The sequence below is a fragment of the Sciurus vulgaris genome (genome assembly GCF_902686455.1).
Source record: "Sciurus vulgaris genome assembly, chromosome: 14".
Classification (NCBI taxonomy): domain Eukaryota; kingdom Metazoa; phylum Chordata; class Mammalia; order Rodentia; family Sciuridae; genus Sciurus; species Sciurus vulgaris.
Genome location: NC_136475.1, coordinates 62383661 through 63537093, shown reverse-complemented (window position 1 = coordinate 63537093; position 1153433 = coordinate 62383661). Strand labels below are relative to the sequence as shown.

The 1153433-nt window shown below is 41.0% G+C and overlaps 12 protein-coding genes, 2 long non-coding RNA genes and 2 pseudogenes across 33 annotated transcripts; 8 read left to right on the top strand and 8 right to left on the bottom strand.

Moving 5' to 3' along the window:
- The first annotated feature begins 124384 nt into the window (after window positions 1-124384).
- On the top strand, window positions 124385-136455 carry LOC306643570. Of its 2 annotated transcripts, none has more exons than XR_013758985.1 (3): window positions 124385-126608; window positions 129119-131983; window positions 134725-136455. It is a non-coding gene; the product is annotated as an uncharacterized lncRNA (long non-coding RNA). The 2 variants fall into 2 exon arrangements; XR_013758986.1 differs by lacking the exon at window positions 134725-136455 and having other exon boundaries at window positions 129119-129748; window positions 130498-132706.
- Window positions 136456-191795: 55340 nt separating this feature from the next.
- On the bottom strand, window positions 191796-224178 carry LOC306643560 (uncharacterized protein). Of its 10 annotated transcripts, none has more exons than XM_079109785.1 (7): window positions 224049-224178; window positions 217164-217366; window positions 216191-216266; window positions 214763-215094; window positions 212975-213064; window positions 210274-212896; window positions 191796-195441 (listed from the first exon to the last, which is right to left on the bottom strand). In XM_079109785.1, exons 3-6 carry the CDS (start codon window positions 216215-216217, stop codon window positions 212548-212550), a joined length of 798 nt encoding a protein of 265 aa, XP_078965911.1. In that variant the 5' UTR covers window positions 216218-216266; window positions 217164-217366; window positions 224049-224178; the 3' UTR covers window positions 191796-195441; window positions 210274-212547. The 10 variants fall into 10 exon arrangements, 6 of the variants coding, with proteins under 6 accessions (XP_078965911.1, XP_078965912.1, XP_078965913.1 ...); XM_079109786.1 differs by having other exon boundaries at window positions 223980-224168; XM_079109787.1 differs by lacking the exons at window positions 217164-217366; window positions 224049-224178 and having other exon boundaries at window positions 210274-211579; window positions 211959-212896; window positions 216191-216987.
- A 52-nt stretch (window positions 224179-224230) lies between these two features.
- LOC306643572 lies at window positions 224231-254097 on the top strand. Its single transcript, XR_013758988.1, has 3 exons — window positions 224231-224367; window positions 244290-244484; window positions 249865-254097. It is a non-coding gene; the product is annotated as an uncharacterized lncRNA (long non-coding RNA).
- On the bottom strand, window positions 227437-231025 carry ZFP36L2 (ZFP36 ring finger protein like 2). The gene is made up of 2 exons (XM_079109775.1): window positions 230664-231025; window positions 227437-230138 (listed from the first exon to the last, which is right to left on the bottom strand). The coding sequence occupies exons 1-2, from the start codon at window positions 230712-230714 to the stop codon at window positions 228720-228722; spliced, it is 1470 nt and encodes a 489-aa protein (XP_078965901.1). The 5' UTR covers window positions 230715-231025; the 3' UTR covers window positions 227437-228719.
- THADA (THADA armadillo repeat containing) lies at window positions 235020-548168 on the bottom strand. Its single transcript, XM_079109756.1, is given in 41 exon segments — window positions 235020-235202; window positions 235205-235514; window positions 236544-236630; window positions 236632-236643; window positions 236645-236715; window positions 274004-274135; window positions 277351-277504; window positions 280980-281052; window positions 281357-281475; window positions 282106-282485; window positions 306922-307016; window positions 328420-328535; window positions 372284-372452; window positions 402524-402655; window positions 404032-404121; window positions 455026-455117; window positions 466848-466970; window positions 474255-474368; window positions 477916-478048; window positions 495261-495370; window positions 503631-503788; window positions 505484-505642; window positions 508265-508401; window positions 508682-508817; window positions 512354-512564; window positions 515552-515703; window positions 520572-520695; window positions 524217-524339; window positions 525135-525290; window positions 526146-526297; window positions 528002-528693; window positions 530050-530270; window positions 532644-532738; window positions 534765-534952; window positions 538172-538220; window positions 538606-538638; window positions 538752-538900; window positions 542793-542923; window positions 544524-544618; window positions 544910-545009; window positions 548039-548168. Coding segments are annotated over 40 exon segments (5799 nt in total). The 5' UTR covers window positions 544986-545009; window positions 548039-548168; the 3' UTR covers window positions 235020-235152.
- LOC306643568 (uncharacterized protein) lies at window positions 545564-549630 on the top strand. The gene is made up of 2 exons (XM_079109802.1): window positions 545564-548229; window positions 548452-549630. The coding sequence occupies exons 1-2, from the start codon at window positions 548022-548024 to the stop codon at window positions 548571-548573; spliced, it is 330 nt and encodes a 109-aa protein (XP_078965928.1). The 5' UTR covers window positions 545564-548021; the 3' UTR covers window positions 548574-549630.
- Window positions 549631-574018: 24388 nt separating this feature from the next.
- On the top strand, window positions 574019-719954 carry PLEKHH2 (pleckstrin homology, MyTH4 and FERM domain containing H2). The gene is given in 32 exon segments (XM_079109757.1): window positions 574019-574137; window positions 580344-580473; window positions 612557-612619; window positions 636505-636654; window positions 637790-637873; window positions 638480-638561; window positions 650893-651078; window positions 653616-654577; window positions 657679-657754; window positions 659009-659103; window positions 659757-659901; window positions 662179-662315; window positions 662563-662673; window positions 662835-662921; window positions 664267-664425; window positions 678864-678944; window positions 683518-683697; window positions 686998-687106; window positions 688023-688135; window positions 692365-692544; window positions 694693-694790; window positions 696127-696304; window positions 697232-697387; window positions 699343-699440; window positions 706185-706326; window positions 710058-710163; window positions 710166-710202; window positions 711271-711385; window positions 711387-711401; window positions 713995-714081; window positions 716377-716514; window positions 717508-719954. Coding segments are annotated over 31 exon segments (4479 nt in total). The 5' UTR covers window positions 574019-574137; window positions 580344-580350; the 3' UTR covers window positions 717694-719954.
- Window positions 609899-612142, bottom strand: C1GALT1C1L (C1GALT1 specific chaperone 1 like). The gene is given in 6 exon segments (XM_079109784.1): window positions 609899-610988; window positions 610990-611263; window positions 611266-611320; window positions 611325-611381; window positions 611385-611509; window positions 611512-612142. Coding segments are annotated over 6 exon segments (873 nt in total). The 5' UTR covers window positions 611663-612142; the 3' UTR covers window positions 609899-610777.
- A 3597-nt stretch (window positions 719955-723551) lies between the features above and the next one.
- Window positions 723552-753202, top strand: DYNC2LI1 (dynein cytoplasmic 2 light intermediate chain 1). 2 transcript variants are annotated; one of them, XM_079109777.1, is made up of 13 exons: window positions 723552-723839; window positions 724820-724881; window positions 730722-730756; window positions 733149-733218; window positions 735576-735664; window positions 740189-740375; window positions 741268-741336; window positions 741914-741991; window positions 744288-744364; window positions 744935-745005; window positions 748258-748355; window positions 748799-748891; window positions 753060-753202. In XM_079109777.1, the coding sequence occupies exons 2-13, from the start codon at window positions 724870-724872 to the stop codon at window positions 753120-753122; spliced, it is 942 nt and encodes a 313-aa protein (XP_078965903.1). In that variant the 5' UTR covers window positions 723552-723839; window positions 724820-724869; the 3' UTR covers window positions 753123-753202. The 2 variants fall into 2 exon arrangements, with proteins under 2 accessions (XP_078965903.1, XP_078965902.1); XM_079109776.1 differs by having other exon boundaries at window positions 723589-723839; window positions 724820-724937.
- A 3329-nt stretch (window positions 753203-756531) lies between these two features.
- On the bottom strand, window positions 756532-779213 carry ABCG5 (ATP binding cassette subfamily G member 5). The gene is made up of 13 exons (XM_079110575.1): window positions 778930-779213; window positions 778197-778318; window positions 773544-773680; window positions 773377-773475; window positions 769739-769871; window positions 768170-768309; window positions 767289-767418; window positions 766636-766849; window positions 766330-766535; window positions 765257-765395; window positions 761828-762013; window positions 757954-758066; window positions 756532-757096 (listed from the first exon to the last, which is right to left on the bottom strand). The coding sequence occupies exons 1-13, from the start codon at window positions 779073-779075 to the stop codon at window positions 756903-756905; spliced, it is 1959 nt and encodes a 652-aa protein (XP_078966701.1). The 5' UTR covers window positions 779076-779213; the 3' UTR covers window positions 756532-756902.
- Window positions 779214-779319: 106 nt separating this feature from the next.
- Window positions 779320-797952, top strand: ABCG8 (ATP binding cassette subfamily G member 8). 4 transcript variants are annotated; one of them, XM_079110574.1, is made up of 13 exons: window positions 779320-779519; window positions 784344-784445; window positions 786229-786385; window positions 789197-789435; window positions 789916-790048; window positions 790158-790427; window positions 792748-792910; window positions 792995-793078; window positions 794320-794519; window positions 794980-795056; window positions 795648-795915; window positions 796815-796942; window positions 797023-797952. In XM_079110574.1, the coding sequence occupies exons 1-13, from the start codon at window positions 779457-779459 to the stop codon at window positions 797158-797160; spliced, it is 2022 nt and encodes a 673-aa protein (XP_078966700.1). In that variant the 5' UTR covers window positions 779320-779456; the 3' UTR covers window positions 797161-797952. The 4 variants fall into 4 exon arrangements, with proteins under 4 accessions (XP_078966700.1, XP_078966698.1, XP_078966699.1 ...); XM_079110572.1 differs by having other exon boundaries at window positions 795633-795915; XM_079110573.1 differs by having other exon boundaries at window positions 784341-784445.
- Window positions 797953-805971: 8019 nt separating this feature from the next.
- On the bottom strand, window positions 805972-910166 carry LRPPRC (leucine rich pentatricopeptide repeat containing). The gene is made up of 38 exons (XM_079109758.1): window positions 909966-910166; window positions 898540-898739; window positions 896816-896938; window positions 893950-894071; window positions 893795-893853; window positions 893000-893086; window positions 892308-892434; window positions 891852-891996; window positions 891409-891554; window positions 891061-891166; window positions 890869-890976; window positions 883382-883500; window positions 880827-880920; window positions 877897-877963; window positions 863478-863505; window positions 861757-861814; window positions 860590-860696; window positions 860302-860379; window positions 859923-859967; window positions 859478-859591; window positions 858337-858467; window positions 857559-857644; window positions 855930-856137; window positions 847477-847601; window positions 846877-846983; window positions 837701-837769; window positions 836866-836956; window positions 829836-829978; window positions 829640-829751; window positions 826528-826654; window positions 819071-819159; window positions 815861-816062; window positions 813793-813932; window positions 813548-813663; window positions 811027-811101; window positions 808313-808397; window positions 806897-807039; window positions 805972-806129 (listed from the first exon to the last, which is right to left on the bottom strand). Exons 1-38 carry the CDS (start codon window positions 910112-910114, stop codon window positions 806073-806075), a joined length of 4188 nt encoding a protein of 1395 aa, XP_078965884.1. The 5' UTR covers window positions 910115-910166; the 3' UTR covers window positions 805972-806072.
- Window positions 821593-824930, bottom strand: LOC306644543 (eukaryotic translation initiation factor 3 subunit J-like; annotated as a pseudogene). Its single transcript has 2 exons — window positions 824908-824930; window positions 821593-822795 (listed from the first exon to the last, which is right to left on the bottom strand). The product of its transcript is annotated as a eukaryotic translation initiation factor 3 subunit J-like (transcript).
- Window positions 910167-1047928: 137762 nt separating the features above from the next.
- Window positions 1047929-1132514, top strand: PPM1B (protein phosphatase, Mg2+/Mn2+ dependent 1B). Of its 4 annotated transcripts, XM_079109771.1 has the most exons (8): window positions 1047929-1048350; window positions 1094782-1095642; window positions 1102887-1103004; window positions 1109665-1109776; window positions 1110147-1110204; window positions 1131361-1131408; window positions 1131530-1131565; window positions 1132073-1132514. In XM_079109771.1, exons 2-6 carry the CDS (start codon window positions 1094797-1094799, stop codon window positions 1131406-1131408), a joined length of 1182 nt encoding a protein of 393 aa, XP_078965897.1. In that variant the 5' UTR covers window positions 1047929-1048350; window positions 1094782-1094796; the 3' UTR covers window positions 1131530-1131565; window positions 1132073-1132514. The 4 variants fall into 4 exon arrangements, with proteins under 4 accessions (XP_078965897.1, XP_078965898.1, XP_078965896.1 ...); XM_079109772.1 differs by lacking the exons at window positions 1131361-1131408; window positions 1131530-1131565; window positions 1132073-1132514 and adding an exon at window positions 1121893-1123647; XM_079109770.1 differs by lacking the exons at window positions 1131361-1131408; window positions 1131530-1131565; window positions 1132073-1132514 and adding an exon at window positions 1120040-1121082 and having other exon boundaries at window positions 1047929-1048159.
- On the bottom strand, window positions 1104962-1109628 carry LOC306643563 (mediator of RNA polymerase II transcription subunit 28-like; annotated as a pseudogene). Its single transcript has one exon. The product of its transcript is annotated as a mediator of RNA polymerase II transcription subunit 28-like (transcript).
- On the top strand, window positions 1131532-1149298 carry LOC306643689 (large ribosomal subunit protein bL9m-like; the record flags this gene model as incomplete). Its single annotated transcript, XM_079109927.1, has 2 exons — window positions 1131532-1131565; window positions 1147957-1149298. The coding sequence occupies 2 exons, from the start codon at window positions 1131532-1131534 to the stop codon at window positions 1148694-1148696; spliced, it is 774 nt and encodes a 257-aa protein (XP_078966053.1). The 3' UTR covers window positions 1148697-1149298.
- Between the last annotated feature and the right edge of the window lie 4135 nt (window positions 1149299-1153433).

Here is a 1153433-nt window from a genome sequence, read left to right as displayed (position 1 = left end):
TTTCCCTAAAAAGGAAGCTCCTCTGGTGACACATGGCAGTGCCTGCAGCAGGGCCAGGACTCCAGGACTAGGCTCTTTGGGGAGTGGGAGGTGTGAAGAGGCAGAGATATTAAGGCCAAATCCAAGGGTCTGGGAGTGGCCTGACCTCTGCCCCACACCTTGGTCACCTTGGTCCTCTATCGCCAACCAGGAGCTGCTCTGGATTTGGTGCAGCTGGAGTTTGAAGCAGCCAGGATAGAATGATCCTTTTAGAGGCTGTTCTCAAATCTTCAGAATGTGACTTGAAAGGACATTATTCTGGGAACCAGCTCCAGGAACACCAGGGCCCAGCTGTCCCCTGAGAAGTGCCTGGTTGCCTCTGCCTGTCCCAGGCTGGGCTACACAGTGTCCTCAACCTGACTCATAACCCATAGCTGTCTCCCTGCAGAGGTACAGCCTCAAAGAGCCAGCTGGGCAGATCCACGTCTGCAGAGGAGCCTGCAGTGCTGGGTGAGTTGGGCAGGGGAGAGCGATGAGTGCATGTGCCACGTGGGTGTGAGCACAGGTGTGCTCTGGGCCTGGCCGTCTGTGGATGGGCCTAGTACCGGAACAGCCTCATCAGAGGCACTCTGACCTATACCCAGAGCTCCCTCCATGTCAACAGCTCTGTCAATGGACTCTGAACTCTGGCGAGTCATCCCCAAACCTCCCCTTTCCCTGGCTGGGCCTCTCCAATCATGGCTTCTAGAGTGACAGCTTCTATTGTGTCACTCCTTTGTCTGGTCACTGGTCGAGGGTTCCTGCTCCTGGGGACTAATTCACATCCAAGGAGCTGAGGGTTCTTGCAGCTCACCAGCCAACTCAGGGGGCTTCATTTGGGCCTGACCTTAACCAGAATCTTTCTGGTGGTCCCCAGTGTCCTTTGAGAAACTGTGAAAGCTGTGGGTTCTGTCCCAGGACTCCTTAGACCTGTGTGCACAGGTGCCTACCACACAAAAGGGCAGGGTTCCTGGTGCCCTGGGCCTACTCAGGTGCCAAACCCAGGCAAGGAGCTTTTGTCCCACAGTCCCAAGGCCCGGGCTTTGTCTCTGGGCTCTGATGGGCCACCCCCAACCCTTTCCTCCTTCCAACCTCAGTGTAACCCCCTCCTCCATGCCAGACTCTCCCACCCCAGTGTTGGCTGGATGCCCTTGGCACAGCCCGGCGCTCCCTCGGTTGGGCTCACTTGGGGAATTGTGTCTGACCCAACCTATGCATGTGGTGATTAACTTGCTCAGTGGAAACAGTCCCTAGGGGACTGGAACCCTTCTTGCAAAAATAAATTCTTTCTTGGACTAGCTTTTTTTTTTTTTTTTTTTTTTTTTTTTTTTTTTTAGTTATTGATGGACAAAATACCTTCATTTTATTTTATTTCTTTATTTTTATGTGGCTGAGGATGGAGTCAGTGCCTCACACATGCATACAACCCCAGCCCCTGGACTAGCTTTTCTAATCTTCCTTCTCTGCATTCTGGTCTTTCTTTTCTTTCTTCCTTCCTTCTTTCTTATATTCCAATCAGCTTTTATCTTCTTTCTTTCCTCCCACTGAGACCCAAACAAATCTCCCTGTAAACAAACTCTCAGGCCACTCTCTTAAAGAGACAGTGCAAGCTTGTTGCTAGCTAGAAGTCCCTTCCTATGTGTGGGCTGAAAGAAATCTGTGTGGGACTAGGGAGGTGGAGACTGGGAGGTGTTTCATCACTCAGGAGAGAGGAGGAAGCTGGCACAGTAGTGGTGGTACATACCTGTGATCCCAGACACTGGGGAGGCTGAGGCAGAAGGATTGCAAGTTCAAAGCCAGCCTCAGCCACTTAGCAAGGCCCTAAGCAACTTAGTGATACCCTGTCTCAAATTAAAAAATATAAAGGAGTGGGACTATGGCTCAGTGGTTAGGTGCCCCTGGGTTCAATCCCCAATACCAAAACAAGGAGACAGGGAGAAGTTGACTTAAAGCAGAAAACTACCTGAGTTGCTTCTGTGTTGCCACAGCTCACTGGAAGATAGGGATCCTGCAGGAACCATTAGGGTAAGTGTGAGTGCTTGTGTATGTGTAGGTGTGTGCACGTGCGAGTGCCAGGTCACTGTGTTGAGGGCCTTTGGCCCAAATGGGAATCATGCATAGCACTGAGCATGGGTGTGCACTGAGGACACCCCTCATTTCCCATCTGCCTTGTCTAAAAGGAAGGTTGGCATCTCTTGGGGGGGCAGCAGGGAGCATGCTGTAATCATTCCACCCAAGTGGCAGGCAGCAACAGGGACAAGGGTGTCCAGGTCAGGGCTTTGAATCATCTGGGGACCCTGTTACAATGCGGCTGAGGTCCTGCAAGTCGGGCCAGCTCCCTGGTGAGGCTGAGTGGCCCCAGGCCCATGATCTGAGTAGTGAGGTTGGAGAGAGGTGGCCATGTGGCCCTGACATGGTCATGTGGGCCTGCTGCACACTGAGAACGCAGGACCACCTCTGTCTCTGCCCCTCCTGTCCTTTGCACGAATGGCTGGCTACTGCTGAACTGGAGGACTCTCTGGACAAACAACACTGAATGGAGGTGGCTTTTCCCCTTTAAGAGAACACGTTCCTCAGCCGCACAGTTGTCCCAGGGCCCTCTCCCACTCCCACTTGGAAGTCAGGCAGAAAAACTGCCTGGTGGGCAGGATTATGGGATTAGTCAACTTTCCCAAAGCAGACCTGGAGGCTCTGGGTCCGAAATGAGTTTTGGTCTGAGGCTTTTCTGGTGATTTGTGACAGATGTGTCAACTGGGAGCTGGGCCCTCCCTCTTCCCTCCCCATTCTCCCTGTGCTGGTAACTCCCTGGGATACCTCTGTCACAGGCCCCAGAGCGAGCAAACAGGTTTCCGTGAAAATGAGCATATATTTCAAATGGCCCCAGGCCCAGGGAGGAGGGTAGTACTTCCCACTCCAGGGTCTAGCTTCGTCAACCCCTCTCTGTCCCCAACAGGGGGTAGTCCCTGCTGAATCCACCCTAGAGGGGCCTAGTGGGGTCATTAGATCCTTAGCCTGTCCAGTTTTCTGCCTCAGATTCCTGCTGTCCCTCTGTCCCTGTTGAGTCTCTGGACCCAGTTCCCTGGGTCTGCCTGTGCTCTGGGATAGGCTGGTACCCTGACTCTGTGACCTTGGCCTGCCTGGTGGTCTTGGCATGTGAGTTGGCCTGTACCAGCTCAGGCCCAGTGTTTCCCAGAAAACGAGATCTTGAAGACCAGTCATGGAGGCCAGGCCACCATGCTGGGACAGTCAGATGTCAGAGGATGTCACTGTGACAGATCCAAGGCTTGGATCTAAGCCAGGGAGAGATGTCCCGCACTCCCTGCACGGGCCAGCAGCCTTGCCTGAATTTAGAAGTTCCTTGGCAGAGAAACCATACACTCGCAGCTGGTGTCCCTATAGGGAATCTTTCCCTTGGAGCCTTTTTTTTTTTTTTTTCCCTCTAAAACTGGTGGTGAGGAAATGAAATTTAAATAATTCATTCTTTCAAGAATGCCAATGATCCCTGTTAGAGCCAACATGGTCCTCTTTGGAGCCTTTTGGTGCCTCAAACATCTCCTGGTGGAAGCTGACCTGGTGGTCTGTCTGGAGGCAAGGTTCTGCCACCCAAGGCCATGTGGCAGACACTAGGGGCTGCCTGGTCTGGCTCCTCTGGGCTCTTAGATCCCAGACCAGGCCCAGAAACCAGAGCCCTAAGACCAGAGCAGATTCCAGAACACAATAGACCCAAGGTCAGCACAATAGGCGCTAACTTCAGAGCACACAGGAATCAAGCACAGGGGAGAGAGGGCTGGGCCTCCTTTCCAGGGTACAGTGTCACCTGTGAAGTACAAAGTTCTCATGGGAAAAGAAATAAGGCTCATTAAATATCAGACCTGGGCAAAAATTTATAAATGTCCTAACTTGAGCCTGCATCAGAATACCTGGTGGACTTGAGAGAATACATTTTGGGGCGCTTCCTGAAAGGACTGGATTCAGTAAGGATGGGGCCTAACCATTTGGAATTCTAGTAAGTTCTCAAATGATGCTAGACTGAAGGGGACACACTTTGAGATTCAAGGTATTAGCCTATTTTATAGGCACAGAAACCAAGGCACAGCAGGAAAAGCAGCTTGAGCAGGGCCACCAGGGGGCTGGTGGTGCGGTTGGTGGTACAGCTGGACGTGAAGGTCTCCCGCCAGCTAGGCTGGTGCAGTTCTGCTGCCAGCCCTCCCTGTTGGCTGCCATGGCCAACGGGGCACCATTTAGAGCCGGCTCTGACTTGGAAAACAGGTTCCTGCCTGCAGCACCCAGTTGGTGCGAGACATGGAAGCGGCATGTTTTGGTGTGTCCTGGCCTCCAGGCCGTAAACTGTTTATTTGGACAATTAAGAACACAGCTTCAGCTGAACCACAAAATCAGACGGAAACCTTTATCTTGGGTGGCACGCTCGTTTTCCTCCCATGCCTTGGCAGGATTGCAGAGTGGGACTACGATGGACAGGGTGGGTCTGGGAATAGTTCCAATGACCCTGACCTCTGCTCTCAGGAGATCAGTCAAGTATATAGGGAAAGCGTCCTTGGTTTCCTTTGTGTGGATGATGGGATGTGGAGGGGACCCACACTCTTTCATCAGGTACCCTGGAGCCTAGGTGGGGGTGGAGCTGCCTCTGCACTTGGCCTAAGATTTGGCCTCTGCTGGATCATGGTCCACTATCTCAGAGATCACTGTCTTTAATGATTTCCCCTTCCTCCTCCAGCCAAGAAATGGGTGTGCTCACATCACCCACTCCTCACTCTAGCACCCCAGCATGGGGGGCCTTGGTTCTGGCACTTTCTGGCAATTCTTTCAGTTCCCATCCCTTTGGGGTTCATGGGTAGATAAGGAAGGTATTTGTTTACAACCCCTTGAAGTCAAAGCTTCTCCCACACCAAGAATGAGGCCTGAGCCCCAGGGCCCAGCACTCCCCACCCCCAGGATTATGCTGATACCCTTCTGCCAACCATACTCTGCAAACTCCCAATCAAGCAAACAAAGCAAACACCAGGGAGTTGAAGGGATCCATTCTGAGAATTTACTTCTGTTTGCTAAACATTGGCTCAGTCACTCAAGCACTAAGGGAGCCAATGACTCAGAGAGGGACCCAGGACCGTGAGGAAAATGAGATAGGCCTAGAAATAAATGCAACAGAAACTGGAACAGGAGGACCAGAGAAAGGGCCACAGGTCGATCGAGGAAAAGATTGCCTCAGTCTCATGCTCAGTAGACAGAAGGACTCAAGAAAAAGCAAAACCCAAGCCCTGGCTTCCCTCAGCACCAACCCCATAAGCTCTCACCCGCGGTGGGCCCACCCTGGCCGCAGCTGGTCATGGTTAGCTGCTGTGTTGAGACACCATCTCATGACTGGAGTTTGGGGTTGGCCACTTTGCCTCCTTCCCCTTGCTGTGTGCCCTTGCCCACTCCCCTGTCCCCCATGGGAGTGGTGTGGGAACATTCCAGAGCTCCCTGAAAACATGGATAGTACTTGTTTCCAGAACCTCAGATTTTAAAATCCCACATCTTACTTGGATTCTAAATGACACATTTATCAATCTTGTCTCCTAGTTACACACTACAAAAACTTTTGGGGGCAGGAGCTGGGTCTCCTGCCAATCACACCCCATATCCACTACCCCTCCCCTCTCACCATGACCCACCTTGGTCTCTGACATGGCTGATGAGTGATTTTGGCATTCATCACCACCTTGGCTAATGACACTTGTATCAGGGCAGACAGAGAGGAGTACTGGGATGTAGGTGGCCTTCCTTCTTCTGCCCCAGCTGCGGCCTTGGGATGCCATGCCCCAAGGCTCCCACACACCTGGGGGTGGCATGCAAGGTCTGAGGGCCCGAGAAGCAGAGAGGGTACATCTCTCTTGGGGAGCACCTTCTCACACAACTCACTCGGGTATGGGTGGAGGCAGGAAAGGGGCCGCTGGGCCACAGTCTCCACTGACACCATAAACTCCCCAATCTGTTTCTCCATCCTGGCCCCAGTCCTAATTATGAGAGTAAGAAACAGCAACAAAGAAAATAACTGTGGTGATGCTGGTGCTGGCAACAGGGAGGGCTGCCTGGGGCTGAGCCTGTGGTGGGGAGGTGGGCAGCCCCGAGAGGTGACAATTAAGCAAGAACGTGAAGAATTCTGTATTGTTTCAAAATTGGTCAATTGCTTCCACATTTATACAGATTCCTAAGATGACATGGTCAGGGCAATGGGGTCATAATGATAGAAGAGAGAAGAAGCAACAACCCCCTCCACCCCACAAAACTAAAAAGCCCTGGGGTAGACACTACGGTGCCCATAGCCGTATGCCTGGCAGCTCAAGGAGGCGAGAGCCCACCACTACTCTCCTCTCCCTCTTTCCTGGCCTGCTGGGGCAGCCCACTGCCCTCCTGCTCCCACACCTGGGGCCTCCCCTGGGTGGGCTTTCACCTGCCCTGTTTCCTAGAGACTTTGGGAAGTTTTCCCAAGATGCTAGCTGGGCTCTTGAGGAAGCCAAGAAGGCCTTCCATCCCTCTCAAAGAAGACAAAGATGCCGTGTGGGGTTGTGGGTGGGTGAGAGTTTAGAAAAAGAGGGAAGTTCGGCGCTCGTTCCCAGGTTCTTGTCCTGTGACCTTCGCCTCTGTAGCCGTCCCCCTACACTGCTGGATGTCTCCCTGTACCCGTGTTTCAGGGAGGAGGCCAGACTGAAGCGGGGAGGTGAACAGTCTGTGGTTACTGAGTGGGCAGAGCTTACTGCTTTCCTTTCTTCCCTCTGCCTCATGACAACACCCTCTCAAGGTGGGGATTAGTGCTCCCTGTTTACAGAAGAGGAGACCATCTCAGGCCACGGGGCTTGCTCAAATCACACGTTCTTAAAAGGCAGACCCGGGAGCTGCCGGCAAAGCCTTAAGTCTTCTGTTGCCCCGCTCGGCCATGACTCCCCCAGGGATGGGGCCTGCCCCGCAGAGTGCCTGTCCAGGGCAGGCTGGGGCAGACACACTGTCGCTGGGTCTTGCCTCTCTCTTGTGGCAGTGTGGGCCGCTGTGACCCCGGCTTTGAAGGCTGTCAGGGCTTCTTTCAGGAGGACGTGCCACTCCCCATGGAGCAGAGCCCAGAGGCTAATCATCTGGGCAGGCCTGACTCCTCACCAGAGGTGTGAACATGCCTGAGTATTGGGATGGAATGAGGCGCTTTAATAGGCAAGTTGGAATCCGTTTGTGAGCAGTAAATTGCCCCAGTCCCTGGAGTCATTTTCCATCATAAATCTAAACTATTTGACGTTGCAGATCCCCAGTGCTCCAGCCATAGCCGGGGCAACAGGAAGGCTCGTGGGAGCTGATGGGTCTGGGGTCTGCCGCAGCCCTCAGTCCCTCCTGCCCTCCTACTCTCCCCATGCTGGGTCCTCAGGGTCCAGCCTTCCTGCATGAAAGCCTGCTCTGGTCTTCTAAGGCCTGCACTTCTGAACTGTGCCGAACCATTCAGCAGGGTTGCTTCCTGTCTCCTGACCAGGTCTGGTCAAGGGCCTCCCTTCTGGTGATGCCTATCCGCACTTATGGCTTTAGGAATCACACTAGGTGTGTGGCTTCAGAGTCTCTAAGTCTTGACTTCTCCCACATGTTTCTGCTATAAGATTCTCCATCAGAGAGTCCCATGGGCACTTGGGGCTTATGCACTTCAACCTAAACTCATCACTCCTACCCTACCCCACCAGCTGGCCCAGAGCCTCTCTGGAATGGCCTTTGGCTCCTCCATTTCCCTTATTTCCCAGGTGGACCCAGAGGTCACAACTTCATCTTCTTTTCTCCATCCTTCTTGAAATCCCACATAGTGGGTCATTTATTGCAAGAGCCTCCTGTCTTCCCCCGCCCAGTGATGATCCTAAGTGATCATCCCAAAGCCAGTCTCGGAGCATGTCACTTCCCAACTTAAATGCTCTTGATGACTCCCCAGTGCCTCCTAAGTAGCATCCAAACTCCTTACTACAGATTCACAGTCCTCTCCTTGAACTGGCTCCCCGCTGTGCTGTCCAGCCTGGGTGCTTACTCCTTGCTCACTCCTGCTCCTTGGAAACTGTGTGTGTCAGCCGTCCCAGACTCGGTTCCCCATCACACCCCGGATCATCCTTGTGTACACTGACTCCCTGGTGTGGCTCCCATGAGCCTTCTGCTTGGCATGGATTGTCCTATCTTTGCCCATCCACTCCTACCCTTTGTTCTAGACCCAGCCCGGACCAAATACAGAAACCCAAATGATAGTTAAGAGCACCAAACTGGTCATGTGCAAGACTCAGTTCTATAACCTCTATGTACCTTTGATCTTTTTAGGGAGTTCCTTAACTCCCTGTGACTTGGTTTACTCATCTGTGGAACAAGGATAATAATTGTAGCCCTGCCTCGTTGGATGTTGTACAGACTGAGACCACACCTAAGCACTTGGAATAGTGTCTGGCCTGAGGTCGGCACTTTATACTCTCCGTATTTTTTAGCTCTAAGACCCCAGATGGTGATGTCTCCCCTGACCCCCAAGTCTCCTCAATCTCTCCTACCTCCATACCTCCACTACATTTTCCTTGATGTACCTAGCAGCCTGTACCACATCTGCCTAGTTCTGAAGGTAGAATTTTCTGAAGGCAATTGAACAATTGTCAGAAGACCACTGGAGCAAATAAAGGGATGTATCACAAGTATAAGGGTGGAACTTGACAGCCCCAGCAGGGAGCAGGAATGCAGCGGCAGCTTGGGAACCCTGGCACTGGCATCTGGAAATATTGCTTGGGTAGAGTTCTCTCTGGGAGCCTCCATCTAATTATCCTTTTTGTGGACTGTAGCCTTTCAGACTTGACTGAAATCCAACCCTATAGCACTGGAGGGTACATGCCACAGTCCAGCATGAAAAGATGGAACCTCTCTTTGTCCCAGAAGCCCTGGCCAGTCTCTCCAGGATCAGGGGCAGGGACAAGGGTCATGCTATACAGAATGATAGCTATGATGTCCTGCTTTGTGTGAAAGGTTGCATTTAGAGAGGCTCACAGCAGAGACTACAAGGTAGTCCTCAATATTTGCCTCTAATTTTTTTTTTAACAATAGAATTCCCAGGTTGCTGCTCGATTAAAGAAAGAATGTTTCCCAGCCTCCCTTCAAGGGACTATGGCCATGTGACCAAGTTCTGGCCAAAGTTTCATGAAACGGTGGGCAATGCCCTTCTTTGCTTCCTCCTGCTAACTGGACTCTGGAGTCAGACTGCCCAACTTCAAATCTTGGTCCTATCTCCTGTGAGTTGTGTGACCTTGGACAACCTACCCTTGTGTGCCACAGTTTTGTTCGCAGTAACATGGACACTTAAAAATCTAGGTAGTAGGCCTATTGGGGTTGCCCTGGAAGGGTTCTTCTTCCCTGTAGCCTCCTTCCCTTTCTCTCTTCACTTCTCGGACGCCATGAGGTGAACGGTGCTCCTCCTCTACGCCTTTCTGCCATGAAATTCTGCCTCACTTTGTTCCCAGAACAGGAGAGTCAGCCCATCATGGACTGAAGCTCTGAAACCTGAGCCAAAATAAATTTTTCCTCCTCTAAGTTGTCCTTATCAGGTATTTTGATCATAATGATAAAAAGTTGATCAACACACTGCTTTTGAACCACTACACTAGCCATCCACTGTTGAACTTCTGACTTTGTTTATAGGAGAGAAAGGCAAACTTCCACCTTGTTTAAGCACCGTCATTTTGGAGACTTTCAGGTGCTTATGGTCTAACATAATCCCAAATGACACAGGGGCCTTGTAGATTTGGACATACTCTGTCCACTGCAGCAAGGTATAGCCTTTGAGGCTCTATCTTCTTCTTTCTACACGGGTGGTACATTCCGTTAGAATAGGAGAGCTTCTCAAGCTATCATTGTGGTTTTTATATTACTTATAAAATCCTCCTCATGGCAGGTGCTCAGTAGTATTGAATGAATAGAAGAATGATGCTAAAATTGTTCTGGTTAGGTCCAAAATGGATTCTTCAGTTGGTTGCAGAAAATCAGCAACGATATTAATATTTATGAAGTCTAGTGCTTGGCCTTCTAATTACTTCATGTGCAGTATATTGCCTTACCTTCATGACACCCTGTGAAATAAGTACTATTATCATCCCATTTTACAAATGAGGACAACAGGCTTCAAAGAGATGGAGATCAAGTTTGCACATTTAGCCAAAAGAGTCAGGACTCTAGCTTAGGCAATTTGACTCCAGAACCTGGGATCTTAATAATTTTGCTCAAGTTTTTCTCAAAATTTTTTTTTTTAATTTTTCCTGTAGTTCTTTGGAAGATAGGTTAAGATCATCAAGAATCTGTACAGGCCAGTAAGAACTCGTCACTTGAGAGTGGCCTTGCTTCCCTTCAGATGACTGAGTTTTGGGGAAATGGAAATGTCAGGGGCCAATTCCTGAAGCTAATGGGGTAAAGATCCACACAGATTGTGAAGTGTCCCCTGATGTCTGGGCCTATCCAATCTCACTCCCTTCTCTGTTCTGCCATCACAACTTCGTTGACATGACTGGCAGCTGGTCCCATTGATGGATCTTTGGTGAAATTGTGCCACTGGTGATTTGTCTTCATTTTTTGCTGCCTCTCTCATCTTTACCCTCTTCCTTTTTCTTTTTAAAACCGTTTTTTCCCTCCCCCTCTTCTCTTCCTGACCCCGGATCTCACATGGTTCATTTCTAGTCTCCTATTCCAAGAGGTCTTCCTTGCCTAGTTCCACTCATGTCAATCATCCCTGTCAGCTGGGGACTCCCATAGCACTTAGATTTTGGGCTGCATGCTTTTGTACTTCTGTGTGTCCTTGCATTCCCCCTAATGCCACTTGCATGTTTGGTTTTGCTAAACTGTTTGAACTTAGAGGACACAGGCCACATTGAACAGTCAGGCATGTTGTTGCAGGAATTTCTACTTTGAGATGCTTTTTTGCCTCCATGGCCTCTTAAGGGTCTTTCTGCCCTGAGACTTAAAGATCCTCAGCTCTTTCTCTCACTTTCCCCATGATGCCTGACCAAGTGTTGAGTGTGAGACAAGTTTTTAGGAAAGACTTATCGTGTTGTTAAGTCTTCGTTTTTCTGGAAGCAAGTATGCAGGGCCGTTGGAAGAGAGCTCCTGTTTTCAAAGATTCCCCCCACAAGGAGACCCATGGGAGGCAAAGCACCTTCAGGGTTGCAGGATCCCAGTGTTTTCTAGGCCATGGCTAGAACAGATGCTCTGGCGCCCCCGCTGGCCTGGCTGCCCTTGGCGCTCCTCTTGGTCCAGCCTCTGGACGGCCTTCTGGCCTGGGCTGCAAAGCACAGCTGGTCCTTCCTAAAATGATTCAACATCCAACTTGGACTCAGCATCTGCGCCCTGGCTCTAGGCAGCCAGTCCCACAGGACTGGCCCAGGACCACAAAGGTCCCAGCTATTCTCAGAAAGATCCCTTGCTGACCAGAGATGACCATGCCAGAAGTTCTGCAAAATGTGAGAGCAAGCACTTTTGAGCTGCGGCTTTGTTTCCCGTCCCCAAGTCCTCATTCCACTAAACTCCATAATGTGTAGACAGGAACACGTGTTTCCCCCAGTGACTTCTCCCAGGACTCAGGTCCATAGCCATCAGGAAGCTGCTTGAAACAAGGCTGGACAGGGAGGCAGAGCCAGGGGGCTGGAACCAGGGCAGAACATCTTGTCCAATAGAACCTGGACCCTTGAACCCAGGACCCCTAGAAAACATGGCTTCTTGAAGAGCCACATTCTAGACCAAACCAGAGGAAGTATCTGACCTAGATTTGAGTTTGCATTGTGACTGGGGGACCGGAGGGGAGGAGAGTCAAAGGCCCCTTATTCCCTAGGAGATGGTACCTGTGTTCCCAGTGTTCAACTTGGGAACTTCCTGCCTGCCTCCTCCTTCCCGCAACACCTTGGGCCACAGGATAAAAACAAATGGAGTTGTAACTGGAGACACAACCGTGACCCATTCTTTCACATTGGCTTGAGACTTTGTGGTCTCTGCATCTTATTGGGCCTGAGTTATTCTTCTCTTAGACAATGAATCCTTGGACTCCATGTCCTTACTCCATCCCTATTATTCTTGTTCTTCTAGGTGGTTCCATTCTGCCTTTTTCACCTTCCTTCCCTAGACTAGAAGCCTCAGGAAACTTTTCTTCTCCTTTGAATTTTTAACTCTGGGACTGGGCTACTTATGTTGCATTAATCCACATTCAACATTGTGACATTATTATTCATGTGGCTATGAACTGTTTTGTCTTGTTAAAGGACAAGATTATAGCAAACTCATGATCTACACTGGCTCTAGTTTTGATTCTAGAATGGGCCCTGCTTCAATCTGTAAAAAAGAATGTGATCCACTGAGCAGAGTAGAGAAGTTTGGTTTACAGGAAGAAAAAGAGCTAAAAAGAAAGCAAGCAAAAGGCAAAGCAGATTGATTACTTGGAATGTAGGGACAGCAAGTCAGATGAACACAAAAATAACGATTGGTTCACATCAAGTTACTACAGGTTATCTTTCTGGTGTGAGGATTAGGAACTTACTATCATGCCAATTGAAACTAACCTGTTTGGGAAATTTGGCTGTCATCTCACTTTTCCTTGTTTCGTGGAAGGTCAGATAACAGTTTCAGTTTGACTTTTAGTATGACTGCCTGCATTTTGATTTTTAGTTTAGTCTGTTGGGGCCCAGAGTCAGAGCTTAGTCCAAAACAATGGCCTCCAATATTTTTTGTTGAACAGTATGCTCAGCTTCTGTCCCTTGCAGCACACTTTAAACCGGCTCTGTGCAACAGAAATAAAACATGAGCTATATACATAATCTAGAATTTTCTAGTAGTCACATTGAAAAAGTACAAGAAAGGACAAACTTAACTTTAATAATAGATTTTATTTAGCTCAATATATCAAAATACTATTTTAACACAGAACCGTTATAGAAAGTATTAAGAAACTTAACATTTTTTATACAAAGTCTTCAAGATCTGGTATCCATTTTGTACTTACGGCCCATATCAACTTTCATAGAAAACTCATGATCTATACTTAGACTTAATAATGACCTCTCCTCTTCCATCCGCCAAATTTCAGGTCAGAGCTCTCCTGGGTCAGCTCTGAGAGGGAGTTAAAGGATCAAGAAGGGAGAACAGCAGGGGGCCCTGGGGGGGCAGTGGAAATAAGAGAAGCAGAGGAGGGGGTGTGGAGGGACAAGGAAGGAGGGTTCCTGTGGGTCCTCTAGGGTGTTCTGGGCATCCAATATTCCAGTGTCACAAGCTGGCCTGGCCTGTGTCTCAATGACAGCTGGGTGAGGAGGCTCACAATTGCCACTCCCTCCAACTGTGGGTACTAAGAGGAGCTGGGACATGGTGGTTGTTCTCGAGGTCTTAGATACTCCGATCATCCACAGCGGTGAACACAGAGGCCACAGGAAGCCCACTCCCTCCAGGAAGGCTCCTCAGTCAACTCTCCCTTTGTCCTGAACCTCTGATTTGACACTTGCTCACATACATAGTCAGAGCTTGTTGGTTGTTCTGCACGGGCTGTGCTCCCGCTTGCCAGTGGCCCTTTGGAGTCCGAGGCCCCACCTATCTTCTAAATCTTGCATAAACCCAGAAGGTGCTCCACATATCTGGGCTGAACCAAGCTGGGGCAGAGGTCAGAAGGAAAGATCTGCAGGTCAAGTTGCTCCTGTCACTGACAGCCAAGGCTCTAGAAGAAGGGACAAATTCCATCCAGGGCCACTTCCCCAGGGCAGCCAACCTGCATGAAGGGGCAGGAAGAGCAAACCTTCCTAGTATAAAACTCAGAAGTCCAAAGGAAGTCAGAGATCAATCAGAATCAGTTCTGTTGAAAGGAGTGGTTCATGGCATTAAGGGCACTGGGGCACACCACCAAGGCCAGCAGGGGAGAGGCCAGCAGGGGAGAGGCTCTGAGAGAAACTAGAATAAACAGTCATGCCCTCTTGGAGAGGCTCCACCATGTTGGAACAACTGTCTAGTTGAGAACACCAGAATCTGAGCAGTGGCTGGGCTCCACTTTCTAGGCATTACCTCTAGAAAATGGAGGTACTATAACCCTTCTTTCCCTGCCTCTAAATGGAAGGATTTTAGGGCTAGGCTAAATTTATGGTCTAAAGCCCATTTAGTCCTATGAGAATGGATGAGAAGAGAAAGCAAACAGGAGGTCAGGTTGGAGGTAGGTCTAGTCTGGCCCCTCCTCCAAGGCTTTATCTTCTCTCCACCCTCCCCTTGGTTCTTCTTGCTGGTCTCATTTAATGGGTTGTCTCTTTTGTCTTCTCACAGTGATAGAGCCATTTTTCCTGATATCACATCTTCTCAAGAGATAGCCTTCTCCATGTATGCCTGGTGGATCTGAAGACCTAATGAATGGTTGATTGGGGGTCCCAGCGTGCTCTGAAAGGTAGAAGTGAAAGTCAGACCAAATGAGCCTTTTGGGCCATCCAAAGTTCAGATGGTGGTGATTTGACAAGGTTTATCTCTAGAGACTCTTTTCTGTACCCCCACACCTACCCCAACCCAGTTTGTGCCTGCAATTCATGTTTATGACACCAGATGGCAGTGTTGCTCTGTTTTGAATTATAGACTTTTTGCTATTTTGTGAAATGTTTTGAAACTCATTCATTTGTTCCTTCATTCCACATGTGGTTTTTGAGTGTTCACAATATGCCAAGTCCTTTTCTAGGTACTTGGGATACAACAGTGAACTAAACACAAAATGCTGCGCCTTCTGGGAACTGCATTCTCAGGCAGGGAGATAGTGAATAAATGGGGAAAGCTTTTGGTTGTAGAGAAAAATCAAGCAGAGAGGAGAAAGGAGGGCTGGCATGGGGGATTATGAAATTCAAGTAGAGGATGGAGATGATAAGATCTGGAAACCTGGAAACAGGAGTGCAACAGAGCTGGAGGCGGGAAGCAGAGAACTTTTACATGGGAAGGGGCTTATAGAGTGGCTTTCATTATATTTGACAGATGAGGAAACTGAGACCCAGAGAGGAAAAGCAACTTGTCCAAGGTGAAAACACTTGAAGTGGAGAGGCTGGCAGCCTGGATTTCCAGGCCTCTCATCCTACCCTGCTGCTTGACCATCTCCCAAACTCACCTCTCAGTCCTGTGAAGGAATATCTCTCAATTTATGAGGACTACAGACTGACCAAATATTGCTTGATTTTCTTTCTGAGCATGTTTTCTAGCTTACCTTTAGTGTGTAGTTATCGAGTTCTTGCCAATGGGTATTGACCAGGAAAGACGTACAGTAATTCATGGCCTGACCCCTAATAATGTCCCTTCTTAACTTGTATGCACTTTGCCATTTGTTTAACTGGAAACACAGGACTTTGGAGTTATGGCAGATGAGGAAGTCACTAAAGGGAAGAGATTGGGTCCTGGATGATTCCATGGAGATGAGTGGACACTATATCTCCTTGCTTTGGGCTGTGACATGAGTGAATTTGGATGTTAGGTCTTGAGGTTTGGGGGTCATTTGTTACAGCAGCTACCTTACCCTATTCCACCCACCACAACTGAACCTTACTGAATATACATCCCACACAACCTGAACTCCTGCCTTAATCCATTTTCTGCTCCCATAATAGAATTCTGTAGATTGGGTAATTTATAAAGGAAAGAAATTTCTTTCTCATCGTTCTGAAGGCTAGGAAGTCCAAGATCAAGAGGCTGGCATCTGGAGACAGCCCTCTTGCTGTCTCATAATACATCGAGTGAGAGAGAGTTTGCTTTAATAACAAAGCTACTTCCGTGATGGATAGTCTATTTTCTCCTTAAGAGCATCAATCCATTCATAAGGGCAGAATCCCCATGACCTAGTCACCTCTTAACCATCACAACGGCAGTTAAATTTTGAATTTTGGGAGTGACATTCAAATCATTGCAGCTACAAATGCTGTTTGATATCTCTGTAGATGCTTTCTCTCTGTGCCTGATTATAACACTCATTTTTATTAGAGGATCACCATTTTCTTAGTGGAGCTGTTTTTTGGGGGCATGTCCCCACTGCCACCCTGCCAGGGCAAGTGATCCAGGTGACCAGTCTGAGAACACAATCCTCTTGGTCAGGGAATTGCTTCTGGGATAGACACAATACACAATGCAATGAAAGTCTTGCTTAAGATTCAAGCTACAAGGTCAGGTGCGGTGGCCCACGCCTGTAATCCCAGTGGCTCAGGAGGCTGAAGCAGGAGAATTCCAAGTTTGAAGCCAGTCTCAGCAATTTAGCAATGTCCTAAAGCAACTTGGCAAGACCCTGTCTCCAAATAAAGTATTAAAAAGGGATGAGGATGTGGCTCAGTGGTTAAGTGCCCCTGGGTTCAATCCCTGGTACAAAAAAAAAAAAAAAATTCAAGCTACAAGATGCTAGAAACAGATGATGGAGGACAATGTCTATCTGTCTTCTGAGATGCAGAGTGATAAGGACCAAGACCCTGGAGCTGCTGTAGTCACTGCCCAAGGACACAGGGAAGAAGAGGCTGGCAGAGAAAAGTCAACCTAAGGAGGAAGGCAGGCCCAGGGGCCAGAGAGTCACACTGTTGCTTCATTCACCTGAAGCTGGACCTGCCTGTGGTTCTCCCAGTTACAAGAACCAATCAATTACCTTTTACAATATTGATGCTGTTTGAAATTCTGTCACTTAAAACTGACTTTTATTTAATAGGTAATTATTTAACTGATAGTTATTGAGCCTTACTGCTCACATTCTGAGGCCCAAATTGGGATAAAATGATGAGCTGATTAGACACCAGCCCCAGCATCTCCCGCCCTCCATATGTAAATGTATGTGGTGGCAGGTTGTTTCTAGGTAAAGTAGCAGAACAGCCTGGTGAGAAGCTAGGTCTCATTTTTTCCTTTCTAGGTTGCGGGCTGATCAGGACAAAGGAGGAAATACCGTTTCCTTTAGCCTTCTAGAGAGCTTGGCTTTTGAGTTCTTGAGGTTTGAACTTTTCTTATCACAAGGAGGGAAGGAATAGCCTTTGGTCTTTGCTTCCTGCCAGGCTGGGCAGGCTGCCCCTGAGATTGGAAGGCCCTCAGGGGCAAGAGGGTGTCTACAAGTAGGATGGAGGAGGGGCGTGGGGGTCGGACATATGACCTTTCAGGCTCATGAGTCCTTCTGGTCTGAGGAGGAGACGTGTTGGAGGGTCTGTGGGGAACCTGTTCCTGTGGAGGTGCTAAGGAGGCAGGGTCCTGGATGGTAGTGAAGCCTGCTCTGTGCCTTTGAGAACTGGGCTCCAAGTGCTCAGAAAGTTCCAGGTCAACTCTACCTCACAGTAGAGCCACATGGGCAGTGCCAGGGACAACTATGGATTGACAATTAAATCACTACCATCTGTTTTCATGGGTGGGCCAAACCCTTGTTTCTTCTAGAAACTTCTGCATCAACTTCCTATAACTTTGACAAATGAAGGGTTTTGCTAGATGCAACTTAATTTGAAATATTTAAGAAATACAACACTTTTGAATCCTGAATTTTGAGGCATGATATAATTTACAATATATTTAATTACACATTGTTACAAACTATGGAGAGAAATTGCTGTACTCCATGAATCCATTTAATAAGAGGATCTGATCATTTCAGGGTGAAGAAATGATATTTTTGGCTGGTTGCAGTACAGAACTTGCTCTAGAAAAACCTCTTAGTACAGTTCATTCTTAGGTTAAATGAAGTTTGGGGACCTTTGCCTTTCTGTAATTTATTTCTTAATCAAGACAAAAGATAATGATCTCTGATAGTGTGCAAAAGTTTCAGGCTTTCTTGGTCCTCATTGTTCAATATCCCAAAGGAAGAGAATAGACCAGATCTTCAGCAAGTCTCTGATTGGTAACATCAGGTTACATGTCCATCCCTGAACCCAAGAGTTGGCCAAGTGCATTGTGCACTGGGAATGACCAACCTAGACGATCTTATTCAATCCCCACTACCACCTTTTAGGGTAAATATCATCATACCTCATTTTACAGATGAGCAATGGCTATGGAAATGGTTAATGGTTAATTGTCAATGGTTGTCAGTCACAGAAGTTAGCATCTAATTTTGGGGAGTGGGGATAGGAAAGCTTCCGAAAGATGTATTATAGATCTGATCAGACAAGAAAAGCACAGGAAAAGAGCTCTTTACACCTTGACTTTACACCCTTCATCCTGATTTTGGAGGGTGTCTTAAGATGTTTATGTGGAGCTGTGTCAGCCATCTTGTGGATCTTCGGCCATAAGGGGAAGATGGAGAGAATTTAGAGATGCTGGCCTCTTGGAGTTGCAAAGTCAACCTGAGAAGTACCCATCTCAAGACTTCTTTGTAAGCAATAAGTAACTTTCCTTATAGTTTAAGTGCCCGTCAGAGTTTCTGTGACTTGCAGAGAAACACAGGCTGTTATAGGCCCTGTGAGAGGTGGTGAGCAGGCATCATCCTTAGAGAAGAGATGAGACCTAAAGAGATAGTGGCTGAGCAGAGTGGACATGACGATGGATAAGACAGGGATGACCTTGCATGGGGTGGGGCAGTCTGGAACACCTGGAGAGGAGTGCAGATCCACTGCAAGACTTGCAGCAAGGGAAGGGGTGGTGGGAGGGAAGGCAGGGAGGGACTTGGGTCAGAAAGCATGCACGCAAACTCACAGATGAAATAACAAAGGACAGAGCACCTTACGGCAGTGGCTTCCTGCTTCTGTGCCACAGAGAGCCCGCAGGAAGGAAGGAAAGGCCGTGGCTGGGATTCAACTTCGACTGCAAGGACCTAAATTTAGATCAGACATCCAGGAAGACGCTAGGAAGTCCACTAGCAATGGTCTCTCACCCTGCAACACTTTGTCCCATAGAAGCACATCCAGCTATGATTTCTTATTTCCCCCCAAGAGTTCTTTGCAGTAGGTAAGGGTGAGAACACTCGTTTGCAGAAAGAAACAAAGGCCCAAGGCCACATGGTAGAGGAGCGCGAGAATCCAGGTCTCAGCCACCTTTCTGGACTGGCCAGTGTGCTTTCTGGGGGAAAAAAAAATGTAGCCTTGGTTTGTAGCACTTGTTAATTTCCATCATGTAAATATTGCCATAATGACTGAATTTTGCTGGTGTTCTAATAAACTTCTCGCAAAGTTGCTGGCATTGAACAATTGGCTTATGGGGCCCAAACGTACTTGGCCCAGCACGCTTTAGGCCCTGCCAGGCTTGGACCTGGCCCTTACTCTCCCATCCCTGAGTCAGCTGAGGCTCATACCTCTTCTTTATGGTGACAGGTCTGTCCTCTCCCACCTTGACCCTGGCTGTGTTGCTTCAGCTCTTGGCCTCACAGCCTGATGGTATCAGGTGTGTTTCTGACTTCATTTCTGATTTGCTATCTTTGCTTCCACTTAACCCCGGCCCCTAGATCCAGCCCCCAGTCCCTCTTGGTGACTTGTTGGGTGGCTTGGTGTGGTACCCATTCTCTCCCACTTCATCCATGGCTGCCTGATCAGGGAGGGGCCCTGATGCCTTGGGTGGGAATGAGGTGGTGACCCCATGACTTAGGAGTGGGATTCTGGATGGTTGCAGAAGAAAATGACCTGGGAGCTCATTCTGGATCTTCTCATTTCCTGAAAGTCCCATTCTCCCCTCACCAGCTCAGAGACTCCCTTAAAGACGGGATCCCCTTCTGTCTTTTTTTTGAAACCCTTTTCCCTGCCCCAATTTTCTTTCTCTTTCTTCTTCACTGAGCACAAACACACATCCTGACCCAATCCACCACTCCTCTAGCTCTCTGGGATCCTCAATTCTTCCATCTCTCCCCTCTAAACCATCCTATCTTGCTGGCGTCTGCTCTCCTGGGCTCCAAACTTGCTAGTCCCCTCTCCCCACCTTTATCAAGGGCTTCTCATAACCCAAATCCTAACCATCATCATCCGGCTTAGGTTGAGCCCCAGCATCTCCCGATCCCTCCCTGGAGGCCCAAGGTCCTCCCAAACCAACCCCTCAGCACCTCCAGTATCCCTTCCCCTGGAAGCCACCCTGGGCCTGCACCGGCTTCTCTGGGTTGTCCTGTCAGTGTGCATCCTGTGGAAGCGCTGGTTGCCACTCTCCTCCACCCTGAAAGAGCCATTGGCTTGCTGCTCTGCCCACTAGCCAGTGGCTTTTTGGAAAGGGGAGCTCTGGCAAGCTGCCTTGGGCTGGACACAGTGCCTGGGCCTGGCAGGTGCCAGATGAATGGGTGGAGGTGGGTGGCTTGGATGCCTCTGTGGTCAGGGTATTTCTCTTTCAGTTCTCTAAAACTACTTCCTAAAGGAGGGCCCCAGCCCCACCTCCTGCCACAGAGGCAGGGAATCTTTGGGTGCATCTTGGGGTGGGGCAAGCCTTCTTCTCTGCCCCATCCACCCCTGACCAGCCTCCTTAGCAGGAAACATGGACTTCAGCTCCCAGCTGGAACCCACCAGCAGGAATGTTCTCGCGGTTTTCCTGTTAGAATCAACTGGGCAGGAATGTTCTCGTGGGTTTCCTGTTGGAATTCCATGAAAAGCGCTTTCATTCTTCCAGGCTTGTGCCCCTGAAGTTTCGGGGGCATGGAGTCCTAGGGGATTCCCAAGCTCTGCCCTCCTGGTCTGCCCATGGCCTTTGGGCATCTAATGGAGTTTGGCAATCTTCTGGAGGAGGGACTCAGGTCACATACGCTGCCACCACTAGGATTTTGAGCTAAGCTGTGGTCATTTCTAGTCAGTGGCCATGAACAGAGTGCACCTGAAGGCGGCTAACCCCAAGCCGGGGAGGCGCTAGGTGGGTAGGAGAGGTTAGGTGGAGCCACACCTCCTGAGTCTGAAGTCCAGCTCCTTCCTAGGCAGCTATCCAGCTACCCGAAACTCTCTAGGTCTCCATTTCCTTGTCTGAATAGTAAAATCTATGTCACAGAGTTGCTGTTGGGATAAATGAGATACCTGTCCTGTGTCCCTCCCTGAACTTAAGGCCACTGGCGTGTGCACCCCTCCTTCTCCCCTTCCCTGGGCTGAATCTCTCCTTTTCCTTTCCAATGTATTATCTAACCCACAAGTCCGTGGTCCCAAGGCTCCTTCCTGGTCCCAACAGCTCCAGCCCGTTGTCAAGGGTCATAGGCTGGTCCCTGGGGGACCCCAGTCCTGGCCCCACCCACCTTCTGGCACCTCCGCTAGAATGCTTAGCAGTGAGGGGCCTCCTTTAAACCACTGTGATTGAGGAAAGAGGCCAGCGGAAACATCCAGTTGGCATGTCTAACTTGACTGAGGCTCTGCTCCTGGGACAATAGCTCAGTGAGTCTCCCACCATGTCCCTTCAGGAGAGTGGCAGGGACAACTATCCCACCCACTTCCCTTCCCACCTTCTTCTTCGTCAACATCACCACCTTCCTCTTTGGCCTCATCTCAGCTGTTTCTTTGACACTCGGGTATTTACTTCTCCACTCCAAGTTCCTACACGACCCTAGCCAGGCAGCCGGAACATAGACCACCTTTTCATTTAGGGAAGAAATTGATGCTCAGAAGAAACAAGATTGGTAGCACACACTTTTAAAAGCATGTTTTAAATTGGGGTAAGTAATACCCACATGTGGATAATGGGTCCCCTCCCACTCTCCCTCCTCCCACAGGCCATCCCCATTTTCTAGATATCCTTCTAGAATGTCCTTATGTAATTCGAGCAAGCACTTCCGACTGTGTACTCTGACCTGCTTCCTGCCAGAGGATAGCATGCCATCCGCGCTGCTGTGCCTGTTTTCTTCCTCAACACTGACCTTGGCTAGCTCTCCCCGGTGGTTCCTGGAAGGCCTCCTCATTCCTGTGCAATCACTGCCTACCTGCATGGAGCATTTGCTGTGCCCTGGGGCTGTGCTGAGGGATGCACAGCGATTACCTCATTCAGCCATCACACCAACCTAAAGGCATGGGACACCATTATCCTCCACTTTGCAGATGAGGAAGCTGAGGTGTGGAGAGTCCATTTGGCCCAGGTCATGTGCCCACTGGTTCTGGAAACAGTGCTCTCTCCCACCACCTCCTTGAAGTTCTGGACTGCCAACCTCTTGGTTTCATCTAATCCTTGGTGAGTGATTTGAAAGCACATAGTAACTCCATCCTGCTGAAAGCCAGTTGGACTAGCAACCAACTAGTTGCTAATCGACAGTGGACTCTGTCAATTAACACACCCAATTGCATGACTTTATGCCTGCAAATGGAACTCGTCAGAATGTGATTAAGTGGGTATGTACATGTGCCATTGTTTCAGAAATCCCCTATATGTAAAAAATGATTGTCCCCGTTTTCTGCAGGAGGAAAATGAGGCTCTGAGGGGTTGAGCAACTTTTATAAAGCAGGATCTCAGCTCAGGTCTTGGGACTTCCTTTCAGTGGCCCATACTGATTCCTCTTCTTCTACCTTGTCCCCTGAGATGGGAACGGTGTTGGCTACCATATAGTCCCACAATGGCCACCGTGAAGGCAGAGCAGGCTCTGGGTGGGTCCAGGGGGTGAGAGTAAGTGCTTGTTGAAGGCTGGTGAAAAGGAATAAAGTGCTGTCCCCTCCTGAAACCTGGGTCTTCTGAGATTCCTTACAGTCATGCTGTGGGCAGCTAACATGGCTGCTGAGACCAGTTCTTTACCAGGAGTTGGTTCTGAGGCAGCCTGGATAATGGACTCTCCTTGGTCCCTTGTTTGTCTTTGTGAGTGTTGGGAACTTCATGAGCCCTGAGCCCCAGTCTGCTGACTCCTCTGACTGCCATTTTTCTCCTCTAGGTTCTGAGCTTTCCACAACATTGCATCAAAGGAGAGACATGGGGGTAGGTGGGAGGCCTTGAACTTGGCTCTCAGAGTGGGGAAACCTGGCCATCAGCAGGGGGTATTCTCAAGTTCCTCAGGGTGTCCTTGATGCCATCAGTAGCAAGGAGGCTCCAGATGGGTCAGGGTGATATCGAGGCCCATCCGGCTTTGGGACGTGTGGTTCTATTAGCTCCACATTGTTTCTTTCCTGGCCCTTCTCGCCAGGCTTTCTGCCTGACCGCCCCCCACCCCCCCAACTCCTTGCCAGCATTCCCACTCCTGCCTCTCCTCCAGGAACACTGGCAAGGCCAGCTGCCATTTATTGACTACATGCGACACACATTAAAGCTGCCATTTATCAAGCTCTCACTCATGTGCCAGCCTTTTACCAAGCATTTTACGCACGCAAGCACACACTGGCACAAGCACACGTGTTCACACTATGAATCCTCGCAACACCCTCAGTAAAGAAGAGGTTATTGTCTTCATCTTCAGATCCCAAAACTTAGAAATGAAGACACTCATCCAAGGTTACTCAACCAGAATGTGCATGGCTCAGGCTGGGTTCTCGGTGTGGACGGAGCTGGGATTCTCAGGTGTGTCAAAGGAGATGGTGGAGAGGTGGGACAGCTCTCAGTTGGAGAACCTCTATGCTCTTGCCCACCTCCTCCCGGCTCCCGCCCCTGGTCATGGTCATGGTGCCAATGGAAGTGCGGGCTCTGGTGTCCCTCTGTTGTGATCTTCTTGAGCAGTCATGCTCCATCTGTCCAGATAGCCCCTGGGCTCTGTGGGGGTCAGCAGAGAAGAATACCCTCTTCTGCCTCTGCTGTCTCTCCATCTCTCAGCCCATTTCTCTGCATCCCTTCCTCTCTCCTCCTCACCTCATTCTATTTCTTTCATCTCTATTTCTTCATTTTACCCTTCTCTCTCCATCATGTATCTTTCTGCCTCTATCCTAGAGGGGTTGGGGAGGTCCCTGGAATCCAGGTGGGGCTGTAAAAATACCTGCACAAGCAATTTAGTATAAGAAGAACAAGTTTAGTTTGGCTTATAGTTTGAGAGGTTTAGTCCATGGTGGGCTGGCTCCATTGCTCTGGGCCCAAGGTGAGGCAGGACATCATGGCGGAAGGGCATGATGGAGGAGTGCTGCTCCATTTATGGCGGCCAGGAAGCAAAGAGACAGGGGGCAAAGGGCCACAGGGAAGATGAACCCTTCCAGAGCACTCCCTCTGTGATCCCCTGCCTACAGTGCCTACCTGCCTACGATGATCACCCAGCCAGTTCATTCAAACTGGGCTGGACTGATGAGGTTACAGCTCTCACAATCTAATCGTTTTATTTCTGAACATTCCTGCATTAAACCAGGAGCTTTTGGGGAACCCCTCACACCCAAACCGTAACATATCTTTACAGCCAAAGCCCTTGGGAACCCCAGGAGTAGAAAGGCTCTTGCTGTTACAGTTGGATTCTTCCAGCCCAGAGTCCTGCCTCTGCCCTTGCCAGGCAACCCACCTGGTGGGCACCTGCGTAGCCCTCTGTGTGCCAAGACACACCCACTGCACAAAGTCTCCCATCCATGGATTTGGGGACCTGATGGCTACTGTGAAGTCATTTCCTGTGTGTGTGACTTCTCACACTTTTTCTTTAGGGATGTCCCCATCACCCCATCACACTAGGGACCCACAGGGCAGGGTTTGTGTCTCTCTATCCAGTTGGGGATGCGATGCTACCTGTCTCCCCACATCTCTACCCATCTCTCTCTCTCTCTCTCTCTCTCTCTCTCTCTCTCTCTCTCTCTCTCTCTCTCTCTCTCTCTCTCTCTCTCTCCCTCTGTCCTCCTGTTTCACTGACATCCCTTTCCCAGGCCCTGGATCACGGTGCAGCAAGGGACTACTTCCCAGAGAGAATCCCCTGTAGGGCCGAGAGCAAGCCAGGAAAGAGGTCACTCTTGGACAGTGTTGCTTTTTTGACTTTTCTAAAAGTTACGAAAATGTGGCTTTGTCTGAGCAAGTTAAGAAAAAAGAAAGAAAGATCCATGCCACCTCCCACAGATGATACTGTTTCTCAGGCCGTGGAGTGGCAGTTGGTAGACAAATAACACATTAAAAATAGCCTTGTGTTTCCCAATCTTACGGCCTCTGGGGGCTGCAGGGAGAGGCCTTGGCTGAGCTGGGTTTGCAGGCCCATTGTTTGCCTGGCTTGGGTGAGGGTGGGCGTGGGGCTGTTCGTAGGCGCAGTAATTCCCGGTCATAGAAGGGAGGAGAGTGGGTTCTTGGCCAGGATGAGCAAGATAACGCACACTTGAATGGAGACGCTGTTTGGTGTTTATTTTTCCTTTCCCAGGCCAAGAAATATAGCACACTCCATTTTGAACTTCTGTTTCCACCGACTTTTTTTCTCCTCTGCTTTTTCTTTTTTCCAAAAGTGTGCAAGGGAGACTGAGATACAAGGTCTTATTTCTATCTGGGCTCCGGCCCAAGAACCTCGACCAAAAAATTACTTAAGTCATATTTCCATCATCTGCAGATGGCTGTGTATTTATTTCTCACCAGAATAAAATCCCAAATGGACTTCAGATATTTGCACTTGCACGAGTCAGAAAACTGCTTCCTCCTGGCAGGGTGGAGAATGGAGCTTTGATCCTTCTGAGAAAACAGAAATGTTGACCCAGCCCATCAATGATGGTACATTTGGGGTTTCCCAGAACAGCAGAGCACCCAGTCTTGATGGTGCCCACTGGGTCCTGAGGTTTAGAGAGGGTCATATCCCTGAGATGGGTACAGGGCTTTAAGAAGAAATCTGGAGGTGGTTGAGTGACAGGGAGCAGAAATCAAACCAGGAAGAGTCACTGAGCAGGTGACTGGCCCAGGGTAACCCTCTGGAGGATGGTAGCCACTGTCTGAGCTCTGTGAGCAAGACTGGAGGGAAGCCAAACTGTGGAAAATTACTCAGGGAGCCTCTGCAGCTCCTGGACACAGGGCACTGCTGTTAGGCCTGTCACCAGCCCCCATCTTTTTTTGCATCTGCATCTCCAGGGCCTTGAACCTGGCATGGGGGAATGGCGCTTGGTCCAGGCTGCTGGTGCTGCAGCAGGCCCCCCCTGCCAGCAGGGGGCGCCTTCACCTGAGGGTGGAAATCCTCTCAGTGGCTCCTACTCCCCAGCCCCTGGCTCCTGGTTCCCAGGAGGAGTGGGTCTGAGTGAGCATGACAGGGGCTCTCCGCACTGGGGGGACCTGCTCAAGGGCGTGGAGGGCAAATGTGGAGGAACCACAGAAGTCCAGAAAGCACAAGCAGCTGGACACCAGGGCATTCTCGTGTCTTCTTCCTCAACTCTCAATCTTGCTGATGTCCAGGGTGTATTTATGCGGCTCCCTCTCCGTGTCTTGGCTTTTGTCTTCTATTTTGGCTTCAGGAATTTCACAATGGAGCTGATTTCTGTGACGTGAGTCCTGTGTTCCTGTTGCCATCCAGGATAACATGTTGGATGTGTTCCCAGGGCTGGGGAAGGGTGGGCATAGGGGCCCCCAGTGGGGCTAAGTTTCAACCAACGTAGGGGAAGAGGCCTTACTCTCGGAGGAGGCAGAACACTGCAAGTGCCATCGTGCCACTTTCAGAACTTTCCAGGCCTCCTTGGGCTGTCTTCTCCCCCAGGCTATCAGCATCACACGGTTTCCTTAGGCCTGGGGCCACCTTGGCATCATGTTCCATGCAGGCCTGGAGTGGAAACAGGCTGGGTCTGAATTCCCCATGGAGCCTCCCACTGCAGGGACCTGGACCCAGTGTCCAGGATGGTTCTTCCCTGTTTCTCTGGCTCCTGGTCCTCAGTAGGCCCTGCTCTCCGAGCCTGCCCCTCCCTCTCTTGCCCACTTCTTGGCTCAGTTCTCTGTTTCCTTTGAGACTTTCTTTCAACAGAGCACAAAGTTGGCCACCAGTGTCTCTGGCCTGGCCCACCTCGAAGCCTGACCCTGACTCATGGTCCTGGATCCCAACAGGACGTGGTTCACGCCGGTTTAGAAAACTCTGGACGGCAAAGTCACAAACCATCTGCACCTCTTCTTCCGCCCTAGACGTTATTTATGTGTGTGGCTTTGTGTTCGTGGCTAAATGCGGCCTGAGTGAAGGCTGTTAATTAACCCTTTGAGAAATGTACTTCCCAGCAGGGCAGAGACAGGAACCAGGAACACGTTTCTAATCAGGTAGTTAAACGTTGAAGATTTATCCTGCTTCAGATTAGTTGGCTTAATGAAGCCAGAGGAAGGGGCTGGGGAGATGCCCTCCAAAGTGGCTTAAATGAGGCCCGTTGTGTGCACACAGATTGTCAGAAGGGCAGGAAATTCTAAATCAACCGCACGCCTTGATGAGGAGACAGGAGGTGCCTGCAGGGAGGGATGGGGGCTGCTCAGGCCAGCAGCCCATGGGAGGCGTGGTAGCAGGGGCTGGTTCTCAGGAGAAGCACACAGGCACATCTCCAGTGATGAGCTGTGTGGCCACTTCATGTCTTTGGCCATCTGTAAAATGGGACCATGCCTGCTTCACAGGGCACTTATGGAGGGAGTGTGAAGGATGCTCACAAGTTTCCCTCACCAGTAAAAAAGAGGCTCATTCTAGAATCTTCGTAGCTGGCCTTATGATTATGGTTTTCCCATTGCTGTAAACAACCTTTCTTTTTAAAAGTAAAAGGAGAGGCCAACTTTTGGATTTTGTCTTTGGTTTCCCAACCCAAGACCCATCCACTATTCCCCACCCTTCCCAGATGTACTGAGGGTGGCGCTGGTGGGAGGGTGGTGGAAGAGAGGGCAGGCAGCAAGTCCCACACGTCCCTGCCATGCAGCGTGGGGCTGAGGGCCTGAGTGGGCCACCAAGGCCTGCTGATGTTTATAACTGCGACTCTTTACATTCCGTATAAAGTCACGCCTAAAAAGCACCATTGAAAGCCAGGCCTCAGACGCCTGCACTCAGCCAAGCTTCCTGCCAAAGCCGAACGAGCCCAGAGAACACAAAAATGTATTCACAGCTCTGAACTTTCCCTGCTTTCTCAGGCTTATTCCGTTTGAAAATATTCAGAGCCAGAGGGAGAGAAGAAAAAGGAAACAGAGTCCAGGCAATTCCCCAGGGAGCCTGTGTCTGCTAGGAGGTTCTGGAGTCTCTCCGAACCACAGTTTACCAGCTTGTAAGGTTGTTGTAAGAATCAGATGAGAGAATGCACAGGAAGAACGACTCCGGCAGGAGACACAAGGTGTCTTTCCCCACAGCTGCCTTCCCTCCCCTCTTTCCTCCATGCCCCACTTTCTTTCCTCTCTCGCTTTCCTGAGGCCCACAGTATCATTTCTGCTGTGTCCCTTTTTAATGCGTCTAGATTGAACCAACCCATTATCTTTCAATGATTTGACCCAGACAGGCCCCCCAAAATAACAACCCTCAGAACAAAGCCCAGAAACATCCTTGTTTTGACCTGACTCACGAACTGTGTAAAAGTATGCACCTTTAAAGATTTTTACCTAGCTGTGCTTTGGCAGGTGATTCCGATGTGAGCTCAAGTTTGAGAACTGATGTTCTAGAGCCTGCAAGGGCTCCCCAAACCTGGAGGAAGATGATCTTTATCTATAGGTGAGGCAAGAGGGAGAGATAAAATTTCCTATGTGGTAATGACTCCTGGGGAGTCCCTTGCTAGGAAGGGCACCTGCTTCCTCTCAAAGTCCTTCCTGCTATCTCTGGTCACTCACTCAACAACCTAGAAAGTCTGCTTTCCACTCCAAGAAGCAGGTGTCCACATCTCCAGTGGAAGTTAGGATCCTGACTTGTCTGCATGGTAAGTCTACCTACTTCCTCAAGTTGAAGTTGGAAAAACTGGGAGCCCTTCTCAAATATTTCTCATCCACAGCCCTCCCTTCTACCTCCTTACCTCAGGACAGCAAAGCCATCAGTGTCCCCAGCACCTTGCCTTTCCCAACCAAGTATACACCTCAACAGAGCTTTCTGGTGGATGGAAATATTCTATATCTATGCTATCCAATATGGTAGCCATGAGCCACATGTAGCTAGTTACCCAGCTAGAAAATTATAGTAACTAGAGCAATCAAAGAACTAAAAAACATTTTTTTTTTTTTTGTTTTCTTTCACTTAAATGCATTTAAATTGAAATAGGTACACATGCCTCATGGTTACCATGTTGGACATGAAGCATTGGGATCTTTGTCCATACCTTGGCCTCTCAGGTACTTTCTCTGTTCCCTCAGCTTCTGCTCCAACCCAACAAAATCCTGTTTCGTTACACAGAAGGGAAACTGAGACCCAAGAGAGAAGGTACTTTGGGGAGCACAGGAAGCTAGGTTAGGACTAGAGCCCACCCCCTCTTCTTTCTTCCAGCCCAGACCTCTGGCCAGCAGCTCCATTGGACCCTGGCCTCTGGCCGAGGTGTGGGAAGTTGAATGTGATGAAACCCGAGCACCCTTGGCTGGCACCCAGATGTGGTTTTGCACTTGAGCTGCAGTCGGGTGGAGGCGGCTGAAGAAGACTGTCAGAGGATGGGAATTTGGGTATCCTGGCCAGCAGGCCCTGTGAGCAGGAACTGTCCCCAAGTGGGTTTCCAGGCCAAGCAGGCACCCAGGTTCATATAGTGCCTCCTGGAAGCTAAGGGTCCTGTGTGACCCAGGTCTTCTGATGCTCTGCTGTGGGCGGGGCCAAAAGTGGACCATGGAGGTGTGTGTGGGAGGGCGGGGGAGGGCAACGACATACATTTCCTAGGGAGGAGACCAGCCAGTTCATCTGTCCTCCCCACCATCACTGCTGGCTATGTAATTTGTGAGACTTAGTGCACAATAAAAATGCAGTGTCTCTTGTTTAAAAATTATTAAGAATTTCAAAACAGTGACATCAGAATACTAATCCAAGTGTGGGATCTTTAAGACCATGGGGCACCATGTGACTGCACTGGCCACCAACCCACAGGCCAAACATCTTCAATCTTTGAAGGCCTCAAAACAAACAGACAAACAACAGAGGACCCATCATCTGGACCAGGCTTAGGGCAAAAGCTGGCTCTCCATCTCCACTCTGCTGAAGGGTGGCAGAGATGACTCCCAGCCTTCTCCAGGAGGTCTCCCCACGTTCTCTCTTGGGCAGGTTGGGGACCGGGAAGATTTCAGCATGTGCACTGATCCCTGCCTGAGTCAAGAAGAGGAACAGGACAAGGTGCAGCAGGAGACAGTAGCAGTAGCGTGTGCTTACCCAGCATTCACCTCATGTTAGGTCTTTGTGCTGACCTGACCTGGATGCTCTTACTCCATCTTCCTGTCACACTGAGGTTAACATTCTTGTTTGCCCCTTTTACAGATGGAAAAATCAAGCTCAGATGAGGGGCTTTCTGGAGTGAGAGAAGCACTCCACATCCTGATGGTGTGGTGGTTCTATGAGGGTAAATATTGGTCAAAATCCATCAAGCTGTGCACTTAAAATCTGGGTGCTTAGCTAGGTGCTGTGGCACACACCTGTAATCCCAATGGTTCAGGAGGCTGAGGCAGGCGGATCATGAGTTCAAATCTAGCCTCAGCAACTTAGTGAGACCCTAAGCAACTCAGAGAGACCCTGTCTCTAAATAAAATACAAAAAAGGGCTGGGGATGTGGCTCCATGGTTAAGTCCCCTGGGTTCAATCCCTAGTACCAAAATCTGTGTGCTTATTGGTATGCAAATATCCTCCAATAAAGTTGGCTTATTAAAGGAATATATTTCAAAAACCAGGGCACAGAGATTTTGAGGAGTTTCCCAAAGTAGTGACAGAGCTGGAATTTTAACCAAAGTACTCCAGAGACCCTGATCGCAGGTCAGAAAGATGAGCATTCACATGTAAAGTTTTCTTGTCCTTGAGCAAAAGATACCCTCTTTGAGCCTCTGGTTCATCTATAGAGTGGGGATGGAGGAATCCTATAGGGTCTGGATTTAGTGCTGTCAGGGACACAGTGGCAGGGTGAGGACGCACAGCGGCCTGGGGTCCTCAGCCTGGGAGCTGCACAGGGTCCTCTGGTCCTGCTGTCTGGTTCGTGGAGGGTAGGCGGGGCATGGCTGAAGGGCAGCTCTCCCTCTGGACTTCCCACCGGCTCCCCCGACTCTTCCAGCTCCGGGGCCTGACCTATTGCTAGGAAGCAGGGGGCACGGTGGGCATGGCTGGAGCAGTGCTGAGGCTACAGAGGTGGCACCGGGGGCGCGGGTGGCCTCGAGGTTTGGACCTCCTTCTCCGGGGGTCACTGATGAGCTCTGGTTCGAGCGTTAGGCAGAGGATGGGGAGAGTGTCTGGAGGAAGTGTGCTAAGGTCCTGTGGGGAGGAACTGGGGCCTGCTGTCCATGGTTAGAGAAAGATCAGGTGAAGACCATCTTGGAAGTGAAAGGTCTCCAACAAAGAACAGAGACAGCTTCTGCTTCACCCTGTTCACACTGCCCTCCAAGCTGCTGGACTGAGTCGTGTTTACTTGTTTGCTCTGGGTGGGCCCCTCCTCCACCCGGGGGTCATTTTGGTCTCCTGACCCCTGCCTCACACACTGGGTGCTTAATAAATGCTGGTAGACAAGGACTTGCAACTGGAGTTAGAGTTGCCCAGCACAAGGACACAGGTCCAAACTCTACCCAACCACCAAGGGATGGACCTGAGCCACTGCTCAGGTGGGACGGTGGCTCTGGCCCCTGCTATCTTCCTGATACGGGCCACTCCATCCACTACACCCTTCTTGGTCCTGTTTTGGGGAAAACTCTGTTGTGATCTCCAATTGGGTTCCTGAATCCCAATAATACTTCTGTCCATAGAGTGACACATTTCACTGCTGAGAAAGCTAAGGCTCAGAGAGATTGATGGATTTCCCCAAGTACATACAGCAAGGAATGAACAGAGAACCCAGGCTTCCTGGCCCCAACCCAGCTCTGCTGCACACACACTGTGGCCTCTAAAACTCTTAGACCCCCATCTCAGTCCTGGAGCTCAGCTGGGTGGAGCTGGCTGGAGAGGCTTGAGGCTTGAGGCTTGGCTTGGGCCAGCAGCTCATGGAAATTGGGCCGTTTTCCTGGGGCGGAAATGAGAAACAGATGTGGCTCTGGAGCTGGGGTGCAGACTCATGCTGCATCGAGGGGCTCAGATTACATGAAGGGACATGTGACTGTGGTTACAGAAATGGCCTAAAACCCCCAAAGCCCATATCAGGGTCCAACCTGGGCCTGGAAAGCCAAGCCCCGCCAACCCCCTCACTTCCTGGTAACCCCCCCTCCCAGGGCCTGGAAGAAGCCAGTGACTCAGGAAGTGGTGTGACAGCACAGGGTGCCGCCGCGCCTCACCCTGCTCAGAGTGGAATCGTTTCTGCTCCTCAGCTCTGAGTCAGGCCCCTGTCACCATATCTGTCCTTAGGAGGACAACTGGGCAAGGCCACCCCTACAGAGCCACCAGCAGCCTCCAGCCAGGGCTGGCTTGGGGTCTACGCCAGGGCCCCCAACACCGTTGGCAGCCTTACCTGCACCTGAGGAATCCCCAGTCTGCCTCAAAGCTCTGGAGTGTGTGTGTGTGTGTGTGTGTGTGTGTGTGTGTGTGTGTGTGTCCAGAACAGGCCTCTTGCCTTCTGCAGGAAAACCTTGCCTTGGGCAAGTTAGGTAGCCTCACCTGAGTGGGAATTAATGCAACCCCTTTCAAACCAGCATCCTGTTGGGACTGGGCCAGAGAGGGGATAGGCAGGATTCTGGAGAGTGTGAGGGCCCGGCACAGGTGAGGGGGAGCCTGGGAATCATCTGGCAATGGGGTCATTAGTACCTATCTGCTCTGCCCAGGTCCAAGGGTCTCCTTCTCAGCCAATGGAGCAAGGCTCCTTCCCTTCCCTCTCCCTCCTCCCTCTCCTCCTCCTTTCTCTCCTCCCTCCTCACTCCCTCCCTTCAATGTTGGTTCTTGTACACCCACTGTGGCCAGGACAATGGACTAAGCCCTTAGGATCCAGAGGTGACTAGGCATGAATTCAGTCACCAGGACTTCGCTGCCTGCTGAGGGAGCCATGTGTAAACCAGTAAAGATGAACTGATTGATTGCTGAGTGTGTCCCATGTGCCAGCATGTGCTAGGCTATGGGGTCCATAGTGAACAAAATAGGCAGAGGGCGCTGAAGAGATAGCTCCTCTTGGAGAGCACTCCCCTAGCATGTGCAAGGGCTGTGGTTCGAATCCCCGGCCCCTCCGAGGGGAAAACAAAACAGGCAAAGGCTCTGACCTGGTGAAGCTGGCATTTTTTGCAGGGGAAACCAGAGTATAAAAAGTAAAAATCACCAAGCACGGTGGCACACACCTGTAATCCCAGTGGAATCCCAGTGGCTGGGGGGGGTGGGGGGGCGGGCCTGCGGTTGTTGAGGCAGGAGGATCTCAAGTTCAAAGCCAGCCTCAGCAAAAGCGAAGTGCTAAGCAACTCAGGGAGACCCTGTCTCTAAGTAAAATACAAAATAGGGCTGGGGATCTTGTTCAGGGGTCAAATGCCCCTGAGTTCAATCCCTGGTACCCAAAATAAATAAATAATTAAAAATTAAAATTAAAAGAGGGCCTGGGTATATCTCAGCAGTGGAGTGGTGCTTAGCGTGTATGAGGCTCTGGGTTTGATCCTCAGAACTGTAAAAAATTTTTAAAAATGAAAATTAAAACATGAGTTAAAGAGCCGGGTGCCATGGCACAGGCCTGGAATCCCAGCCATTCAGGAGGCTGAGGCAGGAGGGTCATAACTGCAGACCAGCCTCAGCAACTTCGCAAGACTCCGTCTCATAATAAAAAATAAAACGTGAGCACTTGGGTTCAGTCTTCAGTACCCACCCCCACAAAAAAGACTTTAGTGTGCCTTGAAACAGGTGAGGGAGATGAGAATCCGAGTCTGGGGGCCTGTGAAGGCCCAGAGGCAGGAGGGGCCTGCAGTATTGGGGTGCATTGCGGAGGCTGGTGTTGCTGGGGTAGAGAGAGGAAAAGGGAGCAGTTAGCGATGGAGTGAGCGGGGCTCCGCCAGGAAGGGTCTCAGAGGGCGCCGTGGGGTTTGGCTTTTGCTCTGTGTGCGAGTTGCCACAGAGTTTTGAGTAGAAAGATATGTGTTGATTGGCATTTTTGAGGGACCACTTGGGCTGTTGTGTCTGCAGTAGACTGGGAAGGGAAAGGGCAGGGGCAGTCAGGAGACAACTACAGTACAAGCAGGAGGCCATGGTCCTGCCGCCAGCCAAGGCATCGCAGCGCAGGATGGGAAAGGTGTCAGCTAGAAAACTCAAAAGAGGCTGCGCGCTAACACGATAATGGGAGAAGGGGTTGATTAATGCTGACTCAGGATTTTTCCGAAATTGGGGGTGGGGGTTGACTCAAGCAGGATCATGAGAAATGAGAAGTTGAAAAGTCACTCCTGAGACCCTGAGCCTTCAACACGGCGTGCTGCTGGTTGGCCATAGTGAAAGGGAGCCAGGCCCTGACGGAGAAGCTCACTGCTGCTGGAGCCGGAGCACCCTTCTTGTGCCATGAGGCAGCTGGTCCAGAGAGGGAAGGAGCTGTCCTCTCTGCCAAAGAATATCTGGCGAACACCGTGAGTTAGTGAACGGGACTAAAACCCATGAAGTGCGGTGTCAAACTCCGGTCACCAAGAAGGGGTTAGCGGCAGGTGGAACGAGATGAACCAGGAGGGAAGGAGCAGTTGAGAACCTGGCCCAGTGAAGTTGTCGAAGAGGGAGGCTTGAGTAACACTTAGGTGGAATACTGTGGGATTGGTAGGAAGAGGAACAGGCCCAGGAAGAGGGTGGCCCTTTCAGGGTGAGCTGAATTGGAGGCGACTTTGGAAAATGAGATAGAGAAGGCCAGGAGAAGCTGACCCAGCCCAGCAGAGGGGACTGACTGGATATGCCTCTGAGAGCCTTCAGGGACAGAGGCCATTCCAGCCTTGGAAGTCTGCCACTCAGGGGGCAGCCCCAGGTTCATGTCTACAGGAAGGTTTGACCAGAGATAGAGCTCCTTCCTCTACCTCACGTCCAAGGCCGCAGAGAAATAGAATCAGAAAAGAATATCTGGAGAGAGAACAGGAGAGCCAGGAGGGGATCTTCTGGGGTAATGCTAAGAAAGCAGAGTGCTGGGTAGATGGGGCCCAAAGGCCTATGTCAGGCCTAGCAGACGGTGGAGTGGCCTATCTCCCCAGGGGTCTTGCCTTCTGCATGCAAATGTGAGCAGCCTTGGAGAGCAATGTGGAATGACTTAGGAAAGAGTGAAGGGGTGTCTTTTTACTTCCCCAGAAGGTGAGGCTTCCTGCCCAGGAAAGTAAGCGGAGGAGCGACTCAAAGCAAGACATCCAGCAGGGACAGCATGTGAGAGCCCTTAGGACAGCTCCATCCCTCACCCTCCAGGAGCCTTGGAGCTGTGAGCAAAATCTCACTGCCAGGTGGAGGTGTAGTTGTGAGAAAGTTTAGGGAACCCCCTCAGCAAAGCAGTGGTCAGGACAGTGCCTGGCCATGTGGGGCCACACAGGAAGTGGCTTAGAAATGGCGGAGGATGGGGTCTAGGAAGTGGCTTCACAGAATGTGCCTCTTCTGTTGTAGTGGGGAGAATGTGACCAGGTAGTCCTAAGTCCCAGGGGGCAGGTAGGCATGGAGGCCGCAGAGGCAGGATCTGCACCCGAGTCATGTATGGGGACCACAAACTTCAGCAGTACCTCATCACCACCACCACCCAGAGCCTCAGGGACTAGGCTGGGGCAGCCCTGTCCAGTCCTGTGTGTGGAAGAACAAAGAAGACTCCACACTGACTTGGATCCCTCTTCCCACCCGGTTCATAAATGTTTCCTTGCACCAGGCTAAGAAAACTGGGAATGGTGAGAAAACTCAGGGAAACTGAGCATTTTACTCAAAGGTGACTGAGTTAAACATGCAAAAATAGTTACCCCTAATGGGCAAGTTAAAAATTTATTTGTTGTTCGTTCATTCATTCATTCATTCATTCATTCATTCATTCATTCATTCATTCAGTTGTTCGTTGCCTATGAAGAGGAATGATGTCATCAGTTCAAGATGAGTACAAGACAGCATTTTTTAGATGCTGGTTTTTACTGTCTGAGTTGTGTGTGATTTTCAACCCACCACATACATGTCTATGTAACTTCATCCGGGAAACTTTGTATTTTGGTTCCCAGGCATTGGACATTTCTTTGAGAGCCACTGTGGGCTTTGCTTTATGGTCAGCAGTTGACAATAGTAAAATCACCAAATTCTGCATTAATTATCTATTTTAGCATAATAAATTACTCTGAACCTCAACAACTGAAAACAATAGACACATAACCTCACACCCCTGTAGGTCAGAATTTTGCAAACAGCCTAGCAGAGAGGTTCTGCTGGGATCCCTAATGGAGCTGTGTCAACGGGGGTGGGTGCTGTAGGCATCTGAAGGTTCAACGGGGGCTCAGATTCCAACACACCCCTGCCACATTGGTGCTGGCTCTGGGCAGGAGGGGTCTGTTCCTCAGCACGCAGAGCTCTCCATAGGGCTGCATGTGCACCAGGGCTTGGTGGTGGCTTCCTCCAGAATAGCCATCTGGAAGGGCAAGGCAGAAGCTGAGATGTCTTTCATGACAACCTAACCTGGCAGCCCCATGCCCCATGCAGTCTGTGCCTTCAAAGAGGTTATGGTGATGTGGTAGGTCCCAACCACAAAACCAGTAAGCCATCTGAGGGCCAAGCAGAGTGATAGGGACTTTCTGAGAGAGCTGCCCAGTCAGACAGTCAGGTAGGCTTTCTGAGAGCCCCTGCCCCTCCTGCTCTGAGGGCCCTTCCCTGCAGGAGGAGGCCTGGTACCTGCCCACTGGTAAGATGGGGAAGACTTTGGAGTTTGTTCCTGGCCTCTGGGTATCAGGGCTGTGCATAGTGGATGGGGACACTCTGAGACTGGAGGGGCTGCCAGGGAACTCTCAGAGGGGAGGCAGGCAGGGCTCCTGAGGGACTTAGAAGTGAGACAAGGAAGAGAGGGGCAGAGCCCAGAGAGGGAGGCAGTGCACAGGACATCCAGGGCTGGTCCTTCTTCGTCCTCTGTTCAACATGCCATTTCTCTGGGCTGTCTCTTCTGGCCACAGATTCATTCATTCCTACATACCTGCCCCTTGCTGGGGCCACTGTGAGATCCTTGTCCCCAGTGAGCTCACAGTTTAGAGAGGAGGATCCCTGTGTGGAGGTGCCAACTATGAAGTGTGCCAAGCGCAGAGAGAGATGTGTAGGGTTCCGCAAGCCTCGGGCACACCCTGCTGGGAGCGGGTGCTGGGGGTCCCCAGGAGAGGCCAGAGCTGCTTCTTGAAAGGGTGGAGGAGCAAGTGAAGTCAGGGATGGAGCTTCTGGCCCCGCAGTGGCGGATGACTGGGCAGGCACATTTGGGCTAGTGCTGAGAGAGGAAGCAGGGAGGGCCAGGAGAAGTGCAGCTCGGAGGGCTGGGTGGGGTGGTTTGGGTTTCTTCCAGAAGAGAACAGTGAGATTATGCAGGAATTTAAGTGAGGTGGAAGAAATCAGCTCTGAGAGCTCATGGGGTAGTAGGGAGAATGGCCCAGAGAGGCTGGGGCTAGGCACCAGAGAAGATAGAGATAGCAGCTAGGCAGGCGGGACAGTCAAAGGAGAGGTCTGTGGAAGGATGAGTGATCGATCCCCAGTCATTCCAGGGACCCATGACAAGCAGGACACAGGCTGAGCCCATTTCAGCTCATCTCACACAAATTAAACTAATTCAGGTCTGAAACCGCCCATCCCTCTACTTTGAAATAGTTCCCAGGCCCCAGCCTCTGCCCTGCTCCCCTGTGGCTGCTCAGTCTAGTGCCAGTTGGCTTTCTCGGGAGCACCTGGAGGCCTGTGAGCCGGGCAGCCCAGGGCAGAACCAGTAGGATGGGAGGCCATGAAGGAGGCCATGCAGGAGGCTCTGGACACAGGGCAGATTAGGGAGAAGGCACTGGGCTGGGGGCAGAGAGCAAGGTCAGGTCCAGTCAAGGAAGAGAGGCCTGTACGAGGCTCCAGATCCCCTCAGGTGGCCTAAGCGTGGCCCTGGAGGGCGAGGTAGAAGGAGCCTGGTTATCCAGCACTCTCTGAGGGGCAGCAGGGCTGATGCCACTGACCTGCACTGAAATCCATGTCCTGTAACCCCAAACAGCTGTGGGTCCCGGTGGTGGGAGTTAGACTCACCCCAAATCTCCATTCCTGCAAGAGAAAGCCGTGTTTCTCCCTCCCCACAGCAGGTGGCGCCAGCCCGCTGGGATTGGATTTAGGGGCCTGAGTCGCGGCTAGCCTGGAAACTCCCTGGGTGTGGAAGAGAAGACCCTAGCCTCCCCGCTGGGCCCTGCCCGCTGGGCCCGCACCTCTGGCCCACCTGCTGCACTCACTCCTGCCTCATCACCACCTCTTCTTCCTCTCCCCTGGGTCCCCACCCGCTTGCTTGCTGTTCACCCCTCCATTCCTGCTCTCAGCAGGAGTCCTGGGAAAGGGTGTGGTGAGTGGGCTCACCTGCAGGCAGGACAGAGTGGTAAAGGGAACTACCACCAGGTCCAGTACAGGGGGTGTGTGAAGTCCTGGGGGGGTCCTCTAAGCAGCCCCCAGTTCCCAACTGCTTGCCCCTATCTTGTGTCCTTAGGAGGTGCCCAAGGCCCTGGCTGGGAGAGGGATTTTCAGAAGGCGACCTGGGATGTTTGTCAGTGGCAAGGGGAGCTCAGCTGATGAAGGACAACAGAAATGGCAACAACTCTAGGGATAGTGAGAACCTCCTGATGCGGGTGCCCGATTCCAACCCAGAAGGAAAATCCAAGGAGCCAGGGCCATCTCGCCCGCCCCGAGCCTCCCTTCCCGCCCATTTCCTCCTTTCTTATTCTGATTCCGCCCACTCTCCAGCCAGGGCCTGGCTAGGTAGTGTACCCCTGGGGCTGGGCTGTGGGGAGGGCAGTGGGAGGTGAAAATGGAGGATGTCCAGAGCAGAAAGACCCTTAGAAGGAGCAGGTAAGGGCTGCAGGGTCGCTGTTTAGGGAAAGCTCCAAAAATCCAGGGTCTCCAGGGTGGAGTCTTAGGGACGGAGGGGCCGGCAGGGGAGGAATGCAGAGCCAGGGTCTGGCTGGGCTACCGTCCCAACCTGCTCTCCCCTGATCCTGGATTCCTCAAGGACAGTGGCCATAGGTTTAGACTACACTGGTGTCACTGGTTTGATAAGAATGAGGACACTCAGGAGCCAAGGGGCAGAATATTTTAAAGAAGGGCCATCTGGCTGCACAGAGGCATCCGCCCCCGCTGGGCCAGCTCAGATGGCACCAGCCCTGAGCTGCCCCTCCCTTCCTCACCTTGGCTAGCAGGGAGGAGGGTGTTGCAGGTCCCTGCACCTGGTTCTATTTCAGCTAAAATAAAAAGACTCTTGTCGCCCTTGATCTGCTGATGGGATGCTCTCTCTGCCAAGAGCTGGCTCAACGTGCACTCTGAGGTGGTCAGTGTAGGTAGGAAGTGGGGAGTCCGTGTGAAACATGGATGGATTCTTGTTGCAAACAAGCACATCTGGGCAGGGACAGGTGGGATGGTGCCATGGGGACAAGATGAGCAAGTATGAGGGGTGAGGACAAGAACATCCAGGAAGGGTAGCCTGGCACAGGCAGCCGCCCTGTGGCACCTGGCTGTGAGCACTGGGCTGCCACGGGAGGAAGGGCCAGGAGGCCGCGTGGACGGCATGACTGGTTCTGGTGGACAGTCAGAGATGTCCTTGTCTGTTTCAAAACAGGGAGCCTGGGGGGGCTGAGCCAGGACAAGGAAGAAGGTGTAGAGTTCTCCAACATCTCAGCCGGCCAGTGGGAGGGAGGCCTGGATGGATGCAAGGGTAACTTTAGGAACTCTTCCATGAATCTGGAATTTTCTGACTGATGTGGAAGCCTTCTGATTTGCTGTTCTGTAAGAAAATAACCTCTTGCCTGATTTGTGGTTGAGGGTGACGTTACTGATAAACCTCACTGTGTGTGTGTGGTAGGGCGGAGTCGGGGGTGGGGGTGCAGGTGGCTCCCAGTCACAAGGAGCCCCCGTGCAGCTGAGAGACAGGGCAAAGGCACAGCGAGGTCAGAGGCATGAGAGGACATCAGCGTAAGGGTGGATGGGATCAGAGGGATTGAGGGGGACTTCTTAGAAGGGGAAGAAGATGAGGATGCAGAGGATTGCGGGAACACTGCTAGCAAAGGCAGCAGGAAGTAGGGGAGGTTGGGGGAGGGGGACACTAAGGGCTGGCACAGAGAAGCCAACAGATTTTGAAAGGAAGGCAGAAACAGTCAGGGGGAAAGAAAGAGGGACTGAGAACTATCTCACAGGCAGGCATCTCCCCGGGCCCTTGTGGCAGATGGTTGTAGAAGCACCTGACTTGGGGACCCCCTCTGCAGACCCTTGTCCCATCAACCTCCATCCTAGGTGAGCATTCAAACATGAAACTGCAGCTTAAAACCAGTCCAGTGACCAAACCCCACCCCTTCATCTCCCCCAGGGCCCCCTTCCACCGGGTTCCTTGCTGGGTAGTTGCCACTCCAGATCCCTGCTGGAAACGGGGGTGTCTTTGTCACCCTGAGTTGACTGAGCCGTCAGTAATCCCCACCAACATGGCAGCTCAGCTAGACAGGAGGGCTTTTGTGTGGTCCTGACCCTGCAGGGAGGCCTGGCCAAAGCCTGGGTTTGCTCAGTGTTAATCATTGACCAGGTGCTCAGGGACAGAGTCCCTGTGGCCATCTGATGGAGAGCACCTGGGGCTGGAGTCTTGGCCTCCTGCAGCATCAGATGGGACTTGACTGGGGCAGGGGAGGAGGACAGGTCCAGGGGAATAGAAGGTGCTGGCCTCAGGTGAGGCTGAAGGAGGCTCAAATGACTCCCCAGCACCCCTCAAGCCCAATATTAATGAGCTGTAGAGAGTGCCCAGCCCAGAGTGGCTGAAAATGCCGGGTGGCATAGGTACTCATATTGGCCCTCCAGAAGGACAGGGGGAACAGGAGGAGCACCTTTTCCCTAAAGAGGAAGGAGACGGGAGACAGTGCAGACCCCAGTAGGAAGGCAAGAGGTTCTCTGGCAGTGTGTAGCTGTTCTCCTAGCCTGGTGGCCCCACGGGGCAGCACCCAGCCACAGGCCCTCCTCAGGCCCTCGGACGGAAAACATGGGCTGAGTGGGAGTTTGGGGTCTGGATGCATTCTGGGCCAGAAGGAAGAGGGATGAGACCCCCCGGCCTGGCCCGACCTCTTCTGGTTTCTGGCTGGGTGAGCCTAGCACTGTTCGCCCCAGACCACATCAGGGAAGCTCAGGCAGGAGCAAGGAGGAAGACCATAACGTGGTGGGCATCTCAAGGGAGGAGGCAGAGAAGGGAGAGTGATGCTCTTCCCAGGAGAGGAGCACCGGCTCCCAACCTAAGTGGTCGCTTTCCGTCATTCCAAATGACCTGTGAGCCGGCACTCTGAAGATGGTACTTGGCACATGAGTAAACTGAGGCATGAGTCATCCCTTGTCCAAGTCCCACAGTTAGGACAGAACAAAGGTCCAAGCTCAGACCTGGGACCTATAAAACTCTGTTGCCTGCTGGGGTTGCTGTGGAGGGCGTGCAAGGAGGAAGGGCCCTGTGCAGCAGGGGATTGCAGAGCAGAGCCCTGCTGAACCTGCCGGGGCTTGGGGAAGGCCGTGGAGGTGGAGGTGGGGTAGGAATTCAGCTTTTTCAGATGCTGAAGCCTGGTCCCCCATATTCTCCACAGGGAAGGAGACCAAGGGGGCTGGCCTCTGGGTGGCATAAATGTGTCTCAGGTAGGCCTGCCCTACCAGCCTACACCTCCCCTTTCCCTTTGGCTTTGTGAGTGAGGAGTCAATATTGATGTTTTGTGAACCAGGAGCAAAACTTTTTTTCCTCCCATGGAGAGGGTGGTTATCTGGTCTGAAGGGTTAATCAGTGACCACTTGGGAGCCTGTGGGAAGAAAGCAGCTATTCAGCTCTAGTCCTTGGGCCCAGCCTCTCCCTGTCCTCCTCTCCCTAGTGGGAACCGACTTACTTGGCCCAGCCAATTGGGGTGGAGGGGATGGGGGATGGGGGGAGACAGGACCCTTGGGAATCGAAGGCTGGATCCATAGGAGTGTGTTTAAAGAGCATCTCTGGAACAGAGTTTGCCCTGGGCATAGTCTGGCAGGGCAGGTGTGCTCTGCGTATGGTGGCCATGGGCCTCCTGGTTAAGAGTCAGGGGAAGAAGAAATGAGAGGTCACACAGAACACAGAGATGAATCTAAATGATGTGTGTTTTTTTCTCTCAAAGTCAAGGACCTTGGAGCCCAACATGTGGCCCAGCCCTGCCTTTTGCCTGCTGTGTGGCGTTGGACAGGTAGCTTAACACCTCTGGGCCTTGGGGGCCTCACCTCTCCTCCAGCGTGATTTCTAGGATCGAATGAAATCTTGAACTTGTAGAGGGCACAAAATAAAGTGACTACAACTCAACAGACTGTAGCTTCCTCTTCCCAGGTAAAGAGCACGATTCTTCTCTGGGGTTGACTAGCCTTTTTCTTAGGGAACCATGGTGATGAGCTAGGGCTTAGGAAACTGAGGGCTCCTAGTGCCCCTGCCCACATGGTGGGAAAGGCCGAGATGAAGCAAGAGCTGACCTCCTCTGCACAATAAACAAAAGGAACTCTGATGCGTGAGGACAACTCAAGGTAAGTAGCCAAGGGTCCCAGGAATGGATGAGAATAGAGAGACCCAGCACCAGGAAAGAGCAGCCTGAAGAACAGGTGTGAGGAACCAACAGAGCAACACAGTCTGTGAGAGGTTCCCTGTGGAAGGACCAGCGCCTTCTGAGGAAGTAATGTGACCTTGAATTTGAAGTCATTCATTTTCCCTGAAAATTACTCTTGAACTGGATTCAACATCTGCCACTTTTCTGGGCCTTGGATGCCTGGTTCACTGGGAGAGACAAAACAGGAGACTGGCATCAACTTAGAGAGGGCATGGCAGGCCCAGGGCTGGGGGCCGCAAGGAGCAGAGACCTCGGAAAGACACACTGAGTCAGGCGGACCAAAATGTCCACCTCAGAAGCCCTCCAAATATTGAGGCATGGAAGGTGATTCCACATAGCTAGAGAACATGGAGACACCTTAGCCTCAGAGAAGAAGGTGCCTTTCAAACATCAGTCCAACTTTGAATGGCCCTTCTGATGTGCTTGGTTATGGTTTGGACAATGGAAGTTGGTACATGTAGTTGCTCACCCTGCTGGGAACTGGCTGGACCTATGGACCATATAAAGGTATGATGTGGTCCTTGCCCCTCAAAGAGTTCTCTTGAGGGAAGACAGGCCATGACGGGGATGACTGAACACCTCCTGCATTCTCTTCTCCCTGTCTTTCTTGTTGTGATAGAAACCCCAAGTTTTTAACTGGGCACACGGTGTTTGAAATAAAGACAGCCCTTCACAGCCTCCTTTGCAACTAAGTTGAGATATATGACCAAGTTTTAGCCAAAATGAGGCTGTCTCCATCTGTTTGGGCTGCTGTAACAAAATTCCAGAGACTTGGTAATTTATAAACAACAGGATATTTTTTTTTTTTTTTGCTCACAAATTCTGCAGCTTAGGAGTATGAGGTCAGGATGCCAGTTGGTTCAGTCTCTGGCGAGGGCTGCTCTCTGCTTTTAAAATGGAGCCTTCTTCATGAGAGGGATGATCAATCTCTCTCAACATGATAAAGATACGATGAGATGACTACCATCTGCAAATCAAGAAGAGGGCCCTCGCCAGATCCTAGATATGCAAAGGCCTTGATCTTGGACTTTCTAGCCTCTAGATTTTTAAAAAATAAATTTCTGTTGCTTGGGGGGAAAAATTGGAGGCTTCTTGCCATGTCTTCAAAGGACAGAAGGGGAAAAAATAAAAGAGACTATGTTATGATGTTATTAACCCCATTGTCTTAGCCCACTTTTTGATGCTAGTACAACATTCCCAAGGCTGAATAATTTATAAAGAAAAAAGGTTTATTTAGCTCACAATTCTAGAGGTTCAGAAGCGTGATGCTGGTATCCTCCCTGCTCTAGTGAGGACCTCATGGTGGATGGCATCACATGGTAGCAGTGCAATGGAAGAGAGAGGAAAGGGGCCAAGCTCACTCTTTGAAACAATCTGCTCTCACAGGAACTAAGCCACTCTCACCAGATCCAACCCACTCTGTGAGACCATTCATGAGGGTGGAGCCCTGTGACTTAATTATTGCCTATTAGGCTCCACCTCCTAAAGGTTGCACCACCTCAGCACCACTACAGGGGGTCCAGCTTCCAGCACAGGAACCTCTGGAGGACAAACCCATATCCAAACCACAGCACCCGGTCCTGAGGAGTCTTCCCTGGTGTCTTAATGGCCTCGTAAAGGCCCACCTCTTAACAGATCACATAAGCTATCAAGTGTCAGTGGAGGAAGAGGGGAGGGCACATTCCCCACAGCAGAGGTGAATGAAGATACTTGGGTGTGAACCACGGTGGGTCAAGAGGATGAGGACAGTATATCCTGGGATGTTGGAGGCTCAAGACAAAAGAAGCCCAGAGCCCTGAGGACCTCTCCCAGCAGAATCATACCAGCTCAAGTTCTTTCATGACAGAGAAAGAAACCTCTATCTTGTCCACATGGTTATGTTTGGTCTCCCAGCGACAACTGCCTAAATCCATTTCACAACTCATTTAGAATACAGTCAGCCCTCCATATCCACCAGTTCCCCATGGGAACTGAAAATATTCAAAGAAAAAAATAGCATCTGTACTGAATGTGTATGGACTTTTATATTTTTTCTCATCCTCATTCCCTAAACAATATGGTATAACATGTATTTACATAGCATTTGTATTGTATTATGTATTAGGAGTAATGTAGGGAGGGCTTAAAGTACGCGGAAGGAGGTGTGACTTGCAAATGCTATGCCACTTCACCAAGGACTTGAGCATCCTCAGATTTCAATATCCAGGGGGATCCTGGAGTCAATTTTCCATGGACCCTCAGGGACCATTAGAAGCAGGGTAACTGTCAAAAAAGATCCTCACACACGTGGCATGGGCTTCATAGTCAGGTGGAGCAGACAGATATTGCAGACTGGAAAGTTGGTGACTCTTATTATGCTCTGGCTGAAGATTTAGTGAAACCGTCCTCTGATACTTTGGCAGGAAGACTACTTACTCTCTGGGCTTGTAACTCTAGAAGAATTTGAGAATTGGTGAGCATTACTACTTTTTGCAGTTTTCAGCAAATTCCTAAAAAAAAAAAAAAAACAGAGAGATGAACGCAGGTTAGACCTGGCTCAATTGGCCCATCTGCAAGCCGAGAGGGAAGGGAATATGGTTTAACCAAGCATGCACCTCTGCTAGCTACCTGTGATCTAAGTGGACTGAGAGTCCAGGTGACTTGGAGATTTGAAGAACTATAAAGCCAAGTGCTCCTGTGTCCCAAATGGAAGTAGTGACCTAAATTGGCTCTGCAAAGGCAGCCTCAGTGGGAGTTAAGATTATGGCCCTGAGCCTTTCTCAGGCTTTCCCAGCTAAGAATTCTGTCAGACAATGGGAGTCAACCCAGTAGCCAAGATCAGATTAAGGGTGTTCCCTTTCCACCCAAGCCTATTGTCTTAGATGGCCTGAAGATAACAGCCATTAAGCCAAGAGAGGGGCCTGGGCAGAGCACAGAGGCCAGTAAAAATATAGCCAGAGTTTTCAGTCAGAAGAACTCTGTCAAGACAAGACCTTTGACTGGAGTTACCTGCAATGGAACTGACTAGAAGCAAATAATCTGGAAACCTGAGAGTGGCATATTGCTTAGTGCCTGCTTCAGCTGTGGGTATGGAGGGCAATGACCTAGTAAGAGCCCAAAGGGCAAAGCCCAAGGCCAAGGAAGGCAGTGGACAAGGGAGCTACTTCCGGAAGATAGAAGGACAAGGAGTCTTTAGAACTTCTAACTAGCATGATTTGGTAATCTCTATGGACTGGGGCCATCTGTGTAGTTCCATTGTTTTATTTTCCGAGTAAGCATTGTTTTTAAATTGTGGTGTGTGGTTCCTGCTCCGTCATTCCATCACACACTGTTCCATCCCTGAGTGTTGGAGGAGGGTGGGGGCAGATAACTTGTCTTTAGTGTGTCGGTCTCCAGACTGAAGGAGATCTGCGTTGGGTACAGGATGGTATGGCACTTGAGGTGGTTTCCCTTGGAAGGTAGTGTTTGTGTTTTGTGTGTGAAAAGGGTGATTACAGATATTGGGTGGCTACCCTTAACTTATCCCAAGATTGATTTTTTCCCCCTTCCTTCCCATAACAATATAGCACTGACTTTTAGTGAAGCAGGTGGCCACCCAGGACAAAACTATTTCTCAGTGTCCTTGGCAGTTATATTTGGCTATAACTAAGTTCTGGCAAATGAACAGTAAATGGTTGATACAAGTTGGTACAAGTTCTGAATCATACACGAAAAAGTGGGAGATACTCTGCCTTCTCCTTTCGCCTGTCCTGATGGTGGAAGGTGGACATGTGAGACGCCATGCTGGACCTTGCCTACCAAAGCAAACTCATGAGGGTGGTGGAGGAAAAAGATAGAAGGAGCTTGGATTTCAACAACTTTGCCACACTGAGCAAGCGAGCTAGTTGGGACTTCAATGTGAGAAAGAAAGAAACTTGTGTCAATCGCTGGTATTTTAAGGTTTCTTGGTAGAGCAACTGAGCCTTTACCAGACAAATACAGATGCATCTTAAATCACTGTAGCTCAGTGGAATAAGTGCTCTTGAGGACTGTGTGCAAGGGGCTATGAAAGTGAGGAGAAAAGTTATTGATTCTATTTGGGAGGAGACAGGGAGTCTTCCAGGAGCTGGTGATATTTGCCATGAATCTTGAAGGATGGGAGACTTTTCCAGATGCGCAAGCGAGGAGACAGGGGAGGACAGCGGACGGTTTGAACAAGCACTCAAAGCAATCGAGGCACCTAGGGGTGGTTCAGAGGCATAAAAAGGAGCAGTCCCGGGAGAGGGGACTGCAAGGTAACTGAGGCCCATTGTGAAGGTTCTCAATCCGGTGGAATTTAGACTTTAGCATAGGGAACTCTGGAGGGGTTTAACAGAGAAGTAATGTGATCTGATTTTTTTTTCTTTAAGTCTGGCAACAGTGTCCAAGATGACTTTGAAAAGAGAAAATCTAGGGGCAGGGGGAAGGAACTATGTAAATGTAATGCAAATCAATTCTGAGTTTCCCATAGAAACAATATTATAATAGAAGATTTTGTTCCTGGCCATGGGCCTGATATGCAAATTTTTACCCAACTGACCACAGAACCAAACTCAAGTAGCTTTAAGAATGCTTCATAATCTGTACATCACAAAGATTTCTAAGTAATGTAAGAATAATCAAAAAGGGCCACACAGAAACTGACTGCAAAAATGTTTATGTGATAAAATGCAATGTTCTCATTCTCATATTTCTGACTTTAACTTATTTTCATTAGAACAATTGTTTCTACACATTTTAAAGTGATTTTTGATATATTTATACACATCTGAAACCATCATCACACTCAAGAATATAAATTTTTCCATCACCCTAAAAGTTTCCTCTTATGTAATATTTCTTTCTGCCCCTCCCCCATTCCTCCCATCCCCACAAAACCACTGATCTGCTTTCTGTTGCTACAAGTTATTTCGCGTTTTCTGGAATTTTATATAAATGGCATCATAGAATATGTGTTCTGTTTTTAGTCTGGCTTCTTTTTCTCAGCATAACTGCTTTGACATCATCCATGTGGAAGCATGTATCAATAGTTAATTCCTTTTTTTTTTTTTTTTTTTTTTTGGTACTGAGGATTGAACCCAGGGGTGTTAAATAACTGAACCACATTACCCAGTTCTTTTTTACATTTTGTTTAGAGACAGGGCCTCACTGAGTTGCTAAGTGCCTTGGGAAGTTGCTGAGGCTGGCTTTGAACTCTCAATCCTCCTGCCACAGCCTCCTGAGCTGCTGGGATTACAGTTGTGCGCCACCGCATGGGGCTAGGTAATTCCTTTTTAATACTGAGTAATAGTCCATTGTATAGATAAAACATTTTATCCATTCACATGTTGATAGACATTTGGGTTTTTTCCAGTCTTCGGTGATTACAAATGAGTCTGCTATGAGCATTCGTGAATTAGTCTTTGTACAGACATACTTTCATTTCCCTGAGTAAATACCCAGGACTGGAATGAATGGGTCACATAGTATGTATACATTCAGCTTTTTAATAAATCACCAAAATGTTTCCTAGAGTGATTGGTGTTGAACCATTGTGTGTTCTCAAGAGCTGTGTTTGAGAGTTCCAGTTCCTCCACAAGCTTGTCAGCACTTAATTTTGTCAGTCTTTGTCATTTTAGCTATAGTAATAGTGGTATCTCAAATCTTTTGTCTATTTGTTAACTTTTCTTTTTTTGTACCAGGGATTGAACCCAGGAGCACTTAACCACTAAGCCACATCCCCAGTACAACCCCCACCCCTTTAAAATTTTTTTTATTTTGAGATAGAGTCTTGTTAAGTGATTTACAGCCTTGCTGAATTACTGAGGCTGGCTTTAAATTTGCAATCCTCCTGCCTCAGCCTCCCAAGTTGCTGGGATTCCAGGTGTGCACTACTGTGCCCAGCTCTTCTTCAGTTTTAAGAGTTCTTTACATATTCTGGATGCAGTTCCTTTATCATCTACACAATTTGGAAATAATTTGTTTCATCATGGGGTTCCTCTTTTTCATTCTTTGAATGGAATCTGTATTCAGATTTAAATTTTGCTGAAGTCCAATTTATCAATTTGGCCTTTTACAGACTATGCTTTTGGTATGGTGTCTAAGAAGTTTTTGTGACCACTTGGTCACAAAACTTTCCTTCTGGAGATTTTACCCTTTTAGATTTTACACTTAGTTCCAGAGCCCAGAGTCTATATGGGACACAGTATAGTTTACTTTATTGTTTATGACTCTATAATTGTTCCAGTATCATTTGTTGAAAAAGACTATCTTTTGTGTCTCAGCTGAAAGTCTCTTGTTTATATACAGTGGATCTATTTCTGGACTCAATTCTCTTCCATTGATCTTCTTGTCTATTTTTATGCCAATACCACACTGTCTTGATTACTGTAGCATTATAATAAATTTTGAAATGAGTTGTTTGTCTTCCAACATTTTTCTTCAGAAATTGTTTGGGGTTTTCAGATCCTTTGCAATTCCATATAAATGTTATTTGTGTGCGTTTGTGTGTGATTCTGGAGATTGAACCCAGGGCCTTGCACATGCTAAGTAAGCATTCTACCACTGAGCCACATCCCCAGCCCTTTTGATTTTTTATTTTGAGACAGGGTCTCCCTAAATTGCCCAAGCAGGCCTGAAACTTACAATTCTCTAGCCTCATTCTCCCAAGCACCTGAGATTACAGGCATGACTTAATTTCTGTTTTTTGGAAAAGCCTGTTTCCTTTATGTTCAGCCCACATAAAAAAGAAGTAAAAAATCACAGTAACCTTGCCACTGAGAGATAATCCTTGATAATCCTTTGGGTATCAACTTCTAGACTTTTTCATGCTTTAAAATACCTGTTTTATTGAATGTTTATATAATATCTAATATCTATGATATGCTAAGCACTGTCTTTTTTTTTACATCAGGTTTACAGAAATATAATTTACCTACAATAAAATTCACCCTTTTTGAGTGTACAGTTTTCTGCATTTGAACTGATGTGGGCACGTGGTTACATCACCATCAATATATAGAACATTTTCATCACCCCAAGAAGTCCCTCCTATCCTTTTGCAGTCCTTTCCCTCTCCCTACCCCAAGAATCTGCTCTGATTTCTGTCCCTATAATTTTGCATTTTTCCAGAATGACGCATGAGTGGACCCGTGTTATGTAATCTTTTGCATCTGGCGTCTGGCTTGCCATGTTGCCTTTGAGATCCATCCATGTTGTGTAGATGAGCAGTTTGTACCTTTTTGTTTTTAAGTAGTTGCTATGATTTGGATGTTAAATGTCCCCAAAGGTCCAAATGGTAAAGGCTTGATCCCCCAGGGTGGTCCTGAGGGGAGGTGATGGAAACTTTGGGAGGTGTGTCCTGGAAGGGGTTTGTGAAACTGTGTTCTCTTCTTCCTCTTTTGCTTCCTGGCCCTGAGGTGGGAAACTGGCTTCACCATCTCCTCCCTGCCATTGCCATCTGGCAGATCAGCCAGAGACTCGAAGCAATAGGTCTGCCCATCTTGGACTGGAACCTCCAAAATTGTTATCTGAAATATCCCTTTTCTCTTTATAAGATAGTTATCTCAGGTATTTTGTTATAGTAACACGAAGCTAACACAGTAGTACTGCATTGTATGAGCATTCCGCAATTCATTTACCCACTCATCAGGTGATGGATATATGAGTTGTTTCTGGTCTGGGACAATTGTGAACAAAGCTGCTATAAATATTTGCATATTATATTTGTGTACTTTCATTTTATTGTGTAAGTATGTATAAGAAGGATTGCTAGATAATTTTGTATGTGAATTTTTAAATTTATAAGAAACTGCCCTATATTTTTGCCTGGTGGCTGTACCATTTGCATGCCCACCAGCAACATGAAATTTCCTGTTGCTCTACATCTTTCTTGGGACATAGTATTATTGGTTTTATAAATTATGTTCTTTCCAGTTGGTATGTAGTGATGTGGCCTTGTGAATTTGTTTGTGTTTCCCTAATGACTAATGAGGTTGAGTATCTTTTATGTGTTTTTTGTCTTATCTGAATATCTTCTTTGGTGAAGCATCTGTTCAAATTTTGTGCCAATTTTTCAGTTGGGTATCTTCTTTCTATTGAGTTTAAGAGTTCTTTATCTAGTCAGTCACGGTGGCTCATGCCTCTTATCTCAGCAACTCAGGAGGTTGAGGTAGGAGGATAGCAAGTTCAAGGCCAGCCTCATCAACTAAGTAAGCCTCTAAGAAACTTAATGAGATTCTGACTCAAAATAAAAAGGGGTGGGGATGTGGCTCAGTGGCAAAGCACCCCTGGGTTCAATTCTGGTACCAAAAAAAAAAAAAAAAAAAAAATGTTCTTTATTTATATTCTGGAAAGGATTGTCCTAAGTGCTTTGCAAATATCAACTACTTTTGTCTTCTTAAAATCCCTTTGATGTAGGTACTGTTGTTTTCCTTATTTTATAGACAGGGGAATTGCAATATAAGAAAGTTAAGTAACTAGCCCAAGTTTGAATTAGAAATTGACTATCTCAGGATGGGTCCCAGACACGCCAGCTCCAGAGCTGCCCAGGTGCCGAACGGTACGGTCGAGCTGTCTTGCCACGTGTGGTTTTCCTCCTTGTTCTTGCAGTGGTTCATTAGGCAAGGAGCTCCTGCACGGGAGTGGTATCCTCCTTTGGAGATACTCGTAGGAAACTCTAAGAGACTTTGGGGCAGCCTTTGAGCTGCCGTTGTTCCTTTCAGAGAGTAGAACAAGACCATTTGCTCTCTCTGAGATGCTGAGTTCCCAAGTTGGGACTCATGTTCTCAAATATGAGTGGATGATGTCATTATGGTTGTGACAGCCAGATGGATTGAATTTTATGGGTGGTCATAAGTAAAACTCAATAAACAGAGACTCCTCTATGCAGGGAATCCTTATAATTTAGATAGTCTCCCTATTATCAAGCAAAAACACAAGGATGAAGGGCACTGTGGTGTGGTGGTTAAGGGTGAGGGGCAAGAGGGTGGATCTCATGTTACAACAAAACAAAACAAAAACAAAACAGAACAGAAAACCAGACAAGCCCAAAGAAACTTTTGGAGGTAATGGCTACATCCCTTCCCTTAACGGTGACAATGGTTTCACAAGCATACCCATATGTCCAAATACATCCAGTGGTATTAATATGTGCTAATTTTTGTATATCAATTATACCTCAAGAAAGCTGCTTTTAGAAAGAGAGTAGAGGGATTGGGCAAGGTCGCCTAGGTGGACAAACTGGCCCTGGTGTTTATAGCTAGAGGACTCTGGACCTCTTTATGTGTGGGGCCTTAACATGCACACAGCGGTAACAGTAGCATCATCTCATCAGAGTGTCATTGTCTGAGATGCGATGACACGTAACCACACACTTAGGACAGAGCCTAGCAGATAGTAAATGCTCAATAAATGGTAGTTGTTTTCTATTATTTGTATGTCATCTTTAGGTGAGGGGCTAGAGCAGTCTGGAAGATTTTGCCATTTTCTCACAGAGCTGGTAAAGAAGGTGACTCCAAAATGGCTGGCTGATGTTGGGATAATTTCTCCCCAATCTCACAAACTGGCCCCTGGATTCCCTCTGTGATGCCACCCCAGGAGGTAAAGTCCTCGGGCTAAAACCAACCTGGGACAGACAGGTTGATTTGAAGTGGTAGCTCAGAAAGCTTTTGCCTGCAAGTGATAGGAAATTCAATTTAAGCTGTTTTAAAGAACAAGAACACTTGCTGATTTTCTCATGGCATAGAGAGGTCAGAAGTAGGAGACTCTAGTTAGATGAATCCATGCGCTCGGGGATGTTATCAAAGTTCTTTTTATGAAAATGTGCTCTACTCTCTCTGTGGTTGAATGAATTGAAATTTTCAAATCTTTTTTTCCAAAAATACTTTGTGATACAGCAATTTGAAGACCTGGTTCTCTTTCATTAGAATGTAATATTCATTGTGCCTGTCACTGAAAGAGAGACCTCAAATGATAGAGGCTTATCACTGACTGGGCCCATTAAATCTTGACTTTGGAATTTCACTCCCAATCAACTGTGCACATTTAGCTAGTAAGTGTCCATCTTTCCTAATATCAAACTTGTTCTTGCAAAATAATTAAGAGGGTATTACTTTATAATTTTAACAAACTGATTTGAAATTCTCTTACATCCTCTATTTGGAAATGTTTTCAAGCTTATATTTTTAACCATGGAGTTTTTAATAAGTGACATGTTTACATAGTTTTCAGCAATAAGATCTCCATCTGATTAAAGCATTTTGAAATAACCATTTTCAAAATGCTCTCTCCCTAGCGTACATTTTATTTGAGAAGCTATTTCCGTCTTACTGATTGTTTAAATGTCTCCCATGACTTGATGGGACAGACTATTTTGGTCTAAAATATCTGCTGTGGGGGCTGGGGTCGTGGCTCAGTGGTGGAGCGCTTGCCTAGCATGTGTGAGGCACTGGGTTCGATTCTCAGCACCACATATAAATAAGTGAATAAAGTAAAGGTCTATCAACATCCAAAAACATTGTTAAAATTAAAAAAAAAATTTGCTGGGGTCACATACTACTAAAAGCTATTTGTCATAGAAACAGGTTGGTGAATTTAGAGCCCATTTACATCTGTCAAAGAAAAGTGCACAAAGAGGGCTGGGGAGGTAGCTCAGTAGCAGAGACTGTGTCTTACATTCTGCAGGCCCTGGCTCTACCCCAGAACTGAAAAACAAAACAAAACAAAACAAAACAAAAAGAGGCAAATGTGATACCCAGAGGACCTCGGAAGAGCTTCCCATATGCCCCTCTCACTTATGAAGTATGAAACTACTCCAAGGCATCCTTTTTATGAAGCCGACCACATCGGCACAGATGAGCCCTTGCCCAGTCACGAACAAAACCACGTTCTGCTGGTGTGTCAGGATGGGAGGCACCCGACACAGCACGCGCGGGGAGCTCCCCTCACCCCCAGAACCCCCACAGAACCTTCCAGAACTCAGGACAATCTGAAACTGGGATTGAGGGAGGGCACAGTGTCGATCCATTATTAAATATTGGGTAAGACTTTCTTAAATTTTTAGATTAAAAAAAGAAAACCGGACTCATAATATTTCCATGCCTCACCCGAGAACCCTATTACACATTTCCCATTACAGACCAAGACAGAGGGAGGATGCTTTGGTGGGATGAGCTGGGAGATGCCTACCATTAGACAATGACCCCTGGTCTGCCCACTGGTGGGACCCTGAAGGCAGGAGACCCTCTTGGAGGATATATAGCTTTTCCTTCTAGTCGGAAGGAAGGCCCAGGTTTCCCAGCTCCTCAGCAACCCTAACCGTCTCATAAATTGAGTAAGAGACTCCCTATCCTGTGCCCCTCCTCTCTGGCCACACTTCAGCCAGGTCCTCTGTGCCCTGGCAGCTGGGGAGAGGACGCTGGGGTCGGGGGCATTAGTCCTGAAAGGCTCCTTGCACACCCTCTGGTACAGGGCTGGGGTGCCAGCAGCAACGGTGAGGTTAGCAGGAGCAAAACCCCCATGTGGAGGCTCCGGGTCCTGAACCTAGAGTCCTGGGGAAGGCAGGGCCCAGCAAAGACCTCTCCCCACACCGCCCAGCTTTACAGAGCCTAGTGCTTGTTGGATGCAGTAAGTGGTGCTGAAATCTCATTTGCAGATTCTGGTAAGGCTGTGTGCCATGGACTCCGATTTACAGGGGCTTGGGGTGGGAAGGAGACAAGGACAGACTGGACAGTTCAGCCCTTGGGGACATTGCGAGCCTGGAAGAGCTTCAGCCATTCCTGTCATTCCACCTGTCACTACCTGTTCCAGGGTCACAACCTATACCAGGGTCTCTGATGCAGGGAAGCATCAAGGGGGAGAGGCCAAGTGATGGGTTGTGTGTGTGTGTGTGTGTGTGTGTGTTGGTTGGGGGGGGGGGTTACAGAGTGACAGGAGTGCCTGGATAGCTGTTACCCTACAGAAGACCCTCCCCTGCCCTGCCTGCCTGCCACCTAACACTGTTGGCTAGAACCCAGCAACTCCACTCTGTGTGTGTGTGTGGGGGGGTGCGCACTCACACAGAACCTGGGTTTCCACTGGACAGAGCCATGTTCTCCATCTTCCCACCTGGGCACATGCGCTTCCACATGCTCAGAAGCATTACCTGCCCTCCATGTGAGACATATGCACACGTGTACCCAGACCCGCACTTGTGTGTACTCGCAGACTCGCCAAACCAGCCCCAGGTCACACGAGTCACCACATGCAGACACATGAGCACACACTTGCCTGCACTCAGTCAAATCTGCTGTAGGAACATGCAGCACGCACCTCTGACACAGCCCAAGTCCCCAGATACATGCCGTCCCTCAGGCACAGAGAGCTAGCCCACAGGTCCCACCCGGAGGGACAAGAAACAGCCAGGGTCCCCCAAGCTGTGCGCTTCTTCAAGGCTGGTGTCCACCTCGGTCAGAGCTGCACACAGCTGCTCCCAGGACACAGGCTGCCATTGTGCTGCCAAGGCCAGGGGGACAAAGAGGGCTTGTTTCCTCCCAGAGCTGGACACTATCCCTCTCCCTGCCACACCGCCTGGCAGCCTGGGGCCTGAGAGCCCAGGGGCCTCTTTCAGAGGGTTAGGGAAACTCCCCTTGGGTCTTTCTCCGGAGTTCTAGCGGAGCCCCGGTCTAATAGTGGACAGTGACTCTTGCCTCAGCGACCCCAGGGGAGCTGGTGGGCTTTTCTGCTTTTTGGACACGGTGGGAGAATCTATGTTTGCATCGTCCTGCTTTAGGGGCTCAAGTCCTAGGGTGGAAGTCCTGCTTGTCCTGCCCGAGGTGGGCACAGTCCCCATCTGTCCTGGGAGGACATTCTCAGTATCTCATCAGATCAGGCTATGGCCACTGAGTCCAAGTTTTGGGAGTGTAGCAATTATAGTTCACAGGTCACTTAACCCCCTCAGAAGCCCCTTGACCAAAACCACTGCTGTCACCATAACCATTTCTATTTTGACGTCCTCACTTCTTTTCCTACCGTTCCACATACCTCTTCTGCCATGTGCTCATTCGCCCAGGCTCTGGATCACTATCAGTGGAGTACTACTAGGAACTGGACATGCAGGTGCTGGACTTTTCTCATTTTGCTGCCTGTGACATCTTCACATAAGACTTGAGTTGCAGGCAAATTGATTTTTGTTGCTTTCTTCCAAATTGCTTCTCGTTTTTTCTTTCTCTGCGCTTTTGGTGCATCACATTAGGTAGTACAATAACTATTTATTGTGCATTGGATTGCCAAAAAAGGAAATATGTGAATTCATTATTTCATTGTCTGTCTGAAATTCAAATTTAACTAGGCATCCTATATTTTTATGAACTAAATTTGGCAACCCTAATTGAGTACCTACTGTGAGCCATGCTCTGGAGATACAGGGATGACAGACACAATGCCCACCCTCAGGGAACTCCCAGTCTAGTAGAGGAAGTCCATAAATAAAGAGGTTAAGACCCCGGGAAGGGGGACCCTTATAGGGAAACTTTAGGGTACCACAGGTCCTCAGGGAAGGGGCACCAAGTCTGGCCTTGGGAGGGCAGAGAAGTCCTCCTGAATGAAGTTAACTTTCTTGAAGTAAGTCAACTTGGGTGTGGTGGCAATGCCTATAATTCTAGCTATTCAGGAGACTGAGGCAGGTGGGTCAAAATTTGAGTTCAGCCTAGGCAACTTGGCAAGACCCTATCTCACAATAAAAAAATATTTGTTTTTAAAGGGCTGGAACTCTAGCTCAGAGAGAGAGCATGCCTGGGTTTAACTCCCAGTACCGGGCAGGAGGGAGAGTTAAGTCTTAAAAACTAAGTGGGGAGATAGCCACAGTGAGCACTGGAATGGGGAAGACAAGGTGCAGTTTTGGGCTTGATGCAAGCAGCCCTGTCCTTAAATGAGTGTCTGCTGAGTGGGGACAACTGGCACGGGACTGGAGGTGTTTAAGGAGCTGTGGTGAAGGCCAGCATGCAAGCTTGGGCAGACAGACAGAAAGACAGCAGCTGCATGGAATAGCCTCTGTTTCTGTGAAAGGCTGAGACGGGGAAGAACCCATGATTCTAGGTTGAGAGTTTGATGCTCAGGAAGACAAGAGCCAGGTGTCTCCCTGGCCTTGTGCTGGAACCACCTTGCATGCTCCCTCCATGAGATGCTCGCCAGCTGGGACCTGGGTGGCCGACCTGTGGCTGGATGTGAGGGAGGGGGCTGTGGCCAAGGACAACCCTGTGGGTACATGTGTGTGCTGGTGTGTCCTACAACAGAGCACATGGTTGGCAGTGCAAAGGGCCTGGGTGCTTGCATGCACCACATTTGTTGTTGCCCCCTTGGTTTGCATAAGACTAAGGCACCAAAGAGTGTAAAGGCTGTGGACATTAGCATTCAAAAGACCCAAGTTCGAATCCCAACTCTCACTTACTAGGTAGAGAATGTCCGCTGAGTTGCTGAATATCAAAGGAGGACATTTTCACCCCAACCTACTTCAAGACAAATAAGCCAACAGATAGATAAACTGAACTAGTATTAATTTTGCAGAGTCGTCGTGAGATTAAATGAGATGATGTATATACAATAACAGGCACATAGGCTCCATAAAGATTTGTTTTTCTTTCCCTCCAAATACCACGCCTGCTATTCATTCAGCAGTCGCTACATGAATAACAGCAGAAGCAGCATTTGTATAATGTGAACCAACCACTTAAGAGTTTCTGAGGGTTCATAATTAAGAGAGGGAAGATAGAACTCTTTCCACCCTAGTGCGCTTTTCCCATAATTACACTTTTTCCTAAACTATGAAGCATAATGATTCGCTATCCACTGGTGGTTAAGATTTAAAGAATACAAAATCTTGGGCTGTCAGGTATTTCTATTACTAAGTTTCTACTCTTACTAATGACAATAGAAGCTCTTTTTGCCCCTTTATTCTCATTTAAGAATTTCTAATGAAATTAGAGGGTCTTCTCCAGCTTTTCTCAGGCTTTCTGCTCTCACCCCCAAGGGCTATTCTGCCATTCCCAGGAAGGGCCTTAAATCCTGGCATACCACATCATCTTGTCTCTGCTTTGCACACCAAAGAAAGCCTCTGATATGGACAGAATATTAGTGCCCCTCCAGAATCCACACATCAAAGCCCCAAGCCCCAGTGTGGAGCTGGGTTCTCAAAGGCATTGGTGTTAAATGAGGTCATAGAGATGGAGCCCGAATCCGATGGGACTAGTGTCTTTATAAGAAAAGGAAGACATGAGCCATCTCTCCTACCATGCGGAGGAAAGGCCATGTGAGCTCACAGTGGGAAGGGAGCTGTCTGCCAGCCGGAGAACAGCCCTCACCAGACATTGAATCTGCCACCACCTTCACCTTGGACTTCCCAGCCTCCACAGGCTCCTGGTCTGTGGTCTTTTGTTATGGCAGCCTGGGCCACTAAAACAACCGCTCTCCCCGTGCCTCGTCTGCCCCTCAGGCAGCTCCGTTGCAGACGCACCTGCCTGCACGGTTTACTGGCACAGGGAGGAACTCAGCCCAGGTCTCCCCAGCAAACTGCCGGCCGCCTCGTCCACCCCTTTCCTCTTAGTCCACATCTCACCTTCATCGAATGAGATGTTTTACTCCTTGTTTGGGGGGCAGCAGACTCTATCGGCAGACATTTTTTTAGGATTATTTCATCTTTAACATGATCTACCCAGCTCTTTTCTTCTAAATTTGTGTTTTGAAGCATCTTCAATGGTGCTGGGAGTTTCTATCTGCAAGAGTGGGAGGTAAGGGCCATCGGGTGCATGGCCCTGGCAGTGGGCTGGGTGCATAGCCACAGGTGGGGCCCCCTCTGGCCTGCCCTTTCCTTGCTCACTCTTCCTCCTCCAGAGTGGCCTTCCCCACCCTGCCCACTCAGCCATCCAAGCCCACCACCCCAGCTTGGGTCTAGCCCACATGGTCCACATCTTGCCTCCCACCTTAGACGGTCCCGGACTGCCTGCAGATTGCCAATCCTGATTTATTGGACTGATGTACCTGGGAGACACTGTGTGCCACTGTGCCCCTGCCCTGCATCTGCATGCCTGCCATTTTCTGATCCTCAGTGTGAACCCCCATGGGTGTTTCCTCTCAACTTCCTCTTTTCATAGACTGTGGCCCATTGAGACAAACCTCCTTGCCTAGAATCAGGGGGTAAAAGAAGGAGCTGGGGTTCACAGTGGGCCTCCTGGGAATAATCTGCATTTCTCCTTCAGCTCCCAGCCCTGGTCCAATCTTCAAGGCCTTACCTGACTGTCCATTCCATAGTCACCACCCACTGCCTGCGGTCTGATCTGCCCCATGTCCTGCTAGGTGCTGAACTTCACAGCTTTCTTTTCAATTACATTCCACAGAAAGGCTCCAACTTGAACCTTACCCCCATGATCTACTTCAGAATCTGCACATGGTGGGCTCCTGATTACTTTTAGGTGAAGCAATGAACCATTCTTCCTAAGTAGATGTTAGTCCTAGGAAGCAGAATGTCATGCCTGGTTCCTGCCCCTGCACCATGACACCCAGGACAGGGCAGGACACCCATGCTTCCTCCCCGCAACCACAGGACACTCCATCCTGCCCTATCCCTCTAGCTGCCTCCAGCTGCTCATTTAAAAAACCCCAGTTGGGCCAGTGAGCACCCTTGACCCCTTCCCTGTTGCTGGAACTGACTTTCACCACGATTGCTAATATTTTCTTTCCCTTTTTCTTGGGATCAACATGGGCTCGCTGGCTCCCTTCCCCCTGCTTGATAAGGATGGGTAACGGCATCTTGGGGTGTGCTTTTCTTGCCTCGTCAGAACAGCAGCTCCTATCTGGCTGGAGATGGGCTGGGAGCCAGACCTCAACAATGGAGGCCTTGTGAGCAGGTCCTGGTGGGGGTGCTGGGAGCCCACAGTTGAGCACACACACAACTCTTCCTGGTGCCACCTGCTTATCTTCTGCCACTGAGCGCTTGCCAGTGCTGGAGCTGAAACCCAGCCCCTGTAATTGCATGTCGCAGATAGGGCATTCCTGGGCTTGAGCCATGGTTAAACATTGACCTAGGGCACTGGGACAGGCCCCACCAGCTGTGGGAACTCCTGGTTGGGGGAGGCTCTGGCTGGGTATCCACCACTCTCTTCCCCTTGGGCTTGAACTGACTGAGAAAGCTTCAGCGCAAAGCAGGTGGGCTCAGCTCCCCCACCTTTGTGTCGGTGTGGTTTGGGAACTCATATTTCCCCATTAAAAAGAACTGCTTGCCTCATGTAGGGGTGCACACCTGTAATCCCAGCGGCTCTGGAGGCTGAGGCAAGAGGAACGTGAGTTCAGAGCCAGCCTCAGCAATTAGGGAGGCCCTAAGCAACTCAGTGAGACCTTGTCTCTAGATAAAATACAAAAAAGGACTGAGGATGTGGCTCAGTGGTTAAGTGGCCTGAGTTCAATCCTCAGTACCAAAAAAAAAAAGAGAGCGAGAGAGAGAACTGTTTTTCTCCCACCTCAGCCACCTCCTGTCTCCCTAGTGGCCTTTCTCTTTAGATGACTCCCTCCTCTCATTCTACGGCTTCTCCTTTCTCCTACCTTTTTGCTCAGGTCCTCTCCCTCCCTGCTCTCCTCTCCCTGGCTTCTCTCTTCCTATCTTTCTCATTCTCTCTGGGTCTTTTCCCATGGAGGGATCTCAGATGTACCCAGAAATGGGCTCTGCTGTGTCTTCTGCACACCCCTGACTTTGACCTCTCTGGGATATCAAAGGTGTGATGGGGAATCCGATGACTCCGAGACCTGTGTCTCTTTCTGATGGGGCCAGGGTCAGCGTCAGCCTGAACCGGCAGAGCTGCCCCTCTCCCAGGGCTTGAGGTGGTGAGCTACTGGCCCTGCCCTCCTCCCCTCTCTCTAGAGTCAGATGGCTCTTCCTCCTGCCCTTTTATGCACAAGGAGTCATGCTGCTGTCCCTGAGGTCTTGTGGGGAGTAGGGCTGTGCATGCCCAGAATCCTTGTGTCATACTCCTGCGGGACCTGTGTGCACTGGCCCTGTGTCTGCCCCACCGGCTCCTCAGCAGCTCTTCCAAGCCCATTGTCAATGCAGGAGACCCAGTCGTAGGGTCCCCTTGGTGAACACTGTAGCACCATGTTTGCTTCCACTCTGCCTCCAGCTCAGAGAGCCTCATCAGGCTTCCCCAAGCCATGCCCAGGGGTGCCCCACAGCCTGCTTCCCTTGAGGAGAAAGGATCCACGCTATCCACACTCCTGGGGACACCAGGGCTCCTTAGCAAGGGGTTGGCACCTTTACAGAATCTTCCAAGGAAAGAGGCTTAAAGGTTCGAAACCTTCCACTCCAGGGACAGCCTGCCACCTCCCCTAATGCACATTCAGGGCCTGGATCCCATTTCCTGCTTCAGGGACTTTAAACCAGGCTCAGCTCTCTGGCATGGACAGAGTTGTACCGGTGTAGGCTGTGCTCAGAAGAGAGTGAGGCCACCCCGGGGTGACTCTGCATGTAGCTCCCTTAGCAGATGCCACTTCAGCACTCATTCAGACCTTTCGTGTTGAAGGTTAAGGGTCACCGGTAGCAGAATAAACTCAGGGACTCCTGAATGGGCCCTGCCTTGCAGCACCTATCATGAGCCTGAGCAGCCAGAGGAGTTGGGGAAAGATGTGTGCAGCAGGCCCAGGGTCCTGGGAGCCAGAGAGGAGGAAGCAGCCAGGAAGGGGCTGAGGCTGTGCCAGGCCTTTGGGCAGCTATGGCTTAACCAGAGGCACAGCCTCAGAGCCCTGCCACTCAGCTTGCTCCTGATTGGAACAAGGCCTCAGAGTCAGGTGCCCCCTTTGCCTCCGGTGGTGCACTGAGGACCTGTACACTGCTGCTTCTGAGGCTGGCGTCAGACTGCTCAGGTTCAAATCCTGGCTCCACACTTATTAGCTGGGTGGATTTTGACAAGTCACTTCCTTAACAATCCAGAATCTCAGTGTCCCCATCTGTAACATGGGTATAATAAAAGTTCATACTCACCAGGGGTTTGAAAAAGAGTGTAAGAGAAAATGCAGAAGTACCTGGTCATAGAAGGAGCTGCAGAGAGGCAGCAGCTCTGCTGGTTGTCCTTATGTTTAGTAGCAGTAGCAATAGGAGAGTTGTAATGTGCTTATAACACTAGGAGGACTCCTAGACAAACATCATGCTCCCTAACCGGCAGTACTTTCTCTTCTCATCATCTTGCTCCTTCCAAGCCCTACAGGATCTCTAAAATCCTGCCCAAGTACCTCCTGTGTTACTAATGTCCTATACCTGGGCTACTAGACTACCCCCGTCAGACCCCACAGCAACCCTCATGGTCCCCAGATGGACTCAGGATGAATCGTTCTCCCCATTTGTATGGTTGACGCCAGAGGAAGAACTTCTCTCTCTTTGGTGCCTCTAGGGAGGTCAGAGGACTTGAGCTGTGGACTACAGAAGAGACTTCGTGTATTAAGAATCTATGGCTGTGTAACAAATTACCTCAAAACTTAGCAGCTTAAAACATTAATAAACATTTATCATCTTACACTGTCTCTGGAGGTCAGGAATTTGGGAACAGGTTAGTGGATGATTCTACTTGGGTCTGCCATGAAAATGCATGCAACATGTCAACTGGGGCTACAGCCATTGAAGGCTCAGGAGCAAGAAAATCAGCTTCCAAGATGGCAGACTCACACACCAATGTCAGCACTGGCTGTCGGCAGGAGGCCTCTGTTCCCGGCCACATGGATCTTTCCATACGACTGCTTGAACATCCTCATGACAGAGCAGTTGGCTTCCCACTGAGCTAGTGATCAGAGAGACCAAGGCTGGAGCTGCAATGTCTTTTATTATGGCCTCGCCTGAGAAGTAATATGTGGCTATTTCCACAACATCCTACTGTTTAAACAGGGCAGCCTTATTGTGGGAGGGGAGCATATGGGGGCATGAATACAAGTAGGCATGGATCATTGGGGGACACGTTGGAGCCTGGCCATCACATCAGGAAAAGGATGTTGAGGAGAAATAAAAAGAGACATAGTTTCAGTTCTGGGAGATGACAGCCTTGGGGCGGGGGTGGATGATGGGCAGGAGGACATGTAGACAGGCATCTTAACCCTGTGGAACACAGATTCTCACAGTTTCCTACATGGCTCTGGGTGGTCCTGCCAATACTTGCCAGCCCCACCACTGACCAACATGAGTTTTGGGACTAATTATATAAAATTACATTTGATAGGTACATGAGGCATCATTACCAGCTGGACAGAGGACCAAAATGTGAAGAGAGCTCCATCACTGTGGGTTTCAGTTGGAGGGAGAGGGGCTGTGACTGAAAAACCAGACATGAACAATTTTAGAGGAGGAAAAGTTTACTTGGGGGTTCAGGGTTTCAGAGGTCTCAATCCATAGACAGCAGGCTCCATTCCTCAGGGCTCAAGGTGAGGCAGGACATCATGGCAGAAGAGTGGTGGAGGGATGGAGCTCACATGACGATCAGAAAGCAGAGAGAGAGAGATTCCACCTCCAGATACAAAGTGTCTACCCCAAAGGCACACCCCCAATGAGCCTCCTCCTCCAGCCACATCCTACCCGCCTTCAGTTACCACTCGGTTAATCCTGTCAGGGGATTAATTCACTGGTTGGGTTAAGGCTCTCATAACCCAATGATTTCTCCTCTAAACCTTCTGGTAGTGTTTCACACATGAGATTCTGGGCAACAGCTCACATCTAAACCATTACAGTGACCTTGAGGCTGACAGCCTCCTTGCAGGGTTCTCAGAGTGACCTATCAGGTTGGATTGGTTGCCCAAGCATGGTGTTCTGCATATGGGAGGTGAGCAGAATATTGGAGCTGTACTGTTGTCCCAGTGACAAAGCTGGCGCGGGGTCAGGGGGCATCTCGATTCCTGTGTTCCCGTCATGTCACTGCCCTCCCACTCCTGATCATTTGGATCATCATATCTCAGCATCTGGATATCTGATGTTATAGCATCCCCATGGTGCGGCTGGGAAAAATCCTGAAAAGACCCATGGAAACTGTGTCATTGTCTTCCCCTCTCCTCTCACCTGGAGGGCTTTCCTCATTGAAGATGTCTCTCCTGAATTCTCTCCTTGGCAGAACTCTCTTTCTCAAGGGCATAGCCCTTCTGTCCTCTCTCCAAAGCCTAGGGTCCCCCTTGCCAAGAACACCATCCTGGTTCTATCAAGTACCCCAGTCTGTTCTCCAAACAGTGTCTGTGGTATGGTGTCTGTGCAACTGGCAAGACCTCTCCCCTCAGAGCTTCCAGGAGAGAGAAGGTGACAGACACGGAAGCGGTCTTCAGGTGGTGAGTGCTGTGGTAAGTGACAAGTGAATTCTGATTTGGGGTCACCTGGTGAATATAAGAATGGGATTCGTTGTCCTGGGTCCATTTATTCTAGGTACACCATTAGTCATGTTACACGCAGTCCCATTTGTTTGTTTCCAAAGGACACCTCTGGTTGCCATGTAAAAACCAGCAACGAGAGTGAGCACTGGTGTGGGGACACTGGGAGGAAGTCATTGGGATAGCCCAGAAGGAAGGTGGTAGAGACCTGGCGAGGGGTTGGCAAGGAGAAAGGTTGGCAAGGTCAAGAGTCCAGGTGGTAGAATCTGTCTTCGCTTATTGGTTGGGATGCTGGGCAGAGGGACGAACGTGTGAGGATTCTCCCCAGTTTCTGTCATGAACAGCAGGGTAGATAGATGTAGCTACCATATGAGAAGAGTGGGAACAGCACATTTGGGGGGCTGGGTGAGGAGCCAAGAGTGTAGTTGTGGACCTGTTAAGTCTGAGATGCCCAGGAGATAGTCCAGTGTCTGCATCCATTCTCTTCCTTTTTAGAAATAGGTTCCTATTTTTCTTTTAGGGTTTTAACCATCCCCCACTGCAAAATTTCCTGGTTGGGCTATGGGTTACATGGCCTCACCTTCTGTACCATACAGCAGGGTACCACTCAGGCTGGATAATTGAGGACCCAGCCACTGGAGACAGAGATTTGTCCTGAGGCAGGGCACAGAGCCACCTGGCTGAAGAGGAGAGGGTTGCACTCCTATAAGCCCGGAGCTGTCAGGGGCATCTTTGCCATATACTACATGGAATGAGGTGGCCATCGAAGGAAACCAGCCCAGAGGACTGCTGAGTTGGAGATAGAGATAGAGGTCTGAAGACATCACGGAACCTCTGGATCTTTCCATGCCTAAAGCGGGCTTCACTCTTTGCTCCATTACGTGAATGAATAAAATCTTTTTACTTCCCTGCAGCTAAGTTTAATACTGTCACATGCAAGTCAAAGAGGTAATTAATTCAAGTAACAGCATCCAAGAGGAGATGCCAGGTGGGCAGCTAGAGCAAGGACCCAGGAGGAAGGAGAGGAAAAGGTTTGAGGACAGACAGTACAAAGTCTGGAGGTGGACATGGAGCTAAGGAACATGTGGCACAGACTCCCAGATGACCCTAGTATTTGCTATTGCTTTTTGGGATAATTCGGGTTTTTTTTTTTTCTTGAGATTTTAGCTGAGCTCATGTCCTTCCAGGAGAGTACAACCGACTGTGTGGCTAACTGGCTGATGAGATGTAAGTGGATATGTAGGGACTTTGCTCTTCCCATTGGCTGGGTAAGCTTTATGGTGAGACCCATAGGAACTCTAGTGGACACTGTCATGGACTTCCTGATACCTCATTCAAAACTCAGGCACTCCTTCTGCCAACCGCCAGGAGCACTATCAGCTCACAGTTCAGCTGTCTTTCCCAGAAACTGCTTTGCCCATAGTTATGCCTCCTCCCTTGGGGTATCAAATGGAACCTGAATCCAGTGACTGCCCCAGCTGCAGAGCTCCTGTTGGGTGGCTGAGGCTTTGGTTGCAACTGTGACATGGCTCAATTTCTCCCTCTGCCCAGTCCTGTTTCCCTCCCCTCCATAGAGCTGATCCCAAGAGCACTCCCCAATCAAACACCTGCCTACAAATCCTGTCTCAGAGCCTGTTTCCCAAGAAACCCAACCTATGATGGAAGCTCTTTTACTTAGACTGTTATGGAAGTAGCATGTTGAGAATAATGAAGTAATAAGATTCAAAAAGTCCAGGTCCTGCAAAACCACCAAACCGCTGATAAAATCGTCAGTCCTAGACCATCATCAATTTATATGATAGAAAAACAAACTATTTTGTTTAACCCAGTATAGTTTGAGGTCTTTCTGTGACAGCAATCTAAACTATATTCTAATTAACTTAGAATTTGATATCTACAAAAGGAGTGTTGGTATGAGAAAATTTTAAATATTTTTAAATTTGAGAGGCTGTTGCCAAACAGTGGGGTGGATAGCTCAGGTTGGAAAGCTGGTGACGTATGTTATACATAGCATTTTGTAACCCTATCTCCTATGATATCTTGAAAGGCAGTCTCATGCCTGCTGAGTTCTAGCTGTAAGGGAAGTGGTTAGAGAAGATCTAAATATGGATGAGTACTGGCCTCTTTCTATACCTCAGTGTCCCATAAGACACAGAACAGAGGCGGCAGAGTGCAAGCAGAGACGAAAGTGACTGCAGCTCTTCCGATACTGACTCTTTCTGCCTGTGGCAGAAATCTAAGAATCTAAGTTGACTGGGAGTCTAGTATCTCAGCTTCAACGCGTTGAGGAAGCCAGCTGATTTTGTGCTCCAACTACAGCAGCGGTACGAAGTGGAAGAGGCAGTTAGACCAGGGGACAAGACTGTGGCCTTGTTCAGTTTCCTTTCAACTCCAGTTACAACTCCCTGACAGGAGCTCCTATGAAGTTTCCAGTGATGTTTTTCATGGAAATAGAAAAAGCAGTCATGAAATTTATTTGGAAAAATAAGAGGCCTAGAATAGCCAAAGCAATTCTTCGTGAGAAAAGTGAGCAGGACACATCATGATACCAGAACTTAAATTAGACTACAGAGCTACAGTAACAGAAATAGCATGGTATTGGCACCAAAATATACATGAAGACCAAATGTACAGCATAGAAGACACAGAGACAAACCCATATAAATAAAGTAATTTATACTAGATGAAGGTGCCATATACATACATTGAAGAAAAAAATAGTCTCTTCAACAAATGGTGCTGGGAAAACTGGAAATCCATATGTAACAAAATGAAATTAGACCCCTATCTCTCAGCCTGCACAAAACTCTTTGATGCACAAAGTGGATCAAAGACCTAGGCATTGGACCAGAGACCCTGCACCTACTAGAAGAAAAAGTAGGCTCTACTTTCCATCATGTCTTAGGAACTGAATTCCTCAACTAGACTGCAAGAAGTAAAATCAAGAATCAATAAATGGGATGATATCAAACTAAAAAGCTTTTTCACAGCAAAGGAAACAATCAAGAACATGTAGAGAGAGCTTACAGAATGAGAGAAAATCTTTGCCACCTCCTCCTCAAATAGAGCATTATCTCCAGGATATAGAAACAACTAAAAAAACACCAAATACCCCAATCACCCAATCAATAAATGGGCAAGGGAACTGAACAGATATTTCACAGAAGAAGAAATATGATTGGTCAACAAGTATATGAAAAAGTGTTAAACATCACTAATGATTAGAGAAATGCAAATAAAAACTACACTGAGATCTCATCTCCCTCCAGTCAAAATGGCAGTTGTTGGTGCAACCACTCCAGAAAGCAGTATAGAGAGTCCTCAGAAATTTGAAACAGAACCACTATTTGATCCAGTTATCCCACTCCTTGGTATATATCCAAAGGACTTAAAATCCATACACCAGCCACATCAATGTTTATAGCAGCTCAATTCACAATAGCTAAGCTATGGAACCAACCTAGGTGCCCTTGAACAGATGAATGGATAAAGAATATATTGTACATGTACACAGTGGAATATTACTTAGCCATAAATAAGAATGAAATTATGACATTTTCAGTTAATAGATGCACTGGAGATAATTATGCTAAGTGAAATAAACCAATCCCAAAAAACCAAAGGCCAAATATTCTGTCTGATATGCAGATGCTGACTCACTTTATGTGGTGGCTGGCAGGGAGGGAAGGTGCACTGGACTGAACAGAATGGAGTGGTGGGAAAGGAGGGGGGATGGAACTAGGAAAGACAGTAGAATGAATCAGACATAACTTTCCTATGTTCATATATGAATACACAACCAGTGTAACTCCACATTATAACCACAAAAATGAGAAGTTATATACTCCATGTATGTATGGTATGTCAAAATACATTCTACTGTTATGTATAACTAAAAAGAACAAATAAAAAATAAAAAATAGACTCCCTGGTTGGGCTGGGGCTGTAGCTCAGTCAGTGGTAGAGAACTTGCCTAGTATGCACAAGGCCCTGGGTTTGATCCCCAGCACTCCCCAAAATGGGAAACCAGTCCAGTAACCAATATCAGATAAGGGTGTCACATTTTTTTTCTCAGGTGTATTACATCAGAGAACTTCAGAAACTAGCATTAAGTCAAATGAGGATAGGATAAGGAGAGTAGAGGGTACAGAGAGTACCCTGAGTCAGTAAATAAGTGCATATGTGTGTCTTCAGACATAAGAATTATGTCAGGAATAGCTTTCTGATTGGATTACTTGCTCATGGAACAGATGTGAAACAAATAGATTAGAAGTAAATTAAAATTTTTGAAAATAAAAAGTATACTGAGATATAGTACACATTCAACAAAGTTCACCCTCTTAAAATGTACCATTCAGTGGTTTTTAGGATAGTTACAGACTTGTGAAACCATCACCACTCTCTAGTTCCAGGACATTTCTTCACCACTAAAGCAAACACTGTATGCCTTAGCAGTCACTCCCTGTTCCCATGTCCCACCTTTCCAACCCTGATAGCCACTAATCTACTTTCTGTTCCTATTATTTGCCTATTCTGGACATTTCATAGAAGTGGAACCATACAATAAGTGATCTTTGGCATCTGGCTTCTTTCACTTAGCGTGATGTTTTCAAGGTTCATTAATGTTGTAGCATTAGTATTAATAAGTATTTCTTTCCGTTTTATGGCTGTTCACCCATTGGTGGATGTTTGGGTTGTTTCCACTTTTTTATATTTATTTTAAATAATGTTGCACAACATTCACGTGTGAGTTTTTGTGTGGTTATATGTTTTCAACTCTCTTAGCTAAGTACACCCAAGGGTTGGGTAACAGGGTCACGGGAATTCTATGCTAAAGTTCTTTTGAGGAACTGATGAACTGTTTTCTAAAGTGACTGCACCATTTTATATTACCACCAACAATACATGAGGGTTCCAATTTTCCCCATTCTCTCCAACACTTAAGATTTATTTTTTTGTTAGAACCACCCTAGTTGTGTGGAAAGGACCCATTGCTATGCAGACTCTATTTCCTAATTTCCCTCACTACTAGGTATGCCTTTGACTGAGTCTATGAGTAGACAGGTGTATGCAACTTCCAGGGGATGTCCTTCCAGGGAAGTAGGCATATCTTCTTCCTCCTTTTCTCCCTTCCTTCTGGCTAGACCACTGAAGTGCTGGCAGTGGCTGAAGTGTCCACCTTGGAGGGAGGCTATGGTGTAAGAGCAAGATATGGAAGGGGCCACCATAGCACCTCTGCACTGTCTCTCTTGACTTGGCCTGCCAGAGCTAACCTTCTACTTGTTTGGAACATGGTCTCTTGGGTTTTCTCCGAATCAGCACATTATCTTTCCTCTTACCTAACAAAAGTTTGTCTTTAAGATGGAAGAGATGAGAGCATATTTCTGTGCTGGGGGACATGACCCATTCAGAGGGAGAGATGGATGGGGAAAGAACAGGAGATCACTAAAGGAACGGTCCTTGAGAAGATGAGAAGGGATGGGATCCAGGGAACAAGTGACGGATTTTTTCTTCAACTGAAGAAAAGAAACTGGGATGCTTTTTCCACGGTGCAAGGATTATTATGAAAAGATCAGGGAAACTGTGGATTCCATGGTGAGATGGTGAGGGAGGTTCAGAACATTTGCAAAAGAGCAAGTAATGACAACCCACGGATGCCCCCACACAGCACTGGTACCCTGACACAGTCATCATTGATCCACGCCTGGCTTAATTTTATTTAGTAAACTGATTTTGGTGATGTAATAAGTTCCTGCAAAAACAATGATCCACATCTCACTATAGGCTCCTCCTCCCCTCCCTTCCCCTGCCTCCTTCCACTTAAAGTGGCCAACATCCAGAATCTTTTGTGCAACATCCCAAACTTTCCTGTTTGTAGAGTTTTATTGCATCTCAGTATATTTCTAAAAATACTTTATGTGTTTTTATATTAGTTTCTATAACCTCAGAAAAGGGTACCATTCTTCAAATAATCTCTTGGTACATTTTTTTCTTAATTGGATATTGCTGGGATTCATTCATAGTGTTTCATATTGCTGTGGCTCATGTTTAACCTGCTGCATGATGCTGCATTGTGTGACTAGACCACAGAGTATTCACTCATGAGCCATGAACTCTTAACTAGGAAAGGAGAGAAGTAAAGGCCAAAAGGAGCTCATGGCTGGAGAGGGAATGAAGAAATCAGTGGAATGAAGAGTTCCATGAGAATAGACAGCAGTTGCTGGGGCCCTGACTAGGCAGGTGATGGTTGGATAGTGGAAGGTTTTTGCTTTCAGAAGAGATAAGGCTTTGGGTGACCATAATATCTTCAGGGGTGGATAAAGCAATGGATAGGTAAGACCTGAATGCTTGGAGATGAGGATGAAGGAGGCTAGGGTCAGGGGGTGGATATAGATCATTATATTTGCCTAGGATACTGGCAGGAGGTAGGGTAAAAAGATATGCTGCAGCTGGGACCAAAATCTTTAATAAGGGAAGGGGTACATCTAAGAGGCTGGTAGATGACAGAAAAACAAGGAGGAGGCACTGCTGGAAGCAGGAGCGTCTGTGCTGCAGGGTTTCACAAGAGAAAGGGAGAAATGGGCTAGAAATGACAATGAGGAAGAGTAAGGACAAAACTCCACCTTTCAGCCCTAAGGTGCAGAAAATGTGAAAATAAACAGGTGGTAGTGAGTAGGAAGGTCCAAAAGGTGAACCAGACAGCGTGTCAGGTCCCAGCTGAGGCCAGGAGCATGCTGGGCTGTACCAGGAGGGGAGGTATCCTAGGACACATGGATGCTCAGCCTTGGTTCTACCCCATGAGCAGCCCCTTGCTTCCCACAGTTGCATGGTTATGGAAGGGTCAACACACATCATCTTGCCCCTGTGCCACTACGTCACCAGTGCTATTTGTCCCTCAGGCTTGAGGTTTTGCATGGGCAGGGAAAACTAAAAGTCACTGCTCTTCCCTTGAGTCCAATGCCAGCATCAGGGGAAACCAATATGGAGAATTGTCTTGGTTTGTTGGGATGGGAGATCTATCCTGGAAACCTAACATTGTATTCTATTTCACTGCATTCCATTGGTTAGCCTGATTCTCCTTCTGAACAGTCTTCTGGCCCCACTCTGAAATGAGAGGCACCATCTTGGTTCTTAGACTCCATCTAAGGAAGGAGGTTTGGAGGAAGAGAAGAATGAGTAAAGCCATCCACTTGGGAGCCAAGGAAGGCTCTAAAAGAGATACGGGCCTGCCTGCCATTGTCCTTGAACATGGTCCGTACAAAAACAGAGGAAGAGCCCAGATCAGGCCTCGCCTATATTTCTGTGGTCCAAGTAAATGTGTTTCCTTTTGAATTTTCTCAATCAAGTTCAACTCAACTTTGTTTCTTTAATTATAAAAACTAGAAATGAGGATGGGGAATCATTAGACACACATTCATTCAATTATTTTCAGTACCTCATCTCCTACACTGACCTAGAACTTGACAAAGCCACTACTTCTCCCCCATTCCAGGGGCCCAGGACCTACCAAGTTGGTGCTTTCATGGCTTCTGGCACATGGACCATGGAGGGTCTGGTGGGAGCCCAGGGGTGGAACATTCCAAGGTACAGTACAAGAGACAATTAGCAGCAATTTCTCCCAAGTCCTCCACTGCTCAGCTCTTGGTAACTATGTGCCTCCAGTCCCCCAACTCATAGGAAAATGAACTCTCTGCTGGCTTAGCCCTTATGCTAACAAGAGGTCCACAGCGCCTATCCTCAGGGAAGCTTTACCTTTCCCCATGGCTCCAGCACTCGGGGGCCCCAAGTCTAAGGAGACCATGGCCTTCGCTCTACTGTAGCTCCTGAATTGGGGCAGAGATGGATCTAACCCATATGTAGAACGCTTTGGAACATATCCAGTGAGATGGACTCGGGATATGGAACAGGAAGGGGAACTAAAATAACTTCTAAGGCGAGGCAGAACAGATATCACTTGTCACACTCTCAGCAAAGAGAGGCAGAATTTTTCTGGGTTTAGATGGAAGAATACATGGCAGGGAACAAATCTGGTTCCCATGCAAAAGAGTTTTCAGTCCACAGCACTGGGTACCAAGAGAAGGTCCCAAGATGGATTACCCAAGGATATAGCTGTGGTTAATAGAACAGAGACCAAAAATAAGTGGCTCAGACAACACAGATTATTCCTCTTGTGTAACAGTTCAAAGAGTTTGGGACCAAAATAGTATCTGGCACTCAGGTTTCTTCTAACTCACTCACTGGAGTGAATCCCTGTGGCCCCACCCTCACCCAGCGATGTGGGATGGCTGACCATCACACAGGCTTCCCTCCTGCACCAAATGGAGGAAAGAGGGCCAAGAGAGGCTGATTCCCTTTTAAGGTGCCATCTGGAAGTTGCACACATGGCTTTGCTCACATCCCACTGTCAGAGCTCTTAGACATGTGGCTGTCCTTAGCTTCAAGGGAGTCTGGGAAGTGTAGTTTTTATTGTTTTTTTTTTGTTTTGTTTTGTTTTTGTTTTCTAGGCAGCCACCTACCCAGTAAACACATTTTGGTTGTGAGACCATAGATATGTGACCCTGAACTGACCATGCTCATTTTCCCTGCAGGGGGATAGGGGCAGAGTAGGCAAGCGAAGCCCATCTGCAGAAGAAAAGGTATGGGCAGCCTCTGAGAGAAGCCTGGAAAAGAGGCAGGAAAGGTAGCTCAGCCTCAGGGAGGCCTCCCTGGGGCCTGCTCCACCCTTGCCCTGAGTGAACCAATTAGTCAACACCCCCTTTTCACCAAGCTGATATCAGTTGAGTTTGGGCCCTTGGCAACCCTCCTTATTGACCGTCAGTGGTGTTTTTCTCGCTGGGGAAATGAGTGAATGGGGAGCGGGGTGGACACAGCTAGATTCAAACCTAGAAAGAAAGCATGCAGGCTCCAGCTAGCTACCTCTTCCAGCTGCACGTTCCCCCTGCAGGATCCCCTACTCCCTGCTGGGGACAGAACCCAGAGCCTCCTGTATCTTAACTGCTTGCAGGGCTTTGCCTTTTCCCAGTCAGCCCTGTTTCCTGGCAGCCAGCGGCCCCACCCCCAAGCCTGCTCCAGCCAGCCCCGCTGTGAGGAGGGGGCTGAGGAAGGGCACCCTCACAAAGGGCCCATTCTCCACTGCTGGGGGCTGTTATCAGTCAAACCTAAATCTGAATCACCTGCATCTGTGGGCCTCCTGTGGGTGGGGCCCCTAGATTTGCCTCTGGGCCTCCAGGACCTGTGAGTGGGGGCGGACTCTCAATAGAGCCTCATTGTTTTCTGCACCCTCCGTTGTGGAGGTTCTGTGCAAAGACTTCAGATCCCTTTTCCTCTTCTGTCACTCACCCTCCTCTCCCCAGCCCCACTGCTCTGGACAGCCTCCCATCCCCACCTCACCTTGTTGAGCAGCGTTAACCCTACAGAGGAGCCTGGAGTGTTGGCTAGGGAAGGCCTGAGATGCCTGTGTGGCCATCTTCCTCCAACACAGCCAGGATGAAGATGAATCTGAACCCCTGGCTGCTTTCCCCACTCCCCTGAGGCCTCCTGGGTCCCCTCAACCTGCCGCAGACTGCAACCATGCTGTCCTGGGCCTGCGGTGTCACCTGGTGGCCAGTCTTGGAACCATCTGGGAGAGAAGGGGTGTTGCAGGTACCAAAATCTCTTTTCTCTCCAGGAATTTTGTTTTTTAAATCAGGATCAGTTTGGGTTAGCTCATACTCCCGCAGGCCCTCTTTAAAACCCAACTATGAATCCTTGAACCTGCTTTCTTCATCTCTGATTTTTCCACTCTACCCCTGTTACATTGGGAGGTCTTACCCCATAGTGTATTCTGTCTACCCAACCGATCTTGGCTGTCTGAGATAGAGCCGGCCCCACCCCTGTGTCAAGGAAAAGGCAGGCCAGGAGCCAGGAAAAGAGACTAACGAAGAGTAGTTGGGCATGATGGTGCACGCCTGTTATTCCAGCTACTTGGAAGACTGAGGCAGGAAGATCACAAGTTCAAGGCCAGCCTGGACAACTTAGTGAGACTGTCTCAAAAAAAAAAAAAAAAAAAAAAAAAAAAATGCTGGGGATGTGGCTTGGAGCTTGGATCTTAGTGGTTGATCTCCCCTGAGTTCAATTCTAAATACCCAGTAATGAAGAATGAAGTCTTCCAACTTCTAATACCCTTGAAAGTACTTCAAAGTTGCCTTTAGAAAGCCCCACCTGTCTACCCATACTCCTTCCTTCTTTCCTCCAAGCACCGGCTTTCAATTAAAAACAGGTAGACTTTTCTAGATCCACATTATTATTTTTCAATTTCCACATACAAGTCTTGCAACAGTAGGGTTTTATTCTTCCCCTGAAGGTGTGTGGCTGCCCAGCTTGGAGATGGGCTAAATGGGCATTTATGGTTCAACCTGGAAAACTGAGCCCCATTCATAACACAGAACCCTTGATTTTTCTATCGGCTCTTTGTCTGGAATGCCAAACCACTTCCCATAAACAGTTTTGAACTCTAACCCATTGGTAAGGTGGGACGACCAGATTGTAGACATTTAAAGGAAAGATAATGAGGTACTTTTGGTGGATGCTTGGTGTTGTTTTAAACAGGGTAAATATATGTAAACAATCTGATTTCCCCAAAAAATGGAAATCCTGATCCCTGCTAGAATCCTCGAGGTTTCCAGAATATGCTGGGCCAGTAACCTCAGGCTGGAGTCGGGATTATTGAGTGAAGAAGTAAGTGACACTGTGGGTACAAAGACCAGGGAGACAGGCCAAGAGAGGGCCCAGCTGAGCGGAGGGTTGGAGAGAAGTCTTAGGGTGGAGGATCAGAGACACACCCAACATGCTGGTACCCAGGCAGGCTAAGAACCCGCATCCCACCAAACCAATATTCATTTACTTTCAATGCCACTTTAATGTGGTAGAAACGGAGTTCTGCTTGGTGGAATGAAGGGGCAGATAGAGAAGAGGGTCCCTGTCAGCAACACCCCATCTCCTCTGAGCAGTGCTGTTCTGACCCCAGGCTTACGTTCCCAATCAGACAAACAAAAACTGCTAAGACCCTACATACCCCCTTCCTTAGAGACTGATTGTCATACTAGCCTGTTCTTTTGGGGTCCCCCTACCACCTGACTGCAAGGACCTCCTCTGTCCCCTAGAGGAGCTCCGGACATGGTTTTCTTCATTGTCCTGTATTTCCAGTGATGTTGGAGTGCCTCATAAAGATGGCGCCCTAGGCAGCTGCCTGACTCCGCGTACTGAGCGTATTATCCCACCTGCCTCAGAAATGCCCTGATCTCCATTCTGCCTGGTGAAACAGCCAGAGGGAAATTAGGGCACTGCCCAAGTAGGCCGTTGCTGGTGAATGAACCCTGACTTTGAGCTGAGATCTGAGTTCAGGTCCATTCATCTTCTTCCAAGCCTCCCATCTTCACTCCCAGCTACCACCCCAGGGTGAAATGGGCAGGAAAGGCCATTGCCAGTAGGAGGGTGGGACCTGTGAGGGGACATACGAGGTGAAGGTTTGGATCAGAAGATATCAAGTTGAGTCAGACCCAGCGGGTAGCACGGAGGGAGGCTTGTTTGACCAGCAGCACCCCAAAATAGCCCAGAAGGGGGTAAGGGGAGCAGAGGAGCCAGTGTAGGCTCCCAGAGTGTGGGAGGGGAAGAAGCCTTGTTCTGGAGAGAGATGAGCCAGGCTTGGGTCCCTTCTCCATGCTGGGCACTGCTAAAGGACAGGGTAGGCCTGGGCCTTGCCAAAAGCCCGAGGGTGATCCTTGCAGGAGAAATCTCCCCTTCTGCACTGGATTGGGGGCTGCAGAAAGTCCAGCAGACGCAGCAATGCTGAGTGCCTGGAGCTGGTCCTGGTGGGTCACTCCTCTCTCCTTTCCCGCTTCCCTCCAAACCCCAAGTCTAGCCCAGAGAAGTTCCAGGGCCAGAGGGCCTGGTGGCCAGTTCCTGGCTCCACCAGCAGAGGTCTCCAGAGCAGAGCACAGGAGAGCTTGACGCCAACAAGAGTGTCACAGGATGAGCTGGGCCTTCGGCCCTGGTCACATGTGTCCAGCTGTCCCCATGCATGGATGGTCTTTACTAGTGCATAGGTGTGTCTGTGTTTGTGTGCCTTCTTGTGGGTGTGTGTGAAGCATGATTGTTTATTTGTGTTGGGAGTGTCTGTGCATGTGTCTGCCCATTTCCTCTTTGTGCATGTTGGCACTGTTTGTGGCCATGTGTATATTTGTGTGCACTAGGTTGCTGTATGATTTGGGCGTAGGTATCTATGCTTGGGCTCGTAAGAAGAAAGGAGAATAAGTGACATAATCACATCTGCAAAGTCCCTTTGCCTAAGGGGCAGGGGTTTTTGAAATCCTAACCTTCTTAGGGTCAGGGATTTAGACCCCCCTATCCCCATACCCTGGAATGACCACCTCCTGTCACTCACTCAACACAGCCCCCGAGTTTGTTTATTGTAACTTCTTTTCCAGCAGGTGTTGCTCATATCCAGTTCCCAGAAGTGCAGGTTTCCAGAGTGCTATGCCTCTCTCTCCCCCCCCCCCCTCCCCCCACCTTCTGATTCCCTGTAGACACTGTTTATTCTCCTTGAGAGGAGAAGGGAGTGGTCCCCTGAGCATGGGAGAGAAGGTAGAGAGCTGCCCTGGAGGACAATGCACCTGGGTTGGGCCACTGGTGAGTGAGGGAAGGCAGCAGCAGTGGGGCCAGGGCTTGCTGGTGGGCAGCTACAGCTCTGGTCTCCTGGATGCAGCCTGTGCTGGTGCTCTGCCAGGGGCGTGGAGACAGGCCGGAAGGAGACTCACTCGCTTGGTGGCAGCTTGCAGCAGGGAGTAGGCAGGCCCTGGGGCCACCACACCATGGGAAGCTGCTGGTTTCCTATGACTGCTGTAACTGAGTTGCTTACAACAAGGCATATTTATTATCACACAGGTCTGGAAGCCCAAAATCCAAAACCAGCATCACAGAGTTGTAGGGCTGGTTCTTTCTGGAAGCTCTGGGGAAGTTTCCTGCTTTCCCCAGCCTCTCCATCTTCAACGTCAGCAGCACACAGGAACTTCAGATGGCGCTCATGTGCCTTTTCTCCTGCCTTTGACTTTCTGGCCTTCCTCTTATGAGGAGTCTTGTGATGACAGGGGTCTCCAAGATAATATCAGGTGATCTCTTCACTTTTAGATCCTTAACATAATCACATCTGCAAAGTCCATTTGCCTAAGGTGTGACACACTCTCAGGTTCTGGGGATGGGAATGAGAACATCTTTTGGGGGGAGGGGCATTATTTAAATCACCAAAGAGGGCAACCACAGACAGACTGGCGAAAGAGGGTGACATTCTTAATCCATCCATGGTTTCACTGAGGCAACTGATAGGGACCCTCACTCCTCCTGAGGAGCCCCCTGGTCTGTTCATCCTGTCTGGGGGATCGAGCAGTTCCAGGCATCAGGAAGAAGGGCTTTCGGGCTCCTTCCACCCTTCTAGCCAGAGGGCTCTCGTTCCGCCTCCCTTTCTCCTCCTGTCCTGTCAGGGCCCCCAATCCCAGCCCTAGGCCTTCTCCCACAGGTGAAACCCACACCCGTGGGTTTCTCCAACTCCCAGCAGAAAGCCGGACTCCAGGGCCCAGAGTGAGGAGACGGGGAATGTGAACGATGGCGGGACTCCTGGCCTCCCAGATAGTTCCCAAGCCCGCTCAGCCCCACAGCCCCACATCTGGAATACGCCTGGAAATTCCAGGCGCTCAACACTGCTAGGAAATGTGTCAAATCTCCCCACAGATTTCGTGGAAGCCGAAGGCACTGGGGAGGGGCGCTCACTCCACGGGACCCCGAGAGTCTTGGAAATCCAGATGTCGCCATGAGTCCACAGAACTCAACCTGGTGATTCCCGATTTCCCTCAGCTCCCCTCCCGACGCTGTGAAAATTAGATGCCTGGAGCAAGCGGCAGAGTTGGTGTCTCGCTGGGACCCATAAGTCTGTCCATGTGAAACTCTGACTTTTTTTTTTAATAGAGACTGAGTTATTTTTTCCTGGAGAGAAAAATGTTGACATGCCTTTAAAGGATTGTCTGCCCGGAAAAACTCCTCGATGAATGAAGAAGACACGTTCTTCCCTTGTCTCTAACACACACATGCACACACACACGCATCTCCCAGAGGCCCAGGCTTACTAGCCAGGGCAGATGGGCATCCTCGGGGTCTCACCTCCAATTCTTGTCCAGCCCCATTCCAGTATCTGAGGGGCATCATAGAGCTGGGCTCCCGGAGTAGCCTCAGCCACCAGCTCTCTCTGCATCTCTAGGCAAGCATTTTTAGTTTCCTGTGGCTGCTGTAACAAAGCACCCCAACACCAGTGTCTGAGATAACACACATTTATTCTCTTATGGTTCTGGAAGCTAGAGGTCGCAATCAGTGTCACTGGGCTAAAGTGACAGGAGTCTGTAGGGCCATTCCTGCTGGGGCCCTAGAGGAGAATCCATGCCCTGTCAGCTTCTAGTGGCTGCCTGCATCCTTGGCTTGAGGCCCCTTCCTCCATCTTCAAAGAACCTCACTCTGTCTCTGCTTCCTTCACCATATCACTAATTCTGACTTCCTTGAATCTCTCTTTAGGATACTTATGATTCTAGTAGGTCCACCTGGATAATTCTCATCTCAAGATTATAACTTACAGCCTATTACAGGAATGCAGTCGCATTGATGTTCATAGCAGCTCAATTCATGATAGCTGAACTATAGAACCAACCTAGGTTCCTTCAACAGATGAATGGATAAAGAAATTTTGGTATTTATACACAATGGAATATTACTCAACCTTAAAGAAGAAAGAAATTATGGCATTTGCTAGTAAATGGAAGTGGAGAATGTTATGCTAAATGAAGTAAGCCAATCCTAAAGAACCAAAGGCTGAATTTTTCTCTGATATGAGGATGCTAATCCACAATAAGTGGGGAGAACAGAGGTACTTTGGATTAGACTGAGGGAAGTGAAGGGAGGGGAGGGGAGGGGGCGTGGAGGTAGGAAGGACAGTAGAATGAATCAGTCTTTTTACCCTGTGTGTGTGTGTATATGATTACATGACCTGTGTAACTCTACATCATGTACAACCAGATGAATGAGAAGTTATACTCCATGTATGTATGATGTGTCAAAATGCATTCTACTGTCATGTATAACTAATTAGAACAAATTTAAAAATGAAAAGAAAACAGATTTGTAGCTTAATCACAACTACAAAGTCCCTTTTGACATATTAAGGTGATTATCGGCAGGTTCTGGGTTAGGGCGTGAACATAGGGGAGTCCACTGTTCCGCCTTCTGCAGCAAGTTTTCCTCTGTAAGCCTCAGTTTTCCATCTTAGCTTCAGAGGGCCAGTCTCCAGCTCTGAAGCTAAGACGCTGGGGCTCTTGCCTTACTGGACCTCGGAAGAGTGGGCTTGCCCCACCCGCTTCTCTCCCTCATCAGAAGGGAGGCGCTCTCCACCCTGCCACCAGCACCAGCAGTCTGCCCCAATTTGGGGCCCTCTGTCCTCAGTCTGTACCTGAAGAGTGCCCTCAACTCATGAAGAATTGACTCCGACCCCGACAGGGTTTAGGATCTTCATTATAACTTTCTCCAAGGCAGGGCCCTCAACCGCCCATCTGCAATGTGGGCAGAAGCATCCTGGACCGTGTCGGAGGGGGCTGGGTGGGTGGCAGGACGTAGAGGCAGAGGTATAGGAGCTCAATCCTGGCAGCTGTCCTGTCGGCTAAGCCTCCCAGAGCTCAGGCCGCCCGGGCTCAGCCTGGCCTCCCCTGCTGGGTGCTGCGCACTGCTCCCCGGAGCGTCCAGGAGCCCTTGGAAGCCAGGTGGGCTGTCTGAGACGTTAGGGAGGCAGAGGACAGTACATGCCCTTTAGACCCAGAAACCCTGACTCGCAGAGTCCACCTGCACACCCCGTGGGATCGGCTTCTGCGGGAGGCCCTGCTTAATGTCTTCCTCTCCTCCACGGCTCCATCTCAAGAGCTGCCCCCTCTACAGACTTCCCTGAAGTCTGAGGGGGCTATTGTCCTCCATAATGCCGCACAGAGAGGCTTGCTGTGTCCAGGCCAGGGACTGATCCTATCCTGCAGACAAGAGGAAGCCACTGCCTTGGCGGGCTGGGAGTAGGAGAGGGTCAGTGTCTGGGAGATGGCTCTGGGTTCTCCCAGTGGACCCTACCCTGGCAACCTATGTGCCCTCTTGGCAGACAGACCGAGGGACAGGAGCAAAGGCTTTATGATCTCAAACAACTGAAGTTTACTGCGGCTGGGGCTGGTCGGTTGTCCTGCTTTCATCTCTCAGAGAGACATGGCTGCCAAGCAGAGCTCAGACCTAGGTGGGAGGGAGGGGCCAAAGGGCTCACCCTGTGTGCCAGACCTAAGGACAGGGCCATGTCAGAACCAGGGGCATGCAGCTGGAGGCGGGACAAGAGCTCTGGCCCCTCCTGGCACCCTGGTCCTCCCATCGGTGCGCCCCACCAGGGCCGTGATCCTAGCGAACCCCCTGGATTTCCTCTGTCCATTAGCCACCCAAGTGACCTTTCCTGGCCAGGGCCTGCACCTCACATCCTGAAGTCCTAACCATGGTAATAATGTGAATTTCAAGTATTTCCCTTTGCATGAAGGGGAGCATTCAAAGTTCTTACTGCAAGACCCTGATGGCCTGGCCCAGCCCTCTTCTCTAGTGCCAATTGTTGCCCCTTCCTGCCTGCTCACCTGGTGGTCACCCCATGGGCTGTCAGTCTTTGCATCCATCATCTCTACCTCAGGGTCTTTGCCCCTGTTGCTTCCTTGGCCTAGAGTACTCCCCCGTCCCCACCTCACCTTCAGTTTCCATTGGCTTCTGTTCACCCTTCAGGGCTCAGGTGAAATGTGTCTGATGAAGAGAGGCCTTCCTTGGTCCCTCAGTTTAAACTAAGAACCCCCTCCCCACTCTAACCACACTCTCAAACTACCCTGTTCTTTTCCTCCCTAGCACCCAGTACAACTGCACTTCCTTCGTTCATTATGTTCTCTCTTCCTCTCTCACTAGGTGCTAAGCTCCGTAGGGTGGGTTCTCTCTGAATCCCTGGTATTTTAGTCTGGTGCCCATGGCTGCCAATAGAGGCTTAATACATAGCTGCTGATTGTACTATGAAGGGCCACCTTCCGGAGCACCTAGTATGTGCCAGAAGCTGTGCCGGGTGATATAACCCACCAGCCTCTTTGGTCGACAGATGTGTTTGGAGAGGGCCCTGCGACAGAGCAGAGACACAGGGCAGGAGGGTCAGGTTTGCTCTTCAAGAGTGGATGTGTCCCCAGAGACCACCCAGTCGAGCCTCCTCTTTGTGAGAAAGGGCACTGGGGCCGCTTTCAGAGCTCTGGGGTGGGGAGTGGTCCCAGAAGCTCCTTCCTGGTTCCAACCCTTCCCATGGATCACCCTCCCTCCATGATGGCGGTGTCCTGATCTCCTCTGTGTCCCCAGGTGCACAGTGAACTGACAAGAGAGGAGAGAGCAAGGGGCAGCCTGAGACAGAGAGGATCCACCAGAGACGAGTGTCTGGAAAGCAACTGTGCTAATGTCACAATTTGGTTTGGGCCTAGCCTGATTCCCAAGGTGGTGCCAAGGGTTCACATCGACTCTTCCACAGCAGAGGAGTTACGAGAAAGTTCTGGATCCGGGTTCTGGCTCTGCCTCTCTTTAGCTCTGTGTGTGGCCTCTTGAAGCTCCTCAATAGCAAAATGGGGATGATAATTGGATCTACCTCCCAGGTTTATTTTTGAAGACTGAATAAGATGAGGTAGGAGATGTCTACAGATCTCGGGCGGCAGCAGACCGCTGATGGATGGCGACTGTAGGTATTCTGCCCCACCAGCCTAAGCCCTGCCATCCCATCTGCTTTCTCTCATTCTACAGGCTCAACCTCCTGTTTAAACCAAGTCACACTGATCCCAGTCTACACCAACCCACAAAGATTCTGATTGATTAGGTCTGGGGTGGGTTCTAATACGCTTTATTTTTATTCATCGTTATTCCTAAATAAACATCCTGGGTGATCCTGATGTTAGCCAGGACTGGAAGCCACTGGAATTAGTGAGGATGGGATTATATTTTAATGAAAGCCACCTGTGCCTTCAAAAGTGGTACCTTCCCACGGCCTCTGGAACCACAGCAAGTAAGCCCCTCACTTCCCAAGGGCAGGGTGGCGTTCCTCCAGTGCGAGGGGTGGGGCAGGGCCAGCTGTGTCCCCTCCTGCAGCTGTCTCAGTGCCGTGACCCAGTGGAGATCACTGTGAAATTCATTCTCCACATCTCCCAAAGCCGGACCAGGTGGCAACTGGCAGGAGGAACAGATGCCACCAGACACCAGGCCTCTGCAAAGCCATGGAACTACAGCCACCCACCTCTGCCCAGCACAGGTCCCCCCAGATCCTGCCTCCCTGGGGCAATAACTGCCTTTTGTCCCAATTCGGCTCGCCCCGCAACTGGGAGGCCTTTGCTGGGCCCACCCCTGCATTTCTGCGTGTTTATTCAGAGCTGCTGGTTTGGGGAGGTGATCATGGCTAGGCTCCCCCGAGGCCTGGAGCAGAGTTGTTCTGGCAAAATGTGAGTGGAGGCAGAAAGTGAAGATGCAGATGGGGACAAGTGTGGCCTCCCAGAGGTCACTCTGCCCTGGGCACGGCAGGAGACAGGGCTTCCTCTACCTCGGGTAACAACCTTATTTGCTTCTGGGAGGTGAAGAGGCACAGAAACAAGCACTGTCCTTTGCTGAGGACACGGAGCTGCTGCTGTGGGAGAGATGGGCGCAGCCTCCATGCCACTGTGAGGAGGGAATGGTTTTCATTCAAAAACACAAAGTTTAAGAACAGTTTACGGAAGGGAATAAAGAGAGGAAAGAAAGACAAAGAAACTGTCTCAGACTGGTTATCAAAATCACCTGGGTAGCTTATAAAAATCCAGATTCCAAAACTCATCCCAACTCAATAAAATATTATTTTAGTAGCTCTGGGTTTCCCTTCTTTATGGTTTAAAAATGTAGGTCCCAACTCACTCAACTTGGAAGCCCCCCTAGGTCCATGGGTGTCAGGGGTGAGAGGAAGCAATTCCTATGGAATCAACATAACGGATTCTGTCTCTAATTTTCCCACTGGGTTTGAGGAAGGAAAGCCGGAAGCAGACACAACAGACTCAGGGGAAAAAATCCTAAAGGCCACCACGGTCCAGACAGCCTGGGTCACCCTCTGGTAGAAACTGTCCCCTCCCTTCTTCCTTTCTCATTCAAATCTCCTGCGTGAATTCCCTCTCCATTTCCTCCTTTCTTCCCCTTCCACCATCAGCCCCTTGCCACCTGTGGAAGGCTCCGGATGTTCCAGTTCTAATATCCGGAGTCTGCCCAGGTCACCTCATGTAGGACTTTGCACTTGTGATTAAATTAAGGATCCCGAGGTGGGAGATTCCCGGTGCTGTCTGGATGGGTCTCGCGTAATCCGGAGTGTCTTTATAAAAGGGATGCAGGTGGAGTCAGAATTCAAGGAGGCGAGGTGGCGAAGGAAGCCAAGGTGGAGTAGGAAGCTGAGGTGGAGTGAGGCTCTTTGAAGATGGAGGAAGGGGCCTCAAGCCAAGGATGCAGGCAGCCACCAGAGTTGAAAGGGCAAGGGCACAGATTCTCCTCTAGGACCCCAGAAGGAACGGCCCTGCAGACTCCTGACTTTAGCCCAGGGACACTGATTGGGACCTCTGGCTTCCAGAACCATAAGAGAATAAACGTGTGTTGTCTCAGCCACTGGTGTTGGGGTGCTTCGTTACAGCAGTCACTGGAGCCTCAGGCACTCTGATGACTCTGCCCACTTCCCAGCCAAGGCACTCCCTTCCCCAGGCCTCTAGGGACCAGACTCCCGCCCACCTGGAGCCCTTCTCCAAGCCTCTCTCAGCCTCTTGTCTTTATTTGCTATCTTTCGTTGCTCTTACTTCAGTCTTGTGACACGTGCTCTGCTGGCACTCCTTCCTCTTCTTCTCTACTAACCCTCTTCCTTTTTCACTCTCTCTCCTTCCCAGTGATCCTCCCAAATCAAGGCCTTGCCCTCCACACCCTAACATCCAGGGGCAGGAAGGGCCCCCCGCCCTTCCACAGCAAATAAGCATTTCTACTGAAACACAGTTCCCACGCTCCCTCGCTCCCTCGGGCAGAGTGCAGTTCACCTCTTCATCCCTCAACCCCCAGTCAGACCTCCCTGCTCCAGGAAGTCTACGCTGCCGGGCATGCCGTAGGCTTGTGAACAACACCCATCTGTCAGCCCCCTGAGATTGTGAGCCCCTTGGAAGCAGAGTTGTGGCCTCCTCAGCTGCAGACGCTGGCATTGGCACAGGGGGCACCAGCAGCAGGACATGCCTTCTTACAGCCTGGGTGGAGACACCAGCCAGTGTGTTAGAACGGGGCCACCAGCCTTCTGCCGTTCTCTTTGGCCTAGACCGGGCGGCCACAGCCTCAGATTCGTGAGAACTGACATCAAGTGTGCCACATGGTGTTTGTGGCCCAGTGAGAGCTCACAGTGGTAGCCCTGTGGTCTGGTGGGGCCCTGGCTAGCTTGGGATCTTATTCCCTACGCTGTCCCCTCATTCGCTCAGCTCTGGTCATACTGGTGCCTGCCTTGCTCACACATGTCTCTTGCTCCTGACTTGGGTCCTTTGGAACAGCTGTTGCCTCTGCTCAATGGGTTCCAGGTACCCACAGGGCGCTCCTTCGTTTCACTCAGGCCTTTGCTCAAAAATCAACCCATCCCAAGTTGGCCGCCCCTCCATGACACTTTCCATCCCTTTATTCGCTGTTTTCTTCATAGCACTGAACACCATCAGATATGGGTTTGGGGTTTATTACCCATCCCCGCCCCTAGAATGTTAATTTTCTTGGAGGACAGGAGATTTGTCTCTCTTTTGGGGTACCACCACCTCCTCAGTGCCTAAAAAATGTAGATGCTCAATAAATTCTAGTTGAAAACCAATCTGGTACAAGCCTGGCCTCCTCTCAGGGCCTCTGCCTTGGTTGTGTTTGGCTACATTTCTGTGGGATGCCCCTCTCTGTGGGCTGGCACTGTTGGGTGGTGGAGAGAGGCCTAGAGCCAGGTTTCAGAGTCCTGGGTCTGACCCTGTCTCTGCTGGCCTGGGGTGAGCCTCTTTACTTTTTGGGCCTTGATCTCCCATCTGAAGTGGGGAGGGTGCTCCTATCCTCTGGGCTCCCAGGGAGGCTGGGAGGATGGACCCAAAGCAAACCCCCCACAGTGCAGCTTTGGAGCCCTAGCCTACGAGAGGGATTGCCTCACACCAAGCTCCTTCTGCTTGGCTCGGTGGTGCCACAGGACTCAGGGGCATTTCTGAGTTGCTGAGGGAAGCAACTCTGTGGAACAGAAGGAATCAGTTTCCACCAGGTAATACCAGGAGCTGCTGGCTTTAGCCTCTGGCCAAACCCCAAATGATGTCCCCCCAGTGGGGTAGAGGGAGTGCACCTAAAACCTGGAACTTTCTGAGGGTCTCAGACTATGCAACATAGGTGGTATCCCATTAGTATTGCTCAAAGCAACACAATCTGACTACTGTACATCAAGGACTCTACAGGCATACTCGGTCTTTCCACTTCTAAGACTTTATCATAAGGAAACAATCAGAGATATAAGCAAAGAAGTATTTTAAGGCTGTTTATTAAATTAATATTTATAATAGCAAATAATTTGGAAACAGCCTACATATCAAACAATATGAGATGAATTCAATAATTAAAGTGCCATACAATGGCATACCTTGCAACCATTTAAAACTGAATTTTCAAGGAGTATCTTAGCAACCCAGGAAAATTCCTGTGATGTAATTTACATGGAAAAAAAATCAGGATTCGATGGTGTATGTGGGGGAGAATGTGTTTGTATATGTACACACACATAATATTATCCCAATTTTATGTAAATGTGTGGGTATAGACTAATAGTGGTCGTCTCTAGTATGATGATTATGGGACATCTTATTCTTTATAATTTTTAGATTTTTCATATTTTTTACAATGAGTCTAGTACGATTTTAAAATACTGTTAGTTTTTTGTTTTTGTTTTTTTAAGGGAGATAATTCATTGCTTATCTGTCCTGCTTCCTTGGGACAGTCATGGAGGAGTGGTGTGAAGAGAAGCCTGGGGTTGTCAAGCACACGCATCTTCTCTACAAATCTGGGCACTTCTTGGATTCACTTCTTGGAAGGTCCTCTTCCATGTGAGAACGGTGAGTCTCTGCAGTATGTGCCTGGGCTTGGGGTGTGCTGGGATGTCTTTTATCCAAAGCACTCTTCATGTATCGTGGTGGACCCCACTGAAAAGGGAGGCCATTCTCAAGGTCAGACGCCTGAAGAAGAAATAGGCCTTTCCAGGTAGAAAACAGACTCTGGAAGAAGACACTAAAGATTAAAATGGAGTGGTGTAATCCCAGCTATTTGGGAGTCTGAGGCAGGAGAATTGCAAGTTCGAGGTCAGCCTGACCAACTCAAAATAAAAAATGGAAAAAGGCTGGGGATGTAACTCAGTGGTAGAGTGCCCCTGAGTTCAATCCTTAGTACTGAAAAACAAAATGGTGGAACAGAAAACTTGGTGGGGTCCATGTATTCTCATGCACCTCCATGTAGGACCAGCGCACCTGCCTGGTTGGCATGATAGTTCTTCTGGGTGCCATGTTTGTTCCTGCTGCCTTCCCTTGGGATTGTTAATGCCATCTGGTATGATTGTCCCAGCTTCCTTGGCTGTAGTCTGCTAAAGGAAGTAAAAGAATGGGCTCTTAGCTCTGCTTGCTCCAGAGGACTAAAAGGACGGTGGCATCCCTGTGACCCACACAGCAGGAGGAGGTGGGAAGAAAAGTGACCCAAAGAGAGAGTGAGAAGAGGGAGATAGCGCAGGGCTATTTGATCCAGCTATTGCTTCCACCAGAAAATTCTACTTCCTGAGCTACATTTTGTAGATCTCGACTTGTAAAGTAATAATAATAATAATAACTTGTTATTTTCATCTTTTTTGAATCAATTTTTCTTAAAAAAATAAGTTAAAAATTCAGGCAAGAAAAACATTATAAAACCAGAGAAAAGGAAGAACTCTAAAATTACCTCTTATCTCTCAACTAGTCCATGTTTTGTTGTGTATCCTTCCAACATTTTTAATGAATTGACATTTTAAAAATCAGATTATTTTGTATATTTATCAGCCTTTTATTTTTCTGCTTACCATGTGACAAACATATTTCTATGACATTAAATATTCTACAAGATCATTTAAAGGCTGCACTGTGTTTTATTTTCAGGATATTTCATAATCTATTTAATCAATCCCTTCTTGTTGGACATTCAGGTGATTTGCAGTTTTTCAGGCTGGTATTAATACAGTGAAGAACAACCTTGTAGCTAAATCTTTACATATGGTCACAAGCACTTAGAATAAATGCCAGAAATAGACTCTGAATCAAAGGATACTAAGTTTTCTTTCCATCCCTGAGAAGGTCCTAAGGAAGGCTAGATGGATTATTCAGAAGGTCTTGAAACTGAGCCCTGCAGACCAAGCTCCAGACCTACCCAACCCCCCAGTCTGCATGCCCCATACATCTCCAGCCATCCTGCCCCTCTCCCCCACCACCCTGCCTTCAGGCTTCAAACTCACCCTGGAGAATGGATTACACCTGCCAGCTGGACAGGAGGCCATTTGTCTTGGGCTCAGGAATCCTGGTTAGATAACATCTATGCAGAGCACACTTATTTATTTATTTAATGTCTTTCTGGGCAGGCAGGTCCTAGCCCTCGGGGTTCATCTTATCCAGATAGAGGTTAAGAGTTTATGGGGAGGAGGGACAAGTCACAAGAGGCAGAGAGAGAAACCAATACAAGGCATACCCCACGTAGGCCAGAGGAGACCCCACGTCCCCACCTCAGACCAGTCCTACCTCCAGCCTCCCACTCCCACCTCCCCACCTCTGGCGAAGGAAGCCTAGGGCGCCGGTTCCTCATCACACAGCTGAGGCTGGCAGAAAGGGCTCTCCTCCCTAAAGATCTCAGGTGTCCAGATATGTGCTCAGATCTGGCTTCTGGAGAGAGGTGGGCTGTCTCTGACTCCCGTTCTGGGGCACTACCTACTTCTGCAAGGCCTCTGCTGGCCCCTGGGGTCCTGCTGCAGCATCAGGTTAGCCTGAGCACCCATACCCCTGCCCACCTCTGGGGTGTCAGCCCTTGACTTCAGCTCCTGGAGACCCCTCAGGGATCCAGATTCTCTTGTTCTTAGTGCACACCTCCTAACCCTGCCTGCCACTGACCCTCGGTGTCCCAGTTTGGTGCTCTTCAATGAGAATAATGTGAAGAGTGTGTCCTCGAGGCTGGAACGTCCCAAACGCCATGAGATTATCAGGTGACCTGTGTAAATGCAGGTGCCAGGGCCTCTCCTCGGAGACACAGACTGTACGTCTGGAGAAATGCCTGTATTTTCTCAAAGGGTGGTCCTCCTGGCCCCTCCACAGAGCTTTCTTGTCCCCATCTCCACTGATGTGGGGGGTGGGGACAAGGCATTGATCCTAGGGTCAAGCAGGCCTCAGGTGGTGAAGCAAGGAGTCACACAGCTGCTTCCTCGGGTAAACTAAGTTCAGGAGGTTTGTCAGCCCCCCTGGCCTCTCCTGACCATGGCACAGTGGCAAAAATCCAGATTGCAGCCTCTCTAGTTGAGTGGCCCTGGGCACTTGCTTGTCAGGGATACATAGGCATCACTGTGGCCGGCTGGCCTGCAGGGGTTTGTGGCTGAGAGAATCAAAGAAGCTGCCCTCGGCTCCTGAGAACACTTCCTCTGTAGGGCTTTGGTAACAGTACACTCGGACTAAGGAGGCGCACGCTGGGCCAGAGATGCAGCTGTGCAGAGACCCCACCACCACCCCTCCTGTTCTAACGCACTCTTGCCTGGCCCCAGGTCTCCTGCCTGTCCATGGGACTCAGGCAGGTCCAGTCCCTCCATGCTGCTGCCCCCTGCCTGGTACCATAGGTGGGAAAGTGAACCTCTCCCTTTTTCCTCCTGGAACCACTTGGGGTGAGTGGTGTCCCTAGGTATGGTGACTCCACTGCCCTGCTCAGTTCAGAATTGTGGACAATAAAAACAATATATTAGGTGTATAACAAATCCATTTCCTCGTTTCAGTTGCTAAGGCCAAAACCTTGGAGTGCTTGCTGTTCTTGAATCTTCACTCTCAGACCCACATCCAATCTGTCAATGAACCCTGTCCACAAGACCCCAACTTTCCCCAGAACCCAGCCGCCACTTCTGCTCTGTCATTTCTCGCCTGGATTATTGCTGCAGTCTCCTGCCTATGTCCCTGTTCTGAAGAGCAGGGTTGGGTGGGGTTGGGGAAGGTCTAGTCCAGGGTTAAGCTGTGCCCTTGGTCCTTCCTGTGCCCATGTGGGGGAACCCTCCATCCAGGCTTGGTCTCGTTTTGGCTATTATAAAGAAAAGCAGTTAGTCACGATGGAGTAAGGTTTCTTTCATACACTTCTGCAAAGTGTAAGTCCCCAAATTCTTCTATGAATCTCAAGTCCTAACTTGGGGTTTATGAAATTTACCATCTTAATAGGGACTCCTTTCTGGCATGGGAACTTACAGCCCTGATTCAGAGCAAGACACACACAGCAATCTGAAGGCCCCTCAAGATGCTGAGGCCAGGGTCAGCAGAGGCCAGTGGAGGCCAAACCCACAGCAGCCTTCTTGGAATCCGGTACAGCATGATTCTGCAACAGATGTGATGTGCAACAGATGTCCATGAGTGACATGGGAAAGCAGGCCCTATCTCCTGTGGGGACCCTCCCACCAAGCTCTGTCAGCAGGACAGGGGTTCTCCCCAGGGCTTGCACCAGGACAACTTTCTATGGGGTGCTGGGAGATATGGACAGAACTTGAGCTTGTGGGGTATGTGTGTGTAATTACACACCCTGCCGTTCTCCCCGCCCCTCCAGCTCCTCCAACATGGAGATGGGGGTAACCAGGCTCAGCCCTTCCCCCTGCCCTCTTGGCCTGGCCCAACTCCAGTCATGTACCTGCAGTAGCCTTCAGAGGGCAGCTGTCGGTGGCTCTCCTGGGCTTGTTTTTGTTTAGCCTCTTTCTCCAGGTCACCGCCATCAGACTGGACTTCTCAGGAGCCATGGAGCACCCTCAAGTCAGGACTAGAATTGTACCTTGTCGAATTGAGGACTTGAGGGTTAGAGAGCAGAAGGTAATGAGCCTGGTTGCCCAGGCTCCCCAGATCTGCTTTTCAGTCCAGGCTAGGCCTATTGAGAAAGGGACAAGAGCCAGAAAAGAAGGGAGGACCAGGCACTGCTCAGGCCAACCCCAAATTAGCCCCCTGCCAGCATGCCCCTCAGTCTTCCCTCCTTTCACCATCTTGTGTCCATCCTCCACAGTCTCCCACCCTTGCTGCTGCTTGAGCAGGCTCCAAGCCAGGGGAGGCTGCCGAGAGGTCTGTGCTAGATGCAGCCAGACTCACTTCCGGCAGTCAGCCTGCCCTCCCATCAACAGACTGCCTAGAAACCCAAAGCCCCTTACCCCACCCTACCACCCCCACAGCTTCTGGCCCTGACTCAGCCCATAAATTACCTAGAGATGGTCGCTGACTCAGCCAGGAAGCCCAGAGCCCCCATCCCCAACCCCAGGCCTCAACCCCACAGCTGGCTCTCATTCCAGGGTGCTTGGCCCCTCCTCTCAGGAAATTCCTGGAAAATATCAGGCTTCTTGGAGGGGAGATCTACTAACCACAGCCCCAGCAGGGAACGAAGCTGCTGCAGCCTCGTCCATCATTCTGCTGCCCCGCCCCTCCTCCCCTGCCTGTGAATTTGTGTGAAGCTGAGCATGGAGGTGTCAGTCCCTATAAAGCCATAGGCACATGACCCTGAAGGGAACTTAAAGTGGAGGTGACCAAAGGGGGCAGTCAGAGCAGGCTGCTGGGAGGTGGCAGGCTGGTCTTGGGCCAGAGCCCAAGGCTCCAGGCCCAGGGGCTTGGGTGAGAACAGACTGGTGTGTGTAGAGGTTGGGAGGGAATGTAGAGGAACCAGGCTAGACGGCTTGCTGGGCAAGGGAGCCCAGGCTGAGGAGGCCAGGGTCGGGGCCAGGTTGTGAACTCTGCAGTGGATCTCCAAGGCAAAGGCACAGGGAATCCTGTGGAACTGGAAGCATAGGACAAGGCTGAGGGATGGTTGAGGAGAGCAATCTGGGGGGTAAGATAGACCTTGGCCGGCAAGCCCAGGGAACACTGGTCCTACCAACATCTGTGGGCAGCCATGGATCTTCCCATTGCCTGCCAGGCCCAGGGTTTGGTGCAGGGCCTCTGCATCATCACCCTCCAGTCAGATGGCAGAGGAGGGCTCCTGCCCTTGAGGAGCCCAGACAGAGATCATGATCTCTGGAAACCCCCAGTCTGAGAAGGAGGAACAGACACTGCTCACATTTCCTTCCTTAGGGAGCTTCTGGTCTAAGGGAGGCACAGAACTCCCAGGTCCTTCCTGCCCTTTCTGGGCTCCAATGTCCCTTCATTCCTTTCCTCCAAAACCCCATTCATTTGTGAGGAAAACCCAAGTCCAGTGCTCAGATAAAATGTGCTTCCCCTCAGACAATAAAAATTTCATAAAGTATGAAAATTCCTGCCCAACTATCATCTGGGCAGAGTTGCTGAGTGGTTGTAGCCACAGCCATAGGTCACAGGAGAGAAAAAAAGTGAACGAGCTGACCAGAGGGGGGCTTGGATGGGGCACCATCCTCCCCACTCCCAGGCCGGGGTGTCAAGAGGAGGGCTCTGCTGAGTTTCTAGCAATCGCTCCCTTTCCTGGTAATAGCAATTTTACAGTAGCATGGTGAGGTCAGGGAGAAGTGGGGACACAGCCGGCCAAACAAACAAAAGGAAGAGAAAGACGTGGGGCGGAAGAGGGACACAATGGAAATTCCTTGAAAGCAAGTGATCCTCGTGTATCCTGGACTCTAAAGCCAGGAAGCTCTTGAATAAGCAGGAGTCCCAGGAAGGCCCCCCTTGACCCCTGGCTGGAATAAAGCCCTCACAGCTCTGGTGCCTCTAGAAGCCCTTAGCATATAATATTGATGTCCCCAAGTTGCATGTTGGACCACCCAACCCCCAACCAACCTCCAGAGACAGAGCTGCCTTGGTCACCGTGACATGCTGATGTCTGGTAGAGGCACTTCCTCTTACGTCTGTCCTTAAGATATGGAAGAAAGAGGGAAGGACTGGGCCCGAGGAGGTCAAATAGGCCTGTGCGGGGATCACCCCCTGGAGACGGCCCAGGGTGATCACCCTCCTTCCTGCTCCTGCTTGAGGTACTATTCTGTTCCTGAAGGCTGAGGTGGGGAAGGGCTGGTTGGCTGTCCCCTCTGAGAGGGTAACCCAGATTTGCCTCTAGAGGCCCAGCCCCTAACCTGTATGGACCCAGCTGTTCTGGAAAGGGGGATGGGGACATCCTGCTTCATTGTCACTGGCTCATGACTTTTCCAGAAATTCTTCTTGTTATTAAGAAAAGTGAGAGAAGCCTGGGTGGCCTTGAAGGGGTCCCCAGAGCTCTTATGGCCAGAATTGAAAGACTTCCTGCCTGGGAGAAAGGGTCAGTTCACCCTAAGACTAAGATATGTCAGGAAGAACTGACCAATGGAACTAGGGCTTACCATATCCATGTTGGGCCAAGCTGCACTTGACCCAGGAAGATAAAGGCCCGGACATCACTGGGTTTCTCACAGAACTTATTAAATTCTGGCATCAGGGAAGCCCAAAGCTTATTTTCAATCCAGAGTGTTGCTTCCTCTATTTTAGTGTCTAACCATCTACTGGGTCTTGAGGGTGAAACAGGAACAAATATTATCATCATTCTCCCATAAAGCATTTTCCTAGTGTGTCTGGCTCAGAATCAGCCTACAGGGATGAGCCTGAACAGGCAGTTTTGCAGAGCTGAGCACATTAGCCACCCTCTTAAGGACTCCCAGTACTCAACGCATATATCAAAGTCTACAAGAAACCCCAGAAACCCAACTCAGTTTGGTTAATCCAGCGTTTCTCAAACTTATTTAACCACAGAACCCCTTTTTCATGGGACATAGTTTCATGAAGTGGTATCCCCTACATTTGGGGGAAGGCTGCTTTCGAGTTTTTGAGGGTGGCTTTCTAACTTTGCTCCACCCAAGGTGCCCCGTGGTGGACTAAGGATAAGGGGGAAATTGAGTCAGCTGCGCTGTGTCTTCACTCCACCTGCTCCACGCACCCCAATTCAACCACTAGTCCTTTATTCTGCTTTGAGTTTCTGACAATACATTTTTACTTTATGAAAGGGTCCTGTTGCTAATACTAAGTTTCAGAGTTGCCTGAAAGTTTGTGCCCCCACATCCCCCTCCATTCATAGGTTTGAACCTAACATTCAATGTGATAGCATTTGGTGGTGGGGCATTTAACGGGTAATTGGGTTATGATTGTGGAACCCTCTTGAAAGGGATTATAAAAGAGCCCTTTGCAAGAGCCCTTCAGCCCGTTCTGCCATGGGAGGCACCATTTTGAAGCAGAGAGCAGCCCTCCCAGACACTGAGTCTGTTGGCCCCTTGATCTTGGATTTCCCAGCTTTCAGAACTGTGAGCAATACTCTTCCTTGTTCATAAGTTGTCCAATCTACTCTGTTATAGCAGCCTCAACTCAGACAAGAGTCATTGCTTTATGGCTCTTCATGAGTATATGAAAAGAAAAGAACAGGCAAAATTGGTGGGAAAGCTAGAACTAAAAATAATGAAATTTTAAAACTCAATGGAATAAGTGGAATAGGGACAGAATGCGTGAGGGAATCACCCAGGGTATAAATCTCAGAAGGCTTTGCCTGGGCTTTTCTCCACCTAGTCAGATGAGGAAACTGAGACAGGAGGAGCTGAGCTGCCTGCCGAGGATTCTAACTAGTTCTCTGACCAGGTATCTGGCCATCTTTTCGTAGCATCTGGACTGAGGAAAAGGGCCCCTACCCTCAGGAAGCTCCTGATGCATGGAGGAGGTGAAAGTCTTCCACCAAAGAATCACCTCTGAAAGTCACCTGAGATCCCAGGTGCAGGAGACCACTGTGGCCAGGGCCGTAGGAGGTGAGGAGAAAGGAATCTCCAGGAGCAGAGGGGTTGAAAGTTCTCTCTTTGAGATCCAAAATTGCACCACAATTTGGCCCAGATCCTGGCATGATTCTTCTATGTGAAACTTGTGCCTTTCTTTATTTCTAGAGAATTCTTGGCATTGTCTCTCTGGATAATGCCTCTCCTCCTTTCTAATCTCTCTTCCTGGAATTCTGCTTGGCATAGGTTGGAACTTCTTGTTCTATTCTTCATACTTCTCAATGAAAAATGTATTCTTATTTTTTATTTATTCACCTCTTTGTGCTGTATTTTGGATAAATTCTCAGATCTCCTTTTCCAACTCTATTTAACGCTATTAAATTCCAATCACTATTTTTTTATTATTATTTTAGAAGTCTCCAGCCCAGCTTTTGAAACCCCAAATCCAAGAATTCTAGCCTATTCCCTAAAGTGACAAACACTGAATGATCAAGCTCAGGTTTTCTACCCAGAGTTCCCAGTCACTTCTAGCCCCCAGCAGCCTCATGAAGTCTCCTCTAGTAATTCAGGAGCCATGAGAATATTCTCTCTGTTTGGTACAGAGGATGAAACCCAGGGATGCTTTACCAGTGAGCTACATCTCCAGCCCTTTTTATTTGTTTATTTTGAGACAAGGTCTCACTAAGTTGCATAGGGCCTTACTAAAATTATTGAGGCTGGCCTCAAACTTGTGATCCTCCTGCCTCAGCCTCTCAAGTCACTGGGATTACAGACTTGCCCACTGTACCAGGCTAAATATTCACATTCTTTATGCATGCCTCAGCAAACTAGCTAAAGGACATGAGGCAAGGGCAGAGCTAAGGAGTTCAAGAAAACATAGGAGAATATTAGCTAACAGTTTTATAAATACTGTCCTAGTATCCCACTGGACCATTAGCACTATGATGAACATTTTTATTCCACCATCTTTTGGGGAAACTTTGGGAATCTCCCTAGTCCTTCCTCTCTAAACCTTGTTCCCTAACCAATCAGATGCATTTGGAATTTGATTCTTCCCCTCTTCAATACCTGAAGCTTCCCTTCCCCGCAATCTGCCTTTCCCTTTTTGACCTGGTCCAATGAGTGTCTAGGCTGGTGGAGGCCTGAGCCCAGATAACAGCTAGACAATGGTAGTCGAAGCCTAGAGTGAGTGAGGCCGTGGGAACCAGCCGAGGTTCTGGGGAGAGGGGCCGGAAAAGCAGGGGAGGAAACCAGGCAGCTGGACAGGCAGCAGCGTCCGCCCCCAGCCCTGCCCTGGAAGCCCTGCTCCAAGGTCGGTGGAAATGGGACTGTTTCTCTTGGACAGCCCCTGCTGGGTCGCTCATTCATTCAATAGTTATTTACTGGACACCTACTAGGTACCAGGCCCTGTGCCAGGAACAACCTTGCCCCTGGGGACAGTCCCTTCCACTCTGCAAAAACATTCATGACTGTTGCCTCTGGGCTCACCCCACAATCCTGGGTGGCAGCAAGTCTGAGATCAACAACCCCCTTGACAGTCCAGAAGCCATGACTCCCACGAGCACAGACAGAGTGGCCCCTAGGCAGAAATAACCCCCAACCGTCTTGCCTGAAGACAATCGGGAGATACCGATTTGCCCAGCCCCCATCATGCAGCCCCCAGGATGCTGGGGGTAACCACCTTTATCCCGCACAGTTGTTTTGGAATTGCCATGGTCTGTCAGCTAATTATCACTCTTCCTAAAAATTCCTCTTTGCTATCATCGGTGAAGGCCAAATTCATCATGGAAATTGTTCAACTTTCCAGTGAAGGCTATTGGGACCCTTTCCCCAAAAGATCTTTGCTGAAGGGGAGAAAGATCTGTAAGGTTTGAAGAGCAATTTTTCTTGGAAACTGCATACCAAAAGTTTTTAATCAGGCTTCGTGAGCTGGCAGCTAGATTTCTACTGGACTCTAGTCACTTTCTGCTTGTCTGGGTTTTTCAGGGTACATAAAGCAGACTTCAGAAATTCCTGACTTCCTTCTAAAAGAGTAAGTCTGAAAAACTTTCCAGGGCTCTTTGCTCTCATTTTGTGCTGTGGCCTTACCAGAAGCTATTTCAACTTCCAATGTTACTTCATGTCATTGCTGGGCCCTGCTTGAGGCCTCATAGAGCAAGGACACCACATGCGTCCCCAGAATATGCATGTCACTGGTCATGTTCACACACACAATGCATATACATCCTCTACACATTTACTCCATACTACCTTTTGTTTTTTTCTTTTTCTTTTTCTTTTTTTTTTTTTGTGGTGCTGGGGATTGAACTCAGGGCCTTAGTGCTTGCAAGGCGAGAACTCTACCAACTGAGCTATCTCCCCAGCCCTCCATACTACCTTTTCTGTATGTTTACTACATACAACATGCACACCATGTATACCCACGCTGAACCCATACACATTCAAGTTTTACAAACATGCCTGCTGTGGACCACACACACACACTACATTCACAGATTCACATCACATTAATCTAAATGCTTTGGACAGCAACATATACCAAAAACATACACTACATTCACACACACACACACACACACACACATTGATAGTCACACAACCAAATACATACATGTTTTGCAAACATACACTTATTTTCTGATTAAAGTTCTTTTCAAGATGTTGGGTTCTACTAAAACTCAATTATAGAACTCATCTGTTTCCTTTGGTCAGTTTTTTCTTTCTTGACAATGTTTGCAAAATATTTTATTTTTTTCAGTTTCAGCAACAAACAAAACAACTAAACTTCCCTTCCTATTAGCTATGAATATATGTGACTGGGCACAAATTTCTGGAAATGCCAGAAAAATAAATTAACGAAGAACTCTGATTTGTGGGTGTTTACCCTCCCTCTTCTCTATGAAACCCACTCTGCCTTTGTCTGCATGAGGCCAAGCATCGGATGCTAGGGGACACCTGCCCTGCATTAGATGTTTGGGCCTCAGGGAACACACATAAGATTTATCACAGTAATCGGAGATCCACTTCCCATGGAAGCTTGGTCCTTTGCCCACTGTTAGAGTACAGGATGTCACAATGGGTGTTATGAAGATTAGAGATACAAGACACATGTGCCATCGGCACTCTTCAGGCCCTGGCAGACAGCACTAAGTGGCCACAGCATCTGTCCTTCCCAGCAAGGACTTGCCTTCAAAGTCCTCCACATAGCCCTCCAGCCCTACCAGCTAATCCAGGCTGGCAAGGGAGGTGGGGACCCTCTGTGATCTCACTGAGCCCAATCCTCTCATTCTCAGTGAGGAAACTAAGGCAAAGAGAGAGGATGATTTGTGTGAGGTCATCCGCCCCAATTTAAGTTGTTAGTCAAAATGAGGTGACCCTCAGAGAGCCCCCTGCTCCACTCTGGGCTTCACAGCTGTGGCCTGGGTAACTGTAAGACGTTCTCGAGGAGCTGACGAAGAGGAGCCAGAGGAAGGCTAGACCAGGCCTAAGTCCCCGAGACATGCTGAGCCCTCATGTCTCCCGGCTAAGCCACGGTCATCTTCACTGGGACAAAGTAAGAGTCCCTGCTATCTCAAGTACAGCTCCCTTGGTCCCCAATACCTAGGTCTCTGACCTTCCAGGTCAAGGCTAGGAATGGGGGGGGGGGCAATGAATGTCATCCCCGTAGTGCTCGTCTGACCCCGCTGAGACCTCTTCTCCCCAAAGCCTTCCCAGCTCAACTAGGTGTCACCAAGCACCTCTCCCTGTAATTGCTGCACCTCCCGAACAGATATTTGTCCTTATAATGGCACTTAGTGGCCCCTTAACTGGCACCAGTTTGGGTCCCACAACTATACCGGAAATGCTCCTAGAGCCACCATGCCTTTGCTGGTGCTGTGCCTCTGCCAAGCACACTCTTCCCACCTTCTTTGCTCCCACCCACCCTTTCCCACCCATCACAGGTGTCGCCCCACCTCCCTGTTTCTCCCAGCAAAGCACAAATGTGACTTTCTCTAAACCACTGAACTGCATCTCTGGGCTTTTATCACAGCCCTGCTCGGGTCCTACCTGCTGTTGCCATAAAAGTGAATCATGTCATATTTTTATTCCCTTTATGCCATGGCACTTGGAAGAATCCATTATTTCTCTAAGAGGAGTCCCCACCCCCAGAAGTCCCCCAACTTGGGTCTGTGATGGGGACGTCTGCCTGCCCATGTAGAAGGCTCCTCAGCCAGGCTCCAGCTCCAGCAGGTGCTGAGGAAACGTCCACGGATGGGGCACCAAGGTGTGCGGAGGTGACAGCATGTCCTCCAGGGGTTTCCAGCCAACCCGTTCCCCAGGACAGGGGTCCAGGCAGGAGATGGGGCGCCTGGTTTCCAGGCCCCCCATCTCCTGGGGCAATGCTGTCCTTCAGGACAACAGCTGCTGCAGGCCGTGCTAGTGGGGGAGACTCCTCCTGGGAGGCCCTGTGCTGGGGCCAGCTGGACACAGAGGCCCCACCTGTGCCACTGCTCCCAGCCTGGCGTGGGCATCATGGATGCCAGGAACATTCTTTTCCAGGGAAGGGGGGACACAGCTGCTACAAGAGCTACAGAGTGATGAGGATGGGCTGGTGGGGGTGGTGCTAAGAAATTGTGAGCCTCAGCATTTGAGTCACATCACACCCAGACGGACAGATGCTTGCTTACACAGTCAGATGCGCCGTGATGTGTGCTCATGCCTCGGTCACATAGATACCCCCACCCAGTCACGCACCACATGGTGGCGCCCTGCCAGGCCACCTCAACCAGGAGTATGAGCAAGGCCACCGCTGGGAAAAGTCCAATTGTTTCAGATGACAAAGGAAGAAAATCCAGCAATCCACGGCTAAATTGGAAAACCTCTGTCCCTACTGTGGGAAAATCCTCAGATCCCAGAGTTTCCATCTCAACTTCAAGCAGAAGACATGCAATAATGAAACTGTCTCTATCTTCTCTGTCTTTTTTGACTTTAAGAATTGTATCGGGCTGGGGAGATAGCTCAGCTGGTAGAGTGCTTGCCTTGCAAGCACAAGGCCCAGAGTTCGATCCCCACTACTGCAAAAAAAAAAAAAAGAATTGTATCAATTTTCTCTAGATCCAGAGGCCAGAGGCCAGAGACCAGAGCTCAGCCCAGCCCAACTCCACAGCTTTCATGTGATGGGAAAATGTTGGATCAGAACCCCAGAAGTGTGGGTTCTCCAAGGCCTGTGGGGCCCAGCTGGGCAAACTTAGGCCAGTGCCTCAACTCTTCTGCTTCCTGGTCTCTATGCAAAGGGCAGCTCCAAAGTCCTTTCAGCTTTGAAATTATATAAAAGGAGAGCGGAATAGGGTAAGAAGAAGGACTGGAGAGGACAGGAGCTTAGAAAGAGGGATCCTCTGACCATGAAATCTGGAAATTACTGAGAACATCATAGAAACCCCTTGCAGATTTCCTAGAGAGAGGACAGGTGGAGATGGATGCAGGAGATGGAGGAGGAGGCTGAAGAAGAGGAGAGGTCAGGGCAGCAGCCTCTATCCAAGGGAGGGAAGTGCAGGCAGCCCAGACTGAGAGGATATGCCCTTCTCCACAACTGTTCTAAGAGGCCACTTCCTGTCTCCACCAGCTTGGGTGAGCTGCCCATTGGTACTTCTGTCAGGTATATCCCTGTTGTAGAACCAGACCCTGGGTTTGTTATGATGATCCATCAAATGAGATAAGCCATGGATGGGGCTCAGGTGTGTGTGCACCTGGCACAGTAGTGTCAATAATCAGTGCTGTTGCTGATGTTGTCCTGACAACTCTTACTATGGGCTCTTTTTTGTATTTTTAGGGACCTCTCTGTCCCTATCCAAGGCTGAGACTCTCCTGATTTTAAAAGTACACCATAACTAATTAAGCTACTTCTTGCCTTCAAAATTTTGGAAATGCATGATTTGTAAGACTTTTTGTCAAAAATGAAGTCTTCTGCATATGTTAGTTTTTTCTACCTTACATCTCACCCCAAAACTTAATGACTGAAGAAAAGCATTTAGTAGTTCAGGAGTCTGTAGGTGGGCTCAGCCGTTGGAACTGGGCTCAGCAGGATGGTTCTTCAGTGTCCTCACCTGGGCTCACTGTCAGCTGGGGGGTCACCTGGGGGTTGTTCGGTTAGGGCGATCACATGTACGTGGGGTTTGGAACTGGTCACTGTTTGATTATCTGCTTGGGTAACAGGAGTGGCTGGGACATGTCTCCAGCAGGCCAGCCTGGGCTTGTTCACATGGTGGCAATCACAAGAACAGCAAGGAAGGAAAGGTACAGTGTGCAAACTCTTTTCCAGCCTCTGCCTTCTTCTTCATGTTTGCTAATGGCCGAGTCATAGGGCCAAGCTCAGGCCTAAGGCGTGGAAAAATAAGACTCCATTTCTTCATGGAGAAGCTAAAAAGTCACACGGGAAGGGTGTTCTTGCAGGGATGGGAGGAAATGCAGTGCTTTGCTAGCAGTCTACCACACCCCTTTTTTGTTCCTCTCTATGTGCTTGCTTATAGAATTTCACTGCTAGAGCACAGGATTAAGAATCTAGTCCTAGCACTTCCCTAGGGGACTCTGGAAAGAATTCTGTTGTTTGTTTTTGCAGAAATGGGATGGAACCCAGGGTCCTGTGCTTGCTAGGCACGTGCTCTCCCACTGAACTATATCCCCAGCCTGGGACTCTGGATACATGGTTTACCCCTATCATCTGACTTTTTTTGTTTGTTTTCTTAATGCAGTACTTGACTCAAACCCAAGGCCCCAGGCATGCTAGGCTTCTCCCATGAGCTACACCTCCAGCTCTTGACTTTTTGAGTCAGAGTTGGAAGGAACTATAATGACCAGCTCATCCCGTACCCCAGAGAGGCCCTCTCTCTGAGGCAATGTCTGGTTTTCTGTTTGCTTCCCTTTCTCTTTGGTATGTTTTTGTTTTCATTTGTTTGTTTGTTGTGGGTGGTGTCAGGAATTAAACCTAGGGTCTTGGGCCTGCAAAGCACAAGCCCTACCATTGAGTTATCTCCCCAGCCCCTTCTCTTTGCTTCCTTTTCTAATGACACAGAGTAAGTGTAAGACCTTACCATATGATCTTTAAATCCTGGGAAATACTTGCTTCTAAGTTTTCTCTTTCCAGGTCACATATCCCAGATTTCTTTAATTGTTTCCATTTTTTGTAATTTACAGATTTTCCTGTCTTCTCATGACCCTTGAGATATGTAACTTTTTATCCTTCCTCCAAAAGGTGGTACTGAGAGCTAAAATATTTGAATTCCTCATCAATGTACCATTGAGTTTCTTATTTCTATATAATCCTTTTCAAAGAATATTATTCAGTATAAAGCCCACATTTTTTATATTAGCTTAAAACGAGATACACTGAGGGGCTAGCTCAGTGATAGAGCACTTGCCTAGCATGGGCAAGACCCTGGGTTTGGTCCCCAGAATCACAATAAGAAGAGAAAGAGATGAGAGAGATACACTGGATTTTCACCCAAGAAAGTCTCATGAGGGAAGCCCTACTTATCCATAGAATTTTGTGATCTGTTTTTTACATTTCATTTTGAACATAATTTTGGGATAATCAATATAGACCTACATTATTCCCCCCCTTTTTGGTAAATATATCAAATTTTTTCTATGCAAGTAGATGCTATGCAAAGTGACTAAGTTTGACAAAAAAAAAATACATAAGTATACATTCATTTAACTACCACTTAGACCAAGGTATTAAGCATTTCCAGAGAGTTCCCTCATCTTCTTCAACAGTAACCCCCAACCCCATAGGTAACTGCTCTGACCACTGACACCTTAGATTTGCTTTTCCTGTTTTGGAATTTTAGAATGGAATCAAATGGTATGTACTCTTTTGAATATAATTTGCATATAATGGTTTTTTCAGGTTTATCCATGTAAGTTGTGTTAATTGGTAGTTCACTCTTTTCAACTGCTGTGTGGATGGATTTCCATCTTCTATCAATTTTTTTAAATTTATTTTCCTATTGACACATACTTAGACATGTAGATTAAAGCCACAATGCAATCTCTTTGCACATTCACTAGCTGAGCCAAGGTAAAATGGGCTGACAATCCTAAGTGTTGGCAAAGGTACTGGAGCAACCAGAGCTCTCATAAGCTGGGTGTGGGAATGTCCATTGGAACAATAACTGTTTTACAGCATCAATTCAAATTGAATATACACAATCCTCTGAACCCGGCAATCCCTTCTATGTCCATGAGAAAGGCATGCTTATGCCAGCCAAAAGACATGTACCAGAATGTTCTTGGCAGCTTTATTGATAATTCCATCACTGTGTAAATAGAACACAAGTTCTCCATTGTGTGAATGTTCCAATCTCCCATTGAGTGGTATCAGTTCTAAACAAGGCTGAGATAAGCATCCTTATACAGACTCCTTATATGAACTCACTATTATTTCCTTAGGATCAATTCCCAGAAGTGGATTGCTGAGTCAGAAGGCATGTACTTCTTCAGGGTTTGAGATTCACATTGCTAAGCTGCCCCACAAAGACTGGCATCAGTTTCCCCTCCTGCTGTTCACCTGAAAGAGACTTTCCTCAACCCAAACGTCATTCATGTTTTAACATGGCCTGCCCCTCCCTGGAGTCCAGAGGACCAGAGCTTTCCTGACAGTGAGTGGAAGGAAGTGCCAGGTCAATGTTACAGGGCACAATGGCTCTCAGCTCTCAGGCCCAGGCTCCCAAGGCCACAGGACCAGAGTGTTCTTCTTCTGCTGCTGAGACTGAACTTATCAGAGCAGCCACAGGACCAGAGCATTCACGGCTACTGGCAGCCCTGGTCTTTGTAGCTGCCACACAGTCTGGGCACAGGAAGCAGTGGCTATGCACATAAGCAACCAGCTGCAGTGGCCCAGGGGTGCTGATGCAGACCAGTCCCACATGGGAATGTTAGCAGGTCAGCAAAACACCCAGCACTTCCCGTTCCTTTGCCTCAGTCCTCTCAGCTGGGCACCCTCTAGATTCCTCTTCCCCAGTGCCCAGAGGATGTCCCCATGTTCAGGCAGCCAGTGGCATGTGCCGGGGTCTGGGGGCAGGAGGTGGGAATGATCCAAATGTCAAAGGCCTGCCCTCCTGTTTAAGATCAGGGTGATGTGAAGGGCCCCAAGAAGTCCTATATCCTGAGTTTCCCCTGTCACAATAGTGCCTGTAGTGTCCCCACTGTACCCCTTTGTGCACCGTCTGACCCACCCACCCATGGGGGATGGGTGGCGGGAGCCGGCAGGAGGGAGGGAAGTTAAAGGCAGGAAAGGGGAAGGAAGGAGGCAGGAGGCCTGCAGGAGGCCTGCCTCCCCGACTGACTGCCAGCCCCGCTGCTCGGCTGCCAGCGGGTGGGTCAGGCCAGCTGCTCCGGCCCTTCCAACACGGCCAGGCCCTTTCCCACACCAGAAGAAGGCCCCGGATTCAATCTCCCCAAGTACTTTCCTGCCAAGGGCCTCACTTCTGCCAACCCCCCAGGGCAGGGACTAGGCAAGGGCTGGGGGCAGCCAGCAGGACACAGGCTTTGGAGACTGGCAGAGGCACTCAATTCACTGGGTGACCCAGGTTTAAAGAAGAGGTGACTGACTATCTGATGGCTGCCGCTCTATAAGCTAAAACTAAAATATGTGGCTGCCAGAGACTAGGCTAAGGGCAGGGGTCGCGGGAGGGAAGGAGAAAGGCTGAGCAGCCCCGTCTGCTGCCCCAGTTCAGGCTCCAGAGCTCCCCACTCTTTCCTCACCCACACTGAGCTCCTGAAGCCAAGGGCAGTGTGTGCCCTGACCTGCTTCTTCCTCGCCCCATGGTTACAGCTGCAGGGCCCTGGAGTTCTGCATCTAGGATTAGGACTCCGGAAGCAGAGACTGAGGTGGATGTGCTGGGGAAGCGGTTTATGAGGTAGTGCTCTCAGGAGCAGTGCTGTATGGAAGCAGGACAGGGCGGGCAGATGCTTAAATAAGGCCATGGCCTTGAACTTCAGCTTGTTCCAGGGAGACTGACTGGAAGCCCCAGGTGGGTCTGTCCCACCTGAAGGCAAAGGTCCAGCTTATGAAATAGAGTCAGGCATGGGTTTGGGGATGGGCTGAGGCCGGTAGGTAATGCCTGGTTGGGATAACCTCCAGACTGTTCAGCCAGGACTGTTCCAGGGCAGCAGTGAGCCCTGGCAGCACTCTCTCTCACCCAGCAACTGGGATACAAACTGCAGGCTGGCAGGGGGACATGGCAGGGCAACCGCAGTGGCCACTACATCACCCCACTAAGAGTGGGGAGCCCCCAGTCAGCCAGCCAGGTGCTAGACCCGACACTCACCTGGAGTCCTGCAGGGGAGGGCAGATGTGTCTCCAGATGGCACACAGAGGCCCCAGGAGCAGACAAAGAGCCAGAACCAGAACCCAAGTAAACACCCTTGCTTCTAGAGCAGGGCCTTGAACTTGGGGTCATCCACCTGTATCATTTCATGCTGGCATGGCATGCAGGCATTTCTGGAGAGAGGATCCACGCATGCCATGGACTCTCATAGCAAATTTGGAAGGGTGGGTTTATCCTTGGTTAAAGAGATAAACAACTGGCAGTGGGGGTGCGATAGGGATCCTTGGCTCATGGAATGCCCAGGGAACTGAAGAGGGATCCCAACAGCCATCTCCTATGTCCATCCCTCCTGGGCTGGTTGGGTGACATGGCTGGTGTGGAACCTAAGAGGAGAAGGCACTCCCTCTCCTCATCTGGGGCTGAACAGAACCAGAGTCTCCCACTTGTGGGGGGGGGGTGGTGGTTTAAGGCCAAACCCCACAAGCTACCAGAAGGCAGTTCAAGCACCCATTCACCATTTAGACATATGACGCTTTTGTGAGTATTAGAAAAAGGGGCCCTCACCAGGGGAGACGAATCACCGAAAAACACCCCCTCTAAGCCAATGCACATCAGAAAGGGCCTTTCTTCAGGGTGGGCCTGCCCTGGCTTCCCTCCCCCCAACCAGTGCCAAGCTGTGGTTCTTCTGGGCCTCTCCCCGCCTCAGCCAGCCAGCTTGCTCCCCACTCAGACCCCATCCTGCCTGCCATTCTCCCTGGGCCCCTAGAAACTGAAAGCTGTTTCCAGGGTGATGGAGGGAGCAGGGCAAGGCTGGGGTGGGGGCCTTAAGGCTCTAAAACCCTGAACTAGGGCAGAGCAGGGGCAGCATCCCAATGAAGCTGCTGACAGATTCTAGGCCTCATGCCAGCTGCACACAAGACCTACAAGGGGAACCCGCACGGTGCCCAGCTCCAAAGGCAACAGAGGTTGAGGGAATGAGAGTCTTGGGAGGTCAAAAACCTGAGCCTCCATTCAATTCAGGGAGCCACCAAGCCCTGCTAGGGGCTGGTGGCAGCTAGAGAGGCCTCTGACGCCATCCTGCCCTGAGGGAGCTCAACATCTTGTTGCCCTGCCTGATCACCCAGCATGCCACGGGGCCAAGAAAGGAGTCCTTTTCCTTAACCAGAAGCTCCTCTTCCACAGGAAAGGGCCTGAGATCCACTCTGTTTGGGAAGTGCCTCATATTCTAGCTCCTCTTTCTGATTCATAGGACACACTGACATATCAAAGACCTTTTCAAGAAAAAAAAAAAAAAAAAAACAATCTGGAAACCGTTGGGAGTGGGGGTGAATGTGTGCTCGCTCCCACACACGTGTGCACAATATTGTTCCTTTTTTATACATGGGACTCCCAGATGTTAAGGAATTTGCCTGCTGTCATCACCATGGTCAGTGGCAAAGTGTGGATTCAGACTCGGGGCTCACTCCACACATCCCTCCTCCAACACACACTCAATATGTCCCCCATGCCTCCAGAGCAGGATACTCTGGGACTCTTCCTGGGTCAGGTGGCCTGTTGCACACACCTCCCTCACCCAACTGGACTCCTGCCCTCAGTGCTGTAGGGCCCCTACCCTACTGGGGGCAGGACTGCCCAGCCCCCCATGTACTCTGACCCCTCCTCAGTGCTTTCCCTCTCCCTGAGGGGGTGGAGCGTGGGATAGAGTTACAAATTCTATTCCTACACTGCAGGTGAACAGCAGCAGCATAGCTTTCCCAGCGTGAAGAAGTGGGTCATTCTTGTAGGCCCAGGGGAAGAACTGCTGGAGGCAGGGTTACCATCCGCTCTCTGCCCCTCAGGGGCAGCGGCTCCCCCTGTCAAAGGCCTTTGCGCCCTAGTGTAGTCTCCTCCCTCCGTGCCTCCCTTGGTTTGAAAAGCTCTAATTGCAGGGAGGGGGACTGTGCATTCGGCAGCCAAGGGGAGCCCCTAGAGCTGGTGAAACCTGAGTCCTGGGGTACAAAGAATTTCTGAATTCTCAGAACCTGCATGAAGGCATGTGGTGGGAAAATCTTGTAGAGCAAGTTCATTTCTCTTGGGCTAAATCTAATTAAGACAAAACCTTAACTTTCTCAGGCACCACACATGCCATCAGGCACTTCCTTAGAAAACCTCTGTGACAACGCTCCTTCTTTTCTCAGCAAGACCTGTTCATAGTAGGTACCATGCTCTCTGGCCTCTTATTTCAGCAACAAAATCAACATCTTCCCATGAGTTGCATGGATGGTAAGGTTTCTGTTTCCCAGAGAAGCTAAGGAACTCAAGGTTCCCCCATCTACCCATCCATCTAACCCCACAGTAGGGTCTTTATGTCTGCCTGACAACTCTTTTACTCCCTAACATCCCAGCCAAAAGGAAGCCAGATAAGCAGGCAGAATGAGAGAGGTGGAGGGAGTGGGGGTGAGGGGCAGGGAGAAAGTGTGATGGGAATGAGCATGGTCAGCCTCATAGGCAGAGCTAGGCACCAGTAAGAAGACGGACAGCTCATAGTCTGGAGAGACAGGCTGGTGGTACCTGAGAAGTCTGGGGACTCAAGTAGCCTGGCATTTTAGATGACGGAGGGCCCAGCAGATCAGCACCGCAGAACGGAGGCACCTTGACTTGGCAGGATAATCATGCCCGTGTGAGGTGATGTTCATTTAATCTTCCCAATAAGACTATAATATCTACTGTTATTCCCTCCATCTTTCAGATGAAGCCACTGAGGCACAGAGAGACTAAGAGGCTTACTGAGTCATACAATTGATATGTGGTAGAGTCAGGATTTGAACCCAGGTGATCTGGCTCCAGAGTTCACACACTAAACCATCACACTGCAGCCTGAGCACAGGGAGGAGGAAGAAGACCCAAGTACTGGATGTCCAGGTTACCACGGCTTCACAGCTGCAAATCTTAGTGGCTTAAAACATCATCAATCATTGCTCGAGATCATGGGTCTACAGTGTGAACCAGACATGGTGGGAAAGGCTAGTTTCTGCTCTACAAGATGGAAGCTGGGCAACTCATCTCCAGACGGGAGGATTCACTTGCAAGATGATTCATACAGTTAGCAAGTAAGAATTGGCTGATGGCTGGAAGCACAGGCAGGACTGAAAGCCAGGAGCTTCTACTTCTATACGTGGGCCCCCCATTGGGCTGTTCAGGCTCTCTCTCAGCCTGATGCCTGGGTCCCATGGGTGAGGATCCCAACAGACAGGAAGTGGAAGCTGACAGTTTCTAAAAGCCTAGACCCAGAAACAGACAACAACATCACTTGTGCTGTATCTTATTAGTTGAAGCAGCCATATGTCCCACATTCAGTAGGAGGAGATGTAAGAATAGATTGTAAGAAATAGAGTGTAAGAAAATGTTGCCACACGCTCACCCCCTCCAGAGGCCTTCCCAGATCTGGAAAGGGTCTCAAGATATCCTGTCACAAGGATCTGAAATTTCATATAAAACTTTTACTTTGGCATTATTTTAGATTTTCAGGACAAAATTACAAAGGTGGTAATAGAGAGTTCCCATATTCTCCATGCCCAATTTCCCCTCTTCTTGTCATCTCACATTGGTATGGTACATTTGCCACATTTAAAAAAACTTTATTGATACTTTATCATAGGACTTATAATATTATTAATGCTATTATAAGTTCATACTTTATTCAAATTTCCTTAGTTGTTGTTTTTTGCGGGGAGGGTACCAGGGATTGAACTCAGGGGCACTCGATCACTGAGCCACATCCCCAGCCCTATCTTGTATTTTGTTTAGACACAGGGTCTCACTGAGTTGTTTAGTACCTCGCTTTTGCTGAGGCTGGCTTTGAACTTGCAATCCTCCTTCCTCAGAGTACAGTGCATAGGTAGGGTTTTTTTTCGCTCCCAAACTGCTGGGATTACAGGTGTGTGCCACTGCACCTGACTTCCTTAGTTTTTTTTTTTTTTTTTTTTCGGTCCTGGGGATTAGAACTCAGGGCCTTGTGCTTGCAAGGCAAGCACTCTACCAACTGAGCTATATCCCCCAGCCCTTAGTTTTTTACCTAATGTTTTATTTCTGTTCTAGGATGCCACTTTCATTTAGGGTTATCTAGGATACCACTTTTCATCACAACTTCTTGGCTGTGACAATTTCTCAGACTTTCCTTGTTTTGACAGTTTTGAGGAGTACTAGTCAGGTATTTTGTGGATGTCCCTCTGTTGGGACACGTCTGATGTTTTTCTCATTTTTATACTAGAGTTACAGTTGTGGGGGAGGGAGGTCACAGAGGTGCGGTGCCACCTCCTTTATGTCAAGCCAAAGCTATAAATACCAACATGACTTATCGCTGTCAATGTTAACTTTGACACCTGGCTGAACTAGGGGTCTGTCAATTCTCTCCACTTCCACTGGAGTTTTATCTTTCCTCCATTTATTTATTGAGTTATCATTTACTTATGTATGGATCCACAAAAATTTATTTTGTACTTGGGGTCATAATCCAAGACTACCAAATTTATTGTATTGTGCAAATTGTTCCAGTTTTACCACTGGAACTCTCTTACATGACTTCTGTGTCTCTTTGACATATTCCCAACACTTTCTTTTTTAGTACTTCCTTAACTTTCTGGTACTAGAATATACTCCAGGTTCCTCTTGTACATTTCCTGTCCCAGTCTCAGAATTAGTCATTTCTCCAAGGAGCCCTGGTTCCTTTTATTTGAGAATGATATTAGAGACCAAGATCTGGGCACTGGTGTGTTCACTGTTACTGGGTTGTCATTCCTTCTAGACTGTGTCAACTGAGAGAACACGAAAATAGATGCAGATATCCTGATCTGCATATATGCCTAATTCAATATATACGAATCCATAAACATTTCTATATGTAATCATCTATGTCTATATTTGTGTAAACTGATCTCACACTATTACAACTCTAGTCCATTCTCACAAGGATCATTCTAGCCTTGCCCCCTTGTCTGTAACCTCCTATTCTCACAATGAGAAACCTGCCATCCACCATCCATTTACTAAATTATTCAGTTTCAATAAACATGCATGATGGTTTGGGGCTTGTAGACCCATACTCCAAGGGAAACAGTTGTATCAGCAAGAGTACAGTGCATACGCAGGGGTTTTTTGCTTGTGTGTTTGTTTTTGTTTTGCCACTAGTCTTATAGACTCCACTCATTTCCAAAGTCACTTAGATCAGAAAAATTTCACTCCACTCACTTCAGTGAGGTTCTCTCATATAAAACAGTTTTATCATTCTGCATTCCATCCTGGGATCCTTTGACCTCCTAAGTGACTTTTTAAATTTGCAAAAAGAGTCACTCTTTGTGCCGTAAAGTTGTGTGGGTTTTGACAAATGTAGTGTCATGAATCCATCAATGCAATATTATACAGAATAATTTCACCCTCCTGAGAAGACCCCTTACCTTCACCTAGTAAATCCTTCTGCCACTCTGAGGACACTTTGATTTTAAAGTATAAAATTAAAGGATTTTTCAAAGTCATTTATATACACATTATTTCATTTAATCTGCAAAGCAACCCTGTGTGTTGGGAAAAGCAGAAAGTATCACTTGCACTCTACAGAGGAAGACACTGAGGCTCAGAAGTACTAACAGGTTTGCCTTCGGCCACATGGCTGGTGCACGCAGACTGCAAGCCAAACCTGAAGCTTTATTCCTACTCAGGCCAAGGGAGGTTCCCAGACTCTAGAAGTAGAGAGAAGTGAAGGTTGGATTTGCAATCAAGCAGAAAAACAGGCTATTAGTAAAAATAAGTCATGGCCTGACAGAGGACCATTTGAACCTGGTTCTGGTTCTACCACCTATAACTGGGAGGGCATGAATAAATCACTTTCCTTGACTGGGCCTGTTTTCTACTATATAAATGAAAGATGAAGTGACCCTTGAAGAACCTATCCAAGTCTAGCAGTCTGTGTTTAGCCTTTGGCATGAAGCTGACTAGTCAGCAAGAAGATGTGGAGAGCAAGAGGGGAGAAAGATGGAGAAGTAGAGCTCAAGCCAACCTCTGAGAAGCAGGGCCAACCAAGGCCAGTGACAGGCTGCACAGCAGTCAGGGTGGATGTGCCCAGGGTAGCAACTCCAAAGGCCACGCTATGCCCTGCCTCCAGCCAGCTTTCCAAGCAGTGAAACCACAAATGCTTTTATATCCCATTCTATGTTTTTCAAGACTGTAGGCCAAGACCAATGAGTTATAACTTGTAACTTTTTAAAAAATAGAAGGAAAGAGAATAGACCAACACATTTAACACATTAAGAATAAATATAAATTTTTGTTTTGATTATATGTATGGGTAGTACTTCAAAATAAAAAAATGTATTAGTCCAAAAAGACTGGTTGAAAGAGTATATGTCACATTCTTATCCCATGTATCCTTATTCTAACCCCTGTGAGGAGGAATTATTGATATCCCTATTCTCCAAGTGAGGCAAACAAGGCTAAGACAGGCTGAGTGACACACTCATGTCCCTCAGTCAGTGAGGGGCAAGGTTATGAAAATACTCTTTCCTCAGACACAACCCAGAATTTCCAGCACTTGATCCAAAAACAGGACCCCAGCACTTGTTTGCACCACACAGTTCCCAGCAACATAGCCCATGAGGAGAAGGCCCAGGTGAGAGGACATCTGGGTCCCAACATTGGCTAGGACCATTTGGAATAGGCAGGATGAGGGACAGAGGTAGTCCAGCCAGAACTAAGACTTGCCAGAATGGGCAATAAGGGTAGGAGCTGAAAGAGGTTGAGAAAGGTCACATGGGCCTCTTCTGTGCCCACAGATGCCACACACACTATATGTAACCAACACATCCCCAACTGTACTTCCTGACTGACTGGGGCTCCCAGACCCCCTCAGTGCCCTAAATTCCAGTCCTGAGCAACTGCGGGTCCTACAGTGTTTCCATCTGTCCTGCCTCTGTTATTCCCCAGGTTCTCCTGCTTTGTCTGAGGCCAACATAAGCCTGCTGGAGGCCATGTTTCGCCCCTTTAATTCTTGTTCCCCTGATCTGAATATCTACACCACTTGTTTTGTGATTTATGAGCTCACAAAGCTTGCTAATCCTATTTCCTCAATTACCTCTATGTAAAGAAGTCCCTGGTTTTTCTATAGACAGAAGGGCCTTACCTCTCCCTGGGACAGATCCCTCCCCCAGGACTATGTGGTTCATTTGTGGTCTGTTCACTCAAAGGTCACCACGTTGGAACACCCCTGACAATGGTGAGGAAAAGGCAGGCAAAATAAGGGATAGGAGTTGCCCACAGCCCAGGTCTTCCAGTCAACCTCTTCCTGGCCACTGCCCTGCAGTGAGCTGGGAAGCTCCTCCAGGCCACAGGAGAGCTCTTCACTTCCCTGTGACTAGGTTCTGAAGGCCCTGGAAAGAGTCTCCTGGCATCTCCAGTGGGGACTTGTCTGCAAATCCAGTCACAGCCCCAGAGGGAAAGCACTCTGACATCACTTTCAACCTCCACTCAAGTGCCACCAATCCAGAGAAGTCCCCTTGGCCCTCACCTGGTTCCCAACATCTCTCCCTGGCTTTGCACATTTCCTTCCCACCGTCCACTGCTCTGTTTCCCTTACTTGTCATCCACAGCCTCCCCTGGCAGGACGCAGTGCGGGTGTCTTTATTTTGTTCATGGTTCTTTCCTTGCTGCTTAGAACAGTTTCTTGGCACTCAGTATTTGGTGAGTGAATAAATGAATGTCTTGAATCCTAAAATGGCCAAAAGGACCATTCCATGACCTTCCCCACACCCTCTGGACACATACTCCCAGTGAATTCAAGAAGAGCAGTTGTACGGATTTGATGGTGGCTGGTCCAGACTCAGCCAAGCATAACCCAGACCCTCCCCTTGGACAACCCCATTGAGGCTGAGGCTGCCCTCAAGGATGGAGGAGTTGAGAGCCAATCCCCTTTCTGGCCTGCTGCAAGACACTGGGTCTACTAGGTCCACTCGTCCTCCGCTGTGCCATAGGAACCCCACCACTCCTTCCCTGGCCCAGGACAAACACCTCAGACATTTTTCATTGTCTGGGAGCTGCTCCCCAGTAGAGAGGCTAGAGCTTCCCCCAAAACCATTCAAGACACCTGACTGGACCCCAGAGTTTCCTTGGTTTCCTTTCATTTAGAAGGGGCCAAGACCCTGGGGTCCCCAGGAAGGAAGCGGAGAAGGTCCGAGATTGCTGGGCAGGACAGTGAGGCTCAATTTGATTGGACAATCCCCCCACCCCATGGACCTGTGCATGGGGAGAATGAACCCCGGCAGGGAAGAGGTTCAGGGAACAGAGACAGCGAGACAGCCTCCATGTGGACAGGCACAGAGAGGGAGAGAGAGTCAAAGACAGAGAACAGAACGCCCTGGGAGACACAGAGGACTGAGAGAGAAACAGAGACAGGGATGGGGACAGAAAGAGGTTCAGAAGATCGTGGTGAACCTGGGGGTGGCGAGCCTGGGGATGGACCGGCAGACAGACAGAGGACGAGAGCAGAGCAGGAGACGCGGCCGCCAAGGGTGGCAGAGGGGCCAGCAGCCCGGGCGGGCCGCTGAATCGCCCTCTGTTCTCTGCGCCGCACTGAGGGGCTTTCTTCGCGGCCGTGGGAAAGTGGTGGGCGAGCGCGCGGCCCCGACCGCCATGTGGACGGTAATTAGCCGGATTAGGGCGGGAGCCGCGCGGGCCCGGCCCGGGAACAAAGGGCCCCTCTTTGCCCGCGCAAACGGCGGGTCGCGAGGTCACCGGGCAGGGTCCCCCAGGAGCTAGCGAGGGGACGCGCGCGGGAGAATGGGGCCTCAGTGCACCTGGCGGGGGCCCGGCGGGGGCCGCGCGCCGGCCGGGGACCCCAGCGGGGCTTGGGGAGCGGACTTGGGGGCGCAGGAAGAGAGGAGGGATGAAGAGGGAGTGGCACAGCGACGCCGACCAAGGGCAGGGGCCCGAACCTTCTTAGTAATAGCCCCAGTGCCTGTAACACGGATAACATCATTGTGCCTCTGTGACATGCATAACCTTCACTGATCAGCTCCATGCCCAGCACGGAGAGGCTTCATCTTATTTAATCCTCAAAAGGAATTTAAGAATGAGATCCTATAATATCCAGATTTTACAGAGGAGAGAGGTGGGATACAGGGATTACAATTTGCCTAAGGTCTCACAGAAGGAAGGGGTGCCTCATACATTCAGTGTCAGTAGGCATTCAGTAATTATGTGATGAATGAACGAATGAATGAATGGATAAATGAATGAGTGACAAGGTTGGAAGTATTTGGAAAAGGCAGAGACAGAGAGCCCCTGACCTCGCCCCTATGAGTCATCCACATCCTGAGAAGTTTGGGAAGCGCGGACTCCTCACCCGACCAGTGTAGGGGGATCCACACAGGAGTGTGTGAGTACTGACACCCACTCACCTGGGGCAGTGTAGGGGCACTAGGGTTGGGGCCTAAGCGGCGGAGCAGGGGGTGGGTGATTACCTAGTTTATTTCCAACTGTCCCAGCAGAACTCTACACCTACAGCCCCAGTATCCCTCCAAAGCACAGAGCAATGGGAAGGGCTGATGGTACCAGTAGGGACAGGAAGAAGAGGACCAGGGGCCTTCCCCTTCACCTGGCTCTCCCGGGCATGCCAGAGAGTCAGAAATGCTCTTATTTCAATGGAGAGTGCTCTCTGGGCTGTGGGCACTGTGCTCCAACTGCCCAAGCTTCACAGAAGATTTTGAGATGGCACTACCACAGTGGCCAGCAGGTAATAACCTGGGTGGAGGTGGACAGATGGGCATGGCGTGAGACACTGGGGCTCATGGGAACTGTGGCCACGGCTGCTGTGAAAGTGGCAATCTCTGCTCACTTTGGCCCATTAATGCCATGTGGGCCAAACTGGCCAGACTTGAACTTTTTGAGAAAAAGAAGAAAACTGGGCTCTTCAGGTGGAATTCCAAGTTTGAAAGGATGGTGTGTGCCACGCTAACACAGGTAAGGACCAATTTCGGCCTGCAGGTTGGCAGCTCACAGTCTTCTTCCTGGTACCCTGAGAATGTGTGTTGCCCTCACCCCAGCTTCTCCAAGGTGAGAGGATGGAGTTGGAATGGATACTGTGCCCTGTTGCAGGCCATCCCCATGCAGGGGACACTGCACCTGCTCTGGGGTCTGCAAGTTGGAAGGGACTCAGACAGAAGGTCTCCAGGCCACTGCGATATGGGCAACCAAGCACATGTCTAGTGGACAAAGACTGTCACACCATGCTCAGCTGGAGGAAGCCCAGTGAACCACTAAATGAGGGTTTTCTCCTGGGGTAGCAGCACTGACTTGTGGAAGCTCCAGGCATTGGCGGATGGCACTTCCTCTGCCTGGCCCTTCCCCGCCCACCTCCCTTCACTCACACATTTCTTGACACATGTGGATTAGCATTATCCCACTTCTCTGCTGAGGAAACTGAGGCACAGAGGGCTGGTGTGTGTACAATCCCCAACCTCCCATTTCCTGACAGCATTTTTCAACCATACACCGATGAAATAGCGACACACATTCAGTAGAAACCATACTTTGAATTTTCAATATTGATCTTTCCCCGGGCTAGCAATGTGTTGTCTTTTGCTGCCAGGCAGCAACAGGCAGCCAGAGCTCCCAGTCAGCCGGGCAATCACCTGGGGGAAGCAACAGACACTCCACAGTGTGCCCTGTGGCTCAGCTGTGATGTTCAGAGCTTCCATGTATTTCATGCATTCTCAATTTACCACGGGCTTCCTGGGATGGAGCGCCATCGTAGGCAGAGGACCGTCCATATTTGTCTGAAGGGAGTGGAGAGTGAGCTCCTGGAGGCCTAGCTGGAAGAGCTTCAGGTTTGAAATTTGTTTAAGAAGTGATGTGTTCTTAAAAATGGATGTGGTGTTTGCATTCTTCATAAGTAATGTGGTGAACCTGATACTGGGGACAACGAGCCAGCATGCCTTGCCACATCTGGAACCCCTGACACTGTCGTGATCTCTCAGCAGTCCATATCCACAAGAGAGAAGCCTGGGTTAGGGACCTGTCCCCAGAGTCAGCTCATGACAAAGTAGATGAGAACCTAGGCACCTTACTTTCTCGAGGGGCAGGACAAGTGCGACAGTTTCTGTGTGACCCATGCCTCTCTTTAGGCTCCCCACTTCTAGCATATGGAAAACTAGGGGGATGTGCCTTCTTGCTTCTGTGGGGCAGGCACAGTAGTGGCTCAAATCTGGTCCCTGAGGGGCAACTTGCTCCTTTCTCTGCCTCCAACTACCTTCACGTTCTTTCCTTTTTCAGACCCACGCCTCTCAAAAGCAGCTGCCTCCTCCAGTTCCTGAAAGGGACAGACCTAGGTGACAAAGAGCCCCCAACCCAGGCTGGTTGTGGGGAGGACCTTAGGCCCTGGGATAGTGGCTAAGAGTAATGACAAAGAGCAAGGGGTCAAGACCCTCTCTCCTCTGGCCCTTGAAAGAGCAGGAGTCAGGGATCCAGAGGCCAAAGGGTGGGCACCCAGAGAAAGAGAGGAATTAGTTACAGAGTGACTGCCCTCAAACTGAGGGAATTCCTCAGGGTAGACAGCTCAGCTTGAGCTCTAAGAAGGACACTGAGAGTCAGAGAAGCAGGGGGAACCTGGTCACTGCACCCCAGAAGCCCTGGGGGGCATCTGGGAGGATGGGGGCTCCCACTTCCTCTGCTAGGCTTCTCCCTGTAGCTGATGGTGGTTACAGAGAGGCAGCCCAGAATCCCCTAGGGCATGGAAAATGCTCACTTCCTGCTGCCCTACCCCGCACCCTGTTAGGGTGGGGACAGGTTAGGGGGCAGAATACTCAAAAGAAAGCCAAGTTCTGGCGAGAAAGCCCTCCAAGAAATGTGGGAAATGTCTGGAGCTGTTTCAGTCCCTGATCAAATTTCTGCTCTCAGCATTCTCTGCCAGGCCCAGAACATGTCAACTGCAGAGTCTGTCTTCCTCTTTCTCCACTTTGCATACATCTAGCTGAGGGCTCGAGCTCCCACCTGGAAGCAGAAGGCAGCAACTCGCCCTTTTCTACCAGTGGGAAGGGAGGGATCTCATTCCAAGGCTTATGGACAATCACATGGGCCACATACATTTCCTCCAGCCCTGAAGAAAACTCAATCCCCAGAGTGGTGCCCCACCCCCACTCTCTGTCCACCCCCAGCCCACCCCATCTTCTAGATCACAGCACGTACATAGGTCTGCTGGCTTAGAGATGGTCAGACTACATGGTGGACACCAGGGCAGACCTGAGCCTTGGGAAATTGTGCAGAGAGAAACCTGCTCTACCTGCCTGTGAGCTTGATGTCACCATTCTGGATGTGTATGTGGGAAGACAGGTTTGAGCATCCAAAATGCAGCAAGCAGTAAGTTCAGGGTCCGAGCTGGACTGCCTGGGGTATACTGTTGATGGGATGAAGGACAAGACCAGAGTGGGCAGCCCCCCATCACCGAATTCCAGTAAGCCTTTTGGAGCATTCTTCAAGATGGGGACCTACAGGGTAGAGGGTCCTCCACTGAAGGACTTGTGACTCTTCAGGGGACAATTGTTAGGGCCATGGCAGCATGGAGAGAGAGGCTTATACTGTCTTGGTTCTGGTCCCCTTGACATTTTTATCTATAACTTTGGTAAAGATGTGGACTGTAGAATTCTCAATTTTGCAGACCATCAAAGCTGAAAAGAATGGGAAATACACTGAATAATAAAATTGAAATTCAAAAAAGTTTGGTCAGGATGGGTGAATGGGCCACATTTAAAGAGGGGGTCCTAAAGACATCTCAGTGTAAGGATCTGTGTGTGTGCAAGAAATTGACCTTGTGGATACATGAGAAAAAACAAAACATTGAAAGATGTGGGCATCCAGCCTGTGCCCACAATCCAGCCTGTGCCAACTGCATGGCAATTCTGCACAAGATAGTCATGGGACCCTCAGGTCCATTGAAAAATGTCTTATTTTGAGTCAGTTTCTTGCTGGTCCTCTGACCACCCACCTCTAAAATCTTTGGGGGCTTGTTAAAACTTGACTTCTGGGCCCACTCCAGACTACTGAGACTATGAAGATGTGACCCCAGATTATCCATTTTAACCACCATCCCAGATTATTTTGGAAAACATGTTCAGCTCTTCCTCCTGTGCTGGGTCCTCTTGCCAGGACTGCCCTCCCTCTTGGCAAAGTAAGAACGTCCCTCTGCTAGAAATTCTACTACCCAAATTTTGGGTTAGAACCTTACCCCTACACATGGCTTTGTCAAGAAATATTTTAGAAGATAAAGACAAGCTGGCTTACAGCAAAATTGTAGTGGGGGCACTGTCTGGGGACACAGGCTGAACTCCCCAGACAGAGAACAAGGCTTAATCATATTGCCTGAGGGCCACGATCCAGCTCAGCCTGAAGCCCTGGAGAGACTGAGAAATAAGCCATTTGTTCCTTCCTGGCGTGGGAAGAGCTTGGGCTAGAGAGGCAGCCTGACCTGTGTGTAAATCCCAGCTCAGGCCCTTACCAGCTGTGTGACCCTGAACATTGACTTCAACTTCTCTGAGGCTGAGCTTCCCCCTCTGAGATAATGACGCATTCCCACACAGCTGTTGCGAGGAGTAGATGAATTAATGTATGTAAAGCTCCCAGGGCTTTGGCATACAGCAGATGCTCAAGGCCGCCTGAATGGATGAGTAAATAGTGGGTGAGTAGAGAGATGGATGGGTGGCAGGATGGAAAGATGGATGGACGTGCAGACAGACAGCCTCAGTGAATTCTTCATTCTTCTTGTGTCTGTCCCTGCCTCTGAATTGATTATCCCCACCCCAGTGTAATCCTCTGACATCTCACAGATGTCTCCATCTATGGTCCAAGTCATGCCTCCTAGGAAAAGCTCTTCATTCCCTGATTCTTTCCCCCAGAATGCCCTTCTCCCAGCCCCCAATTCAACTGCCAAGACACTCCTGTCTGCACTGGATCTCAAATTCAGAGCAGGCATGTGTCTGGACACAGGTTCCCCTAGTCAGGCTGGCAGAGGCTGCAGAAGCCAGCTCAGTGCACCTTCCTGGCCAGCATCCAGGATCAGCCCTGTGTTCAGGCTGGCCAGGGCTTGTGGAGGGAATCAGCTGCGAGAGTGAAGCACAGATTCTGCTTCTTGGAACTTGGAGGGAAAAACAGAGGCAGTCAACAGGTGCTCCCTGCTGAGCCTGAGCAGGCGCTCCTGGCTGGCAGAATTAGGAAAGACTACCTGAAGCAGGTGGCATTTAGATCTCCAAGAATGGATGGATTTGGGTATGCAGAGTTGAGGGAAGTGCATTCCAAGCAGCAGAAACAGCCTAAGCAAAGGCAGGGAGGGCAGAGCAAGGGAGGTTCTTCTGCCAGGAACATAGGCGAGGGGAAGTGGGCGAGAACTGACATGAACATGGGGTGGGGAGGTCACTGTGCAAGGCCGGGAATGCCAATCTGAGGCATCTACTTGACCACCTGGATGTTCATCCAAGAAGGAGCAGGGGCTGTGGCCTGGGTGCTGCCTTCCTCCATCTCCCTTCAAGGCTCCAACCACAGCCTCTTTCTCTACCCCTGCTTCCAGCAGGCATTTATGAGCTCTGGCTTGGTACCTAGGGAAAAGGTCATTCACTGGGCCTTCGGTTATTCACAGCAACGTGGTGGGCCACTCCTTCTGGGGTCATCTGCATTTACACAACTGCACAGACTCTGCCTGTCACCAGTCCCAAGGAGCAAATGGAGGAAGCGCAGGCCTTATGCTAGCCTTGGAGTGTCTGCGGAGGCCCGGAGGCCTGTAGGGTGAGGGCCTTCTCAGCCCCAGGCACATGCAGCTGCTGCTTTGGTTGTAGGTCACCACCCCTCCCCACTCCCTGAGGCCTGCAAGTGGCAGGTCTCACCCTCCCCTGCACTCTCCCCAGCTAATCCAAGCCACACAGAGAGCAGTCCGCCCGCCAGCGGGTCTTGTTTCACTGGAATGTTGGCATCAAACTTGAGATCGGAAATGAACTCATTATCTGATTATTTTTATTTATGAAAATATAACTGCTCTGGGAGAGGCCTTTCTTGAATAGTGTTCTGAGTAGATGAGTAATTCTCTCCCCTTCACACACACCCTGAAACACACACTACTTAGACGTTCAGATTCCTTTTCAGACAGACAGACACACACACACACATATACTCACAGAGGCAGCCACAGGTTCCTGCAGATACATACCTCCAGGTGTGCACACGTCCTATGGAGTCAACTGTTCTGGGTCTAATAAGCTCCTCTGAGGGCATGGACCTTGTCCCTTATTCACTGTGGAATCCCCAGTGGTACGTAACAGCAATTATTTGCTGAACAAATGAAGGAATGGCTAAGGAATAGACGCTCACACTCAGGAGACACTATTACTCAGACACACACATGCATACACAGCACATCCAGCCTTTCTCCCTTCCTGTAACAAAGAGAATCCCTAATCCCACTGCCTGAAGTCTTCATACCAAGAGCCACAGATAGCACTGGTTGAGAACATACCATTCAGAACCTTCCGGTGGAGATATCCATTGTCAGTTCCTGGGAGGGCAACTGCAAAGGCCTTGCCATGACAGGCTTTGCCAGCCTCAGACCAAATGAGTTTGTCTGGCCAATAAAGCCTGAGGGGGTTAGAGAGGGCAGATTGTTTTCCAGGAATGTTCTCTGGGGACTGCCCCCACTCACCCATGGCTGGCTTGCAGGCAGGTCCTGGCATGGGGTCTTGGGCAATACCAGCCCCCAGGCCCTGCCTCTCTCTCTCTCTTTCTCCTCCAGCTTATGGCCATGACTCAGCCTGTCTAAGGCCTGTGAATGTCTCCCTGGGAAGGGACTGGACCAGAGGCAGAGCTGATGACCAAGGAGGGGAGAAGAGCCCAGGAGGGGGTGGCCCGGAAGCTGATCTTAGGGCAGAGCACCCAGCAGGTCCTTGGCTGTCCCTAAGTGCCTCTGCCATAGAGGGAGCAGCCTGCTGTGGTTGGGAGAACTCTGGGATGGCAGGAGGCTCACCTGAGTTGACATCACTCTGGCCACATACTGGCCACCTGACTTTGGACAGGTCATTAATCCTGGAGTTTCAGCTGCCTCCAGCCTGTTGGGCAACGGCATCCCTCCTGACTCCACGCCCTAGGCCCCACCTTCTTCTGACCTTCATTCCAGCCCCTGAAAAAAAAAAAAGAAAGAAAGAAAGAAAGAAAAGAGCCCTCAGCTCCCTCTGTATCATCTCAGGCCTCGTCAAGTGGCTCCTTAAAGATGCAGGTCCATGTCGCTGCTCTCACAACCAGTAGTATGCAAGTGCTGCCTGACCCTCCCAAGAGCTACACCTGGTTAGGGCACACTGAAAGGGGGTCTGCTTGTTCACTAACATTATGTCCCAGAACCTAGCCAGGGAGAAGGAAAGACTGTGACCACTTAAAATTCCAAGTGGCTCAGCAATTCCACTCCTACATTCTTAAGAGAAAATAATGCAGGATCTGCAACTAGGTTTACACAAGAACACTTTATTCAGAATACCTCAAACTGCAACAACCCATGTACCCATGCACAGGAGGGTGGTTAAGCAACTGTGGTGTGTCGTATGCTGGAACACAACACAGTAACAAAAACACAACAAAAAGCACAACAGCATGGGTGACTCTCCCAGGCCCCATTTTGAGTAAACTGAGCCATTTGTATGAAGCCATTTGTATGAAGGCCACGGATCAATGGTGATAAAATTCAGACTAGCAGTGACCTCCAGAGTGGTATTTACTGGAAAGAAGCACAAGCAGAGTTTGAAATGTTCGAAGCTTTGATCTCTGGTTACCCAGGGTAGACACATCAGTGACGATCCACCCAGCTGTGCACTTAAGCTCTGTAAACTCTATTGCTTGTAAATTATGCTGGGGAGAGAGACTCAAGTCACAAAGGATCTAACCCATGTAGACAGGAGTAGTTCTGTGGGCAATTTTAGAGGGTTTGAGGGAGGAGAACCAGGGAACAAGAACAAGCTGGTACAAGCTGGTGATAGGAAAGAGAAGGCCCAGAGCATTTCCCCCTGAGTGATCTGACCAGATAGGATAGAGCAGAGACCTGACCGCTAACTGGCCCCCTGAACCAGATCAAGTTAGGTTCCCTTCACGGGTCTACTGCACTGGGCTGATGCTTAGGTTTGGGACCCAAGGTAGAAGCAGATTTCAGTGTATTCTATCTGTGCCTCACCTTCTTCCCTGCCCACAGCTGTGGCACCAAGAAGCCTCTCTTTCAGCTCCAAACTCCATCTGCCCAAATGTGCTTAAATAAAAAAGAGCCTTGTTTTATTTCACACTAAACTTCTGTACGGAATCTCTCATTCGAGAATATGCTAGAAACTTTGTGCTGGTAAGTAACTCTCTGGACCTCTCCAGGAAGATGAGCCTGTGAATGGGCAAGAATGCATGTCTAGGTGTGTTTATCCTGTGCATCCGGTGTTCCCTTACAGTGGGCTTCTCTGATTATCTGCACATACCCAACCTCTCCTCACTCTGCCCTGCTGCCCCTGTTCACACCCTCTGCCTCCTACATGGTTACCCCATCTTCCTGCTACTCCTAGAGCCTCCTGCCTTGGCAATGAAATCTCATTACCTTTCCCCAAGGATGTGGAGGACCAAGTCCCCATCCTTCTTGAATACTTTTTTTTTTTTTTCAGTCCTGGGAAGTGAACCCAGGGCCTTAAGCATGCTAGGCAAGCACTCTACAGCTTACGAGTTTCATAGCCAGTCCTTGAGCATTGCTTTTAAGGAACCCAGAGGAGGTGAACGGTAACCTTAAGACATTGCTTTTAGCATTTCAAATCCTGCCAAACTGCGGGCCCTGTAGGCTGGTTGTGGGTAGCTGATGGCACTTGAGGGCTAAGAGTTGAAGAGCACGGCACACCCCCAACCTTGGGCTCCTTTGAGGGACAGAGCTGCCAGCTTCCCAGTATCTGTATTAATGACACGTCCAGTAAAGAGCACCTGCTAACCTGTGGGGTTTTCTGGACACATTTACCACATCTTCCTCTCTGGAATAATGGGAGACACTCGGGGCCAATGACCAATGGCTGGGGCTCCCTTGCCCCAGGCCCAGCCTTGGCCTCCTTCCCTTCTCTGTACAGGCACTGCTCCAGCCAGGCTGATCTTCTTACATGCCCTCAGCAAGCTGTTCCCATACCTCCTCCCTCAGTCCCCACCCAGTACAGACACATATTGCACATCCACTATGGTGCCGGTGACTCAGATTTCTCCAACGTAGGTGCCCTTCTCATGCTCATTCCACAGGTGAGGACACCTCCCTTGAGAAAGCAGGTCGTTTCCATGAGATCACACAACTGATAGTAAGTTGAGCTAGGAACGGAACTCAGGCAGTTGTCTCCAGAGTTGACCCCACCACCCCAGACTGTCAGCTCCTGCCCTGAACCTTCCATGACAGTCTGTGGAGTGTGCAGTGTGCAGTGGTCAAGGGCACAAACCCTAGCCAGGCTGCCTGTGCTCAGACCCCAGCTCCCCGCCTTCCTGTGTGGACTCCTGAACATGTTACCAACCCTTCTACCTTAGTTCTCTCATTCGTGTCACCTGGATGGGGGTGGCAACACTGACTTAGGTATGGCAGTCACCTCACAAAGGCTGCCTTTGGCCCAATCTGCGGAGACTGAGAGCAGACCAGTGGCACAAGGGAAGATAACATTATGAGGGGCTGCTCCCTGGAGAGACCCTGGGACCAGGGGGTTGATGTCACAGAACTCCTCTCCAACACAGTGGCCAGTACATGCCAGTCTTGTACCAGGGACCCTGGAGCTCACAGACCATGCTCCTCCAGCCCCCTCTGAGCTGCCACCCAAACACCAGTACCCCACATGTGCAACTATTATGCTCTTGCGTATACCCTCTGATGCTCTTCCCTAGATCTCACCCACAAATTTTCTCTCCCCAGCTAGGCTGTGAGTCCCCTAAGAGCAAGGACTCTGTTTTCTGCATCCTGCATCTCCCTGAAAACCCCTGATGCAGACTGGTGTGGCATCAGGTCCTCAAAACGTTTGAAGTGAATGGAATTGAGTTTGGGGACTTCAATACTACAACTGAAATATTTAGTTTTAGTAGAACATTATGTGGACTTGGATGCAAATGTATGCAAACCGCTATGCAATGATATGCAGATGTGTATGCTGGACTTGTGGGAAGGAGCTCTGTGACTTCAGAATTCTGGTTCTTTGCTCTCTGAGGGGCTCGTTGCTTGCTGAGGACCGTGCAGTCTTGCGTGGCAAAGGCTGGGAGCTGGCTGCCACACAGCATCCCGGCGCCAGTGGAAACCATTTGGGGATCAATGTCATCTTCTGATCTGTGAAGCTGCTTCCACAACCAAGGCAGACTAACTGAGGGGAGGTTGCAGGGACAGAGGCCTGCCTTGAGGAAGGGCTGGGGTGTAACCAGAGCTGGGGCCTCCCAGGTTCTGGAGAAATGCAGAGCATTAGACCAGGGAGGAAAGACCACCCTGGCATCAATTCTAGGTTTTCAAACTCTGTTCCAACTCTGCTGTGACCATCACTCCCACCCCTACCCTGTGATACCCACGTCCTCAGCTTATGTCCCCTAAGTGGGCAGTGGGTCATGGTAACCAGGAGACCTAGGGACTCCCCACAGCTGATAATCACCATGTATGGGGAATCCTTGAACCATATATCACTCAGTTCTCAACAGTCCTACTATAGGCAGTACTGAAGTGATCCCCATTTTATAGATAACAAAACAGGTAAAGGTCACCCAACCTGCAAAGGATTCAAACCCAAATTTGTGAGACTTCAAAAATGTTCCTCTTAACTCCCACTACCTGCCTCCCTTCCCGTGCCACAGTGGTCCTATACACCCAGCTCACACGGGAGACCCTTGGGGAGGAGGTCAAGTCCAGAGCTGGGAGGGGGAAAGTCCCAGTGAAGTGGTAGGCGTTTCCCCTCCATGCAAAGATGGAAGCCATCAAAACTAAACCCCTCCTCTGGCTTAGAATCTCTCCCACTGGACTACAATAGCACCTGTCATTCCATGATTAGAACTCATGCCTTGGGGACAAGCATTGATTTCTATCCTCTCCTATTTTTATTTTTTACTGGTGCATTATAGTTATACTTATTGATGGGAATTGTTACATATTTATATCTGCACACAATATAACAATATAATTTGGCCAATATCACTCCCCAGCATATTCTCTCCTATTTTTAAAGACAAATCCTATTGAATGGCAGAAGAGACCCCGGTCAGAGAGGTTCTAGTGCCTGCAGAGAGTGGGGTAAAGTGACTACCAAAGGAAGGGGAGCCCAGAAGGCAAATTCTGAGATCAAATTCAGTGATGCTACAGTCCTGAAGATGAGCGACAATGATCCTGATCACCCCTCCCAGGGCACCTTGTACTCTTTCCAACCAATTGCATATCTTATTTCATACCCAGCAGACACCCAATAAAGGGTAGTTATTCTAATTAGTAGGAGGAAGAGGGAAACCCTAAGAGACATAGTCGAACAAGAATTATCATCCCAACTTACAGTCAGGAAACTGAGGCCAGAGAAGTAGCTCAAAGCTGACAATGGGTCAGGCAAAACCAGATCAGTTCTGGATGGAGACCCAGTCTCCTTCAGAGAAGTCATGGTGGGGAACAGGAGATGTGGGGACAGGAGCCGAGAGGAAACCCCAGCGCCTGGGAATCTTCAGGGGGCTATGCAAGGCAGCCCAAGCAGAGGGTTCCCACAGCGGCAGGTGGGCATCAAGCGGGCCAGGCTGGACAAGGCTGGCACCAACTCTAGCAGGGTGGAGGTGCCAGCTCTCACCCGCCAGCCGGCCTGCCAGCTGGGGAAGCTTAATTAGAATTCCTCAGCCCTCCAACCCATTTCCTTCCTGGCAAACAGGACAGCTAATGGTCCCTGTCGCCTGCTGCCAGGGTGAGGTGGGCTGTGCTGGCAGTTTCAGACTGGGCTGGGGGTGGGGTGACCCCTAACAAGCCCAGGAAGTGTATCTTTCCCCTGCCTTGGAGTAGGGAGCAGTCCCCAATATGACCTGAAATTTCCCCAAGTCAGAGACCATCTGCCTGTCTGTCTCTCCATCCCCGGGGGCCCCAGGGACTGGAGAGTGTGGATAGACAGACACAGGCTGTGGGAAGCGTCAGTGATTAATGGGTGATGAAAACCAGACTCCGGCAGGATGGGGGTGGGAACAGAGAGGCAGAGAGAGGCTGTCTGTTTTATGCTTGGCTCAGCTTTGAGCCCACAGCCCAGGGGAGGGGGGGGAGGCAGCTGAGGGCAGCGCTGGCCCTGGCTTCAAAGTCCCAGCCAAGGCAGAGAGCCCCACTTCATGGACGCCCAACAGCACCTCCTTCACCTCCAGGGCAGCCCTGGAGAGAGCAGCTTTGCTCCCAACATCCCAGGGGCCGGCAGTTGTCCCTCAAATACCCTCCTTCCCAAAATCATCCCCTGACAGGTAACAACAGAGAAAATGCAGCCATGAACATCCCAGGCCTTTACCTTTGTCACACGGGGCCAACAGTCCTGGACCTAGACCCAAAGCTCCTATCAAGATTCACCCCTTAAACACATGACAATTACATGGCCTATACACAACCCCAAACTCTGTCCCCAGGCCCTGCCCAGCCCAGTCCAATCTTCACCTTGGGAATTCTGAAAAGATTATATCAAGCAGATTTTTCCTCCGGAGGGTCTTTGACAGGAAAAGGCTACATCTGAGAATATGTAGATTAAACCTGCCAAACTGCAAACGGACAGTCAAGAGGAACCCAGGTGGAGCAAAGCCTGCACAGTGTTGCTCGGGGGCCTCCAGACAGACACCTGGAGGGACCTGGACAATAGCCCCCTCCTCCGTGGGGAGATACACCAGCACTGGCCCATCTGCCTGGGATTCTGCTGGTCAGCCCAGGAGCGACCCTTTCTCATGGATGCTGAACTGCAAGAACCTTCCAGAGGCTTCTTTCCAAGCCCACCCCCAGGACTCTGGGGTCTAGCCACAGGGCCCTATAAGAAGGAGCCAGGCTACAGATAAAGGAAGTGGCTTTAGGAAGAGGAGCACGAAAGCAAACTTTGCTGACTGAAGACTTTGGCTGCCGCTGACCAGGCTGCCTGTCATGAGAATGAAAATTATTTTCTGCTTGTCAAAAAAAATATTTCCAGGGTATATCTTGTGCTGTGTGGTAAGGCAGACAGATAAGGACTGCAATTTCGAGTGCTTCCTTCTTGCCTAAGCACCATGTGTACGTTTGCTGGCTCATACATCTTAGAAGCTATCTGCAGAGACTGGGCCTTGGGAAGGTTGCCCCGCCTCCAACATCTCCCCTCCAGGTAAGTGACAGAGTTGAGATCCGGGCTCTGGCCACACAAACTCTCTTGCTTTCTGAAGCCCCACCCTCCCAGAGATTGGGGAGGGAGAACTGGTCACCATCTGGGAAGAATTAGAGATTTTTATAAAAGGCCTGATGTGGAAATGAGAAAACCTTCATTGGGGCTTTGTAATCAGTGAAGCAGAAACAGAACCTTCCTCCTTGCAGACATTTCTGGATTCCCCGGAGATACCTGACTACGTACCCAACAAATTGTTAAGGAATTGAGTGTACGGTTTAAATCTCCCTGTCCTCACCAGCCAGAGAATGCCTTCTGCTGGGTGGGGGAGAGGGAGAGTTAACTTTTCTGCCTCTTGGATCCCAGTTCCGGTCTCTTGCCTTAACAGAGCCCAGACTTGTCATCTGAGAGGAAGGCGGAGGCTGAGGTCACTGCCCTTCTCTTGTTTCTGTTCAGAGTACTGCTCTTCCCCAGGGAGGTGGCAGGGCCAGGGCAACTTTGCACCCTGCTGGCTATGGAGTGGGAGCAGCTGAGGGGGTTCTTGTAAAGGGAAGTGGAAGATGCAGGCCCCCAACCCTGGGTGGGAAGACAAATCACCCTTGGTCAAAGCTGAGTGTCTAGCCTTCATTTGTGGCTATTTGGGTAGAAGTGATACAAAGAGCCCCAAACCCAGATGGGCCTGGCCTAAGCACCAACTGGACACCTGCAAACTGAGCACCTCGGCTCACAGATTCAAACCTGCCCAGCGGGAGCCACTGGACTTTCCCACAGTCCTTCTCAGGGTGCAGTGATAAAGCTGGACTCTCTTCATTTTCTATTACTGCAGAACAAATTACCACAGAGTTAGCTGCTTAAACCAACACCTGTTTATTATTTCACAGTCTAAAGGTCAGAAGTTCAGGTGGGCTCTGCTGGATTCCCACTGAGGGTGTCACAAGGCCAAAAATCAAGGCATGAACTTCTAGACGCTCGGGGAGAAAATCCACTCCCAATACACTCAGGTTATAGGAAAATTCTGCTCTCGCAGGTTCTCTTCATGCAGCCCTCCATCTTCAAGTCGTCAAAGTTACATTGAATCCCCCCACACACATGGCTTGAAACCAAGGACTCCTTGTCATGCCACCAGCCAGAGAAAACCCTCTGCTTCTTTGGGGCTTGCAGGATGAATTTCAAGCCACCAGCCAGGCAATGTCTCTCTTGATAAGCTCACTGACCTAATTCCTAGTCATTTAATTATGTCTTTGAAATTTCTTCTGCCACATAATGGTACAGAATCACAGGCTTGCCACCTCATTCTATTCAGGGATCAGAATGGGGATTCTTGGGAGCCATAGTGAGACTTCTGCCTGCCACCAGAAGCAAAAAAGCACTTGTCATCTCTAAAGTGCTGGATTTGGGTTCTTTTTCAGAGGTGGGATTGAACCCAGGGGCACTTAACCACTAAGCCACATCCCCAGCCCTACTTTCTATTTTATTTAGAGACAGGGTCTCACTGAGTTGCTTAGTGCCTTGCTGTTGCTGAGGCTAGCTTTGAAATTGAGATCCTCCTGCCTCAGCCTCTCCAGCCACTGGGATTACAGGCATGTGCCTCTGCACCCAACTGGATTTGGATTCTTATCACAGACTTTCTTCCTCCTGCCCCAGTTACTCAGCGGGGAGAGTGGCACTGAGTTGGGTGGCTTTCAACTCCAGCCCCTTTCTCTCCTCCTCTTCTCTGTCTGCATCTGGACTTTTCATGGCCTGAGAAGGCAGCCCTGCCTCAGGACCCCTGGGACTTTGCTTTCGTCCATCACATCTCCCTTCCAGAGCTTCAGCCCCTCATCCCACCCAGGTTCCTGCCAGGACCCTGCTCCTCCTTCGCACTTTGGGGCTGTGCCATCTACGTGCCCAATGCCACCAGTAACACTCTCCTGCTCCTGTCCTGCCCACTGGGGTCTGGCCTCTAACCAGCTCCCACTGCTTTAACCTGCTCTCTGTCCCTTTATGCCAGTGGACAGCTACCAGGCCACTTTTCCCAGACCTATGGTGACCGTGCAGATGGAGTCTGCCTGGTCCCCTGCTGTGTTCCCAATACCCAGCCTCATGCCAGGACTGTGGCAAGTACTCTAGCAAACATTTGTTGTGGTTCCTCTGAGTTCATGAATCTGTATGGTCCATTTGCTAAAGTGCCCCAACCTGAGCATATGTCACCACTGCCCTCCTATCATATGAAGCCCCAGGTCCCTCTCTGCCTCAGCCAGAGGGCAGTAACTAAAGGGAGGCCTGAGTAAGTGGGTCCACGGGGAGGAAATGCTGCCACTGGCCCTATTGTGTTCCACAACACGTATCTCACACACTCACAGACACACGCCAGACACTCTGTCCCCTTGGTTGTGGCCAGGGAGGGCAAAAGCGCTACCCTACACACTCTCTGTACCTGGCTTCACTCAGCCGATCTCCAGGGGTTTACTTGTGCTGGCCTTGATCTTTATTCATTCCATCCCTGAATTTAGGCCTGTGTTCTCTTCCCCCAGGGACCCACCCACTTCCTCTTGGGAGTCCAGCCGAGGACAGTGTGGTTTGAAGAACGTCCTAATCCCAGCCCCAAAGCTCTGAAAGAAAAAATGACTAAAAACTCTGGAATGTGGAGCCTGCTGCTTCCTGCGAAGCATTTTGAATGAAACACGTAACCAACAGCTGCAGCTCAGAGAATGGAAACTCTGAAGGACGTCATGGCTCCGGGACCCAAATAGCAGGGTTGTAAGCGGATCAAGGTCTTGATTTCAGCCCAGACACCCTCAGTGCCCATCCCTCCTGCTCTCCTTTCAGGAACCAGGCCCATCATGCTAAGGATATGCTTCTGTTGCTCACTTGTTCCAAGCACCCCATGACCCCCAACGGCCATAGATCTTTGTGTGTGGCGGGTTAGACCCCACACACATTCACCAGTCCCCACCCCTCTGCCTTCTCAGGAGCAGAAGGCAAACACAGCACCCATGCTGGAACTCAGCCCCAGGCCGTGCCTGATGGTGAAAGGGGGCTCATGCAAGCAGGAAGATACTGTTACCCAGGCCGGGCACCATGGCTCACACCTGTAATCCCAATAGCTTGGGAGGCAAGTTCAAAGTCAGCCTCAGCAACTTAGTGAGATGCCAAGCAATTTGGTGAGTTGCTATCTCAAAAATTAAAAAATGAAAAGGGCTAAGGATGGGGCTCAGTGGTTAAGCGCCCCTGGGTTCAATCCCTGGTACCAAAAAAAAAAAAAAAAAAAAAAAAAAAGGTGCTGTTACCCAGTTACTCTGAGTGCTCTGGGGGGTGTCCCATGGGGACCAGAGGGCCAGAGTTCCTAAAGATCACTCCTGACACACGAATATGTTTTCAACTTCTTTAGGGAGATATTACACACAGTAACACGCACTAATCTTGATGGTATGACTCCATAAACTTTTATGTACACACGTCTCACCTAAATGAAATACAGAATATTTCAAATACTCCAGAAGGTTCTCTGGAGCCCCTTTCCCAGGCATTATCCATCCCCCTCGAGGCAACCACCCTTCTGAATTTCCCTCACCATCAGTTAATTTTGCCTGCTTTTGAATTTCATTTACATGGAATCATAAATAGTATGTACCCTTGTGATTGACTAATTCTGCTCCGTGTCACTTCTATGAGTTCAGTCCATGTCACACAGCAACTTCTCAGCTCATCAGCACCTACTATGTGTCAGGTGCTGCCGAGAGAATGTGATGTTCGCTTTTTGCACTGAAACCTTGATGTTGAACCCATTTCACAGATAAGGAAGTTGGTTAGACCAACAGTTCATTGCCACACAATCAGGACCCAGAGGAGCTGGATTTCAAACCCAGGATAGATTAACTCCAGAGTTGATCCTTCTCTTTTCTCCTTATAGATACAAGGAGACCCGTTCCCTCTGTAACAAGAAATAGAAAAACATTGCCGTGGAGAGTCACACCTGGAATTGTCTCACAAAGGAAATTTTCATTTCAGGATTTTGTGCACTCAAGAGCCCAACAGGGGCACCCATTTTAGCCCCTCATTCCACAGGGGACAAAGGGAGAGCTGAGGAGGAGGACTGGGAATGCATCTTGGGAGCATCAGGCCGAGGAGGAGAAGATTTGGGAAGAAAAGAAGGAGGGTCATTCACTCATTAACCACTATATACTGAATCCCTGCCGTATGCCAGGTCCAGCCCAGGCACCTACTTTTGGGTTATCTGTTGCGGTAGAACAAACCACCCTACTGTGTAGTGATTTAAAATGAACAACGAACGTTATCTCTCACGATTTCAGAAGCTGACTGAGTAGTCCTTCTACTGGGGGTCTCTCATGCCCTTGCAGCCAGGTAGGAGCCATGACTACGCATATCCGGGAGCTCGGCTGGGCTGGCTGAGTCAAGGGGAGACTCCAATGTGAGGCACCCTAGCAAGGATCCTGGAGGTTGGGCGTGGCTGGGGCAGGAGGATCCTGGGATTCCCATTCTCTGGGTACTCTCAGGGTCTTTCCCTCTCCCTGTGGTCTTCCAGGTGTCCCCTCCAAACAGATTCCTCCAGGAAGTTACCCAGACTTCTAACGTAACTGTTCAGGGATCCCAAAAGCAGAAACCACCGCACCTTATAAAAGGTCAGGACTGGCATCACTTTGGCCATATTCTATTGGGTAAAGTGAGTCACAGGACTAGACCAGCTCAGGGCAGGAGGGACTCTAAAAGGAGACATGATACCAGGAGGCATGACCATCCTGGGAGACTAATTCCCACTCCCCCAAAGTAATGAAGTGATTTTTATTTTTTCACCTATTCAACAAAAAGTCACTGTCAAATACACAGTGAGTTGCTTCTAAAATAGAGCGCACTTCGACTAAATGTCATTTTTGGTTCATTCACAGTTATCATTCAGGAAAACAGCCTCTGAGAAGCTCCATAAAGAAGTGTTTATGTAGCAGACCCTGAGCTTAGTATTTTACAAACTTTAACTCATTTACTCCTTGCTCATTTACCCTCCAGGGTAAGGCTGATTGTTAGCCCTATATTTAGACAAATAAAAGGTTGCTTGCAGAGGTTATCTGCTGCTGAATACCAGCGCCCCTCTGCCAAAGCTTAGAAGCTTAAAACGGCCACCATTTCTCCCCATTCATGTTTCTGTGTGTCAGCTGGGATGTTCTGACTTGGGGTCAGACTTGACTGAGGCTGGGTCACCTTAAAAATTTCTCTCACATCTCTGGAATCTGGACGGAGAGGACTCAAGCAAATGGGGGCTGTAACAGTTGGATTCCTCAGGCCTCTCTGTCTTTATGTGGCCTCTTCACACGAGGTCCCTAACATAGCAGCTGGACTTCCTACACAGAAGGAAGAACTGGACTTTCTGCACAGAAACCCAGGCATGCATCTTGAGAGAGAGCAAGACAGAATCTGTGCCGCTTCTTCTAACTCAGGCTCTGAAGTCATGTAGTGTCATTTCCTACCATCTCCTGTTTGTTAAAGTGGGAACAAGGGCCTATCCAGGTACAGGGGGTGGGACTGTCACTTCCATTTCTTGATAGGGAATGTGTCGACCAATTTAAGCTAAGTTTAAAACCATCACGGTTTATTCACGGAACTTAAATTGTCTCTCGCAAACAAAATATACTCACTCCCTTCCAATGATCCCCCAAAAGTCTTATCTATTGTGGTATCAGGTTGAGGCCAGAGATCCAAATCCCATCATCCAATCCTTCCAGGTGTAGAGGAGATTCCTCAGATGCAATTCCTCAGGCACAGCTCCTTGATTCTATTCCTCTTTATCTAAAGACTTTTGAACTAAAAGGACAAGTTATCTGTTTCTTTTGAACTAAAAGGACAAGTTATCTGTTTCTTATATTAAAAGGCTGTTTCAGGCAACTTTGTGTCGCTGTGACCAAAAGACCTGACAAGAAAAACATAGGAGGAAAGTTTTATTTTGGCTCATGGTTTCAGAGGTCCAGTTCATGGTTGGTCGATTCCATAGCTCTCTGGGTCAGAGGTGAGGCAGAACATGGAAGGCTGTGGCAGAGGAAAGCAACTCAGGACATGGCAACCAGGAAGCAAAGAGAGCTCTGCTCACTGGGGACAAAATATAAACCTAAAGGTTAGTCTCACCCTTCCTGACCACTGTTACCACTGTTAATCTGTATCTGTAGATCAATTAAGGTTAAAGTTTGTTTGTTTTCTTTTCTTTTTTTTTTTTTTTGGGTGCTGGGGATCGAACCCAGGGCTTTGTGCTTACAAAGCAAGCACTCTACCGACTGAGCTATCTCCCCAGCCCCTAAAGTTCTTAATCTAATCATCTCACCTGTGAAAATTCTTCCACTGTCTCACATGAGCTTTGGGGGGACACTTCATCTCTAAACCACAAAAACACCCAACACAAAATGATGGGACAGGACAAAGATGACCATTATGAACACTCCATTTAAAAAGGAGGCACAAAGCAGTTGTTGGACCACGGCAATTTTGAAATCCCTCCCAGTTTCTGGACTGGGGTTCACTCCTACCACCTGGGGATGATTCTCCATGGCTCTTGGCTCTGTTCTCTTGGTCTACTTTCTGAATCATCCTTCCCCTTCTATAAAATATGGCTGGTGTTTGCAACTGAGTAGTTTTTTTTTTTTTTTTTTTCACTTGCTTCTTTCCCACAGAATCTTGGGGGTCCAAAGGCCTTTTTTCATTTTGTGCTATTCCATTCTTTTAGTTCAAGTTGATGGTGTTTCAGACAATATAATTCTATTTGCAACATTATGGGTTTCCTATGGATCCTGTTGGGGTTCACTTCATTAGTCAAAAGTCACACTCACAAATTTCATCAAAATAAACCCTTCTCCACTCTGAGCTTCTTATGGGATAATTTCTTAAAGATTCTTAGAAGCCCTGTTAATTGAATGAAGAAAATCTGTGAAGCATGCTTGTGAAATATTTAGAGGTCCTTTGCCTATTGGAAAGGTTTTATGAAGCATTAGCTCTCTCTGAGTTTTTTTTTTTTTTTTTTTTTTTTTTCTTTCCACGCAGTGCTGGGGATTGAACCCAGGGCCTTGTGCTTGAGAGGCCAGCACTCTACCAACTGAGCTATCTCCCCAGCCCTCTTTCTGAGGTTTTAATGAAGAATCTTATCTGGATTTTCTCTTTGTCCTGAAGCCTCTTCATACCTTCAGGACTTCTTCCCATCAGTGGAAGCTGTGCATGAGAAACAGACTTATTTTCAAACCCAGCAAGTCCTTGGCTTTTATATTCTCTGTAACATTTGTTTAAAAGTCAAACGTTTCCTTTTTAATTCATCTTTCTCTGTCCTCATCTTATGCAAGTAAAATAATTCAGTTGGCACTTCTAAAAGTCTGCTTAAAAATTTCCTAATCCCAAACAATTCTTTGGGCACATTTTCAATTGTCTATATCACTTCAAGTGACAATGTTGCTAAACTTTCTTCTACTATATAATAAAGGCCCCCTTTTCTCCTGCTTCCAATAACATTTTCTCACTTTCCATTAAGCCCTTGCTAGTAGCTTCCGACAATAGCACCTGTAAAGCCTTTGTAACTTCTGCCCACATCACATCCTTAAAGCCGGACAATTAGTTAGGTGTTGTTATGGCAACAGTCTACTTCCAGGTATCAAAAGCCTACATTAGGGCTGGGGTTGTGGCTCAGTGGTAGTGTGTTCACCTATCACATGTGAGGCCCTCAGTTTGATCCTCAGCACCACATAAAAACAAAATAAAGGTATTGTATCCACCTACAACTAAAATGTGTGTGTGTGTGTGTGTGTGTGTGTATATATATATATTATAATTATATTTTATAAACATTAAAAATTTTTTAAAAGTCTGTATCAGCTATTCATTGCATTATAGCAAAATGTCCCAAAACAGTGGTTTTAAGTCAATAACAATCATTTATTTTACCAATGAATTTGGGGGTTGATGAGACCAAGTCAGGCAGTTCTCACTCAGGATCTCTCATGGCTTTGCTGTTCATTGGGAACTGTGGCTAGGGTCATCTCAGATGTGTCTTCATTCACATATCTGGGGCCTGGGCAAGGGAGTCAGTTTGAAGCAGGATGGCAGGGTTTCTTGGACCATCTCTCACTTTGTATATGCTCTCCCTATAATGCAGCCTCAGGGTAGCTGGATTGTTTTCACGGCAGCTGAAGGATCCCAGCATGAGTGGCTCAAAAGGAACTATCAGAAGCTGCATGGGGCCAGGTATGGTGGTATGCACCTATAATCCTAGCAACTCAGGAGGCTGAGGCAGGAGGATCACAAGTTTGAGGCCAACCTCAGGAACTTAGGGAGATTCTCAGTAATTTAAGAAGAACCAATCTCAAAATTTTTTAATAAAAAAAAAAAAAAAAAAGTCACAGGGTCTATAACTTGATAGTCTAGAGTGCCCCTGTATTCAATCTCCAGTACCAAAAAGAAAAGAAAACAAGACAATATGGACTTCTCCAACCTAGCCTTGGAAGTTACAGGGTCATTTTTGCTATTTCTTCTTCCTTTTTCTTTTTGGAGATTTTGGCATTCCCTAATTCTCACTACGGTTCAAAGGGAGGGAACATAGACCTTCTTCTTAATGGGAATAAAGTCAAAGGATTGTGTACATGTTTCAAAACACTTCAGGGGTTAAGTAATCCCAAGGCCACACAGCTGGAAAGTGACAGAGTTCAGATTTGAACCCAGGCATTCTGGTCCTGGACTTAAATCCTTAACTGCTTCTCCTCTGCACTCCCTTCTCTCTCTCTCTCCCTCTCTCCCTCCCTCCCTGTCTCCTTCTTGGATAGAACCCGGGGCCACATTCATACTAGAGTGCACCCTAGCACCATGCTACACACCCAGTCCTACTCAGCCTCCTGTAGTTACAGACACAAGTGGTCTGCATACTTCAGAAGTTGGGGCGGAGGAGACCCCTTGCTTGGAATAGTTCCCAACTTGCTTTGATCTACTCAGCTTTTCTCAGAGAAGCAAGAGGACCCATACTGACTGCAAGCATTTCCCATGGTATGGAGGGCTGCCTGCCGACTGTAAAGGGAGTGAGTGAACCAGAGCTGGGACAGCCTCCTCTGAAGTCATCTCCCATCAGGATCACTGTGGACATCAGTGCCTCGGGGGTGGTTTCCGAGTCACTTTCCCTGTGGCCTTCAGACACCTCCTTGTCAACTGGCTCCTGGGATCTTGCTTGCACCTTCTCTCTAGTTTTGTTCCCACAGGGAATAGAGGAGTGTTCTTAGATCTTGCAAGAATGTCTGCCAGGGCCTGGGGGATAACTCAGTGGTGGAGCACTTGCCTAGCAGGCAAAACAACGACAACAATGAAAATCCTGCTGACTGTTTGAAGGAAGCTTCCTCTAAAGTCTGAAGATTATTCATCAGAAGAAGATAAGTTTCAGTGGACTTCACCATACCACGGAGTTTTCCTAAATTTCCTTTAAGGCTTGACTTTGAGCAAATTTTCATCCATGAAGATTTAACAATGCTTCAAATATTGAGTGACATCTTGATGCAGAGGAGAAATCTGTGTGGAAATAAGTGGCAGGCAGGCCTGGCCACCATGAATGCTTATGTGCCCTGCGTACTGTACAAAAGGGACAAAATGAGCCCTGACACCCAGCCCCACATTCCGATGGTCAAATCTTTCACCCTGGTGAGGGGCTGTGTTGGCTGAGAGGAAAGAACAGCTTTTTCTAATTTGTTTGCCCAGAAAGGGGGCCCCTTTTTCTAACTCAATAAAGATACCATCTGTATTAACAGCAGCACTGGGAGACAGCTGGAAGGTAATATATACTACTCTAACCTCCTCCATAGGACAAGTCATAGAAATCAACCCTGACAAATAATAATGATGTATTTATTAAATTTCAAGAAAAGAATGAGAAATCGTGACTCTGGAAAGGCCAGAGTCATGGCAGTTCCAAAGACCAAAGCATCTGGAGCATCTGGAGTGTCCCCACCCCCAAAACTCCCAATCTCTTCCTCAGTTCAAAATGCCAGTCTTTTTTTCTTTTGTGGTGCTGGGGATCCAACTCAGGGCCTTGTGCTTGCAAGGCAAGCACTCTACCAGCTGAGCTCTCTCCCCAGCCTGCAAAATGCCAAAATCTTGAGAAGAAGAATCCGATTGGTCCAGCTTGGTTCCAATGCTCCCTCTTAACCAATGAGCTATGACCAGGGCTGAGGAGAGTCATAGAATACAGAGTCTGTACTATAGATACCACATATCAGGGTGGCTCCCAGAGAAAAGGTCTTTATAGTGAGCTGTGAAGCTCTCCAAGAGCCACCTACAGAAGGTCTAGATAGTTGTCTAGGACTTGTCAGGAAGGTCAATAGTGTATGATCTGCCCAATAAGTCCTGGCAAGTCGATCTGATCTAACTAGTCAGGAGTAAGATCCCTGTGAGTGTTCAGCCATCTCATTTCACCTCTATGTAGGAATGACATTTGCCAGTCACCAGGGATCTCATTTACTCATTTATCAATGATCTTAGCATCAGTGGAAAGTCAAAGTCTTCATATTCTTCTCCTTATTGGAACTTTTACCAAAGAAGAGAGCAGTCATTCAACTCTATAAAATTGTTCAGAGGCCAACCTAGGATCAGAAATGAATTAAGAGCCAGAATTAGCAGGCTTGGCAAGCCACAGTCTTGCCTTTTAAAATATTTATTTAAATTATGATATATTTAAAATGTGCACAAAGTGATCTAACAGAAATCCACATATTAACCAATATTAATATTTTGCCATTTGGATTCAGATACCTTATCTCTTTTAAAGAAATAAAACATTACAGCTACAGCCAAATCCCTCCCTGCCCCATGTCCCTTCTCCCTCCCACTCATACAGATATGAGTGTTGTCCTAACCAGGGTGGTGTCATTTCCAAGAGTGAGTTTGGTTTTAACTTTTTGTTTGGCCCTCAGGTATAGAAGTGCAATTAGTTATTCTTCTCAATGGCACACTGTTATCACTGTTCTAAGCAAAGAGGCTCTCGTCTCATTTATTTATTCCTTTAATTTTCATTCACTACCCTAAGTCTCTCCAATCCCATTAAGCAACTGCATTAACATGTTTGACATCGTATCTTTGTATGTGTCCCTATCAAATATACACTGCCTTTCTGTGCGCATGCAATTTGAGTTTTCATACATAGTATTGTGCCATAGATTGTGCCATGGATTTCATCCTGTTTCTTACTTTCTTCAGTCAGCACTATGTTTCTGAGGGCCACCCACATTGTGTTAGTCAGCTTCTTATCACTGTAACAAGATACCTGAGAAAAACAACTTAAAGAAGTAAAGATTTACTTTGGCTCACAGTTCCAGAGGTTTTAATCTGTGGTTGGCTAGAAGAATATCATTGCAGAAGGGCATGGAGGAAGAAAGCTGCTCAGCTCATGGCAGCCTGGAAGCTGGGGGGTGGGGGAGGGGGAGGGTCCAGGGACAATACCCTTACAGAATACATGCCCAGTGGCCTATTTCTTTGAACAAGGCCCCATCTCACAAAGTTTCCAACACCTCCCAATAATGTCATCAAATTATTAATCCATCAATGGAGATTCTCCATTCATGATCAAACCTTCAATACAAAAACCTTCAGGGACATTCCAGATCCAAACCATAGCATGCACAGCATTCAGTTGGTTGTGCAAACACCTCATTTTACTTATCCCATTCTTCTTTCAGTCCCCAAGAGAGACTGAGGTAGAAGAGAGAGGGGCAAACCGAGGAGTGGTTAAGACTCATGTTTTAGTCAGCTTTTTCACTGCTGTGACTAAAAGGTCTGACCAGAACAACTGCAGAGGAGGAATGGTTTATTTAAGGGCTCACAGTTTCAGAGGTCTCAGTCCATAGAAGGTTGGCTCCATTCCTTGGGGCTTGAGTGAGGCGGAATATCATGGTGGAGGGAAACAGCTCATGTCATGATTAGAAAGAGAAAGAGACTCCACTTGCCAGATACAAATATATACCCAATTCCCAATTCCCAATTCCCACCATGCTCCAATTCCCACCTCCTCCAGTCATACCCTACCAATGGCGGAAAGGTTGCAAGTGGGGGCTCAGTTCTCCTCCACAAGTGCTTCTTCATAGCATGTGGCTTAAGTTCCTAGGATGAACAACCCCCCAAAAAAGAGAACTATGTAGAAGTTATGTCCTTTATATAAATTAGCATCAAAAGTGATCACTTTTGCCATAGTGTGTAGGTAAGAGCAGTCATAAGCCCCTGCCCAGATTCAATGAGATCCCCCTTTCAGGGGGAGAAGTGTCAGTTACAGGGCAGGAAGAGCATGTGGGTGAGGATAGGTATGTTGGTGTGAATATTTGATGAATATACACCATCTTTGGAAGAAGCAATCTCACAGTCTGTAGGGACCTCAAGGACTAAATGGATGAGGGATAGGGGGAGGCAACAATGGACAGTCTGGAGTCCATTGTGGCAGGAGTACAACCCACACAATGAGGGAAGCCAAATACAAAGATGCAAGGACAGGACGGGACACACTCTGAGGATCTTAAAAATCACACTTAGGAGAAAGCTTACAGAGAAAAGAGGACATTGGAAGCTCCAGGAATCCTGCCACCTTGTTCCCACCTGCATCCCCTCTGTGCTTGATTAGAGAATTCCCAAGGCACTCCCCTGTGGGTGGCTGAAGCAGAGGAAACATTGGGATATTGGGGTTAGTCTGTGTCACTGGAGTAAGAGTCAAGGAGTAGTTAGCCACATGTCTCCTACTCCTGTGTACACATGCATAATCAATCACCCTTTCCCTCTCCACCTGCTCTCTCTCTCCTCTGAGCCCTGAGCCCTATCTCTCAACCCAGAAGCCCATGGATCTTGCTGCCTTGGTAGCAGGCAGGGACTCTCCATAAACACCCTTCCAGATCCATTTTGATTGGTCCTGGGCAGAGCAAGAGCCATACTTCCCACACATACAGGTTCACCAGGTGTAGGCCAAAAGGGCTGCATGACATTAAGGAACCAGCACTGTACTCTTCTCCTGCCTCTGCCCAACCAGCTATGGGTCTCCAGGAGGTCACTTCCTCTGCTGGACCTTGCAGGACAAATACAATCGGATTAGACAAGAGTTTTTTCCCAATTCTTGGAGCTCATGCATTAAAAAGGACACAGTCACAAACACTACAGTGAAGTACTACCTCATTTCGACTAGAATGGCTAAAATTAAAAAGACTGATAACACCAAGTGCTGACAAGGATGTAGAGCAACTGGAACGCTCATACATTTCTGGTGATGATGCAAAAGTGTATGTCACACAGGGACTGTAGAAAGGAGGCCAGAGGTAGCTATTGAAACTAAACACCTTCTCTGTGACCCAGCAATTCCACTCCTAGATATTTGCCCAAAAGACAAAAAACATACCTTCACACACACACACACAAAAAAAAAACCCTGCACTACATGATAATAGCAACTTTATGTATAAAAGTCCCAAATTAGAAACAATTCAGGCATCCATGAACAGGTGAACAGATAAAACTATTTAATAAAAAGAAATAAACTATGAATACATATACCATGGATGGATTTCAAAAACCTTATGTTGAATAAGTCAGAAACAACACAGCATATATTGTATGGTCCTATTTGTCATGAAGTCCAAAGTCAGGTGAAACTCGAGGCATAGGGATAGAAATAACTAGTGTCTGGGAGGATGGAGGAGTAGGGTGGAGAGACTGGAGAGAGGACTCACAGAACTTTCTGCACTGGTGGAATTGTTCTATATCTTCATGGGATGTAGGTGACACAGGAGTATACATTTGTCAAAATGCACGCTTAAGAACCATGCATTTCATTTCACTGCTACACTCCACTTTTAAAAAGAGCCTTCTAGGGACTGTTTAAAATGCAGGTCCCCAGGGTATCCCAGCCCCACTGAGTCAGGGAGTCCACTGCGGTGAGGCCCAGGAATCTACGTTCTGAGCAAGCTCCAGCTTTAGAGAGAGCATTAGACTTGAGGACCACGTCCCTGGACACCCGCCTCCCCCACCTCCCGCACACGATCCCACTTGGCCCTTGGAGCTGCCCGCTCTCCCCGAGCCCCCAGCCCTCTGCCCAGTCGCCCCTGGTAACCAAGAAAGGACTTGAAAATCCTCAAAGTGCAGCCGCCCGGGGAGGGGCGGTGCACAGTGTCAGCGAGACAAGGGCAAATACAAAATGCGGGGTAATTGCCGGTTTTCTAATTCGCGGCCCTTTGTGCGGCGGCGCGGAGCCGGCGGCCGCGCTCCCAAGCCCCGGCCTTTCAGGCGCGCAGGGGGCCGGGCGGCCGCGCTCCCCGCGCTCCGCGGCGCATAATTAATCGGGCTTCACAGGGCCCGGGACAAAGGCGCCCATTCACCCCGCCGCTCCTCCCCCCGGGATATTGTTATTTCTAAAAACTGCAGCCAGCTGGGCCGCAGGGCAACGTCAGCTCTGTGGGAGAATGAGCGGCCGCGGCGAGGAGACAGGGCGCTCTGTCTCCAGCCCTGCGCGGGATTAGAGCGGGCGGGCGGCGGCCCCGGCGGGCAGGGCCCGGGGCCTTTCTGAAGTCGGTGCGACTCCTCAGAACGCCTCGTGATTTCCAAGGGGCCCTGAGGAGCGCGCCATGGAAATGGTAATGCGGCCATGGAGGCAGGCTCCTCGGGAAAGAGAGGGCATGCGTCCAGGCGCGGGACCCAGGCATCCCAGCGGGAGGCACCGATGGATGCCGGGATGGCCAGAGACCCTCACCTGGACCACGCCTTCCGGGACAGTGCGTCAAGGAATAAAGGCCAAGGTCTGGGTCTGCGGAGCCTGCGATTAAAATCGGGGCACAGGATGCGATGACTCCATGGTTACCCAGATTCTGCTCCAAAGATCACCTGGAGGCTTGCTCAAAACCACCTAAACAGAGCTGGCCTCATCCCCAGAGATCAGACTCCCAAAATGGGGGCTGGGGCCCAGGCATCTGTATACTTTGGAAGCCCTCTTAGGTTTGATTACCACTCAGCACGGCCCCAGGAGATGACTTACATACACCACTTCCCAGTTCCCCTGTGAGGAGACAGGCCCAAGGTGGTAAACTGACTTGCCCAAGATCACAGAACAGGCCTGGCAGTGGACCCTTGGCTGCTGACTGTGCACAAAAATGGAACAGAAATGGAAGATGGTGCCAGGAAAGGATGCTCAGACCTCTCTTCCTCCCCCTAAGTCTTCCCTGACTGCTCAGGCCTGGTCTGAGTTCCCGGCTTCTCCTTGCAATGAGAATGATCTCCATGGTTCAGTGCCTTCAGCATGTTCTGGCTCAGGGGTGCATTCTGGGAGTCCTCCTACTTGCTTCCTCAGAGGCACCCTTGAGTGCAGGCCCAAAGGCCCTACCGACTTTGTGTGAGGACCAGTGCCTAGCAGAGCTCCAGCAAGGCTGCCTGGTGGTAGCAGCATCTGGTGAGTCCAGGGCCTGAGTCCTCTAGGCTGCATTTCTTCAAGTGTAGTGTTTCCTCAGGCCCAGCAGAGCCCTAAGTCCCAGGTCGGCGTGACTGGGCTTCACCTTTGCCACTGAATTCAAGGCATTAGGCACCCATCCATTCCTTCCCCAAAGCTGGGAGCAGTTGTGAAGAGCTGCCATGAATTTCCAAAACCTCGGCATCCTGAACACCTCCCAGAACAAGCAGGGGCTTTTCCAAAATTCTGCCCATCCCAGCCCGTCTCACTGAGACATTCTGTCCCTCAACTGTACCCTGGAAAATGTTCCCTCAGCCTAAGACTGGCAGTCCTGAGCAGGACCACAGACCTTAGAGCCAGACCATGCCGCAGAGCCTCACTCCTCCCAGCAAGGCAGTGACAGGAAGCCTCCTGTGTTTTCAGAGGAGTGCAGGCTGGTCTCCAGGCCCAGAGAAGGTGCCCAGGGAGCTCTCTTCTGCTTCCACCACACCATGCTGGACTCTGGAAAGCTGACATCATGGGACATTCACATCTGTGGGTGGGAAAAAGCACAGAAAGCTCCAGAAGAACAAAGTGGAGGAAAACAAAGTAAAACAGGGTTCAGCCAAGGCCTGCCTGGCCAAGCCTCTAAGGGGACAGTCCAGCTGTCCAGTAATAAGCAGACTTAGCATAGCCCCTGAGGCCAACGGAGTTTCCCCCATCCCGGGACCCTGGGACAGAGTTGGTCCCCAATGGCCATGACCCTAGCATGGCATCAAGCAGAAAAATAATCTAGCTGTCTCCCCTTAGGTATACTTTATTTGAGATCTAGAATAATCCAATACTGTCTGGAAATGACAGGAAATAGGATTTAGCTGAAAGGAAGCCAGACCATATAAAAGAATGCCCTCGAAAATGTATAGCGAAAGTTCTAAGAGTTAAAGGGCAAGATGTCTCTTTTTCTCAAATTGTTTTTTAAGTGTAAATAATTAGAGAAAGAATATGCAGGAATCTCTGTAGTATTCTCATAACTTTTCTGAAGTTTGAAATTTAAAACCAAATAGCAGGCAGTACGCACACACACACACACACACACACACACACACACACCACGCACGCACATTATAGCATCGATATTCCAATTCCTTTATGCAGAGGTGGGGCCAAATCTCCTTTTCCCTCTCCCCACACCCACACATCTTTTGCTGTCTTCTGTTACAGCAATTTGTGAGTCCAAAATGGTTCGATTGTCCCTAAGTTCCCTGTGTCGTTTATCTCTGAGTCCCATTGAAGCTAGCACCGTGCTTTGCAAATGGGCAGCAGTTCCCAAACCTGGAATCCAGTCATTTATCATGGAAAGTTTCCAGCTTTGAGTGAGGGGCAAGATGGAGTAAGAGAAGGGGGTGGTCACTGGGAAAAGGGAACCAAGAGAGATAACAGAGCGCGCAGGAATTTTGTAGTCCGGTGTTTACATGTCAGAACTGATGTGTTTTTTTATTCAAGGCTAGTTAGTAATCAGGCCCGCTTAATCACATCCTTCCATCTTTCCGTGAAGCTTGGGAAGTCATTCAGGCTGCCCCCCAGGGTCCACCCAGAGCACTCACAGGCACAGTTCAACATGTGGTTACCAGAGTCAGCAGGAGACCTGTTCATCACTGCCTCCTCCTCTGAGTGTTTCATGTATGTGAATCTTGTTTCCCCAGGAAGCTCACAGAGGGAGGAGCCTTGCTTCCTTCCACCTTCCCCTGGCCATCATGAGAGTTTAGAGAGATGTGGACTATTGATGAACTCTCAGGGGCCTCTACCAGACTCCAAGTTCCACGAAGGCAGAAACTATGTGTTCTACCTCCTAGCACTTAGCACAGTGCTTGACATGTAGTTGGTGCTCAATAAAAACTCAATGAATAACAGCGAGTGGGAATCTTGTTGAGCTGAGCTGAGTTGAGCAGCCTTCTCTAGCAGGGCACACTGAGCAAACTCTTTGGGAATTGTACTTCTGACGATGCTTAACCATGAAGTCAAAACTAACGCCGACTATCATCCCACCCACCAGTTTCTAACTCCCATCCTCAGCAGCTCCTGTGTCACAGAGAAAGGCAGTAGCACCATCTCTGTGGCCAGTGTAACAAGATCAGTGTTGGGACAGGGTTCTCTTCTCTTGCTCCTCTGGGTGGGTCGGCCTTGGGAAGAACAACTTTGCTCATGCACATTTCTGGCAGGGGCAGGACCTTCTGTAAGAGCACTCTGGGCCCAAGCGTGATAGTGCACTCCTGTAATCCCAGCTACTTGGGAGCCTGGCACAGGAGGATCACAAGTTCAAGGTCAACCTCAGGAATTTGCAAAACTCTTTCTCAAAATAAAAAATAAAAAGGGATGGGTACATGGCTAAGTGGTACAGCAGCCCTGGGCTCAATCCCCAGTACTGAAAAAGAAGGGAAAAAAAAAAAAAAAACACCACTCTATATTGAAGTTATGATACCCCACCCATCCCTGTTTCCCCTCTCATGCATGTGGACCAGAGCAGCTCTCCACAGGTACCTGGGTTTGAAAGAGAAAGCATTAGGTCTGCTGGAGGCAAGAAGGTGTGACTAGAATGGCCTGCAGGAGCTTCCTTTTCCTCCCCTGCTGGTGGCAAAGATCCTGTTACAGGCTGCTGCTCCCAGTGGCTAGCTGGAATAGGAGCCTGAGGCTCAGGGTCTTCCAGGCTCTCTAGCCCCTTTCAAGCCTCTGACCCAAGGCTCCAAAGGTGATCTAGTCTTCTTGCTGCTATCATGGTAGTCTGAGTCCCAGGTCAACCCAGGGAAGAGCCAGAGAAGATATTTCTGGCACAGGGGCTGGGACATTCCAGGCTACCCAGATACTTACGTCTCTCTAGAATTCATATGTTGAAATCCTCACCACCAAGGTCATGGTGTTAGGAGGTGGAGCCTTTGGGAAGTGTTGAGGTCCTGGGGTGGAGTCCTCATGAATGGACAGACCCCTATGCCCTGCGCCGTGTGAGGTTAGAGGGAGACGGCACTATCTGTGAGGAAGAGGGCCCTCACCACACTCTGCCTTTGCTGGCACCCTGATCTTGGACTTCCAGCCTCCCAAACTGGGAGCATCCATTGTTCACAAGCCACCCAATCTAGGGTATTTTGTTATGGTGACCTGGAGGAACTGGAGAGCATCTTGGGAGAGCGTCTCCTTTAACCACCCTCCGTGGAGCTAGACCATCTGAAGCTTCTCCCCTCCTACACCTCACCCATCTCTCTGTCCCTTTAGAGGAAACCGCTGCCTGGGCCTCTGGGGTGGCTGGGCACACTCCCAGCACATTCAGCCTTTGCTCCCAGCCTAGAAAAAGCCAGGCTCCCTGGCTGGAAACTCTGTCTCCTCCCGCTTCTCCCTTTCTTCTCTTTCTCTCTCCCCCTCACTCTCCCCCACTCCCCGTCACCCTGACCCCAAGAGCTTCCAAAGTGACAACACGTGGGCCCAAATCAAACCCTTGTCCTCAGGCCCCTGCTGGCATCCCTCCTGGGTCTCCTGCCTTCCTCCCCCAGCTCCAGCGCCCGGCCACTCTCCTCAGCCTCACTCCCGCCCCCGCCGCCATTCCTCTTTGTGGACAACTTTCTAAATACAGCCAAACTTCCCCTTTCGGTCCACAGGGCCTATAAACCAGCTGCAGAAGGTCAGCACTCTGCAAAAGTTTCTTGCAACGCTTGGCTGAGGCCCACACCCTCAGCTCTAGATGTCACTTCCCCACCCAGGCTCTGGAAGACCAGCCAGCCTCCTCCTCCAGCAAACAGAGGAGAGGCACAGCCTCCCCACACATCAACCAAACCTGAAGAGAACCGGCTGAGGAGCCCCGGAGAGCGCAGGCATGGAAGAAGACAGCCCAAAGGCTGGCCTGGCTTCTGCCTGACCTGCTCAGGCACCCAGGGACCCTGCAATGTTCTAACTCCCTCCAGACACAGCCATTGTCTTTTGTGGAATGAGGGGCTAACGTGGGGTAACAAGGGAAGCAGAATGGAGGGGGCTTTGTTGCCTAAATGTCGTTCACATGATCAGGGTTGGTTTCCTTGGTCCCTTCCAAGTCTAAAATTCCACAGCTTGGTAATTTTCCTTTAGAATGTTCCTGTCACATGTCAGGAGAGAGAAGAGGCCTGCCCAGGGACACGCCACTACGACACTGGACCTGAGGGCTATCCAGACTTGAGCCTGGGTCTATCCAGTTAGGACGTTCAGAGGCCTTATGGGGACAGCACATGCAGGGTCAGCCTCTGGGTGCTGGCTCATTGACCTGCCTATTTCCTACCTGGGCCCCAAGGCCTCCCATGGCCCTCCAAGGTAGGCAGCCCAGGGACGCATCTGAGAACTGGAAACCAACCTTAGCCAGAGGCAGGAGGCCTCCAGTCAGCTCCAGCCCTGCAAGGACTTCGTGCAGATAGAGAAAAGGAAAATAGGGAAGGAAAACCAAAACAGGGCAGGATGCAGTGGAGGGGAAAAGGACAAGAGAAAGGGGAAGGGCCTGGAGGTCAGAGAGCATGTGAATGGCATTCAGGCAACAAAGCCCCCTCCCCTCTACCCCTCTGGCTCCCCCCTATCAATCATCCCCTGAGCCTGGAGAGAAGTACTCTGCTGCCAGGGCCAGGCCACAGAGAACATTGCTGCCCACAGAGACCCAGACCAGAAAGCCCAAATTCAGAGATTTGCCACCTCTGAGCCTTCAAGCCCTGCATGTCCTCTTACAAAAAGAGTTAGTGAAGAGCACCCTGCCAGGTACTCTCAGATCCCACCTCCTCTTCTCATTGGATCCGAGGTCTCCTTTTAGACATTGAAGCAAAATCCCTTGGTCATTCCTAAACCAAAGGAAACGTTAAATCCCACTTCAAGACACTGGGCATCTCAGCATGAGGATCCAGGTGATGCCGTTGACAGTCTGTGTGACCCTGAGTGAGCCACCTCCCTCCCATCCTGAGGCTTCAGGGTCTGGTGTAATCTGCCTCCTGTGAAGTCACACTTAAGGGAAAGAGGCCACTGTAGCCCAGGAGTCAAAATCTCCGCCCCTGGATAGCACGTCAGTGAGGTGAGCATTGGTCACGCTGGCTCTGCCCGTTTCCTCACTCGTAAGGGGAGAGCAGACGGATGAAGGGAACAGAAGACGACACAGGTCCAAACCACCTGGTGCTCCCATCTAGACTACACCAGGGCAAATTAAAAGAAGATCCAACTCCATTAGAAAACGCTCAAGGAGCCAACGTGACCTGTAACTCCAGTGGCTCGGGAGGCTGAGGCGAGAGGATCTCAAGTTCAAGGCCAGCCTCAGCAACTTAGCACGGCCCTAAGCAACTTAGTGAGACCCTGTCGCTAAACAAGATACTTTAAAAAGGAACTGGGGATGTGGCTCAATGGTTAAGGGCCCCTGAGTGGAAGGAAGGAAGGAAGGAAGGTAGGAAGGAAGGAAGGAGGAGAAGAAGGAAAGTGGGCAAGGAGGCAGGGGGTGTGGTGCAGCGGTAGACATGCGCTTGGCATGCACAAGGTCCTGAGTTCAATCCTCAGTGAAAGAAAGGAAAGAAGTGGCAGAAAGACAAAGGATGTGAACAGGCAGTTGAGAAAACTGCAAGAATGTTTGCGAAACGGAAGATACACGAGAGGTTTCCATCAGGAGGGGCAGAGGAGTGAGGAATGGGGTCACAAACATAGTTCTCAACCTGGAGGTGGTTTTGCAAGAGGACAGTTGGCGACGTCTGGAGACATTTTCGATGGTCACACATGAGGGACTGGGGATAATCACATGTAGTGGAGAGAGACCAGGTTGTTGCCCAGCAGTCTACAGTGCCCCAGCCAGCCCCACAGAAAGAATTGCCTGGCCCGAAATGTCGTAGTGCTGAGGTACAGAAACCCTGGCCTGGACAGATGAGGAACAGATAAAGGGGCTTTCTAGGGCAATTAATACTTGTCACTTTTTAAAAGTCCTTGCCCGGAAAATGACAAAAATGAACCTTGCGCTGAGGCATAGGAGTCATTAAAATAACGAAAACAAAACAGCAATAGCCAAACGCAGTGGCGCACGCTTGTAATCCCGGTGGCTTGGGAGACTGAAGTAGGAGGATCTCGCGTTCAAAGCCAGCCTCAGCAACTTAGCGAGGCTCTAAGTAACTCAGTGAGACCCTGTCTCTAAATATAATAGGAAAAAGGGCTGGAGGTGTGGCTCGGGGGTTAAGCACCCCTGGGTTCAATCCGCAGTACGGGGAGGCGGGCAATGATAATGGTTCTGAAACGGTGCACAGTGAATGCTCCGTCCCCTTCGCTGCTTTCTGGCTATGTGCATTGAGGGACCTGGACTCTCGGCTCTCTTCTGCTTGCTTCAGCAGGAGGCTGAGGACCTTAGGCCAGAGGAGTCACTGGTGGGCAGCCTAGCACACAGCCCAGATGGAGGGTAGGGGCCACATAGAGTGTGTTCAGAAAAAAAACGGATGGGCGGGAATGACAAAGGAGGGAGCCAAGAGGAAGAGAAAGGGGCACTGCGAGTTTCAGTGTTTCACAATGTTACGAAAACACCCAGGAAGCCTGGATACCACAGGGAGAAGTTTAAATTGAGCAATGGTTATGGTTCTCTTTTCAAATTCATGGAAAATTCTCTTTCACATCCCTGGGTCAGTGAAGCCAGACTCTTCACTAGTGGCCAAGAAAGGGACACTTGTCCAGAGCCACCAGGCCTTGTACCAGCTCTCCCCCTCACTGCTCCTCCACTCACCCTGACCAAAGTGCCATCCCCTGTTGTCCAGGATGTACATTATTTTATTTACTTATACCCGCTCCGGCCCCATTAAGGTCTTGAAGCAATTGACAAGATACATACAAAAATTGTAGTTATAACCCATCACCTGGAAAGAGCCAGCAACGGAAAGAAGCTGTCTCCCTTAAGTGACAGGCCAGAGGATCCTCTGAGGTCTTCACTTGGAATTCCAGATTTGGCTCCCAGTCTCCTGGCAACCCAGGTAAAGTGGGAATTGGGGCAAGCCTCTTGAGTCACATCCCCCAGAAGATGTCAGAAACCCAGCAGGTCCTCTGCGAATGTGGAGTGCTACTGAAAACAGGATCCTAAAAAGTATTCCTCTCCTAGATCTTATAGGGGACCTTAGATGAGGCAGTCATCACAGGACAGCAGCATCCCAGAATAAATGCAACTGCAGGACTCCTCCGGCAGTTTTCCATAAAGTGTCCATCACAAGGGAGCATCATGATAAAGATTCTGTGGTGACTAAATAACGCAGTCCAAGAACGACTCAGTTTCGTGAGAGTCCGGCTCCGTTCGGGGATAAATCTCATCTGGAAGAATGGATGGAATGCGTGGCCTTTAAATAACCCCCATGAACTTTATTTCTCTCAACTGAGCCTTTGATAAAACTCGGGCCGCAGAAAGCAGTTGGAGGCTGTAACCGCTGACAAGGGTCTGGCAGCAGCACCCTGGCACAGGACGAGGGTGGAGCCCGGGTCCCTGGCACCTGCAGAGAAGCCATTCATGGATTCAGACTTCTCCAAAGGCCTGTAGCAGGCTGGGCTTTTGTATTTTGCTCTGACCTGAAGTGGACTGGGCCGGGAGGCTGGCAGAATGGAAACAGGTCTGGGAACTGGTGTGAGGATGCTGGCCTGTACCCCGGTTTGAGACCCCGCCTCCCTCTGGGTTGTCAGGAAGGTGATAACAGTTCTCACTTTCTGTTAAGTCCAGGTACTGTGTCACAAGCAAGCTATTAGGTCGATACTACGATTGTGCTCATTTTACAGAGAAGTAAACTGGGGCTCAGGGGACCCTGCCAGGTGTAACGGAGCCAAGAAGGGCAGAAGCCAGGCCACCTGCTCAAATCTGCCCGATTCCAAAGTTCACACGCTTTTAACCGCTGCCCCGTGAAACAGCCCCCAACACACATAGAAGGAGAGATAAAACCTGTGGGAAAAGTGAAAAGGCAGTTGATTTGTGGCATGAGACAGCAGGAAACTCAGAACTCTCAAGACCATGTGCTGAGGAGAAAGCCAGAAGCTGCCACCATGTTGGACTGAATGCATGGGGCTGGTGGGAGGTCTAATGCAGGAGGCCCCTCCAAAAGCAAGCCTGCTGGGTTGTAAGCACCCGTCGCACCCAAGTGTCTGAAAAAGTCAGTGGGCAATGGCTGCCACAGGGAAGAGCCCAGTTTAAACAAAGACTGTAGGTCAGTGGGTGAAGGACCCAAAATCAAGCTCAAGATGCTCCCCGAAGTCACTAGGGGTCCTTCCTGCAAGTCCATGAGTAAGTTATTCACAGCCTAATATTCCCTGTCCGAGCACAGGGCCAGGCTGGCCAGGGCCAGGGATATGAGCCAGACACTGCCATATATGCACCCCATCACTTCTCTGGGAAGCCAGCAGACAGGTACATCAGAGACAAGATGGAACCTGGAGGCCAGGTGCGGTGATGCACACCTGGATTCCCAGTGACTTGGGAGGCCTAAGCAGGTGAATGGCACATTTGCAACATCAAATGTCTCTTGACATTTGCAAACCAGCAGCAACATCAGTAGGAAGGCTCTTACCAGGCCACTTTCTGGAGCCTCATGGAGTTACCCTGACCCACTGCTTGGGCCCACTGAGTTAGACCACATAGATCTCCCACACAGAGGCTGTGGTCTCACAGTGAGCCACACCAGCTCCTGGCACCAGCTTGGGTCACAGGAAATGCTCGACATGTATGAGTTGACTTGGGGTGACCTAGGTTGGCTGGGACATGGCAGGAGCCTCCCTACCTTCCCACCAATCCCTTAGCCCAATTGGCATTAAGTTGCCAAACTTAGCAAGCAGAAATACAGGATACCAAGTTGTCTTCAAATCCCTGACAAATGATGAATAACTTTTCAGTATAAATATGTCCTATGCAATATTTGTGCCATACTTACACTAAAAAATCATTTGTTATTTGTCAGGAAATCTGCCTTCTGGGGGTCTGTTCCAGAAGTCCCAGCCCAGGTGCAGCTGCAGGGTGACCCAAGTCCAGGTTCTATGAGCCCTGCCTCTGCGAGTCCTGGAGAGGGACTGTTCAGGGCGAAAGTGAGGTGGTAGAGACTCCTGGTAGCACTCCACAGCTCTCGTGACCTGTACCTCAGACCACTCCCACCACGGGCCCCAACACCTCATCTGTCTAATGAGTCCAAGGGGTACTTCAGACTCCCTCCTTGCTCAGATGTAATGAGTACTATTGACTTTAGGTAATTTCTTCCCTCACAAAAAGGATGATTCTAGACCCAGCATGGCCTCCAAGCCCAGCCCTCCTTGAGCAGCAAGCCTGTGCTGTCTCTTTTCAGCCCAACTCTGGGCTCCTCACTCAACTGAAGCCCCACAAATCAGCCTGCAAGGACAGTTAAAGAGGGCCCCATGGCCAGGTAACCCCCGCCACGCACACACAGCCCGAACACAGACACACAGAGGGAAGGGTGAGGCAGATAAGCCCAGAGAGTCGCCCACGGAACCCTCACACAGGGCAAGAGCTGTGCCCACACAGCACATACCCGGCACACACGCCGAGGCACGCACAGTCCCCACCCAGATTCCACACACACGCCATGCACACTCACACATGCCCAAACAGTGCAAACTGAGCTCAAGTATCCCCACACATGCCACACCCACTCACACGTGCCTGAAGGTGTCAGGGACAGGGCCAGTCTCAGGTCGGTCCCCAGCCACCGACATGTGTACTTTCCATCCCGAACCCCAAATGTCCATGGTTCCCAAATTTCTCCCAACTGTGCTCTGCAAGCTAAAAGAAAAAAAAAAGGAAGAAGAAAGAAAAAGAAAAGAAAAATTAAAACCCTGAAGTACCCTTGAAGCAAAGAACTATGTTCTTCACGCTGGGCTAAAATGATAGCTAATCCAATAGTTATATCCTGGAAAGCAAGTGTTAACCTGAACTGTGTGAGCAGTGAAACCAAACTTGTCATCAGTTCTTGAAACTAGCCGCTCCCCAAGCACGACGCTTTGTGGACATTCCCTCCCAACCTCCCAACCACCTAGCAGTTGGCACTGTTATTGTGCCTAACTGAGGAGCAAACTGACGCAGTGGAATGATAGAAGGTCTCAGTGCAGCCTGCAGCCTCTGGCCCAGCCCCAACACCAGGATATCCCTCACCCACACAGCATACTATGACCTGCGGACTTCTCAGCCCAGGCCCATGCAGCCTGTGCACCCGCGCAGGCACACAGCTCACCCACTGCAGATACTACGGGCAACCTCTTCTGGGGAAGTGCAGAGAGAGACTGGCAGAGAACGTTCAAGCTAGTTCTGCCTCTGCGCGTTCCTTTTTCCACTCAGGTTTGGATCCTGGGCAGAGATCACTCTGAGAAGCTGGTCTGTGAGGTCCACGGAGGGAGTCCTTCAGGGTCCCCACATTAGCCAGAGACCAGGTTCCATCTGAGTTGAGAGGGCTGAGGGCCTGAGGAGGCTCGTATCCCCTGCTGTCCTTCACACCCACCCCAGGGAATGGAAGCCAGGCCCCTCACCATGAAAGAGTTCTTTATAAGAGAAGAGAGCCACCTCACTCGTCACCAAGGGCCCTGAGTCACCAGAGTCTACCCAGGGAGCGTGCAAAAAGGGCCCAGGAAGCCTCCAGAGAGGGCTCCAGCCAAAGGGGGACACCTCTGTGGCCACCACGTCTGCTCTGGGGCCTGGCCAGAAGCTGGGGGCTCTCCACACATGCCCTCCTGACCCCACAAGTCACCAGGGGACACGGAGGCAGCTTGAATGGAACTTCCCAAAGCTTCTTGTTCTCACAACTCTTTCTCAGGAAAACATTTACAGCCATGAGAACCCCCACATCTGTCTGAGGGGCTGGGAGTTGGTACTCGCTCCTCATCCCTGAGGGGGGACCCCGTCCTCGAAGAGACTTGGGCGTATCAGAGAGACAGTTTAGGACCTTTGACCACTGGAACAGAAAGGGGCTGCTCCATCACCATTTCACAGATGAGACCAATGCACCCTCTGCTCCAAAGGGCTTCTCCACACTGAGCCACTTCCCCAGGGCCCTGGACAGCCTGGCTCCTCCTCCAGCTCAAGTCAGCCTCTCCTTCCACAGCCTGGTGGGCCCAGAGAAGATGTGAGAGGCTCCTGGGACAGTAAAGGCCACATGAAGGGGAAGCTGGTGTCAGCTCAGAGGCACCTGTCCTGTCTCCTTCCATGGGATAAACAATTCTGCATGAATCATGCCCGGTTTTGGCCACTCTGTGAATTAATATCTCATCCACAGATTCATCTAAGTCAAGGTTTCTCAACCTGAGCACTATCTACACTTCAGGCTGGTCCTCTGTTGTAGGAGGTGTTCTGTGCATTGAAGGGCAGTTACAATGTCCCTTACATTAGGTGCCAGTGGCACCTACTACCTCTATAGTCTGTGACAACCAAAATGATCTCCAGCCTTTGTCAATGTAGGCGTAAAGCCATTCCCAGTTGAGAGTGGCCGTTTTTAAAGGACTTAAAATCAGTGGCCTGCCCCCTGGGTCTTGCCAGACAGGCAGGAAAGAAGTGATATAGATCTTCCCCCAGAGGCCTGGAGCCTCTATGGGGACAGATAGGATTAAAAAATAATAATAATAAAAGTACCCAGGACAAAGCAGTGTGCACCCGGGGAAAAGAAGAGGCTGGGCCCATCCAGGAGGAGGGAGTTTGGCCTGGCCCATAGAGAGACTGGGGAAGAAGCAGTTTGAGGGAAGAGCATCGAGGACAGTAAGCAGAGCCCAGGGTGGGGGACAAGTGGGAGTCCACACAGGGAGGGGCAGGAGGGGCTGCAGCTGGCTGGATTTCCATCTGCTGTGCTTGCACAGTGCCTTCCTCCCAGAGCAGGGATGGGGGCCGGGGAGCAGGGAAGGAGCTGTGGAAAGTTGGCAGGGAGAGCAGTGGCCGCATGTCTGTGATCTTGGGGGGCCAGCTAGGGACTTGTTCCTCCCTGAATCCCCCAGGACCCCCAGCATCAGGCCAGGACAATGCTGCAACAGTAATGAAGCCGCTGCCCTCGTGGAGGAAGGTCTGTTGAGGGCGAGGTGGAGGCTGGGAAGATGGACACTGGATCCTGGAGGTCTCATGGAGGCCAGGGAGCACCTGCAAGCCTCTGCCCCTGATTTCCCAGGGTGTGCCCTTGCCTGAAGGTCCCACAGTCCTGTGGGCTTGAGTGGGGACAGTGGGAGGTCCCTGATCAGGGCGTGATGTCCTGGGCTCACAGCAGAGCACCTGCCTCCCTGCCAGGCTGCAGACCTCTCCCTCCAGGGGAGATTTCAAGGGGTCCACCAAAGTGCTGAGCTCCTCAGCCTAGGAAGTGCCTAGGCTCCCCACCCCAAGTCTACGCTTCCCGACACCTGGGTCAGTTCACGCTCAGATTGGGCTCCCTGAGAGTGAGGTGTCTCCTTCCTGGGGTCACAGTGGGGAAATGCACTGTGGGGCTCGAGCTGCCCACAGGGAGCTTCTGGACTGGCTTGCCAGCAGGGGGCGCTGTGGACTCAGGCACAGGACACTCCTGCTGGAAGGGAAGAGGATGGCCACCAGGTGGGGCGCCCCTGGGCCGGCGGGTGGGGGACGTTTATTGGCCTCTCCAGCCAAGCTTGCCTGCCTTGTGCACAGCAGGGTCTCCACCTCCTCACAACTTTTCAGCCTCACCCCATTTTTTCCCTCTTCTGGCCAAGGAAAAGAAAGAAGCAATGCTCATGCCCATTTTGCAGACGAGGAGACTGAGGTCATATAGATACAACCAAAAGAGTGGAAGGAGCAGCAGCAGGACAGAGTGGGTGAAGTCTTGCCTTTCAAGCCAGAAGACCCAGGTTTCCTAGAGCACCAGGTCAGCATCTCACTGCCCAGAGTTCGGGGCAAACTTCAAGGCCTTGCTGAGCAAACCACTCCAAGGGGCAGTCCTGGAGAGGAGCAGGGCAGCCCGCACACCCCCAGGCTGAGAGGAGGTTCTGACGTCCAGACTGTAGCCAGGGTGGACAGCACCAGGTCCTGGGAGGAAGTGCTGGCAAAGGGGAAGAAGGCAACTTTGCCCACACTCATCTGGGTGGAGAGCTGTGGAGGACACAGATGGCCAGAAAGAGGAAGAGGGCTGAGCTGGGGCAGAGGGCTGAGCTGGAGAGCCCTGGGGTGAGAGGCCTGGATGAGCCGTGCTTTCTCTCACCCAGCGACAGCAGGGGTGCCCAGGATGCTGTTTGCCAGGCCAGGTGCCCCGCACCTGCAGGCTCCATTTTCCGTCCTGAGAGGAGGGTATGTTATCATTTCATTTGGCAGACGAGGACAGGAAGTCTCAGAGGGAGACAGTGACCTTGAGGACCTTATCCGAGGCCCCCATAGGAAACCAGTAAAGCTGGAGCCCTGCCCCTCACCTGCCCCTCACCTGCCCCTCACCTGGCCCTCTCCGGGGGGCTGGTTGGGTGGAGAGAGGATGAAGCCCTTTCTGTCACTCAGGAGGCTCCACAGGGAGGCATCTGCTCGGGGCGGAGGCCCAGGCAGGAGCAGGAGCCCTTTCTCCCTATTCAGGGAGGCCTCCTGGTGGAGGGGACCCTCCGGGGAGGGAAGGGCTTTCCCAGCCCCCTGAGGAATGTGAGGGAGCAATTCGGACCCGGCGGCTTCCCGCGTGAACGGGGTCTGCTGTGTGCAGCAGCTCAGGTGTGGTGCAGGTGAGCAGAGCTCCCTGGGAGTCTGGCCCTGAGCTGCGGATCAGCCGATGGGGATGGGGCGTAGGGGTGGCGGTGAATGACTTCAGCGGTGCAGCGTGCGTTTGTTTTGGTGGTTCTCTTTTTTCTTTTTCCTTCTGAGGAACAATTCCTTTTGGTCAAATAACCTGAGTAAAAGTGTCTGCTGTTAGAAACCTCCCCCTTCCCCCTGCAGGCACTGCAGGGGTCACAGAGGGTGCCTTTAGGCAACTCCGTGGGGCGGCTCTTCTCCCCGCCCAGCCCCACCCACTTCCCCTCTGCCTCCCTCTCCTGCAGCCTCCCAGCACAGACTGAAGGCCGGCCTCTCCTAGAGGCCTCTCTGCCTCCCTTTGGCCATCCAGCTCAAATGATGGGGAGAGGGAAGGCAGGTGGTGAGGGAGAGGAAGAGGCCAGGGCAGCCTCTGAAATGGAACAGCACATACCTCAGTCTCCTCTGTCACCCTCCACGTGTCACTAACCACAGGGCAGCTTGGAGAAGGGTGAAGGGAGAGGAGAGGCTCCCCTGCTCCCAGGAGGCTTCCCAGGGAAACGGGATCAGACGACCAAAGAGGGAACAGACAGGGAGGTGGGCAAAGGCCAGCAGTGTGGCAGTCTGGGCCTGAGAGACCTGGGACCCCAGAGACCCACCCCAGGGGCTCTAAAGCAGCCAAGGCTGCACGAGACCGCACTTAGGAGAGGGGCTGGACTCGGGGACACCACAGAAGGGCCGTTAGACACACCGAAGGGCGAAGGGCGAGCAGCCTGGCCCAGGGGGAGGACCCCAGCTGCACGTGGAGAGAGGGCGAGGAGCAGAGCAGGAAGGAGTCTCTGGACTTGACTCCGGGAGGTAAACGGAGGCCTCTGCAGCAAAGCCAGGAACCAGGTCCAGCCCCTGGGGTCTGTGAACACATCTGAAGGTCCCAGTGCTCCTGCCCTGGACGCTTCCCGCAAGGTCCCTGCACGGTGCCCCTTCCAGGATGTGCCAGCCTGCAGGCTAGGGTGCCGAGAAGGAGAAGAGGAGGCGGGTGATGTCACCCAGGAATGAAGCAAGCAAGCTGCTGATAACATCGCCCAGCGAGGCTGCTGCAGGCGAGGTGACTCACAGGCGGCCGCGACCACAGGGCGATTGTTGTGCCCAGCGGTGGGCCTGGGAGGAGGGGCCTGGGCCACCGCAGCCAGGGCAGGTCCTCACCAGGACCTCTGCTAGCAGAGACCTCGGCACACAGTGTCCTCCACCTCCGGAGCCCGCTCAGGAAGCGCCCCCTCCCCCGGAGCTGTTATCTTTGTGCGCAGCGTTTGGTGTGTGTTTGTGGGGTGCGCCGGGGTGATTTCCCTGCCCGCGTCCTGCCGGGCGCTCGAGGTGGAGAGATTGCTAACAGCACGGCAGTCACTCCCCTGTGGTTGGACAACTGTCTGTGGAGACAACACCGGATGGCAAACTGCTAACCGCGACCACATGGCGTCCTCATGGAAGATACAGCCTGTTCCCCTGCAGCAGGCACCTGCAGACCTACTCCCCCAGCCCTGCTGAGGGGGCCAAAGCTGTGGCATCCTTCCCCATTCCCTAGGGGTGCCACAGACAGTTGTCCAAGTTGAGAACTGAGCCACTGGGGAGGGTACCATTCTTTTTGGCAGGCCGTGGGCTGTAGAGGGGGGCCCTGCCCCTTCCCTTTTCTAAATTACTTCTCATTCCCCTCCTCTGCCTAGAATTATCTGTTTGACTTGCCCTTAATAAATTCATCCTCATGAAAAACTGTCCCCCGCTTGGGCTTCTTCTTTTACCACCTCACTCCCTTTATTTATTTATTTTCTTCACTAATTCCACAAAAAAATATTGAGTCCGTTCAGGTTACTACTGGGGCTGGGGATGTAGCTCAGTGGTAGAGAGATTGCCTAGCACATGTAAGGTCCTGGGTTCCATCCCCTGCGCTACAAAAATTAATTCATTCATTAAAAAATTAAAAATGGTCACTGAAGCCAGGTGCAATGGCCTCCTGTAATCCCAGCAACTCAGGAGGCTGAGACAGGAGGATCGTGAGTTCAAAGCCAGTCTCCACAATTTAGCGGGGCCTTAAGCAACTCAGTGAGACCCTGACTTCTAAGTAAAATACAAAAAAGGGCTGGGGATGTGGCCCAGTGGTTAAGTGTTACCCAGTTCAATTCCTGGTGCAAAAAAAACAGGTCACTATTCTAGGCAAGGCACAAGACAGGCAGGCCCTCCCTGAGCTCTGGAGTTCACATCCTTGTTGAAGGGAGAAACAGTGAATAAATAACTTGGTGCATAAAGTGGTAAGTGACAGTAAAAGCCACCAAGGAAAACAAAGCCAAGCCAAGGGTAGGTGACAGGGCCCAGCTTCAATGAGGACACTCTGGACAGGCTTCTTCCTCAAGATGTGGAGGCCTGGAGGCAGGGAAGGAGGGAGCTTTACCAGCAGAGCCCCTCCCATTGGGCACCCAATGCCAAAGAAGGTTCTAGAGCCCAGCCTGGTTCTGCCTGTGGCATGGCCCGAGGCACTCGCCTCCAGCCTGGGTGTCCTTTTCCTCCTTGATAAACAGGAGGCCTCACTGCCCTGGCCCTTCAAGGGCACTTGTAGCAAGTTCCCTCACCAGCTGGCAAGAGGAACTTCGTGACAGGGACCTGAGTGGAAAACCCGGCTCAGCCACCTACAGGCTGTGTAAGCACAGGCAGGTTCCTTAGCCTCTCTGAGCCAGTTTTCTTACCTGCAAAATGCCAGATTGTTGTGAAGGATTAAATGAGGGTGTGGCCACAAAATCACCTGGTATAATAGATGTCAGCAGATATTCTCTAGGGCTGCACCTGAGGGGAAAGGGGGTGAGGATGCAGGGAAGAGGTGCCCTTACATGGCTGCCTTTCATATGGGGAGGCTGGAGATAGCAATGCTGACCTGGAGCCACAGAACTCTGCTGACTGCCTGGAAGGATCTGCAGCAGAACAACCAGGGGGCCACCCCCAGGCAGGGACACTGCCCTTACCCATGCCTGCCCGGGACCATCATGCCACAGGCCAACTTTCAACTTCCTCCTGGTGTGCTCCACCTCTCCTCTTTCCTCCTTCCTCCAGGCTGTTTCTGGTGAGCACCATCCTCCCTCACAGCTAGTCTTCGTGCTCCCTCTCAGCTCCCAGGGCCCAGGGCAAGCAGGCAGGCAGAAAGTTCTCTGGGGTGCACTCTGGTCAACAAGTCCTTCCTGAGACCTGAGTTAGTCTGGGCTCTTCAAGCCTGCTGGGAGCCCCAGAACAGCCAGCAGGTGTGGGCAGGTGTGGGAGCCTGCAGTAACAGCATAGCCGTGGTAGCGGTCACCTGAGCGGGCCTGGTTCTCCAGCCATGACCTCACTTGAGCTTCACCCTGCAATGTGGGGATTTCCACACCCTGTCCTACTTGAGGAAACCAAGGCTCCATGCCTTGGGAGGGCCATGGGGGCTCTAGGAAGCAGGGGAGGGTTCTTGCTAGGGCCTGGAGAGGTCAGTGAACCAAGGCCCAGGTGGGTGGGCCAGCCTGAGGTGGGCAGGGGCCCTGTCCCAGGCCCCACTCATGTGCCACATTTGGATCCCTAGAGTGACCCTGGACTCTGAATGCTCCCAGGTGACCTGGAAGCAGCTGGCTTAGTCTGGGAGGCCAGAGTTGACGGCAAAGCCCTGCTGAGTCCTTGGTGGGGCCCTCCCGGCTCCAAGGCAGGAAACAATAACAGTGGCAGCTAATATTTATTGACAATTTCTCACACGGTAGGTGCTGTGCTAAGCACTTTGTGCGTATGAACTTGTTTAACCCTCACGACAGCTTTGCAAGAGAGGAAACTGGGCACAGAGAGGCTCTGTGACGGCCTGAGGTCATGCAGAGCTGGCTCCCAAAGCCAGGAGTCTCCCCTCCCGGCAGGGTGGCCAGAGGGTAGACTGCAGCAGGCAGGCGTGAGCACCAGGGCCGGCCCTGGGGAGCTAGCAGGGGTCTGGGCAGGTTTCCCAGGACTGCATCCCCCCAAAACCACACCCCATATGTACCCAATGCACCACAGGGACAAACAAGCTGGCCCCACTGAGGGCAGAACGTGGGACCTGCCCACTGGAAATTGGTTTTGTCACAAGAAGGCAAAAGAGAGTAACGCTTCCCCCAAAAGGAAGAAGTAACAAACAAAGCCTAGTGCCCTCTGGGCACAGAGCACAAAGGTGGAAGTTCAGAGCCCAGGAAGGGCTGCGGCAGCCACTTCCCCTGCCTGCCTCTCCCAGCCAGGCCTCACGCAGAGAGGTGCCCAGCTCCTGGGCCTGAAGTCTGGAGGCAGCCAGCCTGGGGAGAAGCCGATGAACCAAGGCCCAGCTGCCTGTCCATCTGTCTGTGCGTACACATGTGTGCTGAAGTGTACAAGGGGGCAGGGGACAGGGGCCTCCGCCTGTGCATGTTTGCAGTGGGGACTGTCCCCACCTCCACCTGCTGTGGCAGCCACAGAGGACAGGACGCTCTGACTCTAATCTGCACCCCTGGGGCCTCAAAACCACAGCCTCACGTCAGCGGCACGTGCAGAGGGGGCGGGTGGAAGGTGGGGCCGCCACTGCAGGGTACACAGTGCGTGTCAGCAGGCACGCACAGGGCGGGCATGGAGGCCCAGTCCCCGAGCCCCCTCCTGCCCTCGCCTCTCAGGAGCAGCTAGGGATTTGGAGGTGAGGAGGACCCCCATTTCTCCCAGAAGGTGATCTCAGCTCAGCTCCAGCCTTGACGACAACTGAAACAAACATCCACAGAGTGCCTAGCACGGCCTGCCATGGTTCCAGGCACCGGAAACACCAGGGAACACGGCAAAGACTGTGCCCTGATGGGGGCCCTGTTTTTGTTGAGGAGACACAATAGACAGGAGAAATCCATTCCTCAGCACTGATGTGGGCTGAGGGTGCTCTGGTGAGAAAGAGCAGGGCAGGGCAGGGCAGGGCGGGAGGAGGGGGCATGTACCCACACACGGTGTTAAAAGTGGGTGGCCCAGGTAGGCTCCATGGAGAAAATAACATTTCAACCAACACCTGGAGAGGAGGAGGTGAGAAGGGTCTGGGAAGAACATTCCAGATGGAGGCGACAGCCCTGAGGCAACACTGCAACCAGCCAGAACTGAGGAAGGGCAGGCTGGCTGAGGGCAGGTAAGGGCCTAAATCGGCTCCGCGCCGCCAGGGCTTCCAGCGTGCTCCCTGAGGGCCTGAGCCAGCGCTTGCCAAACCACTGTCCACTCTGCCAGGCTACTCAAGCTAAAGGCAAAGGCCTGATTCTCCAAAAGTTAAAGGAAAGGACCCTCTGGTACAGACAGGAGGGGCAAAGCATTCACAGAAGAACCAGTGTGGTGAGGAGAAGTGGACAGAGGGGACAAAAGGGGTTAGGTTCCAGGATCCCAGGACCACTCAGTTTCCTGTGGACTGATCACAGGGAACAGGTCCTTGGAAGCTTGTGGTAGAGAGCAAGGCTGCCCTGAGGTTCACAGGCCTCTCAGGGGGACAGGTCCCAGGGACATACAAGCCTGCCCCAGGAGCTCCCTGAGAGAGTGCAGACGAGAGGGCCATCCTGCTGCCTGGAGGCTACGTCAGCCACCCCATGGGGAAGGGGTGCACCTCTGCAACCTGCCCCTGCGGACTGGAGACCTGACCCACCACGGGACCCTCCTGAGGTCAATGCCCGCCCCCATCAGCCTACTCGTAAATCACCCTGGGGTGCCGCAGCGGACCAGGAACCCAGCTTAATGGTCGCAGGGGTGCACACACGTCCAACCTGCCCTGCAGCACTCTAGGAAACAGGGTCACCCTCAACCAGCCTTCCTCCAGAGAGTAGCCCCAACAGACAGGGCCGTCGGGGGTCGGAGAGTGAGAACTCCCGGTGTGGAAGTCGGAAGCTGCTTGGAGCTTTGGGCGGCACCTGGCCCTTTGAGGATGGGAACAAGGCAGGAGGGCTGAGGAGAGAGGGCACCTCCAGCCCTCGTGCTCACGCCCACCTTACCCAGTCCTTGTGCCCCACCGTGGGTTCAGTCAGCAACACGAGCTCGCCTGCGCACACAGGCAAAGCAGAGCTCGCAGACACCCAGACACACACCCAAGGGGCCCCACGGCAGGCACGCCAGCTCTACCCAGTCACCACATGCGCATAGTGCGTGAGCACAGGGGTGCCCCGGGCACCGCAGACACCCCTTAGGGACTCAGGAGAAGATAAAGATGTGTGTGCAAAGCCCCAGAAGAGCAGGGGTGGAGACATGGGGTAGGACCCAAGAGAAGGCCCAGACAAGGGTTAGGACAGGCAGACACACCCACGCCAGTCCCTGTCAGACAGACCTGCAACCTCCCACATGGGGACAGTGTGACTGCCAGGCAAGCCTCTGGTTTCTCTAGGGTTTGAGTCCGCTCCTGTGGCAGGAGGGTTTGCTAACACCGTTTCACGTGGATTTCCTGTGAGTCGACAGGTAAATCCTGTCTGTCAGAACTCCCAGAGCAGATTCTGGCCATTTTCCTCCCCCTACTAAGGCCACCATCCCACTGGTCTCCCAGCCTCCTCTCTTACACTTGGATACAGTCTCTACTCCTGTCCTCCAAGCCAGCTACCAGAGTCTCTCCTCAGTCGAAGACAAAGTCCTTGCAGTGGTGGCCAGTGTGGCTCACCAGCCCCAGCTCCCCCAGCCCACCTTTCTCCACCACCCAGGCCCCTCACTGGCCCTCCCAGCCCCAAGACCTGCTCCCCTTCAGAGCCTGTGCCGGGGCCATTCCCTCTGCCTGGAGTGTCCTTCAGGCTCCTCCTTCAGGACTTAGGCGACATCCTCCCAGCCAGGCCATCTGGCTGTACCAGCCACCCCTGAGGTCCCTGCCCCAGCACACCAGCCCCAGCCCCAGCCCTGCGTTCTTCTTCTTCTTCTTAGAATCTTTCACACCCCACAACATCCTACACATTTTACATTTGTCCCTCATTTATTATGTGCTTTCTTGCCAAAATGAACTCCACAGGGGCAGGGACTTTCCATTTCATTTCCTGCCATGATCCCTAGTTTCAGGAACAATGCTTGGATCATAGGACTCAACAAGTGTAAAGAATGAATGAATGAAGCAATGAAATGAGATAGCAAACAGCTAAGTATTTATAAAACAAGATTGGCAGACGGAAGGCGAGGGACTAACCCTGAGAAAGCCGTCACCATATTCCAGGAATTGCAACCACGTCATTCCATTTCCCTCAACTGACCCTGAGAGGTAAATAGAATCATTCCCATTTTACAGATGAGAAGTCTGAAAATCAGAAAGTTTAAGACCTATGGTTGTTGCATCATCCATAAAGATGGCCACCAATAGTTCCTCCCTCTTTGTATAGAAATGCTATTCCTCCCTTCAAGCAGTGGAGACAGCTAGGTATGGTGGTGCCCACCTGTCATCCCAGTGCCTATGGAAGCTGAGGCAGGAGGCTCACAAGCCTGTCTCAGAATAAAAAACAAATAGGGCTGGGGATGTGGCTCAGTGGTTAAGCATCCCTGGGATCAATTCCCAGTACCAAAAAATAAAAAGAGGTGGAGCCAACTCTACCCTCACTCCACCCCACACTACCTGACTCTGGGCTGCACTTAGGACCTGCTTTGACTGACAGAATGTGGCAAAGGTGATGCTCCATGGCTTTGGCCTAGGTCTTCAGGGACCTGGTTGCTGGGCTAGCTACAGTTTACAGGACCTAAAGCAAAACCAAAATGTGGGGCCTCATATTCAAAAAATCAAGATAAAATTTTGTTAGCAGTATTGAAGTATAAACCTTTCTCCTTTCTTTGATAGTCTTTCTCTCAACTCATTATAGTGTTTATAATGAGTTTATCACATTTATTTGATGTTATCCTAAGAAAAAAATTTCATGTTAAATTTTCAACTGTGTTTTGTTTAATGTTTAAATGTTCCTCTTTAGGTGGTTCAATGTCAGTTTTATTATTATTATTATTATTACTATTATATTATGACTATTATTTTGGTACTGGGGATTGAACCCAGAGATGCTCTACTTCTGAACTACCTCCTCAGTTCTTTTAATATTTTGAGACAGGGTCAAAGTTGTCCAAGTTGCCTTCATCTCCTCCTGTCTCAAACTCCCAAGTCGCTGGAATTACTGGCGTGTGCCACCATGCTCTGCCCAATACCAGTTTTAAATGCAAAGGCAAGAGCATTTAACACCAATGTAGACTCACCAAAATTATACAACTCATATTTCATAGCTCCAATGTGCATATATATATATTTTATTCTCACTGGGTATAGAGGCAATGCCACAGAACTGACCCAACATCTTCTTTCTCTTCCTGGTGTGCATGAATCCTACCCACATCCTCCACCTCTGGCCTGTGAATGTGTAAGGAGGAACTGAAAGGAAGGGACATATCCATACAGGAATGGGAGGCAGGGAACGGGCTGGACGTGTCTCCTCTGCTCATATGCCTGCTCCATTGTTCTATCAGACTCAATTTACAAAACACAACACTATATGGAGAATAGATGAGCTGTCCCATGAAGCCCTGCCCAAAATTCAGAACTAAGTAGTTGTTGTCTTGAGCCACCAAGTTTTGTGGCAGCTTGTTACACAGCAGATGGTGACTGATACAGTGGTGGGAACACAGGCTAGTGAGATCCTGGGCTTGTCGATTCCTCATGGGTCCGACTCTGTAGTCCACAGTCCTCTCTGGCACCCAGGCTTCCTTACAGATGTCCCCCAGCATCACTCTTCTTCCTCTCCTTGGTGAGTTGGTATGTTTAGGGTTGAGCTGGGGGTAAAGGTCTCTAAGTCTCAACAAATCAAAAGTATTATTAGAATTTGGAAGAAGCCACATCTGGACTTGATGTGGGGAACCGGGGGTGGGTGGACGGGTCAGAGCTGAGAACAGGCCTGGCCTCTGTTCAGGGTGAGCCTGGCCCCAGCAGGGTTCTTGGACATCTGTTTTCCATCCCGATTCAGTAAATAAAGCTGCTTTCCTCTGCCTACCCCATCCTCCCACTCCGCTGGCCCTACAGGAAACAGGAGTCTGGCGGGCAGGGTGTGGGCCCCTCCTCTGAAGGGAGCTCATCCTGCGGGAAGAGCTGCAGAGTGCAGGGTCTCTGCAGGCAAGCTCCCTCCTTCCCCTCTGAACCAGCAGGGAAAGGAATTCTCAGGGCCTCCCTGGGACAAGGAATCAGATTTTCCTTATTTAAAGGATGGTTGCTGTTCCTGCTGGCAGCTATTAGCATATCAAATTTGATATGCTATGTGTGCTGGGTGCTTGTTCTTTTGATCCTGTTGTTTACACATCCGTAAAGATGTTTTAGTGATAAGAATAGAGAACCTCTATTCAGTTGCCTTACACAATAAGAATAAGAACAGAACAAGAAGTACAGAGGAAGGGCAGTTTCAGGAGAGGTTGATCCTGGAGCTCAACATCATCAAGGATCCAGGTTATTTCCTCTTTCCCTTCCCTATGCTGTTCTCAGCATGCTGCCTTGACCTTGGCTAGCTTACCTTCTGGTTACATGCTGGCTTCTACCACCCCAGACATCACATCGTTGCACAACAGTGTCCATAAGCAGCAAAACAAATAGCAGGAAACATCTCATCCTTATGGCTCACTTTAAGATTAAGGAGACCTTTACAAGAAGTACTCAGGAGACTGTCCCCCACTGGTCATTGGCTATAACTGTGCCACATCTCATGCCTGAATCTGTCCAGAGCAAGGGGCATATTGCCACTATTACTGCCTCAGCACTGACCTTGAATCAGGAAGGAGAAGAACACATGGGACAAATCTGGGCTCAGCAGATACCAAGGGGAGGTTACTGGGAAGGAGAGGGGTACTGGGTGGACATTGGCAGCCTGGCCCCTCAGTAGTAGAGTGTTTGATGAGCATGTGTGAGGCCCTGGGATCAATCCCCAGCACTGTGTGTGGTGGGGAAGCACATACTTCATAATCCAGAAATTCTACTAGGATGGTGAATACCTTCAATAGGTACAAAAAGATAGATGCATGATAAATTTTCATGCTAACTTATTTGTAATAGGGAAATCAAGTAATATGTGCATCTACCAATATAACATTAAATGAATAAATTGGGAGTGGGCTGTGAAAAATCCAGAGTTCTTCGGTATGGGTGTCTGATTGGTTGAGCCCAGTCACATGTCTGCACTGTAGCTGCAAAGAAAGCTGGGAAAGTGAGGTGGCACACCTGTAATCCCCGTGAGTCGTAAGGCTAAAGAAGGAGGAATGTAGATTCAAGGCCAGCCCTGGCAACTTAGTGAGATTTTTGTCTCAAATTAGAAAATAAATAAATAAAAAGAACCAGAATATAACTCAGTGGCCCAGAACTTGCCTGCCGTGCACAAGACAGAGGTTGATCCTGGAGGTTCAATTCCTATTACTGGGGGGGAAAAAGTCCACTCTGCCAGGTGTGCCAGGTGTGAGCATTTGCTCCTGGGGTGGAGCCTGTGGCTGCCTATCCCATTCCCATAGCATTGAGAGCAGCTCCATTTTCAATGGGGTGCAGGAAAGTGCCCTCAGGGGAAATGAGGCACAAGGAATCAGAGAACATGGGAACCGGATGCCATTCCCCGGATCTCTGCAAAAGAGATCTGAGAAAAGCCAGGAACCGTGGCACACACCTGTAATCCCAGCAGCTCAGGAGACTGCAGGAGGATTGCCAGTTCAAAGCCAGGCACAGCAACTTAGAGAGGCCCTAAGCAATTCAATGAGAATCTGTCTCTGAATCAAATATTTTTAAAGGGGCTGGGGATGTGGCGCAGTGGTTAGGAGCCCCTGGGTTAAATCCCAAGTACCAAAAGAAAGAAAGAAATCTGAGGACTCACATAAGATCACCTACTTTTTATTTGCCACATAACAATATCAAAAACAAGTAAGAAACTACTGTCAACTCTCACCATCGTTTCACTTTTAAAAAATATCTTAAACATCAATCGGCGAAAAGGAGCTAGGCCCTGTGGCATGCTTCGTTATCCCAGAAGCTCTGGAGGCTGAGGCAGGAGGAATTCCAGTTCAAAGCCAGCCTCAGCAAAAGCGAGGCACTAAACCACTCAGTGAGACCCCATCTCTAAATAAAATACAGATACAGGGCTGGGGATGTGGCTCAGTGGTCAAGTGCCCCTGAGTTCAATCCCTGGTGCCCCCCGCCCAGCAAAATAAATAAATAAAAGGAGAGGAGAACATGGTTTTAGAATAATTCATGTGATACTAAGGAAGAGTCACGTTGTGTCATTCTGATTTTCCGACTCTTGCTGGAAACCGGCGAAAACACTCTTGATTTGGAACGCAGACAGGGGATTGGATAACAGCATTTTCTGGGTGCTGAGTCTCCGCTGCTGTTAAATGTGCAGGGTTATGTAAGTGTTGCATCCTACGAGGAAAGTCCTTGCTCTTGGGAAACAGCCCCTGTGCTTAGAGGTGAAGGGGCACCGTATCTGCAACTCACTCACACATGGGGAAATTTGAGGGGAAAGAGTGACACACACGCACACACACACACATGCACACACACGGACGGAGAGAGCGTGCTAGAGCAAACAGCAAGTGCGAGCCATCGGTCAATCTGAGGGGAAGTTCCACCAGGCTCTTTGGACTATTCTTGCAACTTTTCCATAAATTGGAAATCAGATCAAATCCAAAGGTAACCAAAAAAATCAGTAAGTTAGCAGTGATTCTCAATAAGGGTTGGGATACCCTGGGTACCCGACCTAGTTTGGTACTGTTTGAATTTTTATAAAACATATGATGCTTGTCATCAGAAAGCCAAAAAAAAAAAATATTTGAAAGAGAAGGCCATTGCTGACTCAGGCTGACCTTTGACACTTGCTGATCCGGACTAAATTCCTATTCCACAGAGCAGGAAACCGAGGCCCAGGCAGGGCTTGAGGCCTTTCAGTGACACTCGGTGGGTGTCCTGAGAGTTGGGACGCCTGCGCCCAGCAGTCCCCCCCACCCACCCCACTGAGCCGGGATGCTGCCCCCAGGTTGAGTTGAGTCCAAGTAGCCAGAGGGCAGGCAGGACAGGGTCAGACACTGGGACTTAGGCCCTCTGAGGACACCAGGTGCCACAAGGATACATTCTGTCAGGACCAGGAGCTGCTGCCTGTGTGGTTGTGGGGAGGGGTACCCCCAGGGTAGAGCACCCGCACAGGAAATAGTGCTCCCTCCACATCTTCTCCTTCCTCCTACATGGATACTGACACCCAGAGAGCTCCTGGGACTTAAGCTTGTACTACAGATTCCAGGCTCTGGAGCCAAGGGACAGGGCAATTGGCCCGATTTGGCTAAATCACCTGAAGCCCAAGTTAGAAGGAAAGGAGGAGGCCTTAGTAACTAACAAGAAAAGTGTCAGGCTAGAAGGTTCACCTTCCCTTACTCCTTTCACTCTTAATGTGACTTCAGTCTTAATGAGCTTAAAAGAGGAAGAAACAGTGTTTCGAAAGTGTACTGTGTCCCCCAACATCAGAAGGCTTCTCTCACACGTAAGGGCAGCTCCTGCAGTTGTGCAGTAACCGGCCTGCACAGCTGTTCATGACAGCCCTGGGAGAGTTATTTGTTGTTGTTGAGGTGGAAGAAGCTGTCTGGGGAGGAGATGGGAGTGACTAACACTGGCCTGGATTAACTGGTGACTGAGGCCATCCATTCTGTCGACCACTATTTTTTGCCACAGATTATATACCAGGTACCATGCTAGGAGGTGGGATTTTCCAGGCTTGAAATGCTTCTAGGGAGGAGCTGGGATAGTAACACAGATGAAGGGGAAAAACCCCACAAACCTCCTCCCCCAGCACTCCTCTTTCCCCTCTGCCCAGCCTTCTCCGTCTTCCAGGCTTCCTGGGAGTCCTCCTGACTCCTCCCCTCACCACTGCCCACAGTCACAGGGACCACTGGGCTCTGCCTTTTCTGTGAGCTCCAGGCTGCAGACCCTTTCCCCATTCATCCACCCATCCTTTCATTCATTCATTTGTTGGTTTGTTTTATTTCTTTATTCCACAGACATTTATTTGTTTTACTAGATTTTTTATGAAAAAGAAAAGAAAGGTAAGTACTTATGATTAAAAAAGGAAAAGTAAGGGCAAGGGACGTAGCTCAGTGGTCTATGTGACTGGAGGCAGGGAGGGGAGGAGTCAAGACTCTCCCAGGCAGCCTAGCTTGCCGGAAATCCTGGGTTTGATCCCCAATACCAAATACGCACACACAAAAAGACTAAGAAAATTAAGCCAGGTGTGGAGGCAGACGCCAGTAGTCCCAGATGTTTTGGAGGCTGAGGTAGGAGGATCATGAGTTCAAGGCCAGCCTCAGCAACTTAGTGAGACTCTGTCTCAAAAGAAAAAAAGAAAATTTAAAAAGTGGGGAATGTATTTCAGAGGTAGTACTGGGTTCAATCCCCAGTACTGCTAAAATTTTTTAAAAATAATAAAATGAAGGGCTGAGGGTGTAGCTCAGTGGTATAGCATGTGCTCAGCACAAGCAAGGCCACAGGGTCTATTCCAGCAACAAAAATGTTTAATGTAATTTAAAAGCTGGGCACAGTGGCATATACCCGTAGTCCCAGCTTCTCCTGAGGATGAGGTAGAAGGATCAGTTGAGACCAGGAGTTCAAGGCCAGCCTGGACAAATACCCAGATGCTGTTGCAAAAACAAGCAAATAAATAAATAAATCCCCAATTATGTATGATATGATGCTTTTCAAGAAATTAGTCAATCTTTTTTATTTATTGATCTATTTTTGCCTGCTGGGGTAAAACCTTGATTGTCCTGAACGCTAGAAAGGTACCCTACCACTGAGCTACATCCCCAGCCCCAAAGTCAATCTTAAGTAAATAAGCTCTAGTTAGGTAAACTCATTATCACAATTATTGGAAAACCCTTTGAAAATCCTTACCAAAAATGCCATTCCCTGAGATCAGAGCCTGAGAGCATTTGACGTGTGTAGGACAGGCCTTCGGTGGTTTTTATCTAGAAGCCTGTAAACCTATGGAGCAGGCAGAGAAGGCCTCTACCCCCTGCCTGTGCTCTCCGTCCACAAAACAAGCCCACCTTTCAACAAAAGCAGGAGACCATGAAAGGGGCCCGATATGAGGCCTAGGCTAACCAAAGACTCCGGACTGCTCTCCCACCCAGTGATTGTCACAGAGAAGAGCATTTCCTGTGTACCACCCCCCCTCCCCAGCCTAGTGGCTCAGCACTGGACACTGGGACTTGGGAGCCAGGGGTGTGGCCTGTGCAGGGAAGGATCGGGGTATAGGTGATGCTATTTTTCGGTGTTAGGACCAGGTTGGGTGGAGGTGGAAGAGAAGGGAGACAGAGATAGGGAATTTGAAAAGGGACAAATTGTCCCCTGTAGCATCTTGAAACTGCAGAACAAAGTGTGTTTTTCTCTTTCATACCCCCCCCCCCTTAAAGGGAAATAGAGCTCCTTCTTTGAAAGGGGCCATCTGGAGGGCTGTGCACAGGTGTGAAGGGTCGAAGCCTGGATGGGGCGATTTGGCACCTACCCTTCTCCCTGTCTGTCCTCCCTGCCCTCAGAAACCCAGAGGGGAGAGGGCAGAGGACCAAAGGCTGTCCCACCATCTCTTACAGGGAAGGGTCGGTCTCTGTCCCTAGTCCTTGGCACCGGGCTTGGCCTCCTAAATGCCTTAGAGGTTCTGCAGTAGGCAAGGGACCAGAGGACGGGAGTGGCTGGATCACACAGCTGCCCCTTACTGCCATGGCCGCTGCCTGGATCCTAAAGGTGTCTGTGGCTCCCCCCTCCAACTGTTCCCCCAGGGAGGGACTCCGAGCCACAGCTCAGCTCCACTGAGAAGGCCCTGGGAAGAGGGGCAGAGAGTGAGGCCAAGGGCCACGCTGAACTAAGGACTCTTCTGTGCTGGGCTGCACCCCACTGTGACTGTCCTCGCTGGGTGACTGGGTCCCCCTGGGCCATGTGGCTTGCAGGAGGATCCCAGTGCTGATCTTAAGGGTGCTGGTGAGGGTTAAAGAAGAAAATACCTATAAAGCACCTGCCCCACTCCCGACAGCTGGTCCTCAGGCACACTGCTGTTAACCCAGAGATGATGAGGGACAGGGTAGGTGGGACAGACAGGACACAGTGTGGGGATGTGAGGGGGTATTGGAGGCCCAGCAGAGTGACCCCCAGACAACCATAGTCTCTGTCTCTGGTGCAGCCAGGAAAGAAGCCCCCTTGGAAGGAGGGGTGACGAAGAGGCAGCTATTGGGTAAGCTGGGAGCAGTCATCCCTGAACCAACCTGTCTGTTCTACCACCTGCAGCCTGGCCTGGCCCACCCTCAGGGGCCCGTGGTAGGGCATAGTGCTAGGCCTGGAGGGCTCCACACCTGGGTCTCCTAAAACGGGCTCTGCCTGAGAGTCCGGAGGTGGAACTGCAGGTGAAAGTCAGGGGAACTGGGGTTCTCCATCAAGCAGCAGGGGCCCCGGGCACAGCTCACCCTCGTTAACTAGAGGCCAGAGGCTGTTCCATTTGAAGGGAAGACCTGTGTGGCAAAGCCTGTGGCGCTGGCTGAGGCAGGTTCCCTCTGCAGGAGGGCCAGCTGGGCCCTCCTGGCTGCTGAGCACCTGAGCAGGTGTGTGTTGGGGGGGCGGGCGTTCTGCAGGTTGTCACTTCTAAAAATAGAGCCCTGCAACCTGGGAGTCAGCCAGCTGTGGCTGCCACACAGTCTCCCAAACAGGCTGACACACACGCCGGTTCCGGGCGGTCACGGATCCACACACTCTGGGCACAGTCCCAGGGGCACAGAGATGGCGCTGGCGTCCACGCACCCTGTGCTCAGCCCCCGCCGGCTGCTGGGTGGCCTCTCATCCTCACGCTCCCCAACACGGGCTGACGTGCACAGGCCCATGACCTCCTAGGTCTCCCTGGCTGGGACAGCAGGTCCCTGTTGGTCTTGTCACCGCAGTCCCTTCTGTGTCCATGGTGGTGCCTGGCAAGTCCCCGTTCTCAGGGGATGTGTGCTCTTTGAAGCCATGCCACACACATGCACACCTTCTGTGACCAAGCCCCACTCCGCCCCGCCCCAGCCTGCCCTGCTGAGTTCCACAGGTCCTGTCCCTCTCAGACCTGGAGGGCCCTGTCACCACAAGTGAGGGTGGGGAGGGGAAGGTCCCGGGAAGCATGAGGGCTTTGAGGAGCTGGAGCCTTGAGGCTGGGTGAGTGGGGACCCTGGTTTCCTACAAGAGAAGCCGGCGGGGCACAGAACTGTGAGGGAATTCAGGGAAGGGGCGTCTGACTGGGCCAGTGTCCTGGGTAACCCCTGGCGGGAAGGAAGCTGGTGTCCCACAGCCTGCTCACGGCTGTCTCACATGACAACTGAGACCTCAGGACGCCTGAGCCGAGGGTGTCGGGGGCAGGCAGTGGCAGATGGGTGGTCCAGGCGACTCCTGGAGAAGAGGAATGGCATGCAGGTGAGGACAAGACCTCTGGGAAGAGAGTGGAGGGGCAGCTGAAGCTGTCAGTGGGGCCATTAATGAGCACCGCACCCCTGCTAGCATCTCATGACATCCAAGGTGAAGTGGAACTTGATGGCACAACCCAAGCACTAGGGACAAGGAAGGGTGGGCTGCGACCAGGGGAGTCCCTGAGGGGCCAGGGTGAGGCTGTGCTGGCAGCCTGTATCAGACAATTCACCAAAATGAGGTGCCTGAGATGGGCAGGTGATGGAGGGGAGGATCTGAGACAGAGAGGTGGCCAATGGATGGACAAAGGGACAGATGAACAGAAAGACAGAAGAGAATGAATGGACAAATGGAAAAGCAGAAATGGAGGGGTGCAGACAGGGAGTGGAACGGTGGGAAAGCAGCCAAGAGAGCTGCCGCAGGCTCTCCCCCTCTCTCCCCAAGGCTACTCCCACCCGACCCTCCTGCCTCTGCCCATTCCGTATCCCCCCAGGCCAGGCCCCAGGGATGCCCAAAACATGCTTGGCCTGGCGCCCAGAAACACACCTTCTGGCCAGGTATGGTCCTGCTGTCGCCTCTGCTGCAAACCTAGATGTGGAAACACCTCCAGGTGTTCTCATCTGAGCACATGTGCATGGAATAGTGTAGGGACAGGGGCTGTGTCACGTGCTAACGCCTCCAAAATCAGTCCCCAGCCTCTGAGAAGTGCCCGGGTCATGGCGGACATGCTCACACATGGCATCTCTCTCTCTCTCTCTCTCTCTCTCTCTCTCTCTCTCTCTCTCTCTCTCTCTCTCACACACACACACACACACACACACACACACACACAGGCTGACCCACAGCCCCACTCACACTTGCTGTCACACACAGGTGGGTAGCAGTCACTGACACCCAGACCCCAGGCCTCTCAGCTGCCATAGGGTCACCATGTTGCACAACTCCAGAATGAGCCACTCATGTGGTCACAGATGGGGCAGCTGGGACCCTCAGGCCCCCGATGCTCATGCTGTCATGAGCCAGCAAGGCTCACTGGACAGCTCCTGGCCCAGCCTCCTGGGATGGCATGGTTGCCGTCCTCACCTGTGGGGGAGTTGGAGTCTCACCTACAGGGGTCCTGACTCATGGGCCCTTCCAGATCTCACTTCAACCGCCTCTGTCCTCGCCCTCTTCACACTTGCCCTCCTGCTGGCTGGCCATGTGTCACACTTCCTGCCCTCTGCCCACCATGAAGAAGATTCACAACTGTGACCCATCAGCCAGGCCCAGCCCACAGTAAGGGCTGCTGGGGCCGCAGGCCATGGAAGGGGCCTTCAGCCTAGACCCCAGATCCCTCGTTTCCTCCGTCTTCTAACCTCTCAGGAAGCCAAGGCACTTTTCTAGGGTGTTCTTTAGGGCTAAGGAGTGCCAACGCAGGCCCGCTGCCAACTCAGCAGGTCCGGGGACTTTGGATGTGCTAACGTTGGTGGCCTTTCCATGTCCCTGTGTGCCAGAGCTCTGCACCAGCCTAGGCCTGGGCTTGGACCTGGCAATGACTGGCTGACATGGAATTTCATTCCTTCTGCAAGGACCAACACACCCTAAGCCATGTTTACTCAGTGTAAGGCTCATTTCTAAATTATTTATTTATACTTGATTCTTTAAGCATTGTAATTGCCCTATGAGACACTATTCTGTTGCCCATTTCACAGGTGTGGAACTGAGACCCAAGGACAGATGAACTAACTTCTTAAAATCCTGGCAGCTAGAAATGATTAGTCAGGTTTCAAACCCAGGCTGTCTGGCTCCAGAGTCTGGACTTCTTTTGTTTTTGTACCAGGGATTGAACTCAGGGGCACCTAACCACTGAGCCACATCCCCAGCCCTTTTTTGTATTTTATTTAGAGACAGGGTCTCACTGAGTTGCTTAGAGCCTTGCTAAGTTGCTGAGTCTGGTTTTGAACTCCAACCCTCCTGCCTCAGCCTCCAGAGCCGCTGAGATTACAGGCATGCGCCACCCAGCAAGAGTCTGGACTTTGAACTGTTATACTACACCATGTGTCTTCTTTAACTTCTTTTTTTTTTTTAAAGAAAAAAGTGACATTACTTGGTCCAGGTAGCCTTTGTCATTGGGGACACAGATATGTGACACTCCAGGCCATTCCCAGTCCCATGTCACACACACACAAATCATGCTTCACCCTGGTGTTGCCAGGTATGCCTGTGTGACCTCCTGTTTCCTCTGCAGCCAAGCCTCAGGTCTGTGGGAACAGATTTGGGTCCAAGTCTGTTCTGGAACATACCATCTCCATCCCCATGCCCTCCCCTGCCACCTAGCTCCACTCCAGGCTGGCATTCCTGGAAAGCTCAAAGGTGCTTTCCTTCAGGGGAGATTTCACAGGGCATCTGCAGCCAGAATTGGGATGAGATAATAGGGGTCCCACCTCAGTCCCCCAAAAGCCTGACTCTTGAGACCCAGAAAGGTTGGCGTGGCCCTGGGGCATCAGGACTGCTCCTGTTCTGTGGCAGGGGCCTCCCTCCTCAGAGTGCCCCTTCCTGTCCTGGTGCATCTACAGGGGCTGCTTCCCGATTGCCCCAGAGTTCAGGCCTCAGGCACTTGTGGCCTCCAGTATAACCCAGTCCTGCCCCATTACCAGTGACTGTGTGTCCTGTGGTCCTAGCCTGGGGCTGCAGGGCCTGCCCCTGATGCTCACCACACAAGATGTGCAGGCACGGCCTCCCAGGCGCTATGAACAACAGGCCGCTGCACCAGGTCCCCAGCACTGGCCTGCCGCGCTGCTGTTGTGGGGCAATGCGGGAGGCAGGAACGTGTTCTCTCCTGCCCCCTGCCCCCGCCCTTGTAGACCTGGGTCTCAGGCTGTTTCAGCCGCAGGAAAGTCCCGGCAGGCAGCGCTGTCCCCACCCCTGGGGCTAAGCACAGGGCAGCCACTCAGCAGATGACTCCCTGGTCAAGGAGGAGTCCAGGACTTCCCAGCCCCTCCTCCTTGCCCAGGCTGACTCAGAGGCCTGTCAGCTGCCCCCATTCCCTAGAAATGGGCCAGGCCCCCACCCTGTACTGGCCTGAGCTTTAGGAGGGTCAGTGAGCTTTCATGGGCACACACGAACACGCTCACACCCAGCACGCTCTGGCCAGATGAAAGTCTCTGGGACTGAGGCAGGCCAGGGAGGGCAACAGGGCTGAGCAAGAACAGTGTGCGCAGTGCAGCGTCCTGGGAACCCTGCACCTCTGGGTTCTGGACAGCAGAGGCCAGAGCTGCTTGATCCCCTCCCCAGAACAGCTTTCGATTCTGCCCCAACCTCCCAGCTATCTCCCTCACCCTCACTCCCACACAGCTCCTCAGTGAGGCCCTCGAAGTCCCATTCCACCCACCCCAACCCTGTGGAGAGAGTATCAAATCCCCACATGGCCGTGGGCCCTTTCCTCAGCCCCCTGAAGTTGGGACCTGGCCCTAGCAGCCAGACTCAGGGACTTTCCCCTCCTGCCCCACCCTGAGGCACCTGTTCCCTCCCGCTCAGTTGGGCCCAGCACTGCCGAAGCAGCCTCCACACAGCCTGACCACACCTGCTCCTACCAGGGAGGCCCACTCAAGCCTCTCCATGCTGCCTCCGGGCTGGCTGAACTCCCCGTGCGGTGCATTTTGTTTGTTCGTTTGTCTGTCTGGTACCAGGGGTTGAACCCAGGGGTGCTTAACCACTGGGCCACATCCTCAGCCTTTTTTATATTTTATTTAGAGACAGGGCCTCACTGAGTTGCTTAGGGTCTTGCTAAGTTGCTGGGGCTGGCTTTGAACTCACAATCCTCCTGCCTCAGCCTCCCGAGATGCTGGGATTACAGGTATGCGCCACTGCACCAGGCTTCTTGGGGTCTATTATTACTTGGTGTCCATTAAATAAGTTCAGAGTTGGAGCTGGGGTGTGGTGGTTCATCTCCCCTCCCTCCTCTAGACGCCTCCCCTGGCCCTCACTAAGTACACACAAAGTGGCTGCCCGTAGGTGACCCCTGGCAGGGCGCCCAGTGTTCTGGTGCAGGCTGAGCCCCCTCTGAGCAGAGGTGGGGGGAGTCGCTGGGACCCCAGGCCCACCCCTCTCCAGCTTGAGACTGGGGCAGATTCCCCTTCCCATCAGCAAGATCCAACCTGAGAGCAGGGCAGGGACTGGGCATTTTTTCTGGGATCTGGCAGGAAAAAGGTGGACAGGGTCGAGCACAGCTGATGCAAAGCGAGGCAGGGAAAGGACGGGGGAGCCGGGGAGCGGGGAGCAGCAAGCAAGTGATGGGAGGGAGGAAGGCTCTGCTGTCATTCCAGACACCACTTGCCATGCCACTTGCCTGGCTCAGCGCTAGGCAGGTAGGTAACCCAGGCCCAGCTCAGCCCTCAGCCCCTCCACGAGAGGGAGGGGGCAAGATCAGCACCTGATGGCTGAAGTCACAGCCCAACAGAAGCCGCTGCCAAGGGCAGAAGCCGGGGTAGCTGTGACGGTGACGAAGAGGAGGGAGAGTCTTCTGAAGGAGCGTGCAGAGTGCATCTGAGCCAACGGTGGAAATGCATCATTCTCTCACCTCTCCAGCTGCCATTTCCCCATCTGAACGAGGGGGACGATCAGTGGTACTTTGTTCGCAGGCGCTGTTGAGAGGGGCAAATGGATGGACGTGCCTAAAGCTGTGGGTTCCTGGTGGGTGAAAGCGCCCAGATCACTGCTGCTGGGAGTCAAGTAGGCGGGGTGGGGGGGTTCAGGCAGAGCAGGCAGCATGGACATGGAGGGGACAAACAAAACAAAATAAAGTGGCCCGCGTGGTGGCACATGCCTGTAATCCCAGTGCTCGGGAGGCTGAGGTAGGAGGACCAAGAGTTCAAAGCCAGCCTCGGCACCTTAGTGAGGCTCTGTCTCTAAATAAAATATAAAAAGGGGCCGGGGATGTGGCTCAGTGGTTAAGCACCCCTGAGTTCAATCCCCAGTATCCCCCACCAAATAGACCCCAAGAGCCCAAGAGCAGGAGCAGATAGAAGAAGTCCGGAGTCCTGGGAACTGTGCCTCTGAGCACTTCATGTGACCTCCCTCTGCCATCAGATGCATGTGTGATCCTGTCAAGTGTCACATGCACCCCTGCATGGCCGGGTGGCACCAGGGATATGTTCTGTGCTCTTCACAGATTGTGGTGCTTTGTAATAGAACAACTGGACTCCAGGCCTTGACAGGCCCTCAGAAAAAGATGGCCGTAAAACTGCCACACCCATTTCACAGAGGGGCAGATTGAGGTCCACAGAGAAATCACTGGCTCACAGTCACACAGAGCAAGGCTAGAACCAGGTCTCTTGGCTCCCAGCTCAGGACTCTTTCCGCTGTGTTATATCATGCAATGGTGTCAGATTGCACAATGTCGGAATATATTTTATTTCATGTTATGTCAGCAGCAAGGTGGGGGCGAGGGGATGGAAAGTGGTTGGAAGGTGACAGAAAGGCAATAAGACTGAGGTCCAGGCCAAGAGCCCGCATCCTCCCCCTGAGATTTCTTTGTCAGGTGTAGCGGGCGGGCGGGGCTCAGCACCCAGTGCCCTAATTAGCTCCTGTTGACAGTTTCTGGTTTGTGTGTTATCACCTTGGCGGCTTATCTTTATCAGAGACAAAGGTTGATTGGAGCATTCTGGCTGGGGCTCAAAGCAACTCCACTCCAACTCCCCGAGCATTTATGGCCCCCGTAAATAATCACCCTCTTTCCTCCAGAGGAGGTCTGATCGGCACTCTCCCTGAGAAGACCAAGTGCAGGCTTTCTCCCTTTGGCCAGAGGAGAACAGGGTGAGCTGGGCCGGGACCCAGCCTTCTGACGGGCACCCTCAGCACCCCACAGCCGTGTCCCAGACTCTGGGACCTGCCAGAGCAAGACCTCCTGACCAGGTCCCCAGCCCCTGCTCCTCCAGGCGCTCTGGTTGGTTCAAAGGTTCTGGGCCTTATCAGCCCGGAGGTAGAATATTAATCTGGCCATCTCTGCCCCAGCCCTGACCCCTGATGGCCAGGCCTCTGCACTCAGGGTGGGTGGGGTGTCTACACATCAGGATGAGGTGAAGTGGGAGCTGTCAGGCGGTGGTCCGAGGGGGGCTCACCGTTGATCTTTTCTGAGCATCAGCCTCAGAGCCAAACCCTTGGGTCCTCCCCAGCTCCCCACTGAGCCTCAAAGGAGACAACTTCTCTGAGAAATGACCCGAACCCTTCCTGACCCTTGAGATTCCTGCTGGACCCCTCAGGGTCATTGACCCCAGAGTCTGATGATGTCAGAGAGGACCTGGGTCCTACTCCCATCTCAGTCCAGTCTCCATCCTCAGGACCAAGAGCAGATCCCCACCCACCAGGCCCCAGCTGCACCTATAAAATGGGCTTGGACTCTGATTTGTCCTAGGAGATTCTCCTTCTGCTGAGACTTTGCTGAGCCCAGGGTGCACCCCCTGTCTCTGCACTGATCCACCCAGGACGGGACCCAAGTCCTGGCTATAGCTCTGTGTTTACATCTGGCTAGGCCCCACTTGTGGCCACCCAAACCCCTTTGGCTCCAGGGCCAAATCTCTAGGAACTACCTTGGGAGAGATAGCAATGCCTTCAGAGGATGTCCTCAGAGACCTCAGTGGAAACAGGTCCCTGAGCGACAGGGGTGTGCTCGTGTATGTGCACCCACCCTCCCAAGACATTGTCTGGAGGGGCATTGTCCAGAGGGCGGGCGGTGGCCTTTATGGCCCGGCATAAAAGGTAATCATTGACCGTACCACGTCAGTGCCCGCCCAGGCTCGGCCCTGCCAGGCCCTGGATTACTTTACAGTCACATAGAAGGAGCCTCCAGACTGGCCCCTGGGGACTTTGGCCCTCAAGGGGGAGAGGAGGGGAGTGGTTCCCTGGAGACAGCCTTTTCTTATAATATTTACTTGGCCAAAGAAGAGCCCCCGCCTTTTATCAAACATTGGGATTGTCTCAGCCCAGCCTGCTAAGTCAGAGAGTCCCTGTCAGCAGGGCTTCCCTTTTCCTCTCCCTTCTTCACCTCTGTCAGGACCCACCTGCAGCCAGAGGCACCCAGCATGTCACTCTCCAGGCTGGAGCATGGGGCACATCAGGGAGGCGCTGTTTCCTTTGCAAGCTTTGCATCATTGAAGGTGGGTACCAAGATAATTCCCATTTTACAGACAGAAAAACTTGGGCTCAGAGAGACCAAGTGACTTGCCTGCATTACACAGCAGGAAACATCCAATCTCGAACAACTCCCGAAATCACAGCGTGGTCTCTAGACATGTTTGTTTAGGTAGAGCTAACTATCAGTAGAAAACAGCTCTTAGCGCACACCTTCACGTTCTTATATATACCCATAAATCACGTAGGTGTATGACTGAAAATCCGTGTATTAAACATTAGCAAATATCTGCACCCCAATGGAACGATCTATTCTCATCCCTTCATTCAAACCAGATCAAGGCAACTCAACACTCCACCCCCCTCCCATGTCTTCATTCCAGCAGGGACGCCTGGGCTCACAGCCAAGGTGGGAACTGTGCTGCAGTTGGAAGGGAAGGTGGGCCTCAGGCAGGTGAATATATTAGGAAAGGGCATTCCATGGAAGAGCCATCTTGAGCAACTGAAGAGCAGAAAATAGCAGGCAGGGAATGTCCTCACAGTCAAGAACCCTGGGAACACGAATGGGGGTAGCTAGCTGGCGTGGTTGGGAGAGGCCCAAAGGAGCCAGCCTGAGACTGCCAGACCTAGTCCAGCACGCAGTGGAAGCCACAGAGGGTTCATGAGCAGCAGTGATATTACCAGAGCTGTTTTAGAAACCCCAATCAGCATACTTTAGAGACACAGCCACATCAATGTTCACAGCTGCTCAATTCACAATAGCCAGACTGTGGAACCAACCTAGATGTCCTTCAATTGATGAATGGATGAAGAAACTGTGGTATATATATACAATGGAATATTACTCAGCCATAAAGAATAATACGATTATGGCATTTGCAGGTAAATGGATGAAATTGGAGAACGTCATGCTAAGTGAGATAAGCCAATCTCAAAAAACCAAAGGATGAATGATCTCGCTGATAAGCGGGTGATGACACATAATGAGGGGTAGGAGGGGGGCAAGAATGGAGGAAGGAGGGACTGTATAGAGGGAAAAGAGGGGTGGGAGGGGTGGGGGGGAAGGAAAAAATAACAGAATGATCAAACCTCATTACCCTATGTGAACGTGTGATTATGCAAATGGTATGCTGTTACTCCATCTACAAACAGAAACAACATGTATCCCATTTGTTTACAATAAAAATAAATTAAAAAAGAAACCCCACTCCAGCCACAGAGAGGGGTGTGGACCACAATCTTAGATTAACATCCTCAAAGTTGTAGAATGCAGCCCTTTTGGGAAGCACTTGATGGAAGGCCAGTAAGGAGTCACCACACCTGTGTCTGGGTCCCTGCTCTGCTGTTTACCAGATGCCCAACTGTGGGCAGGTTCTGCAACCTCAGCGGCCTCAGTTTTCTCATCTGTGAAACGAAGATGACAGCGGCACCCACGTCCCAGAGACTGCCTGGTCCCGACGTCGCTTGAGGACCTGGTGGACTTACTGCCCCCTCCCCTAGGCTTACCTGGCTCTGGGGTCATCCCAGTAATACAGCACTTAGCATGTCATGTAGCCGTCACCTGCATATGTATCTGTTGCCCCCACTACCCCTGTGCTCCTGCATCATGGGCTGAGAGGGCCTCAGTGGCATGAAAAGTGAAATACCATCAGAAGAGAAGGAGGAAAAGCAGCCTATTTAAGGACACTTTGTGAAGTTCCTCGTGTGCGTGAGTTAGTGAAGTCCCTCATCAACCTTATAAGGTAGATGTGTCAGGCAGGAGGGGGTAGTTTACGCTGCAATAACAAACATCCCAGGGCTAGGGACAGAGTTGAGTGCTAAGGCACCCACCTAACATGTTTGAGGTCCTTGGTTCAATTCCCAACATCATCAAAAAATAAAAATAAATACCAATACTCTGGTAGCTTAAAACAGCAAAGAACCAAACATGAACTATTTTACGTGGCTATATTATATTCCTATAGTCCCAGCTCCTTGGGAGGCTGAGGCAAGAGGCAGAAGTTTGAGGTCAGCCTGGGCAACTCAGCAAGACCTACTCTCAAAATAAAACTTGAAAAAAGGGGAGCCGGGAGCTGAGAATGGAGCTCAGCGGGCAAGTACTTGTCTAGCACATGCAAGGTCCTGAGTTCGATCCCCAGTACCACCAAAAAAAAAAAAAAAAAAAAAAAAGTTTTACAAAACACACAAAGTTTATTTCTCTTCAAATGAGCATTACAGATTACCTGGAGGATTGTAAGCTACGTTGTCCTCAGGGACACAGGCTAAAGCACCATATCAACCTCGTGGTTCATACCATCAGGAACTATGGCAGCAAGAAGAGAGTGCAAGAAAATAAAAATTTTAAAATTTAAAAAAAATCTGTTCTCTGAAAAAGAAAAAGACAAGAAAAAGAAAATCCGTTCCTAGAAGTGGGAGAGGGAGGGGCTGGGAGATAGCTCAGTCGGTAGAGTGCTTGCCTTGTAAGCACAAGGCCCTGGGTTCCATACCCAGCACCCCACCCCCCCAAAAAAAAAAAAGAAGTGGGGGAGGGAGAGGGAGAGGGGGAGGGGGAGAGAAAAGGTACAAAGATTCGCACATTAGCTTTGATTGCTGTTACCTGGAAGTGGCATCCAGCGATTCCGCCACTCCGTTTCATTGGCTGAAGCAACTCATGTGACCACACTCCAAGGGTGTCATGACATACAATCCCGCCAGGTTCCTGCCCCGAACTCTGTGCCATGCAGACCAACATCCCCTACTGCACCAACAGCCACTCCCAACTGGGCCAGTCCAGGCCTCCTTGAGGTCAAGGGTCCACCCCCGACCCAAAGGCTACTCATCTCCCCTCCCTGGGAACATTCCTCCGAAGCATCAACACCTGAGAATCTGGGTCAGTCCTTATCGTCCAGCAAAACTGAACTCATGGAGGAATCCGGCCTTCACTTTGGTTAGGCATGAAAATCACAACCATATTTCACACCCGACACCGAGACATTGTGGGTCTGGCAAGGACAAGGGTGAAAGAAAAAAACCAGGGACAGCTGGCTTGGGGTTGGAATGTGATTTATGACCAAATAATTACATGCTATCTGCAGTCTGGGATCACACACTTGAGTTTGTGCCACAAGGAGAGTCTGCCCCATGCATGTCCCAGCACCCATTACCTGTTTTTTCCATCAACATTTGCAACGGGGATTTTGCAGGCTCTGAAGGCAAGCCAGCTGCTATGGTGAGTGTGTGTGTGTGTGTGTGTGTTTGTGAGTGTGTGTGTGTGGAAGAGAGGGACTCACAGGCGAGGGGAGTCCCCTGGGAGTGGCATCCCTCCTGACACTGAGCAGCGGAAAGGACATGACCCTGTCTAGCTTCTGATCCCAGGCTTAAGAAAAACCTTCCATGTCCCAAACAATGCACTGAGCCTGGCTCCCAGTGAGAGACAGCACACAGAGGCCCTCTCCACGGGCGATCTTCATTCTGCTGCAAAGGACACGTACCTAGGCAAAGGGACAGGGGGCTGAGGTGGGTGGCAGTTTCAGGCAGAAAGAGCAGACCAGAAGTTTGAGGTCAGTGACCAATTTCCATCAGAAAGCAAATTGGGCATGAGGGACAGGTGACATGGGTACAGAGGGAGGAAGGGACACAGGTTCAGGGGCTCTGCCACTCACCACCTAGGTGGGGGGGGGGCAATCCCCAAGACCCTCTAATTCTCAGTTTCCTCAGCTGTAAAGAAGCTAATGCGGACCCGTAATTCCTAGGGCTACTGTGGACACCAGCATGCTGATGAGGGAAGCCTGGCACCCAGCAGATGGGCCACAGACGAGGCCCCGTCCTGCTCTGAGCTGTGGCACCCTTGGGCCCTGGTGAGAGATCCTCACTGTCTCAGCCCCTGCCCAAGATGGGCCCCACTGGCCTGCCCAGTCTCTTGCCTCTCACTCCTTACCACCCCTCTCAAGATCTTGGGATGGGGGCCCTCACTGGCTTCCAAAGACCTTTGGGCTTCTGGTGGGGGGATTCTGGAGGCAGAAAAAGAAATTTGAGAGCCTGCCCTTTAAAGTTTTAAAAGAAATTCTAGGCCAACCTGGAGGAGAGGTGACATCAGAGCTAGAAAACAAGGGAAAGGACCTGATTTTGGAGCAGGAAGAGTTCAGGGCCAGGACCTAGAGGCAGAGTCAGGGAACGGGGGTGGAGTTGAGGATGGGTTGATTGACGGGGCAGCAGAGGGGCCCTGCAGGCAGGGGCGGCTGCAAGAAAGGCCTGGAAAGGTGACTAGGGAGCAGCAGGGTGGCAAATGCAGGATCCTAGGGACAGGCACAGTGGTCTGGGCTGTGAGCAGTGGGTTGCCTGACCTCAGGAATTAGAGTGAGGGTGGACAGAAGGGTCTAGTGTTTTTGATCCAGCAGTGGGAAGCACAGCGGAAGCTCCCAGGTAGGTGCCCAGGAGGCAAGGCAGGCACTGGGGATTGGGGATGCTCCGTTCACGGCCCCCATGGTACAGATGGGAACAGCCAGTAGTCCACTAGTCCCGGGGACAGGACTTCAGTTGACTGTCCCACGCCAGGCCCCAGCTGTTGACAAATGGGCTGTCCCCTGGCCTGAGGAGCTGAGCTGTAGCATTGTTAAGCTGGAAGTGAGTCACAGAGCTTTTCCTTCCTTTCTTCCTCTGTTTTGCTTGCCGACACCCCGTGCGTATCCTCTCTCTTTCTCTCTCTCACAGACACCAGTCTTAAAAAATCCACAATCTACCTACATAAATGCCTCCATCCCGGGAGGCATAGAGGGGCTCGGCTCGGCTAAGGTCCTGGGTGTGTGCACAGGTGTGCGTACCTGTCAGTCCTGGACACGGCGGGCGTGTGACTCTCTCGGCTTATTGAGGGGGCAGGGGCATCTGCACAGGGAGCTGAGGCATCTCTGTGTCTGGGAGGTGGTGCCCGGAGGGCAGTGTCCAGGGGGCTGTGGGACAGGTGTATGTGTTTGTTGCTTGCTGTGCCACCACAGGGGCAGGACATGAGTGGTGAATGTATCTGTCCTAGTGTGTCCCGTGACTATGTCAGCAGTGTGTGTGGGAGAAAGTGGGTGCTAGGAGCAGAGAAAGTGCCTCTCCATGGTGGGAGGAGGTCTGTGCCTGGACAGCCAGCCCTGGCCTCTGGCTCTCCAGGATGTGAAAAGGACCAGGATTGGGACTGAAGCCAAGGTCACATCTTCCTATCTATTTCCCTCAGTGGAGTCAGAGTGTCAGAGATCACCCCCAAGTGAACCAGCAAGCATCGCTGACTGTGGCTGGGGACCAGGGCACATTCCCAGGGGACTCCAGGGTGTAGGGAAGCCTGTTCAACTTCCTGAGGCCTAGTCACCCCCACTCCAACCCTCACTCATGGTGGTCACCCTCCATGAGAGCCCAGCTGGAGAGAAGGGGCACTGGGAATGTGGCCCACACCACTTCCAGGTGGGTCTCAGTCTCTTCTTTCTCCTCCCAGCCTCGTTTTCCCCAGGTATGTAAGCAGAGGATTAGACCCTGCAGCGAGGAGTTTCCTGCACCCTTGCTGAGCCTGGAGTAGTGTCCTGGAGGGTGCCGGTCACTGGCTCTGTCCCAATCCCCTCCCAAAGACACAGTAGGGGCCTCCTTGGACTGGGGATGCATGTTCTTAGGTCATCTCTGGGGTGGCTGACAGGCATGTGCCAGCACCTATAGATAAATGGCTAAAAAAACAGTTAAAAAAAACTGGGGGAGGGGGAGAGAGGGGCTTGAGGCTATGTGTGAACAGGGGACGGAAGTTCAGTGGGGCCTGATGGGGGTTTGTCTGTGGGATGTGTGACTTCTGTCACCCACGGGCCTTAGGAAGACCACCAGAGGCTCTGAGAATAAAATCCCAGGTTACCAGGGACTGGGCTCCATGCAGGGGAGGGTCAGGCCGTCCCCCGGATTCTTGATGTAGGCCCCACTCCTGGGCTTGTGGAGGGAGGGTGGTGAGGAAGGATTAGGGTCTGCCTTCTTTCCCTCTTCTCTGCGGGCCTCACTCAGGCTCATTGGTCTTCTATAGCCCCTCAGAATGAGATTCTCAACCTCAGTGATAGAACCGTCCCCAGCATGGGCCTGAGGGAGGACTCTCTGGGGGAACTGGAGCCTTCCAAACATGGCTGCCTTCTCCTGCGATTACTCCCATCATCAGGGGATCCCGGGGGGCAAAGCCCTGTCGCTTCTGTGACCAGGCTCCCAGGGTGCTTGTGTGCCAAGAGGGAGGCAGCTCCAGGGACGATTCTGAATTCTGGGGGTGGTCCCGGTCCCAGGAGGTGCTGCCTTCTTCCAGCACTGCCCATCCATAAAGGGCATTTGTGCCCAGGCAACACCCGCCCACCTGGGGCTGCTGCGAACACAGTGCCGCAGTGAAAGTGGGACAAACGCGCCTGTGTGCGCCTGGCCGAGGTGCCGGAGGAAGCGCGGCTGGGGCCGAAGTGTTAATGGGCCTCCTTCCTGCCCTACCCACGCCAGCTCCTCCCTGCTCATCCCTTCTCCCCCGAAATGCCCGCTTCCGCTCAGTCCCTGCACACTCCCTCCACGTCCCTGGCTGCAGATCTGTCCTGCTTTGACAAACATCCCGCTCAGCCCTCAGGTTTATGGCTTTTCCGTGTGCCTTCCTTCATGTGGTTGGGAACCAACAATCTGGGCCTGGAGCAGAGACTGGGCCTGGGGTGGAGGAGGCTGGGGCTGGGAAAGGGGGCTGAGCCCAATCAAGCCACAGTGCCCAGCCAAGAGAGCCTGAAATCCTGCTGCCCGGGAGACTGGGCCCAGCCAGGGAGGACACACTTGCTGGGGTAAGTTCTGTGTCCTGAAGGAGCACAGATGAGGGACGGGCCTGTAGGAACAGGCTGCAGGGGCCTGGAGAGGATCCCAGAGCAGGTCAAGCTTGAAAGATGGAGAGGACAAAGGAGACCAATCCAGAAGGGGACAGCACCAGCCCACATGATATCAAGTAGCAACTGCAAGAAGAGAAGCTGGGTTTGTATTTAAATGTGATTTTTGTTAAGTGCAAACTGTGCCCTGTGCTAAGGTCCCTGAATTCACGCTTTCATTAATTTTCACAAAAACTTGCAAGTACCACCAACCCCATTTTGCAGATGATAACACTGGGGCCCAGAGAGGGCAAGTAGTGTGCAGAACTAGAGCATGCATTGAAACCCAGGCCAGAAAATCACTACACTGTCTGCATTCTTGTCAGTCACTGTAGGGCTTTTGTATCCGGGCCTCTGACTACTAGTTCAGTGTCCCTGAGTCCCTGGGTCAGACCAGCAGGGCTAATGGGGGACCATCCTATTCCAGGACTATCACTGTCCTCAAAGGCTCCAGGGCCTCCTGGGAGCCTCAAGGCCCCTTAAGAATCCAGCATCTTCTTTCTTCCAGCTGATGACTCCAACTGGGGAAAATTTTTAAATGTACATAGAGGCTGTTGAATGAAATATACATTTCAAAAGAATTACTGAATGTACACTTGCTTATAGTCATTCGCATTTTTTTTTTTCCAAAAGATTTTAAAAGTACAACTGCTTGGGGCTGGTCAGATAGCTCAGTTGGCAGAGTGCTTGTCTCGCATGAACAAGGCCCTGAGTTCAATCCCCAGCACCACAAAAAAAAAAAAAAAAAAAAAAAAAGGACAACTATATGGTGGGGAGCAGATCTGCAAAATGTTTCAATTCTGTAAAGGAGGGTTTTTATTGTCGAAGTTCAGGAATCATCTTCCAGATTGACACCTAGGCTCTGAGAGCTAGCATGACCTGGCCAAGTTTCAGAGCTGGGCTGGGCTCCCTGTCTTTCTGGGCAGGGTAGTCCCTCATCTTCTCCAAGAAGAGGCCCTGTCCCAGGACGGCAGGGCAGGCCCCGAGGGGTACAACCTGGAAAGGCGTGGAGCGTGTGGAACAAAGAGGCCCGGAGGAGTGCAGGAGCAAGCCTTGCCTGTCTCCCAGCAGAGCAGGGACAATTCCAGGGACCAAGACAGCCCCAGCCTTACCTGCCACTTACTCAGAGAAGCCCAACATGCTCAATATTTGCAAGTCCTGCTATGAAAGAAGCCAGGTATGTAGGGGCTAGAAGAAGACAGGAGGCGGCCCGCAACATGGTGTGGAGAATGAAGACAAAAAATGTTTCTGGAACATTCACTATATGCCTAGCTCTGTTTATACAAGTTCATATTCTGGTTTTGATTTTAACCTCAACAACCCTATAAAGTAAATGTGATGACTTCCATTTTTATATACACCTCAGAGGTCGAAAGCAATTTAAAGGCAGAGCCAGCACCCAAATCTGACCTTGAACTGTGAGCTGCGCCTTTGGGGGCCTCCCCAGGCACAGAGACTGAGAGAGGAGAGGAGAGAGGAGGAGGTGTGGGCCCAGCAAACATCCTCTCCGCCTGCCTTTATTGTTCATAGAACCGAAAAAGTGATGATGCCTTTCCTTCCTCTCTTGAAGAAAACAACAGAATCAAAACAAACAGAGAAGGGGAACTCCCCTCCTGTACCCGGTGCCAGAAACGAAAGGAAGGAGTCTCAGTCAGGACCCGGCCTGCCAGCCCGCTGCTGGGACAGGGCCTGGCAGGGAAGAGCAAGCAGCCCCTCACCAAAACCCAGTGTTTCAATGTCCCCCGCTCCCCAATACTGATCTGAGCTCACTAGATAGGACACACACAACTGAGACCACTGAAAATCCCCAAAAAGCTCTAGTAAATCCTAAGAGCAAAGAGGAAATGAAACTGTGAACACTTAAGAAATAAAATCAGCCCCCAAAAATGCATGCCAGAATTTTGTGGAGGTACTAGGGATTGAAATCAGGGGTGCTTAACTACTGAGTCACATCTCCAGCCCCCTTTATATATATATATATATATATATATATATATATATATATATATATATATGTTTGTTTGTTTGTTTTAATTTAGAGATGGGGGTCTTGTGAAATTGCTTAGGGCCTCACTAAGTAACTGAGGCTGACTGAACTTGCAATCCTCCTATCTCAGCCTCCCAAGCTGCTGGGATTACAGGCATGCCCCACCACACCCTACCCATTTTTCACATTTTACAGCCAGTTTTCACTCAGGGCTCCCAGGTCTTGCCCCATCTCTCACATCTGAGTTGCCTGCATTGAAGTCCCCAAAGGGAAGAATAGCCTCACAAGGCCTTTCCTTCCAAGCCCAGGTGCCTCAGTCAAAGTCTAGAGCAGATGGACCCATGGTAATGCAGGATGTTTCCAGCTGCCCCAGTCATCACCTGGTTCAACTTTTGGTCCCAGAGAACTTGTGCCGACTGGCTTCTTTGGGATGAGTGGCAGCTGGCAGAGATCTCTGTACCTGACCCCCCAGTGCCCACCCCAGGGCTGTGGCCTTAAAGGCTCAGCAATGTCATCATTACTAAGCCTACAGTAACAGCGCCATGGTCTTACAGTATTGGCCCTTTCAATCAGTCTCTGCTTTAACAGGGACTCTGTGGCCATCTGTACCTTTGGAAAACTGCCTAGATTGATTAAAGGATTTGTATGTGGTTTGGGTTCAAGGTCAGAGTGCAGTTAGAGAATAGTTCTTCTCCATTGAGACTAATTAGTATCAGCAAATATTAAATGAATATGTAGTTATGTACTTAGTACTATACCTGCTCCTGTGGGAAATGTAAAGAGACAAGTAAGTCTGAGAGTCTCGCAGGGGCCTGAGAGATGGTAGTGGGAAAGGATTGAGCCTAACAATTAGAAGAGAGTCCATGTGGAAACTTTGTACTCCTGGATCTGTGAGGGGCTTGCAGGAAGGGCAGCATATGCACCATCCCTAAGGGGGTCCCTAAATGATGGACAATCACTGACCACAAGACCCTGAGATTTCTGAGGACAGGCTCCAGCTTGCCAATCCCCTATCCCATGTCCTGCACTTCCTAGTTTCTTAATTAGTGTCTGTTGAATGAGGGGCCCCTGTGTGGGCTTCACTGGCAGCAGATGGTCAGAGGAGGTCAAGCGAGGACTACGGTCCTGAAGACAAGGCCAGTCTTCCAGTCCTGAGCACCCAGTTTTCCTTAGCACCCTATTGCCCCCACTCAGCTGTCATCCTTTCTCATCTGATAATTGGGGCAGTCACCCTCTTTTGCATTGGGCCTCTGGAGTTACTATGCCAGAACACAGGTTGGACAGTGCTATGCCCTCCCTCAGGAGCCTTTGCTAGCTACCTCTTCCCTACAGAATCAAATTCTGGCTTCCTGGCCCAGGAATTAAGGCTATAATTGCAACCTACTGGGATGCTGCCCCTCTCCTCTTCAACTAGAGTGATCACAACGACTGAAGGCTTAGGCTCCAAGGCTGAGTCCTTGAGTTCAGCTCCATCCCTCTGGGGTGTTGACCTAGGACAGGTTACTGATATTTCCTGAGCCTCTGTTTCCTCTTACTATCCACCTCGTAATAAAATTACGAGGATTAAATGAGATATATTCTGCAGAGAGACACATGGTTCAGCGCCCAACACTTGGTGGCTTTCCTCCATCTTATGAGGATGCCTCTTTCCCACCAGCCCAGGAAGTTTCTTGAGTGCAGATGCCACATGAGTGGCCTTGCTTCTACTTCCTGTCACCCAGGCCCCAGCTCAGTGTCATGCCATGGTAGGAGCTTAGAAGTATTGACTGAGTGACTCTATGAACCAGTGGGTGGGGCCCACCTGGGGATCCGGGAGCTGTGGGTATGCTCACTCCCTGACACCCAGTAGCTGCCTCTGCCACCCACTGCCCTGGTACACTCCTGCTTGTTCTTTAAGAGGTTGCTCTTTCTGCCTCCTCTAGGAAGACGTCCTGTCCCCCAGGTTGGGTCAAGTCCCTCAGTGTCCTGCACACATGGCAGATAAGCCTCGGTCAATGCACTAGTGTAGAGCAGTTATCTGTTTGTGCAGCTGGATCCCAAGAAGCCTGGACCCTCCTCTTTGGAGTCTGGCTCAATAGCAGCCCAAGCAGGTTTGGTTGAACAAATGAATTAATGAATTTGCTGGGTGGCTTCAAGAAGATTCTCTTTGCCCTGTTGTCAACAAGCAGAAGGCATACTCTTTCCTGGGAAACTGGGAGGAAGAGCCCAGAAATGGAGGGGGCAAGGCCATGAGAGGAATTTAGTGACTTGTGATACCACTCTGGCCCTATGGGATCCAACAGGAGTAGCCACATCGCTTCATCAGTGAGGGACAGGTGAGAGAATTGTCCTGTGCCCTGATACGGCTTTGGTGGGAAGCTCTGGGGCCACAAGAGAATGGAAGCACGTGATCCTTTGGCAAGGTTAATTTTTTTACAAAGGGGAAGTATGGGGCCGTGGGTGTGGCTTAGTGGTAGAGCGCCTGCCTATCATGTGCAATGTCCTGGGTTCAGTACCCACAACTGTAAACATTTTTTTTTTTAAAAAAGACGCCTGTGTTTCCAGCTTCTTCCCACTTAGGGACCAAGTCTGGGGCGGGTAGTGTAGGGGGAAAGAGGGGACATTCCCACAGGATCTGCCCCATTCTCCAAACCACTAGCACTAGCTGTCTGACCTTGAACCTGTCCCTGCACATCCTTGGACTTCCAAATTCTCATCTTCACTGAGCAGGATTTAAAGTGCCCTCAGGAGCCAGCGTCCGGGAAGGAGTCCCTGCTTGGATCCTGACTGGCAGCTCTCTCCCGAGGGGGTGTTGGCCCAGGCTGCCTGGTTTCAGCTTTCAGAGTGTTTTCCTGTCTAGGGCACTTTCTATTTTTCAATACTTTTCCTATCACGGCCAAACAACAGAAAAAGGAAATTGGTTGAGCCTTCTAAAGACTTAGCGCAGGGAAGGTGGGGGTGGGCAGCCCTGGAGAGGCTGGAGGCAGGGCAGCAGGGGAGCTGCCCTTCCACCCCTCCCCACCCCCACCCTCCCTCCTGGGCTGACTCATTGTTTTGCAACAAACTACAGGAGGCCTGGCCAGGGCACCTTCTTGAGGTCCAGCCCCAAAGCAGGGAGGGTTCAGTTGTGACCCTCCCAATGGCCCAGCCAGGCCCAGAACGATTGGGTTATCTCCGCCTGCATCCTCTTTGTTTGGGGCGTCCACTCCCTCACAAGCCCTGGTAAACAAACCCTGAGTCGGTGTGAAAAGAAGGGGCCAGTAATCTCCTGCTGAGGCCAGCCTGGGGCCAGGCCTTTCTGAGCTCCCTCTCTGCAGAGGCTCCCCACTGGAGGCTGGGTTTCGGGCCACCTGACTTCAGGCCTGCAGGTCTCCAGCCCTGCACCTTATTACCGGTGACCTTGGCAAGTCCCTGCCCTTCCCATTTCAACCTCCCTATGTGTAAAATGTACCTGCCTCCTAGGGCTGTTCTGAAGACCCATGAGTTCATATTTATAAAGGCCATGTACGTCTGGTTGTAATACATTTTGGAGATACTGGGGATTAAACCCAGAGGCCTCCCACATACTAAGCAAGTGCTCTACCACTGAGTGAGTTATACCCTCAGCATTTAAATGATGGTAAATTTTTTTAAGAGTTGTACATGAGTGTGGTTAAATAGGAAACAGTAATGATGAGGAGGGCTGAGAGGTTAAATAATGTAAGCCCAACACCCAACCAAGGCCAGGCCTGGAGGGGATTTCCTAGCCCCCACCCCCGTCCCTCCCCCACACCCCAGCAGGCCTCACTCTGCATTGATGGACCCCAGCAGGATCGGCACCAAAACCCTAAGCTCCCTTTGGAATGGAAGTTGTGCTGAGAAATCCTCCAGGGAGGTAGGCGCCAGCCCGGAAGCTCTGCCCACCTGAGGTGGTGCAGGCCAGGCTTTCAGGTTTCCAGAAAGAGCTTCCCAAGAATTTCAAAAAGAGGTCCCCACAGATGGGCCTGCGGGGTTGAAGCCATGGGGGCGGGCAGGGGGGTCGTATGCAGCCTCTCTCCAACAATGGGGCTCGTCCTACCATTTTCTCTTCTGGATTGGATTTCCCAAACAGCTGATTTCTTCGGCTCGCGGTCCAGATACCAATGCTGATTCTGACACGTACCGGTCGGGAGACCTGGGGCAAGTTCCTTCCTCTCACCGAAGCTCCATTTCCTTGTCTGTATCCAGAGATGAACCCCTGCCTTTCTTGGGGGATCGGGGAGTACATGAGGCAGAAACGCAGGCTAAGCTCCGGGAGGTGCACATCGGCTCCCCCTCACACCTGCGCTTGGCTCCAGCCCTAAGGTGCTTTCTGGCCACCCATTTCAGGGTTCAGGGCCCAAGAACCTGAGAATCTCCTGTGTTCTCACCTGACTCCATTTGGCACTGGCGTGGTCTCCCCCTCCCAGTCCTGCTTCCTGCATCTCTTCTGATGGGTCTGAGGACCTGAGGCCGGACTTCTCAGCCTCTTCCTTCCTGTCCCCTTAAGAGCCCAAGAGTTTAGGGCTGACATCTGGGATTCAATAGCAGCATCCTGGGACGTCTTAGGTTCTCTCAAAGTCTCTGTCACTCATGCATTTGTTTGGCAAATATTTCTGAGCACCTCTCTGGGCCTGACACGGTGCTGGGAACAGCAGGCACAAAGGTGCATTAGGACGGGGTTGCTCCCTGCCCTCAGAGACTAGTCTGTAAGGTAGACACAGGTTTAAGGCATACCAAAACACATCGTTTTTGAGTGCTACAGAGAGCAAAGCATTCTTTGGGATCATATTTCCTGGAGATCTGAAGAGAAAGGATCCCTGGAGGGTAAGCCAGAACCTGAAGGGTATCTAGGAACGCTGGAAGCTAGGGTAGTAGACGGGAGGGAAACAGGTACAGACAGCAGGGACAGCACATGCGAAGACTGGGAGATCAGAAGAGTTTGGTACTTTTCGTACCGAAAGGAGGCTGCAGGGCACAAGCCTAAGAGAGACCCAAGATGAGGTCAGAGAGCAGCTGGGCTGAAGCTGGTGAGCCCACGCCTTGGGAGAATGCTTCTGTGGACCAGAAGCATTGAGTAGTGAGGAGACATGTTAGAGCTCTCTCAAAAGTACCTCCAATAGCTCAATGAATAATGGGTGGGCATAGATTTTGGGAGGGAGGAGGCCATCTTCCTGAGGAGGGAGAGGTAGTAGAACTGGAGAAAAGCAGAGCTGACACATGCTTAGGGAGGGGGTGCAGCAGGAATTGGCGAGAAGGGGCTTGGGCTGCAGCTTCGCAACACAGTGGTTAGATGGTTAGATGGCCAAGGCCCTGGGTTTAATCCCCAGCACTGCAGAAGTGGGGGGATTGCTGATAAGGCCACTCGAACCTCCAATGTAGGCAGGAGAGGAAAATGGTTAATATAACTGTCAGGCTCCTGCCATAGGCAATGAGGTAGATGGTAGGACCAGTTACTGAGAGGAGGGACAGAGTGGGTGGGAGGTGGAGAGTAGGAGGTTAGCCCTAGAGGTCTATGTTTGAGATATCTGTGTCAAGTAGGCAGCTGGACACATCAGTCCTGAACTTAAAAGTCTAGATGAGAAATTAGAAATTGCAGAGATGGAATCACAAACATGGGACTGGGAAAACTGTCTAGGAAAGAGTAATCAATCCTAATCAAAGAGGACCCAGGCCCATGGCCTTAGGGACATCCCAGTGGAGTATCAGGCAAATTCCAGGCTTCAGTTTTATCATCTGTAAAATGGAGATTATTGTACCCAGAGCTCTCAGCATAATCTTAAGCAGTAGATGTGGGTACCCACCCGGGCTCAGCACAGTGATGCAATGAGACCTTGTGAGGAAAGCTCCCACATCTTTGCTCAGCAGTTTTCTTCATTTGCAAATGATGGAAACTCAAACTAGTTTAGAGAAACAGGAGCTTACTCAAAGGATTTGGATAGCACCCACCAGCAGAGGAAGAAATCAGTCACCAAGCCACAAACCACGGAAGGGCAGGGACACAGTCCCTTGAGGGACTCACTAAATCTCTTGTCTCTGCTTCCTGTTGGGATCAACTCCATTCTCTCACATCACAGATTCCCTGACTTCATCTGTGTGACAGGGGACACAGCTGCTGGCCAGGACTGCATTTCACATGGTGATGTTTCCTGATCAGAGAGGAACTCAGTATTCTCTCTGATCCCAAGTGCTTAGTCTCTCAGGGAAGAGCTCTGATTGGCTCAGTTTTGTTCAGACCCTACCCTTGAACCAATCAGGATGGAGGAGCAAAGGGATTGGCATCCACAATGAGGTTAGCTATTGTTCTGACACTCCCTGGGGACCACACTACCCTAGCTCCTGCCCACATGAACTCAGGGGTAAACTCATCTCACATCTCTAGCCCACAGTGTCTTCCCCACCCTGTCTCCCCTTGGCCCTGCTTTGAAGAGGGACCCTCTTCAGAGCTTTCAATGACCAGACCCCAAGATTGAGACCAGTTTCCTTGGACCTCTCCAGACCATCCCCCTTTCTTCCATCTCAGCAACTCTCCTATCAGTCAAGGTCTGGCTCACCCAGACCTCCTCCAGGAAGGAAGCACTGGCCTCTCCAGCCTTCACATCCCCTCCCACTGACCTCTGAACGCAGGCGGCAGTGGTCACTGCTTGCATGTGGGATGGGCTGCTGCGCGCCAATCATGGAAGAAAGAGATTTGGCCCTTTTCCAGACTGCGTCTCATGAAATCCCTGAGCAACAGATGCCACCGTCCCCGGTTGACAGAAACAGAGGCCTAAAGTGTCCCGAATCACACCATTGGCTAATGAAATAGCCAGCACGTGACTGCAAGGCTGACCTCTAGACCTTTGCGCTATAGTACCAGGACCAGCCAACTATGGTCGAATTTTGCCGAAGCCTGCTTTCGTGTAGCCTAACAACTAGAATGGTTTTTACATGGTTGGGGAAAAAAAGCCAAAAGAAGCATAAGATTTGGGCATATATGGAAATCCTATAAAATTAAAATTTCAGTATTCACAGTTTTATTGGAACACAGATTCATTCATTGGGTATGGCAAAGCTGGGTCACTGACAGAGCCAGAGGTCTTAAGCGCCCCAAAGCCTAAAATTTGGACTACTTGACCTTTTACAGAACAAGTTTGTGCCAGTGTGCTCTACAGGGCTCTGCCACACCGCCCACCTGACTGGCCATGCCACAGCCCTCTGGGGTCCTAGATGCCCACCTGCCTCTAGGGGTCACTGTGGATCGGTGGCAGGATGGCGAGGTGGGCTTTAGCTCTCTTCCTATAACCAGTTCTTCATGATGGGACCAGATGTTCAAGACCCCACACCCTTGCCAGGCATGGTGGCACACACCTGTAATCCCAGTGACTCGGGAGGTTGAAGCAGGATGATTGTAAGTTCAAGGCCAGCCTGGGCAACTTAGCAAGACAGACCCTGTCTGGAAAATAAAAAATGAAAAGGATTGACGATGTAGTGGGAAAGCACTCCTGCATTCAATCCCCAGTACCACAAAATAAATAAGTAAATAAAGTCTAGAAATAAAAACAAATACAAAGAACTGGAATGTAAACCAGTGGCAGAGTCCTTGCCTAGCCCGTGCAGGGCCCTGGGGTCAATCCCAAATACTGCAAAAACTGGGGAGGAGACCCTAAGACCAGGAAACATCCTTAAAGTGTTTTGTAAATCATCCCCTCTGGATGTCCCCTGGCTAGGCCAGGCGATCTGCCCCCAGGGACTGCCATGGGAGACCTTTGTCCTGACAGGCTCTGACTCATCTGGAGTATGCTCTGGGTCTTGCAAGGTTTTCAAGGAAAGCAGTAGCACAGGTCTGAATCAGAGGAATGAGTGGGAGAGTTGTCTTGAGGACTAAAAGGAGTCAGGAAAGAAAGCACCAGGCCTGAAGTCAGCACATAGTAGGTGCTTGATGAGCCTTAGCTTTTGTGAACAGAAGGACGGGGGTGGGGAATGGAGGATTTTAGAAGGCTCCGACTTCTGCCTGACTGGGTGGCGTTTTGCATACATTAGAAGAAGCCTCCCCTTCCTCTAGCACACATGGCCCTCACACAAGGACACCCTTGGTGAGCAGAATGGGAGCTACACTTCAGCCCCCACCTACCCCCCACTCCAGGTGACTTTGTGACTTTCTGCAGTGCACACCCTTCACAGCTGTCTCTGGCAGCCCCAATTGTCCGGAACAAAGTAAGGAGGCCAGGAAGGTTTCATGAGTTTCCCTCCTAACTCTGCCTCTGACTCAGGCCAGTCCAAGGAAACTTCCTGAGCTTTGGCTTCTTCTTCTAAATAACGAGGAGGCCTGTCTGATTTCCCTTGGGTAATTATGAGGGAGCAGATGTGGATATCATGGTGGAGAGTTTTGATGTCAACCAAATGACCAAATGGAAGCCTGCCATTTGGGGTCCTCAGGAGCTCCTATTTAGAGAGGGCTCTTGTTGTTGTTGTTGTTGTTGTTTTAATATATATGTTGTAGAAAACCTGGAGACAAAGGGGCATGTCTCTCACACTCTACCATGGCTAATAGAATCTCTACACTTTCCCTTGTATTTTGGGGAGGAAAGGGCCAGGGAAGGAAGACACGAGAGCAGGGCTCTCCACTTCCCAGGCCTTCCCTGGGAGAAGCCGATTCTGATTCTGAGAGTCTACCGCCTGCATCTCTATGACATCCACCTGAGGCCCACACCTGGGTCACAAGGGCCCAGAAGACCCTGAGCAGGTTGAAGAGGTGAGGCCAGGGCTTCCTGACCCCAAGCAGCAGTGACAGTTCCCACTACCCTGGCAGCTGCTTCTCGAAGTGAGGGATCACCCTGGCCCTGGCGGCCCCACCTTGGGAACTCTGGGAGTGAGTGCCTCCGAGGCCTGAAGCCCTTGGGAAGGACTGGACTGCCCCAGATCAAAGCAGGTTCCCCAGCCTTTGATTCCCAAACAAGCAACCTCTGTGGAGCTGAGTGGAGTTTGAGGCTGGCTGGCCTTGGGGCCTAGGGAGGCGGTGAGAGGCCCTGTCCCGCTCCCCTTTGCATAACAGCTTGGCTGCCTAACAAAAGGGCGGGCCTTGAAAGGCTGATGGGGCTGTTAAAAGCTTCCGGCAATGGTTTAATTGGGGGCGATTAAGTGTCCTCCTCAGGAAGGCCTGCCCTTCAAAGGCCAAGAGGGGCAGGCTCCCCTGCCCTCAGCACCTCTCCCCTCGAGGAGGGCCTCCCCCAGCCTCTCCCCTCCCCCAGACTGGGCCACCCATTCCCTGCAGACCTAGGAAGTCGGTGGACAGGACCCTTTGGCCAGCCTGTCTGGGGGGATTCCGTCTCAGCCCCTGGACCGTCGGCACCATTTGTCCACACAGTTTGGTCTCGGGGCCCAGTCTGGTGCAGGTAGGAGGGGAGGCTAGGCTAGACACAAACAGGAACGGGGCCACTCAGCGCTCCGGCTGCCTCTCCCCCAGGACACCAGACTGGCCCCAGGCCCCTCCCTGAGCTCCTGTCACCAGCCCTTCTCCCTGGAGCCCAGCCTGTCTGGAGCTTTGCTCTCACCATTGGGGTCCCATCTCTGCCCCATGGGAATCTTCCAGACACCTTCTGAGTGCACTGCCTGGCGGGCGTTGGTGATTCAGAGGTGACCAAACAAGGACCAGGGTGCAGGACAAGTGAACGGGCAACAGCGACAGATGTGACGTGGGGCAGAGAGACGGTGCCAGGCTCGGGGAGAGGAGGGGCAGAGGAGACTTTCTGGAAGCAGAAGGAGCCTCGAGTTCGAATGCAGCTGCCTCCGTTTGGCCCATGTGGCAACCCGAGGTTAACACAAGGCCACAGTCAGTTTTGCTAAGACTTTGTCCACCCAACCAACCTGGGATGCCCGGGAAGGGTGGTGGGCAAGACTTCCCATCCAGTCTGGGAACTGTGGCTCTGTGGACCTCTGAATCAGAGGCTTCCCAGGGCTCACAAGGGCTCTCCGGAACATCTGTTGGCCTAATGGAGGGGCTGCTTGGGATACCACTTTCCTCTCTTGCCCGATGGGATCCAGTCCACAAACAGGAAGTCCAGGGCCTTCTTTCTCCCTTCTGGGTACCGTTTCCTGCTACAGGGCCGGTTCTCATTCTCCCATGGGGCTTTGTCCCTGTGTCGACCAGCCAGTGCCCATCTGAGATGGGGATGCTATGAGCAGGGGGTCTCTGGTGTTTCCACGTCCCCGGGTCAGCACTGAGTAAGGAAGGGCCATCCTCTTGTCAGGGTGTGGGAGGAAAGCAAGGTAGAGGCTGGGAGACAGGGAGGCTCAGGCCTGAAGGCAGGTGGCAACAAACCTCCATTCTGAGTCCAACTCTCCCCACCACCCTCCTGACAGCTTCCCTGTCCAGCCTTAGTAATCTGCCCTGACCCTCAGAAGCGTACGCAGGGCAAGCAAGCAGGAGCCCTGGGAAGAGAAGTGGGAAAGCCCTCAGCCCCCGGGGGCCCTGAGTTGATTTTGATTCAGGTCTCAGCTCTGCCACCAGTCACATAGGTAGCATTGGGGCTGCTCACAAACCAGCAAGTGGCAGGGCAGAGCCCGTGCCAGGTCATGTCTCCCTCACGAGGCTCCGGAGCAGAGGAACAGGTGGCTGAGGATGACAGAGGCCTGGCCAAACCCACTGACCCTCCAGGCATGCCAGCCTCCCCAGGCACAGAAGCCTCTAGAGAAGGGGATCTGGACTGCAGAGTCACTACCTCAGTAGGCAAAGGAGCAGACCGAGGGAGGGAGCTGCGGGCTGCCTGTCCTGCGTACCGCACTGCAGGGCCTTTATCTGCCTGCTTGATTACCCACCTGAGATTTAGGCCTTTACTTCATGGGGACCAACTCTCGTTTTGCCCGGGACCAAGGGGATTCCCAGGATGGAGGACTTTCAGTTTTAAAACCTGGACAGTCCCTGGCAAGCCATCCTGGTTGCTCAGGACTGTGGGGCTTCCCAGGACGCCTTTCAGCACTAAAACTGGGAAAGCCCCAGGCAAACCAGGACAGGCTGGTCACTCTACTGCTTACCCCATGGGCTGGCCTCTGCCCCTGTGGGTGTCCTGAAACAGAGTTCAATGACACGCACCTTCAATGCCTCTCGTCTCCCCTGCCCCGTGAGGGTGATGGGAGGCTGGTGGGCAGCTAGGGCTGTACCCCACTGACCAGGAGGGTGCGGCAGGAGTGGGAAAGAGGACAGAGAAGTCAGGCAGTCTTGGAACACCAGCCCTGCCTGTCCCCATTGTCCCACCTCTCTCCAGCCAGTTGCTGGGCCGGTGCCCTTTATCAGCCTGTGTGCTATCTGGCTGCTGTAGGAACATCCCCTCCTCGCCCACCCAGCTCTGCCCCGACTCAGATAAGCGGAGGGGCCAGCCTGGGAAGAAAGAGGCAAAGCCGTGACCTGGCTCCTCCCCAGCCACGAACTTCCATGCTCAACCCTTGACCAGACATTATCCAGAGGCAGCGGAGCAACCTGGACCACTTCCCCACCTCCAGGGGGCAAGGACGGGGCAGGCCTTCCTGTGCCCACATGACAGATGAGAACACGGATTCGGAAAAAGACCTGCCCAAGGTCATGGGGCCAGGTGCCTGGGACGCCAGGGCAGGCAGGGGCCTCCGACAGCCTGCCCAAAGGAGCTTCGTGGAGGGAGAGTTTGGAGTCCAGCTAAAAGACCAGACCAGCACAGTCCCCTTCCTGCTGGTCCCAGGCCGTGGGGCCACTCTTGTGCTGGGCTCTGTCCCTCAGGGGCCTTCTGCCCGGGATGCTCCCTCCAGCAAGGCCCGCTCTCCCTGAGCCTAATGTCGTGGGAGCCCCGCTCGCGAGCTCCCAAGGCTTTCCCTGCTCCAGGGCAGCGGCACCCCAAACCCTCCCTGAGCAGCCCCCTCCCCAGACACACCCATCCTTCAACCAGACAGTGGCTGTGGCCCCACCATGCCTGGTCCTTTCGGCCTCTGCTCGCCCAGGCCACTCCACAGGGAAGGTGTCCCTTCCCTTCCCCCCAGAACTCTGGGGCCCCTGCTGGTGCTTCCAGGGCCAGCTCACACCTTTCCCTTCAAGATGCTCTCCTGAATGTGCCTTGAGGGACACATTCTCCTCCTAATGGTTGTAGCACTGATTATGTGCTGGTCCTGGGTGTCACTGAACCCTCACCACCACCGCAGCAGTAAGTACTTTACTGCTATCATCCCCATAGAGACAAGAAACTAAGGCTCAGAGAGGTCAGAGAAAAGATCCAGGGTCACACAGCTGGAAATGGACAGAGGCAAGATTTAGGCTCTGGACTCAGGATTCAGAGTCTGAACGAAAAAGTGCCAGTGGTGGTGCCCTGGTGGTGTTTGTACCTCCTTTAGGGATCCTTCACCCCGGGTGATATGCTACTATTTTATTGCCTGACCTGGCTACAATAAATTAGAACTGTGCCTCGGGACGGGCTTCCCGCAGGAGATGCTCACAGAGGTTTCCCAGGCCCCATCCTGCCTGCAGAGCCCCGTTTGGGAGGGAGAACAGGAAAGAACTGAATTCCACATCCATCTGTATCTACTTCTCAGGAGCCACTGCCTGGCTTCTTTTTGGCTCTAGGGATCTGGGCCAAGCCTGAGCTTCAGATGTTGGTGGGGAACCCAGAGGAGGGCTGGAGGCTTGGATGCCAGGGGCTCCAATAGCTCACCAGGAGTTTTCTGATCCTCAAATCCCCCTTCCAAAGACCACCTCCTCTAAGAAGCCCACCTGTGGCCCGGAGCCTGCCTCTTCCTGGCGGCATGTGCCCTCCTACCTGCCTTCTGTCCTGTCTGGGGCTACATCTAGTCTCCAGGTCCACTCTGAGCTCGCTGCCTGCAGCTCCCTCACACCACACTGGGTCCCAGCTGGAACCTCAGCTGCTTTAGGGTGGATACCACATCTTCTTGGCATGACCTGAAGACTTCAGGACCCCAGAAGTCTTCCATCCTCTGTGGGTCAGTTTAGCTCAGAAGGTACACAGTCTGGGCTGGGCCAAGCTGTCCGTCTTGGGGCAGGGGCTGGCAGAGGTGGCATGTGCAACCACTCAGTCAGTGCTCGTGTGTGTCTCCACACTGGGATGACTGTGTGCATCGTGTGTGGGGCTGGCTGGCTGCTTGCAGTGAGTGGAAGTCTGAGTCACGTGTGCCCTTTCGACAGGTTACATATTTGGACAGTCTGCTCATGTGCTGGACCTCATGTGCACGAACGCCACCCCCCACCCCCAGTACGTGTGAACCTGCACGGCACGAGTCCTCCCTCCCCTCCACACCCGACTCTTACTCATCACTCAGGAACCTCGGCTTGCCCCACTCACCCTGAAGCTTGCTCTGACCCTCCAGCCCACACTGTCCTCCCTCCCCATCCAGCTGACCCCACAGCCCTGACCTGCTCACCTTCCTCGCAAACACTGCCCATCTTGTTCTGGTTTAGCCCTGGAGCCTGGTCACCCTTGCTCCCTGAGGGCAAGGTTGACTCCTTTTCAAATTACCCCTGCGGCCCAGCCTGGGACGGGGGCCCAGCTTTCTTAATAAGCACTTTAAGGAATTGAACTCTGTCAAAAAGAACTACATTTCAGTGAATGGAAACCGAGTGGGTCCGCCTTCTTCTTCTCTGCCGTTGTACAGTGACTCTTTCCGTCTGTCTGGCTAAGGAGTTTGCTATCTCAATCTTTACTTTAGAAAGTACTTCCTTATACACCCACATCTCATTCAAACCTCAGGACGATCCTCCAAGCTACAAATAATCATCCTCATGGCACAGAGAGGAAACTGAGGCTCAGGGAGACTTCGTGATTTGCCCAGGTCAGATGGCTTAGAAAGAGGGGGCAGGGACTGGAACCCTCACAACCGAACAGATACCACCCCCAGCTGCTGGCCACCAGTAAGCGCCTCAGGGCTAGAGGGTGATCCCGGGGCCTGGAGGGGATTCTTTCTGATCTCATACTCTCTCCATGTCCTGAGGTCACCGTGGGAGAGCCAAAAGCCCCCAGGGGCAGAAGTGACCCCACCCAACCAGCACCCCCAGCCACAGGAGAGGCAATGAGATCTGTGGACATTGTTCCTGGCCTGTGGTTACTGATTTGACAACAGCCCTGTTCCTCCCCAGCCAGCCAGAGAGTTAATGATTAAGGAGGGGATTAAATATTAACCACCTGTCGGGCCATGGCGTAATGTCTCCGTCTGCACCTGAGCCTACCTAAAAATACCTCCCACCTGCTGTGGGCCAGCCCTACACAGGGCCTCTAAGCCCCTTGCTTCTAGCCACCTCCCCCCTGTGCACCCACCTGGGGCCTTGGACCCGACCTTGGCCCACCTGGTCCATGCCCACTGCATCACACTCCCCCTGCCCAAGCACACCCCCAAGGACATTTCCTGTAGCTTGGTGGTGACAAGCCACCCCACTGGAAGCACTCTCAGTGGGTTTCAGGAAGAAGACCCAGTGCTGTGAGTTTCTGGGACTTGGGGGTCAGCAAGTTACGTCCTAGGCATGAGCCGTTTTTGAGTACTCTCATCTCTCCTCCAGTCATTCTCCACGGAGGATCCCTCTTACCATGCCCCAGCACCCCAGGTTTCAGCGACAGGGAGGTTATTTCACTAAAGAATCACAAAGGATCTGCTCATCCTCAACAAGCCACTCTTTACTTTCTTCTGGCCTTAGGATCTAGGAAGCCTCTGAGATCAACATGGCCCTAAGCACTTTCTAGACCTCTGCTCTCCCAGCTTCTCTCAGACCTGGCAGATCAGGGCTGCACAGCTGCAGGAAACTGCGTCTGTTAGAACAGGGCTTTGAAGTTCAATTGCTCAGCCCCTGTGGCCCTTGGAAGGCTGGGGAGCGCTGTGTCATACCCAAGCCTGTGGCCAGCGGTGGGAGAGCGAGCTGGTGCTGGTGGTCAGCTTCCCCACAATGGGAACCACAGACAGTACCACACAGGGCTCACTCTGCCTTTTTCTAGAAAAACTGAATTCTTACTCAAGTCCCAACTCTATTTATGCTCTTGTTTCTGCTCAAGGGGAAGCCCCGAGTGATCTGAGTATGGGCCTGAACTGCCCTTCCTACTCTTGCTGGACTGCATTGTTGCTGCAGGCAAATCCAGTGACAGTCCTCATCAGCCCTATTTGCAGATGGGGAAACTGAGGCTGGACAAGGTTACAGGACTTAGTCAGTTTTAAACAGCCAGGAAGTGGCAGAGGCTGGCCTGTGTGACTCAAAAGTCATGCAAAATTTTTTTTAAAAACTGAATGTCGTCCTTTCCACAGCCATCTCAACCCCAGACTCAACTCTTTCCTAGTCCTAGCTCTCAAGTGCAAGCACAACTCGGGACTGTCATATATACTTTTTCATTTTTCTTTTTGGTATGGGGGACTGAACCCAGAATCACTCTACCACTGGGCTATACCCTCAGACCTTTTTACCTTTTATTTTGAGACAGGGTCTTACTGGCTGGCTTTGAACTTGTAATCCTCCTGCCTCAGCCTCCTGAGTCCCTGGGATCAGAGGCCTGCACTACCATGCCTGACTTCTGTCACCTCTGTTGATACCAGAACACTCAACAGCTCCTTGCGGCTTCCCCTGCTTAGGAGAGGCAACTTCGGCTTTCCAGCAGAGGTGCTTCTGTCTCCTCAGTGCTGAGCACATGGCCCAAGGAGACTCAATGTGCAGATCCAGGGCTCTGGGTGGGGGGTTCTAACGTCCCCTAGAGGAAGCCTCATTACTTTCAGACATTTCCTTTAAGCTTCTTGCAGAGACTTCTGGAAGGTCCTGCTGTTTTCCTTCTCCCTGCAGGTTGTAAATCATCTTAGCAGAACAGGACTGCATAGAATCAACATTGCACAGTGGTTTCCTCACCCTATCGCTTGTTTACAGATGAGGAAACCGAGGCCTCTGGAGGTCAAGTGCTTGCTGGCCAGGTGGCTCCCTCGTGAGTTCCTCAGGGCACTGGTGGCATTAAGGAAAGGATGGCCTCCAGATGGCACTGATGGGGGCAGCCAAGCCAACACCTACGAGGGGCACAGCCCCTTGTCAGACTCAGAGCTGAACACCCAGCTCATCCTCGGCAGGTTCAATGTGCCCCCTCTGCCCTGGCACCTCTGCCTGGACCTCTGCTCCTGGAGTTCATCTCTCCTCATTTGTGACAGTGACCTCCCCAGGTTTCTCAGAGGGTATTTGGGAGCCCAGTAAAAACATAATTCTTATACATAAATAATGTTCAGATCTTCTTTCCCCCAACCCACACTGCTGTCAGGATTCCCCACGGGGAAGAGATGCCTCTCACTGTCCATGCCCCACATACACACTTACTCTCAGAGACTCCCAAATTCAGGTGAACCAGGCAGAGCCGAGAAGAGGGAAGCGACCCCAAAGCCCATGTTGGTTTTAACTGGGGATGTTGTGTTTATATTTGCATCTCTTACGCATATATTTGCATGGAATGCTGTGGAAACTTTTCATTTCCCAAAGAGCACTGAGAAGTAACGGATTTGTGGGCCCCAGAGGACACCAAGCAAGGCCTCAGTGAGGTCTCCAAGTGCCTTGGCTGGGTCTCGGGACCTCAGTCCTGGAGTGGAGGAAGAGAAGAGATGGGCAGAGCACTGAGTCGATTTGCAGGGGCCACTGGGAATTCAGGAGTAGCAGCAGTGCCTGGACTGGGGGCAGCAGGAACCCTGAGGCCTTGGGGCTGCCTTCTTGTGGCACTGGCCCCACTCTGTGCACCCTCCAGCTGCAAGCCACACCCCAGCAAGGGGCATAAAGGGCCCAGGGCGTGGCAAGGCCCAGCACCTAGTGCCTAGTGTGGAATGATCCCCTCCCCCTCCTAGTAGGATGGACCTACGACAGAGGACCCAAAAGACACAGAGGCACTAGGTGCAGTGGTGCACACCTGTGACCCAGCTCTTGGAGAGGCTAAGGCAGGAGGATGAATTGAATTGAACCCAGGAGAAGACCTGAGGCACCAGGATGCTAGGGTCCTGCTCCTTAGGAGGATGAAAACACCGGAGCCCAACACTAGTTGCCCTCCTACCCTGCACAATTCTCAAATTGTTCCCATAGAACCTGAGAGACGATGATTCTAGGCAGCCAAACCTCTGGCCTGGCTCTCCACCTCTTGCTGGGTAACTTGGGCAAGTCTCTGTCCCTCTCTGGACCTTAGTCTTTGATTCAGCAAATGGAGAGATGTTCTTTTTTTTTTTTTTTTTTTTTAATAGAAAATCATAAATTTACATAGGGCAATATTGTTTGATTCATTCTGTTATTTTTTCCCTTCCCCCCCACCCCTCCAACCCCTCTTTTCCTTCTATACAGTCCTTCCTTTTGGAGAGATGTTCTTCATGTGCTCTCCCAGGTCTGACATTCTGTGCCACCCTGGCTCAGTCTCTCTAACTTCTCTGTGGCTCAGGAATCCTCAGCGTCTACCTCTAGGATTCAGTTCTAATTCAAGCATTCAGGATCTTTTGAATCTGTATTACCTGACCTAATCAGTCACCCTTCCTGGTTCTGATAGCTCAATAGGACCAGTTCCTCCCTGTCCCATGGATCCTTGCTCCGCCTCTTTTCCTTTCCTCACCAAGGGCCTCGTTCTGGAACACTTGCCCACTCTGGCAGGGCCAGCTTCATGAACATGGCCCAAGCTTGGACAGGCCCAGTGATTGGTTTAATGCTCTGTCGATTCCATCCTGAAATTTTCTCATTTTTATTTCTTTATCTTGTGTGTGTGTGCGTGTGTGTGTGTGTGTGTGTGTGTGTGTGTGTGAGAGAGAGAGAGAGAGAGAGAGAGAGGTGTAATCCAGGGCCTGGCCTTGCACATGCTAGGCAAATGCTCTGCCACTGAGCTACAACCCCAGGTCCCATGCTGAAATTTAAGAAATTTAAGCAAGGGGCCCAACTTTTCATTTTGTACCGGGCTTTGTAAATTATGCAGGTGGCCCTGCTCTCTCTCCTTCTGTGAGCCCCTCCTCAGCCCACCTTCCCAGAGAGGTCTGCCTAAGATGGCCAGCTCTGTGGGCCCTTGGGGAAAGCAGAGAGCCTCTAACCATGACAGGGCCCAGGACCTGTGTCACCTGGGGACCGGCAGGGAGTGTGGAGAACAGACAGAGGCTGCCTCCAAAGGAGACCTGGCTTTCGCTCCCAGAATGCCTTGTCTAATGGGAGAGGCCAGCTTTGGCCCAGGAAGACCCTAGGTCTGGGCCAGGACTCCACAGGGGTGGGGTCAAGCCTATGCTTTGGGTCTCACCCTCGGCCTCCCTGGGACACTTCCTGGGAACAGTGGCAGGAGATGTGGCTGTCCCAGGGCTGGAGAGACAGAATCTGGGTACCACTCCCCACAGAGCTCTCACCTCAGGGCATCCGTGTACCCCTAAAGCGAAGCTCCCCGCTCCACATCCCACTGAGGGGCTAGGGGAATGGCCTTTCCTGTTTGCAAACAGCCTCACCTAGTTGGGATCCACACAGTCAGGTTCCTTTGGCTGAAGCCCTGCGGTCTCCTTTCTGCCTGGCCTCCCTGTCCCTGAGGCTAAGTGGTCTGTTCTCCCCTGGGGCAGGGCCTGCCTTCTCAGCCCAGTGATTCAGCTCCACCCCACCCCGTAGCCAAGGTGTGGCGGTGACCTCAGTCTTCACTCATCGGGGAGCCTGACTGTAGGCTGGGCAGGCGAGACCTGCCACTGTGCTCCAGCAGACCCCAGGACCACAGAGGCCTTGGGTCCCTCTTGGCCGCAGGGTTGAAGACCATCCTAACCAGATGTGAGATTCCTTCCCCTAGCACCTCTGTAACCATAGCCCACCCATGAGGGTACCACCTGCCTGCCTCTGGGCCTCTGCCCCTGGCGCACCTTGCAGCCTCCTTTGCCAGGCTAGCCCCTCTCCTCCTTGCACGCCTGACTGAAGGAGGTCTTTCCCCAGGAATCCTTCCCTGAAGCAGCCTTCCCATGCGGCTCCCAACAGTGGGGATGAGCCAAGTGTGTCGGCCTCCAGCCTGATCCACTTCAGGCTTTCTGGTGGCAGGTGGGGCTGTCTTCTCCCCACCAAGACTCCTGTCAAGTCTGGAGCTGGGATCAGGATGGGGGTGGGGCTGGGGCAGGGGCAATGAGAGGCAGGACAAGGCTCAAGTTGGGGGACCTTGCTGCCACTTAGAAACCTGTGTGCCTGTGAAGCTGGGCTCAGCTAGGCAAAGTGGCTTGCTCCTTCTGTGGGACAGTAAGAGGGTCTGTCTGTGCAGGCGACAGTGACGGGCAGAGGGGATGTCCGGGGCCTCAGCTGACTGGCCCAGATACACCCTGCACAGAGGCTGGAGCTGGACTGACTGACCCCTCAAAGGCCTCCCGTCTGAGGATTTGAGCATCCGAGTGATTAAGTGATTACAAGCTGAGGCCGCCTCCAGCACCCAGCTCCTCCCCCGGAGCTGGCAGCCCCCTGACCTGCTCTCCCTCCAGAGTCCTCCCTCCCACCAGACCAACTGGCTCCCAGTTCAGCTGCAGAAACGGCTAAACGTCTCTCTGGAACCCAAACAGGAAGCTGGGTAGAAGGGGGCCAACGGCCTGAGGATCTCTGAGCCTCCTCCAGGAAACTGTGGGAGATAGAAGGGAGCAAAGATGGACTAATCTCCTGAGCCCCCAGGACCCAGAGCCCACGGAACCTTCTCACTTCCTCATTGTCCCAAGGATACAAGCGCCCCCCCAACCCACCTCCCTGGTGGCGGGGACCAGAAAGGGCCCTGGGGAAAGTGTCCAGAGGGAACTCTTTGGAACTCTCCCTCCTGAGTTGTTGTTATCACTGCTGTTACATTTTTTTGGTGCTGGGGATTGAACCCAGGGCCTTGCACATGTTAGACAAGCACTTTACCACCCAGTTACATTCCCAGACCCCTTATTATTAATAGACTTTAATTTTTAGAGTTTTCGTTTCACAGCAAAACTGAGAAAAATGAAGAGTTCTCACACACTTCCTACCTCCCCGTCATCAACAGCCACACCAGTGGTTCATTGGTTACAACTGAGGAACCTACATTAATGTGTCACTATCACTTAAAGTCCATAGCTTACACCAGGCTCAAATTTGGTGGTGTGTGTTCTGTGAGTCTGGACAAATGTTTAATGACATGCCACCATTATAGTATCACACAGGCTGTTTTACTGCCTGAAAGACCTTCTGTGCCCCACCTGTTCCTCCCTCCTCACTGATCTCGGGAAACCAACATTTTCCCCCCTTTTTTACTGTCTGTATAGTTTCCCTTTCTCCATGTGCTACTGAGCTGCCATCATGTGGTATACAGCTTTTTCAGACTGGCTTCTTTTTGCTTAGTACACATCGAAGCTTCTGCCTTGTCTTCTCATGGCTTGAGAGCTCTTTTCTTTTCAGCACTGAATAACATTTCATTGCCTGGATATACCACAATTTATTTTATACCCTTTTCCTACTCAAGGACATCTTGATTGCCTTCCAGTTTGGCAATTATGAGTAGAGTTGCCATAAACATTTGTATACAGGGTTTGTTTTGTTTTGTTTGCAGTCTGGGGATTGAAGTCAGGAGTGATGTACCTCTGAGCTATATTCTCAGCCCTATTTATTTGTTTACTGGTGCTGGGAACCAAACCCAGGGGCACTTTATCACTGTGCTACATCCCCAGACCTTTTTATTTTTCTAATTTTGATACAGGGTCTGGCTAAGTTGCTGAGGCTGCCCTCAGGCTTGCAATCCTGTGATCAGTTCTCTTGCCTCTTGCCTTCAAAGTAGCTGGGATTAGAGGTATGGGCCAACGCATTCGGCTGTGTGCAGGTTTTTGTATAGACATTCTTTTTTTTTTTCCTCTTTTTTTGTACGGGCATGTTTTTCACTCATTTTGGTAAATGCCAAGGGTTATGATTGTTGGATCTTCTTTTCTTGTCAAGCTGGGAACGGAACCCAGGACCCAGCATATTCCGGGCAAGCACTCTACCATAGAGCTACACCCCCAGCCTGAATTCCTGTTCTTCTGTGTCCTCTTCAGAATTTGTGTAGTCATTGCTCTGGATTTTGGCCCTTCTTTTTTTTTTTTTTTTTTTCTTTTTGGTGGGGCTGGGGATTGAACCCACAGCCTTGTGCATGCGAGGCAAGCACTCTACCAACTGAGCTATATCCTCAACCCCTTGATTTTGGCCCTTCTAATAGGTGTGCGGTGGTATCTCATTATTGCTTAATTATTTATTTATATTTTGTGGTGCTGATCCAACTCAGGGCCTTGTGCATGCTCGGCAAGCGCTCTACCACTGAGCTACGTACTTAGCCCTCTGACATCATATGTAATTAGGGAATTTCAAATTAAAAATTAAAACAGGGCTGGAGATGTAGCTCAATGGTAGAGTGCTGGCCTAGTGTGCATAAAGTCCTGAGTTCATCCCCAGCACCACAGACGGGAAAAACGCATTAAGGGTTTACAATATGGACGGGTCACTTTTTTTTTCCAGTACTGGGAATCATGCTCGGTCACTTTTTAAACATTAAATTTTTATGGTAATCATGCTCGGTCACTTTTATGGTAAGTTTTTCCTCCAATAATTCCGAGATGGTACTAACTTTATTCCTTCTCAGCCCCTTGGAGGTCAAGCACCCAGACGAAGCGCTACCTGGATCTAAGGCTCTGTTCTACAACGGTCACCACTGGCCTTGGCAGGTCACTTTTCCCAACCTGGACCTCAGTTTTTCGGCCTAGGACATGGAGCTCACAGCACTCTTCCCACCTACCTAAGCACAAGGGATGAGAGTCCAGGCTTGGCATGGTGGTCCGTAGTCAGTGATTGACAAGAGACCGCAGCATGCTGCACCACTGGGCCAGCAGTGCCCACAAACTGGGGAATACAAGCAGCCAGGACTGAGTAGAGAGCTGGAGTGTCACCCCCAGGTCTTCCACGACTAGCTAGTGGGACAGGACCCCTGCCACAGGGGCACAGGAGAGCAGGACTCAGCAGAGGGCACCTGGCCACCATCCTTAGCACCATCCTGGGCCCAGACACTTGGAAAGCAGGACAATCAGCAGCGGGACACACAAACTGCAGGCAGACAGATGGAGAGCCTGGCTTTTGCCCCTAGTGAGGAGCCAGTTCTCTGGGAGTTTAGCTCATGTGGGAGAGAGGCCTCAAAGTCTAAGGCCTGGCCTGACACTCAGAGACTGCTCCAGCTCCCAGTGGGAGGAGGAAAACTCCTTCCAGATGCACCTTCGGCCCCCGTCTGGGGTCCTCTGGCCTCTTGCACCCAGCCAGACCCTTCCTGCCCTCAATAGCAAGACCCGACAGAACCATACCCGCCCCCCAGACTTTCATTACCTCTTTCCTTTTTGACGCTACAGAAAAAGAACAGAATGGCTTATAATCCCACATGCTCAGATAACATCTGTTGACCTTTAAAAAACAGCAATAGTAGACGCACACAGTAAGACAGGCACAAGAGGAAGGTGTAAAGTGAAAATACGACTTTCCCTCCACCATTTCCCCAGCCTCTCTTTGAAGGTGACCAGTTAACAGTGTCTGGTGTAGCCAGCCACAAGAAAATTGTGTGTCTACACCGGTGCAGGTGCACGTGTGTCTGCTAAGTGGGTGCACAGCGGAGTCTCCCTTCTCACTCCCCTCCCTGCCTAGATGACCCTCTGCTCAGCTCTCCAGACCCAGCTGTTCCCTGCCCTCTCGCCATTCATTTGACAGACATGCCACAGTGGGTTGGTCCCCCATAAACAGGCCTCTGCAGGGTAACTCATCTCTGGGAACATTTCATCTTATTTTTTTTTTTTTTTTATTGTTTGTGAAAGCATTTTAAATGCTAACTTACCTCTTTTCTAATCACCCCTGGCCATCCCTGGGTTGAAAACTCTTTGGGCCACCTCACAGTCCAGAAATCAGAGTTGCAATTGACCCAAGGCAGGCAGATAGAGTCCCGGAGGCAGAGAGGCCTGGTGACCTTGGACAAGGCTTGAGCTTTCTTGGAACCTCAGGTTCTGCCTCTGTAACTAGGGTGAACTTCCTCTCTTAAGGTAGAGAACTTTTTAAACCCCCCCCTCCCCCCACCCCGTGCTGGGGATCAAATCCAGGGTCTCACACACTCTAGTCAAGGGCTCTACCTTTGAGCTACATTCCTAGCTTGGAGGTAGAGATTTAAAAAAAAAGACAGAATGGTCTAATAAATATGTTTCTTGTACCCTTCTGGAACTTGCTGGCAATTAATGAGACAAATGTGTCCCACCTGGATCGCCAAAGAACAGAAAAGATGGGGAATAAGTGATAAGGCAGCAAAAGCACAGAGAGATTGAGGAACTTGTGTGTGTCATACAGCTGGGAAACCAGGATGGACGCAGTCGGTTCTAAGGGCTGCGTTCTGGTACACTGGGCGGCTGGTGATGACCTTGAGAAGGTAGGACCATGCAGAAATGTCCTGAGTCAGGAGGGCTGGACTGGAGGAAGCTGGGTGAGAAGGGACAAGAGGTAGATGGGAGCCAAAGGCGGCAAAGGGACCTCTCAAACTGGGCAGGTATGCAAAGGCACCCCAACACCACCCAGCGCAGGGCGAGAGTCTCACGTGCCTCTGCTTCCTTCCCGCTCCATGGAGCCCACCACCAGGAGGTTCCCGTGGACTCCAACTCTGTTAGAAAGGTTTGCAGGGACAGTGCCAGTCAGGGACTGTGGGGAGGCCCTGACATTATTTAGCAACTCTATGCCAGGCAAGGTATACTTTCTGTGTTTGATGGCATTTAATCCTTACACAACAGACTCTTTTACTGCAGGCCATTCCAGTTCATGGACATGTCTTCCCTTCCCACCCCAGAAGCATGAGGGCGGGTGATGACATGGGCCCCGTGAGGCAGGGGAAGAGGGATCCCTGGGACCCAGGGCTGAGGCCAGGGCCATGGGTCAGCCTCGGGCCACTCTCCTGGGCTCCCCTCCTGCTGCCCTGCACCTTGCCCAAATCACAGCCGTCTCTTGAGACTTCCTCGCTTTCTAGTTCTCTGGTTTTCACTCACCTGCCTGCCTGGTTTGGGTTTCTATCTTGAAGAGAATTTTCTCTCTCTCCTTCCCTTCTATACACAGGAAGCACAGCCTGCTTGGTGACAACTTCTTCAAAGCACTCTCAGGGAAGGACCCCAAGGTCCAGGGGACTCTGAACCTTGAAGCCACTGGAAGCCTCCAGAGCAGAGGCTTGGCTGCAGGTTCGCCAGACCCCACTGGGCCTTCTTGGGAACAAGAAGCCCACCTGGGTTACAAGACACCTCCTGCTTCAACCCTGGCTCCACTGCCACAGGCCTGACTGGAGTTAAACTTGGAGCAAAAGAGCCTTATGGTCAACAGAGGAAAGCGCAGGCCTCATCTCCCGCCCTGGGACAAAGCCACTGGATACCAGAGCCCGGCTCCCCAGTTCTGGACCGTTGGCACCCAGTCCCTGCACAGCCCACGGCAGCTGGCCCACGGGGCTTACCTTCTTCTGGAATGGGCTTTGGCCTCGAGGAGGGAGAACAACAGGCCTTGGTGCCATCTGCACAGTGAGTCAGAAACGAGAGGCTGGGCTGGGGGCAGGTGTAACCTCTGCAGCTTTCTCATAAGAGGTGGCACGACTCAGCCCAAGGCCTTGGGAGGCACCAATGGCAGGGGCACAACAGCAGGGGTGAAGACTCCTGGGGAGCACGTGCCCGTAACACAGTGAGCCCTCCAGGTCTTGGGCACAGTGGGCTCTGAGCGCTCGCCGGCCCGGTGTGAGGCTCGGTGGCAGAACTCTCGCCTGTTGTATACGTGAGGCCCTGGGTGGAGCGCCAGCACCCAGCACCACACAGCCAAAGCCCCTGGGACACAGTAAGACCCACCTGAGCTGCCCCCCAGGGCCCTGGAGCTGACACTGTACGGAAACAGACCACAAAGACAAACATGTGAACTATGTTGCATGTTAGACGGTGACAGTGCCACAGAGCTATGGGGAAAGAAAAAGAGAGGAGGGGTAGGGAGGGCAGGCGGGGGCAGGCGCCGCACGGCCAGGCGTGGGCCTTACCTTGGACGCCAGGTACAGAAGCTGGGATCTGAGGGCGAGCAGATGTGGGTGAGATGACGGCGTGGGGTTCGGGGTGATTTCTCCATGCAGCTGCTCGAGGAGGAGAGAGGGGCCTGAGTGCTGAGAAGCACCTGGCACCCTGGCCCCTGGCGCAGGTCACCCTCGGGCAGTCTCAGACCCACCCTCTGGAGGGTCTGGGCTCCGCCGACTCAGGATGGGAGGGAGTCCGTCCAGTGGCACCTCACCCTGAGAGCCAGGCCTGGGGCCCCATCTCTGCCACCAGAGGGAAACCCAGCATGGAGGGAGGCTGGGGGCCCCTATCAAACCCACTGCCAAGCACTTTGAACCTGGGTCATGGTGCCTGTCATCCTCCTTTAAGGGGACAGGGTTGCCCTGCTGCTGCCTCTTCCTGGAAGCTCTCCTGATTAGCCCTTCCCCTCACTGGGGTTGAAAGATGAGGGTGCCCTTCTTTCTGAGAGGACACTGCCCAGGTGCTGATCAGAAAGATTTGTAGCTTTTCTTTTTTTTTTTTTTTTTTTCTTTCCTAGTACTGGGGATTGAACCCAGGGGTGCTCTACCATTGAAATACATTCCAGCTCTTTTCATTTTATTTTGAGACAGGATCTCACTAAGTGGACAAGGTTGGCCTAGAACTTGAGATCCTCCTCCCTCATCCCCCTGAGTTGTTGGGATTACAGGTGTGGGCCACCACACTGGGTTAATCAGAAAGTTTGTCACGTTTTGATTTGTTTTTTTGGTACTGGGGATTGAATCCAGGGTGCGTTACCACTGAGTTACTGCCCCACATCGTTTTATTTTGAGACAGGATCTCATTAAGTTGCTGAGGGTCTTGCTAAAGTGGCTGAGACTGGCCTCAAATTTACCATCCTCCTGCCTCAGCCTCCCAAGTTGCTGGGATCACAGGTGTGCACCATTAAGCCCAGTATCAAAAAGTTTTTTAAATCTAGAAAGACATTCTCCTTCAATTGACTCTACCACCTCTACCCACACTGACCTGGAGAAAAATATCGGGCTGTTCAATTAAAGGTTGTAGGCTAACAGTCAGCAAATTTCAGTTGCAGTCTGGGCCCTGCAGAATCTCAGGGAAGTCATTTCTCTGGCCCTCAGTTTCCTCATCTGTAAAATGGGGGGAGATGCTTGCCCCAACCAGACCCTGCAACAGGCACAGCAGCGGCCGCTGGCATTTATTGATCCCTAAATTTGTGCCAGGCACTAAGCCAAGCCCACCACATGCACTAATGCTTGTAATCCTATCAGTAACTTCACGAGGAAGATGCAATGGCTATTTCCATTTCACAGATGAGGAAACTGAGGCTCAGAGGGGTCCAGGCGCTGCCTAAAGTCATATAGTTATGTGACTCCAGAGACTCTGTTCTTCACATACCACTCCACTGTTCCTTTGCTGAGGTCCCAGGGATCAAATCCAGGGCGCTGGTGAGGCAAGCACTCTACCATGGAGCCACACCTCCAGCCCCATGTCCTATGTTCTGAGTAAAGGATTCCAGTCAATTCTCTTCAGCCAGTTATTCAATCAACTAGCAGTTCAAAGGCAGCAAGGACTTGCCTGTGTGGCTTCTACCTGGTTCTGTGCTGAGGAGGGTGGGCTGGGGTTGGAAGAGGCTCCTTGTCTCCAGGAGCGTGAAGGTGTGGGGACACAGGGCTGAGCCCTGGGAGGTTCTGAACACAGGCTCTGCCGCCAGCCATTCGCAGGGTGTGACCATGTCACTGGATAGTCACTCCCGCTCTCTCGCTGGGGCTCTTGCCCACCTGAGTGGTAGGCCGGTCGCGAGGGTCGGTATGCAGATGACATGCCAAAATGAAGCCACCTCGAAGCCACCTGTGGGGACTGGGATTGGCAGTGTGCTCCGTAAGTCGTGGTCATTATTACTCAAATGGACAGCTGGAGACCAAGGGCCGGCTGTACCTGGCCATTTCCAGTTGTGCATCCAGAGACTCCTCAGGGGGGCCGAGCAGGGAGCAAGGCCTCTGGCCTGGAGCAGACGGGGGAGGCTTCCTGGAAGCAAGAGCCTCAGGTGCGGAGCTAAAGAGCTGAGAAACTGGAAGCTGGCTGGAAAGAAGGTGCCAGGAAGGAGGTGCACCTGTGGGCCCGTGTGAGAGAGCGTGAGAGTGGCCGAGGTCACTGCACAGACAGCTGAGCCGTGAGGGTCACTGCAGGGCGAGGGGCTCCAATGCCAGGCAGAGGCCTCTGGGACACAGGAGCCCCCGAAGCAGAGGGCCACGGCGGGTGAGAGAAAGGCAGATGCAGCACCGGTGGGGGATGCAGGGCCCACAGCAGACCAGGAGAGCCGGGCAGGCTGTGGCGGGCCTCCTCTTGGTCCTGTCCCCTGGGCCAGGACCAAGAGCCATGGACATTTATTCCTTGTAGAGTTCCTGTGACCCTGGCCCAGGTCTGAGTGCCCTCCTTTGTTACCACCCCAGATGGCCCACGGGGCCTACGGCACTGGGCATGGAGGCCTGAAGGGCCTTGGTCCAGGGCCACCTGAGGTGCAGCAGGAAGGGAGGCCAGCCTGGCTTTGCGTTTTCCCTCCTTTCCCCTCTGGTGGCCAGGCAGTTACACCAGGGCGGTTTGCTGGCTCCAGGGAGCTGGCATTACATAAGGCCTGGCATGACCGCCCTGAAAGCATGCTCACACTCTTTCTTACATGCCACTGTGTGCCAGGTCACAACCACATGCTCTGACACAGAAACACACCTGTGCTGCTTTACACACTACGTAACACTCACACTCTCCCTCCACAGGCCATGCTGTGGTCCCGGGTGGGAGAGGTGGTGGCTCTCCCATGGATTCAGTGGGAGGACCTTCCCACCCTCCTGCACCTGGGGCCCCAGGATCCCTGAGCCCAGTGGGACTGACCCAGGCCTGTCCTAGGACTCGCAGATGACAGCCCCAGACTTTGTGCCAGACTGGGTGGCGGATAGCTACAGAAGGATCTGAGAACAGGGCAGGGAGGAGGAGAAAGCGCCCTTCTATGTGGACTTCAGAAACTCAGGACAGGCCTGTGGGGGACCAGTGGACACGGCCTCTGAGGCACAGAAGGCAGGGGGTGGTTAGTATACTTTGGAGAGTCATTAAGATGGCAGGTTTCAACTTTTAAATGCATGTTACCATTCATAGGAACATGAGCTGCCTCAAGACCCAGCGACGCTACTTCTAGAGATTCTAGGGACACTGACCCTAGAGTCTGAGTAGGTGGCTATCATGCTGGGAGACCTTGGGTGAGTGTCTTCCTCTAAGTTGTCTTTTCCTCATCTGTCAAATGCAAGAAAACAGAGCACATCTCAGAGGGAAGCTGATTTTGTTGTGTGAAGTTACTGGGGCCCTGCTAGGAGCCAGGCCTGGGGGCTGAGGAGCAACTCATTTGTTTTGAAGGAACTTACAGGCCAGCCAGTGACAGAGACATAACCAGCCATGTAGGACCATGTGACTTGGACCCCTACAGACCTGAACAGGGGCCTAAGGTGGGCCTGGTAGGGGGCGGCATCTCGATCTGCGGGTGACACTCAACCGGGCTGGAGGCTGAGAGAAGAGGTGGGGAAGGAGGGGCCACAGGTGTGGACAGGATCAAGAGGGTTTGGAGCTCCAGGGCAGCTGAGGAGCAGTGAGCTTAGATGGGGTGGAAGTCCTTGCAGGCAGCCAAGACTCCATGGCCCTGTTGACTCTTCTATGTGAACTACGGTGATGGGGACCGCCTGGTGGGGGCATGTCCATCTGTTTTAGAAGCTTGTTCCAGAGGAATGCCGGCCAGGAGGACCAGCAGGCGCTCCTGGTTTCCCAGGTGTCCAGGTGAAAGCAGGGGAGGCCAGCGTGGCAGGGGCAGTGGGGCCAGAGAGGAAGGGGGCAAAGTTAGAAAGTGGAATCCTCTGAGGGAAGGGTGCCCAGGGAGTGAGAGTCCAGAGGAGGCGGTGTGGGTATGGGTGACGGACAGGGGTGGTCTTCCATCTTTGGAGACAGACTGGGACAGTTGGAGGGATTGGCCAACCCAGGCTGCTGGGCAGGGCTTTGAGGTCCCATCACACGGTGGGCGCCAGGTGGAGCTCAGTCCCTCCCCTTCTCTCCACTGGCACTTTCAGTCTTCAGGACAAAGCAGGCTTTTGGAGTATTTTGGATTCTCTTGACCCCTGGGAGGACAAGAGTCATCGAGGGTACCATGGGCGTGTCCCAGGACTTGCTGCAGGAAAGGACAACCCTTCAAGTGGGCGGACGAGGGTGGCCTCCTTCCCTGTAGTAGTTGGCATTTTCTTTTTGCAGCGCTGAGGATCCAATCCAGGGCCTTGTACGTATCAGGCTCTACCACTGAGTCACGCTCCCAGCCGCCATGCTGTTTGCATTTGAATAGAACATTCTAGACTCTGCAAAGACAAAAAAGTCCTGTGTTGTTCCGGGCAGTAGCCTCTGGCTGTATATGGCCACTGAACACTAAGAATGTAGCTAGTGTGAGCGAGGAAGTGAGTTTGAAATTTAAATTTTAATTATTTAAATAGCCCCATGTGGGAGTTGGTGGGGCAGGGTGTGGGACCTCCCTGGGCCCCTCAGATTGGGTGTGGGGAAAACCCAGTAACAAACTGGATGTCACTGTCTGGAGGATGGGTTCCACTTCCCTGCGAGGGTGCAGACCCCGGTGTTCACAGATGAGCAAGCCACGGCCCAGAGAGTAGTGGCTGCTTGCGCATGGTCTCACAGCCCGCGGAAGCAGAGCTGGCCAGGACCATGCCAGCCTGCACAGGTTTCTGATTTGGGCCCCTGAGCTGGGCACTCACTACCCAGGACATTTCACATTCTGTCACATTCTGACCCTCGAGGGGATTGGTGGCCCTGAAACCGCATCCTCCCCCATTTCTTAGCTGAGGATGAGGCTCAGAGGTGTGCACAGCAGGAAGCAGCCATGGGGGGAGATCTGGACCCAGGCCTTGGGAGCCCTGCCTGCAGCTCAGGCCTCTCTACAGCAGCCGCTCCCCCCAGAGCCGGGTCCTGCCCCGCCTCCTGCAGGAGCTCAGGGCTCCCAGGTCCTGAATGGCCTCCCTGAGGAGTGACAGGACAGGACATCCAGGAAGCACCCAGGATGAGCCCCTCAGCCCTCAGGGTGAGGGATGGGGGCTGCTTTGGTGAGGAGCCCTGTCCATGCAGGTCACTCGGTGAGGGCCGTGGCCCGGGATCGTGGAGAAAGTCAGAAATGATGAAGTCTCCTAAGGGAACTTTCAACCCTCTCTGAGCCTCAGTTTTCTCATCTAGGCAATAAGAAGGTTACACTCATCCCTAGAGGGCTATGTCAGGGGTTTTTAAACCATTTTTAGCATTAAAGTTCTTTTTCTAATAAGGAATCATATTTTCTCCTGTTTGTTCCTCTGCACAACCAACAAAGAAATCATTTTAAAAAGTGTACACAGTACCTTACTTCTGGGTTGACAATGCTTTGGTGGCTGCCCCCTGCTCCAAGGACAGTGTCTGACCTCAGGAAGCTTAAAGTCCAGAGAAGAACAACACACACATAAACAAAGTCACTGGAATGTCAGAGGAGATGAATTCCAGGGAGAAAATAAAACAGGATGAGCCGAAGGAGTACCAGATGGGACGGCTGTTTTAGAGAGGGCAATCTGGGGGTCCCCGCAAAAGACAGCAGTCCATAGAAAGTTGAAGGCAATGAGAGTAGCAAGTGCAAAGGCCCTGAGACAGAGAGCAAGCCTAGCATGATTAAAGACCAACTAGGAGGTGGATGGAAGTGGACAAGGGAAGGGGAAACCAATTCAGAGAGCCAGGCGGCTGAATGGGTACAGAGATCTTAGGTCTCATGTATCATTCTGGATTCAAGCCAGTGCAGGGATGTGTTCCTGGAATTTCAGCAGCTTTGGAGGCTGAGGCAGGAAGATGGAAAGTTCAAGGCCAGCCTCGCAATTTAGCAAGGCCCTAAGCAACTTAGAACATCTCAAAATAAAAAAGTTTAAAAAGGGCTAGGGATGTGGCTCGGTGGTTAAGTGCCCCTGGGTTCAAACCCTGGTTACCTCCTCTGCCCCATCAAAAAATGAATAAATAAATAAATACATAAACAAACAAATAAATAAAGACTTTGGATTCAATTCTGGGTGAGGATTTTGTGCAGAAGAGTGCTTTGGACTAATTGTGTTTTAAAGGCACAGAGGAGGGCTGGGGATGTGGTGGTATGCCCAAGACCCTGGGTTCAATTCACAGCACTGCAAAATAATTAAATAAATGCATAAATAAATAACTAAAAGCAGAGATGTGGCAGGACACAGGCTAGCCTGGGATGACATCCTGGAAGGCTTCTTGAAGGATCTAGGTTTCATAGAGAGGTGGGAGTAAAGGAGGAAGAAAAGAGCCAGAAAGGGCATTCTGGGTAATTGGAAGCTTAGATTCCTTTGGAGTCAGCTGCAGCCATTTCCTGGCTATGTGACTTTACGTATTTTAACAACTTCTCTGAAGCTGTTTCCTCTTCTTCAAAATAGGAATAGTGCAGAGTGTGGTGGTGCACACCTGTAATCCCAGGAGGCTGAGGCAGGAGGATCATACGTTCGAGGCCAGCCTCAGCACTTAGTGAGACCCTGTTTTAAAATGAAAAGTAAAAAAGGGCCAGGAATGTGGCTCAGTGGTTAAGTGCCCTGATACCAAAAAGAAAGAAAGAAAGAAATGGGAACGGTAAGAGGCCCCAGTCCAGGGTTAAGAGGACCATCGTTAGCACATACAAAGCTCTAGGATATAATAGGAACGCCATAAAGAGTAGCTATTAGAAACCTGTTTTCATAGGGGAATGAACCCAGGGATGCTTTACCACTGAGCCCCATCCCCAGTTCCTTTATTCTTTCTCTTGAGACAGGGTCTGAGTTGCTGAGGCTGACCTCACACTGGGCCCTGCTGCCTCAACCTCCTGAGGATCTTGGATGACAGGCGTGGGCCACCATGCCCATGGCAGCCGGCTGACTCTTGCTGACCGCTGACTCCCTCTAGGCACTGGGCAAGTCACTCGCATGTATCATCTCACTTATCTTCAAAACAACAATAATGGCTCAGCCCATTTTTCAAATGAAGAAACTGAAGCTCAAAGAGGCTCTGGACTGTGCTCAGCGTGGCCCGGGGAGTGATGAGCAGGACTTGGCGCCCATCCTCCCCTCTGATTGGAGTCCCAGCTCTTTCCACCCGTGACAACTTTCTGGGATCTGGGCTATAAGCTCTAAAGGTGTCCCCCTCCCAAGGGTATGGGTATTTGAGGGGGACAGTTTGAATTCTGGGGCTCAGGTGAGCTTTCTGCCTCAGCCTCCCAGGTAGCTGGGACCACAGGTGCTCCTGGACACTGCCTGGCTTGAGGGCAATTTTTTTGTAATTGAAAAGTTTGGTTAAAAATGTTTAACTAGGCTTCTGGGTGTAGGGTGCTTGCCTAGCATGTGCAAGGCGCTGGGTTATTATAGCACCCAAACCACCCAGTGCGAACAAAACAAAACAAAAACCAATTTAACTACAATATAAGTGTTCAAAAGATAATATAAGGGATCATCACTGTAGAAATCATTGACCCAAATATATGATGCTCTTATCGGAGTATTAGTGGGGGGCAGGGCAGGCGAGAGGTATTCGGGGGCGGGGCCCTGTGCTACCCTGGGTCACTGGGCATGCCCGCCACCCCAGACCCCTTCCTTCCCTCTTGGGAACCATCCCCAGCCCCCAGGCCTTTCCCCCGCTGTTCCTTTTGCCTGGAAAGCACTTCCACTGTTCTTTGCCCTTCCTCAGGGGATACCTGACAGTCTCCCTTACTATCCTGTCCTTTCCCTTTAGAGCCTGTTTCAGCTTGTGAGTATGTTTTTTGAAAAAAAATGGAGATAGAATTCACATACCATCACGCTTATTAAATTAAGGTATGCAAGTGGACAAATGTTTGCATAGTCCCAAGGTTGGGCAACTACCACCATGATCTAATTCCAGAACATTCTCAACAATCCAAAAAGAAACTGTATCTATCAGCTGTTATTCTCCGTTCTTCCCATTTTCCAGCAAGTGCTAATCTACTTCCCGTCTTTACAGATTTGCCCATTCTGATTATTTGGTATCAATGGAGTATCAGTGGAGTCATGCAATGTGTGGTCTTTTGCACCTGGCTTCTTTAACTTAGCATAAGAGTTCAAGGTTGTAGCACAGGTAGGTGCTTCCTCAGTCTTCATGACTGAATAATATTCCATCAAAGGATATACCACATTTTGTTTATTCCTTCATTTGTTGATGGACATTTGGGTTGTCTCTACATTTGGGCTATTGTGAATAAGTGTACACGCTTCTTATGGGACATCATTCATCAGATTAAGTAGGGGAGAAGGTATTAACAAAATAATTTTAACAACTGACATGTCACTTTGAAAACAGTATGGTAGTTCCTCAAAAAATTAGACACAGGGCTATGTATGTAGCTCAAAAGAAGAGTGCATTCCTAGCATGGGGCCCTGGGTTTAAGGCCCAGCACTGCAAAAAAAAAAAAAAAAAAAAAAAAAATCAAACACATATTTACTGTATGGTTTAGCAGCAATTCTACTCCTGAAAGCACATATTTAGCTGGTGGGCACAGTGGCACATGCCTGTAATCCCAGTGACTCAGAAGGCTGAGGCAGGAGGACTGCAAGATTGAGGCCAACCTAGGCTACGTAGTGAGACCTGGTCTCAAAATAAAAATTAAAAAGGGCTGAAGATGTGGCTCTGTGGTTGAGTGCCTCTTGGGTTCCATCCCCTGTACAACAAAAACAGACAAACAAAAATACAGAGCAAATGTTCACACAAACACTTGCACCCAGATGTACACTCGTACACTCTGCAGCAGTAGCCCAAAGGTGGGACCAACCCAAGGTCCATCGACTGACGGATGGGCAGACAAATCGTGGTATATCCGTGCAACGGAATACTCTTCAGCCATAGAAAGGAAGGGAGAGCTGACTCGTGGCAGCACAGGTGAACCTGGAGAATGATCAGCACACTCCACCAAGGCAGGAGTGACATCGGTCACTCGCCTCTCACCCTTCTCCAGGCATTTACCAGACACTCAAGAGCTATTTGTGGGATGAAAGAAAGGGTCCGGCCAGCAGACCCCGCAGCGTGCCCCTACTCCTTCTGTGCTCAGTGGGCGGCATGCGCCAGCAAGTCTGAATCACACCATCTCTGGCTCTCAGCAAAGCGTGTCCTGTCTCCGCCCTGCAGCATCTCTGATTGCCATCTGCGTAACATGTGGCTTTGGACATATGTCAAGTCCCACCCAACTCTGGGACTTGGTGCTGGTAGGGCCATCCTGTAGGTACTCAATAAAGTCCTGGCATGTTGGCCTCACTGGACCCGTAGCTTCAAGGGGAGCCAGGCCAGGGAGAGACACCAGGGTGCGGAGCATTTCAGGTTACGCACCCCTGCCAAGCTCCCCTCCCCTGAAATGCAGCCTCTGCTCAGGTTGTTAGTGCCCTGGGAAGGGGGTCTGGGGGGAGACAGCAGGTCTCCAATTACTCTGCAGCCCCTTCTCAAGGGGACAGGACTTAGAGGCTGCCAACCAGTCTCCACCGGGGCAGGCTGTAGTGGGATTTAGAACCCAGACCCTGGGCCTGCATTTCAAAGGCCGGGGGCCCCCTGCCCATAAAACCAGCAGCAAGCACAGTGCTGCCCCACAGCTGGCCTGGCCTCCTGCAGAGGGGTCACTGGGAATTCTGTGTTTCATCCAGTATTGCTGGGCTACAGAGTTTTATTTGAAAATAATTTTAATTAGCCGGAAACTAGGAGTTTAATAAATGGAAAACAGAGAACTTTCCAAGGCCGCAGCTGGGAAACACTGGCTTTAAAAAAAAAAAAAAATTCCGCCTGACTCCCCGGGCCTGCTAAGCACCCTGACGCGAGGGCCCGGCTGCCAGCGGAATCCACAAGGAAAATGAGGCTTATTTTTAGAGAAATATTTTCAACGTGGTGTCGGCGAGCTCCGGCCTTCTCGGGTCTGTCTGAGTCCTTAGTGTCCTTCCTTCTGTGTTGGGGCTCTTCCCGGGGCCCAGGAACTCCCGTGGGACAGGAGCTGTTTCTGCCCAGATGAAAAGAAAGCTCCCCTCCCGGGAACGGATTGTGGACAGCGAGGGCACCCAAGGCCTGCCCTTGGCAGGTGTGCCCTGCAGTGAGGGTGGGGAGCCGGGGCCCTGCTCAGCCCTGTCCTGTCACCTCCCGCAGGAAGTGGAAGGCAGCCTGGCAGCCATTTCCGGGTTTTGAAAGCAGCTCTTAAACTTGAAAGAGGCCTGCTAAGAGGGACTGCCTTTCCTCTGGAGGTGCTGGTACCACACCCCACATAGACACACTAGACCCAAACACGGCCTACCGATGGCTCCTCACACCCCAGTACCCACCAGTGACAGCCACACCCGAACCCACACCAGTACACACGCACCTACATACACACACCTCCAGACACAGTCCCCGAGTCCCTCTTTTTACATTTTTTGGTGATACCAGAGATTGAACCCAGGAGCCCTCTGCAACTGAGCCACATCCCCAGTCCTTTTTAGTATTTATTTTGAGACAGGGTCTTGCTAAGTTGCTGCGGCTGGCCTCGGACTTGAGATCCTCCTGCCTCAGTCTCCTGAGTCACTGGGAATTATAGGTGTGCGCCACCGTGAAGGGGCTCAACCCCCACATCACAACAGACACACCACACGCCCTGGCCCAAACACATATGAGCACCCACAGACCCCCGTACCCCAAAACCTACTCGCATAACAAGACACACAATACTCACAGATACACACACCTCCAATCGCTGCGCAGACACCCACAGATCCTGACCATACAGATGCCCCCACATCAACACCTACACACAGGAGCACAATCCACCCACCAGTCCTTCCTGCACACACGCCACACGGGATGCCACAGTCTTTTTCTTGAACACCTGCACACAGCAACACTGCAAACATTTGAGCACCCATGTGACAAGGACCCAGATATACAAAAACACACCTCCCACGCAGGCATCCCCACACCAGCCCTCTCCAGGGACACATCCCTGCACATACATGCAACACTCACTGGTGCATGTTCAGGTCTAGCCTATGGTTGGGAGAGGTTGGGAGAAGAGGTGCAGGGGCTCCGCTCCGCCTCCTTCCTGCAGGTCTGTCCTCCCCGCAGGGCCATGCTTGGGAAGGCCTGTCTGGCCACCAGGCCCTGGCCCCGCCCCGCCCTCCCCGCTTTCCTCCCTCCCCTTGGCCTGGCCAGCAGCAGAGCTGGAACTGCCTTGGTTGGCGGCAACTCTGATCGTTCCCCCGACCCCTGCCCTGGAGTGGACCAGAAATAAAAATACTGTGAAACGAGGTGACAATGGAGAGTGGTTCTGGGTCCCTGCTGGGAGGTAAGTCTGACCAGCCTCAGCCCAGCAGCTGGGCAGCCTGTAAGTCCTGTGCAGAGACCCAACTTCCGGTTTCTGTTAAGAGTCACGTCTACCCTCACTCGTCACCACAAGCAAAGCTGGAGGACCGTGGGTGCCTGGGGACGGTTCCTTTCCAAGGGGCAATGCTCTCTGGGCTCTCTGGGGCCGCGTGTTTGTTCCTCCTTGCACATATGCACTTTATTACCATTTTTCCGAGACCTCCAGGAAGATTTCAACACCGACAAGCCTGGTGCTGGGACCGACCTGGCAGGCATGACCTATGCCTTCTTGTCTTTCCTGTGTCGGGAGCCCACCAGGCCTGGCTGTTATCCGGGCTTCTGAGCCACCACAGGGCTCACAATCCTCTATCTATCCCATAGGACAGTGCACAGCTTTGGCTTCTCAATGGTTTTTTTGTATGTGTGGGGTTTTGTTCTTCCTTTTACACATCCAGCAGGAGATTCAGTGTGAGGGGTGGAAAATATGTGCATGCACAAGTCCTTTCTCTGAAATAATCTAGAAGGTGGCACATGCAATTTGGGCAGATTAAAAAAACACCTTAGTCTTCAAACAGCCAGTAGGAAATGTCACTGTGAAGACACTGAACACTGTCACATTCTGGGCTCATGTTCACAACTGATCACAAGAGACCTGTATCCTGACTCAGTCTTGGAGCCAGTTTTAGTTCCACTCTCCATTCCCTAGGGGAATCCTGGTTTGCCCTTACTTGCAAGTTTTACTTCTATTTCCTGAATTTGCAAGAAAACTGTCCTGAGGGTGCTGAAGCACTAGTCAAGTTGTGTTTGTTGTTCATTCCAGTCACTGCAGAAGGACAATGACCAGTACCCTCCATTGAGAAGCGGCGAGGGGAAATTTCTGAATGATCCCCCTAGATTGCCACGCTCCACTGAGTCTAAAATACGAAACTTCAGATCCTAGCAGCTGGGCTTTCAAATGGACCAATGTTTAAAAACGAACGGGGCTCAGCCCATAAGAAATCTAACATTCCAGCTGACCAAAAAGTACTCCTTTAGAAAAAGAAGCTTGGGAGTGAAGTGGAAACGAGGCCTTTGAAATAGAGCTTGGCCTAAACAGCACCACATTTTAGAAGTTTCCTCCCCATTGCACATTCCTTATAGTGGAGAGGCCAGGGAGCCTGCAGGGTCTTCACCCAGCCTGAGCCCTCTTTGGCCCCAGGTTTCCCCTCCCCTCCCCTGCTGCTGAGGCCCAGCATCTGGGAGAACTTTGAAACTGCTCCCTGTCCCCTTTGGCAGCGTGGGCCAAGCACCAAAACGCTCCAGTGAACACCAGCGCCATCATCGTTAACACGAAACAGCTGCCTAGTCCTGGCGTATCCACCAGACACCCCCACCCCTCCCTGCTCAGCTGTGAGTCACAAGAGACCCTGGCTAGGGCAGGGCCAGGGAGAGGGGATGCATAGGAGAGGGGATTGGTTGATAGAGCCCAGCTGTTGTTGATAAGAACGCATATTGCTAAATCTCTTACCTACTTTGGAAAAAGTGTCTGATCTGTGTGTGTGCAAGGGGGGGGGGGGGAGAAAACGATTTGTGAGCTTGATTTTGTTTTTAAAATGATTGTTTAAAAAAGTCAGTAGGAAAAAAACTGGAGTCACCATAGTAAAAGTTTGCTCGACTGTTTAGAGAACAGCAGGCAAAATGATGCAGTCTTTTTCTTTTTTCTACAGGCCTGGGTTGAATTTGCTTTCTGGCCTCTTATAAAGGTCCAAAACCCAGACACTAATTCCTTTTGCATAAATAACTTGTATTTGCTCATTCCCAGAGGAAGTTGTCTGCATAAACAAACATCATCCAGATAGAAGTTTAACCTGCCTAATCCTCCCTCCCCCTCTTCTCTCCACGAGGACACCACTGGGCTTTCCAAAGTCCAGGCAAAGCCCCAATTCTCCAAGCCAGGCCTAAACTGCACCTCTAGCTCAGCACTCTAAGGCCCTTTGGGCCACCAGTGGGCAGGAATCCCAGAGAAAAATCAGACCTTCAGCTGCCACTGCAGCCATGTGATCCTCAGGGTGACTCACAGGCGGGCCACACCCCTTGAGGTCTCCCGTCAGGCCCTGCCACCAGCCAGTCAGCCAACACTGGGATGCATCTTATTACTAAAGGGAACAGCTAACTAATGCCCTTGACAGTCCAAATAACATTTTTTTTTTTTAAGTTGAAAGGGCTTGCTATAAAATAAATACACATACAAGTAAATGTAGGCTCTTCTGAGCTCTGTCAGCTACCCACATCCTCTCCCCACCCTCTCGACCGAGGCGACTGCCTGACAAGACCATGAATCTAGACACTTCTGTTTAAAAAAGAAAGCTACTTTACACATTAATTTTTTTTCCAAAAGATTTTATTGGGGGAAAACTACAAAACATTTACAGTACAATGTTTACAGTCACAATTTGTAGTGAACTGATTCCCCAAAATATATTACAACTCAAGTTGACTTATCTTGTTACATTCAAAAACCTACTTCTGTCAAAGTAGTCCAGAGAGTACATACATAGTGCTCCAACTGTACCTACATACAAACTAAGCTACTACTCATTCAGCCGACGTCCAGGAAAGCTCGAGACATTCCTGCCTTTCTACACCGAAAGAAAAAAAAAAAAAAAAAAAAAAAAATAGTACAAGTTTTGGAATTTTCTGTAATTAAACAAGGCATATCATGTACTACATATCATTTCAGCGCTAAGAGGTGGCCTCTTCTCTTTATAGCTATATAAAAAAAGTGGTAAAAATCTTTTCCTTTTGTGCAGTTGAACCCATCCTACATTCAAATTCTCTCAAGCACTAATAAACAAAATACTTATTTGGTTGAGGAAGATTTAAGGCAAGTTCGGGCCCTTCTGAAGGCACTGTGAGACTACCCCCCCATTATTGCTACATGTCTTTATACCCAAGAGTATGTCACAGTAGAACTGGTGGAATCAGCAAACATTTTTTTTTTTTTTTGCTAGTTTATAAAGTTGGAATTAGAAAAGTATGCCACATGTAAGCCTGATTGCAAAGTATGTGGTCATTCTTTTTTTTCCTTTAAAGTTGGATAGGCTACAACCATTATACATTCTAAGAAAACTCATAAGATATTCCTCAAACTACTTCCACAGCATCAAGATAGATTTCTGTAAAGAAATCATGCAATCTTTCGAAATTTACGTAAACAAGGAAAGAAATTAATGAAATAAATATTACATACAATCTCTTAAATTAAGATTTTTTTACTCATTTACAATAAAATAACCAAGTGAAGTTACAAAAGGCATATATTACTGTGAAAAGAACATACACTCCACATTTTGCCGATTAATAATGGCAATCATAATTTAACATAATAAAAGAATATATATCTATTGCTTTTCATCATACTCGATAAATACAGTATGAACAAAATTTTCAATGTATACTTTTCACAAGATAATAAATAAGTTAAATAGTTTTTTTCATATTGAGTTGTGGTGCAGTGGTGCGAATCAACTCAAAACAGCTAAAAATTCAGCAGTTATTCCCCAACAATTACAAACTAAGCTCTGCCCAAGGCTTCCAGAGAGCAGACAAAATGGTCCTAAACTAAACTTCCACTAAGTGGTGGCAATGAAACCAGTATGAAACTTTGGAATGCAAGGGTTTGTCCCCCTCCCCCAGACACATATCACTTTGTTAAAAACAAAAAGCAAGCAGACAAACAAACCCCTCCCCCAGAAAAACCTATGGGGCCGAGGGCACTATCAAGGCATATTCTTGGCAGAATATTGCATTCTAAAAGCTTATAGTTTAGCAAGGTGGTGGCTGGCTGGTTTGTTTACACTGGTCTGAGATAATTAAGAACTTCTTTCAAGATAAGAAGTTCCCACATCTGGACTCTAATGCTTTTCAAGTGAAGAGCTGGAATGGTGGTTGGTAGCTGCTGGTGCTGGGTTGATTTTTCCTAGAGTCCCAAACTCATTGGAGACCTAAAAAAGTTTTAAGTGTTTGGCTTTTTGTTCTTATTCGCATCACAACTGCCCCGTTGTGAATATTTTGTTCATCGATACAAAAAGTTCGTTGGCCTTTTTTGCTCAACAAGAATGAAACTTTGCAATAATAATAATAAAAATAATAATAATAAACAAGGGAAAACCGAAAAGGGAGGGGGCCCCTCCCAGCGCAGAGTTCGAGTCCAAGTGCTCGGTGGGGCCTGCAAGTCTGCCTGTGGCTTTGTCATCCCACCCGGAGCCCCCACCCGGGGGCGAGATGGCGAGGGCGCCTCCAACACCCCAGCACGGTCTTTCCCCTCCTCCTCCTCCTCACTGGCGCCCTCTTGCCTCAGTCGTCGGAGATGGAGAGGCGGCTGAAGATGGGCAGGCGGCGGCCCGGGTCGAGGCTCGGGGACTCGGAGCCGCTGAGGCTGCCCGAGCTCAGGGAGCCGCTCAAGTAGCTGTCGCGGTCGGACAGCGAGTCCGGGGGGCTGGGGGGCGCGTCGAACACGGGCGAGTCGGACAGGCGGCGCGGCAGCTGGAAGCTGAAGGGCGGCGAGGGGGGCGCAGCCGCACTGGCAGGGAGGGGCGCGCCGGGCGGCGCCGGGGGCTGCGCGGGGGGCGCCAGGCCCTGCTGCTGGCTGCGATAGTAGGCGGCGGCCGCGGCGGCGAAGTTGTGGGTCTGGATGGCCAGCGGCGTGATGAGGCTGCTCAGCTCCGGGCCGAAGGCGAAGGCGTTGTTGGCACACGAGGCCGAGCAGGCGGCGCACGGGGGTCCCGGAGCGAGCAGGTCCTCGGCGCCCCCGCTGCCGTAGAGCAGTGCGGCGGCGGCCGCAGCCGCTGCGGAGGCGCAGCACGTCGGGGCGCCGGAGGGCGTGGAGGCCGCAGAGGCCGAGGAGCAGGAGGAGGCGGAGGAGGAGCAGGACGAGGCCGAAGAGCAGGAGGGCGGTGGCGGCGTGCGGGACGTAGGGCTGTCGAGCAGCAGAGGCGACTCAAGGCCCCCCGGGGGCTGGTGGTGGCCGGACGGGAAGCCCGAGAAGCTGAGGCTGTGGTGTAGCTTGGGCCGCGGCTCCCGCGGGAAGCCCAGGTGCAGCGCGTCGCGGGCGCCGAAGGTGCGCAGGTCCCCTGAGGCGCCCCCTGAAGGCGCAGGCCGCCGCTCGTCCGCGTTGTGGATGAAGTGGCAGCGCGGCCCATAGGGGCAGAAGCCGATGGTGTGGAAGGTGCGGCATAGCTCCGTTTTGTACTTGGGGTGCCGGGTCAGGCTGCGCAGCTCGTGGAAGCCGTGCGCGAACTGGCACTTCTCCCCGTACTTGCACGTGCCGCTCTCCTCGAAGGGCCGGCACAGCTCCGTCTTGTAGCGCGTGGAATTGATCTGCGAACCGCCGCCTCCCTTCTGCTGCTGCTGCAGGTGCAGGAGGTGCTGGCTGCGCTCGCCGTTCTCGCTGAACGAGCGGTCCCGGAATTTGTTCTCCTTGTTGAGCAGCGCCGTGCCGCCGCCTCCCCCCGACGGCTCCTTGAGGGGGCCGTAGGAGGCCGGGCCGCCCGCTGCCGTGCTGCCGCAGCTGCTGCCGTTAGCGGCGCCCGGGAACTTGGGCGAGCAGCTGCCGGGGTTGGGCGCGGGGTGGGCGAGCGCGTGCAGGTTGCTGGCCGAGTGCCGTCGGAGGAAGCCGGGCGTGAAGCTCGAGCTGGGGGCAGCGGCCACCGGCGTCCCCACGGCCTTCTTGTCCAGCATGTTGTTCAGATTGAGGTTGGCCAGGGATTTCTCCGTCTGCCAGAGGGGAGCGGGGAAGGGGTGAAAATCGGAAGGGGAGAGGTGCTGGGGCTGCAGAGTAAGTCCCAGCCTTCGGCTTCCTCCCTCCCTCTCCCCCCGCTGCGGATTTCGCCTCTGCTTACACCCATGCACGCGCAAAAGAAACCAAGTTCACGCTGCGAGGAACGGAAGAGTGGAGGACGCCCACCTGGGCCGCGCTGGCTTTCGACATGTGATCCTCGGCCCGAGGGCCGCTGGGGTGGGTGGGCGGCGCAAACACTGTCCGGGAAGCCCTGAGCAGCGTGGCCGCGGTCGGCTCCGGAGAAACTAAACAGCTACGGCCGCTCCCTTCTTCCCTTCCGCCCTCCTTGCGCCTTCTCCCCGCCCACAAGGCGCTAGCACACTCTACTGCAAACTCCAGGATTTTTCCCAACCAGAAAAGTCAAGGTGGAAGAAGTCCTCCAAAAGGCGAGGTCGGACAGCAAAGTCTGGGAACTCGAAGCGCTTCTGCCTGCCTGCCTCCCTCCCTGCTCCCCCGCGTACCTTGCACAAGAAGTCGATATCGTAGAAGGCCGACAGAAGCGTGGTCGACATGTTTCTGGGTCCTGTAATGGTCGGAGCTGCCGGCAGGGAGGTTGGGAGGAGCCCTCGGGGCGGCGCGGCCGAGCTCGAGCCACGACGAATAACGGGCGAGGGGCGGGGAGGGACCGAAAGTTTGCTGGGGGCCGAGAAGAGAGGGAGAAGGAAGCAGCGTGGACTGGGCAGAGGGTGCCCTGGAGTGCGGAGTGGGGGGGAAAGGAAAAGAAGCAAAGAGCGCTCCTCGGCGCCCCGGGGTGCCCGGCCCGCCCCCCCCGCGCGGAGCCGACGGCAGCTCGCGGACTGCTGGAACTCCGCGGCCCGCGAGCGCGCGCCCTATATAGAGCCCAGGAGTGCTGCAGCCGCGGGGCGGGCGCGCCGGGGGAGGGGACAGAACGTTGACCCCGCCGGGGTCTCCAGGCAACGCCGCCCGCCGGCTCGCGGACGTCAAGCGCTTTGCTGGCTTCCCATTGGCCGCCGCCAATTTTTTTTTCCTCGGAGGGAGGGGGCGGGAGGCCTCGGGGCGGGGCAGGCTGCCCGGGCGCTGGGGCGGCGTGCGGAGCTGGGCCCAGTTGGGTTCTGCTGGGTGGCGGCGGGAAGATACCGCTGTCTCCGCCTCTGGGGTTGCACTGTTGGAAAGCCCCAGCACGTTCAATGTGGCTGGGGTTCTGCAATTCTGGACGTGTCTTTCCCCGCCCGATCCTGTTAGGCGGACTTGTGCAGCTTTTATCTCGACCCTCAGTTTTGTACTGGGCGCGGGAATTGCAAAATACAACCATTTGCCTGGTTCGAGCGAGTTGGCAAGGGTCTACAGACAAGGCGGCAGGGGCTTTGGGCCTGAGTCCCGTAGGTGGCGGCTCAGGCCTGGCTGCACGTGGAGACTCATGGGGGTGGGGACAGGAGTGGCCACGCGGGCGGCTGCCACGGCAGTCTAGCCCAGAGGAGTCCGGGCTCGTTTCTCCGCCCCTCTCCCCGCCCAAGCTCAGTAAACAGGGCTTGAGAGCCGGGGCCTGCTGGGCAGGACTGAGTGACTGAGGACAAGGCGCTGGCTTTGCTAATCACATCACAAGACCTTGAGCCTGAGCCAAAGGCGCGGAGTGGCGCGGGGCGTCCGGGGCGGGGGAGCTGACTCGGAGGACGGGAGGGAAGCAGGGAGAGCAGTACCGGCATGGAAGCGACCTCCTCTACCCCTTCCGTCCGCGGGTCGGCTTGGTGTTCCCTAACCCTCCCGGGAATTGGGGTACAGCTGCTGGCCAAGGCTTCCTGCCTAGTTGTAGCCTGACCTGTCGCGCCATCCAAGTCCTCACCGTCCCCGTGGGGGCTAGGGGGTGGGGCCAAAGTGCCCCGCTTAACTCTGAACGGTTTGCAGAATTCCGCAGCAGCAGCTCCGTGGCCAAAGTGGGGGCACCCCCTGTTGCTATCGGCAGCCCAAGAGCTTGCTCTGGGAAAGGCGCTTTGCCAATGGGCCCCTGCTCCAGACAGGAGACGGAGCAGACACCCCCACCTAGCGCCCAGGTGAGGCTAAAGGCCGCCGCCGATAGCCCTTCTCTGCCCATCTGGAGTCTGGTCAGGGCACTTCTCAGTACCAGTTGCACAAAAGCTGGAGCCTGGCCCACGAATTCACCCACTTAGGCCTGCCTAAGCTTAAAAAGTCCAGGACCTGCCAGGGAAGGAGGCTTGACCCGGAAACCCCTCCTAAATTGATCTTTCTCATCTGCTTGTACTCAGTCTACTCTGTCAGTTATCCTGGGAGGGAAGGAAGTAGGCCTGTCACTCAAGGCACAGGAGTGCTGTGTGCATTTCCCACCTCTGTACTCTCCGTCTGCTCAGGGAGCTGGAGTCCAGGGCAAGGCTGGAAGGGCAGAAATGTAGGGTTGGAGTTCAGGCCTTGCCCCGGTAAGTCATGTGGTTCAGCAAATCACATAATCTCTTTGGTACTTAGGTTTCCTTACTTGTAAAACAAAGATAAAGAAGATAAAATTTTCTTTACTCATCCCTCACCTTTGTCAAAAGTGCAATGTGGTATCTGTGAAGGTGTATAAAAGGCATACAAGTACAAGCTATCTGATGCATTAAAACAGATTGGCAAAGCATGCCAATAAAGCCAGGCCTTGGCTACCACCAGATGGATGGTGGGCTACAGAAACATGAGTATAGAGCCAGGGGCCACCCAAATCTTGGACCGTAGAGTTCAGAGTCAAGAGTAGGGGGTGACTCTCAGCAGAGGTGACTTCTTCACTCTTTGCACCGATATGCACTGGCTTCTAGATGGGTGGGCAACTGGCTTATGCTGCTTTATTCTTTGTTGAAATGACCCCAAACCTAAGAGTTTAGGGCCTGAGAGTAGTCTTCAAGGTTTCTTTGGTGAATGTTCAGGAAAGTGTGAAGCAGCCAGTTCCCGAGCCACTGCTATTAGGTTAGTACAAAAATTTTAGATACAAAACCAGTGAATAAACATCTGTCCCTCCAGCCCTCCAGACTGGCCATAGTCAGCCAAGATCAAAATCAGATAATTCCCAGTCAACAGTGGTGAGAACACCCACTGTGTAGACCTGGTAGGATTCTAGAGATAACATGTGTACATGTTCTATTATATGCTATGTACAGAGTACCTGCTAGTGTAAAATATTTTTACTATTACATACCTGCTTTTATTTCATTTCAAATGGGGAAAGGAGGAGTGCCCCTTTTCCAGTGAGCTGGGCTTTGTTGGACCCCCATCAGAACTATTCTCCCATGGTTATTACCAAATTACCCCACCAATCCCTGACTTCATACCAGCTAGACCTTAGAACAAAAAAGAGGTGTTAGGTTGGCAGCTCTCCATCAGGTGTGGGCTACACAGATGCCTAACTAGGTAATTAATTCAGGATCACAAAAAACACATTTGGGGCTGAATGGCTGTGAAACCACCCAGGGAATTTCCTGTTCTCTTCAGGATGGAACTTTGGATATGGAGTTGACTTCTTTCCACTGCTTCCTGCAGAACCCTTTCTCCATGCTTCTAGCAGGGCCATGTTTTTAGGGTTGGGTAGTTTTCTCTCAGAGAAACAAATTATACTTGAAATCTTAGCTCTTCTGCTATAGAAGTGGCCATATTGAACTCTGTCCTCTGAACTCTGTACCTTCAGACCTTCAACATAATTGTTACTCAACCTGAGAAGTATTTAAAAAAATTCACAGACCCTAACTGGCCTTTTCGGATAACTGAAGCGGACGGGGCTATGATCTCAAGATAACTGTTGGTAACACTGAAAGTGTAAATTAAAAATGGCAAGATGCAAGACCAATAGCAAAATGTATGCAAGAGTGCCACCTGCTGGGTATCTGAGGAAGAGGACTGGGCTGGGCTTGGAAAGGCAAAAAACCTTTAAGGTTTCTAGATTAAATCATTGAAATGGATAGTGTTTGCTGGCATCTTAAATGAGAATCCTGTTACTGCTACCAAGCACATGATGGTAAACAGTGTAAGCGTAAAAATGGAAAAATCATTTGGTTTGGCTCTCCTTTCCCTGTGTTCAACCAAACTACATGCTTTCACGGGGTGGCAAAATCAGGTTTCCTAGCATTAGCACATATTTTGGGGGGAGATTGGAGGGACTCTCCATGATTCTCTTAATAATCAGGATGGAATGTGTAGGCAACCTCAGGACTTACACGTGCAGTTAAAAAAGAAATTATTTGCATAAGGTTGATTCTTATTTAATTCTCCCAGGATCCAACTTTTGGAACATCTTTCTGCTTTGCTAAAATTGAATAAAATTTAGAAATCTGACCAAAGAGCTGTTTCCCAACTAATCCATCCCCTACATAGTAAAAAAAAAAAAAAAACCAGGGGGAGTTATGTGTATGTTAGAACTCAATTCTGTGTAGTCAATTCACAGAAAAGAGGGCGGCTATATTGGACATTAGCAGTCCTGGGGGACAGAAAAGGGTAATTCAGGTCTGCAGGTGGCCTGCACCTGGGGACAGAGTAAATATTCAGTGTGGTAGCCTCACTTCCTACAGTAGCTGCAATAAACTAGGCTGCCTTGAATGAGTGAACTGAAGAAAAATCTCCCCTGTAGGAAGTGACAGAAACCTAGACTTACAGCAGTGGGGGAGGTATGAAGGGAAAACAGCTGAATTTGTTTGACATGTTTCTGCAAGCCTAGACTCACGGAAATGGAGCAGGCATGAGGGAAAATAGTTGAATTTATGTTTGATGTATTCTTGCAGATTTAGAGAAATACTGGGGATGAACCTTGGGCCTTATGTGTGCTTACTGAACCTGATCCCCAGCCCTTTAAAATTTTTTTTTCCTTTATTTTGAGAGAGGGTCTTGCTAAATTGCCAAAGCTGGCTCAAACTTGCGACTCCTGCTGCCTCTGCCTCCAGAGTGGCTGGGATTATAGGCGAGCACCACTGCATCTGGAGCCAAAGCCTTCCTTCAACGTGCTGCCCCTGTTCTTGGGAGTTAGTGACTGGCTTCTGCAGGAGGGTTTGAGCCCCTGAGCACAAGGGAACTTCCCCTTCTTTTCCTTCCAGAAAGGCCAGCAGCCTCAGGCCAGCCAATGTCCTTTCTTCCTGAATGCGCAGTCTGGTGAACTCCACTGTCTTCAAAAACTCAGCAGTGGGTGGAAGTTCTCTGAAGAGCTGAGAGAGGTGGTGGCGCTGCTCTGACACTGTCCTCTGCAGGCGACACAGCCTCTCAGAGCTAGAGGGAGGCCAGCTGGACTTGCAGACATGGAAGAGGTGTCTGTAGAGGTATTTCACGAAAGTCAGGGTCTCAGCCCAAAAATTGACTTCTGCTTTTTCAAACAGGTAGTCTTCTTCCTCCTGTATCAAATGAAAACGCCCGAAGTCAGCCTTACAGGGAATGTTGATGAGTCCCAGTCGGACCAAGCAGGGCCCTGCCAGAAGCAAGAGATGTGTCCTTCCCCCACCTGGCAGAGGGCCCACTCCCACCTGTCACCACCCATAGCCTCACCACTTGCAGCCTTGAAGGTCACTGTCTATTTTCACTCCTTGTACTTCTCCACAAGGGAGGAATTTTGCCCCCAGACTTAACATGACCTTTGATAAAGATTTGTTTGTAGTTCAAAGCCAAGATATTTTGGGGGCCTGATGCCGAAAAGGGGACCTTGACAAGGAAGTAGGCCCTAGACCTTAAGGTACATGGAGAAATCAGAGGAGGGAGGAAGGCACATCTCAGCTCAGACCAAAAAGCAAAGAATTACCAAGCTCAAGACACCAGCCTTTGAGTATAAGACCTGATTTCTAAAATGCTGCAGATTTTCAAGGTCATTTTATCACAAACACTTTATCATGTCTCCACATTTCCTGTAAACAGGCTGGTTTTTGAACTCTTGGCCTGCTAGGGATGCCAAATTGGCCAGCAAAGCCAGACACTGGTGGTTGATGAATTTCTGTTCTCGGGATGCTTTTGTTGCTTGTCTGGGTCCTCGGTTTCCCTATCTCAATCTGTGCCGCACCCCCACCCAGCAGTAAGTTTCCCAGAAGGACCCTAATTCTCTGGAAATGCTTCACCCATAGACCTAACTGTGGGGAGCCCAACACTAACTCCAAGGCTGACGGATGAACATTATTCATAATTATACTCAACATCCAAGTAACTTCTTTCCAAGTTCCCTCACCAGCTTTCCTGAAGGTTTGCCATGGGAATGCCAGAAGTGAGCGCGAGAGTCTTCCCAGCGCCCCCAGCAGCACCTGGCAGGATCTCCAGATCGGTCCCTTGCTCTGTATGAAACATTCAGAAGCACACTTGTAGCAGCAGGCTCACTAGGCCCATCAAGCCTCTAAGTGCCAGTGGGTTTAGGACACGTGCCCTTAGTCCCCCAGGATTACCTGGTGTGTGCTCTCCACACAGCCCACAAGGTCATCTCCCTCTCCTAATAGCCATCCCAGCAGGATGGACAGTCCAGGAGCCAGCTGGTTCCCACTGCTGGAAGCAGGTCACACAGGACGGCCAAGGCCAAAGTGAGAGCGATGGAGGCATCCACCTGGCAGAAGGCAAATTCTGCAGAGATGGGAGAAGAGAGCAATGAAGGTACTGCTGGGACCGCGTGAGGGAGCCTGCAGGACTCTGAGAACATGAAGGGTCTCAGATAAATCCCTGCCACCAGCTGGGCAGGAGTGGGTGGATGTGCATCCCCTCCTGAGCCCTCCTGTCTATACTGCTAGAATGAGCCACAGGTCCGCACCCCACCATCTCCATGCCCCTAGTCCAGTGTGGACAGAAGTGGGTCCACCTGTAGGACGAGGCATTTCTCTCCTTTCCCTCTCCAGCATAACTGGAAGGATGAAGAAGTTTCCCACCAGGTGTCTCCTCTGGAAGGCCTGCACTGTGACCAGATTCACTGGTTTTTCCTTTCCTCTGGAAGCAAAGCCTTCTGGGAACATAACACGTCAAAGCCCTAGCACCTTGGAGCAGGGCAGCTGTACATTTTTCCTCCATGGGCCAGACAGTAAATATTTTAGATTGTAAAGGCCTTAAGGTCTTTGTCACCACTACTTAACTCTGCCCAAAGCAGCCACAGACAATATGTAAACAGATGGCTGTGTTCCAATAAAACTTATTTATGGACGTTGAAATCTGAATTTCATTATTCTTTTGATTTTTTCAACCATTTAAAAATGTGAAAACCAGCCAGGTGCAGTGAGGTACACCTATAATCCCACCTATTTGAGAAGTTGAAGCAGGAAGATAGCAAGTTCAAGGCTGGTCGGGCAACTTAACAAGATCTTGCCTCAAAATAAAAAATAAAAAGGGTTGGGACTTATAGCTCAGTGGTAGAGCACCCCTGGGGTCAATTCGTAATACTGCAAAAAAAAAAAAAAAAAGGAAAAACTATATGTAGCTCAGGGGCCATTCAAAATTATGCGATGGGTTTCGATTCACTCATAGTTGCTGCAGTCTTGGAGAGAATTTTGTTTCAGACCCTTGACTTCCGGGTTGCCTGAAGGCAGGGTGCTGAAAGAGTAGAATGGGGTGTTGAAGGAGGAAGTGGGGTACCTTGTGGAAACCATTGCTTACTTCACAGTTTGGCTTCAGACAGTCCTAAATAAGAGGGCAAATGTTGACACTTCCTCCAACTCTGCTCCTCCTGTCCCAACCTGCAGAGGCGTGAAGCTCAGGACCCAAGTCCCCCACTCGGCAGTGGGCTCTGCAGATCCCTCCCACACCAATACCTGCCTTTCAGTTCAGACCTAAGCTCCTCCAGATCCCTACTTCCAACCTCAGCACACAGACTATCTGGTCCCCAATGGGACCTGCTCAGCACACAGGGAGAAAGTTGAGAGTCTGGGATTGAGAACAGATGAAGGCTTCCCCATGGTACTGAACCAGGCTTACTGGGGTGGCCCTACCAAGGGCCTATGATATGTCAGGTCCTGACTGAGTGCTTGATTTTCAACCTATGTTGTTTTGTTGGTACTGGAAATTGAACCCAGGGATGCTTGACCAGTGAGTGCTATATCCCTAGCCCTTTTTGAGACAGGGTCTTGCTAAGTTGCCCAGACTGGCCTCAACTTGGACTGCTCCTTCCTCAGCCTCCTAAGTAGCTGGATTATAGGCACACCATTGCACCTGGCTTTTTCTGTGTGTGTGAGATGTATGGATATTGAACCTAGTGGTCTTGTACATGCTAGTCAGTGCTTACTGCTGAGCCACATCACCTGCCCGCAACATCTATAAACTGGGTATTACCATCCCTGATCACAGATAGAGAAATCCATGGCTAAGATAGGGGTAACCCATAGAACTCCAAGTGGCTATAAAGAAATCAGAATGGATAACAAGTTTCCATGGTGCATGCAAAGCACAAACTTGGGAGGATCTGCCTCAACATTCCTGAGATGCAGGTTTTTATGGTGAGCTGAACAGAGTGGGTGACCATCCAGCAGACAAGGACTACTCAGAGGCACAGAGGCAGAGCCTAGATCATGGAAGAGGCTAAAAGGATGGATGTCACCGTCCTCAGAGCCCTTTAGTGTTCCTGTTCTCCATGTTGCTCACTCTGCAGCAATTTTTGGAAACAGAATTTAAACTGGGAAATAGGAAAGAGGAGAAAAGGGGTGGGTGAGGGGGCAAAAATGCATTTTGGCTGTAGGTCTGAGCCTTTATCTGCAATCTAATCTCCATTTTGACCTCTGACTGGTCTGTGTAGTTGTCAACTGGTTGAGAATTTGCAAGGAGAAGGCCTCTTTCAAACCTCTAAAGAACTAAAACTAGGATTCAGTACAGAGCAGATGCTCAAAACATACCTGTTTATGGCTCTGGAGATGAGGAAATCTTTTTTTTTTTTTTTTTTTGTACCAGGGATTGAACCCAGACATGCTTAACCACAGAGCCACATCCCAGCCCTCTTTTTAATAATTTATTTAGGGACATGGTCTGGCTGAGTTGCTTAGGGTCTCACTAAGTTGCTGAGGCTGGCTTGGAACTTGTGATCTTCCTGTCTTCTGAGCCACTGGGATTCTAGGTGTGCCCCACTGTGCCCAGCGGAAAATCTTTCATTTATCCCACTTGATTTAGTTTCAGCACTAACACAAAGACTGGCATAAAGAAGGCATTCAATAAGTAGTAACTAGTATTATTCTTGATAATAAGAATGCTTTACTCCTACTGAATCATCACTTGCTTCTACTGTCCCATCCCTATTTAGCCAGGGAGGAAGCATGGTTGTGTGCAGGTTGCATTGTCAGTGGTGATGCTGTGTGAAGTCCATCTCAAGTCACAAACTACCCCCGCCCTGCAGGAAGGCAAAGGGGAAACTGCCTGACCCCACAGTCACAAAGGTGTATTTGGCTTTATCACTTAAGTCATTGGGAAAAAAATAAATAAAAGAAAAAAAGCAAGCAAACTGCCAGCTGGGGTCTGTGTTCTGAAAAAGGTCCACAGGATTGTGGAACCAGCAGGTCAGCTGATTTTTAGACCTTCCAGAAAATTCTACTTCTGACTCACCCCTCCCACACCTTCCTTCCTTTTTTTTTTTTCCTTCCTCCTTAAGGCAAGGACTGAAAGCCCTTCAGGGAAGAAAAAAGTTTCATCCACCAGCAAAATCAGTGCCTGCAGCTCCTGCTGGGTCCATAGGAACATGTAAGGGTGACTGGAGATGCCACCTGGAAGACCTAGGCTGCCACACTGGCCCCACCTGACAGGACAGGCAGCCTACTTCACCATTTTGTCATAAATCACGTGTAGAAAGGGGCAGCAGAGCGATGGGGTGCAAAAGGCAGGAGAGGGCAGCTGGGGTGAGGTGGCCGGAGAGGACTAAAACTAGCCAAATGTGACCACGCAAGATGAGGAGGGAATGAGGTGGGACTGGTTGGCTTTAGATGGCCTGCCTGAAGGGCCAGGTGCACCCCACGAGCTTCTTGTTCACGACCTCGCCCAGGACTAAGATGGCTCAGTAGAACAGCCTAGATCTCTACTGGCAAGTGCTGTGTGAAGGGGAGGCTGAAGAGGAGGGCAAGGGATTTCACTTAAACACACACTCCCCCAAAGAAACAGAACATGCAACCAAGCAACGCTGTGTTTCAAGCATGCCTATGTATCCAAAATAGCCAAAACAATCCAGAAAAAAAGAAAAAAAAATGAAGGACTCACATTTCCTGGTTTTAAAACTCACCACACACAAAGTTTTGGGAATCAAGATAGTGTAGTGGGTTTGTGTGTGTGTGTGTTAAACACGTGTGTGTTAAACACGTGGTCCTGTGAATGAAACCCAGGGTCTTGAGTATTCTAAGCATGCTCTTTACCAGCACCCCAGCTTGACAGTGTGGTATCAGCAGGAGGTCTGATAATACAGATCAACAGAATGGAGATGACAGACTTACAGATCAATGGAACAGGGAGTCCAGAAACAAACTCACATTTACAAATAATGTTTTCTTTCTTTTTTTTTTTTGTTACTGGGGATTTAACCAGGGGCACTCTAGCACTGAGCTATACCCCCAGCCCTTGGTGAAATTTTTGTTTTGATTCAGAGTCTTGCTAAGTTGCCCAGGTTGGCCTCAAACTTGCCATCCTCCTGTTTCAACCTATCGGCTTGGTCAACTGATTTTTGGCAAGAGTGCCAAAATGCAGTGGCGTGCACCCGTACTCCCAGCGACTCAGGAGCCGAGGCAGGAGGAGCGCAACTGATCTACAGTCCTGCGAGCAATTGCCCAGTCTCAAAAAACAAAAAGGACTGGAGTAGCTCAGGGACAGAGCTCTTGCCCAGCACGGGTGTGGTCTGTGTTCAGTCCCCTGTACTGCAGCAGAGGGAAGAAAGCACACAGCCTGAGTCTAAAGACGTGTGGAGATGCTCTTAGACTAAAGCCATAGGTCAGGTCTCCTTCTCAGTCCTTCCCAAGGGAGGTCAAGTCAGCACAGTAAATGCTGAGTGAGTGGTGATGGGTGAATTCTCTCTGCCCCCAGCTCTGGAGCAGAGAACCCTGTTTTAGTGGAAAATCCCTCAGTTTCAGTCGGCTGGCAGGGAGTCAAGTGCTGCCACGACCATTCGCCCATTAGCCAAGCTTTTATCTACCCACTGTATTTACTGATCGCCTGCTGTGTGTGTGGGGGGACACTGAGAAACAAGGAAAATTCTGGTCCCTGTACTCAGAAAGTGAATAGTTTAGTCAGAGGCAAGCTGACACGTACGAAGTGTCAGGAAACAGTTCAAGATGGTGCATGACAGAGACTAATTATACCATTAGAGGTGGTAATGAAAGGCCAGAAAGGGAAACAAAAACGAAAACAAACCCAAGAAGTGGGATGGGAGGAGGCAGAGCTTCACGGGGCGGGGGCACACAGCCAGGCAGGGTACTGGAGGTCAGCACAGCTGGGACACAAGTAAGGAGCCCAGAGCTCCAGCAGCAAGGAGACTGAACCTGCCAGTGAAGAGGAAGATGGGGAGGAGGGGCAGGCAGGCCAGGGCAGGCCCAGGAGGCAAAGGTGGTATTCGAATCCGAGTAGTACTCTGCCTGCTTTTTCCTCAGTTAAGTTTCTTGAGGATTCAGTGGGATGTTTCCAGACAGCCCCATTATTTATTTCTAGTCTACTCCATAGGCTTTCTCACTACCCCTTGGCAGAGCCAGAACTTGCATTTTAATTAGCCGTGGGAAACTAGCAGGGGCCGAAGCACGGTCCATCTGCTGCCTCTACTGTTACCTTTCCTGGGGCAGCTGGAAACCCCTCTGCCCCCTGCCTCCCCCTGCCCTTCACCCCCGAAGCCCAGCGTTCTTTGCTGCCTGCCTGGGGCATCAGTGCCAGGGTCCACAGCTGGGATTCCCAGGCAGGCCACCAGGGAATGCACTTCATGTCCATACCATTAGATGCCCATCTCAACCTCAAAAGGACTCCCAGATGACCCATCCTAGAGACAAATGGCCCAAAGGAAGTCTAAATGGAGCAGGGTAGTCTTTCCAGCTTCCAAGAACCCAGCAGAAAGCTGGGGTGGGAGAATGTGTGTGTGTGTGGGGGGGGGGGGGTTGGCGGGGGCCGGCGGGTATTGGTCTTTGTTCTTTATCTGAACATTTAAAAAATGTCATCAGAGAATGTCTGTGCTGGTCAGAGGTCTCAAGGGCAGCCCCAGTCTCAGCAGGCACTGGGCCAAGTGCCTGGGCGTGTGTATACTAGGACTAGGTTCACCCACTTGATGTCAAAGTCTGTCACTGGGCTACAGCAGGCTTGCTCCGCCTTCCCACGTGGCTATGGTGTTAGGTGCTAAGGGGAACTCAAGACTTCACCTGGCCCAGGTGGACCCTCTTCTTCCTCCCCTTCTTTTTGGTTTTTAAGCCCTGGAAACTGCAATTTAAAAGAAAGGACACAAAGAGGCAGAACCCAACCAAACACACTCAGCACAGGGGTTCTCAGACCCCAAGGGACCCATCAGAAGCATGGAACAGGGGTACAGAATTGTTTGGTTTTTACACAAGTTCGCTACAGCTCATACGTTTTCAAAATCAGACAATTTTTTATAAAAATCCACATTTATGTCATTTTTTTTTTTTAGGTTCTGGGAATTGGACCCAGGACCTCATGCATCCTAGGCAAGTGCTCTGCCACTGAGCTTCACCTCCAGTCCTAGAGCCTCTTTTGGAAATTTCCGAACATTAGGCTGGTGTCTCTAGGTCTGTGCAGAGGAGAGCAGTGGCCATGCCCTATAGAAGGCAGAGGCACATCCAGTCTGGGACACCAACTGCCTGCCACCTCATTGTTCGCAGATGTGTTCCTTTTCTTGGAACCTGTGGACATGTGTTTTCTTGTGACCCCCACTCAAGGGTACTGAGGAAGGCAGTGTCCCTGCACCAGCCCCTTACCTTGACAGAAGAGAACACTGAGACCGTCACCTGGCCCTCCATGCCAGACCCTGCCCTCTCCTTCCAAATCTCTTGACTGGTTACTGCCACCCCCCTTCCCCTTCTGGGACTGTAACAGCCCCTTCATTAAAGTCTTTTGAGGTGAACAGCCTAGCAGGTGGGTGGGTGAATCTCAGCATTCCCCAGGAGCGAGAGGCCACTCTCCACCTGGGCCTGATGTGGAGAGGCTCATCTTTTCGCCTCCCTTTCCTTGGAAGGTGTCTCGCAGCTCACCTCTCCTAAGTAGCCCTGTGGGTAAGAGGTGAGGTACAGACACTTCTGCCAAACAGCTTGCTACTAAGCCCCTTCCAAGCAATGGTGGAAATATGTTTCCAGGTCTGAGGGAGGAGATCAAAAACACCATTATTTGAAATCTTAAAAATATTTTGGGGAAAAAAAAAACCTTTCAAATATTAGGAAATTTGTTTTGTCTTCATTTACTAGTTATTTTCAAATGGAACAAATGGCCTAGGTTCTAGAAAGTTCCTGTGGGCCTAGCTCTCAAAGGATGAGATTCCCCACAGATGTGCTTATGTGCCATAAAATCTGTGCTGGTCTGATATCAACGATTTTCCTGGTGACCCATTATGAAACCAGAACTACCCTAGAAATCCTCTATTTTCATTTTTTAAAAAAGATCATTTAAAAAAATTTTATTTTTTAAAGTTTAAATAACCATAATTTGAAAAATGAGGGCCCACCTCAAATCACTGAGTAAGTAAATACATTTTTAAAAAAAATGGATACAGCCAGTACAAATGAAAACACATACACACTACATAGGAGCTCAAGTGTGTGCTTCTTATTCGCTGGGCCATGTTTCATGGTAAAGGGACGATAAATTAAATTACAGCTGGTTAATCATACACATTCTCCACTTCTCCCTAACCACAGACCTTGAAATGTCTTTTCCTTGAAGTGGCTGCAGTTGTTTTTCTCTCTGCCTGCCTGCCTACCTGGCTTCTTTCCTTCTCCCTTTCCCTTTCCTTTCTCCTCCCTTTCCCCTCCCTTTCCTTCTGTACTAGGGATTGAACTCAGGGACACTACCACTGAGTTACACTCCAGCCCTTTTCGTTTTTTATTTTGAGACAGGATTTCACTAAGTTGCTGAGACTGGCCTCAAACTTGCAATCCTCCTGCCTCAGCCTCCCAAATTGCTGGGATTACAGGTGTGCACCACCAAGCCTGGCCATCACTTCAATTTTCTTTGGCTTATTTCACTATTGAAACTTCTTTCTCTTACAGGGAATTACTTCTCAGCCTGAGTTCTTAAGACCAGCTCTTCTGAATTCCTTGTCAAGCCTCTCTGGCCCTCAGTGTCAACTACTTGGCCCTCGGCTCCTGGCCCCCCCCCCCCCCCCCCCCAGCTGATTCAGGACTGAGGTAGGAGACAGGAAGAAACCAAAGGACTGATCACTCCAAAGCCATCATGAGTACAAGGTACTGTGCCAGCAGCCTAGCTTGGGCCTGGAACATCCAGCATAGAGTTCCAGGGGGCTTGCCCAGCTCCCCAGCACATTGGTGGGACATGGAGGGTGGTGGGAACAGATGGTCCTAAAGCAAAACTGAAAACCAGAAATTTTAAATTAGAAAAATTCAGGAAGATAATTTTTCTCTCCAAAGGACCTTAACATTACCATCTCCTAGCCTTATACAGAATCCAGAAAGTTCCCTTATAAGTACCACCAGGATTTTATAGCTCTAAATAGAATAAACACACTACATGAGCAAATCAAGGTACAGTCAAGTGTCTCTTAATGACGTGGACATCTGAGAAATGTGTCCCTAGGCAATTCTGTTGTGCAAAATTCATCAGGTATTCACACAAACTAAGATGGCTACACTATCACTAGGTGATATAATCCAGGGGCCACTGTCGGCTGTTGTTGATTGAAACATTGTTGTGTTTTGTCACAAAGTGATTTTTTTTTTTTTTTTTGGTATGGCAATTTTTAAAATTTGTTCTATAAAGTGATTTTTCAAGACTTATTAGCAGTGCTCAAAATATTAAGTGCTTGCATTCTCAAAGTTTCTGGGAATTTCTCTTCTCTTTTTGTGCTTGGGATTGAACAGATGGCCTTGTACATGCTAGGAAAGTACTCTTACCACTGAGGTACAGTTCCAGAAATTTTCTATCTTGAAACTCAGTTTATTCCCAGACCTCTCAAGGCCCTTCCTATCTGCCCCTGTGACCAACATTCCCCAGCAATTGCTCTGGAATTACTGTCACTTCCCAAAGACCTGTGGCTGTGGCCCTAAGCTGCTGGAAATGGGGGCTTCGGGGAGGGAAGGGAAAGATGGGGAACACAGAAACCTTTTTTTTTTTTTTTTTTGCAGTATGGGAATTTAACCAGGTCTCACTAAATTGCTGAGGCTGGCCTCGAATTTACGATCCTCCTGCCCCATTCTCCTGAGTCACTGGGATTACACGTAGGCACCACCATACCTAGCCAAAAACCTCTCTTTCAAGAACAAGCCATGGAAGAGAGAACCATCAGAGGATGCAGGGCAGCTTCGACTGGGTTTTCAGCCCATTGAACAGGGGAAAAGAATAAACGCGGCAGAATGGATTTAAAATGAGTGCCAAGAAGAGCCTGGGTCTTCAGTATCAAGTAGAGAAGCTCTGCTCTCCTAGTACTGTCCTTGGCAGCGCTGGGGGTGGAGGAGGAAAGAAGCAGGCTGTTTTTGACCTTGCCATGAATGTTACTAGTAAAAATAATCAGCACAAAACTAAACGAATGATGGCAATAGCACATGATAAAATCCACAATAACCAAAGAAGTCATTTTGTTAATAACACTACAAACTGCAAATAACAATACCCAGGCCAAGTGTGACTTGGTAGAAATAAACACAAAAAATAAAACAAATTCTAAAACTGGGCATGGAAAAATTCTTTTTTTTTTTTTTTTTTTAAGGGCACTGGGAATTAAACCCAGAGGTACTTTACCACTGAGCTACATTCTCATCCCCCTCTTTTTATAAAAATTATTTATTTTGAGACAAGGTCTCACTGAGTTGCTGAGGGCCTCACTAAGTTTCTGAGGCTGGCCTTGAACTTGCTATCCTCCTGCTTCAGCCTCCCAAATTGCTGGAATTACATGTGTGTGCCACTATGCCCAGCGGTAAAATTCTTATTGACTAAAAATTTTAGTCAATTCTTATTGGCCCAAAATAAAATCTTCTCCTTATTAAATTTACACATAAAAGAGTCACTACTTAATAAGGGAGAACATGAGAAAGGTTTGGCGGACCTCTTTAGATCACAGAGAGGAACTAAATTGGAGTTCCACTGAAAAAGAATTTCTTAATGGAAAGTAGTTCTGACACCCTTCAGGTCAAAATGGCAAGGTTAAACACACCACAGGCATCTTGCCTGTTGGCCTGCAGGTAGGAAAGGAGGTGAGCCCCATGGGTGAGCAGCCCACGCAGGAGCAGAGCCTGGCCTGTCCCCACAGTCCCATGTCTGTGCTCTGGGCTTCTCAGTCCTGCGTCACTTGCTTCTCTGGGTGACAGGTGCGGTGCCTGGCACTCTCTGCAGCTCTGTGAGGCCTCTGCTGCCTTCTGGTTTGCCGTCACCTCTCAGCGCCATCTCCTCCTTGCCCTCTCTTCTGTGTTCTCAGTTCCCTGACCTGATGACAGAACACTTGTCAGGCTTATCTCCGCCACTGCCTTGTCAGACTCCTGGCTTCGAGTCTTGTCTTCCTTGCTTCCACGCTCACCCCTGCCCTGTGGTAAGGGTGGCCTGTGAAAGCAACTCCAACCTGATGTGCCCCGGTTTAAAAGCCCTCGGTGGCTCCAAAAAACCCAAATATCCTTCCTCTGTAGCATGAAAGCCTCTTCCTGCCTGGTCCCCTGGACCCTGTTGCAGGAATAAGTAAGATCACAGCTCTCTGGAGTCAACCCCGTTACCAGTGGACTGCTGTCCCAGCCAGGGACCACTTTTTTCCATTCTGGGCTGCTGAGCCGCTCTCTCTAAATTCTCCACCACCACCACCCCCTGCCTCTAGTCAAATCTTTTCTAGTGGACCTGAATCTTCTCAGTGCCCCAGTCCCTTCTCACCTGTATCCATATCATTTTCGTGATTACGAGGATCTCCTTGGTGACTTTATTCATTTCTAGAGAGACTCCGGTTACCTCAGCCTTATTCTTTCAGTTTCTTTCCAGATCTAGCAGAGGAGACTCTGTGCCAATTCTCAGTGTCTTGGGGGAACAGGGATGGGGTAGTTAATAAATGCCTGCTATTCCTTGTCAGAAGAGACCAAGGGAGTAAATCTATCATGAAAGGACCTCCAGCTGGGCGCAGGGGCACATGCCTGTGATCTGAGTAACTTAGAAGACAGGAGGCAGGAGGATTCTAAGTACGAGGCCACCCTGGGCACAACATGAGACCCTCTCTCAAAAGAGAAAGGGTAGGCAGAGAGTGGGCACAGTGGTGTATGCCTCTAATCCTAGCGACTCGGGAGACTGAGGCAGGAGGACTGAAGTTCAAGAATGGCCTCGGAATTTAGTGAGACCCTAAGCAACTTAGACCCTGTCTCAAAAATTCTAAAACAGGGCTCGGGGTGAAGCTCGATGGTAAAGTGCTCCTGGGCTGGATCCCTAGGACTCCTGCCCTCCACCTTGGAAAAAAGGCTGAGGCTGTAGCTCTGGTGCTCTGGGCCTGATCCCCAGGACTCTCCCCCACACACCGAGGCAAACTCCCAGAGGACACAGTCCCTGAAGACTAACCCTGAGAAGGAGTACGTGGGATGGACAGATGAAGGGGTTAAAAAACGAATGAGGACAGGAGGTTTCGCTCAGTGGTATAGCACCTGCTGAGAGGGCATGACTCTGGGTCCAATCCCCAGACTCCCCAGCACTGCAAAAAGATAAAAGGAAAGAAGAAAAAAAGTGAAGAGGGGCTAGTTCTCCTCCACATTTGCTGAGGCCTGGGCTCACACAAGGACAAAACGTTGAGGACAGATGCCTAGAATGGCTGCAAGCCCAGGAGGGTGGTCTGCAGGCCCACTGGCTAGGGAACCGCTGCTTCCTGCGCCTTATCACGTGCAGTAATAAACTAAGACATTTCACTTCTGGAGTCACCTGCATGCTAAGCCTCAGATGGAAGTGGACCTTGTGAAATAGAGCAGTGTGCGGGGACCAGAGATCAGATCACAAAGCTGCAAAGAGAAATCTCTTCACCCGAATTGCACAGGCCCACTCGTCTGGTTTCCATTTCATTGCCGAGTCTGTTTTATAGTTGCGCTTTTTCATGAAAGCTTTTAAGGGAGGCTATTCCCTGACATCATGTGAAAAAAATGTTCAAATACAATTGCATTACAGAGCAGTGCTCTTGGAAGAGAAGGCAGCCACGAAGCTGGCTGGTGTCCTGTTTCCTCTCCTTTAAAGCCATTTGTTGCTCTCAGCTCTCTCAAAGAGAAGCCCCTGATCCCAGCTCTCCAGGTGGCTCTCTGAGTGGCACTGATCTGGGAAATACTGCAGAACTGTGTGCTCCCCAGACAGGGAGATGTGGTGGGGCCTTCAGGGAGCTGTGTCCAGCTGGGGTGCACCAGGCACCCACCCACAACCCTGAGTCAGCAGACAGGCACACATCCTCACGCTCAAGAGAGGTGTCAAAGTCTCCTCCTGTTGGCTTTCTCAGCAATCTAAAACCTCCCGTAACTTCCCCCCTACCTCAGGCCTCATTCAGACTTGTCCTCAGGCTCAGAGGATAGTTTTTCTTAAAAGCTGGTACAGCTAGGACTATGAAGGGGCCGGGGGTGTGGCTCAGTGACACAGCACAGGCTTAGCATGTGTGAGGCCCTGGGTTCATCCCTAGCACCCCAAAACAAACAAACAAATCCTATTATGTAAAATAGTTCTTTTCAATCAAAATTTGTTCTTTTGTGAGCACATTCTTCTTTTCCATCCTTCCAGTGTTTCTTCCTTCCGGTCAAAGCCACCATGCTCTTTACTTTCCAGTTCCCCACAGTCCCTGCCCGGCACAGTCCAGCACACTCCTTCGGCCACTTGCAGACAGCCCCTCCCCTTCACTTGACACTCTGTCTTTGAGGTCCACTTAATCTCCCTTTCTTGCCTAAGCTGAGCTACAGATCAGGCCTTCTCAGTGACTCAGCCATCCCCACCCATCAGTGACAGTAATAAAGATGTCTCTGCCGGTATCTGGTCTCACTATTCTTCAACCACCTCAACTCCAACACTCTCCCATCTCTACTCCCAATAACCATTCTGAGGTCTGAGAACTTGTCATGACTTAACAATCACTTCAACTCCAGTTCCCAAATTCTAAGTTTTATCATTATTTTAACATGAACATCCCCAGCATCACCACTATTTATTGGGCACTTACGTGTGAGGTACCATCATAAGTGTGTCAAGTGTATTGATTATAATGATCTTTGAAAGTAGGTTTTATGACATTTATAAAATGAAGCCCAACAGAGATGCAGCCTAAGATCTGGGATAGTCTATTCTACGGCTCCCACCACAGGGCCTCTCTCTCGCATTCTTATCACTAACCTTCTACCCCTTTCACTGAACTGCCCCCTCCCCATGACCCTGACCACATCCTTGACCTTGCTCCTTCTCCCCAGTCATCGCTGGTCTCTCTCTACATATCCAGGGCTCCCAGGCCTATGATACTTTTCTTAGTCTCCAAACTCTTGGTCAGTTGACCTGCTAGCAGCTGCCCCCTGGCAGTTCGATCATACTCTGGCTTTTTCGGTGACTGCTCATTGGACCTCTGTAACTGTTTCTCCCTGCTCTGGACTCTCCTCCTCAGTCACCCATTCTTACTGGTAAGCTTGTCTTCTACAGAGGACATCCAACAAGAGGTCAAGTTTCCGACTGACTTCAACGTCCTCTAATGACTCCTTTGAAACATCTGCTTGAAGGTGGGGCAGCATTGAGGAGGCGCTGTTTCAGACAGAGGAGGGAGGTAAATATTTGTATGCGAGGGAGCCACTCGGGGTGGGAAACTGGCTGGACAAAGGCCGTGGGGGAGGCCCAAGGTGCTGTCTGAAGGAGGTGTGGAGGCAAAGGAGCATCTTTTTACATGAATGCTGAGGAGACTGAGAAGACAGGTGAGCTAATAGGGGCCCACGAATGGCCTTTTATTTGGCTACCATGTGCTTCTAAACTCCTGGAGGTTGGCTTCTAATCTGCCCTTACCCAACCTTCTCTCAACTCAGGGGAACTCTTCTCAGTCTTCACCCTCTGTGACCTGGCTTTTGACAGTATTCAGCACAATTGGCCAACCTCCTCCCTTGAGAGTCTCTCCTTTTGTGGGTTTCCATGAAATGGAATGGGACTTCTTGGTTTTCTTGATTAATCTTCTTTTGCTAGTGCCCTGTCTAAACCATTCCCCAGCCTATCAAGAATGTTTCCACCTTTCTCTCCCCTCCCCAAACCATCCACATATGTTTCTTTTTCATTCACTCATTCTACATATTAATTAAGGCCCTACCATATGCCAAGCACATGCCACCTATTAAACCATAGTTGAAAATGCATAGCTCTGATTGTGTTTCTTATTTGTTAAAAAATCTTTATGGGTTCTCTAATGCAAATGATATCCAGATTCTTAGGCCTGGCATTCCAGGTTTTAGTGGACATCTGCTATTTATGCTGCCTAGCTTCCATTCACCCTCCTTTGGATAGCTGAATCCCAATCTCCCCTGGAAAGAAGTCTCTCCCACCTTTCAGTCCATGTGCTTTGGGTGGGCTAACTCTACTCCCATGCCAGGCACGGGCACCTGACCCAGGTTTGAGCCAATCAGGGTATCATATTCCTTACCCCTGAGATTAGTTCAAGGCATGGGCCTGAAACCCAACTACAGCCAATCAAATGCAATGGCCTTGACTGACACAAGACTTGAATAAATGAAGATATAAAGGCTAGAGGTGCTGTACCTATCTTGAACTTGACGGCAAATGTGAGCTTACCTGAAAACGGAACCAATCTAGGAGCAACAGGAAGAAATGACATGAACAGGTCCTCAGGATATGATCCGACTGTTGAATTATGCCGTGTCTGAAGCCAGCCCAAGCCCAGGATTCTTAGTTACGTGCCCCTCTGTGCTGAAATAGGTTAGGGTGGATTTCCTGTCATTTGTATCTAAGAAAATCCTGCTTGATCAAGGTTCTCCATTTCTCACTGGGCTTCATCTCCCCCTATTCTACTTCCACTCTTGATATGTGTGCTATTCTAACTTACTCCTTTCCTGAACAGGCCTCAAACTTTCTGCAAGGCTTTCCATCTTTCCCATGATTACCCTCTGAAATCCCTCCCATTTTTTAAGGCTTGGCTCTAATGAACTCTCCTCTAGGAGGCTATTCTCCAATTTCCCATAATGACAAGCATTTGTTGGACAAACTAACTGAATAAACACAGACACAGTGACCGAGGATCCCGGGTTCCTTCAACCTGAGGCAGGGGCCTGGGCCTCTCGCACACATGGTCCTCAGGGCCTGGACCTGTGTCCTCCATTCTCCCAAAGGTCAAAACCCTTGCTTTCCATCCCACTGGTATCCTTTCCCAAAAAGTTTTCCTTGGGATGATATTTAAAACAAAACATAAAGCCCCAAACCTCAAAATTAACTAAGGGAGGTGAGGGATTTGGCCGTTAAATAAATATGGGTGATTTTGGGTTAAACAAAAGGAAAAAAATGTAAGCCCAGGGAAATGGGAGAGGGAAACAGAGTATGTAGCCTTTCTCCAACTCACTCACAAAACAGGCACCGTGCACAGGGAAGCAACATTCCTCCCTGAAAGCATGTTTAGGTTTAAGGTAGATGCAGGTTATTTTATATACACATATAAATATCCTACCTTTTGTTCAAGGTGCCTATTTGCTCTCCTCAGGGACTATTATGAACACAGAAAACTGTTCATTGTTAAATATGGCATGCTAAGTGGTTTTGCTTTCTGGCAAATCTCCAAACCATAATTATTAGGGGACGAGAGCTGCTGAGGAATTCTTGGGTTACAGGAGGCTTTGATCCCTTCCTGCCTTCTGCCCTCCACACGGATTTCCACGGGTGTGGCTGATTTTCACTGCTCTCCCTGCTGTGGTGTTGCTGTGAGGGTGAAGGACTGAACAGAACTGCAAGGTGACAGGGGTTTGGGCCCCCTAGCCATTGCTGAGAGAGGGGTCTGGCTGAGTTTTCCTTCTGGAGCCCCAAATGGCTGTAACCAAGGGAATGCACAATCTCTGTCCAAGTACCGGGGCTGGAATGCTGTGGCCTCTCATATTCGGTTTTCTACACACTCTGAGAAGCTCAGGTTCTTAGCCTCCCTCATTACCATTTTCCAGCTGGGCTAAGCCTCTGCTCGAACTGGCTGGCAGGCCCTCGCTGGGCCAAAGGCAACTGGCTCTAGTGGGTGTGGCGTGTTAGCTCATTCCCATCAGAAGTGAGAGAGTGGATCCAAATTCTTTGAGCAACTACAGCCATTTGGTAAGCACAGCCCTCGGATTCATGTAGCCGCCTCCTTCACAGGTCAAGAAGATACTTCGCCTCAGTCACAAACCATTAGGTCAAACTTTTTTTGCAGTTACTTGGGTTTGAATCCAGGGCCTCCTACAGCTAGGCAAGCACTCTATCACTGAGCTACATCCCTAGCCCCTTTGATTCTTCCATGTTATTTTGAAACGGGGTCTTGCTAAGTTGTCCCAGCTGGGCTTGAGCTTGTGATCTTCCCGCCTCAATCTCCTGAGTAGCTAGGATATAGGCATGCACCATGGTGCCCAGCTAAAACCTTGTTTATTTTTTGATATTTTTTTTTATTTCATATTACAGATATTCGGTGAGAGAATTAATCACCCCCATTTTACAGATGACAAGACCGAGACCAAGAGAGTGAAACCTACTGGTTCAGGATGGAGGTGACTCCTTTTTCCCAGATCAGTATCCTCTCTCCATGACGGCATTGCTCTGCAGAGTTCCCATTCCCAGATGTGAAAACACCTCCCTGGCTATGGGTAAAGGTCCCTCTGTTGGAAGGTGACAGTGGGGATGGAGAAACAAAGGCAAAGAAATGGGAGAACAGAGACATCAAGGCCCTTCAAGGAAGCCATTAGAAACCAGAAGGTTCTGATGCAGAGGAAGGTCATAGAGTTGTCTGAACCCTACCTATCTGCTTTGGTGAGGTAGCCAGAATGAAGGGTCTGCTGTCACTGGGAAGGGCAGAGACTGTAAGTAGAAGGGCAAAGGAACCTTAGACCTTGGCACCAAATCATGCTTCCCTTTAGTAGAGCTGCTTCTGGTTGGTGAGGAGTCAGGTGATCAATTGTGATGTGGAGAGAGGTGGACGGCCCCATGGTCAGCCTGGTCCAATTCTAACAGGCTAGGCATCAAGGCAGTGCAGGGGGCTTCTGAGCCTCCTTCTCTGGTTGGGTCAATTTAGTGGATCCCCTTTTAGCCCTCACCTCATTCTGTCCTACTCCCCACTTTCTCCACTGTCACCTGCTGTAGAAAGATGAGCATGAGTTCATTCCAGATATGGGAGACCTTTCTTCCCACTCAAGGTGAAGGTCAATGAATCACATGGCTAAAAATGAATTCAAGGTCACATATCAAAAAAAAAAAAAAAAAAAAAAAAGAGCAAAACACAAAAGTAAATTCCCCTGCTATTTAAATTATAGCAAGGAACACAAAACCTTATTTAGTAATTATAACCAACATTCAAATATGCAAACTTTAATTACATGTTGTGGACCAGTGAGAGCAAAATGAGGAAAAAGGAGGAGAAGTGAGGGTGGGGGAAAGCCACAGACCAACTGAGAAATCCAGAGGTGGGAGCGAGGCCCAAGCTCAGAAGCAGGGAGGAAGTGAGAGGGGCAAAGGCGGAGTGGGAGGCTGGGTGATCTCGGGACTGCGTGGGTCGTCCCCTGGACAGTATTTATTAGTGGACTAACTACTACTTACAACTCCTACTGATCTTTATCCTCAACCTTCAGATGCTCCCCAGGAACAGGAGAGCCAGGACAGTCCACTGGAGAAGGGCTGCTAGCTTAAATACAAGACAAGGGGTTTCCTTTGACTTTTAGATAAAAACACCTCATTTCTCCTCTCAGACTAGGCTGTTCTGGCCCCCCTCTCCCTGCCAAGGGTTACAAAGCCTAAAACCAGTAACCACCGAGGCTCAAATTGGGCCTCTGTGGGACCCTTGGAAAATTCTAGATGTTTTGTGGTAGGGATTGAGCTTGTGGGAACATAAAGAAACCTGCAATGCCAAAATGAAACACCATCCCTAAGCCCTAGTGTGTTTAAAAAAGACTTAAACACAATCTTACTAACTGCTACAAACTTTCTGAGGGGCAGACCTGAGTCACTTCGCCAGCCATGGTAGAGGGTATGAAGCTGCCCTTAACTCACAGCTGCGGGTTCCCCCAGCTTTGACTGAGCAGGACTCACAGTGAGGTGACAGGGGGTCACTACTACTTGCTAAGGGGCCAAAGAGACTGACTTGAGGCTGCTGCTCCCGGTCAGTGGACTTCCAATCAGTGGATGCTGGCTGGGGAAACCTGGCAAGGTTACACACTGCAACAACTGGCTACATTTGAGCAGCATGTGATCATCTGTTGCCGGCCAGTCCCCACTACTGGCTCTGACTGCATGCCCAGCCAGCTCATGCACTTTTGCTCTGCCAGGACCCTGTAGGCAGCAGAGACTGGAACACAAAATAAAGCTTTCCAGGTGTACAAAAAGTATTATGTATATATAACCATCATTATTGCTAAAGAAGAACCATTCCAAATATTCTGTTCTACTTTTTTTTTTTTTAAGGCAATGGTATATCAATGGCTATCTCTGCATGTTGATTCATATAGATTTAATCCATTATTTTTAACTGGTGCACGGTATGTGGCGGTATGAACATTTATTAAACTAATCCTTTGGTGAACATCTAGGTTGCTCCTTCTTTTGCTGTTCTAAACAATATTGAAATGAATAACTTTATACATATATCTTTGCCCATGTGCACAGATATTTCTATAGGTTAAATTTCCAGAAGTGGAATTACTTGCTTAGTTGGTATACATATTTACATTTTCCATAGATTCCATTAAGCTCTAACAAAGTACCAATTTAAAGTTCCACCTGGGTCTGATCATGCTTGCTCCTTCACAGCTATGGCAATCTACCTATGTGTAATTTTTAAATCCTGTGCCAATAAAATGTGGGGAAATGATACGACACTGCTATTCTACTTGACATTTCTTTATTAGTAGTAAAGATCAGCATTTTTATGTATTGTTCATGTCTTTTTTTCTTCTATAAAGGACTTGGATTTTAACTTTTGCCTCTTTTTCTATTATCATCACATTAATTTCTAAAGACTTCTTTGTATATTGTGGGTAACAATTTAATTCTCATATGTCACAAATATTTCTTTTTGAGAAGAGCTTCGTCTACTTCAATTTTTTTTTCCTCTTTTTTTTTTTTTTGTTTTTTGAAATGGGGTCTCGCTGTTGCCCAGGCTGGCCTCAAACTCCTAGGCTCAAGTCATCTTCCTGTCTCAGTGTCCTGAGAAGCTGGGATTATAGATGTGTGCCACTGCACCTAGTTCAAGTTCATCTAGTTAAAAAAAATATAATATATATATATATATATATATATATATACACACACACACACATATATATTTGGTACCAGGGATTAACCACTTAACCACCAAGCCACACCCCAGCCCTTTTAAAAATATTTTTATTTACAGAAAGGGTCTCACTAAGTTGCTCAGGACCTCACTAAGTTGCTGAGTCTGGCTTTGAATTCACAAACCTCCTGCCTCAGTCTCTCCAGCTTGCTGGGATTATAGGTGTGCACCACAGTACCCAGGTGATCTGCTGAAACACTGATAGTGTTTTCATCTGTTTGGGCTTCAAAGGATTCTTTAATTTTTGCTTTGTCATTGGCGTAATATATTTAGAGGATTGTGCTTACATAGTTAAATGTATTTTTATTTATTTTTGTGGTGCTAGGGATGGAACCTAGGGCCTCGCCCACATAAAGCAAATGCTCTACCACTGAGACACATACCTAATCCTTATTTTTACTTTAAATTTCTAGTGTGCTTGCAGTTTGGTCAAAAGGTGGCCTAGAAAGAATTCTATTTTATGGTGTTAAAATTTTCTTGGTGATCTAAAATACGATCAATTTTTGTAAATGTTATGTAGCGATTTGAAATGGATGTTTCTTTTTTGCTTATAGAGTAAACGGTTTATGCTTCTCCAAGTTTTTAAATATGAGATTCAAATCCTTTGTAACCTTATTTATGTTTGGTCTACTTGACCTTTAAATTCTGAAAAGGTAAGTTAAATTATCTTATTTATTATGATGATTTTAATAGTTTTCCCTAATATTTCCTCTAATGTTTTGGGGTAAATTTTGAAGCTACTTGGCTGTAACAGGTTTGTGCCTGTTACAGCTTCTTTATGGATCATTCCTTCATCGAGATTCAATGCTTCCCTTTCTATCCATCTTTATACTTTTTGTCTTATATTTTTGTTTGCCTGATATTCCTAGTGCCACCGATTATTATGCAGCACTGGAATGATTCCACAGGCTTACATGAGTTGCTGTATATTTTGGTTTTGAAGTGTCCTGCCCACTGCTTTCCAGAATGAGATGTATGTATCTTGAGACCTCATGCAAGGACCTGGAATGCATGTGCCCTCCTCTCAGGAATGTGACGTGGAACCTATTAATGAACCTTTTGTTAAAAATTACAACTTTGCAACATAGCAGGATATAAAATCAATTCATTTAATAAATCAAATGCATTTCTAGACATAAGCAATGAATCCACTGCAAGACAAATTAGAAAAACTACCCCATTCACATTAGCCTCAAAAATAAAATAAAATAAATACTTGGGAATCAGTCTAACAAAAGAGGTGAAAGACCTCTACAATGAAAACTATAGCACACTAAAGAAAGAAATTAAAGACATTAGAAGATGGAAAGATCTCCCTTGTTCTTGGATAAGCAGAATTAATATTGTCAAAATGGCCATACTACCAAAATTGCAGATTCAATGCAATTCTATTAAAATCCCAATGACATTCTTTATGGAACCAGAAAAGGTAATCATGAAATTCATTTGGAAAAATAAAAAACCCAGAATAGTCAAAGCAATCCTTAGGAAGAGGAGTGAAGCAGAAGGCATCACAATACCAGCCCTTAAACTATACTACAGAGCAGTAGTAACAAAACAGCATGCTACTAGCATCAAAATAGACATGTAGACCAATGGTACAGAATAGAAGACACAGAGACAAACCCACAAAAATACTGTTATCTCAAACAAGACAAAGGTGCCAAAAACATACATTGAAGTCTATTCAACAAATGGCACTGGGAAAACTGGAAATTCATATGTAACAAAATGAAATTAAGCCTCTATCTCTCACCCTGCATAAAAGTCAACTCAAAGTGGATCAAAGTCTTAGGTCCTACAACAGAGACCCTGAGCTAATAGAAGAAAAAGTAGGCCCAAATCTTCATCATGTTGGCTTAGGACCTGACTTCCTTAACAAGACTCCTAAAGCACAAGAAGTAAAATTAAGAATCAACAAATGGGATGGATTCAAACTAAAAAGCTTCTTCTCACCAAAGGAAACAATCAATAATGTAAAGAGAGAGCCTAAAACATGGGAGAAAATCTTTGGCCACTGCACCTCAGAGTACTAATCTCCAGGATATATAAAGAACTTGAAAAACTTAACACCAAAAAACCAAATAACCCAATCAATAAACGGGCTAAGGAACTGAACAGCCATGTTACAGAAGAAGAAATACAAGCGATCAATAAACACATGAAAAAATGTTCATCATCACTTGCAATTAGAGAAATGCAAATCAAAAGTACTCTAAGATTTCATCTCACTCCAGTCAGAATGGTAATTATCAAGAGTACAAGCAATAATAAGTGTTGGTGAGGATGTGGGGGAAAAGTACACTCATACATTGCTGGTGGGACTGCAGATTGATGCAGCCACTCTGGAAAGCAGTATGGAGATTCCTCAGAAAACTTGGAATGGAACCATTTGACCCAGCTATCCCACTCCTCAGTTTATACCCAGAGGACTTAAAATCAGCATACTACAGTGATGCAGCTACATCAATGTTTATAGCAGCTCAATTCACAAGAGCTAAACTATGGAATCAACCTAGATGCCATTCAACAGATGAATGGATAAAAAAAAAAAAGTAATACATATACACAATGGAATATTATTCAGCCTTAAAGAAGAATGAAATTATGGCATTTGCAGGTAAATGGATGGAACTAGAGAATATCATGCTAAGTGAAATAAGCCGATCCCCAAAACCCGAAGACTGAATGTTTCCTCTGATAAGTGGATGCTGATCCCTAGTGGGGGGTGGGTAGTGAAGAATGAAGGAATTTTGGATTGTGCAGAGGGGAGTGAGGGGAGGGGTGGGGTAATGGGGACAGAAGGGTGGTAGAATGAGATAGACATTATTACCCTATATACATGTATGATTACACTACTGGTGTGACTCAGTACCCTTGTATAGCCAGAGGAATGAGAAGTTATACTCCATTTGTATACAGTGTGTCAAAATGCATTCTATGTCATGTATAACCAATTAGAACAAATAAAAAAAAATTTTTTTTTTTTTAATTACAGATTTGAAGCCTCACCCCAACACCACCAAGACCTCATGGGTCATCCCTGGTAGTCAAGCCCGCTTTTCTGAAGAATTGCTGGCATGAAGGGACACCTTAAACTTTAGACTTCACTTCCCATAGAGGCCTGCTTCCATCCTAATGGAGTATTTGGATCTTAATGATTCTGAAACTCACCACATGGCTGATGGATCTTGTCTAGCAAGTGTATTTCCTATAAGGGTTGTTCACACTATTCTCTTCCTTTTATGGGGGTCTGGTGCTGGAGGAATGAATTGAGGGCCTCGCATCTGCTAGGCAAAACTCTATCACTAAGCTAGGCCACTCTCTCCCTCATAACATTATGAACCTACGGAGAGTACTCTTGTATGGCAATAAACTGTGATTTGTGAAATCAGACTTCAATCATCTCCTAATATCCCACCATATGCAATACCATTTCTTCTTTCTTTTTGATTTCATTTACGTGGAAGGTTTATGTATCTCTTTATTCCCAATTACTGTATATTATTTAAGGTGTATCTCTTGTACCAAAGTGATATACAGCTGGATGTGTTCCCTTAGTCCTTAGTAAGAGCTCAGTAAGAGTAGGTAATATGCCCAGCCTAAAAGACCACATTTCTTTGCACAACTTGCAGCTAAATATGACCATGTTATTAAATAAGAACTAAATAAGGTTTCATGGAACTTTGAGAGGGTTCAAGCTCTTTGCTGTTCTCCTTTGTTCTTATCTTCCATAGGAACGGCACAGCTAATGCTTCTGTCAGCCATCAAGAGGCAACCTTGAAGATGAAGCCACATGCCAGGACAGGGAGACACAAAGGCAGAGGAAGCCGGGGGCCCTCATGACTGAGAGGTACCAGACAGCCTGGGCTCCTCCACTGTGTCTGAATCAAGGTTTGACTTTTCTGTTACAAGAAGACATTTGGATTCCCACGAGATGCATCAAGATTTTTGCCTCTTTTATTTAAAAACTTAACCTAAAAATTATTGTCTTCTTTTCTTTTACTTTCCTGAAAGTCTGAATTCTTATTTCAAGTATATTAGTGATTACTTTAAAATGCTAAATCAAACCAGGCACAGTGGTGCATGTCTGTAATGCCAGCCACTTGGGAGACTGAGACAGGAGGATGGCAAGTTCAAGGCCAGCCTGGGCAATTTAGTGAGGCACTGTCTCAAGAAAAAAAAATTATTTATTTATTTATTTTAAACAAAGCAGGCAGGGGTAGAGCACTCCTGGGTTCAATCCCCAGTACTAGTAAACAAATAAATATCTATTATGATCACATGAAACTTGAGGGAAAGAAAAAAAGAAAAGAAGAAAAAAAAAAAAAAAAAAGAAAGCCAAAGAAGCATATTTGAACATTTGTTTCCCAAGAGCAAGCTTTAGGCTCTTACCACTTCCAGCAGGGTCCCCTGACCAGCTGTATCAGCTTTACCGGGAGTTTTTAAGAGATGCAGAACCTCATGCTCTGCTAGACCCAAGGAATCAGGCTCCCATTTCAACAGGTTCTCAGGGGAGCTGTGTACATGCTCAAGTGTGAAAATTCCTGCTACAGGGGGCGCTGATGCCCCCTCCCTGCAGAGAACCTCTGAAGGTCCCAACAGACAGGGAAGCCACTGGTGGGAGACCTTGGCCTGTGACCATCTGGCTCTCACCTATCTCCAGTTCTAGTTTTTGTGTCCCTCACCCCAATTCTCCAGTCCTCACCCTGGACTACTTATAGTTCCCCCAGGAGCCCAGCCAGCAGCCATACCTTCCCTTCCTTCCTCCCCAGTTTTGCTCTAGATGACGCACCCGGCTCCAGGTGATGTCTGGCCCCAGCTCATTAGGTTGCAGGCCTATTTCCATAGTTCAGGTGGCCACATTCCCAGACATGGCCACGGAGGCATCAGAGATATATGATGAGGGCTTGGGGGGACATTTTTTATTCCTAGATAAAAATGAACCTAGTGACAAGAAAAAATTATATCCTTGCCCCTTCCTAATAACTAAAATGTTAAGGTTCAAAGGCCACCTTGTAACCATGAGAACAGGCATGAAGTCAAAAAGCCAACAGGCAGAGGATGAGAGATAAGAGAGGGAGAAAGAGGAAAGAGAGAGAGAGGGGGGCGGGCGATGAAGGGTGGAGTCCTTGACTGAGTCTCTTTTTCTCCCCCCCATTCCTCCTTTCTCTTCCCATCTGATCCAGATTCACTCTCTCTTCATCTCTCCTTGAACTGAGGTATGTATCTAGCACTACAGTATACTATATTCTTTATTTTTAATTTATAGTAACAGCTCAGTTAAGTCTTTCATTATAAATATCACTCTCGTCTTTCCAGATCTGCCTACCCACCAAATCCACCACTCTAAAATAAGAACAGTGGGTTTTAGTTCTCTGACACTCTGAAATTATTTCCCCCCATGGGTAAGAGCCAGCCCGCCCACGGCAGGCAAACCCACCCTCACTCTCACGTTCTCCCCCCTCAGGTGCCTGGCCCCGAATCTAGTAGGCTATGTCATGGGCACCTTGCCTGTTGGGGACTAATTTTTTTAAAAATTCCTGTGGTTTCTGGGGAGTGGATGTTGTGAAATGAAGTGAAGAGAACTTGAAGTTTGAAATTTGGTGAACTTTTCCCTACCCCCTCACATGTGAATAATGACTTGCTGATAGATGCGGCTTTTTCAAAGATGAAAAACAATCTAAGATTTATGGACAAGTCTGTTCAAAAGGACCCAGAGCTGTTTGTAGCCGAGGTGGAGAGGGCAGGAGATTCCTAGATCTATTCTGGGCTGGGAGACAAGGAGGGAAGGGAGGAGCCCGGGGCAAAGAGAAGGCCAGAGGTCCCAGCAGGGGCTAGAGAAGGTGGGCAAGAGGCCCTTGGGAAGATTTCTTAGGCCCATTCCTAAAGCCACTGTAAAATGAATGTGACAACGACCACCCGCAGTGGTGGCGGTGAATCAGACAAGGAGCCGGCCCTGCAGGCACTGTGCTCACCTCGGAATACACCTGCACAGGTGGTGAGGGACCGTGGGGGCTGGGACAATGGTATGTGTGGGGTTGAAGGAACCTTTTATCTGAAACTGGGAATTCTGCTTCTAGGAATTTTGACCCCTCACTGTGTGCTTGGGAAGGCACTAGAAAAATATTCCTGCCAGATTCTCAGAGTCAGATCTAAAATACTTGGCCAGAAGCCTGCTTATACTCCTATCCCTCCCAGGAGGGGAGGTGGCAGGGCAAGGCTGCTGGATGCTGCCTGACACTGCATGTGACTGCCTCTTGGGTCCTGTGGGTGCAGAGCTAACATTTTTTTGAGTGTGGATTTTATAACCACACTTTCAAAGTATAAAAATAGAATGTGAAGAAAAACAAGACTCGCCATCAGAGCTCCATCAATCTGCTGGTGAGAAAGGTTAGAGAAATAATAAAACTAGAGTAACCAAGTTGAAAACCTGAAGAGCACCCACCTTGGCAAGGAGACTCCAGGGCCAGCCTGGAGCAGGGCCTTACCTTAAGCCCGTGGCAGCCTGGCAGCTTGCTCCCACTGTTACCACTCCCCCAGGGAGCTGTTTCTGAGAGAAGTCCCCTGGCCCACTTGCCCAGCAGGGAGTCTGTAACAGGCTGGCCAAGGCAGGAGGAGCTGAGAGAAGCCAGGCAGGCCGTGGACAGAAGTACTACTCAATTCTGCTTCCCACGCTATAATTCAAAACCTGAAAGCAACCTCCATCTTTTTCCAAACACAAACTGAATCTTCTATGTCAGGTTCCATGGTATTTTCCCAAATGGCATTCCCCACCTTGACCCACACTCTGTAGCGGAATCTAATTTTCTTGACAGTAGGCTCTTGGGAGTTTTCCTCAAAGGTTCTGCCATTTGGAAGAGATAAGGGATGTAAGGGAGAAATTTAATTTCTTTTTAATTTTTGGAAAAAATTAACATTGCTGGGACTCTGAAGCAGAACCCCTACGTTTTATAGCTGGCTTTTCCAAGAATAGGGGAGATTCACTTTCTGGTCTAGACCTGGGAAGCCCTGCCAACCTGTTTTGACCTAACCTGAGCCTAAAGGCTCTTGGCTAGATCTTGGTTGGCACCCTTGGACTTGCTGGGAGGCTGGACAGGGAACTCCGACTCAAGAGGAGCTGAGCACCCCCAAACCCAAGGTTCACATTAAACTTTGAATCAAACCACAGAGCTCCAGAAGGTATGTGCCAGCCAGACGTGAGCCACTCCAGAATTTACACACCAACTCAGTGGTGCTGGGGGTCTCTGACCCTAAAAAACGTGCAGTGTGGGGTGGGAGGATAAGACTCCTGCCCAAGAAACAACCTAAGAGCTACACAGGGAGGGTCTGACAAAGGAAAAGGAATGCCTGGGCCTGAAAGGCTTTGTGAAGAAAGAGGGCCTGGGGCTGGGCCTTGAGAATCCGCAGTACTTAGGAGAGCCACCAGCACTGGGAAGACAGACCAGTCCTGGGGAAGGGCAGGGCTTACTTACAAAGAAATGACCTTGGACTCCATTCTCCACTTCCCCATTCTTGGTCAATCCTCCATTCTTTGGATTCCACTAGGTGCCCCTCCCCATTAGAGTTATCTTTCTAGTAATTTCTAGGTGTGGGTAATGAAACTGCAAGGCTTGTAAGTTTGTTTCCTAATGAAGCTTTTGCATTTTGGGTCATGTGTGTGGTCCTAAGAAATGAAAGAGGGATTACCAAACAAACTGATCAAGTTAGAACTTCTAGATCAAAATTCTTCTTATTAACGACTACTTCCTCTTTGTATAAAACTAGCCATGTGAGTTGCTACATAAACAATTTTACGTAAGAAAAGGGAAGCCATTTTAAGTGGTACAACACCTCAGAGAGCAAACTCCCAGCAGCTTCAGGCCAGAGTCTCTATCTTCCTCATCTGGCGTCCCCAGCAATTAGTGTACGCAGCCAGCACTTCCCAGGAGCTGCTGTGGTAATCAGAAGGCGGCATGCTCTCCCAAACCTATTCTGCCCTCTTTCCTTACAAACAGACTTTCTAGCTGAGCATGTTTCCACTTAGCTCAAAACTGTACTTCCGGGCCTCTGGCAGATGCATGGCATGGGACCAGATCCATGCTGCTGAGATCCACTGGCCATGGTACACATAACTGCCATGCTGACTTTTCCCTTCCTCCTTGCTTAATGATCTGTGAGTGTGGCCATGGAGCTGGAATTGCTATCTTGGGCCAAGAGTAGGATGGTGCACATTGGTGCTCTGCCGTAGAGCAGATGGGGACCTGATGATGGGGACCAACACATTGATCCACTGGGTCTTCTACCTGGGCGGGAAATAAGCCACTGACTTGTTTTAGCCACTACGGTCTGCTACACATGCCAGATCTACACCCTGATTAAATCACCAGTTGTTTCATACTTGAAACCTCAGAAGGCATTTCAGAAAGTCCATTTCAAACTATGCCCCACTCAGACATGGCGGCGCACTCCTGTTATTCCAGCTGCTCAGGAGGTGACCACAAGTTAGAGGGTACCTGTGGCAACTTAGGGAAACCCTGTTTCAAAATAAATTAAAAAGGGATACAGGTGAATGGTAGAGTGCTTCCTAGCATTTGCGAGGTCCTCCATTCAATCCCAAGCACCAAAATAACCCAATAAACAACAACAAAAAATCCAAAACTATGCCACAAACTAAGCTCCTTGCTTCTCCTCCGGTAAATATAAGTGCCTTAGCTGGAGGTATGGGGCGGTAGAATAGAGGGGAACAAAGGGACAGAGAGAGATGACAAACTGCTCTCAAGATCAATTATTTGATTGTCACCTACTGTTCTCTGCCTTTGCTCCTGCAGACCAGCCTCACAAGCTAGGCAAGTGCTCTACTACTGAGCTACATCCCTAGTCCTCTTTATTCTATTTTGAGATAGGGTCTGGCTAAGTTACCCAGGCTGGCCTTGAATTTGCATCCCATGTAGCTGGGATTACAGGTATGTGCCACTGTGCCAGCAGAACATGACTTTGGACAATGTCCATGACTATACTATCGGGAGGATTTCCTGCTCATTTAGACACAACAGGGGACACTTCTTTCTTTTGCTAGTCAGGATGCATCAGCAATCCAGTCAGAGCGTTATCTCCTAAGATCCTATTCTCCCCCTAACACTCACAAACATATTCACATCCAGACTGGTGCCCTGTGCTCCCTACAAAAGGACAGCAACAGGTGTGCAAATTTACAACCCAGCATTCGATCTGAATGCACACGCATGCATATCCAGCCAAGGGCACAGGCCAAACTCTTCCCTGAAACACTCTATTGCCATTCTGTTCCCCAAGGCCTACAAGAGCTCCTGACCTGTGGATTCTCAGAGTCAACAAGCCAAAAGAAACAAAACCAAACAAACCAAACAGTAGTAACAAGGAAGCCCAGGCTATCATACTTACTTCTTAAATATCATAGCAAGGATATTTAAGAACAGAATCTGGAGGGTTTTGTGGGTCAGATGAGGGCTTTCCAGGGCTTTGACCCCATGCTTTGTACCTCCTTGGATAACAGCAGGATGAATGAGGAACTTCCACAGAGGCTATGCAAAGGCTGTTCTTGGGCCTGGTCCTGCCTTATAGTACTTCTCGGGCAGTATTATGTTGTGACAGTCTGAGTCTGACAATCATGTGGCTGTTGGAATTGGAGGAAGTCTGGGGGTGAATGGTCTCAGGCAGTAAGAAGAAAGATTGAAGGCAGCTGGAATGCTCAGGAAGGGTGTTCACCAAGGGCTCAGGCTTGGAGTTGGGGCTGGGGTGGTAGAGGGCTTCTAGCCAGCAGACTCCTTTGTCACCTTAACCAAATCAGGATGCACAAGAATAAGGGTCCCATCTGGTTATCCTTGATGGAGTGGTTACCTAACTCCCCAACTGGCAATGTTCAAAGAGGAAAACTGCTGCCATAGTGAAAAGAGAAGACCTGCATTCTGGCAGGGCCTTGCTCAGGACAGGAGAGCACAGCAGAGGAGCGAGGGGCCACGGGCAGGACAGTGGAGATGGCCAGGCACCAGGCTTGCCCTAACTAGCAGGCAAGACAAAACCTGCAGCCACGTCAGGACCAGATGGCCTCAGCCCCAGTCTGTGGGCTTATCACCACCCACAGAGGTCAGTCACCTTGGGGCTGAGGAGCTTGGCTTTCAGGCACAGCAAGAGTGGAGGCAAAATGATGCAGAAATGACCCTCATTTTCTCAAAAGGAGCCTGCTGTCGTCTCTCTGGGGCTTAAGTCATTGGGAGGCCATGGAAACAATCCTATCACCCCAGCAACAAGGCCCAGCCAGGGTACTCACTGGCGCTTGCAACCTGCTCCCAGATTTCAGATGTGAGCATTCGTTTGCATGTGCTTTTGCACATCATGGGAGTCAGCTGCCAGTGACGCAATTGCTGAGATGCAGGTGAAGGTGAGGGGCCCTGGCTCCGTGGGAACAGTGACAGATGGCAAAGGCAGTGTGGTGTGTGGGCACTGGCACTCCACTGAGACAGCCCAGCACAGCTGGCAGTGATGGGGAGAGGGCGGGGACTACTGCTACCTGGACCAGGCAGCTCTGCTGAAGGAATGAGTGAGGAAGCAGATCACCAGTCCCTGCGCAACCACCGTGGCCCCTGACTGGGCAAAGCCAGGGGCTCACCGGCAGTTGCAATTTAATTCCTAATTTCCTGTGTTTCCTTCACTGGAACTCTCCTGACAATAGAGAAGAATACAGTCGGAGGCCCAGGACAGACCAAGGCCGGCAAGTCTCAGGCCTGGCCTCAGGGTGTGGTTTGTGTGGTTTTATTGCTGGGAGATGCTGGCTTCTCAGCGCGCTCTGTTCCTCCCATCCAATGCTGCTGGAGTTCCTCCAAGCCCTCTTGGAGGCAAAGACTCCTCTGTCCTCCCAGCACCTGAGCTCATCCATCCCAGGTGTGTGGACTAGTCTTCATGTGTCACTCCCTCCATGTGAATCAACGGTTGGGGAAGTAAAGTGCTACGCTGGGTGTCTTGAGATCTGTGCTTTAGACCTCATTTTCCACTAATGCTGTGACACAGGGGATCATTTACCTTTCCCAGGTTCCAAGCACCAGGCCTATAGATCAGAGACTCTGATTCCTGGAGGCTTATATGGAAAGGACCTAGACAGGGACACAGCAGCCCTTATATAGGACATGTGCTTGCTCTTGCTCAGTCGCCTCCTGACAACTCTGTTACCTGTTGTCTCAGCTGAGTCCCCACTCCACTTTCCTGGGTCATGATTCAAACCCAACAGTGGCTTTAGGAAACCTCAGGGTAGTCAGGTACAGTGGTGCACACCTGTAATCTCAGTGATTAGGGAGGCTGACGCAGAGTCACAGGTGCAAAGCCAGCCTTAGCAACTTAGTGAGGCCCTAAACAACTTGGTGAGATTCTGTCTCAAAATAAAAAAATAAAAAGGGCTGGGGATATGGCTCAGTGGTTAAGTGCCCCTGGGTTTAATCCCCAGTATGGAAGGAAGGAAAGAAGGAAGGAAGAAGGAAGAAAACAAACCTCCAGCGTTGCCACTGGCTCCTTGTTCCACACCTGGAGGTTAGTTTGCACTCTTCTCTCTGTCTTAGAAGAGCAAGGTGTGACACCACAGGGACCTGACCTTCAACTCAGGCTCTGACACTGATCTTCCATTGGACTTTGGGCCCATTACTTCAACTCCATCTTTAAAATGGAGAAAAGCTTAAAGGGTCTCACAGAGTTCTGTGGGATTACAGGAGGTCAAGTAAGCCAGGAGCATCCAGGGTGTGGAGAAGATGTGTCTGACGCCTGCCCTGTCATTGGCCTGCTTGGAGAGGTGACGAGACTTCAGACAGGAGCCCTTAGTAGATGCTCAATCAGGTCCTTGTTGAATTAATGTTCCAAGGAAGAGGCAGGACCTAAGGTAGCTGGTAGTCACCTGCTATAACCAGGGTCTACCACTGCAGGGCAATTTCATAACAACTCAAACAGCTCCATCCTCATTGTTCCACAAATTGGTTCAAAAAACACCAATCTCCTTATTGTGTTCACTGCCTTGATTGATACATTCTTCCATTCTGCATTCAACTGATCACCCAACAAGTGATTTTTACTGAGCCATCTATTATAAGCCAGGATCTGAGACTATAGCGGTGAACAAAATGGGCAAAAATCCTACTTTCTTGGCATCTTTATTCTGGAGGCAGATGCTAAATGACAAATAATAACTAAAAACTGTGTGAAGAATTAAACCAGCAGGGTGACTAGGGCAGTTACTGTAGTCTGGGTGATCCATAGGAGCGCTCTGTGGAGATGATCCTGAAGCTGAGAAAGGAATGGTATGAAGGAGTCTGAAATGTGAGACTAGGAAGAATATTCTAAGCAGAGGGAGAAGGTAAGGCAGAGGCCCTGAGGCTGGAATGAGCTTGGTGAGCTGGGGAACCCCCAGAAGGCTGGAGTAGCTACAGCAGGGAAAGAGAAAGACAGGGTAGCAGGGTCTAGTTGGGGTGTGGGCTTGGGGTGTTGCTCTCGGAGTTGGGTTTTCCTCAGTCAGATGTGAAGCCAAGGGAGCACTGTGGGCAGGGGAGCAGCCCCATCTGATTTACCCTCCACAACAGTCCCTGAATCATTAGTTCCATGAACAGTGGAGCAGGCTCGAGATTTCTGCACAAGTCCAGGGCAGATATGGTGGCCTAGACACCTGTACACAGGTGCTACGTAAGTATTTGGTGACTGAAGAGGTGAATGATTATGCTGATCTGATTGCTCCTTGCTTTATGCAGAGCAAGAGAAAAAAATCCATGGGCCATCTAGGTGGGAGTGAAGGAAGTCAGGAAACAATTGAAAGAATTTAAAAACAGACACAAAGAATTTATGGAGGTAAACAAGTTTAAATTATCAGAAGAGAAAGATTCGACTGGGAGACAGTATACGTTCTAGTGGAATGGTTCTTAACTTTCCTGGACCCCTCTTCTTTAGAGAAAGGTACCTACTACATACATAGAACTGAGTCTGGGGCCTGGCTCTGGCACTGCAAAACAGAAGGGCCACTTTGGAGAAAGTGTATCTGATTAGATTATAAAGAAAGTGATGGAAAGGCGGAGGGGAGGGGGACGATGCTTGGAGAGCCCTCTGGGGCCAGACTCTGTGAATTGGCAGGAACCAAACAAAACATGGGTCCCCTACAGGTCTGAGCTGGTGGGCAGCCTTAGAGGTTCCAGGGTGGAACCATCTGTGACTCAGCACAAATCCTTATAGCCTGGAGGCTTTGCTGATTGAGCTGTTTCATGGTGGGGCCACTGTGAAATGTCACAGTGACCCAGGACTCCCTATCTCTCCTCCTAAGCCTCCCTCTCTGATTGCTCAAGGGTTGGAACATGTGAGACGTGCTCATCATCTCACACTGGATCATAGCTGTGTGGGTGACAGTGTTGCATGTGTGTGCGCGCGCGCATGGGCATATGTGCATAGAGTGTGGGTGGGAGAAGTGCATCTGGGGGGAACTGAGCAAGTGTTGGTTTTCCTCCTCCGCCTGCTATGGCCTACATGAATGGACTCAGCCTTTTGATGCCACCTGCCTCGCCCCGTTCTCCAACTTCAGCGTCTCCTGCTGTCTGTCTCCCACTCCCGCTCCACCTCTCTGCCAGGTTGCATCATTGCTCCCCAGCCTCTATGCGTCGTCATGCCAAGCCTGGAGGCTCCTTCAGTGTCTCCTGGTTAACCCAAGTCCACGGCCCCAACAGCAGCCCCAGGCTGGCTCCCTGGCCCTGTAATCTGAGACGTAAACCTGAGGGTAAGATGCGGAAGCCAAACTCCAGGGCTGCACACTGAGCTGACAAGACCCAGACGGTGAGTGAGCCAGAAAGATTGCTACTGCAGTGTGCACACATGAGTGCCAGAGGTGACTCCTGAACTAGGTTTAGTGGAGAACATCTGTCTGCTTTTTTCAGAGATTTCTTGTTTCAAAGGGCACTCTCAGTCTCATTAGGGAACTAGCGATTGGTTGGGGTGAAAGAGTTAAGTCATCAACACAAATTGAGTACCCACTGTGTACCTAATAGAAGACAGTCTCTAATTCGTAAGCTCATGAGCTGGTTGGAGAGATCAAATGACAGCAATGAAAGAGAAAATGACAAGTGAGTAGGAGAGCAAGGGCTATTTGATGCCCAGATGGTACGGTGGTTCAGAGGAAGGGGAGACACTGGAGGGTGGCTGTGTCATGGAGGTGGGCGGGGTATGATGTGACACCACTGATCATTCCTCTGGGGTAGGAGAAAGAGAAGTTGTGCATGACTTTTTATGTGCTAAGGGCCTGAACAGGGTAGGATCAAAACTACTTGAAGCTATTACTTCAAGGAAAAAAATGCCACATTTTAAATGTGTGTTTCTGTCCCCTCCTTCCCTCTCTATCTTTCTCAAAAGTCTTTTACATTTTTTCATTAGAAAGTTTCTTCTGTGAAGTCAGCCCTCTTGAACCTAAACAACGACCCTGGGTATGAAGTCTGCAGCCCTTTGCAATTCCTTTTTAAATGGCTTCTCTTTTTAAGCCTGTATCAGACTGTTGGTCCACAGCAGCTTTTTTTCCAAATCACAAATGGAAATGGGCACAGAGGAGGCCATCTGGGTCAAGTGGCAAACCCTGCCTGAGGCTGAGAGGGGAGGAAAAGGAGAGCCAGCAGGGAGAGAGGGGTTTAGGAGGGCAGCCCCTCCCTGCCCCATTACCCACAGCCTCTCCAGCTTCCAGAGACCCCTGTGCCCACCCAGAATGTCCCCTAAGAGAGAAGCACACAAATATTTAAACTTAAATATTGTCCAGGTAGTTTGTTCCCCACATGGAAGCCCTCGTTCAAATGTAGTCTGACATTAAACCCAATATGGCACATAAAACAGGTGCGAGTGAACTGTTTGAGTGGAGAGGACAGCCTGAGTGTCTACTGCCCGTGAAATAGAGCCCTTTCCTATCCATTTCAGTACTTGAAGTGAAGTCAGAGCAGGGACAAGAGAAAGTTGGAGCCCTGCCCACACATACTCTTCTAGCTGCAAACTCATTCCCCTTTCTTAAGTCTTAGAAAGGCCATGTCTTATGTCCCGTCTTTGTAGCCTCTATGACTGACACAGTGGGAGGAGGTGGGGTGGGAGGGCCTGCTGTGGGGTCTTCTCTCAAGCTCATGATTGCCAAGGCTGAGGGAACTTCAGGTGTGACAGAGTTATTTACAGGCTGTGAGTTTCACGCTTCCAGGTGACCCAGTTAGGGTGAGCAAGAGAACCCAGCAGGAAAAAAGATGAACAATGTGTCCATCCCCAGGAGGGCTATTTGGGCACTGAGTTATTTCTTTAGGTCTTCTAGAATCATCAACCAATTCAAGCTACAAACCTATACCTACAGCCACCGTGTGCAAAACCATGTGCTAGGGTGTGGCGTAGAATCAACGCTGGCCTCTTCTACAGGTTGTAGCCGGTGCCCACTGAGACTAATGACTGGCTCTGTTAAGGGTAGGGGGCTCCTGGATAGCTGGGCTGTGTTCTGGAGAGGGCAGGGCAGGGCAGAGCCTGCACACTTCATTCTGTTCCCACCACAGATAAACATCTCCCTTTGCCCTCTCAGTTTCTACTGTGATCTCTCCAAGGCCTAAAGAATACTGTGCCCAGATCACAGCGGCTTGTAGTCTCTGAGTGCCTTTCCCGGTTCCTGGAATGCCATAGCTCAACATCAATGCCAGAGGCACAGCCAGTTATTCCCCTGGGTACCTCCCAGGTTTGAAGTCTTGAATTCATCTCCTGCTTTCCTTCTCTCCCAACTCCCACAAGTAGCAGTCCCAGAATCTTGCCGAGTTTCCCCCATCCTCTTGCAAATCCATCTTCCCCTCTCCACCCATCGCCACTGATGGCAGCTCATGAGGATTGTCACTACCAGCTCCCAAATGGTCTCCCTGCCCTGTGATTCCCTTCGCTCACTGCTAGCCATGATCCATCTTACGCTTGGCTCCTAGAGAGAGCTCCTTCAACACATGCCTGGTAATGCTATTCTCCTGTTCAAAACCCCTGCAGCCTCCCGCTGCCTACGGATGAGCTTGCAGGCTGGCATTTAGTTGCTCCTGCCTTCCCAGCTTTATTCCGGCTCCTCTCCTTCGCCTGGCCCCAGCCTGGGTTCTGACCACACACTTCCACTGGCTGCTGCTCCATCAGCTCCCAAGTCCCCCCCTCCCCCGACCAACTCCAGGTTTGGCTGCAGCTTTCCGTTTGTGTTGAGTGTTTTGCTCTCATCTGTGTCCCATTTATTCCTTCCTTTGGACAGCTCCACTCTCCAGACCCTTTCTAGACCCCACAGTGAGAATGCACCCCACACCTCCTGGTCCTCAGGCAGGCCATCAGTAAACTTTAAGAGCAAAGCTCTTTCTATTTGCATCCAGCCCCCATTTACTGCATAGAGTATTTACTGCATGGAGGGTTCCTGGTTTCTTTCTTTGGAGGAAAAGTGAGAATTAACTTAATTTTGTCATTGCAATTTTGACTTCTCAAAGAAGACATTAAATATTAACATAATTTAATTATTTTACCATCACATTTATTAAACCATTGATTTGTGGGACAAAATAACAGGTATTTTTATGGTATTCAAGATCTAACAGGGATAACTTACTTGCAACATCAAAGAGAAAATTGTCAGTTGTGCATTCTACATACAAAATTCTAGTATGCTGAAGGACTGGGGAAGTTACTGTCGGTTGCTTCATACCCTTGAGATACTAAAACATGGCAATACTGTTCTGGCAAATGAGCTGGCTAAACCATCTAAAGTCAAAAATCAAGGGTGATTCTCAGTCCTTAGCTACCTTTATGTCTAAAGTAGAAATATTCTAAGCTTAAGAAAATCAAGCGGTATTAAGGAAGGACATGGAAATATATTTTTGTTATAGATGAACTTGGAAAAAAAACTGAAAGAAATGAGAGTAGTAGGGAAAATACTGCAGGTTAAAGATTAAGAGAGAAGTCCATTATGACTTCACTATGAAATTTATTTTTCCATCTTCAGTGGAGAGGGTCCTAGGAAAATTGAGTATTATGTTCCACCAACAATTTACTGAGCACTCACTGAGTGTTCTGAGTATCCAAGTAAAGACTGCAGTTGGAAAGAGGAATGAAGGGGAGTAGTAGAATTTTAGATACCAAGGAGGTCTAGTTAGGGGCTGGGTTGAAAGAACATGGCTTTATGTTACTGGAAGCACCATCTGCATGCTTTCCTAGCAAGCAGCAAAGCCAGTCAGGCTAAACCTGCCCTGAAGTATTGTCACTGAGAGAGAATGCAAAAAACTAGTTTCTTCTCTGTATGCAGAGATATGCACCCAGACCATTATGACTAAGGACTCAGATACCCACAAGTTCCCACATCCCGGGAACCCTCTAGGGAGTGCAGTCCTGAGTACTGCCTCAGCGAGCAGCCCTTGCCACGAGGATGCAGACATGAATCAGCTCCAGACATGAATGGCCTCTTCCTCTTCCATTCAGCTGTCCATTAAGGGGAGCTTCTTTGCTAGTTTGTGATCCTTTGGCACAGAATGACATTCTTGCTTCTCAGTGAGCAACCTTTCTGGACATCCAGTCCTAGGCACAGTGAGTCCAATTCCACAAAAGCAGCCACTTTCCTAGAAAGCCACTTCTAGATGTGTGACCCTGCCTTTACTCTACCTACTTCCTGTCCCTTCTACCCTTGGACAGAATACCCTTCTGCTTCCACAGTATGCAGACAACCCCAAGACCCAGGGCTATAACAACTTATAATGCGAATATGAACCCCAAACTACCCATCTAGGCCACTCTTCTTTCTAGTCCCCTCCCCTGCCTTTGGGGTTAGTGCTGTTACCAAATCAGGAGCCAAGACATAAAGAGGAGCAACTTAACTTCCATGTGTCAGTCACATGTAAAAACTCACATAGGAACAAAAGGATGGATCTGTGATTCCTGGGTTATGTAACTATGCACATAATCAAGACCCGGCTTTATTTAAAACAGATGACAATATAATTAACAAAAGACCAAGCACTGTTTATTAAATTTCTACTTTAGGATACAGTTTTTTCTCTAGGATGTTCTAAGCAAGGGTCAGCAAACCATAACTAGCAGATCAAGTCTGGAAAACTACCTTGTTTTTGTAAATAAAGCTTTATTGGAACACAGTTGGACTTTTGTTTACCTATTATTTATGGCTATTTTCCAACTAAAATGGCAGAACTGAGATTGAGACTGAATGGCTAACAAAATCTAAAACACCCACTTTCTGACTCTTTACAGAAAACCCTGTCCTAGAGCAATAAGCAATGCAAAAGGGTAAGAACGAGGTACCTGTTGACTGGCAGGTGTTTTCTTGTGACACGGCTGTCGTCACGGTTTCCGTGGCTGCATCTCTGACAGCTTGCTCTTCACTCTGCAGGAGGGTAAGGACACACCTCCAGAGAGCAAGTGTGTCCTGCAACTCTAAGGGGACCAGAGGGAAATCAAGTAAAGACCTGGCAAGTGGGTACAAACACAGCTTAAAGTCATGGTGGAGTAGAGTACGCTGAATGAGCAGCAGCCATTCCTTTTCTTCTTGGGATGGCAAGATAGGACCAACACTGGGATACAGAGGGTCCTAACAGGGAGGGCTGGAAATTCTATGGGGGCGGGGGCAGGGGCAGGCTTTCTGGTGGCAACTAACTACCAGTAAGGCTCCTGGAAGGTGTTGCCCGGCTGACAAAGTCTGTAAGGCCCAGCTCTTCTCAGTGTCATGATCCTCAAGAATGAAACTTGACACATGAAGAGTGCTTTGAAGAAACTAGCCCAGTGTTGATATGCATCAATTCTGACCACCAAGTGTCAATCAAGATTTGGGCAGGCATGGTGGTGCATGCTGTAATCCCAGTAACTCAGGAGGCTGAGGCAGGAGGATCTCAAGTTTGAGGCAGGTCTTGGTAATCTAGCAAGGCCCTAAATGCCTTAGTGAGACTCTGTCTCAAAATAAGAAGTAAAAAGGTCTGGGGGTGTAGTTCAGTGGTAGAGTACCCCTGGGTTCAATTCCCAGTACCAAAAAAAAAAAGATTATGCTTTGGGGACAAAAATGAAAATGGGGAAAGGACCCATGAAAAAATGCACCAGCCTATGTCACTTGTATAGGGGCATCCACTAGCTACTGCCATTCCTCAGGACCCTGACTATGCTAGTCAGCCTGTGCTAGATGCTGCTGTGGATGGTATCTGCACCTGAGCAACAGAATGGAATGGGAAGTCCAGAACACAGATCATGAGCACCCACAGAGGAAATAGTTGGCAGCGGCTTACAATAGGGAAAGATGACAAAGGACTACTGGACCTGGGACAGACTTCACAAGGGAAGGAGAGGTGGACAGGTCTCACAGATGGGACACCTATCTTGCAGGCAGAGGTGCATGGAGGGTCTCAGTGGAGAGCCACCCTCGGCAGACCGCCCAGCATGCTTCTTCCTTCAACAGGAAAACCATCTGTTTCAAGAACGCCCCTTTGTCTACTCTCTCCTCATCTGTCCACAGAGAACCTGCTATCAGAGTTGCTGATGCTTTAGTCAAACCAAGAACACCAACGGTTCCACTGGGGTTTTGTTCTCTTTCTATTTCAGATCTGGCTTTAAATTTTACTCAAGTCTTTCAGAGTTGAGTAGCTACTTCTTCTTTTTGGTGGAATGAGGGTACGTCCAGGGCTTGAGCACACTAGGAAGGCGCTTTCCTACTGAGTGGCCCCACCAGCCCTTTACTCAGTCTCAAAAGCCATCCTATGTTCTCGAGGATTCCTACTTTCTTAATATTTTCCTCTTTAACGTGGCCATTTACATTGCTAAAATCCTTCCCTCTTTAGTTCTTTTCAGCCTGTCCTCATACACTTTTATGTCCTTTGTTTCTAATCGGTACCTGTTTTTCATGTTCTTGTAGGCTATCAGCCACCACTGATGTCTTTCCTCATTTCTAGAACTCAGCATCAGCAATCCATTACGAATTAATGACTTTTGTCCAGGACTCAATTCCACACAGGAATTCCAGGTTATTCTACACCTATTTGGTTGTAGTGAAAGAGAGCTAGAGTAGCCAGTTATCCAGGAGATGTGCGGCAAAAAGGTATTAATCTTATTGGAGAACTGGGATATCCATGCCCCATTTTGTTAAGAGTTGGGGTCTGGCTCTGGGGTCTGAAGCCAGGCTGGCTTCAATCTACTGAGCATCTCACCTCAGCTTCCTAAGCATCTGGGATTACAGGTACATGCCCTCCACACCCATTCCTACCCACTAAAGTTTAAAATCCTTGCTCTTATTCCTCTGGGTCCAATGATTAAATCACAATCACTGAAGGTTCTTTGGGTGTAAGAAAAGTACTCAGATGTCACTAAGAAGAAGGGAAAGGATATTTAAAAAAAAAATTTGTTTCCTAGAGAGATCCAGGGATATGAGACACCTCATTGGTCTGAATTCCTGTAACATTAATGATTTGAATTTTACCATCTAAAAACTAGTTATTTCCTTTATTCTGGAAATCTTTCTCCACCACTATACTGAATGGTCCTTGGAGGCAGGAACCATGTCTTCTGCTTGAGGGCTGTGCATAGAAGCAGTAAACAAAAACAGAATTCCACTGAAAGATGGGAAGCACAGCAGAGCATGGTAATACAGCATTACACACAGCAGGAGAGAAGGGGTGGGGACTGAAGCATGGCTCTCCTTTGATTAAACCTATGTTTAAAACCAAAACAACACAATTAAAAAATTAAAACAAAACAAAAAACCCCTTATGCTTTTCAATTCCTGACAATTTCCTCAAGTTTGGTTTGCTTCACCCTCATTCACATGATGCTCTTTCTTAATTATTGCTCTTGAGGCACAGTAGGCGGCAGGGAGGAAAGGGACATGGCAGGGGGTGAGAACGTGGCTAAACGCCAGCTAGAACCCATACGTCCATTAGATTTCAAAATATCTCCTCTTCCATGTCCCAAGGACACTCAAAGTAAGTGTCGTGAAAGAAACCAGCAGCCCATCTAGTGACTTCAGCTGGATGCCTGAGGTCGCCCTTGAACCCTAACCTCAACATCAAGCCCCGAGACTGTGCTTCCTAACTGTCTTTGTGGCCTGTCCTCTTCTTCCTCGCTGCCACAGCTGCACACTGACCCATGTGTCTCACCTAATCATGGAACAGGCTTCCTGGAAGAGGGGATGGTTAGGACTAGACTCGAAAGACAAATAAAAGCCAGTCAAGCAGTGGTTTGTTGAGGGACAACTGCTGACACCTAGGGCCTGTGTGGGGAGAGGTGGGTGATGAGGCAGGAGGACTGGGCCAGGGGCAGCACAGAGGGCCTGTGAGCCATGTGTAAGGGAGCTTAGGTTTTCTCCGGAAGGCAGTGAGAACCTATGGACCCATGCTGTCGGCAGTGGACAGAAATAACCAGATTTACATTTCACACAACCCACAGAGGCTCTCTGGAATCTCCACAGAGAATGGCTTGGAGGATTAGATTGAAAGAAAAGAGGCCTAGAGGCTGGAGGTGAAAACTGACTAGAGGACAAACGGGAGGGACGCACTGGAAGACCTGGAGCACACTGCCACTTGTCACCTTCCCTTCTCTTTTAGCCCGGAGAATCCACCCATGTGTTCAGCGACTCTGGTACAACAGGCGTCCCCCAGCCCCAGCACACTTACCAAGAATGGGCCGGGGATTAGTGAGGAAAAGTGGCGCAGTGCTAGTGAGGACCCCGGCGGCCGCCAGCCTGGACGCTGTCGGGAGGCGGTCTCCACAGGACAAGACGACCAGCTGGACCCACTGCTTCAGCTCAGGGGCCATTGAGACCCTATTCTGAAAGCACAGAAGGTACCTATCAGCATTCCTGAAGAGGAAACCGGGGGCCAATGCGGGAGGAAGGATGAGGTACATCAAGCTAAGAAAGCAAACCTGACTTGTCTTTCAGAACTATAGAATCACTCTAAGGAGAGAGTAAGTACCTCGAGTCTTTCCTGACGTTGGTGAAACACTGGTGTATTGAGTAGCTGAAGACCAAAATTTGTGGGGAAGTCTGTGGCAGCAAATAACAGCTTTTTGTCCCTAGTAACCAGATATTCTTCCTGTCTTTAGGAACAGAACCCCAGATTTTTGGCTGGGCCTGTGGGCACCCAGCTGAACCCTGTATTTCCCAGCCTCCTTCATGTGTAAAGCAACACATGACTACATTCCAACTAATGGGATGTCACTGGAAGTGGTATTTGGGCAGTGCCTTAGGAAATGCCCATGATCTTTGCTTTCTGGGTTTCCCCCGCCTGCTAGCTAAATAGGACAAAATGGAAGCCACATGTTGAGGAGAGGAGAACCTCAAAGTAGAAAGGCTTGGGGCCCAACACTCAAGCAGTCATATCTACTTCTACCTGAGTTAAGCCACAGTGTTTATGAATTTGTGTTATAATATTTGAAAGCACTATCCTGATACTCTATTTAAATACAGACCCATTGTTTTTAATAGTATTAGCTGTACTGAGATATAATCATATACCACACAATCCATCCATTTAAAGTGAACAATTCAGTGAATTTTGGTATATTCAGAAATATGTACAGCTACTACATTCCATTTTATTACTATATTTTGGGTACTTTTTTTTTTTTTTTTTTGGTACTGAGGATTAAACCCAGGGCTTTGTGTATGCTATGCAATGTAAGAGCTATATCCCTACCCCTTTTTAATTTTATTATTAGACAGGGTCTTACTAGGTTGCCCAGGCTGGCCTTGAACTTGAAATCCTCCTGTCTCAACATCCAAAGAGCTGGGATTATAGTTGTGTAGAACTGTTCAAAGTTATATCTTGCTTTTTAAAAAAAAAATTAAAATGTTAATGGAAACATAAAAATTGCATGTTTATGGGGTACCACATGATGTTTCAATATATGTACACATTATGTAATATTCAAACAGTAAATGTTTCTATCTACTCAGCCAATTTTAGAACATCTTCATCACCAGCAAGAGAAACCCTGTGCCCTTTAGCTATCTCTCCTCCATCCTCCATCCTTCAGCCCTAAAGAACTACTAGTCTACCTTCTGTCTCTGAACTTGCCTTTTCTAGAGATTTCATGTAAATGGGATCATTCAATATGTGGTCTTTTGTGACGGCTTCTTTCACTCAGGTTAATGTTCCAAGGTTCATCCATGCTGTGGGATGGGTCAGCACTCTAGTGCTCTTTAGGCCAAGTAATATTCCATTCTGAGTTTATGGACACTTGGATCATTTCCATCTTTTATGCTTTGTTTTTTCACTTTTTCTAGAAAGGGAATTATTGTACTAGATATACTTCTTGCTATGGTTTCAATGCTTCCTCTAAAAGTCATGGTGAAATTTAACTGCTGTGGTGACAGTATTATGTGGAAGATGAGACCTTTGAGACATGATGAGGTCATGAGGGTGGAGTCCCATGAATGGATAAGTGCTGTCATCTCCACAGTGGGTTACTTGTCACAGGAGTGGCTCTTTTACAAAAGTGAGTTTTCTTTTGTGTGTTCTCTTTCTCTCACTTACACACCCACCCAAACACACATTCTATCATATATTCTCCAGAACTATCAGAAGTAAATCTCTTTTTCTTTTTGGTGCTGGGGGTTGAATCCAGGGTCTCACACATGCTAGGCAAGGGCTCAACATTGAGCAATATACCAGCCTTCTTTTTTTTTTTTAATAACCTCCCCAGTCTAAGGCATTCTGTTATAGTAGCAGCAGACAGCAGACTAAGATACTGCCTCTACCAGCTGAACCTCTTAAAATGTTCGCACTGTACCTGCTGATTCCTTCGCCTCCCTGCGGGAACTGTGGAACTAAGCTGACGAGCCCCTAAGCCCCTGAGGACGCCTCCAACTCCCAACGCAGAGAAACCGAGTTTTCCCAGGAGTTTTTTTCACGTGTTTCTCTATAGTTCTGCCAATTTTTCTCTCCCTAGAAAACTCACCCAATTTTCATTAAAAAACACTCCAGTACCAGTCTGTGTCTTTAAGATGTACAGAACTACTGGTTAAAGTAGTGGTAGACAAGAACGATGTCTCTGACAGACTTGTTCAACAGTCTTGTGACTACTCTTAGAATTTGACGTTTTCTTCTTTTGGGTCCTAATTTCTTTAGCAAATCATCTCTTTTCCTACACTCGCCCTACACCTCTTGACATTTTTGGTGGCTTTTTGTATCTCCTGGTGATCCTCTCGGTGCAGCCCCCTGGCTAGCCTCTGAACGACAGGCCCAAGGAAACTCTTCTGCGCATTAGCTTTCATGCTCTGGTAATCGCTGCCCAGCCCCAGGCTCCCCGAATGTAACGACCTCCTTCTGCGAAGCCTTCCTCAGCTCCCAGACTCTCACTTCTGCGTTCTTGCAGCCCTACATGTGATGTGGTCATTCATGGTCTCTTTCTCACTAGACTGCACCTCTGGTCTCTGTCACCCTTCCGTCTTCAGCACCTATCTCAGTACTTTATTGTAAGGACTCAGAATCCAGTGTATGCCACTCCTATTGCAGTATGGAAATGTGTAATCAAGATCTTTAATCTCCTTCTTCTTTGAGAAAGGGTCTCACAATATTGTCCAGGTTGACCTTGAATTCCTGGGTTCAAGTCATCCTCCTCTCTCAGTCTCCTGAGAGGCTGGGGCTGGGTGGTATGTACCATTGCACTCAGTTATGATTAAGATCTTTAAACGTGTAATTTCACTGCAGTTTTGGCCCCTGTCCACTCATCAATCTGTGATGGTGGCTATCTTTCCTATGTACACCTAAGTATGCACACGTTTATCTTAAAGCATCTTCTCAGGAAGTTGTTTTGCTTAGTTTATTTCGACTTCACCCCCAAAGCATATGTGAAACAGTGGGACACACTTGGGCCTCTGTCCAGAGCCTGCTAGGTCATGTTCTGGAGGAGTATTTAAGTCTTAGTAATTTATTTTCATTCTTAGTTCACTAGATTGCAATTTTAAGTATTCTTGGAATTGACTTCCTTATTCTTCTTTAAATGGTCTAGTTACAAAAATGGGTGAAAAATGATGGACATGCGTGTTGGGGAGGCTGTGTTATACTCATGGACTCTAGTAAAAAATGCCCCAAACAAGAGAAAAGAAAGGTGGGCACTAAGGAGCCTTCACTAGTTATTCCCTGAGTGAGTAATCAATAGGAACAATCTTTCTGTAGAGGCCACAAAACACAGGTCACAGTGATTCTGCCTGCTAGGACAGTTGACTTTTACTGCCACCCTCCGGGTAATTAACAGCACAAAAACCCAGGCCCCAGGACAGGCACAGAGTCAGCCTTACCTCTTCATGTGTTTGCAAGTGGTAGGCAATCACTTTGGAGGCAAGCCTCAGAGCCACACTCTGAACTTCAGACCTGGAAAGAGTAAGAAAACACATATACACACCACTTCAAATCAAATAAATTCATACACAGATGGTTTCTGCAGATAGTATGTGATCCATGTGGATCTGGACATCTCCACCTTATGGCCATACAAATGACTCTAGAAGCAATTACTTTTTGTTTTTTAATATAAAACTCTGATATCATCTGTTGTTTTAAGTTTAGAAAGAAATATAGGGCCTGACCCCTTAGGCCAGGACTGTGAACAGGTTCACTGTATGACTGATGGGATCACACAGCCGGTCTACTTGTACAGGGGGCACTGGGGGCAAACCTCTCATTGGAAGCAATATCCATTGTCCAGGTCAAGAATTCCTTTGGGGTTAGATGAACACAGTGCTCTGTCTGGGGAAGCCACTCACTGGGGTCCAGGCAGTGGAGAATCTTCAGTGTCTGTGTAAGCCCAATCCATGGGGAAAAAAGAAAAAAGATGGGGGAGGGAAAGAGAGAGAGAGAGAGAGAGAGAGAGAGAGAGAGAGAGAGAGAGAGAGAGAGAGAGAGAGAGAGAGAGAGAGAGAGAGAGAGAGATACACTCAGGCAAAATACTCCAGCTGCTAAATAATAATTGCCTATACTGACATGGGGGTCTATCTTTCAAAAGGCTCCCACTGACTTTTCATTTCCCTGTAGTGCTTCTGAGAGACTGAGGTAGTGTGAAGCAGTAACAAACTTCCTAGTAACCCACGATCTGTGCTAGATGCCCAGATTCCCAAGTCACTGCCCTTTACTTTTGACTATATTTTCCAGGTGGCCTTCTGTCTCCAAATTGGTATGTCAGCAAAGATGACCTCTGAAACATTTACAGATACAGCTAATGTAGCTATAGATATAGCTAATTTTCTATGATGTTTCCTAAGCATCCCAGAGGATGCTGTTTTCAGTTGATTTGTGCTATCAATGCCACCAACATCAATGACTTTGCTTAGTGCCCTTCTGTACGTTACCATACGAAGAGTCCAAACCCATCTTATCTTCCTGAACGTGGGGAGTGGAAGGGGACCATCAGTCTGTCAGAGACTTTACCTTACAGAAGCATTCCGGGTGGTTCTCGTTCATTGCCAACAGTAGAAACTTCTCTTCCATATGGCCCAGCAAGGATGGCAGTCTCTTCTCTCCGGGTCCAGAAGCTACTGATGAGAATTTTTCCAACAGGGATTCCAGTGTCAGCAAGCGGACTTCAGGAAAGGAAGACTCTAGCAGCTGTGAGAAGGTGACCGGAACATCCACTGTCTGCTCTCTAGTCTTGTCCAACACCACCCACATCGCCCTGAGGGCTAATTTGGTGAGGCTCTGGAGGTACTGTGGCAGGCCTGGCACCTTGAAGGTACAAGGGAATCCTGTTACCAGCTCTGACCCCGAGACGATCCCTCTGACTTCCTCCCAGAAGCTAAGACTCTCCAGAACTAAAAAGAAAAAGAAAAAAGGAAAGGGCAAGAGGTAATCATTATTCAACTTTCCACAAAAGGACATGGGAGAATAGACGGTTCTGAACACTCTTGGAGAGATAGGACCCTTGAATATCTTTCCTAAGTAGATTTCATAGATATAATGTAATAGGTGACTAGCCCACTAGGGTTTGGACTCTGGGCCCAGAAGTGATTTCTATTTAGGTATTTCCCAATTATCTTCCCCAGAGGGACAAAAGCTTTACTATCCAAAAATGTGCTTCTGAACCTCTCCTCGACAGTCAATAAATACGAACCCAGTGACCTCCTGAATCACTGAGCCTCCAAGCTAACCAGGAGAAAAGGCCAAGCTTTTTTCCTCAGAGCCACTCTTCAGCACCTCTTCCCAATCTTCTGCACTGGGGTTCTGGAGCTCGCAGGCAGCTTGTTCCAACATTAGATTTACTTGAAACAAAGTTCTTTTTGGACTTTCCACTCACTGGCCTAATTCTGCATTCTGAGGCTCCCAAAGAGCTCGGTAAGCATCTGATTACAATCACCGTGCTCTCTGACTTCCTCTTCCTCCTTCTCCACACAGCGGGGCTCGCCTCCTCTCACTACTCCAGCTGGCCTCCTTTGGACATGCCTCTTCCTCTCTTCAAGTATGACCCACAGAACAGATTGTGACTCCTGCCTGGTCTGTCCAGCAGGACTACTAACTTCCCTTGTCTGAGCACTCATATGGAGCACGAAGCCACTTGGAACCACAGCCCGCCTTATTGTCTCAGGTCTACTGAGGTGCTGAGTCACCCTTCCACCACCTTGCACTCTAATATGTAGGTCGAGACTTATTTTCTTTGATGGTTTGAATCCCAAGTATATCCCTGTTAAATTTCATCTCCCTGGTAAGTTTTATGGTCTGCCTTTTAGTTGTTGAGATATCTTTGTATTTTCAGTTCTGATCAAAAAAAATACTGCCTGCTTCCTAGGTGTTACGTGCCAGGTAGAACAAGATCACAACCCTCAAGGAGTTTACAGTCCAGTTTGAGAAAGAGAAATGCATGAACAGATAATTCCAATATGGTGGTATAAATGATAATCTGAGTCTCAAAATGTAAAAAGAGGTGAGAATGTGTTGGAATCATCAGAGAGAAAGGAACCACCTGAGCAAAGGTTCAAAGGCATGAACCAGAACGGACCATGTGGGAACTCCAGGTTGCCTGACAGCGCCAGAACATAAAATGCAAGACGGGGAAGAGCAGGAGATGAGGCTAGGGAACAGGAGGCTAGGGAGCAGGAGATGAGGCTAGGGAACAGGAGGCCTCCTAGAAGGAGCCTGTGGCCAAGAGAATGCCACTGTGGGGTGGCTTTAAGTGACAAGGCCAGGTGAACCTTATCATCACAGGGTTCTTCCTGCCAACGGGTAGTGCAGCAGAGAAATGATGAGGGCCCAAAGGAAGGAAGTGCTATGGTTTGAATGTCCCCTCCAACATGCATGTTGAAGTTTAACTGCCATGCTAAGGGTATTGGGGGGGTGTGCTTTGAAGAAGTGATTGGGCGGAGGGTTCTGCCCTCCTGAACGGGTTAATGCTGCTGTTGTGGGAGTGGGCTAGTCATAAGTTCACCCCTCTCTTTCCCTCTCTCTCTTGCACATGCTTACTTGTCCTTCTGCCACGCTATGATACAGAAAGACTAGCCAGATGTACCCCTGGGTCTTGGGCCTCCCGGCCATTAGACCTAGAAGCTGAATAAATTTCAACTATTTATAATTTACCCACTTTTTGGCATTCTATACAATAGCAGAAAATGGTTGAAGACAGAATGGACACGGAGAAGGGAGGTTTAAAGCACTGAAGGGATAAACTGGGCAGGAGTGTGGCAGTGGCTGACTCAGTTCTTCACATGATACAGTCATTATCCAGCAGAAATTGGGTAAACTTCAATGTCATAGGCATGCCATAAATATCAAAGTCAAATAATTGCTAATAATGTTCACTGGGCCAGGTGGAGGACAGAGGCCCTCGGCGAGTGTGAGACTGGTTCCCTGCCTGCCCCTGCCGCTGACCCACTCTACGCCCTCATCAGTTCATTAACCAGCTCTCTTGGTTCCAGTCATTCCCCTCTGAGGAACTCTCCAACTGTGCCATTCTGCACACAGAGTTTTATCTACAAGAGTATCAGGGCTGACTTCATCAAATGCCTTACTGAAGTTTAGATACTACACCTATAGCATTCTCTGATAATCCCTGGCTGACAAGTTTACCCCAAAAGCTAATGAGCTTATCTTGCAGTGGCTTCCCAGGGAACATTTAAGATACAAATTGCTATTTGTATTCATCATGACAGTATTACTCAGCGAACTCCGCTGACTTTTAGAGAACAATTAAAAACATAATAGAAGGTAAAAGATTAAGCTAACACTTGGAAAACTTATTTGAAATTTAAAAATTACATGGGCTTGTCGTAATTCAGGAATTTAAAATATATAGTATGAATCTCATCAATTTTTTTTCAAAAAGGAAGTTGGCCCCAGGAGGCAGAGTGGGGATGGAGGCTGTAATAGTGAGGCCCATGGAGGGCACCATCTGCCACCTGCATGGTAGATATGCCCTCTGTTCCTAACTCGGACTCCATACAAGTCCTGGCTGGAGCAGAAGGCAGGCATCCACCAAGTAGCAGGAAAGCCCAGGCAGTGGGGATCCTGGACCTTTTTGTCATCTTCATTCTCAATGCCTAAAGCCCCAAATCCCATTATAAAGCAGTCAAGAAAAGAGGTATGCTGTGGTCTCCAGGTGCTGGTTCCTGTCTTTCCCATGCACTGCTGTCTGAGGACAACACTACATTAAAAAGGAATTTGTTTGGTGAAGAGTCAGGAACATGGCTCGGGGAGCTGCTCTTAAAAAAGTAATAAAACCCAGGAAAAACTGTCTAGGTCATTCTGGATGATTTTCAGAGAAACCTGTAAAGAGATATTTGCAGGTAGAGTATAGTCTGCTGCCCTCAAAAGCTGGGCATCCAGACTCAGAGGCTTCCTTTGGGGTTTTGGAGAGGGAACCAGGGTCTGAAGACACCATACCAAAGAAAAACAAAAAAGCAAACATGCCCAGGAAGGGTTCCTTGGATGTTTCTTGAGCTGTACTGCTTGTGGACCCAGTATAAACATTAACTGAGCACATATTACGTACTTAGAGAGGCATACAGATTCAAATGGAGAATGATCTATTGTTGAAGAGCTTTAAGGACAAAAGCCAAGTGCAAAATAATAATGAAAAGATAACTATAAAAATTATAAAATGCTTAGTGACTTAAATTGTTAGTGATCAAAGTTGACCTTCATAGAGTATTTGTGTTGTCATCCATTATTCTGTTGTTATAGAATACTGTATACCCATTGCTTATTGCAATGAATAAAAATTACTTTAAGAATTGATATTTGTTGAATGTTACTCTGAGCACATTAACTTATTAACTAAGTAGGCTTTTCCTCCTTCTCCTCCTTCTTTTGGTACTGGGAATTGAACCCAGGGGTACTTTGCCACTAAGCCACATTCCCACCCTTTTTTAATTTTTATTTTGAGATAGGGTCTCACTAAGTTGCTGAGGCTGGCCTTGAACTTGCAGTCCTCCTGCTTCAGCCTCCCAAGTTGCTGAGATTACAGGTGTGTACCAGCACTTCCAGTTATTTTCATTCCTATTTTATAGACGAGGAAACAGGTTAAATTACTTGACCATGATCACAAAAAACCTTGGTATATAAAGTGAATACAAAAACTATGAGAAAGATCAAAATGAATGCAATGGGCACTTCATTTCTACTGGAAAAAGTTTTTAAAAGAGCTTTCAGGGCTGGATATGATGGGACAGGCCTATAATCTCAGCTACTAGGGAGGCTGAGGCAAGAGGACAGCAAGTTTGAGACCAGTCTCAGAATTTGATAACCAAGACTCTCAGTAACTTAATGAGCCCCTGTCTCAAAATAAAAAAAGGACTGGGGATGTGGCTCAGTGGTAAAATGCTCCTGGGTTCAATCCCCAGTACAACCCCCCCAAAAAAAACAAAAAACAAACAAACAACAACAACAACAAAAAGAAAAAAACAAACAAACAAAAAAAACTAAGCCAGGCTTTCAGGAAGGAAATTTCAGATGGGCCCTGATGGCTGGGTGCTTGGCTGGGAGAGCAAAGGGCAACTGCTCCTGGGAGAATTAGGAGAGAACAGACCTGGGAGACCTTCCAAAAGGGTTCTGAGGAATTAATGTGTCAACAGAGGAGCAGCAGGAGAGGTTAGTCCCGAACTTCAGGGTAGAACATTGTCAAACAACATTCATTTGGGCACTTTCTCCAAGCTGTGGCTTGGAAAACACACTCTCTGTTGAGTAACAACTATGACCCGAAGAGATGCCCGAGAGCAGAGCTTCTCAAACTTGAGTGTGCATTGGAATCCCCAGAGGACCTATTCAACCACATGGCCTGGCCTTTGCCCAGAGTTCTCTCACTTAGGAGGTCAGGGCAGGGCTGAGAACACACATTTCTTTCTTTCTTTCTTTCTTCCTTTTGCTTTCAGGCAGAGGACTGAACCAAGAGCATATGCTCTACCATTGAACTACAGCCCTAGTCTTCCCCACCCCAGCTTTTAAAAAAAAATTTGAGACAGGGTCTTGCTAAGTTTCTGAGTCTGGCTTTGAATTTGTGATCCTTCTGCCTCAGCCTCCCAAGCAGCTAGAATTTCAGGTGTGTTCCACCATGCCCCACTAAGAATGCTCACTTCTAAGGTGTTCACAAAATACCTGCTGCCCCAGGTATTTTACAAACCGCTGCCATAACCACACATGCCTGAATTCCACTCTTGAACATTCTGATTTAGTTGGGTGAGACAACTGTCATTTCAAGAAGCTGGCAAGAGGTTCTGCTTTGCACCCCAGCTGGGAACTATACTCCTCTAAGAGTTCACTTTCACAGGGGTTCACTGGGTTTATGGGTGAGGGGGGGTTACAGTTCAAGCGGAGCATGGCTGCTTCCAGCCCAGTCTCTCAGAGTACAGAAGAACTGGAACTTCACCAAGCACTGTTCTCTCCCACAGGATGGACAGTCGACAAGACTGCAAAAGAATGAGCTGGGCCTGGTGGCACACACCTGTAATCCCAGGGATCTAGGAGGCTGAGGCAGGAGGATCACAAGTTTGAGAGCAGCCTCAGCAACTTAGCAAAACCTTGTTTCAAAATAAAGTAAATAAATAGGGTTGGGAGTGTAACTCCGTGGTAAAGTACCGTTGGATTCAATTCCCTGAACCACCAACCAACAAAGCAAAACAAAAAAGAAACCAACCAAACAAACAAACAAAAAAGACTTCAGAGGAATGAACAAGCACCATAAAGAGCTGCTGGCTGGCAGGCAGGCAGGCCTCCAACAATGTGAATGTTGGCTCACTAGGTACGGTCTTCTTCTCGGTCTCTTTGGATTCCTAGAAGTATCAGTGAACTAGAAAAACCAGGCTCTGTTCCTGTGGAAAACCCAGGACTATGCCCATCATGCCACAGCATGAAGTGAGGGGGTCTCTAGGTGGAATAGGAGTTTGGAGGAAGAAATGCCCAATATTTCACCATAAACAGCTGCAGTGACTAATAAAGAAGTATTACTGTGCTCTTGTGCAGTGGTTCTCAGTCAAGGGAGCACATTAAATTCATCTAAGAGCTTTAGAAAAACATTTAAAATGGGGAATACTTGATCATATCTCTAGGGTGAGAACACAAGTTTTTTTTTTTTTTTTTTAATGATACTAGAGATTAAACCGAGGGGCACTTAACCATTGAGCTGCAACCCCAGCCCTTTTTGTTTTTGTCTTTTGAGACAGTTACTGAATCTGGCTTTGAACTTGCGATCCTCCTGCCTCAGTCTCTCCTGCCTCTGGGATTATAGGCATGTGACACCATACCTGCTCACAAGTCTGGTTTTGATGTGACCTAGGTCATTCTAGTGTGCAGCTGGGAATGAAAGCTATAGTTACTGTTCAGTGGCTCTGCAGGTAGACTCATCTAGTGGTTTCACAGCTAGGATTTCTCCCTGGTGAAGCAATGTTTGTCTTCTGCCATATCAAATACAGTTCAAAGTCTAGATCAACAGACGGTACTTATTTTTGTTTCTGTGAGTGCCTTTTGTCTGCAGAACACAAAAAAGTGACATTAGTTCCTCAGTCTGAAGTTTAGCAGCCCTCTTCTCCAGCAGAGAGTCATTTTCAAACTAAGTTTTCTATTTATAATCTCAGCTTTGATTGCTTTGGGTTCCTTCTTTCTTGGGGAGCCTAGACTGGCCCTACTGTGTTTTTCCTAAGTTTGAATGTGTTTTGCAAACCCATACTGGTTGCAGTTTTTTTCAGACCTCCTTGTTGGGAAAGTCTTTTCATGTTCCCACCAATGCAGTCATCTCAGTCACCCAAGTATGTGTGACTGATTCTAAACATCCAATCTGATTTCATTTTTGGAAAATTTTTTCCCCTCTTCTTTAGAGCAAGTATATTTCTGGCCTTCAAGGGAATGGCTTAATGGTTGGATTCACATGGCCAGACAATACCTCCTACTGTGTTTTGTCCTGGTTCACTGGAGAAATAATTCCAAATAAAATGTCATAAATAATGTGGCAGTCATGTATAAGATGCCAACATTTTATTTTGCGAAGTAAGGATGTTAAAAATTGACTATATCACTTCATAAAAGAAAAGTTATCTTACCTCCAAAGCAGGAAATGAAAAACTGTATCATCATAAAGGACAATTCTTTTCTCTTTTGTTTTATAGTATTGGGGATGGAACCCAGGGACTCATGCATATTAGGCAAGTACTTCACCATGGAGATGAAACCCCATACACCCCCCTGCCCTTTTTTATGGTACTGGGATTTAACCCAGGGATGCTTAACCACTGCACTACATTTCCAGGTCTTTTTTATTTTTTATTTTGAGACAGGGTCTTGCTAAGTTGCTTAGGGCCTCACTAAGTTGCTGAGGCTGGCCTCAAACTTGTGATTCTCCTGTCTCAGTCTCCCAAGTTGCTGGGATTATAGGTGTGCACCACAGTGCCTGGCCCCAGCCATTTTTACATTTTTATTCTGAGACAGGGTCTTGCTAAATTGCCTAAGCTGGCCTTGAACCTGTGATCCTCCTGCCTCAGTCTCCCAAGTTGGTAGGATGTGCACCACAGCACATGGCATCAGGACAATTCTTTAAAGAATTTAGGCTTTAAGAAAAAATTTCTACAGGATCATTCTGCTGTAGTTTCATTGTTCCATGAGCTGGCGAAAACATCACTAGGGAGCGGCAACGGGAACAGCAATTTGGAGGCGCTTCCTAAGGTTGGTCTGTTTGGACAGCCTGCCTCTCAGGAAGAGAGATTTCCTAGAAAGGAACTGCAAGAGTCCCTCACACAGTGGGCCTGTCTACAGAGTGGAGTCCCGCACAGTGCCCTCTGCTGATCTCAGATATGCCTTCTTGGCATTGCCTGGATTCCCCGCAGGTGGGAGATTTGCGTTGCTAGCAATAGGCACAGCAGCAGCTGAAGTTAATTCTGGATCTCAAAGCTGCCACTCCCCAACTAACGAAGGTGGTGCTAACATTGACCAGGCTATAGTAGAGGGCTTGGTAGTCAGGATCTTGGGCAGGGATAGTACTCAACAAATCCTGAAGGAGGGGTGTAACCCCAGGGGACAGGCCCATGGGCCAGTCATCTCTCATCTTCTGAGCTACTCATACAGGTTTGTCAAAATTTCCTTAAAAAAAAAAAAAAAAAAAAAAGTCAGCCAGGCCCTGTGGTGCATGCCTGTAATCCCAGCAACTCTGGAGTCTGAGGCAGGAGCATCACAATTCAAGACCAGGCTGGGAAAATTAGCCAGACCCTGTCTCAAAATAAAAATAAAAAAGGGCTGAGGATGTAGCTCAGTGGTAAAGTACCCATGGGTTCAATCCCTAGTATCAAAAACAAAAACAAAAACAAAAAAACCAATATAACTTTAAAAAGGTGCATGTTAATCAAAATAGCTTTAGCAATGGTTCTGAAAAAAATGTGGGTGATACTGTCATCACATAATTATGAATACAGTGGAGTTACAACATTAGAGCGTTTAATTAAGGTGAATTTAATGAGAGCGTGAGGGGAAGGAAAAAGGAAAGGGGAGAGAGAAACACCAATTGGAAGAAAAAAGCCAATTCTTCTGGCATTCACATCTTAGCAATGTCCCAGAGAGTGGCTGTGATGTCACCTCAGACCAGAGGTTCTTGAATTTTAACTGTTCCTCCCCACAGTTTCTGATTCAGTATGTCTGGGGGACGACCCCCCAATCACATTTTCTAAAAAGTTCTCTGGTTGTGCTGAGGCTCCTGGTGCTGTGACCACACACCTCAGACCATCCGAGATCATCTGAACTGCTCGGTACAAACCCCTTGCGCTCTGAATGTGTCTAATTCTAGCGTTTAATATACCATGGCCCCTAATCATAAACCAACCCCTTCCACCTAGTGCTCATGCGCAGACCCCTGAATGTTATAGGGTGCCTGGTCTTTGCTGATACGTCACTCATCAAGACAGCCCAAGAGTCTGGTGCTGAACTAGCCAAAACAAAAAGGGCAAGAAGAAAAAGTGTTTGGGTCCAGAGTGACATTTTCTTGGTCCCAGCAGAGATGTCTGGGGGGCCCGGGCTGGGAGTGGAGGGACAAAAGTCCTGGGAATCATGGCAAACTTATCGTACTTGGAAGCAGCTGTTCATATCTATGAATGAGAAAGAATCCTCCACAGGACAGAATGGGTCAGCCAAATACAAAAATGGTTCCACCACTATGAAATAAGTCACTTATGAGGATACTGTGCAAAGGACAATAATATTGATGATGCCATTCACCTGCCACTGAGATTCAGGAGATTCTTTATTCTGCCTGACTTTGCACATGCTGTTCTCTCTACCTCAAATGAATGAATGAGCAAACACATGAATTCTGTCCTTCAAATACTGTCAAAGACTCTGATTCTCTGATGCCAGCAGATCAAGAAAACTTTGCAGACAAGTGTTCCCAAGTTTCCTCTGTTCTCTCTCTCCCAGAACACCCACCCTCCTTGAGAAAGTGGGGGGTGAGAAAAACCCAAAGCAGATTTCCCTTGAAGTGGGAAGGCCTGCTTTTTCTATTTCAAAGAATCGTAACTCTGGTCAGAGAGATCTGTAATCAGATCCAACAAAAGTTCTTATCTGAAATCGTTGATAAACTGGTTCTAAAAATAATCGCAGCTGATAATTTGTTCTCTTTGTGAATGTTAATGTCTTGTTATGCAACTTCTTAGTAAAAAAAAAAAATCTGTAGAGAAGAGGAAACCATAGGAACTACAACAATAACAAAAAAAAAAAAAAAAAAAAAAAACCAACTGATTTAATAAATCTTGGCTTCTCCTTATCCGAAGGGAAATTCCATTCTTCTATTTAATCCTCTGCCCCTCCCAGTAAACCTTAATCCTGACTCCAGGGGCCCTTCCAGTTACAAACATGTAGAGGACCTGGTGGAGGATTCACAACCTATTGTCTTCCCCAGAACAGGTCCTGGTTGTTCATTTCACATCTACTATAGTTTCTAGTTCTCTGAACGCCTTTGCCTTCACTGCGGCTTACACAGGTGTGAACACATTCCCTCTTTGCCTAGCCACTGGAATAATCTCACAGGTGTGTATTTTTAAGCAATGGATTCCTTATCTGCCACAGATGAAGGGGAACATTTGTTTGAAAATACTATTTGAAGACTACCTTTTCACGCTATAAAATGAAAGCAGTCTTTCTGGTTTGGGAGATGGTGATCAAGAGTTCTGAAGGGATTTGGGGTGGCTAAAGATGAGCTCATCATGCCCTGGGAGGGACCAACATTTTTTACTTCTTGCCTCCACCCACCAACCATCCCATCCTGGCCTTTGCCCAACATAAGAAGGAAGTCAGGAAATATTGTGGATAAACACATGATAAGCCAAAGACATAAACATAAAGTTATTTCTCAGCAAATGCTACTTCTGTTTCTTTCAGTGACTTGCTCTGAAGGGCAGGACTGAATAAAAAAAATTTCCCCATCCTGACACCCTCCTCCCCATCCATTTAATTGAACTTCTTGCCCACAAAGGACCTACAGCTTCTCTGATACCCTCAGGCAGTCGCATAGAGCATGAAACTAACCAGAAGAGTCCCAGCTGGCTGGGAAGAGTTCTTTGGATACCTGGGGTTTACCTCTGTTGTTTCACCTATATTAAGAGAGGCTAGGACCACTCAGTCCCTTGCTACTGCTACCAGTGACAGTTCTGGGAATGCACCTGGGCTCTGGCATTTAAACCTTAGGAAACAATCTAAGATGCAAGAGGTTTGGTCACTGTTGGCTTGCAGACCAACATCAGCAGGCAGGAGTGATGGTGCAGGGTGCAATTACAGATGGCAAGACACAACAGAATCTGGTTGGACTTTTTATTAGGTCCAGAGCCAACACGGAGAGAGGAGTTAAGTAAATTCTGCATGGTGAGCAACGGAGGTGAGTCTGGTAAGTATACCCAGTACTATAGTTTGAAAGTCCTAACCAAAGCTCATGGTGAAATTTAATCCCCATTATGAGATATTAAGAGGGTAGAAACTTAATGTGACCACAGTATTTGGAGGTGGGATCTTTGGGAGGTAACTAAGGCCCATGTCTAATGAGACAGTGGCTTTATAAGAAAGGAGAGACCTGGGCCAGGAAGACATGTCTCGCCATGTGATGCCCTCTGCATGTAATGATGTTGTAAGAAGGCCCTCCCAGATGCCAAGCAGACGCTGGTGCCATACTCTTGGATTCCCCACACAAGGCAGTGGAAGTAATTTCTGCTCTGCTCATGAAGGATTAACCATTACAGTAATTGCCCTTCTAATATAAACAAATAGAAAACCAGAGATGGACAGGGTAGGACTGAAGATCCTTGAAAGAAAAAACAAACAGGAGCCTTACAATTGCCCGAGCCTACTGCCAAGAGGCACACAGAGGAGGAACCCAGAGCCCAGGGGCTGGTTCAGATGAAATGAAATGAGGAAATGATAACAAATCAGAATTTGGGAAGACTGAGACAGCTGGAATTGGAAGACAATACTAGAGAGGAGACCCTGGACATCTGGACATCTGCAGATCAATCAGTTGGATACTGTTATGCATGCCTGGAGTGACACTCCTTGAGGCTGGGGAAAGAACAAAAAGTAGAGGGCTGAACAATTCCTGAAGCTCAGACAGGTAGGTTCACTCACCCAAAGTACAGAACTTGTAATACATGGGGCATCAGGTAGAGAACTTAACTAGGCCTTACCTTGTTAATAGACTTAAAAGGCTCCTATTAAGATTGAACTGAACAAAACTTAAAAGCAAGTCTTGGATGATTCTAAAAGATACTAAGTAACTATGTGCCAAAACAAGTCCAGTACTTTAAAGGCATAAAACAAAATCCAACATATAACAACATAAAATTAGAATGGCCTGGCATTCAATAAAACATTACTAGAGTGCAAAGAAGTAGGAAAATAGGGTTTATAACTTGGAGGAAAATTAACAAAAAGAAATGACCTATCCAGAAATAACAATGGTGATGTAATTAGAAACAAGGACATGATAACAGCTATTATAAATAAGCTACATGTGGTGAGGAATCTAGAGGGAAACCAAACACGCAGAGAAATATGGGAGATATAAAAGGACATGAATGAGACATCTAGAGATGTACAAAATCTGAAATAAAAAATAATACGCTGGATGAAATCAGCAGCACATTAGACAATGCAAAAGAAAAGGGAATTTGGAGATAAAGAAATAGAAGCTATCAAAAATGAAACACAGATAGAAAGAAAGAAAGAAAGAAAGAAAGAAAGAAAGAAAGAAAGAAAGAAAGAAAGAAAGAAAGAAAGGAAGAAAGAAAGAAAGAAAGAAAGAAACGAGGATATCACTGATCTGTGGGACACCACTTCAAGTTACCTAATTTAAGCCAGTTACAACCGGTAGTCCCAGGGATGTAACTAAGTGGAAAAGCGCTCCTTGGTTCAATCCCCAGTACCAAAAAAAAAAAAAAAAAAAGAAAGAAAGAAAGAAAGGAAGGAAGGAAGGAAGGAATCCCGAAAGTAGGGAAGGGATAGAAGAAATAATGAAAATATGAAATAATGGTGCTGGAACAACTCGCTATCCATATGCAAAAAAAAGGAACTTCAACCATATCTCATGACACACATGAAAATTAACTTGCGGTACATCAAAAAATCTAAATGTAAAATCTAAAACTATAGAACTTTAGAAGAAAACATCTTCATGACTTTGGGAATAGGCTCAGAAAGACTTATTAACTAGGGCACAAAAAGGCAAACACATCACACACACACACACACACACACACAAAATGGATCAACCAGACTTCAAAATTAAAAATGTCTAATCTTCAAAAGATACTGTTAGGAAAATGAAAAGGCAAGCCAATGGATGGATAAAATGTATATGCAGAATATTTATCTTAGTAAAGAACTTGTACACAAAGTAAAGAACTCTTATAACTTAAGAATAAACAACTCAATTTAAAAGAGAACTGATTGGGCATGGGGGTGCATGCCTATAATGCTAGTGAAGGCTGAGGCAGAAGGGCCTTAAAAAGTTTGAGGTCAGCTTGGGAAATTTAGTTAGACCCTGCCTCAAAAAAAAAAAAAAAAAAAAAAAAATCTGGGAATATAGTCAGTGGCAGAGCGTGCCTGGGTTCAATACCCAGTACTGGGGCAGGGAGCGGGAAAATGCAAAAGATTTGAATAGATATTTAAGCAAAAAAAAATATATGTAGACAAGTATGGCATATGAAAAGATGTCGACATAGTCATTTGGTAAGTGCAACTTAAAATCATATGATATCACTATGTACCCAGCAGAACAGCTAAAATTAACAAGAGAGATAATACCAAGTCTAGGAGACAATGTGGAACAACTGGACTTCTCGTGCATTGCTGGTGTGAATGCAAAGTGAAAAGTTCTTTTATTAAACACTTGGGCAGTTTCTTACATTTAACTATCCTTACCATATGACCCAGTAATTACCTTCTTAGGTTTTTAGTCAAGAGAAATTTAAACATCTGACCAAACACTTCTATGTGAATATTCAGAGTTGCATTATTGACAATCTCCAAAAATAGAAACAATCCAAATGTTCATCAACTGGTGAATCTGTATAAGTAAACTATACATACAATGGAATACTGTTCAACAATTAAAATTTCATGAATTTTACCATATGAACAGAATGAAGGACAAAACTCACATGATCCCCTCAATAGACAGCAGAATTTGACACCCTTTTATGACAAAAACAAACAAAACAAAAAACAAAAAAACACTGAATAAACAAGAAACAGGGAATGTCTTTAATCTGATAAAGGCCATCTAAGAAAAATCCACTGCTAACATCATACCTAATGGAGAAAGACTGAAAGTTCTCCCTCTAAAATCAGGAACAAGACAAGGATGTCTGCTCTTGCTACTTCTATTTAACATTGTACTGGAGAGTTCAGCCTGAGCAATAAGGCAAGAAAAATGAATTAAAAAAACATCTAGATAGGAAAGGAACAAGTAAAAATGATCTCTATTGCAAATGACATGATCCCATATACTCTAAGGAGGCTGCAAAAAAACAAATAAATAAACTCTGTAAGGATATAGAATAAAAGATCTATATATTAAAGATGTGCATGATGTATATCCTGAAATCTATATAACATCATTGAAAGAAACTAAAGAGACTCTTAAATAAGTAGACATCCTGAGATCATGGATCTGAAAACACAGTTTGTTACGATGGCAATACTCCTCACATTGATCTACACAGTTAAACACGATCCCTATCAAATTCTCTTTTCCCTAGAAACTGATAAGTTGATCTAAAACTCGTATAAAAATTCAAGGAATTTCAGAGTAGCCAAAATAATCTTGAAAAAGAACAAAGCTGAAGGGCTCATCCTAATTTCAAGTTACTACGACACATGGTAATCAAGACAGCGCTCCTGGCATATGGACAGACATAGATCATGGAACATAATTAAGAATCTAGAAATAAACACATAATTTATGGTCAAGTGATTTTTTGACAAGGTGCCAAGACAACTTAATGGGAAAAGATCAGGGAGTGAAGGGAGGGGAGGGGGTATGGGTATAGTAAGGATAGAAGAATGAATCAGACATTATTACCCCATGTACACATATAACTATATGACTGTTGGGATTCTACATCATATATAACCAGAAGAATCAGAAATTATACTGCTTTATAGATGATGTATCAAAGTGTCATGTGTAACTAATTAAAACAAATTTAAAAAATTTTAAAAAGCCAGTCTTTTGAACATAGAGTGCTGGGACAATGAACACTCACATGCAAAGGATGTGGATGGACCTATATCTCATACCAAATATAAAAACCAACCCACAGGGTATGCAGTGACACACATCTGTAATCCCAGCTTCTCAAGAGGCTGAGGCAGGAGAATCACAAGTTTGAGGTCAATCTTGGCAATTTAGTGAATCCCTGTCTCAAAATGAAAAATAAAAAGAACTGGGGATGTGGCTCAGTGGCACAGCACTTGACCTAGCATGCATGAGGTCCTGAGTTCAATCCTCTGGACCACAAATAAAAACAAAAACAAAATAAAACAAAAACACTTCAAAATGGATCACAGACCTAGGAGCTAAAACTAAAATTTTTAGAAGAAAACATGGGTGCATAATTTTGGATTAGGCAATAGTTTCTTAAATATGACATCAAGTGCACAGCAACAAAAGAAAAAAAAACCAGATACAATGAATTTCATTACAACGAAAACCTTCTGTCCATCAAAGAATATCATTGAGAAAAATAGCAAGCTGAATGTGGTGGTGCACAACTGAAATCCCAGCAACTCTGAAGGCTGAGGCAGGAGGGTTGCAAGTTGAAAGCCAGCCTTAGCAATTTAGCAAGGCTAAAGCAACTTCGTGAAAAATAAAAAGGGCTGGAGATGTAGCTCCGTGGTTAAGCGCCTCTGGGTCAAAAAAAAAAAAAAGGAAAATGACAAGCCAACATGGTGGTGCACACCTATAATCCCAGTGCATACTGGGGACTGAAGCCAGTGGCTCTAAAAAAATTATTTAAAAAAATTTTGAGATGCTGCTGGGCACGGTGGCATAAACCTGTAATCCCAGTGACTCAGGAGGCGGAGGCAGGACGGCTGCAAGTTTCAGGTCAGCCTGGGCAACTTAGTGAGTCCCTGTCTCAGAATAAAAATAACAAAGACTGGGGATGTGGCTCAATGGTAGAATGACCCTGACTTTGCTCCTTAGTACCCTCCATACACACAAGAAAGAAGAAAAAAAGAAAAGTGACATGACAACCCACATAACAAGAGAAAATATTTGCAAACTGTAGTTTACAAGAGATTAAAATTCAGAACACACCAAGAACTTTTATGACTCAAGAATAAAAAGACAAAAACCAATTAAAAAATGGGCAAAGAGGGGCTGGGGTTGTACCTCAGTGGTAGAGCACTTGCTTAGCATGTGTGAGCGCTCAGCACCACATATAAATAAATAAAGGTCCTGGGGAGATAGCTCAGTTGGTAGAGTGCTTGCCTTGCAAGCACAAGGCCCTGGGTTCGATCCTCAGCACCGCAAAATAAAAAGAAAACTGAAAAAAATTAAAAATAAATGGGCAAAGGACCTGAACACACATTTCTCTAAAGATTAACAATTAACATTAGAAAAGATGCTCAATATCATAAATCTTCAGGAAAATGCAAAGAAAAAGCACAATGAGATCCACTAGGATGGTTAAAATAAAACTGATGGGCAATAACATATATTGGTGAGGATATGGAGAAACTAGAAACTTCACATGTTGCTAGCAGGAATGTGAGACAGTTCAGTCTCTCTGGAACCAATTTAGCAATTCCTCAAAAAGTTGAACTTAAGAGTTGGCATATGGCCTAACAACTGCACTCGTAGGTAAATATCAAGAAGAACTGAAAGCATAGGTTTCCACAAAAATTTGTCCATGAACATTCACAGGATTGTTCACAATACCACCAAAATGTTCATCAACTGATAAATGGATGAACAACATGTTTTATCTAGAGCTGGGGAAGTAGCTCAGTGGTAGAGCACTTGCCCAGCATGTGGGAATGAGGCACTGTTGTTCACTCCTCAGCACTGCAAGAACAACAAAAAGTGATACCAATACAATGGAGTATTATTCATTAAAAAAAAAATCAAGTGTTGGTTCAAACCACAACATGGGTAAACCTTGAAAACAATGTTATGTGAGAGAACCCAGACACAACAGGTCACAAAGCTACGATTCCATTTATTCAAAATGTCTACCATAGATTTTCAAAAACTACATGATATGAGCAACTAGTTTCAGATTATCTGTGATGAGAGGCTGGAGTGGGCAGAAGAAGGGACACGTAGAAACACTGAAATCCCAAATGTTCTGAGACCCTTGCTGCTCATTTGAACAGTATTTTGCTCCTGGGTTGGAAATAAGGTCTTAGGATGTGATGCTGTCACAGATACAGACACTAGGTCCAAGCTATAACTTGACTCACTGAAATGGACAGGTGGACCAGAAGTCAGGAGAGCTCAGCTTTTTTACTAACCAACTGTGTGACCTTGAGGAAGTCATTTAACTGCTAGAGTTTCTACTCTACATGTGATTAAATGATCTCTAAAATTTCAAGAATTAATGGCCTACGTACTCTACATCAGGTTTGGAATTAACAGGCAGCAAACACTACATAACCCAGCAAGCTAATAACACCCTGTATTATTTGGACTTCCGAAAAATAGCTAGCGATCATATACTTATTTTAGGAACTCACTGTTCCTTGGGTAAGACACTTTTTGACAAAAGTAATAGTTTAGATGGACAGTCCCAGGGTTTTGGAGAAAAAACCAACTAATTTACTGACAACAAAGCTTTTTTTTTTTTTTTTTTTTAATTTTTTTCCCTCAAAATTTCATAGCTGCAGGCCCAGAAATATAAGTCCCCAGAAGACTCTTAAAAATATGTTCTCAATTCCCTTCTATCTCCCACCCAGAGCTGAAAGAATCACACCAACTGTGTCATATTAAACACATCTGCATTCAACACTGATAAAAGCGCATGACCAAGGAACAGATAAGAATTGTTTTCAATTTGTTCAGATGGAATTGGTTAAATTTAACCTAATTAGACCAAATAATCAAAGCAGGTGTTTGTAAGTTGCCAATGTTTTCATTCTCTGTAATTGTTCAGCTCTATTTCCCAAGAACTTAAGTAAAGGAAGTTAATATGTCATAAAAATCACTGACCTTACATTTATTCATGTCACACATATATTATTCATGTTCTAGGCAGTACAAATACAAGGCATTGTTGAATACTTCTCACAGATTTAACCATTTAACCATGAGCAACATCTAAGCTGGCCTGTGGGAGGGATTACATTACCCAACTTCTATTATATAAATACAAGCAGTAATAAGTGAGAGCCTGTCTTCTAATCTTCTCCCGATCTACAAAGCACACTGATTTGGCGTTTAGATTATTTAGAGGTTCTGACTTCACTCTCAAGCTGGTCACTTTTAGGGCATTTAGAGGAAAAATAATAACAATAATAAAAGTTACATTCCAGTTAAAACAAAATGTTTATTGCACTTGGCAGAGTGATGGGATCTGAACTATAAATCCCAACTAACAAAGGAAACCACAAAACCAGTCCCCAGCAGCCTGGTCCTGGGAAGTGTTTCGTGTAGTGGCTGTAGGTCCACAATCAAAGGGAAAAGGGCAGGTGGCTGCCTGGAGCTTCAAGGTTCTCTTTCTAGTAACATACTCCAGTCCCAGCTAGGCTTTCGTATTATTCTACACGCCCTGGGGATGGGGAACAAACACAGGCAGGAAAGGGCCCATAAAAGCCCGTGATTTAGAAGCTCCTGTAAAGGGGATCCCTCCCTGAGGCCTGGGGCTTCTGCAGCAGGGGCAGAAGTCTGGAAAGCTGAATCTGTGAGGAGAGTGACTGGTTTTTCCTGATGTGGCTGCAAAGTAGGGCTACAGCATAGGTGATTGGAGAGCTCAGGCTCTGCCACCTTAGTACCCATGTGACAACTGGCAATGTTCTCTGCCTTAGTTTCCTCATGTCTAAAATGAAGGAACACTAGTATCCCCCTACTCTTCATTAATGCACATAAAATATGTGACATAGAGCTTGGTAGTGCTTGGCTCAGTGAATGCTGACCATTACTATTACCTCCTTCAGGTAAGATGATATTGAAAGCAGCGTTTCCTGCCAGTACAGGGGAGGGGTACATGCCTGTAATCTCAACAACTAGGGAGGCTGAGGCAGGAAGGATCACAAGTTTTCAGAAGGCTTGCCAACTTAGAGAGATTCTGCCTCAAAATTAAAAATAAATAAATAAATAAATTATTTTAAAGGCTGGGAATGTAGCTCAGTGGTAAAATGCCCCTGGGTTCAGTCCCCAGTATTGAAGGGGGGAGGGGAGTTTCCTTGTGAGTATAATGCACTCTTCCAGTTAAAACTCTGTGAGAGAGAGAGAGAGAGAGAGAGAGAGAGAGAGAGAGAGAGAGAGAGAGAACAGGAATTGAACTCAGGGATGCTCTACTACCAATACATTCCCAGCTCTTTTTAATTTTATTTTGAGACAGAATCTCACTAAGTTTCCCAGGCTGGCTTCAAACTGGTGATCCTCTTGCCTCAGCCTCCTGAGTTGCGTGCCACCATGCAAGGTCAGCTAAAACATTTTTATGAAACTGTTATGTCATTTCCTTGTTTCTTTTGGATTAACAAATCCTCTTGAAGATTCCTATTTCAATGTATCACATATACATATAATTATAAAAGAACCAGGTTGCTTAAAAATTGGAGCCTGGAAGGAAAAAAAAAAAAAACAAAAAACACTACCCACTCATAAACTCATCAAGAGAGTTTAAAATGAAAGTCTGAAAGTGTAAGTCAGTATAATATTTGTTTAAATACTTGGTAAAAGAAAACATTAAACTCAATAGCTATGAAAAACTCAAATCTAAGGGGTGTGGGCATAGATAGAAACAGAAAGTTCATCTCTCAGAGTAAAAGGGGTAAATATTTAGCCAAGTCTCAGAGGGTATTTTAGTAAATAGATAGTTCAATGGAAAATTTCCAATCTGAGAGCAAATAACTTAAGATGGTTTAAAATTAGAATGAAAGCTCTCTGTTTCCAAGTCCCTGCTCACGCCTGTAACCCAGCCCCCGCGTCCTGTGGTGGATTCTTTCTTCCTCATTCCCCAACTTCAACTGGAGACTATAATTTTCCTTCCTGCAGGAAACTGATATATACTGATGACAGCTGGATATAGAAGAGGAAAAAGAATACAGGGGACAGAAAGTCCTTGTGGGTTTAAATCACTTTAAAACTCCAAACAAACCCCCACATTTGGACTTTTCAAAACCTAGTTAATGACTGAGGAAACCTCAAATGATTGGGAAGCACTAAGATAAAAGTTTGAATTACACAAAACACATCATTATCGTAAGCTTTTCTAATTATCTTCCTTGCCTTTTTCCTTCTCTGTTTTTTTCATTGTTTATGCCCCCAGCCTTCAATGTGGTTCTAAGACATTTTAGAGGTAGGGATAGCCTTCTAAGGTCACTTACAGATTAGGGTTTGAGAGGCTATGGGCAGACTGTCCTTCGTGAAAAAAGTTTCCCTGCAATTATTGCCTCATTTCTTTTAGAATAATTAGTCCCTCTCTAGATTCATATTTAAGTACTTAACATGTAAATGTGTGTATACACACATATGACTGAAACAGAATTGTTGTGTATAGTTAGTAAAATAAAAAGTAGAAGGAAGTCCTCTATAATCCCACCTATTTTGGGGGGGCAGGGTACTGGGGATTGAACCTGGGGTGCTTTACCACTGAGCTACATCCCCAGCCCTTTTTATTTTTTTTTTACCTTGAGACAGGATTTCACTAAGTTGCTTAGGGCCTCACTAAGTTGCTGAGGCTAGCCCTGAACCTGTGATCCTTCTGCCTCAGCCTCCCAAGTCACTGGGGTTACAAGCATGTGTACCATGCTGCTGGCTAGAATCTCACCATTCTAAACCGCTTTTAGTACTGTACTTACTGCCTTTCATTCTAGTCAGGTCCTCCACTCTCTGTGTTCCACCTCCCAAGCCCCACAAACTGGTTATCACAGCTGATAAATCAATTTTCAGTTCCATTCTTTTTGAATGACAACAGGAACTTGGCTCCATAAGAGTGCTAAGAAGCTATGAGGATGAGGGCAGAGAATGAAATGCCACCACCTTGTCTTAAAAGCCACATGATATCACTTTCTGTTTTATATCCTCCAATAATCTCCTTAGTCTACAGAGTCAAATCCAAGTCCCTTAGACTTTGTCCTGTGGGGCCCTCCAGGAGTGAGCTTCTGCCTCCCTAGCCTCACCTCTAGTCCCTCCTTCCTAGCTTTGAACCCAGCACTTAGACACCCTGTCCTAATTCTTTGAAGGTTGTGGTGATCTGTGCCCTCTGGTCATGCTCCTTACCATCAGTAATACCCACCTGCTTCTTGCTTATCTGGTGAATTCCTGCTCATCACCAAAATATGCTCAACCATTTCCTCCTCTAAAAGTCATTCTTGTCCTCCCAAGTAGAAATGACTTTTTCTTTAGTGCCTCAAATGTATCCCATACATGCTTCCTGAATAGCATCTACAATCCCTTACTGTGTTTATTTACAAGCACAAGACTTATTTCTCTCTAGCTCCTATGTTTGATGCTAGTTAGCATGTCTCATAATAAAATAAGTGAAATAAAAATAATAAAATAAGTGAAAAATAAATAAACAAGAAAAAAAGATCTTCTGGATGAGTCAGAGGGGCAAGGGCATCCCTGATCAAGAGGATTCCAGACAATCTATGCCAGGTATGCAAGCACTTCTTCTTTCCTGAAGATGTTTAAACTATGAGAACCACAAAGTTGAGGGTTGAACGCAGTTTTGCCAGGCAGCAGGGGAACATATAGTTTCCAGCTAATGAGAATGAATGATAAGAGTGTGTGTGTGTATATATATATATATATATATATATATATATATATATATATACACACACCCCCCCCCCAGCAACTGAGCTATATCTCTGGCCAAAAGTAGTTATTTTTATTGAGCACTGAATTACTCTGTATCATGCAAAGCTCATTCTGTATGTAAGGGTTTACATGTATGAGTTGAAAACCACCCTAAGATAAAGATTCTATTATTATTTCCATTTACAATGGAGACAAGTGTCTTAGAGTTCAAAAACTTGCCGAAGGCCACAAAATAAATGGCAGATCTGGGATTCCAACCTGTGGATCTGGCTTCAGAGTGTGTGTATGCTTCCTACTTTGTGGAGGTAGATATATACATTATCTATAAACATGCATACAGAATAAAGCATCTCATTTGAATTCAGAAAGTAAATTCATATCTGACTGATGCTTGAGTTTAAATCACACTTGTATCTTAACAACAACTGCACTGTCCCCAAAACAAAACAAAACTGTATTTTACTCAATCAGTGAGGGCTTACTACATACTTGGTTGGGTAACAAAGAACATAAGACATGGTCCATTCTTTCAAGAAGCTTACAAGGAAAAACTATATCATGACATTATTTTGAAAACATTTTGAAATCTACACATCCAGATAAGTGATCACCTGATTTGGGAAGATTTTTAGCTACTGCTCAAATTGCCTTTGGAAACAATTTATGAGACACACAAGAACAGATTTCACTACTTTAAGGTGACAGCTTATTTTTATCCCAAGGAGTACTATCCATCTTAATCACTGACTTATTTGACATTTGGTTAGTTTAAAAATCTAGACCAAACTCAAAGGATAAATATTTATTACTACTGCTTTTGTGGATGCATCCCATAAATACACACATTCATATAGGTAGATATAGATACATATACACTTACCCTACAGTTTATGAGGGCAATTCCCAAAGGTCTGGACAAGTCCAGTGCTGTCCAATACAATATAGTGTAAGCCATATATGTAATTTGAAAATGTATAGTAGCCACATGTTTTCTGTCACCAATGTTACTTTAATGTAGCATTTTGGTTTCTGTGATAAGTTATTAACAACTTTTCACATCTCTCCAATTGACAAAGTGAAATTCACATATATTTAAATAATAGTTTGGTTTTTCTTATTCTTTTCATTCTAGTAATCACATTTCAAAAGTAAAAGAAACAGGTGAAATTACTTTTAATAATACATATATATACACATATATAATTTTTTTTTTAAGAGGAGGAAAAGTTTATTTGGGGGCTCATGGTTTCAGCAGTCTCAGTTCACAGATGGCTGACTCCATTCCTCAGGACTCAGGGTGAGGCTTAAATTTTAGTCTGATGTTAAATATTATCTAATATCTAGTCAATATAAAATTTATTGATAAATTTTATATTTTTTTCATACTCACCTTTGAAATATGGAGTATACTTTGTACCTACCAAACATCTCAATTTGGACCAGTTGCATCTCAAGCACTCAAGTGGCACATGTGGTTAGTGGCTGCCTTATGGGACAGTGTAGAGCACATTCAGAACTGTGGCTGTCACCTAGAGTCAGGGGTCAAAGTGCCCCGTTCCCATTGCATCTTACTCTGCAATGAGGACACTACGAGGAGCAGCCTGTGCGTGTAAGCGTAACGCCGCTGAGGAACTAAAGACAGCTGTGATCACATTTAATTGGGAATAAACTCTAAATAAGGTTAATTGTTCAGAGGGAAAAACAATTTAAAAAAGCCAAAGTCGTCCCCGTGAAGCTCAGCTTATCAGGGAAGGACGAGAAGCGGGGGAAGAGACGGTATTTTATAACACTCAAAGGTTATCTCTTCTAGACAGGAATAAGGTGCTAAATGAGCCAAGAAAAACTCAGTTCAAACTAACTAATGATACAGTCAACCACACAACTCTGTCAGGACCCCACTGGATGGATTTGTAAGCAGGTCCTTTAGATGCATAAAGTTATGTGAAATTTGGAGCTGAAATACAGAGATGGTAGAAATCTAAAACAACTTACTTGGTAATATCTATATAATCTCTACAATCTATGAACCCCAGCTAACTCAAGTGTACAAGTGGATGCAATCTCTTTTAGCTAGGGTGAACTATAATTTATTATGCAAACCTGGATACTCTCAAGAATAAAACAGGGGCACTATTCATAACTATTCTGGGACAAGAGGCATAAACCAGGACTGTTTTTTTTTTTTTTTTAGATGGAGTCTCACTATGGGATCACAGGTGTGTATCACCATGCCCAGCTTAACCGGGATTGTTTTACAACTGTAAAACTACACGATCCTGCACTACTGAATGGATACAACATCTGTCCCTACACAGGGATGTGCAGTTGAGGAAAGTCTAGTGTGTTCTTACTACCTCTGTATGGCCTAAGGGGCTTTGTGGACTAATATACATGGATCTGGGTGAGGCAGTTTCACATCCCCACTCCCACCCCCTGCAAAGCATTTTAAATTGGTTTGCATTTGGGAACAGGGTTCCATATGGACAGAGCTGGACTTTGACAGCCTGAATGTATTTACTGAAGACAACAAATCATTGACAGACTCAATGTAATAGAGGAAAGGCCTGGCCTGCTTGTACTCAGAATCTGACTTGGTAATCGTAGCCCCCTTTAGACAGGCCTAATCAATTAGAAGAGGCTGATTTTAACCAGTTGCAGGCTCATTACCCTGCATTCCAGTTTGTGTTGATGAAAATCAGTTTCAGTCTGTGGCCTGGAATTCATGTATGGCACTTCCTGTAGCCTCTTATATAAACACATCAAAAAAATTTTTATTTGGAATTGCCCTTCTCCCTTTAAAAAAAACTCAAAAACCACTTTGTGAATCAGGTTAAAATAGAATAGTTGCATGTGGGTCTAGGGCACATGCCCAGAAACATACATGACCTATAATCACATATGATGTCAAAACTTGAGGCAGCAACTCTAACATGCCCCTGGCTCCACCACCAAATGAGCCAGCTTACTTATCTCCACAGGACGGAACAGAGCGAACAAGTCATTGAAAAGGATGACCTTTTAAAGAAATGCATAAAACAGGAAAAAGTCAAGGTCTGCGAAACACAGAGGGTATCTGAGTAGAGTTCATACTCTTCCCTGAATGACCAAATAGAAAATATTTAACGGCAAACTTCCAAGTAAACAAGGTCAAGTTTTCTTGAGAAGCTTTTAGCAGGGAGCCATGACACTTGGTTGAATTTAGAGGAATGGTTAGTCTTACTAAAGTAGGTGAGAGTGTGTGGTGGAGCTACTCAAACCCCACCCACATTTCAAAGACCTGTGACCATTCCAAAATATAATATAACTATGAATCATACCTGGTTGGTTGCCCTTTGTGGCTTTGTCGAGGCAGTATGTCAACAGCAAGAGAATGTCAATATATACAGCTCTGGTCACCAAACATGGATTTTGCCTAGAAAGGTAAAGAAAAAAAAATAAATTAGTATTTTCTCTCCCTGAGGCCTGAGTCACAGGAAGAAGAAAATGGGTGTTCTTCCCAGGCATATCAGGAGACTTAGGCAGTCACGGTGAATGCTAAAATAAGATGGATGACAACACGAAGTAAGAAAATGAGCAATTCAGTGAGAGTCTAAGAGCATATGGTGGAAGCTGGGGTTGTGTGTGGACCAAACAGATAAAATTCTATGCTCTGGTTCCAAATAAAAGTAGCTGAAAATAAGCAAAACCTAGTTCATTAAAAAAGAGGTAGGGGGAGGCTGGGGATATAGCTCAGTTGGTAGAGTGCTTGCCTAGCATGCATAAGACTCTGGGTTCAGTCCCTAGCACCACCAAAAAACAAACAAACAAACCAAAACAAACAAAAAACAACCACCCACCGAGGTAGTGGTGGGAGAGATGATATTCTATTATTCCCCTCCTTTTGAGTGTGAGTGTGGTACTGAGGATTGAACCCAGGGTGCTCTACCACTGAGCTACATCCCCAGCACTTCTTAGTTTTTATTTTCAGGCAGGGTCTCAATAATTTGCATAGGCTGGCCTGAAACTTGTGATCCTCCTGCCTCAGCTTCACAAAGGGACTATTTTTCTGAACACAAAGCTTGAAGGGTCCTGGCTTCAAGTTACAGCAATCATGGAAGGGACCAAACTCTCTTTGGTGTGCGAATGATCTGGCAAGGATGGTGAAAATAGTAAATATCACTAGGTCCACCACTTGTTATCTCTGTGACCTGAGTCAGACTCTTGGCTTGTAACATGGGAACCATATTACAGTCTCATGGTAAGTCACTGTGAGCATCCATGAGGACAGCGAGCGTGAAATGCCCACTCCAGGGCTGGCTATGACAGGCTCCAGGAGGGTTCATCCCCTGCCCTTCTCCACTTCCAATGCAGACTAGGATGGCACCCACACTGGTACCAGTTAGTGGACTTCCTACACTCAACCTTTTTACAGGTTCCCTGTAAATTAACAGGTTACCATTACCCTAAAGCTTATTCCCATCTCTATTCTGACCTGCCCACCTCCTGGAGCTGAGCTGGCATATATTCTAACACTAAGACCTGAAGCACAACAGTCTGGTGTCATGGGCTCTTTGTTGCTGACCTCAACACAGCCCACCTCAGCCCCAACTGACTTGTTCATTTACAGTATCTGCTGGCTTACTGACTCCCTCCTCCTGAAACTGCTAGTTCATGTGACACCTCAGGTCTGGCCTAAATACCTATGGTTAGCTATTTTTAAAATTTAGTTTTAAAAAATAGGTAACACATGCACATGGTACAAAAGGGATTCAGAGAGTACAAAGGGACATGCAGAGAAGATCCAGTCCCTCTTCCATGACTCTCTCCTCTGCCCAGTCTGTTTCCCTAAGGAAACCACTCTTATTGCTTACTAGTTGATCCTTCCAGGCACCTTCTATTCATTCATAACCCACTTGTCAATCTTTACATAAATGGTGGTTTACTATGTACTAAGTTCTGAGCATTACTGTTTTTCACTAATATGTGTTAGATACCATCCTATCAGAGACAGAGATTTTCCTTATTTTCTTAATGGCAGCAAATGCTCCATTTCATGTACCTATCTGTTCCTTTCTGACAGAATTCAGATTAAGATAATTTTCTACTGAAAACAATGTTGTAACAAATAAATACATTTGTATAGTAGTTTTGTGCATATGGATGTGTCCTCACAGGAAAAATTCCTAGGAGCCAAATTGCTGAATTGAGGTAATCTGCACATTTAAGTTTTTCACTGATTTTAGTAATATGTTTTCTAAAGATGCAATACCAATTTACATGTGTGCCAAAGTGTCTAAGAATTCCATGTTCCCACAATCTGGCCACCACAGTCCATTATTAAACTTTATGATCTTTGCCAAGATTATAAGTGAAAACCAATTTCCTATTGTTTTAAATTGCAATTTTATTAAGAATGATGTTTACCACCTCTTCATATACTTTTTCCCTCTTTCTTTTGTTGTACTGGGGGTTGAACCCAGGGGCTTATGCATGCTAGGCAAGTGCTCTACCACTGAATTATACCCCCAGTCCTTTTCTTTTTATTTTGAGACAAAGTCTCATTAAGTTGACCAGGCTATCCTTGAATTTGGGATCCTCTTGCCTCAGCCTTCCGAGTAGCAAGGATTGCAGATGTGCATCATCAAGCCTAGTCTTCATATGCTTTTTGTGGTACTGGGTTTTGAACCCAGAGTCTCAGACATGCTGGGTTTTGAACCTAGAGCCTCATACATGCTAGGCAAGTGCTCTACCACTCAGCTAGTATTCAGTTCTTTCTTCATATGCTTTTTTTTTTTTTTTTTTTTTTTTGTACCAGGGATTGAATCCAGGGGCTTTTAACCACTGAGCCACATCTCCAGCCCTTTTTTGTATGTTTTTTTTAGAGACAGGGTCTCCTAAGTTACTTAGGGCCTCACTAAGTTGCTGAGTCTGGATTTGAACTCAAGATCCTCCTGCCTCAGCCTCCTGAGTTGCTGGGATTACAGTTGTGCACCACTTCACATGCTTTTTAATTTTTTATTTTTAATTTTTTTTTTTTTTGTGGTGCTGGGGATTGAACCCAGGGCCTTGTGCATGTGAGGCAAGAACTGTACCAACTGAGCTATATCCCCAGCCCTCAAATTTTTTTTAAAATTTTTTTTTTAGTTGTAGATGGACACAATACCTTTATTTATTTTTTTATGTGGTGCTAAGGATTGAACCCAGTACTTCATGTGTGTTAGGCAAGCACCCTACTACTGAGTCACAACCCCAGCCCCCTCAGATGCTTTTTTAAAAAGGATATTTGAACTTTCTTTTCTATGACTTATATTCAAATCCATTATTGCTTTTTTCTGTAATAATTTGTAGGAGCTTTTTGCATATAAAGGAAATCTGCACATTTGTTACATGTTGCAAATAGTTTTTACAGTGTGTCATGTTTTATAATTTCTTTAGCAATTGAGAAATGTTTACTTTCATGTGGTAAACATATTAATATTTTTATATCTCCTGAATTCTGTTATGATCACAAAGTCCAACTCTTCTCTCTCTCCCTCTCTCTCTACATATCTATATCTATATATAAAACTTTTTTTCTTGGTACTGGGGAATGAACAATGAATTTTTTATTTTGAGACAGAGCCTCACTAAGTTGCTAAGTCTGGTCTTTAACTTGTGATTCTCCTGCTTCAGCCTCCCAAGTTGCTGGGATTACAGGTGTGTGCCACAATGCCCAGCTATATAAAAATTTTTAATGGCCATATTGTCTTCTAGGACTTTCTAGTTTCACTTAAAAACTGTTTGCAACTTCTATTTTATTTTATTTTTTAAAAATTTTCCAGCTATGCCTCTTTCCTTTCCCTCTCTCTAGTTCCCCAGGCTTTTCAATCACAACCTCTTACTGTCATTCTCCCACGCACCATGGGAAGCCCACAGTCTACTGAAAACTTCTTTCATGATATCGTTCTCATTTCTGGGACTTCCACTGTTTAACAGCTGAGAACTTCTCTGCCAAAGAAAGGGTCACTTAGGTAAGAAAACCAGAAAACCCAATGCAGGGCTGGCCCTGGGACAGAGAAATCAGTGAGCCACCAGACACCTCACACTGGGCTGAGCGAATGGTCCAGAGAGCAGGTGGAATGCCTCCTGTGCGTGCACTCTGAGCTGGGTGTGGCGAGGAGACACACATGAGATAATTTCTGGCCTGAGAATTTTGTCTACTTATGGAGAGAAAAACACAGACTTTGGGACAGGATATAAGGAATTAAGAGAAAAAACATACCAGGGTGAATTGGAAAAATGGAAAGGGCTTAGGAAGATATAATTCCAACTAGCAGGGTAAGATGGGAGGAATTTAGATTGACGAAGCTGATAAAGAAGGCATTTTGAAAGGGGGCAACAGATGTGGGAAGGCATTTGGCTTGTCCAGGGACCTAGGGACACCAGCTTGGGCAGACTAGAGAATGTGTTGAACAGGTGGGAACAAGAACAGGGGAGGCCAGGTTCTCAGAAGATGGGCTACTTCATACTGACTGGGTGCTCTTTCGTGTCATTATTTACTGCCTGCTACCACGTGCCTTTCCAGAGTCAGCTTACTGCTCAGGATGTTTTTCTGTGGAGCCAAATGGAATAAAGGAAAGTTTGTGGGAAATTGGTTTGTCTTTCAAGTCTGATATGATGAGCCTGGTTTCCATGAGATTTTTAGTTAACATTTAAAAAATGTTTTTTCCTAAATGAATAGAGGAAATAAAAATAATAAAATCTTTAGAGCCCCCTGTCAGGCTGCAGTGTTCTGCATCTTTCCTAGGTCTGGCACGTGCTGGCGACCTCACTGGCCTCCTGGCACACTTTAGGGACCACTCCATGACAGAGAGGCTCCAGGCCAAGTCTGCTGTAATCAAGAGGATCATGGGAGGCTCCCTCCCATGCTGCTACTCCAGAGCCCAAGAACAGAGGATCTGGGGCACAACGGAGTGCACTCATAGCTTCAAGGTAGCTCAGAGAATAATTTGGCCTATAGCCCACCATTCAAAGTTCTGTCCTCCAGATAACAGAACTGTCTGGAGTCACAGAGTTGGGCTTTCTCTGAACTGGCTTCTATGTCAGGAAAATAATTTTTTTTTCTCTTGCTATTACTTGGTGTTTGTTCTGACTTGGAAACGGTACACTGTGAGTTCAGGGTGAGCCAGAGGTTTGTTCTCGGTCTGTCAGGCCACTTTGATGATGGGAATAAAATCCCAAGGAACAGCAAGCCAGCTGGACAGGAAACCAAGCCACAGGGTTTTGGTGGGCTTGGGGTTTTTTTCTTCTACCCCCAAATGGAAAAATCCTGGCATGGGGCATAGTCTAATGAAGATTTATAGTGCCTGAAAAAAAAAAAAAAAAAATCAGAAGGGGTTAGGGTCCAACAGATGGGTTGAAAAACAGCATAATAGTGGCTTTAGCAGTAGTTATGAGGAATCAGGTATGAGGACCAAGTTTATATATATAAAGTGAAACGAAGGTCTTATTAAGAATCTTGATTTCTTCCATAGTGTTTTATCATTTGTCCCTTGACAAATATCGAGCCGGGAACCTAATGAATGATTTTGCCTTGAGAAATCTCTACACTTCATTAAACATCCTGCCCTCTATCCTGGAAGTTAGGGGAAGCAGAAGGCAGGGCAGAAAGCAGGGCTCCCAGCCACGTCCACAATGGCCCTAGTGTCTGGAGGGCAGCAGGAGCTCCTGGGAAGTCTGTGATAAATTATTCACTGCTCCTGTCCCTTCCGGAATCCCAGTGGCTGCCGATCTTTTAAACTGGGGCCTATTCATTCAGAAAACTTTTATTAAGAAGCTACTGAGAGCCAGGAACAGTGCCAGGGTTTGGTAATATAAAGATGAAATGATTCAGTGACAGTAGTCACTGCCCTCAAGGAACTTAGAGTCCTAGTGTTTTTCCAACTGTAGGTTATGATTCATTTAATTGGTTATGAAACCAACTAGTGGGTGGTGACCAGCATAAGAAAGGAAGAAAGAAAGGAAAGGAGGTAGGAGAGAGAAAGGGAGGAAGGAGGAAAATAAAATCAGTGTAGCAAAGTCCTAAGGGTAAGCACTATTTCATTGCCTTTTAGATACAGTGTTTCTATAAAGTCCTTGCCTAGAGTGAATTTCTAATAAGTTATATAAATTACTTTAAACAAGATATAAATAATTAGTGAAATACAATTTTAGGTAAAATTGAATTTTTTTCTTTTCTAGGTAATAAGCCACACTACACTGAATGGTATCAACAGTGTCATGCTTGGCATTCAACATGATGGTGGATATGTTGAAAGTTAACATTCCTGAAATTCAATATGCTAAACTTGGAGTAAATTCCCTCTCCGTTGCAATTTTTCTTGTGGTTTACATATAGCTATTACTAAAATCTCAAACTGTGTAAGATTTCATGGGGTGATTTATGCGTGTGTACATCCACGCCACAAACATACGCATTTATTAGGCCATATGCAAAAGGGATTTCTTGTTGGAAATGGCTGTTAAGAAAACCTTTAAAGTCACTAGGTTAGCAGAAAAATCACACAGTCACACATACTAGACTGTGCTGGGTGCTCTGAGGAGGAGACAACAGAAGAAAACAGTGGAAGAGGAGACCATTCACTGTCCAGTGAGTCAGGAGGGCCCCAGGGCAGACAGAGGCTCAGGGAAGCCAGGGAAGCAGGTCATGGGCAGTGACCCCAACAGAGGAAGCATCAGGTCCAAAGATTTGGACACATGACAGGTTTAGAGAATAATAATAAGTGCTAAAGGGACAAGGTATGGGGAAGGATGGCAGGAAATGATACAGGAGGTGAACAAGGGCCCAAAATGGGAGAGCTTCAGACTGATTTTTAAGCGTTCCCAAAGCTCCAAAGGGTGGAAGAGCCCAGTGGGGTCTCATCAGTTCAAGTCAAATTAGAGTGCTTGGGTGCCTCTTTAATATTCCAAAGGCTTGCTGGAGTAAGTGCATGCCTGTAATCCCAGGGACTGGGGAGGCTTAGAGAATTGCAAGTTTGAGGCCAGCCTCAGCAACTCAGTGAGGCCCTAAGCAACTTAGCAAGACTCTGTCTCAAAAAATTTAGAAGGGCTGGGGGCATATCTTGGTGGTAAAGCCCCTGGGTTCAATCCCAGTACCAAAACCAAAAAGCAAACAAAAAATATTGTGAAGCCTTTGTGAGCTCCCTGGAAGAGAAAGACGATTCATTTTGGACACAGCCAACTTCCAGAAGAATTCACTCTCATCTTAAGAAGGCCAGGAACAGTTGTTCTAGCTGTAGACTGCTGGTGTCTGTTAAGGTCTAAGTCAAGAAACCCAATCTGGACTTCAATAGTGAGGGCCTGGGTCACTCCAGTCCCCAGTGAACTACTCCCTCAGGACACTGATTAGAGTCATGGCTCACTTTATCAATCTAGAAACATTTACTGAGAACCATGGGAGTATCATTCTTGGGGTGGGAAAGAGAAGGAAAGAACTGAGTTCTGGCTTTGCAGTCTTATAGTCTGAGGGCACAGGGAAGAGGTATATGTGGAGAAAAACAAAATATACATAAAGCAATCAAAAGGAATGCCATGGAAGGGTCTGAAGACACGGAAGGATCTGGGCTGATGAAAGATGTCAAACAGGTGTAGTCAACAGGCTGATGGCTTGACATGACTCTGGGTCTTGAGACCTAGCAGGGGCTCATCACAGCCATCTTCTGTAATCAAGGCTCCTACACAGGCCACAGAGAACCAGATGCACCAGCAGTGTCCTGCCTGGGAGTCAGCAGAGAGCAAAGGAAGCCACATCCTGGGCCCCCAGAAGACCCACAGAGGTGGGAGGGAGGCCACAGGGGAAGAGGGCAAGGGCTGTGCAGTCAGGCTGGGAAGAGGCAGAGTGTATGCAGAAGGGGAAGAGAGAACAGTCTATTATATGTTCCCACATGCTGTATGACTCCCCCTACTTGTCACATGTCCAGCCACACCATGCGCTTTATTTAAAATGCACCTCAAAGCCTGTCCTCTAGGGAACTTTCCCTGACTACCCATCAAAAACAGCCTCTGAAGACAATCTGACAGCTGACTTGACCCCAGATATTTTGCTGACCTTCCTTTGGTCTCCCAGGAATCCCACAGGCCATCTTTGTAGTGCTGACAGTTCTGGTCATTGCAATGGTGGCACACAAATGTGGCCACACAGCAGATGCTGCCTCTCATCCTTTTTGGTTACAAAAGGAAGAGCTGCTGCGGTTGGAGTCAGGAGGTCCTTCTGTGATGCAGGTCACACTAAGCCATGTAATGCTAACATGTCAAATGAATTTTTAAAAAGCCTCCTCCCCTCATCCTGATTTCCATTTTTACCAAAGCCCCCAGCCAAGTAACCATCATACTGCATTCTTGGAGAAACAACAGGGGATTTTTTAAACCAAGATGCCAAATGGTCATGAATTGCGGAATATGTATTTTTACACAGGCTATTTCCCTGTACTCTAAGTGAGAATTCAAGTCTGCAGGCCAGCCAGCTGGAGGCAGCATGCAGGGCCTGGCAGGCTACCTGGGTCTGCACATTTACCTTGCCCTCACCAGGGGAGGTGTGACAGAAGGGTTGCATTTTTATGCTGTGCTCCAACAACCATCCAACCTTCCTTGTTCTGGAGCTTTGCCAGCGTTTATACTCCTACCCCCAGGTATAAGCTGCCCTGCAGCCCTCCTGCATAGATATTCCTTTAATAGAGAAGCCACCCTCCATACCCTGCTCTGGCGTGGTCCAGTTTCCAGGGAATTCTCTATGGTCACCATGCACAAAGTGAGCTGTGAGTTTATCCAGAAAGAGACCAATGGTCCTGTTCATGCACGACAAATGCAATGGGCTTCCCTTGGGGGAACATCTTTTGCTCCAGGGGGCAGGATCCATGGGAGTAGGGGCCTTCACCCCCTTTACCAGACTCCTAGGGAGGCATTCTGCAAGTTCCCAGTCTGCAGAAGGCACCAGGGTCCCTTTCCCAGGGCAGGGCAAAGTCATGGCCTCCTGTGCATCCCCTGGGAATGCTGCTGCTGTAGAAGAAGCTCAATACTCAAGCCTTGGCTTCGCCTTTTTTCCTCCATGACAGCTCACCTGCCCTTTCAGAGAATCTCCGGAGCCACCCACCCCCATAGGTCCTCGTATTTTTCCATCTTTCTGTTAGGCATCTTTTTCTCATTAATGCACTAACACTCAAGCTATGTGCAGAGAATGATGAAAAAGAGACCTTGTGTGGGGCTTGGGGTTTGTTCAAAGCCCAGGGAAACTGTTTTAGAGGGTGTATGTTTTTTATTCCTTTTATGAGAGATGCATGTTTCCCTCCCTCTGTGACTTGTTTAAAAGTAAAGTTTAATATGCTGCCAGAGAAATTGCTGGTTAATAACTTAATAAGCTATGTGCTAGGAATTATGGGGGAAAAGTAGTATCCAAGAAAACTTTTATTGTACAGTTTGGGGCTTGGAGGATATATAGCATCAATTATTATACAGTATGCTAACAGAAGTCCTCTTTCTTTTAAAACCTTACTTTCTAGGAGCATAAAAAGAATAAATAAGTGAGGAGACTGGAACTTCTTGAAGTTGCATGAGAAGCCTGGACATACCAAGGTGAGGTTTCTCACAGCATGCTCTGTAGAACTGTGGTAACATAAAGTTGGCACATGCTTGGATCTCAGCCCCATCAATAATGGTAATTATGATAATAATAATAAACTGCATTTTACTAAAAGTCTTATTCTATCTTCAAAAATATTTCTATTTCATTTAATCTTTATAAAATTCTTAAGAGGTAGGAAAAATAGGCATTATTATTCCTATTTTTGCAGATCATCAAAGTTGTTCACAAAGTTCAAGTGATCTACCCAGGATCAGGGCAAAGCCAAGAAGAAAATCAAGGTTTTCTAGACAAACAAATTCAATCTTTGTGTCCCCAACACAATCAGATGAAAGGGAGATGCTGTGCCAAGCAATTAGAGCATGTTAGTTAGTACCCACATGCTCTGGTGTTGTGCCTGAGAGCCAATCTGGGGAAAAGCAAGGCTCCAAGCACCACTGCTCTGGTGAGGATCAACGCATGGGCCTGTTCCAGCATGCTAATGTTGTTGATAATAAAATATTGCTGGGTGCAGTGGTGCATGCCTGTAATCCCAGCAACTCAGGAGGCTGAGGCAGGAAGATCCCAAGTTCCAGGTCATCCTGGGCAACTTGGCAAGACCCTATCTCAATTTTTTTTTTCTTTTTTTTTTGCAGGGGAGTTACTAGGTATTGAAGCCAGGGGTGCTTTACCTCTGAGCTACACCCCTGTCCTTTTAAATTTTTAATTTTGAGACAGAGTCTCTCTAAGTTGCTCAGGGCCTTGCTAAGGTGCTGAGGTTGGCTTTGAATTTGTAATCCTCCTGACTTAGCCTTCAGAGTCACGGGGATTACAGATGTGTGCCACCACACCTGGCCTTATCTCCTCTCAGAAAAAAAATAACAGGTCTGGGGATGTAGCTCAGTATAGAGTACCCCTGGGTTCAATCAAAAAACAAATAGATACTTTCCATACCTGTGTACTCTTTCATGCTTTCGTATCCATTATTCACCATGTCTTTTCCATCCTCATGTATTTCAGACCCACATTTTAGAGCTCTCTATTTTATAGATGAAAACTCAGGACTAAAAGACAGATAAGACCACACCATGCTGATGGGCAACAGAGCAATGACCAGAACCCAGAACCCTTGCTGACTGCAAGGATACTCTGCCTTTCTCAATGTCAGCACAGGGTACTTGTTTTCAGGCTAGATGCTTTTACTGACCAAGAGCCTCCAGAAATGACCCTCTGCATAGTCATCCCAGGATACAGGGCCCACAGGCTGACAGGGGCCACCTTGGTTCAGGGAGTTCTGGAATGAGCCCCTGAACTTGCATGGGAAGGTGTTACTCTGCAAGGCTGCAGGCAGGTGCAATCACTGAGGAAGGCTGGGCAGCAGGGGCAGCTAAAGGAGGGAGAGAACAGCAAGCTGTGGAGGGCCCCTCTCTAAGCTGCTCCCTGAGTCCATTCATAGAAGAACAGCCCACATTCCCCCACAAGTCCTTCTGGAGGTGGCCTAAAGCCTGGCCACTCAGGACAAATGTACTAGGGCTGAGTCAGCTCAAAATGAGGGCAGGGATGTGCTCCCACCTGATCTGTGCATTGCCAGAAAGCCTTGGTCAGGTACCGACTTCAGTCAAATGTACTGTCTCCAAAGGATCAGTGCCACCAAACGACTGTGTGACCCAGGAGAACTAACTTATTCACACATTAGAACTTAGAACCTGTTGGCATGACTAGCTGGTCAGATCCAGTGGGAGCCAGAAAGCTGTGAATGGACTTCTAAGGAAAGGGGATCTGGAATAGCTAAATTTTGATGGCAAAGAGGACTGGAGCATGGGGCCCTAGCAGAGAGGACAGCTCTGGGGCAGAGGGTTGCAGGTTTTTAAAAGGATGATCAGGAAGCAGGAGAGGGAAGCAGGTCAAATGGCAAAAAAGCAAAGTTGCTGTTTACATTTCAATAACTTGAGCCATCTTTAGGTAGGAAGGCTGCCCGCCCCTTGTGTCTGTTACCTCTTCTGCAAATATCAGTTTGGATTAGATCATTGTTGTGAAATAGGGAGTTGGAGTGCTTCTCTTATCTCCTGGCCCCCATCCCAGCTTGAACTGGAGATGTCTTCAACATCTCCATCTTGAATTTCCACAAAAGTTTCAGATTGAAGACAGAATTCCACTGTTTAAATTCCAGTGTTAATTCCACTGGTTAAATGATATTTATATTCCCTTTCCTGCTATAAATTCTACGGGTCTATGGTCCTGCTAGCAAGGTTAGAAAGACAAAAGCAATGTGGCCTCAGGTACATGCAAGTGTCCATGACTAGTGGCCCAGGAAGGTGACAGGGGCTTCCAGGTGAGCAGGACGGAGAGCTGGTAGATTGCTTTTAGTTGACTACCAGGAGAGAATGGAAATTCTGTTGATCAATGAGGGGCTGGAAAGCCTTAAAACATCCCTGGGTGGGTTCCATATACACATACACAGCATCTTCTCACCAGTGTCTGCCTGAGCTCAGTGACTTCCTCTTAACTCTTGGATCAAGTCCACACTCCTCTGGCTGACACTTAAGGGCCGCTACAACTGGTCTCATATCAAATCTTGCACTGCTCTCTAAAGCACAACGTCTCCAGCTCTATCTCCCACTGCTCACAACAGGCCCGTACAGTTCCTGCAGTACCCCACACCACACATACTGCTCCCCCTCTCGACCCGCTCTTTCCACATGGCTTTTGGCATTTCCAAATCACACCCCTGCTTTAAGGTCCTTCTTAATACCTACCTCCTCTAGATAGCCTTTCCTGACTACCTCAGTTCACACTCCTCACCCAACCCCCAAACTCATCTACTTATTCTACGTACTTCTATTTGTGCTCCATGTTGATTAATCATTTCATATGAATAAGCTCTCTTCTTGATTAAACTGGACCACAACTCAACTCTGACAACTGAGGCCCTATTAAGGCGCCATTATACATGACTATGCTCAGCTCTATTCCAAGATTCCTTCTTTGTATCTGGGCAAAGAGACTTTAGCCACAGGCTCCATACCAGCATCACCTCCCTCACCGTCCAATCTAAGATTGCCTTATCTAATAACTACGTCTGGCTGAGTCTTTAAAGACTTCCCCCTCCTAGAAGACTTCCTTGACACCTCGAGCCCACAAGCTGGCATTTATTCTCCCTTCCCAGCTTCTGTAACATGCTTTGACTCATTCCAACATGTACTAGATTTGTACCTGTTCACAGCTAATTAAATCTGTATTTGTCCTAGTCACAAGGTTTTTGAAACAGAGACAATGTCACTCACCTTTCTGCTTCCTACTCTGCCTACTACCTTGCCTTATTCTGTTTGTGCCTCTGAATCGACTTTAGTTCACTGGGAAAGGCTCAATGAAGGTAAGGAAGGTGTTGATTTACTCAAAAGATGGAACATGTTACATGCCAAAGGGAAAAGCATTCCATTATATGAGGGCTTTACATAACAGTACGAGAATGTACTCAGGACACTAAGCCAGCACTCCTTGTCTCCAGACAACACTGTCTGAATCCTCCAGCAACAAGACCCCAATGAGCCAACAGCTGCAAGGGGAGGAAGATGTTTCTGAGCCTTCTACTGAACAAATTTTGATTCAGGTTAGGGCTACAGATTTCTATATTTCAAAAGCACCAGCAGTTGAGGGATGAATTCTTGGAGTGCAGTTGCATGAAAGGACTTTGTGTTTCTCATTGTGATATGAAGAAGCTTTGACCTCGAGCAACTTGCTCCAATGCTCAGTGTAAGTATTGATCAGCTTAGACTGCTTTTACCCAGACTAGTTTGCATAAGCACAGGCTGTTGAGAGAGAGAGAGAAACCAAAAGGAAAACACAACAACCAGCAATGCCTGGAAACTTGCTGTGTGACCAACCATCCCTGTTAAGACTTGCTTCCCTGAAAGTTTTGGCAGGGACCGCAAATGATAGCCTTAAAATGCCACATCATCTGAGTATTTTAACAACCCTTCTGGATGGGATTCACAGCAGTGGCGTGGAAATGAAACAGTAACCTGCAGCTTGGCAGAGGGCTCAGGCTCTGCATTTCAAGCTGTTGTGAAAGAAGGACTCTTTCTTGGGGAGGGGAAGGGTCAGGGAGGCAGGACAGATTTGGGAAGAGCTAGAGGACAGGGAGAAGGTGAAAACAGACCTAAGCTCCAGTATTTCTGCCTGGGAAGGGCAATCTCTTATGTGAATAAATCTGGTGGTTAGAAAATAAATGCTGTCTTCAGCTGCTGGAGAGCAAAACAGAATCCTAAACCAGATCCTCTGCAGCTGGCCACAGACCCCTTAGGGAAGAACCAGGATTGCCACACAAAAGCAAGCCCAGCTCTGTCTATAAGCATATTTTTCTTTGGCATTTAAATCCACAAGCTCTCAAGGGGCACTCCACTCAGCTTGCAGGGACTGGTAAGTAACAGAAAAGGGAGAAGAGATGGGAGTAGGGATAAGGGCTGGCCAGGGAGGAGACAGGAAAGTGGTTGGAAGCAAACATCCTGGGAAGAAGAAATAGATGAGGGACACAAAGGAGGGTGAGAAGCCCTGATGGGAAAGCTATGTAGGAAGAGGATGGATCTTACAGTATAGTTCACAGTCTTCCACAATTTAGAATTAACATGGGATAGCAAATTAGACTTAAAATGGTCTTTGGCAAACATTAGCTCCCTGCCACCATCTCTTCCTTTCATGAACACTATTTTATTTAAAAATTTATTCCCAAGCATGCTTTCCTAGTAACCTTGGGACCCATTCTTGTATTCCTGAGAGGTTGTTTTTTTTTTTTTTTTTTTTTTACCACAGTATCAGACTGCTATTTTCCAAAATGATAAATACTCACTGCATGCCAACAAAACATTGGTCCTATCCCAGGCACTGCGGCCACAGGGATGGCTGCCTAACTCATGCCAGGTAGCCCCTCAGTGCAGGTCATCTCAGGTAGGTGAGGAGAGAATGCCGGGTGGACACCTTCAGTAACCTCAGGCCTTCTGAGCTCCGTGGCAGCCCCAACCCCTGGGGAATGAGAGCATTTCTAACTGGGGGTTGGACCATCACAGGGGCTGGCCCTTTAGCCCTTGCTATTTACTGTGTCCCAGGACCAGCGGCAGTAGAGTTAATCACATGGGAGCTGGTAAAGCAATGCAGGCTCCCAGGCCCCACCTCAGACCTAGCCAGTGAGGGTCTTCATTTTAACAAGACCCCCAGGAGTTCATGTGCACATTTTCTTTCTGAGAAGTAATGTTCTAGCAGATGCTTAAGTTACTGCCATTCAAAGCCTTGACATAAAAACAGTGTCTGGACAAATGGAGGCAGGGCAGTCCAGAAGAGTAAGCCCCAGAAGCTGGGAGCTGTCTCTAACAAATACTAGTAGTAGTCAGCAGGATCTTACTCCCGGCTAGCTGTGTGAAATGGACAAATCCTCCAACCTCTGTGGGCTACGGTTTTCCATATACATAGTGCTGGGAGTGGACTACAATAAGCTATGCAGTTCTTTCTAGATCTGAAGTTCCAGGTCTAGGAGTGTACTTCAGAAGACTCTGATTTTTTGCCTTCTTTACAATGAAGTAATGGTTTTAATAACTAGGTTCAGAGTTCGATATAGCATGGGATAGGGCAGGGTTTAAGAAATAGTTTGTTGAATGTTATGGTTTAGATATTAGGTTTCCCCAAAAGCTCATGTGTGAGGCAATGCATGAAAGTGTAGAGGTGAAATACCTGGTTATGAGAACCTTAAACTAATCTGAGAGTTACTCCCCTCACAGGAATTAAATGAGTGCTGACTACAGGTTGGTAGGGTGTGGCTGAAGGGGGAGGGTCATTGGGGGTGTGCCTTTGAGGTAGGTATCTGGTGAGGAGAGCGCTCTTTGATTCCGTGTGCTCTGTCCTACCTACTTTCCTCTGCCACACCCCTCTGCCATTTGCCTTGCCTAGGGCCCTGGGGAATGGAGTCAGCCATCTATGGACTGAGACCTCAGAAACCGTAAGCCCCCAAATAAATTTTTCCTCCTGTAATTGTTTGGTGTTGTGGTCACAGCAGTGGAAAAAGTTGACTAGAACATTGAATGAAGTGATACAGGTATAGTCCCTTCTGTTCGAGTTTCACCTAAAAAAATGAAAATATATCACGAGCTTCCAGGATAACCAACCACACAAGAGTATTACAGGTTTAAATGGCACTTTTGAGGGCAAAGGATATAACTTAAAATATCTAAATCAAAAGCTCTAGGGGTGGGGTCTGGCCTTGGTTTAAAAAAAACTTTCTAGACAATTCTAACATGCACTAAGAATTACTGCCTGGAGTAAAAACTGACCATTAGTCAGTTAGGTACTTGATAAATACCAACACCAGTAGTTACAAATTCCTATTTCCAGCAGGAAGCAATGGCTGGACGGGGACAGTGGTAATGCATAAAGAACATGCCCCCTTAAGAGAGCTCTGGCCCACTGAGGCCACATGGCAATGGGGGCCTGATGATGCCAGATCTTCTAGTTTTTTCAAAAAAGTTGGATATCTTGATTTACTGTGAGATTTCTTGATCAGGAAGAAGTTAGAAGAGAAAAGAAAATCCTGTGTAAGTCAAACAAAGTACATCTATGGCCAACACGAGCCAAATGCACTGTCAGTTTGACCCCTCTGGCTGAGAGTGCACAGTCATGCCCAGGGCTAAACAGCACCTTGTGCAGAGCCCAGGGGAAGACCCCTTCTTAGGCAGATAAAATAAAACACAATACTTCTCAAGTGTGGCAGTGGCTGTGCTGTGACATAGGAAGCAAAAGGTGAAAAAATTACCCATGCTTGTTTGACTGTTAACTTAGGCCAAGGTGAAGGGTTAACTAAACTTGGTGCCTTATACATAGGGTTTGTCTCCATAGAAAAGCTGATTTTCTTGTACTAAAAAAGTTTGGAGAAGGGTTCTTGAAGTAATATATACTAATCTCCTCATACAGAGCAAAGCAGGCATTGAAAAAGGAAAAGTTTCCTTAACTGAATTTAAAAATCCTAGTTAAAATTTTGGTGGAGATCTCCCACACATTGTTGGTGAAAAGATAAGCTGAAATTTTCCTTCTGGACAACAATCTGGCAGTGATATCAAGACCCTTCAACATTTTTATGTCTCCCAATCAATTTATTCCACTTCTGGAAATCAAGTGTGAGACAATCACATATACATATACATAATCACCACAAAGATTTTCATTGAAACATTACTGACGACACTAAAATATGGGAAACAAACTAAATGGCCAACAACAAAATAACGGTTAGGTAAACTTAATGACTGACTATTCAAGTGACAAAAACATGCTGTCTTCAACAAATGATGTTTTTGAAGATTTTCTTAATTCAAAAATGCCAAAATATTTTATTTTTAGGGTTGCACAAGGGTAAAACTAGGAAGAAAAGCAAAGAATTATCACAAAAAGTCAAAAACAATGATAACCTTGAAGGAGTGATATGTTAAAAAAAAGTTTTATGGTTTCAATATTTGTCATTCAATTTTTAAAATTAACAAAATGTAAATAATATAAAAATTCCATCTTCATTTTTAAGTGTACAGTTTAGTGGGTTAAGCATTTACACTGTTGTACATCCAATCTCTAGAATTCTTTTCATCTGGTAAAACTAAAACTTTATAACCATTAACCAGCAGCTCCTCATTGTCCCCCGTATCTAGGAACCACCAACCTATTTTCTGTTTTTATGAATGTAAGTATTCTAGGCACCTTCTATAAGTGAAATCAGTGTATATTGTTTAGTCATTTATCATTTTTCAATGAACACCTGAGTTGTCTCCAGCCTTTGACCACTGTGGATAATGTTGCTTATGAACATGCTTGTAATGGCTATACGAGATATCTCTGCTTCCAATTTTTTGGTGTATGTGCCTAGAAGTGGAATTGCTGATTATATAGTAATTCTATTTTCATTTTTTTAGGAAATGCCATCATATTTTCCATAGCAGCTGTACCATAAAGAGTTTAAGTAATAATAGTAACAGCAAATGCTTTCATGATACTGTCAAGTAAAAGAAGGAAGCTGTAACTTATACAGTATAACCTTAACTGTGCAAAAAGAAAAAAAAAAGCATAGGAAAAAAGATGAAGTAACTACATAAAACTGTTAACCAATAATAGTGGTTTTCACTGGATTGTGGTTAAGAGCAGACTATTCTCCTTTCCAAATTTTGCACTTATTTTCTGTGCTAACTATATGCTGCACTAACAATCAAAAAAGAAAAAAGAAAAAAAAGTTTAGTAGAAAACAGGTTTTCTTTTGGTCAACACATCATACACTGTGCTAAGTCTGAAGTCTGTTTGGGTCACTAAGTTTACTAAAGGGAACACATAACACACACACACACATGCACGCCCTTTTCCTCCCTTTGATGACCAAAGAAGGAAACACTAGATAACTAAATTCATCTCTGAAAAATTTTAAGCCCACTATAATAGTAATCCCAGCTCTCAACCAAAGTAATAAGTCTTTCACTCCTCCTAGTTCCCCTTGACAGGGCTTTAAAAAGTCTTTCCTATTCAGGCAGGACCTATGATCCGGCTGGGACAGCTGACCTGGAATCTACAAATAGCAAGGGTTGCAGATTGGTCTACTTTGGGGACTTGGCAGAATTCTCTTTCATGGCACCCCCAGCCATTTTTCCAGGCCAGGGGCTGACCCCCTATTCGCATTCAGTTACTGGCCTGGGTCAGCTTAGTTTTCTTTCAATAGTTGGTAAATTGTCTTAGCACCAGAAAAGAGACAGTGAACTGGACTGAGGAGGGAGGGATGGAGGAAAAATGGGAAGGAAGGGACTCGAAGGATTAATGAGCTGATTTCCATAACGGCTTTGACATCTTGGAATGAAAAGCAGCCTGTAAGAGCAGAAACCCAGTCCTTTACTTAGGCCATGTTGCCAGCTGGCCATTCATCACCAAAAATTCCCCAACAGCTCCGTGGCTATTGCTCAACCACCTCATATAAATCCTTATTAATCTTGCAAAGTCAAAATACCAAATACACGACCAAAGTCTTTATGTGCCCTCAATTTCAAAGTCAAAGTTTAAAAACTGAACTGGTGATCCCATGGTTCCAATGATTTTTTTAAAAAACCTTCTCTGGGAATAAAAGGACAAATAAATGACACATCCACTAAAATTTTTGTACTTATTGGACTGAATGAACTGAGGCCAATGATCAAATAAATTTAGGAGGAAAAAGGTGTTGGTGCTAAAATTTAAACCAACATTTTCTTTGTGCAATAACATTAATTTTTCATAGCTTATATTAAAAAGATACAGAAAATCCTTCAAGGGCTCAAAGGAACATTTATTCTTCTTTATTGTGTAAATAAAGTACAAGGGGACATAAAGGAGCAGTAGAATTTGGAATGCTCTGCACTGTAACATCTTCATGGGAAAGGCAGATGAGAGAGTGAAGATGGGTATTCTTTCAGAGGGAACCACTAGGACCTGAGAGGATTATCTGAGCATGGAGCTAACTAGTACAGACACCTCCTGGAGCAAGAGGCCCTTAGGGACATGGCAGCCATGGGGCAGGCTGATGCTTCATCACTTGTACCCAATTCTATAATTTCCTACTCAGAATCATCAGGGTTATCCTATCGATGGTGTAGGTCATACAGGAAGAACGACACAAAGCCCTGGAATGCACTGTGCTTTGGCAGCATGTTTTCCTTCCAAACCTAATTCCAGGCTCCAAACACATCCTGACTAATACTGGTAGGAGTGAGTTGGGAAGCAAGAGGAAGCCGGTGTTAGGAACCATCCACAGACCACCCAAGTGGAAAGTTCACACTTGGATAATAGAGAGTTGACTGTACTGGAAACAGTACAGTGGCTTTCCTGGACTCTGGGCTTTCCTGGACTCTGGGCAAGGAAGGTAGCAACCCAGTGAACTGCAGTGATTCATGCCTTTATTTTCTAGGGCATGGAGAAAAATTAAGAGAAGGGTGAGGGAATGGTGATGAGGATAATGAAAAACCCATTTGGAGAGTAATAATAGGGACCAAAGAAATTCTCCAGTTGAAGAGGAAGCTGAGGGCAGCTTTGTGAGCCAACTTCAGGCACCACTTAACATCAAGGTCCCTCAATGGCTGGTAGGTCACTAAACTTTCTCCATCCTATGCAACAAGAAAGGCTGGACTCAGGAAGCAGGTGGGCAATGACCTTCTATGAGACCCATGATGGAGTAGCAAGCGAAGGGGCTACAAACTCCTTCCTTATAGGACGCTCTTAAGAACTGGAGAGTTTGGAGACTTGGGATAGTTCTGGCTGGAAGCAGGATTTCAACAGGAGACTTCTGGAGAGCCCCAACTTCCTGATCCCCCAGAAGTAATAGCTAGGAGGATTTGACCTGTTAATTGGTAACCAGCCAATGTGATCACAAGTTCCTGTTCTCCCAGGAAATGTGTCCTGGGGAGGCTAAGAGCCCACTGAAGCAAACAGGACAAGGCTTAGGGAAACAGTTTATGGTTAGGTAATTTCTACCCTCTAAATAAAACAGAGAAAACAAAAATTAGGTTAAAAATGAGGGAGGGATTAATTGTAACTATTTCCATTTTAGATGCTAGAGAATTTCCCCATCAATATCCCTGTCCAAAGTTATTAGTGCTGGGACAATCACTGAGACACACTGTGTGAGACATCTGCCACTGGCTCCTCTTCACCCAAGGTTCCTTTAGGAGTTTTCACTGTGGCCTCTGCATGTTTCCTCAGTCTCTTTCTGTGCCACATGGGAGGGCTAATTTTCTTACACTTCTTTAAACCTACCCTGCCATTTCAAACTGCCCTGTTTCATATTTCTGCTTATACTATTACCTAAGCCTGGAATTCTCCTCCCTGCCTTGGTCATTGGCAAAAATTCTTTTTTTTTTTTTTTTTTTTTTTTTTTTTTTTTTTTTTTTAAACTAGGGATTGAATCCAGGAGCACTTAACCAGCCCTTTTTTATTTTTCATTTAGAGACAGGGTCTCACTAAGTTGTTTAGGGCCTCATCAAATCTTGCTAAGGCTACCTTTGAACTTGGAATTCTCCTGCTTCAGCCTCCCAAACTGCTGGGATTACAGGGAAGTACCATAGTGCCTGGCCAATTTGGCAGAAATTCTAATCATCTCTTGATGGCTGGTAAATGTCAGCCTGGTCCCTCCTCTGGGCTACTCCTATATCACATACATCTGTCATTACACTTAAAATGTTGAATGAAAATCATCTACTTTTTACATATCTTTCACCTTCTGGAGGCCCTTAAAGTCAGAACAACTTCTCTCTCTGTACCCCTATCTCTCCTAGGACAAAGGCTGGCCTGTAGCCTGTGCTTAACAATACTTTCTTGGACCAAAATGATTTGTGGGCCTCATGCTACCCATTACTTGATTTGCCATATAAGGTGGGGAACCTAACAAAAGTAAAAAATAAACGCATTTAAAAAAACAAAATAAAGAAGGGAGGCTGCTCTCTCAGCATACTGCAGCAAGGGATGTGGTGAGGAAGCACATGGGCCTCCTCTAGAACTTACAGAGGACATAAAGGAGGCCCTTGCAGTAACACTGTCCTATTGGTAGCAGGTTACTCCAACATACATTTTGAACACAGTGTTACAGAAAACATTTCCTGTATAGTAAATACAGAATTATTTTTATTTCTTCATCTTTCACATATAAAAAGTTCTAAGTTCCAAAACCAATGAATGATGGCAAGGATGAAAACAAAAGCAACAACAAAAAAGTAAACCCTGCCTTCTTTGCCTTGCATTTTCAAGCTATCCTAGTACCCACCTGAAAATGGCAATTTCCATCTCCCGTTCCCATCCCCACCCCATCTGTGCCTCAGTGCCTGTTCAAGTCTGACATCAATCCCACACCTGTGAGCTGCCATGGTCTAACAGTTTGTACCACATGATTGAGAGAATCACTGTCTTTCTTTGTTTATTTCTAACACAGGGATGGACACATAAAGGGAACTATTAAAAACCAGCTAATTGGTGGGCAGATAAAAATCCATATTACATACCCCCTAGTAACTCAGCAGTTTTAGAAAAATTGTCAGGAAAATATTTTTCTTCTTTCTATACCACAACCCAAAGTTCTAACAGGATAAATGCTCCAGTAAGTTTAGAAAACTCATGCCAATGACTTTTAAAACTCCCCAAAAGTAGATATAGTAACTTTTGAATATGCTGCTAACCCCTGATAACTCCTTGCTCACGTGGGGTTTTAACATACCTCTTGGCCAGCCAGAGTTTGGCTTTTGCACAAACAGTGATGTCAGTCAGCTCCGGCAGAAGGTCTGAATTCGTTCTGTGTTTGGAGTCGGTGTAGGCTTGTAACAAATGAAAAACCTAAGCCAAAAGAGAGAAAAAGCAATATCCTGCTGTGAAAATGTATTTTTCCTAAATGCTCAGTTTCTCCCTTTAGGTTTCCTCCAAATACTCCCCTCAGAGAAAACAGACACCTGCAGAATGTGGTGCCACTCTTTGCAGAAAAGCATGTTGGTTTTGGAAGATGGAGCAGTGGTGTCAAACCTGCAGTCTTGACCCATAGTTGTGCTCTGTGTCCCTCACACACTTAAAAAAATTGAGGACCACTCTGTGACCACATATGAGCTTTTATTGGAAACAACTTATCCATTGATTTCAGCAAAGAAACACAAATATATCAATAGTTTTACATGAAAATAAAATGTGCATTTTCAAGTCAGTTTTTCTACAGGAAAAATAAATTAAGAGTCTAAACTGGTTTCCATTTGTGGGCTCATCAGAATAGCTTTGACTAAAGTAGCAGGCACACCAATGCTTGCCTTTGCAAATATTGGGTAACGATGTTTGTAACTATATGTATTTTTAGCAGATCTACCCTTAGAGGTCAATAGTGGGGGCAGCAACGCAGATGTGCACTCCCCTAGCCTTACACAGCATTATACACTAGAATTAAACAGAGCAAGGCAAGCTCTGTTGTCTCTCTAGCAGCCTATATTTAGAATGATGGCCATAGTTCCAGCAGATAAGTGGCAAAGGCCAAGTGCAAGTGTACGTGTGCTCAATTCACACTCTGCAACGCCATCCACAAAGCCTCTGCAAGGAGTACGAATCCACAGGAAATGAAAGAGAATGAGGGGTAGACAAGAGTCTTTGACCTTAGCTAGTGCCAAGGAGAAAGATAAATGGCAGAGAAATCCTTGGTCTCAGCTCCCTTATCTAAATCCAGGGGAAGAGGTGGTTGGAGGAAAGCAAAAACAGATAAAGGCACCAAGAACTTTGAAGTCTATTTTAATGGTATTTGTTTTCTTTCCTTATTTGCATCCTTTGCTGGAGCTGCAGATGCTCCTTTCTAAGCAAACAGATTCAACTCTTTCTTCTTTCTCACCCACCAACAAGGGGCTGGGCTCACAGTAGTGAAATAATTGAGAGTTCAATATGGAAAGGAGTAACAAGAAAATGTAAGAGGCCAAGATAAAATAGACCCAGTCAGGCACAGTGGCGCACCCCTGGAACCCCAGGTACTAGGAAGGCTGAAATAGGAGGATCATAAGTTCAAGGGTAGACAGGGCAATCTAAGGAGACCCTATCTCAAAATAAAATCAAAAGGTCTAGCTAGGGATGTAGTTCAAAGGTAGAACACTCCTGGGTTCAATTCCTAGTACCCCCCCAAACAAAAACAAAAACCAAAATCCACAATACAACAAACAAACAAACAAACAAACAAAAAACCCCAGAGCTGTCAGATCCTCACTGGGTGGTGAGCTGGCAGGTTTTCCCGGGTCAGATATCTGCAGTCACTACCAACAAATACATGCTGAGCACCTTGTGTTTGGAGAATTAAAGTAAATTCAGATCATTCTGCTATATGTAACTATTTTTTTTCCTAAACATAAATAACTGTATAGAAGAATGCACACAAGTTCCAGTGTGGAGACTGGAAATGCTTTCTCTAATAAAGGATCTGTTATTTCAGAAGCAACAGATCAGATGTCGCTCCCTCACCACACCTCCGCAGGGACCCAAACCACCCGGCCTGGAGTCTGGAGAAGTGGGTCTGGCTGGGGCTTCTGTTCTTATGTGGTAACTGCCAGAGGGAAAAATACCTCCCTCAGCCTCAATCCCCACTGTCCTGAAAGAGCTGGCAAAGTCACTGGGCCTTGCTTTCTTTTCTCCACAGCTGCACAAAACCAACCACCAGAGCTTTTCATGGTGTCACAGGATTGTAATTAATCAGCAGACACCAGCAAAATACATGACTTTGGAATTTACTTGTAAAGAAAGCTGTGAGATTTTCAAATGCTTTTCATTTAGAAGCAATCACTTCAAAAATAACTCCTGATGGATGTTTAAACTTAGTCCTATATTTGCTCACCTTGCTTGGCAAAAACAAGACTGTTTTTGAAACGCTTGGTAGCTCGAGCTTAGGAAAATCAGCCTACAGGCCCGTCAGTTCTGTTGCCCTGGGTACAAACCAGACAACAATTGTGATCCTGGTTATTCAAAAGGAATGAAGAGTGATCTGCTTCCACGGGTCAAATGGAGAGAGAGGTATACTTAGAACTGGTAGAAATAAGCAAGCAGAAGTGACAGAGCAATATAAATGAAGCACAGAATCGAGCAGTCAAGGAAGACGTGGAGCAGGCAGGAGAGGGAGGAGAAAAGACAGAGGAAGGGGAGAGGGAAGAAAAGTTTTATAAGCAAATGTATTAGATAGGTTAGTGTTTTTGAGATAATATTTTTTCTTTAAGAAAACTAATGAAATTATTTGAATACACAACCACCCTCACATGACATTTAGTGTGGGGTTCAAGGAAAAAGAGGCCATCCTTCGGTGTGAGGTCCAGGCATAAGGCCAGCCTCTGGAACTGGATCCACAGTCCGACTGAGGTATACTAGGCAGCTCCTGGCCTGAAGAGTCATTTATTCATCAGCTCGTAAGGCTGACAGAGGCAAAGCTACTCCCTCTCCCTTTCCCTCTTGCCTCTTGATCCAGAAGAACTTCTGGGCTAAGAGCAGGGTTGGGCCCAGGCCTGGGATAATTTGCAAACAGCTTGTATCCCACAGCTGTCCTGAACCAAGCACAGAAAATCCAAAGCTGCCAGACCCAAGGCAGAGGATGATTAAGTGAACACACCCGAAAACACAGAAGTTTGGTGGGGTTTATTGTTGTTGTTTTGTGATACTAGAGACTGAACTCGGGTGCTCTACAACTGAGCTACATCCCCAGATCTTTTAATTTCTTATTTTGAGACAGGGTCTCACCAAGTTGCCCAGGCTAGGCTCCAACTTGCAATCCTCCTGCCTCAGCCTTCTAAGTTGCTGGTTTGACAGGCGTGTGCCACTTACCCAGAAGTTTAATGTCACTTTATGTGTCCCAAATTGGTAAGGATTCAAACATTTAGTTGATAAATATTTATTAAACAAAACAGGTATTACTATCAGGCACTGTTTGAGGGGCTTCAGCAAAGACCAAACAGTTCCTCCTCTCTTCCAGTTTACTTTGTAGCCATGGATAAATGGGAAAGCAACAGCTTCCCAGCAGCAGTGGAATGGGGGGGATTTTTAATCTGCACAGCTGCATGGCCATCAGTTTCTTTTTTATTTTATATCTTTTTTTTTTTTTTTTTTTTTTCTAAGAATTGAACCTAGAGGCACTTAACCACTAAGCCACATCCCTAGTCCTTTTTATTTTTTATTTTGAGACAGGGTCTTCCTAAATTGCTTAGGATCTTGCCAAACTGCTGAGGCTGGCTTTAAACTTGCGATCTTCCTGCCTCAGCCTCCTGAGATCCTGGGATTACAGGTGCATGCTGCTGTGACAGAAAAAGATTTTAAACGGTATCAAAATATTGGCATTGCCAACAGAAAGAGTAAACCTTAATAGAAACATATGAACTTTGGTTAATGATTATCAATACTGGTTCATTAGCTATGTAACAAATGCACCACTCTAATGATGATATTAATAACAGGAGAAACTGGGGTGGTCAGGGAGGAAAGGATATATGGGAACTTTCAATACTATCAATTGGATTTTTCTATAAATCTAAAATTATTCTTTAAAATAGTCTAGTCATTAAAAAACATACATGTTGATACAGTTTGGGGGACAGCAAGTATCCTGTGTGACAAAAGCACAGCCAGGGTGGGCTGAGGGTGGTAGGATCAGACTGAAAAAAGTACTTGAAGGTAACCTGCTGGGATGACCCTTGTCCTGTGGACAGCAGAGCCCTCTTCAGAGAACACTTCAGTGACAGAGCTGTGACCGGGAGAGGAAAAGCAAGAGCAAGGGGCAGGGTGTGGCAGGAGGGGCTGGAGGCCCAGGACCACAGCAGAAGTCTAGACAATGGATGGGACATTGAAACCAGGGCTCAAGGCCAACAGTCTGTGGGCTGAGGCTTTGCTTGGCCCATGTAGTACTTTTAAACCAACATTTACGAATTGGGAGATCACATCAAAATCATCCTGATTTCCCGGTTCTTTTGAAAAGTCAGAAGATCTAGCTGTAGCTGGCTGCCTTCTGGCTGGTGTACAGTCACTTGGCTATAGCTGAGCAAAGCTTGGACAGAGAGGGCCATGAGTTTACACTCACTGCCCCTCCTGGACCACTTAGCTACCTGGCCTGGGCAGGGCTGTCATTTTGAGACTTGCCCACCTCACCCCACCCCATCTAAACTCCAGCAGCAGTGGAATGGAAAGGAAGGGATGCATGTGAGAGACCTTCTGGGTGCTGCAAGGTAGGGCTGACAACTGCTATAGACATGGAGAGGTGGGGTAGCTGGTGAGCCAGGGGCATCTTTCAGAACCAGGTTCACAGAAGAATTCATAGGAGGTCTGAGAATAAGGGAGGAGATTTAATGAGTCTGGTTGGGAACATCAAGGTGATGGCTGCTCTAATTAGGGCAAAAACAGGAATTCTTCTGTGAGGGAAGGAAACTGTATTAATAGTCACACTGGGACAAAGAGAGGACAGATAGTTATTACCCCTAGCTGCAGCAATGCCCCTTGGAGAAGAGTGAGAGGTAGATTTAGAGTTGTCAGCAAAAGAAAACAGAGAAAAGCTTTGTTGCCTTAAGATAGTTATGCCCAGTCACAAAGAGACCAAAAGTACACAAGAAACAATGAGGGGCAGACCAACAGCATGGCCCATGACTATCACAGGCATGGGACGGTCAGCCCAGTCCTGGGGAGGGGAGTTCACTGAAGAAGCAGGGAATGCAGAAGGGGGCCAGAGAATGTACTGGACTTCTTGTCCCTAAGATGCAAGTCTCAATGAAACTCCATGTAGAGAACCTGGAAGTGGTTACTCTCTGTCCACCCCCACCCACCCCACTCTAAACAGAGAGACCCAGGGGAGCCCCAGGCATCTGTGCAAAGCTTGGGGTTCACTTGGGCAGTTCAGAATCTTAAAAGCAACACCACAGAGCAAAATATAAGGCTCTTTGAATAAATGCCACAGGCTTAAAAAGAGTCATGAGGCAGTTCCCTGAAAAAACTCACACTGCACCAGTAAAATATGTCTGGTTTATGCTGCTGGACTAAAATAGTGACTTGTGTTAGACAAGATCAAGATGATATATGGTTGTTTGGGAATGCAACGCTGAGATGGGTTTTCCTCTTCACCAAGCATGGCTTCCAGGCAATTTTCCCCCTTATAAAATCAACAGCAGCTGAGCTCCAGAAACCAGCGGGATCCAGCAATAACAGGACAGTCAGGCAGGCCATGAAAAAGGCCAATGCCAATTAGAAAAAGGATGCTCATTTCAAAGGCTAAATATATGTGGGGTGAATATACTGGACCCATTAGCAATCCCAAATGCTTAAAGATCAACCCGCCTACCAACTTTTGCAACTGTATTTTCTTAAATGCAACTTCAATCCTTTCCTTTTGCAGCAGGCAGACTGTGAGTGCACACTTTTGACCCTATCACATTCAGCCAAGTATAAAAGTCCCGTGTCTGCCATGCTGCCTCTTCTCCCTGCGCTGCTCCAACCCCCAGCTAAGTCCGTGCTGCATTTTTCCAAGCTCAGTGTTTACACAGGATTTTATTTCGGCTGGTAAAACATCTGTATTTTTTCAGGGACTTAAATAAATGATCTATGCCGGGAATGTACAGTATAGGGTGATGTCAGGCCCCCTTTTTTTCTTGACTCACTGGGCAGAACAGGCAAACATTGTTTCAGCCTGTAGTTGGGAATGTGAATATTTATCCTGTCGACTTAATTCATACAAACAGAACTAAAGGCAGGCAGGCAAGCAGGCAGGCAGGCAGGCAGAAGTATTTATGGCTTTAAGTCAGATTGAAAGCAGGGGTGAGGGAGGCTGAAAGAGGGCTCTAAACTTTCTAATTCACAGAATCATGCCTAATCACATAACTGCTAGGAAATGGATACAGAAAAAAACATTTAAAAGGCAGACTGTGCTTGTACGTGTGTGTGGGATGAGATGGGAAAGCAAGAGAGAGAGAAGTTCTCTAACCTCTGTGTCATTTCTAATCATAACAATGTGGGTTAGGATTTGTTTTCTGCTTTAGGCATGTTAATCAAATCCCGGCCCGACTGTGCTTTCTCAGGAGCACCCCTCTTCCAAATTCAGGGCAATGTTTGCTGGGCATATGTACCTGCCTATGTCACGAGAACAGAGAGCTCAGTGTCCTATTTTTTATTGACAGCCTTGAGGGTCAGTGTGGGCTGCAGACAGAACCTTAAGAAACTGGAGCCCCTTGGTCTGGTTATTCCCTAGAAGAAGGGCTTAGTGGGCATGTGCCACCCACCAAATGGCAGGCCAGGAAGCATTTCGAATGGTTGCTTCCCCAAACCTCAACCTGTCTACCAGATGAGACCACATCCTTAGGAAGGTCTTGGTAAGTTCCCAAAAAGTGATACTTCACTGTATTATGCTGATGCTTCCAGGAAGAGGACACTAATTGCAAAGTGTAATTGCTTCCTACCTGACTCTGGCTTGGGGAAGAGAATCATAGGAAATAGGCCATGAATATCTTTAAGGACTAAAATGTATAAAAATACCAAGTCTGCGGGAACTGGGCAATTCATTTTGTGTCTCAAATCTACCCATCCTTTCTAGAACATTCCCACAGTCCTGTTCAGGAGCCCAAAGACCTTGTACCTAGATGATGAGAACAGACTAATCTCAGAGGTCTCCCCCATCCCACACTGATATTACACACAGCTGTCAAAAGTTCTAAAGTCAAGCTCTGAGGTTATCACTCCCAAGTTCAAAATCTATCAATGACTTTCAACCTTCTCAAGAACTTGCTGGAAACTGATGATTCAACTTATCGTTCTGGTTTCACTTCCTGTATCCTCTATTTCATAAACCAGTTCTGTGGCCACCAGATGGATGATTTCCTGTTCCTGACAGCCTGACATGCTTTTCTGTCCAGGATGCTCCTTTCATTTCTCACTCTACTCTCTCCAGCTTGGCTTACTAATATCCCATTCACACTGTTAAGGCCAACTTAACCCCTGACCCCCCAGCCCCATAAAACCTTCCTGGGCTTGCATTCACTGTCTCCACCCCTACCCAACAGCTCTCTTCCTCCTTGGAGCCCCCAACAGCTTATTTAACCAGATTTTTAAAACTTTTAAAATTCAGTCATCATAGTCCTCAACCTATAATCTCCTTTCCTAGTCTATAGGTTTTTGAAGAAATGATTAAATGCTGTTCTTCCCCATAGACCCTGGGACCCCAAGGACTTGGAGCTTTGTCTGGAGAAGAGGAACTCAAATAGAGGGGCTACTGATTTAGAATTCTACCACTTTTCCTTACCAGGGAGCAGAATATGCAACAGCAGTCACCGACCTGGTATGCTAAAATCACCTCTTTAAACTTTCCCCACACAAAGTGGTTGGGAGAAACAGACTGGGCTAACAAGACAGTGAATATACATTTATCTTGGATCATTTCTGGCCTGATGTTCCACTTTTTCAATTAGAAGTCTGTCACCCAGCAGCAGTGTCAAAAGCCTCAGAGCTGCTGGGCAGGGGAAGGTTTAGAAAGTGATGTCGGAGGACATTTTTTTTCTTCTTCCCACATTTGTTTATTGATGCATTACAGGTGTACATAATGATGGGATTTGTTGTTATACTTTGTACATGCACACGATATAACATATAATAAAATTTGGTCAATAAGGTAGTCACTCTAAACCCAACATAGAAAGAAAGGCTTGCCTGTGAAGAATTTAAAATTTGCTAAACACTGACATAATATTGGTTCAACCAAAGAATTTCTAACTTCATTTCTCAGAAGCTATGTATAAAAAATTTTTAAATTATATTTAGTGCTCTGTTTAAAATCCTTAGGAAAACCCTTTACTATACCTGTTAAATTATCTTTTCTGTTTATCTGGATCTTCAACTATTGAGTTTCCTTAAAGATTGTACTGAAGTCCATAAGGAACTCTCTGAGGTAGCAAAAACTTATTAGTGAAAAATAATACTGGGCTGGGGAGATAGCTCAGTTGGTAGAGCGCTTGCCTTACAAACACAAGGCCCTGCGTCCAATCCCCAGAACCGCAAAAAAAAAAAAAAGAAAAAGAAAAAGAATACAACTTGTTCAGTCAAAACACAACACAGCAATGCAGGAAAAGGGGAAGTTGATAGAGGAATAAATGAAAGAAAATTAGTCAATGATTAATCATTGTTGAAGCTGAGTGATGACTACAAAGGGATTCATTATATTATTTGTATATATTTAAAATTTTCTACAATAAGAAGTTTAAAATATTTAGAGGGAAGAAAGAAAAAAAACTGAAATGTATATAAGATACGAAGATGAAATTAATAAAGACCTTATGATCTTATAAAGGAAATAAGAAATGTACATACATAACTGAAGTTCAAGGTGGAAAAAAGTAAGTGCTATAAGGTAGAAAATAGAAGGTCCAGAGATAAACCTGCTGGAAACAGAGTAGATGATAAAAACGACATCCAAACTGTAGAGAAAAGACTGATTTATTAAAGAAATAATATTAAAACAACCAACCAGTCCTTTGGGAAATAATATAATTGGAACTCTACCTAAAGCCTTGTACTGAGATAAATTCCAGACAGAAAAAAAGAGTCCAACGTAAAAAAGAAACCACAAAAATGCTTGAGGAAAATGTTTTCTAATCTGCAGGTAAAAATGGTTTCTATGAAGAAGCTGGGTGTGGTGGAGCACATCCATAATCCCAGCTACTGGGAAGGCTGAGGCAGGAGGATCACAAGTTCAAGACTGGCCTTGGCAATTTTATTTTTAAAATAAAAAATAAGAAGAGTTGGGGGTTGTGGCTCAGTGGTAGAGTGGCCCTAGGTTCAATCCTCAGTACTACACATTCAGACACACAAAAGAAGCAGCCATGATGGACAAAAAGGATGTATAAATGTGTCAACAAAGGAATGGAAAACTTCTGCATACCAAAATCTACTATGAATATTCAATAGTAAAGGCAACACTGGGGGGTAAAATATTTGCTGATTCTTCTATCAATAACAAAACTGAAAGTAAATGAGGTTAAATATGGCAGGGATTCCAAAAGTTTTTCATTTTATAGCATGTTTAGTACCTTGATAATATTTTCATGGTGCTCCTTCAGCCAAAGGATATACCTAACAGTTCCATTCAGTAGGTATACCCAAATAACCCAGTAAGTATTTATGCCCTTACAAAGTAGTGGCTATTTAAAACAACAGCACACAAAAGTTGAAAGAACTGATGTGCGTTACTTCATTCTTAAATAACCACAATACTTACTCGTGGGATGTATGTGTCTACTGGATACTTTCTAACTTCCCAAGCCTTAGAATCACTAGACTGTACCACTTCAATTCCTGTACCACGTTGTTTTCTCATGACACTTGCTTTTTATCACAGCAACTACCAAATACAGTTTTACAAAGATATACTACTATCAAAAGGAATAGTAGTATAGGCCAGTGTTGTTAACTCTAAATTACTCCAAGCTAGTAGTTCACATGGTGTCTGACAGATGGCAAGCGTCACTGTGCTTCTCCCCCAAATTTAAAATATCCCACACGTTGGCATACTCTTTGGGAACTGCAAATATTTAGCAAATAATATAAACAAACAATTCACAGATGAAATACAAATAGCCAATAAACATGAGAAAATGTTCAATTTCATTATTGTTTAAAGAAGTCCAATAAAACAATGTTTTTTTAAACTCATGAATTTGGCACAGAAGCTTTTTTTTTTTTTTTAATTGAATGAGTAAGACCCAATTAATATCTGGATAAGAAAATAAACACTCATTCATCATTGGTGGGAATATAAATAGGCACTACCTCTTTGGAGGGTAACCAGCAGAGAGCCATGTTGTTGCACATACAATGTGTCCCCCACAGTACTGGGGCAAAGTAACAACCTGGAAGTCTGGCAGTTGCTATCAGAATGAAAATCATGGACTTTCTTCATTCTCACAATATTCACTTCTAGGAGCTTATTTGTAGACATCCCTCCAAGGGTGGACTAAGATACGGATGCTCACGGATGATCTTCAGCAGCAATGGCTGTACCAGGAAAGTTTAGAAATAACTAACACAAAATCAGAGGAAAACAATCATAGGATATTCCTAAAAGTATAGCCGAACTATACAGTCATTAAAAAGAAGTGCTGGAGATATATATAGACTGAACTGGAAATAACCCTAAATCACACATTTCTTTTATTGGGGGTTGGGGTGGGGTGGAGGGAGGTTTGCTGGGGACTGAACCCAGGATTGCTTTACTACTGAGCTACATCTCCAGCTCTTTTTAATTCTTTTATTTTGAGACAGGGTCTTGCTAAATTGCTGAGGCTGGCCTCAAACTTGCAATCCTCCTGCCTCAGCCTCCTCAGTTGCTGGGATTACAGAAGTGTGCCACCGCATCATCCCCTAGTCATACTTTTAACTGAAAAGAGAAGCTGGAAGGCACTATGATCTCATTTTTATTGGTGTCCAATTATTAACAGTTGGGAGGATGGGATTCTTACACCCAGTGTTAATGTATTTTTGTAATTTAGAAAGATTTATAGTAAGAATGCATTATTTAAAAATTTTTTCTTTTGAAAGAATTATAGACTCACTTTATTTGTAAAAACAAATAAAATGTACCTATGTCTATGTACCTTTCCTTCAGTTTAATCCCAACAATGGTACCTTATATTACTTTATATCAAAATTAGAAAGTGGACATAGGAACACTACTGTTAACTAGGCTATGTATCTTACGCAATTTTTGGCATTTTTACATGCATTGTGGCCGGAGGTAATTTTTATCCAGTGTATGCATTTGTGTAAGTTCCACCATGATCAAGGCACAGTGTGGTCCTAGCATCACAAAGGAGGAGTATATTACTTTTGGAACCAGAAACAATAAATCTTATATTTCTTAACTCCATATATAGAATGAAAATCCACATACTAATTATTGAGACACGTGGCTGTGTGGTATTTTTGCCATATTTTTCACCAAAATATAGTGAAAAGGAACTTTTCAAAGCATCAGTACAATGAAGATCTCATGCTATGGCCAAGGCATCTCCCTGGTGTCCTCCTCTGACTTTTCAGTTCCAGCCCTGTGGCACCGGAAGGGCAGATCAGGGAAGTCCACTGAGGAGAGAGAAGGCTGCCCATGGTGTGGCTGGGCAGCAGCATTCCCGAGAGCTGCAGTGAGATCTCCACTGTTGTGTCTTCACTGAACAAGGCCCAAGGACATCTAAAGCTATTATATTAATTTGCACTTTCCAGATTTTAAGGCAGCTATAAAATTTGCCTTGTAGAGTTTTAATTATGGAAAACAGCTGGGCATTCAGCATCTGGTCTTCAGGCTGATAATGCACATTAACTGAGCTGTCTGGCAAAGAAGTTTGGGGCAAAAAAATTTAAGAATTCACCTAACAGCCCTGCGAACCTGGGCCTGGGCTGTGGCCAGCCTTGGAGTCCGCTGGCTTCCTGTGTACTGTGGTAATGGACAGACTCCTCTTTTTTGAAAAACGAAGATGGATTTTTTTTTTTTTTTTTTTTTACTCTTTCAGTTGCAGCCCATTTCAAAGGTCATCAAAGTAAACAAAAGGAAAAGACTGTGAATCTTTAAAAGTCAAAAAGTGACAACTGTTTATAAAGTGTTTATATTTTCAAATGGAGGAAGGAAAAAAAATGATCCCTCTAAGCCCCTAGGGGTGAGACTGTGGTGGCTGCTCCACCCCCTCCCTGCAGTTTGTTTGTTCATTTGCCACTCAACACCTCCAGCAGTGAGGACCAGGAACATCTGCTGTGTCCATTTTGTGTGGAATTATAAGTCTTCTGGATGGCTGGGGTTTGTGGAATAAACCTGGTTGTAACTCAAGTGAAGGACTCTTGTAGCTCTTTTATTGATAACTGTGCCTCCCACAGTCCCCCTGAGCTATGTGACATCCAACATCATACAGACAGGTTGCAGTAAGGTCTTTCCAAATCCTGAGCCCTGCTTCCTACAAGGGTATCACTGTTCAGAGAATGGCGACTCTAAGATCTAAATGAAGCAAAGGGCCAGTGAAATCAATCCTATGAGTCTCCTTGGATCCCTGAGAGTGATCAAAAACTCTTGACTCATAATGTTCTTAGCTGAGCTGACAATGAACTCTGGGCAGTCATCATGAATGAGCTTCTAACTGAATTTTATATCTGCTACGAGGCATACTGCATGATAACAAACCCTATGTGGTATTAAAATAATCACCTGAAAGATACCTTTTACCAAAGTACAATTCTCAGTCTATTATAGAGGCTTCATATCATTTCTAGTCATCCTTTAAGGCTCAGCTCCCCAACTCCCTCTGTGAAGTTCTCCCTGATGATTCCAGGTCATGGCAATCTTTCCATCCTCTCATTCCACAGTATTTATTATCTGAACCACTCATTTGGCACCTGAGAAATGTTGCCTTGATTGTTATTTATCTTTTTATGTAAACCATGCTGTTTTATCTCCTACATAGCCTTGCTGGAATGCAAAAGTTTGTTGATTTGATTTTAAATGTAAGGCAATTACCTTGTGGGCTGAGATAAACAATACTTGCAAGGCAATAGTTAACTCCACAGTGAAAGTAAACAGTGAGACTCCTTAGGAATGGGCTGGTGGGCAAGGTAAGATGACCAATGAATGCAAGTCTTGAGACTGGATATGCTTGTGATGGACCATCTGCCGGGTACTCCTAGTCTACTGACAGGCCATGTGATTTGTGTGAATTTATCATCCCCCAAACTCATTTGAGGAAATTCATAATCTTCCCTCTAAATCTGCTCCAGCTCAAACACTGATGCCTCTATGAGACCATTCTCCCCGGAGCTGTTATTTGTTGAATGAACAGCTGAGTGAAACAATGACTCTTTCGAAGTCACTACCCACCCACCAAGCCATGAACCTTTTTGGACTTTCCCCTTTCACTGTACTGGAAGGCTATGAGCACCAGGTTTAGAAAGTTCAAAACTGTTATGGATTTTCCCTGTAAACAAGCCCTCTCAGCCAACTGCAGGGGCTGACGACAGTGGGACAAGAGGGCGCTCCTCTGGTTTCCACCAGACTCCTGCTGATAAACTTTAGTCTTTAAGTCAGTAACTGTACTTCTGGGGGATAGCTGGCAGTGTCTAGAATATTTTTGGGAGTCACAACTGAAAGTGGGCACTCCCAGTGCATAATGGTAGAGGCCCAAGATTCTGTTCAACGCTCTATAAGGCACAATACAACTTTTTGGAACAAAGAATTATCCAGCCCAAACTGTCAGCAGTGCTGAGGTGAGGAGCCTGGAACAATTGTCAGGTCACAGGTTTTATAGCCAAGAGTAGGCTGGTGACCTTAGAAAATTACTTAACCTCTCCTGAGTCTTCATTTCCTCACCTATAAAATGGAGCTAATAAGACAACTCAACTCACAATGGTGCTGTGAAGTCTTGAGGCCTAACTCATGTGCAAAGTGCTTTGTAATTACTCTTTAACAAATTTGTCTCCTGTGTTAATGGATGTGTGGTTGTAATTTTCCTGGGCAATTTATGGCATCTCTCTGTGTTGGCATCTCTCCTTAACCCACCCAGCCATCTCCTGGTGCTGCTTTTTCAGAAGACTTCTTATGACTACTCTTCTTGTTTCCTTTGTTTTGCTCTTTTTTTTTTTTTTTTTTTTTTGGTGGCAGGTTCCTTAGTGGTCTCTGATGATTTTTCCAGAAACTATGCTTTTTGGCTAATCATCTTACCACACCTCTTAACAATGACAGGTGCATGGCAAAGACAAATAATGATTATCCCTTGGGTGCTTAAAGAAGTATAGTCCTTGTTACCAAGTTTGCCCTTTTTGTCTTAAAGCTAAATTTTCGGTGTTTGTGGTTTACATCTAAGAGTAAGTTGTGCTGTTGGATGTCTCGAAAGAATAATCTGGTGAACCCTGAAGGTATTAGCTCTATTTTATGACCCTCAAGAGGGGTATCCTTGATACTCTCCCAACTGCACATGCTCCATAAATTCCCATCTTCAGAGGTACAGTTTTGAATTCCTTTGTGCTGCCTTTGAGAGGCAGCCTCTTTAAAATAGGTGAAGTAATGTAAGCACATTCTTGTTTTCCTAAGTATTTCCCAAGTGATCCAAATCAGGTAACACTTTAACAAATGCTTCGGCTTCCTTTTAGGTCATTTCCTGGGTGAATCTGGCCAGTTTGCTCTTACAATATTTATTCAAAGGAAGCTAAGTGTCTTTCCTATGTACATTAGTCTCACAGAATGGATATCTGGATATTTAAATAGTGAATTTAAGCTTATGAGCACACACTGTGGTGTTATTTTTAAGATGTATGAATATGTGTGCATGTATCAGATCTCCACGAAAGGAAGAATCCTGGTTATCATGAAAAAGCTGTCCACTCAGAAACCTCTAAACAGGCAGGAAAGAGGGATTTCTAACCTAATCCAAAGGGATGCCTTCAACTTCAGTGGTCAGTGAGTTACTTTATCATTGGGAAAAGAAATGTAAAGCAGCTGAGCATTATGAAGAAGGGAGCAAGGTGGTGCCCAACAACAAGGGAGTGTTGGTTCCTAAGTTTGTGGACAAGGTACATTGAGCCTTCCAGAGAGAACAGCCTCTGAGGGTGGGGGAGGGTGGTCTTCATCGGGAGGAATCCTTTTCCTCATAGTTAAGTAAGCCTTTAAGGTATGTGAGACCTGAAGGCCCAACAGAGTTATCAAAATGACTTCTTGGGTTTGGGATATAGCTCAGCAGTAGAAGGCTTGCCTAGCATACACAAAGTCCTATGTTCAATTCCCAGTACCATTAAAAATCAAAAACAAGAATAAAAACCCTGACTTCTCTGAGCTCAACTGTTAGCCTAAACAGAGTTTACATCCTCAGCAGTACCGACATTTGGGGTTGGATGATTCTTTGTTGTGGGTGCTGTCCTGTGCATTACAGGATGTTTACCAGCCCCTGGCCTCTACCCACCACCTCCTAAGACTCACCTCCAGCTGTGACACTGCAGGGCTCCCTGTGAGAACCCCTGCACTAAGCACTTCAGCCTGTATGCACCCACACATCACATTCACTTGGGGAAGGCGGCATTTAATATAGTCTACGTTCTTAAGACACTCCTGACACACTCATTCACTCTCCAAGTATCTGTTGACATTTGCTTTTGTGCCTTCTAAGTAGAATGAAGAACAAGTACTGAGGCCCTGGAGCAAGAAAAGGCCTGGGGATTAGAGGAAGGCCCACGAGATTAGGGTTGAATAAAAGGAGGGAAGCAGCAAGGGGTGAGACTGGAGGCATGGGCTGGTCTTTTCGGTGTTTATAAACTATTGTAAGAAAGATGATTTTAAGTGAGATGGTAAATGACCAAAAGGTTTTATGCAGGGAATTTAGTTAATCTCACCTGTTTTAAAAAGGTCCTTCTGTCCTATGGAAAATAGGTTGAAGGGGGAAAGAATAAGCAGAGAGGTCAGATGGGAGGCAAATGCAACTGTCCAAGCAAAAGGTAAGCACTGGAAAAGAACAGCAGTGTGGAGGTCGAGAGAAGCACCTGACACCAGTAGATGAGAAACCACACTAGAGAAAAGAGAGAGATCAAAACGTGATCCCCAGAGAGGCTGGGTGAAGGGTAGTGCTATTTACTGAGAACCAGAGATCAGTGGAGGGCCAGGTTTGGGACTGCGCCAGGGGTGAAATTAAATGGAATTAGTTTACATTTACTCAGATGGATAGATACTGCCTCCTGACCTAATCAGGGTGTAAGGAAGACAATCTTTACTTCTATGAATTTAACATTTATTGAAGGGCACAGCATACATCCTACACGGCAGAAAGTAGGGACTACAGCCAGTAACCAAGGTGAATACTGTATACAGTAAAATTAGCACTGAATTATATTCAGAACAGTCAGAGACACTAAAGAGACAGTATAGTCCCAACCTCCATCTTGCTGTTAACTCCAGGGCACAAACTTACTGAGAGAGATGGGAATATTTAAACTGCTAATCCTTTTTCACCCTTTTATTTCTTAATTTGGTGCAGACTGAACTAATTAAATGGGTTCTATGCAATTCCAATAAATGCAAAATGAAATTAATTTCACTTAATAAGTAAAAATAGCAGCAAGCAAAAATTACTGTCTAGCAAACTGTACATAAAAACCTCGGGGGTTTCAGTAAAAGTTCTAAGGAAGGTGAGTGAAGATGGAAAGTTCACTGCCTGAAGAACATGGAACTTTAATAGGAAAAGGCCACAGACCAGAGAGGACCTGAAATTACATTCATTTAATTAGTAATTTCCCTCTGTGACCACCTGTGTCTCCAATCTCCAAATACTTCTGCAGATGTTCAAACAATATAAGTGGAAAATGTAGGAAGTTTAACTATTTCAGTAGGATTGAGATATGAAGGTGGAGCAGATAGGGGTTGGGATCTATGACACAATGGCAGAGTACAATTAGGAAAGCGAAAGTTTATATATAATACTTCCTAATGTTGGAAGAAATTGAGGTCAAGAAGCAAACCACCAAGGTTTCCAGTGAAGTTACCATCTAAGTAAAACAGAAAATGAAGATTCCCTACATTTCTATGGACAACAGTATGATGATTCTAACAACATTTAAAACAGAATCACCACATGATCTAGCAGTACAGTGTCTAGGTATATTTCCAAAAGAACTAAAAATGGGGCCTTGAAGAGAGAGCTGTATACCCACATTCACAGCAGCATTTTTCTTAAGAGACAAAATATAGAAGCAACCCTAATGTCCCATGATAGATGAACAAAATCTGGCACATACATACAAAGGAATATTATTCATCCTGAAAAAGGAAGAAAATTCCAACACATGCTACAAGGTAGATGAACTCTGAGAATATTATGTAAAGTGAAGCAAGCCAGTCACAAAAGGACAAATGCTACATGATTTCATTTATACAAGGTATTCAAGAGTAGGCCCGCACATAGGTGTGGAAGGCAGAAGGTTGAGGGCAGGAAGAAACAGGAAGTTGTTTAATGTGTGTAGTTTCAATTCTATAAGATGAAATAAAGTTGTGGAGACTGGCTGCATAATAATAATATCATCAGATTTAACACTACTAAACCGTGCACTGAAAAATGGTTAGGACGGTAAATTTTATGTTATATGTATTGCATCACAATTAAACGTTTAGAAAGGTTTTTTTTTTTTTTTTTTTTTTTTTTTTTTTTTTTTGGTACCAGAGATTGAATCGAGGGCCCAGGGGTGCTTAACCACTGCACTGAGCCACATCCCCAGTCCATCTATTTTCTAATTTTTAATTTTGAGATGGGTCTCACTAAGTTGCTTGGGGCTCTGTTTAGTTGCTGAGGCTGCTTTGAACTTGTGATCCTTCTGCACAGCCTTCTAAGTTACTGGGATTACAGGCATGTGCCACTATGCCTGGCCATTTAGAAAATTTTAAAAACATTCCCTACATTCAAGTCAGCACAATTCAATATAATACTGTACTTGGTATTATTTCTGAGATGTGTTTTGGATTCTTTATTTATAGAATGTGTCTATTAAAAAGCCTATGGATGAACTACATATTTACTTTAGATTAACCAACTGATACTTACCTTAGTGCCTGCATTAAAGGCTCTTAGACCCCCATTTTGACTTCTTTTAATTCCTTACCAAAGAGAAAGAGAGAAAGAAAGAGAAAGAGAGAAAGGGAAGTTGGGAGAGAGAGGCGGGTGGGGAGGACACCTAGCATTAGGTGCTGATTGTAAAGAACAATATCTATGACAAGCCAGAACAGTGCAGAAATGTGGGGAGGAATAATTTTCAAGTGATGTGGAGACACTGGAATGTCTGTGTGGATCACAAAGTTCTGTTCAATTGCTTTTCTAAAATCTACTGTTTTCCCAGCCTCTCTAGTATTATACTGGTGGTGAGGGGGCCAAATCTTAGTAAAAGTTAAAAAAAAAAAAAAAAAGCCTCCATTGCTGATTTTAAAACAGTATTATGCTTAGATGCGGTAGACCCTTACAACCAGTGTGTCACCTGCATCATCTTAAGGAGATACAAAAGTTCATTCTTATATCATACCTTAGCACTGAGTCATCGACTTTACTTGCCATATAATATCTGCCTTCTCTCTGCTCACAGCTAAGAGCATTCTCAACATGTTCAGCCCCTTGCCTGCATCATCCCCATCCACACCACCTATTATACCAGTTGATAACTTCTTTCCATTGACTTATGTTGAAGTCTGCTCAAAATTTTACAACTAAACTCACCACTTCAATCAATATCAGGGCATTTTTTTCTGCTTTTCTCCATCCTCCCAACAGTCATTCAACCTAACACAATATGTCAGAAAACCTCCAGGCTCCAATACTCTTACTTTCTTTTCTAGTTCACTGTATATAGCAAAGGGACCTCTTGAGAAGATGCTAGATACCCAGCTACAAAAGGGAAATAATATCTTCATCCTTTTTCTGTCTCTTGAGATGAAGATGTCATAGGTCCAAGAGTTTATATGCACTGTTGACCTCCTTGATCTTCAGAAGATCTGTTGTAAACAATTATAACTATTTTTGTTATCTCTAGTCTCATTTCTCACAACTCTTACTTCATGCCCCTTGATCTTGACCATGAAAGATTATGTTGCTAAACTGCTCACTGTCTCCTGCTTCCTCCACTCCTGCCTTTGGAGAATCATGCCAGCTGCCCTTTAAACTTGGAAGAGTCTCCCCCTTGCAACTGCCAAGTTAATACCAGGAACTATTTCAAAAGCTTCCTCCTTACTCATGTCTCCCTGCCTGCTCGCCACATGAATGATCAGCAGCATACCCTCCCTACAGCGGAATGAGTTTGGGATAGAAAGTAAGTGATGAAATGAAATCCAGAATACTTTTTGTCCACCAAATTGCTGGAACTTAGAAATGTCAGGGTTTTCAATAATTATTGCTCTTTTAACCTCAAAGGAAATTTCCTGCTGATATGTAATACTCATCATTTGGGGGAATCACTTGGGGGATAAATCTGTTGTTCCCTGAACTTGACACAAGAATCGATTCTCTTATATTCATTTTGCACACTGAGTTCCTCTCTTTCACCCAAATTACCTGATCACAAGAATCACCTGCATTGCTCATGAATGAGGCAGATTCTGGGGTCCAAGCTCAGACTACCACTGTCAAAATCTCCAGGAGAGAAGCTTGGGATTTCGTATTTTAAATAGTGCCCCAGGTAACACTTGCATTGGAGAAGTGGTGGCACCACTGACAACCTATCAGATCATCTGTTTTTTGTCAGTGTCCTAAAAATCAGAGGCCTGGATCAATCATTTAGGCCACAAAGATTCTGCCTGCTCCAGTCATGCTGAGAATGGACTTACAACTAATTTGCACTTGAAACCAATACTTTGTAAACCGTACAGACTAATATTTCTATATTGGGTCTGTTGACTATGTCTCTCCTGTCAAACTTTAAGGTTCCAGTGATGAATTTATGCTGTTTTATATCCTTCCAGTGTCTAATTAGTACAGTGCTGAGCGTTTACTTGGAACTCAAGTAAAATCTTACTGATTGGTCAGTAAAGGTACCATCCAAAAAAAAAATTTTTTTTTTTTCTCCCCTGGGGATTGAACCTAGGGGCTCTTAATCACTAAGGCACTTCTCTAGCCATTTATGTCATGTTTATTCTATTTTATTTTGAGAGGGTCTCACTAAGTCGCTTGGTTAGGGCCCTGTGAAGTTGCTCAAGCTGGCTTTGAACTTGGGCTCCTTCTGCCTCAGTCTCCTGAGTCGCTGGGATTATAGGCATGTGTACCATCATGCTCAGCACACCACCCAACTTAAAAAAAAAAAAGGTCTAAAAACTCCTTATATTTTTCTTGGTAGTACTGGGGATGAAATCCTGAACTTTGCACATGCAAGGCATGGGCTATACCTTAAGTCACATTCCCAGCTCTGAGTACTACTGATTTCTTTCCTCACCATCAATTAGTAAGGAGAATGAGAATAAAAACTTAGGGTTTATGTCTTAGTCCAAAGGAATAAGACAATTATACAGCAAACTGCCCAGATTTCCAGAAATTATTTTTTACACCTGGTCTGACTACCTAAATTTCTCCGAAGAGAGTCAACTTCCTTTCATCCCTGTGGATTACTGCTCTGACCCTGTGCTTTTACCACCATCAGGCCATGGAGGTCTTGGTTAGTGGTTTGCATCTTATTGTGCATTGTAAAAATTCAAGCAGCAGGCCTGTTTTCAGGCAAGGACATAGTGGAACACTCTTCTCAGAAATGGACAGAAATTTCATGTGGAATACCGCAAATGTTCAAGAATGCTTTTTCTGAAAGTACACTTATTGAAAATATGAAGACTGTTCTAGATTAAACATCAATGAATTAAATCAAACAAAAAGGAATGTAAAAAAGTGAAAGATCACCCTTATGTAATATACAAAAAATAGAGTTAAGCAAATGACAGGAAGTCGATTTATTCAAGAACACTAAAAACAAACGTTTCAATGGGGGTGTATCATAGCTATGTTCAATGTTACATTTTTCAAAAGGATAAAACCATTTTCTATTAAGTTAAAAGCTTTAAATGTAAATAATGAATAACCCATATGATGAGATTCATCCCCCAAACCCAGCAGACTGCAAAATCAATGCACAAATGAGGCTATTAATAAACTCTACTTCCCATCAACCTCAGCATGATGTGAACTAACAATAACAAGTTAATGTTTTCCAGTAATCTTCACTGTGCCATTTAATTGCCAGCACTCAGGCCAAGGTAAACTCAACAGCAACAAAAGAACTAGCATCACCATCAAAGAACAAGATTAAGGAATATTACATTTCTGCTTTGAAGCGAATGCTGGAAAACATGCCCACAACACATTCTTTCTCAGTTCTGCATTTTCAATTGTGTCAAATATTCTATTAGTGATTTGAAGGTAGATTTTGAAAATATTCCTTTTTTTTAATTCATCATAAGCTTCAGTTTTGGAGAAACTTTTTAGATAAAGAATATCCTCTTCACAACTATTATAAAGAATAGAATCCCCAAATTATCAAACACAATTCCCTAACCCTTATCATCATTCCTAAAGTTCTTTTTACACCGAAATACAATTTCAAGTGCCAAATCTGAAATGTACAGCTTGATGAATTTTAATACCAATTACACTTGCAATAACCCAATAAATAATTCTATTACATAAGATTATTATATCACATTTGTTTTTAAAAGGACATGAAAATATTCTTTTGAATTGGCGACTAAATAACAGAATTCCCATAGTGGCTAAACATGTTAACAGTAGGTTCTCATTGTTTATAATATAAGAAATAGCAACACTCACTTTTGTAGAGAAAGGGAACAAATCTGCCTCTTTTTTATTAAAAAATACCCAGGAAAAAAAGAAAGTGTTCTTATAAAAATGAATAAAAAAATAAATAAATAAACAAAATGTGAACCTTCTGCTACAAAGAGGAAAGATCATTGACTCTGATCTTCAAACTCTTTTTGATTCTTTTGTTAATGCATTCCTGAATATATCAACTCCTTGGCAAACAAAAATAAATTAAATCTTCACCCCAGCACCCAAAAAAAAAAAAAAAAAAACTTTCACAGTTTCTCTGACTAAAACCGTTTTACTGTCTATGGACTGAATTACTTCCGTCTGTATGCCAAACCTCCACACACAATTTGGCCACTTAATTGCTAAGAGGGTCTGCTATCATTTCCCTTGTCTGGTGTGCTAAGAAATCACTTGTCATTTTGCAGCTATGTTTATGTGCTAATTTTTCCCATTGTTTAAATGCTTCCCCCGACACAAGTCAGCAAAAGATTATAAAATCCAGGCCCAGCACACACAACTTATCCTGGATTTCTTTCTGATATGTTGCGATAACTCCACCCAAAGTGTTGATTTTTTGTCACCACTCATCCAAACACATTCTTCCATCTTTTGGCTGCCTATTGTCACCTCCTCACAACATAAACTTCCTTGGTAGGCTACAGTGACTATGTGCTCAGCTAAACAAATGTACCCATCCATGGTAAATATCTAAGAAACAGTAACACTTCCTGGATACAACAAAGTAATAGGGAATAAAATAAACATGAATGGATGAGAAATCTATTTAACAGAATAAAATCTATTAAATGTGTTTAAAAAGTAAGTTTTAAAGAGCTGATAGTCTGTTACTTAAATATGGTTGGTCCATAAACTAAAATGAGGGGCTGGAGGTGTAGCTCAGTGGTAGGACATGTGCTTAGCATGCAGGAGGTTCTGGGTTCAGTCCTTAGCACCAAACAGAACATTAAAAAACAAAAACGAACAAACAAACAAACAAAACAAATGCCAGTCAGGTAGTGTTTTTGTTCTGAGCCTAAAGACATTCTGAAAATTCATTTATAATGAGTAGCGTGGATGAAGGTAAATTTTTATGCAGTTCCAATATTTAAATTACAATAATAAAACAAAAACCTAAAACAGTAAAATTCAAATTAATGAGATTTCTTCTTTAATCTAGAAAAATCTCACTCCTTTTAATGATGTAAGAACTGAAGAGGCCATTAAACCTGGAGTTCTAAGGTCAGGGAGAACTTGGATTATAGGGTGTGAGGGTCCCCAAAGTTCCACCAAATCAACAGCCAACAGAGGGGTCTCTACAACTTGAGTTCTCCTCTTTTGCTCAGCAACATTCCTGTTTCACGTCACCAGAAAGAAAACAGGCCATCTAAACTATTTAAAAGTGGTCAAGAGTTCAACCACCAAGAGAAAAAAGTAGAGCACTAGTCTAATACGTACTTAAACTCCCCATTATAGACACACTTATTTCTAATGCTACCAATAGACAAGCAGAGGAAAAGAAAATATTATCATATCCTTGAATTACTCATAATAGCATTAATCTAACTCATTCACTCAACAATCCTATGTTGTGTTTAAAGTTAAATGCCATGTGAACATACAAAAGAATCATGAAAAATTTACACAATTATTTAATAGACAATATATAATTTCTAAATTACATTCAAAAATTAAAACGGTGAGAATATAGCTCAGTTGGTAGAGCGCTTGCCTAACATGCAGTGAGGCCCTGGGTTCAAGCTTCAGCACCACACAAATAAGTTAATTAATTAATTAAAAAATAAAAAAGGCCAACAGTTTCAGTATTCCTATAAAAACTTTAAACTTCAACAAGACTAATGGAGCTGGGCATTATGGCACATACCTGTAATTCACAAGAAATAAATTTTAAACAAAAATTAAGTTTTAAAGAGTTTATTACTTAAATATGGTTGGGTACCTAAAGTAAAACAAATCAGAAGCAATTTGGGAAGCTGAGGCAGAAGGAATGCAAGCTCCAGGCTTAGCCTCCTTAGCCAAAGAAGGTAGGGGGAGGGGCTGCAATATAGCTTAGAGGCAATATGCCCCTGCACTTTAACCCCAGTCCTGCAATAAAACAAAATAAAGTAAAATTAATTAAATAAATAAAAAGATTAATGGGGGGCCTAGGAGTGTAGCTCAGCAGTATAGTACCTGCCGCGCCTGCACAAAAGGCCCTGGGTTCAATTCCAGCACCACAAAAGAAACAACAGACTAATGGAACTGCGCCCGTCTTCTCCTCTCTCTCTCTTTGGTACTGAGGGACCTGAACCCAGGAACACTTTACCACTAAGCTACTTCCTTAGCTCTTTTAATTTTTTATTTTGAGATAGGGTCTCACTAAGTTTGCTTAGAACCTTGCTAAATTGCTACAGCTGGCCTCAAACTTGTGCACCTTCTGACTCAGCTTCCCAAGTCACTAGGATTACAGGTATAAGCTACCATGCCTGGCCTGCTTACTCTCTAAATGCAACTTATTATTTACATCCAGTAATTTCTATTTTACATCTAAAATTATCTGTTAGTAATTGACTAGGTTTCAAATCCTATCGTGAATTACCACTGTGAACATTTTGTTTTGTTTTTCTTCATGTAGGAGAAATATACTACCACTCAACCTCTACTGTAAGGCTGGCAGCCCTGAAAACTCCTTTGTTAATGTAGCATGTTATGGATGCATTTCTGTCCCTGAGGGAATAAGGGGCAGACATTTCCACATGCAATATTGTGAACATTTTGTATTATTTCCTTCTGGGCAAGCAAGTTAGGTAAATACTATATGTAGCTCTATGCTGATATTTGTGTATTTAATGCCATAGCTTATTTACTACTTAATTATATGTTTGAGACATTTTCTTGGAGGTGGAGATATTGAGGATATTGAGGATTGACCCAGAGGGCCTTTACCACTGAACTATATCCCCAGGTCTTTTGATTTTTTTATTCTGAGACAGGCTCTTGTTAAATTGTTTAGGGCTTCACTAAGTTGCTGAGGTTGGCCTGGAACTTGGGATTCCCCTGCCTCAGCCTCACAAGTCGCTAGGATTACAGGCTTGCACCACCAGGCCCAGTTCATTATGAAATCATTGGCAAAAGGAACATTTCAGAGCATGTGATCCAGCTATCACTGTCGCTTGCAGTGTAGATGGATGGGCTTACAAATATGCTCATTATACAAAGTGCGTGTGCATGCACACACAATCTTATGTCATAGTCTGTTATAGCACCTCACCTAAGATCCTGTATTAGATCCTGATACAGAGACTACTTCCTCCTCGATACTTTTTTTTCAGGGCAGCTTCTGATGACTATAACTTGGGTACTGTTTACCAGGATCATCCTTTTCTTGAAGGTTGAAAACAGGTGCTATGCCTACTTAAAATGTTTCTTCGTCTCTTCCAAACTATTATTTAAGACATTTCTTACTGAAGTTTAGGAGAAAAGATGAATGAGTGTAAATGATTTAATTAATTAATAAGAGAACTAGTAATGTTTCCTGATAATGCCAAGTTGATTCAATGTTGGAAAAACTCAATGTAATTCACCACATTAGCCCATCAAAAGAGAAAAAATATGGGGCTAGGGATGTGGCTCAGTGGTAAAGCACTTGCCCTGCATGCATGAGGTCCTAGGTTTGATCCCCAGCATGGGAAACACACACACACACACACATATTTATACTCACGCCTATATACACATATATGATCACTTCACTAGATATAGAAAAATGATGAAATTCAACATCTATTCATGATTAAAATTCTCAATAAACTATAAACAGAAGGAAAGTTCATAATAGATATGAAAAAATACAACAAATATCATATGTATTGATGAAAGATTGAATGTTTTCTCCTTATACTGGGAAAAGGTAAGAATGTCCATTCTCACTGTTCTTATTCAACTTTATATTGGAGGTCCTAAACATTGCAATATGACAAGAAAAAGAAATAGAAGACATCCAATTGGAAAAAACAAAACTGCTTTTATTCAGAGATCATGTATCTATGTAATAAAACTTTCAAGAATCAGTTTTAGAAAGATACTGGAATTAGTAAGTTTAACAAGGTCATAATATAAAGTCTATATATGAAAATTAGCTATATTCCCTCTTACAATATCGATGAACATTTGGGATTTAAAATTAAAAATCACTATCATTTCTAATAACATTGAAACCATGAAATATTACGGATTAAATCTAACAAAACATGCATAAAATTCATCATCTAAGGATTGTTTCAATAAGTAGTTAACAAATTTTTCCTAAAAGGACTAGAGAGTAAATATTATAGGACAGGTCATACTGTCCATCTTGCAACTACTCAAAACTGCCATTGAAGAGTAAAAGCAGTCATGGAAAACATGTAAACAAATACATATAGTTTTGTTTCAATAAAACTATATACAAAAACAGGAGACAGGTTAGATTTGGCTTGCAGAGCACAGCTTGTCAACCTCTGTTCTAGGATAATGCATTTAGAACATCTCACTGTCTGCTACTGATTAAAGGTCCCAGTGAAGTTACTTATGAACTTGTAGGATTTTGTGAGGTAGAGATATAAACCATTTTTATCCAGTGGAACAGGTATCTCCAAAAAGCTATGGTCTGTTGAATACTGAATACCATTTTATATCTAACTCAGTAATCTTATCCTAGTATTCCTGTTAAATTGTCTATACCTGTTTTTTCAGATGTTCTTTGAATTGATCATAACATTTTTCTGGTTCCCTTATTGAATATTGACTAAAATCTTTTACACATGTTCATTTTATATTTGAGAGTGATGATTTTATTTGTATGAAAATTACACTCTAACAATGTCAATTCTCCCCCAAATTGCTCCATAGATTTAACACAATTTGTCTATTCTCTTATAACTTATTCTTTCATGTGAATTTTGGCATTGTACTATGAAATTATTTTTAAGTGAAAAAAATTAATTAAAAATTTTATTAGAAATGCATTAAACCCTTTTTTAATTTGGAGAAAATTGACAATTGAATCTCTATTAATATTCAATTAATATTAATTACCTGCAATATTTATTGAATATCCAAGAGAATCAATGGAAAATGTACTACAAAAGATCTTGATAAATGATACTATTGTAAATGAGAGGTGATAATGTACAGCCTAATAGAGAAGTTAGGAGAAGAGGTTCTGAAACCCTGAATCTAGCTATATAACTTTGTACAAGTTATTTAATCCTTCTGGGCCTCAGTTTCCTTATTATTAAATAGTACTATTCACTCTTTAGATTTAGGATGAAGATTCAATGAGCAAATACATATCAGTACACGTAACTGACATAGAGTGTGATACAAGTGATGACTAATAGAATTATTACAAAGTGAATATACACAAGTCAACTACTGTCAAAAGGAAGCAAAAGTCATAAGATACAACATGGTAAAAGTACCCACTGACAACAAGAAATATAAAAAGAGAAATATGCATTCTACAGGAAGAAAAATGTAAAATGTAATGTAACTGATAAACATAAAAGAAGATAAGTGGAAAGTCATACCACTTTCTTAAATAGGACAACAGCATAATAAAGATGTTATGTGGGGCTGGGGTTGTGGCTCAGTGGTAAAGGGCTCACCTACCACACGTGAGGCCCTGGGTTCAATCCTCAGCATCACATAAAAATAAAATAAAGGTATTGTGTCCACCAACAACTAAAAATATATATATGAAAAAAGATGTTATGTATAGTTAATAAGTTAATGTATTAATTTATTTTTTACTACTTTTTTTTTTTTTTTTTGCAGTGGTGGGGATTGAACCCAGGGTCTTCCGCTACTTTACCAGCTGAGCTATATCCCCAGTCCCTTGTATTAATTTAATCATGATAAAAAAGAAAAATGACAACAGAACTGAGGTTCAGGATAAGACAAGTTGATTTAAAGTTCAGAAGGTACTAGAAAAGAAAAATAATCAGGGAGAATTAATTTCCACCAAATTAGAAAACATAAAGCTACTGTGAGCAACTGATACATGAAGAGACAAGCTCCTCTAATGGAAGAGAAAAAACAAAATTAGAGAACAAGTGCAATTACATTCTGAAATTCTGTGTAAGACTATGAGAGCCTTTCAATGAGAGGATACAAGATTTATTTTCTAATAAATGATCACAGGACCAAAAAGCCCCCCATACAATAGCTGTCCATTGATTTATTTTTTATTCCCCTCTATATTAAGTAATGTTCATATTATTATTTTTAACTTGTCATAATTATAAATAAGTTACCATTTACTAAGGAAATGTACCAAACCAGTCACTATACTGGGAATTTGTACATATAATAACAACTCGACTCCTTATATCAACCTGGCAAATTATGTGTTCTCCTTATTTTGCAGACCGGCAAACTTCAGTTCAGAGTTTGGATGACTTGCCCTAGGTCAAATATCTAGAAAATGGGGATGAGAACATCACATCCAGGTCTGCCTGGCTTCAAAACCTTTTCCCACTATACTATCCTCTATCCACAAAATAATCCAGTTTGTTGACAAAAACTCTACAAATGGAGCAACAAAAACAGCACCAGATTACAGACTGTACATTCCAAGCAGGAATGAAGTAACTATAATAAAACACAGTATATTCTTTATTGGCTTTTAAATTTTAAAATGTTAAATATACTTAGGGTCCCTCTCTGATTTACACTTTATCAGGGTAGCTTTTTGGCATTTCAATTACTGGAAGACATTCCAGATGAATCTATGTTATATGAAATTCTTTCCAAAAGAAGAGAGTTAATGTGAAGTCAGCATGAACTTCAACAAAATTTTTTACCGAGGAAAATTCTGTAACTGTTTTCCTTTTCTATACACGAGGTTGCAATGTGGGAAACTAAATATCTGTATGCCAAAAGAATATAATGCTGGTTATTCTGACTTCCCTCTAGTGGGCAGTAAACCTCCTGAACTTCTATTTTTGGAAATTGAGGTGTCCCTTTAATCCTGTTATAGAACTGCTGACGGTGGTAAGACAGCACAGGCCAATCGGCCCAGAGCCTATACCAGGAAGGTCTCCAAGAAAAGGAAGAAAACAAAGTACAAGCAAGCACAAAAGGCATTCTGCAAGAGAATTTTGTGAAATCAGTGTCAGTGTTCACAACCCAACACAAGAAACACCACCTCAGTGAAAGCCATTTCAGTCTAAAAGGGGCCCTGAAGCCAGATGAACATGTGAAGCCCTCAGAGCCAATATTTACAGAATGGTTAAAATCGTACCTGTGGAAAACAGAATGGCCGTTCTCTACGTCTATCCTCTCTTAAGGATTCTGCACATAGCCAGCAAACCCTCTCCTGCTTTATTTGGAGTGCAAAGATACACTTCAGAAAGCACACACCTTCCTCCTGTCTTGCTACATTTAGACCATCAGGGTACAGGTACTGTTGCATACACCCCAGAAAGTGTTCCTCAAGTAGCTGAGACAATAAAGCTAACACCTAAAACACACATGAAAATCACTGCTTTTCTAAAATGGTCTCCAGTTAGCTCAATTCATTTTCAAAGTTATCTTGATTCTAGAGCTGAAATCAGAACTAATGTTCCTTTCCCAAATTAAATTTGGTGTTAGAGATTTACTAGAGTGCCCTCAGAGGATAAGACCCTCTAAATGTTCAGCCTCAGTTACTGAAGGTTACATGTTACTGGAACACAGCCTGATCCTGTCTCAGAAGCAAAACAACTTAATACTTGCTGGGAGTCAACCTTGAGGACTCTGTGGCTACTTTACTGACTGAGGTCCAAATGCCACATTCGAATGAAGAGGCTTTGACAATCTGATACACACAGCATGCTACTTCTACCCTGACCACTCGAAGGGAGAAGACTAGAAAGTATGTTGTGCTAGAAAAAGAACTTATCATGAGAATTGAGATTCATGGGTTCTGGCCCTACCTACTCATGTGACTTCACCTTTAGCAAACCCTGCAGAAGCCCTACTTGTGCTAGACACCGAGAATTTAAGAGTTGAGTGGCCACTGTCAGGAGCCTTAGGTTAGGTCTCTGAAGATGTTTTTTCTCATTCACGGAGTCCACAGCTGAAAGGCCACCTATGAGTTCAATACTCTATGACTGGAGTGGAATCATGTGGAAGACAGAGAGGTTGGCAGTGCTGAGTCCACATAAACACAGCACCTCCATTGAGCTACCTGGTAGAGGAGTTGAAAATGCCTTTGGCAAAACCCTGAACCATTCAGAAATGTTGAGGGTGTGCGAAATGGCCCTCTCCTACCAAAATATTTAACATGCATTCATATGTACCACTACCACAGGCCCTGAGGGATTTGGAAATTGAGTCAAGAATGCTCAACTGAGGTTTTCCCCTGTTGCTTTAAACACAAATAAATGATACCTTTTAAAAAGAAAAAAAAAAAATGCGTTAAATATGCACAGCTCAAAAGCATGAAAGAAAATCTCCAAGTGTCAGATACAGAAAAGGAACTGGGAGCCAGAGCAGAGAGTGATGGACAAGGTAGATCCTGAGCTGTGAGCACACAAAGTCTGCCGCCATGAATAACTGCTCTATTCCCCAGAAAATGCCATCAACTGACCAGAGGCCAAGGCAAGGAATCCAGTTATCCTTTGGGCCAGAGGTGGATAACTGGTTTCTCATGTACAATCTGAATTCCAGGTTTGAGAGGGGAATATGCAGTAAGAAACAACAAATCGGCGTAACATTGGACTTGACCTGTGAAATCTTCAGGGAAGGCCCTAAAAGGTTAAAGACAGCACCACCCCAAAACTGCCTCCATCTTCCAGTGCACAAGAAGTGCCGACAAAAGCAGCCCTTGGAGATGAGCTAAAAAGCAACTACAACCCTTGGGAAAGGCAGCAGACAGATCTGGCAGAATCCGTGCTCTGGAAACTGCAGAAAACAACTGGGAAAGACTACAGAATAAATGAGTTTAGAAGAGTCAAGGATTATGGAAGAAATGAAAGCCATTAGCAAAACCGGAATTATCTTGAGGAAATAAGAGGCAGATTTGGGGGGAAAAGTCCAGGCATGGAAAAAAAATCCCTTCGTTGCAGTTGTCGGTGTCTAGTGACACAGATAAGTGAAAACTAGTGGACTGTCATAGATCAGAGGAATCTATGGAGATATGACAACTAAATGCAATGATCCTGGAACAGGAAAAGGATATTAGATGAAAATCAGTTAAAACAAAATGTGTGGAGTTTAGTTAACAGCATGTACCAATCACTTCCTTTATTGCGACAAATGTTAAAATGATAATATAAGATGGTCACAGTGGGAAAACTGAGTGAGAGGTATACAGAAACCTTCTGTACCATCTTTGCAAACTTGTGGTTACATCTAAAACTATTCTAAAGTAAAACGTTTATTTAAAAAGAGACAGTGACTATCAGACTGTATACAGAAACAAAACCAGATATATGCTGTTTATAAGAGACAACCAAAACTAAAACTTAATGAGAAAGAAGAAATGAACATAAAAAAATGAAAAAAATATATCAAGAAATATTAAGCAGAAGAGTTGATTTACAAAGGAATTTTAAAATGACCAGATTCATTGTGACCAATGCAGTGATATCCAAAGTTTAACTTCTGAAATGGATGTGTGGTCGGGAATTGTGTACATCTCTATTCAGGCTTCCTTCTATTCTATTCCAGGCTTCCTTCAGGAGCAATAGTAAAAATTAGAGAAGCAACAAAGGGAGAAAGTGAGGACCAGGGGAAATTAACAAAGTACATCACACATTGACCCAGAATAGACAAAATAATGATCATAAAGGCATGCACACAGAATACTATGGTCCTCCTCCTTTAATGAGGCTGTGAAGAGCCCACCACACCATCACCTTTGCTCATCACACACAGCTCAGGGGTTATAGGTAGAAAGGGACTGGTTTTAAGTTTCTTTAGAAATTTTCAATTATACCCTTTGGGTTAGTGGGTGTGGATTATATTACATCACTAATTCATTCTCAGAGTTTCCTTTGAAGAATATGAGCTCGTATTTGTAGGACCTTAATCTTAAATGTACACAAACACACACAAAATCATGAATTTTAATATAAATTACTACCTTGTACCTCCCTTCTCTAAATATACATCAGAAAATAAGACCTGATGACTATTTAAATTTCCTCTCAAAGTGATCAGTGAACACTGCTTTTCAGTCTAAGAATGGTTTTGGTAATTGGACAAGTATGTATCTCACATATTTGAAAAAAAATCAATTAGAAAGCAGGAAACTGATACTGCATTTCAGAAACATGTTAAGATATAAAAATTGCTATATATCCTGTAACCCAAGAAGAAAGGAAAGACATAAAGCCTACCTGCTATAAATGAACTTAAACTAACATGTAAAACCTGTCTTACTGTCTACAAGTAAAGAATTTTTAAAGGCTTAAGCAGTGAATGCGGGGGGGAAAAAGTCAAACAGCATATGCAAGAGATCAGTTAATTACACTGATCTCTTTGAAGATTAACAAAGGTGATGGAATTTTCTGGCACTTGTAAACTCTTCAAAGTCACAATAAAAAAACCTGTTAAATCCATTTGATATAAAAAATAACTCCAAGCAAACAATTTTAGGCCCCTTTTTAGAAATATGATTCTCAGGAAGTTAATGAAAAATATCCCCTCTCACCAGAAATTCCACTTTACAGAGATTTTAAAAAGGCATCCCAAATAGGAAAATGACCAAGTTTCTCCTGAACACAGAATCACCTATTTAATATGAGCACAGCTGGGTATTAAAACATCCAATAGCTGTATACACCCAACCACTGCTCCAATCCAAGCATATAACACATATCACATTCATTAATAAGAAAAAAAAAAAGTGGAGGATGAAGGAGGAAGGCAAGAGTCCCTCTTTTGAGAATCAAGTCACAAACTTACTACTGGTTTACTAGACATTTTCAGATATAACCCATCCAACATTTAGAATTAAAAATAAAATCAATGTGATTATCATTGTCACCATGTATTTTTAGCAACCTTATCCAGATTTATTCACTAGTTTCCTTTTTGAGGTCTAAAACTGGGAATCTGGAGAAAGCTTTGTATTTTACTCAAAGTTCAGATTTTGATGTCGAGGGTTAAGTTTTCAGCAGAGCCCCTGTTCTTAGAGAAGACTCCTCACAGCCTTCTTGCCCCTACCTAGGAACAGCTCAATGAAATACACAACAATTACACCCAGCAACACACCAGTGTTTGAAATACAAGAAGTGAGTGAGAAAATTCTAATTGTGTGCTATTTTCCAAAGTTCCCCTAAGTAAACAGGGCCTAGAATTTTACTATGCTCCAGAGTCTGAGGAGGGCAGAACAAAGTTTCAACTCTGCATTATGCAAGTGCATTCGAGACAGGTTAGGACAGGACATGAAGCAAACTCTAAGCGGCTATGATTTTAGAAGAAAGCTTCCACATTCACAGCATGAAGGTGAGGAGAGCAGCAGGAGGGGGAGGAGGAGGGGGAGGTATAAAGGAAGGCAATGAGCTCCCTGGAGCTTGAGCACCCCCAGCAGAACTTACTTGTGATTTCCAGTCTGAGTTTTCTATCTCATCCTGTTCACTTGTTTTTACCGGTGGCTCCTTGTACCCCCTGTTGAGCCACAACTTGTCCCTGGGTCAGGAATGGTTTCTTTCATGGCCATGTTTTTTTTTTTTTTTTTTTTTTTAGTATTTTAAAGTTGTAGATGGACACAAGACCTTTATTATACCTTTATTTTATCTATTTTTTTTTATTTGGTGCTGAGGATTGAACTCAGTGCCTCACATGTGCCAGGCAAGTGGTCTACCACTGAGCCACAATCCCAGCCCCGTCATGGGTATTTTTAAAAAAACTATATCCTACCTCACCCCACAGAAGGATGGAGAAAATCAATCCATAGTACCATGGAACAAAGGTTCTCAAGAGGAGGCAATTTTGCCCTGCAGGGAACCTGTGGAAATACATGGAGACATTTTTTTGTTGTTGTCACAAAGGAGGGGGTGAGGCTACTATTGTCATCTAGTGAGGAGATGCTACCAAACACACAACACCCAGAGTGGGCCACCCACAACACTGCATGGCAAGAGTGCTGAGAACCTGCTACAGAAGGTCATGGTGAAAGAGATGGAGATATACACTACAAAGAAATATAAGACTGTCACAACAATAATATGGTTTAGAATAGGAAAGGAGTTTTAGTACTTATTTAAAACTTTCTTTAGGCCCATGTGCTAATCTTACTTCAGTCATCTAGGTGGCTGCCAAGTTACCTAGACGCCAATTCCTTGGCTATCCTGTACCACAGTACTTTGAAATGGCCAATCAAGTCCTTAAGAACTGGAATACACTGGATGCCCTAAATAAGTTCAAGCATTATGGAACAAGTACGTACATTTGGAAATCTCAAAAATGCTACACCAATAAAAACAATGAGCTATTACTCTTTGGCTGTTAGAATATGCTAAAATCATGCAACACATAATATTTTGTTATATTTTCACTGGATGGGTAATCACCAAACAAATCCCATCACACACCATCAGACATTTATTTTATGGGGATTCTAGGGACTGAGAAGACTGACAGTGCACACACAGCGTGGTGCTTGATTCTGTTGTGTTTTTAAAGGACATTCTGAATTATCTCAAGTTATAGAAGTCTCAAACAATAAGAATGAGATGGCTAAGAGGGCACAGAAAGCAAGCCCTCTGAAGATCAAAAAGAAACTTGGAAAAGTGCTAGATTAATCTATCCAGGAGGATCCTGTATCTCCTTCTTCTTTATGAACTTCAAACTTCCCCCTTGGAATGGTAAAAAAGAGTCCTTTGTCCAAGACAGTGTGACAGTGTTCCTTTCCTGATTCATCAAGTTTCTGAAGGGGTCTGAGGGACAGGATGTAATTCAAAACAAAACAGGTGCAAGGAATAACAATCTGATAGGCAGGAACTCTGCTCTTAAAAGTTTGAGCTTATCTTGGCTCTTAGGATCTTTAATATGATCTTCAGAAAGGCAGGGAACATGTTGACTGACCAGAGGAACCTTTTTGTGACACATGTTAACACATAAAGTCAAGTGCTGAAAACTGACTTACCTACTCATCAATGGAAATCCTCACATTTTGCAGTATTACTTTGGTACAACATTTATTTTCCTAAAACATGTTTTTGGGTCACAGAACCCTCCCAAACAGCAGCGAAAGTAATGATGGGTGGTAGTGAAGGCAGCAGTAAGGGTTAATAATAGCAACCAGTACTTACTGAGTACTTACTATATGCCTGAGATCTCATTCAATCCTCTCATTCACCACATGAAGTTTTGTTTTCCATTTACAGAGGAAGAAGTCAAGGCACAGAAACTCAGAGACTCACCCAAATACAGCTAGTTAGCAGCAGAGATGGAATCTATACAACATGAACTGGTTACAGAATCTGCTCCAAAAAATGAGCTCTTTGAGCACATGCTCCCTGCTCTTAAGCACTTTTTAGTTTAGAAATTGCAGACTGCTCTACCAACAGGAACTTTGTATGTTTTATGTAACATATTACTTAACAGTATGAAATTTTTTAAAAAAGAAAATGCTAGCATAGTCTCCCACATACATGGCCATCTTTTGTACCCACTTTCATGCCACAGGCATGCGGGTAGGCTGTGTGGCCTGGCATTTGTGGTCTCTCATATGCTGACCTGCAGCCACGTTCCAACTGTATATCCTGCTCTCCCCAGCACACTCCCAGATCTGTAAGACTGGTTTGCTCATGGCCCCCTACAAACACTTCCTGATGTCCTTTTTTTGGGGAGCAGGGGTACCAGGGATTGAACCCAGGGGAGCTTAACCACTGGGCTATACTCTAGTCATTTTTTCATATTTTTCTTTAGAGTCAGGGTCTCAATAAGTTGCTTAGGTCCTTGCTAAGCTGCTAAAACTGGCTTTGAACCCCCAATCTCCTGCCTGTCTCCCAAGTCTCTGGGACTATAGGTATGGCCACTGTACCCAGCTCCTGATGTCCTCCTGGTGCCTTGGCTCACACCAAGTCCCTTGTCTCAGCAACAGGATATAGTGTAAAGGTTTATCCCAGGACCCAATGTCCTCAGGAAGCCTTCTTGGGCTCACTTCTCAGATGTGTGATTGTGGCTGTGTGCTTAGTGTCGACAGTTAATTTTCCATAGCAGCTCACAAGCTTCTGGAGGGTAGAGAACATGTTATAAATTAACTTCTCTTTGTATCCTCCATGGCACCTGGTACAGCATTATGCCTTAATTACCACCAGTAACTATCTGCTAAATAAAAGCATAAACCACATTTACTCTGCATCTCTCAGGTCCAGGTAAAAGAATCAAGATACAGGTCATCCTGGAAAGCAGAGGAGGTGATGTGATGGGTACTTTCCTTTTTGCCCGAGCTCATCGGAAGACAGATCTGACTCGCTGTGATCTAGAGGGAAAGACCTTCAGAGAGGCACGAAGAATCCTGGTCCCTGGGGCACTGGGCCTTCATTTTAGAGAGTTCTTGAGTTTTGAAAGTAATGGTGTCCTCCCTGGTCTTGTTCAACCCTACCTGCTAGCAATTCTCTATGGGTAAAGACAGTCTCCAATACACGCTCAGCATACCTGCTTGCAGATGTCCATAACCAACATAATTTCAGGAGAAAAGATATCTACCCTCCCGAAGTTTTCCCTTGTCTTTTGGTGGAATTTTCTCAGAATTTATCCTTTCAACAGTGACCATTCTTATTCCTCATTTAACCCTGCCGTCTGCCCTCTTCTTCTACTCACTCCTCAGTCTTCTTACCATCTTAAACTTCTTGTCCTCAGCAACTGTTATCTTCTAACAAACTATATAATTTACCTATTATATTTACTATAAAAAATTCTAGGAATTTTTATCATATCATCATTTCTTATTATCTGTCTCCCTGTTGCTAAAATGGGAGCAGTGATCTTGAGAGCAAGGATCTGCCTCTTGTTCTCTGATGTATTCCAAGTTAGAATGGTTGTTGGCACATAGCTGGTGTCAACCAACAGTTGCTGAACAAGTAAATAAACAGATGATGTCAACTTCCATTGTACTCCACACCCTGAGGGCCCCAAGAGTGAGTTATTCTACCCTGAGAACAACTCATCCAGAGAAGCAGCACAGGACAGCAGTCAAGTGTACAAGCTCAGGGCATCAAATAATGCTACAAGTAAATCTCAACTCTACTTTCTACTGATCATCCTTGAAACTCTGGAGACATCTTCAACTCACTTTTCACATCTGTGACATGGGAACAGCACCCATCTTGCAAAGAACCTCTGCAGGTACTCAATAGTTCATGCCCTGCACCGTGTGGCGCACACATACACACATACTCTCTTAACAAAAGGGGAAAACATTCTTTCAGTGTTCCTTCCTCTGCTCTAACCCTGAAGAGTAAAAAAGGGCTGGGGAACATAGGCCGGTCATCCTCTAAGTTCCACCCTTGCCTGATGCCCTGAGTTCAGAGCATAGCAAAACAACTGAAGGGCACCACCAGGTGAACAAAGGTCACACAGGAAGGCCAATGCTTGGGAACCTGGCAGCTAAGAGCTGTCTCCAACACCCCCGGAAAGCTCCCCAAGTAACACATGAAGAATAAAAGCTTTGGGATATTTTTAAGGAAGGGATTAATTCATCTTCAAAAGTAGCATTTTAATTAAAAATGACTTTTCTGGGCTTATATCCAGTAAGGACCATATTGCCAAAAGGTAAGATTTAACAAGGTTTAGTTCTTTAATTTTTTTTTTTTTTTTTTTTTTTTTTAAGAGCCCAGTGCTTCCCAATCCTTTTCACATCAAGACACACATAGGAAATAATCTTTGTTGAGCGCTCTGGGATAAAATGGATGAGGGAGTTCCTTCTATCTGGAGTCTCCTCACCAGGACACACTCGGGCTCCCTGAGAGCTAAAGGACCTGCCTCAGCCCATCTTGGACTGGGGACCTTCCCAGCAACTTGAGATTTTCCTCCTTTCATACTAACCCAAGTCCTCAAAAAAGAAGCGTGAATCTGACTACTAGTGACAAAAGCGAGCATTTTCATTAGATTATGACTCATTCTAGAAGAAAAAAAAGCACAGTGACAAGCAATCCATTTATAACTTAGAGCATCAGCATAATTTCATGCTTTTTGTTTTTGATTTTCCATTCTGAAATTATATATTCTGGGCATAAAATAAACAACAATGGACAAAGGCCAACATCTTAGGTCATCAAATGGAATCCATCAAGTAATGTTCCATTTCTGGACAACTTGAGCATTTTACTTTGTTTTACAATTTTGTACTTTGTTACAAAATAAGGTATCATGGTTACAATTTTTAAACATAGAAATGATAATTCTTTTAAATTATATTTAATCATAAGTATGGATGCAACAATATAGTAAAAAAAATGTCTTTTTTATAAGTGTGTATTTATTTCCTTACTTCAGAGACTCCAGTAGAGTTTATCCTTAAGACTGCTGTTCTCACTGATTTTCTATTTGCTTCTACTGCTTGTATCTGTAGCAGAGTCAAGGCTGAGTGGTCCAATTCCCACTTCATGAACAGTGACTGCCACACACAACAAGTTGGCCAAATCATCCTTCCTTTCCTTTTATTCCAGGTTTCTGCTTTTCTTTCCACAAAGGAAACACAAGCTCTTCCATTTCAGTTCATATGCTGTCCTTGCCGGCCCAGCATGGTTGTTTCCACATAAAGACACAGCTCACACACAGCTATCAGGGGGTTCCAGACTGATGCAGAAGTAGCCTCAGCTTCAGTCTCCTTTTATGTCTGATGCCCTGACTGGCAATTTTTATCTTTTGTTTCTCCTTCACATGATCCCTGGTCACTAGTGTTCACTTGGCTTCTAACCTGCAGCTCCCTACACTAAGAAGGTAAAAGTGTCAACAGCAAGCTCCTGTGTCTCTCCAGCACCTAGAAGAGGGTAGGCACGCCATGCCTGCCAAATTAAATTCAAATTCTATCCACTTTCCCATGGTCTCATCAGCTCCCAGATCCAGGATCCATAATTCCTATCACTGCCCAAGTTTAAGAGATTTTGTCAAGCCCTTGGGATGACAGAAGCTATGGCAGTTATGGTCTTGGCTACAGTCTGGGCCCCATGGGAGGATTCTGTATTTTTAGGCTAGGAATCTTAGATGAAAGGACAAAGAGATATGATGACAGAGAGACAAGGGGAGGGGGGACACAATGAGTTGTTTCTAAGCTGTAACTCCTCTGGGTCTGTCACTTCCAATGTCCATCTCTATAGTACTGATGGACCAACTCTGCCTCCAATGTTGAGGTAGCATATCATCCTGGATTTAAGGAAATTGATCAAGTGATAAGGGATAAACTACAGCAGAGAAATTTGACTTGACATGGCACTCTCTCAGTCTTATCATTTCTTCATTTAGCAAGAATGGAACAGAATACGACACCTCTTGTGCTACCTTGAAGGACTGCTACGAGGATAGATAAAATCACATATGTAATTCACTTGAAATACAGCTATCCAGAATGTTAACTTTACTTCCCTTTCTCTCTCTCTCTCTTTTTTTTTTTTTTTTGGTACTAGGGATTCAACCCAGAGGCACTTTTACCATTGAGCCACATCCCTAGCCCTTTTTATTTTTTATTTTGATACAGGGTCTCATGAAGTTGTGTAAGGCCTCACCAAGTTGCTGAGACTGGCCTCAAACTTGCGATCTGCCTCACTCTTCCTAGTCGCTGGAATTACAGACATGTGCCACCGTGCCTGTATACGTTATTTCTCTTATGGAAAACTTCCACATGCATGGGCCTTGTTCATCTGAAGTCCAATCATAACTAATATGTAATGGTAGCCAAGTAGGTAGCACTGTCGCTCAGCTCAGCACAGCCAGGAAAGCAGAATCATTTTAACTCAGAATTCTCCAAGTACAGAAATCAAGGCTCTAAGTTGGAGAGAAAAATAAATGCGTTAACGTGTTTGACATGTTCTGCTAGTAAAAACTGAGAAAATGTAATACCGGCATTAGACGAAAAGTGTAGATTATGTTTGTACCAGCAAGAGGAAGTATGGCATTGAGAGGACTATTTGGATTAATTGCAGAAAAAGTGATCCTCTTCTTGCCTAGTGTATTCAGATAAATGCAGAAGTGTTCTTCCTGCTTTTAAACAAGTTATCAACTGCCTAGTCCACTATACTCATATAAAAGAGCTTCCTTACAGAAAGAGTCAGGATCACCTCTTATATTCTTAAAACATCAGAAAAATAACCAAAAGAGATAGGAAATGAGCAAACTCAAACTCTTCTATCAAATGTTATACATTGCTTTATGAAACACCAAAATGTGAATTAAATACACAAGAATCAGAATAAATCTTTCCTCATGATTGCTGGCCAAATTCTTTCTCAATACAAGAAAACTTTTTGAACTCCAATATGATTTCTCAGGAGTGACAAGTAACCTAGTAATAATGTTAAGTCCTCGACATGAAGAACTTTGGCAATGGAAACAGACGGTTAATTCTACTTAAAATACAGGGAAGCCCTGCCAGTGTTATTCCCAAATGAGGTAATGTCCAAGGCTCTTATCTAGCCTTTATTGAAATTTAATGTTATTTACCCCTGGCTCTTACTAACCTGCTGCAAAATCTCACCTTTTCTAATGTGCTTTATTTCCGTCCATTTCAACATTGCAATTATGAACCTCTGGTTTTGAAAATGATTAAGAAATGAATCCCACATGTTCTTTTCTTGCATGTCCTATAATTTGAGTCTCTCTTCCATAGTCCCAGAAAATTAAGGGATCAGCACATTGCTTGTTTTCAAGGTATACTACAGAAATACTCTGAGGTTTGATATATTTATGTAAACATTTTCAAAGAAGTCAAAATGTATAATTCAAGAAAATGTTCTGTGAAAGAATTTGTTTTCTGATTACAAAATGATTTCCTGCTCTTGAAAAAAATAACAATTTTGTATTTACTTAGCTGGATCTGAAGGTCCCATGGAGATTATCATTCCTTTCAATCCCTAAAATCTCTTTTCCAGGTGCAGACCTTTACTGGTTTAAAAGGTAGCTATATGGAGAAGGAATTCACAAGCCATAGAAAGGAAAAGGAAAGAGGCTCCCTGATTTAACCCTTTATGCTTTTCCCATAAAAAAAAAAAAAAAAAAACCACAGGGCAAAACAGCTATTACAACACCGATGTGACACCTGAATGGACACGACAGAAAGACCTGGCACACACCTTAGATTTTCTTTTCTCAACAAACCTCGAGAAAGTTAGAGGTCTGTTTGACAAACATGAACACAATACCCAGCACCCACATAGTTGGCTATTTTCTAATAAGCTCTTTATCTCACCAACATTTAGGAAAAAGGGCAACTGCCACACAACCCCAAATTAAGAGGGTTTTTACCTTTCCACAGTGTTTCCCATTGTATCAAAGGCAATGTGAGAATAACCAAGGCAGCCCAGAGACAGAGTAACAGATCATGTTTGGTTGCTGGACAGACTTGTGAAATGGCCAGATTGCTGGGAGCAGGGTGCGGGGGAGACAACTAGCTGAAGAGGCCCACCCTTACAAAGTCAAAAGAGCAGAGAAGTCCCAATCACAATACTCACAAAGTTCATCCAAGAACGGTTCTTTAGCAAAGAAAGTCTGATGGCTGATCCCCTGGACAATCTGCTCCTTCCCTCTAACTCTGCTGTGGTACACACTTTGAAAAGCCACTTCTGTATCCCTCATTATCACCAGCCCCTGTTCTCAAAGTAACAGCGAAGTGTAAGAGATCTAACTTGTATGACTGAGCAAATGATCTTTGGGCCTCTGTGGCCCATCTCCACAACCAAGGTAACTCTAGTACCTTTTCATCACTGGGATTTATGAGGCCCCAAGGGAAATGAGTGTTTAGGAGTTTCTACTAAGAAACACCAGCAGAGGGTGGTGGCACATGTCTAAAATCCCTGTGATTTGCCAGGCTGAGGCAGGAGGATCACCAGTTTCAAAGCCAGACTCAGCAACTTAGTGAGACCCTGCCTCAAAATAAAAAATAAAAAGGGCTGCGGATGTAGCTCAGGGTTAAGTGCAATGCCCCTGGACTTAATCCCCAGTACCAAACAAACAAACAAACAAACAAGCAAAAAAAGCCAAAAGACCCATTACACATCTTTCTAGGAGATCCATGAAATCAAACTACTTTCAAAACAATGCTAAGACATTTCCTCATTCACTTTAATTCTGTCATGATGTGCAATGGAGTGTGTCAGAGGCTACAGCAAAGTAATGATGTATGCACTCTGATGATTAAGAGAGTATATACATGTGGGTTTATGTGTTTTAATATCTCCTCAGTTTTATTTTCTAATTAAAATATTGATAGATGCTGGGCACAATGGTGCACACCTATAATCCCAGTGGCTCAGGAGGCTGAGGCAGGAGCATTGTGAGTTCAAAGCCAGTCTCAGCAAAAGTGAGGTGTTAAGCAACTCAGCGAGACTCTGCCTCTAAATAAAATACAAAGTAGTGCTGGGGATGTGGCTCAGTGGTCAAGTGCCCATGAATTCAATCCCTAGTACCAAAAGAAAAAATACTGATAGGCAAAAAACACTCTTTGTAATCCTCAAGAACTTTCAAGAGTATAAAGAAGTTCTGAGAACAACTTAAGAATCACCAACCTTGGACTTCAGTCCTACCTAAACTTGCAGTTCTTGGATGCGCTGACTTCCCAAGCCTTTCTTTAAGATGTTTTCTCTGCGTGGAAGACTTTCCCCTCCCTCACTTGGCTGGCTTCTTTCAGTCTCTGCTTAGATGTCACTTCTCTGTGATCCTTTCCCTGACTTCCCCATGACAAGTAAAGTGGCCCTGCCACAAGCTCCCCCACCAATCAGCACACCTCACGTGACTGCCTATTTTCTGGTCTTTTTGTCTTTGTCTCCTTCCAGGCAAGAAAGTCACTGTGTTCTGAGACATGGCAGTATGTAGTGAGCATTCAATAAATACATTTGGAATATATAAAACATTCACAGATGACAGGTGAGAAGAGGTCTACCTTGCATTTTCATCTAAATGGAATTAGTTACTAAAAATATTAGTTTTCATTATAGGACAGGCTTATTAAAATTATGATCATAATGATTATCTATATACATCATTATGTACCAGGAACTAGTCTAAGTATTTTATATGTATTAATTTAGTCTTCACAAAGTCCCTATGAAGTATAAGCTATCATTACCCTAATTTCAAAAATGAAAGTACTGAGCTGGAGTTGTAGTTCAGGGGTAGATTGCTTGCCCAGCACGTGTGAGGCACTGGGTTTGATCCTTAGTACCACATAAAAATCAATAAAGTAAAGGCATTGTGTCCAACTTAAGAAAAAAATTATATATATATAAATGAAAGCACTGATGCCCAGATAGTGAAGAAGGGTGGGTATTAGATTCACACCCAGGTAGTCTGGCTGCAGAGTCCCATGCTGTGACCCTCTGCACACTGGCTTCCATGTTAGCAGAGTAGACCTCAGACTTTACAACTAGTATTGAGATCTCAAGGTCAATCCTCAATTCTTCTCACAAACTGGGAATATGATTTCAAATTTAAATAAATCTCTACCCTTGCCCCTGTGTGAGTGAACACATGGGTCATGCACACAGAGTTCCCCAACATTGCCTGTCCCCAAGAAAGGTTTAAATAATACAGTTTCAATAAGAAGTCTATTTCTCATTCATATGTGCACTCCAGTCTTTTCTAGGAGAAATGTTAACAGAAGTAAATAAACTTGCATATTTATTCAGAATAAAAAGTTTTTTGTGTAGCACAGAGAAAACAGGAAAGAAAGGTTTGATATTTCCACGTATTATGATTCTGTGCCACAGAGCAAACTCTCTCTGCTATGCATAACTGTCCCTGTGACTCTTGGGCAAGCCTCTCCCTCTCTTAAGGAATGCTCACAGTTTCACCCTCAACAGGGAGTAACTCAGAGTGCTCAGTAGGGATACTTAGTGAAAAAGTATGTTGTAGAAAACAGGATTTAATTTAATGCAAAAGATAATCTACCAGAAGCAAAGTGTAACACTGTATTCATATTTGGAATGAAAAAAGCATACCTGGAGACACGTGCTCTCTCAGTACGAATGAGTTGTACAGACAGAGTGAAAAGCCTGTGTATCAAATTTTCACCTGCTAATGGTATATGAGAAACCAAAGTGCATCTTGGGGTATTCAACAGAGATCACACAAAGTAACTTTACTCACCTGGAGAAGCATCCCATGAATATGGTTTTGCCGGAAACACTGGTCAGTGCGGTTGGGGAGTGTGGCCAACAGCGTCCGGATGGTATTGGGCATCTGGTCTAGCATAACAAATGGGACTAAGGCACGAGCGGCCATTTCACGGGAGCGGTAGATAGGCGAGTGACCACACCTGAGAAGATAAGGAAACATAAGACCATCAATGCTCATCTCCACATCTGTATCTTTGTGGATGTCAGGTGGGAGCTGCTCCTTATCCCAAATGATACTTCTTCTGTGTTTGCCTTAGTTCCAGAGGTGACTTTGCTTCTGTTCAACGTATCTTTAGCACTGTTAGCTACGACTTACTATATTGGACTTCCTTCCCAGTCAGTCCTAGAATGCTAATAATTACGTGTTTAACAAAAGCAAAGTCAGACAGGATTTAAATGTAGATAGGCTTTGGGGGAAAGACAATAAACAGGTAGTAGCAAAAAATGGCTTACTCCTCAATAATGAAAACAATATTTACTGGGCACCTCTAATGAGCAAAAAGCACTCTGGTAAGTGCCAATGAAAACTAAGATTACCACCAGTGTTTCTGAGAAGCCCATGCTCTGGTTGGTAAGATTTGAAAAGCTGACCAAGGCACAAAACAATATGGGTCAATGATATGCAAGAAATCTTAACATTATGCCTATAGGAAATCAGGGGAGGAAGGGTTGGAATCAGGAAAGCAAGATCAAGTAGGCAAAAAGAAAACAGGAAGCTATTCCAACCACAGATGGTTGTATAAAGCAAAGGTAGAAATGCCCGTAGGCATTTCTTAACAGTGGAAGTTAAGGATGAGAAGTGGGTCAGGCCACCTGGGGAGTGCACAAACACCAGACTACATGCTCTGAACTTGCTGTTAGGAGGACAAGGATGGACCTCAAGTCACCAAATCCTTGCCTTAAGTCTGGAACAAGTGGTATTTTGAGATTCTACGAAGGTCACTGGAAAGGTCCCTTGACTCTGTAAAGTTTAGAACCAAAGAGGCCTCAACCATTTTGTTGAAGCTGTGCATTTGTCTCCACAGACACAGTATTAATTATTTGAGAGGGAAGTACAAAATGGTAGTTCCTAGATTAAGTAAGTTCTTGACTAGAACTCTCTTAGACTTCATGATCTTTCATCCAATTAAAACAAAACAAAACAAAACAAAACAAAACAAACAAACAAACAAAAAAAAACCCCTCAACTTAAGAAATGTCTTAAGATGCCAAGGCAAGGGTAGGGAAGATCAGAAGATAGTAGACTCTGCAGGGAAAAGGGATGGATTCTCAACTTTCTTCAAAAGGAATTCTGAAGAAATTTTATTCTAAGAAGAAACTACTGGTAAGACGTGGCTCATTAGGGCCATGTTCATACAGACTTAGCATGTAGAGGGGCAGAGTTATATAACCAAAATATTTCTAAAACCCTAGAGATATCACCAACATTTATCTTAATATGACAATAAAAATACAGATATAGTTTTGGTACAAATGGAATTACCCAAGCAAAATTCCATCATGAGGGGTGGGGGGTTGGAAGAAGGTGATAGGAAGAAAGAAGAAAGAGATACAGTGTGAAAACAGTTTAATTTTTCCCTAAAACAGTAGTGCATCAGGGAGATTCATGGGCACCCAGTTTCAGGGCAGAGAAGCACCAGCCTCACATCATAACATGGGAAGACACTGAGGGCTAAGGTGATAGTAGGTAGCTAGAGAGTTCCCACTGGTCTTTGACTAGGTTCTGAACACACACCCATTTTCTCCGTATTTTTCCTTTAAAATGATTAAATGTTTAATTTGTAATTGGCAAACACAGTAAAATGTTTGCTTTGGCCTATGGGGGGAAGAAAACGTTATTTGACAAAGAAAAGAAAATACTCTGAAAATGCTTTGAGATTTAATTAGCAAATGACCTCACTCAGCACAGCACAGTCATTTGTCAGAGCTTCCCTGGTTGTCTGTCCCCACCCCTCCAACGCACACACTTTGTGTTATAGTGTGTTTTATGTTACCGAAAGGACTCTTGTATATAAATGTTTCCTTTCAAATACAAATAACTCTGACATGGTTACAGATGTTTAGTTTCCAATTAGCAGTAACCCTACACTCAAGAATGCCCCTCCTTTTGCTCCTGACCTTTTGCAAATGATGATTTCCCAAAGGAATCTGGCATCCATACAGGAAAAAGAATGGAAAGTGGGAAAAGTGCCAGAATTTTCTACTTTCAGATACCCTGTGCTAGGGTACTCTCTAAACCCACATAACCAGGTTAAAAAGCAAAACAAAACTGCTCGAAAAAGTAATGTAATTGCCAAAGAAGAAAGAAGCCAATTTTTAAAGAAGTATTTAATTAAATGACATTCATTATAAAGCAATGATTAAATATAATTTCAAACTTCCTTCTAGTACAAATTGTTTAAATGAAAGGTTAGATGATAGCTGAATTTACACATATATGTATACATAAACACTAAGCTATTATGGTAACTATTTCCAGTTACCATTTTGACAGCTATTGAGGGGAGGGGCCGGTGTAGTGAGAAAATTTAGAACCTAGTGACTACTAGGATAAAAAATTGGAACATCTGGATTTTCATTCTGCTTTGGACACTGAGTTTTGTGACTTGGCAAGTCCTGGTAACCTCTGAGTCTCAGTCCAGTGGAGAGGGGTGCAATAATCTGTATTCAGGACTCTCCAGCAAGAGCTCCAAGAAGGTGCTAGGAAACACAAAGTTGTTTCAATGCACTGTGCCTATGGCTCGCCAAGTGCCAGCATACTGTTGAACTGCAGGCCTCCAGCTAGCCCCAGTGAGGGATAGACCATGGGGTAAATTCTGCACTGTTTTAAAGAGAAAAGACAATAAACTGATGACATGAAGACAAACAGGTTCTTTCTCTAGCCTCTATTAATAATGATGAAGAAGTTTCCAGCCTGTGTGTGTGTGTGTGTGTGTGTGTGTGTGTGTGTGTGTTGCAGTGTTGGGGGTTGAACTCAGGACCTCACACCTGCTAGGCAAGCACTCTACCATTGAGCTACATCCCCTGCCCATCTCTAGTCTTTCTGAAAAAAGGGTAGCCTCCATTTTCCTGACTCCACTTCTTCTGTAAAGTAAAGCAAATGAATTTGAGGTCTTGAAGGTCTTTTTACTTTTATCATCCTCTGAAAATCATTTCCTCAATAGCCCTGTGTGTGCTCTAGGCCTGTTCCAGGTGTCCACAAAGCATACAAGACAGGCAGATACCAATGCCTTTCAACTTCTAGCCTCTCACTCCAATAAACTCATTCCAGGTTCATTTTATGTATTTATTTAAGATGTGGTCTTGCTCTGTTGCCCAGTTTGGCCTTGACCTTCTGGGCTTAAGTGATCCTCTTGCCTCTAGCTGGGAATACAGGCCTGTGCAGCCACACCTGGCCTCTTGTTCATTTAATCACATATTTATTGTCCTGGCATTGTGTGACAAGAGAAATGACATATTCGCAATAACCATACTTGTATCCTGCAACTGTACAGCTCTCGGCAGTTTATGAGATGCCTGTATCCCTGTGATCTCTTTACTATGCAACATTCCTGTAGGATCAGAGGGCACTAAACACCTGGATTAACAGGTGAAAAGTAAGGTGAAACTCAGAAAGGTTAGGTGGACTCACCCGTTAGGATGTGTAGGCAGCAGCACCCAGGACAGACTTGCAACCGCTACCCCAAGCTGTCGCCCACACCTGGAAATCGAGGGAACCTAAAAGTATCTACCAGCTAATAAAAACACACACTCATTTACAAGTACATGGAAAATCTCCAAATGAGTTGAGTTTTTCGTTATAGTTTTTATTAATATTTTTAGGATGATGGAAACACATTGGAGCCAAATATAAACTATGGACTTCCTCAAAAGAGAGATTTATGAACATATATACACAATTTCCCATACAGTTTCAGGAGGTTCATGACACATGTCCAAAATCCTTGGGGCAGTATTCCTCAGATCCAGGTTAAGAATTCCCAGGTTCCACGGTACACACTGGATGATCACACAGTGTGGCACTCAGGTGTGTGCTCTGCCTCGTGACACAGCAATGGAGAATTAGGACACTGCTCACAGAGAACCACTACCTCAGAGGAATACCTGCTGGTCACAAATCTATGGCACCCATGGAGACATACACAGCTGTGGAGCAGGACAGCAAAGCGCAGTGGGAGAGACAGTTGGAATGGCTTTCTGGAGGAGATAGCACAGAGGTGTATATCACCCTTACGGCTTTTGTCCCTAACACTTCAGAAACTAGGTGAGTTTAGAATGCAATATTCTGAGCAACAGAGGCCATTCTGCTGCGACCATTCTAACTTTCCCTTTCACACAGTGGCAGGTGAGCACTTAGAAGGTGTTCCCCCTTGTACGTTCACCTTCAGAACCTGTTCCTTTCCTGAAAGGATTCAAAGGTTAAGTGGCTGGATAGCACCAGAACTGTTTCTGCCCACCCAAACCTTAGGGAGATCTGCTGAGTACCTAGCACAAACATACATTGGGCTAGGTTCCAGAGCATCAGACAGAACAGTAACAGAGTTACTGTTACACAAAGAACCTACAGTCTAGTGGGGAAGATGGGAAAATCAGCCAACAATTCTTAGGGCAAATGTCAGTGTCATCCTATTTTAAGGTGAGTTCCCCTACTTCACAGGAACCTGTCTTCAAAAGTCTTGGTTGGCTTCAGGATTCAGTCAATACCCTCTTCCACTCTTCCTCATTAACATAATTATTAATGCTCCCCTGGTTCCTCCTCGTTCCAAGTCTCCGCCTCTAGTCCTGCTCTTTGATTTTCAGGCTATACCATATAAAAAGTAAAGGCCTCCAAACTTCAGATGATGATGAGAAGGAGTCCCCACTTAATCAAAGTCAGCACCTTGGGAGCTGGGCTGAGTTCACAAATAAGCTATGTCTACCCTCACACTCCCCACTGAACCTGAATTCAAGAATGCCTGGCCATTACTGTTTGTTTCTCATATGGTATGGCTGCCTGGTTTTGGGTAATGGTCACCCACTGACAAACCAAAATTGAGATGACCTTATCTATGAAGGCTAGGTAAGACTTGGCAGCCTCCCGATTATAAGGTTCTTTTGTTTTTTTGTTTGTTTGTTTTTTCAAAAAACTCCCTTCCTATATTTATTTTGTCAAGACGACTACCGTTTCATCTGTAATGCCCTGCATTACACTGCAATGAATCCTTGGGAAACAACTCATCTGAACTGTATAAGGAACGACCTCAGAATCAATCACTTCCTTCCCAGAGCAGGTACTGCACTTGCGCAGTTGGCTGTCGGGACAGGGGAGGATCTCGTTCACTTTCCCCACAGTATCCCTCGGACCATCATGTCTACTGGAATGAAAGGATCAGGAGAGCAGAAACAGGGTCTTCATAGAGCATATAGGACAGGAGTCAAGAATATGTTCTGGAATCCAGCAGACACCTAAGTTTAAATCCAAGTCCTACCACTTACTACTGTGTGACCCTGTACAAGCAAGTAAACTTTCTAAGTTTTTCAATTACCTTATAGGGTCATTGTGAAGCTTAAATTAGATAAAGCATGTAAAACACAACACTATCAGACAGATAGTGATTGAGAAGTAGTAGTATTATCAAATCTAGTAGGTGGAATAATTTGAAAACTTACAAGCTCTATCAACATATGCATCACTTTCTCTCTATTTTTCTCTAGTGTTCTGTCTCAACAACTGTCCAGGAAACAGCCTTGCCTGTACCAAAGAGGCTCTTCATGCTCACTAGGCCTACCTTTCTCCCTCCCCGCCAAATAAGCTGGGGTTTCTTTGGTACCTACTGACTTTATTCTTTGGGTTCAAGGTCCAAGTCTATTTTCTGTTGACTCTGGTGATACTACACCAGACTTCTTTTCCATTTTTGTTGCATGTGGTTTAAATCTTACCTTGAGAAAAACATGTACATGTGTATACATGTACATATATAAAGAAGAGAAACACTAAAAAAAAAAAAAAAAAAAAAGTTTGTACCCAGTCAATGTGAAAAGGCAGACATTCTGTGTGCTTTGAAACTATTAACCATGTTGTAACTCGTGGCATTCCTCAAAACAATTCTTCTGCATTCTTGGGGAATGCAGTGATGGTCAAGGTTGCCAGATTCTCTACTTGTTCTTCCTATACCAATTTTTGAGTCATCGAAGGATTAACATCACCTGAACTACTTGTTCCTCTTCCTGTAACCCAAAAGTTGCATTTACTGTAACTGTGCACTCTGCACAGCTCATGAATTTCTTTACTTAAATACATTTCTTAGAAAAGCAGTAGGTTCAGGACTTTTCAAATCTGATTTTCTAAAGTCCTTCATTTGAGTAGTGAGGGGAAAATAAGAGCAGTAAATAGTGCTGAGCTAAAAATTGCACATTTCCAGAAGTCTGGGTGGAAAGCCTTCCAGATCTAACATTCAAAATAAAGCAAAAACTATTCCGCTTTAGAGGTAGAATGTTTAGTTTAAATCCTTGGATCTATAAGAAGTTCAAAGTAACATTGCTCTTCAAAAATTAAGTCTCCTCAACATGTTAAAACCTTTCTAAAAATACTTTCAGGACAATATTTTATGCTGACAATAATAAGCCATGATAAAATATATGAAAACTTCAGTGCACGACCAATTGGGACAAGCTCAGCCATAGAGCCTGGGCCTTAGAAGATGCATGCTTTTGGGGCCACTTCCACTCTGCCTCCCAGTTACCAAGGCTTTGCCCAGGTTGATCTGCCACAGGATGTAAATTCTAGGCTGTGAAAAAGGGAGCTGCCGAGAGCTGGGAACTGGCCTCCATCACCTTGACATCTCTTCACTTGCCCCTACAGGAACTGAACCCGGCACTCAGCCATATAATGTGGCAAGGACACAAGGTCACAGAGATAATGGCTGCTAGCATTCATGCCATTCCTTTTAGTGCAAGAAAATAAAGTGAGGGAATTTTCCACCAAAGAAAGGGAAAGGTTTACAGTGTGGTAGTTATTTTAAAAAGCTCTTGGAAGAATGTGCTTTAATTATTTAGAATTACAGCCAGGGGCTGGGGGGTGTGGCTCAAGTGATAGAACACTTTCCTAGCATGTGCAAGGCCCTGGGTTTAATCCCCAATATGGGGTGGGGGAGTGGGGAGTGGGGCAGGAAGCCACAAAACAATTACAGCCAGGTGTAGTGATGCATGCCAGTAATCCTACCTATTCTGGAGGCTGATGCAGGAGGATAGTAAATTCAAAATCAGCCTAGGCAATTTAGAGAAGACTTATCTCAAAATAAAAAGGGTTGAGCATATAGAGCACTTGCCTCGTACACCAAGACCTGGTTTCAAATCCCTGTACCCACCCCACACCTAAAATCAGAATTACTAATATTCCTTCTCCTCCTCTTCCTTGTTTCTTTTTGCAGTATTGGGAACTGAACCCAGGTACACTCTACCACTGAGCTGTAGCCCCAGTCCTTTTCTTTCTTTCTTTCTTTTTTTTTTTTTGCATTAAGGGGGATTGAACCCAGGTGTGCCTTACCTCTGAGCTACTTCCTTGCCCCTTTTTACTTTATATTTTGAGACAGGGTCTCATCAAGTAGCCCAGACTGGCCTTGAACTTGTGAACCTTCCACTTCAAGTCTTCAGAGAGATTACAAGCATGCCCCCAGCGTGTCAAATATTTTTTAAATAAATGAAAAGATGCATGATTTCTGAATGTTAATCCCTTATTACTCATTCTTATCAAAATAGACATGAAGTATGAAAATTATGTTTCATTTAAATCTTTCATCATTTTTTGCCTAGACAAGAACAAATACAATTTGAAAATAAATTTTTGAGATTCCAACCAAATGTTTTAGGCAGCTGGAAAGAAAATTTTTCTCTGGAGGACTGAAATGTGGTCTACCTTTACAATAATTCTTTCCTGATTCTGGGGAAAACATGGAAAAAAGACTATAGCAATGTCCATACAAAGACATAGGAAGCCCTAGAGAGGAAAGGGAAATCATTAATTTGTCTTTATCTAAAGTAAAATGGAGAATCAAAAAGTGAAAAATACATGAAGATCTAACACAAGCAGTGTAAAACATTCCTAAGCAAAGGCAAAGTACTGAGTAGAGTCAGTCTGAAACTTCGTGTCATTTTCCCTGCCAGTTCATCTGATGGTTTTCCCTTTAACTGGAACAATGAGCTGCGCTCTGGTCTCCCCGTGACTGCCTGCACCAGCTGGAAAAGCACTTCCAGATCTACCCTGAGGGTTCCCAGGTTGGGATGAGGCCCATGCACAGAGAAGCAGAGGACACACTGTACACAGACTGAGGGACAGAGCTGCACACCCCTCTCAGTGGCAAAACCCCTCATGATGTTTCTGCTCTGGCTCTACCAAAGACCAAAAGATGAGTACATTCAGGCAGCCACTGATTTTTTGAAAGAGTGGAAGGTAATGCTGGCTTCAGCATGTCCTCCTTCCTTGTAGGTAGTGGACGGGTCTGAAAAAACAGTCCATCTCCCTTCGGAGTTTTCAAAGTGATTTAATACATTTGACATGCATCCCCCTGACTCGTACAGTGAGTGGTTCCATATTTACAGCAAGCAATTTTTTAGTTCACACAGGACTGCGTGGTCAATTTAAGAAACTACACAAAGGTGCAGAGAAATTTTACTTTTTTTTTTTTTTAATATCTGGGGGAAGATTTAGAAAAGAGTGCTTTTGCTCCCATTAATTAATTTTTTAAATTTCCAGAACCTATGATAGCTCTCTAATGTTATTTTAATTCAAATTTCTTATTCTGGTGTTCAAAGTACCCTACACCTAGCCCAAGACTGGCTGGACAAATCATAGGTGCCCAGTAAACTTTTCTTTGACCAATTTAACTTAACTTTTTCAAGTGACTATCTTTGAAAGGGTATTAAAATCAAAATACCTGTGACTCAAGTGAGTACTCAAAACACACCGACAAAAAAAATTTTAATGTGAACAATTTTATTAATTTCCCTTTTGACAAAAATTCATTACACTTCAGAAAGATTCCCATACCCATGCTAAAATCCAAGGAAGAAAAAAAGGAAGGGAAAGTAGGAACATTTGATGAGTCTGTTGGATGTTAGGCAACTATCTTTGGGGGATCCTTTCAAGTATTTTATCCCACTTTTATACTCAGATAACCCTGTGCAACAAGTATACAATATTACATAAATATACATTGGTTTTCACTCTACTGGGAACATGTTCAAAATGATGAGTTACCAAATAAAATATAACCAAACCCAAATAAAGCAACTTTTACCGATTTTTTTCTGTTATGATCATGGATGCGGAATCCTTTATAAGAAATTTATCCCACTAATTCCAATGGTTAGAATCCGTATTTGCAGATCCCATTCACAATGAATTGACAGTCTAAATATGTTTTCTACCATTCTAACTAGTCTTTAACAAAACAAAGCCTAAAGCTCTATAAAGCACTACTTTAAAGAAGGGAAATTAGCCACAGGACTTTGAGCCAAAGTCATCCACCAAATTGTAGATCTTCTTCAAAATAAAGAACCCATAACAGACTGGGCTAGGTTCCATAAAGGATATGGCAATGTCCCCTGCTGTCCTCTATCATTATTGATCATTTCATGTCAAAGCACCCTACAGTCACTTCAAGTATTGTATTTATTTGGAGAGAAGTTCCAAATGCCCATGATTAGAAACATTTTTAGTGACAAGCAAAAACACACGTAGGTCAGAATCTTCATGGACTTAGGAAAAAATAATACACATAAGTCATCAGCTTTAAGCAACTATTTTTGTGAAGTGAAACCTTCTCATGAAGCAGAAATACATGGTTTCCTTTTGTGTCTCTTTTAAGTGAGATTACTTTGAAACATCCTCAAATTAAAATATTAGTATCTAACAATGCAGCCAGAGGCAAGTTACATAATGTCCTCTCATATCCTCTTCTGTAAAAGGATATTAGAAGAAGGGATCTCTAGTTTCCTTCACTAACAAGATCCTGTAAATCAATGGGCATTTAAACAGTCCAGGCAGATAGCTATCTTTTTTAATTCTCACATATCTTTATGATCTCTCTTGACTTGTTCCACTGCTTAATCTCATAATAATATTGATGCTGATAATAAAAATTTTATGCCTAACACTAACCACACTCTATTTTCCCTTCAGTTGGAGCCAATTTCCTCCAGTTTGGGGCTCTGTGGAGTTGGAGAACAAATGACCAGTGTTTTCTACATACAGGAAAACCCTTCATTAACTCCAGTGGAATCCTGTCATTAAAGAACCCCTGACTCTTCCCATCCAAGGGCCACAACAATCCCAAGTCCTTTAATCACAGAGAACCCCCCTCTAGAATTTAGCTAATTATTTTGCCTCTACAGAGAGTTAAATTAATCTGTCCAATACCATCAGCAAAAACAATGATTGGTGCTACTGCTGGATGAGAGAAATTTGAGCATTTCTTTTAATATGATTGCTCTGTAGAGATTGCAATTTGTTTTTGCCGAAGTTAATTAATGCCCCTGAATGACCTTCCTGATGTTTCGTAGCAACACTTCAAGCTAAAATCAGAAAGAATGAATTTTTAAAAACCATAAAGTACATGGAAAGTCTTGAAAAATCCCAAGAAATTGCACTCTTTTTTTGGCCTGGAAAAAATAACACAAAAAAGCAAGGGATACTGGATGTTAGCAAAAGGCCTGTTCCAGGGAAGATGTCTTCTCTCAAATGAAGACTGCAATTAGGTAAACCAAGTCATACTTCTGCATGCCTATTGCATCCCAAACAGACTACGGCCAGCCCTTTTTAAAATAAGTCCAGGGAAAGTTTTACATCCTCCTTTGGTTGCCCCAATACCCATGTTTAGACTGCCACAGTTGAAAAGTACTTCCTTCAGTATAAGTAGACTCCTTCTTGCTGTAATTTAATTTTGTTTTTTCTGGTTCTACATGCCAGGGAAATAAATGAATCTATGCCTAAAAGACTAGGTCCCAGAATACATTCAGAATAAGAAAACAAACAACCCAATAAAAAAATTGGGTCAAAGCTCTGACTGACACTTCAGCGAAGAAGATATATGGATAGCAAATAAACACATGTAAAGATTCTCAACATCATCAGTCATTTGGGAAGTTCAATTTAAAACTCCAAGGAGCTATAACTACATACTCACTAGAGAGGCTAAAATGAAAAAACACTGAGCATATCAAGTGTTGGCTAGAATATGGAACAACTGGAACTCTCATACTCTGTTGGTGGGAAGGTAAAATGGTACAATCACCTTAGAAAACAAGTTGGCAGTTTCTTAAAAAGTTAAACATACACCAACCATAGAGTCCTCCCATTCCACTTCTGTGTATTTACTCCAGAGAAATAAAAGCATATGTCCAGAAAAAGACTTATACATGAAATGTTCCTAAAAACTCACTTATAATGGCCCCAAACTGGATACAACATGAATGTCTAAAATAGTTGATTATGTAAAAAAAATACATGGTAGATCAGTATGATAGAATTCTATTTGCTGCTAAAAGGGAAAAAATCTATTGGTATGTGTAACAAATGGCTGAATCTCAAAATAATTAGGCTGAGTGAAAAAGCCAGACAAAATAGAATGTGTACTGTATGGTTTCATTTACATGAAATACAAGGAAGTGCAAATTAATCTAAAGTGACAGCATGGAATAGCCAATGCCAGCGGCCTGAGCAAGGAGTACAAAGGGTGATGGATATGCTACCTATGTTGACAATGGTGGTTTATAGATAAGCCTACACTAACTATCAAAACCAATACACCCCAATTCTAAGGCATTTTTACCATCAAAGAAGTGAACAATACATATTAAAAGAAATTCAATTGTATTACTTTAAAGTACACATGACTCAAACCATTCAACAAAGTGATGCCAAATCTGTTGGGCCATCATTAATAAGCTCATCTGCATTTTGAAGTACAATTTTCCATGTGATTATTATGGTAAAACAGATTTTTCTCCTCATCTTGAGTAAATTAAACCAGTTTTTAAGAAGTAAACAGCCCCTAAAAGTTGCTTTTTCCATAGCAAGAAGGTAACTTGCAGCTCATACCACTTTGAATGATCCCAAATTCTGAAAAAACAAGCCAAATAAGTGCAGTATCATTAAATATAGTCCAAATGAATACACAATGGAGACGGCTGTGCAAAGTCCAAAGATGAAACAAAATTGATTACACACACATACGCTGCCACTAATTAAATATATACTAGTATTACAAGTATACAATTTCAGTAGTGGTGTTATCTTTGTTCAGAAGCATGGTACATTATTATAAAGCTGAAGCTGGCTAGCATTTAATTAGGTTACTAATTATGAGGGGACTCACATTACCTTCAAGTCCTTTCCTGGATTGTGACCCTGGCTTAATGTATTAATTTCATGGTGACTGTATTTTAACATGGGGTACATTTCAATACAGAATACTGGTCACATTGTCCAAAGTGTCCACATAACATGATTTTAGCTATGGTACAGTTTGAGACATTTACTAGGGGAAAAAAAAAAAAAATCACTGCTAATTCTCACTTCCTAATTTTAATAGTCAGGAGATACTTTAGTTGCATTTTCAGCATAAGTAGCATTCCACAAGTCTTCACCCAAGGCACACGTACAAATATCAACAGAAACGAGAAAATCATTAAGTGACATTCTTTATTTCCATTTGTGTTCAATCAACTAATAAATTCAGCCTCAATGCAGTATCATCTTACTCCCTAGCTCTCCTCTATGCCTATCAAAAATAAAGTCAGTGCAAAATGTATGAGTCATTTTTCTTCAGTCATGCCAAGGACATAACCTTTAACCTAAGATTACAAATAAAGTGCTATGTGTGAAATTCAATATTGTTTAACTTTTGGGTGTTGAGGTCTAATAAATATAACATTTCGGAAGAAAATTAAACACTCTGGATCACTTCCATTCATTTTCATGGTTTCCTCAGTAGATTTCTATGGCTTTGACTACATTTGCTAGTGTGTGGTTCCTGGGTAAACTGGTGGAGTTTGGCATCATTTAGTTTATAATCTGTATCACCAGTTAGTACAAGGCACAGAAATGTTCACTCCCCTATGCACTTCAAAGTACTTCATTTATTATCTAAACAGTTATTCTGACAAAACCATTAGTCAAGAAGAAAGTAAAGATATCTTATTTTTTAAATGATGCAACTTTCACACCAGACTGCTTTAACCACCCATGCTATTTCTGGCAAAGTCTTTGTTTCCTAAAGAATACATCCCCTATCGCCATTCCAATTTTTCTTACCTATGAGAAGGTCAGGGCTTGTTTTTCACTGATTTTCACTCAAAGTGAGCTTTTATATATTTCAAATTTACCTTAATTTTTCCCTAAGTCCCTAATTTTTCCTAGCCTCTTCTAAAGCAAGCACTAAATTCAAATATGAGCAAGCAACTGCAAAAATTATGTTGACTGTCTCACAGCTAGCTTCAAGTGATGATAGGGATGACATCAGGAGACATATATGCAAGGTAAAAACAAGACAACTTTTAAGTTAGAGCTCTGAGTCAAGGGCTGTTGGAGTTAATAAGAACAAGTTTCATGATTTAGAATGAGGTATATCTACTCATTTACTTTTCTTTCTTCTATTCTTAAAATTCATACTGCAGGTATACCAGATAACATGCTTATAGGGTTTTGGCTTAAGAAAAGAACAAGGGTCTAGTCCTTAGAAGCCCCCATCACCAGTGAGGTCGAGAGGGCTGGTGGAAACATGTCAGTAGTCTTATTAGCAAAGATGGGTTGGGCTGCAGACAGAACCTAACAAGATAACATGAGGTCAGATATAAACTTGTTCAGTAAAAAAACATAACTTGGCCAACCACATTAGCCATTTTTAGAGATACAGTTCAGTGGCATCAAGTATATTTACCAAGAAGTTTTACTTGAGATTCAACTGGAGTCTGGCCTCCATGTCTGCATATACAATCACCAGTTGATACTCATGGTTTCACAGAGATAAATGCCATTCTACTTCCTGGTAACCTCCTAAGTATTTGGAGCCAGAGCTCAATCAGCACAGTAGGATTGTCTACTGAAGGTGAGGAATGAGCCGCCTAAACCAAGCATTTGTCCATTTCCTTCCAGATGGAAGATAGAAACTTTGATCTTCTCTTCCTTGCCATTAAGCAAAGAAGGAACCCACTATTCCCTGACCTTTGGGAGTTTTGCAAACTTCAGACTGCAGTTCAGAACACAGACAAGAAACTGTCCAAGAAAAACATGCCCCAAATGAACAGGATATAAACAAAGCTGTAACGAGGTAATTAATGGTAGAGACTTGACTCCCCTCACTTTGCTTCTCTGATAACAATCTGGCATTTTATCAGCAGGGTCTTTTATCTGGAAGGATTCACTGTGTTCTGCTGCCTGGAACTATTCTGGGAGGGGACAAAGACATGCTTTCATCTTGGAAAGGAAATGGAACTACATCTAGAAGGGGTAAGGAAGAGTCAAAGCCGTAAAAAGACCTCCAAGTCTTTCCTTGCCAGAAGGGAGAGGTAAATGGAAAATAGGATGCCCTGTTTCCCTGAAAGCACAGAAGCAAGTTCTAGTGGGAAAGAAGGCATGCAGTCCTCAGCCAGACCACAAGGGTGATGACTACGTGCTTCCTGCCTTTGTTCCAGTTCTGCATCTTCTCCCCATTGTCTTCTAATTATCTTTCTGTCAAAACCAAAGAAACTTAAACTAATTTACACCATGGCATAAGTGACTAATAATAACTTAAAAGTCATTTACCTTCTTATGGTTTGGATGTTAGGTGTTCCCCAAAAGTTCACACGTAAGACAGTGCAAGAAGGTTCAGAGGAGAAATGATTGGGTTGTATGAGTCTTAACCCAATCAGTGATTTAATCCCCTGATAGGGATTAACTGAGTGGTAACTGAAGTGGTAGGGTATGGCTGGAGGAGGTGGGAATTGGTACATAGCTCTGGGTATATATTTGTACCTGGCGAGTGGACTCTCTCTGCTTCCTGATTATCACATAAGACAGTCTGCCACACTCTTCTATCATGTTGTTCCTGTCTCACCTGGAGCACTGAAGAATGGGGCCAGCTGTCAATGGATTGAGACCTCCGAAACCATGAGCCCTCAAATATACTCTTCCTCCTCTTTAGTTGTGCTATTCAGGTCTTTTAATCACAGCAATGAAAAAGCTGCCTAAAACAACCTCCTACTGAGCTGTCCATTTTCTTAGAAAGGATGAAATGCAAATTCTAAAAGAATGAAAGTCTACCTGAGTCTTCAAGACCTGGCTCAACCTGAAGGCTGCATCTGAGAAGTCTGGGTGGGGAGAGGGCACTGCCTAAGATTTCTCAAGCCATTTCACACAGGTTATTACTACAGTGGGCAGGGTGTGTGATAAAGCTGGTCCTGGTTAAGACTACAGTTGGCCTCCTAGTGGCTTCATTCCTAAAGGAAAAGGGCACTGGTATGGGAGTATTAATTAATAGTAAATAAGGATCTCTTATTTCCCCTCCAAACATGGCCTCTCCACTCAGACTTTATAACAAGAAGCCATGGATTGGTTATGGAAGGACTTGGGATAAACAGGGCTTTGAATTCCCTATCCTATTTAGGCCTCAGGAATATTTATTCAAGGTTGAGCCAGGGTATCTGGCCAATTCCAAACCCACAGCCTGGGACTTCTAAACCAGAGCATGGATTGTCCAGTGACACTAATTCCCTTCTCTCAGACTGAGTAGCAATCCTGTGGAGCCACCTACGTTCATACCCAGGGCCCTGGTGACAATCCACAGTGCTTCAGATAAGAGGGAGGCATAAAGAAGAGGGAGTTCTATCAGGACATGGTATTCTAAGGCTGCCACTTTAGGAATTTGTTCAACCAGGGAGCAGACTGTAAGTTCCTCTCTAGTCTTTCTCCTATGATCAGTTTTCAATCTCCTATGAATTAAATGTCTTAAATGTCTTAAGTTGTGTAGTTTAAAAAAAAAAGACAAAAAATGATCACATTATATTAATTATATGATATCGAAGTTTAGCTAGAAAACAAGAATTGTGTTTCTCTTCACTAGACTTATGCAAGTTATAGTAAGTATTATGAATCCTACTTTTTGTTTTATCCATACTGAACTGGGGTTGCACCTTCAATTCTGGTTGTACAGGAAAGAAGGATTCATCTGGGGAAAACAAATAAATAAGCAGCCCAGCAAGAACCAAACCAACACTACTCTCCCATTACCCACAAAGACAGCTCAAGGGACTCACTTGATTCGTGTTTAAAAATAGTTTCCACCCACTGCTTTGAAAATTATTTCTTGTCTGTGTGACACATCCTTCAGTAACAATTCAGCTTTTCCTTGGCTACCTAGATATATTTCCATAGTTTGTGCCAAAACAGATGGTTTCTTCCTGTCTGATTCTAATAATCAAAAAGAAGCAGGTTTATTTACAGAGCAGCTCCTTTCCTACAAATATATACTTGGTTAATGCTCTCACTGTACACACTGAAAAGGAAAATTTCACTAATGGGAGCATGCCTAATTTCTATTCTGAAGCTGAACTATAGTTCACCTATGGAGAAATGTGGGATTTCTTGGAGCCAGTGGTCAGGGCATACATGGTCTAGGAGTTCTCTCTGTTGCCAACAGCCTCAGAGGAGCCTACCTCGCCCTCAGTGTGACCTCACCTCAGGTTGGTAGAGGGAAGTGGGACTGAGCACAAGGAAAACTCAAAACTGAGGAACCAAAGGAGGTTTTAACCCACTTCAGAGGCCTTGCTTACAGTTAGCCAGATGCTCCTGTCATGTTCATCAGAGCAGTTCCCGAAGTCACTACATGCAATTTGGAGTAACACTTAGTAATTTAAACATGTCACTGATACAGACTTGAGTTTTTCCAAATCAGTTTAGAATTACCACAAAAGAAAACATGGGCAATTTAAAAAGCTTTCAACATGTATTGATAACCTTGTGATCCTATTTTCTTTCTAAGAGAGTAAAAAGAGGGATGATCAGGAACATTACTGTACGTGAAAGTATTTTGTAAATTTCAAATTCTACATGAATTTTTGTTGCTATTGTTTTTTCTTTCCTTTCAGCAACCCTGGAGATTTTCAAAATTATGTAAGATTTCAACAGTGGAAACTTAACATGACACACTGAAGACAGATAGGAAACATTTTCTAATGGTTTAAAAGGTATGCATAAATAGCAACCCACAAATAATCTCATTAAGCTCTTATGCTTCTTAGCCTCCAGACACATTTTCTATTTACTAAGACACTTATAACTGCAATGACCCATGATTTCCTATAATAAGGAAAATTTCTTTTGTAAGAAATTCTCAGTATTTCTCAAGAATCTCAGAACTTCAGTTAGGCCAGTTTTATTTAGCAACCTGTCACAACCACTTGGACTGAACTGCAACTTTTTCTTCCTTTTCTGCGGATTTCATATTAGAAAATGAGACCGCTGTCAATGCAATGCCAAAGGGGGCAAATACCTCAAGAAAACCAAGTCCAAATGTTTGTTATTTAAAACCACAGGTTAACTCTGGCATGCTGAGAACTAGTTTGTCTTATGTCATGGAACATCATCAAGAGATAGGGGGAAGGACACACTGTGGGGTGAGGAGCTGGGAGAGGTAAGACAGTGGCAGATGGGTTCTGGAGGTGGATCACCTGGATTCAAATCTACACCTTATCACTTACCGGCAGAATGAGCTAGGGTACATTTCTAAATTTTCTTCTGCTTGGTCTTCTCCCTCCCTAGATAATAATAACAATGACAACAAGTTCACAGTGTCATTGTGATGATTAAATGAGTTAGTATGTGTAAGGTCCTAAGACAGTGCCTGGCCCATAGTAAACATTTGCTAATTGTTATCATTAATCACTAATAACGATGGAAAAAAATAAAAGCAAAAAAGATAGGGACAAGAAGCGTCACAGCACATCATGACAAAACCCTGGGTCTGACTCAACACTGCATTTTTCTAGTGCCTGACACATTTGATGTTCCCAATAAATATCTGTTGAGTGAGTGACTCACAATCCCTAACTCCTTCAACAGTCACTTTTTTACTGTGGATAGATTAGATTTATTCCTCCTGGGCTCTGGCTTGTCATCCAGCTTTTTCCATCTCCAAAGAAAGTCACCAACGCCTGGCACTTGCTAGCTTACACTGATGATATTCCACCTAAGGAAAAAAAAAAATCATTTCACACTACCTAAAGGCCTTTCAGAAGGAGTGACTCTTTTTAAAGACCAGTGCTCCTTAGTTATTGCGCAGGCACGAGGGCTGCGGCTGCAGTTCAGTGGTAGAGTGCCCCTGAGAGACACTGCCCAGAGGCTTCAGGACTGGTTCCATTCCCAGCACTGGGAAAGAAAAAAAATGAGGAACGGGAAGAGGAGGAGGAGGAGAAAAGAAAAGCAGACTGAGCAAGCATGAACAGTCAGTTATAGTGAAGGGGCCTCTGTGAGGCCAGATTCAATCATGTCCTTTGGAGAAGGGAACTTCCAGCCATGTGAATGGAGTGTGATGTCAGACAATATATGTGACAAGGACGGCTGGATGCTCAGCCCTCAGTGTGCCAAGGTAACTAAAACTGCTGACTTTGGGTGCCCCTGGCAAGGCAAAAGGAACTGTTCAATAAGGGGTACATGACTATAATTCCAGTGATTTGGGAGACTGAGGTAAGAGGATTCCAAGTTTGAGGCCAGCCTTAGCAACTTGGTAAGACCCTAAGCAACTTAGAGAGATCCTGTCTCAACATGAAAAATAAAAAGGGCTGAGGATGTGGCTCAGTGGCAGAGCACCTCTGGGTTCAATTCCCAGTGTGTGTGTGTGTAGGGGGGGAGCAAGCTGCATTTGACTCTACTGAGTTCCAGATCTAGAATTGACTCATCAGTGTAGGTATGTGGCAACTCCAGAGAGTGCATGAGAGCGAAAAAGAAGTAGGCTGAGGGCAGGACAGATAGGCACATCAAGGTCTGAAAGGCAACAGGAAGAAGCAGGAAGAAGTGGCCAGAGAAGGCCACTGAGGAAACTGTCATAAGAAAGGAAGTTTACAACAGTGTCAACTCCAGATACAAACCAAAAAGATGACTGCAAAGCACCCAATGGCTTCTGTAACTAGGAGGTCACTCCAATTTCACCTCAGTAGGTACAGTTTCAGTAAAGTGGTATAAGGAGTTGGCCGCAGTGGTCTGAGGAATGACTGGGAGGAGAGGAAGTAGGAGCCTGTGAACACAGAATTTTTTCCAATATTTGGCCACAGAAGGTGCCTGCAGGCCTCTATTCTCTTGCAAATAAGAGATAAGAACAAGGGTGTTAGACAAGGGCACAGAGCAGGCCCTCAGTACATATATTTCATGGTGATGAAGAGTGCTCACAAACTCAAGTGAGATGAGAACACACAGTAAAACCAATGCTTACTCAAGCGGATCTGTGTCCGTTTACTCTTGTTCTCTCTTTCATGAGAGGGGCCCATCCAATTTCATCACATATTTTTCATATTTTCATTTCACACACAATAGTGTAAACATTCTCCAATACCGTAAATAAACTTTTTGATCATAAAAAAAGAAAGCATATATTGTAACTTAGAGAGAGAAAAGCAGTTGGGAATCTCATGTTCCAGGTGAGTGAGAAAAAGAAGCTAGGGAGGAACAAGCAAAAGCATGCAGGTCACAGTGCATCTTGTACTGCTGACATGACTAATGAAGCCTGTTTTAACTAGATTATAAAGGAAGAAGTCCCTGCTTAGCTGAGGTTTTGCTTTCTGCAGTTTCAGTTACCCAGGGTCCAAAAATACTACGTGGAAAATTCCAGGAATAAACAATTGGGTACCATTTTAAAATATGCCACCCTGCTCTGTCCCACCAGAGATGTGAATCAGCCCTCTGTGCAGTGTATCCACACTACAGATGTTACCCACCCATGAAGAGACAGCCACCTGACTTATCAGGCTGACCATGGCAGTGCTTGTGACCAACACAGTGTTTGGGTTCAAGTCATATTATACCTAATAATGGCCCACACATAAAAGCAGTGATGCTGACACTTCAAATAGGCCCAAGATAAGCTGTAAGGTGCTTCCTAAAAAGTGGAAGTTCTCGGGGCTGGAGATACAGCTTAAAGTGCTTGCCTTGTATGCACAAGGTCCTGAGTTCAATCCCTGGCACCCAAAAAAAAAAAAAAAAAAGTGGAAGTTCTCAACTTAATAAGGAAATAGAATGATCAGGTTGCTGGTAAGATTTATGATAAGAACAAATGAAGTAGTCCCTGTGAAACTGTAAAGAGAGAAAAAAGAAATTCGTGGTATTTTTTCTGCCACAATTTAAGTTACAGCAGCTAGTATATAGTAAGGATTTAATTAAGGTGGAAGCCACATTAAATTTGTATATGTATGCATGTATAGTAACAAACATAGTTTTTTGTTGTTTTTGTTTTTTTTTTCCGGTGCTGGAGATTTGAACCCAGGGCCTTGTGCTTGTGAAGCAAGCACTCTACCAACTGAGCTATATCCCCAGCCCCCACAAACATAGTTTATGTAGGATTTGGTACTACCTATAGTATCAGACACCCATTGGGGGTCTTGAACTTGTCCTCTGAGACTAAAGTTCGAAGGGGGTCTACTATAGTCTAGCAAGGGTCAAGGCTCAGAAGCAGAGTAGAAAAAACTATGCCAGTCAGGGGAAGATAACCAAAACATACTATGATGTTATTTTCCATGTCTTCATTCGAAGCATACTATAATTAATCTCTGCCTATTTTATTTCCTAATTCATATTCTGTCTGAAAAGAAAAATATATATATACTTCTGGTCTTAAAGTGTCACCTACTACACAGGATAAAATGACTGCATTTTGTCATCATTTGGAACTTAGTACTGTGAAATCCTTAAGTTAGCATTAAAAATGCCTGCTGAGCACCTTGTCTACTATTTTTGAGAAAATATTTATGATCAAGAAAATGAAAGTTCCTTATGGAAAAATATTGCTAAAGCATTTAAAAATTTTAACTATTACTAAATTTAAACTTTCCCCCATTACTCTTCAGTATTTCCAAAAGACTTAAAGGCCATCTTTGGGGTAAATACTATTCTTTATTAAAGTTACCAAAGATCCTGCATCAATGGTTTCTTCCGTTAAACAACAAGCCATTTATTTTGTGCACTTCTTGGGTCACCCATGGTTCAAGTGGAAGCAAAGCTCTTTATGATGACTTCCAAGTTATGAATCATTAAAGCTCTGTCACAATCTTCCCTTTGTTGGGGCCCACTGTCTATAGAGTTGATGGCCTGACTTCGCTCTCACATAAACACCATGAGAGACTTCTAAAAGTCCTCAAGATGGTGGGCTGAATTCCCTTCTTTTCCCCTGCTCTGCTATTTGGGAAAGCTTCCTGGACTTCTGGAACCCACTAAGTCTTGTCCTTAGGGTATATATCCTATAAGGAAGTGGTTAATATACATGGTCAGGTCTACAGGCCTGTGCTTTCTCTCACCAGTTAGATTGGATATTCTTTAAGGAGTAAGACCTTTTTCTTTACTTTGCATTTTACCCAAGACCTAACACCACTAGGTACACAAGGAATGTTTAGCAAACAATCAACTGATTGGATTTTACCTTTTAGAGTGAATGGCAGCAATAGGCCACAGATTATCATCATTGTCAGAAATTTCACCTAAGAATGAGATAGTTTGAGATCAAATCACTTGTTCTAACATGAACTGAATTGGCCTGTTAAAGTAACAGATAACATTTAAGAAAAGCTGGTCCCTACAAGTTTTGTTTTTCTAGCTTGCTTTGTCAATGCATTCCATAAGAGGTGAACTCCTCATTCCTCTTGCTCAGAAACATACTCAGAAAAAAGTCTTAAAGAGATCTGGCATCGGAGATGAAATTGGCTGGGCCCCTCTCTAGGAACTGAGAGAAAAAAACTGGTGACAGACGACAGAGTATATCTTTATGCCAAAACTCTCTGCAAAACAGCCATACAATACAAAAACCCATGATTTCCTTCCACATGCTGAACCTCAGCTACTGCTCTGTGGAATTGAGAAATTCAGAAGGCCACAGCGCCACTCTCCAAATTAAAAAACTATGCAGAGTCACAGTAAGGAGGCAGAGAAGATAGCTGCCTAGAGTTGAGTCCATCAGCACTGGGAAAAAACTTTCTAATCTCTGCTTCTATGTCTTCCCTATTTAAGACCTAAAATGCCACCACCAAAGTATCATGCAATTATTTCAAATATATGTCCCTGTGATACAATTAGCTTTAAGGAAACTAACGCTGGGACCATTGACACGTCTGTGAAAACAAGAGTGGGCACAAGTTTAGCCCACAGGCAAAGAGGAAAACTGAGCGGCTGAAACCCCCTAAGCAGAAATGACATCTGCATCTTGACATTTGGCCCAAAGCCTGACCTGGTGTCACACAGTAACAATATTTAAACCAAGGGGTCAGGGTTTTCAGACTGAAGAAGTAGCAGGTTCCTTCTTTCACCTAAAAACTCTTAGCAAATGACGATAGTGCAGGGAGACTCATTCCCTATACTCTCTCACCTTCCCTAAGCCTCCTGGAACTCAATGGTAGTCACAGGAAGGGTGGAGTCTGGGATTTCTACACTGGGTGGGGGACGATATTCTACATTAACAGTACTGGCAAAGCCTGATTCTTAGGTGTTTCTACTTCTGCAATGGGCAAGGCTTGGGGACTCTGGTACTCTCTCTGCAGGTATTTCTATTCAAAAAGTTCCCTCTGGTAAGTCTGGACCACAAAGAGTTATCTATTTTAATCAATAAAGAAAAGCATCTCTGACTTTTCAAAGACTCAGATGTTTCTTATGCTGCTCAGAAAACAAATGTGTCTTAAGCCAACATCTGGAATAGAGAAAAATACAGCAACCACAAAAAAAAGATAATTAAATTAATAAGGAATGCTTTTCAGACATAACATCACATAGGCCAAAAACCATTTTCTATAACCATTTTCTATAAAGTTATAGAAGTTATTTAGAAGCTAAATAGGTGGATTAATTCCTGGAGGGTATCACTTAGGAGCAGATCACTATAACCTTGTGGACCAAACTAAAAACTGCACCCCAAATTCTACTCTTTGGGAAATTAACCCATTAAAAAATGTGCAAATATGCATCGTAGGTTTAGAGGGAGATTGTATCATGTCATTCACCGCCCATTTAGAATCTATACCTGAGTGGTTCCACTGTTCTGAAATAAAACATCCCAAATAAAGGTCTGATGGTCATCTAGCCCAACTACAGACACACTGCAGAAATCCTTTAGAAAATATGCCCAATGTATGATCAGTTTTCCTCTAATACTTTCACTATAGGGTTCAGCATTAGGAAAATCTGTTCACTTCCTTGATGGAGAATGCTGACTTTCACGAACTCTTCTTTATATTAAAAGCTGAAATCTCCAACTTTTCTATTGGGAGGGGAAAAAAAGAAATTGTGTGCCTTCTGCCATATGGCGGCCTCTCAAGTATGTAAAGACAATTACTGTGTTGCCTCTAAGTCTTCTCCATTCAAATGGTTTCCAGATGTTTAGCTTCCTCCTCATGTTGGTCACCTCCCATGGATAAATATTAGTTTATCAATGACCCTTCTAAAATGGGGATACCAGAGCACAATAATAAACAGAATAATGTGAGTTTAGTCTAAGCATCAGAGTTCAGGGGGATTATAGCCTTTGCTATCTAAAAGTGGCAGTTGTCACACTGCTGTCTCACAGGCCACAAGGAAATCCCATTCTGCAAGACTTGACTTTTTATTGTTGCTTTCTAAAAAAAACTTCTATGAAGCCAGATATCCCTCATTCTGCATGTGTATGATTTTGAATTTTTAAAAATCAGAATATGATACCAATCTCCATTATATGTTATCTTGATAGTCTCAGTCCATCAATCCAAAGCTATTTTGAATGCTACTTTTCAATTATGGACTATATTAGACATACAGAAAAAAATAGAACTCATCACAAATTAATTGAAACCGAGTACAAGGCTTCTCAATTGTACCCTTCCCCTCCAGTCACACAGAGGTAATGGCCACATGGCTGAATTTGTGTTTGTCATGCCTATGCTTGAAAACTATTTTGAATTTTGATTCCCTTGCCTGTAATGTTTACTTCATACACAAATTTGATAAACTATGCAATCTAGTCTGTTTTCACTAAAGTAACTCAAATATCAAATAAAGCTGCACTGTCTAAATCCACCAGCCTAGTAATGCCATCAACGATGAAGTGACTCAGGCATGACTTATTCTTAGGGAATCCTTACTAGTTTTCAGCACATGGAGTACAGAGCACTTGCAAGTGATACATTTAATGATCCAGTCTAAAATAATTGGTATCGACACAACTCTTTGGTATTTAATAAAATATGCCTTTTCCCTTGCTTGTGAAAAATCCTTCCACAGCCCCCGGCACAACAATCCCATCCCACACTTCCCCCAAATTACTGATATGGTTGTGGGCTCACTTGCACCTCATTTGTCGGGATACAGGCATATGCATTCACCATGGGGTCTCTCTATTTTTTTAGCAGCTCACCTACAAGGGTTTCTTTCTAGTTTATTAGCAGAGACATGCCAAAATAAGGGCAAAGAAGACTGTTCTCCTAGATTTTAAATGTCCCCAACAGAAAGAAAAAGTACATGTCTAGGGTAAATGTGTAAAGATCTGATCATTACACATTGTGTACATGTATTGAAAGGATACATTGTTGCCCTAAATATATAAATTGCATATATACATATATCAATTGAACATTAAAGAAATAATTTTAAGGAAGTGTTCTCTCTCCCTCTCTTCTCTCTCCATTATACTATCAACCCCTTCCTCTCTCTAGAACTTTTCTAGAACTTTTCTTAACAAGCAAACTTAGAAACACTATTTCATAAGCAGGATTATTTATTCCCATTTTCAGATCTACAGCCTGAAGCATACAGGGTTCTCCTACATGGGTCTTCTATTAATCTGAGAAGCTTTCCCCCACATTTTTTGGCTCACTTACAACTCTATGATTTGAACAGAAAAATATATGTCCCCCTTCTATTCTTATCAATCCAGGCTCCTCTCATATGGCTTTAGAGGTTTTAGAACCTGCAGCAGGGGACAGAAAGATGGGCTTCCACAACAATCCCTAAAAGGCAGTCAGGGGAGGGAAGTTCACAGTCCAGAAAGGTCTCAGGTCACAGGCTCATGAGGCCAGAGCAGACCTAGGTAACAACCAGGCTCTATCTTAATTTGACACAAAAGGAAACAGGGTCAGAGAGGGGAATTCACAATATAAGCAAAATGTCAGAACTTATATTAGAACATAACATTCCTCAAAGGCCAGGTAAAATATGAAACTTACACTGGGCCTCTTTTTTACATAACCAGTAACCAGTGGGATACAAAATGTGGCTCTAATATAGTAGGACTAGGAATTTCTTGAGTACTTCAGAGATACACAGATCTGCTCAGACAAAGAAGTCACAATCCCAAAATTCATTTAATTTTTCCGTGACTCAGTCTAGCTGAGCATCCAAACCTAAACGAGGCAGAGAAAGGTACCACAAAACACACACACTCAACCTCACAGAAACCCCACAACTATTTCATGCAAAGAGATTAAGATTTATTTGGAAAGACTAAGCACTGAGCATGACGGTATGTTATGGTCATGATGAATGACAAGAAAAGAGGTTTAATGACAAAGACTACAGAAGAAGGGAGGTGGTCAGGAGCTGAGATGGAGAGAAAAGGAGAAATCTTCTGACTTTCGGTTCAGCAGTGCTGAGTCACTCTCTGCTTCCATTATCTCTCTGTAAAGCTAATCTTGCCCTTTACTTATCTACAAGGATGCTGGGAATATGGCTTATAGAAATGTGATATGCAGTCTTCAAGGAGAGTTCCCAGTGTTACAATCACAAATGGAAGGAGAAGCCAGCTACCATCTCCTGCAAAAACCCAACATGACACCATGGAAAATGAGCTGTTCCCCTTCTAACCTGGGTAAGGAACAAAGTGATAATCCCTGAATTATCTAACTTTCAAGGAAAGCAAAACAAGATTCAATATTATTTCCCAATGACACAGGCTTAAAAGAATCAACTCCTCATTTTTATACTCCCACCCTTCTCTCTTATAAGACTGGAACAATTCAAAGGTTCCATGAAATATTTTTAAAATACATAAAACACATATTTTTCCATTCTTTGATTGTCAGATTTTCATATTTCATCTACAATAGTTTCTCCTGCATAGGTCCCTAAGGGTAATTTCTATACCATGTGTTTAAGACTGTATTGCTATTTGTACTTTAGTATTTGTCAAAGAAAGAGTGGATTTCATTGAAAACTTGTCTAAAGAGAACAATGACAAAAAAAATGGATTGGGAAAAAGATGTGCTAAAAGTCATTTGTAATGAAAATAAGTCTAAAGGGGGAAGACCTTTGGTGAGGATAGGAGGGAAGACCTTTTAAAAGCACCCACAAAAGCAAATGCAAGGCAGCATCAGGGTTTCTCCGCAGATATTAATCAGATGCTGCAGTTTCAGTTTTCAGCAGTAGAGGCACTTTCTCAACTGCCTCCTGCCCACCCCCCACAGATCACCAGACTACTGCAGAGTAAAGAGCTCCAAGTGTCACTACCAGTAAATGACAGATCCTGGACAGAACCCAGTCTCTTGAGTCCTGGGTCTTTGCTATGTTCAGGACTCAAGGGTTCTAAGTTTGGGGCATCCAATTCTTCAATGGAAACTTGAAACTCACCTGTGAAAGGAAATTCAAAGATGCATGTCAGAAGATTTCTTAGTCTCTGAAAAGACTTCTAGTGTCTAGAAAATCCAGACTAGTGGGAACTAGTGAACTGTTTTCACAGAGCCATTCACACTTGCTTTGAAAATGTGAATTACTCTGCTTTCTGGTATTGCAACTGAAGAGTGAACAGTCCTAAACCAGAGTCATCATATAAACATGGTAAAGGGCTGCGGACCCAGATCCAGCACAGCATCAGGCACATAAAATACAGTGGATTAAAGAAAATTTGTAAACAAGATGTTGGGATTATTATTATCATTTCTGTCTTAAGATGCTGCAACATGTACACACTGCACATGCGCACACACACACGCACTTGGAAAATCCAAAACAGCAATTTCTAAGATTTCAGTTAACAAAGAAAATCAAATAAGCTTGGATATATTCTTAAATGTGGAATAAAGGACTAAAAATAGAAACAATATTTACCAATGCAGAGGACAGAAATAGCAGGTAAGATAAATCAAGGGAAATAAAAAGCTTTTGTTAGGCTTTTAATCATCTTTGCATTGTACAATTTACTTTAGTATGGTCAGAGCAACTCTCACAACTCCCACAAGATGAAAATTTTCTCTTTAGCAAGATTCAGAGTATCTTTGGGCCTGAAAGCTCTTCCAAGTACTTATGTTACCATTAATGAAGCTATCAAGATAAAACACCACCCATTCCCTGTGTGTACATCCACATTTTCAGCAGTTACTCCAAGCCAAAATGGCCCAATCTTTATCAGAACCACAGATGCTGCTTTGTAATAACAGGCTTCACAATCAATCTTTTACATTCTTCATTCCTATAGCAGATTGATGCTACTCAGAACCGGGTTTTCTAATTCTAATCTAGGCTCCTTCCATTTACCACAGTAGATGGTCAAGGAAGAAGAGGCAGACTTCCTCTGTATCTATCTGGCCATGGACCAACCACCCCACAGATGTGTGTCTGATTACATATGGCTTGTCAGCTAACCTTTAGTACTGGCAAAGCAAAAGAAGGAGCAATTCCACCAAAGGATACACCCTGAAAATGGCCTGTATTCAGATGCTGCAACTGTGGCTATAGAGTCTTCATCTCTCTTAGTTGCATAAATTTTAAGCCTCACAGGCACATTCAATGTGGCTTAAGTGCATGGCAACTCAAAAGGGAGCCAGTTATTTTGGTGTAATAGAGAACATATAATACTCCTGACAAAGCCCTGCACTCTTGGGTTCAAATTTCAACCCTGCAACTGGCTCACTCTCTGAACCTCAATTTCCTTGATGGGAAAATAGGGGTGCCAGTTCCTTCTCTCGAAGTCATGGTGAACAAAATGCCCGGTGTCTGGCAAAAAAACAGGGGTCAACAAAGGTTGGACTACTTTCTATTGATCTCTCTGCTCAGAACACTTCATTGCTTATTTTCTATACTTCTGGGTCAAAATCTACTTCTTACAAACCCCTGAAAGAGCCTAAGCAAGTATAATTGAGTATGACCCTCCTTTTGTCTATTTTATTAAATGTCTCCATGTGTATGGCTCTGATGATGTTTAAGATTCCAAATGTAATCTTGCTATTCAAAGTGTGGTCCTCAGACCAGCAGCACTGATTACCTGGAAGTTTGTTTGAAAGGAAGATTTTCAGGCCCACCCCAGACTCTACTGAATCCAAATTTACGAGATTCCCAAGTGGTATGTTTATATCTTAAAATCTGAAAAACACTGTTCTATTACACACACACAGACCCTCCATGAATCCTAGCCTAGTGCCTGACTGAGGAACAATGCAGAGCTTCTGCTCTGGTGGTGCACTATAAATCTGCATTCAGGCAGAAAGCAACTATTGAATATAGCAATTTCATCAGGACAATATGATTGAAAACTTCTTAGTGTCTTTGGAGTTGTAAAAAACAACACACTAAGTACAGTAGCTTCAAAGCAGTGTTGAAATCTTCTGTATTAATGCAATTTTGTTATATATATTAGCTGCTTTGAAGATACTAAGTAATATGTGCATTCTGATTATATGTAAACAAATAAATTTGGGAAGATATTTTCAATGCGGTAATTTCTGGCTTGCAACTCATCACAGACTGATAAGTTAAAAAATTTTTCTACAAAGGGAGTGTTTTCCACACAGACTGATGACAAGTTCTATGCCATCTTTCTGTTTCTAATGTATACTGTGATTCTCTTCAAAGGCCTTTTCCCCCTTATATCAACTCTCTAAAACTGTATCTTGGGTTTTTTTAAACTCAGATATTCATTAAAGAACACTTTAAAGGTCCTTGAAAGTAAAACTGACCACCCAAATTCCTAAAATGAATCACCAAATGCTGGATGAGGGAGACTGGTAACTTTGTGTATCAGGAAACAAAAACTAGTCTGAGTGAGTCATCTTTGTGATCAAAGATAACACAGCCACAGCCGGGGCTTGTTGTGAACAAATGGCCATGGCAATCACACGCCAGAATCTTGTGTTTAATGGTTCTCACATTAAAATGTGTAAGTCAGCTCTGTGAAATGAGGAAATGGAACCCAGAGTACCACATAAATAAAAAACACTTGAGTTTGGTATTCTTATCCTTCTGCTCCAAGTCCATTTCAATTTTCAGTAGATACAATAAAATGAAGTTGTTGTTTTGTCAAGAAGCAAGCAGAAAGGTCAAAGTTAACCAGTATGATAGGCTTCCAAAGTGTTTTTCAAGAAAATGTGAATATTTTTTGAAGCCTACTTATTAAGGTGTTTAATCTAAAATGAAAAAGGTGATCAGAAGGTGGCAGATAGCTCCCAACTGTAATAATGCCTGGGGTCACAGCTCCAGAAGTAGGAAAGCCCATTTCTGAATTCTATGCATATTCTATGTTTATGTTTCTTTCTCAGCCCACTCCAAGCTTGAAGGAGATGAGTGGGAACTTGTGCTATATGGCATTGCCATCAACAAGCCACCTCCTGCATGCCCTAGCACATTCCTCCAAGTGAACAGCCAGGTGTCCTGATGTCCTCTTGAACTGCTGAACAGGGGATATATGCCAGGAGCAAGTCTGCACCATGCTGGCTGAGCTCAACACAGAGATAATGCAAACACCCAGGCTATGTTTTTCAAGAAGAGTATCTCATATCAGTATCACACACCCACTAGCAGGAAGGTCTCCAAGGAAAACACTAATTACACAGTAGGTGTACCCATGATAGAAGAGCTTTCCTCTGAAACACTGGAGAGAAGTCAGGGCAGGAGCAATAAGCCTCATGCATATGCAAGATCTCTCCCAAGGTAAAAAATGAATGAATTAATTAAAAACTATTATATAATAATTTCTGAAATAGAAAAGAAGCTAACATACCCCCATAAAATACCCACGACCACCCTCACTATTTCCATGTGGCATGACACTACCTCATAATGAAGGGAACAAAAGGTGCCATGCTGAGAGCAGAAGAAGTGCCATCCATCGGGGAAGGGTAGAGTCTCTCCAACACCAAAAGCAAGAGGAACATGCTTGGATGACGATCTGGTTCTGCCAGATCACTGAAAAAAAGTGATTGTACACAAAAGATTTGAACTTTAAGAACTGAGGCACTATCTTCAAACACGTTCTCATTAAGTAGTTATTTATATGAAGTGAGACTCTTGATCATTAAGTAATTATGTATATGAAGTAAGTTTTGCCTTTTTTCTCTATTCACTTTATATCTTCCTAGTGTTCATCAAAAGGAAAAAAAATAGCAGAGCCTGCTATTCTAAAGTATGAAATGTGAAACTTTTGGTGTCCAAACGTATTTAAGAAAGCATGAACATACTAGGGCCAGAGAAATCTGACTGCACAAACTAATGTGAGGAAATATATCATTGTGAAGAAAAACTCATTGATATAATTTTATTTTCTCATTAAAGACCACTCACATATGTTCACATCAAGTGAACACACTGCTGAGGGAACACAATGGCATGTGTTCTAATGTTCATACTAAAAAATCCCACTACCCCGGCTACAGGATGTGGTTGAAAGGGCAATGATGAACTTTTCTATCTGCCCTGATGAGACTGGAAGCTCTTCTAATAACTTAGTGTTTCCGAAGTCACTGGCCATTTTACTTTTGCTCAGATGGACCACTACCATTTCTGAGCACAGCTGACAAGATTAGTCAGCCAACTGCTACAGTTTCACAGTGGTAGGCTGCAATATGCCAGTGGTCAGAAATGACAAGTACCCATTCAGTGAACTCAGGATATAAATCAACGGATTTTTAAAAATAAAAGGAAGAAAATAATTCTTAACAAAAGAAATCATCATGTGCTTCTAAGAAGCTAGTTTCTATGTCACACTGAAAGAGGATTGAATTTAACAAAATTTAACATAGAACAGGATTTTTAAAATATCAAATCAGGGGCTGTGGTTGTGGCTCAGTGGTAGAGCACTTGGCTAGCACGCATGATGCACTGGGTTCAATCCTCAGGGCCATATAAAAAATAAATAAATAAAATAAAAGTATTGTGTTCATCCATAACTAAAAATATTCTTTTAAAATATCAAATCAAATATAAAAATAGGATTTTACACAACTTTTTAGGTACAAATCTACAGAGAGCCAGGAAACATGATATAATTATAAAAAGCACCATTTTTAAAAAAATGTCATCTGTAAGGAAGAAGTTGAATAAAAACTGTTGCCTAGGCTGGGGTTGTAGCTCAGTGGTAGAGCACTTGCCTAGCATGTGTGAGGCCCTGGGTTCGATTCTTGGCACCACATGAAAATAAAATAAAGGTTCACTGACAATTAAAAAAAAAGAAAAAAAAGAAAAGAAAAAAGTATATATATAAACTGTTGCCTAGAAGAAAAATCTTGATTAATAAAGTACTTCACCACCTAACTTCGCTTTGCCTCATCCTATCTTCTTCTTACCTGTCCACTGTACTGGCTACAGATTCCAGCTGTTTGAGAAGGAAGGGGTAGAGTTCTGGGAAACGAGAGAAAAATTCTCTGCCTGTCATTCTGTGGAGAGAGAAAAAAATAAATTAGTATCGTCTATTTCCCCTGATTTGATACCACCCCCCCCACACATACACTTTAAAGAAAGATAACTACGGTCATTTGTTTGGATATTTAATGCAAGTTAAAAACAAAACCTATAGCATCTTAAATTTAACAGAAATGAAACATAATTTCAACTTTGGAAGTGATCTGGATTTATGGACTTCTACCTCCAAATTTAAGATTACATATATTTATGAATATTTGATATTAATTCTGTCAGGAAAAAATATTTAACATGAAAATGCCAAGTTTGTGCAATTGATGTGAACTATGCACACAGTCAATACTTGATTGAGACTTACTCAGCTTTGGTGATAAGGGTAGGTCTAGAACAAGGTTTCCCAATCTTAGCATCAAGCTTTTTTGGACCAAATAACTCTTTGTTTTGGTGGGCAGTTGTGGAGGCACTATCCTGTGCACTGTGGGCTATTTAGCAGCTTCTGTGGTCTCTACCAAATAGATGCCAATAGCATGATACTCCTCCCTCCAATCATGACAATCAAAATATTTCCAGACATTGCCAAATGTCCCAGTGAGACAAAACAGTCTCTGACTGAATGGCAGTTATTAAGAATATAAGTAACACTCAATGTTGGTGAGGACGTGGGGAAAAAGGTACACTCATACATAGCTGGTGGGACTGCAAATTGGTGCAACCACTCTGGAAAGCTGTATGGAAATTCCTCAGAATATTTGGAATGAAACCATCATTTGACCCAGTTATCCCGTTCCCCAGCACATACCCAAAGGACTTTAAAATCCACATACTATAGTGACACAACCGCATCAATGTTTATAGCAGTTCATTCACAATAGCCAAGCTATGGAACCAACCGAAGTGCCCGTCAACAGATGAATGGATAAATAAAATGTGGTATATATACACAACAGAATATTACTCAGTTATAAAGAAGAATGAAATTATGGCATTTGCTGGTAAATGGATGGAACTGGAGACTATCATGCTAAGTGAAATAAGCTAATTCCTCAAAACCAAAGGTCAAATGTTCTCTGATATGCGGATGCTGATTTATAATACATGGTGGGGCGGGAGAGGGGAGGTTCGCCAGACAGGATAGGGCAGACTGGCAGAAAGGAGGGGGGATGGAAATGGGAAAGACAGTAGAATGAACCAGACATAACTTTCCTACGTTCACATATGAATACTCAGCCAGTGTAACTCCACATCATGTACAACCACAAGAATGAGAAGTTATACTCCATGTATGTATAATATGTCAAAGTACACTCTACTGTCATGTGTATCTAAAAACAACAAATGGTCTCTGACTGAGAATCACTGCTCTGGAGAAGGGTTACCAGGGGTATAGTCTTGGCATATGAGGATCTGGAGCTATACCTAAAAGGATTGCCTTTTCTTTGTTATAAAAACTACTCTTGAACTTTGCCAAGGTTCTAAAAATAATCCCACAGACTGTACAAGTTACCAAAAAGCTCAAGCTGAAAATAACATTTAGGAAAATAGTCTGTCTCTGTAACTATTAAACTACTCTGAAGAAAAGCATAAACAGTCCTAAACTGCTACTTTTATCAACTCTATATGTATGCTCCTATTAAAGAAGACACAGCATAACAGTTATTAAAATTGAAGTATATTTTATAACACAGCAAAATTCTCAGCTCTTAAGCACATCGTTCAATCCAAACATGTAACATTCAAATACTCCCCACCCCATTGAGACTCAGAAACCTTCCCATAGGGTTCCCTCGTGCCCTTTCCCAGTCAACTCCTACCCCACAAAGCAACAATTGATTTGATTTCTATTATCACAGTTTGGTTTTGTCTACTCAAGAATTTCATAAAAAGGTAATAATACATTACATAATTGTTTTGTGTCTGATTTTTTTCACTCAATATAAAGTTTTTGAGATTCATCCATGTTCTTCAATGTATCAATAGTGTGATTCTTTTTCTGATGAGTACTATCTCACTGCACGAACATACAAATTTGTTTATTCATTCTCCTGTTGACAGACATGGGCACTTCCTTTTTTGACTATTGTGAATACAACAATTATCATGAACATTCTTGTACAAGTTTTTTAGTGGACATATATTTTCATTTCTCTTGGATTAATATCTGGGACTAAAACTGCAATATGTTTAACATTTTAAGAAACTGACAGTTTCCAAAATAGCTGTACCATTTTGCCCTTCCAACAAGAATTCTGGGGGCTCCACATCCTTTCCAATATTTGCTCTTATCTTTTTCCATTTCAGCCATCCTGTGAAGTACCTTGTGGCATCTTTCTGTCATCTTGATTTGCTTCTCTCTGATGACTGATGACATTGAGCACTTTTCATGTGCTGTGGTCATTGGCATGGCTTTTGTGAAGTCTCTATTCCAGATTTTTGCCCATTTTAAAAATAGGCTGCTTCTTTCTTTTGTTTTATATATCATAAATATGCATTGCATATACTTTCTCCTAGTTTGTAGCTTGTCAACTTATTTTCTTCCTAATGTCTTTTGATAAGAAATTTTCCCTTCTTTCCCCCTTTTATGTCTCATGCTTTCTATGGCCTCTCTAAGAAATCTCTGCCTACTTCAAAGTAAAACATGTTCTGTTTTCTCTAGAAGCTTTATGGTTTTAATTTTTATGTTGAGGTCTATGATCCATCTAAAATTAACTTTTGTGTGTGGGTGACAGAGAGGTCAAGTTTCCTTTTTTTTCCCCTGCACTGGTATATCATGTTTTAACAAGGAAATGTTTCTCAAATACGAGAGATGTGCTATGCTCACAGCTTAAAAGATTTAATAGTATAAAGATGAAATTCTCCCTAATTTATTATAAATACAATGCAACTCCAATAAATGGTAATGGGGGGAGTGTGTGTGTGTACGGGTATGTAAGTGATCCGATAAAATTAATATAGACATACCAAGGGTAAGAGTTAAGAGGAGCAAAGATCATCTTAAAGAACAAGGTTAGAGGACTCACCAATCAGATAGCTAGAAATATTAGAAAAATTTAGTAATTACAACAGTGTGGGACAACTAAGCCAATAAAAAAGGATCAAGAGCACAAGGACACACACACACACACACACACACACACACACAAAAAAAAAACACCTGGATTTGTGGAAAAGTTGATACTGCAGATTATAGAAGAGAACGGTCTGGTAACAGAATATCCATATAGACAAAATTAAGATTGGATCCTGCCATCTCACTACATTTAAAATTAAATTCTATTGAATTGAAGACTCAAAAATAGCCATAAAGTAAAATAAGAAATAATAAAGTTTTTTCCCTATTTTGGAAATTTGTGGCTCTGTTCTGATTATTCCTGCCCTGTTTCTTTTTTTCTACTAGGCACATCCTGAGACAGCCTAGTTGGTACATCCTCTACATACTCTAGCCAAAGGGTACCCAGAAGACTTCATTCTGTTCAGCCATCTGAATTTTCTTATAGCATGGAGTTCTATGTATAAGACAATAACCATTTTTTTGAGTACACTGCTTATTCTTTCTTTGATCCTTTGGTGGCCCATGTGGGATAAAGTGGAGTTTTATAAAAATTCCTTGCCCTTCTTGTACCTGATCCTTCTGAACAAAAGGTCTCGCTGCAGTAGAGAATAATGGGGTGAGGCTACTGAAGCGGGGCAGTTGCTTGTGTGGTGGTGGTAGAAGGAGAACAACTTTGACACCTGGGAAGAGAACATCCTTGACCCTAGAAGATGCAACAAAAGGAAGAATGCCAATGTTCTCTGTGATTTGAAACTGCCGCTATAGTAGGAAAAAAAAAAAAAAATCAGTTTCCCAAAGAAGGAAAAACAGAAAACAGACATCTTGGAAGAAATTTTTTAAAAAGAAGCATCCCTCTTGCTTCAGGGTGGTAGAGTGTCAGCAGAATGTGTGGGACCTCTCTAAAGTCAACTATGTCAAGGCAGAATGTTGGCAAATTGCTCAGTAATATATATCCCTTCATGCCATATGGAACTTCAGTCCAAATTCTTGCTGGATTTAGAGTAGCAGCTACAGAAGAAGAACTGCAATGAGAAGAAAGTGTGGGGTTTTCATGAGTGTAACTCAGAATACAAAATAGAAACTCTGTAGTTGGCACTTACACCTATACTATGCAGTCAGAAATAATATATATTTAATAATTAGAAAAAAAGAAATTGGCCCTACACCCTTCTCCTAGGAAAATGCTCTGTTGTGGCTCTCCCAAACTGTTGTGACTACACTAAATTTAACTGCTGAGTCTGTCAACCTCCATCAGATCACAATTTGATTTCCTTTCCCCTTAACCTCATGAGAAATCTATCAAAAATTTTATGTAATGGCCCCGCCTCCAGGGGCTGACCCTTCCATGCAAAACACCTGTGAAGAACTCCAGATGTCTCCCCCACAATTTTTTTTTATAGGGGGCGGGATACCGGGGATTGAACTCAGGGGCACTCAACCATTGAGCCACATTCCCAGCCCTATTTTGTATTTTATTTAGAGACACAGTCTCACTGAGTTGCTTAGTTGCTTTGAACTCATGATCCTCCTGCCTCAGCCTCCCGAGCCACTGAGATTACAGACAAGTGCCACCATGCCTGGCTGTCTTCCCCTTTTTTGTGGCCATCACTCAAGCTCAGCCTGAGGCAACTGAAGGCCTCTCAGCTGGCAAAACAGGTTAGACCTACCACCAACAAGAAGTATCTCCAATTTCAAAGACTAGAATCAATTATTTGGACTCAACTATGAACTCTAAAGTTTACCAGCTGGTTGTTAGGTAATGCTAGAAGCAGTGACCACATATGCTCCTAAAGAGTACCAAAAAGTACAAGTGCCATCTTTTACATCATCATATGTGCCTGGGATTGTTTTTCTTTTGTGAAAGCAGGCATTAACTTGCCTCCCTCCCCAAAGTATGGTGACTTGCATCTTAGGGGTAAATTCTCCATGAGTTTCTCACATGTTTAAGGGAATGCCATGAGTTGATCATGTAGCCCTCCAGTGACTGTGAAGATCACTCAAAATGAGGCCATGCTTTGTTATTCACACAGCTTCCTAAAGATATGTGACTCAATTTTTACACATGCTACGATGAGTGTCCTTCAATTAGAAAACATGGTACAATGTTTGTCAGCTGACTACAACTGAAGTAGTCACTGATAGTACCTCACTGATAGTCACTCAGATTTGCTTCAAATCATAGGACAGGGTTCTTATGGATGAAAAACTGTCCTTAACTTCCAATTTACCGATTAAGACAAACCCTGTACAATCCCTAATACATTTTGAGCAATCTGGATTAATGCCTTGGGCTTAGTGGAAAGGTCAATACAGAAAATTCAAGAGAAAATCAGACTCTGTTGGCTTATTAAATTTGTGCAACTGATTGGATCTGAGATACTGCGGGGGCATGGTTGATGTTATGCTGAAAGCTACACTCATCCTGCTGCTTGGAGCTCTGCTAACAGTAACCTAAGTGTTGTATGAGACAAAATGAATGGACTGAGTCCCAACTTGTCAGTCAAATTAATCAAAAGAGCTGACAGCATGATGTTCTTATAGGAAAATTCTGCAGAAATCAAGATAGTATAGAAATGAGGTACACGGGCTGGGGAGAAAGCTCAGTTGGTAAAGTGCTTGCCTTACAAGCACAGGGCCCTGGGCTCGATCCCCAGCACCGCAAAGAAAAAAGAAAAGAAAAGAAACGAGGTATGAATATAGTTGAGAGAAATCCTCCATGAATTTCTCACATCTTGCAAAGTAAGGCACTGAGTGTTTATGTTCCGGACTCTATTCAAGGATATTTATGTAATGAACAGCCTTGGGACACAGACTATCTCCATTTGGAGCAAAGGACAGACATGTATACTACCCATTATAAGAGATTCTGGTTCCTTAACTCTGAGATCCACTCCTATGATGCAACCCACAGCACATACAAGTATCTTCCATCCCTCTTCATACTTCCTGTGGTCACTGGATTCAGGACACTAGCACAAAATTGCTGATAATTTGGTTACTAGAGACTGCTAGGTCAGCAACTTAATAGTATGAAAGTTAATGAAGAAAATTAGTAATAAAAGATAAATATTTTCCTACATTTCCTAAAGAACTTGTATACTAACAAAGTAATTGATGAAAAGCAGTTCTTTATAAAAGAATTTCAGCCAGGTACAGTAGACTATGCCTATAATCCCAGCAACTGAGATAAGACAAGCAAATAAAAGGCCAGCCTGGGCAACTTAGTGAGACTCTCTCAAAATAAAAAAAGAAAAAGATTTGGGCAGGTATCTCAGTGATAGAGTGCCCAGTACTGGCAGAGGGGGTGAAGGTGGAGGATCCAGCTAATAAATGTAGAAAGAAAATACAACTATAAAATCATTTTATAACCCCTAATTAAAAAAATAATGAGTCCAGGCAGAGATTATTGATGGACTCTAAGGCTATTAAGTGAAAGGCTGATGAGGAATTTTGTAATGGAAAGATCAAGATGACACAATCTGCAATAAATTCACTGATCAATCTTAGCATTACTAAAAACTGCTATACACGTTTAAAGCCTTCATGCATTAGGAAGCACACACACTACCTATAAAATAGTTTGGCCTAAAGAAATCACAGTCTGAGGGGCTGGAGTTGTGGCTCAGTGGTAGAGAGCTTGCCTAGCACATGTGAGGCACTGGGTTTGGTCCTCAGTACCACATAAAAATAAATAAAGGCATTGGGTCCATATACTATTGAAAAAAAAAAAAAAAGAAATCACAATATGAATATTATCAAGTTTATAATTTTAAGTACCATTTTTACCAGAAATATGGAAGAACAGAAGAACAAGTTACATAACAACATAAGAAAACACTCAGTGATATCTAGAATTTGGGAAACTCCATAGGGAAATTGAAGAGATTCAGTTATAAATAAATGGCAGGAGAGGAGAATAAGATGTTATGAAATGAAAGACACAAGAATAAGAAACTTATGAGTTAAAAATGACTAAATGTGCCAGGTACAGTGGCTCACATCTATAATCCCAGTTATTCCTGAGGCCGAGAGAGAAGAATCACTAGGTTCAAGGTTATCCTCAGCAATTCAGTAAGACCAAAATAAAAACTTAAAAAGGGCTCAGGATATAGTTCAGTGATAGAGTGACGCTGGATTCAATTCCTGGTACTGGGAAGAAAAAAAAAAAGAGACTGAAAAGCAATGTATGGAAGTTGTTGGTTCCTGATCCTAATAAATCAACTGTAAAAAGATATTTGTAGAACAAAGGGAATATTAGAGAATTATTAAGTGTGATCATAGCATGGTGGTATTTCTTTTTAAACTTCTTTATCGCTCATTAGTACATAATGAGCAGATTTATAGGAATAAAATGAAACGTTATCTGCAATCTTCTTTATGGGAAGAAATGGGGGAAAGAAGAGTGGCAAATGTTGCTAACTGCTGAAGCCAAATGATGAGTATACAGGGGTCAATTATAGTACTTTCTTCATTTTTAGATATGTTAAAAATTCTCATAAAACTTCTTAATTAAAAAAAGACAAGTCACTATTGAGGAGATAATTTGTAATAAATGTATCTAAGATTACATAATAAATATCCAAAATTGACCCAAGAACTTTAGGGAATCAATAAGCAAAAGATGAACAATTCAATATAAAGTTGGACAAACCTAACAAAATCACAACTCACAGGAGGATCTCTGAGTGCATTTGCCCAACAGAAACTCTGCATATACCACCAAAAAGGTCAGTGAACATGTCCCCTTGAGGAATCAACTATTAATCTCTAAGGGAATAACGCCATTTCTTAGTTGCCTGGTATCTTTTGGTTGAGTAGAAAAATAAGCAATTGCACATATGCAGACCATATGGTTCTAGCACTATGACTGAGAAATTGCCCTGACGGATAACTAGCTTTGCTGACCACAATACTGCCAAGAAAAGGGGCTGCAGAACCACTAATGAAGATTGAAGTCATTGTTTTAGTTGAATTAAAGCTAATTGTCCCAAATAGAAAATTAGCTCATTCAGATACCATATCAAATATTTACCAACTAATCTATCTTGGAAGATTTATAAAGAAGACATATTACTCAAAGCTAAACATTTGGTGAATATTTTAATTGTTTTAGGAGCTAAGTAGGATTTTGACCACATTTTTTCAAAAACATACAGTTGTACCTCAGTATTCATTATGGGTGGTTTGATTTCAGGACTTCCACAGATCCCAAATGTATACATGTTCAACTCCCTTGTACAAAATGGCATAGTATTTGCATATAACCAATGCACACCTTTCTGTATTCTTTAATTCATTTTGGGATAACTAATAATGCCTTATACAATATAAATGCTATAGTTATACTGTATTGTTTAGGGACTAATTACAGGAATAAAAAGTCTGAACATGTTCAGCACAGATGCATTTTTTTCACAAATATTTTCATTCCATGCTTTGTTGAATTCATGAATGCAGAACCTGTAAATACAGAAGGCCAACTGTACTGTTAAAATCATTGCCACCATGCTAGGTTTAGGACTTTTAAAGAATCAACTGTGCACTTATCAGGGTTTAAGGAAAACCAAAATTATTTTCTAAAAAGAATTTTAACTTTACTTGAGCACTCTGAGAACATAGGAGGTGTTCTTCTAGTCTAACATTCTAGGCTCCTCCATCCTGTAAGAAAATGTTGACCCTATTTCTGGTTCAGCTCACTTGAAGGACCAGGATTCCATTTTATTATAAACAAAAGAGCTGAGCTCTGTGTGCTTGCCAGGGAGCATCATCTCAACTCTGTATCTGCCAAAAGCTCCTGAAGACTTGGCTAAATATTTACAGACTGCCTGAAAGATATGCAATATTAACAATTCTTGTATATTATAAAGAGCCCCAAGAGGTAAAGGATAGGGCGATATTACTATCAAGGGACTTAATCTCAAACTTTACTCATCTATGACTCTCAAATACACCAATCGTCTACGGCACCTTGAATATAGATCTTAGATTGATAATCTGCTAATACCAGGCTCCAACTAACTAAGGCTACATTGGTTTTTACAGACATGGTAAGTGCAAAAGCACCAATGAAAATAGTGCCTCTTTGTGGAGGTTGTTCATAGTTTTGGAGGTGATTATATAAGTCTGTAATTTTTTTTTTTTTTTTTGTCCTAGGAATTGAAACCATGTGTACTTTATAACCAAGCTATATTCCTATCCCCTTTTTATTTTTTATTTTGAGACGAGGTATTACTATGTTATTGAGGATGCCCTCAAACTTGCAATCTTCCTGCCTTATCCTCCCAGAGAAGCTGGAATTATAGGCAGTGCCACCATAGCTACAGGTCTGTAATACAGTCTTACTTTAAAAGGCTAAGATCATGACACCATTTTAGGTCATATAGGAATCTTTCTCCTCTGAATCTTGAAACATATGAGTTTTATCTTTCACTTGCTACTCAATTAAAATTATAATTAGATTGTATTTTTCTCATGAAAGTACCAAATATTTTTTAAAGTACCTACAAGCTTCTTATTGAGCACTGGGCTAGATCCTATGGGAGATAACTAACAATATAAGACAGTCACTGCTCTTAGAGCTTAAAATCTATTTAGAAAACAAGATACATACATCAGGGCCAAATGAATGATGTTTATAATAAGAGTTCAGAGGTGGAAAACATATCATTAGGGGCTGAAAATGTTAGGGAAGGTTTTGTGGGAAAGAGGGAAAACAAGATAAGCCTTGAAATACTAGTAACAATGGATTAAAAAGAAGAGGAGATAAAACAGGGGGGTAGGCAGACCAGCTGGCTAGATGACAAAAGGACTGTGTGACAAAAGAAAGTAGAAAAGAAAGACTGGCATAAATTTTTTTAAAAATGTGAATGCCAAGCTAAGCTAAGCAGCTTCACTTATGTTTTATAGGCTTTGAAAATTTCCTTTTTTAAAAATTCTAGTTGACATAAGAGTTGTACAAATTTATGGGATACAATGTGATGATGATTCATTACATGTATACCCAGGTAATGATCAAATCAGGGTAATTAACATATCAATCACCTCAAACAAGTTATTTCTTTGTGATGAAACATTGAGAATCCTCTCTTGAAATATGTATATATTATTTTAACTATACTCGCCTTACTGTGTGATCACATACCAGAACTTACTCCTCCTATCTAACTGTAACTCTGTGCCTGGCTGAAAAGTTTGTGAGTAGGAAAGAGAGACAAAGCAGATGGACTAGGCAGGGAGAAAGTAGAAACATGTTGACCCAACAGACAGTCACTAAACGTGTACCTTGTTACCTCAGCTATGGCTGAATTTCTGTAGAAGACTGGAACTGGTACTTCCTCACATCCCTCCTGCTACACAGCACAATACTATGTAAATGCCACTTGGCCAGAAAATATTTTGGCAATAAATGAATAAATAAAATTAGAGAAGATAAATTTTCTATTATGGTTGACTTCAAACCTATCCCTCAATGTGCTCTTATTTCTCTAATTGATTGTTATCCACTCAATTGCCACCTGATTTCCCAAGTCAGAAACACCCTATGCACAATCAACCAGCAAATTTTGCTGCTTCTACATCCAGAGGGTCGATTGAGCCAACCTCTCTCCATCCTTACTGCTGCTACACTGGCCTGTTTGCTTCCCACCATTCCCCTTCAATCTAACTCTGTTGTGATAAGAGTTCTTTCTCCAAAACACCAGGAAGGAAGCCAGAGAGTGATTTGGGGTCAGGTTCACTCTAACTACTCAATCTTGAGAGAATGGCCTTAATCCTTTTTTAGGGCAATGCCCCCAATGACCTCTCACTAAGCTCCACATCTTAAAGGTTCTGCCAACTGTCAACACTGCCACATTGAGGTCCAAGCTCCACACACATGAATCCCCTAGGGGACATGCTCAAACCACAGGCCAACAGCAGCGTCTGGGTTAGGTACCTGTCCCTGGTTCTACACTGTGACCTGTTCTCTCCCCTCATAGCACTTGCAGCATGTCATATATGGAACTTCCTCTTCCTTTGTGTATTTCTCCCACCAGATGATAAATTCTGCCCAGGCAGAGCGTCTAACTAATCTTTTTTTCCCACAGTCTCTCTGATACTAAGTATGATGTCGAGTTCACAGCTGGTAACCAATGTAAACTTGCTGCGTGAAGCAAACAAAAGGACAGAGTCCTTAAGACAGACCAGGAGAAAAGGAATTATGATGAAGATGGTAGCAAAACAATTTCATGAAGTTCATTATTGGACATACCTAATGGCATTCAGAATCATCACTCAAGTTAATAAACTGAGTATTCTGCCAGGGTTTGACGTTTTCTTAAACACAAACAGATAAAGCTTGTTTCACTGGTTTATAAACAGTTCAATTTGAGTTCATCCAAACAAGCAAAAGGGCTGATGTTACCTCCACAAGATACAGCAAGCCCTGAGGGTGAATTCTCCAGTGACAGGCGTTTCAAACCTGTTTATTTATGTGGTCAAAACTAGTTCAGCAGCTTCATGAAAACAATAGAAGTGATAACCAAAAAGGAAAAGCTAAACCGCTGTAAGTTCACGCTCCTAGGAAAAGACAACCAAAAATTGTGAAGGGGATAAAGAGGCAGACATAGGTGAAAACACACAAGCCAGGCTACAGGGTGACAATAAGGCAGCTTTAACCTGAGAACTGCCAGAATGTGCAAGAGGGGCGCTTTTCCTGAGCCCACCGGGGAGGATCCACAGGCACCACGGAAGGGACTCTTGGGACTCAGGGTGTCCCACCTGAGAATATGACTGCACATATGAGAATAGACCAGACATGCCACACTCAAATATGCTTCATTGCCACATTTTTATCTGGTTATTCTGAGAAACTACAGTCACAGGAATAACTCTCAAAAGCTTTTATAAAATAATTTATGTCTATAAAGGAAATCTATATTAGTGAAAATATCTATTTCAGGTAGAGGGCTGCTCAGAGACAGTCTGTATTACCCAAGACACTGTTGATCTGCAAAACAAGACAATGTTTATTCACTATATATAATTTCTCCTCTCACCTGCTGTATTTGTTCCCATCTTCCCCAGAATCCCCAATCCCCTATTCCTCTCTGTAGCTTAGGAAACTTCATATGTTTCCATCGCCTGGCCGTTCTCTAGTCTCATATTTTGTGGGACTCTCATATGTATATGCACGTAATTAAAATGGCATTCATCCGGCTAATCTGTATTATGTCAATTTAATTCATAACCCAGACAATGAACCTAGAAGGATGGAGGTGACCATTCCTCACTCCCTTACAGGACTTGGGGGAGTACAGAAGCTACATGCTTGCCTGGCATCAAGTATAAAGTGCAGGGAGCAACAGTAGCTATGAGCTTTACCTCCAAGGCACCCTCCACCTGACCCGTTCACCAGTTCCACAGTGCCCAGTCAGGGCCTGGAACAAAGCCAGGAAGGTAGCAGATTCAATGAATTAATGAAGATATGTGCTTGGAATCATTTTAATTTAAAAACTATATAAAAAGCATTCAAGTCCTACTGTTTAGAAAGGAAAAATTAGATAATAAAGAATTCTGAGAAGAAAAACCTAAAATCACCCTAATCTCACCATCCAAATTTAGCCACTAGTCTTATGTTTTGATGTCTGCCCACCTACATCCATCTTTTGTATTGTACTATAATATGCTTTTTTTGCACTTAAGAATAAATCAAGAATACTTCCATGTCCATCCGAACCTTCTTTTTCATAGTAGTCTCTGTGTAGTACACTCTAGGTTTCTCCAAGGTTTGCAGAAGTCTTCATAGGTTCTTCCAGAGATATCAAACCAGGATTTACCTCATCTTGGCTAAGTCATGTGTGGAAGGCAATCCTCACTCTGCCTATATGTTCAAAACATCCCTTTGCACATGCCACATATGATCTTGGTAAATGGTGAGAGTCTGTTGAGTTCTTGAGTTTTATGAAAGCATCTGAGTTTTGGCCATTTTGTTAGAAGCTGGATCCAGAATACAATCTAATTGTTTAAAAAACCTGAATCAAGCTTTGATTTATCTTAGAAATCTTAAGATATGTGATAAATAGGAAAAGTTAAAATGCCAGAAGCATATGCTTCATAACAAAAGCATTATGATGAAAACAATTATGCAATGGAAAAAAAAAAAGGATTTGGCAAAATGTGTTAAGGAAAAAGAAGGTATATCCACCCTTAGTCCCTATGTGTACATCCCACATCATTCTCAATCATCCCAGGAACCGGGATCAATAGAGCAACTCGCAAAAATACAAAAAGAGAAAGCTAGAGAAGGCAAACAAAAACCTGCAGGCATGAAGAACTGCACAGTGAACAGCAGCAAAGGTATACATTGTGCCCAGCTTTGAAAAAGATAGGACTTATTCATAGGCCATGGAGCAAACACCATAAATCTAGTCATTAGATGGAAACAATGGCTGAAGGTAAAAACCTGGAGCTTTTCAGTTGGTGTTTCAAATGGGAACCAAATAAACTACTAAAACTGAGCTACTCCCTAAATTCTGGCCAATAAAACCAACCCAGAGGACAGAAACCAGCAAAAAGGCCTCCCTGCCATACTGATTGCTGATAAACAGCAAGTTCATCTGAAGAAAAACAATATCCCCCAAATGGAAACAAACCTACAAAGGAAGACAAAGCACACACATGCATTTCAAAGGACATAATCAAATGAAAATTAATAAAGTAGAAACAACTCATAAAAAAGAAATCTGGCTTTGGAACCCTACCAGGAGGAACATCTCTGACTGTTCTTGGAATCCTCTCTCTACCTCTGACTGGGCTAACATCAGCACGTATCTCTAGAGCAGCAAGAGGAAAAGAAGGAGTTAATGAACAATTATGTGGGGATTAAAATAAAATAGAAATAGAAAGGAAACCAAAAAGAATGAGTGATTAGAAAGATGTCTGGAGTCCCACAGTCAGAATCTTACACTCGACAAGCTCTTGGGTTGGGGACATAGCTCAGGGGTAAGTAAAGAGCACCACACATGAAGTCCTAGGTTTCAATCTCCAGTGCCACAAAAGCAAACAAACAAAAAAACAAGCCCTTGTAACCCAAGCAATGGTTCTACCAGGAAGTTCTTTTATTTGGCTTCAGGCAAACCTTATAGGAAGTTGAGGAAAGGATCTGCCCCAGGGCCTCCAAGTGCTGACTGATCAGCTGTCCTCCTGGACTCTTCATTTCCCTTCTAATCCTCTGGAGACAACTGAGAGATTGCTGGACTTGGTGAATGCTTGTGTAACCCTTACCTTTCAGAAGCTGCTCTCAAGATGGGGAATTTCCAAATAGCTAAACTGGCTATCACAATGCCACATCCAGGGAGAGCAGAGAAAGGTCTTGGTTCTAGAAGTGCTCTGCCATTCACCTGGGATGTCAGTGGTTCAGAAGCAGGCCTAGAAGCACATTTCCACTCACTTCACAGCATCTCTCTCTCTCTCTCTCTCTCTCTCTTTGTGGGGTGGGACAGGCAGGGAGACCTGTGGATTGAACTCAGGGGCACTTAACCACTGAGCTGCATCCTCATTCTTTTTTATTTTTTTATTTCTTAATTATTTATTTATTTATTTTTACAGACTGCATTTTGATTCATTGTACACAAATGGGGTATAACTTTTCATTTCTATGGTTGAACACAATATAGTTTCACACTATTTGTGTAATCATACATATACATAGGGTAAACATCTTTTTGCTCAGTGGAAATGACTATTACCTATTGGTACTGATAATGACTTTTTTTTTCTTTTTCTTTTTTTTTTCGGTGGTGCTGGGGATTGAACCCAGGTCCTTGTGCATGCTAGGCAAGCCCTCTACCAACTGAGCTATATGCCCAGCCTATTTTCTAATTTTGATGGATTATAGGTAAACACCACTGCACCCAGACAAAACATACATCTCTTAAACTCCTCATGTGGGCAGGTTTTCATTTAGGCAGCTTGTATGGATTTTTTTCTCATCAGATATTATTTCTTAGAAAATGTTTCTTGCTGAAGTCCATCATCTCTAAATGTCAGAATCAAGTAATCTTCAATAGTTTAATTCAGTAATCATTTTCTAAACAGTCTGTGGATTTTTGGAGATGACTGGCAAACTCGTACCTTCCCCTGTATGCACAATCCTCCTTTCTGTTAAGACATATGTTTACTCCCTGTTCCTCAACTTGAGGATGCCTTGTGATCTGCTCTGATCAACAGAAGGTGGTAGAAGTGACACTGTGCTAGTTCTGGCTTCGGTCTTTAATAAACATTGCAGCTTCTGTGTTTATCTTCTCAAAGCCCCATCAGTCCCCAGTCATTAATGCCCCCAATTCCAGTCCCAGACACATACTGTGAAGCCATCTTGGCCTTTACAGTCTTGGCTGAGGTCTCAGATGAATGCAGCTTCTGAGTGATCCCAAATGACATCACACAGTGAGAGAACCCTGCCCCACCCCCCAGCTGAATCTAATCAGTCCAGAGAAATGTGAGGTATCATAAATTGTTATTTTAAGCCACTAAATTTGGGGGTGGTTTGTTATGCAGCAATATGTCACTGAAACACAGATATAAAACTGAAGGCATTGAGTTAAACTCCATGGAAAAGGTAATACTAAATAGAAGAAAAGCTGACAAAAAGGAACACAGCTCTAAAGGCCAGAAGTCTGAAATCAGTATCAAGGGTATCAAGATCAAGGTGTCGGCATGATGCCTCTGTAAGCTCTACAGGAGAATCTTATCTTCACCTTTTCCCACTTCCAGTAGCTGCCAGCACTTCTTAGTCAGCTTTCATTGCTGTGGCCAAAATACCTAACCAGAACAACTTACAGGAGAAAACACTTATTTTCAGCATATGGTTTCAGAGTTTTAGTCCATAGTCGGCCGACTCCATTGCCCTGAGCCCGAGGTGAGGCAGAGTATCATGGCAGAGAGGTGTAGCGAAAGGATGCTACGCAGCCAATGGCAGCCATGAACTAGGGAGAGAGAGGGGCCAGGGACAAAATATATAATCCCTAAGGGCACAGCTCTAGTGACCCACCACCTCCAGCCATGCCCTACCTGCCTACAGCTACCACCTAGTAATCCACTCAAATTATTAATCCTTTGATTAGTTCACAACTCTCATAATCTGATCACTCTATCTCCAAACATTCCTGGATCATGAGCTTTTGGGTAACACTTCGTATTCAAACCATAATAAGTTGCTTTGTTTCAATCTCTGCGATCATGCCTTTTCCTCTTCTGTCTCTGAAGACTCCCCTACTTCACGTGCATAAGTGATTGCATTAGGGCCCACCCAGGTAATACAAAATAGTCACCTGCTATGGTTTGGATAAAGTTTAAAAGCACTCCCCTCCAAAGGCTCATGTGTTAGAGGTTTGGTCCCAATGTGGCCAGGGAGCTGAGGCACTGTTTTTAAGAGGTGGGGCCTAGTAGAAGATCCTAAGGTTATTAGGTAGCTGCTCCCCAAAGGGATTAACGTAATTATCATAAAACCCTGAAATTTCATGAGAGTAGTTGTAAGAGCAAGCCCAGCCTCTAGACTCCTAATCACTTTGGCTTCCTCTTTGGTGATGTGATCTCTGGCTCCCACACATCCTCCTGACCATTTCGTGCTATCCACTATTAGGCCTCATCACAAACTGAACCAATTGGGCCACCTTTCAGCCTCCAAAACTGTGAGCTAAATAAACCTCTTTATATTAGTCTGCCTCAGGTATTTCTTTATAGTAACAAAAAATAGACTAATACATCACCCTAAACAAGGCCCATAAGTTAATCACATTAACAAACACCCCCATGCCCATCTACTTCATACAAGGTAACATTTATAGGTTCCAGGAATTAGGACTTGGTCTCTTTAGGGGCCATTACTCTGCCTGGCACATTTGCTCAGATAAGAGTTAAGGAAAAGAATGAACATACGAGTTTATTCCAAGGCAGTTGTTTTCTAAAGCTTTAAAGCATGGAAAACTTTTCTCAAATATAATCCCTATAGTTAAAACAAAAACAAGAGAGGATTCTAGGATGATGGTCGAGTAAGAAACACCAGGAACCTGTTTCTAGACTCAGACAACAAACGCACTGGCAGAATATGTCTAATGTAATTATTCTGAAACTCTGGAGTTAACCTTAAGATTTTGATAGTAGTAAATTTTGGTCAATTTCAGTTTACAGCATTGTAACAGCTGAGTATGCTCTAGCCTCATGGCAGGCAACTATATAACTTCTCTGGGAGCAGTTTGTGCAAAGTTTACAGGACAAGAAAGATTCTGTCCAAAAATTGGGGATCTGCATTCTGATTAATGACAAATAGCTACTCTGATTTTGGAGATAGGCAACCCCATAGGCAGGCAGCCATTGTTACAATCCTCCCCCATCTTAAGCAAGTTCCTCCTCCTCTGATTGAAGCAAAATCTAAGAGACTTAATGGGCCAGAGACTTTTTCCTTTCTTTTATTAATCTAATCATTCACTTTTCACTTCAAAGTCAGCCATTTTAAAAACCAACCATACATACAAGGGAATTTTAAAAGTCACCATACACATCCAATAAAAGGTACAGGTTGAAAAAGAACTGAAAAGAACTTAAGCTTATACCTCAGGTTAATCTTCAGTACAGGCACAGCCTGCAACAATAAAAACAAACAAAAATCAACACATTCTGGAGAAGAGAAAGAATCTGATTTCTAGAGCTACGTTATTAGATTTAAAAGTCCAGTTTTCAACACAAAGAAAAATCACAAGAAACAGAAGAGTGCGGACTATTCAAAGGAAAACCATCACAACAGAAATTTTCCCTGAGAAAGACCAGATAGATGGTGGGATTCCTAGGAAGACTTTAAAACAACTGACTTAAAGTTGCTCAAAGAATTAGAGGAGGATATGGGCAAAGAGAAGAAAATGATGTATTAACAAAATGGAAATATTAATAAAGACAGGAAGTTAAAAGAAATCCAAAAAGATAGCCTAGAGCTGAAAACTATAATAACTAAAGTGAAAAATACACTCGAGGGCTTCAAAGGCATATTTGAGTAGGAGGAAGAAAGATTAATGAACCTGAAGTTATGAAAACTGAAATTATTGAGTCTGGGAAATAGAAAGAAAAAAAAATTTAGTGAATGCTAATAGAACCTCTAGGACTCATGGACACCATCAAGCAGACCAACATATGCTTTGTGAAAGTTTTAAAGGGAACAGAAAGATGATCTGAGGGAAAAAATGTCCCAAACTTCCCAAGTTTGATGAAATTCAACATAAAAGAAGCTTAAAACTTTAGCTAGGATGAACTAAAAGAGAAACAAACCAATACATTATAATCAAATTGTTGAAAGACAAAGACAAAGAGAGATGCTTAAAAGCAGCAAGGCAAAAGCAACTCTTCACATCATCAGGGATCCTCAATTAGATTATCTGCAGATTTCTCATCAGAAACTTTGAAAGTAAGAACGTGAGGGGCCTGACAATATATTCATAATAATGAGATGAAAAAACTGTTAATCAGAAATCACATATTTTATAAAACTATTGTTTAAAAGTGAGAGAAATTAAGATATTTCCAGATAAACAAAAACTGAGTCAAGTCTTTACCACTAGATCTGCCTGAAAGAAATGCTGAAAGCAACCCTGTAGGTTGAAATGATCAGACACTAAGCTGGAACTTGAAGTCAATAAAGAATTAAAAATCTCAGAAAAGGTAATTATAAAAGTATTTTTGTAAATTTGGATTGTAACTTTACTTTTTATATTTTACATGACTTAAGAGCTGACTACAACTTTTTAAAATATTATTAGTTTAAAAGCCAGTATTATTATAACTTTGGTTCTTAACTTCACATTCTGTTTTCTATGTAATTGAAATTAATGTATATAAACATATACAGAACAACTATGGCTTTGGAAATACAATGGATAAAGATATAAGTATGTGATATCAGTAACTAAAAGGGGATGGAACTAGAACTGTATATAGAAATTTTCTATGTTATTGAAGTTAGCATATAACTTGATACTTGATATAAATTCATTTTTGTTTCCTTCCTGTCTTCTTCCCTCCTTCTTTTTTCTTTCTTTCTCTTTGCTTTTTTTTTTTTTTTTTTTTTTTAAACAGTGCCAGGGATTAAACCAAGAGCCTTGTGCAGGCAAGCACTCCACCACTGAGCTACCACCCCAGTCTAAGGTGGTATAAATTATACTCAAATTAGAATATTAGAACATGAGAATTGAAATGTAATCTTTGGTAACTACAAGGAAAACAGTCATAGTATATACAACAATACACAAAAGGAAATGAAAAGAGAATTAAAACATTTCACTATAAAAAACAACTAAACACATAAGACAGTAATGGAAATGAGAAGAAAAAAGCTATAAAGCATATAGAAAATAAAAGGCCAAATGATATAAAAAAGTTCCTCCTTATTAATAATTTACTTTGCAGGGGGAGGTTACTGGGGGTTGAACCCAGGAGTGCTTAACCCCTGAGCCACATCTCCAGTCCTTTTTTATTTTTGATACAGGGTCTTGCTAAGTTACTTAGGGCCTCACTAAATTGATATGGTTGGTTTTGAACGTGCTATCCTCCTGTCTCAGCCTCCCAAAGTGCTAGGATTACAGGTGAGCACCACCATGCTTGGCTAGTAATTACTTTAAATGTAAATGGATTAAACTCTTAAACCAAAAGACAAGAGATTAGGAAAATGGATTTAAACATGTGGATCTACTACATGTTGTCTATGAGAGACTTGCTTTAACTCTAGAGACAAACAGATTGCAAGTGAAAGGACAGAAAAAGATATTACATGCAAATAGAAGAGAACAGGAGTGGCTATAAATAAGCCAGTCACAAAAAGGACAAATACTGTATGATTCCACTTATATTAGGTTCTTAGAGTAGTCAAATTCACAAAGACAAAAAAACAACGGTTGTTACCAGGGGTTGGGGTGGGTGGAAAGGGAATAGGAAGTTAGTGTTTAATGTTCATTTTACAAGATGAAAAGGTGCTGGAGATGGGTGGTGGTGATGGTTCTACAACAATAAGAAAATAATACCTTAGAAATGGTTGAGATGGTAAACTTTCTATTATGCATTTTTTACCACAATAAAAAGTGTATTGTTAAATTAAAACAAACAAGCCAAATCTGTACTGGTTAAAGCAGGGTTGAGGTGCGCAATCATCACTTTGTTCTCCCTCTTATTCTCAGCAAGAAAAGGCTTTCTTGAAATATCACCTTGAACTCCAGAGGCACAGTTTAGAGTTCGAAGGCTTTATAAGACAGAATTAAACTTAGAATCACTATCTACACATCTACCTCCTCATTGCCTATTGTTCCCATCTTTCTAACCTTGCTAATTAAATCCTGTAATACGGATTTTAGTTTCTGCATAATTTCAACAAATTACTCTTGTTTTATTGAAACCTGTTTAGAGCCTATCCCACCTTACTGGGATGTTGGCTCCTTTAGACCCACAATTGCCTTGTTTCTGCTCTAGCTCCAGCACCCAGAATGGTGACTAGCACATAGGAGGCATTCAGAAAACATGTGATGTCTTCTTACTGTTTTCTTAGAAATCCATCCACCAATCCTATCTTGGTTAAGAATGAACAGTATTCTCAATTATAGGGGTCCTATCCCTATCCTCCTCTACAAATATATACAAGGTCAAAAAAAAAAAAAAAAAAAAAAAAAAACCTCTCATCTAGTATTCTAAAGAGCAGCACATTTACATTAAAACTCTAGCCAAGTACATTCATTAAATACACCAACATGTCCAACTGCTGCATCTACTTCATCTACTATATTATGGAGGAATCACTGAGCAGTTTCTTTCTTTTATTCATTAAAACTCAAATTTAGTATAAGGTCCAGTATTTCAAAGTTTTTTGTTTCTATTCCTCTAACTTTTTCTTCAGTTACTTTTTTCAAGATCCTATTTCTAAGCCATATGGACATGTTCACTAAGGCTAATATTAATTTAATAATTCAAATTTTTCAAATGAGGGGGGGTACCAGTACACAGTCTTCAAGGAACATACTAGAACTAAAAAATCTACTTTAATCATTAATAATTAGGAATTAAGTGAGCCTCCTAATAAAAATACAGGTTGGAGCCAAGGCAGGACTAGAACCCAACTTTCCAACCTAGTCACTGGATGCTTTACAGTTTCTGTTACATAGGTAACCCAACTGTCCCTGAGACAGGCATCTGCTTAACAAGCAGAGAACACACTGTGACCCAGACAGGCCAGTTTTCAAAGGAGCTCATGCCCCCATGGTTGGGTCAGATAGCAATCTCTCCATTCCTGTCAATCAGCTTGGTCAAGTCAGATGAAGGTTCCCTATGTGAGCCTTCACTTCCACCCACTGAGCCAGGACCACCCATTGAATTTAAAGGCAGAAGATGAGCAGGCAAACTGCCAGTTAAACTAATCTGTAAAAATCTACTCATTTGCTCTTACAAAGCATTTTCAGAGATCACTGGACCACAGATAATTCTGTTTGGTCCAATAAGTCTACTGTCTCTCCTGTATTCAAATTAAGAAAATCTTACTAATATACTAGAATACCCCTAATCATCCCCTGCCTCCCCACAAACCCTAGTCCCTGTGCAAATCAAACCAGAAAAGAGTGTGAACATTTCTTCTTTTGGGGGCTCAATGCTTCCTTTTCCCCAGTGAATATATTTTTTATAAGTCTGGGGATACTCAGGCAGAGACTTTTTATTTACAAGGAAAACAAAAAACAAAAAACCAAGCAGTCACTATGCAAATGTTACACTCCTAATTAATACACAATGTCGTTCATACCTAGGTATGATGTGAAGTCCAATGTAGATATATTTTCTCAAATTCACAACTAAAAGAAATAAGACTCAGAATATTAAGTGTAATTTTCCTTTGCTACAGACAAGTAGGAAAAAAGTCCCCATTTAGTGGGTGACTATCTCAGACTGTAGGATTTAGTCTTCCCTCTGAACAACTGCCTGGAAGTACTCAAAATGTGGGATAATTTTCAACAGATTGGCTGGATCTCCAGACAGAGAGGGAAAGCCAGCATTTGGCAGAGCTGTGAAAGGAACATTTTGGACATCTTAGCCATTTGTTTTTTGGAGAGCCAGAAAACTAATCTGGAATAAGTATAACTCATTATTGTTATTATTATTAAAAACCCTAACCTCTGGCTCCTGGGGCTGGCAGAGGAAACATGTTGGTTTCTGTATAAATGCAAATACAATTTATTAAATTAGACATTCCAAGATCAGGGTCTTGGGTTTAGTGTTCTCACGAATACTGGTTTTTTAAAAGTACTCTGAAGTTAAAAGGCTGCCATCTCTTTGCAGACCCTGAAAAGTCATCTGCTTGGTCCCAAAGCCGCCTGTACATTGAGGTCACACAGAGGCAGTCTTTCCACACAACTGGGAGCTATTCCCTTTTACGCATGTTTCTCAGAACATCCAGATACAAAATCTAAATCCTTCAAAGGCTGAAGCTGTGTTTGCTACTTCAACTCCATCTCCTACAGCTCCTAGCAGAGGACACAGACATAGTACACACTTACCACATTTTAAAAAAACAAGTGGAGGAATAAATCAGGTTTCTTCTTTCCTTCTTTTTAGTTATATTCTATTAATTACAATTAAAATATGCTCATTTAAAAGAGCAAAACACAAAAAAGTAGTAAAACAAATCTCACATTCCTTTTCTACATGCATATAAAAACATCAAATTATACATATAATATATACTGTTGCTTTAGAGGAGTGGCAAATAAAGTTCAGTTGAACATATTGCTTGGCAACTTATTTTTTAGTAATCTTTAGATACTGTACTCATTTATGTTTCAAAAGTAGAAAGACAAAGGTATTATTTTTCTTGTCCTTAATTTAAATGAAAATGTTTTAAATAAAAATACATTCTTTTTATTTTATCCTCCAGTTTAGTCTCTCAAAACACAGAAAAACAGGAAGGAAATTGTTTTTAAAGGCAACACTTCATTAATTTTGAAGGTAATGCTTCATTAATTTCTAAGTCCATTGCTGTTTGATCCTTAATTCTTAGTATGTGAATACTTTCAGTTTCTTTCCCCCATCTCTCTAAAATTTTGGAAATTTCATGATGACATGTCTTGATGTGATTCATTTTTCATTTGTTGTACTGGGATTCCTTCAGTTCTAGGAAGTTTTCTTGTGATATTTCTTTGACAATTTCATTTTACTCTCCTGTTTGAATTCCTCAAAGCTGGATGTCAAACTGCCTAAAATAACAGTCTTTTTTTCTCTCCTATGTTCTCATTCTCCCTCTCTTTCTCTCTCTCTATCTGTAAAATTCAACCTCTCAAAAGGTTCTACTCTTAGGTACAGAGGCATTCTCAAGCCAAATTTAATTTAACCCATGTGTTTTATAATTTCTATACTTAACTTTGATTTCTTTTGTAGTTGGAAAAAATACACACTTCTTTCTTACTATTTTCCATGGCATACAAAAGATAATACACAGTATTTGTGTAATGCCTTACTGTTTATATACCACTTTCTCATAATTTCACTCAATCTTCACAGCAATCCTAGGAGATAAAGTATTACTGTCCTTGTTTGGGTTTTTTCTTAAATAGGCATAAAAACTGTATATATTTATGATATTTAAAAGAAAACATTCTACTCTTCCACCAGTGTATTAAAATTTTTATTTGGGCTACCAAATTTTTAAAATCTTCTACACTTCTTTCTCACTCTCAGATTGCTTTTTTAGATTGCTTTTTTAAATTATCAATCTGTTCTTATTTTATACAACTATTTCATCTAACCTGAGAATATACTCTTTGAAAATTTTCTTCTAGTCCTTTTATTACACCTGCTTCTACTGAATTCTATTTTAATCACTATTTTCCTTCTATTAGTGGTTTATAATTACAATTGATAATCACCAATTTATAATTGTGGCCACAGTATAATTATAGTTCTTCTCTCCCGCAGCCCCCACCCTACAATGCAAAGTATAATTCTGTCAGTTAAAAACAGAAACATATTGAGTGTCATAATGTGTCAAACAAAGGTTAGAAAGAGACCAAAAAGAAGAGGACCCAAATGAAGACCACCTGAATAAGCAATATGGCATAAAGGCATTCATTCAAAGGATAAGTTCTGGTTTATACTTGGCCACACAAGCTTTCCACTATGTGAATCTAAAGAACACCAATTCTGAGCACAAAATTAAAAGATTTTTCCCTTCTTTACAATTCAGCCATGACTCCAAAGAAATGCAGACACAATAGTTACGAAGGAGGCAGGAAATCCTTCTAGCTAACCAACTTTTACATACTGTTCCCCATGGTCAAAATGTTGACCACGCTGCGGTAACTCTTTCTGACTTTCTGACCTTATTACTAAGACCATCAATTATATTCACTGTTATTTGAGCAGAGGAACTGCTTGAATGCCAAATGTCTACTCCACAGTGGTATTTAACCTTTCCCAACAGAGACTCATTGAAACTGGGAGTTTGGTAAAATGTTTTACCTAACCTTGCAAAGATACTTCCCAGTAAATATTTGAAGTATATAAATACCTCCAAGTAGTCTTAAAAATGTGTAAAACTTACAAATGTTAAGCCAAATACCCATCCTAATTATATAATCATACTTAAAGTAACATAAGGCCATGGGTTCAGACAAAGGTAATAATAATGCCACATAAACTAAGGTAGTTCAAATTCTATTTATCTGCCTACATTAAACCTATTTTAAATAGTAAATTTAAAAAATAATATGCACAGCATTTTATTTTAGAAAAGGCTGCTACTATACCATGGAATAAAATCTGAAACCACGTTCTATAGATTATTTACTCTGTGGTAAAGCAGAAATGAGGAAACATGATGTTGAAAATGAGCAAGGTTTGGATTCAGTCTTATCAGCAGAGTACGACTCAATTTGGCAGCATGACCTGGGATGATTTGTTCATCCTTGTTAAGTACCTTTCCACATTTTTTTTTCCCCCTCTATAAAATGAGAATAATCATGCCTACTTTGTGGAATTACTGTGAGAAATGAGATAATACATTCACAAATCTAACATTATTTCTTCTCAACAGATTATAAACACATTGTTCTTTGGGCTTGGCTCCCGCCACCCCAAGCCTTTTTTTTTTTTTCCCTCCCCACTTTAAAGAGGAGATGAAAGGAATAGAGAGAAGATTAGTATAAATCACCATTAAGATCAACACATTTGGAGATTTTCTAAGACCCAACACTACCAGAGAACATAACTCACTTGTGCTCTTGCAGTACCAACCGCTTTTAAAAATACATGAAATGCAGGTATTGAAAATAGGATTAAAATGTGGTTTTGGCATAAAAAATTTTACACAGTATTCTGAATAAGTTAACACCTATAATTTATCAGGAATTGGAAACTAAATTGTGTGTATGTGTGTGTGTGTGTGTGTGAGAGAGAGAGAGAAAGAGAGAGAGGATGCACCAAAGGCCAAGAAGAAGAAAGCTACAAACTGGGATAGATGGATCTACACTAGTAGAAAAACCATGGTTAGAATACACAAACACACAAACACACACACACACACACACACACACTGTGTGTGAGGTAATTTAAGGGAGATGAAAATGGTAGTTATGTACACAATGCTGCTTTCATGTACTTTCATTCACATGTTACAAGAAAACAACATTTATTTTTGATGTGCCTACTCTGGTAGTAAAAGTACCACTTCCATAACTGAGCATACACACAAATAGGTGCAGATACTTTAAAAATAAGGATAATTCAACCTTGAAAAGGAAATCATATTTCTCATAATTATTTGTAATTACAATGGATTGACTAGTGAAATAATTTAAAGTCACTCTTCGCATTTTTCCAAAATGTCTTCTAATTTGCCAGAAAACAAGGAGCCTACAAAATGATTGATATAAAGACTAAACAAAAATAACTAATTGAAGGAACCGTTACTGATAGTTTTCACATGCAAATTTTGGCATCCATCTCATTTTAAATTAATTCCATTAAATTGGTGTTTCATAGGTCAGAGGATTTTATGACTATATACCAAAAATGTTGTTTATAAAGGGAACTGCCCACAAACATTTTCTAACACATTTTTTCCTTTTGTTCAATTCAATTTGTTATTGCTTCATTTTTTCCTTTCTTACATCCAATTTTGTTCTAATTCCTTTCCACTTCTTTTCTTTGCCTTTCTACAAGGGGTGAACCATTATAGTCTATTCTATTCTTTCTGGAATTTATATAGCACCAAATTACCTTAATCTGCACACTAGGGAAGAGAACGGAGGGAAAGAAAAAGTAAACAAAAAAAGAAAGAAAGCGGTAATCGGAGATAAATACCCTTACAAACACACAACGCCTCACTGCTCTCTGCCCTCCTCCCAACAAAGAAACAAATAAGACAGCCAAGGTTTATTTACAGAAAGGACAGTGTGGTTGAAAATACAGCTGAAGAAGCTTTTCCGCATCCTCTGGCTTAATTTACATAAGGTTACTCAAGTTCATGGACTGGTAAGAGAAGATGTTGCAAGGCAAAGATGAATCAACGAGGTCACCATTAAAATATTGTTTTAGTTTAAGGGCAGGCTATATTGTATATTTTGACCTAAAACACGGCCCAAACCTGCCTCCCATTTTTAATTTCTAATCATCTCTTCCAGTCCCCACTGTCAACTATCCTAATTTCAATCACCAACATGTTTATCCTAGCCTATATCACTGGTTTACAAATATCTGGCCATGGACCAGGGCCCATTCATTAGGAAACTAAGAAAAATCAGGGCAATGTAGTAAACTTTGCATAAAGCTACATGTATTTCCACTTGAATATCTAATGTTTATTTGAGATACAGTGGGGGTATGTGGCTATGTATAATAAAATGTCCTTTATTTTGTGAAATGACTGACAGTTTTTACTGTCCTTGTTTAACAAAAAGGTTGACAATTCTACTATGTTAATCTTCAAAATTTAAAAAAAAAATTGTTGATGCACAAAATCCCCAAATCTGAGTACCTTAGTCTACATTGTTCTAACAAACAAGACTACCCAAGCAAACAAATGGATCTCCCAGTCTTCAGTTTTTATTTCCAATCCAGCTCTAGTGTATCATCCATGCAGCAGCTAAAATTATTATACTAAAACAAAGCTAATCCTGTTACACCTGTGCTTTGAAATACTTTCTTTACTCTCAGGTCCTCAAAGTGGCTGACAAGGTCCTCTGTTCACCTCAGGAGGTCCCCTCCTTGTATTCTGCACACCTCACCCCCAGGCTTTAGCACAGAAGCAATTACCTGCACCTTCACTCCTCTTTTCCAGCCAAATATTACACATCCTTCCTTTCTGCCATTATCTTTCTTTCTCTGGAGTTTTTCCTTGATTCCCCAGATTACATATATTTCCCATGTACTCCAAATTCTTCCTTGAAGACTTTCATTCATGTTTGCAAAATACGGAGTTTCTGCTCTGTCAGGTATTGCCCTCTGTGCTTGAGATACAACAGGGAATGAGACAAAGAACCATCCCCATGGAGTTGATGACATTCTAGTAAGAGGAAGCAACAGAAATAAACACTGAAATAATAACAATGAAGCAAAATATCTGTGATTGCTAGTCATTGTGTCCCACAAACCTAGGACAATGCCTGGCTCCTAGCCAGTGCTCAAGGAATACTTAATGAATGAAAAAATAGAACAGTGTCAAAAGGTGCTATGTGAATGTAAAGTATTGTCTACTGTATGCTAGGTCCACACTGGCCTATGAAAATCTCTTCTCAGAGTCTGGTCTAAGCTTTCAGAAGCCTGAGGCATGCTGCGTCAGTCATACGAGGCCATTCACTATTTAGACTTGGTTTTGCAGTTGGCAAAAGTAGTAATTTTACCAGTAATTTTCAGATCAAATGAGTTAAGCACTGAAGTCTCAAAAGTCCCAACTTGGCATATTATGCATCTTCCTCAAACTCAAAACACAAAATTAAAAGAAAGCTAGTTCCTTATATGGTCTGGACACCAGGATGCTGGCTTCATGCTATATATAAAAGGTTAATACTGGAAAAGTCAATAACTACCATGAACAAGGACCCTGTCAGATCACTGTCAAGGCATAATCCTACCTAAGTTATCACCTGCTGAAGTAAATTAAAGTCAAGAAAGTAAACATTTAATGAATATTCACTTGCCTTTGGTCCAAGAAAGGTCTTAGAAATAAGCTTTCCTTTAATTAAAAATAAAAATAACCCAGAAAGCTGAAATAAGATCTGAGGAACACTCAACACAGGTCAGCCAGTCAGCATAAGAAAGAGTTGGCAGTGCCCAGGTGAAACTGCTCCAGGGTGTGACTGTAACACCATTCTGTTCATGCAAAGATTTGGAAAATAGAGTTTCTGGGCAGAACTGAGCCTAACATCTCCACTACCCAGCTCACAAGCCAAAAAATAAACCTGGTACAAAGGTACCCGTGGTTCTGAAAATAGCTCACTGTCTTTACAGACTGCAAATACATCAAGCTCTGGGCCTGAGACACACAGCAATCAATCAACCAACTGACAAGCCAGTATTATGCATTATGCTAAGTGCTCTGAAGCACAGTCACACATAAGAAAGACATAATTCTAGGCCTCAAGGAACTTTAAAACAAGTTTACAAAACAAAACAGAAATGAATGGAAAAATAAAAACAAAAACAAAAAAATGCAAACCAGATTAAAAGGGTGACATGCTCAGAGTCAGAGAAGTGGTAGATTGTTGCTCTGGAGGCCAAATTCATTGCGGAAAGCCCAAAGAGGGACGCTCCACAAGGTTGGTTTCACAAGGAGTGGGACTCACTAGGATGACAGACTGGGAAAAGCAGAAAAGGGGCCCTGCACTGTTCTAGGTGCCCTTCGCCCCTCAGCCTTGAAGGAGAGCTGGGATTCACCCCTCCCAGGAATGTGGAGAGGTTGAAGGAGGAAGAAGAGAGTATGTAGAGGAGGGAGGGCCTGAGGACACTGCCCAGCCAGGGAGAGTGGGGAAGGCTGCAGCAAAAGGCTCTGGTGGAGCTCAGGCCAGACAGTGGGAGACCTCAAACGCCAAACTAATGAATGTAAACCTTGTTTCTCAATTACTGGGAAGCTACCTGTTCACTGTGGCCTCGAAGCATCCCAATGAACTGTGTTTGGGTTTGTCCTAAACAGTTTTATGTAAGTATACAACTGCCCACACAAAAGAAGTGGAGAGAATTTTTATTATATTTTTAATGTGCTGAAAATTTAAAAACCAACATTTTCACAGATACTTAAATAAAATCATATCACTGTGACTTAGTTTTAGATCATGCAATAAATCACACATTCTTGAGTAAGTGCTATAACCAGTAAAAGGTCCATTTTAAGCAGCACTGAAGAATGATTTCTGAAAGGCAAATCCAATCCTCCTACACCCACTCCCTTGCTTCACCCTGCCCCCACAAACCTGACTAGGGTCTTTATTTTCCTTTAAGCATTACAGGTTTCTTTATGTACCTGGAAGGAAGAGCTGTTAGTCATCAATCTGGATGGTGTGGGTTAATAGGGTCTTTGTTCAGAAAATTTAATTATAGGTTTGAACCTTGGATGAATGCAAAAGGAAAACACTGGAGGGGACTCTCAGCTAATCTGCCAAATAAGTGGACCCATGCGCCTTCAGGAGTGGCATCGCCAACCCTAGTTTATTCCTACTTGCTTCTGGCCTGATCTCTGGCTGTCCTGCATCAACCACTTCTGACAAAAGGCTCTGCAACCAAAGGCCCAAAGATGCTCAAAAATAATATTGGCAGTTTTATAGCCCTTAGAGGCTTCTGCCTCAATGCAAGCAGCACAACTAAGACTGCACCACTGTGCACTGGCTCCAGGCAACCTCAGAGCTTTTCCACCTTTGACCCCAAAGGCTTTGCAGAGGAAACAGAGTTTAAAACCTGGCTTTAACGTACCTCAACATTTACCAAATACTTTGACTCTGGCAAGTGATTATCTGAGGACAGTCGCTGAACCAAGGGTATTTGGGGTTATATTTTATACCTTGTTATCATAGAGATGTCAGTATTTAAAAACCATGATCAAGGAAAAAAATTAAATCAATAACAGTTTAAGAGTTTAGATTTTGAAAGTTTTCTGAGCAACAAAGGAGAAAACTGATTAATAAAAAACCTGCTTTTTACTTCCACAGGAAATCTAAGGTTGATGCCAGTATCACAAAAGGCTAAAAGTGCTGACCAAAAAATGTCAGAGAAATCAACATGAAAAGCATAAAGAGAACCTCCTGAAGCAGTGGAGCAAACTGCTCTGAATGCCTGGAAATCTCGTTTCCTCCTAAAGCTCTGTTAAGTAATGATAAAATTCCTAGTTCAAAAAAGGTAGGGGAAACTGTTTTAATCAAACTAAAATAATCAAATTAACATGACCAAACATTCAGATCCTTAAAGAAAAGTAATATGTGAATATAATACATGGGAATTGTTAGGGCTACATTTAATTGGAAGGTGAAAGAAATTAAACTCAGAATAGATCTTTCTGGAACCAAGAACTGTGGTTTCTTTTCATTTCCACCATTCTTTCATTCACTGAGCACTATGTTTGGCATTCTGGGGGATAAAAAAATGAATCAAGCATTCAATACCCTCAGTGCTGGGGAAGTCAAAATCAAAATCATAAAACAACTAACCAAAAGCTCTCCTGTTTTGAAACCTCCCTTAAACATTAAAAGGCGTTTCCAGTTCAAAATGCAAAGGTAATGATTCCCACTGAGAGTCGATTATTTGGATAGAGACATGTGGTAAACATTTCCTAGGGAAGGAGCAAATGAAAAAAGGTCAAAGGTAAAAGTCAACTGAGAAGAGCTGCAACATCTCAGCAAGTTACAAATTTAAGAAGAGCAACAGTTTAAGGGGTAAGGGGCACACACACACCTCCATCCATTAGAAGCTGAGATTTAAAAGAAAAGTTCTGGCTTCTCTGGGGTGAATACCATGACATCTGTTCTCTTGTCATAATAGCAACTAAGTAGATTTAAGAAAATATTCTCTCTCTTTTCCAGACCTATTGGTTCATAATTACATGATTTCTCTTGAGCTTTGGTTTCCGTAAGATGTGTTTATTCTGCACATCTGCTCTCCCCATACCTGATTACACAAAGGTATCATAAAGAGCAAACCAACAGGTATAAAGAGACCAGCCCTCAAAACAGATCAAAGCAAACAGCCCATGGAGTCCTTTGGAAATCTTGGCTGGCAGCTCTTGTAAATAAAAGTGCTTCTAAAGCAGAAAGCATTCAACTACCGTATTTATATAGGGCGTGATTGACAGGTCAGTTATTAACTTCATAAAAACACAGGCAATGTTAACTAGCAAGAATGTTTGTTCTAGCTGTTCTATCTGAAGGAAAATGAAATCCAAGATAGAATGGCTTGCTCTCTGTTTCTTTTAAGTATTTATTTTAGAACCGTGCAGTATAAAAGAATGTTTTTTCAAGTCAGTGAACTTAAGCTATTTTGCTTACTGTTCTGGAATTTAAGTATGTTGTTATAATTCTTTAGAAAACAAATGTTACATTTACTAAAGTCAAATTCCAATGGTGCACCATGATCTTTTCAAGCCCTCAACAAATTTCTATTCTTTTGAATTACTAAAACTAAAGAAATTTTACATTAATTAATCTTTCTTTCAGTAACTAAAGTGTATCAAATCAGGGAATCAAAGCACAGGCAGACTTCCTCCCAGTGCTCTGGATGTAGGCATATGTTCCTTGAACTGCTTATGGCAACAGGTCTAAAATCTGCCAGAAGGAGATAAGAATAAAGGGTCTGTATTTTATTAATATTATTTTGAGGGCTTATTTTTATCTAGTACCTTCTATCGTGTGTGATCACTTATTATACTATTATAAGGCAGTATATTTTATTTTAAAAATTCTCTCAGAAAATAATATCAGCTGCAGGTAAAAACACAGTCAGGAAGTCCTGTAGAGGAATGCAAGTCCACTTATGCAAGCAATAACTTCTATCTTGAAACTTACTTAACATGGTTAGCGCCCACACCCATCCCAGCGGGTACTGACAAAAATGTTAGCTAACTTACAAAAATGTTTCTCCAACTTGAAAAGTGACTTCTCTAGAAGTAGCTTGGAGCAACTATACAGCAAGGAAGTCTAAAACACTTCTATTTATCCAGTCCAGGCTCTTATTAATTTATATAATTTTTTTAAATAATAAGAAAAAAGTAGAAGGAAAAGTTAGAGGGAAAAACAAGTTTTTGCTTTTTTAAAAATAGCTTTGTTTAATTAATTAGTTTTTTTTTAATGTGGTGCTGAGGATTGAACCCAGTGCCTCACACATGGTAGGCAAGTGCTTTACCACAGAGCTACAACCCCAGCCCCAGGTTTTTGCTTTTTAGAATCAACCAACAAATGTTTTTAAGATTGGAGTTACATAAAGTTGGCATTTCCTAGCCAAATACATGCTTATGAAGTAGACTGGTGTTTATGTGCATGTTTGTTTATGTGTGTTTAGTATTCTCAAGCCTCAGAGTTTTTCCATGTAAACAGAAGTTTTCTTAAATGCCTCTTGAATTAAATTTTAAAGGCTATTTGTTATCAAAATGTTTCACTCACAGTAAAGGCTGTCATCATATGAGCTGCATACCAAACATAAGAGCAAACCCCAAATCCCCAGAAAATCCAGCGGTGCTCATCAGTACGTTTAATGGAACACAATCCTGATTCCTCCAGAGTTCCTACAAACAACAGTCCTTCAGAACACAGAATTCTTATGAAATAAATACTCAGTCTTAGAACATGCCCTGGCCTCCTCCACTACCCACACCTCCCCGCCTCTTCTGCAGGACTATATTTTCAAACTAGAATATTTGTTTTGACAGACTGCTGCTTGCTTAATTCTCTGGCAAAGGATTTCTTGTGCACTCCTAGCCAGTAATGAACGTTTTGCCAGAAATATGCAACTCTTAGCATGACAAGAATAAGGGGGGGAAAACCCTGCCAGCAGAGACTTCCAGAATGGAAGATAAAAGCAGGTACACTGGATGAAGAGATTCCTTACCCCTAACATTATAATTTCCTCTTGTTTTCCCTGCTTCGCACCATAGTGAGGAAAACCTTCATTTGGCAGTTTCACATACCTCCTCTACACTAAATAAAGCAAGGAGGAACTACTACTCCAATCTTGCTTTCTAATTAAAGAACTACTTATCTAAATGAAAAATGTAGGTTAGCTAATCCTACTCAGGGAGTAAATCTCCAAAACAATTTCTTAATAACAGTTTATCAAGAAAATTAAAATCCATTGAATTCATTTAATCCAGTGGACTACTTACTTCTCTTTCATTATTTCTCCAGTTACATTTAAGGAACCCAACACTCAAAAACTTAACAATGCAAGATGGCTCCACCTTTACCCACTGAATTCAGAAGGGTTGGGTGGAGACTCACAATGCTCCTTAAGCAAGTTGAGGGTGTGGGTGAAGTCCCTCCTCCACAACTACCCAGAATCTTGAGAGGGGTAATCCACAGAATAGACTTCCTGTATGGGTGGATTCAGGCACTTCGCAACAAAACAAAACAAAACTGACGGATCTTGAAACAGAAAAGCATATCCCAGGCAATATTAGATTATTGAAATACTCCTGTGCTGAGAGATCTCTTCTGCACACATCACTGAATTACTGGTGTCTCCTGGAGACTATCCTCCTCCTCCGGTGATCTCTTTCACTGCTGGTATGGCATACCGTCTACACACAGGTGACTCCTTCATCGAGCCCAGACCTCACTCACATATCTAGCTGCCTAATGGATATGACCTACTACACATGCCTCAAGCATCTCAAAACACAGTTGCAAAACTGAACTTGAAATCTTCCCTCAAGAATCTATTCCTCTTTCTAAATCCTCACCTCTACAAATGACACCCCAGAAACCATCCAAGCCAAAACTCCACTCTTTCCTCTTCCCTCATCCCCTCATTTTCCATCAAGTCCTGTCAAATCTACTGTCCCACTCTCTCCTTATCAATATCCCTCTCCATCCTCCTTGCTTGCCTCATTTTTTTCCAAAATCACAATTTTCTCTTTTCAACATTTGTCCATCCAGTTTCCCAAAATGGGTTCTTTAAAACACAGTTCTTTGCAAAATATCCCACAAAAAGGATTTCCATGACTCAATATTTTAAATGAGTACTCAACGCTGTGGAGACTCATAATGCCTAAGAGTACACTGAAGTCTTCAAGAAATCCTGGATTGAAGAAATATGTTCACACCACACATCTAAACCATCACCTGCTCTCCTGGCTCTCCTTCTCCACACAGTTTTTCTTCATCTGGCTAATCTCTACTCATCCTTCAAGCTCAGACCCTGACTCTTATTGGAATCCTTTATAAGAGGTCCCATTCATCTCCATTCCAAGCTTCTAAATCTCTTCTTGCCAGCTCCAATACCATGCTATGGTCATGTAGTTTGGAGCATGTCTACTCTGCTTGATTCTGAGACACTTAAGGGCAAAGATTTTCATTTACGTATATTCTAATGCCCGGCATATTACTAGTACATAGTAGTAGGTCAAGAAACCCAAATGAGCAAATGAAAGCTAACAACAGCTAAATGTGCTGTGTATTTGCTTGTGTCACTCTCCTAATCTCTATGCATACAGTATTAACTTAATCACACAAAAACTCTTAGGAGGTAGTTTCCCAATTCTATACATGAAGCAACTAAAGCAGAAAAAATGAATATGTTTCATTATTCCTCTAATATGACACGATTTTCTTATCTCCAACAGGGTACACATGAGTAATTCTACTCTATTTCTCAGGAAAGAGGATGTGATTAAACCACTGGAAAACTGCTTGGCAAAACTTTGTTACTTTTAGAAATACTGTATATCTTTGAACAACAACAAAAAAAAGCTTTGATGTAATGGAAAAATAACTGGATTAGGAGTCATATTTGAATTCCTCTGCTTCACACTAGATATGAGGCATGTAGCAAATTAATCATCTAAACTCCAAGTATGTCATCTAGAATGAGGACAATAATATTTATTGAGCATTCCTATTAGGAATACATGAGATAATTATAGGAAAGCCCTCATCAGGCTTTGTTATAAACTTGGATATGCCAATGCTATTTCTACCATGAACAATATAAGGGAATGATATTTACCTCCCCATCTAGCGAATTCTTATGATCGATTACTGTATATTTCTATTTTTACTTCCTTTGAGGATAAACTAGTCCAAATAACTGGAAAAGTTTTCAGATCTGCATGCTGAAGGTTAAGAAACTTTCTACTAAATTGAACCAATCAAACCACATCTGCTTTGAGGCTTGGAGTATAAACTGGGAAATAAGAAAAACCATTGAGTATTTAATAAAAAGCTTGACAACAGTCTTAAAAATTTCAACAAAATCATGACCAGCACAACTGGCTAAACTATCTACACTGCAGAGACTGTCCACACTCTTCTGTCACTAATGGAATCTTATATAATATACTCAGTGCTCCCAGCCCTACAAACTATGAACAGCTCAGTAGATAAATCTCAATAAGCCTCCACATCAAACAGACTGGAAGAAATCAAAAGACCGCTGAGCTAAGCCAGACCAGGCTGATATTTTGGTTTATTGGTTAACTGTTATGCTTGGAAAGGCATAAAGCTTAATTGCAAGGCTTGAGGTGTATGTAAAAAATGCCTGACTTAAGTAGAAATTCTGATCAGAGCATCTGTCACTAGTTAAAAAACATGGAGATCTTTACCTAGGATATTTTTTGTTGTTTATATTTTAAATAAATGAAAATAGCCAGTTACATAGTGACTAAACATGAATCATTGTTTCAGCTTTTTGAGAATGCTAGGAAATCCCAGGTGTAAATGAGGGAATAACACTGCTATTAATCCAAGGCATGTGGAAGTTAAAAGGGGAAAGAATCTGGTTTAGTTTATGGCCGCTTGTGGTATTAACCATAGGTTTCTCACAAATATTAATGAATACAACACTTTGAAACACTATATGGAAAAGTGAAATCCGGTGGTATAATTTGGATCTTTTAAACATTTTCTACTGAGTAACTCCAGTTGGCTGAATGAGCAACAAAACGAACATTTTTTAAAAGCCCTAAGAGAAAGTTCTCCTAGTAAAGGTCTTATAAAAGACTCAAAATGAGGTCCTCATCACTGCCTTCCTCTCATTTTCACCACTACCAAAGCTACCCTGCTACACTCAAGCAGCATGATGCATTAGGATGTGCAAAAGATTTAAAATGCAATCCCTCCCCATAGGAACTTGGTGTTCACTTGAGAGTACATAACTAATTTACAAGAAAGGGACAGTACAGAGTCTAGGGTGGTACAGGAAGGGTCTATGGAACAAGAGAACAACAAATGCTGAGACAACAGTCTTATTTGTTCAATCAAGTTAAAACAATGGGCACTAAAGGAGAGTTTCCTATATACCAAGCACCAGCCCCAAGGCCCTTTACAAGCTTTATCACATTTGCTCTTCACAACTCCAGAGGCAGGCTCTATTGTCATTTCTATTTTATGAGGATGCTGAGACAAAGAAACTGAGGCACAAGGGACTAAGTCACTTACACCAAAAATCAAATGTAGACATGCCTGTTTCCACATGCATCTTCTTTGTCTGCTTCCAAGGCAGAGCTTGAAGGCAGAATTAGGCTACAAGGGAGCTGCAGCCCCAGAGCCTGCTCTCCAAAAAGCCACCTTTAGGAAAAAGTCGGGCTGGACCCAAGGATGGAAATCAGCATAGCTTAAGAAGAAGGGAGAGGCATTCAGAAACAGAAAAAGCATGAACAAAAGCACTCAAAGTAAAAGCTTACAATTCAAAGGAACAATAGGGAGATTAGCTTGATATATGTGTGTGTGTGTGTGTGTGTGTGTGTGTGTGTGTGTGTGTGTGTGTAGTGGGAGAAGGTAGTTGGCAGGAGTTTAATAAATATTTGTAGGTTTGAAACAGGAGATAAGGTGAAAAGGGCAAGTCTAAATTATAGAGGGCCTTGAAAGCAAAGCTGAAGAAAATACAATTAACCAACAAATAACATGAGCAAATGTTCAGCCTCCCTAGTAATAAAAGCAACGAAAATTGAAACAACACGGTCTTTTCCCCCTCACATTCCCTGAAACTTGCATTAAAAAAATACTTATATTCCCAATACTAGAAGTTATACATGCTGGTAAATGTGTTAATTGATATCAGTCAAAACAAGCTTGACTATTAGTTTCATGTAATGTTTATATTCCTCAATCCAGCATCTCCCTTTCAAAAATCCAAAAAACACAAATAAAGATAAAATACATGAGAATATTCCTTGCACTACCATCTATGGTGGGGGAAAAAAAAATCAGATAAAATGCTCAATAACAAGACGGTTGGTTAAAATAAATCTTAATAAAATAAGAAAAAAGGTCAATTAGAGGGATAAACTAAATACTGTGCAGGAAGGTGGAAAACTTTTCAAGAAAATTAATTTATTAAGAAATATGGAAGAGGCTGGGGTTATGGCTCAGTGGCATAGCGCTTGCCTAGCACATGTGGGGCACTGAGTTCAACCCTTAGAACCACATAACAAGTAAAATAAAGGCATTCTGGGTTTTGCTAGGTAAACAGATTAAAAACTACAGAATGAGAAGAAGAGAGAATACTGCTAATGTATCATTTATTGTTCCTCAAAGAGAATAAAGATATTACCAATTATAGAGTATCTCTGATTATAAAAAATACACATCAGAAATCAGGGAGTTCCTCTGAGAAATCTCTTGTAAAGAGCTGGCCCAAATCCAAGCATTTCCTACCACATGAGCACATACACCAGAGAGAAAAATACAGAAAAATCATCAGATGCTTGCCTCTTGGATTATACTAAACCAATGGTATGATATTTGATTCCTCCCTCTTCTTCTTCCTTATCACTGCTATCACTTTACAATAAGACTGACCTGTTCCTGGATTATGTTTTGGTTTATTTCATTGTAAGCACATTGTATGTTCCCTGAGAATAGGCTGGTCTAGCCCTATATGCAGTAGATACTTACTACATATTTATTGATAGCCAAAGTCATTCCAGACCAAGACAGATAAACTGAGAAACACAATTCCTTCTGCTACTGTGATTTTTTTTTTTAATTCTATAAAAAGTGGCATTACTCCACGTGTGGTGGTACACCATTATAAGTCCATCTACTTGGGAGGTTGAGGCAGGAGGATCCCAGAGCTGGCAACTCAACAAGACCCTGTCTCAAAATAAAAAATAAAGAAGGCTGGGGATGTACCTAAGTGGTAGAGCACTTACTTAGCAGGCATGAAGCCCTGGGTACAGACCTTAGGACTATGAAAAGGGGAAAAAAAAAAAAAGAAAGAAAGAGAGAGAGAGAGAGAGAGAGAGAGAGAGAGAGAGAGAGAGAGAGAGAAAGAAAGAAAGAAAGAAAGAAAGAAAGAAAGAAAGAAAGAAAGAAAGAAAGAAAGAAAGAAAGAAAGAGAAAGAAAGAAAGAAAGAGAGAGAGAGAGAGAGAGGGGCCGAGGAGATAGCTCAGTTGGTAGAGCGCCTGCCTTGCAAGCACAAGGTCCTGGGTTCAATATCCCCAGCACCAAAAAAAAAAAGGGAAAGGAAAGGAAAGGAAGAGGGTTATTACGCAGAAGGCCCTGGAAAATCATTAAACTTCTATTTAATGGGGAGCAGGAAGAAACGTTCACAGAAAATGCCAGGGATTCCATGGGATTCAATTTTCATGGGCAAGCCAACCAGATTGGCAATGCATGAGGGCACAATTTTAAATGCAGTCAGGGCTGAAAACAGGAAGGATATACACAATCAAGTACTTAGGGACAGTATGTTCCTTGGTGGAAGGCCACAACTTATAGTCATATGACAAACGAAATACATAATGTTACAAATGGTGGCACTGCAGGCAGGCCACAGAAATTATTTACTTCACACTGAAACAGTATACTTTTACAATGATAAAAAATTGAAAACTAGACCCTTGAAATATTGGCAACTAGACCCTTGAAAGAGAAAAACCACTAAAGGAACTTATTTCCTCTGTAGTATTGAGGCTTCAGGGAAAGTTGACTTAATTAAAGCATGAAGGATTTAGATGATGACCTGTGCTGGGCTTCTTGGGGAAACTGGGCATTTGCGACCCTTAGAAGTCAGTGACATGTTTTTAATACATGTAATTGTATTTCCAAATGCAGGTAGGGGAGGCATATCACCAGTACTGCTCTGCATTGACCGTTTTCTAGCAGCATGATAAACAAAAGGTGAGGGAAGATTTTTCCACATTAATGGAAAAACTGGAAGAGACACAGGAAGGAAGGGGTTTAAAGAGGAAGTGTGTTTAAAAGGCATTAGAGAGAGCTTTGCTGGAGGGGCATTTACACAGTGTAGCTGAGGAAACGTGAGGAGCTGGGCTCCCAGGCTCTTCCCATGAGGGAGAGAGAAGTCCACATTGCTTACAGCTTCCTACCTTGTTTTACAGGTAACTTTGCACTTGAGTCCAAGTCTGACCTCTTCTATTCCTCTGTTCTTCAAAGATTTACATCTAATTTTATAAATGTCTGTCATCCTCTCAGCGCTTGAACCTACTAAGTACAGTTGCTGACTGGATGATGAAGAAGAAAATGGAATACACAACCAGGATCTCAGTAACACAGAAATGGAACTACTGTCACAGGAAGGCTTTGATTCAGATTTGAGAGACTGTAGAAATGGATACAACAGAGAGGAGGATGTCCTACGAGTAAAAAAAAGACAAGATGTCATAGAATTGTGCTTATAGAGTGGAAAATTCTAGTCCTCCAAGATTTAGCAACTGGATCAGACTTACTGATCCTTGTCAAATGAAGCTAATCTAACCCCATCTTCTGTCAAGCCCAGCTGGTTTGCCCTGACCCAGACAGACCCATGTTCCAATTCTATAGAGACAGTTTGTGCAGAACAAAACAGTTCGATTTTACAGGAGAGAAAAGAAACTTGGCAGACAAAGAAAGAGAGATTATTCAGGACAATTGGCTTAATTTGAGTTCAGAGGCCAAAAAAGTCACATCAAAATACCACATTCAATTGAAACAGAATACGGATTTTTGACTCAGAAATAAAAATAATTAAATACCAATTGCAATAAATTTAGGAAGATCATTTGACTTCACACCATTTGGCCTTATAAGAAAATCAATATTATAATACATGGGTCAAATTCCAAAGTAAATCAGAGTTTGTATTAACAAACACATTAACATTGTTAGCTTGTAAAGAGATTAGCTGTGAACGAGGGAGGCAATTCATATTGCCAAAGAGACTGTCCAAGCTTGTATTCAGAATCTCTATTTAATGTTGTACAAAACTTGGTTGATGCATGAAGACATACATATATTTTGTTCCTTGGTGCTATGGTTCTGGATGTGGTTTGTCCTTAAAAGGTACATAATACTAGAAGCTTGGTACCCAATGTAACGGTGTTGGAGTAATCAAACCTTTAAGGGGTGGGGCCTCATGAAAGGTAATTAGGTTATAGGGTTATACCCCCATGAATGGATTAATGCTGTACTGAGGAACAGGTCAGATCTCATGGGACTGGATTAGTTCTTGATAAAGTGGGCAGTTACAGAGCAAAGCCACACCATGCACTTAGCACTTCTATGCAATAGATTGGTTCCCTTTCTACTTCTCTACTAGATTGTGATGCAGTCCACGGAGAGAGCGTTTTCCAGGACACTAGCACCATGCTGTTTGGATCACATTCCAGCCACCAGAATCATGAGTCACATAAATCTCTTTTCTTTATGCATTACCTAGCATTAGGTGTTCTGTTATAGCAACACAAAATGGACTAAGACACTGGGTGAAATATTTAAAATGCAAGTTGTTTATAAGAATGAATACAGCTACATCAGTGTTTACAGCAGCTCAATTCACAATAGCCAAGCTATGGGACCAACCTACGTACCCTTCAACAGATGAAAGGATAAAGAAAACATGGTATATACACACACAATGGAATATTACTCAGCCATAAAGAATGAAATTATGGCATTTGCTGGTAAATGGAAGGAACTGGAGAATATCCAGCTAAGTAAAATAAGCCAGTCCCATAAAACCAAAGCCTGAATGTTCTCTCTGATATGTGGATGCTAACCCACAACAAGGGAGGGTGGAGAGGGGAAGAACAGAGGTTCATTAGATTACACAAAGGGAAACAAAGGGAAAGGACGGGGGGGAGAGGAATACGAAAGACAGCAAAATTAATTAGACATAACTTTCGTATGCTCATATAGGATTACCAACCAGTACAATTCCACATTATGTACAGCCATAAGAATGTGCTCCTAATTAGAATAAGTTATACTCTATATATGTTCAATATGTCAAAATATACTCTATTATAATATCTGAAAAGAACAAATAAAAAAATTTTAAATGAATTATACAGAATCATATAGCTAGATACTTGTACTACTTCACATTTCTTTATAACTATATGTAGGAAATAAATAAAGGGAACAAATTTTCATATCAGGCTAAAATCCATCTATTATCTTCCTATATTTAAATTGTTGTTCTTAATGAAAACATTTTCAAAGCTTTTGAGATGACTTTGAACAATGTAGTAGCACATATCACTAGTTGCTTAATTAACACTCTTTCTCCCATCCTGACCTTCCTTTTAATGGAACTTGACTTTGGGTGGGAATTTACCCTTCTCAGAATACTCATGTGCTTCGGGGAAGCTAACACATATTCCAGGCCCAGCTGAAGAACCCTGATTAGTTTAAGCTAAGTATGGTAGATCTAATTCCACCACCAGGGTTAAATTGGGACAAGCTAGAAGTCAACTTTGGCCAATAACATGTGAAGAAAAGTCTGTAGGGTGTGGAGGAGGGGACATATAAACACGTACAGGAGGTGTGATTGTTTTCAAAAAGAAATAAGAGATACACAGGCCCCTAAATATTGAGCTTCGACATGCAACACCTGTATGATGGCGGCCATCGTGTAACCATCCAGGAAGCCCCCCTGGATCCATGCCTTCACATCTAGGATGGCACAGTAGAAACACAGGAAAAACCTGTGTCTTTAATGACGCTTCAACATGAAAGAAATCAATTCCACTTAAAACTTCCTGGTTATATATAATAACTTTTCCTTGTTTATATTTTGATTTTGGCTTTCTATTACTTTCACCCAAAGGCAATCCAACTACTAGTAAGTCTGAATTATTTCAAACTTATGTTTAAATATTAAAAAACAGAGCTATTATTTGGGGGTGAAGGATGACAATGATAAGAGTATACTACTTAATTTACTAAGATGCATAGCCCAAATGTATATAACTCAGTCCTCCTAGTGAATCCTAAAGTCTATTATATATCAAAATTGTTTACTACTCTGTTCCCTGCTCACTACTTGCCTGCCCTCCCTCCCCACATACAAACACATAAATACATATTCTACAGTCAGACAGATTAAATCCTCAGCCTGCCGATCAGTTCATCAACCACGCTAAAGGCACTATTTTCTCCATGCCAATAATCAGGATTTTAGGAAAACAGAAAGTTATCTTCTCCTAATAAAATGGTCGATTCTAATATAGAATAACTAGTTTATTTTCCCCAAGAGACACTTTAATTATCATAGAATCTTTAAAAGTCCACAAGCATAAAATTCTCATAGATTCACATGGACTACTATATATAGAACATCATATACTATTTTATCTGACAACCTGATATTTAACAACAACTAAAACTAAACTTTTCAGTTGCAGCCAAGATACCCCTAAATGAATATCTTTCATTCTCACAGATGGTGATGCTCCTAACAACCAGCAAAAGGTCTTTCAGCCACTTTAATCAGTACCCCCACAGTAGCATCCCTCAAACTATATCTGATGGAACGCAGATGGTAGTAGATGTTCTGAGAGAGAGTGATCTAGATCTCCAAGGTCAAATAAATAATAGATCTATCCCACTCTTGAAGATTCACAAAATACATTATGGCATATTAAAAGTTCTAAGAAGTTCGGTCATAAAGAAACTCTTAATTAACATTTCTATTTTGTGAAAACCAGAAAAACTAATTTCCCCCTGAGTATCATTTTAATCTCTTGAAGAAACTAGTATTTCTTAAAACATAGGGCTTATTCCCCATTAACATAGACATCACTCACTTTGGAAGCAACATAAAGAATAAATGCCAAAATGATCACACCGAGCTGGGACCGTGCTTTAACACTTTAACTACTCACAAGCGACCTTCTCCCAGGGCCTGGCATCATGTTCTCCAATTCCACTTAGCCAGTGATACGGAATGAAATCATTTCTCAAATGAATCCTAAAACAATGATTTTATCATGGAATACTCAGATACATAAATATTCAAACAATTCCTAATGCCATGTAAAATTCAAACTAATCTTTACATGTCTACTCACTTGAAAAACCCCAGAATCTAGCATAGTACCAACACAGAGTAGGTGGTCAATGAATCCTTGCTCTAAGAATGAATGAATGAACACTTCCATCACATGCTCTCTGTCCTTGTCTGGCTTATCATCTAACTTCCTCAAATATATACAACAGGCATTCCAATCTCTACATGTTTATTTATGCCATATAATCCCACATATAACACCCTCCTCTCCACATTATCCAAATCCTGCTCATTTTTTCAAGTCCAGATTAAATCCAGACTATGCATGGGGTCTGACCTCATTCTCCTTTGACTTCTTATCCCTGACTATGAGTACAACATAGTTTGATAATCATACTTTCTAAACTAATTCACAAGTTGGTCATATCTCTCAATAAACTCCTTGAAATCTGAGACCAGGTCATAAGCTACTTTTGTACATACTAGAATGCCAACAAACATACTAAGTAGCCAACATACATACTAAGTATTATATTCAATGAGAAAATTTTATTGATTATATTTTATTAAAAAAAGTTCCACATATGACAACAATAGTTGGAAATTTCTGGCATTTCAAAACTAAACATTACTAAAATCAAAAGTTACAAGGACTAAATTCTGAATAAAACAGAAATAACATTCAGCTTCTATGGAAGGCATTCCCTCTGGTCTTAACCTCTTTGACTCCATTTTCTCATTTGGAAAATAGCTCTGTGGTGTTTCTCTATAGGTAGTGAATGGGCAACAAACACTGCTTGTAAACCCCCTGATAAATGAAGACTTTATCTCATAGCCCTGGAAGCAATCCTGACGTCTTAAATTATGTAATCCTAGTATTACATTATATTAGTCTGGCTCATATAAAATGTAAGCTACAAAAATACCAAAGCTAAGAAAAAATATTTACTCATGCTTTTACTAAGATGCAGAAAGAGGATGCATGCATTGCCAAGATTCCATAGAACATGCTCAAACGAAAGCAACAATGCTTTAGTTATTAAAGAGGGCAATGGCCTGAAGCAGTACTTAGGGACAAAGATTACTTGGTCCATGCAAGAGTCAATATTTAAGAATACAATGAGTAATTCCCACTTCAAGTTCATGAACATATTTCTTTTTCAGAACTTTTTTTTTGTTTACTAATTTCACTTGTGGTTTTCCTACCTATAATCCATGAACCTATGAATAAACAAAACTTTGAAACATGAAACTCTCCAGTAGACCAGTGTCACTATAGACTTAATTCTGACTAGACCATCTCAATGAGGGTTACACAAGACTTAAACTTTATTTCTCAGTCTCTAAAAAAGACTCATTTATCTACCCTGAGTAAAGAATCAGATTGTCCTACAAGATCTGTGAAAAACACATGAATGACACCTCTAGTCTATATCAAATCACTGGGCCTCTTAATTTCAAATTATTAATATTTAAAAATCCTATGACAAGTAAAGTACCTCCTTAGGAGGATGAACCTCATATTCTATATGAGAATCATTTGAATCCAAATGAGTGTTATTGTTGGTAATAGAAACTTCATTTCTAAATAATCAGCTAATTTTTTCAAATGTTCTAGTCATGCTTAAAGCTAAAAATAACCATTAGGTTATATTAGTGCTAGCTTTGTGATCTTGAGCAAATCACTTAACTTTTCTGCACCTTTTTTCTTTTCTTTTTCCTTTCTTAAATGTTTATTAGTGAAGGAGACACATCTTCACTTTTCATGTGGTGCCCATGATGTCCCTTTAGGTTTTTATTGATTTTTGTTTTTGTTTTTGTGCTACTGGTGACTGAACCGAGGGTTACCACAGGCTAGGCAAGCAGTCTACTACTGAGCTACACCCCCAGCCCTTTTTGAGGCAAAGTCTTGCTAATGCACCTTAATTTTCTTATCTGTAAAATTAAAATGGGATTGGATGACTTCTTAGGTCCTTCCAAAAATAAAACAAATAATAATTGTTAACATTTGTGCCATTTTAATATAAGATCTGAATGGAAATTATAAACACAGGGTCTGAAAAACATTATGTCTGAAAGAAATTGTACCATAGGGGTTGGGGAGATAGCTCAGCCAGTAGAGTGTTGTATCATAAAGGCAAGAATTTTTGTAAACTCCAAATCCTCTCTCCATAGCACCAAACAATTGAGATTTACAGAGTTAACTATGAAAAGGGCAAATTTCTCATTAGCAAAACTGATAACCTCCTGGGGGAATTTAATTCATTCCCTATTTGCCAACCAGAAAATTAAGATTTTTTTACCTTTCTGATTGAACAACATGTTAGAAACCTTAAGGCCTACTCTTATCTCGTCTCTTAAACACATGAAAATAGTGGACCTCGCTCAGAAAAAGAACACTCATGGTCATTTTGGTCCTTAGCCTATCTGCCTGTTCCTCTCTCTGGGGTATATCTTACTTTCTCTTGCCTTTGTCTTACATGCAATAAACTGCTCTAATGACCTCCCCTTTACCCCCACTCCAAAATTCATATTGTCTTCCAAGGCCCACAGAAAAGATCTTAGAGTCAACTCAAGCACACTTCTCCCCTGGTTCTGCCTCACCCTTCCTGCTAAAATCAACCTATCATATAAAAAATGTGTGATAATTGGTCTGCAGTCAGACTTTGAATGAATGAAGGCTCATCTCCCATAGTTTGGACAATGTAAAATCTAAAGCAGACACCAAAAAAGTAACATACTGCTCATGACAGGTTCTGTGTATTGGTGAATAAATGCTTTGCACATGAAAATAATGTGTTCCAGTCTTGCCACTTTCCAGCTCTATGAGAGCAGGCAAAGAACTAAAACTCACTTACCTGTGGTTTTACTCCACTGGGAGGTGATGATGTTACACCTTGTCAGGAATCCCACAAAGGTTAAATTAGACACATACAAATGGCACAAGTCAAGCATGGAATAGGCAAAAGACACTAAAAAAGACATGCCACCTCCCTTCAGAACTTCTCCCTTCCCTCAACATAAGTTAAATAGAGACTCCAATGCAACAGATAGCTACCGTATTTTTCACTGGGCTGTCAGTTCCCCTCAGACACAGAATATTTCTGATTACTCTCTGGATCCTTATACCTAGCAGAGTGCCTGGCCCAGAGTGAAAACATAATGATGCTTTTTCAATGGAGAAAATGAGAATTCTTTGGGACTGAGGATGTTAATATTATCCTGGCCTCAGTCAAAGAAAATTTCAATTTTTAGTTTGACAAAATAGGTGCTTGCTACAAGCTTCTATGTAGTTCAAAGCAAATAAACTATTCTGAATTCTAATAACTACATTCTCTAAAATATAAAAACTCAATTGCCCTAAAGCTCTCAATTTTAGTTTTAAGAATCCAATTCTTTTCTAAACAATGGAGTGGGTAACCACAGAAACTTGTGGAATCTCTTTTCCTAGAAAACATGAAGAACAGGAAAGAAGCCAGTCTGTCTGGAAATGGCTTTAAAATCTGCTGATAAGCAAGAAGCTGGGCTGAGTTAGATGCCCCTTGAAGGCTTCCTCCAGACCTAGGCTATTAAGATGTTAAGAAAATAATTCTAATAATTCTGTCATTTATATCCAAGAAAATAAAATAAGTTTAACATCTCCTAATATAGTCATTGGAAATAATTTTATTTGGACCTAGCGATGCTTTTATAAACCCATTTTCTTCTTAAACTGTACTAAACTATTAATTTGAATATCAGTTCTCTTTAATAAGACAGAATAGAGAGTTCACTTAATAACACAGTAAACAAAATTATTTATTCATTTCTCTTTTTCAGTCTATTTCCAAGTACCTCAAATCTATTCATCCCCAAAGCCTACTAAGAAATACTATTTTCCCCCAAAATACATCACTCTATTTTTCCATTTATGGATGTCCAAGGCATTCATTACCCATATTACATTGCACAGGTGATTCTTATATAGTGTCTTCTATTTTCATCTGATTCACAAGTAACAATTTTTTTCTCCCAGCTGAACTGTAAGCTCCAAGGCCCAAGTTTCACAGTCCTCATGTTTAAACTGAATTCAAGGTAGGTGCTTATTAAGTTCTTACTGGCTTACAGGTTGATTTTAAATAAAGGGAGAAAGGAAAAGCTATACTATTTAAGTCTGTACACTGAGCACCTGTGTGAAGTTTTGGCAAAGCAGACACTCCACCAAGTCAAAAATAAAGCTTTTCAGACTACTATATGTTGGCACTTGCCATTTAGCTGGACTAACATAGTCGAAGGTTAAGAGACACGGGTGGGTAAAGGAAAACATCTAGAGTTACAGATGCCATTGGTTTAGCTGCCGTTCTATAAAGAATGAGCAGCTATCAAGGGGAATCCACTCACATGCAGATGGCAGCTACTGTAGAAAGGCAGAAACATAGCACATTCCCCAGATCACAGGGCTGGGCATGTTCTGATTTTACGTGGAATCAATTATTCATTCTGTCAGGCCGAGTCAGTTAAATGTCAACAAACAGAAAGGAAAGGAGTTTGAGAAAATTACAATGTAATAACATTATTGTAAAACTTGTGTTTTCTCACTGTTCGTAATCCAAAGAACATATCTAGACCAAGACCAATGGGCTCAAAAGCTCACTCAGAAGTGCACTCCACACACTAAAAGAGAGGCAGACCTCTGCTTCTTTCTCCACATATGAAATAGAAACTTCTTGTCCCTACTATGTGGCAGGTACTGTCCAAGGCATCTTACCAAACAAGCAATTCTAGTAACATTATATAAAGTCTGAGCTTCATATTCTACCAGACCCCTGGCCTGACCCAACCTCTCTTAGTGTAATAACAAGAAACTCAAGGCATAGAGAGGATAACTAACTTGTCCTAGTTAGTTATTGTGGCTTTATGGGAATAAAGACAGAAGTAGAAATCAAATTTCTTATCCCTCCCCTAGCAATAAAATTTACTTATTCACTAAGAAAGTATTTCTGTATGTTTCCTGTATACCAGACAGTATACAAGGTACCAGCTACACAGGATTCTGACCCTGATGCTGTCCTCAAAAGGCACAGTCTAACAGCAAGACAACAGACAAGACAGCAAACCGTATCTCTAATTGTTTAGGACTTCAATTTAAAAAATAAAAATAACATTGTAATAGTATATTGCAGGCCCCTAATAACCCCATGAGGTTAAAGTCTAGATCTTAGTATTCCTGTTATGTAGACAGAGAAACTGAAGGATACAGTGAATAAGGACCTCTACTAAGGTCATCTCCAGTGACAGCAAAATGCCTAGAAACCAAGTGTATTTACTCCAAGATAGACATTCTTTTCACACTAGATGGAAAAAGCAGATGTTCTTTTTATGTTCAGTTCCTTTCTGATCAAGAGCACACGTTTACAAGATTGTGTGCAGAACAATCTGTGGTTGTGAAAGCAAATTTAACTGACCGGAGAGGTGTCATCAGCTGAGGTTAGTTATTCAATGGCTGAGTAACCAACCAACAAGACATCATTAGCAGCATTCTCAAAGTGCCCTTTTTTTATACAAAGAATAGATGGAAAAGGTCCTGTCCTTAGAGAGTTAATATGCAGGGAACAGGCATATAAACATTTCAACAAAAAGTGACATAATTAAATAAACTACAAAAGTAGGAGAATAATCACAAACAATTGCAAATTGAAGACACTAAAGGTTTTGTAGAACTTATCTAATGAAACTTGCCAAGAAACTGACTCTTCAATGGTTAAACAGAGAATAGAAACCTATATAGGTGATGATACATGCCAATCTTCAGATTATTGAAATACAGGTTCTTACCAAAAAATGTTCATCACACTTAAGTAAAATATTAACTTTCTAATGTCTTCATTTCACTTTTCTCCTTTACTAAAAATAATTATATTTCCCTTCTTCTAGGAAAGTTATTAACTTTGTAATCTGTCCTATTCAAAGGGAATGAATTTATAACAGATTCTCAGCAGTGTGACTTTGGCTAAAAGATTGAAACTGTGATATCATAGCCCTTTTATTCTTCTCTCCACTTTCAGCTGTAACTTAAAATTAATGATCATATTCTCCTATACTTAGTAAAATTTATATACACATTCAAGAAGAGCAGTTTTAACATTAACTTTACTTTGATAACCTAATATCATATTTTATTCATACCACTAATCATCATCATAGCCTTATAACAAGATCCAACTATTTTAAACTTAAGCACAATGTAGAATTATTAAAAACATAGACAAAGTGAAAGAGAAACAAACACTAGTAATTTTCAGTTAATGACAGGAAAAATTACTTTAAGAACAGGCTAAAAAGTAAAAATTATAATCATCCTGCCAAAGTAGTAATATTTATTTTAAAAATACAACTCAAGGGAGAAAAATACTCTCTGGTATTTCCTGCATTTACTCAGGGGATTCAAAGTTTGAGCCAGTTACCTTTCTTTGAAATATTTGGTGAATTTTACAGGGTGATAAGTAGCAATTTAAATGACAATTCAGAACCACCCACAGTAGGTTTCACTAGAATTACCACCAGCGTATCATAAAATCAGTTCATCATACCCTTTAGTTCTTAAAACTTGATTTCATCATAAGAAGATTTTTTTTTAATAAACATCAGTTTAAAACCTAAATTTGAAGCATGGTAACTTGTTTAGGGAGGAGAGAAACTGGGTCTGAATTCGTGTCTAGGTCCTCAAGACAAAGACCAATGAGCCAAATTGGATCCTAAAAGTTAAGGAAGTAATTAAACATGCAGCGACAGTGACATCTAGTGTTAGAAACTGAAAGCCAACCAGATTACCATTAAATCCTCAAATGCTGAAGAACTATTCAAAACTTCTCTTCAAAAATAAATAGAACTTGTACGTTATATTTAAAAAAAACCCATCCATAATCAAAATGGTTCCATAGGTTTCCTTCCAGACATTAAAAAACCTTGCTGGAAAAAAAAAAAGATTAAAGACCAAAAAGTAAATGCATTGTTTATTTCACATAATCAACATCTCCAACTTGCTCCCCCTCCTAAGAGAGTAATGAATGCACAGGTAGTCTGGAAGGTGTTCTGATAAGTTTCACAGACATTTAAACTTCCCCTGTAAGATTAAGGATACTACACAGACAATACTTGATAAGGCATCAGAAAAAAAGAATTTAAGACATTTCAGGAATACTTGAAGAAGATAAAAAGAAAGAATAACTGTTACACTGAGAAACAAGTCTATATTTCAGTCCTGGCTACCTTGCTATTTTTTTTTGTTGCTTTGAAAAATCTACTTAGAAATCAGTTGATATTTTTGCCCATGGTTTTAGAATTTGGCAGCATAAGTTAATTCATTTTAGCATTTTTATAGTTTTATGCTACAGATGAATCTGTAAAAGTAAGCAAATTTTAACAATTATTTTTGGCCAGGACAATTTTGTGTAAAAAGTAAAGTTAGTATTAGATGGAGCTTACCTATTTGTTTTGGAAAGTTCATCCTTTCCCCTTTTAACTCCAAAGATTCTTGTGATCAAGGAACTAAAGAGAAGAGTGGATGAATTTCTCACCTATTATAAAAATAAACACACAATAGGGGTCAAGAAATATTTATGGCATGAAATCAACATTTATAGTGATCAAACTAGATATTCCAAACGTTACACCATTGGCCAGTGTAGGACTAAAGAAAATATGGCTTGTTTTCAAAAAATGAGATAACTTTCAAAAAAAATCTTAATAGTAACTGACTCAATGACCTCTTAAATTGAGCCCTATAATCCAACCACAGACACACAATAGTTTTTTTTCCTATTCTAATGTAATCGATTGACTTCATTATGTCCTTAGAATTGTATCATCAAATAACACTTTTTAAAAAAAAACTATTTTTCCATATCATTCCTGACAATTGTTATTCCAGACCTCAACTTATTTCACTTATTTTCTATATTTACCTGTGAGAAAATACTTGTAAGACCTAATTTCAAAGAATCCATGTAATTATTAGTCAAGAAAATAGTTAATATTACAAATGTCATTAACTTCACAATAACATAATCAAGTGCCAATAACATAATCAAGTGATCTTAACTCTAAAATTATGATAGAACTGATTAATAAAAACAAGAGGCAAGACTTATTGTTAATAGGTTTATTGTTAATAAACTTTGATCATTTCTCCAAGATACTAATAGTATAACCTTTTCCAAGCCAATGCACCAAGATGCTTTGGAATTTCATAACAATGTCTTGAATATTCTAGTATTATCGTCTTCATCAATTACCCTGCCAAATCAGAGTAGAGAGGTTTAAGTATGTACTGCCTTTCCAATGGTGTGTAAGGCACGATACCAGCACCACAGAGAACATCCGTAAATAGAAGATACACATCTGCTGCCATCATAGAGCTTATTTTCTAATTAGGTAGTTGATCATATGGTATGTTAAGTAGCAATATAAGCAGAAAAGTCATTAAAATAATAACGTAAGATTTAGAAAACTGCTTCCTAAAACCATTGCATAAAGGTCACAAACTCAAATGCCCAGAAGGAGCAGGGGGTGACAGAGGCAGCAGTGGTTGGCCAGATCTTCTGCTTTTTTAAGAGAAGCCAGAAACCCCGATTTTTATGTGAAATCTCACTATTTTGAAATGTTGGCAACAAATTAAAGAAAAGGGGTGGGGGTAAAAACCACCAGAGAGTCGAGATAAAACACGGTGGTGGACTCCATTTGTCCTACTGGCCACCAGTTTGCAATCTTTTCCTCTAGAAGTCCAGAGCTGCCTCAATTCATCCACAGAAACCCTGGAAGCAGACCATACAGATACCAGTACAATTTATATGAAAATTGCAATGAAACCCTAAAGTTGGATTGATCTACTTATGATCTATGCTGTTTAATATCAGCAAACATTAATGGAATCCCTGCTACGAACCCTGCTTAATATCCCCAAACTGTAACAAATCAATCCATCCTGTCACTTTATCAGTATCACCTCTGCCCACCTCAGGTCTTGATTATCCTACCCAATCTACTCAAATAGTTCCCACACCTCTAGGTTTCAGCTGGCTTCGTAAGGACATCTAGGATACCATGTGTCTCAAAAATCACAATGACTAAACACAAAAAGAAGGGGTAGAAGCGTGGCTCAGTGACAGAGTGCTTGCCCAGCGTGCACAAGGCTCTGGGTTCAATCCCCAGCACCACAAGCAATAACAAAAAAACACAATAGAAACAAAAACTCCATTTTGCCTTTTCACACATTTCTGACAAAGGCTGCCAAAATGCAGTGAAGTTGAACATCTGGAGATGTTGAAAACATATACTTTAAACAAAACCATAGGGGCCTGTTTCACAAAGTGAACCAGCACTACCCAGAAGTAAAATTACTTTTTTTGAATCAATAGATGAAGGCAGGACACATATAATGTATTTTAGTAATATTAAGATGGACTAATGGGTTCCAATACTATCATCATCCCGATCCATCCTGCTATGGGCTGACTGTTTGTGCACCCCATCCCCAAATTCCTATGTTGAAATCCTAACCCTCAAAGTGATAGTATTGGGAGGTGGGGCATTTGGAATGTGATTAGTTATGAAATCTTCCCCCTTATAAATGGGATATTAAATGCCCATATTAGAGGCCAGAGCAAGAGACTCATTGCCCTTTTAACCTTTTACAAGTTAACCCACCTTCTATGAACCAGAAAGCAGGCCCTCATCAGACAATGACTCTGCTTGCACACTGACCTTGGACTTCCCAGCCTCCAGAACTGTGAGAAATAAATTTCTGTTGCTTATAAGTCACCCATTCTGTGGTATTTTGTTATAGCAGCTCAAACAGACCAAGATATTCATTATAAAGTTCCCCCATTAGTAGCCAAAGATGATTCTTACCTATTCTGATAGGTGTAGCAAAATGGCAATAATCTATCAGGCCTTCTGCATTAAATACTTAATGGTCCCAGAAAAACTTTTTAAAAACTTTCCCTAATCAGCTATTTGGTTACCCTGTTCACTCAATACAGAATTATTTACATGTATTAACCAATTTTCCATTCATGGCAGAGCTACCTCCCAAAGTAATCGAATGATGATACTTGGTTTTAATATTTTAAAAATAACTTTTCCTTCATTGATATACAATTCACATACCATAAAATTCACTATTTTAAAGTATACTAGCCAGTGGCTTTTACTAGATTCCCAAAGTGGGAGACTATTACCACTAAATCAACAATATTTTCATGGCCCTAAAATGAAACCTTATCCACATTAGTCATCATTTTCCCTCCACCCATACTGGGAAAGCACTAATCTATTTTTGTCTGTAAAAATTTTTCTATTCCAGATATTTCATATACACAGGATCATGAAATAGGTGGCCTTTTATATCAGCCTTCTTTCACACAGTTTCAGTATGCTCTTCCTTTTTATGGCTAAATAATATCCCATTATACAGATATATCACATTTAAAAAATCTATTCAGCATTTGATGGATGTTTGGCTTATTTCCCATTTTTTGGCTATTATGGATAATGATGCTGAACATTTGTGCACAAGTTTTTATGTCAACATGTTTTCATTTCTCTCAGGTATACAATTAGTTTGTAAGTCTTACAGTAACTCTGCTTATAGGAACTGCCAAAGTGGTGGTACTATTTTACATTCTCACCAGCAACATATTAGGGGTTCCAATTTCACCAGTTCTGTGATTTATCCACATCCTCCTCAATACTTTTATTGTCTACCTTTTTAATCTTGGTATAAAATAGTATCTCACTGTGGCTATGATTTGCATTTCCCTAATAACTAATGACACTAAACATCTTTTTATATACTTATTGGCTATCTGTATATCTTCTTTGGAAAAACGTATTCAAATGAATTGTCCATTTTTTAATTGGGTTGTCTTTTTATTATTATTGAGTTCTAAGAGTTCTCTATATATTCTGAATGCTATTCTCTTACCAGATATATGATTTGTAAATATTTTCTCCAATTCTGGGGGTTTTCTTTTCACTTTCTTGATAGTGTCCTTAAAAATACCCTGCCTTCCTCCCTGCCCCTCAATGACCTTCCTCTATTATACTATTCTCCCTTCTATTTTCATGATCCCCATTTTAAAATTAATTAATTAGCTAATTAATCAATTTACTTATTTATTCCTTATTTCTCACTAGCTTCCACATATGAGAGAAAACATTTGACCCTTGACTTCCTGAGTCTGGTTTATTCACTTTAGCATGATATTCTCCAGTTCTATCCATTTATCAGCAAATGACATAATTTCATCCTTCTTTATGACTAAGTAGAACTCCATTGTGTGTGTGTGTGTGTATACACGTGTGTTCCTTAGGACACACACACACACACACACACACAAAGCATACATTTTATTTTATTCTTTTTTTAAAATTCTTTCTGTAATTCATTTTTAATTATTCATTGTGAGATTTAAAATGATTTTTATGTTTTAATCTTGTATTCAGCAACCTTGCTGAACTTGTTTATTAGCTCTAATTTGTGTGTGTGTGTGTGTACACACACGTATGTGTTCCTTAGGATTATCTACATAAAAGATCATGATATCAGAAAATAAAAATAATTCTTATTTTTGCCTGATTGCCCTAGTTAGAAGTTCCAGTGTAATGTTGAACAGAAATGGCAAGAGTACATATCTTTGACCTTTTACTACTGATCTTAAAGGGAGAGCTTTCAGTCTTTGACCATTAAGTATGTTGCTATGTTTTCCACTGCTGTTCTTCATCAGGTTGAGAAAGTTCCATTCCTAGTGTTTTTGTCATGAAATGGAATTAGATTATTGTTCAAATGCTTTTTTGGCATCTGCTTAAACATCATTTAATTTTTGCCCTTTATTCATGACATATTATATTAGCTGATTTTCCAAGCTGAGATATATACTGTTTTAAAACAGTAGAAGTTATATAACAGACAACTAAATAGTTTTTGTAAAGCAAAAGAGAGGAGGGGCATAGGTCCCAACATGCTTTTCAAGAGCGTGCCTCCAATTGACCTACCTTCCTCCCACTAGGTCCCACCTCCAAAAGGTTCTACTACTTCCAATAGTACCACAGGATGGTGATCAAGCCTTTCACACATGGGCCTCTGGAGAAAATTTCAGATCCAAACTACAGCAATAGTAAAGCAATGAAAACAAATTCCTTTTGAAAGAATGAATGAAGGAGTATGCAAGTTAGAATAAAGACAGAAAGAATTGGTAGTAAAGTTGAAAAATGAAGAAATTAGAACAGCTGTCAAGTAATTCTAGCTATAAACAATCCTTCTTACCAGGGAAACACCAGAATACATTCCTGTTCTCTACCTTCTTCTCCACTGAGTCCCCAACCTATGGTTGGTAGGGACTTGGTAGTGAGTTACAAAGTGACAACTGTTTCCAAAGTTTTTCTCTTCTATTCACTGAATATATAATTTTTCTCTTTCCTTCTTGGCATGAGAAAGCTTCCATATAGACTTCTATAAGATACAGAAGAATTAAGTAAATGAAAAGAAAATTAGGCTACACTAGGTTGGGTGTGTGTGTACGTGTGTGGGTAGGCACATATGTATCCACTTTTTATATAACATAACAGAAACTCCCTTGATAAATATTCAAAAAATATAAAAGGGGAGTCTACCCTGTGCAATTGCTATGTAGTATGATCACTGACATACCATACACCCCTAATAGGCAGTCAGAGATAGAATCAAGACATGACATTTTAAAATAATCTGTCCAGGGTATGTGACGCAAGTTTATAGCAGAAAGAGACATTTTCTGAAAGAATTAAACAGGATTTGAGTTCTAATTTTCCTTCCATAACTTCTAAGCCATGCAACTTTGAAGAAGTTCCTCACTTACAATTTTTTCTTTTTTTTTTTTTTTTGGTGGTGCTGGGAAGTGAACCCAGGGCCTTGTGTATGCTAGGCAAGCACTATACCAACTGACCTATATCCCTAGCCCCTGGATTTTCTGGGCTTCTAAGGAGAGCACCAGCAATACTTGAGTTCATGGCAATGGTTTTCCAAAACTGCAAGATACTTCTCCCATGAGAGGACAAAAGTAATCCAGGGTTTCCACTAACCCATAGAGCATCTATAGTTGAATTACAAAACAGTAGCACTTCCTCTGAGTAAATGAAGCTCCATGCCAAGGCACACAGCATGATGAGTGGAGCACAGCTAGATTTCAGCCTGGGACCCTTACAGCAACTTCACAACTGCCAGAGGGCAGAGTCACTGGTGCCAACAGAGACACAAAGTACCCGTGACAGTGCCGCCAGGAAGATCTGAAAGTGTCTTTTTCCTATGTTCCTCTGAAACTCCTGCATGCTGCGATTCAGAGCTAACTTGAGATATGCAAGATTAAACTATACTAGGTGAAAATATAAACTCAGGGTGGGTCATAGGAGGACGCTAAAGTGGCATATGCAGTCAGATTGCTTGGCAAGCTCTACTGGCAAGGCTGAGAGTTGCCAAGGGAAAGGCAATCAGTTGTCCCATAGTCACTAAACAAAATGAAGAGAAACAGATGCTATTTTAAAACAACTGCCCAGAAAACACTCAAGTTCTATATACTTGTATCTATAAATTATTTTCTGTAACCTAAATCTTTTGACTAAACTAACTTCATCTCCAAAAAATGTATGTCAAACATAATCAATTCTTACCATCTTTAGTAACATTTCTCTATTCTAAGCCGTCATCAATCTTTTGGCAGAACTATTACAATAGCTTCCTGATTGGTCTTCCTACTTCCTTCCTGCCACCCTAGAATAAAGTCTCCACTTTTTTTTAAATTTTAATTTATTTTTATTGTAAACAAACGGGATACATGTTGTTTCTGTTTGTACATGGAGTAACAGCATACCATTTGCATAATTATACATTTACATAGGGTAATGATGGTATGATTCACTTATTTTTTCCTTCCCCCCACCCCTCTTTTCCCTCTATACAGTCCCTCCTTCCTCCATTCTTGCCCTCCTCCCACCCCCCCATTATGTGTCAACATCTGCTTATCAGCTAGATCATTCATCCTTTGGTTTTTTGAGATTTGAGATTGGCTTATCTCACTTAGCATGATATTCTCCAATTTCCATCCATTTGCCTGCAAATGCCATAATTTTATTATTCTTTATAGCTGAGTAATATTCCATTGTGTGTGTGTGTGTGTGTGTGTGTATATATATATATATATATATACCACAGTTTCTTCATCCATTCATCATTGAAGGACATCTAGGTTGGTTCCACAGTCTGGCTATTGTGAATTGAGCAGCTATGAACACTGATGTGGTGGTATGCTGTATCTCTGTAGTATGCTGATTTTAAGTCCTTTGGGTATAGGCCAAGGAGTGGGATAGCTGGGTCAAATGGTAGGTCCATTCCAAGTTTTCTAAGGAATCTCCACACTGCTTTCCAGAGTGGCTGCACTAATTTGCAGCCCCACCAGCAATGTATGAGTGTACCTTTTTCCCCACATCCTCTCCAACACCTATTGTTGCTTGTATTCTTGATAATCGCCATTCTAATTGGGGTGAGATGGAATCTTAGGGTAGTTCTGATTTGCATTTCCTCTTATTACTAAAGATGGTGAACATTTTTTCATATGTTTGTTGATTGCTTGTAGATCTTCTGTGAATTGTCTATTCATTTCCTTAGCCCATTTGTTGACTGGGTTATTTGTATTCTTGGTGTAGAGTTTTTTGAGTTCTTTATATATTCTGGAAATTAGTGCTCTATCTGAAGTATGAGTGGCAATGATTTTCTCCCACTCTGTAGGCTCTCTCTTCACATTGCTGATAGTTTCCATTGCTGAGAGAAAGCTGTTTAGTTTGAATCTATCCCAGTTGTTGATTCTTGCTTTTATTTCTTGTGCTATGGAGTCCTGTTAAGGAAGTCTGATCCTAAGCCAACAAGTTGAAGATTTGGACCTACTTTTTCTTCTATAAGATGCAAGCCTCCACTTTTTTTTTTTTTTTCAATGTTTTTTTATTCTATTTTGTTTATTTATTTTTTAATGTGGTGCTGAGCATCAAACCTAGCGCCTCACATGTGCTAGGCAAGTGCCCTACTGTGGAGCCACAACCCCAGCCCCAAGTCCCCACTTTTTCTACGTCAATAAAAACCCAACGTCCTGCTATAAAACCCCCTTGTGAAGGGGTTTTCAATAGGCTTTTCAATAGCAGAGGGAGTCACAGTTGCAAGTCAGGTGTTTTTGCCAACACTTGTCCAAGCTGGGTTAATGCCCCAAGAGATAAACTCTGAACAACAGGAAACAAGCAAGGGGACTATTCTGAGGTGGTAGTTTCACATGGTAGAAGATGTACCATGTGACAAGGCAACCAGTTCAGTTTTCCTGCAGGGTTAAAGCCCACTTGGTAGCATCTTTCCTCCTTTCTTGCCTCAGTTACTGTTTTCTTTCACTCTTGCTGTTCTAGGTTTATATCACTCAATAAAACCTTACCTCTAGCTGCTTTCTAAGGACACAGGGCCCAAGCCCTACAAAGCAGCTAAAATGACCTTTACTGCAGTCCTGTAACACCCAAAACTGCTTTACCACACTCCAGATTCTGGAGTCAGACAGATAATAGTTGTGCATTCTTAGACAAAGATATTTCACGTCTCTTAGCCTAATTTTACTTATATATAAAATGGGAATTATAATAAAACCTACTGAAATTAATCAATGTAATATAAATGATGCCAGGTACATTATTTATCTTACTTAAACTTTCCAGTGCTTAATACATCATCTGCTACACAGTAGTTGAGCTTAATGCCTACAATGTTTACAATAGTACATTTTCTCTGTATTTTAAAAATTCCAACTAGATAGCATAGATTAAGAGATCTGTAAGGTTTCAAAACAAATGGTCAGGAATCTGTAAAAACACATTAAATCTATACATGCATGTTCTCTAAAAAATGCCCCTTTACTGCAAATGAAATTAAATTCATTTTACCTGGGTTTTTTGCCTCTCTACCTTATCAGGAAAAACAATTAAGTCAAAAGTGCAAATGTAGCCAGCTTTAGGCACAATATATTCCTGAAAAGATGCACACAAATCAAATTTCTGTAAATCAAACCCTATTTCCCAAGCAGTAGGGGAAAATCGCCCTTTAAAATGACTTAAACGAACAGTGCTATGGCAAACTGTTATTGCAAAATGAAGTTTCTTCATAGCCAAAGACATAATTTCATTAGGTTTTCATAAGAAAGGAAATAAAGCAATCAACATATGGCAACATGAGATCCCTCCCACCTTACATGATGCCACATGCTAGCTCAGGACTCTGCGAGGCAGAAGGTCACCACCAGAACTGAACAAAGCCAGCACTAAGCTCTGGAGCCTGTGAAACTGAGCTAAATAAACCTTATTCGTGACAGAGTTATGGCAACAGTATAGATCATCATAGCTATAATGTTCACTTTGTCTGGCAAAGCAAGAACAACAAATAGAAACAAAAGATTCCTACACAACCAGTGTTCAAAGGGAAGATTTCAATTAATAAAATTATACATAAGCACTTATATTTTGCAGGCTTTTGTGGATATATGTATGCACCATGGCTAGTATTCGTATATAAAACTGATACAGAAAAAGAAGAAAACGCATCAGAATGATGATATCTGTATGGGGGTTTAACAGATAACTTTTATTTTAAGGTTCCTATTATGTTTTTCTTCATTTTATTTATTTTTTAAAATATTTTTTAGTTGTAGATGGACACAATATCTTTATTTTATTTTTTTAAATTTTTACGTGGTGCTGAGGATTGAACCCAGGGCCTCCCACATGCCAGGCATACGCTCTACCACTGAGCCACAACTCCAGCCCCTTTCTTTATTTAAAAAAAAAAATTTTAGGCACATTTATTACTATTTTGGGTCTCAAAAATGGACTTCCAGAAAGGAATCGTTCATCTCTGACACTTGGTTTGGTAAAAAAGTTGGAGAAATCACCAGGTTTCAACACTGGATTAGATTGAAGAAAACAATATTAATATTGCTGGCCATCAGTTTTATGATTTCTAGTTTTCCTGATGATCAAGCCACATTCCTACCTCTCTGACTACACTGACAGTACACAGGTATTGCTCTACTTCCTGTAAATGTAAAAGGTAAACACTCTGCCCTCAAGGGCAATTATGCAATGCTTAGAATCCCAAAAGTCTACATCTCTTACAGGAAGATGCCCAATTTTCTAGGCAAATGTTGGCAACCTTGAAGCGTCCTCCTCACACTGGGAGTCTGTGTCTTTGGCAGGCATTGCGACAGACCAACTCTCAATTAGAGACTTATCAAACTGGTACACGGAATGGTTTGGGCAGCCTATTAATTGGACAGTCTGCTTTCTAGTAAATACTCCATTCTGTGGGCTTACGACCTTGCTTCTTTTCTCCTCCCCTCCCCTTTGCCACGCTTGTTTTGTAAAGCCACGTGTCAAGTACCTGTGAATCACAGGTTATTCTCCTTTACTCTAAAAGACACAAGGACATAGAAGGAAAAAAATCAGGGTTTCTCCAAGGAATTATGGAAAAACACATGAAAGGTTCCTTTCTTAAATCTAAGAAGTATACTAAGTACTACCCATTATCTTTATAGAGTTCTGAGTCAAATGGTTTCTAGACAGTGTTATATTGCAAAAGAAAATGAGACTCAATATTTAGATTCTTCCATTGTAATGTTTTACGTTTGTTTTATCAACTTTTGATAGAATATATTGGTATCACTCACTCAACGTACTGATAAACAGAATTCTCAGTCACATTAAGATACTAAGAGTGGTCTGCTTCCAGATCCGTATTACTAATCATTAGTGAAATGCAAAGCAAAACCAGAAAGGATACCACTTCACACCTATTAGGAGGAACTATCATCTTAAAAAATGAAAAATTCTAAGAAGGTGTAATTAAATTGGAACTCTTGTGCACTGCTGATATGAGCATAAAATGATACTGACTCTGTGGAAAAGAGTTTGGTGGATCCTCAAAAAGTTAAACATAGAATTACTCTAGAATATACCCAAATGAACTGAAAGCAGAGACTCAGATAACATGTATGCCAATGTTCACTGCTGAATTACCCATAATAAGTAAAATGTGGAAACAATCTATCAGCAGATGAGTGGATAAAGAAAATACAGTACATACATACAATGAAATATTATTCAGCCTTAAAAAGGAATGAAATGTTGATACATGCTACAACATAGATGAACCTTAAAGACATCATATTAAGTGAAATAAGCCAAACATAAATGAATAAGTATTGTTAAGATTCCACTTATAAGAAATATTAGGCTAGGTAAATTCAGAGTCTAAAAGTAGAACAGAGGTTACAGGGGATGAGGGAATATAGGGATAAAAGTTTAGTGGGTATAGATCTTTTGTTGGGGATGACAATAAAGTTCTGAAAATGTGTAATGGTGGTGAATATTGTACACACTTATGCTACATTAAATGGTTAAAATGATAAATTTAGAAGAAAGATAAGCTAGGTACGGTGGTGTACACCTGTAATCCCAGTGGCTCGGGAGACTGACTCAGAAGGATCAGTTCAAAGCCAGCCTCAGCAACTTAGTGAGGCCCTAAAAAACTCAGTGAGACCCTGTCTCTAATAAAATATTAAAAAGGCCTGGGGATGGGGCTCAGTGTTAAGAATCCCTGGGTTCAATCGGAAGGAAGGAAGGAAAGAAACTGACTTTAAACAAAGGAATAACAATCTAGGGTAGACTTACAACATACAAGAAAGTAAAATGTGTAACAATAGCAGCATCAAGATTGGGAGAAGATGGGCATGGGGTAGTGGTTCAGGGGTAGAGCACTTGCCTAGCATGCGTGTGGTGCTGGGTTCGATCCTCAGTACCACATAAAAATAAAATAAAGGTATCGCATCCACCTACAACTAAAAAATATATATTAAAAATAAAGATTGGGAGAAGAAAAAAGAAGTAAAATATTAAGTTCCTATACTTTAAGTGGCATGGCAAAATATCACTCAAGGGCAGACTGTGACAAGTTAAAGATATACTATACCCCTAACACAATCACTAAAATAAACTTAAGTCTAATAAACCAACAAATGAGATAAAATGAAACTATAAAATATCAAGAATCGAAATGTAACCTGATCCAAGAATTTATCCCCTGGAGAAATTCCTTGTTAAAATATAATATATTCTTTTTTATCATCCAGTGAAAGGTTCATTAAAACCTAAAGGGAAGCACAATTAAATCAATGAAAATAAATGGCAAAAGCACTCACTGCCCAGACTGGTGATGTAAAGCCCAGAATCGCAGCCTTAGCTCCATCAGCAACATATGGAATGATATTTTCTCCCAAACGAGTATCTCTAAACAAGGCTCTAAGGATATTCAAAGCATGAACCTAGAACAAAAAGTTCAAAATTAGTTGTGGGTTAGTAACTATGGCGATTCTAAACCTGTACATAAAATTACAAGAAGAGAATAATAACATACAAATGAAACAGTAGATTTAGTAAAATAATTAATAAAATTTTTAGACATTAGTAAGAACAATGTATTAAAAAACCCTTCATCCAATGAACATATGTGGAATCCTGAATCTAACAAATACATTTTTTTCAAGGGACATTTATTTTTGAAAATATCCTCAAACTTAGTCACAATAAAGTGCCAATAATTATTATCTTATGGATTATGCTCTCACCACAGTGGAACTGAGTTATAGTTTTTCAAAAACAATTCCAAAATGGAATTACCATATGACCCACCTATCCCCCTATTCCTCAGTATATATCCAAAAGATCTAAAATCAGCATGTTACAGTGATGCAGTCACATCAATGTTTATAGCAGCACAACTCATAATAGTCAAGCTATGGAACCAACCTAGATGTCCTTCAACAGATGAATGGGTTTTTTAAAAAGTGGTATGTATCAATAATGGAATATTACTCAGCCATAAAGAAGAATGAAATTATGGCATTTGCTGATAAATGGATGGAACTGGAGACCATTGTGCTAAGTGAAATAAGCCAGATCCAGAAAGTCAAAGGTTGAATGTTTTCTATGACTCAGAAACCAGTGGAAAATAAGGTGGGGGGGGGGGGAGGTGGAGTGGGGAGGAATACCATCTGAATAGAAGAAGGATCGATAGAATTGAGAAAGGGAACTGAGGATAAGGAAGGAGGGCAGGATAAGGAAAGAACAGTAGAATGAATCTGACCTAACTTTACTATGTACTACATGAATGAATATACCACAGTGACTCATCTTTATGTATACCCACAAGGCATTAATTAAAAAAAAAAAACAAAAAAAACTATAAGTAAATAGCAGAAAGATCAGTAGAATAAAGGGAATAAAATAAGGTGAGGGAGGAGGGAAGGGAAAGTGGAAGTACTGGGGCCTGAATTAGAACAAATTATATTCTATGTTTTTATAATTAGGTCAAAATGAATCCTAATGTTATATATAACTAAAAAGAACTAATAAAATTTTAAATACTTCTAAAATTGACACATTTAAAACACTGGTCAAAGAAAAATTTTTTAAATATTTAAGGTTGAACAATAATGAAGTTGCTACATAACAATATTATAGGCTGTACCTTAAGTAGAAAAAAAAAACAAAACAGAAATGTATGCTTTAAAAGTGTACCTTAAATGCTCTGTTTAAAAAAAATGACTAGAGGGCTGGGGATACAGTTCAGTTGGTAGAGTGCTTGCCTTGCAAGCACAATGCCCTGGGTTCAATCCCCAGCACCGAAAAAAAAAAAAAAAAAAAAAGACTAGAAATGAATGTGCTAAGTGTCCACTTACAATGACAGAAAAAGAACAATAAACTCAAAATAGAGAAAGGAAATTAAAAGAACAGAATGTTGTTTTGTTTTAAGTAGCACAGAACAACTAAGAACAGACCAAGAGCTGATTCTTTATAACAAAACTCTGACAGGACTAACCAAGTAAGGCACATAAGCAATATTATGAATAGGAAAGAGGACATGACTGCAGATACAGCAGAAAATAAAGCAAAAAATAAAATAAAATAAATAAATTAACTATAATAATTCTAAAAAACAGGTCTGATTTTACAAATTGATTCTATAAATATTCATAGAATAGATAAATCCCATTTTATATGAGCTGTTAAGAGAAGACTCACAGGGCTGGAGAGATAGCTCAGTTGGTAGAGTGCATGCATTGCAAGTACAAGGCCTTGGGTTCAATCCCCAGCACTGTTAAAAAAAAAAAAAAAAAAAAAAGAGAGAGAGAAGACTCACAGATTTGAGTCTAAGATAACCTGGTTATCAAAACAAGATATAGATAATTACTTTGGGAAAATGGTAGTATCTTTTCTTTTTAATTTATTTTTAAAAATTTTTTATTTGTTCTTTTAGGTATACCTGACAGTAGAATGTTCTTTGACACATCATACATAGATGGAGTATAACTTCCCATTTTTGTGGTTGTACATGATGTGGAGTTATAGTGGTTGTGTATACATATATGAACATAGGAAAGTTACATCAGATTCATTCCGCTATCTTTCCTATTCCTATCCCCGCTCCCTTCTCCCTGCTTCCCACTGTCCAATCTGGTGAACCTCCACTCCTCCCTGCTCCCTATTGTGAGTCAGCATCTGCATATCAGAGAGAACATTTGACTTTTGGTTTTATGGAACTGGCTTATTCCACTTAACAGGATAGTCTCCAGATACATCTACTTACTGGCAAAAGCCATAATTTCATTCTTCCTTATGGCTGAGTAATATTCCATTGTGTATATATACCACATTTTCTTTATCCATTCATCTATTAAAGGGCACCTCGGTTTGTTCCACAGCTTAGCTATTGTGAATTGAGCTGCTATAAACATTGATGTGGCCGCATCATTATAGTGGTTGATTTTAAGTCCTTTGGGTATATGCCAATGAGTAGGATATTGGATCAAATGGTGGTTCCATTCCAAGTTTTCTAAGGAATCACCACACTGTTTTCCAGAGTGGTTGCACCAATTTGCAGTCCCACCAGCAATGTATGAGTGTAAATGGCAGTTATTATTCAAGCTGAATATATATATACCAAGCACAAACTCAAAAAAATGTACATAAATGTTCACCACTAAGCATGTATGAGAACATATAAAAATGTTCATCAAGAATATAATGTATACATTTTATATTATTAAATAGCAAAGAGAATAAATAAAGTATTTGTGGATGAATGTGATAAATCTAAATTGAGCCAAAACCCTATCAAAATTATGGTTTATAACATATGATTTCATTTTTATAACATTAAAGTAACAGGTAAAACTAAAACTAATGTGTTAGAAATTAGGCCAGGGGTTACTCTTGGGAAGAGTGCTGACCAGAAGAAACCATGAAGGGGCAGTGGGGTGCTAGAGAAGTTCTGTTTCTTGCTTGTTACACAGATGTGATCACTCTGTGAAGCTGCAATGAGGCACACATGTGACTTGCACACTGTATATTTTAATTAAATCTAAACATGCATATAATAATATGACAGGGACAGCACAAAAAAGGACAACCACAGGCCAATCTCAATTATAAACCCAATGAGAAGCATAAATATATACATCCTTAAATTTTTTTAAAGAAAATTCAGTAATGCATAAAAACATTTATCATATCAAAGTTTAGTTCATTCTCAGAATGCAAATATATTATATTTAAAAATCAGTTTTAGTGCTGGGAATGTAGTTTGTGGTCGAGCTCTTGCCTACCCCATGCAAGGCCCTGGGTTCAATCCCACACTGAAAACAACAACAAAAATAACATGTAATTCATGACATTTGAAGATCCTGGGGGAAAAAATATATTTATCTGAAATGATGCAAGAAAGTATTCAAAAAATTGTTTTCTTAATTAGATAAAGGACAGATTTAAAATTTCAACAAATAACAAAAACATAAAGATGCTATTTCTAGCAAAATTGTGCTACAGATCCCAGTAGCAAAATAAGATAAGAAAAAAATTTTAAAAGACTAAGCATTAGAAAGCTAAAAGGAATTTAGGATTATGTACTAGGGATATGATTATCTATAAAGAAAATCCCGAGAATTTATAGACAAGTCATTAGTTGTATTATAGCAGTTCAGGTAAGTTGCTAAATATAAACACAACAATCACCAAAAAAATCAATTTCATTCTCACACAACAGCAATAGATAAAATTATAAAATATCATTTATGATTATAAGAAAAATTATAAAATATACATATAAAAATCTCACAAAAGCTCTCTAAGACTTTTATGAGGAAAAATTTATTTTTTAAGAGATGGGGGTCTTGCCAGGCACAGTGGTGTGCATGCCCATAATCCCAACGGCTCAGGAGGCTGAGGCAGAAGGATCACGAGTTCAAAGTCAGCCTCAGCAAAAAGCAAGGCACTAAGCAACTCAGTGAGACCCTATCTGTAAATAAAATACAAAATAGGGCTGGGAATGTGGCTCAATGGTTGAGTGCCCCTGAGTTCAATACCCGGTACTCCTGCAAAAAAAGAGATGGGGGCCTTACTGTATTGCCCAGGCTATCCCTAAACTCCTGGGCTCAGCCTCCCAAATTGCTGGAACTACAGGCATGTGCTACTGCACCTGGCTTAGAATATTATTTTTTTAAAAAAATGAAAAGCATTAAGGAAGATCTATATAAATAGAGAAATAAGCCATGTCACTGTCATTCTTGGATGGGGGGCAAGATTTCTGGAGAATAGAATCCAGGGCCCTATTGCATGCTAGGCAAGTCACATCTACATCCCCATTCTTCATGGAAGATTCAGTATAAAAAAAAAGTAATTTTTCCGAAAGAAGCCAATTTTTGGCTTTAAATTCCAACAAAAATTTCACAAGGACATTTTGTTGAGCTTAACAAGGCGATTCCAAAATTTAAGTGTAAGTGTAATGGGATGAATATAGTCAAGGTAATTCTGGGAAAAAAAAATGAGATTCATCCTATCTGATATTAAAAGTTATTTTAAAGTATAGTAATTAAAATCATTCGTTTAGCGAAGTGATAGACCAATAGATAAAGAAACAGAGGACAGAAACAGAATTGCCTATCTATGAAAACAGTACATGTTAGAAGTAGTGTTACAAATCACTATAAATTGGGAAGAATAAATTGTATTAAAAATGCTTATATGTTAATTATCTAAAAGGAAAACAAAATTATTTTCTTAATTTACATAAAATCAAATTGCAAGTGACATAAAAGAAAGAAATGTGACAAGCAAAACTTTAAAACTTTTAAAAGAAAATATAAACTATCTTTCTGACCTTGGGGTATGGAAGAATTTCTTAAATAAGATCCAAATGCACAAACCATAAAGGAAAAAGCTGACATATTCCATTTAATTAAATTTTAAAACTTCTCTACAATAATCAAAACCATAAGCAAAATAAGAGAAGCCCTCAATGAGGAAAAGACATGTGTAATCAAATAACCAAAAAGGAATTAATATCAAGAAATGTTTTTAAAACAACAAATCTTTTAAAAGATGGCAAATAATTAAAAGTAGGCAAAATCTCTGGAACAAGCAATTCACATAATTCACAAGACTAATAAATATATGAAAAGATGTTAAAGCTAACTAATGATCAGAGAAATGCAAAACAAAATTAGTAAAAACCATTTCATACAGAAAGACAAAAACTGTAAAGGTCTGATAATACCAAGGTGCTGGTAAGCAATAAAAATTCTCATACCTTGTGGGTAGGAATGTAAATTACATCAAATACTTTGGTGACAATATAACAGCATCAAAGTTAAATATGCACATACGCTATAACCCTGCAATTCTATTTCTCGGTACACAACCTGGAGCAACACACTGTGTATAAGGACACACAAAAGAATGTTTTCACTTTGTTGATAATAGAAGAAAACTGGAAACAACACAAATGTCTACTCGAAGAAGGAATGAAATAAGATATGCTGAAACACTTCTCAGGAATGAAAATGAAGTTTACTAATCTTAAAAAATAATGTTGACTGAAAATACCCAAACTATAAAAAAGATGTGTAATAATACCATTTGTGTAAAAGATCATAAGAATGTAACAAAAATGCAGGAGAATGATAAATACTATTTTGGGTTAGTGATCACAACTGAGAGGGAAGAAAGGGGAATGAGAAGATGGGGAGAAAGCCATAGCATATGCAGTTTTATCTGCTTGTAAAAATTGTTTAAATTTTTTTTATTTTTTTGGTGGTACTGGGAATAAAACATAGGGCCTTAGGCAAGTGCTCTACCACTGAACTATAGTCCCAGTCTGCAACTGTATCTGTAATGTTTAATTTCTTACACTTGAATTGGTTTCATAGATATTCATTATTCACAGCAATAAAAAAGCTTATTTTTTGCTGACATATTTTGAAGATCCATAATAAAAATAATAAATAAGCCATGGGAAGGGAGAAGGAAAAAAATTATCAACTAAAGCCTAGAAGACTAATCACAGACTAAATTTTAAAATTTCACTAGCTGCATAAAAACAATAATTAAACTGCCATTAATCACTTTGAAATAGAGGATAGCAATAATCATCCAGCACTCCTCAAAGGCAAGCCCTTTATTTTTAGATGCTCTTATAAAACTAGGAATTTTTAAAGTAACAGTAGAAGAAAATATAACCAATTATATTTTTCATATTTCATTGGAAAACATCTGAAATGATAATTTCTGAAAGGTCACTAATTAACATGTTAAATTTTTAAACAAAATATCTTAGAGTCATTGGTCACTATGTACCACGTGTTAATAAACAAATTTTTCCCTAGCCTAACTATATTCTGGTCAATGGCTTCCTTTTAACACCTCCCATGGGTTCTAAAATAAAAACATATGAACTTACTGTACTTTATCATAAACTTTAGCTCTCAGTTTGTTCCTTGACTGAGCATGGGCCTCCTACAGTTGGACAGAAACATCCAACTTTGAAGCATTTACTGAGGAAGTTTAGATTATAAGAGTAAAGAATTATTATTTACTATTTAGCAATAGAGTGGAGTTGTGAGGAGCATTTAACACAAATTGATACACAGGAGTAACTAAAAAGGACGAAATATTAGTTAAAATCAAAAAGTCAGATATTACATTTTTGGGAAAGATTCAACTGCTGAGTTTCAAAAGATACATTAACTCAAAGAAACAAACATGAAATTCTAAAGTGACTGTATATTCATTTTCAATTTTTTAGATGAAATAGTAATATTATAAAATATACTTCTGTGTTTACCCAGAGTTTAAAAATAGTTGGTTTTTTGTTTTTTAAATAATACTAGGGATTTAACCCAGGAGCGCTCTACCTTGAGCTACATTCCCAATCCTGTTTAGTTTAATTTAGTTTAGTTTAGTTTTTAACTTTGAAACAGGGTCTCACTAAATGGCCCAGGCTGGCCTCAACTTGTATTCCTCCTGCCTCAGCCTCCTGAGTTGCTGGAGATTACAGGCCTATGCCACCACACCAAGCTAAAAATATTTTGACCTACATATCAACTAAAATAATAGCTTATTTTATGGACAGGAAAGACAAAAAAACAAAATCCAAATTTCAAATGCCTAATCTTCTAGAGTTCTTTATTTTTACCACTTTAAAAAAATAAATCTATAGCAAAGATTTAAAAACCACTGCCCTCCTAGCAGGGTTTATTTATTTCCATTATTACCTGAGGAACTGTGCTTTGTGAGTCACCAGCAGGCCCAGCCAAGGAGATTAATTCTTTCATTGTTATTTTCAACAAATCCATTTTGCCTTTCTTTGGTTCAGATGCCAACAATGCCTGTAAAAGAACAACACAGGAATTAATGGGTTATTTTACATACACCAATTTCTTGCTTTCCTGCATCAATAATCAATTTCCATATTTAAAATTCTCTTAAAAACATTTGGCTATCTTTTTTGTTTAGTTTTTCCAAATACTGGGTTAGAACCCAGGAGCATTTTACCCCTAAGCTACATTCCCAGAACTTTTTATTATTTTGAGACAGGGTCTTACTAAATTGCACAGGGTGGCCTTGAATTTATAATCTTCCTGCCTCAGCTTTCACTGGAATTACAGGCATATGCCACCGCACCCAGCTCTTACTGAATACTCCTTATGGACCACAATTAGGTGGCAAGTCTCAGAAACAATAAGTAAGTCACTTTGGGTAACAAATTTATACAACAAAAAATTCTCTTTACCTAAATCAACAACAATAAACCCTCTAGATTAGAGTTCCTATAAGAATTTTGAGGCTTCCTAGAGACTCAGTTTTTCACAGAAGACTCTAACCTGGAAGACTGATCAAATCATGGTATTTGAAACTCCACAGGACAAGAAGGAACACTATAAACTCCAAAGGGATCCCATATTTGAATTTTGAAGGAGCTGCTTATTTACTTTGTGACCAACATTTTACTAAAATCCAAGAAACATAAAAATGGAATATCAACCCACTTGAGGCAATAAAAAGGAATGAAGTACTGATCCATTTAACAACACAGATAAACCTTGAAATATAATGCTAACTGAAAGAAGCCAGACACAAAAGCTCTCATATTGTATGATTCCATTTACATGAAATGTCCAGAACAGACAAATCTGTTGAGACAGAAGGTAGATTAGTGGTTGCCTAGGGCTAGTAGCAGCAGAGGTAGAGGGGGATGGAGAGCAACTGCTAATGGGTTTGGAGGTCTTTTCAGGTGATGTTCTAAAATTAGATTGTGCTAATGGTTTACAGCTCTGCAAATATACTAAAAATCACTGACTTGTGAGTTATATCATAAGTGAGTTGTATCATAAGTGAGTTATATCTCCACAAAGCTATTAAAGAAAAATCACTTTAGTCATCTTCTCAGATTCCCTTCTTCCATATCTACTTTTCTTAAAGTATGTAGCTACTGGCTCCCCAGAGTAAAAATTGTAAGCTACTCAGCATTTTCTAAGCATTTATAAGCCATAAAAGAGGAAAATCTAAAACACACAAGTTTACTTTTATTTTAATTTTTTGCAGTGCTGAGGATGAAACTCAGGGCCTTGGCCACGTTAGGTAAGCACTCTACCACTAAGCTACACACTCAGCCCTGAAACGCCAGGACAAAGTAGACACCCTGATAATGAACCTATTACTGGAGGAGATCCCTGAGAGAGGGACCTCGACTCAGGGCAAGTGGGGTCCTTGGCATTTAAACAGGAAGAAAAGAATTTCAGCGCATACCAGAGACACAGGAAGAGGATTAATTGGGAAAGCAGAGACATATTCAAGAAAGAATGTGGGCTATCTCGAGAGTGAGAAGCTTTTGGGATAAAGCAAGAAATACACATTCAAGGGAGAATGTGGGCCATCTCCAGAGAGAGAGACAGCCACAAAACAAGCTGAAAAGAAATTCCTCACAGTATACTTCAGCTCAAAAAACATATACATTATTTTTTAATGACTATCCAAAAAAATTCATATCTATCTAAACAAAAAGTAAACTCAAAACTAAACAGGTAGTCTTTTTCCACAGCTAACACTAAGCTGAGGTTTTCATCAGAATGAAGAATATAATTTTACTGGTAAGCCATGCTCAGAGACATGAACTCTCTTTGAGCATATTTTTCTAATAATTTAGACTTCACCCAACTAAAATAAAAAAGAAAGCTACACTCAATTATCAAAATGTCTTTTTGGAACCTTGGCTTTTCCCCAAAAAGCACTGGGCAAAGTGATGGCGCTCCTGCTGAGGGTAAGGCAGAAAGGTGCGCCTGCTGAGTGCTCTGTCACCATAACCAATACTTCATACTAGTTGAAAACCAAGGAAGAAAAAGAACAAAGCACAACATGTAGCATGACCTCACTGTCACCTTCACATTTGTCCTGAGACAGATGGATGATGCATAAACACACAGAGCCAGAAAGAGATACAGTCAAAAGAACCACAATGATTCAAAATGGGTCTGACCCAGGTAAGCTGTTTCTGGAGGTCACCTAAATTCATCCAGCAATCTCTATCAACGACCTCTGCAATTGGGGCCCCACTGTCACCAAGAAGTCATGAAGGAACTTTGGCAATCCGAGAGTGGAATAAAAGAGAAAAGGAAAAAAATGTAGGATCATTAAAAGGAGACTTCATTTGTTTTCATTGTTTTTACTATGTTACTTCATTCCTGAATTTTACCATACTGAGTCTTAAGGCCTTTCAGGATGGAGTCTCATTTAATACAGTATTCTGAGGACATTGGTTTTTATTTTTGGGGATCATGAAGGTGATAGTCTCTTATTTTCTGCACTGTACAAGTGAAATATTTAATAAGCAACAGCAATGTGTGGGTAAACTGATGTGCAGCAACCTTTAAAGTATCATTTGAAAAAAAGCAAGGAGCAAAGAGTGGATCTAGCATGTTTTCATCTTCGTTCAGGAATGGTGTGCACACACATTTTTGTATGCAGAGGGATAAGGAGTCAGGTGGGTCTGGGCTCAAGGGTTTTTGTTTTTGTTTTTTTATGAGTTCTTACTATCTCTGTGGTCATTGTCAAGTCACTTAACTCTCCTAAATCCCAGTTTCTTCATCTAGAACATAAATGAATGATAAGAGTACCTATCTCATAGGGCTTGGGGAAGAATTACATGAGGTAATGCACATGAAATAACCTCTAACAAACGTTAGCCACTATTAGGATTATCATCACTTTATGATGGTCATTTCATGGAAGAATTCAAAAGAAACTGTTAACGCTGGTTGCCTATAGAAAGTTTTGAGGTCTTGAAATGAGAGCAAGACTATTCTTTGGGAGAGGGGGCAACGAGTACTTCCTGGAAGTGAGCAGTGAGTGTGCCACAGAGATGTCTGCCTACTTATTCCACAGGCAGAAATCTATACCACCCTCATTCATTCTGAGAAAGACCTATCTCAGAACACACTGTCCACACATTAAAACAAAATCATAACTATTGTGGTACTAAGAAGACAGAAATGCAGTATGCTCACTCATATGTCCAGGAGGTTAGAATATACTATTCAAAAGACAAACAGTATCATGCTAAGTGAGATAACCCATCCCAAAAAACCAAAAATCGAATGATTTCTCTGATAAGTGGATGATAATACATAAGGTGGGGAGGCAAGAATGGAGGAAGGATGGATTGTATAGAGGAAAAAGAGGGGTGGAGAAGGGTTGGGAGGAAGGAAAAATAACAGAATGAGACAAATATCATTACCCTATATACACATATAATTACGCAAATGGTATGACTCTACTTGGTGTACAACCAGAGAAACAACACTTTTACCCCATTTGTGTACAATGAATCAAAAAAAAAAAAAAAAAAAGACAAACAGCTGTGGTCCTATAGATACATACCTGTATATAGAAAGGAATTCCAGCACTGCGCCTTGTAGCACAGAGTTTTGATGAAGGATCACTGCATTTAATTTCCTCCAAAACATTCCATAACCACTGTTCTGGTAGTTTTTGCAGACTCACGCTAGGGCACCTGAAAGGTACATATGAGCAAACATTTGGAATTATCAGGTACCAAGAGATATAAATGCAAACTAGTGCTGCATATTAGAAAGTAATAAATATCATTGCTTTGGGGATAGAAGGGGTGCTACTAAAAAATGCCTCCCTTGCACTCTTCACTTACTCTCCTCTTTACTATGGGATGTGAAGCTATTGAAGATTCCACATCTTAGAACTTCCGTGTATCAAGCATGTGTCTTGTCTGCAAACTAAGCTTTAATACATAGGCTTGCTTCCATACTCAGAATGTTTCAGAGAAAGTTAATCTAAGACTCAAAATTTCCCAACAGAGAACATAACTTTACAGTTTACTGTAATCTATATTCTATATTTATAGAGGTTACACACAAAGTAAACATGTTTTAAATTCTATTTTCATCTCTCTCAAAATGTGGCCTACCACAAATAAAATTTTCAGCCAGAACTTATGGTATATTAAGAATGAAAGCTATGTGAGAAGAGGCAAAACGTTCTGAGGTTATTTAAACATTATATCAGTGGGTTTCTGCCCTTCTACTGTTTTCCTAGAATACTTAAAAGTTTTTTGTAATTTTAAACATATACCCTATATATTATAACATCATCTAAAGAAATAGCATATTCACAATTTTCTTAGAAGGAGAGTACCTACATATAATTGAAATTAATGTGAAAATAAAGATATAAAAGTCCAAAGGAAATTATACTCTTTTTTAAATTGAAAAAAAGTCTGCAGAAAGATAACCGAATTACAATTTGTAGTGAGAGTTAGAAACACATTTGGGATTTTTTTTCCTTATGTTAGAATAGATAACTTCAGTTTCTGTACCCTTCCCTCCTCCCTCCCACCCTCTTTTCTTTCTTTCTTTCTTTCTTTCTTTCTTTCTTTCTTTCTTTCTTTCTTTCTTTCTTTCTTTCTTTCTTTCTTTCTTTCTTTCTTTCTTTCTCTCTCTCTCTCTTCTCTCTCTCTCTCTCTCTCTCTCTCTCTCTCTCTCTCTCTCTCTCTCTCTCTCTCTCTTTCTTTCTTTCTTTCTTTTTAGTACCAGGGATGAACCCAGAGGGACTTTACCACTGAGCCACATCCCTTTTTATTTTTCTTTTGAGTCAGTTGCTTAGGGCCTTGCAAAGTTACGGAGGCTGGCCTTGAACTCGCACTCCTTCTGCTTCAACCTCCCAGCAGTCATTATGATTACAGGCATGTGCCACTGTGGTCAGCAATAACTTCAGTTTCTGACTAATTATCTGCTCTTGGAGATGAACTGAATGTGTTTTTGCACCACAAGTTGCAAAATGAGCTTTAGGTGGCCAGGGGCAGAATGTTGTGGTTTGGCTATGAGGTATTCCCCAAACAGCTCATGTGTTAATGCAGAAATGTTCAGAGATAAAATGATTAATTTGTTTATGAGAGCTGTAACCTCATCAGTAGATTAATTCATCTGATGGCTTAATAATTTGAATGGATTACTGGGTAGCAACTATAGGAAGGTGGATAAGGCTGGAGGAAATAGGTCACTATGGCCATGCCCTTTGGAGATTATATTTTGTCCCATGTTCCTTGCATGGTCTTCCTAATTCCCCACTGCCATGAATTGAGCAGCTTTCCTCCACCATTCCTTCCACCATGATGTTCTGCCTCAGAGCAATGGAGTCGGCCAACCAAGGACTGAACCTCTGAAACCATGGACCCTAAATTGTTCTTATAGAGTATTTTGGTCACAGTGAAGAAAAACTAACTAACACACATTGCAAATAGCAACTTAAATTCAGCTTTAAGTTTCACATAACACAGAATATATATAAACAATACTACTTTAAAAGAGGCATTTTAAAAAATTTGACAGGATTTTAAAAATACTTCAGCCATAAGCATTCTAATTGAATTTCCCTACTCAAACTCTGTGATTTTAAATATTTCCTTCATGTTAGCATGAATTAAAAGCCATCAGGTCAATCTTGCTTCTCACCCTTTGACCCTGGCCACCAAAACCAGCTCTCCAAAAATCTGAACCACTGGATTAAATAAAACTCAAAGACATAAGGACTTATTGCAATGTGTGAACCCTCTTCAGACACTGAGTTAGCCAAATCAAATGTAAAAAACATATTGCCAAGAAACAGGAAATTTATATAAGTTCCAGATATTAGATGACACCAAGAAATTATTTTTAAGATGTGCCAATGGCAGTATGGACATGAAAATATAAATAATTTTAGAGATGCATACTGGAATGCGTAGAAGTGCAAATCGCAAACTGCAATGAACTTTACAATGCTTCAGCAAACAGCAATGCAAAAAGACAGGCAAAGTCAAGTATGGCAAACCTGTGATATCTGTTGAATTTGGATGATGAATAAAGGCAATTCATTCTATTATTCTCTCTCCTTTTAAACTTATGTTTGTAGGATATATACATATACATGTCTGATATTTTTCGCAATTAAAATAATGTTCACACCTTTTATATTTTTAAGGATTTAAAATAAATTATAATTATAAATCATTGGATTTTGTATCTTTTTAAAATTATGCTTCATGGAATCATTTATTTAATTTATTACTAACATTGCCAGGTTGGTACAATCCTCACATCATAGCCCACTCAAAAACTAAAATCCAAATTCCTCAAAGCAATTTTTTACATGCTAATAATAATACAGTTATAATTAGATTACTGCCTTATTTTATTCCTTCTTCACTGTAAAAAAAAAAAAGTGCATTTGGATTAATTTAAACCATAATGAGTGGGCAAGAAAAAGGAAGAATTAAAAGCGTCATTTTTTATAATCTAACCACCTAAGAAAAACTTGGGAGTTATACAAATGATGAGAGTAAAAACTATTGATGTAATATTATCAATGGATTTCATTTACATGTGTTTTCTTCCCCACCACAGCACCAAATGGAACATAGATAATAACTGCCAACCAAGGAGAAGTCTTGCGTGGGACTAACTATGTAGGAAGAACTAAGGAAAAAGGAACAGCAGGAGATGAGGGGAAATAAGAATACATCAAATCCTAGTTCAGTGATCATCCTCAACATGATCAATGAGTCTCTCATGGGTCTGCCTGCCTGGCATACAGAGGTTCTAGGAGGCAGGCAGGTCTGAGTTCAGACTAGGATGTCTCACCATGCATCACCCTCCTTTGCATGAACTTATAATGGCTCATGACTCAACCAATCTTGATCCATTTAACTCCTCCATCTTAATCAAATTCTCCTAGCTTGAAAGGTCACCTATCATGTGAACCCAGTCCTCTTTCTTAAATCAAACCTTAGCTTTTTCAGTTCCTACACAGACCTTCTGTTCTAGTAAGGCTGTTCTCTTTGATGGTTTCCATGCTAACCATACAACGCACATCCTCTATTTCCAACTAAGCATTTGTTTTTGCTCTCTATAAATATCCCTATTCATCCAAACTGATAATACTTTCTCCAAATAAAGTGCATCTCACAGAAACTTTCTGTTCTCTAAGCTTCTACTTTATCTACAGTGATTCCTTAGCATAAGGTATACAGAGCGTCAGTACAGTATTATGGAAGGGGTAGAATCGGAGCTACATTTTGAAGGTTGTATAGGAATGGTGGAATCAAGGCCTCAGAGGCAAGGTCCTGATTTAGATTCCTGGCTATTTTAAGTGTAAACATTTGGCCAGACCTTTTATTCCCTCAAGTATTGTACACTAAGCACCAAATGCTCCTTGCTAATTTGGGGAATTTGAAAACAAAAGCCAAAAGAATGTTTTACAAGGTCAAGGTTGGCAAAGTGCCCACAGAAAGAGCCCTCTCTGCCCACTACTGAAAACCCAGAAACCTCAGGAATTCTGGGAAATGCTCAAGGCACTAACTCTTACCAGTTAGTCCAGACCTTCTTGTTCTGCTCCAAAATTCCCCAGATTCAAATGAGGTTTCTGCAGAATCTTTTAATTGTTTGATTTCCAATTTGGACTCTGCCACTGGATCCTATTTCTCTGATTCCCTTTCTTCCTGGCTCTGCAACTCTCCCAGGCCAGTCCCCTCTTCCCCATAGCCATCAAGAGAATTTGGTCCAATAACAGGACTCCCACGCTTTTTACTAAAATGAAACATACTACATTTTATGAAACATGCTATTTTGTTTAAACAGCAAACAAACTTGTAAATAAGTTTTGTTTAAAATGTTACACTGGAAATATATTGCCTGCTACAAAGAAAAGAAAAACACTTGTTAAATTTGATTATGACACATCCGGTCAACACCAGGTTTTTCACATCTGATCTTACTTCATCCTTGCCCAACGAATCTGTGGGAAAATATTTTCCCCAACTGACAGATGAGAGGGTGTATAACAGTGGATAGGAATAACAACTCTAGAGCCAAGTTATCAGGTTTAGATCCTTTCTCTGTCACCTAACATCTGTGTGATCCAGGGTAAGTTACTAAACTTCTCCATTTCTCACTTTTCTCTTGTATCAAATGAGGATGTTGGGAGAGTTCAATGAATTGGTTCTTGTAACATGTTTAATAAGTTCTTAATAGCCGTTTTCTAAAAATATGATCTATGATTATGAAAAACTGCAAGTTCTAAAGAGTTTCAATGGAATTTGTGATAAAGACCAAAAAGTTAGTTGGTTTGCGTTTTGACAGGACACCCACACACACAACACATCCTAGTAATAAATACCCAAAATATACAAATAGAAACACTAAAACCAGATGAGCTGAAAAACAAGATAATCATCTAGGTAACACTGAATGAAAACATAAAGCAGTGAGTGTGCTGATGCCAGAGACTTGCTGGGTGACACGTTTATAAGCAGCAGTGGTGGCCACGAATTCCATTTTTGAGGAGTAACTTGCCTTTTTCCAGGAAACAGGGAATTTCAGTGGCATCCTCTCTCATGAAAAAGGGCTACTGCCATAGCTACCTGGGCCTGCAGCTTAGGAAAGTCATGGGCACCAGGAGACTCTGAACCAGACTACTAACTCAGTGACTAGATCTGTGGTATCCCCCATTATCACTGGGGGACAAACTGGAAGGGGGGACCAAAATGCCACTGTCTCATCAAGTATCTCAGAGAAATGAGGTCAGGTAAACAAGTAAACAAACCAAAAATCTCCCAATCACAGCAGCCAACCAAAATTTGTAATACAGAAATAAATTTCATATTAAGACACTCTTAAAAGCCAGTAATTTGCAACATAAATTCACTCCATATGAAAATGATTTTATGGAGCTGACAAACACTTTAAAATAACTATATTGAGTACACTCCTATGACAAATGAAGGAATAACTCCTACTTAAGAAAAACGAAAATGTAAACCAACTAAATGTTCGATTTCCATCACAAATGTTTACTCCACTATTCACAAACCCTCCCCTGGTTCTCCATTTTATTCAAAGGGACAACCAAAGTTCTTACACAATGTCTAGTTCCCATTACCTCTCCAATCTCATCTTCCACAACCCCTTCCCTGGTGCACACCACTTCAGTCATATATGTTTCACCTGATATTCCTTAAATACCCTAAGCCCATGCCTCTCGGAACTTTTGCATCTGACAATCTCTCTGCCCTGAATGTTCTTCCTCCAGAGATTGACAATGTGGCCTTAAAACTCTAGATTATAGTTTTCACTAGACCTTCCAGTATGTTCAACTATTTTACATTCATTTTTATAAATTGGATAAAAAATTTTAAATCTAAATTGGTGGAGGGGAGGTTAAATATTTGCCCAAAGGCATATAGTGAATAAGTGACGGAAAGAGAATTTAAATGCAGATTGACACCAGAGCTCTTGCTTATTTAGCAAGAAGCCATTACTTCAAGGCACCTGCTCTAAATGCTCAGTTACGCTTTTGGCTTGATCTGTCTCCTGACAAAGATACCATCAACTCTCTATTATTTGCCTTAATTGATTTCATTCTTTCATTAAAAAAAAAAAAATCTATGAAGCACCTAGTAGCTGTGTTGCACTATGCTATGCCCTAGAAATACAGCAGTAGAATAAAAATTCCAAGCAACATATAAATCAGAGAGCATTTTCATGTGGCTTTGGGATGTATTACAGAATAGATTACTTTTAAGAAATTATCTTCCTAATCTTGTTTTATTTAGATTGTCCTTAAGATTTCAATCCTTGAACATCTACCATCAGGGTGGGGTTAAAAAATGGTTCTAAATGAACTCAGTGATATGGAAGGAAAGCTACCCAGAGAATTAGAGTATCTTACAGAAAATCTTCTTGGTGGATTACCCACTTGTGACTGGCATGAAATGAACTGTGTCTCATTCATTTTGGAGGTACTCCAACCCCCTGGGGAACTGGGAAATGCATTTCTGTTAATAAACTGCTCTCTTTTATTGACTGAGTGATTCATGGTAGCCTAAAGGAATTATCTCACCTGCAAACACAACGCAACTAATTTCCCATCTAAATGTGAAGTACATTTAAAGCTAATATATGAAGCAAAATTCCCAGAAATGTACCAAGTCCCAATTGCTAGGAAATTAATCATGCGTAACCTTATCTGAGTAAAGGCAAAGGTTCTGCTTATACCTTTGCTTACCAAATAATTTGCTTACCATGCTGTCATCACTAAGGGCCTTTAATATAAAAAGGAAGTAAATCTTTTCTCTTCCCCACAAATATAAGGCTTTACTCTGTCAGGTTTAAGAACAACTCCGAGTGAAAGTTCATTCAAACAAGCTACTGTGTCAAGAAAAATAAATATCAACAAAAACAGCAATTTATTTGCTGATTATTAATAAATGTTTGCCTTACGAAGATTCCTTATTTTTTTCTCCTTATTTTTCATTTACCAACCATTTAAAGAATTCTGAATTATTCCAAGAAAAGTTTTGGGGACAGAACCAGAATTTGTCCCTATCCTTGATATGTAAATGATAAGTGTTTACTCAAACAACATCATCAGTCATCAACTGAATTAAAACAATAATTTCAACAATAACAAACCCTAAGACTGGCTATTCAGAAGAGCACTCAGATTCCTAAAATGCTTCACAACACATTCAGAGTAAATGATACACAGACAATCAAGGGGAGGATATATGGTAAAGATCTAAGAGTTATTGTCTTCCCCATAGATAAAATCATAAGAAACTGAAAAACATGTATCTATTTATACATTTTAAAAAAGAGTCTTTCAGGGAAAGTAAATGGGAAAATAATCTGATATCAGAATCACCTCTAAACCCATATCATATTAATGTTGTCATATAGAATTTTAGTTTTCTCAATCATTCTGCCAATCCAAGATAAAAGCTAAGCCAAGCTTTTATCAACCGGTAACATTAAGAAAATGCAGATTGTTCACTTTGAACTGTGGAGAGGGGCCCTCCTATACCCTAACACTTGGAGCAGTACACCCTTTAGATTTAGAAGAGAAAAATGATCTTTGATGTAAAAAGAAGTCTTTGCTTTCATGTGCTACTTACTTTAAATATTCTATGCACTAGTCTAAAGCCAACTACTAGCTCTGGGGACATATAGCTCAGTGGTAGAGCACTTGCGTGGTATGCACAGGCCCTGGGTTCACTCCCCAGCACCACACACACACACACACACACACACACACAAATCTACCAGTGATACCAAAGCAAATGATCTCAGGTTCAAGAACAGGTAAGGAAAGAGTCAGGAGGAAGACATGAACCGCTTAGAAAAGAATAGTGCTAATTTTATCTCCATTTATTTTATACATTCATAAAGTTTCTCATTCTCCAATTCAATCCCTTCCCATTCATTTCAGGCAACTCTGTAACACACATACATATTTTCTTGTTCATAATCTCAAAGGTACTTATGAGAATTCACATTATTAATATTTGTACAATTCCCAAGATACCTTTTTTTAATTTTCCACCCACGTGGAATATTTAAAAAAGAAAGAATATCCAGGGAGCATAAAATCCAAACTCCTTACAGTGGCTCGTGAAGCCCTACCCATTTGGATGACCTCATTCTACTTCATTTGATCCCATTCTGTTCTTTAATACACAAAGGACTTTTGCCTAGCTGCTCCCATTATTTGGAAAGTTCTTCCCCAGAAAGTTGCTACTTCTTGTTACTCAGAAGAGTACTTCAGTCCAAGAAGAAAGGCTTTTTCTTGCCACCAGCCTTTATCACATCAAAATACATATTACTATCTGATAGTGTGTGACTTCTATGTGACCTTTAAAATAAAAACACACTCTTCTGTTCATTTCTATATTCCCAGCACCTAGAATGGAGCCTGGCAGCCAACAGAGAACTCAAGAAATATTTGTTAAATAATAAATGAATGGCCTATAACTGACTGGCTGCGCTGAGTATGCCATTCTAATGAGCCAGGCTGACAAGTGAAGAGGCCACATTAGAAAAGAAAGCATAAACACATGTTTGTCAGTGACGAGTCAGCTCCTTAGCTTCCTAAATATAAACACATGCAGCAAATCTCTACATCCCAAAAGCACAGCATTCTCATCAAGATAAAATTTTCTACTGATATCTCCAAGTAGCCTATCAAAATGAACTCTATTAGCCTAAATGTTACTCCAAATGATATTCTTTCTCTATTTTTCCATAATTCAAGAACAAAACCATGAATGTTCATGAATGTTCAAAACCAAGTATAGTTCAGGTTCATGAAAAGTGTTATTTAACTGATGTGTGTACACTTGTTAACATGGGGTAAAAAATATGCTGCAAATTATCAATGGTTCAAGTTTTAGCAATTGATAAAACATTTAATCAAAGGTTATAACTTTTTCCTGTCTTAAGGTTCTTTAGGAGACCTCTTTCCAGGTCCACAATTTCAACTATTTCTTGTTTGGCTTTCAAATACATACTCCAGCCAGAGTGACCAACTCTCTCTGTTTGCCTGGGACTGAGGGCTTTCCCAGACGCTCTGCTTCTAGTACGAAAAAATTGGGGGAGTCTCAGGTCCCCTCTCTCCAGCTCTGACTCCTCTTCCAACCTCCTAAGCAGTCTTTCCAATTGTCTGCACTCCTCCTAGGTAGTGCCCCAACATCAAATGATGTGTCGAAAGCACTATTCTGCCTCCCCTCAAGCACTTTTTCTTGCCTTGCTTTATGGTTAACAGCATGAATTACTTTTCCCATCACCTGGGATAGTTCAACAAGTGGATCTTTAAGTCTATAATTTCTGCCTAATAAATTCTCTAATTCACTTATCTAATCCCCAAGATTAAAATGCTAGGCTAGAAGTTCCTCTAAGAACAAGGTCTACATTTTTTGTTTTTTTTGGTGTTTTTTTTTTTTGAGATGGGGGCGATTTACCAGGAATTGAACTCAGGGGCACTTAACTATTAAGCTACATTCCCAGCCCTATTTTGGATTTTATTTAAAGACAGGGTTCTCACTGAGATGCTCAGCGCCCTGCTTTTGCTGAGTCTAGCAGTGAACTCGTGATCCTCCTGCCTCAGCCTCCTGAGCCTCTGGGATTACAGGCGTGCACCACCACACCCAGCTAGAACAAGGTCTATGTTTTACCAGTAGTCTTACCCTGTAAAGTGCCTCGCTGGCACAATCTCTTATATAAAGCAGGTGATTCATGAACTTCTGTTAAATTGCTAATCTCTAAGAAAATTCCAGAAAAATATTATGGATCTGAGTGCTGGTTCTGTCACCTATTTGTGGCTATGAACGAATCACTTCATTTCTCAGTGTTTAAAAATGAAAATAAAATCACTGTAGAAATGCTTTAAAATTCCAATGAGACGTGAGTCCCTGGACTACTGTTACAAACAGAAGGCAATGGCCCTAAAATATACAAGTTCCCAAAGCTCCTGATGGGAATGTCCCCAGCCACCTTTATCATGGCCCCACATAAGCCTTTGTCCCTAAATTTAGACCCTAGTAAATGTCTCCAGGTTCACAGTAACTGACCTTCCACATCACACTCAATGGTCCAAAGAAGCTGATCTAACATGACATTTGGCATACAATAGATGTTCAAGAAATCTTCTCTTAAATGATAAGGCCTAACTAGCACTGGTGCAGCTGCTGCGCATTAGCTGTGCTTCCTGGTAGGCACAAAATTGAAAAACCGGAATTTAAGGTTTCTTGATGGCAATAAGTCACTACCTTTAAGAATGAAGTACTCTAGCCAGGCGCAGTGGTGCAGGCCTATAATCCCAGCCACTTTGAAGGCTGAGGTAGGAAAATCACAAGTTCAAAGCCAGCCTTAGCAATTCTGCAAGGCCCTAAGCACTTGAGTGCGACCTTGTCTCGAAATTTAAAAAATAAAAAATAAAAAAGGTCTGGGGATACAGCTCAGTAGTTAAGTGCCTCTGGGTTCAATCCCTGCTACAAAAAAATAAAACAGAATGCTGTACCACTCATCTAGAGTTGAGGCCAATCAATGAACCTTCTGTGTACTCCCCAGCAAGGAAAGATTACTTTATAAGGAAGTGACTGCAAAGCTCTAGAGTTGCTAGTGTTTATGATAATGAAGGAACTGAGAGGTATAAAGGGGGCCAGGCAAGGAGCCCAGGAACAATGCAAAAAACCCTCCTTGTTTGTTTTGGTTCTTCATCACACACCCAGGAGTCAGTAAGGAAAAGGAAAGGTTCCTTAGTAAAGAAGCAGCCCTTGGTCCCTTTCCAGCTGCATGCAGTCATCAACCACAGATCCGGGGAATTCCAAAATCCTGCTTTTGTTAGTGACCGCCTGCCTCTTTGCTAAAAGGAGACATCCTCTCTGTCTGAAAACTCTTCTGTTTTACTTGACTATCCTTTCAGATTAATAATACAACATGCTTTGTATTTTGCCACTGAGAAAATGGTTTCTTCCCAGTACTCTAAGTTTATCATTAATGACTCACTAATACCATGTGTTTTGCACATTAATACTATTGTACAAAATACTTCTATGAGATCAGTTTACCAGTTCTAAAGGAAACTTACTAAAATGTATCCAGCTTACCACAATCTTACACACCCCAAATCCCCAGACTTTCCCACTCAGAAACTAGAAAGCAGCACTGCGCAATGAGCAGAACGCCCAAAGAAAGCTTAGGCAGCTAACTCGCTTCTTTTGTGGAAAGCTGACACAGAATCCCAGGGAAGGTAAATGGTTTTGTTTGTTAACAAGCTGACACATGAACTCACTCAAATTCACAGCTTCTAATTCTTTCGTGCAGGTGGGGGACAATCAGAACCACTAATTTTCTTCATCAAAATCAAGAAGGAGTCAGAAATAGAGAGGGGAAAAAATGCTGACAGGAATGAGATGGGGAGTTTTGCTGTTTTCCTATGCCAATTGCTATAATCTGAGTCCCTACAGAAACACACGGGGTAGGAGCCAGTGCTCAGGCCTTTGAGTTGGTTGTCTTGAGCAGATCACTGAAGCAAATTATTCTTCTATAAACAGATTAGTCCAACTTCTATCCAGAGAGCTATCTCACTCGTAGTGGATAAGTATTCTAAGATAAGCATAAAACCCGCAGACCAAAATCAAATTACATGTGCTGTATACTCCTCAAATTGGTCATTAGATTATTCTATGCCAATAAATCAGATTCCCTGACTACAAAGTAGCTTTCTGATGGCTTCATCCACCCACCTGGGTAGTAACACAGCTATTTTTTGATACTTCCAATTAGTTATATCACTTGTTAACTGTCAATTGAGAAATGTTTTTGTTATTTCCTTAAACTATTTTGGTTTGGTTATTTTTCCTAATTTAGAAATTTTTCCAATCTCCAATTATTTCATAAGCTAAATTCTCTGCTCCATTCATTCTTTGGTCAAGTACTGTGTTTATTATTTCAAGGTTCATGTTTATTATTTCAATTAAACTAAACACTGACAGATGTGTGCAGGAAGGCTGAATGTGTACAGCATGTTTTAAAAAGGGAACAGAACCCTGAAGTATGGGAGAAACTTTAAGCCTGAAAACTGATTTGTCCAAATGAGACCCAGTGAGAAAGCTACATCTTCAGCAGGGCCATCTTAGCCTCCTCACCACAGCCACACTGCCAAGGTCTACTGCAGGCTAAAAACCTCAGGGGCAACTCCGAACCCTCAGTTACAGACACAGGCAATAGTACCAACAACCAAATCTAAACTGGATTAGCAACCAGAGGGCCATTAACAGTGGGCGGAAGATGAACATACAGATAATTGTTCTCTTAATACTTAATATAATTTCCCTGAGATCAAGGAGAAAAAGTTAAAAGCTCTAAGACTTTACTAAAAATGCTAGGATAGAGGTTATTCACTGAGAATAGGTCCCTCTGCTTTGGTCTAAATGACACAATATTTTTGAGGGCATTGAAAACCAGTGTACGAGTTTCCAGAAAGAAAATAATATTTGACTCCACTATAGGAACAAATTTAAAAATAAAAATTAAAGAGTCATTAACAAATCATAAACCAAATACACAATGATTTAGATGGTAAACATTAAGACATTCTGCTTTTCCCCAGATCATTTTAACCCACTACAAAATTGAGAAATCAGCAGGATTTTTTTCTATGAGGAATTCATGTGGCTCCCCAAGGTGGCTCATAACTTAGTTATCCTTTATTTATTAATATTTTGAATAAAATTCACAGAGCAACCAGGGCAAAATAAGCATTATTTTAGACACTTGTAGCTCAGTAGTAGAGGGCTTGCCTAGCACTTGTGAGCCACTGGGTTTGATCCTCAATACCACATAAAAATAGATAAAGGTATTATGTCCATCTACAACTAAAAATATTTTTTAAATGTCAATAAATTTTAGACAAGATTGTATATTCTTTCATTCAGAGTTGAATGACTTTCCCTCCAAAATTTCATATACTAACATTCAACATTTATTTCTTAGTCAGCTGCATTTTCCTTAAAGACATAGTCTTTCATCCTCCAGAAAGGTAAAAGAAATTGTTTTTTTTACTATTATATTTCAATTTGTCATAAAAGGTTTTCTGTTGAATTTGAATTATAATAGCTATGATTAACGAAGTTTAAATACATATTTAAATTATTTCCACCTACCATAATTGTTGATTTCCATGACTCAGCAGCAGTCTTTTATGACAAAAACTGCTCAGTGTCAGCATTCATTTTTTAAAAGCTGGTAATGCGAAAAAGGTTGCATTGCAACCATGTTGGAAACCCTACCAATACTGCAATAAGCAGAGTAATTCAAATACACAAAGAATAAGATGTTGCCAAGTACTCATAAACATCTCTTCTAGATTTAGAATTATAGTCCATTTGTTCACTTATAATTAAGTTTTTCATTTATGGCTAGATAAATGAAAACTAGATTCTGCAACTTAACACCTAGTGTAGGATTCTGTTCATTTCAATTGAAAGAATAACTTCAAATACTAAGGTCATACACAGTATTAAACAATTACGAATTTTATCAGAACTTCAGTTTAGAGTTATGATTTTAATTAGTTAACCATTAACCAATCAAATTATGCATGACAGGTAATTATGCTTTTTAAAGAAAGTATGATTTTTTTTCAAATTCTACATAGAAAGCACTACATAAGAAAATCAGATTATAAAAATTAAACATATTGTTTATGTGTACTGTGTGTACAAATGTTGCTTCAAAAAATTTCCCAGAAAAATAGTGCCTCTCACTATTTATCCTTAGATGATTGTTTAACAGTGAAATTGGTTTCCATTTGAAGACATTTTGAAAAACTTTATTAAAAACCAGGTTAAATGGTACAGCTCATGTTTAACACTTTGGTATGTATCCATTAATCTCTTTAAGAGCTTCCTTCCTTAACACAGCTGTAGTTCAAGAGCTGGCCAGCAGTTAGCCTGCATTTCTGTGGGTTTTCATAAACACCCAGATTTCTTTTTAACAAATTTAAAAAATGTTGTATGCCTAAACAAATTTTTCAAAACTTAAGAGCTTATAAAAAGATTTCAAAAGGAGTCCAAAAGAAAATTTTCTTTTAAAAATAAAAACCGAACAAAAGAGAGTCACACACACTGTAAAGATGTTCTACGTAAAACATTCTGTTCAGCAGAACTGAAATGTCTCCAAAAGGAGAAAGAAGCATTTGGTTTGGAAGCAACAGCCGAGAATTCATAACGGGTTGGTTAAAAGCCAACAGTGACAGCCATGAAGGAGCTCTTTGAAGTAGATTAGGGGCCTTCCATGTATCTGGAATGCCTTCAACTGTACTGACGCAGTATTTCAGGAGCCTCTGTCCCTGGTCCTCTCTTCTTTTCTCATTTATGCTCTCCCCTAATGACTTCAATCTTACTAACTACAATACTTATGGAAACCATCTACATCTCTGTTTTTGATACATCACCTAAACTAATTCCCTATTTCCAACTGGAAACTTCAATATTTCCATCAGGATATGCCATTGTTATCTCACACTCGATATATACAAAACAAACATTCATCTTTATCAAACCAATTACCTCTCTCCTTGAGAACAAAGTCAAATTTTCCCTAGCTTTGGTAATATCAATCCCATTTTTCTAGTCACTAGAAACTGAAACCAAAGGAGCAATCACTCCCTAGATCACTCTCTAGTGACCCCCATCACTCACATTCAAATGGTTCATGTGGCAGATTCATTTTTCAAAGATGACCATCACAGTATCTCTCATCCATACATCTTCTACAATATGATCTTGCCACTTTGCCATCAGAAGGTGAAGTGAATCCAGCGTCACCTAGAGACTTACTTATAATCAAAAGAATGTGAATGAAGCAATGCTGTGAGAATTCCCAGGCTAAGTCAGAAAAGATCAGAGCGCTTCTGCCTGTTTCTCTTGGATTGTTCCCTCTGGGGAAAGCCCGCTGCCACGTAAGAATTCAGCAACCTCAAGACTGCCATGCTGAGTGAGAGGTCACACACAATCCCCAACCAGGCTCACTCTTCTAGCTGTCCCCATCAAGTACCAGAAATGTGATCACAGCTGATTTAGATCCCTTCTACCAGTTTATCTGACAGTTAAATGCTACCAACTGAACTCAGTAATATCCTGGGAAGAAGAATCGCCCAGTTGAGCACTGCCCTAATTCCTGGCACACAAACTCATTAAATGTAATAAAATGTGTCCACAGCTTTTCTTCTAATCATTCCATTCGTCAAATGTGCTATCATTACTACATGAGGCTACATGTTAACTGAAATGTCACACCTTTGTCTCTGTTCCCACAGCCATCATCATAAAGGAAGCCCCAATCACCTCGGTTCCAGATCATTTTAACTGAATCCAGGCTCTCCTCACTGTAATCCGTAATCACAGTTCATGTAACCGAACACTTCCAACCAAAAACGACTTTAATACACCAGCCCTACAACCAACAAACCTCACAGAATCTCACATTTGTAGGAAATTCCATAATTCTACAATACAAAAGAGTTTTCATAAAATCTATTTTATTTGCTCCATACAACCAAAGCTAGAGAGACCGTTCGGGAGGGCAAATATTCTTTTCCTTATTTTAGAGATGAAGAGATCAGAAGTTAAGGAGGTTAACTTTTGTACAATTTCACTACCAATTTATGGAATGGGTATACCTAGAACTAAGAGTTCAAGGCACAGGCCATAATTATTTCTCTCTTCTATGACACCACGATCTATCTCATAAAAAACAATTGATGTCTCTCCCCATCCCTATTACAGCAAATTTACTTGCAATGTTGAAGAGAATTTGGCCTCAATCTATCTGGCTAATAGCTAACCCTGCCACCACCAACAGCAGCAGCACTACAGGAAGACTGGCCTATTTAGTCACCTGAGAATAAGCCAAGCTGATTCTAGCCTCTGAACAAATACAGTGTTTCCCTCTTTCTTCTCCTATGTACTTAAACTTTACCCATGGAGAATCACAAATTCTATCTCCTGTGAAGACCTATCAGCCTATGCTTGTGGCTACCTCTCTCTGCCATTACTACAGAATTTCAGTTTCATACAAAATTTGGCAGTTTCATCTGGTACAAGTGTGTTGGTCTAATGTTCCAGGCTGGTGTGCAAGTAGCACACACCCATACCCACAGAGATGCTGGGTGCCTACATCCAATGTCTGTTCTAAACAGTCAGTGCCCATGGCACACAATTTATTAAACATTGTGAACTTCATCCCTGCTTATTCCCCAAACTAAACCATAAGTTCTTAACAGAAACCATGTCTTATAAATAAGTAGCATATTCTCCAAAATAAACACAATACCAAGCACACAGCTAATATTCCATATGTATTGGTTAACTGATTTAAAGGAATGGAAAATATTGCATTGTGAGAAAAAAATATTCATAGGTCATGTCTACACTGGAAACAAAAAGTTTAAAAGATAACAAAATATTTTCAAGATCAGCAGTTTAATGTCAGGGACATTTTTAATGTATCATTCAAAGATATTCTGTACAGCCCATAACTGCCAAGATGTTTTGTAAATGTTTTTACCACAAGTGTGAAAAAAAAGTTTCAAAAATATTCAAGGAGTAGATGTCTTAACAGCCCAAAATAAAATGTTTGCTGAAGCTACAAGGCTGGCAGAACTCTGCTTCATTTCAAAAAGTTTCCAGGCAAAAGAAATGTTTTCCTGGAAAATACTACCTTTTATTTAGAGAACACTTGCCATGAACACTTAGTCATTAAGTAATTTAAGGTTTCCTCACAAGCTCTTTGGAGGAAATCTATTATATGAATGAATGAAACTACCAGCACCTATAATGTCAAAAGAATACACATTTGGCTAAATATATGAAATATATCTCAGTATTTTTCTAAGTAAGGGAAAAAAATCTTTTATCCTTTTGCTCTACCTACTGTTATTTTTTAAATTTTCCATAAAACAAAATTAGGAAGAAAAAGACAAAATCCTTAAGTGTTTTTCTCTGTCTGTAATACACACATCTCCAAAAAACTCCAGGGCTTAGTTTATTCCAAATGCCAAGTAATTTTCAAACAGACAAAACATTCATTTTGTTCAATGAAAAGAAATAGTAATTTCAAAGCTATTTTTAGCAAAATCTTTTTGAGTTGACTTCAAATCACCTTTCAATGAGAGAGCAACTAGGTTTGGACATTTCACTCAATCATCTGCAGTAAATCACACAATGAAACCTAAGAAAACCATTCCATCCAAGAGTTTTGGAGCCAACCAAGTCTTTATTCTTTTCAACATCAAAAGACAAAACTAAATTATACTCCAAGCACGTGGTTTGTACGTTTAGTCTTTTAAAAACCTACACAAAAGGATATTTGTTTTACCTGTTTAGTATTTCAGTTAGTTTCACAAAACCAGTGTAAGCCAGTTCAAATGCGCCTCTGTGCCTGGACTGTAAAAGGTGTTGTTTAAAGTAATCTCCTATTTCTTTTACCTTTAAAAAAATAAAAAATAAACATTCAATTTATGCTTACATTTAGATGTATATAAGCAATGTAATATAGAACCTACCTCTAGATGTCCATCCATTTAACACTTAATGTGACAGGAGCTGTTTTAAGCATTTATTATTATTATATCAATTAATCTTCAGAATAATTCCATGAAATGAGTACAATTATTATCTCTACTCCACAATGGGGAAACTCAAGTTCAGAGAGGGTAAGTAACTCACCCAAGGTCAGGTGGAAAGTAAGTAGTGGAGACAGGACACACAACCAGGCAGTCTAGCTCCAGGGTCAGTCATCTTTAAGTGCCACAATAGGACTGCCTCCCTATGCCAGATTCACAAACTTCACTGTATCATTTGACACCAATATAAAATCACACAAAACAACAACACACACATAGGTCTGGATGAAATAATCGTGCTTTCTCATAAAATAGAATTTTTTCATCTTCCCAAACTGAAACTATACACTCATTAAACAATAACTCCCAATAATTGCCTTTTAGTGATATGCTGTTAATGGCAGTGCAAGATTTAGTACAAAGGATATCCTGAAAAATCAACAGTTATCATCTTGTCTCAGAATCATAGGATATGCCAGAATGCCAGCCAATTCTTTCCAAAACACTCTTTCTCCATGCAAGATCAGAGAAACTTTAAAAATGATGATTTAAAGAAAACAACTCACAATTAGTTGTGATTGTGGCTTTGATTCTCATGATGTTAAATTGGTTAGTCTGGGCTTTATAGTGTTACTTGGAGGCTATAGGCTTCAGAATATTCTGGTTTTGTATAAAACTCAGAACTAAAGCTGTAATCAACTATCTCTTGATCCACATCTCCAGAGATTCCAATATAGTGAAAAGGCAAGTCATCCCAGGATATTTTAGATGTGCTTACCCTGAAACAGCCTTAATCTCAGCAGAGTGACTGAATTAGTGTTCTGCATGTATTATATACATGATAGGAAGTACAAGGAGTAAGCAAGTGACCCCAGCAAGCATCTCATTCTCCTCATCTATACTCCAGGGATTGTAACAGTACTTACCTCGTAAGTCATTCTGTTAAAATGAATAAACCAGCAAGTTCAGAACTAGCCCATAACCTATAATCCAATTTGGTTCGACATGAGCTGAGTGGGGTTCTAAACAGAGGGAAAATATCTACACTCATAGTATATCTGATTATGAAGACCTGACAAGTGATGCCTATAGAGAAAGAAGAATCAGAAATGAGGCCAACAAAAACCCAGAAAAGCAGTAGAAAATGAATTTTTAAAGATTCTGACACTTTCATATTCCAAAGATTAACATGTCATGTTCTTCAGTTAAAGTTTTCCTATAAATATCTAATGATTCACCTCAGATCTTGATGTTACTCCTTTACTATTTTTTAAAGGTCACATATTATATGTGGCTACAAGCCACAAAACAGGTCTTATTTCATCTTCAAAACAGTAATTGCAGAGTGTATTTTGAACAAAATTATCAAGACTTAAATCTAAATTCAGTCCTCAAAATAGATCTGAAGGGTAATACCTAATCCTACAAAATGGGGACCAGAAGAAATACCAATTAGCTAAACTCATCACATCCATCATTTCTATTATTAGAGAAATAAAAGACTTTTATGGTGTTTCAAATCAGAGAAAATTAAAACAGGAAATCATAGAGATGGTAGCTTTCTTTCTTAGTTAAATCTATTTTCCAAAATGCCACAGACATTAATACATACTTCAGGAAAACAAAATGTTATTAGAAAAGTGCTTCTTTATGGACTTAGTAATGGTTTGCAGTCTCCTCCTTAAGCAGAGATTCCACTTTCATTGCTTCCTTTATCCTAACTTCCTCCAAAGGGACCTAAACCAAAAGGCATATAATAAAGACCTCAGCAAGGTGACCAGTGGGTGGTCTTCTCAAGGGTGAACCTCTACAGTAGGTAATCCTGGCCTCAGAAATCAGAATGACATTCTAAGGACAAAAGTGAGATGCAAATAGTCTTTTCCTATTTTCTTTTGCTCCTCATCTCCCAATAAATCCACACAGATAATAAAGAGCCTTATTATGAATTTTTTACTTTTGTAGGATATATAAAATTACTGTTAATCAGACAACAAGTACTTCTTTGGCACCTGCAAAATGCTTTAGCAGCTTAATGGCTAGGGTAGATAGAGAAGATAAAACAAATGTCTGTCCTCAGTGGGCTTCCAGTTCAGGCTGGCAAAGAAAAATCAATATGCTGAGTGGTACCCAGTTCCAAGAAATCAAAGACCCTTCTGCACTAGAATTAGAAAAGACTTCATGCCCAGACCTTGAACAGGATACATACACTTGGGTGGACCAAAATGGAAAGGTGTAATGGAAATGAGAAGAGGCTGGGAAGCTAGAATGAATAAATACACATTTACTAAGCACCTGTGAGATACTTAGCCAGGTCTTTTTATCTGAATGGATGCAACATAAACAGGCTAAGCCTAGCAGACCTGAATGAAAGACATAGAGATTTCATGCTACGTAACAGTGGAAGATGGGGATGCAAAGTAGAGATGAACTAGGATGCAGGAACAAGCAATGTGATTTATGAGCAGATGTAAAAGGGCCCTCCTGAAACCTCCCAGCAGATACTCGGACTGGGGAACAAGGTCTATTCAAACCACTTAAAAATTATTAATAATGTACCCAGCTGGATGTGGGTTTTATGTCAAGAAAACGGTCTAAAAACCAAAAAAATAAAAAGGGAAAACTATAACTGACTTAACCAAAATTAAGGAAAAAATGCCAAGTGAATTTTCTTCCTACTCATATGGTACCTTCATGGTGCAGGGCTAAATTTGACAAGAATTTCCTGGGACAGTATGAGAACTGACCTACATTACAAAGTGCTTGCTGTTGTTAGTAGGTGACCTTGAATGGAGGAATTTGATTGGAATTTGTCCTAAATTTTTTTTTCAAAAAAATCTTATTTACTTAACATGTGGAAGTGCTTTTATTACTACTTTGACTTCAAATTACTTATATGATATCTTGTTCAAAACAATGTTTTTAGGAAAGCAATAACATTCTAAATCTATAAAAAAGTAGTAATATAAGAAAAAATTTAAATTAATTTTTATTTTTTAAATTAAAAAGTTATCTGAAAACTCCAACTCAACTGCCTCTCATTAGGTGCCACTGAGTTCCTATTTAGAGTTCATCAAAGCCTCTAGAGGTGCATGCCTGTAATCCCAGCCTCCTGGGAGGCTGAATCAGGAGGATCTCAAGTTTGAGACCAGCATCAGTAACTTAGCAAGACCTCGTCTCAAAATAAAAATAAAAAAGGGTTGGGTATGTAGTTCAGTGGTAGAGCACCCCTGGGTTTAAAAAAAAAAAAGTCCATAAGTGGCTTTCTGAATGATGAGTTTACAAAATATTTTTTTTGTAAATAACATACACCTCAGGATTTTTAAAAGAGAATTAAGGTAAAAATGCAAAACAAATGGCAACGATTTCGGGTTTTAAAATTAAATTCAAGTGACTTTCTTTCAATTAAGCATATCCTGCTTCTAACTTTTCATAAACTTACTTCTGTGGGCAAACTAATATGCTTTCTGTATTTATAGCATGTAAATTCCCATTGGGGAAGACAGCTACATTCTATGTTTCCAGGCATCTACAATTCACTACCAGACAAATAAGGGAACCCAAATGCTCATCTAGAATATAACATAAAACCAACAAAAGTCAAATGCAAATATACTTTTTAAAATGTACCTTTTACCTACACAATAAATATAGTTGATAAATCAAGAGTAATACCACTCATAAACATAAACCTAAGAGGATTTAAGTACAGATGAGACATTTCTATCAAGGGCATATACAGTGGTTAAGAGTTGAGACTTTGAAGCCAACGGGGTGGTGTTCAGGACCCTGACTCAACTACCTTATCATCACAAGCTAATTAAACAGAACAGTTCCCTCATCGGTGAAAGGGGGATAAAACTAAAACCTACTTTACAGGATTATTGTGAGAAATAAATGAGATTATACATATAAGTGTCAAGCAGAGTACCTGGCACAGTAGCAATCAAGAAATGTCCATTTGGGGTTTTTCTTTGTATTTTAAACTGTAAGACTCAATTCAAGACAAAATCAATTCTTACAACTTTGAGAACGTCAACAGTTAAGAGTTTGTAATTCCACCTTGGTTAAATGAGATGTTTTACAAAAGTTTATATTCCAATAAGATAATTAATGTTTTCAACTGTACATTCTCTACTACAGTGATTTCTTTAACACTTGGAATTTCTTCAAAACCCAAACATTGTTTTCCTAGATAACAACAAAGGCCATAATCTTCTGGTGTTCAGACATCATCTTAAACCAGAATGTTTATTTTTTGCTTTCTAGCAAATTCTTAATCTTGAGCCATTTTAACCATTGCTCTTTAGTCCAAATATTTTAAATGAATTTGTCTTAGGTCCCTTATTATCCTTCTAAGTTCTTTGAGGTCAGAGAACCACATACTATTTTTTATGTCCCCACAATACCCACGTAGTAAGGTAGTCAATAAACAGGTGACTAAAAGATGTGGTTTCATGCTCAACTTCACTTCAAAACTTAAAAATGATAACTTCCAGCTAGGGGAAGTGCTGCATGCCTATAATCCCAGCAACCCAGGAGGCTGAGGCAGGAAGATCGCAAGTTTGAGGCTAGCCTCAGCAACTTTGCAAAGGCCCTATGCAACTTAGTGAGACCCTGTCTCAAAATTTAAAAAATTAAAATAAATAGGGCTGGGGTGTAGTTCAGTGGTTAAGCTCCCCTGGGTTCAATCTCCAAAAAAAATCCAGTAACTTCCACTCAGCACAATTCAAATTCTAAAAATAATCCTGGGCAAAATAAAATACAAGAGGCAATTACTTTAACACTTATGAATGCTAATAAACGTGTATTTCATTTGTAGTCCATTATAGACAATCTAAAACTGTAATGAAAAACACAGAAGGAATATATCAACCCAGTTAGCCCCGTGCATTATACAAGTTACAATCAAATCTGAAGTAGAAGTTCTGCTAATAGTTGGCAATTATTTTTATTCATATGATTTCTGTGCCAACAATCACTAGTGGAGGGAAGCACATATGAAAAATCTGCACAGAAGCTTCTTTTCAGGAATATTAGGAAAAATACGTAAACGTGTTGATACTCCAGGTAGAGGAAGTTGTTTTAAAAAATCAGTAAGCAAGAGGTATCAGATATTCCATGGAAAGAGGACCAAGAAAATATATCAAGCAAAAGTCTGTATCAGCAAAACAGAGCTAGAAACCTAGACATGCACCAACTATCCAGGAAGCTGTGCGATAAGGCTGTGTGCACAGCTCACTTGGGAAGGGTCTCCATTTACATCCCTCAAATCTGGTTTTATCTCTGCTTCTTGTAGAGGGACATTATGAAAGAACCTTTCATTACATGATTACAGTGCAGGAGGCAAGTCAGACATGCCACTGAATGAATACATTTTCCTCTTGGAACAGCGGGTGAGAGCATACTACTTCACAAGAAGTGATCTACGGAAAGGATCATTTGCTAAAAAGTTCAGTAGTGAATTCTTATTGCCTTGTCACTTGCAAAAATTTGTTGGAGTATTAGAAATAGGAAAAATTCAACTTAAAGAAAAACTAAATGAGCAGTTCAGGACAAAGGCAGCACTGTGCCATGTAACATGGCTGGGAAGGAGAAGAATCAGGTTCCTCTCCCAGAGCTGCCACAAACCAGCTTTGTGATCTTGAGCGGACCAGGTAATATCCAGGGGTTTCAGCTTCCTCCTGTCCAAGGGAGCTGGAGAATATCATCTCTGTGACCCTTTCAGCTCTAATAGTTTGTGAACACAACACTGAAAACTCAGAATTATAAACAAGTCTCAGTTCTTCTCTTCACACAGCAACAAAAGCCCTCAAACTGTAATCTTACTTCTTGTCAGCCTATTATAAACTGTACTCACATATGTGGAACTTAAGTGGCCACCCCCTTTAATAAAGGGCCATAAAATCAGGACAGGCTTAAGAGAACTGGGTTCCAAAAGAAATCTCCCCTGTCTTCTATACTCAAGCCATGGAATTTCAAATTATAACAGAATTATATTACTTTTTCAAGAGTGAAGGGCAAGTGGAGGGAATAATCTGTCTGAGTTTCAGTATGTTAGGCTATATGGAACAGTGTCCTCCATTCATTGATAGAAAAGCAGCTCACAGTTGTTATTGCTAGAAATATGAAACCCAGGTTTCACATTCTCCACCATAACGAGGGTGGAATTCTGCCTGCAAGTCACGTCGCTGCCTCAGTGTGTCCAGGTCTGTTGCAGTCACATTCATCTAAGGTACTGACTCTTAAAGTGGTAGTTTTGCAACTAGGCGCAGCAGATCTAGCTGCAACAGGGCAACAAAGCCCCTGGCAAAGTATATATACCTAAGGTGTGGCCAGCCATTCCAATGTAAATTACATTCTTCTCCATCATTTATATTTATAAATCTTAAAGGTATTAAGGACATGAGAGTATTTTTAAAGAAGGAAAATGTTTTGTTTAAAAGCAGTAATGTAACTTCTTGATGACTTTGGATTTTCATGGACTAAATACTTCTAAACTAAGACATTTCTTTAAAGTTAGCAAGATCAAAAATAAAGTTTTCCATAGAGAGAAGGATTTCAAAACTAGAACACAGGTATCATGTAGACTTTTGTTCCCTCATTAAGCCATTATTTTCTTCTCACAACTATATAAGGTTATCATAGAAGATTACACTGGAAAAATGACTGCAGTGTATTAGAATGAAAACTAAGGTTTCACAAAAAAAAATAGAATCCTATTTTTATTCAAGCAACTAGCCATTGAAAGTATTTTTTGGTTTTTAAGAGCCTCTCTTTTTGTTATTGTTAGTTTTGGGTTTTTTACAAACATCTCTTTAATCTTAATTCCAAATTTTAACATAGTTATCCCACTTAAATTCATTTACATTGCATAAAACTTTAGGTGCATTAGAAAAGGTGTCAAGGCAAAATAATTTTCTTAGGAAGTTCTTAGGTCTTTTTCAGTTATAGTAGAAGAAAAATATGTTTCCCTTAATTTAATTTTAAATACTCTCCAACAACACAAAAAACTAGATGTTTTAACTTGTCCTTGGAAAGAGAAGTTGAGAAATCAAGGCACATGTTTACTTCATAGCAAGATGGTGAACATCAGTGAAGTAAGCATTAATCGTAACTGATTCCTAAGCAAAGATGTTGGCATTGGCACTACAGCTAGTCACCAGCAATGACTCCAAGTAACTCTAGGACACTAACGCCTATTTGATTTGGAAGAGAATAAGGAACATAATGCTGCCCACAGTGTACTATTCGCCTTTGCCTCTCTCCTTCCTGGGGCCTTGCAACATCACAAGCCAGCTGTTAACCAGATGCAAGCCCATGAGCCACAGAGTGTGAGAATAAAAATATTAGCATTATTTCCATGGAACGAGTCACGTGATGATTATAGAAATAATCAGCATTAGCATACTACAATATTTGTTTTGTTCTTGAATGTTGTAACACCCTAGGGAAAAAATTATCTTTATTTGAAAAAGGTTAAAAATGAAAGTATGTGTTATATATCTTTGCTGGAAAACTGTGGGAAATGAATTTGTTGAAACCATATGGAAAGGAAGAGGGAATCAATTAAAAACAGAAATCTAATAAATCTAAAATATTTCCAAATGAAATGCTTGTGGTAAACTAATTTCTTGTAAACACTGCACTCAAGCCCTTGAACAGTCCCAGATGGTGAACTAACTTTGTGGTCTTAAAATAAAAGTCAGCCAAAAAAACCAAAGTGACTACAACTTTATTATTGAACTAGAGGGAAACATAAGATCCATAATCAACCAATATGTTACTTTGTATTCCTCTGCAAAATTTAAGAGACTTGTGGAGTTTTACTAGACAGTTTCAGCTAAAATTTAAGTTTATGTATGTTAAATGAAGAAAGAGAAATTAAAATAATAATACTGCAGTAAAAAGTGAGGTTAAAACTACACTTATATAAAAACATTTCTAAAATGCCATAGTTTTGAAATGTACTACAGGTCTAACATCCTAAGCTATCATGAACTATTTTCTAGTTGACAGCTGTAAAATTTGATTCAAGAAAAATTCAAAACTTTTTCTAAGTTGGATCATAAATACAAGTTTATGATTTATGTCTTGACCAAAAATGCTACCTGTTGGAGCCTTACCTGCTCCTCTGTTAATAATACATCAGAAGATTCTGGCATAGACCGCATAGGTAGAAGCTGGCACAGTGTGCCTAAAAGTAAAGCAACTTCCTTCATACTTCTCCAACAACACACTAGCACCATCTGAGCAGTTACATCACATGTTTTTTCTTCTTTACCTTAAGGAAAAAAAAAAAAAAAACCTATTGCAACACTAGAGACTCGATTACTCACACCCTAGGTTTCTTAGAATGAGCTTATTCATAATTTCCCCAAGAATAATCCATTTAAACAAACCAATTTGTCATATGTTCTATTTATTCAGGAGAAAAAGAACTAATATTTGTTGAGCATGTACTAGGAGGAAAATCATGCTGAGTAATTTTTAATTTGTTGTTTTCAAAATACATTTTTAAAAAACAGTAATTTCCTCAAAATTTAAGTCTAACTTTTGGAAATTAATGAAACAAACTCTCTTTGCCTCTTTGTCATCCATAAAGTGTTATGTGAATAAATGTAATGAATATACTTCTAATTTATTTTGGCAAACATGGCTGTTACATCAGTTAAAAAGTAGAAAAGAACTTTTTTTAAAATCAGAGGGAAAAGCTAGGTGCAGTGGTGCACACCTGTCATCCCAGCAATTTAGGAGGCTGAGGCAAGAGGCTCACAAGTTCAAAGCCACCCTCAGTAACTTGCAAGACAATGTCTCAAACAAAAATAAAAATGCTTGGGGTTGCAACACAGTGGTAGAGCCCTCCTAGGTTCAATACCTCCAGTACTAAAGAAAAAAAAATTAAAGGAAAATACAAATCTCCTTCAAGATATATTTAAAACCCATGGTCAATAAGCTACAATTACCCTAATTTGCTCTCTTATTCTAGCTTAGGAGTGTTTTAGGACTGGCATTTTAAAAAATCCAAAACAAACTATTACATTAAAATGGCAAATTTAAAAAATAATATTTATACTATAATCCCATGCTTTTTAAAGAAGCCCACTAAACCGAAATGATAAATGTACATAAATAACATACTGTAGGTATAAAAGGACATATAATAAACAGGGAAGTGGGACAAAGGAAGTAAAAGTCAACTTTAATTTGTTTTTAATTTATATTTATGTTTGAAACTATTACAATAAGCACACAACGTTATTTTTTATAATTTTAAAAATATAAGTGCAAGGAGAATTTTTGTGTAAAACAATATCGCCATCTAGTGGAGAATGCAGAATGTGTAATAAATCACCAAGAAATTGCAGCTTCTGATGACTTCACAGTATTACAGAAAATTCAATAGTAACAACTAATGATAAAAACAAGCTGGAGGGATTGAAATTCTGGAGGCCTAGTACAACAAAGCACCTCCAATTTTGGTGAGTAATAAAGTTTATTTCCATTAAAAGGCTGCTCCACTTTAAGAACTTCCACAGCAGACTCCAGTGAACCACACTGCAGGGAGAGGATGGCCAGGGCCCCACTCAGCTCCACCGAGATCACTGCTCGTTCAGCACCTGGGCCATCAAGGCAGATTTTAGCTCTCGAAGGCATTCTGCTGTAGCACCTTGTATGTTGAACTGGGACACATCACTTTCTGGTAAAAGTCTTATAAATCCATTCCTAAAACCAAACCATTTCCAAAACCAAATTTAAAAAAAAAAATCACTTTCTAGAAATGTTCTGCACATATTTGTAGCCTCTCATTTATTATATAAAAAGGACATTCTGTATATTTTACTGTTACTTAATCACCTGGGGCTGGGGCTAAAACTAAATGGTAGAGCTATTGCCTAGCATGCATCAGGACCTGGGTTCAATTCCCCAGTACCACACACACAAAAAAAAATTACAATATCAACTCTACATATGTTACCTTTGATTTCTGCAGAAGTATCAATATTTGACACACTGATATTCAAGTCCTCCAAATCAAAACTATTACATTCTTTCAATATTTTGGCTTGGTTGAAATAATCATTAGTATCTCGTGGCTGAATCTCTTTGAGAATCACCTGTAAGCGGTTTGCTGACTCTGCAAGAAAAGAGATGCAAGGACATGAAACTCCAGTTGCACACCACATGCAATAATTCCCTTGGGGTACCTGACCTCAAAGTCCTGTAATTTTCAACGTTTGATAATAACTTCTATTACTAGAGACCCACAGAGTGGGTAATGTAAAAATTATTTGTATAGGGTCTTCATGATATTTAAGTGGCCTTTTTTTTTTTTTTGGCAGCATTGGGGATTGAACCTTAGGCATGCTAGGCAAGTGCTCTACCACTGAGCCACAGCCCTAGCCATTTAAGAGTACTTTTAAAACATGGCAATTGGGTTGAAGATATGACAAAAAAAAAAGAACTGTAATCATTCACAGAACAAAGGCTGCCATCTCCTTTACATTGCTTTTGTGTCTGTTTAAGAATCTAAAGCATGATGCTTAATCATGTGAAAGAAGTCCAATAAACTTCAATTAATTTTAAGAAGTTGTTTCCCTATCTACAGTATAAGCTATCAAGGTTTAAAAATATAAATGTTAAAAAAAATTTTTAAATCAACAACCAGTCTTTCAAAATATAGGGATATCATGAAGTCTCCATAGTTGGATTGAAATGCATCATATAATATACTGCTTTCGCGGTGTGGTTTAAATTTCCTTTTTCCTCACTGAGCACCCACTAGATTAGGAGTAAGCTCCATGAATGCAGTATTTTGTTCACTGCCGAGTACTAGTGCCTGGAACAGGAACTGGTTCATGGCCAGGGTTCAGTAACATGGGCTGAAATAAATGGATGGCTAGGTAGTAAGGAGTTAGCCAAGCTCTGACTTTTTAAAAATACCAACAGGTAATCATGTAGAATCAATGAACAAATCAAAGAGCAGGTATTAGCCATACATCTATTATTTATATTGCAGGTACTGTGGGAAGTATAAAGACTCAAATTGCTATCATGATGATTCAACCAATGTGTTAAGCTCATTTGTTGCTTCCCTGAAATTTTGCCCAAAACAAATTTCAACAGCCATGAAAAAGTAACACTAGCTCAAAACATACCATATAAAGACCAAGAAAAAAGAAGAAAGATCCAAATAAAATTTCATAAATCCTATTCATTCATTCTATGGCTCTCAGGGGAGGCTTTTTTCAAGAAATTCAGAATGCATGACAGATAACATGAGGAAGAAGCAGGAAAAATGATGCCAATAAAAAGAAAAAAGAATTAAGAAAATGTGTGTGGGCCAAAGACAGTTTCTGAGATATTTTAAAACTCTCTACACAAAGGATTTTAGCACACACTACAGGCTCTTCCTACAATAGGTAATTGAAAAATTCAAGACCTCTGATCCAGAATTATCTGGTACTTGCCTAATCCAAGTATCAGCTATAAGACTACATGTTTTTAGTTTCATGTACCAAGAAAGCCAAAGCATTAACCTAAATAAATGTGTCCTAGCATCATGAACCAATATCACTTAACTTATTTTTAGTAAAAAACAAAAGCTAACATTTTCTATGTAAAATACACTGCTCCAGGTCACTTAATTATGAGCCCAAGGCATTTCATTGTATGGACAGTGTGTACTCATACTCAAATTCTTCTTAATAAAAAACTCTCATCTGCACTACAAAATGCATTCACAAACTTTATTTCAACCTGAAATACAAATTTACTTCATTTCTTCCTGTGTGCTTAAAGGTATACTTTATGTTTGTGCACATCTTTAATAGCCAGTCTATTTGGACTTGTTATGGTGCCCACGTATGCCAGCAGGACGTCCCAGACACTAACTTAGCTCCTATCCTTTCAGTAATTATTCATTCATTTATTTATTCATTAGCAATAAATATTTATTGTTTATCTTCTTCTACCAGCACTATGCTAAGCACATGAATGAAAAATCAGACAGAATACCTGTTAAATTACAGTTCCCTGAGGGAAAGTTCCAAGGGCAGAGGAGAGCAGGAAGAGACAGGTTGGAGAGGAAGCAGAAGCCAAACCACCTAGCACCTGATCTGAAGTCATGGAAGTATGCTAAACAAGGGGAGGGGTAGAGTAGGATGGGGTGCAAAGTTTAAGATTATGTATAACATGATTAATTATTTGATTAGAAAAAAGCATACTGGACACAGCAAGAAGCAAATGTAAGGAGATAAGAGTATATGAGAGGACATCAGCTGGGAAGCGCCTGGAGTGGCCTGAGCAAAAGAGGTTAAATGCTTGCAGGAGTAAGAAGACAAAGATAAAAAGGAAAGAGGCTCAAGAAATATTTAAGGGTAACACTGGCTATGAGGAGCAAGGGAGGGACACCAAGCAGTCCTGGCCTACTGACTTGCAATAAAGAACCCGTGGTAGGAACACTCGCCAAGGGGCAGATAAGTTCAAAAGGAAAAAGGCAAACGAAAGTTCACAGTACTACAAACCCAATTTGACCCGGAAGAAAAGAAACTTGCTCAACACCTGGTTTGGGGATGAGGGAGCTATTTTTTTAGTAGTTCAAAATATTTTCAACAGACAAAAATATACCATAAAAAATAATAATTTCTTGTTTTCTCAACTTAGCTTTTATATCTCTTCAAAGAAATGATTACCAAAGAAGAGAGACAGATAATATAACAACCAAACAACAGCACGGTAGCTCTCTTTGTCTGCTGACCTGAATCAGTGTCCATGGGGATGAGGCCCTCAGGCGAGGAGCTCTGAATAACCGGAGACACCACGGCAGAGAGCCTGTAGGACATGGACAGGAGTTTCTCCACCAAAGGTCTCCACTCACTCACCAACTGCAGGCTGCTGCAACAAGGACATTAGGGACACTTATATTAAAAGCAAAAATCACATTTTAATAATGGAAATTAACACATGAAAGGAATTTAAAGAATGTGTTTCAAAATTGTGTAATACATGAAATATCTGAAACACAAAGTGTATACAGGTAGATTTTATAAGTCTAATTTTCTACTGTCTTTAAGGCAACAGACTACATCCGATTCCCAAGACACAATTCAATAAGAGGCGAAAGCTCAGGCCTGAGTGTATTTCTGAGAGGAGAGGCAGCTGTGGATGTTCTTACTTTAGTGGTAACTTCTGCAGAGCTCCTGTTATACAGTGGACTCGCCCATACATAGGAAAGGATGCCGCTGCCTGAAGCAAAGAATTTTCAGCCTGAGAGATCTCCTCCTCAAGATTTTCCATCAAGCATTTGATAACTAGAAAAAAGCAAAGTGAAAACAATGCCTGTTTTAAAACACATTTATAAATTTGTGGACAACAAAACAGTTCCCATGAAAACACTCAACTCAACTGAACTTTATACTTGAACCAGATAGAGATTTTTCAAGGTTATCTGGCCCACTGCCTGTTTCTAGTTAAAGATACTAGTTAAAGAACTAAGTGTCTTCCTTTAACCACCTGGGTTCATTATGCATTCAATCTGAACCTCCTCTAGCTAGGGTATCAAAGCCCAGGCCCCTGTGGCACGTGCTAGTTGGTCAATAGATGCCTTTTAGTAATACCTTTGTTGACATATATTTTACACACCATACAATGTATGCGTTTAAAGCAACAAGTCAATGGTTTTGGTATAATCAGAGATACAGGCATATGCCACAATTCGAGAACATTTTCTTTGTTCACCCAAAGACCTTTTACCCCATTGTAGTTTCTTCCTCTCTACACCTCTACCCTAACTCTGCCCTCAGCAATCAATAATCTATTTCTTCCCTATAGATTTTGCTATTCTGGACATACCACATAAATGGAATTATACAATAAAAGGTCTTTTGTCATTGGCTTCTTCCACTTAGCATGTTTTCAATGTTCACACTGCCACATATACCAATGCTTCATTCTTTATTATTTCTTTCATATGGATGAATAATAGTCCACTGTATGGGCATATCACATTTTAATTTTTCATTTATCAGTTGATGTACATGGGAGTTATATCTACTTTTTGGTTACTATAAATAATTCTGCTATGAACATTCCTGTACAAATTTTTATTTGGACACATGTTTTCATTTCTCTAGATAATTGCCTGTTAAGAAATAAATGTCTGTATCCCTATTCCTGACCCCCAACATTGTATGAAGGTTCCACTTTTTCGACAGATTCATCAACAGTTGCAATTCTCTGGGTTTTTTTTCATTGTAGACATCCTTCTGGGCATGAAATATTTACTTCTTGTGATTTTGATTTGCATTTTCCTTAAAGTTAATAATGTTGAGCATCTTTTCATATGCATGTTATTCATTTTATATCTTCTTTAGAGAATGTCTATTCAGATTTTTCCCATTCAATTTGGATGTCTTTTTTATTAGTGAGTTGTGAAAGTTCTTTAAATATTCTATTTAGATACAAATCCCTCATTAAATATATGGTTTACAAATGTCCCATTCTGAAGACAGTCTTTTTACTCATCTACCCCCACCCTGGTATTAGAGACTGAACTCAGGGTCTTAAGCATCCTAGACAAGAGCTCTATTACTAAAATATGCCCCTAGCTCCCTTTTCTTGTTTGTTTGTTTGAGACAAGGTCTCAACTTTAGTTGTCCAGGCTGGCCTCAAATTTATGCTCCTCTTGCCTCAGCCTCCCAAGTAGCTGGGACGGCAGGCATTTGGCATCATCCCCTATTTTCACTTTCTTGATGGTATCCTTTTATATGTAAAATGTATCATTTTAATCCCAGTGGCTCAGGAGACTGAGGCAGGAGAATCCATAGTTCAAAAGCCTGCCTTAGCAACTTAGTGATGCCCTAACCAAAGTAGTAAGACCCTGTCTCAAAATAAAATACAAAAACTGGGCCTCAATCACACAGAGTCATGAACAAATCAAACAGCAGATATTAGACATACATCTAGTATTTATACTTATATTTTAGGTACTGTGGGAAATATAAAGACTCAAAATGCTATCATGATGATTCAATCAATGTTAGGCTCATTTGTTGCTTCCCTGAAACAGGACAATAGATTAACAAGTCGCAGTTAAATATGTATAACATATACAGTGCTATTTAGGTAAAATTCAAAATTATGTGAAACCAAATAATATATTGTTTCATGACATACACAGGTGGTAAAACTATAAAGGAAAACAAGATGAAAGATTAAGGGCTGGGGTTGTGGCTCAGTGGTAGAGCACTTGCCTAGCAGGTGTCAAGGCATGGGGTTTGATTCTCAGCACCAAATAAATAAATGAATAAAATAAAGGTCTATCAATATCTAAAAAAAATCCTTTAAAAAGATGAAAGATCAATATAAAATAAAGAATAGAAAAGAGGCTTTTTTTAAAGAAATGGGTGCCTCCCTATGTTGCTCAAGCTAGCCTTGAACTTCCAGGTTCAAGGAATCCTCTTATCTCAGCCTCCAGAGGAGCTAGGATCCCAGGCTAAGAAAACAAAGGGGTTATTTTTTGTTTGCTTTGTTTTTGTTTTTTAGTGTTGTTCTTGTTGTTGTTTTGTCACGCTGGGATCAAACCTGGGGCCTCAGGCATGCTAAGCACGTGCTCTGCCACTGAGCTGCACCTCTAGCCCTTGTTCTACTTCTTAAGCTGGGTGTCATCACCTAACTTGTGAACAAAATTTATGAAGTTTTTCTATTACTGTTATTTAAATCTTATTTATTCAAGTGTTCTTTGTGAGTTTGAAATGAAGTTCTAAAATGTCTTAAAAGACTTTGTGTGGGGCTGGGGATGTAGCTCAGTTGGTAGAGTGCTTGTCTTGCAAGCACAAGGCCCTGGGTTCAATCCCCAGCACCGCCAAAAAAAAAAAAAAAAAAGACTGTGTGATGCATGCAGTCCCCAGCACACCCCAATTGCAGTCCTCTTCCTATCATCTTACAAGGGTCTCCTTTTGAACCCAGCCCTGAAGCAATTTAAGTAGGCAAATGTCATCTTCTATGGTTCTGTCATCTATCTGCAGACTTAAAGTCCATGTTCCCACCAGAACTACCTATAGTCTCCTACTTTTCTCTCACTACAGGTTTTGTCAAAGCCTTATCTATCATCTTGAGAAAAATAATTTGCAACTTTCTATATCTCTTTTCTATAAAAATTTGTATCTATTCATACACCCACTATAATTCCAAATTTTACTAGCATAAAATTAAATACATAAATCCCTAACAAATATTTGCTGAAACCCACTAGATCTAACCCATTTCACAGCCTAGGTTTTAGAACGGGCTATATGAAAACATAAAATAAGGGCTAGGGAGATAGCTCAGTTGGTAAAGTGCTTGCCTTACAAGCATAGAGCCCTGGGTTCGATCCCCAGCACCACAAAAAAAAAAAAAAAAAAAGAAAGAAAGAAAACATAAAATAGAAGGGGGCATGACAGTCAATCAAAACATAAACCCCAACAGACAAAAGAACTCTGGTGTGTATAGAAATAATGAAGCTGATCTGTCTACAACATCATAAAATTTCTGCAGAATAAAAGAGTAGACATTTGGTGGAGAAACAGGTTGTCCTCTTTTAAAAAGTGCTTTATTAATAGACATTTGTATATCAACTTATTTAACATGAATCCTCTATTTAGAAACAAACAATACAGCTGAGTTAACTTTTTATTCTCATAAAAGAAACTACTGGCACTTATATGTTGGTAAACTCTTAAATAAAAACAACACAAGTAAATGTGTTAGATACTCTAACCAGTGAATGGTGAGAGGATAATGGTTTTAATTTAAAAAAAAAGAGAGAGAGAGAGAGAGAGCAAAAGGTCATTTCCTCAATACAAACCTAACAATGTGTTCCTTTCCACCACGGCAGCAGATTTATCTCCATCACCACAGGCAGCCTGCTGGGGTGTAGCCACAGATGGAGACCACGGCAGAGCATCCTGCCAGATTAAGAAGATCAGCAGGTAGGAAGCTGTTACGCAGTCATATGGTTTCGTGCTTGTGCTGAGCTCCAGTGCTGCCTGGAATAAGCCTTGTAGTTTCTCAGAATCCTAGAATGAAGCACAGTCTCGGTCACTGCCATCAAAGACTTCTGTACTTTGATGGAATAATACATAATTAAAACCACAGCCTACCACATAACTAACTCAATAAAAAGATTATTTTTCCCTGAACATGTTAGTTTTTCTTATAGTAATTAATGATTATTATTAGTTCAGAGATGAAGATGCTGAAAATGCTTTTAATTTGAAAATTCAACACTAATAAAGCTATCTTTTTTTAAAGTTGAAATCTTCAGCAAAAATGTACATGTTCCTATAGAAATTCACTATGGCTACACTCAGACCACCTTCATTATTTCTAAAGAATGTAGTCTTTTTCCTCACAGTTTATGTTTTACCTAGGCAAATTGTATGTCTGCCCTTCTCCCTCCCCTTTCTCACAGAGGTAGTTCAATGGGGAAAATTACAAAGCCATATGGAGGTTAATCATTGTGAAATTCCACATATAAAAATGGAAAACAAAGTAATCAGATCAGCCTCAGAAATCTGCGTCTGAGCTTCCACACCTGTATCTCCTATAAATATCCATTCACGTAGTCTACTTCTTTAGGAAGCCAGAACAAAGAATAGTTCACTGCAGTAGTCATGGAAGGTCCTGGGTGGACAACAGGAGTCATGGGTCCCAGTCCTAACTCAACAGTTAATAGGCCATGAGCTCACCACTCTGGAAATCAGGGATTGATTTCTCAATACTATTCTGATTCTGCTAGGATTATTCCATAATTGTCTAGCATAAGGGAAAAATAATTATAACCTGAATTTTAAAGCTGATTATAGATATTTAAAGATGTCTTACAATTTCAAAATAGTAAATATCAAATGTACTGATTTGATTATCAGTTTAAATTTTTTGTCATTTGATGTTTAATTTTCTATGACCTAAAAACTTAAAAACAGTGGCCAGAAGGTGTGCTGATGCACACCTATAATTCCAGCAACTCAGGAAGCTCAGGAGGAGCACAAGTTGAGCAAAAACCCGTCTGTAAATAAAAAAATTAAAAGGGCTGGGGATTAACTCAGTGGTAGAGCACCCCTGGGTTCAGTCACCAGTACTGGGGGAAAAAAAAAAAAGAGGCCAAACTTAAATCTAAATATTAGAAGGAACCAATTACGCACCTAAAATATTTTGATAACTGACAGTAAGTCCTTGAATGGTATTACTAGCCAATTAGTAAAAAATAATAATAAATAGACTGTGAGGCCTAAATATCTTTGTTCTACCATCTTAGATCAATCAAAATACAATGTAAAGACCTAAACTCCACAGAAAGAAAGGAGGTTAACCAAGTGAGTAGTAAAGACATATTTAGAAAGATATGCCATCACATATATGTATTAAATACAGGGTACTTAGTTAACATTTTTAAAAATCTTTAACACCTATTCCAGTGACAATTTTACCAATATGCAAGCCAGACCAGAGAATATACTACAGCAAGTCACATGTGGCACCAAATTTTCTGAATTTTACATTAGTGTCTTTATAACCAAGCTCAGGTTTACCATATTAGAAATGTAGAGGCTCCCTAAAGGCCCTGCATGGTTTATCTAACAATCAGGTCTTTCATAGATGTGCTACAATATACCTTCTTCATTCCAAATACTCTCATAATATTTGCCAGAAATGAGGTATAGCTTTATTTATGATACGAGGCTACATGTAATGAACAGTAAGAGAGTAGGGGCTGACAGAGGAAGAGTCTCTTACATTAAAACTCTATAGGGTACAAGAGTTATTAGCAAACTAAGCACCAAAGAACCTTCTGTTCTCCAAGGCACCTGGAAGATCACAGGCACAGACATATACTGGAGAGCAATTCCCAATCTGGATTCACATCAGAAAAGATACCCTGAGATATTACATTGCCATAGAAGCCACAGAAACAGACACTGTGCACTCTGGCATGTGTTCCTACAGAAGACCACTGCACCTACAAGTTGGAAAGTCCTAAATTCAGCTTAAGGCCCAGACTATACATGGCTCAGCTGCAGCCCCTGCAGGCACCCTTGATCTCTGTAAAGTTCTAACAGAAAGCTATAGCAAAACTCTAGAGCCAATACTCTGCTGATGCCCCCAGCAGACAGTCCTAGAACAAGCCTCAAGGACAAAGTGAAAAGCTTAGCAAGGGGTTTCCCTGAAGACCCACCCCATGCTGTGCCTTCAATTGGTAGCCCATATTTGGCTCCCACTCCAGACAGGAAGAGCAAGGTGTCTGGAAGAAAGCAGGGACTTGAGCTGGGCCAGGGCCGGGACTGGGGGTTGGGCCGGGCCAGGCCAGGAGAGCACCAGGGAGAGAACAGTTGCTAACCTCAAATACTCTTGAGTTTCAGTCTCTGTTTAGCTACTCCTTATTGGAAGCCCAGAAACATGTTCTCTACCTCATGTACACTCAGTTTCCCAGGAACAGGAAGATTAACTTAAAAAACTCAAGTTCCTGTAAGTGATGTGTTTTGACCAAATATTACATGCCCAAGTGAACTGGGGAGATTATTATTAACTAAAATCTACCAATAATCTTATAAACAATAAAACCTACTTCTTCCTATACTACCCCTTTGAACAAAGCATATTAAAAAAAGAAGACATCATTACCCTATGTTCATGCATGATTACACAAATGGTATGAATCTACATTGTGTACAACCATAGAAACAAAATGATGTACCCCATTTGTGTACAATGAACCAAAATGCGGTCTGTAATTAATAAATAAATAAATAAACCATTTAAAATTTAAAAAAAAGAAGAAGATGAAGAAGAAGAAACAAAGTTCACTGATTTGGACTTTTTCTTTTGCAATATTTCCAACCGACAACAACAGAGACATTAATAACTGAAAATGGTCAAAAGACACAAAGAATCTAGATAATTCTCAGATTGTTTTATCCGTGCTAAAATAGATGTACTATTGTACTATTTTAGTACATTTTCATGCCTATATCCCATTTACATTTCATAGGAAAAGTTCAAATACCTGAAATTGTACAGCTGCTACTGATAATTTCATCAGAAGATCAAATGCTAAAGTTTTCACTTCTTCAAAAGTGCTGGTAAAACATTCCATTAGTATTTGGAAGCGATCAACATTAATATCATGGCTCAGTTGATACACTGTTTGGCCTCTACCTAAAAAAAAAAAAAAAAAAAGTTTTAAAAGTGAATTTAGGTGAAAGAAAAGAACTTTTTAAAGTTAACTAGTCAAATTTATAGAAAATTGGTTCAAAAATCCACACTTCATACTTCACCCACAATACTACTTTACTTCATGTTTTGCCACACTAGCATTAATTTGTTTCTTCACATGACAAAATAAAAAGAATCAGTTTTCCAAATAGGAAATAAGCTTTATAAAAAATTTTAAAACAATTTCATTTTTTTCCAAAGGTATCATATAAAAGATTCCTAAGTTATTTTAAAAAATAAATAAAACCAAATAAATTTTATGAAGATTTTTTAAAATCTTCATAAAACTTCTTGATCTAATATGCCACAATGAAATCCATCATTCTGTATAAATAACATGCACCAATAAAATGTTTTTTAATTTTTTTAAAAACTTGACCTAGAATCCAAAGTCCTACTGTATCTTAGAATAAAATGACACAGAATAATGCTACTTTGTTTATTTTTATTTGAAGTTTATTTTAATAGAACATTTTCTTATGTCCTATTATTTTTATATTGACCTCCCATATTACTGGGATAAATTCCACTTGGTCATAGTGTACAATATTTTTAATACACTGTGGCATTTACTAGTATTTTGCTGAGAATTTTTTGCTTCTATATTCATAGGGATATTGGTCTATTCTTTCAGTGTCTTTGTTTGGTTTTGGTATCAGGGTAAGGAGAGCCTCACAGAATGAGTTAGGAGGTGGTGATCCATTTCCAATTTTGTGACAGAGATTAAGAGGGACTGGTGTTATAAATGTTTAATAGAATTCACCAGTGAAGTCCCTTGTCCTGGACTTTTCTATGCTGGCAGGCTTTTGTTGTTGCTCTTTTTAGTTATACTTGAGAGTAGAATGTATTTTGGCATACTATATCATACATGGAGTATATCTTCCCATTCTTATGGTTGTACATGATGAGGAGTTACACTAGTCACGTGCTGGCAGGCTTCTGACTCACTATCTCAATCTCTTGTTGTAGGTTTATTCAAATTTTCTAATTCTTCTCAAGCCAGTATTTTTCATGTTTCTAGTGGCTTGCTCATTCCAGGAGATTATCTAAATCGTTAGATTACAATTGTTCATTGTATTGTCTTACGATCCTTTCATTTCTACAAGTGTAGAAATGTCCCTACTTTCATTGCTGATTTTAGTTTTTTAGTTATTTGCAACTTTTTTGTTTTTTCTTAGTCCAGTCTAGCTAAAAATTTTTGTCAATTTTGTTGATCTTTTAAAAACAAGCTAACTTCTGGCTTTGTTGATTCTCTACTGTTTTTCTAGTCTTCATTTTATCTACCTCTATTCTAATCTTTACTATTTCCTTCCTTCTGCTGCTTTGGGATTAAATTTGTTTTCTTTTAATCTCTTGAGGCATTAAGTTAGATTATTGATTTGAGAGCTTATTTTTTAATATAGGAATTTACAGGTATATATTTCCTTCTGAGCACTCCTTTTGCTATATTTCGTAAGTTTGGGCATGTCATGTTTTTTGCTTCATTGATCTCAAAGTATTTTTTCTTTGACCAACTGAATCAGAGACTTGTTCAAATCTGAAACTTTCCCTTACACTACTATATGAAAGAGTTAGCATCCCCCACCTGTCTTCTTGAAATATTTATTCATAGAATTCATCTCCATCTGAATTTCTACATATTACTTGTTAATTAGTCTGTGTCCCTTCACTAACATGTAAACTCCAAAAAAGGAAGCACTTGGTTTTTTTTTAGTCCAGTCTAGATAAAAATTTTGTCAATTTTGCATTATCCTTAGCTGTTTAACATATAATAAACAATTAATATTTGCTGAACAAACCACTTTTATCTAATTGTGGAATTCAATTTTTCACATTGAATATTGTTATATTTAATTCTACATAAGAAAAATGCATTGTGGATTATTCTTCACAGTCTAGAATACACTTGAGGAAAGGCAGAAATCATTTTGACTATTTCCAAATCACAGTTCTTCTATAAAATAATATACAATCCCATTAAAGTTCTTATGATGAAGATGAAGGATGAATTCCCATTTTCCATTCTGTATTTCAAAGCTATGGCTCTTTAGCCTTCTTTAAAAGTAATGGATGTATTATGGCTTGCTACATTTACATGTATTAATTTGTACATTGTTTAATTAATACACGTTCTACGACATCAGACAGAGCCTAATCATATATATTATAGAGGTGGGGGGAAGAAAAAATAACAGAATGAATCAAACATCATTACCCTATATAAATGTATAATTACTCAAATGGTATGCCTCTACTTCATGTACAACCAGAGAAACAAGTTGTACCCCATTTGTTTACAATAAAAAATATATATATTATATTTTAATTTACTGGAAGAAAATAATAAATACATAATAAGATATATATATATATATATAAAAAATAAATTTTCCAGATAAGAAACTTTTCATCTTCCATTAGGAAGAAGACTTAGGTTGTTCATTTTCAAAGTATACTTAAATATATTAAATTATTCTCCTGACAGAAAAATACATATCTAATACAGCCTAGTGTTTTTCCCCATACACCTAGGTTTAATATAAATACATTAAATGTGCAAAAGAATTTTGCTGAATGCATAAAGTAATTAATCACTCTCAGATAAACCTTAAATTCAGTTGCAGCACCACTGAAATTCCCTGAACTAATGGATAATCCCATATTCATTTTCTGTGGATGCTATAACAAATTTAGAAGTTAAAAACAACAGAAATCCATTCTCTCATAGCACTGGGAGCCAGAAGTCCAAAGTCAAGGAGTCAGTAGGGCCACGCACTCTCCAGAGGCTCTAAAGCAGCAGCATCTTCTAGCTTCTGGTGGCTGCCTGCATTCCATGGCTTGCAGCCGTACCACAGCAACCTCCACCTCCAATGTCACTGTGCCTGCTCTTCGATGTGTCACATTTCTCTCTGCCTCTCTCTTATGAGAAAACTTTTGATGGCATGTGCAGCCCACCCCGATAACACAGATTATCTCAAGATGCTTAATCACACCTGTACAAAGCCCCATTTTCCATGTAAGGTTCACATTCACAGGTTCTAAGGATTTGACAAAGATGCTTTTGGGGGCCTTTTTTCAGGCTATCATCCCTACCTGAGGTGTTTATATTGTAAATAATGGAAAGAGCCAATTTCATGTATCTCCTGTTATGATGCCCTGAATACATTGTATCAGCTGTGCAATAGTCCTGCCAAAAATGCATAACTGGAATCGAATCATCAGGAAATACTGAGACGATGCCAACTGAGATATAATCTTCCAAAATGTTAATGGCATAAGATAAGAAACTTTCCAAATTAGAGGAGGGTAAAGAGAAGCATAAGACTGAAACACAATGTGTAATCTAGGACTGCTTCCCAGTTCATGGGAAATTTTTTTTCTATGATAGGTCATTTGTTGAGACAACTGGCAAAATTTGAACTTGGATTATATATTAGATAATAGCACTTATCAACAATAAATTTCTTGAATTTGATCATTATATAATGGTTATAAACTGATAAGAGATAATAGATAAAGGAAACAGCAAAATATTAAAACCAAATGAATCTAGGGTAGAAGATTCATGGAAATTCATTAAACTACTATTAAAATTTTGCTACTGGAATGAATTTTTTGAAACAAAAACTAGAAAAAAATTATTTCCCTCAAATGAAGCAAACATGTATTAGCAGCAAATAACTCTCAAGTTCCCATTAAAAAAAAAACATACTTTGCCTAATAATTTTTTTTAAAAAGAGAGGAAAAATCAGATACAACGTGACACTCTCCAGTCCTCTGGCCATTTTCTGCTAAAGAGCAGCTGAGAAGAATATTTTCCTACTTGACCATAGTCAAGGAAGGTTCACAGCAAGTAAGAAATCCACATTAAACCGGTCATAGTGGTGCATGCGTGTAAACCCAGCAGCTTGGGGGGCTGAGGCAGGAAGATCAAGAGTTCAAAGCCAGCCTCAGCAACTTAGCAAAGCCCTAAGCAACACAGCAAGACCATACACCTAAATAAAATACAAAAAAGGGGGCTGGGGATGTGGCTCAGTGGTTGAGAGCCCTTGGGCTGAATCCCCAGTACCAAAAAAAAAAAAAAAAAAAAAGAAAAGAAAAGAAAAAGAAAGAAATCCACATTAAATTATAAGTAACACTCATTTTGGGGACAAAAATAATCATTTCTTGTCAAAAAGGAAAAAAAAAATGATTCAAAGAGGAAAGTTAAGTGCTTATTCTTTTGAGTACCCCACAGAAGGAAAACAGTATCACTAAACCAAAATGCCTAGCAATGACATCTTCATAATGTCTTTCCGAAACCAGATTGAGGCATATGAAACACATAGCATACAGGGGAAACCACATTTTAACCACAAAGACTCACTGAGGAATATTAAATACAAGAGGGACTATTATTACTTTAATTTTTAAACAGAAAGAACAATGTGAGGCCACGGGTTCAATTACCAATACCAAGGTGGGGAAAACATAGACTGGGCCCTTTCTTAAAAAAAGAAGAAAAAAAAAAAAAATGAAGGCGTAAGAGCAGTAACACTTTCCTCTTCCCATAATAAGCACAGAAAATTGTAGTTGGGGTTGGCAAATAATGATCAATGAAAAGCGGAGGCAGTTTCTTTTCCTTCTGTCCTTTACTGGCAAACTTGATCTTGTACTCATAAGAACTGTATAGTACAAAGGAATCTAAAGAAAAGACAATAAACTGAAACTTTCTAAGTAAAGAAAAAATGTTGAAAAAGTATATGCCTTAGAAGAAAGGGAAAAAAAAAAAAAAAAAAAAAAAACTTTCCCAAACATTACTGAAAACTTACCTTCTGAGACAGGAAAAACTTCAGCTATTGAACCTAAAATGGTTAAAGCAGAAAATCTAGTTGAGTAGGATGATCCAGGAAACAATGCTTCAAAAAGACTGTTGCAAATGGATGACATGAAATTCTAAAAAAAAATAAATAAAAAATTATATTAAGTATAACTGAAAGTCAGTGTTTTTTTCATTTTTAATTAAGAGTATAAAGATTTTTAACATAATACTAGTTGTTCCTATCTCTTGATAATTCAGTTCAGCATGTACTATGGTTTGGATACAGCTTATCCCCCAAAGGTTCAAGTGCTCCAAGTACAGCCCCCAATGTGGTGGTGTTGAGATGGGAGATACTCCAAGAGGCAAGGCCTAAACAGGGTTCCACCTTATGAATGGATTAAAGCTCTCTCCCAAGAATTAGTCAAGTTTCATGGGACTAAATTACTATCTATGAAATGGGGTTATTATATACAAATACAACTTTCTTGGCTTGCTCTCTTGCTTTCACTAACACACATGCTGCTTCTACTCTATGCATGCTTTCTGCCATATTATGACACAGCCAGAAAGCCCTTGCCAGATGTCAATACTATGACATTTGAACTTTTAAGTCACCAACCTCTTTTCTTTCTCAAGTATTCAGCCACAGGTAGTATGTTATAGCAACACAAAACAGACTAAGACAATAACGATGACCATAAGTTATAACATGATTTAATGAACCTATATTAGTAGAGTCAACAAGAAATACAATTCCTATTATAGCTCAGACAAGAAAAAACATTTCTGATGAAAGCAAGATCTATTCAGCTCTTGATTTGTGCCAGAGCTAAATGAATATTGATTTTCCTAACCAGAGGCAATCAGGTATCAAAGGTATGAATACTTTTTAATATTTTAAAATGAACAAAGAAGTACCCAATATAGACTACTTGATAAGTTTGGGTATGACATTTTTCATACAAAGACCCAACTATTCCACTGTCTTCTTCTGCCGGGCCCTTTTGAGATTCCTGCTCTACTAGTCTATTTATACAGATTATTTAAAATGAACACTTATAAGAAAATGCAATTTTGAAAAAGCAAAGTAAAAAATACTTTGTCCTGGATAGTCTTTTTCTCTAATTAAAACAATAATAATAACTTCTGTGTAAAATAAAGAGAAAAATTATAAAGAATGACTCTGAGTCTCAAGCATCCTGTTACTCTCCACCCTGAGCAGCACCCACAGGCAGCCCTAGTTCCAAATGGCTCAAGACAAAAGTCAAGAATGTGAAAATCCCTGCATTTTTCTGGTAGGCATACAACCTCAGGAATTTAACCTTTAAGCCCTCACAAGCCTAACTGTTTATTCATCTATTAATTCTTCTGAGTTTCAAAAGTAGGGCACTTACCAAAAAAAAATCCTAGTTAAACTAATTTTAGTTAGACGTAAAACAGCATTCACATTAAACAACAAACTTGTCTTGTAAGAGTTATCTTATCCTAATGGTATTGTCATTTACATTTTTAGATACAGTTCTTTCCTTCAATCATACTGTAACTACAATGGAAACAGAGACCACAGGTATACACTAGGATCCCTAGTCCTGAGCGCAGCATCCTGCACACTCGATTGGAGCTCAATGTATGCCTTAGTCTCCTTTAATGGTTCCAAGCAAGGCTTCCAAATACCCTCACCTACGTGGTAAACTCTCTACTCTCCACTTGATTTTTTAGACTCATTCCCTATTACTTAATTCCTCCATTCCCCCAAATATCTTATGTCACTCACACCAGAGATTTCACCATTCCCCAAGTTCTTCCTCTTTTTTTTACCTCCATGCCTTCACTTAAGCTAGTCTCATGGAAAAAAGTACTGAGACGTCTGATTGAAAAGCAGATCCGATTTGGGTCCTGGCTCTAATCACTCACTAGGTGAGGGCCCTTTGGGCAGGTTACTGAACTTTACTAAACTTCAGTTTTCTCACTTCTTAAGTAGGGATAATGCTTACCCCACAGCCTTTTTTATTAAAGATTAAATGAGAAAATGAATATAAAGCATGTTATAAAATTTAAAGTGCTCTAGTTATTAATACTAGGTATTTAAGTATGAAATATCTCCATTAGCCTAGAAGGCATTTTTTCAACTAATAGCTTCCTTGTCCTCCCCAACACTTGGTCTGCGTACAGCAGCCATTGTTATGAGGATGATGACAACATAGTGCCATGGTCACAACCTCTAAAAGCCACAGGTGACTGCCAGTCAGGAGAGAAGATCATAATCACAAGATTGACTCAGATTAAGTCTCTAAGAACCAGTGTTCAAAAAGTACATATCCACATATCCATAAGCCCAAACCAAGAAACCATGAACACATTAAATTTCAGAACCTCAATCCAAAAAATAAGTTGTGTGTTTTACATACTTGAGATTTCACCAATGTCATTTCACCCCTTGCAGAAAGAAGCAAAAGAGATGTGTGTTTTTAAATCTAGCAATGATTTGAGAAGCTAACAAAAACTGTCACACACAGCTGAGGCTCCATATATACTCTCAGTCATTTTTAATGACTCCCACTGAGGCTTTTAAGAGTGCTTTATAGTTTAAAAAGGGCTTTCTCACTTAATCCTCAAAACCAACCTTTTGAGAGGAGTTACTAATCCCAATTATAGTGGAGGAGACTCAAGGCACTCAACCGGTAAGAGATGAACTGGGACTAATCCTACATCCTTAAGGTTCAGGTTATGACTTTCTAATCTTCACTGTTGGGATTTTAAGATGATGAAGCTAATTTCAGCCTTTATATAAGAAGAGTTTTCATTAAATGGATTTTGACCTTTTAAATACAAAATTAAAAACCAAGACCATCAATACTATTGCTTAGAGTAGGTAGTGGTATGCCATAGTTCAAATGTATCATGAATTTATTATCCTGTTCCCCTAAATAAACTAAAACAAAAACAGATGAGCTCTTTCCTCCAGCCCTTTTCTTTTTTCTTATTGGCTCTGTCTTTGTTTTTCACCTTAGGAGAAAATAAAGGTCTGCTTCTGAAAGGCCATGTTGAGTGTAAAAATAAAAAATTAAAATTAAAATAAAATAAAAAACAGTGAAACACTCATTCTATTCCTCTGAAAATAAACTGAAGATTGTCAAACTGAGCCCTGGTCCAGAATAGAGCTGTCGTACTGGGGATTCCATCCATCCCATTAATGCAGTGCTCTGGAACCAACTCTACTCTTCAAGCTCACTCAAACCTCCCTCCACAGCTGAACTATGGGTAAGGGGTCAATAACATCAAACTACTGAATGTCATGTCAGCCTAAAGAGGAAGAAGTCACAGTAGCCTCCTACCCTGGGGAGGCCTGGAAAAGTCCAGAGCCAGCAATTACCTGCTTGTTAAAGTACTAAATTCACCTGGCCCACGTAAGCTACAAGTTACTCAGGTGAGTCCATTAATGTCATCCTGTAACAGTCCTCATGTGCAGCCTGATCCCTGAGTCAGGCAACCTTGCTTGGAATACCAAAGCACCAGAAGAAATATGCAACATCTAGCTTAAGGAAAAAGCAGAGAAACACAATACACCAAAATACTTCCATCCGTTTCTCTCTAATGCTTATGCACAATTATTTTAGGTTTCTTAAAGCTCTAAGTCTGGTAAGACACCACCTACCTTATACAATTGTAAGGAAACAGAAGGCTGCTCATTCACTAATTCATTCTCTGGTTCATGTGTGGATTTACTTTGCTGCAATTTGTAAAGTACTTGGGAACTTTCCTGTATCCTACAAAACAACTTTGGAGACAAAGAAAAACAAAGCATATATTAAACTTAACTGTCAGCCCTGGAAGGGAAAATCTAAGGTAAACAGAGTACTGGTTTTTAAACTCTCAAAATCTTTGTGTTTTGACAAAAATTAACATTTACGTTTTTAAAACCAAAAACAGTATTAGTGCAACCAGAACACAGTCATTAAACCACAGTTCTCACATTTTCCTTTACGTCAACATGAATCTAAAAACTAAAAATCTAAATGGTATAGACTCATTTCTATACCAAGTCTTCACCCCATATTGAGATAAATTCAAATTCAATTATTCAAAAATGACCATTTTGTGAGGTGCTTAAAGAACTATAAAAAATGCAAAAGCATCCTTCCTCTAGTTACCAAAGTTTTCTTAAAACCACCTTCCATTCCAAGAACCCCAGCACTACATTTTTTTTCTATCAAAAAAAGAGCTCAAGGGCTGGGGTTGTAGCTCAGCAGGAGAGCACTTGCCTAACGTGTGAGGGGAGGCATTGGGTTTGATCCTCAGCACCACATAAAAATAAATAAATAAAATAAAGGTTAAAAAAAAAAAAAAAAAGAAAAAGAAAAAGGTTGCTTTGCTTCCCCTAAATGAATGGTCTTTTTACTCTGGATTTTAATAAAAATGTAAGCTTTACAATATCAGAGAGCAGGTCACAGAAGGGCCATGAAGAGGTATGGTAGCCCAATCCCATGATCATTCCCACACTCTCCCAAATCTGGGCTCTTCCTCAAAACAATACCCAGAGCAAGGTTCACCACTTTCTAATGCTCAATTCTACCTTTTTAAGAAGAGAACAAATCTGCTGCCGTACTCCTGGAGACTGGCTGTTAAGATTGTATGTGATAAAGAATTGAATCCACTCCATTTCTTCTGTGGAAACAATTTCTGTGCTCCGATTACTTTCACAAAGCAAGCCTAATGTATCTATCCGTACCTAAAATACCAAGTAATAAAATGTTAATTTTCCATTGAGATAAGCAAAGCCTAAACCACTTGAAATGTCTAGTTATTTGCACAGGTCACCAAGGAAAATAAATTTAACTATATGTATCTCCCAAAGATCCTGTGGCTGATTTCTATAAGTTTATTATATTGTATGAATTGGAGATTGATAAAAATCAACAATCTTCGGTCTTATTCCATGGTAGTGCTCAGCTTCACTCCTTTCTTTTTGTCTCAGTGACCACTTTACCTTAGGACCTCTTTACCTCATGCTTAGACTATTGCCATGTACTTCTAACTAGTCTCTTGGTTTGTTTTTGTTCCCACTCTGGAAACTCATCTCTGTTTCCATTAATGCCATTTCCTTGCTGAAGTCAGAGTGGCTGGGGCTAAATACTTTCATTCAATTGGTGATGGGGAAGCAATGAAGTCATCAGCCTGGCACTGGAGCTGTCTATAAAATAAACAAAACACTTCCCTCCTGCCAGACAACATCCTTAATTTTTCTCCAGGTCTTGTCTATCTGTCATTCTGCTCCAGTATTTCACTTTTCTAATCAATCACCTCTGATAGTCTCTTCTGAGCCTCCCAGACAAGTCCTCATGCATAAGGCACATTTGTATCTGTATTATTTTCTCAGAGTTCCCAGGTATTTTATGCAAGCTTTCTTGTCCCTCAACTAAATTTTAGGTAGCCTGAGGACAAGGATGACACTTTTTATTTTCTAGTCATCCTCATTATAGACTTCCTAAAACAGTGGTAGGCCCCATGTGGGGGCCTCTATGTTGGACTGAAAGAATCAGGGTCCTACTGCATGTACAAATCCCCAGGTATTTTGTTTCCTTACTTGGCAGTGCTGATGAACTAAGCCTTGCTTGACTCTTGCACTTGACACAAGGTTCTTCCAGGCATCAGTAGCAGACTGAAGATGTCCATGAGCTCTAGCTGTTCGCAGGCATGCCATCAAAGCTCCCAAAGCCCCTCTGTTATTACAAGACCCTAAGGATGGAAATGATTGCTCTTGTCCCAAAAGTACACTAACAAAGACCATCACAATGCTATGCGATGACTACTGCAATTTTCAGTTGTTCATGTTCATGTCTCTATAAAATTATATTTTCAGAAATAAAAATCATTTTACATAAATTCTAACATGAATTAAAATTCCTAAAGTAATCCTTATTTAAAATTATTTAATTGCTCTTGTGTCAATAAGTTTAAGGTAAGCATAATTTTCATACTCTTTTAAAGAAAATAGTATAAAAATTTATAAAGAAATTATAACTTTTTTGCTAATATTTTTATCTTTCCTTGATACTTAGAAAGTGAACCAGTAAGTAAATCAGGAAAAAAAAAAAAGTGAAGTATTGAAAACAATAACACAAACTAAAATGACTTTCTGCCAAAAATAGGAAAAACCTTTAGTGACTAAAGAGCATTGTATCTTTAAAAGCAAACACTGACCCTCTCTGCACATTTCAGATTCACTGTTTCTCACTAATAAAGATAAAAGGAGAATCACAAAGAACCTATTGGTGTCAGAGGTTAGCACATTGGCCATTGCTAAAGGAACAGCCAGTTCTGGTTCACAGGGTACCTTGATATCAAAATAAAGACAGCCTTGTTTCAGAACAGATTCAGGAGGGCTTTTCTCAAAAAGGCAAGGACAAATGTTGTTAAAAATTATAAATAAATACACAAGGCCCTTGGTTTGATCCCCAGTACCAAAAAAAAAAAAAAAAAACAAAATTAGGTATAATGGAAGTCAGACAGAGTGGCACACACCTATGGTGACAGCTATTTGGGAAGATTGAGGAAGCAGGATGGCTTGAGCCTAGGAGCTCAAGGCCAGCCTGGGTGATATGTGAAATACCATCTCAAAAAATTTTAAAAATTACAAATAATGGCTTATTTTTGTAGACAGAAATCTAAAGTCTTTAACCATTTTAGTCAAAAATACTGCTTAAATTATGCAGTAGGATACCATTCTCACTGTGTTAGAGTATTAGAATTCTAAGATTTTAAAGGATTCCTATTTTAAAGGACTACAAATAGCTCTTTCTTTTTTTTAATACATACACACACACACACACACACACACATAAATATATAAATTCTTTTTTTGTTGGTTGTCGATGGACCTTTATTTTTTGTATTTATATGAGGTGCTGAGAATCGAACCCAGCACCTCACACATGCTCGGCAAGTACTCCACCACTGAGCCACAACCCCAGACCAAATAGTTGTATCTTTAGGTTATGACTCCAAATCTCATCTCTTCCCCAGAGACAAAAAACTGCTACTGCCAATGTATCTGTCTTTCAACTTGCCTAAAACAATTTTTAATTACTGTCTCAATCACTTAAATAAGCAAATTACATAAAGCACACATACTTTTATTCCAGTCCGACAATAAAATAACAAAGAACTTGGTAAAATTATAACCTTGTAATTAGGGAAACCTTATCTAGTTTCTGTAAATAGAATAACTCCTTAGTTTGTACAAATGACTTTAAGCCAAAAAACTCCATTCAGCATTGTATAGGAACACTCATCTCAACCTAAAATAGCTGTCACTAATATTCTCCTGGACTGTTCATAAAATAGTAATATTTAAATTGTAACATGGTCAACATCTGCCTAGGTGGCTATACTTAAGCATCATAACTAGAAACAACTAAAACAAAAATATTTTTTTCTTACCAGTTTTAGCATCAATAGAAGTCTGAAGAATCTTTACCATGTACCTTAAGCTTTCAGGGCTGTAATTCAATAATTTTGGCAAATAATAATCAATCACATAAGATTTTTGATCCAGGCTTCCTTCACATAGTATAGAAAGGAGAGGAGAAACCCAAGTCTCATGCCACTGGTCAATCCAAGTGCTGTCAACATTCTGGGATTTCAAATGACTCTTATGATTTTTAAACATTGTTTCCAAGAGGTCACTTGCATAAGGTACCAATGACTGGTCCCCCATTACGTCTAAGATTTGCGATGGTATGGTTTTATCTATTGCCAAAATTTGTTCAATTCCTATGCATTCTACCAAACACCCAAGGCATATGTACTTTCCTTTAATATGCCATTCCAATAGCAGAACACTCTCAGTCAATTCCAAAAAGAAAGGATCAATGACTGAGTCTGCCTCTTCCAAAGTTAGTTGGTGCATTTGAAGAAGATTTCTGAATATGATTTTGGTTTGGTGTCTTAGAGCATCCAATGGATGTTCCCAGTGGGTATAGACATATTCCAAAAGTTTCCCAATTATGCTTGAATTCCCATTCAGACGGTCCTTCAGGCTTGAGGAACTTGATTCAAGGACATGTATAGCTGAATGTGTCCAAGATGCCAAGATTCTAGATAGAAACATTTCCAATGTTGATTCCTTTATCCTGAAGAAAAATGATCCATGAGCCATATTATTGTAAAATGACACATAAAAGTAATTTCATTTTATAAGCATTTAGCCATTTGAAATTTTAAATATAAAGAATAAACAGAAAATACAATTATTAAATTTACAATTAAAAGTTACAAAGTCAAAACAGATCTCAAATTTGTATATGAAACTTTTCACCTTGTAAAAAATTATCCAAAATGGATTATTGGAAACTACTGGAAGTGAATGAAACATTGGCAATCTTCATAGTGATGAGTTTCACAGCTGATTTAAAACGTAAGGGCCTCAGGTTGGGTAAGGTTAGGGTGAATGGGGTTTAGGGTGATGAAAATATTCTAAAGTTGGCTGCAGTGATGCAAAAATCCGTGAATATACTAAAAGAAACTGAATTGTACACTTCTAAATGTGTGACTTGTACAGTATGAAAATTATAGCTCCAATATGTAAGCAATTATTTTAAAACATGATAGTTTTCTTCTACTATACACATGCTTATTACTATCAAGCCATATCTATAGTTTTGACATTTTAAGCACATGAGCACTTTTAATCATTATTGCAAAAACACCAAAAAAACCCAAAATACATCCCTGTGAATTCAGAAGACTTTGTACAGTTGCTGGCTTAGGCTCTTAATAACAATATGCTCAAGAAAGCATTTACTTTTCTAAGCTTTACTTTAACCAATTAACAAATTAAGATTTCTTATTGTTTCTATCAAACATGTGATGATCACATTAGACTACCTACTCTGAAAATCTTTATCAATTCTATAGCACTGTACATATAAAAATGTATAGTTTTGTGGGTTTTATAGGCTTTTTAGTGCTGGAGATTAAACCCAGGGTCTCACACACAAGTGTTCTCCCTATAGTTTTTTAAAAATGCTAACATAGCCAGGTATGGTGGCACACACATATAATCCCAGCAACTCAGGAGGCTGATGCAGGAGGATCACAAGTTCAACACCAACCTCAGCAATTTAGCAATAAACTGTCTCAAAATAAAAATAAAAAGGACGGGGAATGTAGGTTAGTGGTAGAGTACCACTGGGTTCAATAGCCAGTACCACCATCACCACCCCCCAAAAAAGGTAACATAGAAACTGAATGTTAAAATTAATTTCTAAAATTAATCACAAGTAAACCTGTACCAATACTTTCTATAACTCTTTCCCTTCACCCCATCTTCTCTTTTATGTCCATTTCATTCCCTACACATATACCACTTTTAATTTAGAATTTACCCTGACCACTCTTCGTGTAATTACTAAGTGTACTGGTACAGTTGCAACTTTTAAATGTCTCATGAGCAAAACAAAATATGAAACAGTAGCATCAAAACTCACTGTGAACTCAAGGTGAACAAAACGTGCACAGTGTCCAAAAGCAGGGCCTCTCCACTCAGGCCCATACTCCCATCCTGCCAGTCCAACATGGCAAGAGTCCCCTGACACAGGAATAAGAGAGCTGACCCAGGGATATCAGCACAACAGAGGCTCCTGCAGCTGCTCATAAGCCACTCAGGGATGCTGGTGCAGTCTACTGAACGGAGAAGCAAACTGCTGATCTGGAAAAATAAAACAACTAATACATATAAAGGTTTAAGACTTTCCAAGAGATACTTCAAAATACAAATCAAAAATGTTTTCTCCTGAAATATCCCTGGGGAAATAACTAAACCTAAAGGGAAAATAGCCATAAACATTAAATTATGTTAACATAAAAGGAAAAAAATTAAAACTAAGTATAGGAATCATTTTACTGGTTTGAATGTACTGGTAGAGCATACTACATTACCACCTACAGGTGGATGAGTTTAACACTTTGAGAGGTGATGTGAAAAATAAAATTTTTCAATTTTATTTGATAATTCCTTGTGTGATCTTACAGAATTGGGTGTGTGCATGTGTGTTTGTACTGTTTTCTTGCACACATAATATACACAGCATAAAGTTAAATAAAAAGACAAAACGAGTTTCTAGATACAGCAAGAAAAAAAATGCGAGTGGTAAATACAAGGACTGTGGTCTAAATTTAATAATTATACTTTCCACATAGGTGCCAGGGATGTAGCCCAATGGTAGATCCTATTCTTAGCAGTCAAAAGGCCCTAGGTTAGTCTCCAGCATAAAACAACAAAAATATGTGGATACATATGCATATACACATATATGTGTGTACACAGACACACACACACACACACACACACACACTCTTTCCAAATGGATCAAACTCACTTACCTGATTCTAGTATGATTCCTACCTAAGTACATGATTTAGGGTTATTTTTAGTAAAATAATATTTATTTATCACAAGGTTGTACTGTGTGTGTATCTGTACATTAATCTGCATAATTTTGGTATTGTAAATATCTTTTATGGTACTAAGGAGAGATAGAACTGAACAAAGAGAACCAAAAAAATTAAAAGGATATATACCAAAAATGTCAATAATTGTAAGACAGATTTACAACTAATTCTTTTTTAATTCAGCTGAATTTTTCAAGTTGTTTCTTATTATAAAACAAGAGGGTCATCAGAAAGTACAGTCTATGAAAAACACTTTTTTGGTACCAGAGATTGAATCCAAGGGTGCTTAACCACTGAGTCACATCCCCAGCCCTTTTCTATATTTTATTTAGAGACTAGGTCTTATTTAGTTGCTTAGGGCCTCGCTAAGTTGCTGAGGCTGGCTTTGAACCTGTGATCCTTCTGCCTCAGCCTCCTGAGCTACTGGGATACAAGCATGTGCCTTCACATCCATTCAAAAACACTTTTTTATTTCATTTTATTTTTCATTTTGGTACAGGTGATTTATACCATGGGCACTTTACCACTGAGTTATATCCCCAATTCTTTTTATGCTTTATTTTGAGACAGGGTCTCACTAATTTGCTGAGGGTCTAATAAGTTTCTGAGACTGACCTCAAATTTGCAATCCTCCTATCTCAGCTTCCCAAGTCACTGGAATTATAGGCATATGCCACCACACCAGGCTTTTTTTTTTTTTTTTTCACCTTAAAAATATGTTTTAGGAAGGTCTTCTCTGCACTAGGAGCTGCTCTCTTGCCATATCCCCTGACCCCATGAAAATATATGCCTGCTCTAAATTCCTCTGCACTTTGGTCAGAAGCATCTCTCAGTTGCTGAGCCAACCACTACCTGCAGTGGTGCTGAACTGATCAGAGACTCTGACATATGAGAAATCCTTCTCTGAAGTTACCCTGTTCTGGGCTTTGCCCTCTCAGAGGTCATGGGGCTCTTTTGCCTGATGGTGGCCATTCTCATCCTCTGTGCCATGAGAAAGAGCAGTCTCCACCTTGCTTTCTTCCTCCCATGTCTTGTCTGCCCTGTCTGTTCCTTTTCCTATACCTCCAAAGGCAGTCTTGGGAAAGTGGTTGGCTCCGAGTTTGGTGGAGGGAAGACAAATACATACTGAATTAATAAGAAAATATATTTGGGAAGCCAAGGGCACATGCCTATAATCCCAACAACTTGGGAGGCTGTAACAAAAGGATCACAATTTTAAGGCCAGCTTCCATAACTGAGTAAGATCCTGACTCAAAATAAAAAGAACTGGGGCTATAGCTCATTATTAAAGTGCCCTTGGGTTCCATCCCTGGTATCAAAAAAAAAAAAAAAGAAAGAAAGAAAAAAAAAAATTGGGGGGTGCTGGGGAAATAGCTCAGTTGCACAGCATTTGCTTAGCATGCACAGGCCCTGAGTTCAATTCCCAGCATTGCAATAAAAAGAAAAATAAGGGAAAAAAAATTAAAATGGTCAATTCTCAATACAGTAAAATTCTTTTTATTCCCCCACCCCCAGCAGTGCAGGGGATTGAACAGGTGAACCAGGTACATGCCAAGCAAGTGACCCACCACTGAGCTACAGTCCCACTCCGTCAATAGAGTAAGTTCTAAAAAGGAGAGGATACACTTACCAACTCAGGAGCCTTCTCAGATGGATGAAACATAGTCTTAATAAAAAGAATAACAGCTAATCCAGATGTACTCTGAATAGTCTGTAACAGGTCATCTATTTGGCAAAAGAACAGACAGCATGTATTAAATGACAGATACTCCAGTGCCATGCAAAAAGCAAACGCTTTAGCATCAGGCCTGGGTAAAGCTTCTAGCTTGACCACTTCTTAGACAAGTTATTGAACCTCCCAGGAACTCAGCCTTCTCTTCTGTAAACTGGGAAAATATAACCTCTATTTGACACATTTTCACAAGGTTTTAAAGAACAATGAATACAGAGGTTTCTCAGCCAACCACATACTCAATAAATGTGATTATTTTCTTTCTCTTCTAGCATCCCCTCTTTCTCTCCACCTTCTGGCTCCCAGCATGCTTAGTGGCACCTGTCCCCTCCCACCCAACAATGCCTCTGTATCCCAACCCACATGCATACACTTTCTCTTAAAGAAATTTCAGGATGTGCACAAAAAAATCTACATCCATGCAAATAACAAACTTTACTATCACTGGCACTGTACCCTAAGCAACCAAACAATTTTAACACAATATCTTCATTATTTTATCTTCATTAACCTCTAATAATATGGTGATTATTTAACCTAGTAAGAGGTATGAGAGACACTATAAATAATCTACTAAATATTCATTCTGCCCTTTATCCTTGAGAGCAAATTTAACTTTGGGGCCGCCACATGTCCAGTTAAAGGCAGGACACTCATTTCCCTGATATTTGTTACAACTAAAGGCAGCCATATAGAGGGCTCAGACTACGGGGATAAAGGCAGAAGTCCTTCCAGTATGTTTGTTTTTACTGATTAAAGGGACAGTTGCAGTGGGTTCTCTTTCTTCCTGCCTTGAACACAGACCTGATGTCTGGAGCTACAGCAGACATGACAAACAGGAGGCAACAAACACATGGGTGAAAGTGCCATGACAGAGGAGGAAGGTAGAAAACATTTGTGTCCTACTCTGCCCATCACAATCCTGGATCACCTGCTACAAGGAAGGGAGAGGAGGCCCATTTGCTTAAATTTCTTAAGTTCAGTTTTCTGTTACTCGCTGCTAAACACTATACAGCAACATGAACCTTTAGAATTCTGGAGAACAGCATTTCTCCTTAATAGCCTCTTAGAGCCTGGTTTTTGGTTTCTGTAATGTTAGCAATTGTTGATGTTTAATGCTGCCTATATCAAATCATTGGGAGTTTCAAAATGATGATATTCAATCACTTCATTTCACTTTAATTTATTAGTTGAAGCTTTTTTTTTTTTTCTTTTCTTTTTCTTTTTCTTTTTCTTTTTCTTAGTGGGAACTGAACCCAACAGTATTCTGCCTCTGAACTACATGACTAGTCATTTGTTATTTTTAGGAACGGGGTCTTGTGAAGTTGCCTGTGCTGGCCCTGAATTTGCAATCTTCTTGCCTCTGCCTCCTGAGCAGCTGGGATTACACAGTGCATCGCCATTCCTGCCGGTTGAAGTACTTTTATAAATAGAAATTTACAAGGCTGGGGATATGGTTCAGTGGTAGAGTACTTATCTAGCATGCGGAAGGCCCTGGGTTCAATCCCCAGTACCATAAATAAATAAATAGAAATTTCTTCTCATCTACTTGGTATCCTACTGGTACAGTTCCTATGGACAGAAGTGACATATAAGATACAAAAAGGAATACTGATCAGGCCCACAATCAATAATTATTATCACTATCTGAAAACAGTTCTTGCTGCTAAGGAGAAATGTATGTATTTTACTCATGTTTCTAATCTTCTCTCTAAACTTAGAAATTTCTGCTACAAAGAATTTTCTTATGCTATTTAAAGTCTTGTCGCTTTCCAACACTAAAATTGTTAGATTTTCTTCTTTGTACAGAATACACACACACACACATAAAGTCCTTCAACCTTAACACTTGCTGAACTGATCCATTTGATAGAAAAGTCATTAAAACCATGTAATCCAGCACCCTTCCCCACTTTGAGAGGCTGGGAGAGAAGTTCCATATCTCAGTAAAACATATTTCATACTATTATTAGGAAGAGTGGACTGACAAAACCATCATTTGTTTGCTGTTACACTTACCATCACTTAAGAACTTGGTGAAAATATGCAGCAAGTCACACATACTTTGCCATATGGGAGAACTGGAAGCCTTCCAAAGATTTCCCTGGAAAGCCTGCACCTTCTGTACTAACATCATTGATACTCTAATGCCTACCAACAAGTCATTCATCAACTGTGTCTGAACAATATGATTTCCAGCAAATTTTCTACAAAGAAGAAAAGACATTATTAAAAAAGGAAATTCAAAAAAGTGTTACCATTTTTATACCTCTCCAAAATATATACTCCTCAAAGGGCCAAAATCAATTTTAGATTATACTACATATGCCTTTATCTTCCATAAACATTCCAATTTTGTAAACTTTCAACACTCTTACCTCAACAGGCCTTCTTTCTTAGCCAATGACTACCCTCACTTCCTATTTTAGGGCAAAGGTAAGAAATAAAGGGGAAAAAAAAAAATCAAGAATGAATGACACATCTTAAACTTGAATACTCCTTCAATCTTCAAACACTTTTTTGAACTGGCTTCCAACATTCCAGGCTCTCCTAGATTTCCTACACCACTTCTTCTCAACCACTAGCCCTTTCCTCCCTAATTGTCTTTTGGGTTTGTTTTGTTTTGTTTTGATGGTGCTGGGGATTAAACCCAGGAGTCCATGCATGCTAAACAGGCACTCTACCACTGAGCTATATCCTCAGGCTCTCCCATCTTTTTACGCCAGAGTTCCTAAGACTCAGTCCTCAGCCTCCTTCTCTTCTCCATCTAATTCTCTCCCTTGATGTTGATCTTGTCTAGATCACAAGCTTTAAATTATACTCTATCTACTAACATACCCAAACTTTTATCTCTAACTCAGATCTCTTTAATTCCAGACCCATACATCTAACTTCCTACTCAATATCTTGACTTGGATGTCTGATATCTCAAAATATGTGAACTTATCTTTAACTCCTCGCCTGCTCCACCTGCTGGGATCTCTATCTACAAAAACATTTGCAATCATTCTCGCTTCCTATTCTATTCATTCCATCTGTAAGAAAATCCTGTTGGTTCTACCTTCAAAAAATATCTAGAATCTAATGGACTCCACTGTTACCATCTTGACCTAAGCCTGCCTCTCCCTCCGTCCCCCTCCCTCTTCCCTTCCCTCTTTCTCTCTTCCTCCCTCTCCCTCTCTCCCGCTCCCTGCTCCACCTCTCTCAGATTACTGCAATAGCTTCCAACTGATCTTCCAGTTTCTGCCCTTGCCCTTCCCAGACTCTTTTTTTTTTTGACCCAGGACCTTGCACATGCTAAGCAAGAGTCCTATCTCTGAGCTATACCCTAGCCCCCAGTCTATTTTCAACACGGGAGAACTATTAAATCATATGGCAAGCTAGGCATGGTGGTGCATGCCTACAATATTTTGTAATCCAAGCCACTCGGGAGGCTGAGGCAGGAGGACTGCAAGTTCAAGGCCAATCTCAGCAACTTAGCAAAGCCCTAAGCAACTGAGCAAGAACCTGTCCCAAAATAAAAAATAAAATAAGGAAGGTAAGTAGCTCAGTGATAAAGTCGCCCTGGATTCAATCACCATTACCAAAAAAAAAAGGGGTGGGGGGACCATTTGGCCCTTCCTCAAAACCTTAAACAGAATTACCATATGATCCAGCTATTCTACTTTTCAATATGTACCCAAAAAAAAAGAGAAAACAGACACTCAAACATGAACATCAATGTTTATAGCAGCATTATCCACAATAGCCAAAAGGTAGAGAAAGTGCAAATGTCCATCAACAGATGGATGAATAAACAAAATGGGGATATAGATACATAGACTATTTGTAAATAAGAATAAATTTCTGATACTATACAGAGATGACTCTTGAAAACATTATTAAGTAAAATAAGTCTAATACAAAAAGACAAATATGATTCTGTTTATATGAGTACCTAGAACAGGCAAATCCAAAAAGCCATATAAAATAGAATAGAAGTTATGAATTACTAGGGGCTGTGGAGAGGGAACTCTCTTTTGGACACAGTGGATTTGAGGTACCTGTAAAATATTCAACTTGAGATGTCCAGAAATGCAACTACCACTCAGGGAAGAGATCTAACTTGGAGTGATAATTTGGGAATCCTGAATATACACATGGTGAATAACACCAAAAAAGTGAATGATATTAATTAGTCAGAATGAATAAAATAAAAAGAACTGGACCCATATTTCAGAAAAGAGCTGAAGAAGAAGAATCTAAAAAGAGAGAAGGAGTTTTTAGTGTGGCAGGGGACATAGAGTTAAAGATGGCATACAGGTATTTCTTCTGCTCCCTTCCAGAACCTTCCTAAACCAACAACCATAGGATTTAAGACACAGAAAGACATAAATACATAAGGACAGCAAACAAGTAGCAAGATAACCACAGCACTTAAAAGTTGCAAAACAGGTGATAACTGACTTAGCAGAATCAAGAAAGGTGACTACTAGGCCAGAGAACAAGTCCGGAAGCAACCTGATGTAGTCCTAAAAGGCTCAGAAACTGTGGACACTAAGTATTCCTTGATTTGGAGGTAAATGTAAGACTGAAAACAGGAAGACTGGTTACAAGTCTACTTAAGAACTTTGCATCACATTCCCTCACCAACAGACAACTGATTTACCTTTAAAGAACATAAACCAGCAAGTGTCTAGGAAGAAAACATCATACGCAATGTCATATTATAGACAGGAAAATTGTGTATAAATGTACAATGGATGCCTAAAGCCAAGAACCCAACTTTTTGCCCTCATTCAGCCAGAATATTAAGAAAATGGTCTGACAATTCTTTCATAGTGAATCTACCACAGCAGCAAAAAAAGACCTAAACATCATGACATAAAGGGTTCCATCAAGATATAGCCTAGCCAGATCAGCCTAGAATAAAACCTTCAATCAACCCCATTCATACACACAGAGATGCAAATCAATTTTCAGTGCCCTATTGTTAAATATGAATACCCAAAACATCACTAGACTTCTGAAGTTTTTAGCAAGAAATACAATGACCAAACCCAGAAAACAGAAAGAAAAGCAACTTAGAAGAAATAAAAACATGTGAATATAAGAATACTTTAAGCAAACAAACAAAAACCAACTATCATTAATATCATCAGAGAAATAACATTAGAAACTTCATCCCATGAAATAAGAACAGGCGGTTATGTAAAAGGATCAAAGGTAGAAGAGCTCTTCCCTTTTCCACTTATTCTCATAATCTGACACTTAAAATTAAATATCAAATCTTTGAAGAATAAATTTAAATAATCAGGTGTAACAATAAGGAAGAAGGACAGAGTACATTCTGAGACCTTTTTGAAAATTTTCTTTGTACAAAAAGAATGTACAACTATAAGCATGCACATATACACACCACAAGCATGCAAACACATAGCACTTGCCTATTTTCTTCTAGGATTTCAATTAAACTCTTCTGTAGAAAATGAAGTACTGAAACAAAAAGAATATAATGACAAAACAGAAATTAAAATTAGGAGCTTTAACTTCAGCACAAGAAGACTTTTTTTTTTAAATGTATTTTTTAGTTGTAAGTGGACACAATATCTTTATTTTGTTTTTATGTGGTGCTGTGGATGGAACCCAGGGCCTCACACATGCTAGGCGAGCATGCTACCACTGAGCTACAATCTCAGCCCCAAGAAAATATTTTAAATCAGTTTCCTAAAACATCATAATAGAGAAGCAGAAATTTTAAAAAGAGCATGATGTTCTTTAATGATCTTTTCCTATTGCCAAAAAGCATAAAGAAACCAGTTCCAAAATGATACATAAGTAACAAAATAACCTAAGAACAAAATAAAATAATAGAACTTACCATTTTTAAGCAGATTATTAATACTTGCTTTACCTGTAGGGGAAAAAATTACTATTGGTAAGAAATTTCACCAAATTTAACATCATTTAAAAACAAGGATATAACAAGCATTATTCAGAAAAAGTATTAGAAAAGTGCTGGCTTACCCAAATTAAAATTCTCCATACAGGAAGATATATTGTCAATTACTTTCCTATAAGAGTACAGATCAGTAGTATTCAATTCTTCTTGAAGATGAGAAGTAAAACTGTTTATAGCCTCAGTTAGAAAAAATTCAGGTAGGCCATTTAGTGAGCTAGAAAAAGAATCAAATATTAAAAATCTGGTAATTTTGTACCACCAGCACATGTGGGGAAGGAAGATACAAATTTAGAAATACTGAATTAAACCCTCAAAATATAACCAGAAAATTATAACTTCATATCACCATCACTAGAATTCCCTGGTCTATCATTTCTCTTCTGGTCTTCCTGGCTCCATATTGCTTCTCTCACATATCCAAAATCACTCTCAACAGAGAAGCCAGTGTGATATTTCTAAAACACCATGTTATAGTCCTCCCTCAGTATCCACAGAGAATTGGTTCCAAGACCCTGCATAGATACTAGATGTGAGGATGCTCAAGTCTCTTAGATAAATTGGCATAGTGTTTACATATAATCTATGTACATCCTCCCATATACTTTAAATCATCTCTAGATTACTTAAATACCCAATATAATCCTATGTAAATAGTTGGTATACTGTATTGTTTAGGAATGATAACAAGGAAAACATCTGTGTATGTGTAGCACAGAGCAATTTTGTGAATATTTCGATCTATGGTTGGTTGAATGCAAAACCCACAAATATGCAGGGCTGACCTTCTGCCTAAAAGCCTCCAACAACCTGAAAACACAAGCATACAAACATGGAGTTCACTGATCCTATGCAATCTGCACCCTCCACCATTAGCTCTCTGACCTCACCTCACTCCTTGTTCACTTAGTTCTAATTACATGGCCTTCTGTTCTAACAACCTGGCAGTCTTTGCCCTTATTATTTCTTCCACCCAGAACATTCTTCCCTCAAATAACCAATAATCAAATATCATCTTACCACATCTGAGCAAAGCTATCTGAAATGGCCACCATATTTTTCACTGAAACGATCATTCCATCCTTGATGCTCCCCACCCCCACCCCATAGCTCCCATGCCATCTAATATCCTGTAGGTTGTTTGTCTATTTTCTATCTTCCCCTTAGAATATAATCCCATTCTAGATTGTTTGATTCATTATATCCCCAATTCCTAGAAGGCTGCTTGAAACAGTAGGTAGTTGATAAAACATTACTGAATGGATAAATTTCACTTATGTCGATTTTACCTCAATTAGTCTAAATCAAAACCAATAGGCTTTAAAAATTTTTTTTTCTTATTGAACAGTTCAAAGTTTTTCTGGAAAAAAAATTCGAAAATTGGAATATTCTGAAAAAGAAAAGTCAGTAGACAGGAAACACAATTACATAATTAAACCACATTATCAAACTATAATAAATAAAACTATGATGTTGGTACATCAACAAATATGGCCAAGTATAAAATCAATTAAACCCATACTTATGTAGGCATATATAAAACAATAAGGTGGCATTCCTAATATGAGGGGGAAGACAGACTATTCAACAGTTTGGTGATTAGTGACTTTTATATGAAAAAGAAAATTAAGTTGAACCCCTACCCCACATGACACTCAGGACTTAATTCCAGATGCATTTTAAAGCTGAACAAAGAAATAATTATAAGACAAGTAAATAATTTTCTAAGAATCTTGCATTAGAAGGCTGCGGATATAGCTCAGTGGAATAATGCATCGTCATCATCTTAGAGAAAACATATGTAAGTAAGGCATGAAGCTCAGAAATCTATAGAGAGTATAGATTAGTAGTGTTGATAACAAAAAATTTCTTTAACTATTATAAAAGGATACCATGAAGAAAATTTAAAGCAAGAAAACAAAGAAATATATTTGGCATATAATCTATTCAGAGTGCTTATAAATGAAAAAAAAATCTAATAAAAATTTACAAAGAACATGCAATGATTAAAAAGGCAGAAAAATTCCACACATTAAAAAATGTTCAATTACATGAGCTTCTGGGAAATGCAAATTATAACAAAAGAGCATTTCTCACCCTTTGATTTTAAAAGATTTAAAGACTGATATTAACCAGTGCTGGAGAGCAATGAAAAAACAGGCACTATTCACTGTTGGTAGAAGGGCAAAGTGGAATAACTTTTGGGGAGTACAATTTAATAATATCTATAAAAATTTCAACAGGAATAACTTTTGGTCTTAAAGTTCCATTTCTAGGAATCCTCTCAGGTATACATATACATGAAGAATATTACAGGTACGGTGGCACAAGCCTGTGTTCCCAGAGACTTGGGAGGCTGAGGCAAGAGGATTGCAAGTTCAAACCTAGCCTCGGCAACTTAGCAAGGCCCTAAGCAACTCAGCAACCCTGTCTCTAAATAAAATACGAAAAAAATACAAGAAAGGGTTGGGATGTGGCTCAGTGGTTAAGCACTCCTGGGTTCAATCCCTGATACCCACCCCAGAAAAAAAAAGAATATTATTACAAAATTGTTGAAATAAGGAAAGCCTGAAGATGAACCAAATATCCATCAATGGAAAAAGTGATTAAATAAATCAGGTAATGCATTTTTGATATCTCCATAATATGGAATATATCTGTAGCTCTTAGAATAAAAACTGTTGGTGGGAATGAAAAATGCTACATTATGGGAAACAGGGCAATAACTCCTCAAAAAACTATAAACAATTACCATAGGATCCAGCAAGTCCACTTCTGGGTGTATATCCCAAAGAACTGAAAGCAGGATTTCAAAGAAATATCTGCATACTCATGTCCACATCAACATTAAATTAAACACAATCGCCAAAAGGTAGAAGCAGCCCAAATATCCATCAATGAATGAATGAACAAAATGTGGTATATACATATAAACAAATATTATTCAGTCTATAAAGGAAGGAAATTCTGTTATATGCTACAACATGGATGAATTTTGAAGATGTTATGTTTAGTGAGATAAGTTAAGTCACAAAAGACAAATACAAATATTCCATTTACATGAGGTACCTAAAGTAACCAAATTCCTAAGAACATTAAGTAGAATGGTGGTTGCCAGAAGCTGGGGGAGGAAGAAATGGGGAGTCGCTTAATGACCACAAAGTTTCAATTTTGCAAGATGAAAACGTTCTGGAGATTTGCTGCATAGCAGCATAAATATATACTTCACAGTACTTAACTGTAAACTTAGAAACAGTTAAGAAAGTAAATTTTAAGTTATGTGCTTTTTACCACAATTAAAAAAAAAAAAAAGACTAAATCAGCTGGGTTCAGCAGCACAACATGTAATCCCAGCAACTCGGGAGACTAACAGGAAGATCCCAAGTTCAAGGACAGCCAGGGCAACTGAGACCCTATCTCAAAATTTGAAGAAAAGGCAAGGGGAGGGGATGGGGATCTATCTCAGCAACAGAGCACACCTGGGTTCAATTCCTATTATTGCAAAATAAAACGGACTATACTGAGATGGAAATACCTCTAAGATGTTGTTTAGTTAAAATACAAACCCTAGAGCATTGTGTAGAATATAATCTCACTTATATAAAAAATAAATAAAAAATAAAACTAAATAAAAAATAAAATACAACACACATATGCTAAACATAAAGAAAAGTCTTGAAAGATAGATACCAAAATGTTAAGTGACAACACTTTACTAAGGAAAAAGAGGTAGGCCAGAAATGGTGAAATACAAGCCGCATTTTTGGTGTATTTCTACACTGCTTGACATTTTTACATCAAGCATGTAGTTCTATATTATCTATATCAAAAGAGCTGGGACAGAGAGAAAAAAAAGTAGCAAGATGAGAGATTTAAACATAAATGTAAGTGGACTGCACTGAGAGTCAACAAACCACCACCCAGACCAAAGCCAGCAGTCTGTTTCTTAAGGCCTGTGACCTAAAAAGGAATTGAGATAGAACAAGAGAGAGAAGAAAAAGAGAGTGATTGAATGAAATTTTTAGTGGTATATTTCAGTTTTATTAGAACAGGGAGGGAACTTTGGTTACTTTTTATAATACCCAACTTCCCTTCCTTTTTTTCCTTACCTTGCCAATACTTTCTTCAAGGGATTCTTCAGATTCAAAGAAAAATAAATGCCTGCTAAAATATCCAAACAACTTTGAATAGTGGGATCACACAGGCCATTTTTATCTACCTTCTCCAGTATAGGCACAATCTATAATCCAAAAAAATTCAAAGTAATTTTTTTCTAATATCAATTATAGCAAAGTAATATGGTTATAAATACTCTTTTGTATCTCAGTTACACTGTGGAATGTTTTCCATATTGTACTGATTTAAATATCTCTTTTTAGTATTTATTAACCTTTTCAATCCATGCTCCTAACTCCCTCTTCCCCCTCCAGACCTATATCCTTTAAGACTTACAGACCTATTAATGGCTAAAGGTAGAGAAAAACTGCAGCACTCTAAAAATTATGGTATCAATGTATTTAATTTTTCCCAAAGAAAATATGTAAGTTCAAGTGGTAAATCCAAATAGTATTTGAAATAGTAATAAGGACAGAACAATCTTCATATTTAAACTTTTAAATGTGCTTGCTGAAAGGAAACAATCAATAATGTGAAGAAAGAACCTACAGAATGGGAAAAAAAAATCTTTAACACATGTACCCTCAGATAGAGCATTAATCTCCAAAGTATATAAAGAACTCAGAAAACTTAGCACCAAAAAAATCAAATAACCCAGTCAATAAATGGGCTAAGGAACTAAACAACAGACACTTCAAAAAAGAAGAAATATAATTGATCAACAAATACAGGAAAAAATGTTCATCATCTCTTACAATTAGAGAAATCCAAATCAAAGCTACTCTAAGATTTTATCTCACTCCTGTCAGAATGGCAATTACTAAGAATACAAGCAAAATAAGTGTTGGCGAGGATGTGGGGGGAAAGGTACACTCATACATTACTGGTGGGACTACAAATTGGTGCAACCACTTTGGAAAGTGGTTGATTCCTAAGAAAGTATGGCGATTCCTAAGAAAATTAGAATAGAACCATCATTTGACCCAGCATCCCACTCCTCAGTTTATACCCAAAGAACTTAAAATCAGCATACTACAGTTACACAGCCAACCCAATATTTATAGCAGCTCAATTCACCAATCTAGATGCCCTTCAACAGATGAATGGATAAAGAAAATGTGGTACATATACACAATGGATATTACTCAGCCTTAAAGAATAATGAAATTATGGCATTTGCAAGTAAATGGATGGAACTAGTGAATAGCATGCTACATGAAATCAGCCATGCCAGAAAACCAAAGGCCAAATGTTTTCTCTGATAAATGGATGCTGATCCATAGTAGGGGGTGGGTAGGGAAGAATGAAAGAACTTTGGATTATACAGAGGGGAGTAAGAGGAGTGGGACGGTGGTGATGGGAAGGACGGTAGAAAATGAGACAGGCACTATTACCCTATACACATGAATGAAAAAAATAAAATTTTTTAAAAAATGTGCTTGCTGAAAATTTTTGAGGATTCAAATCAATATAAATTTGTTAATATTACAAAAAAGGTAAGTATAATTACTTCCTATACAGCTCTAACTATAATGGAAGTCTGAATATGGCTTCTATTACTGCTTTGAATAAATGAATAACATATAAAGAACAGATTTTTTAAATCCTATTCCTTAGTGATAAATTGATATTGAATAATTTAAGCCAAAAATTGTCAGTTAATTTAAAAAATCTATAATAGCATAACTTTTAAGATACTCCCATGAGTAACAATTCAGCCTTACCTGTTTAACATAATGGATTTGTGACACTCCATCCGTGAGTTGCACACAATGTAACAGCAAAGAAGCTAGATTTTTTCCTTCCCCATCAGCAAAAGCTACATAACAAACACAAAGTTAATTCAATAATTTAACAACATATGGATGAGTTTCCCTTCATTATGAATTCTATGAAATTTTTAAAGTTATAAACCAAAACAGCAAGTAGACCTTAGTGTGAAGTCAGAAATTCAAGAAAATCATTTTAGATCCAAAACTGGGTATAAGAAACATGAAAACATTAAACTGAATTTGAATATTATGTGCTGTGGGGTTCCAGGGATTAAAATACTCTACTTGCAAACTGGTTGAAAAAATGTATTCAATAAATGAACTTTGAAATCACCTACATCTCAAAATTTCAAGGTCCTGATGACGAACTGTCAGTGCAGCAACTTGCATTTCTCTCTTCTTCTTTACACCCATTTTAAATAGAATTAACAGCAATTACTGCAAGAAAAAAGAGTGTGAGGCATTGTTCACTGGAGAGCTTCTCAACCTCAACACTGACATTTTGGATGGGATAATTGCTCATTGAGGAATGTTGTTCCCTGCACTACAGGATGCTCAGTTTCTTTAGCCTCTACCCAGTAGATGCCAGGAGCATGGTCCCCCAAACAAGTTGTGATAACCAAGAAATGTCTCCCAACATTGCCAACTGTACCCTGGGAAGCAAAATGCTCCAGGCAGAGAAAATCTGATTTACAGGTTTCTTCCTTGAAACATAAGATTTTTTTAAGTTCAAGAAGAGTTTATTATTTTTCAAAGTTACTTTTACCCATTATAACCCAGTTTCTATATTTTAAAATAAACAAACTTTCATTATAATAAAAATTAGAGAAACCAGCTATTTTTCCAAAACAATTAATTGGGCCAAACTAGCCAAGAGGTACAGCTATGTCTTGATTTCTGCAAATGATTTTATAAAGAAAATTTTTAGATACTCTACTATCTTTGTGAGTTTGTTTTTAGCTAACCAATCAAGGGATTCATAATGAGCTTTTAGCTAACCAATCAAGGGATTCATAATGAGCTAAAGAACCCTACTCAAAGGCTACAAACTAATAATTTCATGCCATCTGGAAAAAGTCACCAGAGAAATGCCATGAGCCTCTTTTCTTGATAGTTAGCAGTCTTGGCATTGTTTATGATATAAACACTAGAGGACATAACATATGCCTCTATAAAGACATAAAACTGGGAAGACATGTTGAGTGATAGAATCGCTCAAAAAACTGGAAAGATGAACAACATGGAATTTACCAAGATAAAATAGAAATAAAAGTAAAATGCTGCATTTAAATTAGAAACAAAACAAAACAAAAAAAAAAAACAAAAGCAAACAAACAAACAAACAAACAAAAAAAAAAAAAAAAAAACATACACCACAGAAATACAGGATGGGGAGCCAGACACAGTTGAAATGTGATTTGAAACAGTGCAATATGTGAGTCAATAGCACAACCTGACTGCTAAAAGCCACATTAGAATTTGGTCAGATCAGGAGGGTTGCTGATTCCTCAGTCATCCAACCAGGTGAAGTGACATGGGGAGGGTATGTGCAGGGATGGTAGCATACTTGAAGGAACCTCAATAATAGAGCATCCAAGGAAGAATTGGATTTCTGAAGGGCCTGGAAAGTACCTCCTTCCGAAAACTGCCCAATTAACCAAATGTGGTTAGCCTGGAGAAAAGACAGGACAAGTGCCTTAAAATAGCTGCTGGACTGCTTTGGAGAAAGGGCAATAGATTTTTTTTTTTTTTTTTTCCCTTGCTAAAGCATTAATAAATCAATACAAGTTTCAGGGAGACAGATTCCAGTTCAAGTCAAAGGAAGAACTCCATGTTCCAACTAAGGAATGGGCTACCTTTTAAGCAGAATTTCCCAGCATGGGAACACACAAACAGAAGTTGACTAAAAACAGTTTTCCTGGACTCCTGACATGGTCTCTTCTGGCCTCCTCTTTTTATCCTTGCCTTCAAAAGGAGTTCATTCTTTTAAAAATACTAATCAAATCTAATTGCTCTCTTTCTTAAAATTTCTAAGGGCTTCCAATTACACTTAGAGTAAAATCCAAACTTGAGATTTTGGCCATGAAGGCCCTAAATAATCAGGTCCTGGTTTCCTCTGCTATTCATCTCAAATCAACCTACTCTTCATCACCTCAAGAGCCTTTGCAGGCTGGGGAGATAGCTCAGCTGGTAGAGTGCTTGCTTTGCAAGCACAAGGCCCTGAGTTCGATCCCCAGTACTACAAAAGAAAGAAAGAAAGAAAAAGTCTTTGCACTTCCTGATGTTCTTTCTCCCACTTAAGGAGCTTTGCATTTCCCAATCTGCCTATTAATATTCATTCTGCAGCATCTTTGCAACTACTTATTATTATTCAGGTTTCTGTTTAAATAACCACATCCTATGGGAAGCTTTCTGTGACTGCTTTAAAATGCCACCACACTTAACATTGCCATGACTTTATTTTCTTCACAGTACTTATTAGCTAACTAAAATTATATCATCTTGTTCGCTTTTATATTGTCTGTCTCCCCTAGTAGTAAACTCCATGAAGGCAGCAACTGTAACCTATTTCGTTCAGATTTTACTTCTCAATTGCTAAGAGTAACCTGGCACATAGAAGGTACCCAATAAATATTTGGTGAATTAACAAACATCTGCGGAGATGTTCTAAAAGAGGGATACACCTTTAATGGCAGAAAAGTGGACTAACTGGTATCTACAGTGCGTTCGATAACAAGAACCTATGGTCCATTTGGGAAGTAAAATATCAGTACAGTAATGGCAGGTAAGGAACCACTTAATCAAAAAATGTAATAAAAAATGGACGCAGCTAGAGAGGCACTGACAAGAGAGGAATTTCAAAAGTGCTATGATTCGATTTACGGAAATAAATGAGGGTTGCTTCCGTCAGAAGCCATCAGCAATACAAAGTGAGAAAGATCTTAATATTTTATTTGGGGAGACATCCCCAGTAAATGGTGAGAAAGTCTATAGCAGAATTTGATGCTGGAGTCCTCTGGACTACACAAAAATAGTCTCAGTGATTATATGCATGCTCAAGGGATGCCTAAACGTGTGTCCTGATGAACTGGGCCTCCCCAATAGGGAAAATCCCCTGTCCACCTTAATGCCTTGCGTAAGCGGCCAAAAGGTGCCCCACTTAGTGCCTCCCTTTCGATCGTTGCTTCCCTCCCATCTACACCTTTCTGGCTGACTCCCACAAACATTCTCTGGGCGATTTTCGAACCACGTGGAGTCCAAGGATGACAGGTGAAAAAGTGGTTAAAGGGCTGTCTCCATGGAGACCCAAGCGACCGGAAATGAGTTTCACAGCCGCCAAATCCTGGCTCTACTAGAGATGGGAACTGATGTGACTCTCCAGGCGGCCCTAGAAAACTGGCCCGGCCGAGCGGTGGAGATTCCCGCGCTACCGCGGATCTGGCAGACAGGATGCCTGGGAGCCAAACCTCGAGGGCGTCCGAGCAGAGTCGCAGCGATCTGAACAAGTCCCGGAAACTGGTCCACTGTACGTCGCCTCCGCGGCACGCAACGTGGTCTACAGCCGACTACCGGGCCCGGACGGAGAGAGGCGGGCCCCGCACCTTGAGAGCAATCATCGCGAGAGTGGAAAGAATGCAGCTCCTCCAATCAAAAGTTCGTAAGTCCGTGACGTCACCGCGGAGAGGCGGTGACTAGCGAATTTAGTTAAACCGCGACTGTAGGGTCTGCGCAGTGATGGGACTGGAGCGTCCCAGCCGTCCCAGCTGGTGGAAGTTGTGTCCTTCACGTCCTCTTCTGGGCGGCCTAGGCTCTGGCCTCCACACTACTGGGTCTCAACCCCGATCCTCTACCTGTTTCCCACTCCTTTTCTCCAGCGCAGATGATACTAAGGGAAAACGACTTTGGGCTGCTGAAAACGAGATGCCCAGCGAATTTAGAGGCTGCGAGAGTGGTAGGAATCGGCAGGAACTGAAGCGAAGCCACGAGAAGAATTTGGCCTAAAATGAGAAGTAAAGTATGCCAAAGTGCATTTATTTATTCGGCATCTAGTTAATGCACTCTGCTGTTGGAGCGTTACCAGGCACTAGCCTTGAAAATGGTCTTTAAGGGAAATATGCAATTCATACAAATAGTCACACGATTCAGGACTTTAAAATTAAACAAAATCACGGAGTACCAAACACTACACTGGGAGCCAGGACTGGCGGCAAACTCCAGAAAAAGATGCTGTGTTATCTTGAGGAGCATTAATTAGGGGTATGCCGAAATACATTCCAGGAACCTAACGCTTCATTCAGGTTAAAGATATTGCACTTTTAAAACATAATTTATGTGAATTTTAAGTCACCGTGCCTTGTTTATCTTTGTAGTTTTGCCACGAGTCTATGTGTGACTAAATATCTTGTTTGATTTTGAGTTGTGTGTATGTGTGTGTGTGTACACCAAGGATTGAACTCGGCATTCGACCACTGAGCCACATCCCCAGCCCTATTTTTGTATTTTATTTAGAGACAGGGTGTCACTGAGTTACTTAGTGCTTCGTGCCTCAACCTCCCAAGCCACTGGGATTACAGGCCTGCGCCACTGGCCCGGCTTGATTTTGAGTTTTATTTATGAAATTGTAAATGTATTCTCCAGCAATTTGCTCTTTTCAGCATAGTTTTTTTGGTTTCGTGCACATAAAAAGGTGACTGTAGTTTTTTCACTCACTGTTGCATAGTATTCCACTGTTTAATGGGCTGTACTACATTTACGTATCCATTTTAGTACCTCTGGACATTTACGTTATTTCCAGCTTTTACTCTAATAATCTGGCTGTGAACTATTTCATGCATGTCAACTGATGAGTGTGTGCAGAAGTTTCTCTGCAGTAATTGTTTAAAATATTTTGTTGGTGGGAACTGATATTATGAAGTACATTGTTCTTTAAAACCAAGTACATGTAAGTACTCATATACAACAAACAAAAATATCTTGAAATATTTGTTACTCTACAAGAGCTCTGAAATTTTCTCTATTTACATTTCTTTTTGATTATGATAAAATGCACATAACAAAATTTATCATCCTAACCATTTTTAAGGGTGTATGTGTGTGTGTGTTTAAAATGTGTTGTTCCCAGCCCAATTAAATAATTACATAATTCTTGATGGATTCCAAACCTTTTTTGGTTCTGAACAAACCATTTGAAAGTAAGGAACAGACATTGTGAAGAGTCACTCTACCACCCACCAATGGGAGGCAGGCTAGGAGGCAAACATAATAAACATGTATATTAGGAGGTAGTGACTGCTACGGGAAAAAAGGTAGAACAACATGAGAGTGTAGACAAGATTTGCTGCCATTTTAAATAGGGTGGTCAAGTAGGCTCATTGAATAAAAACTCCCAAGTGGCACAGACATCGGGGGAGGGGAAAGCTTTTCATGTAGAGGGAAGAGCCAGTGGAAAAGTCCTGGGGCAGGAGCTTGCCTGTTGCAAGACTCTCGGGGAGGCCAGGATGGCCAGTCAAGTGAGCAAGGGATAAGTAGTACCAGGTGAGACAGGGTGTTCAGATTATGTAAAGCCTTCAGATTATTATAAGGACTTTGATTTTCACCGTTAAGTGAAATGAAGAGCCATTTTGGACAGAAAAGTAATAGGATCTAGTTTACATTTCAAAAGAATCACTGGGCTCCTTTGCTGGAAAGAGACCTTAGAAGATGCAGGAAAACCAGTGATGAGGCTCTTCTGTAAACCAGGCAGGCGAAGTACTGATGGCTCAGATCACAGCTTCAGCAATGGGAGAGTGTGAGAAATGGACAGATTTGGGATGTAATTTGAAATTTCCTGAAGGCTAGAACAAAGAAAAGAAGAATCAAATATCATTCCAAGATTCTGGGTTTGAGCAGCTAGAAGGATGAAGTTGTCATCCACAGAGTGGTAGGGGCAGATGTTCACTTGGAGCAGGTTTGAATGAGTTTAAAAGAGACTTGGGGGAGAGGAATTGGCAAGATTATAATTGACTCTCAATCTGCAGAGTCCACATCCATAGATTGGTAAACTATAGATTGAGAACATTCTGGGGGAAAAAAATGTGTCAATATGTACTAAATATGTACAGACTTTTTTTCCTTGTCCCTCACAGCACAACAACTATTTACATATCATTTATATTGTATTAGGTATTATAAGTAATCTAGAGATGATTCAAACTGCATAGGAGGATATGCTCAGGTTAAATGCAAATACTATGCTATTTTAAATAAGGGACTTTAGCATCCTCAGATTTGTGTATCTACTTAGAGGGGAGGAGCCTAAAACCAATCCTTCATGGATACTTAGGCCTCCCAGTACACAAAAGGACAGATAAATGGAGTGGTTAACACCTGGAGAGGTAGGGACAATAGGTTTGTTTTAATGGTTGAAATATTAACACATTTGGAGAAAAATAAACCTTTTGTTTCTATAGGCACCTGGTGGCACCACCAAGTTGAAACTAATTTAAATTCTCTGCTTGAGGTTTTGCAGAGCACAGTAACATAAATGTGAACCACAAACTTTTTTAAAAGTCACTATGTATTTTGTTTGTAAAAGTGTATTCCAATGGAATCTTAAATGACTAGTAAACTTTAGTATATGAAAGTGTAAGTGAAAACACACTTAAATGACACAGTTAAAGTGGGCTAGATAAAATCATGAAAAGTAATCCATATAGCCATATCTTATTCAATATAATTTAGCATTATAAATATGCATCTATTAAAATAACATTTTCTTTTCAATTAGAGAAGGGAATTTTTTTAAATTATTTAATGACACATTTTCAGATATAATTTTTATTTTGTTTTATTTTTTGTAGTAGTGGGATTGAACCCAGGGATTTCCGCATGATAGGCAAGAGCTTTGCCACTGAGCTACATCCCCAATCCTCAGATATAATTTTCAAATTTGTTTACACTTATAAGGACATTTGAATAATTAAAATCTAGCCTTTTAAGACCACAATAGTCTATAATTGCATATATATTCATTGCCTGTTCATAAAGATCTCTATACCAACCAAAACTTCAGAAGCAATACTACTGACCAAAGATATGATTCTCTTGCAAGTATTGTTTTCCCTACAGAAAGCATAATAAAATCTCCCAGTTTCAGTCACCTTTATATTCCATACAATTATAATATATAGTAATCTGCCACTAATGCATTGTAATTTACATAAGTAATCCCCATAAAAAAACCTTATTTATAGTTCTGTCTAAAATGAAGTCCAAAATCATACTAATACTATGAATATAAACATTTTGCTATTCGTTAATATGAAATTTTTTTATTTGTTAATATACATGTCCCCAAGTCAGTGAAAGAAATCAAAGTACTTCTATTACTTACTTATATATCTGTGGCCTAAAAAACAACATTTATTACCTCTCAGTTTCTGTGGGTCAAATTCAGAGCAACATTGCTAGGTGCTATGTGTTAAGCATAGAGATTAACACCTAAGTCATTAGGTTCCCATCAAGATTTTGACTCTCATGGATTGTAGTGGTGCACGTTTATAATCCCAATGACTTGGGGGTTGAGGCAGAGAATCATGAGATTGAGGCCAGCATGATCAACTGAGGCCAACCAAGACCCTGACTCAAAATTTAAAAATGTAAAAGAGCCGGGGATGTAGGTCAGTGGTAAAGTGCCTCTGGGTTCAATCCTTAGTGTTGCAGGGTTGGGTACTTTGGGATATATTGGTTCACCTTGCCATCACCTAAAGGCTTGGATCAGGTAGAAGGATCTACTTTAAAAATGAGATACTCCTTGGTGCTTGTTGCTGGTAGAAGGCCTTAGTTCCTCCCTGCCATGGACCTTTTCCAGGCTGCTTGAGCAGTCTTACAACATGGTGGCTGGCCTTCCCTAAAAAGAGCAAGAGTCAGCAAAGTAGAAGCTTCAGTGACCTTTATGGCCACAGAAGTTACAAACTGTTGTTTTCATCATATCCTATTGGTTACAGAGACCATCCATATGAAGGGTCTATGCAAAAATGTCAATACCAGGAGGCCAGTATCATTGGAGCATCATTTAGGAGGCTGGCTTCCATGGTACTATAGAATATCTGTAGACTTTCCTTTCCTTTGTGCTTAAAATGTGCTAACTAATGGATCATAACTAAGGAATGATTTACTGAAGAATTGTTTGAATATAATTTCTACAGTGTCTCCTAAAGAAATATCAATGCTCATATTTCCATATAAAGTTATTTACCTTTAATGGCATACACTTTCACAAAAGCCAGCACAAAATTTAAACATAAAACTAGGTTGATTATGAGTAATGAGCATTTTAGATGTTTTTCAAACTCTTTAAATTCCAATCTTATCCTTTCCCCCACTTAAAAATGGGGCCATTGTCTATATAACACTCCTCTTTGCCATAAATCAGTCTCCAGCTTGAGTAACCTCCATATTTCCTAAAAGCACTTTCATACATTTTGTTATGCTATCTGGTAGGAGGTCTTTCGTATTTCCCCCTGGGAAACCTCACACTTGAGGATCCACTTCAAATGTCATCTTCTCAATAAAGCCTAACAATAAGTCCCTCTTCTTCCATCAAATTTAGATTTTTGTCACAGAACATTGTCACTTTGTTAGTACATAGTAGTTAGTCTTGTTTTTCTCAAGACTTCTAAGTTATAAACTTTTCCAAGACAGAAACCATCTTTGGATCCCTAGTATGTAGCACAGTGCCCACCATGGGTAGCAAGGCAAATGTTTATTATTACGCTAGAATAATAGGGCAAGCAAGTTCTGCCAGTGTTAGTGTGCAGTGTCACTTTCTTTACCACTATGTGGCAGCAGACTACCGAACTCATAAGGAGTTCAGGCCGCATGAGCATTTACCAAATTAGACATTTTTTCTGGAAGCAGTATTACAGGGGGCCCTCAATGTCCATGCTGTGTTTCCACATTATTTAAATAATAGCATTTTTTATGTGAAATATAGTCTTGATACAGAAAAGTACATAAAAGAAACACTGATAAAGTTAGCTTATAACTTCCTAACCAAAGGTATGTTAGAATAACTTATCGATTCAGTTTGAATAACGTATATATTATGAAATATAACTATCAAAGAGAAAATTACTTTGTGAAAATTACTCAATATTGTTTTCACAAATTTATCCATGTTGTTGCTTCTGCTTTTTACATCAAAATAACAAATACTTAAACTTTAAAGGATAATTTAGCAATAAGAAAAAAAGTTGTAATATAATATGACCTGAAAATATTAGAACAGAAAATTAAGTATATATTAAGTTTATAACTTCATAAAATATAGGTGTTGTGAACATTTGGAAGAGAATGTATTTAGAACAGAAGTTTTTCAGGCAGGTAAGATAAGTGAGTTTTTTTGTTTTTGCCTTCTCAAACTTTAATGTTTCAGCACTGGTTTAAAAGAGTTGTGTATATGTGTGTGTGTTAATTATTGGCGATTGAACGCAGGGGCAGTCTACCTCTGAGTTATATCCCCAGCCCTTTCTTTTTTTTTTTTTTAATTTTGAGACAGGGTCTCGTTAAGTTGCCTAGGCTGGCCTCAAACCTGTGATCTGTTCCTCCTGCCTTAGCCTCTTGAGTCACTCACTGGGATTACAGGAATGGACCTTGGAGCCCAACTATACTTATCTTTTTAAGGCCTGTTTTTAGAGATTCTAGAGTTGCTAATTGGAACATCTCCAAATTACCAAAAAGTTACCCTTTTTTAACTATTTGAATTATATTAGTATCATATTAAAGAAAGGCATCAGTTGTGTTGGACAAAGAAAAACTTATACCTTTAAAATGCATAGCACTATCCTTGGTTGAAATGCTTTTTTAAAAAAGTAATTTTTAAAAATGTCTGTTGTAAAAAGCAATCTCATTTCCCTTCATTATTCTACCACTCAAAACATTATTTTTCTGGAGCTCATGTATAGACTTTAGGTCTAAGAGAGACATAGGGAATTAGCATTGCCCTGTCCATGTTGTCCCAATTCTCAATCCTCCCTCTGGGTGGAACTAGGGGATACTGCCTTACCGAGTATGTTCATGCAAGGTATATAAATAGATCTGAATTGAGATAGATAGCTCAGTGTCTAGCTGAGTGTAAGTAATAAGAGAAAGTACAGACAGTAAGATGGTGGTTACAATCTGAGTTTTGATGCTAACTCATTCTCTAGCAGAACTAGGTGGAGAGCCTGCAGAACGGCTTCTCGGAGTGATTTTAGGTGTCAGTCAACACTGTTAACATGCTCGTCCATTTCAGGCAAAGCCTGGTTCACTTCTGTGGACATTCCTGAAAGAAAGTTCACAAAATGAGGCCATTCAGCTTTATTTTCCAAAAACAGTACCTTCTTTGGGCAACTGAATGTTCTGCCCTAGTGTCTCCTGTCAGACCTGCTGGCTTTCCGGTTGCTAGCCTCTGCCCTCAACCAGACATTGGTGGTGGGGATTGGGGGCAGGCAGTGAACAGTGTGAAAAACTGAGTTATCAGTCAGACTCTCATAGCATACACAAGCACAGAGGACACAAGTTGAAGATTCTTGGGAGATAAAAGCCACATTATCTGCACCGCAATGCAGGAAACCTCTGTGCTGGTCTAAGAGGGGGAACCAACTTCAGGGGACCTCACGGAGGAGGAGTCGTGGGCCCAGAAGTCTGGCTTAGGTTGAAGTGCATTATCAGGGCCTCCTGAGGGAAAACCTGTCTCCAATCCCCAACCCTGGGAGCTTTGAGAAGGCCATCCCTCCATGCACACAGACTCGATCTCCCTGTCCTCCATACCCAGAGCCTTTCTGGTCTAGGGAGGAATTCAATCAGGCCCCTTCCCACAATCCTAATCATTTTCATTATTTCTTACTGTGATGGGCTGACAGATCTGACTCCATGAGAATATTATAGTCCAGACTCTAAGGGAAATGACTAAACAGACTCCATTTTGCTCTAAGATGCCATGTTATGTAGGAAATAAACTTCTCCCATGGGAACGCCCCGCCTTACTTAGTGTGACATGTTTAACAATACAGAATGACAATTCCTATGTAAAGAAAAATTGCTCTCTTGATTCCTATTGCTCTTAAACAATGTACCATGTGAACAGTGATTGTGTGGATGTTAGTAACCATTCTTTAGTTTGTACCTAGGTAAGGGCCATTTTGACCCACTTCTCCCTCTGTTGATGATCTCATGATGTTAGTTTGTAATTTCGAATCATAGCAACAGACACTTATGATTGATGTGATTTTTGATATAAGAACCCCTACGACCCTGTGGTCAGGGCTGTTCTCCCAATAGCCATTTTTTGGGGGCATTGTGTGAGACAGTCAACTGGCCAGCTTAATAAACTTGGACTTCTCAGTGGTGATCGGTCTGTTCTTAAGTTGCGCCCCATAACATTACAACAGTCCTGTGAAGCATACAGGTCTGGAATTCTCATCTCTTTTACTGATGAAGAAACCAGTTCAAGTGAAGCAAGTAACTGGTGTGTATTGATTCTGATGCTTTGTCCGTGGCTCTTTCCATTATATTCTAAGTTCTTTTTTTACACTGCAAAGGAGTCCAATTATGGCAGTGATATTTTCCTACAAAGTGAAACAATGCCATAATTCCAAGGGCTTGGGAATTAATGGTCCAAATGGGTAATTTGGGTTTAATGTTAATACCTGAGAAGGCGACTCAGGACCAGAGAGGCTTTCCAAATGTCACCTCTGCCATCTGGTGGTCAAATAACAATATAACTACAACAAATGGGTATTGATACAATCATGTAAGTCATGCATGACCCAGGGGGCCAGGTGAATGATTTTAGTCTGGGCCCTGACTTTTAAGGCCTGAGATGACAAAATAGAATGTTAAATACACAAATAAAGGTCAAAGGTTTTCCACAATGTCTCTGCTTAGGATGAGGAACAGCATAGTTTACACTTGAAGAGCTCCTTCATCCATTTTTTTCAACAAGTATTTATTAAACACTGTCTTAGTTGATTTCCCAGGAAACAGATTCCAGGCAGAGATTTGTGTGAGGGAGGGTGACTGGGGAGTACTCTTGAGGACAACCCATGTAAGAACTTGAGGGAAAGACAACTGTTCAGAAAGAATTGAACAGGAACAAATTTGCAACAGATACCTCAGTCAATCCCAGGAGCTCTGTACTTCTGCATCCACTGGTCATTGGACTAGCCAGGAGTTGCAGCAGACAGCCAACTGGAGCCACATCCAGAGGAAAGAGCACATTGATCCTAAGGCGTGGGGGGGGAATCGAGAGGCACACCACAGCATCCAGTACAGACACCTGTGGTGTTCTGGGCACTGTGCCAAGGCCTAGAGACACAATGAGAAAGAGATAACATCTCTGCTTTCAAAGGCACCTGGGAGTTCAGTCAGAGAAAATAAAGAAACATGGTTTTAAAAATCAGAAAGTATAAAGCAATCATACCCAGGCAGTATATTCCATAAGATCAAACATCAAAGAAAAATATTTGCCTTTAATTGATGGCAATAAAAGAGGTAGAAAATATTTGGCTAAAGCTGAGTTCACTCTTGGCTGATATAAAAATTAAAGAAAGAAGAAAAAAGCCATTCAGAAACAGTTCTAGAGGAACTTACCCAAAGCAAGAGAGATTACCTTGGCATTCAACTGTAATGGAGTGTGGCTCCCTTTAGTTCCACCCAAGAACAGGTGATAGGGTTTTCACCATCTCCTGTGGCAGCAAGTGTTCACACCTTTTGGAAAGGAGGGCTGCCTATAGGCAGGTGTCATTGCTAGGTATAGTCTGGATGCTGATCTATGCTGCTTCCCTACCCCATCCCCAGGTCACCCAGTGGCACCAATCAGGAAACGCAGCACCTTGTTACCTGCTTAGGTGGAACCAGGGAGGTTTTCATGCCTATTCTGCCCCCATCCATTTGGTGTCCCTGATCCAATTCTGTTGTCACAGCTATCCCTTCCTCTGCATCCCTCTGTTCCTCCTCTTCACACAACTATGGGATATTTATTTCCTCTCAGGGAAATGTACTTGGATCCTTGCCTGTTATCCCCAGCCTGTAACTTAATAGCGTAACATTGAACTCTATAATTATTGACATAGGGATTACATATTTGAAATGTACAAAACTATTTCTCCACCATGATATTCAGAAAATTCATTAGACTATTAAAAAAATAAAATTGCCTTTCTTGCCCTTGGTCTAGATGTGGCTGTGTGTGTGTGTGTGTGTGTGTGTGTGTGTGTGTGTGTGTTGCACCCTACCACTTAGCCCCATCCCCAGATCTTTTTTTTTTTTTTTTTTTTTTTTTTTTTTTAAGTATTGGGACAGGATCTCGCTAAGTTGCTAAGGCTGGCCTTAAACTTTAGATCCTCCTGCCTCTGTCTCCTGAGTCACTGGGATTAACAGGCTCATGACATTGTGCCTAGCTGTGGCCTCCGTTCTCAAGGTGGGAAGGATGAACTGCCCAGAGGTATTGGTGGGCAGAAAACCAGAACAGAGGAACCTGTTGACAATTCTCAAATCTCTGTCTTCAGAGCTTCAGATGTGTGCTTTTGAACAAACATCTCCATTTGGATGTTCTAACACAAATGCCTCTTTTTGCCTCCAACTAACTAGTTTCTCCTCCTGAATTCTCTATGTTAACATGTGCTGTATCAGGAAAAATTCTGGGAGTCCCTCTTTCCCTCAAACTCTCCTCCCTGCCAGCTAATTAATCATCAAGTTCTAGATTCATATTTGTTATCACTAACCCAGTTCAAGAAATTGTTAACAACTTCCTAGTCCCTAGAGTTTCTTAGTTTCAGCACTATTAACATTTGGACCAAATAACTTCTTGTTTGGTGATGCTGTTTTGTACATTATAAGATTTTTAGTAGAATCCCTGACCACATCCCCCTAGATGCCAATAGCACCCACCTGCCTGTCAAGAAAATCAAAAAACATCTTCAAATCTGTACACTGCTAAGCCACCTTGGAGCCTGAAGCAAAAGAAAAACTGTGAGCCCTATGTGAATTTAGACCAAAACGTCCTCTCATATTTGGAACCACATAGAAAAGTTCTGAAAAGTTCTACAATAATGACAAAGAAGACTGAATTCAGTCTATGCTGATAAAAAATTTGAAGGAAAAAATATAAAGACATTCAGAAACAGCTTGAGAGAAACTTTAAGGATCCAGTGCAAAATAAAAATGCTGGGCCCCTTCTTTAAAAAATTATTAAGAGTTTCCAGTGGCAGCAGGGCATTAAACCAAGTGTGGAGCCCTCCTAAGTGTGGGGTCCTTCTGAATGTGGGGTGAGGGGCCTGTGTAACTGCATGAGTCTCATGAGCTGACCCTGAAACTCACATTACCCAATTCACTCACTCGCCTTTGTCAATCCTCATAAATCTGCCTAATGGGAAATACAACAACTATGTGAACCCTGGGAACCCAAGCTGATCAGAAACAACTGCCCTTATTGCACAATAGCACAGGCACCTAAAACAAACAACAGCCTGCTTTTATTTACAGTGTTGATGTTTTGTTCATCGTGGCTTTTTTGCGTTAATTTTAACTTTTAAAAATATTGCAACTAAGCAAACTACTTCACAAAAGAAGAACTACAAATGGCCAACAAATAGATGGAATAATGTTTAACACCATTAGTAGTTAGGGAAATGCAAATCAAAACTACACTGAGATTTGATTTCACGCTAGTCAGATGCTATCCATCAAGAATACTAACAATAATAAATGCTGGAGAGAATATGGAAGAAAAGGAACTCTTTTACACTGTTGATAGAATTGCAAATTAGTACAAGTATTATTCAAATCAGTATGGAGTTTCCTCCAAAGACTAGGAATGGAACCATCATTATGACCCAGGTATACCACAGGTCTTCTTTGTCATTATTGTAGAACTTTTCAGAACTTTTCTATATGGTTCCAGACATGAGAGGACGTTTTGGTCTAAATTCACATAGTGCACACAGTTTTTCTTTTGCTTCAGGCTTAAAGAATTAAAGTCATCACACTATAGTAATACATGCCTACCCATGTTTATAACAGCACAATTCACAATAACCAAGCTATGGAACCAGCCTAGGTGTCCATCAATCAATGAAAAGATAAAGAAAATGTGGTATATATACAAAAGGGGTTTTATTCAGTCTTAAAGAAGAATGAAATTTTGTCATTTGCAGGAAAATGGCTAGATCAAAGTGATGCAGAATTTCATAGCAGAAGTTTGTGGCAGAGGAAGGTGACTCAGAACTCGGAACCAGGAACCAGAGATAGAGAGCTTCGCATAACAAGAACAAAATATATACTCCAAGGCATGACCCCAGGGATCCATCTCCTCCATGTTCACACCTTACCTGCATACAGTTACCACCCAGTTAATCAGTTTCAGGGAAGCAATGCACTGATTAGGTTAAGATCTCATAACTCAATCATTTTGCCTCTAAACTTTCTTACATTATCTCACACTTGAGCTTTTTGGGGACACCATAATAGGCCTCTTTGATTGAAACTCTCTATTGGGTCCTAATGACCTACAGAACACAGTAGATGCTGCTTGGTATGATATTCATTAACTTCACAGGCTACCTTTCCAACCTCCGCTGTGGCACTCACATAAAAGTCCTTTTGACGGACTCTTACACCTCTCTTAAGACTCAAATAAGCTGTCATTGCTTATAGAAACTTTTCTTAAATCCCTAGATTGAGCTAAGTGCCTATTCTTTGTCCTCCCACAGCACATTGCATATGCCTCTGTTAGTAATGACAAAGCAGTATTAAAAGAACTGTTTATGTGAATGTCTACCCCATCCACTGGCAGGAAGCTGGGCGATGATACTGTCTTTATTCTTCTAGTCCTCGTTACACTATCTGGCAAACAAGTGCTCCAATAATGAACTGAGCTGAACTGACCTGAATGCCATTTTGTGAAGATCTGGTAAAAATACAGAGGAAAAAATATGACCTTGAGTAACAAACAACTAGCGACATAAGCACAGGGGGATGTTCAGCTGAGTTCCAAGGTTCTTGAGGTTCAGGGTCTGGCAGACTATTTTTCAATTGTCTATATTAGTTTAATGCTTTTTAAAATTTTTATATATATATATATTATTTTTTTTAGTTGTTGATGGACCTTTCTTTTATTCATTTATTTATATGTGGTGCTGAGAATCGATCCCATTGTCTCACACATGCTAGGCAAGCCCTCTACCACTAAGCCACAACCCCCCCACAATGCTTTTTTTTTAATGTAGAATTAACTCTTAGTATGTTCTAGGTGACCTCCAGATCCAGTTCTTAGCAATATCCATGTAAGTTGTGAAAGAAAAGAGGTAGAAAAGAAAAACTTTTATTAGCACAAGTTAAATGCAGTCAGAAAGAACAATGTGCAGAATAGAATGATTTAAGATGTCATGGGCAAGAAAAAAAAGGAGAAAAAAATCTTAGATTTAGTGGAAAACATTTTTCTCAAATAAAAGGTGAATATAAAGTAAAAGCTTCTCCAAACAGGGTCTAACTATGTTGTCCAGGCTTGCCTCGAACTCCTATTTTCAAATGATCCTCTTTCCTCAGCCTCCTAAGTAGCTAGGACCATTCCACTGAGCTGCAGTCCCAGTTGTAGTAAAATTCTTCAATAATTTCTATTATATGGAAAAGGCTTCAGAAAGTCAGTTGACTTCATTGCCTTAAAATAGGTTTGAAGAATCATTTGATATCATAAAAGGATCACACTAAACTTCAAAGTACAAGCCTACCATATGAATCAGTTTAAGTAAAATTTGTTTGGATAGTTGGCCCCTGATGTCATGGAAAAAGGATGGAAAAAATGAAATTCAGAGAACAAAGTGATCTGCAATCTGCCATGGAAAATGTTAGATGTCTTATGGGATGAAGTAAATCAAAATTCTGGCAAAAAAGTATTGCCCATCAAATTAAAAGGAAGCTACGCGGCAGTAGTTTTAAATTGCAATATCTCTGAGAAAATATGTATTTGTTGTATATTTCCAGTATACTGATTTCCATCATACATATTTGATATTTCTCTACACTTTTTATTTTAATTTTTTTATTATTTTCCACACCTTTAAAATTAAACTCCTGTTAGAGAAATTTGAAAATAACCTATATCATTTGAAATTATGCCTTATATGTTTATGGAAAAAGACTGTAGTGGATACAGAGATCCTGCTTCAGGGAAGGACTTCTGTTCTTGGCTGCTGGGAATGAAGTGACCAGACTACCTCCACTCCCGCTTCCATCAGGGATTCTCGGAACGGCTGCCACACCCAAGCACATGCCCTTCCTGGGAGGCCTACATCCAACTGCTGACGTATGATGGCATCCTGGGAAAAGGCCTGCCTGTTTCAGGTCACTATAGGACAACTCTGACTGGGGTCGTATGTACTTATTTGTGATTCTTCACCCCCTTATTAATCAAGCAAAAGCAAGAATATGGATAAATACAAGTAGACATATCTACATCTAGCTCTATATCCATATGTACATTAGTTTTAGCCCTTACAGGCAATGTGGCACTATCTTTTCTTGACACAGAATAGTTCTAAAAGTTTCTAGTCTTCACCTGGTAATAAAATCACAAATTTACATTCAGAAGCAGTATTAATTCATGCATTCATTCAGCAAACATTTGGTGAATGCCTACTCTGTGCCAGACTCTTTGAATTCTTAGTATCTAAGGATTCAAAGTATGTAAGACATACATTCTATTCTCTAAGGAATCCCACCTACTATTGAAGAAAAACATTGTTAAGGGCTGCCACGGAGGAAAACCCTGATTATAGCAAAGGGACAGTGAAGGAAGTGATTCCTTTAGCTTTGTGAATCGAGAGAAGCCACATAGCAAAGGGTTTTTCATAATTAGAAATGAGTACGTGGTTAAACAGTGAGGCACTGTAGCCATTCACCATGGAGGGAATAACAGACATGCAAAAACGGAGCACAGGAGGGGAATCAGCGGACTCGGGGAGGGGTCTCTTCAGATCTGGCAACATTCTCTTGCTGCCAGCCTTTCCAGAGTGCCTGAAACACTCTTGACCCTAATTTTCACCTGGATAAACTCCTTATCATTCAAGTCTTTGTTGGACATTCCTTCCTCCAGAAATTCCAATTCCCCCAAGATGGAACCTAAATGAGTCTGGCATGTGGTTCCATAATGTCTAGATGTGTTTCTGCCTATCACAGCATTCATCACACCATGCTATAATTGTCAATTTACTCGTCTGTGTTTTCCTCTGACTAAACCATAACCTCCTCAAAGGTAGGGGTTAGTCACTGTTGATCACCAGCTGTCAACACAGTGTTTAAAGGTAACAGGTACTGCTCATTGAATGAATAAATGAATGCTTCCAAGTACAGTACAGTTAGAAAAGCTTATGTTTTTTTAATTTAAGAAACATTTGATCAGTACTATTATGTACTAGACATTGCTAGGCACTGAGGACAACTGGAGTGACTAGAAACCTCTTGGAGTTTACATTCTAACAGGGAAAGACAGGCAATAGACAAACTGCTATAAAGAAATATGGGGCAGGATCAGGGAGAAGTTTCTTATTTCACATAGAGTGATCTGGGAAGACCTACTTACAAAGTTATATCCGAGTAAAGACCCAAAGGAAATGAAGGAGTCAGCTATAAGTACTTGAAAACAGGGTATTAGTAACATCATCAGTAATACTTAAAAATTTTCCCACCAGTGTTGGTTACATTTCATGTTGGTTCTATTACTGGTGTTAATGTCATGAGGGTTTTTGCTAAACTCTTACTTTTATCTTGGCAATCTCTTTAAGTACTAGCAAAACATCCCAAGTTTCTTCTAATTCACTGTCATTTTATAAGGGTTTCTGCATGATCAGGAAATCTTTTTGTTTCTAAAGCATTTGGAAATCATGAACTAAACCAAATAATACATACCACCAGTACAAGCATTTTTATCTGTTTTTAACTGACAGGTCTGCCCAAGAGCAATTAATATGACCATCTGAAATGTTTTAGTTTCTGAAAGAAGCTTGAATTTCAAGGGTAAATTCACATCTGATAGCCTAACTTGCTTAGCAATCTTTGATCTTTCTTTTTAAGTATGAACTATCACAAAATTAAATAAAAGATATTCAAGGTAGTCTCTTGAGGGTCTTCAAAGGAAAGGAAAATTCCCTGGGAGGGGTTAAGTAATCACAATTTTCCTTTTTCAGTAAAGAAAGGAAAGTGGCTGGGTGAGTGTTGCAGTGATATGTGAAGACCAAACAACAATATTTCATAAAGTTTAGGTGATGAGCTGATAAATCATGAACATTTTCTATCAATGGAAGAAAATACAGTGGGGGAATCATTATGTTCAATAAAGAACTTAAAACGACTTGAAGTTTTTATATTTTTTATTATTGCTGCTACTCTTTTTGACAAGGTGGCTATTTCTTGGCTACTCAACGAAATTCTGAAATAAGCAATAGGCTTATTACCATGTGTTATGGCTTGCTTTCACTGAGCGTGTCTCCCCAGAGTTCATGAGCTGGAATTTTGGTCCCTAGTGGTAACCTTTAAGAAGTGGGACTTAGTGCAGAGTAATTAGGTCATTGGAGCTGTTGCCCCAGGAAGAGATTAATGTAACTCAAGGAGTGAGTTAGTTCTTATGAAATGGGTTGTTAAGAAATTAATTTTAAAAATAATATAATGGGTAAATGGCAGAAAGATCAATAGAGGAAAGGGAAGGGGTGAGAGGAGGGAGAGGTACTGGGGTCTGAATTAGAACAAGATATATTCCATGCTTTTATAAATATGTCAAAATGGATTCTACTGTCATGCATAACTTAAAAAAAAAAAAAGAAAAGAAAAGAAAAAAAAAGAAAGGAAAGGAAAAAAAAAGCAAGACTGGCCTCTCCCTGTTCTTTGGCTTTCTGTCTCATCATGTGATCTTCTCCATGCAAGTTCTACCATTATGATGCCATTTACCATGAGTCTGTCACCAGAGTTGAGCAAAGACGACAACAACATACACTTGAACCTTCAGAACTGTAAACTAAACTCTTTTCTTTACAAATTACCTGGCTTTGGATATTTTGTTAGAGCAACGGAAAACAGACTGATACACCCTGTCTTTACACTACTACTACAGTGTTTATTCAGACTTTTTATAAAAAAAAAAGAATAGAGAAAAAATAGAGATTATGAGTCCAGAATTGGAAAAAATATTTTGAAAGATAATGTAACAGTTTTCATACTATATATGAGCATGCCTTTATTTTAACTTGAAAAATATACAATCATAGAAAGACATTCATATTAACGCATTTTATCTAAGTATAAGTTGTGTAAAGAGGTAAGCTCTTTTTTTATTGTAAGTTTTTTTATTATTATTCTAAGTTTGGGAAACAAAATGACTCTCATACAAGTTTTGTTTTGTTTTGTTTTTTGGGGGTACTGGGGATTGGACTCAGGGCCACTCGACCACTGAGCCACATCCCCAGCCCTATTTTGTATTTTATTTAGAGACAGATTCTCACTGAGTTGCTTAGCACCTCACTTTTGCTGAGACTAGCTTTGAGCCCATGATCCTCCTGCCTCAGGCTCCTGAGCTGCTTCTCATACAAATTTTGAATTAGTTAAACTTTGGAGAATTTTGGACAAACCTAATATTTACTTTTTTCTGCTCTTTTGTAGGGTGATGGAATAGCTCTCTGTTACCTACTAGACATTTTAAGAAACCATAAGAGGGTCAGGGTTGTGGCTCAGTGGGCAGAGGGCTTGCCTGGCATGTATAAGGCACTGGGTTTGATTCTCAGCACCACATATAAATAAATAAATAGCATAAAGGTTCATTGACAACTAAAAAATATTTTAAAAAAAAGAAAACCTAAATAGTCTAGGCATAAAAGACATCTTAACCATCTTATTATTTTAAATTTGAAGTCTGAATTTCAGAAAGGCAACATCAAGAGTGGTTAAAAGAGACAAGGTCATTCATAAATATTTGGAGATGAGTTTGCTGAGAAACTGTAAAAACACATAGCAATAAGCAATAATGGTTACTAAGAACTTAACTTTTTTAAAAAAATAAGGATTCTTTTTAAAATAATTTTGGACTGTGTGAAGAAGCACTAAGAGTTAGCAGAACAATTTGGTGACCTCAACTAATATGTACATGAAATGATTATTCATTGTACAAGAAAAAAAATCAAAATTCTAATTGTATTCCTTTTGTCTATTATTCATGTAATAATTTGCAGTAAAGAACTTATTGATGTTTTATATATATATGATTACACTTCAGCATACATACAAAATAAATGAATATAAAAATAGGGTTCATTTCACATTTTTATAGTTTTAAACTATTATGAATAGTAATATAGCAAAGAAAACTAAGAATGTATCATACTACATTTATCATCTTAATAAACTATAATTTCCTTAATAAATTCTCTATATTATCTTGTATATATATTTATATTGTAAAATATTATTATGTCTGGTATAATTAAGTATTTATATTAATTGTCGAGTGTGTGTGTGTGTGTGTGTGTGTGTTGTCCTTTGGTGTTGGGGACCTTGTTCTTGCTAAGCATTTGCTCTAATACTGAGCTATACACTCCCAGTTCTTAGATGTCGTATTTAACCAAGGTAACTACTTTTCCTTTTCTCCAGACACAAAAGAAAATTAGAAATTGAAAATCAATATCTACTCAGCTATTGTTTTCTCCTTGACACATATTTCACTTAATTCTAACAAATTTATAGAGGCAAAAATAACTTAAAAAATATACCTACAGGGGCTGGAACTGTGACTCAGTGGCAGAGCGTTTGCCTCGCACATGTATAGCACTGAGTTCAATCCTCAGCACCACATAAAAAATAAATGAAGATACTGTGTCCATTTACAACTAAAAATATGTATCTAAAAGATGTATAGATATAGGTAACATCTTCCAAATGCATTTGCATGTGTTTGTTAGTTTGTTAGGATTACTTCAAATTATATTCAATGACCAGTGTTTTGTATTTGTTTTTTAGAGACTGCCTTTGCATTCAAACATTTATTATTTAATTTAATCTTTGTCTAATACCTTAAAGTTAGTTGAATATTTGGAAGTTACAATTTAGGAAACACATTAATTCTCATGATTTATAACATTTCAAGGAGTTCATAAAATTTAAGCAGACATTCATTATCCTTTCATTTAGCCATATACAGTATTTTATTTTATTTTTTTTATTTTGGTGGTACTAGGGATTGAACCCAGGGGTGCTTTACAATATATCCCCAGGGCTTTTTCTTTATTTTTACAATATTAAGATAGAGTCTTGCTAAGCTGATGAGGCTGGCCTTGAACTTGGATCCTATTGCCTCAGCCTCCCAAGTGGCTGGGATTACAGGTGTGTGCCAACGCAGCTGGCTAGATGTACAGTTGTATACATGTAATTTTAAATTTAAAGCAGGTTATGGAAGCAGTGATAATTTATCTAATTCATAAAACCAGTGTAAGAATTTTAAGAAGTTTGAATCACAAGAAATTTGACCTTGCCTGGTGTGGTGGCGCACACCTCTAATCCCAGCAACTCAGGGAGGCTGAGGAAGGAGAATCGAGAGTTCAAAGCAAACATCAGTAACTTAGCAAGGCCCTAAGCAACTCAATGAAATCCTGTCTCTAAATAAAATACAAAAAAGGGCTGGAGATGTGACTCAGTGGCTAAGTGCCCCTGGGTTCAATCCCTGGTACCAAAAAAAGAAAAAAGAAAAAAAAAAAAAAAAAAAAAAGAAAAGAAAAGAAATTTGACCTTGATCTTGAACAAACTATTGTGCTATTGTGCTGACATTATTTTTATATGGGAAACTAATTTTTACAGACTCTCAATCATGACAAAAACTCTTTTATCTTAGAATTAAAGCCTTTTCCTCTTATCTCCTAGCTGTTATGTGTGCCATTATGTAAATATACTTTTTAATGTCAACAAGAAGAAACACAGCTTAATAAAACTATTTTCTTTTTTTAGATAGAGTTGACTGCTTATCTAGACTCTATTCCTAGAGGGAGCATGCAAGTAAACATTTTTTCAAAATTGATTAATCCTTGAAGTTTCTCAAGAGAAAGAAAATGAGAAAAAAAAGAATAGAAAATATGCAAGTGAGCCAAGTTCAGACAAATATGAAATTATTTTTGTAAAAAGCTAATTATGTTCCCTCTGCAAGAAGAGGGAAGAACTCAAAAAATAAATTCTACATGTATACACACAAAAGAGAGCGACATGCAGTTGGTTTCGACAAAACTTGAGTCCTTGACAATTTTATCAAGCCATACAATTAAAATGTCAGGTCTTATTAATCCCCAAAGTACAAAAACGAAGGAGGGGTTGTTTCCTAGGTTAAACACAATTTTTGCAAACGAGACAGATAATCTCCTCTGGAGAATTTTTTCCCTCTTTTGTTCTGGTATGCCTCTTGAATGAACAATCTTATTCACGTCAAAATTTCTCCAAATTGGCTATGGCATTCCAAATTTTCCCTGGTAAAATGGTGCCAGTTAAAAAATTAAGTGAATAAGTCATCGTGTAAAGAAAAGGCATGAGGGAGGCAGGTGTTGAGGCTCGTTTTATACTGAGAAAACTTCGTGAGAACAGAATGATCTGGAAGGAAGGTGGTTGCTTCGTGTCTCTGGAAGTTGGCCAAAGGCCAGTTGTAGCTAACACAGAGCTGAATAAAATCTTCTAATTCAGTGCAGATGAAATTCACCAGAACAGTTCTCAGGGAAACAAAGACAAAGGCTGAGGGAGAAGTCCTCATAAGGTTTGTAAAGGTGACCCAAGGAGAAGGTTATTCGAACTGCAAGCTGGTCTGTGGAGACCTTTGACCCTTGAGGCTGACTCAAAGATGAATTTATTAGACTTACATCATTCTCTCCTTACAGAAGTTTCCTTTTATAGATATATACTCAAAATGCTAGTTGAGAAGAAGCAGGTGTTAGAGGACTAGAAAATAATTTTGTCAAAGCACGATAAAAATCTGGTTAAATAAAAAAAAAAAATGTCTAGCCAGGCTCAGTGGTATGTATCTGTAGTCTAAGCTTCATATTGATTTGAGGGTATAACAGAGAACTATAGCACTAAAGTTCAAAGTATAAGCCACTATATGAATTTGGTTAAGTAAAGGAGAAGACATTGAAAACAAGGCTGCAGGGGCTTGGGTCGTAGCTCAGGGGTAGAGCGCTTGCCTAGCATGTGTGGAGCCCTGGGTTTGATCCTCAGCACCATAAATAAATAAAGGCATTGTGTCCGTCTACAACTAAAAATATTTCTTAAAAAACAAGGATGCAAGTACTTACTTTTTCATTTTAATTGCGAGTTCAAAATGTTGCCAAGTTATCCTGTTTACTTTAAGTAGGCTCAGAGAGAAATTGACCTCTTGAGTTCAACTAGACATTGACTCTCTTCTGTGCCACTATGCAGCCATATGCAGCCCTTTCTCATTTTTACTTTTTTTTTTTTTTTTTTTGCTTCATCTGCCCACTTCTCCTAACCTTCTTGCTGCGTATCTGCTCTTTTTCAAATAAATGTTCTGTGCAAGTTTCTAATGCCCATCAAGCATAGTAGGATTGTACTTCATTTAGTTCAGTGGAATCAAATACCCTTTTAACCACCCTGCAAGTTTTCTGAAACCTCCATTATATATTCCACAGACAATGATAATGGAAGAGGTCTGAGACAGACACTTCAGATTAAGTTGTGGTGAATCTTGCTCCGCATCACATCAGTGTTTAACTGTTAGGATTGGAGACCATCAATTGATGCCAGACCTCCTAACCTGGCCTAGGATGACTCAGTCTTTCTCTTGGACACCCAAGCAACTATTCATCATTCATTCATTCATTCACTCTCTCAGGCTTGTGCCTCCTGTCTTGGGTTAGGCTGGGACTGTCTGCCTCCCTCCCTCCCCAACAATGTAGTGACCAGTTCCTTCTGACTTACCAAACCTTCCCCAGTTCAGGTCCCACCTCCTCACTGAGTATTTCCTGCTTGTCACCACCCAGGTGACCTTAGCATTCTCCAACATCTTTTAAAAATTCCATTTCATTTTACAATTATCACACAACACATAATATTGTTCTTTTTTTCTAAAGTTTTTTTTTTTTTAGTTGTCAGTGGACCTTTTTATTCATATGCGGTGCTAAGAATCTAACCTGGTGCCTCATGCATGCTACTGAGCTACAACCCCAACTACAATATTATTTTCTTATAACATGTCTTTTCTCTAATTGTGTTAGGACATATTATGGTCAGTTTTACTATGGTTTTTGTTCCTTTTCTTCTGGCTTAAACTGTCTCATTATGAAAGAGAGGGAGATAAATTGATGTTTAATTGTCGGCTATAATAAAGCTCTGTACCAGAATGGCTGTCTCTGCCTGCTAAGTCCTGATCTCAAACATGATAAATCATCTACTCACATTTGACACTTTTGTCCTGATGGGTCACTATCTTCTTTTGTGACTTTCATATGCAGTGTCTTTTTTTTTTAACTTCGCAAGTCCTGACCTAACCATTGCTGACAATCCATCCCTCCATCTACTTTAGCAGTTCTCTTCTCAATTGCCTTAAAGTAAGTGATGCTCAAACTTCTACCCAGTGCTTTTCTATTCCTTCTGTACACACTTATTCCTTTCCACAGTCTTACCAATGCCTGTTAAACTCTTGAAAGTTCCAGCCATCCTGGCCCTGACGTTGTACCACCTATGGGATGTTGCCCACAACCAATCTGTGACAGCAGGGGCCAGCTTACCTGTTGAGGTGAGGTTTAAGAGTCCTGACTTCATTGTGGACCCAAAAGAAGTGAGCAAGTCCTCGTGCCCCAGGCACTGGGAATCCACTGCTATAGTGTGGCTATAGTTTGTTCCCTACCCAAGCATGGTCCCCAGTGTGGTGGTTTGGTGTGGTTGAACCTTTCAAAAGTGGGGCCTAGTGGAAGGTAATTAGGTCATGACGTATCAGATTTTGTCTTTTAACAAAAATACATCAAAGTTTCAAGGGATTCCCATTCTCTTGGAATAATATAGTTACAGTCTTAGTACTCAAAAGTGTGTCCCTAGAGCTTGTTAGAAATGCAAACTTTTAATTGCTATCCAGGACCTATTGATGTGGAATCTGCATTTTAACAAGATTTCTACTAAAGTACGAAAAGCCCTTTCTTCAAGGCCTTATATGGTCTGGTCCTATTCCCTTGTAGCCATCTCATGTTATGTTCCTCCGCAACTCATTGTGCCCCTGCCTCTGATGGCCTCCATTCTGTCCCCTCATATCTTGTGCTCCTCTTCACCATAGGACCTGGTCCCTGCAGTTCACATCTGCACATCTGGAATGTTCTTCCCATCATTTCCTTGCTTGCTCCCAGTTGATTCTTTCAGACCTCAGTTCAAATGTCATTTGAAGAAAGCTCCTTGCCCCTAAGCCCCCTTATACACTTGCACAATTCCTTGTGTTTTTCCTTTGGAGCACCTAATACAAATTGTAATTATATGTTATTTGTGTGAATATTTAGTGAATGCACATTTCTCTTCCTAGGCTACAAATATATGAAGACAAAGACGTCTGTTTCAGATATCTGACAGAAATATCCTTTTGGCACATCTTTGTTTTCCTCATAACTTAGTACAATGCCTGGAATGTAATCAGTATTTAAGAAAACATATCCCTTGCCACTTTTGTTAAAGATATATTTATTGTGCATTTATTGTGCATTCGAGTATTTATTAAGTATCTACTGTGTGCCAGACACTGTGCTAGGTACTGAATATATATGAAAGAGCAAAATCAGTGTTTCTACCCTCATGGCACTTACAGTATAGTGGGGTGTTATGGTTTGGATCTGGAATGTCCTCCCCAAAGCTCATGTGTTGAAAATATGGTCCCCCGTGCATTTAAGTTCAGAGGTGGGGATTTTAAGCAATGATTGGGTCATGAGGTTCTGACCTCATCTGCGGATTAATCCACTTGATGGATTAATTCACTGATAGTTGAATGGACTACTGAAAGGTGGGACCTAATTGGAGGAAGTTCCTACCTGAGGGCAAGGAAGGTGTTTTTCTTCTCTCCTGCCCTTTCATCTCTCTCTCTTTCTCCTTTCTGGTTGCCATGAACTGACAGCTTTACTTTTCCATGCCCTTCCACCATGATATGATACTGCCTTGGAGTCAGCAGACCATGGACTGAAGCCTCAGAAACTGAAGGCCAAAATAAATCTTTCCTACTCTAAGTTGTTCATGTCAGGTATTTTGGTCATTGCAATGAAAAGCTGATTAACACATGAGAGGAAACAATCAAATAATCACAAATAAACTGAGATAAATAGGTATAAAACAAAGGTAATATTGCTATGAACATTCATGAGATCTGGTCAGAGATATTTTCTATTTGTGGCTACCTAATATAAAACCAAAAATTGACAGGTACTTTTCTTTTTAAAAACAGCTTTATTGAGATATAATTCATATATTATAAAATTCACCCATTTAAATTGTAAATATTCATGGGTTTTTGTATATTCACAAATTTGTACAACTATCACTGCTAATTTTAGAATGTTTTCATTACCCTAAAAAGAAAGCTTGCTTCCATTGGCCATCACCTCCATCCTCCCCAGTCACTAATTGACTTTCTGACTCTATGGATTTGCCTATTCTGGACATTTCATATAAATGGAGTCATAATGAATGCTGTTTTGTGATTGGCTCCTTTCATTTAGCATATTTTTCAAGGCTTATCCAATGTGCAGCCTCCATCAGTACTTCATTTCTTTTTATTGATGAATAATATTCCATTGTACCATGTGTTTTTTTAGCACAGTCAGAAACAGGATGCTGGTCCATATTTTTCTCCAGAGCCAACAAATTCAGTTTGTCATGTTTCCAGAAAAAGGTGACAGTAAGTAAATGTTAGCTGAGCCTTACAGGGATGGCAGCCGTGTTTAGAAAGCTGCTTTTCATGAGTGATCTTATTCACTCAGTTCTCTTAGTCTATTTAGTATTTCTGACTCACAAAACGGAAGTGATTCTATTTTGGCATTCTTTCTTTTTCTCCTGCTTGGTCTCTTTTGACTTACTGTGTTAAATTATGCAAGTCACTTAAACTGTTTATTTAACTCCTGCATGGTCTGTAAAATAAGCCCATTTCAGCCTGCTTGTTTGCCAAGGCTGTTTGGAGACAATTTTTCATATGATATGCATCATCAGCTCCCACAGAAGGCAAAAGGAATTTGATGTGTGGGGGTAGTCCGGGATCTAGTCCAAAATTAGTGCTCATCTGGAAGAAATATGGAAGCCTGATACTCGCTTGCTGGCCTTTTCGTTGTTTTCACTTACTGCCTTCCCTTTGAGGAACTTTGTAAATCTCTATCTCTTTTGCGTTTTTTTTTTTTTTTTTTTTTTTTTTTTTAATATAAGACGAGATCACCTTAAAAAAACAAAACGGACTGCAGTGGAAAAAGCCTTCCGATATTCTCTGTTGAGCAACTGTGACTCAAAGAGAGTAATTTGTCTGACCTAGTTTTGTGACCTGGGAATACCCATAACTTTCAAAATTTGTCCCCTTCCCCTCTCCACTTCTCTTTTTACTCTTCGACTGACCTCAGCTTGGGATGTAAAATTCAGTTAGATTTAAATTACCATTCATGCAATGTGCTGTGTGCTAGGCGCTGCAGAGGATGCAAATCCTTGCTTTCAAACGTTTGCATCTGGTGGAGATATAGGGGGGTGTACATAAAACAGATGAGTAAGAGCCAAGAGGGGCGAAAAAAACCTAGAAAAATGTTCAGGGAGCAGAAACAATAGAAGAGATATCTGCTAGGTGGAGAGACAGGCATGGTTACACGGAGATTGTTTTGAACTGTATCTTCGGGGGTAGTTACAACCTTCAAAGGCGGCATACAAAGAAATAGCATGTAAATGTGGGTATCCTTGGAGTGTGGAGGTGTACAGCAGTGGTCTCAGGTGTAAAGGCAGCTGTGAAAAATAAACCTGAGCAGGTAGGATGGACCCTTGAGTACTGGGCAAGGGAATCTGTTCTTGATAATGTAAGCAAAAGGACGTCAATAAAGGTTTCTGGCAAGGTGTACATCAAAACTGCTCTTAAGGACAATTAACTTCCCAGGAGGATGAAGGATGGACTGACGAGAGACTTCAGGCTGGGAGGCTAAATAGGAGGATGGTATAATAGTGCGTGCGGGCAGAGGGACTAGAAGGACGTGACCGACCTCTACAACAAGGTCTGAGGTCTTCTAGAGCTGGAGAAGGCTGGGGGTAGACCCGTCAGGACCGAACTACTTAGGAATGGGACTGGAAAGAGCCAAAAAGTTACAGACACACTCTTCAGTGTCGACGGGTGGTCTTCCCTGGCCCCCGATTGGCTATCCCGGCTGCCAGTCCCGGGAAGGGGCGGCGCCCTGTCCCCGCCCGCCAGGGGCTCCGAGAGAGGCGGGCGCGGGCTGAGAGCCCGGAGAGCCCGGGGAGCCGGGGAAGCCCGGGACCAGGCGCAGCCGGCAGGGACATCGGGTGCTGGCACCGGGGACCCGCAGCAGAGGTAAGCGGGTGGGCAGTACCCGGGGCCTAGGGGCGACCCCAGTGCCTCTGCCACTCCGGGATCCCCGCCCCCTCGGGAGCGCGCCGTCCGGGGGGCTCACCGAGCCGAGGATGGGGGCGGCGGGCCGAGCCGGCGGCTGGGACCCTGGGGATGGAGCGGCTGGCGCAGCACTGGAGCCCGCGTCTCCCTCTGCAGCCCGGGTCTGCCTCCAGGTCTGGGTCTGGTCTGCAGGGGTGGGCTGGGGGCGGTGGCCCGCACCCCTACGTCCCCTGGGCTCCTGTGACGTTTTGTTTGAAAACCGGGGGCCCGGGCTTCTGGCACCGCGCCGGTGGTCCTCGGGGGCGCAGCGGGGCCCCAGGTTAGGGATGCCCCCGCAGTTAGGGATGCTGCGGCTTGGCCTCGGCTTCTGGGGAGCCCCACAGTGATCTCCTGGCGAAACTTCTCAAAACTTTAAAGAGCCATTTTCTACACCTCGAGTTGCCGGGACGTCAAAGTGCCCTAAGGTGACCTATCACGAAACTACGCTGTCCCCGAAGTCAGTAGACCCCTTTTTAAAAGACGGAACATTTTAGCCGTGGTATTTTGAGCGCGAGACGCTGTGGGGAGAGAAGTTGCGCGGGGAAAGCACTAGAGCTGGGCTACCTGCGGGTCACTACTTTCTTTGTGAAAATTCCAGTCTTTGCAAGTCTGGACCTCACCGCCCCGTGCGTGCCTGAGGAGTGTGCGGCGAGGAGCAGGCTGTTTGGGGCAGTGCCACCGAAGGGCAGGCGTGGCCGAAATGGGGCTAGGTGGTGGTGGTAAGGTTCTTTAAACAAGGGATGCCTCAGTCTGGTCAAGAAAGGCATCTTTTATGTTTAAAAAAAAAAATAAAACGAAAGAAAGAAAGAAAAGAAAAGAAAAGAAAAGCACAGTTACCTGGTTCAGTTAAGCTGTCCCTTAAGAGAAGAAAACTAAAGAATGTGAGAGGTTAACCCTGAACTCCATCAGGGTAAACCAAAGTAGATGAATCTTTCCTTTTGGGGTTTGGTAAGAGAAACAGGAAGTCAGAGATTCAGAGAAAAGAGCATTCACTCCACAATTGTAAACAGTTTATTTTGTGTCAGTAAATATTCCCCAAAGTCACTGAAGGTATTTGGAAAACCCAAGACTTTTCCTTGTCCCCTGCAGAGAAACTTTCAAATTCAGAATCTAGATATATTTAAGTAATTGGTTATAGCTCCATTGTTGTATAGTTCTATAACATCAGTGGTAATGTTATTGTTCTTAGAATTCTTACTCAAGATGGTGCGTTAACGCAAGCTACTTTATACTTGTTATACACTGATATTACAGAATGAAATGAGGAAACCGGGTGTGTAGACCTCAGTGTGGACCAATCTGCAACTCTGCTTTTTTTTTTTTTTTTTTTTTCCCTCGGTGGTGTTACTGAAGATTGAACCCAGGCCCCACACATGCTGGGGAAGTGTGATAACATTGACCTACATCCCCAGCCTTTTTAAAAAATTATTTTTATTTAGAGACAGGGTTTTACTAAGTTGACCTGGAGCTTGGAATCCTCCTACCTTAGCCTCCTTAGTAGCTGGGGTTATATGCGATCTCCACTGCTTCTCCTGCAGTTTTGTATTTTTACTTTTAATTTACTATGACCTAATTAAAATGGAATGCAGATGTTAAGTGCATGTAATAAAATTCTTAGAGCATTACTGCCTCACTGTAAAATGCATAATTAGCATAACTAAAATAGGTGTGTTTATTTTTGATGTTATTTGTTGTGTTGTTTTTCATTGTAAAGTGCTTTAAGTAAGATATATGCACAATGCTTTTCATTTTTGAAGTTAACAGTTACCTCTTTATTTTTTGAGTTAATGGTGACATTCTTGGGAGAGATAATAACCATGCATAATGGATCATTAAACGGTCCATGTGTAAATGTTGTCTTAGTGTACATCCACATAAACTGCTACTTGTTCATAAATGTATGTAATTCACAAACCATAAAATTTACATTATAAAAATGTGCAGTTCAGTGATTGTTTAGTATATTTTCCAAGTTGTGAAATCATTACCACAATCTAATTCTAGGATATTTTATCACCCCCATAAAGAAACCCCATCCCCATTAGTAGTTAGTCCCCATTGCCCTTTTCTCAACCCCTGTCAACCACTAAATGCTTTGTCTCTGTGTGTCTGGTTTGTTTCACTTAGAATAATATTTCAAGGTTCATCTATTGTTATAGCCTGTAGAAGTATTTAATACCTTTTTTTGTATCTGAATAATATTCCATTTTGTGTTTGTATCACATTTTGTTTATACATTCATTTGAGGGTGGACACTGGGTTGTTTCCTCTTTTTGGTTTTTATGATAAGATGTTATGAACATTTGTGCATGGGTTTTTGTGAGAACCATGTATTCAGTTCCCTTGGCTCTATACTTCACATTGGAATTGCTGGGTCATAAGGTAATTTCATGTTTAAACTTTGGAGGAAATGTTAAACTATTACCCAGAGCAGCTGCAATATTTTTGCAATGCCACCAATAATATATGAAGGTTCCTTCTCCATATTCTGATCAACATTTGTTAGTATGTGTTCTTTTTCATTTTACTGTGTCTATCCTACTTGGTATGAAGTAGAATGTCATTATGATTTTGATTTTTCACTTTCCTGTATAGTCAATGATGTTGAACATCTTTTCATGTGCTTATTGGCCATTTTTATCTCCTTTGAAGAAAAGTCTATTCAGATATTTTGCCCACTTTTTAATCAGGTTATCTTTTTTATTGCTGAGTTGTATGAGTCCTTTATATATTCTGGAAACAAGTCCCTTATCAAGTACATGGTTTGCAAAAATCACCCCCCCCCATTTTGTAAATTGTTTATTCACTTTCTTGATTGTGTTCTTTGAAATTCACATTCTTAAATTTCGATGAGGTCTATTTATCTATTTCAATTATTTGTGCTTTAGGTCATATCTAAGAAACTGGGGCCTGGTTCAAGGTCATGAAGATTTATACCCATTTTCATGTAAGAGTTTTAGAACTTTGGGTCCTACATTTAGGTCTTTGATCAATTTTTGGGATAATTTGTGCATATGGTATGAAGTAGGGATCCAAATTAATTCTTGTGCATTTGGGCATCCAATTGTCTAAGCATCATTTGTTTAAAATACTATTCTTTCCCCCACTGAGTGGTCTTGAAACTTTTGCCAAAAGTCAATTGAGTGAAAAGGTGAGGTTTTATTTCTGGATTCAACTTTATTCTATTGATCTATCTGTCTACCCTTATGCAAGTATCTTGCAGTCTTGAGATCTGTGGCTTTGCTGTAAGGTTAGAAAGTTGAACACGTGAGTCCTCAAACTTCAAAAAATTGTTTTGGCTATTCTGGGTCCTTCAAATTTCCCTGTGAATTTTAGGATTAACTTATTAATTTCTGCAAAAGAAATAGTTGCACTTTTTGAAAGGATTGTATTGAGTATGCCATCTTCACAGATTCAATCTTTCAATCCATGAGCATGCAATTTCTTCCATTTATATAGATCTTTAATGACTTACATGGATGTTTTGGAGTTTTCAGAGTACAAATCTTGCATCTGTTTTGTTAAATTTATTCTTAAGTATTTCATTTATTTTGATGATATAGTAAATGGAATATTTTCTTAATTTAGGTTTTGGATTTTTCCTTGCTAGTATACAGAAGAACAATTGATTTTTATATATTAATCTCGTTTCCTGAAATCTTGCTTAATGCAATAGTCTAACAGTTTTTAAACTATTCCTTAGAAAATTCTAAGGAATCATGTCATCTGCAAGTATAGTTTTACTTCCTTTCCAACCTGGTTGCATTTTATTTTGTTTTCTTGCCCTGGCTAGAATATCTAGTACAATGATGAATAGAAGTAATGAAAGCAGACATCCTTGTCTTTCATGACTTTAGTGGGACAACTTTCAGTCATTTACCAGTGTGTGAGATATGAGCTGTGGACTTTTTACAGATGTCCTTTATCAGGTTGGGGAAATCCCTTTCTATTGCTGGTGTATTGAATGCCTTTATTATGAGGGTTATGTATTTTCTTAGATGCTTTTCTGAGTTGTTGAAATGATCATGTGGTTTTCGTAATGGTATAATACCTTGATTTATTTTTATTTGTTGAGAAATATTTACTCCTTATGTTATTTCTGACTATAAACTGGGGATGTAGTTCAGTGGCAGAGGACTTGCCTTTCATGAGCAAGTCCCTGGGTTCTATTTCCAACACTGAAAACAAAAGCAAACCTGTAGACATTTTACACTAGAACACAAATAAGTTAGTCTAAATGAAGATAAAAAATTAACCTGCATGAACTAGATTACTTTTTGCTTAAGATAGCAGTGTCCCTACTTTCTGCACAATTATATGAATGGTTCAATGTTTAAGGATGTCCGTTTTATGACTGCTTTTTATTTTTAAATATTTCATCCATATTTTATTTCCCAGTCTCTTCTCAAGCTAATAATGAGAGAAAATAAGTAACAGTAGAATGATAAAAAGTTTGTGTTTGACAAATTGTATTATCTACTCCTAAATCATTAACAGTAAATGCTGAAGTGAATCATTAATAGTAAATGCTAATATGGGAAATGAAAAAGATTATTTACAAGGCTAATATTCTAAAAAAAAAAAAAAAAAAAAAAAACCACTGACAAAACAGGGAAGCAAGGATTCTATAGAAGCAAAGAAACAAGAAGAGAATGATGTCCAACTCTGTCATGATGAGTTTCCCTTAAACTGTAACTAGGATTGAGGGGTATCTGGAGGCTTTGAGATGGTGCTTTTAAAAGTTGTAGCCTTAGTAGAACAATTCTGCTTGTATTTATTTATTTGTTTCTAAAAGATGGAGTGGTAATGCCAGTATTAATATGAAAAGTGGATTGAGCACAAACCAATACTTATGCTAGGAAAAAATTTTAATGGGATTTTATTGGCATAAAGTTTTTAAAAAATTGGTATAGATTTGGAGGGGGATGAATGACACTAAATATTGGGAAAATAAACTTGGTTGTATTTTTATAGAACAAAAAAATAAAATAACACACTTCCACTGAAGAACCCTCCAGGGCCTAAGAGTTTTACTGTAACCTGTTCCTCATGCCTGGGATTTGGCTTCTGCAGGAGATCCATTCCTAATGTAAATTTTATCAGTTCATAGCAAGGGCAATTCAGAAATACATTATTTAGACTGTTTATTATAATAATGCAATAAAGCATCAACAGAGGGCTGAGGAGGTAGCTCATTGGTAGAGCACTTGTCTATCATGTGTGAGGCCTTGGGTTTGATCCCCAGCACTGAAAAAAAAAAATAGCAAACATTTAAAATTGCTTTTATGACTCTCAGAGCCAGGAACAATCATGCTTCCAAAATCAAGTAACACCTATTTCAAAACCAGTTCCCTGGCCTCTTGTCTTCCTCCCTATAGTGTTTCTCCTCCAAAAGGAAAGTTAATATCATGGAAAATACTGAGTCCAGATTAATGTAGATGCTTCCAAATTTCATATTTATAGGTTTTCTCTTATTACATCAAATAAAAATTATGCAAACTTGTCAGGATCATAACTTACCTAGATAAATATGCCAAAGGATTTCTGGCTTGAAGAATAGCCTGGACTTGGACAAATTCAGAGTGGTGCTAAGTAATAATTTTAGAACAAATCTAATACATACTTGTAGCACTGGTATGGTGTTTATGTTATTTTATTGTGCTACCAATTGCCTCAAACTGTGATACTTCTATAAATTTAAGAGTGTGGTAAAATTGTGAGCTGATAGATTTTAAAAGTTTAACTGTTGGACAGGATTAAAAACAATAGTACTCTGTGCTGTGCTATTGTACTATCCAAAGTTCTGTTAGAAACAGCAAATATTTAATTTGTTCCTCACAACTTACCAGTGAGGAAGAATGGTTTGTGATTGTCAGCATCTTTCTTTTTCTAGATTGTGTAAACCAAGACATAAAAAGGGTAAGTAGCACAGTTGGGCTTTGGCCCCTGGCCTCCTGTCTCTCACTCAGTTTTTTCCATAAACTATACCAGCTTCTGGAATTTATCTTCGAATTTAAAACTTGTACCTGGATATCATTAGATGGTGACTATAATGTGTACATTGGGTAATTTAATAGCTTATTTTGAATACTAAAGTGTTATGCTGTTTGAATGCTTTCCTTTTTTAGAATAATTATGGCAGAGCCTTCTGATCCAGAAGGACCAATAGATTGGAAAGAGCGATGCGTAGCTCTGGAGTCTCAGCTTATGAAATTTAGAGTTCAAGCAAGCAAGATACGAGAGCTTTTAGCAGACAAGGTAAGCTTTTCTCCTTGTCTTTGTTATTAAGTATCAGCTACTCTGGGCCCTTTTCATGTATACTAAATACACTCAGTACTTTTGGGGTTAAGCCCATTATTTATTTTGTAAAATAAATAATATAATTTAAATATTTGCCAAGATTTGAAGCTATATTTGACATATTCCTTCTCCACTGTTAGGGTAAATTGGGTAGTGGATTAAAAAGATTTATTTGCAAATGCTAGTGGAATATGTGAAAATCGTGTATGTTAAATGAATGTGGCATTCATTCATTCGGAGAGAAAGCTATAGTTCATTTGATTTTGCTAGAAGAATTTAATTGCATTTTAAACTACTAAATGTTTGAGAATATAATTTTAAGGTGATTATAGACTACAGATCCTTATTTACAGTAAAATGTGTTTATAATGTATTTGAAAGTATATACCTGCTTAGAAATTTGTGCTTATTAACTGTACATCATTAAACTATCATTGGGGCTAGAATTGTGTTGAATATAATTATATGTTTCTCCTAATAGTTGTAATAAAGCAATTAGAATTTTGTGTCACAGGATTTTTGTTTTCACAAATACATATATAAAACCAGTACATTCATTAATTCAATCAATCATTCAACACAAATTTTTTGAGGGCCAGTTATGTACCAGATTGGGTTCTTTATTTTACAATTACATATGTAAACAGACAACCTGTGTTTCTGATCCAGATAATTTGGATTTTAGACCCATGCAGTTCAATATGGTAGTTTCTGGCCACATATGGTTACATTTCAGATGAAGGCGGTTCAAATAGAAATATAAAATACACGCTGGATTTCAAGGATTTAGTATGAAAGAAAGTAATTAAGGAATAAATTTTATGTTGATTGCGTTGATACTACTTTGGATATTAGGTTAATTGGACAATATTAAGATTAATTTTACTTTTTAATGTGTGCACTAGAAACTTTTAATTATGTGTATGGCTCACATTATACTTCTAGACAGCACTGGATACATATTTGGAACTCATCAGAAGAATTTGCAGGTGGTTTCTTACGCTCTAGTCCACATAATCTTTTTGGGATAGAGACTGCTACCCATATCACATCTCCAAACAAGATCTTAAATCTTTATTCATTAGCCAACAATCTCTGAGAAGTAGTCTGCTAAAATCCAGTGAAACATCATTCCTTTTAAGTTTTCATATATACCATCTTAAATTTTTTGTATTTTAACATATTTTAGGTAGAAAGACTAAGGTTATCCTATTCACTTTGGATCAGCAGTAATCTAGTAAGTCTTTGAAGAATAAAACCCCAATATCAATGCGCCCTATGATATTAGAATAAAAATTATAGCTCAGGGAAAAAAAATTGAATATCTCCAAATAGGGAAAACTTATCCTAAAACAAGGTTAATGACTAATCCTTTGTCTTTTGCTCTTTTCTTTATATATATATCATCTCCCATGTTGTATGTGATTTATCTAGTATTTTCCACAACCCCAACCAACCCATACAATAATTTTTGTCTAGATCCACCGATTAGACCCTTGCTGCTAGATCTCAAGGACACTTGCCAGGTGTTGCCTTAGCCTCTGTGAAGTTGACGCTGCTGACCAGAACCACCTCCTCAGAATTTTCTTGGTTTTCTTAACTTCTCTATTGTTTTAGTCTCCATACAGAGTAAATAAAAATTCTGCTCATTTGGGTTTCAATTAGTTAAACTTTAAATTTTGTGGCAACATTTGTTCTGTTCTTTAGAAAGCATATTGCAGCAAGTGTCTCTCTGAGTGCCCATCTTTTAAATTATAAAATTCATGTTTTCTCTTTTATTTTTGGTGCTGGGGCTTGAACCCAGGGCCTTGTGCATGTGAGGCAAGCACTCTACCAACTGAGCTATATTCCCAGCCCCCCCAAATTGGTGTTTTTTCTGTAGGTAAAATCATAAATAACTTTTTGATTACCAATCTTTAGGCTATTAGATTTAATATTTTCTTTGTCAGTAAATGAGTACTCAAGAAGAATATTATTTTAAAATTGCTATTTTAGTTGTAGTTTCTTTTCTTTCTTTTTTGTCATTATTTTATGTCTATAACTTGAATCCTTTGACAGATCTAAGAGATGGAATTATTCAGATGCATTTTATATATTGGAAAATGGCTAAGTATGCCAAGTTACTCATGGTTTCCTATTAAATATATTCAACACTAAAATGGGAGTAAGGATTCTCACAGTCCTTTCTGTTATATTTCATTATGAAATGTTTTCCCAAGTTTAAAATTTCCTTTTGGTCTCCACCCATATTTTAAGGAAAATAGGTAATATTTATTGATTTATTATGTATTAAGCACTTTATAGGTCTAATTTATTTAATTTGTCTAACCACTTGTGAGAGAATAAGTTTTATTGTCCCCATTTTATAGATTAGGAAACTTAAGCTTACTCTGTGCCAGGAATTATTCTAAGTGCTATATATGTATATACACACACTAAGTTTTATATATTTATAAAAAGTTTTATATATATATATATACACTAAATCTTATACATACATATACAAAGTTTTATACACACACACACATACATACACACACACACACACACACAAAGTTTTAATCCTTTCAACAATCTTAGGAGGTAGGTACTAATATTACCTATATTTACCCAAGAGGAAAATTAGGCATAGGAAAATTATTTAATTTGTCTGAGTTTACACTGAAAAAATAAGTGATGGAGTCAAGAATTGAAGCTGTTTTTAAAGCCTAAATGATTAGCGGTCACCCTATATGGCCTATCTAATCTAGTTTTATTACCATCCTCCTTGCTCTCTCTGATGTTTCTACCCTCTCATTTATTGTCTTCTATTTAACCGTGCATCATATGAATTCATCTCTGTGTGGGGCCAGGTATCTGTGTGTGTATGTCTGCAGTTACAACAATTTATATAACATTACATATTTTTCAGAGCAACCCTATTGCACTGTTTCTGAATACCAACTTGAGTCGATTGTTGCATTCCTGAGACTAGTCTGTTCCCATCCACAACCTTTGGTTTTGTGTTAGGACCAGTCTGCCCCAAGGTTTCTGCCTAATAATTCTCCATGCCTGCTCCCCACATGAATGTAGCCCCAAGGCTGAAGATTCTTAAGAGAGTATTAATTTGATTCTTTAGCTCTTTGCCAGGAATTGGGGCCAACTCCTTCCTGCAACAATTTGGATTCTTGGTTCCATTTTATTGGTGCTGGCCGTAGGCAGCTAATGCCAGTTTCCAGCTATGGCACCCAAGCCTTTACTATAGTCACTAGCTAGTTTCAACCCCATAGCAACTCTATGAGGTAATTATTATTCCCACACTCTAATGATATTAACATTAAGATTGAGTGTAATTGATTAATATGTCCAGCATGACACAGCTAACAAATAGCAGAGCTGTCATTAAACCTGAGATTTTTTGGCTTTATTGTGATGCAGTTAATAGAGTACCTGGCACACAGAAATGACTCATTATTACTTTTTTCTTTCCTTCTTTGTCTTCTTTCTCCTTTCTTCTTTCTCTCCTCTCTTCTCTTCCCTTTCTTTTCCCTCCTCCTTTCCTTTCCCTTCCCCTCCTCCCTCTTTCTTTGGATCAAACCTAGGGCCTTGAGCGAGCTAGGCAATCATTCTACCACGGAGAAACCCTCTCAGGCTCTCAGGGATCATTCTGAATAGACACACTGTATAAATGTATGATGAGATAATTTAAATATAATTACAGATCGATAAGAGACATATTTTTGAATTTTGTAAGGGAAAAGGTATGAGATTATCAGAGTATTTTAGAATCAAAGATGAATTTCTATTTTATATATTTGTTTTATTTTTGAAGATGGAGTAGAGTACATGAGATTTTTTAGAAAGTGATTTTTGTACTTATTTTTCACCCCCATCACAATTTTCAAGAAACTTAGAATATTAAAGCTAGGGGAGAAAAAGACCTTATTGAAGTCTTGGACAAGTGCTGCTGTAAGTGGGAGAGGTCTTTAGAGGAATTTAAGGAATGGTTTTGGAAATATCCTTAGTATGCCAAATATAAACTCTTCAGGGAAGCTGCGATGTAAGTAGTTTTCCTACCTTACAAGATTACTGGTTAGTTTTCTGAGTCAGGGAGGGAAGAGGGAAACTTTCTTTACAAGGTGAAATGAAATGTTATTTCCTATGCGTTAGATTTTTCAGTGAAAAGGAAAGGAGAAAAATAAGAATTTTCCCTTTGGGCATCAGCATGGCCCCTGTAACCTAATGCTTACTGCCTTTACCTGACGCAGCGTAGCCATCTGAGATTTCCTGCTTTGGTCTTCCTTTCATGAATATGTTTCCCTTGAGGTGATCCAGGAATGCTTCCTAGGAATAAGGAGTCCCTGGACAGCAAGCATATGCTTTCATAGCAGCAAGCCCAATACCGCTGTTAAACTATTTAAACTGTACATCCCTTCGGTTATTTTGTTGGCTCACCTAATGTTGCACAGTACCTGATGGAGATTCAACATATACTAATAGATTTTACAGGCTAACTCAAATGTCATATTTGGGGTTATTGGCTGGTGACATTTATCTTAACAAAATTTATAAAAATGTTTGCTGATAGAGTCTTTCATGGTGTCTATGGGTGAAAATCAGGGAAAGAAATCCTTGGTGAGGAATTGCTGTCCACATTAGTGAGTGTGAAGGTCCTAAAGATTCTGCCCAAATTAACCAATCCATTGAACAAGTTTATTTGTGCGCAATGCCTGTAACAATAAGAGGATCACTGAGGATTATTCCCAGTGGTGATATGACCCATGCTCACTGGCAAATTCCCCTCTGCCACTTGTCTCTAAGTTCACTCTGGTTACAGAGGGCACTGTGTAGTAGTAAATCAAGCATGAGGTTTAGAATTTGCTGGTTCATTTTATTATTGTATAAGTGGCCTGTTCATAAAATGCTTACTGTATTTTTGACGAAAATTTGATATGGGGCAGTTGATCATTTCAGATGTCTTTTACTGGCTTAGTCTGAATTGGTTGTGGACTTGACCCAAGGTTTACATTGTGGTCTACATTGTGAGAGTAAAAACTTAATGTGAATATGTCCCGCCTTGCCTTTTTGAATATTTGTGAAGTTATTTTCCAACTTGAATGATTATGAAACAAAATAGTCAAAATGAAAGAATTATCTTTCATTCCACCCAATGGTTTTAAAGTGTCTGAAGCGTTACTGGATAAACTTAATCTATTTTTATATCAATTTGATGTGAAGCATTCAGTAGTTATGATCTGTAATATAGATGGTAAATAGTAGTGATTTCCTTTGATCAGTGTTTATCCTGGCTTTTAAATTTTTTTGAAAAGAGTTAAGGCCTTCAGTCATTCATTTTGCTCTTTTTATTTCATTTGTTCAACAAATATTTACTGAGTTTTTGTTAGGTAGTATTCATCATTCTGGCCTCTACTATAGTTATATAAGTAATTGACACACTTAACATCTAGAAAGGGAGCTCTTAATTCTTTCCTATCCAGTGATAGAACTCAGTTAGAATCCCAAATTCAAAATTGAGACATTTTTTGGTTATTTATCTATCCCTCCATTTCTTTCTATGATAGGTTCCCTAAAAACATGTAACTTAAAATTGTTATTATGAATGTTAAAATGGTTATAAGTTACCATTAAAATATTCCTAAACTGAAAGAATAGCAAATGACAGAAATTAAGACCAATGCTTTCCAGCTAAGAATTTTGCGGTTTTATGTATTTGGGACTGATTTCATGTAGTTTTTTGTTACTGTTCATTGTGTGTGTAGTTTATAAATACTGTAACAACTGTGGTTTTTCTAAAAGAACACTAGGGAATGAGAACATGAAGACTGAAATCTTATGTTACTGTCTAGGAATATGAGTTTGCATAATCTTTGTAACAGTTTCCATTTCATGGTATGACTATGAAATAATGTATTTGAAAGTTCCTGGTTCCTGGATTCTAATTGGAATTTCTAAAAAATAATCTTCTATTCTCTAGTTCTTTTTTCTTCCTCTGGGAAAGATTATTTTCCTATTTTTTTCAGGTGGAAACTTTTCTCAAATGTCTGGTGATCTTTGGTGATCTATTTGTATTAAAGAATGGGACATCTGCAAAGTTGGGTGACAATTATATACTAATTGTTAATTACCTGTCAAAATTTTTGCTTTTGGGTGAGTAGGCAGGAGACTGTTTATTAGATTGTGAGCTCATAAATGCCACAATTGTTGGATGAGTGTGCTTCAAACAATTTATTAAATTTTGTAACAGAAGAACTTTCCAATTTTTTAACAGGAAGTAAATGATTAGTTGCTGGACATTTAGCATATGGGGGAAAGTGAGAAGGTTTAAGGCAATTAGCTTATTTTAAAGGACCACACCACTTCCATTAACATCCACTATTTTCAGCCTGACACAGCATTTCTCCTATGGGTCTTTACAGGGTTCTTCTGCAGGGCATTGGGTCCTCAGCAGGAGGAGAAGCTCAGGACTCTCCACACCTTATTTTAGCTTGTGCTTTCCATCATTCTGCTTCACCAAAAACAGAGTGATTGAGTGACTATATGACTGGGTAATAGTAAACGTGTCCTTCACTCCCAAACACCTCTCACTGACAGCCAGCCTCTATTCTTCAAAAGGGTATTGAAAGTCTCTTGGAACTCATTTGTCAGTCCAGAAGGAAAGAGATAATGATGTTGACATCAGTGGTTCCCCAACAGAGAACCTAGCCAGATCACTCAGTATTGAAGTTCTTGGTCAGCAAATCCCATACATGTGTTAAAGCCTCTAGTCCTTTTAGTCCTCCACCCTTAAATCTAAGTTGCTTCTCATGCATAACTGAATATCCAAGAAAAGCCTGTAACATGAGAGAAAATCAATAAAAACAATACAAAAAAGTTATCCAAAGTAGAAGAATATGAGATTCCAGATGGAAGCCATCTACCTAGATCCTACCACAACAGATAAAATATTTTCCACCCCAAGGCACAATCACCATGAAATTTCAGAATGTATAGCTTAAAGAAAATATTCTGTAAGCTTTCAGAGAGGAAAAACAGGTCACACACAAAGGATCAGTAATTGGAATGGCTTCAGACTTCTCAAATAAAGTTAGACAATAATGAAATGACTTTAAAATTCTGAAGGAAAATTATATCAAACAAAGAGTTCAGTTCAGATGCCAATTATGAATTTCATTTGAAGATAGGATAAAGATTCATGCAAGATTCCATGGAACCTTCCTGGGAAATTTCCTTTGGGATGTGCTTCATTAAAAAGAGGACATAAACCAAACCCAAGACAGATATAGGCTATAGGAAACAGGAGATCCAATGCAGGAGAAATTGGAAAGGTCTACCCAAGAAGGTAGCTGGGCCCAGGTAGACAGGTGAACTAGTCCAAATTGGAAAAGGTCAGAGACTCTATGAGTGCCTTCAAGAAGATAAATTGGTAGAAGGCTAGATGTGAATGAACATCCCAAGAGAGTTTAAACAGTGGCCAGAAATTGGAGTTCAAGTATTGGTAAGTTCATAGAAAGCTAAATAAATAAGTAAGACACTTAACTCCAGGAAAAGATCTTCTAGAAAAGGAAAAAGTAACCATAGTTTGTTACATGATTTTTCTACATATGATATTCACATACATTTTTAAAATTTCTTCCTTTTAAATATACATGATGGTAGAGTGTATTTTGACATGTCATACTACATGGAGTATAACTTCCTATTCTTCTTCATGTACATGATGTGGAGTTACATGGTGGTGTATTCATATATGCGCATAGTAAAGTTACGTCTGATTCATTCTACTGTCTTTCCTATTCCCATCCTTCCTGCCTGCCCCTCATTCCCCTGTATCTAATCCAATGAACTTCTATCCCCCACCCATTTATTGTGTGTTAGCAGTCGCATATCAGAGAGAACATTTGACCTTTGGTTTTTTGGCTTATTTCACTTAGCATCACATACAAATTTTTAATTATCATACATAGGATCAATAATACTGATGTTAAATAATGATTTAACCAAAGGTAAGATATAAAGATATTGAGAGAATGGAATATATGAAGTGTTTATGTTGGTGACCAAAAAGCTAAATCCTCAGTTTCCATTGAAATGGAAAAGAACCAAAGTAACGCCATTTTGTTCTGACCTGACTCCATTGTATGACTGCTTATAATGTTTTCCTTTCAGCCTCCTAAAGCTGTATCTATGTTGACAGTTCAGTAGGACCTTTCCACCTCCCTGACTATGGCCCTGATGTATAACAAAATGACTCTAAAATGTATAATCAAAACAATTCTCTCATGTAATCCAAATGAACTGTCTTGAAGGATCTTTCTGACCTACATGTGCCTCAATTGTTCTTGTGGCTTTTGTGGTTTTTGCCTTTATAACTCTGTACTTCCAAAATTCAGGTACTGGGAGTTCTTTGAGGCATTAGCCTGCTCCCAGCCTTTGCTTGCCTGGCACGCTCATTATAAAGGACCTTTTTTCCCCTTTCAATTTGGCTCAGTAAGCGTGGTGGTTTATAATTCTCACACACCCCATAACACCATCAATGAAGTGAGTAGGAAATCACTAGCAAAAAAAGTTAGCAGAAATAGAAGAATGTTACTTAGAATATGAAGGGAAACAGAAAAAGAATTGGATAAAAAATACACTGTTTTATTAATAAATCTTTTGGTGGTCTATATATTTTGATGTTAGGCACACTCAGAATCTAGATTGTTATATCTTCTTGAAAAATACTCCATTTATAATTATTTACCCTCTTTATTGCTAACAAAAGTTTGGCAATGAAGTCTCTTTTGTCTGATTTGATTAGCTTTTTGCTAATATTTTTGTGTATTATTTCCATTCTTGTATTTTCAACCTCTTAACAATGTTTTAAATGTGGAATTTTTAAATAGTATATAGCTAGATTTCTTTACCCAGTCTCTTTAAATATATTGTATATAGCTAGATTTCTTTATCCACTCTCAAATGTATTGCTTTTCCATATATCATATTGACTGCATTTTATTTCTCCCTATTTTCATCCACATTTTACCCCTGGTGGTTTTGGAAGCTAGAGACTGAATTTCTGTTCTTTTAAATGTAATCACTTGTGTTAGTCAACTTTCTATCACTGTAACAAATACCTGGGATAATAATCTTATAAAGAGAAAAGGTTTGTTTCAGCTTGTGGTTTTGCAGATTTCAGTCCATTATTGGTTGACCTGTTGCTTTTAGGCTTTGGTAAGGCAGCACATCATGGTAGAAGTGTGTGGTAGAGCAAAATTGCTCACCTCATGGCCTGAGAGCAAAAGAGAGAGAGAAGTGAGTAGGATTCCACAATTCCCTTCAAGATCACTCAGTTACCCAAAGACTTCCCACTAGGTTCAGCTCCTAAAGGCTCCATCATCTCTCAATAGTGCCACCCTGGGAAGCAGTCCTTTACATATGAACTTTTGGGGTACATTTAAGACCCAAATATCACACCATTTTAAATTTTAACACTTTAAACTCATGACTCCTTAACTCTTTAAAAAAAAAAAAAAAAAAAAAAAAAAACACCTTACGGAGTTGGCAATAACTTTAAAAAACTTTGTATAAGATCGTAAACCAGAGTTTCTCTGCTTCAGCTGGCAGGTGGGGTCTGCACAAGCTATAGGCCGCCACAGAAGTTTTGTAGCTCTTAATGATGGGCTGTGCCCTCTAGTGCTGCAGCAGACCCTGGAAGCTCACTGTCAATTTCTTCTTTCTGGGTGTTAGTCTCACGAATTCAAAGACTGAAATCCACAGGAACAGAACTCTCACGGTGAGTCAGGGATCTGATAGCAAGTTTTCCTCTGAGTGTGCTCATCTGGGGGTTTATTTAACACTTGGGTCAATGCTGTTGATCCAAACTTGATCAAGGTTTGAATTCATCCAAAATGATGCTATTTAGGGTTTGGAAAAGGACTAATGCCATTAGTTCAAAATTTGCTAATTAGAGTTTGGAAAGGCACTAATGCTCTTGGTTAGGCCAGCAATCCCATTCAGGTCTGCCCTACTTCTGTTTTCCTGCTGCTCATCAGGAAGCAGGAGGTTGAGGTCAGCAGGTTGTGTGTGCTTATGGATTCCGAATCTGCCATGCTTCATGGAGTGGGCTTCTGCAGCAGGTGTTCACACTGTGCCCAGTCCTGGCCACTGTGGAGTGACAGGTGGGCTCACCCTGGCTCACCTTGGTGCTGGCTTGCCACACCTCAGGCTGTGCCAGCATGGCAGGCTCCACACAGCTGAGGTGTGAGATCTCAGCCTTCGCTTTGCACTCCACTGCTTGAATAAGAGCTTCTGGTGGGGCTGTTCAGGCTGGCTGTGCAGCTTGGCAGCCAGTGGGCCATGCCATTCTCCACTCTGAAGAAGTGCCCCAAACTCCCATTAGGGAAAAGGGCAAGGACTGCTTTGGCTACTGCAGGCTGAAAAGGGCAGTGGATGGCAGTCAGGTCCTTCTACAGAGGCCTGTTTAAAGACCTCCAGTAGAAGGGGAATTTGGTTTAGGATTCCATCTTTAAGGCCATTTGGTACTTGAACATCTCACACATCGGGGCAGTCTGGTTGGTACATGATTGGATGAAGTATATATAGAGCAAAGATCATATTAAGATAGCAACAAACAAGATAGTAATACATTTTCTGTAAACAACAACTAGCACAAAAACAATCTATTATTAGCAAGTCCCTGAAAACCATGAAGATGAGTAACTTATTAAAGCTTAAGGTGGGGTCTAACGTGCCACTAATTTGTGAGTGGAGGCTATTTAAGACTTTAGAAACATCAGCAGAGTTGTTAGAAACATATAATATTTAGTTTCTGTATTGTCTTAGGCATTCTCTTGAGCTATAGTTTTTGTAAAATAGCTTCTTCATTAGTGTATGTGTTTGGTTGAGGGATCCCCTTTAGCTGTCAGGTAGGACTTCCTGGGAAAAGTTGGTTAGGACTTCCATGGTTACATTACATCTTTTAAACATAATATAAATAAGTATAGGGGCTAATATAATTATAGGGGCTAAAAAATACCAGTGAAAAATAAATTGAGCTTACCTATGTAAGAGGTTGGGAAGATTTTTATGTCTCACATTGACTTAGAATAGACACATTGACATAGACTTAGAATAGACTTGTGACTCTGATAGTTTTCAGGATAGTTATCAGGTACTGCTGTATTAAGAACCCTCCCTTTATAACCTCCCAATTTTACTTACTTGAAAGAGCTGACACCAGTGTATGTCTCGAGTTACAAAACATTGTCTTCCTTTTATGACTGCTTTAGTTATACTCTCCTGCCAGGTATTCAAGAACAAGTTGGTCAAAAATTGACCTTGTTCCTATCTACTCTTAGGGGTCAGCTAAGATTTGTCAGGAGTCATTCTTGGGAACTTGCAGAGACTCCTGTTGGCTCCTTTAGCTTTCCTCTACCAATTATGCCATCTGTCAGGAAGGGTCAGATACTTGCTGACTATATGTGACTTCCTTTGGAAGCATCAGGGACATTTCTCTCTCCAGTGAACTTCCTCTTTGCAGAAAGTACACCAATTGGCTTCCTTTTCTGTAGGGTCCTCACAGTCCCTTTGATCAGGAGGTGAGGCAACTCACCAGAGTGCTAGGGCCCTAAGTCCTGTTGTTTCCTGAGTTCTGGCAAGGGCCAAAATATTGGCTGGTTTTTCCTTAGCTCTTTTACTGCCTTGACTTTGGTTTCCATGTTTTTGTTTTAAACCCAGCTGACTAGTTTCACCAGTTTTAAAGTCAGAGTAATGGGCTTTGACTTTTGGTACTGGGAAATAAGCATTATATCCTGTCTGTCCTGTAGGTGATGGCTTATTGTCTTAACTCAGAAGTACTACTCCTGCAAAACACTAACAGGCAACAGTTATGAAGTTACTCAAAGCATCCAAATGTCAGCCAGGTTTGAAAATGGACAGTGTATAAAAGACAGCATTTATTGGTCACCTTGCATATATTGGACCTACATAAGCTCTAATTTTAGAAAATTTTACGTAACACTTGTTTGTAAACATTTGTCTAAGTGTTTTTACATAACACTTAGGCAAATCTTAACCATTTAGTTCTCAGATGTATACAGATCTCTAGCCACATATATTTAGGGTGGTCAACTGTATTAGAATAACCTAAAATATCAGCTACTATTTAACCAGTCATGGAGTAACCGTTTAAAAGACCTTAAAATGTTTACAAATACTTTTTAAGACTTAGGATTTTCCTAATAAAACCTAACAGACGTAAGAAATTATGTAGATAATAATCGGATGTCTCTTTTAACAAACATTTGTGAAGAAATGTTTAGTTAAGAACTTTACATTACCCAAGAAAGCCAGGATACCACATAAACCTAGTTAACACTTTAAGCAGGTTATTCCTGCCAAAGAAAAATCCTTTAAAGCAACAAACATTGAACTTTAAACATTTTATAGAAACTAATGTTTTTTATTGACTGATCACCTAGAGAAGCATGTATTAGTAATTTCAAAGACATCTTTGCTTTTACCAATTTAAATTGATTTTTTTGGTTGAAGTTTCACATGAACTAAAAGGCACGTGGATCCATTTTTCTTAATTTATGAGTGCTCATGTATCTGTAAGTCAGTCCTGGTACCATGTAAACAATATAGTGATACAAGCATATATGTAGACATGACGTACAATACATAAATATACACTAATGTACATAAAACAGGAAACAAAGATTTGTTATCTTTCACTAGATGTGTTATCTCCATAAGTAGGAGACGAAAGAGATTATAGTGCCTATCAGATTTAACCCTTTAGAAAGTAAAACAGAGCCTGTCACATATTCTTACATTATGACTTAAGCATCAGAAAAACCTATGCAATTGAAGATATTACGAGTAGTCTGTCAGCAGTGGTGGACAGTGAAATCAAAGGTTCAAATGGCCACTTGTCCTCCATGGGGGTGACATTCACTTCCACCATCACTGCTGTTAAAACGACTCCAGTTAAATGAAACAAGCATGATCAGAAAAAAAATTAATGGCTCAGTGGTAGAGCACTTGCCTAGCATGGGTGAGGCATTGGGTTCGATCCTCAGTACCACATAAAAACATAGATAAATAAAATAAAGTTATTATGTCCATCTACAACTAAAAATAATAATAACTTAAGTATGCACAACCAAAGGTAAATTCGCCAGAAAAACTGAGCTCAAAAGACAGTGTTTTTCTAAAAAAATGAAATGGCCATAATCACTCTAGTAAAGGAGCACATGGAACATCTTTATCAGACCAGCGTACACTTTGGGATCAGAGTCAGTCCTTTCCCTTTGTCTCCTCCTTTCTGTAGCATTTAGATAGTGACTTACTGAGAAAGCAGAATCCTAGAATACAAGAATGCTTTAGCAGTTTGAATTTAAAAGTGTCTTAAATTAGTTTGAGCAATTATTCATGCAAATCTAGCTGAAATTGGTGTTAGTTTATGTTTCCCTCAAGGGCCATCTCTCTTCATCCCCAACTGGTATTTAGGTCAGCCTTAAGCACAGAAAAATATTAGTTTTTTTCCCCAAGATTTGAGGGTTAAAGGATTCCCAGTGTGTGGGTGCTTATGCCAGCTGGAGTATTAGCCTTCTGAAAGACAAAGGGTGAAGAAGGTGTCACTTGACATCCTTCCATTGTCTGAACCAGATTGAGGTATCCTTTGATTCCCTGTGGACCTCAAGGCCATTGGCGACCATCCCTCGAGACCTGCTGGTTGGATTAGTCACTCTTAGCAAGAATCCCTTTTCTTTGTGTCATATCCCTATTAAAAGGAGAAACCCTGGTTTTTCTGTACTGTGCTTACCCCCAATTATGAAGGCACTGTAGACAGGGTTTTGTGTCCTGGAGGAACTCAGTTATTGTGCTAAGGGAGAGACATGTTCACAAGGGTCATTTGCCCTGAACAAGTTTTTAAGTCCTTTTTCATATCTATACTTACGGTATCGGTTTGGAAATTTTTTGATACTTCACTTGATTGTTGCAAATATTTGATCTTACTTGCATGAGAGTTTTTGTTTGGATTGTATATGTTTTTTTTGTTTGGTGGATTTTAAAATTATCCAGAGGAAAACTGTCAGGGTTTGGAAACCTAGGGAACGGGACCCTCCTTGTGAGTGAGAGCACATGAGGGTCAAGGATGGGTTTAGGTCTCAAAAGGCACTCAAGGACTCAAAAGTTCTCAATAACCTTATCTCTGGGTCCTATTGAAACAACTGGGATTCAGAGGGGCATAAGAAACCTGTGTACATGGTTTTTGTGGCACACATGAGAGACAGAGTGGAGAGAAACAGAGACCACTTGGCTCACACTCTGGGGATCAGTGGGTCACCTCCTTCCAAAAGACCTGGATCAGACTAAGACTTTTGCCTCAGTCAGATACAACAGGTGAGGGCACCTGGCTAAGTCAGTCCGAAAGTGAAAGAAAGAAGTGGATGCTTGAACCCATATGTCGACCTGGTTTGTGTGACACAGAGATAAACTGAAGCAAAGTGTGACCACCATTCCTCCATTGGAGATTGAAGGAATTGAGCAAGCCTCCTCCAGTAAGCCTGTCACCATGCCTTTAGACCCTTGGCCTCACTAACTACTTTTATCTGGCTGACAGGTGCCCAGTATTTTTAATAGAGATTTTTCTAAAAGGAGTATAGAACTCCAGAAAAAAAAAAAAGATAGTTCTGTTGGTCCGTTTCTCTCACTCTTCCGAAGAGCTCCACGTTGAGCACCAAGAAATAAAAATCAAGTTTCTCTGCTTCAGCTGGCAGGTGAGGTCTGCACAAGCTACAGGCCTCTGTAGTCAAGAGGTGTTGCAGCTCTTCATGGTGGGCTGTGCCCTCCGGTACTGCGGCAGACCCCAGCAAGTCACTGTCAGTTTCTTCTTTCTGGATTCCTGGCTTGCAAAATTGAAAATGAAATTCGCAGACTGGATGAGTAAGTGTAAGAGTAGGATTTATTATAAGAATAGAAACAGGAACAGAACTCCTACAGTGGGAGAGCAGACTTCATAACAGGTTTTCCCTCTGGATGTGCTAGTCTAGGGGTTTGATATAGCACTTGGGTCAATGCTGTTGGTCCAAACTTATGCTAATCAGGATTTGAAAGAACCACTTATGCTAATTAGGATTTGGAAAGGCACTAATGCTATTAGTTAGCCCTGCAATCCCATTCAGCTCTGCCCACTTTGAGGTCCAGCAGATTGTGTATACTTAGAGGTTCTGAACCTGCCTTGCTGTGTGAAGTGGGCTTCTACATCATGCCCCCATACCATGCTCAGGCCTGGCCACTGTGGGGTGACAAATCAGCTGACCCTGCCTCTCCTGGGATCTAGCCCACAGCCAGCATGGTGAGCTCTGCACTATTGAGGTTCTGGTTGTGCAGGTTCTGGAAGCTCCCGGCCTGTGCTCCAGCCTATCCAGTCTATCCATCTGCTCTGCCTCTCCACTGCTCTACTGCCACTTCATGGATGGGATTATTGGGCTGGTTCTGTGGCTAGGCAGCCAGTGGTCCATGTCAATAGTATCACAGTATGATGTCTGATGGGGGAAAGGATAAGAAACCAATAAAGTTAGAAATCTTTAAAAGCCCAAATTGCTAAAACTGTTAAAATGACCAGCATTCATTTTTCTTTAGAGAACATTTTTTAGAAACTGTTTATTTCTAGGACAAAAAAATATATACCTTCAGGGCTGGGGCTGTAGCTCACTGGTAGAGTGCTTGCCTCACATGTGCAAGGCACTGGTTTCGATCCTCAGCACCACATTAAAAATAAATAAATAAAGATATTATGTTCATCTACTACTAAAAATATTTTTAAAAACATACCTTCCATTTAAACTTTCAACCAAGCTTTTGGAATTTAGGTAATTATGCAGCTTTAATGGATACTAGAAAATGCTAAGTGTTGCGTAAATCCATAACAAACAATAGAATGGAAAAACGTCAGGCAACCAGAAGGACTTCAGATGTCCAATCTTACCCTAGAGAGAGAACTAGTGGTTTTTCCAAAATTACCACAAAACTGCCTACTTTGAAAGCCTGTGGCAGAGTGGGAACGGGTTGGAATAGGGTTGGAGGATGATAATTTGGGTAGGATGAGTAATGCAACTGAAGGACACCTTTCATCTTGGACAGAAATTAAGCCCTCAACGTCTCCTTGGGCTACCATGACTTTGCAACAGCAGCAGACTTCTGATTAATGTTAGATGCATTTTCACTAAAAGAAAAATATGAATTCCCTTTCAGAAAAGTATTTTTTTAAGGTAAATCCATTATCATGCCATTAATACGTCATTGTATATTTAATCAGGAGTGCATCCTAATTATTTAAGTTGATATTTTTAAACCTCAGAGCAAATTTGTGCAATATATTTATTTTGGATCTGTTCATACAATCTGTGGGATGGAAAGTTAGGAAAAGCTCTGTACTTTTCATGATTATGCACCTTGAAGTTGAGACACTAAATTTCTCTGTCACATCCAAGAACTGAGAGCAACAAGAAAATATCATTCCCGGAAACTGCATGTCAAAATGAGAGTGACTTTCATTGGAGTGATAAGCAGAGATGATTGGTGGGTACAATAGAAATAGTTACAATATTATCTTTACAGATCTGTACTCAACAGGGTAACTTTGGATTTTAGTTATCTCTGCCTGCATAGAAAACCACCTCAAAACTTTGTGACTTTATTGATTTAGCCAGATATATTAAATATAATTTCAAAATACATATTTAAAACATGTTTATTTTATTTTATTTTATTTTTTATATATATATTTTTTATTGTAAACAAATGGGATACATGTTGTTTCTGTTTGTACATGCGTAAAGGCATACCATTTGTGTAATCATAAATTTACTTAGCGTAATGTTGTTTGATTCATTCTGTTATTTTTTCCCTTCCCCCCACCCCTCCCACCCCTCTTTTCCCTCTGTACAGTCCTTCCTTCCTTCATACTTGCCCCCCTCCCTAACCCTAACTCTAACCCTAACACTAACCCTTCCCTCCCCCCATTATGTGACATCATCCACTTATTAGCGATATCATTCGTCCTTTGGCTTTTTGAGATTGGCTTATCTCATTTAGCATGATATTCTCCAATTTCATCCATTTGCCTGCAAATGCCATAATTTTATCATTCTTTATGGCTGAGTAATATTCCATTGTATATATATACCACAGTTTCTTTATCCATTCATCAATTGAAGGACATCTAGGTTGGTTCCACAGTCTGGCTATTGTGAATTCAGCAGCTATGAACATTGATGTGGCTGTATCTCTGTAGTATGCTGATTTTAAGTCCTCTGGGTATACACCAAGGAGTGGGATAGCTGGGTCAAATGGTGGGTCCATTCCAAGTTTTCTAAGGAATCTCCACACTGCTTTCCAGAGTGGCTGCACTAATTTGCAGCCCCACCAGCAATGTATGAGTGTACCTTTCTCCCCACATCCTCGCCAACACCTTTTGTTGCTTGTATTCTTGATAATCGCCATTCTAATTGGGGTGAGATGGAATCTTAGGGTGGTTTTGATTTGCATTTCTCTTATTACTAGAGATGTTGAACATTTTTCCATATGTTTGTTGATTGCTTGTAGATCTTCTTCTGTGAAGTGTCTATTCATTTCCTTAGCCCATTTGTCGACTGGATTATTTGTATTCTTGGAGTAGAGTTTTTTGAGTTCTTTATAGATTCTGGAGATTAGTGCTCTATCTGAAGTATGATTGGCAAAGATATTCTCCCACTCTGTAGGCTCTTTCTTCGCATTGCTGATAGTTTCTTTTGCTGAGAGAAAGCTTTTTAGTTTGAATCTATCCCAGTTATTGATTCTTGTTTTTATTTCTTGTGCTATGGGAGTCCTGTTAAGGAAGTCTGATCCTAAGCCGACATGTTGAAGATCTGGACCTACTTTTTCTTCTATAATCTGCAGGGTCTCTGGTCTGATTCTGAGGTCCTTAATCCATTTTGAGTTTAGTTTTGTGCATGGTGAGAGATATGGGTTGTTTCATTCTGTTGCATATGGATTTCCAATTCTCCCAGCACCATTTGTTGAAGAGGCTATCTTTTCTCCATTTCATATTTTTGGCACCTTTGTCTAGTATTAGAAAATTGTATTTATTTGGGTTTGTGTCTGTGTCCTCTATTCTGTACCATTGATCTACCTTTCTATTTTGGTACCAATACCATGCCGTTTTTGTTACTATTGCTTTGTAGTAGAGTTGAAGATCTGGTATTGCAATACCCCCTGTTTCACTCTTCCTGTTAAGGATTGCTTTAGCTATTCTGGGTTTCTTATTCTTCCAGATGAATTTCATAATTGCTTGCTCTATTTCTGTAAGGTACGTCATTGGGATTTTAATTGGAATTGCATTGAATTTGTATAGCACTTTAGGTAGTATGGCCATTTTGACAATATTAATTCTTCCTATCCAAGAACATGGAAGATCTTTCGATCTTCTAAGGTGTTCTTTAATTTCTTTCTTTAGTGTTCTGTAGTTCTCATTGTAGAGGTCTTTCACCTCTTTTGTGAGATTGATTCCCAAGTATTTTATTTTTTTTTGAGGCTATTGTGAATGGGGTAGTTTTCCTAATTTTGCTTTCTGAAGATTCATCACTTATGTATAAAAATGCGTTGGATTTATGAGCATTGATCTTGTAACCTGCTACTTTACTGAATTCACTTATGAGTTCTAAGAGTTTTCTGGTGGAATTTCCAGGTTCCTCTAAATATATAATCATGTCATCAGTGAACAGGGATAGTGTGAGTTCTTCTTTTCCAATTCGTATCCCTTTAATTTCTTTGGTTTGTCTAATTGCTCTGGCTAGAGTTTCAAGGACGATATTGAATAGAAGTGGTGAAAGAGGGCATCCCTGCCTTGTTCCAGTTTTTAGGGGGAATGCTTTCAGTTTTTCACCATTTAGAATGATATTAGCCATGGGCTTAGCATAAATGGCCTTTACAATGTTAAGGAATGTTCCCACTATCCCTATTTTTTCTAGTGTTTTGAGCATGAAGGGGTGCTGTATTTTATCAAATGCTTTTTCTGCATCTATTGAAATAATCATGTGATTCTTGACTTTAAGTCTATTGATATGGTGAATGACATTTATTGATTTCCTGATGTTGAACCAACCTTGCATCCCTGGGATGAAACCCAGTTGATCATGGTGCACTATCTTTTTAATATGTTTTTGTATGCGATTTGCTAAAATTTTGTTGAGAATTTTTGCGTCGATGTTCATTAAGGATATTGGTCTGAAATTTTCTTTCCTTGATGAGTCTCTGTCTGGTTTAGGTATCAGGGTGATATTGGCTTCATAGAATGAGTTTGGGAGGGTTCCCTCCTCTTCTATTTTATGGAATACTTTGAGAAGTATTGAAATGAGCTCTTCTTTAAAGGTTTTGTAGAACTCGGCTGAGAACCCATCTGGTCCCGGACTTTTCTTTGTTGGTAGGCTTTTGATGACTTCTTCTATTTCAGTACTTGAAATTGCTCTATTTAAATTGTGTATGTCCTCCTCGTCCAGTTTAGGCAATTCAAATGTCTCTAGAAAACTGTTGATGTCTTCGAAATTTTCTATTTTGTTGGAGTATAGATTTTCAAAATAGCTTCTAATTATGTTTTGTATTTCAATCCTGTCTGTTGTGATATTTCCTTGTTCATTCCGAATTTTAGTGATTTGGGTTTTCTCTCATCTTCTCTTTGTTAGTGTGGCTAAAGGTTTATCAATTTTGTTTATTTTTTCAAGAACCAACTATTTATTTTGTCAATTTTTTGTATTGTTTCTTTTGTTTCAATTTCATTGATTTCAGCTCTGAGTTTAACTATTTCCTGTCTTCTACTACTTTTGGTGCTGGTCTGTTCTTTTTCTAGGGCTTTGAGCTGTAGTGTTAGGTCGTTTATTTGTTGAGTTTTACTTCTTTTATTAAATGCGCTCCATGAAATAAATCTCCCTCTAAGTACTGCTTTCATAGTGTCCCAGAGATTTTGATATGATGTTTCTTTGTTCTCATTTACCTCTAAGAATTTTTTAATTTCCTTCCTAATATCTTCTGTTATCCATTCATCATATAATAGCATATTGTTTAATCTCCAGATGTTGGAATAGTTTCTGTGTTTTACTCTTTCATTTATTTCTAACTTCAATCCATTATGATCTGATAGAATACAAGGTAGTGTCTCTATCTTCTTGTATTTGCTAACATTAGTTTTGTGGCATAATATATGGTCTATTTTAGAGAAGGATCCATGTGCTGCTGAGAAGAAAGTGTATTCACTCTTGGTTGGATGGTATATTCTATAAATGTCCGTTAAGTCTAAATTATTGATTGTGTTATTGAGATCTATGGTTTCTTTGTTCAATTTTTGTCTGGAAGATCTGTCCAGTGGTGAGAGAGGCGTGTTAAAATCACCTAGTATTATTTTGTTATGGTCTATTTGGTTTCTGAAATTGAGAAGGATTTGTTTGACATACATGGATGAGCCACTGTTTGGGGCATAGATGTTTATGATTGTTATATCTTGCTGATTTATGCTTCCCTTAAGCAGTATGAAATGACCTTCTTTATCCCTTCTGACTAACTTTGGCTTGAAGTCCAGATTATCTGAAATGAGGATGGATACTCCAGCATTTTTGCTGAGTCCATGTGCATGGTATGTTTTTCCCCATCCTTTCACCTTTAGTCTATGGGTATCTTTTTCTATGAGGTGAGTCTCTTGCAGGCAACATATTGTTGGATCTTTCTTTTTAATCCAATCTGCCAGTCTATGTCTTTTGATTGATGAATTCAGGCCATTAACATTCAGGGTTATTATTGAGATATGATTTGGTTTCCCGGTCATTTGGTTCATTTTTTAAATTTTATTTATTTATTTATTTATTTGACACGACTTGGTTCCTCCTTTATTTGACAAGTCCTTTAGGATAATTCCTCCCTTTGCTGATTTACTTCTTTGTTTTTCATCTCTTCCTCATGGAATATTTCGCTGAGAATGTTCTGTAATGCTGGCTTTCTTTTTGTAAATTCTTTTAGCTTTTGTTTATCATGGAAGAATTTTATTTCATCATCAAATTTGAAGGTAAGTTTTGCTGGGTATAAGATTCTTGGTTGGCATCCGTTTTCTTTCAGGGCTTGAAAAATGTTGTTCCAGGCCCTTCTAGCTTTTAGGGTCTGGATTGAAAAATCTGCTGATATCCATATTGGTTTCCCCCTGAATGTAATTTGGTTCTTTTCTCTCACAGCCTTTAAGATTCTGTCTTTATTTTGTATGTTAGGTATTTTCATTATAATGTGCCTTGGTGTGGGTCTGTTGTAATTTTGTGTATTTGGAGTCCTATAAGCCTCTTGAACTTGATTTTCCATTTCATTCTTCAGATTTGGGAAATTTTCTGATATTATTTCATTGAAGAGATTGTTCATTCCTTTGGTTTGTTTCTCTAAGCCTTCCTCAATCCCAATAATTCTTAAATTTGGCCTTTTCATGATATCCCATAGTTCTTGTAGATTCTGTTCATGATTTCTTACCATCTTCTCTGTTTGTTCAACTTTGTTTTCAAGGTTAAATATTTTGTCTTCAATGTCTGAGGTTCTGTCTTCCAGGTGTTCTATCCTACTGGATATGCTTTCTATGGAGTTCTTAATTTGGTTTATTGTTTCCTTCATGTCAAGGATTTCTGTTTGTTTTTTTTTTCAATATCTCTAACTCTTTATTGAAATGATCTTTTGCTTCCTGTATTTGCTCTTTTAACTGTCGATTGGTGTGATCATTCAATGCCTGCATTTGTTCTTTCATCTCATTGTTTGCTTCCCTGATCATTTTAATTATGTACATTCTGAACTCCTTTTCTGTCATTTCTTCTGCCATGCTGTCATTGGGTTTTATTGATGTAACATCTAGATTTGTTTGCGGCATTTTCTTTCCTTGTTTTCTCATGTTGTTCAGGTATCAGTGGACCGCTGAGATATTGCAGATTTCCTCCACTGACTTACAATATCCCTGAAGATTTCTATATATCCCCTTTAGCCTTCAGTAGGCTGAAGTCTTGGAGGAAGTTGATAGTGCGGTGCTCCACAAGGAAGCTGCCTCTGTAGGAGTGGTGGCCTTCTGGTGGGGTATATTCCCTGCTAGTGGGCAGAGGTGCCTCCACTTGTTGACCAATGGTCATCCAAAGGGTAACTAGGCTGTGGGCTGAGGCAAGGCCTGTTTGGGCCTGTGTCTCTGGTTTTACCATCCTTGTGGGGAAACCTCACCCGGCAGGGAAGACTCACACGGTGGGGAGGTCTCGCTGGTCAGTTCCCCTCCTAGAGGTACCCCTCAATTTACAGCTACCGCCTGGGCTAGGCTGCCTTCCTCTGCAAAGTTCCCAGGGGCCCGGCCCTACATCCTGGGCCTGGGAGCCTCACCCTTCGCAGATGAATCTCCTTAGGCTGCCCCTCCCCAGAGAATCTGCCCGCAGTCCTGGAACCTTTGCTCCGCCCCAAGCGTGTCTCTATGAGGCTCTTCCACCAAGAAGCCTCCTAGATCCTGGGACCCTGCTCTGCACCTAATCGCCTGGCTATGTAGCCCCTCCTCTGAGCAGCCACCTGGGGCCCCATACAATCGCTCTTAGTCCCAGAGACCCACTGCACGCCTCTTCCTCTAGACAGCTGCCCAATATTCCAGTGCGGTCACTAGGAGTCCAAGCAACTCACTGCGTGTCTCCTCCTCCCACCAACCACCCGTAGCCCTGGGCAGTCACTCCGAGTCGAAGTGACCCGCCCCGTTCCTCCTCCTCCTCCAGGTAACCCCCCGGGTGTTCAGGAGCTGTCACTCTGAGTGGCTCTGAATCCACGTGACCCGCTGCATGCCTCCTCTGGGCAGCCACCCAGAGCTCTGGTGCGGCAACTCGAGACCAAGAGACCCACCGCGCTCCTCCTTCAGGCAGGCCCCTGTGTTCAGGAGTGGTCGCTTTAAGTCCAAACAACTCACCAATCGCTTCCTCCTCTGAGCAGCCGCCTGGAGCTCTAATGCAGTCACTGTGAGTCCAAAAGACCCGCTGCGTTCCTCCTCCTCCTCCTCCTCCTACTCCTCAGGGCAGGCCCCGGTGTTCAGAAGTGGTCTGAGTCCAAACAGCTCACCGCGTCACTCCTCCTCTGGCAACTGCCAGTAGCTCTGGTATAGTCACTCCGAATCCAAGCGGCCACGCTCCTCCTCCTCCTCCTCAGGGCAGGCCCCGGTGTTCTGAGTCCACACAGCTCTCCTCGCCGCTCCTACCCCGGGCAGCCACCGGAGCCCCAGTGGTTGCTCCGAGTCCCAGCGCTGTGCTGAGCGGCCTCCTCTACGATGCTCCCAGTTGTCCGCGTTCACTGCTGCAGCGGGGGGGAGGGGTGTCTCACCGGCAGTTCTACTTCACAAAGTTCCCTGCGTTCCGGGACGACTGCCCCATCTGGGACGCCTCCCCAGTGGGAGAGACTCACCCGGCTGCTTTGAGTTGGTCCCACGTCTCTCATATCTCCTCTTTTGAATCCTGAGTCCTGGAGCAACATGAAATGCAGCCACCCTCTAGGCCGCCATCTTGAAAACCAGATCATTAAAACATGTTTATTTTAAAACATCATGTTCTACATGATAAATATATAATTTTATCAATTAAAAAGGACTTTAAAACAGCAATCATTTTCTTTGTTCACAATGCTGTTGGTGATTCTTTCTTTGGCATTGAATGGAGTCATTCGTATGACTGCGTTCAGTTGGCAAATCAGCTGGAGGATGGGCTAACTGGGGTTGCTCGGACAGCTGGGTCTGAGACGTCCAGGATGATTTCACTCATATCCTTACGCCTCAGCTGGAAGTGGTAGAACAGGTACTGTCCAAGATCTACCTGCCCCAACCCCTTCGGTCTCTCCAGCAAAGCAGCCAGATCGTTTTTTCATGCTGATTCAAGGATCTAGGAAAGAACAGGTGCAAGCAGTATATATCTTCAGGCCCAGCCCCAGAAGCTACATCACATTCTAATACTTGGAGTCAGTCACTGGACAACACAGTGTTAAGCAAAGAAGAAATATTTTCCATCTCTTGAAGGGGGAAATCACATGATGTTAAGCATCTTGGTGTGTACTTCTTGCCATATGCATTTTTTTTAGAACATCTCTATCTAAATCTTTTGCCCATTTTTAAAATGGAGTTGTTTGCATTCTTACTATTAAGTTGTAAAAAATCTTTATCTATCTTGGTTACAAGTCCTTTATCTCAAGTGTTTTGTACATATTTCCCCAGTTTATGCCTTGCATTTTCATATTCTCAAATGTTGGAAAACAATATTTAAAAATTTTAGGAAATACATTTTATCAACTTTTTCTTTTATGGTTCATGCTTTTAGTCTATTTTCTAAGAAAGCTTTACCTAATCCTAAGTTACAAAGATTTTTTCCCTCTGTGGAGGATAGACTTTGAAGATGATATGTTAGTAGGTAAAGTTCATTTTTTCATGTGATGTCTGTTCCAGTACCACTTGTTGAAAAGACTACCTTTTCTCCTCTTATCTGTTTATACCTGCCAGCATGACTGTACTCAGAGAGATGGACAATAATAAGCACTGATATGGAAAAATATGGAAAAATTGGAGCCCTTATACATTGGTGGTGGGAATGTAAAATGGGGGAGCCACTCTGGAAAATAGTTTGACATTTCATCAAGAAGTTATTTATAGAGTTTTACTAAGACCTAATCATATTACTCTTAGGTACATGTCCAAGAGAATTGAACATATATGTCTGCACAAAACCGTACATGAATGGTCATAGCATTATTATTTGTAATGGCCGGAATGGCCCATTCTTACTATCAGCTGGGGAATGGATAAACAAAATCGTGTATATCCATATTGTAGAATATCATTCAAACATAAAAAAATGAAGTACTGATATGTGCTAAAAATGGAAGAACCTTGAAAACTATGCTAAGTGAAAGAATTCAGACACAGAAAATCACATATCATATGATTTTATTCATATACAGAATAAGTAATTCCAAAGAAACTGAAATAATGCATCATGTGCCTGAAAATATTTATGTAGAGTAATTTTCTTCAAGGCATATTTTAGTAAAAACTTCTGTTGTTAAAAAGCAAGAGAACAACACTACAGTATGTAGGCAAAAACAAATCCATGACTTTTACATCATAAGGGGAATAAAATTATAATGTTACACTGATAGCTTATTCTCATGCTTTTATGCCATGAGAAGATAGAATACATATTTTAGATATCAAGGAAAGAACATGTGATCCAAGGATTTTATGTCCTGCAAAACTGACTCTCAAGTATAAAGAATACAGAAAGCAGCTGTTAGCATGAAAGAAGTCAGAAAATATCTTTACCAGGAAATCCCCTTAAAAAATTTAAAGAATGAGGTTCAGATAACCAAAATAACTAGAGATTATAGCATACAATGGTGATATATATGTTATGACAATGAAGATAGAATAAACCAATAACAAAAAAGGACTAGGGATATGGCTCAGTGGTAGAGTACTTACTGAGCATGTGCAAGACCCTGGTTTGATCCCCAGCACTGAAAAAAAAAATCTTTTTTTTGAGATGGGGTCTCACTATGTTATCCCAAGCTGACCTTCAATTCAATTTTTGCCTCAGTTTCCTGAGTAACTGGGACTACAGATGTGTGCCATGGGGCTGGCTATATTAGACGGTATATGTTAAGGCAGATTTCTGAACTATTCTGATCCGTTAATCCATTATGTCTGTTTTATGCAAATGTATTGTCTTGATTACTATTGCTACATAATACATTTTGATATCAGTTATTATATCTTCTAATTTTGTTCTTTAAGCTCTTTTGTCTATTTCTATATAAATTTTGGAATCTGATTAATTTATGCAAAAACCCTGCTAGAATTTTGACTGGGATTAGATGGAATCTTTAGGTCAAACTAGGGAAAACTGAAATTTTAATAATATTGACTCTTCTCTTCAAACTCTCCGTTTATTTAGGTCTCCTTATCAATATTTTGTGGTTTTCAGTTTACAAATATTTCACACATTTTATTAGTTATGCCTCTAAGTAGTTTGTGGTTTTGAGGCTATTTTAAATGGTAGTGTTTTAAATTCCAATTTCAACTGTTTATTTTTTTATATAGAAATATAATAGATTTTTATTGACCTTATATCCTATAACCTTACTACACTCATTTATTTATTTTAGTAAAACTGATTTTGTAGATTATTTGGTATTTTCCATGTAGAAAATCATGTCATCTTTAAATAACTGTTGTTCATTTCTTTTTTTCCGTCTATGCCTTTCAAATTTTTTTCTTGACTATTATCTGGCCACCAGTAAAATGTTGAGTGTAAGTGGTAAGAGAACATTGTTATGAGAGAAAGCATTTATCTTTTGCTATTAAGCATGATCTTAATTATAGATTTTCATAGATGTCTTTTGTTGAGTTTCAGAAGTTCCTTATATTCTTATTTTAAGAGATTTTTATTGTGAATGGATGTTGAATTTTGTCAGATAATTTTTCTCCATTTACTGAAATTATCATATGGGTTTTTTGTCTTTTGTCTTTTGACATGGTGAATTACATTGATTGCTTTTTCAAAATTTGAAGTAACGTTTCATTTCTAGGAAAAACCCCACTTGGTCATGGTGTACTGAGTATTGTATATATTTGGTTTGGATTTGCTGATATTTTAAGATTTTTGCTTCTATATTCACAATAATATTGGTCTGATGGTTGGTTTTGGCAAAACTAGCTTTATAAATTGTATTGGGAAGCATTCCTTCTTCTTATGTTCTGAAAGAATATTTTTGTTGAGTGTGTATTCATTCCACCATAAATCTTAGGTAGAATTCATTAGCGAAGCCATCTGGTCCTGATTTTCCTTTGTAGACAGATTTTAATTACAAATATATTTCTTTTATGGATTTTGGGCTATTAAGCTAACATTTCCTCTTGAATGAGCTTTGGCATTTTATATCTTTAAAAGAGTTTGCCCGTTTTACCCAAGTTGACCAATTCATTGTTGTTCATAATATTCTATTGTTATGCCATTAGTTTCTGTGGGGTCTATATTGATGTCCCCATTTATATTGCTGATATTTATAATTTGTATCTTTCTTTTTTGCTTTATCAGTATAGTTGGAGATTTATCAATTGTATTGATCTTTTTAAAGATCCAGCTGTTGGGTTTACCAGTTTTTCTCTTTTTTCTGTTTTTAATTTTGTTGATTTCTCCTCTAATATTTCTTAAATCTGTAATTTCTGTTATCCTTAAGGTTTAATTTGCTCTAAGTAGTTACTTTAGTTTGCTCAGACTCTTGCATCCCAGTGTATGCCCTTGCTTTTCATCCCTGCAGCTGATCTCACAAGGGTCACTAATGACCTCCTAATTATCAATGGCATCATCCCAGTTGTCATTTAGTTAGATGCTACTTCAATATTTGAGACTTTTTTTCTATGTACATTCATTTGTATCCTACTTCCAGAAGGTGTCTGAGAACTTTCTCTTCATTTTCTATTTGCTCTGAGTGAGCAGAATTACTTTTGTCTGACAATGGGCTACTGTTTTCAATGCAAATTTCTAACATCTTTATCTTTTTCATCCTTCCTCAATTCCATAAAACTCCCACTAGTTCCTCATCATGTAATGGTACAGATGCTTTACCCACATTCCTATCACCCAAATGTAGTCAACTCCTTAGTATATATCATCCTATAAAAAGACACACATGCCTTTTTTTCCAACAAGAATGAGATTAAAACATTAATCATTGCTTTGTAAACTTTCCCCCATATATCACCTACATATATCATCATTCTATATATCATGTACATTTTTCTTTGACTATGTCATTATTTACTTTTATATGTATGTATATATGTATATTTATAACTTTTTGGAGAGATTTCCAAATATATAGCAGTAAGAATATTATGATAGACCCTCATCTATGTTACTATCAGCTTTAATGGTTATCAACTCAGGACCAATCCTGTTTCTCCTGTATACTGATCCACTTCTCCCCTCTGCCTAAGTATATATGTACATATGTAAAGATTGTATGGTATTTGAGGATGTGCCATTATTTATATATTTAGAAAATCCTGTTTTTAGATACTTCTGATTTTTATTCTTCCCCCTTTTTAATTTTTAAATTTATTTGATTATCGATTTATTTTTTGCAGAACTGGGAATTAAACCCAGAGCCCTATTACCCCTGAGCTCCACCCCTAACCTTGTGACTTTTATTCTTATCTTTCAAATTATAACACTACAAATCCCACTACCAAATTTTGAATAAATGAGGTATCAATAACTTTCTTATATCACTTTTACATGATTTCTTATTTTTATTCTCACAACATTCTTTAAGGTAGTTAGAATATGTTATATTATCCCCACTTTATATACAAAAATTTGGGAAACTTGGTAAATAGTACAGTAAGAACTAAAACCCAGATTTTTTGAATCTTGTTTGTTAATTTTAAACTAAGCCATCCTAACTTAAACACAATTATTTATGAAAGTAATATATGTATATGGTAGAATAAACTGCTTTAAAACTTTCTATATAAATATTAATTGGATACGTATTAAGTATCAGATACTGTGCTGGATGCTTTCCTGTTTATTCTTCATATAAATACTGTAAAACAAGTATTATCTAATTTTACATCCAAGGGATGGAGACTAGACAAGTTAAATGGCTTTCTTATCATTACAACACTAATAAATCTGGGTTCTAATTTAGATCCTCTTGCCCCCAAGTTCATTGCTCTTTCCACTTTCTCCTATATTAATATTTAAAGGACTATGCCCTTTTTCTTAAAAAAGCACAAGTGGCTTTTTCAACATGGGCTTTTAATAAACTGCTTGTATTCAAAGACATACAGATAATTTTCATGCCTAGCAACAGATTTATTTGTAACCTTGCATAACCACGTTCTTTGAATTGCTGTGTGTTGTGCATTTGTGTGTGTGTAAATTCTAATAATGGAAAAATTTCAATAAGATTCTTGATACTAAGCTTAAAACTTTTAGAATTTTGTCGACTGGTATGTGCAAAGTGTGGTGTCCCAGAGGATTTAAAGGGTATCACCCATGAATCATTTCTAGCAACCTACAATATACTTAGGGAAATTTTACAAAGTAGGAAGCCAGTGCTATAGAAGCAGAAATATTTGACAGTGATAAAGACAATGCTATTCTTCACATATGCATGGTACTTTATAGATAACTGTGAGAACTTTGTCATTTCATCAATACTTTGTAATATACTGAATACCTCCTATGTATAAAGATCTGTTTTAGGTATATAATAGTGAAGCAATTAGACTTCTGCCCCTCCTGCTATCACTAGAAATGAAATACTTCAGAAGAAGAAATCAGACAAAATATTTTCATAGTTCTTTTAAGAAACTATTCATTTTCTTTCCATTAGCAAAGTTTGACAAAACTTATTATTAGCAAACTTTTGTGGATTTTTCTGTTTCTCCTGGAAACCCCAACAATATACACAAATCAGTTAAGGCTCCAGAAGTATAAAAATTCCTCTGAAAATAGAAGGTAGTTATAGGGTAGAGGTGACAAATATCAGCATATTGCCAGTAGTGGAAGAATGTGGTCTTGGCATGTGTCTGTTGGTAAGTTTTTGGTTTAAAGAATATCCTAGAAACATCCAAGAGACATAATAATGTCTCTTGTCCAGTTGTTTCTATATGGTACCTAATAATAAGTCAGTAAAGTGCTTTTAAGCAACAATACTTGCCCATTAGACATTTGATGTATTTTCAAAAAATTAAAGATCCAGAGAATGTATTTGGGAAATATCTATTTACATATCCAGATATTTAAAAACTTCTTCCAGAATTTAGATCCCCGGAATAAACTGCCTTTAGAAAAGTGCTGGCATGTGGACAGTTAAATTGCCATATGTGGTGACAATGGATGCTCTACATTTGTATTACCAATAGAAATATTAGGTAAACTGCACAAATAATCTTTTTCTAATGGCCAAATGAATAAAATGGAAAAGAAACAGATTGTTAATTTTAATAGTATATTTTATTTAATAAAACATATCCAAAATATTTCAACAAGGAGTTAATATAATAAAACTTTCTCATATTTTTAATTTCTTTGTGCTGTTTCCTCAAAATACATTGAATGATGTGTGTATATTATGCTTATATTACACCTTAATTTGGACCAGCCACATTTTGAGTGCCCTTGGACAGTACAGTTCTATTATTTGCCAGCCCTCAGTCATTTTGTGAACCACTTGGAGGCAAGAAAAGCCATGTATCATTGAAATGATGTCCAAATGCCCTGAGGAGGTACACACCATACTTTATTCCTTCCATCTTTTCAGGAGTCAATCCATTAAAAGTAATAGCCATATCTGAACAGCAGCCTTTTACTACTTGGTGAGGGTTATTAAGCACTGACTCTTGAATAGGATGCATGCATGCTTGGTTTTGTATTAAACACATCTCTTCCTTCGGAATCCTCTGCATTTTCTGCAAGAACGCCTGCAAATTTCAGGCAGATTGCCAGTCGCTTATTGAAAGATGAATTCCAAATCAGACCATAGTTGATTAATCTGGTAATGCTCCTCATGGACTCTCTCCTTAAGACAATTCCTCCTTCCACAGTCACGTATTCGAGGTCTCCCGATACAGTGGTGTGGCCCTGACAGAAAGGTTGTGATGCATCCCTTGTCAGCAAAAGGTATTTTAAATTTTCGTGGTCGGAAATGCAAGAAAGTACCAGTTGTAGTTGTCGCTATACTTTTCAAAGACGTATCCACTTGTCATTTGTTTTTGTATGGAACAAACGATCCGTTCTAGTGCCGTAGCGCTCTGCTTAGTCACAGCGTTTGGGCCAGGTCTTTTTTAGTACAGTCCCAAAACTCTTATCTTCGGATTCCCCAAGGATGATGCAAAAAATACGAATACTTTTGAGCTTCAAGCGCGTCGCTTTTGGAATGTTCAATCTTTTCTGCCAGGTGGGCCAAGATGATGGTGCTCCTGGTGTTCAATTTGACCTCGAAGTCGAATGTGGATTTGGTTAAACATAATTATTAAAGCAGGAAATGCTCCAGTCAACTTGCTCTGAAAAAACGACGTCCCAGCAGCAGACACCATCTTCCAGGCGTTGACCCTGCGTGGCAGCCTGGGGTCGGGTCCCGGCGGCCCCCGCGGCGCGCAGCTGCGGCGGCCTGGGGTTGGGCCCCTCTAGCTGCGGGAGGCCGCTTCTCGGTGGTGTGGGGAGCTGGCGGGGTCGGGCCGTGAGTCCCGAGCGCTCCGCGGGATTTGGGTCGCAGTAGCGGAGAACTGGAGGAGCACCCAGAGTTCTGGGCTGCCCAGCTCCCAGCCAACAAGAAAAGTGAAAATGAGAGCAGGCTTGCCACCGATGGCTCTGAAGTTGGCCAGACTTCAACACTGAGAACAAAGAATTTGAAATTGAGTTCCGCTTGTGTACTCAACACTTGGCACACATCTCTCATGTTAATTAGATTGGGTTCTTTATAAGGCTTTTTAAATCTTACTTACAATATTCATTTTAATGTGTGTGGGTGTTTAGTCAGAGCCTCTTTACTATTTGCATTAATCTATAAGAATGAAAACTCCCCAGAGTCTTGACTTAAACATATCACCTATGGAATTTATGAGAAGACATCTCTTCCCTGATATTATTGCTACTATTTGGTCAAAACATCAAATATGACATTTGAAGTCTTACTTTTCTCTTATGTTTACTGTTCTTAATATGGTTTGACCAGTCTGTTGGTCTCTATCTAGTCTTCCCCATGTACCCTCCTGTGGCATATTTACACTGTATCAAAACTTTGGCATTTTGTTTGATCAATTTTTAAATATGCAAGGATCCTGAATTGTAATTGTATGCCATTTATATACAGTGAATATTATACTTTAAATATTCTTTACCAAATTGATAGCATTGAGACATTTTTGCAAAATCCTTTTGCAAAAAGGAAACATGAATTTTTATATTTTATTTTCCCCCTCATTTTACAGATGCAGCAGCTTGAGAGACAAGTTATTGATGCTGAACGTCAAGCAGAGAAAGCTTTTCAACAGGTAGAGTATAATTTTTTTCCTGCGTCTATCCACATAAAGGTTGTTTTGCCCAAAATAGAAGGCTAGTTTTGTCAATCCTCTGAGACATTGTATCATTTTTTTACTGTTATTGAACTCGATCCACAAAGTGGAGAATCTAACCCTGTTTTGTCCACTAACAAATTTCAAAAGGAAAAGAGGCCTTGATTACAAAAATCTGTCTTCTGAGAAATCAAATGTGACTTTTATGGTAATCCTAATCATACTTAAGTGTTATATGTTTATAACAGTTTTTTAGTAATAAAGAGTTGGAAATCTCATGAATGCCTTATTATAGAGGAAAATAAGTGAACTTTATCAACACCATGAGATATTAAACAATCATTAAAAATAGTTGTTACCAAGGATATGTAAAAATGCTTAGAATTATAACAGGAAAACATTCAAAATTGTAAAACTCCCTAAATATTTGTGGGTAAAAAAGTTAAGTTGAAGAGTATTTTTTTAAAAAAAGACTGAGAGGAAACACCCTTTTAACAGAAGTTTGTTTGAATTGTGGAATTAGGAATAATTTTTTCTATATTTTCTAGTTTTTTAAAATATGCTTTCTAGTATTTTAAAATTATTTTTAATGATGTTTTGATAAGTAACTTAAACCTTTCTGGTCCTTGCCAGCAGTAAAATGAGCAGTTGAGCGGGCACAGAAAGGCTTAAAATATCTAATGACCCTAAATCAGCAGCTTCTCATTTTATGAAAATATCTCTCTCATATTTAGTTGAATCAAGAATTTCCAAAAGCTTAAATACAAAAATTCTTTCTTCCAAGAAGTTGTATATTAAATTTCTTACACTTCCTCTAAGTTTGTTAGGTTTTTTTTTCTACCAAATCTCATTTCTACCTGAAATATTTAATTTTACTCAATAGAGGCCTAATTTTTTCTAAGTAAGCTAATCTAACTTAATTCTTGATTTTCTTTATTGTACTTGAAAAGAAATCTTTAAACTTTATTATGCAAAACTTTAGCCATATCTAAGAGTAGGGAAAGCAATGTAATGAACTCCCATGTCCAACTTCAACAATTAGTTAACTCATGGCTTGTTTATATCGCTACCTACTTTTTCCTTCCACCCACCTCCGTACTGGATTATTTTGAAGGAATCCCACACATCATGTAATTGTATGAGTGAAATTTCAGCAACTAATCTAAAAGTAAATGCTCTTAAAAAATCAACAACAGTACCATCATCATGTCAGCAAACTTGCCAATAATTCCTTACTACATTGGTCAGTATTCATATTTTCCCAACGTTTCATAATTGCTCCTATCTTTATTTTTTAATTGAGATAAAATTCACGTAAAATAAAATCTACCATTTCAAAGTGAACAATTCAGAGTGTTGTGTAATTACCATTTCTATCTAATTTCAAAATATTTCCATCAACTCAAAAGGAAATCTTGTGCCCATTAAACCTTTATTCTCATTCCCCCCCTCCCTGCCTCAAGGCCTGGAAACAACCAATCTACTTTCTGTAGATTGGTTGAATCTATGAATCTACCTATTCTGGATATTTTTTATGGATGGATTCATATAAAATGTGATATTTTGTGTCTTGCTTCTATCCTTTAACAGGATATTTTTGAAATTCATTCATGTTGTAGAAAGCATATCATGATTTCGACCTACATCTGTTGATGGACATTGGGTTTTTTCCCATCTTTTGGCTATTGTGACTAGTACTGCCGTGAACATGCACATACTAGTATTTGTCAAGTACCTGTTTTTGATTCTTTTATTTATATACATTTTTCTTGTTTTTAATAGTTGATTTGTTCAAATCAGTATCACATTTGATTGTTAAACTCTCTATAGGGTTTCCTACCCTTTCTTTACCCTTTCTTTTCTCTTTCAATTTATTCGTTGAAAAACATGGGTTAATTTGTCTTCTAAAGCTTTCTGCATTCTGAATTTTTTGATTGCATAGTTATTTATTGTGTTCCTCTACCTCTGTATCTCCTGTAAAATATAGTTAGGTCCTAAAATTTTGATTCCCTTCCCTCCTCTTCACCCTCTTCATCCTCTTCCTCATCTTGTTCCTCATCCTCCACTTCTTTGCTCCTTCTGTTCCTCTTCCTCCTTTTCTTCTTTCTCTTCTTTTCCTCTTCCTCTTCTTCCTTCCCTCCTCCCTCTCCTAAGTCTATTTTTTAGGTGATATTGTGTACTTCTGTCAGGAGGTATATAATGTATAACAAACTCTTTTGAGATATTAGCAGCCATTCATGATCCTACTTTATCGGTTATTTCAGAAGGGAGGTAATTACTTTTTAAAAAATAGACTTTATCTTTTAGAGAAGTTTTAGATTTATAGCAAGATTGAGTGGAAAGTACAGAGTTTTTGAGTACCCTCTTCCCTACTACACACATACTCCAGTCTTCCCCCACATCAACATCCCACACCAGGGTGGTACATACATCACTATCATCCAAAGTTCATAGTTTGTATTAGTGTTCATGCAGTGCTTTGACAAATGCATGATATTTATCTACCATATTATTATCGTATAGAATAATTTCACTGCCTAAAATTTTCCTACTTTCAACCTAATCATACTTTCCTGCTCCCAAGTCCCTAGAAATCACTGATATTTTTACCTCTCCATAGTTTTGCCTTTTCCAGAACATCATATAGTTAGAACCATACAGCAAATAACCTGTTCATATTGACTTTTTTCACTTAGTAATATGCATTAAGGTGCCTCCATGACTTTTCATGGCTTGATAGCTCATTTCTTTTTAGTGCTGAATAAAATTACATTGTACAAATTACTACATGTTATTTATTGCTGTTGCTTTTTACAAATTAAGACATAATGAATATAACAAAGCATTCTACCATTAGATCAACTTATAGAGCATTTTATCATCCCATTCTCTTGTTCTCCTTTCTTTCTCAGGCAGCAACCCTGTTTTACCAAAGGTAACCAGTATTCTCACATCTATCACCATGGGTTAGTTTGACTGTTCTTGATGTATGTACTTTCTGGTGTACTGGCTTCTTCTTCTTTTCTTCTCATTCTCCTCCTCCTCCTCCTCCTCCTCCTCCTCCTCCTCCTTCTTCTCCTTCTCTGTCTCCTTCTTCTTCTTCTTTTTCTCCTTCCTTCTTCTTTCTTCCTCCTCCTTCTTCTCCTCCTCCTCCTCCCCCCTCTTTTTGTGGTGCTGAGGATCAAACCCAGGGCCTTGCACATGCTAGACAGGTGCCCTGCTTCTGAACTGTATCCCCCACCCTATAGTGACTTCTTTTGCTCAACATTGTGTCTATAAAAGTCATTCATGTTAATGTAATTTTATTATTGCTGAATAGTATTTTATTGTGCCTATTCCTCACTTTTAACCATTTATTTGTTGATGTACATATGGTTCCTTTTTAGTTTGTGGCTCTTATGAATAAGGTTACTGTGAAAACATATGTGTACTTGTATTTTGGTGGATATGTGTTCTTAGTTCTCTTGGGTGTACACCTAGGAGTAGAATTGCTGGGTTGGCATATCTTTAGTAGGCATTGGCAAATAGTTTTTCAAAGTGAATGTGCTGGCAGTGTATGAGAATTCCAGTTGCTCCACCTCTTTCCAACATTTGGCATTGTTGTTCTTTTTAATTTTAGTCATTCTGGCCAAGTTAATGTTGAAAAGTTTGCTAATCTAAGTTCTCCTCATTGGCTTAACAAATATGTATACACAAAACATCCCATTTCCGTCATTTTAATCTGCCTTGATTAGACTTTATCTTTTGACATCTAATAACGATCCCTGCCTAGAAAAATAAACAGATTTTTCATATTGCCCTGTTTCTCCTACCAAGATAAGAGAAGATGAATGTAGACTATAATATAAAAGAAAGCCAATCCAAGATAATGGTAAATGGTCCCCATAAAAATGTGCACTGGGCAAATTTCAAGATTAATTTTAACTTCTGGCAGAGTTTCTAGAGTACAGTTATTCCCATTCTCATATGATGATATTTTAAACACATGGAATTAAAGTCCAATGTTTGTATTCTTTTCCTCTTTCTTCTTGGTTTTTTTTTTTTGAAAGAGGAATGAAGAAAGGGGAGGGATAAGGGACCAGAGATTGTCAAGGTAAATTCTGTACAAAGAAAAATAAAGATAATTTATGTTCTCTGCTTTGGGGATAGACTTAAATTGTTAACTGAGTTTAAATCCAGCCTCTACCATTTATTTGACTGGAACAGTTTCTTAATTTGATTCTTTGTTTTGTCACTCATAAAAAAGAGCTAACTCATATTGGCAGAGCTGATAGCCTCTGTATTGGGTACAGGTTTATAACATGGTGATTAAGAGCGTAGGCTCTGAAGTCAAACTGCCTGGTTCAAAATCTGCCTCCATCTTTTACCACTTCTTTGACTTGGGCCTCAGCTTCCTTTCTGTAAAATGTAGTACAATCTATGCCTGTCTCATAGGATTTTGTGGAAATCGAATAGGTTGCTATGAGTAAAGTACTTGGAATGTTTCCTGACATAGAAGTGCTGTGTAAGTGTAAGCTATTATGAAAATTGAAGCTTAATTTAAGGAAAGTGCCTGGCATGCTGTCAGCCTGCAACAAATGGTTGTGGTGGTAAAGTACTATTAGGCATGGTAAAGACCTATGCTGTGCCTGTTTTTAAGTATTCTTTAGTTGACTGTACTGACTACTGATATCCACACTTATACTATAGTGACACAATAATAATAAAATCATAAAAGGTTACTCAAACTCTATGAGTAACTTTTACTCTATATTAAATATCTTTATCTTATTCTGCAATGGTAGAGTGAGCCATGTATGTATATTCCTGTTTAGCCCCATGGTTGCAGTGTACATTTGTCAGTTTGTCTCTCTCTCTTTCATACCTCCCTCTCCTTTACTTTTTGATTTTGACCTTTCCTAGTGGCATCTCTCTTTACCTCCGCACCCATGGTTGTCTCTATATGTCTCCCTGACTGTTCTACCCTATCATCCCTTGCCTTCCTGTTTCTTCTTTGCTTGCTCACATTATAGGAAAAGAAAAAAAAAAAGAGTAATTGAAGATTGTTTTGTCTTGCCTTTTTAAAATCGGAAATTCTTTTTTTAAATACTTTTTTATTAAAATCTTTTTAATTTTTACAGGCTGCATTTTGATTCACTATACACAAAAGGGGTAAAATTTTGATTTCTGTGGTTGTACACAATGTGAATTCACACCATTCATGTAATCACACATATACATAGGATAATACTGTTGTGTTTTATTCTACTATCTTTCTGTCCTCCACCCCTTCCACCTCATTTTCCTCTACACCTTCCAGAGTTTCTTCATTCTTCTCTTCCCCCTGCCACCCGTCTTGTTATATATTGTCATGCACTTATCAGAGAAAACATTTGGGCTTTGGTTTTTTGGGTTTGGCCTATTTCACTTAGCATGGTATTTTCCAACATCATTCATTTACCAGAAAATGCCATAATTTTATTCTTCTTTATGGCTGAGTAATATTCCATTGTGTATATGTACCACAGTTTCTTTATTCATTCGTCAATTGAAGGGCATCTAGGTTGGTTCCACAATCTACCTATTGTAAATTGAGCTGCTATCAACGTTGATGTGGCTGCATCACTGTAGTATGCTGATTTTCAGTCCTTTGGGTATAAACCAAGGAGTGGGATAGCAGGGTTCAGTGGTGGGTCCATTCCAAGTTTTCTGAGGAATTTCCATACTGCTTTCCAGAGTGGCTGCACCAATTTGCAACTCCACTAGAAATGTAAAAGTGTGCCTTTTCCCCCACATCCACACCAACACTTATTATTACTTATCTTCTTGATAATAGCCATTCTAATTGGAGTTAGATGAAATCTTAGGGTGGTTTTAATTTGCATTTCTCTAATTACTAGGGATGATGAGCACTTTTTCATGTATTTGTTGATCACCTGTATATTTTCTTCTGTGAAGTGTCTGCCCATTTCCTTAGCCCATTTATTGATTGGGTTCTTTGTATTTTGGGTGTAAAATTTTTTAAGTTCTTTGTAAACTTTGGAAATGAGTGCTCTGTTTGAAGTGTGTGTGGAAAAGATTTTCTCCCACTCTGTAGGCTCTCTTTTCACATTATTGATTGTTTCCTGTGCTGAGAAAAAGCTTTTTAGTTTGAATCTATCCCATTTATTGATTCTTGCTTTTATTTCTTGCACTATGGGGGTCTTGTTAAGGAAGTACGGTCCTAAGCCAATGTGATGGAGATTGGGGTCTACTTTTTCTTCTATTTGGTGTAGGGTCTCAGGTCTAATTCCTAGATCCTTGATCTATTTTGAGTTTTGTACAAGGTGAGAGATAGGGATTAAATTTCATTTTACTGCATATGGATTTCCAGTTTTGCCAGCACCATTTGTTGAAGAGGCTATCTTTTCTCTTTTGTAAGTTTTTGGCACCTTTGTCTAATATGAGATGACTGTATTCATGTGAGTATGTTTTTGTATCTTCTATCCTGTACCATTGGTCTACCTGTCTATTTGGGTGCCAGTTCCATGCTGTTTTTGTTACTATTGCTCTATGTTACTATAGTAGAGTTTAAGGTCTGGTATTCTGATACTTCCTGCATCACTCTTCCTGCCCAGGATTGCTTTGGCTATTCTGGATCTTTTGTTCTTCCAGAAAAATTTCATGATTGCTTTCTCTATTTCTGTGAGAAATGTCATAGGGATTTTAATTGGAATTGCGTTAAATCTGTGTAGCACCTTTGGAAGTATGGCCATTTTGATAATATTAATTCTGCCTATCCAAGAACATGGGAGATCTTTCCATCTTCTAAGGTCTTCTTCAATGTCTTTCTTTAATGTTTTGAGTTTTCATTGTAGAGATCTTTCACCTCTTTGGTTAGATTGATACCCAAGTATTTTATTATTTTGAGGCTATTATGAATGGAGTTGTTTTCCTCATTTCCCTTTCAGATCTCTTATGTATAAAAATGCTTTAGATTTATGCGTGTTGATTTTATATCCTGCTATTTTGCTGAATTCATTATGAAGTCCAGAAGTTTTCTGGAGGAGTTTTTTGAATCCTCTAAATAGAGAATCATGTCATCAGCAAATAGTGACAGCTTTAGTTTTTCTTTTCCTATTCATATCCCTTTAATTTCTTTGATCAGTCTAATCGTTCTGGCTAGTATTTCAAGGATGATGTTGAATAGAAGTGGCGAAAGAGGGCATCCCTGTCTAGTGCCAGTTTTTAAAGGGACTGCTTTCAGTTTTTCTCCATTAAAAATCATGTTGGCCGTGGGCTTAGCATAGCCTTTACAATGTTGAAGTATGTTCCTACTATCCCTATTTTTTCTAGCGTTTTGAGCATGAAGGGGTGTTGTATTTTGTCAAACGCTTTTTCTGCATCAATTGAAATAATCATATGATTCTTAACCTTAAGTCTATTGATGTGATGAATTACACTTATGGATTTCCAGATGTTGAACCAACCTTGCATCCCTGGTACAAACCCCACTTGATCATGGTGCACTATCTTCTTAATATGTTTTTGGATACAGTTTGCCAGGATTTTGTTACGAAGTTTTGTATCTATATTCATCAGAGATAGCAGTCTAAAATTTTCTTTCCTTGATGTGTCTTTGTCTGGTTTGGGTATGAGGGTGATACTAGCTTCATAGAATAAGTTTGGAAGGGTTCCCTCCTGTTCTATTTCCTGGAATACTTTGAGGAGTACTGAAATGAATTCTTCTTTGAAGGTCTTGTAGAACTCGGCTGAAAATCCATCTGGCCCTGGGCTTTTCTTGGATGGTAGGCTTTTGATGGCTTCTTCTCTTTCATTGCTTGCAGTTCATCTGTTAAGATTGTGTATGTCCTCCTGGTTCAGTTTGGGAGGATCATATGTCTCTAGAAATTTGTTGATGTCTTCAATATTTTGTTTTGTTGGAGTATAGATTTTCAAAATAGCTTCTTATTATGTTATGTATTTCAGTGGTGTCTGTCATGATATTTCCTTTTTCATCACGGATTTTAGTAATTTGAGTTTTCTCTCTCCTCTTTGTTAGCATGGCTACGGGTTTGTCTGTTTTGTTTACTTTTGCGAAGAACCAACTTTTTGTTTTGTCATGTTTTTGAGTTGTTTCCTTTGTTTCAATTTGATTGATTTCAGCTCTGATTTTAATTATTTACTGTCTTCTACTACTTTTGGTGTTGTTCTGTTCTTCTTTTTCTAGAGCTTTGTGCTGTGATGTTAGGTCATTTAGTTGTGACTTTTTATTTTTTTCTTGAATGCACTCTGTGCAATGAATATTCCTCTTAGTACTGTTTAATAGTGTCTCAGAGATTTTGATATGTTGTATCATCATTCTCATTTACTTCTAAGAATTTTTTTTATCTCCTCTCTGATGTTTTCTGTTCATTCAATAGCATATTATTTAGTCTCCAGGTGTTGGAGTAATTTGTTTTTATTTTATCATTGATTTCTAATTTCATCCATTATGATCTGATAGAACACAAGGTAGTACCTCTATTTTTTGGCGTTTACTAAGGGCTGCTTTGTGGCATAATATATGGTCTATTTTTGGGAAGGTTCCGTGTGCTGCTGAGAAGAAAGTGAATTCGCTTGTTGATGGATGGAATATTCTATATATGTCTTTAAAGTCTAAGTTATTGATTGTGTTATTGAGTTCTATGGTTTCTTTGTTTAGTTTTTGTTTGGAAGATCTATCCAGTGGTGACAGTTGTGTGTTAAAGTCACCCAGAATAATTGTGTTGTGGTCTATTTGATTCCTGGAATTGAAAAGGATTTGTTTGATGTACATGGATGCACTGTTGTTTGGGGCATATTTACAATTGTTATGTCTTTCTGATTTATGGTTCCCTTAAGCAGTGTGAAATATCCTTCTTTATCCCTTCTGACTAACTTTGACTTGAAGTCCACTTTATCTGAAATAAGGATGGAAATCCCCACTTTTTTACTGAGTGCATGTGCATGGTAGGTTTTTTCCCATCCTTTCACCTTTAGTCTGTGGATGTCTTTTTCTATGAGTTGAGTCTCTTGAAGGCAGCATATTGTTGGGTCTTTCTTTTTAATTCAGTCTGCCAGTCTATGTCTTTTGATTGATGAGTTTAGGCCATTAACATTCAGGGTTATTATTGAGATGTGATTTGTATTCCCAGTCATTTGGGCTTATTTTTGGTTTTTAACTAGACTTGGTTTCTTCTTTGAATGGTTTTTCCTTTAAGGTAGTTCCTCCCTTTGCTGACCTACATCATTGTTTTTCATTTCCTCCTCATGGAATATTTTGTTGAGAATATTCTGTAGCACAGGCTTTCTGTTTGTAAATTCTTTTAACTTTTGTTTATCATGGAAGGATTTTATTTCAACTTCAAATCTGAAGGTTAGTTTTGCTGGGTATAGGATTCTTGGTTGGCAACCATGTTGTTTCAGAGCTTGAAATATGTTGGTCCAGGCCCTTCTTGCTTTTAGAGTCTGGCCTGAGAAATCTGCTGATATCTGTATTGGTTTCCCCCTATGTGTAATCTGATGCTTTCCTCTCCCAGCCTTCAAAATCCTATCTTTATTTTGTATATTAGGCATTTTCATTATAATGTGCCTTGGTGTGGATCTGTTGTGATTTTATGCAATTGGTGTTCTGTAAGCCTCTTGTATTTGATTTTCCATTTCATTCTTCAGGTTTGGGGAATATTCTGATATTATTTCATTGAATAGGTTGTTCATTCCTTTGGTTTGTATCTCTGTGCCTTCCTCAATCCCAATAATTCTTAAATTTGGTCTTTTCATGATGTCCCATAGTTCTTGGAGGCTCTGTTTGTGATCTTTTACCATCTTCTCTGTTTGGTCAACTTTATTTTCAAGATTAAATATTTTGTCTTCATTGTCTGAGGTTCTGTCTTACAAGTGATCTAGTCTGTTGGTGATGCTTTCCATTGAGTTTTTTATTTGGTTTATTGTTTCCTTCATTTCAAGAATTCTTTTTTTGAAGAATCTCTATCTCTTTTTTGAAATGATCTTTTGCTTCCTGCAGTTGCTCTTTCAACTGCTTATTGGAGTCATCATTCATTGCCTGCATTTGCTCTTCTTATCTCATCCTTTGCTTCATGAATCATTTTAATTATGTATATTCTGAACTCCTTTTCTGGCATTTCTTCTACCATACTGTTTTTGGGTTCTATTATATAGAATCTAGGTTTGTTTGGATCATTTTCTTCCCTTGTTTTTTCATGTTGTTCGTGTATCTTCCCCTCTAGCAGTGCAGATCTGGGGTATTGCAGTTTCCCCCCATAGGCTTATAGTGACCCTATTGGCTTCCAAAACCTTTTCTTTAAGGGGGAGGTCAATATTAGCAGTGCCCAATACAGACAATATGCAACCCTAAACCAAACAGCCCCTATGAGGATGTTAACAATATTGTCATAATTAACAGAATTAGTTCAATTATTATCTACAGTATAACAAATAGATTTGCAATAAGGTCTGCAGTTTTTAATGGAAGACAAAGAGGATGGGGAGGGGTGCACAATGTAGCTATTAATGGGATAAGAAAAGAGTATATAGAAGTTCTAGATTGTAGAAAGACTTACAGTTTAATCAAAAGAAGTTGGTTGTTATCATGCAAAAAGGGAGAAAGAGACTCTGAGGTAACAGGAAAGCAAAAGGAAAATAAAGTGAGAAAAGTAAAGAAATAAAAATTAAAATTTTTCAATAAGGAGAAAAAAAAATCTACACTGTAACAGTCATATAGTATTCAAACTTCCCAGTCTTCAGTAGCCTGATGTATGAGAGGTACCTGACAATGAGCTTCCAGTCTCCAGCAGGCATCTCAGGATGAGATATGCCCCACCTAATGATGGGAGATATGGCTTCCAGGATTATCCAAGATGGCTGCTCTGGCTTCCAAATGTGTTGGCAAATGGGGAGCTGCAGCTCAGGGTGTGGGCATGGTCAGCTGGAGGTCCTGAAGGCCAGGTGTGGTTGGTCGAGCAGGGGTCCTGGAGGCAGGACGCAGTCCTCGGTCTGAGGGCCCTGGAGGCAAGGAGTGTTCTGTCAGGCAAAGGGGTCCTGGAGACAGGGCTTAGTCAGTCCGGCCAGGGGTCCTACAGGTCCTGGCTGTTGTCTCAAAATGGCGGCAGCCACGTGTAGCCAAACCTGCAGGTACAGTGACAGTGAGCTTCCAGGTAATAGCAGGCAGCTGGCGCTCCACTAGCGGTCTGCAGTCAGTCTGCTGGCTGCTGCTGGATGATTGGTAGGTGAACCTCGGGCAGTGGGTGATGGGTAGGTGAAAAGCAGGAAATGGAAAGGCAACAGGTTAGGCAAGCGGCAGATGGTAGGCACCAGACAGTGAGCAATCTGCCAGAAATTCTTAATTTATATGTGTGGCAAATTTATTTCTGGAAATTAAACTAAGTAATTTTTTATGTGACTTTTATTTAATATTTCCCCTCAGATATACTGGATTCAGTGGGGATTCTTAAAAAAAAAAAAAAAAAAAAAAAGGAAAGAAAAGAAAAGAAATAAGAATCCCCATATCCTCATTCTCAGTGCAAGGGAATCAAAACATGGCAGTTTGTAACCATTAAAGCAGTTTATAACCACTGACCTTAATAAGTTTAATAGGAAGAACTTATTATATGAAGTTGTCCTTGAAGGTACCAGATGTAGATTCATTTAATTCTAGACTCTACATCTTTAAGCAAGAGCACACCATGATTGGTTACTTTAGGCATACTGCCTTAAATTGAAATAATAGGAATTGCAAATCTCTCATTTCTGTAAGCTAGCAAAATATGTAGGAATTCCTCTTTGTCACAACACTCAGTTGAATAAAGAAGTAAGTATTTATTCAATACCTATTTTATTAGGCTTCAGAGATTTTTTTTCTGTAAATACCTCATAATGAATCTAAAAACTTGGCAGGAAATAGAAACAGAGAACAGATGAACTCTTATACACTGATTATGTCACCTTTTTGGCCTTTATGTTAAGTTAGAGTAACTGAATCCTTCGCTATCTTTAACACTTTCTGCTGTGGCCTATCTAATGTTTATGTTCCTTGAATTTAGCTTGTCTTTTTATTGAACCTAAGATTTAAATGACTGTGTTTCTATTAACCAAAATGGAATGTTTCTCTACTAAAAGTAGTAGTCAGCTCAACTCTACACTTAGGCTTTGTACATGTCTCTCTTTGTTTATTAACAATTGACATTACTTTCATAAGCATTAACTAAGTTGTCTGCAGAAGGCACATTTTGCTAGATAGATCTTGGCAATCTTTATATTTAATAGTGTAATATATCTTTATTGTTGTTTGTGAGTTTTGAAAGCAGTATATACAAATCAACCCAGAATAATTTAGGAGTAGTCTTGTGAGGCAGTGTTCAATCCCAGGGCTTTAAAGGCCCCAGCATACTGTTTACCAATCCCAAAGAAAAAATGGTGGAAGACCCAATGAAGAGGTTTTGGCCATTTTATTACTCACTCCTTGGCAGGGGTAAGTTGAGATACAATGGAGGGTGGCCCTGTGCCTTCAAGCTGGAGGGATATATAGGATAGTTTGCATGCCTACTGTACATGATACTCAGATATTTTTAGGAGTACATTCCTTTACTTTACAACCAAGGTCACTCTTCAGATTCTCTCCCAAGAGCTGGAGTTAAAGGGAGTGACCAGATCCCCATTTCCCTCCTTACCACATTCTTTTAAAGATCTTCTTATCTTACTGCAAATTCTCCAAGGCACCAATTAGTGTTCAACCCAGTGGGTAGAAAGGCATCAAGCAGCACCTTTGGGAAGTACTGGCATACAGGATTCATTTTCAAGTACCTGATTAGGTACATTATCTTAGGTAGGTAACTGATTTATGCTAACCAAAGACAGGTAGATAATTTCACCTGTAGGAGTATTTTCATTCTGGCCTTTGGAGCTCCATTTAGTGCTTTGGTTTCCTGTAGGCTTGGTAGGAGCTGGATTTAAAGTTCCCACGGGGAAGTGGAATGTAGCTCAGTGGCAGAGCACTTGCCTAGCACGTGCAAGGCCCTGGGTTGGATCCCATTCTACTATGTGGAATAATCACCCTTTCTCTTAGTCTTGAAGCCATTTTTTGGTTCTTAAAAAATTATAACTGCTCCATCATCCTCATATCCAGGGTTTTGTAATGCTTTGCTCTGTGAGGCCTACTCTTCATTACATAGAAAGCAAGGTTATTTACTGCTTTTATTTTTTACCTTTAGCAAGAAGGATCATATGTCATACATTTTAGAGTACTATATCAAAATAATTGTGTTTGACAGACAAGAAAGAACATACAAAAAGTTAACACCCAGAGATCCCACGGATGATGAGCTGAAGAGTTCCTCCAAGAGAGTCGGAGGCTGCTTCATGGCAGCGGGAATTTGGTCACTGTCACCACTGGCTGAGGTGTTTCAAGTCCCCTCTCCAAAATGTTGCTGCTGCTTTCCTGCTCCTGCTTCGTCCTTGTGTATTGGGTATTTGAGATGCAGATAACCTACCTTTCACATTTTAAGTCCCTGCACCATGAGGAGCCACATCTAGACCTGCTGGAGAGGGCTGTATCTAAGACCAACAGATCCTAAACTTTGAAACAGATTCAGTAACTCCAAGGAATTGTAGAGCTATCTCTTTTAGTGCAGGGATGGCTGGGAAAATGGGTATGCATGGATATTTGGGTACCAGAGGGCTGTATTGTGGCAGAGACTGATAGTTGTACTCAAAATTTATTGTCTTTTTTATTTTCACATAGAAAGGGAAACTTACTTTTTAGCTGGACATTTGGCCTCTCAGAATAAAAACTAAAATTCTAAAAACATTGTGTTTCAAATGTAGATTAATAATTTACAATACATCTTAAATAACTGAAAAATAGTCTGGGATGCAAAATACTCTTAACAATTGCTTCATTAAGAATAATCAGGAATCTGCCATGTCATTGCAACTTGCGTAGAAATAGTAACTGCCAACCACGTCTCAAAAATAAAGATTCAAGGACCGGGGTATAGCTGAGTGTCAGAACACTTGCCTAGCATGTGCAAGGCCCTGGGTTGGATACCTAGCACCATAAGGTAAAAAGAAAACAATCACATCTTGATTACTTATAGTGGGGGAGGGAGGGATGAGATGAGGAAGGAAATAGCAACATGGATAATTATAATGAGAGTAATATTGTAGCTCTCACTTTTCCAATATGGGTAAGAAAATATAAAAGAGCATTGAAAAGCCATTTTGGTGTCCCCAATACTATCTTCAGTTGAATCTCCTACTCCCAGAAAAGCTGTTATCCTCATGGTTGTGCTTTATTACCATGAAGGGTTGCAGATGAAAATCATCAAAAGAGAAATGCTCATTAGGCAATGTCTGGGAGAACCCAGGTACAGGTTTCCATTTGCTCTTTTGCACTGGAGCTGCAGGATGATGCCCTTAATCCTTATATCAACGATGTTTGGCAGTATGTATGAAGCATTGCCAACCTAGAAGCTTACCCAAGCCTTGGTGTCCAGAATTTTTATTGGGAGTCAGTCATGTAGATTGCAGTACCTGTGCGACTAAGCTTAGTTACTCAGATTTTAGTTTCTCCATCCTTTTGTCCTCTATCAGAGATAATACCGGCAAAGTGTGGCCCAGGGCCCCAGGTAAACCAAAATAGGTTTTTACCATCAGTCAAATTATTAACACTAACTTTGTGTTGTCACCCAAGACCTCAGGCATAGAAGAGGCAGTCTTATCAGTGAAGCCATTCAAGTGGCTCAGAGTCTCCCAACAGCCAGTTGAGCACTGGTTCTTTCTTCAGAATTTACAGGATCCGAGTACTCCATAGTTTGCTGAATTAACCTTTTGCTGAACAGGAACTTAGGAAAGCTCAGAACTAGATGGTTTGTGGGGAAATGCTAAGGAGTGTGCTGAGTGGATGCGGCTAGAGGCATGCCTATAAGTAAAAGAGGAAAGTACTAGAAATAGGAAACATTCCGTACTGGAGGGCATACATGTATAGGTAATTTCAAGAGTTTACTTAAACCAATTTGAATTCACAGGTGTTTGTTATTGAGTAGTTAAAATTCTTATACGGTTCAGGTCAAATGAACGGAAAAAGAACTAGGCTATTTTCCACATGCTTGTGGTAGGATATTTTTAAAGGCTGCTTATTTTTTCTGTAAGCCTCATAGCTTTACTGTAGACCTCTTATTCATACTAATTACCAAGGAAGGTTGGTGAATCCTGTGAAACTTGGTCATAACAGGACCAGTTGGTAAGTAGGTTGCCTATAACTATTTTGTGATCTCTTTCCCTAAGAAATTTTGCACATTTTCTTGCCTGGGAAGGTTGTTTTCTAAAAGTGACAAATTAAAAAGTTTAGATGGCAAAGATGCATCCAAGAGTTCGCTGGATTAGACAAAGGGGAGTGAAAGGAAGGAAGGGGAATGGGTTTAGGAAAGACAATAGAATGAATTGGACATAACTTTCCTCTGTTCATATATGAATACATGGCCTGTGAACTCCACATTATGTACAACCACAAGAATGGGATCCTAATTAGAATAAAGTTATGCTCCATGTATGTATAATATGTCAAAATATACTCTACTGTCATGTATATCTAAAAAGAATAAAAAATTTTAAAGATAAAAAAAATTAAAAAGATGCATCCAAGGAGCTCTGTAGCACTCATTCATAAAATGAATACAACTTTTAAATCATAATCATTATTGTCCCGAACCATGGAACTTTCTTAAGTAATAACAGGGAAATTTTATGTGACAGCCCAATGTCTAGAAGGTGGCTTACTCAGACATAATAAAAGGAGAATGTAGCTGAAGGTCTAGTAATATTTATTTCTGTTCTTATTCAGTTACTTATGTTTTTCTTGAGGTTTATCTTCTATTACTGTGTCCTCAGAGAAGAACTGAGATTTTGGATTCGGCTGTACTCTTCTCTCCTTGCTCCAGAATACCCTGTTTACAACTGAAAATGCCATCTTCAGATTGACCCTTGGTTTTTACTGTCCTGCTCTCTGTCCTGGGCTGTTAATCATGACAAATCTCTGACATAGACCTTTGACTTTGATACAAATGTTAATCCTTCAGCTCATACAGAAAACCCACTCTATTGTGTTAAAGAATCTAAATGTAAGGTAACTGAAATTATCATTTGAATAGTGGAATATATTTTTCCTCCTATTTTTTTGATCTCCCTTTATTTTCGTAGTTTCTAGCCATGTGGGTAGTATTTAAGTAGAACAGTTTGACATCTAAATTGAATTGGCATTTATACTGTGAGTCCTCAGATGAAACCTGGTATTCACAGTTAAAAGAATAAAAGCAAACCAACCTTTATACCTTCTTTCTGAAAAATCTAATTAGTCAAATACTTTGAACATCGAGTAAGGAGTCATTCTGATTTTTCAGAGAAATCTTAACTATCATCTTTAATTTCTCAGATGCTTTCACCTTATTGGTAAAATTACGTTCTTACCTATTTGGACTATATGAGTAAACTCTTAATACAGTCCTCAATATTTTCTTTTTTGCTATCTTTAACACCTCCTTTTTTTAGCCCTCTTAGTGAAGTCTGATAAGGCTTGCGATCCACTAGACTCTAATTAAAGATTAGGTCTGTGATTCACAGAAAGATAAAAAGAAACAGCTACAAGATGATATTAGTAAAATTAAAACTTCACTGTGAATTGAATAGACTTAAATAATCCATGTAGGCTGACAACAACAAGGTTTGCAGACATGTCCTAAGATGTCATACTCCTGAATGCGTTTTGCAGAAGATTCAAGCAGAGCCAATTTCTTAGATGTTAAAATTGAAGCACTTCCCACCCTCCGGCCACATATCCATTACTCTTATTGACTGTGTAACTTATTGTGTGATTTTTACCTATTCATTACATGTTTTTAAATCTCTCTTCACCATTAGATTGTAATTTCTATGCAAGATTTTTGGGTCTCTTTTGTGATTCTTTTCCAGGTCCTGGAATAGGTTTGGCACTTGCCAGGTATTTAGTGAGCATTGGTTAAGTGAATGAATCAATCATCCCTTATTAAAGGCCTTTTCCTACCTATATATATATATATATATTGTTATTTTTTAAATTTTTTAATGATTTTGTAATTTGAGGGTTTAAGTTTCTCTTGTTTTCCTTTTCCTTTCCCCTTTGCTTTTATTTTTTTGTCTAAATTCAGTTTTCCCTCCAAATATATTATTGTAGCAGGTCATCTCTTATCTTACCACTCACATTTCTTTTTAATTTATTTTTATTGTAAACAAATGTAAACATGTTGTTTCTGTTTGTACATGGAGTAACAGCATACCATTTGCATATTCATAAATTTACATAGAGTAATGATGTTTGATTCATTCCGTTATTTTTTTCCTTCCCCCCACCCCTCCCACCTCTCTTTTCCCTCTATACAGTCCCTCCTTCCTCCATTCTTGTCCCACTCCCACCCCCCATTAAGTGCATCCGCTTATCAGTGAGATCATTCCTCTTTTGGATTTTTGAGATTGGCTTATCTCACTTAACATGATATTCTCCAATTTCATCCATTTGCCTGCAAATGCCATAATTTTATTATTCTTTATAGCTGAGTAATAATCCATTGTATATATATATACCACAGTTTCTTTATCCATTCATCAATTGAAGGACATCTAGGTTGGTCCCATAGTCTGGCTATTGTGAATTGAGCCGCTGTGAACATTGATGTGGCTGTATCTCTGCAGTATGCTGATTTTAAGTCCTTTGGGTATAGGCCAAGGAGTGGGATAGCTGGGTCAAATGGTAGGTCCACTCCAAGTTTTCTAAGGAATCTCCACACTGCTTTCCAGAGTGGCTGCACTAATTTGCAGTCCCACCAGCAATGTATGAGTGTACCTTTTCCCCACATCCTCTCCAACACCTATTGTTGCTTGTGTTCTTGATAATCGCCATTCTAATTGGGGTGAGATGGAATCTTAGTGTAGTTTTGATTTGCATTTCTCTTATTACTAAAGATGGTGAACATTTTTTCATGTATCTGTTGATTGCTTATACATCTTCTTCTGTGAAGTGTCTGTTCATTTCCTTAGCCCATTTGTTGATTGGGTTATTTGTATTCTTGGTGTAGAGTTTTTTGAGTTCTTTATAGATTCTGGAAATTAGTGCTCTATCTGAAGTATGAGAGGCAAAGATATTCTCCCACTCTGTAGGCTCTCTCTTCGCATTGCTGATAGTTTCCTTTACTGAGAGAAAGCTATTTAGTTTGAATCTATCCCAGTTATTGATTCTTGTTTTTATTTCTTGTGCTATGGGAGTCCTGTTAAGGAAGTCTGATCCTAAGCCAACAAGGTGAAGATTTGGACCTACTTTTTCTTCTATAAGATGCAGGGTCTCTGGTCTGATTTCAAGGTCCTTGATCCATTTTGAGTTGATTTTTGTGCAGGGTGAGAGATAGGGGTTTAGTTTCATTCTGTTGCATATGGATTTCCAGTTTTCCCAGCACCATTTGTTGAAGAGGCTATCTTTTCTCCATTGCATATTTTTGGCACCTTTGTCTAGTATTAGAAAATTGTATTTATTTGGGTTTGTGTCCGTGTCCTCTATTCTGTCCCATTGATCTACCTGTCTATTTTGGTGCCAATACCATGCTGTTTTTGTTACTATTGCTTTGTAGTATAGTTGAAGTTCTGGTATTGCAATACCCCCTGTTTCATTCTTCCTGCTAAGGATTGCTTTAGCTATTCTGGGTTTCTTATTCTTCCAGATGAATTTCATGATTGCTTTCTCTATTTCTGTGAGGTACGTCATTGGGATTTTAATTGGAATTGCATTGAATCTGTATAGCACTTTTGGAAGTATGGCCATTTTGACAATATTAATTCTGCCTATCCAAGAACATGGGAGATCTTTCCATATTCTAAGGTCTTCCTTTATTTCTTTCTTCAGTGTTTTGTAGTTTTCATTGTAGAGATCTTTTACCTCTTTGGTTAGATTGATACCCAAGTATTTTATTTTTTTTGAGGCTATTGCAAATGGAGTTGTTTTCCTCATTTCCCTTTCAGCTGTTTCATCACTTGTGTATAAAAATGCTTTAGATTTATGCGTGTTGATTTGATAGCCTGCTATTTTGCTGAATTCATTGATGAGGTCTAGAAGTTTTCTGGAGGAGGTTTTTGGATCCTCTAAATATAGAATCATGTCATCTGCAAATCGTGACAGCTTAAGTTCCTCTTTTCCTATTTGTATCCCTTTAATTTCTTTAGTCTGCCTAATTGCTCTGGCTAGAGTTTCGAGGACAATGTTGAATAGAAGTGGTGAAAGAGGACATCCCTGTCTTGTTCCCGTTTTTAAAGGGAATGGTTTCAGTTTTTCTCCATTAAGAATGATGTTGGCCATGGGCTTAGCATCAATAGCCTTTACAATGTTCAGGTATGTTCCTACTATCCCTTTTTTTTCTTGTGTTTTCAGCATGAAGCGGTGTTGTATATTGTCAAATGCTTTTTCTGTGTCAATTGAAATAACCATATGATTCTTATCCTTAAGTCTATTTACATGATGGATTACGTTTATTGATTTATGGATATTAAACCATCCTTGCATTCCAGGGATGAACCCCACATGATTGTGGGGCACAATTTTCTTAATATGTTTTTGGATACGGTATGCCAATATTTTGTTAAGGATCTTTGCATCTATATTCATCAAGGATATTGGTCTAAAATTTTCTTTCCTTGATGTGTCTTTTCCCGGTTTGGGTATGAGGGTGATATTAGCTTCATAGAATGAGTTCGGTAGGGTACCCTCCTTTTCTATTTCCTGGAATACTTTGAGAAGTATTGGAATGAGTTCTTCTTTGAAGGTCTTGTAGAACTTGGCTGAGAATCTATCTGGTCCTGGGCTTTTCTTGGATGGTAGATTTTTAATGGCTTCTTCTATTTCATTGCTTGATATTGATCTGTTTAAATCGTGTATGTCCTCTTGGTTCAGTTTGGGAGGAGCATATGTCTCTAGACATTTGTCACTGTCTTCGGTACTTTCTATTTTGTTGGAATACAGATTTTCAAAGTAGCTTCTCATTATGTTCTGTATCTCAGTGGTGTCTGTTGTGATATTTCCTTTTGCATCGTGTATTTTAGTAATTTGAGTCTTCTCTCTCCTTCTCTTTGTTAGTGTGGCTAAGGGTTTATCTATTTTGTTTACTTTCTCAAAGAACTAACTTTTTGTTATGTCAATTTTTTGAATAGTTTCTTTTGTTTCAATTTCATTGATTTCAGCTCTGATTTTAATTATTTCCTGTCTTCTACTACTTTTGCTGTCATTCTGTTCTTCTTTTTCGAGGGCTTTGAGCTGTAATGTTAGGTCATTTCGTTGTTGACTTTTCATTCTTTTTGGAATGCGCTCCATGCAATGAATTTTCCTCTTAGTACCGCTTTCATGGTGTCCCAGAGATTTTGATATGTTGTTTCATCATTATCATTGACCTCTAAGAATTTTTTAATCTCCTCCCTGATGTTTTTTGTTATCCATGTTTCATTCAATAGCATATTATTTAGTCTCCAAGTGTTGGAGTAATTTCCTTTTTTTACTTTGTCATTGATTTCTACTCTCAGTCCATTATGATCTGATAGAACACAAGGCAGTATCTCTATTTTTTTGCATTTCCTAAGGGCTGCTTTGTGGCATAACATATGGTCTATTTTCGAGAAGGTTCCATGTGCTGCTGAGAAGAAAGTGAATTCGCTTGTTGATGGATGGAATATTCTATATATGTCTATTAAGTCTAGGTTATTGATTGTGTTATTGAGTTCTATGGTTTCATTGGTTGGATTTTGTTTGGAAGATCTATCTAGTGGTGACAGTGGTGCATTAAAGCCACCCAGAATTATTGTGTTGTGGTCTGTGTGATTCTTGAAATTGAGAAGGATTTGTTTGATGTACAGGGATGCACCATTGTTTGGGGCATAAATATTTACTATTGTTATGTTTTCCTGATTTATGGTTCCCTTAAGCAGAATGAAATGTCCTTCTTTATCCCTTCTGACTAACTTTGGCTTGAAGTCCACTTTATCTGATGCAAGATGGAAACCCCCACTTTTTTACTGGGTCCATTTGTGTGGTAGGTTTTTCCCCATCCGTTCACCTTTAGTCTGTAGATTTCTTTTTCTGTGTGATGAGTCTCTTGAAGGCAGCATATTGTTCGGTCTTTCTTTTTAATCCATTCTGCCAGTCTATGTCTTTTGATTGATGAGTTAAGTCCATTAATGTTCAGGGTTATTATTGAGAAATGATTTGTATCCCCAGTCATTTGGGCTTAGTTTTGGTTTTTAAGTTGGCTTGGTTTCTCCTTTAAGTGATTTTTCTCTAAGGTAGTTCCTCCCTTTGCTGACCTCCATTGTTGTTTTTCATTTCCTCCTCATGGAATATTTTGTTGAGAATATTCTGTAGCACAGGCTTTCTATTTGTAAATTCTTTTAACTTTTGTTTATCATGGAAGGATTTTATTTCATCTTCAAATCTGAAGGTTAGTTTTGCTGGGTATAGGATTCTTGGTTGGCAACCATGTTGTTTCAGAGCTTGAAATATGTTGGTCCAGGCCCTTCTAGCTTTTAGAGTCTGGGTTGAGAAGTCTGCTGCTATCCGTATTGGTCTCCCCCTATATGTAATCTGACGCTTTTCTCTTGCGGCCTTCAAAATCCTACCTTTATTTTGAATGTTAGGCATTTTCATTATAATGTGCCTTGGTGTGGATCTGTTGTGATTTTGTGCATTTGGTGTTCTGTAAGTCTCTTGTATTTGATTTTCCATTTCATTCTTCAGGTTTGGGAAATTTTCTGATATTATTTCATTGAATAGGTTGTTCATTCCTTTGGTTTGTATCTCTGTGCCTTCCTCAATCCCAATAATTCTTAAATTTGGTCTTTTCATGATGTCCCATAGTTCTTGGAGATTCTGTTCATGATTTCTTACCATCTTCTCTGTTTGGGCAACTTTATTTTCAAGATTAAATATTTTGTCTTCATTGTCTGAGGTTCTGTCTTCCAAGTGGTCTAGTCTGTTGGTGATGCTTTCCATTGAGTTTTTTATTTGGTTTATTGTTTCCTTCATTTCAAGGATTTCCGTTTGGTTTTTTTTGAGAATCTCTATCTCTTTGTTGAAATGCTCTTTTGCTTCCTGCAGGTGCTCTTTCAGCTTATTGGTATTATCATTCATTGCCTGCATTTGCTCTCTTATCTCATCCTTTGTTTCGCAAATCATCTTAATCATGTATAATCTGAAGTCCTTTTCTGACATTTCTTCTAACATACTCTCATTGGATTCTATTAGTATAGAATAGATTTGTTTGGATCATTTTCTTCCCTTTTTTTTTCATGTTGTTCATGTATCTTCCCCTCTAGTGCTGCAGATTTGGGGTATTGCAGGTTTCCCCCTATAGGCTTATAGTGGCCCTATAGGTTTGCAAAACCCTTTCTTTAAGGGGAGATCAATATTAGCAGTGCCCAAATCAGACACTATGCAATCCTAGACCAAATAGCCCCTATGGAGACAATAACATCATGTAAATAAGGGAGAAAGCCACTCTGAGGGAACATGTAAACAGAAGGAAAAGAAAGCGAGAAACGTAAAGAAATAAAAACTTAAATTTTTTTTTTAAAAAAGGAGAAAAAAAATCTACTGTATAATAGTCATATACTAATGAAACCTCCCAGTGTTCAGTAGCCTGATGTATGAGAGGTACCTGACAATGAGCTTCAAGCCTCCAGCAGGCATCTCAGGATGGAATTTGCCCCACCCGAAGATCGGAGCTACAGCTTCCAGGATTATCCAAGATAGTTGCTCTGGCTTCCAAATGTGTTGGCAAATGGGGAGCTGCAGCTCAGGGGTGGACGTGGTCAGCTGGAGGTCCTAGAGACAGGATGCAGTTGGTCCAGCAGCGGTCCTGGAGGTCGGGTGTGTTTGGTGTGGTTGTGGGATCCAGGAGGCCGGGTGCAATCAGTTGGTCTGGGTTCCCGGTGATAGGGCACAGTCAGTTGGTCTGGGGGTCCTGGCGGCAGGGAGCAATCAGTTGATGTGAGGGCCCCAGAGGCAGGGAGTGATCGGTTGGGCTGAGGGATCCTGGAGACTGGACTCAGTCAGTCCAGTCAGGGGTCCTACAGGGCCTGGCTGTTGTCTCAAAATGGCGGCAGCCACGTGTAATCAAACCTGCAGGTACTGTAACAGTGAACTTCCAGGCAGCAGCAGTCAGCTGGTTCTCCACTGGCAGTCTGCAGTCAATCTGCTGACAGCTGTCGGACGATCGGGAGGTGAACCTCGAGCGTTGGGTGATGGATAGGGGTAAGGCAGGCGATGGACAGGCGAGAGGCAGGCAAATGGCGGATGATAGACGCCTGACAGTGAGCAATCTGCTCTCAAAAAAGGCATCGATATGCTGGCACCTCTCACATTTTAAATTTATATTCCTACCTTTTTTTGTTTTTGGTAGTGCTGGGAATTAAACCCAGGGCCTTGTGCATGTAAGGGATGCACTCTACTAACTGAGCTATTTCCTCAGTCCTCCTACCTTGTTTAAAATATAAAAAAATGAGGGCTAGAAAGTTTCTGCTTCTATATAAACACTTTGCATATTATCACTGCTCTAGTAAGCATATACATTATGTTATATTATAGCAATATTCATATCATCTCCTGTGTATCCTTTTGTACCCCAGAGGTAACACCATCTGACAGAATAGTCCTCAGAATTTGTGATTATTAAATACATTAAAACTTCTTGTTAATATTTTCATTTTGTAATGATACCTTTTAGGAATCTAATTTTACCATAAAATTCTAAGTTTAAAATATTATGATAAATAAAGTATATACACAATTTTGATGTTTAATCCATTCAACTTAGGTACAAGTTATGGAACAGAAATTAAAAGCAGCTAATATTCAAACCAGTGAATCAGAAACACGGTTATATAAAAAATGTCAAGATCTGGAGTCTCTACTACAGGAAAAAGATGACGTCATTCAGAATTTGGAACTGCACCTTGAAGAGCAGGTAGGAAAATTTTAATCATCAAAGACTTATAAATGTACACTCTCATTTGTGCATAATCACAAAGATTAAAAGGAGTCTAAATTTCTAAATTTGGAGGGAAATCTTTCTTAAGTCAACCCACAGGATTGTATCACATGTCCTGGTGAAAGGTACTAGTCAAATGGCATTCGCATAAATCCAGGGTGAATCCAGGCAAGATCTGGCACTTTTTAGATGTGACAGAGTTCTTTCACATTCAGACTTTAGAATTTAAGTGTAGAGTTTAAGTAGGAAATATTTAGTTATCAGCAGGGATTTATGTCCATAAAATGTTTGCAATCAGTCTTTGCTTTAGATTGTTACAGTGTTGGAAATATTTATAGAACATTGTATTTTTATATATTTATGTTTGGTACTAATCCTTCTGCTTAGAAATGTATGCACTGTTTTAAACCACTATTATTGAGATCAAGTATGGCAGTTTATTTTAGATTTTTATTACAAAAATTGTGTTAGGGTTATTAAACTTAAGTAGTCATTAAATATAATTTAAATATGACCATTATGAAATTGTTAAGTACATTAAATTGTTGTTTATTTTCAGCATTTTTTTTCACGTCTCTGGGGATCAGTATTTCTTCGTTAGTGGTTTTCAGCTTTCTACTGCCTCCAGTCCTCACCCATGTAGCTTACATGATAGTCATATTCTCAGTAGTTTTGTGATCATAATCAGATTTTAAGGTTGATGAGCTAAAGTTTCTAAGTGTTTATTTTTCCTGGGTCTTTTATAAACTAGTGCTTGAGGGAAATACAGCCATGCTCCTGAGCAGATTCTTGTTCTCTTCTCTCTCATCTGGTTGACCCTATTCTACTGTTTCAGAAATGTTTATTTTGTTGATATATTCAATGTATTGACTTCAGTGTACGATCTTTCAAAGAAAGAGAAGAGTGGTTATTAAACTAGCAAAGCTTGCATCTATCTGTGGATTCTTATTGTATTTGCTAGATAACTTTTCTCTTGAAAATCTGGTAATTTGCAGAAAGATGTCCTAACTTTGAGACAGGTTTTAAGTGGATTTGTCTTGTGTATTTATCAGGTAACATTTCCAGACCCCTGAGTTTGTTTGAACTAAATAAATTGCAAATGTTATTTCAGAAACAAATAAGAATCCAAGAAGCTAAAATAATAGAAGAGAAAGCAGCTAAAATCAAAGAATGGGTAACAGTTAAGTTAAATGAGGTACTTATTGCTATATTTTTTTCTTTTCTTTTTTTTCTTTTTCTTTTTTTTTTTTTTTTAGTAGGTAAAGGATCAGAATATGTGATCATCTGAGTGAAACAAAAAATTCTGATTGGTTGGTGGTGCTGCTGTCTTTTGGTAAACTTGAGATAGGTAGCTTTCATACATCCATTGTATTTCTGAAATTAATCAATTGATAGACTTATCATGACCAGTATAAATAGCCTTATTGTAATTAGTTAGTTTTAATTCTAATTAGTTAATTTTAAATAATTATAGAGTATATGTGTATATATTATAAAACTTATATATTTGGTATCTAGAAGTTCAGATTAAATACTGAGATAGTTTGGTTTAAAATAATTTTATAGTGGAAAAAGCCTGTGGATGAAAACTTTCAAAACTCTTGTGGAAAGATAGGTATTGGTGCCATAATTATCTAGTTTGATAGCCTATGATGATAAATTCATATATTTGCTTGTCATTTCTTTTTTATTTTATGGCATTTAGAGTAATGATACACTAACGTTTTCTAAATATTATAATTTATTACCACATTTCAGAAACCTTATTCTTACATAAGAAAATATCACTGTATTCTTTTAGCTGGAATTGGAGAATCAGAATCTTCGTTTGATCAACCAAAACCAAACTGAAGAGATAAAAGCACTACAGTCAAAGCTACAAGGTACAAACATTTTCACTATTAGCCAAGTTGGATTTATTTGGCTATATAAGCTTTTGCTATTTTTGCTTGTGATTTAAAGACTTAATTATGAATATAATATTATAACTTATTTTTATGAAATGAAAGAACAAACAAACAAATGAAAGATCTAAACAAACAGAATTCCTGTATGTACGTGAATGTTAGCTCTAAATGTGGAAGGTGAAAAGAGATAGGACTGATGATGTACAGGTTTACCAAAGTGGTCACTACATAGGTTAGGAAAACATGACTAGATATTAATTTTGCCTTTCTCTATTCTCCTAAATTCCTTAGAGTCCAACTTGCTGAAAGTATGTTTGTTTATGTTAGCCCAGGAAATCAGGGAGTATGGACAATGAGTGCCAATCTCCAATAATGATGGTATTTTGATCCTTCCAAGCCATGTAGTGCTCTATCTCCCTGTTTTCTTGAAAGAACACAGAGACCTTATGAAGCCAGATAGTAGTTTATAAGTATTTATATTAAAGGTATGTACTTCAAAAGGCCAAGAATATTTCAGCCTCAGAAATAAAAGATCTTTTTAGTGGGGATTAAGAATTCATGAACACGGTACAGTAGTTGGTACACTGAAGGCTTTGGAGAAAGTTCCTTGGCTGGATACATTGTGAATGTGTCCCTGAAAAAGATATTTACCTCCAGAATTCTTTAAAACTTTTGACTATTTACAAATATTAAATGCAAGGTAACATTTGCTACTCTTCAGATAATTCATAACAATATTTTATATGCTCTGAAATAACTTTTCATAGTGTAAAAATCATTAATATTGTTAGACCACACATTTAGTCTTTGAGCTATAAATCAGCACTTTTTAATAGAACTTTCTGTGATGAAGGAACTATTCTATACTTGTGCTGTCCAATATGATGACCATTAGCCACAAATGACTATTGAGAATAAAGAACTTTTATTAGGGCTGGGGTGGTGGCTCAGAGGTAGTGTGTGCCTAGCATGTGTGAAGCACTGGGTTCAAACCTCAGTTCTGCATAAATGATACTCAAATCTGGTGGATTAGAGAAGGTTTCCTTCCTGGTCGCAATATGGCTTGAAGCCAAGAATTCAGACACACAGTTTCCCAGCAAGGTGGGAAAGGGGAACTTTTCTGGGAATTAACTGTAGACATGCACAGTACATCAGGGAATCAGGCAGTTGCAGTTGGATATAATAAAATAAATCCCTAGCGCTGCTGCTGGCGCCAGTGGCCCCAGCAGATGCCATCTCTCGGGGAAAGTGATTCATTGATTAAAGGAACCCCCAGTTTTAGGAGGTCTGAGGTGTGTATGGATACAGAGGATCAGAGATCAAAGACACCGCACGAGAAACCTGAAAGGTGTCTTGCACAACCACATTGTGAGGAGAGCGGGTGAGAAGAACCCTCTCTCCTGGCTACTGGGGAAATCAGAGGAAGGAGCCATTTCACAGCTCCAGCCCAGGGGACAGCCGCCAGGGCATGCGAATCCTGACAACTCCACCGAACAGGAAAAATAGGTTTGGCAAACCCACAACACACAGCATAGTGTGTCCAAGAGACCAGAAGAGGATCAAAAGTGGAGCGGGGTTTTTACAGGGGAAAACAACACACCCCGCTTCCAAGAAATATGGATAATGTGAAAAGACCAAACTTAAGATTTATGGGATAGACAAAGACTCAGAGATACAAACCAGAGGAATACATAATCTTTTCAATGAAATAATATCTGAAAATTTTCCAATCTGTAAGAATGAAATGGAAAATCAAAATACAGGAGGCATACAGAACCCAAAATGTACAAAATCACAATAGACTCACACCAAGTCACATTATTATGAAAATACTCAACATACAGAATAAGGACAGAATTTTAAAAACTGTCACAGAAAACCGACAGGTTACTTTAGAGGGGAACCAATCTGGATCCCAGCTAATTCCTCAGCCCTGACTGTTAAAGTGAGGAGGCCATGGAATAACATATATCAAACTCTGGAAGAAAATGGAACACAAATAGGAATACTATACCCTGCAAAATTAACCTTCAGATTTGACAATGGAATAAAAACTGTCGCTGGCTCTTTGCGGTACAAAATCTGTGGATATTTGTCACCACTTGCAGCAACAACTTGCACGGGTCTTATGGGTGGTGGACTGGAAACTGAGCTACTTCTATCTTTCTCTTTAGTGCACTGCCTTCTTGCTTGTTTATAGAGGATAGAGGAAATGAGGTTTACTTGCTTTGAGAGGAGAGAGAAAGAGACTTTGCTTAGCAGAGAGAAAGAGACTTTGCTTAAGAGAGACTTTGAGAGAAGGACAGATTTTGCTTAGAGCTTAGAGGAAGAGAGACTTGCTACACCTCACTTAAGGTCTGCTGCTTACTGGTGCATCCTGCATCCTGTGAACTAAGGGTGTGTCTACCTAAGGTGCCCTAGTGATGCGTCTCAGTTCTCTGCTCTGCGATCTGCCTTCCGCCACTGCCCCTACTCGCTGCTGCCGGCGTGTGTCTAGCTGCTTTTCTGCTAATGGCTGCTGTGTCTCTGTCTCGCTCCGCCTACGCTTATATCACCTCAAGGAGGCGGAGAGCAGGGCCACGCCTCTTACACAAAGATCAGGCACAATTAGGAGTGCTTGAGAACACATGCGCATACATTGTGTGCGTGAACGATAAAATCACCTGAGTGTGCTTATGTCAATTAACCTCCTCGCTGCTGATGTGATCAACATGGCACAGCCCCCAACAAAAAACCTTCCATGATAAACAAAAAGAATTTGCAACTAAAAAATCTGTACTACAGAACATTCTCAGCAAAATATTTCATGAAGAAGAAATGAAAAATAAAAGTGAAAAAATTAATCAGAATTGACAAAGAAGGCAATTTCATACTGACTTAGGGAACTATACATCAACAAGGCCATTCTTAAATATTTATGCCACAAACAATGGAGCATCTACATACATCAAACAACCCCTTCACAAATTCAAGAATCAAATAGACCACAACACAATAATACTGAGTGACTTTAACACACCTCTCTTACCACTCAATAGATCTTACAAACAAAAACTAAATAAAGAAGCTACAGAACTAAAAAATACAATTAATAATTTAGACTTAACACATATACAGAATATTTCATTCATCAGTGATTAAATACACTTTCTTTTCAGCAGCACAAAGATCCTACTCTAAAACTATATTTTAGGCCACAAAGTAACTCTTAGCAAATGCAAAAAAATAGAGATAATATTTTGCATTTTATCAGATCATAATGGAATGAAATTAGAAATCAATAATAAAATAAAAATGTAGAATCTACTCTAACATCTGGAGACTAAATAATACACTATTGAATGACCAATGGGTAGCTGAAGAAATCAGGGATGAAATTTAAAAAATTTAGAAGTAAATGGGAATAGCAATACAACTTATCAAAATCTGTGAAGGTGGTTCTAAGAGGAAAGTTCATTGCATTGAGCTCATTCACTAAAGTAATAGAAAGTCACCAATTAAATGACCTAACTTTACATCTCAAAGCCCTAGGAAAAGAAGAGCAAATAAACACCCAAAGCAGTAGAAGACAGGAAATAATTAAAATCAGAGCTGAAATCAAATTGAAACAAAAATATTTCAAAAAAATGAATGAAACGAAAAGTTTGTTCTTTGAAAAAGTAAACAAAATAGATAAACCCTTAGCCACACTAACAAAGAGGAGAGAGAAAACTCAAATTACTAAAATTCGTGATGAAAAAGGAAATATCATGACAGACACCACTGAAATACATAACATATTGAGAAGCTATTTTGAAACTCTATACTCTAACAGAATAGAAAATACTAAAGACATCGACAAATTTCTAGAGATATGTGATCTTCCGAAACTGAACCAGGAGGACGTACACAATTTAAATAGATGAATTTCAAGCAATGAAAGAGAAGAAGCCATCAAAAGCCTACCATCCAAGAAAAGCCCAGGACCAGATGGATTTTCAGCCAAGTTCTACAAGACCTTCAAAGAAGAATTCATTCCAATACTCCTCAAAGTATTCCAGGAAATAGAAAAGGAGGGAACCCTTCCAAACTTATTCTATGAAGCTAGTATTACCCTCATACTCAAATCAGACAAAGACACATCAAGGAAAGAAAATTTTAGGCCAATATCTCTTGATGAATATAGGCACAAAATTCCTTAACAAAATTCTGACAAATTACATACAAAAATATATTAAAATATAGTGCACCATGATCAAGTGGGGTTTGTACCAGGGACGCAAGGTTGGTTCAACATCTGGAAATCCATAAGTGTAATTCATCACATCAATAAGGTTAAAAATCATATGATTATTTCAACAATGCAGAGAAAGCGTTTGACAAAATACAACACCCCTTCATGCTCAAAACACTAGAAAAACTAGGGATAGTAGGAACATACTTCAACATTGTAAAGGCTATTTATGCTAAGCCCACGACCAACATGATTTTTAATGGAGAAAAACTGAAAGTATTCCCTTTAAAAACTGGCACTAAACAGGGATGCCCTCTTTCACCACTTCTATTCAACATCATCCTTGAAATACTAGCCAGAGCAATTAGACTGACCAAAGAAATTAAAGGAATACGAATAGGAAAAGAAAAACTAAAGCTGTCACTATTTGCTGATGACATGATTCTCTATTTAGAGGATTCAAAAAACTCCTCCAGAAAACTTCTAGACTTCATAAAGGAATTCAGCAAAATAGCAGGATATAATATCAGCACGCATAAATCTAAAGCATTTTTATACATAAGAGATGAAACAGCTGAAAGGGAAATGAGGAAAACAATCTGTTTGCAATAGCCTCAAAAAAAAAAATATTTGTGAATCAGTCTAACCAAAGAGGTGAAACATCTCTACAATGAAAACTCAAAACATTAAAGAAAGACATTGAAGAAGACCTTAGAAGATGGAAAGATCTCCCATGTTCTTGGATAGGCAGAATTAATATTATCAAAATGGCCATACTTCCAAAGGTGCTATACGGATTTAACACAATTCCAATTAAAATCCCTATGACATTTCTCACAGAAATAGAGAAAGCAATCATGAAATTTTTCTGGAAGAACAAAAGACCCAGAATAGCCAAAACAATCTTGGGCAGGAAGAGTGATGCAGGAGGTATCAGAATACCAGACCTTAAACTCTACTATAGAGCAATAGTAACAAAAACAGCATGGTTCTGGCACCCAAATAGACAAGTAGACCAATGGTACAGGATAGAAGATACAAAAACATACCCACATGAATACAGTCATCTCATATTAGACAAAGGTGCCAAAAACTTACAAAAGAGAAAAGATAGCCTCTTCAACAAATGGTGCTGGCAAAACTGGAAATCCATATGCAGTAAAATGAAATTTAATCCCTATCTCTCACCTTGTACAAAACTCAAAATAGATCAAGGATCTAGGAATTAGACCTGAGACCCTACACCAAATAGAAGAAAAAGTAGACCCCAATCTCCATCACATTGGCTTAGGACCGTACTTCCTTAACAAGACCCCCATAGTGCAAGAAATAAAAGCAAGAATCAATAAATGGGATAGATTCAAACTAAAAAGCTTTTTCTCAGCACAGGAAACAATCAATAATGTGAAAAGAGAGCCTACAGAGTGGGAGAAAATCTTTTCCACACACACTTCAAACAGAGCACTCATTTCCAAAGTTTACAAAGAACTTAAAAAATTTTACACCCAAAATACAAAGAACCCAATCAATAAATGGGCTAAGGAAATGGGCAGACACTTCACAGAAGAAGATATACAGGTGATCAACAAATATATGAAAAAGTGCTCATCATCCCTAGTAATTAGAGAAATGCAAATTAAAACCACCCTAAGATTTCATCTAACTCCAATTAGAATGGCTATTATCAAGAAGATAAGTAATAATAAGTGTTGGTGTGGATGTGGGGGAAAAGGCACACTTTTACATTTCTAGTGGAGTTGCAAATTGGTGCAGCCACTCTGGAAAGCAGTATGGAAATTCCTCAGAAAGTTTGGAATGGACCCACCATTTGACCCAGCTTGACCACTCCTTGGTTTATACCCAAAGGACTGAAAATCATCATACTGCAGTGATGCAGCCACATCAACGTTCATAGCAGCTCAATTCACAATAGCTAGATTGTGAACCGACTGAGATGCCCTTCAATTGATGAATGAATAAAGAAACTGTGGTATATATACACAATGGAATATTACTCAGCCATAAAGAAGAATAAAGTTGTGGCATTTTCTGGTAAATGGATGACGTTGGAAAATACCATGCTAAGTGAAATAGGCCAAACCCAAAAAACCAAAGGCAAATGTTTTCTCTGATAAGTAGATGACGGTATATAATGGGGGGGGGTGTTGCAGGCGGGAAGAGTAGAATGAAGGAACTTTGGATGTTGTAGAGGAAATGGGGTTGGAGGGGGTGGGGGATGGAAAGACAGTAGAATGAAGCACAGTATTACCCTATATATATATATGATTACATGAATGGTATGAATCTACATTGTGTACAACCATAGAAATGAAAAGTTGTACCCTACTTGTGTACAATGAATAAAAATGCAGTCTGTAAAAATTTTAAAAATTTAATTTAAAAAATTTGGTTCTTTGAAAAAATAAAATTGAAAAACCCTTCACCAAGCTAAAGAGAAAAATCTCAAATTACTAAAATTCATGATAAAAAAGGAAATATCACCACAGACACCACTGAAATAGACAATAATCAGAAACTACTTTGAAAATCTAAACTCTAATAAAATAGAAAGTCATGAAAAATCCACAAATTTCTAGAGACATATGACCTATCCAAATTGAATCAGGAGGACATAGAAAATTTAAACAGATCAATTTCAAACAATGAAATTGAACACACCATCAGAAGCCTACCAACCAAGAAAAGTCCAGGACCAAATGTCTTCTCAGCCAAGTTCTACCTTCAAAGAACTTACAGCAATATTCCTCAAATTATTTCTATGAAATAGAATAAGAGGTAACCCATTCAAATTCATTCTATGAAGCTAGTATCACTCTGATACCAAAACCAGACAAAGACCCATCAAGGAAAGAAAACCCAGACCAATGTCCCTGATGAACATAGATGCAAAAAATTCTTAATAAAATCCTGGCATACAAAAACATATTAAAAAGATAATGCACCACAATGAAGTGGGGTTCATTCCAGGGTTGCAAGGTTAGTTTAACATGTGGAAATCAATAAGTGTAATTCATCACATCAGTAAATTTAAGGACAAGAATTCCATGATTATCTCAATAGATGCAGAAAAAGCATTTGACAAAATTCAGCAAGCATTTATGCTCAAAACTCTAGAAAACTAGGGATAGTAGGAATATAACTCAACATTGTAAAAGCTAAATATGCTAAACCCAAGGCCAACATCATTATAAATGGAGAAAAATTGAAAGCATTCCCTCTAAAAACTGGAAGAAGACAGGGATGCCCTCTTTTCCTACTCCTATTCAGCATAGTCTTTGAAACCCTAGCCAGAGCAATTAGACAAAAGAAAGAAATTAAAGAGATACAAATAGGAAAAGAAGAGCTTGAACTGTCCTTATTTGCTGATGGCATGATTCTATGTTTAGAAGACCCAAAATACTCCACCAGAAAGCTTCTAGAACTCTTAAATTAATTCAGCAAAGTAGCAGGCTATAAAATTAACACCCATAAATCAGTTGCATTCCTATATACCAGTGATGAATCAGCTCAAAGAGATATCAGGAAATCTACCCCATTCACAGTAGCCTCAAAAAAAAATAAATAAATAAAATAAAATATTTGGGAATCAGTCTAACAAAAGAGGTGAAGCATCTCTACAATAAAAACTATAGAACACTAAAGAAAGAAATGGAAGATGGAAAGATTTCCCATGTTTTTGGATAGGCAGAATTAATATTGTCAAAATGGCTATACTACCAAGTGCTTTACAGAACTGTAGAGTTCTGTAGTATAATTTAAGGTCTGCTCTTGTGATGCCTCCTGTGTCATTTTTCTCACTAAGGATTGCTTTGGCTTTTCTGGTCCTCTTTATTTTTTCAAATGAATTTCATGACTGCCTTTTCTATTTCTATGAAGAATGTCATTGGAATTTTAATAGGAATTGCATTAAATCTGTAAAGCACTTTTGGAACAAAAATGATCATGGTATCGGCACAAAAACAGACATGAAGACCAGTGGAGCAGAATAGAAGACTCAGAGACAAATCCACATAAATACAGTTATCTGATACCAGACAAAGGTGCCATAAAGATATATTGAAGAAAAGATAGCCTCTTCAACAAATGGTGCTGGGTAAACTGGAAATCCATAGGTAGTGGAATGAAAATGAACTCCTATCTCTCACCCAAAACTCAACTCAAAGTGGATCAAAGACATAAGCATTAGACCAGAGACCCTGCACCTACTACAAGAAAAAGTAGGCCCATCTTTCCACCATGTTGGCTAAGGAACTGACTTCAGTATAAGACTCCTAAAGCTCAAGAAATACAAGAATCAATAAATGGGTTGGTATCCAATGAAAAGCTTCTTCACAGCAAAGAAAACAGTCAAGAATATGAACAGAGAGCCTACAGAATGGGAGAAAATCTTTACCACCAGCACCTCAGATACAGCATTAACCTCTAGGATATACAGAGAACTCAAAAAACATAACACCAAAAAAAAAATCTAACCCGATCAATAAATGGGCTAAGGAACTGAACAGGCACTTCACAGCAGATGAAATAGAAATGGACAAAAAATATATGAAAAAATGTTCAACATCTCTAGCAATGACAGATATAAATGCAAATCAAAACTACACTGAGATTCCATCTCGCCCCAGTCAGACTGGCATTATCAAGAATACAAGGAACAATAAATGTTGGTGAGGATTTGGGGAAAAAGGTTCACTTACACGCTGCTGGTGGGACTGCAAATTGGTGCAACCACTCTGGAAAGCAGTATGGAGATTCCTTAGAAAACTTGGAATGGACCATTTGACCCAGTTATCCCACTTCTTGGTTTATCCCCAAAGGTCTTAAAATAAGCATACTACAGTGATGCAACCACTTCAATGTTTATAGCAACTTAATTTTTTCACAATAGCCAAGCTATGGAACCAACCTAGGTGCTCTACAATGTAGGTACCTTTATCCTAGATAAAAGGATAAATGGATAAAGAAAATGTGGTATATATATACAATGGAATATTACTCAGCTATAAAGAAGATTGAAATGATGGCATTTGCCAGTAATTGGATGGAACTGGAGAATATCAAGCTAAGTGAAATAAGCCCATCCCTAAAAATCAAAGGCAGAATGTTCTCTCTGATATGCTGATGCTAACTCATAATAAGGGAAGGGAAGAGTAAAAGTTCATTGGATTATACAAAGGTGAACAAAAGGAAGGGAGGGGGAATGAAAATAGGAAAGACAGTAGAATGACTCAGACATAACTTTCCTATTCTTATGTATGAATACACAACAAGCATAACTCCTCATCGTGTACAACCACACTAATGGGATCCTAATTGGAACAAGTTACTTAGTCTATGTATGCATGATGTGTCAAAATATATTCTACTGTCATGTATATCTAGAAAAAATAAATAATTTTAAAAAGAAAAAATAAAGGTATAAAAATATAATAATAAAAAATACCCAGAGCTTTCATTAGTCATGAAGTACGATTCTTGTCACTAAAGAACTGAATTTTAAATTTGACTTAATTTGAATTGATTTAAAATGCCATATTGAACAGTACAGCTAGACATTAGTGAACAATCTGAACAGGATAAACTAATTTGAATGTTTAATTTCAGGTGTATTTGCTTTAAAAAATCAGTTATGTTATTTTCAATTTTTGCTTTGAATCATAGTTTTCAACAGTGATTAAAATTCTTACAACCTGAGTGTTTTGAGAATTTTATGATATGAATGAATTTTTTGCATTTTCCAATACATGGAAACTTCAAAACCTGAGTGGTATAACTATCATTTGATTGAGATTTTCTTAGTACACTAATCTGGTGATAGCCACTCAAGTGCACATCAGGTTGAAGAAGAGGTGAATCCAGAAAAGCATAGTATAATTCATGCTTATTAGATACATGACCTAGTATATAGGTTTTTAGCAACAGACCCTTCAAAAGAAAAAAAAATATGTAGAATTTGAATGGGCAAAAAAGATAAAAGCCATGTTGGGTGATGGGGTCCATAGTTCTGCAAACTTGGCCTTATGCACGCCTCCTCTTGCACCCTCTGGGTCTCACAAAATGCATTGGGAAAATATTGTATGATGGGAAGAACATGGGCTTTGAAGTCAGCTTTATTGCCCTGTTCCTTAATAGCCATGTTGTATCTCCCGAACATTCTTTTACATTAGTAAAATTGCAATTATAATAGTGCCTTCCAGGGCTGGGGTTGTAGCTCAGTGGTAGAGCGATTGCCTAGCATGTGTGAGGTCCTGGGTTTGATTCCCAGCACCACATATAAATAAATGAATAAAATAAAAGTCTATCAACATCTAAAAAATATATTAAAAAATAGTGCCTTCTAGTTTCATGCAGGAATATATAGATTTGTTGATTATAGGGCATTTTGTTACTGCTGATTAATACTTGTTTGCTATCATTTCCTCTACCTGTATGACATAAAATAAGTACTTCCATGGTTGATCTGGAGTTCCATATTTAGAATTAAACTTTCAGATTTATGTGACATCTACCCTTGTTGAATTAGACTAAATATACTAGTCCTGCTCAAAATTGTTATTTTTCCTGATATTCTTGTCTTGCAATTGTAGTCATCATTGGCAGTCTCTGAGGTTTTATACCCTAAGGGATACTGATCATTGGAAATTAGGCTTGGAGAAAAGATATAATATACATGCTAAATATAAGGTAGTACTTTAAAAATATATTTGCATGTACAGTTGTCTTTCAGTATCCATGGGGGATTGATTCCAGGATCCATGTGGATACCAGAATCTGAGGATACTCAAGTTCCTTACTTAAAATGGCGTTGTATTTACATAGAGCCTAAGCACATCATTTTATAACTTTAGTCATTTCTAGATTGCTTATAATACTGAATACAATATAAATGTTTGAAAATATTTGTTCTACTGTATTGTTTAAGGAATAATAACAAAAAGATCTGTACATGTTCACTACAGAGGCAGTTTTTTTTCAGAATATTTTTGATCTGCAGTATGTTGAGTCCACGTCTGAATCCACAGATACTGAGGACCAACTGCATATACCATTACATTATTCTTGTAAATTAGTTCTGTGAGAGATGATCAACACAAAAACATTAAAAGATACATCTAAAGGAATCTATTATATGAAGATATTTTTCTTATCCTCTACTCAATTATCAGTTGCTATTTAGCTTATCCCTTTGGGACTCTCCCAGAGATAAGAATGTGATTTTTGGAAACTCACTGGGCTCGCCATGCTTTTGATCTCACAAGCTGCAGTGTTAAGAATTCTAGAAATGAGTTCAACCCCTGATTAGGTGCTAGGCGAATCACTGCACGAGCTGTCTAAATCTTGTATCTCCCCTTTTTTTCCCTCTAACAAAGCAATTAAGATTCTTTATGATGTGATTATCATAAACCAAATCCTGTCATCTGCTGCCTTCACCCTCACTTAAAACTAACGCAAAAATTATTACAGTGATTAAGTGATATTCGTCCCAGCAATCTGTATTTCCTTTGGTTGTTTTGGCAACCAGCACCTCAGATAGTGGCATTATCATACAGTTTGTAATCAATACTTAACTAGTATTTAACAATATTTGACTTTTTAAGAAACTATAGTGCTCTAGTTATTTATAATCGGGTTTTAGTTTGTGTTTTTTGTTTTTCTTTGACAACTGCTCTTAAAGGGATTTGTTTTCTCTCTGCAGTCAAAAAATATTTTGGACAGTCAAAATATAGAAAACAGATTATTTTTATTTTGTTTTTTAGTTGTAGGAGGACACAATACATTTATTTATTTATTTATTTTTTAATGTGGTGCTGAGGATCAAACCCAGGGCCCCACTCATGCTAGGCAAGCCCTGTACCACTGAGCCACAACCCCGGCCCTAGAAAACAGATTTTAAGCAGACCCGTGAGGCTCAACATTGAGGCTCCCATGTTACTGTGCCTAAATAATGATAAACTTGAGACTTTTTTCTGATGTAAAGAGTAATTTGTCTAAAAGTTTTTAATATGCTTTTTTGTATGTTTAACAAATTGGCATAAAAAATTCAGATCTTAATTTTGATTAATGGTCTTTTAGAAGTTCAAAGTAAGAAGTCATCCATCGTCTCCACTCCTAAGCTTTCAGAAGGACAGCGCCTGAGCAGTTTGACATTTGGGTGCTTTTTATCTCGGGCAAAGAGTCCTCCTCATGTAGTGAAATCTGAGGAAATGAGCAAGATATCATCTAAAGAACCTGAGTCCACAGAAGGAAAAAACATAGAAGGTATTTATGGACCATAGCAAGTTACTTTTGCATTTTTTAAAAACGAAAAATCATTTGCTATGCTTAATTCAAATACAATTTATTTTTTTCCTGTCAACTTTGATGCTTTATGAGAATATTTCTAATGAGAAATGTAGCATTGAAGTTTGTGTATCTGATTATTTTGTGTCTTCTGAGGGTTTTAGCCAGGGATACGCAAGAGAAACTCATTTTCTCACCCTGACATTTTTCCTTGCAGCAGATAGAAGTGATACTGAAAATTTTAAAGTTCTCAGTACTGCCCTCAAAGTACTTGTTTTAGCTGAGTTTCAGATTAGAATATTTTTATTCGTTATCTATTGAAAATATTGAAATCACCTAATATTAAACATGAAATTAATTCTGGCCTAGCAAACTTATAAGGAAATGAACCCTAGGGAATAATTCAGTGACTGCTTTGATTTTTCTTTGTTGCTTCAAAAAGGAAAATATTTGGCTACTTGTTTAGACCCCTTGTCCTGTGTGCAGGTTTCTACCTTTCTCGTTGTTTTACGGCCTCTCTTAATTTTGCTTTGTTGTGCAGCCACTGGCTTGGATTCTCTCAGTGCAATCTTTTTTTGTTGGCTTTTCCCAAATATTTTAGTGAGGTTTGATCTCCTTTCAGTTCCAATTACCTTCCTCCAAAGGAGAAAAATTACAGCTCTCAAAGCTGTCCCTCTGCTGGGTTATGACATTTTGAAAACAACATGTTTTTCCAATCAGAAGGCCACTTAGCTACTTACTTTCTTGCCCTCCTTGAATTTGCTTTGCTTTCTCAAGAAGCCATTTCCATCTCCTTCCCTCTGTCTAGCAGTTGAGCACAGCCAAGGTTGCCTGTACCGAAACTTGGTCCACAAACTGCCTGATGTGAACTTGCAGGTTGTGTTTGTTCAGCCTCTGGTTCTGTGACCATGAGGATCATATGTATGTTTTCAAAGCTCCTTTTCTGCTCTTCAGTCTAAAGTTTTAAATTCACTGCCCATGAAGACAGTGGTGCATTTCATTAATTGTTATAAATACAAATAAGCTAAATCTAAAGATATGTTTAAAGAGTATTATTTTAAAAACACCTTATGTAGTTGTGATTAAACAAAGTAAAACAAGGAAGATTTTTTCTGTATATGTTTTCCTTATGATATTCCATATTTCATGTATTGAGGTTTTGGCACCAAGTTTATTTCTTAAACCATAGTTTTGTGTTTATTATGCTCTGATTTACTTTATGATGACTTTGAAATTTAGTGGAAAGAGGGTCTTTTTTTTTTTTTTTTTGCTTCTAAAATGGAAATAATGGAGAAATGCTATTCATTGTTTTGGGAGAGTGACTGCTTTGATAGTCATAGTTGCCCTATTTTGTTGCTGCCGCCAGCAACAATCCCGCGGGAAGGAATCAGAGGTGGACTGGAAATGAACTACTTTTATTATCTTTATCTGTACTACTTCCTTGCTTGCTTGCTTATTCGCTAGGTTATAGAGGAAGAGAGGCTTTGCTTAGAGGAAGAGAGTCTTTGAGAGGAAGAGAGGCTTTGCTTAGAGGAAGAGAGGCTTTGCTTAGAGGAAGAGAGACTGCTTAATTTTAGAGGTGCTATGCTTTCAGAGGTCTACTGCTTCTTAAAGGTGGGTCACTTCTTGGAGGTGCGGGGTGCGACGTAAGGCGTACGGCCTGCAGCCTGCGTCCTGCGACCTGCGACCTAGAGGTGTGTTCTTCGTCCTGCTTTCTGCGATCTCTTCCCAGGTGAAGAGAATGTCTTATATACACTAAGGCAGCCAGTCAGCTTAGGATTAAGTAGCACGATTGGAGCATGTGCCACAGTACCAATCAAGAAAGAATGAGGAACATCTGTTGACCACTAGTGCAGAGGAGACGTTAACTAATCAGGCAAAGGTCATGAGAGATCACGCCGTGTTAACACTAATTATGTGCCACCTCTTGGCCCAACGCCAGCCACCATCTTAGAGCTGCTTAAACATGTCTCTGCACTATTTCACATTTTACTTTTATTATTATGTCTTTTTAGGCTGTTGTCAATTTTGTTCCTCAATATTTTTTTTGTAGAAACCAATTCAATTTTAATACAATTATATTGAGTTTTAAGACTCTGTTTTTGTTTTTTGTAGTAGTGGGGATTGAACCCTTGTGCATGGTAGGTAAATGCCCTGCCTTTGAGCTACATCCCCAGCCCTTTTTATTTTATTTTGAGATGGGCTCTCTCTAAGTTGCCCACACTGGCCAGGCCAATAACTTGGCCAATAACTTGCAATTCTCCTGCCTCAGCTTCTCAAGTAGCTGGGATTATAGATATATGCCATCACATCTGACTCAGGGCTCTGTTTTATATTAAGCTTGTGTTTCAAACTTTTATTTAAGAAAGACATAAAAAAGTCAAAGGATAATGTAAATTAACCTTATTCACATGACATTAAGTTACTAGTCTTCAGAGTATAGTTACATAAAGCTAAATGTACAGAAAGATTTTATTATTAAAGGCAGCCTACCAATATGTTGTATCGTTTTCTAGAAATGGAAATTCTAGAGAAATCTGCTGATAATCAAGTTCAAGAAAATGAGAGAGGCCCGAGAACATTGCAAAAAATCCCTCGAGTCTCAGAACAGCCTCGGAAAACAAGAGTAAGTTTTGCAATGGATGATGACATATCCCAGAATTCTGGGGCTCCCGTGAGTGACTGGAGTTCTGACGAGGAGAATGAGAGTAAAGGAAGATCCAAGTCCATGTGCACGTCTAGGCTGTCCAGTCACACATCAGAGGAAGGGGTCCCGTGTGGCAGGATGGGGAGCGAAGCGTACCTGACAGCTTCTGATGACAGCAGCTCTGTGTTTGAAGAAGAGACTTTTGGTGTAAAGAGACCAGAACACAACAAGCTGTATTCTTGGCAACAGGAGGCACAGTGGAAAGCTCACAATAATCTTCTTGGAAAGGGAAATTCCGAATCAAGTAAAAAGGAGCAAGATAGTTCCTCAGATGAACTGAATAAAAAATTTCAATCTCAGAGACTGGATTATTCATCCTCATCAAGTGAGACCACCACCCCAAGTCCTATTTTGACCCCTGCTTTAATGCCAAAGCATTCTAACTCACTCCCTGGAAAAGGAACACAATTAGTGTCTTCAGCACAAGTCCCACCCCCAAATTTAAGGATTCCTAACGTTTTCAGCATAAGCGTAGCTCTCACCAAAAGGCACCTGAGCCAACCCCAGTTAAGTTCCGACAGGATGTTTGGTACGAACAGAAATGCTATTAGCATGATACGACCCCTGAGACCTCAGGAAACTGATCTTGATCTAGTTGATGGTGAGAGCCCAGAAACTTTAGAGAATATGGACACGAGTTGTGATGATGGATTATTTTGCTGTGACTCCCTGGAATCTCCACATTCAGACGAGCAGGAAACCTGCGACTCGGCGAAGAAGGCTGCATGCAGCAAACCTCCCACTCCTCCCCTGCACCGGTTTCCCTCTTGGGTAATTATATTCCTGTGTGCATCATAGACCTAGTGTTGTTGTTGTCGTCGTTGTTGTTGTTGTTGTTGTTCTTTTTCTCAACACTGTATTTTCAGGTTTTACTTTCTGAATCTTTGCAAACCCAACTTTGTTCTGGCAATTTCTGGTTTTCAAGATACAATTTCCTCTTCTCTCTCTTTTTTTGTTTATTTTTTTATTTTTGAGACAGAGTCTCACTAAGTGCTTAGCTTATTAGGGCCTCACTGAATTGCTCAGGCTGATGTTGAACTTGCAATCCTCCTGCCTCAGCCTCCCAAGTGCTGGAATTACAGGTGTATACCACCACACCCAGTTTCAGTTTCCCCTTTTCTTCCCTCACTTGTGTTCTGAATCAAATAAGAAACAAGATGGTGGAGATCAAAATATTACCTTATTTACTGATAAAATTGGTTTTAGAGAATTGGTGGGCAAATAAACTTTCCAGTACTGGACTTTGGAATTATTCACCCAGGCCCAGGCAGCCCTGGACCATTTCAGGTTCCCTCCAGTGAGTTGATTCCTTGCTAAGACAAATGATCTGAAGAAATAGTGCAGGTGTCTGTTTCCCATGGGAGCTACTTCGTAAGAGAAAGGAGAGGTGACAGCTCTGTATGCTAAGGAGAAGGTGAATGGGTATTGGGACAATTGAATATTTAATTGCTAGAAGTCCTTTCATATAAAAGAAAAAATCAGGGGTGGGGAAGAAGGTTTCCCTTTGACTGTGATATTTTTGGGCAGATTCTGAACCAGGACACTGAACTGTAATTGGACAACAGTTTTTTGTTTTGTTTTGTTTTTCTTTTTTGTTGTTGTTTGTTTGTTTTGGTACCAGGGATTGAACTCAGGGGCACTGAACCACTGAACCACATCCCCAGCCCTATTTTGTATTTTATTTAGAGACAGGGTCTCACTGAGTTGCTTAGTTCCTTGCTTTGCTGAGGTTGGCTTTGAACTCACGGACCTCCTGCCTCAGCCTCCTGAGCCGCTGGAATTACAGGCGTACATCACCTCAGTTGGCTGACGACATCATTTTTTAACATAATCATTTACTTGACTGGCTCGAGAAAAGCTTCATTTTACTCCCATGAGCTTTTAAATCAATTTCTTTAACCAAAGCATCTCCCTATAGGTCTGGAATAGATTGAATCCTCTTCTCTTGAGTCACTGACCATTACTACAGTAATTAACCTGTCAATTGTGTGATACTTCTTGGGAATATCCATATGCTAGATTTAAAAAAAAAATTCTTCCTATATTTGAAACAAAGTGAATTGGTCTATTTTATAGATTTAAGTTTTCTGTTACATATTGGCATAATTTAACCTTTTTTTTCCTCCAGAGAAACATCTGGGTTGCAGGATCTTTTAGTTTTTGGAGCCACGTTCTTTTACAATTTAGTAACCACCCCAATTATATGCAAATTAGAATAGCCATGTTTTCTTAGTAAAATCCAGGCCTTGAGATGTATTTGCTTTTGAGAGAACATTTTATTTTGGTATTCACATGAAACATTCTGTAGTATATTACTAAAATTCTGGATAGCATGAAGAAAGTAGAAGTTAATGGCATGCGCATCTCTGGAGTGCCAATCGTGTTACCCTTTAGGTAGTCAGAAGTTGAAATTTTGCCATGGCATTTAGGTTAAGCTTTCAAGTTCATTTTATTTGGCAAAGCATTTTACTACATTTTTGCCTTTCTCACTTCCCCTCCTCTTTGAAGCTATTCAGTCCTGAAAAAAAAAAAAAAAAAAAAAAAATAGCATAGCTTTTCAAATGTCTTCCAACTGACTGGCCAGGTTTGAGATTTTATTTCTGTTTCTCAGGTATTTTCAGGCTTCAAGGAAAAGAAGTATTCTAGTTGTCTCAGTTAATAAGAATTAATTTTAAGGCATGACCTATCTGTAGTGAATTGAATATCATTCAGAATACAATAGTCACCCTGGTGGAACAACCTGTGATTCACCTGCCCCTCCAATGGTCAACCCCTTAGAAGGAGGTGCCAGCCATTGCCCTCTCTCTTGAGTGGCCCGGCCCATCCTCTCATCCTCAGTGATTCTCTCTCCACTTCTCTTACTGCTTACCTGCTCTCTCCCACCCTCCCATGGCCCCTCACTGCCTCACATCTCCTGCTTAGTGCCTTTTTTGTCTTTTTGACCTGCCTGTTCTGCTGTCAGACTCTGTATCTCATAATCACCTGCTCATAGAACCTGCCTCTGATTCATTCAGTCAGCTGCTCTTCCATCTAAAGTGTCCCTGAAGATCAGAGATCTTATGCTAGCTACCTCTTGAGCCACTGGCTAACCTGCAGGAGGCACTGGTTGCCTACTAGGTTGTGGCCTAGCCAATTGTGTTCAGGTTAGGTGCATTACAAAATGCAGGACTTGGTGATCTATGCATTAGCAGCCACCTGGAGTCCCTTTTCTCATGGGGTGGAGAGGCAGGGCTAATAGTCTTTTTGGCAGCAAGTTTAGAGATCTCTCTTAGAGAAGAAGAGAAAACAAAATAACCAACTTTTAGAACAAGACAATGTTATAAATGCCATTGCAATTCTCATTACTTGACCTCAGGTATTTTTCTACTTTATTGAAATGTACATTGGAGTAAGAGGATGAAGGCATTTAATGCTATTCTGCTAGGCTTTCTGACTTCACGTTTTTATCTCTCTTTTAATGTGTCCCAGAATGGTAGAATATTAAAGAATGTGTTTATATGTAACCAATGAGTGTGAATAGTTTCTTGTTTTATGTTATGGCTGTCCAAGTTGTTTTCTTTTTAAAATTTACCCATGTTCTAAAATGGTAGAATATTAAAGATGGTGTTTATCTGTAATGATGAATAAATTTCTCTTACTTGCTCCCTTTATCTTCAAAAGAATTTAAAATATCCAGCAAAAATTTTGGAACTAATAATGGAGCGACAAAGAGATGGAAATCCTTTTACTGTGGTCTGTTTTATTGGCACTAAGTTCTATAACAATTCTGTCTTCTAGTGAACTTTAAGTGAAGAAAAAATGAAAAACATATGTATTGAAAGTCATCATTTCTTCCCTTTAAATACCCTGTTCAAATCTCTTTTTTACATTAGGAAAGCAGAATTTATGCTGTTGCCAAATCAGGCATTCGAATGTCTGAGGCCTTCAATATGGAAAATGTTAATAAAAGTAAGTGCTTTTGCATGCTGTGATGTGGGTAAGCCTTGAGGATGTCATGCTTAGTGTGATAGCACAATACAAACATGTGATACAGTCACAGAAAGGTTGATACTGTAAGATTCCACTTTAGTGAATTAGCCAGTATGGAATGGTGGTTACCAGGGGCTAGGATAGGCAGGGGAGGCAGGTTTGTGGTTTCATGGGTTTAGAATTTCAGATTTGTAAAATAAAGAAGTTCCAGAGGTCTATTTTACAACAATGTGAATATACTTAACACTATCAAATTGTATACTTAAAAATGGTTAAGATGGTAAATTTTATTTTATATTTTTTTTACTACAATAAAAGTTTTCTTAAAGTATGTGATTTTGCATTACTGTTTCATAGCCAAGAACTTCCCAAATGTCTATTTTCTAAAAATAAATCAAATTATATGAACTTTCAGAAGATGATTTCAGAGGTTGTTGATTTATGTTTTAAAATTCATCTTACTTAGTACAGAAACCCCACATTCAAATCTGATGTAGAAAGACCTCAGAGAGACTAAGGTAGAGAAACTGGCATTTTAGCCATTCAGAATGAAAATTGTAAACATGTTGGTCTCTATGTCTTTTTTCTTCTTCCTCCCTTCCTTCCTAAAATTATTATAGAACTAATGCATGCCCATTATAAATGAATGAATATGAATGAATAAAACCAAATGACATATGACTGTCTGGAATAAAAAGAGAAATTTTCCTGTGGTTCCTTCTACCAGTCCTCCCAATCCTACCACTAATCCATGTCTTAGAGGTAACCATTGATACTATGCTCCATATCAACTATCTTCTGTTTTTACCAAGAAATCATATTCCGACCTTTCAACATTATCTGATAAAAGCTTAAGAATGATGATGTTTTTATACCAGGTCAATAACAGGATTAGGAATAGTCAGAGAACATCTTCATAGGTCCTTCCACTGAATTCACAGTCAGTAGTTGTTTTACCTAGTTCTGCACAGCCTGAATTAAGCATGCATGAAGATGCTAAGAAGTGAAAGCCGTGGTTCTTGCTCTCAGAGAACTTACAATCTCACTGGGGAACTAGCATACATGAGGAAATAATGAGCCATGTAAAAGGGGTGTATATCAACCTGTAAATGCCATGATTCATAACAGTACATAATTAGTAATCACATGTGCTAATCCATATTCATAATAAACAGGCCAATGTGCTTGTTAGAAGTTTTTTGTTTAAAAAAACAACATTGTTTTCTGTTTCAGATTCTGCCACCATGCTTTCCTATACCACATCAGGACTTTATACATCTCTGATATACAAGAATATGACAACCCCAGTGTACACAACTTTGAAAGGGGTAACTCATTGTTGTTACTGTTAAACATGTGGTTCTCTTCATAATGCATCAGGAAAACTGTTTCTTCAAGTTCCAGATTCCATTCTTAACATTTTACACAGACTCTCCCTTTGTAGAAAGGTTTTAGAAATTCACACTAATTTATCATTAAAAAAGAAGAAATGGAAAGATCTGGAGAAGATATTTATTCTTCTTAGAGCATTAGAGGTCTGCCTCCATTTTCATGTGATACACACACACGCACACACACACGCACACACACACACACACACACACATGCACGCATGCACGCTCGCACAACCCCAGGCTGTTAATTGTTTAAATGAAACCTATTATTAATGATGTAATGGAAACTCCTAATTTAGAAAGATCTTTTTATCAGTGCCAGGGTCCCTTCCTTGCCAAAAGTACCTAATTAAAAATGAGGACTGTCAGATATTGACAACCTTATGTTTTCAGAAGTTTTCTAATTGACAAATGCCTTGATAATTAGAATCTGAGGTTTGACAACATGACTTTTATACTGGCAAAATATGTTCTTGTATTCCTTCAAAAAATCATATTCCATGTCTTCTTCCTACAAAACATTCTTTGTCTAAAAAAAGAAATAACTTTAGAGGTGGATACAGGGAAGCTGTTCTGCTTTTCTTTAGAAGGCAACCCAAATAAGTAGCAGCCCTTTCCTGGATGATTCCTCTGGCTCCGAGGACGAGGACAGCTCCAGATCCAGCTCACAGACATCAGAGTCAGACATGCGCAACCGGAGTGGGCCTGGCAGCCCCAGAGCCATGAAGCGAGGTGAGAGGAGAGCAAAGGTGCTTGAGGCAAATCCATCCAGACCTTTCTGAGTATTTATTTCTGACTATCTCCATAACAGGATTTTAAAGAGAATCAAAGTACTTGCTGCAAACCATAAGGAAAGAAGTACTAGCCTAAGATGGAAACATTTATAATCTAGTCATAATTTTCTCTTCAATTCTCTGTGACTCCAGATAAACCATATAGTGTGTGTGTGTGTGTGTGTGTGTGAGAGAGAGAGAGAGAGAGAGAGAGAGAAAGTGAGAGAGAGTGTGTATGCCTGTGCACCCACACCTTGTCTATAGGAGAGAGATAAATTTATTGTGGGTGTAAAGGAAATTGGCCAAAATGAGGCTTCTTTGTTATAGTTACCTTGAATATTTTGGATAATTTGTGGGATAAGTGTTGGAAAATACACTATAAAATTTGTTGGTTAATCTAAATTGTTTTTTCTTTAGTTGTAGATGGACACAATACCTTTATTTACTTATTTTTATGTGGTGCTGAGAATTGAACCCAGTACCTCACACATGCCAGGCAAGTGCTCTACTACTGAGCCACAACAACTCAGACCTTGTTGGTTAATCTAATACAAAAGTAGAAATCATCTACAACTTTATTTTGGGCATGCTTATGATTTTTAGTGGATGATTTTAAAGAAATTTTGTGTAGATAGAGGTTACAGAGATATCTAATCCCACTTCTCGTCTATATTTTCTGAAAGTCTTTAATGTGGCATTGTATGTGTAGTGGTTTTCAAACTGCATTCCATGGAACCCCTTGGTATTTTCAAACCCTTCAGCTTCAACTAGAGCTGCCAAGTGTTCATTGGTTCAGTAGTTTGAACTTCCACTGATTTCCTTGCTTTCACCTTGTCCCCCAGAGCCAGAATCAGGATATGTCACATTTTTGCTCAGAATACTACTGTGGCTCCTCACAATGGCTATAAGGTGTTCCATTATTCTTTTGTCTTTTACCTTCTCTCCTCTTTCTTCTATTCAACTCTGATCTCACTGCTCTTATTCCTAGAACATATCAGGCATGCCTTTATTTCAGAATCTTTTTCACTAGTGTCTCCTTCACCTGGTTTTCTTCCCTCAGATGTCTATGAGGGCTTTGCTCAAACATTGCCTCTTTGATGAGACCCGCCCTCACCACACCTTTCAAATCGTAGTCCTTGCCCTCCTTCTATCAGCGGCTCTTTCTGCTTGTTTTGCTATGCTCTGTGTTTTATTTTCTATAGCACTTACTACTTGTTTGTTATCTGACTCCTTCCACTAGCATCTGTTCCATGAGGACTGAAATTGGGGCTGGAAGCTTCAGATTTGCATTGCAACACTGCCCCTGTCAGGCTATTTGACTTTGGGCAAATCCTTTCATCTCTGGGCTGTAGTCTTTTTAGAGAATGCTGGGTTATTAGCCACAATGACCTCTGAGTTCCCCGATTTGTGTTAGTCCATGAAAAAAATAAAGATTGTATCACAGCCATTATTTGTCTGAGTAAAATAAGAGTAGAGTTACAAGAGTGGCTTTATCTAATATGCTCCTTAAATGTTAATAAGAATTTTTAAAAACTTGCTGGATACTATAATTAATAAAAACCTAAGTCCTTAATTTTATTTAATATTTCAAAATCTCTGATTGTAGTCCTCCTCCAGATATGGATTGCAAGTCACACGTCGTTTTCTACAAAGGCATCTGAATTATTGTGTACATGTTCCAATGAATTTTACCTTCTAGCAGCGGCCAAATGAAATAGCCTTATGTCTTTAAGACTTATTGCTTATATTTTCTGTAATACTTTTTTAAATCTGTGAACTATTTTTAGTTTATAGTGGACTTATGAAAAAATACTACTGAAATCATGTTGCTTTTTAATGTGAAGTGACTTTAAGTGATTATAGAAATTGATTTAAAATGTGGTTGTGAAAACTTTTGTAAATTAATGTTCAACATTTGTTTATCTACATGTCAATGTGTAAATACACATATTTTCATTCTTAATGAAAGATATATTAATAGACTGTTGCACATATTTTATATGTATATAATTAGCTGAGGTTGTCATTACAACAAAATATTATTTGTATTCCTATGACTTCCTTAGAAATTTGCCTGACAGTTCCTATCCTATTTTCAGCTTTAACAGATTTTTATGGCCAAAGGAATGAGAATAAATCTAGTCTGAGGAGGTTTATGATTCAGGAGCACTCACAACCAGTGTTGGGACCACCTCTCTATTAAATGCCTACTTTATGTATTTCCTTGTTCTTTCAGGAGTGTCTGTCTCCTCTGTGACTTCTGAAAGTGACTATGCCATTCCTCCTGATGCCTACCCTACAGACACAGAGTGCCTACAGCCCGAGCAGAAACTTCCTAAAACCTGCTCCTCTTCCAGTGATAATGGGAAAAATGTAAGCACTGAATTGGACTTTTAAAAAATTAATGAATCATGGGCTGGGATTGTAGCTCAGTGGTACAACATTTGCCTAGCATGTGTGAGGCACTGGATTCAATCCTCAGCTTCACATATAAACCAATAAAATAAAGGTACTGTGTCCACCTACAACTAAAAAATTATTTTTAATAAATTAATGAATCAGTTGGTTTGAGCCTCCAAAGGAAACTTTAAAAAAATTTTTTTTAATTTCTTAAAATTAGGAACCACTGGAAAAATCTGGCTATTTACTAAAAATGAGTGGTAAGGTCAAGACTTGGAAGCGGAGGTGGTTCGTTCTCAAAGGTGGCGAATTACTTTACTACAAATCTCCAGTGAGTAGAAAATACTTACTGTTCAGAACTGAATTCCTCAAACTATAAGTTGAAATTTCGACTGATTTTCTTCCCTGTAATGTAATTAATGATGCAAAGCATTTCTTATTATGACTATCACTATTAATCTTTGTTCATTTGATTTTCTTCCTTTCATACAGAGTGATGTAATTAGAAAACCTCAGGGCCATATTGAACTTAGTGCTTCCTGCAGTATTTTAAGAGGAGACAACAAACAAACAGTTCAGGTACTTACTTTCTTTTACTTTTGTATCATACAAAATTCAATTCTCAATGATCCAAACTAGTGGAAAGAAGATTGGGTGATTCACTGTTTCTTATTCACTTTGGAGTCAATTTGATACCTCAAAGTGTGTTAACACTGTTTAAGACTTTTTAGCTAATATGGCAAGGTAAGCTAAATTTCTGTTGGGTAACTCCCACTATACTTTTTTTTTAACTTTTTCTTTCTTTATTACTCTTCTTTCCTCATACTTAATGTCCTAGGTACTCTCAGCTCTTAATATGTCATACTATTTTAGGAAGGGTTAGATGATAAATGAATTCCCAATAAGATGTTAGTAATACATTATATGATTAAATTCAGGAGTGGCTTTATTTTAATACAGAATTAGACAATGACAGTTCTTCTATGAACTTGAGGTGCTATAACACCTATGTAAGAAAACTATTGGTGAGCAGAGGGATTTCCTGCCAAGTCACACCAGAGGGGTAGTAGCTGCCCATTTTACCTACATCTAAGGCCAGTCTTGTCTGAAGTCTGTTAAATTTAAAACACAGGCTGTTAAAAGATAGTTTGGTGTATGCAATTGAAATTCAGATACTATTTCTGAAATGCTTTCATTAACCATTATTTTCTTATCTTGCTCCTTTGGAGGGTGGAAGACAACATTTCCCAGAAAGGTACATTATCAGTGTTTCCTGTGGACTGAGAACTCCTCAGAAATTTAGAAGGGAGAATCAGGGAAAGCTTTGTCTTGGAGCATGGCTGTTAAGACTCATTTGTAAACTTCTGAAATATTTGGAAAATTTACATTGTGATTAATTTGAGACTGGAAAATTGTGAGTTCATAATAACTGATCATATGTTATTTCCAAGAATTTCTCTCCTTGTATGCAAGAACTTCGTGTTTGTAGGTGACTTCCTCTTTTCTCTGTATTAAAAACAAAACAAAACAAAACAAAAAAACTCTCCTTTAATTGCTAAAACTTTTATTTTATTATGGTCTCCAGTCATTCTCATTCTCATTTCAACAACCAAGCACCTGTAGCCCATTTAAGGGGAAAAAAAATGTGATGAGCAAAAATGTAAAATCATGATCCCCAAATTTAATACTATGAAAACTTTTAAAGTAAACTGAATATTTCATCAAAAATTTAATTATTATAATTCTCAAAAAGTGGTTAAAGTATTATACATAATTATGGAGTCATTTATTTAGAACCTAGGATCCAAGGTTACCATGTTTGCTCCCATGTAAAGTAAATGACATTTGAAGAATTGACAAGGACATGCTAATAATCCTAAATCTTCACAGTTGCCTTTCCTACTGCTTTCTCATCCCATTTTAGTTGACCACTGAAAAGCACACATACTATCTGACTGCAGATTCTCCCAACATATTGGAAGAGTGGATTAAAGTGTTACAGAATGTTCTTCGGATCCAAGCTGCTAACCCACTTTTCCTGCAGCCTGAGGGCAAGCCAACAATGAAGGGATTGCTCACAAAGGTAGGAACCTTGTGTGCATAGTGATGTCTCAGGCAGCTATGTGGATTAGCCCCACAGATCAGGAAAAGTGGGTGTCAGGGAATGAGTATTGAATGTTCATATTGTATTGGGGTGGGGAAGTATGTTTTAAGTTTGATGCCCACAACGAAAAACAGAAAGATAGCAAATGAAAAATTTGATTATAATACGTAAAAATAGAAATGCCTTATTAAAAATTCTACAAGCATAATTTCTAAAAGATAGATGAAAAATTTTGAAAAGGTGTTTAAAAGGTGTAGAAACTGATTAATATCTTAAATATTTAGCAAGTTTTTTCTAATCAGTAGGTGAAGGATGAATACAAACAGGGAAGTGAGGGGCACAAAGTCACAATGGGAGAGAAGGAGAGAGAGTAGAGACAAATGCAAACGATCCTGCTGATCTTATTGATCAGGAAAAACATTTTACTATCACCAATCATTTTTTAAAAGCATAAATTGAAGAAGTAGATATCATTTAAAAAATTTGGTGAGAAGATTGACTTTTTAAAAAAATTTATGAGATCTATGTTATTCATGTTTTAAAACAAAAAGAAAAAAATCCTAAAGTCTTATTTCCTCTCAACTGTACCTATACAGAGAAGGAAAGACGTTTTTTAAAAATTCTGAAGCCCAGTATTGATACACCTCAAGAAATCTGCTAGTGAGAGTATTATATTACTCTGTAAAACAATTTGGCAATGTTTCAACCCAACTGTTAACTCCATATGTATTTTTTGAATACATGAATGAATGAATGAATGAATATCAAATATTTTTTAAAAAGTCCTTTGAAAGGATAAATTTCTTAGTTTATAAATTTCTCACTTTAAATTAGTATAAATTTCTTAAGAAATTTATCCTTAGGAAGTGATCTCAACTTACAAAAGATTTAATTACATACAACGATGTCCATTACAGGTTTTTTTCCCCCTATTTTAAAAATTGAGGGGCTGGGGATATAGATCAGATGGTAGAGTGTTTGCCTCACATGTATAAGGCCCTGGGTTCAATCCCCAGCACCACAAAAAAAAAAAAAAAAAAAAAAAAAAAAAAAAAGGAAAAAGAAAAAAAAAAGAGGTAAATTAACATACTCAAGTACAGCATTAAAGATTTAGAACATTTTTATTATCCCAGAAAGATTCCTTACACAGCATGGTTTATAATAAAGAAATATAGGGATCATCTTAGATGCAGGGCATAGAATAGCCTAAAGAAATGTTTATACAATCATATAATGCTTTTCTGTGCAACCTTTTATATGTAGTAAAAGAATATTTAATGCTATAGAAATATGCTGTGATATATTATTGAGTGGTAAGTAGTTATTACATTATTGTCCCATTTTTATTTTATGTGTTCAAAGAAAACTGTCTGAAATGGGAAATATACCAAGGCATATTGGTTATTTCTGTGTGCTTTTACAATATTTTTGCTTACTTGTTTTCTAATTTTTTTAAAGAGAATAAATATTGATTTATACTTAATATTATTTATTTCAAACATTTACTGGATACAAGCGCTATTTTTCCTTTTGTACTAGATTGTTAGTTCCAAATTAGCTAAGCTATTAGGATTCCAATTGCTATGAAATTAAAAATGGTTCTACATGTTAAACCCAGATTGAAAATTTCTTGCAATATATAAATCACTAATAGACCTCTGAGGTAGTCAGCAAGTATACTATGTTTATTAAAGTCTAGTAAATAGTTTGGCAAACATCCCAGCCAACTCCTCTGTCCTGGAACAGCAGGAAAATGGATGTGGGGTTAGACCCAAGTGGAGATTACAGGAAAGTTCAAACTCAGGGGCTAAAGGACATAGCTAATTGGAAGATTACAAACCAAGCCAATAGCCTTAACATTTTTCCAATACCTGGTTAGCAAGAATTTTGATCAATGCCCTACCCAAAAGCTTTATATCTCCCTAGACTAGTACATTTAAATGGAAAACTTGCTATCAGTTCTCCTCTTGCTTTGTGGGAGTTCTCTTTTCTTCTCTCTTAAATAAATCTTACTCCTTTCACTCTTGCCAAATAATAGTAATAATAATAATTAAAAACAAAAGGTTTGGCAGAGTGCACAATACAATGATACCCCTGCTCTGTTAGAAATCATAGCAAATTACTAGAATACAGCAATGTAATTCTCTACACGGAGGACTGCAGGATGGGGTGAATATTATAAAGGACAGGATCACTTAATAGTATCCTAAAATTTTAAAAAGTCCTATTAGTCGCTTTTGGGAAAATGAAAGAAAACATTTGCACACACATAATCACTCATCACTTTTGTGCTATGATTATGTAAGAGGTGAAAAAATTAGAGGTTAAGGAGCAATAGTATCATGGAATTTATATTTAATAATAATGTGGGATGTAGGTGGGTGCTATTCAGTAATATTTGCAGACTGATCAACTGTACTAAAAGTAAGAAAGAATTCGCCTATGCATTCAACAAAGATATGTACCGTGTTTTTTCCAAAATATTATATTTCTACAAAAAGGTTTTCTCAGTCACTAACGGGACAGGGAACTCCCTAATATTGTGCAAATATATTTTTTCCAAAGAACACAGTGCCACTTTAAGCCACACTCTTGCTACAATTCATAGTAATGAGCTTTGCTCTTCTTTCAAGGACTTTATCTACCAAATCCTGAGTTTAGTATGACCCCATGGCTAAGGGTTTGTTATTCTTTCCACAGTTTGTTTCGTATGTTTGCTTGGTTCTTTTCCCTTTATCAGCACGGCATTGTCAGTTTCTGCTCATATTACACTTCTGCAATTCTGTTTCCCATTCCATGGTTGCATTTTTTTTTATGTTCCAAAATTAAAATGAAATTTATTTTCTTTTTTTTAATTTATTTTTATTGTAAACAAATGGGATACGTGTTATTTCTGTTTGTACATGGAGTAACGGCCTACCATTTTCATAATCATACATTTACATAGAGTAATGGTGTTTGATTCATTCTGTTATTTTTTTCTTCTCCCCCACTCCTCCCACCCCTCTTTTCCCTCTATACAGTCCCTCCTTCCTCCATTCTTGCCCACTGCCCACCCCCCATTATGTGTCATCATCCACTTATCAGCGAGATCATTCGTCCTTTAGTTTTTTGAGATTGGCTTATCTCACTTAGCATGATATTCCCCAATTTCATCCATTTGCTTGCAAATGCCATAATTTTATTATTCTTTATAGCTGAGTAATATTCCATTGTATATATATATACCACAGTTTCTTTATCCATTCATCAATTGAAGGACATCTAGGTTGGTTCCACAATCTGGCTATTGTGAATTGAGCCACTATGAATATTGATGTGGCTGTATCTCTGTAGTATGCTGATTTTAAGTCCTTTGGGTATAGGCCAAGGAGTAGGATAGCTGGGTCAAATGGTGGTTCCATTCCAAGTTTTCTAAGGAATCTCCATACTGCTTTCCAGAGTGGCTGTACTAATTTGCAACCCCACCAGCAATGTGTGAGTGTACCTTTTTCCCCACATCCTCTCCAACACCTATTGTTGCTTGTATTCTTGATAATCACTATTCTAATTGGGGTGAGATGGAATCTTAGGGTAGTTTTGATTTGTATTTCTCTTATTACTAAAGATGGGTGAACATTTTTTCATATGTTTGTTGATTGCTTGCAGATCTTCTTCTGTGAAGTGTCTGTTCATTTCCTTAGCCCATTTGTTGATTGGGTTATTTGTATTCTTGGTGTAGAGTTTTTTGAGTTCTTTATATATTCTGGAAATTAGTGCCCTTTCTGAAGTATGAGTGGCAAAGCTATTCTCCCACTCTGTAGGCTCTCCCTTTGCATTGCTGATAGTTTCCTTTGCTGAGAGAAAGCTATTTAGTTTGAATCTGTCCCAATTATTGATTCTTGCTTTTATTTCTTGAGCTATAGGAGTCCTGTTAAGGAAGTCTGATCCTAAGCCAGCAAGTTGAAGATTTGGACCTACTTTTTCTTCTGTAAGATGCAGGGTCTCTGGTCTGATTTCAAGGTCCTTGATCCATTTTGAGTTGATTTTTGTGCAGGGTGAGAGATAGGGGTTTAGTTTCATTCTGTTGCATATGGATTTCCAGTTTTCCCAGTACCATTTGTTGAACAGGCTGTCTTTTCTCCATTGCATATTTTTGGCACCTTTGTGTAGTATGAGAAAATTGTATTTATTTCGTTTTGTGCCCGTGTGCTCTATTCTGTACCACTGATCTACCTGTCTATTTTGGTACCAATACCATGCTGTTTTTGTTACTATTGCTTTGTAGTATAGTTGAAATTCTGGTATCACAATACCCCCTGTTTCATTCTTCCTGCTAAGGATTGCTTTAGCTATTCTGGGTTTCTTTTTCTTCCAGATGAATTTCATGATTGCTTTCTCTATTTCTGTAAGGTATATCATTGGGATTTTAATTGGAATTGCATTGAATCTGTATAGCACTTTTGGAAGTATGGCCATTTTGACAATATTAATTCTGCCTATCCAAGAACATGGTAAATCTTTCTGTCTTCTGAGGTCTTCCCCAATTTCTTTCTTCAATGTTTTGTAGTTTTCATTGTAGAGCTCTTTTACCTCTTTGGTTAGATTGATTCCTAAGTTTTTTTTTTTTTTTTTTTGAGGCTATTGCAAATGGAGTTGTTTTCCTCATTTCCCTTTCAGATGTTTCATTGCTTGCATATAAAAATGCTTTAGATTTATGCGTGTTGATTTTATAGCCTGCTATTTTGCTGAATTCATTGATGAGGTCTAGAAGTTTTCTGGAGGAGATTTTTGGATCCTCTAAATACAGAATCATGTCATCAGCAAATGGTGACAGCTTTAGTTTTTCTTTTCCTTTCATATCCCTTTAATTTCTTTAGTCTGCCTAATTTCTCTGGCTAGAGTTTCGAGAACAATGTTGAATAGAAGTGGTGAAAGAGGACATCCCTGTCTTGTTCCAGTTTTTAAAGGGAATGCTTTCAGTTTTTCTCCATTAAGAATGATGTTGGCCTTGGGTTTAGCATCAATAGCCTTTACAATCTTCAGGTATGTTCCTCCTATCCCTATTTTTTCTAGTGTTTTCAGCATGAAGGGGTGTTGTATTTTGTCGAACACTTTTTCTTTGTCAATTGAAATAACCATATGATTCTTATCCTTAAGTCTATTTACATGATGGATTATGTTTTTTGATTTACAGATGTTAAACCATCCTTGCATTCCAGGGATGAACCCCACTTGATCTTGGTGCACAATTTTCTTAATACCATATGATTTGCCAATATTTTGTTAAGGATCTTTGCATCTATATTCATCAAGGATATTGTTCTAAAATTTTCTTTCTTTGATATGTCTGGTTTGGGTATGAGGGTGATATTAGCTTCATAGAATGAGTTTGGTAGGGTACCCTCCTTTTGTATTTCCTGGAATACTTTGAGAAGTATTGGAATGAGTTCTTATTTGAAGGTCTTGTAGAACTCGACTGAGAATCCATCTGGTCCTGGGCTTTTCTTGGATGGTAGGTTTTTAATGGCTTCTTTTATTTCATTGCTTGATATTGATTTGTTTAACTTGTGTATGTCCTCCTGGTTCAGTTTAGAAGGAGCATATGTCTCTAGAAATTTGTCAGTGTCTTCAGTAGTTTCTATTTTGTTGGAATACAGATTTTTTTCGAAGTAGCTTCTCATTATGCTATGTATCTCCGTGGTGTCTGTCATGATATTTCCTTTTTCATCACAAATTTTAGTAATTTGAGTTTTCTCTCTCCTTCTCTTCGTTAGTGTAGCTAAGGGTTTGTCTATTTTGTTTACTTTTTCAAAGAACCAACTTTTTGTTTTGTCAATTTTTTGAATTGTTTCTCTTGTTTCAATTTCATTGATTTCAGCTCTGATTTTAATTATTTCCTGTCTTCTACTACTTTTGCTGTCATTCTGTTCTTCTTTTTCGAGGGCTTTGAGCTGTAATGTTAGGTCATTTAGTTGTTGACTTTTCATTCTTTTTGGAATGCGCTCCATGCAATGAATTTTCCTCTTAGTACCGCTTTCATAGTGTCCCAGAGATTTTGATATGTTGTATTGTCATTCTCATTTACCTCTAAGAATTTTTTAATCTCCTCCCTGATGTTTTCTATTATCCATATTTCATTCAATAGTATATTATTTAGTCTCCAGGTGTTGGAGTAATTTCTGTTTTTTATATTGTCATTGATTTCTACTCTCAGTCCATTATGATCTGATAGAACACAAGGCAGTATCTCTATTTTTTTGCATTTCCTAAGGGCTGCTTTGTGGCATAACATATGGTCTATTTTCGAGAAGGTTCCATGTGCTGCTGAGAAGAAAGTGAATCTGCTCGTTGATGGATGGAATATTCTATATATGTCTATTAAGTCTAGGTTATTGATTGTGTTATTGAGTTCTATGGTTTCTTTGGTTGGATTTTGTTTGGAAGATCTATCTAGTGGTGACAGTGGTGCATTAAAGTCGCCCAGAATTATTGTGTTGTGGTCTATTTGATTCCTGGAATTGAGAAGGATTTGTTTGATGTACATGGATGCACTGTTGTTTGGGGCATAAATATTTACTATCGTTATGTCTTCCTGATTTATGGTTCTCTTAAGCAGTATGAAATGTCCTTCTTTATCCCTTCTGACTAACTTTGGCTTGAAGTCCACTTTATCTGATACAAGGATGGAAACCCTGCTTTTTTACTGGGTCCATGTGCATGGTATGTTTTTTCCCATTCTTTCACCTTTAGTCTGTGGATGTCTTTTTCTATGAGATGAGTCTCTTGAAGGTAGAATATTGTTGGGTCTTTCTTTTTAGTTCAATCTGCCAGTCTGTGTCTTTTGATTGATGAGTTTAGTCCATTAACGTTCAGGGTTATTATTGAGAAATGATTTGTATTCCCAGTCATTTGACTTATTTTTGGTTTTTAAGCTGGCTTGGTTTCTCCTGTGAGTGGTTTTTCTCTGAGGTAGTTCCTCCCTTTGCTGACCTCCATTGTTGTTTTTCATTTCCTCCTCATGGAATATTTTGCTGAGAACATTCTGTAGTGAAGGCTTTCTATTTGTAAATTCTTTTAACTTTTGTTTATCATGGAAGGATTTTATTTCAACTTCAAATCTGAAGGTTAGTTTTGCTGGGTATAGGATTCTTGGTTGGCAACCATGTTGTTTCAGAGCTTGAAATATGTTTTTCCAGGCCCTTCTTGCTTTTAGAGTCTGGGTTGAGAAGTTGGCTGCTATCCATATTGGTTTCCCCCTATATGTAATCTGATGCTTTCCTCTCCCAGCCTTCAAAATTCTATCTTCATTTTGAATGTTAGGCATTTTCATTATAATGTGCCTTGGTGTGGATCTGTTGTGATTTTGTGCATTTGGTATTCTGTAAGCCTCTTGTATTTGATTTTCCATTTCATTCTTGAGGTTTGGGAAATTTTCTGATATTATTTCATTGAATAGGTTGTTCATTCCTTTGGTTTGTATCTCTGTGCCTTCCTCAATCCCAATAATTCCAATAATTCTTAAATTTGGTCTTTTCATGATGTCCCGTAGTTCTTGGAGATTCTGTTCATGATTTCTTACCATCTTCTCTGTTTGGGCGACTTTATTTTCAAGATTAAATATTTTGTCTTCATTGTCTGAGGTTTTGTCTTCCAAGTGGTCTAGTCTTTTGGTGATGCTTTCCATCGAGTTTTTTATTTGGTTTATTGTTTCCTTCATTTCAAGGATTTTCCTGTGTTTTTTTTCTTTCTTTTTTTTTTTTTTTTTTTTTTGAGAATCTCTGTCTGTTGAAATGATCTTTTGCTTCCTGCAGTTGTTCTTTCAACTGCTTCAACTGCTTATTGGTATTATCATTCATTGTCTGCATTTGCTCTCTTAACTCATCCTTTGCTTCACAAATCATCTTAATCATGCATAATCTGAAGTCCTTTTCTGACATTTCTTCTATCATACTGTCACTGGGTTCTATTAATATAGAATCTAGATTTGTTTGGATCATTTTCTCCCCTTGTCCTTTCATGTTGTTCATGTATCTTCCCCTCTAGCAGTGCATATCTGGGGTATTGCAGATTTCCCCCTATAGGCTTATAGTGGCCCTATAGGTTTCCAAAACCTTTTCTTTAAGGGGAGATCAATATTAGTAGTGCCCAATTCAGACACTATGCAATCCTAGACCAATAACCCCTGACAATGAGCTTCAAGTCTCCAGCAGGCATCTCAGGGTGGGATTTGCCCCACCTAAAGATCAGAGCTACAGCCTCCAGGATTATCCAGGATGGCCGCTCTGCTTCCAAATGTGTTGGCAAATGGGGAGCTGCAGCTCGGGGTGTGGACGTGGTCAGCTGGAGGTCCTGGAGGCGGGTGTGGTTTGTCAGGCAAGGGTCCTGGAGGTCGGGTGTGTTTGGTGTGGTTGCGGGATCCTGGAGGCTGGGTGCAATCAGTCAGTCTGGGGTCCTGGTAATAGGACGCAATCAGTTGGTCTGGGGGTTCTGGCAGGGGCAATCAGTCGATGTGAGGGCCCTGGAGGCAGGGAGTGATCGGTTGGGCGAGGGATCCTGCAGACGGGGCTCAGGCAATTCGGCCAGGGGTCCTATGGGGCCTGGCTATTGTCTCAAAATGGTGGCAGCCAAGTGTAACCAAACCTGCAGGTACTGTAACAGTGAGCTTCCAGGTAATGGCAGGCAGCTGGCGCTCCACTGGCGGTCTGCAGTCAGTCTGCTGGCAGCTGTCGGATGATTGGGAGGTGAACCTCAGGTGGTGGGTGATGGGTAGGTGAAAGGCAGGTGATGGACAGGCAAGAGGCAGGCAAATGAGGATGATAGGCGCCTGACAGTGAGCAATCTGCACTCAAAAAAAGCGTCGATATGCTGGCAGACTGCAGGTGATCACAGAAGACAAATGGGGTAGACAGCAGGGGATCCATAAGCAGCAAAAACTGCCTCACTAAGAAATAGATATCCTCTGCTTGAAACTGGAGGTACAGAGCAACAAGGAATGCAGCCTCCCTCTAGTCTGCCATCTTGGATCTCCTCTCCACGGTTGCATTTTAAATGAGTTTAAGTTAAGTGTTTTCAAATGACTAAACCATTAGGGTTTATAGACGGGATGCTTACTAGATTTCTTCCTGCCATTTGTGAGGACTTGTCCACTACCCACTCCCCCGCTTGTGTTTTCCCCTTCAAAGCGAAAAAATTCCCTCAGTTATTCTGAGTAACTTGCCCCAAACCCAGAATCAGGCTACAGTTTGAGATACTGTAGAACAGGGTTTGAATACCTTAGAGGGAAGAAAGGTTTTTCAAGTTATCACATTGTTATTATTAAGTACAGAAATACGCAGCTAGACATTAAGAACTTGGCTGATTTGATTCTGAAAATCCTCTTGTGTGATTTTTATTTTAATGCTTAAGAATATTTTCTATATGAAGATTCATTTCTTTAAAAAACAAAAAATTATTGAGCAGTTGCCACACACAACACAATAGGCTGGAAGTTATTAAAATGAATATGCCACTTTTCCATTCCTCAGATAGTGTCATGATGTAATAGGAAAGAGAGGGACGTAAACATATTTACAATATGTGAAAGGCAGAGTTAATGGGTTGTAGCCTAAGGTCACAGAGACTTCTCAGAGATGTGACTGTGCTGAGTCTGTAAGGAAGAGTGGAAGTTGGTTACACCAAATGACAGTGGCAGGGAGGGTTCCCTAGGCTAGGAGGCAGCTTGAATAAGACATAAGCTCTTGAAGTAGTGCCACCTACACTGTAAGTCCTTTGGAGAAAGGCCAGAGGGGCCCAGTTGTGGAGAGCTATTCTTTCCTGAAGCACCTTGGTCTTCCTCCTAGAGGATATGTGGAACCCTTCAGGATTTTTAATAGGGGCATGGACATACTCCTGTTGTTAACAGATTACTCTGCTGAGAGGAAGGCTAATTTGTGGGAGGCAAAGTGGAGATTCTAAGATTAGGAGGAGTGATTGACATGAAGAAGAGGGAGCTCTGGGGAGGTCATGAGGAAGAGAAGAGAGGATAAATTTAAATAATAGTGGGAGGTAAAATCTTCAGTTTGATTGAATTTGGGGTTAGAAAGTAGATGAGGCAGAGATGCTTAGGTGAAAGATGGTGCCAGATAAGAGGGAGCTCAGGAAGGAGGAGCAGTTTTAGGACAATGCAAAGGTTATTGGAAAATGTCAGTGTTTAGATCTCGTAAAGACATCTTTGCTGAGAAGCCCAGCAGGCAGTGGAACAGCAGTTTACATCAGAGGAGAGGGCTGGATTGAAGGGAAGGATCCAGAGACTCTGCAGCATTTATGTGGCAGCTGAAACCATGAAAGTGAGGGAAATCAGCCAGGAAAACATGTCGAGTGTGCCGAGCACAGGACTGCAAATGGAACACTTGGGTTTCTAAACATTAGTGGCCCACGAGGGGGATGTATGAAAAACCCTGAGAGTTAGCGTCACGAAGGCCAGCGAGCGGAACATCTGACCAGGAGGAAGTGATCTCGGTGTCACACGTGGAGTGCTCACGTTGCAGTGGGTTGGAGGGAAAATAGAGATGAGTAGGGGCAGTATTTGAGTTTGGACATCTTTTAAGCTGGAGGGAACAAGTTCAGGAGAGGCATTTTTAGGATGGCATGATTTGAAATCAACATTTTATTATGAGAATTTTAAAACAAGTGGAAGTAAACCAGTATAATGACCCCTCACATAGTTAGCATCCAGTTTCAACAGTTCTTAACTGTGTCTAATATTTTGTAGAAGCCCTCATGGCCTTCCCTCTTTTTCCATGTTCTTTTTTTTTTTTTTTTTTTTTTTTTTTTTTTTGTACCAGGGATTGAACCTAGGTACGCTTAACCACTGAGCCACATCCCCAGCCCATTTTGTATTTTATTTAGAGACAGGGTCTCACCAAGTTGTTTAGGGCCTCGCTAAGTGGCTGAGGCTGGCTTCGAACTCACAATCCTCCTGCCTCAGCCTCCCGAGCCACTGGGATTATAGCCCTGCACCACTGCACCTAGCTGTCTTCCCACATTCTGCACTGGATTATTGAAAGGCAAATGGAGATCAAATTTTGTTGAGTGGATTTGTTACAAGCATAGAATGCAGTTCAATCACAGGCCTTGGAGCAAGAATTGTTTTGTGATCAAACATGGAATCCCAAGTTGGTAGAGAAGGAAGAGCAGCCAGGAGGGAACTGAGAAACTAGAATAAAAGAGAAGGATCAGGGGACTTAAAGCTATGAATGAGGTCAAGGAAGAGCAGTAATGTAAGAGAGAGGGAGGTGGGAGGAGGCTGTGATCAGGGAACAGAATGGAAACGGCAGAAGTGGAGGAGTTCATGGTGGGGGTGGTGAGTAGCCAGGGTGAGCGCAGGGGATGGGGGCACAAATGGAGGGATCGCAAAGGTTATGGACATAAAGAGAAGACTAGGATGTGCAGGCTGAGTGACAGAGGTCAGGCAGGGGCTTGAAAGCCAGACTGCCTGTGCACAACTCCTTGGCCACTTGTGTGACCTTGAACAAGTTCCTCACCGGCCCTGTGCCTTAGCATTCCCGTTTATAAATGGGGATAATAATAATGCCAACCTCATACTGTAGCCAGAGGATGAAATAAATGATTTGAGCAGGTAAACTACATTCAGATAGTACCTGGTACAATCAGGTAGTAGCTGGCACAACGTGAACACTCAAAAAAATGTCAGCCGTTATTATCATGAGAGCTTCACCTAGCTATTGAAGTCAGCAAAGCTGGTGACACAATTTGTGCTGGGCAATGCTACAGGGATGAGGATACAGAGGGAGACTGAAGGCCATGGATGCATATGTTAACAGTCACACTCTGGAATATTATGTACCATTTGTTTTCAAAATTTGAGCAGAACTGTTAAGGATACAAGGTAAAAAGTTCTTCTTTCAATTATTTAGTTCATCTAAGCCTTGAGATTGCCTTTAAATCTTCCCAAGGATTCTTCTGGTTATTCTGTTTATTATAATGTTTTCTGATTAAGTCAGAAGTTGTAAGAACTTCTGAGATAATAAGTTTTACATGTGAAGAAAGTGTGAAGAAAGACTGTTTGTGAGGTGCAGGCTTTCCAGTCAGTTGGCAAGGGTCTGCACTTATTTGCAATTCTCCAAAGATAGTCACTGATCTATTTTAACGATAACTCATTTCAGAAGTTCACTGTCTGTAGCCAGATGTGTTTTAGTCCAGTTTGGAGGAGATTTCTTTCTGGGGTTGTTTAAAGATGGAGAGAAAAAAAAAAAAAAAAAAAAAAAACACTATAACACTATTTGAAAGTGCCAGGGTATTCATCTGTAAATATATGTTTCCAAATTTAATGAAGCTGAAATATGTCTTGCCCAAAGAAACATTTTTTTATTTTGTTTTGTTTTGTTTTTCTCAAGGAGTGTTCTAACCCATCAAACTGTTAGTGGTGGAGTTATTTGTTTAAACCATAGCTTTCAAAGTCCAAAGACCAGTTGGGTTTGTGGGTTTAAAAGAAAATGTGTGTTCTGCTTCTTATTCATAGTGAGGAAGGAAGCATTTACTGTGTAACTGCTATTATCCCCTATTTACATTTTCTCCTTTGGTCATCTCAACAGCCCAGTGAGGTGCACGATAATCCCATGTTATGACAAAGACACAGTGAGGTTAAGTCGGATGCCTGAGGATCCATCCAGTATGTGGTAGAGCTGGAGTTTAAGCCTTGGTCCTTTAGACTTCAAGTCCTGTCCTTTTATTCTCTAGTGACTTGTCTACTATTGTGTTGATACTTAGTATTCTTCTCAACGTATTATTACAGTTACTACTTAAATTCCTACTCAACTTAAATATACATCATTACAAGATCCTGCAAGATCCTGCAAAATTGTACAGTCCCTTCCTCTTACCAAATCCTCTCCCTTCCCTTGCTGAGCCAGAGACACTCAGGCCTCCTTGCACCTCTTTGGACTTACTAGACACATCTCTCACCAGACACATCTGCTCTTTCCTCAGAGGACCACATAGCTCCTCTCCCTCCCTCGGGGCCTTACCCAGTGTCAGTGAGATCCTCCTAACCATCACGTTTTTTGGTTTTTGTGATGCTGGAGATCAAACCCAGGGCCTTTGCATGCTGCGCAAACACCACTGCAGAGCCGCATCCCCAGCCCCCATGTTTTAAATGATAACACTCCCCTTCCTTCCTGAAGTCTCTCTCTTTCTCTGCTTCATAGTTCTCATCATCTTGGGCAAATGTGACAACAGTGTTATGGGCTTTAGGTGCACTGGCTAGTTTCTTATATTGCAGGAGAGGGTCTAGCCTGCAGGCAGAAGTTGGCAGGGCTGGGGGCTGGGGAGATAGCTCAGTTGGTAGAGTGCTTGCCTTGTAAGCACAAGGCCCTGGGTTCAATCCCCAGCACCCAGAAAAAAAAAAAAAAAAAAAAAAAAGAAGTTGGCAGGGCTAGGTTGGCAGGACTGCTGCCAGGGGAGCAGGATTCCAGGGCAAGCTCAGCTGAGGATGCCAGCTCTCGGTCTGGGGTGACAGGGCTTTGTCTCCGTCCTACCTGTTAGACAGAATGGGGTTCTTCATGATTTTCTAGGATGGAGGATGTAGCCTTTACTGTTTGGTAAAGATCTTCGGTGCCAATACCTGGGCAGAACTTGGTAGAGGAGAAATCTCAAGGATCCTCGTAAAACCACCAAATGATGGTAAACCTACAATACCCAAGAAAATTTTGATAAAATGCCTTGTATAAATGGCACCTCTTTGTATTCTTAATGAAGTTATATTGTATACTGCTGATTTAATTGTCTGTCTTCCTCATAAGGCTATGAACCCCTTAAGAAAAAGACTGTCTTGTTCATGTCTGTTTCTCCAGAACCTAGACCAGTCTCTGACTCTTCAAAGTCAAGAGCTGTCAAGTTCTGTCCTAGCCTCTTAATATAGTGCCTGATATGTAGGAGGTAATCAGTATAGTAATTAGCTTTTAATACTAGTTTGTATTTTGTATGATTACTTCTGGAGAAGGCATCTATGTTTTGAATGAATGTTTTACATTTGGGAAATCACTGGAATTCTTTAGGTTTTAATATTAATTCTAACATCAGGGTACTAAAGTATAGAGCCATAGTTTGTTGGAAACCCACGAAATATGAGAACTATGAAATATACTCAATAGTGAAATTGGCACCTTTTCTTAAATCCACCTTTGAATGCTCATTTCCAGGCTTAGTACTTGACACATAATAAACATTCATTCAGTATTGAGTGGTGATCTCCAAAGCAAACATGTTGAGCTACTCCTATGACAGGTAAATTTTAAGTAGCATTTGTACAGCACAGTTGAAAGATCACATACGTTGTAGGCAAACTGGATATAGAACTTCAAATAGAATATATAAGCTACACTTTAAAGTTTTCAGCATTCTGAACTATGTTGTAATTCAATGAAATATGATTTCAGGTAAAACATGGCTATTCCAAGAGAGTCTGGTGTACACTTGTAGGAAAGACGTTATATTATTTTCGCAGTCAAGAAGATAAGGTATGTATGTATGTTTGATATGCTAATTAAAGAAAGTTTTGCTTGTTGTGGCTTAAAATTTTCCCTTTCATCTGTTGCTAGATAAAACTTGAGAATTTTTGACAAGGATGAAACTTGGTGTTAAATTTATTAGTGAGGTAATCACACACCTATCACCTACAAGTCTTGATTCTTAATTGTAAGCTTTAGTAACTTTTAGTGTATCATTTCAGACCCAGAAGAGAAAAACTTCTTCTACCTCACCCCAAGAATCACTTTCTCAAGTTTTCCCCAATTCTGACAGATTAGATAAGGTTAAGAGAAGGGAACAGTGACTAAAAAGAAGTGCTGGAGAGGAAAAGAAGTTAGGTCCTGTCCCAGGTCCTCGAATACTTGGCTACAACTTACTGTTTATTCATCTGCCTATTGATATTCTGTGTATTCATTTTTAAATTAATCTCCTCTCCAAAAAGACTTGTCTTCACTTTCAGAACAGAAAGATGGGATATCTTCCAAAGATGAAAGGTTTGCTAAGTCATCATTATGGGTTCGCCGTGTCACCTGGGGTTTATAAGACTTGTGCCAACATGTGCCACAACTACTTGCATAAAATAATCACGTCAGCTCCAGGTAACAGCAGCCTGTGACTGATTATTGTGTTAATGAGACTAGCCTTCCTGGTCCAATGACCATGTGGGTCAGTTGGTATTTGTGTGTTCCCTTTTCACAAATACTGCAATACTCTTGGATCTGATCAGCTATATTAAAAAAAAAAAAAAAGCAACATTGTTTTCAGTATTGCTGATGAAATGGGAATCAATATCCATTACAAAGAGGGCCTCTGAGTAAAGGTGGGGAAATGCTCATATATAAATGTTACCTGAACAAGCACAATACAGACTGTGTATCAATCATAGTCCTGTCTAACTTATCAGTCAGGAAAAGAGAAACCATTCTATGTGTTCCATGTATAAAAGACTTACTGTAGAATTAGGGACACATGTAATTTTAGAAAAATTACATAACTTAACTTGCTTTCAGGAGAGTTGAGGAGATAGAGGTCAGGGAACCTCCACTGGAGGTCTGAGAAGTCAGGACTAAAGATTTCAACCCAAAGCCCTGAGACCAATGATCTCAAGAGTTCCCCAGAAGCTCCCCAGATGTGTATCTCACATCAGCCTAGGCATCTGGCTGCAGCTGTCTCAGGAGAGTAACCCCTTATTGCACCCTTAATTCCCAAACATCATGCAGATTCTCTCATAGGCAGACTCTAACTTGGAACCAGGCAGAGGAGATGTTGGCAAATGCCATTCCCAGATTCTCTTCTGCAATTATGAGGGGACCTTCCAAGAGGGAGGTTAGGATGCTGAGCTTATAATTCTCAGCCCAGCACCTCTTGTAAAAATGCACATAGCAACTCACAAAGAACTACACCAAAATGCTGCTTGACTTCTGTGATAATAGATTATGGGGGATTTTTCTTTCTTTATAAAAATACCTTTCCATGCTTACCAAGTTTCTATAATTTAATAATTATGAATAGTATTGGTCACAGAAGAAAACAAGTCAGAAGAATATAGAGTAACAATAGAAATCCACTGTAATTACTAGAAAAGTATTGAGGATACATGTTAATCAGGTGTTTCCAAAACAATTTTGGAATCTTGATCAGTGTCCTTTTAAATTAAATCAAAATAATTCAAAGCACTAGTTTTTTTTTTTTTTTGGTTGTAATTAGAAATAGTGCCTTTATTTTATTTATTTATTTTTTTTAATGTACTGCTGAGAATCAAACCCAGTGCCTCATACATTCTAGGCAAGTGCTCTACCACTGAGCTATAGCCCCAGCCCTCAAATCACTAGTTCTGTTGGTTGCTTATGAAACCATGGTGAATCCTTTGGTTAAATGAATAACCATATTAAATACAGAAGTGAATGTGACCGGGCCTGGGGTTGTGACTCAGTGGTAGAGCACTTGCCTAGCATGTGTGAGGCACTGGGTTTGATCCTCAGCACCACATAAAAAAATAAAATAAAGTTTAAAAAAGTGCTTAAAAAAAAGAAGTGAATGTGACCCAGATTTTCATAGAATTGGTATGTCTAAAGAACACAATAGATTAATATTATTTTATATTATAGTGGAATTAGTTTTCTTCATCTCATTTTTAAAATCTGCATTTTATTTATCAGTGCCCTGTTATGTTGCTTTTGTTTTGCTACCTTTCCCCAAAAGTGTAGACGATTTTGCATTTTTAATTTTAAAATAATTTTTTTCATTTGGTGTCCAAGAATTTTCTTCATTCAGTGCACATAGAAACTACTGAGTGTATAGTTGTTAACTTAATGTGGGCAAATTATGTTTTGCATGAAAGACAATAAATTTAATGAAACTAGTTTTTGCTATTCATCAGCTATGGGACAGATAACATTGCATTTTATGTAAGACATACAGGCAAGATCTCACTGAGAAACTGACATTTTAGTTATATTCTGAAGGAAGTAAAAGCAGCCACATATTTGGTGCATGAGCATTCCAGGCAGAGGTACACGTGAACAGGCACGTGAACAGGGCCACGGCAAGAGCACAACTGGTGTGTTTGGGAAATAGGAAGGTGTGTCACTGGACTGGAGTCTGTTAGGAGAGCATACTAGGAGATAAGATCAGAGACAGAACAGGGGCCAAATCATATGGGGTCTTATAGGTCAAAGTAAAAACATGGCTTTTTTGAGGAGGCAAAGGAGCCCTTGTAGGGTTTTGGTGGACTGGAGGATTAAACTGACATAAGATAGATTCTAGGAGAAAAGTGTACGCATTTATTTAACATTAGTTTTACATGACACAGGAGCCTTCATAAGAAAACGAAGACCCAAAGACCTGGAGTTAAACACTTACATATTGAACTGGATGACGAGTAGGAAGTTGGAAAAACACACCAAGCAAAGGGACAGCCAAGGAGCATTCACTGGGTGAAGTCACTAGTGAATTAAGGGCTGGTTTAGCAAGGTTTGTTTGTGCAAGCTTCCCTTGGCCTCAACTTCCCTCCCTGCGGAGGAGTGGAGTGTTATTTTTCCTTCTGTTACAGGGAGGATCTCTTTCATGTGGGAGTTTTATCTCCTGCTTTGGAAAGAAAAGGGTCAGAGTGCCCTTCTTGCGTCTGTCTTTTATTATTATTATTTTTTAATGGCTTTAGTTCAAAATAATCCTTAGACTGAAGAAGTATCTTTTGGAGTGGTGTGTTACGTCATCTTCAGGTTTTATTCTGAGATGAAAACCCTCAATGGAGGGTTGTGAAAAACAGGCATATGATCTTACCCGTGTCCAGCAGGACCTCCAGCTTCTATTAGGAATAGACTGAAGGGAATAAAGAAGAGAACAGTCAGGATTATTGCCTGCAATAATCCAGGCAAGAGATGATTGCGGGTTAGTTGGGGCAATGGAAGTATGAAAAGTGTCCAGATTCTGGAATATTCTGAGAGTCTTGCTGACAGGATTTGTTGACTGGAAAGGTGTGAGATAGGAGAGAAGAAAAAAGGTCAGTAATGGGGTTTTTGACTAAAGCAGCTGGAAAGATGAAATTGCCAGTAACTGAGGACAGGGAAGACTGGGCGGAGCAGGGTGTTGAGGTGAGTTTATTGAACTCAGTTTGATATGCTGTCAGACACCTATACAAAAGTCAGGAGTCTGGAGTTATGCATTTGAAAAGTAGTGAAACACATGCTGGGATGAAAGCCAGGAACTTGGACAAGCTTACCTAAGGAATGAGTGCAGATGGAAAAAGAGTCCAAGCCCTGAGCCCAGGAACTCTGTGAAAATGTGGGATGGTAAATGTCTTCATGGTTAGAATGAACTTTTTCAGAACTGCAGTTGCAAACCTGGCCAAACGTTTTAGAAGTCATAAATCTGAAGCACACTCTGAATTTTCCTGGAATAAATATACTTAATTAAAGCCAAAGTTTTAAAACAGATATACTAAATACCCAACATGGCAGATATATTTGTTTTGGTCCATAAAAGGATAGATAAACTTAATGTAAATCAGCTTTAGGAAGGTTTTCTTGCCCTTAAATTAAGGTGGAGGAAACCATTGCATTGTTTTGGGATATATTACATACTTTAATAAATAGCCTTAGGACACTCCTCTGCCTGAATCTGGGGGCTAATTAAGTCTTTGTGCCGGTTGTCTACTCTTGTTATTTTTTCCCTGAATAGTATTGAGTCTATATCCACATTTGTCCTTTTGATCCAGTAGTTTAATCAAATCACTGATCAATTCTGTGGGGAAAACAAATCAACTGAATGTGTTGTCTGAATTATCACTAACTACTTGACTAGGCAATGGGTCATTTTAGTCCAGATGAATAATCTGAATCATTATCTCTTATTTTTTCCTCAAAAGTTAAATGTTCAGAATTCATATTGCAATTGGACTTTTTGTGGCTACCACATTTGCAACCATGTGGGTAAGAAGTTGCCTCTAGTCATTTGTTTTAAAAAAAAAAAAAAAGGCATCCTTTTTAAAGGGTAACGGTAATGAAAACTTGTAGGAAAAGACTTAGAAAGTGCCTTCCTTACAATTACTAACCTTCGCTTTAGTTTCCTTTAGGTCAGATCAAACTCTGGGAGGCTAAAGTTGAAGAGGTGGACAGATCCTGTGATTCAGATGAAGATTACGAAGCCAGTGGACGCAGCCTGATGTCCACGCATTACACCATTGTCATCCACCCCAAAGACCAAGGTCCAACTTACCTCCTAATTGGATCCAAGCATGAAAAGGTATTTAAAGTCTTGTTGGTTGATTTAAAATGATTCAGACTTATATTATACAAGCATTGGTAATAATTTTCAAATTAATTTTATGGAAATGAGGAAGAAACTTTTGCTAAAGATTCTCAGCTGTCTTTTTAAAAATTTATTTTTTTAAATTTATTATCATTATTATTATTTGCACTGCTAGGGTCAAACTCAGGGCCCACACATGCTAGACAAGGGCCCTACCTCTGAGTTATATCCTCAGTCCTCTTCAGAGATTTTTTTTTACACCTTGGAAATAAGCCTTGTTCCAACATGTCATTTTTAAGTCCTATCAATGAAGGTCATCTCTAGGCTGAAGCTAGTGCCTGAGAGTGGAGGATAAAGGAACCTATGTTTTAAAATGTGAATCTCTCATATATATTTTTTTGGTGAATCTAAGACCTCTACCCTATATTTTTTGCTCATTTTGGATAAAAATTTGGTTCAGATATAATTGAAAATGAATTATTATAGGTATTATATGTATGTGCAATCATATATGACAAATATGACATATTACAAATTGATAGGGAAGTAATGAATTTTTTGCTTATTGTAAGTTGTATTGTATGTTTATTATATATTGGTGAAATTGGCTATTAAGGAAAACATTGTTTAAATTTTTCTTCTTACACATATAACAAAATGAATTCCAGATTAAAGAATTAAAAGAGTTTTATGAAATTATTCTCTTTTCTTTTGATACTAGGGATTGAACCCTAGGGTACTTTAACACTCAAGCTACATCTCCTGTCCTTTTTTTATTTTAAGGCAGGATCTCACTAAGTTGCTTAGAGCCCTGCTAACCGGCTAAGGCTGGCCTTGAACTTGTAATCTTCCTCCCTCAGCCTACCAAGCCACTGGGAATAAAAGTAGGAGCCACTGTACCTGGCTGAAATTATTCTTAAAAAGCCTTTATGTGATTTCTGAATAGAAAGTACTTTCTAAGTAAAAAAGACAATGAAATAAGTCACAGTGGCAAGGGTGGATAAACTTGACTTTAAAAATTACAATGCTTCTTGATATCAAATAAAATAATAAATAAAACTAAAAGATAATACAGAGCACACCCCAAATATTTCATGGATAGCTGCTATATCTTTTACATATAAATAACTTGTAAATTATGACTGTTAATAATGACAATTGTTTTTAAACACTTGTATAAGGCAAAATGCTAAGTGCCTCTTCTTCACTTTTGTAATACCTGTGGGAGATGATCTTATTCTCATTAACAGATGGAAAAATGGAAGCACTTTCCTGTGATCAGTCTAGCAAGAGGCAGAGATGGTATTTAGACCCAAATCTCTGCCTTGAAGCCTGTGTTCCCAAACAGTTAGTTACCTCTGCTGCCTCCCATTCGATTTGAAAAGTATTGTTTCCAATAGAAAAATGGGACGAAAATCCAGTGAACAATTAACTGAGAAAAGTTAATGGTTAATTCATGTTTAGACTCATCTATAATACAAAATGCTAATTTTATATTTTATAAAAATATATCATTTTATAAAAAATGATAATTTTTTTATGTCTCTCAAGTTATCAAAGATTTTAAAAATTATGTGGTGCACCTGTAATGAGGGAAACACAGTAGAAATTGGCATAACACTCTGGGAAGTACTCTGAAATTCAGTTTCACGAGTTCCTACAAATGTTTGTGCCTTAGCAATGATCCATAATTCTTCTTCAAGAATGGAGGAAATAATTATAAATGTAGCCAAATAATTATATTAAATAACTAATTTAAATTTATATGAATGTATTTATTAGTCTTTTAAAAAGAATTGTCTCTGAAATTTTTGAAACATAAAACATGACAGATACATTTTTTAAATTAACAAATGTTAGATGTCACAGTATTTTTATCAGTGAGAAATTCATAACCATCTAAATGTCAACAAGAAATTAATTTTATGAAAATCGTATTTTTATTTAATAGAATATCCTGTAGGCATTCAAATTTGTTTATAGAGAATTTGTAGCAAAAAGGAAGGAGTGCTTGTACTGTGTTAGCAAAATTCAGAAATTATCTATTTTGTAAAAACAGATTAATTCTACATATTGATTTTAATTACATATCAATTTAATCTACATATATATTTTCACAGAGGAAATAAACACCAGTATCTTATCTTTGGGAGTGGAAAAATTTGATAGTATTTTCGTCTTTAAATTTTCTGGATTCCCTAAGTATTCTGTATATGTTACTTTGGAAGTTAGATTTTAAATTCAATAGAATTCATTGTATGTCTTAAAGTAGTAATAACTGGTGGTATTTATTCTAGTCTCTTAACATGTATTACTCTCTTTAATTTTGTCATGTTTTTCTAAGAAGCATATATAGAAAATCATAAAAATATAAATAGAGGATGTGGGGAAAAAGGTACACTCATACATTGCTGGTGGGGCTGCAAATTAGTGCAGCCACTCTGGAAAGCAGTGTGGAGATTCCTTAGAAAACTTGGAATGGACCTACCATTTGACCCAGCTATCCCACTCCTCGGCCTATACCCAAAGGACTTAAAATCAGCACGCTACAGAGATACAGCCACATCAATGTTCATAACGGCTCAATTCACAATAGCCAGACTATGGAACCAACCTAGATGCCCTTCAATTGATGAATGGATAAAGAAACTGTGGTATATATATACAATGGAATATTACTCAGCTATAAAGAATAATAAAATTATGGCATTTTGCAGGCAAATGAAGCTATAAAGAATAATAAAATTATGGCATTTTGCAGGCAAATGAATGAAATTGGAGAATATCATGTTAAGTGAGATAAGCCAATCTCAAAAATCCAAAAGAGGAATGTTCTCACTGATAAGCGGATGATGACACTTAGTGGGGGGTGGGAGTGGGACAAGAATGGAGGAAGGAGGGACTGTATAGAGGGAAAAGAGAGGTGGGAGGGGTGGGGGGAAGGAAAAAAATAACGGAATGAATCAAACATCATTACTCTATGTAAATTTATGAATATGCAAATGGTATGCTGTTACTCCATGTACAAACAGAAACAACATGTATCCCATTTGTTTACAATAAAAATAAATTAAAAAAATATATATATAAATAACAGGAAAAGGTACTATGAGTGCAATACAACTGAGTCCACCTCAGATTGACTAATTGGCTTCTAATTACTATTTTAAAATTAAAGAAAGTGGTTTATTTTGAGTCTCAGAGTTTCCTACTGTTGCTGCAAATTGTTATTTTCCTGAAGCAATCAAGATTATATCTTGGTTAACATATCTATCACTGTGTTCTGGTTTTAAGGACACCTGGCTTTATCACCTGACTGTTGCAGCTGGAAGTAACAATGTGAATGTTGGATCTGAGTTTGAACAACTCGTGTGCAAATTGCTAAATATAGAAGGGGAATCTTGTAAGTTCCTAAGCATTTAAGGCTTTACAATTTGTGGAATGGACCACAAACCCCTTAGCTTAATGGAGTTTTTACTTTGTGGGTTCCTGTTTCCTTGCAATGTATCCATCTTGACATTGACTTTGCTTTTCATGAGCCAAAATTCTCACTGGGATACTGAGACTCCAGAGACATCATTCCCTAATATGCTGTGTCCTGTCACGCCCTGCTGACCCTGCTCACATTGCTCCCTCTGTTTGGAATACCCCTCTTCCTTGGTGGTCCTCACCAACATAGTGAAATCCTGCTCAGTCTTAGGCTATCCTTGATCACCCCACTCCGGCTTGGCATCTGGCTCACAAAAGGCCCTTAATCAATGTTAAATCTGTGTCATAATGCACTTTGCTATTTAATTCATTTGTAGCTTTGCATTGAAATTAGCTTTTGTGGTAAGGATTCTCATTAAGAGTCTAGATTCTATCCTATGCTACACATATGAACAAAGACCATATTTTATTTGCAGTGTCCAGTGTAGGAATTGAATAAACTAATTTTAGGAATGGCTTCAAATTCTTCTTTATACGTCCTCCTATTTGGCTTCTCTAGATTTGGCTTCCCAGATCTTCTTACGTATTGTCATCTCTATACCTAGGTCACCACCTGTTGGCACAGTTAATCAATGTAGCAGTGCTCTGGTGGACTTGTCCTAGCCTAGTAAATTAGGTCCCAACTCTTCTACATTATTTTATCTAAAACAGAAACATTAGCGGCACAGTGGCCTGGCAACTGAAACCAAAGTAATGTTGTCAAATGTTTTTCCTAATCTTTGTGATGAAACTAATGTGAATGAGCTAATTTCTAAAGAGTTGATCTAATGGGAGATGGAAATAAATAAATGAATAATTCCATTTTTTCTTCACTATTCTTCTGTGTATAGCCTCCCAAATATGGAGACACCCTACTTTGTGTCACAGCAAAGAAGGAATCCTTTCCCCTCTGACCACACTGCCTTCTGAAGCTCTGCAGACAGAAGCCATTAAGTTATTTAAGGTAAAATTATTATATGTAAATAATTTAATTGAACTGAAAAATAATAAAAACTTGGGTTATATAGTTTCATTTTCTCAAGCTGAAAATGTGATTATTTTAATTAAGAAATCTATTGCCTGGGGTTGTGGCTCAGTGGTAGAGTGCTTGCCTAGCACTTTGAGGCACTGGGCTCAATCCTTAGCACTACATAAAAAAAAAAAAAACAATCAATAATAATAGTAATAATTACAAAGTGAATATATTGCGTCCATCTACATACAACTAAAATTTTTTTAAAAATCTTTAAAAATCTAGAAGAAAAATCATGAGAAGATCTGGAGACTATCTAGAGAAGCCAAATAGGAGGATATATAAAGAAGAACTTGAAGTCATTCCTAGAATCAGTTCAAAATAAAATTAGGTAAATTTAAATGATTTCAGACTTCAGGCTCCAGCAGTATTTGGGATTTACTGAAATAAACTGTGTATGGTTTTGGCAGTGTCAAACACTTGATATCAGAAATTGTTTCCCCTGGACTTCTCAAATAGAAAGACTGCACATCACAGCAGCCTCAGCGTTGGGAGAGGGATCATCTCCTTTAATGTTGCTCTCAAATTCTTATTCTCCATCTCCATTAGAAATCCCTGACTACTTGAAACTTGCCACTCAACTATGTCACTCTTTATCCCATCTCTTGTCATTAGTCACTTTCTGTAACTCCTCAAATGGCATTAAGGATTTTGGTTCCTAGCTCACATTCTTCCTCTCTTATTTCATTCATTTTTAAAAATTTCCATAATAGAATGTTTTAAAAAATCTACCTGTAGAATATACAAATACCAAAACTAAGAAATATCATACAAACATATTTGAAAATCTGCATAAGTGATCAATTTTATAAGGAAATATAAATGAGCAAAATTTTTCAACAGAATTTACCACATTTTATGTGTGATAATTCAATGCCATTTAAATTATCCCAAATATAGAAAAAGAAGGAAATTTTCCCAAATCAATGTTGTTGTTGTTGTTTGTTATGTTTTGTATCAGGACTTGAACCCAGGGGCACTTTACCACTGAGCCACATCCCCAGCCCTTTTTAAATTTTTTTCATTTTGAGACAGGATCTCACTAAGTTGTTTAGGGCCTTACTAAGTTGCTGAGGCTAGCTTTGAACTTGCAATCTTCTTGCCTCAGTCTTCCAAGCCACTGAGATTACAGGTGTGCATCATTGTACCTGGCTTCCTTTAATTTTTTAATTTGGAAATTTTCTAACCTAAAATAGAGAGAATATTATGAGGTCATGACCTATAGTCATCAGCATGTGACTGATTTTATATTATTTTCCCATGTGCACTGTTCCCTGACCTGAGATCACTTTGAAACAATCCCCAATCATTATACCACCATATACTTTTTGTGAAGTGTTAACTTTGGTACCAGGCTCCAGCAAAGATTGTACTAAATAGAGAATATTTCATGCAAAAATAATTAATAACAATCAAAATACAATATGGCCAGGCATAGTGGCACACACCTGTATTCCTAGCCACTCAGGAGGCTGAGGCAGAGGATTGCAAGTTCAAGACCAGTTTCAGCAACTTAATGAGGCCCTGAGCAACTTAGTGATACCCTGTCTCAAAACAAAAATAAATACATAAATAAATAAAAACAGCTGGAGGTGGAGTTCAGTGGCAAAACACCCCTAGGTTCAATATCCAGTACCCACCCCCCAAAAAAAATCCATTAACAATTCTATTAACATTATTAATTAAGTAATCATCTCAATGTCTCAATAGATGCTGGGAAGTCATCATCATCTATAGATGCTGACAAATTCAACATTCATAAAATAGTAATAGATTATTATTATTAACATGATGAAATATTTCTGTCTTTGCTAAAAGCAAGCACATACTTTGTGAAGAAATGTTAGAATATTTTCCATTAAAGTGAGGAACAAAATAAGTTTATTCCTATTACTATTTTTAAACTTTTAATTAAAGTATAAATTATGTAATATTTATCATTCTTATTGCTTAACATTTTGTTAGGAAACTAGCCTATATGATTATGAAATAAAAAGAAATTAGAGTGGGCTGGGGTTGTGGCTCAGTGGTAGAGCACTTGCCTAGCATGTGTGAGGCACTGGACTCAATTCTCAGCATCACATATAAATAAATGAATAAAGGTCCATCCACATCTAAAAACAAATTAAAAAAAAAAGAAATTAGAGCATATAAATCAGGAATGAAAATATTTAGAGATGTTATAATTATATACCCAGAAAACTCAACAGAACAGGCTAAAAAGCTACTATAAGCAAAAGGAGAATTCCATAAGATAGTGAGGCACAAAGTTAAAAAAAAATATATGCAGGAACCAAAACCTTTTTTAAGTACAAATACCAACCAGTTAGAAGATAAAAGAAAGGACTACTTAACAGTACTGGATTTATCTTATGTATGATGGTTCTCATACATTGAACAACAGGCAGGACAGTTGTTCTCAGGGTATTCCTAAGAACATATGTGTTAGGTCCTATGATTGCCAGGGCGTAATGGTCCTGTCTGGAGATAGTTTCAAAATTGCAGTGGAGGAAGGAGCACCACAATATTGCTTAGCAATCTTCCTGAGTTGCAGAGACAGAATTCAGAATTTGAGGAGGTCAGGATGATTAGGATTCACAGACTGGGAGGAGAGAACTAGAGAAAGAGAGAGAGAGAGAAAGAGAGAAAGACAGAGAGAGAGAGAGAGAGAGAGACAGAAAAAGAGAGAGAGAGAGAGAGAGAGAGAGAGAGAGAGAGGAGAGAGATATATCTGCAGCGTCCCTCTCGATTTTTCTTCTGACAATTGACAAGCATAAGTATATGAGGAAACTACCTGAGGCTAGGGCAAGAACCACCAGAAAGCAATAGGCGGAAAAATTTCTTGGAGCTCCCTCAGAGCTGAAAAGTTTGCTTTCCCATCATCCAAAAGGGAGGCAACACATTGAGTTTCAAGTAGAGTACTCAAAAGGTTGTTGCCTCAGTCACAGGCCCAAAGCAGTCCTAGACTAAAGTCTGTTCTTGTGCACCCTAAGAAAACCTAAAGGGAAGGCTTGAAAGAATCAAACTGCATCCAAGTAATTTAACAAACTCAAAAATTTTGAAGAATACCAAAAAATCTAGGGCCCAAGGATATAAAATTCGTCATGTCTGAACCCAATCAAAAATCACCAGACATACAGAGAATTGGATTAATTATGACATATACTGATAAACAAAAGCAATTATAAAAGTATATGATGCAGATGAGAAGGACGTTTCTGTGTTTTGGTTATCTTTTACTTACATTAAACATTTCCTCAACACTTTAGTGGTTTAAAACAACAAATATTTTGTATTTCACACAGTTGGAAAGGGTCAGGAATCTGGAAGCATTTAACTGGTTGGTTCTGACTCAGGGTCTCAAGAGGTAACCGTTGATCTGTCAGCTGGGACAATGGTCATTGGAAGACTTGACTGGGGCTCTTGGTGGGACATCTCTGTTCCTCACTATGTGGCCCTCTCCATGTGACTGTTGAAGACATGGCAGCTGCCTTCCCCCAGAGCCAGTATTCTAAGAAGGAAAGAGAAGGCAACCAAGATGAAAGCCACACCATTTTTATAATATAATCCCAAAGGTGACAACCCACTTTCATCTGCCCACACAGACCAACCCTGGTAAAATATGAGAGGGCATTATCTGAGAGTTTAAGTAGCAGAAAGTGAATATCATTGGGAGCCCTCTTGAAGACACTCATACTTCATATATTCAAAAAGGTAGAAGAAGGCATGAGCATTTTAAGGAGGTTGATGGAAGATATTTAAAAGACTCAAATTTTTAGAGATAAAAATGCAACAGCCAAAGTGAATAATATACTGAATGAGAGGAACACATATTTTGAAGCTCTGTTATTATTTACATAAACATTTAAGGTTGTTCTGTCCTCCAGATAAACTGATCCTTTTATCATTGTAAAATGGCAGAATTCCTTGCTCTGAAATCTACCTTGTCTGTGGTTCTTGAATCTACTCCATATTTCTTCACTTGATCTTAGCCAAAAGGCCAAGAAGTGATTCCACATTTCTTTTGATTAGTATTATCATAATATATCTTTTCCCATCATTTTAAACAAAAATTATTGCTAAAAAGAGAATCTAATTCATGAAGAATAAATCTAATCATTTCTCACCTTAAGCATATCACTTTTTTTCATTTAATTCAGACCTGCCAGCTTTTTATAAATGCAGCAGTTGACTCCCCTGCAATTGATTACCATATATCTCTAGCTCAGAGTGCTTTACAAATCTGTCTGACACATCCTGAGCTACAGAATGAAATTTGCTGTCAACTTATTAAACAGACAAGACGAAGACAGCCCCAGAATCAACCAGGACCATTGCAGGTATGTTTTGATACAGATATGTGCAATGTAAAATGGTGCTGTTTTCCTGGTTGTAAGAATAGTACAGTATAAACATTTGGAAAATATGAAAAAAGTGAAAAAAATAGCTGTCAGTATTTTGATGTACATCCTTTTGGTTTATTTATATATTTGTATTTTTTATATTAATGTAGATGTATTTGTAAATGTATGCACACTCGTTTTTTGGTATTACCAAAGTCACAATGTGCACGTTGCTTTTTTAAAACTATAGAATGGAATAACTTACCCTATATCCTTAAACATTGTTCAAAACCTTAATGATCATATTAATATCAATCACTATGCATTTAGGTTTTTTCAGCTATTTTTCTATAATAAATAGCTCTACAATAGACATTTTGAATCAAATTCTTGTGTATGAGTTCAGTGAATTCCTTTGAACACATTTCAAGTGTTTCCCTATATCTTTAATAATATTCAGTGCAATTCTTTCAAAATTTTTCCAGGAGAAAAATAGTAATTCATTATTAATTTGGGATGCATTTATTTATTTGTTAGTGCAGTTGATTGTATTTTTTAGATGTTTCGGAGTCATTTGTTTTTATTCTCAATTAAATGTCTATTTTTATCTTTGCATATTGACTCTGTGTTAACCAAAGAATAAAACGGAAACTTTTTATCCCCAGTGTATAGGATTCTCAGGGTTGGATCCAATTTGGGGGAGACTTGAAACTTAGACACTTAAAAAAAAGAGCAGAAGGACTGGGGATGCAGCTCAGTGGCAGAGTACTTGCTTACCATGCTCAAGAACCTGGGTTTGATCCCCAATACTGAAAAAAAAGTGAAAAATATATTACTTTCACATGTCTTTAAAACATAATGACCATTTAAACATACGATCTTTGCAGTGCCTTGGAAAGGGCCTGTACAAGAGAGAGGTTCTGAAGCCAAAGCTGATCATCCGACTCCTTTGGCTCCTCTTTGTCCTCTTCGAGCCCCCAGCTTACAGTGAATGAATAAACCAGACCCCCAATTCTTAAAACACACCCTGAACCTAGCATTATCCCTGTTACCTGGATTTCCCCTTCCTTTTTCCCACTTGTAGACCTTATAGTTCAGCCAAGTGACATCCTCCATGTGAGTCCTTCTCTGACTCACCTAGCAGATAGACCTTCTCTCCATTAGTTTTATTTTCAAGAATTAATACATAGGGTTATTATGTTATATAATTCACTGTTTGGATATCTAACTGTGTAGTAGACTGTAGACTTCTCAAGGGCAGGGACAATGCCTATTCCTCAATCCTTTTTTATATTACATTTTAAAAATCACTAAAGTTAAACTTGCTTTATGAAGAAAAGGTATATAGAAAGGAATAGAGCAAAGGAAAAGTAAAAATCACATATAATTCTGTTACCTAAAGATAACCTCTGTTAGGAGTAGAAGTACTTTGGATTAGACAAAGGGGAATGAGGGAAGAGAGGGGGGATGGGAATGAGAAAGATAGTAGAATGAATTTGACATTACTTTACTATGTGCATATATGAATACACAGCCAATGTAACTCCACATCATGCACAACCAGAAGAATGGGAAGTTATACTCCAGGTATGTATAATATGTCAAAATACATTCTTTGTCATGTATAACTAATAAGAACAAATTTTTAAAAGTATATTCTAAAAAAAAAAAAAAAAACCTCTGTTAATATTTTTATACTTGTACCCTTTTTATGTGTTTATATATGTATGCTTGTATGGGTAGATAGGTTTTGATTTTAAGTATATGATTTTTTTTTACCATTTTATAATCTACCTTTCTCAAAGCTGCTAATTTTTTAATGAATGAGTAAACACATAAATGAATAAAAAAGAAATAATGTCCCTAATCTTTGAGTGTTATGTCATAAAGGACTACTGTGTCCACTTGGTACCTCAGTTGTAGACAATAGTATACACAACTGGATGGATCATGCATCTGACCCTATGTAAAGCTTTTGCCTTTAATGTAGTATAAATGCTTTAAATAATGTATACGGGAAGAAGCAAACATTTGGGTGTGGAGATAACCACCAGCCCGTGGCTCTCCCAAACTCTTGTCAGGCATTCTCCTCTGACAGCTGTTGATTGGCATGACATCTAACCTGCGGTGCTTCTCTTTGCCCAGGGCTGGCAGCTCTTGGCACTCTGTGTTGGCCTCTTCCTTCCCCATCATCCTTTCCTGTGGCTCCTTGGGCTCCATCTAAAGAGGAACGCAGATTCCAGGTGTGCAGAACACTACCAGCTGAATTATTTATGTGGCCTCTGAAAATCTACCATAAATCATAAGTTTTAAAAACCTGCCAGGTACCTTTTTAGAATATGTGAACAAATTTGGTATAGGAAATCTTTAGTTATTACTTATGTGGAGCTTGGAAATATTTCCTTTTTTATGTTACTGATCTTATGAAAAATTGTAATAAAAACTTGAAAATCTGAGAAAAGAATATTTTTAAGTGAAAAGTCTGGCTCATTTCAGATATGGATGACTTAGCATGAATGGATGCTCATTCAATAAAATCAAGTATTTTTTCCTTAGTTTCCTCTTTTACTGGTTGACCATTTAATTATTTTATGTGGAGAACTTCCCCTATGGTCTTCCTCTTTTTATGATTGTATGTATTTGAATTACTTCAGCATTTTTACTCCCTTGAAAGAAACATTTAAAATTCACTTAGAATGAAACCCAAGGCACTCAGCTAAGGCTTTCCCAGGATCATTTTGTCCAAAGAGGTTCATGTTAGGTTGCTTAAATAGACCCTTGGACTAACACAAATAAACACAAAAACAAAATGCAACTTGGAAATAAGAGGAAAATATTCTGCAGTTCATAATGTGTGCTAGGAACCCTATGATCAAGGTCATGTGATTTCTGTTGCAGTCATTGAACCCCCTGGACAAAGGGTGACACCATTGGGTCTGTCTAGTAAACACCTGACTATAAATATATTTTAAAGTGTTATCAATCTGCTTTTATAAACAAAACGAAAATTACACAAAGTTTTTACATTATATACAAATGAGAAAAAATAAGATCTCAATCCAATTTTTACATTATTTATCCTAGTGGTTTTGTTTAATGCTTAACATTTTTAACATGCGTGTGTGTTTTAGGGTAAAGAAGGAATATATTTTAAAATTTTTCTTTGAAGACATCTTCTTGCCTTGTTTGGCACTGTAACTTCAAAAGAGGACTCTGCTGCATCTTGTTTAAATTACTTTATACTATTCTTTATACAATCACTTTCTTTATATTTATTAATATAATCACTACATATATTGACTGTATTGGGACTGGTAGTTTTAAATCTAGTTTGTGACTAATACAAAAAAGTTAAAGAATATTTATAAGGACATTTGAGTTAGTTGGTAGCGAAAGTAAAGAAACTGGAATTTGAGAAATGTGATAGCGATTTACTGTTATTATTCAAAAAAGAAAAACTACTGTCAAATCTATTATAATGCATTGTAATAATGAATAGAAAGGGAAGTTTTCTTGATGATTGCAGTATTAGATTGTCATAATTAAATTTATTCTTAGATTTTAAGTTTTATATTTCAGGACAGAATTTGGGAAATATGCCATTTACTGCCAGCGATGTGTAGAAAGAACTCAACAAAATGGAGATCGAGAAGCAAGACCCTCAAGAATGGAAATTCTTTCAACCCTTCTTCGAAACCCTTATCATCATTCCTTGCCTTTTAGTATCCCAGTGCACTTCATGAATGGGATATATCAGGTGTGTTAACCTTTTTACTGTAATGAAAATGTGTTTGGCCAAGAAATCTAGGGAAGTAAGACTACACCTAGCTTGGTCAGTACCTGGAAGTGATAAACCTTCAAATGTATTAGATCTTTTATCAAAACAACTGAGTTTTGAAATAGTGTTGCTAAAAAGGATTCACACTAAAAACAAAACCATATTGAACAAAATAAGGAATAGATTTCACTACAATTATTATTGTGATGATTTCAATGTTATTATAATTGTGATGGATAAAATCAAATACACTTTGGTCAAGTTATTTTCCCCCCATCAGTCCCCCTGCTAGGTAGGAAATAATTACTAACATTTGAGTATGCACAATTTTAGTCTCTTTTAAAGTCGCCAAATCTCAGGAAAGCTTTCCCAGGCCCTCCCAGTTCTTAGATCTGGATGTCACTTATTTACTGAAGGAAACATGATCCAAAGCCAGCAATTAGTCTTTGTGGTCATAGCCTTTTATCACTAAACTCAGATACTTAACTGCCTCTTAAAGAAACAAACATTAAATACATAAAAGTATTCATTTATTTAAAATATTTCTTGTTTATTTTCTTTCATTTGCTTAAAGATTGCATTTTGTATTGTACTTTTTGATTTGCTTCTAATATGTAAACATAATATCTGAAAGATATTGATAGCTATCAAATGAGATCATTTGATTCTGTTTTGCATTTTATCTGTTGTCTGTAGCTGAGGTTTCTGAATTCTTACAGCAAGCTGACTACTGCGGTAACCTTGCTAATTTTCTCCAGTGGAGCTTTAGGACAAAATGTTAAAACACCTACAGAAATATGTGCTGTCATTAAGCATGCATCAAGCATGCCCTGTTCCCTGCCCTGAAGTCTCTGTTTCAAACATATATTCTCTTTAAAAGAACACTGCTTTGTTATTTCTGTCCAGGTAGTTGGGTTTGATGCTTCTACCACAGTGGAAGAATTCTTGAATACTTTGAACCAGGATACAGGAATGAGGAAGCCGGCGCAGTCTGGATTTGCATTGTTCACTGACGATCCTTCTGGCAGAGACCTAGAGCATTGTCTTCAAGGAAACATCAAGGTGAAGCCAAGGCCTCCTAAGGAGCCAGACCTGGCAAGCAGCAAAGAAGCTACTCTTTAGTCTTTGCAAGGAGTTTAGTTCAAGGTTTTCCCAAAATTTAAGGACCCTGATCTTCAAACACACACACACACACACACACACACACACACACTGCAGAACTTTGTCAAAAGTCAGAATTCTTAATAGACAATCCTCACACACATAATACTCCATGTTAAAGGGAGGAAGCTGGCACACACCTGTAATCCCTGCGGCTTTGGAGGTTGAGGCAGGAGGATGGAGAGTTAAACACCCCTGGGTTCAATCCCTGTTACCAAAAAAATTAAATTAAAATTAAAATTAATTTTAAAAAATAAAGGGAGGAAAAGGAATAATAATGATACTGATACTCTAAATAATGGGATAGCGGGAATGGAGGTGTGAAAGTTCTGATAAAATGACTTTGTTTTTTTCACTCAATATTTCTGAATTATTTTTAGTACTTCATGGGCTGGGCTGAACCCTTTGGAGGACACAAGAGGGACCAGAAATGACTTTTTCCCACTGTGTACTTATAGTTTGCTTAGGGAAGAACAGATTTATTCACTGATAACCCTAAACTGGAATTGAAAGTAGAGTACTGTGAACTTTGCATGAAGGGCAAGATTAAGTTTGTGCTGGGAACCAGGGAAGACTTGAACTACAGTTTGAAAGATGGGTGGAAAATGAACTGTGGAAATAAAGAATGGTGTGTGTGTGTGTGTGTGTGTGTGTGTGTGTGTGTGCGTGTGTGTGTGTTTTACTAGGGATTGAATCCAGGGAAGCCAACACTAAGCTACATCCCCAGTCCTTTTTATTTTTTATTTTGAGACAAGATCTTGCTAAGTTGCTTAGAGCCTCTCTAAGTAGCTGAGGCTGGCCTCAAACTTGTGATCTTCTATCTCAGCTTCCTGAGTTGCTGGGATTACAGGCATGTACCACCACACCCAGCTTAAAGAAGAGGGTTTTAAAAAAAAAATCTTTTCCAGATTGGGTATGGGGTTGTAGCTCAGTGGTAGAGTGCTTGCTTGTCTAGCATGCATGAGGCACTGAGTTTGATTCTCAGCACCACATACAAATAAATAAAAAATAAAGGTCCATCAACAACTAAAATTTTTTTTTAATTTGTCCATCCATAACTAAAAAATATTTTTTAAAAATCTTTCCTCGATCAGAGTAAAATAACTTTAATAAAGTTTCCATCAAGTGATGGCAACGATTAGAAATACAGAATTATAGAACCATAAGAGACCTTAGAAAAACATTCCACTTATTCTGCAAATGAGGAAATGGAGGTTTAGAGAGGGAAAAGATTTCTCCCAAATTAAACATCTAGAAATTTTCCTTGTATTTCAGATTTATTTGGCTTAACTTAGTAATTCCAATTTTTTTTCTTTCATTTTTGTGGCACTGGGGTCAAACCCAAGGCACTCTATCACTGAGCTACATCTCCAGTCCCTTTTTAAAATTTTATTTTGAGACAGGGTCTCACTAAGTTGCAGAGGCTGACCTCAAACTTGCAGTCCTCCCAAGGGGCTGAGATGACAGGCATGTGCCACCATGCCCAGCCCCAGTCATTCCAATCTTTATAAAAACAGAAGGTAGAAAAGTTGCTTCTTCAGTGACCAAATCACGAAGAAAATACCTGGAATCTTTTTGTTTCCAGTTTCATGCAGTCCTGCATTAAAATTCCTTTTTGAGTAAAAAATTCATGGCCACAGTCCAAAGTTAATGTGTGTCCAAAAGGATAAATGGACCAAAGAACAATTTGCAATTAAATCCTAAACTTAAAACTACATAGCAACTGAAAACAAAAATATTAAACACATTTGTTTTGTTCATATTAAATGAAAATTTTCAGTCTACAGATATACTGTCTTCAAAAAAGTGTTGATTTTTTTAAGGTCTTGTGAATCTGTTTTCCAATTCCCTTCTAGATTTGCGACATTATTTCTAAATGGGAACAGGCATCCAAGGAACAACAGCCTGGGAAATGTGAAGGTACAAGAACTGTCCGTCTAACTTATAAAAACAGGTACGTAATACTGTATCCAGATGCCAGAGTGTGTGTACAAGGTTGTCTTCAAGTCATGCACCTACTGTTTACTTTCCTATTGAGTGACCTTGGAAGTTATAGTGTTTATTTGTATGTTTATTTTTGTATAAATGGTAACTCTCTTCCATAGGAAGAAACTATCACATAAAATTTTGTTTCTAATTCTCATTCTTTCATATATATGTATTTCTCTGTCTCTCTCATCTATTTATTTAGCTTCAACTATAAACCACTTAGCTAGATGCTCTGGATAAAATCGTAATAAAAACAGACATAGACCCAGTCCCTGATCTTCTGGAATTTAGAGGTTGGTGAGGAAGACTGTTGGTAATCATATACTCCCCCTCATGAATATGTAATTACATGTTAATCCTCTGAAGGAAGAGGTGTTGCTGTCAGAGCACCTAGCAGCCCCACCTAGACCGGAGGCATCTGGAGACTTTGATTAAATGATGCTTATGCCAGCTGGGAGGAGGGGTTGCAAGCAGAAACTTCAAAATGGGTCCCAAAGGATGTTGCTGCACAGCTGGTTTCAGGAATTGAGAAAGTGCCAGTGGAGCTGGAGCATGTACCTTCTCAACAGACAGAACCGTGGGGCACTTTGGCATATGGTCAGGAACCATATTTTCTTTATTTTTAAAAAATATTTTCATTTCCTCCACATATTAGTTGAACATGACACTTAATAAACACTATTAATGGATCAACTCATATTGATTGTACTAGAATAAAGATATTCTGCTGGCTTCATTTGAATCTTCTACCTCATTAATTAAAGGATCTAAAAAATGTTGGGCCAGGAGCCTGGTGGGATTATCGGTATAGCACTGAATTCTTTCAGAGTCCTATTTTTGGAAGATGTCCATAGACTTAAAATTGGAATGTAAGAAGTGAAGGCATTGTATGGCATACAGAGGATAATAGCCTTTGATCTAGTTCAATGTTTCTTTTTCTAATTATCTGCCCCACAGAAATGCGTACTTGGATTGGTAGAGTATTCCAACATGGTCCAGCATCTTCTTTGCCATACGTATTTTTAACAGTCAAAAGTTAGAGGGAGAAATTTGCATATTTATTTAGGATAATGGTGCATTCACAGTTTGGACTCCACCTCAGTCAGCCACTGAGGGCCACCTTCTGTTTGAGCAGACTCCTTTGATCTGATTTAATGGTGTTCTGAATCACTGGAGCCTCTTTATTCAGGGACTCTGTCTCAACCAGCACCACCAAACTCTTGGGTCTGGCGAGGGATGAAGCAGGATTGGAAAATAAAGATTCACAGACACAGATCTCGAAGATTAAGCTGGGATCAGGTGGCGCCTGCTCTCTGATGGAGATGCAGGTCTAAAGAGTTACACCAGCAATCTTTATTTATTTACGTCTCATTATCAGGTTAGCCTATGCAACCATTATTCTTTGTGTTCAGGAAAGTTATAGAAACTAGGACATCTATATAGCTTTTCCACATTTGCAATCCATAGTTGCAAAGTGCAATCTTAGGAGCTTTGTGTAGCTCTCAAAAAAGTCCATTGCTTAAAGTTACTATAAGGCAGGCAGGAACTGGAGAAGCTGGTGAAACATTGTGGTTGTCTAGCATAAGAATTCCTTTCTTCCTGGAAGCTGTGTAATTAAGATCAAGGTTAGAACTGATAGGGCTCTTGCACAGAGCCTCCTCATGCAGGACATTGCTACAGTAGCTAAGCATCCTGTGCCCTTGCACAGAAACATTCCCAGGAACCAGGTATGCCACAGCCACGGGGGCATCAGAGACCCCTGATCTCAGCAACTGCTCTCCCATCCTCTGTCACCCCCACTCAACAGGGCTCACCAGCTGTGATGATGTACCAGCATTCTGAATAGCTTCACCAAAAAGGTGACTATGAAGCTTTGCTGAGTCTTAAATCCTAAAGATCTGCAACATTGTTTAGATCATGGAAATTGGATAGGCCACACTGATGGAGGAAGCTACCTTGATGGCATCCTTCATCTTTGATCTGTTATTGACTGGTAAGGACATCAGGCTGAAAGATGTAGACCTTTCAGATGATGGTTTTAGTTCTGTTGAGTGCTGGAGTAGTAGTTTTGGAAGTGTGGGCCCTAGACCAATAGCCTGAGGATCACATGGAAAAGTGCTAGAAGTGCAAGTTATGCAATTATTAGAACTCACTTCAGACTTAATGAGTCAGAATTTCAGAGTTTGAATGCCAGGAGTCTGTGTTTTAGCATCTCTCCACATAATTCTTACACATGCTAGTTTTGAGAGACAGTGAGCTGAAGGTCCTCCTGGCGGCTCTCTCCCATTCATCTTGCCTTTTGTGGGAGACCATATATTGTTTTGTGGAAGAGGTTCAGGAATCCTCATTTGGTTTTGCTGGAACCAAATGGAACAGCTTCTATGTGTAAGACTATTTCTAATAATCCATACTTTATGTGGTGGTTTTTTGTTTTGTTTTTGGTACTGAGGATTGAACTCAGGGGCACTGGACTACTGAGCCACATCCCCAGCCCTTTATTGTATATATATATATATTTTAAATTTAGAAACAGGGTCTCACTAAGTTTCTTGGAGCCTCCATAAGTTGCCGAGGCTGGCTTTGAACTCACAATCCTTCTGCCTCAACCTCCAAGCCACTGGTATTACAGGCATGCACCATGGCGCCCACCCTTATGAATGTTTAAAACATACTAGTTCTGATTATGATGACTACAATTGGAACCAAGATTAAAATTGGGTGAAATGGACAAAGACAGTCAAAAGACACAGATAAAATTAATACTCCAAGTTTAACACCACTCAAAAGAAACAAAAGAGGTAATAACACGTAGTGAAGATTGCCTTGTTAAAAATAAGTAAATAAATAAAAGACTCATGATAATATCATTGAAATAGAAAGAAAGGAAAAAGAAAACCCACTCAACTAAGAGGTTTAATTTTTAAGTCTGAAGTGGATGAAGAGGCACAGCTGTGAGAAAGTACTTTGTTTCTAAATATGGCCTTACTTTGCATTTGTGTATAAATAGCTTAGACAGCACCCTCATTTCCAGTGACACGGTTAAGAGGGGAACTGGCTGTGACCAAGGACTTGATTCTTCATCTGCCAAGCTGCACTACAATAAACAAAACTAAATACCAATTTTCTTTATCATGAAATATTTGTATTTAGCAAGTTATGGAATTTTAGTTATTTAGATTCTGGGGTTAAAGATCTAATTAATGGTTTTTGAACCTGATTCCAGAGATGACCATTTGGAAATTAATGTTTAAATTTTGTCCACGTTAAAACCTCTTCTTTAATTTGATTTCTTACTATGTATTTGAAACTGCCAAAGTCAAGGCATGTTTTTAACAAAACTGGCAAGGGTCCTTCCCAGAAGGAACGACTCTTCTTTCCCTCTCTGTGAAAATGAAAGATTCTGTTTAGTAGTGCTTCATAGCTGGTATTTTCTAGAGCACAGTTTAAAATGTCTATCTCTGCCACTGTTAGCTGACCGGACGAGCACCTGTATCCATTGATGCCCAAGTCAAAAAGGTCCACACGGCCTCTAATTTTCCCATTTCTTCTGGTTATGTTCACATTTTTATAAGTCCCAGATGGAGGGACTCTGTTGTGATTCTAAAGACCTCTGGAGAAGAATTCTCTTGCTAACAATCACCTATGTTTATTGAGCGTTTACCCCACACCAGTCTGGTGCTGAGCTCATTATACACACCATCTCATAAAATCCTAACAGCATCCATAGCAGGTAGGTGATTAGATGAGGCAGCCGAGACTTCAGAGTGTGGTCACTTGCCCAAGGCTGTGGGGAGGAATTTCCTTAGCCTTCTTCAGCAAATAATTCCTGTAGTTGGCAATTCTTGCATTCCGTTCATTTATCCATTCAAGCAGTCTACCAGTGTCAGGCCTTATTTGAAGTCCTGGGAATTCAAAGGCAAATAGAATTTCCCTGTCCTTTAGAATCGTGCAATACCTTGGGACAGGCAGATGGGAAGTCTTAGCAACATGATTAATGCCGTAGCAACAGATCACAGTGGTGAGGACCATGACTTTGGAGGCACATTGCCTGGGTTAGCTTCCTGGCTCTACTACTGGCTGTGCAGCCCTGAGTAGGTTGCTTAACATTTCTGTGCCTCAAATACCCTCTGTAAAATGTAGGTTAAAATATTCCTACCTTAAGGATTTTCTGAAGGATTAAATATTTGCCCATGTGAAGCTCTGGGTCCAGAGCCTGCCACCTAGTGAGCACTTTATACGTATTTGCTGACTGCACCATATTACCATGTAGACATACATGATGTTGTAGAATATGGAGGACGGTTTGGCAGAGGAATGACTTCCACGCAGATGGTTGACATTGTAGGCATAAAGGCCACAAAGGCAGGAAGAGGGCAGGGAAGTGTGGGGAGGCTCAGGATTGTGGTTTCAGTGAAAGGAAATTGATAGACCGCAGTAACGGCGGAGTGAAAGCAGGTAGAAGGAAGGGGACTGGAGGACCCAGGGCTGCCCCCTAGCGGGTCTCACACGAGGGTGAGAAGGGCCACAGGTGGAAAATAAATGCTGTGAAGAATGAACAAGGAGCCACCAAGGGCAAACAAAAGCATTGCTGTGCGCAGCGAGACCCCTGCTGGGCTCCAGCACTGTGTCTGCAGCACGGGCCCGGGTGGAGGCACACCTTTGGGCACACACCTGCCATCCAGTCCCAGCCCCGCCTGCCGGCAAGAAGGCACTCTTCCCTGCCTCAGGCCTCCTTAAGATTCAGAGCGGCTAGAAACTGACCTTGAGAGAGGTGAATCACACACTTCCTTTTCCGGCTCTGTGGTTTGATTTTCTGACTACTGTTCATTTCTGTGATTCCCCCGTTCCTCTCCAAGTGTCGCCCAAACCCCTGCATAGCTGTTGAGCCAAGCTGTTCACGAGGTGTTTTGAGCCAGGTTCCTGCAGATGCTGTACCTGAACCACCCGGGTCCAGGACTGTCTTCCCTTTTTGGCTAAAGGAGCTTCACTTTCCTTCCTCAAGTTTATCTTGCCGCATGCCAGAGATATAGAACGAATACACCGTGGCTCTTTCCGTAGCCATTCAATAGTTGTTCATTGTCTCCCCTGGCTGTGTTACATTCAGACGTGTATGAAGAACCTTCCAGTGGTAAACACCTACCCGGATCCTAGTGGATTACGAGTGATAAAAAGACATAGCGCTACTTCAAGTGGGGAAAATCAGCTGTGTAAAATAAATGTGACCGTGTCCAAAAGGAGGGCCTTCTCTTAAGAGCTTCATCTCTGTTTTATATCACTTGGCTGACGTCACTTTAAACGTATTATCTGTTTCTGTTGTCCAGCTGTATTCTTCTACCAGTTAAACAATCCTATATTATTTGTCTTCATGTAGTTATAGATAAAATGGGGCTTAGGATTGACTTTTTTCAGGAAACTGCTCTGATTCATAAGCTGCATGTGGACAGGAAAGAATGATCAGAACCCTGGGCTGGGAGGAACTTTTCAGAGTATACCCACCATGTTACCCAGACTGGGGCATGCTGCCCTCTCTTTCCCCCAGATGTTTTGAGTTAATTTCTGGGAGAGATGCTCTAACTAATGGGCTGTGTCTGCTCCTTCCAGTGTGTACAGAGAGAAAGATGGAAAATCCACAGTGACAGCCAGTTGGGCACACGCCTCACTGCTGGATCCAAATCCCTCTTCTCCAGCCACTGTGTTGCCATGATAATATTCAGGTGTGTCTCCATTACCAAAACATTTTGAGCATTCATAGCTCAAAGTACCTCACCATGCCTCATCTGAAGCCAGAGCCCTGCAAGTCTCACATATAAATCAAGAGCGCAGCGAATAAATAAAGAGGGCCACTAGTTTGTGACCTCACTAAAAGTGAGGTAAAAAACCAGGATCGGTGGCTTACCTACCTGCAGTACCAGCTACTCAAGAGGCTGAGGCAGGAGGATCACTGAGTCCAGGAAGGAATTTAAGACCAATGTGGGCAATATAGTGAGACCCCCCCCTCTCAAAACCAACCAACCGAACAACAAACAAACAGAAAAACATGTCATGTTTCAACAAGTAATAATGAAAACATGTAAACTACTTTTGAGTACCTAAATCTGCTTATCAACTTGTGGCTAAAAAGTCAAAACACATCTAAATGTACAAATATTACCTTTGGAATCTCAGAGAAGACCTCACTTCCTTCCCCCATTAATTGATGTTGATTTGGGGTTGATTTCAAGTTGATACCTTCATTTCCTATTCTTTGATATGTTCATGATTAAAAGGTCTGTTGAAATGAAGGTTACATCATGCATTCCCTACGAGAGAGCAAATTTAATTTTGTTTGGTGTCTTAGGTCCTTCTCCAGTAACACTTTAGGATTTGGTACCTCAGGGAATTAAAAAATTGCATTGCACCTTAAAGAAATTTTCTTTTCATTTTTCTGAGAATGTTATGTGGAATGGAAACAGAGATCATCAACCAATAGTAATGGTCTAAATTCATATAACTTAGAGGACTATGTTAAAACCACCCCATCTCTATCCTCTGAATTTATCTTTACTTTCTTCCTTTGTAAGAATGTCATTGGGAGCTGGGAATGTAGCTCAGTAGTAGAGCATTTGTCTAGGTTGCACAAGGCCCTGGGTTCATCCCCAGCATGGGGTGGGGAGAAATACATACATATATATAATTTAATGAGAAATTTCCTTTATTTCTTTTTTTACAGACTGTATTTCTCAGTGCAAACTCGTGGAGAGACTGATAGAGAAAAGTTGCTGTTAATGTATCAGACAAATGATCAAATAATAAATGGACTTTTTCCTGTGAGCAAGGATCTGGCACTAGAAATGGCAGCTCTTTTAGCTCAGGTAACTTCCATATTGAATAGAATAATATATGGAAATGATAAGATACCAATTTCTTCAGGGAATTAAATGCAGTAAAACAACTTACCTTCAGTAGTTCTTTAAATCCACTTTGCTGTGGTTTAAGACCTTAAAACTTGCAGGCTTTATAATTATAGTTTGACTCTGAACTGCCAACAGTTGCAATGATGCAGAATGTGATGGTGTTCAGTGAAGAAAACCTCATTTCTTAATTATCTTGAAAGTAAAGCTCTAGACTTTAATAAAGGAATTTGAGTGTTGAGTTGCATGACTGAGATGCCATGTTGAAATAGTTCAGTAATCTAATAGGAATGAGTCTTGAAAAATCTAGAGCACTTTCTTTTATTTACCTATTATATCAATTTGGATTAAGTCTGACCTATACACACACACACACACACACACACACACACACACACTCAAATTAATGGTGACTTAAATACAAGTATGTTTGTCTCTCTGTAGAGACATCCTGGCACCTCTTATGAAGTCATTAGGGAGTGAACTTTATCTTTCTCCCCATTCTGCCACTGCTGGGGCATCATCTTTGTGGCTCTGGAGAGTGGCCAGGGTGCCAGCTGTTATGCCCTTGACCCTGGTAAAGCACTAGTAAACAAGATAGAAATATAGCATAAAGTGAACGTAGCTGCAATTCCCTCGTTTACGTACAGGGACTTTCCCGATGTGAACTCTGCCTGCCTCTCCAGCCTCTGCACTCCCTTAACACTCCCCACCTTGAACTTTGTGCTCCAGTAAAGTCTAAATGTGGGTCCATGCCCAATTCCCTGACTTGCATATGGTTCCCTCTTTCCTTCTTATGCTTCTTTGGTGTGTCCCCGCAGCCTGGAGTGCCTACCCCTCTCCTTCACCTGTTAATTTCATCTTAGCCTGTACTTTTCATTGTAGGTGTGACTTATTCCAGGAAACCTTCCCAAATCCTGCCTGGGTGGGTTAAAGTCCCTCTTGAGGAGTCCATTTCTATACATATGTGTCACTGTCCTAACATCAGTGGCTTATACTTATGTATGATCCTGCTTTGTACCATTTGCTGTGGCCTCTCCAAGAGCCATGGCTCTTCCTGTCTAGCACAGTTTTGCACAGGAGCCTTTCTCTGCAAGTGTTCTTGGAGGAATGAGTAGTTGATAAATTAGTTAACTTTTAAAATAATTTGACAATCATTCACATTTTAAACCTGAGGGTTACACTGTGTGTTCTCTTTTGATAAGAGGTTAAAAAGCTGAGGAAAAGAGAAACAGGGCCCATTTTCTTGGGGACAAGATTATAAATGATTTCCTGTCACTCACCATCCTAGGTTTTGGCCCTCCAGGGGCACAGATTCTCTGTGAAAATCACCTTCATTTCTCCATGGGCTGGGGTTATAGCTCAGTTGGTAGAGTGCTTGCCTAGCATGCACAAGGTCCTGGGTTCAATCCCCAGCACCACCAAAGAAAAAGAAAACTCCAAAAAATTACAACCTACTTTGGATATATAAACATATACTTCTAACATTTCTTAATTACTTTTCTAGTTGTCAATGAACCTTTATTTGTTTCTATGTGGTGCTGAGATTTGAACCCAGTGCCTCACACATGCTAGTCAAGCACTCTACCACTGAGCCACAACCCAGCCCCACTTCTAACATTTTTTAGATGAGTTAGAAGAAGAGGCAGAGAGGTAAGACCACATACCAAGAAGCACATGACTAACTTTAAAAATATAATCTCTCCATTTGTATGTGGAAAATTAAATGATGTTCCTGATCTTCTTTCCTCAGAGCAGTTTTCATGACGATAGATGAAATACACTAATGAAACCTGAACTCTGTAGATAAGTTATTGGTAGTATGGATTTGAATATCTATAGGTTCTTGTTGCTCTTCTCTGTCTAAATTAGGAAACTCTCAGAACTGACCCCTTGTGGCACTAGTGTCTGATATGGCATTGGGTTCATCTGGGGAGTGCTGGGAATTATCCCAGTCAATTTTCAGTTATTCTCCAAACATTTCTTGTTTATTCTGTGCTGCACAGTCTGTCAGCACCAGGGAGAGTGACACTGAGCCTGGACATAGTCACTAGACTTCCCCTAAGAGGCAGCATTGCCTTGAAGGGCCTACCTTTCTTTAACTACCTTTGTCTACCTGGTCCTAGGTGGCAATGGTGCAGTTCCCTCTGGGGAAAGGATTTTGATGTGGTCAAGAGCTGGCGGATATTTTTTTAATTGGTGTGAGGATATAAAAAGAATGCTTGACTAGGAAGGAGATGGAGATTGAGGAAAAACCAGCAAAAATGAGAAATGGAAGCCCAACAGCAAAGCCACACTAGATAACCAATGACTAAGAAACAGGGTCAAAAACCTAGCAGGTTAGAAGAGTAGACTGTAAGGGTGAAGTTCAGCTGGAATTAGAGGGGACGCAAGGCTCAGAACCGCAGAGGCTGGTTGTTTCACAGCTAACTGGAGGCGGGAGTGTAAGCGGTGACCAGGGCTTTGTATATGACTCTCCTGGGCTTGATGGAATCTTCCATCTCCTGGTTGGGAAGTGCTATAGATAATGATGAGAACGTACAGTCGGGCATTCACCTGAATGTCTCCATCCTGTCTTCCTTCTTGAACCCTTGTTGGTACCCTATACTAAACACTGAATTCAGTTTACCATGAGTTGTTAATCCCTCGCTCTCCCTTACACTAGCTAGTAAACTCTGCACATGGGGACTGTGCAGCTTTCCCCTCTCACACCCTTAGCACAGTGTCTGACTTACAGTGGAACCTGAGTGCAGCTTTGGATAATGGAGAGGTGCATGTGTCAGCAGAGAGATGGATGGATGGGGAGTTGGATGGTCTTAAAAGGATGGTATCAGTGTGACCTGTTAGTAGATGAGGGTTGAACACTCATCACAGAAAACAGGGGACTGAAAGACTTTATTTCTAGGACTAAGAGACTAGTAGAATGAGGAACTAAATCCAGTAACATGTATGGAATACATGTGGGAAGCAAGTAATGAGAACATAGTTCCTGCTGCCATTATATTCAGTAGAGACCCTTAAAAAGTCCAACAAATACTTTTTTGGGGATTTCTTATAGTTCTGTAAGTTTTTTCCCTTATATTTTATTTTATTTTAGTGGGTGTAGTCTTTTTGTTTTGTTCTGTTTTGCTACTGGGGATTGAACCCACGGGTACTTAGCACCGAGCCGCACCCCCAGCCCCTTTGGTATCTTATTTAGAAACAGAGTCTCACTAAGTTGCTTAGGGCCTTGCTAAGTTGTTGAGGCTGGCTTTGAGCTCATGATCCTCCTGCCTCGGCCTCCCGAGCCACTGGGATAACAAGTGAGTGCCACTGCAAACTGACTTTCCTTTTATTTTTAACTTCCATTTCACCTTATTATTAGCAATTAAAACAGTACTTTGGATGAAAATTATCCTGTTATAGGCCTTTAGCAAACATTGTTAGATGGTGATAGTAATATAGGAAGATGAATGTAGAAATGGAACTAAAATGTTAAAATTGTAACTTCTTTTCAAAGAATTCAAATGAAATTTAGCCTTAAAAACGCTTCTTATGTATTGTTATAAATTTATAATCAATCATGAAACACAGATTTTTGTGTTATGTGTTTAAAAAAGAATATTTAGAAAAAAAATTAAACTGACTTTTAAAAAACAAAAAAAACTCTTTTCAATATCCTATATTTTCTCTTTTGGGGGATTTCCAATTAGGTGGAGATTGGAGATTTTGAAAGACCTTTCTCAACTCCAGCAGGACAAGTTACCAATCAATGCAAAGCAAACCAAACTCTCAAACAAGTCGTAGAGAAATTTTATCCTAAAGGTACAGAGATGGCTGTTCTGAAGAACAGTTAAGGTAAGGAAATATTTTTGACTATGCAGAGGGTAGGATCACACTAGTTTTTTGGTACTACATTTCAAATTTTAAAGGTGGAAAAGAATTTGACAGCCTTCTCAAAAATTTAAATACTGAGAAGCCCCAAGAGGTTATAGTTACTTCTATTCCAGATGTGCCCAGATGCTTTCAAATTTATATTTAAATTTTTAAATAGGTAAATAACAATGTATTTGTCATGTACAGTGTGTTTTGAAGTATGTATACATTGTGAAATAACTAAATTTTTTTCTCAATGGAAAAAATTACCTTGGATATACTTCTTATTTGATGTTATTCATTCTTGTTCAAATTAATCATGATAATGAACAAGAAGAAAAAGTGGCTCATAAAAAGTTTAATTTTATGAAATGTTTCCCCCCAGTTGTTTTCTTCTACGGTAGTCCATTATAAACAAATTGAAAAAAATTCTTACGTAAGACTTTTTAAAGTAAAATTTAAATTAATTTGCAGTTTTAATTTTAGAGAACACAAAAGGTTTATTATACTAAAACATATAGGCACATTCAGTTTACCGTGAGTTTTCCAAAATAGGAACACTTAAGATAAGTTTTTTCTCTGTGGTATAAATAATTGCCTTCATAGTTTGAAGTGAGAAGTTTATCCCTGCATCCAGCAATCTCCCCAAGCTAGGTGTGGCAGTACCTAAAATTCTGTCATTAGGGATTCATCTTTGGGCTCTGCTTCTTTACTTAAAAAAAAAAAGGAAAATATTTCCAGGAGAAATTACCTTTTCAGTTAATTTACACTAAGGTTTGACATTAGCTATTCAGATGTTTAACATTTAGTCTGGGGGTACTAGTTGATGTTGAGAATACAAAAAGCATGAGAATTCAGTGAAAGGAATGCTCCAAAAAGGAGAAGGGATGGGCAATGGTGACAGAGTCACGGAGGAACGGAGGAACCGCCGTGCCTGGTATGCCAAGGTGGCGCAGCTGGGCTTGGTTGGCTCAGGAGAGCTTCGTCTTGGGAGGACGGTATATTTTTGTGCTTCTTGTTTGGTTTGTGTCTGTCCTTTTCTTTTTTTAGGCAGCTGTACCAGCGACTGTCAACCAGATGGATGGCCCTGCGGGGACACAATGCTGCTGATTGTGTGCGCATTTATTTGACAGTAGCCAGGCAGTGGCCCTTCTTTGGTGCCAAGTTTGTTTCTTGCAAAAGTAAGAAAGAATGGGAGGGAAATGCGTAAGGAAACCTCTGTGTGCAGGGTGCACCAGATTTACCCCAATTTAGTATATTTGGTTTTTTTTTTTTTTTTAATGAGGAAATTCCCAACAGTTTAAGAAAACAACCAAGGGACGTTGGGAAAAGGGCAGGGACGTGTCTTCCTCTTCTTGCCTCTGCTCAACTTTGCCCTCACCCTAGGTCTTTCCCCAGACGCCTGAGGCCAGTCAGGAGGTGCCTAACAGCAGCTGAAATCATCTCTTCTTCCATCCATCCATTCTCTCATTCACTCTCACACTCATCTGCTCACGGGAAGCATTTACTGAGTCCCGTTTGGCAAACCTTGAGCTCCAGGGCTGCATGCACCCATGGTTTCTGCTGAGTCGGAACAAACCTCCAGTGCTCTTTGACTTAGCTTAGGCCAGTGTTGCAATGGCCCTGCAAACCCAGCACTGACGGGAGTGACAGGAATGGAGCGCTTCAGAAACACTGGGGGAGGAGGCAGACCCTGCCAGGGAGCCCGCGGGCTCTTCCCCCAGGAAAAACCGCCTTTCAACTCCTTTCTACTGAACCGTGCCACTTTCAGCCTGCGTAGGCTCTTCAGAGACATCCTATTTCGTGTTATCTTTTTCTGTTGTTTCTTTTATCCTCACTAAGAGATTGCACATTCCTTGAGAGGGCAGACTCACTGATCCTACCATCCTCCTCTGGTGCCCACCATAATGCTTTGCTCATAATTATCACTTAATAAATATTTGCTGAATAAAAATGTGCATCTTTGGGCCAGAAAATTGGATCTCAGTTTCCTCTCCTATTAAAAAACAGCAGGGACTAGAAAAAGTCAAACCTAGGATAGCTTCTAACTCTGAATCTGTGGGTGACTGTGTTATCAGTAAGAAAGAAATTATTTTTGGAATCCATACACAGAATTAATAGAAAGATGATTTTGTTAATGATCTTTAACATCTACAAAATTAATATATGTGCAGGGAGTTGAACATGTGCTTTTTAAATATAAGGAATAGATTTGAACTGCAGAACATTTTTCATGAATTTTAATTCTAACTTCAGCATTGGAAGGACTATTAAATATCTTTTTCTGCTTTGGCAATAGTTTCTGTGCTCACTGGCACAAAATATTATTAAATAATGATACTGTGCTTCAGAGTGCATGACCAGCACATTTTTTTTTTTTTCTTTATGCAGGGAGACACTTCCTTCGTTTGCTTTATGGTATCCCTTCTCTGTGTGTGTATGTGGTTAAATACCCATAACATTAAGTTGACCATCTTAATCATTTTAAGTGGACAGACCCATATTAATTACCTTCGCATTGCCAACATCACCACCATCCACTTCTAGAACCTTAAAAATCTTTCTGGTCTGAAATTCTTTGCACCCCTGAACACTAACTGTCCAATCTTGTCCTCACCTCTCAGCTCCTAACAACCACAATTAAGTCTCTATGAATTTGACCATGCTTGGAACCATACATATAAGGAATTTATATGTATCTTTAAGACATTAAGACATCTTTAAGAATGTCTTAAAGATTCATCCGTATCATAGCCTATGTCAAAATTTTCTTCCTTTTTAAGGCTGAATAATATTTCATAATATGTGTGTTTATATGTGTGTGTGTGCACATAAACATTTTTGTTTATCCATTCAGCTGCTGAATGGATAAACACTTGAGTTGAATAACATTCTTTTTAATGCTTGCCTGTCTTTCGCAAGCTGACTCTCCATAGGGTGGTAACCCAGGGTGTTTTATGTATGAAATTCTGTTAAGTTTTACAATATACAAATAATTCAAGATTCATCCCAGTTACTTATCTATAATCTTGTCATTGTTTTAAAAGACTTAAAAGAAGTAGTTAAGTTTTTGTTAGGAATTCAGTTGTTAACTGAACAATCAATCATTGTGAAATACTCAAAAATATTCATGGGTTTTAGCTGGACTTTTTGTGGAAAGAGATTATTTTTATTGATACAATTTTATTGCTTTTGCAATAAAAAATTTGGTAGAAATTTTTGGCATTTCTCATTACTATTGATCACATAGTTATGTATTTTCTTTTTGTTTGTTAGACATTGCTATCAGATTTAATAAACTTTCAGATAGGTTACAATTACTACAGTGATCCTTTACATTGGTAAGAGCACTTACAATGTACAATGACTTTAATAATTTTATATAATTTATAAGAGCACTACGTGCCTTATAAAACACATCAGTATATTTTGGTTATCACAGAAACCCTCAAAGCTTTGCCAACCATTAGTCTTTTGAAACAAAAATAAGATATAAAAATTATTGTTCCCATGTTAAAGATGTGGAGAGTCTCGAAGGGATTAAATAGCTTGTTGGAATATACATGTTGTTAAGTGACAGATTTGGATCTCAATACATTCTCTTATGATCAAATTTACTGCTCTTTCCAGTAGACCACACTACCTCTTCCCCAAGAGAGATTTTTAGTAGTACATTTTGTTGTTTATAGTGATAAATGTTACATGACATTTAGATCGGAAAATATTTCTATGCTTTTGCATAGCATTTATGAGCATATTTTCAACTCTTTGTAGCCCACAACTCCATCCTCACTGGGAAATGCTTTCATGTGGCTGGCTGTACATGAGAATGGTTTGAGCATCTTAGAATACAACTCCATGGTAAGATTAAGCCCTGAAGTTTTGCATTGAGTCCACTATTTCCATTGCTCAGTGTATAGTAAACAAAAGACAGCACACCTTAATCTGATTTTTCTCATGCTTAGATAACATTCTTCCTAATGAAAGGTCATTTTACAAATACAGCTATGCTTACAATTTTATCTTTTAAACCAAGATAAGATAGTTATCTGTTGTGTGTGAGAAAAGTATGATCCCATGATTAAATTGCAATCTTGGTTATAATGGTGAAATGATTTTTTTTTAAATTAAGACAATTGTGTCTTATATACAATAAAAATATTTAAGATATTATTAAAGTAGAAACTTTAATGACCAAAGTTTAAGTTCAGTTTTACTAAGACTTCTATAACATCATTTCTGTAATTTCCTGTAATATCCCCTCCCAGTTCACATGTACAAATACAAAAACTTAAAAGATTTTCGCATAATTAAAAGTAAAGCCAAACTCTGCTTTTTATATGTTCATGTATTTATCTGAAGTTTACATTATTTTCTATCACATTTCATGTGTCAGATTACTTAGTAAAAACTATATGTATATATATGGAGATATATATATTAATCTGATGGACAAGAATTAATAGATTCTAAGGTGCAATAATAATCAGAGATCGCTGAAAACTTTTTGGAAATCAAACTATCCTATAGTGTTGTATTTACTGTAGTATAAAAACTTTTTGAAGGAGTTTGTTTTCTGAATAATTTTTAGTTCCTGAATGGTTAACTTGTAGACAGATCATACAATCAGTGACTTAAGTCAACAAAAAGCTGTACACCTGTACTGAGTTCTCTTGAGTAAACTAGTCCACAGGCCCCAGGAGGGGACTCTGGCCAGCTCAGGCTGCCCAAGTGGTCTGTTTAGCTGATCTTTACATGTTCAGATTAGTTTTAGGCTGTGTATGCTTGAATTCTGTCTATTAAATGGTTTTAGAAACACATTGGGAAAAAAATGTTTCATATATGACAAAGTATCACACATGTATTATTTATAAGACAATAAAAATATCATGGGGTTGAAGTGTAACTCAGTGGTAGAGGGTGTTCAACATGTGCCAGATTTTGTGTTCAATTCCAATGCCAAAATGGGGTGGGGGGTTGGGAGAAAAGAAAAAGGAAGAAGAAACTTGTAAACACACCAATAGGCCAGTGGCCAACTCAATTCACAAAGGATTCAAATATTCAGTCAATGTATTTAAAATGTTAATTTCACTAGAAATTAAATACAGTTTAAAAGAATGATGATATCCAATGTTACTTAGATTGTAAAGCTGAGAATATAAATGGTTATAACCTCTCTGGAGGAGAGTTTGGAAAAATTCTCAAAAATCTTCCTCACTTTTTAAGCAGGTAATTCTTGGTGTTTGCTTTCATAACTAAAGAAATAATTAGGTATGTGCATTATGAAATATTTCCCAAAATATTACAAGATAGTAAAAAATACCCTGCAATAGGTGATAAATAACAGACTGCAGTAGGCTGATAAATAAAAGATCGCCTATAAAGTCATTGAAATGATGTTATACAAATGCTTTTGTTGTCATGGAAAGACATCTCAACTTTAAAAAAGCACAGTGCTCACAGTATGCTTAATATTGCTTTTGTTTATGTACATAAAACAATCCACCATCAGGGTAAAACATTGATTTGCCAGTATAGAATCTGACCATTTTATTCATAAAAAAGTATCAGTTTCATGTGGCTCAACCTCATATATAAAGAGATACCTGACAGAACATATGAAAATAGCTGGACATGATGGTGACTCAGGGATTGGGAGGCTGAGACAGGAGGATCCCAAGTTCAAAGCCAGCCTCAGCAAGGTGGGGAAGGCCTTAAGCAACTTAGCAAGACCCTGTCTCAAAATAAAACTTAAAATGGGCTGGGAATGCTGGGAATCTGGCTAAGTGGTGAAGCACACCTGGGTTCAATTCCTAGAACAAAAAAAAAAAAAGAACATATGAAAATAAATTAACAGTGATTTTACACTGGATGGTAGAATACAAGTGTCTTTTTGTTTTCTTCTTAGTTTCTAATTTTTCTGAAGTGAGTTTTTTCAGAATTGAAATGTATTTTAATTGTAAAGGTAGATGATGCCTAAATATACTTAGTACCACTACTATCTATTTTAGATCATAATAGATTTGATTTTAGAAATAATTTTTGCATTATGCCTAATTAATATCAGCATTTTAATGGAGATATATATTTTACTCATTTCTCATCTTTCTCTGAACATAAAAAGCATATAACATTTACCTTTTCTTTTCTTTGAAGAGGTTAATAGTCAGCTATGTTTACAAAAGTCTAATGACCTTTGGAGGTTTTCAAGATGATTTTATGGTAGTTATTAACAATACACATTCAAAAGACAAACCAACAGAGAAATTACTTTTTGCCATGGCAAAACCCAAGGTGAGTAGAACTCTTTCTGTCAACTTTTTAACACTAGTTCTTTAGTTCTTTTCGTATTAAATCATTTATCAAGCAAAGACTGTTCCAGATAGGAAAACAAATGTTACTTATCATTTAAGCACCATGGGTCCAAATCCGGGCTTACTTTTTCTCAGTCTTGGTTTCTTGGTCTTAAAAATGGTATGATAATACCTACCTTTTAGCTTACAAATGTAATGAAGGAGGTTTACAAAGTCCTTAGCCTAGCACCTACTACATAAAAGGTTCAAAGGAAATGGCCACAGAGTAAGTGATTGTTGTCAGGTACTTTACACACATTCTCTTACTGGGGGTTATTTGCTTTTATCACTAAAAACTACTGTGCCTTTACTTTTCTTTTTAACAAACTGTATTTTTTAATGTCTCTTAAGTAAAAGCCAACAATAAAAGGGTCACATTCTAAAATGCGGTTCTGTAGTCAAAAGAATGAGAAATTGATTTTCATAAAACTCTATCTTAAAATCATCAAATAAAAAAGAGATAATTTCTTCAGAATCTGAAGCTTTTAAAAAAAAATATGGCAGATTTTCTTTCCTAATTAAGTCTATTTAAGTGGAAGCAGTTAACCATCAAGTGCCAAATATTGTGGCATGCTCAGTATTTTCATCTAAAGAAAGGTGTTGATCTGTGTGATGGACTGAATTTCTTGGTTCATATAGTCACAAATCTGGCTTTAAGGTAATTGAAGGAGTTGTGGCTCTTACTTTTCCTAATATTGCTATTAAAACTTGGTTGTTTTTTGAGATTCATTATTTCTGCTGATTTCAGTAATGGGAAAATGGGCCGGTGCCTTGATAGTGCTGGACCTGTAAAAACTCCATTGTTTGATCCACAGAGAAGGGAATTCTGGTAGACTGGGCACTAGCATACAGAGATCACCCACAGCCAACCCTTTCCTCTCTTGTCATTGGTGAGAACTTCTCAGGAGCATAATCATTCTGCTTCTTGTTTCAGATTCTTGAAATCACTCTTTTGATCGCCAGTTACATCAACAACTTCCATCAGCAGAAGGCAGCATTTCACCACCTCTCTGCTCCAGCACTGCTCTCAGCCAGGACCCAGGGACCCCAAGCCAGGGCCCTGGGAAGCCAGCTACTCCTTTCAAGCAGCAGGCCCACCAAAGGCCCCACACTCCTATGAAGGCTCAGGAGCCAGAACCTTCATTCCTGGCCTCCTGTGGTGGCTTCACCGGCTGTCAGCAAGCTCCTTCACTCCGGCGTCCTGACACCCACACACCAGTATTCCAGGTTTTAGCAATAATAGGGTTTACTCTCTCTTACTGATTCTTAAATATTCAGATAGTAATAAAACATGAACACACAATTTGCCAAAATGATCATTTTCTCTTAAATAGATTAGAACTTGTCGTCTCCCCCCCATTTTCCTCACCATCAGAGACATCAAGCAGTGTAGCTTTTTCTTTTCTTTTTTCTTTTGAATATACTGGCCATCTTTACAAAGGGAAATTCCAGTCTCTCACTTGATGTACCTGTTGAGTATTTGGAAAAAGCTCACTGCCAAAAATGTAAGTACTGTAATTAAATGTGCTTTTAATTACTGAGATGGTGTTTGGAAAGGAACGGGGTACACAAGGTAAGAAGCAGCTGCATGTGATGTGGAAGGGTAAATATTAAAAGCAGGTGCAATAAATGTTCTGACTGTGAATCATTACGTGAGAAAATGGGAGTTAGGTAACCAGAACCCCCTCTGTGGTATTAGAAAGTGTACCCTGTTGCCTTGGCAGATCACTGGAGTGTGAAGTTTAAAACGAGGCAGTGATTCCTGACATTCCTTGACTGTCAGCATAGCACAAGTTCACTGGAATGTTGTTCACCTTTCCTTGCATTTGGAACTGGGTCAACCTGACCTTGCTTTGTTCAATCATAATATCTTTGAAAACAAAGATAATCCTTAAAGCTTGCCCCTCACACACTCCTTTCTAATTACAGTTGAAAATAAATTCCAAAAATATTTGTTTTTGAAAAAAGGGAAATAGAAAATTCTTCTATCAAAAGAGATAAAATTTTAGTTGAAAGAATATTGAGATGTATTACTTTCCTAGGTTGGGTAAGTGGCCAGTACTTTCCAGTATGTGTCAAAACAATGTAATGAGAATTCATGATAAAAATGAAACTGTGATAAGACATGAAAATGATATTATAGAAATGTTTAACTGTCATAGTAATCATGAGTATACTTAATTTTATTTATGTGTAGAATATTCATATTTATTTTTGGACATATATTTATCACTTTCATGTCATTTTTTTTAAACCAATTTGAGAAAAATGTTAGCTGCTGAATTAATTTCTGGCGGAGCCTTTGTATTTCTTCTTTGCTGCTTTCTCCCTGTGGTAATGCACTGTTCTCACACTAAGCTTTCCATCCTTCCAAGGAGCAGAGTCAAGCGATACATTACTCAAGTAATAGTGTACTTTATTGGTAACAACAAAAAGAAGACTTTTAAAACATCCATAGAAATAGATTTTCATTGACCATTTTCTCTTTATCTTTTGAGCCACAACCACTCACTGAATTATATAAATTAGTTTTTTAGAGTTAACTGATTACCAGTTTGGGTTGACTCTGAGGAGTCTTTTGGCTGGGATATAGAATTTCTGAGCTCCCAGAAAACTATTTAATAATCAGTAATCGGTGAGCTTTGGGCTTGGCAGAACTATTATGTGTGAGAGCTTCATTCTCAGGCAATAGTTCATTCACCATCTGGTAAACTCCCCCCTCTTGGCCCCTGGAATCTTCTAATTTAAAAATAAGTAGTGAAGGCTTAGCTTAAACTGTAGTACCTTATACCTGGCATTTATTTTTGATAGAGCAGAGATAAAATATTTTGATGGAAAGAAATCAATTTTCTGTAACTGATGATGTGAAAATTTTATTTTCTGGAAAATTACTTATATAGCCATTTTAAAAATTCAAAGTATGTTATTATGATTGGTTATAAGAGAATAATGTTTCATGTTTAATTGTAATATTTGTCTCCTATCATTTTCTTCCCTTTCAATCATAATAAATGATTTACAAAACCCATTTTGAGCATTATCTTTTGAATAATCTTCATGAAATACCTAATGTTTTCATTGTCAAAGTTGAGGTGTTCTACTAGTGAAAATGGTAGTTATTACTTCTTCCTCTTACATTCATGCTTTGTCTTCAATGTTGCTTTGTTTTATACCTATAAAAGGAAACTGTTTTGGCACATTGTAATATTAATAGATATGTATGCATATTGATGCATCTTATATAATGGTATAAATACATAAATGAATAGAAATTCCGGTTTTCCCCTGATTTCATAATAAACTCCTTAAGGGAGTTTATTTCACTTAGGTGAGTTTAATGGACTACTTTCTAAACATTTATTTAAAACATTCTGGACTCTGTATTTGTGTGTGTGTGTGTGTGTGTTTTCACGAATGCCTGTGTGCTCTTCAGATCAAATACTTCCACAGTTTGGAAATGGATTCAACTCTCAATTTACAGGAGAAGTTAGTCACAACTATGGGCTGGAGTTGTGGCTCGGTGGTACAGCACTTGCCTGGCATGTGTGAGACACTGGGTTCCATCCTCAGCCCCACATAAATAAATAAAGATACTGTGTCCATCTACAACTAAAAAAATTTTTTTTTTTAAAATGAGAATTTGTTACAGAATATGTTTTTTGGCATTTTTTTCCATAGAAAAAATATGGTACTGGGTGCAGAGGTGCACACCTGTAATCCCAGTGACTCAGGAGGCCAAGGCAGGAGGATCCCAAGTACAAAGCCAGCCTCAGCAACTTAGCAAGATCCTATCTCATAATAAAAAATTAGAAAATGAGCCAGGGATGTGGCTTAGTGGTTAAGTGCCATTGGGTTCAATCTCTGGTACCAAAAAAAAAAAAAAAAAAAAAGGGGATCAGTTTTCTAGAACATACTTATCACTCATAATTGAGCTGAAGTATAATCTTGAAGCACTAACCACCATAGATAACCATATTTCTCTAATTAAAGGTCTTATGTTTTCCTGGGATGCCAAGAATATGGTCCCCCATCCACCTCCCTTCCAGCCCCAATGGAATCTTCCCTCCTCAAGGTTGAGGGACTGTGGGCTGATTTCTGAGGGGAAGAGTCAATATGTGAATTAGAGAGGGGGAATGAGGAGCAACAATAAGTGGTAGGGAGCTTTGTTCTCTGTTAGTTTTGACAGAAATCACCTCTCACATTTTCCCACTCTCTTTTCTCTATAAGAAGGATTTTACTGCAATGAGAGAACTTTATTTCCCCTTTAAGCTCAATTAAGGTAAGCCATACATAGATATTTAGGGTGAAATAAATTTCTCCAGTTTTTTCAATGTGACCAAGATGCAGGCTTTTCTTGGGCTTTTAAGTGGGAAGGTCAGTCCTACACTGAAGAGTTGGTAGGTCTGGGTGGGAGGCTAGGGTGAGGGAGATGAGATCAACACTTCCTTTAAACTGTAATTTTACTTGTTGAATTTAATATTGCCTAAATTGCACATAATCACAATGATTCTAGAGACTTTATTATCAACATCAACTGTAAAATCTTCAAAACCACATGCTTTGTAATTATTTTGCAGGCCAGTAATAAGAAACAAAACCTTCAGTAGGTAAATATCTATTTGCAAATAACTCCAAAATAAGACACAAATGTTCACCCACATGAATCTGAACTACTTCCTTCCCAGGGCTTTGCCAACATAATCTATTAATAACTGGTGGGTTGTGGGGTGTTCTCTTTTCGTAGGTTCTGTCGTGGTACCATTACAATCAGATGACTCCTCATTAGCAGTGGCTGTGGCAAAGGAAAGCTAATCCCCTCCGTCACTACGTGCCTCTAATGAATTCCCTAGGAACCGAATGTTGGATGCTCCCATAGCAGATGACTTAGAAGCTATTAAACTGAATTTATGGAAATATTGCAAAGTCCAGTAAGAGTAGCCTTTTATGAGAGAAAAGTTTATAGAAAGTGTGTAACTTTTAAAAAGCTGGAGGAGAGTTCTTACTAGGTTTGGATAATGCACGGATGCTGGATAATTTCTCAATCTGGTCATGTCCTTTAAGACTTTTCTCTGCTGTGCCGCCAACAGTTGGTGAAGAGGATGGCACTTCATCAATGAGAAAGAATTGACTTTTCTTCCTTTTCCCAAGCCTCGCTCTCTACTGTCTAGTAACTCTTAGATAGCCTCTTTTTGATGTAAATTCCAAAATTAAACTTGAACTGACTTAGACAAAAATGAGGAAACTCATTTTTATCATTCTTATTACAGGGATCCTAGGATGTCTCATATAATCAAAGGGAGAGCTGAACAATAAATTCTTAAGAAGGGTGAGGACACAGGAGAGCCCTGGAGACAACCAGAGCCATAAGACATGCCAAAACTTTCTCTTCATATTCATGTGTGTCTACTTTATGTTTTCTAACTACAAAATAACATCCTCATTTAGTAGAACAGGAAAGCTAACTTCCTTCAAAAGGGAATGACTTGTTTTTCCCAATTCTAGTTAGAAAAATTCCAGGAAAGGACTCTGATTAGCCCAATCATGTTAGGTGTTTACTCAGAACCACAAGCTTAACAGTAGAAGAATGCCTAAGTAAATTATAAAAAAAAAAACAACTATATTGTGGAATATTATGTAGTCATCAACATTAGTTTTTAAAAATTGATATGGGGAAATAAACATGTTTAAAATAAGGATATTAATTAACTATAATCTCAACTCCATAAGAATACAATTAGAATGAAGCACATCAAAATGTTTAATAGCTTCTGGGGTAGACAAACTTCTTCCTCTTCATTTTTTCTGTGTGCTATTTTTTTTTTCACAAGAAGATTATACAATTTTGAAAACAAGTGGGGAAATGTAAAAACTCTGTTGCTTTCCCTGCTATCCTTAATAGCCTCCATATGGTCTGCTAAACACCAACAAACATCCTTTATGCAGCTGCAAAAAGTTGTCTCTTTGAAATTAAGGTCTAGACATGGCACACTCTTATTTTAAAATTTTATTTGCCTTCTCATAACTAACATGGTAAAATCCAGAATGGCAAGATCCTTCATAGCAGCCATTGATAATAACAAGAACATATATTTATTTATCTTATTTTAAAAACTCATAATCTTTTCCTGCTTAACAGGATCAGAAATTGAGATTCTGAAAAATTAAGTAATTTACCCATTACGGCAATATAGAATTTATCTTGTATGATTGACTCAGGAATTGAACATAGGTCCATCTTACTTCAAGCTTATGTTCTTGAATCATACCATAAAACTGAGCCAAAAAGTGACGGGTTGGAGCGAGAGTATCTCCTTCAAATATTTAGGATATCTTGGGCAAGAGAGTCTGGGTCAAACTCAACATTCAAAACAAATCAAATACTATCCCAGTCATGAATGTCTCGCCAACTCCTTCAGGCATAATTAGTCACTTTTGTTCTCATGTAATTTTTCTGTACCTCTTCTACAAAGCTTACATCACTTGCTTCCTTGGGTTATAATAATAATTATGTGTGTATATCTTTCTGGAGGGTCAGGATCTTGTCTTACTCATCTCTGTTCCTTATTCTGTGTGGTACAGGGCCTGCATGTAGTAACAACCCAATGTTTATTATTGATCTGGACATTCCTGGAGATCTATAAAGATATCACTAAATTCAATGAAAATCTACATTCATAAAATAAATGAAATACATAGAAGTCATGCTTAACTCATTAATAAATAAGGTGCTATTGCATAAACCATGATAGAACATTCTGAAAGTTGGAAAAAGTGAAACTCACACGCCTTATTTTTGGATTTAAGTTTTAAATACTTTGTTTTTAGCAAATTACTAGAAAATGGCTCAAGAGATTGTTTCACTCTCTATTTCCAAATGATGTCTATTAGGAAGAGAAGGAAAAACTGAGAAACAGCAGAAAACCCTGGGATATAGTCGGCAGTCGAAGGGTGGTTTTTTTTTTTTTTTTTAATACAACACTTTCTGCCCAGAAACTATTGCTTTTAGATGTCAGTTTTGTAACAACTTTCACGGCATCCTCTCTCATTCCAGGGACTGATGTCAAAAGTGAGGCTTGAAAAAGAAGGCTGAAAACTACATTTCCCATGATGCTCCATGTTCTTACGCAATCGCGGCCTCGACGTCGCTCCCATGGCAACCCTGGAGCCTGCACACCCCGACTTGTAGCAGAGCCCGCCACCCGCGGAGTTCTAGGCTGGGCCCCAAGCTGAGCGCGCGACGTTTGGCAGCGCAGCCACGATGCCCAGGTATTCCGGTAACCCTGCCTGCGCCCGGCCTGCGCTCCCCTCGAGAACTTCTTCTCTTTCCCAGCCCAACGGGGACGGGGAGGGGAGGGACAGGCCGCACAGGGCGCATTTGGGGAGAGAGCCCACCTGGACTGCTGGTGGGGGATTGTGGGTCTGTCTTGCTTGCCACCTGGATCTGACCCGTAGGAACTATCCTCGAGCATGAAATTCTGCCTCAAACAGGTAGAACAGAGGTTTTGAAAGCTCAACTCCATCCATTCGCTAATTCAATAAATGTCTTGCGGGCCAGGGACTGTTCCCAGTAATGGATAGGCGGGGTGAACTAGACCGCAAAGCCTCCTCCCCAGTGTACCCCGCTTCTGGTGCCAGAATTCCCAGTCACACAATTAATGGGAAACTTGAAGGGCACTGTGGAAAGTGTAACATCGCTTTGGGGATGGGGCGCGAGGAGGTGTGAAATTTTGATGGCCTGTAAAATACATTTGAGCTGTTCATGTTTATGAGGTCCATTTAATGCACCTATATTCAAGACCTAAACCCTCTCTGAACAACTTACAAGGACCTCCGGACAAAAAAACAAAAGAAATGTTTCAAGGAGCAAAGATTATTTAGTACACTGGTTTTGCATGCTTCTCATATTCCTAGGTGACTTAGTGTTGGTGATGCACAAATTGTACATTTCCAAAAGTCCTCATACCTTCACGTGTGTATGAGAAACTAACACATTACAGCCTTGTACCTTGCTGAGAAGCTCCAAAATAAGATCACTTCAAAACCTGGTGATAAAGGCTCTGCTTATCAATTTCAGTATTCTTCAAATAACTAGTTAAAAGAAAAAAAAATTACAAAGTGACAAATCTTCAAACACTTACCTGGTTATTGTGCCCAGGAAAAAAGTTTTTTCTTTTATAAATTTTACCGAAATAAAATTTCCCTGTGTGAAATAAAGTGATCTTTTTGTTTCTCTGCCTCTCATGTAGTGAAACTCTCTGGGAAATTGCAAAAGCTGAAGTGGAAAAAAGAGGAAGTAATGGAAGTGAAGGTGATGGAATTGAAATCGGAGAAAAATCTGTTTTTTTCATTGGAAGTAAAAATGGGGTAATGCTTTAAATTTTTTTCCAATCATTGAGATGATTTAACCACCAGTGGCAAAATTTATCTTAATTCTTTAATAAAAGTATTAAGGTTGGGTGGTGTGTCTGTAATCCCAGCAACTCAGGAGGCTGAGGCAGGAAGATCGCAAGTTTGAGACCAGCATCAGCAACTTATCGAGACCTTGTCTCAAAATAAAAAGGGCTGGGGATGACTCAGTGGTTAAGTGCCCCTGGGGGATTCAATCCCCTGTGCAAAAAAAAAAAAAAAAAAAAAAATATATATATATATATATATATATAGAGAGAGAGAGAGAGAGAGAGACTTTCACCTCTCTAACCAGATGACAAATCTGGTTTAGTCTGAATTAGAAAGTACTTAATTATCTAGGAAAAGTTTTAACAGTGAGAAAAACTTTAGAAAGAGATTTTGAACTAATTTTTTTTGTAATTTTAAAATGTTCAGATCTTCTATTTCAATTGAGTATAAAGGCCAGGATTCATTTAAATATCTAAGTCAGCATGTAAAAGAGTAAGTCAGTATCTTCATAATATTCATATTTGGCTTCAGTTACAACTTTTAGAAATCACTTTTCAGGAATCATTCAATTGTATCAATGTTTATCGAAGAATTTTTTTTAAATATGGGGGAAATAGGCAGCAGTTCTTTCTGTTGGACCACTAATTTGTGGGAAAGACCCCACACACACACACTTTATCTAGTTTCTTAGCCAAGTGTATGGAAACATTTTGGAAGTAAGCACACAGAGCAGAAACAGATGCATCATGTCTTCATGCAACTTTGCTTGACACACAAAATTCCTGCCTGGGAGGCAGAATGTCTGGTGACACTGTCTAAAATGGGTCAAGGCTTGCCAGACCCAAGATGCTAAAATTCAAGTACATTATAGTTCATTTCTTTTCAGAGTTCATTTTACTGTTCAGTTCCTCTGCTTCATGCTTTCAATTTAAGGGCATTGACAAATGAGAAGTTTTTAGAATCTGAACTCTGCAAGACTGTATGTTCACCTCTCTCGTCCCCAGCTGTGTCTAGGTGCACAACTAGGCACCTATCATGTCAGGATACTATCTACATAGATTATATTGTTGGGGGGGAATAATGATATGACCATGGAAGAGGAGTTAGTGCTGGATGCAATGGTGCACACCTGTAATCCCAGCTTCTCAGGAGGGTGGGCAATTTAGGGAGACTGTTTCTCAAAATAAAAAGGGGTAGAAATGTGGCTCAGTGGTAGAGTGCTTACCCAACATGCGTGAGGCCCTGGGTTCAATCTCCAGTACTGAAAGAAAATAATATGAATTGAAAAAAGTAGTACATAAATTTTATATATAAGATGATCTCAACTATATGAATATGCAAAGATAGAAATTAGAAATACGGATAGCAAAGTTTTAATTTGTATTCTTATTTTGGTTTTTTAAATTTGTACTTTCCAAAGTTTTTATGTTTGGCTCACTTTACTTCTTTTTTCTGAACTTAATTCTTTTTTTATTTTTATTTTTTGTTTTGGGGATTGAACTCAGGGGCACTCAAGCACTGAACCACATCCCTATCCCTATTTGGTACTTTATTTAGAGAGAGGGTCTCACTGAGTTGCTTAGTGCCTCCCTTTTGCTGAGGCTGGCTTTGAACTTGCAATCCTCCTGCCTCAGCCTCCCGAGCCACTGGTATTGCAGGCATGTGCCACCCTGAACTTAATTTTTTAGCATAAAATTATCTTAGGAATCACTTGTTTTTAAATTTTAATCTATATAGCTCATTTCATGAGCTTACTATTGTGAGAGTGATTTTCATATTAGATATAATACTTTAACAATTTCCTATATTTATCCTACTCCCATGTAGGTATGTACATTCATTAATTTACATAATGATGATATAGCCAGTACTAGTCTTATTCTACAAATAAATTTTTATTACAAAAAAACATTCTGCATGAAGAAACTATTTCTGTATCCTTGAAGATGCTACTATCTAATACACAAATACTCACACACAAAACGCCCCCACTAGTGACCTCTACTAATCACTCTCTGGAACATTTCTCCATTTCTTTGTTTTTAGCCTGTTTGTTTTGCTTTGGTTCAGGTTTTATGTGTTGTTTGAGAAATCACTCCTTTTGCTTAATAGAAATATATGGCATGTACAAGCTGTTTCTTTTCACTATTGTAAATTAAAACTGATTATGTTTTTGAAGATTTGGGAACTCCCTTGAAATATCTAGAACTTTCAAGAGTCTTGTTCTTTAAAAAGTACCCAATTCTGTGTTTTATGCAGAGATCAGTTAATTTTCAAAGATAAAGAAAAGTAAGAAATTAACGCTTCTATTGTCTGGCTAATAGTGGTCTCCCATTACCATAGAAGGCAACAGCCTCACTGCCTCCTGTCTCTCCTTTCAGTCGCGTATGTATCCATTCTGTAGGCACTTAGTGAACACCTTTCATGTGCCAGGTATCTTGTTTGGCACTGTGGATACAGGAATGAAAGACACTTTCTACTGTGAAGAACTTGGGTACTGGTACTTGCATAGTAATGTCATTACCACGAGGCAAATGCTATGGTAAAAAATAGGAAGGACTCTTAACCCAGACCAGGAGACTGGCAGATTGGGAAGGCCTCCATAAGACAGTGATGTTGAAAACTTAAAGGGCTTAAAGTTAGGAAAAAGAAGCAATTCAGATGAGGGGGGCCTAGGGAGTAGCCTAAGGAGACACTCAGAACTGTGTATGAAACAGCTATTGCAACAAATGGGAGAGAGAATGTACTAGACAAATGTAATGGACTGCCAGTCAGTGTCGATGGCTGTTTTGATGATGGACATGAGGGCAACACTAATCTGCCAAGTGTGTGTGATCATTCTCCATCATCACTCACTTACATGGGTACAGGCAGGGAGGAGGAAGGTGATGGAGCTTCCCTGGGATTAGTGTTTGCTGGTGGGAAGCCTAGGGCATGGCTGATATTTGCAAAAGATAACTGTAATGGTAAACTATAAACTCTAAGATGGAGAAGGAAAGAAGTGAAGGATGGGGAAGGAGAAACTTTGGGGGATCAGTGGATTTTTGAGACCTTTCACAAAGGCCTGTGACCACTCTAGGGGTTCCTGAATTGTGGTTGGGGAATGTTATTTGCATGTGTGATTTTGGAAGTGGTGCAGTTCCCAGCAGGGGTGAAATGATTCAAGATGCAATGCCGGAACCAGGCACAGTGGTACACACCTGCAAACCCAGCTACTAGGGAGGTGGAAGCAGAAAGATCACAAATTTGAGGTCAGCCTCGGCAACTTAGTGAGACCCCATCTCAAAATAAAATAGGTTGGAGATGTAGCTCAGTAGTAGAGCTCTCCTGGGTTCAATTCCCAGTACCACAAAAGGAGAAGGAAGAGGAGGAGAAATGACATGTGGCACCCAGAGCAAGGGGAGAAGCTTCTGTGAGGAGGCAAATGCACTGAGAGGTCAGGGTGCTGGGCGGGTTGTCCATGCCACACAGGCACGAAGTTAATAAAACGAAGGACAGCAGCTGGGAGGGAAAGAGATTGTGAGCCAACAGAGGTAATGGCCCTGGTAGAAGACTGGGATGAGCCTCTGAGGGTTTGGCAAGAGGATAGAGGAAGACTAGGTGTTTGGGGATGTCACTGGGGAGCAAAAGGGTCCTGAAATTCATGGGAGGGGGTGAGAGTAAATAGCCTTCTTCATGCAGCAGAGGAAGTGATCCAGGCCACGTTTTAGTGAGGGCCATCAGGTGGAGAGAACATTCTGAAGATGAGGTGGACATATTTAGGAGTATGCCAGTCTTGGAGCTAGAGTTGTAAGAGAAAGGGTTCCAGAGGAAGAAAGGGCAGGAGGAGGTTATCTGCTCAGAGGAGGGAAGGTATAGGATATTATAGAATTCAGGTAGGTCAGAGGAGAAGACTGGGCTTCTGGTACGATCAAGGTCATGAGAGGGAAGATGTGATTCATTTTGATGGTCTCTAAATGAATTTGTACTAGGTTGGCGTTTCTTGAATTAGGAAGCCTGAGGAGCCACAGTTGACTAGTGAATTTTTTTAAAATTTGGATTGTCATTTTCTTTAATATTAGGGATTGAACTCAGGGATGCTGTACCACTGAGCTACATCCACAGCCCCTTTTATTTTAAAATTTGAGACAGGATTTCATTAAGTTGCCAAGGCTGGCCTCAAACTTGCAATCCCCCTGACTCAGCCTCCTGAGTGGCTGGGATTACAGAGGTAGGCCACATGTCCTGTGGCTTGTTGTTTTAATGATGATCTAAAACTTGATTTCAGTTCCCAGAATTGAGTTTATATTTATTTGGAATTAACATCTTGTAGTATGATACATTTATATGAAATTATAATAAAAATTATTTAAATCAATACTAGGGTACTGTGAAAATTTGAGGAAATTGGCTAGATATCTGAATGTGTTACAATTCTGATATACAGTAATTCTGATTCTGTATTTTTTGGTGCATAGAGTACATTATACTTCAGATAATTTAGCCTTCAATTATTTAAAACTTTAAAACTAAACTACTTATGATACATGTCCGGTGTAGAAAAATTAGAAAATTCTGATTTTCTTTAAAAAATAAATAACCTGCAAATTCATCAGCTAGAAACAATCATTATTAACATAGTGATGTCCCTCTAAACTTATCTGTTTGTGGGAAAAGATTTTTAACTGGAAACAGTCATGTTAATTTATTATGTATGTATTACCATGTAAGTATATTTCTACATTGTCAATGTTAATAGCTGCATATTTTCCCAGTATGTGAATTACCATAGTCAATTTATCCAGTTCCCTATTTTGGGACATTTAGGTAGTTTCTAGCTTCACAGTTGAGTATAACACCAGTCAATAAATACCTTTAGACAATATTCATTGTTGATACTAATCTCATTTCTATATGTATCTCATTACAAAAAATTGAATTTGATGAGATTTCACATATAATCTGGAATAATTTATTATTATCTTTTTTGTAAAAATTATAGACTTTTTGGTTAAAAAAATATATATTAAAATGTGCTGGATTTTTGGCAATCCACGGCATTCCAAACTATTTTCCTTGGAGCCCTAGGGTTTCCTCTAGCAGAGCTATCCCTGTTTAAAAAAAAAAGAAAAAATTCTTACTATTGCACGGCGCACACACACAGATTCAAACCACTGAGCTGGTCTCTGGATAAGAATTGAGGTTAAGTTTCATGGTTAGTGGCAGAGATTGACCAGAATTTATATTTCCTAACTCCTAAAAAGAATTGAAAATAAATATGTGCTTTAGAATGAAAAACAAACAAAGTTTTCTAACCCAGTGTCTGAATTGCCTACTTGGAACGTATTTGCAACATGTCCTTTATTTGTATGTTATCTTTTTTCTTTATTTCCACTTCAACAATTGGAATGAAAACATTTTAGAAGACACTAATCATCAGCTTAACCAGTAATTAGCATTGTTGAGTAGAGAGAAAATTTAAGACAGCTGCCAAGTTGACCACTAAAGTGAGGTGTGATTTGCTAATATTTGTCATCTGTGGGGCTTTGTAATTATAATAATAGCAGTGTAGTTACACTGTGATGGAAAGTTGACAGTTAACTTTTTCCACTTATCAAACTATAGAACAATTCTGAAAGTTTCTAGTTTCCAGGTAATTTATCATTCAAGGGTTTTTTTTTTTAAAGCTATTTTGAGCGGCAATTATGAACACTAATAAAATTTTACATATGGATGACATTAATACAGTATTCTTTCTTTTTGAATTTCCAGGGGAAGACTACTATTATTCTAAGGTGTCTTGACAGGTAAGTGTTATGTTAACCTTTCGACTACATTTATGCTTATTCTAGTTGTACAAGGCAAGTTAGGTTCTAACTTTATATGGAAGGAGAATGATTTTGAAACACAAACAAAATATTTAATTCTTAATGAGTTCTTATTATAACCTTTAAGAGCCCCTTTAAGGATTAAAAATGATGACAAGCCAAAAAAATATGGTATTAATATTAGATTTTCCTATTTGAGGGAGAAATGTTATCATAATTACCCAGTCTACAATAGTACTTACATTCTTTTTGGCTGTGCTACTTTGGTATTGAAATTATCTTTACTCTACCTAATATATGATTATTTGAACAATAATTGTAATCTCTGAATTACTCAGGGATACTTTTTTATTATTTTTATTGGTTTTTTTTGGTTACACATGACAATGGGATCCATTTTGACATAGTTATAAAAGCATGGAATATGTCTTCTCTAATTCAGTCCCCAGTACCTCCCCCCCGCTCCTGGCCTCCCCGACCCTTGTCCTCTATTGATCTTCCTGCCATTTACCCAGAGTTATTTTTTAAACGATTTCTTGTGGATGTACATGATGGCGAGATTCACTGTGGCATATTCATATATATATGTATATATACACACACACATATATATGTATATATGTATATATATGTATATATATATGTATATACACATATATATACACAGCAATGTTATGTCAGATTCATTCCATTGTCTTTCCTTATCCCATTTCTCCTCCTTTCCCTTCATTCCCCTTTGTCTACTCCACAAATGTGGGGTGGGTGGTTAAAAAGAATAGAAGATCAGGGATACATTTTGGAACACAGTATTGGTCCTTCAACTGTACATTTTACCCATTGCCTTATGCACTTCCTAACCTCTTACACTGTAGAAGCATGCCGTCAGGTTGAGATTGGGATTAGAATTGGTAGAATTGCAGGAAGTTGATATAGAGAATCTTATATAAATTTTAGAAGATATCGTTTTGTTCCTTTCAGTTTTAATGCATGTTTTTTCTCCCTGAAAAACATCAAAAGAGATGGGATTTGGTCTTTAAGATCACCTTAAGGAGACATCATTTGTTTGAAAAATATTATAAAGAATACATATAGTAGAATCTTGTCTTCAGTCCTCTTAGCAGCAAAATTGTTTCTTAGAAGACCTATGTATTTTACCAGGTCCAAGAATCATGATTCTCCTTAGGTCACATTCCTAGATGTTTCCCACAGTAAATAAATCATCTGATGCACATTAGTTTAGGTTGAAATATTATAAACTACTACATTGAATTGAAAAATACTAATTTCAATTCCTCTATAGAAAAAGGACAATTTTCCAAATTGTAGATTAAATATCAGATTTTATAAATTTTATCCTAAAAGCAGCATTTTTGCTTCATAAAAGGAAATTTTTACCAGAAAATATAGCCAAATATAAAGATATACATGGGTGAAATTTAAAACAGTAAATATAAATATACAAATCACAAATTTAAAAATTGGGTGTTTTTGTTATTCTCTAAACTAAAAATAGGTTTTTATCAATAATATTCAGCCTTGAAAAGGAAAGAAATCCTGTCACATGCTGCAACATGGCTGAACCTTGAGAACATTTTGCTAAGTGAAATAAGCTAGTCATCTAAAGACAAAAACTATCTGATTCCATTTATATGTGGTATCTAGAGTAGTCAAATTCCTAGGAACATAAAATAGAATGATGGTTACCAGGGACTCAGGGAGTGAAAACGGGAGTTGTTGATTCATGGGTGTGGAGTTTTAGGTTTGCAAGATGAGAAGTTCTGGAGATTGGTTGCACAACAATATGAATATGCTTTATACTACTAACTGTACACTTAAAAGTGGTGAAGATGGTTAATTTATTTAATGGATTTTAACCACAATAAAAGTTAAATAAATAAAATGAATATGTACCATAAAACTACTTACCAAGCAATATAAACTATAATGTAGATATTTTATCAAATGATTTTAATATTTTCCAAATCATTTGTTGATACGTATTAATTTAATTTCTATGTCAATGGTGTTATTCGAGGTAACTGCTTATGAAGTTTTTAAGAGGAACCAAAAATGAATTGCGGCTAGGTGCAGCATTGCATACCTGTAATCCCAGCAGCTCAGGAGGTTGAAGCAGGAGGATTGTGGTTCAAAGTCAGCCTCAGCAAAAATGAGGCACTAAGGAACTCAGTGAGACCCTGTCTTTACATAAAATACAAAACAGGGCTGGGGATGTGGCTCAGTGTGGCTCAGTGGTTGAGTGCCCCCGAGTTCAATCCCCAGTGCCAAAAAAATAAAAAAGAATTGGGGAAAATGATAGCATAAGAAAGTAATGCCATCCATTATGGTAATACTCTTTGCCTTCATTATACAGGGATGAGCCAGCAAAACCAACCTTAGCTTTGGAATATACATATGGAAGAAGAGCAAAAGGACATAACACAGTGAGTGTTTTTTTAAGTGATATCACTATGCCACAGGTGGGGAGGAAGTAATGATGCTAACTTGGTTTTACCATTTCCATTTACAATCAGTAAACATATCCCACTGTACATATCCCAGCTATGTACTGTTAAACTTCAAATGCACTTCAGCTGCTATGTGAAAATTTTTCAGTCTTCTTATTTATTATGTGCTAAATGCTGAAATAAGATAACTTTTGCAACTTTATTGAATATTTCTTTGGTCTGCTTGTATTAGTTGTGTCAATGTGACCTCATATATATATATATATATGTGGAAAATTAAACCCAGGGGTGCTTTATCACTAATCTATATCCCAGCCCTTTCTTTATTCTGAGATAGAGTCTTGACAAATTTGCTGAGACTGGCCTTGGACTTTTGATCCTCCTACCTCAGCCTTCTGGGTAGCTGGGATCACAAATGTGCTCCATCAGGTCCAGCAAGTTTTTCTATTTTTCAAATGAGAATAATATTGTGAGTTGCTCTCTCTTTATATTAAAGAATTATTCTTTAGTATAAAAACATGGTAAAATAATGGGTATGACCTGTGAATTGTTTATTAAATATACTGTTCAAAAATCTAAATTATTAGCATTTAAAAAAAAATACAGGGTGGGAAATGTAGTTCAGTGATAGAAAACTTGCCTGATGTGCATGAGTCCCTGGTTCGATCCCCAGCACCACCAAAAACTAACAAACAAAAAAATTAAAAGTCGACAGTACTGTAGGTCGCAATTGATTATATTTCTATTTTCTCTTCAGAGGAATGTTACAAACTTATTCAGGATAGAGTGAGAACTTATAATAGTATATGTTTGGGGGAAAATTCCTGAGTAGAATCTCCTTTTTGGAGTTCTCACATTAAAAGTGATTATTTCTTAAATAAAGTTAGTTCTATGAAAGAAAAATCTAGAACAGAGGGTCCTTCTATTCCCATAACAAAACTGGACCTAGTCCAAATGTTTGCTCGTTAGACAATGCACAAAGAATCAGACCTGCCTGCTGTTGCTTCCTGGATCCATAACGAAAGTCAGTTATTAAAACTGAAGTAACAAAAGTCAGTTATTAAAACTGAAAGAGAAAAGAAAGGAATCTGTTGAGATATGGGAGGACTTGGTTTTTATGACTCATATGAATTCTAACATGAGTGATAAGCCTAGAAATATAATCATCCTTTTTCACTGGAAGCATTGAGACCACTTTCATAAGCTTAAAACATTTGAGAAGGGTTCTAAAAACTTCCTTCATCAAAATTGTGATTCAAAAGAGATTTTCCAACGAAAAATGACTTCCCCCACAAATTTTAATGATTCAAACATCAACACAGTAAAACAACTTTAAAGATTATGAATTGAGAATTTGTTAAAGATGCAAAATAATATATATTCGTCTAAAACTTGCTTTATTGACCATCTGCTCTTTCGATAGCAGATACGTAAAAACCAATAGGATTCTTTTTCACTTGTTTTTTTTTTTCTCTAAACTTTGTACCATAATGTGGGATATTTCTATTTTTATTGTGGAAGCTTCATGTCTTTCTCAGAGTTAATGTTCCTTAAGAGTTCTAAGTAAACACTCTGCTCCTCACACAGTTTTGGTGGCCTGAAGGCTTCTCAGCTTCAAGGTGGAAACAGAGATGCCATTAGCTAGCAGTCTAGAAAGGTGCTCATAGAATGGAGGGTCTTATTTTCAAATTACTTGGTTGCCCGACCCTGTCAATCCCCTGCTAGTTTAAGCGTCCTGTGAAAAGAAAAGCAGAAAAGGTAAAAACCTCATCCTGTCCCACCATCTACACTTGTCAGATTCCAGGTGGAAATCAGGCAGAGCCTCTACTGATGCTTCTGCTCAGGTGAAGTCATCTGCAGCCAAGACAGTCATGTATCTGTCCCTTTTCCTCAGGTCTTATCTGTATGGGTAATTCATTTCATGAGCTTCTGTCTTCTTAAATCAGTATGCTTTCCTATTCAGCTGTTGTATTTCTATCTGGAATTCCAAATGTGTTCAACTGGTTAATTTTATTTAAAATTTAAGTGTATATTATGTGTGGTACTTGCAAAATTGGAGCACCATGTATGTCTTCTATTAGGTATCACCAGAATTGGCATGTAGATACACATAGACAACTTGTTTTTAATGTTTCATCTTTGTTCTTTGGATAGCTACCTTGGTGCATTTTGAGGGATGGGATAGAGAAAGGAGAGAGTTTTGATTGCCAAGAAAGGGTTGATTGAAGACTGCAATATTTCGTGTCTGTAATTAAAACTGATAGGTGCTAATGAAGTATAAGAAGTACTTAAAACCCAAGAAATAAAAAACTTTCTTCAAAAATGTTTTTCAGCCAAAAGATATTGCTCACTTTTGGGAACTAGGTGGAGGAACCTCTTTATTGGACTTAATCAGCATACCAATCACAAGTGACACCTTACGGTAAGCAGGCCAGTTCTAGGAAGCGTTGTAAGTACACATAAGTGTCCACAGCATGAATGTGAGTAGGCTTTTGTGAGTCATAATTTTGGGGGGACAGTTTTATTTTGCTGAAGGTTTATGCCCACTTCCTTTCTATGAACTTAAGCTGTAATCCTTCCAAAAGAGGTTTTGAAATAAACAAGAACATGGGAGATCTTTCCATCTTCTAAGGTTTTCATTACCTTAATTTCTTTGTTTAGTGTTCTGTGGTTTTCATTGTAGAGGTCTTTCACCTCTTTTGTTAGATTAATTCCCAAGTTTTTTGTTTTTTTTTTTTTTAAGGATATTGTGAATGGAGTGGTTTTCCTAATTTCTCTTTCAGAGGATTCATCGCTTATGAATAGAAATGCATTAGATTTGTGCATATTGGTTTTATATCCTGCTGCTCAATTCACAATAGCTACATTGTGGTACCAACCTAGATGCCCTTCAACAGATGAATGGATAAAGCAACTGTGGTATATAAACACAATGGAATATTATTCAGCTGTAAAGAATAATAATATTATGGCATTTGCAGATAAATGGATGAAATTGGAGAATATCATGCTAAGTGGAATAAGCCAAGCCCCAAAAAATTAAGGCCAAATGTTTTCCCTGATAAGTGGATGATTATACATAATGGGGGTGGGGGCTAGGGGGTAAGAGAAGAATGGAGGAAATTTAGATTATGTAGAGGGAAATGAGAGAGGGGAGGGGGCGGGGTATGAATGATGGTGGAATGAGACAGACATCATTGCCCTATATACACCTACGATTACATGAATGATATGAATCTACTTCATGCACAACCATAGAAACAAAAATTTGTACCCCATTTGTGTACAATGAATCAAAATGCAGTCTGTAAAAATAAAAAAAAAATAAATAAATTTTTTAAAAAAGAAAGAAAGAAACAAACAAACAAACAAGGCCCTGCTTAGGCTGGAGTGAGATAGCTGGCATTCCCACTGGTGACATATTTTGCAAGCCTGCTAACAACAATAACAACAAAAATATGTCAGATAATACTTGGGCAATGAGTCCATTTGCAAAAATAAATTTGAAAGACTTAATTCTTTCCATTATTCATCTCAAAGTGAGTTAATTCAGCTCTGAGCTTTTTCCTCAGCTGGACTATATAAGTCTATCCTGAATGTAATGCAGATTAACATTGTTGAGCTACATCCATAGGGAAGACATGTTGAAGGAGAGAGAAAGTCTCTCTGTTTGCTGACCTTGAAGAATTAGAATCTAGGGGAAAACCTCAAAACCCTTTGGTGGTGTTTTCCTGACAATGACTCCCACATGTTGGCCAAATCAGATGTGGAAAATTGTGACATTTCTCACAATGTTCCTGGGAACTGATCTTAGCCAAGAGAAGCAAAAATTTTTTAAACTTTGAAATGTCTTATTCTTGTCAGAGATTAACACAAAACATTACTGCTGCCTGGACCAAATACAAAGGGCTTGGAAAGTATTTGTTCCATTTCAGGCATGAAGAGCCTTAGAGTATGAAATTATTTTTTATTAATAGGACAATTGTTTTTCCAGAGCAGGCTGGATATAGAGAATGTTGATTTCTTTTCTTTTAGTGAAATATAATTTATTTTCTGTTACTTATTACAAAAGTAATATATGCACATATAGAAAACTTGGAGAAATACTAAAAGATACAAAGTAAGAAAACCCAGAATTACATTAAAAATAACGACTGTTAGCATGTTGAGCTATGTTTTCCACTCTTTTCAGTGTTTCTAAATGTACTTTGTACAAATTTGCTCTTTTGCTTATAACCACTTTTTTCCTGTGGCAGTTTTCAGAAACATGGACTGTTACAACTACATTGTTTTTCGTTTGCCTTTCTTTCATGGAGACAAGCAGAGCTTCCTGGGAATTAGCGGAGTTTGTGGTGGTTGAGAAGATGTGGGGAGGGTGGGAGGAGCTGAAGGAACCCAAGCTGCCATTTTGCCTTGCAGAGACTGAAGATGGAAACACAGGCCTGCTCTTCCTGTGCTGTCAGTTGGCTCTGGTTCTGGCCTTGACTTGGTACATTACTTCGCTTCCTTTGTCTGGATCAGAGACCCTTTCCTGATGGGCTTGTGGAAATTCTGGGTTCTACAGGAAATGAAGTCAATCCATGGCTTCTTTAATACCTCACTTCTTGAGATCTTATCTTTCTTTTCCCTGGAACTCCAAGCAGCTGGAACCCATTTTAAGGGACAGAAAGGGTCAGGGTTATACTCAACAGAGGGAAAGGTAATCATAGTCCTGGATCCAAAGTAGGTTGCTTAATGGTTAAAGAATTCATAGAAAACATTTCACTCTTAATGTAGTTGCTAATCTCAGAGCATTTTTTGACTGGGATTAGTTTGACACATAATTTCTTTTTATTGGACAGAGCCCAGCAACTTAAGAAAATAATATATTGCCAAATGCATTAGATACTGTTTATCTTTGAAATTACTGCTCATATAATTATAAATGCATTGAACATTTCCAGACTTCAAACAGAGCATTTCTTGTGGTCTGATTCCCTCATTTTTGTTGTTGTTTTAAATTTTAGCTACCATCTTCTATGAAATAAGTTAAAAGTAACATAAAATATAGTATTTTATCATTATACAAAATTGTGAGCTTATTAAATTGACATAAAAATGATTGGATAGTATAATAACACAGTAATTTTATAGAAAAATTTGATAATTAATGCCTAAGAGACTACTTTCTGAATTTAGAACAACAACATAGAATTTAGTTATTGTTTTGCATGAATTACACAAAATTGTTGGTTTGCTTGACCTAGGCAAAATAACTAAATAACATAGAATTTCTTGCCATGACTCGTGGAAGAATGTTAGCCCTATTGATCAAGAATACGTCGGCCCATGATTGTGCTTCTGCATACTTATTATGACCATTTTCTTAAATACTCCTAGTTTTATATATGTTTAGTTTTTAATGTTACAAAATATACATAACAAAATTTACATTTTGGTCATTCAAGGTGCATAATTTGGTCCCGTTATGTGTATCCACATTTATGTCCAGGACATTTTCATTGACTCAAACCGAAGCTCTTTATCTATTAAACCATAGCTCCTTGTTTCCCTCTCCTCTAGTCCTTGCAAGCATCGTTCTACTTTCTATGAATCTGAGTGTTGCAGTCCCTATAGAAATGGAATTGTATTTGTTCTCTAATAGTTTATCTCACTTAGAATACTGTCTTCAAGGTTTATGTTGTAGCATGGTTCAAAGTTCCTTCCTATAAGACTGACTAATATTCCATTATACGTATGTACCACATTTTGTTTATTCATTTATCTATCCATAGACATTTGTGTTGTTTCTGCTGTGTGACAATTGTGAATGATGTTGCTGTGAACATCAGTGTACAAATATTTGTCCAAATTTTGGCTTCCAGTATTTGGATATATACCCAGAAGTGGAATTGCTGAATCATATGCTAATTCTGTTTAATTTTTTGAGTCACTGTCATGCTGTTTTCTACAGAAGCTACACCATTATATATTCCCACCAGCAATGCACAAGGGCTCCAATTTTTCTATATCCTTGGCAACATTTGTTATTTTGAGGTTTCTATATTCTTCTTGTGGTTTGGGTTCATATTTCCCTAATAATTAGTGATAATAAACATATTTTCATGTGTTTATTGACCAATTTTTTTAGAAATATGCTCTTTTTTATTTCTTATATTTTTAGTTGTTGATGGACCTTTATTTTATTTATTTATTTATTTGTTTGTTTATTTATTTATTTATATGTGGTGCTGAGAATTGAACTCGGTGCCTCACACATGCCAGGCAAGTGCTCTACCACTGAGCCACAACTCCAGCCCCTATTGGCCCATTTTTAAGTGAAATTTTTTTGGTTGATTAGTTTAGCTTTATATTTGATGTGTATGAATAGAGTACAAATGCATGTAGTGATGGTGGTGGTGGATCTTGTGGTCACAGGTATGCCTTCAGAAAGGTAGATGGTATAGCAGGAAAACATGTAACTTTAGATCTATGAATTCATACCTCGAACTTCAGATCCATAAGTAGACATCATAATGTCTTGTAGAAAGGGTTGTTGTAAAGTTTAAATAAAATGGGTGTTTCCTAGCAAGGTCCATCAATAGATCTGTTTCCTTTGCCTTACCCCTCTTATGCATGTTTTTGCATTCCTTCTTTGGAGCACACAGTAAAATTGGTCTAAACATGGCATTGTTGTATCCAGTTGCTTGCAGTGTCTCTATTTGAACTGGATTATTTTTAGTTCCAACAAAAACTTTAGTGCCACTACCAGTTTAACACTGAAATATCATTAGAGAAAGGCATTGGAATTCAGAAGGCTAAAACTTGTATTTTTTGTCTTAGAATAATGCTATTTTTTTTCTTCACCTACAGTATTGTTATTCTTACGTAATTTTTAGTACACTAGAGTTTCAAACTGGTCATTATTTTGAGTCTTTTTATTTTAAGGATGTTTTTATTTCTTTAGGACATTTTCTATTATTCTTGTTTTGGATCTTTCAAAGCCTAATGACCTTTGGCTCACTATGGAAAATCTGTTGCAAGCCACAAAAAGCCATGTTGATAAAGTGATAATGAAATTGGGAAAGACAAATTCTAAAGCAGCTTCTGAAATGAGGCAGAAGATGTGGAGTAATATGCCAAAGGACCATCCAGTGAGTTGCTTTTGGGTTTATTCCTGGAATCCTAAGCCCCATACATCACGAACAGCTTCTTTAGATTTTTATGCATGACTTGAAATTCATTTGATGTAGATGAACCTGTTCACTGGAAAATTATAGCAATTTAATAAAACCTCAGTTAGAGCAAAACAAGGAAGATTTCTTATGTCTTCTTGTTAGACATCTGCTGTGATTGGTATGGCATATTACAGCAGTCAAAAGAAATAGTTTTAAAGTAGTAGTTTGATATTGATTTTATAATGTCTGTAAAATGAAGATAAAAAGCAGACTGTGCAAAAGTCACTGGCAAAGACTAGATGAAGCTTCCAATTTAAGCAAGCAGTAGAGTTACAACACTTTCATCGTCACTCTATACTTTACATTTATTTAGTGTCTGTCACATATTCAGTATCTTTTGATCATCTGACAACGAATTAAATTATAAAGTTGCTGTGATGATAACACAGGTTCTCTAAATACACTCCTGAGTATCATAATCTACAAAACTAGAAGCAGCATTTTCTGTTGCTTAGAGTTTATATGCCTGAGTTTTATATAGACAGTATTGGAACAAAACAAATCTATGCAGTATAAATGCTATTGCAACAGTCAACACAAAATAGGAAAAAAATTCCTGACAGTGATGTGTTGCATAAGAAAATGAAAGGGCAGAACAAGCAAAAGAATAAATATCATAGTACTTAAGGGAATTGCTTTCAGTTTAATCCTAAGAAATACAGCTTAGTAAGTGAGGTTAATATTGGAACAGATTCTATAGCAAAGTCTATACCTATGAAGAGACTGAAAATGATATTCTTTTGGAAGTCAATAGAAATTTCTGAGCACATAGCAAGTAATATTTATAATGAAATGCCTTTATTAACAGGATCGTGAATTAATTGACCCATTTCCAATACCGCTGGTCATAATTGGAAGTAAATATGATATTTTTCAGGTAAGCTCTTCCAATTTCAACTCTTTGTTGTACACACAGGGCAGCGGTTTATGGGGCAGAGGCAAAAATCATGATGAAATAAAAGAAAAATAGCTCTGGGAGGGGTAGGTTAAGGAGTTACACATCTTAAAGATTTTGGAAAAGAAGATATAGTTAGAACAGTAAAAATAGTGGCTAGAATGGGGATAAGAAAGATTTAAAAAACGAATCTTCAACCCACTGAGGGATAGGACTTACTTTCCTACTTTTAAATTAAAGAAAGTAGAAAATTAGTTTCTTCTTTTCTGTGCTTGTCAGAGAATCCTTAGGGTATTCCAGGCTATAAAATGTGTGCTTATATCTGAATTCTATTGAGCTAAGTGTTTAAACAAAGAAAAGATCTGATAGCTGTAGCTCGAGAAGGCTACAGCTATTGTCCAGTCTCTATAGAAACAAATATCAAGATGAAGAATACTACCCTCAGGGTGGGTTTTAAAAAATAAGAAATTACCTCTGATTGAATAATTCGCTTCTTCCAGCCACAGATATCTAGTTCTCTCAACTTGTTTTTTTTCTTTTTAATAAATGATTTCTATAGGATTTTGACTCTGAGAAGAGAAAGGTAATATGCAAGACACTTCGATTTGTTGCACATTATTATGGAGCATCGCTAATGGTTCGTTCGTGTATTTACTATCCTTTGGGCCTGAATGGAGTGCACCCAGTTTGGAAAAGTTAGCAACTTAATGCACAGCTCTGTTTCCTAACACACTTCGGCTCCTCCCTTCCTTTTGCCACTGTCAAAGACCTCTTCGTACAGTGTTGGGTAGTGTGTGAACACACTCTGCCATGTGGCCTCCCCTTTTTTTGGAGCCAAAGTTCTAAATTGCTTATAGCCACAAACCCCATTCAAGCTTCAAGAGATAAATTGACTGTTTTTTCATTTTTAGTTTCCCCTTAAGAATTAGAATCTCTGTGCCCTTAAAAAACAAACAACAACAAAACTTTAACAATATGTTCTTTTTTGAGTTTAAAAAAAAGTGCTATTTGTTGTAGAAGTTAAAAACATGAACTCTGAAGTCATACTAATGTTACCTGGGTTTAGCTCTCAGAGTGACCGTTTACTAGCCACATGCTTTTAGGTAGGTCATTTAATTTCACTCAAGCCTCACTTTCTCTGGGTAAAATGGATAAAAATTTACCTTTTTTGTAGAATTCTTGTGAGTATTAACAGAGGGAATACACGTGAAATGTTTAGTACAGGGCCTGGAACAAAATATTAGTCCAATAAATATTGGTTGTTGTAATTACTGTTATCATTATCTTCCATGGCAGAATCAAATTTTGCTGGATATCTTTTAAAGAAAAGATCCAGCTGGGGATGTGGCTTGGTAGCAGAGCAATTGCCTAACACAGTCTCTCTTCCCTTCAAAGCAGAGTTCTCAGAGCAACCTAGAGACAAGGATCAGGCCCTTTGCTTTCATGATTAGACTATGACTGAAAAAATATTTCTTATTATAGATCATATATGTGTGTACAATATATTTTTAATTTTATACTTTCAGAACATTCCAAATATATTTTATTAGATGTTTTCTTATAATCATCCAATATTTGAACAGTATTTGTTTGAACAGTATTTGCTGATACATTAGGTTGACAGATTAGTTTTGAAATGTTTATTACTATTTTGAAAATAATCAGTATAGAGAATTTAGTCAAAATATGATAGAACTTTCTAATACATTATCTAAAAATGGAATAAATTGCTTTGGAAAGTAATGAGGCTGTTTTAGAGGTGATTGATTCAGCAGCTGAAGGAATTGGATTAAAAAACTTCTAATGTTCTCCCAGTCCTAATCTCTATGAAATATATTTGTGATTGAGTTTATTCCTCTCCCATATAATAAATAATAAAATTATATTTAATTTAAATTAATAATGTAATATTAAATTTATTATATAATAAATATATTCCAATTAAAGTCAATGATTCAATTAAAGTTTTCTCTATATATTTTTAAACACTCATTAGAAGCATTAAAATTATTCCAGAGCTTTCTTTTAAATAAACATATCAGATCTTTTATTTTCTGGAATACTTTCCCTGGGAGCCTTATTTTTATTCCAGAATGAAGGTTATCTTGTGGAATTACCATTGAAACTAGAAAATTGATATCTTTGTTTCATAACTATATTTTATTGCAGTTTAAGGTTGTTTCCCCTTTAAGGTTTTTTCCATTTTCATGCATCTTAGTCATTCTGGTTTGGCCAAAATAACATTCTGAATGACTTTGTATCTTTTAAAATGAAATGATTTGTAGGGTAAACATATGTCCTGATTTTCACCTCATATGACAGCTTAATTATTAACAGTATCTACCTCCTTTCATTCTCCAAATATGTTCTGGTCATAGTTATTCTAGTTATATGCCACCAGTGAGAATATTTAGTAGTTTATTTTTCGGGCTCCAAAGGCAATTCAGAAGAGAAGTTTAAAAATCATTTTATTGAGCTTCAGAATTATTGGATCAGTCTGCAGCTCCCACATTGACTGCTTTGAAGGTGGCAATATTCCCTTTTTTGTGAAAGTTATTTTTTATATATACCTCTTGTTTTCTAACCAATGCAAATGCATGCAGATAATTTTTCTTTTAGACCATAAAAGAACACACACAGTAAATACACACACACATATGCATTTTAAAAATTGACAATGATTGTGATCCATTTGAGTAGCTGAAATGATTAGTGAATTAACGCAAGGCCTTTACACACCATGCACTCATGAAGTTTAAAGAATGAGTTAAATTGATCAAGATTTCTTTATTCAAGTTTTGTTGTGCACACTTAAAAAGTGTTTCTTGGGCAAGCAAATAATTCTTTCTGTACTTCTTCAAAGCTGTATTTATTTTACCTGTTTTTGTGATTGGAAGGCAGAGCCTCTAATTTATTCTGGATTTTTTTTTAAGTTTACCAGTAAATCAGAAGCTCTATTACTAAAAATACGTGGAGTTATCAACCAGTTGGCATTTGGCATTGATAAAAGGTACTGTTAAAGTGTCCCTTATATCCCTTAATTTAATTTGGTATTGTTGCCATATCTGATTATTATTCTCTCTTTTTTTCTTTAACTAGGTAAGTTCTCCAAATGACAATTCTTAAAGGGACAATTTCATATTATCTCCTGCTTCTTACATTGCTTAACTATTTCTCACTTTTTACACCTAAAATATTTGTTTGAAATTAGAATAAGTTGATACTATTATGCTTTTTGTTCCCTGATTTCTTTCCCCTCAATTAAGTAGCCCTCCCTTAGTTATTACACTTTTATTAACATGAAATGGAATTGAAATTTTTACTATGTATCTTTCTTAGCTTTGCCATTTCTCTTGGTTTTGATTTATGTAGTAATGGGTCTGTCATTTTCTTTCCCTGAAAAACCTTTATTTGTGCTGACCTTTAATTTTTGAAGTTTCTTAAATTGGTACTCGTTCATTTGCCGCAATGCTTGCTGTCATCAGTGAGTAGATATAAAACTTGACTCAGATGTTTACAGTAGAGGATGGCAGTATATTTGACTGCTAAACTAAATTAGAATCTTTTCTTCTCTCTCTAGTAAATCAATATGTGTGGATCAGAATAAACCACTGTTTATCACAGCAGGATTGGATTCTTTGTGTCAAATAGGTTGGTGAGCTTATTAAGATTATTCAATCTTTTTTTAATTACTTATTGATTTTATCCTACACCACGTTTACTTCATTTCCAACATACCGCCTTTTCTGATTTCATTATCATTGTGGTTATTTCATATATATTTATTCTGTTAACACAATGTTGATGCAACATGTAGTCCATTGACATATTTGTGGTAGAAGGAATGTCATCACATAAGAGGCTGATTTCTGATCTTTATTCCACTCAAACAAAAAAAAAAGAAAGAAAGAAAGCAAAAACGGCACACACGCACACACACACACACACACACGCACACACACACGCACATATTTTCTTTCCCTCAGTGATATCTTGGTCTTTTACATTTTATCTTCTTAAGTTTAGAAGCCATGAGTATAGGATGGTCAGGAAATTCAAAGCTACATGTTATGAGCAATGAACAAATAAGAGATTGAAGGGATTGTGCCATCTAGTTGTGCCTTACTTTTTCATCATAAAACTAGCTTGCTTTATCCAAAAGCTGTATTTCCTAAACTCACGGATTCCACAGTCTTCTACAAAAAAGGAACTTGAAGAGCTTGTATTATCAAACACCGTATCTTTAAACAAAAGCTGTTTTCTCTGAAAATCGTTGAGCCTTGCAATTCTTTATACTTTGGAGGTGGCATGGTTTGATTTGGACATACTAATGGGCATTAGTTCTTTCTTATATTTCCTATTTTCTATGACCCATACAAGCTGAAGATGATTTGACTTCAAATGTAGAGATCTTTGTAATGAGATTATAGATTGAATTGGAATAAAAGGAAAAAAGGTGTTTTTGCCCAGTGGGCAATCATGGAGACTGATTTTTATAATGATTATCAATGCCACCTTAATCTTAGTAGCAGTGAGGATCACTGTGTGTACTGGTAGATAGTGCTGCTATCCAGGTAGTCTATGAAACTCTCTTGCCCATGTAAACATTAGAAATCTGAAAAGGGTTGATAATTATTTAAGTTTTTAACCAAGGAGCTTAGACCTCATCAAACTAAAAACTCTTACTCAATGAAAGTCCATGGAAGAGGATGGAAAGACATGCTACAGTCTGGGAGAAAATATTTTGGAACCACTTATCTGCCCAAGGACTAATATTTTGACTATATAAAGAACTCAACAATTTTTTAAAATTCAATTAGAAAATGAGTAAAAGAAGCCAGGCAGGGTGGCACACACCTATAATCCCAGCAATTCGAGAGACTGAGCAAGACCCTAAGCAATTTGGTGAGACCCTGTCTCAAAATTTAAATGATTAAAAAGGGATAGGGATGTGTCTTGGCAGTAAAGCACCACTGGGTTCAATCCCCATTACCAAAAAAAAAAAAAAAATAGAATCGGGGGCAAAACACATGAGCAGACATTTCACTGAAGAGGACATAAAAATGACAAGCACATGGGGCTGGGGCCATAGATCAGTGGTAGAGTACTTGCCTGGCATGGGTTCGATCCTCAGCATCGCCTAAAAATAAATAAAGTAAAGGCTTTGTGTCCATATATAACTAGAAAATTTTTTTTAAAATGACAAGCACATAAAGAAGTGTTTAATATAATCAGTCATTAGGGAAATACAAACCGAAACCACAATGAGATATCACTACATATTTATTAAAATGGTTGAAATTAAAAATAATGACACCACCCAATACTGGTGAGGATGCCAAAAAATTGGGTCACCCATACATTGCAGGTAGAAATATAAAGTAGTAGGCACTCTGAAAACTGTTTGGCAGGTTCTTCAAAAATTAAGCACATATCTACCATATGGTTCAGAAATTGCACTAGTGAATGTTTATCCTAGAGTTACGCTCATGAAAAAATTTATGTGTTCCTAGCAGCTTTAACTATAAAAACTAGCCCCAAACTAGAGATAATTCAGAAGTCCTTCAGTAGGGGAAAGGCTAAAGACACTGAGGTGCATCTGTACCATGACAAACTATGGATACACACAACCTGGATGTATCTCTAGCGAATCATACTAAATTAGAAAAAGCCTATCAGGGATGGTTATTTACAATGTGTTTCTATCTTACACAATTTTTGAAATGAAAAAGTTTTAGTGGTTAGATTAGTAGTTGTCCTAGGGTAGAAAAAGCTCTGTGTGTAGAGAAGTCAGGGGAGGGCTTGGGAAAGAGTAGGTATGTCTATAAAAGTACAACACAGGGCTCATTGAGGGAGTAGAACTTCTCAGTGTCTGGACTGTGGGTGGTAGATATGTGGATCTGATGATAAAATTGTGTAGAACTTACACACACACACACACACACACACACACACACACACACACACACACGAGTACAAGTAAAACCTGGAAAAGCTGAATGAGATCAGTGGACTTTATCTATGCCTTTCCTACCAAAGTGGTAAGGAAGCCCTAGAAGATCAACAGTGAAAAAGTTGTGGTAAATATAATGATGAAGACATAGAATTTTTAAAACTCAGGTTATAGATAGAAAGTTGCTAGGAAGTAGCAGCAAGTTTTATAATTTTTCAAATTAAATAATGCAGGCAATATGTAAATATATTCTTCTAATAATTAAGCTAACATAGTACATGTAACATATAAGGAGCAAGTTTGTTATGTCTTTCCAGAGTTTTCTATGCATTCACATGCATGTAAATGTGGTATAGAAAAAAAAACTATGTTTTAGCATAATTCTATCAGTCTATGTCATTTTGAATTTTTTATTTAATATGCCTTATTTTCCATATTAATACTACATATAAGTTTATTATTTTAGCTGTTGAACAGTGTTACAAAGCAAGGCTGTGCATTGTGATTTATTTTACTCTCCAATATTGATGGATATTTTGATTGTGGTGAATGTTTCATAGCACAAATGTTGGGAGCTGGGAAGTTGTTCAGTGGAATGGTGCTTGCCTAGCACATGCGAGACCCTGGGGTCAGTCCCACTTAAAAAAGAAAAAGAAAAAACAAGGTTGTAAAATACATGCAAGCATTACTGTTAATAGGATATAGGTGTGGGTTTGGGTACATGGTGTGGAAAATGAGAATTGCAGCTTATTCACTTCTTGCCTCCTTTTCTTCTAATACTAGAATCTGCCAGGGGCTTGCCATGCTGGGTAGCAATAAATTTTATTGATTACTATATTAAGGAGATTGGAAATGAGATCTAAGATTTTATATTTTTAAATGTCATCTCTGTTGATATTTTCTAATGCTTTAATCAATACAGTCATTTGGAATAAAGTTTCAAATTTCAGGGTCTCCTCCTGTGTCTGATAATGACATTGGAAAGCTTCATGCCCATTCGCCAATGGAACTGTGGAAAAAGGTGTATGAAAAGCTCTTTCCACCAAAGGTATGCACTTCTAACTCTTTTAAAGCAAGAATTCTTAGCACTATTCAGGAGTTATAGGAAATATTTCAAAATCCTATTAGGATTACTTTTAGGATTACTTTGTTTTTCTCTCTCATGCTCAAAATCAAGTGAACATTTGTTTAAAAAAAAAAAACTATTGTAAATAAGGCACTGTGGAGGTTAAAATATAAGTCAGACATGGGACCTACAAAAAAAAAGGCTTCAAGCAGAGCCCTTTGACTGTTAAAAAAGAAATAGCATCTGAAAGGGGAAGGAGGCAAGAGGACCTAGAGGACATTCAAATGGACCCAAAATGATGATGAAAACTTGACCTTAGAATGGCTTCAGTGTCAGGATGGGGGTGGGAGCTTGATTTGTTAGATGGTAGCCATTAAAGAAACTGAGTTATGGGCATAAAATGATTTGGAGAATTGTAATTTCAGAGTATCAACATACTAAAAAATATCAAGGACCCAGCACGAGATCCTCAGTATGCTGAAAGTGAAGTTGATGAGATGAGAATTCAGAAGGATCAGGTATTTATTATCCTAAACAGTTACTTGATTTCCTCTTATTTTATTGTAGAATCTGGAATGCCTCGGGAATTCCTTATTTTTTTTTTCAGTGTATTTACCTGTCATTTTTTTTTTTTTTTACTTTCGGTATTATTTAAATATGACATCTGGAGCTGGGTTGTGGCTCAGTGGTAGAGCACTTGCCTAGTATGTGTGAGGCACTGGGTTTGATTCTCAGCACCACACATAAATCAATAAAATAAAAGCCCATCAACAACTAAAAAAATTTTAAAAATAAAATAAGATAAAGGTATTGTATCCATCTACAACTAAAAAATATTTTAAAAATAAATAAATATTATGTCTGCACTGTAGAAAAAAATCCTGGTATGCATAAAGAAATAATTTTAAAATCACCTATCATTCCACCATCCAGAGATGACTTACTGTTCATGTATCCTTTTTCAGTTTTCTGCTTTATTTAATGCTAAAGATGGGTAGTGATTTTTACCTTGCTGCTGAGAAACTTTCATAATATTCTTTCCTTTCTGCGATTATCTGAAAGGTTTTTATTTTTCATTAGGACATTCAGACATACCTATACTTTGCTAGTACCAGAAAAATTATCTTGTCCTGTTAAGGACTTTAGTCTGAAAGCACATAAACATACCTGACAGAACCTAGTATCTCTGCTTAAAAGTAGAGGCATTCCTTATATGCCTAGATAGTCCCATTTTAATATAAAGTCTGATGTAAAAATACAAGAGTTGGTAAAGTCACCAAGACTCAACTAATATACTTAGGCTTTTCTCAGATCTCCCCTTAGTTTGTTAAAATAAGACACTGCACAATCTGCAGCTCTCTAAATTGAAAGCCCTGACAGCCTCTGTAACTCAGGGAGTCTCACTGTGGCACAACTAACCTGAAGGCAGCTGTCTGCTGGGAGCTGTGACCAGGATATTCTTACTAGCACTTACTTTTCACCTTTGGGTGTCCCAGGATAAGTAAGCAAGACTTAATTTAAAAATAGTCTGGAAGACTTTTGAAAACGATGTCATGATGATTTAGAAGGTTTTGTAGCTATAGCCAAATAAGAAGCATGTTGGAGAGACTGTAAAATGACCTCACATAACCCTTGTTATATATGTACCTTGGCTGTAGAGATTACTTGGAAGTCATCCCTGAATTAATATTTAGGAGTCAATGATTAACTGCCATTATTGATAGGTATCTCTTTGTATTGCAGTGACCACATTTATTTTGTTAACCTGCTCAGGGATTCTTAAAGGACGAGGTTACTTCTGAGCATTGTGAGTTTTCACATTGAAAGCTGTCTTCCCTAAGTGAACCAAAACGTGACCCCACAATGCGGGTATCATTCTTCTCTTGACTGGTACCTCACTGCTATTAGGGCAATAATTGCTATAATCTATTTTTAAAAATCTTAGCTAGATTTTTTAAACCAACCTGAAAAGTTATAATATCCTAATTTTGCTTTTTAACCAATTTCATTCTTGTTCTGGCAGATTAAATTGATTTCAGCTTGCACATATAGTTCCTTAATATAAATTTATGCTTTTGCTTTTTTTTTTTTTTTTTTTTTTTTTGGTACCGGTCATTGAACTCAACCACTTAGCCACATCCCCAGCCCTATTTTGTATTTTATTTAGAGACAGGGTCTCACTGAGTTGCTTAGCACCTCGCCATTGCTGAGGCTGGCTTTGAACTCTCTATCCTCCTGTCTCAGCCGCTGGGATTACAGGCGTGCGCCACCATGCCCGGCTATGCTTTTGCTTTAAAAATACCAAAATGATTACTATTTGATGCTAAGTTATTTAATTGATATCTGATTCTCAAATGTGACATTCTAATATCTAAAATTTTAAATTTTAATTATATTTCATGTGCTCTCAAAGGACTTACAGGACCATAAGTTGTTTCCAATTGTGTGCTGATATACACAGAGGAGTTAGACATGAGGAAATTCTCTAAAGATTAATTTTGGAAGATTCCTATCAGTTTCCCTCTAAACATTTAAATATACACTTTTATTTTTATATAGGCAGTATAGTAGTCACTGCTAGTGTTATTGACACAGCATATAAAAGAAATTGTCTACATTAGGTGAAAGTCTAGCCAGTTGTCTACTGCTATTTCTTCCATGTTATTTTTGGTCTTTTAATATGATCATTGCTGCATAACATTTTTCAGTGAAAGCAGCATTATAATCTTCAGATTTTATTTGATTTGACATTCAGAACAATGATATTAATTTAAAAAAGAAAAGAATGATTTACCTACTTCTAAATTTTAAATACTCAGGGTTTTCCAGAATTACATGAATGTATCCTTGCTTTGAAACAACCTGTAAATACTTAAATAAGTCTAGACTGTGTTTGGTGCCTGCATACCTGTAATCAAACAGTTGCTTCTGATTTTTGTTCTTCTTGGGAGGATGATGTAGCATTAAAATATAACAAAATGGCCTATGAGTGAGGACTGGCTCTGAGCCTGTAGACCAGATATTTTCCTCCTCTTGACACTCCCCCATCCCTAAACCCTATTATTAATGATCTAAATAGTAATCAGGAATGGAACATAAAATGAGGTTCAAGACCTTTAACTTTTTAAAGTGAAATTAGAGTGTGCCACTTCTAGGATGGAAAAGCACATTCTTGACTTCCATTCAGTTTCTCCAACACTCAAGCCTTCAAAAAAGCCCAAGGCCTGTCAGATTATTAGGCAAGAAAGATATGTCCATTCTCCACCACCAAGTAATCCCGCCAGTGTAGGGAGGCATTCCATGCCAGCGTTCTGTGGTAACCCACTGTAAATCTCTGTAGTAAAGTATTTCTTTTATGATTGCTGTCCAGAATCTGTCTTGCTCTTTGTCCCTAGAGATGCACAGAGATCCTCCTGACCTGTGAAACCAGTCCCCATAGGTCATGTCATGATGATTTAGAAGGTTTTGTAGCTATAGCCAAATAGGAAGACCCCTTTTACCTTTCCTGCAGACCCAGGGTCTTTCCTGATTAAATCTCATAATTACTCTGAGGTCTGTCTTTTGCCCCATTTCACATAGGTACAAGAAAACACTCCATTATTTTCTAGTTTTTAAAATCCCTCTAGTTTTAAAGCATTCTTGATTTTAGGGGATATCAATATGGAAATTATTTGCTGAGCCTTTCTATCCCTTTTCTATATTTTTGTTTAAATTAAAAAAAAAAAAAAAAGGCCAGGCGTAGTGGTACACACTTATAATCTCAGTAACTCAGAAGGCTGAGGCAGGAGGATTGCAAGTACAACCAGCCTCAGCAACTAAGTGAAGCCCTCAGCAACTAAGTGAAGCCCTCAGCAACTTAGTAAGACCCTGTCTCAAAATAAAAAATAAAAAGGGCTGGGGATGAAGCTTAGTTTAAAGTACTCCTGGGTTCGATTCTCAATACTGAAAGCTAACTAAATACATACATACATAAAAGATAGCACATGGGGGCTGGGGAGATAGCTCAGTTGGTAGAGTGCTTGCTTTGCAAGCACAAGGCCCTGGGTTCAATCCCCAGCACTGCAAAAAAAAAAAGATAGCACATGGAAATGTCCTGCCTTCTCCCTAGCTATTTGCTGTTGTCAGGTGACATAGGTCCACAATTGTTTTTGCTGGCTGCTTAGGAAGCCATGCGTGAATGAACATTTGATATATTTCATCAGTCTTTACTGGGAAACATCTAAATATACCTTGTATACCTCTTATCTTTGTATACCTCTTTATAATTCTGTATGATAAATTTCTAAATGTAGCATTGCTAGTTCAAAGATTATATATATCTTAAATATTGATATTTTGCTAACTTCAACTTCAGCTTTGAACAGCAAACAAAAATGAGATCAATATTTAAAGTATGACAAATGCTGTTTTATTAGTTGAAAGACAATTTGTATGTTGTATGAAATATATAATTTTATATGAAACTTTAATAAATTCATCTCTACTTAGACTACACAGAGACTCTGAAGACTGTTTCTAGAAAATTAATCTTTTGTATAATCACTTATAAAATTATCAAGAAGTTTTAAGAATGATAATGCTATAAAGGACACATTGTTCTATCTAAAAATGCTAAAGCAGTTTTAATATGTCTACTTGAATTTATAAAATTGATTTTTCTTAAAATATTACATATTTTTGTTTCAGGAACTAGAGCAATACAAGAGAAGCTCTTCAAAGTCTTGGAAACAAATTGATCTTGACTCTTGACTTAATTCAACTATTGTGTATTTTTTTCTGGTTTCCCAAAACCAAGTAAGATTATTAAATATTGTGTTAATATGTGACAAGAGATGTGAAATTTGTTAGAGGAAAAGCAACTCTGGATATTCTGAAGTCTTTTCAAAAGGGAAAAAAATTGTGTGACTACATGTACTATATGTGTGTGTGTGTGTGTGTGTGTGTGTGTATCTATATGAATTTTTTTTTTTTTTTTTTTTTGGTGCTGCTTAGGATTGAACTCAGGACCTCACATATGCTAGGCAAGCACTTTACCACTGAGCCATATCCCCAGCCCTATGTAATATATTTTTTAAAAATAAAAAATCTTCTACTACCTACCTCTAACTTGTGTAAGTAGTGTAGACCTAATTAAGCATGTGAACACTGAGGCACTGGGTTCAAATTGCTTATGTTTTTGGGAATATGAAACCAAAAGCATTTGGTAACAGTTTGTAAAATAAGGTCAAGTGCCCATGTTGGATACATGGTGTATTCTAGTAGGAAACCAGAATTCGTTTCACACGTTTTATACTTAGTAGCGAAGGATTATTTAAAATGCACATTCCTGGGTCCTCACATCAAGAGATCATGAATCAGTAGTCCCCAGTAAGATGAACACATTTTTTAAAATATCACTTTTTGGAGAACAGGCAAATTTAGAGAGATAACCTATCAATAAGTAGACCAAAACTTCATGAGTTGGGGATAACCAGGATGATGTCCAAGATAGTATAACCTTTAAAAAGCCTTCCCAATTCTGTAGATTTGTGTGCCTGCTAGCAACTTCAATTTTAAGTATAATTACTATCATTGATCAGGAAAGTTATTCTTGTTTTTCCATTTCTACATATAAAATATATTGACTCTAATGTGCCATGCATCCAGCTTCAAAGAAGCACATTAACCAGCTCCAGGAACGCTCAGACTGACTAGTGGTATCTGAGTGAACCTCTGATTACTGCCAACCAATAGGACTTGATAAACTATTTGCAGCACACATAATTCTAACACTCTTGAGAACAGAATTTTTAACATGTTTCTAAGGAATCTTTTTAAAAATTTGTTCTTTTTAGTTATACATGACAGTAGAATGTATTTTGACATATTATACATATATGGAGTACAACTTCCCACTCTTCTGGTTGTACAGGACATGGAGTTACATTGGTCCTGTAGTCATATATGAACATTGAAAGTAATGTCCGATTCAAGGACTCAATTTTAAGAACAGTTAGATTCCCTGCCTGTTTGCTGTGGAGAAAGAGCTCCCTTTAAATTCACAGTGAACATTATGATCTCAGAAACATCACTGACATGGTGGGAAGAAACATCCTATCCCATAATAGTAACAGAATTTTTATTATATAATTTGATTTTCTTACATATCACTGTCCATTTTTTACTTGAGACACAAACTGTCATATGTTGAAAGCCATTGTGTTTTTCTATGATGCTATCACTAACATTTAATAGCTTGAAGCACGTGCGATGTCAATTTTCCAAATGTTTCTGAGCTAGAATGAAATTCATCTGCATATGAATAGCAGAAAATGTTTCCACTTACCTTGTACACCCATACCTTTAGTAAGTTAAAATCAGTGATTTCAAAAGAGCTTCCTGTGGGACTCTCTTTGAACTACTTTAATAGATTATCATCTCTGGAATTGTCTATAACTGATGTGACATATATAATCTGTAAGGCATTATGTAACTATTATACCATAATCATTGGTGTCAAAGACCTTTTATAAAAATTGACAATACTGTTCTGGTAATTTACCAGTGTCTCCAGATCCTTAAATACCATTCTAAGCAATAGAATTTTACTGTGGTTTCCTTAATGAAATGATCTTTTCTGCTATCATGTGAGCCATTTCAAGTACTATAATTTATCATTCTTTATAAGTTAGGTCACAATAACTGAACAAGTTCATATGCTCTCTAGGATATTCTCACTCCAAGTTTCCATGGTGACATTGAGACAGTTTCATTTCAGACTTGTATGTGAATTACTTGAAGATCAATCAGGATAATAAGTAATTTAGTAAAGAATCCATTTTTAATTGTATCCATAATTTCATCTCTGTACATGTGTAATATAAGTGTCTGTGTTTGTATTCATCAACATTTTTTCTCTCATTCAAGAACATGAATCCTATTGTGTAACCCTATTCTTCTTGCTGAAAATGTGTCAGCTGAGCATTTTTCTACATGGACTTTAAGTAATAGCTCTTCTCCAACCTTAAACAGGTCATTTTCTCAGTGCATACACCTATCTAGTAACATTTACTTTAAATTTTATAAGTAAACTGGACTGAAAGAGAAAAATAGTAAACTCATATTTTAAAACATCACCAGAGGTTTTGTCTGGTGTGTGATGTTCACTGTTCAGCCCCTTCCTTTAGTTTGTTTTTTTTTTTTTAATTTTTATTTTTACAGACTGCATTTTGATTCATTATATACAAATGGGGTACAACTTTTCATTTCTATGGTTGTACACAATGTCGACTCACACCATTCATGTAATCATACATGTACATAGGGTAATAATGTCTGTCTCAGTCTACTATCTTTCCTTCCCCTGCCCTTCCCGCCCCATTTTCCTCTACACCATCCAAAGTTCCTCCACTCTTCTCTTGCCCCCACAACCCCTTCCAGTTATGTATCATCATCCACTTATCAGAGAAAACATTTGGCCTTCGGTTTTTTGGGCTTGGCTTATTTCACTTAGCATGATATTCTCCAACTGCATCCATTTACCAGCAAATGCCAAGAACCCAATCAATAAATGGGCTAAGGAACTGGGCACACACTTCACAGAAGAAGATATACAGGTGATCAACAAATATATGAAAAAGTGCTCATCATCCCAAGTAATTAGAGAAATGCAAATTAAAACCACCCTAAGATTTCATCTAACTCCAATTAGAATGGTTGTTATCAAGAACACAAGCAATAATAAGTGTTGGCGAGGATGTGGGGAAAAAGGCACACTCCTCATACATTGCTGGTGGAGTTGCAAATTGGTGCAGCCACTCTGGAAAGCAGTATGGAGATTCCTCAGAAAACTTGGAATGGACCAACCATTTGACCTAGTTATCTCACTCCTTCGTTTATACCCATGGGACTTAAAATCAGCACACTACAGTGATGCAGGCACATCAATGTTTATATCTGCTCAATTCACAATAGCCAGATTGCAGAATCAACCTAGGTGCCCTTCCTTTAGTTTTAAATGTGAAAAAAAAAAAAAAAAAAAACCACTGGGTGCTCTATATCTGTGGCATTTACTGTCCATCTGTCCAATGTGATCAGATAACCCAGACCTCTCATGTGGACAGGAGCAAATAAATGTGAGTTTTAAGTGACACACACTTAAAACTTAAAACTACTACTACTTCCAGTCAGTAATCATTCAAATTTTTTTACTTAATTCTTTATCATATACACATAATTTTTTAAATTGACTTTTTGTGTCTAGAACAAAGAAAAAAATTAGTCACACTCATCTCCCCAAAGTTTATGAATTATTATTTACATTCTTGGACCAGCTCAGTTACTATCCCCACAAGTTGGAATAGCAAGGGACTTTGAACCATTTCCATTGCACTCAAGTCCTGTGTGGATCCAAGAGGCATAAATGGAGTCTTCATGGTTAAAAGATTTAAAATGTTCCGGTGAGAAAGAAATACATGGAATTCTTATTGCAGGCAGTCCAAGTATATGCACATCTAGACTTCAGTCCCATTTTCCCAGCAGTGTTCTTTACTATCTGCTAATGAAATAGTCCCGTATTTTAAAAACAACTATTCCTAGGATGACAAGAACTGGGATAAATGAATATAAAATGATAAAGTTTTTTGTGAATCGGGTTGTTGCACCTGGGCAGGTTCTCTCGATGAATTGAATTCCTTGAGTGATGGTACATATTGGATGATGCATCATAGAATTATTTGGGCCACCTGCCAAGGAAAAGATTGACAGTGTCACCTGTGGTATATGTGGGGTTATTTAATCAACAAGTATTTACCTACTGCTCACAAAGAGCTTAGCACTCTGCTGAGTACCCTTCATAAAAGGTACATTTTAGAGAGCCTGGAATCCACAATTAGATGCAGCAAACGTGAAAGTTCTGGGTTTCAGCTTCATCTGAAGATGGACATGGGTTTCTTTCTATTTGGGGTATAGATTCATTACCATATTCCTGATAAAAACCATGACCACTTACACCAAATATCCAAATATTCAGTTACATACTATGTACATTTGGGGGAACAAAAAGTCACTTCAGCCTGCTTCAGTGTGTTCAGCAGACATAGGTACTGAACCTATCTAGAATGTACTAGTGTTTACTTCAGTGTACATACAATCTGTCACTTTCTAATAACATCAAGTGATTGACAGAAGAATAACTTGATCACTGCTTTTTTTTTTTTTTTTTTTTTTTTTCCTTTTGGTAATGGGGATTGAACCCAGGGGTGCTTAACCACTGAACTACATCCCCAGCCCTTTTTATTTTGGATGGCGTGACCATCTCAAACCTGTTAAGTTGCTCAGGGCAACATTAAGTTGCTGAGGTTGGCCTTGAGCTTGTGATCCTCCTGCCTCAGCCTCCCAAGTCACTGGAATTACAGGCATGTTCCACCATGGCTGGCTTATTTTATTTTAAATTTCAAAGAAAATTTTGGACTTTATTTCAAAACAAGGTTTTAAATCAGTTTATTATAAAATATAGCAATTATTACAAAAATATGTTTTCCTCAGGAAATTGCTTCCTCAGAGTAATATGTACAATAATATTCCAAAATAGACTACTTACCACAAGTGAAATTCAATCCATAGAACTCATTGACTACAAGAATCTCAGAGCAAAATTTTTGAAATGTAAAATAACTGATGATTTTAAAAGGAATAGGCATTTCTTCTATGTTTCTTAAGAAAAGGAAAAGAGAGAGATAAAATTCAGTATGCTATAGGAAACAGTTTTACTAAACAAAAAGGCAATCTTTATGCCTTCTTACATAATTTTCCATCTCTATTATAAAAATTATGCTCACTATAAAAATCTTTAAATAATGCTGAAAACATAAAATACCATTACCCAGAAATAACCACTGTTAACATTTTGGTGGAAAAAATAATATACATATAAACATATACCTACATACATATACATATCTATGTATACATAAAAATTTATACAATTCAATAAAAATTTCCACAAATGGAATTAGATTCATCATGTTCTTTCTTGACTTTTTTTCCCTCTCAAACATGTGTCTCAGACGTCCTTCCAAGTTAGTAAATGGAGCACTTAGTTATTTTTAATCACAGCTGGGTGGTCCTGTATTCCTCTTAAATCTAATTCTGGGGATAAGCATCATTGGTATAAACACACAAGAAAATATACACCAAACACATGTTACTTTAGAGGATAATATTTGTGATTAAACAGATTTGACATGCTAATGTATGAAGTGAGAATTAAACTAGAACACAAGGGGAAAGGATGGAGAGAGCAAGCAGACATTAATTGGGTAAAGGAATCTGTCTCCTCTCCAATCTGTTTAAGGAGGAACTTCATGCTAGTGTTGACTTTATTGAACTACTATGTAGTTTCTAGCAAATGAAAAATATATATTAAATTCTCTTTATATATTAAATTCTCTTTATAAGGAACTAGTTCCAAGTGCTTTAGGAATTAAAAAAGGAAAAAAAAAAGTGTCCTAGCCTAAAGAACTCACAATGTAGAGACACAGAATGTGCATCCTTAAGACAAAAATGCACAGTAGTGAGAAATTTGTGTCAAGAAAGTATAAAAACCCGACACCACAGGTCCGCAATATTCTTATATTTGGTTTTTATGGTTTCACCTAATCTCAAGTGACCCCCAAACTCCATGACTTTCAGTTATTGGCAGCTTTTTTAGGCACAAAATGAATGAACCACATTAAGAGGCTGTTAATTAAAAAGGATAGATGGGAATTGGGGAAGGACTTAGAGAAAGAAAAAGGATATTCAAGGAAGGCAGAAATGGTCTGGGCACAGGCCTGTCAAAGGCTGTATCTGGGACTGAATGGAACTGGAAGACTAGAGCAGAAGATTTGAAGCGGGAGCAAGAGGTGGGTTAGAATGACAGCCAGAAACAAGACTGAGAGACTTGACATGAGTTGACATTGAATGACCTTAAGAAAGGTCATATTGAAATCATTATTTTAAAGAAAATTAATGTGGCACCAGAAAGCAGGATGGGCCAGAATAAGAGCAAATTAAGGACAGCAAGAAAGGGAGCAGGCGACAGCAGAAGTTCGAGTATCAGATGACAGACATCTGGAATGGGGTGAGGCCTGGCTGGCTGCCCATTCAAGGTAAGAACAGTGTGCCTCCTCTTCCTGTATTACATGGGATTAAACAGAAATGCTCCACATGTATTGTGGCTTGACATCAGAAAAGAAAACCATGAGCTGGTGACTGATCCAGTGTGCAGGCAGCCTAAGAAGAATGACATTCAGTCAGTCATTTGGTTCAGCAAATAATTTTTGCAAACCTAATGGGTTCAAGGCCATGGGCTGACACCTAAAAATGACTGTCATGATAAACGAGACAGCTGCTGCCCTTAAGTGGTTGACAATCCATTAAAGAAAGGCTGAGACACTACGTGGCATGAGAGAAAACAAAGGGAGCTCTTAGAGGTGGGAATGTCAGATTGGCTTCGTGCATGTGGCAGAGGAGACAGACGGGCAGGCGAGAGGCAGAGGAGGAGAAGCAGGCCGTTACAGAAACCCTTGTGCTTTCAAGAGGGAGGAACCACAGGTCTGAACTTATTGACAAGAGACTATTCATGCTATGTTGTTCATGGGAAGGAGATATGCAATGCATCTTTCCCATCTTACACAAAGTATGATTTCATTTTTATTAAAAATGTTATTAAAGTCTAGCGAGATATGCAACAAAATTGAACTCTGATTGTAGTATTTCTGGATCTTATTTCTTCTTCATGCAGTTCGAGTGCATGTGGTTTTTTTCCCTGAAGAACTTGCATTATTTTATAAGTAAAAGGAAGAACAAAGCTATTTCCATTTGAGTTTAAGAGAATGGGAACCAGGAGGACAAATGCTGCAGGCAGTACAGTCAGAGAGATGAGAACCTAAGGGAGAGACAGAAAAGTAGTGCCTGGATTGAAGCGGCCTCTCAGAGTGGAGTTTTAATTCTGTGATAGAAGTGGAATCCGCATGAACCCTTGGGATGGGAAGATTTTGGAGAGAACCCAAAGCATTTAGCAATGTTGGTCACTGCCTCCTGTTAGGAGCAATTAGTCCCCTTTTCCTAAAAACCACACACATGGAACACTGCCAGGTGGGCACTATAGTGATCCACATAATATAAAAGAGCCTGGATGTGCACCTTGTTAACTTGATTCTGTACCCTTGTGGTGATTTAATTTGTTCATTTTTCACAGATGCTAACCATTCATTTAAGCAAAAGACAAACAATGTATGATTAAAAAAATTCCTTCTTGATTGATTAAAACCTAGCCCACTTTGCTTTGTAGTATCTCCCTATTTTATGACTTGGTATAGTTCACAATGTGTTCTCATGTTGATTAATTTATTTATTCCTTGTGATCTCTGAAGATGGGCAGGGCCCAGATAAGAACCTCCATTTTACAAATGAGGGAACTAATTTAGATAGGAAAGTGATTTGTTCATAGTCATGGGACAGCTAAGCAGTAGAGGAAGTTTTGGACTCCTAGGTCAGCCCTCTCCTCAGAGGCCATGCGTAGCCTTCAAAGTGGTGGGACTTGAGCTAAGTCAAGCCTGAGCTTAGTTTCCTTACCCAAATTTCTCTGAGAGTTAAACAGCTACATAAAGAAATGAAATTATGTATAGTAGATGCTCAGTAGGTTTTTTGTAAAGCATTCTTTACATTTCCTGGGGGACCACAGTTTCCATACTAGATTCCACTCATCACCTGCCTGGAATAATTTTTACCCTTTTAAAATGTTCTATCCTTTCCTCTGCTGCTTTTTTTGAAGTGTGTGTGTGTGTGTGTGTGTGTGTGTGTGCGCGCGCATGCACACATGTGTAGTCTTGGTTCTAAAATGATGCTTGTCCATTACAGAATATTTATAAAAGATAGACAATATGAAGAAAAAATTAAATACCACCCAGACATAATTACTATAAACATTTGGCACACATATTTTAAGTCTTGATACTTTGGGGGGCCGTTTTTCATCCTGCAGACTCTTTTCTTATCAGACTGTTAATTCCAAAAAAAACCTGGGAGTTGGAAACTGAAATAGAGACCCAGCAGTACCAGGTCAGAAGTGAACTGATAGGCACACGGTTTAGCCTATTGCATAGGCTGTGGGTTTTTCTGGAGCATCCAGATGGTCTGGTTTTTCTTCTCTCATTTTAATGGTTTATTATATGTGAATCATGTCAATAGTACACGTACCTTGTCACTTCCTGATTCACAATAAAAAGGTATTTCATTGAACACCTGGTGAAAAGCTCAAGGTCTAAGGCAATAGCAATTAGCAAGCAAATAAATAACTCCACAATATAAGGTGGAGTTATGGATCTTTAGCAAGAACCCACAGCTCTTCTTTGGAGTTCCTATACAACAATCCTTATCAAGGGGTCATTAATAACATAACAAGCTAAGTCCTTCGAATCATTATATCTTACCTGAGGAATCCAGATCCAACCAGCACCCCAGCAATGCTCAGCAGAGCTACTACACTGTTGGCGATATTGGGGTTTTGGATTATACCAAGTAAAACCAGAGTTAGAAATTCACCAATTAAATGGGGTGCCAAGAGAGCAGCAGAGAAATATCCAAATCTAGCAACCTCAGGGTATAAGCCCAGCGTCCTAGAAAAACACAAGTTCTTTAGTTTCTTCTCCAGGCACTATCATTTAAGAAAAATACCATCTTTTCCTTCTATGAATAATCTTTGGTGGTTAGTGGGTGGGAGGAGTCGGCAGGACAAGCCCAGTTCCCCTCAGTAAGGCCTTTGGGAAGAGCCAACTCTTGAGACCATTTATTACCACAGTGGGTTCTGTTGGCTTCAACTCAATGTCAGTCACCCATGACAGCTCCTTCAGCTCTCATGGGAAAATATTAAACTACTTCGACCCACTAGCTGTCCTAAGTGGGGCTGGTGAACTCCTAGGCCTCTTCATAAATAACCGTGCTCTTCCTTACCTAGCGCTACTCCTACCCTAACATTGAGGCTCACCCTGCGTACTCCTCAACCCCTCAGTCCCAGACCTCATCCCCAGTCTAGAGGGTTATCAGCCTCCCCTCCTCCCCAGGCCACCTCCATTCCTTCCTGTCTTATTTGTTTGAAAAACCCTTTTCTTGATTTGACTTTCACTTCCTTGCAAACAAGCTGTCTTATATCCACCTGCCTTTCCTCTTATGTTGCTTTCACCAAATTATATCTTACAGGATGACAGTATGTTTTAAATGACCATTAGACTTAGTTGCTCTTTATTCCATTTGTAGAAAAGGGAAAGAAACTGGCATTTCTTATACCTACCCCCGGCTCAAGACCATCCACCTTGCCTCTTGTACAAATCAAGACATTTGTCTATGCTATCAATTCCCTTCCCCGTTGTAGATTTTTATTTGTTTGTTGTTTGTTTGTTTGTTTGTTTGTTTTATTTGTTTGTTTTAAATTTTGAGACAGTGTCTCACTAAGTTGCCCAGGCTGGCTCTAACTGAATTCTCCTGCCTTAGCCTCCTGAGTAGTTAGGATTTCAGTCTTGTCTTGTCTTGACTTGTCTTGTCTGCCTGGCTTGTCCTGTGACTTTTAAAACATTCACCTTTGATGATTTGTAGCATCTGGACAAGGGTCGTTCTTTCCATTCCTATTGCTATCGTTTTCCTCAAGGCCTTCAATCTCCTTGATGAATCATCAACATAACCAGGTTTTCTCCTGATTAGTTGATCTCCATTTCAGAGGCTCCGCCCATCTCATCTGGGTCACTGGGCACATCTTAGACTTATCTGTTACTCAAAACTGTTCCACTTCCAAGATTTCAGATTCCAAAAGCACCCTGTCTTATTATGGCCTCTGCCTCCCATTTCCCCAGCCCTCACCCCCTGGGCTCCTTGCATTCCATATCTGAGTCCATTTGATTCTATTTTGCCAGTATCTGAAAGTGATTTTCCCTTGCAGGGTTCAGTGATGCACGCCTCGAACTTTGACTCCTCCTGCCTCAGCTCCTGAGTAGGAATGCAGACATGTGCCACTGAGTCTGGCCAGATGTGTTTTTGAATATGGAAATTTATCAGTTTTGGAAAGGTACACTATACTTGCTGCAGTGTGATCTGAAAACACATCTATGATCAAATCCATTAATATTTCTGCTAAGCAGAAATAGGAACAAGTCTAAAGAGACCCTTGTTGGTTTCATTGAGTTCACACCCCGTCACGCTGCTAAAGAGTTACAAAAACACTGTTGGCTCTCAGAGATGTTTAGATTTTAGAATATTTGCAAACTTGAGGTTTATTCCTCTTTGAATCTCCTCCAGCACCAACCCTGTGCCTGCATTGGGTAGGCATTCAATAAATAATCCTGTCATTTAAATGAAGTATTTGCTACATGGCTAACAGCTGAGCTGCTACTAGAAATGATTCTACATTTTAATGTCTGACTTTTTACCAAAAATAGTCGTGACTTGTACAGAACCTGGTTTAAAAGTACCTTGTTTTCTCAATTCCTACAGAATAAATTTTCTCATGATCAGGATCTCAAATGCTGCATGTTTTTCAAAACCAGTGCTCTTTAAATTTTAAAGTTCACATGAATCACCTGGGAGTTCTCATAAATACAGAATCCAATTCAGGAATTTTGGACCTGAGGCGCAGCATTTGAAACAAGCCCCAACATAACATTGACATTAGTCTATGAGCCATTTTGAGTAGTAAAATTCTAAATTAACAAATCTTCAATTTTTACCTGGCCTGGTTTCACTAAAAACAAATTGTCAACTTTAAAAACTTTGCCTTTAGAGAATGTGGAACATGCTCTTCTGAATTCATGAGCCTGAACCAGACAGGACTGTGGTTTGCATCATATGCCAGAGATTCAGCACGTTCCTGTGTGTCAGAAAGAGGGGGCTTCATCAGGGTCAACAAGGAAGGCCATGTGGTTCTTGCTCTTGCCCTCAGTTAACAATCCACTCTCCTCTTGACACAGGGAAAGTGGCCTTGCCTCTGTCATTCTCCAGAGTAAAACCAATTTCTACGAGCCAGCACCCAGACCTTCAAACTCCTATCAGGAGCTCACACTAACCAAGCCTCATTTATCTTGCACTCATGTCACACAGTTTATCACAATGATTCATACTGTGTATCATGGGTCTTTATACGAGCTAGGGTCAGGAGTGTCTGCATATGAATCCAGGCATTGAGGAGAGACCTCTCAAGGACTGCCTGTGTGCCTCTCTTGGAACAATGAGCTGGGCACCGTTACACTAATGAAGTCAGAGAATGCTGGGTTATTTCCTCCATGTTTTTCTAAGCCAAAGCTGTAGTGATTATATTAGATTTACATTTTTACAATGTTCTAAGAAATAAAAAGAAGTCATCAATCAAAACGCAACAGCATCTGTTTCATGGTTCCTGGTGCTGCCTTCCCACAGTTACTCGTACTTCTCCAGCCCTCTCACCCACCCAGAGAGCAACACCAAGGTCCATTAGTGAAGTTTCGGACAGAGCTGCTCCTCTGCTCCAGCTTATGGCAGCCTGGGGAGGCCATACTTAGTTGCTGGTAAACTGTTGCTCACCAGGCCTGCTCCTGAGCCCCACCTATACCTGGTCCCAGCTCCTTGAGAGCTTGAGAGCCCTCCTCCCTGGCTCAAGCCCTGCAGGGAGCCTGGGGCATACTCTTCTGGAACATGTGGTCTTGTTGGTTTGCTCTCAGATCCCATGCAGCCTACGGCTGTGTGATTTTATTTACAATGAAATAAATGTCTTGAAGGACAGGGCCTTGCACTGGACACTGATGGGCTGAGCTGGAGCTCTCTCCCTATGCCCCACTGGCCCTCTGTAACTCCTTGGAGGCCTGGCCCAGATGAATTGAATGCCCACAAACACCTCTTACCAGTAGCACACACTGGTGAATATCATGGTGGCAAGGATGCTGAAGGGGAGGACATGTAGCACATAGGCCAGCAGCATCTGCCACTTCTGGTACAGGCCGTCCTGGCTCTCCTGGTCACTGACAGTTCGCAGCACAGGAACTGGCATGGAAGGCAGGGTCCAGAACAGTCAGTGACACATAGCAGGGGGAGGGAGGGCTACCCCAAGCCCAACCTGAGATCTGTCAGGGCTGGATGGTGAGGACTAGCTGGGCAGATTCCCTAGTCATGGGGGGAGGGGACCCTCCATCCATAGAACAGTAAATACTCCCCACCCCAAAAGTCTATACTCAAACTGAGATATGGTTACAAAAGATAACATAATTTATTTCCTTTTCTCTAAAGCAGAGGGTTCAGAAAAGTACATGTAAGAGGGGCATGAATGAGTGACTTGAGGCACTTTGTCCTCTTTGTGTGCAGGATGTTGGTTCCCATAGCAACATGCACTCTATATTGACTCTCCCTGGTAAATGCAGAAACTTGTCATTGCCCCTCATGCCCATCACTAGGACCAACTCTGTGAAAGTAACATCCTCCCCTCTTATTCTCTGAATATAGAGCTACATTATTGGACTCTCTCTAGCATCCATTTTCCTGCATGAACTATTACAACAGGCAGCTAGAAGTTGCTTCTGATTCCCAATGAGCTTGAAAATTAGATGAGGGCTATTCCAAAATAGGCCCCCAAAAGAAACTAATGGTGCAAAGTTGGCCTGGTAGCTGGATCTCCATGGGCTGTGTATCCTAAAGGCCAAGATGAAATACCAGGAATGATCTTTTGAAAAACTTTACCCAACTGTACACCACCTACAACTCATAACTTCACGTGTCCCTGGGTCCTTAGAAACTCAGAGAGATCTACCTGGTGAGTTAATACATACTGAGGTGTTATAACTCCATAGTAATGAGAGAGACCCTGGAAAGAGCCAGGTTTAGCTCAAAGGAGTACCCCTCTAATGGTGAACTTCTGCAAGGCGACAGATGGAGCAGGGAGATATTTAGGGAAGAGGCACACCTCCTGCACACTGGCACTTACACAGAGTCACAGCATTGAGCATGCCCGTGTATGGGGTGGCACCCACAAACTGGTACAGGAGACCCACACGGTCCTGGACAGCACCCTTCAGCATCTCGTTCTGCACCCGTAGAAGGTAGAAAATGACGAACAAGCCCATGATCAGATTCTGAACGAGACGCATAATCACCGCTTGCTTATTTCTCAGTAAGTTTTTTGTCAGTCTCCTGAAAACCAAACAACCCTATTTTAATTCCTTTTCTTTCATTATTGGTGAATGTCCAAACACCTAAAATGGGCCTTGCTTACAATCCCAAAGTTCCTTACCTCAGGAGAACATAAAGTTTAGAGAGAGCTCCAGGAGGATCTTTGGTTTTGAAAGGGATCATTGGTAAAGTTTTCAGGTGTTTTGTTCTTTCAATATTCTCCAAAGTTTTGTGACAGATGTCTGATTCTTTGTAGGCATATTCAAGCATCTGGACTCTCTTGTAGGTTTCTATTTCCCGTTCTTTGCTTTGGGTATCCACTGATGTCAGGTCCACTAATTTTTTTCCAAAAGATATAACTCATTGTCTTTTTAAATGCATATATACAATGGATAATAATATATGTTTCATCATTGATTTGGATGTCTTCATCCCATCAGAATCAAACCTGTCATTAATGACCACTTCTAAAATCAGAATTTTTTAAAGTTCATGAGAATTCCACAGACTGCCTAGGAGAATTCAGAAGCTCTGCTCTTTTTTCTCTTGACAAAGTAAGAGTACAGCAATTTATTTGAGAGAGATTTCCCCCATCTCATTCTGGTAGGTCAGAGATGGTTAGTGGACCCTCCAAATTAAGTCCCCTGAAAACTAAAAAAACACAACACAAAAGCAAAAGCAAACCCTTCTAGAGCTTGCGTCATCCAGACTGAAATCTGAGGTGAGAAAATTCAAAATATAATTCATGATGGGAAATGTGAAAGAAAAACTTACTATAGAAGTCAAAGGGGTTAGAATGTTCAGGACAAGGGTAACCGCAGCCATTGAAGAAATCAAGCATTTCCACCGGGGTACCACAGAAGACCAGCTCTCCGTAGGTCAGGATGGCGATTTTGTCGAAATGCTGATCAGACAATAGACAGTGTTAGTGTGTGATCCGGTCACTATGTCCTTATGGGAAATCCATTTCCAAGCAGTTAGTCAGTCCTTTGATTATCGTAAACAGTATCCTTAATGGGTCCATTGGAGACACTTGGAGTGCATCCCTAAACTTGCCAGCTGTATTACCTCTATGGATCATGCTTATCCCATCCTGAGCCCCAGCATCACATCTGGGGTAGAGAAGAGCTACCAGGCCTGGTTTAAGTTCCACTGAGAGTGACCTTGAGCAACCTGGGATGTTTTGTTTGTTTGTTGTTTATGTTTGAAATCTCGGATCCTCATCTATAATAATAGCTAACTAAAAGGATATGAGGAGGATCAAGTGAGACTTTTCTTTAAAGGAAATCTGTAAGATTCAGTGGAAAAAAACACAATCTTTGAAACCATCTCAACTATGAACACCAATTCCAGCTTTTTACTAACTGTGTGATAGTGGCTCAATTTTGAGTCATTCCTGTTTTGCTCTTTTATACTGATGCTCTTATCCTGATGCGGACCTCAGAGGATGTTTTACTGATTAAACAAGCTAGTGTACAGAAAGCATTTGGAATGTGGTAGGTGCTAAAAGAAGCAAGTTTCATCCTTTGCTCTTCTCAAATCAGGACTTAGCTCCAATTGCTCAAGTACACATCATCACCCTGCCCCTCCATTCCCAGCTCAATACACCACGCACCCACCCTTGAGTTGAGAGAACAAGAGACATGGCCTCTTACCTGGAAGAGCTCAGAGCGGGGCTGGTGGATGGTGAGGATCACTATGCGGTCCCTGCGAGCTAGCTCTGCTAGGAGGATGACAATCTGATTTGCAGTCATGCAGTCCAGGCCTGTGGTTGGCTCATCAAACATCATGACCTCTGCCAGCAAAGAAGGACAGATATCTGAGCCACTGCCCAGGTCCAGTTCTGGGCTTAAAACTCAGAATTTGGACTAGTCCTTTATTGCGATGTTGTACCCCATCTAAACAGGGCCAGATGAGAAGAGGCTGCATGTAAACCAGCTTTCAGCCCAAGCCCAGGAGAAAGGACTTGACCTGGGAGGGCCCGATTCCCAACTCTGGAGCATGTTTGGGGATAAGAGATCAACAACATCAGGACTCTTACTTGGTGCCATGGGTTCTTTGGGCCCCATCCAGGGAACAAGGGCTGGCAGGCAAGTGGCAAGTTGTTTTGAAAAGGTTGAGAGGAGACTGGCCCAAAAGATACAACCCCATTTCATGTCTGTAGCATCTTCCAGCACGAACAGGTTCTTTGCACAGCAAAGAAATCTGGCTTATGGAACAAGCTCTGAGTGGGGCAGATATTTGGTTTAACCATAGGTTATTTCTACCTAGAAAGTGGCAAGGGCTCTTCAGAGCATTTCTCTTCTTTGCCTTCTAGTTACCTAACACCACCAGGAGAACAGGCAGACTTAGGCTAGCTCAATGTAAAGAAAGTATCTCGATGCAGTATGTCCACTTGCAGATGCACATGAATGGGGAGCTTTGCCCAGGTGGGGAAAGTGACCATACCAGGCAGGGAGAGGAACTTCCCCATGGCATACACACTTTTCAGCATGTCACTTAAATTCCTACTTTGATTCCTGACATTTCATGCACACTACTTCTCATACCAAAACTCACTGCCCTTCCCCAGTGGACACTGTGTTACTGCTCTAGAAAGAAATAAGGATGGACAAGATGGCCCCTATTCATGGAAGGTCCTAGTTGCACACTAAAACACACATGCAATGCTTCTGAGTCCAAGAGAGTTCACTCAGATGCTTCTCAGCTTGTGTTGAGGTTACATTCCAACACCCATGGTAAAGTGAAAATATCTTAAGTCAGAAGTGCATTGAGTACACCTAACCTAAAAAACAGCACAGCAACACTTAGCAACACTGTAGAGTGTCAGTCATGACACTCTTGTGATTGCATGGCCACATGGGAGTGGCAGCTCACTGCTACTATCCAGCATCATGAGAGAATATGTTACCATGTATCACAAGCCCAGGAAAAGATCAAAATTCAAAAACTGAAGTGTGGTTTCTACTGAGTGTATATGGCTTTCACACCATCTTGAAGTTGAAAAATCATAAACCATTGTAGGTCAGGAACTGTCTATAGCTGGGTGATGGAATAGCATCTGGAAATGAACCATATATAGTACTTCCAAAAAAGCTAGTTCCCCAGTTTGGAAATCCTCAGTGATTTCAGTTCCACACAAACCCTTTCCGAAATGAAGAATGTGAAGAAAGGGCAGACACACGGGGGAGGCCCAGGCAGTCGCTGGTCTACATTCCACTTACTGGGGTCCTGGAGAAGCTGGGCTGCGATGGAGACCCGGCGCCGCTCACCACTGGAAATGCCCCCAAAATTATAGTTGCCAATCAGTCGGTCTGCCACATGACTCAGACTCAGCTCTGCCATGACTGCCTCCACCTGTGGGAGACACAAAGCCCAGGATGACTGGCTGCTGCCTGTGGCCACTACTTCAGTTTATGGGCTAGAAAAGGCTCACAAGAGGCAACACACCTCAACATTGCACGGGCTACTTTCACAGATTCACCACTGGTGAAATCAAACCATTGTAGTAAAATTCAGTTTGGTTTAAATCACAATATTATACATGTCTCAGATTTTAAAAAAATAATCTGAATCTATTTTTAAAGTTCCTAGAGCAATGAAAAGTGTTTATATTGCTTCAGGGAAATTCACCATGAAACAATAGATAATTCATCAAACTCCTCTTCAAATGTCATAGCTGATCTAGCTAATATAGAAAATCCCTCAAAGGTAGAGTTACAATATAGTTTATATTTTTAAGTGTTTGAATTTGAAACTTTATCATAATAAATGCTTTATATGTTTAAAACAATCCAATATGGACTGAACTGAACCCAGTTTCCCCTATGTAACCTGAGTAAATCCTGGCATCACATGGGGTCCAATCTCAGTGTGACTTTGCATCAAAGGAATATAATCTAGCTACAAAAATAATTAGAAATAATTTTAATCTTTATTTGAATCTCTTTTTTTCCTACTTAATCAAAACACTGAACTTTAATTGAGTCAGAATTACACTGTCAAGGACCTAGACAATACCCTCCTTTTAGCACCATACTTGAATCTCTTTAAGGACTTTACAGGGGACCCAATTTATAATCTACAACCATACTTCTTAAAAATGTCCTCTCCTCCAATCTACTTAAGCCCAGCAGCTTCCGAAGCCCCTGTCCTTTCTCCTCATTCCCAACTCTCCCATAACAAGAACAATGGAAACCAATTATTTACTGACTTTTGAATCTAGAAGGGGAGCCTTTCACCTCTCTCTCCCTCTTTCTTTCCTCAGCTTATCCCCCCTCCAGAGGCCTGTTGGAAAATCTCTGCTTCCCATTCCTCCCCTTACAGATTGTTCCCAGCTGCATGAGGCCCTGGGAAAGCATATAGGAGACTGAGAATACTGGTATGATAATGATTTTGTTGTCTTCAGCCCCTAATGAGACTATGTTCTTTGTATAATTAAAAAAGAAACAAACACATTGTGTTGAAAAACAACAGGATATGCTAGATTGGAGTGAAAAGGGATGAGTTACGGAACAAAATTCCAGAGGAGACAATGGGCAGGATACCAGCATGACAAAGCTGCCAAAAGGAGGGACACACTTGAAATAGACACAAAGGAATTGTGAGAAGGTAAAAATGCATAATAAAGTAGTGTGATATAATCAGGAAAAAGGAAGGGTCTCCTCTTGCCACCAGTCTAGGAAGGTCCTAGAATTGAGCTTTGCTTGCCATGGCTGGGTTTGAGGACTCACCAGTCAGGCCAGATTTCTGAGCTTCCCTCCATTCCGGCAATATCAGGAAAGGGATAAGCTTGTCCCTTCTGACTTGAGAGGGATGGACAGAGAAGGCATTTACTTATTCTGACTTGGGTGGATGCAAAACAGAAACCCTTTTCTGTTTTGCAGACTCTCTTGGAAATGAAATCCACAGTCCCGTTGGGATCCTCAGGCCCTACCTTCTCTGTGCTCTGTGCTTTCACATAATCTGATTAGTTTCTCACATTAACTCCAGCAGGATGTATTATTGTTCTATTTATTATAGAGGGGAAAACCAATATAGAGCAGGAACTTCTGGGCTCACAGGTGGTCCACAAAGTCCAAAGCCAAGCTCCCAGCCCCGCAGCTGGAGCCTGCTCATGCTGGCCATGCTTTGTTTTCAAGTTCCTCTGAGGATGGAGCAGACCTCTGTGGAGCTGTTTCCTCTGTTATCACAGACAATTTCCTTCCCACTAAATCACTACAGCAAGATTTTAAAGGCTGAATGTGAACGCTCAGGCAGGTCCAACTCTGTACTATCAAACATCACAGGACATTTAGGGGTTGCCTGTGGTTGGCAGATTGACTAGGGGCAAATTTGCTGTCAGTCTACTTCAAGGTGCTCATAGACTGGCTAAATGTTTATGCACGTGGCTTTTTCAGATTTTCCCAATGGAGTATGTGATGTAAGTGGGTCTCTAACTCAGAAGAATCCATTCATGACTTCATTTCTCTCACCCAAATGCCAGCAGGGTCTCCTATCCATTTTATAGAGAAATACTAAGGTAAGCGGAAAGTGGCAGAGGTTCTCTATGGCCTGGCTGTTCACCTGCCACTCAGAGTCAGGGCCACCAAACCATGGGAACCTTCCTGTGTGCACCAAAGGCCCATGGGCTGAACTGTGGCATCATCTTCTCAGATCACAGAAGGGCTCAGGGAACATGCTGGAGCTGGAGGGCCTGGGTTCCAGTCCCAACTCTTCCACCCCCAACTGTCTGATCTTAACTCACTGGTGTCAGTTTCTTGTTCTACGAGAAGAAGATAATGCCTCTCCCATGTTGATGTCAGAAAGAAAAGAGGTATTTATTGTATGTGAAGCCCTGCTGAATACCAGCCAGAAATGGGAGTCAAGCATAACCTGGTAAAACAGCAAGAACCCTACAGTGCCTCTGAGCACACAGAGGCAACCTAACCTCCAGGCAGGAAACAGTGTCAGTCATTGTCTGCGAGGTTGGTGGTCCTACTAGAAGGCCAGGCCCCTCTCCAAGGAACCTCTAGCATGAAAGCTGTGCCCCAGAGTTGTCTAGGAATCTCAAATGGAAGTAAGATGTTTGCCCACCAATAGCCTGGTAACAAACAAGTCCCTTTCCAGAGAGCTGCACCTCTCTGAAGGTGGCACATCTACCTGTCATTGTTCCCTGCATTCTCCCAGGCCTTAGAGTCCAGACAGAACTGAACAATGCTTCCAGGTAAGGTCTACAGCTACTTGCAAAATGAGTACATTTAAGAACCCGATTGGAATCTAAAAGAGTTAGCAATTCAATAGTTTCTTTCTTCAGTAACTTAGTCCAGTTTAGATGAAGCCCATTCAAGCAAGGTGCCTCAAAAAGGAAGTTGAAAAATACTGGTGGGGAAATAACATATCCATTCAAACAGAGACAAGCAGAACAGCATGGTCCAATACAAAGCTAAAGCAAGCCACACACGGAGTGGGAATATTTAAAAAGGCAAATTAAAAAAAAATTCACCAGGTGAAATTAATTTTAGTAATAATATTCTTTATGGCCAAAATGGTACTTCAATCTATCATAATTATTTCTTAAAATTCTGAATGAGATCATTCACATTCCGGTTTTTTTTTTTTTTTTCAGATCGAGGGTCTGAAATCCAGCGGTTTATTTTACACTTAGCGCAGGTGTTGGTCTGGACTGATCCCATTTCAAGTGTTCAAAAGGTACACACGTGGCTGCCAGCTTGATGGCGCAGGTGGGGCACAGAACTCAGGTGCGAAAGCAAAGGGAAGGAATGCACAAGCAAAGAGACGGAGGAAGAGGGCTGCCAGCCCTGGGGAGTGCGCCCTGGGAGCAGCCCCAGCCCAGCGCCACACGGGGCGCGGCCGCACCCACCTTCCTGTGGAAGAAGTCTCCGGAGCCGCTGCGGATGGCCAGCATCGCCGTGTAGTGCAGCGTCTCTCGCACGGTGAGGCTGCTCAGAAAGGTGTCGCTCTGCGGGAGAGGGGGACATCAGCGTGGCCCGAGCCCGGGGCACCGGGCCGGGCTGGGGACGCGCCCACCTGCTGCACGTAGGAGAAGCAGTCCTGGAACTGGTCCTGGCGCAGCGAGCGGCCGTTCACACACACGTCCCCGAGGAGGGTCCCCGTGCGCCGCAGCCTCCCGGATATGGCATCCAGCAGCGTGGTTTTCCCCGAGCCTGGTGCCGACAAGAGAAGACCCTGGAGAAGCCCCTCAGTGACGGTGACCGCAGGGGAGGAACTTCCCGAGACCCGCTGTGGAGGCGTGGCTCTTCCTCCGTAGGGCCCTGGGTCACACTCTCACCGCCCAAATGAGTCTGTCTAGTACCGCCCCACCCCCACCCCGAGCGACCCGGGGCAAGCCACTTCTCTCACCAGGTTCAGACCTGGAGGTGCTCTGTCTGCAAATTTGCTTTTCAAACTGTTTTGGGTTGAAAAGGAAAATACAGGAAGTGTTTGGTTCCTAGGACATCTGAATTTCTGTCTGTGTCCCCTGGGATCTTCTGGCTATACCTGAATGTAGGTGGCATTGCTGAGAGCTGGCAAAGCGTGGTCTGAGGACCAGCATGGTGAGCATCCCCTGAGAGTTTATTAGGAAGGCAGAATTGCAGGCCCCACTGAGCTTGATTCTGCCTCATAACAAGATCCCGGGGCGATTCCCAGGAGAATCAGGATTTGAGAAACATCAGCTTGGAGAGGGCTTTGGTGAAACCAAGTCGGCCTCAGCCTGCGCCAAAAGCCTTGAGAGTAGCTAGCCTGTTGTCAGTGAGAACGCTGCCACAGAGCTGTTAGGAATGAGGCACCTGGGGGAGGAAGCTTCTCCTGGTTGGTGGGTTGTTGTTTTTGTTTTTGTTTTGTTAGAGGTTAGGAGATACCCTGCGATAAGAAACCTGCCAACCCCTCTCAGTCATCCTGGACACAAGCTTAGCAGGGACACAGAATTCCTGGAGACAGAACAGGTTTCACCAGGCCTTGCCTACCCAAGGCTGCAAAGAAGTTAGGCTTAAGTACAGAGGACACAGGCAGGAGGTTCTGAACTGTGAGAAGACAGCCAGGGAATCCTTCTGAGCACAAAGATGAATAAGCTCCTGCAGGGTTGTCTTCTTTCCTAACCCATGGCTGACATGAAGCTCAGAATTAGCCTCAGCTCAGTAGTGGAGCCTGTGCGTTGCCTCGGCCTTTTCTGACCAGAACCTCCATGGCCCTGCATTTCTAGGATCTAACCTCAACTCTGACAGAACCACTCTATCAAGACTGACCTCCCCAGGGACAGCAGGGCTACTTTCTTGTTGCTGAATCCAATGGGTACTTACTTCTCTGTGTGTTATCTGGCTCTCCAGCAGCATTTGCTACTGCTGCCTGCCGCCCTTCAAGACTGCTACCATAACCTCTTCCATCCACCAGCCTCCTGGTGGGGGTGGTGCTCCCGGTTGCCTCCTCGGCCTTCTGCTCTTCTCTTGTCACACAGTCTCACTGAGTAACAGTGAGCACCACCATGCTGGGAGGAAACCTTAAAGTAGCGTGTCACCCCCACTCAAGCCTTCAGATGACTATGGCCCCTGCTGATGTCTGACTGCAGCATCATGAGACACCTTGATCAGAACTACCCACCAAGTCACTTTCACATTTCTGACCCCTAGAAACCCTGAGAAATAACAATGATATCTTTGTTATTTTCAGTCACTATGTTTTAGGATACTTTTTTATGTTGTTTAGAAATAGATATCTAATTTAGTCTTTTAAGTATGTGTCAAATATTTATTAACTTATAAATGAGGGAATCAGAAGATGGCAAAGCCCATTCAAAAAATGAGAAACTGATATGGAGAAAGCTGAGTGGAGAAAACAAGGTTGGAATAAGAGCAGTTAAACACAAAAATGGTTAATACACTAAAAGGTGATACCACCATGACCTCTGGGATTATGTCTCTAATAAGACGGAAATAATTTATAACTAAACAATCTTCAAGGAAGCATTCAGCCCAGAGCCTGGGCCCTAATCAGTAGCAAACAGTAAGTTTTGGCCTTCCCCAGGGGTGTTAGGAAGGCTTGCTTTGGACCATGTTCTAGTGAGACTTTGAATAGTAAGTTATCTTTTCCTCACTAATAAAGATTTGGTAGCATACTTCTTAGGATAAGATAGAGATAAAATCATGTCATTTTATGAAATACTATGAGTCGTTCATAGACTTAATTTATTTATTCATTTGTTCAACAAATATTAAACACCTATTATGTGACCGACCCTGTTCCAGGTGTTAAGGACATCGCAGGAAAAAGACACAAAGTCCCTGCCATAGTGGAACTGGCTTCTACTTTGCATTTGTGTTCAGAATAAAGGATAAACACTGTCATAAAACCATGGTCAGGTATAGCATCAGAAATCAGTCCACATCACCAGATCAAGAGCCCCACCCCATGCCCTGCTGAGATGTGACCCAGCTTGACATTGGTCTGTGGGACATGCTTCTCAAGAAGGGCACTATGTACCACCCTTCATAATTCCATATAAGGAATGCAACAAGTGACAGATTATTATAAGGATAACTCCTCAATTTTTTTTCTTTTCAAAGGAGCACACTATATTTATGAAAAGGAAGATTAGAATGAGCTTGGGTGTTATGGTACATGTATATTGTTAGAAATTGTTTAAGAAGTGGAAATAAGAATTGACAGGAAATCTCAGAAAAGAATAATAGCTTCTGTTAGTGATATGGCCTAATTGTTTATGTCCCCCAGAATTCAAGTGTTGAAATCTTTACCCGCAAGGTGATGGTATTAGGAAGTGAGTTGTATTAGGAGGTGGTATTGGGAGGAGGTTAGGTTGGGGGATGAAGCCCTAATGTTTGGGATTTGTGCCCTTATAAAAAGAGACTCAAGACAGAGCCTACTGTCCTCAACCTTGAGAGGTTAGAGTGAGAAGATGGCTGGTATCAGCGCTCACCAGGTACAAAATCTGTCAGCCCTTTGAATTTGGACTTTCCAGCCTTTAAGACTGTGAAAAATAAAATTCTGTTGTTTAGAAGCCACCTAGTATATGTTATTTTGTGATAGCAGCCCAGATGAACTAAGTCAGTAAATTCCTTTTCATTTTCTCTTACTATACTACTGTTGCCATTCAGCTGAACATCTGCTATAGCAGGTGAATGGTCATGGATTTAACTCCCTGAGTATAAAGCTATCTTAGTCCATTTTCTGTTGCTATAGCAAAATACCTGAGGCTGAATAGTTGGTAAAGAAAAGAGGTTTATTTAGCACACCATTTTGTTAGCTTAAACTTTAAAATTGAGTGACTCCCTGCTTGGCTCTGGTGATAGACTTCTGGGTACATCACAACAAGATAAATGGCATCATAGCAGGATCCCATAAGAGGGAGAGATTACATGGTGACAGAAAGCCAGAGGAATTCAGTGACCAGGCTTACTCTTTTCATAACAACTTGTTTTGGCAGGAACTAACAGATTCTTAGAGGAACTACTTTCCTGGCTTCTGAGGGCAGTGCCTCCTGTGGGTAACCATCTTCCACTAGGCCCCATGACTTAGGAGTTCCAGCACCTTCCAACAGTTCCACACTGGGGACCATACTTCCAGCACATGAACCTTTAGGAGGACACAGTCGAACCAAATGCAACCAGTACCTCGCCTGATATTCATCGTAGATTTACGTTCCCTCTTTCCATTACAGAGCGTGACACAGTGAAGAGTGTAGTAAATGGCAATAATTTGCAAGCAGTTGCTTCTGTGAAGTCCATTTGTCAGAATCCTTAACCTTTTTAAGATATGTGACAGCCCAGTCCAGGGGCCAATGCTCCCATCCCCCAGCTGCTGGATGATCCTGAGGATTCACAGCTGTGTCCCTCACAGGGACTCTCCTGAGCCACAAGGAGCTGCCTAACAAGGTCGTACCCTCCCAGGACAGTGACTGGCTGGCTGATGCTGGACTCAAAAGCAAACCTAGAATTCAGGCTCCAGTGTAGTTGCCCTTGGGAGAAAGACAATGTGGGGACTGGGCACACAGATGGCCTCAGTGCAATGTCATGTTTGATTCCTTAAAAACGTTCTGCAGCAAATATGGTATAATAGTAAGATTAAATGAGGCCTGGTATTAATAGTTGAACGTTTTTACATTCTTCTCTATTCCCGACTGCATCTCTACAGTACATCATGATGAAATGGGACCTGTGAGATCCAGTATGGAGGTTAAATGGGCATTTTTGTGCCTGTTTAATTCCTTTTCCTCTCTCCAGGCAGAATCTAGAGAGGGGAAATTGTGTTTGCTGAGCATCCCTATATACCAGCCACTGTGCTGGGGACTTTGTGTACTTGGAAATATGAATTCACTTAAAAGGCTGGGGATGTGACTCAGGGGTAGAGTGCTTGCCTAGCTGGCATGAGGTCCTGGGTTTGATCCCCAGCCCTGGCCCACCCCACCCAACCCCCCAAAAAAAGAAAGAGAAGGAAAAGAAACAAAAAGAAACAAACTCCACGATTCAGATTCACTTACATGTTAGGCAGGACTTTATAATTTTTTTCAAAATTGTACATTGGTACTAAGTTCCATTCACAGTGAGACATGTCTGATATCAAACTTGTGACCTTGCTATGACTTACTCATTTCTTCAATGTGGTGCTTAAATCAAACCAAAGCCTTTTCAGAGTCCCCATTGAGAATTAGGGCACTCCTCCGCAGCTTACCTGAGGCCCCTAAGATGCACATGATCTGCCCACTCTCAATGTACAAGGAGACATCTTTGAGGATCTGCCTGTTCCACCGCTGCCGGCCAGATGTGATGTTCCACCAAGGCCCCACACGATTGCTTTAAAGAAAACCCCATGAGGGCAAAGGCAGCATGGGTCTTAGAAGGAGCCAGACCCTTATCCCTCTGCACTGATCCCAGCTCTGCCCCACCCAGTTTCCTCTGAGCAGCTCCTATTTTATCCTCTACATCCTCCTCTGTAGACCCTGGCAGGACAGTGACTGCAAGCTGGCCACCACCCACGGAAAGTCCCGCCCAGCGACTGCTCTCTCTGGCTGCGAGGTGGTAAACAGGACAGTGTGTATTCTTTAAGCTGACCCTGCGTTCCTTCACCAGGCTGCATTCCACCTCGTCCTCCGGCAACCCCCACCCTCAAGCCCTCTCTGTCCTCAGGGAGCAGGCTGCAGGCAGGATGGGCAAGGGGTGTGGGCACCGGGAAGCAGGAAAGGGCAGCGGCAAGAGACAAGGCACATTTTTTTATGTCCAGGCCTTGCCCTGGACAGGAGGAGGGGCCGTTCGCTGTGGCTCTTCATTTTCCAGTGGCAGCGCTACCCCCTCTCCTCCACCCTGACCTGCTGAAGAGGCAGCCCAAAGCCCCCAGTCCCTGTTAGTAAGGAAAGGCACCAGAGCAGGAGAAAGACCAGGCCATCCGCCTGTGCGTCCTGCCTTACCTGATGCTGTAGGAGACATGGAGGACGCCCAGGCTGTTCCGAGGCTCCACGGCAGCAGCAGGACCCTCCTCTGGGGCGCTCTGGGAACCTCTGTTTACTTGAGGTCCTGAGGCCCCGTCTGGGCTCAGAAAGGGGAGCTCGCTCATGGCCAACAGGCAGCAAAAATAGTTGAATTTTCTGGTGACCTGACCCTCCCCGAAGTGGCTTCAGCTGAGGAGACAGTGGCAGAGTGCCCTGCCTGCTCCTTGGCTGGTCCTGGAGTCCCTCATGAAACAGCAGGACAGGGACTTGGCCACAGATGCCATTATCTGATGTACCTTTAGCCAGAGCGTTCTTATCTTGCCAGTGGGCAGAACCCACGGTGTTTGTAGGAGGGTTTGTGGGAGGAATGCTGGGAGAGAGACTGGCACAGGAGAGGAGGACCCAGGTGGCCCCATTCGAGGGAACAAAGAGAAAGCTCTGACCCAGCAGGCGGCCACTAAGACCCAAAGGAGCTGCGCTGAAGGGGCACAGATCCCTCGGGCTCCATGGCTGAGAAGGCTGCGGAGCAGACAGGGCTGTGGAAAGGGGCCTGTCCCCAGGACGCCTCGGTGAGTGGCCAGAGCCTCCTCTCTCGGTGGGCGGGGAGCAACGGGTCGTTTTCTGCTTCCTCAGAAGCTTTCTGTCCTAACTCATAACAAGCAGAATGAGAAAGGATTCCCTTTCTTGGATGTCAGAGGGTGGCGGGGAGCAGACTTGTGGGCCTGCAGGCCTCGGGGATCACTTGTGGCCCTCAGGCATGCTCCTAAAGGAGGATTATCTTCTTATTTGAGACTTGGGCTGATTTTGCCTTTTTCAAATGAGAATCCACTATGAAAACATGCTCACACATACCAGGAGCTCTCCTGGTGTCTCCTTTGTCCATGTGACGGTCAGGTCAAGAATCTCAATGGCAGTAAAAAGATCGATGACATGACTTTTGTGGGAACATCAGAATCTGTGCTCAAATAATGTAGGCAACTGTAAGATATGGGAATGAACTGGCAGGAACAGACAGCCGCCAAGGGGCCTTCCTCCTCATTTGACCAGAGAATTGCTTACTTAGTAAATGGCCTTTGACTGGAGAGAGTGGGCGGAGTGTGCAGTGAGGCTGCATTGGAAGAAAGAAGGGAGGCAGCTCCCGCCCCTGCTCCACCCCGCCCCCCATTTCTGTCTGTTGGTGGTGGGGGTGGGCCAGAAGAGGAGGGAAAGAACCCCACTCCCAACAGGGAGGCCACAGGCACCTGGACTAGCCTAGCCAAGAGTCACCCGGGACTGACCTGGCCAGACCCAAGGAGCCCACTCTTTCTCCCGGTCTTCAACCCCAGCGATGACCAGCTCTGCTCTCTGAGTTCCTGTGGGTCCAGCCCCTGTGGGAAACGTCTCCTACCAGTCAGGGCAGCGATGGTTACCTCCTGAACAGGACAAAAGTCAGGGGTGGTTTTAAGGACACCTTCTACCCTGAAGGTCACCACCACATTCAAAAGTGCATGCAGGCCCTGCCACTGACCATTCCTGTTCTTCAATCCAATTTGTTACTCTAGGTAGCATGCTGTGGTCTGCCCCAGTTTTTTTTGTTTGTTTGCTGTGCAGGGGCTAGAACCCAGGGCCTCTTGCATGCCAGAAAAATGCTCTACCATTGAACTACACCCCAACCCCGACCCCTAACATTGTGGGGCCTGGGACAAAAGGATGAGGATCACATATTTATGTCTAGGAAAAGCTATCCATCAAGCCGGGGGCAGAGGTCACGCCTATAATCCCAGCAGCTTGGGAGGCTGAGGCAGGAGGATTGCCAGTTCAAGGCCAGCCTCAGCAAGTTAGCAAGGTCCTAAGCAACTTAGCAAGACCCTGTCTAAAAATAAAATATAAAAAGGGCTGGGGATGTAGTCAATAGTTACGTGTCCCTGGGTTCAATCCCTGGTACTAAAAAAAAAAAAAAAAAAAAAAAGTTTTTAATCAAGCTAAGTACTATTAAATAAAATAGTATCTAACCTCTTACCTTGACATACCTTCCTGAAAGGTCAGGGTGTTATTGAAAGCTTGGTCCTTGTCCCCAGTGCCAATCCAATAACAAGGACACGGTTTTGAGAAACAGGGAAAAGAAGGCTTGTTGCTTTGCTAGCAAAGGAGAAACACAGGGGACTCCTGTCCCAGAGGCTGTGATTCTCCCCATCAGCAGGAACAGGGGGCTTTTAAAGAGTGACGCACGTGTTAAGTTGAGAGACTGTCGTTTCTGAGATCTTCTGGTACCATCCCCAAAGTCTGGATTACTTCCTTCCAAAGGTGGTGTGTGCTCAGGGACAGGTAACTCTGCCTAGGATGGGGAAGAACAGTAAGCCTGTTTCCCCTGTGATCAAGGAGGGAGAGAGATTGGGGGGGAACAAAGAGAGAGGAAGAGAAAGAAACATGTTCGTTTTAAAAATCAGCTGCAGTGGCAGAGCTGCAAGGGCTGCATTCAAAGCACGAAGTGGCCCCCTGTCACACCGGTTTCTCAGAGGAGCAGCTGGGATGTGGTGGCATGAGGGAGCTGGCCTTTAGCCCAGCCATTGTCTGTCTTCTTCTCTGCCCAGCAGAGCTCCATCCCACCTACACCAACTCCTCCAGTCCTGTGCACCCCAGCCTCACATTCCATCCATGCCCTCCACAGACAAATGTCCCTCTGGCTTGGGGATGACCACTTGAGTGGTACTGTCAGTTTTCGGGAAGAGGGACCTCAGAGCCGGTGGAGCCGGCCCTGGGGATGGGGTTGAGGCGGGTTGCACAGGGACATCTGGCGTCAAGTACCTGGAATGGCAGGTGCTTGTGGCAGACACACTCCCCTCACCAGGGGCAGGAACAGGGCCAGAGAAGGACGAGAGGCCCACAGGGTTCAAGCAGAGCTGTGTGAGATCTGGTCTAAATGTTTCCATAAAGGCCCAGGAGTGTCCCCTCAGCCAGGAAGGAACCCTGCATGTCTCCACCAGCGCCACTAAGCCCTCAGCATGTCACCCCTGCAGGCACCGCTCCTCGACTCAGGCCCAGAACCCAGCTCCGCGTTGAGCTTCCCTCCTGTCTCTGCTTCTGACTCAGGAATTTGATCAGAACTTAATACAAGGAGAAATTACAATGTAGCCCAGCAGGAGCTGAGCTGGTTACCTACAAATAAACCTGCTTTTGCTTTTTTGGGTGTCACCTGTCAGAAATTCAAGTGATGTTCTGACAGTCGTACTGATTAAGATGTCAGCTGAATAGATATTTAAGTATTTGAAAAATACAGAGAGTTTGTCAAAACCTCAGAAAGAGTCTAACAAATCCTTCCTGGGAGCCAAGGAAAATATTTTAAAATGGAGCAGAAGTCATCTTCAACCCAGGCACCAATTTTCTTCCAAAAGCAGAGCTGCCTGCATGCCTCTGGGCATGCACTGTCCCTCCATGGTCTCAGGGCTGAGGGTTGGGGACAAGCTTCAGAGCAGGGAGCCACTGACACCTTTGCCTTCTCATCTGTCCTCCATCTTGCTGTCTCTTTCCCTGGCCCCAGTGACCTCTCCTCAGATCGTAGATGGTGGGACTTGAGGTCACCCCCACACATTGCTCCGGACTCCAAATGTGCGACTTTCTGTCCTCAGCAGTTCCTCTGCCCCTAAACCCAACCTGGGGAGCTTTGGGCCTGCAGCAGCAATTTCTGAGTCAATTCATATCTGATGAAAATTAACTAACAACCCTTCTGCAGATAATGGCTTTAAAAACAACGAGAAGATAACAGGATGGCCATTAGCCCAGACAAGTCCCTCAGCACTCTATACAAGTTCTGATAGTTAATAAACGGGGGAAACTGGGCAGGGTGGTGATAGTAGAAGTGGCCAGAGAGGGCGGGTGCAGGGCTAACTGGCCAGGTGTCCAGCAGCTTCCTGAGTCACCTTTCTTCTTTCCTCCCACTAACCCCACCCCTGCATTTTTTCCCCTGCTACTGGGGATTGAACCCAGAGGTGCTTGACCACTGAGCTGCATCCCCAGACCTTTTCATTTTGAGACAATATCTTGCTTAAGTTGCTGAGGACCTCACTAAATTACTGAGGCTGGCCTCCAACTTGTGATCCTTCTGTCTCAGCCTCCAGAGTAACTGGGATCACAGGCATGTGACGCTGCCCTCATCCTCCCCCTGCTTTGGATCGTGGACTTCCTGGGGGTCAAGAAGGGAGTTCTACTCATAGGCTTGCTCTCTCCATTTGAAAACATATTGTGAAATATTTCAAATGTCCGTTTACTTAGGGAACTCCGATGCACCCACCACTAATTTCCAACAGCTCTGAAGCCTGCTCACCCCCACTCCGTTACCGTCTCCCCTGTATCTTTCCTGGTTCCCCAGAGATAACCCTTCTCCTGAATGAGGTGTCTACTTTCCCATGCTTTTACTGGGTAATTTTGATCATGGTTCAAACCCTAAGCCATGTAAGTGGCTTCGGACTGCCGTTTTGAATACACTCCTGGAACTCTGGAGGCCGCCACCTAGGATGCCTGCCACCTGTGTTTATTTCCCCAACTTCTGTTGCTCTGGAGTGCCCTTCCCTGGATCTTCTTCCTCCACCATTGCAGGGATACTTTTTTTTTAAATATATTTTTTAGTTGTAGGTGGACACAATACCTTTATTTTTACTTTTATGTGGTGTTGAGGATGGAACCCAGGGCCTCACGCATGCTAGGTGAGCGCGCTACCACTGAGCCACAACCCCAGCCCTGCAGGGGTACTTTGACAGAGCGATTGCCATATTTTTTTTGGCCTAAGGCACCTGTGTCTGTTGTGCATGTGATGAAGATGCACCCGGACCAGAAACTTGAGGCTGGCCTGCCTCTAGGCCAGGCTGCCTCCATCCTAACACTTGTCCCACCTACTAAAATCCAAGCTTCCTGAAGATGGTCTTTTTCCCTGTTACATCCCAAATTCCAAGCCTGAAGTTGATCGTGCACTCCCAGGTGAGTATCCGTCGTATGCTTTATTAAAGGAACGCGTCAGTGAGAGGGCAGCTCAGAGGCTCATGGGAGCTTGTTAATGAGCCCATACTTACTCCAGCCGCCCCAAAACGGAAGAAAGGTGCAAGGCACCAGGAGCTGCCCCGCCAGACCGAGGGGCTGCCAGCTCCCGGCTCAGGTCTTGACTCGGCTCTCTCCAGTCGGGAGTCTGGGGGTCATTCATCATGAGCTGTGTGGATTCAGGCCCAGCGGCCTGAGGTTGAGGTTCTTTGGGGGAAGAGCTGTTCTGGGAGAATCCCAAGCTCCCCCTGAAGCAAGCAGCTGCCTTCAAGACTCCCCTCTCCTGCCATGTGGATCTCGACCACGTTGCCGGCCGCTGCTCTCTCCTGCCTTCTACGTGCTCAGCAGTCTCTGAAGGATCCCTCACCTGACATGTCTCCCAGCAGGGCCTCCAGGACAGCTTGTTCTCCTCTGAAAGCGACAATGGTCTGTACTTCACCTACAGTGGCCAGTCCAACACCCTGGAAGTCAGAGACCTCACCTACCAGGTAGGGCTCGGTGTGCTGGGTTGAAGGGTAGAGGAGTGACAGGGGAAGCCAAAGAGCTGCCCAAGTGGAAGGTAAGGGTCAGCCCGCCCTGCAGGCCCCCGTCTCCCAAGGACAGAGTCCGGACCACCCGATGCCTCACTCGTTGGGGGTGAGCACCAGGGAGACTTCTTTCATTCATCACCTACACACGGAACTGGAGGTGAGGGGCATGAAGAAGGCCGGAGACCACTGTGAAAAACATGCATCCCGGGCACTCTCTCACCCAGCCGCACCCGGCCCTTTTTATTTTTTACTTTGAGATAGAGTCTCACTAAGTTGCCCAGGCTGACCTCAAACTTGTGATCCTTCTGCCTCAGCCTCCCGAGTAGCTGGGATTGCAGCGTGTACCACCATGTCTAGTGTTCTCTCTGTCTCTCTCGTTACTTTACCACTGAGCTACATCCTCAGTCCTTTTTAGTTTAGGTTTTTTTTTTTTTTTTTTTTTTTTAATTTTGAGAAAAGTTCTCACTAAATTGCTAAGGGTATTGCTAATTTGCTGAGGCTGGCCTCAAACTTGTGATCCTCCTGTCTTAGCCTCCTGAATTGCTGGGATTATAAGCATAAGCCACCACGCCTGGCTGCAAGTCTTTTATAACTTTAGATTTTGGAATACAGTTAGATTTTTGAAAAAGTTACAAAAATAATTCAGGGTTCCCATATTCCTTTTGTCCAGTTTCTCTAATGTTAACCTCTTGCATGCCTCAGTGTAATGATCAGAACTAAGAAATTCAGCTGGATGCAGTGGCACATGCCTGTAATCCAAGTGACTCAAGAGGCTGAGGGAGAAAGATCACAAGTTCTAGGTGGGTCTTAGAAAATTAGAGAGGCCCTAAGCAACTTAGCAGGACCTTGTCTCAAAAAATAAAAAGGGCTGGGGATGTAGTTCAGTGATAGAGCACCCCTGGGTTCAATCCCCACTACCAGAAAAAAATTTTAAAAATAAAAAATTCACAATGTGCAATGCTATTAAGTAAAGTACACATTTTATTCCGATTTCATCTATCTATCATCCTTATCTATTTATCTATACATTTTTGTAAAATGTATGGTCCCAAGAACTAATAAAATAATAAAAATAGCCAGAATACAAAGAGGTTCTAAGGAATGTCTTGGTCAGAATCAAGGGCCCTGATTCCCCACTTCCCCAGCGACAGACCACATGGAACATAGCAGGGTTGGGATGGTGAATCTCAGAGACTAGAGTCTGACTTCTTGTGAGCATGAATTAAGACAAGCTAATGAACCACACCATAACCTTTCTCTGCCCGGCCCCTTATTAGCTGTGTCACCTTGAGAAGTTTACTTAACTGCTCTGAGACTCGTCTGTAAAACAGAAATTATAATAGGACATATGCTATAGGTTTGCAATGAAGATTGAATAAAATCATGGATATAAAATGATTAATAAAATGTCCACACAGTATACACCTCATAAATTATTAGTAATTCATTAATATTAAACAAAGAATTTTGCTTCATTTTTTTTTTTCTGTTCTCCTATCGCACATGCTTTCCAGTCTCATCTTTGGACTCGGAAGTAGCTGTTCAGGTTCTCAGTATGATGGGTTCTGCCTCCATTTTTGACAGACCCTGGGTTGTGGGGGTGCCTCAGGCCTGTTGTATATCAGCAGGGGGGCTGTGCCCTGTGAACAGGGCCAAACAAGGGACAGGGGACCTGAACAGAGTCTGCCGAAACGCTCTGAGCCATTTGGCTTTCTGAGGAACCTTCTGATGCTTCCCACAGGTGGACCTGGCCTCCCAGGTGCCGTGGTTCGAGCAGTTGGCTCAGTTCAAAATACCTTGGATGTCTCACTGCCGCCAAGACTCATGTGAGCTGGGCATCCGGAACCTGAGCTTCAGAGTGAGAAGCGGGCAGATGCTGGCCATCATCGGGAGCTCAGGTACCACGAAAAGCAAACGGTTGGGCAATGGATTCTCTCTCCTGGGTGTAGGATGGTCCTTCAGGCAGATAGATGCTGCTTGTAAAACTCTTCGCTGGAAACTATTTACTAGCTCTTAAATGGTTGCTGCTACTACTACGAGTCACACGTGTGTCTCTGGCCTGCGTGGAGCTGCAGCCACAGTGATGGTCTGTAGTTAACACCTGCCTCGAGAGAGGATGATCAGGAAGCTTCAGAACATAGTGTTCTCTTCAGAGACGCCCCCAGTCACAGAGCATTCCCTCGGGTCATTCCCCCACCGTCGATTCAGGTCACGGTCAGACAGTGACTAGGCAGAGCCCTGCCACAACTCTCCCCCTCCAAAGTCATAGCCAACCTGCAACCTCCTGCAGAGAACTGGACTCTTGGATTGCTTCAGACAGAGACTTCCCAGGGCTGACTTTTAAAATTAGAGCAAAGAGCTGCAGGGGACTCAGATAACCAAGCTGGTACCCTCCTCCCCACCAGGAAGCATTTTTAGAGGAAGATTTTCAAATTCTCTAGTATTCATACTTCTAGGGTGCTTTTGCTCATCCCCCTCCCCACCACACACACACTCATAGTCCTTCATTTGATTAAATCCAAAGGAGTGGAGTGATTCTCCTGAGGACATACGTTCAATGCAGAACTAGAACTTGAACTTGGTCCCCTGATTCTCAGATCCAGGTGTTTCATGTTTCTTCCAGGATACCTTACACAGTATTAGAGCACTTTATACCTTTTAATTAATCATTTCCAGAGGAAGAGATTACTCAACGTTTTGAACATCTACTCCAAACTTTTATACTCCTCTGAGAGAGAAGTTCTGTTTATTGTCTAACCAAAGATCAAATGAGTTACTATGTGTGAATGCACTTTGTAACTAAAACAATATGCACAATCATTAAGTCCCTCCCCACTGGCTCTATCCTTGCAATTCTGACCCAAACAAGAAAAAAGCATTATTTTGATTTATAACTTCTGATAGTTTTCTTGGTGTTTTCTGCCTTTTCTTCCTGAGTTGAGCATCTGGAGGGCACAGGCCCTTCTGTGGAGTCATCTGGTGAATACATGGCATGTACGACGCTCTAGCTTAGTCTCACTGATTTGTGATTGAGGACAGTGAAATTCAGAGAGGCTGAGCAGGAATCACATTGAGTAATATCCAGGTCTTTTGACTCCAGGTTCAACATTGTTTGGCTTCAGGTTTACTTGGCTGAAATTATTAAAATGATTTCTTAGAAAGTTTTATCTACCGTACTACCTGTGACTTTTAAAACACATGCACACACACACACACACACACACACAAATACTAGCCATAAAGTTTTAAAAATAATATCGGTTGCAGTCATTTATCTTCTATAGAATCAGCAATGCCAAAAGTCTTCCAATTAATAAATTTGTTGATGGGGAGACGCCAGCCATTTTACAAGAGTCTTGAGGATCTATAAGTATTTTCCCCTGGTTCAGAGAGGGTCTCCCCAAATGCACCAGGCACCCTCCATTGAAATAACTGCCTACACCTCTCACAAAGTTCTGCATAGGAAATGTGGTCCTCCTACTCTCTTACTGGGAATCCGTGGTCCCTGTGATCACTGGCAAAGTCTCCCAGAGCTGACAGCTGGTGTCCGAGGCTAAGCAGGGAGCAGGGCTGAGGCCCCTCTCTTTGGTTCCCAGGTTCTCAGGGGTCCTCAATGAGGTGCATGCAGGAGGCAGCGTGCAGGTCTCCTCCTCTCAGAGCCCCTGGACAGTAAGCAGGAAGATGACATGGGGACACCTCCTGGTTTTTGAATTTTTCATTGGATGCCATGGGACTGCCTGCAGGCAACATATGGCATGTGACCAGGAAGACTTGTCACATGTTGTCTATTGCCACCTTCCTGGTTCGAAAACAACTTGGAAAACTTCCTCTCCAAAAAAGAATGTACATAAGGAAACCGAAACACCACCTGAGGAGACTGGGCAGAGCTTGCTCCCAGCTCCATGGTAGGAAGGTGTTCTCAGAGTCTGGGGCCAGTTAGCATTCAGTTTAAATAGCTGTGGAAGAAAGAGCCACATCAAGTGCTGTTGGAAATTAGATCCAATCTGATGTTCACCTCCCAAATCAATAGCAGTTTTTTTTTTGTTGTTGTTGTTGTTGTTGTTGTTTTTTTAATTCACCATCAGATGTGGATGATGTTCACTTGAGCTCAGGGGTCTTTTTTCTTTTTCTTTTTCAGAGTAAAATATACCACCGAATGAAACAAGAAAGAAGGGTATAGATACACAATGCTTTAAAATCATTTCCACCTCTATTACTTTTCCACTATCTTTCTTCCTAATGTTTCAAAAGAAGTTTCTGGTTTTGCATTTTTAAAAGACACCTCATGAATATTCCAAGTTAGCTCTACCCGCAAGGCCAGCTTCTGAGCTAAACGACAATGAATGATGAAATATTGCTGGCATATTTGTCAGCCAGGAAGGTTCCGTTTCACAGTGCAATTAACCCCAGCCTTGCTTGGGGAGAAAGAGCATTGACTGGCAGTGGAAAGTGGCAAGATTACAGAAATGAGCAGGCCTGTGGCAGTCAGGACTCCAGCCTTCTCCTGTCATGCAGTCCCAGGCTGACCTGGCCTGAACCCCTTGAGTAAATGTGTCCGGTCCTCTAGGGTGCACAAGTTGGCTGCAGAAAACAGATCCAACCCAGGTCTAGGAGCAGTGCCAGTGGGGTTTGGTCACTTCTGTGAGGACAGAGCAGCCCACTGGCCCCTGCAGAAGCTCTGTCCTCAGGAACGTCTGGTTGCTTTGCAGGCTGTGGGAGAACCTCATTGCTGGATGTGATTACCAGCCGCGACCATGGTGGCAAGATAAAGTCAGGCAGAATCTGGATCAACGGACAGCCCAGCACCCCTCAGGTCGTGAGGAAGTGTGTGGCCCACGTGCGTCAGCACGACCAGCTGCTGCCCAATCTGACTGTTCGAGAGACTCTGACCTTCGTTGCCCAGATGCGCCTGCCCAGAAGCTTCTCCCAAGCTCAGCGTGACAAAAGGGTAACTAGGTGACCCCAGTGGTGACCCCTGGCATCAGAAGAACCACCCATCCTTACCCTTCCCCACCCTCCCTGCCCTGCCTCGGGACCAGCCCAGGTGGAGTTTGCGCAATCCAGCAGGGAAGAGGCCATGTGGTCACTACCCACCCCCGTCATTCAGTCTTCCTTTAAGACCCCTGGAAGCCATCTCAGCCCCAGTGGGTCCCTTCAAACTCGTCCAGTGTGTGATTCGTGTATATGTTTTCTGGTCCTCTGCATGGGCGTCAGCCCAACTGTCAGTCCCCATGTTCCGACACGTGGCCACGCCCGGCCTTTCAGGAGAGGGGACAGGATCCGGGCAGGAACACAGCAGCAGGGAAATGAAGAGCTGGAAATGGAGGACTCTTTCACTTAACACCTGGGGGAGGAGCAGGCTCCTCTACACTTTGGGTCCAAGTACGCGCAGCCCTTAGGAGCCCCTCCCGGCTGCGCTCGCCCGCAGGTGGAGGACGTGATCGCCGAGCTGCGGCTGCGCCAGTGCGCCAACACCCGCGTGGGCAACGCGTACGTGCGCGGGGTGTCTGGGGGCGAGCGGAGGCGAGTCAGCATCGGGGTGCAGCTTCTGTGGAACCCAGGTGAGGCCTGGGCGCCGGGCGGGGGGAGGAGGGGGCGGCGGCGCAGGCGGCCGCTCTGCCTGGCTTGGCCCAGCCAAGTCACCAGGCTCCTTGCTCTGTCGTTGGGAAGGAATCCTCATCCTGGACGAACCCACGTCCGGGCTCGACAGCTTCACGGCCCACAACCTGGTGAAAACCTTGTCCCGTCTGGCCAAAGGCAACAGGCTGGTGCTCATCTCCCTCCACCAGCCTCGGTCGGACATCTTCAAGCTGTTTGACCTGGTCCTCCTGATGACGTCCGGCACCACCATCTACCTCGGAGCCGCCCAGCACATGGTCCAGTATTTCACGGCAATCGGCTACCCCTGTCCCCGCTACAGCAACCCTGCTGACTTCTATGGTGAGGCAGCAAGGCCAGTGACCGGTGACCTGGTGCATAGGACCTTCCCCACCCAAACACTTCATCTCTTGCTGAAAAGATGCAAGAAAGAAAATTCTCAAGCATCAGGAAAGGAGGAAGAAGTGGGTGGTGGGCAGAACCAGGAGGAAAATTATTGGTCAGTTTGCCAAGGATCAAATGCGAGAAAGAGGACCTGAAAAAAGGTATCCTCTGACAAATAGTCACCCTTCTACCCACTGGCAGGTTAGGAACGTACAGGAGCTCTGCTGACCAAGGGGCTAGAATCCAAAAGGGTTTGGATGATTTCTACCATTGTGGTCTTTATTCAGACTGTTAGGGAAACAGACTATCTAAGATCCACAAGCCACCAGGGACTCTTAAGACTGTGCCCTGGTCTTAAGACTCTCTGGTGTCCCTGCAGAGGCAGGGAGCCTGCAGGTGCAGTGGGGAGGAGGGTCCAGGGCGAGCTAGCTCAGGGCTTCATCATCGGCTTTGGCCAGTGAACCTCTAGATATGAAAATGGCTCAGTCAGCCCCTGATTGCTGTTCTCCAGGGTCCTGAGCACTCTGAACAGTGCGCACTTGTCACTGTGTGATGAGTTTATGTATTCCTGGAGACCTGTGGCCTTTTCAGTCACCTGCCCTGAAAGCACCCCTCAAGAGCACTGAGGAGTGGTGTGGCTGCTGGACAGGTGGCACAAGTATGCCAGGGTCAGGGGGTGCAGCAGCTATGGCTGTCCTCCAGGTCACTTCAGGTTCTTCCCAGGATGGCAAAGTGTAGCAAGAAGTTCACCACCAATGGCCCACCAATGGTCAAGTTCTGACCACTGGACCATTTCCTCAAAGGTATACACAAAAGGGCCCTCAGTGTCAAGCTCCAGAGGGGCTCCTGTTTGACCTTCACATCCCTGCCAGGCCAAGGTCATCACCATCTGTGGAAGACTGGAGCAGAAAGAGCCGGGCACTGTGTCTGCTGAGGCCCCGACACGCCCAGCCCCAGGCCTGAGTTCAGTTCTGCTGCTCACATTCTCCTCCCAGCATCCTGGCCACCTTCTCTCCCTCCCCCAGGAGGACAGCCACTCTTCCTGGCCTCCACTCCTTGCCCTCCGCATTTGTGGCCTTGGTGACCTCACACAGAGGTCACCCTCCCTTCCAGTACTCAGGTGCCATTCTGACTTCCTGCCAGCATATTATTCTCTGGTCAGTCACCCTCAGATAAGGGGACAAAGTGCACCTGCCAACCTGGTGTCGGGGGACAATTTGATGTAACCCTGGACAAGGGCTACCAGAAGTCAAATGCCCATAGCAGACTGGAAAACTCTTTTGTATCATGATTTGGGAGAAGCAGGAGTGGGGCCCTCACCAATATGGAGTATGGGACACATAGGGTCTGAGGGTGCCCAGTACATCTGGTGTTTTGAGCGATAGCCCTGTACTGAGGGAATGTATCGTGGTTTATAAGGCCCCTCTTAGGTGTGATCCTGCCTCAAGATGTGTAATCTAAACAGAAGAAGGAAAGAGAAAGCAGCGAAGGAGACTGCGGCCACACCAAGGCTCTGAGGATAGAGTGGTAGGGGAGTGAGGGTATGCTTGGGCCTGGAACCAGCGGGGTGTCGAAGGCCCCGGCTCTGACTGTGAGATTTTCTTTCCTGGCAGTACAGGGGCATTGGAGGTTAAGGCAGAGCACTGTGAGAAGAGCTAGCTGTGACACGGGGCTGGTTCAGGGCAGCACCCGCTGGGGTCTGGAGGTGGCTTTCCTCTTGGCCTCTCTCTAGCTGGGTGGGCTGACTCCTTTCCCTGAGGTCAAAGCAGATGCCCGAGAGCATTGCTCTCTGTGCAGTTGGCTGGTCCCTTGCACCCTCCAAGCAAACATGCCTCGGGCAAACTGCTTGGGAAGCCAAATGATTGATTAACAGGGAAAGACTGACCTGCCGGGAGCCGAGTACCCGCTGCCCTGTGACCGCCCGCCTTCTGGCAGGCATGCCTGTGAGGCTGAGCCCTGGCTTCCTGGACAGCTGGATTTGGAGCCAGGGCATAACTGTAGTGCAGATGTTGTCCCCAAAGGCTCCTGCTCTGTCCTGGGATGTTCCCATAATGAGCTTGGGTGGTGGGACTGGGGCCAGGACTTCTGTTGTTGACCACTTCCTGGTCCACATGCTTCCCCCGAGGCCTTTGCCAGTGTGGTCAGGCCTTGCAGGATGAGAGACCAGCCCTGGGGATCTCTGACTCTCTGCTCTGACCATCACTTGGTGGTTCCCACTCAGAGGGCGGGGAGCTTGTCTTTGAGCCTCCGCCCATGGCCCTGCATCCTCTGCTTACAGTGGACTTGACCAGCATTGACAGGCACAGTCAGGAGCAGGAAATGGCCACCAGGGAGAAGACTCAGTCACTTGCAGCCCTGTTTCTAGAAAAAGTGCGTGGCTTCGATGACTTTCTGTGGAAAGCAGAGATGAGGGAGCTTGACGTGGGCACCTGTGCAGCCAGGTACGGTGGGCCAGCATCCTGGGGTGGTAGGTTCTCTGTGGCAGGTGCCAGTTCCTGACCCAGCCACATACTGTCTCCCAACAGCCAGACCCTCCTGCAGGACCCTGGCCACCTCTCAGTTCCCACTGAGCAGCCTGGGGCGGTGCAGCAGTTTATCACCCTGATCCGGTAATTGTCTTTCATTTGTCTCCAGCCCCCCAAAGTCTCTGAGTATCAAATTAAGCCTTTTCTATCTAAAGTGAATTTGGGACTGGGGGTGTAGCTCAGTGATAAGCACTTGCCTAGCATGTGCAAAGTCCTGGATTTGATACCCGGTCCTGCCAAAGAAAGGGAATTTGAAGGAGAAAGCAAGAGGTAGAACTGTCTGAAAAACAGCATCCTCGGGACGAGCACCAGCCCTCATGATACGAGAGACATCCTGTTAAACTCCTTAAACAAAAATCAAAATCAAAAAATTATAATATGTGAAACAAAATTGAAATACCCTTACTGACCTGGTGATCATAGACATAGCAGAGGGTCATTTGGGAAAAATTCAGAAATCCTAGGGCATCTACACTGGAAACAGAAGAGTCCCTGTCACTTCAGCCTTCAAAGAAAGCCAGGCTCACATGCTCTGCATATGGTTTTCTAGCCATTTCCATGAATAGAAACATTTTAATACACAAGTTGGATCTGCATATTGTTCAGTAGACAGCTTTTCTTGTCTGACCCTTGCCTGGGTGGCTTCTTCACCACGTTCAGTTAGTCAGTCTTCATTTACTTCTCCAGTTCCTATTGATGGTCAGAGTTTTCAGGCTTTTGCTATTACAATTAATGCTATGGCGGATTTACCAACTAATACTTGCCTGCCCATCTTTTTGGACCTAATTGATTTTCCCCTCAGCACAATTTTTGAAAGTAAAATTGTCAGGCTGATACCGATAATAAAAGTTGTGATCATTGGGCTGGGGATATAGCTCAGTTGGTAGAGTGCTTGCCTTGTGTGCATAAGGCCCTGGGTTCAATCCCCAGCATCATGTACAAAAAAGAAAGAAAGTTTATAGGCCAGCCTCCTCCCAATTTAACCAGACTATCTCAAAATAAGTCCCCCCCACCCCCGGGTTTAATCCCCAGTACCTCCCCCATTTAAAAAAAAAAAAAAATGACTCAAAATCAGCAGCTTCAGGACTTGTTCCTGGTGGAGGCTTTCTGATCAAAAAAGTCATGATCATTTATTTAGTATGTACCATGGGACAGATACTCTCATCATGTTTCTGATTTAATGCTCATAGTAACTCTGTAAGGTAGATGTCACTATCCCATTTTACGGATGAGAAAAATGAGGCTTCCAGAAATAACATGACATCCCCAAGGTCAGCCCTCCAGTATGTATTTCCCTTGCTACCTCTTTCTTTTGTTTTCTTAAGTCGTCAGATTTCCAATGACTTCCGAGACCTGCCAACTCTCTTCGTTCATGGGGTGGAGGCCTGTCTGATGTCCCTAATTATGGGCTTCCTCTATTATGGCCACGGGGCCATCAAGCTCTCCTTTATGGACATGGCAGCCCTCTTATTCATGATTGGAGCACTCATCCCTTTCAACGTGATTCTGGATGTCATCTCTAAATGTGAGTGTCACCTGCACTCTTGAACAGACTAGGCAGCAGGCAGATTTGGTGTCAGCCACCCTCTGAGCTGGTCCAAGGCTGACCTCTGTGCTCCTCAGAGGAGCACAAAATGGCTACAAAATGGCTTTGTAGAATAATTGCATCATAATTGTGAAATAAAAGAGAATTGTTTTTAAAGTATGCAAATTAAATATCAGCATGCAAATGAAAGCAAATTACCAGTGTCTTAGCCATGGTGACCCCAACAGGGTTTATAATTGCAAGTACCTTGCAAGCCACAGAACCACAACACCTAAACAGCCTCCCAAAACACCTGAATCAGGGTGGCTTTACTGGGTCTGTTTCTTAAAAACATAAAAAAGGTAGGTGCCACCACTACTTTTAATGATATTAATAGAGATGCAAAATCAGCACACCGTAGATTGCTTTCACTATTCCAATTTCTGCCCCCCACCTTTAGGTCACTCGGAGAGGGCGATGCTTTCCCATGAACTGGAAGATGGACTGTACACAGCTGGTCCATATTTCTTTGCCAAGGTGACCACAGTGGGAGGGAAGCAGCCTGCATTGTACAGACATTGCTAGGGGTGTTTTGCTAAGCCCGGGGGGGATGCGTTGTCTGTGATGGCAGATGCCACATTCTCCAGAGGAATTTCAGAGACCTGAGATACATATATATTATATATGTATATGCATATATGTATGTGTGCACATATATATATAATTATTATTATTATTTTTGGTGGTACTGGGGATTGAACTCAGGGCACCCTCAAACTTGTGATCTCCTTCCTCAGCTTCCTGAGTTGATGGGATTACAGGCGTGAATCACCAAGCCCCATGATAGTTTTTAAACATTCACTAGAAGGTCAGGATCAGGAATAATTCTTTTCTGGTCAGCAGGACCCAAAAGGGAAGAAGTGGGAAACACCTAGCACACTTTACCTTTCTAGAACCCTAGATTAGGTCAGGCAGGTGTTTCCAGGAAGAGGAGGCTCAGAGAGGTTATGTGACTCTACCAAGGTCACATAGCTGCTAGATCTGGGAAGGAAGGGTGGGGACTTGAAACCAGGTCTTAGGAGAACAGAGGCATTGTCTCCATGTCCTTGCAAGGGCTGTCCTTTGCAGATCCTCGGGGAGCTGCCAGAGCACTGTGCCTACATCATCATCTACGTGATGCCCATCTACTGGCTGGCCAACCTGCGGCCGGGCCTGGAGTCCTTCCTGCTGTACTTCCTGCTGGTGTGGCTGGTGGTCTTCTGCTGCAGGGCCATGGCCCTGGCTGCCGCCGCCATGCTACCCACTTTCCACATGTCCTCCTTCTTCTGCAACGCTCTCTACAACTCCTTCTACCTCACCGGGGGCTTCATGATAAACCTGGACAACCTGTGGATAGGTGAGACCTGCTTCCGTGACTGGTCCAGCCCCTGTAGGCCCCACGGGCCTGCTTCCATCTGAAGGTGGAAAATCACCACTTAGGTCCACTCAAGCCTGGCCCTCCCGGAAGCAGATACCTTTGCCAGCTGCCTGCAGGCCACGAGAATGGTTAGAGGACTCAGTGACACCGTCTCATAGCCCTTGGCAGACACTGGGAAGTCACCCGGCCCCCTCCCTCTCCACATTCGCAGCCAGCCAGGTCAAATCCACCTCCTACTTTCTGAAATGTCCCTTGGCTCTGTCCCCAGCCCTAGCCCCCATCATTGGGCCCTGGGTCACTACAACAGTTAGACCTCTGTGACCTGTGGCCCTTCTCAGTGCTCACCCACGTAGAGAGCTTTCTAGGGGACACATTCATGCCCTGCCTTCCTCAAAGCCTCCCAGCTGCTTTCCTGGCTCTTGGCAGCACACCCTCCCTCCCACCTCAGAACCTGTCCTTCCTCTGAGGGGGGCCACTGCCCACCTCCCGTGGTCTCCTGAAGTCCAGCGGGGCTCGGTGCTTCCTCCTGCCCACACCATGATCCTCCACAGGGTCAGAGCTACGCAGTCATCTCTGGTATGGGGATGCTGAGTGCATGGTCCTAACTACGTACAGGACATGGAGTTAAATGATTCTCTAGAGCTGTCATGACTCCAACATGTGGGTGATCCCGCAGCCTTTCGGGACCCTCAGTCCCAATCCGGTTCCCCACTGCCCCTGTCCCTTTGCCTTTCTCACCTCCTTGCTCCTCAGAGGGCTTACTTCCCCTGGGCCAGAGCCTGCACAGACCTGCCTTAGGCAGAACCATGGTACAGACAGCAGATGGCTTATGCAGGTGGCTGAGACCTTGTGAATGACCTGGCTCTTGCTATCTTCAGCGCCTGCTTGGATCGCCAAGGTGTCCTTCCTCCGGTGGTGTTTCGCAGGGCTGATGCAGATCCAGTTTAATGGAGTCCTATTTACTACGCAGATCGGCAACCTCACTTTCTCTGTCCCAGGAGAGATGGTAAGTGGCAAAGGCCTTGGATGAATGGACAATCAACTGGACACCTTCCTAATGAGCTCACTGAATGTTTGTGCCTCCAGCTCGTCAATGCCATGGACCTGAATTCACACCCACTCTATGCCATCTACCTCATCCTCATTAGCATCAGCGGAGGCTTCCTGCTCCTCTACTATATTTCCTTAAGGTTCATCAAACAGAAGTCAAGCCAAGACTGGTGATTCATAACCGGGCACAGTGGCACACACCTGTAATCCCAGTGACAAGAGAGGCTGCGACAGGAGGATCAAAAGTTTGAGACCAGGCCTCAGCAATTCAGCAAGATGCTCAACAACTTAATGAGACACTGTCTCAAAATAAAAAACAAAAAGAAAAGGAACTGAGTTGCAGCTTAGTGGTAAAGTGCCCCTGAATTCAATTCCCAGTACCAATCCCCTTCCTGCAAAAATTGGTAATTCATACCTAGACCCCTGCCTGCTGATGGGGACTCTTTGACAGCACTCCCTCCCTTCCTCCAAAGGAGCCCCTTCCTGGTGACAATGAGGCTAAGCATGATAGAGATGCTCAGCTACATCCAGCCCCGGACTGCAATGGCACAGGTCAGCCACAGGATGGCAGTAGAATAAAGACAGTTGAAAGGAATTTCTGATCACCAGCCAGAGTTTGTGATAGTTGGGAGTGAGAAAACCAGTACTTGGTGGCACCTACAATGTTGCTAATTTATTTCCTTTGGATATGTCTTCACATAGGCATCTCAGCATGGGTGGGGATAAAATTAGGTTAAAATTAAGTAGCTGGGCTCTGCAGGAATTACTAGAACCCAAAGGGTACAATAACATCATATTTTGCAGAATGTCTAGCCTCAATTTCCAGTGTCCCCATAACTCTATGTTCGGTCACTCTCAAAATGGAAAGTGACCTAAAACATATCATATAAATGCCACTTCTTCTTTCTGTGTGGAGTCATGGACTCCAAGAACCAAAATGAAAATTAAAGATTTATTGAGCACCTACTCTGTAGCAGGTATGGTACAAAAAACACTTTATGTTGATGCCATTATTCATTTTCAGAACAACCCATTTTATAGGTGAGGACACTGAGAGACAAACTCAGTTTGCCAGGGTTACATAACTTCTATGCAGCACAGGCATGTGGGGGGTCAGAAAAGCCTCTGAGGTTTTTAGTAGTTAGCAGAAGGTGAGGCCTGAACCACTGTAAGACTTGGTAGCCCAGGAAGGCTCCAGAAGAGCCAGAAGACATTGTGTCAGTTCAGCTGTGCCTCAGAGTCACATCTCACTGGTCCTGGCTTTAACTCAGGAGCAACCTTGAACCTCTCACAGTGATCAGGCCCAGATCATAGGTTTCATGCCTAAGTGCTGAAGACTGTCTGGTTCAAAACAGGCACACAAGAGGGATTGTTCCCAGTGGAAAAACAATTGTTTGTAACCAAAAGAAGCAGTAAGGTGAGTGTTTGGGAGGCAAAGAGCCCTAGGCCCTTGCTATTTCAAGTGTGGTCCCTGGGCCAGCACCATGGCACCTCCTGGGAGCTGGTTAGACAGGTAGAACCTCAGGTCCCACCTGGACCCACTGAGTCAGAATCTTCATTTCCAGAAGACTCCCCTGGTGATTTGTATGCATATTCAAGTTTGAGTAGCAGCACCTGAACTCTATCCTTTTACAATCTGCCCCTTACACTCAGGAAATTTACATGTTTACACTGCCACCACCAAACCCCACTCAGGAGTCACTAAGTGTTTTGACAGTGTCCTTGCTTCATGGCCAATGATGTCCTTCATCCAGTTCAGAATCAAGTGTTGAATTCCGTCGTGTTTCATTTGCTTCCTTCAGTGTAGAACAGTTCCTCAACTTTCCTGACCTCAACACTCAATGATCGTATAGGCTCTCTCCCAATTTGGGTTCACCTGATGTATTTTCATGACTAAATCCAGGCTGTCCACCTTTGGCAGGAATGGCACAGAAGGTGGCACGTGATACCATTTGCCCCACCTTGATATTCACTTGGATCACTTGGCTGAAGGAGCGTCTGCCAGGTTTTTCCATAGTCAAGTGACTATATTCTCTCCTTTTGGAATTAATAGCCCTTTTGCAGGGAGGCACTTGAAAGTTCTGTAAATTGCCTGTTTTGCAATAACTTTCCATTTATTCATTTTTTTATTGTGACTCACGTAGACTTGTCATTTCCTATTTTATTCAATGCATTGTAATTCTTTACCATCACTAATTTGGATGCTCCAATTTTCCCCAATTTGGCCAATGGAAGTCCCTTCAAGTTGGCTTCAGCATCCTCCTGACATGTCTCCATTATTCTCTGACAACTTTGTGACACCAGAGAGTTTCAGGCTCATCTTTTATTTTCCCACCCCAGCCCTGGAATTGGCTGTTTCCCTAATGAATATTGATCAGGTTAGTGGACAATGGTAGTTAGAAGCCAAGATCTGAGTGAGAAGTTGCTCACTGCTATTGGGCATCGCTGCTCCCAGGCCTCTAAGCAAACAGTTGGGGAATGAGTGTGTGTGTGCTCACATGTATGTGTGTGTGTGTACACAGACTAACTACACATATGGGTTTATGGTGATAGCATCCAGTTCCAATCCAGCACCAGAGTCGATTCCAGTTTCCCGCCTTTTCCTATTTGTAACACTCTTCTCCAGTTACGAGGAAGCTGCCTTTCCTTCTCATTACTCCAACACTTATGAACCTCCCATATGCCTCCAATCTCCCATTGACACCTTTTCCTGTGTGGATGTCCTCCTTACCCTGTTGAGGGTGTCAGGCTGTCCCTGAATCTGCACAGCTGCCCTCCTTGGCCTGCTGTGGCCTACCGAGGCTTCCCTGCGCTCTCATTATGGCCACCTCAGGAGGAAGGACATCAGTGGCTTTTTTGTTGTTGTTGTTACTGGATTATTCCACTTAGCACAGTGTCCTCAAGCTTCACCCATGTTAAAGCATATGTCAGAATTCCCTTTATTCTTTTTTTTATTTTTTAAAATTTATTCTTATTGTAAACAAATGGGATACATGTTGTTTCTGTTTGTACACGGAGTAACAGCATACCATTTGCGTGATCATACATTTACATAGGGTAATGATGTTTGATTCATTCTGTTATTTTTTCCTTCCCCCGCCACCCCTCCCACCCCTCTTTTCCCTCTATACAGTCCCTCCTTTCTCCATTCTTGCCCCCCTCCCATCCCTCATTATGTGTCATCATCCGCTTATCAGTGAGATCATTTGTCCTTTGGATTTTTGAGATTGGCTTATCTCACTTAGCATGATATTCTCCAATTTCATCCATTTGCCTGCAAATGCCATGATTTTATCATTCTTTATGGCTGAGTAATATTCCACTGTATATATATACCACAGTTTCTTTATCCATTCATCAATTGAAGGGCATCTAGGTTGGTTCCACAATCTAGCTATTGTGAATTGAGCAGCTATGAACATTGTTGTGGCTGTATCTCTGTAGTGTGCTGATTTTAAGTCCTTTGGGTATAGGCCGAGGAGTGGGATAGCTGGGTCAAATGGTGGGTCCATTCCAAGTTTTCTAAGGAATCTCCACACTGCTTTCCAGAGTGGCTGCACTAATTTGCATCCACACCAGCAATGTATGAGTGTACCTTTTCCCCACATCCTCGCCAACACCCATTGTTGCTCCATCAGTGGCTTTTTAATTCCCTGGTGATTCCAGCATGCAGTGAGGGTTGGCAGCTGCTGAGATACGACAGCCTGTGAGTTGCCACACCTTGCAAATGGCTGTAACCACTTGGTGAGCTTTGCTCTGCTGGGTTGCAGGTGACAATGGCAAAGGTGTGAAGGCAGGAGAGATGTCCAGACCCAAACAGCGCCATTTCTTTGGGTTTCAGAGTTGCTCTTTCCACCCTGGCTGCCCACACTGAGGCTTTAACAAAGCCCAGTGTGGACCACCACCCACCCCATTCTGATTCCTTGGGTCTGTTTCCTTTGAAACTCTCACAAGGGCATGTGAGGCTCATGAAAAGGAGGACCAGGGCTCTATGTTGTTAGCAAGCCCTGTCCTGCTTTTTAGGGGGCAGAATTGACTTCACTGTAATTCTCAAAAGCCTGGGTTACAGGCTTCCTGACAAGAGTCAGATAATAACTATTTGAGGCTTTGAGGGTCGTATAGCCTCTGTGACAATTGCATTATTCTGCTGTTGCGTGCAAAAGCAGCCCCAGATAATAGTAAATATGGGTGGTGTGGCTGTGTTCCAATAAAATACTACTTACAAAGACAGGCAGCTTGCTGGATTTGGCCTGAGGCCGTGGTTTGCAGATCCTTGATCAAACGGTAAAGGTTTAGAAATTTGCATTTTAAGCTCTCCAATTTCAAGTTATGCTATTGACAGGGGAATTTTAATTAAACCAAAAATAATTACCTGTGTGGACTCAAATATTTCTTGATGTGATTTTAAAAAAACTGCCCTTGTTCCTATAAAGATTATTTAAGGCATAATCTTGCCCAGGGTTAAGCCAGTCTATAGTGATAGATCTTGCATTTGCTTTTGTTTTCTTTTCTCCCATTTTTCTTCAACTCTTTTTCTTGATCTCAAATTAAACAGCTCACAACAATGATGTCGAAATCAATGTCAAATCCAAGTGTACCAAGACTTAAATTGGTCACTTAGCAGAGGTTGGCACAGACTCAAGTACCACTTTCCCTGGGGCAGACTTGCCATGAGGCCCAAAGTACCCAATGGACTCTGAAGTGAGGGAGGCACCAGGAAAGTGATGGAGCATTTTCCTGGCTGACCTGTGCTTATTTGTAAAATACATCCAGTGCTTAGTGTCCTTATTGTTAGTAGTTGGAACTAGGTAATTTAAATCTCAAGTCATCAGTCATTTACATTCGACTGATTCTTCATCTAAAGTGGCCTGGGTAGAGGCTGGGGGTGGTGTGGCTTGGTGGTAGAGCATGTGCAGGGCCTACCCCTGGCAAGGCAGGGTGAGCCTGGCTGTAGAGCAATATCCTGTGTCCACGTCACCGGGTCCCTGCCTGAGGCAGTTTGCGTAGGGGAGGCAGGCAGGTACATGGAGCACAGCCCATTTTCTGCTGGGAGCTGGGAACAGCAGCAGTACGGTGTTAGCAGCTAATAATTAAAGCAATAATGTTAGCAGCAGGTTGATTTTTAAACACTAACTCAGTACCACTTCTCTGCTTGCTAGGTAACGGTGCTTACATTTATCAGATTGTCTTGTCTTCCTGTAAAACTGGAAGTATTTTTGCTTCCCCAAACTGCAAGGGTTTACTGCTCCTTGTTAAAAGGCAGGCTCTTTATTTCTGTTAATTCTACATTTACACAGAATCCTTGCATTGTGCTTGGGCTCAGATTGAGGTGGTTTGACTTTTGCCACCCTGTTGAGAGGCCTCCTCTTCCTGACAGTAACAAATGCCAAGATAATCAACTTATAAAAGGCTTACTTTGGCTCCGTTTTGGAGGTTTCAAATCATGATCATTTGGCCCTGTTGAAAATGTTGGCATGTGGGTACTCAAGTTTTGAAGGCGTCTTGGGCCTCAACCTCTAACGTCCCAGCTGAGATGGAACAAACGACGAAAAGTGGCAAGTCTGAATCCCTTGCCCACACAAGCATGGGGGAGGAAACCCCATGATGCACACAAACCATGTCTCAGGAAGAACATGACTTGCAAAAGAGCAACACGTGGCTTTGGGCCCTCTGGGCATTCATCAGTGCCAGGCTCTGTTGAAGCTGGTAGGTCTGCAGAGCGCTGGCAGAGTTCACGTTCTGGGAGAGAAAAACAGAATGAAGAGAATTCCAGCAAGTGCATGCCCAGGGGCCAGGTCAGCGAAGAAACTCCTGCAGAGAACTAAGGATGGATCCATCCCTGAGTCAGTCATTGTCCAAACAAATGTGCAGGGGCAGTAGAAGTCTGGAAATGCTTTCACTTTACCTGGATCTGATATTTCTTTTCTTTATGCAAAAAAGGAAAAGATAAGTGCCTATTTTGGATTTGCTAATGCAGCCATTTCCTTTATTTGTACTAAGGCTTCATAATGTGGGCTTTGTAAAGTCTTTGGGCCTGAAAGCAGGATCATTTCTAATGGAAACACTCCTGTGCATGATTGTACAACAGCAAAGCAATAAATTACCGTGATTTTGTACCCCCTGCTGCTATTAGGTCCACCAGACTTGAGGAATGTGGCTTTCCCTCACAGAAATTCTGTAAATATTGTTTTTCAGAAAGACAAATATTAAAACTGTGCTCAAAAACATGAGAAAAAGTGTGCAGAGTAGACTCATTCAGACAAGAAATAAATGAAACCAGAAAGAACAATTTGCAATATAAAGCTTAAGAATTTACTGGAATTCATAAAGTTGGCAATTATGCCAGGTACTGGGTTTAATGGAAGAAAACATCCTTATAGTGCAAGGTATCCAGAACTGTGAACACCTGTTATTTATGCAAAAGGTGTTTTTTTAATAGAATATTTACAGTTTAGATTCTCATTTGACTTTTAATTGAATTTTTTAACTGAATTTAAATGTCAAGCTTTTGGTTTCTCATAAGAAGTAAATGATTTTTTTAAATTTTCAGACAGGGTCTCCCTGTTGCCCAGGCTGGTCTCAAACTTGTAGGCTCAAGTGATCTTTCCACCTGTGTCTCCTGAGTAGCTGGGCTCACAGACTTGTGGCACCAAGCCTGGCTGATAAATGGCTTTCAGTTCCTAGCCATGAGATTTACTGCTGGGAGTCTGTGCAAATTCACTTCTTTAAGTCCATTTTCTCACCATGAAAATCAGGCAAGAGGGGGCCAGGTGCTCAGTGTCAACCACTTGGAACCCCAAGGTCAGTCTGTGCTGAGTCTGAGCGTACACAGGTAGTGAGATGAAGAGCCAGTTCTGAGAGTTCATAATCTGGAAGGGAACAGGGGTGACATGCTCTGCACAAGTGGACATCAGAGCCTCCAAGAGGGAGCAGTTGAAATGCTAGCTGGGGATGAGGTGCTGGAGAAAGCAGCAGAGGTGGTCTTGCTGGTGGCACCAGTGGCCATTCCGCACAGGCTAACGGTGCTGAAGACCCTGCGTGTGGAGTGGATCCCACTGTCTATGGAAATGTGAAATGCTCCAACACTTAGCCCAACACTGTCTCCTAAGTCTTGCCATCTTTGTTCCTCACAGATCTCAGAGTTACAGAAAGGCAGTGACTTCAGTGGTTCTTCATGCATCAATTATAAGCCTAGGAAATTCTGGTAGCGCAACTTTTAATTTAAAATTTTAAGACTGAAGTCCTCTGAAATGGCTTAAAACAGTTATGCAGCTATTTGATAAGATAAAAATAAAGCAGCTCACAGATAGCTGGAGTACATTTTATTCAAAGCAATTCACATTTAAATTATATTAGTTTCTAATAGATGAACATATAATTATATACAAAATACTGAAAGTTTACAATGACATGTTTACTTTTTAGAATTAGCTGTTTTCTTCTAATTTGAGATTAAATTGTTCACTCTAAAGTTCTACTTATTTCAGTGTAGCTATTAGATATTTAGGATATACAATTACTATACTTACATCACACCCGAATTTTAGCCACCTCATACAAATGATATTTATTGCACTTCATTTCCCCAAAGATGACTTCCTAATCCATATTATGCCCCAAGGTTATGTCTTACACCCTAGAGACATAGCTTAATGCATAGCAGTAAAACTTAGCTCAACTACTTTGGGGGTAGCATGACTGCAAAAGATAACGCCTGCTTTAGTGGAGTCATCACAGACGGACAAGTGCACAGGAGTGAGGCTGCAGGCAAATCACACAATAGCAAAACTCCTAGTGCAGAAAGTCCCACGCTGGGACCCAGCACTAACCAAGCCTTCTGCTTAGGCCTCACTTTACAGAGTGGAAAAGAAAGCATGGCTCATCCCATGATGAAACACACTTTTTGGCTTCCCTCTGTGGACCTTCTGTCTCCCACCTTCTCCAGGCACTCAAAGGAGGACTGGTCCCACAAGACACGAGGGTTAACAGCACAAACAACAGGAGGGACTCTGGCTCAGGGCAGGGGCTCCCATTACCATGAATAATGTGAACCAGGTCAGCACTGAAGCTGAAGAGCAGGTTCTCCAATGGACAAGGAGTAAACCAAAATGGGGATAGTTCACAAATATAAAACATTTTCAGTATTTTTGCTAATTAGTTACCTCATCCTTAAATAGGCCAATATTCCATATTAAAACATCTTAGCAATGCTAAACTTTATTGACTGCCTATCTTAAGTTTTAAGTAACTACTCACAATGTAGTTCTCATGTTCTCACAGCCTAAGAGCTGATATGGGGATAAATTTGATTAGACCAAGATTTCACCCTTTCACATACAGAATCATGTTATTTTACAGCATTTGAATCTAAATAATGAGCCTGGTGTACAGTGCAGCTTGTGCTGGCAAAGTCCTGAAGCCAAAATAAAAGAAAATGCATAGCCCTACTTCATGAAAAGTCATGAGTGAGACTCAGTTTTAGAGGTTTCTATGAATAGAAGCTCATGGAAATCAACACAGAAGAAGGCAAGAAAGTGTGCCAAGGATCCACTTGACCAAGGACAAGTGACAGTCTCTAGGGTCTCTGTTTCTCACTAGGCAATGACAAATGCAGGATTTGATGACTCTTAGTGACTCCTACAAAGCCAGAAAATTAACCAGGACTTCACATATATAAGCTATTATTATCTCCTAGAATTTTAAGCATTAGGAAGCATCATTCTATTCAAATCTTTCAGATAAATACTAGTAAGCCAGTCTTCAATAAAGGAACAATATTTTTATGAAAGTAATAAATTTAAGAGGACAGAGTAACTGAAGAGTCATGAGAAAAGATCCCTGAAAAATTCATACATGAGACTTAAAATATTACAGATTTACACTGTACACTGAAAATCAAAAAAAGGACTAGTAACAAAGTGTACTCGGTTATTGTCAATAAGGTGCTGAACATCATATGTTGCGATAAAAAATACATAAACAAAGTAATTTTTCATTTATTTATTTTTTCCTTCAAGTACATCTTAAAAATAACATTTAGACACAGGGTCACAAATACACACAAAACAAAGCAGTGACTGCTCATTTCATGAAGGGGTTTCCTTTGATTCCTTTAGCTGCTTTGTATAAAATTCAAAGCTTTCCTGTTACAGAGAAAAAAAAGGAAGAGGAGTTACTGATACAGTCACCAGCAAGGGCTGATGGTACTGAACTTTAAAATCACAAGCACTGTCTTTGTGGTGGCCAAGACTGCCTGGTCATGGCCAACTGGCCTCCCAAGCTTTGTGCATCTTCCTGTTCATAAAATGAAGAGTTCAAGGGCCTTTCGTTCAGAGTTAAAGTCAGCACCAGGAGTGTCTGCATGCACAGGCCTACGTGTGCAGGTATTTATTTATACCTGGGCATGGAGGGTTGAAGTGTCTGAAATAAATACAGTGTAGTGACTTTCAGTTCAGTGATAATAATAAAATGGAATTCTGCATGTGTGATTTCTCTTATTAAAGAAAACCAAATTTACTAAATAAAGAAATAAAAACCAACTTATTTAAAGGAACTTATAACTAACAGTGGCAAAAATAGGCCTGGCTAATGAAATACTAGTCCATTAAATTCTATTTTAAGTAGAAATGATGAGAGAATCACCAGGGACATACGATAAGCCCTTACCCACAGGGAAGGTCTGGGCAGACCTTCCCCTAAACCTCAGCCCCAGAGCTCTCTGTGCTCCCCTGAGCCCCAGCCAAGGCCACTGCTCAGTCCCTCGAGCCCTCCCTCAGGGGTTCTCCACAGAGAACTAATCCTCATGTAATTAAGTATTCAATGTTTTTTTTTTTTTTTTCCCCCACACATTCTTATGAGGCATACATAAATCTGTGGAGGTATTTTCTCTCCTTAATTAAGAAATACTCACAGGGGGCTCAGTGAAAGGGACAGATTCTCCAGCATTCTTCAGTAAAACTGCATAGCGCTTTAGAAACAGATCATTCAACTTCATGTTCTTTGCAGTCAAACGTTCATATAGCGCTTTAGCTGATGCAACATCTTTGTTGAAGGCTGACCAAGTTAAAGGAAAAAAAAAAGTTGTTAGTCATAGGTAAAAAGGACCCAGCTTTCTCTGTGCACCAGAACACTACTGCTGGGGACTTAGATCCCTCTATCTTGAGGCAAATGAATGCCTTCAAGCAGGATGCCACCTGCTATTCCCACCATCTGCAAGCTTCTTCACTGCGAAGAAGGAAAATGACAAACATGGATCTATTTAGAGGCTTTGAGAATAATATTAATGGTATCAGGTGCTTTGGTTATTAAACTATTCTGAAGTCCCAAGATAATTAAAATGGTCACAACTTGAAGTTCTCATATAAAGTAACAGGGTGTGAAAAGTATATCGATCAATCCATGCCTCTCCCCAAAGAGAGTGAGGTTGAAGGACTCCCCAGCACTCTTAGTTGGACCAGATCCTCTAAGTTTGGATGCAATTTTCTCCATGTAAATCCCTCCTGTGGAAAGTCCCTGCTTCCCCCTAAGGGGCCCGTGTCTTTTCCCTGCTGCTGGCACAGCTCCCGCTCCTCTCTAGGAAGCTGCTTAGGAAAAAACTAGTGTCTTCCTTTCCCTTTACCTGCTGCCTAACTTAGTAGTAACATATAAAAGTGTTTCATACATTTGACACTATTTCATGTTAATTCCTGGCAATTCAAGGTTTAGGATTATAGTTCTATATTAGAATATACCATTTTCCCTCATAAGGGTGGAAAGTTAGAGAACCAATTCACAAATTCTGGATCAGATGCCCTGCCAAAAATAAAGTCGACAAGGCAATTCTTTATTTGCTCCATGCCTCCAATGAGCAAACCAGTAGGTGGCAGATGGAAAGGTGATCGTGATTTTTTTAAATGCTAACATTTATCTAATTAGTGAAGAAACTTTAGACTGGTTCCCTTTCATGTGATTAAATGGCAACAAGGGAACAAACTAGTTAAAAGACTGAAATTTCAACCAGGACTTCAAGTAAACCAGGGTAGGGGACAGGGGAGACTGAACTGTTTCCAGTATGTAAGTATGAGTGAATTTCCAGGGCTTTCTAGGAACCTGGGATCCTACTCAATATATGTGGGCTGCTCTGAACATGATAATACTTTGTTAATATCACAGTTATGTGAATAGTTTCATATTCTTCTTATAGTTTAAAAACATTCCAGAGCTAGTGAATGACTTATATTACCAGTAAGTAACTGATTTTTAGGAGTACTACCTTTGAGCTGAAGACTTAGTTGACTATACAACAAATATTTACATTATTTAAATAATATAAGATTAGATGTATTACCATAGCTTTTCATGATGGAAGAGTACGCTTCCTCCTTTTCACTTAATTCAGGAATCAATTCTATTAAAGAGGTAAGAACTGGTGCCTAGGAAATTAAATTCAGGTGACATTACCACAAATTCAAAAGAACGGTGCAACAGGCCAATGATATATCAATATTATATCAGAAAATCTTCACAATAATTTAATGGACTATTTTTCCCTTCTATCTCAACATTTAATATTGATTTGATAATTTCCAGACAAATCAAACCATCATTTTTCAGAAGTTAATGGAACTGCATTTACACTTCTAAGAATATTTTCTGAAATATCTAAATATAATATTATCTCAATGTAATATTCTTAACATCTGAAGATTGTTTCTTTTGTCAATTACTATCCATATCAAAAAATCATGAGATCCCAAGAGTGGAAGAGATACCAGCTATATTTTTAGGTGCCCAATTTTTTTGATGAAATGTGAAGAATTCAGTCAAACCTTCTGAAGTTTTCCCCAATGCTAAACAAAGAGAGCACTTCCAGGGTCTCATCGGATTTTTAACTGGATTCCCTGGAGGGGGATGTAGCCTCAGCTAGGTCTTATTTATTTCCTGTGGAAAATCCAGACCTGCCCCACCCTAAGGAAAAGCCAACTACCAGCACTTCTAAAAGCACTCCAATGCTGATTTCTTTTTTTCTTTTAATTTTAACAATGGACCTTTATTTTATTTATTTATATACAGTATTGAGAATCGAACCCAGTGCCCCACACATGCTAAGCAAGTGCTCTACCACTGAGTCAAAATCCCAGCCCTGCTTACTGTCTTAATGAGGAACTTTACATATGTTTATGCCATTTCCATCTTATCAGAGGTAAACTGGCTTAACCATTCTACTGTCAAACTGTCAGACATTGTAACTAGCATTTAAAAACACTAATCCCCTTTTTAGCATGTTTTTTCAATCTACCCCTAGACCTGCACTTCTTCTGGACTTATTTCACTTTAAAGTCTCTTAGGAGCAATGTTCAAAACAGATATGGTCACTCTTCACTTCCTGTCCCAGCTCCTGAGCAAGGCAGTAATAATCTGGGCCCAGTCCCACACATGGACTTACAAGTGCTTTTTAGATTCTTATACTTTTTCTTATTGCTGTTTTGTGGTGCAGGGGATTAAACCCAGGGCCTTGTGTGTGCCAATGACAACATGTTCTACCACTGAGCCACACCCCCAGCCCAGATTCTTACACTAAATCACAATTTTTTTTTTTTTTTTTTTTTTTTGGTGCTGGGGATTGAACCCAGGGCCTGTGCATGCAAGGCAAGCACTCTACCGACTGAGCTATAACCCCAGTCCCCTAAATCACAAATTTTAAAAGTCTGAAAGGAATTTCTTTAAAAAGGAAAAGAGAGGTATAACTAAATATTTTCTAAAATTTGTTTGTGGTATATAAATACATGAGCCAGAGTTAAAAGGTGAAATTAGATTAAGTTTTTAAAAAGTGTAGTTAGGGGAGGTATGTGGAAAAGAAGGAAAAGTAGATCTCCTCATCTTACGTGAATTATTTAGATGGTTTCAGCTAGAAAAGCCATTACAACCACAGTTTGAAATACCAAAATAAACTAAGAATAGGGTTCCTGATATTCAGCAAGTTAATCGGATGCAAATAAATTTTTTGAACTAGACTTTTTAAAACTAGACTTTTATTCTTTTTTTTTTAACATCAAAAATATGAATTTTGAGGGGTTGGGGTTGTGGCTCAGTGGTACAGCACTTGCCTAGCATGTGTGAGGCACTGGGTTTGATCTTCAGCACCACATAAAAAATAAATAAAATCTTAAAAAGTATTGTGTCCATTTACAACTAAAAATATATATATATAATTTATATATATATAATTTAATTATATATATTATATATATATATATACAAATTAATTTTGAGCCAGGTGTGGTGGTGCACACCTGTAATCCTGAGGGCTCAGGATTCAATCCCTGGTACCCTCCCCACCCCCCAAAAAGGATCTTTGTTCTGTGGCACATATACACATCACTTTCAAAGTATACATAAGAGAACATTAATTTGGGAGACCACATCAATATTTTGGTGGGTGGGGGTACTGGGGATTACACTCAGGGGCACTTGACCACTGAGCCACATCCCCAGCTCTTTATTTAGAGACAGGGTCTCACTGAGTTGCTTGGCGCCTTGCCATTGCTGAGGCTAGCTTTGAACTTGCAATTCTCCTGCCTCAGCCTCCTGAGCCACTGGGATTATAGGCCTGTGCCATCGTGCCCCCTGACCACATCAATTTTAAAGTCAAATGGCTCACTGACCTGGTAGCTTATCCCTGATAAATGGTCAGGAGTAGCCACCTGATACGGGCACTGCTGAGGTCGGCCTCCCTTGGCAGTGCTTCCATTATTAAATGTACCAAGGAGACCTAAGCAACACAATTTTTATCTTCCATTCCTAAGAGCCCTTTCTTGAATGCACAACTACATGAACAAAGAATTCACTGCATAAACTTGTCTTGCATTTCTAGCACAACTAAGGAGCCAGGACCAACTCTGTATCAACATCCTAAAAAAAATGAGCAAATACAGGCAAGAAAAGTCTTCAGTCTCAATGATATTTTTAGGTAAGATCCTGAAGCAACAAGCTCTTATGTTAAACCATGAGGAAGACTGTCTTAACAGCATCACTGATTTGTTAACAAGTAAAACACAGTACCGTTCCTGCTTTCTGAGAACTCCTGATACAGAATAGTGACAAAATTGAGGTTTGTTCAGCAATTGCTCCACATCTCTGAAAATTAAAACATTATTTAGTAAGTGAGGGTTTTTGATAAACAAGCAGATCAAGGTGAATATTTCCAATTAAGAAAGTTCACAATAATACAGTAGTGTATCATTACCACTAGGAAGGCCTATTAGTTGACCATTTTTTTAAAGGTGAGAAAAAAGAAAACAAGTGTAAACTAAGCCAAGCTTTGGCCAAAGCCATCCTTGGCACTGGAAGTATAAAGTTTGTTTAAAAAGAAAAGGGAAAAATTAAACTAATGCTTCAACAACCACAGAACAAGGTTTAGGACTGCAAAGAAAGAGGAAAAAAAGAAACACTATTCCTCTCCAATTATACTGCCAAGCATTCACAAGTGAGCTAGGGATCATAAGGTTAATTATACATTTAATAAGGTGTCAGGGAGATAACTGCTCGTTTCTTTATAAAAATTAAAATGTACAAAGCAAGTTCTCTTTAAAGTATAATTACCTACACTTACGCATACAAAAGGACTGATTTCAATCTCTCTATTTTATAAAAGGCTTTCATTGCAACAGACAGCCAGTGCTTGAGAAAGAGACAAAAGTTAAACTCAAAAAAAAAAGTTTATATGACAGACCAGATAAATCAAGTGTCTATCCAATCTTAGATGCTATAGTCAAATCAAATATGGCAAGACAATATTTTAGTTTACACTCATCATAGATGTCATTCTCTTAAGTTTCTAAAGGCACATTGCTCTTCCAAAGCTTTAAAACACTGTCAATATTAAAATGAATAATATAAAAAGAACTTTTGGGGACACATGGAACATTTACACTATAAACCGATGTTTTCGACATCTGTGAATAAAGTGTTCTTCACTAAAGCAAGAATAATCTTTTACTGTTTGACAAGCAGGTAAAGGATGGGTAAGGGCTTATCATCTGCAACCTCAGTCTACTGAAAGTATGCCAACAAAGATGCTGCTGCCACATCAACACTCAGCTGTCCCAGGAGCCCATGCCCAGGTGAGGCCACTGAGGGTAAAGGCAGCTCTGGGGGGGGCAGCAGGTCACAGACTGCTGTCAACTGTGGCCTCTGTGAAGGGCCATGCAGATTGCAGCTCAGAACAAGAAGGCAGAGGAAGTACCAAGTGCCATTTTCTACCACTATCAGAATACTGTGTGTGTTCAGTTAAAGGAATACCATTATCACTTCGATTAGGGATTTATGAAGTAGGTGTTTAGATACATACACATGAAGACAAAGCATATATTCCTTTCAAGATAGAACTTTTAACACTAACAGCAGCATGCTAAAACAATGAGAAGATTTCTGAAATCCCTACCCATCATAAATAGCCTTAAGAAGAAAAAAAAAAAAGGGGGGGGGGGGAGACAAAGAAAAAAAGGAGGGGGAGAGTAAAAGAGCCAAACCAAACTAACCAGAATTCCTCTCTGTCCAGAAACAAAAGCAAAAGCCTTGGAAGCAGCACTAATTTCATTCCTTTATTCAACTGTAAACCCGGAGAAAAATTTTTTGCAAGCATTTCTTTTAAAACATGGCTTGGCTTCTACTGTCAGACTAGATGAACTTTAAAGATCAAAACTGGAGCTTCAACCAAATGGGTACAGTTTTTTACCTTCCCTATCTCCGACTTAAGACATCTTGCAGCTGGTAGGAATGTAAGTGAATATAACACTATTTACTATCAGAAATTGGTTCCAGGCCTCAATCTGACACAGGGAGTCTACACAAACACAGCCGCTGGCGGGATCACGGTGGCTGTTTGACTGCCACCTGCTGGGAAGGGCTCCCCAGCGGTGCCTGTTTGTGTACACTGCCAGTGGCAGCTCTGATCACCCACCGTTCTGTCGCACTTGGCGCAGCTTTATATTTAGTGCAGTTAAAATGGCATGAATGCAGTTGTCTCCTTCCCTGAAGATTGCTAATTTAACTGAGAGTGTGGGCCACAGAGACCTGCATTTGTCATTTAATGTGTCTGTGACACACAAGTGAATAGAAAGCAAATTCGACTCTTAATAAACCTTGAATAAGCCACTGAGAATGTTTGAGTATTCAAGTGAGAAGCTGTACTTGAAAAGCAAACATTTCCTACTTTTTGTTTGCAAACTGTGTTGCCATGGTGATGCACAGTATTTAGAGCATTAGAGAAATTAAAACGAGAGATCAAAGGAATCGTCGTTTTGCATCACCTATCTGCACAGAAACATTTGTCTTTAATCACTTCAGCAAAACCCATCTTCCCCACCCCAAAGCCCTCTTTTAATTTTAAGGACATTTCTAGTTTTTAAAACCAGCAACCTACAACCTACAATCCAGTTCCTTGTCATGCAACCTTGACTCACAGTGAGTTCAAAGGTTCTAGCAGCACCACACTTTGTTTCCAGTATCCTCCATACACACGTCTAGTGATTTCGACTGACTTCTCATTAGTTGCAAGTCCCACTGGCTCCAGAAGTCTTACCTGTAGGAGAGCTCTGGCATCGTCCACCTTGCCTGAACCCACGAGCTGAAGGAAAAGATCGGTGACAGGTTTATAAACTGCAAACTGATTTGCCAATCTCTCTGCCATGATGCTTACTGGAAAAATGATAGGTAAGAAAAATCTCGTTAAAACAGGCATATGACTCATCCACCAAAGATATTTGGTCCAGTTTTACTAGAGAGAAAAAGTATTTCTGTGATTTTTCACAAAAACAACCAACTTACACTTTTCGACTGCTGGTTCCATCTGCTCCTCTATTACCTTTCTGAATAAGTATGCCAAGCCAAAATACTGAGGTTCTATGGTTTGATTCCCTGAAGTTAGCATATTTTCAATGTTTTCTATGGCAACATCTATGTTATTGCTGTAAAAGGAAGCAAAACAAATTGTAAAGAAATATTTGCTTTTATATTAATATTGCAGCCAGTATCAGCAGAAGAATTTACTTTTAGATCAACTCATGCAAACACTTAAGGAAAAGAAGGAAATATATTTACAATTAACCAGATTTTAAAACACACACAAATCCAATCACAATTAGGTGGTAAAGGCAATCTCTGAGTGGTCCATGCTATAGTAGTTACATACTTTACTTCACAGTAGTTAAAACAGTTGCTTATTTTAAAACACTGCTCTAGAGAAAAGATCAAACAACTCTAGAAGAATTAATTAGCATAACTTTATCTTAAATATTTGATTTTATAGCTCTTTGACTATAAAATGAAAATTTAAGTTTAACTGCTACAATTTTTGTTTTATAATCCACACTGGTCACTAATATATGAGGTAAGACAATTTATGGCATCTCGGGATTTCTAAAGAGGCTGACGTATTTTCAAAAGTTGTATTTTCATATCTGTAGCCCATAGTAACATAAATTTCTTTTTGTTGGGTAGATACATTTGGAAAATACTAAAATTCTCAGGAAAAAACTCAGAAAAAAAAAAAATCGAATGCATGGCTTTACTAAAAAAATTATGAAAAAATATATGGCTATCTTTGTGATTAAGGTGGTCTACAATTGATACTTTACAGTTATGTCATGGCACTTCAAATCCAAATAATCAATCTTATATTGAAATTGCTACATTAAAAATAAGAACTCACCAACTAAAAACAAATGTCCTGTTACAATATTTTTCTCATGGGTCCAATCAATAGTGTCTAAACATATGTTCTCCACAATGTATAAAACTGTTTGTATGGCATCTTTAAAAAATTCATCCAACTGTTCCTTGAATAATTTCCTTGATCTTCTAACTTAAAGCAATCATATTTTCTTACTGAAGGGAAAGTTTGACGTTCTATTTGGGGACTTAGTTTTAAAGGGTAAAAACAAAATAAAATACAACGTTTTTGCTCAAAGGAATAGAGAAGAAAAAAAAAATTTTTAAACTCACATGTTATGAAATATACATAAGGTTAACCACTAAAGAACATTTTCCCCAAAAGGCAATAAGAACGTCAATTCCATCATTATCCCTATGAAGGACTTTGCTAGTGAGGTCAATTAAAAAAAATAAAAAATCAAGTCCTTACCTAATTCTACAGTGGGGATTCTCAACAAGGACTCTGGAGATGGTGGTAAGAGAATAAAATCGAAATACTTCCCCTTCTTGTGGGTATGTGTACTGAAGGGATGGATGGGTAGAGTATAGAAATGATTTTTTTCTATCTTTTTAGTGCTGGAGATGGAACCCAAGACCTTGTATGCACTAAGTGCCTGGTCTACTCTGGAGCTGCACCTTCAGCTCTGGAAATGTATATTTCTAACAAGGTTGCTGGGGCCCGTTTCACAATATGCTAGTAGAGTGTCACTCTCAAGTATTCCTGACAAATGAATGAAATCATTTTCACTTGTGTAAAGAAGTGTTTTGACAACAAGAGGCCTGACATGCATATCTATATAAAATGAGAAAAGTTAGTAACTGCACAGTAAGTTTCATGAATCTGATAAATTCTTTTTAAAAATATTTTTAGTTATAAATGCACACAACACCTTTATTCTGTTTCTTTTTTTTTACATGGTTCCAAGGCTCAAACCCAGTGCCTCACACATGCTAGGCAAGCACTCTATAACTGAGCCAAAACCTCAGCCCAAATGTTGTTTGTTCTAAAGTTTAATTTAAAGATAAAATACATTTTTCAACATATGGTTATTGGTAATAGGAAATAATCAGTAACAATAATCAGCACTGAAATTTCCACCACATTTGACACAGTTTCCAAGGTCTAAACAAAGTTCTTAAAAGCAGTATTTGAGATAATTCAAGAAACCTTCTAAGTACTCACTTCTTTATTTGTGCCAGAGCAATGTTATTGATGAAAACCATACTGGAAAGTCCAATTGAGTCAAGTCCATTTACCATCTTCTGAATTGCTTCTATGCTTTGTATGTCACCCTTCAAGGCAAAGGCCTGGATAAGGCGGGTCACTGACAACCTAGAAGGAATCTGCTCCAAATCCAAGGCTGTTTTCAGAGTTGTTAGAGCAGCTAAAATATAAGAGCAGAGGATGGAATTTTCTTATATGATCCATACTGACTTAAATGCATTTTGAAAATCTGAGCACCAAATGGCTATATACAAAAAGCTATGAATAATTTATTCTAGATTACAGAAAATATTAATACTTCATGAGAAACCTTAAAAAAAAAAAAAAAAAGAACGGCTTATCTTTCACAGTTAGAATGGGAAAGGGTAATAATTAAACAGTCTATTAAAAACAATACAGTAAAAGACATGATGAATTTAGTATTTACTACTGAATATACCATTACACCAAATCTATAAATAATTTAAATCAGTGACTCAAATAAGGAAAAGGGAAAATAGGTAATTTAAAAATTGTACTCAATAAAATTTTATGAATACACATAGAATGTAGAAAAGAAAAACTTTTTATATTATTAAAATAAACATAAATTTCAGAAGACGAGCTTGATGCTATCTTGTTAACTAGAGGTCTACAGATAATTAAGTTCAAGAATTCTTTTTTCCCCCCAGTACTAGGGATTGAACCCAGGCACTCATGCATTCTAGGCAAGCACTCTACCACTGAGCTATATCTCCAGCCCAAGGTAAATATTCTTAGTGCCTAAGTAAGTTAGGGAGGCTCTTAACTTCAGTGGATCAAAATAAAAACAAAATTAAGGTTAATGATAGTGACTATGGTAACTTAAATTTATTGAGCATTTATTATGTTGATTGAGCATTTACTACATACTAGACACAATGCTACTAAGAAACTACACTCACAACTACCTTTCTGAGGCAAGTACAAATTTTACAGATAAGCTGCTAAAGCAGAGAATTTAAATATTTTCCAAAGGTCAAAGTGATAATGCTAGATACCAAAATGAGTCTAACCATCCCAGAGGCTGCATCTATGGGTACATGAGAGGGTAGAGAGGTGAGTAGAATAGATGATTTTGTTTCTATTCAAAGGGAACATGAGACCTTGTGACCTAAATAATATTCTCACATAGAACTTGTCTACTGTAGAGCAAGTGATTTAAGAGACACCAAAAATGATACCTACCCACATCCCTACCCCCAGGTCTTTTCCCATTACCACTCAATTCCATCATTCACTAGTGATACTGAGTATTTTGTAAAGATGCCATGTTATCAGCTTTTAATATTCTACAGCACTACTGGCTTATAAAATTAGTTAGGATATGTCTTCATTTTTTTTTTTTTTTTTTTTTTTTTTACTGCCTTAGATTGGGTTTATTAAAAGAAACCTGAAATAAAGGCAGAAGAACAGAAGGGTTCTTTAAAAATCAGGGCCTCTCACTGGCAATGGAGCAAAATGTGGAGATAGAAACAGGGTCAACACTACTCCTATCCTTGCCAACAATACTTTATTCCAACAAGTGGTTAGTGTGTGGTCAGGCTGGGCATCAGGGCTGGGGGTGGGGGATGCAGTGGGGGGACAATGGGTGTGGCTTCTGTTCTCAAACATCCTCTATTTGAGCTGAACAGCTGGGAAGAGTAGTTGAGAAATTACACCGTGAGCTTTCTTATAGTTTTCATGGGGTACCTAACATATTAGTAAAGGATAGCAGTCAAGTTAAACTTAGGTCAGATTCAACCCCAAAATGAACCCTTGAAATTAAAATTAATAAATGCTTTGTTTAGGATCTGGGGATGCAGCTCAGTGGTAGAGCACTTGCCTATAGTATTATGTGTGAGGTCATGGATTCAATCCTTAGCACTACAAAAAAAAAAAAAAAAAGTGTTTTTTATTTTTCATTCCTATGGAAACAGCTATTTACAACAATGAGCTAGTTTATATGGGGGAAAATTTTCATTTTTCAACGTCTTTAAGTTGTTTATCTAAAGTTTTAACAACATGCCCTACCCTATTCAATTACAATTTAAGGCTGCTGAAAGAGAACATCTAGATAGGTGGGCCCTGCCTTATGTAATGCTGGGGTGCAAATTTTGCAAAGGGAGAAATCACAACTTACGTATGCAGTGCTAATCGTTTAGGGAAATGGCTAAAGACCAGCATGTTTGAGTATTACAAGCAATACCAACTTTCAGAGATGTGAAATATTTTATAAACATGTAAGCCAGGATTAATGCTGCTATTATAGACTGGGGAAGAAACATGAAACATATTTAATAGTTAAAGAGCTTTTTATCCCAACCTTAAAGATCTCCTAAGTGAGTTTTGTTATATTAGTGAAATTGTGGTATTACTGTGTTGACTAAAATTCAAATGTGAAACTTAATGTGAAAAGCTACTTACCTAAATTCAAGAGGGTCATCACCGTCCCACTTGGGAGCTCATTCATAAGCCCTCCAGATCCAAATCCAGCCCACTGCAAACCCTCTACCAAACCACTGGACCCCATGCCAGCACTCCTCCAAATCATCTCTACATCTCTCTGGTGTTACCCTTTCAACATTCATTTACAAACTCTAAACTTCGAACAAATACCATATTTTATTGCTGTTGATATTATGAACTATTAAAAAAGTATTAGATTAAGTTTTAAAAATCAATATTATAATCATTTAGTGCACAATCCCACACATTTAACACTCAATTTAACTCATTTGCTATCTCACACACACCAACACAATATGCAAGAAACAACTGCTGGGAATTGTTTCAGACACCCGAAAGTATGTTAATTTCCAAAGCAAAATGACTTGTGCTGTGAATTTTAACGCACTTGAAAGCCTGTACTTTCTCTCTTTCTGGAACACAAATTTTGCATGTCTGAAGAGCTGTGATTCATCTTAAGAAAACCCATCTTGTGTTAAATGGAATGGAAACTGGACTAAGTGGTCAAATGACAAGTACATTCATATTCAAGCTGTATTATAAATGCATGTACAGTAATTTACGTCTCTCAGCTACCACAAAAGGCTCTTGATAAGCAGGTAATTTGCTAAATGGACTCCTTTATCCAAGTATTCGAAGGGCGTTACAAGAAAAATCTGCAGAGGCATTAATGTGACGTAAAGGTCAAGCATTGTGACATACCTTTCAAATAATCCCGCCTAACTTGCGTTATGATGAGGAGGCTGTTGGCAGCATCGTTCAGTGCGAAGCCCTTGATGTGGGTCTCAGCGCTAAAAGAAGCAGACATTTAGAAAGGAATTACTGACATGCTTCTGATACGATAATAAATGGTTGAGCACCAAGGTGAAATTATAAAAACTACTGTTCGTATGTTAAAAATATTGCTGCAAAATATCGACCTGGAGACAGCTTTTGTGTTATCCTGTCAATGGTTATAGAAGGATAATTTTTTTTTGCATTCTGACAGATGACAAAGTTGGAAATGAGCAACAAAAGAAACAAAGTACAAGATTTTTTTTAAACAATCGGTTCAGATTCTTGAATGCTGACATATTAGATGACTAAAATAACTGCATGCCCTGCATTGTTCCGCTGTATCCTAAGCTGGATACTTTTTCCTATATTCACCATAATTATAAAATGTAAAACTATTCTTCCTGCAACAAAAATGAACATTTATTTTTAGCACTGTATATTTTAAACATAAACTACAGCATATTACTAACCAACACCATATCATTTGGTTGATTAATTTTCAAATTTCTGTCATCTAGATACATAGAGTTCTTAAAGCTTTTAAACATACTACAGAACCAAAATCGTTCACATTTAAATTAAAAATTTCACAAAACAACCCTATTCCAGTTTTAGATTTGAAGGAGAACCCTGACTTTTTTAAACATAAGAGCAAAAAAACCGCTTTACTTCTCAATGAAACCTACAGGATTCAAAAAAAAAAAAAAAAAAAAAAAAAAAAGACAAAATCCAATGGGAAATGACTTGTTTGCATCTCTCTCTGGGTGTCCTTAATGCCCCAGGTTCATCTTGGGATCAGGAAATCACAGGTCAAAGAGGGCAAAAGCAATTGTGGCCACTGCCTTACCAAGCTCAGCATTGACCTCGCTCCCAACCCTGCACAGCCCACCACAGGAGCCTCTAGCTGAGCAGATTGCGAGGAAAGCAGGGTCGCTGCTAAATTATTCTTGCCACTCCCAATAAAATCCTCCCCAAAACACCATAACATGCCTATCCCCTCAGTCCCTTATAGCCTCTGAGGTTCATCCCTGCAGTCCCTGGACACAGGATTTTCTTATCCCCCTGCCAATCCTCTTAAATCCCGCCAAAGCACCCATTGCTCAGTTTGACTTTTTCTCTTTGTCCCATCTGTCAAAGCTCCTAAATCGACGAGTCATGCATGAGACTATAAATTACGTGAAATAAAGGATTTACTTTCTCAATCTGTGGCATGATCAAATAAAAACTAGACACTATCAAAAGTGCACTCCTTATGCCAATATTATTACATGTATTATACCATATCTCCTTAAAAATATTGCCTGAGGTTATAAAACCACATAACAAAACTCTTTTAACTGACAAGTGTGAAAAACACTTTGAAGTTTTTGAAAACTTCAAAACGTGTAACATTCTTTTAAAATAATCTCTTCCTATGTGGAGAAGCTGCCTATTCATTGTAAATATGAGAGTGGAGCTAAGGATCAGAAAAGCTCCCATATCTGTTACATAATATAGAGAGAGACTGACCAATCTCAACCAAAATATGTTCTAAACTGGTAAAAGGAGAAAAACTACAAAAAGTTACTGATAGGGACCTCTGCACTGCAGTCATCCATACAATAAAAGAATATTGCTTTTAACTTGCAATTCTGATTATTTTCCTAGATACCAAAATTTCTATGATGATGAGAAATATTCTTTACCTGTACAATGCAATACAGCTCACCACTCACATGTGGCTATACAAGCTACTATGACAAAGTAAGAGAAATAATATAACCTAATTAACTTTAAATAACTTAATCACATATGGCTGGTGGCTACTGAATGGGACAGCACAGAATCCCACACTTTTTTTAGAACTACTAAATAAAGAGGAAAAAAATTACAGAGGGAAAGGGTATCAATCTTTCATGTTACAATCAACTGCAAACATTAATCCATCTTAAAAGAAGACCGTATCACAGGGAATGTTCCACATTAGACATTTCATAGCAATGAATGGACGATTATGGATTGTGCTTATGTAACACTACTCAGTCTGATAAGTGATTCCACAACTTGTACTGCAAAAATGGAGTTTACCTTTTCAGCTTCAAAGTTGGAGGTTTTTGGTCATTTAATTGTTAAGTATCACACTAGTACTTTTCAGCTGCAGTATCTTCAGTCTGAGATAAGCAGTCTTCTTTACAATGTATTTTTAACATCCTCATGCTCAATTTTAAGACAAAGCAATTTTAATACTAGGTACACACCATATGCCCTTGCTGCAAACTGCTTTTCTTGAGAAGTTATGAAGTACTTCATAGGAGGTATGGTTAAGGCTGTATTTTGAATGGTGCTGGTAAATACTACATAATTTGCCATAATTTTTTGTCATGTTACATTTGTTTCCAATTTAGTGACTGCTGCTACAGAATCAAATAGCAACAGTGACAACATTATTGGGTTTTTTGTTTGTTTCTAATTTTTTTGTAGTTGTAGATGAACAGCATGCCTTTGTTTATTTTTTTAATGTGGTGCTAAGGCTGAACCCAGTGCCTCACATGTGCGAGGCAAGTGCTCTACCACTGAGCCCCAGCCCATTAGGTTTGTTTTCTAAAACTATGATTTAGTAGCAATTGAGGGTCCCCAATTTTAACCCCTTGACAACAAGATCCAAGTTCTCTCTTTTGCACATCAGCACCTAAATGCCAAGGGGTAAAATAACCAGCACGAAAGATACTGCACTTCTGATGGTAGCATTTGGCAGAACTGAAAGGAAAGGAAGTTGTGCTACACGTTGAAGGGATGGTAGGCAACAGAAAGATGATGCCAGGGGCATACAATGTCACGTGAATCTTCCTATTCTTGAACATAGCCTCCATCGTAACCACCATAATGTGCCAGATCATCTTTTGTGGTGGCTTTTAACCCCCTCCAGGGACCACCCCTTTCTTCTTCTTTCTGGCTTTGCTTTTCTTGCTTCTCTTTTTCACAGTCAATGAATTGGCAATCCTTTCCAGGTCATCAATTTTCAATGAAATACATACATCTTGAACTGAGGCTTCCCTGAACTGGCATAATATAGCGTGGCTTTTCATATTGTGTAATTTTATGTTTTAGTAACTTTCTGAATTCCATGAAATCATCTCTTGAAAATGGGTTCATAGCACCTATTCCATAAACTGTATAATTAACACCAAAAACTTCTTTTGCTAATTCAAGTCTGACTCTTCCTCTGATTTCTTAAGCCAAAGTTTCTCTGCTTATTGTTCTTCTGGCATTAGTACTTTAGGTTCTTCAGGTTCTTTTAACCTCTTTTTAATTTCCTCTGGCTTTTTCTTCTACTGCTGTTATTTCTCTTTTATTTTCTGTTTTTTTTTTTTTTTTTTTTCTGTTCTGAAAATTTTATTTCTGGTTTTACTTTTGCTTCCTCTTTTTTTCATCATCATCATCATCTGTTATCCTTGAAGTCCTTGTCCTGGTTCTAGCCTTCCCAGCGGTCCCCACCAGCAGTGCTGTCACCCCAGGTCTTCCACCTATTTCTACTGATGAAGTATTTCAGATGGGGGAGGGAAACTCTACCTGTTTTTATTTGCCTGATTCGAGTGTATGAGAAACAAATCTTTTTTGTTCTCCTAGGCTGCGATGGAACAACATTAACAGGGTTTTGGCCATTTCCTTTCCTTTATAAAACATGCTTAGCAAACTGCACCAGTTAACCACAGTTTGGTAAACTGTTAACAATTATGACACCTACATTGTTTCATAAAGCAACTAATTTAATAAAAATCATTATTGTGAAGACTATAAATTTTGTGTTACCTCCCAAGAGATATTTTTGGAGAGTATGGAAGCCTCCTCTTGGGACTAGAGTTCTTTATATACTTAATAAAGCTTGACGTAGTTAATGGCTTTAAAACAATGATTTGCCAGGTCTTTACCAGTGTCATCACAGAGCAACAAAGGTGTTGGGCTGTCTTCCTTTTACTTGGGAAGTTTTTGTTGTTGTTGTTTAGATACTAAGGCCTAAGGAAGTACCTAGAATTATTTACTTGGAATTACAGAGTTTATAACTCAGGATATGGTTATAAACATAAATTGGGGATCTTCTTTATTGTACCTTAAGGGATTTAACAACAAAAAATAGTACATAGGACATTAGTCAGTGATTATAACTTATATTACTCTGGATAACAAAAACTGGCTAATCCAGTAAAAACCATAGACTTAGCATTATTTCCAGAAAGGATGAAATAGGAAGATAGTAAGGAGAAAAGAAAATTAAGAGGAATTCTCACAAAATAAAGCAGGGCTGTTGTTACATGGTTCTCAAATTCACTCAGATTACTGTTTAATGTTATCAGAGATTTAAAATAATTCATATCCCTTACTGCTCTTTGAATAAGCAGTTTTCCTCCCTTGAAACAATTCACTCTAAGGGGCACTGCCCCTTGCTACAGTAGCTCATATGGTCACCATGTTACAATAAAGTTGCCTATAAAAAAATCCCTTTTCACTGACCATTGATACAGATGCTGGAAGGAAGAGATGGCCTAGTTTAGTATCGGCAATGAACTAGGACATGACTGCAGAGATACTGCGTGACAGACTCTAGTAACATAATTAGCTGGAACTTGGAACTTTTACTTCTGAATCCCCAATTCAGGGTTATTTTCAAAAGTTCCAAATAGATTTAAACCAAATTATAATTCTATTTAGATACATTTTATTGGTTTAAGGGAAAGGAACTGCTCCCAATCCCAGGTTGATATGAGGTTTTAGATCTTGGACTCAGAGCTATGTGGGAAAGGAAGCTGTAGAATAATGCTAGTGTGATAATGGCTAAAATTAAAGCACTTTCAAGTGTACAGAAAGCCTCACTTCTATGTAGAATCTAAATAGTCAAACTCAAGAGCAAAGAGTAGAATGGCAGTTGGCAGGGGCTGGAAGGAGGGAAAATGGAGAGAGGATAGTTAAAGGGTGCAAAGCTGGTTATTCGAGGCAAGTTCTGGAGCTCTACCCACATTGCCTCCAGCTAACAATATTGTATGATAAAACTACTAAGGGGGTAGATTATCAGCATTCTCACGCACACAAAACCCAATAACAACAACAACAACAAAGGAGGGAGAAGATGGATATGTTTATGGCCTTGGTGTGTGGTGATGGTTTTATGAGCATATACTTATCCCCAAATCCATTTGTACACATACATTAAACATATGCATCTTTTTATATGTCAATCATATGTTAGAATGTCTTTATAAAAAACTAGAGAGGAAGGGAAGGAAAGAAGATAAACCTGTATTTGACAGGTTGTGAATATAAGGATTGTGTTCTTTTAGGTCAGTGTCTTTCAAACTTGTCAAGACTCATAGGACTATAGAAAGAAATGATGTTTTATACTATATCCCAGTACACAGACATGTACATGCACATAAAACTGAAGTCAACATTTCACAAAATGCTATCTTCACTACGTGAAGTGCTTTGATATTTTCATTTAAAAAAGAAAAATGCTGATTCTGTCCCACTAGATTTCACAAGCCACTAACTGATTGCAACAGCAGTCTGCAGACTCCTCTAGGATCCTGTATGAGTGCCCGCCCTAAGAGGCAAGGACAAGTTTAAAACTCCATTTTCCCATCTCATCTTATGAACTTTTTTTTTAAGTATGTGCTATAATAAACTTACAGTGATATGTTAGTACAATTATTAAGGGTGTATAATCAAAATGTTAGGGACGGTGACTCCTGAATCACCTGGGGGGCTTAGGAAAATGCAGGTTCCTGTACCTGGCACCACAGCAGTTGCCCATCTTTGTGGTAGGATGTGGGGAATCTTTTTATGCTGCCAGAGTAAGGACTGTTGTTCTAGAACAAACCCAAAAAGGATGAAAAAAAAAAAATTTATCTGTACTTTTAAGACCATTTTAAGGTATTCTCAGCACTAAATGGTTTTGTTTTTCAAAGTTTTCATTTTCGCTCTATGTCCTCACTTTAATAGCTAATTTTCAACATAAAAAGTTCCTCTCTCTTTTCTATCTTTCCAAATGATCACTGTTTCAGAACACTTTTGATTATGGGACAGTTTCATAGGAATTTTTTGAGAAGAGTAACTTTAGAAGATAGTCCACCCACCCCCTTGCCCACAGTGGTTATAGATGGCACGAAACAGTAAAATTTTCCAAGTCACTAGTTGCCGGTACGTTGAGAGTTCTAAAGATACATAATTTAATTAGTAATTGAGTAAACACGTCAAGGACATAAGAGTACATTAAATACCTGACAATCTATACCATCATGCAAGTGATTCAAGACTACACATATTTATTTACCCAAAATGAGTAGTCATAGATGACACATTTTCCAAAATGTACCAAAACAAACCCTAAGAATAGACCTACCATGCACGCCTCTAACAACAGTAGTATTAACACTAAGTACTAGTGACTTGAAAGAATGGCAAGCATTGATTTTCTATTCAGAATTCTAATATTCCAAAAGTGCTAGGACTTAAAAATTTTGTAGGTAAAAAGTGGTTGAGGGATTACTTCAGAATCCATGGGATATTAGGGAAAGGTTGCCTTTTCCATTGAAAATAAAGCTATTGACCCATCAACATGCTTATGTTCCAAGGCAGGTGACTTTCAATTCCTCCCTCCTAGACTGTTTTGTGATTAATAACTCAAGTTTTCAAGATAGTAACTTGGGGTAAGATAACAGACTGTTAAGATACCTGACACATCAGTAAGGAAACCTTTATTCTTATTTTGATTAGCAAAGTATTTTCATCTAGGGGGTTAGCCCAAGAGACAAAACCACTGCTAGCACCACCACCACCAAAGAAATTTTCTTTCAAAAATCCAAAACCAAATTTAAAAACACAAAAGGAGAAGCAGCAATGGTATAGAAAATGTATTGAGAACCTATATTTTCCCTATCTCCTTTAGTATCTCTAAGGTGTTTTTAATGTAAGTAATATTATGCACTCATTGTCTGGAAGAAAAACCAAGGTTCAGAGACGGCACGAAGTTCTCCTAAGGACACAGTGCTTTCAAGTAACATTCAAACCCTAATTTTTCAAAGACCTTTGTACCTTCATTACAATGGACTGCTCTTATTATAAAAGGTCTATGCAATTAGTTGCTGAACAAGAAAAAAAATAAAATAATTACTTTTCTGTACATGGATATCTAAAATGATCTGTGAGCATACAAAGAAAAGAAAATGTACTATGTATGGGCAGTAATGGTTACCTTTTTTATAGGTTAAAAAAAACGAGTTAACATTTCTTATGATCTTTTTGGGTAATTAAGGCTAAATGAGTGATTACCACTACAACATGTTAAAACAATCTTAATGGTAGCCAGTATTTCTTAAAGCAAAATGTTTAACAAACAAACTGATACTTACAAATCTTTAACTTGCATTGCCTGTGGAAAACTATCCTTTGACAACAGTAATTGTATTAGTTTGTTGTAAGTTTCACTGCTAAACACAATGTTTTGCCTTTGTGCTTTCAGGAAGATACTATATGCATCTATGAGAAAAAAGACAAAAACAAAAAACAACAACAAAAAAAGATGACATTATTCTGAAATGGCAAAAAAGGAAGGGGAAAACCCCAAACCAAAGTCCTAAGCCTATATATTTCTGTTTCTTTTAAAATACCCACCAACTGTTAAAATTTATCAGAGATACATGCTGATGGCGCAAGCAGATGATATCTTTTAAAGTCAAATTACAGTTTTGGAAACTCCTATTTCAAAGTGGATGGTACCTGAAAGGGTTTACTTTTAAAACTATTTTTCATACTAGCTTTCTTAAATCAATAAATTATGTTCTTGCCAGTAAAAAATGAGAAATAGCTCTGCTGAATTTGCCAAAAGATGATGCTAGTTTCAAAATAAATTGTGAAATGTGTGTTAAAGTCCAAATAAACCAGAGGTATAATTTAGATTGAGGGGAGCAAAGGATTCATTTTAAAGCAATCTTTAATCTATAAGTGGGTGGTTACAATGGTTAACATTTCAGTACAACAGCATTAAAGTGAATATAGCCTATAATTCTAAAATTAGGAGATCAAATTATTTGGCTACGACAGGACTTATACAAAAACATACAATTTTCAAATATACAGATATCTAACAAGTAAACTAGGCAACATTTGTTTGACTGATTAACAGTTTTATTTCACTTGTTCACAATAACTGTCAGTGAATGAAAAGATGTTACCAAAAGAGAAGTAACTACACTTTTCAGTCACTTACTTTTCTGAAATAAAATTGTCTGGCTATAAACAGCCAACTGAAACTACAATCCATTCCCCTGTGTGGATAAACACATCACAATAGAGGGAGAGCATAACTTAACTATCAGGTACAGCCTTCTATGTACATAAGGCTCAACATAAAGACATGGAGAACATGGAATCAAGGAATGGACGTGACGCTAATGTTCAGAAGAACATTCTATGCTACTTGAGGTTTCTTAACAAGCAAAAACTATAATGCTTGTATGCACGAGCCAGGAGAGTGTGCATTATTCCCTTAACTAAATTGAAGTGGCGATGTCAAAAACTTACTTATCTCTTCACGTTAAACTGAGAGAAAAAAAGGGAACAAGATATGACAATATCTCTATTTGTATCCTAACTAAGGAGAACGGTTTGGGTGAGTGAAAGTAACTGTGGCACAAGTTAATAAAAAAAATTTTAAATGAGTTTTCCAAAGAATAACCCTTGTTGCCATTCTATTACCAACTGCTTTATTCTGAAATTTTGTGTGTGAACACTTGCATGTGCTAGGGCACTGGTAAAAGCAGAAAGCGAAACGCACAGATAAGCAAGAAAGACTCTACTATTATTATCACAACTTCGTTACTGGTGTGACAATCACAATATACCCTTAAGAATTATCAGAAAAATACTAATCTGAATATTCCATTTTCAAAGCATTTATGTGCTGCTAAGCATTCAAATCCTGACACATTTTTAAAAGTATCTAAAAACCTCTGAATTAATAGGATAAAACCAATTGATAAATGACTGCATTATGTTCAGTTAACTAATTATATGTAGTCACTTAAAAACAATTTTAAAAGGCTATATATGAAAGTTTCAGAATCTCTAAACAAAACCACATTCTAACCTTACATTCATTTTAGTCAAATAAAAATTTCACCAGAATATTTACACAGTATTGACAATGATAATTTTATGTTAAACTTTAACAGACACATGGTAAAAGAGTCAAGGATGCATAAACTGAATAAGAAGCAAAGGAAAATGACTCAAGGAATAAAACTGTTTTACTTTGGCAAACAGATATTCTCTATATGATTAGCTTATTCTTACTTCATAAATTTTATGTCAGTGTCACCAAATTTCTAGTTAAGGAAACTAAGTAGTGCTATGAATTTCTAACTGATTCCTTTCTACTGAATAGAATCCCAAGCTGTCAATACTAAAATGAAACAAATCAATCTTTAAATCTGCTATATTTATTTTCTTAATAGATTATCACAAATCATAGTTGAAATCTACCTAAAAATTAAAGAGATCAAATCATGCTATGGGAAGAAATTAATAAAAATAAGAGAAAAGAGTAATATGTGATTTGGGCATGAAGAAGTCGAGATGAGACGTCTTCAGGAAAGTTTACTAATAGAGAAAGAGAAATAACAAGAAAAAGGACTTTAACCTTTAGAGATTGCTTGATCACTTTAACACATACTAATATGGTAGTTAATGCTCTAGTCATATTTTTGCTTTGAGATAAAAATCGTATTTGTCCCCCCAAATTGTGACCATGTTATTTTCAAAGTATAGTCATGTGCCACATGATATTTCAGTCAACAACACTACATAGACTAGGGACACTGCTGACATCTTAGGTTTGTGTAAGTATACTCATGATGTCTGCACCAGAATGAAATCAACTAAGGCCACATTTCTCAGAACATATCCCTGTTAAGGGACACATGAATATAATCATTGATAAAAATGTACATCAACTACAGTTTTTATTAAGAAAAATTAAAACCTACAGAAAAGTACAAGGAACAGAATCATGAACCCCATCTCTACTCTACCCATCACATATATCTAATAATTATTAATGTCTGGACAGATTTGCCTTCTTTGTTCTTTAGGCTTAAAAATGATTACAGAAATCTTGGTTTTTTTGTTTTTGTTTTTTCATCCCTCAATACCTCAATCAGACTAGATATGAAGAGAGACAATACTTCATGTGGGCTGGGGTGTAGCTCAGTGACAGAGCTCCTTAGCTTACCTTGAGCAAGACCCTGGATTTGACCCTCTGCACTGCAAAAAAACTAAACCCAAACAAAAAAACTCCACAAACAAACAATAACAACAACAAACCTTAAGTTCTCCCAATTATGCCCAAATGAGAAAAGTAATATATAAATGTTAAGGTCTATTCCTGTCCTAGACCACCTCTAGCTCACTGCGCTTAGACTTCATGCTGTTATTAAAAAATTAGATCGTAGTGGATATGTCTACCTCTGTTCTTCTTTGATCGGCAGGAGTTCAACAAATCTTTCTCCATATTAGTTTCCGCAGGTGAGGGTGATGAAGAATTATTCAGGGAATGTTTATCATCTTCATACCACATCTTTAAAACAAAATTATTCAGTAAAACAAAGACTGTAAGTACAGTGATCTTTTTGGTATAAAGCTGATGCTACAAGCAAATTACCTCAGGAACATCAAATGGAACTTCCTGATTACTGTTTTTAAGGATTTCCGCTAATAATCTTAATGTCTTCTCACGAGGAATAACGTTTTCTTCTTGCATTTTATTCCAGGCAGCGTCAGCTCTTTGCCAGTCACCATTTACTTCTGGAGAATTTAATTAAACAGAAATTATTAAAGATACTAAATAGAATTCATGAAAATCTTCAGAACTTGTTCTGAATTTATTCCAGATACTGCCTTCAGGGAGAATCAAGTGATTGTGGCCCAAAAGCAAGGACTTTTTTCTGAACCTTTTGAATTATAAACCACTAAAATAATCTTACCTGTTAAAAAACAATAAAAAGATCCCTCTCTTTTTTATTAAAGACTGAAAACTATGCTGATAAAAAGTTTGTGTTTTTAAAGTAACTGAGGAATTGACCATTGCCAAAATCCAAATTAGAAACAAGTAACAATTCAGCCATGCCCTTCAGTGTTTGCAAAGATGTAAAGCACATGGTCAATGTATAGTTCACAATTGTGGGTCTGAAATGATTAAAAGCATTCAAATCAATGATTTTGCTCTAAGAATGACAAATCTACAAACCCTTTTTACTTAGCTGAGTAGAGACAACTATCTCTTCTGTTGTCTTGTAGAATCTCTGACAGTGTGTGATATATTTTCTTAGATTTCTTATTTCAATAGATAATGCAATCAGACTAGAAATGAAGGGGAACAGGAAGTTTGTTGGAAAGAATATAGGCATATTCTTTCACACTGAAAAACTTAGTTCCTCTTATTGGTGACCCAGTTTTCACAAACAGCAAAATCAAAAGAAATATTCTGTCTTAGATGTCTTTTATTAAACGCTTTCCTGATAGGGTTCAGCTTTAGGAAGGGGTTTGCTTTAGAACACAAACACTCCAGAAAACATGAATATATCTAATCCATGGACTCTTAGAGAATTATAACAAAATACTGAAATAAATGAAAATTTCCTAGAACCCCCCACAAAACAAAAAGACCCTCAGCTTTTTGATAACTAATGACTCCTAGAAATGAAAAATTCAGAGAACAAAAAGCAAAATATACTTCGATTCCATCAGAAATCAGCAATAAAGAAAAAGGTAAAAAAAAATGAGTAAGAAAATTTCCCTGGGTCATACATAAACTGCATTTTATACATACTGTGATAATAAAGTTAATCTGATTAATTTAAAACCTTATGTTTATAACCAATTTTCAAAACAAGAATTTTATAAGGTACTTATACTTTTCCTTCATTAAAATGTTCAAGTATTTTGAGTCTGTGAAAGTAGAAAATTTATTTGATTAATGAAAAATCAGAGCTCCAGAATCCTTATTCCATAAAAGGAAAAAAGTTGAGCACTTCTGGTTGCTGCCAAATATGACCTGTGAATGGTGGGAAAGAAAACAAGGGCGGTTCCAAGAGCCACTATTAGTGCTGCTAAGGTATTTTAAAAGGGGATTCATTTTTAAGTTAACAAACTATCCTGAACAATAAAGAAAATGTGAGCAATTTACAACCCTGTTCCTTCAAATTTTAAGAACTCGGGGAAGATAATTTTATTTTTTTAAAAAAAGATACAAAACGATATTAAAAAACTTCTATTCGGGGAGGTTAAAGACATTGCATAGATGCACCTGTTGAAATAGACATAAAAGTATTTCAAGCTGATATGGTGGCACATGTCTATAATTCCAGCAGTTTGGGAGGCTGAGGCAGGGGGATCAAGGGTTCAAAGCCAGCCTCAGCAACTTAGTGAGACAGTCTCTAAATAAATTACAAAATAGGGCTGGGGATGTGGCTCAATGACTAAGTGACCCTGAGTTCAACCCCTGGTAAATACAAAAAAGTAAATACAAAAAAATAAATACAAATGGGAATTAGTGTAATACAACATGAAACAACTCATTAAAAAAAATTTGGGGCAGGGGATGGTACTAGGGATTGAATACGAGGGAACTTTACTACTGAGTCACACTCCCAGGCCTTTTTATTTTTCACATAAGAGTCTCACTAAGTTGCCCAGGCTGGCCCAAAACTTGCCAAGACTGGCCTCAAACTTTGAATCCTCCTTATCCTCCCTGGGTCACTGTGATTACAGGTGTATACCACCAGTTAGTGAATACAATTTTAAAAGGGAAAAATTTCCTGGAAATTACTTGGATTACAAAACACAAAACAAAAATTTGAGGCAATCAAACCAGTCAGTGTATCAAAATCTGTAGCTATGTATAAAATTTTACAAAGGCACAGAGAGCCTTTCTCTCATAATATCCCCTGTCGCTTTAAATTCCCTCTACTGAGACAATGATCATATTTGTAATTCGAGAATTCAAGAATCAGTCAGCCATAAACTTGGGCTGGGACCTCTTTAATCACATCACTTCCCAGGATCTCATGGTTTTCTGTTTAAAGAACAAGATGACTGGAGGACTATTCTAAAAGACCTCTGAAGACTCAAACTATAAAACCAAAGATTTCTGATGCTTAGTGAATTTTACAACAGACACAGTTGTGGGGCTACTTTTTATGGCTATCTGATGAGGGTGCAACAGTTAGCACTTCACATGTTCTCTATGGTATGAAATGAAGACTTCATATTACTGATTTAATGGAGCAATTTCCAAATATCCCAATTGACTTCAGGTATGGTATCTAAGTATCATTCCAGGTCTGGGGACATGAATTATAGAACAAAAGTCTGGATAGTCAAGGAGCTATCAAAGACTAATGGGGTGTGTATCAGACGACATAGGAACTAATGGGAAGGGGTTCCCACTGGACAAAAATGGCACAATTTGAAGGCCAAAAAGAATAATGACTATACTGGGCAAGATGGAGCACACTTTAATCCCAGCAACTCTGGAGGCTAAGGCCAGCCTGAGAAACTTAGTAAGACCCTGTCTCAAAATAAAAACTGAAAAGGGCTGGGGAAGAAGGTCAATGATAAAGTACCCCTGGGTTCACTCCTCAGTATAGGGGAAAATAATAATAATAATAATAATAATAATAATAATAATAATAATAATAAACATTTTTAAAATTCATGAATTCATTAAAAAAATCACTTGTCAACTTTAGAGGTTTCAGGGACATCTGTATATGAGTTAGTAATTAATGGAAAAATAAGCAAGTATTTGTCCTTTCTTATGAATTTAATGCATATCACTAATAAGTCAATGTTGGATATAAAAAATGTAGAATATAAAACAATCTCAACATAAAATAATTAATATAGCAGATGCATATATTTATTATAAGTAAATATATAAATATAAATTAAATGTAGAGAGAGGGACCTGGAAGGATGGACAACTGACAAAGTTACCTCTGAGGCAGGGAGTTTGGAGCTAGGAGTGAACACAATGACATTTTCACATTTAGCTACTATATTATTATATTGTTTCAATCTTTAATACTTATATTCATTTTACTAGTATAATAACAGAGGGGGAAAAGACTGCACAGTGTGAAAAGAAATGTCAATGGCCATACATACTTGAAGAAATAACCTAACTCTTGAGGAAGAACAAATGCTGAGGCTATACATTTTTTAAAAATTAAAGAATTTTTAAAGCAAAATGTTAAGGCAGTTTTATTTTTTTAATGGAATACTTTGTATATACAAAGAATAAACTAATCTTTACTTCATCCATGTAAAGAAGAAATTAAAGAACTTAGAACATAAGAAAATGGTAAGAAGGTGATAATACTGTCATTTAGAAATAATATAATAATACAATATTCCTTATATAGTTAAGGGAGTAATTTCATTCATGTAGTGTTTGTTGTCTAAGGACTTGCAAAGAAAGGTCAACATATACTGGAAAGAACAGAACTAAAATTCAAATTATGACTGAATCTTTCAAGAGATCATGTAGGAATACATTTTCAGTAGAAAATGAATACAGTTAACACAGCTACAGTTAATGAATACAGTTAGAACAGCTAACATTAAAGATATGAAAAGAAAGACATAGTTACGTGGGTTGTCTGTGATAAATTGCTGAGATAAACTACTGAGCTCTAGTTTTGTTTTGTGCATGTTACTGTAGTAGACAGTAGTTCACAACAAAATCAAGTGTGTATGAGTGTACAAAAGGCCCTATTTTAAAATAAACCAAAGGTGCTTTTTAATAAATACTCCCAAGTCCCAAGGGCTGGGGACAAAGTTTAGTGCTTGCCTAGCATGCATGAGGCCCTGGATTCAACTCTCAATATCAGAAGGAAAAGAAAGGAAAAGGAAAAGGAAAAGAAAAGAAAAATACTCCAAAATAACTGATTCAACCCCCTTCAGAGGCTAAAATCCTATCATGAAAAAGAACAATTCATAGAAAAATTTTGTAGGTCAAACAAATTATATTTTTCAGAAAAATATAATTTTTCAAGTATAACAGGAAATTTTACACATCATTCCATACCATGTGTAGCTTTTCAAATATACTGTGTCCACTTAACAATATTTACCTTGTAATCCAAGTCAGAGGGCAAAATAGAGAAAGCGTTATAAAAGAGGAATTTGCTTTTTCTTCAAAAAGAAAAGGATTAAGGCTTTTACAAGCAGATGATCTATTTATGGCAATACAGAAGGTGGGAAGCATAAAAACAGGGTTAATAAGTCTACTTCCCAAAAAAGGATTCCTAAGTCAGATTCCTGTTGAGCTCTTCTGACCACTGGCTAATATTCAGAGCAAGAAGCAATCGGAGCATGTCTAACAGAGTAGATAGGAGGAATCAAGGAGAAGAAAATGGCTTGATACCTCAGAGACTGACTATCTTTAGGGAATTTTAAGAAGAATCTAAAGGTTTTCCTTTTTTCTTTGTTTTATTTTGTGTGTTTGTTTTAATAATAGTAAGAGCTCATCTGAGTAGGAAAAAAATAAAAGTGTGGTTTGCCACCCCTTGGCCTGCCGGGATTTCTACCTGACCCCACACATTCTCACAGCTGTTCTGAAACCTGCTTTCTCTGCAGGGCACTACCTTTGTAACTGTAGGGTTGTCACATTTGAATATAAAATTTGGTATGTTGATTTTTTAAAAAAATGTTTGCATAAAATTACATTTTAAGCATGAAATAATTCTTCAAAATGAAGTGGAAGTGAATGGAAGAGTGAATTAAGCACCTAAGGGTCTAAAGTTTTCATTCTATACATTCAGCTTCTTACACTGTGTGTGAGAATTTATCATCACTGAAGCCAAAGTTCTAAGAATTACACTGTGAAGTGTGTACTTTGAATCAACCAAAAATTGGAAAGTCCATTTTAAAGTAAGTCATATTTTACTTAAATCATCAGGAAGTAAGATAAAGCTTCCAAAGATAAAAAGGGACATAAAACTCCCAAATGTGTATACTGATATAAATGTATGACAGGACTGTTTGGTAGAAAAAGTCAAAGGTTCAGAAATTACATTCACTCCTTACTCTTAATATAAATACTAGGAATTCAGTAATACAGAAACAATTAAGGTACAAACAAAGATATAAATACAAAGATGAATATTGTGCTATTGTTTTGCAACATGGAAAACTAAAATTTATTCACATGCCCAGCAACAGGATTGGTTAACTTCCAGCATATCTATTCAGTATATTAGTCATTTGTAGATGATTAATAAAAATGCTTATAAAATATAACTGAGTATAAAATATAGTAAAGAAATTGTTTAGCAGTGAGTGTATATATAGATATGCATCTTTCTGCAAAAAGATCTATACACATGAATGTGTCAACAAGTACCAAAATGAGTGACTGATAAATCTACTACTTCAGGATTTAAAAGAAAAGAAGGAATGGTTTCTCCCCAAAACGTCCTATTAAGTCAGGTACAGTGGTGGCCACCTGTAATCTCAGAGACTCAAGAAGCTGAGGCAGGAGAATTGCAAGTTTGAGACCGGCCTCAGTAAGACCCTGTGTCAAAATAAAAAAATAAAAATAAAAAGGGATGGGGATGTAGCTCAGTTGTAAAGCACCCCTGGTACCAAAAAACAAAAGTCTTATCAAATTCTGTGGCTCTGATGAAGATTTTATTTTGTCTTCTGTTTCAGTTTAAAGCTCTTAATTGGCTTTTAATTCCCATTATGGAATAGGGCAACCCCTTACTGTATAAAATAGAACAAGTATTCCAATGGGTTGAGCAGAGTTTAACTTTATAGACAGAAGCGGGCTGAAGGAAAGAATAAAAATGGTTGTTTCAAAAGTACTTTCCTTGTAAAGGTTGAAGAAGGACTTTCTTATCATGCCAGCTAAAACTGGCCTGTTTGGGGATCTGGCTATCATTTCTTTCTCTCTCCTGAGTTCTTGAAAGGTTGGATTTGGTTGTATAGACCTTCAGTACAAGTAACTGCATTTTGATTTGGTCTGTTGGGCCTGGTGTAAAAGGAGCTCAGTTCACATTAATGGCCTCCTATAAATTCTATTTAACAGGTGAAAACACTTTTAAGGCAGTAGAATCAGTTTATAAATCGATGGACTCAACATTTAAGGTACCATTTAACCCTGAGCATGCTAACACCTGTCCATGTTCCTAGTGGTATCTTGGCTACATCATGTTTCTGGGTTCCTTTTTGTGAGGACCCTCTCATTTTAAAGAATGAAAAAATATCAAAAAGAAGTCCTCTTCTTTTTCACACCTTAACTCCAGTCCCCCATAACACAGGCAGGAGGTTGGGTGGGCAGGGGTTTTAGACCAGTTGGGCAGGGTGAGTATGGTAGGTCCTTAACAACATGGAATATGTGTCACCTATAGTTCTGGGCTCCAGGAATGCAAAAAGAGAACAATTGAGGATGAAGATTTTACCTTCATATTCCAGTATGAGTGTCAGAAATTATGAAGATTACACAACATCCAATAATATAATATAACATTCTGTGATAAAGTTCAAACTAGCCTTCACTTTGGTCTCTGTTGAAAACCCCATATTTGACAATGCCTGGAGATTCCTCAAAGCCTAATACTCCTTTCCTGTCACTGCCTTCAACAGACTAAATAACTGAAAACATGACAAGTAGTCAAATCACTTACTGTACAGTTTTAGCAGACTGTAGTACATCTGGTCTCTATCACACTCAAATAGCTTTTGTGTCAGCTCCACTAATTTTTCCAGAGCTTCAACCTTAAAAATAAGATTAACAGGTAGATTTACATTGTGTAAAAGATGTATTTTATGGTTGACAGACAGCAGCTGAATAATCCAAATTAGCTTTACCCATGGGACAGATTAACCTCACTTCAAAAACTAAAGGGTCGAGTACAACCGCATGAATGTACTTAATGTCACTGAACTGTACAATTAAAAATGGTTAAAACAATTCTGTTATACATATTTTAACACAATTAAAATTTTTTTTTTTCTTTAAAGTGAAAGGGCTAATGGACCCTCTGGAGTCAAAAACAAAAAATAAGGGAATCTCCACCAAGGTACATTTTGGGGAATTAAAGATATATGGGGAAGAGAACAGGGTAAAGAGAACTCCAGCATATTGTAAATTAATAAAAAACATTGAATTCCTGTGGCTTTTATTTGGCATGATGTGAACAGATACTTAGCACTGGCGGGGGTGGGGGTAAAGAAAGTAGAAATTCCACTGGGCTCCATCAGGCATCTTCTCCAATCACTAAGGACTAAAGCAGGTTAAATTGCCAAGCAAAGTCAGCCTATTCAAAGCAACTGGGGTAAAGCAAGTTAAAATCTTCAGGGCCCAGTAACAAAATAAGATATCACTTATTTGAAGAATAATCAAGATAAGAGCACTTCCACAATGCTCCACTGCTAGAAATCCCCAAATGGTCATATGACATGTAAGACATATGCTCTCTCAGTTCTAAGTAGTTCAGACATCAGAAATTAAAGACAAACCTGATTATTAGTAATACATCTATCACAAAACCACTGAAGTCTTGTAGGTCGAGCTCTAATGCCTGGTGTCTGTAAAACAGAATAATCATATATCACACAGGTAAGTTTTAGCTAGATATTATATTTTTCCTCAAAGAGAATACACTAAAAGAAACCTATAATGCAATTCCATAGTTATCAAAGACCTAAAATAAGGATTAAAACAGAGCATAAAATCAAACCTATATTTAACTTGTGTCTACAAGATTCAGGTTATTTGAAAATGCTGCTTTGCTGGTCAATATTCATTCCATAAATCTTTAAAAAAGAAAATGGTTACACTTCCCTTAGTTCAAAAAGCAGTGATGAAATAATTAACATATATCAAATTAAAAACATGTCCTTGGTTGCCGCCCCCCCCCCTCTTCACACACATACTTCAGAGATCTCAACAAATTCAGGAGACAAAAATTATTAACATGTTACACAGAATTATTAACAACTGTCACAATAACAAACCAATGGCTTTCTGTTTCAAAAGAAACATGCTTTGTAAAATATACAGTGATAAAAGTACTCTAACAGTTACAAAAAAATGCTGTCTGGCATCTAAAACTGAATGTTTAAGTAGTAAAACAAGCAAAGTTCTTAAAATTAGTTCACAGTTTGCTTCAAAAATTGCAACGTGTTATATCCTCAATTAGAAATAATTTAGTCAATAACTGGCTTCACAATGTTGGAAACTGGAATAAAAGACAAACTACTTCAACATAATTCCAAGGATTTGTCCCTCTGACTACAGTATTTTCATTATCTATAAGAGGGTTTCACCACTAAACACTGAATTTCAATCCCAGCACTATGATAAGACAACCACGAACTCATCAGTCTTGGCTGCTTTACTCTAGAGGAGAGGGACCTTTCTTGTCTTCTCTACTGGGCTCTGTTGATGTAACCAGGTGTCCCTTGAATCTGATCCCTTACTGGCAAGTCCCCGTTATTATAATATTATCTTAAAAAGACAGGGTCTCGCCTTATTACCTAGGCTAGCCTTGAATTCCTGAGCTCAAGTGATTCTCCCATCTCAACCTCCTGAGTAGCTGGAACTTCAAGCATGTGCCAGTGTGGCTGGCTTCCCCATTATTTTTAATTTTACAAAATAGCATTATACAATTTTAAATTAAAAACTGAAGCAGAAACTAACATCTTACAATTGTCAGAAAGATGGGAACATGGATACAGTGAAAATTGCGTTAAGTGTTCTCATTCTACTGGTGCAAGTATCCACATCCTGGGATATAAGAAATAAATGATAAATTAACCATTGAAATATATTCCTAAATATCATCATTAATATCACATTCAGACAATTTCTATTCAAGACTCTCCTCACATCTGTTTTGTTTTACATGTATTATAGTGAAAATGAAACCAACATCAATGTATACAAAAAGCCCTTCAAAAACTAGCAAATAATCCTCTTTAGAACACAGCAAAATGCAAGGACTACATTCGCTTACAACTTTCAATATTAGTGGTGATCCAAAAGCCAAAGATCTAAATAGCACAACTTTCAAGGTAAACTCTTCCTGTTTGTGGCTGATTAATCTGCCTGTCACCAGCAGGACAGCTGACTTATATAGCAGATCTTCCTATGTTTCATTTTGAAATTGAGAACTGTTTTCACATATAAATCTCAATCCTCAAAAGAACATCTAGGTCAGATTAACTAAATCTCCTAGGCTGCTGTAATAGTCAACATTTCTGGCTTATCTCTTAACATCTTATTGAATTTTAAACACTGCAAGTTGAAAGCAGAAATAGAAAATGTAATGAAAACATGGAGAAGAACAGAATTCTAATTGGGATGTTAAATATAACATCAAAAGCCAGTTAATGTTAATTAAAACAGTGAAATTACTTATATAATTCTTTCTGTATTTTGCTACATAAAATTTAATACATAGTGAAGATAATTAATTATCATAATAGAAAAACTGGCATGTTTGTTTCTACCTGAGTGACTGTGCTTCAAAACATAGCTCTGCAGTTACTGATCAGCACAAAAAAGTAAACCAAACTAAAAAATAATCATCATTGTTCTAGTTTCATTAAATTACACTGATTTAAATCTGCTGGTATCATAACAAGCTTCTATGTAGACCAATAAAAATAGAATCAAGCAATTATTACTTTTAAAGTAAAAAGAAATGAGGAATTTTTTCCCACTGTACTTCAAATCTATCTCATGGAAGATCATCTTAAATGTGACTCGAACAGAAATTTTCACCTACTTTGAGTTTTACTGATCATATAGTTTAAGTGAAAAACAGAAAACAATAACAACATCAACAAAATTTCCACTCTCGCCTCATGTCCTGTAGTTAGTAGAGCAGGAAGAAAAAATCATGTGCACAGGGCTTCCGAGAGCAGGCACAAGAATCCAGCTCAATTATTTGCCCCCATAGCTAGGAAAGAGCAAGGTATCATGGCACTTACTAAGTGTTTTAGAAATTATACCTTTCTCTAAACTCTTCAGTACAGACTTGACCATCATGTCTAATTAGGAGGAAAACATAGCTGAGCAAGTCAAGGTAACAGTTCACCATAAACTAAACATGATCCATTTCATTGGTTATTACAGGAGACAGTACAGGAGATAGTAAGTAAAGTAACTCATGGGAGAGGGGTTTGAATTTGCATGAAAACTAACTCAACTTGAAATTCTGGAGGTCAGGGGAAGAAAAACTAGATCTAATATTTACTCTGTACAAATAGGATCCATTCTGGCCTATTAAGGAAGGCATACTGGGATAAAAGCCCTGAATTTAGTCGAGTGGAGAACAAAGAGAAGAGTAACAAAGACTGGGAAACCACTAGAATACCAACTTTTGGTCTTAACGCAAAAGTGATCAAAAGAGTTTTTCCTCCACTGAAAAGACAGCAAAGTTACTCTGGCTATAGGGTAGAAGGGTTAGAAAGATCAGATGAGAGGCTGGGGTTGTGGCTCAGTGGTAGAGCACTTGCCTGGCATGTGAGGGGATCTGGGTTCAATGCTTAGCACCACATAAAAATGAAATAAAAAGATCCACTGACCACTAAAAGGAAAAAAAAAAAAAATCAAGATTAGGACAGAGGAAAACTTCAAGAAAGTTTAACCTGAAAAAGAGAAAGGGTAAGTTGTTTTCATAGTTTGGATACTGAGGGGTTGGGAGATCGCAAAGGTAGGGATGGCACAAAAGAAATGACAGAAAATGGAAAATAAGGGCCTGTTTATAAACTTCATAGCTACTACTCATAAAGAAGCTCCACAGCCCATATTTGGACCTTAAATTTCTTTGCCCCAGTTACTTCTAAAAGTAGTTCTGTGAGGCTCATATGAAGATGTACATGAAAACCATTTGTGAAGCATAGAAGAAATACCATTATTAGTTATATTGTTCACCTGGTAATCTAGGTTTGAGCCCCGGGGGAAGAGTTTACACTAAGAAATGCTGGTTATATTTAAAGCAGGATCTTTCTCATCTCCGGACTGCACTGAGAGCCCAGCAGTGCCTGGCATATGATTACAAGTATGTGCCACCACGCCCAACTAAACATTATTTTTAATGGTCACATCATCCCTTTTTATAAATGAAGTAATGTTTATTTGTCCCTTTCTCCTTTGAGGAAAATTTTTTATTGTTACTATTAATAATCATGATTCACACCTTTACCTACAGGCATACTTGGTTTTCAGGATGTGATACTGTAAGTGATAAATTGTGACATAGTTCCTTATAGAAGCCTTTAATACAGTTATTTAACATTTTATACTGTTAATTAACTTTGTATCTTATATATATCATCTATTCCTGGATTTAATATCCAGTCTTGAAATATAAACTGAATTATTCAATAAGTGTTACTTTATTTTAAATGGTCAGCAACATGCCCTTCCTAGGAGGTGACTAAAGTACTTTAAGATATAATTAAAGTAATGAAATTAAATTTGTTTGTTTACAGAGAAATGTCACTTTATTTTACCAGAGTTCATAGCAAAAGAAATGTGTGACCAAAACTCAGTCAAATTTCTACTCCCATGAACCACAAAGGAGGCCTCACCTCCAAAAGACATTAGCATTTCTGCCTTTAACTATGAGGCACTTTAAAAATGGTAGGGGCAGCTGACCCAGTCCTGAGGTACAATCCAACATAAATAATCTGAAAACCAAGTATGCCCTGTAGGTAAAGGTGTGAATCATGATTATTAATAGTAACAATAAAAAATTTTCCTCAAAGGAGAAAGGGACAAATAAACATTACTTCGTTTATAAAAAGGGATGATGTGACCATTAAAAATAATGTTTAGTTGGGCGTGGTGGCACATACTTGTAATCCCAGTAGTAGAGGATCTCAAGTTCAAAGCCAGTCTCAACAATGGCAAGGCGCTAAGCAACTCAGTGAGACCCTGTCTCTAAATAAAATACAAAATAGGGCTGGGGACGTAGCTCAGTGGTTGAGTGCCCCGAGTTCAACCCCTGGTTACCGCCCCCACCCCCAAAAAGCTTACAGTTCTAAATCACTGTGGGGGAATTAAGAAGCAGTGTTAAAAGGTGAATAAAGTATTAAGATACATGATTCAACTCATTTCGATTATATGTAAAAATGAAGTATGCATTGAATAAAAGAACAGAAAAACCATAAAGAAGACTAAATTGAGCAATGACATTAACAGTGAGTCTTGGGCTGGCGATACAGCTCAGTTAGAGTGCTTGCCTCGTAAGCACAAGGCCCTGGGTTCAATCCCCAGCACCGCAAAAAAAACCAAACCAAAACAAAAAAAAAAAACAGTGAGTTTTTACACTTGACATATTTTAAATAATAAGATGTATAATTCTACTTGTTTCCATATCTGGGGTTGGTGTGGAGGGGGGAGATGAAACTGAACATTATTGGTGAGATATAGAATATATTTTATAAACTATATCTACCCGATAAAATCATGTAAGTTTGTAAAAAGTCATTTGTGAACATTTCTTCAATGTCACACATTATTCATTCCAGAATGTGCCATAAGAATGCTAGAAGGAACTAGATAGTTCACAGAAGATGAGTCTGCAGAAGAGACAAAAGGGTTGACTTCAATCGGAAACAATGTTATACATGCCATATAGAGTTGAGTGCAGTGGCACATGCCTGTAATCCAGTCACCTCAGGAGACAGGCAGGAAGATCACATTTGAGGCCAGATTCGGCAACCTAAGTGAGACTGTCTCAAAAAAAAAAGTAATAATTAATAAATTTTAAAAAGAAAAATGAAGGAAATCAAACTAACATTCATAAAGTGTTTAATAATGCACTAGACAATTCCAATTCACCTTTTTTGGGGGGCGGTACTGGGGATTGAACCCAGAAGTGCTTTACCACTGAGGTACACTTCTAGCCCTATTTATTTTTATTTTGAAATAGGGTCTCTCTAAGTTGCTTAGGGTCTTGCTAATTTGCTGAGGCTGGCCTTGAACCCAAGACCCTCCTTGCCTCAGACTCCCACATCACTAGGGTTATGGGTATATGCCACTGCACCCAGCCCAATTAATCTTTTAGTTTTAGTTCTCCTTTCAAGAGTACTTACTACCTTGAAAAAACCTAGTCTGAAATAGATCTTCACTACAATACTTTATCCTATAGCAACTATTGCTTTGTATGTGTGGTTGGGGGGAGTGGTGCTGGGGATTGAACCTAGGGCCTCAATCATACTAGGCAAGTGCTCTGCCATCGAGCTACACTCCCAGTCCCTTTGCAGTGGGAGTGTGGGGGAGGGCAGATACTGGGGATTAAACCCAGGGGCACTTAACCACTGAGCCACACCCCTAGTCCTTTTTTATATATATTTTATTTAGAGACACGGTCTCACTAAATTGCTTAGGGCCTTGCTAAATTGTTGAGGCTGGCTTTGAACTCAAGATCCTCCTGCCTCAGCCTCCCGAGCTGCTGGGATTACAGGCGTGCACCATCACAGTTGGCAAATACTGCATTTTATAGATTTATTTTTTAAGGTCTGTCTTTTGACTAGTCAGTAAGACAGATCAAAAGTATTTGTTAAAGTAAGGGGGGGGGGGAGGGACAGAAGAATGAACAGAAGGAGGGAAGGAAGAAAAAGAGGGAGAGAGAAAATGGTCAAAATGGGAAGCCACCCAAATGCTATTAACTGCCTTATTCTAAGGATTGCATTCAGGAAGTTTCAGGTGAAAACTGCCAATGCCTTGTCTCAATCTTCATGATAGAAGAGGCTATGTTAGATCTAAGTCAGAGCTTAGTTTATCTTATGCTCCTATTAATTCACCCCACCTTCTGTTAACTAAGATCACGGTACTTCAATTACTATATATCATTTGGGATGAGAAAGAAGCTTAAAACCTCTGTGACCACTGCCCCAAGTCCCCTTTAACCTATATGATAATCTGATGACATAAAAATATTTTTAACACTGATCAGACTCTACTGTTTTCTGAATTAACTCCAGTTTCCTTATTCTCGTACTGAAAAGTATCAGTATCCAAAATCAAATACTCTCAACAAATCTTATACCTAGAATGAGAGAACTAGAGATCCCCATTTTCTACTTCTAATTCTAATATGCTTCTCAATCCCATCAAAAACATGAATATTAAAGAGGTAACCATATCCACCAAAACCCATTTATTCCAGAAGTCTTTCCTACTTCCTACACAGGGAATAAGTTCCTTTCATGAACTCTCAGAACTATTTATACTTTCTTATATTAGTTAATAATTCTCAGCCTTACATAGTAGTTATCTTTATATACTAATCTCATCTTCAAGGATTTCATATTAGCTGCTCAAGAGTTGATCTGGTTTAACCAGACTTGTTTTCTTCTCTTACTCTTTCCTTTGGAAGAAAACAACAATTTTTCTAAGTGTAAAAGTAAATATTCTCATAATGGAAAAATACATAAGATATATTTAAGAACCTGCTAATTCCACCCTTCTATAATAATCTATGTATAGAAACAAAATGTGTATATTACGTATAATACATGATATATAAATATATATGTGTGTGTATACACACACAAACTCATTTTGAAAACAAAACAGGTCATATCTATACATTGAAATCACTTAATGTATACATTTTTAGGTTTGGCTTATCTCATTCATCACCCATAGTGCTTCAAATACAAAGAAGCTTTGGAAATTCAACTGCAGGGAAATCTACCCATTGATAAGACCCTATTACTTTGGGGGAATGATAAGAATGTTGCTAAATATGTAGAGAATTCTTTCATATGCTTCTATAGCCCAAGTTCATTAATTTTCATTACTTCTGGTATTTTCAATAATCCTTAGATAATTTTAGATCTTGAATTTTAATGGCAAAAAAGCAAATTCCCACCTTAATTCACCTTCAATGGATCATTTAAAAAAAAAAATCCCTGAAAAACCTCTTCGGTATATTCTCATATGTTACACACCTTGTTATCCTATCTTTGGGTCTGTATAGTTATTCTTTATCCTTTAAACGATTCTGTACAATCCACTCTGAAAATTCTGTTGTCAATAGACAGTTATTCCTAAATGATGCATACTGGCAAAGCTCTAAAGTAATTAAGAGACCGTCTTCTCTTAACAATTTGTGTGACAAGCACGTACCTTAAGCTAAGGATCTCACAGAAAATTATGTGGGGGAAAAAAGACAACACAATCCCCACCTTCAAGGGGCAAAGAGAATTAATATTATTGATCACTTACCATAATCCAGGAAACACGCAAGCTGCTTTACATACATTATGTGATTGAATCTTAAAGACATATATTCCCTTTTACAGATGAGAAAGCTTAGAAAGGTTTAGTAACTTGTCCATTATCACGCAAGCAAGTAGATGGTAAAAGGAGGACTACTCCAATGCCTGTGGCTTTTTCTATTACATCTTGCTTATTACACAGAGAAAGGAACATACTTTCCTCCTGCAGAATCTTTCATTGCTATTATCTAAAAACCCAAGCTCCATTTCTACTCTGATCAGTGACCTGCTAATACTAAGACTGTGCACACCGAGCAGTAAAATCAAGAAGCAGACAACAACTCTCATTTTTAAATTCACTGCATACTTGCAATGGAAGAATTTATACCATTTTCTAGAAAACACAAATGAACTACTACAGAAGCACTAAGACACTGACAGGTGGGCAGATCTGAATTAGAAGACAGAGAAAGAGAAGAAAGTTCTGAATTAATTTCACAGCCTTCTTTTCCGACACTAGGATTTTCTTTGAAAAACATTAAGAGAAACAGTAATACTTTTCTGGGTTGTAAGCCTACATTTTCAGTTTCAGGAAAAGGAGGCCAAATACCACCTTTGTGTCCTGCCTACCAAGGACATTTCTGGAAAACGACATAGAGTAAAAGCAAAGTATGATCTGAGAGAAATGTGATTACCTTTGTTGTTGGTAAGTGAACAGTTTTAATTACATGAAATTATTTTTCTTAAAGCAATGGTTTACCTTCTGTAGAATGTTTTATTTTCCTACTGGACAAAGACTTGTTTATTAGTAGTGAAAATAATCACAATTTGGATGGACTTTATAGTTGCCCTTTGCCTTATCAATTCCAGTAACGAAAATTTCAGTAAAGCCTAGATAAAATATACTAATCCTAAATAGGCCAGGTTTGTCACCTACCATTTCCCATAAGCTGCTTACCATAGTGAGGAAAGAAAAAGAAAAAGAAAATTTAAATTAAATGCCAAACAGTTGCAGACAGCACTTGTTTGGCTGATTAACTTGTAGACAAGCATTACAAATAAATCTGAGCATGGTCTGCAGCAAATTAAATTCTACTGCTTTTAAGAACAAAGAATTCTTTGGCAAAGAGGATTAGCAACTTTACACCCAGGAATGCCAGTTTAATTTAATTGTTCCACAATCCAAGATTTAATATGCAAATATCATTTTGATATATAATAGTGAATTTAACAAAGTGAGGAAACAAATTCAATATACAACCAGACTGCCTTTTCTGAACTGTAATTATATACAATAAAGAAGCTGGCCGATTCCCCCCCACCCCATTATTGGCTCTGAATTCTATTAACATGAATCAGAACAAGTGTAATTAAAGGTTAAAATTTTTAAATGTATTCTAATTAAGAGTCTAAATAGCTGTACAATTAGAATACTGTAGTTAAAATCACACCTCAATGATCTTCTTGGCCTCTTTGTAATTTCCTGTTTGTAGGAAGGCAAAGAAGAGATCATAGAGCATCGTCATTTCACCTTGTTCTTGGCTCACAAAGTCCATTGCTAAATAGGAGAGAAGAAAAAAATCTGTATTAGAAGAAAAACATTAAAATACAATATCACATGAAGTTCTGGATAAATTTTTAAAAACCTTTATCTTAAAAATGAATATCGAGAATAACTTCAAGAATATAGCTTTACCAACCAATTTTCTGTCATATTCCTTATCTAAAAGTATATAACATGAAGTACCTAAGACTAACTTCAAAGAAAAATGGTGAGGATAAAGTTAAAAGAAAAAACTTCATAAAGGCAGAGCATCAAGTAGCAGAGAGCAAACAAATAACAGAGGGGTAATTTTTCTAAAAGAAACATTTATCAAAAATCAAGGGATATTTGCAATATTTAAAATCTACCTGATACATTTCTTTCCAATTCTAAAGTGTCACAAAGCATCTCTCAATGTGTTTGCATTCTGTTAAATTTTCTCTTCATATTGATTATACAAGCAAGAAAAAAAAAAATCCAACTACACTAATATGTTTAGGGAACTAACCTTTCTGGATTAGATCTGTTTCACCTTTCTCTATGAGTTTACATAAGACATCATGAATCCTTGGTAATATTTTATACTTTTCATAGCAGTCAATGGTGGCTTCAAGAGCAGCAGACCAGTCATCCCTTAGAAAAATTAAAAAAAATTAAAATGAATAAAATATATTGAAATTTAGTTTAGCTCTCAATAAGTTTAGAGATGCACAGAGTCCAATCAAAATGTAAACTGAACTTCACTTTCAGTAGAAAACCAAAAGGTCAAAATTGGGGGAAAAAAAAAATTCTTATATATAAATAAATGTTCAGAATACACACATATTAGCAGTTCACTATTCTCCTTGTTTTACCTTTTATTATTTTGCTTAAAGGTATTTAGGGAGAAAGAAAAGTCAAAATAGATAAAGGCATTCTCTGATTTTATTATAAATAAAATTTGACTTTGATGTAATAAATTATCATAAGAATCTATTATTTCTAAAAACAAGGACTACTGTAAAATATTCTTCCCAAATATTAAAGGATTTTATGGCCTTTGATAACTGCAGTTATAAAACTTTATTAAGTGTTCATCGATAGCTATCAAGAAATTTTTAAGCACTTTTTAACTTTATTATAATATTTTTCAAACTGCCACCTTACCAGTATGACCAGTAGGAAATAGCCTTAGGTTCGTGTATATAGGAATGTATTATTGCTAAAACTTGGATACACTTGAGGATCAGTGAATTCTAGAATTCTAAATATTTTTTCCTTAGAAAAATTATTTCCAGTTATAAAGTCAAAGCTTTTGTTTTACATGGCAATAAATTAAAGTTATTTTCATTTCAGTCAGTTTCTTAGACAACAGTGTAGAAATGTTTTGTGGGTTCTTCAAAAGTACTTTTTCTCCTTTCAAAGAAAAATGGCAGCGTGAGAAGTACGTAGACCTCAGATGAGTTATAGGGATTATGTGATCCAGTTCTACTTGGCACCTTCTTTATTTTTAAGGAGATGAGGAAACTAAGGCATTTAGAGATTGACTTATTTGCCTAAAGCAACTAAGTAAACAAAATACTGGCAGCAGGTTCTTAAAGACTTCCACTTTCACTTCAGAGCATCTCATTGCACGTTAAAGTCTATGAAAAGCACTGCTGTCTACAAAACCTACTAAGGTGGTACAATCTGGTATAAGAAATTAAAGACTTTTTTTAAATGAAGTTATGTATTGGATTTAAAAAGAAACATGGTGAGAGAGAGAGAGAGACTAAAGTGTAACTAGAGAAATTAACAATAATCTTCGTAGAGAATATAAATTTATCTTACATATACATCAGTTTTCACAAGGAAGAAAGTCTTTTCAAATTTCCTATTACAGTCTCAACATTTTTGTCCATTATACAAATGTTACGTTGCCCTAGTTCAGATTACTATTTTATCTAGATTAAGATTTTAAACTGTACTAAAAAAAAGAAAATAGAATGAAGAAGTGTTAATTTCAGTACAATAATACTGACACAGTGAAAATGAGCCTATCCTGATGGAACTCTACCTTATCCCCTTCCTAAGCCCTGTTTACAGTGCATCTTCTGGCACCCCACAGAGTCATTTGAATTTTTGTCATTTGGGGTGAAGACTAAATTACAGGTTAATTTCAAAACTGAAAGTAGATGTTGCAGGCTAGATTACTGTCATACAAGAGAAATGCTATAGTAGCTACCACATATGATATAAAGCTTTATATAATCAGTATTTTCCCTTGTTCAGACACAGGTTCAGTTATTCCCTTTCTATAATTCCACTCAGTGGAAAACTACTAAAGCATTTTTAAGAGTGAAACTAACACATACTGGTGTTTCTTGATTCCCGCCCCCCCAAACTGGCAAGATTTGCTTTTTCAGATCAATCCCCAAACTAGAATAGTATTGTCTCAATTTTATTTGCCCCACATTAGGCTAAACCTATTGATAAATGAATGAATAATTGTTCTGCCAATCAAAGCGACATGTTAATGTCTCAGGTCTCCAAATACATGCTTCGGAAGATTATACATGCTCAGAACAACAACAGAAAAGACAAAAATAGCAAAATTGAAATAATCCATACATTTGTTAGTAATTTTAAGGACCAATGTTACTTCTCTTAAGATTGCCATCAAAATGAGTTTAGACATCTACAGTGGACACTTCATACAAAGTGTACTGAAGACAGAAATGAAATAAATGACTGGTTCTTTTCTGTCTCTGTATCTGCATTCTGCCATGTGAGTGGATCATGTCACTTTAAAAAGATAAAAATGTATATTCCTCCCATACTTTAGGTCATCATTGGTCTTTCCTATAAAAAGTTGAACACCCAGGTGCTGGTATTTTAAAAAATTTTTTAAATTATTTAAAAATATTTTTAAAATATTTAAAAAGCATCTAAAATTAGCATCACTATGAAGAAAGTTGTATACTCAAAGGACTTTGAATGTGGATCTCAACCCATTAAGTACTACCCATGGCTCAGACTCCTAGAAATGATGATAAACAGCAGGTCATCACCATGGCTGACCTCAAAAACACTTGGGTTCCCTCCCAAAGGGTCTATGGATCTGTGCTGATCCGGATCATCTATTCATGTTTCACACTAATAGACAAAATCATCATGTGAAAATACCACTTTTATAAGACAGAATAAAATGAGTAAGAGTAGCAATATATATATATAAATATAAAAAAGTAGAAACTGCTTTTTTAGCCAAAATGTGGGCTGATACATTTCCAATCAGTATACTTTTAACTTCTAGGACTCAAATGTGATTTATGATTTCCTTTTATACTTTGTGTACCAGAAATGATTTTAAATTCTCAAAAATAACAATAATCCTTTGAAAACATCCTGTTGATATATCAATTCTGCATTCAAAACTTTGATTCTTTGCTTATTTCAATATATACACATAATTTCTAAATATTTGTATCCATATTTTTGAAAGCTCATTCATGAAAAAAATTTTAAGTCACTGACTTTCACAAGCCTCAAAGAATACAAAAAGAAAATCAATGCTACAACATACTGTGATCTCTAAAATAAAAATCCATTGTAATATTTTTAAATACCAAACATCCCCCCAAATTTCAATGAACTACATAAAGTAATTTTCATGAATAAAACTATATATGCTAATAAAAAAACAACCATTTAATAAGTTATTCATGTGTGTATATATGCATGTATTTGTGGTACTAGGGATTAAACCCAGGGCCTTGCACATGTTAGGCAAGCTTCTACCACTAAGCTATGTCTATAGCCCTTTTATCAATTTTATTTTGAGACAGGGTCTTGCCAAGTTGCCTAGGCTGGCCTGGAATTGAGATCCTCCTGCCTCAGCCTCTGACCACCGCAGGCCTGCACCATCACATTTGGCTTAAAAAATAAATAAATAAATAAATAATAGTATTTTTATCGATACAAATTAACAACGTAAGCTTTGCCAAAATTCTGTGAGCCTATGAAATAAAGGCAAACTTGGGGGAAAGTTGATTCTGTAATTCTAAATTTTAAAAATATACCCATATATGGGGCAGGGGCAAACGTTTAAGTAATTTGAAAACTTAAAAGACAGTTACATTTGTTATCCTGAATGAGTTCACTTGGACCATACCAAAATTCATTCTAGAACCAGTGATTCATTTTAAAGAAAATATGACTACATATAAAGCTACCAAAAGCTACATTTTTCATTTATTACATAAGAGAAAACACAAAAGGCAAGTTCAAAGCTTATATGCCAAATCTAATATTACTTCTTGTTTTAGTCTTTAAAATGAAATTAAAAGTATGCTATAATTATCAACAACAGAAAAGCAAATGTAAGGCAGGATGCAGGCTCCCACTGATTTTATAAAAATAGTTCCTTCTAGATAGTAGAATAAATCAGATACTATTACCCTACGTGCATATATGACTACACCAACGGTGTGATTCTACATCATGTACAACCAGAAGAATGAAAAATTAGATTCCATTTATGTATGATGTGTCAAAATGCATTCTACTGTCATGTATAACTAATCAGAAAAAAAATAAAATAAACAAAATAGTTCCTTCCAAAAAAACAAAATTCTAACTCCAATAAATTCTTTAATATATAACTATAATATATATAACTCAGGTGTTCCATATGATCTTGAATTGAAAGCAGAATGGTCAGTGCCAACTGTCTATATTCATTCACCTATCTGTAGTTTTCAACTTAGTTTCTTCACTTATACATAGGAAGTACCGTTTCAACCCAGAGCATGTATTTAATTTAAACAACAAAAAGGGATGACAAATATTGATTTTTAATTGGAATAAAGTGCTTCAACATTATGCATAAAGTGTTATTGAAGTGGCAATTTACCTAAAGGCCGTACTGATTGAAAAGCTCTCAAATCTGAATTCACTCAAGAAAAATGGAGCTGGGGGTGGGGGAAGTTTTTAAAAAGAAACAAAAAACAAACTCATCATCCTAAAAACAAACTATTCTATAAATCTTCAGCAGATTTTAATATGAGGAGAAATCAATTCAAGGGAAACCATCATCTTCACAAAAATTATTCTGTTAAGAGAATCAGTCCTTAAAGAGCTAAATGTTTTCTTCTGTTCATCATCTACAAATGAGGAATCTTCAAGGAGACTGGTGTTGCAATTACAACTAATCCTCCCCAAAAAATTAACTGTGTTGAAGGCTTTGTAATTTCCCTAGGTACAATTTAGCTGTCACTTACTTTAAAATTTACTCAAACATGCGTTCCGAACAGCACTAACTTCACATGTCAAGTGCTTTCCAGCCAATTGAGTCTAAACTGGAAGTCGGTGTTAAACAACTGAATGATTAGACAAGATAGCTCATTTCCCTGCTCTTTTGTTCAGAATAAAATGCCACATTTACATTATCAGGCTCAACAGGATTTTCTGACAGAGGGAGAAAAAACCCTACTGCACACTGTCCGTACTAAGCACATGAAGCCTGTCATTTACCAATCATCCTTCAAAAAGCAATAGCCATGAATGTAACTTAATTACGACCCAATGATCCTTGACGAAAAATCATCTTATCACTGTCCTGTCCCCCTAGGGCAAATGAAACACTTTTTGTCCTTTGGCACTGATGATGGTAAATTCTTAATTGCAATAATGGAGTAAAAGAGCCAAACCTCCTTAATTTCCTTTCAGCACATAAAGAGTTTTACTCTAGAAGACAAGCATTCCCATAAATAATAAAAGTATCCAGTACAAATGAAGATACTAAAATTGAAGGGGAGTGTATATGACAGAATAACTAGCATTTTAAAAGTGTATTTCCCATTTACGTAACATATCAAAGCGTTACAATGACTTTCAAAACTTACACTGTTATAGGTTCATCTTACAGAAACTGTGACATTTATGAAAAACTCAAGATTAATTCAGCAAGAGTTCTGGAAGGATTAGGTATACAAAGTCCATGATGCACTTAAATTAAATACATATTGTGCATATGCAGATTATAGCACAAATCAGCACACACACAAAAAATTCTTAATGGAAAGCAGAAATTAAAGCTGCTTTGATCATGTGCACTAATATAATCCAGTTAAACAGCTTCAAATATTTTTCACATGCAATGAAACCAAAATGGATCAGCTGTAAAACAAGTGAATCTGAAACTGCATCCTACAAATTTCTCTGCTTTCAAATCTAATGGCCCAGATTTTATTAATTTTATTTCATTTACCATAACATGAAGACTAATCAAAAGCTCTTTTAAACTATATTAAAGTACTTTTTTCTTCCTACATATGGAGGATCCCTGTCATCTGCCTGAATCAGGCATGATTTTAATAAAAAATAAATTTTAAAATAAAAGTTATATAAGAAAATATTTAACATAATATTCATCTGGAGTACATGTAGATAATGGCCTACAGATTGTAATGTAATATAATAGGAGCACACAAAAATTCGTTTAACTCTTCATATTCCTTTTCTGTTCAATACAAGCAATATCATTCCGATAACAAAAATTAGTTACCAACTTCTCTATCATATGGTAAACATGTTGTTTTAGATTTCTCTTGGCAAATGAATAAAAACAAAATGCATTCTTTCCAAATCCACAAAGCATTATCCAAGTAACACAAACTGACATGGCATCATCTCCCCTGTGCTTTATCCAATGTCAGAAAAATCGGTTCAAAATTAAGATCCACAGAATCTTAACTGATTATCTAAGGAACTCGATCTCAGAGATTTACTTCAGAATTATAATTTGAAACTGATATCCTCTTTAGAGCCTTTTGAAATGACATGCCAAAAAGATGCTTGCCTTCTGAAAGAATGAAGGTTTTTTAATGATATTTGGAAATGTTTTTAACAATTTTATCACAAGTTTGAATGAATAAGGCTCACTCCCCAGATGAGCTCATACCTGCTGGGGTCAATTACATGGTATTACTGAAGACTGAACATATTTAATCAAATCAAATACATGGGGACTTTTTGGCAGGTTAGTGCAGTTAATCCTAGCACTTGTCATGATTCTGAATTAATTAGCCATCTTCTATCAGTTAGACAAAACAGAATTCAACAAAAGTTTCAAAGTCAGTGTTCCAGTTTTTCTCTAATAGAAGTGCTACTACTTCTTTCTGCAATTTTATAAAAATTAAATTTTCTTTATATCCTTTTTATTCTTCTCATGACTCTAAAACAGCTGACACAACCTTTTTATAATGATATCTGAAACTGAAAGAACATATCAGGGAGATTGCTTCTGCAAAGTAAAGATAGTGAAAGAAAATAATTAAAACTCAATGCAAATAAAAATACAAGGCAATAATTTCTATAAGTATCTGAAAGTATTAAGATACCATGAAGGAAAAGATACAAACTAAGATTTTGTTAGCCAATTAACAAAGACAGCCATATTTGACTGAGACAGACAAATACCTAACTGTTCTAAATAATCAGAGGCACAGAGCATGCTCCAGGTTAATATCTGAATTCTGTGTTGTTTTCATTTTCCCTTGGGTAAGCTCTCCTTGGTTCATGAGCCCCATCTGCAGACCTCTTTTGGAAAACTTTCACGTCTCTACTGTCTTCAAAGTATTTCTATTTGTAAGATACTTTTCTACCATGGCCTCGTTTTCTTTGTTAATTATTTTATTTTTGCCCAGTAGTGTAGGAGGGCCTAATTCCTCTGGGCACTGGGCCCATTTCTTTCAAATCCCTGTGCAGAGTTCCACATGCAATTTGCAGAGATGGGTCTTTTAAACAATTGAAAAAAAATTCTAGTAGGAAACATATTAATTATAGGATTTCTATATAAAGTTGGCTGTGAATATGAGAACTCAATAATGCAGTAACGATTTGAATCACTATATCTTTAAAAGAATGTAATGCTGAGATTGCAGAGCTTAAGATTTGGTCAATCACCCAACTTGATAACTGTTTATGATTGGATGGCAAAGGAATTATTTTGGATGTTTGTGTGCAGATGCATGTGTTCACGATTATGAACATACATACTTCCTAACAAAACTATTTAAAAATTTTTTATTCTATAAATTCAATACCAAATCGGTGATTACATTCAGCTAATTATACCCCATATTAAATAAATGAAAACTAATAGAAATTCGAGGAGAATATGAGAAATGTTAAAATATAAACTTCATTTTCCTCCTGGCATTGATGGGACATTATCCATACTAAAATCAGAAAATCCTAATCACAAAATAAGCAGATTACAAACTGCATTAAGCCATGCAAAAGATGACAAAGAGGTAAGATCTAGGAAATTAAAAAGCAAAACATAAAACAAAAGCAGAAGTAAAGGAAGGTAATGAGGTATGCTTAAGCATCTTATTAAAATGTTCCACTCATTACGAAAGAGTAGACTGATTTTATGATTTGCATTGCAGATGATGCCTTAAACTGGGTACAAACAAGTGCATTTCAAATGTAAAATTTTCGAACTCAGTAAATCTTTCCCTATCAACAAAGTTTTTCTTCCCACAAGGCAGAAATATCTCCATCATTTTTCAAAACTAGAAAAACTACTGATACAGGTGATTAAAATACTATATGGAGACCAGGAGTACTACAAAAGTATTTCTATGTTTATTACCTGAAAGAGAGTCATGATACAAAATCAAAAACCCAGAGTACCTTTCTTTCTTACATCTATTAATAATCAGCATTTACTAGGCTCAATAATTTGATTCAATTTCAAGTAACATTATCACATACTCCTAGAAAAAAATCACCAGAGACCACTTCATTGAGAAGTCAGTCACAGAACCACAGGACTGCTGGTGATTTTAAAGGTCACCTAAACCATCTCAGTACCCTTATTCTTTGGCAAGTGACCCCCAAGGCTTCCACATCAATGCACTTACAAAGTATAATCCCAAAATGATTAGATTCATTTTTTTAACGCCAACATTTAAAATCCAAAATTTAACTTACTTTTCCAGGTGTACAGTGACCAATGGTAAACTTATGTTGGTGGATGGTTTTGCTAACCCTAGAGTGACGATAGCTTCATGCAACTGTTTTACTGTTTCAATTTCACCTCTTAAAGCAGCGCCATTTAGAATGTGGAAAAAGGACAAGACTGTTGCATCTTTGATAAGAACATCCTTCTCTTTCATCTCCTTTAGAATGTTAATAGCATCTACAATGAAGTAACACAAAAGACCCTTAGGTAATTTCATGTAGGGAAAACAAACTGCTATTAAAACAGCATTTCAAGCCCAGCAGGAATGTAAATTCTAGTGTATAATGCCGATTTCAAGTTAATTACTACTTGCATTTCTAAACGAGACTACAATTATAAATCCACAATAGCATGGTTTTATCATTTCCCTGCAACTTTGACTACAAATTATAGATAGGGACTGTGTGCCCACTCTGCACCACATAACCCTGTACAGTCTGCCCTATAGCTGTAAGATCCTCCTAAATGGATGCTTTTATCGTTCAGAGCTAACATCTGCTAAATCACACCATTGTTTCTTCAGCAGATGGCTTGTCAGGAGGCCAGATAATAAAGATGTGTTTACACTGTATATACAGCCAGACTAATGGTCTGATACCGATAGGGCCTGTTTGCTATGTCGATACTAATTAGCCAAGCAGAGCCAATGAAAGCTTTCCAAAAGACTGCATGTTAATACATTAGATTCATTAAGCTTCATTAGGAAGGCAGAAACAAACATTTTAGGATATGGAATAAGTGCATTTTTATAACGTTGTTCTTAATTATTATACAGACAAAATGTTTTGACCACTTTACAAAAAGTGATTTTTAAAAAGCAGGCTAATCTTTATAGAGTTTTCTGTGTTAGAAAGGCTTCCCAGGAAAAATTTCAATGTTCAAATCATATTTTCTCTGTACACTATTCCCAAAACAAAATTTAAAAAAAATCATTTCTAAAAATAAAAGGAAGTGAGGAAGGCTAAAAAAGAAGTTTCAGAATAAAGTCAAATTCAGAAAGTTAAGAAACAAATAAATAATATGAATATATTACCAAGTTTCATTTAATTATATTAGGTTTAGCATTATCTCAACAATGAGAAAATTAGGAGTATGCAAATCAACAATTTAATCAACTACGCCTTTCTCATGAAATTCTAAATAAAAACGTCAACTGAAATAAACATTTTGTTAATATATTAAAAGTTCAGCTAAAAATGAGTACAAAATTCAGTTTCTCATATATCAGGTTATGTTTATAGGTTTTATGTTGAGCCTTCAGATCTTCTTAAGCAAAAACAAAGCCATTAGTGCGGGCGTACAAGCAAATTGTGCCATAAGTCATGATCTTCAAACTCAATCCAAACAGCAATGCTAATAAAAACTAGCTGCAGAAATGCAAAAAGCACTGAGCTGTGCAAATGTAAATGACAAGCTTGCCAATCCATTAAAACTAATGGCCTACACTGTCCATGTGGCTCTGGTTGGATTCACATGCAAATTTGTATGCAAAGTGTTCAAGCACTTTGCAGGACATGATATACCATTAATATCAATTCACATGTTATTCCAGAGGCAAATACTTGCATCTCATCATTCCTTTATGTGGGGAGACTTACCTTGGAGCTTGCCATGCTTTCCCAATACTTTCACAAGGCCTAAATACTTGTTGATGTCAAGGACAGCAGATGGATATAAACGGTCACTTTATGAAATAAAACCGGTTACATTATGTTAGAAGACAATTTACAACAAAAAGGACTACAATATCTATTTATTACTTCCAAAAGTTCATCTGGTACAAATTCCTATTAATATTGGCACCTACATTTCAATTAGGATTTATTTTTGAAGCCATATATCAATTAATATGTACAGTATAGTTAGTGACTTCAGAAGTAAAAATCCTTAACACCACACAAACACATTGCATCATTCCACCTGCAAATGATACCAATGAAGACACTTTTGCTTTATGGCACTTTATGTAATTCTAACCTTCATTGTGAACACTGAAACACCTCAGTGTTAAATAAAAAGTAAATAACTTTTTATTTGCTAAATATATCAGGATGGGGATTAAAGAATAACCCTGAGAAATGGACAGAATTTTGTTTATAGTACAGTATAGAACGGGAAATGTTATCGAGCCTTATAAAACAGTTACTATCACCAACAGTATAACCAATGGAAAAAACCCTTGGCTTTAAGGACTGGACTGGTATTGTACTTAAAAACACACCTTGTTGAAACAAGCCTGAACTAATCAGAGTACTTCAAAAATACAAAATAATTTCTTTGAACTATATAAGGCAGTAATATTCAATGTAGGTGACCCATCAAGGGTTGTACATCAGCATAAATGTTGATAAGTTGTTTCAATGCCAGGGTACTCACAATTCTTGCTTCAAGTGCAGTGCATCTTCTGCATTATCATGTCGACAGCACAAATTTATCAAAGCTGCATAGCCACCAACAACCATGTCCGATTCATATTTTGTTTTCAATTCAAGGGCTTTTTGCATATTCTAAAATAAAGAATTAAAGTGAAAAAGAAAGAAGAAATTAATATAAAAGTAAAAATGTTACATTTTTAGTTATAGGGTTTAGAAAAAGTTAATAGTACTTTAAAAATAAATGGCTTCATGTTATTAACTTGGTCCTGACCCTTGGTATTTTTATTTACCTTTTAAAAAAGCAGGTGGGCCAGATATATATGTAGGATAATTTTAATAAATGCAAATTTGGAATTTTTATTGTAAAATAGGTCACCACTTATGCCAAATTTGATGTTTTAGCTTTGTGTACTGTACTGTTTAGAGAGGACTTCCAGATTAAAAACTTCCTAAATCAGTCCCTAATCACAATTTAATTTCTAGATGCAGAAATATGTACCAATAAAAAGTTCCTCAGTCTAGTTTAATACCAAAGTAATATAAAGAAATCTTTTTAAATCTAACAGTACCATGTTGTAATCTCAGTTATGATATTTTTTTCCTAAAACCACAGGCTTGCTGAAATAGAAACTGAAAAAAGTCTAGTGATATCCCTCAAATTGCAGACACACACTAAAATGAACACAAAGTACAGCTGGATGCCCACTGAAAAAAGGCAAGAGACCCTTTATCTCAGAGAGAGCTTTTTTCCAGCAGGAAAATGGAATTTCAATCCCTGCATTAACAACCTAGTAATATTTGACTTGCAAATGACTACTGCATGTATCAGTTGCTTGACAATCTAGATATAAGAGACCGGAGCCATGGCTTGAAAGGACATTTGGCATGTATGATAAACCTATCACGGCTGTTACTATCATTCACTTTGCAGATTATTGTAAACAAACTACAGCAACCCGAAAACATGCCATTCAAGGTGTAGCTGAAATTAGTTAACCTTTCATTTAATTGCATTGTTCACAAGCATGACATATAATAATCAATTGTAAAAATCATAAATATTATGTTCAGTTTTGCTTATTGTGAACCATAAAGACTTTTTTATCCTAATAGCATATTTGAAATGTTTAAACAAATGTTACCTCTTCTGAACAAAGCATTAATATCAGTTGCTTCAGGACATCTCCTATAGGTTGATTTTCAGCTTTTAGATTTTCAAGTGTAGTCTCCAAATCAGATGGTGTAAGTTGCTGAGTCTACAGAAATAGAAAGGAAAAAGAAAAATTTACTGTAAAAAGAAAATTTGACCCTTGTCACCCTTCCCTTTAAACTGACTTTCCTTTATGTCATAAATGCTCACAGGGATATTTACCTGGGGAGCCACAGATGCACCCTAGGGGTTAATGAACCTTTCCAGACTATATGCACATTTCCTAGATCTGCTAATTTTTCTGAGATGGCAAATAAGTTTTACCAAATTCTTACAGGTAAACAAAATGATTAAAATGATTTTATAAGGGTACAGTCTAGAATGTTTGTTAAATGCAGTTATTATAGCATGTAGAATCCACTCAAAAACCTACTTACTTTACGAGAGTCTATCTTCTCTCTTTCAACCATCATATTAACATCCTAAAGTTGGGATTTAAGTTAGCACAAAATTAGAAGACACAGGAAAAATTTATATAGTTAATGTCTAAAGAAAATTTTGAAAGTCCCACTTCATTTTACTGCTACTTGTCTACCTTTCCAAAATTTTGCAGCAATTCTGTTCATACTTTACTATTACAATTAAGGTTTTAAATGTATTCTTCAATATATAAACAGTTTTTACTATCAATCAAGGGAAAAGCTTTGGTTTAATGATTGCCAATGAAACTTTTTTCTTTTCATTTTTTTTGGCAAAAAAGTATCATTTAAATAACATTTAACAGGTCTTTATATATAAATTAAGCATTTCACACACCTTAATCAATTCAGGAACATGGTAGCTATCCAGTAGATTACGAATGCCTCTGTAGATATTTTCAGGAATTTTTATATTCTGTGCAAAGGGAAGGGAGGGGGAAAACCTGAGTTTTAGACAACTAAACTGAAATTTTGTCTAACAGAAATTATCTCAGACATAATTTAAGTCTCCAACTCTTGCATGTCATTGAGAAGTGGTCTGGTTGTACTTAAAAGCAGCAATTTCAAATCTAATAGATACATGTCAGGCAGGACAGGCATTATATAGCAAAAAATGAAATGGTACCATCTCCTTCAGCTGATGGAAGTATTGTCTCAAACGCTCCTCCTTGGCCTGTACCTCTGAGTCACTCATGCTGTCAATCAAGTTATAAAGAAAATAGCCAACAGCTTCTGTGGAAAAAAACAAGAGAAAGCATTCCACTAAAATTACCGAGACTGTCATGTTATCAAGATTAATTTATAAGAAATCATTTTGGTGTGAGATGTCACCCTGATGAGAGGCTCTGAAATGGCAACAATGATCACTGAGGCATAGAGATTATGTGGTTTGGGAGCACATATCTAACTGGTGAGTGAAAGGAATATTAATTATTTTCAGACCGAGTGACAGCTTTTCAGTACTGAATCTTACTTCAATCTATTTTTTTCCACTACTCTGTGACAGAAGTGGTCCTGCCCAAGGCCTTACCCCTCTTCTGTCCAAATCACAAGTAGTGAAAATAAATAAATGTCTTTACACATTTCTACACTAATTTTTTGTGGGTAATATTTAGAGAAACATACAAAATTAGAAAGGACTGGAGATGTTGAGTATAGAAAGTTAAATAATTTTAATAAGCAGATACAGTAATCCTGTGGAGAGCTGCCTATTAGCCAATGAAAAACCAAGATTAACAAAGATGTTTTGTAACAACAGTAATTTTCCTATGCATTCAGGCATAAAATGTATAGGGCCAGGATAGGAAATTTGAACTTTGAAGAAAGGTACTTTCTTATACAAAAGTATATATTCTAAACTTCATTATATGACAAATGAAAATCATTAAATAACAAATAATGTCTTTTATATAATAAATTACATTTAAGTGGAAAAAAGCCACAAGATCTTTTTCCTACTTTAAAAAATAGCCACTTGCAAAACATTAACGACACATAAATACTAAGAATCATTGATTTTTTAAGCCTATGTCTACAAATGCTACAAGAAGCATTTCCTTGATGCACGAAAAGAAAGTCTCCCAAGCCTGTCTTTTAAAAAATAATTATAATAAAACCAAATACCTCATAGATCTCAAAATGCTATGGTTATCAATATAAAGATTTGTAACCAAATGTTTTCAAATTTCACTTTCAAAAAGAAAAGTGTTCACTGCTATAATCCTTCTAGTCCATTATTACACAGAAGAATGGATTTGTGGATAAGTTACAATCATCGAAATTGAAACGCTACCCGTTGGTCCTGGAGGCTCCTGGCAATAACGTCCATCCTTGTACAACAATTCTGTTATCTGGTAAGACAGAAAATTCGTGCATTGCAGCAAGAGACGCAAACAAGAACAAATACAATCTGAAATTGGATTCTTGAAATAATACAACCTCTCCCCAGTAAGGTATTATTCTATATTGCAGTAATCCAACACCACCCCACCCACCAAGGAGATTGTTTTGTTTTTAAATAATAGGTTTGTCTTCTAAAAATAAAAATAAACCCATGATGAAGGAAAACTGCAATGTTTTATGAAATGTCACAAAGAAAGGTTATAAAGTGATTTGTTTATCATTTTTAAGTAATTGTTATAAATAGAGTAACTTATAGGAATTATGATTTTTCTCGCCATTTTGATTTTGGTCTTATTGAAACTGGATTAGTGTGCTCCTTTTAAATTAAGTTTTATAGAAACAATTAGTAAAATATGCCAGACCAGTAACTAAAATTTTTTAGTTGTTCAATGACATTTTCTCATTCATTTTAATGGCACTAAAACAAAAGAGGCTGAAAGTTCTAACGTGTTAGTTCTTATGGATTCTTATCAATTAATTCACATATACTAAAAGAAAGACATACTTATTTTTCAACATTAAATCTACCAACAAATTTCTAATTTATAAAATCCAAATAACATATTTTATAACAAAAATTATTATACAACCTATGGTGCTGACTTAAAACTCTGAACACAATGAAGACAAAACAGGACCATACACTAGTTGTCCAAATGACATGCGTGAAGAATTCTGAAGTATTTTATGCATATTTAACAGGTAGCTTATGTGCTATTAAAGCAATGCCTGGCATGTATTTTAAATGTTTATAGCCCAAACTGTACTTCTACTATTATTGGTTAACCTGAAAAATTAAGCAAAATTGATCATATGTCACTATAAAAACAATGCTACAGTTATTGCTAATTGAAAAGGTAGTTAATGTAGGAACAAGAACTGTACAGAAGAAAAATAATCTTCACCTGTTAACTGTTCTTTAATCAACACACACATAGAAAATAATAAATTCTACCAGAAACGTGTGCCATACATCTAATACATCACAGTAACATTTGATGCCAAATTTGGACACATTTAATAAATAAACCAATGAAAATCTCTCCAGTCAAAACAGTATTATTTCTAGATATAAATAATTCAAGTATATGTTAGAATGGACTGTAGTTTGGCAAAAATAAACAAATAAATAATTTAAAAAAATAATTGAATAAAATTTAGATTTTAAAAAATATTTAAATTGGGAATTTCAATTAATGTATCTTCTGATTTTATTAAAACTGAAAATCTTTCATGCAATTCACTGTAATTATGCTTCCTGCATAAAACCAGTTAATTTCTTAAAAAAGGTAGAAGTTGGTTTGCATACCATTCATATATAGAAACATAAACATACATATATAAAGAAAATTATTAAACCTATAAGGTCAAATGTCACTGTAATAATCAATAGTTTTCTTTTGGAAAGGTGGAAAGTCTTATAAACACTTAGGACTAAGTCAAAGACTACTTCCATAAAAAGTTTCCTGCTGTTTTAAAATTATTACTTTCAAGATTTTAAGTACACTAATTATAACGGTACATCAGAAATGTGTGAAAACATTAAAATTTTTGCTCTGAACGGCTATTTACACGTATCACCTTGTGATTTTCATTATCAGACATACTTACCTTGCTCCAAAGATCTATATTCATAGACCTGCAGAGGGCAGCAAAGGATTAAAAATAAACCCAGAAGTTTAAAAAACATTTTAAGTTAAAATGCATTGCCAATTATATTATGTAATATGAACAGACCAAAACTTTTATACAAGCAAGTAAATAAATGTTTGCAAAATCAAGTTGAATCATTAGAACAAAGTAATTTGGAAAGGATGACCCTAATCCACTTGGAACCTTCAAAATAAAAATTGTTTTGGGTAAGAATCATTAAAGAACCCCTAAATCTGGGGTGCAAGTTTAATGGAGTAGGAAATTTGCATGGTTTCAAAGTCTGCCCAGAGACACTGACTTATAATGGGAAAAATAGTTAATTACATAATGGAGAAATGGAACACCTTGAATGAGTGATGGATCAAACTAATGAGATGCTGATGGACACTGTGTGCCTTTAGATGTAATTCCTACGAAACAAAATATCACTACAGTAGTATTCCAGTTGGCGTTATACAATCTAAAGCTAATCAAGGGGAAACATAAGGAATATTCTGTAAAATATTGGCCTACATTCTCAAAAAATATATAAAAGACAAAGGTGAGAACTGTTTCAGATTAGAGAATATTAAAAAGAAATGACAACACCCATCCTTGAACTGAATTCTGTACAGAAAGGAAGGAAATGCTAAAAAAGACAATGATAAAACTAAACATGACCAGCATTAGCTAAAAATATCTCAGTAACATTAAGGTTCATGAATTTATTAACTGTTGAGGTTGTGTAAAAGAATAGCCTTGTTCTGTGGGATTACAGATATATTAAAAGGTCATGATATGTGTAATTTAAGCTCAAATAATTCAGGAAAAAAAATTTTTTTTCTGCAAACTGGTAGACAGAGGGAGGCAGTAAATAATGATAATGTGGCAAAATACTAGCAGTTGGTGAATGTGGTATAGAGAAGATCCCTGTACTATGCTTGAACATTTGAAATTATTTCAAAGAAAGCTATAAAAAACATGGCTGACACAAATTTTGCCTCCTAAATGAAAAACCATTTGTAAAATAACCTAACAAACACTGGTCTTAAATCATTTTTAAACTTTGTACACTTGGTGTCTAAAGCCTTGTTTACGTTTAATGCAAATTTTAAGATTAATTACATGTTCATGGCAATTGTATAATACAAATACACACAACAAAAACAGCAGGCCCTTTTAAACGTGAGGTTAGGTGCAGTTTGGGGTGGACCTGATTTTGGTACAGTGGGTTAACAGAACACTTATTTTTATTCTAAAAAGACATTCAGAATGAACTACTGATACACAACAACTTAGATTTCAGAGGCATTATGCTGAGTGAAAAGTCAAAAGACATTCTAGAAACCCACTTAGGAGAACAAATTAGTAGTTATAACAGGTCAAGAATCGGGGAGGATGGGTATGATTATTAAGGGGCAGCAGTAGAGGGATATGTGTGGTGATGGAATAATTCTGTATTTTACAGTGATGCTTACATAAAAAATACATGTGAAAAAATACCAGAACTATAAACACAAGTTGTATCAATATCAAATTCCTAGTTATATGGGATGTAAACACTGGGGGGGGGGGGGGTAATATAGGCAATCTATGTCCGATCTTTGCAGTTTCCTGTAATCTATATTGCAAAATACAAAATTATTTATTAAATAAACAGCTTTAAAGTTCCTCTGGAATCTGTTTCCTTTTGTACATCTCTTCTACTGAAAAATATTAGAAAAAAATTTGAAAAAGAAAATCTAGAAGTAAAAAAAAAAACTTATTAAGTCAAAAATAGCAGTAGAGTTTAGTGTAGTGTTTATTTTGATTTGGGGAACAAAATCTTTGAGAAATCAGTTAAGAGAAGGAATTATAAATTGACCTAAAGATCATATTTCTAGGTTGTACTGGAAAATAATCTCTCAACTTACAAAAGAATATTCATCTAAGCCACCTACCAATTACAAAGTAGGATCCTCTGACTACTTATCATTTCTATACCAAAAAAGAATTTTAAAAAATTTTTTGCCAAACAGGTGGGGGAAAAAAGTGAGGCTTCAAGATAATGTGAAGATAAAATATTGTAAAGTCTACAAACAGCTTTAATTCCTAAGAATCACCCAGGCCTTGTGCTACAGACTGAGCCCTTGTGCATGTCAGGTAAGCACTGTCCCACTGCACTGCATCCCCAGCCCAAAGAATCTTAACCTACAGATGCTTACTACATTTAATGAATAGGGGGAAAATCAGAATTTGGTAGCGAGTGAGAGCCTAATGCCCCCGAAGGGCACAGTTCTAGTGGCAAGACTTCCAAGACTTTACCTTTGCTGTATCCTGAGCCCCTTTGGGAATCTGATGAATTCCTCTTCTCACAAACAGTTAATTTTGTCAGGAGTGATGATAATATGTAGTTACATTGTTTCATTTAAAATAAATTCTGAGATATATGCTAGATCTAAGGGTGGAATGACGAGTTCTAAAAATTACTTTTAAAAGTCCAAGAGAAAAAGGGGGGGAAGGAGGAAATAAACAGATGAAAGAAGATTACCAAAATCATAACTATTAAAGTTGAGTGATAGGTACAGAGATCTACTTTAGTGAATGTTTGAAAACTCCCTTAAAAAAAAAAAAAAAAAAAAAAAAAAAAGGCATATGCTGTATCTAGTCTAAATTTGCACTTCTATTCCAACTCTCAGCATTCATAAGCTGGCATTCCTTTTCCAAGAAAAGCTACTTTAATCACATCTTTCATCAAAATACCAACTTATTATCCAATTTTTAAAAGATACTAAAATAGTCTCAAACCTGGGATGAAGTGCTCACAGAAAGCACAAACTTTGAAAATTGTTCACATATGCAAAACAATTGAAAACGACTAAAAAGCACAACTTTAAATATGCAGCTTCATGGTGAATAACATTTGAAACAAAGAATCAAAACATACAGAATCATTCAAAATCAAGCTTTTGTAAAGAATAATCAATCTACCTAAGAATAGTTTATGACTTCCCCAATTTAATGCAATCTCACTTTTGGGTCCAAGATCCATTGAAACTACTCGTGCTAATCTCAATTCAAATTTCAATACTTTTTGGTCTTCCTTGAGCATGGAGACTTGTGTTGCTGACCACTATCTGCTGGTGCTCCTCTTACCCGGTAGTAATAATACTCAATGTCCTTTAGGAATTGTCCTTTCTTATCTCCTCAGAAGCAAGCCTCTACAGCAGATTCTACATGCATTACATTTTTCATTTTTAAGACAAACCTGCACTAGGCATTTAAACTCCTGTTTAAAAGATGAAACAGACTTAGGTTGAGAAAAATATTCTCACCTGGAAGTTCCATAGGCACCTCAATCAATCCCAAAAATAGTTACTTATCAGAACACTGCCTGTTCCCCATCTACCCATACTTGTGCCTTTTTCCTCTTCTGAATATATGTCAATCTTTTCTTCATCATGTAAACCTTTTAATGGCTTAAAGCCATGACTCAGGCTCCAAACCTTTTAATTTAGGAGACTTTTCTGAGGAATCCTAAAGCTACCATTCTAATTTTACTTCTTATCATTATTTCATGGCTTCCTGATTGAGAACAGATGCACTATTCTCTCAGTCTTAATGTCTCTGCCTGAAATGTCCTTCCTGTCCACTGCACAAATTCTTATCTTTCAGTACTCATCTGAGCAACTTCTCAGTACATCTTGCCCTGACCCATCCATTTCCCAACCTCCACAGAAAGAAATAGTACCTTCTTCTCTAAAATAGTCACCAAGACTAGTTTGTAGTTGCTTTCTGGTCTCCAACTGTGAACAATCTGGGGCAGAGTGCCAGTGATTAGCATTTAGTGCATACTGCTACTTAACTCTATTTGTCCTTGATTTACCTATTATCCAGCACTGGTAGTCCATGGCCCACTCTTCTAAAAGGTAATATTTTCTTAGCATATACCACCTCTTTGAGAATTCTTCTAAGTACTTTAATTTTTAAATTTATTTACTGCTCACAATATCTCTGCTTTAAGGACAATTACCAGAATCACTATAAAGATTAAGAAACTGAGGTACAAAGTACTTAGTTTTAAAATATATCCAGGGGTTTTCTGAATTAACTGGGGATGCCAGACTGACAATTTGGATCTAAATTTCTCCTACCCTATACCCTACTTAGATAAAAAAGAGGTTTTTTTTTTTTTTTTTCTTTCCATGACACATAAAATAAATGGGAGGTACAGATAACTGGAAATAAATATTACACATTAAAAGTAGTAAACAATTTAGCAGTAAAGAGAATGTCAATTCCCAAGACATCAGTAAGGAGATCTGGGTCCAAACCAATTTATACAACAGAATCTTCAAAAGGGCCAGATTCTGTATTCCTAAGGCAAAGGGAAAGAACCAAAACAAGCAGATCCCTAGGTCAACTCCCTCTAATCCACATTGGGATACTACTCCTCTCTGACCACAGCAGAAATCTAAGGATTCTTCTTCAGAGCATAAAATAAAGTCCCCAGAAAATTGAAAATTAAGAAACAATATGCACTAAAAGCTAATCCTTGACTCTTCCTCATACAGCATCCTGAAGACATTTCATTACAATGCCCAATCCTAAAAGGAAAGATGATACTAACGCTAACAATCTCAACAGTCACTCAGCTAATCCTAGAGTGACACTCAAAGTCGACAAGCCCCACCAACACACTCAGAGCTTCCGATCACTTTTTACATTTCCTATTCAAATATACTCAGACATTTGGGGGAAAAAAGAAAAAAAAAATACAAATAAGAACTTGGAGGACACAGAAAATAAGCATGGTGAGAAAAGGCATCCAAAAAACTATTCCTAATATCCTGTGAGAGATAAAAACTTGTTATCTATGAAATAGTAAGATGTTATTTTAGGAAAAGACCATTTAGAGACTTCAAGAGATTTCAGAAATAAAAAATTTGAGAGCAAAAATGAAAAGCTCAATGGAAGATGTAAAAGAAATATCACAGAAAGTTGAAACAAAAACCAAACCAAACAAAGCCCAACTACACCAAACCAAAATCAAAACCAATACAAAAAGGAGAAAGGAAAAAAGGCGAGAAAAAGTACCAGTCCAAGAGTTCCAGAAAGAGAGAAGATTTTAAAAAGCAAATAAATAAAAACAACTCAGAACTGGAGAATACAAATGTCTGGATTAAAAGGACCCTCGGGGTATCCAGCACAACAAACAAATAAGCACAAAATACATAAGGTCACTCTATAGTGAAATATCAGAATATGAATGGTAGAGAAAAAGGTCTTCCTAGATTCCGGAAGATTCTAGAGAATTCCAGAGGTGCCTCTAGAAATTTCTAGTATATTAATTACAAAGTGAAAAGTCCTCAAATTTCCAGAGATAAAAATAAAAACAGACATAAATTGCTTAATTGTCAAATGTCAAAATAGTAGTACTAAAGGGAAGATTCTACAAACTTCCAGAGGAAATTCTACAAAAATAAGTCTCATATAAAGGGTTAGGAATCAGAATGACTTAAGCCTTTCAAGAACACTGTAAAGAAAGAAGACAGTGGATCAATGCCTTCAAAATACTAAAGGCAAATTATCAACCATGTCTGAGGCTACAATTCAGACATTACAGATCTCAAAAAAGTCTAAGATCCAGAAAGCAAAGATTCAACCTGCACTAAAAGAACAAAGAGAATCAGTCTCCTGGATCAAAGTGAAGGGAGCACCCAGGTCAAAGGATAACTAAAAATAGACTGTGGGTCACTGCCACCTGGGTATCTGTCACTGCATCTTCCTTTTAACCTAAGATAACCACACTTCTTTTTCAATTGTTTTGACAATGTACTGCTGAAATATTTCCTTTCCCCTTCTTGCTCTGTTGTGTAGACCAGCTAAAGATCTACTGTTCTATTCTACCTGCTACTAAAAGTCCAAAAAAGGCTACAGTGAGCTTAGATGTAGCACACACTTGAGGAACAGATATTTCTGCCAGAAGTCTAGGATGGCCACATACTTCCCAGACACAAGGAACCCCGTGCTTCTCAGGACTCACCGATGATCTTCCCTACTGTCTTCCCTGAGGAGCTTTTGTAAACTTTTAGAAATACTGAAGCCAGACCCTAATCCAGAGGTTCTGTTCAAATTACATTCTGGAAGATGTACTCTAATAATAGCAGTGTTACTTTTTCCATATTGCCAGGTTTCTGTTTACTTTTTGGTCTCTCACAATTGATCATACGTTATTTAGGGACATATAATCGTGGCAAAATTATGCTGAAAAGCAAGGAAATGATTCCACCCAAGTCAGAGCAGCAGGTATTACCAGGGAAGGCTTCATGGGATCGAGGAGTGGCACACGGAGGCTTTTCAGGTACCACTGACATTCTATTTCCTAATTTCAGTGGTGGGTAACAGGCATTTGCTTTCTTTTTCTAAGGTACATTTAAGTTTTACCTACTCCTCCAAATGTACAACACAGTTCACAATAAAAAAGTAAAAAAAGTAAGCTTTCCAAGTTCTTACAACTAATAGAACAGTAGAGATGTCCTGAACTCAGGTAATTTGACTATGAACCTTGGCATTTGTTCTTTGATATTAACAAATTAGATTTTGCTTTCCCCTCTGCCCACAACCTTAAGAAGTTTATGAAGAAGCAGGAGGTGAGAAAAGATATTATTTTCTGTACACCTAATTTAATTTACCCCTTTCTTCATGTCTGAAGAAAAGTCTGAAGTAAAATGTTAACAGCATTTTTGTTCTGAGCCAATTTCAGCTTTTCAGTGAGTCTTTTCTAGTGGAATAATGGGATGTGAAAGAAAACCATGAAGAAACATCAACATTCTAGCCCTACTATGAACTCTGGAGTCTAAAACGTGGGGAAATCTGATAGTACTTTCTGACTTTCACATGACAATGCTAACACCCCCCAAAAGTTCATAAATAAGAATATTTGCAAATAACCTTTTAAAACAAAATTTATTTGTCCTAATTAGTTATACATGACAGTAGAATATGTTTATGCATTTTGATAAATCATATATAAATGGAATATAATTTCTCATTTTTCTGATTGTACATACTGTAAGATCACATCAGTCAGGCAGTCATATATGTACATAATAATGTCTGTTTCACTCTACTATCCTTCCTACCCCCAATCCCCTTCCCTTCCCTTCACTCCCCTCTACCTAATCTAGAGTAACTATTCTTCCCTCGCACCCTGCTTCCTTATTCTGAATTAGCATCCACCTATCAGAGAAAACATTTGCCCTTTGTTTTTTTGGGTTTGGCTTTGCAAATAACCTTTTAACAACTTTCTAAAACTACTTTAGAGACACAGATAGGAACTAGTAACAAAAACATACTCTTCACAGCATTGACGAAACATCATACACACTTAAGATATTTTGCTTTCCACTGTACATACAGAAAACAGAGACTAGGGCTATGGGTTTAGCTTGGTGATAGAGCACTTGCCTAGCAAGCATGAGGTCCTGGGTTCAACTCCCAGCACCACTGAAAAGAAAAAAAGAAAAGAAAAAGAAAACAGAGACACTGAAATGTTAACTTACCATAAGGCATAGAGAACACAAATAAAATCAAGATTCCTGTCCTAAAACAATTTCTATCTAACAGCTTAGGAGGGTGACCAGCTTTAACCTAACACATGCTCTCTTCAATTTGCCTTGTGTGCATGCTCCCATTCCTCCTAATATTTCCCCCAAATGTCCTTCTTTTTGTATAACATTTCTGCATTAGCTCTGACAATTCATACAAATTCATACATATTTGATTTCAATTTTCTATTAAACCTTGTCTTTAAAAAAATACATTTTATTTCATATTAAATTTAAAGCAGAGCAAAAATTTTCTCCTTTCCAATGTAAAACAAGGGGCTGGGTTGTGGCTCAGTGGTAGACACCTAGCACATGTGAGGCACCAGGTTCGGTCCTCAGCACCACATAAAAATAAATAAGATAAAGGTATTGTGTTCAATGTAGAACAAATTGTATCAAGAATACGATGTTAGGAAATAAACACTGTATGCCAGTGACTATCTAGCAAGGAGTTTGGCTTATGAAGTAAGAGAAGGAAGAAAAAACAGCTCTAGACTTTCTGTTGACTGAGAGGAATAACAGTATAATACAAATGTCAATAATCAGTGATTCTGGCTGGGTCCCATAGCACACATCTGTAATCTTAGCAACTCAGGAAGCTAAGACAGGAGGATCACAAGTTCTGGGCCAGCCTCAGGAATGTAGTGAGACCCTGTCTCAAAAAATAAAAAGGGCTAGGAAGAGAGCTTGGTGGTATAGTGTGCAGGGTTCAATTCACAGTACTCACACACACAAAAAAAAGAATGACTTTGGAACCCTTTGTTATTTCTTTTGCTTAACTCTCTACAATGACTAAGCTATAAACAAAGCAAACATAGAATTCCATCTCTCAATTCTGGTGAGATCAGGATATCATCTTTGGGAGCCTCAGTGATTGAAAAGAGGACCTTAAAATCCGACAGTATTCTGTGTGCATATATGATTAAACAACTAATGTGATTCTATATCATGTACAACTGTTGTACTCAATTTATGTATGATATGTCAAAATGCATTCTACTGTCATAGATAACTAATTAGATGAAATAAAAATATAGTGAATACAAAAAATATCTGGCAATAAACTTGAGGACTTTAGTGGAGCTAAAATCTGATCCTACAAGTTTTAGAATCAGAAACCTGATTTTCATTCAACATATGGAAGGCAGCAGCACTTGGTACTGTCCCCCACTTACCAAGCTCACGCTGTTGCCATTGGGTCAGAAAATTTCTATCACACAACTCTTTTTCTATGCACGAAAGACTTATACCTCCAGGTTAATTCTAAAACAGTCTCTTTTAGATATGTTGTCTTCCCAGCTGAGTTTTAAACTAGCTTCAGAGTCAATTTGCCTCTTAGAAGAGACACAATACTTAAGGTGGTAGTGTTTTCCATAATATATACAGTGCATACTTTTCATCTGAACTTTGTTCAACTAGAGATATTGTTAGGAAGGAAAAGAAAGTCACGTTTATTTTTAAATTTCAAGTTCCAGCATTTGACATGAGAATTCACTAACTTATCAGTTAGATCTAAATGCCCTTTAAAATACCCTTATAGGGGCTGGGGAGATAGCTCAGTCAGTAGAGTGCTTGCCTTGTAAGCATAAGGCCCTGGGTTCGATCCCCAGTGCCCCCCCCCCAAAAAAAAATACCCTTATATATAGCCTTACTAGGAAAAAAAAAAGGTTTAAAAGTAAACATTCCCTAGTATTCTTGAATAATCTCACTCTAACTAAGCAGTATCAAAATTTAAATCATTTTTGACTGACAACTTTGCCGATATATGCTAAGATAATTTCTAAAATGGAAGACTCCAGAAAGGTATCACACTTGACTGAGCTTTAAAAACCATTTCCTGAGCTCATCAATACACAGAAGTAACAGCTTTCCACTTAAACACTACTCCCAAAAGATATAAAGAAAACAATGTTTTCATAAATATTATGGGATAGCCTAAAAAATAAACCTGAAGCAAAACAAGTTGCAGACCATACATATGTTAGATACTACTGTCCACTTTGCATTGAACTACTTGCCGTGTTTTATTAAAAGGCAGATAACTACTCAAATCGTTGCATTCCAACAATGAAATGTATATTCAAATTTCCCTTACTCTTAACTAACGTGACTAAGCTACCTAATTATAATGTTCTATAACTTCTTAGACTTTTGATTAACTTATTTTTGGCAAGGAGTAACATTTGGTGAATCTCCTATGTGCTCAAGAGTCCAGAAGTTACAGGTAACTTAGGCAACATGGACCCTATCAGCAATGATGCAGTTGACCTGGGATTCACTGCCAATCTGTACTCAGTTTTTTCCTAGTCACTCACTCAGCCAATTCTAAAGTTGCTAGAGTACAATGGTATCCAGACAAACTCGATAGGTGACTATAACAATGACTGTACTGAATGCACTGATGAAGGGATTTTTTAAATATATAACATTTGATTTGACATCAAATCAAAGAATGGCTTGGCTACATTAATTCTGAGATAAAGGATTCTAATTACATCAATCATGTGTTGAATTTTTTGTGGTTCTTGGATTGGGAGGGAAAGAAAGAAATCACCTCATGTCATAAATGCTTCCAATTATGTATATATTTTTATGAATAATGCCAAGTTACTGCAACCTAAAATTTTACCATAAGAAAAACTGATTAACAAAATAAAGTTTTAGAGCCTACATATTTATTTCTAGAAGGGATTAATTAAACTTATTTTTACTAAGACTATGGCAAGAACAAAGAGGGATTTGCAAATGCTCAAACACTGGAGGCTCCTGGGCAGTAAGTGGGTCTGTTGTGAAACATATTTAAAATTTTTATTAATATGTGGCTATTTGCCAGGAATCAAGTAAGCATTTTAGATGCTAATAAATAGGAAAATGAACAAAGAGGATTTAAATGAGAATAGAAGCAAGAACACCTAGCCTGGTTGGGTTTACAAATAAAGCAATCTATTTTCCAATATTTTCAACATATCTATTCAAATAAAAATAATCTCACAGAAAAGATAAATTCAGTAATGGAGTATATAATTCAATCACTTTAGAACACCAAGATTCTCACAGCTTCCAGTCAGCTCCTTCCCTCCAACTATAATGCTATTAAAACTCTTTTCTTGAAGATGCTTTTTTCAAAATCCTGAACTGAACACCCTCTTTCTTTAGGCCTCTCCTACATCTCTGTAGTTTACAACAACAATAACTACAATTTCCTTTCATAAAACTTCTGTAATTAAAATTTCCTTTTTTCACTGGCCCCTTCCAGCAATTTGGGATTTTATCTTCACTTTCCCACTCAACTCTCTACAAGATTAAAAACAAACAAACAAAAAACTTCAAAATCACTTATTTCACCCATGACAGAGGATAAACATCCCTAATATACAATATCTTACAAACTGATAAAAAAGCATACAACCTAGTAGAAAACACACAAAGGATTTATATAGTACTTCTTAGATGGAAGAGGAAATCCAAATGGCCAGTAAGCAGATGAACATATGTTCCAACACTGCTTAATAGGTAAGAAGATGCACAGTATCTTATACAATATTTCTCATACATCAGTTAGGTCAAAATCAAAAGCACTGTAATATTCAGTACCTACTAGGATGCAGAGAAATGGGTAATCTCATATTTGGCAGAGAAACTGCTGACAGAATCTAATACAACTTCTTTTGCAAAGTAATATGGCAGTAGCTATTAAAATAAGACTATACATACCCTTTGAAATAGAAACTCAATTTTTCTCTCTCCTTTTTTTTTTTTTTTTTTTGGCATCGGGGATTTATCCCAGAATATTTTACCACTGAGTTACATCCCCAGGTCTTTTTAGTTTTTAATTGGAACAGGGTCTCACTAAGTTGCTGAGGCTGGTTTCAAACTTGCAATCCTCCTGCTTCAGTCTGCCAAGTTGCTGGGATTATAGTCATACACATTGTATCTGGTTAAAGTTTCTTTTTAAAATTCTAGTCATTAAGGGGGAAAAATATGTGTATAGAAACATACACAAACAGATGGGTGTACATAGTCTCTACTGCAGCACTTGGTTTCTTTGGTAATGGCAAAAATTGAAAACAATCTGAGTTCATCAATAGGGAAACGACTAAAAAACACCAGTACCTTACTGAGGTATACTACAAAATCTTCTGCAGGTATTAAATGAAGAATGAAGAGTAGTATATAAAATGTAATACTACTTTTGTTTTTATAAAAAATACAAAATCTATTTTCTACAGAGTCTGTTTACAGAAACAAACATGGAAGAATACTTTTCTTTTTTTAACTTTGGTTTCTACAACTCAGGTTTTTATATGGGTAAGGGAGTACTTTAACCCTGTTAAATTATAGTCATAATTTTATAGTATGCACCTTCTTTGGGATAAGCTGAGTCTTGGCTTTCAACAAATTCTCAAAAGAATCCATGACTCAGAGGATTTAAGAATCACTATTCCACACTGTTCCCTCAATGCTTTCAACCATCCCCTTACTGATGACACCCAGATCCAACTTTTATCTCTACCAAGTAGCATCATATGGAAAATATATGGTTATTCCAAAACTGATATAGCCAAAAATAATCTACACCTCTTTCTCCATGTTGGTTAATATTCTCCTTACCACCAACCTCTAATATCCACTAAGTCTTCATGCCCTGTAAACTCAACTTCAAGTTTCTTATACATCCCTTTGTTATTTCTACTGCAAAAGTCCTCATTGAGCTCTAACATCCGTGCAGAAATTACTTACCATTATAACCTCAAGACTGCTCTCCTTAGAAAGATCTATTTGTAGGACGGGACTTTGGCTGGCATATGTGAACTTAGATTCCAGGAGAGTTCCCACCATTCCCTAAGTGGTAAGAGTGGCTACTATGCCTGACTTGTTTAGGCTCAATGCCTGCTTTCCTTCCAGAAGTCTAGAATTTTGGTATGTGCTAAGTGGAGGTACCTATTGTGACTGACCCAATAAAAACCTTGGTTTCTTGGGCTCAGGTAAGCTTCCCTGATAGACATATCATATACGTTAAAAAAACTTATTACTGGAGGAATTAAGTATGTCCTATATGACTCCACTGGGAGAGGACTCTGGGAAGTTTGTATGTGGTTTCTTTTAGTCTTCGCCTCATGTGTCTATTCCCTTTGTTGATTTTGCTTTGTATCCTATAATAAATCTCAGAAATGAGTATGACTACAGGTTGAGTACTCAGTGGTTTTGCTCCACCACACACTACCATCATGATGTGCTGCTTTTGCCACATGCACAAAGCCATGGGGCCAATTAATTATGGACTGCAAGCTGTACAACCAAAGCCAAAATAAACCTTTCTCTTTTTGAGTTAATTATCTCAGCTATTTTGATACAGGGATAAAAAAAAAATTGCAACACCAAAATGATCCAACTTAGATGACTGCATCAATATTAGACACCTGATATTATATTCCCTGAGGTGATACAATGAGAAGTACCCATAACCTATGCATTCTTGCTAAAAATTAATATGAGTCTCATCATGAGAAGGAAAAAAATCAAAACAAATACAAAATGTGAGAGAGGCTAGCTAGCCTGGACTCTTCAAAAAATAGGTTACTGTCACAAAAAAACAAAAGGAGCAAGGGATTTTTCTGGATTTAGAGAACAAAAAGAAACTGCAATCAAATAAAATGCATGAATGTAACTGAATCCTCAGTCAAAAAATAAAACAGCTACACAGCAATTTTTAAAATCGGAAAAATCTAATCACGGACACTGTGTATATCAGATGATGATAAAGCAAAGTTAACATTTTAGGATACTGATATTATTGTATACATAATGCCTTATTCTTAAGGGATGTATGCTGAAAGTTCCATTATCATTGTACAACATCAAGAGGTTCAGCAAAAAGGAAAAAGTGTGTGCGTGTGTGTGTAGAAAGACAAATATTTGAGAGAAAGCCAGAAAATATGGCATAAGGTTAGTAATTTGTGAATCTAGATAAAAAGCATGTGCGTGACGAGTTTAATGTTCTTTCAACTTTTCTTTGTTTGACTATTTTCTAAACAACAAGACTAGAAGGTGCTGTAGTTTGGATATGGTTTGTTTTTAGCCCCCAAGGACTCATGTATGGGAAGCTTGGTCCATAGTGTGGCAATGTTAAAAGGTGAAGTTAATGAGGGTCCTCACATGCCCTCTGAAGGGATTATAGTTCTCATGGGCCTTCAGATTTCTTGTCAGAACAAGTTGTTAAATGAGTGAGGCCAATAGCAGAATTGCTCTGTCTCCCTTGTTAAGTGCCCTCCCTCTTACACTCACTCCCATCATATAATCTTCCATGGTATGAGCCTCAGGAGGAGCCTCACCAAAGAGCTGAACTGAATCCAGCATTATTATGCCTTTGAATCTCCAGACCTATAAGCTAAATAAACTTAAAAAGTTAGCCGCTTCAGGTATTTCATTGTAATAACTGAAAACAAACTAATATGGAAGGTAAAAGTCATTAACATTCTTTGAATACACAGAGAAGTATGGACTACACTGAATAAAAGTCACCTTGTAATTAAATACTCCAAGAATAAACTGAATATTCATGCAAATTTGTCTATAACTTCAGCGTGCCCTTTCCAACTAGCATTTCTGGAAACAGGAGTTTCACCAAAGCTCTTATTTCTTGAAAACATGATCTAAGAGACTGCCTAAACTTAATTCAACTACCTAGAAGAACAGAACAGATAAGGTTGTTTCAGATAACTAGTATATTCTAAGAATATCTTTCTTCATTCAATAGATCAAAAGGATAAGAGAAATAGTACATATAACATTTAAGTTGATCATCTTACCTCCTAAAGCCTAGAATAAGGCTACTTCTCAAAGAATTCAATGAGAAAGGCACTGTATTTGATTCCACTGCAAAAGAAAATGATCATCAATAAATCTCAGACCAAAAAGCAAAATAAACAAAAAACCCTGAGTTACCAACTTTGGGGTGGGGACTTGGGGGCGAGGGATATAGGTGATGCTGGGGATTGAACCCAGGGATGTTCTACCACTGAAATCCTCAGCTCCTTTTATTTATTTTATTTTTTTTTATTTTGAGATGGAGTCTTGTTAAGTCGCCAAGGTTGGCTTTGAACTTGCCATCTACCTGCCTTAGTTTCCTGAGCTGCTGGGACAATAGCTACTCCCAACTTTGTTGACAACATATTTTACCAACACCTTTTACTCTCAGTTGGGAAATTTAAAAAATAAAAATAAAATCTGAGGCTGAATGTTACTGGACACTATGGCACTATGGAATGAGACAGAAATGACTTTTGTCCTTAAAAGACAGAAGGTAAAGTTCTTTTCTAAGAGTAATGCTGAGTTCTCTTGAACCATTCACATTTCTCATTCCATTTTTTTCCCATGATTAATGACTGCATTCACACAAAACTGACAACCTAGAGTCATAATAAAATAGATCTTTACCTCTGTTATATAAATGATTTATACTGATTCACCTTTCTGAGCATTTATTTGCTATTCTACTCCCTCTGGCATTGAATAGTTGATGGCTCTGAATATCTCAATGCTGACATCATAAGCCTGATTTGCTTAGTGTAAGAATTAGTCCTTATACTAATTCTTCAGACAACTTTGCCATAACTAGCAAAAGAAATCACTATAGGTGCTCCTGAATTATTTTCCCCTGAAATTATATCATCATGTTATAAGAACTGATTTAATCATTTTACTATAAATATAATGTGACTTCTGAATGATTCAAGATGAGTGGAATGAGAGAGGAATTCAAAGTAGAGGCAAATTCTGAAGGCAATAAATACAGTTTACATGAATCTTAATATTACCTGGTTTAATTTTTTTAAAAACTCATGGGAAGAAACAGTAATTTTCAAAATTTATTTCAGCTCACTTACATGTAAATAAAAAAAATTAACCTACACCCAAGAATTGTTTTAGATCAACTATTATATCCCTTGAACAAAAAGTCTAAGTTTCCAAAGGTTTCATAGCATCTGCAAACCTAAAATCATCTTTAAAATGACCTGTATTTAGGCACTCAAGTAAATTTTAAAGTGGATACAACCACATGCCTCTCAGTAAACTTTCATTTTGCTTGATCAAATTAATTTGCCATTCTTATAGATAAAAAAGGGAAGATGTATCCTAGTCCCCCACAAACTTGATTGTTAAGAAAATACACCTATCCTGCATTATATCTGACATTCCTTGTGATGTAGTAACCAATAGTACATATCTTAGAGCAGCCTAACACAAATTAAAGGACTATTCTTCAAAGACCTATAAATCAAGAGGAAGGGAGGGTACTGACAGAAGTCAGCTCAGATATTCTTTAGTCTTACAGTCACTGGTATTTTTCTTTTTCCAATTTAATAAACAACCTTTTGAAATGTATTTTCATACTATTCAAAATAGTATTTCATAAAATATTGTCAAGTTCTTTGCCTTTAAAAGGTGGTCAGAAATATCTTGGCAAACTGGAAGGCTGCTGACTCGAAGCATCTAGTTTCCTTAGCAACAAACAAGTCTGAAAAATCAGGAGGTTGACAATAAAGTGGAAAAGATGGTATGATAAAAGGAAAAGGCAGCTCTCATGTATGCACCTTCTGAGCCAGACTTCTCCACTAATGCTTCTGTTTTCATCCTGTCAGCATAGAAAATCTATATATTATATAGAGGTGGAAGACAAAATCAATTACCCAACCTTTGACTCAAAAAACTATACCTCTAACAATCTGATATAAAGAAATAGGTTTGTACTATTTGAAGATAATTGTAGCTCTGGAAAACATGACAACGGGACATGTTGCCTTTCCCTTACAATATTAACTACTGTTAATGAATTTTTTTGTGTGTGTGTGGTTAATGAACTATTTTAAATGACAAATACACAGGTAATATGTACCTAATAAAGCTTTTAAAAAGCTTCCACCTATACAATTTGAATATACGTTAATCAGGGCTTAACTTTTCTCTTTTAAGGGAGCTAGAAATTGCTAGGTTTGTATTTGGTTTTAAATGATGCATTTTCCACAACTTCTGAAAATCTGTCTAGTAACATCATGGAAATATTTAAAAATGAAGACATCAAGATAGGTTTTATTTATTAACAAAAATAAAATATGGTATGGGGAACAATGAAGTTAAAGTCAGAAAATCTTGCTTCTGAACTACCTCAGGCAAATCATCTAACCTCACTCTGCCTTTTTCTATCATTTGAGGCAATTTAATCAACAACTGATGAGCAGTAAAGCATCCCAGCAGTTTTAAATATACAATAAACATCTGCAATGTTTTTGTTAAGAAAGTCTAGGAGATAGCTTCACATAACTTAAAGGTCATGATAGATATGAGTTTAGAAAACACTTTCAGAAATAGTGCCTCATCTGGTTTTTACAACAGCCCCCACAGGGTACATAGGTAGTACCATCTCAATTTAAGGAAAGTAAAGCAAAGAGAGGGTGAGACTTCCTCCAGGTCATATATCAGCTACAGAATTAAAAACAGGACCTGAGTCTTAAGGTTCCCCAGTCTAAACCTCCACTCTAATACCATCTCCAAGGTCATTTCTAAGCTCCTTCCAACTTTAAAAACTACTTCCAAATTACCAAGTTCAACTCACAAAATGATTTATTAGTCTGATTTTAATATAAAAGCTTCCTTGCTTGCACTGCCTGGGCTATCGGCATGCCCTCAACAGCAACTGAAATTGATACCCGTCAAATTTACTTCAATACTGCATACTTACAAAATGATAAAATGTAGTCCAAGTTCCCATTTAAGGCTTTACTTCTCAATTCAGCTTGAGAAAATGTACTACTTTCAAATAGACATTCATTTTCCTAGGGATAAAATATATATCAGCAATAATATGCCTCAGTTAACAATATTCTAATACATCAAATTTCCTACATTCTGAATATTTCTTTTTATCACCATATTCTCTAATTCTATAACTTTAAAAAATTATCTTCTAGACCAATATAGAGAATAACTGAATTTTAGCAAAAGTTCTGCAGTGAAGTTTCAACATTCTAAATTGAATGTTCATCTTAAATACAATCAGTTACAAATAGAGTCTTCTTTCTAGGAAGAGTTTACTATTGAAAACTAACATTCTCTCATTTAGAAAAAAAACAAAAATTCAATGCATAGAACTAAATGATATTTTGGGACATGTCGTGACCTAAAGATTAAACCTATTTAGCTCGGCATGGTGGTACACACTTGTAATCCCAACAACGGGAAGGCGGAGGCAGGAGCCTCATCAAGTTCAAGGCCAGCCTCAGCAACTTAGCAAGGCCCTAAACAACTTAGCAAGATCCTGTCTCAAAATTAAAAATAAAAAGGACTGGGATGTAGTTTGGCACCCATGGGATCAATACCCAGAACCAAAAGGAGAAAGAAAAAAAAAAAAAAATTTAACTCCAAGTAGTTCATCACTTCATCCAACATTATTTATTTAACAATAAATAGGAACAGAATCTAGCTCAAATATACTTATTGAATCATTTTACAGTAGCACAAGATTAAAAATCACCTGGATAATAAATAATAGGCAATGAATAAAAATAACTGATATATCCATACGAGAAACTAGTATATAAGCATAAAAAATTTGTGGAATTACATATTGGTATGGAAAGGTAAGAAATGGAAAAAAAAAAGTAGGTTGCTGGATAATATGAATAATATAATTAATTTTTGCTAAGAGACTTCTAAAGCATACTCATATGAAAGAACACATGTTAAACAAAAGGAACAGTGGATAAGTTGTGTAGTCTTATGTTAATAGCATTTTCTAATTTAATCAATGAGTATGTATTATGTAATTTTTTAAAAAGATGTAATTTTGAACATATAACTAAAGATAAAAAATAACAGCAATACAATCAGCTCTACTAAACACTTAACTTGTTTCCAACCCCAAAAAGCTTAACACTGAAATTCCAGCAATGAAGGAAAATGAGTTAAAATGAGAATTAATATAATCAGATTTAGGAGAAGTTCCAAAATCAGCTTTTTCTAAAACAGATAACAAGTGAGAAAGCAAGAGTACTAACAAGAAGACACTGGAAGCCAGGCACAGTGGTACATGCCTGTAAACCCAGCTACTTGGGAGGCTGAAGTGGAAGGATTGCTTGAGCCCAGAAGTTTCAAACCAGTCTGGGTAACATAGTAAGATCTCATCCCAAAAGAGAAAAAGAAAAACATTGGAATCTTGAATTACATTTCTTTTGTTTTCTTTTCTTTCCTTTTTCTTCTTTTTTTTTACCAGGGATTGAACTCAGGGACACTTAACTACTGAGCCACATTCCTAGTGCCTTTTAATTTTTTATTTTGTGACAGGACCTCACTAAGTAGCTGAGCACCTAACTAGGTTGCTGACACTGGCTTTGAACTTGCGATTCTCCTGACTCAGCTTCCGGAGTCACTGGGATTATAGGCATGCACCACCATGCCCAGTTTGGGTTATAGTTCTGCAAAGAAAGAAAACATTTAGGGAAATGTTTTAAAATTATTTTAACAGTGAAATACCTATAGCACAGGCTAAAAATACTCTGCTGAGAACTTAGGAAGAAGGGTAAAGACACTCAAAATAGAAACACTAACATTTAGAGGATTGAAATTATGTAGTTATTTCTAGGAAAGAAAGGAACACTATAACATTATTAGAAAAAATCAAGGTGGTATGTAAATAACTGCCTGGGTAACAGATTTTTTTGGACAAGATACTTTCTATTAAGTATTTGGTGCTCTGCCATGCTGTTCCTAATTGCACAGCGCTCTGTATTGAAAGTGGAAAATGCAATCCTTGCACTGTCCAAGTCAATTTCTTCATGTGCCCCTTTATCAATGCCTTCCCTATTCTGGTGAAGACAAGAAGTATACAGCAGGAAAACAATGCTTTGAAGTCAAACAAAGATTATTATAAGAAAAAAACAGAGACTAATAAATATACTATGGATGCATTTATGAAAATTTATATAAAAATGAAGAATGAATCAAAAAATAAATACTGCAATTGCATTTTAGAGTGGGATTAAGGAGTGAATATCGTTTTAACTTTTCCTGAAAATGGCCTATTGTCTTTCCCATAAAACAGAAAATGCTGCTTTGCCTTTTTAAGTTAAACAACTATATATACTAGCCAATATTTTTTAAAAGTTCCAAAAAATTATACACACATGACCATTTTTAGTCCTCAGTTCAATTACTTTTTTCTTCTTTTGATGACCATCAAATATTAAGGAGAAAAGATATTCTCTTCAATTACCCAATTAAAACTACCTTTGTACTCACCTGTAAAACAGCACGGGCTGACTTTATACTATCAAAGGATGGAAACACATAATTCAAATATGTCTCCTGATCAGGATTTACTCCCATTTCATGCATTCCTTTGAGGACTTCAATTATACCTGGAAGACAAAACACAGAAGTAATTAACAAAATAACAGAAGAAATTAACAAAATAACAGAAAGTTCAGTTCAATTACTTTCTGAATCATAATGCAGGAAAATTACTCGCATTTTGTTTGTCTAAAAGAAAAAGCAGAAAAGTTAGAAAACTGGGAGGTATATGATGATAAATGAAAAAAATTAAGTTTTCCTTTAATCTCTATTAATTTAGTAGTGAGTGCTAAGAAAGTATTCTTAAAAATATGACTATTAGAAAACTTAAAACCATTAAACACTGTGCCTAACATTTCTAGCATCCCAACAGAATGGACCATAAAACATCATTGCTATCATACAGCAGTGATGGATTTGCACAAAAAAACTTGACAAGAATAAATGCTGCAATGGGAAGGGCTTGGGGGAGTAGAATAAGGGGATCTATCAAACACAAAACCAGTTTCAAAAAGTGTTTTTGATTAAGCATTTAAGTAAAAAGTACTCTTAATTGTTCATATTTTATAATATAAGAATAAAAAATGAATAGAGAGCAAATGATTCTAATGAATTATTGTCTTATTGTATTTAAAACCTATTCAAAGCACTGGTATATAGCTTAGTGAAAAAATACTTTAATCACATGGTCAAGCCCCTGGGTTTGATGCCCAGCTTCACAAAAACAAAACAAAACAAGGACTAATTTACAAATCTAGTAATTATTCCTTTCCATTCCCCACTCACAAAAACATATTTTAATAATTTCTTAAAAGGTCCTTTCATATATGCCAAAGTTACAGTTTCCTTCAAATAGTACAAACTGATTTCTTTATATCAGATTCAAATAATTTTAGAAAATTACTCACAGTTTAATAAAAAGGACATATTTGTTTACCTGTTTTAAACTTACTACTTTAGCTGCACTACTCTCATATTATTAAAACCTCTCCTAAAAGTCCTTGTTTCTGACCTACAATGTCCTCTACAAATTGCATTTCTATAAAATTTTGTTATATAATAATATATTTCTATATGATTTTGTTATATATACACATATATAATATACATCGAGTATATCATATATACTCTAGTACAAATGATTAAATTCCCACTGAGTATAGAAAGATACAGGCAACTTTAACTACATTATGAAACATCTTCACATTTTTTAGATAAAATTCAGATTACGGATCAGAATATTTTAACTTTTGAAGTTTTATGCTCACATAAAAGTAGACACACAGACCAATGAAACAGAATAGAGAGCCCAGAAATAAGCTTATGCGTAAGCAGTCAACTTATTCTGACAAAGACACCAAGAATGTACAATGAAGAAAGAACTGTCTCTTTAATAAATGGTGCTGGGAAAACTGAATATCTACATATAAAAGAATGAAATTGGACCTTTACCTCATGCCATACACAAAAATCAATTAAAAATGGATGAAGGAATGTTAACAATTATTAAACATCAACAATGACCAATAATGAAAGATTAAAACCATAAAACTCTTAGAAGAAAACAATGATCTTGGCAATGATTTTTTTTTTTTATTTAACACCAAAGGTAAAACTCAGTAAGACAGCAACAAACTAAAAAGCTTCAGGATGCCAAAGAAAGCAATCAACAAAATAAAAAGACAACTACAGAATAAGAGAAAATACCTGCAAACTGCCTATTTGATGATATATCTCTCTCTCTATATATATATATATTTTTTTTCAGATCCTTTATCCATTTTTTATTTAGGTTATCTGTTTTTTTTCCATTTAGTAGTTATGAGATCTATCTATCTATTCGTATATATTGTATATCTTTAGTAGCATCTATATGTGTAATAGTAAATATATATGTCTTTATCTCTTATACTACTAAATGGCAAAAAAACAGATAACCCAATAAAAAAATGGGCAAAGGACCTGAATACAGTTTATTTCCAAAGAAGGCATAAACTGGTCAACAGGTTTATGAAAAAATGATCAACATCACTTAGTATCAGGGAAAAACAAATCTAAACCAGAATGAGATGTCACCTCCACCTATTAGAAGGACCATTACCAGGTTGGGGCATAGTTCAGTGCTGAAGTGCATCCAGCATGTGTGAGACCTTGGGTTTGATTCCCAGTACTGCAAAAACAAAAAACCAGAATGACTATTATTAAAACCATAAAAGGTAACAAATGCTAGTAAGGATGTGCAGGAAAGGGAACCTTGGTAAACCATTGGTAGGGATATAAGTTGATTTGGCCATTATGGAAAACAGAATAGAAGTTCCCCGAAACTTCAAAATAGAACTACCATATGTCCAAGCAATCTTTCTTCAGGATAAATTTACAAAGGAAATGGAAACACTATCTCATATCTCAAAGAGATATCTGCATGCCATTGTTCACTACAGCACTATTCACAGTAGCCAAGATGTGGGAACAACATTCTATTGGCAAATGAATGGAAAACATATGAATACACAATCAAAGTAACTCCACATCATATACAACCACAATAATGGGATCCTAACTAGAATAAGTTATACTTATTCTATGTATGTACAGTATGTCAAAATACACTCTACTGTCATGTATGTCTAGAAAGAACAAATAAAGACGTCAGGCATGGTGGTACACAGCCTAATCCCAGCCACTTGGAGGCTGAGGCAAAAAGATCCTAATTTAAGGACAGCCTGGAAAATTTAATAAGACCCCATCTCAAAATAAAAATTTTAAAAAGGGCTTGGGATGTAAGTCAGTGGTACGAACACTTGCCTAGCATGCACAAAGCCCTGGGTTCAATCTCCAATAGTGCAAAAAAAGAAAACTAAATGTGACATACAAAGGACAGTATGATGAGATATTATTCAGCCTTAAAAAAGAAAGAAATCCCATCATTGGCAACAACATGGATAAATCTAGACATTATGCTATGTGGAGTATGTATAGAAAGGCAAAGAAAGTCAAATATGGTCATGCAGCTTAAAGATGTTTTGATCAATGACAGATCACACATACAACATGGATCTATAAGATAAGAATGGAGCTGAAAAATTCCTACCACTGGGTGACACTCCACTTATTATATGACTATTACCTATCATATTTAGTACAGTAGCATGTTGTACAGGTTTGCAGTGTTGGAGCAAAAGGCCATACCACACAGCCTATGTATGTAGTAGGCCATATCATCAAGGTTTTTGTACATAAAACTGCACTGTGATGAAATCACCTGACACATTCCAACATTAAGTGATGTATGACTGTACTAAAAAAGCTGAACTCATAATCAGAGGTAGAGCTACCAGGGACCAGGGAATAAAGGAACAAGGGGAGATATTGGTGGAAAAGTATAAATTTTCAGTTACAAAATAAGTAAGTTCTGGAGACTTAATGTATAACCTGGTGACCAGTTAATATTATACTGTACCCTTGAAAATTTTTAAAGTTCCTTAGATAATAGATTTCCTAATGTTTGAAAACAGGTCAATAAAGCTACTGTAGATAAGATTCTTTTTCCTATATCAGACACCTCGCTCCATCAGCTATGCCTCAAATGCATTTTCTTTACTAATTCTTTAATTTTCCATGAATTTTTATTAGAGAGAAAAGTATATTCTGCTCATTTAGATAATCTGTATTGCTGGCATTTTCAAAATACATTTATTTCTAACTGAAACTAAAACAGGCTTAGGAAAGCCTGGGATCACACTGAAAGCCCAACTAAGATCAGTCACTCCCTCAGGCACCCTGACTGACCATGGTCAGATAAAAAGAAGGAAGCACTTATCAAAAAGAAGGGAAAAGCGATAGTGTGGTACAGTGGTACATGCCTGTAATCACAGCAACCTACGAGGCTGAGACAGGAGGATCACAAATTCAAGGCCAGCCTCAGCAACTTAAGAAGGCCCTGTATCAAAATCACAAATAAAAAGGGGTAGGGATGTAGCTCAATGGCAAGATGCCCAGGTTCAATCCCCAGTACAAAAAAAAGGCGGGGGCGGGAAGAGGATTGAGATGATATATCTATACAAGTAACGCAACTCACATTACTATTTAAAAAAAAAAAAAAAAAAAAAAGATATAATCTTATATTAAATTAGAGGATTCCTTGGGGAACTGAGGCAGGAGGATCATGAGTTCAAACCCAGCTTAAGCAATTTAGCAAGGCCCTAAGCAACTCAGCAAGAATATAAAATATAAAATATTTTAAAATACAAAAAAGGGCTGGAAATGTAGCACAGTGATTAAGCACCCCTGGTTCAATCCCTAGTACCAAAAAAAAAAAAAAAAAGAAAAGAAAAAGAGGATTCCAAACCTCTGTGAACTTCGAAAATTTAACCTAAGATATAATCTAATAAAAATATTTCAAGTGCCACGAGAAAGTTTATATATCTAGAGTACAGTTTCCATTCAAGAAGTTTGATACAGGGCTGGGGTTATGGCTCAATGGTAGAGTGCTTGCACCACATATAAATAAGTAAATAAAGGTCCATCAATAACTAAAAATAAAATGTCTGTTAAACAAAAAAAAAGAAGTTTGATAAGAAATAAAAAAGTTAAAACCATTTTGGGAAAGAGGGTTCACATGAACAACTAGCAATTATAACTGCCTGCTTCATGGGATTTTTACACTCTTCCCAATGCATTCATATTGTTAAGGGGTAAAGTCTTACTTTTTGAAAATAAAGTTATCTATATTCTGACACTTCATTCAACTGGCTTTACATTTTTCAGATCACCCCTCCCTTATATATTTTTTCCCCTTCATATTCTTATTTTTATGTTTTCCAACTATCCCAAAGGCTGTAGATCCCCATTCATTCTGGGCATTTCCTCTCATGTAGACAAGGGGCTGAAAAATGTCATTACTCTAAGTGGTGACTCTTTCCTTTGTGCTACAGTGAAAAATACTAGTAAGATGAGACATGCAAAAGTCATTTTAAGAATCTTTCTTATGGTACACTCCTGTAATCCCAGTTACTCGGGAGGCTGAAGCAGGAGGATCACAAATTCAAGTTTAAGGCCACCCTTGGCAACTTAGCAAGACCCTGTATTTAAATAAAAAATAAAAACAGTTGGGGATATAGCTCAGTGATCGTATACCCAGGTTCAACCCCCAGTAACACACACACACACACAAGTATCTTAGAGAACAGTGACTGGTAAATTTGCAAACAGAAAATTCGATCAGAAATTTGATCATCCTATTGTTGAAAATGCTTGGTTCAGTTTTACCTGACCTCCAAACATCTTTGATTTCCTAAAGGGTTTTCTTTATTCATTATATAAAACTCCCACATATCCTCCATCACTAAAACCATTATCTTATTTTATTTCTACCAGTATATATGTATATGACTTTCACTAGACAAAGATCAAGTTCATTACATCAATAAGAATGCTACTTTTTTCTACAGAAACTATATGGAATACATATAGCCATTTCCCTGCTGTATGAAAGAAGATTGTAGAATATAAACTTTATGATCTTCCAGGACCTCCCACAAAGGAGAATAAATGTAACTATAAAACAACTGACAACCTTTTATGTTCTTAATTCACTATTTATCAATGAAGGATAAACATCAGTATTTTTCCATATAAAATTTTTACTGAGTAAAATAGGCTACCTCTTTTTAAAATTTCCTTAATAATGGCTGAGGGTATACACTTACTTAGCATGCACAAGGTCCTGGGTTCAATTCTTAGCAACACATACAAAAAAAAGTCCTTAATGTAAAAACTGGTACCTAATTTCTAAAAGACAACTGAGAATTTTTATAAAAGAAATACGGTAAAATGTTTATACAAGTCTAAAATGGAGGCATTATGGTATAAAAAGAATGTTTAAATAAATCCTCCATTCTAATCCCAGAATTATTGACAGCTAGATGGAGAACCTAAGGTCAGTCACTAAATCCCTCTGTGGTTCTCAGTTCCTTCATTAATACAATGTGAGCTTTCAACAAGGCACCTTTGAAATCTAAATTCTGCAATTCTATGAAAAGAATGATTCAAGATAAAGCCCATTTTCTACTAGTTCAACTCACTATAACTACAGAAAGAAATTACCTAAATTCTTTTATGTTTACTAAGTAGAAATAATGTCATAACCAATTCAAGTTTACATACCCTGTTATGATTGAGAAAAGAGAATTTACCTGATAAATACACACTTCAACAGGGTACCAAAAGTATTTTCATACCTGTATAAAAAGGTAAATAATACTAACATGCCCAGAGTTTGATGCAATGATGTAAACTTTCTGTGGTTCAAAGATACTGGGTTAAAGGTTATCTCTTGTAGCTTTCAGAACTGGAGGATAGACAAAGAGTTAATCAACTAGCATATTGTTTTCACAAAGATTTTTCTAAAAAGGATTTAGAGACTTTTATAGCCAGAAACAATTAGGGAATACTTGTTTCACTATTTCTTTTAAACCAGAAGACGGCTATATATTTAAAATAAAATTGCAATATGAAAGTCTGCTAAAAGCACTTTTTTTGTTGTTTGTGCATTTTGTTTGTCACCCAATGTCACACTAACAACTCTGCATCTCATTCCAAAGCACATTATACTGTGAGATAAAATGAAAAAGACCATTTTTTGTTTCCCCAAGGGGGAAGTACTTCTGTTAAAAGCATCTTTTTATAAGACTACTCTTTCTGAATTACCAATAATGCAAACCAAAGAATTAGATACTGTACTCTAAAATTTAATATTTGTTCAATTCTTATTCATATCCTATAGACATCCCATGTGTGCAAGGGAAAAGTATGCTAAATGCTTAAACGTACTTAAGTACCTGAAAGATTGAACATTTCTGTCCTTCAATCAGCAGGCTGTCAGGTCACAAGCACGCATTTTGCAATAAAAGTTTTCCTGGCTTTCCTATTATTGTAACCAAGCTCTGTTCAGAAGAAAAAGGCTGGTCCACAAAGGAAATGGCCCACTTCTTGTTTTCATGAACCTGATTATGTATAACTTTATAAAGGATAGACAAACTAATTATAAATAATTAAATTTTTAAAAAAAGACTGACAATTATCTAAAACTACTCAAGATCAGAGATGAATTAAGAAATGAAATTAAGATGAAAGAAATCAATTAAAGGGCTGGGGAGATAGCTCAGTCAGTAGAGTGCTTGCCTTGTAAGCACAAGGCCCTGGGTTCAATCCCCAGCACCCAGAAAAAAAAAAAAAAAAAAGAAATCAATTATGTTTTTTTTTTTTAAATGCTTACATAGAGACTTCACTATGATTTAACACAATTCCACTGACTCACAAGATCTAATATTCAGGAACAAGTATGCTTTCCCAAAGAACTGAATTAGATGTGTACACAAACTCTGACTCTGGTTCTCTGAACCACTATTACTAATCAGTAAAAGACAAAATTTAACCTTGAACATTTTTCTTCTTCTGATGTCCAGCTAGCAATGGCCAGAAATAGTGAGTTCTGACAGGAAAACCTTCTTCCTTCATGGCCTTCATTAAAGCTTTTACCAAATCTGAAAGAGATATCATAAAATGTTACCAAACTACCTCAGCAAAACCTGCTGGTGTTGGTTTTAACTAAAACAATAACCGAATACCCATTTTATTGGCCAGTAAAGCACAATGGAGTGTGAACTGCAAAGGAGACATGTGCATCCGGGCTTCCTTTAACTTCTTGCAGTAGTTGGTCAGCTTCTCTGCAGGCTAGAGGAAAATAAGTCACCACATCAGCTAGACTGGCAAATATCCCACCTCTGGACATTCTGCAAATATTCTACCACTTTGAGGATGAAAAATTTGAACCTCTCATCCTCTTTCTACCCAAAAATCTTGCAAGACAAAAACAAGGTTTTTATGTTTACAATTAGTCTATTTTCATAAACCTTGTATTTTAAAGAATATTACTGCCAGTAATACCATCTACAAAGTAAAAAAAGACAAGATACCGTATCCACAGTCACACAGTGTCGTAAAAAGAAACTGCCAAAGTCACTTGGGCTGTCTTCCCTTGATATAGGGCATGCTAATAAAATCTGAAATGCTGTATCTTCCAGCTTTTCAGTGACTAACAGCAAAATGACATTCATTGCATCTGGGAAGAAAACAAAGATATCTTTTGTTACTAAACTGAATGGTATTTTCACACTACAACCAATACTAAAGACAAAATTAGGAATTCCCAACACCAAAAGGATATGTCTGCCTAATAAACAAACATTTCCAAATCCCCATGTACTCATTAATTCATGTTTATTAGCTTATTAAGCTTTTAAAAAGTCCTATATTCACTTACCACAATCTATTTTTGTTGAGAATGCCCTTTCCACCATGTAAGAAATAGCAATTCAGGTTTACATAAAAATAATGTACATAAAAATTTTTATACTACCTGGAATATATCTTCTTTCACAGGTGATTTTTTCCAAAATTTCTGAGACATACTGAGGATATCCAGCTTTACTGAAGCTACAGATAATTTGCAATAAATCACGGTCCATAAGGTAAACTTCAGACTTATCCACCTTCTCCAGAGTCTACAAACAGTTACAGAAATTAGAACAAGTAGAAATCAGTTTTTAATTTAAGTAAATAACATACCAAGATCCAAAAAATTAGGAACAAATGCCATGTAAAGGTTTGGAACTTCTTTAATAAAGCAGGAAATACTCTATTTCAACAACTATTTTATATATATTTAACACCAGGGTACCACACTAAATTTTTTTTTCTTAAATACTACTCTCTTCGAGAAGACATTTTAAAAATAGTGCTACAACTTCCTGTTTCATATAAAACACAAATGTTTTATGCAGATGACTTTCACGTTTCTTTACATGAGTCATACCTGCTTAACATGGTCAATGGCACCCTTCTCGGCATACGCATTCAGTAATGCTAGGAAGGTGTCTGGACCAGGCTCAACTCCCGCGTCTTTCATCACTGTGAGAATATTTTCTGCATTCTCCATATCTCTAAAAGTTAATTCAAAAGAAATAAAACAGATTACTATGATATTTCCAGATATAATTATTCAACCTAAAATATATTACCAATAATTTTAAATACTTGAAATTATGATATTAAAAAAGGACAAATACATATAAAACTAGTTCTATATTTCTGAAATAACAAAGATCATAAACATCAAAAAATTTTTTCAGGTAATTCCTTCCCCCAAAAACACAGATTATACAAATATTAAATAATGTACCCTCATATACTAAGTACACTATGACTTGGATTTATTTACCTTTTAAAAATAACATTTAGTAAATTACCCATAAAAATTTTTTAAAAATTTTCCAGAACTGTTAATAAATTTTACAAATTTAGTTACTCCAGATTAAGCCCAATTTTTAAAACTGAGTATTTTCAAATAATGTTTAAAACAAATTATAAGAGCAATTTTTAAAAAGAGTAATAAGTACTAATTCTCCATATTTTTGATGATACAAACATCTACGATGTTTTATAATTTCTACGATGTTTTATAATTTAAATACTGAATAAGAATGAAAACCCTGAGTTGAACATTACCCAGCTCTGGCATGCCCTGTAATAAGAGCACTGAATACTGCCTCTGTGATTGGAAGATCCTTAGTTTTCATAAATCCAAGAATCTTGCTGCAATAAAAGAGAAATGAAGACACTCTTTGGCTGTACACATATAAATTAGGCCTTTAGTTATTTCCAATATAACAACACATGCTTACTTATAAACTATAAAGTGAAAATGATCCCCTTTTCCTGAAATCCTACTCCCTAGACTAGTAATAATCTTGAAGTACTCTTGTTAAAATTACAAGGTAATTTTTTGAAAATCGGATTGTTTGTTCTACATTGTTAATTAACTTTAAAGTTTTTATAAAACATTTAAAAATAAAACTGTTTCAACTTATGCCTTATTTCCCCAGTCTTCAATACAAAAGTGGCAATAAATTTTACCTAAGCAGTAATATGTTACAACTGGTTTTATATGAATCAGTGGGATTCCTGGTTTTATACATGAACACAGTTAAAATACTAAGAACATTTCTCTTAGGAAATATTAAAAAAAAAAAAGTAAAGGCACATTTATATCTTAATTTTATAGCTCTGCTAAAAAACAACATCTGTAATTAAAACAGATTATTCATCTTTTCCTCTTATATAATTTTATATTTTATCTATAATTTTATATTTTATCTAAAATATTACCAAATTTTGCTACATTAAAATATTTCTGAAATAACTATTCTTATTAGAAAAAGGTTATTTAAAAAAATAAACATTCTAGGTTTATAAAATTTATAAATTGTTTGCATAAACCTACAGTTATAACAAGATCCATACCTGGCACCTTCAATATCTCCCACATTACAATAAGCAGCAATCAGCCTCTGGTATGTCACCTGTCAATGAAATGGGCTAGTGAATTTTTTTTCCCTGAGCAAAAGAAACCAAAAAGTTGGTATGGCCAATCAATATTCACCATAACAACTACCTACTCGATTTGGCTGAATGTTTGCTTCCTCCATTTTTGCTAAGAAATCAGTAGGTGAGAATTTATATTCATTTTGAAGATAGACTTTAAGTAAAGCATTGTAGTGACTCACATCATACACAGTGCCTACAAAGAAAATTTAAATCAAATTTTTAGAAAAGCATTTAAAGTTATATCCTTTGTCACAATAGAAATCATGTGTATCTAAATTTAACAACACCAAAAAAAGGTAAAATTTATCACTGTAGCATTTCACCCAGGTGTATTAACACTTAACCCCATCTACACAGATACCCTATGAGAACAAAGCAAGTTAAGCCAATAAAACATAATTACTATACAATTATAAGTAACTGCCTCTTTAGATTTTAAAAGGCCTATTACATATGACACAGTGTATCATCTTCCTGTTAGAAAATGTTAACAATACCTATTTATTTATTTAGGTATAAGAGACTGAACCCAGGGGTACTTTACCACTGAGCTATAACCCCTAGCCCTTTTCAGTGAGACAGGTTCTCCCTAAGTTACCAAGGCTGGCATTTAACTTGCAATCCTCCTGCCTCAGTTTCCCAAGTTGTTGGACTACATGTGGGCACCACCACACCTGGCCAACAATACCTCTATATTTAAAAGTGGCTTGAAGCTTTTTCTATATAAAGCAGTTATTTATGGAATGTGACTGGAGTTCTTTTACACAGATAGGAATGTACTGGTAATTTTTCTTATTTCTTTACCAGGTCACACAAGCCTTTGTTTGAAGAAACTTCTCCATCCCTGGTTGCAGAGTATCATTTTTAGTCAGTTTGCATTACTTACCTGTATTCCAATGCCCTTTCTGTGTCCTTTCTTTCTGCGTCCATACTGCCTAGGACCATGCTAATTAGGGCTACCACAATTAGGCTTACCCTCCCCACTCACGACAGCATAGTCATTCCATCCATCGAGGCTAACATATTTCATTAAATTTTCATAAATTAAATTCCATACCCTTATTCAACTGCTACTGGTCTCAGTCTATGGTCATTATCTGGTGTCAGTTTAAGAGATTCTAGGAAGTGAGACGTATTATTTTTAGGGTTGGGAGGGGGAGTGAACCCAAGGACTTTCTACCACTGAGGTACATCCCAGTTCTTTTTATTGGTTATATCAAGACAGGGTCTCATTGTGTACCAATGAAATTTAGATCTAACTAAAATTTACTAAAATCTCAAAATTTAGGGATATAATCCTAAAATACCCTACACCTTAGCAACCAAAAGTTATATATAACAGCATTGCCTTATGTACTTTACCTCACATTCTTGTACCTCTGCTATCCATTAAGGTTTTAGTGCTTTCACTACCATGTAAAGGACCATTTATATTCTAGAATATTAATATTCAGAATTTTTAGAATAATAATAATAATAATAATCTTTCAAGTCAATATTTCTCATTTTAGCCCATTTTTAATTACATAACTTACTTAAGTTATACTTACTGATATACTTACTGATAAATAGAAAAAAAAATTTTTCAGTATGTTGCTCAAACCCAGGGCTCCCCCTATACTAGACAAGCAATCTATCACTGAGCTATGTACCCAGCACTAGAAATTTCTAATTTTTAACAGCCAATTCTTTATCACTTTTCTGCTGTTTTTTGTTTTTGTTTTGTAGTGCTAAGGATTCAACCTAGGACCTTTCTCAATTACTCAGGCTGGTCTCAAACTTACAGTCCTCCTGCCTCAACTTCATTTAGCCACTGGGATTACAGATGTGTGCCACCATGCCCAGTTTTTCTGCTGCTTTTAAACTGACAAAAATCCTTTTCCATTCTGATATCCAACATTTATATATATTTTTTAAACTTTTAAAAAATGAACTTGTCATCAATGTGAATTCAAGAGAAATTCCAAACTGTGAGGTAAGGATTGGTCTGTATTCTACATTTTTTCCTACATTTTCAAGACTGGTCCTAGATATTTTATATATTTGTGGTACCACTTAATTGGATCCTCTACCAATTTTATTTTGAAACTAGAAAAGTTATGGATTCTCAAACATTTACTATGTCAAACTAATTTCACATCCTATTGTGTTATGCAAAATAGTTCATGGTTTTATTTTTATATTTTTTAGTTCATGGTTTTAGATTCTATTATGCTTAAGGAGCATCCTTCTAGATTTTAAAGTTAATAAAAATCAGGAATATATATTGAATTTTAAATCTTAAAATTGAGTCTTTTAACCTTGGTCTTTAAAGTTATTTTTTGACTATATGCTATAAAAATGTATCTAGTGTTTATCATCCTTCCAAAACTATTTCAATATTGTATGCACATGCATATAAGTAAATAACAGTTTCAAAGTATTATTATATACTATACATTGTTCTGTATCTTATTTATAATTTGGACAACAAATCCCCCATTAGTATTTCAATAGAGCCTTCTTTTTTTAAGATTTGCACAGTATTCTGTTATGGATGTTCCATAATTTTATTTATCTAATCCCCAGTGAGGGGCATTAGTATTGATTTCAATACCCCGCTATTACAAACAAGCTAAAATGAATACTCTTTCACACATGCGAGTATAGCTAAATTCTAACAAAAGCAACTGTTTGATTCAAATTGTATGCACAGTTATAACTGTGGTAGGCCAAATACCTACTTTATTCTTCATTTCCCTAAGTTGTAATAATTATTATGAAAAATTACTGCATTCTTAATGCCCCTAGATGTCACTATAACTCACCAAATAACATATGACCAAAATATTATGAATCAAGTAGCCCTTCCATAAAATTATAGTATTTACGTAAAAAACACTTTATTATGAAAAAAAAATACCTTTAACACACATCATATTATTCAACTAATCATACCAAGTGTCTGAAGTCTGTCCCATATCCTGTGAGCAAATTCTGTTCTCTCTGCAAGACTCAATTCAGGCAAGAGAGAACCACAGCTGCGCAGTAGAAGCAAGGCTTGATTACCACCTGGGCTACCTATGGAAGAAAGGTTGACAATGTTTAATAGTAGCAACATAATGTAGATAAATATCAAAATTTAAACTGAAATCTATAAAATGTTTGGCTCAAAGATAATATTGTGAGTACCCAAATATTAGAAGAATCATAATCACAATGTTACTAAAGATTACAAGTTAAATTTTTAATATTAGTCTGCTCTCTTTTTTATTTTAAATATTTTTAGCTGTAGATGGACACAATGTCTTTATTTATTTATTTTTTAATGCAGTGCTGAGAATCCAACCCAGTGCCCCATATATGCTGGGTGAGTGCTCTACCACTGAGCCACAACCCCAGCCCTAGTCTGGGGTTTTATACATTTCTTAAGAAATGTGTAAAATCTATGTAATCTGTGTGACTAAATATAAAACAATGAACCTAACTTACAAGCAGTACTTGCTAAAATTCAAAGGTTATACTTCTCAGTATCTTATGAAAATGTTACAAAGCAGTATAATTAAAACTCAAGAATATCCAATTTAGCTTTTTTTTAATAAATATTATTTAAGCTGTTATGGACCTTTATTTTACTGATTGACTGATTTACATGTGATGCTGAGAATCAAAACCAGTGCCTCATGCATGCTAGGCAGGCACTCTATCGCTGAGCCACAACCCCAGCTCAAGAATATCCAATTTAGTTTTATAATTGTTTACACAATAATATAAATTTCCTCCTTCCTATGTGTATAACCTTTATCTACACATCCCTGAAAGCTGATTTTAAGACAAAACAAAAATAAACCACCTATTAAATAATTCCATTTATATGAAATATCCAGAAGAGACAAACCTACAGAGACAGAAAATACACTAGTGGTTGACTAGGGCTGGATGGTATTGGGGTTGAGGAGGTTGGGGATTGACGGTGAGGGGTGCAGGGGTTTCTTTTAAGGGTAACAAAAATGTTCTAAAACTGACTGCAGTTGGCAGTTGAACAATTCTTAAAAATTTAGAGAGAAAATTGACAAGAATGGTTTTTAAATATAGATGACTGTAGTTATAAGTGTCAATTCTTTGGTATACCTCATCATCAGAGTTTATAGCTACACTTCTTAATGCAACTGATATTCATAAGTAAGTTTCAGGAAGCGTGTGAGTCTTCTTTTACTACATGCAAAATTAGATGTCTGCATGCTGGCTTTTGGCAAGGGGTGGGAGGTGAAGAACCATGGCTTCCATCAGCTTACCAAAGGCATAATCAATTTTAGTAGCTAACTGAAAATGAAAGGGCATTATCAGTCTTTTATGGAAATCCTGTCATAAAATCATCTTAGGGAAAGTTACAATATACAAAGAAAGGTAAGAAAAACTAGAAACTTCAATGACAACTTACCACTGAAAGCAACTATTTCTATAAACCACAGAAAGCAAAAAAGACTATTTTTGTTTGCCGACTTTGAAATAAATGCCTAAAACAAGGTGTTTCAGTTACTCCAAATTTTGCCTAACTGAGCTGGATAGATACCAAGATCATAATTATAGTTAACAAAATTCAAATTACCAAACAATCTACAATGACCTCTCCCCCAAACACTAAATGGTTCAACATTCTAAGCAGAAACAATTCGAAATACCTGAGTGACAAGTGCTATCAAAGACTTTTTGCAGAAGTCCCTTTGGAATGCGGCCAGTTCTTCGGACAGAATTATCCAGTCTCATTAGAGCCCAATCAAACTGATTAGCACTTCTTCTAGAAGAAGAAATGGGCTCCTCTTGAAGATCATTCTTTTTTTCAGCAACAATGGCATATAGCCTTGCTTGGCTCAGTAGCTCTCTATAAAAAGAAACAATTAGGAATAAACTAAGTCAACTGCTACCTATATAGATCATCTTTCTAAGCAAAATTTACATAAAGTTTCTAATTAGTTAATAAATACCTAAAATCACAATAGAATATTCAGAGAAGTATACATTGGTAGGAAAGTTGACTTTTGTTTTAGATAAAATATCTCTCTTTCTCTCTCTCTCTCTCACACACACACACACACAAATTATATACACAATCTCCTGAACAATGAAGAATACCTTCATAACCCTCAACATAAAATCATTTAAAATAATTTCAAAAAGTAAAAATATGGTGTGTTTTAAGTCACCCTTAACCAAAACCAGGTTAATTAAGGAAAATGAACCAGTTTACACTACAAAATTCCTTTTGCCTCTATAAGTGAGACAAGATATCTAAAACATACCCAAAATTCTGAAGACCACTTTCAAATGTTTTCTGGGTTTATTGTATATTTAAAATGTAAATAACAAGCTTATTTTATGTGGAATAAAAAGTTAATTTCAAGTTAAAACTATGTAGTTTCTTTACAGGATTATTCAGGTCAAAATCATTTCCCATCAGTCTAAATAAATTTGAATCAATTCTTATCTGTTTTACATGTGTCAAAAAGAGTTGTATACTTCCTAATTATTTGAAACAACTATCAAAGATAAATAAAAACTAAGCTTCGCATTTTAAACATCATTAATTTTAGAAAAGTCAGAAAAAAAAGAAAAATGTTTAAAAATAAGCTTAGGTCATAATAATAAACATGTTTATAAAAAGCAAGCAATCTTTATTTTAATAATCAGTATTTTAATAATACAGTGACTCCCAAATGCTCTCAACATGAGATCAGAGGTATTTCACTCCATAGTGATAAAGGCTACACCTGATCCACAAATATCAGACTTAATAAATAATTCTTAAGTATAAAGAAGCCCTGATGTAAATACTTGTATTTAAAGACTTTCTCTGCACTCAAATATCTATCATTTTTAACTGACAACACTTGTAATTCTTGGAAATTTACACATTTATTCCACAAATATCTTAATTATAGCAGCCAGTAAGTAAAACCAAGTATTACAAACTAAGTATATAATTAATAAGCAAAATGTAAAAATACTTATTAATTCAGGACATGCCTCCAGGATGGATAATCACATTTTTCTGGCATGTGCACATTTCTACCACAATCATTGGTAAGTTTAAAACTAAAACTGCAGGGGTTGAGGGTATAGCTCAGTGGTAGAGTACATGCTGCTTTGCATACATGAGGTCCTGGGTTTGATTCCCAGGACCCAAGAAAAATAAAGCCATTGCTTTCCTATGTTATTAACCTAGAAAACCAGTCCCAAATGGAACGATTATGTACGTGAAGTTTTATTAAAGAAAACTATACCAGAGGATTCATCATAAGATGATATAAATCACAGAGGCAGTAATTGATACTACACTAGAAATTCTACCACTGAAATCTGGGACAAATCACAACTAATTTGATTATCAGTAATTCCACTTATTTAAGTAAATAAATTGGAATACAAAAGGAAAAACTGGGACACCAACCAAAAAGACTATCTTTTCTTTTCCTTCTTCCTTTTTTTTCCCCCTCCTTTTCTGGCAGTACTGAGATTTGAACCCACAGCTTTGCACATGCCAGGCAAACACTCTACCACAGTTACATTTCCCAGTTCACAATGTCTTATCTTTACAAACCTAGTGATCAGCAAATTGTAGATAATTAATCAATGAAGTACTATTAAATGAGATTAATTAAATGTGGCATTACCTACATACCATATAACTTATTTGTCCCTTACTTCCCAAAGGTTTCCACAGCCAATTATTTGTTCCTATATCGGGTGATACTGAACTATGCCCTTGTTAGTGTCAAGCAAACAGTATTTAAAATCACCCATAACAATGTGTCAAGTTCAGGCAAGTGTGCAATAATATTGCCTACTAACAAAAGCTGATTAACACAGAAATTTCGAAATGGTAGTGAAGTATTCTTGCTAGTTTTTCACACACCTCAAATCTGATAACTGGTAAAGAGAACAAACAAAATTCAGGCAGAAGGCAGGTGTGTATAAACCAGTAAATCGTTCTGAACATTCTCAAGCTAATTTTCCTTACTAAAAAGTCAAAGAATTATATATTGAAACAAGGGATTCTCCAAGTGCTTTCTACATTAATTATACAGCCCAGAATTCATTCACTCATTCATTTAGTAGTACTGGGGATTGAACCCACGCCTTGAGTACAAATACTGTCTAGTATTTGTAAATCCACTCTAATATACCTTGAGGAAAACAAGTACTTCACTGACCAGAGCAACTGAGTATGTTGTAATGGAAGAAACAGATGGTATTAGTAAAGGTGGCTCCACACAAAGGCACACGTAAGTTGGTGCATACTGCCTCCAAATTTATAACCAACATTGATATAACCACATAAGAGAAATTTATCAACCAACTATCGTAATAGCTCATTCACATTTTTGAGTTCAACACCTCAGATTCCCTCCTCAAACTCTGGCACTCACCACTAATATTCAGGTTACACATGAACTTCCTCTGGTAACACCTGGCATTTTAAATGGCTATTTTTCTGGGGGTTTGTTTGTTTTACAAAAATGATAAGTGATGGTAGTAATTTTATTTTTTATTTTATTTTTTGCAGTATGGAGATTAAACCCATGGCCTTGCACATGCTAGGCAAGCATTCTACCACTGAGGTACAGGTTCAGCCCAGTAGTTTTTATTTTTACTCTTTATTACAATAATAATAACAACTTTATATGCAAGTGTCCATATTTCAAATATATGTATGTGTATGAACCAGATTATTATAAACAGATTTCCATAGAATTCCCATTTTAAACCTACACTATTTTTCAAAAAGCAATCTTAGGTTTACATGAAAATTGTGCAGAAAGTACAGTTCCCGTATACCTTCTTTCCTTCCTAGTTTCCCTTCTAATGTCTTACATTACTGTCCTATATTTGTTACAACCAACTAATACTGGTACATTATTATTAACTAAGGTCCACCGCTTACATTAGGGTTCATTCTGTACAAATCTATAGGGTGAAATATATATGAATCCATCATTATAATGTCATACATAATACTTTCACTGCCCTAATGCCCTGTGCTCCACCTAGTCATGGCTTTCACCTTCCTTCTGAACTCATGGCAAGAACTGATCTTTTCATGTGTCTATAGTTTTTGTTTGTTTGTTTCTTTTTTAATATTTTTTTAGTTGTCCATGGAACTTTATTTTTATATGTTTATATATTTTTTATATATTTATATATTTATTTATATGCGGTACTGAGAATAAAACCCAGGGTCTCACACGTGCCAGCCAAGTGCTCTACTACTGAGCCACATCTCCAGCCTCTGTAGATCTTGTCTTTTCCAGAATATCATATAGTTACACAAAAAAGTACACAGCCTTTTCAGATTGGCTCTCTTCTAGTTATATACATTTACTGTTCCTCCATATCTTTTCATGGTATCAAAGCTCATTTCTTTTTATTGTTGCCTCGTATTACACTACATGAATGTATACAATTTGTACCTCCAACTACTGAAAGACATCTTGGTTGCTTCCAACTTTTGGCAATTACAAATAAGGCTAAATAAACGTGTGTGCTGGTTTTTGTGAGGACATAAATTTTTAACTCATTTGGATAAACCTGTTTTTTAGTTTGTAAGAAACTGCTAGACTACCTGCCAAAATAGTGTGCCACTCTGCATTCCTACCAGCAATGTACAAAAAGAGTTTCTGAGGCAGGTATGGTGGCGCATGCTCATAATCCCAGCTGCTCAGGAGGCTGAGGCAGGAGGATCGGGAGTTCAAAGCCAGTTTCAGTAACTTAGGGAAGCCCTAAGCAACTCAGTGAGATCCTACCTCTAAATAAAATATAAAAAAGGAGCTGGGGATGTGGCTCAATCCCTGGTACAAAAAAAAAATCTAAGGCTAATTATTTTACTGCTCAATCTCTCACCCTTTATATTCCATTTGCTGAGTCCCTGAATGTCTCTTTCTTTCTTAGGCCCTTGTTGAACACACAGATTTTTGCAATAAAATCTTCATTAGTTCTTCAGGCTTCAAGTTGTCTCCACAAAACTGCCAGATCAGTATCCCCAAAGTCATCTTTCTTCAAGTCATCCCCGCTTTAAGATCCTAAAATTGTTCCTTACTTTAATCACAATGGACCTAAGTTCTTTCATTTATTAAACAAAATATTGAGCACCCTTCTCGTATAAGACACTGTGCTGGGATCTCTGTTCAGTTATGAGCATATCAGATAAAAAAAACTTTTTATAAAAACACCAACTGTGGAAAGAGCTATGAAGAAAATTAAAAAGTGACTCTATATTAAAGACTCTAACAGCAAAGCTCTACTTTAAATGTTTAAGAACAATGATATTTAAAGGTCTGGGCTCAGGATGAAAAGGAACACATAGCAGGGAATGAGTGTTCCAGAACAGTCAACATGCCAAGTAAGCAAGCAAGAGATGGCATCAGGGATGAGGCTGGAGAGAAAACACTGGGCTAGGTCATGTATTCTAATTGGGATTTTCTTTCTATCCTAGGTAGATCTTATAGAAAGTATTGAATCCTATCAGAGTCTGTTAAAGATTTATATGCAGGAGTTATGACATGATCTAGTTGTTTTGAAAAAATAAAAACTATCTAGCTGCTGGGAGGAGCCACCAGAATTTTTAAATAGATAACATTTAGGAAAAAAGATGAGACTGTTGTTCCAATTCACCAAGTGGTTCCAAATCCTTATGTACTACTAGAAAAAATTCCCCCCAGAAACCCAATGGTATATAGTCCATGATTTAAAATAGGTACCATTAAGGAAGCCATTGTGATAGTCCAGGTGGGAGACAAACTGAAGCTTAGCCCAGAGTGAGCAGTGTAGAAGGGAAAGAAAGAAATATTCCCAAGGCCCCTACCTGACTTAAACACAAACTCCAGGCAACAAGTCTCACCAATACACCTTGTTAATTCTCATTTCCCATCCAATGAAGAAAATTTAGTGTAAAAGTGCCGTAACTAGGCTTACTTAATCCTTTGTATACATCCCACTGGATTATGTATCATTTTTATAAACACTTGATAAGCATAATCTTACAAACAAGAGGCTTCACGGCATACTGGAAACACCACAACTGTAAAAACACAGGCTTGGGTCCCACATTCTGGCCTGCCTTTAGGCTCTGCTATTTGTAAGACGTGTGACCTTGGACAAGTTACTGCAACTTTCTCCACTATGGTTTGAATGAAGGTTTATCCCTCCAAAACAGTCCATGAAATTTAATTGCCCGTGTAACAGTATTAAGAAGTGGGGTCTAGGGCTGGGGAGATAGCTCAGCTGGTAGAGTGCTTGCCTCGCAGGCATAAGGCCCTGAGTTCGATCCCCAGTACCACAAAAAAAAAAAAAAAAAAAAAAAAAAAAAAAGAAGTGGGGTCTGGGCTGGGGAGATAGCTCAGTCGGTAGAGTGCTTGCCTTGCAAGCACGAGGCCCTGGGTTCAATCTCCAGTACCGCAAAAAAAAAAAAAAAAAGAAGTAGGGTCTTTAAGAGGCCACTTATAGGTGGTTTAATGACTTTTAAAAGGGGCTTTCAGAAATTGGTTCTCTTGCTCTTTTGCCTCCCACCATGGGATGATGCAGAAAGAAGGCTCTCACCACATGCCAGTCCTTCAGTCCTGGTTTTCTCAGTCTCCAGAACTGAGAAATAAATTTCTGTTAATTATAAATTACCCAGTCTCAGGTATTTTTTTACAACACAAGATATTCTCTAAGTCTATAATCTAGGGGATAAAAACAGTATTTACTTTACAAGGCTATTACTTGTGAAGATTAAATGAGATGATGCAGTGCTTTCCGATATATCACATTTCTGCTAGTCAAGATGATTTTACATAGCACTGAGACTAAGCTGTCCATTGGTTTACTTATTTCTAAACACAATTAAAAAAAAAAAAAGACCCTATGACATCAAGCCTTTGATTTTACTAGCATTTTTGTTTAAGACAAAATTAAATTTTAAAAATGTTAGTTTAAACCTAAGGCCAACAGAAAAAAATATTAAGTAACAGTTTAGAAGTACTCAAATTTGGCACAAAATCAGAAGGCAGTACACAAATGCACAAAGTTTGAGCAACAATAAGAAAGTGTAAATAAAGGACCTAGCAAAGTACACATAATATTAATGAAGTGTTCATGAAAGCATTTTCTTTTTTAAATGAACTAGCAGAGATCACAAGACTTATTTTAAAAGGCCTGTTCAAATCCAAGCTGTGCTATTTAACAGCTGTGTGACTCTAAGAAATGTACTAGATCTTTCTAAATATTATTAGATTCTTCATTTGAATGAAAATGTCTACCTTAGGGCTGGGGATTTAGCTCAATGGTATAGTGCTCGCCTAGCATGTGTGAGGCCCTGGGCTTAATACCCAGCATCACAAAGCAAAACAAAGTCTACCTTGTGAAGATCAGGAGTTTAAAAAAAAATGTTAAGACTAACAAAGCAGTGCTCAGTAAATAATAGCTCTTATTATAATAGAAGGTACTCAATAGATTTCTGTTGTCTGGGTTGTTGTTTTTCCTTTCCTCTTTTAATCTTTTATAAAGCTTAGTCACAATGAACTCCCCGCCCCCCGAGTACAACATTGTTCCTAACTTCCATTCCCAGTGTCTGTCTCTCCTGTAGTCCATGTAAACTTTATCAAGACCTGTAACTTCTCAAAATCCTCCAATGGGTTCTAACCATCAACCAATCAACCAACATTCTAATCAACCTTGGGGCTTCAAGGAATCAACTGGTCTTTGCCTATCAGCTTCCACCATGCTGCACAGGATAAAAGTGCAGCTAAATCTTTTCATGGGCTTCTCGATCCTTAGAATACTGCACATCCATAATCATGTGCCTCTAAAATTCGATTGGTCCCCTACCACAAAACAAATATGATTACTCCTCTCTTTGAAACACCACAGCACTATATTCCCCTCTCAGGGACAGCACACATCTAATAGGTATAAATGTGCTTGTCATAGTCTTCTGTGATTCACAGACTTATACACAAATGGAGCAGAGGTGAATCTTTCAGACTTCATAAGACCAAAGGACTCAGACAGACTCTTAATACCTTAAGATTTTTCCAAACTGAGAGGTAAACAAAGGAAAGTTTCCTTTTCTTCCAACTTTAGGAGTTCACACCATTCTATCACCAAGTAATATGTGATTTTTCACCTTTGAGTCAATCAGTCTAAATTCACTCCAGATTGAGCTCAAACTTTATCTTTCCTCTGAAGCACACAAGCAATATTCTAAAATCTCTCATAAGAACTACATAAGCAGCTTCTAATCCAGAAGTATAAGGAAAAATGTGAGAAAGCAAAAGTATTTACCCCTCCCATCCTCACAGAGAATAAGCAAAGCACTGGAAGAAAGCATTTGTTTTAAAAAAAAGTGTCAGGCAAGGTGGTGCATACCTGTAATCCCAGCAAATCAGGAGGCTAAGGCAGGAGGAGCCCAAATTAGAGGCCAGCTTCAGCAACTTAGAGAGGCTCTAAATAACTTAGCAAGGCCCTGTCTCAAAAAAAAATACAATAAAAAGGACTGGGGATGTAGCTTAGTGGTTGAGCCCCCACAATACCAAAAAAAAAAAAAAAAAGGTGCTAAAATAGGGAATGAAGAGAAAACCAAAGTAAAGATCAGTGCACACTTTCTGGTGCTTCAATTTTGAAAACAGATTGATAAATTTCAATAATTTCAATCAAGAATTCTCTTGCGTCCTTCTCAGAGAGGACATAACTAGAAATCAAGATTAGGATGAATTTGTGGAAGCACATGTAATGATATGAATAGGTGAAGAACCCTTTAATCTACTTTGTATCTCACAATATTCCTCTACCAACATCTAAGATGTTCACTGATTTACTCAACAAATAGTTGACACCTACTACAGGCCACAAAATTAGAGGCAAAAGGAATTAGACTCTGCCTTCCAGGAACTAAGAGCCAGATCTGAAGTGTTGGCGGTTACATGTACAATAATGTTAATGAGTGTTTTTGTTATACTTTGAGAACAGAAGTCCTTCCATATTCTAGGGGCACACAGCTGTGAGGATCCCAGAGGCATCCCCAGGTTACAAATGCCTATGCTAGCTTCTAGATCTGATACTGAAACCAGCAGAAGACACAACAGGGCTTAAATGGAAATAGGAAAATGACATGATCAAGTTGCCAGGGACGCTGGGGAATGAAAATGGGGTTGGAGGAAGAGGTGATACCTTCCAAAGTAGATCTCAGAACTTAATCACCTGTGCAATAAATAAATTAAGGGGAATTCGATAGTAAGGAGATCAAGAACAAAGATGCCCAGGTTCTTTCTGGGAAAGAAATAGCAACATTCACAAAAACAGGGAACACAGGAGAAACTGATTTGGGAGAAAAGGTGAGTCCAGTTTCAGATGTTTTGGATTTGAAGGACTTGTCCTTCAACCAGGCAGAGGCACCTAGTAGACAGTCCATATCCAAGAGGAGAAACAAAGCTACCACCAGAGAGGTAGGCAAGAACTGATAACCCTAAAAATGAAAAGGTCACCTCCAGAGAATGAAAAAAAGTGATAGAATATAAAGGACCAAGGCTAAAACCCCCGAGGACACAAGCATTCAATAAATGAACACGGGAAGAAAGCAATAAGAGAGAAAAATCCCACAGAAAAGAGAATCAAAAGTGACATCAATGCCAGGGAAAGGATCTCATGAAAAGGAAGTAAGAAAACAGTAAGTGAGAGGTTAAAGACTAAAAAGTGGATTTGCTAATTAAGACACCCTTTGCAAAAATTAAAAATAAACATACATTTCACACACATCAATACCTCTCTCTGGGTGATAGATTAAGGGTGATTTTTGGTTTATTGCCCCCCACACACACACCTTACATTATTCCCCAAAAAACATGAGTTTTATAATTTAAAGAAATTACAACAAAAATTTACTAATAACACAATGCTGTCCTATGGCGGTGGTGTGACTGCAGTGGCTTGACGAGTGAATGAGAAGTGAGGAAAGGAAGGAAATGGGAAGGTGGACAGGAAAGAGACTGTAGCTTCTACAGTAACAGTCCTGGCAAAGGTTTGGTTTCCAAATGGGAAAAATCTGGTCTTGCTGACAGGCTCTGGAATACCAGACTGTATAGAAAGCATGTTTAGAATCCGGGAGAAAGACAGCAAATACTTCTCTATTGCCTACTCTGATCTGAACCTACAGGCAAAAGACAAAATCATGCTCTCATGCAGCTTGCTTTCTGCTAAGGAAACAGAGAACAAATAAATACTAATACTAGACAAGTGAAATATGTCAGGGATAAAATTAAAATAGAATGATGTAGATTTTTAGATTGATGTCAAAGTAGGCCTCCTCTGAAGAAACATATAAATGAGTCCAAAACAAGAAACTAGCTTTACCAGTAGAGGGAAAAGGCCTTGTTACATGTACAGAAAAAGAAACTGAGGCTCAGACATTTTAGGTAAGATGTCTAAGATTATACAGCAAGGAAATAGAGCCCAGGTCTGATAAACACCCTGACCAATAACTTTTCTACTACATTGACTTTTTAGTAAATTTCTCTCAAATCCAAGGGTGAAGGTGAAAAATGACATCGACCCTCCTCTGCTCTCACAGGGATATTAAGGACTAGAGAAAAATAAGAGTAATTGGCACAACTTTCTCAAAAGAAACTCTGAAAACCAAGAGATGTCATTCCATGAAAGCAAGGCATGATTTCTGAAGGCTAACTAACTACTCAGGTCCAATACAAAAAAGCACAGGCTGACTCCAATTAATCTTTGGCTCCCTGAGATTTATGACTAAGTTGTTTAAAAATCATAAAACATTTCCTTCTTCTAGTTTTATATAGAGATCAGGTTTCCTGGCAGGATGCTATCATAGTAACTAATATAGCACTATATGTCAGGCCCTTATATTAAATACTTTATATAATCCCATGCAAATAACAACACTACTATTGCTTCCAGCGTATAGCTAAGGAAACTGAGGCCTGGAGATGTTAGGTGATTTGTTCAATGGCAAAATGCAAATAAACTGAGGAGCCTACAATCTGATTTCCTCCTTCACCGCCCCCCTTCCACATCATTAGCTCTCAGTCTTCATGGTAAATCTCAAAGTACCTTTATGAATTCTTCCAACATCGCTTCTCTCCAATGTTAAACTTAAGCATTTCTAAGTATATAAACTACTACTCAAATTAACACTTTCATCAACCTTCTTTATTCCCTCCCCACAAATTGATACCAAACCTTTCTTCCCATAACCCCAATCTATGAAGGCATTAATCACACATGTAACAGCTACTGAGTTTTTAACTTGTCTTTAGTTCCCCAGCACCCAACAGAGTACTCTGCATGTGTTCACTCATTCATTCAATGTCAGATTCTACTGCGACAATTCCCAGCCCATATGACACTTCCGTAAATATGAAAGGAAAATACCATTTAAGAAAATGCAGGCAGGGCTGGGGTTGAGCTCAGTGGTAGCGCGCTCTACTAGCACGCATGAGGCCCTGAGTTCCATCCTCAGCACCACGTAAGAATAAAACAAAGGTATTGTGTCTACCTACAACTAAAAATACACATACGTTTATTTTTAAAATTTTTTTAAAAAGAAAACGCAAGCAAAAGTCCAAAATGACCATAATCAGATATCCAGCTCTAAACTATCCGTGGCTCATCCTAAACTCCCAACCATCCCCCAGCCAATAAAGATTTTAAAAAGCTTTCCAGTTCTAAATACTACACAGTAGCTGATCACCAACAGTGAACCCACGTGGGACAACACCTAAGCATGCCAATCATAAGGAGGGGAACACCACCCCACCCTCACAGCAGGAACAAGCCCCCCACCCTTAGCTTCACTGTCCCTGGGCAGCCGAAGGGCTAAAAGAGACCCAGTCCCGAAGTGGCGAGGGCAGGAGCAAGCCGGAAGCGAGCCTTGCCCGCAGCCATGACCTTCTGTAGACCCATGACCCTGTCACCCGAAAACCCCTGTCGGAGCAAGTGGTCCAAAACCCCCAGGAAGTTAGGTCGTGGGCCGGCTAGGAGTGTGGACGGGCCCAACCCCGCAAGCGCAGACGACCCCGCGCAACCTGGCTGGAGGCAGGGCCTGGACACTCACCCCGCAAAAGGCCGGGCGCGAGCGGCAGGCAGACAGTGGGCTGCGTGCGGCCGACCCGGGCAGCTTGCGAGGAGACGCAGGCAGAGCGGGAGCCGCGGAGACGACCCGGCACCCAAAAGCCAGCGGGCAGGTCTCAGGAGGGCTGCCATGGCTCGGTTGTCCCCTCAGCAGGATGCACGTTCAGCTAGAAGGACAGGAGGAGCACGTGACGGCGGGGTCGCCCGGCGCGGGAGAGACCAAAGACTAGGCGCGCTAAGTGTAGGGGAAATCAGGGGTTATTTTAGATTGTAAGAAAATAAAAAGAGCCGTTTTCTGAGGTCCAGAGCATCTCTTCCTGTATCTTGTTAGACAATATTGCTTGATTTATTATCTAAGGCGTTTTCATTTCCGTTCTACCTCCCATATCCCAGCACATTCAGTCATTTCACCCCTGCGCTTTTCAGTTGGTAGAATCCCCAAGAGGTCAACTCCTCCCAGGTTAGCGCAGGGGATTGCGGGGGGCCAACTGGTAAAGTACCCGGAGGCTCTTGCGAAGAGCCGACTATGAAGATCCCAGAGTGTGGGACAATTCTCTTTCCCCAGTGCGGATGTTGAGTGACGCACAGCAGTTCTGGCTGAACGCCGCAGTTTGCCGCGGCTCCAATAGGACCTTCCTTAGCTTCAGAAACGCGGGACAGAGAAAACGTTGAGGACCTTTGCACTGTGCTGTGGGCCCCCAGCGTTAAGTATAATGTGAATTTTATTATCGAGGCCCGGGGACAGTGTAAAGGAATGTGCTGATCTAACCCTAAATGCCCTACACGATGCCTTGGTTTATGAAATAAGTGATTCTAACAAATATCACATAGCTTTAAAGCTGGAGTTGAACTAATTTCTTTCCCGTCCCTTCACCCTTACCTCACCCACCCTTCCGTAAATGCACCTGTGTTAGGAGGTCTCTGGAAGTAGGAGTCTGCACCCAAATCTGGAGCAAGTTAAATATGAAACTTCCTTTGCAGGGCTTGTAGACTGGAAGGGTTCCCTGTACACACCTGGGAAGCCGGAAAAAGGCTTCCACTCCCTCTTCACCTAGCTGTCTCCTGACCATCCACCCAGTGAATGCTCAGATACTCCCTCCGGAATTCCCACGGCAATTTCCCATTTGGCTATCTGTACCAACTCCTTGAGAAAGAGGACTGTGACCTCTCACTGTAACCCAAGTTCCTACACAATGCAAGGTACACGGTAGGGCATATTCAGTATTTATCGAATTGATGTATACTTGGAAATTATCTACTCTTTGAAAAATGAGGGAGTTGATATCCACCCCCAGAAAAAGGTTAAATAATTCATGCTACTGAGCATTAGAATATAATTTACTTACTCTCTCATTCAGCACTTATTTAGTGAACACATATGCTGTGCCAGGCACTAGTTGAGATCCTGGGGATACAACAGAAAACAAAACTGAACAAGTCTGAACTCTAATGAAACTCGTCCCAAAGTTGAGTTTAGAAAGACAAATAAGAACTATGATGTAAAATCAAGCAGAGTGGAAGGATTTGAGTGCGTTGCTATTTGAGATGGGAAGGATCAGAACAAAAGCCTCTTTAAAGAGTTACCATCTGAACAAAGATCTAAATGAAGGAAGGGAGGAAGTCAGAAGAATTTTCTGGAGGGAGGAATTAAGAGCCCTCCATTGTTAGAGAACAGCAAAAATCCAGTCCTGGTGCAAAACAAGTGTAGCCTATTCAAAGAGCAGTCAGGAGGACTGTGTGGATGAAAGGAATGAGTAGAGGGTGAACTTGAAAGTCAGAGAGGTAGTTGGGAGCCAGATCATGCAGTACTTTAAGGGCAACCTTCAGAACTTATGTTCAAAATGAGATGGGAAAACATTGGAAGGTTGGTATTTTTCTGTGGTATGAACCCATTTGCATTTTTTAAAGGGTTGCTGTGGCTGCTGTTTGAAGAGGAGATTTTAGTCGGTGAGGGGAAAGGGTAAATAAAAGTAAGAAGACCAGAGGGAAAGTTCTTGCAATACTTCAGACTAACGATAGTAGTGGCTTGAATTAGGGAGTGACAGGTGAGATGAGAGGGTCAGAACCAAGAGGATTTACTCATGGATTGGCTATGGTGTGTAAACCAAGGATGACTCCAAAGTTTTTGGCCTGAGCAATAGGATGAAGATGGCACTGATTTAAGTGGGGAAGACTCAGGCTGAAGCAGATTTAACAGGTGACATTCAGGTGTCATATTTGAGTAGGGAGTTTTCCAGAGGATATACAAGCCTGGCATTAAGGGGAAAAGTAAGAGCTACAGATCTGTCAGGGACTATAGCCTATCTCTAAGATTTGTAGTTGCAGAAAGAAAGAAAGCATTTATGAAGAAAATGTAGTCAAGAAATGAGGTTCAAGGTTTGAAGTTTGTGACATTTCAGTGTTGGAGAATGCGTAAAATATTGCAAAGAAAACAAAAAGAATAGCTAGAGGAAGAGAAGAACAAAGGGTCCCCAATAACTAAGAGAAGGAAGTCCTTCAAGGAGGGAATTAACCATGTAAAATGTGGCTGTTATCCCCAGGGGTGATGGTACACTCCTGTAATCCCCATGGCTTGGGAGACTGAGGCAGGAGGCTCCTGAGTTCAAAACCAGCCTCAGCAACTTAGTGAGACCCTGTCTCTAAATATATTTTTTAAAAAGGGCTGGGGATGTGGCTTAGTGGTTAAGTGCCCATTGGTTCAATCCCTGATACCAAAAAAATAAATAAAATACTTGCTATTAGGCCTGGTAAAATAAGCAGTCAACATTAACACAGGGTTTGGCAACTCTGAGGTTCTCTAGTGATCATAAAAAGAGTCATTTTCATGACTTGTTGAGTCAAAAGATTGGTTGAAGTTAATTTAAAGATATGTAGAAGAAGGGGATGGAGACAGAGTATAGACAAATGCTTTTATAGAATATACTGTGAAGGAAGGAGCCCAGAAATGGGATATTATCTAAAAGGAAGATGAAGTCAACATGAGTAACTTATTTTTTTTAACATGGAAGAAACAATATGTTTGATGTAGATGGGAATCATCTGCATGTGGCTATTTCATTTAAATTTTAAAAATTAAAAAAGTTCTAAAATTTAGATCTTTAGATTAGCTACATTTCAAGAATTCAGTAGCCACAATGGCTAGTAGCCACCATATTGGACTGCACAGATAGAGAACATTTATCATAGAAAATTCTGGTAGGGAGTGAAAAAATGGTAATGCATAAAAGACAAAAACAGAATACATTGAGCAGACAATGAAATGAAACTCAGTACAAAAGTGAAGGGGTTGGCTTTAGAAAAGAATGTGTACAATCCAGGCATTGTCAGAGGAGGGGAAATAGACATATGGGTACAGGTGCAACAAAGTTGGTAGGAGTAGTGATGAGAATGAATGGATGTTCTCTTCCAGGTGTTTCTAACCCTGAGAACCTTACTCCCCAGTCAACATTCTCTCTCCTATTTTATTTTATTTCTCATGCTGGGAATTGAACCTGGTGTCTCATACATGCTGGGCAAGCACTCTACCACTGAACTATACCACAAGCCCCCATGCTGCCTCTCAAAGTATGTAATAACTACTACTAAATTTGTCTGGGCATTCATTTATTCATGATGATTTATTCACTGTTTATTGAGCACCTGCAATCTGCCAGGAAAAATATGGTGGGTAAAGGCAGGAGTGCTTCTTACAATTATGGAACTTATATTACAAGGATAAGGTAGATAGTAATCAAATAATCACACTAAATGAGTTACACAGTGAAATACAGGTTGTGAAGGAAAGACACAGGTTTCTAAGAGATAATGTGCCTCACCTGGGGAATCAGAACGCCTTTCCCAGGTATACAGGGATCATGCCTTTGAGGGTCTTCTCAGATTTCCTTAGACCTATTCCAAAAGCTGCATAGATAGAAGAGAAAACCAAGGAGATTGCCCTTGGTTTCTCTTTTAAGTTATCCTGAACTATACAATGGACTCAAATACTGACTTAAAAATTAGGATCCTGTTTCTGGTGAATAAAATTGCCTCAGAGCAGAATTGTATTAGGAAGAACAGCTTAGAAGCCAGACTTTGCCAAAATACTAACTAAACTCCCTGGTTTCCTTTTGTGCAAGATGGGTGATAATCATCCTTCCTCTCAGGCTTTTTGGGGAACATTAGGTAGAATAAGTGCTTACTGTGAAAGGCACATTTTAAAAAAAAATATTGCAGCTATTACCAGCTGAACATCTCTAATTCCAAAATCCAAAATCAGAAATGCTCCAAAAACTGAAACTTTTTGAAAACTGTCATGGCACTTTAAAAGTTTTAAATTTTGGAATGTTTCTGAAATTTGGATTTTAGGATTGGCAAGGGCTGTTCAACTGGTAAAGTGTATCCATATATTCCAAAAATTTTTTAAAACTCCAAAATCTGAACATTTTAGATAATGAATCCTCAACCTGTATTGTTATGTTCAGGATCAGTCTAAACCTCATAAATTTGGGTTCTTTTCCAATCTCCCGTTGGTGTCTGATTTATGACACAAAATCCTCACTACCTAAAAACCTATTGATAACATCTTAAACTCCGAATTCAGGTATTCAGTTAAGTGATTATTTATACAAAGAACATGACAAGTTACATCTCAGGGCAAAGAAGTTAGGCATACTACGCTTAGTGAATTTAGTTTATGGGAAAAGATAAAACATAAAGCACATAAGGCAGTGTAATGAGTACAGCACAGAAGAGGCAAACCAAGTGATAGCTGGTTGGGACAACAGAAGGTCCCAGAATGGGAATGGCATTTCATCTCTTGCAGGCTGGGGAAGATGCAAAACAGTAGAGCTGGTGGTGACAGAAGTTTCTAGGCAGAGTGAACAGCAAGACCAAAGATTAAGAGCTCTCCTCCCTGTACTACTTAATCTGAAGGAAGTGTTTTTGAACTCAGGACTCCCAAAGGTATCTGCCCAGAGCGAGGGCAGGAAAGGAAAGAATTCAAGGAAAGGAGAGAATCCCTAAGCCAGTGGCTTTCAAGCTTCTGTGACTGTGACAAATAGCAAACACTACATGTTATAGAGAATATAAATGCATACTTGCAAAAGGAAATTTCATGAAGCAATAATTAGTCCTACCATATGTGATGCTCTTGGATATTAACTATTTTTCTTCTGTTTCATTTTTTTAATGTTGAGTGATCCTAATATGAACCAACCAGCTACCAAGAATTAATGCTTATTTTTTAAAGGTATGATAATGGCTTAGTGCTTATGTAAAAAATATGCATTTTTAGAGAAACCTGTTGGCATATGTATTAGTAAATTAACATGATGTCTGAAATTGCCTGTAAGATACTTCCCCAATGAATAAGAGAAGAAAACCATGGAATAGAAGAAACAAATGTGAAAATATCTTAACAATTGAATCCAGGTAATGGATATTTGGGAGATCATTTTACTATTCTAACCTGTGTGTTTTTAAAAATGTTCATGAAGAAAAGGAATCTAAAATGCTGGTTTCATTTTAATTTCACTATTCATTAATACAGCATGACTTGAAGTTTGCAAAATACCATCTTCAATCATGTCGATATAAATGAAAAAGTAGATAAAAGCATCAGATAGTCAAATAGCATCAGATAGTCAATAAATATACCAGACTATACTCCTGAGAGTTGGTGGCCTATCCTTGGGAACAATGTGGTTGATTGACTTCTCTGACAAATAGTTACTCAAACATCAAAACTTGCTGCTGTTTCTAATAATTTTACATAAAATTTTAAATATCTGAGATTGCATCCTTCATAATCTAAGACAGATATTTTCATTTACAACCAAAGTTTAAAAAGAAAGAAAACTTTCATCTTCAAAATTCTGAGCTGAGAGTATGGCACTCATCACCCTAGGTGACAGATTTACAAGGTAGAAGACATAAGTCTTGTTTCTCCTTGGTCGATTTTTTTTTTGCCTTACAATAGTTTATGAGAATACAAAAAATCAGAAAATAAAACTGATCCCTCATAACTGTTTCTGTCTGTCCACTTTTTTGGAGTCTCTTCCTGTTTTCACATGCACACATTCAGAAGAGTGTGAGCAAAGAACCAAGTGATTGCCTTGAGTGTAAATGCCTATTCTGCTTAAAAGCCTTAACATATTTTAAGCAGCAGATTTAATGTTTAGCTGTGATTGTGTTTTCTCTTAAGGCAACTTATCTGATAAATCAAGGGCTTCTCCCATCTGTGACCACATTTTTCATATCCAAATTTATTCATGTATGTAATTTCTAATTATTCAAAAAATATTCTGCTCAGACCCTTGTTTGCATACTGCTCTGAGAGTCTCATCATAAGTGGAGTTCCAATTGGTCATTGTTATACCCTTCAGCAACAGTTCTGTCAAAGGATGATTTTTTCATAAGCACACAAACCAGAAAGACAGATGCAGGGTCATTTACTATGAGAAAGTAACCCATGCTGGCAACAAGGCTTTGTTGCTGATATTTTCCCAGTGTTACCATGTGTGAAGGCTGAAAAGTTTATGTGTTTCCCATAGGGCAGATAGTGTCTGGATAAATCAATATAGTATGGTAGTCGAACATAATGGGCATTTCAATGTACACACAACTGAGTCCCTTCGAGACAGAAAATAGTTATAATCCTTGTAATAGTCAAAAAATTAACTTTAGCAAGTCTTTATTAAACATCATCGTTATTTATTAAAATGTGACATGGGTTTCTCAAATCATTTGTTTAGTTGATTTTTTGGTATGTTGTTTTATTTTCAAGGAAGTAGGAAGTATATTTAATTTTCTCTGAACATATGTAAAGAGGAACTTCTATTTTAGCTCGTGTCCTGAGGGTTCAAAAATAAATTCACTTGAACACTTTTATGCAACTTGCCTTCTGATAATTTTAACTGTGAGAAGACTAAGAGTTTATATAAGCTTAATTAAAAATATATCTATATACATGAAGGGTTGAGGATATAGCTCAGTGGTAGAGTAGTTGCCTCACATGCATGAGACCCTGTGTTCCACCCCTCTACCAAACATATATACACACACATATCTGCACACACACACACACACACACACACACACACACACAATTTTCCATACCATTAAATCATAAGACACTAGTATGATTATTATTCTTGGCTTCTCACATTGCTTTCTTTTCTTCTTCTAGTAGATACTGACCCAAGAACCCAGAGATGGGCACTTTACCAGACCAGGTCAAAGTGGTGATTCTATATCGATCCCAGATATGAGACCCAATTTGGCCTAATCTAAGTTTTTCTCTAATGGAGATAATAGGGGGCTGGGGTTGTGGCTCAGTGGTAGAGCACTTGCCTAGCACATGTGAGGCACTGGGTTCTATCCTCAGCACCACATAAAAAAATAAATAAATAAATGAAATAAAGGAGATAATAGGGGGAGTGTTTTGACTTTTAAGGTCTTAGAACTTGAAGGATATGAAGACCTGCCTGCAGACAGTCCCTTCTCTACCACGTGAAGAGCGTCCATTTTCAATGGGAGAGAATAAGATCAACATTCTGATGGACTACTGGATTCTCTAGTAAAATGAGTTAATAAATTCCTGTTGATCAGGTTAACCCAACTTGAGTAGGATTTTTGTTATTTACACCTGAAAGAATCCTAACAAATGTAGAACTTGGTATAAAGAAATGGAGTCTTACAATGTTCTTGGAGTATGTGTATATATTCAACATGTTTATTAATTTTTTAAAATTTATTTTTGACTTATTTGTGGTGCTGGGGATGTAACCCAAGGCTTTACACATGCTCAGTGCATGCTGTACCACTGAACTACATCCCAGCCCTGTTTATGGTCTCCACTAGAAAGAAAGAAACTTCCCTTCATGCTTAATCCATCTGGAAGCAGAAGAATGGCATCCAGTTTTGCTGAGCAGCTTCTCTCCAGTTGCTGTCCCTCTCAGATGTAGGCCTTGGAGAACTGCCAAGGCTGAACCTCTGTCTTTACTTTTAGTTGCTGTGAGCAAAATCAAGGAAGTGGACATCACAAGAGGATATAACTGGGATCCAAGAAAATTCAGAAAAAATAGAAGACTCAAGATTCAAGTTGTCTCCAACCTTTCTTTTTCTGTATTTCTTCCCCTGATTAAAGTAATATTCCTGCCTCTCTCAAACCATTAGCTAAAATTCATCCTAGAATCTTGGGACAAATCCTCTATGCCCTCTCCCTGATCAGTCATTGACTACAGACTCATCAAGGAGGAAGCAAGGGCCCAGACCAGGTGAGGCTGAAAGCGATTCCCAAAGAACTATCATCAAGAGTCATGGGCTTCAACACTCTAAGAGGCTGAGGAAAGCCGTGCCTTGGTCATGAAGGGGAATATCTTGGTAGTGATCTACAGCATCCACCACACCAGTCTGTGCTGTTACTTCACTCAGAGGGAGAAGTTGTAGTAAAGCTGTTGAGGGCTGGCTTAGTGTCAGAGCACTTGCCTAGCATGTGGGAGGTGCTGGGTTTGATTCTCAGCACAGGATATCAATAAATAAAGGTCCATTGCCAACTAAAAATATATATTTAAAAAAAAAAAGCTGTTGGGCTGGGGAGATAGCTCAGTTGGTAGAGTGCTTGCCTCGGGAGCACAAGGCCATGGGTTCAATCCCCGGCACCGCAAAAAAAAAAAAAAAGAAAAAAAGCTGTTGAGGTAAGATCAAGGGATAGAATGGCAAGACAGAGTTCAGACTCAAGGACCATAACTTGATGAGATTTTGGCATTGGTTACTGCCAATGTAACCCCTAAAAATCAGTCATTGACTAGAGTTTCAAGGAAAATGCACTATCAAAGAAAAGCCTAAGGCATCCTCAGGCCCTCTGAATACATGAATAAGAGATCTTTCCAATATTGATTTCAGATATGGTCGTGGAGGATAAGGGACAAGAAAGTCCCTCTGTCAAGTAGAACTGTTATAGCCAGATTGCAGACCAAGAAAATCACTCCACCGCCAGGGAAAGGGATCTCTGGAGTGACGGTGACCACTTTTGTTTATTTTCCCCCTTCACCTTTCCAAGTGTAAATTTATATTGGATTATCTGCTTTTCTTCCCACTATGATGTATTGAGCATGTTGGGCTAGGTAAATTTGTAATTTAGCCATAGGTTTTTAGATCATGATGAGCCACATCCAGGAAGGAATGCACATGGTTCACAGAGCAGGATGTAGAAATTTTGGAGTTGTCTCCCAGTGGAGAGCGAATGATATTTTTTTCAACTTATTATGGTTCTATTGAATTTACTAAATGGAAGCACTTTTAAAATTAATTGTGAAAAGAGAGGTATGTGTTTACCACTGCATGTTTGAAGTCAAGGAATCGACTATGTTGGCATTTTATTGTTGTTGTTCTATAATGATTCCTTGTAGACATATTTCTGATTTTCAGTGTCCTCCTTCTGGTCACAGAGATCAGCATATCATACAGGCCTAACCTACGAGAGAATCTCATCCTTTTGACTGGAGTGATTATTTTGGGAACTGAAATCTAACAATTTGTAATAATTAATCATCTTTTAAGGCATGAAAATGGGTATCAGTAATTGCTGGTGGCCTCTCTCCCTACCATTCTCCTGCCCCCTAAGAAACCTGTGTATAGTAAGAGAAGAGAATCAGAGAGCCAAAGAATGGAGACAGGCCTGATGACATCACCAGGGTTTCTATATCCAGCTATAGACTTCCCAGTTACATGAGCCAATAAATCACCTTTATACTTAAGCTAGTTTGAGAGAAGTTTTTGCTTCTTGCACCAGGAAAAGATCTGACTTAATACAATGTTGAGTGGTGTTAGAATGACTCCTTTAACACACACTTCTTCTAAACATGAATAAACGTTCACTCTTTATTGTTATTATTTAAAGGTTTTAATTAATTTTCTGTGTTCTCATCAATTTTTGTCATTTTGTTGAACATGACTTCCTTACATTTTTAAAAAATGATACACTGAAAATAGTGAAAGATAAAACAGAACCTGCTTTATTCCAACATTTTAATAAAGAGAACAAATCAAAGGTAAGCAATTTTTTTAAGAAAGTGAATTTTCAACAAATCAGATACTCTTTAAGTCAAAACTAACATATCAAAAATAACCCATGGCAAAATATTGCAAAACGTTAAGGAAAGACACCCTAAAGCCAAGGTGATCAAATGGCCTAGAAATGAGACTTTCAATGATAAAAGTCTCAATTAAATTCTATGCCATGTACTACCACCATCTTCCCAAATATGATCACATACTCCAGAGAGCATAGTGTCTTCAGTTTCTATAGACCCACAGCATGTATTGTAAATGAACTCCCCTGGTGATTCTGTTGCACACCAAATTATAAATTTATTAGATATCTTATATAAATTAACTCATTTAACTTTTATAAAAATTCTACAAAGTAAATTCTGTATTAACCACATTTTATAAATGAGGAAACTGAGGCTCAGAAAGGATGAGATGCCCAAGATTTCATAGCTAGTAAGTAGTGGAACCAGGTTTGAAACCCAGGCAAATTGGTTCCCAAGCCCATATATTTAACCACTACTGCTAAATGTTCTGTTTCAAAGAACAATCTTAGTACACAGACACAGCAATAATGGTAACAATGCAGGCAGGCCAGTAGAAGACAGATTTGGGTTCATCTGAGGTCTTTTGCTATTCTTTTTCCCAGGAATTCTTTTACTCCAACCAACCCTGATTTCTCTCATTTCCAAACTCCTGGTACTTAGTGTAAATATAGTGTTATTCAGCATTTAATTGTTTCCACTTGTGTTAGTTTTGCCTGCTCAACTATACAAGGACTTACTGAGAACTCAGGTCCTGTCTCCCTTTGCTTGTGAGCAGTATCCTGTTATTTGTTAACCCGACTTGGAAGTCCTAACTTAGCTTTAGAAACCTTTTATTGGGTGTGGTGCAACACACCTATAATCTCAGCAATTTGGGAAGCTGAAGCAGAAAGATTGAAGTTCAAGGCCAGACTCAGCAACTTGGTGAGGTCTTGTCTCAAAATAAAAAAAAATTTAAAAAGGGGCTGGGGATGTAGCTCCATGGTAATGTGTTCCTAGATTCAATTCCTCAGGACACAAATAAGTAAACTTAAAAAAAACAAAAAACAAAAACAAACAAACAAACAAAAAACCCTGTACTTAATGAATTTTAGATTTCTTTAGGAGTGAAATCCTGAGTTTTATATTACACTTGATTTTTAGATGTTTAACTAGGTCCTTCCATCAGTCACATCGGATATCCTTTTGTTGATCTGCGTTCCTCAAAATCCACATTTATTTTGTTAATCAAATTGATGTGGGAATGATTCCCTTCCTGCAACTGAGAGCAGTTCTTGAAAGGTTTTCCTTTTGAGAAAGCCTCCAGTCAGTTCTTTCCTGTTTGACTTTTGTTTGCTTCCCAGAAATGCTCATGCTGGTACAAAATTACTTTACCCAGATGCCAGTGATTGAAAAATATTCCAATTGGCCCTCGATGGTAAATCATAAAACTTGTTTGGAAACCGTTTATTGAGCTTGTGAGGAAAGAGTAGTCTACCTAGTACTAGTAAAATAATTCTGGTATTTGGAAATGCTGAAGGCTTGATTGCATTGAATTATAAATTGAGTCATTACTAACTTAACCTCTGGGAGGTTTTCAGTGATTGTTTTATTCAGCTTTACTGACTTTGCCGCCCATGGCAACTCTGGCAATGATTCCCCTAGCGGCAGGAAGGGGCTGCCCAACCTTGCTGCAGAAATTCACGTGGCTGCATTTGCCTGCAGAGTTTGGAAAGATCTAAGGTCTTTGGAGACCAGAAATGTGTTTTTTCCTTGTCTTAACTGGCAGTATGAGCCTCTGGCATTTCAAAGTGCAAGTCATTAGTGTCCACCAGGGTGACGTTAATCTGTCTGTGTTTCAGTCTCAGGACATTTTCCAGTTGCTTCTGCCACAACAATCTCTGCCATCTCAGTGCCTCCAATGTCCCACGTGAATTCAGGAAGCTGTGCAGTGCCAGCAGGACTTCACAAAAACCAATTGCTGACCGATCTTCTTTCTCTTTCATCTTTCAAAGTCATCCCTAACGAAGCCCTGAAGCTTGTGTAAAAGCTGGAGCTTTTGTTCAGCATTTTCACACTTAAGATAAGACAAACCTGTTGTTTAAAAACAATTTCCCCCCAGTGGAAAGGAGACGCTCTTTTATTTTGAATATAAGGTTTGTGTTGTTGAGTCTGCAGAACTTAAGCTGGTATTGATTACATTCAGAAAAAAGAAATTCCAGAAGTGGAAGATGTGAAATTGCCAGAAAGCAAACAAAAATAAGACACATGTACGGTTAGAAGGGGTTCAGGAGGGTTCAGATGACACTTGAAATGGATGGGAGGGGTGGGAATTGTCAGGACATCCTGTCCTCCTCCATTTTCCTGGAAGCCGAACCTCCCGCAGTCAGTTATGCTTTGGTGGAGAGAGGGGGGACAAGAAAGGAGGGAAAAGAGAGGGTGTTCTTTCATCAGATCTTTCCAGGCTCCCTCATGTGATAATATGACATGATGCCAAACCTAACCAAAGAGCTAGTGGGCCATTGTTAAGAGCCTTGGCCTTTTATTTAATCATCAGAAAAACCAAGGCTCGGAGATGCTGGTAAAGTGCCAGACTAATTATTCAGATTCAAGTGCCTGAGATTGGACCAAGTATTGTCTCATTAGCATGCAGTGTCCATGCTGGAGTCTGGTTAGAAAAGCCACAGAGACTATAAGAAGGATCCATGGGAAGGGAACTAGAAGAACAATAAAACCAGCCTCCCCTATACTGTGCTGTGAAATCTCACACTACTAGAATATCCTCCTTCTCCATATAGGGTACTCTGCAGCAATGTGCCCTGACCCAGGTCCTGTTCCACAATATGCAAGACAATTATTTTACCAGCCCCTTGCATCTGTGCTCATAAACTTGGCCTTTTTTTCTGTTATAATCCATTGTATCTAAGGCCAACCCTTCCATTTACATTCAGACCTCACCTCCTTCTTTTACCTACTCAGGGACTTGTTTGCTCCTGAAACAAGTCCCTTTCTCTTGCACATTAAGTTCCCTTTCTCTTGTGAATGATCTCCACTGGCATGCATTGTCACATTATTTTCTATCTTAAAAAAAAAAAACAAAAAAACCCAAACTCTCTGGACTTACTTTTCCTTCTAGCAAGGCCCCATCCCCCCATCTGCTTTACAATGAAATTCCTGCGAAAAATTTTCTAAATTTCCATTCACTCGTGTGTGTGTGTGTGTGCGCGCGCGCGCGCGCGCGCGCATGCGCATACGATACTGGTATTGAATTCAGAGGCACTTTACCATGGAGCCACATCCCCAGCCCTTTTTTTAAGTTTATTTCTTATTTTGAGACAAGGTCTCACTAAGTTGCTGAGACTGGCCTTGAACTTGCAATCCTCCTGCCTCAGCCTCCCAAATTGCTGGGATTACAGGCGTGTGCCCAGCTTCCATTCACTTTTGAATTTATTCTCATCAGGCTTTTATCCCCACCTTCCATTTACCAATAACTTTTATGTAGCCAAATCCAGGGGTGAATATTCCTTTTAAGTGTATTTTACTGGGTTTCCTATTTTTTTCAATCTCTAAACATTTCAATATCCCAGACTTCAATCCTCGGAGACCTCAATCCTCAAGTCTCTTCTCTCTCTACACTTCCTCCCTTGCCAATCTCCTTGAGTCTTGTAGTTTTATACAAGATGATATTAAATGTATATGCAGTGATGATGACACTGTAATCTCTGCCTTACTTCGCCTTTGAGGTCCAGTCTCCAATCTCCACCTGGATGGTCAATAAGTTAATAATGAAGGCAGTGTGGAACTGGGGTAGTGGCTCAGTGGTAGAGCACCTGCCTAGCATGTGTGAGGCACTGGGTTTCTATTCTCAGCACCGCATATAAATAAATGAATAAAATAAAGGTTATCAACATCTAAATAAAAATATAATGAATGCAGAGTTCTTCATTCCCTACTCACTCTGACTTGGCTTCTCCCTCAGTCTTCCCTGCCTCATTCGTGGCTCTTCCATTCTCAAAAACTACACCAAGCAAAAGCCTAGAAGCCATCATTTTTTCCTCCCCTCTATCAACATGATGCATCCAATCCATCCAACTATGCACTCTGTCACCAAGAGGTACTGCCCTTCCAAACGCTTCTTGCTACCCCCACCATCCCCTCCACTACCATCACCTCTCACCTGGACTACAGGAAAAGCCCTTCCATGTTCAACTGTGTCAATTTTCCTTACAGCAGCCAGTGCCATAAAACATAAATCTTGTCATTTTATTCCCTTGCTTGAAACTCTTTATGACTTTTCCATCACACAAAACTCTGGCTGCTGTTATTGTGTGAGATCCTGTCTGAGGTGTCCCCTGCTCAGTTCTCCATCCCCACCCACCTACCAGATATCAGTGCCTTCTTCCCTGTACCCCTCCTGTGGCACCTCAGGTTTGTCTCTCAGATGGCATGGTTCCAGTTTTCGTTCATAATAACAGCATACCATTTACTGAGCTCAACTATGTGAACTAGTACATGAGGCACTTACATATAATTTTATTTTTGTACGAGGGATTTAGCCCAGGGGCACTTTACTACTAAGTCACATCCCCAGCCCTATTTTTTATTATTATTATTATTTTTGAGACAGGGTCTCGCTAAATTGCTTAGGGCCTCTCCAAATTGCTGAGGCTGGCCTTGAACTTGTGGTCCTCCTGCCTCAACCTCCTGAATTGCTGAGATTATAGGAGTATACCATACTGGGCTATATATAATTTTAACATTACTCATGACCCCTCAAGGTAGATATTACTATCTCCTCTTTACAAAAGAGGTAACTGAGGGTTCATAGAGGTTAAGCAAACCTCTAAAGTAGCAGAGGTAGACAGTGGGTAGAACTGGGTTACACATCAGGTGTTTGTAATTTTATTTTACTTTTTACTTATTTTTTGCAGTACTGGGGATTGAGCCCGGGCCTCACACATGTTAAGCAAGCGCTCTACAACTGAGGTACATCCCTGATCCTTTTTTAAATTTAAAACTTTTATTTTGAGGCAGGGTTTTTTTAGAATTTTGAAATTTGAAATCCTTATTTTGAATGTTAAAGGGCTTTGGGCACTGATTATGCAGATTTCCATGTCTATGGTCTTGAACTTTCAGATTCACTTAGCCTCTCTAGGAGCTAGGATTACAGACGTGCACCACCACACCTGGTTGTGATTTTAAATCTAAACTCTTTCCATGGCATTTTGACCAGAATAACCCAGCACTGACAATACTTTCAGTAAAAATTTGCTTTTGGTTGGTGGGTGGTTACTGGACTGATGTCCTGATGCCGAGAGAATTGATCGGGTGTGGAACTCTCTGGCTCTCCAGAAGAGAAGTGTGCAGGGAGTCCAGCTTTTCCTGCCTGAGTGATGGGGGGCTCCGGGACGGGGGGAAACAAGCCCCAAGCTGCAGTGAAGGCTCTCTTTTGTCTCCAAATGCTAATAGTTCTGGATTCAAAATCTTTTCTCTCTTTGACTGGACCCAGATATAATAAAACAAGAAACTTACAGCATATAATTTGGCATTTTACTGGTATGGTAGGCTCACAAAAATTTTGTTCTTCCTGACAAGGCTCAGCTAATTCTATCAAAATAAACCTCTGAAGGAAAAAAAAAAAAAAAAGCTTTCTTCTAAAGACTAGAAGAAGCCTTTTCAAGAATAAAAATAACACTTAAAACTGATATTCTATGTATCTTCTTTTTCTTCTCTTTTTCAGAAGAAATTCTGCCCTTTCTGATAATAGAAAATAAAGAATGTCAAGGAAAAAGTGTCAAAATTTGGCATGCAATGAAGAGTGGGAATTTCCTCTAACAGTGCACTTTGAATTTTTAAGGGTTTGGAGCACTGATTGTGCCAGGCATCGGGTTTCCATGTCTATGTGTGTCCTTCGCCAGTGCCCAGGTCCATGAATGACTTCACAGTGTTTTGCACTCATTCCTTAGACCTGGACTAGGAACAAAATCATTATGAGAGCCAATTATTTCAATATCTCCAACTGGTCTCCATTACATTTGCTCTATGAGGTTTGTGGACACTTCTCTGCCCAAATTGCTTGATCAGAGATGTTTTTCTTGCAGATGGAACACACAGCAAAGTTGAGTAGACAACTTGGAATTTTATATACATTTCACTAAAGCCACATTTACTGTGTGCTCAACATTGTGCTAGATGGTGTGAAGGCTACAGTGGTGAAGAGGAAGAGAGCGAAACACATTTATTGAAAGCCTGTTGTGTACCAGATAATTTACCCTGCATACATAATTTCACAATATATAGAGCAAGCATTGATCTTCGTGGTTAGCAAAGAAATAAGGCTTTGAAAGTTAAGGTAACTCTCTCATAGGCAAGCTAGGAGTAGCTAGAATTGAAATTTGGGATTATTGGGTGTTAAAACAACTGCTTTTTTCATTTGTACTACATTTGTGCAAAATTAAAGTTGAAATTCCCTTTCAAATGCACCAAGATCCAAGAAACTGCCAAATGTCATTGATAAATTCTGAAAAATTTTGAAGAAGAGGAGAACTAGAAATGTCTAGGTGACCAAGGGACATTTCATGAAGGAGGCAAGATCTGAGCCTCAAAACCTGGGTAGGGAAATCATTGCATGTGAGGGGAATTACAGACTGGAAAGCTGAATGGGTGAGGAAATAGGTGAGAAGGACAGTGGCAGATGAGGGATAAAGGGGCCATTGCTCTCACTGCTGTCAGATGTGTGTGCTGAAAGCTGCAGAGGTCAAGGCTATACTGGCATTAGGACAAGTGTGTAGAGCACTTTCCAAGCCAGGCAGAGTTATAAGGAAGGATATGTGGTGGAAGGTGATGCAGTGGACTGAATGATTGTAATCCTCCTGCCCAGATTCATATGTTGAAATTTAATTCTCATTGTGATGGCATTTGGAAATAGGGTTTAGGGGAGGTGATTATGTCTTTTCTTATGAGATTAGTGCCCTCATAAGAAAAGTTCAGAGAGTTAGCATGCCTTATTCTCACCATGTGAGGGTATTATGAGAAGTCAGCTGTCTGCAGCCCTGAGGAAGGTCCTCATCAAAGTGTGACTGAGATCGTACTCTGATCTCAGACTTCCAGCCTCCAGGTCTGTGAGAAATAAATTTCTGTTGTTTATAAGCTACCAAATCTATGATACTTTGTTATAGCATCTCAAACTGACTAAGGTGCATTCCCAAGGGCAAAATTTTGCAACTAACTGAAACATGATAGAATTATCAGTGTATGTGAATCCTCTGCACCTAATGGGATATGTAAATTACAATTTTTTTGTTCTGAAATATAAAAAAACCCTTCAAATAGAAAATAAGATACATACAACTACGACCATTTTAATGCAAGTGCTGGAGTGGACCTTCAATCCATCATCACCAGTGTCCCAGAGCTAAGACTATCATGTCTAGAAAGCAGACAATGGTGTTTCAGCACCATGGACAGCGATAAGGGACTCCCAGGCTTCATCTCCAGGCAGAGCAGTTTATACTTGATGTAGGTCTGTAACTTCAAATCAGTGGAATGGACTCATTCAGTGAATTTCAAAGACTAATTTTTCCATCAAGTTTCCCTTTTTTGTATTCTGACCATGGAGGAGACTCCCTACCTGTGCTCTCTCTGGGAACTTGGTATACAAATGCACACATGCACACACCTGCACACACACACACACACACACACACACACACACACACACACACACAAAACTCAAAACTTTCAGAAAATTAAAACTAATTTTTTTTACAAAGATTAAGGATGCTGAGGAAGGAAATGAGGGAGATTTTAAAGTGGCACTTTTGCCCTTCTGAACTTGACCTTCCCTGAGTGAGAATCAAGACATGGAACCAAGTTGGCGATGGTGTTGAGCATCTTAAGAGCTGCCAATTCTTCCCAACTGAGGCCCCAAGCATACTTCCAGCTGGAGCTCAAGATGTTAAAAAAAATCAAAAGATACGTGGCCTCATTTTGAAAGTGTATTCTGAGGTTTTGTTGGGTCTGGGGTTTTTGTTTGCTTTTCTTTCTTATTTCTCCTTTGCAAGCTTTTGAAAAGGCTTAGCTTAAGTTGAGGTTAAAGAACATCTCGGGGAGGCTGGGGATGTAGCTCAGCGGTGGAGTGGTTTCCTGGCATGCATGAGTAGCTCCCTTCAATTTCCAGCACCACCAAAAAAAAAAAAAAAAAAAAGAAAGAAAGAAAGAACATCTCAGGCTAGACCCTGGGTAGAGTAAGTAGTATTCTTCACTAAAGGGAGTGAAAAGATGGAAAGAAGAGTGTCAATAAACTTAGAATCTATAAAAAAAAAAAAATCTTTAGTACATCTCCTTCTTAAAAGGTTGGAGAAGGGACAATTGTGTTACTGAGGGCTTTATCAGTTTTACTGTTATTGGGGAGACATTAGCACATCTCTGATAGGGCTACTTTCTGATAATTAGCTTCCTATAGAAAAATTGTTGATTTTTCTAAGTCTCTTGCATGGTATTCTTGGAACATTTTTCCAGTCATTCTCTTCAGGCTGACCTCTTGCCCATCAGAAATTTCCACTTCTCTCCTACTGTTTTGTTCCAATCAAAAGGTATGGGCTTCCATGCCATGATTCTCACTGTCCTCTCTGCCCAGCCTGCTCCAAACACAGCACACATTTGTCTCTTCCTGATTTGACCCACCTTTGAAGTTTTTTGTTTCACAGACTTTTTCTAATCCTTGCACTGAATAAGGAACTTCAAGGTACCTACAGCGCATAGCTTTGCATCGTGGCCCTTTGCAGTGAATTCTCTCTTAAATGCCAGAGCATAACTCCTTGAGAGCAGTAATTGTGACTTACATTGCATGTTGGGAAAATCCTGCCTATCAGGCTACATCTGCTTACCAGTTCTCCAATTGGACCTTCAACATTGACTGTGGAGGCTGAGAACTTCTTAGAAGTGAACAAAAAACAGACAGAACCTGAATGGATTGCCACCAGTCACTGTCTTCCCGCTGCCTCTCGTGAATTCCTTGGCAGCTCAGAGAACATAGTGCTGGTTTCCTCATTGAATCTTCACTGTGGTTTTTGAGGTTCTTAAAATTAACTTTACACTAATGCTTTTCTAAAATGCCACTTGACAACAGTGTACAGGTGTTTTACATAACTACTGTATACTGGCGTTGTCTTCAATAGAATGTAGTGATCAAACTCCAGACCATAATTATATCCCGTCAGTGTTTCCATTATAAGCTCCTCTCTGGAAGGATTTGTTACTCATTTGTTTAATTTGTATCAGACTTCAGTCTGACATGCAAGTTCTTAGTCCTGCTGTAATGTAGGGAATCTTTTTCTGCCTCAAAACATATTTTAATCAGTTCAGCAATTCTGCATGTGGAATGCTGTTTCTCTGCTGGGGAAGCCAACTCAACTCACAATGAACACTCATATTTTATCATTTTACCTTCTAGCAGCAACTCATGGTCAAGGCTGGGGCACTGCTCAGGGAGACATTGTACAGATTGGGTGTCATCTCTGAACACAGAAGATCCAAGGGCCCTCAGCATCATGAGCCTCTGTGATTATTTCTCACCCTGAATCCTTATGTTAAAGTGCTAAACACAAAAAAACCTCCAGATATTTCCTGGACAGGATGCCTGACCTCCTGATTGTTACCTGCTCACCTGGGCTAACAGTAGAACCTCAGGAAAACTGGAGATTCTGATCCTCTCACTAGAAGTCAGTCTCCCTTCCCTCAGCCCCCAGGCTTTCCTTGGCCTTTGGAGGCCTAAGTATACTGTCCCTTCCTAATTCTGAGAACTCTGTGCCTGGCAAAGTCAGGGAGTAAGGAGGGACACCCTTGTTCCTCATAGATCTACTTTAGCGTTGAGGACATGGTTCATACTTGGCCATCTCTTCCCACAACCCCTATTTCCTTTTGAGATTCTATTTGTTTTCAGTCATCTCTCAGGTGTTTTTAACCTTCTTTATCTTTAAAATTTCCTGGGCTGTATCTCTCTGTGATGCCAGATAGTAGAGAAAGGCAGGGATCAGGAGAACAAAGGGGAGATAGGGCTGAAAGTTGGTTCTTTATCAAGGCTTGTTTTGTTTATGGTTTGAACGCAGGGCCTCAGGCATGCAAGAAAAGCCTGCTACAGCCCCAGCCCAAAAGTTGGTTCTTTTGATTCTCACAAGTTTGCTGTGGGAATTCCACCTAGAAAATTTTCTATTTAGAAACTTTTTGATTTGGGAATTCTACCCGAAGACTCTGTGTAGCTCAGGCCAATTACTTATTTGCTCTATTTCCTCAGGTGTCGTGGGAGAACATTCATAATTTCATGTGCTCAGCAAACACTGAGCAAGCAAACTAGATACAGACCCTCTTCTTGCAGCAATAAACAATTGAAAAATCATTGACAATGTGAAAAAAGAAGTAAAGATCTAGGACTCGGGGTGTGGCTCAGCAGCAGTGCACTTGCCTAGCATGAACAAGGCCCTGGGTTCACAATCCCCTGCACACAAAGAGGTATAGGTCTAATGGGAAATATAACAGGGACTCTGATCAGCTAAGGCTTAAAGGCGATTTCCCAGAAGAAATATCATCTTAGCTAAGACCAGAAGATGAGTAGGGGTTGCTTGGCAAGAAAAGGGGAAAGAATTCAGGCTGAGTTCCTGAGGCTGAGCTTGCTCTGCTGTGGTGTACCTGGTGTGTTGCACACTCAGTGTGAATTCTCTTAAAATACCTCTTTCTCTGTCAAGGGCCATATGTTTTCTCTCTTATGTAGAAGCTAGAGAGGTAAATGGAAAAGAAAGGAGGGGGGAATCTCATGAAAATCTAAGAGAGATCAATAGAATAGAGGAAAGGGACCCTCAGAGGGAGAAAAACAGGGAAAGGAAAAATATTGGGGAATGATTTAGCCAAATTATATTAAATTATATTATTCGTGTGCATGTACGAATATGTAACAACAAACCCAACCTTGTGTACGACTAAAATGCACCAATTTAAAAAATGTGGAAAAATACCTCCTTCTCAATTCAACAAAATTATTTAGTAATAATCATAAGATGACATGAAAGAATGGTCAGAAAAATGCAGGTAATGAAATATTGCTTTTATTTATCATATATATCATAATGTGTTTGTGTGTGTGTGCATGTGGTGCCTGTAAAAGTATAAATAAATAGGGTTTGGAGTGAAGTTTAGTGATAGAGGGCATACTTAGCATGAGAAAAGCCCTGCTTTAAATTCCCAGCGTTACACACACACACACACACACACACACACACACACTGTAAATAAAAATATATATTACAACAGTACAGAAAAGTAATCAAATGACAATTTAAGTTCATCGATGTATTTTCTTTTTTTAAAAAAATATATATTTTAGTTGTAGGTGGACACAATATCTTCTTTTTTCTTTTTCTTCTTCTTTCTTTTCTTTTCTTTTCTTTTTTTTTTTTTTTTTGGTGCTGGGGATCAAATCCAGGACCCTGTGCTTGTAAGGCAAGCACTTTACCAACTGAGCTATCTCCCCAGCCCCCACAATACCTTTATTTTGTTCTTATGTGGTACTAAGGATCCAACCCAGGCCTCAAGCATGCTAGGCGAGTGCAATACCACTGAGCTACAACCCTAGCCCCCACAAATGTATTTTCTGGGGAAAAAAAAAGGTAAAATCTTACACTTACTTAGAAGTCTGTGACTGAATGCATACTAACATGACAGTTTCTCTTTTTGAGATTTAACTTCTACATCTTCATCAATGACTAGATCCAAACTTTTCTTTGCAAACTCTGATTCAACAGTCATAAAGTATACTTTGATCAACTATGAGTGAAGATGCATAGACCAACGCAGCTACCCTGACTGTTGAATCAGTAAAGTCAAAGAGACACAATTTTATTTTATTTTTTAAAAATATTTTTATATTAGTTGTTGATGAACCTTTAATTTATTTATTTATTTGTATGTAATTATGTATGTAATTTCCCTAATACCAGGAATCCCATATGGCATATAGTAAATTATAAAGTCCAGGCCTCTCCTCAGAAGACCGTGATTAAATGAGTCCAGGGTGGGGGCACTCTACTACTGAGCTACAGCCACAGTTCCCCTCTTTTTTTTCAGACAAGGTCTAAGTTGCTGAGGTTGGCCTCAAATTTGCAATCCTCCTGCCTTAGCCTCTAGAATAGCTGGGATTACAGTCGTGCATCACTGCACCCACCCAGTCGATTCTTCTGGTGTGGGAGTTTGGCAAACATTGGAGTAGACAGAGTCATGGCACTAGAAACTGGGTCTTAACATTCTTGAGGGACCTGAGAATCTGCATTTCTCACAAATTCCCTGAGTCAAGGAAATCCATCTAAACTTAAATCTCAGACCTATAGCGTACTAATTCTCTATATCCTCTCTCTCTGCTTTATTTTTCTATCACTACCTGATATAATATTTGCTTCTTTGTTAATACAGATAGGAATTTTGTTCACTGCTGTATTACCTTTAGGACTACGGGTGCTATATGGTATAATAGATGCAGAAATAAAGTTGTTGAATCAATTACTGTTTCTCCAGTTAGGTGATATCTTCTGAGATTCTGACTCTGTTTCCCACCGTCCAGTAGATATTTCTACTTGAATGCCTCACGGGAACTTTAAACTTAGCATATCCAAGGTTGAGTTCATCATGTCCCCCACCTTAGCCCAACCCTGTCTTCTTTCAGCTCTCTAACATCTTACAAGACACTAATCCACTTCTCGAGGGTGTCACTCAAATGACATAATTGCTTCCCATAAACTCCACTTGCTAACACGGTCACAATGCAATGAGAGTTTCATCATATGGAATTGGGGTAAACGCAAACACTCAGTCCACTGCAGTTAGTATGCAATTCTAACCAGGACAGTGAGAAAGAAAATAAAGCATCCCCTAAGAGCTGGGAATAGATCTGATGCTGTAGGCTCCATGTTATGACAAAGGGATTGGAGATCTGGATGCTTAGAATTAAGCCGTCATACTCGCTTTAGCTTTTTGTTTGTTTGTTTGTTTGGTAGTAGGGATTGAACCCAGAGCCACATTGCCATTGAACCACATCCCCAGTCCTTTTTTTTTTCCCCCCTTTTTTATTTTGAGACAGGATCTCACTAAGTTGCTGAGGCTGGCCTCAAACTTGTGGTCCTCTGATTCAGCCTCTGGCATCACTGCAATCACAGGTGTGCACCCCTGAACCATATGATCCCCCCACTTTTTTTTGGTACCGGGGGTTAAACCCAGGGGTGCTTAACCACTCAGGCACATCTCCCCCTGCTCTTTTTTTTTTTTTTTTTTTTTTCAGAGGCAGGGTCTCACGGAATTGCTTAGGGCCTCACTATGTTGCTGAGGCTGGCTTTGAACTCTCGATCCTCTTGCCTCAGCCTCCTGAGCCGCTGGGATTACAGGTGTGCGCCATGGCACCCGGCCGATCCCCCTCTCTTAAATGATCTTTGCTATCTATGGCCTCTGTTGGCAGAAGTCCACTTGCTGTGGGAGTGACGTGGGGCTAGGAGCAGCAGCGGCAGCAACAGTTTCTCCCCCAGCTGAGTGGGGAACTCGCTGACCCCTTTTCCCTGCCTGCTTCTGTGGGACCACCAATCTTCAGAGACCTCCTTCTCAGAATGAGACCTCTCCTGTCATGGATTGGGGCCTCTTGGAAGCAGATTCTGAAATGAAGTTTGGCGGTCAGTTGATTTATCAGGGAGTGCTCTCACAGTCACTAAGGAAGGGGGAAGAAGAGGTTAGGAGTGGGTGGAGGGAGAAGTTGAACTGTAGCGCCCTCCCAATAAAGGCCTCCGGGACAACACAGAGAGCTCTGGCACCAGGATGACCCTTCAGAGTTGGCCCAAACTGGGCCAGACTTAATGCTCTCACATCAGTCAACAATAGGATGCCACCCGCCCCTAAAGGAAGTGTGGCCTCAGGAGAGGCAGTTTTCTTCACTGAGGCAATCTCCTGGGGGCTAAAGGCTGAGGGCCAAATCCCAGCAGCTGGAAGGGCCATCCGAACAACCAGTACAGCTCCCAAAGTTGTGGGGGTTAAATCTTCAGCCCAAAAGGCTCTTGTCCTTTCCATTCTCCTCCTATGGTTTATTAGTTCATATTTGCCTATCTCCCTCCCTCTCTCTCTCTCTCTTTTTTTTTTTTTTTTTTTTTTTTTGGTACTGGGGATTGAAGCCAGGGGCTCTTAATCACTGAGCCACATCCCCAGTCCTTTTTTAATGTTTTATTTTGAGATGGTCTCGCTAAGCCTAGGGCCTTGCTGAGTTGATGGGGCTGGCTTTGAACTTGTGATCCTCCTGCCTCAAGCTTATCAAACTACTGGGGTTACAGGTGTGCACCACCCTGCCTGGCTACACATCTCACTGGATTTCAGAAGATGGTGAATCTCTTCCACAGTAACTGAAATGCAAAGAGAAGAGATGTTGTCTGGGAAAATGAGCCATCCTCCTGGAGAGGAGGGTAAAAATGAGGGGACATTCTGCAAGATTGGCCCCATTGTTATGGCTGGTTGGTTGCTGTGGGGGAGACATCCAGTGGATCCACTGGGGTAGGGAATGGGGTAGGAGGGAGCCATACTCGTTCTGGGCCATGTTTAAAGGTTTGTCATCCAGCCACTTCCCTAGACACTTTGAGACATTATTGGGAAAAAGCAAAAAAAGTGCTCTTATCCCTTGACCAGTCACCTTCTCCCGGCTGGTTCTGAGTCTCACTGTCTAACCACAGGACCTTTGGTACAAGCTCAGAGAGGAGAAAGAAAAAGAAAATATCTCTTCTAAATGATGATAATATCCCCAATCTCTTCTCACCCTAGAGGCTTATTTTGAAAATCACAGTGATTTAACTTGTTAGCAGTTTAATTCACTTTTAAAAGATTAACCAGACTAATTATTCATCAGATTTTGCCTTCTTTGTCAGCCTCAATAAGGATCTTTTGTTACAATGATTAATGTGTTTTAATTGCAGCTTCTCTCAGAGCAATAATTCGATCGCACAGTATTTGCCGAATCTATGGAAATCTTGGAAATGCTTTGACAGTTGAGCTATTCTTGGGAAATGAAAGTAAAGGAACATATGTAACTAACAAAAAGTGTTTTATAGCATATCGTTAATATGGATTTTCGCTCTCTGACAGACCTTGCTCTACTTCAGTCCATGAAGCTGCTTGCTGTGCAGTCAATTTCCTATCCAAAAGCATCAGGAGGTAGAGATCAATTAATACAGGTGACTGGACTTTCTTCAGTTGGTGTCCTCAAATGCGCACTAGTCATAGTAATAATCATAGCAAATATACACAAATCACAGGGAAAGCTGATCAATTAGCCAGTGTCCATAAATAATCATCCAATTAAGAGGTTGGATTTTGTGTTGTCCATTCTATTTTTCGCATCTTTGTTTAAATTGGTGGCTGCTGTCCAATTTGAGGATTTTTACATCAAATGGGTATTTGTAAAATGTGGTAAAGAGATAAAGTACATGTGGCTAATACTGATTTCAATTTAAAATGTGTTTTAATATTACTTTTAAAGCACAGAGTTTCTAAGAGCTTTGGAGTCAGACAGATCTGAAGTTGATTCTTGGTTTTACCACTTATTAGCTATTAGACCTTGGAGGAAATTAGCAGACCATCACCTTCCTGAGCCTCATTCCCTCATCTGTAAGGTAGACATAAAAAGCTGCCTCAGAGTCAATATAAATATGAGCCATTCCATGTAAGACCACTGCCTGGGCTATGGTAAGCATTAGTTATTTTTTTTAAAGTTGCAGGCCTTTATAATATAAGAAAGTTATATTTACATGAGCATTCCTGATCTTCACAGTAACCCCCAGACTAGTTAGGAAGGCATTGCTGTTGGTTTGTTGTGCGTTTTCAGAAAAGAACCTAAGAGGCCCAAGTTTCTGAATTAGTAAAGAGATTGAGAACAGAATAAGTAATTCATTATTTGTTGAGAGACATTAGCCCTGCTGTTGGAATATACGCAATATATCAAATATAGCTAACAAAGCCAAGCATAACCTCATTTAATTCACACAGCAAACCCAGGAGGTAAATATCACTGTTATCCCATTTTACAAACAAAGACACCGAGGCTTATAGATCTTAAGTAACTAACTTTGTTTGACAGATTCAAACCCAGGTCTGTTTAACTCTAATTTTCTGTGTTTTGTTTTACCAGGAATTGAACCCAGGGGCACTTAACCACTGAGCCACATCCCCAGCCTTGGTATTTTATTTAGAGATTTGGTCTCACTGTGTTGCTTAGGGCCTTACTGAGTTGCTGAGTATGGCTTTAAACTTGTGATCCTCCTGTCTCAGCCTCCTGAGCCGCTGGGATTACAGACGTGCACTGCTGTGCTTGTCTTAATTATCTGGGTTTTTGTTGTTGTTATTTTTTTTTTTTTTTTCTTCTCTTGCAGTGCTGGGGATCGAACCCAGGGCCTCATGCTTGCAAGGCAAGCACTCTACCAACTGAGCTATCTCCCCAGCCCCAATTATCTGTGTTTTAACCCCAGTATTCTGCTTCCTGCCAGTTCCGTGTAACAAAATGCTGTTTTTAAGAGGAGATATTTTTAATGAGGCCTATAAGTGCTGTATAGTTACTAATGACCATGCTTTAAACTGCTGTCCTTATGGCTCAGACACCAAGACTCAAAAAACTTCTCCCACTTCCAAGCCAAAGGTTGGGCCTCCTGTTAGTCCTTCACTTGGGCATGAGCACTGATGGATAAAAGGTTTCTGTGGTCACAACCAGAATGTCAACTCTTCCTTGGATATTCATAATGCCCGTTTGCATAGTGTAGGCATGGAGAAATACTATGCTTCAAACAAATTCCTTTGGTTGAACCTGATTCCTCAACTTGACCACACAACCCTTCTTTTTAGTTATAATCACTGAGACCCTATGGGACCAGGTGTCGTGCCACTCAGCCACTCAGGCGCCTGATCAGGAGGATCACAAGTTCAAGACCAGCCTCAACAATTTAAAAAGAAAAATAAAATAAAAATATGTCGAAGTGCTGGGAATGTGGCTTATTAGTAGAGAGAGGTGCCTAGCATGTGCAAGGTCCTGGGTTCCAGTACCAGGGGGAAAGAAAGATGTTATTTTCTGTAAGGCAAAGGGCATGAAAATTTTCTCTTGTTCTTTTCATTACTTCACTTTTCCTTTTCTTTTCTTTTCCTCCATTCAGTCTTAGGTGGAGCAGAGGTTTGTGAGAAGACAAAGTCCCAGGACTCGTTCATTTAACTAAACATACCCTAACCTATAAGAAAGATCTGGAAAAAAGGCAATAGCAAGAAAGGTGAAGATGGCCCCAAGCAAACTTTCAAGCACTACCTACCGGTGCCTTCTTTTTCTTTTGATCCTCTGTCCCCATAGAGTGCCTTTCTTTTTTTTTTTTTTTTTTTAAAGCATACTTTTCCAAGTTGTTACATTAACAAATTTGCACTGGTTTCTTTATCCTTGTCATCTAAAGACTACCTTGTCAGCGGATGGTGAACTTTTCCTTCTTGCCAGGCCTGCTGCTCTGTCTAATGTCACAAGTGTCTGCTCACATTAGCTCCCAGAGACTGGAGAAGGTTCCGCACGGGGCCTTTCCAGCAAGTTGATTTGACAGAATGAGTCCCCATGCTAGCTCATGGCACTTATCAGTTAGTCAGCCTTCCTCAGGGACGGGAATTTAGAGTGCACCATATTCCGTTTCCAAATCAACTGCTGTCCCCTCAGGAAGCCGCGTGTTGCATTATTAAAAGAGATGCCTTCAACTACAGCACCATACTTAAACATTCATCCACATTTAGAAAAGAAAAAAACCAAGATGGAAGGTTTGCAGAGAAACAACACAACAATGCCCCAAACCCTTTACTGTGTTAACTCTTTCCGCCCGGATTTCTAATCGCGGTTGTCCTGTGCTTTTACTGGTAAACATGTTATTATTTTTTTAAAAAATCTTACCTTTATTCAAAAGGGGGTGTTCCTGCATGACTTTGGATGGTTCTGAAACATTCTCCTAAATTGTAAGATCTTTTCACTGAGCTCCCCATCGGAAAGTTAAATCCAAAAATTTAGTGCCAAAAAAATGGCCATAACTTTGATTTACTTGTTCAAACAAAGTGAGAGAATGAGTTCTTCAGCGAACATGAACAGCTTTGAAGCTCACACTTTCATAACTTTAGATATTTCTAATTTTTAAAAGGTAAAACATGACCAATTTATCTTTATCCTTCCAAACGAGAAATGGACTAGGTTGCTAGAGAAAAGGAGAGATCCTTTTTAAAGCTGCATGTTGATATAAATATGAAAATGGATTAAACTCTGCTTCCAATTTCCGAACATGTGTACTTCAATGAATATTAAATGGCAGGCCCCTATCACCATCATATGACTTATTTACTCACCAGAGTTTTTATCAAAAAGGGCCTGAAGTTGCCTGTGGAGCGTGAAAGTCTCCTGTAATTGAGTTTAGAGTGGTAAATCCACTAAACAGGCCACGGCCCCAGAGACACCCCGGAAACCCACCTGTCAGCTGGTGTTAGATCACAGCTCAAGCAAGACATGGCTGCCTGCTCCTGCTAAACACTGCTGTGGTCAGAAATGAAAGAAAAAAAAAAAAAAAAAGAAGTTGATCCCCAGGGCATGAAGGAGGACTGGGAGGCAAATCGTGGGGGTTGGGAGGGTAGGCGAAAACCTCTCCTCTAACAGCTGCCCAGTGTCAGCCGGAATCATGATCTGAGACTCAGCTTGGGAGGGGAACTGGCCAGGGCCTCCATCGGTAAGGTGTCATTGCTTTATTTCAGCATCCACTATGTAGGAGCGTAATGGAGTGGACAAGCAGCATTTCATCACGGTTGAAACATGGAAATCAAAGCCCAGAATTTCAGCCAGGATAAAGAGGTAGCAGGCTTAAGATTGCTGCAGAAAAGTCCACATCTGGAAATGGAGGGAAGCTTCCAACTAAGGCTGGACCAGTTGACCAGGGGTAGGAGGATGAGCGTTTTAAGCCAAAGAACCATTATTCATCTAATAAACATCATTGTTTGCTAGCCTCCTTGACTCTATCAGTTGCTGGTTGTATAAAGATAAACAAAACATAGTCATTACCCTGAAGATTTTTAAATATAGCTGGAAAAACTTGTAGGAGAGTCAATTCGACAATATAGTGCTGAGGGTCGTGGGAACAAAGGTACATGCTTAAGATGATCAACTAGGGGCTGGGGTTGTGGCTCAGTGGTAGACTGCTCGCCTAGCATGTGTGAGGCATTGGGTTCGATCCTCAGCATCACATAAAAATAAAATAAATATGTTGTGTTCATCTAAAACTAAAAAAAAAAATTTTTTTTAAAAGATGATCAATTAGGAAGGCTCCTCAGAGGAAGTCACATTGAAGCTGGATTTGCAGAACAAGTAGGATTTTGCTAGGCAAAGGAACAAATGGGGTGGGGGTTAGGGATGATGGTAGCAATGAGGAACTCTTGCCATATGGAAGACATACCATCAAAAGGGATGGAAAGCCGAATGTGATGGCCCCAGTCTGTAATCCCAGCAACTCAGGAGATTGAGGCGGAGAATTGCAAGTCTGAGGCAGGTCTGGGCAATTTAGCAAGCCCCTGTCTCAAAATAAAATGTTTTAAAAGGCTGGGAGTGTAGCACAGTAGTAGAGTGCTTGCTAAGGATATGTGAGACCCTAGGTTCAAGACCCAGTACCAACGCCTCACAACACACAAAAGTATTGAGTATGGCATCCACACAGGGTTCCCAGAGGGCTTGACATGGCTGGAGCATGAGTGATTGGCATGTCTTCGAGCCTGAAGCTGATGGGGCTAAAGACACAGAGAGACAGAGAAGCCAAATGGTCAAGGCCTTTATCAGCCTAGTAATAAGTTAGGTTTCGTGCTTGCTTTGGCAGCACATATAATAAGTTAGGTTTATCCTGAAAACCATGGTGGAGGGCGGGGGTGGGAGCAATGGAAGGATTTTAAGTAGGAAAGGGATGTGGTCAGATTTACTTTTTAGGAAGACGAGTTTACCTGCTATGTGTAGCTTAAATTAAAAGATGTAAGGCTAGATACAGAAAGGCCAGCAGGGAGGCAGTTCCAGAAGTCTTTGAGAGACAGGGTGATGGCCTGAACCAGGGAAGGCATAATGGAAATGGGACAGATTGAGAAATAGTACAGAAAAGAATCAGCAGGACTTGGGAGGCAATTGAAAATGGGAAAAGAGAGAGGAATCCAGGGTGACTCCAAGGTCTCAGGCTGATGTGCAGGGTTGCTAGATCTAGCAAATAAAAATAAATGCAATGTTTGGGGAATACTGGTAGTAAAACAGTATTCCTTGTGTATTTGAAATTCAAATTTAACAGGGTATCCTTGATTTAAATTGGCCAACATACGTGGGTCATTTGCAACTTGGGGATTAGGAGGCACGCTTGTGACAGAGGGAGCCAAGAAGATTTTACTTTTGTTTATATTGAGTTTGAGGTGTCCAAGGGATATAGCAGTCTTCTGATTATGCCCCTATGCCTTTCTGCCCTTGTTCTGCGAGGACTGTTTTAGCTAGCATGTGACCACACAGCTAAAGACTTTACTTCTCAGCCTCTCTTGCAAAAGAAGTGGCCACGTGACCAAACTCTGGCCAATTGGATGTGAGAGGAAGTGAAATGCGTTTTGCTTTAAGAAGCACTGGGCACAAACTCTCCTGACTTTTCTTCTTTCCGCTGACTAAATGAAGAACCAGAATGAAAGTAACCACCTTGATCTCAAAGATGAAGGTGAGGATGAAAGGAGGATCATGAGTTCAAAGCCAGCCTCAGCGACTTAGTGAGGCCCTAAGCAACTTAGCAAGACTCTGTCTTTAAATAAAATATAAAATTTATTTATTTCTTTAAATAAAATATAAAAAAGGGCTGGGGATGTGGCTCAGTGGTTAAGCACCCCTGGATTCAATCCTTGGTACAAAAAAAGAAAAGAAAAGAAGAAAGAAAAAGAAAGTGAGGTGCTATCTTTCTGATTTTTGATATATATATATTTTTCTTTTTGAGACACAATCTTAAACTTTACCCTCAAGTTAGTAAAGATTTTCCAGGTGCGCTATGATAACGTTTGAGAGTTTTGTTTTCTTTTCCAAAGCCTGTCCCCACTTGATAGCCATGCTTTAATATTCAGTGCTACTAAATTCATTTGTTTTTATATGGATTTATATTTTAGTACCATCTGGGAAGTGAGTGTGTTCCATTTGGATATTTGCACGTGTCCTGGTTGCTGTGCTGGGGTCCGTGCAAGGGTCAGTTATATGCGTGTACCTCTGTAGGTGTGTCAGCACACAGGTACAATTGTTCCTCCATGTTTTGGCTTGTTGGTGTGTGACCTGAAGGTGTCTTTGCACATGTGTCTGTGGGAGATGCTGTTTTTCTGGTTTAGTTAATAACCAGTCCAGTGCTACCTTTGTGATGCCTCTCACAGAAGTTTCCTGGTTCATTTTGGAGACTATAGAGTGTTTTTTTTTTTTTTTAAAGATCATTTCAATTGTCTCTTTAAATTCAAAATGTTTTAAGGGGGAGAACCTCCCAGTCCTCTCCAGGGGCATTCCTGGCCTCTTCTATATAAGTCTACCTGTTCTCTCCAGGCACCAAACTGAGGCTGAATTGTAAATGATAAGATATGAACTATGAACTGTGATCTGTGCAAGGATCAAGGGTATCATGGACTGGGAGTGTGTGTGTGTGTGTGTGTGTGTGTGTGTGTGTATGTGTGTGTATTGTGGAAACTTTTAAACATTCTCAACATTAAAGTAAAAATCTCCATATATCCATCAGTAATTATCAACATTTTGCCAATCTTATTTATCTACCCCCCCTTTTTTTTGCTTGTATATTTGAAAGTAAATATTAGCCATTTCAGATCAGTTTCTATCCCTAATCGATAGTATTTTAACTTTCCACAATATTAGCATTTACTTAACAAAATTAACCTCAAAACCACCTAAACCCAACCCATATTTAAATTACCTAATTATCTCATACAACTTTTTATAGTTTGTTTTTTTTTTTTTTTCAAAATCCACATATCCCATATGGTTTCTTCAGTCTCTTTCATTCTGAAGCAGTCCACCTCCACTGACTTGAGGAAGAGCCAGGTAATTCATCCTGTATCTGATTGTTTCTTTGTGGTATTATTGATAAGTTCTTCTATCCTCCAATATTTCCTGTAAACTGGTAGTTGTATCCAGAACCTTGATTATATTCAAGGTCAATGTATTTAGGCACCAATATTTCCTACGGTGGTATAACTATGAGGCATATAGTATCTGGTGGTTCGCTTTTAATGATGCCAAGATTGACGGTAGGTTTAGATGTTGTCAGCCCATAAAGCTCCCCATTAAACTTCCACCTGATGATTTTAGCAGTCATTACTAATTGGTACCTAGGTCCATTATTTCATTTGGAGCATTAGTCCTTTTTAAAAAATTCTTTTATTCCTTCTGCACTGTTTGGCTGGGATTCTTCCAGCTCTAGAAGTTGACTGATCAAAGGAAATAGCAGAGTTGCCAGGCGTTCAGGGCCAAGTGAAGATCCTGTTTTCCTGGCCTCCCTCCATATTAAAAAGGATTAATCCACCTTCCTCAAAGTGGTCAGGCCCCCATCCTAGGCTTGTCCAATCCAAGTAACCTTTTGGGCTCGGATAATATTGAAGTTGGCAAGTATGCTAAGACAGGGGTCTGTCTTAGGCTCCAAGGAAAGGGATTCAGGAGTAGGAGCCCCAGGAGGGGTCTTTTTCCAGGACACCAGCAACTCAGAGATGCTTAGGAACTGAGGTGTGACCTCTAGAGACTGGCCCTGCCTGTTGAGGGAGTGCTCTCTTGATCTCCTCCATCCCACCCCCAAGTCAGACTCAGTCTGGGGCCCTAGCTCTCCTGCTGTCTCCTGCTGCCACCAATGTCTGTATCTGTGTCTCTGACATTCTGGTGTCTCTGTATGTCTTCACACTGCCTCGGGCACTGGGTTGCTTACCTCTTGTAGATGCTCTTCTTTGAGGAATGAGGACAAAGTTGACCTCCTGTCCAGGGTCCTTCCCAGATCTAAAGTCTGCTGCAAGAAAGCCCCATGACAAACAGTCCTGCAAGCAGGGTCCAATTTCTGGGTTTAATGTTCAGAACCAAGGGACAGTGACTTGAGAGGATGCTGTGCTCTACAGACAAGTCTCCACTCAGCAGCTCACTAATCAAACAGGCCATTCTTTCCTAGACAAGGTCAGCCTGCAGGGAAAAGGCCACACCAATATTCATTCTATTTAAATTCTGTATATACATGTACTTTAGCACTGTTCCATAGTACACACTGTTGGCATTAAAATAACAAAATTTTAATCCCTCCTAAGGTACTAGTTTAACTCTCTTTCTTTGAAACTGTGTCCTGCCTTTAGATGGTTACAAAAAACGGGGGGAAATCTGTAGCTATTTCGCATTAAATAACGTTTAGCTTTTCTAAAAATCAAACCCACCCGGAAAATAGGGTGATTTCTCCTCATGGCCATTAAAGGAATACGCTGCAGACCAAGCAAGCATAGTTATAGCTGCAAGTGTGTGGAATGCTGGCTTGCACCTGTGTGACCCAGGCTTGGGCACTAGATGGCAGGCTTACCTTCTAGATGAAAACGCCTGGTCCCTTCGAGATGGAAGCATCTGGCACTGGCAGCCCTGGCTCTGCAGCTAGTGGCATGCGCTCCCGGTAGATCCCAGGGCCATCTTAGGATGTGACCACGCCTCAGTGGCAGGCCCACAGAGGTGTCTGGTTTGGGTCGGGTTTCCTATCTTGCAACTGCAGTAGGATCAGGGTTAGGACCCACGGCAGCCCCAGACTTATGGTTTGTGGCTGAGTTGACCAAAATGCTGCCAACCACACCTTCCTACTTGCCTGCCCAGAGTGTGGGACTTAGAAATGTCTCCAGTCAGTGGTGATACATGCCTGTAATCCCAGCAGCGCAAGAGGCTGAGGCAGGAGGATGGTAAATCCAAGGCCAGCCTCAGCCTTAGCAGCACAGTGAGGCTCTAAGCAATGTGCAGAGACCCTATTTCAAAATTAAAAACAAACAAACAAACAAAAAAACCAACGAGTTGGGTATGTAGCTCAATAGTTAAGCACCTTTGGGTTCAATCCCCAGTATCAGGAAGTAGGAAAGAAGGAATGTCTCCAGTTCCCTTTTGGGTTGGCTCAAGTTAGAAGATCAGAATGTCCTGAAGAGAATACCCTTTAGGCAAGAATGTATCAAATAGAGTCCTGACCTGTGGTGGGGATTGCTCACCCAGAAAGGAAGTGCTGACCACCAACTGAGGTATGTGGTTCCACTGACTTTCAAACCTCATGACATTCTTACCCCTTTTTCTTGTGGCTTCTCCTACTCTCCTCATCCCACCCAGGGTTTTTTTTATTGTTGTTGTTTTGTTTTGTTTTTTTTTTTTGATACCAGTCAATCTGTGATGAAATTGGGGAATGACATTACAATGGGCTGACCTGCTCCCTGCCACATTTCATACTGGGAAATTTGAGGTACTCCTAGTACCTCAGAATGTGACTGTATTTGAAAATAGACCTTATAGTTAAATAGCAGCCACTAGGGCGGATCCTAATCCATCTGACTGGTGTTCTTGCAGAAAGGGGATATTTGGAGACACAAAAAAAACACAAGGGAGGCACACACAGACCATGAGAAGGCAGCCGTGTGCAAGAGAAGGAACTAGACCTGTCAGCACTTGATCTTGGATTTGGATGTGAAGAACTACCTTTCTGTTATTTAAGTCATCCAGTCCGTGGGTATTTTGTTATGGCAGCCCTAGTAAACTAATATAAATCTGACATGACATGATTATAGTATAATGAATGTGATATGAAACTGGACATTTTACCCCTTTTGTCAGCACACCCAGTGCCTATAGGACTGTTCTCTAATGAATATGGTGTTAATAGAGGTTCCCACATTCACTTCTTACCCATGATCTTGCCAGAAGGGCAGGAGGAGCAAGGAGAAAGAAAGGCCTTCTAAGAAAGGAGAGATCTTTACACATGGAGTCAATGGTGTGGGTTGCCCTTCCAGGTCCCTTTTAGAAAACCAGGTTCAACTGTGATGAAGCCCCTAGGAGAAGGGCTACAGAGCATGACAAAAGTCAAATTCCCCAAAGAGGTCATCAGGGCCTCAGAGGCCCTAAGGTCAACATATCAAGATAAATCAGATTTGTCAGAGAGAGAAAGCAGCAGAAAGGACTGCTTGTTGGAGATTAGATTAGACCAGGGGCGACTGTAATGGATCTGCAACCTGGGGATTGTGGACATGGAATGGAAAGAGGGAGGGCATGGGGCTGGCTGAGGAGGTGACAGAGAAGCTGAAACTGTGGCAAAAATAAGCTCAGTGAACGTATACCACCTCAGGGCCAGGGACTATTGAGGGACAGGCTGTGAAAAGTAAGGCAATTTCTTTTTTCCTTCCTGAGTCGCGTTAAGTAGTAGGAGGTAGCCTTCTGAGAACCGACTAAAAGAAATGCACTCTCTACAGGCGGACGTTCTGGCTCACACTGCGGGTGGAGGGACCAGGATAGAGGGAGGAAGCAAACACAGACCCAGCTGCCCAGGGCAGGTGGCCACAGGGCTTTCCGGGGGCAGTCAGGCCCTCCTCTTCCTTACACTGCTGGAGACCTTCCCTCTGTTTTCATAATGCCATTGTAAGGAGATATGATGGAGAAGATTGACACTCAACAACAGGAATGAATGTAGGAGGGAGACCCTCATCCACCAAGCATGTCTCCCCTTTTGGCAGAGACACACAGGAAGGGAAGTAGGGAGTATGATTTAGTATTCTTTCTTAGTTTGTCCTTTCTGCTGTGTCTCTGACTTCGAACTTGACCTGTTTCAGATGACAGAACTGGGAATGGGCCTTGGTTCTGCCTATCTTGGTGCCCTTGGTCTCTTGATCTGGGACTCAGAGGATTTGCTCCTTCTCCCCCTGTACCTCCCCCCACCATCCTACCACATTCCCCACTTGGGTTGAGGGGAAGGAGATCCTGGTCTTGCAGCTCCAGGCTTTTGTGTGTGGGCAGTGGAGCTGTTAGATTACATCTCAATATTGGATAACAGTCTTTTTGAAAGGAGGAAAAAGGGGCAGGGGAAAGAATCTCAGGAAAATCTTGGAGATCATCAAATTATACCTCCATTTTCCTGAAAAGTTTTCTAAAATGGAGAAAGGACCCTCCAAAGATCACAAAGAATGAAACAAATTTTGTAATAAGACTTAAATAGGGGTTGAGGGTATAACTCAGTGGTAGAGCACTTGCCTAACATGTGTGAGACCCCAGCACAAGAAGGAAAAAAAAAAAAAAAAAAAAAAGGAAATAAATCAAAGCCATTTAGGTCATTTAAAAACAACCCCTATTGTAATAGCTCAAATATGGTCTATTTTTTAAGAAACTAGCCCTTGGAGCACTTTATGGTTCCCATTACTACTTTGTTAAATAAAATTCTAATGTGCCTATGAAGGAAGATGGAGGCTGGAGGTTTTTCAAGATGGCGGAATAAAGGAGGTCACTTTCATGGCTGCCCCGTGGTGTGAAACCAAGAAAGCAGATAGGCAGCTTCTCAGCAAGGTGGGTGAAAGTAGATGGAGGCTACTTCTGCGCAACCACATCTGGGTGAATGTTCAAATCTGGGCTCTGTGTTTTACAGGGGACATCAGCATAGTAGCTGAGAGACAGGCTCATTCTGGTGGTGAGGAGTAGAGAAACCAGGTCATACAAGAGCACAAAAGAGAAACCCAGGAAATTCAGCCTGCAGAAGAAAACACTGAAGCAAGTCAGGACACAGAACATTTGGAGGTGAAGGTTGAAGGCAGGAAAGGCATGGATCATGCCCGCATTTCCTCCTCAGCCCCAAATTAAGACCCAAACCTGCCAGAAGTCTGATTTGGACCAGAAAAAGAAAGCACATTTCAGGTTAGAATGTGACAGAAGGGAGTTTTCTTTCCTTCTCACTCCCATTAGGTAAGGAGAGAGGAAACTAGTGACGTATTACCAATATTCACAGGAAAAAGACTTTTAGATCTTTTCCTTTGAGGAACCTCAAGAACCTGAGTGTTCTTCTTGGTTGGCCTGGTGCTTTTCCTGGGGACAAAGAAGGAGGTGGTGGAGGAGGAGAGGACAGGAGAAAGAAGTGACTCTTGAGTGCATGAGTGTTGTGGTGTTGCTTAAACAGAGGAAGGTGGCAGTTTAGCCTTAGCTGGGGGATGTACAGGACGTAAGTTCTCTGGGTACAATGAACTTCTGGTACTCCCTGTCGGGGGATGTGGGATCCATTTTGCTGGCACATGGGAGAAGGACCCACAGTTGAATTGTGGTTTCCTTTGTGCACCACAGTTGCAAACACAACAGTGGATATCATACATGAGATATTTTCAAACAGGTTGATGGAGTAGAATGAAGAGGGACTCAGTGGCACTAAAGGTAGGGCCACTGTTGAAGAAAGACCAAATATTTGCACTCTTCCATTCTTTTACCCACAAAGGGTACATTCCCCAAAGCAAGGTTGCAACATATAGTTGTGTAAGTTGTATACTGCATCACTCTCAGGAGCATCATTCACAACCTGTGCAACTCCAACTGGCAGTTCTACCTAAAGATAGGGACCATGAGGAACTCAGGAGCCAATCCCAAATCCGAAAAAGACTCCTTGCTTTGAGACGTGCAAGTGACCTTTTAGCAAGCATTGGTATGAGACTGATACAGTTCCAATTCTACAACTGATGAAAGTGGTATGGCCCTTCCAGTTATTTCCCCATTGGAGATGACCTTCAGGAAAATGACAACATTAGTTGTTCTCCAGTTCTCACGTTTGATATTTTTCTTACATTTTTCTTTTGCATCATTCAGAAGTAACTTAACTAGTACAGTATGCTAATGGAAAATGTTGTCTATTTGCATCCCACAGTATAAGCTATAGGCCTAATTTTAGTCTAATGTGATTTGAAATGGGAAACCATAGTTGCAAATCGCCCTGAATGTGATTAAACCCCAGTGGGGGTTGGGAATAATGGAGACATGACAGACCCCCTCACAATAGCTCAGTCTGCACAATAGGCTAATGAAATTATGTACCTGACACACAGCATATTTTCTGAAAACTGAAAATGCACTTAACATCTCTGCAGTTGATATGCCAGGTATTTTTTTCCCTATGGAGAACATTAAATTTTTAAAAATTATTTGTTATATCTTTTTAACTTGCTAGGAAAAACTCTGCGATTACCCAGAGAATATATGTCCTCCTGAAAAAAGTCACCCTTCCTTCAAAGATTCACAGGAGGAATTTGGAAGAAAGAATGATAAATCAGCCATGACACTGGAAAGGAGAAAGGTTGACGTGGCTAGAGCCATAGGCTCAGCTTCAGGTGAGGAATAACTGGCCTGGTTTTCTCAGAAACTTGGGATGTCGATTGCTCCAACCCCTGGAGCTCAACAGTGGACTTTATTTGGTACAATCCTGACATACTCTATCTCTGGATGAGGTGAATATAAAGGAATTCTTTATTTATTTATCTATCTATCTATTTATTTATTTATTCCATGACTCCATCTCTTTGGTCTGCTTCCATTTATTGCAAAACTTTTCCCTATGGAAACCACTCCAATTAAAGCTTTTACCTCCACTGTATTTCACAAAAACCTTGCCTGCCACGGTCACCAAAGGCCCACCTGTAATGAAACTTATTCGTCAGTTTTAGTCTTTACCTTAGTAGACTACTCCCTGTATTGAAACCAGTGGGTCATGCTTTTCTTCTTGAAATACCTTCTTCCGCCCTCTCCTAGTTTTCTTTTGTCCTGCTTTTGTGCTAATGTTGGTGAAATTAGGAATCGAGCCAAGCCTTGAGTAACAGGTAAGATTTGAATGGACAAGGGAGAACATTGCACCCTGGGAAATGCCCCTGGCAAGGTCCCCAAAGCGGCAAGTGTCATGATCTATGGGATCCAGTGGGTGGGAGACCTTCATATTAGGGAGCGCTTGGGAAGATAGATTAGGCTCAGATGGTAGAGGGCCTTGCATGCCATCTTCCAGCATTTTCCAGTAGGCTTGGGCATAAGGGGAGCGGGAGCAACTCTGAAATTCACTTAGCATAGTTATCTCAGCTGCCTGCCAAGTAGTCTATTTAGTCCAATTCACAGGCAGAGCTTTGTTGAGCATTGAGAAGTCACTTGCTCCGTGTGAATCCAATCACCACGGCAGGCACACCTCAAAGAGGGAACACATAGCCGCCTCTGAAAAGCTTGCCCCACACTCTGGCAGCTCAATTCATGAATATGCTTTTCCAACGCCTGACGCTGCTGCTTAGCAAAGATATTATGGGACAAATCCTTGATTTGACCTTTTGTATCTCTATCCATCCCACTGTGCTAAAAGCAATTATGTGCATCTTGTGTGTGGCTGTTGGAATACGGAGTCACTTAGCGACCGGTCCTTTTCACACTCCAACTGTCCTCTCACTCATTCCTTTTCCTCTCTCACAACGGCCAGCACAGCAGGCCTCCGCCACTGCTTGGCAGAGTCTAAAATGGCATTAGGAGGAGGCGAGCAGGGATGTAAACAGGTGGAAACAGTTCCTGTCATGGCGATTAGCATTCCCCTTGGGCAGGCACAGCTATAGATGAAAGAATGGGGCTACAAGGGGACAGAGAGGAGAAAGCTGGCTGGGGAGCAGGAGGCAGCAGAGGGCTGAGTTCATTGTCAAAGGCAGGCAACTTTCAACCAAAACTTCCTACAACTCAAAGCAATCCTGGTGGTATCAGGGTGGGCGGTAGTGGTCTCTGCTGGGGATAGATGACCTATTAGCTGTCTTCTTTGCCTGCAGTTAGATTTATGTGTGCTCATGTCTGTGTGACTATGCATGCAGGTATAATGTCTGCATGTGTGGGAATGCACAGTTGTGTGTCTGTGTGTATGTGGACAACAAAGTTGGAGTGCCTGTATGGTTGCCTGTGTGTTTCCTGTGTATGTATTCATACTTTGGAGAACTCATGTTGGTGTATGTCTACATGTGTCTTAGACATACCCAGGTGTATGTCTACCTGTGTATGGTGCCTGCATGCATGCATACGTGACTGTGCGCATGCCATTTCTGGATATGACGTGTTCCTCTGTTGATATACATATACATGTGTGGATGTACACGGTGGCATGAAGGGCTGAGTAGAAAGCAACACACCTATCCTTCATTTAATGGAGGAACTCAACCTGACTATGGAGGCCACTCCAATCCTAGACAGAGAAAGGATCCCTGCTTGTGCTAAAAAGCCAGAGTGTCTGGTTCTTCAGGACCTGGTACCCTTTGCTTTGTTCTCTCCTCCAAACCTCAGGCTCCAGTGGTGTGGAAAGACCCCACAGCTAGGGAAGCTGTCCGGAAAGACAGAATGCTGGGGCAGAACCCCGGAGGGATTGGAAGGAGAAGATGAAACATTTTTTCTAAGCTTCTGAATATAAACAATTTACAGTGGAAAAGTGAGCTGGACTCTAGGATAGGAGGTAAATGCAGACAATGAAATAATAGTGAGTAAAGTGATCTGCTTTCAGCCCAGGCTGTCCCCTGATTGAGCTGAGACTTGACTGGAGAAGGAGAGAAAGGTGGGGTGGGTTATCAGAGCTGATGGACCATCTCTGTCTGAAAAGCTGAGGACAGAGCAGCTGGTCCCAGTAAACTCACATGAAGGAGCCATCTCAACTCTAGAAATTCGGGAAGAAAGGAGAAAATTAGCCATGGCTGCAGTCAGAACTATATCTTGTTTACCATAAAACCTCACAAACAGCAGATTTTACTCCAACTGGCAGCCTCCTGCCACTCCAACTTCCAATCAGCCACCTGTGACCTGGCATTGTTTTATTGCCCATTGCAGGTGACCTTTGGGTCTCTCAGATTATCTTCAAGGTAGGATGGGGGTGATGAAATCTTAAGGTCAGGCTATTTGCTTTTAAAATCATCCAAGAGATTCACTCAGACAGACCTTTTATGATTACTCCTTGATTGCTTATTGTATGTAAATTAATAGAAATAGAAAATACAAATCATCCATGAGGTTACAACCTAGAAATAATCAACATTTAACGTTTGATGTATATCTTATATCTTCCTAGGATTTTTCTTTCTTTTCTTTATAGATAGTTACACACACACACACACACACACACACACACACACGCACATATCTATAAACTATAAGCTATTTTATAACTTATTTTTTCACTTACTAATGTCTTGAATATCTCTTTATATAAATAAAAATCTACATTGTCATTATATAGACTGACAAATATCTCATGGCATGGGCTTATCATAATTTATTTAACAGGTTTTATTTATTAGATATTCAAGGGGTCTTTTTGGTTTTGGGGGTGGTATTTGTTTGTTTGTTTGGGTCTGGATTTTAAAATATGAGGGCTAGGGATATAACTCAGTGGGAGAGCATTTGCCTGGCATACATGAGACCATTGGTTCAATTCCTGGCACTTAAAAAAATTGGGAATAAAGATAATAAATGAAGTTTTTTTTTTTTTTTTTTTTAAAGGTGTTTCATAGTCCCTTAGGTGGTCGTGGTGGCAAAAGTGACATTGAAAGCTGAGATCTTGTCCCTGGGGTTTCACCCCTTTCTCTTCCACCTCAAGAATAATCTAAGGAGGCCAGAAGGTCACCTGGGATGACTGATAAGATTGTGCATGACCCACAAGAATGATCTCCCTGGACTTAAACAACTGACTCCAAACATTACTCCAACATTGACTTCAAAGTTACCTTTATAATTTCCCTTAGGACCCTGGAAACCCTGCTCATATCATTCAGGAGGATGATTTGCTTAGTATATGGAAGGCACTGGGAACAGGAGCAGTCACCTTGTAAGCTCTCAGTAACGGACATTTATGACCACTCTTCCAAAAGGAAAGAACCATTCCTTGAGTGATCACCCTTAAAAGACTTGGCTTCCTTTGGTTGGCTACAGTCGCCTTCTTTATCAATGGTTGAGTTTTCTGCAGTCTGAAAATATTAAATGAAAAATTCCAGAAATAGACACAAGTTCTGAATAACTTTTATTACAGTATATTGTTATAATTGGTTTATTTTATTATCAGTTATTTTTGTTACTCTTACTGTGCCCGATTTATAAGATAACTTTTCTAATAGGCATGTATGTACAGGAAAAAAATCAGCATATGTAGGGCTCAGTACTATCCATGGTGTCAGGTCTCAGAAATTATCCCAAGTAGATAAGGGAGGACCATTATATATCTCTTTTGACTCTAAGTAGATCTGTTCTTTCAAGTTCCTCTCTTTCCATCACAAGCTTCTCTGGAAGCTATTAAGAGAGCATGACCTGAGCACTCCATGTTCACCCAGTGCAGAGCACCTGGCCTCCATTAAGTTCTGATATCACATAGTTCTTGGCCTCCCTCAAGCATGGTCTCTTTCCTTTTGCCTTATACAACTGCCTCCAAGCATTGACTCCAACATAGACTCCAAAGTTGCCTTTATAATTTCCCTCAGGACCCTGGAAACCCTGATCATACTATTGGGGTGTTGGTGGAGTGCAGTGACATCCAGATCTTGTGAGGTGGGCACAGAGACTCATTGGTACATTGGCTCTCATCACAAGAAAATGACATGTGCTCCAATTTGTACATGTAGTTTTGGGTCTAAGTGCACAGAATTGTTCATATTAAGTCCTTTGTGATCTCTACTAAACTTTTTAGAAGGAATAAGTCTGGAATTAGGAAATATGTGGGTTTCAGACAAGGCGATTCCTTTACAGCATTTGAAGGAGGTAAAGTCTGTCCCTGGGGACCCTAATTTGTCCATTCAGACCATTGTCCATTGTCCTATTTACTAATTCATTCAATATTCATTAAGTGACTTCTGTGTGCCTGGTAGTGTCCAGTGCAGGGATAGTGAAAAGGCAAGGATGGAACCTGTGCCCTTGGGGCTCATGACCAACTGGAGAATACAGGTAATTATCAGATCATGCATTATGTTCTACAATGAAGGAAGTAAGGACTTACAGGGATACATGGCAGGGGCATCAAACTCACATTGAGATGCTTAGGGAAGGCTTCCCAGAGGAAGTGATGTCCGAACTGATATTTGAAAGCTAATTACGAGTTAAGCAGCTAAAAGAGCAGACACACATGTGTGAAGGCCAGAAAGCAAAGGCCAGAGCAGAGAATGATGAAGAGCATGAAAGATGTTGGGTGTGTGACAGGATCACAGTGTTATAAAGGGTGAGGAGAGGAGAGATAAAACTGGGGAGACAGGCAGGGACCACACCATGATGGACATTATGAAACATGTTGAAGAGTCGGATTGTATTCTCTAACCCCACAGGACTTGTCCTGTTTCCCATTGTCCTGTGTCCTGGTTCCCAGTTTGCTGATAAGACTCTGTACTCACAAGGAAGGTGGGGAGGAGCCTAAAGTTTAGAAGGAGGAACAGAAAATTTTGCCTAAGACAATGAAGCTATAATGATGTAAAGACAGGCAGTGGGTAGTCAATTTTTTTTTTATTTTTCAGTACTCAGGGTAAAACCCAGGGCCTCTTGCATGCTAAGAAAGTGTTTTACCATTGAGCTATACCCCCAGCCCTTTTTAAGTTTTATTTTGAGACAGGATCTTGAACATATGATCCTCTTGTCTCAGCCTGCTGAACAGCTGAGAATACAGGAATGTGCCACTGCACTTGGCTGCAGTAGGCATTTTATTTATTTTTAATCTTAATATTTTTACAGCACTGGGGATCAAAACCAGGGCCTTCCACAAGGTAGGCAAGTACTCCGCCATTGAGCTACACCCCCAGCCCAGACAGGCATTCTAAGTGGAGAATTCTGCCTGTCACTTCCCCTTCAAGTAGCCACTTATAAAAGCTGCCTGCTGCTGAAACTCAGGGAACATGTTATTTTTATTTTTATTTTCCTTAAAAATTCAGCGAACTGACTTTGCCCCATAATCATGTGCTGGCATCCAGAGAATAGCCAGTGAGTACCAAGGAAGAACTTAAATGGACTTAAATGAGGGGACATGTGTGAAAGGGCCTCACATAGCAGACCCCACATAAAACTTGCTGAACTTGACACAATTTCAACTAATGTTCCTCAGATGCTCTCCTGCCCTTCTTGAGTGCCAGGCATAGTGTGCAATGATGACGTAAAGAAATACAAGACCTAGGAGCATGTGGTCCAGCTCAGGGGTCCGGACCTCCACTGCACGGTGGTCCTGAGGCCCAATGGATGGCCAAGACAAGTAGAGCTTTAGGAACTACCTTCTGGAGAGTTTCCTAAAGAGATAGGATTTGAGGAGAGTTGAACGGAGAGTATTTAACTAGGCAGAGAAGATGGGAGTCAAGAATGACAAGAACTAGGAGAACTCGGAGAAGGTTGAACAGGGAATGGGTCTAGTACCAGAAAGCATGGGCAGAAAACGTTTCCCAGACAAAGCATGGCTAGGTTCTGCAGTCAGCTGGATTAGACGTCAGACCCTAGCATCAACCTTATCAATTGAATGACCTGGAAAAGTTTCTTTATTTATTTGTGGGGTTCCAGAGATTGAACTCAGGGCACTCAACCACTGAGCTACATCCCCAGCCCTATTTTGTATTTTATTTAGAGACAGGGCCTCACTGAGTTGCTTAGGGCCTTGCCATTTCTGAGGCTGGCTTCAAACTCCTGATCCTCCTGCCTCAGCCTCCTGAGCCGCTGGGATTACAGGAGTGCATTACTGCGCCCAGCTGGATAAGTTACTTTACCTTCTCTGGGTCTCAGTTTTCCTCATCTTTAAATTAAGATTAACAAGAACCCAACTAACATGTGGAGCAGCATAGCATAGACCGTATGCTACAGAGGTGAAAAGCAAGAATGCAGGGGTCAGGCAAAACTGATTCCAGCTCACGCTCAGTCAGCACCTGTGGATCAGGGTGATCAAATTAACCTCCATAACCTTCTTGTTGATAATAGGATAGTTGTGGTAGTATCTGTCCAGATAAATGAATGAAATGAGGTAAAGGACACTTTGTGGGTGATAAGGAGGGAGAAATGCATCTGAAGGACGAGGGAGGGTGAAGTCAATATCCAGTCAGGCTAGAGGACTGAGTCCAGGGACAAATGCCCCCCAGATCAGCCAAAAGTAAACATTACAGTGGGAACAACACAGTCCCCAGATTGACATCTGAATGCTGCTCTCTGTTTCAATAGACACGAGAAAACTGCTGTAATGAACCAGCTAGAAAGGGGCTGAATGTCCATGCCTATGCGTGGGCATGGCTGGGCAGTGTGAAGTACAAGGAGTAGAGAAGGAAGAGGTCACATCCAGATTCACAAAGGTATGTTGACCCAGAGGTAAGAAGAAGTCAGTATTGGTTTCTAGTGGACAATTTTATTGTGGATCGAAATCCAAAGTGCAGAAGAGCTGGTTGATGCCTTCCATCACAAGACAGCTCGTTGATGCATAGGCTTAGCTCTAATTTTGTTTTGCCTCCTGGGGCAAAGATTATAACAAGGAAATTTGAAAGCAGAAGCATGTTCTGTTTCCTAGGGGGTCGCATTAGATCTGGCTAAGGTTAGAGAGGGGTTGTCGCACAGGAAATGGAAAACACAGGCAACCAGGGCCTGGGCAGCCTCCGCCTCAGCCTCAGCCTCGCAGCTTCAGCCTCAGCCTCCCTCTGGCTCTGTGCTGCTCCCAGGGCTCCCCATGTGGTCTCCTTTATTTCTCTAGCTGCCAGTTTCTACCTCCTACCTGAAAAGAATCTCTTTCATTAACATATTTGTTTATGTTTGTTTTTACCCTAAATGATTGTGTGCCTTCTAATGTGCTAGTTGTGGATCCAGTTTTCACACCCTGCCAGATGCATACATGGGAACATTTACTACAAGTGACAACCATTTTAGTGGAGGAATGAGCATAGAGCATTAGGGAGAGGAGAGGCCACGAGGAATATTCCCAAGGCACGCCAACACCCACTGCCTCTGTGTCCTGAGGCCAATGCTGGGGCCAAAGCAAGAGTCAGTGCAGAGAGAATGCCCACTTCAAAAGGACATGGGATGTCACCACCAGCATCAGTGACAAGCTGGGATCAAATATTTCAATCAACAGGTTTATCCACCAATCCCAGATGTGAACTTGTAGCAGGTACAGCCATGTACTGGATGTTTCCACGTTGGGAGATAGAGGAAGGAGGACATGTTGGCTGCCCTTGAGTTTATAGTCTTACCAAACAGGTGAAAATAAGGCAGCCAACACAGGTGGTGGGAAGGGCTTTATTCTCCCTCCCCTGTCTTCTTCTAGGAGTTGGGTGCCTGCCAGGGTGGGATGACAGAGGGTGACAGACACTCTTCTAGCGTGATTGAGTACAGAGCTGCTGGATGGCTGTGCAGACTGTGTACTGAGGGGACATTATTCACACAGACAGACAGTGGGGGACACTACAGGAGGAGTCCCAGGCAGTACAGGAAGTGAAATAATTTGAGAGATGCCAAATTCTGAAGGCAACAATTGTGAAGTGTCTTTTCCCAACTCCATTCTTCATTTCTTACCCATTAGCTGGGGCTAACCTTGTCTGTCTTCTGTCTCCCAAGAATCACTCCTAGGGTACTTCACATCCAGTGTCTTGGAAAATATTGTTTAAAATACACACACAAAAGCTGGACACAGTGGCATGTACCTGTAATCCCAGAGACTCAGGAGGCCAAGGAAGGAGAATTGTGGATTCAAGGCCAGCCTAGGCAATTCAGTGAGACCCTATCTCAAACTAAAAAGTGAAAAGGAGATGGGAATGTAGCTTAGTGGTACAAGCACCCCTGGGTTCAATCCCCAGTACTTTAAAAGAATAAAAATAACAAAACACACAGATATATTTTTGTACTTTGTTATTCCATCTTGGTCTGCAACCAAACTAAAAGATTCTAGGAAATCCTTACCAATATTAAAGTATTATTATAAGTACATAATGAATATCTTATTAAAAATCCATAGAAAGCTGGGCATGGTGGCACACACCAGTGGCTCTGGAGGCTGAGGTAGGAGGATGGCAATTTCAAAGCCATCCTTAGCAACTTAGCAAGGCCCTAAGCAACTAGCAAGACCCTATCTCAAAATAAAGCATTTAGGGCTGGGGATATAGCTCAGTTGGTAGAGTGTTTGCCTCGCAAACACAAGACCCTGGGTTCAAATTTCCAGCACCACAAAATAAATAAATAATTAAAAAAATAAAATAAAATAAAGCATTTAAAAGGCTGGGGATGTGACTCAGTGGTTAAGTTCCCCTGGGTTCAATCCCTGGTCCCCCCCCCCAAAAAAAAAAAAAAAAAAATTCCGTAGAGAAAACCCATTCTTTGAATTAGGCATTGTGCTCCTTGACCTCCTTACTTTAAAACTAATAACAATAGGGCAGGGGATGTAGTTCAGTGGTAGAGCATAGGATTGTCATGGATGAAGCCCTGAGTTCAATCCCCAGCATCTAAAATAAAAAAGTGGTAATGATTTAGTTGACTTCCCACAGATAAACAGCCCAGACCTCTCAGCATCTAAAGTCTACAATTTTCAAAGAGGAAATCAAATCAGGCTTCCTAGCATAGCTCCACCTTCCTCATCTGATCGTGACCATCCTTGGTAATGAACAGCTGAACAAAGTGTCCTGAGTAGGAAGCTATAGGAAGAGCCTTCCCCGGTGGGACAGAGAAGCGAGTGAAGACATGCTGGCTTTCAACTTGTGTCTGGTCAGTCACTCATCTTTGTGGCTTTTACCTTCTAAATATCTCAAGTGTGTCCCTTACTCTCCATTCATGTTGCCATTACTCTAGTCCTAGTACTATCTAAAGTATTACAGTGACTTCATGGAGTAATAGGAATTCCGTGTGTGTGTGTGTGTGTGTGTGTGTGTGTGTGCGCAGAAAGGTGTTTCTTTTCCGAATTTTCTTACATATATCCTTTCCTCCATTTAGTCAGAAGCAAGCACAGAGTTGTTAAAAGAGTAAAACCATGAAAAGAAAGAAAGTCTAGGGATGGGGTTGTGGCTCAGTGGTAGAGCACTCACCTAGCATGCATGAGGCCCTGGGTTCAATCCTCAGCACCACATAAAAATAAAATAAAGATATTATTGTGTCCATCTACAACTAAAAAAAAAAAAAGTCTATGATTGACTTGGGTTTCCTTAATGGGATTTTTTTTTTTTTTTTTTTTTTTTTTTTTGGTCATACTGGGGATTGAACACAGGGGTGCTCTACCACCATGATACAGCCTCGGCCCATTTTACTTATTTATATTTATTTTGAGACAGGATCTCACTAAGTTGCCCAGGCTGGCCTGGCACTTGGGATCCTCCTGCTTCCACCTCCTGAGTTGCTGGAATATAGATGTGCACCACCACACCCAACTCTTAATGAGATTTTTAAAAAGTACACAGTTGACAATAGTCTGGCAAATCAGATTATGCAGCCAAAGAATAACATTTTGCTGATTTTCAAGTCTTCTCGTTACATGTTAGTACTCTTATCAGTCAAGTCCAGTCTGGCACACAGAAATCACACTCTGTATTCCCACAAATGAAATTTCACCTGAGGAATTCTCCCAACATGCAGGAGGAACAGAAGAGCAAACAACACAGAAGCAACTGGGATAATAACTGTAGGTAACAGCTGTGCTCCTAGAGCTGGGGAAACAGAGCAATACATACAAGTTCCTTTTTTTTCCTTTTAAAACAGTGCTGGGGATTGAACCCAGGGCCTTGTGCTTGCAAGGCAAGGACTCTACCAACTGAGCTATCTCCCCAGTCCTACATTCACGTTCTTAGAACTAGAAGCTCAAAGAGGGCCCCTGTGGGGCTCTGAGGAATGGGTGTCACCAGCGGCTGTTGGTACCTCTGAGGGGCACTGGGAGTGTTGAAAGGACCTGAGAGCAGGAACCAAGTGCTGCCAAAGCGGCATGTCGGGGAAATCCTCGCAGGAACAGCAAGCAAACAGCAAGCTCTTTTTTCCTTCTCCAGTCTTCTAGTTTCCTCCTAGTGTTTCCATCAGCAAAATCTAATAGGAAACCCTCTGACAAAAAAAAAAAAAAAAAAAAATTCTAGTTTGCAGGATCCCAAATCCAACTTCACAAACAGAAGAAGCGCAGGCTTGGAGTGGAGACACAGGTACTAGCCACACCCAGAGCTAAGACGAGGCTGAGGTGGACCACAGGACTCTGCTATAAGCTGTGCATTAAAGGAAGTGCCCACAAGGGAGATGAGCCTGCTGCCGTGAGAGAAGCGGAGAGGACTGCACTAGAGTAGGAGGCTGTTTTGGACCCTTAGAAACCAGGATCTCCATGTACCTGGTTTAGCTCTGGGATAAGTCAACTGAGGATTGAGAGGGAGGAGGCATTATGAGGCACTTTGACCTGCTTTCCATTTCCATCTCGGAGGAGGCTGGCAGCATCCCTCCTACGGGGCCAAGAGACATGTGCTCCATCAGAGAAGGGTGCCAACATATCAACCCTCTGAAGCTCTCCAGCTCCCCAGCAGCATGGAAGTGTTTCAGAAGCTCACTGGAAGGGGGAGGGGGATGAAGGCTCTGGTGGCGACTTCTCCCAGGGGTTGAGGGCTGCGTCAGAAACCACGCTTTTAAAGGAGCCAGGCAAAGCAGGGGGAGGGAGATGTTGGACTGTGGTCCTACTGCAGTCAAGCTCTCCATTGGTGCCCCAGGGAGCTCGGGCATGGGCTAGGCCTTCAGATTTGTGTGTGTGTGTGTGTGTGTGTGTGTGTGTGTGTGTGTGTGTGTGTGGTGCTGGTGGTGGTGCTGGGGGTTGAACCCATAGCCTCACGCATGCTGGGCAAGGACTGAGCTACTTCCCCAGCCCAGTCCTTCAGAATTCTGAATAGAGGCCGGGTGACTAGACACTTGTACCTCTGCTTGGACTACTCATTGGATACAAACCCACCCTCCTCCCCAATAACCTCGAGCCAGGTAACTCTCTTTGGGCAAGAGCTATACCTATCAAAAAAATTACCTGAAAGCCATGAGCACCCAATAATCCTGGCAGATCTAAAAGGGAGATCTAGCTGGGTGTGGGAGATCTAGTTTGGGAGGCTGAGACAGGAAGATGGCTAGTTTGAAGCCAGCCTCAGCAACTTAATGAGGCTCTAAGCAACTCAAGGAGACTGTCTCTAAAGAAAATATAAAAAGGGGCTGGGGATGTGGCTCAGTGGTTAAGTGCCCTTGGGTTTAATTTCCCAGTACAAATAAATAAATAAAAGGGAGACATAGATGGTATACTACAGTGTCTACTATGACGGTCACCATGGGAGAGGTACAGAGTAACCTGTAGAGAACTCCAAGCTGGGGATCAGCCAGGAGTTGCAGCCTGACCTTAAAAGACCTTCAGACCAATGAGAGCAGAGGTGGAGCCAAGTCGCTAGGGACAAGGTGGCAGTGCTCCTCAGGGATCATGGGCATGCATTTTCCAAACCTCAGGAACAAAGTGTGTTTTACACCAGCCACAATGCCTTGGCAGCAGAGGCAGAGAGAATAGTGTACAGAGGACAATACCCCGAGATAAGTAGCATGAGACGGCTGAGAGGGAGGAAGGCATGAACAGTAGTGGCCCCTGCCACAATGCCATGAGGCTCTGTCCATCCTTAGATCACCCCACTGCCATCTCAGGAGGGAGGGAAGGGAGCCCTCTCAAGAGGGAAGAAACTCCTCTGATAAGGAGTGTTTGGAAGACTGAAAAATTTGCATTTGAAGACTAATTTCTCAACAGAATCTGGGTTAACAACTCCCCACCCTGCTCACCCTGCCAATTTTTCAAAACCAGATGGGACCTAATTACCTTTAATGGGGAAGTTTAAAGTGTCACTTTACCCTGGCTATGAGAGGAATGGAGTCTTCAGAGAAAGATAAAGTAAGTCATAAAAAAAAGTGAAGACATTAAAATTTATTCCCAGCTGAATTCTGGTATATAAATTTCACTGTCTTCCATCTCCCTCTCTCTCCCAATCCTTATGCCAAATATTACTTCCAGAGTTATCTTTAGGAAACACGGGTTTGACAGTAAAGCACGGATGGCACACCCCATTGCCTACGGAATCAGGTTAAAACTGCCAAATTAGTCGCAACCTGGCTCAGCCTCACCCACCAGCTTCAGAGACACATCTCTGGACATCGCCACTGGTGCCTCTGTTCTTCAGATACACTGCCAGTCTGCTTAGCAGACCTTTCTGTTCTCCTACTTCCAGTTCTCTTGCCTCTTTGTCTTTTTACTTCCCCCTAAATTTCCTATAGGTCTCACTGGCCTTCCCACTGAAGATTGATTACCAACCTGACACACTGTTATTATAATCTGCTGTGAAGGTATCTATAGTCATCCTTAGATTATGAATCTTATTCATCTTGCAAGACCTCGCCTCCTCTTTGAGTTCTTGTTGCTGTTGTTTTGTCTGTCCCTCGAACCGCTCTGCATTCATTTTCATGCACCTCTCTTGGCTCTTAGTACACATATCAGCCCAGGGAGCTGAGCCATGGTCAGCGTTCTGGGATGAAGGATTTAGTTGGAATTTACACCAGGACTGTGGGAGTGAAGGTCCAGAAGGGGAAGTTAGAGGGTCAGAGAGTCACCGACCTGTCCCTCCAAGGAGCCTAATGGGTCCAATCATGGAAGTGGAGGCATCAATGAGAAGTTGCTGCTTCTAAGTAGCTATGCCTTGTCAATCTACAACCATGAGTTCAGTGGTGAGCTGGGACCATAGTTGGTCAGCAGGGTCATTCTGGTAAGAAGAACTGAACACAGAGCAGAAGAGTAAGAACAAGTCAGGGACTGCTGGTCCCCTCTGTGTCTGTCTCTTTTAACCTTTGAAAAACTCTCAGAGAGGAATGACTACTCTTCTCTTCCATATCTCATGCAAATTCTTCTTCTTCCCAACTCTCACTCAGAACCATGCGTGGAAGGGAATTTGGGAAACACCAGTTTAACCAAACTGACATCACACAAACCACCACCACAGTGTATGGTAGCCATCATTTCCCTCTGTCTCTCCACTCCCCGATCTCTCCACTCTGTAAGGCTGAGAACTCCCAGTTGTGAACCTGAACTGTCTCACTTTTATTTTTTAACTTTCTTTTTTGTTCTGTCAGAGCCAAGGACATTATTGGCAGCCTTACAGACTTGATACTCAATGAATTTTTTTTTAATAAAGTTCAAAATGAAATTCATTGAAATAAAGAGTCAGTGACTCAGTCTTAGCCTTGGGTCTATTGCTCAAAGCATGGTACCTGGGTGTTTACACTTCTCAATGGTAAATGTCAAATGGATATTTAACACGTGGAATTGCCAAGAAAGATAATTTCCGAGGGGAAATGGAGTATTTTGAATACAGGGTAGATCTGAGAAATGTTCTGGTTGTTTCTGTAAGGATTTTTCTCACCTAGAAGTCAACAGAAAACACTGTAGGTAGGGAGGGGAAGTAATTGTGTTCTTCTCCTTGGAAGTGACAGAATGTAGAGAATAATGTCCTGTGCAGAACAGAGCTCAGGGAAAGAGGTGCCAGGCCTAGCAGAGAGCACAATGGCTCCCACAACAAAACTGGAAATGGCTACACCTGGTGATGCCAAGTCATCTTCTAAGGATTCGCTCCCTTTCTGAAAGCCCAGGTTTAACTTCCTCTCCATTGTTTTGCAGGGTCTCTGCCTCTGAAAGCACGGTAGTCTGTCCACTTGTATATATCTATGTAAAATCAGCAGTGCCTTATTACTCCCAAAACTCATTTTACCTGAAAATCTGAAAATTCAGATTTTCATGAATTCCTTCTCAATTGGATAGTGTGAACTGTTATCTGTAGAGATGAAGAATCATGATTATGTTTTTATCCCCACAGTTAAGACATTCTCCTGGCATAACAAGAGCAAGGAGCTCTGGTGACTTCAAGTTGGCCCTAAAGACTCCTCATCTAGGCCCACACCGTGCTTCCCCTGACCAGCTGTGGAACAGTTTTCTTTGTGGGTAGCAAGATATGGCAAACAAAGCTGGAGGAGAGATAGGCTTCACCCTTCACCTTTCCTGAAATCAGACTTCCTCCTCATGTGGTAACTCCTGCTAGTCTTAGGAGACAAGATCATCTCAAAGTTTATGTGCAAACAGGGAGAGAAAGAGCTAGAGTTAAGTCCAAGTCCACTCACACTGGAAAAATGCCAATCAGCATTGATCAACCAAAGCTCTGCCTGGGTTAGGAGTGCAAGACTGCATGTTCCAGCTGGACCATTCAAATCCCTTTTTTTTTTTTTTTTTTTGCAGTGCTGGGGATTGAACCCAGGGTCTTATACTTGTGAGGCAAGCACTCTACCTGAGCTATCTCCCCAGCCCTGAAAGCCCTTTAGTTTGCTCTCTTCATTCTCTCTCTTCTTCTTCCTGCATAAGAGCATATTGTCCATGTTATAAAAAACAGTTCTTCTTCTCCTCTTTCTACTTCTCTTCCTTCTCCTTCTCCTTCCTCCCCCACTCCCTCTCCCCCTCTACCCCTCCCCCTCCTGTTCCTTCTCCTCCTCCTCCTTCTTCTTCTTCTACTTCTTTTTTGGTACTGGAGATTGAACCCAGGGGTGCTTAGCCACTGAGCCACACCCCCAGCCCTTTTAAAAAATATTTAATTAGAGACAGGGTCTCACTGAGTTGCTTAGGGCCTCGCTAAGTTGCTGAGGCTGGTTTTGAACTTGTGATCCTCCAGCCTCAGCCTCACAGGCTGCTGAGATTACAGGCATGTGTCACCGTGCCTGGCTCCAATTGTACTTCTTAAAAGAGGCTTCATTTATTAGCCACTTTTCACAAACATTCCCTTGCTTCTCCTCACATGAAATAGCTGAAGGTCAGAGAATAGTTCGTCCAGCATCACACAGGTGTTAAGTGATGAACACTTTGATTCCAAATCTTATGCTATTTCTTCACATCAGTGGTTCCTCTCTCTCTCTCTCTCTCTCTCTCTCTCACACACACACACACACACACAGCCAAGACCACTTCAAAGTTGTACAATTTCAATAAGAAAAAAAGTAAAATTAAAAATTGTGTTTAGAGTATGACCTGGTTTACCTGTTTGAAAATACATTTATATGTGTGCACACTGATTTCTAAGTTTTCTAAGATAAATGTGAATTTCTTGTGTAAGAAAGATTAGAGAAAATGGAAACAATTCAATTAAAAAATAAAAGCAGTTTATTTTTCACCATGGTCAGAAACTGAATAACGATATTGTTTTCAAACTGTGTCATAATGTTTACTTTGTCATGTGGGGTGTGTGTGTGTGTGTGTGTGTGTGTGTGTGTGTGTGTGTACAAAGTCTGGATGAGAGTGGAGTTGGGGACCATGACAAGTGACCATTTATTAGGTAATCCCATTCTTGCCTTCTGACCCTGGTCCTCCTGCGGCCAGCCAGGGGAGGGGATGATTGCATCATGGTTCTCCCTGGCATGCACAACACACCAAGTGTTCGCCTATATTTAGCCAACATGAAGTCACTGAAACTCTATGCCTGCTGGATGCAATTAGTGCTTTGTTATTTGTTGCTCACATGGCTGATATTCCGACAGTTCTGCCTAGTTTATGTCCTTAGCTGAATTTAAAAGGACTGAAAATCTTTTGTTACTGGGGAAACTATGCTTGGAGAGTGGGAACTGAAATCCCGAAACCATGAGTCCCCTGGAAAGAACCCTGAGGTGAACACTTGATATCTCCTGCAAGTAGGGGAGACCTCAATTATCTTCTTCTTTGATGAAAAGGGGAAGACCAGGAGGGTTGTGCTGGGGAGGGGTGGATCATCTATGTTCTACTCCGTTGGTTAAAGCACACTGTCTGATCAGTGGTTCCCAATCGTGGTCTCAAGTCCAATCTCCTTCCAACAATTAATCACAAGTGACACTGGATGCAGAAACACAAAGTAGCTGGGCAGCAAGAGGGGAAGGTTCAACCTGTTGGCTCTTGCCTGAACTTTATCCTTGGAGTCTCCTTTGTCTAGCTTACGGCTTGTGTATGCATGTGTGTTTATTTAGGCATTGGGAGTCTCGGTTTAGAATCTCGATTTGCAATTTTTGGTTTTTCACTTTGGATGATGATCACAGGAGAGATTTATCAGAGAATTCAGTTTTGTTTAACAAACAAATTAACATCAAGGGTGTGGCAAAAATAAAAACAAAACAAACACGATTTTAAAGTAGGTACATATTCATAACAGTATTTTACATGGTAGAATTCCTGAAGTCAGAGAGTCTATGCAACATTTGCCACTACTTTCTGTCTTTCAAACACCCTCATAATCTTGTTCTCTATACCTCATTCTGTTACTTAGAACTTATGTTCTGCTCCTAAAAATTACTTTATTTTTAAAAAATAAAGATAACGGGCAGTGTGTGAGAGGCTCCTTGGAAGGCTGAAGCAGGAGGACTGCAAGTTCAAGGCCAGCCTGGGCAACTTGGTGAGACCCAGGGCTTCATGTACTCTTTTGCTGAGTTACATCCCTAACCCTTTTTAAAATTTTTATTTTGAGACAGGATCTCACCAAGTCCCTCCAGCTGACCTTAAACTAGAGATCTTCCTGTCTCAGTCCTCTTCAGTCATTGGCTAAAGCCTTCTTACCTGGCTCAGGATAACTTTTTAAAAGATTATTAAATTTTATTTTGAAAGTATTTTTAAGCTGTTATTTTTATACTAAAGACTTCAGAAAAGCATAAACACCTCTATTTCATTATTAATTGCACAAATACAGATTTTTAACAAGCTTTAAGTATTGATTTATTCATTCATTTGACAAGTATTTATTGGGTAGCCAGTGTGACTAATATTAGTGTACATTTTATTTGTGCCATCTCTTTGACCTTTCATTAAGTAATCATAATATTTATTTATTTTATTTCATTATAAATTGACAATATCATTATATATATTTATAAGGAATGAAGTGATGTTATAATTTATGAGTACAATGTAGAATAATTAAAACAAGCTCTTTAACATATCCATCCATCACCTCAAATGCACTTTTTTTTTTTTTTTTTTTTTGTGGTGAGGACATTTGAAATTCATCCTCAGCATGAATTCTGAATTAATCATAATTTTTGTAGTTTTACTAAAACACATGCTTCCAGTATCATTCTTCTTCCGTTGCAAGATAGATTTGGTGAACTTATTAAAAATGTATCCTTGGCGACATTAAAATGAAGGCAACCATGTGGGCTCAACTTACAAGGCAATTTCAAGTGGCTTTGACTTTAATGGCACATCATTATATCCTCCCAGGCTATGACCTCGAGGTTACAGACAATTACCAACACACCTTTTGTCCCTGCACAAAAGAAGCTCACAAATAAAGACAATTAATTTCAAGAGAAACATTGAGTTAACACAGATTTACTGAAAAGTAAATGATTTCAAACTTCAGCACTTTATTATTAGTAACAAGTTAATTTCCACATACCTCCCAGCCTAATGAGAATGGCTGTGTTGGCTGGAATCCAGTCATCAACACCTCAGTGTGAACAAAGATCTGAGAGGAAATTCTAAGAGACAAGTGAGGTGGAGGGGAGATGGAGCAGGGTGTGGGCTACCTAGGGAGAAAATGTCTTTAACTTTCTAATTTCGTACAATGGCAATACTGTCAAAAAGAAACTCCCTATATCCTAGCCCTACCTGCCACAAAAATTGGGAAGAAGAAAAACAACAACAACAACAAAAAACCGTGATTCATGGCCAGACACAAAGGTGCGCACCTGTTCCCAGTTGCTCCAGAGGCCGAAGCAGGAGGATCGCAAGTTGGAGACCAGCCTAGGCAACTTAGCAGGGTCCTGTGAATCAAAATACAAGCTGTAAAAATAAAAAAAAAATTTTTTTAATAAAAAAAAGGAAATAAATAATTAAATAAAAAGGGCTGAGGATGTGGCTCAGTGGTAGAGCACTCCTGGGTTCAATCCACAGTATCACAAAATTAAATAAAGAAATAAAACTGTGTTTCAGATTTCACTTCAATTAAATGCTATGATTACCATGATAGAAAAAGGGAAGTCTGCTCTTTCTGAAGCTTTGTGTTATCAGTCACTATAGCGACCATTTATGACCATTGAAATTGTTGTAGTGAGATTGGGAATAAATATTGTTGCTATGGTTTTAAAATATAAATACAGCGCTGGGGGTATTTTCAGTGGTAGAGCCCTTGTCTGTCATGCACGAGGTTCTGGGTTAATCCCAACACCTCAAAAATAAAATATAAATGCATAAAAATAATTCCATTAGTACAGCAATTAAAATATACAGGAGTATAATTCTCAACAGTTTTTAGTACTATAAATATGTAACAGTAACTTTTTTAAAAGCTCATAAAAATAGCATATTTCAAATCTGTGTGAAAAAAATAGATTATTCAGTAGATGGGATACTCGTTTGAAAAAGAAAATAAACCTTTATCTCATCCTTTATGTAAAATACATTTCAAATGGCCTGTGATTTAAAAATAAAATAAATAAACCCATTAAAGTTCTAGAAGATAAACTAAGTATCTTTATAATCTTGGCATCGAGAAGTTCCGTTGAAGCAGAAATCCTCAAGGAAATGATTGTCAATTGGTCCTTTTTATTTTTTCCCAACTATAATGTCTCCTAGGCAAAAAACATAGGAAACAAAGTTGTCACAATACTGGGAAAATATTTGCAATATTTACTACAAAGGGATATAATACAGTAAACACAGAATATTTACATAAAATGACCACAATAACTTTTACATGTAAGAATAAATAATCCTAAAAAAAAAAAAAAAAAGCAAGGAATTTGAATAAGGAGTCCAAGAAGAAGAAATACAAAGGTCCCCTAACTTTTCAGCACAGTAAGATGTTAGAGCTGGAGACACTTTTGAGATAGGCAGTCTAAATTCCCCATTTTACACAGGAGGAAACTGCCTCAAAGATATTCAGAGAGGTGTCTCATGTCATTCAACCAGTTAATGCAGAATAATTCCCACTGTTTCTTGAAATCAGTCAGTAAAGTGATCATCTTGACTCATCATATATGAAGAAAAGAAGGTGAAGTAGTGGCCTTTCACTTCAGATCGGCATGTGTGGACCTGGGGAGATCTTGGGAAGAACACCAGAGAAGAAAAATGAAGGTTCCGAGGTCCCACCTACCCGCCTGGACACAGAATAAGAGAGAGATGAGCTCATTTGGCCTGGGCTGCTCCTGTAGTGGCTTCACAGGCTGGGATGTAAGACAATGAGTTAAGAAGACATTCTAGGTCAGCCCCCATTTGTTTGGGTGACAACCACCAGCCCAGTTCTGCTAAAGGTCACTACCTGCAGGGCAAGGCTTTGCTGACAATAGACATGAAGACCTGGCCTGCCATCAGAGCTGGACCCTGATGCAATCTGAACGGAAACCAAGAGAGGCAGGCAAAGAAAGCAATATACGTATGATTGTAACAGCTTTAGCTACTTGTCAGGTCGGGGGTTCCTGAAGTCTTCCCTGCACACAACAGAGGACATGGAAATAAGCATTTTAGGTCACACACACATTTAAAATTTCATTGGCCTTGCGTTTGTTTCAACGTGTATGAAAACACACTGGCACATCCGTCATGATTTCACGTCCACATTTGCCTTTTTTTAGGATGAGCCTGTTGTAAGCATTTAGGTCAAAAGTGACTCCATTTGAAAAGCAATCCAAAGTAATCAGTGGTGCAGGCGTTAATCGAATATGGCAAAATTTGTGAATTAAAATTAAAAAAAATTTTTTAAGTTGTTGATGGACCTTTATTTTATTTATTTATATGCGATGCTGAGAGTCAAACCCAATGCCTCACACATGCTAGGCAAGTGCTTAACCACTGAGCCACAACCCCAGTCCAATTTGTGAATTAAATTTTTGTTATCTGCAAATAACTTAAGTTTGGGAAACAATGACAGAGTTCTTTTTTGTTGTTGTTTTTTTTAACCAATTCTGGAAAAAGACTTTTTTTTTTTTTCTTTTTAGTACTGGGGAGTGAACCCAGGGGTGTGCTTTACCACTAAGCTCTATCCCCAGTCCTTTTTATTTTTTATGTTGAGACAGAGACTTGCTAAGTTGCTGAGGCTGGCCTCAAACTTGTGATCTTCCTGCCTCAGCCTCTGGAGTTGCTGGGATTATATGTATGTGCTGCCATTCAGGGCAAGAAAGACTTTTTTTTTTTTTTGGCTACCAGGAACTGAACTCAGGGGCACTCAACCACTGAGCCACAATCCCAGTCCTATTTTGTATTTTATTTAGAGACAGGGTCACACTGAATTGCTTAGCACCTCACTGTTGCTGAGGCTGGATTATAGGCATGTGCCACTGCACCCAACAAGAAAGACATTTTATAATGCCTGCCAACCCATACATACACAATTTGTACAGCTGTCACAAAACATTATTATTATTATTATTATTATTATTATTGGTACTAGGAATTGAAATAGGGGGTGCTTTACCACTGAGCTACATCCCAGCCCTTTTGCTTTCTTGTTTTTTTAATTTTGAGACAGGGCCTCACTAAATTGCTTAAGGCTGGCCTTGAACTTGCAATCCTCCTGTCTCAATCTCCTAAACCACTGGGATTACAAGTATGCGCCATGATGCCTGGCAACAAAGCATTAGTTACTCTTGTTTGTGAGATGCATTCTGGACCCTCGACTTCTCTTTGACCCCCCCCCCCCCTTTTCCCTTACCCTTTCTCCTCCTCCTATTTAATTGTCTGTAAGTCCTTTCTGTCAGTTCTGCTTTTAAATGCTCTTTATTTATCCTCTTTTCCCATTTCTAAGGTTTCAATTTTGGCCTATGCCCCTATTACCTTTCACCTGGACTAGATCCTAACTCATCTTCTCACTTTCAATCTAACTTTTCTCCTTCAATCCACCCTCACACTATTGCCAAAAACTGATCTGACCCTGTCATGCCCCAGTGCACAGAATAAAGTCCAAGTTACTTAGCAAGACTTGAAAGGCATTTGCTGTTAGTCCCTGCTAACCTCTCCAAACTCAAACACTGGCAGACCCAGGACTATAAACCCAGGTTTCTTGATTCTCAGGGCTTGATTCTTGCGTACTCTTCTTAATGCATACTTCTGGCTCCTCAGAGCCTTTCACGATTGTTATTGAACAGGTGGTACCTGCAGCACCCATTCCTGCCTCTCTGGCTCAGGGCATTTTGAGTAAAGCCTCTTATGAGATGGATAGAATGTCATAAAATGAACTAGATTGGGACAAGGGTGCTGCAGATATCCTTGAACCCACAATGTAACAGTAGGTATCACAGAATGAACAAGTGATAGAAGTGAATAAAGAGGAAATGAAAGTGTTCATTAAGCAATATCACATTCACACAGGAGACCACCTGCTCTACACAACCATATCTATCCCATCTTCACTTTGCAATGATCCCACAAGAAGCAGGTGTCCCCAGTGAGAAGGCAATGACACTTTGGACTAATCTTCTGTGGGATTCTTTTTTTTTTTTTTTAATTCTTTTTTAAAATATATATGTTTTTAGTTGTAGGTAGACACAATACCTTTATTTTATTTTTATGTGGTGCAGAGGATGGAACCCAGGGCCTCATGTGTGCTAGGTGAGCACACTACCACTGAGTCACAACCACAGCACTCCTCCACGGGGTTCTATGTGCCCCCACACCAAGGATAGTCCTGGGATAGTGAAAAGAAAGGGATACTTCTTGACCATAGTCACCCCTAAATCACTTTTGAAGCACTTATCTTTGTCTTTTTGTTATGTAAGATAATAATAACCTCATTTTTAAGTCACTTCTTGTCAGATATTCTATTACTTGTAGGTAGCAAAACCTCCTCACCAATTCTACCCTTTCAATGGCTTCCAATTATTTTTAATAATGAAGTCCAAATTCTTCTGTGGCCCACAAAGCCCTAGGAGATTTATCGATTGATTGTCCTCGGGATTGAACCTAGGGCCTTGCACACACCACACAAGTGCTCTACTCACTGAGCCATATACCTGGACCCCCGGAGATTCATTTTGAGCTGTGCTCTTTTGTGCTCTGCCAGTGCTTGCCTTCTTTCAACTCTTCCTCCCACCACACAAGGGGTTTTATTTTGATCCTGAGAATTGAACCCAGAGGCACGTTACCACTGAACTACATACCCAATCCTTTGGGGTCAAGGTCATGCTAAGTTGCCCAGGCTGGCATCTGGCCTCATCCTTCCGAGTCACCCAGAGACAATAAGGCTTTTGTACCTCCTGCCTGGAATCGCTTTCCTTTCTTTCCCCCCTTGTTCACTTCTCCCTTAGACCTTTAGCTCACTGTTCCTCCCTCAGAACACACTATCTAGTTGCAGTGTTTTGTTTTTCTTGGTACTGGGGATTGAACCCAGGGGCACTTAAACACTGAGCCACCTCCCCAGCCCCCACTTTTTAAATACTTTATTTAGAAACAGGGTCTTGCTGAATTGCTTAGGACCTCGCTAAATTGCTGAGGCTGGCTTTGAACTTGAGATCCTCCTGCTTCAACCCCCTTGGCCCCGGGATTACAGGCATGCGTCATGGTGCCCAGCTAGCTGCAGCATTTTAAAGTGAATTACAGGATGATAACACAGGGACCATCCAAGATGGAACAGAGCACCTTGATCACAATTGATATGGGTTTATGATAAAGTGCTGAGGAAGACTCTCTGAGGGAGCTGGATAACATGATCATGGGCACAGAAGACAGTTAGGTCCTGGAAACATTAAGATCAAATTTCTGGAGTTGTCATGGAAGCTGGATTCAAGTGTAATTTTTCAATAGTGAGCTATGTCTTAGAAATTCAGATGTTATGGATGAATATGAATGCCTTCTGCATAATTTCACACTTATTTGTGGGGTTCTTTGGTGACTGTCTCCCCTCCCATCTGAACTCCCATACACAGGAGGCAGGGATGGAGGCAGTTTTGCCCAGTGGGAGGGAATGAATACGTGAACAATGGAATCTAAATTTAAATCTGGCTTAATCTGAGGAAGAGGAGCCGGGCTTTGAGAGAGGCTGGAGAGGTAATCCTTCCTAAAGAGGCTAAACAGTCTTGAGGACAATGAGAAGTCATTCAAAAGTTTTAAGAGGGAAATGTACATTTAGAGACAAGTAACTGCCTCTTTTTTTTTTTTTAGACTTGTACTTTAAAAGTCAGACTTCCCGGGTCATTACTGGTCCCATGACCCACACTTGACCATCAGCTCCTCCAACATCCACCCGTGACCCTGAGACTTCCCACAAGAAAGGAGAGGAGAAGGCAAACACCACAGCAGGGTATCGCCAACTATGTTGTTTCCACTAACGTGGAAAGCAAAGCATGGCAGCTAGAGACTCCAAATCCTCCCTGAATTCTCTAGCGTCTTTGCAGTAAGGTGGCCCCATCTGACTAGTTTTGAAAGCGGAGCTGTGAGAAAAGGTGGCACATGTCACTTCTGAGTTGTTGAATCCACAGTTTGCTCCTCCCCAGCTACAGCTCAGTGCTCCTGATGGAGCAGCCACAAAGATGGGAGTGTCGGTGTCAGTCATGGCCCCTGAGTGATGGAGAGTCCCCTGTCGACCTGTGTGGGACATTCAGTGTGAACAGAAATTAATCTCTGTTGTATTAAGCCACTGAGATTTGGGAGGGTACAACCTAACTGCTGTCAAACATGCACAGCAAGACAGAACAAAGTTTTATTATATATTCTATGAAAACAATGATGTAACTATATAATCATATAGACCACTCAAGCCTGAAAGGGCAAATGGAAACCATTTTAGAATCACAGGCTTATAAGTAAAGTTTCTTGCTTAAAAAAAGGGGGGGGGGGGGGGGAGTTCTTCATATTGTTATTTTAATAATTAAAAGTTGTCCCCTGCCTTTTACTCTCAGACTGCTTGCCATGGGACTTTGCCAAAGCTCCCAACAGGTAGGCAGAATTTATCCCACTTCTTCCACCCCAGTGATGTTGGACTTGGCAGTGTGACCTGCCTTTGCCAATATGGAATATTAACTTAGATGACACTAGCTGAAGCTTTGTGTTTGCCTGAAATGAGTGGCCTTCCTGAACATTCCATCCTCTGCTATTGGAGGAGCATGCCCCAGGTATCCACTGCTCCTTTGGCTCCTTTCCAGGAATGGAACTTCTTGGAACAAAACTGTATGGGGTCCCAAAGCTGGAGTCCAGCTACCTCCGTCAAACCAGTGAAGCCCTGCTGAGGCCAGACCAGGGCTGATCTGCAGGCCTACTAATGAGAAAAAGCAATGTTTGTTGTCCTCAGCCACGGAGATTTAGAGGTGATTTGTGACACAGCAAACCTTACTAATCCAAAAGTAAGGTGGGTTTTGTCTTTGTTTCCATTAAGTTAAAAAACAACTCTGTTTTCCTTTTGTGGATCATCTACAGGGAGGGAAGTAATAACCACTGACCTTCTCCTACCCCCCAGCACATTTCTGGGGCATCTCCCAGCATGCTGGTTGTGTAATGCAGAAGGTTGGGCAGCCTCATTCTTACATTAGCCTGACAGGAAAGTAAATGAGGACTCAGAGTCCTGCACTCCCTCCCCCACCAAAGTCACAGTGAAACCCAAAAGCTCGACAGAAAACCCGCGGGCCCAACCATGCCACGCTTCTCCCTCCAGAGACTGGGAATTGTTTTTAATAAGGATGCCTGACCTTCAGGGTCCTGTCCTCACACAGTGTCAGCCAAAACGTCTTCTAGTGAGAGTTCACAACTCCTTTTATAAAAAGAATGTTTCCAGGAGAAAGCCAGCAGGGACAACGCCATTTGTCCAGTGGCCTGGATTCCTCAGACCTCGTTTTCTTCTAGGTGAGGACGTGGAGGAGCTTCTTCCCTCTTTCCTCTGTATGTCTTCCCTTCCCCGCGTGCTCCCAGCCCCAACCAGTTTTTCCCAGTTCTCTTCCAAAATCCGCTTCTCCGCAGTTCGGAGCCGCTGCGCCATTGCGGACACTGCCCTCAAGGTGGCAGCAGAGAGCCGCTCCCTGCCCAGCACGCTGACGTCACCTTGTTTACCCGGCTCGGGTCATTTTTAGATCTAAGATCACAGGATGTTAATTGGGCCAATGATTTCCCATTTGTTTGGCCCAACTCCCTCCTAGTGGGCGTCCGGACAAGTATGATGTCCTTTTTGACAAATTTTGCTGCGGGGAGTGTTCGCAAACACTTGGAAATTCATCTTTAGGAGATGGGAAGGCTGTGCATTGCTCCGTGCTGTGGGCTTTTTGGGTCACTTTAGTTTGGGAGCCCTAGAGTGGAATCAACTGGAGAGAGAAGGCAGGCTAAGTATTGCCATGGTGTCTGGGGGGACACCGCCAGAGCAAGTGAGAGTCCTCAGAAGGACTCTGCTGTTTTACTTCCTCTTCTCCCTTATTTATAAAGTAACAACTCAGCAGGAAAGCATTTGGACTTTGGAACTTGGAAGGAGAGAGAGAGCAGCTGATTTAGTCTAGCTGTGCCCTGATTCAAAGTGGGAAGACACTGTGAAGTTTAGGGCCTTAGGAGGCCCCTGCCTCGCATGCCCTCACCCAGGAATTGGATCTGAATGTGTCAAAGCCATAAATCACCCACTACTCTACTGGAACTTTTCATCCCAGTAGTAAAAAAACACCTTATTTGTTACTAGTATGATACCCAGTTACTGAGGAAGAAAGGTAAAGAAGAGCTAAATGATGTATCTGGCGGTCTCATCTCTGGGCTTTACTTAGCTTTAGCAAAAGCAAAAACATCAAAAGCACTAGGTTTTTGCTCTTGTAGGACCAACTGGTGCGTGGGAGACAAAAGGGCCTGGGAGTTTGTCTATGACCATCTAAGATGCAAAATAAATAAAATTCCTCAGCTAAGCAACCCTTTACAGAAGTGGAAACAGGCTAAAAAGGAGAAAAATCTAACATTAAGATTTTAATGTTATAAACTGGGCATGGTGGTGCATGCCTGTGACCCCAGGGACTCTGATACTGAAGCAGGAGGATTGCAGGCTCAAGAACACTTAGCAAGAAGACCCTGTCTCAAAATAAAAGGTAGCACTGGGGATGAGGCTCACTGATAGAGCGTCACTGGGTTCAATCTCCAATACCAAAACAAAACAAAACAAAACAAACTTAAAATAAATGAACCTTAACATTTTTCAAGTGCTTGTTCCTCCCTGTTCACCTCCCTTCTCATCCTTTCACCTGCTGTTGCTGATGCCACCATAATAAACAACTTCCAGAGAGGGCAAAGTCTTCTCCCTCAAGTAGGTTTGCTGTCTGCTGGAGTGATCATGCTAGCCTGAAGAGATGTGGGCTTTCATGAAGGCAGGAAAAGGAAGGCAAATTCAATTTGGTTCTATTCGTGGACCATTTCTTGAGCTCCTGATCTGTGTCAACTGCTCAGATAGGCAATGTGACTTATAAAAACGTGTAAAGATGCGATTCCTGCCACTGTGGAACGTCAAGCCTAGTGGAGTTGATAGGCACGGAGAGTTTTTTTGTTCCTTTTGTAAGCACAGAATGAAAGAAGGGAAGAAAGAGATTATAATAGAAAGGAAGAATGCGGGGTAAATGGCTCGGAAAAGTGTTCCTCCACTTTGCTCTGGGGTCTGCTTTAGAGTGTTGTTGGGGACAGGCCCTGGAAACAATGGCAGAGCTGTTTGGCAGGGAAGAGGAGCTCCACACTCCAGACTTTCAAGAGTTCCAAGGAAGCTAAGAGAATCTGAAAGAGGAGAGAGGAAACTGCTTGCTCAAAGGTCTGAGTGTCCAGTGAAGGACGGGGATTTGGAGCCAGACAACAAGAACCCATGAACTCCACAGAGAAGATATAGGAGTATAGAGAATCTCCAAGTGTTATTCAGGAAAAGTATTGAGAGCCAGCCTGAGTTTCTTGCATCTGTGGGTAGGAGGAAATATGTGAATAGGAAGAAATAAGTGGGCTCAGGTCTGCTTATCACCAGTAAAATCACCTTTTCAAATGCCTGTTGTTGAGAACCTGGCAATCATTCAGTCTGTCCGAAGCACAGGGAAGACCAAAAGGAGAGAATGCAAACAATGAAAAGTCTTTGTTTTTTTATGGCTATGTGAATTTTAAAAAATATTTAAAAAAAATAGTTTTAATTGGACTTAGACCCTGTCTCAAAAGACAATAAAAAGGGATAGGGTTGTAGCTCAGTATAGAGTAAGTTGCCTAGCTAGCTAGCATGCATGAGGCCCTGGGTTCAATCCCCAGTAGTAAGAAGAAAAAATAATAATAATAAATTGGGGCTGGGGATATAGATCAGTGGTAGGGTGCATACTTAGTATGCACAAGGCCCAGATCTTGATCACCAGCCCTATAAAAAGAGAGGAAAACTTCTTAAAAATTGTTAAATGTAAAACAAATATAAACAACATAAAACAAATGTACTGGGGATGTAGCTCAGTGGTAGGGTGCTCACCTAGCATGCGTGAATTCTTGAGTTTAATCCCCAACACCAGAAAAAAAAAAAGAAGTTAGAAATAAAATACAAGACAAACGCTCCAGTAACCTTGCATGCACCCATGAAAAGGAGAACCCTGCCAACAAACCCAGCAAGACCTTTTAAAACCACAGTAACTGTTGCAGACTCCAAGGATAGACTGGGTGGGTCACTTACAGGATGTTCTACCGTCTCTAAGAAAGGAAAGGGCCCTTTAACCATCAATCAGATAATATTTATGGAGTGCATATGATAGTGTCACATCAAAGTATAGAACCCCATCTAGTCTGCATTGAGTACCTACTGTATGTTAAGGGTTTCACCTATACTATCTATAAATTAGATAAATTAACCTCAGCCCTCACTACAACTCTGAGCTTGATGTTAGAATCTCCCCTTTACAGATGAGGAAATGAGTGCATTGACAGGTTAAGTAACTCACCCAGGTTCACATGGGAAGTAAGAGGCAAAATTGACACTGGAACCCAGGCAACCAAGGTTCTAGAGCCCTAATCTTCCCCACCACTATAAATAGTAAGTTGGCTAGAATGCTGGATCCTTCTGTTGGCTCTTCTAGATGCGCCCTCCATCCTTACCTTACTCTAGGCCACAAACTATACCACAGACTGTGTTCTGTGACTTCTGTCTGAGTTTATTCTGTGGGAATCCTAGGTAAAGGATCAGAAGGAGAAGTATGAGGGAGGCCTAAGGGGTCACCTCCAGACTAGCTGAGGCCCACACCTCTGTCAGTTGGCCCAAAACTTGCAGGGCACACTGTGCAGTTTCTGGTGACTACACTGCCCCTCACCCCTACAAGCCAAGGGGTGGTCAAGTAGCTGTTAGTTATTGCACTACCCCTGCGGTTTTCCTACATCCTGCCCACACCTTTGTAAATGGCCCCTTTATTCAACTCTCCTCAAATTACCCAATTTGAGTGTGCCATCTGTTTCCTGCTCAGGTCTGGCTTGATATAAATAGGAAGTCAGGAAGGCAGGAGCTCAGAGGCCTGGCTGCCTGTGTGGGCAGCATTCCTCGTGGGTGCAGGACTAGTCACAGGTGAATCAAGGTGTCCTCTTACTTGAAGGGCTTCAGGACTTTTGTGGGGAGGTACCCAGGGTATCCTGAGTTAAGATGGGTAACAAGTACTTCTATGGGTTTAAAGGATCCTAGGCCTTATCTGAGAAAAGCTAAGGGGACAAAGCAGAATATGGAGGAGGCTAAGGAGATGGGCCCCAGAGCCATAGAGCATGGATTCAAATCCTACTTCCTCATTGACCAGGTATATGACTGGTGCTGAGGAAACCCAGACTTTTTTTTTTTTTTTTTTTTTTTTTTTTTTCATTTTTGAAATTAGAGGAACACATGAATCTTGGGGAATCTGGAGCTCTTTGGAAATCAGGAATCTCACCCTGGAGCAGATTGCCACCGAGTGGATTTGGGACCAGCATAGAAAGTTAAAGGAGAATCAGAACAGGGAATCCTTCCAATACTTCTTGGTTCCATCCTGGATTAGGCAACCACTTGGGGGCACATAGAACAGATGTCTGTCACAAGACCGGAGCAAATAAAGTTGTGTAAAGAGCTTACACTAAGGGTGGGGGATGAAGCGCATAGGTAGAACACTTGCCTAGCATGTTTAAGGTACTGGGTTCCATTCCCAGCACTGCAAAAATTTTTGAAAAGAAAAGCTCAAAATGGAAGAGAGAAGTATCCCTCACCTCTACCCTTACCAAAGATTTCCCTTTTGAAAATATCACTTCTCTCTCTGGCTTTGTTGATTTCTCCCTGTTTATAGGAATATTATTCTGAGCATCTAAACATACTCTAACATCTCTACATCTCTTTTTCTAAACTCTCCTTTGATTGTTCATCTGCTTTCATTTCTTTAATCCCCATAATAGCTAAATTTTCTTCCCTCTTTCTTTCTTTCTTTCTTTCTTTCTTTCTTTCTTTCTTTCTTCCTTCCTTTCTTTCCTTTTTTCTTTTCTTTTCTTTTTTTTTTTTTTTCTTTTTGTGATACTGGGGGTGGAACCAAGGGTCTTACTAAATTGCCTAGGTTGGCCTTCTTACTGAAAGCCAGTCCAATAAAAAGGACACCATTTCGAGAAAAAGAAAAAAGAAGGTTTATTGTTTTGCTAGCAAAAAAGAAACACTAGAGGCTGTGATTCTGGTCATCAAGGAGAGCAGGGGGCTTTTAAAGAGGTGATATAAAGGCTGCATTCCACATGCTCTGTCCAGAGTTGTATTTCACTTGTTAAATTGGGAGACAGTCATTTCTGAGATCTTTTGGTGCCATCCCCAAAGTCTGAAGTACTTTGTTCCTGTGGTGGGTGTGTACCCAAGGACGGATAACTCTGCCTAGGATGAGGAAGAAAGATAATCCTGTTTCCCCTGAGATTAGGGAGGGGAAGAGGTAAAGGAGGAGCAGGGAGAGAGGAAGAGAAAGGAACAGGTTCAATTTAAAAATAAGTCACAGTAGCAGAGCAGCAAGGGCTATATTCAAAGCACAAAGTGGACCCTTGTTACAGCCTCAAACTTGTGATCCTCCAGCATTAGCCTCCCTAGTAGCTGGGATTACAAACACATGCCACTGCCCCCAGCAGAACTTCTTAAAGAACTTCTGTGGACACTTCTTTCCTCCTCTTCTCTCCTTAATTCATTATCATTTCACACTTCAGGTTGATGTAACTTCCTTCTTTGGTTTCTGTGGATCTCATGGACCCAGAATTTTGTGGATTCTCCTGGATCTCAATCCCAGGGTCTCCTCTCACTGTTCCACATTGGTCACCTGTCCCAACAGTGAGCTCTTGGGGTAAATACTGTGCAGAGATAAGGAAATGTGAAGAAACTGGCATCTTTGGGTGACCAGTAGATGGGTTGGCTGATGGGAGTTAGAGAAGGGCTGTGGGGTTGTCACAAGGGGAAAAGCTGGTGCCCGAATCTCTCGTTCGTCTTGCCCAGCAGTCCTGGGAGCAGCCAGATTCTGATGTCCCTCTCTGGGCCTATATGGTAATGGCCCCTTATTATTATTCTATTTTACAAGGGAAGAAAATGGGAGCCAGGAGAGTATGGGATTTATTAGTTTACTTGCTCGGGGACACACAGGAAAGGCAGTGTCTCTCCAAGGATGGCACCTCCACCCTTCCTCACCCAACTCAGTCTTTAACCCTTTCAACCCCTTGCCAGAATCAGTCCTCTCCTGAGCAAACCAGGATCAGGACAGGGATCAGAGTTCAGTCCCAAGAGGTTCTCACCACTATTCTTTTCTCTCCATACTAGGTGCCATGTTTTTGTATTTTGGGGAAAAGTGGAATAGGAGGAGAACTGGGAAGAGACAGGAAAACAAAGAAAACAAGTTCTTTTTGATCTTGTCTACAGAGACTGTTACCAATATGAAAATCAAGAGTTCCCTTACAATTGCTTGAGAGAAGACAGTGTTGGTCTTTGACCTTTAAAAATACTTAACTCCAAGAAAAAAAATAAGAAAAATTTAAAAATTAAAAATAAAGAATGCTTGGTGAGTTAACATTTCCCATGGTAAATAAAATTCTTAGCTCATGTACCCGAAAAATAAATAAATTTTCAAAATAAAAATACTAAACTCCATGGCACGATTTTTAGGAACCCCACAGACAAAATGTCTAAAGGTGCTTCCCATTTCTTCTTATTATTAATGCAGCACCTCTTTTTTTTTTTTTTTTTTTTTTTTTTTGTACTGGAGATTGAACCCAGAGGTGGTTAACCACTGAGATACATTCCCATCTCTTTTTAATTTTTTCTTTTGAGATGGGTTCTCACTAAGTTGCTTAGGGCCTCGCTAAGTTGCTGAGGTTGGCCTTGAACTTGCAAGTCTTCTGCCTCAGCCTCCTGAGTTGCTGAATTCCCAGTGTATGCCATCACACCTGGCCAAGTACCTCTTTTAATGGTTGTTTTGGAGGACAGTGGTTTCATTACCCATCCAGGCAATTTTAGTAGATGGGATTTCTGTTCCTTTATTCCTTCTATCCCCTATCATCTACTAACTATAGATGCAACCTGACTTATGATGGGGATATGTCCCAATAAACCTTCTTGGCAAGCCCTGACTGCAAGACTGCTGTTTCTTGACCATAAATGCTTATGAACCTGGCTCAGGGTTTATAGCACTGCCCTTTGTTTCCTTATTTCATAGGACATTTTGGGCGCCTTCTCTCTGTCAGTCTCTATGAGTCAAGACCTCCAAAATTTAGGTTCTAAATTTGCGGAGGTTGACATGAAACTATGATGTCAGTACCTCCAAAGCCTGAGCACAGGCTTTTCTATGTCTTGCCATGTCTGCTTTTCTAAGCAAGAAAATCTTTCTGAGACTCCCCCAGCAGACTTCCCATCTGATCTCATTAACCAGGATTATCTCACATGTTTATGCATGGCCAAGAGGAAAAAGAAAACTGATTCAAATAATAAAGTTCCCTTCATGGAGTTATGTTGAGGATTAAAGTCAATATTTATATTTATATGATCCTGGTATACATGATAGGTGCTCAGTAAGCAGTACCTGTTATAACACAGTTTCCACTAGGCAGATCTTTCACCTGAATCACTCCTATATAAAAAGACCTTATTAATCATTTTTATCAGTAAAAATGCTTTCAGGCTATAGGAAACAGAAAATTCAACTGAGAATGGCTAAACAATAAGAAGTATGTGTTACCGATTTAGCAAGAAATGTAGAGGTAGCTTCAGGGTTGGTTGATACATAACTTAACAATGCAACAGAGGCCATATATTCTTCTCTCTCTCTCTTTGCTCTACTTCCTCAGTCTGTCTGCTTTGTCCCCAGGTAGTTTCCTCATGGTTTCAAGATAGTGGTCACAGTTTGTTTTTTTTTTTTTTTTTTGGTACCAGGGATTGAATACAGGGACACTTACTCACTAAGCCACATGCCTAGCCCTTTTTATGTTTTTATTTTGAGATAGGGGCTCCTAAATTGCTTAGAGTCTTGCTAAGTTGCTGAGGCTGGCTTTGAACTTGACATCCTCCTGCCTTAGACTCCTGAGCTGCTGGGATTACCGGCCTGCGCCACACCTCGCCACTGGTGGGTACAGTTCAAGGGGTCACATGGAAACACAATAACATCCAATAGCAGAAGAGGATCATTTCTTTCTGTGTCTGCCTTTTGCCATAAGGAAATCTTCTGAGAACCCCCCAGCGGAATTCTCATCTGACCTCATTAATCAGGATTATCTCATGTACTTATGTTTGACCAAGATGTGTATAATCACTAAAAATGATTTTTTTTTTTTTTTTTTTTGTACTAGGGGGCTTTTAACCACTGAGCCAAATTGTCAGCAGGGTCTTGCTAAATTGTTCTAGAATCTTGTTAAATTGATGAGACTGGTCTTAAATTCTCAATTCTCCTGCCTCAACCTCCCGAGTTGCTGGGATTGCAGGTGTGTATCATTGCATCTAACTTTCTAAAAATGATTTTTAATCAAGTTTTATTCCTGTATTAGGGAGGATGGCCATTGGATAGACAATCAACCAATGATGTGCTCCAGAGTTTAGCAACAACCAAAAAAATAAATAAATAAATTTAGTGAGCAACTATTCTCTGCTCAGGCTTTGGAGGTAGTGACATCATAATTTAATGTCAACCACTGCAAATTTAGAACTAAATACTGGAGATCTTGACTCACAGAGAAAAGGTTCCCAAAATATCATCTGAAGCAAGGAGCTAAAGGGCAAGGCCAAGGTACCTGGGCCAGGTTCATAAACATTTATGGCCAGGAAGCAGCAGTCTTGCAAGCAGGGCTTGCCAAAGAGGTGAGGAGCTCCCCATGTTTCAAGCTGACACTCAGCTCCCAATTATGATTCCAGGATTATTAGCTTTGATTCTGTGAGAAAGAAACACATCAAAGCCAGAATCCTATGAATTAAAACGTTGACTAATCGAGCTAATTATAGTTCAGTCATCTGAATTTTCACACAATGAACAGAGTTCTCATGCAAGTCTTCTCTTGGACAGGAGGCTTTGATGATGAAGCAGCTATTTGTGTCCCAGGCCCAGTCCTCGCTGTGGCTGGGGGACCTGCTCTGGAGTACCTTTTGCCCACTCAAACCCCCTGTGGATTGAGCCTGGGTTTCCTGAAAGACGATGGAAGGTTGGGAGGCTCAGTTGAGGTGGAGATTCTCAAGATTTTGGGAGCAAGATCCCCCTCCCCGGAGAAATATCTAACAAGCATGTCGGGATGTCAGGATGGGATTCTTCTCATTTTCAATTTTATTCCAGATTTTCAAATACTTAGGTAATTTACATAGCCTAATTATACTTTAGGGAGAACCTTCTCAACTTAACATGTCTCAGTTATCAGATATAGAGTGGTGTAATAAATTTTAATCACTGTGTCGATGTTCTTTGCTGCTGAGGTAATAATATAACTAAGCCTAAATTATTGATGAGCTAGAAGAGGTAAATTCTAGGTGTAAGGCAGTATTTTCCAGAGAGAATTCATTTATTTTGAGTGCCACTTGGGCACCAGGAAAAGTGATAAGTTAAAGAGTAGTTCTCAACTGGGGGAAATTTTTGTGCCCCTCCTCCATCTTGCCAGGAACATTTATGAGTGTCTGAAGACATAAACATATAGATAATGTGTGTGTGTGTGTGTATATATATATATATGTATATAATTTTTTTTTTATATGCAATGCTGAGACTCGAACCCAGTGTCTCCCACATTCTAGGCAAGTGCTGTACCACTGAGCCACACAACCCCAGCCCTGAAGACATTTTTGCTTGTCTCATCTGGCAGTGGGGATAGCTGCTACTGGCATCTAGTATATAGAGGATAGAGATGCTGCTAAACATCCTGCAATGTATAGTTCAGATCTCTACACAAAGGGTTATCTAAATTAAAATGTCGATAGTGCCAAGGTTGAAGCAGAACTTCCCCTGTGTTTTTTTTTACTCAGCACTCGGCATACATTCAAGAAGACATCACTGGGCTGGAAATGCAGCTCAGTGTAGAGTTCAAATTAAAAAAAAAAAAAAAGAATAAAACCACCAAATTAAAGTGACAATATCTAACTGCCCCAAAACATATATTTGCTTTTTAATTAATTTTTATTTGTTCTAATTTGTTTTATGTGACAGTAGAATGCATTTATACATTTTGGTAGATCGTATATAAATGAAGTGTAATCTCTCATTTCTCTTATGCATATTGTAGGATTACATCGGTCATGCAATCATACATGTATACGAGGTAATAATGTCTGTTTCACTGTCCTATCCTTCCTTCCCCATACCCCTCCCCTCCCTTCGCTCCCCTCTACCTAATATGAAGTAACTCTATTCTTCCCTATCCCCGCCCTCATTGTGAAATAGCATCCGTATGCATATCAGGGAAAACATTCGTCTTTGGTTTTTTGAGCCAAAACACGTATTCGTATGACTCCTTTACATTTAGCATTTCTAAAAGAGAGCTAGGAATAAGGACATAGATTGAATACATGGCAAATCATAGTCTCAAGTCTTATGGAAGGTGATGAACTCTGCTTGCTTTTCAGGGATTTGGCACTCACTGGACGACAGTGATATTTGTTTATGGATGTCCAGGCTCCTATCGAGTATTCTTCCTGTGTGGGTGATTAAAGAAGTAGGTATGTAGAACACCATCTACTCAGAATGCTTCTTTCTACAAATTATCTCTTCATTGAAGACATTTTCATTTCTGTTATAAACATTCTATAAGCAACGAGAAATTTTAAGATCATGCCAGACCTAGGTACAAATTGTCTTTTTTAAAAAAATTAAACTTAATTTATCAAACTTTGCTTAAATCAACTAAAAACAACAACAACAAAAAAAACCCTTGAGCTGTACACTTGGTTCCAATTCTTTCCCTTACTATCCCATGTATTTGAAATCTGCAATTAATTTTGCTTTTTCAACACGCTTTTTTTTTTTTTTTTTCCAGTACCAGGGATTGAACCCAGATGTGCTTAAGCACTGAATTACATCTCCAGCCCTTTTTTATAATTTATTTAGAGACAGGGTCTCGCTGAGTTACTGAGGCTGGCTTTGAACTTGCGATCCTCCTGCCTCAGCCTCCCAAACCCCTGGGATTAAAGGCATGAGCCACCACACCCAGCTTCAACACTTTCTGCTATAAAGACCATCTGTTCCATCTTATCCATTTCCAGATGGATCATTTAAAAAAATATTTTAATGAATATATGTTCAGAATTTTTAAGGTCCAGTAATAGTATTAAAAGACTAATGAAATTCAGCAACTTCATCCCTCCGTCCTTCCCACTTCTTCCTGACTTTCTGTTTTTTCTGGCATTTACATGTTGCTATATTTTAAATAACATGCATACACTATTTCTCTCTGTCTCTGTCTCTCTCTCTCTCTCTCTCTCTCTCTTGAGCACTAGGGATCAAACTCAGGGCCTTGTGCTAGGCAAATGCCCTACCTCCCCATTCTGTACTACTCTCTTCTGATCCAACAATTTAGCTATATTTCTTTCTTTTTGTGGGGGTGGGGTACAGGGGATTGAACTCAGGGGCTCTCAATCACTAAGCCACATCCCTAACCCTATTTTGTATTTTATTTAGAATCAGGGTCTCACTGAGTTGCTTAGCACCTGCCTGTTATTGAGGTTGGCTTTGAACTTGAGATCCTCCTGTCTCAGCCTCCCAAGCCTCTGGGATTACAGGAGTGCACCTAGATATATTACTTTCTTATTACAGTGAGACTTGAGTGCTGTTTTCAGACGTCCCCCTCTTTTCCCTCTCCAATCCTTTCTATATACTTTATAACTTTGGGTTAAATCAATATTAGGTATTTACATCTGAACAAAATAGAGCATTGTAGTGTACTACGATTAAGTTTGTTGCCTTTTGTTTGTTCTGAAGTTAATAATTGCCTTGTCTGTCATTAGTAACTGCTTTACATTTCTTCCTTTGCAATCACCTTTGATAAAAAAAAAAAAAAAAAAAAAAATTGTACTTGTGACCTGATTTCTCTTTGCCGAGGCCAAATTTAGCTGACATTCTGAGTTTTTAGTCCTTGAATGTCATCTACCTTTCGGTTCACCAAAAAGAGACTCTAGCCTAGAGGCATATAGCACATTTCGCACAGTCAGTTTTATTTTCCCAAAATGGGTCATTCTTCAATCAGAGGTTTCATCTCCATTGAAACACAGCTCTTGTCAGTTGCGCTGGTACACATCTGTAATCGTGACTACTCGGGAGGCTAAAGGAGAAGGATCATTTGAGCCCAGGAGTTTGGGGCCAGCCTGGGCAACATAGCAACATCCTGTCTCCTATAAATTTGTAAATAAATAAATCATATGAATAAAAAGATCTGCTTGTCTAAGAGCATCTCCCCACAGAAGAACTTCTCTCCTGAAGAATGCTGACTTCTCAGAGTGTGAATGGCAATGTCCTAACTTCTCTGGTTTAGTTCTGGTCTGCCTGCTTTTGGAGGGTGACAGAACACATCAGCTTCCAGGTGATAGCTGGTCTTAGCCTGCAAACCTGTGACTATTCCTGTACCTTTCTTTTTTCTCTTCCTTCCTTCCTTCTTTCCTTCCTTCCTTCCTTCCTTCCTTCCTTCCTTCCTTCCTTCCTTCCTTCCTTCCTTCCTTCCTTCCTTCCTTTTCTTTCTTTCTTTCTTTCTTTCTTTCTTTCTTTCTTTCTTTCTTTCTTTCTTTCTTTCTTTCTTTCTTTCTTTCTGTCTCTCTCTCTCTCTCTCTCTCTCTCTCTCTCTCTCTCTCTCTCTCTCTCTCTCTTTCTTTCTACTGGGAATTGAACCCAGGGGCACTTAACCACTGAGCCACATCCCCAGCCCTTTTTTATATTTCATTTAGAGGCAGGGTATCACTGAGTTGCTTAGCACCTGGCTTTTGCTGAGGCTGGCTTTGAACTCATGATTCTCCTGCCTCAGCCTCCCGAGCCACTGGGATTACAGTCATGTGCTATTCCTTTACCTTTATGGAATTTCTTCCCATCCAAAACTGAGTGCAGAGGAAGCAGTCTACCCTATAGAGTCCTGAAGCATCTAGATCCCTCACCCAAATCAGTAGCTCCTACTTCTCACAGAAAGACAGAGGTATGTGCAAGTGTTGAAACACCAACACAGTATCTTTTCCTCAAGTTCAACCCTACCTTTCTGCTTCTGTATCTCTGTTTATTTCTCAACACAGAACAAAGGGGGTTTTGTGTGAACAGACACACCCCACACTCCTAGTTTACAGAATTTATTTTTAGCCTGAACTACATTTAGAAATATATGGGCAACTATGCCAGTAATAATAGGAGGAAGAAGAGAAGGCATGTGTGTGGATTCATCTTCCTAGGGACGTGTGGTTCATGTTAATATTTAAAATGGTCTCGAGTTCTCTGAGCACACACTGACTGTCTGATGGGGGAGGTGGTGAGACGAGGGACAGGTGGCACTGGGAAAACTGACCTAGGATTAAAAATTAATTGTGCTCGATTTTCAAATTAGATCATTGTAAGCAGATGGCTATGAATTTTAATGTGATTTCATATTTAACATTTGTTTTTGAGGAGACTTAAACTCTATTATTCACCAACTAGGCAATTTATGAACTCACATTTCAGCTTTAATTCTACCTCATCACAGTAGAATTACAGGGCTGGAAAAACTCCCCCAATCATCTTCTGTTGGAAAGAACCGCACCCAAAGCCAACCAAAGCAACAGGGATCCCTAACACATTTTTTAAGACTTCTAATTTAAGGTATTCCACAGCCAGTCTCCCTTGGGAGCAAATTCTGGTGTTCCACTTTTCCATTTGGTCAGCCTCTGCCCTATTTCCTCTTCCCCTGCTCCATGCAGCTGGACAGACCGAGGCACCTTCTATGTCCCTTCCCAAGGCTTCTTCAGCTTCAGTTCAGTTCTGACACCAGCACAGGGCTGCCATCCTGTTCCATGAGCTGGGGAGTCAGGCAGGCTAGATGGGCCACAGCCTGGGGACCAAAGAGGAAGGAGGGTAAAGGGGAGGGCCCCCCTAGGGCGGAGTATCTGGACTGGAAGAAACTAACCCCAGTCCAGATGCTGGCCCCGCAGGGCCGCTGGGTCTTGGGGAAAAGAAAGCCTGGCTAAGTAGTGATGTGAGGTGTCCTATTTGGATGGTGGTGTGTAGCAGGGAGAGATGCTGGGCAGCAGCAATACTGCAGGAATTAGATCCAGCAGAATTGTGGTTCTAGAAGAGCTGAACACGCACACAATGTATCTGCAAATGGATGAGGGCATGGAAATAGGTTTTTTTTTTGTTTTGTTTTGTTTTTAATCTTCAGGGAAGAAACTGGCAAGAACAAGACAGGGTATCAGGGCCCTGAATTAGTAAGCTGGGAGCTGGAATAGCCCTCCTGTCCAGCAGGGAAAAGGGGCCCCCTCCTAGTGGCCATGACGCCGCTCGCCCCTTCCTGTCTGCTCCACATCACTGTCCAGTCACATCAGCCTTCTTGCAGCTCCCATCCTGCCTCCTCTCCTCTGAACTCTTCTCACATCTTTGAAGTCAGTGGCTACCTTGCTGTCTTCTGTTTCTGGATCTCTAGTCTAGAGCTTTCTCCTGAACCCCAAACATTCATGTCCAGCTGCCTACTGGTCCCCTCCATTTATATGTCCAACGAAACTCCCAAGTTCCCTAACCTGCCCCTGCTTCCTTTCCTCTCCTCGACTTTCTCCTTCTTTTCCTTTCACTACTGGGCATTAGACCCAGGGAGGCTCTACCACTGAATTCCATTCCTCGCCCTTTTTATTTTTATTTATTTTTTTTGGGGGGGGGAGTTCCAGGGTTTGAACTCAGGGGCACTTGGTCACTGAGCCACATCCTCAGCCCTATTTTGTATTTTATTTAGAGACAGGGTCTCACTGAGTTGCTTAGCTCCTGGCCATTGCTGAGGCTGGCTTTTAATTCTCCATCCTCTTGCCTCAGACTCCTGAGCCACTGGGATTACAGGTGTGCGTCTGTACCTGGCCCTTTTTATTTTTATATTTTGAGATAGGGTCTCACTAAGTGGCTAGGGCTGTCTTTGAACTTGTGAACCACCTGCCTTAGCCTCCCAACAAGCTGAGATTATATGTGTGTGCCACTGTATCTGGCTTCTTCCTGTGTTTTATATGGTTGTTTTTGTTTTTAATCTCAAGGAGAGGAGTCATTCCTGGCTCTTCCTTCTCCTTACCCACTATACTTGTTCTTCCATCAACCTGCTATTGCTCCCACTTTTCTACCCTCCTTGCCATTTCACTTCTAGTGTCTTAGTTTGTGTCACTGTTACTTCTCACCAGAATCTGTGCTCTTAACTCTGGGCATATATATCCTTTCCCAATGGTTCCTCCTTAGTACAACTTTAATTTGATCTCTCTTTTGCTTAAAACCCTTCACTGGTGCTCATAATCCCCAGCAAAAAGTACAAAACTTATTAGTATGACCTAAAAGCTCCCAATCTGTCCCACCTGCCTATCCACCTTCACCTCTTGCCCCTTCCAACCTCCTCCAGCTCACTGTCCAACCATAGAACATTTCATGCAGGTCCCTTAAGATGAAGTCTTACGCCATGGCTGTGCACCTGGGGTTCTCACTCTTCATTTGGGTAACTTCTACTCACCTTGTGGGATGCAACTGAAAGTTACTTTTCCCAGGCATCCTTCCCTAGGTAGGGTCCTCTCCTACCTGCCTCCCCAGCCTCTGAGTCTACCTCTTATCTCATGCTTGTCTCCTGCTCATGTCTTCCTGACTAGAATGTCAATAATTTGAGGCAGAGATCAAATCTTTTTACTGAGGAACTGCTCTGCTATGGGAGACCATGGAACCTGGAAATGTGTTTGAAAATCAAACCTCAAGTGAGACATCTGGGCAAGATTCTCATCTCAGGCGCTCTGTCTCACAACCTGTAAAATAGTAACACTTCCTTCTAAGCTATTATAATAATAATCCAAACCACTTACACTGAGCCTGACACTTTCTAGATGTACCGTGTTGTTGGATGAAGAAAATGCAGGAAGTAAAGTTCCAAAGAGGCTTAAGGGCTTGTTGTGGTCCATGATGAGAGAGGCCTAAGTGGGGCACCACTGCCTCGGCCAGCGAGGGAGAGAGCCGGCAGGGCTGGGTGGAGTTAAGGTCAGATTCTTGGTCTAGAGAAAAAATGCTGACTCCAAGCAGACGCCAAGCAGCAACCAGGGCTAATGAAGAGCGAGACGAGGAAGACTGAATGCAGGAGGTCTCAGTGAGACTGTGCGGCAGCAATTCGGCTGTGACAGGCCCTTCCTGAAGGCGCCCACCCTGAGAAAGGGCAAGCTTGCCAAGTGCTATAAGTGGGTTTTGGGCATCAGGAAGCACATTCTCCACCTCACTCTGGAGCTTTGGATACACCCTTGCCTGGTACCCATCAGCAGAGACTTGGTTTCAGGTGGTCTGACATAGAACCAGCAGTGGGCATTCTGACACGCTCCTCAGAGAATTCTGATTCAGTAGAGTCAGAGAAGTGCCATCACCACTCTAGAGTGAAGGCAGACAAGTAGAGAAGTGGGGAGAAAGTACCACACCTGGCAGGCCACGTGGGAACAGGGTGAGAACATCTAGACCAAAACTCCAAAATCCGATATGCTTCAAAATCTGAAACATTTTGAGTGTTGACATGATGCCAGAGTGGAAAGTTCCATGCCTGACCTCATGCGACAGGTCACAGTCATAACACAAGTTCACGAAAAATACTTAAAACTACCTGTGTGTATAAGGTATATATGAAACACAAGTTAATTTTGTGTTTAGACTTAGATTTCACCCCCAAGATATCTCATTGTGTAAATGCAAATATTGCAAAATCCAGAAAAAAATCTGGAATTTGAAACACTTCTGGTCCAAGAATTTTCGAAAAGGAATACCCTCTCTGAACTGGGCATGGCCCCAGGCCCCCAGTCTGTTTTGGCTGAGCATAATTGAGGGGATGGTTGGTAGTGGGTGGTCATATTCTCTTTTGTGCCCTAGTGAAGACTTGCTTTGCTGGCCCATCCACAGATCCAGTGGCAGGAAGCAGGGAAAGATGGGGGAAAAACGAGTTGCGTTGGACCCATATTCTTCCTGATCTCCCTTTCTGGAGGAGACCAGCTGTTTTTTGGGAGATGATGGGGTGGAAAGACATTTTTTCTTTCTTCATGTCCACTCCAATAGCAGAGGGAAACACAAAGGAGGAGATGCTTTTTCTGTTCCTGGGAGCAAATCAGAGCTAGCAACTTAGAGCCCAAGACCATTCTAAGTATTTAATCAATTTTTTTAGATAAGAAATTAATAATCCCCACTCAACTACAATGGATTCTTAATTTGAAGGGATCATAAAGTATAGATGAGAAAAAAGGATGAAGTCTTATTTAAAAATTAGATGGCTGGCTCAGTGCAGTGGTGCATACCTATACTCCCAGGTTCTTGGAAGGCTGAGGGAGGGTGATCACAAGTTTGAGGCCAGCCTCAGCAACTTAGTGAGACCCTCAACAACTTAGCAAGACCTTGTTTCAAAATAAAAAATTAAAAGGACTGGGAATGAAATTCAGTGGTAAAGTGCCCTGGGTTCAATGTTCAGTCCCTAGTACCAAAAAAAAAAAAAAAAAAAAAAGAAAAGAAAAGAAAAGAAAGAAACTTAAATAAAAAATCAGAGGACTGGGGTTGTAGTTCAGTGGGTGTACTTGCCTACATGTATGAGGCCCTGGGAGCAATCCCCAGCACCATAAAAATAATTAAATAATAAATAAATAATAATTAAAAAATAGAATCAGGGTCTAGGGTTGTAGCTCAGTGGTAGAGTACTTGCCTAGATGTACAAGGTCCTGAGTTTGATCCCCAGCATAAAAAAAAAAAAAAAAAAAAAAAAAAAAAAAATCAACTGACATTGATTTGAAAACTGCCTAGTTCTACTCTGTGAATTTCTACCATCTGTATATCTGTATATGAGAATGGTGACACATATTGTCATTCACAAGTAGACCGTCCAAGAAAAGACATCATGAAGTGCCTTTCAGTAAAAGCTGTCCTTTGTTTTATCACCAGACCTGGCAAATGTTTGATGATGGAAAGTTATTGATAGTGAAATTTTGCAACGCAAGCCGCCTCTTTCTCAGTCCCTGCCCAGAAGGAGATTTTTTAAAAGTCAGTGAGAAATATAAATGGCATCTCCTCCCATCAACTGTCAGTGCAGAGGCAAAGCCTGGGGTAGGAAAGCAGATGAAATAAAGTCACAAAAGGCAAGAGATCACACATTTCTGACCTTTATGTGTCCCCTGTACACACCTCTTACCATCTTACACTAAAAACAGTTCCTTACAGAAACTGAAACCTTGTGTCAACAGAGCATTTTCCTCCCCTGAAACTAGGAAATTTTGGAAAGTGGTTCATGATCTTCCTGGAACTTACCTAATTGTAAAAAGACCTGAGACTAAAGGGACTTCCGTTCCCTATGGGCAGAAGAGTGACAGAGACTATTTTAGTTCAATCATCTCTTCCTTTTGGAAATTAACAGTTCAAGTCTCTATTGATTTAACATGCTGTCCCTGTGATACTGTGGGGCTTTCACACAAGTAATGAGGACAGACTGTTCCCTGCTTCTTTAACCCTGCTAGTCCTTTGTTTTTGTAATTTTCTCCAGATGATAACAACTCCAATGCATGGAAGAATCTGCTAGAGGGAAGGAGATCCAGATCTGCCTTTCCTCTGCTACTTTAAATGCATATTGAAATACACATAGAAATATGGGAATTTCTGCCTGTGTCATTGTCTTGTACTTCTGAACCACAGGTATTCTTGTAAAAGAGCAGGCTCCACAATGCATTAGGACAATAAACAAGCCACCGGGCAGGGAATTGAGGGAGGGATGAATATGTTCCTTAATATTCTCGACTCTTTGTCTTAAAGTCGTCTGGAGCTGTGTGATGATATCAGCTTGCTGTGGGTAGAAATTATGACAGTGGCCTAAATTGGGCACCATGACTTCAGTGTTGGGGAAGGGAGGAGGAGTGGGGGAAGGAAGGCTGGAGCTGCTGTTTAAAGTACAGTAAATGGAGTAGCTGTCAGACCCATCAATTACTTTGTATAAAATCAAATTGTCAGGGAGCAAGCATCTTCCCCACATTTAGAGGAAGGAAGACGCAAAGTCCTTTATCTCTCGTGATTTCGAGAACAAGAACTCATCCAAATTATGAAGGAGGGGGGAGACAATATAAAGAGAAGCCTTATTACCCAGGTCACTTAGCACATGTTCAGCAAGCACCTACTGTGTGCAGAAGGCTGAACTGGCAAAGCAGAAGCCTGTCCCTGATGTGATCTTGCAAGTGGCATGGGCATAAAAGGCATGGGGCATCCTAAATTGTGCCCTGCTTAGACAATGTTTCAGTCTCACCCACTCGTTAGGTTCGGGGAGTTTGTCCCTGGAAGCCTCCTCCTCACTCCTACATCTTCTGGTGGCTCATCCCTCTGTGATCTTTAAGTTTAGCCCCACTGGCTGTCAACCTGGGCACTTACCTTTCACTTCTCCTCCCTGAGTTTATGTTGGTTGATTTCTTCTCTCAAACTCTGAATTGGGGTGGTTGGAAGAGCACTGGTCTGCCCTCACAAGCTAAAATTCAGCATTTCATTTCACTTTGAGTCTCATTTTTTTTTTTCTGTAAATAACACTAATAATATCCCTAGTGTGAGGATTAGATGAAATAATGAATGCAAAACTTATAATAGCTCATTTTTTTGTGGGGGGGGGGGTACCAGGGATTGAACTCAGGAGCACTTAACCAGTGAGCCACATCCCAGGTCTTTTTATTGTTTATTTTGAGACAGAATCTCTCTAAGTTGCTTAGAGCCTGGCTGAATTGCTAAGACTAGCTTTGAACTTGTGATCCTCCTGCCTCAGTCTCTCCCAAGCCGCTGGGATTACAGGCATGCGCCTCCATGCCCAGCATGATAGCTAATTTTTATTGAGAATGTAGCACATGCAGATGTCAGGATGCTCATTTTATTCTTCCAACAGCCAGTAACACAGGTGTTCTCCTGTCCATTTACAGTGAGGAAACAGAGGCTCAGAGAGACGAGCTTGCTCAAGTCACACAGTTAATGGGAGTATCAGGAATTGACTTTCGTTCTTCAAAATCTTTGCTGGCAATCATAATACCGCACTGCCTCTAAAAATGAATAAAATGTCAACAGAAGAGAACCTTATTAGACCCACAGTTCATTCATAGAACCATTCATTATTAGACAGATTTCAATGTGCCAAAGATCATGTCATTTACTGATTAAAAAAAAAAAAAAAAAAAAAAAAAAAACCACAGGCGATTAATTTACACAGACAATTAATCTGCACAGAACCATAGGTCATTACAGGTGAAAGGGAGCTTTGAGATGATCTAGGCTTTAAAATTCTGCTTCCCAGAGGCCCCCCACCCCCACCAAAATCCACTTTGATGTGTTTTAAAATTTGTTATTATTTCTAGGTACGCCTTTGTCTGAAGAATGGCTCTGAAGTTTTCTCTTTTCTAATTCGTTTGCTGTCTTGATACAGTGATCTTCTTTGGTAACATTTTACTGAAAGTTTTCAGACAAAGAGACTCAAGACTTCCTGACTTCTTACCCAGGGTCCTTCTTACCTTAGTTCTGTCTGTTTGCACAATGTATCCAAAGTAATACAGGATGTATCTTAAAAACTAATAACCAAGTTGAGTGCAGTGGCCAACACCTGTAATTCTTGTGACTCAGGAGGTTGAGGCAGGAGGATTACAAGTTTGAGGGCAGCAATTTAGTAAGACCTTGTCTCAAAACAAAAAAATAGAAAGGACCAGAAGTTAATTTCCTTTTGCTTCCCCTGCCACCCCCTTTTCTTTTCTGGTAAAGCAAGGATGGGCCATCCAGCAAGACTTCTTCACTGTAAGCCACAAACTGATTAAAACCCGTACCACATTGTCTTGGGGCTACTGCTAACTACAAGTTCTGCTTTCAATGAGTATAAATAGTTTCTTAAGGTCATTTCTTCTCATAGAGATAAAAATGGCTATTCCTCAGAATCAGAGCTCAGTGGCATTTTTACTTAGGTGTTCCCTCCTTTAGATGACTTCTAAACAAGTGTCTGCTAGGGTAACCACACTACATATCTATTAAATGTTTGAAAGAATATGAAAAATGAACTGTACTGATTATGAGAGACTAAATTACTGAAATAAGTGGACTCTAAAGTATAATCACTCAAACCCAATAACTATTTATTGATTATGAAACAGGGTAAATATTCCAAATCAGTAGCAGTGCTTCCCCCATAGAGAATCATAGCCCTAAGCTCCTGAATCTGAGATTCTGCTTCCCTAGGGCCTTGATGTCTTTCTTTCTTTTCTTTTTCTTTCTTTCTTTTTTTTTTTTTTTTTTTTTGTATCTGAGATCAAACCCAGGGTTGCTTAACTAGTAAGCCACATCCCCAGCCCATTTTTATTTTTCATTTTGAAACAAGGTCTCACTAAGTTGCTTAGGGACTGGCTAAGTTGCTGAGGCTGGTCTTGAACTTCCCATCCACCTGCCTCAACCTCCAAAGTCGCTGGGATTATAGGTAAGCACCATTGCTCGGGGCAGTTTGGACACTTTCTTACATGCCTAACTCAGGATTGGCTCACACTATTTCCCCTCATATTTTATTGTCAAAAATTAGTCACATGGCCACATATTTCAGGGAATGATGGAAAGTTGTCCCAAGCTGGGTAACTGCTGCTAACCACGAGAAGATTTTAGTGAGCAGCTATTATCTTTATCACATAAATTGAAAGAGAGGAAAATGAATAAAATGGACATTCACTGTTTGAAAAGTTTCTCATAAAAATGCCTTGAAATTCCAAAGCATTCTATAATTATTTTCTTGGTAATATCAATACCTTCCAGACAGATCCTTCTTCAAAGCTTCAGATAGAAACCTACATAAACAGGCCACAAGCAGGTAATTATATATTGCTTGTTTATTAAAACTCTGATTAATTTTTTTAAATTAAGGAATCTGACAACAAGATAGATGGCATTAATAGCAGTAAATCAGGGAAGGAAGTCAAATTTTTCCAATCAGAGCAATTTAATTACATAAATATTTTTCAGTATCTTTCCTGTGCTAAATAACTGGGGGATATATACTCATTTAAACACACACACACACACACACACACACACACACACACACACATGCAAACTGAACAAAATCACTCGCAGTGGCACATGCCCATAATCCCAGCTACTTGTGGGGCTGAAGGCAGGACAGTCTCAAATTTGAGGCTAGCCTGGGCAATTAAGTAAGACTCCATCTCTAAACAAAAAATTAAAAGGGCTGGGGACGTAGCTCAGTGGAAGAGCACTCCTGGGTTCAATCTCTAGTAACACACACATACATACACACACAAAGACTGAAATAGAAGTGATACAGTCCAATGATACTATTGATTGCCAAATGGATTCCAAAGGAAAAAAATATAAGCATGGTCAGACGACATGGAGAAAAGAGGATCTGAGCAAAGTCCTGAAATGTGAATGAAATGTTGATAGGTATGATGGATGGGAAGATATCACATGGATGAGAGCTCTAGAAGCAGAAGAGAACAATGTGTACAGGAGGGACAGAGGCACTCACTGTGGATAACGGTTACACATTCCAGCAGCAACTCTCCTTGGAGGGCATAGAGTAGGGGAATGGGTGTCAGCCTTCTGTTCTTCAGGTGGGAATGAGGCAAAAAGTAGTGTGTGTAGTTTTTCAAAGGTCCATGAATGAATTCTATTACATGTCTTCATTGAAACATTTTGACACCCAATTTAAATATGCTATATTTAATCATTTATTAAAAGGTCTTCTTTTTTAAGCCTGAGGTAGACTTTAAGTTAATTTATTTTTTATTGGTGCATTTTCAATTTTGCATAATAGTGGGAATTATAGTGCCATATTTATGCGTGCACATAACATAATCAGTCTCCCTCCCCTGCATCTTCACTCTCCCTCCTCCTCCCCGCTCCCCAATCAGCTTGTTCCACTCTATTAAACCTTCAGAATTTGAGGGGTTTTTTTTTTTGTTGTTATTTATTTATTTATTTATTTATTTATTTACTTTTGGTAACAGGGACTGAACCCAGGATGCTTAACCACTGAACCATATATATATATATATATATATATATATATATGTTTTATTTATAGATAGGGTCTTGCTGAGTTGATAAGTGCCTCGCTAAGTTACTGAGGCTGACTTTGAACTCGTGGTCCTCCTGCCTCAGCCCCCTGAGTCACTGGGATTATAGACGTGTGCTACCATGCTCAGCCAGACTTTGAGTTTTGAGGCCCGGAAACATCTTTCAGATTAAGAATAAGATTCCATTTAGCATGACTGTGGCTGGTAGGATGTACTCATTAAAAGACCAAGAGAGTTATTACTTAATTGATAAACCAATTGACAAAAACAGTAAGATAGATTCACAGAATAACTATATGATAGGTAGAATTCTCAAGAGAGCCACCAAGATTTCTGTTTTCAATCTAACATTAATCCTGGCAATGCTATGAAGAGAATCTGCAGGTATGAATATAGTCCCATATTAAATTAAGATGTAGATGGCCTTTTAAAAGCAGGGAGTCTTCTCTGGCTTGAATAAAAGAGGGTGACAGAGAGATCTGAAATGTGAGGAAGTCTCAATGGACTATGGGTCAGCTTTGAAAATGGAGGAGACTGTGTGATAAAAAATGTAGGTGGCTTCTAGGAACAAAGTGTCCCATCCAGCCAATGGGACATCAGTTTCAAGAAATTGGATTCTTCCAAAAACCTGAATGAAGCTAGAAACACATTCTGAGAGCTTCCAAATTTGAACCCAGTAGAACCCACATTGATTTAGACCTTAGAAACTCTAAGCAGAGAGACCAGTCAAGCCTGCCCCACAGAACTATGAGCTAATAAATGTTGTTTTGAGCCATAAAATTTATGGTGATTTTTTGAATGGTAGTTGAAAATAGATATAAACCAGATACTTGGATTCAGTTTAAGCAGAGCTTGTATAGTTCAAAGTCCCATTCTAACTTTCCATGAAAACTTTTCTAACTCTGTTTATTTTTTATGTGGTGCTGAGAATCCAACCCAGTGCCTCACAAGTGCTAGGCAAGTGCACTGCCACTGAGCCACAACCCCAGCCAGACCCATGCTGACTTTTCTTGATCACCCTGGACTGATCCCTTCCTGTTCTCTACAAGACTTAGTTTTTTAAAATTCTGGAGTCATGGGCTCAGAAGTAGAGCACTTACTTGCCTAGCATGTGAGAAGCCCTGGGCCCAATCCCTAGAACTGACAAAAAACTTTTAAAAGTACATAAAATAAAAATATGAAGTCAGATGTCATATACTGCTGCACTTTGTGTATATGACTTGTTTTCTCCTCTTAGATGGTACGCTCCAAGAATTAAGTCTTTTTTTTTTAGGTTGGAATCAGAGAGATCATTTATTCTGAATAATTGCAAAGTTCTGTTGGTAAAGGTACAATAAGAGAACATGATGTGTAAGTGCAAAAATTGTAAGGTTAGCTAGAGATTTTGCAAGATTACTTTTCCTTTCATTACAAAAAAAAAAAAAAGAGTAAGAATCAAGTCTTAATGTTTTCTATTGCTAAGAGTACGAGGGTCTAGAAGGAGACAGTGTGACACCCAATTTTCAAGAATTTTCTATCAACAAACACCAATGAATGTTCTTGAGGAAGAGCAAGTGGCTGTCATTTCTCCTCCATAAATGAGAACCTGGGCTAACCTTCAGTTGCAAAGATCAAAGTTAAAGATCTGTGAGTGCCAGGCGGAGCAGGGTATGATCCCTGCACATGGGCAAACCAGAATGACTAGTCTGACTTACAAAGGTATAATTGAGACCCTTCCAGTTATGAGTCTGTTTTATTCTTAGTGCCAGTTATTACTCCATAACCATCATTTCTCCCTATCCCTGTTTGCTGTTGAGGCTGTGACCTTGGTAGGGTGTAAAGACCTGGTTTACTAATTCAGTGTTCCTTTCTCAGGTTATCATTTGAAAACAGTCTTACTGGCCTCCAGAAGCAATATCCTTTATTCCTGAGAAATTCCTCAATATACACCTTTTTTTTTTTTTTTTTTTTTTGTACTGGGGCACTTAACCACTGAGCTGCATCCCTAGCCCCCCGCCACCCCTTTTTTTAAAATTTAGAGACAGGGTCTTGTTAATTTGCTTAGGGCCTTGCTAAATTGCTGAGGTTGGCCTCAAACTTGCAATCCTCCTGCCTCAGTCTCCCAAGCCACTGGCATTACAGGTGTGTGCCACTGCACCTGGCTTTCTATTTCTAATACAAGTGAATTTTATCCATTTACCTTTATGTGCCAGGTGTGGAGGTGCACACCTGTAATCCCAGTGGCTCAGGAGACTGAGACAGGAGGATTACAAGTTTGAGGCCAGCCTAGCAATTTAGAGAGAGGCCCTCAGCATTTTAGCAAGACCCCATCTCAAAATAAAAAATAAAAAGGGCTGGAGATGTAGCTCAGTAGTAAAGCACTGTGAGTTAAATTCCCAGTACCCATCCCCCAGCAAAAGCCCCAAATAAAACAAAAATCATTTACCTTTTTGTGTGAACCACTGATGCAAATATGTTAAATGTTAAAAGTGATCAGTACAAATGTGTCAAAATGCATTTACTTTCATGTACAAACAATTAGAACAACAACAACAAAAGTGATCAGTACATGTAATAAACCTGTAGACTGATTCTGCAATGTATTGGCAAGGTGCCCTTATAGTTCTGGAAAGAGTTTGAGGGCCTTCAGGACAAAGAAGTCATTTCTTTCCTCCCCCCATGAGTAGCAAAGAAAGACTTTTCCCCTTTTGCACAACCTGCAGTATTAGGAGTGATCAGACAATTGTTGAAACAAAGGAGTTTTGTTGGGGACCAATGTTTCACCAGAGGTTAAAAAGCCTGATTTCAGGTAATTGTTGTGACATTGAGCAGTGACATGATTTACTAAGTTTCGAAAACTAAATCAGATGTGTTTTTTCTTTTTTTTTGGGGGGGGGGTCAGTTTTAAAATATTTAAAATTTACTAGTAATATTTTTATTTAATTTCTTCAGACTCATGTATGCTACCATTGTCCTTTTATTTTTAAACTGGTTTATTCGCCCATTCCCCAGTCCCACTTTTGTCCTCCTCATCCACCACCACATTCAAATATTAAAAGACCTCTGATGTTCTTTCTCCAAAATATCTCTCAAAACCAATTCCATGCCTCCATTACTCCTCCATCCCTGCCTTGGTCAAGGTCCCCAGTCTTAACAATCTTTCTCACCTGCCAACTAGATCTAACATGATTTTTCTAGCCAGGCACAGTGGTGCACACCTGTAATCCCAGCAACTCAGGACGCTGAGGCAGAGGATCACAAATTCAAAGCATGCTTCAGAAATTTAGCAAGGCACTAAGCAACTTAGCAAGACCCTGTCTCAAAAATAACAGCAAAGGGCTGGGGAGATAACTCAATTGGTAGCGTGCTTGCCTTGCATGCACAAGGCCCTGGGTTTGATCCCCAGCACCACAAAAAAACAGGACTGGGATGTGGCTCACTGGTTAAGCACCCCTGGGTTTAATCCCCAGTACAAAAGAAAAAAAGGAATTTTTTTTTTTTCCTAAAAAATCTATCTAGGGGGGTGGGATTGTGGCTCAGTGATAGAGCACTTGCCTAGCATGTATGAGGCACTGGGTTTGATCCTCAGCACCACATAAAAATAAATAAATAAGATAAAGGTATTGTGTCCATCTACAACTAAAAATAATATTAAAAAAAACCAAAGAGAGATGGATAATTAAAAAATCTATGTAGTCATGTCATTCACTGTTTTGCCTAAAACCCTACTTTTCCTTTTTGCAGTACTGAGAATCAGATCCAGCATTCTACCACTGAGCTATACCTCAGCCCTTTTTATTTTACTATGAGATAGGTTCTCGCTCAGTTGCCCAGGCTGGACTCTAACTTGCAATCCACCTGCCTCAGCCTCCTGAGTTGCTGGGATTACAGGCAAGCACGACCGTGCCCGGAAATTCTCTCCTTTTCTCCACTATCATGGTGTGTGTGCTTGACTCTTCCTCACCACGTCTTCTTACAAGACTTTCAGAAGTGAGTGAGTTTAGCCAAGAAACAAAAACAAAATTTCATCCAAAGTCTCTGAATGAAAACTAGTAATAAAATCCAGTATGACTCCAAGAGGAGACATTAGAGAACAACTAAACTGGGTCTATAAGGAACTGCTCATGATACAGCACAAGTATTCATGCTGTATGGAGGTTACTATCATCATTTCTTACTGAAAACCTCATGACGCTCTAGACAGTGAGACATTTTTTTACATGTCGTTTTTTTCTCTTCGTCTCTACGTTCTACACTGGTAGGACGATTTAGTAATAAATACGTGAAATCTTTGGAAAAGCTGGGCAAGGTGGCAAACGCCTGTCATCCCAGTGGCTTGGGAAGCTGAGGCTTCCCATGAGGATCATGAGTTCAAAGTGAGCCTCAACAACTTAGGGAGGCACTAAGCATCTCAGTGAGACCCTGTCTCTAAATAAGATACCAAAAAAAGGCTGGGGATGTGGCTCAGTGGTTAAATGCCCCTGGGTTCAATCCCCAGTAGCAAAAGAAAAAATAAATAAATAAATAAAAAGAAATCTTTAGGGAAAAAAATCCTTCATATCCATGCCATCAGGGTATGTAGTACTTCAAACTCCTGAGATGGGCTGATTGTCCCCTTCACTACTTTGCCAACTTATATTCTGTCTTCACTCACTTCTTATTCTTCTCCAGTGTTTCCCCAAGTGAGAAGTCCTTGGACAATCCCCAAGAAAATCTCTATTTATGAAAATTACAGATTCTCAGGTACTGTTGAGGTCTAGAGGATCAGAAACCACAGGAGTAGGATCTAGAAATCTGCGTCATTAATGAGGTCTGGATGATTCTTGGGCAACATGATAGTTTGATCGCTGTCAGCAGACTTTCTGAACTGCTTGGGGCATGTCCTGCCTTCTTTCTTCTTCATGCCTTTGAAGGCTTTGAGGACATGTGACCCCAAAATACAACCCCTTGGCATTTGAGGAAACAGCAGAAGTAGAACACAGAAACTAGAAAGAAGAGGTGGGGTGTAGAGAGGTGGTAGAGCATGTGCTTGGCATGCGTCAGGCCCGGGGTTCACCCCATGTCCCCTGAAGCAGGTCATTAAACCTAAATGCTCTCCTCTGAAAGTGGATTACAAGGCCTCATTCCAGAGGGGGCCCCTCCCAAACCCAGAAAAAGAAGTCTCTCAACTGCCAAGTTTGGGAGACACCCAGAACAATCTGAGCAAACAGTCCTTAAACTTCGTGATGAGTGAGGAAAAGATACCACTTCTCACCTACACCGTTTTGTGTGTGCTGTGTGCCCTGCACACAAACACTTCTTTGCCTGGCTGAGTTTGGGCTGTTCTTCTAGAATAGTCTAAATTCCCCTTAAGGATCACCTGCGACAAGCTTTTTCTGACTCCCTAGGCTGGCCTAGTGATCAGCCCTTGCTTTGCCCTCCTTGCTTAGTCTTGCTATTTGTTAGTGTTGTTGCTATTTACCTGTCTGTTTCAGCACCAGATGAACCGCTTACAAATAGGGGCTGTTTCTTTCATCTTTGTCCCCGGAGCCTGGTAGAGAGCTAGGAATATAGTAGTCCCTATGTATTTGTGAATGTATAAATAAACAACAGCCCAATTTTTAGATCTTTGTCAGAAAACAATTTGATACAAGAGAAAAATATTTAAAAGGGATCTTAAACTCAGGGAATTTTGCATTTCCCTAGTATAGTTATTGGTGGTAACTGACAAGATCAAAAATTCCAATAGCTAGGTGGGCTTGTTAGTGCATACCTGCCATCCCAGTGACTTGGGAGACTGAAGCAGGAGGATCTCAAGTTCAAGGTCAGTCTTAGCAATTTAGTGAAACCCTTGAAATAAGTGTTTTCTTGAAATAAAAAAATTAAAAAGGACTGGGGATGAGGGTCGGTGGTTAAGCACCTCTGGGTTTAATCCCTAGAACCTTACCCCCACACACTGAAAATTCCAGTAACTATCACTGATAGATTTCACTTTCATAGATGAAATTGTGTTTCTCTACACTTCTCACTTCTTCCTAATGATGTCCTCATCTCTGATGTGCTATGTCACAGGAAAGACAAATGGATCTGGGAATTCAATCGTACTGGGTTCAAATCTTGACTCTGCCAAGTGCCAGCTATGTGACTTTGAGCAAGTTCTAAAAATTTCTGAGTCTACTTCCTCATTATGGGAGTCAGAAGACTTTCTATGAAGGGAAGAATACTATGAACTCATAGAGGGAAAATGGGGGCTGGGGATGTGGCTCAATGGTAGAGTACCCGCTTGGCAGGTGTGATCCCTAGTACTGCTTAAAAAGGGGCAGGAGTGGTGGATAATAAAATAAAGTGTGTAAGACATAGCAGAGACTGAAAAAACAATCCTGTTTTTTCTCCTCTATAGTATAAAGAAATGTAAACTGGGCATGCCTGTAATCCCAGCTACTCAGAAGGCTGAGGCAGGGGGATTATAAACTGGAGGCCAGCCTGAGCAATTTAATGAGTTCCTGGCTGAAAAATTAAACTTAAAAAAAAAGATTGAGGATGCAGCTTAGAGGTAGAACACTTGCCTAGCATGTGCAAGGCCCTGGATTCAATCCCCAGTGTGGGAAAAAATAAAAAAAGTAAGTTTGCTCTGAGTTTCTGTTGTATGCCAAGCATTTCATTAGATATTGGGAATATCTAATGTATCTAATGTAAAAATATGTATGTATGTGTGTGTGTGTGTGTGTGTGTGTGTGTGTGTGTATGGGGTATATACTTTCTAATTCAAGAGAGAGTATTTTGAAAGAGCTTTTAGGGTATTGAACATTGTAAACAAATTAATGAACCAACCTTATTAATTTTTAGTTTTTAAAATGTTTCAGCTAGTCACAATGGTGCATTCCTGTAATCCCACCACTTAGGAGGCTGAGGCAGGAGGAACACTTGAGCTCAGGAGTTGGAGACCAGCCTGGATCACAAAACAAGACCCTATCTCAAAGACAAAAACAAAATAACCAAGAAAACAAAAAAACTTCAGCTACGAGGAGATTAATATTTGTTCTCCTATTTCTTTCTTTTTTCTTTTTTTATACTTCATGTATTTTATTTCAGTTACTCTTGAGAACAGTCACATAACAAAAAAACTATTATCATCCCTCTTTTACAGATGATAAACTTGAAGCTTAGAGAGATTATTACTTTGTCCATATTCACATGATTTATACAAAAATAATATGAACCCAGTTCAGTTTGTCAGAAACCAAAGTCTTTTCTCTAATGTTCATTATAGTTTTTTCAAATAATTATTAACATTCTTAAATTCTAAAAGAACTTTAAAATTTTAGAACATAATCATAAAGTTGGTATTCCTTTGCCAAGAATGAACTTACACATTTATACATTTTCTTGTCTGACAAAATGGGTGTCCTCCTATTTCTATAGTAGAACCTTAATTCAAAAGCCAATTATGGGGGCTGGGGAGATAGCTCAGTTGGTAGAGTGTTTGCCTCGCAAGCACAAGGCCCTGGGTTCAATCCCCAGCACCACCAAAAAAAAAAAAAAAAAAGTCAAGTATGTGACCATGTAATTAAGTTTACATTTCCGGTCTCTTTAACAAATCCATGGGACCATACACCTTAGCTCTGGCTAAATGGGATATGAAGATAATGTGACAAAATTGCATCCTTAAAGAAAAGGGTGAGCTTCTCGTGCTTTCTCCTTTCTGTTGCTAGGCTGTGGACTCCATCACTGCAGTGAGAAGTCATTTGGGGCCATAGAGGCTGGATGGTGGGGATGCTGAAGCAGCAAAATTCAAGGGGCTTTGTCCCTGATGATTCTTTGATACCCTCATAAAAGCCCTGAGTGGTTTATGTTTATTTGAGAGACAAACAAACTTTCCTGTTGCTCCGGGCCTTGTATCATTCACAGCTGAAGTTAATCTTTACTAATACAAACTAATACTCACAAAACTTTCAACTGTGTTTGAGTTTTTAAAAGAAGAAAGATTTATGTCATAAGAAGTGAAAACAATGCAGGACATGAAACTTCTGTATGAAAAACTGCGTAGAAGATATTTAGGAAGGAAACATACCAAGGCATTCACTTGTTGGTTTAGGATGACAGAGGAACAGGCAGGTTTTTTCTATCTTCTTCATTTTTGTTTCTTCTTTTTCTTTCTTCCTCCTGAGTACTGGAGATTAAACCCAAGGCTTCACATATGCTAGGTGAGCTCTCTACCACTGAGTCATATCCCTAGCCCATTTCTTCCCAATTTTTTAATGGAAAAAAATATATTTTCAATCTTTTGAATAGAGACATTTAAGCTCAATTGGTGCTAATCATTGTACGAATCTAGTGCTTTTTATTATCTAGTTCTTTAAACTTCCATTATTTCCTATGTCTGTAGGAGATAACAGCAATGTGGTTGAGAGTGTGACTAATGAGTCAGCCTGTCCTGGTTCATTAGTACTTTCTGGCTGTTTAAATATAGGCATCTTGCGTCTCTGAACTCTGGGGTCTTCATCTGTAAACTTAGCAGAATAATTTTGCTTATTGTATAAGATTATGGTCTGAATTAAGTAAGGTAATAAATGTGATGGACTGACAGATCTGGCTCCATGAGAATGTTATAGGCCAGACTCTAAGGAAAATGACTAAACAGATTCCATTTTGCTCTGAGACTCCATGTTATGTAGGAAATAAGCTTCTCCCATGGGAATATCCTGCCTCTTTGCCCATCATCAGTTACTTAGTGTGACATGTTTAACAATACAGAATGATAATTCCTACATAAAGAAAAATTTCTCTCTTTTGATTCCTATTGCTCCTAAACAATGTACCATGTGAACAGTGATTGTGTGGATGTTAGCAACCATTCTTTAGTTTGTACCTAGGTAAGGGTCATTCTGACCTACGTCCCCCTCTGTCGATGATCTCATGATGTTAATGTGTAATTTTGGATCATAGCAACAGACACTTATGATTGATGTGATTTTTGGTATAAGAACCCCTACAACCCTGTGGTCGGGGCTGTTCTCCCAATAGCCATTTTTGGAGCATTGTGTGAGACAGTCAGCTGGCCAGCTTAATAAAGACTCTCAAATTTAGACTTCTCAGTGGTGATCGGTCTGTTCTTAAGTTGCGCCCCATAACATAAATAAAAAAATCACTTAGGATCACATACATATAAAGCAATCAATAAATACTACATAATAATATCGTTATATCTATTTCCATGTGATGATCATATCTACTTTCTGGCATTTTCTTTTTTGTACGACTGGGGATTGAACCCAAGGCCTTATACATCCTAGGCAAGCGCTTTAGTGCTGAGCTACATTATCAACTCTTTTTATTTTATTTTAAGACAGGGTCTCACTAAGTTACTGAGGATGGCCTTGAACTTGTATTTTCATTAACCACATAATATCAGTATTTCATGGCTTGCTTAGCTATATCTTTACTACTAGAAATGTATGTTGTTTTCAAATTTTTATTAATAATGAGGTAGACCCAAATTATCCAAGACAAAAGGCTCTCCAAAGTAGAGTCACAGATAAAAAGGTGACCATCCACGATCTAACAAATTTTTTTAAATATAGCATTTAAAAGCAGAGATAGGAGTGGTGGCACATGTTTGTAATCCCAGCAACGTCGGAGGCTGAGAGAGGAGGATCACAATTTCAAGGCTAGCCTCGGCAATTTAGCGGGGTTCTAAGCAACTTAGCAAGATCCTGTCTCAAAGTAAAAAATACAAAGGGGCTAGGGATGTGGCTCAGTAATTAGGTTCCCCCTGGATTCAGTCCCCAGTAACTCCCCATCACAAAAAAAAAAAAAAAAAAAGAAGGAAAATAAAAGCAGAACTGTTTTGGAAAATCTGGAACATTATTATTGCTAACAATTTAACTGGTGGTTGAAAACAAATGGCATAGTGTTCCAAATAAATGTTTATTAATTTGTTTTAGTTGGAGCCAAAAATCCCCGGTTTTCAGAGAAGTAAGATGATAAACTGGAGTGTGTGTGTGTGTGTGTGTGTGTGTGTGTGTGTGCATGTGTGTGTAATCATTGAGGAAGCAGTAATCCGAAGAGCTGGAATTAGATACAGAAAGTGTTCTGGAAAAAACATAAATTCAGGCAGTGTATTTCTCAGGATATTCCCCTTAGGGTGGTCAAAAGTTTATTTTCATAAGAAATTATATTTTAGTAGAGTTTAAGCACATACATGCTCAATGATGAAAGTAAAACCATCAAAGAGATCTCAAGAGGACTAAAAGTAACATAAGAAAATAAATGAATATGCATTTTTTTTGACAATGGAAAAAATTCTCATTTGTTCTTAAATACTAAAATACTGCTTTCTATCAAGGGATAAATAGATCTGTTACTATCCTTTTTAAGAGACCATCTGAATAATTGGGAAACTACATTCACTTGTTTTAACCAGATCCAAAAATAACTTAGTTTTGTGACAGAGACCATAGTGTTTACCAGATATCCCATCTGCTTCCCTAGACTCTCATTCTGCACTCATTCTGTCCCACCTGATCTGAGACTGGGTCTCAGAACCACTTATAGAGAAGGTGGGGTCACAGGAGACCAAGCCTGGAGTCCTGAATGACTAAATGGAGGAGAGTGTCACCAACACTCTATGGCCTGAGTGAGGAAGAAATAAACTTTTGCTGTGTTAAGTCACTATATTATTTGACTAGGGCTGCCAAACAAAATAACACAGACTGAGTGGCTTAAACAATGAAATGTATCTTCTTACTAGAATAGAAGTCCAAGATCAAGCTGTCTGGCAGATTTAGTTTCTCTTCAGGCTTCTCTTTGGCTTTCACAACCTTCTTTGCCATGTTCAATTTCTCTCTCTCCCTCTCTCTCTCTCTCCCTCTCTCTCCCTCCCTCCCTCTCTCTCTCTCTCTCTCTCTCTCTCTCTCTCTCTCTCTCTCTCTCTCTCTCTCTCTCTCTCTCTCTCTCTCTCTCTCTCCTATATCCCCATCCCTTTTTATTTTTATTTTGAGACACGGTCTTGCTAAGTTGCCCCAGCTGATCTTGTCTGTGCGATCCTCCTGCCTCAGCCTCCTAACTTGCTGAGATTACAAGCGAGCACCAGAGTACCCGGCCTTGTTTGCCCTCACATTGCCTTTTTTCTGCATCTATGTCCCTGTTGTCCCTTCCTCTTTTTATAGACACCAGTCATATTGGATTAGGGGCCACCCTAATGCCCTCATTTTAAATTACTCACCTTTTCAAAAAGATTATCTTCAAGTTCAGGTGCATCCTGAGGTACTGGAGTTGGGGAACTACACACAGGAATTGAAGAGGGGGAGACCTAATTCAGTGCATAACAGTCCCAGAAATTTTGGGATTTATTTTGTTACCACAGCATGGCATAGCTTTTCTGACCATACTGTTTTTGTGGGAACAGGAATCGAGATGTGTTTGTTTTAAATATATAAACTGTGTTTATATGTATGGGTATATTTCTGTATGTGTGCATACATGTACACACATGAAAAAAACATATGTCAGAATAGCACACCCTGTGAATGAGGTGCAAAGTGCCAGGATACTGTTCCACTTGGGATAGATAGGTGGATAGGACCTGGATGATGAGAGTGGCCAGTCTATTCAATCCAAGCCATGAGCAGCATCCATCCCCCAATCACCCATTATGCACTACAATTGTGATTTTCTGTGTATGTGATGGTTTAAAAAATGCTAAGACTTTTATTCACTATGAATACTTTTATCGTATATATATATATACATATACATGGTATATATATACCATATATATATATATATATATATATGGAATTTCCCCCATTTTCTAGAATCAAGGGAAAAGTCAATGAGAACTGAAGTGCTGAGCACTATAATAAATATATTTATCTAATACTGAAAACTCCAAGTTACATGTGTTAGTCCCCCCACCCCCTGCTTTTTTTAAGTATTGGAGATTGAACTCAAGGGTGCTATACTACTATCCCCAGCCCCTTTTCTTTCTTTCCGTTTTTTTTTTTTTTTTCCCCTTTTGGTTCTGGTGATTGACGAGGGTGTTTTTCCACTGACCACATCCCCAACCCTTTTTATTTCATATTTTGAGACAGCGTCCCACTAGGTTGCTTAGGGCCTTGCTAAATTGCTGAGGCTGGCCTCGAACTTGAGATCCTCCTGCGTCACTGGGATTACAGGTGTGCACCACCACACACGGCCTTCCCCTGCGCTTTTCTAACAAATTTAGTTTCAGACAGACTCAAAACATTATGCTGAGAGAAGTCAATCACAAAAGTTTCACAATACCAGTCATATGAGAGTCCAGAATAGGGAAACCTATAGAGATAGAAAGTAGCTTGGTATGGTGGTGCACACCTCCAAACCCAGAGACAGAGAGGCTAGGACAGCAGGATCACAAATTAGAGACCAGTCTTGGCAACTTAGCAACACCCTGTCTCAAAATTTAAAAAATGAGAAAGTCTGGGAATGCAGCTCAGTGGTAGAGTATTTGACTAGTGTATGCAAGGCCCTGGGTTTACTCCCCAGTCCTGGGGGCGAAATAAAGTAGTTTATGCTTACTGAGGGATGGGCCCAGGAGGGAAAAGGAAAAGATAACTAAAAGTTAAGAAATTTCTTTCTGTTTTTGTTTGTTCTTTTGTTTTGGTGCTATGGATTGAACCCAGGGCCTCATGCATTCTAAGCAAATACTCTACCATTGAGCAAGGTCCCCAGATCCCAGACCCCAGGGATTTCTTTTTGAGATGATGAAAATGTTCTAAAATTGACAGTGGCAACAGCTGTATATATCTGTGAAAATATTTTAAAACTTTGACTTGTACTCTTTAAACAGGTAAATTTATGATATGTGACCTATATCACCATCAAGTTATCAAAATTAATTACATTATATAAAAGTTTAACCATGAAATATTTTGAGGTCTGGGATGATATTGAGAAGTCATTTTATAGATGGGGAAAATAATACCCCCAGAGAGATGAGGGGACTGTCTTAAAGTCACAGAAAGCTGGGACAAGAACCCAGGCTTCTGGTTCCTGCAGTAGAGTTCATTTCGTCCTCCAGATTGGTAATACAATGCCCCTTTCCCTTGGGAGGAGAAAATTCCAATGATCATACCAAATGCATTCAAACTGGAGTCAGCCTCAAAGGTGAAAAGAAAATACCTAAAAGAGAAGTACTCTATCTGCAGTTCCCTTCTGAACAATGTTACCCTTTGTGGAAAGAAATGGGAAACTACAGAAAGGCTGAGCAGAATAAGAGAGGAGAAATAGAATTTACCTTCTTGCTTTAAACTCTACACCATTTATGGGCAGGCTGGTAAATGTTGTCTGGTCAGTTGCCCAGGCTTTTGCCAACTCCTTTTAAAATAGCTATTCATAAAAATAGTAGACAAAATACAGCACACAAGGCTAGTAAGTATCATACTCAATCATAGTCAAATACATGGTAAAGCTTAGGATGCTGCTTTTCTCGCAAATGCTTTGGTTCCAATGCTGGTTAGTGCCAGACAGAACTATAGTAATACCGCTGATTGACGTCACACTTTTGAGTGCCAACCTGCTTTTGCATAGTATCATGTCGGATACTCAAAACAGCCCTGTGAAATCAATAGGGCAGGTATTATTAGCCCCATTTTGCAGATAGGAAACTATTTTTAGGAAAGTAGGACAAGGTATTATTACCATCCTCATTTTATGAATGAGGAGACTTCTTTTACACAAGCAGTGTGATATAAATAGATACAGGAGAGAACTTAAACCTCAAGCCGATGCATGAAATTTTGGAAACTGTTTAAAACAGAAGAACAAGAGAATAGAATATGCCACTGGATACTCATGGAAATGACAGGTCTATTGCTGCTTTATATTTATGACACATTTCATAAACTGCTTTAGACAGAACAAACTCTGGACCTCCAAACCTTGGTATGCTAGAGAATGATTGGCAGGACTGTCCCTTGCACAACCCAGGACAACGCCATTCACATGATGGTGATGCCATCCCCCTAGCAATTATTATGAGTGGCAGGTGTTCCTGGGAGTTGACAAGCAGTCTTGACCCTAAAGCAGAGATGCTACGTAGATATCACAGACATGAATCAGACAGATCTCAAGACCCATCTCAAGTGACACATTTTCCATGTAATCTTCTCCCCCTCTCCGGTCTTAATAGTCCTTTCTCTACATCATATATTTTTGTATTGTTTATATCCCATTTTAACTGTAATTTATCTTTTCACCTTATTCTTCTTTGCTTCACTTTTAAGTTTGTCTTTTTCATTCAGTGAAGTTTTGTCTCCTGGCTAACTCTTGGGAATAGAAACCATATTATTCACTTCTTTATGCTTCAAACTTTCTTATGCATAATTATAGGTACAGTAGTTAAAATTTACTTCGTTTTCTTTCAACAACCAATTATTTGGTATAATTACAGTAAAAAAACATAAGTAAATCATGAAATGCATCAGTTAGTCCACGAATATTTCCCTTCAAATTTACTAATTTACTAGTATTTCATGTATATAGCTTTTTAATGTCCAGATTATTGCTTAAATCTTTGTGCCCTTATTTGATGAATCACATGGACAAACCAATTTGAATTTTGTTTACTCCGGTTATTGAGTATCAAGAACCAACTACTGGCAGAACAGGTACCCAATAATTCAAAGCAATGCCTGGATTGCATTTTCTAAAGGATAAGGTATTAATTATATAGCTTATAGTTCCAAATAGTTTATCTAAAAATCAGGATTTCAAGGGAAAATCCAAGTTAATTTAAAATAAACAACTACTTACTAAAGAGTGTTATCAGAGGTTGGCAACTCAGCAAGACCCTGTATCTAAATGAAATATCAAAAGGGCTGGAGATGTGGCTCAGTGGTTAAGTGTCTCTGGGTTCAATCCCCAGTACCAAAAAAAAAAAAAAAAAAAAAAAAGAAAACAGTGGAGAATGCTTATAATCCCAAAGATTTGGTGAGGCTAAGGCAGAAGGATCCAAAATTCAAGGCCAGCCTCAACCATTTAGTGAGGCCCTCAGTAATTTAGCAAGACCAAGTCTCAAAATAAAAAAATTTAAAAGTTTGGGGTGGAACTTAGTGGCAGAGTGCCACTGGGTTTTAACCCCAGTATCAAAGAAATAAATTAATTTAAAAAACTGTATCAGAGGTTGACTTCAGTTGTATGTAATAGAAACTTGACTATAGTAGTAGCTTAACCAAATAGGTTTTTGGGTGTTGTTTTTGTATTTCTTTTGCAGTGTTACAGATTGAACCCAGGTTTGGAGCACACAAGGCAAACATTCTACCACTGAGTGACATCCCAGCCCCCAAGTAGGTTTTTTGTTTGTTTGGTTTTTGGTACTTGGGATTGAACTGAGGGCTACTTAACCACTCAGCCACATCCCCATGTCTTTTTGATATTTTATTCGGAGACAGTGTCTCGCTGAGTTGCTTAGCGTCTCACTAAATTTCTTTGAAGTCACGATCTTCCTGCCTCAGTTTCCTGGGCTGTTGGGATTATAGGTGTGTACCTGGCCCCTTGTGCCTGGCCCAAGTAGGGTTTTAATGTTTTCAGATATCAAGAAACCTAGTCTGGTGCAGTGACACATGCTGTAATACCAGCTACTCAGGAGGATGAGGCAGGAGGATCACAAGTCAAGGTCAGTCTGGGCAACTTAAAGAAACCCTGCCCCCAAATTAAGTTTTTTTGAAAAAGAGGTGGGAACGTAGAGTTTCCTTTGGTTCAAAACCTATTACTGTAAAAATAGAGTCTGGAAGCAGATAGAGTTGCCAGATTTAATAAATAAAAACATAGGATATCCAGTTAAATTTTAGTTTTACATAAACAATGGATAATTTTTCAGCCTAATATGTCCTATGCATAAATTTAACTGAGCTACCTGCATCTTATCTGTCAATCACAGAAGCACGGGCTGGTGCAGCCACTCAAGGACGTCTGCATGCTCTTTCTTCCATTCCATCCTACTAATCTTTCTTTGTGGCCTTTGCCTGCGTGGTCGCAGGATGGATACTCTACACTAAGGCATCAAATCCATGTTTTAGGTGGGGTGAATGCAAAAGCAAAATGGGAAGGACAATAGTCCTAAACCAGTGTCATCTGATCCAAGAAATAATAGCTCCTCTGGACACTCCATCCAGTAGACTTCCACTTACATTTTATCTGCCAAAACTGGACTACATGGCCACCCCTGGTTGCAAAGGTGACCAAGCAAGTGAATGTTTTTAATTGGGTACTCTGACACTCTGAGCAAATCATGTTTTCATCAAGAAAAAGAGAAGAAGTCTGGGGATATAACTTAGTTGCTAGAGTACTTGCTTTGCATGTACAAGGCCCTGGATTTACTCCCCAGGACCACACACACACACACACACACACACACAAAACCAAGAGTAGACATGGGCTAGGAAAATATCTACAGTGAAAGGAGATGTAATTTTCAATGTTCGTTTTGAATTTCATGTTGACCACACAAATATGCACTGTGAATCTGGAAGGTGAAACCAAAGATAGAATTTTGCATCCTCATTGGTAGTCTTAACTCCCTTAGGGCCCTCTAACTTCCTGACAATTGATTGTCCTTAGTTTTTTTGTTTGTTTGTTTGTTTTGTTTTGGATACCAGGGATTGAACTCAGGGGCCCTTGCCCACTGAGCCACATCCCCAGTCCTATTTTGTATTTTATTTAGAGACAGGGCCTCACTGAGTTACTTAGTGCCTTGCTAAGTTGTTGAGGCTGGCTTTGAACTCATGATCCTCCTGCCTCAGTCTCCCAAGCCTGCTGAGATTATAGGTGTACACCACCGTGCCCAGCTGATTGCCCTTAGTTTAAGAATATCATTGATCCAAGAAAGTTTGTGGGGAGATTCTAAAGATTTTGTAGAAAAATGAGTAGAAAGTGGAAATATCATCCCTAGAACCATAATCCAAAAGTTGTTGCCAAGAGGTTTCTATTAGATCAAAGACACAGGACTCAATTTTCTGAAGTCTGTAAATTCATCTAAAATATGTATTAGTGTGAATCTAATCTCCATGGCCAAAAACTCATAGATCTGATAAAACGGAAATCTCATCCTACGCGGCAAATTTACTGTGTGGTTTTGTTCCCGATCTAACAGTATTATGTGCATGATTTTCTTACCAAGAAACAACTAGCAGAGGGCATCAGCCATCTCTCTCAACTGCGTCAAACAATTAACATCAAATTATTTCTTTTCATCTGGAAATGAAAAAGGAAATCACTAGCAAATGGTGTCCAATTACAAGATTTTTTCTATTTAATAAATAGTGATTTTATAAACACTACCGGTTCTTCTTTTCTGGTTTAGCCAGCAGGAGTTTCACAATTTTAATTTTCTTCTTTTTTTTTCTATTCTATTAATTTTTTATTTGTTCTAATTGGTTATACATGACAGTAGAATGCATTTTGACACACTGTACACAAATGGAGCATAACTTCTCATTCCTCTGGCTGTACATGGTGCTGAGTCACACCGGTAGTGTAATCATAGGTGTATGTAGGGTGATAATGTCTGTCTCATTCTACTGTCCTTCCCATCTCACCACCCCACCCCTCCCCTCAATCCCCTCTGCACAACACAATTTTAGTTTTAATGGGACATTTTCCAGAAAAAACAAAACCATTTGTTCATCTAATTTGACATTATCAAACCAGTGTCATGTGGTAACTAAGGTTTTTTTTTTTTTTTTTTTTTTTACATTGTCAAGCCACTATCATGTGATAACTAAGGCCTTTTTCATTTTTCTATACTGATTAAGAACTATGTATAAAATAAGAACATTGTTTTCACCATGAATAATAAATACATTTACAGTATTATTGCTATAAAGACAAATACTCAAAGAAAGTTAGCAATTCAGTTTTAAAGGAGCTTTTCTTCATTTTGTTTTGTTTTTACAATTTGGTTACCTGTCTGTCTTTATTAAGGTAATACTTATTTGATCTTTAGTTAAAAGAAAAGATTTATGTCTACCTAAATAAGCAGCATCATTATTTTGTCAGTAATAAAAACAAACATTTCCTCAATTTTCTGGAGTAGTGTAGTTTTTATAAGCTCTGCAGAAGATATCATTCAGATAAGGTCGCACCAAACAGAAGTTTCGCTCATTGGATTAAAAATAGATCAGCTCAGTGACTCAGCATGCAGCTTATTGCAGTTGCCCAGTGAGAACATCCTAATTCTTTCTTGTGCTCCATCACAGCGGAGTACTCATGTGGCTTTATGGGGATTAGCTTATTTAGCTATTAGAAATAAGATCACAGTATATCTAGGACATTCTGGGAGAGACGGCGACACAGAGAATTATGGGTGGAAGTCTAGTTAAGTATATGTAAGCATGTATTCAACCTACCTATTTAAGTTCCTTTTACTGAGAATATCATGGGTCAAATACTGGTTAAGTATAAATAAGCCATATTCAAGATAATGACTTACGTTTCTTCTTTAAATTCACAATAATATCATGGCTAAACTGAAAGCTAATGGTGGAATCAGGTCACAGAAAGTGCTTGACTGAGCCTGATTTCTACAGCAACCTGCTTTACTATCCCTACCTGACTCTCCCTGCTGTATGGGAAAGTTCATTGGAGGAGGTGGGTTTTCATAGCTTCCTTTTTCAATACCAATAAAAGGAGTCAGACTGTGCTACCCCCAAATATGTCACTTTGGCACAAGGGCTATTTTGAATTCAACACAATTGAAAAACAACAGAAACAGGAGGAGCTCTTGGCCCTGCCTCTGTCTGCCTAAAAGCAGGACATAACTTTCTTTTTGAGGGGAAGAGGGTTATTTGGGATTGAACCCAGGAGCACTTTACCACTAAGCTACATTCACGCACCACTTTTTATTTTTTTATTTTTTATTTTTTATTTTTTTTAATTTTGAGACAGGGTTTCACTAAATGGCTGAGGCCGGCCTGGAACTTGAGATCCTCCTGTCTCAGCCTCCTAAGTAGCAGGGCACCACTCATTCCTGGGTTGGTATAACTTTTCATTTGTAAAAGCATCCCATTTCTCAGTATCAGGAAAAAGAATGACTCCAGGTAACTTGTCACCAGAGACAACTTGAGTTGTATAAGAAACCTTACTGAACAACCTATCTACCATACTTTTCATAATAACCTTCCCACAATTTACCTATTGTCTTTACCACTTTTTTTTTTTTTTTGGTCTAGTCGTTTCTCTGCAATTAATCACCCTTTGTTAAAATGGTATATAAGTCTCAGGTCTAATCACTTCTTTGGGTTTTGGCTTCTTTTATTTTGCTTTTTGTTTTTGTTTTTGGAAGATGGAACCCAGGGACACTTTACCACTAAACTATACCTCCATCCTTTTAAATTTTATTATTATTATTATTATTATTTTATTTTATTTTATTTTTTGTTACTAGGGATTGAACCCAAGGACATTCAACCACTGAACCACATCTCCAGCTCTTTTTATTTTTTTATTTTGAGAATGGGTCTTGCTAAGTTGCGTAGGATAAGTTGCTGAGGCTGACCTTTAGGAGGTTCACAATCCTCCTACCTCAGCCTTCCAAATAGCTGGGATTTCAGGTGTTTGCCACTGCACCCAGCTTGAATTCTTTTCTATGAAGCCTCTGCTCATAAAATAAAATCTGTGTGCTTTGTCTCCTGTTAATCTGTCTTTTGTCAATTTAATTTGCATGGGAACTAAGAGTGTAAAGATTTTTCTTCCCTACATTCACATTCAGGCAATGATCAAGAAAAGTCATCTCTAGCTCCAGAACAATCAGGGATGATCTTACTGAAAAATTGAATTTATAATTCTCCTGAAAGGACACATGAGGAATAGAAGGTTCTGTGGCTAGAATGTGTCCCCCAAGGTCATGTGTTGGAAACTTAATCCCCCATTCAACAGTGTTTGGAGGTAGGGCTTAATGAGATGTAATTAGGTCATGAAGGCTCTGCCCTCACCAAAGGGTTAATGTCATTTTCATAGGAGTATTTGTGCTGTTGTGAAAGTGAATTTAGCCAGGCACAGTAGTGCACACCTGTAATCCCAGCAACTCAGGAGGCTTAGGCAGGAGGATCATGAGTTCAAAGCCAGCCTCAGCAACTTAGTGAGGCCCTCAGCAACTTAGTGAGACCCTGTCTCAAAATAAAACACAAAAAGGGCTGGGGATGTGGCTCAGTGGTTAAGCGCCCCTGGGTTCAATACCTGGTACCAAAAAAGGTGGATTTTCTGAAAGTGAGTTTGGCATATCAAAATTTCTGGGACACTATGAAGGCAGTTCTAAGAGGAAAGTTCATTGCATTGTATTCCTGTATTAAAAGAATAGAAAATAACCAAAGAAATAACCTAACATTACAAATGAAAGTCCTAGAAAAAGAAGAACAGTACAACACCAAAAGTAGTAGAAGACAAGAGATAATTAAAATCAGAGCTGAAATCAATGAAATTGAAACAAACAATTCAAAAAATTGATTCTTTGAAAAACTAAACAAAATTGTTAAAACCCTTATCCACACTAATTAAAAGAAAAAGAGAAAACCCAAATTACTAAAATTTGAGATGAAAAAGGAAATATCAAGACTAACACTACTGAAATACAGACAATAATCAGAAACTATTTAGAAAATTCATACTCAAATAAAATAGAAAATCTCGAAGACATCGACAAATTTCTAGAGATATATGATCTACCCAAACTGAAGCAGGAGGACATACACAATTTAAACAGATCAATTTCAAGCAGTGAAACAGAAGATGCCACCAAAAGCCTGCCAACCAAGAAAAGCCTGGGACTAGATGGATTCTCAGTCGAGTTCTACAGGACCTTCACAGAAGAACTGACACAAATATTCCTCAAATTCTTCCATCAAATAAGAAAGAGGGAACACTTCCAAACTCATTCTATGAAGCTAGTATCACCCTGATACCAAAAGCAAACAGAGACACATCAAGGAAAGAAAACTTCAGACCAATACATAGATGCAAAAATAATCAATAAAATTCTGGCAAATTGCACACTAAAACATATTAAAAAGATAGTGCACCAGGATCAAGTGGGGTTCATTCCAGGGATGTGATGTTGGTTCAACATATGAAAATCAATAAACATAATTCATCATGTCAATAGACTTAAAAGACAAGAATCACATGATTATCTCAATAGATGCAGAAAAAGCATTTGACAAATACAGCACTCCTACATGTTCACGATACTAGAAGAACTAGGGCTAGTAGGAACAAACCTCAATATTGTAAAAGCTAACTATGCTAAACCCAAGGCCAACATCACTCTAAATGGAAAAAAATTGAAAGCATTCCCTTTAAAAATAAGGCAGGGGGAGATAGCTCAGCTGGTAGAGTGCTCGCCTCCCAAGCACAAGGCCCTGAGTTTGATCCCCAGTACTGCAAAAAAAAAAAAAAAAGACAGGGATGCCCTCTTTCACCACTTTCATTCAACATCATCCTTGAAACTCTATTCAGAGCAATTAGACAGAAGAAAGAAATTAAAGGAATACGAATAGGAAAAGAAGAACTCAAAACTATCCCTACTTGCCTACAACATAATTCTCTATTTAGAAGACCGAAAAAACTCCACCAAAAAGCTTCTAGAACTCATAAATGAATTCATCAAAGTAGCGGGATATAAAATTAACACCCATGATTAAATCTACTATACAGATTTAATTCAATTCCTATTAAAATCCCAATTACATTCTTCATAGAAATAGAAAAAGCAATCATGAAAAATCATGAAATTCATTTGGAAAAATTAGAGACCAGAATAGCCAAAGCAATCCTTAACAAAAAAAAAAAAAAAAAAAAAAAAAAAAAAAAAATGAAGCAGGAGGCATCACAATACCAGACATTAAACTATACTACAGAGCTGTAGTAACAAAAATGCCATGGTATTGGCACTAAAACAGACATGTAGACTAAGGGTACAAAATAGAAGGCACAGAGACAAACCCACATAAATACAGTTATCCCATACTAGACAAAGGTGCCAAAAACATGCCCTGGAGAGAAGATAGCCTCTTTAACAAATGGTGCTGGGAAAACTGGAAATCCATATGTAAGAAAATGAAATTAAACCTCTCTCTCTCACTCTGCACAAAACTCAAAGTGGATCAAGGACCTAGGAATTAGACCAGACACCCTGCACCTAATAGAAGAAAAAGTAGGCCCAAATCTTCATCATGTAGGCTTAGGACCGGATTTCCTTAACAAGATTCCTAAAGTGCAAGAAGTAAAATCAAGAATTAATAAATGGGATGAAATCAAACTAAAAAGCTCCTTCTTGGCAAAGGAAACAATTAAAAACATGAAGAGAGAGCCTTAAAAAATGGGAGAAAAATCTTTGGCTACTGCACCTCAGATAGAGCACTAATCTCCAGGATATATAAAGAACTCAAAAAATGTAACACCAAAAAAAAAAAAAAAAAAGCAACTAACTAACCCAGTGAATAATGGCTAAGGAACTGAATAGGCACTTCACAAAGAAGAAATATGATAGGTCAACAAACACAAGAACAAATGCTCAACATCACTAGCAATTAGAGAAATGCAAATTAAAACTACACTGAGATTTCATCTCACTCCAGTCAGAATGGCAATTATCAAGAACATAAGTAACAATAAATGTTGGTGAGGATGTGGGGGGAAAGGTACACTCATACATTGCTGGTGGAAATGCAGACTGGTGTAACCACTTTGGAAAGCAGTATGAAGTTTCCTCAGAAAACTTGGGATTGATCTACCATTTGACCCAGTTATCCCATTCCTAGGTTTATACCCAAAAGACTTAAAATCAGCATACTACAGTGATGCAGCCACATCAATGTTCATAGCAGCTCAATTCACAATAGCTAACCTATGGAACCAAACCAGGTGTCCTTCAACAGATGAATAGATAAAGAAACTGTGGTATACAAACACAATGGAATATTACTCGGCCATAAGAAAGAACAAAATTATGGCATTTGCTGGTAACTGGAGGGAACTGGGGAATACCATGTAAGTGAAATAAGCCAGTCCCAAAAAACCAAAGACCAAATGTTTTCTCTGATCCACGATGCTAATTTAACAATAAGGGTGAGCAGTTAGGGAAGAATAGAAGTACTTTGGATTAGACAAAGGGAAATGAAGGGAAGGGAGAAGGGATGGGAATAGGAAAGAGAGCAGAATGAATCAGACAGCACTATCTTATGTGCACATAGGATTATATGACCAATGTAATTCTACATCATGAACAACCAGAAGAATGAGAAGTTATATTCCATATATGTGTAATATGTCAAAATACATTCTACTATCATGTATAACTAATTAGAACAAATAAAAAGAATTTTAAAAAGTGAGTTTGGCTCTTTTGCTTACTCTACCTTGCCCCTTCTACCTTCCATCATGGAGTGATGCAGCACAAAGACCCTTAGCAGATGCCAGCATGAAGCTCTTGAACTGCATAAGTTTCTTTTCTCTATAAATTACCCAGTCTGTGGTATTATGTTGCTACAACACAAAATAGGTTTAAGACAGGAAGCCCATCTTCTCTCCAAAGCATTTCCCTCCAAATTATTGGTTATCAATTGGAAAATGCCTTAAACTTACTATCTTGTATGAACATCTTAGCATACCAGTATCCACTTAAAAATCATTCTTTTACAGCCACCATATGTTAGGTGCTGAAGATACAAAGATGAATGAAATTGGGTGAACTTTCTAAAAGTTTCATTTAGCCCTTGACTCATCAGATCCCAGTGGTGATGTGAGGAAAAGGGAAAGTAGGAAGTTGGGGAGGTGGAGGAGGCAGGTCCAACACGGCCCAGAAATGCAGAGTCAGCTCCCATCAGCCAGGAAGCAGGCCTGGGAAAAGGGGCATCTTGAAGGGAAAACTATGCAGGTTTTGAAGGCAGTGGAAATATCAAGGGGCTTTGAGAATGAAGAATATATCTTCATTCTTATAAAATGTGGTCTAGTGTTGGCCTTGGAAGTGCTGCCTCTTAATTTGGGCCTTTAACAAAAGAGAAAGTTGGGTATGGTGGCGTGCACTTGTGTTCCCAGCAATTCTGGAGATTGAGGCAGGAGGAGGGCAAGTTCAAGGTCAACCTGGGCAACTTAGTGAACCCTGTCTCAATATGAAAAAATAAAAAGGGTTGGGGATGTAGCTCAGTGGTAGAGCACAAGGACTGAGCTTTCAGCAACACTAGTACCAAGTAAACAAAACCGAGGTCGCTGAAATTTGTCTCTGGCAGGCAATCTCTATTTTCCTTTAAGGTGATTCTATTTCCTTCAGAATTGCTGGATTTACTTCAACCTCCCCCGTCCCCTTCTTGTCCCATGTGGACTTTTCATCAAAACTTTTAGCAAAAAGTTAAAGAAGACTTCATGGATAAGGGCTTCAAGTGAATTCCCAGCTAGTAATATTTACATTTTGACACAGGACTCTGGGAAGCTCTTACATGGTTCAGATGCTATCACCAAAACTGCACATTCTCAGGCCAACTTCTGTGTAGGAGATATCGCTCAGCAGCTGAGTGCTTGCCTGGTATGCACAAGGCCCTGGGTTTTATCCCCAGCACTACCAAAAAAAAAAAAAAAAAAAAAACAACGAAAAATAAACTCAAACCAACTTCCAAGGTTAATGTATAAGATTGTTCTTACTATCATGAGTCTCCACCCTAGACCTCTGCTATGGTTTAGTGTCTCCCATGGGTTCACATGTTGGAGTTTGATCCTCAGTGGTATGTTAGGAAGTAGGCAGATATTTTGAGAGGGGGAAATGAGTACAGAGCCCTCATGACCTCATTTCACTTCTTAGAGGCTCCTCCCAACATTGCATTGGGGTTAAACTTCCAGCACATTTGGAGATGTGTATATATATATATATATATATATATATATATATATATATATATATATATATATATATCGTGTGTGTGTGTGTGTGTGTGTGTGTGTGTGTGAATGCATGTACTGGGACTCAAATCCAGGGCCTTGAATACACCAGGCAAGAATTCTACCACTGAGCCGCATCCCCAGAACTAACATTAAACATAAATAAATGGAAGGGGAAATAATGTATGAAGTAGTTTGGAGAATACTGACTGATTTAATGCTAGAACAGTAGTAAGGGCAAATACTTTCTCCCTTTTGAAAACTAGGAAAGAATCTTTCCATTTCTGCTGTTTTTCCTTCAAGATTTCTTTCTCTGTCCTTTTCAAAAGGATATAAATCTTTTTAATGCCTAAATAAGCCTCTAGTCAGTCTCACAACTCAGGAATGTTTCCCCAAGGACCTGGGAGCCATCTCTTTGAAATGTAATCATTAAGAAAGATAAGTCTTCACCCCTACCCCATCCTTCTCTCCCTTTGCCTGGGAGTTGATGGGGCCTGTCTGCTTTGTCACCTGACTCCTAATTGCAAAACCTACCTCGGTTTGTTTGGTTGTACCACTTAGCTATAAAAAGGGTCAAACCCTTTATTGGATTGTTTGCATTGGGCATCACATTCTGCTTTCATGCATATTTAATAATAAAATTGTTTTTCCTCTCTTACCTTCCAGAAGAGGTTTTCTGGGTTGGGAGGAGATTTTGTTTTCTTTTTTAATACTGAGATTGAATTTAGGGATGCTCTACCGCTGAGTTGCATCTTCAGCCCTTTTTATTATATTTTGAGACTGGGTCTTGCTAAATTGTCCAAGCTGGCCTTGAACTTGTGATCCATCTGCCTCAGCCTTCCAAATTGCTGGGATTATAGGTGTGCATCTCTGCACCCAGCTTCTTTGATTTTTTGGGGGGTGCCAGGGATTGAACCCAGGGTCTTGTGCATGAAAGGCAAGCACTCTACCAACTGAGCTATATCCCCAGCCCTGATTCTTTTTCATTAGCACCCCTGAGTTTGAACTTGTTCTCATCTCCATAACGTTGCAATCTGCTTCTGGTTTCTATTTAGTTCTGTCCTCCACTCTGGTTTTCTGACCTTCCTTAGGTCTGTTTGGGGAACTCATTGTGAATTTCTACTTTGTTGTTGTTGTTGTTATTAGTGCTGGTGATTGAAGTCAGGGATGCTCTACCACTGAGCTACATCATTAGCCTTTAGATTTTTTATTTTGAGAAAAAGTCTTGCTAAGTTTCCCAGGCTGGCCTCAAATTTGCCATTCTTCTGCCTCAGCCTCCCAAATTGCTGGGATTATAGGCTTGCACAACTGTGCCCAATATACTTTTATTTTTTTAACCTAGGGCCTCCTACCAGTCCTCTACCTCTTAACTATACCCATGCCCCAAGACAAATAAAAATCTTAACTGAAATATACCATGACAGAGTGCTATTCTAAGATTAGACTAGAGAAATGTGGAAAAGGCCATTCATTTATTAATTTGACAAGTATGTATTGAGAGTTGACTCAAAAAAGATGCTGAGGAGTTAAGAAACTACTTTCCCAAATGCCAGCTCCAGAATCATACTGCCTCAACAATAATCTGGGGAACTGAGATCCAGAAGCTGATGGTCCCATGAATACACCACCTCAGCTGTGATTTAGGGCATTAGAAAGCTGCCTCCAGGGGCTGAAATAGATTCTGGGGCCAAATTCAATGAATTAAGTAGATGAAGATTTTATGGAACTGACTTCGCAATGGAGGAGCAAGACAGACACTAAATAGAAACAAAAAAGTTTGAACTCATTTGTTGGGCCCGCCATTACAATATACTACAGACTGGGTAACTTAAATAGAAGCATAGTGTCTCACAGTTTTGGAGGGTACAAGGTTATAATGAAAGAATGGACATTTTTTTAAGGTGTTTTATCTCAACTACCTAAGGTCTCCCTCCCAGTAATGGGAACAAAGCCCTTAAAGCTGTTCCAGGAAATAGCCCCAAACAGAGAGTAAAAGAGTAAATTGAGCCAGATAGCCAGATAGTGCTCAAACAGTAGGATTACCAGAAACTATTGATCAGAATCTACGCCCTGTTGTAAAACATTGTGAAACATGTTGTATGTTATCAGCCAACTCAGACCCCCTTTGGAATTTCCCGGCAGCTTTGTTCCCCTTTTTTCCTCCGCGCCCCCCCCCCCCCCCCCGCCTTTTTCTCCCTTTCATGTGCGACCCCTCCCAATGTGTGGTTTCTGTCTTTATAAACTTGTAAGATTTTCTGCTAGGGACTCGACTCCTCGACTCCTGCGTGGGTCACGAGTTCGGTCCCAGTGCGCTGGAATAAATACCTCTTCCGGTTCGCATCAAGTGACGCCTCCTGCGGTTGATTGGGGTTGCCGTGGATCCGAGGGACAGAGTTGGGGTCTCCTTTTTGGGGGTCCTACAATAACAGGGCTGGTTCCTTCTGAGGCATGTGAGGGAAGCATCTGGTTCAGGCTGTCTCCTTGACTTTTAGATGACTGTCTTCTCTCCCTATATCTCTTATATTAAGTTCTCTCTATGAGTACATATGTACAAGTTTCAAATCCCACCCCCCCCCCCTTCTTTTTCCCGCTACTGGGAATTGAACCCAGGGATGCTTCCCTGGTCCATTTTTTTATTTTTTATTTTTTATTTTTTGAGACAGGGTCTTGCTAAGTTACTGATAGATTTGCTGAATTGCTGAGGCTGGCCTCTAATTTGCAATCCTCCTGCCTTGGCCACCAGAGTCACTGGAATTACAGGCATGTGGCACCACGCTCAGCAAAGTTCCCCTTCTTTTTTCTTTTCTTTCTTTCTTTCTTTTCTTTTTTTTTTTTTTTTTTTTTTTGTTACTGGGGATTGAACCCAAGGACACTTAACCACTGAGACACATCCCTAGTCTTTTAAAAAATATTTTTGTTAGAGACAGGGTCTCATTGCTAAATTGCTGAGGCTGGTTCTGAACTCAAGATCCTCAGGCTTCAGTGTCTTGAGCCACTGGGATTACAGGTCTACGCCACTGTACCCAGCAAATTTCCTCTTTTGATAAGGCTCCTCTGTATTGGATTCAGGCATATTCTATGAACTTGTTTTAAATTAATTGTCTGTAAAGATTCTATCTCAAAATAAGATCACATTCTGAGGTATTTGGAATATAGGGAGTAACAGAAGGAAATATATGTAGGTTAGGGCCCCTTAGTGGGAAGGCTGAATGCTAAATGGAGGAATCTGTGCATGATTCTATAGTGAACCACTAAAAGTTTATGATATATGCAAGTAACATGATCAGAAAAAAAAAAAATCAGGAAGACTAAACCAATAGAATGTCTGGAATGAATTGGTAGGACCTCTAAGAGACCAAAAGCTTTTTCTAAAAGGTTATTTATCTGAGGATGTAACTCAGTGGTTGAGCACTTGACTACAGGCACGAGGCCCTGGTTTCTATCCCTGAACAACAGCAAACTGTGGTAATCATTTGAGTTAGAGCAGTAGTTCTCAACTGGGGATCATTTTGCTCCTCAGGGGACATTTGGTAATGTCTGGAGACATACTTGATTTTCACAACAGTGGAAGTGCCACTAAATAGTGGGTATGGGTCAGGGATGCTGCTCAATATTCTCTAGGGCACAGGATAGCACCCCCACCCCAAAGGATTATTCTGCCCCAAATGTCAATGTATCTAATTTAGCAACCCTAGGTTAGAGATAATTAGAATAAATAACAAGCCAAGCACGGTGGCGCATGCCTGTAATCCCAGCAGCCCTAAGGCTGTCAGGAGGATAGAGAGTTCAAAGCCAGCCTCAGCAACTTCAGAAAGCCTAAGCAATTTAGGGAGACCATGTCTCTAAATGAAATAAAAAAGGGTTGGGGATGCGGCTCAGTGGTTAAGTGCCCCTGGGTTCAATCCCTGGTACCAAAAAAAGAAGAAGAAGAAGAAATAACAAGGGAAAGAATGGGCAGACCCGAGTGCCACTGTGGAAGCAGAACACACAGAACTGTGAAAACATATAGACAGAGGAGAACTCAGGAGTCATACAGAGCCATTCGGAGGGGGAGAGCAGATGCTTGGGAAGTCAGCGGTGTCAGGAGCAAAAGCAGAAGTCAGAAGTGGAAGGGACGAATTCATTCTGAGTGTGCGCTGTCAACTGGATACCTTAGTGCAATTCCAGAGGCAGCTGAAAAAATGTGCTTGTGGAAACTCACAAGAGAAATATACCAGAAGACAGTTCATTGGTTAAATAAAGGGGAGCAAATGAGAGTGCTGTAAGAGCAAAGAGGGAAGAAGCCTGAGAACAGAATTTTGGAAGACTGGGAGAGAAATGCTAAGGTCTATTTAGAAAGTCATATATTATTTTCCAAAATATTTCTCCCCTTTAGCAATTAATTTCTACTCACAAATCCATCCCATTAATTAGACTACCTGGAAGTGAGTCTTTTTCTAACTGTCCTAAACTCTTGTTAAATCCACGTCAAAGAACCTCTTGTTTTCTTGTTTTTAAATCATTGTTTATTAAATCCTCAAATCCTCTAACAAATCCCAAACATATTCCCCAAGCTTGGTTCCAGAGAACAGTGTTTCTGAACATTCTTTTTCTTTCATTCTCTGGCTGTCTTCAGCATTTAAGAATTATTTAGAAATTGTTGTCAAGGTCAGCCCTCTGCAAAATCAGGAAGTAGGTTATTTGATTTCAGAGCATCTTAAGCCTGCGGCATTTCTCTTCTCCATAGAGGAAAGGAGCGAGTACATGGGAGTTTTTATCTTGGCTCTATCACTAGTAAGCTGTGTGACCTTCAGTAATTTTCTTTCTCACATTTTTAAAAAATTTTTATTGGATTTGGGCTGAGGGTTTAGATCAGTGGGTAGAGTGCTTGCCTAATATGTGTGAGGCCCTGGGTTCCATATCTAGCAGCGCACACGCAAACCGTATTATGCCACACCTACAAAAAAACAATTTGAGTTTTGTCAGAGACTAACATAAATATTTAACATGGTGCTTGCCCACAGATCTATTGCAGAATAATTTATAATCCACACATTCAGTGTAAATTCCTGGGCACAATTCAAAAGCATTAAAGATTCTTTTAAAAAATTTCTAAAGTTTTTTTCCTTTTTTTTTTCCCCCTTTGGTTTTGTTGTTGTTTGTTTGTAGTATTGTAGATGAACTCAGGCCTGTGCATGCCAGGCAAGTGCTCTATAACTCAGCTACATCCCCAGACCCAATGTTTTCTAAAGTCTTTATATTGAAAAGTAGAAAACCTTATATAAATTTGAAAAAAAATAATACAGTGGGGCTAGGGTTGGGGCTCAGTGGCAGAGTGCTCGCCTAGCACATGTGAGGCACTGGGTTTGATCCTCAGCACCACATAGAAATAAGTTATAAAAAATAATACAATGAACCACATACCCTTCACCTAGACTTACCTGTTGTTTTAGTCAGCTTTTTTGCTGCTGTGACTAAAAGACCTAACAAGAACAATTTTAAGGAGGAAAAGTTTATTTGGGGGCTCATGGTTTCAGAGGTATCAGTCCATAGACAGCCAGCTTCATTTCTTGGGGCTCAAGGTGAGGCAGAACATCATGGAGGAAGAGAGTAGTAGAGGGAAGCAGCTCACATGATGATCAGAAAGCAGAGAGAGAGACTAAGTTCAACTCAACAAATATATACCCCAAAGGCATGCCCCCAATGCCCATCTTCTCCAGTCAGCCACACCCTACCTGCTTTCAGTTACCTGATTGGGTTAAGGCTCCTCTAAACCTTCTTGCATCATCCCCCACATGAGCTTTTTGGAGACACCTTATATCCAAACCATAATACCTGTCATTTATTCAACAGCATTTGTTTCCAGTCTGCATTTATCTTTTCTTTTTTACTAAATTACTTAAATTGTAAATTATAGGTATCATCAAAGTTTATCTTAAAATATTTAAATGTGTCTCCTAAGGAACAAAGACATTCCGCTATGTAACCAAATATTAACATCTCACACAAGAAAGTTAACATTGAGAAAGTAGTATTGTCAAATATGTATTCAAACACTTTAGATTATTCCTCAAATGACCTTTAAAACTCATGTTCCCCCTCCCCCTTCCAACCTAGGCTTTAATCAAAGTTCATGTCTTTCTAATCTTTCATTGAGATAAGTCCCCCCGCCCTTGTTTTTTGTTTTTGACAACACTAATATTTTGGAAGCTGACATTGTATTGTAGAATGTCCCCCTGTCTAGATTTGTCTGATTGTTTCTCTCTGATTACTTTCAGGCTAAACACTTACACACACTAACCAGATGAAAATCTTGAAGGAGGTTTTTATGAGCTAGGCTGAAAGTCCTGCCTATCACTTAGGCCCACATTCCACATGCCAAAACCACGCCTTATCTGTAAGGGAGGCTAGGAAATGAGGCCTGGGAACAAAGTGACACAGCTTTGCTGAGCAGCCAATCATTCTCTCCCACAGGGGCTGTTAGAGGTTTGATAATGCCCACATGGGGCCACCTGTTCACGCCCTGAGTGCCTTGAGTGACTCAACGCTAGGGAAGCAGCAGTCCCTCAACACCCCCAGCCCCAGGTTCTCTGTCATCTTTGGCCGTTTTTGTCTCACTGTGCAAACTTTCACTCGTACTGAATGTTGAAAAGTGCTACAGTTCACAGTGGCCTACACTCCTCTGCAGGGTTACTTCAGTAACTTAGGAATGTTCTTAGGGCTGGAGGTGCTGTTCAGCAGCAGAACCCTTGCTTAGTATGTGGGACACCTGGGTTTGATGCCTAACACTTCCAGAAAAGAAAAAGGGAAGGAAGAAAACAAGAAGCAGCCCCACATTCCCACTACTTCTGTAACGCTCCTTTGGAAAAGTTACAGTTTGTCGAAGAAGGTGATCTCAGCGATGTGCAAGTATGAAGGTGACCTTATTCATCACCAGCAGTTTCAGTTAAACCTCCCTGCTCATGTGAAAACTCAGACCTTATATCCAGTTACTCCCAGATAACCAAAAGTCCCCTGGACTCTTTCAAATAAGAAGGGCTATAGTCCAGATTTCCTGAAACAAACGTACCTTGGGGGAAAGCGATACAGGCTTGATGAGTGGCCAAAAAGTTGCAAGAGGTCTGGTAAACTCTCACTTGAAGTTTCACCTGCAATGTTTTTTGTTTTTGTTTCAAAGCTGGGGCTCCAACCCTGGACTAGAGTCACACATGTTAGGCAAGTGGCTACCACTGAACTACATCCCCAGCATCTTCGCCTGCAAAGTTATAAAAAAGTGTTTAAATGTCTTACTGACTGGTGCGTTTCAAGGAAAACTACTGAGGCCTAAAATGAAGTGAAAATAGGATTCTTAGGAGGTAAAATGATCACCGAAGATGGCTTAGCCCTAAGATCTCTTGGCAACCTCAATTTTCCACTTCAGTGGTTACACAGTTTGGGGAACAGGAAACAATACCTAGGACCTACCCAAGTAGAAAGCGAACTAGAGGAGTCCTATAAAGTTGGAGCCTCCCCCTCCACTGCCAAAGATCCAAAGAGAAATAAACTTATCACTCAGAATTGGACAGCAAGAAAATTTTCTATCTTGACCATGAACCTGAGTAAGGAGAATAAAATAAAAAAATCTCCCCTGAGCATTTTTTCTACGAACTGGCCTCCAGGTTGATATTTGCTCCAAAAGCATGCTCCCTGTGAGGTTTGAAGCCTCAAATGATCATATAATTCAAAGTAGCCCCAGGTTGGTAGTTCCCCTAGGCAATAGGCAAGAAGACCGAAGTTTCAACCCAGACCTCAAAGAAACCCCACAGATAAAATGCCAAAGCCAGTGATTCAGTTCACAGTAAAAGAAAAACTAACAACATACGGAAATAAGGCACTCAGGGCAAGAATTAGCAGAAACAAAACAGTGAGATCAGATCTTCAAAGGTTTCAGATACTGTAATTGTCAGACCTAACTATAAAATTTCTTTGTTTAGGGCTGGGGATATAGCTCATCAGTAGAACTACATGCTAGCATATGCAAGTCCCTGGGTTTGATCTCCAGCACCTCAAAAACAAACAAAAATTTCCAAACTGTGTAATCTATATCTGTGCGTGTACATGTGTGCATGAACATTATTGGGAATTGAACCCAGAGTCCCCATGTTTATTAGGAAAGCACTCTGCCACTGAGCTATACCCACAGCCTTTTTTTTTTTTTTTTTTTCCGAGACAAGGTCTTCCTAAACTACCTGGGTTGGCCAGGAACTTGCTATCCTCCTGCCTCAGCCTCAAAAGTAGCTGGGATTACAGGTATGTGCCACTATACTTCTCCATATTTAATATACTCAGAGAAATAAAAACCAGGTTTGAAAATGTAAGCAATGAAAGAAAGAGTATAAAGAAGGTTTGAAATATAATAAATAGTCAAACATAATTCTAGAGATAAAAAAATTATAATGATTAGAATTGAAAACTCAATAGATGGATCAAGCATTGTAACAGAAACAGCTGAGGAGAGATTTTGTAGAAGGGTCCAATCCAGGCTTATAATTACATTACTCCAGTCTGGTAGAAATTCCAAATGCGTGCAAAGCTAAGCCTTCTCTCTTCCCAGGCAGGTCTGCGTCAGGCCTTAGAGCCTGACCTGGGGGAGATGGCCTCCTCTGCTGGGGCACTCCTCCCACTAGGCTTCCCACTAGGCCTCCTGCTTGCTGATAGCTGTTTCTGACCTCTCCGCCCTGTGCCAGGGGGAAGGAGGATTAGGGGAAAAGAGAAACTGTCTTGTATGCCTGGTACTGCGTCATCTGGCATCAGTGCCTTCTGGGTATGGAAAATATCCAAAGCTGATTTTTTTTCATTCTAGATTTTTTTCTCCTAAGTTCTCCTTCTCCCTCACACCCTGAATGCAGCTCCCCATATAGACAACACCTCTGCTTGTCAGTTTTTATGATTCTTATCTCAGGCTTCTGGTGCTTCTTTTCAGATGATTCTAGGCCAGCAGTTTGTGTGGACTCCACTTTGTTCCCTGGAATACAGTCTCCTTTGCCCACTGTAAGTGAAAATTCATTGATACCCAACATGACTGACCGCCCTCAGCGGACACTTCTGCCATATTCCCAGTCTTCTCACTTGGAGAGAATCAGACCCCAGTACTTCCTAATTCAGCTCCAGAGGATAAATTCTGGGTGGTCCTGACTTTACTTCCCCATGTGAATGTTGAGAGGAGAAATAAAGCACTTTCCAGAGACATCCTCACTCAGTCTTTTCTATAGTAACCTCCTTATACTTTCAAGGTCAGTGTTGGGTTTTTTTTTTTTTTTGCAGTACTGGGGATTGAACCTAGAGCTTTGGGTATGCAAGGTAAGCACTCTAGCACTGAACTACATCCCCAGTCCCAATTTGGGGTTCTTGAAAGCCAGAAGTGTTTACATGCTTAGCAGGTCCAGAATGATTGGAAATACCTGTGCACTGGTTTCAAATTTATTTATTTATGTATTCATTCATTCATTCATTCATTCATTTATATATACCAGGGATTGAACCTAAGGGCACTTTACCACTGAGTCACTTCCCAGCCCTTCTTAATTTTTATTTTGACACAGGGTCTCACTAAATTGCTGAGGTTGGTCTCCAATTTGTGATCCTCCTACCTCAGCCCCCAGAATTGCTGGGATTACAGGCTTGTACCACTGCATCCGAATTGGTTTCAGTTTTTGAGGTATGGCCGAAACAAAGTAGTGCCATCTGAGTATCTCGTTTCATTGGATTTTTAATCCAATTGAAATAATTGTCTTTAAAAGAAGCAGAAAGAGCCCACGTGGTGGCACACACCTGAAATCCCAGCGACTGGAGAGGCAGAGGCAGGTGAATCACAAGTTTGAGACCTGCCTCAGCAATTTATTGACACCCTTAGCAATTTAGCAGACCCTGTCGCAAAAGAAAAAATAAAAAGGGCTGGGATGGTGCTCAGTGGGTAAGTACTCCTGGGTTCAATTTCCATACCAAAAAACTGCAGCGGCACCAAGCAGAAGCAGAAAGTCCAGGGCCATGGCATACGCCTGTAATCCCAGCCACTTGGGAGGCTGAGGCAAATTCCAGGTCAGCGGGGGCAGCTTAGTGAGACCTTCAGGGACTTAGCAAGATCCTATCTCAAAATAAAATTAAATTAAAAGAACTGGTGGTGGGGGGGGGGGCTGGGGCTGTAGCTCAGTGGCAGAGTGCTTGCCTTGTATGTGTGAGGCACTGGGTTTGATCCTTAGCACTACATAAACAAATAAAATGCAGGCATTCTGTCCATTTCAACTAAAACAAACAAACAAACAAACAAAAACAAAAACAAAAAACTGGGATGTGGCTTAGAGGTAGAGCATCCCTAGGTTTGATCCCTACTACCCGGCCTCCCCAAAAAAGAAACAGAAAAATGCAAATAAGGTATTACAGTTTCTTTCACATCAAAAATTCAAGGCTGAAAATGGAAAATGTAAACCACAAAGGGGAAGAAAATACATTGCATATTATAAAGGGCTTATGGTTAGAATACATGGGAATTCCTACAAACCATTAGAAAAAATGGCCAAAATCTTGAACAGACTTCTTATAAAAGGAGATACCCAAATGACTGACAAAAATTAAAACTGAGCTGTTTGCAGTGGTGCCTGCTTGTAATCCCAGAAGCTTGAGAGGCTGAGGCAGGAGGATCATGGCGTTCAAAGCCAGACTCAGCAAATTATCGAGGCCCCAAGCAACTTGGTGAGACCCTGTCTCTAAATAAAATACAAAAAAGGGCTGGCGATGTGTCTCAGTGGTTGAGTGCCCCTGAGTTCAACCCCCAGTGCCAAAAAAGAAAAAATTAAAATTGGGCTGGGGATGTAGCTTGATGATAGAGCACTTACCAGCATGTGCAAGACTCTGGGTTCTACCCCCAGCACCACAAAATATGAAATAAAATAGTGTTCAGTTGAAGCTCACTAGTTATCAGGGGAAAGCAAATTAAAACAACAATAGCATATCTATTACATACTCACCAGAATGGCTAAAATTATAAACAGAAAGCACCCAATGCTGATGAAATTATGGAGCAGCTGGAGTTTTCGGTATCAATGAGGTAAAGAAGCGTAACTGATAAAAGCAAGTTGGAAAACTGCCTAGCAGTAGCCATTAAATTTGAACTTTTGTGCTGGGAGTATGTCAGTGGTAGAACACTTGTTCAGCATGTGCAAGGCCCTGGGTTCCAACCCCAGCACTACAAAAACAACAAAGATACAACAAAACAAAACAAAAATCCCCTGAAACTTTGACCCAGCAGTTTCATTCCTGGGTATTTATTCAGTGGAGTGTATACCAAAAGATATATATATTCATGAATTCTCCTAGAAATACCATTCACTGTAGCCCCAAACAGAATATAATCCAAATATGTATACATAACAGCATGGAGACACAAATTGCGGTATATTCATAAAAGGAATGTTGTGCATAAAGAGAAATGAAGGTACAACTGTTATTCACAACAATGGGGATGAATCTCACATGAATAAAAAAATTTGAATACAACATGTCCACATTACACGATGCCAAAGATAAAGTTTGAAAATAGGGGACTGGGGAAGTAATTCAGTGGTAAAGCATTTGCCTAGCATTGGAGAGGCCTTGGGTTCAATCTCTAGCACTGGCGGGGGGGAGGGGGGGAAGGTTGAAAATAGGCAAATCTATGGTATTAAAAGTTAAGAAAGTACTTTCCTTTGGGTAAGAGTTAGGGAATGACACTAAATAAATCATTGGACGTCTTTTGGCATCAGTTTCTTCATTTATGAAATAGAAATGATGTTGTAATACTTCCTTAGAGAATTATTATGAAGGTCATATGAGAGAATATGTATAAATATACTTTGGAAACTGTAACAAACATCCATTATAATAATAAATATACTAAATGAAAAAAATTACAAAGCGAATTTTCTTTTATAAAATTGTTCTCTTTTAAGAAATTATCCACCCTCCAACTGAGAAGCAGGAAATGAAGAACTCCCATACTATTTAATCCTAGTGAGTCATCAACAGATGTACTGTATAGCCACATAGGCATGAGTCTACAAGACAAATTTAGAAGGTTTCATGACAATGAAATATTGGCATCTTAATATGACCGATTATTTCAATGGACAAGTATAGGTAGGCTCTCTTTTAATCCGGATGTCTCAGTTACAGACTATTTTGATTGCAAATAGAAATCAACTCCAGTTAGTTTAAGCAAAAAAGAATGTGGAGCTATCTCACAGAACTCAAGGGCAGTAAATGACTAGGCTTCTGGAATGAGAAACCACTCAGCGGTGAAGAACCAGAGTGTGCTTCCTTCTCGTTCTTGCTTCTCTCAGAATGTCTGCTTCATTCTTCTCTCACAACAGATTGGCTCTCTCTCCTTCCCTGGGCACAGCATGGGGAACCTGGCCCTGAAACAGTTCTGAGTTTTGACAGCCTTTCCTCTCAAAAGACCAGTCCAGCCTGCCGGGCATTTTCTTGGCCTAAAATCAAATTTCCCAGTTTGGCCTTGCTTGGGAAGAATGACCACCCTGACCCTGTAAAATATCCAGAAAAACAGTGTCATTTAGTACCAACGTGTCTGCTGGAGGCATATCCCACTGGGTAAGTAGGAAATTTCTTAGAGAAAGTGGGTTCTGAGTAGGAAAAACACCCGTATAAGTTTGTATTAAAATTTTCTGGATTTACATGTCATGGTTTCTTCGCTATTTTTTTTTTTTAATGGGTCTTTGTTGCCCAGGTTGGCCTGAACTCCTGGGCTTAAGCCATTCTCCTGCCTCAGCCTCCTCAGTAGTTGGGACTACAGGCACATGATGCCTTACCTGACTTATTCTTATAGATTTTTTTAGTGGTGCTGTGGATGGAACCCAGGGCCTCATGCATGCAAGGCAAGCACTCTATCACTGAGTTACATTCTCAGCCATTCCTATAGGTTTTAACTGCATTGTTGCATCAGTCAAGTTGCTTTTGCCTTCTGTGTCTTTTCTTTGAGAGTTGTTCACACAACTCTATGTCAAACCACGTGATCCTGATGTCCAGGTGACAGCTGATTGGGCCAGGGATTAATACCTAACTCATTAGAGCTCTATCATGTTTCTTTTCTTTTTTTTTTTTATTATTGTAAATAAATGGGAAACATGTTGTTTCTCTGTACATGGAGTAAAGGCGTGCCATTTGTGTAATCATAAATTTACATAGGGTAATGTTGTTTGATTCATTCTGTTATTTTTTCCCTTCCCCCCACCCCTCCCACCCCTCTTTACCCTCTATACAGTCCTTCCTCCATTCTTGCCCCCCTCCCTAACCCTAACTCTAACCCTAACACTAACCCCTCCCACCCCCCATTATGTGCCATCATCCACTTGTCAGCGAGATCATTTGTCCTTTGGTTTTTTGAGATTGGCTTATCTCACTTAGCATGATATTCTCCAATTTCATCCATTTGCCTGCAAATGCCATAATTTTATCATTCTTTATGGCTGAGTAACATTCCATTGTATATATATACCACAGTTTCTTTATCCATTCATCAATTGAAGGGCATCTAGGTTGGTTCCACAGTCTGGCTATTGTGAATTGAGCAGCTATAAACATTGTCTATCATGTTTCTTCTGCCAGAAAATTTGGAAATAAGATGTGAAGGCTGGGTCAGTTACCTGTGGGGTCCCAGGCCAGGGAAAGGTGATGCTGGAGTAGCTACACACAGACAAGAGAAACTTACCTACGTCTACATAGTGAGAAGCAACTGAACAGAGAAATGGAGAAAAGAGAGACTATGCCAGCTTTTAGAAAAAGAGACAGTACTGGTTTCTCATTTTCCAATTCCCTGTTTCATCCCTATGTAGTATTAATCACCAGCCTACATTTGGGTTCCATGAAATCCTCCTGTTTGCCTATTATAGATGCCTAACTAGCTAAACCCGATTAAGTAGATTTAAGTTCACTGTAACCAGATGATCTGAACGAACTTTAAACAGCAGTGCTCAGGGGGAGTCCTTTCTATTCCATATAGACATGAAGTCATTTGCTTTGAGTTCTGATCACCGTTGTACAAAATCAGTTGCTCCTTTTTGGACTTTGCTACAGTCAACAAGACCTGACAGTGCTCACGCCGTTCAGCAGAAAAGCAATAAAGAAATATGACATATAGTCCTAACCTCTAGGATTACATTCTACTTGAGAAAAGAATACAAAACATGCCTAAAACAATTAGATGCTAGCATAAAACAGTGCATAATTAAGTGCTAAATTGCTTAGCACAGAAAGATCACTCTGTAGTTTGGGAAAGAGAGAACAACATCCTTGAGGTTGCAAATGGCCCTCATGAGAGAGAAGGGGGATTCCACAATGAGCAAATCAGCAGAGTCTGGAGGAAAAGGTTTGAGTTGCTAATTAGTAGGAAGTTTGCTTCAAAATATTGTCTTATTTCTGAATACTATTCTAGTTGATGTTGAGTTCTTTTGTTATGTTGGGGAATAATCAAAGCACCCTGTTTTAATTGAAGTTGTTCTCTATAATCTTATAGTATTTTCAGTACGGTCTACTTTCACTGAGGTCAGCTTCATGATGGGAGGTTAGGGTTCCCTGGGGCCAATAGGGAACCCTATTTGTTCTACTTGAAATATTTTGAAACAAACATTAATAATCATGTTTAATACCTTATGTTGGTTATTCTACACTACCCTGCATAATGGTGATTAATAATCCTGCACAATTATGGACATACATGTATTTGTGTAGCAACTGAAATTCATGAAAGTGCTTAACTTTATGATAAAATCATCTTAAGTAAATAAAAGTAAGGCTATAAAGTTACAGCAAAACAAAACTACTAGTGTAGGTGTACATAATCTTCTAAAACACACAAAAAATATAGCCAGGAGAAAGAAACAAAAAATTTATACATTTTTATGACTTATTATTATGAAATTATTATAATTCTAGAACTGACCTATGTAATTATGAACAATAACCTTTAGTTGGAGTTAACTTGCCATACATAGAGTATATGAACTTAGTGCTAACAAAATCTCCAAAATCACTATCCTTTGTGGATAGAGGACAAGTAGGATATAACTTGAAAGTTATTTTATTGCTGATAAGCAATTGTGTTATAAAATAATACAGTGAAAAGTCTACTTTAAAAGATGGCTGCTCCCCTCACACACATGCTGTAGTTATTTACTGTGTCAAATTTAACCTTAAAGTTTAGTGATGAATAAAAGAGAGATCTAAGTAGAGAATTTTCACAACCCATCTTATCCATTTTGCATGCTTTTTTAAATGGGGTTCTGGAAAGGATAATTTTCTTTTAATCTTTGGTGTCTTATTTGATCTTTTCACTTCAAAGATAATCAATTAGCTTTTAATTATTTTTCAGAAAATTAGAATGCTATGTATTATGTATCTCTTTAATTTCTTTTTAGAATTAATACACATCAAAGACTTATTTATTCATTAACAAGAGAACGAGTAGGACAGCTTGTCCAAAGTTCATCTCTTTAATTTTTAAAAGTAGTTCTATTAGGGCTGGGGATGTAGCTCAGTGATAAAGCAATGTGTGAAGTCCTAGGTTTGATCCCCAGCACCATAAGAAAAGAAAAAAAAAAGGCAGATCTATTAGAATTGTCCATACTTTTATTCTTTTTAAATGTCATATTTTGAAGACTTAATATGAAATGTGCTTTGCATGCACAAGACCCTGGGTTTAGTTCCCATTAAAAAATGATTAATATTGCAGAAATATAATCACAGGAAAACTGAAATATTTAGATTAAAATTTTTTTGTAAAACAATGATTTAATTCATTTTCTTTTTTCTTTTTGGTACTAGGGACTAAACCCAAGGGTGCTTAACCACTGGGTCACATCCCCAGCCTATTTTATTTTAATTTTATTTTTATTTTGAGACAGGGTCTGACAAAGTTGCTTAGCCTTGCCAAGGTGCTGAGGTTGACCTTGAATTTACAATCCTCCTGCCTCAGCCTTTTAAGTCTCTGGGACTACAGGTGTACCTCTCTGCACCTGGCTTTTTTTTTTTTTTTTTTGAGGGCTGCCAGGGATTGAACCCAGGTTTTCACACATGCTAGGCTCTACCACTGAGCTATGCCCCCCAGCCCTTAAATTAATTTTGGAAGTGCTTTTCTGAAGTCATTTTAACGTAATACACTCAAACTGAAAGTGCCCAGAAACTACTTTTAAAACATAACCTCAAAGCAAAGCAAGATAAAAAGTAATGTGAAACTGCAGTTTGGACTTTATCATGTTTTATAATTGGGCAACAACAAAATATTCAAAGAAAGAATCAAATTTGGGAAATTTACCAATCTTTTCTAAACAAAAGAAAATTGAGACCTAGGGGAAAGAAATAAGCATTTATTAGGTTTCTACTTTATGTAAGGCATTCATATATGACTGTTTCAAAGTTATCCTACTCACTTTACAAAGTAGGTGTGGTCTCCCTACAATGTAGCAGAAAATAGCCTCACTGCAGCCAAATAACTTGCTTGGGGTGTTGTAACTAGTGACCTCTGGGACACACTTATCCTGTAAATTCAAACTTCTCTTTCTACCCTTCAGTGCTGATTTTATTTGAAATCATATCAATTGATTATTAGGCTGAATTTAAAAATCTCATAGAATCTCAGAACAAGAACTTCTTTCTGGGTGAAAAGGGAAATTGAAAAATGTCTTTCCAATAGAACTATTTAATAACACCATTAAAACTGCTTCTATGACCAGGCACAGTGGCACACACCTGTGAATCCCAGCTTTTCTGGAGAATGAGGCAGGAGGATTGCAAGTTCAAGGCCAGCGTGGGCAATTTAGCAAGACTCACTCCTTTTTTTTTTTTTTTTTAATATTTTTAGTTGCAGACAGACACAATACCCTTACTTTGTTTATTTAGTTTTATGTGGTGCTGGGATTTGAACTCAGTACTTCACATGTGCTAGGCAAATGCTCTACCACTGAGCCACAACCCCAGCCCTAAGACTCACTCTTAAAAAAAAAAAAAAAAAAAAAAAAAAAAAAAAAGTTTGGGGATGTAGCTTAGTGATAGAATGCTCACCTACTATGTGTAAGACCCTGGTTTAATCCCCAGTTACCGCAAGCCAAAACAAAAACTTGCTTCTGCAATTGCCTGTTTATTTATTTAATTTGCAGTGCCGGGGATCAAACCCACAACCTCAACATACATTAGATAAGCACTCTACCACTGAGCTAAAACCATGGATGTACCCCTGCTTTAAAAAAAAAAAGACTAGTTGGGCTCAGTGGCAGTGGTCTATGACTGTAATCCAACCACTTGGGATGCTGAAGCAGGAAGATCACAAATTTGAAGACAGCCTCAGAATTTAGCGAGGCCCTCAGCAACTTAGCAAGACTCTTATCTCAAAAAATAAAAAGGGATAGGGATGCATCTCACTGGTAAAGTGCCCCTGGTTCAATTCCCATATCCCGCCCCCCAAATATTGGAGGGGACGAGGAGTATAGCTCAAAGGTATATATGCAGATACATATATACACAATGAAATACTAGTCAGCCACCTTCCCAGGCATGCTAAGCACACACTCTATCACTGAGCTACACCCCACAGTCTCTTGAATTTTTTTTTTTTAATGTTCTTTTGTTTCACTCATTCACTTCCTGGTCTCTATAAGCATATGATTATGTGATTTCTGAGATATTTACAGAGGCCCTGGCACATTTATGGAATGCTATATCCATATATGTACCATCATTGTCATGTCACAGTCTTACATAAAGGAAGGAAGGAGAGGACCAAGTTTCAGAACATTGCCCTGAGGTTTTTAAGAAATTCCAACTAAGGTGATTTCTGTTCAAGTGTAATTTCATTTGTTAAGTAATGGCAGCATGCTCATTTAAAGACACATTGCTTTAGCATTTCCCCAGCTATCCTATGCAGAGAGGATGATTAGAGAGTAAGCGCCCCTCTTGTCAATTAAACTTATGTGGCACTGAATACCAGAGCCCACTCCCTGCTTTTTTTTCAATGCAGAGGATTGAACCCAGGGCCTCGCCCATATTAATCAACTCACCTTGTGCCCTGATTTTTTTTTTTTTTTTTTGGTGGTGGTGTTGGGAATTGAACCCTTATGCATGCCAAGCAAGCACTTTACCAGTAAGGCACATTCCCAGGCTTCTGATTTTTAATACATACAAGCATATTGAAGGTTCTGAAAAGTCCTGAAGAAATTGTTCATTGATTCATCAAGTAGGCAAACTATGTGGAAGAGTTCTGAAAAGTTATTCTCTGAAAAAGCATTTGGAAAATGCCTCATCCTTCCATCCCTCCATCCATTCATTTAACAAATTTGTTTTGAATGCCCACTATATGCTAGGCTCTCTGAAAGAAGAAGAGGCGGCTATGATCAATCTTTTCAAGTTATATGAATCATTCATGTCTCATGTGGACTATTCCAGGGTATTTACTGCACCATTTTCTGTTTTGCCACTAATGGTAATTTTATTAATAGAGAGAAGGATAAAGTTAGGAGGAAACATTAGTACAACTGACTAGAGAAAGGGAAATATAGAGGAGGTTAAATAGGGACATTGCAATGCCTTGACAGAGACAATAAACTTGAGTAACTTTTTTTTTTTTTTTTTTTTGGTGGTGCTGGGGATTGAACCCAGGGCCTTGGGCTTGCAGAGCAAGCACTATACCAACTGAGCTATAACCCCAGCCCTTGAGTAACCTTTGAGGATAAGAACTTTGGTTTGGATTATATGTTTCATTTGGGATGCTTTTGGTTGCAAGTAATTAAAAATTTAACCAAAAGAGGCACAAAATAAAATTATTTCCTTAATGAGAAATTAAGGAGTAGGGCAGTTCCTGAGTTGTTTAAATCAACAGCTTGACAACATGCCATTAAGGTCCTTCCCATATTTCCACTCTGTTATGAATAGTAGCTTGATCTTTGTTCTTAATCTCATCTCTTCATGGCCACAAGATGGCTGCCATAGCTACAAGCATCACATCCTTACACAATAATAATACTGATAGCTAAAACTTGCATAGCACTTTTGATAGACCAGACAGTGTTTCAAGCATTTTACATATATTAATTCCTTTGGACCGTGTAGCAATCCTGAGTTGGTTATATTATCCCCATTTTACATATGAGGAAACTGAGGTACAGAGAATTTAAGTAACTTACCGACTAGTAAGTGGCATACCACTTCAGGAATCTGGCTCCAAGAGTGGGAACCTTTTTTACCTGTTCCTTTTATAAAAGTAAGGAAAATTCGTGAGAATCCTACACCTCTAGGATATTTCCTATCAAGTGCCATGAGTCTGACTGGCATTGCTTACATATTCCTAAAGCAAGCATACAAAAGGGGGTTGAATTGATCAGGAATAGATTAGACTAATCAAGGTTATCTCTGGGACTGAGGAGCAGCTCACCATCCCCCAAAGCATGTGCCCTTCCATACTTTGATTTAACCGAGGTTCTGTAATAAGGCACAAACTCAAGACAGAGGAGCTGCCAGGGAGGCAGCCAATAGTGTCTGCCATAGAATGAAATGCCACGGAACATTAAGGTGGACAAATACTGTAGGCAGCTAGGACACACCAGGAAGATGGGGCTGGTACTCTACGTGTGAGCCTCAGATGAATGGAGGCAGCAGTTGGAGTCATGAGTAGGGGGCACATTGTCAGAAAAGATGACTTAGAAATCAGAGGGCTAAAAATGGAAACTTAGGAAAAATTGGTAAGTGGGGAGCAGAGGCACATGCCTGTAATCCCACCTGCTTGGGAGGCTGAGGGAGGAGGCTTGGAAGCTCAAGGCCAACCTATGCAACTTAGTGACACCCTGTCTCAAAATAAAAAACATAAGGAACTGGGGATGTAAGTTAGTGATGAAGTATTTGGTTAGCCTCAGCGAGGTCCTGGATTCAATCCCCAGTAATGTGAAGAAAAAGAAAAAAAATTGGTAGAGTGTTGGTTGAAGCAGCTTGACAACACCATCAACGATTAAGGTCCTTTCCACGTTTCCCCTCAGTCATGAATAGTAACTTGGTCTTTGTCCTCGAATTTATCTCTTCATGGTCACAAGATGGCTGCCACAGCTACAAACATCACTATACATTTGTATGTTTCAAAAAAATGTTGAGAATTGTTTAAGATCTGTGATGGGTTCCTTAATTAATTTTATTGCCTATATTTTTGAGTACTTGAAACTTTTTCTAATTAAAGTTTGAGCTGGGTGCAATAGTGTGAGCCTGTAGTTCCATCTCTCTATTCAGGAGGCTGAGGCAGGAGAATCTCTTGACTCCAGGAATTTGAGACCAGCGTGGGCAACGTGGGAAGACACTGTTGGGGTAAAAAAAAAAAAAAAAAAAAAAAGGTTTGAAACAAAACAAAAACCAAAACCAACCTTGGAGACTTTAGAAACTCTCACTATAAAGGAGCTTCCTCTCTTTGGTATCCAACCTCTATGCAATATTGAAATTTAATCCTTGGGTAAGGGTTGAATCTACTCCCATACTTTGACAAGTTCGGGTTTCAGACAGGGAGGATGGGAGAAGCCCTAGTATGGCCTCTTATTAACTCATTTTCTAGCCATTTCTTTCTTTCTAAGTGTATTTAATTAGCAGTTTAAAAATGTGTCGGGTGTGTGTGTGGTTCTGGGGTTTGAACCCAGATTTTTGTGCATTCGGGGCAAGCCCTCCATCACTGAGCTACATCCCCAACCCTTTTCAGCCTTTTCTGCTACTGGTATTCTCTGGCTCATTTGCCAGTTTCTCAGGTTTCTGTTCCCATCATCATTTCTTGACCGCAGAGCCTGAATTTCTCAACTGTAATCTCCAATATTCAGTGACCAGGGCCTAAGAAGATTCCTGCCTCCAGACCAGTGGTCTATCTGCTGAGTATCCACTATTTGTCAGAAACCTTAGGCATTTATCTAAAGGACATTAAATGTGGGCCTTATAATGAAACTTTTTAAACGAATAGCACTCAAGTCCTGTATTTGCTTTTCACCATAAATTTTTCATTTGTGAGTTTTCTTACAACCACTTTCCTGTATGCTTGTTCTTAGAATAATCAAACAGTGATTTTCCTTCTGGGTTCATCTCCTTGATGTCTGCTCCATTCTCATAGTCTGCTTATATTCTTCAGATGAGCACTCAAGCCAAGCTTCAATGGCAGGAGAAAAAGAGCTTTCAGACAAGTAAACAGGAAAAGAGTGATTGCAGATGTGGAAGGAAAATAAGGGAAAAATAATGTTTCTTTTAGGTTTTTCAAGTATGAGCAAACCACCATATTGCATGAGTGAATGGCAATGCTAAGAAGCAAAGGATGAAGACTTGGCAGAAATGTATAGTTTATTGTAAAAGGGAAACAGCATATAACAAAGTGAATGAATAATGTAAATGAACTTGGGCATAAATGTTAGATTGTTTACATAAATGGCTGTTATTAGAGTTTTCCATTGCCAACCATATTTAAACATTGTGTAGTTTGCAGCATTTATACTTGGGCCCATGTGAATAGTTTTTCTGATACCACCCATGGTGTTGTAATCATAGTATCAATCATCTCATCTGCATGACACTCACTTTTAAAAACACATCTGGCTCTGGGGCAGCAATTTTGGACTCCCTGGCTGTGTGGATTGCACGAGGTTGGTAATAAGTTGATCAACTTCCTGTCTTAGGAGGAAGTGGGGTTGGGAGGCAGGCTCAGCCTTGGGTGGTGGCACAGAAGAAAGAGAAATCATCCAGCAGACTACTTGAAATCCTCCAAATGCAATTTAGTGAATTTACATATTGAGCATCTATTGTGTACCATATACGAGAACAAGAACAAAAGAAAATGTCTTTGCTGAAATGGGGATTATTGTAAACATAGCAGGGATTACTACCCCTTATTTTGGCATAGGGTCTTTTGGCAAATCCTGTGGAATCCTTTTAAGAATCAGACTCCCCACCACCACACACACACACACACACACACACACACACACACACACACACACACACACCCTCCACTGGTGATTGACACCATGGACACTCCACCACTGAGAGAAATCCTCAGTTCTCCCTTCACCCTTTTTAAAATTTTGAGACAGGGTCTCACTAAATTGCCTAGGCTGGCTTTGAATTCTTGCCTCAGTCTCCCAAATAGTTAGGATTATAGTCATACTCCACCATGTCCGGCCCAGAATTATGGTTTTTTTTTTTTTTTTTTTTTTTGGTACTGGGGATTGATCCTAAGGGCACTCAATCACTGAGCCACCCCAGCCCTTTTTATGTTTTATTTAGAGACAGAGTCTTGCTGAGTTGCTTAGGGCCTCGCTAAGTTGCTGAGGCTGGCTTTGAATTCGCAATCTTCTTGCTTCAGCTTCCCCAGCCGCTGGGATTCCAGGAGTGTACCGCTGTGCTCAGTTCAGAATTAAATACATAAAATAAAATCATAAAATTACAAAGGAAATCAATTGCTGGCTGCCGAAATAGTTATCAAACCATTAAGCAAACAAGCTTGTGATACAGTATCAGTAACTTCTCTTGGCAATTATGGCACAGGTATTGCTAGTGCTAATACGATTTATTGTCTATATTCGTAACTGAAAGAAAGGCTAAATGACAGGTAGAAGTTAGTGAAAATAAATACGCAATCTTCTTTCTCATCCAAGTTCTCAAACCCCTGAGTTCATTTCACAGATCTCCTTGGACTCCAGATCCTACTGTGTGTGTCCTTGTGTGTTTATGTGTGTGTATGCATTTGCGCTCATACACATGTCCTTCAAAGAAGGTTGGAGCACTAAAATTATCTAATATTTAATGTGATGGGACTGAGGGTACTGCTCAGTGGTAGAGTGCTTGCTAGCATGCTCAAAGCTCTGAGTTGGATTCCAAACTGCAAAAAGAAGAAAAAAAAAAAAAAAAAAGAAAAAAAGATGTAGCATAGGATAAATGTTCTTGGAATGGAAAAATAAAATATTTACAGGGATTCCAGAAGGGCAAGGAGGGAAAATCAGAAAAAGAGATCCAAATGCGGTAAAAGAGGAAGAACAGAGAACAGGGACAGGAAAGGAAGGCATTTTACCTATGGGAAATTCTGTCCTTCCTGCCACCCCTTCTCTCCAGCTTGTTAAACAGACTAAAAAGCTGGTTTACCTTTGGAGTTAGCCTTGTATGGTGTATGATTGGGAAAATTTCTCAGTTTGGTATCTGAATCTCTTTGTTACTGAGGATAAGCCCAGGACCTCAAGTGTGCTAGGGAAGTGCTCTACCACTAAGCTACATATACTCCAGAACTCCCTTCATACCTTACACTTTATTGAGGAAGTCATGAATTTTTTGCTTATGTGAATTATTTTTATAAACATTTATTGTATTAAAATTTAAAATTGAGAAATTAAGAAATACTTATTAGCTCATAATAATAACAATAATAAACCTATTATGTGGCCACCTTTTTTTTAGTGAAACATAAACACCCTTTTTTTAGTGAAACACAAAAATATCTAAAGCATAAATAGTGAGGAAAAAGACTTTGTTTTCAGTTTTTGCAAATCTCTTTGATAACTGGCATAACAGGACAGTTGGATTCTCATATCTGCCTTGGCATTCTTATGTTACACTAATAGGTTAGCTGCATTCCACACTGTACTTGTGAGAGAGTGAGAGTGAAACAGGTGAATAATATTTTAATATTATTGTGAAGTTTTGACCTTGTGGATCCCCAGAGGTGCCCTGACCATAATTTGGAAACAATTGACTTAGGGTTTTTTCCTAAACATTTGTCTCCTTTGCTGTTACAACTAGACTTTTTTAAATATAGAAAAAACCAGTTCTATAGGCTTAGAATTCAAACATGTATGTATTGAATAGCTCTTGTCCCTACCAATATCCAGCTGTCCCTCCATCTTTCTTCATCTTACTCTGTGACCTATATGCAGAATATCAGGAGGTTCCTTAGTCCTCTGAATCAATCCTAGATTCTGAAAAGTCCTGTTTAGAATTGGCGTATGATTTTATGGTCTTACACAGCACCAGTATTATATAATATTTTCACATAAATACTAACGAGAATGAAAACAGAATTCCTCTTCATTGTATTAGGTACTATTGTACATTATATTCCATTAAGTCTCTGAATTAATTGTGTGGAGTTGTTTGCACTGAATTTCCTGTGGCCAGGAACCACACTTGGGGAACCAGCAAAATTGATTGGGGATAGTAGTTAATCTGTGGTATTTTATTTAAAAAACATCTGTACTGTAGCCAATATGGGAAAAATCAGAATCTTTTTCTAAATTACATTTAGTATTCAATTTTAGATTATATATTGGGGAGTGCTTTGCATTATTATAAGCATCTAAAGTTCTTAATCTGGCTCTAGAGGAAGATGTTATGATTCCCATTTTACAGAACAATCCATGGCTCAGAGAGTTTAGTTTCTAGTTCAGGTCACAAAGCTAGTTAGTTGCAAAGTTCATTATGATGGTACTCAATGTTTATGACACATAAATGTGTATGATGATATACATCAGTTTTCCTTTTAAAGTTGTAAGTCTTGGGTCTTCTTTGATGGTTTACTGTTTTAATCAAATAAAGCATACAACAAAGTTAACCTGATTATGTTTTGGTCTCTGTTGTATTCTTAGCATCTAGAACAGTATTTAATACTTTTTAAAAAGTGATTGAAAAAAAATGATACGCATCAGCCCACCTATGTGACTGAACTTTAGTTTTGATGTTAACGGGGGAAAACTGAGAAAGAAATCAAGGGCAAGATATTGTTTTGATGCCTATGGTTCCTTGGATTCTCACAACATGAATCTCCAGATTTGGAAGCTGACTCCCTTCCCTTTATAAAACGTGTCAAGCGAAGGGATGCGATTTAAAGAAGTTTATTTTATAAATCATTAAATAATACTTTGAGAGCTAGATGATCCCATACTGACGATAAAGAGGACAAAGGAAAGGTGACATTTAAATGAGTCTACATCCTCTTCTTCATTGCTGCCCCCCTCCCCCAACATGCAAAAATGGGAAAAAGGAATTTTAGTTTATGGCTGTTTCCATTACAGCGCTTGGCAGGCGCACATTAACTGGGGAATGAACGAGTGAATGTCAGAGCTTAGGCCGGGAGTTTTAAAATACAATACCGACAGAAAAACAAAACAAGGAAATGCCAAAGTCGGAATGCCGGGCACTGGGGGCAAAGAAAGAATAAAAATAATCCCCAACGGCACAGAATCCTCCTGAAGGGAGAACTTGTTCCACTTTCTCAACTAGCTTTCCCGCCTTTCCCGAAACCCTAATTTCTCGCCCACTCTCCCCTTGGCGAGACAGGTCAGGCAGGTATCCCGCTCAGCGGCTCTGATTGGTCCGTGATGATTTCATTGTTAGGGAACATCCGGGCCTTTCCCCTCCCAGCAACACCTCCCCAGAGCACTGTACGCCCAGGTTCCTACTCCCGCGTGCGCCCCACCCTTAGCTGAAGCAAAACAACCGCCTCTCCCCAGCCCGCTTCTTGTCCTTGTCCGCGCTATCCCTTCGCGTCTCTACGCCAGAGAGAGGCGTGTATTTTCTCCAATGAGTGCCTAGGAGGGACTTTGCTAGCCAATCAGTAGCCAACCCCCTGTAATTCCGGGTGGGACTAGGCCTCCACACCTATAACTGGACAGCCCGTTGGCTCCTTTATGGCGCTTGTTTCACGCGAGGCTTAGAGGTCAAAAATAAGGGAGCACGGTCCTCGAAGAACGGGAAGGATCAGCACAGACTTTCTGGGTTTGACCGTTTTTGAAGACTAGCCAATCGCTTTTCAGATATTTCCCCGCTTTTTGCGTGTTCATTTAAAAAGAGCCGGTGTGACGGATTTGGAAATTGGTTCAGTGACGGACACGTAGAGAAAGCCAATGACAGAGGGTTCAGACTACCATTTGGACCAATAAGACAAGGGAATCGCTGGGCTCCGGCTCTGCAAGGCGGAGCACAGGTGGGAGTAATTTGACTGACGGAGGTCTCTACTTATGGTTGGTCGCAGGGCTGGTCCCTGACGTCCGGAAGGTAGTGCCCTGCAGAGGCGGGGCAGAATGAAGTAAATGGTAATGAAGGGTTGGGTCTCACTCAGTAGGAGGTGTTTGACGGATAGTTGACCTTTCCAATTGAAGGTGGTCACTGATGCCCAATGGGAAATTAGGAACTCAGAGGCGGGGTCGTGTGGGCGGGGAAAAGTAAGTACGGAGGCACTAGGGGAGCCGAACTGGGCGGGAGAAAAGAGATTGACAGGCCTATAAGCAAATAGGAAACCGCGACAGGACGCGCGGCGTCCCAATGGGTGGGTTATGGGGGCGGGGCTCGACGAGGGGCGGGGAAAGACGGGTTGCGGGGAGGGGGTTGCAGAAGGAGCCCAGCGGCTGCTGCTCAATGGCGGAAAAGCCGCCGGTGTTCTGACCGCCTAGTCCCCCTAGCAGTTGCGGGGGAGTTTCCTGCCGGCGCGGCTGGAGTCTCTGTTTCTCAGTGTTCGGTGGCTGGAAGATGCTCCAGAGAGACGAGGCTGCGGCGGAGGAGGTGGCGGCGGCCGAATCGGCAGCGGCAGTAGGGTGGAGAGAAGGTGGTGGCGGCGGCGTGAGGGGCCGGGCGGTGTAAACAGCCCCGGAGGCGGCGGAGGCGGTGGCCGAGACCCGAGGGCAAAGCGGCGGCTGAGGCAGGGTCGCGCCTCTGGTGGAAACGTGGGCTGAGTGCAGCGAGGGCTCTGCGGTGGGCGCTAGCGAGACGCCCTAGACCTCGCCTCCCTCGCCCCAGGTAAGGCCGCTGGGCGCAGATCGGAGGGGAAACGATTGGCCGCACCGCCTAGGCACCCGGACCGTTTTCGGGTGCCGCCGGGCTTCGGCCGAGGCCTCCGCCAAACGAGGCTGGGGAGCCGAACGCCAGGCCCGGCTTCTAGGTAGGCCCCTTCCCCGGCCGCCGCCTCCGCTCGCGGCTGAGGCTGGAAGAGGTGCGGAGAGAGAAGAGTTTGCTCCAACGCCTGAAGTCAGCTGCTTTCTCTTCTTTGCTTTGGTCTACTAGCATCTCTCAGTAGCGCACTGGGGCTACCCGAGACCGTGGCTCTTCCTTCCTTGCTTCTTGTCTTATTTGAGAACACTACCTTTCTCTATTTGCTTCTGCTCTACTCTGCGCCCCGCTTCACTTCCTCGTTAAATCTTATTTAATAGTGAAGTTCTTAATTGAAACTGCTATTGTCAGTACCCCGAATCAACCGGAGGCCCATTAAGAGTAGACTGACCAGCTTTGTATGTTAAAACAGTTTTTTTTTTTTAACACTGTAAGTCTAACATCCTTAAAAGTAAGATTGTATCTTTAAGCATAGAGTGTGAAAATAACACTGAAATAATTTTTTAAATGAAGGGCTTACTGATGTTGGAAAATAGTTCTTTCTTCCTTTTTTTAAGTTGCATGACCTCAAATGTCAGTTTTAGCAGATCTAGGACGTTTGCCCATCATATTTGGCAAAAATACTTATTAAGCATTTGATAGCAGCCTAAATTCATCAGTATTCAAGCCCTTCTAAAACAACTTGGAAATTAAAAAAAGAAGACATGAGCAACTAGGAAAACTGTTTTGATAAAATCATAGTTAAAGATCTTTTAAAATAGGCTCCACATGTTTAATGTATCAAAATAAGTTGGCAGGAGTCTTGTAAAAGGATTATTTAGGAATTTGAGTGGTCTTAGTGTTATGTAGCTATTTTGAGAAAAACATTCTTTTTCTGTTAACAAACGTTTACAACTACTGTGATGTGAGAATTACTGAGGTTTATTGTGGGATTAACACAGGAACTCTTTTTATTTGAGCTACTGCATGGATGGAGAAATGGTAAATTGTTCAAGGAAGAAGACAGTGTAATTCACAGTATGTTCTGGGAGATGGGAGAAACATGCCATCAACATTGAATGTTAATAGATATTATTTCATTTACTTTTTCTATTGTGCAATAGTATAGTTCCTACTGTTGGCCTACTTTTAAATAGAGCATTTCTAAATAGTGAGATCAGTTATTATTATAATACAGACTATTCCAAGTGTATGGGCATATATATGTACACACACACACACACACACACATATATATATATATATGCACACACACATATAGTTGAAGTAATACTAACATGATCATTTTTTTTTTTAAATGTTTTGGTTGGCCTCCCAAATGGACAGTGTGTTGTTACAGTAGGATTTTTAAAATTTAGTATTTAGGACTTTTTTTTTTTTCTTTTCAGGGATAACTTTTGTTTTAAACTTCTTTTTTCAATGCCTTCTTTGTCCTTTTTTCCTCTTCTTCTTTTTTTTTTTTTTCCCCACCCATAATGTCTTATAACTTTTCTGTAGTAATTCTTTATGTTGTGTTAGCATGGAGTAGTATAGTTTTATTTGCGCTATACACATTAATATTTCTCCATTTTCTTGCACATTATCCTTTGGATTTGTCAGTGTAGTGAATATTCTCTTAGAATTGACCAACAGAGCTTTCAGCATCTGTGTTGTTATACTGGGTGTCTGATTTCTACAAAGAAATCAGTTGAGAAAGCCTTTTGGGTTTGTCTAATGGTCATGTTAGTAAATAGTGTTGTATTAGTAAGCCACTTATTAAAATTACTATAGCCCTTAAGATTACATCATCTGAAGAAATGGTGTAGTATCTAAATAGCTGTGCTTCCAAGAACGTTGATTGAAAAGTTGATAAGGTCAGAAAAAGTGACTGCTTTTGAAAGTTACAACATTTTCATATAATTATATTTTTTTACAGAGTCTTTTAAATCAGACTGTGATACTGATTGACGGTGTTCAAAGAATAGAATTTGTCATAGTATTTCTTGATGATTATGGAAATTGAATAAAAACTGTTTGAGCCAATATGGAAGATTGCAAACAAGCCCTTGTATGTGAGTTGGTAAACATTTTTTCTCTTAAGAACTGAGGATTAAACCCAGGGCTTCATACATGCTGGGCAGTCACTGTCCCACTAAGCTAGCATCCCCAGCCCTAAACACGTTTTATTGCATAAGATCCTCGGAGTGAACGGTACTGTTTTCCCACACTAATTGGTGTTAGTTATGCATACAACCTATATTTTATGTGTATTTGTATATTATATGTAATTATTTTAAAGTATTTTGTGATATTACCTAACATAGAAAATAGTAAAATAATATTCTTACAGCAGTCCTTCATCAAATTCACTTCATAATTGAGTGAATAAAATTAACTTAAAATACAGCACAATATTTTACATTTTTCATGAAGTATGCCTTTCATAATTCACTGATTTTAAGGGAAATTAGTTGAAAAACAACTGATGGTATCAGAGTAATAAAATTTTTTTCTGTCAAGCATGGTGGTGCACACCTGAGATCGCACCTACATAGGAGTCTGAATGAAGCAGGATTACAAGTTCAAGGCCAACCTGGGAAACTTAATGAGACCCTGTCTCAAAATAAAAAATGACTGGGGCTGTAGTTCAGTGGTATAGCACTTGCAAAGCATGCACGAGGTTGAGAATTCGATCCCCAGTACCATGCACACACATACACAAGAAGGAATTGTGCCCCCCCCCCAAAAAAAATAGAAAAGAAAAAAGTTTTTTCAGTACAGGAAATGGAACCCAGGCCTCACACATGCTAGGCAGTTGCTCTACCCCTGAACTACAACACCAGCCCTTTTTATTATATTTCGAGAGAGGTTTCCTTACATTGCCCAGGCTGGCCTTGAATTTGCAATCCTCCTTGGCTTAGCCTCCCAAGTAGCTGAGATTACAGGTGTGTGTCATTATGCCTGCCTGCCTTTACTAATTTCTTAATAAATTATCAAATTTTCCAAAAGTGTAATCTATATACTACACACGCACACACACACACTCTTTCTCTCTCTCTCTCATATATTTTTTTTCCTTTCTCAGACTAAACATTTATTTTTTCATTTTTTGGTTTTGGGAATCAAACCCAGGACCATGTGCATGCTAAGCAAGTGTTCTACCACTTAGCTACTGCAGCCCTGGTTTTTTTTTTTTTTTTTTTTTTGCGGAACTGGGGTTTGAACCCATGGCCTTGCCTTTTCATGTGCCTTACCACTGAACCACATCCCTGACCTCTTGGGGCACTTTATTTCTGCTTTTCAATTTAATTTTTGATATTTTGATAAACATAAGCACTTTGCTTCTGAATGATAGTAAGATGCGGTACAGAAGAATTCTCAAGTAAATGTTTTACTACACTCTAGTGTGGGACCACATCTACAATATCTACAATATCTTATTATTGCTTGGCATGGCATATACTTTTCCAATCATACTCCTGTAATAACTTATATAGCATCAAGAACCTAGTAGCTGAATCAACTGTAGCGTTTCAGTGTGTTTGTTCTTATATTAGACCAAGATTTAATACAGTTTGTAACATTTAAAGCATAGTATCAATTTAAAGCTCTTATAATATATCAAATAATTTTTTTGTTTTGTTTTTGTGATGCTGGAAATCCAACTCTTGGCCTTGCCCCCATGTGCTCTACCACTGAGCTACATCCCCAGCCCCAACATATTAAATAGTTAATATTAACTTGCTAAAAATAAGATGGATTCAAAGTTTTCTTTTGGAATATATTGAAACATTAATTTTATATTTTTTGACTTTACATTAATTTATTTCTTAAAAATTAAAAATCTTGAAGTTGAGAAACATTACTACATGGAAAACTTAGTTTTGCATTTTTGGAACAAAAGAACTTGGGGTCAGATATGTTGAGAGGAGAGTGACAACATTGGAAGCTGTCTTCTGTTTATGAGGAACTTGTCTTATAAAGAAGGGACCAATTGTAGTGCTATAGGGAGAATAACATTTGTCTCTAAGATTGTTGTCATTTTTGTCCATGTTGAATGTCCTTCAGTTCCAAGCAGTTTATTGAAAAGGTACCTTGTATGATAGAAATAGGGAAAACTTTTTCTTTCATGGAAAACTATTAAAATGTTTAGGTTATCAGGTGGAATCAAATTTGTTATATAGAAGAAAATAACACAAGTAAATAAGTTGTGTTTGATAGGTGGTACATACCTGAGAAGAAGCAGGTTTGGTAAAGGATATGTATATTAATTAAAGGTCCGAAGGATTTCAAAGTATTTTTAAGCTTTAGAGTATTATCACTGGTTCTTAAATTTAATTGCCTTTTTTTTTTTTTTTCATAGAGAGATCAGGATCATTCCAAACATTGAAAAGGGTGGTTAATAATGTTTTGTTTTGAATCCCCAGGCCTTTTTATTTTGAGACACAGTCTCCCTAAGTTACCTACGGCCTAACTAAGTTTCTGAGACTGGCTTTGAACTTGCTATCCTCTACCCTCAGCCTCCCAAGTTACTGGCATTATAAGCATGTGCAGATGTTTTTAGTAGATATTCTCATGCGAGGTGAAGTGCTGCACACCTGTAATCCTAGCTCCTCCAGAGGATGAGGCAGGAGGATTGCAATTTCAAGGCCAACCTAAGCAAATTAGTGAGACTATTTCAAAAATAGGAAGGGCTGGGGGTGTGGATTAATGGTAGAGTGAGACTGGGTTCAATTCTGAGGCCAGGGGATGGAGTCGGGGGCTAGTTCTTAAGAGTAGGAGAATCTAGAAGGAGTGTCTTTTTTTTTTTTTTTTGGTGGTGCTGGGAATTGAACCCAGGGCCTTGTGCTTGCGAGGCAGGCACTCTACCCACTGAGCTATATCCCCAGCACTTTCCCCCCCAACTCACTTTCTAACTAAAGCATTCACCTCTGAGGTAAAGAACTGGTATCTCTTAAACACTGGTGGCTCTTTGTAGTTCACTGAAAAGAGGAAATAGTTTAATTCAAAACAACTCCTAATGACAGAATATATAGATCAAGTTTAGATTTGGAAAGTTTTTGTAGCTCTGTTTACTCTTAAGCTCCAACCTACTGAGAAGTAAGAAATTCAGAATAGACTAATAGTATTTAATTGGCAGCCCTCATCCCCCCATTGTTGCAGTCATTCACTGTCTGCCTTTGATATGCAAGGCACCATTTCAGGCTGGAATCTGAACAAAAGAGACCAACTACTGTCCTTAAAGACCTTAAATTTTGGTTACCAACACCACTTCTCCAGTTTCCATTACTGCTATGCTCCCTTTTGTGAATGGCTTAAAAGATTGAGTGGTACACTTTGGGACATATGTTTTCTACACTACATTTAAAGCTGCGATTCCTCCCCAGTAACTGGGACTCCTGGTATGCCACACTTTGCTGAACTTTACTAGTTTTAACAAAAGAAAAGGAAGAGGAATTTTTCTGTAACTGGGCAGGGGTTGGGGTGGGGGCACAAAGACAAACAAATCTGGAATATGTTAGGAAGAAAGGTTAAATATTGTTGTATTTAAAGAAAGATAATATATTTCACATTAAGAGGGGGCCCAAATAGAGAGAAAGCAATCCCTACATTAGACAGGAATGAGGGCATTTAGAGACTTCAGATGTTTCTGTTTTTTTGGGGGTTCTAGCAGCTACTCCCATACCCTTAACCTAAGAATTTTCTTCCTCTACCAAGGAAGGTTGTCCTCTTCCACTGAGTGTGCAGCCTCAGGAGGGACTCACATGGAGCTATAAGGGAGGAAGGGGACACCTATCTAGGCATCCAGATCAACTCTGGCAGTCAGGGGGGTGACAGATGCTGCAGCCAATTCGTCCTCACATCCTTCTGTCCAGTTCTGGATAGATGAATTTCTGAAAATGAGAGTGGGAGAAAAAGGGATAATGAATGGGAGGAAGGTAAAAAGGACTTATAGCAGGTCTGTTTTCAGTAACTTGGGGGTGGGAGGGCTGGGGATGTAGCTCAGTGGCAGAGTGTGAGGCCCTGAGTTCAAGCCCAAGACCACAATAAGTAATGACTTGGGATGTACCTATAAAATATATGTTGTCTTTTGTGTTTGAAAAGACACTGTTATTTCTGTTATGTGAATATAGCTGAAAGATTAGTGACTGGCCAGTAGTGTCTGGTAATAAATGCCACTGACTTGTGACTGCTATTTTTGTTCTCTGGTTGACAATTCTGAAAAATTATGATTGATAGACTCAATTTGTTTCTTGGTTTAGAGTACTTAGATCGTATATTTATCATTGCTCTGAATTCTAGAACTGTAGTGTATTACTTGAGGTTATGCTTTTCATTTTCCTGTACTGTGAATTTTTGCATGAGATTGTCCTGTTGAACTTACTTTTGAAGCAGGTGCTTAGTTTCACCTTTCTGTAGCTTTCAGAATGATGATACAATTTGGTAAAGATGTTTCTTCTTGAGTTTATATAAATACTGCACACTGACTAAGCCTGAAAAGTCTTTGATCTTGATACTGCCTTTTACCAGTGTCGAGTTCTGCTCCCTCTAATGTTGAAGTTTGAACACTAGAGAAGCACGCCAAGGCAAGCATATTAAGCAGGTTTTATTTAAAAGTAGTAATAGTACAGACTTCTCCTGGGAGCCATGGCTGATGTTCTAAAGTTCCCAGAAGTGAGCACACCCTACATCTTTTATATGTTGAGGTCTCTTTTGTTCTCCTGTTCTCTCCCCCCTTATCTCTCCTTCCCGTCTAGTGACTAGGCCTGTTTTTGCAGGTGAGATGTAAAAAAATGAGAAGCAGATGGGGCAGGGGGAGGGCCAAAGTGATTCAGCCAGGCAAGGGCGCAGGGGGCATTAATTAGCAGCTCCTTGCTTACAGTCCTTGATAAAGGCAGGTAAATTTGATAATCAATGGGCTCCGGAGATCTTTGACATTCCATTCTCCCAGGGGCAGTCTCCAGCTTCCAGAGGCAGATGGCTTTCTTGGCCTTCATTTCCTTGATTTGACCCAATCCCCTATTTCTACACTAACTGCCTGTCCCCAATTCTGGCTTCAATCTTTGATATATATATATATATATATATATATATTTTTTTTTTTTTTTTTTTTTTTTTTTTTGTGCTGAGGATTGAACCCAGAGGTACTTTACCACATCCCCAGCCCTTTTAATTTTTTATTTTGATACAGGGTCTTCTAAGTTGCTTAGGGTCTTGCTCAGTTGTTGAGGCTGGCTTTGAACATGCAATCCTCCTGCCTCAACCTCTGAACTGTTGATTACAGGTGCATGCCACCCCTGATCTTTTGTTTTTAATTCTTGATAATCTTTTGCTTTTGTTTGTGAGTTTCAAGTAATCTTGATTGCTGCAGTGAATCGATTGGATTTTTGGTTTATGTCTGTATGTATATATTTATTGGGGAGTACCAGGGATTGAACTCAGGGGCACTCACAGGGGTCATCAAACAACATGCTAAACAACTCAGTGAGACCCTTTCTCTAAATAAAATACAAAATAGGGCTGGAGATGTGGCTCAGTAGTTTTTATTCTAATTACTCCAGAATAGTTGAAGAGAAAAAAATGTAAAAATGAAACAATTTTTAGCTTAATATGTAAGTTTTCAGTTACATTCTCTTCAGTTTTGGATTTCTGTTTTATAAACTAGTTTGTAAGGATAATACAGGTTTGGAAGAATTAGAGATGAGTTAGATTACATAATTCCTGTAATCATACATCTTGAATCTTTTCTTAGAGTTATATTTTAGTTCTGGTTATTTTATGAGCTTTTGTTTTCTGTTGATTATTCTGCCTCTGGCTTTGCTTACTTGATTTTTATTTAAGTAAGGGTGATCATCAAATTTGGAAACCGATGAATACACAAATTGTTCATTGATCTTATGTTACAGGATATATTAAAATAATATCTGTGTTTTCAGGTTTTATGGTCAGCCTATTGAGGGTGAATTTGTGTAGTTGGATCTCTATCTTTGTCCAGATTTATATTGCATGACCAAATGACAGAGCCAAGTATAAGGTATATTTTGAATATAAAGGAGTAGAGATAAATGGTTTTAGAGAGTTGCCTGGAATCACGTTGAGCCCAGATTTTTAAGGCAGATGAAAATGATCTAATAAGGTAAAAATAATTGTGATATTTAATTGGTTGTCAGGTGGTTTGGCAAAAAAGTTTGGGAAATGTTGAATAGTATTAGCTTCAGGAGTTTACTTGGAAGATGTTTAGAGGGGTTATCGTTTCATGAACAATGTGCAGTGAAGCATCTTTTCAACAGCTATCGGTAAAGCTTTCTTTTATTTTGGTACTGGGGATTGCGCTAAGGGGTGCTTTACCACTGACTTATATCCCAGTCCTATTTGTTGCTGGATTTCTTTTAATACCCTATTTAAAAACAACAACAACAACAAAAAAAAAAAAACAGCTTTCTTTTTGGAGAGATATGTTATGTTTTAAAATATTCTCTATTCAGAATTTTGTTTGTTTCTTTGAGATTTTGTTTAAAACTCACTCTTCGGGGCCAGGGATATGGCTCAGTGGTAGAGAGCTTATATAGTGAGCACGAGACCCTGAACAATTTTCAATCTCCAGGACTGCAAAAAAAGAAAAGACAACTTAGTCTTTGTCTTCTGTATACTGTTAAGATAATGTAATGACTGTTAGATTCATGTTAAACTTTTTGGCTGCGTATTTCATAGGTGATGCTGCTTCATATTCCATTGCTGCAGGAGGCACAAAATAATCTGACTGTGGCACTGTTAGCAGTGCTAAGTTTTGATCACTGGGTTACTTGTGGGGACTGCTACATGTCTCCATTGAGAAGGAACATTTTCCCTTGTGATTACCAGGTAATCTGAGGCATATTTTGTTACTACGTGAATCCATTTCCCCTTCAGATTTTGATTTAATGAATTACTGATTTCTTTCTGAAGATGGGTCTAGACACAGGGGTCATCAAACAACATGCAACCCATTGGTCAAATTCAGCCTGTGCCTCCATGCACCTCTTCAATATTGGAGATCAATCCTAGGGCCCTGTGCATGCTAGGCAAGCACTCTTCTACTGAGCTACATCTCCTTCCTGGTTTTTGATACTGGGTAATAGACCCAGGAGTGCTTGACTCTGAGCTTCCCTAGCGTTTTTATTTTCTTTTGAACCAAATGTCTCAATGAGTTGCTCAGGTATTGAGACTCCCTTCCCCTGAATCAGTGGTGAAAATATTTCATTTTGACTTTAACTTTGCATTTTCCTTTACTCGTGAGGGCCAGTAACAGTCTCTTATTTTTATTAGCCATTTAAGTTTCTCTGAGTATTTGCCATTGTCATTTGCCTTTTTCTATTTTCCTGATTTAAAAAAAACGACTAAATCTTATGGGCATAAATGTGGAATTACTTAGCCATTAGGATGTATGCCTTTCTTCCTGTCTTTTCTCTTTTTGGGTTACTGGGGATAAAACTCAGGGCCTCTACCCCTACCGCTGAGCTGCATACACCCCCAGCCCTTTTTATTATATTGAAATAGACTCTTGCTAAGTTGCCCAGATTGACCCTCAAAGTTGAAATTGTTTGGCCTCAGTCTCCCGAGTACTGAGACTACAGGCTTGTGCCTCCATGCCCATGTATTTGTATGAATTGTGTTTAGAAGGTTTTAGGAATTCATTAGATTGTGTATCTGTAAAGGGATGATGCTAATTAAAGATTTTAATCTAAAGGCAGTTCTAATCCCAAAATATTTAGATTGAAGTGAATGCTTGAAAGGATAGTACCTGAATGGTAATATTGGGGGCGGGGATGGAGGTGGCAAGGTGATTACATTATGTTTAAACAGTCCTTTGTCTCTATTTTTTTGCCTCTATAACATCCTTAGTTTTTTTGTGCTTAGTCTTACTGATCTTTTGTCCACCCTAAGCCTGAGGACCCCTGAGAAGAGCCAGGCTACCTGGATCTGGTCTAGAGTCAAAGATGTTCTCAAAAAGCGTTATTGGGGGGACTGGGATTATGGCCCACTGGTGGAGCGCTTGCCTACCATGAATCCTGCACTGAGATCAGTCCTCAGCACCACATAAAAATAAATAAATAAAATAAAGGTATTGTGTCAATCTATAACTAAAAATATATTTTTTTTAAAAAGTTATAAAGATGGACTAATGGGCATAAGAGCTGCTTTATCATTAAGAAATAAATGGAATGATATAAATTCATTAGCGTGCCCTCTATCTGGTCTAAGCGGGTATATTTGGCTGGATTCTTTAAATGAAAATCACCAAAAGTAAAATTGCTGGAAGTCAAATACTGCATGAACTTAATAAATGTTACAGTATATGCTAGAGGTTAGTCAGTGTTCCAGTAGATCTTTAGATCTCTGCCAATTTATTATTTCTGGGAATATTGGAATAACTGACTAGGGTATGCTTTTTTTGGGCAGGGGGGGGTACTAGGGATTGAACTCAGGGGCACTCAACCACTAAACCACATCCCAGCCCTATTTTGTATTTTATTTGTAGACAGGGTCTCACTGAGTTGCTTAGTGCCTCCCTGTTGGTGAGACTGGCTTTGAACTCTCTATCCTCCTGCCTTAGCCATCCAAGCCTCGTGTGCCACAGTGCCTGGCAGGATAGCCTTTCTTGAGGAAGTATCTTTTAAGTTAACATGTATTATTCAGTGCTTGCTAGGTGCCAAGGTCACAAGTTTGGGTAGGAGGGCATGAATGTTAAAAAGAATGTAAGTGATTGAATAGGAGTGGTGAAAGGGTGGGATGAAGGGTTGGGAATGGTATCAAGGAGAGAGTAGTGTTTCATTGGCACCTTAAAGGATTTGGGTCAGCTAAATTAAGAGAAATTGAGTGGGAGGTGGGAATGAGTGTGATACTTGAACAGTGCGAGGCCTAGGTATGGCAGCCGAGAGAGGAGGATTCCTAATAAGTAACTACAGAATAGTTATTTTATATTTACTGTTTTGGGGGAATTGAAAGCCATTACATCTTTTTGGGACAGACTTTGTTTTTGGGAAATCAAGCTGGGGATAATATGCAGGGTGAATTAGAGGAAGGAGAGATTAAAGTCAAGGAGACCAACTTGGTGGCAGGTAGCTAATCAGTACGTTGAGTGATGATGCTTGAGATTAGGACAGTAGGATGAAACATTTTCAACCAAGATTTATGGAACATGTTGACTCAATAAGTAGTGGTGGGCTATATATCAGAAGATTTATGGTTTTTGCTCCAGATTCCATGAGTTGGAACACTATTAATACATATAAGGTAGATTTGGATTTGAAAGTGGTTTAGGTGTAGATTTGAAATTTTTGGTTACATTATATTTGAAAAGATGTAGCATAACCAAACTTAATGTTTAGAATCTAGGCTTAAATTCATCCAAGAATTAATTACAAAACTGATAGCTGAGGAAATGAGATTGCAGAAGGTAGATAATGTGTTTTGGGTTGAAGGTTGATTATAATTTGAGGGCCCGGCTCCCTCTTTAGAAAGAGAGTAAAGGAAGAAGAATGAACACAAATGATCGCAAGTGTTAGGAAAGTCAGCCTAAGTGTAAAGACTTTCTTGAAGGGGAAGAGTTACTAATAGAGTTACAAATTATCTTATTTTGAGAAGCCTCCTCCTTAAGACCATATTGATGTATGGGCTAATTGTCCCAAGCAATCAATACATCTGTGTTTGAGTTGTGTTTTCGAGTTGTTTTCCCAGGAATACTGGGATTTGGGAACTGCAATAGCTATATATTATGAGAAACATTCACTATATGAAATTTTCTAGACACATTAGACATTCTACAACCATGTTCCAGGGCAAATTCTCTTCTTTGCATATTAGGACTGGGCTGTACTGTCCATGTTCTGTCACATTTCATAAATACTCATAAATACAGCACTAAAATGACTGAACAGTCAAGCCTATAAATAAATTTTCCTCTAAAAGCTTCTTAACCTTTGCTGATTTTTCTTTTTCCTAATTGACCTATTTGTGATCTAGAGCTGTTTATCTAGAGGGAGGGGAACACAAAGAACATCTAGAAGGAAAACCATGTAGCTCTGAACTTTTTCACTTCATTCTTAATTGAAAACTCCTGGGAATAGGAAAAGCCGTTATTTATTCCTGGGCTGCTTTACCGAAGTTAAAAAGGTGATCTCTGCCTGTGTTTGAAATCAATCTTGTAGAAAAATGACCAAGCACAAAATCATGATAAAGCTCCACATAGTTCTGTATTTTTTTTTTTTAATTCAGGTTGATAAATTGGAAACACGAATTCTCTCTGTTCTCAGCAACATTAACTGATAAAATTTAAGTGTTCTGGGCAAGGGAAACCTTTAATAGACATATGCTGATGTGGCCTGTAGCCTAAAACTACTTTCTTTAGACTTTGTCCAAATCTGTTAAAACCCAAAGTTTTAAAAAGCCATGAGAAGCAATTAAAAACCACAACAAACCCTAATGACAAACACAACATGCATGGATCTCAAACATTATGCTAAGTGAAAGAAATCGGGCACAAAGGAGTATGTTTAATGTATGATTTCACTTACATGAAGTTCTAGAAAAGGCAAAACAACTCTGGTGGAGTAAGCAGAACAGTGATTGCCCTCAGGAAGGGATAGGGAGATTGACTTCAGATGGGTAGGAATGGACTTCTGGAGTGAAGGAAATGTTCTGTTTATTTGGTGGTTACACAAGATGTATATTTGTGAGAATTCAAATCATATACGTAAAATGGACTGTTGTATGTCAAAAAGAAAAAACCAAACCACAAGGTATCTTTTAAAAACAGGGAGAAGTTGGATAGCAAAATAGAGCTTTATAGATTGAATTCACATTCAACAGTCTGAGATTTTCGTAGTGAACATTTTATGCTGATGACACCCCTTTTATGTCTCTGACAGGGAATATACATCAGAGAAGGTAATTCAGATAAATGCACTGATTTCACTGAATTTTAAATATAAGCAATCACACACACACACACACACACATATATTTATATCCTACACACACACACACACACACACACACACACACACACATAAAATCTGACCGAAATGTTTTGATAAAACCTAGTTATGGGCTGGGGATATAGCTCAGTTGGTAGAGTGCTTGCCTCGAAAGCACAATGCCCTGAGTTCAATCCCCAGCACCACAAAAAAACAACAAAACAACAACAACAAAAAAAACCAAAAAACCTAGTTAAGAGCTGGGCACTGGTGGTGAACCCCTGTAATCCCAGTGATTGGGAGTCTGAGACAGGAGGATCCAAGTTTGAGGTCAACGTCAGCCACTTAGCAAGACCCTCAGCAGTTTTGCAAGACCTTGTCTCAAACAAACAAACAAAAACCTAGTTAGTAGGTTTTTTTTTTTTCCTAATTTGATTTCAGAAGTTGAAAGGATTTTAGAAATGAAAAAATATATAAAAAATATTTAAATACAGCCTAATTAAAAAACTTGAGAGTTCAAGATGTTATATTCATAGGATGATCTACCTAAACATCAGATGATTTCTCATTCATCGATATAATTTATTGTATTAGTCTTTTTGTCCTGGGGGTTATATCCTGAGGCACTTTTACAATTGAGCTACATACTCACAGTCCTTTTTATTTTTTTATTTTGAGACAAGATCTCACTAAGTTGCTCTGGCTAACTTGAACTTTCAGACAACCTCCCAAGTAGCTGGGATTATAGGTGTGTGCCACCTGCTCCTGTGCCTGACTGAAATTATTGGACTATAAAAGGAAGTAGAAAAGCAGAGTTTGGTGGTACTCACCTCTAATCCCAACTACTTGGACAAAAGAGGCAGTAGGATTTCAAGTTTAAGGCAAACCTGAGCAAAATCTGTCTTAAAATTTAAAAAATACACAAAAAGATCTGGGAATGTAGTTCAGTACTAGAATACCCCTGAGTTTAAATTCCAGTACCACATGCATAAATAAATAAAGTCCCATGGTTTACTGTCTTAGTATTGTCCTTTCTGGGTAAATTTTTCCTCAATATGTGGTATGTCTGTTATATGTAGTTTCTGGTTTATTTCAGGGACATTTTCTTGTAGTTTTCAGAATTTGTTCTGTTTGTTACCTTGCATTGGTTTATACAAACGCTACCACTAAGCCACACCCCAGTCCTTTTTATTTGATTTTTGAGATAGGACCTACTAAATTCTCTGGGTTGTCCTTGAACTTGGAATCCTCCTGTCCTAATCTGAATAATTAAGATTATAGGCTTGTGCACCACCGTGCCTGGCTTTTGTTTTGATTTTTAAAATTTGTTTGTTTTCTCTTTCTCATTAAACTTTATCAGTTTGTTTGCTTCTTATGTTCTCTTGCTTTGTCTTTGTTTATGAAATCATTTTAAAGTTTTTCTTTCGTAAGTTTTTTTCACTCTTCAATTTTTTCTTTAATACCTACTTTTTAAAAGTTCTAATTTTGATGTTTTTCTTTTATAACTTTTTTTGTGGTGGGGTACCAGGGATTGAACTCAGAGGCACTCGACCATTGAGCCACATCTCCAGCCCTATTTTGTATATATAAAGGCAGGGTCTCACTGAGTTGTTTAGTACCTCACTTTTGATGAGGCTGGCTTTAAATTCTCAGTCCTCCTGCCTCAGCCTGCTGAGTTGCTGGTATTACAGTCAGGTGCCACCTCACCTGGCCTTTTGTTACTTTTTTTCATTTCTTTTAGCATATTTTAACTACTTTTTTTTCTTCCTTGCTAAGTTGCTGAGGCTGGCCTCAAATTTGCAGTCCTCCTGCCTCAGCCTCCCAGATCTCACCACTGGGTGAGCTACGATAGTTGTTTTTCATTTTTATGGAAAAATTTCCTGAACTTTTAGGAAGATAGGATGGGTATGGTCTTTTGCAACTCAGATTCTTTTCCAGCAGTTTGTCTTTCTGTGAAGATTTTCCTACCAAGGGCACTTTTGTTTGTTTGTTGTTAGAGTTTACAGGAACTAAATTACTTCAGACTTTATTGTATTAGGGTTCTCTTGCACTGTCTTACCTCTTGGGTCTTACAGGATTCCCTCTCAGTTTTGGTTTGTTACTAGATTTTTGGTTAGTGATGTTGGGAGTTTGCCTCAGCTTGGGATCTTCAGAAACTTATTTGATTTCCTTCTGCTTTTTTTGCATCAGTACTTATACCACTCATGTCCTAACAGCAGTTGGTGGTAAATGGGGGTGGGTAATGGCTTTGTCACCCAGATGTGGTAAATATTGTGCATGGTCTGTCTGTTTGGGCAAAAGATATTTTAAAACTATTCTATTGCCACCATTATCTTCTTAGAATGTTCTTCCAGAGAATATGTAATATGGCTGTTTCAGTGAAGAATGCACATTCCGCCCATAAATATTTTTCCCATGTTGTTTTGGAAGCCATTATCTGCATAGGGTAGGATAAGTAAAACAGAATAATATTGGAGATTTGGCCTCCGGATAAACTGCAGATGGATATTGGGGCTAAGTTTTACATAAGTTAGGTAGACTTCAGTGACCTCAGTGACCTAGAGCCTAAAGAAGCCAAAAGGTTTCTATACTACCATCCACTTACACTCCCAAAGCTACTGCTTTTTTTTATCACTTATGAAGGACATATCTACCAGCCCCAGGAGAAAGATTATTATCTGGAGAGTTTTTAACCCAAGTATGAGAGTCAGGATGGTAATTAAAAGATCTGACTTTGGAATTGGACTGCATGAGTTGGTATCTTAGTTTTGTGTCCTTGGCAAGTTTCTTGATCTCTGTATTTGTTTCCTCATTGGTAATGTGGCTATAATAGTCCCTTCCTCATAGGATTTTTGTGAGAATTGAATGAGTTAATGCTTTTAAATATGTTAGAACAATTCCTAAGAAAGAATAAAAATATAAGGGCTGGGGAGATAGCTCAGTCGGTAGAGTGCTTGACTTGCAAGCACGAGGCCCTGGGTTCCAACCCCAGTACCACAAAAAAAAAAAAAAAAAAAAAGAGTAAAAATATAATAATCGCCTATTGCTCTAAGTTGCTCCATGGTGGTTCTATCTGATAGGATGCAGAACTATTTGCAGCATTTGACGCAGTTGACCACTTCCTCCTCTCAAAACACATTTTTCTTTTCAGGAGTACCATTCTCTTGGTTTTCCTCCCACAACCCTGGTTTCTGATTCTCAGTAACCTTTAAAACTGCATCTTTTTCATCTTTTGACCTTTAAATACTGCAGAGCTCTAGAACTTAATTCTTTAATTCCTGCCCCTTATCTTTCCCCCTGCTGGTACCAGGGATTGAACCCACTGGTGCTTAGCTAATCCCTACATCCCCAGTCTTTGTGTGTGTGTGTGTGTGTGTGTGTGTGTGTGTGTGTGTGTGTGTGTGTGTGTGTGTGTGTGTAGTGCTGGGAATAGAACCCAAGGCTTCATGCATATCAGAGAAACATTCTACCACTGAGCCACATCCCCAGTTCCCTCAGTCCTTTTTAAATTTATTTTTAGACTGAGCCTTGCCAAGTTGCTCAGTACTTCTGCCTCAGCCTCCGAGTCACTGGGATTACAGGTGTGCACCATCATGCCCAGCTAGTTTCTTTTCTTTTTAAATTACACAGTCTTTCTGCTCTTAGGGGACTTAATTATCATCTAATGCACCCAGATATATATCTTCAGCCCTGGTCTCACTCCCGAGCATCATATTCCTGAATCCCACTGCCTGGGGTAACTCCACTTGGATATGTAATAGTCATCTCTAATGGAACATGTGCAAAACTGACCACCCGACGTGTATCATGCCTCCCACTTTCTTAAGTTGTTCTAGTCACAGGTTAAATCTGGGCTTCTTAAGCCAGATTTAGCTTCTTAAGCTTCTTAAAGGCAGATCATATTTTCATTTTTGTTAGTCTCTAACTAAAGTTTAATGTTTTCTTAAATTGATTAAATCACAGTAAATAGCAATACTTTTTGACTTTTCTTCAGGAAACAGATATGTATGTATCATCATAGTTGTTGCAGGAATCTCAAAGTATTGTTAAACTCATCACCTTCAGAGTTATAGTACTTTATTAGACTTGCCACTGACTATCATTACTGTGTTAATGAAGAAGAAAATAGTTCGTCTAGGTTACACACACACACACGTTGTTGCCTTGCCTTGATTTTAAATTTCTGGGCCAATGGAAAGGCTCAGAGATGGTAGCACTTGCTTGACATGTATGTGTTCCTGGGTCTGAGCCCCAGTACTGGAAGAGAAAAAAGAATTTTTAAGTATGTTTTTGAGTTAGGGAGAAAAAAAAATCTAAAAATTATTCTCATACCCAATATCTTACATATAGATCAGTTTCTCAAATCTGATCTGAATTGATTTGTTTTCAAAATCTTTTTTTTTTTTTTTTTTTTAATATCAGGTATTAAACCTAGGGACGGTTAATCACTGAGCCACATCCCCACCCCTTTTTATTTTTTAATTTTGAGACAGGTCCTTGATAACTTCTAAGGCTGCCTTTGAACTTGCCATCCTCCTGCCTCAGCTTCCCAAACAGCTGGGATTATAGGTGTGCGCCACCACACCCAACTCCAGGTTCCATAATCTCATTTTTGAGGAATTCTTAAAACTTCCCAGCCTATTTATTCCTGTGAATAGCATCATTTTGCTATTAGAGTTGGGTGTCATCAGTGCCTGATCATTTAACATCATAAAAATGGTAAAATATCAATTTAACAATTATTTAAAACTATTCTGAACCTTTCGGACTTTTCCTGTTTGATATGATTATTTCAAAGATCTTAAGCAAATGCCATTGCTACTTGGAAGAAGAGTAGGCGTTCGATTCAGTCCTGAAAGCATTAAGCGTTGGCGAGGACTATGGGTGAGGGCTCGGTCGTGGAGTTCTTGCCGACCATATGGAGGTCCTTGGTTGGATCTGCAGCACTGCAACCCTCCCTCCCCCCAAAAAAAGAATGAATGAGAGCCCAAATGTTCTGTTTCTGTGTTTATTAATGTTGGGGTATGGCTTGCTCTTTCTGTTCATTCAAGCAGTAACATTAGTATTTTAAGATGCAGTTATTTATGAATAAAATATGTTCTTTAAATCCCTGATTCGCTATTGGTAATTTATGACTTTTCAAGTATCTCTTTGAGCATGAGCATGAGCTGATTTTTATTTTACCATAATTTATTTTAGTAACATTTTAATAATATAAGCTGTTAATATAGGTGCTGTGTCTTGCAGCAGGCTGGAAGTAAAGAGCCCTTAGCTAGATGACAGAAACATTTAAAAAAATTTTTTCAGTACTGGCGATTGAATCCCCAGGGACACTTTTTACCACTGAGCTATATCCCCAGTTCTTTTTTTGTTTGTTTATTTTGAGACAGGGTCTTGATAAATTGCCCAGGCTTACCTGGAATTTGTGATACTCTTGCCTCAGCCTCTGAAATTGCTGGGATTATAGGTGAGTGACAGCACTCCCAGCTGGAAGCATTTCTTGATAACCCTAGTGGGCTACATGGCCTCAGTGAAATTTTGAAAATAGAAAGAAGCTCTGTTTTAAGCATTTCATGTGTATGAGTTTTTAAATTCTTATAACTCTCTGAGAGTAGGTATTTTTCCTCCTATTTTGTAAAACACTGAAGCACAGGAAAGATGATTTGACTAATGTCACCTCGCATGTAGATGATATATCTAAATCCAGGATTCAAATCCAGACAGCCTGCCTCTAGATTCCTTGCTTTTAAATGCAATTAAATAGAATAGAATACATTGAGGAAATAAATGAAGAGATATTGGCTGAGAATCTTCCAGATTTGAAACCCGGGTCATCCACCTCAGGAAGGTCATTGAGTCTCAACCTAAAAGTGTTTAAAATTTTTGGGCATTTAATTAGGGATGTAGGTTTCTACTACATAAAATTAATCAAATTTTGTTTCTGCTATCAAATTATACATTTTTGATAGCCTGACTCGTTTTAAAATTGCATATCAGTATTGCCAATTTTAATTCTTTAATTACTATGATACCATTTGTTATCAGCATGTATGCTTCCTTTAAATTTATTTTGCATTAGTTTTCTTCACTTCTAAATGCCGTTTTATTACCCTTACAACTGATTTTTTTTAATGGATATGGCTTCATGCATGCTAAGCAAACACTGTACCACTGAGCTATTAACCACTGAGCCAGCCCTATTAACCATTTTAAATGTATAGTTAGTTTGGTACTATTGAGTATATTTACCTTGTTGTGTAATAGATCTCCAGAACTTTAATTTTGCAAAATTGTCCTCTCTGCCTATTTAAATAATCCCAGCCAGGCACTGTGCCTGTAATTCCAGTGACTTGGGAGTCTGAGGCAGTAGTATCTCAAGTTCAAAGTCAGCCTCAACCATGTAGTGAGAACCTGTCTCAAAATGCAAAATAATTTTAAAGAGGGCTGGGGATATAGCTCAGTGGTAAAATTTCCCTAGTTTCCTTCTTCAGTATCCCTCCCCACCTGCATCTCCTCCATTTTCAAATGCTGAATTTGCTTAGAAAGGACTCTAGAACAGGGCCAACTCTGCTGTCAATCTTTGCAGGCCACTTAGGGGCTGCCTGTGCCAGGCAGATTTACTAGAGGGCAAATTTGCCATCAGTCTCAGGAAACTCATGAATTGACTGAATGTTTATGCACGTGGCTTTCTTAGATTTTCTTAGTGGGCTGGAGATGTAGCTCAGTGGTAGAGCACTCCTGGGTTCAATCCCCAGTATCTAAATAAATGAATGAATAAATGAATCCCCAGTACCTGAGTGAATGAGTACATAAACTCCCTTTCTCTTATCCCCAAGCCACTGGTAACTATCATTCTCCTTTCTGTTTCTATGAATTTCACTACTTCACATGCCTTATGTAAATGGAATCATGCAGTTCATCCTTTTGTGACTGGTTTATTTTACTTAGCAGAGTATCTTCAAGATTAATCTTTATTATAGCATGTGACAGGATTTTATTCCTTTTTTTCTTTCTTTTTCTTTCAGTACTGGAGATTAAACCCAGGGGCAGTCTACCACTGAGCTACATTTCTAACCCTTTACATTTTTTGTTTTGAGATAGGGTCTAGGGTCTTACTAATTTGCTGAGACTGACCTCGAACTTGGCAATTCTCCTGCTTCAGCTTTTCAAGAGCTGGGATTATAGGTGGCCCTGTACCCAGGGATTTTCCTTCTGTTTAAGACTGAGTAATACTCCATTGTATGAATATAGCACATTTTATTTATTCATTCATCCTTTGTTGGACATTTGGGCTGTTTCTACCTTTTGGCTGTTGTGAATAGTGCCGCTGTAAATTTGGGTGTGCCAATATAAATATCTCTTGGAGGCCCTGCTTCCTTGGCTCAGAAGTGGGACTGCTGAATCATATGGTAGTTTTTAATTTTTGTGAGGAACCACCATATTATTCCCCAAAGTTTTTAAGAGTTGCTTTTAATTTTCGCTCATCTTAAAGTTCACAATGATATGTCTAGTTGACTTCTCCCCAAGTAGTGGACTTTGATTCTATTTCTATCTTTCTTTGGCTCTGAGAAATTACTTTTGTTGGTGGGGCAGGTATCCAGGATTGGGCCTTTGATCACCGAGCCACAGCCCTATTTGTATTTTATTTAGAACCAGGGTCTCACTGAGTTGCCTAGATACCTTGCTGTTGCTGAGACTGGCTTTGAACTCTCCATTCTCCAGTCTCAGCCTCCCAAGCTGTACCTAGCGAGAAATTACTTTGTTTGCTTTTATTGTATTGTTTGACAGTTTGTTTCCTGTTTTGTTTCTAGAATACTTTTTTGTTTGTTTGTTTTGGTACTGTGGATTGAACCTAGCTGCACCTTACCACTGAACCACACCCCCAGCCCTTTTTATTTTTTATTTTGAGACAGTGTTTCCTGAGTTGCTTGGGGCCTCGCTAAAGCGGGTTTCAAACTTGCAATCCTGCTTCATCATCCCAAATGACTGAGGTTACAGGCATGCACCACTGCACCCGAATGTTTCTAGAATATGTGTTCTGTTCGTTGTTGCAATTCCTATATTGAACTTCTAAGATGGTCACTCTTTTTTTTTTTAATATAGGTTGGGAGATTGCTTTAATTCATTTAAACTTTCAAAAACTGTCTAAGGAGACAGGCTTTGTTTTTTTAAGAGGAGATAGATTGAGGCACTCATGTTTAAATCTGAATAGCTGTTTCTCATCTTCTGTTCTATTTTCATAGCATCCTGTTCTTGTTTTATGGAAGCAAGATGAGATGTCTTTTTTAGTTATAATAATTCTGATTTTTTTTTTAATATTGTCTTTTATTTTTCAGTGGTGCCTTTCCTCCTACCCCTACTGTTTATCTTTCTGCCTTTTAGCAAGAAGGATGAACTTTACATCTGATTATTTTTGTCTATTTATCCACCATAAACCTGAACCCCAGTGCTTTATTCTTAGATATGAATAGATAATTCACCTTAAATTTCTTGGGAAAACAGCACTTGTGATTTTTCTGTTTGAGGCAGACTGAAGTTGATGGCTTTCTTCAGCTTTTAGTAGCTCTCTCTGTTTTTTGTTTCTGTGCATGATCTCATTTTACATAGCACGTGCTATGTCTGAGTTCTCAATCCTGGTAGGATTTTCTCCTCAGTTCTAATTTGTTTAACCACTAATCTTTCTGTGCTTCTATCCTCATTGCATTTAACAAAAATTTTAAATATTTTTACCTATTGGTGGTATATTTCTTGTCTCCCTTGATTCCTAACTTTTCATTGTTATGTGTTTTATAGCTTTAAAAACTTCCTTTACTAACGTTTTGTGGAGTTTTAGGAGAGATTCAAGACAAATGACTGTCCATCTGTCTTGAACTAGAAACTCTTTTATCACATTGGTTAAATATTTCACAAGTTATTAAGCTACATTAGGGCTTTTGTGTACAGATTATTTGATAAAAGTGATAAATTTGGATACATTTGATTTTGACAAAATATTGATATTTGAAATCTTATTTCCTGTATCACTTTTGAATCCCCTTGCTTATACTTAGTTTTGAAGCATTTTTTCCCACTTCCTTTTTAAGTAATTTTAAAGAATCTTAGACAATTTAGTAAGTAGATAAAATTTAAATGACTTGATCTTTTATTTGTAAGTGTTAGACCAGGCATCTGTTAAAACAGAAGTGACATTTATTTTGGCTAAACAATTTCTGTTCTACATATGTGTTTACGTAGCGTTTTCACACTCCATAATTGAACTGAGCAAGTACCTTTTTTGGAGGGGAAGTGGACTAAGTTTTATTGGAATGTTTGTCAAGGAAATGGGTATTAATTAACATTTAACAGTGAAATAGGTGTAGAACTATTGGGGGGAAATAAGAATTTATTTAGAAATAAATTTTTATATTTGTATATGCAGCTTATTTGAATAGTTTTACAACATGAAAATTTAAGTGGATTCTTAAGGCTCCCCGATGCCATCACTAAAGATTTTACAGACATGGACATTTTGCTATTTGCTTCAAACTTCTTTCAGAGGGAAAGAAAATCTTACCAACTGTATCAAGGTATTATCACTCCTTCACTTGTCTTCTCTTAAAGTAACTGCTATCAAGATGGTCTTAATAGTAATTTTAGTTTTTGTACTATTCAAACAGTCTTTAGTACTTCTGCTATATATTTATGCATCTAATCCATTGTAAATTTCACAACTTTACTTAAATGGTGTCATAGTTCTTGTATCCCTTTCTCTCTCTTTTTGTTTTTGAGGTTTATTCATGGTAATATATGTAAATGTCATCCATACTTCTACCTTCTTAGAGTATTACATTGCATTAGAATCATTGTATATTTTTCCTTTTGTGTATATGAGAAATTCCATAGTTCCACAGAAAAATGTTCATGTTTACCAGATTTTATTCTGGAGTTTATATATACATATATATATATATATATATATATATATATATATATATATATATATGTATGTATGTATTTAGTTGTATGTGGACACAGTACCTTTATTTTATTTTTATGTGGTGCTGAGGATTGAGCCCAGGACCTCATGTGTGCTAGGCCAGCACTCTACCACTGAGCCAAACCCCATCCCCTATTCTGGAGATTTCTAATGCAATTTTGGTGTCTTTTCTAATGTGACTCATTTTTTCCCTCTGGGAATTTTTAAGGTTTTATCTTCATCACCAGTATTTAACATAAGAGATATTTTTTTGTTGTGGTGGTTCTTTTTTCAATGTTTATATTCATGTTGTTTAGCTCTGGGAAACTTTTCTTTCTTTCTTTCTTTTAAAACTAGGGATTGAACCTAGGGTTATTCGGCACTTTTGGGTTAGTACCCAGCGCTTTTTATTTTTTATTTTGAGATGACTTTACTAAGTTGCTGAGGCGGGCCTTGAACTTGTGATCCTCCTGCTTCAGCCTTCCTGAGTAGCTGGGATTACAGGCTTGCACCACCACTCCTGACTTTGGAAACTTCTGAATAATTTATAGTGTTCAAATAACCCAATCAACAAATGGGCTAAGGAAATGAACAGACACTTCACAGAAGAAGATGTACAAGCAGTCAACAGATATATGAAAAAATGTTCAACATCTTTAATAATAAGAGAAATGCAAATCAAAACTACACTAAGATTCCATCTCACCCCAATTAGAATGGCGATTATCAAGAATACAAGCAACAATAGGTGTTGGAGAGGATGTGGGGAAAAAGGTACACTCATACATTGCTGGTGGAACTGCAAATTAGTGCAGCCACTCTGGAAAGCAGTGTGGAGATTCCTTAGAAAACTTGGAATGGACCTACCATTTGACCCAGCGATCCCACTCCTCAGCCTATACCCAAAGGACTTAAAATCAGCATACTACAGAGATACAGCCACATCAATGTTCATAGTGGCTCAATTCACAATAGCCAGACTATGGAACCAACCTAGATGCCCTTCAATTGATGAATGGATAAAGAAACTGTGGTATATATATACAATGGAATATTACTCAGCTATAAAGAATAATAAAATTATGGCATTTGCAGGCAAATGGATGAAATTGGAGAATATCATGCTAAGTGAGATAAGCCAATCTCAGAAATCCAAAAGAGGAATGATCTCACTGATAAGCAGATGATGACACTTAATGGGGGGTGGGAGTGGGACAAGAATGGAGGAAGGAGGGACTGTATAGAGGGAAAAGAGAGGTGGGAGGGGTGGGGGGGAAGGAAAAAAATAACGGAATGAACCAAACATCATTACTCTATGTAAATTTATGAATATGCAAATGGTATGCTGTTACTCCATGTGCAAACAAACAACATGTATCCCATTTGATTACAGTAAAAATAAATTTAAAAAAAATTTATAGTGTTTCTGTTTCCTTTTCCTTCTGTAATATTGACTAGTTGCATGTCATACCCTAGACTGGTCCTACAACTTTCTTAGTTTTTTTCTCTCATTTTGAGTCTCTTGATTGGTTGGTTGGTTGGTTTGAGGGGAAAGGGAAGAGGGATGTAAGAAATTCTAATTTGGGGGTGATTTTTTTTTTCCAACTTGATTTTAATTAACAAATTATAGTTGTATATACCTACAAGATACAATGTGCTGTATATGTAGATGATGAATTAAGCTAATTGCTAGCATATCCATCACCTAAGTATATATTACACCTGTATAATTTTAACTTTGTATGCTTCGGCCAACCTTTCTCCATTCTTCATCCTTCTTACATCCTCTGAATGAATATTCTACTCTCTGCTTCTGTGAGTTTGGTTGTTTTAGATTCCTCTCACAATCAGCCCTCCCTATCTGTGGATTCTGCATCTCTGAATTTAACCAATTTTTGGATTGAAAATATTCAGGATAAAAGTTCCAGAAAGCTCCAAAAAGCAAAACTTAAATTTGCTCTGTACCAAGCACCATGCCAAATATATGTAAATGTAGTGATGTCTTTGTATACCATGCAGTAGCCTCCCTCTCTTTCCCACACAGATCCTGTTTCTCTCCAGCACTCAGTGTTTGAGCACTTTACCTTGCTCCTTGTTTGTGTATGTGTAGGTAGGCCTACAAGTGTTGTGTCTTTACTGGATGTGTATGTGTTTTTGTATTTTTTTGGTACTGGAAATTGAACCCAGGACTCTTAACACCAAGCGACATCAGCACTTTTTTTTTTTTTTGGTGGTGCTGGGGAATGAACCCAGGGCCTCACACTTGCTCAGCAAGTGTTCTGTCACTGAGCTACTCCCCAGCCCCGCACGTCAGCAATTTTTAGTTTTTATTTTGAGACACGGTTTCACTCAGTTGCACAGGGCCTTGCTAAGTTGCTGAGGCTATCCTTGAACTTGTGATCCTTCTCTTTCTTTCTTATTCCCTAAACAATACAGAATAACAACTATTTATGTGATAGTTACATTATACTATTGTAAGTAATCTAGACATGGTTTAAAGTATATGGGAGTTGGGCAAGATGGTGCGTGCCTATGATCCCAGCTACTTGGAAAACTGAGACAAGAGCACAAGTTTGATGGCAATTTAGTGAGACCCTGTCTCAAAAAAAAGGAAGCTGGGCATGGTGGCACATACCTGTAATCCCAGCAGCTCCGGAGGCTGAGGCAGGAGAATTGCAAGTTCAGAGCCAGCCTGAGCAATTTAGCGAAGTAAGCAACTCAGCAAAACCCTGTCTCTAAATAAAATATAAAAAGAACTGGGAATATGGCTTAGTGATTAAGCACCCGTGGTTCAATTCCTGGTACCAAAAAAAAAAAAAAAAAAAAAAAAGAGAAAGAAGAAAATAAAGTATATGGGTAGATTATATGCAAATAATGTACCATTTTATGGAAAGGACTTGAGCATTCTTGAAAATGGGAGTGGGGGCTGGAACTAATTCCCTGCAAAAACTGAAGGACTATATGAATGAGAACATGTGTTTTTATTTTTTTTTTTTTTTAAGTTTTTGCAGTACTGGGGATTGAACCCAGGGCTTCATGCATGCTAGGCAAGCACTCTAATACTGAGCTATATATATCTCCAGCCCTCTTAATTTTTTTTTTGAGCAGGGTCTCACGCTGCTTGCCCACGCTGTCTTCCAACTTGGGATTCTCCTGTGTCAGCCTCCCAAATGCTGGTTTGAACCACTGTCTGTTCATTCCTGATAACTTAAGTTGGTTTCTTAATTTGGCTATTGTAAACACCACTACTGCAGTCACATAGGTTACTATGTAGGTGTGCAAATATCTCTTCAACATACTGATTTAAATTTCTTAGGGTATATACCTAGAAATTGGATTGCTGGATTATATTGGTAATTCTAGTATCAGTTTTTTGAGGAACCTCCTTATAGTTTTTCATAAGGACTGTACTTATTTACATTCTCAAAAGTGTTGTACAAGGTTTCTTTTCTTCACACTGTAATTTTTTTTCTTTTTAATAATAGCCACTGTGGTCTGGTGTTTAGCTCAATGATCAAGCACTTACCTAACATGCGTAAGGCCCTGTGGGTTTGACTTCATAGTCCTAGAGGTTGGCAGGGTTGGGGGAAGTGATAGCCAGTCTGACAGGTGTGAAATAATTAATGATGTTGAGCATTTTTTTCATATCTATTAGTCATTTGAATGCTGTTTTAATTTCTACCAGCACTTTCTTTTCTCTGATTTTTTTTTTTTTTTTTAAATAACATCTTATTCTTGGTCCTCAAATGTAGTACTCTTATTTCTCTTGAGGATTTTTTTCCTACTCCTTGAATATTTTGTGTGCATGCATGTGATTCCTTTTTGATTCTTTGATTTATTCTCTTTTTCCAAGTTGTGTATTTTCCTTTACTACTTTACTTGGGTGTCTATCAGGTAATCCTTGGTTCTGTATTCATATTTAAGTGTAAGTTTGGAAGCCTTGTGTGGATGTCATTTGGTAGAATGTTTTTTGGTAGGTCATGTGTTAGGGTAACTGGGGAGACCTGAACATGGAGTGTTCTTGTTTGTAAGTAGTCTGTAGCTACATTATCTAGGATCATTGAATGTCCTCAGAGAGCAATTGAATAATTGAACTGTTATTTGTCTGAGGTTTCTAAGATTTCTGGAAGTTGAGTTGTGAAAAAAGTCTGAGTATTTCAACATTTATTATACAAAGTAGAGTTAAAAAAATCTGATTTTGTGGGCAGGGGTTGTGGCTCAATGGTAGAGCATTTGCCTTGCATGTGTGAGGCACTGGGTTCGATTCTCAGCACCACATATAAAGAAAGTTCATTGACAACTAAAAAAATTTTTTTAAAAATCTGATTTTCAATAAGACTTCCTTCTCTTCCCTCAGCTAAATCTGTTATCTGTAAAGCCAGAACCTCTGTAGTTCACCCTTTTCTCAAATCAAACCTCATCTTTTTGCCTTGTGTGGTAGTTTTAATACATGGTTGCAATTTCTTTTTTTTTTTTTTTTTTTTTTTGCTATTCTGGGGATTGAACCCAGGGCCTGGCATCTGCTAGGTACCCTGCAGCTGAGGTACACTGCCAGTTCCTGCAAATTCTTTATTAATCCTCCTCTTTGAGAAGTGGGATCTATATCCCTTTCCCTTGAATCTAATTAGGCCTTAATGACTTGCATGTAACCAACAGAATGAAGCCCACGTGACACTTGATTTCTAAGGATAAATCCGAAAAGGCTTGATTCTTCTTCTGACATTCCCTCTGGGAAGCAAGGTGCCCTGTAAGAAATCGAACAATGTGGAGATTGTCGAACAGGAGAGTCCATATGTAGGTTCTCCTTGGGGCAGTTCCAGATGAATTCCTAGTCAGTCTTGTAAGTGAGCTTATAGATGACTGTCCCCAGTCAATATCTGTATGCAGCTATAAAAGAAAGCTCAAGGGAAAACTGCCCAGTTGAACACTTAGAATCGGTGGGCTAATATCGATACATTATTAACTGAAGCCTGCAATTTATTCATGTTTTCTTAGTTTTTACCTAATGTCCTTTTCCTGTTCCAGGATCACCTTACAAGTATATTACATAAACGTACCACATTACAGTTGGTCATCAAGTTTCTGAAGCTCCCTCTTGTTTGTGCATCAGTTTCTCAAACTTTTCCTTATTTTTTATGACCTTGACAGTTTTCTGTAGTACTAGTCAGATACTTTGTAGGATAGTGTTCTGTTGGAATTTGTCTAGTACTTTTCTCATGATCAGACCGAGGTTATGGATTTGTTTTGTGAGGGAAGACCACAGAGGTAAAATGTCATTTAAAACACATAACAGGCTGGGGAGATAACTCAGTTGGTAAAGTGCTCGTCTTGCAAGCACAAGGCCCTGGGTTCAAAAACTAGCACCACAAAAAAACAAAAAACAAAACAACAACAACAACAACAAAAAAAAACAACAAAAAAAATATCATATAACAAAGAGTATATTCTATGTACATGATTTATAACTGTTGTTGGCTTTGATCACTTGGCTGAATTGAAAACTTGTCAGTTTTCTCCATGTGAAGTTTCTTTTTTCCCTCCATTTTCATTTTGTGGTTTTTGCTGGGGGTGTAGCTCGCTTTGCTTGCCTAGCATGTGAAAGGACCTGAGTTTGATCTCCAGTACCACCATCACTAAAAAAAAAAAAAAAAAAAAAAAAGCTTTAATTTGTGCCCTTTGAAAAGGCAGTTGCCATCCCCAGTCCATACCTGAGGGGGGAGTAAGTTATGCCTCACCTCTTTGAGAGGAAAGTATTTATATGTTATTCAGAATTAATTTTGTACTGAAGATTTGTCTATTCTTCCCATTTATTTATACAATTATTTATTTATTTTTGGTACTGAGGATTTAACCTAAGGGTGCTTTACTACTGAGCTATATCCCCAGCCCTTTTTTATTTAGGTTTTATTTGAGACAGGGTCTCATTAGGTTGCTTAGGGCCTTACAAAATCCTGAGCCTGACCTGAGCCACTGGAATTATAGGTGTGCACCACAGCACCCAGCTCCAATAATTTATTTTTATCAGTATGGATTCATGGATATTTGTCTTACACTTTGGGTTATAATCCAGTACTACTAATTTTATTTCCCAGGTTATTCAGTTTCTTCATTCTACACTGGTTGAAATGGTTTAATGCTTGCCTTTTACTTATCATTTTTAAAATAAACACTCAATGTTGAAATAATTTTGGATTTATAGAAAAGTTGCAAAGATAGTGCAGAGTCCCCTCAGTACCCCTTATTCAGTTTTCTTTAATGTTAACTTGTAACAGTACTGTGGTACATTTGTCAAAACTAAAACACCTACAATAGTATTATTTCCTAAACTCCAGATTTTATTTTTATTTCACCAGTTTTTCTAGTAAACCTCTTTGTGTGTCATTTTTCTGTTGTAAAATGAGAATGTCAAGAGTGCTGACCTTATTAGGTTGTTATTAGAATTAAATGATACAGTGCATATCAGTATCATAGGAGTGTCTGACATACAGAACGCATACAAAGGCAAGCATTATTATTGTTATTTATATTACTTTTTTAGTCAAAAGAACAATATGCTAGTTTTCAGAAACCCTTGGGAATATCTTGTACATGAGCCGGAGACATCCCTGATGTTACCTCATCCTCTTGGTAGAAAGCAGATGGGATTGACAGATTGTGTTGTTATTGAGCAAGGCTTGCCAATGTCCATGTGCCCCTCACCAAAAAGTGTGCCAGTTTCAGTAAGGAGCAGAATTTTGCAAAGTCTGAATGTCCTATGTGGAAGACTTTTTGTTTGATTGTTTGTTTTTACAGCTCAGGGGATCAGATCAGGGCTTTGCATACTGAGCTACATCCCCAGCCCCTTTTTTGAGCCAGTGTCTCACCAAGTTACCCACACTGGCCTTGATGGCCTTGAACCTGATCTTCCTGCCTCAGCCTCCCACCTTGCTGGGCATGTGCCACTGTATTATAAGGCCTTGGAGTTTTATGATTTACTTTGTCTAAAAGAGTTTTAGTTAAAGATCTCTGAGAATTTTTTACTTGCTTTTTCTTTCCTTTTTTATTTTTGGTACCAGCGATTGAACTCAGGGATACTTAACCACTGAGCCATATCCCCAGCCCTTTTGTATTTTATTTAGAGACAGGGTCTTCTTGAGTTGGTTAGGGCCTTACTAAGTTCCTGAGGCTGGCTTTGAACTCGTGATCCTCCTGCGTCAGCCTCCCAAGTTGCTGGGATTACAGGCTTGCACCACCACACCCGGCTTTACTCTCAGATGAGTCTCCTGGTTGTCCCTACAGAGGCTTGGTTTTAGGCCAGACCTCTGTGCAGTGTGTCCCATCATCCTGTTTACCAGATGAAGAGTCTTTGGGCCTAGAACTGGTAAAAGTGGAAGTAATATCTGATTTTTGTAATTGTTAGGGAATAAAGGGGGAATGAAATTGTTAAGGCAATTTTTTTTCTCTGCATGTCCTGCAATTTGAATTTCTCTGGGATCAAAAATATCCAAGTGTGACCCTGGTGTAAGGGTGCACATGCCTGCAATTCCAGCTGCTTTGAGAGGCTGAGGCAGGAGAATTGCAAGTTTGAGACCAGCCTCAGCAACTTAAGTGAGACCCTGTCTCAAAAAAAAAAAAAAAAAAAAAAAAAAGTTGGGCATGGTGATGTAATGCCAGTGGCTCAGGAGGCTGAGGCAGGAGGATCACAAGTTCAAAGCTAGCCTCAGCAGTTTAGCGAGGTCCTAAGCAGCTTAGTGAGGTCCTCAGCAGCTTAGTGAAACCATGTCTCAAAATAAAACATAAAATGGGCTGGGAATGTGGCTCAGTTCCCCTAAGTTCAATCCCTAGAACCAAAAAAATGACTGGGATGCAACTCAGAGGTAAAGTACCTCTGGGTTCCATTCCCACTATCCCCTTCCCCCGCCCGCACCAAAAAAAAAAAAGATCCAAGTGTGGTTATTCAGGAAAAGTTGTCCTACTTTTGGATGAACCTAGAGGGACAGCATTAAGTTAGTTTTTAAAAATTCTTGTCTGGAGAATTTCTGACACACGTAAAGGGAGAAATAATAGTATATATTGAGCCCCCATTACCTATCACCCAGCTTCAGCAATTACTGACAGTCAGTTAAAGATAGATTTGAGTCTGTATGAACTCCCATAGCCTCACCAGTCTCACAGCAAATATATATATATTTTTTTTTAATTAATTATTTTTTTCCCTCTTAATGCTGGTAATTGAATCAGGGTCTTGCATTTGCTGGGCAAGTATTCTATCTCTGAGCTATATCCCCAGTTCTCCTTATGTATTTTTTATATGTACAACTTTTACGTTTTGCAGTAAGAATACAAGTGTTTTTGTGTCTTTGTGTTACCATTTATAGTTTTTAAAAGTAGTATTGGAGGTATCCATCAGCGGAATATGACATTTTCTATTTTATACTTCTCAATCGCCCTCTCTTTGTTAATTTGTTTTTCTTTCCATATTCTACTCTGACTTCATTTTGGAAAGGATACAGTAATCTTTTTTTTTTTTTTTTTAAGTTGTAGATGAACAGTGTCATCATTTTATTTATTTATTTTGCGTGGTGCTGAGAATCGAACCCAGTAAGACACAACATGCTACACAAGCACTCTACCACGGAGCCACAACCCCAGCCTAGGTACTGTTATCTTTATGTTGCAAAAGACAACAAAGTGATACATATTGATTTTTATGTATTTAAATGAACATTATGTACAAGAGTTATAGGTAGGGCTTTTCGTTTTTTTTTTTTTTTTTTTTTTTTGGTGGTGCTTGGGCTTGAACGCAAGATGCTCTACTTACTATTGCTTATTTTAAGTCTTGGTGTGGGTGGGGAGTAAGCATCTAAGTTTTGAAGTGTTGAGAGATTAGAAAATGACTTGAACTTGAATGCATTCCTTCCTTTGGCACCCTTAATAAATTACATAATCTTTGTAAAAAAAAAGTCTTAGGGCTGGGGATGTAGGTCAATGGTAGAGTGCTTGCCTAGCATGTCCCCAGTGCCCTGGGTTTCATCCTCAGCACTGCAGGGAAAAAAAAAAAAAGTTTTAATGTAAGTCTTTTCTTCTTTTACAAGAATTCAGTGTTCACTGTCAGTTCTTTTTTAAATATTTTTTAGTTTTCAATGGACCTTTATTATTTGTATGCGATGCTGAGAATTGAACCCAGTGCCTTACACATGCTAGGCAAGTGCTGTACCACTGAGCCACAACCCCAGCCCTTACCATCAGTTCTGTTAGGACTTAACACCTCTTCTTTCCTAAGTAGTCTCAACTTAAAAAAAAAAAAAAAAAAAAAAAAAAAAAGATGTCTTTTCTGATCTTACTATTCTCATTCTTCTGTTTTGTACATATTTTAGTTTCATCAATGTCTCTGTTAAATTATGGTTCTCAGAACTGAACACCATACTTGGTTTGGCAGATCAGGGCACCAAGCTTATAGTAATTTATACTGTTGTATTTATATTTTACAATTTTGATGAGGTTGAGTCAGTAACTTTGGTTCACTCATTTTCTGTTCCAGTAGGGCTCCCATAATGTGAGCATTATCAGATACATATTTTATATAGCAGGCTACTTGATTTGGTGTTCACTTGCTCATTCACTTATTGATTTCACATAAATGAAATCAACTTCTGTGCCTTGAGTAGTTTTATTAGTTTTGGTAAAGAACAAGACAGATGGAGTTCATCTTTTCTTGGAGCTTACATTCTAGTTAGGGTAAAAGTAAACAATTTAATGAAAACAATTTCAGCAAACTATGAGAAAAGTAGGGATATGAGATGTAATGGAGAATGTGTATGAGGATACCTAAGATTGGAAATTTTCTTTGAGTTGACATTTGGACTGAGATCTGAATGTCAAAAAGGAATTAGCTCTGTAGCTATGGGTATGTAGGGATGATTTTAGGGTATATAGGTGATTTTAGAAGAGAAGTTCAAAGATGGGAAACAAACTTGGCATATTAGGGGAATGGAAAGAAGGCCATTGTGGCCAGAGAGCAAAAATGATGATGGAAGAGTTAACAGAAAGTAAGGTTCAAGAAGTAAGCAGGGATCCAATTATAAAGAATTGTCATGTGTTTGGATTTTCTTCTAAACTCAGTTGGAAGTCTATAAAAACATAATTCTATTACATTTAAGAAAAGTCACTCTGGAAAATGAATTATAGGGAGGCAAAGCAGAAGCCTCTAGTTAAGAGACTGTCATAAAAGATGATAACTTCAGTTGGTCCATTGGAATAGTGAAGCTACTAATGGACAGGGTGCCTGATTTGGTCCGTCTTCCAAGGTAGAATTGATGGAATTTGCTAACCAAAGTGTGAAAGAAAACAGAATCAAGGCTAATGTCAGCAGTTTTTTTGTTTGTTTGCAGGTGGGAAAGGGGTCAGTGGCACTCTGTAGAACCCAGGACACTTTACTCCTAAACTATATTCCCAGGTTTCCTTTTTTTAAAAATTTGAAACAGTGTGTTACAGAGTTGCTGAGTCTGGTCTTGAATTTGGGATCCTCCTGCCTCCCAAATTGCTGGGATTATAGGTGAGAGTTACTGTGCCTGGGAATGGAGATTTTTTTTCTCAAGTAAAGAAACAGATTTGTCTCAACACAACTCTGGAGAATTTTTTTTTTTTTGGCTCCCAGATATTGAACTTACCCTGAACGAACCATAGGGTAAAGTTGCCCAGACTGTCCTTGAACTTGTGATCCTCCTGAGTTGCTGAGATTACAGGCACACAGCACTGCACCTGGCAAAAATTGGCATACTTTTAATATCTACTGTAGCATGTGTTGGTGGTAGATAAAGGCATGAACTCTTGAGTTAGATATCCTGGGTTAGAACAACTCAGCTACCTACTTAGACAAGTTTTCAGTCTTTCTGTGACTTCGTACCTTCATCTACAAAAGGAAAACAATAATAATGTTCTTTATAAGACTGTTGAAAAATGAGTTGATATAGATGAAGTTAATATATGTTCTGATGCCCATTTTAAAGAAACTATAAGTATTAACTTATATCTAGGGTTTTTGCAAGGGTAATTTTAAGTCTACATGTTAGCCATATGGAAGAGAAGTTTTTTGTTGCTAACTAAAATCAATATTGCTCTCATATCAAGTCTGTGAGAGTGCACTTACACTATAGTATCTTAGACTAAAGAAATACCTTGCAACATTTATCAGACATTCGATTTTTGCTAACATCCTTAATAATATAGCATTTATGTCAATGTCTGGGGAACTCTGCTAATCTTATTTCTACCAAATTATAAAGTGCATGGCAAGGATTTTGTTCAGTCTGTTATGGAATTGGAATTCAATTAGGAGAATTTGATACTTGTACTTACAGTGTAGCCACACTAAATATTAAGTCAGTAGCACAAAATAGTCTAAATTCCTTTTAGAAAGGAAGTTTTCTTTCTGTTATTGTGATGTCTGTGTCTTCATGAATTTATGATACATTATAGTGTAGTCTGATGCTGTCTTAGGCCATTGCTTCCCAGTTCTCATCCTGAGTTGAATGTAGAATTCATGATTTTATTTATTATTTTTTTGATAGTAAGGTTCACTAGTGTGTTTACTTCTTTGAGGAAAGGACAATGTAATTTTAAAAGAGAATGTATCTGCTTCCTCTCAACGGCCCACTCACTATCAATGTGGGTGATTGCATCTTTACCGAGAAAGTTTTTTTGAGTATCAGTATTGATATTTATAATAGTTTAGACTTTTATAGGTTATAGCTTCCGATTGCTAAAAGAGGATTCACTTACCAGGTAGACTGGTGCATGACTTAATCCCAGCCACTTGGGAGGCTGAGGCTAGAAAATCTCAAGTTTAAGGCCAACCTGGGCAATTTAGTGACACCCATCTCCAAAAAAATAAGAAAGAAAAAACGGTTTCACTCAAAAGAATTTTCCTACTTGAAATAACATCCATTAAATAATATTAAATTTTAAGCGATTTTATTTTTCTTATGTTCACATGGTTAAAATGGAAAAGGTATACAATGTCTCTCCTGTCTCCCAGCCAATTGATCTCTCTTTCCCCAAGTTTCTAGTTCTGGTATAACTTCAGAGAACGAAATACACACTCACACACACAAGCATGACTATATATTTTACAAATTGCAGTGTATTATATCTATCATTAAATATTTATTCACAACCACCTATTAAATAAAAATAGATCCCAACTGGGTGATGCAAATAGTTTCATGTCTTTCTTTTTTGCAATACTGGGGATTGACCCCAGAGCCTGGTTCATGCTAATCAAGCATGCTATTACTGAGCTACATCTGCAGCTTTTTTTTTTTTTTTTTTTTTTTTTTTTTTCTCCTTTTTGGAACAAGGATGGAATTCGGGAGCCCTTAACCACTGAGCCACATCCCCAGCCCTTTTTTGTATTTTATTTGTAGGCAAGAGTCTCACTGAGTTTCTTAGGGCCTCGCTAAGTTACTGAGACTGGCATTGAACTCTCTATCCTCCTGTCTCAGCCTCCAGAACTGCTGGGGGTGTGCAGCACCCTGCTCAGTCTGCAGCCCCTTTTTAAAATTGTATTTTGATAGAGGGTCTCACTAAGTTGCTAAGTGTGGCCTGGAATTTGTGATCCTCCTGACTTGGCCTCCCGAGTTGCTGGGATTTCAGGTCTGCACCACCACACCAGGTCATGTTTTACTTTTACTTGCAGTGATATAGTGTATAAGCATTTTGTAAGAGTAAACTATAGATTACTTTTTAGAATTTGGTTAAAGTTAACATGCAAATGTAATTTTAATAGTTTTATTAAATTTCCTCTGAGATTGTACCAGCAGTGTGGGTATTTTTCTGAATAATCTCTTCAAGATAATGATTACAAAGCCCATGATCTTTGTCAGTCTGATATGTGAAAAAATATTTCAGTGTAGTCTTAGTTTTTATTTCTCTTCCTATAATGTTGAATATAGTTAAAAATCCATTTATGGGTTTTCAGGGTCCATTTTTCTGTCATGCTCATTTTCTTACTGATAGCTAGGACCTTTTTATATATAAAAGAAATTAGCTTGTGATATGAAGTTCCTTGTTATGGTGTAGTGTGCTCTTATTTTGTGCTTTGTATAAATAGTCGATAGTGTTTTAAAATTAAAATATATTTTTACAGACTTTAACGAATCAAATGATTCTACAAACCTTGGTAATTCCTGTCTTCCTCTCATTGGTTAAGTTTGCCCAGAGGTGACCAGTTGGAATTCTTTAACAGCTGATTCCTTCACAAGTTGATCTTCTCGTTCCTAAATGAAGTGCTTCCATTGTTGTAGGATTATCTGTTGGCTTTCCCTTAATGAAGATGAGATTTTAGCTTTTTCAGTTCTTTGACCTCATTATTCTCTTCCTCATTTCATGAGAGGACTTTCTTTTTAATCTTATGTATTTTCTTACTCCTTTTTGTTTGTTTTGTTTCTTTGACTCCTGAACCCTCTGCACCAATTCTCTTATATTTTACCATCTCTGTCTTAAGTTCTAATTTCTTCAACTTTTATCTTCTCAGCTTTTTTTTTTTTTTAAACGTTTTTACTTTTCAGGGGGTCTTTTGTTCCTCTGAATGTTCTTATTTTCCTTTTAATAATGTTCTGTCATGGATTCAAAATATTCTATTCCTTAAAGGAGTTTTTTTATTTTTTATTTTATGTTTTGGTTGCTTCCTTTCTCCCGTCTTTCTGTATGTTCTCTCTTTGCAGTGAAGTCCTTTTTTCTTCCAATATTTCATTTTCTGCCTGTTTTGATCTCTGATTCTTATATTAGGAAAATTCTTTTATGTTGGGCCATGAGTGGCCTTGTAATTTAAAGTGGGTATTGATTAGAAGCGCTGTGCCTGTTTGTGAGGTTCATTTGCTGTGGGGTTCACTGTATGGTGATTGGCTAACCTCCAATATTATTATCTTTAGCTCTTCCTTTAAAGACCCTTCTCATCTTTTGTTTAAAGAATGTAAATTGGTACCAGTATTTTGGAAGCCAGTTGTCTGAAACACGCCGGTAAATCAAATAATAAGTGTATAAACTTTTACTTAACGTTATAAAAGTGTTCCTGCCTTAATTTGTTTGGTATTCATCAATTCAGAAAATCTCATTCATGGTACCTCCTTTTTTTTAGTAAGGGGAATTGAACCCAGGGCTGCTTAACCACTGAACCACATCCCTAGCCCTTTTTTCTATTTTATTTTATTTTATTATTATATTATTATTTTTGCGGTGCTGGGTGTTGAACCCAGGGCCTTGTGCTTGCAAGGCAAGCACTCTACCAATTGAGTTACATCCTCAGCCCTTTCTATTTTATTAAGAGCCAGGGTCTCAGCCTCCTGATTTGCTGGGATTATAGGCTGGTGCCACTGTGCCCAACTTCATGGTACCTTAAGAAATAAGCCTTATCTCTTTTGGAGGTGAGGGATCAGCATTAATTTATTTTAGCTATATACTGAATGGAGCGGAATTGGAATGGAGAGTCCCAGGGTGTCCAGCTTGTTTACCCATTAAGTCCAAGTTTTCAATTCTATGAACATTTCAGAGAAAACGACACAGGTGCACTAAAATTGGTTGGAAATCATAATGTAGAACTCATATATCCTTTATTATTATGAATGAAAAAAGACTTTCCTATAATTAGGACACTCGGACAATATAGTATATTATGTAAACAAGCTGTCCTTTAAATAGGACTTTGAGCAAATGTGCTATCCTGTCTGTACAGTGCCACATTGTACACAGAAGTGGTTTTTTCCCCCCCTCTTTTGAGAAAGGACAAAGAGTCTCTAAGTTACTGAAGCTGACCTCAAACTGTAGTTCTCCTGCCTCAGCCTCCTGAATTATTGATTATAGGTGTGTGCCCGTACCTGGCCAAAGTGACTTTCATGACCTGTTCAGCAATTAATTTTGCTGGAAAGGAGCAAAACACTTCAAACAAAACATTACGTTCCTTTTTTTGTTTGTTTGTTTTTTGTTTTTGTTTTCATGGATTGAACCCAGGGACATTTAACTACTGAGCCACATCTCCAGCCCTTTTTATATTTTGAGATAGGGTCTTGCTAAGATCAGCTGAGATCAGCTGAGATCTGAGATCAGTTGCTGAGATCAGCTCTGAACTTGTGATCCTCTTACCTCAGCCTCCCAAGTCACTGGGATTAAAAGTTTGCGACACAGTGCCCGGCTGTATTACATTTTGACAAAAAGAATTTTTTTAAATATATAGATTGTCAGTTTTGCATGACATAACTTGTTTTGACATCATTGTTCTTGGCATTTGAGAATAACATGACTTCTTGTGTCAAATCTGATACCGTCTTGAACATCAGTAGGTCTGGGAGAATTATGCTTTCTTCTGTTCGTTTCTCATTACTGTTTTAGGTATGCTAAGCAGATGTCTCTTGAAATCTAACAGATTGATGAGTCCTTTCTCGTCTTTGTTTACAAATGTGTGAACAGTTCATGCATTTACGATACACATATCAATTATTCAAGTGAACAACATCTAGCACCATTTTTACCCCTAATAGAAGTGGAATATTTGAAAACCAGCCAATCACATTTATCCACACCACACTGAAATTGTTTTAATTACTCACTGCCTTTGGTTGAGGCACATTGGTTCTATTTTTTTATTTGTTTTTTCCATCTTTGAACTTTGTCAAGTGGTTCCATAGTGTCATAGCTCATTCCAACAATGACACCTTTGTTATTTAACCATTTTAAATGAGAGTTTACTTATTTTGATTGAATTATTCAAACTAAAACCTGTTTCAGAGGACACTTATTTACTCTTTTTTGTTGTTGTTGTTCTAATTAGTTATACATGACAGCAGAATGCATTTTGACACATTATACACAAATGGAGCACAACTTCTCATTCGTCTGGCTGTACATGGTGCAGAGTCACATGGGCCATGCAGTCGTACATGTATATAGGGTAATAATATCTGTCTGATTCCACCATCCTTCACACCCCTACACACCACCCCTGCTCTTAGTCCCCTCTGTACAATCCAAAGTTCTTCCATTCTTCCCTAGCTGTCCCCCTGCATTATGGATCACTGTCTGCATATCAGAGAAAACATTGGCCTTTGATTTTGGGGGATTGTCTTATTTCACTTAGCATGATATTCTCCAACTTCATCCATTTACCTGCAAATGCCATAATTTCATTCTTCTTTCAGGCTGAGTAATATTCCATTGTGTATATGTACCACATTTTCTTTATCCATTCCTCTGTTGAAGGGCATCTAGGTTGGTTCCATTTAGCTATTGTTTAGTCTTTTTTTCCTCTGGGACCTATAAACTTGGAATTCAGTATCTCAGTCAGTGACTAGATTGTCAAAAGAAATTAGAGTGTGATTGTGAATTATCTACCACTTCAAGCAGTTGTAGAACTATTCACCAGTAAAAGATCATCTGGGTCCTTCTTGAGTACTTTTTCCATAGGACAAAATTATAACAATACTCTGAACAGTGCCCAGAATTTATAACCAAATCTTATGGGCTTATTTCTTATAAACTTCTCAGCACATTGTGTTCATAATGTCTGATAATTGTTGCTTCCAGTTGTCAAACATTCCAAATTCCAGAAGATAACCAGATTTCATTAGTGTTTTGTTTTTTTTTTTTTTTTTTTCTTTTGTGGTGCTGGGGACTGAACCCAGTGACTTTCTACCACTAAGCCAACTGCCCAGCCTGTTTTTTATTTATTTTTTTTTTGAAGCAGAGTCTTGCTAAACTGGTTTAGCTAGCCTAGAACTTGCAATCCTTCTACCTCAACCCTCTTGAATTGCTGGGATTATAATACAGCTGTGTGACACCACATCTGGCCTCAAACATGATTTATTAGAGGACAAAATTTAAAACCTTTATCTTCAATATTCTATTGTCATTTATTATTGTTGCAGAAAATGTATGATACTTTTCAGGCCCTTTCTCTCTCTTTTTTTTTTTTTTTTGGCGGTGCTGGGGATTGAACCCAAGGCCTTGTGCTTGTAAGGTAAGCACTCTACCGACTGACCTATCTCCCCAGCTCCAGGCCCTTTCTTTACACTGCCTTTTGTGTGTTCGTGTGTGTGTTGCTGTAAGTCAAACCCAAGACTTTGCACATGATATGCAAGCACTCAGTCTACCACTGAGCTATACCCCAGGTCTATGTTGGAATTTTTTTAATGATAAATATACCCCAATTTTTATCATTTGACCTATGGATGGTAGTTTATGATAACCTGAAAACATACAGATTCCTAAAAATGTGGATATTCTTTGTTTTTTCTTGGGGATTGAACCCAGAGTCACTTCCATCACTGAGCCATATCCCTAGCCCTTTTGTTTTTTATTTTGAGACAGGATCTCACTAAGTTGCTGAGTTTGGCCTCCAGTTTACAGTCCTCCTACCTCAGCTTCCCAAGTCACTGGGATAACTTGTGTGCACCACCATGCCCAGACACATGATAGTTTTAATTGGAGTGGGATGTACCATTTCATACAGGAGGACATACTTGGCTTGAAAAGTTTTGGGTTTTTGTTTGTTTTAAGTTGGAGAAAGGATATGGTTGCCATCATTTTGTGTTCCTTGGCAACAAGCCTACATAACTCTTCTAACATATCCAGAAATTAGGTATCTGATTATAAACTTTAAAAGCTTAAAAAAAAGATCAGGTAGTCTTTACAGAATGCTAACATGTCTAGTTAAATTGTGTCTATCTCTTGTGAGCTGAATTCTTGTTGTATTCAATCATAGCTGTCGGCAGCAGTTGGTAATTCAGTTACTAATCAGGTCCTAAAAACAATTTCACAACAGGCAGAGGCATTCTTTTTCTTGAAAAACAAACACTTGGTAGTGTGAGGGTAAAATAATGTGCAGCTGTTCTTTTTCTCGTTTCCTATAGTTCACTGCCTAGGTTTATCACTTGCACTTGTGTTTGTGTGCAAGTTAGTGTGCATTTATTATTTTTGAGGGTTTTTTTTTTTTTTTTTTTGGTGTGTGATGCTGTGGGTTGAACCCAGGGTCTTGAGCTATATATCCCCAGCTGTTATTTAGTTGTTTTTTAAGATGGTCAGCCTCTCAAGTAACTGGGACTATAGGCATGTACTACCCGGAGAGTGTGATTTATGTGCTTTTATTAGAAGAAATTTATTTTTTAAAGCATTATAGATTTCTTGGTTCTTTTGGGACCATTTTGTTTAGTTTTATTAAAGTCCAGATCTTTGTGTATATTCAAACATACAGTGTGTTTTCTGGGCTTCCTGTTATGAAATGTTCCAAGGTCTTTTCAAAATACATGGCACCTGATCTGATAGTTGTTTCTGCAATTCATATGAATAAATTTTCAAGGGCAAACCTTATAAAGGATCCTGTAAAACTGAACTGTTAGTTAAAATGTTATAATATGTGAGTAAATTTATTACTTCCTTTAAAAAAAAAAAAAAATCCAAGTCAGGAATGCATGTCTGTAATCCAAGTTACTTGGGAGCCTGAGGCAGAAAGAACTCCAGTTTAAGACCAGCCTGGGCAACATAATGAGACCCCTTCTCAAATAAATAAATAAATAAAATTTAAAACAATTTTTAAATCCAAGTCCAAAGAGTTAGGGGTCCAGACCCTCTCACTCTCAGGTCTCTTATACCAAGATTTATCTCCACTGGGGGTACCTTACCCCTTATCACTGTTTCCACCTGTACTGAATTAATGGGAACATTATTCATTTTACCTTCAGTGTCCTTTCCGGAACACAGGCAGGAGACTTTTTCACCTTAATTTGACTCAGGATAATTCAGAAAAATTAAGATCTTTTAAACTTTATTAAAGGGTAGAGAATATCCAAAAGGAAATAAATGTAGAGCATAAAAGCCAAATACATGATCTAGTCTGTGCTTGTCTTCTAGGTTACGTGACTTTGTATAGTACGACTGCTTGATTGCCATCATGTGGTAGATGACGTTTTAGCAACCTTTCTCCATATCCCATTCCGGGGTGCTGTACCCCCCCAACCCCAACCCTGAAGTCTTTTTCTAAAAGAAAGTCTTTTGTACTACCTACTTATGTTGGTAATTATTTTTGTTTTTGCCTGAGGCCATAATCTTTCTTCTTTAATACAGGTAATGTCTTTTTCTTTCAGGGAGTCCACCCTGGCTCCAGGGAGAATGTAGCTATAAAAGATCACATTTATTGGGAATAGAAGTGTTGCTTGGTTAAACCACTTTCTTCAAACTAATTTTTAAAAAGATCATCTTCTAACTTTTATTCACTATTTGTTTTGGCAGGGAAAAAAAGAAGTGGAGGTAGAGGTACATTCAGAAGGGGAATTAAATATGCAAAGTAGCAAGTGCTAAGTGTTGATGGTAATGAAGTGTTAATGAAGTTTAGTAGAGCATCTTGGGGAAAGAATTTCTAGAAGACTCTCGAAACCTGACTTTCCAGGAAGGATGACTTTGCAGAGTTGGGGGGTAAAGAAAAGAAGGCATGATTTTAAAAATAATTAGGGCCTGGGGATGTAGCTCAGTAATAGAGTGCTTCCCTGGCATGTATGAGGCCCTAGGTTCAATCCCCAGCACTGGGAAAAAAAAAAAAAAATTAGACATCCTAATATGGTAGACAAAAATAGTCCTCTTGATATTTGAGTTACATTAAAATCAGTTACTGCAAACATTTAGTGCAATAACTTTCCCTTTACTTTTATATGTGTTTCACCTGGATGTTTGAAGAACTGTGTTCTTTGATACCCTATTATTTCCCATATAAGTGTGTTTATGAATGTGAAGTAACACTGGGCTTGATTGTAAACTGAGGGCTAACTTCAGGTTTGTTCCACTTAATGCAGTCTGATTGGTGAGAACAGCATGCCAGCAATCTGCCAACAAAGGGGCTTAAACTTGAAATTGGATTTTTTTTTTAAATAATTCTTCAGATCAGTTTTCTTGTTCTTTGTCAGAAAGTTTATCATCAAAATTATTAACTACATATATTTAATATTTTTAGGAATAGTAGGAAATTTCATCCTTTAACTCTTATGCTGTTTGTTTTATATAGTTGGAGATTAGTTTTTGTTTGTTTTTCCCCTCAAACAACTATAAATCCAGTTTTTATTAAAGAACTGAAAACAGAATACCGTACCACCAGGGTGACACTTCCATTTGTGATTTTTGTTGGAGGGGAAAATATCACTGTTAACCCTCAAATTTTTGTACTTTAAGCCCTTTGCAGTTTAGGTGCATATTGTAGGAAGACTCATTCATGTGCAACAAGATTGTTTAAGACAGCATTGTTTACAATAAAAAGAAAAAAACAGGAAACTCAAATGTTAACTTGTAGTGGAGTAGATAAATAAATTGTACAGCATGTAATGCAGTAGGATGGATGAATTACAACTCCACGTCCATATAGACAAATTCAGAAATACAGTGCTGAACAAGAAAAAAACTATACATCAGTGTAAAGTGCTAGCTATCTAAAACTAAACTACACGTGAATATGGAACCACAAGAAATACTAATTAGAAAATTTAAGATACTGCCCATCTGGGTGGGAGAGGGGTCCAGAAACAGTTTTAGTGGTGTTGATAAATAGTGTAGTGAGTGCATGGTTTTATTACTCTTTAGCTATATACACACATTATATAAACTTGTGTGTGATGTCTCATAACATTGTAAAAATGTGGGAAAAATCCCAACTTTAAAATGACATCATTTTGGAACTTACTAAAAAATTACCAATTTGCAAAAGAGTGTGATCCCTGATACAGCTGTAAGGTGTTCATGGTTATCTTATCTCTGTCAATTCGATGCCCATTCCCAGAACATTGAATCTAGAGCAAGTGTCTTTCAGAGCAAAAAGGGCATGGAGGGAGGAGTCACTGCAGCGAGAAGTTAGCAGACAAGCAAGGCTGTTCTTGGGGAAACCTTCACAGTGTTCTGCAGCCCAGCCTTAGGAGTTGTTTAGGTTTATCATTGTTTTCCAAGCCGGCCTTCCCAGCTCACTTTGTTTCTTAGGATCCATGAAACTTTCTATAAAAGATCCCTCCTTAAATTAAAACCAAATTTGGCAGTAGAAATTTCTAAACTTTTAAAAAAGAAATTGTAAATTAGGAGTTCTTGTGGATTTTGAACCTATTTGCTAAAATGTGAACCAGCGGTAACTTAATTGCAAGAACATCAGAGAAGGTGGAAGCTATGACAAAATTTTTTTTTCATAATTGGTAGATGGCATTGAAAAGTCTTTTGTTAAATATATATAAATAAAATGAAAATAATCAACATGTAATATAGCCAACGATTCGATTTCATTTGCATTTAGATGTCTTTGTAAGTTTCCTTTTTTAAAAAAAGATGAAATAGCCATTAATAGAAGAATTTAAGTAAAAGTACTTAGAAGTAGGCTTTCAAATCATCGTCATAGAATATTCAAACAGCATGTTCAAAAATAAAGCACTATGCCAGGGATGTAGCTCACTGGTAAAGCACTTGCCTAGGATGTGCACAGCGCTTGGTTCAATTCCCTAGTACCTAAAAAACAAAAAAGATTTTGTTACATTTGTATCAATACAAAATGTGATATATTTTGATATATATTGAATAAGAAATAATTTTTATTTTTAATTTAATCCTTTCAATATTCCTTTTTTGTCAATATGTGTAATTTATTAATATAGTTATTTATAAATTGATAGATACACAGATAAATTACAAATATAAAATTATATATAATTTATATATGCATATATATTGAGTGGTTTTCAGATTTTATGAAAATAAGTGGGGTTGTGTAACTTCATTGTAAAGTTATAATGCATAGCTGAAATAAGATATCTCATAAAGAAGCCCAGACCCAGGCAAGCAGAAGTCGTCCAATTTAGACCAGTGTCTCAAAGATGATTCCTTTTAAAAAATGTTTTGTTTGTTTATTTGTTGGTACTGGGATTGAACCCAGGGACACTTTGCCACTGTGTTACATCCCCAGCCGTTTGCTTTTTATTTTGACACAGGGCTCTGACTAAGTCGCTTAGGTCCTTGCTAAATTGCTTGAGGCTGGCCTCCAACTTGAAGTCCTCCTGCCTCAGCCTCCCAAGTTACTGGATTACAAGCATGTGTCACCACACCCAGCTCAAAGTGTGATTCTTAAATCTATAGCAAGCTTTATTGAAGGTCAAATCCAAGATCTATTTAAAAAAAAAAATAAAAGGCTTTGGGTGAGAAAATAGGCCTTTGGAATTTATGTTTTGAACAGATAGTAACAGTATTCATTTTATAGTGTTTACTGATGTTTTAAGTACTGTTCTAAGCACTTTGCATTAATTCTTCACAGCAACCCTGTAAAGTATACCAGAGACTAAGAAATGTGCCCAAGGTCACACCGCTATGGTGTGTAGGAGAGTATTCTATAATAGTAAAATTGGTCAGGGAGATGTGGGGGACACTCAGCAGTATTTTACAATTCTAAGGTTTTTAAGTCTTTGCCAGCCAACACTAGGTAGCTATTTCATGGATTACAAAGCTTGGCAGTATGAAGTATGTGCTTTAGCACTATATTAAATTTGTTTGTTCTTACAGAATCCAAGTGTAACGAATATATTATTTTTGATGTAATGTACAGTAAAACTGTGATAAAACCAAATGTATGAGGCTAAGCATGCACCTGTTGAGCCCAGAAGTTCAACGTCAGCTAGGGCAACGTAACAAGACCCTGTCTCCTTAAAAAAAAAAAATGCCACCAACATCAAAACCAAATGTTTGTAGAATGGAGATTTTTATATTTTAATTGAATTTGAAGAAGAGTTATCTGTAGGATCACTAGGGGAAAATGTTGATTTTCTTATTTGTTTTGTGAAGTCTTTATATTAGTTTTTCTTCCTTAATTTATTGAACAAGATGACTTATCATTCCAAATATTCTCATGGTTCAGTATTCTTTAAGATTTATTTATTTTTAATGTTCTTATTAGTTGTTGATGAACCTTTATTTTATTTACTGATTTATATGTGGTGCTGAGAATTGAACCCAGTGCTAGGCAAGCACTCTACCACTGAACCACAACCCCAGCCCCTGTTCAGTATTTATTTGTATAGACTTATATATGAAACCCTATATTTATCTTGTAAACTGAATTTTTAAGAACTTCTTAACCAAGTTGTATTTCTTGGTTTTTCTTCCTCCTACAACAGTGGTTCTCAACTTGGCTACATGTTCAGATCACTGGAGTGGTTTTAAGAAATACTGATATCCAGGTCCCAGCTCCAGAAATTCTGATTTAATTTGTTCAATTTTAATGTGGTGGGTTGAAAACCACTGTTCTAGAAGAAGTATATAGGGAGAACTTTTTTGATTTCTTTTTTTATTTTTCCAGTAAATTAGGATAATAGTGATAAATATACTTGAGATAAAAGTCATTTGAGAATAGAATATTTTAGAAAATTTTCTATCCAATTTAAACATTTTAACACCTATAATTTTTTTTCTTTCTTTCAGATTTCATTACTAAACATGGGTGCATTTTTGGATAAACCCAAAACTGAAAAACATAATGCTCATGGTGCTGGGAATGGTTTACGTTATGGCCTGAGCAGCATGCAGGGATGGAGAGTGGAGATGGAAGACGCACACACAGCTGTCGTAGGTATTCCTCATGGCTTGGAAGACTGGTCGTTTTTTGCAGTTTATGATGGTCATGCTGGATCCCGAGTGGCAAATTACTGTTCAACACATTTGTTAGAACACATCACTACTAACGAAGACTTCAGGGCAGCTGGCAAATCAGGATCAGCTCTTGCGCCTTCAGTGGAAAATGTCAAAAATGGTATCAGAACTGGCTTTTTGAAAATTGATGAATATATGCGTAACTTTTCAGACCTCAGAAACGGGATGGACAGGAGCGGTTCAACTGCAGTGGGAGTTATGATCTCACCTACACATATCTACTTTATCAACTGTGGCGATTCCCGTGCTGTTCTGTATAGGAATGGACAAGTCTGCTTTTCTACCCAGGATCACAAACCTTGTAATCCAAGGGAAAAGGAGCGAATCCAAAATGCAGGAGGCAGTGTGATGATACAGCGTGTTAATGGTTCATTAGCAGTGTCTCGTGCTCTGGGGGACTATGATTACAAGTGTGTTGATGGCAAAGGCCCAACAGAACAACTTGTTTCTCCAGAGCCTGAGGTTTATGAAATTTTAAGAGCAGAAGAGGATGAATTTATCATCTTGGCTTGTGATGGGATCTGGGATGTTATGAGTAATGAGGAGCTCTGTGAATTTGTTAAATCTAGGCTTGAGGTGTCTGATGACCTGGAAAATGTGTGCAATTGGGTAGTGGACACTTGTTTACATAAGGTATGTAAGCTTTTTTGTTACAATTAAAATGCCATATTAATTTTGAAAAGACATGGTAAGTAAATTTAAGCAAACTTAAAATTTTTAAAGGTTTAAATATTTTCATTAGGAAAGACCTGTATATTTTAAAATAATTGCTTCACCAGTAATGAAACCACTGGGGGTTTTTGTTTGTTTTATTTTATTTTATTTTTTGCCTTCCCTTCTGCCCCAATCTTCTATTTTTTTGTTTGTTTTTCTGTGTTTTATTTATTTATTTATTTATTTAATTTTTTTTTGTTTGTTTGTTGATGGACCTTTATTTTTATTTTTATTTACTATTTTGTTTTAGTTGTAGGTGAACACAATATCTTTATTTTATTTTTATGTGGTGCTGAGAATCTAACTGAATGCTAGGCAAGCACTCTACCATTGAACCACAACCCAATCTTCTAATTTGAAAATTTTAATTAATTTGAGACTTTGTTATCAATAGTACTTTATGCTTTCTGCTGTTTCAGAGGTACCTACACAGAATTGTGACTTTTGGTTCACATTTGTAATGCTGGCAGCAGCCATCTTCAGCATGATTTTGAAGCAACTTTATAAAATGTTTGTAGTAGAATTCTGTCTTCCATATGCTAAAAGGTCAGGAACCACATAGTATTGGAAGATATGCTGAAGCCAAGCCCAACTAAAAATTTAGTTCTGAGCCTTTTAGGAGATAAGACTAAAACTGAAATAAAAGTATGAGTTTTATTTTCTTATTGTCTAGTGACAGGAGCTTTCTCCTATCAATAAAATTGAAAAGGAATTTATATATAATTTTACATAACAGTAATATATGACTTGATGGATAGTAGATGATAACAATTCTTTTCATATAGATGTTTTTAATTATCACTGATTAAAATCAAAGACTTATATAAAATTTAATCCTGTGAAGAATTCCTATGGAACACTAATTTTCTATGAATCTTAACTTGATACAGTAATAGCAGAAATTCCAGAATAACAGATAATTGATAGTTCCCTTGAATGTCTTTAAAATATTCAGTTGTTTAAATAGGTCTTTTTTTTTTATTTTTTTTTATAACATCTATATTAAGTTTTAACTTATCTAGCAAGTGCCTGGGTTATGCAAGTATTCTTTGACTCTGACTAAAAAGATATGAAGAAAAACCAACCTGAGCAACAAAGAGTTTGACTTATTTATTCTCTCTAGATTAGAACTACTCTGTCTCCCCAACTACATAATTTTTTTCTGGAAAGTGCAGGCTAGCCAGAAAGTTTTTCAGGAAGAATCTCAGGATCTGTGGAAATACTTAGGTTTTAGTGAAATATTTAATTTTTTCTCCCATAAAATCTTTTCTCAAAAGGACTTTAATGATGACACTTATACCTCCTTGGATTTTTATTTTAAGCACAATATACCCTTATTTCTGAATGTGTTTAGTACTGAAGGTTGATAGTGGTCAAATATAGTGACTCTACAAGTACCTTTCTTCTCAGAACCTAAATGGAGCAATGCTGACTTTCAGCTTTTTGAAATGAAAAGCAGACATAAGTTTTTTGATTGATGAGTAAATAAAAGCAGAATTTTTCCCAGATATAAAAAGTACTATGTACTTGTTACTGGAAGGAAAAATAAAATTCCAGGTAATACAGAAAATTTAAAGAAAACACTCAAAATTTTGCGACCCACCTTAAGTCATCTACTTTCATTGTGGTGTATGTTGTATATCTTTCTAGTATTTTTGCAAGTATTGAACTGCAAAAATTTTCATGATTGCATAGCATTCTGTTGAATGAATAATGTGGTTATGTGGGAATATCAAAAAATCTACTGGGTCTCTAATTTGAGTTAAGTTTAATCTTAGTTTGTGACTGTAGCTATCTTTTGGAATGAGATTTAAATGATGCTGGTGATATATCTTATAGCTTTATCAGCCTTAAGTGATCATTCATGATGATGCAGGTGTTAAAAGATTTTATACGAGTCCTAGAATCTCAGAAATTGGAATGATGTTAACAGACAAGAAGTTGGGGCTGTGAAAATTGACCTTCATAGTTTCTTTGAATGAAGTTACATTCAGATTGAAATCAGTTTTGAGAAATTTAGTTGGTTTGGGTTGAAACATAACAGGTATTTTCTTTTAATCACCCAAAGGAAGGTATTTAAGGAATTAAACCTTATGTCTCTTTTGGGGTTGTTTTTGATGATTGTTTTGGTTTTTGTTGTTACTGTGTTGGCACTAGGGATTGAACCCAGGGCGCTTTACCACTGAGCTCCATCCCCAATCCTTCTTTATTTTTTTATTTTGAGACAGGGTCTCACTAAGTTCCTGAGGCTGGCCTCAACTAGTCATCCTTCTGCCTTAGCCTCCGAGTCACTTGAATTACAAGCATCTGTGTCCATGGCCTGGCTTCCCTTTCTTTCTTTCTTTCTTTCTTTTTTTTTTTTTTAACTATATCATTTTGTCATTACACATATTTGTATTGTAAAACCAAGGGTTAGCCTTATTATAAAATTGAACAAGATTACTTGAAATTTAGTGTGAAAGATTGGATATTAATTTTAAAATCCATAGGAAGTACCTAATGATTGCTTAGTAGGTGTGGCATATAAGAGGATAAAGAAAACACTTAAATAGATGCTTCTCTAAGAGATTTAAATGAAGTCAATATCTTCCAACACATGCTTTAATGTTTTAGGTGTTATGCTTTAATAGTTTATAGGTGTGTTCTTATGTTACTCATGATATCTTGGAAAGTTGTGATAATCATCATAATCAAAATCAAATAGTATCAGTAAGTTATTGCTTTTCATGGGCCAAATACTGTTTTAAGAAGTACTTTGTACATACTTTAACTCATTTTAATTTTTACAACCATATTGAATGAGGTAGTTATTGTTGCTAATCATTTTTCAGGATTACCTTTTCACAGGTTTAGAATATAAGTATTAAATGAATTTGGGTAGGTATTATCCTACATAAATTAGATACAGAATGCTAAAGGAGAATAGTCTCTAACAAAGCAGTCTCCCCATTTTATTGCCAGTGCCAGCCTTCATTGTCTCATTCCAGAGTGCATAATGTGTGAGTGCTAACCTTTCATAACTGAAAAAAATCATAATTTTTTAATCTTCATAGTAATCTTCTGAGGTGAACAAAATATTTTTTTTTCCTTTTTTTCAGGGAGAGTGGGATACCAGGGATTGAACCCAGCAGTGCGTAATCACTGAGCCACATCCCCAGCCCTTTGAATTTTTATTTTGAGATAGGGTCTTGCTAAATTGCTGAGGCTGGCTTTGAACTCATGATCCTCCTGCCTCAGCCTCCTGAGTTGCTGGGATTACAGGATTACAACCATTTTCCTTTGATTTTTTTCTAATTATTAGAAAATTGATACTTTTTTGGTAACAAATGCAAAGATATTTTGAAGTAAAGTTACTCATTTTTATGTTTCTCCTTTCCAGTCTCATCCCCCTTAGGTAACCACTGTTTACAGTTTGCTATATATCCTTTTAAATGGTTCTGTTTATTGATACAAAAAGAAAAAGCATAAAAATAGATCTTTTACCATTTTTTAGAAATGGATCATGTTATATGTTTCTTTGCTTGCTACCTGCTTTGTTCTTCTTACATCACTAAAGTCAGTATTCCTTTGTTGTTTTAAAATACTATTTGATTTTCCTAAATCCAAGTCATATACCACCTGTCAGAAGCTTATTTATTTTAAAACTTATGAGACAAAATCTTAAAGTTGGATAAAATTGGAGATATTTTTCCAAGGCAGTATCATTTTAGAGTATTCAAACAAATGGAAAATACATTTGTGTATCCCTCAGAATAATTGTTCTAAACTCAGTACCTTTTTCATTGTAGTTTGCAAAAAATGTAATCATAACACAGAAGTAGACATAGAGTGGAGCATGTTTACATTTTTTGAGACGTAGAGGAGAGAAGGAAAAGGGCAGTATTATGAGGGCAGTGTAATTCAGTGTAGAAATTTCCATGCTTCCCTGGTTAATATTGCCCTAGTGTCTGAGTAATTTTTTCACAGAACTTTTTAAAGATTTTTTTAAAAAATTTCCTTTTTTATAAAAACCAGTTACTTTTTCTTTCTTCCTTTTTCTTTTTCTTTTTGGCAGTCCTCAGGATTAAGCCCAGGGCTTTGGACATGCTATGCAAGCACTTCTCCACTGGCTACATCACCAACCCTTTTTGCTTTTTGGGGAGTTACTAATGAGTTCTTGTTGGACACTACACAACTTCTCAAACCTTAGAAATCACTGAACACTGCCACCTTCATTTCCTATATTGAATTGCATTTTAACAGGAACACCCCAAATCCTAGCTGTACAAAACTAGGATATTGTTGGAAAGAATATGGCACCAGCTAATGTTGAAACTGAACCTTCAGTTAGTTGATGAGATGTTCATAGATGTTAAGTATCATTATTTCCATCTCATTTAAAAATACTTCTGTCAGCACACTGGGGCAGTTTGGGCTCCTTGGCACACCCAGAACCATAGGTTTAGCATTAAGAACAGTTTTTGAGCTGGTTGCAGTGGCACATGCCTGTAATCCCAGCAACTCAGGAGACTAAGGCAGGAGGATCTTGAATTCAAGGCTGACCTCAGCAACTGAGCAGGCCCTCAGCAACTTAGCGATTCCCTGTCTCTAAAACATAAAAAGGGATGGGGATGTGGCTCTGTGGTTAAGCACCCCTGGTTTAATCCCTGATTTGAAAAACAAAACAAAACAAAAAACAGTCTTTGGAGCCAGCCAGCTTGATTTAAGTTATTATATTTGGGCAAAGCCTCTGTTCTTTCATTTCTATGAAAGAAATAAAGTGTCTTCCTCATGGGTCATTGAAAGTAAAGCTTTTAGCAAGTGATTGAACTGTGTTTGGTTTATAGACCTCAATAAATTTTAAATTTTCAATAAATTTTAAATTGATAATGGTCATGAAACAGGTGTATTTTTGTAGAAGAAAAATTAGTTTCAGGTATACAGTAATGATAGAAGCAACAAATATTCTTCAAAGGAAGTAGTCATAGGCTTCAGCCTTTCATGGATAGGTGGTCAGGTTGGCTGGTGTGAGAACTATAGTAAATAAAATCATTACAGTGAGTTCCCTGTTTAAAAAGTGAGTATCAATGGTTAACTTCTCAGGTACTTATTTACTATCTTTGACAATGAGAACTTCTCTTCACAACCTATTTCATATGCTATGTTCCTGGATACTTCTTTATAATATTGGAACATTGAGCATTAAAACTAACAGTATCAGATCATTTTCTGCTTAAATTTAGATCCCTATTTACGATAGAGGCACTGGTTTCCTTGACTTACTACTATCTCTTAGTTAATTGTGTTTAAGTTCTTTAAGAGTGTTACTGCTGTGCGAGTAAGAAGAAAATAAATAATTGAGTTTTAAAAATGCAGCCAGTCGCCATGGTGGAGTCTATTTAAAAAATATGTTTCTGGATTTAATGAAAAATTTATACTGATTACACAAGGATGATTTGTCTCTAGAAAATGGAAGAGTCATAAAGGAAAGGACCTTTTTCAGTTGCTATGTAAAAACTACTGAAATGAACTTCATAGTTTGTGTTTAGGGGAAAGTCAGTTTTACATAAAAAGAGAAGCAGCATCTTTATAATCACACATGCCTGAAGTGTGAATGTAGATTATTTTCTTTCAAAGAACCATAAACTTCTTGAGACAAACTTTCAGTTAATTTTCCAAATGATAGAATTTTTATGTCTTATATTTTATAATTTATAAAAATGTGGTGAAACTTGTACAGCCTTTTTTTTTTTCCCCCGGAAGGTGATATTGGGGTTTGAACACAAGGTCTTAAGCATACCACGCAAGCACTCCTTCCTTAAGGCCTGTCTTTTGGGCCATGTCAGGTGAACTTTGGAAACCCTAAGCCAAGCAGTGCCAGCCTAGCTGCTGACCATCCTGACTTAAAAGACTACAGTAGGTGTGACCTTGACTTCTTTCACTTGGGTTGGCAAGCCCACTATCAGACAACATAGCTTATTGCATAACTCCATTAACTTAGTTTTTTGCAGGGATTAAGGTTGGGACAGTAAAAATAATTATTACTCTAACATCTGCATCTGATCTAAAAAAGCTCAGTTTAAGTAGCAGGAAAAGCAATGAGATGATGGGTGTGGTGATACACACCAGTAATCCCAGCCACTTGGGAAACTGAGGCAGGAGGAGTTCAAGTTTGAGTCCAGTCTCAGCAATTCAGTGATACCCTATCTAAAAATAAAAACGACTGGGATGTAGCTCAGTACTAGTAGAGTGTCCCTGGATTCAGTCTCCAGTACAAACAAAATAAAACGAAACAAAACAACCCAGTAACAAGAAGAGACTTTTAATTTATTGCTCATAATCATGATACAAGGATAATGTATGTTGTTTCTTTTTTAGTCTAACTTGCTTTTAAGAGTGTGATTAAAAGGCAGCAGTAAAATTCATCCTTAAATTATCCATTTTAGTGTTCTCTAAAGACCTTGAAATTATTTGTGATTTTGCTCAAGCATCTGATATATCTCTTTTAAAGTTATCCATATGCTGGGCACAGTGGTGTGCACACCTGTCTGGAGGCTGAGAAAGGAGAATCTCAAATTCAAAGCCAACCTCAGTAATGGCAAGGTGCTAAACTCTGTGAGACCCTGTCTCTAAATAAAACACAAAAAATGGCTGGGGATGTGGCTCACTGGTTGAGTGCCCCTAAGTTCAGTACACCCCCAAAATTATCCATATGACTAGTTGGATCTCAGTTTCAAACTTGTATCAATTTCTTCTTCCTTATAGTCCGTCATTCATTGTAATAGCTTCTTGGCTAATTTTCAGCTATGTTAACTTCAGTGGAGTTGTGCTAGCATTGCTCTGATTGGGTTAATTAACTAGAAAAATTTGTAGATGCTTAAAAGGATGCATTTTGGATTTAAGCTATGTTGAGAATATGTGATAGGTATGAAACTGTATGTCGATTCTCAGGCTTTGAAATGTTGGTAAAGAATAGTTACATAGGAGTAAAATTCAAATGTAATTATAGATCTACTCATATCTAAACATCTTATTTCTTCAGGGTATATTTTAAATAGTTCTTTGGAATAAATAATGTGTTAAATGTGTACATCTGTATGATTAATTGCTTAAGGTAACTGTTTTAAAGGAAATAATACAAAGTAGACTGCAATAATGTATTTTTTCCTTTTTTTAACATACAGGGAAGTCGAGATAACATGAGTATTGTATTAGTTTGCTTTTCAAATGCCCCCAAGGTCTCAGACGAAGCAGTGAGAAAAGATTCAGAGTTGGATAAGCACTTGGAATCACGGGTTGAAGGTAAGAAAGACTTTTTTTTCCCTTAATTTAGAAGAAAAGGAAAAGTATTCTTTCTTATCAGATAATTCTCCTAAAATTTCCTTAGAGAACAGAGTTATTTCAAGACAAGCCAAAAAAATTGCCTTAAGATTTACTATCTTGGATCTGTCTATGTAAATTTGAGAAGGGATTAATCTTTTCTAGTTTTATAAATACAGACCTTAAACAATAAGTTTAAAGCTTTTTTGGTCTGTAATTTCTTTAAATGATCCTTGCTGATAGGTCTCAATGAGTCCTGCTTTTTTGGTGATGGAAAGATGAGAAACATGCAAACCATATCAGAAGCACTCATTCCTTTTGATAATATAATTATTAAGAGAAACCATTTACGGATATTGTTAATTTCCTGATAATATATAATATATTTGGGTGACAGTTTGCTGACTATAGTTCTTCAGAAGACAGGAATGTTGAGTGTCCTGTTTCTTTATTCATAAAGAAACCAAGCCGGTTTTATTTTGGGACGGCCTCTCCATTTTGGTCAGCTACTTGTTATGTGATCCAACCTGCTTAACCTCTCAAAATTCCCATTTCTCCATTTCTTCTTCTTCTTCTTTTAGGTGCTTAGGGATTGAACCCAGGGCTTTGCACATGCTAGGCAAGTGCTCTACCACTGAACTACATCTCCCAGCCCAAGATTCTTGTTTCTTTTTGTTTGTTTCTTTTTTTGGGTTTTTTAATTGAAAAATTGTTATTTATTTGACAGATAACTTCTGATTAATATAAAGAAGCGCCAATAACTTGTATATACGCTAATTCAAAACATTTTCACTATGCACAAAGAAGAACAGTTGCTGATGTTTTCACCAAAAACACTTTTATCATTGAAAGACTGCCTCACACTTCGTATGTTTAGGTTTATTTTATTAATTTATTGTTATGTGATGCGCAGCCCCAGAAATCTAAAGCTGCCAATCAGAGTTTCTAACTAGCATGAGATGACCAAGTTAAACTCTTATGAGTAAAAAAATAACTTTTAGGTTTTGACCAAGGGGATCTCATGGCCTCTGGCTGGTCATCACAGGTCACAGGTCCATAAGCCAAATTCCACTCTCCTAGGACACAAACAAAATAAGTAATATGTATATACAAAGTAAATACAAAGTATCATATAAAAATAAATGTTCTTGTATATTCAAGGGGAGTAATGCCTCTTTCCCATGAGCATACAGTGTAGCAAGGGGCACAGAAGCAGATACCATTCACTCACCCACAAGACAGTGGAAGGAATAAAAGTCCTATGCCCTGGAGTGTAGGCTTCATGGACCAGGTGGCATCCAGGCCAGACCAGGAACATGAGTAGATACTGAGGCACATGGGGAGGGATCTTCAGGACTGGAAGGATAAAACAAATCAAAACATACCATAGGCCTACTGACTGTTCAGAAGACAGTGTAGTGTTTGTACTGGCTGAAGGAATGTAATCTAAGAGATGCATAAAACAGAACAGAAAACCACCTTCGACAAGAGGGCAAAATACCTTCCCCACAGAGGAGCCATGTGCCTCTATGGAGGTGAAGTAGCTGAGGATCTCTCTGCAGGTCACCCTCCACCCCAAGATCCTAGTCCCTTGGAATCAAATCCATGAGCAAGAATCTTCCTTCATGTAAACTGCCTTCTCTCTAAAAAGCAAAACAAAAACACAAACAAAAAAAACTCAAAAGAAAAAATATCAGACCAAGCTTTGACCCCTCATACTTGTGTCCCAGCTAATCATGCTAAGGGAGACAGGATCTGCTTTGTTACTCACACAGGTTCATTACTGCAAGGCATCTAGCACAGCGTGTGCAAATACAGCTCCCCTCAAAACTAACACCACACAAAACATAAACTTACCCAAATAAAAGGCAGGAGCATCAACTTAAGGATCTACTATTACTGCACTAACCTAGCATATTTTAAACCCTTTTCAGACCCATTTACAAAATATCTGCACTCTACTGCTCTGGAAGCATTACAAACTTTGCATTAAATTCCTCTTCTTGAGGTAGTTCAGAGTCTTGTGGCAGCAAATTTGCATATTTTTCTCCACTGCCTTAGATGGGTAGTTATCATAAAAGTCCCAAAAGTAAAATCTTCCCCCCTACCCCATTCTCAGAGTACTGTAATTTTCCCCTTCAGATCATAACAGACTAACAACTGGGAAAAAAAATATATATATATAAAGTCATACAAAAATTTTAAAATAAGCAAAAAAAAAAGAAAAAAGAGAATTCGTGTTATCAAACTAATAGTCTAAACTTTGCTACAAACAAAACCTCACTTCAGTTACCAAGCTCTAGGCATTTTATAAAGTACTCAAGTAATTAACAGCTCATAAAAAATGGGAAATTTTTAGGTGAAAACAAAATTAATACCAAAATTAACCAACTCATTCTCTGGCAAATAGTTCTTCTTAAACACCATGCCCACACAGAGAGAGGTTTGGCATAACTGTCTGTAGGAGGCTGTCTTGTAGGTCAGTCCCCTCTCAGGTCTGCTTCAGAGGTACAGGAATATTGGCAGACGCCTGCTCCATGTAGGCCAAGGAGTCCTGAGGGACCTCTGCTGACTTTGTGCTGCACATTGATGTCCTCCAGCAGCTGCTGCCAATGCCTCAGCTTTGGTCAAGTACTTCTGCATCATAGCATCTTACTGCTGTAGTTCATTCCTTAGTTCTGAGACGTCCTCTTTGATAACTTGCTCTGGTTTCTGGACAGACAACTCCAATCTTTTTTGTAGAAAAAAAAAAAATTCTGTCTTGCAATATCCAGAAACTTCTGATACACTGATCAACACCAGTTCCAATTTCTTCCTGATTGGTGCCATTGACATAATCCTGACTCACAAGAGAAGCAAAGCAAGGCACGAATGACGATTCCAACTCGTCCACCAAGGTGCTTGCTAGAAGATCTCCGCACACCAGGCACTGTCTGAAGAAGCAAGGCCCGGCCAGGGAGTCTGGTGGGGGTGGCAGGGACCTTAGCGACTTCCCAGAGAACATAGCGCACAGCGGGGCCACCAAGTCTGGGATGACTGGCCATTCTGTGGCCCACTGCGCAAGTGCGGAAAGGACAGAATTCTTGTTTATTGTAAACCACCAGAAAAGAAACACCAACTTCAGAGTTTGTTTTAATAATTGGTTAAAGAAACGAGTTCATTCATGACAGTCGTTAAAGATAGCAAGACAGACTTTATTCAGTGGGTCCATAGTGATAGATACAGGGACCGCTGCACTGGTAGACAGATTGAACTCAACTTAGACTCCATCTAGGGCAAGTGGGAATTTATAACCAAGGAGCAAGGTAGTGGCTGGTGGGTGGAAAATTACTAGGAAGAAACATCAAGATCAAGGGTTTGTGGCTAAACTGACTTGATAGGATTATTGTTGAAAGTGAGCCAAACAAGCTGTAATAATAGTGATAAGGTAAGGTGGGAGGTAGGGTAGGGAGTGTGGGGGAATTTCCCTAAACTCTTCTTAGTATCATTCTTGCTCACACTGTATTCCTTAAGGACAAATTTCACAAAGGTTGTTCTAGTCAGAACTCAAGAACCTGGTCAAAGAAGAGACCTTTGTCAAAATAAATGAGCTATCTAGGCACCCAGAATAATACCTAACATAAGTCCTCAGCAAACTATAATTTCTCAAAGCTATGGTCAGTTCTGTTCAACATGGATTGTTAACCTTTAATATTATTTATTTATTGTGTGCTTTGTAACTTTTCAGACTATGTCATACATGGCAGAAATGGAAAATACATAGTACCATAATCCCTGGGTTCATATCAAGTACTTGATTATAATTGTGATGGATATAAAAAGATATAAAGACATCAGTTGAGAAAAAAACTTGTAAAATCCTTGATAAGGCAGCTGCTACAAATCAGTTCAAGTTGGTGTTTAAGAGTAACTTAATTTTTATAAGGCATCATTCTTTAATAAGAGCATTGTGTTTCTATTGGAATTTTAAACCATGTAATCTGATGTTAAATTTTGTAGCTAAAAGCATTGATACATTAGGTAGGGCTGTATACTTGTTTTTGTTTATTTTGTGGCGCTCTAGATAGAACCCAGGACCTTGCACATCCTAGGTGCTTTACCCCTGAGTTCTATCCCCAACCCTGTGTTTATGTTTTAGTGGGGGTGGGTTGCAGGAGAATTGTAGAGTTAAAATAAATGAGGAATAATAGTATTTAATATCAGTTGATAACTTTAGGTATTATTGACTGCTTTCTACATACACTCATTCATTCAACGTTGAGTACATGAATCACCAAGGCTATAGTGAAAAATAAAACAGGCATTGTGGAATTTTTATTATAGTGCAGACCAATGTAAAAATTTTTTTTCAGTTGTAGATGGACACAATACCTTTGTTTTATTTAATTTATTTTTATATGGTGCTGAGGATTGAACCCAATGCCTCACACATGCTAGGCAAGTGCTCTATCACTGAGCTACAACCCAAGTCCCACAGATCAATATTTTAACAACCATAAAGGAAAAACTGAATAAGCAGAGAGTAACAAGAAATGTTGGTTAGGAAACTGTGAAGATGAACTTTTAGCAAAGACCAGGATGTGGAGAGAGCAGATATCTGAATAGCACTCCCAGCAAAGAGAGCAGCAAAAACTGAGGAAGGAATAGTGGGAACATGGGAGATTAAGACAGTGGTTAGGAAGCACATTGTATAGGGTTCTGAAAACCAAAATGAGGACTTTGGACTTTATCCAGATTGTGATGGAAAGCCAGGAAAGGTGACAAATACCTGTAATCTCAGGAGGATTGTGATTTTGGGCCAACCTCAGCAATTTAGCAAGACCCTGTCTCAAAAAGTAAAAAGGATGGCAATGTAGCTTAATGGTAAAGCACCCCTGGGTATTCAATCCCCAATGTCAAAGGGGGGGGCGGGAACTTGTGTCAGAAATTTATTGGAAATTTTTGAACATAAGATTGACTCAAGGGTTGGGGTAGAGTGCTTGCCTAGCCCATGTGAGGCCCTGGGTTCACTCCTCAGACTATGTAAAAAAATAAATAAATAAATAATATAAAGGTATTAAAAAATTTTAAGAAATGACTTGGGCTGACTGGTTTTCAAAGAATCTTTCTTACTTGCTGTGTGGATACAGTAGAGAAAGCCAGGATACCAATTAGAAACCGTGCACTTATGCAGGTGGCTGATGATGGTGAGTTGGACTGGAATGGCACTCGTGGAAGGTACATTGGTTGGTAATGTGCTAGACTGTAGTATTTTTAATTGGGAAATACTGTCTCCAGTTGACATATGACAATGCCTGTAGGTGTTTTTAGTGTCACAATTGAAGGAATGCCACTGGCATCTAATAAATAGAGACCAGAGATGCTGTTGTGCATAGGCCAGTCCCCACAACAAAAAATTGGTCCTAAATGTCAGTAGTGCAAGGATGAGACATCCTGTGCTATAGCAGTATAAGTCTCAGGTAGAAATATTATATAGTCTTTTCATGAAGCTAACAGCTTAAGGTACACAGAACATCAGTATATATGGATGTATAGAGCAATATACCTACTTTTGGTATCCGTCAGAGGAGGATTGAACACAGTCATGTATGAAGTTGAAGCTGAAGAATGACTAGGATTTAACCATACAAAGGGATTGACTGGATTGGCATAAAAAATGTTCCAAGAGTATGTACACGTGAAGATCTAGAAGCAGAGAAAGTTGGACAGAGCTGAGAGGGAGTAAATGGTGAACACTAAACTCAAAGCCCAGGATCTTTGTGAGGATTGGTAAAGGTTTGGATTTTGCCTCTGAGGGCTGTTTAAGACGCTGCTTTTTTCCATCTCTCTTAAAAATAAATTGCCATTGTTTGATTTTTGAGAAGTTTATGTCTTTCCACTGCCCAGATAATCATCATTTAAAAAAATTTTTCCATAAATTGTAATAGAAATTGAAAATATAAATTTTTGTTTTAAGCATTAGCATGATTTATTTTCCTTCTGTTTATTTACTTTATGTATCTTTGTATGTGTGTACTGGGCTTGAACCCAGTGACATTCTACTTCTTAGCTACATCCCCAACCCTTTGTATTTCTAATTTTGAGACAGGGTCTCACTAAGGTGCTGGGATTAAAAGCATGTGCAACTGTATCTGCCTGCCTTCTTTATTTTAAATAAATTGTAGAACATTACCTATTTAGGTAACAAAAAGCCACAAAAATTATTTTTAATTTTCCTATGATCATCCTCCTCCAGATGTTACTTTCATTTTCCTGTAATTATGGCATTAATAACATTTTTACTTAAAATTAGGTCATAAGTGTTTATTCCATACAGCTGTTACTTTGTTCATTTTTAGTAATTGTAAACCATTTCACTTGGTGGTTGTACCAAAGTTTTGTTTTGTTTTCTTTTTTTTTTTTTTCTTTCTTTTTTAATTCTTAAGTTTTCTTAAGTGCCTCTTATTACTGGAACTTCAGTGCTCTTTGCTTTTATGAATAATACTGGAATGGACCTGAGTATGCAAATAACTATACTACTTTTCCTTCTTAGTTGTAGTACTTGTTTTTTTTTTTATATATATATTTTATAAAAGTACCTCTTGTTTCACTTCTTTGTGAATACTGGATTATTATTATTTTTTTTTTTTTGTAAACCTACAGAAATTATGGAAAAGTCTGGTGAGGAAGGAATGCCCGATCTTGCCCATGTCATGCGCATTTTGTCTGCAGAAAATATCCCAAATTTACCTCCTGGAGGAGGTCTTGCTGGCAAGTAAGTACAATGAAAAATTAATTTTAGTAATTTCATTTAGTAATTATATAATTTTAGATAAGAAAAACAAATCAGAAGCACATCAGTTATCTAAGGAAATGAGTTGATGTTTCTTAAATTAGAGAAGAACTTTAAAACTTCATCTAAAAAAGATTTTTAAAAATAAATTGTCATACTCTGAGAATGAAGATCTTTCTTATTAAACAAGAACAAATGGATTGTGCAAGGTCAAGTTCTCAGTGAAATGTAGAAACTATGTTCTTGGCAAGTGTTAGTGTGATAGTTTTTAGTGTGGTCAAAATGAAGTATTTGAAATACAAGCTTAAATTATGTGTAATTTAATAAAACTAAAGGTTTTTTTTTTTTTAAGGCGCAATATTATTGAAGCTGTTTATAGTAGACTGAATCCACATAGAGAAAGTGATGGGGTAAGTTTTATTTTATTTCCTAAGAATTTGAAATAGTATCACAATATAAATACTATATATGAGTATGTTCATATAATGAATTCTATAATAAATTATTATTTTTTTCATTTTAAGGAACAATTAAAGGTTCAGAAAATGTATTAAAATGGAAAAAGATAAAATTATGTTTCAAAGATAGCTTTGTCATTTTCTGGGCGTCAGATGGTCTTTTTGTTTGAGCTATCCCTATTTCCTCCCTGTATGTCTTCATTTTCTTCTCCCTTGTACCTTAATTTTGAGGCAAGAATGTGCTTTTCAGTATCTCAATTTCTCCTGTAGGCTGCTACCAGCACCAGAAATTAAGAGTTATTATTTTAACAACCAGTTCTTTCAGTGCCCTGTGTACCAGTTGTTCCAACCTGAAGATAATTTCTTTCTAATACTGACATATTATGGCTATGTGAACATTGAACTAAGATGACTGTCTCTGTTGTATTCTGCTGTGTGTCATCAGAGCAGAATTCTTTGTCCCTTTACCTTTTGATGCCAAACCTAGAGGCACTGATGAGCTGTCAGCTGCTCCTCTACATAGTTTGTCTTGTTTTAGTGCTCATGCCAGAAGACCAAACAGTGTCCTTTTTTTAGTCACACTCAATTTCAGAGTTAGTAATTCAAATATGAGCATATTTTCTACTCTTTTTTTCTAGTTTGGGGGCATCTAACAATATATGACTTAATTTTTAATATATATGCTGCAAAATTTTAAGGGAGCCAAACTTTTTGTAAATGAAACTCCTTGAGAAAAATAGAGTAACCCTTCAGATCTCCCTCCAGCACCTCTTGGCAGGTCTTAAGAGAGAGAGTTGCTATTAGAAAGACATTATTCACCTCAGTTGCATTGTTTTCCAGGATTTTTTATTGTATAGCAATAAATATAATTTCTTTTTCTAAACAATAAAAGTATCCTGGTAAAAGGAAAATTTTACAGTTAGTACAATTAATGACAAAATTTACTTATATCTTAGTTCTAGAGCAGTGATTCTGATTCTTTTGTGACTGGTACTATAAATTGAAACTATGAACATTAATTTAAAAATAAAGATGTCATGTGATATATTCAGAGGAACCTCAAACAAATGAATATAGGATCTTGACACAATTAAAAAGGTGGTGGTACTCTTGAGAGGTGAGGAGAAGAGAATCTTAATTCTTGGGCTAGATTATAGATTCCTTGTGGCACCCACCACCTTTGTTAGTGGAGGTAAACCTTAAGAAGATAGCTGTTGGATTCACCTGTTAGCCATAGTTATACTCCCATTTCCTCAGAGTTTCAGAATGTGACCCCTGTGTGTAACCTTAAAAAAATATATTATTGTACCTTGCTGAATTTCTTGGTCCCTCAAAATGTTTAAGACAAGGTTCATTGTTGCACACTTGTAATCCCAGGGACTTGGTAGGTTGAGGCAGCGGGATTGAAGCTTTGAAGCCAGCCTTGGCAATTTAGCAAGACCAGTAGCAACTTAGCAAGACCTATCTCAAAATAAAAAGGGCTGGGGATGTAGCTCAGTGGTAAAGTGCTGCTGGGTACCATCCTCAGCATAATTTTTTAAAATAACTGTACATTTCTTCTTAACATATACCAAGGATGCTTTTTTACTTTTCTCCCCCTCCACCCGCTTCCCCTTTTTTAAGGTCCTGGAGATTGTACTTAGGAATGTTTTTAAGGTCCAGAAGATTGTACCACAAAGCTACATTCTTAACCCTTTTTATATTGAGATAGGGTTTCACTTAATTGCCCAGAATGGCCTTAAAATAGTGATCCTCCTTTCTCAGCCTCCTGAGTAGCTGGGATTATAGACGTGTCATCATACCTGACTGACTTTAACTTTTTAAACTTTTTAAAAAGAAAATAACTATATATGGTAGCTCCATAACGGTGAACATTATGCAACAAAACCATGAAACAGGTCTATGCCTAAGATATAAAACTTGCAAAAAAAAAATAAGAAAATAAAAACTTGATTTAAATAAGATTATTATATGGCTATATACATTTAGGATTACATACTTAATTACCTTTATATATAAGCTTCCCATTAATATCACAGATTAACCATTGGCAGTCTACGTTGTAGTGAATTGACGGAGGAGACTGTAAAACATAAGACATTGATTTTTCCATCCATATGTTCATGATGTTTACAGTGTATTTAGAAACACAAGTTTCATAAATATTTCATGTAGTTTAGTAAAGAATGAAAGAATGACAAAGAACGTGACTGGCTCTAGCTGTCACTCAGTGGTAGTAGTGTACTTGCCCAGCATGTGTGAAGCCCTGGGTTCAATCCCCGGTACTAAAGAGGGGGAAAGTGTGTGTGTGTGTGTTTGTGTGTGTGTGTGTGTGTGTGTGTGAATTGTACAATGACTGCTATGAGAGTTCACCTAAGGTGAGAAAGTCAGATTCTTAAAGCAAAGATGGGATTTGAAGAGCGATTTGAGTGGTAGAAATGAGATGAAGGTGGCATTTCAAGTGAGGGAGAAAGACAAGAACAAAGTGTATCTTTAAAATAAAGGTCACCTTTTTGGCTAGAGTAAAGAATTGCTCTGGTGAAAAAAAATAAAAGAATTTTAGGTTGTATAGCAATTGACAGAGAAACTGGCTTTTTGAAATTTATTTTAGAGTAAAGAATCACACCATATGTTTGGAGCTTAGAAAAGAAAGACTCAAAGGAATATCCATGACATATTTATGTGTTGGAAACATTTGCAATATTAGTTTAGAGATATTGAAGGTCATGTAGTTTTGAAGTAATTGCATAGATCAAATAATTAGTATCAGTCCATTATTGCTATATAGATATGGATAATGGAAACTTTCCCACTTACTGTAAAAACTGACTTGGAGCCCAGAATCCTATTCGGAAAACATTTCCAGAATAATCACTACCCTTTGAGAATAATCACTACCTTAGAAAAATATTGAACAAGTAGCAAAAATTTACTAAAAATATTAAAGAAGTAGAAAGAATGAAGAAAATACAGACATTTAATTAAATCCCATCTCTTAACTTGATCCATTTTAGTAACCAGTTAGGCCCCATTGTGCTCCATAAATGCTTCTTGACTTCTGTCTCCCTGGGTGTGGAAAATGTTGCCAGGAGGCACAGTGGCAGGAGCTTGTGTTTAACCTGCAAACGTGAGGTAGAAATACTGAAGAGGAGAAAGTTGGAAGGTGTTATAAAAATTAAACTTCTATAAAATAAGAAAAATAAATTTTTGTTTAGGTATTTAAAAATGCTAGTCACCTAGATCAGATTGTTTTAGATTCTTAAAACATCTACTTTACATCAGAATTGTTCTCGCTGTGTTTATAAGTAGTACCATTAGAAATAAGGGTTCATTCATTTTTCTTATGTTAAAAACAAAATGTCTTAGATAATAAATGTATTTCAAAAAAGCTGGGTTCAGTATAAGCCAGAAATCAAATGATTTTAAATATGTTCAGAAAGTTAGGGAAGATTTAGGGGCATTTTTAATTTACTAGCCTTGTTTTTAGTTCAACTCTTTAGAATATGTTGTCTTGTTAACACAAGCAATATTGACACACTCCTGACTTTTAAAATAAAACTCTGTGGGAAAGTCTAGTAGAAATTCTTAACCCACGAGTTCATTACCCACCAACACCAATTTTTGAAAATATGTTTATGGTTAGCAGTATTGACCAAATTATATCGTAATATTGTATGCATGCTTGAGCATGTAACAACAACATCCCTTCATTATATACAGCTACAGTGCAACAATTAAAAATGTGAAAGAAGAGAAAAAAGAAAATGTGTATGTGCGTACACATTCCTTGTTGATGAATTCATCTGTGGTTTTCATCATTTTCTCAAAGGAGTCTGTGACTCCCCCACTCTGCCCCCTGCCCCCAAATTGCCAGAATGACCCCTCCATCCACCATAAAATTTGTGAAAAAATCTGTTTTTGTATTAGACAGGACTCTGAGAAGACAACCCTTTCCTTTTTCCAAAATGCTGGTTGTTTTTTTAACTAGAATATAAATTTTGTGATATCTGGCACTTTGTCTCAATTATTTATACTTATAATACCAGCACCTACAACAATTCTGGCATATGATGAGAGGTCAATAAATACTTCATTTCTGGTAGTTGGCTTAATATTAAAAAAAATAATAATTCAAAGTTGCTATTCATATAGAAGTCTGTATTTTTTTAGAGCTTTATATTTTCCATGCAAAAATGTTTCCTCAAAGAAGGCTCACTGTTATACCATTGACAGAGTAGCTGTGTAAGTTGATGATTTTCCAAGAGTAAAGGGTAGTAAACTTGTATTTTACCCAACTCTTATTTATGCCAGGGTGTGTGTATTGTATGTAATCTCCTTGGCACCCTTTTACATGAGACTGAGATTTAGAGACAAGTGAAGCTGACTCCAAAACCTATTCTTAACATATTCCACACTGCCTCTTTTTTAGGTGCAGAGAAACACAATACCTTTATTTTGTTTATTTACTGTTATGTGGTGCTGAGGATCGAACCCAGTGCCTTAAACATGCCAGGCAAGTGCCCTACTACTGAGTTACAACCCCAGCCCTCTATACTGCCTCCTGACATTACTGTACCCCACTTCTCTTCCACCCAAGAAAAATAATTTTCTATTCTTATGTAGCTCTTGTGTTGCATTGTTTTAAGATACTTCTTTTTAATGAGAATATTTTATATGTTGTTGAAACTTAAGCATTTAAGCCAGTTCCTTATCAGCTATTTATTCAAATACACATTTTTATTTATGCTAATCCAAAAACTTTTTTAAGGCTTTAGATTTTTCAGAAAGGGAGGATAAACAGAACAGATTGAACTTTCTTTAATCCCAAAGGATCTCCATATTCTGTTCTCACATAATTAAATTTTATATGGAATCTTTTCTGTTTTTCTCCAAATGAGTTATGAAAGAGACATAGCTACTTTTACATAGTTAAGAATTTTTAGTTATAAAAAGTTTTTTGGCTTATAAGCAGGGCATTGGACTTTACAAAAACATATTTTTACTAGAGCTCTTATTCTTTTAATTGATCATTAGAAGAATTTTGCTATGGCAACTTTAAAAAAATATGCATGTCTGCAAATAAATACTAGCTAAATTTTAATTTTTACTTGGGTTCAGATCTCCCTTCTCCCATTTCCTTTCTGCTTGATTTATTCATATTGTTATGCTTTATTTGATAAGGCCATATTTTGATAATTAGATTGGTTCCTAAACTGTGTTAGCCCAGCTGATACTAGACTCTTAAAAGCTAGAGGAAAAGGACTAAATTCTCATCTAACTTGTTTAACAAACAACAATTTGAAGCATCCCATCTAAAACATATTTTCAAAAAATATCATAATTTCCTATTATTTTATTAATCTTTACTGTATCAAGAAACTACAGCATATGATCCATACTAGGGGGTGGGTAAGGAAGAACGAAGGAACTTTGTGCAGAGGAGAGTGAAGGGAGGTGTCGGGTGGTTGGGATGGGAAGGACAGTAGAATGAGACAGGCATTATTACCCTATATACATGTATGAAAAAATTTTAGAAAACAATATTTATCACTGTCAAAAAAAGATAATAAATTTTTCAATATCACACACAAAATAAAGAAGCTGCAGGATAGATTTCAATATGAAATAAACCAGTGTAGTTCTACAATAATTTTCATGAGTATTTCTTTAATAAGTATCTAGTTATATGGGATGCTTCTATGTAAGAATATACCATTTTGTCTGCAATGGAACATTCAGATGGATATTGATTTAATTAAACTGGCACACAAATCTGAGCTCTGCCACTTAATAACATTAACTATTGAATCTCTTTGAACTTTTTCCTCACTTAAAAAATGACAGTTGCAGTGCTTAATTTATAGATAACTGTGAGGATTAATATAAAGTTGATAGCACAAACATTAATTTTCCTTCCGTAGGTAATAGGAGGATATAGAAAGAAATAAGAAATTATCTTTAGTCCCAAAGAATTTACAATCTAGTTAGGGAGACTTCTGAATAGTTAGTTGTAAGGTAGAGTTCATTGCTATAATGTATAAAATATAGCTTTATAAGTTAAGGTAAAGAAAAGTGCAGGAACCTAGGTAATAGCTTCCTCTTCTGATATTAGTGAAAGCCCATGAGAGTATTATGTAATAGTTTTTTACTTTTTTTTTCCTGGCATTACTGGAGATTGAACTCGGTGGCACTCTTCACTGAGCTATATCCCCAATCCTTTGTATTTTTAAATTTTGAGTGAGGGTGTTTTAGTCAGCTTTTTAACTGCTGTGACTAAAAGACCAACCAAAATTGATCTAAAATTAGACTAAAATTGGTCTAAAAGTTTATTTGGGGGCTGACAGCTTCAGAGGTCTCAGTCCATGGACAGTTGGTTCCATTCCTTGGGTTGGAGGTGAGAGAGATCATCATGGTTAGAGCGTGGCACAAGGAAAGGGCTCACATGATGATCAGAGGGCAGAGAGAAAGGAGAGAGAAAGACTCCACTCAGCAGATACAAACTATGTACCCCAAAGGCATGCCCCCCAATGCCCCCACCTCCTCCAGCCGCACCCTACTCGCCTTCAGTTATGACTCCGTTAATCCCATTGGGGAATTAATTTACTAATTGGGTTAAGGCTCTCATAACCCAATCATTCCTCCTCTGGACTGTCTTTCATTGGCCCACACATGAGCTTCTGGGGGATACCTCACAACCAAACCATAACAAAGGGTCTCTGTAAGTTTCAAGGTTGACCTTATACTTGGAATCCTCCTACTTCAGCCTTATGAGTAGGTGGGATTATAGGCATGTACTACCATGCCTGGTATGTAATAGAAAAATCAAATGTAATGACTGGGAAAGATGTTTCTGCCACCCATCATCTCTTATGTAACTTGTCATAAGGTAAAATGACCTTTAAATATGGTCATTAGCTAAAGTTCTTTTTAATTCAGTGACAATACCAACACTGAATTTTCTTCTATCATTGCTTGACTAGTTTGGTGGGGTGTTTTTGGCAGTACTGGGGATTGAACCCAGGGCCTCACATGTTAGGCAAGAGCTACATCTCCAGTCCAAGTTTTAAAAAAGCAACTTTTCTTCTTCCCCAACTACCACTAATATAGCAATTCACAGGAACAGAGATGATTGTTTCATCATAAAGGTGTCACTTGGAGAATGAGACAGGTGCCCTCCAAAGTGGTCTCAAATATAACAATCTTTGATCCAGCCGTATCAGTAATTACAACTCCAAGTAGATTTAGTCCATATCTGATTCTCAACCATGACTGTATATCATTATTACTCTTATCAGGCTTTAAAAAACAACCCATATCTGCTGAACCTATGTAGAAAATCTATATTGTTTTTAAAAACTTACACATTGATTCTAATGTGAAACCAACTTGACACTCATTTCTACATGTAAATTAACTGCTCATTTGAAGCACATTTTATTTTGAGGTTCAACAGTTTTTCAAAAAGCTAAAAGGAGCTCTTTATTTGTTTGCTTTGGTTGGTGATTTTCTTCTTTTTGTTTTTTGTTATTGTTTGTTTGCCAAGTGGAGGGTGACTTGGGCCCTCTATTATAGTCTTTGTGATACACCATGAAGTAGAACTTTTCTTTTTGGAAGACCTGATTAAGACTAACTTGGTTTTTTGTTAGAATGTACCTTTTTTTGTTTGTTTGTTTGTTTTAACCAGGGATTGAATCCAGGGACACTTTACAGTGAACTATAATCCCAGTCCATTTTATTTTTTGTTTTGAGACAGGGTCTCCCAAAGTTGTTGAGAATGGCCTTGAACTTAAGATCCTCCTGCCTCAGCTTCATGAGTCGCTGGGATTATAGGCACGCACCACTACGCCCAGTTTAGAGTGCACTTTTTTCATTGTTTTATCTTAACCCTTCCTGAATACATTCAAATAAGAAACTTTATTTAGTGAAACATATTGTTTTACTATGGGGGAAAGGTAAGGAAAAGAAAAATAAGAAGAAAAGCTTCAATAAACACATTTTATTGTGTTCACTGCACATAATAAATTTTGCAAAGTAAGTTAATTTGACAGGTAATATACTCATAGAAAATTGGAAAATTCAAAGAAAATAAAATTTATAACTCCACTAGCCATAGTCATTATCATTATATTGGTATATTTTCTTTCTTTCCAGGCATTTTACATATCCTAGAATGAACAAATACATCTACACACTCAAAACACACAGGCTATAAACAGAATCATCCTTTGCTTTTTGCCATAAGGCACTTAAAAAAAATTAAATGCTCTCATTTTTCTAATAAGCTATAATTTATTATATGTTTCTATTACTACTCTTTTTGCAAAATCATAGAATAATAATGGTTAAGATTTTGTTAGATGTTAATTTTTTGTTTTTATTTTCTCAACATTTTATGATGAAAACTTCTAAATATATTAACAAATTGAAATGATAGTGAACACCTATCTGGTCTTCTACCAAAATTCAACAGTTGCTCATATTTTGCCATAGTTGCTTTATCTCTTTTCATATGGTACAGGTATGTAGATTATTATTTTTTTTTTTAATCTTTTTTCGGCTGAACCCTCTGAAGGCAAATTCTAGACAGCATAAACATTTCAGAATGCAACTTTTAAGAATAAGGGCATTTTTTCTACATAGCCATAATCACACCCAGGAAAGTTAATAAATTGTACAAGTCAGGTAATAGTGAGTCCCACTTTTCCCCCAATTGTCCCTAGAATGACTACTTTGAAACATGGTCTCAAATGTTTAGGTCATCAGAAAAGCACATTAAACAAGATTTTGATCCAGACTCCCTTCTCTCCCACCTGCTCTTTTTGTCCTTACACTGACTTTAAAGAATGTGAGCCAGTTTTGTATAGAACGGCCTACTTTTTGGATTGTTATGATTGTTTTCTGATGGTGTCCTTTAACCTGATCTTCTGTTTCCTGATTTCTTGTGAAGGAAGAATTTCTTCATTAGATCCATATTAAACTTTTTGGGCAAGAATGTGAGATATGATTCTGTATTTCATAATGCCTTACATCAGGAAGCACATAATTGTAAAGTTATCTTGATTTTGGTTTATCAACTTAATTATGATCAGCTTGAATGAATAGTTTGTTCTGCTAATAAAATTAAGCAGCTGCTATTGTAGAAACCTGTAGACTTTCCAAATTTTAATAAAATATAAAAGGACTGAGTAATTTATAGCCATATCTTATTATAATATTTAAAATAATCTGTGTACTTTTATCTAGAGATGTTTTTATTCAAATACTGCATTTAAATGAAAAATAAAAATTTTCTCCAAGAAAGCTTTAAAATTCTCCAAAATTCCAGCTTAAATTTATGAGTTTTGCAATTTGTATCTTCTCTCGTACCTATCATTTAGCAGAAATGAAGAAACTAACATACCCTGCTTTCCTCTTCTTTTCCTCGCTTTATAGACTAATTTCCTTTTGTATGAAATCATATAGCCAATGATTTTTTTTTTTTTCAAATAAGTCACTTTTAGGAAATGTTTGTTGCTGTTGAATTCTAAAAACTGAGTAAATTTCAGATTAAACTTCAAACAGCAGTTGAAATAAGACAAGGTAGTTAATGGTCATTTGCTAAAAATAACTTGAGGTATTTCAAGTTTTTACTAATTTTCCCAGGTAAGAATTGATATTTATTTATTTGTTTTCATGCTTAGAATATATTGCTCATGGTAGAAAAATTAGTATTTGTATAATATGTTATGAAATACATGTGATATCCTAGTTTGTCTACTGACACTGGGGTCTTAAATCTTAAAAAAAGGCCTCCGATGAAGCAGAGGAAAGTGGATCACAGGGAAAATTGGTGGAAGCTCTCAGGCAAATGAGAATTAATCATAGGGGAAACTACCGACAACTTCTGGAGGAGATGCTGACTAGTTACAGGCTAGCTAAAGTAGAGGGAGAAGAAAACCCTGCTGAACCAGCTGCTGCAGCTACTTCTTCGAACAGTGATGCTGGAAACCCAGTGACAATGCAGGAAAGCCATACTGAATCAGAAAGTGGTCTTGCTGAATTAGACAGCTGTAATGAAGATGCAGGGACAAAGATGAGTGGTGGAAAAATATGACTTTTTTTGGTAATATTTTTGTGATCTTTGATTTGGTGATTTTTTTCTTAGGAAGTATAATGTGTGCATTTATATAACCATTTTGTTATTTGAATCTTGGAAAACTAGTTTTATTATACTTCAAATAGCCTTGTTTTTTAAAAAGGCCTTTGCATACATCTTTATGAGATAGTTTAAAATTGACTTTTATAGTATTTTGAATTTAATGAAATTATATGTCATTTCACCTTGTATGTAGGCTACCGATTATTAAAGCCAGTAGTAAAATTCGTACTCGAAAGGATTAGAAATGACTGATAAGAGAGATTACTGTATGTTGTAGAAAAACTTGTTAATGTAGAATTATACTGCTTATTTTACATATTAGTACACTCACAGTTAGCTTTGTAATAAATTTGTGTTTTCTTTAATAATTTTAGTTCTTCAAAGAATGGCTGATGCTGGCCTGTAATTTTTCTTTCAAGGTTGATTTGTGTGTTGTTTGATTTGTTTATATTTAACATCTCTGTAGTTTTATTTTTAGAAGTTGTGAGATACTGGATGTGTGGTTATTTTTTTCTTTCTCTGTATTCTTTATGAAACATTAGTTTTGAAAAACCTATGTATTATTCAAACAGCTTTGGTTTGTATATTCTGTATAGCCTAACTACACACATCAAAATGTATGTCAACCAAGTGTTTAGAATAAAATTATAAGTGTTAAAGCCCAAATAAAGCATGTGATGTGGAATAATCTATGCATGTTGTACTTATTTTTTTAAATTTTTTTCAATAACCATGTTTGGGATATTGGAAAACTATTGATTAGAAATTCATTTGTATTTATGTTAAATTTAATACACTTTTGGCTTAGTTTTTTCATATCAAAAAGGAAACATTTTTAATATGAAATATGTCTTAGTCAAAATAAATCATTTTCTTTTTCCCTTTTGGGGCACAAAATATTCAACTATAACCGCATGGACACATGTAGACATGTGAGAACACATTAGGAACATTGTCAGTTTTGTTACAAGTATGCATCAGGTATTAATAAATGCAAGAATTGCAGGCTATTTTAAAAATAAAAGTGTTTTGTTTTTGTTAAAACAGGCTTTAAATTATAGATGGCTTTTAGTCACATGGGGAAATTTTTTAAACAGTTACTTTTTGTCTATATAACATTAACTTTTCTTCCTGTTTATATTTTATATCATCATGTCTTTAAAGTAATTAAAGGTACTATAATTTGAAGTTTTGGAATCTTCAGATGTTGTAGCTGATGTTTTGATCTATTTTTCCAATACCAGAATATTTTAAGTGTTTTGAGAAAGAGGAAAGCATTTGGTGGAGAGGGGAGGAAAAAATCCAACAGTTGTCTATCTATACTAGATAGATACATGTGTATGTACACATTATACAATACACACATCTCTCTGTATAAGTACGTTTTCAGACAAAGAAAGGAAGGTAATTTGTTCATCTAATTTTGTTTTCTTTTGAAATTCAACCCAACCTGGAAGTTGATATAGGTAAATAATAATATTCTTCCTTTTCTCTTCCTGTAGGGTGCTGGAGATCTAGAAGACTCATGGTAGCCTTATAAACCTTCTAAAATGCTTTTGATTCTGAAAATTGGGGGAAAAAAAACTTTTAATCACAATTTTCTTCAATACAAGGGAAAAATATTCTTGTGGATTCCCAACGTTTTGTGATATGAGCAGAAAATCATTAGCATTTCCCATCATTTGTTCTTATTTGTGTTTTCTGATATTTGCCACTCGTAGCATTGCCTGTACTACAGTATTTTTTGCCAACCTCATGCATACTGGTCACATCTGTATTGAACTTTTGGCCCTAGAAACCAGTGGAATTATTTTACTACAAGCAAGCAAATGTGCCTGGGGTGCATGAGAATATAGTTAGTTGTACTCTGAAGATACATTATGTTTTATTTTAAACAAAACACACAACATACAAGCATGTAAGAGTAAAGAATTGTATGAGATGTTCCTTTTTTAGTTCACCGAGTTGGAAAGCCTCTATGGAGTTCTGTGGCTTGGAATTTTATTTGAGCAATTTACTATAGGATATGTATTTATTATTAATTGTTATTTAATTTTTTCCAATTTTATCTGTATTACCAAACTGGATTCTCCAATAATGTCCAAATTCTAATGTTGCCTTGCTTCAAGATAAAGTATATTCGGCAATAATATTATAAAACCCTTACAAATTTTATGCATGTATCTACTACATACTTCAACTCTTTACTAGAAAATCTTTTGAAACCAAATGGATTAATTTATGGCTATTTATAATTTGCTTTGACATCTCACTGCTGCAAATTCTTTTAAATGATGATATTTGCCTTTATAATGTAAATTGTGATTTTTGTTTTACATGTGGGTTTCTATAGTTTTAATTTTTTCAGCTTTTAAGATACAAGTTTTGTGTAATTTGGTATAATTTTTAACTGTATATGTTATTTTAAAAGCTCAGAATATCACATTGAAATTACTATAAATACATTTAAAATTATCTATTTTAGATCTAAGGAAATATTACAGAGATATTTTCATGGGTTCAGTAACCTTTCATTTTATAACATTGGGCACGGTACAGAGTGGCTATCACAAGGTACTTGAAGATTAGTTTAATTCTATTTTTACAATAACTTTGAATTCTTTTGGATTTTGCATGTATTAAATCCAATTAATGCTGAACATGAAGAGTAAAGTATTTATCTAAAAGAAGTTACTGGGGTAGCAGAAGTAATGAATGTATCCATTTGTACATGATTTACATGTTGTGGATGCTTTGTAAACATTTTTCTATATGTTTAAATTGTGTTTCAGCAGGTTGTAATTGCCCTTGTGTGTAGTTAAAATGAGTCATCATCTGGTCCTGTGTGAAATGGAATTCATGGTATTTTCTGTAACATTTTCCTGAAGCTGTTTTTGGAGAGCCACATGCATTTGAATACAGACAGCTTTCCTGATCACTTGATTTATTGTGCACCTGATTTTTGGTCTAAAAGGAATTACTGCCACAATATATTTTATTTATTCTTTAGATCTTAGCCTTGTAAGTTAAAGTGCTTTACATGATGGTGTTAAAAGCTCTTTGTCCCTTTACTGGGTTTGGGGGGTTGTTAAAAGATAGGGAATGAAGAATGCAAAATGGTTTATTGTTCAAACTGTCTACTCTGATCCAACCCTGTACTGATAGTACCTTTCCAGTATGATATTGTGACGTTTCATACAATGCAGTGAACATAACCAACTTGTTACCTAAATAAAGAATTGATTTTAAAAAATGTGTGATATATTACTATTTGGTGTGGTTTTCAAAAATAAAAGGGCAGTTTTTAATGTTAGTTAGCATATTATGAAAATTTCCAAACAAAACCATGTAGATGAATTCTAACTCCAAAAGGGAATTAATCAAACCATATAGGACAACATTCTTCCTCACTCTAAAAACATTTTTATAGTACTTGGTGGGGAAGCTGTCTTTTTCAGGGAGGTCTATGGCCCTTTACATACAAGTAATGTATGACTTAGCCAAAGAAAAATCCTTGTCTAGTATTCACTAAACTGAATCCCCTTGTCTGTCTCTTATCAAACGTTTGACTCAGGACCCATTTATATTTATAAAAATTGGATATCCCCAAGAAATTTTGCTTTCGGGATTATATCTGTTGATATTTACTACATTAGAAATTGAAACATTTTACATACTATAATAATAACACTATATATTAACATAAATAACATTGTTTTATGAAAAATATTCTTCCAAATCTAAAAAATTTGGTGTAAAATGTGGCACCAGTTTTCGTTTTTGTAAACCCTTTATGATGGGCTGGATTGTCACATCTGCTTTTGCATTCAGTCTGTAGCAGCATGACACATTGATTAAGTATTTGAAGAAATCTGGCGTCACAGATAGGGAGTTGGAAAAGAGTGTTTCAGTAACTTCAGGTAATTGTGGATATCAAAACTTGACAACTGGTATTTTCTTGAAGGTTAGTTGGAGTGTGACATCTGAAAGCTAATCAAAGGTCTTTTTTTGTACCCTGTTATATTAAAATTCATTGGGTGTATCTTGCATTGGAATTGGAAAACTGTACGTGGTCTTATAATACCCTGAGTTGGTCATTTGGAAAATACTGGCTTACTGAATTATGCAGTTCTTCTGAATGTTAACATTATTATACATTGATTAGAATTTCTTTGTTAAGGGGCTGGGATTGCGGCTCATTGGTAGAGTGCTTGCCTCACACGTGAGGCACTGGGTTTGATCCTCAGCACTACAAAAATGGAATAAAATAAAGGTATTGTGCCCATCTACAAATAATTTTTTTTTTTTTGAAATTTCTCATCAAAAAAATCTTTAGCATTGGGAAGCTGTCAAGCTCAAGATGATGGAAGGATATTTTTCAAAATTCTAATTTTCTTTTGAAAGGTGAAATTTTATCATTGACAACAGATGTTGTCAGTTGTTTTCCCTAAGTGACTGGCTTGTTTCATTTATTTTAGAGGAAATGTCTTCTGAATAACCATAGTCTGTCAAGTTAACAACGGTGTTCCATGAAAAGTGGCTCACTCAGTGCACAGCTCGGAAAACAGCCAGGAGACAACCATCCCACCTGGATATGTTTTAGAACCAGGACTAACCATTAATAGAATATTAAAAAGAGGTGTGCCCAAGGATAGAGGTTTAATAAAAATTTCTACTATGTATTCATGAATATTGTTGTGACTGGGTATGTAGCTCTGTGGTAGAGCATTTGTCCAGCATAGTTGAGAGGCCCTGGGTTGAATTCCCAGCACCACCAAAAAGAAAAAAAGGCATTAACTGAAACTGGCTTTGTTTTTTTTTTTTCTTTTTTGCTCACTATGCAGTGTGTGGCAGTGAAAATAGAGTTATAACTAGTCATGTCAATGGTACCGTCTTGATTTGCACTTGATAGCAGAAGGTGTCTGCTATTTCACCCATTGTTTCTTTTGCATAATCAATGCAAATGTCAATATGAGAAAAAGAAACTCCACAGTATTTGATTTTATGGACCTCCTTGATAGGTTCTTGGGGACCCCTAGAGTTTCACAGCTGTTGTCCTAGTTTTTGGATAACTTCATAGTGATTTTTTTATGCCTAATAATAATGTAATAAATTAATAAATGAGTCAAGGCATAGAGGTCTGAAAAAAAAATTACCACAGTTGGCTGGGTGGTTGTCATAGCAAGATAAACAAGGTGGAATTGTTTCATGTTGTTTGAAAGATGAAAATTTTTCAGAAAATTTCTGTGATGTATATGAATTTGGGAAACTCGTGATTTAAGGTGAAACTTAACAATAGAGTTTAATTTTCATTTTTAATCTTTTAACTGTCTTTAGGTATTGGTCTCTAGATTTGTGTTATTTGTTTTGAAAGGTCTCATTCTACATTGAATGTAGATGCATTTACCATGAGTGAGATGTCACAGGTTAGAACTTTTAATTTTTTTTTTTTTTTTTTTTTTTTAATGACAATGAAGAAAGATCAGACCTTAATGCTTTGTTGTTGTTGTTGGGGGAAGAAAAGGGGGCAGTGGTTACGAATTTCAGTTTTCTGAATGAAATTCATCAGGGTTGAGGAAAGGTGCCATGGAGATGTAAATTTTTTAAAACAAGTTTACTTATGATTTCTGTTACACAGACATTTATTGCCCAGTGTGTCTGTGTCATTATGATGTTCACTTAAGATTCTTTACTTTCTTTTTTTCTGTTCAACTTTGGAACTAATACTGTGAACCCTAAAAACAAAACAAAACAAAAAAAAATGCTAAACAGCTGGTTTTTTTGGTTATTTTTGCTACTCGGGATTGAAGCTAAGGTTGCAAGCACTCTACCACTGAGCTACAACCCAGCCCAGATGGTTTAACCCTCATTTTGGTGGTTCATGTATATTTACATTGTAATGTAGAAGTAAAAAATGCACTTACTAATACAGAGTAAGCTGATTTTTTCAGGCAACATCAAGACTTCTGACTGGCTTTCCTGGCTACGGTATCTTCTCAGCTTTATTTGACCTAGCAATCACTACTACTAACTAGGACCACATTTCATCATCAGGTGTACCTGTTAGATATGTTCTTGTAGTTCAGGAATGAGAGATTCCAGAGGTTATTTTATCTTGAGTGTCTGCTACTCTGGTGGGATACCGAAGAGCCTTACCTTTGGTAACCAGGTAGAATCAAAGGTTTGGGTTTATTTTCCCTCTTGACTGAAAATCCCTTGTTGGTAATATTGGAGACGCTAATTTCTTTACAAATTAAATCTGTATGACGTATATTCATTGTTTCCATAGGATATTCGCCTATCCTGAAAATACTTGTGTATGCATTTGAGATGAGGAAGACTAGTACAATTCAAGAATCATCTTAATACGTGGATCTATTATCTTTCTCCTAAGTCGTTCACACTTATTTTTACTTGTGTGCTCATTATGAAGAGGTAGTTTTGTTTCTTCATTTGTAACTTGAAGGCATGAAGTATAATTTACTTTGGTGGGATTCCATAATAACATGCTTTAGAGGACCATGGATTTAATTTTCATAAGATTTTGCCTATGAATTAATGTCTTGCTGATAAATTGATGTACAACTTAAATACTCCTATTTAACATTTGCTATTACAAGTGACCTCAAGGCAACTGGTTATAATGCACTTTTGCTCCCTTGCTCCTGAATTGAAAGTTAGTAGATTTAATGAATTCCTGATCTTATAAGTTCCCTAGGAACCTCTAAAGCTTTCATGAAAACTTCACATCTTTAAAGTACTTACACCTATAATTAGTACTCTAAAGAATTTTCATCTAGCTTGTGCCTAGTGTTATGGCAAATGCCTATAATCCCAGCAACTAAGAAGACCGAGGCAGAAGGATTACAAGTTAGAGAATAGCCTCAGGAGTTTAGCGAGACTGTGTCTCAAAAACAAAAACTAAAAAGAACTAAGGATGTAGCTCAGTAGCTCAGTGGTAAAATGCCTGTGGATTCAATCCCCAGTGTCAAAAAAAATTTTTTTTTCATGTAACTCAATCTTCCTCTGAACTGTTATGATTTTCAGAGGAAGTTCCTGAAATACCTGTTAAGTATTTACAGTATTTGATTTGGTGATATGACCTACTATTGTGATTTAGTTCTTAAAGCCATAAGTCAGTCAATCATCTCACCTTTCTCACACATCCACAAGCATGCATTTTTTAAATTTGGTGTGTATTACGGGGGCAAAGAGTATTTTCCCAGCCTCAGGTTTAAACTTACCTACTCACATTATGACGTCTACATCCCCTTCTTGTAAAAAACAAAAAAGGTAGTAGCTAAAGAAGAATAACTGGTATAGTACCCCATTGTGTGACTACTACAGTGTATGTTTACATTTCCACATTGAGGTTTACTTAGATTGTTTATCATTTTTACTGCAGCAAACACTCTACTGGACATACTGGTGTGTGCATGCTAGTACACACGTACTGGTGTTTCTGTAGAGTGATATTTTCTAAAAGTAAAACTGGTGGCCCTTGGGTATACAGGTCTTCAAGTTATTACAAAAACATATTAAACGTGTAGATTTAGGGGCTGGGGAGATGGCTCAGTTGGTAAGAATGCTTGCCTCACAAGCACAAGGCCCTGGGTTCAATCCCCAGTATTGCAAAAAAAAAAAAAAAAAAAAAAAAAGTGTAGATTTACATGTCTACCAGAAAGTACTACATTCCTATTCCTCCATCCAGCCCCATTCTCAGTAATACTTGATATTGTCAGACTTTGAATTTGCCACATGATCATGCAATAGTATCTCCTACAACTTGGATTTCAGATTATATGTGAGAATATCTTTTTCTGTGTGTATTGGCCTTTTGAGTTTCCTCTTCTCAGAATTGAATTCTCATATCATTTGCCCTTGTTTCTTTGGGATTTCTTTCTATTTGTTTTTACTTTTATTTTTATACAGAGTGTTTTTTTTTTTTTCAATCTTTATGATTTTTGCTATTTTTCTTAAGAAATCATTTTTGCTGGGCATGGCCATGCACTCCATCCCAACAACTCAGGAGACTGAGGCAGAAGGATCTCAAGTTGAAGGCCAGCCTCAGCAATTTATTGAAGCCCTAAGCGACTGAGTGAGACCCTGTCTCAAAATAAATAATTTTTAAAAAGGACTGGGCATGTCGCTGAATGATTCAGTGCCCCTGGGTTCAATCCCCAATACCAAAAAAATAAAAAAGAAATCATTCTCATGTTCATACAGTCTTTAATCTTTTCATGCAGTAGTTTTTGTTTGTTTTTGGTTTACCCTTTCAGCTTTTAAAGGTATAGGCAGATAAGAGTGGTAGGGGATTTTTTTTAAATGTTTTTCTTATAAAATCAAAGTTTAATTCTTTGGTGTAAAATAGGCTCTTTGCTGTTCACAAATTCCTGAATTGCAAAAATTCTCTCCACTACTATTCTAATGAACCTTGGCTGCCAAAATCAGAAAATGCAAAGGCACTTGCTGCATCTGTAGAGAAAACATTGGCAACAGATAGTAACTGTTCCCAGTCTGTCAAATAGATTCATTCTTCAGTAGTTTCAAAGTTGTCTTACCATCTCCTAAATGTACATATTTATGTTTTTAATTCATCTTGAGTTTACTGCTACATATAATATGAACTAAGAAATCTTAATCTTTTTTCACACAACTACCTAATTGTGCCAGTGCCACACTGCCCCATAGAATGACCAATTTTCTAACTATATGTGGTCCACCCCTACTGTCTGTTCTGTCTTTTTGTCTAACCTTGTGCAAATATTAGACCGTATTTATTCAGCCTTATAAATGTTGGTTCCTGGGAGGGTACATTGTCTTATTTAAATCTAGTTCATTTTAATAAAAATGTAATAATCTGCACTCTGATTCTTAACAGTTTGCATCCATTTGGGGATCTAATATTGAAAATTCCTCCCCTCCCTGTGATTACTTGTGTGTTTCTCTTGTATATTTAATTTGAAACTGTAGTGTGGTACCACATCGCTCACTCATTCTAACCTACCACGACCACCCTTCTTCCCCTTCGTAACCGGAATGTAACTGTGCTATGTCAAGCTATGAGAAAGCCTAAGGCAAAAGGGAAATTCAGAGTTATAATTCTGCCTTTACTTAAAATTTGGATATTTATCATGATTTTTGCATTCATTCTGATATTTTAGAATGACGCATTAAAATACTTATTTTGGCTGGCACTGCATGCCTTGTAATCCCAGTTTCACAAGTTGGAGGCCAGTCTCAGCAACTTAAGGAGACCTAGACTCAAATTTTTTAAAAGGGCTGGGAATGTAGCTCTGTGACAGAGCGCCCCCCTGGGTTCAATCCTCAGTACTTTAAAAAAAAAAAAAAAAAAAAAAGTGACGTTTTTCTCCAAGGCAAGTGCTTCAATCTAGTTCTAGCTGGGAAGTATGAATTCCTGAGTTTTTGAAGTAACTGTGTGTAGACTGGTTTTTTCGATGCAAGGCAGATGTTGCTAAGATAGAACTGCTCCTTAGTCTACAAGCATCTTTTAACACAGAACAGTTTTTGTGGGGCAGCTTCGTGAAATGGAGGAAGGGTCAGGCTAATGCAACCTGAACTCTGGCATCAGGTATTTGCTTTGCTTCTGCAGGCAACGGGTATGTGTTTTTGGTGTTTTTTTTTTTTTTTTTTTTTTTTGGGGGGGGGGTGGTGCTGGGGATGGAAACCTAGGGCCTTGTGCTTACAAGGCAAGCACTCTACCGACTGAGCTATCTCCCCAGCCCCACGGGTATGTTTTAATACTTTGAAAACCTAAGACAGAAACAGAACAGGTTATAAAAGTTGTCTTTTATGTAAAAATGTAAATCTCCAAAATGTACTCTTGCACTTTTTTGTGTGGGTGTGTGTGTTCTGGGGATCAAACCCAGGGCCTTGTGCATGCAAGGCAAGCATTCTACCCAATTGAGCTATTTCCCCAGCCCTTTTTTTTCTTTTTTAAGGTACTCAGGATTGAACTCAGGGCCTTGTATGTGCTAGGCAAGCACCCTACCACTGAACTACATCACCAGCCCAGTTCAAAACGTTCTATTTTTTAACAAGACACTTTAATATCCTTGAAGTTGGGAAGCGTCTTAAATCGGTGGCATCTTTCCACTGTCATTGGCTAGGCAGTCACCATGGCACCTTGCACCAGCTTGGACGTACCTATTTATATTTCCATTCATAATGAGGTACACTGTTGGTTTAAATGTGATTTAAAATGTCTTTAAAATGGCACGCTGGTTTAGCATATAACAGATAACAGCATTCTAAAAACCTGTTACAATAAGTATAAAATAATCATAAGTTTTGATGATGCATTTTTTGTAGTTTAATTGGCAGCATTTTATAATATATATTTTCAATTGACACATTGTTGATTTGTGAGAGCTCCTTACATTTAGGAAATTAACCATTCTGTTAAATACAGCATGAATTATTTTCTTCAGCTTCCTCTTTGCCTTTCATGGGTTTGTTGGTATTGTTTTAATGAAGGGTTTTGAGGGATCGATGAGACCAAGAACAAAGGGCACCTATCAATACTGAGTTGATTGAATTCCTGAAAAACCAAACCACAAGCTCAACATCATAGATTTTTCCCCCCTAAATCTTGTATTGTGCTACTGTTTCTGTGCATTTTCTTACCCTAACCTTTTTCTGTTTGTGTTAGCATTTCTTACAGGCAGAATAAGGGCTTTCAACTCACTCTGATTGAAGAGGTAATGGAGGAAGGAAGGCTCAGATCTGGAGGGTACTGGATAGGTATCCTTGGTCAAAAATATTCCCTTTTGCTCTCCATATACCCTTTAAATCAAATAGGGTGGCATTTGTTTTGCTTTATTTAAAAAAAATTGAAGTAAAATTTATATTCAGTAAATTGCAAAGAACTTAGGTGTTAAATTTGATGAGTTTTGAGAGAAGTGTTTTAACATCAAAAAGTTTTAGAATTTTATCATTTTCTTTGACAGTTTCATCAACCTTCAGATGTATACACTGACAATGTTTTCACATTATGAGTAAGTAAATATTTTTCTTTTATGACTTTGACCTTTTTAATAAATATTTGCTCATAAATATTTAATACAACTGGTACTGCCAAATAAAAATCCTGTTAATATGTTGATTATATTGTTGTAGAGATGAATTTGAAGGCCACTGATATCTTAAGCAGAGGTGAGTTCCATCCAGGAACATGCTATATCTTTCTATTTATGCAGGTGTTTATAATGCCCCCAGTGTAGTTTTAGAGTTTCTTTCATGTGGTCTACATCTTAAATTTATTCCTTGCTGGGCTTGTTGACACATGCCTGTAATCCAATGACTTGGGAGGGCTGGGGCAGGAGGATCTCAGGTTGGAGACCTGCCTCAGCAGCTTATTGAGACCCTTAGTAACTTAGCAGGACCTTATCTTAAAATAAAAATAAAAAGGGTTGGAGATGTGGTTCAGTGGTAGAGTGCCCCTAGGTTCAATCTCCAGTGCAAAAAAAAATTTGATTCCCTATTTTGCATCTCTTATTTTTTTGTTATAATTAGCTATACATGACAGTAGATCTGCTTTATATTTCCTACTGCTGTAAAGCTACCTGTCCACCCCTCAGTATAGTTTATACCTTCTTAGTAGCCAACTGGCTTTCTTCACTTAAAAAAAAAAATCATTTCAATTTCTGTCATTTCCACCAGATGGCAGTCTTGAGCATGTCAATTTGTAAACCTGCTGAGACAAGGTGACAAGGCAGTGACTGGCCAACTTACCAAGAGCCCTGAAGTTCAAGGACAAAAAGGTTGTTTTTTGGTTTATTTGTTTTTTTTTTTTTTTTTTTTTTTGTAAACCCGAAAGAAAAATAAGCCCAACAGCACATAGTTATAATATTTATATTTGTATTAACTCAATCTTTTAGCTGATTAGTGGAGGCAAAGAAGAGCTTTTATCACCATGTCCTTCAAATTCATGTTTTTCCTGTTCGTGCAATAAACACCTGTGGCTTCTTGGTAGTACTTGTGGTTTTATTCCAGGGTCTCTCATGGGTAAAGGCCAGCTTTAATCTGTCATTATTGTTTCAATTCTCCTAAAAGCACCACTTATATCAGCAGTTACTGGATTTCTGAATGTATGTGTAAAAGCATCTTGTGACTTTTTTTTAACATTAGAACTTTGATTTTTTTAAAATTTTTATTTTAATTCATTATACCCATAGGGGGTACAACTGTTGTTTCTTCGGGACTCTATTTTTTACCATTCCTACATCTCTTCTGTAATGAGTTAGTGTTTATACTTAATGTGAACATGAACCTAACAACCCCTTTTAACGAAGCCCTTTTGGGCTTAGATTAGGTGATTTCCAAGACCTACATTGAGGAACGTGGGAAACAGTTAATCACTTTCAGGCCAGGCTTTGACTCAAGTATTTCTAATAGGTACTCTTCCAAGTGGCCAAAAAAATAGTACTTTGGGACAGCAGTACATTGCCTAGGCAACCCCTCTTCTTGTACCACTTATGATGATTCCATTTGTTAGTCAGTGTGCTTTTATAATCAGGGAGTGGTTAGTGACTGTACCCATGGAGTAACTAAGTACATTTCCTTTCTGAGAGATGATATTCCCATAGTGAGATAGAAAATATGGTAGGAAAAAGGGAATATAACATTTGGTTCTTGAACACAAAGGCATACCAAGGTTAATGCTTGCCTTTCCAAAGAAAAGTAAATAAGTCTTCCAGGAAATGATGTAGCAAACACTTTGAGAGATAATAGGTAGTCTCTTTTATCAAAAATCATAGAAAAGTTTCCTTTCATTTTTGGATCCCTGGTTAATTCTATTTTGTGACTATGTGAAATGTCAAACTTCTTTAGTGTATTTATTTAATCTGAGAGAGAATGTTGAAATAGATTTATTGGAATGTCAGCACTGACTCAGGCTAGCTTACAGTATACTGAAACATCTATAAGTAAAGACCAAATTGGAGTTGGTCAGAATTAGGTATTTTCCACATGTTTCAGAAGAGTTAGGGATAACTTCAATCATATAAATAGAATCATCACTGAAATTCTAGAAGGTTGACTGTGTAAAAGTATCTTTAAAGCCACAACTTTTTATTTTTTTTCATTTTTTATTTTTTCCCCCCAGTACTGGGAAGTGAACCCAGGGCCTTGTACATGCCAGATAAGCAGTTTACCACTGAGCTCTATTCCCAACCCTTATAAGATTTTCTTTGAAAAGGGAGGAACTCCTAATAATTCATGAATGTGTTTTGTTATATAGCTTGCATATACACATATATAAATGAATGTCTACATACATATGTATATACACATGTATAAATACACACTTGTGTATTTATTTTTAGAGCTTTTGGCTTTTTCAGAAATAGCCACACATGAATCTCAGGTTAAGGCAGAAGTTCCATATAGTATAATGGCATGCTGTTCCATATAGTATAATGGCATTTTACACTAGTAAAATGTCTTTCACCATCAGAAACATATCCATCAATGCCAGTTGCTTTAACATTAGAAAAAATAGGCTAGTGTAAACTACCTTTTCCTGACTGATTTCACATCAAACAGCACACATACAGCTGCTTGTCCATTTGAGAGAAAAGATTAGTCAATAAAGCAAACACTGAATGATTTGTAGTTTTATATCTTCAAAAGTTTTAATAGTAGCTCTGAAGATTGGTCATTTGTGTGTTCCTCAAAGATAGGGTAATAAATTTTATTGTTGGATAGATCTTTAAGTATATACTTATGGAATCTCAAAGTTGGAAAGAACCTGAGTGCCTTATGTCCTGCAGCAACCTCTGTTCTGACCTGGCCTGAGTTTCTTCAAGCTGTGGTTAGATCTGCCTGAATTAGTTGCAGGTTGTTCCTTCATCTCCTTGCCTTTTTAACTCTTGGAGCTAGACAGTAGCCACAGCTCTCGTGCCGATTCCCAGCATCCCTTTCCTATCCCTGTCATCTCATTCATTATATATCATGACGGCACCTGTGCTTACCATCTAGGACATTTTTCTACAAGTGTGCTTTCATTTTCTTGATATTTCTTACTTTCTTTATTTCTTAAAAGTGTATGACCCCACAGAATACTCATGGGTAGTGGAATTGTCTCATTTTATCTAATTAATACTCTTTTTTTTCTATGCAATACCACCATATCATACTAGCTTTCTGACAAGCACATGATATTACTTTCAGTCCTTTGAGCTTAATTACATTTTTTTTTGTTTGTTTACTTGTTTGTTTTGTTTGTTTTTGTTTTTCTTGGAGTGGGGATTGCTGGCAATAGAACCCAGGGTCTGGCACATGGTAAGCACATGGTCTACCAAAAGCTACACCCATGGCCTTGGTTTCTTTGTGTTGTTTTTGTTGTTTTAGGTGCATCTCCCTTCTTGTACTGCATCTATATTGTACTTCAGGAAAAAGTCATTTGAAAAATAACCCTGATGCATTAAAAGAAAATCACAGCTGCCACTTGGTCTGCAACTTGAAGGTCAAATGCAGCAGTGAGGTTGTGCAGGATAGAGCAGTGCCTCATGCAAGAGGATGTCATTTGCATCAGAGACATGGGGACTTACATGTAGCAGCAACTTGAATAACTGCAACAAATATCCAATAAGGGGTACTGTGCTAGCATGCAGAGGAAGTGAGCTGCATGTGGGCAAATCCTAAAGGAGCAGCTTTGGCTTTTTAGCCTTGAGTTCAGACTTGGAAGAGCCAGTGACTCACTCAGAATGCCCTTTTAACTCTTGTTTTCTAGACTTCCTCAGTTACCAGGGCTTGAAAAACAGCAAGTGGGAAAGAGGGTAGAAAGGAAAGATGCCCCAGATATATAAAGGGCATTTGTAAATGTCTGCTGATATATGTAGTGTATGTAATGTATATAGAGAGTATAATTATACATATTTATGCTGTACTTCAATTAAAATTTAAAGAATGAACTTTGGCTGGTACAGTAACCCTCAGGTATGTTTGTTTATATAGTTTCTTCATAGTTCAGTAGAACACATGCAAATAGCTGAGTGGATATGATGGGCATGCTCTGGAGATATAAGATACAATGTATGTCGTACAGAAAAAAAAATCACTGTGTGCAAGCACCTTTGAGAGCTAGGCAGTAGGTTAGAGTTAGTTAACCTGCTACAACAGTCCATCAAACTTGATTTGGTTCAAAGTTTATTTCTTGGTCATGTGTGGTCCAGGCTGGGTGTTCAGGTCCATGGCTTTTATTTTCCATGTGGTTTCTCAGCTCTGAGCTTTGTCTATCTTGTGGCTTTTGTCATGTGTATCTGACCAGCAGAAGAGGGAGGAGAGAAAGAAGAGACATCCCGGCTTCTTAAAACTTCAACTTGAGGATGGCACACGTTGTTTCTGTTCACACTTCATTGATGAGAACTAGCCACGTGGCCACACTTGATGGAAATGTGAGGTGTGAGGCTGAGGAATTGCCCTCCCCAGCTGGGTGTGCCCATTACAGTTCACTTCCATGGTAGATGAGGAACATGCTTTTGAGGACGACTGGCTATTTCTGCCACAGGCAGCCATTTTTTTCTTTTATTGTCCTGACTCTTGAAATATAACCAATTGTTTGAGAAATATATCCTTTAGTAAAAGAAACAATTAGGAAACACTTCTTTAAGACCCAAAGAGCTAAGTTTTAAAAATTTTTAGTTATACATTATAGTTATGTGTAACACTGAGGTTCATTTTGACATAATCATACAGGCATGGAATGTAATTTGATCCAGTTCAGTCCCCTGTTCCCCCCTTTCTCTCCTCCCTCCCCTGTTCCCTTTACTCTTTTCTACAGGTCTTTCTTCTATTTATTTAGAAGTTTTTTTTTTTTTTTTAATTCTTGCTTTATAGATACATATAAAAGGGAATTCACTGTACATATATGAATATACATAAGATAGTTTGGTCAATTTCATTCCACCCTTTCTCTCTTCCCACCCTTCCTTTCTTCCTTCCTATCCTCCTCAACAGGTAACCATTCTTCAGAGCAGTAAAAACAGATTTCACTATTGGGGGCGATACATACTCACTAAGGCACTGTGGACAGAGAAAACTAGTAACAATTTAAGCACAGCTTCAAACATGAGAACACCCCAGCCAGAATTACTGAAATTAACAAAACTGAGTAGGGTGTGGTGGTGCACACCTATAATTCCAGCAGCCTGCCGGAGGCTGAGGCAAGAGGATCACAAGTTCAAGGCCAGCTTCAGCAATTTAGTAAGGCCCTAAGCATCTTAGACCCTGTTTCGAAAAAAGGTGTGTCGGGGGGGCAGGGGTCACGACTGGGAATGTGGCTCAATGGTAAAGTGCCTTTGTGTTCAATCACTAGTACCCACGCCACTCAAAATATATAATGTTCACAAAAAAGACTAATATAAGCATACAAGTATGTTCAGAGTAGCACTGTTCATAATAGCCCAGGTACCCATCAGTAGCAGAATGGTGTCAAAAGACAAAATTGCAACAAATTTAGTTCTAGATCTTAACTGGCTTCTAGAATCAAGCAAGACTTCATTCCATAAAACAGAATTCGTGCTCTTATAAGCTGAGCCCAGGACAATAATAGACAAAGAAGGGCAGAAGAAAGTAGAAAACAATAAAAACAGGTTGGTTGCTTTAAAGTTACTATTCCTTGAAAGGACTAAAGCAGAAAGAAATTCATTATCATGCCCACTGAACTTGTCCTCTGGGAATTTGGTTATTATCGCTCTCCTGTTTTCTCAGAAAATCAGGTAAACAATTTGGTTTTGACTTGGTATCACGGAACTTAGCACAAGTGACTCTATTTTGGTTTGGTTTGTTGGGCCTAGTGCAGTTCAGTCCAAACCACAACGTAAACTGTGGTGTAATCATTGAATGCAATGCTACTCAGCAATAAAAATGAAAGAGCTGTCATTAATTACAATAGTGTGGCAAATCTCAAAATGTGCGGAATAAAAGAAGTTGTACAAGGAATATATACCATATGGTCATGATTACATGAAGTTTTAGAAGAGGCACAACTAATTCATGGTGGAAAATAGCACAGTAGATAGCTCAGTGGGGCAGGGTCTTTGGAGTTGTTTGACTAGGAAAGAGCAGAGGGAACTTTCTGGGAAGATGGGCGTGTTTTTTCTTTTTCCCCCCTCTGTATAGAGGATTGAACCCAGGTCTATTTACGTCTGAGCTACATTCCTAGCCCTTTTCATTTTTTGAGACAGAGTCTCACTATGTTGCTTAGGACCTCACTGAGTTGCTGAGACTGGCCTTGAATGTGTGATCCTCTCACCTCAGCCTCCTGAGGGGCTGGGATTACAGGTGTGCACCACAGCACTGGGCTATGTTCTGTATCATAATAAGAGGATTACATAGGTGTATGCATGTGCCAAAATGTTGCACATGTTCACTTAAAACGCGTATTTCGTTGTATAGAAATTTTACCTCAAAAAATAAAATTTATAAACAAATATTCAAATTTAATGATAGGCTTGCTAAAGTATTTAGGGGAAAGTACACTATTATAATTCACAGTTTATATGCATAAAAAACAAAGATGATTGATACACAGAAGATTGCATAGGCAATCGTGATACAATAAATATAGTAAATGTTAAGAGACTTCAGAACTATCTAAGATAGAGAAACGGGGATTGGATTTATTATCCCTTATTGCAATTAGAAAACCTGTAAGTATGCAAAACAAAGGTTTGTGTGAGAGGAAACCACCTGAAAGCAGTAAGCAGAACAACTTAAGACACAAGTCTAGGAGTAGTTTGTATTCCCACCAGCCAGAGCAAAATGACCCCAGTATACAAAGGGTATTAGGAAGAATCCTTTGAAGAGTTAAATGTACCAGACTAAATGTACCTCTGCACTCAATCTACAAATCTTTATAAATCAAACTGATTGTTAATATAAATGAATGCATTTATAGATAAATGAAATCCTAATGAAAATTCTGGCAGCGTTTTTTTTGTAGAAGTTGTCAAACTGATTTTAAAATGTATATAGAAATGCTCAAGTAGCCAAAACTTTTTGATAAAGGCAGATTAAATTGAAGGATCTCTGCTACTAGATTGTAAGAATGACTATAAAATTAAAGTAATTAAGAAAATGTGGTTTTGCTATCAGACTCTCAATATCAATGGCACATAATAAAGAGTCTAGAATAGACCCACCCATATATAGTCACTTGAGTTTTAACAAAGGGGACAGGAGAATTCAATGAAGGAAAAGAAAAAATACTTTAAACAAATAGTTCTGGAATAATATATAGCCATATGCAACCATAACAACCACAACAAAAACAGGCTTCATCCCATTTATTTATTTATTTATTTAGGTACTGGGATTGAACCCAGGAGCACTCTATTACTGAACCATAGCCCAGCACTTTATTTTATTTTTATTTTGAGACAGGGTCTCACTAAGTTGCGTAGGGCCTCACTTAATTGTTGAGGCTGTCCTTGAACTTGTGATCATCCTACCTCGGGCTCTCAAGTCCCTGGGACTATAGGCATGCACCTGCCTGGCTTGAACCCCTTTATTTCCTACCACACAAGAATTAACTAGAATTACAAACTAAACATTAAGTGCTAAAACTAAAATTTTATATATTTTTTACTTGTTCTAATTAGTTATACATTACAGTAGAATGCATTTTGACATCATACGTAAATGGAATATAACTTCTCATTTCTCTGGTTATACATGATGTAGAGTTACACAGGTCATGTAATCATATATGCACATAGGGTAATAATGTGCAATTCATTCTGCTATCATTCCTATCCCCATGCCCCCTCCCCTCTCTTCATTCCCCTCTGTCTAGTCCAAAATACTTCTGTTCTCCCCCACCCCTTATTGTGAATTAGCGTCTACATATCAGAAAACATTCTGCCTTTGGTTCTCTGGGATTAGCTTATTTCGCATAGCATAACGTTCTCCAGTTCCATCCATTTACAGACAAATGCCATAATTTCATTTTTCTTCAAGGCTAAGTAATATTCCATTGTGTGTGTGTGTGTGTGTGTGTGTGTGTGTGTATACACCACAGTTTCTTTACTCATTCATCTATTGAAGGGCACCTAGGTTGGTTCCATAGTTTAGCTACTGTGAATTGAATTGCTGTAAACGTTGATGTGGCTGTGTCACTACAGTATGCTGATTTTAAGTCCTTTGGGTATAAACCTAGGAGTGTGATGTCTGGATCAAATGGCGGTTCCATTTCAAGTTTTCTTAGGAATCTTCATACTGCTTTCCATTAAAACTCAAATTTCTGTGGCGATTATCAAGAATACAAGCAACAATAGGTGTTGGAAAGGATGTGGGGAAAAAGGTACACTCTTACATTGCTGGTGGGGCTGCAAATTAGTGCAGCCACTCTGGAAAGCAGTGTGGAGATTCCTTAGAAAACTTGGAATGGACCCACCATTTGACCCAGCTATCCCACTCCTCGGCCTATACCCAAAGGACTTAAAATCAGCATACTACAGAGATACAGCCGCATCAATGTTCATAGCTGCTCAATTCACAATAGCCAGATTGTGGAACTAACCTAGATGTCCTTCAATTGATGAATGGATAAAGAAACTGTGATATATACACACACACACACACAATGAAATAATACTCAGCTATAAAGAATAATAAAATTATGGCATTTGCAGGCAAATGGATGAAATTGGAGAATATCATGCTAAGTGAGATAAGCCAATCTCAAAAACCAAAGGATGAATGATTTCGCTGATAAGTAGATGATGACACATAATGGGGGGGGTGGGGAGGCAAGAATGGAGGAAGGAGGGACTGTATAGAGGGAAAAGAGGGGTGGGAGCAGTGGGGGGGAGGAAAAAAAAAACAGAATAAATTAAACATTATTACCCTATGTAAATGTATGATTACGCAAGTGATATGCTGTCACTCCATGTACAAACAGAAGCGACATGTATCCCATTTGTTTACAATAAAAATAAATAAAAAAAAAAACCTCAAATTTCTGGATAAGAACATTGGAGGAAATGTTCATGACCGTGGATAAGCTAATACTCAGAAAAGACACAGAAAGCATAAGAGTAAGCAAGCAGCATAAAAGGAAATATTGATGAATAGGCAAATAGAAACTTCTACTCTTTAAGAGATACTGTTTGTGTCACTTATCTTCTCTGATAGGCTGGGGATGTGTGCACCCTGCTTTTGGGGTGTGTGTATCTTTGCTTTGCAGTTCTATAATAAATCTCTGCTTGCGCCTTGCTTTTGATGTGTTCTGAAATTCTTTTCAGCAGTATTAAGTTGAGAACCCACCCAGGTGGAGTTGAGATCCTGCTGTATTTACTCTTGGAGAGACTTCCTTGGATCCCTGTCTGGTGACATTTTGTCTAAAATACTAATTGTTCAATAGAGTCGAATGCTGGGTGTGGTGGTGCACGCCTATAATCCTAGCTGCTCAGGAGGCTGAGGCAGGAGGATCATGAGTTCAAAGCCAGCCTCAGCAATTTAACAAGGCCCTAAGCAACTCAGTGAGACCCTGTCTCTAAATAAAATATAAAAAAGGGGGCTGGAAATGTGGCCAGTGGTTAAGCCACCCTGGATTCAATCCCTGTTACTAAAAATGAATAGAGTTGGAAATTCACAAGAGATCTTTTATTTTTCTGGTTCTGGGCCTGAGATAAGACAAAGGAAAAAAAGATGATAACCTATATTTAAGTTCTGTTTCTAATTTCTGAAATGGTATAATTTTATAAGAAGTTAAAAATCGTGGAGGTTTTGTTATTTGTTTTTGTTGTTGTTAATTGATCATGAATTCTAGCAGTACTTTCAAAAATTAACTGTCAGCAAGATGTTTCACTGCCTCCTTAAACTGTCAAATGGATTTTGTACTAGGACTGATGCCAAGGTCTAGTAATGCTTAAATTCTGGAGCAACTTAAAGGAACTTTTAAAATGCATATATAAGTAGGATCCAACAGTCTGGCAATGACTGACCACTTTTAGTAGTCTACAAAGTACTGACTTAAGAACAAAGATTTTGTTTTATCAATGTAATCTTGTGTTTTCTGCTGATTTTGTTATGCTTTTAATTGTTTAAAAGAGAATTCTTATAAGTTAAGATTTATTCAGATCTTCATTGGTTCTAGTCTCTTTTATTGTAGTTTGTATTTCTAGTTACATGAACTAGTATTTTTATAATGATGTTATATCCACTTCACCTTTTGAATAAAGCCCTTCCTGCTTATTTAATTTAAATTTAAAAGGGAGCTAAACCGCGGCCATGACAGGCTGCATTTAGGGCATGAAAGATTTCAGGCCTAGATAGCTGATTCCAGGAAGGCTACTAGATTAGGACTGGCCTTTGGCAAACAACCAATCGGGAGCTAACAAGCCAATGCCTAACATTCCAAACCATATATGTCAATATGTTAAGACCTGGGTACCCTAAGCCAATGGAAACATGCCAAACTTCACATGTTGGAAGATCAGCCAACTGTGTACTTTGCTTTGTTCAAATTTCCCACTCTACTGTGGAGCTCATAAAAATCCCACTGAATCGAGACTCGGGACCCTCAGCCAGTACCTGCTGTCAGTGAACGCTGTGAGTCCCAGCTCGAGCTTGCAATAAAGACCCTTTTGCTTTTGCATCGGAGACGGCTCCCTGGTGGTCTTTGGGGATTCGCAATTGGGCACAACAAAATTAATTAATTTGTTTATTTATTTTGGGTACCCGGGATTGAACTCAGTGGCACTTGGCCACTGAGCCACATCCCCAACCCTGTTTTGTATTTTATTTAGAGACAAGGTCTCACAGAGTTGCTTAGCACCTCACTTTTGCTGAGGCTGGCTTTGAACTCTAAAGCCTCCTGCCTCAGCCTCCTGAGCTGCTGGGATTATAGGCATGGGCCACCATATCCCACTTTTGCTTATTTTAAAAGGACCTGTTTTTCTTCTCCCTCTCCCCCTCCCTAACCTGGGACAAGTAACAAGATTACCTTTTCCCATCCTACACCTAGTTATCTCTCGTTGAGCGGACACTCACCACTGGAAGATGTCATTGAGAAGACAAAGTGACTATCTCCCAAATTAACAAGTGAATTTCAACACACCATTTGGATGCACCTGAGGAACACCGCCCCCCTTCCAGGGCACACCTGGAATGCAGCCCTGAAGAGCTTCTTTAAGAGCCCTCTGCTCTCCCTTAAAGGCAGAATCACAGCCTCCAGGACCTGGGTGCCTTGTGTGTCTCCTTTGCAAGCAAAGCAGTAAACTTTTTCCTTTTTCTCAAAACTATGTTCTCCTTATTAAATTGATATGACCTGGCATTGGGAACAAGGACTGAGCTTTTGGTCACATTTTTATTGATAAAAATGCTCTAAAACCTTAAAAAATCTGACAGTCTTGAGTATGATGCTATAAGCCATGATTGTTTTAACATTGTAAGGTAACTCAATTGTCTTATAAGATTGTGAGTTCTCTAGTAGTAATACATTCTACATTGTTGGTAGTCATTTAAATATATATAATGTGAGCCCTGTTTCTGTAGTTAACAAGTGGTATTTCTGCCTTGTTCCTCCTTCATCCTCTATCTCAAGATGAAGTTAAAAGATTTTAATATCTGTTTTCATTGTGTTGTGACTTAGTTTACAAAGTACATTTCAGTATATATGTATGTTCTTAATTGATGGAATGACATTAATTTTTCTTCAAAGTTTTTACAGATCTGTAACGTGTAACTAAATTCTAAAGATGCTTTCTATTCATTTGGTGATTAACCTTGATTTACAAAAGGCCTCTAGCTGACAGATACTCTCCAATTGTGCAAAAGGACCGGATGCAGCCCTCAACGAATTCAGAGAAGCCTTTATTCATTCGCAGACTCCGGCACCATGAGGGCTCATTTTCTGGATGCGAAAATGGCCATCAGTTACAGAGGGGATTTTGGTTTTATAGGGTAGGACTAATCAGCCATGGGGGAAGGTCAAGGTTTAGGGCTCATTGTTATCAGGAAAAGATCTGCTGAGAGGTTAATCCTTGGCTAGTTTCCCCTCCCTCCTCCCAAACCACACCTCTCTCCATTATTTTGGGGGGACTATCTTGCAGGAATATTATTTTCCATAACCCTTCAATAAGCATCTGACCTCTTGTATTCGGAGTTCTGTACAGGAATATATAATGATGGACTGCCAGTCAGCCAGATGACAGGGAAGCCCCAGTTCCCTCAAGATTGAGAGCATAAACAGGGGCAATTTGAAACAGACTGAATTTGGGGGCTACCTCCCCCTCAAATTGGGAACAAATTTCTCCTGTACAGAAAGGAAGTTGAAGCCTAGGACTCCCCACCCTGACAGGTGCTAAAGACAATGGGAGATGACCCATTCCCCAGACTTCCACAGAGGCTAACTAAGTCTGCACATGTACATTTCCTGCCTTTGACTCCCTGCCCTGCCACTGTCCCTTCTCCTCTGCCTCCTCTCCTTTAAAAGTACTGCTCAAGTTCAGGAGTTTGGGGGATGGAACCTTTGAAACAAATTTCTTCCATTATCCTTTAAACCAGTTCCACACCCCAGCACCCCCCACCCCAACAACTACTGAGAATCAAACCTAGGGATATTCTACCACTGAGCCACATCCCCAGTCATTTTTATATTTTATTTTGAGACAGGGTCTTACAAAGTTGCTTAGGACCTTGCCAAGTTGCTGAGGATGGCTTTCAACTTGTGCTCCCCCTGCCTCAGCCTCTCAAGTTTCTGGAATTATAGAAATGTGTAACTGCACTTGACATCAAAGTTGGTTTTGAATAAAACCTATTTTCCTTAACCAAAAAAAAAAAAAAAAGATACTATTAAGAAAATAGAAAGGTAAGCCTTATGCAAAACATAATCTGATAAAGGGCTTATTTATAATAAACGCTTATTATGGCTCAATAACAAAAAAAGTATAAATGGGTGAAATATTGAATGGGCATTTCACTAAGCAAATGGAAAATAAACACTAATATTTGAAGTTATCAAGGAAATGCAAAACATAATACTGCTAATTAGAATGACTAAAGTTACATAGACTGGCATTGCTCATGCCCAAACCCTTCATAAGACAATTTGGTAGTTTCTTATAAACATTATATTAACATTATGACTCAGCAGTTCCACCCCTCAGTAATTGCCTAAAAGAAATAAAAGCATATCCATGCAAAAACTTGTGAACCTGTATTTTGTGTACATTAATGTTGACAAAAAATATTATGTTCATGGGTTCATGGATGTTTATAAGATCTTTATCTGTAATTAGTCTAAAATTAGAAATACTCCCAAAGTCTTAGAATTGATGGATGGGTAAACCTCATCCATACACTGAATGATATTTAGCAATAAAAAGGAACAACTACTATTACCAGGTGGCACAGATTCCACCTATGGTAGAAAGGAGATAAGCCATACTGCACCCTGCTCCAGAAATATTTGGAGTCAAATTGTAGAAAAATCGGTTTTATTCAAAGCCAATTCTAAAGGAAGATGGGACAAACTACATTGTTTCAGAAGTTTCATCTCTGAAAAGCTCCAGGTCTAGGAAAGCCTTTTAAAGGGAAAAGGAATGCATTAAGATGAAAGACAGAATTTCACAAGTTTTGAACAGGTTTTTCTTTTAAGTCATTGTGTCCCAAAGAAGGTTGATAGGTTTTTGCTCCTTCTAAGTCCTTGGACTTCTGGAGCCAACATCTGTATCTTCCTAGTTTCAATGGAGAGGGTACACCTAAATTCAGTCTGCTTCACTCTTAATGGAATATTCAACAGTATGGGTGAATCTCAGAAGTGTTGTGCTAAATCAAAGAAGATGGACACAAAGACTGCATGAAGGATCATGGAAAATAATATTCTTATAAGACAGCTGTAAGAACCCAGAAACGACTCTGGACCTGGGAACTCACATAAGAGAGTTTATTAAGCAAACAGGCAGAGTGTCTCCCTGCAGGGTAAGAGAGAAGTGAGAGGAAAAGAGAGAGAGAGCACGCAAGAGAGCGAAAAGCCAGGAGGAGAGAGCATGAAAGCGAGGAGGAGAGAGAGACAGAATGGCGGGGGAGCTATTATTAAGCAGTCAAATTTCGCAGGCTAATGGGATCAATAATGGAGAAGGATACCTGCAAGCTGACTGATGAACCAATAGCTAGCTAGGATGTTCACAGACTGACAAGTTAGGTTGTAAGTTGGGAGGTGGGGAAATGACTACAGCGTAAAGGGTGGGGGAGCAGCTTTATATTATATTTTCCCGTTTTTGTTTTTATAAGAAGATCTTTTGTTCTCCAGTTCTCTCCCTTCTTATCTCTCCTTTCTACCTATGTGACTAGGCCTGGTTTTACAGGTGAAATGTAAAAAGTAAGAAGTGGATGGGGCAGGGGAGAGCCAAAGTGATTCAGCCAGGCAAGGGCCCAGGGGGCATTAATTAGCAGCTCCTGGCTTGCAGTCCTTGATAAGGGCAGGGAAATTTGATAATCAATGGGCTCCGGAGATCCTTCTCCCAGGGGCAGTCCCCAACTTCCAGACTTCCAGAGGCAGGTGGCTTTCATGGACTTCATTTCCTCAATTTGACTGATCCCCTATTTCTACACTAACTGCCTGTCCCCAATTCTGGCTTCATTCCCCCCTCTAGTTTTAGGAACTCCTTGCTGCTGTAAGGAAAGGGGGTTGATAACCAATCTGGCTTCTTCAAGCTGGAAGTGGGCAGCATGGGGCAAGCAGTTTGGAGTTCCCTTTTAGAGATTGGGTCAATCGAGGGGTCCATGGTAGAAGTCTAGTTGGGGAAGAGCAGGTTATAAAGGCATCTGGGGGTAAGGAATAAAAAGACTAATGTCTTTTCTATGAGAGAAAAATAAAAAGACATGAGTACTGAAATGAGGTTAGTACAAGATAAATGTTGAAGAATCTGGAACATGTCAATGAATATCATGAAGATGACAGAAGTCAATAATCCCTCACCAGGAGGTGGAAGAACTGAGAAATTGTTCCCATAACAAGGCTTAACAAAGGCTGGAGAGGACAAGGCCTTAATTTGGGAACTTTAACATTGTCCAGGTTATCAGGAATGTAAATACAACATTTAACTCTTAATGTCATTGATGTCCCCAGAAAACATAGTTAAGCTACTTTATTGGTATAACCTGTGTTTAGTAGAGATCTCTATATTTCTGTTACTAGCAAACATAGATTAAGCCTACCTGTGTCTGTAGGCCTTAAACAGACTAAAAACTTCTGACTCTGTCAGTTTCTCTTGATAGTTATCAGGCACATTTGCCTAAGAATCTCTCTTTTGTAGCTTCCAGTCTTTAGTCTAGTGAGCTAACACAAGTGTACATTTTAAGTTACATTTAACTATTGTTTCTTTTAAATGCCAAAGAATGGCTATATTTTGGTTTTAACTGTCTTGTTAGGTGTCTAAGATCAAGCTGGTCAAATTGACCTGTTCCTGTCTTGTTGAAGAGTCAGCTGAGTATCCACAGGGGTCACTCATGGGGAACTTGAGAGCAGCTTCTTAGCTCCTTAGTGTCATTCGTTAGGCAGGGTCTCCTCGATGAGGTGGCTTCCCTTGGAAGCATCAGGGATGTCTCCCTTTTCCAATGACTCTCCTCTGCAGCAGGTGCACTGATTGGCTTTTTATCCTCTAGTAGTCTCATCAATCTCCCTGCTCAGGAGGTCGTGTGACCCAGAGTTGCAAAGCTCCTTAGAGAAGTCCTCTTGTTCCCTGGGTTCAGGCTGACTTTGAGGGCAAGATACTGGTTTTTCTTGGCCTCTATATTTAATTTCAATCTCTAAGTTTGATCTTAACCTTCTAGCAAGCCAGTCTCACCAGTCATAAAGTAAGAGTACTGGACTTTAACTTCAATGTCTATAACTTTACAATTATTTACCCTTTTATTTAACTAGAGTATGTATTAGTACTGGAATTTTTCATTATATACTATCTGTTCTGTAGGTGATGGTTTATTATCACAAGTTACCTAGGTTCTTGAAGCAGTTCCTGTGTAAAACAGATAACAGTTTTACAAAATGAAATTAGCAAGAGTAAAAATATATTCAGCTTGTATAATAGTTATCTTGAATTTTTGGCTGAACTCTACATTATATCCCATTTGAGATCACAGTAGTTTTACAACAAGAACCAAACTTTTGAATATAACTTTAAAGAAGCTGGAGTCTGGCTTATTTTGGAGCCACTCTAACATGCAGCGAGGTGGGAGGGGAGGCAGAGCCTTATCTCAGGTAAGGCATGGCTGTTTACATTATTTATTTATTTATTTATTTATTTGCTGTGCTGGGGATCAAACCCAGGGCCTTGTGCTTGCAAGGCAAGCATTCTACCAACTGAGCTATCTCCCCAGCCCCTGCTTCTTTCTTAAATGTCATTTTAAGAAGTTTACATATATTGATTCCTGAGTCTATATGAACATTAGTTAACACAATTTAACATTATATCTAAAACATGAATTAAAGAAAGGCTGAGAGAGCTTTTAACTTTTGTGTGGCAAAGTGGCAAAATGGATTCATGTTTCATGATATTAACCTTTAAACAAATCAGGCTCTCACTAACAATTAGAAATACATTTAGGCGGGTCTCCTCGGGGCCTGGCATCATGGCGGTGGTTGCGGTCACCACTCCCGGTGGAGCTCTGCTGCGGGCAGGGCACGGTCATCGTGGAGCACTGGTGGAAGGTGCCCCTGGCCGGGGAGGGCCGGAAACCTCGTCTGCACCGGCGACACCGCGTCTATAAGCTGGTGGAGGACACGAAACACCGGCCAAAGGAAAACCTGGAGCTCATCCTCACGCAGTCTGTAGAGGAACTTGGAGTCCGGGGTGAACTGGTTTCAGTGAAGAAGTCTTTGGGTCGCAACCGTCTCCTTCCTCAGGGACTGGCTGTGTATGCATCCCCTGAAAACAAAAAGCTGTTTGAAGAAGAGAAATTGCTAAGACAACAAGGAAAATTAGAGAGGATCCAGACCAAGGCAGGTGAGGCGACAGTGAAATTTCTGAGAAACTGTCACTTGGAGGTAGGAATGAAGAACAATGTCAAATGGGAGCTGAATTCTGAAATAGTTGCCCGCCACTTCCTCAAGAATCTTGGTGTCGTGGTTGCCCCTCATGCATTGAAGCTACCAGAGGAGCCTATCACACGTTGGGGCGAGTACTGGTGTGAGGTGACGGTAAATGGGCTTGACACCGTGAGAGTTCCTATGTCTGTGGTGAACTTTGAAAAGCCCAAGACCAAAAGATATAAGTACTGGTTAGCCCAACAAGCTGCCAAGAGCATGGCCTCCACCAATTCCCAGACAGTCTGAACCTACTTTCCCTACAAGATTGAAAAGCAGAATCAGTAGCAGTGGAGCAAAAATGAACCAGTACCCTGATCATATTCCCATATCTGACCAAATACGGAATTTTAGAGAACATGTAGACACATCGGACTGAACTACATATACATGTTGAATTCTCCAATTTGCCAGCTCCATCTTGGACAGTCATCACATCCAGTTCTATCAGGGCACTTTTGCTGGAGAAGTACCAGGCTTTTGATTTGATAATCTGGATACCAGTGGACTGAAACAGACCAGATTCTATTTAGTCTCTTCATCCATTGGAGTTGATTGGAACAAATGGAAGAGTCATTGTCTTTAGTACTTGATTCACTGTCATCATCCAACCGAATATTTGTATCTCAAGCAGAAATAAAATGTGTGTTCTTGCTAGATATGGTGGGACACACCTGTAAACCCAGCGAACTGGGTTCAGTTCCTAGGATTACACACAATAAAAGAGGTGCGTCCTTTTTTTTAAAAACGGGACTTGAGTAGACTGGGAATAAGACATCCAGGTGAAATGTGTTCTTGAGCACTGAAGTTTGCTGCCAAAAAGAAGAGAATACATCAGATTGCTCCATCCCACAGTTGCTCTGAGCAAATTACTCTGAATAAGCTGATTATGTCTTTGATTTTAAAGCTTACTGTCACTAAATCAATGTGAATAATCACAGTTGATTCTATAAGGAGATCTGAATAAGGCCTACAGGTGATTGATGGGAAAAAAATGAAGCTAAGATGAAAAAAGCTTAAGAAAGGAATGTATATATTATTTCTTGGATGAGCTCCGGGAATTTGGAAGTTATTTTTTGAACCGTCTCCTGAAATTCTTGACCTAGGTTAAGATAAGGAGCTCATTTGGTCATACTAGAATAGATGTCTTGATGGGAGTTGAAGGAAGTAGATAGTTCTGCATAAGTTCACAGTCTACTAGAAAAAGGAACATCCATTGACAGGTGGGTTGTGCCAGGCTCACTCAAATATAACACGAGTCATGCAGTTGAGGGAGGTAAGGATAAGACCATTGACTCTGCTGTCAACCCTACCAGAAGCTCAAAGATTGATTTCCATCTTCCTGTTTGAGCTGACCTGTCACTCCGAGCCAATTAAGCATTTTCATCCCAAATAAAGTCTATCAGTAGTTGCACTGATAACTACACCCACAAAAAAAAAAAAAAAAAAAAAAAAAGAAATACATTTACATTTAATTTTTTTTTAATCTCAGTGTAAAAAGTAACAAATGCCCTATTGATGACAGGTCCTATAATAGAACATTAAAAGATAAATAAATCCCCAATATCATTTACTCTTATTATAAGTTTAAAAATAAGATTACAGACAAATTTAATTTGGAGAATAGCAGCTTGATAAATTTTCTGCTTTAAAGGCTTGTATACCTGGAAAATATGAACACATTAATATACAAAGAATGACCATTCCACAACTACCTTGATACCTTTATATTACCAAATTTAGTTTTTAAAGAAAAATTTAGACTCTGTAACATAGTATGATACTCTAACAATTGTTGTTTAACCATAAATGTATAAACCACAATTTTTTTTAGTCTTAAAATTTCTTTATTTTATTTTTTAATTGTAAACAAATGGGATACATGTTATACATGTTGTTTCTCTGTACATGGAGTAAAGGCATACCATTTGTGTAATCATAAATTTACATAGGGTAATGTTGTTTGATTCATTCTGTTATTTTTTCCCTTCCCTCCACCCCTCCCACCCCTCTTTTCCCTCTATACAGTCCTTCCTTCCTCCATTCTTGCCCTCCTCCCTAACCCTAACTCTAACCCTAACAATAACCCCTCCCACCCCCCATTATGTGTCATCATCCACTTATCAGCGAGATCATTCGTTCTTTGGTTTTTTGAGATTGGCTTATCTCACTTAGCATGATATTCTCCAATTTCATCCATTTGCCTGCAAATGCCATAATTTTATCATTCTTTATGGCTAATATTCCATTATATATATATGTATATACATATATATATATATATACCACAGTTTCTTTATCCATGCATCAATTGAAGGACATCTAGGTTGGTTCCACAATCTGGCTATTGTGAATTGAGCAGCTATGAACATTGATGTGGCTGTATCTCTGTAGTATGCTGATTTTAAGTCCCTTGGGTATAGGCCGAGAAGTGGGATAGCTGGGTCAAATGGTAGGTCCATTCCAAGTTTTCTAAGGAATCTCTAAACCCCAATTTTTAAGACTAGTTGTTCTAAAGAATAGAACTTAACAGACATAATATTAAGAGTAAATTAGTGTTTTTAAGAAATCCTTGTCATTTTAACATACAGATTAAACTTTGTTTTATATCAGTACATTAGTATTTGACCTTAGGAAAAACCTTAAATAGCTTCAACTGATTGTCTCATATATTTGTAACCAACTTAGTTACACACAAACTTGTTGAAATTTGCCCTTTTCTTTTTTTTAATTTTATTGTAAACAAATGGGATACATATTGTTTCTGTTTGTACATGGAGTAACAGCATACCATTTGCATATTCATAAATTTACATAGAGTAATGATGTTTGATTCATTCCATTATTTTTTTCCTTCCCCCCACCCCTCCCACCTCTCTTTCCCTCTATACAGTCCCTCCTTCCTCCATTCTTGTCCCACTCCCACCCCCCATTAAGTGTCATCATTCACTTATCAGTGAGATCATTCCTCTTTTGGATTTTTGAGATTGGCTTATGTCACTTAACATGATATTCTCCAATTTCATCCATTTGCCTGCAAATGCCATGATTTTATTATTCTTTATAGCTGAGTAATATTCCATTGTATATATATATACCACAGTTTCTTTATCCATTCATCAACTGAAGGGCATCTAGGTTGGTTCCATAGTCTGGCTATTGTGAATTGAGCCACTATGAACATTGATGTGGCTGTATCTCTATAGTGTGCTTATTTTAAGTTCTTTGGGTATAGGCTGAGGAGTGGGATCACTGGGTCAAATGGTAGGTCCATTCCAAGTTTTCTAAGGAATCTCCACACTGCTTTCCAGAGTGGCTGCACTAATTTGCATCCACGCCAGCAATGTATGAGTGTACCTTTTTCCCCACATCCTCACCAACACCTATTGTTGCTTGTGTTCTTGATAATCGCCATTCTAATTGGGGTGAGATGGAATCTTAGTGTATTTTTTATTTGCATTCTCTTATTACTAAAGATGTTAAACATTTTGTCATATATCTGTTGATTGCTTGTACATCATCTTCTGTGAAGTGTCTGTTCATTTCCTTAGCCCATTTGTTGATTGGGTTATTTGTATTCTTAGTGTAGAGTTTTTTGAGTTCTTTATATATTCTGGAAATTAGCGTTCTATCTGAAGTATGAGAGACAAAGATATTCTCCCACTCTGTAGGCTCTCTCTTCGCATTGCTGATAGTTTCCTTTGCTGAGAGAAAGCTATTTAGTTTGAATCTATCCCAGTTGTTGATTCTTGCTTTTATTTCTTGTGCTATGGGAGTCCTGTTAAGGAAGTCTATCCTAAGCCAACAAGGTGAAGATTTGGACCTACTTTTTCTTCTATAAGATGCAGGGTCTCTGGTCTGATTTCAAGGTCTTTGATCCATTTTGAGTTGAGTTTTGTGCAGGGTGAGAGATAGGGGTTTAGTTTCATTCTGTTGCATATGGATTTCTAGTTTTCCCAGCACCATTTGTTGAAGAGGCTATCTTTTCTCCATTGCATATTTTTGGCACCTTTGTCTAGTATTAGAAAATTGTATTTATTTGGGTTTGTATCCATGTCCTCTATTCTGTACCATTGATCTACCTGTCTATTTTGGTGCCAATACCATGCTGTTTTTGTTACTATTGCTTTGTAGTATAGTTGAAGTTCTGGTAATGCAGTACCCCCTGTTTCATTCTTCCTGCTAAGGATTGCTTTAGCTCTTCTGGGTTTCGTATTCTTCCAGATGAATTTCATGACTGCTTGCTCTATTTCTGTAAGGTATGTATGGGAGTCCTGTTAAGGAAGTCTATCCTAAGCCAACAAGGTGAAGATTTGGACTTACTTTTTCTTCTATAAGATGCAGGGTCTCTGGTCTGATTTCAAGGTCTTTGATCCATTTTGAGTTGAGTAAGGTATCCCCTTGGGATTTTAATTGGAATTGCATTGAATCTGTATAGCACTTTTGGTAGTATGGCCATTTTGACAATATTAATTCTGCCTATCCAAGAACATGGGAGATCTTTCCATCTTCTAAGGTCTTCCTCACTTTCTTTCTTCAGTGTTTTGTAGTAGAGATCTTTTACCTCTTTGGTTAGATTGATGCCCAAGTTTTTTTTTTTTTTTTTTTTTTTTTTTTTTTTTTTTTTTTTGAGGCTATTGCAAATGGAGTTGTTTTCCTCATTTCCCTTTCAGCTGTTTCATTGCTTGCGTATAAAAATGCTGTAGATTTATGCGTGTTGATTTTATAGCCTGCTATTTTGCTGAATTCATTGATGAGGTCTAGAAGTTTTCTGGAGGAGGTTTTTGGATCCTCTAAATATAGAATCATGTCATCCGCAAATAGTGACAGCTTAAGTTCCTCTTTTCCTATTGGTATCCCTTTAATTTCTTTAGTCTGCCTAATTGCTCTGGCTAGAGTTTCGAGGACAGTGTTGAATAGAAGTGGTGAAAGAGGACATCCCTGTCTTGTTCCCGTTTTTAAAGGGAATGGTTTCAGTTTTTCTCC

What these genes read in the sequence shown, in the direction of transcription:
- LOC306643560 (XM_079109785.1), bottom strand. Translation starts at nt 216,217, where the DNA reads ATGATAGCCACCTACTCAGACTCTAGG. An exon ending in GCGACCGGCCTACCACTCAG is followed by an intron (nt 213,065 to 214,762) that starts GTGGGCAAGAGC and finishes CTCCTCGAGCAG; the next exon opens with CTGCATGGAGAAATCACCCC. An exon ending in TTCTGTACCTGGCGTCCAAG is followed by an intron (nt 212,897 to 212,974) that starts GTAAGGCCCACG and finishes CTTTCCCCATAG; the next exon opens with CTCTGTGGCACTGTCACCGT.
- ZFP36L2 (XM_079109775.1), bottom strand. Translation starts at nt 230,714, where the DNA reads ATGTCGACCACGCTTCTGTCGGCCTTCTACGATATCGACTTCTTGTGC. An exon ending in ATATCGACTTCTTGTGCAAG is followed by an intron (nt 230,139 to 230,663) that starts GTACGCGGGGGA and finishes CCCCTCTGGCAG; the next exon opens with ACGGAGAAATCCCTGGCCAA.
- LOC306643568 (XM_079109802.1), top strand. Translation starts at nt 548,022, where the DNA reads ATGCCTGGGAGCCAAACCTCGAGGGCGTCCGAGCAGAGTCGCAGCGAT. An exon ending in GCTCCTCCAATCAAAAGTTC is followed by an intron (nt 548,230 to 548,451) that starts GTAAGTCCGTGA and finishes TCTCCAGCGCAG; the next exon opens with ATGATACTAAGGGAAAACGA.
- DYNC2LI1 (XM_079109776.1), top strand. An exon ending in ATCACAAGTGACACCTTACG is followed by an intron (nt 735,665 to 740,188) that starts GTAAGCAGGCCA and finishes TTATTTCTTTAG; the next exon opens with GACATTTTCTATTATTCTTG. An exon ending in GGATTCTTTGTGTCAAATAG is followed by an intron (nt 745,006 to 748,257) that starts GTTGGTGAGCTT and finishes TTCAAATTTCAG; the next exon opens with GGTCTCCTCCTGTGTCTGAT.
- ABCG5 (XM_079110575.1), bottom strand. Translation starts at nt 779,075, where the DNA reads ATGAGCGAGCTCCCCTTTCTGAGCCCAGACGGGGCCTCAGGACCTCAA. An exon ending in CATGTCTCCTACAGCATCAG is followed by an intron (nt 778,319 to 778,929) that starts GTAAGGCAGGAC and finishes TTTTCTTTAAAG; the next exon opens with CAATCGTGTGGGGCCTTGGT. An exon ending in GTTGGATCTGGATTCCTCAG is followed by an intron (nt 758,067 to 761,827) that starts GTAAGATATAAT and finishes CCTTTTCTTAAG; the next exon opens with AAACATAGAAGAAATGCCTA.
- ABCG8 (XM_079110571.1), top strand. Translation starts at nt 779,457, where the DNA reads ATGGCTGAGAAGGCTGCGGAGCAGACAGGGCTGTGGAAAGGGGCCTGT. An exon ending in TCAGAGACCTCACCTACCAG is followed by an intron (nt 784,446 to 786,228) that starts GTAGGGCTCGGT and finishes TGCTTCCCACAG; the next exon opens with GTGGACCTGGCCTCCCAGGT. An exon ending in GTCCATATTTCTTTGCCAAG is followed by an intron (nt 795,057 to 795,632) that starts GTGACCACAGTG and finishes TGTCCTTGCAAG; the next exon opens with GGCTGTCCTTTGCAGATCCT.
- LRPPRC (XM_079109758.1), bottom strand. Translation starts at nt 910,114, where the DNA reads ATGGCAGCCCTCCTGAGACCTGCCCGCTGGCTTTTGGGTGCCGGGTCG. An exon ending in TCCATCAGCTGAAGGAGATG is followed by an intron (nt 860,380 to 860,589) that starts GTACCATTTCAT and finishes CCCTTTGCACAG; the next exon opens with AATATAAAAATTCCTGAAAA. An exon ending in ATGTTCCTGAATTGATTAAG is followed by an intron (nt 859,968 to 860,301) that starts GTGTGTGAAATG and finishes TCCCAACTTTAG; the next exon opens with GATGTTAATATGATGGTTGA.
- PPM1B (XM_079109770.1), top strand. Translation starts at nt 1,094,797, where the DNA reads ATGGGTGCATTTTTGGATAAACCCAAAACTGAAAAACATAATGCTCAT. An exon ending in GGAGGAGGTCTTGCTGGCAA is followed by an intron (nt 1,109,777 to 1,110,146) that starts GTAAGTACAATG and finishes TTTTTTTTTAAG; the next exon opens with GCGCAATATTATTGAAGCTG. An exon ending in CACATAGAGAAAGTGATGGG is followed by an intron (nt 1,110,205 to 1,120,039) that starts GTAAGTTTTATT and finishes TCTTAAAAAAAG; the next exon opens with GCCTCCGATGAAGCAGAGGA.